We start from the raw sequence: 990,383 nt of genomic DNA on the forward strand, positions 1-990,383 counted from the left end.
GAGGGAGTTCGGGAATTTTATCTCTTCTGCACTGAAGGAACAATAATATATTTCCAAGATTAGGATGGTGAGTGGCTTAGAGGGAACTTACCAATGGTGGTGTTCACATATATATCTGCTGTGTTATGGACTAGGCCAGACCACTCAAAACATTCTTAAGCCGGCAACCCAGATCATAACTTTGCAATTTGTTTCACTAAGTATACAGTGAAAGTTAGCTGGAGTAAGTTAGCTAGGTTGACTATCAGGTTCTAAAACAGACAGAAATTGATTCATAAAATTATACAATGAAACATAAAGAACCTCTACAGAACTCAGTCTATCCAAACTAGACTTAATTGTGCTGATCCGAATATACACCAAAGTCCCAATAAGCAAACCCCGGAAACACAGTAAAAATGAAACAAATACTTACAGGTTGAAGTTAGAAGGGCAGAAGGAGAGAGAGTCTAGCAGACTGTTTCCACACAGCCCACTGCTGCACTCCTTAACTAGTTCTGGAACTGAACTGCTCAGCTTTCAGAACTGACCACTTCCCTTTCATTATCAGGTCACTTCTAAAACATGACCACTTTGGCCTGAAGTCTCATCTGTTTTCATATAAACAAAATGCCTCTCAAAATCTTTTTTCACCTCTGTACCAAACTAGATGTTTTGGAGCCTGGAGGTATTTATGATCTCTCTGAAAAAAAATCAAGGACACAGTATCCTCGAGAAAAGGAATGGCTTTTAGAAATAGGGCCAGCTTTGTGACAGTTGCCCTTGTCCTTCTCAATGCAAGTGCTTGTGGGTTTTGGAAGGGTTAGGATCTGTTGTCTAAGGAGCGTTGGTGAGTTTCTGAAGTGCATCTTGTAGATTGTATGCACTGCCACTGCTGACCGTCAGTGGGTGGAGGGAGTGGATGTTTGTGAAGGTGGTGCCAATCAAGGGGCTGCTTTGTTATGGATGGTGTCAAGCTCCTTAAGTGTTGTTAAAGACACACTCATATGGGCAAGTGGAGAGTGTGCACCATATACCTGTGCCTTGTGGGTGGTTGGCAGGCTTTGGGGCCAGGAGGGGAGTTAGAGGATTGTGAGAGGTCTTGGAAGATTCCTAGCCTCTGACCTTGTAACCCCTGTGTGAAGATGAGAACTCCTCTATTTCCTCATGTTTTCTCCTTATTTCTTATTTGTCTGTCCTCCATTTTCATCCCTGGCAGATCTTCAAATAGTTAGCCCAAGAATGAAAGGCTAGATGGCCTTGTTTTGTGTAAATATCTATATGGAGCCTCAACTATTGTTCTGCAAATTGAATTGATATTTACATAGAATTCTATATGACCCCAAGATGACCCAAAACATTTTAAGGCAATTTAAGCACTTTTTAAAGTGTGGTCACTGTTGTATCATTGGAAATACACCTGCAAAACTTTGTACACAATGAAATCCAGCAAATAGCAATCAGATAATAACCAGGTGATGTCTTTTTCTTTATATTGGTTGAACAATTACATTTTGGCCAGGATACTGAGGAGCCTCTCTTTGCATTCCTATACAGAAAGCTCTGGTGATGTCTAATGATCCATCCTTAAACCAATCATACTTCCTCTCTGTCAAATCAATGGAAAATATAATGTTGGTTCTTCCATTAAAACTGATGATAGCCAACTCCATCTCACCACACCTGTTTTCATCCCTCTCTATTAGTTCTAAATTATTGGTTTGCTGACCTGACATCCAGTGCAGAATGCTCAGAAATCTTCTTTTAATTATATGTTGGAAAAACTGAAGCCATTATGTTTGCTTTCCGACACAACTCCATTCCCCAGCTGTTGAGTCCATCCTGCCATCTGAAGGTTGAACTGAACTATTTGCTATCTTGGACATCATATTTGTTCCTGAGTTTTCAATTGTGTTTCTGCATCATCACTAAGACAACTATTTCCAGCTCTGTAACATGATTTATCTTCAGCCTTTCTGCTGCTGCTGAAGCACTCATCAAAACCGTTGTTATCTCCAGACTTGACTGTTCAAATGCACCCATGGCTAGCCTCCCACATTCTTCCAGCTGCTAGACTTGAGGCCATTCAAAGCTCTGCTGCACATGTCCCGATTTATAATAAATGCTGTCATACCTACTCTTACAAATCTCCAGGATTTTGAAGTTGTCATTCTTGTTTTCTAATCTCTCAATGATTTGACCACTCCATTTCTCTGTAATGTTCTCCAACTTCACAACCCTTTGAGACGTGTGTCTCTAATTCTATCTCTTCAACATCCCTAATATTAATCACTATTCCAATGGTAGTTGGGCCTTGCTGCCTAGGCCCTAAGCTCTAGAATTCCTTTCTGACAGATCTCTGTCTATATATTGTGTACTGCACTGAGAAAAGAATCTTAGTGTGGACTCAATGCGAAGAAATATTGTTGAACTAACTGACATAAAACTGATTCATAACTGACATCTTCAGAAAGAGGGCAGCAGATGGGCAGCCTCCCTTTTAAAAAACGTATACATTAAAAATGATGCATGCACATAACTTGCCAAAATGTGATATGCATATTCCAACATCAGGAATACCTGAAATTTAACAAGGTTGTGTGCATGCAGGACTTTGCAGCAATCACAACCAAAACACACACATTCAATATTAGTAATATAATTTACACATAAAAGATATTTTCCTAAACGCACAAACATGCTTCACAAAAAAATTATCATTTGAGAAGAAACAATGAAAAGAATAACTTTATCTTTCTTAATTCCTACATGTTTTCAATTAGTGTATTTGACTTTTCTTTCTTCCTATCTGCATGTGAGTATCTGCATTCTTTACTATTTTCATGAACTGCTGATTCACAATACTCAATATTGTACTAATTAGCCATCAAAATCAATACCCATCTCTGGAGCCATGCTGCTAATCTGATTCTAGGAATTTGGTCGTTAGTTAATAAAGTGAACTTCCTACCAGAGAGGTATTTGTGGAACTTTGTAACACAGACATGATCATGAATGTGTCTATGTTAACTAGTGAGTAATTTTGATCAAACTTCATTAAAGTACGTGAAGCATATGCTTCAGGTTTGCCACACAACCTTCCACTTATTTGAGATAAAACTGCACCTCCCGGTGCTCCAGTTTCTTCCCACAGTCCAAAGATGTGCAGATTAGGTGAATTAGCCGTGCTAAACTGCCCATAGCGTTAGATGCGTTAGTCAGAGGGAAATGGGTCTGGGTGGGTTACTCTTCGGAGGGTCGGTGTGGACTTGTTGGGCCGAAGGGCCTGATTCCACACTGTAGGGAATCTAATCTAATCTAACTCCTTCGGTGAGGCACCACACATTAAAATCTTTTTTTTGAGATAATTGTGTGTCTGAACAGCATCACTAGTCTGTTACCTTTTTCATAAATTCAAATGCTTTCCAATACACTACAGGTCACTGTCAATCTTTGAGCAATTGTGCACAACGTGAATGTATCTGCTAAGTCAAGGGTGAATTTAGAGTAATAATATGTTACCAGCCCTATGAGTATTTATGATGTTCTTGATCTTTAGTCTCTTTACTTTTAAATTCTCTCAACCTTCTGCATTGAATGGATACCTTTTCAATCTATTTGATGACCCACATATCTTACACATGACACCATGATGCAAAAATTACATTTTTAGCTTTTATTGCCTTAGAATTGAATAGTATCCAGGACCAAGTTCAACCTTACAAAGTTTGCTTTCTCTGTCTTAATAAGTTCATTGAAGTTTTGAGCAAGTAACAAATAGGATTAAGGAGGGCAGTGCCATGGGTTTGACTCCATTGCTTTTGACAAAATCCTAAACAGCTGACTGGTCCAAAAATTTAAAGCCAATGGGTTACAAGCCAAGAGGAATGTCACAGTGTTATAGAGATGTACAGCATGGAAACAGATCCTCCAACTCATCCATGCCAACCAGATGTTCAACGTTAATCTAGTCCCATTGCTAGCATTTGGCCTATACCCCTCTCACTCCTTACTAACATGTAACTATCCAGATGTATTTTAAATGTTGTAAAGAATCATCAAAAACTGGATCCAAAATTATCTCAGTAACAGAACACAAAGGATAATGACTTTTGCAAATGGAAAGCTGTTTCTCGTGATGCTCCGCAGGGCTCCGTGTTATATTCCTGCTGTTTCTGATTTAGCTTTGAGGTGGAAGGCACGATTGGGAAATTTGCAGGTGACACAAAAAAAATTGCCATTTTATTGATAGTGAAGAGGATGGCTATCAACTGCAGGGTGACGTCAGTAGTTTGGGTGAGTTGGCAGACAAGTGGCAAATGAAATTTAGTCTGGAGAAGTGTGAGGTTTTGCATTTGAAGAGGGTAAATAAATCAAAAGAATATTGAAAAATATGGGACACATAGAGGAAGTGAGCAACCTTGGAGTGTATATTCAGTGGTCCCTGAATATGGCAGGGTGGGTAGATAAGGTGGTAAAGAATGCATAGACGTTACTTTCCATCACCGGACAAGATATTGACTAATAGCAGAATAATGCTGGGACTGTGTAAGAGACAGGTTAGCACAGAGGCTGGCGTTCTGTGTACAGTTCTGGTCACCACATTACAGGAAAGACACAATTTCTCTGGACAGAGTACAGAGGAAATTTATGTGAATGTTGCTGGGGCTTGAACATTGCAGCCATGTGGAAAGATTGGATCGATTATAGTTGTTATCCTTCGAAAACTAAGGGAGGCTGAGGGGTGACTGAATTTACATGTACAAAATAAGGCTTGGAGAGAGTTGACAGGGAGACCAGTTTCCCCTGGTGAAAAGATTAGTAGCCAAGCGGCACAGATTTAAGAAGAATTAGAGGGGACATGAGGAAAAACTGAGGATGGCAGGTGCTTGGAATTCACTGCCCAGTTTGCTGGCTGAGGTGAAAACACAACTATTTTTTTAAAAATCTGGATCTGCCTCTGCAGCATAATTTTGTTTTGGAAATGTTATGTCTTAATAAGCTAATAGACATTTTATAGCAAGTAGCAGTAAGGAGTTCCATAAACTCGACCGGATTCATGACTACGATCTTCTGAAATTTGACTGAGACCTGAAACATTTCGCACGCTGTTTGGGTGTGACTGCATTTTCCACCAATAGAATACTTTGTTAAAAACATGGATAATGAGATGTGGCTACCAAGGCAGTGTTAATGTTTAAATTTCTGACATTAAGGCTGTGATAGCCTCAAAATATGGTGAGCCTTTCCTACCAGCTCAGGAAAATAATTCTTTTTAATATTTGCAACGAGGACATTCTGCTATTGCCTTGACCCTGGTCTCACTACTGGCCCTGTCCATATCAGTTTATTGTCTTTCATCAGAAGATAATCCTGAATTTTATTGTTCTTTTGATTGCCTATGAAAGTATCTCTAAGGTTGATTTCTAAGTCTGCACCACATCCACAATTTTGAAGAAGTTTATTTAATTTAAGATAGAGCGGCACGGTGGCTCAGTGGTTAGCACTGCAGCCTCACAGCACCAGGTCCCAGGTTCAATTCCAGCCTTGGGTGACTGTCTGTGTGGAGTTTTCACATTCTCCCTGTGTCTGCGTGGGTTTCCTTCGGGTGCTCCGGTTTCCTCCCACAGTCCAAAGGTGTGTAGGTTAGGTAAATTGGCCATGCTAAATTGCCGGTAGTGTTAGGTGCATTAGTCAGGGGGAAATGAGTCTGGGTGGGTTGCTCTTCAGAGGTCGGTATGGACTGGTTGGGCCGAAGGGCCTGTTTCCACACTGTAGGGAATCTAATCTAATCTAAAATGTAATCTACAACAATCTCACTTAACAATTATTTACTTTGATAGAATGCAATTCTCAGTGAATTTACATTCTTAGACGTGCCCGAACAGGAGTTCAGAATCTCATAACTTTAGCATATAGGTGGTCCCCAATTTATGAAAGTCCAATTTACAAACAAAATCCAATATTAATCATCCTTAAGATCTGACACGCAAATGTTTGCTCTTACTTCTGAATGGCTATTTTATATTCTACTGTATTGTGTTCTGACTTGCACACCAAATGGACTTACAATTATACCCAAGACAGCTCATTTGTATCCTGGGGACTGCCTATATTCCATTGTAATGGATTACACGTGCAACATTGATTAGAATTATTTCAAAAGTATGCTTTTCCAACACGGTGAGGAAAGCATTTACTTTATCTCTAACTTTAGTTGCACTCATTCAAATGTAGAACCTTCTTTTGTAATTACATGAGTCCTCTTTGTTAGGGTTGAATTCCCTCTTTGTCCCTAAATATATTCTTTCCTGCCATTTCTCTTATTCAGTTACTTACCAAGAACTCACTGAGCTGTTTATCGACACACAGAACCGTCTATGAAACCATTTAGATTTCCCTCAATGAACTTGAGGAGTTGCAAAAAAATGCACTGCAATGTTCTTCCATTATTAATTTCTCAAATTAAATATAAAATAAAATCATATCCTAGCCTCACTACCAGATTTCTGCTGTGTACTGACAATGAAAAAGCTACCACATGCCCAACTGTAAGCAGCCCTAATTAAACTAACCTTAATTACGCTTCCCCTCCCTTCCCCCAGTGGAGACACGATGCTCCCTCATATGCTCCAGTCCCAAAGCCCCTTCACCCGCTCAAGAATCCACCCTCCTTCACATGCTCCTGGCAAACTACTTCCTGCCAATGTATCTCCTAGACACTTGGCATCCTATTCATTTGGTTCCTAGCCCCCCCCAGAAAACTTTTCCTGCCCACCTGGTATCCCACCTTCCTGGCAACCTACCCACTTAGCCACATGGCATCCTACCCACCTCATACCCTACAGCCTGCCCACTTGACATCCTACCCGGCTGGCACCCTAATCCCGACTCAGTTGACAATCTATTTAATTGAGACCCTGGTCCCCATGCCAGTTGGCACCTATATAGCTGGCACCCTTACCCCATCCCCGAACCTCATACTTACTTTAAATACTTACCATCCAACAGCAAAATGTCGGTGTGGCTGTCTGTGATTCTGGACTTTACATTTCTGAACACAGCAGCTGACTGCTTTGAAAATGCGGTATGGTTTAGCTTCCCTTGACAATTTTTTACCAGGAGGGAATTTTTAGAATGGAAGTACTGAAGGTGACTTGATTGGAATCTTCTGTCAGAAATATGGAGCTCTATCCTTTCATAACAGAAGAAGGGCAGAGTGGCAACCAGCATGAGATTACTGCTCCTTGAAAATCTGGCCTATTATGGTTTGAGTACAGTCAACGCTCTGGCTGTTGTACACAGATTGAGCCAAGTGCTGTTTCTAGTCATTGGAACATAAAACCCATCTACCTAGCACTTAAACTTGTTTTTATTTATTTCTTCTTTTGTGTCATAAACTTCTACTCTTTTGTTAAAGGAATTCTGAAGCCTCATGTAACTGTTTTGGTGACTAACTGTTACAGTAACTGAATTTTTAAAAAAATCATATGAGCTATCAAGCTACACCTAATTCTAGGATCGGAGTTGTCCTGTAATATGATAAACCAGGACTATAATAAACTCATACACCACATTATTCATTATCCTGGCAGGCAGAATGTCTTTTTCACTTGGCAGCAGCATCCTGTGAGTAGAAATACCATTCATGTTACTACCACACTGTATAAGTATGAAAAGCCCTGCAGATTTGAATACATGGATCACAGGATATCCCAATGATTTATCCAGTTTTCACATGTACTGTGAATGTGTTGTAAAATTGCAAGGCTGAAAGGCCAACCCAGACATATATACTTGCAAGCCTGCAAGAGTTATAGTTAACAGACGAGACTACATTGACAAAATAGATGCCATTTTGAATAATGGGTCCCAATTCATATCCATTGCATCCACCATCAATGTGACTGCTCAAAGCATGTCACAAAAACATTTGTTCGAGATGTGCAAGTGTAACTAGCTGCATTGAGGTGTCTACAATCGAATTAGTGGCGACTCAAGTGCCTCATCCTAACTCCCCCCCAAACTACCTAAGGCGGGTAGAGGTCTAAACCAAATGGTAGCCTGGCAGATTTTATTGGTGGGCTGGTGTCAGACATGAAGAAGAAGAACTTCACTGTGTCGCCTCCCTTCCTCTCTTTAAATCACCTCCTCCATCCCCTTAAGCTACTCCCTCCCCAAACTCAGTTGCTCACCTCTCTCACAGGGACCTTCCAGTCGGACTTTGCTGGTACCCCAGACATCTGCCATCTGTGTACTCTGCATAGTTTAAGCAGATGCTCGCAAGACACAGCTTCCTTCTTAATAAAAATGGTGTCTTAATGATCTGCACCAGAAGTAAATGCACGCCATGTGGGAGACATTTGGGTCTCTAACGTCTCCCACACCCATAGTTTACAGCTCTAAAGTCCATCACACTGAGCCTCTGGGGCAGATACATTTCTGAATGCAAGGGGTGCACAAAATATATTCCCTGCATCTGAATTATGATACCTTAAGAGCCTCTTCAATGTTGAACCTCAGAACTCGTATGAATGAGGCAAGCATGATGCAAACAGGTGAGTGGCAAAAAGTAAGCAAAGGTGAAGTTGCTGTTAGCTTCAGCTATATGTTGAAATTCATGTGGAGATCGTGGGAACATCCATAGACTTTCAATGTAAACAAGTAGATACTTCTGGTCATGTACTGCAAATAAAAGCCAGCAGGGGGAGTTCTGAGTCACTCAAGAGATAAAACAAATAGGTCTGAGATTCCTAAAACAGATCAATGTTCGCAGCAAACTGCCCGGCCTTCAGGACGACACCATACAACCCTGCCATAGTGGACGCTGAAAGACATGTCAGAGTGTCGACATGGATGCCACCATTACACATGGGGACACCTTCCACCAGGTACGTAGCAGGGACTCATGTGACTTGGCCAATGTTGTCTATCTCATACGCTGCAGGCAAGGATGCCCTGAGGCATGGTACATTGGCAGGACGAGCAGAGGCTACGGCAACAGATGATTGGACATCACACGACAATCAACAGACAGGGGTGTTCCCTCCCAGTCCGAGAACACTTCAGTGGTTTCGGACTTTCAACCTCGGACCTGGACTGCCATAGTGTTCAGGGTTTAAATGGAGAGGAGTTTGTTAAGTATGTACAAGACAATTTTCTGATTCAGTATGTGGATGTACCTACTACAGAAGGGGCAAAACTTGACCTACTCTTGGGAAATAAGGCAGGGCAGGTGACTGAGGTGTCAGTGGGGGAGCACTTTCGGGCCAGCGACCATAATTCTAACAGATTTAAAGTAGTGATGGAAAAGGATAGACCAGATCTAAAAGTCTATCTAAAAGTCTAAATTGGAGAAAGGTCAATTTTGACGGTATTAGACAAGAACTTTCAAAAGCTGATTGGGTGCAGATGTTTGCAGGTAAAGGGTCGGCTGGAAAATGGGAAGCCTTCAGAAATGAAATAACGAGAGTCCAGAGATGTTCCTGTTAGGATGAAAGGAAAGGCTGGTAGGTATAGGGAATGCTGGATGAGGGTTTGGTTAAGAAAAAGAAGGAAGCATATGTCAGGTATAGACAGGATAGATCGAGTGAATCCTTAGAAGAGTGTAAAGGCAGTAGGAGGAAACTTAAGAGGGAAATCAGGAGGGCAAAAAGTGGACATGAGATAGCTTTGGCAAATAGAGTTTAGGAGAATCGAAAGGGTTTTTACAAATACTTTAAGGATAAAAGGGTAACTAAGGAGAGAATAGGTCCCTCAAAGATCAGCAAGGCGGCCTTTGTGTGGAGCTGCATGAGATGGGGGAGATACTGAATGAGTATTTTGCATCAGTATTTACTGTGGAAAAGGATATGGAAGACATAGAATGTAGGGAAATAGATGGTGACATCTTGAAAAATGTCCATATTACAGAGGCGGAAGTGCTGGATGTCTTGAAATGCATAAAAGTCGATAAATCCCCAGGAACTGATCAGGTGTACCCGAGAACTCTGTGTGAAGCTAGTGAAGTGATTGCTCGTCTGTCTGTACCTCGAACTAGAGAAACTGCTGTTGTTTTGACTTTTGTTTCCCAAAGTTCTCAAACAATGCAACAGCATATGAAACAGTAATTGCTGCTCCTGGAATTCGAGGAAATCACCTCCAGCACCTAAAATTCCTCAAAAAGGAGCAGCTCCTACAGCTAGAAATTTTTCCCGTCCTCCATCTTGGATTACTGGTACAGACAGACGTTTCTGTGGCCAGCAGCGAAAAAACAGAATGGTATGTTGCTCCCCTGGTGCCAGGATCAAAGATGTCTCAGAGAGGGTGCAGAATGTTCTCACGGGGGAGAGGGGCCAGCAAGAGATCATTGTCCATATTGGAACCAACGATATAGGAAGGGAAATGGTTGAGATTCTGACCGGAAATTACATAGAGTTAGGCAGAAATTTGAAAAGGAGGTCCTCGAGGGTAGTAATATCTGGATTACTCCCAGTGCTACGAGCTAGTGAGGGCAGGAATAGGAGAATAGAGCAGATGAATGCATGGCTGAGGAGCTGGGGGAAGGATTCACATTTTTGGATCATTGGAATCTCTTTTGGGGTAGAATTGACCCGTACAAGAAGGACGGATTGCACCTAAATCGGAAGAGGATTAGTATACTGGCAGGGAGATTTGCTAGAGCTGCTCGGGAGGATTTAAACTAGTAAGGTGGGGGTGTGGGACCCAGGGAGACAGTGAGGAAAGAGATCAATCTGAGACTGGTACAGTTGAGAACAGAAATGAGTCAGACAGGGCAGGCAGGGACAAGGCAGGACTAATAAATTAAACTGCATTTCTTTCAATGCAAGTAGCCTAACAGGGCAGGCAGATGAATTCAGGGCATGGTTAGGAAGATGGGACTGGGATATCATAGCAATTACAGAAACATGGCTCAGGGTTGGGCAGGACTAGCAGCTTAATGTTCCAGGATACAAATGATACAGGAAGGATAGAAAGGGAGGCAAGAGAGGAGGGGGAGTGGCATTTTTGATAAGGGAGAGCATTACAGCTGTGCTGAGGGAGGAAATTCCCAGAAATACATCCAGGGAAGTTATTTGGGTGGAACTGAAAAATAAGAAAGGGATGATAACCTTATTGGGATTGTATTATAGACCCCCCAATAGTCAGAGTGAAATTGAGAAACAAACTTGTAAGGAGATCTCAGCTATCTATAAGAATAATAGGGTGGTTATGGGAGGGGATTTTAACTTTCCAAACATAGACTGGGACTGCCATTGTGTTAAGGGTTTAGGTGGAGAGGAATTTGTTAAGTCAATTTTCTGATTCAGTATGCGAATGTACCTACTAGAGAAGGTGCAAAACTTGACCTACTCTTGGGAAATAAGGCAGGGCAGGTGTCTGAGGTATTAGTGGGCGGCACTTTGGGGCCAGCGACCATAATTCTATTAGTTTTAAAATAGTGATGGAAAAGGATAGACCAGATCTAAAAGTTGAAGTTCTAAATTGGAGAAAGGCCAATTTTGACGGTATTAGGCAAGAACTTTCAAAAGCTGATTGGGGGCAGATGTTCGCAGGTAAAGGGACATCTGGAAAATGGGAAGCCTTCAGAAATGAGATAATGAGAATCCAGAGAAAGTATATTCCTGTCAGGGTGAAAGGAAAGGCTGATAGGTATAGGGAATGCTGGATGACTAAAGAAATTGAGGGTTTGGTTAAGAAAATGAAGGAAGCATATGTACGGTATGGACAGAATAGATCTTATGAGGGAAATCAGGAGGGCAAAAAGGGGACATGAGATAGCCTCGGCAAATATAATTATGAGGATTTGGGCTATAGGGAGAGGCTGAACAGGCTGGGGCTGTTTTCCCTGGAGTGTCAGAGGCTGAGGGGTGACCTTTACAAAATTATAAGGGGCATGGATAGGATAAATAGGCAAAGTCTTTTCCCTGGGGTCGGGGAATCCAGAACTAGAGGGCATAGGTTTAGGGTGAGAGGGGAAAGATATAAAAGAGGCCTAAGGGGCAACATTTTCATGCAGAGGGTGGTGCGTGTATGGAATGAGCTGGCAGAGGAAGTGGTGGAGGCTGGTACAATTGCAACATTTAAGAGGCATTTGGATGGGTATATGAATAGGGAGAATTTGGAGGGATATGGGACGGGTGCTGGCAGGTGGGACTAGATTGGGTTGGCATATCTGGTCGGCATTGACGGGTTGGACCGAAAGGTCTGTTTCAATACTGTACATCTCTATGACTCTATGACAAAAGGGTAGCTAGGGAGAGAATAGGGCCCCTCAAAGATTAGCAAGGCGGCCTTTGTGTGGAGTCGCAGAAAATGGGGAGATACTAAACGAGTATTTTGCATCAATATTTACTGTGGAAAAGGATATGGAAGATATAGACTGTAGGGAAATAGATGGTGACATCTTGCAAAATGTCCAGATTACAGAGGAGGAAGTGCTGGATGTCTTGAAACGGATAAAGATAGATAAATCCCCAGGACCTGACCAGGTGTACCCGAGAACTCTGTGGGAAGCTAGAGAAATGATTTCTGGGCCTCTTGCTGAGATATTGGTATCATCGATAGTCACGGCTGAGGTGCCGGATGACTGGAGGTTGGCAAACGTGGTGCCACTGATTAAGAAGGGCGGTAAGGACAAGCCAGGGAACTATAGACCAGTGAACCTGACCTCGGTGGTGGGCAAGTTGTTGGAGGGAATTCTGAGGGACAGCATGTACATGTATTTGGAAAGGCAAGGACTGATTAGGGATAGTCAACATGGCTTTGTGTGTGGGAAATCATGTCTAACAAACTTGATTGAGATTTTTGAAGAAGTAACAAAGATGATTGATGAAGGCAGAGCAGTAGATGTGATCTATATGGATTTCAGTAAGGCGTTCGACAAGGTTCCCCATGGGAGACTGATTAGCAAGGTTAGATCTCATGGAATACAGGGAGAACTAGCCACTTGGATACAGAACTGGCTCAAAAGTAGAAGACAGAGGGTGGTGGTGGAGGGTTGTTTTTCAGACTGGAGGCCTGTGACCAGTGGAGTGCCACAAGGATCAGTGCTGGGTCCTCTACTTTTAATCATTTATATAAATAATTTGGATGTGAGCACACGAGGTATAGTTATTAAGTTTGCAGATGACACCAAAATTGGAGGTGTAGTGGACAGCGAAGAAGGTTACCTCAGATTACAACAGGATCTTGACCAGATGGGCCAATGGGCTGAGAAGTGGCAGATGGAGTTTAATTCAGATAAATGCGAGGTGCTGCATTTTGGGAAAGCAAATCTTAGCAGGACTTATACACTTAATGGTAAGGTCCTAGGGAGTATTGCTGAACAAAGAGACCTTGGAGTGCAGGTTCATAGCTCCTTGAAAGTGGAGTCGCAGGTAGATAGGATAGTGAAGAAGGCGTTTGGTATGCTTTCCTTTATTGGTCAGAGTATTGAGTACAGGAGTTGGGAGGTCATGTTGCAGCTGTACAGGACATTGGTTAGGCCACTGTTGGAATATTGCGTGCAATTCTGGTCTCCTTCCTATCGGAAAGATGTTGTGAAACTTGAAAGGGTTGAGAAAAGATTTACAAGGATGTTGCCAGGGTTGGAGAATTTGAGCTATAGGGAGAGGCTGAACAAGTAGGAGCTGTTTTCCCTGGAGCGTCGGAGGCTGAAGGGTGACCTTATAGAGGTTTACAAAATTATGAGGGGCATGGATAGGATAAATAGAGGAAGTCTTTTCCTTGAGGTGGGCAGTCCAGAACTAGACGGCATAGGTTTAGGGTGAGATGGAAAAGATATAAAAGAGACGTAAGGGGCAACTTTTTCTCATAGAGGGTGGTGCGTGTATGGAATGAGCTGTCAGAGGATTTGGTGGAGGCTGGTACAATTACAACATTTAAAAGGCATTTGGATGGGTATATGAATAGGAAGGGTTTGGAGGGATATGGGCCGGGTGCTAGCAGGTGGGACTAGATTGGGTTTGGATATCTGGTTGGCATGGATGGGTTGGACTGAAGGGTCTGTTTCCATGCTGTACATCTCTATGACCCTATGACTCTAAGCCAATTTTGTATCCAAATGATTTGTTCTCCCTGTATTCCTTGTGATCTAACTTTGCTGTACAGTCAACCATGCAAAACCTTGGCAAGCACCTTACTGAAGTCCAACCCACTGCTCTGCCTTCATCAGTCTGCTTGGTCACTTCTTCAAAGACTTCAATGAAGTGAGTGAGATACGATTTCCCAAGCACAAACCCAAGTTGACTATCCCTAATCAGCCTTTGCCTTTCTAAATACATGTAAATCCTGTCCCTAAGAATCTCCTCCAACAACTCTCCCTCCACTGACATCAGGCTCACCAGTCTACAGTCCCTTGACTTTTCCCTATCACCTTTCTGAAATAATGGCAACACGTTAGCCAACCTCCAATCTTCGGGCACCTGTGGCTATCGGTTACACAAATATTTTGGCAAGGGGCCTAACAATCGCTTCCCTTGCTTCCCAAAAAGTTCTGTGGTGCACCTTTGTGGAGGTACAGGTAGTGTGGAGGAAGGAGGGAGGCTGCAGAAGGATTGGACAGGTTAGGAAGTGGACAAAGAAGTGGCAGACTTAACACAGTCCAGTGTGGGAAGGTGTGAGGTTATGCACTTTGGCACAATAGAAAGAATAGGAAGAATAGAAACATAGATTATACTCTAAATGGGAAATCCTTCAGAAATCTGAAGCACAAAGGGACTTGGGAGTCCTAGTTCAGGATTCTCTTGAGGTTAACATGTTGGCTCAGTTGGCAGGTTGGAAGGATAATGCAATGTTAGAGTTTCTTTCAAGAGGGTTAGAATACAAGAGTAGGGATTTACTGCTGAAACTGTATAAGGTTCTGGTCAGACTGCATTTTAAATAGTATGAGCAGTTTTGGGCCCTATATACAAGGAGGGATGTGCTGACCTTGGAGAGTTTCCAATGGACATTCACAAGAATGATCCTGAGAATAAAGGGATTTTGAAAACTCTGGATCTATACCAAATGGAGTTTAGAAAAATGAGGATCTCACTGAAACATTCTGGTTAGAATGGATGTGTAGAAGATACTTCCACCAGTGGGACCCACGGGCACAGCCTCAGAATGAAGGGATGGCCCATTAGAAAAGAGATGAGGAGGAATTTCTGCAGCTAGAGGTTGTTGAAACTGTGGAACTCATTGACACAGTCTGTGGAGACCAACTAATTGAGTGTATTTGATTAGTAAGGGGAGCAAAAGTTATGGGGAGAAGGCAAGAGAATGGGATTAAGAAACATATCAGCCATGATCCAGTGGTGGAGTAGACTTGATGGGCTAAATGGCCTAATTCTGCTCCAATATCTTACGATCTAATGGAATGAGAGCCTGGGGAATTAATAATGGAAAATAGCAAAATGACATGAATTGAACAGATATTTTGCATTTGTATTTACATCCCGGAAATAACTGTAAATCAGAATGTGAAAAGGATTGAAGAGTTTAAGACAATTACAAACATCTGAGAGATGTGATTGAGGAAATTATTTGAAATAAATTTGACTAATCCCAAATTCCTGATGCAATTCATTCCAAGATGTTAAAAGTAATGCCTGTTGAGGTAGAGATGCATTGGTTTTAATAATCCAAAATCCCCAATTTTCTGGGAAGGTCCCAACAGATTAGAAAACAGTGAATGTGACTCCTTTATTCTAGAAAGGAAGGAGACAGAAATTCAGGAAACTCAGATCATTTAGCCTAAGATCTATCATTGGAAAATGCTGGAATCTATTATTAAGGAGGTTATAACAGAGCACTTAGAAAATCTCAATGTAATCAGGGAGAGTCACTATAGTTTTGCTCCTGCTTCTTGGATGCTGCCTGACCTGCTGCGCTTTTCCAGCAACACATTTTCAGATAGGAATATTACAGTTGTGTAAAGGGTTGATGAAGCCACTCTGGAGTACTGAGTACAATTTTGGTCCCCTTATTGAAGAAAGAATATTAAAAAAATGTCAGAAGAAGTTCAGAGAATTGTCACTTTAGTGATACCTGGGATGGGGTGGTTACCTTACGAAGAAACTTTGGACAGACTGGGCTTGTGTCTATTGGGGTTTAGCAGAATGAGAGGTAATCTTATTGAAACATAAGATCCTGAAGGGACAAGACAGGGTGGAGGCTGAAAAGAAGTTTTCCTTATGTGAGAGACTAGAACGAGGGACACAGTTTAAAATAAAGGGGTGTCCATTTCTGATGAAGATGCAGAGAGACAATTTCTCTCAAAGTCTCTGGAACTCTCTTCACCTGAGATCAGTGGAGGCACAGTAATTGAAGATTTCTAATGTAAAGGCAGATAGATTCTTGACTAGCAAGAGAATTGATGGTTATCAAGGGTAGATGGGAAAGTTGAGTTGAGACCACAATCAGATCAGCAATGATGTTAGTGACTGATAGAGCAGGCGAATGGCCTCCTTCAGGTTTCCTTTAGTTTTGTATGTTTGGATGTAAAATTAGAGTTCATGCTTTGTGGTGAGGTATTTATTACCATGGATCTGAAAATACAAAAGGCTGTAGAGGTTGAGGGGATCCATGAGGCAATAGATCTCCTCAGCCACTAGAGACTATTGTATTTTCAACCATTAAGCATCCTTTGTAATTAAATCTGAAAATGCTGCAAGTCAAGCAGGTCAAGTTGCATCCATGCAGATAGAATTAGACTGAATGTTCCAGATCAGTTACTTTTTAACAGAACTGAGAACAGTTAGAAATGTATTAGAACTTAAGGGATTATGAATGCAGATGCTGGAAAAGAAACTAAAGGAGAGGGAGGAAAACAGGAGAGATTAAATAACACGACTTCGTGGGGGCCATGTGAAGGGGCGACGGAACAAGTGAAATTGTGAAAAGGTGTGTCTAAAGGAAGTGTCAGAAAATGAAATTAAAAACTGAAACCTGCAAAGACTAAGGAAAAAGGAAACAAAACATTGGACACTCTCCCATGGCCCACCTGAGTTCCTTAATTGGGCAATTAATGCTTACTTAAGAGCCTTATGCCATGACTACTCCAATGACTGTCCACAATTCCTTCTCCTCCAACCCTGCTGCAATACATGCAGTGGCCATTCATCATGGTTGGGCACAGAGCAACTGACCTGTCATTGGTGAGATTTCTATTAATTATGACTTCCCCTAGAGATGTTTAGAAGTCCCAGGTCCTATGACGTAAAGGGCTGTTGCCTGAACAATTGAAGTAAACTGAGCCAGACAAGTTGTGGAGGGCCTACCCCCAGTGTTTTTGTGAGGGTCCAGGGAGCTCACCACTAATGGGATTAATATCAGAAAGATGTGTAATTATGTAATGATAATGTGTCATCAATATGTTGGTTGGGGAGAACTAGAATGGAACATAAGCTCGAACCTAATGCTGAGAGGATAGGTGCTTAGATTACGTTGTAGATAAGGATTTCTTGTACAAAATTCCAGCAACAATACTTTGGGATACTAAATAGAGTGAAACCTCAAACACATAAAACATTCTCCTCTGTGGTTAATCCAGTCTGATACAATGGTGCAGTGCAGTATCGACATGGATAATGGGAAATGGACATTCCTATTCCACTCTGGATGTTTTCCATATATTGTAATAATTCTGCACTAGTATTGACTGCACACTACCAGGAGGCACCAGATCAGTCCAGAAAAGGCAACTCGACCATCGTGGTATGAAAACATTACATAAGATAGGACGATAGTTGGAGACAAAAAAACTGCAGATGCTGGAATTTAAGGTAGACAGGCAGGAGGCTGGGTGAACACAGCAAGCGAGGCAGCATCAGGAGTTGCAGAAGTCAATATTTCAGATAGAACCCTTCTTCATAGCATACAACTATTTTTATGAGCTGAAAATGCGTTGCTGGAAAAGCACAGCAGGTCAGGCAGCATCCAAGGAACAGGAGAATCGACGTTTCGGGCATAAGCCCTTCTTCAGGAGCCCAAAACGTCGATTCTCCTGTTCCTTGGATGCTGCCTGACCTGTTGCGCTTTTCCAGCAACACATTTTCAGCTCTGATCTCCAGCATCTGCAGTCCTCACTTTCTCCTCAACTATTTTTATGACCATACTTGCTCTACACATTGGCCTATTCCCCCCAAAACAGCTACAAAGCTTAAAAAAGAGCTTCCAATCGGTGTAGGTTGTTGGGTTTTGTTATCATCTGATATTTGATGTGCTTGTCACTTATTTCATTGATACCTGAGGGATGTAGCAAAACAGCCAAGACCCATTGCTGAAGTTAGCAGCAAAACTGAAATGAGGAGAAGAGAAGAGAGTACAACTCAATGAGTAATGGTAAACTTTAGAAGAATGGAACAAATTAGGCAGGGTGAAGACAGCAGAGAGCAGGAACATGACATGTTCCAGTGATTGAAGATCTGGGAAAGAATGAGTTGTGGAAGAAAATGGTGCGCTGAGTCATGAAGACAGGTAGAACACACTGAGGGATATCCATTGCACTATCAAATTCAAACGTTAGAGTTTTAGATTTCATTCAGTATTGTAACAGCAGACATTTAGCTGGGTTCCACCTTCATTGAATTGTGATCTCAATGTTGCTACGGTGTTAAATCCTAAATGTGACAGCAACCCCTTCTTCTGCCCACCCAGCAGAAGAAGGGGTTGCTGCCCATTCAAGGGTGGGCTCTTGAATTCCCTTGGAAATCCTGCCAGATATGTAGACAATCTTCCTGAAGCCTGTACACCTACAGAAAGCCACAAGGGTCCCGCAGTCTTACATTTAAACAGCAATCACTTTTCATTGGAATTGGTTGCTCCAAATATTGAAACAACTGTGTCCTTGGGACTTGGGACCGGACCAAGGTGGGTACAACATAATAGACAGAACTTTCATGATGTTGGACTTCAGTTAATACAACAACACTGCAGTTATTTCTTTAGATGAGATGTCAAATGTTGATTGTTGAATTGAAAGGACAAGGGCTAGTCTTACCCTTCAAACATTCTGTATACTCTTAGATTAATAGACATGGGCTATTACTGTCAGAACTGGTACTCCCAATGAAAGTCTTTATTTATTCAGCAGATTTATTGCATTTACAATATTTGTTTAACATCAGCAAACGGACAGGTTGACCTTAAATAATCCACGGGGCCAAAAATAAAAAGACTTTTTATTAGTAAGCTGAGCTCATGCATTTTGCATTTACAGAGTCGTATCACAACCAATTGTGGCCTTGGACACAAAAGTCTGAATCTCATGTTTGTTGACTGCAGGAGCAATATTGGATAGGGACCCAAAATGGGTGCAGGATTACAACACAGGATCCATTGCTTCCTGTGCAGCCAGCTTCCTGCCTGTTAAAGGGAAGGTATAGAGTGGCTGCAGCTAATGCTGGAAGTTTTTCTGCAAGGGAGTTCAATGTGGGGAACATTCCAAGATTATCCAATGCTTTCTTGAGGCCTTGGTGGAGCAAGTGGGGAGGAGGATGTTGTATAAGAGTTAATGTTGAAGCTTCATTAAGCTCCCCTAATTCTCAAGATATGAAACAGTCTTTGAGTGATGAAGAAGCAATCAAGCATGAGGTCCCAATGTAGACAAGTGATCTCTCTGGTTCCTGATTGTCTTTGTTCTGATGTCTGGCCCTAGAGCAAGGGTGCAGCATGGATGGGACGTGTCTGCTGGTAGGCCCTCTAGACTACACTGCAGAATGTCTCATTATCAAATGTGTTTACCAGTCATACCTACCTACCTACCTTCAACAACTGGAAGAGATGGGTAGGGAGTCAAACTCAGGGAGGTCAACCTTTGCCATGTTTACTCCCTCTGTGCCAGGTATTTATTGATCTGGCCAGGGTTCACTGTCATATAGGGGCCCATCTACCCTGTCCTTTTGACTGTGGATGTTGTGTGGTGTCATGCCCACTCCAACCAGCACTAAAACCACCAATCAATGAGATCATATCTAAAAATCTTCAACTTTCCTGCCCTTTCCTCATTACCCTTGATTACCTTTCTGATTAAAAATCTGTCTATCTCAGCCTTGAAGATTCCTAATGACCCAACCTTGACTGCCCTCTGTGGTAAAGAATTCCACAGATTCACTACACTCTGAAGAAAAATTTCCTCCTCCTCTCTGCCTTAAATATGTGACCCCTTAGACTGAGATGATATCCTCTGGTCCTAATTCTCACGGGGAAACAACCTCTCCGCATTAATCAGCCATAAAAATCTTGTATGACTTAATAAGGTTGCCTCTCATTCTTCTAAACTCCAACAAGTACAGAGCCAACCAAATCAACTTCTTCTCATAAGACATTCTTTTCATTGCCAGTATTAGCCGAGTGAAACTTCTCTGGACCTCCTCCAATGCCAGTATATGTTCCCTTAGATAAGGGGACTATAACTGTTCACTGTAATCCAGGTGTGTGCTGATGTGGTCCTGTATAGTTTTAGCAAAATCTCTCTATTTTTATATTCTCTTTGAAATTAAGTCTACATTCCATTTGCCTTTACTATTATCCACTGAACGTGGATGCTAGCTTTAAGTGGTTCATTGATGTGAACTTTCAAATCCCTGACCAAAGCTTTCTACAGTTTTTCTCCATTGAAATAATATTCAGCTCTTCTATTCTTCCTGTCAAAATGCAGAATCTCACATTTTCCCGTATTATATTCCACGTCCCAAGGTTTTACCTGTCTATAACCTTCTACAGAATCTTTGTGTCATTCTCAGTACTGGCCTGCCCCCTATTTTGTGTCACCTGCAAACTTGGTTATAATGCCTTTCTCACAAGTCATTCATATGCATTATAGAGGATTTCAGCCCCAGGAACATTAAGCATATTGAATGAGGGGGAGGGAGGCAAAGGTGTCAGTATTTATATTGTTCCCCTGATTCCAGATATTAGGCTCTAGCGCAGACTTCCACCCATTGAGCCTGGTCTATGGATGGTGTGAAAATGTGTTTAGTGCATACTCTGAGAGACACACAACCACATGCAAGTTAAAATCTCTGTTATGAAGAAACAGAGAATGAAGTATTTTTCACTTTTGCCACCAAAAATGTTTTCCTCTCTTCCTCCCTCTGAGTGCATTCCTTGGCTCTGCAGCTGGAGGGAGCCTGTCGACTGGTTGAGACCATTGGGCCTGCGAGTTTGGTGGGGCAAACCCCATGCGGTTGTGTCTAGATGGGCCAGACATGCTAAGAGTCTTCTTCCCAAAAGCAAGTTGACCCTCCTGGGCTTGACCATCCAAGAGCTAGAGTAGGTCAGACAGGGTGAAGAGTGTTCGGAGTGGAAATGTCAAGGGGCCTCAGTGTGGTTCCTCCTCTGGTTGGGTGCCTCCTGGCATTGCCTAGTCTCTGTGTGAGGATGGGCACATGGACTGGGGTCATAGCTCCCTGTCTATCCATCGACGTCACTTTGGACCAACACTTTGGCTGGGGTGTTGGAGTGCCAGTTTGTGCCTTGGGCATTTCTTCCTCGACCAATTGTGGATCTGTCACAGTGAGGTGAGATTTCTCCCCAGAGTGTCAGTAACTGGGCTGGTGGGATGGAAGATGCAGGAGGCAGCTTTGCGAATGCTTCTCCTGAAGCCTCGGGTAATCTCCTCAGACCCACAACCTAGCAGATACATCTGGGAGGAGTCAGGCACATTTCCACAGAGATCGCAGGGAGGCTAGCAAAACCTGCAAGATACCGAGAGGGCGAGAGAAGGCGTTGATACTGGTGGTTAGATGTGGTGTGCGATGATCGAGACTGAGTGCACAGTTAATGGGATGGCGGCAGTGGGATGAAGAAAGGTACTTACTCAAAGGGCACCAGCACCTGACCTGTCCAGACTCTCTCTGCCCTGTTATGGACTGTCTTCCTCTTTAATGGCAGAAAGTAAGGGTGGGAAATGAGTGAGGTAACTGTGGGTGACATGGCTGTCAGTGCTGGTTCGTGTGGGGAAAAGGTGATGAGGTATTCAAAGGATTGAGGAGACAGCACGCAGGGCATATGGATTAACAGTGTGGTGGCAACGCAAGTGAGTGAATGTTGCAGGCAATAGTGAGATTGACAGAGCATGACCCTCAATGGGAGATGGGTGCAGCAGCAGAGAGACAGTGAGTGTGAAGTGGCAGAGAATTGTGTAGCACTTATCATGATGGAGCTGAAAAGGTAATTGGCCTTCTGATGGCACTGTTGGCTATTCCTCCACACCCTGGGGATGACACTGAATCAGGTGGTGACCTGAGACCTTACTGACAGGGGTTAGTGACATGAACTCATCAGCCAGTCTCCCAGCCACCTCCCTTCTAGACTCCACTGTCCATCTGGAGCTCCAGGCACCAGTTGAAGAACTGCAGTTCCACCTTTCCCTTCTCTGCCATGTTCCAACTCTGTCTGCCAACAAGCAGGACAGACCTGGGTGGCCAGTGTTTATCCAAGTTTAGCATGCTTTTCAACAAGGTAGATATCCGCTAAAGAATGAATTGTTGTGGGAATGGCATGTGGTAAGATGCAATGTAAATCAGACATGAGAGATGCCGTAGGGGTGTGGTAGGCAATTAATGTGGAGGGTTTGGTAAGATGTGGTGAGAGGACTTGTTAGGACTTAGAAGTGAATAACCATCCTAAAATTTAATGCAATAAACCAAGATTCAGCCCATTTCCCTGTCACATGACACTTCAGCTTCTCTCTGCTGCTGGTTTTTATCACCCATTGTTGCATCTCTCTCTCTCTATCCCTCCCTCAATCTCTCATTCTTAATGAAGCTGTTGCTCCAGTGTCTACCACGCTGTTTCAGAAGCACAGCACCCTTCTCTCTCTCTCTCTCTCCCCCCCCCCCTTTCCTTCCCTCACCCCCTCTCTCTCATGCATGTTTTTAACTGCTGGTGAACTACTTCTGGATCCTTCTCTTTTCCATTCATCATTAAATCTTCTGAGATAGTTAGGCACCACCAAAGGGCTGATGTAATATGTTTAAAGATGACTATAAATCAGTTTTTCAACTTTAATGTTGCACCACAGACTGAATTTTTGTATCACGATGAAAAAATTGAGTAGTCTCAATAGTTTCAGCTCTGCTAATATCATTCTGAATTTTACTGTAATGAGGTGGATTCAGAATACTACTTGAACATACAGTAAGTGGGTTATCTGAATTGTTTTGTGTAGAAAAGTAGAAAAACTTCCATAATCATTACTGACGATTCTGATTGAAATATTAATAACCCAAGAGAATAACTGGACTGGACATACTGTGACTGAAATAACAGATCTATGAAATGTTTCACTTCTGGAATAAGTCAGGGAAATCCCATCACCAAACTAATTCTCCCTGTGTTCTTTGGGGCAATACCAAGAATCAATCTTTGACAGTCAAGGCCTTCCGGAGAAGAGGATAGGTTTTCCAAGGGTCAATTAGATCCACTTCTCAGCCCACATGGAAGTCTTGAGCCTACTCCCATCATCAGGGAATCTGCTGTCTGAACCTTCTCAGAAGTTCTGAGACAGGTGCTTAGAGGTAGAAATGCATTCCTATCAGATTCCTATTTCCCAGCTCCTGCCCCCAAGCCAGACTCTATGCAGTTGGGATAATTCAGTCTGTGATCACAATTCCAGTGTGGAATTCAGGCATTATTCTAATCCATACACGTGCTGACGCAGCCTCATCCTCTGTTTGCTGAGCTTCTTTTCATAACCAAACCCAAGTTCTACAAAGTAGTGAGACTGTATACAGTGATAATGTCCTGGCATTGGGATAAGTGAATAAGTTTTACTTACACAACTGCAGGACTGGAAACTTGCATTTGTTCCCTGGAATCTTTGGATGAACTTGAGTCCCGTTCTCCTACATAACTGGATCAATTGGAGATCTGCATACGGAGGTCACTCTTCAAAGCAGGATGCACTTATATCGTAAGTCCTGATTTTGCAAATTAGATACCATGTGTTGTGCAGTTCAGAATAATACCAATGAGTGGCACTGTTTGTTCATGCTTAACTGTGTACAACTTCTTAAACCTCTCAATGTGTGTAGTAAATAGGTGAGACATTGCACTTTTTAATCTGATTTTTTTTGTGGAATGTGCCTGCAGTTAATGATTTGACATGAAGTTCACACATCACAGGCATGTACAGGATATGCCAGATGTTACATTTGTAAAAGTACTGACGTGCACACAGTTAACATCTTTCAGATCAACCATGATGGTCAATCAGAGTGAATTTGGAGCCAGTTTGTTAGATATATTCAAGCGGGAGATGATTGTAGACTTTGCAGCTAAAGGGATCAAGGGGTATGGAGAGAAACCTGGAGTGGGATTCTGAAATTGAATGGTCAGCCATGATCACATTGAATGGTGGAGCAGGCTTGAAGGGCCTACTCCTGCACCTATTTTCTATGTTTCTATGTTTTCTATGACTGCAGCAGGGTCATTGTAGATATCCATGCTCCAGGTAGCACTACCTCTGAGGTTTGTTCAGCAAAGATTAAGCAGCAGGAAGGATATCCCCACCTGTGCTCTTTAAAGGGATCATCAGTTGTTTCTATGTTAGTTATTAGTTCATTTCTTCTGGATGTTGTTATAATTCTTCATACATTGATATTTCCTATCATTGCTTTTTGTTTAAAACATGAATGGTGTGAAGGTGCTGAAGAATATTTTACTGACTTCAAGACTGCTATCCAAACCTGTGCTCCCAGACATAGTTACAATAACAGACTTTTTTTTTCTTTCATGAGATTCGCCACCACTGGGAAGGTCAGGTCCTGTTGCTTTTTCCTGTTTTTGTTGAACTGAGGAGCTCACTCAACTATTTCAGAGTCATTGATGTGGGTCTGGAGTCACATGTAGGTCAGACCATGTTAGGATGGCAAATTTTCTTCTCTCGTGGATACTGGTGGACAATTTGGTTTCTTGTGACAATTCATAATTGTTGGATGGTCTCTATTATTGAGGCTACTTTTCAATTCCAGAGTTATTAATAGAATTTAAAGTAACCATGGTGGGATTTAAATCTACTCCTCCAGAGGAGGAGCTTGGCTCTCAGGATTACTAATCCAGTGACATTCCCAAGCTGCCCCCTTCTCCCCCTAAGGGTAATGTGGAGAATGAACAAAAACATACAGAGCAGCACAAGCTGCTGCAAGGGGGGCGTGAGGGGCTCTGGCTGAGGGGCTTTGTCAGCTCAGAGTTTTCAGAAAGCTATCTGGAACTCAGCTCCAAACAATTTTGGAGCTGTCTACTTTACTAATTACGTCTTCACTGAAATAGATGCAGACAATTCCAGCCTGAGAGCAAAGCAACATTGTCAGTCGTTATGAAGGTGAGTACCAGTGTCAACATTTATGCATCTGGCTTCTTCCAGATATTCACAAGGTCTTGCCGTTTGTCATCCACTATTACTTGGGAGGGATCACTTCATTCCATTCACTCTCCCCAGGACAAGCAGGGAAAGTGAGCATGGCTTTCAGGCTTCCCTATCTATTGGGTATCACTCACTGAACACATTACTTTGCAGGCACTGCTTTGTCAACTCTGCCATGCATCAAAACTGAAAAAGCTGCAATTCATTCAATGTCCCACTTTTTTTATGTTTTTATTTGTGGCTGTGGCATTGCTGGTATTTACATTCCCTTGGCAGTAGTGAGCTGTCTTCCAGAACCACTGCAATCCATGTGACATTATGCCAAATGTCAATGCCTGTTATTTTCTTAGTAGTCAAATGCCTTTACACATATCAATTCACCATTGGATATTTGCTATGCTGCAGGTGTGTAAGCATGTTAAGACCCTGGAGCAACCGGGCAATGATGTCATGGAACTGCTCCCCACTGGGTATAAATAATAGTGTGGGACAAGAGAGTTAGATCGAAGATAAATAGCTGAGATTGGAAGACTGAAGAGAAAAGCACTTGTGGAAAATAGCCTTAAAATGTAACAGTAGGTTTAGTGCCTGGTTTACCTCAGACTATCATGTGTAGTAGTAATTAGTATGAATATGTCTTAAACAGAGTTCAAAAGATATCTAAGCCTGGACACAGTCCTAGATCTTCCCCTCAACCAGTCTGCCTTGAACTCAAGCTCTTAGATGTGGAGATGAAACCACCCAACAAAAATAAGTGATATCCACCCCATTTTACAACTCATGTACCGTGTGCTCAATCGAAGCCACAGAATTTGCAATGGTGCAGACCATTGACAAATTGTTAGTCTTTTATGAAGTCAGAGACTTGGAGGAATATAGGATAGTGATAAACCTCAGCTAAAACCAAAGTACAGAGGATGCTGGAGATTGGAAAAAAACAAGAAGTGCTAGAGAAACCTAATAGGCCTTGCAGCATCTGTAGAGAGAGAGAAATGGAATTAACATTTCCAGTACAATAAAACTCTTCTGTGGAACCTACTTCACAACAATTGTTCATAGAAGTGAATAACCAGGAAAAAAACTTGAGCAGAGAAGTTGTACAAGTGAGTACTTGGAAGGGTTAACTGATTTTGTAGGATAAGGTATGCCCATCATGCTATCAATGATTCTTCTGGGCAGATTTCTTCCAGTCTCCAGTGTGCTTCAATGATTGCTGTTGGAGTGAAAAGCATGTAGTTAAAATAATAAAATGTATATCAGCTCTTGAATTTACCTGGCCTGGATTTTCCCCATTGTGCAGACCCTCCCCAGTGTAGATTGGAGTTGTGTGTGGGGACACTGCGGGATACCCATCTGAAGGAATTGCCTGGAAACTTGAAGATTCTGTAGGTTAATCCCTCTATGTGTGATACCACTGAAAGTCTCTAATTAATATTCCCTATTCAAAGGCCCCTTCTCCACTGTGGACCTGTAATCCCCTTCCCTATCTCCCCCTTCTCCACCGTGGACCTGTAATCCCCTTTCCTATCTCCCCCTTCTCCACTCTGGACCTGTATTGCCCTTCCCTCGCTGATCCCTTATCCACACTCTGGACCTGCAATCCCCCTCTCCCACTCTACCTTTCACACCTTCCATCACTGTGAATCTGCCACAACCTGATTTGATGGCATAATGGCTCAATGGTTAGTACTGCTGCCTCACAGTGCCTAGAAACCGAGTTCAATTCCGCCCTCATGCGATCGTCTGTTTGGAGTTTGCACATTCTCTGTGTCTGCATGGATTTCCTCCAGGTGCTCTGGTTTTCTGCCACAGTCCAAAGATATGCAAGTTAAATTGACTAGCCATGCTAAATTGTTCATAGTCTCCAGGAATGTTCAGGCTAGGGGGATTAGCTTTGGGAAATACATTGTTACCGGTATAGGGTAGGGGGTTGGGTCTGGGTGGGATGCTCTTCAGAGGTATGGCGTGCACCCGATGGGACAAATGGCTTCCTTTTACCCTGTGGAGATTCGGTGACTCTATGAATTCTCCACTCTGGACCTGACCCTCCCAGTTCCTCTACTCTGGATCTGATATTTCTTCACACCCTCCTCTGAGGTCAGGCCCACCCTTACCCTGCTGCATGAGCCGACTGACTCCCACCTCAGGGCTCAATAATCTCTCCTTCCCACCCCCCTTCACTGCATCCATGATCTCCCGTACAGTCTCACCAATCCTACACACTGCTTTATCTAACTTGCACCCAGCACTCTACAAACATGGCACCCTACTTCCTAGGAAGCCTATCCCACTTGGCATCCTACCTACCTAGCACCCTGACTGTTACAATTTTGCATCCTTTCCCACACAACACCCTATGGGCCCCCCATTCATGTGGCACCCTTCCTGGCACCTTTACCTCACATTTATCTAATGTGCTTACCACTTGGGAGCAGCTGTCAAAGTGACTGTCTGTGCTTCTAGACCTTTACATTTCAGCATGCAGCAGCATACAAACTCTGTGAAAAGCGGGTGTGGCTTTCCTTCCCCCGACGTTGGGCACTACAAGACAATTATTAGAATGGAAGTGTGGTTCTATATTTCTGAATGAATTTTGACTGGAAGCTCTTGTCAAAAGTATGAAAGAAGGGAACATTGTGCAATCTGCATGACATTGCCATTCCTCAGAAAACCAGGCCCAACTGATGTATCAGTGGAGGCAATCATGTATTTCAGTTCTAATCTACCTCACTATTACATAACATGTAGTAAACCTTTACTGTTTAATCAACACTAAGCCTGCCTTTTACCTAGCTGTTGAATGTGCCCTATATGGCATTGATAGCCTAGACTAACACCAGCAAAAAGAATTAATGGTGGCAGATCTAACCATGCTGATATCCAACATTAAAAGAAGGTGACAGCAATGAGGACTTTGCCATTATTATACTTAGGGAACTGCATGTATGTGTGTGTGTAAATGTTCACCTTAGGAGTGGGGATATTTGTTTGAAGAACTAGGAATAAGCAATAGCTGTCTATCACTCAGGAAGCTGGAGTGGCAACAGACTCCTTGGTCATATATTCCTGGGCTGTTTTGGTCCCATTATCTCTCACTTCCTCTGCCAATTACAGCTAACTTTGCTTCCTTGAAAAGAATAATCTCAAACAGGCATTCAGGCAGTCAGGTCCTGCTGCCAGCTTTAATGTGCTACTTTTACAGAGAAACCAAACAGTTGTGATTGTAAATGAATGTACGGAGGTATTTTTGTTTGTCATGCCTCAATTGGGAATGATGAGATATATATGATCCTTGAGTAGTATCTGTGAAGCATGCAGAAATGTGGATTCTGTTAATATCTGTGCATGGAGGCAGTATGTTAATGTTGTGAAACTGGTGGTTGTGCAGTTATTGAGCAAAGTGTTTCTGAGATGGGATCTTACTTTGATCACTCGTTAATTTCTTTTTTTTCCTGACACTGAATCTATGTCCTAGGCTCAGGCCTGGGCCCAGACTGAGGCTCCTGGCTACTCTGAATGATCTCCCAAAGGTGACCCATAGCTGCTTTTGCATCTCCTCCACCAGGACTCTCAGTGCTATGTAATAACCTAGCACCCTCTAGCCAGGTCCCTCAGCTGACCCAGCCAGCACATTCCACATTCATTGGGAGCATCCTTGTTATGTTTACCCTTGTTATGTTAGTCCTGTTAGAATTTTACAGGTTTCAATGAGATCCCTCCTCATTCTTCTAATTCCAGTTGATACAGGGCTCACTGATCTAGGTCTCCCTTTATGCATCAGTCAAGCCATCCTAGGAATCAGACTGTTGTACTCCCTTTGTAAACAGAATTTCCTTCCTCAGATGAAAACTATACACAATACTCCATGCATGATCTCACCAAGATCCTGTACAATTGCATCAAGACATCCCTGCTCTTATTCTCAAATCCATTCATTAAGAAGATCAGTAAGTGGATAACTTCACTTTTATCTACATTGTACTCCACTTGCCATACATTTGCCCACTCACACAACTTGCCCAAATCATACTGGAATATCTCTGCATCCATCTCACAGTTCACCTTCTCACTCAGCTTTGTATCATCTGAAAATATGGAGATATTGCATTTAGCTCTGTCATCTGAATCATTAATATATATTTTGAATAGCTGGAGTTCCATCACTGATACCACTCATACCTCACTACTCACTGGCTGCCGCTCAGAAGGAGACCTGTTTATTCCTACTCTTTCTTTTCTGTCTGCTAACTAGTTCTCTAACCATGTCAGTATGCTACCGCAAACCCATGTGTATTAGTTTTACATGCTAATTTCTTGAGTAGTATCTGATTGAAAGCCTTCTGAAAGTCCAAGGAAACCAACATTCATTGGCTCTCCCTTACTAACTCTAACAGTTACATTCTTACAAATTTCCAGTGGATTTGTCAAGCATGATTTCCCTTTGTACATCTGTGCTGACTCTGCGCAATCTTTTCATTGTTTTCCAAATGCTCTGCCATTAGATTTTTAGAGTGGACTCTAGCATTTTCCCCACTCCCGATGTCAGACGAACCGATCTGTGATTCCTTGTTTTCTCTTGAGGCCTGGTACCTTGCCTCACCTGACAAATCATCAATTAAACCGAAAACTCTCTGATAAATCTAGACTTTCAAACAAATATTTATTAATAGTGCAGCAGCCTTTTGTGAATGTTTTCACATGAAGACCTAAGCAACCTTGCTATTGGAGAAAAGACCAATTTTCTGGTTGTTCTGGGAGGTCAGTCTACTGTTACTCTTGCTCCTCATTCCTCCTCTTCATGTAACCCAAATAAACTTCCATGGATGATACCAATTATGATCTTAGTGCTTATTAAGGCTATGTAAGATAAAACGGAGGCTAACTTTTCTGTGGCAATTCAATAGATGCGATAACTAAAGGTTGTCTTCTAAATATCCCTTTCAAACTCCCTGTCAGCCACGTTGTCCATTCCATTTGCCTAGTGAGGGTTCACCTTTGAGTGGGTTTTCAACTATCTATGTGAAAATTGCAGTAGATCCTAATATCAGCACATGATTTGCATGCATTTATGAGATTTCCACATTGTTCTGGTGCATGTTAACTCACAAGATTAATGTCACAAGAAAGCATTTTTTTTTCCTGTGTTGTATATTACAGGGCTTCAATGTCACAATAGGGTTTATTAAATTTCTATAAAAACATTGTAAATGAGTTAACATGTTTATGTGTGGAGAGCAGTTGATGTGGGTATTGATTTTATAATAGCCCTCAGCACAAGACCTTTCAATTGTTACCTTGAAATAATATTCAGGCACAGTATGACATTTAAATTGATTTTATTACAACGAGCTGCTCATTATAGTTCATCTCGTGATTAAGGACATGTTCAGTGTAAATGGAGTTTGAGTGTGAACAACCTTGATGCATAAATTGACAATCCAACATTAAATCTCTAAAGTGACTCCTAATTTCACCTACTAACACAGTAGCAGCTTAAAATAAAATTGGAGACAAAAGGGTGGAGCCTCCTCTGTCCTTACACTGCCTTTGACTGCCCTCCATTGGCACAACCTCCAAAACCTAAAAGTTACTGGACGTAGCAACAAGAGAACAAGCAAACAATTGGTCACTGGCCAAATGAACAGAGTGGTGCTGAATTACAGATCATTACAAAACCGATTCCAAAGCAATAGAACACAAAAATGTCTTCTCTCCTTCCCATTGTAAGTACAGTCCTTTGCAAAGCAGTTGCTGTACTGCAAGGTGTTCAACTTCATCTTAACCAAGTGATTTAGCTGTTCCACATGCACATGACTGCCAATATCAGTCTTCTCTGAGAATGATGACCATGGAGAAGCTGGATTTCATGATTTTAAAACCATTGTCCATCATTCTTAATGTTCTGGGTCCATTCCAACAGGAGGGAACCTCATTTGTAGTTGCTGTGTTTTCAAAGAATTGTGGGCCATGTATCTGTTTGCCTGCTACCACAGATGAGACTCCACACAAAATGTACACAATAATAATATACCATCTATAAGCAAATCACCAGGAGTGAGGCCAAATATTATTCTGCCTTTTGATTAAATACCACAAATACCAAGCCTAGATTGATGCCCTCCATTTTTACTGGTATTAAAAGTCCAAAGAGTAATACAATGAATTGATAGAGCACTCATTATCAAAGAAAATGCACTCAGTTTGCAAAGGTATATTACTAATATTTAGCAAAAAAACGCAAGCACATAATTAAAGCTGGATTTTGAAAGTTAGGTGGAATAGGAGAAAGTGAGGATTGCAGATGCTGGAGACCAGAGTTGAAAAATGTGGTGCTAGAAAAGCGCAGCAGGCCAGGCAGCATCCGAGGAACAGGAGAATCGACGTTTCGGGCGTAAGTCCTTCTTCAAGAATGAGGCTGGTGTGCCAACGGGCTGAGATAAAAGGTGGGGGGGGGGGGGGGGGATTTGGGGGAGGGGCGCTGGGAGTATGATAGGTGGAAGGAGGTGAGGGTGAGGGTGATAGGCCGGAGAGGGGGTGGGGGCGGAGAGGTCAGGAAGAAGATTGCAGGTCAAGAGGGCGGTGCTGAATCCGGGGGTTGGGACTGAGATAAGGTGGGTGAGGGGAAATGAGGATGTTTCAGAGAACGCCTCTGAGACACCCGCACCAACCAACCCAACCGCCCCATGGCTGAACACTTTAACTCCCCCTCCCACTCCGCCAAGGACATGCAGGTCCTTGGCCTCCTCCATCGCCAGACCCTGGCCACACGACTCCTGGAGGAAGAGCGCCTCATCTTCCGCCTAGGAAACCTCCAACCACACGGGATGAATGTAGATTTCTCCAGCTTCCTCATTTCCCCTCCCCCCACCTTATCTCAGTCCCAACTCCCGGATTCAGCACCGCCCTCTTGACCTGCAATCTTCTTCCCAAACTCTCCGCCCCCACCCCCTCTCTGGCCTATCACCCTCACCCTCACCTCCTTCCACCTATCGTATTCCCAGCGCCCCTCCCCCAAATTCCCACCCCCCACCCCCACCTTTTATCTCAGCCTGCTTGGCACACCAGCCTCATTCCTGAAGAAGGGCTTATGCCCGAAACGTCGATTCTCCTGCTCCTCGGATGCTGCCTGGCCTGCTGCACTTTTCCAGCACCACAAAATTAGGTGGAAGGAGAGCTCAGTTAGCACAATTGCTTAAGGCTTTAGTGCACATGGCAGGGGTATCTACCTTATTGCAGAGTTAGGTTTGGCTTATGTGTCATAAATAGTGGACAAAATTTGTAAGAAACAATTATTTCTGAGTCTGAGTGATTATTTCTAAATTCCCTGGCACAGAAAAGGTAAGAAGAGACCTGATGGAGATCTTTAAAATTATGAATACACCTAGCCAGCAGCATTGGCTATAAAGGGCAGGGTCGTGCCTCTGTGAAAGGCTATAGGCTTCTTAGAGATCCACATCCAGCAGACTGCCAATACGTGGCACAGAGGGAAATGCCATTGCCACCTCCAAGTACCCTGTGGAACAAGACTCCGTGAGAGGGGACAAGGTACCTGGAATCATCACTACGGCCTCAACCCCTTCAACTGATTAAAGAGGGAAACATGCACCCGAATCAGGGAGGAGATGTCTGCCTGCAGCATCCAGGGCTCCCCTCACACACTAACAGAGGTCTTTCATGAGGCTGCAGTGATACTGGCAGTTCTTGTACCTGTACAGGAGGTCCTTAATATCCTGGTGCCAAAGCTCTCCAGGCCTCAAGCAACAACAGGATGATCACTGCAACCATCAAAAGCCATAAAGCAGGAATGTCAGCTGCCTGGGACTATCTCAGCTGACAGCACAGGGGTGATATCAGACAAGAGCACCTGGGAGGGTTGTGGAGGCATATTTTGTTAATGGATGTTTTAGATGAACCTGGAGTGGAACAGCAGAAATATAATTCTTTCTTTACACAATATTGGTCAATTCAAACTCAATAAGGTCAAGTCACTCCACATGTTGCTGTCAAAACTATTTGCTGGAGCCTGTGAATTGGTATGACCAGTTAAGGAAAATCCAACAGTGCTGCATTTGTTTGTAGCTTTGTTAGATTGAATGGATCTCTTAGTAAGCTCATGTGAAGCATACCAAATGAATATATTGTGAGCCTCCCTTGTGCATGGCTCGAGGCACCTATTGTGCACTTCCTTCAAATCTTTTTAAAAATATATTTATGTGATAAAGGTGCCTCTGGCTTGGTCAGCATTGATTGCTCTTCCTTAACGTCTCCAGAGAAAGGGAAGGTGAGTTGCCTTCCTGAACTGCTCCAGTCTTTGGTGTATAGGTACATTCACAATGCTGTTAGGAATGGGGTTCCTGCAACAGTGAAGGCACAGTCATATAGTCTCAAGTCAGCATGGTGTATGGCTTGGAGGGAAATCTACAGGTGGTGGTATTCCCATATGTCTGTGGCACTTGTCCTTTTAAGGGATAAAGGTTGCATATTAGGAAGGTGCTGTTGAAGGAGGCTTGGTGAGTTAGTGCAGTGCACCTTATAAATGGTGTACATCACTGTGCATCGAGGGTGAAGGGAGTGAATTTTGAAGGTGAGGATGCCAATCGAGCAGTTGCTTTGTCCTGGATGATGTCAAGCTTCTTGAGTGTTTTAGAGCTGTGAGTCAAGAGTGTGGTGCTGGAAAAGCACAGCAGGTCAGGCAGCACCTTGAGGAGCAGGAGACTCAGACATTTCGGGCATAAGCCCTTCATCAGGAATGAGGCTGTGAGCTGAGGGGGTGGTGACGTAGATGGGAGAGGGAGGGGCTGTGGGAGGAAGATAGCTGAGAGTGCGATAGGTAAGTAGAGGTGGGGGGTAAAAGTGATAGGTCAGAGGGGAGGGTGGAGTGAATAGGTGGGAAGGAAGATGGACAGGTGGGACAGGTCATGAGTGTGGTGCCGAGTTGGAAGGTTAGATCTGGGATAAGGTGGGGGGAGGGGAAATGGGGAAACTGGTGAAATCCATGTTGATGCCATGGGGTTGGAGGGTCCTGAGATGGAAGATGAGATGTTCTTTCTCCAGGCGTCGGGTGGGAAGGGAGTGGTGATGGAGGAGGTCCAGGATCTGCATGTCCTTGGTGGAGTGGAGGAGGAGTTGAAGTGTTCAGCCACAGGGTGATGGTTTGGTTGAAGGAAGAACACCTCATCCTCTGCCTCAGGACCCTCCAACCCCATGGCATCAATGTGGATTTCACCAGTTTCCTCATTTCCCCTCCCCTCACCTTATCCCACATCCAACCTTCCAACTTGGCAGTGCCCTTATGACCTCTCCTACCTGTCCATCTTCCTTCCCACCTATCTGCTCCACCCTCCCATCTGACCTATCACCATCACCCCCACCTGCATCCATCCATCACACTCAGCTACCTTCACCCCCAGCCCCACCCCCCCTCCCACTTATCTCTTCACTCCCTCGGCTCACAGCCTCATTCCTGATGAAGGGCTTTTGCCTGAAATATTGATTCTCCTGCTCCTTGGATGCTGCCTGACCTGCTGTTCTTTTCTAGCACCACACTCTCGATTCTCATCTCCAGCATCTGCAGTCCTCATTTTCACCCTGTTATTAGAGCTATACCCATCCTGATAATTGGTGAATATTTCAGCAGATTCCTGATTTGTACCTTGTAGATGGCGGATAGGCATTGAGAAAAAGAGGTGAGAAACTCGCTGAAGTTTTCATAACCTCTGACCTATTTTTGTAATAGCATATTCTATTTATATGGCTAGTCTAGATGTCCTTACTGGGGCATATTGAAAGGTTCCATCAGATCTATCCAGGTATCTGAAGTATATTCTCAGAAGTCCTCCAGCCTACTTGATTGTCATTGGAGTTGTCTCATGGTAGCTGCTGTATCTCTACTTTTTCTGCACAGAGTAAGTCAGCATGCCTCCAGTAGATAGCCCTTGTCAGGCAGCATCCATAGGGCAGGCTCCTTAGACTGTAGGCATCATTGCAACTTCCTGGGAACTATTGCATGGACCTAAAAGATCTGTTTATGTTTATCATTGACAAGTTACACATTGAGCGAGTGGAAGCCCTTCCTGTTGATGAAGGCTGTTTTCTGGTTGTGGAAGCTTTCATGGCCGTATGTATGTAATCGATGACACCCTCCTCCAGGATGGTCCTGAACTCAACAGTCCTCTCAGCCTGATTGTTGGGCTCAGTGAGAAACTTCACAGCTCTTGAACAGGGTCTTGGTGGCTATCTTGATACAGCAATGAGTGTGCATAGATTATGAAAACCAAGATGTCTCCAGAACATTCTTGGAATGATCCTGAAGATTAAATGTTCAGTTCCATGATGACATTCAGCATTCCATACGTTGGGGAATACCCTATTCCCACTGGATTCAGCTCTTCCTCCATCAGGATGTCTCCTCCCTAAGAGATGTACTTTCTCATGGTAGTGCTGCTCCAACATTTGCAGGAAGCTGAGCTTTTGACAGAGACCCTCTTTGGCTGTAACATCCATGCGCACGAGGCTGTTATATGTCTCTCTGTGCCCTCCTTGTATGCTCCCCCTTCCAACCCTGGTTTGGATGCCCTCTGGACGTGCCCTACTCCTGGTGGATACAGCTCTCTCCCTCTTGTCTTCACCTGAAAATGATGCTGATGGAAATTAGCTAAACTCATTATACAGGTTAGCCCGCTCCCCCTTTTTCCCCCTTACTCTGTCTATACAAATGTCAAGTCAGTCATCATACTCAACCAGAGTGATTTTGCTCTGCCAGCCTATTGCGTCTGGCAGCAACCTGCTCCTGCTGCTGTGCACTCAATCTGACTCACGATATGTAGTCACACTCCAGCTTGCAATGGTTGGGTCTGACCTGCCCTTGAGCTTCTACCTTGTTATAGCAGGTAAGGTCTGAGACTACGTTGTTCCCAATCTGAGACAGCTTATATAGTTGGAGTTTATTGCCTGTTTAACAGGCTTCATTACTCTCTTGAAGAATTCAGATTCCTGAAGAAGGGCTTATGCCCGAAACGTCGATTCTCCTGTTCCCTGGATGCTGCCTGACCTGCTGCGCTTTTCCAGCAACACATTTCCAGCTCTGATCTCCAGCATCTGCAGACCTCACTTTCTCTTCATTACTCTCTTGCCACCTCAATGTACAAATGCCCGCTCCCAGCCTGAGCACCTCTTGAAATATTCACACGTGATGTGAAGATGTCGGGTTTCCCTCCTGACATAATCCGTTTATGATTTTTCCAGTCTTATCACTTCCCAGACCATCTCCAGTAACTCCCATTTCATGTTCCCTTTATGTAATGCGTTAAGGAAAATGTTCAAGCATCAACTCAATGTTTCCTAAATACTTTCCCATCGTTACTCCATTTCAGCTTTGATCATCATCACAACCCCTTGGTCAGAAATGAGAGAGGTGGGTTGGAGGGGAAACAGACCTATGAGGGTAGGAATTGGGGGGAGAGACAGCCTTTAGGAAGGGCTGGTGGGTTGGAGGGGAAACAGACCTATGAGGGTAGGAATTGGGGGGAGAGACAGCCTTTAGGAAGGGCTGGTGGGTTGGAGGGGAAACAGACCTATGAGGGTAGGAATTGGGGGGAGAGACAGCCTTTAGGAAGGGCTGGTGGGTTGGAGGGGAAACAGACCTATGAGGGTAGGAATTGGGGGGAGAGACAGCCTTTAGGAAGGGCTGGTGGGTTGGAGGGGTGGTGGTAGAAGAGGCAGAGTTCCAAGGCAACCTTTGCTACCTCAAAGCTGGGGAATCCAAAAGTTAGGCTTATGAACCTCATTTGGATCCTGACACCCCATTTGATAAGTCATGCTTTAAATGTCCTAATTCCGTGAACTATATCGTAAGGTTAACTAGAACCACTGAATCAGATCCAACTCCAGCCCTTAGTCAATTCATTGATATGGACTTTTCTGGACTCTTTAGTCAATGAAATATTCTGGCATTTATGACTAAAGGTTCATTAATTTCTGATCCATGAATAAAAGGCAAAAAAAAAGTGATGGAACTATTTGAATTGATTCTTTGTAATTTATTTTGAAAGAGGCACTGATGGTAGTCGTAACATTGTAATTTGTAGGGATTATTACTTTTATTGTGCTCCTTAGCTGGGAGTTCGTGGTAGCAATGTCATTAAATGGCCTAGAAATGATTCAATAAATAAAACTGAAAAAGCAGCCGGTTGTAATCCAGCCCCAATGTGAAAATGATTGTACAGTAATTTGGTGACCAGGATTAGTTACAGACTTCAGGGGATTTTGATGGTCCCAAAGATCCCAGTTTATATTTGGATATTTAATTTTTTAGGTTTGAAAACCCAATGATTCCTTGAGGCTTTGTTTCTCTGATTGTAAATCTGCTTTTTGATGGGCACCTTTCATGTTTTTTATTATTTTGAGCAGCTGTTGTTACTGCCTGTGGAGGTTGGGTGAGTTGCTGATTGCCAGACAGAAATGGTTTATGCAGAGCAAGTAAGCAGGCAATAACAGCATGCATTGTGCAGTAACGTCTGTGTCTCTCATTTCAGCTTCCGTCTGACACATAATACATCTTTTAGCAAATCTAGCTCATTACAAATAATGTACCATATATACAAAGGGCAACATGTTGAGTCAGAATTATGGTTGATGTTCTCTTTGGAAAATGTATTTGTGTAAAGACATTTCAATTGGACATTTGATAAATGCCATATTTTTGGTTCTTATGCTTAAACTGAAATATTGAAATGATAGTGTTGTCCTTTATTGTATTTAGAACAAAGAACAAAGGAAAATTTACAAACCAAAAGAGAAAATGCTGGAAAATCTCAGCAGGTCTGGCGCATCTGTAAGGAGAGAAAGAGCTGACGTTTTGAGTCTAACTGACCCTTTGTCAAAGCTTGTCAAAGCAGTAATTTGCTTTTATTTTAAAGAATATTTACAGCCCAGGAACAGGTCCTTCGGCCCTCCAAGCTGGAGCTGATCCAAATCGACTGTCTAAACCTGTCGGTCAATTCTAAGCATCTGTATCCCTCTGCTCCCCACCTACTCATGCATCTGTCCAGACGCATCTTAAATGAATCTACCGTGCCTGCCTCTACCACCTCTGCTGGCAACACGTTCCAAATGCCCACCACCCTCTGTGTGAAGTATTTGCCGCGTGTATCCCCCTTAAACATTCCACCTCTCACCTTGAAAGCGTGACCTCTGGTTATTGAATCCTTCACCCTGGGAAAAAGCTTGTCACTATCCACTTTGTCTATACTCTTCATGATTTTGTAAACCTCAATCAGGTCCCCCCTCAATCTCCTTTTTTCTCGTGAAAATAAACCTAACCTACTCAACCTCTCTTCATAGCTAGCATCTTGCATACCAGGCTCGTAAACCTTCTCTGCACCCTCTCCAAAGTGTCCACATCCTTTTGGTAATGTGGCACAGAATTCTAAATGCGGCCGAACCAATGTCTTGTACAACTTTAACATGACTTGCCAGCTCTTATACTCAATACCCCATCGAGTGAAGGCAAGCATACTATATGCCTTCTTGACCACTCTATCCACCTGTGCAGCAACCCTCAGGGTACAATGGACCTGCACTCCCAGATCTCTCTGCCCATCAACTTTTCCCAAGGCTCTTCCATTCATTGTATAATTTGCTCTAGAATTAGACTTGCCTAAATTCATCACCTCACACTTGGCCAATGAAACTGCTTATAGATCATTTGACTTTTGTAACATTGTTGATAAAAACCCTTGTATTTAGCAGTCTTTACTTGTAGCTTTTTGCTATTTAACTAAACAGTAATGGTTTTGCTTATGTCTGTTAACAATGTTCGGTCGAGCAAGACATATCACTTTACAGTCAATATGGTTTCAGGGGGCAAACTAATCAAGTATTGGAACAATCAAGAACACTTGAATAAGCAATATGAAATATTGTTAAGATACCATAAGACCATAAGACATAGGAGCAGATATTAGGCCATTCGACCCAATGGGTCAGCTTGCCATTCAATCATGACTGATAAGTTTCTCAACCCCATTCTTCTGCTTTCTTTCTGTAACCTTTGATTCCCTCAACAGTCAAGAACCTATCTATCTCAGTCATAAATATACTCAGTGACCTGGCCTCCACAGCCTTCTGTGGCAGTGAATTCCAAAGATTCACCACTCTCTGGCTGAAGATGTTTCTCCTCATTTCTGTTCTAAAGGGTCTTCCCATTTATTCTAAGACTGTGCTCTCAAGTCCTAGTCTCTCCTACCAATGGCCTTCCCAATGACTATCCTATCCAGGCCTTTCAGTATTCTGTAAGGTTCAATTAGATTCCCCTCTCATCCTTCTAAACTCCATTGAGCATAGACCCAGAGACCTCAAACATTCCTCATATGTTAAGCCTTCCATTCCAGGGACCATTATCATGACCCTCCTGTAGACCCTCCCCAGGGGCAGTACATCCTTTCTGAGAGATGGGGCTCACAATTGCCTACAATATTCTGACCAGAGCCTGAGAGAGCCTCAGAAGTACATTCCTGCTTTTCTATTCTAGCCCTTTTGAAATAAATCAACGAGGAGAAAGTGAGGACTGCAGATGCTGGAGATCAGAGCTGAAAAATGTGTTGCTGGAAAAGCGCAGCAGGTCAGGCAGCATCCAAGGAGCAGGAGAATCGACGTTTCGGGCATAAACCCTTCTTCAGGAATGAGGAGGGTGTGCCAAGCAGGTTAAGATAAAAGGTAGGGAGGAGGGACTTGGGGGAGGGGCGTTGGGAATGCGATAGGTGGAAGGAGGTTAATGTGAGGGTGATAGGCCGGAGAGGGGGTGGGGGCGGAGAGGTCAGGAAGCTGATTGCAGGTCAAGAAGGTGGTGCTGAGTCCAAGGGTTCGGACTGAGACAAGGTGGGGGGAGGGGAAATGAGGGAACTGGAGAAATCTGCTTCCATCTCTTGTGGTTGGAGGGTTCCTAGGCGAAAGATGAGGTGCTCTTCCTCCAGGCGTCGTGTTGCCATGGTCTGGCGATGGAGGAGGACAAGGACCTGCATGTCCTTGGTGGAGTGGGAGGGGGAGTTGAAGTGTCGAGCTACGGGGTGGTGGAGTTGAAGTGTCGAGCTACGGGGTGGTTGGGTTGGTTGGTGCGAGTGTCCCAGAGGTGTTCTTTGAAATGTTCCACAAGTAGCCGGCCTGTCTCCCCAATGTAGAGGAGGCCACATTGGGTGCAGCGGATGCAGTAAATGATGTGTGTGGAGGTGCAGGTGAATTTTTGACGGATATGGAAGGATCCCTTGGGGCCTTGGAGGGAAGTAAGGGGGGAGGTGTGGGCGCAAGTTTTGCATTTCTTGCGGTTGCAGGGGAAGGTGCCGGGAGTGGAGGTTGGGTTGGTGGGGGGTGTGGACCTGACAAGGGAGTCGTGGAGGTAGTGTTCTTTCCGGAACACTGATAGGGGAGGGGGGGGAAATATATCCCTGGTGGTGGGGTTTGTTTGGAAAAATTTCCTTCTTGATCTGCAATCTTCTTCCCAACCTCTCCGCCCCCACCCCCTCTCCAGCCTATCACCCTCACCTTAACCTCCTTCCACCTATTGCATTCCCAAAGCCCCTCCCCCAAGTCCCTCCTCCCTGCCTTTTATCTTAGCCTGCTTGGCACATCTTCCTCATTCCTGAAGAAGGGCTTATGCCCGAAACATCAATTCTCCTGTTCCTTGGATGCTGCCTGACCTGCTGCACTTTTCCAGCAACACATTTTTCAGCTTTTGAAAGAAGTGCCAACATTATATTTGCCTTCCCCAGTACTGACTCAACCTGCAAGTTAACTGAGCATTCTGGACTCCTAAGTCCCTTTGCCCTTCTGATTTTGAATTTTCTCCCCATTTAGAAAATAGCCCATGCCTCTATTCTTCCTCCCAAAGTGCATGACCTCACACTTTCCCACATTGTATTTCATCTGCCACTTCTTTGAGGTCTGCAGATACTGGAGATCAGAGTCAAAAAGTGTGGTGTTGGAGAAACACAGCCGGTCAGGCAGCATCGGAGGAGCAGAAGAGTCGATGTTTCGAGCATAAGCTCTTCATCAGGAATTTGGGCACATTCTTGATGAAGAGCTTATGCTTGAAACATTGACTCTCCTGCTCCACTGATGCTGCCTGACTGGCTGGGCTTTTCCAGCATGACACCTTTTGACTCAAATCCTTCTGCAGCGTCCCTGCCACCTCAATACTACCTGCCCCACCACATATCTTTCTATCACCTATAAATGTAGCCAGAATGCCCTCAATTCCTTCATCCAGACCATTAATGTATAAAGTGAAAACTTGAGGTCTCAACACTGACTCTTGTAGAACACCACTGGTCACCAATTGCCATCCTGAGAAGGACCCGTTTATCCCCACTTTCTACTTTCTGCCAGACAGCTAATCTTCTATCCATGCTAACACTTTGCCTCTAACACCATGGGCTCTTGTCTTACTCAGCAGCCTCCTGTGCGGCACCTTGTCAAAGGCCTTTTGGAAGTTCAGATAGATAACGTTCATTGGCTCTCCTTGGTCTAACCTGCTCATTATCTCCTTAAGAATTCTAATAGATTTGTCAGGCATGACCTCCCCTTGATGAAGCCATGCTGACTTTTGCCCTATTTTACATTGCACTTCCAAATATTCAGAAATCTCATCCTTCACAAGGGTTTCCAAAATCTTACCTTCCATCAAGGTTAGGCTAATCGGCCTGGAATTTTCCTGTACGGATCAGAGTTCTACACAGGAACTTCCAGAAGCTGATTTTCTTGTTCATGACGGTGCAATCCTGCTTTCTGATGAAGTCCTTGAGATCCCAGCGTATCATCTAATTGGAGGAGATGTAGGCTGTATTTGCTCCCTTATAATTCCCGTAGGAGGTAAATGTGCACTGATAGAGTAGGATACCAGCTGCTCATTCCAGTTGTTTGCTGGGATGGGCATGCTGGGCTGAATAGCCTCGTTCTGCACTGTAATACTTCTGTGATTCTGGGATGTGGCACTTCTCAAGTCCTAAATGTAACAGCAGTGATCATGGGAACAACTGATTTGATGCAGAACCCTCCAGGAATTTAACAATTGTAACCTCTTGAAAAGGACGTCAACAAACTGAAATTCTCTCTCTCATTTCCTTTGGCTTTCTTTTCCCGTCCAAGGATGAAACAGTTGGATATAGGCAAGTAGAGAGGCATGAGGGAGGAGCTGGCCAGATTTGACTGCGAGAGGAGCCTAGCAGGAAACATTCTGAACACAATACAGGAGGCAAGGAAACAAAAACATTTCTACAACTTTGGGGGAAGGAAGTTCTCTTTCTGTAGGTAGCAGCATCAGTTTAACACTTATGCAGGGATGCTGATGATGATATCTCAGGCCTTCATCAAAACAGAGGATTGTACCATCATCGACAATGAAATAAATCTCTGGATCAGGACCTATAGGAAGTTCCTGTGTCACACTCGGACCTTAAATTTGCTTAGATTTAACTGTAGCATCAGGAATTTTCCAGACAAGAGACTCATTGATGATAGGAAGAATAGCCAGTCTGGTTATCTCGTTTGTAAAGACAATGTCTTTTTATTTTTGTGCTTTTTAAAACTAAGGACTGACATGAGAAAGAATTGTTTTGAGACCCACTGGTTTATAAGGGTGGTTACAAGTTTTGAAAGCAAGGAATTTGATCCCTTTTGTGAACCTGTTTTGTCTAGCTGCAGGTTCTAGCGATGTGCAGACAAATTGGAACTGAGGAGTTGTTTACAAGTGAAGTCGTTTGGTGTGGCCTAATAGTTAATTATTAATAAGAAAGATCCTCTGCCTGACAACAACTATGTGATTGGTTATCAGCTAGTTGAAATACTTGGGCTCAAAGTTTGTGAGAAGATTTGTAGCTCGGGTGCTCGTTGCTGTGGTTCTGTTCACCGAGCTGGAAGTTTTTGTTGCAAACGTTTCGTCCCCTGTCTAGGTGACATCCTCAGTGCTTGGGAGCCTCCTGTGAAGAGCTTCTGTGGTGTTTCCTCCGGCATTTATAGTGACCTGTCCCTGCCGCTTCCGGTTGTCAGTTTCAGCTGTCCGCTGTAGTGGCCGGTATATTGGGTCCAGGTCGATGTGTTTGTTGATGGAGTTTGTGGATGAGTGCCATGCTTCTAGGAATTCCCTGGCTGTTCTTTGTTTGGCTTGTCCTATAATGGTAGTGTTGTCCCAGTCGAATTCATGTTGCTTGTTGTCTGCGTGTGTGGCTACTAGGGATAGCTGGTCGTGTCGTTTCGTGGCTAGTTGATGTTCGTGGATGCGGATCGTTAGCTGTCTTCCTGTTTGTCCTATATAGTGTTTTGTGCAGTCCTTGCATGGGATTTTGTACACTACATTAGTTTTGCTCATGCTGGGTATCGGGTCCTTCGTTCTGGTGAGTTGTTGTCTGAGTGTGGCTGTTGGTTTGTGTGCTGTTATAAGTCCTAGTGGTCGCAGTAGTCTGGCTGTCAGTTCAGAGATGTTCTTGATGTATGGTAGTGTGGCTAGTCCTTTGGGTTGCGGCGTGTCCTCGTTCCGTTGTCTTTCACCAAACGGAGAATTCACCACAAAGGTACACAGGAAAGCCACACACACAGACCAAGTCCTAAACTATGAAAGCAACCACCCCAATACACACAAACGAAGTTGCATCAAGACACTATTCAAAAGGGCCACAACACACTGCAGCACACCAGAACTGCAAAAAGAGGAAGAGGAACACCTATACAAGGTATTCGCCAAAAACAGATATCCTCGCAATTTCATCAACAGATGCCTAAGGGAAAGACAACAGAACGAGGACATGCCGCAACCCAAAGGACTAGCCACACTACCATACATCAGGAGCATCTCTGAACTGACAGCCAGACTACTGCGACCACTAGGACTTATAACAGCACACAAACCAACAGCCACTCTCAGACAACAACTCACCAGGACGAAGAACCCAATACCCAGCATGAGCAAAACTAATGTAGTGTACAAAATCCCATGCAAGGACTGCACAAAACACTACATAGGACAAACAGGAAGACAGCTAACGATCCACATCCACGAACATCAACTAGCCACGAAACGACATGACCAGCTATCCCTAGTAGCCACACACGCAGACAACAAGCAACATGAATTCGACTGGGACAACACTACCATTATAGGGCAAGCCAAACAAAGAACAGCCAGGGAATTCCTAGAAGCATGGCACTCATCCACAAACTCCATCAACAAACACATTGACCTGGACCCAATATACCGGCCACTACAGCGGACAGCTGAAACTGACAACCGGAAGCGGCAGGGACAGGCCACTATAAATGCCGGAGGAAACACCACAGAAGCGCTTCACAGGAGGCTCCCAAGCACTGAGAATGTCACCTAGATAGGGGATGAAACGTTTGCAACAATAACTTCCATACTTGGGCTATTAGACTGAGAGAAATTAGTCAGACCAGAAGAGAAACCAGCCGATCTACAGTAGCTGAAGACTCTTTCTCCTAGTTCTTTACAGCAAACCACTTTAAAACAGAAGAAAAGCAGCTTATCTCTGCTTCAACATCAACTGTAAGTTGCAACTTTGAATTAGGTGCATCTGAGACCTTTTGTAAGTGAACCAGCCACCCTGGGCCTCTTGCAAACCAATGGATTCATTCAGAAAAATAAAACCTGAGGGAAAACCTTCAGATCAGTGAGAACCAACTCAACAAGCTTGGAAACAAAGACTATGGAACTGTTTCCCCTTATTTTCCCTCCACCCATGTGTTACTTATTTCCTGTTTATATTTGATTGTCTGTGAATGTGTAAGGATGAGTTTATAATGGGTTTAGAGTTTTCATTTATATAGTTTACTTAATTTTGTTTAATTGTTTACCTGTAGCTAGAATTTGATGACCTATAATAATAGACCACCTGATGAAGGAGCGGTGCTCTGGAAGCTAGTGCTTCCAGTTAAACCTGTTGGATTTTACCTGGTGTTGTGTGACTTTTAACTTTATAATAAATAAGTACAGAATCCTGCCTGTACACTCTATTAACCTTGGTCTGAAAATCAGATAGATTGGGAATTTTGCATATTTAATTTTAAAACTTTAAGCTTTGTGATGACCCTGGGAATAGCAAGGCCATCCCACTGAGTCATGACATTTCAGACAGTTACACTGTGGCTAACTTATGCTGTGTAATTGTTACTAGCTGAGCTTTTAGGAGAGCAAATTCTTTTAAGTAGTTGCACTTCTCCAAGTTATAATTTGAATACGTGCAAGCTGCATTCATTGCTCTTTTAAGGAATTTCTCAGCTCCAGGAGCTTCATAATGCGGACTTATGCTTGTTTACTGAAATAATCTGAGTGCTTCCGATAGTTTACGATGGCACTCAATTGCAGATTTGATCTGACAATTTTGCAGAATAATAATCTCTGAATGACCAATATTGGCTTGATTCAAGTTGAAGTTAAGGGTTTCCTTTCTCCTGGATAGGTTTATGGTGATTGCTTGTTGTGCGTCCTCAGTAGGCTGAGTGGGAAAGCAGATCCATTCACCTTTTTCCTCTCCTTTTCAGCAAAAAGTGTGTCTCCCCACATGATGCCGCATAAACCTCCCCATCATTAGCACCATATTCAAAAAATGTAGCGTTATCCAGGACCTTGTCGTGTAGTAACTCATCAGTCCCTTTTCCAGCAAAATAGGATCTACAACTTCATTCACAACATTCATGGTGCATCACATTCTGTGCTCTTCTAGCCTTTTTTCAAAGAGAAATGAAATATCTGCAGTATCTTTCTGTGGTCTTACTGATGGTGTTTCTACAGTGAAGACTGGCTCAGAGGACAATGGGTCAATTTTAATTTCTACTGCAGCTGCTGAATAAAGAAAATAAAGATATGCATGTGGCTCTATTTCAGAAAGACTAATGCTGATTGGGAATAACATTCCGTATTTGAATAGTCTGTTTCTCGTTGCAGTGAAACAGAGCCTCCATCTGTCCTCATGCTCTTATCTCAGGCTGGATTTTCTGAGGAGTGTCCAAGATTGCTGCTCCACACCTCCTTTGTTATATTAAGGAGGAGTTCTGCATTTTTGACAGACCATTCCAATCAATTCTCCCTCAGAAATGGAGATTGTAATTTCAATTTGACAGATCTCTTGCAGTGCAGAATAGCCAGGGGAAATCAATCCACAAGCCATTATTCACAACAATAGCTAATGTTTAGATTAGATTACATTACAGTGTGGAAACAGGCCCTTCGGCCCAACAAGTCCACACCGCCCCGCCGAAGCGCAACCCACCCATACCCCTACATCTACCCCTTAACTGACACTACGGGCAATTTAGCATGGCCAATTCACCTGACCTGCACATCTTTAGGACTGTGGGAGGAAACCGGAGCACCCGGAGGAAACCCACGCAGACACGGGGAGAATGTGCAAACTCCACACAGTCAGTCGCCTGAGGCGGGAATTGAACCCGGGTCTCTGGTGCTGTGAGGCAGCAGTGCTAACCACTGTGCCACCATGCCGCCCATGTGTTTTGTGATTTAAATGTCTGGCACCACAGGTAGCCATTTGACAGCTCCTGTGAAATGATAAGGAGGTAATGTTAAGTGTGAGATTAGGGTGCTGGGAGGGTAAGGTGCTGCGAAGGTAGGGTGCCAAGTGGGTAGGTGGTAGGATGACAGTGTGCAAGGGAGATAAGATGCCAGGTTTACAGGATAAAAAGGCGCAAATTGGGAGGAGATGGATTGATAAGTGGTGGAGTGTTTAGGGTAGATGGGGTGGGCAGGAGATACTTTGTTTGGCTGGGGGGGAACTGAATCTTCAATTTCCCGTTGCAATTCTTTCAGGGTCTTCTGAGCTTGGGATTCCTCAGGATCTCGATGTGCAATTCGTACCTACACTGCAGATATTTGACCATCTGACAATCCACACTATTGTGATTCCTCCTGCACTTAAACCTTGATGGAAGGCAGTTAGAGAAATTAAGCTTTAGTCATGACATTAATTCTGAAAGAATGGATACACTTGGCACTGATTCCAAGTTAATATTGGCTCTCTTGTCATTGACCATGATTTCTGCATGCATGCCAGAAATGATCTTGTGGCTCTCCTAACTTACAAAGAAAGAATGTATTTTGGTCATGGGAAGCATCCACTTGGACATTTGCAGATTGGAGTGGTCTGTTCTTAAACATAAAAATGTAATAAATAGGAGCAAGAGTAGGCCATTCGGCCACTCAAACCTGCCCAACATTTAACAAGATTAAGGCTGATCTGCCCCAGGCCTCAGCTCCTTTCCGTGCCAGCTCAGCATGGCCATCAATTTCCCGATATTTTGAAAATCTATCTACCTGCTGTTTAAATACTTTCAGTGATCTAACCTCCATAATTCTCCGGGATAGTGAATTCCAGACAATTCCAAACATACACTCTGGAAGGAGAAATTCTTTTGCATTTCAGTTTTTAATGAGTGTCATACTATACTGTAATTATGTCCCCTAGTTCAAGATTCCCCCACTAGTATAAACACTTCCTCAAGCCTCAACAGAATCTTGTATGTTTCAATAAAATCACTCCTCATTCTTCTCAGTCTTAATGTATAAAGACCTCAGCTGTTTAGCTGTTCATGATAAGTCCACCCTTTCAAACAGAAATCACCTTGGTGAGTCTCTTTTGAACTGCCTGCAATGCTCATATATCCTTCCTTAATTAGGATATCCAAAACTGTACACAATCCTACAGGTATGTTGTCACCAGCGACATGTTGGCTCAGTGGTTAGCACTGCTGCCTCACAGCATCAGGGACCTGGGTTCGATTCCAGCCTCGGGCAGACTGTATGGAGTTTGAACACTCTCCCCGTGTCTGCATGAGTTTCCTCTGGGTGCTCCGGTTTCCTCCCAACAATCCAAAGATGTGCAGGTTAGGTGAGTTGGCCATGGTGAGTTGGCCATAGTGTTAGATGATTAGTCAGGGGTAAATATAGGGTAGGGGAATGGGTCTGGGTGGGTTACTCTTCGGAGTGTCGATGTGGACTTGCTGGGCCAGAGGGCCTGTTATGATAAAATTTCCCTGTTTTTGAGGTTCCCACCACTAGCAATAAAAGCCAAAATTCCATTCCAAAGTTTCACGCAGTATGTAGAAATCTCCTATTGCTGTTTCAGCAAACTGCATAAAAAGTAGCCTTTTTGTCATAGCGCACAGTATTGTTATTGGTCTCTGGGTAAGGTGGACAAGAAGCAATGGTGGGAGCAGCATTCTCATCCTATTGTAGCTGCTGTCTTATTGGCACATGGTCAGTCCTCTGATTAATAAATCAGATTGAATTAGAGTCTGTTGTCTGGCCAAAACAATATCAAGTTCCCGATTAATTAAAAAAAGTCTGTTCTACTTGTTTAAATCAACCTGTCTTACAAGCTGCATTGCTTTTGGTACTGTCTTCTTCTGACTGTAAAAATTTCAGTCAATCTTCGTCCAACACCACCAGCATAATGTGATATTGCCCACAAGGTGCAGTAAATTACCTGCAAAGGAGTCAATGGGTTCTCCTGGCTCCTGACTGTACTAAATAACCTTTACTCAGTACATAATGGAGTTTAACCTGAAAGTATGATAGGAGTTGAAGGCATGTATTACATCTTTGTATTTTACAGTCTCTTCCTCTATGCCTTTGATAAGAATGGTGTTGGCACTGATGCTGATTACTTACAGCAATGCATTGACCTAGTTTTTGTCTGGTTTTTTACCAAGGGCTGAGACAGTGCAGTATCAGCTGAGCTGTGAGCACCAGGTTATTGCATACCCACTCTGCTCAGGGCCTTGATGTGGTTTTAGACTGTCTGCTAAAGGAAAGCTTTTTCCGTCATTGGGTGTATTTGCTAAGTGAACTATGGTGGTGACTGAAACCTTTTGCTTTCCCACCCTTTTTTTAGCATTGTGTGGGTTTCCTCTCTTCTCCTTTATGTAAAAATATCAAATCTACAGGAATTTATTACTCACTGTGATCAACTGATTATTCGCAATTTGTCACGTTCCCTGCTCTGGGCTTTTTCCTAAGTTTGGTCAGATTTGCATGGGGTTTCCCACTCTGATGAATGAATGAGCCATGAATTCCTTAACCTACAGCTCTATGTTGCTGCTGGGCCGCTTTTCAGTCTTCTTCCCCTCTTCTGTGCTTGGACAACTAGGTTGGCATAATCCTTCACTTGTACTGGGCTTCACTCCTTGCTGCCTATCTCTAGTCTCACTGGTCTGGTCATCATTGGTAGCAAAACATAAGATCAGGTCTGCACTTAGTTGAGTGACAAATGACAGGCTTTATACATAACTATATACAAGAGATTGTTAGAGAGCACAGTGTCTGAAACCTGACATATTCAGGTCCCTGTTCAAAGCCTCACCAGGCTGGAGCTCCTTGTGCACATGTTTAATAGGAATTCTCAGAGTAAAGGTATAATTAAGCCTTTACTCCACCAAAAAATGATGGTAGTGCAATATATAGGAAACAGTATTATAATAGAAATTAATAAGTGCTCAGTCTAAGCTAAACATTCTTGATTGGGAAGGAGGCAAACAAAGCAAAAGTATGGGAAAGGGAAAGAGGTATGGTAAAAGGATCCAGAAGATATGTTAGGATGGTGTAGAAATTTTAGCTCTTGAGTCCAAGTAAAGTATGAAGGGTCAAATGAACATCCTGTTCTCCATAAAATTCAATAATTCTGATCCAGTGGTTCAGATTGTATGATGATAAAGTTAGTGAAATTGTCAGCTTTTGCCATCTTCACTTGGAAATTGGTAGCAAATTCAGGAGTCAGCACATGGACAGCTAATTGGGAAAACCAGAAGTACTATCAGACTCAACATTTATATGCAGTACGCTCAGTTGGAAGCTCCATTGACTGCAATCACCAGACTGATGAGAACTTGTCTCTTTATGCTATCAGTGTCCAGTAAAAAGTAAAGTAAAAGTCGCAAGTTTTTAAAGAAGTATGTCACTAGGTTTTTAAAAGTGTACAAACTTCACAATTATTGTTTCAGGATTTGTTGTATCTGTATAATTTTATGTTTGCAAAATGTCAGTGTTTGCTATTACAGCAAAAAAATACTCAACATACTTTCATTTGTCATAAAGTTTTTGATATTTCGGCTTTCATCTTGATCCCATGTATATGGCTCAATCCTCAATTTGGTTGCTGTGAAAAACATAATAAGTGAACATAGAACATAGAACAATATAGCACAGAACAGGCCCTTCGGCCCACGATGTTGTGCCAAACATTTGTCCTCGCTTAAGCACCCATCCATGTACCTATCCAATTGCCACTTAAAGGTCACCAATGATTCTGACTCTGCCAATCCCACAGGCAGCGCATTCCATGCTCCCACCACTCTCTGGGTAAAGAACCTACCCCTGACATCTCCCCAATACCTTCCACCCTTCACCTTAAATTTATGTCCCCTTGTAACACTCTGTTGTACCCGGGGAAAAAGTTTCTGATTGTCTACTCTATCTATTCCCCTGATCATCTTATACACCTCTATCAAGTCACCCCTCATCCTTCTCCGTTCCAATGAGAAAAGGCCTAGCACTCTCAACTCTCAACCTCGTACGACCTATTCTCCATTCCAGGCAACATCCTGGTAAATGTTCTCTGCACCCTCTCCAAAGCTTCCACATCTTTCCTAAAGTGAGGCGACCAGAACTGCACACAGTACTCCAAATATGGCCTAACCAAATTCCTGTACAGCTGTAACATCACTTCACGACTCTTGAATTCAATCCCTCTGCTAATGAACGCTAATACACCATAGGCCTTCTTACAAGCTCTATCCACCTGAGTGGCAACTTTCAAAGATCTATGAACATAGACCCCAAGATCCCTCTGCTCCTCCACCTTACTAAGAACCCTACCGTTAACCCTGTATTCCGCATTCTTATTTGTCCTTCCAAAATGGACAACCTCACACTTGGCAGGGTTGAACTCCATCTGCCACTCCTCAGCCCAGCTCTGCATCATATCTAAGTCCCTTTGCAGCCGACAACAGCCCTCCTCACTATCCACAACTCCACCAATCTTTGTATCATCTGCAAATTTACTGACCCACCCTTCGACTCCCTCTTCCAAGTCATTACTAAAAGTTACAAACAGCAGAGGACCCAGAACTGATCCCTGTGGAACTCCACTTGTAACTGGGCTCCAGGCTGAATATTTACCATCTACCACCAATCTCCGACTTCGACCGGTTAGCCAGTTCTCTATCCAACTGGCCAAATTTCCCTCTATCCCATGCCTCCTGACTTTCCGCATAAGCCTACCATGGGGAACCTTATCAAATGCCTTACTAAAATCCATGTATACTACATCCACTGCTCTACCCTCATCCACATGCTTGGTCACCTCCTCAAAGAATTCAATAAGACAAGGTTAATCAGTCCATTTGACTCCTTACTGTCTGTGAGAATGCTGTACTTTTTCACAGAATATGGGCATCACTGCAGCTTTTGTTGGCCATCCACAACTGACTTTGAATTAAATAGTTTGTCAGGCTATTTCACGTAACACTTAAGAGTCAGCCACGTTACAGTGAACTTGGAGGCACATACAGACCTGTCCAGCAAAGAAGGCAAATCTCCCTTCCTTAAAGGACATTAGATTAATGTAGTTGAATGTGTAAATGATTCTGACGTAACTGAGTTACTCTGACAGCAGCAGAGCAGACCAGACATCACAGTAGTGAGATGAGAAGACGTGTGTACAGAGAGAGGTCTTAGACATTACTTTGGAGAGCTGGAATCAGTAACCTGTAATGCATAGTGTCACATTGAAAAGTGAGTGAGACAGTCTTGCTCTGGAACAACGTGAACCAGAGATGCTGGAGACTACGATTAATAGTAACCTAGGAAAATGAGGCAGGCTCGAAGACAGTATGTATATACACTCACAACCCAGAGATACTAAAAATGCTAACAGTGGGGTTAGTGCAAAGCAATTGGCATATCAGATATTTTTAAACAGTCAATGCTAGCTCTATGTTTACCATTATTGATAGAAGTTTTCAATTCCAGCATTTATTAAATTTAAATTCCACCATTTGCCATTTGGAACTTGAACTCAAGTCTCTATTTATTAGACTGAGCCTCAGTCTCCTGGTCCTTGATTACTAGTCAAGTAATATTATCATAACAATACTGTCACCCCCGTGTTAGGATCAACTGCTTACTCTATTAGGTGTCATTACTATTTCTGGACAATGGAACATCTTGATTTAGTGTCAAATTCAAATTAATATCAGGGAAAGTAAGAGCCACTCCACTGCAACTGCTTGATTTTTATAGACATCTTTCCTTGAGCACCATAATGAGCACTGACTGCAAAATTGGGGCCATTCTATATTGTGGAATACCAGGCCACTTTAGTACACCTACAGGTTTCCAGATGGCATTATGATCTGGTGAGGAGGGGGGAGTCAGCTCCTCTCTTTTTAAAATGCTCTTGATTGGCCACAACAAATATTTTGATTTTTTAGCACAGAGCAGTCACACTTAAATTAAAAACATAATTCACTAGAAAATAAAGGCATCAAGTACCAAGGTTTTCCGGACTGAAATCATTTTTTTTGACCTACAAACCCTGAGAAATAATAGTGGAAATGTGATATCAAACAAACACAGATATAAGTCTAAAAACGAGTTTAAAACAGAGAGGGAGAATAAAGGTTTTGCTGTTCAAGAGCCCCTGAGAAGTTAGATTCCTAATCTGAGACCACAGTTTAATGGTGGAATTGTACCTTCAGCAACAGTGGAATCTGTACATGTTCAAGTTCTTGGTGAATCTGTTTCTACAGTTTTATCTGAGGTGAGAGAAACAGGCCAGGAGGGATGGAATCCCCAGCGCTTGTTTCAAATTAATTTCTCCTTCCCTCTGCCCTGCCTAGAAGTTCACTGAATTTCTGGAGCTAGCTCTCTTATTTTTAACAAGCTGACTAGTTAGTGAATGAGTGTTTAACAAGCTGACTAGTTAGTAAATGAGTGTTTCAGCTCCCAATATGTAAAATCATCAGTGTGAAGTAGAATGGAAATGCAATTTTCTTGCTGCTGACCTCAGTTGTCTGATTTTGGTGTCTTTAGATTGAAATTTCACATAGGTCTCCTGATGCCTGCCTCAATCTATAGTCAAGTGACCACTGCAGCCATTTTAGGTCCATGATTATTTTTAAAAACAATTTTATCTCTGAAAGCTTTCAGTTGCAACAATCAGGTGACAGAAGTTAAAATTTGATTGTCCATACTTACTGTGATTGTAACAATGATTATAAAATCACTCTGCTTTGTATCACCTTGATATTTTACTAGAGACAACAAATGTAAATATTTAATACATTAAATGTTTATATCTATCACTTCTCTTTCAAAAAAGTCTCAACCTGTTAGATTTTCCCACTAGTACTCTTTCAGTTTTCATTTCATTGTTTCTGATCATTTTTGCACTTTCTCCATTGTTTCATGTCCTTTTTGTAGTTTGTGGATTCAATATTTTACTCTGAAATGCATCTCAGTACTTTGATGGCCTTTCTGATTGCCAGCCTGTGATGCTACTTTTAATAGTTGCAATTTAGGTACATTCAAATTAATATCAGAGAAAGTAAAAGCCACTCCACTGCAACTGCTTGATTTTTATAGACATCTTTCCTTGAGCACCATAATGAGCACTGACTGCAAAATAGTTGCAATTTCTCTTCTACTTTGGTCAATTTTTTATTTTCTAAGATGTAAGTGGTACTTTCATTATTTCTACCAAAGCACTTCATCTCAGATTTACTATTTAACTACCAAGTCTGCAAATTTTCTAATGTCTGCAGGTATTGTTGCTGATATTATAAAATAATGCATAGTTTGGCAAGTTTTGCTATTAAATTAATTGTTCTTAAGTTCAAATCGTTATCGTGAATTACAAATAATAGAAGATTCAGCCTGCTTTCTTAATTCTTCCAAACATAACTAATAACATTAAATTTCTAATGTATATTTCAAGTGATCATCCAAATCCATCTTTTAAGGAGAGACAAATGTAAAGCAAAGTCATAAATCACAAGGTCCTGGATGATGTGGCCATCACTACCACATATGCATATTTGAGATGAATAAGGAACAAAAGCACTTAAGCTTGAGTTTGCTGCAGATGCTCTAGGGGGCAGTGCTGCAGTACCAAATACATTCAGATTTTATCTACGCTATATTTGAAGTAAGTAAAAGAGAAATGTTCACTGTCTGTCAGCATTAAACACTGGAGACCTAACCCTCTCAACTTGCTTAGCTAATTGAACCCAGCCTATTTATATAATGTAATGGCTGGCAGTTATGTCATTGTGCATTTGCTGCGAGCTGAACTACAAAGTATTAGTAATGTTGCCATTGCCTTAAGGCTTTGAGGCAAATACTATGTTCTGCATGCTTGAGATGCTAATTGAGGGTGTTGAAGGGACATTATGTCCCCAGATGCATTCAAGATATCAGGGACAGCAAAAGTGGATTGGGCGTAGCAAAATTGTAAGCGTTCTTTTCTAAATAGGCCTATATTGTACAGTGAAAACCTTCTCCTCAGGAGATTGTAAATGTGACTCTTCAAAACATGTTACTGATATATGTTGCACCTACATATTCTTACTGGAACAATAGAAGACACCTTCCCCTCTTGATGGAATTAAACATATTTTATATTTACACTGTACAATCAACTTTCACACTTCATGTCAAGTCCAAAGAGAGCATCACCTTGGCTGATGGTGTAAAATTGGCTATTGCCTTGAATTGTGAAGCCATTTTACGGTCTGATTTTTTAATACAGCTGAACCTTGTGCTTATTGGCGAAGTGCATGTTGCGTCAGGTTTGTGGGAGGATTCTCAGCACGGTGCCCGGTCAGATTTCTCACAGTGTCTTACCAAACGCACTTCACTAACTACCCACCCAGCTCTTATCGCATCCGTCATGTTCAATTCTATCTCCAACTTACAACCTGCTGTTCCTGGAGCAACTTGCCACTCGCTAGATATCCATCGAAAGGCTGGATCCTTTGTGCCATGCCATCTGTAAAAGCCCGTTGTGCACCCAGACAAGCACGGTCAGTCTAGAGTTGCCCTGCATGGTGCCTGACATTTGCCCCGGTCATGGTAGATGGTTGCTCTGCTTTGTGAGCAGGGACCTGGTCAACCTGATTGAGAGGGTGGTGCAGATGAGGAAATATCACTTTCTCCAAGAGCAGGAATGGAGGCCATAACACCAGACCATGCCTGGGTCAGTGCGGTCTCCACTGTTTGGCAGAATGCCCAGCATTATAGGAAGAAGGACAATGCCCTTTCTCACTCCACCAGAGTAAATGCCACCATCTTTCCACCATATTTCCACACTCACTCCACCTCAGCTGCTGTACGGACATCCAACCAAGGCTCACACTCTACCGTCACACTATTACCTTTGACATCTTCTCTCACTCATTTCACCCAGCTTGACCCTGACACTACATATTGCCATCTGCACTGCCTCCTCACGCAGAACACATCCCCAGCTGCCCCACAAATAACAACTATACCAACTACTTTCATCTCCATTAATACTGGCTTCTCTCTCATTCCAGGTGGAAAGCAACCACCAATAGGGCAGAAAGACTCATGACAGATGGTGGATTTCCAGACGTTAGGCTCCTCAAGCCTAATGAGGGGACCATTCTGACTCAATCACCTGACTGGCAGGCTAATAGTCACTCCCTCACCCCCGGCGCCTGGAGGAAGAACGCCTCATCTTCCGCCTCAGAACACTTCAACCCCAGGGTATCAATGTGGACTTCACCAGTTTCACCATTTCCCCTCCCCCACGCTTACCCCAGTTCCAAACTTCCAGCTCAGCATCATCCTCATGACCTGTCAATCTTCCTTCCTACCTATCAGCTCCACCCTAATCTCCGACCCATCACCTTTATCCCTTCCACCATCCACCTATTGCACTTTCAACTACCTTCTCCCCAGCCGCACCCACTTCCATTTATCTCTTCACTCCTGAAGCTTCCAGCCTCATTCCTGATGAAGGGCATTTGCCCGAAACATCGATTTTCCTGCTCCTCGGATGCTGCCTGACCTGCTGTGTTATTCCAGCACCACTCTAATTTTGATTCTAATCTCCAGAATCTATAGTCCTCACTTTCACCTAGAGAAAGGGGTTGGCCCACTCAAGGATAAAGGAGGAAAGTTTTGCATGGGGTCAGAGAAATGGGTACTTAATGGGTTCTTAATGAGTACTTTGCATCGGTATTCACCGAGGAGAGGGACATGATGGATGGAGGTTAGGGATAGATGTTTGATTACTCTAGGTAAAGTCGACATTAGGAGGGAGGAAGTGTTGGGTATTCTAAAAGGCATTAAGGTAGACAGGTCCCCAGGTCCGGATGGAATCAATCCCAGGTTACTGAGGAAAGCGAGAGAGGAAATAGCTGGAGCCTTAGCAGATATCTTTGCAGCAACCTTAAATACAGGTCAGTATCCAGAGGACTGGAAAATTGCTAATGTTGTCCCCTTGTTTAAGAAGTGTAGTGGGGATAATCCAGGTAATTATAAACCAGTGAGCCTGACATCAGTGGTAGGAAGCTGAAAATGTATTGCTGGAAAAACGCAGCAGGTCAGGCAGCATCCAAGGAGCAGGAGAATCGAAGTTTCGGGCATGAGCTCTTCTTAAGGAATCCTGCTCCTTGGATGCTGCCTGACCTGCTGCGCTTTTCCAGCAACACATTTTCAGCTCTGATCTCCAGCATCTGCAGTCCTCACTTTCTCCTATCAGTGGTAGGGAAGCTGCTGGAGAAGATACTAAGGGATAAGATCTATTTATATTTGGAAGAAAATGGGCTGATCAGTGATAGGCAACATGGTTTTGTGCAGGGAAGGTCATGTCTTACCAACTAAATAATTGATTGATGAGGGTAGGGCTGCACGTGAACTTCAGTAAGGCTTTTGATAAAGTAGGCTGATGGAGAAAGTGAGGTTGCATGTGGTCCAGGTTGTACTAGCTAGATGGATAGAGAACTGGCTGGGCAGCAGGAGACAGAGAATAGTAGTGGAAGAGAGTTTCTCAAAATGGAGACCTGTGACCAGTGGTGTTCCACATGGATCCGTGCTGGGACCACTGTTGTTTGTGATATACATAAATGATCTGGAGGAAAGTATAGGTGGTCTGATTAGCAAGTTTGCAGCTGACATGAAGATTGGTGGAATAGCAGATAGTGAAGAGGATTGTCAGAGAATGCAGCAGAATACAGATTGATTGGAGAATTGGGCGGACAAATGGCAGATGGAGTTCAATCTGGGCAAATGCGAGGTGATGCATTTTGGAAGATCCAATTCAAGAGCGAACTATATGGTAAATGAAAAAGCCCTGGGGAAAATTGCTGTCCAGAGAGATTTGGGTGTTGAGGTCCATTGTACCCTGAAGGTGGCAACACAGGTCGATAGAGTGGTCAAGAAGGCATACGGCATGCTTTGCTTCGTCAGACAGGGTATTGAGTACAAGAGTTGGCCGTTCATGTTACAGTTGTATAGGACTTTGGTTCAGCCACATTTGGAATACTGCATACAGTTCTGGTCACTACATTCCAAAAGGATGCGGAAGCTTTGGTAAGGGTGCCGAGAAGGTGCACCAGGATGTTGGAGGATGCCAGCTATGAAGACAGGTTGAGTTGATTAGGGTTATTTTAATTAGAAAGACAGAGGTTGATGGGGGACCTAATTGAGGTCTACAAAATCATGAGAGGTATAGGCAGGATGGATAGCAAGAAACGTTTCCCCAGAGTGGGGAACTCAATTACGAGGGGTCACAAGTTCAAGGTGAGAGGGGAAAGGTTTAAGGGAGATATTCATGGAAAGTTCTTTACGTGGAGGGTGGTGGGTGCTGGGACACGTTGCCAGCGGAGGTGGTAGAGGCGGGCATGATAGCGTCATTTAAGATGTATCCAGACAGATACATGAATGGACAGGGAGCAAAGGGATACAGATCCTTAGGTAAATAGATAACAGGTTTAGATGGAGGACGTGGATTGGCACAGGCGTGGAGGGACAAAGGGCCTGTTCCTGTGCTGTAATTTTCTTTGTTCTTTGTAAAAAGACAAGGCAGAGCAGAGATATCATGAGCATCCAGATAGGTTCAGAATGAGTGCACGCTATGACGGTGAGTGAAGGGCACAGCGATGCAGCCGGGTCCAGGCCATAAGCTGGGTCTATGTCCCTAACAACAGTGTCCTTACTGCATTACAATAATAGTTGCTGGACTGTAGTGTAGAAGCATCTTGTAAGTAGATCGGAGATGTACCATCTGTGTTCTTGGAAGCTGGCACATTTCAGATGTTAGTGTCTGTGGCCAGGGGCTGCATGTGGCTGGTTCCAATGGAGCACACACTGAGGTGCTCTGATTTCAATGTTGAGTTTTCTTGGCATTTAGCATGTCTGTCAAATTTATAAGCAGCTGAATACTGATGTGATGAGTTGTGGTTTTAATAAGGCACTTAACAAGCTATGAATCTCTGTAATTGGCCAGAGAAAGGTACAGCTTAAAAGGAGGCCATTCAGCCCATTGTATCTGTACCAGCTCTTTGAAAGAGGTACCAATTAGTCCCATTCCAGGTAGCTCTGAAAATATTTCCCTTGCAATCAGTGAAAGTTGTCTCTGAATCTGTATCGACAACTTTCCTTTCAGGCAGTTTATTCGAGATTGCAACTACCTGCTAACACCAAAAAAAAATCCTCAACTTGTCTCCAGTGCCTCTGAAAATTATTGTGAATCTATGTCCTTTAATTACCAACCCTTCCACCACTGGAAACAATTGGTCCTTGTTTATTCTGTCATAGCCCTTCATGATTTTGAACCCCTCTATCAAATCTTCTCTTAATTTCCTCTACTCTAAGAAGAATACCCCAGCTTTCAATTCAATTCTTCGTCTCTCTTTGTAATTAAGACATAGGTACTATCTGGTCAACATCCATTTATTAATGCATATTTTGTTATGGTTAGTTTTGTGTCAGATGACTACCTTTAAAAAATTCTGCACTCCCAACATTCAGCTGACTAGCCTGCAGTTGCTGAATTTAACTATCGTCTTTTTCATTGCAGAGTGTTGTACTATTTTCAGTACTCCTCTGGCACTTCTCCCATATTTAAGATTGATTGAATGATTTAGACCAGAGTCCTTGTTGTCTCTCTCCTTAGTTCCCCAGGAAAATAAGTATCAACGTAACTAGATTGAATGACTTCTCTACATTGAGCACTGAAAACCCTTTAAATAGATCCTTCTTAATCAATTTTCATCTCACCTACTTCTCTTGTACATTCTTCTTTAATATGAGATTGGCATCATTTTCTTTTTCATTAAAGGTAGATGCTAAGTGCTTGGTTAGTAGCATAGCCGTGGTATCTGTGTCTTTTGTGTGGCGTCTCCACAAGATGAGTGGAGTCTTCCCAAGTGCTGAACAATGTGGGCATTGGGAGAACTGTGGAGATCAGCAGTGAAAAGCTTCATGCTGTCAAGAACTAAAACTCCCATCTTCCAAGCAAAGCCTAATCAGTGAAACAAGATTCTCGCTAGTGAGCACTGAGGGGTCTTTCTGCATGTATTAACATGCACAATCATCATTATTATGACATCTCACCTCGCTGATATGCAGTTTCCTAATCTCCAACCTGCTGCATAGAAAGAAGACAGTGACAATTTCTCTAAATTTCTCTAAATGGAGGATTACCTGGTGACTCCAGTTCACTTCTTGGGGTCCTCCAGACCTCCATCAGTTACCAACATCTCAGGACATACTTCATGGACACCCAACTACACACAACTCCTGTCCACCAAGACGTCCAGATCCCCAGTGCAAATTACCCACTGTCCAATATGTCCTGGGCAAAGGAACAAACCATGCTGGGCAACTGTGAGACTGCCAAGGCTTGACTGGGTGCATTACTTGGCTTTAAACATGGCACTAGAAATGCCAGGAGATCCCAGCAGTGGCCAGTATTTTAGCTTGTGGTGAGCGGGAAAACAGGAAAAGCAAGGCACCATGGGGGCAGGGGGGATGGGGGGGGGGGGGGGGGGGGGGGGTGGGGAGGGCATGAGACAAGGTTGGGAAGGTAGTGTGAGAAAAGGTACTCAGCCTTTTGGAGGGAAACTCTCCAAGAAACTCACCAAAAATTATTCTTAGCTGATTTCCGATAAAATTTAGCCAATATCATTTTTCGGTCCTTAATGGACCTCACACTTTCTTTGACTGCCCTTTACCATTAATATAGTTTTTAAAGGTTTTTGATTTCCTTTCATGTTACCTGCTAATGTATTCTTGTACATTTACATCTCCCCTTTTTATTCCTTTTTCATCCAAACATTCTGGATTCAACCTTCTGTTTGTTTTTTGTCCATATGCGACATTTATTATAAACCTTCTTTTAATGCCTCACTTTAAACTCAATATCTTTATTCTTCCAGGAAGTCCTAGCTTTGGACAATGCAACTAATCTATATCCAAACCACCTTCTCTATTAAGGCCTCCCGTTTCTCATTCACTTTTTACTTACTTACTTACCTTTGAACCCACCCCAACTGGACCAGTTTCCCTTCAATGTTTTAAGATTGGTATGTTTATTATTAGCATAATTTTATTATGTTTATCTTCAAGTAAATCGAAAAGAAAATCAAATGGAATGAGTGAGTTTCCAATTTGCAGTTTCCCAATTTCCATGTTTTGCCTTTCAGAATTCCTTGCATTAACCTGGGTTAGCTAACTGTTGGCAGTGATCGTCTGCTTTTGTTGGAAAATGAAAGCAGCGTCATCATCAACGCAGAGGGATGTAATCACTAGGCGCTGGATCATGTTCACAAGTCTGCATGTGAAACTTGGTGTCCGAGGAAGGCAGAGTGTCTGCAGATTGCTTTACTCTGCAATAGATGGATCATCTGTTTAACGTCCTAAATCCACCAGTCCCTGGAATTTGAAAGCATGGCGTGATTCTGTAAAGTCACACTGTGCATTGCATTTCTGGGACAGTCTTTACTCCAGCTGTTTCATTGTTCTCTCGAAGCTGAGCCACCTGGAGTTATTGTACAACTGAAGCAGAAGATGATTTAATAGTTTCTACAATAATTTCCTTGTCAAATGACACAATTATGGGTGTAAATTCAGAAATGAAATCCTAATTTAAAAGAGCATTAAAGTGTGTGATGAACGTTCCCTGAGCAAACAATGGAAGATCTGAAGGACAAGATTTTTAAAATGTATTCACGGGAATAGGGTGTTGGGGGCTAGACCAGCATTTATTGCCCATAGGGCAGTTAAGGGTCAACCACTTTGCTGTGGGTCTGGAGTCACATGTAGGCCCGACCAGGTTAGGACAGCAGTTTCCTTCCCTAAAAGACATTTGTGAACCAGATGGGTATTTCCGACAATTGCCAATGGATCCATGGTCATCATTACACTCTTAATTCCAGATTTAATTCAAGATTTTTTTTCTTGAAATAGCTGTGGTTGGCCAATCTTGAACTGCTAATTTATTACATGTTCATTGTCCTTTGGCTGACACTCTTTGTATATCCTTTTGGTGCACCTTAAATAAACACTATTCTGTCATCAATCAATTGGATCTTAATTTCACGCTGCCAGGAATTATTAGGCCTTTAGCCCTTAATGAAATAATTAGATAGAAGGTTAGAACTTAAAATAAAACTGTGCCTATTTCTACTCTTACAATGCCAAGGAAATTTGTTACAGATGTAAATGAGTCAGTGTACAAACCAAATTATTACTCAGTGCCTTTGGTATGGAGAATTCCCTGAAACATAAACAAAACCAACTCAAGTTGTGAGGGCCTCCTACAAATGAAAGCAATGTTGGTCTTTCCAAAATTAGATCCAAAAGTAGTACGAAAGCACTTCTATGAAGAATTCAAAGACAAACCTTGTACAAAACTCTCTTGGGTCTGTAACTAGAGCACGGGTGTTCAGAATGAATTCACTATTCTCCAGTTTGAATTAACGTACTGATAAGCTGCTTCCCTCTTAATCATTGACAGATGGGAAAGAGGGAAAAACTTGCTTGCTGCCTGTTTCCCACTTAAACCAAAGAAACTGGCGTTTGAAAATCTGATGAGGAGATTGTGCAATCCCATTCAAACCTGAATCACTTTCCAACAGGCCTTTAACTGGCCGGCCAACACTGGCAGATAAAATAAGAGGGAAGCAGTGAGCTGGGCTACAATGGAGAAAGCAGCTGTCACATGGGAACAAGTTCTCCTCTCAGCTTCTCCTTTACTGTCACTGGGTCAAAATCCTGCATCTTCCTTCATAATGGCACTGCGGGTGCACATATTCACTGTAGACTGCTGACGGTTCAAAAAAGTCAACTTGCCCCCAGCTCAAAGGGAACTACAGATGGGCAATAATTTCTGTCATAGCTAGTGACGTCCAGATTCTGTGAATGATAATAACTTTCAAAGAAAAATGGTTGAAAATTGTACAATAATATGACGCCTAATTGGTTGTCACTTACCAACAGGCAAAATCGGAGTGAAATGAAATATTCTCCACTTACTTGAAGCACCAACAAGACTTGATGCCATCCAGGAAAAACAAACAGTCTGTGTAAATGATACATGACCGTAAACATCCATTCCCTTCGCTATAACATCCAGTGGCAATAGCATGTGCTTATATACAAGATGCACTGCAGTAACTCATTAAGGTTCCAAATCAAAGTCTTCAACAATCTAGAAGGACGAGGCCAGCAGACACTTAGAAATATCAACACCGAGAAGTTCCCCACCAAACCAAACACCATATAATGCCATTCTTTCACTATCGTTGGATTAAAAAACCTAGAGGCCCTTTCTGAACAGCACCGTAGTGTACTTATATCACTAGGATAGCATTGGACCAAGAGGACAATTAACAATGAGCAACAAATGCTTAGTTGGCAATCAATGATCATATTTCTATGAATTTTTTTAAAATCCAAAGTCCAGAAGCATATATATAGAGGGATCCCTCTACACCTCCATCCGTCATGACCAGGGCCTCCAAGCTCTCCATTTCTTCCTCTCCCGATGTCCCCAACAGTACCCTTCCACCAACACTCTCATTCGTTTGGCTGAACTGGTCCTCACCCTTAACAATTTCTCCTTTGAATCCTCCCACTTCCTCCAGACCAAAGGGATTGTCATGGGCACCCGTATGGGCCCCAGCTATGCCTGTCTCTTTGTTGGCTATGTAGAGCAGTTGATCTTCCATAATTACACCGGTACCACTCCCCACCTCTTCCTCTGCTACATTGATGACTGCATTGGCGTCACCTCGTGCTCCCACGAGGAGGTTAAGCAATTCATCAACTTCACCAACACATTCCACCCTGACCTTAAATTTACCTGGATCATCTCTGACACCTCCCTCTCCTTCCTGGACCTCTCCATCTCCATTAATGACGAGCGACTTGGCACCGACATTTTTTACAAACCCATCAACTCCCACAGCTACCTGGATTACACCTCTTCCCACCCTACCTCCTGCAAAAATGCCATCCTGTATTCCCAATTCCTCTGCCTCCGCCGTATCTGCTCCCAGGAGGAACAGTTCCACCACAGAACACACCAGATGGCCTCCTTCTTTAGAGACCGCAATTTCCCTTCCCACGTGGTTAAAGATGCCCTCCAATGCATCTTGTCCACATCCCGCACCTCCGCCCTCAGACCCCACCCCTCCAACCGTAACAAGGACAGAACGCCCCTGGTGCTCACCTTCCACCCTACCAACCTTCGGATAAACCAAATCATCCGCCGACATTTCCACCACCTCCAAACGGACCCCACCACCAGGTATATGTTTCCCTCCCCATCCCTTTCCGCCTTCCGCAAAGACCATTCCCTCCATGACTACCTGGTCCAGGTATCCGTTGCTCACAATGTGATCTCCTCTACACTGGGGAGACTGGACACCTCCCAGCAGAGCGCTTTACGGAACATCTCTGGGACATCCGCACCAATCAACCACACCGCCCTGTGGCCCAACATTTCAACTCCCCCTCCCACTCAGCAGAGGACTTGGAGGTCCTGGGCCTCCTTCACTGCCGTTCCCTCACCACCTGACACCTGGGAGGAAGAATGCCTCATCTTCTGCCTCGGAACACTTCAACTCCAGGGCATCAATGTGGACTTCACCAGTTTCCTCATTTCCCCTTCCCCCACCTCACCCCAGTTCCAAACTTCCAGCTCAGCACTGTCCCCATGACTTGTCCTACCTGCCTATCTTCCTTTCCACCTGTCCACTCCACCCTCCTCTCTGACCTATCACCTCCATCCCCACCCCCATTCACCTATTGTACTCTATGCTACTTTGTCCCCACCCCCACCCTCCTCTCATTTATCTCTCCACTCTGCCTCTATTCCTGATGAAGGGCTTTTGCCCAAAAGATTGATTTTCCTGCTGCTCGGATACTGCCTGAACTGCTGTGCTTTTCCAGCACCACTCTAATCTATTATCTGAGGTTGCCCACCCATTGGTTCTGCCAGTCGTATTTTTTTTATTTGTGTTGATCCTGAAAGATCTAATCAAAGTTAAATCCATTATCCAAGAAAAACTGTCCTGTGATGTGCGCACTTTAGATTAATGTTCTTGGATAAGAGCAGGTTGGTATACAAGTGAACTGACTCTATGTATATAGAAGATAGGGTCCCTTGGATTCACCTCTGCCAACCAATATAATCATAACTGTTAATCCAACTCAGTAAACTGTTCCTGTTTTCTTTCTGTCCCTTTGACTCCTTTAGTCCTAAGAGTTATGTCTAGATCCTTGAAAACATTCAATGTTTGATCTGAACAGCACTTTGTAGCAGAGAGTTCCACAGGTTCTCCACGCTCCTGGTGAACAAATTTCTGGGTTTTGTTTCAGTCCTAAATGGTCTGTCCTCTATCCTCAGATTGTGACTTCTGGTTTTGGATTGCCCTGTCACCAGGAACATCCTTCCTCAGTTACCCTCTCATCCTGTTAGAATTTTATGGACTTCTATGAGATCCTTCCTCTTTTGTCTAAACCCAATATAGGATGGCTTGTTCTTGAGTTGGTTCCTCAGCATATTGGTCTCGAATACCATCTAACACAAATTCCAGGAATGTCTCCTCAATAGGATTGTTACTGATTTGTTTTGCCCAATTCATGTGCAGGTTAAAGTCACCCATAATTACTGCTGTCCCTTAAACAAAAAACTGGAAGTCTGAAACAAAAACTGAAATTACTGCAGAAACTCAGCAAGTCTGGTCACACCTGTGGAGAGAATGGATCCAGCGACCCTCCTCCTGATTGCTTGTGTCACTTTGGGCAGCACAGTGGCTCAGTAGTTAGCACTGCTGCCTCACAGCGCCAGGGACCCGGGTTTGATTCTAGCCTTGGGCGACTGTGTGGAGTTTTGCATATTCTCCCCGTGTCTGCGTGGGTTTCCTCTGGGTGCTCCGGTTTCCTCCCCCTCACAGTCCAAAGATATGCAGATTAAGTGAATTTGCCATGCTAAATTGCCCGTAGTGTTAGGTGCATTAGTCAGAGGAAAATGGGTCTGGGTGGGTAACTCTTTGGAGGATCGGCGTGCACTTGTTGGGCCAAATGGCCTGTTTCCACACTGTAGGGAATCTAATTTCCTTTTTAAAGTCTTCTACAATGTTACCACTACAGTTTTGGGGGTCTATATACAAGCCCCACATTACCTTTCTGTCCTTTGATGTTTCTAAGTTCTATCCACACCGATTCCACTTCACCAGAGCTCATATATTTCCTCAGTATTGTACTAAAACTCTTTAACTAGCAATGCTACCCCACCTCCTTTTTTTGTGTCTGTCCTTCCTAAAAACTGAATACCCATGTTTCTATCCCTGGTCATCCTGCAGTCATGTCTCCATAATCCTAACTATAACATATCTGTTTGTATCTATTTGTGCAAAAAAATCTTCTATTTTATTGTGAATGCTCTCTGCATTAAGACACAAGGACTTAAAGCTCATTGTTTTCATATTCTTAGTCCCATTTGTATTATTTCAGACTGTAGCCCTGTTCAATTCTTGCACTTGAATTCTTCATTTATCACTTTTCTTATTGCTCATTTTTTCTTCTGTTTTTGCTCCTGTTTCCCTCTCTTCTGAGTCCCTGTAGACGCTCCTGTCCTGCTGCCATTTTAATTTAATTCCTCCCAAATCGTATTCACATATATTCCCCCGAAGGTATCATTTCCAGTCCTGCCCAGGTGCAACCTGTGCAGTTTGTCCTGGTATATCCTATTTCTACTTTGACTAGCACGTAACACTGACAGCAATCCTGAGCTTGTTATCTTTGACAACCCACTTTGTAACTTGGTTCTGAACACCCTACATTCTACTTTTGAGACCTCGTCCTTTTCTTAAACCTACATTGTTGCGACTATTATGTACCACAACCACTGCCTGTTCACCCTCCCCCTCCAGGATGTCCTGTAGCTGTTCTGAGAAATCCTTGACCCTTACCTCAGGGTCATCTGTAGCCACAGAATCGTGTATCCATTCCTGTTGCAATTGAATCCCCTGCTATCATAGTCTTTCTACATGTTTACCTCTTCTCCAATGTGGCAGAGCTCATGCAATGAATTTGGCTGGTGTTACTTCCCTTTGAGAGTTCATTTCCTGCAATAGTATTCATTTTGCAGGTGAATAGACATAGGGGACCCCTGCCCTGCCTGCTTGGTCTGCTTTTTTTATGCTTGGTGCTCATCTTTTCTTCCCATGCCTGTGGAGTCCTAACCTGCAGAGTGATCACCTGTCCATCCCCATGCTATCCATGACTCTCAAACGTGCGGATGCTCCACAGTGTCCAGAGCTGTACTTTGGCACTGAAACCTATGCTTCCAGGACTTGCAGCTGGAAACACTTCCTGCACATGTTGTGGTCCTGAGCATCGGAACTGTACCCTATTTCCCACAAAAAGCAGGAGGAGCATACCATGGCTCTGAGCCCTCCTGCCATGTCTTAAACTTACAAGTTAAACTCTTTGACCCTTAAATGTGTATTGTTATGGAATTCTTTAGTAATCTTTGATTTGTTTACACCAAACAACATTCCATGTGGAATGCTGATTTTTCCGTTTACATTACACAATGGGACAAATGAGCCCCTCCCTGTGCTGAAACAGTTCTATGATTCTATGTCGAGGTGTTTAAATGCTTAAAATTAGTGTTTTCAGCTCCTGCCACTGGTAGGAATGGAAACGGAGTGAAACAAAACTGATCAAAAATGCAAAAAAAAGTGAAAGTCTGAAAAAAAATCTAATTAAATGCAATAAAAACAACCCAAACTTCAATCTCCATGCCCTAGCCCTACCATGCCATACAAATCTTACAGATCTCAATTCCGGAAAACATACCAGCAGGAAATTATTCTCTCTGTCTAGCTTTCTAGAAAGAAAGCATCTTTGCCACTCTTAATGACAGAAATCACTCGATTAGAAATAGCAGCTCTCACACCTTTCTGTAACTTAAACATCTTGCCAAAAATAAGAACAATATTGTTTGGCTTCGATGGGCAATACCTTCAGGGTCATTCCCAGTGGCAGAGAGACAGATCCTTTTTTTTTGCCTTTGGCTTTAATTCACTGCAGGTGATCTTCCAGAACTCTGAACTGCAGCTGGAAAAGAATCATTTCATTTTTATTTCTACATAGACTCATAAATGTTTGCCAAGAAAATGAATATTACACAAAGTTCAGTATGAACTTTTACAAAAGTTGATTATTATAATTAACTATGAGATGTGTTGTTTGCTCTAATAGTGGGAGGATTAATAGCCATTCTGCTAAAAAAAACTGATTAGCTGTATTCTTCAGCTGCAAAATGTTCTGTTTAATTGCAGACTGGAATTATGTTATTTCATGTGACCTGTGAAGTGACTCACTAGTAAATTAGGTACACGAATGACGGTCATAATCTTATTTTAGTTGTGAATAAAATGCAAAGGAGTCAATTAAAGAATCTTTGTAACCCCCCCACCCACCTTTATTATCAATATGTGCTCTAATGAAGACTGCAGCCTTTGCTGAGACCTTTAATCCTGTTTGATGATGGAACAAACCTCACTGTATTTTCAAATCATAATAATAGATAAAACTTCATATGCTAATTAACATATTGAGGAAATTTGCATGCAAACAATGTAACTTCCCAGGACATGCAGGAAATACAGACTTTATAGTTTCAAATCAAATTCTTGTTCTCTCGTCCTTTGTCGTCTGTGTCAAAATGGTGCGTACACAGTTCTGAAATACCTATTTCTATATTGGTCCTATTGGCCTTTAATGATTCCCAGCTGTCCTTGATGGCAACCCATAGACAATAGGCCTCTTGCCAATATTCTAATAGAAGGTGAAATGTCCATTTTAGGCCCCTCAGAATAAGGACTACAGGTAGTAGAACGGGCACATTCAGATATTGCTGCTGTGGTTGTCAGGAAAGCATTACTTTAATGTGAAGTCAGGAACAACAGAAGGGGGTTGTGCATCCCAGCATTCAATTGTTCTCCAGTCGGCCTGCACTTCCTGTCATACTCCCCCTGTCAGGACTTACCCGAGATAGGAAAAAGGCAGAAGTGTCAATCCTTTTCAAAGTGAGCTACTGGTTGAAGCACAAAGGATGCTGACAGCTTGCTTGGAATATATAAATAAGGTCTGAGATATAACTTAAGGCTGGACTCAAGCCACTCAGTTTGAATATGTTTTACCTGATGTTAACTGATTACACTGAAAGTGCTGTAGAAACTTCTGGCAACATCTGAGCAGTGAGGAAATAAGTTAACATTTCAAGTCTAAATGTAACTCTTTTTTTTCGAATTTAGCCAGTTCTCTGGGGTTGAGTTTCATGTTGAGTTTCTACTTTGGCTATACTCAACAGTTCTGGCATGAGATGCTTCCAAACTTATAGAGTCTAGATTAGACTCCAAACTTATAATCAGCTTGAAAATTAAGCCTGATCACATTCATTTGGATATAGTCAAACTGAAAAGCCATCATGAACTAGCTCAATTCAATAGCAATGAAATCATTTGATTTATAATTTTCAGTGATATATGTAAGAGTGGCAACTTAATGTAGACTGATTAAAAGAGCTGAAAATTGATTAATGGAATCACAAAAAGAAAGCAGTGTCAAAAATCAGTGTATTATCACTGCATTATATATTATGGCCATTATGACAGTACATCTTTAAGAGACATACTCATGAAATCATCACTGTAATACAGCATGTGTCCTAAGGGAATAAAGTCACTTATTCCATCTTATCTTGGGATCCCTCGAAGAATGACACTGTTGGAAGTATGTTCCCCGATTGTGATGCAATATTAGCCTGGACACTTGTGCCTGAGAAATGTAATTTGTATATACCATTCTTAGTTGTAATAAATGTATATTGGATTATTTCTATTGATATATCCCTATCCAATGTTTTATGCCTCAGGAGATAACACAAACATCGCCACATCAGGTTACATACCCTGTTGGTGGCAAACTCATAATAAGATAGCAGTGCTGGCTAGCTATAAAAAAATTGAATATCTCAGTGGTAGATATCTGAAAAACTAATTGAAGATCAATTGGACAACAGCTTTGGATGAAAAAGGAATTGAGAGTTTCTAACGCTTAAGCAGCATCTGTTTCTGTGAGTACAGACAGCTGTCAAATTTGTAGATAACGCATTAACATGAAAAAAGTGCAACTAATTATTTTTGATGAGAAGCTAAGTTCTTTCAGGATAAAAGAAATTTCTAAGTTTTCCTAAATTAAAAGAAAAAGGCTGAGTTGGGACAGCACAGTGCAGTAGACAAATCTAGAAAGCTTGAATGGACTGTTCCTGACACTTGACAGATGGGTAACAATCTCTCAAAACAATGCAACCAAGCCTTTGTTCTTAAGAAAGGAACAGTTTTTCATTTACACTGACATGGAGCCAGGATACGTAGCTTTAAGGTGATGCAGTCCAATGCTTCCAAGGCAGAAACTTAGCAGAAACAATATTGTTAACCTTACTCACCATGTCAACAGTGTAAGATGACAGGTAGCTTTTACAACCATGAACATCATGTGTCCTGAAAAGGCAGGAGGACACACACCAAAGGTTACAATTGACAGGAGAGTTAGTGCTAACATCTTACCAGTATTGGTCCTGAAAGGCATATACCTCAGCAAGTGGCACTCCACAGTTATAGACAATCTCACAGCATATTAAAGATCACCAGTTCTATCCATTGACCCGCATTAGATTAAAGTGTCAACACACAAGCTCATTTTGGCTTCCCAAACTTCTTTACCAGATAGTTTTCAATCATCCAGCAGTGGCAGATTACCAGTATGTACTTAGTATAGTCATGAGATGTGGTGCTAGAAAAGCACAGCCAGTCAGGCAGTATCCGAGGAGCAGGAGAGTCGATGTTTCGAGCATACACTTTTCATCAGGGATTCCTGATCGAAATGTCGACTCTCCTGCTCTTTGGATGCTACCTGTGGCTGTGCTTTTCCAGCACCATACTTATCGACTCTGATCTCCAGCATCTGCAGTCCTCTCTTTCTCCACATTTCATGAGATTCAAACTACACCCAGTATGACAGAAGAGACCACATGTGACACAGTCAGATTGGCCAATGTTTTGCAAGGATCTCCTCTGTTCTAACCTAATAGTTTAAAGTGAGTCTAGGTACATGTGTGCTTGGGGAATGCAATATCTATGAATAATAGTAAGTTGTAAATGTCTATTGATTTTCAATATCACTACATTCACACTTTATGTGGTAGAAATAACATAAGCTTTGCCTAACCCTAACCTACAACTAATTATTTTTGATGAAAAGCTAAGTTCTTTCAGGATAAAAGAAATTTCTAAGTTTTCCTAAATTAAAAGAAAAAGGCTAGGTTGGGACAGATTTGAAATCACAGAAAATGACTTTTGGAAAATATATAAGGTTATTTTCTAGTAAATTTGGGTCTAAATAATCAATTCCTTAGTAAATTTAAAAAATGCATTCATCCATAATCATTTCAAATGTACCTTATTGTCTTCCAAAGGATCCAACTTCATTTTTGGAGCCTATTTGAAGGTGTAGAATTGAGCACAATTGGAAGGAACTCCCAGTGATGTTGGTTCATCTTGTGGACATGGCCAGTTTGTGACCTATTGCCAGTTTTAAATGCTACCACCAAAGGTCACAGAAACACAAATATTACTGAATGTAATTTATATTTGAAATTCCGTTATTCCCAGTTCAAACATGACAGGCACATCACTCGAACATACTGCACTAAACTCACTTCACTGGCCCTCTTCACTCCTAAAGAACAGCGTGACTCATAAACTGAGGTCACAGAAGCTAACCATTGGGCACGGGTATAGTTGTACAAGGAGGAGACAGTGCTTGACATTAGTCATTACTGAGGCCACCAACAACACTGGACTCGGTGCCAATGATGAAGTGATCATTATGTCTAGTCCTTCTTCTCAAAACCTACAATCTCTTCTGGTCTACGAGCTGCAAATGATATAGACATGTATCGCTCTTGCCTATTCCCTTACCAATATCCTATCCATGTTCTTTTCTCCTTTTGAGATATTCAAGAACTATTATCTGGCCAGGCCATAATGGAGGAAGTAATAGATGGATGAGCGGGAAGGCAGTGGTGAAGAAGAAACACTATTGCTTTTTGTGCCACTAGCTCAATTTTAAATGTGTGTATAATTTAAAAAACAGCTTAGAGAAAGGATGTGCATATGATGAGCCATTGGCACCAAATAGCCTGTAGCCAGGGCTGGGGACTGTATGTTCCAGTTTGCTGAACGTCAGGGTTGTACACAGATTCAGTTGCAGAGGACTCCAATGAGGATTTCAATGGGGTAGCCTACAAATTATGCTGACGGGTGTAGACATTAAATTCCTTGATTACTGGTCCTGCCAGATAGCCGATGCCAATGCCGAACAGCATGAAGGAATCCAACTTGGCAAATGATCCTGCAGAATATTTGAAGTCCATCCTTTTCAGTGTGGCAGTGGTGACCAACTCACATAGTGAACATGTGGAACAAATGATGATGTAGTGATAGCTGTGTAATGACTCCAGCTGATGGTCATACCGGACAAGTGATATTCCAGAATGAAACTGGCTTGACAGACCAGGTACTTTATTTTTGCTATTTGTTTACAAATGTTGGTGGTCAATTACTTGTATCTTTTTACACACAGCAGTCACATTATAGACACTCCTATATTATTAATATGTCAGCCTGTCTCCACTTTAAAGCTCTCTCTTTAGTTGACATGATTGTAATCAATTTCTTTTCAGGAATGTTTTGCATTCTCTTCATTTCCTTCAGTTAGCATCTCTTTGTGATACCCTTGATGATCAGCTGCTGCAGCCTATTTGTTATTTAATGTGTTCTTTAAATTTTTTTTTAATTTCAAAAATCTACTTTATTCATAGAAAATAAATCTTTGGTACATGGACTGTCAATAAACCCACTCAGATCTTCTTTCTTACAGTTGACAAATTAAGTCTTTAATGTCCACCATACTCTATATTTACAGGCAACCTCTTGGCCTATAGCTGAGGTGACAGTGGGGCACAATGACTGAATGTGCCCTCCTTATTCTTTAGCAGAAGGACCTCAGACAGTGGTCTTAACCCACCGTGCCTTGGCAGCAGCTGCCCCAAGCTTCAGCGCGTCCCTCAGCATGTAGTCCTGAACCTTGGAATCTGCCAGTCTATAACACTCAGTCGGGGTCAACTCCTTCAACTAGAAGACCAACAAGTTTCGGGCAGACCAAAGAGCACCTGTTACTTAGTTGATGGTCCTCCAGGCACAGTTGATGTTCATCTCAGTGTGTGTCCTGGAGAACAGGCTGTAGGCACGCCGTCCCACGTCACAGAGCTGCTGGCAAACACCACTGCACTCGTCTCCAGATTTCCTTTGCATAGGCATCTTCCAGTCTCGTCCCCTGCACAGCCGCTTCAAGGGCAGCATGTGGTGGCACAGGGAGTCCGGGCATTCATAAAGGATCTCACAGGCAGAGCCCCTCTCACCCCTGGCTAAGCTTTAAACTCATCTCTTAAGCAGCAGCACAGTGGCTCAGTGGTCAGCACTGCTGCCTCACAGCGCCAAGGACCCAGGTTTGATTCCAGCCTTAGGTGATTGTCTGTGTGGAGTTTGCACATTCTCCCAGTGTCTGTGTGGGTTTCCTCTGGGTGCTCGTTTTCTCCCACAGTCCAAAAATGTGTAGATTAGGTGAATTGGCTATGCTAAATTGCCCGTAGTGTTTAGGGGTATGTAGGTTAAGTGCATCATTTAAGGAAATGTGTCTGAGTAGGATACTCTTTGGAGGGATGATGTGGACTTGTTGGGCCAAATAGCCTGTTTCCACATGGTGGTAAGGGTTCTATGAAATAAACAGTCCTCAGTTATTGGAACTTTCCTGTTATTAATTTTTATGCCACTCTGGATTTCTTCCAGATTTCATACTGTTTTTGGAGACAGCTGAATTAGCAGCACTTCTGCTGTCCCAGACCTTCTGTGTGTGTCTGACTGAAATCTGCACACTGCTTTTTCATCTGGATGATTCTTTGTCTGTGATACTGGAATCAAGCCAATAGCAGTTTTTTCTTCTAAACCTTCTTTGCTATGCATTGAAATGTTCATCTCAAGGGTTTAATCACCTCATCAAAGTGCTGCAAACAAGCAAATTTCTAGATGGAATCTTATAGCGGCCTGAACAAAGCCAGACAGAAATTCAAGCAAATGAATCAAATTTATCCAAACATGATACTTTATGTAGTGTGCTGTTACCCATGCCACCAAAGTGCCCTCAATAGGTTTTTTACTTACTTTCCCCCCCAATTTGTCTTCATGTTGTCTCAGATTCTACAGTTGGGGTAGAGGAAACATGCTCGGCCGTGTGACCTTTGGCCGGTCAGGGTTGGTTAGGTGACCCTGGAATGGTTGTGTCACATGAGCCTGACATGCTGAGGGTATTCATTGCCGAGGCAAGTGGACCTGGATCTCCATGACATCCACCCCTACTTTCCAAGATGGCAGCGAAGTAGGACGCTTCAGCTGGAGCTTGTCTGTTCTGTCCATTTCTCTTTTTCTTTTAACTCTTTTTGTTTTTTGTGTTTTTTTTGGCTCTGTTCTTTCTTGGAGGCGACGGCTTGAACTCCCAGCCTCAGTACAGATCTGGTGGGGCAGTCTCCCACCCTGGTAGGGCGGTCTCTCGGCCCTGCGAGGTGTCGTCATGTGGCAATCTCCCGGCCTGGTGTGACAGTCTCTTGATGGCCCAGCGTGGTGATCTTTCTGTAGCCCATGGCAGTTTGTCACCCTGGCGTGGCCTCAGTGTGGACCTCCAGCCTCAAGTTGATTCTAGAGCGATCTTCCAGCCTCGCGAACCTCGAGATGAAGCCAGGCACAGTTTAGAGTCAAGGCCCAGTGCAGACTAAAGGTTAAGTGACAGTGTGGACTGGATTTGAAGGACTGTTCTGAACTTTTTATTTCTCTGTTTCTAGCTTATGTTGGATGTTTTATTTCTTTATTCTTCTAACTTTCTTCCTAAGAACTTGTACTGAACAATCTGTACCTAGGTACTTTGTACCTAAGATGGCGCTGTAAGTGAAACCTTTCACTGTACTCATTTGAGTACATGTGGCAATAAAGTTAGTTCAATTCAATGAATCAAGATGATCACATACTGGAGGCAGCTGGGTCTCTGTAGCGTAGCTGCCGTGCTCCAGCCTCTAGGCAGTGAGGGCCATTGCCTCCGACATCCCTGCCTGTTGCTCCTCTTCCTCCCTGTGAACATGGATAAATCCCTGATTACTGACACCTCATGCTTCTCCCCTGCCTTGGTCTCCAATAGTCTGCCAAGTGCCAGCACCTTGGTGTGTTACTTCCTTTGTCAGCTGCCAGCAGTGAGGTCCTCACCAGCCTGTGCTCCCAAACCTTTTGACAACCCAGAGAGTTCTCAGCAGCTTTCCTTGCAGCTTGTGCTTGCAGATACACTCCTCCACCATCCATGAGGATATTTCATACACTTTTGCCACTCCAAGTGGTAAGGACATTTTTTATTTATATGGCTGGGGAAGCAGTTATAGGTCAACATTGAAATTAACAATGAATTCATTGGCTTCAGGTGATGCATCACCAGGTGGCAAGGGCTATGCCCTCATGGTGATGAGGTTGTGTCATGGGAAAGAATGCTTTTCTGAGTACGGCAGGGCTTCTTCACATGGTCCAGACAGTAAAAGCTTTGTGTCAGGGTGTCAGCAGTCTGCTCTATTACACTCCTTGTGGTAGGACAGCTCACTTTGTATATACACTGGTTCTCTGGGCATGGGTTGGGTGCATGCATCGAGTGTAATGCTGTGAAAAGATTGCCTTTGTTACCCAGTGGGGGAATGGGACCGTGGCTGCAGTCAGCTTCATAGCCATTGGAACTGTCTGTCCTCACCTTGTTCCTGTGGTTGTAGCTGTGGCTGATTTCATTCAGAGTGTCCTTGGTGACGATAAGTAGAAAGATTTACATTTAAATGGCACTTTTCTGGACCACATGACGTTTAGCAGAACTTTGCAAGTAATGAAGTAATCTTTTGAAACGTAGTCACTTGTGTATTGGAAATCAAACAGCCAAAGTATTCATATCCAGCTCCCGATGTGATAATGACCAGATACTGTATTTCTGTGATGTTGTTGAAAAATAAATATTGACGTCAACCTGGCCCTTCTTCACAATAGTGCATTGGAATCTTCTATACCTTCCTGAGAGGAAACATTGAGGTTTGACCCTTGGATTTGTCTTGTGATGTATTTGGAATGAGGTAAGGTGGTGAATCTACATGATATCAAATGTTATTGCAAGAACACTCAATGATTGAAGGACATCTTTGTTTGTCTTTGTTTATGTAGATGAAAGCAGCACAGAAGGAACAACTTCAGGAATATCAGCATCAGGTAGGTCTTTCAGCTATGCTAATGCATCATCTGACACACTGCTAACAAAAGTAACACAAAAAATAGAACAACATGTGGAGCCTGAGAGTGGGGAGTCTCTCTGAGAACTCAAATTGTCCAATGTTGAATAATAACATTCTGGATCAAAGGTTTTATGCAAATTTTTATTGATAGAGATATACACTGTACCTCATACTCAACAACCACGCCACATAAACACAGTGGCTACAAGAACAGGCCAATGGCTAGGAATCCTGCACCTTCTGACACCCCAAAGCCCGTCCACTTTCAGGGATGTGATGGAATACTCCCCACTTGCTTGGATGGGTGCAGCACCAACAACACTTAAGAAGCTTGACACCATCCAGGACAATGTAGCCACTTGACTGACATTATATCCACAAACATTCACTCACTTGACCACTGATGCTCAGTAGCAGCAGTGTTTAATATCTATAAAATGCACAGCAGAAATTTGTCTAACACCCTGAGACTGCACCTTCCAAACCTATGATCACTCCCATCCAGAAGGACAAGAGCAGGAGATACATGGGAACACCACCCTCTGCAAGTTACTCTCCAAGGCCCTCACATCCTGACTTGGAAATACATTGCCATTCCTTTGCTGTTGCTGGGTCAAAGTCCTCGGATTCCCTCCATAATGGCATTATGGGTAAAACAGCAGCACATGAACTGCAGTGGTTGAAGAAGGCAGCTCAGTACCATCTTCTCAAGGGCGACAAGGGATAGACAATAAATACTGACCCAGCCAATCACTCCCATGTCTCAAATGAATAAAACTACTTCAATTTGTTCCCCTACCTCTGAGGACACATGAATCCTCAATAATGCTAACCATTTGGATACAGTTAAACACCGATTAATATAAAATAAATAGCTCCATAAAACGTATTCAGAAATTATTAAGGGAGGCTGCCGAGGCTGTCAGCCATCACCCCATAAACTGCCAACTGATGGAGACAGAAGCGAACAGCACAGAAACAGACCCTTCAGTCCAACTCGTCCATGCCAACCAGATATCCTAACCTAATTTAGTCCAATTTGCTAGCACTTGGCCCACATCCCTCTAAATCCTTCTTAGTCATATCGCTATCCAGATGCTTTTTAAATATTGTAATTGTACTACCCTCCACCATTTCTTCTGGCAGCTCATTCCATAAACATACAACCCGCTGCATGAAAACGTTGCCTCTTACATCCCTTTCAAATCTTTCTCCTCTCACCTTAAACCTATGCCATCTAGTTCTGCACCCCCCCAGGGAAAAGACCTTGTCTACTTATGCTCTCCATGCCCCTCATGATTTTATAAACCTCTATAAGGTCTTGCTAAGGAAGTAAAGTGATTATTCTATATATGTTTCATGTGAGAATGAAAATGTTATACATCTCTTACCTTCTTTCCTACCAAAGGTTTGTTGGAATGTACATGGTATTATCTGGTAGAGGATTGGAACTGTTAACTTGTCGGCCATGAGGACATGCTGGGAATTTGACCAAGTGTCAAAGCGTCCGTAGACTGTCTGGATGGTCACAGACACTGCCATCAGAAACTATCATAAATACCATGTGCAATTTGATGTAAGCCCATAGTCATGGAAAAAAGATCATAGAACATTGCTGAGGGGCTCTAATTATTAATAAAAATAGTGCACAAAAGAGTCCATGGGTCTATCAGATACAGGGTTTAGAGTATGGGTGAAACTTAATGTCCTCTTACGAGACAAGTCTAGTGGTTGGTGCATTTAATTAGGTTGGACAGTAGGAAATGTGGATATTTTCATTTTTGGGAAAGAGGTGGAAAACGTCCAGCACCTTCCTACACCAGCACAATCCGAGGCCTTTAAAGTGGGCAATTTCAGGTATTCATTCAGAGTTGACTGGTTAACCAATGTGGCTTGCTTTTAGGCTTCCAGAAAGAGTCCCCATGTTCAAAGGTTCTCCATTCCTGATCTAAAGACCCAACTTTGGGAAGGGAATGGGTGGAAATGGAGACCCATTCCAGGACACCCATTGCTCCATTAAACAGAGCAGAAGGATGTAATGCAGAAAGTCAATAAATTTTTATCTTATTACCATGTAGAATTCTGATTGAGGGTCAACTTTTCAGTATTTATGAAACAGGACAATTGGTCATTCTGCATTCTGAATTGCTTTACTGAGTTAAAAATGGCAAGTACCTTTACCTGGAAACTTGCACTATTTCAATTTTCATAAGACCATTAGTCAGAAGAGATTAGCCAAGTCTTGGTTGATTTCATCAATAATTACTGTGATGATTTAAGAGAACAAAAGCTTTTTGGCTTAATTTTTTTTTAGAAACTCTTAGGCTAAACTACTTTCTCACTGTCATTAACTGGGTGAAGCAAACCTGAACCATTCAAACCTAGGAGCAAGAGCGTAACTTATTAACTCCATTCCATGGTCTGATCTCATTACTGACTGTAAATATTGTGCTGGTATCAAAGATAAGATATTTATCAGAAAGCATTGCTGTCAAGGCAAGAATACAGAATCTAAGCGAAAATAAGTGTAGTTAGCAATCAGATTCCTGCATCGCTGAGTCTTATCATTGTAAAGGAATGAAAGCTTACATGAGCAGTGCCAAGACCATGAGACCAGAAAATTGATGAACAGAATGAGGCCATTTCACCCAATAAGTCTGCTCTGCCATTCGATCATGGCTCGTATGAAGGTTTGATAGAGGGGTTCAAAATCATGAAGGGCTATGACAGAATAAACAAGGACCAATTGTTTCCAGTGGTGGAAGGGTTGGTAATTAAAGGACATAGATTCACAATAATTTTCAGAGGCACTGGAGACAAGTTGAGGATTTTTTATTGGTGTTAGCAGGTAGTTGCAATCTCGAATAAACTGCCTGAAAGGAAAGTTGTCGATACAGATTCAGAGACAACTTTCACTGATTGCAAGGGAAATATTTTCAGAGCTACCTGGAATGGGACTAATTGGTGCCTCTTTCAAAGAGCTGGTACAGATACAATGGGCTGAATGGCCTCCTTTTAAGCTGTACCTTTCTATGGCCAATTACAGAGATTCATAGCTTGTTAAGTGCCTTATTAAAACCACAACTCATCACATCAGTATTCAGCTGCTTATAAATTTGACAGACATGCTAAATGCCAAGAAAACTCAACATTGAAATCAGAGCACCTCAGTGTGTGCTCCATTGGAACCAGCCACATGCAGCCCCTGGCCACAGACACTAACATCTGAAATGTGCCAGCCTCCAAGAACACAGATGGTACATCTCCGATCTACTTACAAGATGCTTCTACACTACAGTGCTGCAACTATTATTGTAATGCAGTAAGGACACTGTTGTTAGGGGCACAGACCCAGCTTATGGCCTGGACCCGGCTGCATCGCTGTGCCCTTCACTCACCGTCATTGCGTGCACTCATTCTGAACCTATCTGGATGCTCATGATATCTCTGCTCTGCCTTGTCTTTTTACAAAGAACAAAGAAAATTACAGCACAGGAACAGGCCCTTTGTCCCTCCACGCCTGTGCCAATCCACGTCCTCCATCTAAACCTGTTATCTATTTACCTAAGGATCTGTATCCCTTTGCTCCCTGTCCATTCATGTATCTGTCTGGATACATCTTAAATGACGCTATCATGCCCGCCTCTACCACCTCCGCTGGCAACGTGTCCCAGCACCCACCACCCTCTGTGTAAAGAACTTTCCATGAATATCTCCCTTAAACCTTTCCCTTCTCACCTTGAACTTGTGACCCCTCGTAATTGAGTTCCCCACTCTGGGGAAACGTTTCTTGCTATCCATCCTGCCTATACCTCTCATGATTTTGTAGACCTCAATTAGGTCCCCCCTCAACCTCTGTCTTTCTAATTAAAGTAACCCTAATCAACTCAACCTGTCTTCATAGCTGGCATCCTCCAACATCCTGGTGCACCTTCTCGGCACCCTTACCAAAGCTTCCGCATCCTTTTGGAATGTGGTGACCAGAACTGTATGCAGTATTCCAAATGAGGATGAAAGTCCTCTACAAACGTAACATGACCTGCTAACTCTTGTATTCAATACCCTGTCTGATGAAGGAAAGCATGCCATATGCCTTCTTGACCACTCTATCGACCTGTGTTGCCACCCTCAGGATACAATGGACCTCAACACCCAGATCTCTCTGGACAGCAATTTTCCCCAGGGCTTTTCCATTTACCGTATAGTTCGCTCTTGAATTGGATCTTCCAAAATGCATCACCTCGCATTTGCCCAGATTGAACTCCATCTGCTATTTGTCTGCCCACCTCTGTAATCAATCTGTATTCTGCTGCATTCTCTAACAGTCCCCTTCACTATCTGCTATTCCACCAATCTTCAAGTCAGCTGCAAACTTGCTAATCAGATGACCTATACTTTCCTCCAGATCATTTATGTATATCACAAACAACAGTGGTCCCAGCACGGATCCATGTGGAACACCACTGGTCACAGGTCTCCATTTTGAGAAACTCTCTTCCACTACTATTCTCTGTCTCCTGCTGCCCAGCCAGTACTCTATCCATCTAGCTAGTACACTCTAGACCCCATGCAACTTCACTTTCTCTATCAGCCTATCATGGGGAACCTTATCAAATGCCTTACTGAAGTCTACGTATAGGACATTTACAGCCCTACCCTCTTCAATCAATGATTAAGTTGGTAAGACTTATTACAGAGGAGGAATTGCTGGATATCTTGAAATGCATAGAAGTGCTTAAATCCCCAGTACCTAATCAGGTGTACCCTAGAACTCTGTGGGAAGCTAGGGAAGTGATTGCTGGGCCTCTTACTGAGTTATTTATATCATCGATAATCACAAGTGAGGTGCCGGAAGTTGGAGGTTGACTAACGTGGTGCCACTGTTAAAGGTGGGAAGGACAGGCCAGGGAACTATAGACCAGTGAACCTGAAGTCAATGATGGGCAATTTGTTGGAGGGAATCCTGAGGGACAGGATGTACATGTATTTGGAAAGGCAAGGACTGATTAGGGATAGTCAACATGGCTTTGTGTGTGGGAAATTGTGTCTAAGAAAGTTGATTGAGTTTTTTGAAGAAGTAACAAAGAAGATTGATGAGGGCAGAGCAGTAGATGTGATCTATATGGACTTCAGTAAGGCGTTCAACAAGGTTCCCCATGAGAGTCTGGTGAGCAAGGTTAGATCTCATGGAATACAGGGAGAACTAGCCATTTGGATACACAACTGGCTCAAAGATAGAAGGCAGAGGGTGGTGGTGGAGGTTTGTTTTTCAGACTGGAGGCCTGTGACCAGTCGAGTGCCACAAATATCAGTGCTGGGTTCACTGCTTTTCTTGATTCATAGAAATGGGATGCACAGTGGCTCAGTGGTTAGCACTGCTGCCTCACAGCACCAGGGACCCAGGTTCAATTCCAACCTTGGGCAACTGGCTGTGTGGAGTTTGTATATTCTCCCTGTGTCTGCGTGGGTTTTCTCCTGGTGCTCCGGTTTCCTCCCAAATTCCAAAGGTGTGCAAGTCAGGTGAATTGGCCATGCTAATTTGTCCAGGTGCATTAGTCAGAGCGGGGTGGGTTATTCTTCGGAGGATTGGTGTGGACTTGTTGGGCTGAAGGCCTGTTTCCACACTGGAGGGAATCTAATCTTTGAAAAAAAAATTTGGATGTGAGCATAAGAGGCATAATTAGTAAGTTTGCTGATGACACCAAAATTGGAGGTGTAGTGGACAGCGAAGAAAGTTACCTCAGATTACAACAGGATCTTTATCAGATGGGTCAATGGGCTGAGAAGAGGCAGATGGAGTTTAATTCAGATAAATGTGAGGTGCTGCATTTTGGGAAAGCAAATCTTATACACTTAATGGTAAGGTCCGAGGGAGTGTTGCTGAACAAAGAGACCTTGGAGTGCAGGTTCATAGCTCTTTGAAAGTAGAGTCGCAGGTAGATAGGATAGTGAGGCAGCATTTGGTATGCTTTCCTTTATTGGTCAGAGTATTGAATACAGGAGTTGGGAGGTCATGTTGCGGCTGTACAGGACATAGGTTAGGCCACTGTTGGAATGTTGTGTGCAATTTTGGTCTCCTTCCTATTGGAAAGATGTTGTGAAACTTGAAAGGGTTCAGAAAAGATTTATTAAGGGCACTGCTTGTCACAAAAAAAAGGGGACTATCCCTGCCCTCCCCTTCACTGTTTGATCACACAGCATTACCCTTTGATGTGAAGGGCACTGCTTGTCACTGGCCACTCAGTGTTTCCTTTCTTCCTGGTGGTGGAAACTGAATAAAGATTTGTGCACTTTGTAAACTAAAATAACCAGGGGACTAGGAATGTCAGACATCTTGTTCTGTCTGAAAGCTGACTCTGAGGGAGCTGAAAACAAAGGAAAAAAAAACAGGAGTACCAGACAACCTGTCCACTCAGAGCTGGCTCTTGAGGAAGCTGGACCAGTGTGTGTGTGAAGGACTCTCCTCTTGATTGTTTCAAGAGAAGGGGGACTGATTCTGGGACTGGCTGGCCCACAGCCAGTGCATAAGAAGTGTGAAGGAAGAAGAGGAGGAGGAAGAAGAAGAGAGGAAGAAGAGAAGAAGAAGAGGCAGCATGAGGTGAGAGTTCTGAGGCCTAGGCCTGCTTCTGGTACTGCAGCCTGGGCCTTGCCTACAGCTGTCCCAACTGCTGCTGCTGCTACCTGAGACCTACCTTCACATCTGCTGCCAGAGCCTCACCCAGGTCAAGGGAGTGTTGCTGCTGCCCGGGGCCCACTCCCACTGCTGGTCTCTGGGACCCCACTTGGACCTGCCTCTGCTGCTACTGCTTGGGGCCTGCCTCACTGCTGCTGCCTGGGACTCTTGGGCCCCTCCCAGGACCTCCACCACTGCTACTGCTAGAGGCCCACCTCCACCGCTGCTGCCCAGGACCGGCTTTGGGGCTGCCTGGGACTCACCTTGGGGAACCCCCCCAAAAGGCCTGCCTCCACTGCTGTGACGAGGGGACTAACTGGGACTCGCTTTGGTGCTGCCTGGGACTTGCCTTGGGACCCTCCCAAGACCTCCACTGCTGCGACCCGAGGCCTGCCTCCACCTACTGCTGCTGCCACTGCCTGAGGCCCCACCTGGACTTAACAACACAACTGGTTCCTGGGGCCTACCAACATTCAGCAGCACAGCATGGAGAGTCCCAAAATTGCAGGCCCCAGCCGCACCTACGCCTGGGTAGCAGCTGCCATAGGCTCAGCTGCTCCAACGCCGACTGCAACCCCGACCCCCTTCAGGCACCTAACTAAATGCCTGGGGGTCAAGGCCTATCCCCACCCCAATATGACCATCGAGGCCTGCAGTAAGGCCATGGCTAGTGTGGTCAGCCCAGTGGCCATCGTCGCTGCGGCCCAGATGTACAGGAAGGCCGTCTTTTTCCTCAAGACCGAGCAGGCGGTCCACCTGGCCGTGGAGAGGGTGCTCACTGTGGGCGGGACACATCTGCCAGTCGACCCTTTGGAGATTACGGCCCAGAGGGTCATGATTTCCAACGTCCCGCTCTTCATTGCCAGTGAGCTGCTTCTTCCCCATCTCAACACCTTGGGGGAGATCTGGTCGGGTGTCCAACCGCTCCTGCTCGGTCTGAAGGACCCTGCCCTCCGGCATATTTACTCCTTCTGACGCCAGCTGTTTATTTGCCTGGCACGGGAGGAGGTCACTGAGGGCTCGTTTACTCTCCTCCACAAGGGTGCGGCCTACTGCGTCTTCTGGATGGCGTGCGAGGGCCACCTGTACCACAAGGTGGGGCACATAAGAAAAAACTGCCCCACCCAGAAGGCTGCCCAGCCCACACCAACGGCTGAGGGTGGCACCGCCGCCGCACCCACTCCCCCTCACCCGAAGTCAACACCACAAGCCCCGGCAGAGGGGGCTAAGCCAGAGGCTTCCAATACCTCAGCCTCCAGCAGGGAGGGGGGTGAGTGTCCGGCTGGACAGAAGGCGGTAAAAAAGACCCAAATGCGCCAGGCCCGCCCACGTGGAGAGCACCCTGTTACCTTCCCCCACGACTTGCCCCACCCCTGCACGACAATGCCCCCGCGGCCGTGCCAGCGTCTCCCTGGCACAGGAACCCTGACCCCCAAAACCTTACCTGATCCCAGCCCTGCTGCACCCACTGACCCCACACCCAACCCCTGTCCCATTTCAGAACCCCTGGGGCTTCAATGCCTGCTCCTGGCCAGGGGGGTCCCCGAGCCAGCCACACCCTGGTACCAACCTGCAAGAAACCATTGCTGCCTTCCCTCCTGCACCAACTGTGGCCTGGGGCCCGGGCCCGGGCCCGGCCCCACCCCACCCCATCCAACCCCACCCACCATCACCTACCCACCCACCCACCATCACCTGATAAACCAGGGTGGCGCAGGGCAGGAAGTGACATGGCTGACCTGCCCACCCTATCCACGCCCCCTGCCTTCCCCCAGCCAATAATATTCTGGGAAAAGCTGGGAGGGGGGTCGGCACCTCGGGCCCCATGACCACCAAGGCGGGCGGGGAGGGGAAGGCCCATAAATTCCCCACCAATTCTCTGGGGTAGAGGTGCTGGCAGTGCTGTCCCTCGCCAGGGGATGAGCCTACGGTGTCTCGTGCCTGACCTGCCCAAACCCCTAGAGGCTACAGCAGGACCTTCTGCTGCCATAATTCCACCAGCCCCTGGGGAGGGCTTTAAAAACCACATGGGCCGTGGTGCGGGTGACAACAGGGAACTCTCTGCTGGGTCATTGAGCGGTGGAGGGGAGGAAGGTGTTATCCTTACTCGTCCCTCCCACACTTTTTTTTCTGGGGGCCTTGGCCCTGGGGGAGGACCTTTTCCCCAAGGAGCTGGGCGTCCCGATGTCAGGAGAAGAGCGGGTCCCCGAGCCTATGCTGCCCAACGACCTGAACTCGGGGCGTTCCGGGAAGGGGTGTGCCGAGGAAGGTACTGCCGGTGACCCTGGGGATGGGGTCGCCGGGGGTTTGTTGGCGGTGCCGGACCAGCCCCCACTCTCTCGGTGGGGGAGGGGTCGGTGATTGAGGGTGACTTCCAGGAGGAGGGTACGGGATCGGTGGTGGACACTGGAGACGACACAGAGTCTGTCTCCAGTGACAGTTTTGAGTCCCAGGTGCCCCCCACCGATCTGCCCCTCATCCCCCTCGAGGAACTCTGGGAGTTTGTCGAGGAAACTCGGGGTCGCCGGGATAGAGCCCAACTGGCGCTCGACCACTGGAGCTCCTTTGAGAGAGTTTACTGGCCGGCCCACGCTGCCCGCCAGGCGCCTGGGCTCGATGTCAATGAGCGAAAGTAAGTCAGGAACTTCCTGGGGGCACTCCTGGTGAGGGTGAGGGACTTCTATGCCCCTCCCTCGTCCTCCCAGTAAATGTATATATTTTTTTAACTGTACTGATGGTGGTTGCACAATGCTTCTGACATGAAGGCAACTATAGCCAGCCTCAACATCAACGGCAGCAGGGAGTCACAGCGCAGATTCCAGACCCCCTCGGTCCTTCGGGACGGGAGGTATGCGGTGTGCTTCCTGCAAGAAACCCACACTACCCCGGGAGACGAAGCCACCTGGCTCCTGGAGTGGCAAGGGGGGGGAGTCACCTCACCCGCAGATCTGGCGGGGTGGCTATCCTGTTGGCCCCGCATTTTCAGCCGGAGATCTTGGGGGTCAGGGAGCCAGTGCCAGGCCGTTTGCTTCACCTGACGGTTCGGCTGGGGGGTGCGGTGCTTCATTTGGTGAACGTCTACGCTCCCCTGGCCGCGCCAGGGCAAGCGAGCTTCTTCGGAGAAGTGTCCACTCATCTCTCCTCCATCGACGAGAACCAGTGCGTCGTCCTCGGGGGAGATTTTAACTGCGTCCTCGAGGGCAGGGACCACGGCGGTGCCCGCACTGGCTGGGCGTTGGGGAGGAGGCTGGGGGACTTGGTCAAGGCCTTTGACCTGGTGGACGTCTGGCGGAATCTCCATCCCGACTCCATCGCCTTCACCTTCGTGAGGCCTGGGGTCGGAGTGTCCAGAATCGACCGCCTGTACGTTTCGCGGGCGTACGCCTCCTGTTTTCCGAAGGCCTCCACGTGGCAGGTGTCACCTGGTGTGGGCGGAACTCCTTCCATTCGGCGCCAGGCTCGGCTCCGCGTACTGGCACTTTAACAACCTGCTGCTGGAGGACGAGCGGTTCCGGGACTCGTTTCGTCGTTTCTGGGCCGGCTGGAGAAGGAAGCGGGGAAGCTACCCCTCCCTGAGGCTATGGTGGGACGTGGGCAAGGCTCACATCTGCTTTTCTGTCAGGAGTACGCGAGGGGGTCGACAAAGAGGTGGAAATCCAGGATCGGGGAGTTGGAGAGGGAGTTGCTCGACCTGGAGTCACGCCTCGGTCAGCCCGATGCGGACCCGGCCCTGCGCAGGGCATACGAAGACCTGCAGATGTTCAGGGCTCAGGGCGCGTACGTGAGGTCGCGGATCCAGCTCCTCCTGGACCACGGCTCCCCCTTCTTCTACTCGCTGGAAAAAAGGCATGGCACCCGTCAGCAGCTCCTTGTGCTGCTGGCCGACGACGGGTCCCTCGTCTCTGATCTGGCGGGTATCAGGGCCCACATCCGAGACTGTTATACGGCTCTGTTCTCTCCAGATCCGTCCAGCGAGGATGCTCGCAGAGTTCTGTGGGAGGACCTGCCGCAGCTTGGCCTGGAGGACGCCGGAAGGCTCGACGCTCCCGTCACTTTAGAGGAGCTGACCGGTGCCCTCGACCGGCTCTCGAGGGGCAAAACTCCGGGGCTGGATGGCTGACTGTGGAGTTCTTCAGGGTGTTCTGGGACGTCCTGGGGAGCGACTACGCACAGGTCCTGGGGGAGTGTCTAAATGCCGGACAGCTGCCCCTTTCTTGGCGCAGGGCGGTCATCGTCCTGCTGCCAAAGAAGAGGGACCTTCGTTCCTTAAAGAACTGGCGTCCGGTCTCCCTCCTCAGCACGGATTACAAAATCTTTGCCAGGGTGTTGTCTTCTTGCCTGGCCTCCGTGCTGGCCCACATGATTCACCCGGACCAGTCCTACACGGTCCCGGGCCGGAGGATACACGATAACGTCCACCTGGTCCGGGACCTGATCCATTCCTGTCGACGGGCTGGTCTGCCGAGCGCCTTCCTGTCTCTCGACCAGGAGAAGGCGTTCGACAGGGTCGATCACGAGTACCTGCTCGGGACTCTGCGGGCATTCGGGTTCGGGACGCGGTTCGTCGCCCGGATCTGACTTTTATACGCCGCCGCAGAGTGTCTGGTTAAAGTTAACGGGTCCCTGACGGCGCCCCTTCGCTTCGGGAGAGGAGTGCGTCAAGGCTGCCCCCTGTCCGGCCAGCTGTATTCCCTGTGCGTGGAGCCTTTCCTGCGCCTCTTGCGGAGGAGGTTGTCGGGGCTGGTTCTGCGCGGCGCGGGCACGGGGGTGGTCCTCTCGGCCTACGCCGACGACATGCTCCTCACTTTCACCGACCCGGCTGACCTGGGGAGGATGCGCGAGTGCCAGGCCGTGTACTCGGCGGCGTCTTCCGCCAGGATCAACTGGGCCAAATGTTCCGGACTACTGGTCGGCCCGTGGTAGGTGGACTCTCTGCCGGAGGAGTTACGGGGGTCCAGCTGGAGTACCACCCATCTCCTCTACCTGGGGGTCTACCTCAGCCCGGCTGAGGAATCCTGGCCGGCCAACTGGCAGGAGCTGGAGGCCAAAGTCTCGGCTCGCCTAGGCCGCTGGACAGGACTGCTCCGAGTGCTATCTTACAGGAGTCGAGTGCTGGTCATAAACCAGCTGGTGGCCGCCATGCTGTGGTACCGGCTGGTCACTTTGGTCCCTCCTCCTGGCTTTGTTGTTGACATCCAGAGAACGTTGGTCGATTTCTTCTGGGACAAAAAGATGCACTGGGTCGCCGCGCAGGTTCTGAGTCTCCCTATTGAGGAGGGCGGTCAGTCGCTGGTGTGCGTCCGCACCCAGGTCGCGACGTTCCGCCTTCAGACCTTGCGGCGATACCTTTACGTCGAGCCTCCTCCTAGGTGGTGCGCCCTGGCGACGTATTTTTTCCGCCAGGTGCGTAACCTCAACTACGACACGCAGCTCCTGTTTGTCGACCGTGACGGTTTGGAGGTCGCCCTCAAGACGCTGCCTGTCTTTTACCAGGACCTGATCACTGTCTGGAACATGGTCGAATCGCGTCGCGCCTACCCTCCGGCTGGAGTAGCGGCTGTCGTCAGGGAGCCGTTGCTCAGTAATCCGCACCTCCGTACTCGCGGGTTCGAGTGGCTGTCGGAGGGGAGGGCCGCGGCGGCGAGGGTGACCAGGGTCGGGGACGTGCTGGGTGCCGGGGGCCTGGGCTGGACGCTGCCGCAGGACATAGCGAGCAGGGCAGCAGTAGACGTCCGGTGCGTGGCCACCGCCATAAAACAGTGGTGCTCGGACCCGACGTAGTGCACCAGTTGGAGGACGCTCAGGTGTGCGGTGGGATCCCGTCCGCGCTCACCCCAGCCCGGACGGAATTTCACATTGGCCCCAAGGTCCCGTACTTCCCGCGGGAGCCTGTGCCCCACAACCTGAGCTGCCTCCGGAATTTTAGTTTTGTCCCTTTTTAAGGATGTAAAAAGGTGGGCCCTGTATCTGCTGCTGCACACCGTCCACCTCTTCTCCCTCATCCACCGTCCAGACACGCCTTGGCGTGCCCATTTGCCACTGGGTGCTGGGAATCCCCAGTGGAGGGCTCTCTACGCAGGAGTCCTTTCTCCCTTCCTCTTGGGGATCTGGGGTGGAGGGTGCTGCATGCAGCGGTCCCCTGTATCCACAGATTGCGGTGGTTCACGAACTCCCAGCCCAACTGTGGAGTTCATGGACCATGTGTATGTTGGGTGTGGGTGTTTGCACTCCCTTTTTGATTTTCTTAAAAGCCAACTCCTCAGCTTTTGGTTGCACTTCAGTCCCACAGTCCTGAACTCCCTCCTCCGTACTGGGTGCCTGAAGGTCAGGTCTGAAGACCTCCTCATGCGTCTGCTCCTGGGCCTGGCCAAACTGGCCATAAACAGGTCCAGGCAGCGGGATGTGGAGGGGGTCGTTAGGGCCGACTGCCAGCCCCTCTTCCGCGGTTACGTTAGAGCCCGGGTGTCCTTGGAGAAGGAGCACGCGTGTCGACCAACACCCTGGAGTTGTTCAGGGAGAGGTGGGCGCCGCAGGGAGTGGAGTGCATCATTTCTCCCTCCAATTCTATTTTGATTTAATCCCTGCCCTCCCCTTCACTGTTTGATCACACAGCATTGCCCTTTGATATGAAGGGTACTGCTTGTCACTAGCCACTCGGCTGTTTCCTTTCTTCCTGGTGGTGGAAATTGAATAAAGACTCGTGCACCTTGTGTCTTCGCTGTATTTTACATCTGCGCGCACACACAACAAAAAAAGAACAAAAAAAAGGGAAAAAAAATAAACAGAACAGTTAGAGAATCTGTTGATTGTGAGCTGGCTCTGAGAGAGCTGGACCAGTGTCAAGGACTCTCCCTTGTTTGTATCAGAGGACGGGACAGATTCTGAAACTGGCTGGCCCACAGCCAGTGCTTTGGGAGAAGGAGGGGACTCACCCGGTATTGAGAGGGGGTGCAGAGGGCAGGTCTGAAGATCCCCTTGTGGGTCTGTTCCTTGGCCTGGCCAAACTGGCCATAAACAGGTCCAGGCAGGAGGCTGTGGAGGGTGTCATTAGGGCTGGTTGCCTGCCCCTTTTCCGCGGTTACGTTAGAGCCCAGGTGTCTCTGGAAAAGGAGCATGTGGTATCCACCAATACCCTGGAGTTGTTCAGGCAGAAGTGGGCGCCACAGGGAGTGGAGTGCATTATTTCCCCCTCCAATTCTATTTTGATTTAATCCCTGCCCTCCCCTTCACTGGTTGATCACACAGCATTGCCCTTTGATATGAAGGGCACTGTTGTCACTGGCCACTTGGGTGTTTCCTTTCTTCCTGGTGGTCGAAATTTGCATAAAGATTTGTGCACCTTGCGTCTTTCATTGTGTTTCACACCTACACACACACAACATGGGTGCTGGGGCAAAAAAAAGCACTACCGCAGTTAAGTGGTAGTGTGGAGGTAAGGAAAAAAAATATATATATATAACCAGGGGACTCAGAATCTCCTCAGTTCAGGGACAGGCTGGCCATAGCCAGTGCACTGTGCACATGGAAATAAAGGGGGACTTGATGACCTTTTGGTATGAAAGGTGTTTATTGCCATGGACCATTGAGTTATAATGCTAATTGTGTTAGACTGCGCAAGCATTCGGAGACTCTGAAAAAGTATATGTTAGATTGGGAAATCTGCATTCATTAGTTTCTACACCAGTAAGAACAAGATAAAGTGTTTCAAATTGAGTTGACTTTCATCTGTTTTTATGAGAGGCAGCCAGCAGAGATTTGTTTTAAACTCAGAGACCTTGATTTTAAAACAATGTCCAAATAGATGGTTTTATTCCCTATTTTCATTGGTGAAAACAAGTGGTAAATCATGATTTGCCAGTTTTAAACAATTAACTTCTGACACTGCTTGGTAAGTAATTTTCCATGAATTGTTGAATATTCAGTTAATTCACAAAGGACATTATATGGGTTCAAACCTGGACTCAAACAATATATGTATTTGGCTTTGGGAACATTCAGAATTTATTTATTCTGAAAAATCAAGTTGATAAAATATTTCTTTCTCCATTTACAGAAATAATTCTGTTTCTTTTTGAAAAGAATTAGTTAATGTTATACTTGGTACATTTGCTTAAGGTTTCTTGGAAAATATATTGACAGAAAAATCAGCAAAAATGCTAAGCAACAGGGATGTGGACTTCCAGAAAACCCAATGTGTCATGATATGACAAATGTAAAGATGTTTCATGCCATTCACTGAAAGTGATCATCTTTTGCTTAACATTGGAACAGTGAGAGTCAAACGAATGCATTATATTCCATCTATTCATACCATTATTTGTTTGTGGATTAAGATGAACAATATTAAATTGTTGATGATGGCTTATAAAAAAAGATTTCAGGAATTGCAGTTCTCTCCTAAATTCATAAGAAAGCAGGTCATAGAAATTATATATTTACTGGACAAAGAATATAGGAGCTGAAATAATAGATTTTTAAAATAATGGTTTCACTGCAGGTTGGATGTAAAAGAGAAGGATTGAAAACTTTCTGCACCCAGCGAGATTAGATCACAATAGAGGATGGCATATTATTATGGGGAGCAAGAGTAAACACTCCCCAAGACCTTGCCATTAAGTGTATAAGTGGTTAGATCTCATGGAATACAGGGAGAACTAGCCAGAACTGGCTCAAAGGTAGAAGACAGAGGGTGGTGGTGGAGGGTTGTTTTTCAGACTGGAGACCTGTGACCTGTGGAGTGCCACAAGAATCGGTGCTGGGTCCACTACTTTATGTTATTTTAATAATGATTTAGATGTGAACATAGGAGGAATAGTTAGTAAGTTTGCTGTGTATGGCATCGTTAGGGGAGAGGGTAAATTCTTAGTGGAGTAATTCTTTAAACATTTATGAGTTTTATTGGAATTTCAAATTTAGACACTTCATTGATTGAACTGTTGCTTGTGTTTCCTTCAAATGCAGTTGTTTGACAACATTGTGTGCAGAGTAGTCCAGGGTATTCTCTTCTGAATTTGTACAGGGGAAAGTGAACATTGCTTTCCTGCTCTTGTTTTCTCTTGTACTTCCTTGTAATTTTTGTATGATTTATTTTATTGACTACAAATCTGTGTTCTCTGGAACTCATGCACATATTTTGTTACCAACCAAATCTTTTCTGTGCAAAACATTTTTCTGTGTCATTTATTACCCAAGCTGAGAGATCCTGTCGACAATCATTGGCCCCCTTTCAAACTGTTTGACTCTTTAATATTGTTCCTATTAATCCATGGAGAAATAGTGGAATGAATAAATGGAACATTCTGCATTTATTTGGCTCTTTATGTTTCAATTATAGGCAAAGGATGAGGATCACTTTCATTAACTGGCACAGTTCATCTTTCCATTTGTCATAACTGATCACATCATGTTCTCTGGCTCTGTGGTGTTTGGTAATCAGCTTCTAGATATTAAGCAAGAGCTCATCAAGTTACTGTGCTCTGATATTATTTTTCTTTATGTGGGAAATATATGGCATGCACTTAACCTCTACTTACGTAAAGTCCAACAGAGAATGAGAGCACAAAGAAGATAAACTATCATGAGCTTATTTCATGTTTGATCAATCCATGGCATGACCACTGTCTTCTTTCCTTTTCCTGGTCACTAATTCTGGCAAATAGTTTACATTGCCATCCCAAAGATTGGCCATGCTAAATTGACCCGTAGTGTCCAGGGTTGTGCAGGCTGGGTGGTTACGCCATAGGAAATACAGAGTTACAGGGATAAGGTAGAGGGGGTGGTCAGGGCGGGATGCTCTTTAGAGAATTGCTACAGACTTGATGGGCCGAAAGACCTGCTTCACATTGTTAGGGACTTTATGATTCTTTGTTTCTGCAGTTAATGTGATGTGGTAATTCTGATGTCACAGAAGACCATGCACACCACTGAGGGAGGTGAATAGTTCTGGTTGTACCAGCAATGTACATAGCAACAAAGTAGGCAGATGGAAGCAAAGATAAAGCCATACTTTATCTCATTTTCTCATTATAATATGCACATGAGTGGATCACACATTTTGACAAATTTGAGATTAGTTCTGAGATGTCAGATGATAAATAGAATATCCATTCCACTTAGAGCAATCTTAGCCTAACCTACTTGACCAGAAAGTGATAGCAATATGTACAACTGTGCAAAGGATTGGATTAAAATAACCTCCTGCATAGCAAAAACAATGACTGCTTTGATCAAAGTATAGCAATATGATTTACTACCTTCAAGAACAGAATAAAGAAACTGTGAGAAATTTTAAATAAAACGATAATGTAGTTACAGAAAAAATGTACTAACTCCTGACTACAATAACTGAATGGTCCATCAATCTTCTTGTCCCTTTCATAGGCACACATAGTTCTTTCTGTGATGCACTGGGCAAAGATTACAATGGAATATTGCACAGTCCAAGTTCCACCCTGAATCCTAGTGTGTTTTCTTTCATTGCCGAGTTACTTGGCTCATCAAATATAAAGCTTTCAACTTGTAGCAAAATAGAAAACCATGGAAATTCCATCAGTCAACAGCCATCTGCATTTTGGAGTTACAAACCCAGTAGAAACTAATTTTCAAAATGGATTCATCATGCAAAACTAAAACATTGCACACAAAGGACTGCTGTCTTCCAGTTAGGAAATGCATCATTCTCAATCATGCACTGCCTTTCCAAAATAGAAAAGTTTTAGTTATATGCAATTCAGTTCAGCATCTTGAACGTACACGATCCTAAAATGACTTACTTTCTTTTGGCAGCAGCCTCAAACCATCTCACAGCAAACTCAGTTTTTCTCTTTATAGCTGATGCTCAGTTAAGGACAGGAGTTATGTGTAGAATTTTAAAGATGTAAACCATTTTGTCTCTGATCGTTAAACCAGTGGCATTATGTTAATAACTGCAGACCACTGAATTTGGATTATGTATGGTGCCAAACTTTATTTCTACTGAGTAGATTTAATATCGCTTGCCACATCTCATCTGCTGCTGAAACCACCGTTCATACCTTAGTCACCTCCAGCCTCAACAGTTTGCTGTCCTCTTGGCCAGTTCAACCATCCAAAGAACTACTGCCCATATCCTCTTCTGCACCTAGTTCTGCTTGTGCATGACTCCCAGTGCTTACTGATCTCCATAAATCCAGGTCCTCAAAAACCACAACTTTATTAATGGAGAGGTGATGGTCGAGTGGTATTATCACTGGACTGTTAATCCAGAGACCCAGGTAATGTTCTGGGACCTGGATTTGATGCCCACCATGGCAAAAGGTGGAATTTGAATTCAATAAATATCTGGAACTAAGAATCTAATGACTACTAAAAATCCATTGCCAATTGTCATAAAAACCCATCTGGTTCACTAATGGTCTTTAAGGAAGGAAGCTGCCACCCTTACCTTGCCTACAAGTAACTCCAGACCCACAGCAAAGTCGTTGACTCTCAACTGCCCTCTGGGCAATTAGGGATGGATAATAAATGCTGCATAGCCAATGACACCCTCATCCTGTTAAAAGAATTTTTAAAAACTCATCCTCAGGCTTAAATCCTTCTGTCACTTTGTGACTATCTCCACCCCACCTTTATAATCTTTACAATTCTCCAAAAATATTTATTTCACCAACTTTTACATCCACGTCTCCCTTTGCCCCCAGAATGGCAGCTATGCCATATAGGCTCCGCACTCTTCAATTCTCAGCCTAAAGCCACCATCATCTATTCAATTCCTACCCATTCGTTAAACTACAACAAAAACCCTGAGCCTTTGACCAAGTGAGTGGCCATTCTTTTTTGGTATCTCCATCTGTGGTTTACTTTGGATTAATGAGTTATGTTTCTCTGCTTGTAATTTCAGAGCAATATGGGCACATCTCTTAATTTTTTAATCTCACTCATTGACAGTGATGCCATTGCAAAACCTGCGATAAAAGGGACTCTCAGCCATTCATTGCGTAGAAGAAAATTTTCAGTTTAAAAGCGGTGTAAAATCAGCAAGCTGAACCTTCAGTGCTGGTAAAAAAAATTAGTTGTGGGATCTGAGGTGACCATTTTGGGTGTTGGCGCCAGATGGGCCAAATGGCCTCTTTCTGCGCTGTAACACCCAGTGGGGTGGTCAGGACAAGAGGAAGACTCCCTCTCCAACCAATCTGACCTGTAACGAGGTAACTAGGACAGTCCAACAAAAGGAGCATGGTCCCTCCCCCTTGGAGAGGGTGGACCAAGTGAATCCTGGGCCTCAGGAGGGTGGGGAAGGTAATGCTACCAGATCCCAAACCCCACACTCAAAATCTCCCAACATTGTCCTGCACAGTACTCCTCAGGTCCTTGCAACTCCACTTCTTCCTCTTTGTGCCGGCACCTCACCTCCAAACAGCCAGGTTCTCATCCTAATCCTGTTCTTGTCCTGCACCCATGCCTCCACAAACACTGTCCTTCCTTGCTATTGGCACAGACATTGCTAACCTTCAAAGCTTTCAGTTTTCTCCCCATGCAAGAGAAGATAGCACTCAACTCTGGAGAGAAGGAGAGAACAGAGGGGTACTGCCATGGTTACAGCATGCTCAGCTGGCTCAGTGGGAAAGTTGGATCTTATTCTAGGACGCTGCAGATGTCAACAGTGACCTACCACCAAACCCTCAGCATCCTTAAGCACTTGCACATGTCGAGAGAACAGATTCTCTGTTTATAGACTCTCTGTTTGGAAACTTTTTTTTCTTCTTCCAGTGTCCAGCTCCTCTATTCTGTGATATTAGAAGAGATGGTGGCACAGTCACTGTCATGTCACTGGACTAATAAACCAGAAGCCCAGGCTTATGTTCTGGTGAAATGGGTTCAAATCCCATCATCAAGGGAAACATGCTGAGAACAGGAGCCTCATATTCAATAGCATAAATAAAATGCCTGTCTAATGATGACTGTGTAGCCATTGCTGATTGCTATAAAAACCTACTCTTAAGAAATCTGCCACTCTCACCTTGTCTGGCCCACATGTGACTCCAGATCTACAGCAATGTAGTTGACTATTAACTGCCTTCTGGGCATTTAGGAATGGGCAATAAATGTGGCACAGCCAGTAATGCCCACAGCCCATAAACAAATAAGCAGAAAAAAATGCTGAGGAGAAAGCAGCAGCAGTGTTGCTTGTTCTCATGTTCCTCATCAAAAGTGCAAAGTTAAGTTCTTTAAGTTGCTCCCACAACAGACTGAAAACAGACAATGATATCTGAAGTTCTGGGCAGGTTTTGTTGGCAATGACCTGTCAAGGCACCCTCTCAAGGGAAACATGCTGAGAACAGGAGCCTCATACTTGTCCATGAGGTGGACCTCTTGCCTTGTCAGATACACAGAAAAGGTTCTTGTTATTGTGCACACACCTTAGAGATCCTGGTGAACCGTTCTCTGGCAAATAGATGCCGTTGCTCTAGGTTTTGTTCCAAAGGTGAAGGTACAGAGGCTGGAGAATACCCAGCTATGCAAATACCCCCTTTAAAAATAGCTGCCATGCTCACCGGTTTGGATATTTGAAGTGGACTGGATTAGAAGTCAGACTGGGTGACCTATGAAGAGCTGATAGAGCTGCTGGATTCTGATGTGGGCTGGGCAAAAAGTCTGCCTCAGGGCTCTAGCAATGGATTCCAAACCTTGAAGGAAAGAATCCAGCCCTCCTCCCTCACCATCCCCTCACCCCTGGCCCTAATCATGCCAACCAAATCATCTAAGACATTCTGACTATCACCCATTGTCCCTCATCACCCCATGCTCCTCTACCCAAAGCCTTTTAACCCCTATGCTAACATAGCGCTGACTTCCACCCACAACCCTTTCCCCTTCGCCTGCCAGGCCAACTCCTTCAGTATCCATACATACCTATGCAAACAGAAGAAAACAATTACTTAATGTTTATATTGAAGCCTACATTGTATTGTGAAACTCACTCATTGACAAAAGAACATTTTGACAGCTGTCATATTTCTTAATAGGTCTTGACATTTCTTGATAGGTTGGAGAGTTTTTGACAGTTACTGACAGATTTGACCGTTCCAACAGGTTCTTGATTATTTTACACAGCCTCCTCTCCATTTAACAATCTCAAGGAGTACCCAAGTACCTGAACCCCTCCCAAAAGGAACAGCCATATTTCCCTATCCAACAAAAGCATTGTCCCAAGGTGTCCAGGGACCATTTCCATATGGGTAACTCTGCTTTCAAAGGCGTCATATGCAAACAAAATTTACTAAGAAAAGAACAAGCCGGCTGTGAGCTGAACTGACCAACACACAGTGGGGTTCCCAGATAGCTGAACATTTAAATGATCAACTGCTCCTGGGAACTGCACGTACAGGAGGGCTGAACTGACACACTGCTGCCCCTGGGGAAATGGGAATGCTTACATTCAGAGGCAGAGCATGGGACCTCTGACGTCCTCTGCCATTTTCAATGCAAGTAGACAGGAAGGAGACTGGAAGAACCCAGTAAGCCAGGCAGCATCAAGAGGTGTAGAAGTCAACATTTCAGGTGTAACCCTTCTTTAGGAGTGGGTGTGGGGGGACCTGCAGATAAAGGGGGAGGCGGGGGCAGAGTGGTGAGGAGGGGATAGGTGAAGACAGGTAGAGGGTACGACCATTCCTCAATGAGAGGAATGAATCTGGTTGGAGCAGTGGAAGGGAGGGCGAGGGGCTGGGAAGGGAGGTTATTTGAAATTGGAGAACTCAATGTTGAGTCCTCAGGCTGTAGGGTGCCCAGGTGGAAGATAAGGTGATGTTCCTCCAATAGGAGATGTGGTTTGTTCTGGCAGTGGAGGAGGCCAAGGATGGTCATGTCGGAAAGGGAGTGGTTGGGGGAATTCAAATGGGTGGTGACTGGGGGGGTCAGGTCGGCCCCTGCGGGCCCGGCTGAGATGCTCAGTGAAATGTACCCTAAGTTTACGTTTGGTCTCCCCGATGTAGCGAAGACCACATCAGGAACACCTGATGCAGTAAACTAGGTTGGAAGAGAGGCAGGTGAGCCTCTGTCTCACCTGGAAGAACTGTGTGGGCCCGGGATGGAGGTGAGGGAGGTGGTGTACCGGCAGTTGCAGGGTAAAGGTACCTGCGGGTTCAGTGCCAGGGGTGGAGTGGACCAAGGACTGTCAGAGGGAATTGTCCTTGTGGAAGGTAGAGAGAGAGGTGGGCGGGTGAAGATGTTCTTGGTAGTGGGGTCTATTTGGAGTTGGCAGATGTGTATGAGGATTATCCGTTGTATGAGGAGACTGTTGGGGTGGTGGGTAAGGACAAGGGGGACTCTGTCCTCATTGTACTGGGGGAATGGGTTTAGAGCAGTGGAATTAGGAATGGAGGTGGTGTGATGGAAGGCTGTCTGGATGACAGAGGGAGGAAAGGTGCGTTGTTCAGATTAGGTGGACAACTGGGATGTTCACAAGTGTAATGTCTCCTCGTCCAAGTAGATACAACAGAGGTGAAGGGATTGAGAGAAAGGGATGGACTTCTTGCAGGACACTGGGCAGGAGGAGGTGTAGTCCAGGAGTTATGTAAGTTTGTAGTAGACATCCATCTAGAGACTGTCACCGGAGATGGAAATGGAGAGGTCAAGAATTGGGAGGGAGGTGTCCGAGTGAATTTGAGGGTGGGGTGGAAGTTGTGGACAAAGTCGATAAACTCCTCCAGTTCATCTTGGGTGCAGGATGCTGCACCGATGCAGCCATCAAAGTAATGGCAGAAGAGTTAGGCACAGTGCCCATTTACGCGCTGAACAGGGACTGTTCAACATAGTTGACAGAGAGGCAGACGTAGCTGGGGCATTTTCAACAACATACTGAGGCATTCTGCCGCAGCAGAAATTTGGACCCATGGCTGATCAAAGAACAAAAAGAACAAAGAACAAAGAAAATTTACAGCCCAGGAACCAGGCCCTTCGGCCCTCCAAACCTGAGCCGATCCAAATCCACTGTCTAAACCTGTCGCCCAATTCCTAAGCATTTTATATCCCTCTGCTCACCACTGACTCATGCATCTGTCCAGATGCACCTTAAATGAACTTAAAAGTGCCTGCCTCTACTACCTCTGTTGGCAACACGGTCCAGGCACCTACCACCTCTGTGTAAAGTACTTTCCGCGTGTATCCCCCGTAAACCTTTCACCTCTCACCTTGAACGTGTGACCTCTCGTTATTGAATTCCTCACCCTTGTGAAAAAACTTATCTCTATCCACCATGTCTATATCCTTCATAATTTTGTAGACCTCAATCAGGCCTCTCCTCAATCTCCTTTTTTCCAATGAAAACAATCCTAAACCATTCAACCTTTCTTCGTAGCTAGCACCTTCCATACTGGGCAACATCCTCGTAAACCTTCTCTGCAGTCTCTCCAAAGTTTCCACATCCTTTTGGTAATGTAACGACCAGAACTGCACACAGTATTCTAAATGCAGCTGAACCAATGTCTTGTACAATTTTAGCATGACCTGCCAGCTCTTACACTCAACACCTTGTCCGATGAAGGCAAGCATACCATATGCCTTCTTGACTATTTCAGGGTACAATGGACCTGAACACCCAGATCTTTTTGCTCATCAACTTTTCCCAAAACTCTTCCATTTACAGTATATTTCCCTCTAGAGTAGACTTCCCAAAATGTATCACCTCATTGATATATCAATCCGCCTGGATTGAACTCCATCTGACACTTCTCCACCCAACTCTCCAGTCTGTCTATATCCTCCTGTATTCTCTGACAGTCCCTTATGCTTTCTGCTACTCCACCAATCTTCGTGTCATCTGCAAACTTACTGATCAGACCAACAATGCCTTCTTCAAGATCATTTATGGATATTATAAACAACAGTGGCCCGAGCACTGACCCCTGTGGAACACCATGGTCACCTTTCTCTCTTTCGAGCAACTCCCTTCATCTACTACTCTCTACAACTCTCCTGTTGTCCCACCAGTTCTTTATCCACCTGCTAGAACACCCTGCACACCATGTAATTTCATTTTCTCCATTAGTTTACCATGGGGAACCTTATCAAACCCCTTAATAAAGTCCATGTATATGACATCTACAGCCCTTCCTTCATCTATCAACTTGGTCACTTCCTCAAAAAAATCTATTAAGTTGGTAAGGCACAATCTCCTTCGCACAGGCCCATTATTTTCCAAATATAAATAGATTTTATCCCTCAGTACCTTTTCCACAACTTTCCCACCACTGACATTAGGCTCACTGGTCTGTAGTTATCTGGAATTCCGTACTACTCTTCTTGTGCAGGGGGACAACATTAGCAACTTTCCCATCCTCAAGTTAATTACTAGTGCCTTAATTTCTTAATGATGTGTTATTTAGATTTCAATCATGAATCAACACCACAAAAAAAGTTTAGGTTCATTATCACGTTGCTTTTTTTTCTGTGAATTTGCTATGTGCATTTCTTTTTTTATAGAACCCCCACAGTGTGGAAACAGGCCTTTCAACTCAATTCAACCAACCCTCCAAAGAGCATCCCACCCAGACCCATCCTCCTAACTCTGCCTTTTCCATGGCTAACACACCTGACCTACACATCCCTGAACACTATGGGTAATTTAGTATGGTCAATCCACCGGACCTGCACATCATTGGACTATGAGAGGACTCAACAGAAGCACACACAGACACAGGGAGAACGTGCAAACTCCACACTGTTGCCCCAGGCTGGAATTGAACCTGCTTTCCTGGCACTGGGAGGCAGCAGTGTTAGCCACTGTGCCTGTATTATCAGCTGCATTTCCTATATTGTAACTGTGGCTATGCTTAAAAAAATGTTTTATTGGCTGTTTTGTGCTTGGAAAACCTGTGGTTGCAATCAGTTCTCCATAGTTGCAAGTCGTTGCTTACATTAATCGCAGGGATTCTGTGATCGCTTTACTCCTACCCAGATGAAACCCAGAAGTGGAATTAAGTTGGGATCTAGATTATGTTTCTTTGTATGGAATTATATGGTCTGAAACCTGCCTCCCCATGCCTATGAAAATTCTTCTGTTAATCCTGTTTCTCACTCTACGTAAAAGCTTGTGATTTGCTGAACATTTCCAGCATTTTATGATTTGGTGTAAACTAACATACTCCACTAGTTATATCTTGTCAAACCTGTAATTCTAAGTGGTCAGCACCCTTCATTACCTTTATATCTCAGTCACCAGCTCAAAAAAGCGGCTCTTTACGTAACTTGCAATCATATTGTAAATGAATACAACACAACCAGCTGTCTCTGTAGTGTACTGGTTTATTTCTATTAGACACCTTTCACATTGAGGCAAAATTATTTGCAAAATTATTCTATCGTTACGGCAGAGCTACCACTCTTGTCAATTAAAAGTGACTCACCAAGGCTCCTTTGACAGCACCCTTCAAACCAACAACTTCTATTATCTGGAAAGACAAAGGAAACAGATTAGATTAGATTCCCTACAATGTAGAAACAGGCCCTTCAGCCCAACCAGTGCACACCGACCCTCCAAAGAGTAATCCACCCAGACCCATTTCCCATACAGCTACGGGCAATTTAGCATGGCCAATTCATGTGACCTGCACATCTTTGGACTGTGGGGGGAAACAGGAGCAAACCCACGCAGACACGGGGAGAATGTGCAAACTCCACACAGTCGCCCGAGGCTGGAACCAAACCTGGATCCCTGGTTCTGTGAGGCAGCAGTGGTAACCACTGAGCCACCGTGCCGCCCTGAAAGTCAGTTTAGAAGTCACAACACTGCAATGGCTGGGAATCAAACCCGGGTCAATTGCTTGGTAGGCAGCTGTGCTCACCACTATACCATTATCACTCTGCTAATGAATACAAACACCTCCACCTACAAGTGCCCCTCCAAACCACACAGCAATCAAATTGTGAACCACATCACTGTTCCTTCACTGATGCTGGGTCAAAATCTTGGAGCTCGCTTCTACGAGCGCTGTGGATTGCTATATGTCAATAGCTCAACAGGACAATGCATCACTACTTTCTTGGGAGCATTTAAGGATGCTCAACAAATGCTGGTAGCAATGTCCAAATCCCATGGAAGACGTTCAAGAAGTAAAACAGTTAGTCATGTGTCACTCGATGTTGAGAATTGGAAGTTCTCACAATGATTTTCAATGCACTCTGCATAGAGGCCTCTTTTACTGTACGTTCATGTCCCTACTCTCATCAGAAAGTAAGAAAAGGCAATGTAGGTCTGTATTCAATTGCTAAAATGCTGATACTTTCTGTTTCTGAGAGAGGAAGTGAGAGAGGAGAGGGTGATGGATGGAACAGACAAGAAGTGATAGAGTGCAATAGGAGCTAAGAAAGTGTAAGGAAAGAGGGGTGGGAGAAAGGGAATAGATATAATAGAATGGGCTGCTGAGTGTCATGATAGAAATTAGATATAATTTCAGATACTTTAGCAGTGTTAAAAAGGAGAATATGTTATATCATTTGGGTTATGAACTAGAAAATGGAAATTGGACACTCATTGTTAAGGATCAAGAGAACTTTGGAACTTGGAAAACAAGTGGGATGCTGTGAACAGAATGCTTAGCTGCACAAAACAATGTCACGTTTGGAGCAGTGAATTTGTTCCCATCAAGAGACATACCCAATCCCTAACCCTTGAGATAAGGTAAAACTGCCTGACAACAATCCTCAGATTGGTCCATTTGCAGTTTGTTATTGATCTATGAATGCTGTGCAGTCAGAGATATCCAGTGCTAGCAAACAGCAAATACTTCTGTCTCCCCTTTTCTGTTTGAGTGAAAAGACAGAAAACCTAAAAAACTCTAACAAAAAAATTTCGAATACAATGGAAGACTCAATCAGTAATTGAACTAAAGATAGACCATCACTCTGCACCCAGTATTGTGTTTTCATTTCTAAAATCAAATGAACTGTGCAAAATAACTTTTCACCTTGTGGTCTGGACTTCTGATCGACAGAGACCGTTTTCCCTGTCATTGAAGAATAAGCTTGTTTACAATAGAGAGTTATTTTCCTGTTAATGACAAAGTCTGATGTGAATTACGTGTTCTAGATAGCAACCAGTCACATAAATAGATTACAGCAGTGGTTCAACGGAGTATTTATACATTTTGTGATGGCTTGTGGAACACACTTGCCAAATGAGTTAAAGCAGTGTCTCAAACAGGAGGTAGACCCTTTATATATGCAATTGAAGGGCTTTTATACAGTTTAAAGCTCCCTTTCAGAAGTTTAATATCTTAGAACAAAGTAGGAGCCAAGTTATAGTTCACCTCTTCATAGGGGTGAGCTGTCTACAGAGAAATAATTGGTGCCAATACCTTGTTCATTCAATATTACTCAGGCCTGAAGTTCAATTTTATGCTGGCCTCAGATACCCCTCACTGGGATCCAACATACAGAGGTACTGAAGATTACTGCGAGCTTTTAGGGACTGTCCTTTCTGCCTGTGCAGTAGAGTAGACAAAGTTTAGAATGGTGAATCCCTGGCAACTTTGCCTCAGCTTAAAGTTCTAACAGAAAGGTTGCATACATATAGGAACTGTGTTGTAATCTGGATGTTTTTGGCCTGGTACTGAGGGTACTGAACCCTGATGTAAAAGTGGTTGCTTTACTGCTGAAATAAACACCATTGATTGGCAAGTGGACTTTGATTGATAGAGCCATTGCCATAGAGAATGTCCCAGTCAATGATCACTGACAGGTAACTGTTTAAATATTAAACCAGGCAGGTTGACTATGCTTAGTCAAGACATTGCCTTGAAAATGAAAACAAATGGCTGCCGCTAGTGTTCCCTCTAATTTTCTTTCAGGGCTGTGCGGGATTCTGAGGTCTGTGCACGGCATTGATTTCCAAAATCAGAAGTCAATTCTACAATCAGCATGGAACTTCTGAGCACACAACCACGCATCTTAGAGGGAATGTTGGCTGTCGCTTATTTAATTGAGTTGAAAAGGGTGCAATGTGTATACTTGTTCTTTCTATCTGCAAAGAAAGGTCTTAATTATCAATACATGTAGTTTCCATTATACATAAGTGCACCACTCTGCAAAGCCCAGTTGAGAATCCTAACGTGGTTTTCAGTGTACTTCCTTTGCACATTCAGGATTATTTAGCAAATGTTGTCCCATCACAGAGTCACTTATAATGTTGGATATTACGTTTTGAGTTTAGAAAAATATGACTGGTTGGATATAGTCAATACCTATCTTGTCACAAACTGCACAAGGGTTTTGCTGTTTGATATGATCTGCCAGTCATAGAGTCATAGAGATGTACAGCATGGAAACAGACCCTTCGGTCCAACCCGTCCAAGCTGACCAGATATCCCCTAATCTAGTCCCACCTGTCAGCACCCGGCCCATATCCCTCCAAACCCTTCCTATTCACATACCCATCCAAATGCCTCTTAAATGTTGCAATTGTACCAACCTCCACCACTTCCTCTGGCAGCTCATTCCATACACGTACCACCCTCTGTGTGAAGAAGTTGCCCCTTAGATCTCTTTTATATCTTTCCACTCTCACCCTAAACCTATGCCCTCTAGTTCTGGACTCCCCCGCCACAAGGAAAAGATTTTGTCTATTTATCCTATCCGTGCCCATCATGATTTTATAAACTTCTAGAAAATCACCCCTCAGCCTCCAATGCTCCAGGGAAAACAGCCCCAGCCTATTCAGCCTCTCCCTAGAGCTCAAATGTTCCAACCCTGGCACAATCCTTGTAAATCTTTTCTGAACCTTTTCAAATTTCACAACATCTTTCCGATAGGAAGGAGACCAGAATTGCATGCAATATTCCAACAGTGGCCTAACCAATGTCCGGTACAGCCGCAACATGACCTCCCAACCCCTGTACTCAATACTCTGACCAATAAAGGAAAGCATACCAAACGCCTTCTTCACTATCCTATCTACCTGCGACTCCACTTTCAAGGAGCTATGAACCTACAATCCAAGGTCTCTTTGTTTAGCAACACTCCCTAGGACCTTACCATTAAGTGTATTAGTCCTGCTAAGATTTGCTTTCCCAAAATGCAGCACCTCACAGTTATCTAAATGAAACTCCATTTGCCACTTCTCAGCCCATTGGCCCATCTGATCAAGATCCTGTTGTAATCTGAGGTAAACTTCTTTGCTGTCCACTACACCTCCAATTTTGGTGTAATCGGCAAACTTACTACCTGTACCTCTTATGCTCACATCCAAATTATTTACGTAAATGATGAAAAGCAGTGGACCCAGCACTGATCCTTGTGGCACTCCTTGAGGTCACAGGCCTCCAGTCTGAAAAATAACCCTCCACCACCACCCTCTGTCTTCTACCTTTGAGCCAGTTCTGTATCAAAATGGCTAGTTCTCCCTGTATTCCATGAGATCTAACCTTGCTAATCAGTCTCCCACGGGGAACCTTGTCGAATGCCTTACTGAAGTCCATATAGATCACATCTACTGCTCGGCCCTCATCAATCTTCTTTGTTACTTCTTCAAAAAACTCAATCAAGTTTGTGAGACATGATTTCCCATGCATAAAGCCATGTTGACTATCCCTAATCAGTCCTTGCCTTTCCAAATACATCTATCTCCTGTACCTCAGGATTTCCTCCAACAACTTGCCCACCACCGATGTCAGGTTCACTGGCCTATAGTGCCCTGGCCTATCCTTACCACCTTTCTTAAACAGTGGCACCACATTAGCCAACCTCCAGTCTTCCGGCACCTCACCTGTGACTATCGATGATGCAAATATCTCAGCAAGAGGCCCAGCAATCACTTCCCTAGCTTCCCACAGAGTTCTTGGGTACACCTGATCAGTCCTGGGGATTTATTCACCTTTATGCATTTCAAGACATCCAGCACTTCCTCCTCTGTAATATGGACATATGGACAGTAAATACTGATGCAAAATACTCGTTTAGTATCTCCCTCATCTCCTGCAGTGGCCTACAAAGACCGTCTTGCTGTTCTTTGAGGGGCCCTATTCTCTCCCTAGTTATCCTTTTGTCCTTAATGTATTTGTGAAAACCCTTTGGATTCTCCTTAATTCTATTTGCCAAAGCTATCTTATGTCCCCTTTTTGCCCTCCTGATTTCCCTCTTAAGTATACTCCTGCTGTTTTTACACTCTTCTAAAGAATCACTTGATCTATCCTGTCTATACCTGACATATGCTTCCTTCTTTTTCTTAACCAAAAGCTCAATTTCTTTTGTCATCCAGCATTCCCTATACCTACCAATGTTTCCTTTCACCCCAACAAGAATATACTTTCTCTGGACTTTCATTAGCTGTCTTTTGGACAAATGGATGACAAACATCACATCAGCATTGAAATTCATATATGTTGAAACCATCTCTACTTTTCTCAGCTTTGGATTTGAACTGTGAATTAAAGTTGAGAATCGAACTTTGTACTTTGAACAGCAGTTTGTTTTAACACAAAAGGAATGAACAAAAGACTTAAACTGTTGGGAACTGGTCTGGAAAGATAATGCAGATTAATCACTACATTAGATGTTTCAGCACCAAGATGTTATTATGCTCAGGGACTGGGAGCTGGTTGGATGTTGAATTGGTCAATCAAGGGAGGATTAGTACTGGCCAGTGAACCACAGAGAATGTTGATTAAAAAGAAAGAAAAAGCAAAGAGTGAATTGGTTCTGACTGGATTTGTGGGCAGGAGGCACTTTTTGCTTTGGAAGCTACCAGACTGAACTGGGTTTTTGGTTTTGCTCTCTCTAGTTATCCTCCAATTATTGATTTGTTGAAAGATCAGAGAAAATAACCCCAGTCTCTGAGAAATAAGTTAGAAGTTTCCAAAGGTCCACAAAAACTGTTTGCATTGACTGATGACTTCAGCGTTCAAGGAAGCTATACAGTGCTACATGCCTATAATGGAATCTACCATCCAAGGATTTCATGAAGGCCTGGTATTTATTGTTTAAATCATTATCAAACCAGCAAATTACAATTATAATAAACTGATCCCTAACTATCTATCTGTCAGTGTGTAAGTGTGGGTTTATATTCAAAGCAGATTGCATTTACATTGTAGATATTAAGTTTCTGGGTTTTGCTAAAGTTACTTTAATAAGAATAAATTGTTTTTTTTTAAGTTATAACTTGGTATTTAGGTTCTGTAATTTTAAAAATCTGCCTTGGAACAATTGTGCAATTTTGAGCAAAATTGAATGTTTTAATTTAACTTTATGAATCCAGTGATAGTGAGTCTGATTTGGTTTGGCTTGTTGTCCCTGTGTGCATCTATATATACACCCCACTTACCATGTTATTCATTTATCTGGTGGACAGTGTCTTTTTGGTTTGAAGGTAGCGTGTTATTCATTGCAAACACCATTTGTGTTGCTAGCAACATGAAATAAATAGCTTTGCCTGGTGCTGAAACCTTTGTGTTAAGTTACCCTTCCCAAGAAATCAGAGGGCACTCTTCAGGAGCAAAGGACAAAAAGGATAACTTTGAAAAGCCTAATTTTGGTATCAAGCTTGTGTGGTGAACAAAGGGCTTAGGCCCTATTTACATGATTGCCAATAAGGCCAGTTTATAGCATATGGAAACGTTGGAATTCCATAAGGTACACTGGTGCATTCACTATGGCAACGCCATTGTCAATCGAAGTCTACTTGCTAACCAGTGAGTACTCTCCTCTCATACAGTATCAATGTGATTTCCCCTTTACATTGGTGGCTACTGAGAATTGTCCAGATGTTAAAACTTCAACAGACTGACATTTTTCAGCAAACCAAGATTTGATGCTATCAAATAACTCCATAAGCATATTCATATGTTGTTCCATTGCACATTGTATAGCATAACATTAGTACATGCTATACAATTCCCTGAAGCTGAATTCATACGGGTTTCATAAACTAACCTGTGTTATCAGAAGTATCGACGTGAGGGTAGGTGCTTCCTTGCAAGGTGGAAGAAAAACTCAAATATAAGCTAGCACATAGTGCCTTTGTGCTTCAGTTGGTCAGTTCCAGGTTGCAGGGAGTAGGCTTTATCACCCAGCACACCAATTCAAGGAATAATGCAAGATGGGATGGGGGAGTCCAGAACTAGTATGCATAGGTTTAGGGTGAGGGGGGGAAGATTTAAAAGAAACCTAAGGCGCAACTTTTTCACGCAGAGGGTGGTGCATGTGTGGAATGAGCTGCCAGAGGGAGTGGTGGAGGCTGGTTCAATTACAACATTTAAAAGGCATTTGGGTGGGTATATGAATAAGAAGGGCTTAGAGGGATATGTAGACTAAGTGCTGGCAAACAGGACTAGATAAGTTTAGGATATCTGGTCAGCATGGACGAGTTGGACCGAGAGGTCTATTTCTGTGCTGTACATCTCTATGACTGTAAGTAACCTTGGTGATTTAAACTCTGCACCCACTTGATTTCTGCTGCCTGGGAAGGGTTAAAATTGCCCCTTGAATCCTGAAGCTAACCAGATATTTATCGAGTTGCTTTTTGCAGGAGTTAATTGTTGTTGCATAACTGCTGCTGCTGGGAGCCTTGTTATATATTGTAATTAGCAGCAATTAAACAGCAGCAGCAGAATTACTAATCTTTTGAGGTGGGAGGATGACCTATGAGAAATCAAATTTGTGAACCTTTCCTTGTCAAGTTTAAGATTATTAACAAAAAGATGTCCACTGGACTTTGGAACAAAGCCTTTATTTTAATGCTAGGTGCTCAGGAGAAAGTGACCAGTGGGTGTTCACATCAGGGAAACAATTATGCCCACCAATCCCACTGTCACTGTATGCAATTTTAATCTACTTTCTTTAACAGCCATTTGAGACTCCCCCCAAAAGTCAGGAGGATCCTGTTTTAAATATGCTCCAGTTATATCACTGGGACCTTATTATAATTTCATTTCCAGCTCTGTGTAAGATTCTTGTAAGTTGCACAGAAATACCAAACAAGAAACAAAATTAGCCACAGATAGATCTACAGCCAGAAAAGATCCATAAAATTGATTCAATTTATTTGTTACCATTTTGTTTGTTGATTGCAGTGAAACCTTGGGTCTCTGTTCCCTTTCCTGAGCAGAATGCCTCCTGTGAGTTTCATAGAGTCCTTGCAGTGTGGGAGAAAGCCATTCATCCCATCAAGTCCACACTCATCCTCCAAACAGCATCTCACCCAGACACATATCCTAACCTATCCCTGTAACCCTGCATTTCTCATGGCTAACTTACCTAATCTACAAATCCCTGGACACTGTGGGCAAGTTAGCATGGCCAATCCACCTAACTTGAACATCTTTGGACTGTGGGAGGAAACTGGAGCAAACCCACTACCCAAACCCAGACAAGGGGAGAATGTGCAAACTCCATACGGACAACCATCCGAGGGTGTAATCAAACCCGCGTCCCTGGCGCTGTGAGGCAGCAGTGTTAACCACTGAGCCACTGTGCCACCCTGTTTGCTGCAGAATTCTCTTTGGATCCTTGCTATGGCTTGCTAACCAAATGCCTTTCCTGTCCACCAAGTCAGTTTGATTTCCTGCTGGGTTCAGGAAGGAAGCCAACAGATAATACCAAAATGTTAAAATTGCCTAGGTTTCAAACTGCGCAATTGGGAGTGTAGCAGGATGGTAAATGGTTTGTCACTATTTTGGCACACCAAATACAGATTTAAAATTGACACTGGAACTTGACGTTATCTCCCATAAAGTTTTATTTTGAGGTAGGGATAGAATTGGAAGAAGATCTGAGAGTGTGTTACTTTGGAATGTTAAAAATGACATTTTAACTTAACATTTTGTGTTTGATTGTACACATTAACACAGTTTGTGAGAGCATTGGCTGAAAAATGTATTTAATCTTTAGTCTAATAATTATAGAACTTGGATATATTATTTAGTTACTATTCTAAGTTTTCAGGAGAATTAAAAATTGATATTGCTGTTGGCATCAAGCTTATAGCTGACAGCAAATGAACAAAAATAACCAACCATGTTAAGGATCTGATAATGCGCATGTTCCACCACTTCTTGACTCTTGACAAAATTGCTACAAGAGTAATTTTTGAGTGCTAATTTTCTCAGTTCCCATGTGGAGAAATAATTAACCCAGCTGATTAAACACCTAATACGAGAGCTGTCCATTTGTAGGAGTAAGACATTGTTAATTTAATTTATTAATCTCTTTTGGATGGAGCAGACAGTATTGGATTGGATGCATCAAGAATGCTTCAGTTGAGTGCCTGAGCTGCGTCTAACTTTCTTTCCACATTTTGTGGAATATTTTGACTTGATATGTTTTCTGCCAAAGAGAAAGGCTGTGGGAGTCAGAGAGCATGAAAACAGATCCTTCAGCCCAATGTGTCCATGCCCACCAGGTTTCCTAGGCTGAACCAGCCCTGTTTGCCTGCATTTGGCCCGTATCTCTCTATGTCCATCATATCCTTGTACCTATCCAAATGTCTTTTAAATGTTAGCCATAACGTGGATGTGCGGTGTTGGACTGGGGTGGACAAAGTTAAAAGTCACTCAACACCAGGTTATAGTCCAACAGTTGTATTTGGAAGCACTAGCTTTTGGAGCACTGCCCCTTTGTCAAGTAGCTAGTGTGTGCTATGATCCTGCCCCACTAGCTACCTGTTGAAGAAGCAGCACACCAAAAGCTTGTACTTCCAAATAAACCTGTTGGACCATAACCAGATGATGTGTGATTTTTAACTTTTAAATGTTGGAATTGTACCAGCCTCTACCACTTCCCCAGCAGCTCATTCCATACATGCGCCACCGTCTGTATGAAAAAGTTGCCCCCCAGGTTCCTTTTAAATCTTTCCACTCTCACCTTAATCCTGTGCCCTTTAGATTCAGACTCCCCTACCTGGGGGAAACAACCTTAGCTATGCACCTTATCTATGCTGTTCATGATTTTATAAACCTTTACAAGATCATCCCTTAGCCTCCTACTCTCCAGCCTATCCAGCCTCTCCTTATAACTCAAATCCTCCAGTCTCTGTAATATCCTAATAAAACCTTTTTGCACCCTTTCCAATTTAATAACATCCTTCTTATCAAAGGCAGCCAGAATTGTTTGCAGTATTCCAATGTGGCTTCATCAATATCTTGTACAGCCGTATCATGGCATCCTAAGGCCTGTACTCAATACTCTGACTGAGGAAGGCAAGTGCTAAGTGTCTTTTTCACTACCCGAGCTTTTTGTGACTTTTTTTTCAAAGACCAGTGTACCTGCACCCCTCGATTTCTCTGTTTGAGAACATTCCCCATGGCCCTAACATTAATTGTGGAAGTCCTGCCCTGGTTTGCCATTCAATATAATCATGGCTGATCCTCTAACCTTTTCCCACTTTTTGTCCATACCCTTTGATGCATTTAAACTGTAAACATTTATCTATCTATTTTTTGAATATATTCAGTGAATGGAGCCTCCACAACCCTCTATGGTAGCAAATTGTACAGGTTGACAATGACCTATGTGTATATTGATCGTGTGACCCCTGGTTCAAGACTGCAAATCCCGTGGAAACATCCTGCTCACATTCCCTGTTAGAATCTTGTGTGTTCTATCAGATGTCCTCACATTTTTCTAAAGTTTAGTGAATAAAGGCCCAGATAAAACAATCTTTTTTCATTTGACTATGCTTCCATCTCCAGTATCTGCCTACTGCACAAAATACTTTACGTGCAGTCTGACCAAGGCCCTATACAACTGTAATAAGACATCCCTATTTTCTATCCCAAATGCTCTTGTAGTGAATGCAAACATATCATTTGCCTTCCCAATTTCTCACTACAAATACCTGTTTTCTTTCATTGTCTGGTATACAAGGTCACCCAGATCCCTGTGTATATCCACCTTTCCCAGCATATATCACCAATTAAATAATACTCTTCCTATCTGTTTTTTACATCAAAGTGTATGGCTTCAGTTTTATCCATGGTATTGCATCTGCTGTTACAGAGCAGATCACATACAGCACCTCATCTATTAGTTAGTCACAATAGACGTGTACCCAAACAGACTGAGATACAAAATGGAAGCCTTAAGAGAATTGATCCATCTACTTCAACAAGAGTTCTGCACAAAATTCAGCTTCCATAGGGCACAGTTAATATCCATTGGTGAACCAGTTCTCACCCACTTGGGGGAGGTGATGGCCCAGTGGTATTGTCGCTGGATTGTTAATCCAGAGACTCAGATAATATTCCGGGCACCTGGGATCAAATCTATCTGCCTTGGTGGAATTTGAATTCAATCAAAAAAGAAATTTGGAATTTAGAGTTTAATGATGATCACGAATCCACTGTTGATTATTTGGAAAAACCCCATCTGGTTCACTAATATCCCTTAGGGAAAGAAAAATCAACCATCGTTACCTGGCTTCTGGCCTATTTGTGACTCCAGATCCACAGCAATGTGGTTGACTCTTAACTGCCCTCTGGGTAATTAGGAACGGACATTAAATGCTGCTTAGCCAATGAAACTCTCATCTAATGAATTTTAAAAAAACTTGCCTTTTTCCAATCTGCTACAACAAAGTACAGACACATCATTCTGTAGGGCTCATGTTCTCTTCAATTTATCACTGAAAAATAGCAAAAACAATGAAGGGCTGCCTATTTTTATGAAACTGCTGGCTTTCCCCAGTCCAGAGGGCTTTCACTGTACTGACAATTTGGGCCTTAGTGCACAATGATGTGTACTCTGAAAGGAATTTGTTTTAAGTTTTGTGTTTAATAAGACATGTTTCCACCAATGCAGAATCATACCTTTATCTTAAAAGCCTTGTGATTCCTCAAACGTAATACAGTCACCTACCTTTCCCTTTTTTAAAGAAGAATACAAAGTGGAAAATAGCTCAAAGGCCTTCTAGTCCCATCTTGGACATGGCTCCTATGGATAGGGAGGATTTAGAGGGATATGGCTCGTGCAGGCAAATATGACTAGATTAATTTTGGATATCTGGTCCGCAGGGTTGAGTTGGACCGATGGGTCTGTTTCCATGCCGTACATCTCTATGACTCTATGAGTCTATGACCAATCATACAAAACCTAACAATGTAGCCCAGTGATAAGTATTTTGAGTGTAATGATTGCATTGTAAATGATGTGACTCCGAAAAGAAGCCTCAACCTGCAGTTTGATTACCAGGAAAGCAAATCTGTGATAGAGCAAGAGGAGGAATTGACATCGACATTGAAATTGATCATAACCTTGTGTTTTTCACCCTCCTCTATGAGACTGTCCTGCAAGACTCGATGAATCCTTGACCCTGGCACCAGGGAGAAAGTGAGGACTGCAGATGCTGGAGATCAGAGCTGAAAATGTGTTGCTGGAAAAGCGCAGCAGGTCAGGCAGCATCCAAGGAGCAGGAGAATCGACGTTTCAGGCATAAGCCCTTCTTCAGGAATGAGGAAAGTGTGCCAAACAGGATAAGATAAAAGGTAGGGAGGAGGGACTTGGGGGAGGGGCGTTGGAAATGCGATAGGTGGAAGGAGGTCAAGGTGAGGGTGATAGGCCGGAGTGGGGTGGGGACTGAGAGGTCAGGAAGAAGATTGCAGGTTAGGAAGGTGGTGCTGAGTTCGAGGGATTTGACTGAGACAAGGTGGGGGGAGGGGAAATGAGGAAACTGGTGAAATCCGAGTTCATCCCTTGTGGTTGGAGGGTTCCTAGGCGGAAGATGAGGCGCTCTTCCTCCATCCGTCGTGTTGCTATGGTCTGGCGATGGAGGAGTCTAAGGACCTGCATGTCCTTGGTGGAGTGGGAGGGGGAGTTGAAGTGTTGAGCCACGGGGTGGTTGGGTTGGTTGGTCCGGGTGTCCCAGAGGTGTTCTCTGAAACGTTCCGCAAGTAGGCGGCCTGTCTCCCCAATATAGAGGAGGCCACATCGGGTGCAGCGGATGCAATAAATGATGTGTGTGGAGGTGCAGGTGAATTTGTGGCGGATTTGGAAGTATCCTTTGGGGCCTTGGAGGGAAGTAAGGGGGGAGGTGTGGGCGCAAGTTTTGCATTTCTTGCGTTTGCAGGGGAAGGTGCCGGGAGTGGAGGTTGGGTTGGTGGGGGGTGTGGACCTGACAAGGGAGTCACGGAGGGAGTGGTCTTTTCGGAACGCTGATAGGGGAGGGGGGGGGAATATATCCCTGGTAGTGGGGTCCATTTGGAGGTGGCGGAAACATCCGCCGACATTTCCGCCATCAAACAGACCCCACCACCAGGGATATATTCCCCCCCCCCTCCCCTATCAGCGTTCCGAAATGACCACTCCCTTGTCAGGTCCACACCCCCCACCAACCCAACCTCCACTCCCGGCACCTTCCCCTGCAAACGAAAGAAATGCAAAACTTGCGCCCACACCTCCCCCCTTACTTCCCTCCAAGGCCCCAAAGGAAACTTCCAAATGCGCCACAAATTCACCTGCACCTCCAAACACATCATTTATTGCATCCGCTGCACCCGATGTGGCCTCCTCTATATTGGGGAGACAGGCCGCCTACTTGCGGAACGTTTCAGAGAACACCTCTGGGACACCCGGACCAACCAACCCAACCACCCCGTGGCTCAACACTTCAACTCCCCCTCCCACTCCACCAAGGACATGCAGGTCCTTGGACTCCTCCATCGCCAGACCATAGCAACACGACGGATGGAGGAAGAGCGCCTCATCTTCCGCCTAGGAACCCTCCAACCACAAGGGATGAACTCAGATTTCTCCAGTTTCCTCATTTCCCCTCACCCCACCTTGTCTCAGTCAAATCCCTCGAACTCAGCACCACCTTCCTAACCTGCAATCTTCTTCCTGACCTCTCAGTCCCCACCCCACTCCGGCCTATCACCCTCACCTTGACCTCCTTCCACCTATCGCATTTCCAACGCCCCTCCCCCAAGTCCCTCCTCCCTACCTTTTATCTTAGCCTGTTTGGCACACTTTCCTCATTCCTGAAGAAGGGCTTATGCCCGAAACGTCGATTCTCCTGCTCCTTGGATGCTGCCTGACCTGCTGCGCTTTTCCAGCAACACATTTTCAGCTGGCACCAGGGAGGCAACATACCATCCTGGATTCATATCTGCTGTCACAGAAGTACCTGTCTGTTCACTGAACTAATCTGTCCGCAGTCACTTCTGCTCTTCCTTTCTTTTTCCTCCCACCCTGTACAGCTGAACCCCCAGTGGGTCACCAACTTGGGTTCTGACAGCATTCCTCTGAGGAATCAACACTATGACCAGTATCCAAATTGAAAACGAATTAACAAGTGGAACATTAGGCAAGTCCTGTATGACCTGAGTGGTTTTCTTGGATTACCTGGGGGTTGGCCATTCCTCTTCTGCTTCTGTGCTCCGAGTGTGAAGTCTGACTGCCTCTCTGCTGTGCTAACCGTGTAGCTTTTAGACTTGCAGATGTGCCATAGTGACTCCAGCTACTACTCAAGCTCCAAAGCTCAGAACCGAAGTTTCTGCAGCTGCTGAAATATTCCTCCTCCATGGTCATCCACATCACCAGTGTAATATCTACAACTTCCTCCAGTCTATAGGACCTGCATTCCACATGACTGAGCAACTTTGTGTGCCTTAATGTGATTTCACTTCCTTTTTATTTATTTTGAGTTGAACTACTTATACTAACTTCAGGTTATTATTTGGCCTTAATTCAATAAACCTTACAATTACTGATAAACATTATTAGTCCTGATAAATCTGTCTAATGCTGAACACTAATTGCAAAAACCTCACTTAAAGCACCTCTTTCACTTGTGCACCAAACTTCCACCTGAATGTATTTTGTTACTTCTTTTATATTTCACTCATTTATACTTTCTCAACCATGTGTTTGCTAATGAGCATAAGGTTTGAAAAACCTGTATGAGTCACTAGCTAGTTCTGCTACAGAAATAAACACCTATTGAACCAAATACTTTGACAGATTGACAGATAACTGATGCCATCAGACACTTTCCTGTTTGACAAGGTGATCTAATTTAGAGTCATAGAGTCATAGAGACGTACATCATGGAAACAGACCCTTCGGTCCAATCCGTCCATGCCAACCAGATATCCCAACCCAATCTAGTCCCACCTGCCAGCACCCGGCCCATATCCCTCCATATTCATATACCCATCCGGATGCCTTTCAGTTGTAGCAATTGTACCAGCCTGCACCACATCCTCTGACAGCTCATTCCATACAAGTACCACCCTCTGTGTGAAAACGTTGCCCCTCAGGTCTCTTTAAATCTTTCCCCTCTCACCCTAAACCTATGCCCTCTCGTTCTTGATTCCCCCACCCCAGGGAAAAGATTTTGTTTACTTATCCTATCCATGCCCCTCATAATTTTGTAAACCTCTATAAGGTCAGCCCTCAGCCTCCGACGCTCCAGGGAAAACAGCCCCAGTCTATTCAACCTCTCCCTATAGTTCAAATCCTCCAACCCTGCCAACATCCTTGTAAATCTTTTCTGAACCCTTTCAAGTTTCATAACATCCTTCCGATAGAAAGGAGACCAGATTTGCACGCAATATTCCAAAAGTGGCCTAACCAATGCCCTGTACAGCCACAAAATGACCTCCCAACTACTATACTCAATATTCTGACCAATAAAGGAAAGCATACCAAATGACGCCTTCACTATCCGATCTACCTGCGACTCCATTTTCAAGAAGTTATGAACCTGCACTCCAAGGTCTCTTTGTTCAGCAACACTCCCTAGGTCCTTACCGTTAAGTGTATAAGTCCTGCTAAGATTTGCTATCCCAAAATGCAGCACCTTGCATTTATCTGAATTAAACTCCATCTGCCACTTCTCAGCCCATTGGCCCATCTGGTCCAGATCCTGTTGTAATCTGAGGTAACCTTCTTCGCTGTCCATTCTTTGTGAAATCTTGACTCTTAAATTGTAGTTAAAACAAAAAAGACTTAGAAGAAACTCTGTCTTGAACCTAATTTGCTATTCAAGGTCTGCATCTTACTCAGGTGTGTCCCTTACTCACCTTGATTCTTATGTCTGTGAATTGACTCTCAGCTTGGCTATCTCAAAAGTCCAACGTATTTTTAAATGAGTTCTTCAATCATCAGGTTTTAGAACTTTTTTAGCTAATACACAGAATTTTAATTGAATTCTTCTTGAAAGAAATGGCTGCTGTAGCCACTTTGTCCTTAAGCTCAACCCAAACAGTTGAACACTGATGACTCATGGAACATATTCACCCATATAAATGAATTCTGGATCATCCCTGCTTCTTCATGTTTATTCCCTAAGAAGCTTAATCATGCAATGAGATACTGGAAGCAAGCTACTTTTTACAATAAACCTTTCAGACAATGTTAACTCTTAGTGGGACCATAACCCAACATAAGGCATGATTCTTCCCCCATTAAAAGCACGTCACAATTTTTTTTGTCTAATTATATTAATCACTTACTGCTACATATTTTCATAGCTGTCGCAAGGCTTGATTTACTTACTGTGTGATCTAGTTTTTTTTAGTTCTGATAATAAAACATTCAAAAAAGCCTAACGTGATAGTGCATTTTTTATATACAATATCTCAATGACACACTGAAATATGTTTTTACAATTTATTTTGATTTGTTAACTAGTTGAGTGTCTCATACTTTATTGAGTTATAGATTAGGATATATTTCTATAGGAAAGAGTAGATAGGCTTCAGTCACCTAAATTGCATTCCTCCTGTCCAGAATGCTTTACATTAGTGTGTGCAGGATGAAAATGAGTTCTCTTGATTCTGTAATACCCAATTGTGTAGCAATTTCACTGAGTACACATCTGGCTTTGCCTTCCCAGAGGGCCAACATGTTAGTAATGCAGTTCATTATACACTGTGTAGTGAAACAGCTTGTGTTATTAGAAGCAATTTTTTATTGAATTCATTTTGAAGAACCACAGTACGGCAGTTATGTTTAAAATTCTAGGTAGAGGAAGAAATGTAGATTTCAATTCTGTGGAGTCATGGGAAGACAGATAATAGTGAAACCTCAAAGCATTCTATATTCCTCTTGTTTTTTAGTAGGCTCCTTGACTGCTGGTCACCTGTGTGAACTGTCGAACAAAGTCAAATTCTTCTCCCGAGAGGAACAGCATTGTTTAAGATTCAGAGACACAAGTATAATTCCCTGATATAGTTTTGAAATGAAGGTGAATTGTCAACAGAAGGTCTATATGTAACAAAGCCCTTCTGCAATCTGCCAACAGTCCCCAAACCACCTCACTTAATAGTGTTTTTATAACCCGTACTGATAAATGTTTTTTGTGAGATAAGTGATTGGTGACTTTTTAATTGTTCTTCTTTATTAACTGATAATGTCAAGGAGGTGGCTTACATCCTTTGAAAACAATAAGAACCCAAGAGCATATGTGAAGGTCACATTTTTCCTGCCCTCATGTACTCCTATCATTAACCAGTGACAGCTTGTTCGCCCTTGAATCATAACATCTGATACTAGAAGGAGGGAATGGAAATTTAGTTTAACTGCTTTAAATTGAATTAAATTTGGTTTAACTGTATCTAGCTGTGAACATTTTCATAGGAAGCTGAATTTTTTTGAAGTGTCAAACCCATTAAAGCTCCCTTGCTTAATTTGAATTCCTAGTTTGTGCTTTCTTTATAAATCCACAGTATCAATATCTTTTAATTGAGTGCACTATAAATTATAATATTATTTTTAGAATTTCACGTATCGATATAATTACAGATCTGTCTACCATTATTACCATAATTTGACTTTGATGTACAGAATTGATGGAAGCGTAGAGTTTACCTCATTATAGCAGTTTATTTTGAAAATGCATGTTCGATTTCTTTTATACAATGCCATTATGTTGAAACTCATTGCGATATTCGGGTTAATTACAAAACCTGTGTTTAAAACTACAAAAAATCCAGTAAATATAATACTTAGAATTCATAACTAGCTATTAAAAAGTGGTTCTTAGCCAGTCTGAGATGGTGTTAACAGGGTAGCAATCCTAGTTGGAACTGTTAGGAATATGAGGTTGAATATTAATATGCAGGTATGTTGAGGCCTAGAAGGGTGATGCTTGATGGGGGAAGGAAGAGGCATGATAGTACCTGGGCAACCTAGAAATGTATTAAGTATCTCTGAGTGTTTTTTTTAATGCAGTGACCTTATTTGCATTTTAACTCAGGGTTTCAAACCAAATTGCAATATTGGCCACAATGGCCATTTGAATGATGCAATTTGATTCCTTTATTTGCAAGGCAGAATCCAAGTGTGCAACTTGAAGTAATCAAGGTCAGGAAGAAAGAGGAGAAAGATCAGAATTGGGCATAATATCGTCAAAGTCAGCACCTCACTTCATGGACGACTTCTTGGATGTGCTTCTGGGCTCTCTGAAAACCCGGAAGCAGATACTGTTATCTGTAAAGGAGCAAGAGACTGAAGAGAAGAACCAAGAAGGCGTGATTAGAGGTGCCGGAAGATGCACATGGATACAATATAGGAAGCAGTTCAAAGACCTAACCAGGGTGCAAAAAGTGGCAACTGGAGCATATTCACCTACATCGTCATAGGCTATAATCCTAACCCCTTTATTCACCTTCTCAAACCTGTTTCAGTAAATCACGCCCCACACCAACTTGCTTTAAAATATTCCCATCCCTTACCATGAATGCCCTTCCTCACGTCCCTGTCCATCTGTCCTTCATTGCTGTGCACCTTGGTCTTTAAGCAATGTCAGTGTCATGCCTCTTCCTTGTAGTCACCCTCAACAAATGCTCTCCTTTCTTTGGGTGAACACAAATGCGTTAATCTTGACTCATCAGCCTCTTTGCTTTCCCCTTGGAAAGAAAACACAAAACACCAGGGGGAGCTACAGAAGCAGAAATGGCCATCCAACCATCTCTCACTGAACAATGTGCAGAGGAGGAGGTCTGGAAGATTCAACATACCTGGCAATTGGAAATGAGGAACTAGGGACATGGCAGCATGATGGTGTTCAAAGCTCTCTTACTTTGTGTGGAATATGGAAACCCGCATAGTGGTCACTTAAAACCTTCTCACCTTGACAGTATGCATTCATGTTTTTTATCCTGGACAGGTACACCCCACATGTGGCGGAAAAAGGCAAGCTGACAGCTATTGATGATTGTCCAAAATACCTCAATCTCTCTGAGGTTCACCTATTCAATAACTCACCCTTCCATGGAACCAATGAAGCCATAGATGAGGTTTGGTATGACAGATCAGAATCCTAGTTATGTTTAGATCTTCTTTCTAATATTAGATTTTTTAGAAAAGAGACAGCTACATAATCAATGACTGCAGTTGATTTAAAAAAAACACTTATGTGTAGGACCAATGGGATGTAACACTGAAAAGTATCAAAGAAACTCAAAACAAATTGGAGTGTGATCTCTAGTGAGTACATAGATAATTCGGGTCGATTGACTCTCTGTTCACCATTAAACCCTCCCTGCTGATTATGTCACAAACCGAAGGTGTATTTTGATTGATTGATCGATTTATTGTTGTTACGTGTACCGAGATACAGCATAAAGCATTGTTTTGCGTGCTATACAGATAGATCGTACCATACAAAGTCAGTCAGGGTAGCAGAACAGAGTCGAGAGTGTGGTGCTGGAAAAATACAGCAGGTCAGGCAGCATCCGAAGAGCAGGAGAATTGATGTTTCAGGCGTAAGCCCTTCATCAGGAATGATCATTCCTGACCTTCTGTGCCTTTCCAGCACCACACACTAAACTCTGATCTCCAGCATCTGCAATCCTCACTTTCTCCTAGCAGAACAGAGTGCAAAAAAGGTGCAGAGAAAGGGAGAGAGAGATCAGAATTAACATTTGAGAGGTCTATTTAAAAGTCTGTTAACAACAGGGAAGAAGCTGTTCTTAAATCTGCTTGTATGTATATTCAAACATTTATATCATCTGCCTAACAGAAGAGGATAGAAGACAGTATAACCGGGGTGGCAGGGGTCTTTGATTATGTTGGTTGCTTTCCCAAGGCAGGGGGAAATATAGATGGAGTCAATGGATGGAAGGCTGGTTTGTGTGATGGACTGGGCTGTGTTCATGACTTTCTTGTAGTCTTGGGAAGATCAGTTGCTATAATACATTGTAATGCATCCAGATAGGAGGCTTTCTACGGTGCATCTATAAAAATTGGTAAGTGTCCTTGTGGACATGCCAAATTTCCTTAGCCTCCCAAAGAATTAGAAATGTTGCTGCGTTTTCTTGACAGTCACATTTTCTGTTTATCTCTTGGAAGAATACATGAGGACAGGAATTAAAAGAACAGTTTCAAGAATGATCACTAGACTTGAAAGATTAGCTCTATTTTCTCCCCACAGTTGTTGCCAGATCTGCTGAGTTTCTCTCATAATTTCTGTTTTTGTCTCAGATTTCCAGCGTCTGAAGGTCTTTGTATTATATAAAAGTTCATTGGATCTATGAGAAAGGTATCATTTCAATTTAATCTTGTTGCAATCAACTGAGAGTTTAGGTGAATAAAGAAGGGAAGTAGTCCCTCTGTCCTCATATGGAAGTCTAACAGTATGGAATATCATGTCTCGAATTGTTATGAATTAGGAACAGGATCTGATCATAACAGTATTGACATGGTCTCTACCACTCAGAAGCGTGGAATGCTACAAGAAGCAAACTTCATCGCAGCTGACTAAGCATCTTGTGCATCTCACCTGTAATAATAATAATTTTTGTTGTTGCACAACTATATATTGATCTAGTAGAAGACTTTGGAGTTGATTAACGTTCTTGGTTTATCTATATGTGTCTTAATTGCCATGTGTGTACAATCATCAAAGCCCTCCAGATGGGAAAGCAATTGGAGCCACACAATTGCAACTTACACTGGCATCATTGCTGGCAAAGTTGACATAATTGGAGAACTTGGTAAACACACTGTCAGTCACTTGTCTCTGTAATTGTGTACTGCCAACTGCAAGATCCTGAAAATATCTCTGGTAGATGCTTGGAATAGACCAGAGGCAAAAGGTTGAGGGTGACTTTGATAGTCAAAGTATAGAATAATAACCAGCTGACATCAGCTCTTGAAGTTTGTAAGTGGTTGCTACAACCTGACATGATTCCCTGAGCTTCCTGAGGTGGTGTTTAGACATGTTGAGAAAGCTGAGTCTTTGACCTTGTATCTCAGGCCCAGCCTCCTGTACATTTCACATATGTGTTGCTTCTCTCTCTCCAACGGAGCTGTATGTCTGTCACCAGTTGGCTACTCTGGCCAACATTGCTATCATCTGAGTAGTGTAAATGGCACCCATCTAATTTGATCATTTAGAACTCTAATAATTATTCAGTTCAAATTTCTGAGGTATATGATTCTGCTATGACGTGTGTTTCTTCATTGTGAATTGGCTTTAACATGATTGAAGAATTTAGACCATTATTTGGCTATAACATGATTCTGGTCCCATTGGCTATAACCCATATTGACGATTATGTGATTCTGGTCCCATTTGTTTAAATGGCGCGGCTATTGCGTGATTTTCTTATAACATGAGATCACATGAGAACAGACTACTGCGTTATATCAGAACTGACTAGACTATGTGTGGATTGAATGCTGCATAGATTTTGTGTGTATTCATGTGTAGATGGTGGTCATTAACTGGGCTTTCTTTTGAGCACACAAACACTCTTATCCCTTTGAGGAGCAGCTCATCCATTAATTAGTTTATTTTTGATTTGAAGATGCCGGTGTTGGACTGGGGTGTACAAAGTTAAAAATCACACAACACCAGGGTTATAGTCCAACAGGTTTAATTGGAAGCACACTAGCTTTCGGAGCAACACTCCTTCATCTTGTGGGGTGAATTTGTACTTGCAGAGCCACATTGTACCCTGCCCAAAAACTGCATGCATTCATGTAGATGCATTCATAAATGCATGCAGTTTTTGGGCAGAGTACAATGTGGCTCTGCAAGTACAAATTCACCCCACAAGATGAAGGAGTGTTGCTCCGAAAGCTAGTGTGCTTCCAATTAAACCTGTTGGACTATAACCCTGGTGTTGTGTGATTTTTAACTTAGTTTATTTTGTTCAGTTGGTATTGTGAAGAGCATAAGGAAACAATTAGTAAATTTTTTTTGTGAAGTGACACACTGATATGTTTCCTTTGACAATTTTGGTTATTTTGTTACATAATCTTAAAGCTCCTCATTAAGGGGTTGATTTGCTTAATTTTTTATTTGGTTAATTTGATTTGTTCAAAAGCAGGTAAAGAGACACTTTTGGACTAAGTCATCAGCCAATAATGGCATTTTAATTTAATTTCCTTTGTTTTTGCGAGAATACCCTGATAGTGCCCTTGAAGAGTTTGATCATTTGTTTCTGTTATCAGCTCTCCAGAAGGTATGTTAACCCTTATAAGTTAAGGACAAAAGGGTAACTAGGAAGAGAATAGGGCCCCTCAAAGATCAGCAAGGCAGCCTTTGTGTGGAGCCACAGAAAATGGGGGAGATACTAAATGAGTATTTTGCTTCAGTATTTACTGTGGAAAAGGATATGGAAGATATAGACTGTAGGGAAATAGATAGTGACATCTTGCAAAATGTCCATATTACAGAGGAGGAAGTGCTGGATGTCTTGAAACTGGTAAGGATGGATAAATCCCCAGGACCTGATCAGGTGTACCCTAGAACTTTGTGGGAAGCTAGAGAAGTGATTACAGGGGCCTCTTGCTGAGATATTTGTATATTTGATAGTCACAGGTGAGGTGCCGGAAGACTGGAGGTTGGCTAACGTGGTGCCACTGCTTAAGAAAGGTGGTAAGGACAAGCCAGGGAACTATAGACCAGTGAGCCTGACGTTGGTGGTGGGCAAGTTGTTGGAGGGAATCCTGAGGGACAGGATGTACATGTGTTTGGAAAGGCAAGGACTGATTAGGGATAAAAACGAGGTAAAAACAATGAGTCAACATGGCTTTGTGCGTGGGAAATCATGTCTCACAAACTTGATTGAGTTTTTTGAGGAAGGAACAAAGAGGATTGATGAGGGCAGAGCAGTAGATGTGATCTATATGGACTTCAGTAAGGCGTTCGACAAGGTTCCCCATGGGAGACTGATTAGCAAGGTTAGGTCTCACAGAATACAGGGAGAACTAGCCATTTGGATACAGAACTGGCTCAAAGGTAGAAGACGGAGGATGGTGGTAGAGGGTTGTTTTTCAAACTGGAGGCCTGTGACCAGTGGAGTGCCACAAGGATCGGTGCTGGGTCATCTACTTTTTTGTCATTTACTTAAATGATTTGCATGCGAGCATAAGAGGTATAGTTAGTAAGTGTGCGGATGACACCAAAATTGGAGGTGTAGTGGACAGCGAAGAGGGTTACCTCAGATTACAACAGGATCTTGACCAGACTAGCCAATGGGCTGAGAAGTGGCAGATGGAGTTTAATTCAGATAAATGCAAGTTGCTGATTTTGGGAAAGCAAATCTTAGCAGGACTTATGCACTTAATGATAAAGTCCTAGGGAGTGTTGCTGAACAAAGAGACCTTTGAGTGCAGGTTCATAGCTCCTTGAAAGTGGAGTCACAGGTAGATAGGATAGTGACGAAGGCGTTTGGTATGCTTTCCTTTATTGGTCAGAGTATTGATACAGGAGCTGGGAGGTCATATTGCGGCTGTACAGGACATTGGTTAGGCCACTGTTGGAATATTGCGTGCAGTTCTAGTCTCCAGCCTATCAGAAAGATGTTGTGAAACTTGAAAGGGTTCAGAAAAGATTTACAAGGATGTTGGCAGGGTTGGAGGATTTGAACTATAGGGAGAGGCTGAACAGGCTGGCACTGTTTTCCCTGGAGCGCCGAAGGCTGAGGGGTGACCTTATAGAGGTTTACAAAATTATGAGGAGCATGGATAGGGTAAAGAGGCAAAGTCTTTTCCCTGGGGTTGGGGAGTCCAGAAGTAGAGGGCATAGGTTTAGGGTGAGAGGGGAAAGATATAAAAGAAACCTACGGGGCAACTTTTTCACACAGAGGTTTTTTACGTGTATGGAATGAGCTGCCAGAGGATGTGGTGGAGGCTGGTACAATTGCAACATTTAAAAGGCATTTGGATGAGTATACGAATAGGAAGGGTTTGGAGGGATATGGGCCGGGTGCTGGCAGGTGGGACTAGATTAGGGGATATCTGGTCGGCATGGACAGGTTGGACCGAAGGGTCTGTTTCCATGCTGTACATCTCTATGACTCTATGACTCTAAGTTCAGCTGGTACATGTTTTGTGGGTGTTATTTCCTGTAGTGCAATTCCCTGGCTGCAGCACATCTGGTGAAAGCTACTAATTTACACTGGGGGAATATGGCTGATGGTCTTACATGACAGCCTCATTCATCCCCGGGCCTGAGAACCCAACTTCAGACTCCACCACCTCACCATGAATGGCATCAATCTCGGCTGGTTCATAGTCTTTGGACTATTGGGGGAGGTTGTGGTTTAGTGGTAATGTCACTGAACTAGTAACTCAAAACCCCAGGGTACTATTCTGGGAATTATAACTATTGTTAACATTTTAGTCCTGGGCCTACTGTAGTTTTCCAATGCAGGCTGGAAGAACAGAGCCTCATTTCCTGCTTAGAAACCTTACAGCCTTCAAGACCCAACACTGAGTTCAAACGGATTCAGACCATGAACTGTCTCCTCCAATTTTGGTTACTCCATCTTCCCCCACTATGCCCCAGTGTCTTGTTTGCATGAGTTTGCTTCAACAGACTTGATTTATTTTCGATTAAAAACATCTACCGTTGACACCAACTCTTCATCTATATCTCTTCTCTACTATGACAAGCATTCCACTTTTGGTCTGGACTACATTTCCACTTGTTTCTCCCCCTTCCTTTTTTACACCATAGAACTCATTACTTTTCCAGATCCGTTCAGTTCTGAAGAAGAGTCAGATTGAACTCAAATCATTAACTCTTTGTTGCTGGTCACAGACTTGCACTTCCTGTTTGTACGGTAACCATTGTCAATTGTCATGACAACCCATCTGGTTCACTCATGCCCTTTATGGAAGGAAGTCTGCCATCCTTGCCTGGTCTACTTAATATGTGACTCCAGGCCCAAAGCAATGTGAAATGCTCTTACCTGCCTTCTGTAAAATTAGGGACAGTACATCAGTGTTGGTCTAGAATAATAAATAAAATGTCATTCACAAGGGATGGCACTTCGGCAATTTTAGTAAGCCATTGAAACACAAATTACTGGACTGTTGTTTGAGCCTGCAACATCAAGCATCTGAGGTTTCCCTTACTGTACTGAGATGTTGGCTGGATTCCACTTTACTGTAACTGAGAGCTGAGATCATCAAACACTGCATCATAATCTGGTCTGCATGGCATTAACCACCACTTCCACCTTGGAAAAGATGGGTTCCACACTCTGTACGATCCCCTGTATTACATTGGAGCTACACTCCACTTGCTTCTTGATATTGACAAGAGGCTGCTCTACCAAAGTATCTGCCAGAATACATTCCGTTATTGCCCTGTGATTGCATGTGGCTCTACTATGGCGATGTGCTTGTCATATTGAATAACTGGAGGTATGTGAAGCTGTTGAGAGGTGTATATTAGTCTGCATTAGATGAATTCCTCAGAGTCTTTTGCCACTTGCTTCCACTTTCCTTTGGAATATCTATTTTCAGGATATAGTCACTGCATGTAGAAACATGTCCTCTCTTCTCCTGTCCACTTCCACTAGAAAGTCACCAGTGCTACAGATATGAATTGTAGAGACCTCATTGTGCCTTAGTGCTCCATTATTCTCGAATAGAATTGCAGTGTCGACAGTCTGCAGTAGTCTCCCATTCTACAGTACAGACTCCCTTCAAGAGGGACACACTACATTTAAAAGATGGGGATTAGCTGTAAGATGTGCTCTTTATGCATTGTTAAATCTCCTGTTGTGTATGCAACCAGCATGAGTGAAACTGGGCTGCATGCAGAGATTGTGGAGGTAAAGAGACAGCCCCAGGGACAGGCTGGATTGATCACACATTGTGAGCCGTGGAGCCAGAAATGGGTGCAGTAAAATATTGTAGTGCCTTCTGTTTATTGTCATTCTCCTCATTGTGGTGCAAGTATCAGTAAGAGGCTTTAGCTGTGAAAATGGAAGAAGGATTTTTAATGGTTAACCACTATTGTGATTCATGTTTCATTCTAATGAGAATAAAGTTTTGCTTCAAATCATGTTTTGATGAGAAAGACATTCTTTGTTTCTTCCATGTCTTCTCTGTATTATTTAATGCATATACACTTCACTCATTATTCAACTTTGCAATTGACTGGAATTAATTGATGGTTTATAACAATTTCTAAAGCAGCTCTTCAAATCACAACGTGGTTGCACCTTTGTTTTTGGAGAATTGCCACCCAAAAAATCATAAGGTTAGAAAGTCTGTGTTTAACTGATGTGATTGCAGACGCATGCTTAACTTAGACAAATTATACCCTCCAAAAGTTGTCATCCATGGATAGTCTGGCACTGATTGAATGTTTTCTGTGTTAACATGTACAAAAACAGGGTCAACAATGCCATATTAAGCCAAAAATATTAAATAGCCTAATTACACAATGTACGGAACTCCAAGGAACTGGGTTGTGCAGGATCCAGATTTGACATATTGATTTTTTTTCTTTGTTTCATCACAAGGTAACAAGATAATATCCCGTCTTCTTTTTTGTTAGCCTGTTGATTTCATTGCAGATCTGTTTTTCAGTTAAAATGATCCCAGACGGGATACATTATCTGGAGTAGAGGGTTGGAACCTTCTGCTGCAATCAAGTACTTTGACTAATATGTCCCAATTGGGAAGCCTATTTAATATGAAGTCAGCTGGCAGATGGAAAGAAGGCAAAAAAAATTGCTGCCACATGTGTTACAAGCTGAATATCCCCCTAAAAGTGTTTCATATAATTCTTCATGTGGGGCAGATGGGTTTATTTTGTGAGTAAAGGTATAGAATTATTGCATTTTCTAAAGCTAGAAAGTAGATGTGCTTCAATATCCAGAATTTAATTATGAAACTATTATTGAGAGGTAATCCTCACTTTAATATTTCTTCAGCATAGTTACCAGAGCACAAATTCTAATAATATCGAAGTTCACAGAAAAATTGACAGAATTGCAGAATATGATCCCCAATTCACTAGTAAAAGTCTTTGAATCACATGCAATAAAAAAATAGAATTTGACTTTGCATCACCATAAATAAATAGTAAGCTTAGTTCCATCTGGAGCTGAATTTTAGCAGTTAAGATTGCCATGGTTAAAAACTACTTGGAATTGATTTGTCTCCTGAGGGTGATGAATAGCTACAGTTCAAACTGCCAGAAATGTAAAACTGAAATTATCCTTGATGAAGGTAATCCAGGCAAAAAAAGAAATAAAATGGAGTGACAGACCACATTTATTTCCCCTCCAGGAAAAGATGTGGGTGAAGATGATCCCATGATGATGGAGTTGGTTAGCTCAGTGGGCTGGATGGTTGGATTGCAACAACCTGGGTTCAATCCCCACACTGGTTGAGATTACTGTGAAGGACCCTTTCTCATCCTCTTCACCTCTCCTGAGGCATTGGGATCCTTGGGTTAAACTGCCACCAGTTCTCTCTCCATAATAAGAGAGGAACTCTAAGGTCTGGTTTATTTTTTACTGTACCTGTCCTGCATAGTGTCAGAGGTCACGGGGGTGCAAGAAACTCTTTGAGACCGTGAAGAGTGGTTTTGCCATGTGGTTTAGCTTTCCTGAGAAAGTGGTGATCAACTTTATACTTGAGCTGTTCTAGTCCTTGTCGTGATGATGCTTTCTTGTTGGTACAGAGTGGTGAATTACAGAATTTTGAGTCAGTGACATTACAGCACAAGAAACAGGAGCAAACATCTGCCATGTGATCCTGTTCAAACCTCTCTGCCATTTATTCAGCTCATGGCTGATCTGATTGTTGCCTTAATCCTATTATTGTCATCTTCCCTCCCTAACCCCCCATAGTCCTGACTCCTTCATAGATCAAACTTCAGTCGAAGTCAGCCGTGCATATACTCAACAAGCCAACCTTCTCTCTGTGGAAGAGAATTCCAAAGATTAATGACCCTCTAAAAGGTGATCCTCATTTCTGGCTTAAATGATGAACCCCCTGTTTTGAAATTGTTCTAGATTCCTCAATGAGGAGGCACCTTCCCTCATGTTTCCCCGTCAAACTGTCCTTCCTTCCCATCACCCTATGTCCCATAAGCTTTTTGTATTGTTGAATAAAATCACTTCTCATTCTACTAAACTGTAAAGAGTAAAGGTTCAATTTGATGAATGTTAACTCACAAACCACCCTGCAGCCTCACCATGTAGCACCTGTCATTTCTGGCAAACTCCAAGAGGTGCAGGGTGAGGTCGAGTGGCAGCAGACTGCACAGTGTCCCCCCTGTGAAAATACCATCAAAATGCTGTTAAATTGTAGACGCAGTTAGCTAACTGGCACAGTGCATCTAGCACACCACCCAGTTTTACAACCAAACTCTTCCCTGTTCCTTGATGTTGGCAAAAAGCAGGTTTACCAATTCACCAAACATCTCATTGTGCATTATCATCATTATATTCCAGCCCATCAAAATCATTACCTGAATCTGCAGCATCAGAACTCACTGCAGTCCAATGATAGGATGCTGGGTTTGCCAATGTGTCACTTTGTGAGAGTAGCAGTAGCATTGTGAAATACCCGTCTGCTGAGCTTGCTCAGGACAATGGCATTTGTGTCCCCACCTTGGCCAGTGCCATTACACTGCCATTCAGGTAGTCTAGCCTGCTGCCGCCCAAGCTGAGAAGCTGCAGTCCGAAGTCACACCCTCACAGACTAGAGCTGTTACAGGATGCCCTACAAGGCCATCAGAAGTCCTACCAGTGAAATCAGCAGTTTCTGCTAGTCTCTCTGCTGCTGGGGCCATCCTGCAGAGGATACAAGGACAGGCAAAGATATGTAAAAGGCAAACTCAAGAGACCTGAGGTCATTTCTGTTTGTTTGCCTTGTTGGATAGAGATATTATAGAAAGTTTTTTTTTGTTTGAGGGTGGCCTTTGGGATTCTGTGAGAGAGCATCTCAGACAGATATAATGGTGGGGAGAGATTGCATCACTGTAAACCAAGTCTAACAATCTATTCCTGATAGCACATGCAGTTTCAACTAGGCCAGGATGCGTCCCTCCTGCCTCCACTTTTTGTTTCTCCTCTCACTTTGTGGAGTTTCCCTCTCTGCATCCTGCCCTCTGTTTCCTGGTCATTTCCTGTTGACACAGCAGCGCTGCCCTCATCTGAGTCAAATATTCCCTTGTTTTCCCCGACTGTAAGCACCAATTCTCAGCAACCAACTGTAAACACATTGGAGGTACATCCAGAGATTTTGCAATAGCTGACATTCTTCAAATTCACTCTATCTGCAACTGAATGCTTGGCCTTTTCAACGTCATTCATGCTGAGCCCTTCTGCACTGAATGTTTGGCTTTTGGTGAGTGATTTACACATTTGTTGAATTCACCTGTCTGGCCCACATCACGAATAGGAATCTGTTAAGTTTCTTCTGGTGCATTTAGGGGATGCCTGAATGTTTGTCACTCTTAAGAGGCTGTGTGTAGAGGTCAAGCTGGAAGCAATTGCTAATGCAGTCCCAGGAGAAAATTTGGCATCACTGCTGTACACACAAATATTACTTCTTCATAGTTACATTGAAAATCAGTAAGTCAAATAAACATTTGTGCTGTTGACGTGGTATTCACCATTTTGTGAGACTGTTCAATCAGCCCTGTGACATCTTCAAAGAGTGTCTTCAACTTCATCTCTGAAGATCAGCCTTCCATCCCTGACAGAGCCAATTTAATTTTGCTACTTTAATAAAAATATTCAAATACATACGTATGCACCTTTTGAAAATAAATATTGAGATCACATGCCCAAAGACAGTGTACATTACTTATTTTTAAAATGTATCAACTAAAACGTGGACATAAGATAAAGAACTGTTGGTGCTGGAGTTCTGAAACAATTTCTGGAAAAATTCAACAGATCAGGCAGCATCTATGAGGGGAAAGCAGAATGAATGTTTTGAGTCCAGTGATTCTACATCAGAACTGATCATGCTACAGGCTCAGCATGCGGTGTTTATTAACAGAGTGTTAAAACAAGCAAGTTATGCTCAGAGGGCCTTCTACGGGATTATTCTGTACAATTCTGGGCAAGTGCATACAGGTCTATGCATCACACTTTCAGAAGGATGAAAGGGTGCAGAATAATTTTTTTTTGGAGTTACCAGGGTAAGTCAATTCAATTATTTCATTAGGCTGGAGAAGCTGGGGTTGTTTGATTCAGAGCAGCGAAGATTTAGATTAGGTTTGATAGAGGTGTTCAAAAACCATAAAGGATTTTGATGGAAGAAATAATGATAAAGTGTTTTCAGTGGCAGAGTGTTGATAATCAGAGGAAACAGATTAACATAATTGGCCAAAGAACCAGACGTGGCATTACAGAGCATTTCTTTTTGATTTGCAACAATCTGAAGTTTTGTTTGACAATTTGAATTTGGTGGAAGCAGTTTCAGCAGTAATTTCAAAACTGAATTGGATAAGTATTTGATGGCAGGACCCTGGAAAAAAGAGGGGAGTGGGACTAATTGAATTGCTTTACAGATGATCTGCATCAGCAGCAAGTTCTAAGTGTCCTGTTTTTGTGGCGTATCGTATGTTAATACTAGCATGATAATAAGAACTGGCCTTATGCGGACTCCACATGAATGTTAGCCACTAGAAATGGCCAACAAATTCATGCATAAGGTATTCAGTGAGGAAACATCCTGACAACTTGGGATGGAATTGAACTAAATCACCAGAAGTATCACCTTGATACTGTCCCCAGAAACATGAAATACTTATGTGAATCAGTTGGGAGAATTGTGAAGGTAAGCCACGGAACAAGCTATTTTCTGATGATGTTACTCTTCAGGAATGCATTATCTGAGGTACAATATCCTGCAATTTACTTTAATATGGGATACCATTGACTCATTCCCTGACAGCACATCACAATCAAAGAAAGCTACCAACCTTCCACCTGAGTGGGATTTCAGTGAGTTCAACTGAACTTAACACAAGTCTTATTTCAAAGCTTTCAAAACAAATTCTATCTACATCATTGTGTTCATTGCATTGTCCTTTCATATAATGCTTGCGTTATTAAGTTGGTTTCCCAAAATACTGCAGGTTAAATGTTACATGCAAAGAATCCTCAAGTACATCCATGAAATAGAGAAGAGGCATTTAAGCACAAGGATGGGTTCCTTTATTGACTTTTCATTTATGCAAGATAAGAAAGGATTCTTTCAATCAATTCCTTAATTTTTTCAAACGTATGCCGACGTAATAGGTCACATTAGCACTAGATTAATGAATAACATTAACAGTTTAATATTGATTCAGCTTTCTCGATTTTCCAAACAGATGCCCTTCATTTTACTCGCTTCATTTTAAAGTACAATGGACTCTTTAATTAAAACTTTCTGTTCCAGTTTCATTTTTGTTATTTGTTTACTAACCAATTTCATTTGGGTAGCAAGGTCTTGCATTAGTTTTAGTACCAAAACCATCTTCAATCTGCAAGTATGAAGTGACCCATGTAAAAATGCATATGGCACAAACCCACAGCAGAAGAAAATCATATTAGATTAGATTACTTACAGCGTGGAAACAGGCCCTTCGGCCCAACAAGTCCACACCGACCTGCCGAAGCGCAACACACCCAGACCCCATTCCCCTACATTTATCCCTACCCCTAACACTACGGGCAATTTAGCATGGCCAATTCACCTGACCTGCACATTTTTGGACTGTGGGAGAAAACCAAAGCACCCAGAGGAAACCCACGCAGACACGGGGAGAATGTGAAAACTCCACACAGTCAATCACCTGAGGCAGGAATTGAACCCCAGTTTCTGGCGCTGTGAAGCAGCAATGCTAACCATTGAGACACCATGCTGCCCACACGGTTGTAATATTTTTAAAAACGCGCAAGGACATGTTTCAGAGTCCAAATTACCGTGTTTTTGAATATTATAGTGAAAGATACAGCTCTGTTGGAACGAGAAACAGTACGTGCTGCAGCCACAGTAGGTTAGTTGTTACATACATATCATATGCATGAAGACGTTGCACATTTTTACTTCATTAAGGGAACACTGAATACGGACAATATACCTTGACCAAAGATGGAGTTCAGGGGCAGGGTCAGGCAACTTGTGTGTTGCGTACTGACATAAAGATAAACATGCATGTGCATGTTGTCCCTGGGAAGTATTTAAAAGTAACAATAGCTGGCAGACTTGCAATCCTGGCAAAGATGGAATTATAAGTACAGACTTCTGGAATAAAACAAAATAAAGAAGTGCTGATTGTTTTTTGTTGTTGTTCATGCCTGGCATGTTGATGGAACAGCAAACGTTCTTCATTATGTGGCAGGAAAAAGTGAGGACTGAAGATGCTGGAGATCAGAGTCGAGAGTTTGGTATTGGAAAAACACAACAGGTCAGGCAGCATCTAAGAAGCTGGAGGATTGATGTTTTGGGCATAAACCTTTCCTGATGAAGGGCTTATGCCAAAATGTCAATTCTCCTGCTCCTCGGATGCTGCCTGATCTGCTGTGCTTTTCCAGCACCACACTCTCGGCCCCATAATGTGGCAAATTGCTTAGCCACTGACTGATTGTGTGGACAATGGGAACACTGGTACTTTATTCATAAAGTGGTTCATTATAGGAAATACCTTATTAAAATAAAAAAACAACCTAATGGGTCTATGAAAAGCAGATGGAAGATATCCCACCCAGCTCTGCATAGAAAATCCTCCACAGGCACTGAAGTGAGACTATTTTACTTGCAAGTTAAATCTTGACTACAGGAACTCATCAACAGTGTCCTCTGGGACAAAGCCCAGAGGCTACTGCTGCGTGTAATATGTCATCCCAAGTTAACTACCTGAAACGTCCAACTTCCTTTGTTTCCAGTGAACCAAAAGAACATTCTCAGACCTGCAATATTTCCAACTACCATCTCAAAGAATCAGCAGAACAGTGACATTTGAATTCTCCCTAATCAATGCATACCTATTTTTAGGAAACATACATTGAGTATAGGAGTTGGGAGGTCGTGTCGCTGCTATACAGGACATTGATTGGCCACTTTTGGAGTGCTGCATTCAGCTCTAGTCTCCCGGCAATTGGAAGGATGTTGTAAAATTTGAAAGTTTTCAGAAAGATTTCCAAGGACGTTGCCAGGATTGGAGGGTTTGAGCTATAGGGAGAGGCTGAATAGGCTGGGGTTATTTTCCCCAGAGCTTTGGAGGCTGAGGGGGGGACCTTCCAGAAGTTTATGAAATCATGAGGGACATGGATAGGATAAATAGACAAAGTCTCTTCCCCAGGTTAGGAGAGTCCAAAACTAGAAGGCATAGGTTTAAGGCGAGAGGAGAAATATTTAAAAACAACCTAAGGGGCAACTTTTTCACATGGAAGGAGCTGCCAGAGGAAGTGGTGGAGGCTGGTACAATTACAACATTTAAAAGGCATCTGGATTGGTATATGAAAAGGAAGGAATCTGAGGGATATGGGCCAAGGGCTGGCAAATGGGACGAGATTTGTTAGGATATCGGGTTGGTGTGGACAAATTGGACTGAAGGGTCTGTTTCTGTGCTGTACATCTCTATGACTCTATGACTCTTTTCCTCTGTATGTGTTGTGTGAATGAGGAATGAAAGCCTGTTCTGATTATATTTTGGGTAAATCAAAGTTTATACTTTCTTTTGATTTACATTTGCAAGAATACTTATTTAGTGCCACTTCTACAAAAATTATGGCATAAAAGAGGTTACAACACTTCTCAAAAATGCATCTTGTGGTCATTTAAGAGGAGAAAGGGAAACTATCAAACATATCTCCTCCATCAGTAATACAGTGGTGATGATGAAGTGCATTGAATTCTAGATACTGTTGAATTTTAAATGTTTTTGGTTGCACCCATGATAAAGAAGCTTTGAGAAGTCAAGAGTTGATCCAAGTTAAAAGGTTAAATATATTAGCAACTTGGATGAGAGTAGACCATATACCCTTATTGTACCTGACCTTACTCTTTAGCCTTGGAGTTGATATGTTGAAATTCAAGCACATGAACTGCATGAAGGTTATAAAGCAGGGACTCTTTGTTCTACTGGTATTGAGCATCCATGACATTACTGGAAAAGCTTAACATTGAGAAACTAGCTATTGACAATGGACGTTAGTGGCCAATACTCTAGATCCGTCTGGGTAACATTGAGAGGTTAATGCCTGATCGTTAATTAGCCACTGAGAGCAGCATTCAGCTGGTGAAGCTTCTATTGCTGACTTCCTTTGACTGTGGGAGCAGATTCTCTCACAGACCTGAAGGGAATCTCCTCATGGCTTCTCAGACTTTGAGATGCTGCCCAGGACACCAGCAGCTGTGTCTGTTCCAATTGTTCTTCCCAGTTCTTCAGCCACAAGTCGAGGCTTGGGGAAGCCCCGTTTCTGGTGTTGGTCTGCATTTTTGTGACATCCGCCCCAATTCTCATAGCACCCCCCCATCCAACTTGCCAAAGACACAGAGGGACCCACAGGGCTGACTCATTGCTCTGCAGTGCACCATGATCACTAGCTGCTGGCAGGGGCACAATATTACAGTGTGTAACTTGGCAATGGCATTGCCATTGAAGATCAGGAAGAGGTGGTTAGCCTTTCTCTAGATGGAGACAGTCAATATCTGGTACTTAGTTGCTACAAGTCACTCAATCATTGGTCTTTTTTGAATTCTTCAGTAGACTAGCATGAGCTGTTTCTTTTCTTTGAGGTGCTGTAAATCGAGTTCCACTCTGCTGAATTACAGTGAAATGGTCCTTCCCGGACCTTACTGCAGAACAGCTGAACATTACTGGGATGAGGATGTCACATTGAGGAGCTCTTGCAGTATTTGAATAATAGTAAGTTTTTGTTTATATTACATAAAATAAACATGATGGAAAGATAGCCCCTGATGTAAGAGTTGTGAACAGAGTTACATTGAGCTAAATGATTCCTTAAGTAACCCAGCTTATCATTGTTCTACATATGAAGGATTTAATTTTGCTACATTAATTGTTTGTTTTTGCTTTTTGTAATCACTGAAGAACATTTTCAACCTTGGCTACTTGTCCTTATTTATTAACCTATCCCCATTGACGAGCTAGCTATACTGCATTGAACCTTCCATTTTAGAGTCAGAGGACAGTACTGGGCATAATAGAAATTATCATTTTTGCAAAGGGCTGGGATGAGTTTCCTCATGTAATCACATGGTGTTCAGCCCATGACTCATGCAGAGTGAGCTGAGCAGCAAATCTTCTGGAGTGGATAAGCAGGAAGCTCTTGCCTCTGCCAGGACATTCTGGGCTAAAAGGTTCCTGCATGGTGTTTCAAGGATACACAGACTACACTTCTCTTAGTGCCATCTTGCAGCCTGCGTTCATCATCTCCACCTGCAAATAAACAACACCAGACAAAAACCAGCCCCGCAGTTCAGTGAGTCCTTATTGCAGGTTCTGGTCCAGGCTATCCATGAAAGAAGAAAGGCCCATATGCGCAATGATGGCAAAGGGACCCCCACCCATTGGAGCCAGGTGGTCTGGACTGAGCTTGCAGTGCAGGTCAGCGTCAGTGGTCCCACCAAAAGAACTCAGTGAAAGATCAGGATGATTGATCTCCTGTACTACATAAAGCTAGTTGGTGACCTCTTTTCACTGACACTCACAGGGGCATCAGTCAGTGCAACTGTCTCACATAAGATGATTGTCTGAAAGCCTCTCTAGCACATGGATCAAATCCAGTCATTGCCTGAAAAGCAACTCAGGCTGTCAATGTTCTCATCATTCTCAAGCAGTTCACCTCCCAGAACAGAGATGCCATGCTGGATATTTGAATCCTCACTCCTTTTGAGGAGCAGGTCATAGAGCTGGCAGAGGAACACTATGATTGAGCAGTGCCAATGGGGAGACAGGAAGACAGGACTGTAACAGGATGCCAGCGAGGAAGCCTGTAGTCTGCTGGTCTCAGATATGCATAAAGCGACAGAGAGTTGTTTATACAAGTGACTGTGAATGTTCAGCAACTAAGTTCTCTTCTCCACTCCAGGGATGAATGGACACTGGAATATAAAGTACAGGATGCCACAATGTCCCCCCCTTAGTATCACCACCTTGGAGGGTGATGTCTGAAACCTCAGAGGGTGTACTGTTCATTTCATAGAACATAGAACAATACAGTGCAGAACAGGCCCTTTGGCCCTCGATGTTGCGCTGACCTGTGAACTATTCTCAGCTCGTCCCCCTGCACTATCCCAAAATCATCCATGTGTTTCTCTAAAGATTGTTTAAATCTCACTAATGTGGCTGAGTTGACTACATTAGCAGGTGGGGCATTCCACGCCCTTACCACTCTCTGCTTAAACGTTAAAACTTTCAACCTCAGTGGGATCCCTATCTAGAGATGGCTCAGGGTCACAATATGGTGAGCACATCAATGAAGCAATATCCAAGATATCTACCAACCTGAGAGCTGCTGGAAGCAGGAAGGTGTCAATAGAAAATCACAGAGAGGAGGATGCCACCCTGTAACCTCTATCTAAGGGCACTGCAGAGGTTTCTAGCACCCTCTGCCAGTGACCCCATTGCTTGTAGCAGGTCAGGCCAAGGATGGTGCACGTGTGCCCATGCAGGAGACTCTCAGCAGGGCAGCGGCCTCTAGGCCATGAACCCTCAGATGTTGCCTGCCAAAGTCACCACAGTAACCAGGATGTAAAAGTCTATCATGTGCCTCCATCTCCACAGGGAATGTTGGAGTAACACCTCGATGTAGACAAACAAAGATGATGAATTTTGAAGATACATAGCTGACATCATTATTCATTAAATCTGCATAGTTTTAATGCCTGTCAATATATATTCATTTGCACATTGATTGAATATTTGCTGTAGTCCCACTACACTGTTAGGGCATGGTACATTGGCGAGACGATGCAGACGCCATGACAACGGATGAATGGACACTGCACAACAATAGTCAGACAGAGCTGCTCCCTCTCAGTCAGAGAATACTTCAGGGATCAGGGATATTTGTCCTCAGATCTTCAGTTGACCATCCTCCAAGATAGACTTCAGGTTATGCAACAATGGAGAGTGGTCGAGCAGAGGCTGATTGCCAAGTTCAATACCCATGAGGATGGCCTCAACCTGAACCTTGGGTTCATGTCGCACTACAGGTGACCCCCACTGCACTATACTCTCTGTCACACACATACACACTCTTACATACTTACACACTCACGCAGACCCTCTCTCATATACACGCTCTCTCTCAAGCACACACACATACACCCCCCCCACCCACACTCAGACCCACATACACACCATCTCACAGGTTTATATGCTGTCATACTCATGCACACACTCTACCAAGCACGCACATACAGACACACACTCACATGCATGCATATACATACACACACACACGCATACACACACTCACAATTGCACTCTCTCCCACACACACTCTTTTTCTCCCTCACATGCACACACACACAAACGTATAAGTCTACGGGGTGAATTTGCATTTGCAGAATTGTATTTGCAGATACATTGTATTTTGCTGAAAAAGCAAACAATCTGCAGGCAGTCAATGCAGACAGTCAATCCATGTGACATTTTATAAATGCCTACTTTGGAAGTAGAATCAGTCTGACTCAAGATTGGGATACAGACAGACTAACTTCACACCTTTAATGCATTGTCTGAGCTGAGATGTCATCTTTTTTTATGAAAACTTAAGTTGTCACATTCTTGAGATTTGAAATAAGTTCTGTGATTTACATATTAGTGAACTGAAACCTGCAACCCATTCTAAAAGATGAAAGACTTAACAGCAATCTAGGTTTGTTCAATATATCGTATCAGTTGAATGACACTACGATCTTGTGCTATAAATTCTGTGTCTTATGATCCTGCCCCTCTCGCTACCTAATGAAGGAACAGCGCTCCTTCTAAATGAACCTGTTGGACTATAACCTGGTGTTGTGTGATTTTTAACTTTGTCCACTGTTAGGTGCAGACCTTGTTGTCTGAAATGCAAGGCGTGTAGCATCTAGCCTTAACACACTGGGATTCTGGTCATCCATCAGCATACCTTTTATATGGAGATAGTAAGGACTGCAGATACTGGAAACCAGAGTTGATAAAGTGTGGAGCTGGAAAGGCACGGTGGGTCAGGCAGCATGGGAGAAACAGGAAAGCCAACGTTATGGGCTGAGACTCATATTCAGGGTTGAAGGGTCCCGACCCGATATGTCAACTTTCCTGCTCCTCCGATGCTGCCTGACCTGCTTTGCCCTGCCAGCTCCACATTTTATCAAGCATACCTTTTATAGTTTAACATCTTCCCACTCCTCTCCCCCATGACTAGTGCCTCTCCTCTGCCACCCAGTAACACCAGACAGAGCCCCAGGCATAAACTTCCCACTGCAATGACTATACATGGATCCTGTGACTGTACCTTGTCATCACCTCAAATGCCCCAGGGCAGGATAGAACTACTACGCAGTTCACCCTTTCACCCTTGGACAGACAGTATCCTGCCGCTGACTGGCCAGTAACCCACCCATGCCCGAAAGCCCGTCTCTTCCCTTATCTATTGTTGCTTCACCCTGCCGCTTAGCGAGCAGCCACCTTCCCTCCTCTTAGCCACTTGGACGATACGTGGGGATCGTACACTGAAACTCAATGCGACCATCATTCAAATCCATATATATCAGAGCAAAGAATTTACAGGAAGCAGTAAAGGTTGACAGCTATTTGTGGTCAGATATCTGCAGGGGTGTATTTCTTGACTTGATCATTGGAACACAGGAATAGGAGAAGGCCATTCGGCCTCTTGAGCTATTCTGTCATTCAGTAAGATCATGGCTGATGTGTGGCCTGACTCCACATGCCTGTTTTGGGACCATATCATTTGATACCATTGCTTAATAAAAAAATGTCGCTCATTATTTATATTTAACAATTGAATTAGCATCTGCCACTTTTTGGGGAAGAGAGTTCCAAACGTCCACTGCTCTTTGCATGTAGAGGTCCTTTCTAAAGTATTCTTCTGAATGGCCTGGCCCTGGTTCTAGAATCTTCAACCAGTGGAAATAGTTTATTTTTAACTACCCTGCCTTTCACTTTTAATACCTTGAAGACTTTGATTAGATCATTCCTTAACCCCTAAATTCTAGAAAATAAACGTGAATTTGTCCAATCTCTCCCCATAACTTAATTTTAAAGTTAATTGGAATACCCAATTGATTCCAATGAATGGTGGTTTTCATGAGATATAAATGTATGCATATGGGAAAATTAACCTACATATAAAGTCAGAGAACTTATCACAAAGATTTATCCCGCTGGTGAGAATCTGATATTTCGATTCTGTCTAATTAAGTTCTTGTGCCTGCCATTCATCTTACCTCCTCTGGGATTAGAAGACTCCCTCAATATTGAAGAACGATCTTGCATTTACATTCCACCTTTCACAACTTCAACATCAAAGCCATCCTTATTTCTATTGTTGATGTGGCATTAAAAGTAGTATTACAAAATACAATGAAGTTTTTAAAGTGCTACAATCCTAGGTAATTTCTTTCTCGAATGTTATTTCAGGAGTGTTGTCACAAACTACCTCAGATGATGGAGAAGGGTCTAGTGATCTCAATCCTGACATTGTGCACATTTTTCAATACAGAAGTCAAGCCCTTCCCTGTAGGAAGTCAGAAAGGAAATAAAGAAAAATAAATTGATTAAGTAATACTATGTTAAAAGGGCACTTATATATAGTGCACGGAAACTGGTAAAACCCACATTTCTTTGTGGAGAGCAAGTAAACAAGCTTTGAATCACAGTCCAGTCAGCACATCACTGCCAGACAGCACGTTCACGATGGTCCAAAGACATAAAGGAGCAAGACTGCAAGACTTCATTCGGACCAAGCTGATATAAACGTCCTGATCTTAAGCCACTCCATCCAATGAGAATGAGATGCCAGCAGCTTTAAAAAAAAGCAGACAAAGACTTCATAAGTATGCAGATGTTAGGATATCTTCACATAATTCCCTGAATCACCCAGTTTCTGCTTTCTCATCCACTTTTTCTTCCTGAGTAAACCGCAAGGGAAGCCTCCTTTATGCTCCCAGATAGTGGACATGAAGCAAGCAGTAATGAACCTTGTCACTCACTCTGGGTTGTACTGAGGGATGATTTGTAGCTGTCCAGACAGAGTCACTGTTTCGTGCTGGCAATGCTTTGCATGATTCTGATTAAATTGGATATGTGATTATATTGGTATTCCACATCTGTGTCCCTCATTGGCTATGATTTTACTCGTATCCAGTAGCTGCCTGGGTGGAACAGCGAGGGGTTTGAAGACAGGTTGGGTATAAAAGCCCAATGACTATTATCACAAAGTTGGTTACATTCCTATATTATTTTCTGTTTGAGGTCACAAGCAAATTGAACAATGAGTGAAAGGCAGCCTATATTCCTAGTTTGTGATTGAGCCCTGTGCTGCAGGAATTCTGCAATGTAATCAAATCCCAACACTCTATGTTCCTGTTTGTCAACTTTCACTGGGAATCTTACGACATTTTAAAAATAGTGCACCTTTGACTTGTTGATTATTTGAGCTCTCACCACATTCACTGATGTCACCAATGTTACCAGAATCAATGATTGGAATGAATGAGGAGGGTTAAATTTTAGAGTCATGGAGAGCCTCACTGACACAGACAGTACAAGTGCAGCCACATCATCTCCTGCTTGTCAGTGAAATTCAGGTGCAATATCAGTTTTGGAATGCCTGCAGACTATGAAGAGAACCTGTCCTCTTCCCTGCGTCATCTTCTACTGGCTGACTGAGCATGTTATTGCTGCTATCAATTTTGCTGCTTTTCCTCTTGTCCTGCGAGTCATGGGAAAGCCTGGCAACACCAAATTCACCAATGGAGAGCAAGTACATTCTCAGAAAAAGAGATCAGGCCTTCAATAGACTGTCTCTTCCAATGTGTTTCAAGAAGAATCTATTGCCAAAGCAGCTAAAACCACAAGTCTAAAATGTCTATCTGGAGTCTTACTTTAATGGTGGTTGCTCTACCACTATGCAAAAGTGAGGGCTGCAGATGCTGGAAATCAGAGTCGAGAGTGTGGTGTTGGAAAAGCACAGCAGGTCAGGCAGCATCTGAGGAGCAGGAGAATCAACATTTCGGGAATAAGCCCATCATCAGGAACACACTCTTGACACTGTTGTACCACTATCCTTGCTATTACTTGCTATTACTTGCTGGGTGGATTTAGCAAGTGATGTATACAAGCATCACTTTAATAAAGGAGTCCAAACTCAGACTCAGGAAACTTGTTAAGACATTTTATGAATGTCTGAAGTTTGCTTCAGGCAGCTGTCAGAGATCTTCAAAAATAGTGTCAAATACACTTCCATTATAGTACCTTTGTACCTTGTAAATGGTGAAAAGGCATTTCTATATATCCTCCTTATAGATATTTGGTGTTTATACCCACTATTGAAGGCCATTCAAGCTTTCTGACACCTGTGTGATTAGGACAACTTAATTTCCATTTTATGGGGTGGCACAGTGGCTCAGTGGTTAGCACTGCTGCCTCACAGTACCAGGGACTTGGGTTTCATTCCAACCTTGGGTAAATGTCTGTGTGGAGTTTGCATGTTCTCCCTGTCTCTGCATAGGTTTCCTCTGGGTACTCTGGTTTCTTCCCACAATCTGAAGATGCACAGGTTAGGCGAATTGATCATGCTATAATTGCCCATAGTGTTCAGGGCTGTATAGGTTAAGTGCATTAGTCAGGGGTAAATGTAGGTCTGGGTGGGTTACTCTTTGGAGGGTCAGTGTGGATTTGTTGGGCTGATGGGCCTTTTTCCACACTGTCGGGATTCCTTGAGTAGTTTTCTTTGAACTGACCTCTAAGCAAAGTTACAGAACAGATCATTTTATAGCTCTTACAGATACACAGCATTCACTCTCCACCTGGGGTGTGGAGTCAGTCCTGTTTCATTGAGCTGAGAGTCTGCAATAACAGGAAATGTTTAAATTCTCATTGAATAACTGTTTCTCTCTCTGTCTAAGGATAAACAACAAGGGTTGTGTTTGCTTTTTGGGATGGGTCTATCCTAAATTACAGGAAAATAGTCAATAATGACACACTTGTGACTTTGTTCTTCATATGCTGGACAGTTAGTTCCATTTATTGCTAAAGTGTAATACAATTTGATGGACTGTTGTGATGTTCTTTGTTTGTTGCTGTAGTAAGGTTTCTAATGAAGAAACTTGAAAGCCAGATATTCTCCCAGCATTTGGGATTTAGTGCCCTGCTCACTATACATTTCAAGCTCTGAAAGAAGTAAATTTCACAAGCTACCGCACAAACACAAGAGCAGTACAAATTCTGCACACAGAAAACCACATAACACTTCCAATGAATAATCTGAAAATCATGAAAAATTTATTTAGTGGGAGAGATTCAAAAGGCAATAAACTACTTTTGCATAGTGGAGACCAAGTACAGTAATGAAAAAAAAACATGCAATGTAAAACATGCCAAACATGTACATCTCTATGACTCTAAGTGCAAAGTAATAGTCCCATGATTTTAGTGATGAGATTAAAAATGATTGACCATGTTTTGAAAAACAATCTTTTGTGTTTTATTGTTTGAAGTGAATGGGACATTTTTTTACCAGCAGGAATGGGATTGGCAAGGTAGGGAAATTCTTTTCAGGGAAGAGTAGCACTCCCTTAGACAGGGTTCTAGGATAGGATGGTGCTTTTCAGGGAAGCTGTGTAGCTTGGTTCTCATTGTTGCAGTTACAGACTGACAAGTGGTGATGAAAAATAGCAATACATTAGTGAGGGTGAGCTTGTGTTTGCAATGAAGTGTCAGTTGTGCCACCTAAAGCCCAGAGCAGCTTGTCATCTTCTTATTGTTCAATGTGGGAGTGTCACATACTGGAAGATTTCAAATTGTTGAGAGGATTCATTTTTATTCAACAACAGGAAAAGCAAAGACATAAAAAAGACAGACAAATGTAGTGTTTGATTCTTGGAACAGAGAAGGGAGTGGTTGTATTCTGATCAACAAATATTCACAGCCAATGAGTGATCACGATTGTCAATTCGATGCTCCTGATGTTGCAGCACTGTCTCCTGTTCAATGCTCTTATCCGCCTCCTCAGAAGACTGCTCCCACATTAAAGGCAAAAATCAACACAGGACTTAGTGCCAATATATTAACACTGTGCATCCTGACAGACATTTACCTCAGCAAATGGCACTCCATGGTACAGCATATGAGAACATTTCTCATCATGTACAGCAGATCTGCAATTCCATTAATTGGCACAATCACACTGTACCACCAATACAAAATCTCACATTGACACTCCAAAATATTCTGCCTGATAGATACCAAAGGCCTGGCTGTGGCAGGGCAACTAGTATGTATAGGCTCCAGTATTATCCTGATTGCTCAGGTTCAAATCACACCCACATGGTGGAGCAGTCTACGTGAGACACAATCAAATCTGTCAAATATCTCAAATGACTGTACCTGGATGAATTTGTGCAATCTAATATTTTAAGGGGCATACAGTAGTGAATCTTAAGTTTGATGGCACCTCATTTTTTGATCCTCCAATGCAGTGCAGCATGCAGATTCAGAGGAAACTTCAAGAGGAACTGAATGAATGAGTTAGAAATGAAATGGTTTGGATATTCATGAACTACACAAATTGATGTAGTTCCATCACATAGGTTTCAAAGAAAGATGGGACCATCGATGTATACCAGATCCTCAGCATCACAACCTTTCACTTAAAAAGGCACACACACCAAGTGCTGATGCTGGAAGAATTAATTCCTAATGTTTCTGGAGCAAGCTACTACTTTGTCCATTAGCAGAATCCCCAGAGCTCTTGATCTTTTAGATGCCATTTGAACTTAACACACTACTGAAAACATGCTATTGCCTTGTAACCTATTAGTATATCAGAAGCCCTTACATTAAGCATCTAACGTTTGTTCCTCATTGTAGTTGTAACAGACATATGTTGGATCTGGCATTACCATGAAACTCATCTTATTTTTCCTAAATTAAGAAACTGGATAAGATAAGCATTACCATATCAGATAAAATATCCCATTGGAGGCAAAATCCACATCAGAGATGAGATAGCATGAGGCATCAATGTTTGCCTCTCGGTTGGGGAATATGTAAATGGTAAGATTTTGAATATTAAGTTGGTTGTAGCATGTTGAATCAGTATATGGTACTTCTTGATACTGTAGATGTTGTTAGTTTCTGGTGTTCTTGGGGATGTGAATTGTTTTCTCTCTGGTAGATTGCAGTCTCTTGTGTAATGTTCCCAGTGAGTGTGACAAGCACAAAAATACAGTCCAGAAAGGTTTGAATTTTCTCTTGTTCTGTTCTGTGCAACACTCAAAGTGAAACTGAAATGTCCCGACAGTTCTGATCACTTAGCATTAGGAGTTTGAAATGAAAACTGGGACAAATTTATCACTTCTATTCATCCCAATGACATTGAATGGGTCCTATGTGAAATCTCTGCACTATAAAACTCCTGGAAATGCCCAGATTCCTTTAGGAAATAATCACTGAGGAGGAGTTATTGTTATTGTCATAAGCAATAGAAAAATAAACCAGTGCCATAGTGGATTTCAGTATCAGTGTAATGCTGACATATGGTCAAGCAAATTAGAGTGGTCTACCATAACAATCTTAATGTTGTAAGGGAAGCCTCGAGATTTTAAATTTTAGATAACTTATTGAAATTTATTCCTTAGGAAGAAGCTGAACTTTCTAGTTAGCTAACAATGTTCTGCACCAGCTTTTTATATTACTTGCATCCACTGATTAAAGTTGAACTGACATGCTTCAAAAATATTGAATAATGTTATTGAACTTTTAACTCTTCTTTTGACATTCAATAGTCCCTTACTTCAGTGAATTAACATCTAGCTCATTAGTTGTTAAGCTTTCATCCCTGTGCAATCAATTATGGATCATGAAATGTTCCAGAAGAATGATGGAACAAGCATTGATTTGTGAAATGACTGGACAAGTCCTGTACATTGAAAAACAAATCAGTAGAAGCTGGCATTCAGTTTACTGACTAAAGAATCTGAAGAAATAAGCGTGTGAATCAATAGCTGTGTGTATTTTGTGTGCTGTGCTTAACACCAATCTCCCGTCATTTTTCATTCTGCCTGCAATCTAACTACTAAGCATTTTAGAAAATCACCAATATTTTGGTTTTCATTATACTAGGAGTTGGGGAGAAAAGAAAACCATATTGTCACTGAAATTTCAACATCACTGATCTTTTTAAATTTACGGAGCTGATCTCTAGTCATCGTCCCTTCACCAATTTCAAACTAGGGGCACTTCCCAGAGGACTGGCAGAATAGATCATGTCACCAGCCCCTGACAGCCTGGTCAGAGGTCACCAGTTGGGTCAGTGCTCCCTCTACAGTCTGGAGGAATGCCCAGCAGTGCCACAAGGAGGTTAATGATCTTCACCACTCTGCCAGATATGTGCCACACTCTTCTCTCTGACCTCATACTCACTCCATCTCTGCTACCTGCCTCTCTCACTATTACCTGTACATCTTCCCTCACACAGACTTGAACCTCCCAAACCTCACCGCACCACTAATCTCTTTGCTGCGTGCTCAATCACCTGGGGCACCTCACCAGCTTTTGACCACCTGTGCCAGCACTAAGAGCTGTGCCAACCACTGTCAGCTCACTCAGTCCCTCCCTCTCTTTCCTTATGGGAGGAAATAGCTGATGACAGGACTGGTGGTTGAGGGGTTGCAACACAAGAACAATCCTGTTCTACACAGGAGAAAACTGGGACCACTCTTGCGGGGATACTGAGATACCGATGTCCCACCAGCTGAGTAAGTACCACTTGTTGTCTGTGCTTTGGACACTTTGACCAACTTATGTATTAAAAACACTTTGCCCAAGCACACTTATTGATGAGATTAACAATGGGACACAGAATTCAGTTTACAGTTCAAGGTGATTTCATTAACAAGGTATTCCTTACTAAAAACACCACGTGAGCGTTTCCCAAATTCCCACAGTATTTACACTCTGTCCAGCTGAGAAAGGATATTACCCACAATGCTCCACATAGTCAAGCTGGGCTGTTGGAATCTCCTTCCTCTCTGATGTAGGGCTGGCTCGCTTCCACAAAGGCAAGTCTTACAGGACAGGGCGATCTTCTCCTGCGTCCTCTTGGGTTGCTGCATGGTCTTCTGCCATTAGCCTTGCTGCGAGTTTTCACTGAGAGGGCGACTTCCAGGTGTGCATTTTTATCCGCCCTTGACTGGACCTTCCAGATTGTTCTCTGGCCTTTTGCCAATGGGGTCATGAGGTGGGATCAAAGCATCCAATAGGGCTGCACTAGCACTATTCACTGTTACCATGGTGAGGAGTGCACGTTCTCAGGCACTGGCTAGAATCCAAGGTGACAGAAAGTTTGATCAATTGGGCTCGTCTGCTCTTTCTGCTTTCCTTTTTGTCTCTCCTTTTTCTCTCTTTTCTCCTTTTCTTTAAACACTTCTTTTCCTTACATCTTGTCGAAGAGCTTGGTCACGCATTGACAAGGTGGTCCTAGCGCCAACCTATGCCTGTTGCGGCGGAGACAAGTGTAGGTGCCTGGCAGCACCTGCGTGCAGTGCCGATTCGTGGCTGAGAAGGTGTGTTTAGGCCCAGTACGAGACTCAGAGTAATCGGTGCCTGCTGCATTGGCGAGCTGGGCCTGAAGCAGACTCAGTGCAGTACCATGGAGGCATCAGTGGCGGCTGCGTTGGCAATGTCCAACGAGGACTCATAGTAGCGAAGGCGTCGGTGGAGGTGAGATGGTGCGAGAGTGGTGACTCTTGTTTCAGCAGTAGCAGTGACGATGAAGGGAGCTTATGGCTTGTCACCAGGCCTATGACAGTGCACTTAACCAGAAGGACAGTAAAGCTGAACACTATTTCTTTATTTTTTTTAATTTTCTACCCTTTTGTTCTAGGATTTAGTTTATTTTTCTGTGTTTTAAGCAGATGCTGGAGAGTAGCAACACTGTACAACATGTTTCACTGTATTTTGTAACAATGATAAAAAATTAAATAAATCAATCAATCCAATGCACAATCCTCGGATTGATTGTCACTGGTTCACCCTGAATGTTTGTGGTCTCGTTGACCTGGTTTCAATGTTGTCTGTAACCAATGCTGCTGTCCAATTTAGTTTGGCTAATTTTTGCTCAGGCCATCATTGCCCAGAAGCTGCAGGAGTGCAGCAATGCTGTGGTGGCCCACTACCAGGGTCTAATGGAGAGGTGCACGCACCTATATTTATTGCTAAAACCACTGATCCTCAGGGCCCATGGCATCGTGACAGGGGACGGGGGACCTGGTGCACACTCCAGGTGCCCCTTCCTCACAAGGAGACAGAGAGAAAGTGAGGACTGCAGATGCTGGAAAAGCACAGCAGGTCAGGCAGCATCCAAGGAGCAGGAAAATCGACGTTTTGGGCATAAGCCCTTCACCCTGATGCCCGAAACGTCGATTCTCCTGCTCCTCGGATGCTGCCTGACCTGCTGTGCTTTTCCAACACCACACTTGACTCATAAGGAGACAGGGCAGTGCCAGGAGACACTGAGCCAGAGGAGGAGCCACACACACACAGGAACTTCAGAAGTCTCCTCAGAGGACATTCCATCTCCACTGTGCCCACAGCTACCCCCTCTTACTTTTAGAAGTTGAAGCTGAGCAGAGTTAAGTTGTTTCTGGGAAGGGGACCCTGAGTATGTCAGGGCAGTCAGGCACAAATCTCCAAGGCCATGGAATTGCATTGACCACCAGGCTAACTTCACTCTAGCTGGGGAACCTGGGATGATAGTGATACATAGTGAGAGGGACAGAGAAAAGATAATCTTTCATGGACACTCTGGTTGAACAGGCAACATGGCATTGTCTGTCAATGCTCATATTTCCAGAAATGGCCATTATCATGTAATACACTATTTGTTTGAGTCTGTGTAGCCCCGACTGTAACTGTCATAGCATGAGGCCTAACTTCATGACCCTACAGAATGTAGCCTGGACAGATGTTTATGTCAAGAGCCTGCTGCAGAATGAACGAGGCCTATCTAGATCAAGGTGTTTTACTGACCCCCACTTAGGGCAGGCATCACTATTCTTTTCCTGGTCTCTGTGTCCAAAAGTGTTGGTGTTAAATGAAGTGGTCAGCAAGATGTGGGCAGGGAGAGGTATAGTACATTGAGGTCCATGCATCAGCGTCACCAGGGGAATTGGGACCCTGCAGGTCTGTGTCCTGCACAATCAATGTGTTATTCTCTAAAGGGTCCCACATCGGTGGATCTCCCAATGTACAAGCCCCCTCCCTTGTATGTTGAGACCTTACACCCCCCCCACCCCCACCCAGGTGCGGTCACTGCCATTTTCTTTCACATTGTGTCGTTTGGATTTCCTGCAAGATGGAAGGTGACTACGCGGTCACTTTGGGTAGTGGTTTCCAGCCTCCACTTCCACGTGTTAGTAAGGCCCCTGGTCATTCCAATCCTCTTTCTGGTAGCCCTTCACATGAAGTCCCCAGACTTCCAACCTCCCCAGGTCTGCATCTAAATAGTCTCCCTGAGCCTGTACTGACACAGCCTCTCTCAAAAGCCTCTGGTGTAGGAGGTGACTGTACTGGGTTTTGCCATATACTGTCCCCCTTCATCTTGAAGATGCAGTGATTCTAAGGTGGATGTTACCTTCTCCCACATGAGCCTATTCTCATCCACAAATGGCCATTACCATGTAAGACACTATTTGTTTGAGTCTGTGTAGCCCTGACTGTAACTGTCATAGCATGAGGCCTAACTTTATGACCCTACAGAATGTAGAGGAAAGTGAGGACTGCAGATGCTGGAGATCAGAGTCGAGAGAGTGGTGCTGGAAAAGCACAGCAGGTCAGGCAGCATTCGAGAAGCAGGAGAATCGACATTTCGGGCATAAGCCCTTCATATCCCTACAGAATCTAGTCTGGGCAGATGTTTATGTTGAGAGCCTGCTGCAGAATGAACGAGACCTACCTAGATCAAGGTGTTGTGCTGACCCCCTCTTAGGACAGACATCCCTATTGTTTTCCTGAAGAAAACCTTCCTTACAACTTTAGTTGGTCCTTATCACAAGTATTATGTTCCCCTTTCCACCAACCACCAGCACCCAATCCTCAGGAATAGGTTCCAAAGATTCCTTCCCACAGCAGCTGACCCCTCTGGCCCCTCAACCCCAATTCCCCTTTGTTTCTCTGACAGGCCTGACTGCCTGACCATTGCATAACCTTCTGAGTGATCGAACCTTACAGGCCTTGGACTAGGGGTGCCCAGCTGCCTGACTGAAACCTGCAAGTCTTCCCCAGCTCCACCAGCCCTTTGCCTGGACTGGTTGCTGTGGAGCCACAGGACTGACCATGACCCAGTCCCTGGTGGTGATAGCACAGATACAGTGCCCTGGACTGAGAAAACTCCTGACTATGGCTAATCCACTGGACTGGTATCAGAGGCTACTCTTGACATAGTGTGTCAGAACCCCCCCGAACTGATGGTACCTCCCTGGAGTTCAGTGAGGACTATTCCCTTCAGATTTTGAGCTCCAGCTGCTTGCTTGCTACATGTGTATTGTGTTTGCTGCTAAGCTGCTGGTACATGGAGCTGGTGGGAGATTGGTGTAGCAGACTGCCATGCAGCAAGGTGTCCACCCACATCACTGAGGACAGCTCAGCAGTGAGGTAAGCTGGCCAATTGTTTGACTGCACTGGTAGGCAAGGGAAGACCAAGTTAGCTGTGGGTGCAAAGTGAGTGCATACTAAGAGAGCAAGTGAGCTGCCCTCAGGTGCAGCCTGCTCCAGTACATCAGCTGTCCCTGTGGGCAAAGCAGCCTTGCAACAACCTGTTAATGTTAGTTGCTGGTGTGCCACTTGTGCACGTCTGCATTTCCTTAACATCCTGCTTGGTTTGTGGCAATTAACAGATGCCAATGTCTGCATTTGAAGGCAGAATGTGGCTGGTGAGCAGTGAATGTGCTCTGAGATGCTTTTGCGTGGGGACCAAGATGGAGGCTGTACCTGGCCAGTGGTTAAGTTGGCAGGTAATCTTGCTGATGTACATGTCGAGAATTCTCAGCAGTTAGTTTGCAGCAGGTAGCAGGATAGGAAGCTGTATATTACTGAGGCAAAATGTGCCATTAATGAGGTTGTTCACAAGCGCTAATCCCCCTTACTAGGCCCTTGTCACTGCTCAGTGAGACTCTCACCTTGACACCTGGACTTGTTAAACAATGCAGTGAATCGTCTGTTAGTCGAGATAGGCCTCACTGGAATTCTTGCCCAGGTCTGTCACATTTCCTGATATAGACCTTGTCATTTGGCCCTCAGTAAGATAATACCTTATATTCGTTCTCATTTTTAGATTAGTAATTTCTTAATTATTTTATTTTGTGTAATTTCTCCTCAGCCAGAATAATAGGGAAAGCCTGGACTTTCTCCTCCTCTCCTCACTCCAGAACAAGTTGTTTTCCCTGCCCAGCCAAAGACCTCACTGGTTTCCCCAGTTATTTCCTAGTTAGCCCCCAGGGCAGTAATTGATCATGTGCTGGGAATTTCACCACAGAAATAACACAGACCCATTATCAAATGAAGGAAACAGAGTTCTGTTGTAGAGCCAGCAGCTTATATAGCTAGTATTTGGATTTAGAATGGCCTCCTGTGCACCATCATGACTGTGTCACCGTTAATGAAAAGGCAGCTTCGAATCCTACTTTGGAGACTTGAGCACATGACCTATGTTGACATCACTGCGGGACTGATGAAGTGCTGCACTCTTGGAGGTACTGGTAAGACACTAAACTGAAGCCTGTTGGCTTTTTCTGGTGAATTTTTTTAAAAGTCCCAGGACAGTAGTGACAAGACAGCAAGGAATTGCCAACATTCATCTTTCAACCAAACTCACGGAAACAAATAAGACTGCATAAGAAAAAAAAATTATTTCCTAATTATTTGAACATTATTGTGACTTTCTGTGTTATCAGTTGATTGATTGATTGATTGATTGATTATTGTCACATGTACCGAGAGACAGTGAAAAGTGTTGTTTTGTGTCCACCCTGAGGAGATGGTACCATATAAAGTGCATCAGGATAGCAGAACAGAGTGTTACAATCGCAGAGGGGGTGCAGAGAGAGAGATCAACCCTAACATCTGAGAGATCTGTTCAAAAGTCGGATAACAGCGGGGAAGAAGCATTTCTTGAATCATCTTAGAAACATAGAAACACAGAAAATAGGAACAGGAGTAGGCCATTAGGCCCTTTGAGTTTGCTTTTCTATTCAATGTGATCATGACTAATCATCCAATCCAATAGCTTGTTCCTGCTCTCTGCCACACCCTTTAATCTCTTTAGCTCGAACAACTATATCTAATTCATTCTTGAAAACATTTAATGCTTTGGTGTTGGCTGCTTTCTGTGGCAGAGGGTTCCACAAGCTCACCACTTTTTAAGTGAAAAACTTTCTCCTTATTTCAATCCTAAATGATCTACCCCATATCCTTCAACTGTGACTCCGGGTTTTGAACTCCCTGGTCATCAGGAACATCCTTATTGTGTTTACCCTGTCTAGTCCTGCTAGGATTTTGTAAGCTGTTATAAGGTTCCCCTGCACCCCCTTCAAAATTCATTCTTCTAAACTTCAGCAAATACAGTCCTAACCAATCCAATCTCTCATCATATTGTCAGTCCAGCCATCCTAGGAATCACCCAGTAAAACTTTGTTACATTCCCTGCATAGATCAGAACATCCATGCTGAGATAAGGAGACAAAAACTGTACACTTTGTTGGCTTAATTTATATCTGATGTTTAATGTTAGTCAAAATGTAAATAATGTTTGCCATTTGGAATGAACAGAAGAATGTGCTCGTTATTCTAAGTAGTATGACAAACCATAGGTGATGGGGGTTTGCTTAGTTCAAAGGTATTTAGTTTCTCAAGGAATGACTGAGAGCCACCCTGGACCTTGCTGCTCAATATCCAACCTGCCATCACACTTTGTGGCCTGGGATCCACCATTGGTCCGAGGCCTTGTTGTTCCAGTTGCAGGCACAGTGCACTCTGCACTTCAGGTCCATAGATTGCCATCTGATTGGCCAACAGTGCTTAGTGAGTGGGATGGCCGTCCATAGGATGGTTGGTCCTGCAGTAAATCCTGCTGCAGGGCTGCCTAATGCCTGACTGACACATGGAGTTTCTGGTCTCTCCATAAAGAAGGGACAAAGGAAACTTACCCACTTTCCAGCCAGCCTTTAAGACTCTTCTCTCCTTTATAAGCATCACACCAGTCTGTTTATCTACTTTAGCTGAGAAAGTAAAATCCGAACATTGACAGAGATCTCAGAGAGTTTGTAATTCTTTAGTTTATTGTGTGCATAAGCTGTCAGTGGAGTACAGAAATAATATCGTCCTTTTATAGTTTTCTCAATCAATGAATTTGGTATTGTTTGGAGTTTAGAAAAAAAACGTCAAAGGATCCACATACCCATTTGTAGAAATCAATGTAAGGAGCAACGTGTATAAGGTTAATGAATTCTATCGTGTATAGTCAATGTGAACAATCTGTACCCTTGTTATGCATTTCAATGAAGCATACAAATAAATTCAATAATTCAATTACTTATCCTTTCATGCAACAGTACCTTAGTCATAACGACACTACATGAAATAATTGTTAAATTGAGCGGTTTCTGATGTTAAAGTAAAGCATTGGTAGTTCTTATACGATAGTCCAGGATCAATTCAGCTTAAAGACAAACACAAGTTAATCTGACTGCTTTGGACAATTCATGAGCTGTCTTAATCGCACTCTGCTTCTGGCATTATAATCTCCTTCATGACAGATCCATGTCAAAAAGATCACTGCACGCTATCAAGTACGCCAAAGAATTTCAAAGCAAAAATAGCTCAGTTGTGACATAAGCGTTTTATTCTGAGGATCATTAATTTTTAAAAAGTATTTTGCAGAGATTTTGAGCTATTGAAATAATGTAGCTCAGGACTAAATGTATGTTATGTTACAAATGCACAGGAAACAATATAAAACAGATAACAGGAAATTGTCCCATGTGTTCTCATCCAGAAAGCCAGTTGATGAAGGATAATACTCAGTCCAACCTTTACTCGGTTTTCCTTTTATTTACAGAGTTCAACAGTGCAAGCACACACTTCCCATCTCAACCACATCAGAATTGCAAATACATGTATCTAAATGAAACCACAAAAAAATGTCTACTACTTGCACACAATTCAACAAATTAAAATATCATTAACACTGTGCTGGTGGCTGCAACTACAAAAATAAGAAATCTGTGATGTGAGTATTATATATCACATGCTGAAATTGCTGTTGGTAGGAAGCTAAAGTGAAAAAATGTTATGGGGGAGTATTGTTTGCTTAAAGTTCTCCCTTTCCTGTGCAAAATAATGTTAGGAAAATAATTTTTTAAAAAGAAATTTTATAGCTATAGAATCAGCGACGTTTCCAGCACAGAAAAAGCTCTTCAGCCCATTGGCTCTGGGCAAAAACAATGGGCAGCACAATGGCTCAGTGGTTAGCACTGCTGCTTTGTACTACAGGGACCTGGGTTCAATTCTAGCCTTGGGTGACTGTCTGTGTGGAGGTTACACATTCTGTCTATGTCTGTGTGGGTTCCACACTCCAAAGATATACAGGTTAGGTAGATAGTGTCTAGGTGGATGAGCCATTGGAAATGCACGGTTACAGGGGGTGAGTCTGGGTGGGATGCTCTTTGGTGTAGACTTGATGGGCTGAATGGCCTGCTTCTACACTATAGGAGTTCTAAACACTTAACCATTCTAACCCCATTTTCCAGCACTTGGCCCATAGCTTTTTATACCTTGGCATTGCAAGTGCACTTCTAAATCCTTCTTAAAGGTTATGAGGGTTTCTGCCCCCTACCACCTTTATAGGCAGTGGGTTCCACATTCTCACCACCCTCTGGGTGAAAATGTTTTCCTCAATTTCCTGTATAGGAATGAATGCTCACTACTTTGTCCTTGTTTATCTGAAGAGTGGTTAGCACTGCTGCCTCACAGCGCCAGAGACCCGGGTTCAATTCCCGCCTCAGGCAACTGACTGTGTGGAGTTTGCACATTCTCCCCGTGTCTGCGTGGGTTTCCTCCGGGTGCTCCGGTTTCCTCCCACAGTCCTAAAATGTGCAGGTCAGGTGAACTGGCCATTTTAAATTGCCCGTAGTGTTAGGTGAAGGGGTAAATGTAGGGGAATGGGTCTGGGTGGGTTGCGCTTCGGCGGGTCGGTGTGGACTTGTTGGGCCGAAGGGCCTGTTTCCACACTGTAAGTAATCTAATGTAAAAAAATTGTTTGATGGGATGACTGACTGCGAAGAGTCACCTGTAGCTCAATTTCTTATAACACGAAACCAACGGAAAATCACTGCTATAGTGTTACATTGCTTGCAAAACCTATCATCTTGTAAAAGAATACCTCAGTGTATCTCCATTAGAATTTCCCTTTCAAGTCAATCGCTTGTCATCCTTACTGATGGTACAGTCTCACAGTGAAACAGAGAAACTCCAGCCACTCTCCAGTGTCTCACTCCATGAGTATTTTTAAATGGTTTTGTACCTTTAGCTGCACCAATCCTACACTCTGGAACTTGCCTTCATCCTGTTTTATCATCTCCCTGTCATCCTTAATAATCCTTAAAACTCATATCTTCCCTTTAGCATTTAGCCACCCTTTCTTTCTTTCTTGGTCTGGCTTCCACTTTTGTCCAATTGTGTCTCTGTGAAGCATTCTTTGATATCAAAGAGGTTTTCTGCTGCTGTTGTGAATGCTGACAGTCTGGATCAGGATCATTGGCAGGCTTCTTGGTTGTGGGGAAACCAGAACAAAATAGGTGCTGACCTCCTCTCATTTCCATGGGTTTACATGGAATAACGATCAGCTCAATCTGCACAGTTTGGATATTGGCCCTGACACTAGTGGCATTTCTTGATTAGTTTTATCAAACAAACCATGAGGAAAGCTAGTTTTGGAATATATCTACCCCAATTTTGCCCAGAAATGTAAGTTTAAATTCCGAAAGGCTTCTTACAGCTGCAGAAGAATATATATGAAAAAGACCAGGAGCCAAAAATTCATCAAGGCCTGCAAATGGGCCCATAAATTGCAATTTATAATCAACCTATGCTCAATTGTAATACTGCAGTCAGCATAAAAAATATCAAGCTACTTGCGCATAGATAGACAGAATCCCTAACATGTGGAAGCAAGCCATTTGGCCCATCCAGTCCACACTGACCTTCCAAACAGCATCCATCCAGACCTATCCCCTACCCTTCCCATAGCTAACTCATCTAGCCTGCACATCATGGGCAATTTAGCAAGGCCAATCCACCTAACCATCACTGGATTACAGGAGGAAACTCACATAGATACAGGAAGAATATGCAAACTCTACGCAGACAGTTGCCTGAGGCTGGAATTGAACCCAGTTCCCTAGCACTGTGAGACAGCAGTGCTAACCACTGAACCACCGCTAACATTTCCAAGATTGTGGCATGCAGTCCATTGCTAAAGGCACTGCTGAGATGCTACCTACTCAGCAGAGGGCCGACATTAATGTGTGGATTACATGCGCTTCTCAAAGCCAGACTGAAGAGGAGTGAAATGGAATGTCCAGCAATGGGGGGAGGAGAAGCTCAATGATTAGTACTCAGCAATGATAAGTGCCACCATCTTCATCGGGGGTTTTATTGGACTAGTATAATAGAAGGGATAGTAAAAGATAGGTGAGAGGAAGGAGTTGTAAATAGTTGTTAGTTAATTATTCTCTGTTATACTTTAAGAAATAAAGTTGTTAATTTTCACTTTAAATAGTTCTAGTGCACTGATTACTGCACGGGATAAATCTTTTCTGTGTTGCTGGTTTAAATTAAGCTGGAGGGTTTACCCTAGGTGGGACCCAGGGAGATAGTGAGGAAAGAGATCAATCTGAACAAGTACAGCTGAAAACAGAAGTGAGTCAAACAGTCAGGGCAGGCAGGGACAAGGTAGGACTAATAAATTAAACTGCATTTATTTCAATGCAAGGGGCCTAACAGGGAAGGCAGATGGACTCAGGGCATGGTTAGGAAGATGGGACTGGGACATCATAGCAATTACAGAAACATGGCTCAGGGATGGGCAGGACTGGCAGCTTAATGTTCTAGGATACAAATGCTACAGGAAGGATAGAAAGGGAGGCAAGAGAGGAGGGGGAGTGGTATTTTTGATAAGGGATAGCATTACAGCTGTGCTGAGGAAGGATATTCTCAGAAATACTTCCAGGGAAGTTATTTGGGTGGAAATGAGAAATAAGAAAGGGATGATCACCTTATTGGGATTGTATTATAGACCCACCAATAGTCAGAGGCGATCCCAGCTATTTGTAAGGATAATAGGGTGGTTATGGTATGGGATTTTAACTTTCCAAACATCAACTGGGACTGTTATACTGTTAAAGGTTTAGATGGAGAGGAATTTGTTAAGTGTGTACAAGACAATTTTCTGATTCAGAATGTGGATGTACCTATTAGAGAAGGTGGAAAACTTGACCTACTCTTGGGAAATAAGACAGGGCAGGTGACTGAGGTGTCAGTGGGGGAGCACTTTGGGGCCAACGACCATAATTCTATTAGTTTTAAAATAGTGATGGAAAAGGATAGACCAGATCTAAAAGTTGAAGTTCTAAATTGGAGAAAGGCCAATTTTTATGGCATTAGGCAAGAACTTTCGAAAGCTGATTGGAGGCAGATGTTTGCAGGTAAAGGGACAGCTGGAAAATGGGAAGCCTTCAGAAATGAGATAACAAGAATCCAGAGAAAGTATATTCCTGTCAGGGTCAAAGGGAAGGCTAGTAGGTATAGGGAATGCTGGATGACTAAAGAAATTGAGGGTTTGGTTAAGAAAAAGAAGGAAGCATATGTCAGGTATAGACAGGATAGATCGAGTGAATCCTTAGAAGAGTATAACGGCAGTAGGAGTATACTTAAGAGGGAAATCAGGAGGGCAAAACAGGGACATCAGATAGCTTTGGCAAATAGAATTAAGAAGAATCCAAATGGTTTTTACAAATGTATTAAGGACAAAAGGGTAACTAGGGAGAGAATAGGGCCCCTCAAAGATCAGCAAAGCGGCCTTTGTGTGGAGCCAATGGGGAAGGTACTAAATGAATATTTTGCATCAGTATTTCCTGTGGAAAAGAATATAGAAGATATAGACTATAGGGAAATAGATGCTGACATCTTGCAAAATGTCCATATTACAAAGGAGGAAGTGCTGGATGTCTTGAAACGGTTAAAAGTGGATAAATCCCCAAGACCTGATCAGGTGTACCCGAGAACTCTGTGGGAAGCTAGAGAAGTGATTGCTGGGCCTCTTACTGAGACATTTGTATCATCGATAGTCACAGGTGAGGTGCCGGAAGACTGGAGGTTGGCAAACGTGGTGCCACTGTTTAAGAAGGGCGGTAAAAATAAGCCAGGGAACTATAGCCCGGTGAGCCTGACCTCTGTGGTGGGCAGGTTGTTGGAGGGAATCCTGAGGGACAGGATGTATATGTATTTGGAAAGGCAAGGACTGATTTGGATAGTCAACATGGCTTTGTGCATGGGAAATCATACCTCACAAACTTGATTGAAGTTTTTGAAGAAGTAACAAAGAAGATTGATGAGGGCAGAACAGTAGATGTGATCTATATGGACTTCAGTAAGGCGTTCGACAAGGTTCCCCATGGGAGACTGATTAGCAAGGTTAGATCTCATGGAATACAGGGAGAACTAGCCATTTGGATACAGAACTGGCTCAAAGGTAGAAGACAGAGGGTGGTGATGGAGGGTTGTTTTTCAGACTGGAGGCCTGTGACCTCAAGGAGTGCCACAAGGATTGGTGCTGGGTCATCTACTTTTTGTCATTTACATCAATGATTTGGATGCAAGCATAAGAGGTACAGTTAGTAAGTTTGCAGATGACACCAAAATTGGAGGAGTAGTGGACAGCGAAGAGGGTTACCTCAGATTACAACAGGATCTTGACCAGATGAGCCAATGGGCTGAGAAGTGGCAGATGGAGTTTAATTCAGATAAATGTAAGGTGCTACATTTTGGGAAAGCAAATCTTAGCAGGACTTATACACTTAATGGTAAGGTCCTAGGGAGTGTTGCTGAACAAAGAGACCTTGGAGTGCAGGTTCATAGCTCCTTGAAAGTGGAGTCTCAGGTAGATAGGATAGTGAAGTGAAACTTGAAAGGGTTCATAAAATATTTACAAGGATGTTGCCAGGGTTGGAGGATCTGAGCTACAGGGAGAGGCTGAACAGGCTGGGTCTGTTTTCCCTGGAGTGTCGGAGGGTGAGGGGTGACCTTATAGAGGTTTACAAAATTATGAGGGGCATGGATAGGATAAATAGACAAAGTCTTTTCCCTGGCTGGGAGTCCAGAACTAGAGGGCATAGGTTTAGGGTGAGAGGGGAAAGATATAAAAGAGACCTAAGGGGCAACATTTTCACGCAGAAGGTGGTACATGGAATGAGCTGCCAGAGGATGTGGTGGAGGCAGGTACAATTGCAACATTCGAGAGGCATCTGGATGGGTATATGAATAGGAAGGGTTTTGGAGGGATATGGGCCGGGTGCTAGCAGGTGGGACTAGATTGGGTTGGGATATCTGGTCGTCATGGACAGGTTGAACTGAAGGGTCTGTTTCCATGCTGTACATCTCTATGACTCTATGATTCTGTATCATAACATAAGCCTTGAGGGGAAAATCACAGAAGGATTTCTTGATGTTGAGATTTTGATGTTTTTCATTCCCTTGGTGTTTTCTCACCTTCCTCATTATTGCTCATGCTACAGCACGGAGGGAAAAATTCCACCCATGGGAAGTGTCTAGGTGATGGCTACAGTCTGCCAGGGTATCTCTATAAATTATCCCTACTGATTAAAATTATTACTGACAAATTGACAGTCACGTAATTCCTTTACTGATAATATAACTAATGTGCACTCGAAGATGGATCATTCTGGTTATTTGGATCTTGTCCTGCTTGATTCATTGTGATGCCTTTGACCTTGCACTGATGCATCTAAGTAATACTTACACCTTCCAAAAGTATATAATAAAACATAAAGCAAAATTTAAAAGCATAAAATTTCTCATACATTCGAATGGGGCTGTCACTGATTTATGTGAAGAATGCAGGTTATGATCGGCATGACCTTTAATCAGATTGCAATGGAGTCACACTGTAATTTTTTAAACAATCACATATTGTAAGGAATATTTTGTTCATCTAGTTTTACAAGTATTACTTTCTTTTCTTGATAGCAATCAATTTAAATGGTGATAGTTTCAGTTTCAGCCACTTACCATGATCACAATCCAGACCAAGAGTACTTCCAGAGTCTGATTTTACATTTATCCCCAAATTAACACCTATCAACACCCAAAACAGACAGAACATTGACTATCAAATTCAGAGCAACATGATTATTTACTCATAATATAATTAAGTTGCACTAAAACAGAGATTGGTTTTTATCTCATTGCTGCTTTTGGGACCTTGTTCTGCACATATTTGCTGGCATGATTGCTGCATTTAAAGAGTGACTACACTTCTATAGTACCTCATTGGTTGTAAAAAGCCTTGAAACTCACTGAGGTCATAAAACCTGCTTCATAAATGCATGTGTTTTCCTTTCATAATTATTTAGTTCAACACTCTCTACGTTTCTTGATGAGATCAATCAGCTTTATTGCAAAATTAGTGAAAACAAATGTTCAACAATTAAACAATAACTGATTGTGTTGTAAAAGGCTATGAAAATTAGTCTAATAAAACATTTCAATATGTTGTTGACTCAATGAATCTAACACATTTGCATCTTCATTGCTTTTGTGTTGCGCTGGATACTTGTTGAGGTGTAATTTTCACACTGGAACCCATATGATTTAAACAACAGAGATCACAACATTTCCTTTAAGTCATAATGACACAGAATGAATGGCCATTACAATTTCCATTGTTGACTTTAAAGCTTATTAGAAAGTGGGCCTCATTAAAGATACAGAAAAATACCTCTCATCATCAATTAAGACTGATGTTGAAATCTTAAAAACATAAACCTTCTTCCATATTTTGAGAGCCTCCTCTTGATGAAGACAGAAGTAGGCGGCAAGATTCATCACAACCTTAGCAAGTTTTGAGAAGATTTGTAGCTCAGGTTGAGGTTTTGGATGTAGGTTTGCTCGCTGAGCTGGAAGGTTCATTTCCAGACGTTTCGTTACCTCACTAGGTAACACCCTCAGTAGGCTTCAGGCAAAACAATGCTGAAAATTCCTGCTTTCTATTTATATGTTTGGGTTTCTTTGGGTTGGTGATGTCATTTCCTGTGGTGATATTATTTCCTGTGGTGAAGTCACTTCCTGTTCCTTTTCTCAGGGGGTGATAGATGGGGTCTAACTCAATGTGTTTATTGATGGAGTTCCGGTTGGAATGCCATGCTTCTAGGAATTCTCGTGCGCTGTTCCTTTGTCAGGTAGCTAGTGAGGGCAGGATCATAGGACATAGAATTAATAGTATATTCTGTATTCAATGATCCTGCCCCATTAGATACCTGATTAAGGAGCAGTGCTCCAAAAGCTTGAACTTTCAATTAAACCTGTTGGATTATAACCTGGTGTTGTGTGATTTTTAACTTTGTCCACCTCAGTCCAACACCGGCACCTCCACGTCATCCTTCAAAGTCTTTGATGACCTTCATTAAGCATTTCACAGCAATAGAGAAATACCACTAGCAGTGCTTGTCATAAGATCTACACTCATCTGAAAGAACATTAACAAGATTCGTTATCATAGCTATCTGTAATGCATGGTTAAAGGGGACATTCCTGTGGATCTCACAAACACAGACTGTAGTTCCAAGTGACCTGACATCACTTTGACAAAGCTCCTTTTGTATGTGCTCAGTAGCTATTCTTAGAGTAAAGATATATTAACCCTTTACTCAACAGTGTCTTCGCAAAATGTTCCAAATCCAGTAGCATAAAATTTCAATAGCAGTTCATTTTCCAAGCTAATTTTTCCATCATTGAGAAGTTAATCACTCAAAATTAGCACGCCTGGTTATAATAGTTCATTCAGCGACTTGTCTCCTGAAATAAATACTCAAGTCAGATTGTGGTAGGAGACTCCCTGGAAGAGAGCAGCAACACTTTGGAGATGTCCTTACAATATCCCTGAAGAGGTCAACATATGGAAGACTCTGGCTTTTGACCAAATAAAATGGAGAAGGCTCATTCAGGAAGGTAATAAACACATCAAGATACCTCAGCAGAAATGAGCAGATGTGAAGTCAAATTGTCAGAAGGAGCATGCACATCTCAAATCAATACATCTACCTGACCCTTCCAAATGTCTTGATCACATTTTCTTCTTGATATGGAAAACAAGTTGTTTTTTTTTAAATCAACCTGTTTCGACCTCTTATGACACAACTCAGGGGTAAATAGAACTTGAATCCAAACTGCCACAGTACTACTGCACCACAAAATCCTTACCCCACGGTATGTCTGATCACAGCCTATTATCCATATTTATCACATTTAATTCTGTGTTTTAGAAAGATTTACACATGTATTGGAGATAAAATTACTGTTCTAATTCTAACATTCATTTTTGTTTAATCAATCAAATTGTTCAATATTTTGGTTTTATTCTCATAGTAAATCCCTTGGATCTCAGATTTTGCCTACTTTAAAATAATAGTTACTGGTCTTCAGCCAGATGTTATCATAATTTAGGGTCTGGTCTGGGAGCGTAAGGCTCTATAAGTTGCGTACTAATGCGAATCCTTTAGAAAAAGGCAAAATTGATTACATCGTTATTATTAATATTTAGTGTTTTTTGAGACCAGTGGAAATTTATTTGAGGTTAATCAAATCGGGGTGTTTGGACAGTAGAGGAAAACAATACCTAAGGTAATTGCAACTTTCCTTATGGTAAGCCATGCACCTCATAACAGTTATCCTTAATGGACAGAATTTAGCACAACTCAGCCAACAGCATTGGCAGAAAATCTAATATTGTAATGACATCCTTTCAAGTACAATCTCATATTGTTGATTATCATGCCGTGTACTTCCCAAGAATGCAACATGCCCCCAAAAAACATTGACTGAAATATTAAATATAGTGTAATCTGTTTCAGCTGAAGTAAAACTTCATTTCTTTACAGTGATTGGTTTCCTTTTCCTAGTGCCCGACTTGGGTCAGTTTCTGGAGTGCTGGGAAGAGTGAGAGAAACTGGAGAACTTGTTCTGTAAGAGCTGATACCCTCTAATGCCTATTCTTGCCTCCTTTTCAGGGATATATCTTCAGTATGCAGATAGTAAGTAATTTTAACATACCATGAATAGAAGATCTTAAAATGTATTTTCTCACTGCTGCTCCATGGAACTATGACCTTCTGGCAAGTCCAAACATCAACAGGAATGTGCACTGCCAGAGATCCACTCAGTGGTTTAAATTCCCTCTCAATGTGTAACAAATGCCGATTTCCAAGGGGCATTCACACTCAGGGACTGGACATGCCATTTAATGATGTGAACCTGGAAATGTTGCCAGGTTCAGGAGAGATAAGTTGGTTGGATTGTCAAACTGTATTGCCCAAATGAGAAGGAAATAAATGCCAGTGATTTAAAAAGTTACTCATTAAGTAGTTTGGTCTAAGATTTAAAATTGCCCATGACCCTTCGCATTACACACAGACATTAGCAGAGCATAGGCACGTCCATTTCAGATCACATGCTTTAGATCATGAAGCAAATTATCAATGGTCTCAAAAAGTGACTTAAGTATCTTATATACTTTGGTTCATATTTTTATAAAATGTTGACCTTGTATAAAAGTTATCCATGAAAGGCACTCACAAATCCTAGAGAAGTGTCATTTCTTAACTCGCTTTACTACAACTGTAGAAACTTGCTAAGAGCGACTACCCAATTTAACTGTTCCAAGGCACTAAACTGGCTCCTATGAAATTAGTAGGTGATCAGTAATAGAAGAACAGGCAAAAAGAATAATATCTTAGAGAGCGATAACCACAATCAGCCATATTGAACTTAAAGGAACAGGCTATTTTCAAACCATTGCATAATTATGGCTCTTTTCCATATGAATCTTAAGCGTTCACATTTGGATTGATTCTACATTTTATTCATATCTCTACCCTGGAAAACACTGCTGAAAATTTATAATTTTCCACATTTCATTATGATTGTGAGCAATATAGCATTCTTAGGTCAATTACAGTATGAAAGTTCAGATGCAATGCAGAGTGCTCCTGTGCTTTCCTGACAATGTGCTTAAACTTAATTCACCTTTGCGGCATCAGATGACCTTTCCATTTCCTTCGGTATTCCTTTGACTTCTCTCATTGAGTTTTTTGAACTAATGCCAAATGAATCTACATTGATATCCTTTGCTGTACAGTCAAACTGCTATGTTAAAATACTTATGTCTCCTATCAGGATATAGCAGGAAAATGTTTTTGCAAAACACAGGTTAACAATGACATTTTTACAGTGATCATTGCACTGTTTCTTTCTTGGTGTCAATTCAAATAACAAAATGTGAGTATGTAGGTAAGCAATGCGATACTTGTATATTCTTACCATTGCTCAGAATCTCCTTCAGCAAGATTAGCACAGCTTCTTTAAGAGTAATATTGAGAGCATCATGGAAAATATAAAGAAGTAATTAAAAGTTAAGCTCTGAACTCAAAATTAAAACAAATAAAAATGGTAATTGCTGGAGAAAGTCAGCAGATCTGGAAATATCTGTGAGGAGAAAACAGAGTCAACATTTTGTGACCAGTCATCCTTCTTCAGTAGGGTTACTGGACTTGAAATATTAACACTGTCTTCTCTTCACAGATGCTGCCAGTCCTGCTGAGTTTCATAGAATCCCTACTGTGTGGAAATAGGCCATTTGGCCCAACAAGTCCAAATCGACCTTCCGAAGAGTATCCCATCCAAACCCATTCCCCTAACATGCTACATTTCCCATGAATAGTGCACCTAGCCTACACATCCCTGAACTCTCTGGGAAGTTTAGCGTGGCCAATTCACCTAACTTGCACATTTTTGCAGGAAATTGGGAGCACCCGGAGGAAACCCACATAGGCACGTATTCAACAAACATTTTCCATGTTAAGGTTTGACCTGATGTCATGAGTAGTTCATGAGATCCAGGGTCAATGTTGAGGCTTTACATGGCAACTCCATCCTGTTAGTGTAATACCATTCTGCGATCTCTGATGGATCTGTCCTTTGGCAGTCATAGCCAGTGAAGGTGATGGTAGTATCTGGGATGTTGCGTGTAGGATGTCATTCTGTTATATCAGAATTGCTTGATTAGTCTGTTTGACAGCTCTCCCAATTTTGACACCAGCCCCCAGATGTTAATAAGGAGGACCTGGCAAAATTGACAGGGCTGAGTTTTCTAATTCTTTTTCTGGTGCTTGCCTCAATGCCATGTGTTATATCCAGTTTCATATATTTATTTTGACTTTGTAGTGGTTTAGTCCAGGCAACTGCATAAGCCACATAAATATTGTGGCTATAAAAGCAGGGCAGACACTAGGGATTCTGTTGTGAATAACCCACTTCCTGTCTCCACAAAGCATGTCCACCATCTATAAGGCACAAGCCAACAAATCGATGGCATACTCTCTAATTTCCTGGATTGGGTACAGGTCTAATGACACTCAAAAAACACTTTTACCTCCATGACAAACAATCTGAGTGTTTGGCCCCCAACCAATCAGGTTGTCATGGTGGCTCAGTGGTTAGCACTGCTGCCTCACAGCTTCAGTGAGCCGGGTTTGATTCCAGCCTCAGGCGACTGTCTGTGTGGAGTTTGCATGTTCTCCCTTGTCTGCATAGGTTACCTCCCACAGTCCAAAGATGTGCGGGTTAGGTGGATGGGCCATGCTAAATTGCCCAGCGTGTTCAGGGATGTGTAGGTTGGGTGCATGAAAAGTGATAGGGTAGGAGAATGGGTCTGAGTGGGATACTCTTCATAGGGTCAGTGTGGACTTGTTGGGCCAAATGGCCTGTTTTCAAACTATAGAAATTCTATGATTCAATTAATTATAGCACTCACTCCATTCGCCATCAATGCACCAGAGCAGCATATCATATGCAAAATGCACTGTAGTAACACACCTAAATTCCTTAGACAACAACTTCCATTCACGTGACTTCTCCCAGCTAAAGGACAAGGCCAGCAGATTTGTGGGAGCAACTCTCCCCCCAAGCCACACCCCATCCTGACTTGGAAATATATCATTGGTCCGTCATTGTCACTGGGTCAACATTATTGTGGGTTTTGCTACACCCTAAGGTCTGTCATGGTTCAAGGAGGCAACCCCCTCCCCAATCACCATGCTCTCAAGGCCAATTAGGGATGGGAAATAAATGCTGGCTCAGCTAACAACACCCATTCTCAAGAACGAATATAAACAAGGTGGAAAAAAAAGTGCATCAAACACTTGAAAGGGACCAATGTTAACTTTAAAAATTGATCTGGATGCATATTTGAAAAAGAGAGGGCAATAGAGATAATGTTGATAAGTGGAACTAGCTGGGTAGCTTTTTCAGGATCCGGTATAGATAGGTCAAATGGTCTCCTTCTTTACTGTAAAATTCTATGATTCTACGAATGAGTTATGAAGGATTCAAAGTATCACTCTTGGCATAAAGTAGGCTGAGTTGAGTGCTCATCAAAAAGAAAAAGTCTGTGATGAGCCATTTAAGGAGACAATTAAGCTGAAGACACTGCCCTGAAAAATTCAGTCTTTTTCTGCAATTTGAAATGTTACAGGAGTTCTCTCAGCCTATTGCCAGAACTTGAACTCTGTGTACTGGACATAGATTATTCAAGGCATGCCCACAGTTCCACAAACACCCAATCCCTTACACACAAACACACATTCCTTGCACAGCTTCCCCTTTCTGATGAATTAAAACAGAGATATGTAGCAACACATGATAAAGAAGTAGACATGTGGAACATTCACATTGCATTACTAATAGAGTGACACCGGTTTCTCTGTGTTGTGGTGAACCTTACTAAGAACTCCATATTCAGCTGAGAGCTATGGGTATGTACCTTCATTAGTCTGAGTGTTAATGTACCCTTGGGCTCTGTACGGTTGGAAACGAGGAGAATCCTGCAGAATCTCTTGCTTTTCCTTTTGTATTTTCTCACTTGGGGACCCACATAAGATGGAAAGAAGGCATTACTTTCTGTTCCCTTTTGAAACTGATAATATATTTTCAGAAGGACAGGCTGAGAGTTTGACCTTGTGTAACAGTGTGAAATAGGTGATAGAGAGTAGAAAACTAGTTTTATATCTCTCTCAAATTGCTATCACTTGTTTTACTCTATCACTGAAGTCACATACTACCTCACAGTGTGGTGTTATTGAAGCAGTGATTTACAGTTTCCAGAGATTTGCGATAAATAATTCTAATGCTCCAATCTTATCGAGTCCTCTGGGAAGCCTATTGCAAGATAAAAATGGAGGTCTATTCTATTTAAGTCCCAGAGAAATTTGCAGCTCAGCTTTGACCACGTGCAAAGGGAAACAACACTTCAACCATCAGTAATCGATGGGCAAAAACCCAAACCTTTCTAAAGCAAGATCAACACCATAGTAACTGTCCGACCTATTCGGGTAATGTGAAGGAAGCACTAAATAGTTGCAGAAATTCTTCAAGCTGACAAGAGCTGATTGCTATCTTTTTAATCACATGAAACCAAAAAGAATAATATCCCAATCAATGTTCCCTCTAAGCAGGTCATGCATAGGTTGTCATTCTGAGTTACCACATGTCTCCCGCCACCCAACAAACCTTAAAGGGGCCATACTTTTAAACAAACTGACCATGCTCTCAAAAAACAGAGTATGTTGGCTCCAATTTATATTATTTCACTTCCCCAATCTAACTTCAATGCCAAGATTTCGTCATTGGATTTTTGTTCGATGAATGACAAACTAAACATGCCTGAGTTATTCAATAACAGAATTTGGGCATTGCTGGAAAGGCCAGCATTTATTGCCCTTTCCTAATTGCCTATATGGCTATGAAAAGAATTCAAGAAACCTTTAGAGTGTAGAATTCTCTGTCACAACTCAGAATTGATAAATGCTTTTAAAAATAATTAAATATATGCATGAATGAGTAGAATGCTAAACGTATGCAAGAAGGAAAGAACTTGTGTTCATATAGTTAAAAATCACACAATACCAGGTTATAGTCCAACAGGTTTAATTGGAAGCACTAGCTTTCGGAGCGACGCTCCTTCATCAGGTGATAGTGACGCTCCGAAAGCTAGTGTGCTTCCAATTAAACCTGTTGGACTATAACCTGGTGTTGTGTGATTTTTAACTTTGTACACCCCAGTCCAACACCGGCATCTCCAAATCATGTGTTCATATAGTTTGTCTCAAACTCTCAGAAGGTCTCAGATTCATTACTTTTGAAATATAGCACTGTGTCTTTCATCAGTGATAGGTCAGCTTTGGATCTGATGATGTGCAAACGATGTCAGAGTAAAATATTCTCGAGAAAACAGTGACAATAATATGATAGAATTTATCTTTCATTTTGAGAGGGAGAAATTTATGTCGGAAACAACTGTGCTAAACATAAAACATACTTAGAAATGAGGGCAGAGATGCCAAGACTGAACTGGGAAATGAGTTTAGCAGCAAATATGGCTGAGGTACAATGCCAGACATTTAAGAAAATAGCTCCTTGCTCACAGCAAGGTATTTCCCAATGAGAAAGAAAGATTCTAAGAAGGAGATAAATCAACTCTGGTTGCTCAGCTAAGTTGAGGATTGCAAAGCAAAAAAGAAAAAAAAAGTACAATATGGCAAAGTTAGGAATTTTTTTAAAAAACAACAACTGAAGATGACTAGAAGCAATATAAAAAGAGAGAAGATAAATTTTGAGGATAAACTTGCAAGTGGTATCAAGATGGAGAGCAAGAGCTTTTTTAAATTTATAAAAAGGAAGTGAGAGGTCAAACTGAACTTAGGCCTTTTAGAGAATGAGGCTGGTGACATAATAATGGGAGACCATGAAATGGCAGAGTTAAATCAATACTTTGCATCAGTCTTCAATAAGATGCTAATATCTTTCCAAAAATACTAAATAATCCAGGGACTGAAAGGGGAGAGGAAATAAATACAATAACTATCATTGGAGAAAAAGTACTCAGAAAATTAATGAGGCTAAAGGCCAGTAAGAACCCTAGACCTGGTGGGTTGCATTCTAGGATATTAAAGGAAGTAGCTACAGGGGCAATGAATGCACTAGTAGTAATCTTCAAAGAATTTTTAGATTCTAGAAAAGTGTCAGAGAATTGTAAAATCTTTATTCAAAAAGGGAAGGGGACCAAAAGTAGGTCACTGTAGGCCAGTCAACTTAACATCTGTTATTAGGAAAATGTTAGTCTGTTATAAAAGATGTAATGGCAGAATGTTTAGAAATACAGAATACAATTAAGTAGAATCAGCTGGCTTCATGAAGGGGAAATCACAACTGACAAATTTATTAGAATTCTTTAAGCAGGTAACAAGTGGAATAGATAAAGAGGAAGCAGTGGATATACAGATATAGGGCTTCCAAACAATATTTGATTAAATATGACACATAAGACTACCTAATAAAATAAGAGCCCATGGTGTGGAAAGAGGGTTGGCTAGCTAATAGAAAACTGAGAATTGGGATAAAGGAAATATTGTGTATACTTCCAATGAACCATCATAGGAGTCTTTGATTGTATATGCATTAGATTAATTGAAGTCAAGGAGAATACTGAGATACAGTCTACTAGATTAAGTGGGGTTGGGGTGCATAAGGAGGGTGTGTTAGCAATTCTGGAAAGTGTAAAAATAGGTAAGTCCCCTGGGCTGGATGGGATTTATCCTAGGATTCTTTGGGAAACCAGGGAGGAGATTGCTGAGCATTTGGCATTGATCTTTATGTATCATTGTCTACAGTAATAGTGCTAGAACACTGGAGGTTAGCAAATATTTTACCCTTGTTCAAGAAGGGGAGCAGAGACAACCCTGGAAATTATAGACCAGTGAGCCTCAATTTGGTTATGGGAAAAGTGTTGGAAAGGGTTGTAAGAGATGGGATTTATAATCATTTAGAAAGGAATAAGTTGATTATGGATAGTCAACATGGTTTTGTGAAGGGTAGATTGTGCCTCACAAACCTTACTGAGTTCTTTGAGAAGGTGAGCAAACAGGTGGATGAGGCTAAAGCACTTGATATGGTGTATATGGATTTCAGTAAACCATTTGATAAAGTTCCCCACTCGACAATTGCACAAAATACGGAGGCATGTGATTGAGTGTGATTTAGTGATTTGGATCAGAAATTAGCTAGCTGAAAGAAGACAGAGGGTGGTGGTTGATGGGAAATATTCATCCTTGAGTTCAGTTACTAGTGGGGTACCGCAAGGATCAGTTTTGGAGCCACTGTTGTTCGTCATTTTAATAGATGACATGGAGGAGGGCATAGAAGGATGGGTTAGTAAATATACGGATGGCACTAAGGTTGATAGAGTTGTAGATAGTGATGAAGGATGTTGTAGATTACAGAGAGACATAGATAAGCTGCAGAGCTGGGCTAAGAGGTGGCAAATGGAGTTTAATGTGGAAAAGTGTGAGGTGATTCACTTTGGAAAGAATAACAGGAGTGCAGAGTACTGGGCAAAGGGTAAGATTCTTGGTGGTGTTGATGAGCAGAGAGATCTCGATGTCCTTGAAATTTGCCACCCAGGTTGATAGAGTTGTTAAAAAGGCATACGGTGTGTTAGCTTTTATTGGTAGAGGGATTGAGTTTTGGAACCATGAGATCATGCTGCAGCTGTACAAAACACGGTGACATGGTGGTTAGCACTGCTGCCTTACAGCGGCAGGGACCCGGGTTCAATTCCCACCTCAGGCAACTGTCTGTGTGGAGTTTGCACATTCTCCCCGTGGGTTTCCTCTGGGTATTCTCCGGTTTCCTCCCACAGTCCAAAGATGTGCAGGCTAGATGAAATGGCCATGCTAAATTGCCCGTAGTGTTAAGTGAAGGGGTAAATGTAGGGGAATGGGTCTGGATGGGTTGCTCTTTGGAGGGTCGGTGTGGACTTGTTGGGCCGAAGGGCCTGTTTCCACACTGTAAGTAATCTAATCTAAAAAACTCTGGTGCAGCCACATTTGGAGTATTGCATACAGTTCTGGTCACTGCATTATAGGAAGGATGTGGAGGCTTGGAAAGGGTTCAGAGAAGATTTAATAGGATGTTGCCTGGTATGGAGGGAAGGACTTACGAGGAAAGGCTGAGGGAGTGATGCTGTTTTCATTAGAGACAAGAAGATTGAGAAGTGACTTAATTGAACCAAATAAGATAATCAGAGGGCTAGATAGGATGGACAGTGAGAGCCTTTTTCTTCGGATGGTGATGGCTAGCATGAGAGGACATAGCTTTAAATTGAATGGTGATAGATATAGGATAGATATTAGAGGTGGTTTCTTTACTCAGGGAGTAGTAGGGGTGTGGAATGCACTGCCTGCAACAGTAGTAAACTCACCAACTTTAAGGGCATTTAAATGGTCGTTGGATAGGCATATGGACAAGAATGGAATAGTGTAGGTTAGATGGGCTTCAGTTTGGTTCCACAGGCTGGCGCAACATCAAGGGACGATGGGCCTGTACTACGCTGTCATGTTCTATGTTCCATGTTCTATGAATCTGCTCTTTATTTTTTCCTTGTTTAAGCCTTTATCCTAATTCAGACGAGAATGGAGCATAAAGGTAAGGAGGCCTTGTATAGTCTTAAAACTGTACCAGTTAGACCTCACGTAGAATGCTCTGAACAGTCTTGGACCCCTTATCTAAGAAAAGATACACTGGCATTGGAAGCAGAGAAAGTTCATTAGTCTGATCTTGGATATGGAGGGATTGTCTTATGAGGACACATTAAGGAGGTTGGGCCTGCATTGATTGGAATTTAGAAGGATGAGTAGAGACCTTATTGAAACATATTAGATTTTTAGGGAACTTGACAAGGTACATGTGGACAGGCTGTTTAACCTTTTGGGAAAATCTTAGACTCAAAGGCATTAGGAGGAAAATCAAGCGGTATGGGGAAAAGGTCGGAAAGTGAAGTTAAGGATTCTTTGGTAAACCATGTTCTCATTGAAGGTGGACCAGACTCACAGACTGAATGGTTTACTCCTGCTCCTATGTCTAATGGTCCTATGTCACCCACGTTCTGACATAGCCATTTGTTTGAATACGTTTGTTGTGTGCTTGATCCATGGAAGCTGATATTTGTTGTGGGCATGAGATGAGCATCTCGATGTGCCATACAGCTAGATGGCACCCCACCCAGGATTGATCTGTTTGTCCGTGTAAAAGAGCACATCAGTATGACAACACTGAAAGCCTTTTGTTCTGGCTGAAATACCAACACTCTAACTGGCATGGCACAGCTTGGCAAGGTAAGGCATGCATGTTGTGGGCATGCAGGTCAGCACTGCATGAGTGAGCAGGGTGACAGCATGTGAGCAGCCTGAGGCACAGCTTAACCTTGCTGGAGTCTTTTAATGCTGGCTGCGGTGCATCCTGCATTGCTAATCTGTGCTTCCGTCATGGTCTGCATGTGGATCAGAGAAATGCCGTGCTGGTTGTGTGGGGCTAGCAAGTGTCAGAAGGTAATGGACAAGGGCTGCATAAGGCTGATGCCCCTAGATCCTGCCCTGAGGCATGTTTAGCTTGAGTAAAATGGAAGCTCCCTGCAGCCAGCTGAAATCACCAGATAATCCCTCTGACTAACATTGAAATTTCTCAATGTCTAGCTTGTTTGCATGTTTAGAAAGACAGGAAGCTGAATATTAATTCAATCATTTATTAAGCCATTAATAAGGTGTTTAATAAACTATCATCCTCCTTAATTGACAACTCACTACTACCTAGCAAGAAACTCACCCTGCCATTCAACAAAAGCTTAAAAAACAGAGCAAGATAGACCCGAGGTTGAAATGCACCTTGCTGGATTTCTTGTCCAATTCTGCCACAAATCTCACCAGCACTCACATCACTAACATCCCTATAAAATTGCAACATTTGAATAAATGTCCCATGGCTTTTTTTATAAACCAGCTTTTTTAAACTGGCACTTTGACTTATGGTCACTATATCACTGATTCCTGCTCAGTAAATGTGACTTGCCATTCTTCTGTATCAGCAACATTTGAAATGCCATCTTCTTAAGATGAAAAATGATCAGTAGCATTAATAGATCTATTCTGAAGGTCAGTTGGATGCTTAGTCCAAAATACCTCCAGTACATCAATTCACTCTTTACTAAATGTTTCATCAAAAACATGGAATATTGGATATTTGTCAGAAGAAAAGTTGAATTATAAAAGTGACTATCAGTGTAAAGGATACATATAACATCTTGTAAAGGTTTTTCTGTTTCCTTAAAGACGACTTTACTTACTGCTTCCATCTTTTAATTGATTCCATTATTTTCTCCATGTACATTTGCCTAAGTGCTAGCTCCTTTAAAATTAGTATGCCAGCTATGTTTTTGGCAAAGACTAATGAGGCACCAGTTATACAGAATCAACTATTCTCTATCAAGGTAGCCAGCAGCAATTGGAATTGATGAATCAATTCCAGAATTGTACAGAGGCTACTCTGACCCTGATGTGTAACATTTGACAGGAACAAATATAAAAATGTGAAAAAACCCATCAGAGACATGAATACTGGGACCTTGCTCCAAAGAAAGGTTCAATGGGAAATGGTGTTTGTGCGTGACTTAACTGCAATATAACCAGTATGAAATCCACAAAAAAATGCAATGCAACTTTTACCTTCCAAAATCATTTGTTTCCATACAAAATTCATGAGAGTTCACAGCAAACTGCACTATCAAAAATCAAGTCAAAACGTAGAGTCTTTTGGATATTATACACAAGGTTGGCATGACATCAATGTGGCAACATGCAATTTTCTTTAAAACGAAAGGTGTTTAAAGGTGACTTTATACATTAAATAAAGCATCATATTGTTCAGATATTTCAATCCAAGTCCACCAGACCACCTTCTTGGAATAAACGCAGGAAGTGCTGGAGAGACTCACAGGTCTGGCAACATCTGTGGAGATAGAAATAGAGTTAATGTTGAGTCCGATATAACCTTTCTTCAGAATGAAGCTTCTTAGAGTTTTGTAAACTGATTGCTTGAAGACAGTCATTGTTAAATAAATACCACTTAAATATACTTGAAGGTAAAAGGTCATCTAAGGTTGGCACGGTGGCTCAGTGGTTAGCACCACTGACTCATAACACCAGAGACTTTGGTTTGATTCCAATCTTGGGCAACTGCCTATATGGAGTTTGCACATTCCTTTGTGTCTCTGTGTGTTTCCCCTGTGGTTCCTTCCCACAGTTCAAAGATATGCAGGTCAGGTGGATTGGCTATACCAATAAAACAGATTTAACCTTCTGAGTCTGGTGAGTCTTCATGAGAACACAGTCCCTGGACTCCCATAGATCCTGCTGAGTTTCTCCAGCAATTTCTGTTTTGTTTCAGATCTCCAGCATCCGCAGTTCTTTGTTTTGGTTTAATGATAAGCCAACCCTGTCAACTTTATAAAATTCTCCGGGGGGGGGAGTGGGGGCTTGTTAAAATTGACAGAGCTGTCACAGAGACTTACAAAACCATAGCCACGGGATCATACGTAACAAAGTTCTTGACACCACCTTCACCATCCCTGGCTATGTTCTGCCCACTGGCAGGATATGCCCATCAGAGATGGTGGCATGCTAGTATACATCCGGGAGGAATTTGCCCAAGAGTACATGGTATCATTTCATGTTAGGCAAAAGTGAGGACTGCAGATGCTGGAAACCAGAGTTTAGATCAGAGTGATGCTGGAAAAGCACAGCAGGTCAGGCAGCATCTGAGGAGCAGGAAAATCGACCTTCATCCGGAATAGAGGCAGGAAGCCTCCAGGGTGGAGAGATAAATGGGGGGTGGGGGTGGGGTGTGGTGGTGGGGAGAAGGTAGCAAAGAGTACAATAGATGAATGGGGTTGGGATGGAGATGATAGGTCAGAGGGGAGGGTAGAGCGGATAGGTGGGAAGGGGGATTGGCAGGTAGGACAGGTCATGAGGACAGTGACCTGGGGGTTGCAATGAGAGAGAGACTCACTGAGATTCTTGTGGAGAGAGGAGGAGAGCTTCTTCAAGGTCGGCATCATTAACCATGATGATGTAACTGATCACATGACTCTCACATCAGTAAGAGAAGACACCAGTCTAGAAAGGACATGTGAAGAGAGAGCTCTTTTGCAATGTAAAGGTGGATTAGAGATAACCTATCATGTATAGATATAAATACAGGAATGTCACGGTACTTAAGGAGTTGAGCAGCCTTACTTTAGAGAGAGAGAGAGAGAGGAAGCAGCCCTGAGGACAGTTTATGTACAGACCCTCACAGTTCCAGAACTCCAAATTGGTATCTCGATGTTTTATTAACAGTACTGATTTGAAGCACCCAATAAAACATAGTGGTTCTCTTTCATCTTTCTCATGTAAGCATTGCTCGCTCTGGGCTTTGCTTGTCACTGGTTCATTGCTGCAGGGGTGTCTGTTCTGGTGGTGGAATGTCAATAAAGTTATTTTCACCTGGTGTTTTTCACTATAAGTAAAACATAGTGGCAGTAAACTTACAGAGCCAACATCCGACTTTAAAACAGAGTCCAGGGATATAGCTGAAAAGGAAAGTTTACCAGGACTGGCTAAGACCTCAGAAGACTTTGGGAATAAAGCTGGAAAAGGAAAAGATTCCAAAGGTAAGGAATGAAATTTGAATGAGATTTAATCAGCAACTTCAGTTTTCTATAGAAACCTCAGGAATATTTTTAATGGATTTATATTGTCCAGTAGGACATTGCAAGTACAGATCTTTGAAGAATAAATTAAATACAGACAATATAGTAATTGTTGTGAGGGATGAAAAAAATACCAGACTTTTTCAGCCAAAGAGAATTTAATGTTGGAACAGACAATCCAATTTGCTATGCAGGCTGAGATCAGGACTCAAAATTGGTCAGTGCTTGGGGATTTTTCTGCCAATGTCTAGTTGGTGGACCCCATGATTACCTTTAAAAAGCCTGCCAAAGCACGATAAGAGCAGGAAGAAATGTTAGCAATGATCTTAGGAGGAGATATGGCTCTAACCAGAGTCACAAGTGCAACAAATGTCCAGCAAGCAGATCTGAGCATTGCAAATGTGACCAGTTGAGGTACTTTAGAAAATGTTATAAGTTTACAGAACCTTTGTCATCACAAAAACAAAGAAAAATTTCTGGAGAAGTAGAAATCGTGCAACAATATGAAAGTTCAAGAACTTTGAGATACAGAACAAAAAGTGAAGGCAACATTCTTGGGTGAGGTCAAAAAGTCAACTGATCATTACCTTAAAGATACAAGGGTTTTTTTTATATCAGACATTATGCTTGACACAGGATCATCTGTTTCAATTCATTTATGATTGAAGTCAGCAAGCGTAAACCTCCAAGGTCCAGAAAGTGCAGATCTTCATATTGGTGGACATATTGGTGGACAATTAGTGGGCGGCACGGTGGCACAGTGGTTAGCACTGCTGTCTCACAGTGCCAGAGACCCGGGTTCAATTCCTGACTCAGGCGACTGACTGTGTGGAGTCTGTACGTTCTCCCCGTGTCTGCGTGGGTTTCCTCCGGGTGCTCCGGTTTCTTCCCACAGTCCAAAGATGTGCAGGTCAGGTGAATTGGCCAGGCTAAATTGCCCGTAGTGTTAGGTAAGGGGTAAATGTAAGGGTATGGGTGGGTTGCGCTTCGGCGGGTCGGTGTGGACTTGTTGGGCCGAAGGGCCTGTTTCCACACTGTAAGTAATCTAATATAATCTAATCTAAAATTACAATGAACCTTAGTGACAGAAGATGAAATGTCTGTGAAGCATTATCTGTATACTGAGGAATCAGTAGGCCTCATTGTTGCACAGAAATGCGTCCAGTCACAGAGTCATAGAGATGTAAAGCAGCGAAACAGTCCATGGAACCTAAATTAATCTAGACCCATTTGCCAGCAGTTGGTGCATATCCCTCTTAACCCTTCCTTTTCATGTACCCATCTGGATGTCTTTTAAATATTGTAATTATACCAGGCTCTACCACTTCTGGTGTCTTCACAATGAAGTGAGGAGACAATTTGATTAAAATATTGCTAAAGAAAGAAAATAAATTTCAAAATTTATCTTCAAAACTTTATGTAATTTGAAGCAGGAATATGAAATTACTTTGCAAGATGCTAAACCCAGATGCATGTACAGTCCCAGGAAAATTCCTTCATCCCTTGAAGGAAAAAGCATAGACTCAGTTCGACAGCATAATTGCAAATAGAATCGTTGCCAGTGTCAGAACCAACAGGATGGTGTTCAGGGCTAGCAACTGTTCTAAGACAAGTGGAGATATGAAATTGTGTATGGATCTCATTCAGTTTAATAAAGAATCAAATATGACAATCCAACCAATTTCACCTATTGTCAATAATTAGGCAAACTTGGCAACAAGTTTTTCCCAAAACTGGCAGATACTCCTAGACCAAGAGTGAAGATTGCAGACCACATTCGTTGCACTATTTGGACAGAATTGCTTCAAACATCGCGCATTTGGAATTTCTACTGCACCAGCATCCTGGGAGAGAAACAGGGAACCTTTTGCCTTTCAAAACAGGCTGCTTCAGAAAATGGTAGCAGCAGGGTTCATTGAATATTTTTAGGGTGGAAGTGGATAGATTCTTATTAGACAAGTGAATCTTGAATGGCGGAGTGTCTCGATGGGCCGAATGGTCTTACTTCCGCTCCTGTCTTATGGTCTTATAGTATGGAAACAGGCCCTTCAGCCCAACCAGTCCACACCAACCCTCCGAAGAGTAACCCACCCAGACCCATTTCCCTCTGACTAATGCCCCTAACACTGTGAGCAATTTAGCATGACCAACTCACCTGACCTGCACATCTTTGGACTGTGGGAGGAAACCGGAAAACCTGGAAGAATCCTATACAGACACGGGGAGAATGCGCAAACTCCACACAGACAGTCACCCGAGGCTGGAATCAAGCCTGGGACCCTGGTTCTGTGAGGCAGCAGTGCTAACCACTGAACCACTGTGTCGCCCGTGAAAGAAGTGAAGAGGCGTTTAATTTCTACTGATGTTTCAACCCATTGCAATCCAGCCTTATTCATTCTAATGGCTGCACATGCACTGTCCAAAGGACTAGGAGCCAAGATTATTCAAGCGTAAACCAATGGAACATGAAAACTGGCCTATTTTATGTCAAGAGCTTTGACAAGGTCTGAACAGAGGTACATAACTCCAGAGAAGGAAGCATTAACAGTTAAATAGGGATGTAAAAGTTTCACAAACTACCTCATCAGATGAAATCCCAAGTTAAGATGGACCACAAGCCTTCGATAATATTATTAGAATCGAAATAAATCTCAAAAATGCCTCTGTGCATACAAAGATTTCAGCTTAAGTTAATGAGTTGTGTCAGTGGAATGGAATGAGGATTTATGCATTCTCAAAGGTAGCTAGTGGCTATAACCTGGCCACTGAGAGGAATCTGATAGCTATAACCTGGCCACTGAGAGGAATCTGATAGCTATAACCTGGCCACTGAGAGGAATCTCAGACAAATTAATGCACCTTAAAAATCTGCTAAGGAGTACACAAAAGTCAGACAACTCCGTCTGTAAGGGTGACTCAAAATACAGTCCGGCAGAAGTGTGACCAGTGGAGTGCCACAAGGATCGGTGCTGGGTCCACTTCTTTCCATCATTTATATAAATGATTTGGATGTGAGCATAAAAGGTACAGTTAGTAAGTTTGCCGATTACACCAAACTTGGAGGTATAGTGGACAGCAAAGAAGTTTACCTCAGATTACAACAGGATCTTGATCAGATGAGCCAATGAGCTGAGAAGTGGCAGATGGAGTTTAATTTTGATAAATGTGAGGTGCTGCATTTTGAGAAAGCAAATCTTAGCAGGACTTATACACTTAATGGTAAGGTCCTAGGGAGTGTTGCTGAACAAAGAGACCTTGGAGTGCAGGTTCATAGCTCCTTGAAAGTGGAGTCACAGGTAGATAGGATAGTGAAGAAGGCATTGGGTATACTTTCCGTTATTGGTCAAAGTATTGAGTACAGGAGTTGGGAGGTCATGTTGTGGCTGTACAGGACATTGGTTAGGCCACTTTTGGAATATTGTGTGCAATTCTGGTCTCCTTCCTATTGGAAGGATGTTGTGAAACTTGGAAGAGTTCAAAAAAGATTTACAAGGATGTTGCCAAGGTTGGAGGATTTGAGCTACAGGGAGAGGCTGAACAGGCTGGGGCTGTTTTCCTTGGAGTGTCGAAGGCTGAGGTGTGACCTTATAGAGGTTTACAAAATCATGAGGGGCATGGATAGGATAAGTAGATAAAGCCTTTTCCCTGGGGTGGGGGAGTCCAGAACTAGAGGGCATAGGTTTAGGGTGAGAGGGGAAAGATAGAAAAGAGATTTAAGGGGCAACTTTTCCACGCAGATGGTGGTATGTGTTTGGAATGAGCTGCCAGAGGCTGGTACAATTGCAACATTTACAAGGCATTTGGATGAGCATATGAATAGGAAGGGTTTGAACGATATGGGCTGGGTGCTGGCAGGTGGGACTAGATTAGGTTGGGATACCTGGTCGACATGGACAAGTTAGATGGAAGGGTCTGTTTCCGTGCTGTACATCTCTATGACTCTATGACTCTAAGTGCGAAAAGGTACCAAAAACAAACCTTGACAATAGTGCAAGATTTATTGGTGTTTCAAATGTAGAATCGTGATGGAAAAGGGGGACATCTAGGTATCAGGAAATGTGGAACAAGAGATCAACAATCGGTTTTGTGCTCAAATATTTTGAAAGACATCCAGGATTACCTTCCAAACATGTGCCAGAAAAAGTCAAGTGTCAACAGAGCCAATGTTTCATCACATTTTCTGAATGGCCATAGGGAAGTTTAGAAATGGATTTGTTCAGTTTTAAAGCAGAGGCATAATTAGTCCTGGTCTACCAAAATTCAAGATCAATTGAAGTGGCAAGATTTCATTGAACCACAGCAACCTCAGAGATCAGGCCACTGGCAAGGAGTTTTGTGATACCTGGCTTCATGGAAGAATAAGTATCAGACAGTGGACCTCAAATCAGGATCAAGGATTTCATGAAGATCTTTGGAAGCAGGCATCCCAAGGTGTCAAGTTCTCTGCTCCATTTGAAGTCAATCAGAGAGGCAGAAAGCGTAATCAAGATTGTGAGGTCACGAGTGTGGGCAGAAGAATCCAAACTAACTTCACGCAGTTACAGACCAGCTAATTGAATAATGACTACTTGCCAGTGGAATTGAGAGCACATCCTTGAGCCAAATATTACCTCTAAAGACCATGAAAAGGCAAAACAGTTAGAGAAAAGCCACAATTAAAACCAGGAGAGGTGGTGCCACCCAGACACCAGGTGAAAACTTTGTCAACCTGAAAGCTGGGTAGAAGGTTTGGTTAAAGGACAGTATGTTAGAAGCCAGAGTCATCTGCCAAACATATCAACTAAATATTATACTGTCAGAATGCCGAAAGGGACATTCCAGAGGAACAGTAAAGCAATGAACTTATTTGAGTCAAGACAGTAGACTTAAATTAGATTGTGATTATAACTTCGGGGAAAGTACAGAGTGATCCTAGTGTGATTACAAATAATATCTGAATAAATGAAAGTATATGACAGGAATAATGTAAACCGAATGGAAAAAGAATTGGTGGGAATGTGACATAATGAGATTCATGTAAATCATGATGATGTAACTGACTGTGACATCAGTAAGAGCAAAGCTAACAGTCTTGAGTAAGCATGTGAAAAGAGAGGTGCCTGACACTACAACCAGAAAGCTTTATTTGACAGCTTCAATGTTCAGGTGTATATCATGGAGTGTCCTTAAGCAGTTGAAAAGCCTTTCTGATAGATAAGGAATAAGCAGCTTCAGGGATAGTGTACGTGCACACACCCACAGCCCGGAGAAAGACCAGTTTGGAATTTCAAGGTGTGGTAGAAGTATTGCATAAAAGCACAAAATAAAGTACTTGACATTGACTCCAGACCTCATAAAGTGCCAAAACATCAAGTTGAATACAGTCAAAAAATTCTCCTGTTGATTAACACCAACCAGACCCCCTCAGCTGGTGAATTTGTACATCTCCTTTTTGAACACCATTCGGAAGAAACGCTAAAGGAATCAAGAGCATAGATATACTCTGGAATAGGACTTAAGTGTCCATTACAAGACCTGACTCAGTATCACCACTATTAATTGAGCTGGCCAAGTCCAAAAGGACACAGCTACTAGAGCAGGTCTGCAGCAGATGGTGAGGGAAACACAAAGAGGGAAAAGCCTACTTGACCTCATTATCATCAATCTACCTGTTATAAACACATCTATCCATGACTATTACTAGCACAATCCTTGGGGAAACAAAGCCCTGTACTCACATACCTTCTACTGTGTTGTAATACCGTGCTAAAGGATTGATTTTAGACAGACCTAGCAACTCAAAACTGGGTATATATATTCAGTGCCATGGATCATTAGTAAGAGCAGGAAATCTTCAATGACAATTGGTAACCTCATGGCCTGGCAAATTACTCACTTAATCATTACCATCAAACCGATGGATCGACCCTAGTTCAATGAAAAGTGCAGAAGGGCATGCCAGCAACAGCACCAGGCATACCTAAAAAAGCCAACCGTGAAACTAGATACAGCTTTACATAGGTATGACTACTGTGACTGGAGCCTTGCTGATTCTCTCTTTGATCTCTCTTTCTCTCTCCTATGATCTCTTGCATTATCACAGTGGGAAATGCTATTCCTACTGTCTCAGTCACGAACCCTTTCAAGCCCTCATACTACAGATGCTGCAAAGACTATGGGTTCTGACAATATTCCAGGAATAGTCTGAATACTTATTCTGCTTGAACTTGCTGCAGGTCAGGCAGCATCCGAGGAGTAGGAGAATTGACGTTTCAGACATAAGCCCTATATCGACTCTCCTGCTCCTCAGATTCTGCCTGACCTGCTGTGCTTTTCCAGCACTACACGTTTTGACTCGGCAGCAAGTTCAAGCAGTATAAGTATTCAGACTATTCCTGGAATATTGTCAGAACCCATAGTCTTTGCAGCATCTGTAGTATGAGGGTTTGAAAGGGTTTGTGTCTGAGACAGTAGGAATAGCATCCAGCATCTGCAGTCCTCACTTTCTCCTGAACTTGTTGCAGTCCTAGCTAAGTTGTTTCAGTACAGCTACAGAACTACAATTTACCTGATAATGTGAAAAATTACCTAGATATGACCTGTCTATTTAAAACTGAACAAACCCAACCCAGCCAATTACTGCCTTATCAGTTTACTGTCAATCATCTGTAAAGTGATGGAAGAGATCATCCATAGTGCTAAAAAATGGCACTTGCTAAACATTAACCTGCTCATGGGCACTCACTTTGGGTCCTGCCAGGGCCAGTCAGCTCCTGATCTGATTGCAACATTGGCTCAAATATGCACTGAGCAGCTGAACCTAGAGGTGAGAGTAACAGCCCCTTGATATTGATCCAACATTTGACTGAGTGCAGTATCAAGGAGCCTTAGTAAAACTACAATTGATAGGAATAGGGGAGAAAGCTCTCAGCTGATTCGAGTCATATGTAGCAAAAAGGAAGATAGTTGTGGTTTGTTTTAACTCAATCATTACCGTCCCAAGACATCACTGCAGGAGTTCCTCAGGGTACTGTCAGAGGCCAGCCATCTTCAAGTACTTCATCCTGCTCTTTAGCATAAGATCATAAATGGGGTTGCACGAAGTTCAGCACTGATCACAGCTCCTCAGATACTGAAGGATTCAATGTCCTTATGCAAAAATACCTGGACAATATCCAGGCTTGAGTTGATAATGACAAATATTTTTCAGACCACTAAAAGGACAGGAAATAACCATGTCCAACAAGTGAGAATTAAACCAGAGCCTCTTGGCCTTCAGTGGCAATAACATCCTAGAATCCCCCCCACCCTCAACATCCTTGAAGTTACCATTGACCAGAAACTTAACTGGTCTCGCCATATTATTACTGTGGCTTCTACATCAGGTCAGAAGCAAGGAATACTGCACCGAGTAACTTGCCTCCTGACTCCCCAAGCCTGTCCATCATCTACAAGGTACAAGTCAGGAGTGTGATGGAATACTCCCCACTTGCCTGAATGAATGCAGCTCCAAGAATACTCAGGAAGGAAGACATTTTTGGCATCCCATCTAATAACTTCAACCTTCACTCTGATTGGTCCAAGTGCACAGAGTTGCAGTGTGTGTCATCCACAGCCTGCATTGCAGGAACTCACCACAGCTCCTCCAAAAGAAGCTTCCACACCTATGATCTCTCCCACCTGGAAGGATAAGGACTGAAGATCATTCGGGGCATTAGCAACTGCAAGCTCCTGAAACTACACTCCATCCTGACTTGGAAATATATCACCGTTCCTTCACTGACACTGGGTCTAAACCCTGGAGCTCCCTTGCTAACAGCTCAATTGGTGTATCTGTTAATGGTGGCGTGCAGCAGACCAAGAAAGCAACTCGCCACCTTATCAAGGATAGTTGGGGATGAGGAAACAAAGGTGGCCTAACCAATGACGTCCACATCCTATGAGTGAATAAATACAAAAGTCCAACCTTCTTCGTTATATCAATTTCCTGATTTGTAGGAAATATTCAAGAAATGTTTACCCTGATATAAATTATGATTAGAATGTAAAGAATACCTAATGATGAAATTTACAACTGCCTTTACAGCATCCACCCTATCAAACCCTCTCAGGATCCTGCATGCTTTAATAGGATTGACGGGAAAATGAAATGGTTAATGGATGCTCTTTGGACTGGAGAAAAGTTTGAAGTGGAGTCTCTGAGGGTACATGTTGGAAACTTTCCTTTACTTGATACATTGAAATCATCTGAACATTGGTGTGCAAGGCACACTTTCAAAATTTGAAGATAATATACAACATGGAAGCATTAGAAACTGAGGGGAGGATAATGTAGAACTACAAAGGGGGGTAGGTATAGGACAGATGTTAGGGGTAGGTTCTTTACTCAGTGAGTCGTGAGTTCATGGAATGCCCTGCCAGTAGCAGTGGTGGACTCTCCCTCATTATGGGCATTTAAGCGGGCATTGGATAGGCATATGGAGGATAGTGGGCTAGTGTAGATTAGATGGGCTTGGATCGGCGCAACATCGAGGGCCAAAGGGCCTGTACTGCGCTGTATTCTTCTATGTTCTATGTACAAAAGGACATAGACAAATTGGCAAATGGGGAGATAGCTCAGAGATAAAATTCAATGCAGAAAAATGTGAAGTGAGTCCTTTTCATAGGAAGAATATGGAGAGACAATATAAAACATACAGTACACTTCCAAAGTGGGTGACAGAGCAGACAGATCTGGGTGTTTAAATGCTTACATCATTAATGTGGCAAGACAAATTAAGAATGCATTTAACAAGGCTTTAGGTATCTGTGGCTTTATTTTAATGGAGCAATAGCAAGGAGGTTATATTGAAACAAACACAACTAATACTGGAGAAAGTTAGCAGGTCTGGCAGCATCTGTGGAGAGAGAGAAAGAGAGTTTTGAGTCTTATATAACTCTTCGTCAGGTTATGTTGAATTTATCTATTTCAGCCTCAGTTAAAATATAGCAGGCAGTCCCAGGCACCACACTTTAGGAAGAATGTAACAGCTTTGGAGAGAGCACAGAAATTACTTAGAAGAACAATTCTCTAGAAACTCTACATTACACTGAAACTTGCAAACCATTGACAGTGAGGAAGGATGTGGCAGGTTACAGCGGGATATAGATAAGCTGCAGAACTGGGCAGAAAGGTGGCAAATGGAGTTCAATGTAGCTAAGTGTGAGGTGATTCACTTTGGTAAGAGTAACAAAAAGATGGGGTACTGGGCTAATGGTCGGATACTTGGTAGTGTGGATGAGTAGAGGGATCTTGGTGTCCATGTACATAGATCTTTGAAAGTTGCCACCCAGGTAAATAGTGCGGTGAAGAAGGCATATGGCGTACTGGCTTTTATTGGTAGAGGAATTGAGTTCCGGAGTCCTGAGATCATGTTGCAGTTGTATAAGACTCTGGTGCGGCCGCACCTGGAGTATTGTGTGCAGTTTTGGTCGCCATACTATAGGAAGGATGTGGAGGCACTGGAACGGGTGCAGAGGCGGTTTACCAGGATGTTGCCTGGTATGGTAGGAAGATCATATAAGGAAAGGCTGAGGCACTTGGGGTTGTTTTCATTGGAGAAAAGAAGGTTTAGGGGTGACTTGATAGAGGTGTGCAAGATGATTAGGGATTTAGATAGGGTTGACCGTGAGAACCTTTTTCCACGTATGGAGTCAGCTATTACGAGGGGGCATAGCTTTAAATTAAGGGGTGGTAGGTATAGGACAGATGTTAGGGGTAGGTTCTTTACTCAGCGAGTCGTGAGTTCATGGAATGCCCTGCCAGTAGCAGTGGTGGACTCTCCCTCTTTATGGGCATTTAAACGGGCATTGGATAGGCATATGGAGGATAGTGGGCTAGTGTAGGTTAGGTGGGCTTGGATCGGCGCAACATCGAGGGCCAAAGGGCCTGTACTGCGCTGTATTCTTCTATGTTCTATGTTCTATTACTGTCCAATTAGTCAGAATGTATAAACAAGAGCCACCCACAACATAAACATTACAACCCAAAGTTTGAAATTACCCCATACAATAAATGTATACAGATATAAATTTATCATGTGTGTATAGTCTCTTAGTACCTATTCTGTGCTTGATTTAATGCTCCTTGCAGTAATACATTGAAGTTTAAGATTTCTATAAGGAGGGCAATAAGATAGGTTAGCTGAGCACTTACTTACTCAGTTGAGGTTCTCAGAGAATTTCTCTACTACCTGTAAATGTTGCTTCTGTGCTGGTAAAGACTTGATAGAGTTTCTCAAAAATTATCCTGATGTGATAAGAGTCCCTTTTCACAGCTCCCACAGTCGGAGAGAGTGTATTTGATTACTTTACAGTGTGGAAACAGGCCCTTCGGCCCAACAAGTCCACACTGACCTTTCCGAAGAGCAACCCACCCAGACCCATTCCCCTACACCTAACACTACAGGCAATTTAGCGTGGCCAATTCACCTAACCTGCACCACGTTGTTTTTTGGACTGTGGGAGGAAACCGGAGCACCCGAAGGAAACCCACGCAGACATAGGGAGAATGTGCAAACTCCACACAGACAGTTGCCTGAGTCGGGAATTGAACCCATGTGTCTGCCGCTGTGAGACAGCAGTGCTAACCACTGTGCCATCGTGCCGTCCATAAGTGGTTATTAAAGAAGCACTTGAAATCTACATGAAAGACATGTTCACTGCCAAACAGCTGATTGCTGTTCAATGAGAGGATGAGTTAAATTGTGAGCCACCAAAATGCTGTGCAAACTCTTTAATTATGTTAGCAGCCATTTTACATGAGAATCTATTGTTTACCAAGTCTTTAGGCCATTAGACTGATTACTAGCTTCGAAGCCTTTACCAGGATGGCATATTACCTAAATGTGGCATAAACTGGCATTTCAGCTGAAGATCCTATCTTGGATATCTTTTTTTCTTTTTAGAGTGCAAAATATTTGAGGAAAATGTCCCTGAATGCTATTCAGTGAAAAGTTAGAGCTCATTTTCTGTTTCTGTTCTGTATATAACCGAATCTCCCATTATGACTGAATGTTTTGTTCTTCATTAACCAACCTGATTAATCATTTTTAAATCCTCACTTTAATAATGAAAAACATTACTAGTGACACAGGTTGTACCTCTGTTGTAGCCCACTGCTCAACCCGATGGTAATTCTCCCCCCCCCCCGCCAGCCTGAGGAGAATAATCTGGTTCCCCTGAGCACTCCCTTCCCACTATGAAAATCTCACCCAAGATGTTTGTTGTCCCTCCTCCTTTTTCATGCTCCTGTTCCATCCTCCCCACTCTTCTCTTGTCTCCTCCTCTTCCCTTCCACTTTCCTCTCTATTACCCTCTCTTTACTTTTCCCTCCCACTACCACCTCCCCCACTGCATTCGCCCCTTTATTGTTCATCTCCTCCCCTCCATCATGACTCTTGGTCATTCTACTATCTGTCCTTAACTTTACCCTTTACATGTCCATTTCCTTTTCTTCACCCTGCTTCCCTCTTCTTTATCCCTGTCTCACCCCTTAAAAGTCTTCTGCTCCTTCTTCCATATTTGGTCCAACTATCTCTCAAATTATAATCCGGCTTGACCCAAAAGGTGCATGTCCTCTTGACAGCCCAAGGGCTATGCTATGGGAAGTTGACTGGTAAGTATTGAAAGAGATGGTGTTTCCCTTTAAATTCATCATTTCCCATGAATTTGGGTTCCTACATGAAAACTTAACTCTCCCACAGAAACATATATGTAGGTAATTGTTGCTCATGTGTTCCTGAAATCATTGCAGGGAGTTCATAGTGAAAAAAAAAGATACAGTCCAGGACATTCTGCATTTGTAAAGCAAAAAGGTCAATTGGCTGGACACTGGGTTTGGGAGGTAGTGGGATGTCACCAGCGTGAGCTCAACTCCTACACTGGCTGAGGTCACCATAAAGGCCTTTCCTTCGCAACCTCTCCCCTCACCTGAGATGTAAATGATGAGCAAGTGCCAGTATTGCACTGGGGTGGACAAAGTTAAAGATCACACAACACCAGGTTATAATCTAACTGGTTTATTTGAAAGCACTAGCTTTTGGAGTGCTGCTACCCAATGAAGGAGCAGTACTTTGAGAGCTTGCACTGCTGTATAAACCTGTTGGACTATAAGCTGGTGTTGGGTGCTTTTTAACTGAGGTGTAGAGACCTTCCGATTCAGCCACCATCATCTCTAACGAGAGAGCAGCTTTATGATTTGGCAGCATCAAAGCAACTTAACCTTTTTACCTTTAATGTTTTGCCTCTTTAGTTAGCACTTTTATTTGTATTTACCACATTAATGCCAAGAATTGCAATTGCCATGTGCAGCAGTAGTAACAACATATTATAATGTAGACAAGGAAAGAAATACAATTTGATGTATTCACTTCCCTCCTTGTCACCCATTCACTAATGAAATTTAAAATGCAAGAAAATTCACCACTCTGATGATTATCAATTTAACATTTCATTTATTCTAATATCAACCATGTATTTAAATTCAATTCCATCTAGTGTATCAAAACAGGAATCAAAATTCACAAAGACAGTTAGGGATAGCCAATAAATGCTGGCTGTACAAAACAATCATGAAATAAGAATGCAGATGTATGGAATGAGCTGCCAGAGGAAGTGGTGGAGGCTGGTATAATTACAACATTTAAAAGGCATTTGAATGGGTATATGAATTAGGAAGGGTTTGGAGGGATATGGGCCGGGTGCTGGCAGGTGGGACTAGATTTGGTTGGGGTGGACAAGTTGGACAGAAGGGTCTGTTTCCGTGCTGTACATCTCTATGACTCTATGTTCTGAATAGTTGGAAATGAAGACAAATGTTTAAAATTTTGCCATTATGGTTTGGTGCTACACCCACCAGGAAATTCAGGTGTGGATTTAATGTAGCTGATCAGCCAAGGCTGATTGCCAGTGACAATTCTATTGTGGGTGTCAAAAGTGCCTTTCAGGTCAAGCAGGATTATAATTTCAGAGTCAGTTAGCCCAAATGTTGGATAGGAAATAAGTCATTTAGTGGGTGAAGGTAATTTTGAATTCGGATAATGTAAAATAGATTCTTTTGATTCAGCTTCCCCTATTATCTCCTATGAAAACCTAGTGTTAATTATGCCCTTCACATGTGCAGCAAGAGTTTCCACTGCATTTCAAATGGTTGCAACAGTAGAACGGCAGCTCCAAGACTATTGCTAGTTATTTCTTTCTAAACTCTTGGCAATGTGTTTCTGTCTGATAGGATACATTGAAGTCATTTTGCCAGACTGTCTACAACACTTCTAATTGTTTTTGTCCTACATTCACCTCTGTAACAATGCCTGACCCAATTCCTGCACCAGCTCATCTCCTGCTGAAGCCCTCAGTCATGGCTTTTTGTTACTTGACTAGTCTACACACAGCTGGCTAGCCTCCCTCAGGTATATTCCACATGCTTGAAGTCACCTGAAACACTACTGCCTGTGTACTTCTTCATGCTTGGTCCCATTGGTTCATCGGCTCTGTGTTCACTGAACTACATTGTCTCCTGGTTAAGCAATGCCTGTAGTTTTAAAGTCCTCCTCCTCATTTTCAAATTTCTCCAGGCCCTGCCCTTTCCTCTTGCCTCCAGCCCCACCATCCTCTGAGACAGTTTCATTCATGTAAGTTTGCTGTCTTAAGTATCCTTGGTTTTCTTGCTGCACCACTGGTGCCTGTGCTTCTAGGTGCCCAGGCCCCAGGCTCTGAAATTCCCTTCCTAAACCTGTCCACCTTTCAATGTTTTCTTCCTCATTTAGGGTGCTCCTTAAAACATACCTCACTGATCAAGCTTTTCATTACCTGCCAATTGTTGCTGAATGTGTAAGGGGTTCAGTTTTGTCTGAAAGTGCTCTTGTGAAATGTGTGGGACATCAAAGGTGCTATATAAAAACAAATTATTGTTATTACTTAGATTCCTACTGACAGTATTCTGTAAAAAAAAACCTCTTAGGTATTTTCTTCAATAAGGTTTGTGGCCTGTTGTATGATTTGAAAATGAGAAAATTAATTCTCCCAGTGACCCCTTAATCAGCATCAATAGAAAATATGGTCAATTATCCTATTTCTGTGTATGTGTCTTTTTGGAACTTCAGTTAGTTTCCTGTGGCCTGACATTAATAAGGGGGTCAGCCCTCAAAATGACATTAAATTGGAAGGCATTGTCAGTATTGTGGAGGATTGCAAGAAATTACAAGAACATGTAAACAAAATTACAAAAGGGACATATAGTTGGCAAACGAAGTGTAAATTACAAGTTGTCCAAAAGAAAAAGGTGCCAAAGGCAAGGGAGTACCTGAAGAATGGCAGGACCCTGGGAAGCACTGAGGGTCAGAATGATGTTTGGTGCATGTGCACTGGTTCCTTAAAGTATCAGGGGAGGTGGGATAACCCGACTGACTTGGAAGGACTGATGTCCTGACTGCTCTCTGTGCAGCTTCTAGGCTGACTTACTGTGAATTCCTGGACCAATTGCATTTGAGCTGCAGGACTGACTGCAGCAACACAGAACCTCTGACCTTGACCCTGACCACCCCAAGCAGCTGGCTGACTGTGTTCAAGCCCCTGAACTAAGATCGGATGCTTCCCTTGACTGACAGTAGCAACACCCACTGATTGACAACAATCCCACTTGGCACAATTGGTGACAACTCATCTTAGACGTTGGGACATGGCCTATTGGCTAAAGCATATGGAGTGTGCTTGACACGTATGTTACTGGCATATGTTGGAAGTATGACTTTGATGTTAGATGGTGCTATAAGGTAACCTGCCCATTCCCTCAACTAACCACTGCTGACAACTGTAATGAGCTTTGTGCCAGTTGAGCAAGACACCAAACCTTTATATTCTGAATCCCAGGGTACTAAAGGAGGTGACTCGAGAAATCGTGGATGCGTTGGTGATTATTTTCCACAGTTTGATAGATTCAGGATCAGTTCCTGCAGATTGGAGGGTGGCTAATGTTGTACCACTTTTTAAGAAAGGAGCAAGAGAGAAAGCAGGAAATTATAAACCAGTTAGTCTGACCTCAGTGTTGGGAAAGGTGCTGGAGTCAATTATAAAGGATGAAATTATGACACATTTGGATAGCAGTAACAGGATAGGTCAGAGTCAGCATGGATTTAGGAAGGGGAAATCATGCTTGACTAATCTTCTGGAATTTTTTGAGGATGTAACTCTGAAGATGGACAAGGGAGATCCAGTGGATGTCGTGTACCTGGACTTTCAGAAAACCTTTGATAAAGTCCCACCTAGGAAGTGAGTGAGCAAAATTAGGGCGCATGGCACTGGGGGCAAAGTACTGACTTGGATTGAAAATTGGTTGGCTGACAGAAAACAAAAAGTAGTGATAAACAGCTCCCTTTCTGAATGGCAGGCAGTGACCAGTGGGGTACAGCAGGAATCAGTGCTGGGACTCCAGCTTTTTACAATATATATTAATGATATAGAAGATGGTATTAATAGTAACATTAGCAAATTTGCTGATGATACAAAGCTGGGTGGCAGGGTGAAATGTGAGGAGGATGTTAGGAGGTTACAGGGTGACCTGGACAGGTTAGGTGAGTGGACAGATGCATGGCAGATGCAGTTTAATGTGGATAAATGTATGGTTATCCACTTTGGTGGCAAGAACAGGAAGGCAGATTACTACCTAAATGCAGTCAAGTTAGGTAAAGGGGCATTACTTGTACACCAATCAATGAAGGCAAGCATGCAGGTACAGCAGGTAGTGAAGAAAGCTAATAGCATGCTGGCCTTCATAACAAGAGGGATTGAGTATAGAAGCAAAGAGGTTTTTCTGCAGCTGTACAGGGCCCTGGTGAGACCACACCTGGAGTACTGTGTGCAGTTCTGGTCTCCAAATTTGAGGAAAGACATTCTGGCTATTGAGGGAGTGCAGCATAGGTTCACAAGGTCAATTCCTGGAATGGCGGGACTATCTTACACTGAAAGACTGGAGCGACTGGGCTTGTATACTCTTGAGTTTAGAAGACTGAGAGGGGATTTGATTGAGACATATAAGATCATTAAAGGATTGGACACTCTGGAGGCAGGAAACATGTTTCTGCTGATGGGTGAGTCCTGAACCAGAGGACACAGCTTAAAAATAAGGGGTAGGCCATTTAGGACAGAGATAAGGAGAAACTTCTTCACCCAGAGAGTGGTGGCTGTGTTGAATGCTCTGCCCCAGAAGGCAGTGGAGGCCCAGTCTCTGGATTCATTTAAGAAAGAGTTGGATAGAGCTCTCAAGGATAGTGGAATCAAGGGTTATGGAGATAAGGCAGGAACAGGATACTGATTAAGGATGATCAGCCATGATCATATTGAATGGTGGTGCAGGCTTGAAGGGCAGAATGGCCTACTCCTGCACCTATTGTCTATTGTCTATTGAATGAGGCGGCAAAGTGCAAAAAGGCAAAAAGGCAGAGATGCTATGAACATCAAGTGGGTGCAAAATGAGTGAATGGTGAGAAGACAAGTTACTGCTTCATCAATCTGTTATTGATCATCAGGAAAGTGATGGAAGGTGTCAGTTGACATCAAGCTACAATTACTCAACAATAAACCACTCACTGAAGTTCAGTTCATGTTCTATGAGGGCCTCATTACAACATTGCTCCAAACATAGCCCAAAGGGCTGAACTCAAACACAGAAATAAGGGTGACTGCCTTTGATAACAAGACTGCGTTTGACTGAATGTGGCACTAAAGAGGCCTAGCAAAACTAGAATGAATGGTAAGTGGGTGAAAACACTCCACTGCCTGAAGTTATACCGAACAGAAAGGAAGATGGTTGTTGGAGGCCAATCATCTCAGTACATGGGTATGACTACAAGACTTGTTCAGGTTAGAGTCCTGGGCTAAACCATCTTCAGCTGCTTCATCAATGATCTCCACGCCATCATAGGCTCAGAACTGGGGATGTATGCTGATGATTGCACAATGTTCAGTACCGTTTGCTTTTCCTCAGATACTGAAACAATCCATGCCCATAAGCAGCAAGAACTGGTCAAAATCCAGGTTTGAGCTGATAAATGGCAAGTAACATTCAGGCCACACAATGACTACCTCCAAGAAAAGAGAATTGAACCATTACTGCTTCATATTCAATAGCATTACCAGAACTGATTCCCCTATAATCAACCTCAGGAGGTTACCATTGAAACTCCGACTACCAACATCCTGGGGTTAGCATTGACCAGAAACTGAACTGAAACTGCCATTTAAATGCTGTGGCTACAGCAGCAAGTCGGAGGATAGAAATTCTGTGACGAGCAACTCACCTCCTTTCTCCTGAATGCCCATCCACCATCTAAAAGGCACAAGTCAGGAGCACTTGTGTGTGACCAGAAATTAATTATAGTATGAAGCAAGGAGCTTGTTGTTGTGTCCCCTCAGGATTGGTGCCATAGGAATGAGTGATTAGGCTCTAGAGCTATTGAGAGCCAAAGAAAACAAACCTTTAAATAACACACTTTATTTGATTTGCAAGATTTAGATCCATCAATGACTGACACTGTTCTAGAAACTGAATAACTTAACAACAAATATACCAGTACTTAAGTGTTTCCTACATCAAAGAAAACCACTAAAGATTTTATTATCAAAGAAGCATTTAGAAATAAAACATTCCTTTGGTTTAGCAACAGCTTTATCCAGCAAGCAATCAGAAATGTATTGTGACAGAAATGAGAAAATTAAAGAAGAGCTCCATTCTTCATTCCTTAGTGAAGAATTTTGCGTTGAAGTTGCAGGTCCTTGAACTCACATTGTGAGGAAGCTGAAGGTAACAGTGGCATTGGCTCCAAGTTTCTTTCCACCAGTAGCGTTTTTTATTCATTGACAGGGTTAGGGCATTGCTGGTCAGGCCAGCATTAATTACCTTTCTCTAATTGCCCAGAAGTAGTTTGAAGTCAACCATATTGCTGTGGGTTTGGAGTCACATGTAGGCCAGACCAGGTGAGGACAGCAGTTTCTTTCCCTAAAGGACATTAGTAAGCCTGATGGGGTTTTCCCCAACGTTCTTTCAGACTCATAATTCCAGATTTTTATTGAATTTGATTTGATCCCAAGTCCCCATAACATTATTTGGGCCTTATACATTAATAGTCTAATGATAACACCATCAGTCCGTCACAACCCCTTAAGACTGGCTTAAGATACAACTAATTATTTAGCATTACCAAAAGAAGTGGTGGTACATATTATTAATGTCCCAGTTTGACTGGCTCATATTCAGTAACCTTGCTTCCCAAAAGAGAAGTCTTTACTCAAGGGATTCAAAATAGATTGGAAATTGGATTTCGTGATCAGTCTTGCTCTTGTTTGACACAAAACTGATTTAATCTTACACAATATAAACAATGTGATGCTTGAAACTATGTACATTGTTCGAGTAGGTACGCCCTAAACTTTATAAACTGAAGCATTTGGTAGCAGAGTATAAATTTTAAAGTAAAAATGTTAAAAACTGTGTTATCAGTAGGATTCTATACTTACCAAGATATTATAACAGAAACTGCCTGCTAAGTTTCTAGTCTTCAATTAATTAATATTGCAATAGGTTTTGCATTGTCTTAATTTAAGTAGGGTGTTACGAAGCTGCATTAATATTAAATTACATTATGTGACACTGCTCTACTATTCAGACCACAAGGGGGCTCCTGATGCAAGAAATATTAAATGGTACACCTATTTCTTACTTTTACTTCTATAACACAAAACATGCCAAAGCAAAACCAAGTTGATGACAAAGTCTACTATGAATCTGAATGTTGCTGGAATATTTCTTTGAGATATGGTGAAGTGGAAGAAGGGATAGAGATCCGTTAAGCATCTGTTTCTACTTTAGATTAGATTAGATTCTCTACAGTGTGGAAACAGATCCTTTGGCCCAACCAATCCTCCGAAGAGTAGCCCATCCAGACCCATTTCCCTCTGACTACCGCACCTAACACTACCGGCAATTTAGCATGGCCAATCCACCTGACCTGCACATCTTTGGACTGTGGTAGGAAACCGGAGCACCCGGAGGAAATCCACAGAGACATGAGGAGAATGTGCAAACTCCACAGAGACAGTCGCCCTAGGCGGGTATCAAACCCAGGTCCCTGGTGCTGTGAGGCTGCAGTGCTAACCACTGAGCCACTGTGCCACCCATATTGTGCTGCCCTGGGACATTCTTAGCTTGTTCAAGTGGCCTGTTCCTATCTTACATTCAGGATTAGTTATGTGGTGGTTATGGCTCTCTCTGCCTAACTTTGTTGTCGGTCCCCAGCGTTGTGCTTCCTGAAGTTTGCTCCTAGATCCCTATAGGAGGCTTCTGGAGATCACAGGAACAAGGCTAAAGACTTGGAAGGCAAGGCAAAAGGTTTTTTGTTGGACAACTCTCTGCTCTGCAGAATATCTTATGGTTACTATTTTGCTGGACGGTGCAGATTTGATAGAAAAAGGGGTGAAATTCGACTTGGATGGCAACACAAAACAGGTGATAAGAAATCAATAGCATGGCTTACCACCTGCTCAATTCTCTTCTCCACAGTAAATGTAAATCATTCCAATGAGGTACAGGTTTACAACAAGGAATGCACTTTGTGATTTTCAATGAGTTTCCAGTGTTGTAAAATGTTATTGGTGGCGGATATAGGCCAGATAGTCTAACCCTGCCCTAAGCAATGCTTTGATTTCTTTTTAAATAAAACTTTTAAAAGAAGAACTGCAGGCTAATGAATTAACACTACGTCTGAAAACTAGACAAGCCAGTTAATTGTAGTTCAAACTGATCTCAAACTGAGATTGTGAGGGTTAATTGTTTCATTAATCCACGCTGGCTCCTATTCAAATTCACAGAGGGTGAATTTTTACACAGAGGGTGGTTCACGTGTGGAATAAACTTCCTGAGGACGTGGTGGATGTGGGTATAATTGTAAAGTTTAAAAGACATTTGGATAGATACATGAATAGGAAAGGTTTGGAGTCATATGAGCCAGGAGCAGGCAGGTGGGACTAGTTTAGTTTGGGATTACATTTGGCATGGACTGGTTGGCCCGAAGGGTTTGTTTCCATGCTGTATGAGTATGACTCTATGACTTCATGTCCCAGGATGGGGGTAGAGGGGGATGTGGATAGAGAGGTAGCTGGCTTTGATGACAGGTCTGTTAATGAATGATTGATGGAGAATAAGTCAGGTGACCAAGCGTCTCCCTTTCTGGGGAGACTGACAAAAGAACAACTGTGGTAGGAGGTTGATCGACTAGCCTCCTCTGTTGGGTGCATGGTGGATGATATGGAGCTGGGAGTGGGGCTTAACAAGAAAAACAAAGAAACATTCTTTCATCTCAAGTCCAGAGCCTGTCAGATTCTGAAGACTGACCTGTCAGTGCCCTTCCAATAGGGAGATTCGACGCACATTTATTATCTTCCTTGTTTTTGAGGAATGGTCTGTAGTAAAGAGGCTGGGTGACCTTGTTGGTTATATTGTTACTCAATACATTCACATGATGACTAAAGTTTAAGAAATCATTCATGGGATGAGTGCATTTGTCGACAATTTTCAGTTGCCCTTGAGCTGTGTAGCTTGCTCAGGCAATTCAGAGGGTATTAAGAGGCACAGACATCACGGTGAGTCTGCAGTAACGTGTTGGCCAGATCACATAAGGCCGGCAGATTTCCTTCCCCTAAGGATATTAGTGAATCAGATGGATTTTTACAACAATTAATGATAGCTCCATAGCTGCCGTGACTAAAACTCACTTTCAGTTCCAGATTTGTTGAGTTGAATTTAAATTCTGTAGTGGGATTAAAACTTGGTCTCTGTATTACCAATGCAGTGATATTGCTGCTGCAAAGGTTAGAAACATACATGTGAATGCAAAAGCCATGGTGGCAAATTTTAACCCGAACAGATGATCGAGTTTGGGGAGGTTGAAGTGTTAAAGATTTGAATCCTGGACCGCTGCACAACCTGGCAATTTCCGGTTTGAATGGAAGTGGTTGAGGGACAGGCAGACACAGTGCCCTCAGGATGGTTTGGAGGGGGAGGGGGGAAGGGGGGGTGGACAATTTAATGATCCTCAATTTCAAGCTTAATTCTGGCCAGCCAGGCTTCATGGACCTTGGGTAAAACAGCAACTGAAGGCAGGGGAGGATTGCAGGTCTCTCCATTGACAGCCTTTCCATCCACTGTACCTGCTGTATTCTGTGTATCTGCTACATCCTGTGTATCTGCTACATCTACTGTATCTGCTACATTTACTGTACCTGCTGTATTCTGTGTATCTGCTACATCTACTGTATCTGCTACATTTGCTGTACCTGCTCCATTTGCTGTCCCTGCTGCATTTGTTGTACCTGCTGCATTCACTGTATCTACTACATTCACTGTACCTGCTGCACCAACTGTACCTGCTGCATTCATTGTATCTACCACATTCGCTGTATCTGATACATTTACTGTACCTGCTGCATTTACAGTACCTGATGCATTTACTGTCCTTGCTGCATTTACTGTACCTACTGCATTCACTGTGTCTACTACATTCACTGTACCTGATACATTTACTGTACCTGCTGCACCCACTGTACCTGCTGCATTTACTATACCTATCTCAACAATTTCTTTTGATCAGAATCTACTGTCTGACCTTTCCAAACTTTCTTAGACCTTCCTATCCCACCTTGAGGCCTCAGATCTCATCAACAATTGCTCCAATTTAAGCCCATGTTCCCCAGCTTCCGATTACTCTAGCTTCTGATCTCTGACACCCAGCCCAGCCACTGACCGCTGAGTTTACACATGCCGCACATCTCTGGTCTCTGGTCTCTGATACTGATTGATTGCTTTTCACACCACCTCTCAACCCTGTCTCTGATTTCCAGTGCTCCTTTCCTCCATCTCCAGTCTCCGACCTCTACATCACTGGCTTCCAATACCTGATCTCACCCTACCCAATCTCCAATCTTTTAATTCCTCCTCTTCATTATGCCTTATGCACATCTAACAGCCTCTGAAACTGTCTGACTACAGCTGGAAAATGGAGAAACTAATGTCAAAAGGGTCCCACTGGGGCCAGAAGGAATTCAACCTCAGTTTCTGGCTTGCTGCAATGAAACCTCTCTGCTCCCTCCCTCCCTTCACTTGATGCCTGTTTCTGTTCACTCAAAGGAGCACATTGGCTCAGTGGTTCACACTGCTGCCTCATAGTGCCAGGAACACAGGTTCGATTCCAACCTCGGGTGACTGTCCGTGGGGAGTTTGCACTTCCTCCCTGCATCTGCATGGGTTTCCTCTGGGTGCTCTGGTTTCCTCCCACAGTCCAAAGAGGTGTGCATTGACCATACTAAATGGCCCATAGTGTCCAAAGGTGTGCAGGCTAGGTGGATTAGCCATGGGAAATGTAAGGTTACAGGAATAGAGTGGATCTTGGTGGGATGCTCTTCATTAGGGTAGTGTGGATTCGATTGACCAAGTGGCCTGCTCCCACACTGTAGGGGGTTCTACGATCCCGTCCTCAATGCAGGGGGAATCTTTCAGAATTTATAGTCAGAGACTACCCGAGGAAGATTTGATACTTGTTTCAAGGATTTCAGAAGCTGATGGCCAGAGATGGATTGTATTTCTTCAGGTACAATTATGTGTTCTTTCTGAAGGAAAGGGTATGGGGTCTGAATCTGCAAATAGTTTGTAAAGCACAAAGATATTAGTCAAGCAGTGGATGGCGTCAGTGGCAAGAGTTTGTGTGTTTTTTTATAGAATCCCTATTGTGTGGAAGCAGGTTATTAGGCCCAACAAGTCCACACTGGCCCTCCAAAGGGTATCCCACACCGACCCTATTACTCTACATTTATCCCTGACTAAGGCATCTAGCGTACACATCCCTCATCACTATAGGAAATTTAGCATGGCCAATTCACCTGACCTGCACATCTTTGGACTGTGGGAGGAAACTGGAGCACCCGGAGGAAACCCACGCAGACACGGGGAGAATGTGCAAACTCTGCACAGTCGTCCGAAGCTGGAATCAAACCAGGATACCTGGTCCTGTGAGGCAGCAGTGCTAACCACTGAGCCACCGTGCCACCCTATGTGTTGGAGGTGACTTCTGATTATCAAGATGATATTACAGACAAGCAGTCTGCTCCAAAGGGGCAGGGAATGGAAGCTTGGAGAACCTTAATTGAGAGAGAGAGAGAAGGGTGGCATCAACACTGATATGTAAGAATGCCCATGTGTGCAGTTCAAGTGGCAATGGTACAGCGCAGAAGTGAGGGCAAGATGATTGTTAAGGAAGGATCCTGAGTGGATGTGTGAGACAGTTGTTTAATTGGGAGTGGGGAAAGAAGTCCCAGCTTGAGATATTTGTTTTTGACTGTGTCGGGTATGAGTGGAAGCAAGCCAGGGATCTCCATGGAGCTGGACAAGGGGGGAGGTGTTAGGGCAGGATGGTTTGTTCAAACTTGTTAGAAACCTAGAAAGGTGTTGACAGGAATAACACACCATGATCACAGTCTGAGTGATTTTATTCAGTTGCTGTAAATGAGTGGCCTGAATGATATTTTTATGTTATGCGATGTAACGTCCAGTATACATTATGGACAACAGACAATACCAGAGGTTACATATCTGTAAAGTTGTTAATTTGATTTTGAGATAGATTTCTTGCACCTGATAGGTTCAATTGCAATTTTCTTTCACCTGATTAGCTTATATGCAAATTCCTTAATTTTCAAATCAAGCAGCCAGCGAGATATCACAACAGAAGCGGCAATCATAGGTATTTCTCAGTATTTCATTATTTCATAATTATTGTTATAACTGTAATCTTTTCTTCACAACTGGATAAGTGAAAGAATGTACTTGTGTTAAATCTTAGGAAATGAGTTCTTGCTTACAGAAGTCTCATCAGAGTCAATAATGGTATCTGACCAGACCTGACTCACAGAATGGAATCTCATTGTAGCATCTAGTATCTTGCTTGCCAGCTGGAGAGACCGACACATGCCTATACTATATCTTCCAGCAGGACCCACTGAACCCCAAGTCCATCAGGCAGTGGTAAGGTCACCCGTAAACCTTCTCCTGGAATTAAGAAACCAGGCGACAGAGGTCCTACTTAGTAAGAACTGCTGACCAATAAGAGGTCAGAACTGTTTGTGTTCAATGACAGCAATGATAAGGCAGGACATCCCTCAGAGTCACAGGAATGTGTGCGAAAGCAAGACAATAGTAATGCCTGTGGTGGGAGAGACCTATCATGGGATGGATTACATGGGCAGAGCTGTGAAAAGTTGGAAGGCAGGGGTGGAAGAAGGTTGAAAGCAAGGAGCAAATGAGTTGGTTGACAGCCCCAATCCCCTACCTGATGTTCATGCCTTAATCAAGCACTGATTGACTGAGGGACATAGGGCCCTCCCCCTTCACCCCAAGGTGACAAGTGGACTGCACAATTTCATCTGTTGTGCACATCACACGGTGGTCAGTTCTCTGAAGCTGTGTTAATCCAGCAGAGGTGACATGAGCTCTTTACGTGATCCTTATTTGGCAACTAAATGGCCTCAAACTGTGGTGGGGAGGATAGGTCAATCAGGGCCATTCATGTCCATAACTGAATTAAGGTGGAGACGGTAAGGAGGCAGGTTTTAGACTGATAGACAATCATCTAGAAATGTCTGTCCAAGTCTGCCATAGCCATGTGACCTCTACCATGAGACGCATCCCCTGTAGACATACACCTTAAACATGACTTCAATAAAATCCTCCTGTCGTACACACTGCACCGTTGTACATTTGAAATATGATGTCAGGTGAGGCACTGAAGTGAATGTCCAGAGCTGAAATCAAAAGCACAGATGCAGAGCTGTGAATCCCCACTGGAAAAGAAAGACCATCATTGAAAACACGGCTTACAATAAATTGGCTGTATCTTTTCCCCTATCAGCTTCTGTTCAAATTGCTGGGGATATAAAACTGGGAGCAATTGCAGAATTATTCAATAGCCACAGATTTTTGAACAATACAACTGCACGTTGTTATCCTTTTATCACTGTTGAGATATTCCACCCAAGATCAGAGCAGAACAGAAGAACAGATAAAACACATGGTAGAAATTTTAAAGCCCTGAAGGCAGTGCACTGCAGTGGACTGCAGTGAACATTATGTATGAATGGTATGTATTGAATACTTGAGACCAAAGTGAATAAAGAATCCATTGATCGATATGTAATGTCATTAACCCAGCTTGCAGAAACCTATGAATTTGTGCAGTTAAAGGATGAGCTAAATTAAAGGCAGGATTGCCCTAGGAAGAAGCGATCCAAAAGTTAAAACCTGCCTCCTGAAAGAAGACAAACATACACTCCAGAGAGCAATTGAACTGTACCAGAAATACCAAAGATGTGAATCAACAGTGAGAGCATATTCATGGCAGGGCAGACCAGGTCTTGCATTAAACTGACAGATCGACCAGGTACAAAGGACCGAACAATCATAGACAGAGGGCAGGATACAAGTACTGCAGAAAACAGAAGAAGGTGTGTCCAGCATGGGGAAAGCAGTGTCTTCACTGTAAAATATTGAAATAGTTTGCATTATACAACAGTTGGTTCAGGTAAGTTGGCGGATAAGAAATGGTTTGTGACTGGTGGTATGCAGACTGCAGATGGAGAACATCAAGTCAACATCAAATGTCAGATAAATATCAATTGGAGGTGTTGGTGTTGGACTGGGATGGACACAGTTAAAAATCACACAACACCAGGTGATAGTCAAATCGGTTTATTTAGAAGCACTAGCTTTTGGAGCCCTGCTCCATCATCAGGCGGTTGTGGAGAATAAGATCACGCTCACAGAATTTATAGCCAAAGGAATCCAGTGTCATGGAGATGTGATACATTAAACAATCTTAGATTAAATCTTTCATCTTTTAAAATGGGATATGCTGGTTTCTGTTCTTTAATATGTAAATCCAAGAACTTCTTTTAAATTACATTCTCAAGATAGCTCAGCTTTTCTAACAACAGATGTGAAGTCTGCCTGTGTCCCAATGTTGAGTCAGACTGACAAGTCCTGCTTTACAGAGTTTTACATGGAGTCATGCAGTTTTTGAGCAAACTAAAGTGTAATTCTGCACAAACAAATTCACCCCATAAACTTATATGTATGCACATGTAGGAGCGGCAGAGTGTGTGTACATGTGAGTGCGCACGTGTAGGTGTGAGTGCCAGGGGTCCCAAGGTCCATAGGTTCTGTCACACTACAAGTGACCCCACTGCACGATTCACTCTCTCTCACACACACACACACACAATCCTACATACTCACACACCCACGCAGACCCTCTTTCATATGCAATCTCTCTCTCATATGCACAGACATACGCACCCCTCTCTCACACCCACCCACTCATAGACACATACCCCATCGCATTTGCACATACAAGCTTACATAGACCTGATGAAGGAGCAGCGCTCCGAAAACCAGTGCTTCCAAATAAACCTGTTGGACTATCACCTGGTGTTGTGTGATTTTTAACTTCGTACACCCCAGTCCAACACTGGCACCTCCAAGTCATACACACACATATCTACACACACACTATCACGTGCACTCACCCAAACGCACACACTCACTGTGCCACTCCTATATGTGCACACATATAAATTTATGGGGTGAATTTGTTTTTGCAGAATTACACTTTAGTTTGCTCAAAAACTACATGACTCCTTGTAAAACTCTGTAAATCAGTGCAGAGGGATTGTCAGTCTGACTAAACATTGGGACACAGGCAGACTTCACATCTGTTGTTAGAAAAGCTGAGTTATCATGAGAATGTAATTTAAAAGAAGTTCTGGGATTTACACATCAAAGAACAGAAGCCAGTATATCCCATTGTAAAAGATGAAAGACAATAGGTGCAGGAGTAGGCCATTCTGCCCTTTAGATTTAATCTAAGATTGTTTAATGCATCACATCTCCACGACACTGGACTCTTTTGGCTATAAGTTCTGTGAGCGTGATCTTATACTCCACAACCACCTGATGAAGGAGCAGTGCTCTGAAAGCTAGTGCTTCCAAATAAACCTGTTGGACTAAAACCTGGTGTTGTATAACAGATGAACATTGGTATGCAATGCAACATTGTAGCCTTTACAGACCTGTTCAGACTGGCTCAATATGATACAAAAGCGAAACCCTCATGCTACGATGACAGAGAACTCTGTGAGCCCATTATAGTAACATGAATATGGATCCTGAGTTCCTGATCATAGATGACAAGAAAGTGTCACTCATCCCAGCCAGACCAGATGTAAAGCTTGGACTGGTGACCCTCAATATGGCTAAAAGAGATTTACAGTGTGCTGTAGCTCACTAAACTATTGAATGGGAACATATTCTAGATGAGTATAAAGATGAGTTCAGAGGGTTAGTATATTTGACACAATATCATTTCAAACTAGATGAGAATGTAAGACCAATACAGCGTCTGCTGAGGAGAATTCCACTTGCCTTTACGGTCAGCCTGAAAGACAAGATAGAAACAGAGTGTAAACATCATGGCAACTCATGGCCAAGGATTGTAGTGGTACTGGGATATGAACAAGAAGCAGCATTCACTGAAATCACGTGACTAGTGATTGCAATGCCAGATCTGAAATACTACATCATAAATAATGAAAGCGCCCTGTAGTTGATGTCAGTGAGAAAGGAATTGGAGCAACTTTAATGCAGCAAGGATAACCAGTTGTACTTGCATCCAGGGTGCTGGCACAGATAGAAAGACATCATGCCCAGATCGGGAAAGAGTCCCTATCTATTGTCTTTGCATGTGTTAATTTTCATCAGCACTCGCTTGGAAGAGACAAACAGGCAGTCAATTCCTACCATGAGCCATTTCAAAGCATTTTCTATTTACCTGCACCAAAAATGGCTACTTCTCTTGGTCCTCAAAAAAATTTTTAAAAAGGGCTTTTTATATGTGGCCACTAGTAGTCTGTTTAAAGTTTCCTGGCTAGCCACTCAATCTTTGTTACAACTTAATGGGAGCATTTGCAACACAGAATATTCCCATTTGTACTTGAATTTTGCATCTAGCTCTACAACCAATGTTGGTCCCAACATATTTAAGGAATTGAATACCATTTTCAGGTGAGCATCTAAAAATTGCTTGAGCCAATACATTGTCTGGTGTGTTTTCAGCACAGTTTCAGTGGGGTCAGTCGCAATTACAGTGGTCCAAAGCTGAGTTAATATTGGGAAAATGGCTGGCTGTATGTTGAATTTGCCCTTCTTGTTCAGCTTTCTATTGAATGGTCTTTCAATAATTCATTTTCAGAGCTATTTCTCCCGTTTTTTTCAATTTCACTAACAGATCTCTAATTAGGATGAAAAACGCCATCTTGTAATTTCGTTCAGAAAGAAATTTTGGGCCAAAGTGTATGATAATTACGAAAAGTTATTTGCAAGACATTCAATGGAAGTAGGCTAATCTTTTATTGTTGTTAAGCATCTGTCTACAGTCTTTGTTCCCTTGGAAAAATGAAACTAAAATTTGCAAAGTGAATTCTCGGATGAATCTGTGACCAATATTAATGTTGTCTGACAATTCATCCATAGTTTGCCAAGATGCAGAAGAGCCAGTTCTTCAGCAGAGACTGGTCTGCGGAATGTGCCTGTAAGTCACAATACTGAGAAGCTTAGTGAAAATAATGAGGTGACCCTTTGCCTTTCATCTGAGTAAAATTGTTGTTTCCAGCAAATCTGCTACCAATGGTGATGAATTGGCAAAAAAGAGTTGAGAATGTAAAATGTTAATCTGATTGTAGAAATTCTTTAACCATTTATCTGGAAACCTTGAGGTGACTCACAATATTAGCAGTAATCCATTCAAATGTGTTGCATTAACTGTAATACCTGAGGTTTCTTCAATATTGAGAGAAAACATAGTCAATCAGGGCAAGCATTATTTTTGCAAAATGATTGAAGAGCTGGAGCTCAATCAATAAATGAAAATAGGAGTTGTGGATGTAAAAATTCCCTGACGTATTGTAACTATGACTGCAGGCATGATGAAAGATCTGAGGTCTACTCATATTCATTAATCAAAACATTGCCCCTTGGTAGTTAATCTACATTGATTAATATCGTAAGTTCATAGAGTTAACCTGCCTAAATTTGTGGACATTGTATTTTCAACCAGGAGCCATTGTATGCTTAGACGCTCAAGGTATTTTCATTTTTGCTTACAACATAATCAAATAAATAATTGAAAAATCTCTTTGCAAACCTACAGTTAGGTTTTGTGTTGGCGAGATATTTTTGAGGTTTTGCAAGTCTTTAAATGCTCATTTCACAATGAGGATGTCAAACTGTTGTGTGATACAATACACAGTGATATAATACACAGTGATGTGCCTTACAGGAAGTGGGTATAACACTTTTGGAGGGTGCTTTGTATCACAAATTAACAAATAGAGCAAACTTTTTTAGTGAGGAATGTGAAAAGATTGTAGACAATGGCAGATTGATATTCCAGTGTTAGACACTCCCGTCATTAGTAAATGTTTCATAAAGTGCAGTTTTAAACATTGTAATATTCAGAGGTTTTTATGTCAGAAATTCCATCACAATTACATTGATCTGTGTAGGTCTGTAGACCACTGACAAGTGGGAAGGATATAGACGAATAACTCAGCAGGGAAATTATAGAAAGTTACTCACATTATAGAGAGGATAAAATTGAAGGCTTTAACAACCAATGCTCAGGCCATTGCGTTCAAGAGTTGGGAGGTCATGTTGAGGTTGTCCAGGATGTGAGTAAAGCCACTTTTGGAGTACTGTGTACAGTGTTTGTTGCCTTGCTATAGGAAGCATAGTATTAAATTGGAGAAAGTGCAGAAAAGATGTTGCCAGGACTGAAGAGTTTGAATTATATGGAGAGGCTGGATACTCTGGGACTTTTGTCACTGGAGCATTAGATGTTGATGGGGAACCTTGTAGAGGTTTATAAAATCATGAGGGGCATTGATAAGGTAAATAGCAAAGGCCTTTTCTCTATGGTAGGGAAATTCAAAATTAGAGGACATATTTTTAAGGTGAGAGGAGAAAGATTTAAAAGAGACCTGAGGGGCAACATTTTCATGCAGAGTGTAGGGTTCGTATGTGGAATAAATTGCCACAGGAAGTGGTAGATGCAGGTGCAGTTACAACATTTAAAAGACATGTGGACAGGCACATGGATCGGAAAGGTAATCTCTCATACACATGAATGTGGTGGTGCCAGTTTTCATGGCATTCAATAATTAACTATTTCATGACAAAAAAAATTATCTGTGATTATCAGTAAGAGGCATTGGAATCTGGTAGGATTTGCCACAGGTTGTATCTAGTCAAGCCAATAACGGGTTTACAGTTTGGTAAAAGTTGGTGGAAGGTGTCTTGTGGGTTACACTCAATGGCATCTTTATCAGACCCAATGGATTGTGGGAGGAAACCAGAGCACTTGGAGGAAGCCCACATAGACACGGGGAGAATGTGCAAACTCCACACAGGCAGTCACTCAAGGCTGGAATCGAACCCGATGAAGGGTCGTATAAGTAGGAGTATGTCTGGCTAGAGGCCAAGAAAAGGATTTACATATGGAGGAAGAGGTATGGAGGGAGGTATAGTTGAGGTGTTAAATTAATATTTTTGAATCTGGCTTTTCAGAGGAGGTTGTTGCTTCCCAAGCTATTGTACAAGGAGAAAACTGTCACTATAAGGAATCAAATCGATAAGGAGGGAATATTGGATAGGGTCTTGATACATAAAGTTGACAAAGCATAAGAACCAGAAGAGTGGAACCTGAGGACTTTGAAATAAGTGAGAATAGAAATTGCAGGGGCATTGACCACAGACTTTCAACCTTCCTGAGACTCAAGGTGCCTGAAGATTGAAGGATTGCAGCCATTGTGACCTCATTCAATAAAAGTTGTAAGGATGAGCCCAGCAATTGCACACACATCAATTTGACTTCAATGGTGGGGAAGCTTCCAGAAACAATTATTCAGGATATAGTTAGTCATCATGGGGAAAAGGTGGAGTGTTTAGGTAGAAGCAGTGTAGAATTCTAAGGTGGAAATTGTGTTTGACTAACTTGCTACAAATTTTGAAGAGGCAACAGAAAGGATGAATGAGGGGAATGTGGTGTACATGGGCATCCAAAAGACATTCAATACAATGCCACACAACAGACTTGTGAGAAAGGTCATAGCTCATAAAATAAAAGGGGCAATAGTCTCATGAATACAAAATTGGCTGACTGATAGGAAGTAGAGAGTAGTGGTCAATGGATATTTTCTGGACTAGAGGAAGGTTTGCAAACCATTTCCCCAGCATTGGTTTCAGAACCCTTGCATTTTCTGATGTATTATAATAACCTTGGTATGAAGAGGACAATTTCAGTGCTGACAGATGATACATAATTTGGAAGAATTGTAAACTATGAGAAGACAGTGTGGAACTTGAAGAGAATTTAGACAAGTTGGTGGAATGGGCGGATTGGTAGCAGATAAAGTTCAATGTGGAGAAGTGTTGCATGATACATTTGGTAGGAAAACCATGGAAGACAATGTAAAATAGGAGATACAATACTGAAGGGAATGCAGGAGCAGAGGGATCTTGGTGTATATGTACATAGATCATTGAAGGTGGCTGGACAGAGAAAGCAGTTAGTAAAGCATATTCTGGGTGTTATTAAAAATCCATTAGAGTACAAGAATAAGGAGGTTATGTTGAACTTATACAAATTACTTGTTAGACCTCACCTGGAATATTGCCTGCAGTTTTGGATGCCACACTACAGTAAGAATGTGACTGCATTGGTGAGAGTGCAAAGAGATTTGCAAAACCTGATTCTAGGAATGAGAAAGTTCAGTTGAGGATAAATTGGAGGAATTGGGACTGTTCTCCTTGGAGAGAAGAAGGCTAAGAGAAGATCTGACACAAGTTTTCAATATCATGAGAGATTTGGACAGAGTGGATAGGAAAAATGAGAGGGCATGGACTGAAAGTGATTTATGACCGTAGCAAATGTGAAGTGAGAAAATAACTTTTCACATGATGAGGGTTTAGGTTTGGAATGCACTGCCTGGAAGCATGCTAGGCAGAGTCAATTCAGACATTCAAAGGGAAATTAGATGATTATTTGAATAGGAACTTTGTGCAAGGGTTAGGATAAAAGGCAGGTGAATGACACCAAGTCATAATGTTTATTGGACAGCTGGTACAGACATGATGAGCAGAACAGCCTCTTTCTGCACCATATCAAATCTGTCGTTTTTAGTATGTTTTCCAATGAATGAAGCTGACTTTAGTAATTGGACTGTGCAAATTCCTGATTGAATGTTTAATGTGTCCATGAATTCCCCTTTCTGTTACTTCAACCCATTTCAAATAACAATGCTGATAACTCTATAAAAATATTGGAGAGTGCAATTTTATTCAAGTCCTTTAAATATTTACTTAATTAAACAACACTGATAATCATTTTGATTCTTAATTTTGCCAAGTTAAATTTGGCAAACATCTTTTCAAATGCCTCATAAAACGAGTTTGCTTTAAATTTGCCCGCCAACCAGCGAACTGAATTCGCTAGCCTCCTGTTATGGTGGAAAGGGGAGTACATGGATTGCTATTGTGTGGCTGACTCAAAGCCTTCTCTTCCGCCATGTCACTGGCTCCCTCTTCCCCCCTCCAATCCCCCTCGCCTTCCCCTTTTCTGTCTGGTAGTAACAGCTAAAACTGAACCCTCTTGTCAGGGAAAGATTTCTACAGGAAGTTTAATTCATCATTCATTTGGCCAAGTCTTTAACTTTATTAGTGCCTTGAAAAGAAAAAAAACTGTGTGAAGCTTTTAGTACATGTTATAGCTCCTTTTGAATGAGAACCAAACCTCAGCAGTGAAGGCACTTGTTTTAGTTTATTACTCACCACCTCTTTTCAGTTAATGACTGTGAATGTTTCTTTGCTGTCCCAGTTTATGCATCTGGTTTCCTGGGTTACTGATCATGTAGACACACTTATGCTCTGCTGTTAAGAATGATGGAGGAATGACCTCACCGTGAATTTTCACTTCCTATACAAAGTTGTATTTATTTCAAAACTTAAAGATAAAGTGTGATGAGGGAGGGAACAGCATGTTTTGGTACGTAGTCAGAGCAGATGTAGGCCATTCGGCCCTCCGAGCCTGTTTCACCATTCAATATGATCATGGCTAACAATCCTACTCGGTATCCTGTTCCTGTTTTCTCCCAAAACCCTTTGATCACTTTCACCTCGAGAATCATATCAAATTCCTTCTTGAAAACATTCAATGCTTCCTGTACCTTCCTGTGGCAGAGAATTCCACAGGCTCACCAATCTCTAGTTGAAGAAATTTCTCCTCATCTCCATTTTAAATGACCTACCCCATATCTTTAAACTGGGACTCCTGTTTCAGGAACCTCCCTCCTGTGTTTACCCAGCACACAGAATCCTAAATGATCTGTCAGTGCTTGCCATCTCAGTAGTCAAGCTGGTAAATCTCTGTTGCACTCTCTTCATAACCAGAACATCTTTCCTCAGATAAGGAGATGAAAACCACACACAATACTTCAAGTGTAGCCTCACCAAGTCCATGTACAATTGCATCAAGATATCCTGGATCCTGTACTTGAATCCTCCCACTGTTAAGGGCAACATACCATTTGCCACCTTCACCAGCTGCTGCACCTACATGGGTACTTTTAACAACTGGTATTCAAGGACACCCAGGTCTCATTGCACCTCCCCCTTTCCCAATCCATTGCCATCCAGACAACATTCTGTCTCTTTGTTTGTTTTTTTTCACTAAAGAGGACAACCTCATATTTACCCACATTGTATGAATTTGCTCACTCACTCAACTTGTCCAGATCACACTGAAGTAGCTTTATATCCTCCTCACAGCTCTTCTTCCCACTCAGAGTTGTGCCATTTGCAAACTTGAAAATATTACATGTAGTTCCCCCATCTAAATCATTAATATATATTGTCAAGAGCTGAGGGTCCAAGTATTGATTCCTGTGCATGCTATTCACAGCCTGCCACTCAGAAAAATACCTGTTTATTTCTATTCTTTGTTTCCTGTCTGCCAACCAGTTCTCTATTGTTGTCAGTACATCATCCCTAATCCCATGCATTTTAATTCCACAGGTTAATCTCATATGTGGTACCTTATGGAAATTCTTCTGAAAATGCAAAATAAATCACATCTATTGGCTTTCCCTTATCAACTCTACTAGTTGCTAGAAATACTGTAATGAGAGAAAAGTTACCATTTCTACCCACTTAGATGAGTCTTCAATGATCTTAACAACCTTTAAATAAATTTCACGTAACAATATAATTCTTCAAGATAGTGTCGTGATTATAAGCTTCACTGCATCTAATGATACAATGAGGAAGAACTAAAACATGAGCCAATTGATGATAGCTGATGACTTTCAGCAAGACATACCCAAAGACAGCACATTGTAATGGGTCAAGTGCAAACCTCAAAGTGGGGGGATCTAAGATGGCTGTGATCTGAGAAGATCACACTACAGAGCTTTGCATCGCAGCAGGAGCCGAATGGTCCTTTAACCCACCCAACCCAGGTCATCAGGATTTCTTGGGGCATTGGAAAGATTGTGGAGCCCCAAGAACCATTTAAAAATTGACTTACCTGTATTTTCAGCTGTCCAGAAATGCCTAAAAAGAGAAGAGGAGCATCTGAGGCCGGGCCTGCAGCTCAGTCTGCAGCAGCCTCTGAGCCGATTACTCTCCAGGACCTAGTGAACCAGCTCTCGAAGTCTCGTGAGATGTTAGGGGAACAGATTGAAGAGAAGCTGGCTCCAGTCTCTCTCATGCTGCAGAAGCATGAGCAGCAGCTGGGAGACCTGGAGAAGAGGACGGATGAGGTGGAGCACAGGGTCACAGTGATGGAAGCTTCTGCCAGTTCATCCAAGGAAGAGATCCAAGCCCTGAAGACGCAGGTTCATAATTTGTGTGATCAAGTGGATGATCTTGAAAACAGGGGCTGGAGAAAAAACATTCGGATCATCTGTCTGCCTGAAGGTGAGCGGCCTGTGCCATTTGTTGAAGATTGGCTTCCGAAATTCCTTGACCTGGAGACTGGCATGAGAGGATTGAAGATAGAGAGGGCTCACCGGGTCACAGCACGGAGGTCGGGTCTGGGTCAACGCCCTCATCCTTTCCTGGTACGGTTCCATCATTACCAGGATAAGGAGAGAGTCATGGAGGTTTCCAGACTCCAGGGGAAGGATCCAAAGGCCCTAATTTACGAGGGGTCTAAGATCATGTTTTTTCAGGACTTTTCAGCGGCGGTGATCCAGAAATGAAAATCGTATGATGGTGTCAAGAAAAGATTGAAGGAGCTTGGGATTCAGTACTCCCTGAGATATCTGGCAGTGCTTCAGATCACCTTAGATGGATCCATGCATCTCTTTGACACATCGGAGAAGGCAAGAGACTTTGTGGACAAACTAACCTAATTTAAACAATTGTAGTATGTATAAATATTGTTGCTTGGGTATGTGTTTATCATTCTGTAAAAGAAATGGAGGAAATCCGGTTGGAGCTTTGTTTTTCCCCTTTTTTTCCCTCTATTGATAATAATTTGGTTCAAACTATGTCTGGCAGTGGTTAAGATGTACATTTTAAAATTCTAAGTTAGGATATATCAAAGGATGAGTGGGATATTTATTCCCCCTTTTTTTAATGAAAGAATTTTTTTTATTCATATTGATATTCTATGGGGTGTTTATTCTTTTTAGCTTGTGCTTGCAATGCGGCTCGAGCTGGGAGAAGTGAAGGTGGTTGAGATGGTTAGATGCCTATTTATGGGCAGTTCGGGACGGGTAGTTGCCCCCTCCGGGCAGGGGGTGAGTTCCCCTAGTCAGCGTTATTGGCGCTTTATCTGTTGGTTTGTTTTCTGGTTTTTGTTGTTTTTTATTTTTAATAATTTCGTATGTTTGTTAAATGTAGTGGTTTTAGTTTATGTAGTTTTTATATTTGGTGGACCATGCGACACGAAGGCTCAGCAATTTGTGGTTCGGGTTCCTCCTCTCTGGAATTTAAATGTAATTGCAGAAGATTATGGCTTATGATTTGATTAAATGGTGTACCTGGTATATCAAGAGAAGTCACTCACCAATTAAGAGGAAGAAGGTACTCTTGAGTCTTAGAAAGGAGAAGGTGGATATTGCTTTGTTACAGGAGACACATTTGGATGACAAGGAGCATCTGAAATTACAGCAGAATGGCTTTGATCGAGTTTATTTTTCATAATTTAATACCAGAAGTAGGGGAGTGGCTATATTAATAAGGAAAAATCTCTCATTTAAATTGTTGGAATGTGTTAAAGACTCATACGGGAGGTTTGTAATTCTTAAAACCTTGATAAATGGGGAAGAATATGGCATTTTAAATGTTTTTGTTCTCCAGCTCATCCTCTTAAATTCTTGGTGGATGCTTTTTCTAAACTGATAAGTCTCAAGTCTCGGCATATTATTATAGGGGGAGATTTTAACTGCCTCATGGACCCCACAGTAGACAGGTTGCCTAAAGATCCCTCGATACCCTCTGCACAAACTAAACAGTTATTCGGCCTGTGTGGGGAGTTAGGGTTGGTGGACATCTGGAGGTGTCTCCACCCTACAGGTAGGGATTTCACGTTTTTCTCCAATCTGCATAGATGTCACACGAGAATTGTTTTTTTTCTGACTCCTGCAGTAACCCTGGATCTGGTGGCATCCTGTACGATTGGTAATATTGCCATCTCTGATCATGCTCCAGTGTACCTCATGGTTAAAATTAAGGATGTTACAGTGGATTCAAGGCACTGGCGAATGGACCCCTTTATTCTCATGGACAGCAAGTTTGTGGAGTATTTCTCTAGGGAATTTCGGGCATTCCTAGACATCAACATAGGCTCGGTTGATAGCTCATCTGTTCTCTGGGAAACTGCCAAAGCTTAAGCCAGAGGGTTAGTTATTTCATATTCCACCAGTAGGAAGCAGCAGAAGGGTGAGCCGCAACGTCTCCTTGAAGCACGGTTGAAGGCAGCCGAGAAGGCCTACTTTGACAGACCCTTGTTGGTCAAACTACAGAGGATTACGGCACTGCGGTCTACACTAAATTCCGTGCTCACGCAGATGGCAAAGAAGGAGCTGGCTTTTGCAAAGCAAAGGTTATACGAGCATGGTGACAAGCCAGGCAAATACTTAGCATACCTTGCCAGAAAGAGAAGTGCCCCACAAACCATTACAGCGATTAGGGAAGGGTCTGGGAACCTAACATATGATTCTAAAAATATTAATGTGGCGTTCCAGAGATTCTACTCTAAGTTATATCAGTCTGAGAATTGTGAGGCGGGGCAGGCCAAAATGGAATCCTTTTTTAGAGATCTGAAGTTCCCAGGTGTGACTCCCGAACAACAGCCCTTTCTCAATGCCCCATTATCGGAGCAAGAAGTGCAGGAAGCTGCGAGGCAGCTTCAGAGTGGAAAGACGTCCGGTCCTGATGGACTTCCCAATGAATTCTATAAAGAATTTATAAGTATACTGTCAGGCTCGATGCTGAATACGTTTAATGATTCATACAGTCATGTTTATCTCCCACCATCTCTGAGAGAGGCCAATATTTCACTTATCCTTAAAAAAGGGAAGGATCCGGAAGACTGTGCTTCATACAGGCCCATGTCGCTCTTAAATGTGGACTTTAAGATCCTCTCTAAGGCTCTTGCGTTAAGGTTGGAGACTGTGTTACCCTCTATTATTAAAGAGGATCAGACGGGCTTCATAAAGGGTCGCAGATCCTCCAATAACGTTAGGAGGCTGCTTAACGTAATTCAAGCATGCCAACAGCAGTCAATACAGGGATTGGTGATTTCTTTAGATGCAGAGAAGGCATTTGACCGAGCTGAGTGCCGTACCCTTTCTATACTCTTGACCGGTTTGGTCTGGGCGAAGCTTTCATAAGATGGGTAAAGGTTCTCTTACAGTGTACCTCTCGCTGCGGTCATTACCAACGGGGTACGATCAAGCAATTTTAATATTTCTAGGGGCAGCCGTTCGTGGGGATCTCAATATATCAGCTCCAGAAGTGGGGTCAAAATTACATAAGATCTCGCTGTATGCAGATGATGTTCTAATTTTCTTGACAAATCCAGCAGTTTCAGTGCCTTGCCTGATACAGTGCATTCACGCGTTTGGCACTTTTTCAGGTATAAGGTTAATTTTGCTAAATCAGAGGCTATGCCTATGGGTGGTCTTACGAAAGAGTTGGCTCTTGAGAGTGACTATAGATTCCCATTTAGGTGGTCACAGGGGAGTTTTGTGTATTTGGGCATATTCATTACTCCAGTTCTGGATTGGCTGTTCAAAGCCAATTTTACTCAATTATTTGAAAACATTAAACAAGATCTCCAAAGATGGGAGGCACTTCCAGTCTCATGGTTGGGTCGGATAGCGCTTATCAAGATGAATATTCTCCCTCGTTTGCTATACCCTATACGGATGCTCCCCCTGATTTTCAATAAACAAACACTCAGGAGACTGAACAGTTGGTTCAGCCCCTTTTTCTGGCACCGTAAACGGCCCCTCATTAAATTAGCCAAACTGCAGTTGCCTCACAGATTGGGGGGAGTAGACCTTCCGGACATTAGAAATTACCAATTAAGCTCGCTTTTGATCTACGTAAGTGATTGGGTTTGTGGGGACCCTCTTTCAATATGGCTAGATATCGAAGTCTCCCAGGCAAGGTGACCCCTTACCAGTTTGCTGTTTTTGGACAAGGTGAGGACAGTTAGGGAATATTGCCATAACCCAATAGTCATCAATACTGTTAAAGCATGGAGGGCAATTTGGAAGGTAATATTGGCAAAACATCTTTGTTTACACCTTTAGTGGGTATGCCGGGTTTTCAACCAGGTATGATAGATTCAGGATTTAAATGTTGGGCAGCTAGGGGTATATCTTGCATGGGTGATTTATTTGAGGGAGATGTAATGATGTCCTTCGATCAATTAGTACGGAAGTACGAGTTACCTAATAGTGACCTCTTTCGTTTTTTTCAAGTTAGGGATTTTATTCAAAAAAAGACCACACTTTTGACTGATCCCTACAAATTTGACATAGAATGAGGGGTGCTAAGGGCTAAGGGTACACTCTGTCAGTACTTTATATCACCAATTGGGGGGTACCACCTCAGATGAGTCTGATCGACTCTGCAAGATGTGGGAAAGAGAGCTGGGTGTTAAGTTTCTTCAGAGGCATGAGAGGATATTTGGGAGAATGCAAGGAAGATATCAATTTGCAATAGGATCCATGCTTTACAGTTGAAGATTCTCCACAGGGTCCACTTAGCCCCAGACCGTTTGTCAAAATTTAAACCAGGGGTATCTTCAGCATGCCCCAAGTGCAAGGTCTGTACGGGTACTCTTACCCATTGTCTTTGGTCTTGTGACAGGCTTCAAACATATTGGAGCGCTGTGGTGGGTGCAATGGAGAGGATTTTAGGTGTAGGGGTGGAGAAGGACCCTATTTTGCTCCTTTTGGGCCTACCCATTGTATTTCCTGCAGACTCGCATAAGGCAAAACTTTTCAATATTCTTACATTCTGTGCAAGGAAGAATACCTTGCTGGGTTGGATATCAGAAAACCCCCCAGGCCTGTCGGGTTGGCGGAAGATTGTTATGGAGCATGTTCCCCTGGATTTTCTCACAAAAATGGTACACCACAAAACTGAGAATTTTTACAAGACATGGCAACCCTTTTTGAAATACCTGGACACAGATTTATCTTCCACACTAACAAGGGCTTATATATAGCTGTAACGATTGTGTTTCCTGAGTCCAATATCCAGGGAGGAGGAACTGTGAATGTATGAGTGTTTTGTTTGGCTGGGCTGAGTTATTACTATTTATTTGTTTGTTGTTAGGTATTTGTTTAGTTAGTTAAATAGCTAGTTTAGGTTTTTTTTAATTTTATACTTCTCTATATATGTTTATACATTCGTATAGGAGGGTGGTTTGGGGAATTTTTTTATTATTTGGGTTTAGTTTTGTACTATTTTTGTACTGTTTTGAATTGCATTGTTTTGTATTTGTTGTAATCTTTAAAAATCTATTTTTTCTTAATAAAACTATATTATTAGAAAAAAACCTCAAAGTGGCAGCTGGGATTGGGCCTGATCACGAATAGAGTAAAGAGATTGTGATTTTAGGTTCTGGGTGAGGAACATGGCTACCTATTCAATTCTAGTTGTCAAGGTATGATACAGAAATGCCGACTGGCAGAGTTAGAGTCAGGCCAATAGGATGCAGCCTAGCTCGAGGCCAAGCTGGAACCTGTAATTCGTTCTGGACAGAGAGAGGGCTCCTTAACCCTAATGAACAGTTCATCATTTTGTAATTTACAATGTCCACAGTTGCCCAGCTGTGTTACCGAAGGACAATATCTCCAAGGGATGGCTAGCAACAATTGTAGCCCAGAAGCCATGATACTTTGGGGGGATGCATGGAAGCCCTTGCATGATCCATTGTCCCCCCAGCGCCACTTCCCACTCTGAGCTCATCACATTGGCCTGGAGCCCAATGCCTGCAAAAGGATCACTTTTCAAAATTCATTGGTAATGAACAGGGCTTTGAGATTCCTCTGCATACGATGCTTCAGTATAGTGCCTCCAGCAACCAACAAATCATTGGGTATAAAAAAATTGCAGAACCTTCTGGGCAGAGCTGAGTGTTCCTATGACTGCACAGAGGTGGTGATTGACTATCCCATAGCCTAGTCCAATTCTCTCTCCTGTCAGTGAAATAGTTTAGATTAGATTAGATTCCCTACAGTGTGAAAACAGGCCCTTTGGCCCAACAAGTCCACACTGACCCTCTGAAGAGTAACCCACCCAGACCCATTCCCCCCTGACTAATGCACCTAACACTACGGGCAATTTAGCATGGCCAATTTACCTGATCTGCACATCTTTGGACTGTGGGAGGAAACTGGAGCACCCGGAGAAAACCCACGCAGACACGGAGAGAATGTGCAAACTCCACACAAACTGTCGTCCGAGGCTGGAATCGAACTTGGGACCCTGGCACTGTGAGGCAGCAGTGCTAACCACTGTGCCACTGTGCTGCCCCCCCTGATATAAATGCCTTTGTTCAGGTGTGTGACCGATATGGACTTTACAGAGCCAGTAGCAAGCAGCAGGTAGATTACTGAAACTGACATTCCATTGAATCCCTGTTTTGGTCACGTGCTGAATTGTAAAAGAATGACTATTTCGGTGAGTTAAATCCCTATGTGACATGTTTCTGGGTAGAAACCTCAGCAGTTTGCCTGAACTCATGCTCTCGCCTGATCACAAACCGTGCTCCCCCTTGATGCTCGCTCTCACCTCACTTTAGCTGATGGGTTTTCGTGAGCACAAGTGACTATCAGGCTTATTATCGTATGAACGTTGAGACCTCCTTTCTCACTTGTACTTGCCCGCTTCCACATTTGAAAGATAAAAATCACACAACACCAGGTTTTAGTCCAACACGTTTATTAGAAAGCTTTGGCTTTCGGAGCACTGCTCCTTCGTCAGGTGGTTGTGGAGTATAAGATTGTAGGATACAGAATTGAGCGCAAAAGTTTGAAAAAGACCTGGATTGTTTGTTAAGTCTTTGATCTTTTCGAATGACCATGTTGGTTTCAGTTCTTTCATATGTAAACCCCAGAACTTTCTTGAAGTTACATTCTCAAGTGAACAATAAGTGCTATGCTGGCCCAGAAAATGCATTGAAGGTTTGAGGTGTCCTGTGTGAGGCTGTTTGTGCTCCAATGTTCAGACTGAATCTATTTCTAAAAGAAGGGATTTACAGAAAATTACATGGATTCATGTAGTTTTTGAGCAAAATGAAATGTAATTCTGCAATTACAAATTCCCCCATAAACTTATATGTGTGTGTGTGTGTGTGTGTGCGCGCATGCGCGTGCGCACTGGGGGTATGAGGTATCTGTGGGGGAGTGTGTGTATGTGTGTGAGTGTAAAGTCTGTGAGAGGGTGCATATGTGAGTGTGGGAGTGTATAGCTGAAAATGTGTTGCTGGAAAAGCGCAGCAGGTCAGGCAGCATCCAGGGAACAGGAGAATCGACGTTTCGGGCATAAGCCCTTCTTCAGGAATGAGGAAAGTTTGTCCAGCAGGCTAAGATAAAAGGTAGGGAGGAGGGACTTGGGGGAGGGGCGTCGGAAATGTGATAGGTGGAAAGAGGTCAAGGTGAGGGTGATAGGTCAGACTGGGGTGGGGGCGGAGAGGTCAGGAAGAAGATTGCAGGTTAGGAAAGTGGTGCTGAATTCGATGGATTTGACTGAGACAAGGTGGGGGGAGGGGAAATGAGGAAACTGGTGAAATCCGAGTTCATCCCTTGTGGTTGGAGGGTTCCTAGGCGGAAGATGAGGCGCTCTTCCTCCAACCGTCGTGTTGTTGTGGTCTGGCGATGGAGGAGTCCAAAGACCTGCATATTCTTGGTGGAGTGGGAGGGGGAGTTGAAGTGTTGAGCCACAGGGTGGTTGGATTGGTTGGTCCGGGTGTCCCAGAGGTGTTCTCTGAAATGCTCCGCAAGTAGCCAGCCTGTCTCCCCAATATAGAGGAGGCTACATCGGGTACAGAGGATGCAATAGATGATGTGTGTGGAGGTGCAGGTGAATCTGTGGCGTATATGGAAGTTTCTTTTAGGGCCTTGGAGGGAGGTGAGGGGGGAGGTGTGGGCGCAAGTCTTGCACCTCCTGCAGTTGCAGGGGAAGGTGCCGGGAGTGGAGGTTGAGTTGGTGGGGGGTGTGGATCTGACGAGGGAGTCACGGAGGGAGTGGTCTTTACGGAATGCTGATAGGGGAGGGGAGGGAAATATATCCTTGGTGGTGGGGTCCGTTTGGAGTGGCGGAAATGACGGCGGATGATGCGCTGTACATGGAGATTGGTGGGGTGGTAGGTGAGGACCAGTGGGGTTCTGTCCTGGTGGCGGTTGGAGGGACGGGGCTCAAGGGCGGAGGAGCGGGAAGTGGAAGAGATGCGGTGGAGGGCATCATCGACCACGTCGGGTAAAAATTGCGGTCCTTGAAGAAGGAGGCCATCTGGGTTGTACGTTTTTGGAACTGGTCCTCCTGGGAGCAGATGCGGCGGAGTTGAAGGAATTGGGAGAATGGGATGGCGTTTTTACAGGGGGCAGGATGGGAGGAGGTGTAGTCCAGGTAGCTGTGGGAGTCGGTCGGTTTGTAGTAGATGTCCGTGTTGATTCGGTCGTCTGAGATAGAAATAGAAAGGTCGAGGAAGGGGAGGGAGGAATCTGAGACTGTCCAGGTGAATTTGAGGTCAGGGTGGAAGGTGTTGGTGAAGTAGATGAACTGTTCAACCTCCTCGTGGGAGCACGAGGCAGCGCCGATACAGTCATCGATGTAGAGGAGGAAAAGGTGGGAAGTGGGGTCAGTGTAGTTGCGGAAGATGGATTGTTCCACATATCCTACGAAGAGGCAGGCATAGCTGGGGCCCATGCGGGTGCCCATGGCTACTCCTTTGGTTTGGAGGAAGTGGGAGGATTGGAAAGAGAAGTTGTTCAGGGTGAGGACGAGTTCAGTCAGTCGAAGGAGGGTGTCAGTGGAAGGGTACTGGTTGGTACGGCGGGAAAGGAAGAAGCGGAGGGCTTTGAGTCCTTCGTGATGGGTCGGTACGGCGGGAAAGGAACGGTACGGTGGGAGTGTATATGTGAGCATATGAGAGGGGGCTGTGTGAGTGTATGGCTCTGTAGGAGGGTGTGTGTGAGTTTGTGTGTGTGTATGCGTGTGTGTGTGTTTGTGTTTGATTGTGTGAGTGTGAGTATGTTTGTGTGTGAGTGTGAGTGTGTGTGTGTGAGTGTGAGAGTGTGTTTGTGTGTGTGTGTAGTGCAATGGGGTCACCTGGTTGAGGCCCTTCCCAAGGTCCTGGTTGAGGCCCTTCCTATGGATATCAAACTTGGCAATCAGCCTCTGCTTGGCCACTTTGCGTTGTTGCTTTTCCCTTAGTCCACCTTGGAGGACGGTCATCCAAAGGTCTGAGGTCAAATGACCCGGACTGCTGAAGTGTTCTCCGACTGGGAGGGAACACTCCTGTCTGTTGATTATTGTGCAGTGCCCATTCATCTGTTGCCGTGGTCTCTGCTCGGTTTCACCGACGTACCATACTTCAGGGCATCCTTGCCTGCAGCATATGAGATAGACAACGTTGGCTGAGTCACATGAGTACCTGACACGTACGTGGTGGGAGGCGTCCCCACGTGTAATGGTGGTATCCGTGTCGAGATTCTGACACGTCTTCCATGATCAACGTGGTATGGTGTTGTCCTGAAGGCCCGGCAGTTTGCTACGAACAATGATCTGTTTGAGGTTTGGTGGTTGTTTAAAGGCAAGAAGTGGAGGCATGGGGAAGGTGGAGGCATGCTCATCCTCATCGATAATGTGTTGCAGGCCGCGAAGAACATGGCGTAGTTTTTCGGCTCCTGGGAAGTACTGGGCAACGAAGGGTACCCTGTCGGTTGTAGCTCATGGCTGTCTCCTGAGGAGGTCATTATGGTTTCTCACTGTGGTGCCAGTTTCTTTCTGAACTGGCAGTCGATGAGTTGAGCATTGTCCCCTGTTCTTAAAGTTACAGAGTCATAGAGGTGTACAGCATGGAAACAGACCTCTCGGTCCCACTCATCCATGCCGACCAGATATCCCAACCCAATCTAGTCCCACCTGCCAGCACCCTGCCCATATCCCTCCAAACCCTTCCTATTCATATACCCATCCAAATGACTCTTAAATGTTGCAATTGTACCAGCCTCCACCACATCCTCTGGCAGCTTATTCCATACACGTACCACCCTCAGAGTGAAGAAGTTGCTACTTAGGTTTCTTTTACATCTTTCCCCTCTTGCCTTAAACTTATGCCCTTTAGTTCTGGATTCCCCCAACCCAAGGAAATGACTTGGTCTATTTTTCCTATCTATGCCCATCATGATTTTATAAACCTCTATAAGGTCACCCCTCAGCCTCCGATGCTCCAGGGAAAACAGCCCTAGTCTATTCAATCACTCCCTATAGCTCAAATTCTCCAACCCTGACAACATCCTTGTAAATCTTTTCTGAACCCTTTTAAGTTTCACAACATCTTTCCAATAGGATGGAGACCAGAATTGCACTTGAGATAGCCCCAGCGATGAAGAGACTGTTACACATATCCTGCTGGAAAGCGACTTTGCTAAGACGGTCTGGAGAGAGATGCAGTGGTGTTTACTGAGGCTCATTCTGAGCTGTTCTGTGATACAGGAATTTGTTCCCTACAGGATGTTCCCAGAGATGTACATTAGGGCAAACATTAACCAAGTGTGGAAGACCATCAACTCAGTGAAAGACATCCTTGGTTTGCTTGAAACCTGATGGTTTTCCAGTGCAGGGTGTTGTCCACTACTGAGTGTTGCACACTGGCATATTCCAAGGTCTGGGATTGTGTGCTGAGGGATACATTAAAAATTGGAACAGCCACTGGAAAGGCACAGAGGGGAATGGTCACTCACTAGGATCTTTCTCCCATAATGGATCAGTTGGTTGACAATTATAGAATCCCACAGGCTGTATGCTTGTGTATCGTAAAAATGACACGTATCACAACTATCTCGAGGGACCTTAAAGTGAAATGTGCTCAGGGAGAAAAGTTGAATATTATGGCAGATTCCATAATATCGAATTGGAAACATTTTTGAATGTACTTCTAAATATTTTATGAATAAAGCCCATTTTGTGAATATTTGGCCTGGCATCTATATTTGCTTCCCAGGATTGCTACTGGGGACAATTCAACAGCCATCTGCAATACACCAGTCTAATTTACATGAGGCATGAAGCTCAATTTTGGTTGTATGTTGGATCTACCAGTTCCAGCATGTGGGTTTAACCATGTTACCTTGGTTCCTTCTCTGAGGTGTTTCAAGCAATATTAAGCATCTTATACAAACTCAGTTTGTAACTTGCCCAATCATTGAATGATAAATTAATCAGAAACATCCTGCTTGTCACATGATTATTTGTGTTTCTACTGTCCAAAACACTGTAATACATAAAGAAAGTGATTTGTTTTGATTATATTTGCAAGTGTGAAACAATAACAAATTAGAAATTACTAAGGTCTGATTCCATTGATCACTGTGTGAGAGTGAGGTTATGGGTTAATCCGGGGAACCAAGTGGTTAGTTGGAAATTAAATCAAACTGCAATATCTTTGTTTCACCTTCTGTCCCACAATTATACATTGGTTTAATGCTTTTGTGATGATGCAAAGTACCTGTGTATATATAAAGATGTTTTTTAAACAATCTCATCACATTAAAGCTGTTCGAACCTTAACTGCATTGGCAAAAGGTGTAGAACACAAGGTCAGAATTCACAATTAAATCATACTGCAAAGGATAGGATCACATAAAATTTTCAGAAGACAGCAGGCTACTTGGTGCAACCAGTCTTTGCTTGTGTTTGTTATCCATCTTTTCTCATTTAAACATATAGAATCCCTACAGTGTAGAAACAGGCCCATCAAGTCCACACTGACCTTCCAAAGAGTAACCCACCCAGACCCATCCCCATCCCCATTACTCTACATTTCCCCGTTCTGGATTAGTGGTGCTGGAAGAGCACAGCAGTTCAGGCAGCATCCAAGGAGCTTCGAAATCGACGTTTCGGGCAAAAGCCCTTCATCAGGAATAAAGGCAGTGAGCCTGAAGCGTGGAGAGATAAGCTAGAGGAGGGTGGGGGTGGGGAGAAAGTAGCATAGAGTACAATGAGTGAGTGGAGGAGGGGATGAAGGTGATAGGTCAGGAAGGAGAGGGTGGAGTAGATAGGTGGAAAAGGAGATAGTCAGGTAGGACAGGTCCGGACAAGTCATGGGGACAGTGCTGAGCTGGAAGTTTGGAACTAGGGTGAGGTGGGGGAAGGGGAAATGAGGAAACTGTTGAAGTCCACATTGATGCCCTGGGGTTGAAGTGTTCCGAGGCAGAAGATGAGGCGTTCTTCCTCCAGGCATCTGGTGGTGAGGGAGCGGCGGTGAAGGAGGCCCAGGACCTCCATGTCCTTGGCAGAGTGGGAGGGGGAGTTGAAATGTTGGGCCACGGGACGGTGTGGTTGATTGGTGCGGGTGTCTCGGAGATGTTCCCTAAAGCGCTCTGCTAGGAGGCGCCCAGTCTCCCCAATGTAGAGGAGACTGCATCGGGAGCAACGGATACAATAAATGATATTAGTGGATGTGCAAGTAAAACTTTGATGGATGTGGAAAGCTCCTTTAGGGCCTTGGATAAAGGTGAGGGAGGAGGTGTGGGCACAGGTTTTACAGTTCCTGCGGTGGCAGGGGAAAGTGCCAGGATGGGAGGGTGGGTTGTCGGGGGCCGTGGACCTGACCAGGTAGTCACGGAGGGAACGGTCTTTGCGGAAGGCGGAGAGGGGTGGGGAGGGAAATATATCCCTGGTGGTGGGGTCTTTTTGGAGGTGGCGGAAATGTCGGCGGATGATTTGGTTTATGCGAAGGTTGGTAGGGTGGAAGGTGAGTACCAGGGGCGTTCTGTCCTTATTACGATTGGAGGGGTGGGGTCTGAGGGCGGAGGTGCGGGATGTGGACGAGATGCGTTGGAGGGCATCTTTAACCACGTGGGAAGGGAAATTGCGGTCTCTAAAGAAGGAGGCCATCTGGTGTGTTCTGTGGTGGAACTGGTCCTCCTGGGAGCAGATACGGCGGAGGCGGAGGAATTGGGAATACGGGATGGCATTTTTGCAGGAGGTAGGGTGGGAAGAGGTGTAATCCAGGTAGCTGTGGGAGTCGGTGAGTTTATAAAAAATGTCAGTGTCAAGTCGGTCGTCATTAATGGAGATGGAGAGGTCCAGGAAGGAGAGGGAGGTGTCAGATATGGTCCAGGTAAATTTAAGGTCAAGATGGAATGTGTTGGTGAAGTTGATGAATTGCTCAACCTCCTCGCGGGAGCACGAGGTGGCGCCAATGCAGTCATCAATGTAGTGGAGGAAGAGGTGGGGAGTGGTGCCAGTGTAATTACGGAAGATCAACTGCTCTACGTAGCCAACAAAGAGACAGGCATAGCTGGGGCCCATACGGGTGCCCATGGCTACCCCTTTGGTCTGGAGGAAGTGGGAGGATTCAAAGGAGAAATTGTTAGGGGTGAGGACCAGTTCGGCCAAACGAATGAGAGTGTCGGTGGAAGGGACGTCTGGAGAGGAAAAAACCGAGGGCTTGGAGGCCCTGGTCATGGCGGATGGAGGTGTAGAGGGATTGGATATCCATGGTGAAGATGCGGTGTTGGGGGCCGGGGAAACGGAAGTCTTGGAGGAGGTGGAGGGCGTGGGTGGTGTCTCAAACGTATGTGAGGAGTTCCTGGACTAGGGGGGATAGGACAGTGTCGAGGTAGGTAGAGATGAGTTCAGTGGGGCAGGAGCATGCTGAGACAATGGGTCGGCCAGGGTGGTCAGGCTTGTGGATCTTGGGAAGGAGGTAGAACCGGGCAGTGCGGGGTTCCCCGACTATGAGATTGGAAGCTGTGTGTGGGAGATCTCCTGAGGTGATGAGGTTCTGTATGGTCTGGGAGATGATGGTTTGGTGATGAGGGGTGGGGTCATGGTCGAGGGGGCAGTAGGAAGAGGTGTCCTTGAGTTGACATTTGGCTTCAGCGGTGTAGAGTTCAGTGCGCCAGACTACCACTGTGCCTCCTTTATCCGCTGGCTTGATGGTGAGGTTGGGATTGGAGCAGATGGATTGCAGGGCTGCGCGTTGTAAGGGTGAGAGGTTGGAGTGGGGGAGGGGGGTAGATAGGTTGAGGCGGTTAATGTCGTGGCGGCAGTTGGAAATGAAGAGGTCGAGGGCAGGTAATAGGCCAGCACGGGGTGTCCAGGTGGATGCAGTGTGTTGGAGGTGGGAGAAGGGATCATCGGAAAGTGGGCGGGAGTGGCTGAAGTAAGCTCGGAGGCGGAGACGACGGAAAAATTGTTCGATGTCACGGCGTGTATTAAATTCATTGATGCGTGGACGGAGGGGGACGAAGGTGAGTCCTTTTCTGAGGACTGATCGTTCGTCCTCAGTGAGTGGGAGGTCCGGGGGGATGGTGAAAACTCGGCAGGGCTGGGAGCTGGGATCTGGTGTGGGTGTAGAGCTCGGAGTGGGGGCGGAACCTGTAACTGGAGTGGGTGTGATGGTAGTGGTGTCATGAGCAGGGGTAGTGTTCCCCTTGGGGTTCTGGGGGGTGGGGATAGTGACAGTGGGGTCTGTGTGGGCGTATAAGCAGAATGTAGGTGAGTGGCGCTGGTGGGGGCAGAAGTGGTGGTGACCACGGCAGTATGGGGTGGCTGAAGTCACTAAGCATGTGGCATCAGCGATGATGTGAGGGGCAGAAGTGATGTCACGTGTGATGCATGAGGAATTGTGAGGGTTGGAAGTGGTTGTGGGACTGGCCATGATGGGGGCGGAAGTGACATCATCAATCAGCGTGGGGGTGGCAGCTGCACCGGCCGCATGGCTAATGGCGTTTAAGTAGTTTCCAAGGCCAGGGGAATCTTCTGGAATGTTTGAGGAGCGCTGGTTATGGAGGTGGGTAGATAAAAGTTTGTTGTACTTACAGTTTTTGATGTTTGAGATGGAATTGAAATACTGTTTGTTGAGAGTATGAATTCTCCTGAGGATGTAGTACAGAGTGGGTCCTTTGCAATTCTGAGAGAGTGTGGCCCTCAGCTGAGGCAGGGCTGACTGTAGAGAGGTTAGGTGCCGGCACATTGCTGCGAGCGTGGAGCGGAGGATCTTGAAGAAGAACTGTTGCTGGTGTTTTTGAATCTGTAGTCTGTACTGTTTGTCCTGTTCGGGTCTGAACGCTGCCGGTTTAAAGGTGGCCCAGATTCCGTGTGGGATGAGTTGGTTACGGAGGCAGGCACTGAGGAACCACCCACCTCCTCCAAGACTTCCGTTTCCCCGGCCCCCAACACCTCATCTTCACCATGGATATCCAATCCCTCTACACCTCCATCTGCCATGACCACGGCCTCCAAGCCCTCCGTTTTTTCCTCTCCAGACGTTCCCAACAGTACCCTTCCATTGACACTCTCATTCGTTTGGCCGAACTGGTCCTCACCCTTAACAATTTCTCCTTTGAATCCTCCCACTTCCTCCAGACCAAAGGGGTAGCCATGGGCACACGTATGGGCCCCAGCTATGCCTGTCTGTTTGTTGGCTACGTAGAGCAGTTGATCTTCCGTAATTACACCGGCACCACTCCCCACCTCTTCCTCCGCTCCATTGATGACTACATTGGCGCTACCTCGTGCTCCCGCGAGGAGGTTGAGCAATTCATCAACTTCACCAACACATTCCATCCTGACCTTAAATTTACCTGGACCATCTCTGACACCTCCCTCCCCTTCCTGGACCTCTCCATCTCCATTAATGACGACCGACTTGACACTGACATTTTTTACAAACCCACCGACTCCCACAGCTACCTGGATTACACCTCTTACCACCCCACCTCCTGCAAAAATGCCATCCCGTATTCCCAATTCCTCCGCCTTTGCCGTATCTGCTCCCAGGAGGACCAGTTCCACCACAGAACACACCAGATGGCCTCCTTCTTTAGAGACCAAAATTTCCCTTCCCACATGGTTAAAGATGCCCTCCAACGCATCTCGTCCACATCCCGCACCCCCGCCCTCAGACCCAACCCCTCCAACCGCAACAAGGACAGAACGCCCCTGGTGCTCACCTTCCACCCTACCAACCTTCGCATAAACCAAATCACCCGCCGACATTTCTGCCACCTCCCAAAAGACCCCACCACCAGGGATATATTTCCCTCCCCACCCCTTTCTGCCTTCTGCAAAAACCGTTCCCTCCGTGACTACCTGGTCAGGTCCACACCCCCCTACAACCCACCCTCCAATCCTGGCACCTTCCCCTGCCACTGCAGGAACTATAAAACCTGCGCCCACACCTCCTCCCTCACCTCCATCCAAGGCCCTAAAGGAGCCTTCCACATCCATCAAAGTTTTACTTGCACATCCACTAATATCATTTATTGTATCCGTTGCTCCCGATGCGGTCTCCTCTACATTGGGGAGACTGGGCGCCTCCTAGCAGAGCGCTTTAGGGAACATCTCCGGGACACCCGCACCAATCAACCACACCGCCCCGTGGCCCAACATTTCAACTCCCCCTCCCACTCTGCCGAGGACATGGTGGTCCTGGGCCTCCTTCACCGCCGCTCCCTCACCACCAGATGCCTGGAGGAAGAACACCTCATCTTCCGCCTCGGAACACTTCAACCCCAGGGCATCAATGTGGACTTCAACAGTTTCCTCATTTCCCCTTCCCCCACCTCACCCGAGTTCCAAACTTCCAGCTCAGCACAGTCCCCATGACTTGTCCGGACTTGTCCTACCTGCCTATCTCCTTTTCCACCTATTTACTCCACCCTGTCCTTCCTGACCTATTACCTTCATCCCCTCCTCCACTCACCCATTGTACTCTATGCTACTTTCTCCCCACCCCCACCCTCCTCTAGCTTATCTCTCCACGCTTCAGGCTCACTGCCTTTATTCCTGATGAAGGGCTTTTGCCCGAAACGTCGATTTTGCTGCTCCTTGGATGCTGCCTGAACTGCTGTGCTCTTCCAGCACCACTAATCCAGAATCTGGTTACCAGCATCTGCAGTCATTGTTTTTACCTCTACATTTCCCCTGACTAATGCACCTAACCTATACATCCCAGAACACTACGGGCAATTTAGCATGGCCAATTCACCTAAACCGTATATCTTTGGACTGTGGGAGGAAACCGGACCACCTGGAGGAAACCCATGCAGACACTGGTAGAATGTGCAAACTACACTCAGACAGTCGCCTGAGGCTGGGATCAAATCCAGGTCCCTGGTGCTGTGAACCAGCAGTGCCAACCACTGAGCCACTGTGCCACCCCACTTGGGGGAAAATAGAAGATTGAACCAATTTACTTTAAAGAGGAAACCAAAGCTGGGTACAGTTTGTGACAGAACAGTTGTTGTGGACTGCCAGGATCCTTCAGGGGGTGGAAACATCTCATGAATTTTCCAAGCTACACTTCTCCTGCCTGAAGTGTTATTACTGTTGCCAGCTGCTCCGAATCTGCCAGTCGGATATTATAGAATCTATTCCCTTCTCCTTCAGATGCTTGTCGAACCTCACGTTAAATGCAACCGCACTATCTGCTTCAAAGTTTCACATTCTCATCACTCTTTGGCTAATGAGGTTTCTTTTGAATTCCCTGTTGGTTTTCTTGCTGACCATCTTAAAGATTATTATTAATAATAATAATACTAGAAATATATTCTCTTTATATTTACTCCATCAAAACCTGTCCTAATTTTATGAATCTTTATTTTGTCACCCCTCAGGTGTCGTCTTTCAGCTAAGCAGTGACCTTGCCTGTCAATCCTTCCCTGAAACCTTAGGGTCTGATTGGCCCACACCTTCAGTACCGTGTCCAGTACTGATCACCCCAAGACATAGGAGAGACCCATCTAGTTTGTAAAGGGTCTAAGAGACTGTTTTCTTAGAGGTTTGAGTTTTGTGGAAAAATGAGGGGGACTTGTCATCCCCACAAGCTCACATCTAGAGATAAATTTTACCGGCATGGATATGACAGTATCCAATATGAAATAAAGTTAATTCAGAAATTAAAGGTTGAGAGAATGGAGCAATTGTCCATAGGCTCAAGCTAGTGAAAAGTAAACTTAAAACTAATATTATGAAGTTCTCAACACAAAAAGTGAACAAAAGATTAAATTAATTTGTGACTCAAAAGCAGATATGAAATTCATGGATCATTCAGCAATCAATTAGGGACTGCAGTAGAGGGGAAAATGAATTGGGAAGGGCCTTAGTCTTTTGAATAGGAGCTCATTCTAAATCTCCAGACTTGGACGTGACCTCTGAAACCTTTTGAGACAGGCTAGTGTTTGACTCGGATAATCGTACTGTATGGTGATAGCTTACATCTTCCATCTCCCAGCTGCTGTTTATGTAGCTCAGTAAAAAGGTGTGTGCTCTTTATAGCATCATGCCCACACCAGTCCAGGCATCGGATTAGTGCCTTCAGTCATCTTTTCAGCCATCAGGAAATCATCACTTTGAGATAACCACATGCTTTTGTCGAAAGCTGCCGTGACTGCTAAGATTTCCACCACTTAACAATAGTGATTAACTTTTTTCAAGAGTTTTATTACTGAACATAAATCTTCAAACTCATAAACCTGCCTTCAGATTCTGAGCAGCTGGCAACAGTAATAACACTTCAGGCAGGAGAAGTGTAGCTTGAAAATTCATGAGATGTTTCCACCCCCTGAAGGATCCTGTCAGTCCACAGCAACTGTTCTGTCACAAACCGTACCCAGCTTTGGTTTCCTCTTTAAAGTAAATTGGTTCAATCTTCTATTTTCCCCCAAGGTTGCCTTTGCTTTCAGGCCTGAGGAGGGGTAGGCCCTTGTTTCAGATGCCTCCAAAATGAGTGTCAATGCTGTTTGATGAATAACCAGCAAGAGGCATAAATTAAATCACTTAACTCAACAATATAATATGCTCCTCTTTCCAACATGGAAGCAAGGAATGAAAATATTTTCTTCTTACCAAAGCAGCACCATGAAGACTTAACAAGACCTGCAAAATTGAACGTGGCTATGAATTTAAATCATTAATAAACCTAAGAAATATATCCTGAAATTGTCGGTCATCATTGCACGCAAACTGGATTATCTGTGTTTGAATGTTAAAGTGAGTTGAGAGTTCTTTGTAAACTAAAGGTGAACACTGGGTGGTGACTTTAACCTGAAGGTCACCATGCCTCAGGCGAGGGTTGAGATTGAGAAGGTGGGGCTTTCGTGGTGACTTCAGCTGGAGTGGGACATAAACTGAGACTGCTGGTGTCATTCGGCAATGCAATCAGTCCTGAGCTGAATGAGACCCCTGTACTTTCTGCCAGTATTAAGTCCATCTTCAATGTTGTAATGTGTGCTACACTACTGGTCACTTCCTGTGCAGTATGAATGATGCATGGAGATGTGTTCTCCATGGATGCTGATGTCTCTGAGCATGAATGATGATGATATTAATGGACAGATTGAAATTGAGATTGAAATTTACCGTTTTGTGCAGACAACACCTTTATTCATCCCCCCTAAGACAGTGAGCTATAGAAAAATGGTAAGCCCTCTGCTAGGATTTGTCTTTGTATGCCAATCACCAAATCAAGTTCGAGAACTTTATTTTGCTTAGTTGTTGGATTATTTCAAAGGATATTTAATAAATTGCAGCTGAGATGCCTTTGACTTGTTAATGCTGAGGGAAAGAAAAATAGATTGAATTGCATAGCTACTGGAAATCTCAAAACACTGTTATGGACCAAGCCATTTCAAGAAAGTAGCCCAGACCCTAACTTTACCAGTTGTTTTAAGCAGGTGTACACTGGATATGCCAGGAGAAATACAGCTGGTCAAACCACTTAGTTTTGAACAAAACAGAGTTTATTTACAAGATTACGGAATGAAACGCAAACAAGAGAGAACAGAATGCTGAATAACGTAACCCTCTCCGAAAACCTAACGGGTCATCCCAACTTAATGATGCTGTTCCAAATACTTGCAATAATACACTGAAGGGTCTATTTTCATGCTGTGCATCTCTATGACTCTATGACTCTAATAGCCATAAATACCCCTTGGCACAAAAAGTACAATTAAACTCAAGGTCTTACAGGAAAGAAGTCAGAGAGAGAGGACGATCAGCTTGGTCCTCCTTCTTTGGGTCCAGCAACTTTTACTACAACACTACTGCTCAAAATCAAACCAAACCAGAGGAAAGCTGAGCTGGGAGAACTGGCCACACCGCTTTCATTGTACAAGTGTTTATTTTAAAACTTAAATGCCTTTCACCTGAGGCAATATCTGTTAGCTATAACCAAACTGGCCCTAAAACCCTTCAACCCCCGATTTTTCACAGTCTGTGTCTTTAATGCCCTCTCTGAAAAAAACAGCCAAGGACAGCACACCCTTGTTAAAGGAGCAGCATCATCACAACACTTACACTTATACTCTTTCATTGGAAGTGTGTGTTACTGGTGAGGCCAGCATTCATTGCTCATCCCTCATTGTCCTTAAGAAGATGGTAATGCAGTACCTTCTTGATTGCTGCAATCCATGTAATGTAGGTACACCAGCAGTGCTGTTAGAAAGTGAATTCTTATTGTTACCCAATGACAATAAAGGAACAGCGATATAGTTCCAAGTCAAGATGATGTGTGATTTGGAGAGGAACTTGCAGTTGAAGTTGTATGGTAAATCCATGTCTAGTTCTTCCAATATACCCAGAAGGATAGGAGTGAAGTATTCCCCCTCTGTCCAACCTCCTCGATTAGCCACCATAGAGGTTCCGGTTCTTTTTTGAATGAAGCAATACCTTTCATCAATTGACACTGTAGTTAACTACATTTGCTGTTAGCAACAAGGAGCCAATCAACAGGATTTTCTTCAGTCAAAGAATGAGCAAATATACTATCTGTTATACCTGAGAAAAAATAAAAATGCAAAATGTGGATTAGCTTCACGCACAGGATTTGGGCGTGGGGTGATTGCCTTAATGTGACAGAACTGGCTGTGTGTCCAAATGGGGGATCAATTATTTTTACAAATGAGCCAGTGGGTTCATTGTCAGAGTTTGTGATTCTTTGATATCAATGGCTGAGGGGAGGTATTTCAATCCTGCGATTTGCAGAATGAGTTTTGGTTTGAAGTATTTGTTCCAGCAATGCCTGTAGTTGAGAATTCTCTCTTTTCACATCCTCTTGAGAGTGAATTGCTTGGATTGTCACTTCAACCTTGGAAGATGACCTTTCATTTTTAAGCAGTATGTCTAGTCAGAATGCCATCCAATAAACTATCCGTGTGTCTGTCAGTTTGGCTACTTTCGGGTTAGATGACTTTAGTATCCAGGGGAGATAATGGCGTTGTCACTGGAGTAGCATTCAGAGATCCAGAGTAAGTTTCTGGCAACAAGAGTGTGATTTCCATCAGTGCAGAACAGCAAAATCTTAATTCAATATGTAAAATACAATTTTAAAATATACATTAAAATATGTATAGTATTAAATTATACATTTTAAAAATGGCTAATCTCATGATGATCGTGTAATCATTGCTAATAATCATAAAGACCCATCTCGTTCATAATATCATTGAGGGAAGGAAATCTGCTGTCCTTAACTAGTCTGGCCTAAAAGAACAAGGGCAGCAGATACATGGGGAAACCACCACCAAGTAAGATGCCCTCCATTACCATCACCACTCACCATCCTGGCTTGGAAGTAAATCACCATTCCTTCAGTGTCACTGGGTCAAAATTCTGAAAACCCGAGAAAGAACTGAGAGTGCATCTGCAGCACACAGACTACTGCAGTTCCAGAAGACAGCTCAACATTACCTTTTCAAATACAGTTAAAGATGGGCGATAAATGCCAGCATCGCCAATGACACCCACATCCTGTGAACAAAGAAAAAGATGTAAAGCACCCTAACTCACACTTAACTCTCAGTCCCAAAGTCCAAGGCTTTTAAATTAGCTGATGAGATTTTAAAGTTTGCAGTTTATATCATCATGAAACTTTTACAAGTTAATTTGCACTAGGACTATAAAATTGAATAAGACTCTAGACAGTTGAATTGAACATATTGTTCAAATGTTAATATTCAGACATAAAATGAGCATTTTATAACATTTGGCTGAAGTTCCCTTTACTTACAATCACACTGCAGGTAATTAGTCTGTGTTTGAATGTAATCAGTTGGTTGATCAAACTATAGCTTTTGTCTTCTCTTTGTTCTTCTTGACTGTGACGGCTATATTTATATGTCCATTGGGGTATGTTGAATATTTCTTCTGAGTGAGATGGATGCTTGTTAGTTAAATACATATTGTCTATTTGCTTTAGAGCACTGCACACTTCCTTCTCTGATCAGTTCCTTTGTAGTTCCAACCCCTCACGGTTCTCAATCCTTATGTGTTCCTTCTTATTGAAATGAGTGCCTGCAAAAGTTGACCATATACAAGGCATAACTACCAGTGCCTTCCTGTGGCTGAACATGTGCTTTTCATTGGATTGACTGACTTGCCTCTCCAGAATGCACATTGTGCTAATCACAGAGTATTGTCACCTTTAACATTAAGTTTCCTGCTGGATCTTATTAGTAAAATCATGGTTAGTTTTGATTGGTCAGGTAGCAGTCACAAATCTTAGCCAGCCAAAATTAAATGTGGCTCATTAAAGCTGTTCCCAGACATCTGATGCCCTTGTCCTTTGAGATAGCAGAGGATGTAGATATGAAAGGTGTTGTTGAAAGAGCCTTGGTAAGTTACTACAGCCTGTGTAAGTAGTTCATCCTGCTTTTACTGTATGTTGGTGGTAGAAGGAGTGGATGTTTGGTCTGGTAGATGGAGTGCTGAACAAAGAGGCTGCTTTGTCCCCAGTGGGGTCAAGCACCTTGACTGTTAGAGCTGCGCACATCCAGGCACGTGGAGAGGTCTATCACAATTCCGACTCATACATTGTAGATGGTGGAGGTCAGGAGGTGAGTGACTCAACCTCCGAATAGACTACTCTTCACTAGTCCATGCGTGTGTGGCTCTGACATCACTCAATACTTGGGGAAGTAAACACAAACACAGAAGTTGCTGGAAAAACTCAGCAGATCTGAAAGCATCTGTGGAAAGAAATCAGAGTTACCATTTTTGGGTGCAGTGACCTTCTACAGAACCCTCCTTCGATGCTTGGATTTGGGTTAATAAACCTGTCGACGGTCTTCCCAATATGTGGAGAAGCAGTGGAAACCCTGTGATGCTGCAGTGGAACAGTTAAACTTTGGAACCAAGTTAAATGTCTATCAGACAATCTTGATCATCGTGAGAGGGGAAGCAAGTGGACTGGCTAGGAGAACCTCTGGGAGAACACGTCCTGTTGGAAAGGTCTTTAGCTCTTTACGATGAAGCTGCTTTAACCTGTCTTCAGCTGTTTATTTTACTGAGGCAGGGTCAAACTTAAAATGGAGCTAAAAGATGAGACACACAATTTCATTAAAATATTTAAATCAATAACTGGTCTTCCAATAGTGCACCTATCTACCTTCCTCCATTTAAATTGAAAGCAGGTAGGTACGAGATGGGTTGAGTGTGATTTTGAGATTATTTTATTTTGACAGTTAGCTTGGGCGGCTGATTTGCAATGCAGAATGATGCCAACTGTGTGGGTTCAATTCCTGCATTGGCTGAGTTTACCAATGAAGGGCTCTCCTTCTCAATCTCTTCCCTCCCCTCAGGTTAAAGCACCATCAGTCATCTCCCTCTAATTTACTTTCGTTTGCATTCAAACCAAAAATAAATCCACCTAATCCTAGTGTTCAATCTCCCTTCTATGTAACTGAGAATAATGACAACACTTTGGTAGATACAACAATTTTGTATTAGGACTGGATTATCTGTACTTATAGAGTCATAGAGATGTACAGCACAGAAACAGACCCTTCAGTTCAACCCGTCCATGCTGACCAGATATCCCAACCCAATCTAGTCCCACCTGCCAGCACCTGGCCCATATCCCTCCAAACCCTTCCTAGTCATATACCCATCCAGGTGTCTTTTAAATGTTGCAATTGTACTAGCCTCCACTACTTCCTCTGGCAGCTCATTCCACACACGTACCATCCTCTGCATGAAAAGTTGCCACTTATGTCTCCTTGACATCTTTTCCCTCTCACCCTAAACCTATGCCCTCTAGTTCTGGACTCCCCCATGCCAGGGAAGAGACTTTGTCTATTTATCCGATCCATGCCCCTCATAATTTTATAAACCTCTATAAGGTCACCCCTCAGCCTCCGACACTCCAGGGAAAACAGTCTCAGCCTATTCAACCTCTCCCTGTAGCTCAAACCCTCCTGGCATCATCCTTGTAAAACTTTTCTGAACCCTTTCAAGTTGTATGTACTTGGCCACAATAGGAAAAGGGAAGATGAAAGTCAAGCAGTGAACAGAATCAGAAGAGACAAACTGTACACAATGTGCAGAATCCACAACAGGATCTGGAGTTGGCCAGGGTTTAAGAACAGGGAGTACAAACTGGGAATCTAAGGACTGGAATAAACAGGAAGAAATTTGCTGTTTCAGCCCTTCCAAATGTCACCATGACAGAAGCATTAGAATTTCTGCTGAGGCAATGAAAGGCTTCTCTGTGTGTGTGTGTATTCCTCGTGTTTTACAAATCTTACTCCTTGCTCTTCAGAAACATTTGAGAAATTTTTCAATGGAATGTAACTACAAGGCACGGTCTGTCATGAATGGGGCCTGTTGAGTTTGCGATCAGGCATAAGCTGGGACTGGATTCCTTGTGGAATTGCATCACCTGCATAATTGTTAAATTAGTTCCAACAATTGCCTGGAATGTAAATTATGGTGACAATCCTTCATTATAATAGTCCCTAAAATGTCTTAATAAATATTATAGGACCTAATAACATCTTAATTGGATATTTGGACAAATCCTGTGGGATTGCAAGTAGCAAACTATCAATTGTTTTGGATTGTTTCACAGTAAGACATATAAGATATGGCAAAATAACTCCAATATCCTGTGTTATAGAGAATCATGAAAATTGCATTAAATCAAAACCAGAAAATGTTAGAATGAGTAAACAGGTCCAGCAAGTTATCATTTCAGATATGGAAGCTTGAACATTACTGCAAGATAGTACAGAGGGACAGCATTTAAAAGGAACAGAATAGTTGAAGCGATAAACATATAAAACATATAAATGCATCAGGGAAGAAATTGAATAACTTTAATGGGCCACAGTTAAAACACAGAATCACCTAATATAGATAGAGGCCATCCAGCCCAGTATGCCTCTGCCAATGTTCTGAAAGTACTGGAGCTGTGCATACATTTCTGGTCACCCTGCTATAGGCAGGGTGTTATTAAACTGGAAAAGGTGCAAAGAAGATTTATAAGGATATTACCAAGACTGAAAGATGTGAATTATAAGTAGGGGCTGGATTGAATTAGAATCCCTACAGTATGGAAACAGCCCTTTGGCCCAACAAATCCACACCAACCCTCTGAAGAGTAACCCACTCAGACCCATTCCCCTACATTTACCTCTGATTAATTCGCCTAACCTACATCCCTGAACACTCTGGGCAACTTAGCATGGCCAATTCACCTAAACTGCCCATCTTTGGATTGTGGGAGGAAACCAGAGCACCTGGAGGAAACCTACACAGACACGGGGAGAATATGCAAACTCCACACAGACAGTCACCCAAGGCTGGGATTGAACCCAGGTCCCTGGTGCTGCGAGGTAGCAGTGCTAACCACTGAGCCACAATGCTGCCCTGTGGCTGGGACTTTTTTCCCTGGATAATAGCAAGCTGGGGACCATTTAGAGGTTTATAAAATCATGAGGTGCATAGATAAGTTGTATAGCCAAGAGCGGCACAGTGGTTAGCACTGCTGCCTCACAGTGCAAGAGACCCGCATTCAAATCCCACCTCAGGCAACTGTCTGTGTGGAGTTTGCACATTCTGCGTGGGTTTCCTCTGGGTGCTCCAGTTTACTCCCACAGTCTAAAGATGTGCAGTTTAGGTGAATTGGCCGTGCTAAATTGCCCATAGTGTTAGGTGTAGGGGAATGGGTCTGGGTGGGTTGCTCTTCGGAGGGTTGGTGTTTACTTGTTGGGCCGAAGGGCCTGTTTCCACACTGTAAGTAATCTAGTCTTTTCCCCCCGGGTAGGAGAGTCAAAAGCTAGAGGCCATAGGTTTAAGGGGAGAGGGGCAAGATTTAAAGCACCTGAGGGGCAAGAGGGTGATGCTATATGGAATGAGCTGCCAGAGGAAGTGTGAGAGGTGGGTACAGTTACAATATTTAAAAGCATTTGAACAGTTACATGAATAGGAAAGTTTCAGAAGGATATGGGCCAAATGCTGGCCAATAGGACTAGATCAGTTTCGGAAACCTGTTAGCATGAACACTTTGGGGAGAAGAGTCTGTTTTCGTGCTGTTAGACTCTGACTCTCGCTAACTATTCAGCTCGTCCGACACTCCCGTTCTTTCCCTTTTGCTGTGCACGTTCCTTTTCTTCTTCAGCATATAACAAATTTTATTTTGAAAGTCAGTCCTGTACTAAATTTGCTTCTACATCTGCAAAGGGGCTATTATTCTACCTACTTAGAAATGTCAATAGGGAATCCTGAACAGAGAGACCATGGTGTTTTCAGAGATTATTTATATGTATTTCCTAAGAGAGAGAAAGAAAACAGTTTCTCTGCTGAGGTGACCTTCTGCCATGCATAGCAATTCTTATTAAGAATTTCAAAACTTATTTTAAAAAGTTTCACTTGATCATAGCCCAATCTCTTACATATTTCTATTAAAAGCATTGGCTCCGATCTGTGTTCTCTGGGCAAGTGGGGATTGAACATATCCTGAAACTTGTGCAATCAGGACTTCTTGGAAGTTGTGATGTGCAGAAATTTCTTCAGATATTGTGATGTGCAGTTGTGATGTGCAGAAATTTCTTCAGATATTTTAACTTCCCATGTGCAAATTCCCAGGGGCTGGAACCCTCTGAAGTACAATCAAAGGGCTTGAACTTACTTACCTTAATAGTTAAGAAGGAAAGATTAGATTAGATTAGATTACAGTGTGGAAACAGGCCCTTCGGCCCAACAAGTCCACACCGACCCGCCGAAGCGAAACCCACCCATACCCCTACATTTACCCCTTACCTAACACTATGGGCAATTTAGTATGGCCAATTCACCTGACCCTGCACATCTTTGGACTGTGGGAGGAAACCGGAGCACCCGGAGGAAACCCACGCAGACACGGGGAGAACGTGCAAACTCCACACAGTCAGTCGCCTGAGGCGGGAATTGAACCCGGGTCTCTGGCGCTGTGAGGCAGCAGTGCTAACCACTGTGCCACCGTGCCGCCCACAAGAAGGGTAAGAAAGTAAGAAGAGTAAAAATCTGCTCTCACTCCTGGATCGCTGTAATGCTGATCTCTATCCCACTAACAACCAAACCCTAAACATTGACACATTCACATCTTCCTGAAGACCTGACCTGACCATTCCCTGCCCTCTCATGCGGCTGGCACATGTAACACTGGCATCCTACCCTGCCATATACCTGCCACACTGTACCCTCACTTACCCAATTAGCTTCTCTCAGTTGCTGCCAAAGTGAACTGGGGACTGTATAACACAGAACACAGCACCCACTGCTTTAAAAAGGGGGTAGATTTAGCACCAATAACTCTGAAGCTGTCCATTTGCTGGATTGCTTCGGTTTTAAAGGATTTGGAAAACCCCTGGAAAGGTAAGTGGTCAACATTTTATCAGATCTGGTTCAGAAACAAGGATCCTGACACCCCAAGATGGGAACATTTGAAACATCACAATGAAGGTTATGTCACTGAGAAAAAGGAACAGCTTCATGATCTGTGTCACAGACAAGAGAGAGAAGTAATTTGGATTATTTTTACAGTACTCCTATATATAACAGAAGTAATTTCTAACTTATTTTCTTAATTTAATTATCTTTTTAAAAGATTATGGTGTATTTCTCCAATGCCTTTTTGTGAAATCTAATTTTAAAATGACCTGCAGCAAATTCTTTGGGGTTGAGAGAAAGTAAAATTTAATCACACATTGAAAAACTAAGGGGGGTCAGTTTGCAGCACTTATTCACACACCAAACTCGCCAAAGAAAGAAAGCAAAAGGAGAGCAGTTACAAATTGCTAGTCAAAGATATTGGCATTGGTTCACATGAATTAGACCAATAAATCAATGCCCAGTGTCAGTCAATTCAGTTGGTTGTGAGCTTAACAAGAGGTTTAAATACATTTGAATTGCAGGTCCAATTGCAGCAATTGTAACCTGGGAATCAGTTCACTTTGCAGCTGAAATAAATAGCATTCTTTCCAGAAGTAAGGCTTTTGAGAGAGGTTGAGATCAGAAGCAGGCATTAGGCAAGTTAGAAGCTGCTTAATATCTCCTTTGATTGTGGATATGAGCAGCCTGAGGAAAGAAGTCAAAAACTGCATCATTCAGGACAATTCAAACAAACCCCGGTTTCAGTCATCTGACTAGGGCTTCTGTTTAGCCACCCAGCTAAGAACATGGTTTCTGCTATACTGATCAAATCCCACTGTGTTTCATAGCAGATAACTGTGGAGTCATTATACCATCTGATGTATAATATTTTCCAAAGGTTTCCTTTGTTTAGAAGCAAAAGCAGAAATTGCTGGAAAAGCTCAAAAGGTCTGATAGCATCCGTGGAGAGAAATCGGGAGTTAAAGTTTCGGATCCAGTGACCCTTCTTCAGAGCTGCCAGACCTGCTGAGCATTTCCAGCACTTTCTCTTCTGTTTCTAATCTCCAGCATCTGCAGTTCTTTTGGTTTTCCGTTGTTTAGAATCGATCAAGATAGACTTTGCATCTGTGGTCCCTTTGTATTGGCCAGGCTGGAAAATCTGTACAATACAAGAAGTGTATCATTTTAGGAAGTGATGAATGCACATTTACCCTGATTTTTGCTGGGAATTTCTTGAAGCAACTTGCCCATTCTGTGTTTTATAGCAACTAGTTTAGATCTAACAAGAGTCCTATATATACACAAGAGGATATGGTTAAAAAAAAGAACAATTTAGGATTTCTGTCATTTCCCCTTTAGATATTATGCACAAAATCTTTTTTTGATGGAACAAGTGGTTAACTATCAGCAGAAACTCTGCAGAAAACCCTGTAGGAAAGTCTTCATTGATTTGCCAAATGTTTAAAATGCTACAACTAAAGTAAAATGCCACAACTAAAGCAGGGCCTTATTTTGTGTCGTAGGACATCTGACAGCATCTAGGAGAAAGTGAGGACTGCAGATGCTGGAGATCAGAGTCGAAAAATGTGACGCTCGAAAAGCACAGCTGGTCAGGCAGCATCTGAGGAGCAGGAAGAATTTCTGATGAAGGGCTTACACTCGAAACGTCGATTCTCCTGCTCCGCACACCTAACAGCATCGGCCATTAAACTTGTTCCTATTCTTCAGGCTCATAGAAAATTGGGCATATGCTTGCGAAAAAGTGAACTGACAATGCTGAAGAAAAGGAAACAGGATAACTGGGACCTCAGTGAGCGTGGCTGTCAGCAACACAATATTTTAACCAATTAGATTTTGTGATTGTGAAAGAACCAGCAGAAGTCCTGAGAAAAAAGCAAAAATAACGGAATGGAATTGAATGGCAAATCATATCCAAATGGCAAACCAGATGGTAAAAATATTGAATTAAGAGAAAGAGAAACCGAAACAGAGAAGAAGCAGAAAGGAAAATGAGGATTTCTTTTATATTACAATTTTGCAGTCATAAAATCTTCTAAAATAGTTCATAACCTGAAGTGATGAGACTTCATGGCCAATGCTTAGTGTCAGAAAATTGTTGTCATGTCATTAAAAAGATACTTACATCTGTAGTCACTATCTTTGACATATCTGCGCTGGGTTTAATTTGCATCTACTACATACATACGAAAACTTCATGATATTCAATGCATCTTATCATCAGCAATTAAGATGCCATTTTTAAAATATTAAAGCCCAATTTTCAATGGCAATATTCATTTAATCAGACCTCTGAAGTTGCTGGACAATGAATAGAAGTGAGCAGTCGGAGATGTGCCCATTTTGACATCAAAACCTGATCCCCTATCTCATCGTTCAATTTAACTGAAAAGTCAAGTCTTGTACGTCTGAAAAAAAAATCAGAAGTCAGATTTCTTGCCCTACAAAATTCAAGAAAGTGATGTCCATCAGCAGCCCAAACCTTCAGCCAAATGTAATGTTTGTTACCTGCTTTGGCTGAATATTTGCTGTTAGATTTTGTTGTGAAAAAAAGTCACAGGAAGAAATTATAATGTTAAAATTAAGGGCGGCACGGTAGCACAGTGGTTAGCACTGCTGCCTCACAGCGCCTGAGACCCGGGTTCAATTCCCGCCTCAGGCGACTGACTGTGTGGAGTTTGCACATTCTCCCCGTGTCTGCGTGGGTTTCCTCCGGGTGCTCCGGTTTCCTCCCACAGTCCAAAGATGTGCAGGTCAGGTGAATTGGCCATGCTAAATTGCCCGTAGTGTTAGGTAAGGGGTAAAATGTAGGGGTATGGGTGGGTTGCGCTTCGGCGGGTCTGTGAGGACTTGTTGGGCCGAAGGGCCTGTTTCCACACTGTAATGTAATCTAAAATTAGTAATTTTAAAGTAAATACCCATTGCATATTTGCAATGAACAATCAATGTCACTCAACCTTACCCGGATTTTCCATTATGTTCATTCATACTGTTTACCTGAGCATTTATAGAATATTTCTATCGAAAAGCAAGCTTTTCTTTTGCCATGCAGGTATTATATCTTGGGAATTGAAAAGTCAATAGGTACTGTAATGGGAGAAAAATATCACGTTTAAATGGTTATGTTCACATTACAGATTTGGCTATGGACAATTTAACAATGTTAACTTTATAATGTTAAGTATAAAGTTATTATCTGGTACAAAATGCAAGATTTTCAATGGATTGTAAAGGATTGTAGAATAAAATTTTACTTTTCAAATCCAACTATATTACCTTCCTTTTAATTCACCTGTAAAAACAATGTATTTTAAAAGGCACCATCATAACTGAACAGGCATTTATTGTTCAATGTATTGAGTACAGGAGTTGGGAGGTCATATTGTGGCTGTACAGGACATTGGTTAGGCCAGTTTTGGAATACTGTGTTCAATTCTGGTCTCCCAGTTATAGTAAAGATGTTGTGAAATTTGAAAGGCTTCAGTAAAGACACACAAGGATGTCGCCATCATTTGGAGGTTTGAGCTAAATAGCTGGGGCTATTTTCCCTGGAGCATCAGAGGCTGAGGGGTGACCTTATAGAGATTTATAAAATCATGAGGGGCATGAATAGAGTTAATAGCCCAGGTCTTTTCCCCAGAGTAGGAGAGTCCAAAACTAGGGAGAATAGGTTGAGGGTGGGAGGGAAAATATTTTAAAGGGACCTAAGGGGCAACTTTTTCACACAAAGGATAGCACAGGTATGGAATGAGCTGTCCAAGAAGGCAGTGGAGGCTGGTACAATTACAATGCTTAAAAGGCATCTGAATGGCTACATGAAAAGGAAGGATTTAGAGGGACATGGGTCAAATGCTGGCAAATGGCATTAGATTAATTTAAATTAACACTTGATTAGCATGGATGAGTGGGACCGAAGGGTTTTTTTCCGTGCTATACATCTCTATAACTCTATGTGTAATTTTGATCTTGGCAATGCCACGTGCTAACAAACAAATAATTTACTCTCTTGATTAACATCATTTTGTTTTTGGCAAGCAGTAAAAAAAAAGTTTGCCAAATACCTTTCTGTAAAGATAGTGGTCAAGAAGTCCAAATGATGGTAACAATCAGTGCAACTTGGCCACTGTATTCAGAACACATGCTTGTGACGTAAGCAACTGACCTGTGTGAGATTGACACACAAAGTTATAAATTGGCTGTCAGCACCACTTGTGTTGTTCATTGAAAGCTCATTGATTAGGGGAGTGACGCACAGAATGAGCAGAATGATGGGTGATAGACAAATGGAAAGCATGTTTTTAAATTTCCTCAGGTTTACAGAAGATAGAATGTGGGGACATGGAGTTTATTTATATCATTAAGTCAAAAGGTATCAAGGGCATAGACCAGGGTTTTTTTAGCAGCAGCTGAGCTGAGGCAAGGGTGAAGTTGGACACTGTTATTGAGGTGGAAATAGGCAATTTGTTTGATGTCAGGCCAAATATGACATCAAGAGGGCAAATAGTTTGGCCTAGCCTCAGACAATTGCGAGGAAAAGAGTTGCAGTTAAACGCTAGGGAACACAGACTTGTGGCTTGGTCTGAGTGTAATGTTTTTGGTCTTCCCAATATTTAAGGAAAGGAAATTTCTGCTCATTCAGTAAAGTTGTGAGATAAACAACCAGATAATTTGGAGACAGTGAAGGCATTGGAAGAAATGGTAGTAAGATTGGGCTTGGAGCTGTCAACATACAAATGAAAGCTGATATTGTGGCTTTTGGATGATGTCATCAAAGGAAGCATGTAGGTGACAAAGAGGAGAAGCAAGAGGAATGCTAGAGGGGCTGGATGGTGAGGAGAGGGAACAGAAGCCAATGCAGGCAATTATCTGATATAGTTAGCAGGATAAGGATGCTAATTCCCTAGTGAGTGAAATGTCATACAACTGGATAACAGCAAAGAAGTATTTGAGGAGCTTGGTGTGATTCCCTGTGTGAAATCCTGCAGATTAATTGAGAAGGACAAAGAGGGATTGTTTTCTGTGGTCCAATACTTATATGTCAATTGTGTCATTGATAACCAACTTGGCACAATTGCCGAGGCAGAAACCTGATTGGAAGGATTCAAGCAAGAAAAAATGAATACGAAATTGGGAGGAAATGTTCTGTGGTTGTATGATTTTGACAATTGGTCTTCCTGCACATAAATGTGAAAACAATGGGCAGATCAAATGTTTTGTAGCAAGGATGAAGTACACAAATCAGAAAGATAAAGACAATAATCTGCAATGACCTCATGCAAAAAGAAAACATTATACTGATTAATCTGTAGAGCTTGGCTAAAACATTTAAAAAATTCAGTTTAGAAAATTAAAATCCATGACAGGCAGTGTATTTGTTGTTTGATTTTTGTTTCATGAGATTCTTCTCAGTCTGACCTCCTGTAATGTTTATGCCATGCAAGCCTCCAAGTCCTCCTGGTCTTTTATGTTCTATTTACTGTATTTGAGATTTGAAGTGCAATGAAGGAAATGTATGTGTATCTGGCATTAATCAGTCTGAACATAAAAACTATGGAGCATTGTTTCAAGGTAAGGTATGGGAATTCAACAGAAAGGCTGTACACTGAATCTGGTAAAGGATACATTTAGGAGTTATCAACATCATGGAATAAAACTGAATAGTAATAGAAATGAACTGTTCAATAGTTTACTCGTTGGATACTGTGAGGTGAATGTGACTTTTTCTTTAATACATAAATTCAGATGGATCAAAGAATGTGCCTTGTCTATATCTATATTTTGATCTTATATTTATTTCTTCCCTACAATGATGCATCAGTGCTCAGTGTGTCATACTTGAGGGATGAACGTGACCAGATTCTTTATCTTTTCTCATGCTTTATCCATGTTTGTTGTTGAGAGAACATACAAAGGTAGTTAAATAAATGTCACTATAATCCATATTTCCCTTACAATGGAGAAGTTGAGCAAGAGATGATCGCTATAGTGTTGCATCAGTTAGAAATCAGACTACTTTATGGAGGAGATTAATGTGTTGAATCTGATTTAAACCTGCTTTAATTTCTCATTGTGTTGGTGGATGAGATCCTTTACTTTTAATGGATCATTATAGATTGCTTCCTCCTCTATTGTTAAAAAACCTCAATAGAAAATCATACAGTGGTACTTTACCATTTAGACACTCTGACTCACCAGGGACAAGGTCTCTGAGCTTATTTTGGGACAAATTGAAAGATACGTTCAATAAATATTGCATTGAACCACTTAAAATTAGGGACAAGAATGCAGCATAGACCTGCCACAGCCATGTGTATGGTGTTTTTAAGTAAACAGTATTGATAATGTATTAATATAACACTAGCAAGAATAAAACATGTGCAGTGTTTATTGCATAACAATCTGGATGAAGGAACTGAGGAGATTATTGCTAAATTTGCAGATGGAATAAAGATAGGTGGAGGGATAGGTAGTGTTGGGGAAGCATGGACGTTGCAGAAGGACTTGGACAGCCTAGCAGAAGTGGCATTTGGAATGCAATGTTGGAAAGTGTGAGGTTATGCACTTTGGTACAATGAATAGAAGCATAGACTATTTTTTAAACAGGCAAGAGCTTCAAATCTCTGAAGCACGGAAAGGCTTGGGAGTCCTAGTTCAGGTTTCTCAAGATTAGCATGGAAGTTCATTTGGCAGTTAGGAAGGCAAATGCAATGTTAGCATTTGTTTCAAGAGGGCTAGAATACAAGAGCCGAGGTATACTGCTGAGGCTGTATGAGGCTTTGGTCATACTGCATTTGGAATATTGTGAGTAGTTTTGGGCCATGTATCTAAGGAAGGATGTGCTGGCCTCGAAGGGGGCACACAGCAGGTTTACAAATATGATCTCAGGGATGAAGGACCTGTCATATGAGGAGCGGTTGAGGTCTCTGGGTCTGTCTTGATGGAGTTTAAAAGAATGGGGGGGGGGAATCTGATTGCAACTTACAGAATACTGAGAGGCCTGGACAGAAGTGGTTAACCTGTGCAACTGATTGCTGCAGAGGGCTGTGGAGGCCAAGTTATTGAGTGTCTTTAAGACAGAGATAGATAGGTTCTTGATTAGGAAGGGGACCAAGGGTTACTGGGACAAGGCAGGAGAATGGGTTGAGCAACACATCAGCTGTGATTGAATGGCTGAGTAGATCGATGGGCCAAATGGCCTAATTCTGCTCCTATATCGATACAAATAGAATTACGTGCTATGCAAGCTTACAATAAGGCCATTAGCCTATAATGCTATGCTCTGTCATGATTGCAATCTTTCCACAAAGACCACATCTCTGAATACTGACATTTATTTGGAATACCATATAGTTGGAGGTGAGAACTTTTGACATTTGACTTTTGAAACAACAGATTTATTTAGAGTCTGGTATGTGCCTACTGTGTGTCCCCAAGTCATTTTGTTCTGTAGATTTTAATGCAATATAGCATAGGATTCTTTGAGTCTGCCTATCAGTACAAATCTGTGTTAATGTAGCAATCTACTAGACAACTAAACACACAAACATTAACTTTGGATAATATAATTTGACTGAGGTAAATTCATTGTGATTGTTATTCCCAGTGCAACAGCAATTAGAATCCTAATGTTATGTTCTTTTGTTGGTTATGTTAACGTCCTGCTAACACTTGGTCTGCTAGGAGCACACACCATCACTCAGAACCTGACAGCCACCAGAAATTGGGATTCAAGTCTCATTAAATTATAAGCTAAAAGCTGCAGACCCCAACTGGCCTCATGAGGCAGCTCAGCTATCCTGTGTGGGTGACGTTGCAGCCACAGCCTCCTCTTCAGGAACAATCAGGTAGATCCTGGGATGGGGGAGATCGTCCTTGCTAAAATGTGATTTTCAGCATTGGACACAATGGCCCAACTGGAGCCTAACCAATGTCTCATAAAGGTTCAGTAATATTTCTTTCCATGTTTTATTTTGTTCATTCGAAGGACATGATATCATTGGCAGGCCCAGCATTTATTTCACACCCATGAGTGGCCTTGAGAAAGGGATGAGATCCTCGACTGATCTGCTGCAGCCCATGTGGTAAATATTTCTACCTATCAACCCAATGATTCTGGAGTTTATTTAGCCCTGGAGTCTCATTTGCACATTGCTTTTATGTAAACCTCAATTGCAAATGTTGTGAAGGAGGAAGATCAGTGAAAATATCCTGTTCAAAGCTTAAAACTGGGGCAACAGTTTTGGAGATGAGAACCCATTCAAGCAGCAAGCTAGAGAGGACACATAGAGGTTGTAAAGAAATATAGACAGTTCAGTGAGGGGTTAACAAGACTGGAAGTGGGGTATAATGTAGGGGCAACAGAAGTTATTCACTTTGGTTGTAAGAATAGAAAAGCAGAATATTTTCTGAAATGTATGAAAATTTGAAATATTGATGTTCAGAAAGTGATCTGTGTGCTCATTTAAGGAATGCAGGAAGTTAGCGTGCAGGTGCAGCAAGCAATTGGAAAGGCAAATGGTGTTTTGGTCTCTATTGTAAAGGAAGAAAGTCAAGCTGTACAGAATTAAAGACTTTTAAATGTACTTTGGTGAGACCACAGTGTGTAGTAATGGTCTCAATAATTATGGAAGACCGTACTTGCATCAGGGGCATTCAATGAAAATTCTCTGAGTTCATTCCTGGAATGAAGGCAGTGTCCTTTGAAGAGATACAAAATAAATGGGGCTTTTTCTCTGGAGTCCTGTAAATAGAAAGAGAGCTTCATCAAAACATGTCACTGTGAAGGGGTCTGATAGATTGTTTCTGCTGGTCAGTGGCACAATCTTAGGATAAGAAGCCAATCATTTAGGAATTAGAAGAGAAGAAATTACTTCACTCAGAAGGATTGTGAATCCCTGGAATTCTCTACACCAAGGTGGTTCTAATTGCTCTATCATTGAATGCAAAAATGCATTTTGCTAATTCGCGAGAGCAGAGGTGGGCATCCAGTGAACAGCCTGCTGTGTATATACATGAACACAATTCCATCTGAATCATAACAGGGTCAAGGCAGCAGGAGAAAGTTCAACAAGAACCCCCTGGGATAATTCAGCCATGCTTATCATCCCAGGTATCTATTAGTTTCTGTACAATATAGGTCAGCTAGAAAATATTTCTGGAGTCCATTGTGAGGCATTTATTGATAAACTTGTTACAGTGGCCCCATTACATTCACCAGTGTACACCAACACCAGTGGAAACTAGCTGTTGATATTGAACCAACAATTGCTGAAGTCAGAGGAACTGAATCCAAAGTAAATAAACCACACTGCAAATTAACAATGTATGTTATTAATATAACAGAGAGCCCAAAGTGATTTCTAGGCAGTAATCCAACAAGGCACAGTGAATGAATGGAAAGTGTTCTAATTTTTCTTATTAACCTATTTTACTAATCAACCTGTTCAGCAATGCTATTACGCACCTCTGGGATTTGAACCCAGGTTTCCTGGTCCTGGGATAGGGACACAATCACTCCAGCATGGAGCTTGTCCATGCAGTTTATGATGTCATTGGGTCCCACTAATTAGATTACTGCCTTCTAATCACTCGTTGTTATTGATCTTTGTTTCTTAATTAATTAGCCACTGTTTAAATCGATTCAGTCTTTAAATAATCAATAATTGGCCCAGCGCATTTCATTACCTCCATTAGGAGGAATCTAATTGGGTGTAGTGGATAAAGCAATGGGCTTTCATATCTGGGATCCTTGTTCAGATTTATTTCCAGCTAAAATATTTCTTTCTCTGCCTACTGTGAACCTTCTATGTGAAATGTGGCTTCTCTACATTTCTAGGGCATAGCCTCAAAGTGCAATTCAAACCAATTTTTGGGTCCAATTTAGTTTGAGTATGGTTCAATTTGGAAAAGGCTATTATCTCAACTCTATAATAGAAATGATTTGGAGATGCCAGTGTTGGACTGGGGTGTACAAAGTGACAAATCACACAACACCAGGTTATAGTCCAACAGGTTTAATTGGAAGCACTAGCTTTCAGAGTGCTGCTCCTTCATCAGGGGGTGAGCCACCTGAAGAAGGAGCATCGCCCGAAAGCTAGTGCTTCCAATTAAACCTGTTGGACTATAACCTGGTGTTGTGTGACTTGTAACTCTACGGTAGGTATGGCAAGTAAAATAGGGTAAAAACAATGACTGCAGATTCTGGAAACCAGATTCTGGATCAGTGGTGCTGGAAGAGCACAGCAGTTCAGGCAGCATCCAACGAGCAGCGAAATCGACGTTTCGGGCAAAAGCCCTTCATCAGGAATAAAGGCAGTGAGCCTGAAGTGTGGAGAGATAAGCTAGGGGAGGGTGGAGGTGGGGAGAGAGTAGCATAGAGTACAATGGGTGAGTGGGGGAGGAGATGAAGGTGATAGGTCAGGGAGGAGAGGGTGGAGTGGATAGGTGGAAAAGGCGCTAGGCATGTAATGGTTGAAGAGCTTCAGGGCAGAGGAAATGACCTGGGAGTTGCAGTGGGAGAGGGACTCCCTGAGATTCTTGTAGAGAGAGGAGGAAAACTTCTTCAAGGCAGGCATCTTGCAAGAGGATTCACAGTAGGGTTAAAATCAACCAGGTAAAAACAATGACTGCAGATGCTGGAAACCAGGCACTTTAGAAGGTTCTGGTATTTGTTTAATTGAGTCAGAATAGGAGAGACAGAGTAATAAACAAAAGGTTGGCATTCAAGGCTGGAGAATTTGCAAATGAGGGATTAGTTAGTTTAAAGGGCAATTTCGAGTCAGACCAAATCAGGCCGAGTATGTGAAACTTGGGAAGGCCTGCTATATAAGATTTTTTCTGGGAGAGGATTTTAGTGGTAATTTTGATCTTGTGTGGTTTGCAGATAACTGAGAGAAGGTAAATGGGCCTGTACTATAAGCAGAGAAAGACTCCAACTTCATCATTGATCTATGGATGATGGATGAGGCTGAATGACCATTTGAATTTTTTTTTGAGGAACAGAAGCAAGAAGATTAGAAGTTAGAAGATTGCCAAGTTTGAAGATCGTGGGAGAATCTATAATGGGCCTCATAATATCTTTATTGCAAATTAAAGTAACCAATAGATTAGCTTAGAAATATTGGAAAAGTAAGAGCAAGGAATTGAGGCTTCCACACTTATTGGGGAGAATTTGAAAGTTTTGCCTCTGTGAATAAATGGAGCTGAGGAGAATTAAGGAGTTCCAGAGGATTGTGGCTTACATATGGGATCTCCCTATGAAAATAAAACACTTTAAAAATCATATCTGTTATCAGTGAATTCTTGGGGAAAGAAGGAAATAAACCTGAACACATAACATAAGTGGTTATAAGTCACATTAAACTCTTGGTGCCGATTTTGTTTAATTATTTTATCTACAATAGAGTTTGTTTTTTTTAGACAAAGTTGAAATCTTGCGATGTGGTTTTATAAATGAGTTATTTGGATTTCATGTCAAATGTTAATGAGCGTAAATTCAGGCTGAAGCAAGTGATTGGACCATTCACTTCCCCTAAATGGAACAAGAAAAGTTCCATTCTCCAATACCAATGTACTGCATCTTGATGGGAAATTTTAACCCTGCAAAAAAATTCAAAATTAAATTAAACCAAATGTTTTAAAACAATAAATGAGTAGAAAGGTGCAGAAGTTGTAAGTTTTGATAAGGTTTCCTCTCTAGAATTCAATTTCTTGTTCTGGACATATGTCCACTGTTTTCTGACACATTTTTGATCCCTTGCTAATGTGAGCATTTTTTTACATGAATTTGAATACATTTTAGGCATTGCTGGTGTACATGATCCCTTGTAATTATAATATATACAGAATTTCCAGATCATATCACTTCTGAATAGGATTTATGATTTAATTTTACTGTATCATTCTGGAGAAACATTATAATGCCTCACTGCTCTCTGTTTTGAGAAGTGCATTTGCACATTGTTCTAGCAATTTTGCTATAGTCATGATCACTTACCTCTGCTGCAACTTGCTTTTACTTTTGAACAGTCGTTGCAAGATATTACTTTGAAAATTGCATCAAAAATATTCAACTGAAATTGTGTGCCTTTTCAGAGTTGTAATTTAGCTAGCTTCCGTACTCTGCAGCTTTAAAGTGCTGGGTGAGTCAGATTGGCTGAGGATTTTCCATACCCTGCCCCAGTGAAAATGAAAGAAGAAATATGAGAGAAATTGAAAGTTTTCCACTTTCAGTGGCAAACTTATGAAATACTTATGGAATTAAATGAAAAGGTTGAGCAAATAAGTGTAGCAACCCTTTTATCAGTGCTGGAGTAAGAGTTATGCTATACCATAAATTGCAATGAGTAGCAAAGAACTCGAACAGGAGAGATTTTGAAGGCATTAAAAACATACATCAAGCCTCATGTACATGTTCAACATTGAAGCTTGGGAGAGAGGGAGGCTACTGATCAGAATGTAATGACACTGACATATCTAACTGAATCCTGTGAGTTTGTACAACTGGGAAATGGTCTAATCAGAGTTATAGTTGTCTTAGACATTCGAGACCCCACTGTGGCTGAGACAGGAGAAACTTGCCCTCGAGAAAGCTATCTCGTGCAGGCGCTCAAAGGTTTTCAATCATTGTTCAGAGTTTATCAATAAGAGAATAGAAGAGGCTTTGGAAGGGAAGAAGAAATATTTGCAGATCGGCTACCAGAAAGATCAAGACCAGTGGGCAGTATGTAAATACCATACAGGACATTGTGGAGAAGGCAGTGCTATAACTGAGGGTGTATGATAGAATCATACTCATCCCAAAAGTTCAAATGAAGGTGAGAGCACAGTGCAATGGGGACATTGAAGATATGAAAGTCCTGATAGGGTAGATGTGTCTGAGAAATCTATTCATCTCAGCTGAAGCACATCCAAAGCTTGGACCAGTAACCATACACATGATGGCAAGGATTTGCATTGTTTTGCAGGCCAGTACACCTTTGACTGCTGATCAGAGCCTATACAAAAGATGTTCTTCCAGGCCTAGACCTACAGGTCCTCCCGGTGAACATTATCTCAAAGTAAATGAGAGTGTAACTCATGTACTGTTCTGAGTGACCTATTGTAAACCTCAAACAAGTATACCCTACAGTTCCCCCAATGCTAGGCAGGTTGAATGAAGACAGAGGAGACTTGATAGACATTTTCAAAATTGCGAGGTGTCTGGACAGGTTGGAGAGGAAGAAACTGTTTGTATTTGTAAATGAGCTTACAACCAAAGGGCACAATTTTAAATTGTTTTGCAAACTAAGCAAATGTGATAGAGTCATAGAGGCACAGAGATGAACAGCATAGAAACAGACCTTTCAGTCCAACTCGTCCATGCCAACCGGATATCCAAACCTAATCTGGGCAGCACGGTGACACAGTGGTTAGTACTGCTGCCTCACGGCGCTAGAGACCCAGGTTCAATTCCGCCTCAGGCAACTGTCTGTGTGGAGTTTGTGCATTCTCCCCGTGTCTGTGTGGGTTTCCTCTGGGTGCTCTGGTTTCCTCCCACAGTCCAAAGATGTGGTTTGGTGAATTGGCCATGCTAAATTGCCCATAGTGTCAGGTGAAGGGGTAAATATAGGGGAATGGGTCCAGGTGGGTTGCTCTTGGGAGGGTTGGTGTGGGCTTATTGGGCTGAATGGCCTGTTTCCACACTGTAAGTAAGTAATCTAATCTAATCTAATCTCGTTCCACTTGCCAGCACTTGGCCCATAATCCCTCTAACCCCTTCCAATTCGTATATATTGATTATCCGGCATTCAATTATCTGATTATCCGGCAAGATCACAATGTCCCAATCCTCGGCTAAACTGTTATCTGGCATTTGATTATCCAGAATTTGATTAACTGAATGAAATACTCCCTGCCTGTGTCCTTCGGATAATTGAGGTTCCTCTGTAAATGTCTTTTCAATAGCTCAGCTTGAGGTTCTGGATGTAGGTTTGCTCGCTGATCTGGAAGGTTCATTTTCAGATGTTTATCGTACTAGGTAACATCATCAGTGAGCCTCCAGATGAAGCACTGGTGGCTTAGTCCGTTTTCTATTTATGTGTTTAGAAAGCAGGCCATACCACCAGTGCTTCATCCGGATGCTCACTGATGATGTTACCTCGTATGGTAACGAAATGTCTGAAAATGAACCTTCCGGCTCAGCGAGCAAACCTACATCCAAAACCTCAAGCTGAGCTATAAACCTTCTCAAAACATGTCTTTTCAATGTTGTAGTTGTACCAGACTCTACCACTTCCTCTGGCAGCTCATTCCATACACACAACACCCTCTGCATGAGAAACTTGCCCCATAGGTTCCTTTTAAATCTTTCTCCACTCACTCTAAACCTATGTCCTCTAGTCCTGGACTCAACCATCCCCCCCCCCACTGTCGAAAGTGAGGACTGCAGATGCTGGAGATTAGAGTCGAGAGTGTGGTGCTGGAGAAGCACAGCAAGTCAGGCAGCATCCAAAGAGCAAGAGAATCAACATTTCAAGCAAAAGCCCTTCATCAGGAATGAGGCTGTGAGCCGAGGGGGTGGAGAGATAAGTGGGAGAGGGGTGGGGCTGGGTAGAAGGTATCTGAGAGTACAATGGGTAGGTGGAGGTGGGAGTAATGGTGATAGGTTGGAGAGGAGGATGGAGCGGATAGGTAGGAAGGAAGATGGATGGGTAGGACAGGTCATGAGAATGGTGCCAAATTGAAAGGTTGGATCTGGGATAAGGTGGGGGGGGAGGGGAAATGAGGAAACTGGTGAAATCCACATATATCCCATGGGGTTGGAGGGTCATGAGGTGCTTTTCCTCCAGGCGTCGGGTGGTTAGGGAGTGGTGATGGAGGAGGCCCAGGACCTGCATGTCCTTGGGAGTGGGAGGGGAAGTTGAAGTGTTATTGTCTATCTATCCTTTCCATGCCTCACATGATTTTATAATGTAGGAAAGGGGTTCTTCACCCATTGAGTACATAGAATATGAAATACACTGCCTGGAGGTATGGTGGTGGTTGGTTCATTTGATGCATTCAGGAGGGCATTAGATGATTATTTAAGTAGAAGCAATGTGCAGGGCTATAAGGAAAAGACAAGAGGTTGGCAGTAAACGGAAATGCTCAGAGAGACAGTGCAAACACAATGAATCAAACAGCTTCCTTCTGCACAGTAACGATTTTGTGATTTTGTGATACCTTAGGCAGAGTTCACTTACAGGTTAATTTGATATCTTAATAAATACATAAAGCAATATCCTTCTTCCATCAAATCACAAACCAAAAATAGAAAACTCCAAATTGGTCATTTGGAATTCAGTCAATTGAAATGGCTCCGTTTGAGGACTCTATGTAATTAAAAATCTTTAAAGATCTTCTTCTCATCTCGATTGGAAGAACTCAGAGAGCAGAATGTTTTCATTTTTTTGAAATGTGTGGTGATGAACACAACACGCCCCATTGGCAAGATAATCCATCTGATCACCACCAGCTCATTAAGAGTTCACAAATCTGGAATATAACGTTAGTCTCTGTGATGGTGACCATGTGAACCATCATTGCCTGTCACAAAAAAAATCCAGCAGGTTAACTAATACCCTTTATGAAAAGAAATCTGCTGAACTTACTGAGTCTGGCCTACATATGACACCAGACCTGCAGCTACATGGCTGACTGTCATTCTCGAAAATACAAGGTTTCATTGCCAGATTTCATTTTATTTTTCAGCTGGTCTAACAATCCAATGGGTCCACCTCCACCACATGGACTGGAGCGGTTTAGAACGTCAATCACTACCAAAGTTTCCAGAATACTTAAGGATGAGCAATAAATGATGGCTTAGTCAGCCACGCACGCATCCCAAGGAAAACAAATCCTTATCCCCAAATATGGAAAATTGTGCTGGAACAGCAACTGAGGTCAAATGTGGCCCAATGTATCATCGAACGAGGTGAATGTTGGCAGCAAAAGGCATATCTGTACTCCACAGGCTGCTGGCAAAGGGCTATTCCAACTGCTCCAAGCGGATAACCCACTTTGTGCCTCTGATCTTTTACTATGTGCATTCTCAGTGTTTCTGTTTTGAGGGATTCTTGCATTCTCATCCCTCTCTCGGCAGCACCCAGCCTCCCTTAGCAGCACCCAGCCATTCTCGGCAGCACCCAGCCTCTCGGCAGCACCTAGCTTCCCTCAACAGCACCCAGCCCCTCTCAGCAGCACCCAGCCATTCTCTGCATCACCCAGCCCCTTTCAGCAGCACCCAGCCTCTTTCAGCAGCACCCAGCCTCTCTCGGCAGCACCCAACCTCTCTCGGCAGCACCCAACATCTTTCGGCAGCACCCAGCCTCTCTCAGCAGCACCCAGCCTCTCTCAGTAGCACCCAGCCTCCCTCAGCAGCACCCAGCTTCTCTCGGTAGCACCCAGCCTCTCTTGGCACCCATCCTCTCTCGGCAGCACCCAGCCTCCCTCAGCAGCACCCAGCCTCTCTCTGCAGTACCCAGCTTCTCTCAGCAGCACCCAGTCTTGGCAGCACCCAGCCTCTCTCGGCAACACCTGGTCTCTCTCGGCAGCATCCAGTCTCTCTCAACAGCACCCAGCCTCCTTCAGCCGCACCCAGTCTCTCTCGGCAGTGCCTAGCCTCTCTCAGCAGCACCCAGCCTCTCTCAGCCGCACCCAGCCTCTCTCAGCCGCACCCAGCCTCTCTCGGCAGCGCCCAGATTCTCTCAGCAGTGCCCAGCCTCTCTCAGCAGCACCCAACCTCTCTCAGCAGCACCCAGTTTCTCTTCGGCAGTGCCCAGCCTCTATTGGCAGTGCCCATCCTTCTCTCCTGGAGAAGTTGGCAGAGTCTGGATCTGCTAACTCAATCTCATGAAGCATAGCTATTGTTTTTAATGGGATGGTGAGAACAGGCTTATTAGGAGACTGCCTCCCTATGAGTAGCTTCTCCAGTCGGGCTCCCAGCAACTGTAGGTTTGGGACCTTAATATGGTCCCAACGTCGGTGTCATGAAGCCGTCAGGAAAATCCGTGTGTAACTCTCTTATACATTCCACAAACCAAACCAGCTCAACAATAAACCAAAACCTGGCAATGAAACATACTGCATAAAATTAAAGTGGAATAATGCATTGTACAAACTTTACAAATCTGAAACCAGATCTAATTAAACCTTATTCCCATGAAGACCTGCAAAAACGATCTTTCTTATTTCATTTAAATAAGATTCCTCATTCTGAGGGCTGAGCTCCTGTCATGAAAAGAATAGGATTTCTACCAGGTGTTGTGTTGCTAATGTACATTTACTAAGTAAACACCAGATTTATTGCAATGAGGTTTGACTACTGGGTAAAAGCATATAAAATATATATTTAAATCATCTGGTGAGGCACGAAAAGGATATAGATTCCATCATATTTAAAAGTTGACCTTGTACGGGCGACGACAACAGGAATAATCTATCTTTAAACAATTGCATTTATAATGAATGGAGCTGGCTGCATATTTAAACATTCTATCAAATGCCGGTCATTCTCACAGTGTTATAAACTTGCAGCCATTCATCTAAACCTTCTGCTTATTTTTTTTCCCCGAAGCTCCACTGCCTTTTTATGGATTACAAAGGAACCAAAGAAATATTGGCCCATTTTAAATGGCTCTTAGAAAGCATCTGGTATAGTTTTATGACTGTGTACATAAATATGTCTCTTCACTAAAATTTGAAATGGTTCACTTGAATGTATATACTTAATAATATAATATATATTATTATATATAATAAAATGTATAAAATATATTTTTTCATGTTTGAATATTATGCTGAATATACTTAGAAAAATTGTTCTGTGATCTATTGTGATGTATTTTCATTATATTGTAATCTGTCTGTTTTCCATAACTCATCATTAAATGGTACACCATCTATTCTTCATTATTTCTGAAAGCCCATTTTTTTTAAGCCTTGAATTATTGCTGCATTAATCATCACTTGGTTTCCCCGCAGCAATGTGTAACATACGGCTCACTTTCTACCACATTAGGTAGCATCCAGACAACAGCACTCAGACTCTTCACCATTATCCTCCCACGTCTGTTGGGCAGGATTTGCCACATGTCTGTTGGATGCAGAATTTGTCAAGACCCTATTTCTAGCAGAAAACACTTCACTTTCTCGTGGTAACATTGAAACTCTAGTGCAGTTGTCCCATATGCTGGAGGGCCCTTTTCCCCACTGTCTTCCAGGGGCCTGGGGCTCCATCATCTCTGGTTGTTTGGTTTCCATAAATCAATATCCTATTTGTGATGACCCCATCCTTTTAGAACTTTTGGCCTTTTCCCCAGATTTGCCATCTCCTCCCACTTTGTGGCAGTCCCCAGTTAGGACACTGCCTTCTGTAAACACTCCTTCTTCAAAACTGCCCTTGCCCCACAACTTCAGATCTATGCTCCATTAGATTATTTACAGTGTGGAAACAGGCCCTTCGGCCCAACAAGTCCACACCGACCCGCCGAAGCGCAACCCACCCAGACCCATTCCCCTACATTTTACCCCGTCACCTAACACTACGGGCAATTTAGCATGGCCAATTCACCTAACCTGCACATCTTTAGGACTGTGGGAGGAAACCGGAGCACCCGGAGGAAACCCACGCAGACACGGGGAGAAGGTGCAAACTCCACACAGTCAGTCGCCTGAGGCGGGAATTGAACACGGGTCTCTGGCGCTGTGAGGCAGCAGTGCTAACCACTGTGCCATCGTGCCGCTCCAGTTATAATTGACTCTGGTACTGTCTTCCATTTTTAATGATAGGATTTATATGGATTTCACTTAAAATGGTTGACTTGAGTGAATTGTGTCTGATATTATATTGATATTGAATTGATTATTATATTCAGCATAACGTTACAAATATATCACCACATCCAAGGTTGTCATGGACTCTGATCTTCTCAAGTTTGTTACTGCTTAGGAGAAAGTTTAGCAAAGGTATTTGTAATCAAGTCAATGGAGGACATAGTTTAATGTAACACCAGCTATTTACCTTATATTCAAGGGTGATGCCAAATTGGGCATCGTGGCCCAGCTCCACAATCATTTGGATAACTGCAAATGGGTCGCAGCTTATTTTATGACAATCACCTCAACAAATGCAACTCCCATTTTAATGCTCAGTGTATTGTGGTTCCTGTGCACAGTCATAGACAGTATTGTTAATGGGGAGTAGTCCCCAGTCAAGTCCAGGTAGCCACCTTTCAGTCAGGGGATCCCAGCACTGTAAATCAAGTACTGCATCATACCTCAGTCTCAGGGGCTTGGGCATGGTCAGAGAGTCTGTACCTGTACAATCTGGTTAGTGTGCCTATGTAAAACCTATGTGTTCAGTATGGGGAATCACAGGAAGACAGTCAGTGAGTTGCACAGGTTTCTGGTCACTCACCACTCAAAGGCATCAAGTTAAGTTGCTCAAAGGGGAGGGCCACAGCCAATCTGAGGAGTCTGTCTATTAAAAGGACGTGGAGGCTAGCAGAGACCATTGCTGCAATAGGAAATTTGGGGAATTTAACTGTAGGGACTGAAGATAGAATGTCAGAATACAGAAGAGATTACAGCTATAGTTGTAATCAATAAACTCTCTTTTTCTCTCTTTATTTTATATGAAAAACAGGGAGACAATTGGACATTGAACAGAAAGGTGTAATGTGGAAGTGGGGGTCGTTGATGCTCGCCAGCATTTTGGCTTTGATGGAGGGCAGTGCATCGTGAGCGCTGGCTTGTTTACTCAATATACCTGGGGCTGTGGTGTGCTGGGGTACGGGTAGGTGTAATGGTTTGGGTGGGAAAGTGGGTGGATGAAAATTTAGATGGAAGGATTAGGTGGGGACTTGGGGAAGTTCAAAGCCGATCGGGAATGACTGCTATGAAGGGAATGTCTACAACTGGGAGTTCATCAATTGTAAGAGACTGAGCCTGCAATTCACTGCTCAGAGAGCAAATGCTGTTCCCTTCCATTGTGGTATAAGAGGCAATTCTTTTATTGTTGAATTTGGGTTACAAGTGGAGAGAAAATAAATTCGTTTTTCTGTTCTGTGAAAGTCTGATTTATTTTTAAAAAGGTCAGAAAGTATTTTTCATGTTGAGTTAAAGACAGCATTTGCATGACTAACATTACATGCTTTAAAAGTCTCAACAAGCCAGCTGGGGTGATATTTACGACAGCGTTTGCTGACTGGAGTTTTATGACCACTGGAATGAGGGAGACAAGAGAGAAGGGTTCAAAAGCAGGTCCACGAAGGAGGAGGAAGTTCAGGATAGTAGAGGTGCTGTTTTTTAGCAATCTCCAAACAGTCAGGACTGGGGAGGAGTCCTGAGTTACTTAGAAGTCAGAGAGGATACAGATCCAAAATTGGAAATCTCTTGGAGAGGAATGGGAGTGTTGGAATGTGACAGGGAGAAAAGTATCCTACAAGTTGTTGAAGAAATGTCTTTAGGAAACCTATGTTAAGCAATAGTGGAAATGAATTATCAGTTTAATTTCAGAATTTCCAGCAGAGGCACTGACCTAAAAAAAACAGTGAATGTGTGGAGATTTGCCAAAAAGACACCAGTTACAGCAGTAACAGCAGAGCAAGAAGCTTTAACATGGAGATAGGCATGACCTTTCACTGAGGTTTGAGAAAAGGGTGAACCTTTTTCACTGGTGTCGTAATGAGATTTCTCCAATTGTCCTTACATAACATAATTTAGTTGGTTTGTTTCTCATTTGCATAGTAGACTTATATGCTCTTTGGAAAGAGTATATACTTTGTATAAAAGCACATTGCTAGGCCCTTGTAAGTACGTTCACTGACTGACCTTCAAGGTAAACAAAAATAAAAAAACAAAAATTATTATCTATCAAACCAGATTTCACCCTGGAATCTGATTTATCTGGTATTACTATCAGCTGGGATCATTGCAAAGTCATGGGTATAAGTAGCACTCAGCTTTTCTGGGTCAATTTATTTAAAATTATTCACAGGTACAGGTTCATAATGGATCAATGGAAGAGGCAAAACAGCAATGTAAGATGCAGTTTGAGAGTAAATGCAATTTAAAAGGATGTGTGCTGCTGAACAGAAATGCCACGAAATTGCATCTAAATCTGTGGGTATCCCAAAGCTGGAAGGACAGGAGACTAACATGTGACAAACGCAATATGAAGGAAAAGGCAGGCACACGCAGATGATGGCTTGGAAGGTCAATTCTGTCATTGGCTAGAGCAGGAGCCAATAATAAATGGCTAATCATTGGATGTTATGTCTACTTATCCAGCTGTTGACAACGAGCTGCAGTATATGTCTGGTGATAACTTGGTGAGTTTGACTGATTTGAGCATTGCTGACTGATATCCCTCTGACATTCCTTTCTTTAATTGTGATTCCTCTGACATTCCTTCAGTCTGTGCTGACCAGATATCCTCAATAAATCTAATCCCATTTGCCAGCGATTGCCCCATATCCCTGTAAACCCTTCCTGTTCACGTACCCATCCAGGTGCAATGTTGATGTGGAGGTGCTGGTGTTGGACTGGGGTGGACAAAGTCAGAAGTCACACGGCACCAGGTTATAGTCGAATGGGGCTATTTGATATCACAAGCTTTCGGATCACAGCCCCTTCAGCAGGTGAAGTGAGAGAGAAGAGCACACAGACACAGAATTTATGGGCAGACAGATCAAGGGCAGAGAGATTAAAAGATCAGACAACTGGTGTGAGGGGAGTGTCGAATAATAAGTCTCTGCAAGTGACCAAGAGTGTTAGACAGTGCGAGTAAAGTGTCAGCAGCCGAATAACAAGTGAAGTGATGACCTATAATCTGATTAAGTGAGGCGAAGAAATAATTACAAAAGACTAAAAAAAAGGTGGTGCTGGAGACAAATCAAATGACTGGAATAACATGATAAGTATCAGAGATGAAGGTCTGACCAAAGTAATAAGTAATCCAAAACTGTACAAACTAATTAAGGTAGAGAGATCATAACACGGTGATGGTGTCAAAACAGGACAGTAAGGAAGATTTTCCAGATATAGAAGTGTGGTTGGGTCACATGTGGCGTGATATGAACCCAAGATCATAGTTAAGGCTGTCTTCATGGGTATGGAATGTGGCTATCAGTTTCTGCTTGGCAATTCTGCATTGCTGTGTATCTCAAAGTCCACCTTGAAGGACGCTTAACTGAAGATCTGAGACTGAATGTCCTTGACCGCTTAAGTGTTTCCTGACTGGGAGGGAACACCCCTGTATGGTGATTGTTGTGTGGTGATTATTCATCAGTTATCTTAATGTCTGCTTGGTCTCACCAATATACCATGGCTCGGGCCATCCTTGCTTGCAGCATATCAGGAAGACAACAATGGCCGAATCACATGAGTACTCGCCACATACATGGTGGGTGGTGTTCCCATGTGTGATGGTAGCATCCAAGTTAATGATCTGACACATCTTGCAGAGGCTGCCCTGACAGGGTTGTGTGGTGTTGTTATTGTCCTCACGTCTGGGTAGGTTCCTGCAAATGATGGTCTGTTTAATGTTTGGTGGGTGTTGAAGATGAAAAGTGGAGGTGTAAGGATAATCTTGGTGAGATGTTTATTGTCATTGATGACATGTTGAAGGCTGTGAAGAAGATGGTGTAGTTCCTCTGCTCCCTGGAAGTACTGCACTATCGGTCTAATCCTGTGTCTTCCTTCTGAGGAGGTTGTTGTGGTTTTTCACTATGGCATGTCGGAACTGGCAATCGATGAGTGGAACTTCAGATCCCGTTCTTATGTGGGCGTCCTTCAAAATCTTTAGGTGTCCGTCAAGATCCTCCTTGTCTGAGCAGATCCTGTGTATATGCAGGGCTTGTCTGTAGGGGATGGTTTCTTTAACATGTTTAGGGTGGAAGCTAGAGAAGTACAGCATCCTGAGGTTATCCATGGGCTTGCGATAGAGTGAGGTACTGAGGTGTCTGAATATTGGGATTCATATGTTCAAGACTGAGACTGATTCTGAAGCTGATTTTAAACTGGCGGTTTTGATGACTGGCTGAACAACCCTGCTCAGAGATGGTGAGATCTTTGTTGAGGTAAGGAGATTGTTTCTCAATCACATCATTGGGTATCAAATATCATTCTAACATTGTAGCAGCTCCCTGGCAGTTAAAGTGAAGGAAGAAGAGGATCGAAAGCAGAAAAGGTCATTTAAGGTAAAATACCTTTTCTTCTCCTGCGAGATCAGGAGGAGAATGAGCTCTTTTGCATGGAAGCCCTCAGCCTTTTGCTGTTTTGATCCAATTACCTTCCTGGCTCACTGGTCTACCAGTGGGGACTGGTCTGTGCTCAGGGTGCTTTGAACCTCAGCTAATGAATGGAATCTGCCAAAGTGAGTGGTTTCTGGTCAGGTCAGGTAGATTGCTCTTTGGTATGTGACTCATTGTGATCCCTTTGTGGGAACTGTAAACTGACCACATTTGCCAAATGACCTCCAAAGAGGAAATTACAGATAAGTTTGCACTACTTACAACTTCTACTTTGACAGAATCAATATAAATTAAACATGAATCAGAATCATACTATAAATAAAAAGGCAAATTGCATTTTAAATGGTCAACAAAGATGCATCTTAAAAGGCCACAAGCCTCATGATGCATGCACAATCTGGCACTATAGCTGCATCATTCCACAACCTGCTGACCTTGTTTCAGGCAGTGTCAGTTAGTATTGCTGACAACATTGTCATCTCCAAGTTTCGTGGATACGATTGTCATCAGCAAGGCACATAGATCTTCTTCTTCTTTGGCCACACCACTCCTGATGGTGTAGCTTTTCAGAGTTCCTTTCAACCAATTAACCAATAACGTCCCAGTTAAATTTGGCCAATTCTAGAGATACACCAGTGTTGCTGAACTATTCACACAGTTTTTCAGGTTTTCGAGCATGATTTGCCAACTCAAATAGTACCTCTCAGAGATCCAGTCTGCTCAGCTGCCAAACAGAAAAACCTGGCCTCTTCCTGAAACTGAGTTGTTTTTTCACTTCACAAAGTGTGTTCCTCTTTCAGTCTCTGTTGGTGTCTCTTTGACACTACATCTGATTGTCTTCATATTTCGCCTGCCAGCTCCTCTGCTTATAACTCTGCTGCCCCATGGCTTCTGTCTTACTCTCTTCCCATCAGTACAACTTCTAGGTCAAAGAGCATCAGGTGACATATTATCAAAGAAATTTACAATTGGTCCTTTTATAATTGCTGCAAACTCTTAAAGGTCCTATTCGAACATCTTTAAAATCAATTTCAAATCCTACATCTTTAAAGTAAATTGCACATTTTACATACTGTACTGTGTCTTGGTCAGTAGTTGTCACACTAGCACATGTGTGGTCATGAGGAACACAGGGAAGAAAATCAATGGTAGTCAACTGCTTTGAAGGTGGTCTACATGGTGTGATAAAGCAGAGTATTATGCAACTCACTGTAAGCAATGACATGGGAGCTAAATGCCTTGCAGGCACCCATCAGATTCGGATGTCAGCATTTGTTAGAGATGCAAAGCAGACTTTAAAAAAGAAAGAAACCTGCCATTGACCTGGAGTCTGAAATATGCAAGCAGTTACATTTGCCCTGTGAATGACCTCAGCCATTTAACCAGCTACAATTATTTGGATGTGCCTATTTAGAACACTCACTTTAAAAGGACAGGCCAAGATAGCAGCTAAACATCACAAACACTCTGTAAGACCTCAGACTCTCTGTAAGCAATGCCATGACGGATTCACAAGGCATTACAGAAAAGATTAATTGTTGGTATGACTCTTCCCCTCCCTCCCAGTAATATCAATGTTGCTCTGAAATGCTTATTGCTTCTCCTGGCTGGAGATGTCACATGATCAGCCTGGAAGGAAGCAGCACCAAAATGACAGGTCTCCAGTGGGGCAGGAAATTCGACGGTTTTTAAAACAGTTGTGAATAATTTTATAATTATGAATATTTTTGCATTGACATTAGGGAATACTTTGAGCACAAAGCATTCCCTACAGCATTTCCTTCCTCTTTAATCAAATTCTAGTTAAAGAGCAGCAGTCTTTGCAACGTGGCGGGACAGAACGAGCAGTATAGCCAAGTGTCATTTGCACTGTCTCTTTGGCCACAGGTGTAGAACAACCTAATGGACACCCAGACATTTATTACTGCAGTGTATCGTGCAGAATGTAATTCTGGGCTGCTTTTGTAGAGTTGCATATAAAACACAAAGTGATGTCTCTTATTTGTTCAGATACCTCTCCATTTGACAGAAATGCACATAACTATTTATATATCTACTTCCTTTTAGAAAACGTAATTAGCATTACATCTGGGTGAGCTGACTACTTGTATAAATAGGTGCTCTGCAATAATGAACAATGAACATGATGTCAGAAGTTTAAAATTGCTTCGAGTAAAAGTGTGGCCCAGTGTCAAATGCACTTAGTCGGTTGTTGCTCAGAAAATGCAGCACCTATTATTTTACACAAAATTAAAATATTTACAGAATGTGCAGCCAACGTAACATTCTGTGAAATCCAAAAGATCATGAACAGATACCATATTCTAAGATCTAACAACACGTGGCACCACGTGGCACCAATGCAGCATGGTAACACACAAATTACCAAAGTCCATGTTGTTTGCCAAAAAATCATGAAACACTGAATGATGATCAGTCACTGCATCATTTGTTCACAGCCCTTACGAAAAGCTAGCTAGCGTCCTTTATGCAGTCTGATACCATATACCTCCTAATGTACGCAGCATGAAGCAGAGCACTTACGGAGATATATATTAACAGAATATATTAGGCAAAATATATTTTGGTTGGGAATAGAAATAACGTAAGTGAACTGTTTGAGCTAAGTCAATGTGATTTCCCATATGCGTGCATAAAAGGCTAAAATCTGTCTTTTCTCTTTGGGGACCATCAGCAGAATTTTATATTTCCTGATCACTTCAATGTCTCCAGAAATAGCAAGCCTTGCAGATTTTGTAGGAAAGAAAAATAAAGGAACGCTGACCGAGAAACACAGGAGAGACTGGGTATATTGTACTTTCAGTTAGTTGTGAAATAAGTCACTTTCAGGTGACACCCTTCACTCAAACATTCTCTCCGCCTCCAAACCGCAGGCCTGGTTCAGAGCAGGGTCAAATATCACCAATACTGCGCTCTGTTGTGCCTCTCCCCTGTACTTCCAAATCTACCCACAGTGGGCAGAAGTCACATTAAATCAACATGTGCAATTTATTTTAAAGCTGTGGAATTGATTTTGAAAATGTTTGAACAGGATCTTTAAGAGTTTGCAGCAATTATAAAAGGGATCAGTATAAATCAGTGTTTACCTCATACTTGTGTCTGAGAATAATATGCTATTATACCCCAGCTTCAGGCAATAGTTTAGAGGACAGAAAGATCGAGTCAAACTTGCCCTTTTTTTTGGCTAAATGTAATGTTCACGAGTTTGTCGTCACAACCCAATGTGACCTTTCTCATGCAATATTCCCCTGGTCACCTGATCAGTTATGTCTCCAGGCTCTGTGGCAACCATCTTGTTCAGTTGTGTGGCAGCAGAGCCAGGATCTTTCAGTCTTCATGCTGCGATCGCCACATTTAAACTGCAGCTATGCACTTCCAATGCTGCAAGCCAATAGCTGATCTTCACATCCTGCTGCTTGATCATTCTTACTGAGGACACAGTCGAGTTGAGGTTAGGTTCACAATTCATTTGTGTTTTCCCGTATCTGGCTTCTTTTCAAGTTAGATAACCTGCAGGTGACTTTCATCGTAATATGTGAAACATGCAGAAAGCTGTAAACCAGAGAGGGGATACAGTTCAGAGTGACTGGTTTCAGTCATTTCAATGACATGTTAATAGGTTATTGATGCTTTCATGAACTGGGGACCTGTGTTTAGGTGATTAAGCTGTAATGAGGTCAGCCAGGATGACTTTATAGAATAGGAGTTCCCAGATTGGGGCTGTTAATCTGGTCCTATCGGGGAGCCTGACTAACAGATATAAACAGGAGTGTCAAACATCCTGGTTACTCTGAGAGCTGACTCTGAGGGAGCTGAATCAGTGTCAATGACTCCCACATGTGAATGAAGGGTGACTTAGCAATGGGATACCGGCCTCTGTGGAGTTATTTCAGTGATGATGAGTGTGAGATTAATGATGTAAACATGTGAAAGGCCACCAACAGACACTGACAGAGGATTCCAAAATGAAGACGTTGCTGAGAAACTATGTCTGGTGGCCAGGATTTGATGCAGACATCGCCACATTGGTGGGACAGTGCCTAAAGTGCCAGCAAGGACAAAAGTTACCACCAGCAGCTCCCCCACATTCATGGGAATGTCCGGTAAACCTAGGACTCAGTTACACATCGACTCTACACGTTCTTTCATGGGTTCAATGTTCTTAGTCATTGTGGATGACCACTCAAAGTGGCTGGACATGCATAAAGTCCGTTTGTCAAACACAGGGACGCCAATAGAAAATCTGCATGCATCTTTTACAATACATGAACTCCCAGACGTATTGGTCATAAATAAAGGGCCATTGTTTACTAGCAGGGAATTTGAGAACTTCCTAAAGTCGAATGGTTTTCATCAGATAAGGACAGCTCCATCATCCAATGGTCTGGCAGAAAGTGTAGTCCTAACTTTGGAGACAGGCTTAAAGAAACAGCCTACACCAGATACCAAAATGTCATAAGAACATAAGCAATAGGAGCAGGAGTAGGCTATTTGGCCTGTTTAACCTGTTCTGCCATTCAATAAGATCATGGCTGATCTTTGCATGGACTCAGATCCACTTACCCAGGTAAAAACAATGACTGCAGATGCTGGAAACCAGATTCTGGATTAGTGGTGCTGAAAGAGCACAGCAGTTCAGGCAGCGTCCGAGGAGCAGTAAAATCGACGTTTCAGGCAAAAGCCCTTCATCAGGAATAAAGCCAGAGAGCCTGAAGGGTGGAGAGATAAGCTAGAGGAGGGTGGGGATGGGGAGAAAGTAGCATAGAGTACAATAGGTGAGTGGGGGAGGGGATGAAGGTGATAGGTCAGGGAGGAGGGTGGAGTGGATAGGTGGAAAAGAAGATAGGCCGGTAGGACAAGTCATGGGGACAGTGCTGAGCTGGAAGTTTGGAACTAGGGTGAGGTGGGGGAAGGGGAAATGAGGAAACTGTTGAAGTCCACATTGATGCCCTGGGGTTGAAGTGTTCCGAGGCGGAAGATGAGGCGTTCTTCCTCCAGGCGTCTGAGCGAGTGGCGGTGAAGGAGGCCCAGGACCTCCATGTCCTCGGCAGAGGGAGGGGGAGTTGAAATGTTGGGCCACGGGGCGGTTTGGTTGATTGGTGCGGGTGTCCCGGAGATGTTCCCTAAAGCGCTCTGCTAGGAGGCGCCCAGTCTCCCCAATGTAGAGGAGACCGCATCAGGAACAACGGATACAATAAATGACAGGTGGATGTGCAGGTAAAACTTTGATGGATGTGGAAGGCTCCTTTGGGGCCTTGGATGGAGGTGAGGGAGGAGGTCTGGGTGTAGGTTTTGCAATTCCTGTGGTGGCAGGGGAAGGTGTCAGGATTGGAGGGTGGGTTGTTGGGGGCGTGGACCTGATCAGGTAGTTACTGAGGGAACATTCATTGTAGAAGGCGGAAAGGGGTAGGGAGGGAAATATATCCCTGGTGGTGGGGTCTGTTTGGAGGTGGCAGAAATGTCGGCGGATGATTTGGTTTATGCAAAGGTTAGTAGGGTGGAAGGTGAGCACCAGGGGTGTTCTGTCCTTGTTACGGTTGGAGGGGTGGGTCTGAGGGCGGAGGTGCGGGATGTGGACAAGATGCATTGGAGGACATCTTTAACCACATGGGAAGGGAAACTCCGGTGTCTAAAGAAGGAGGCCATCTGGTGTGTTCTGTGGTGGAACTGGTCCTCCTGGGAGCAGATACGGTGGAGGCAGAGGAATTGGGAATACGGGATGGCATTTTTGCAGGAGGTGGGGTGGTAAGAGGTGTAATCCAGGTAGCTATGGGAGTCGGTGGGTTTGTAAAAAATGTCAGTGTCAAGTCGGTCATCATTAGTGGGAGATGGAGAGGCCCAGGAAGGAGAGGGAGGTGTCAGACATGGTCCAGGTAAATTTAAGGTCAGGGTGGAATGTGTTGGTGAAGTTGATGAATTGCTCAACCTCCTCATGGGAGCACGAGGTGACGCCAATGCAGTCATCAATGTAGCGGAGGAAGAGGTGGGGAGTGGTGCCGGTGTAATTACGGAAGATCAACTGTTCTACGTAGCCAACAAAGAGACAGGCATAGCTGGGGCCCATATGTGTGCCCATGGCTACCCCTTTGGTCTGGAGGAAGTGGGAGGATTCAAAGGAGAAATTGTTAAGGGTAAGGACCAGTTTGGCCAAATGAATGAGAGTGTCGGTGGAAGGGTACTGTTGGGGACGTCTGGAGAGGAAAACACGGAGGGGTTGGAGGCCCTGGTCATGGTGGATGGAGGTGTAGTGGGATTGGATATCCATGGTGAAGATGAGGCGTTGGGGGCCGGGGAAACGGAAGGCTTGGAGGAGGTGGAGGGAGTGGGTGGTGTCTCGAACATATGTGGGGAGTTCCTGGACTAGGGGGGATAGGACAGTGTCGAGGTAGGTAGAGATGAGTTCAGTGGGGCAGGAGCATGCTGAGACAATGGGTCGGCCACGGTGGTCAGGCTTGTGGATCTTGGGAAGGAGGGAGAACCGGGCAGTGCGGGGTTCCCGGACTATGAGGTTGGAAGCTGTGGGTGGGAGATCTCCTGAGGTGATGAGGTTCTGTATGGTCTGGGAGATAATGGTTTGGTGATGGGGGGTAGGGTCATGGTCGAGGGGGCGGTAGGAAGAGGTGTCCTCGAGTTGACATTTGGCTTCAACGGTGTAGAGGTCAGTGCGCCAGACTACCACTGCGCCCCCTTTATCCGCTGGCTTGATGGTGAGGTTGGGATTGGAGCAGATGGATTGGAGGGCTGCACGTTGTGAGGGTGAGAGGTTGGAGTGGGGGGGAGGGGGGTAGACAGGTTGGGGCAGTTAATGTCCAGGCGACAGTTGGAAATGAAGAGGTCGAGGGCAGGTAATAGGCCAGGGCGGGGTGTCTAGGTGGATGCAGTGTGTTGGAGGTGGACAAAGGGGTCCTCGGAAGGTGGGCGGGAGTCCTGATTGTGAAAGTAAGCTCGGAGGTGGAGGCGGCGGAAGAAGTGTTTGACATCACGGCGTGTATTAAATTCATTGATGCGTGGACGGAGGGGGACGAAGGTGAGTCCACTCACCATAATCCTAACATCCTTTCCTGTTCAAAACTCTACCCACATTTGCTTTAAAAACATTCAACAAAGTGCCCTCAACTGCTTCACTGGGCAGAGAATTCCACAGAATCACAACCCTCTGGGTAAAGAAGTTCCTCCTCAACTTAGTCGTAAACCTGCTTTCTTTTTGTTGAGGCTATGCCCTTAGTTCACCCACCAATGGAAACAACCTCCCTGCTTCTATCTTATTTATTCCCTTCAGAATTTTCTATGTTTCTATAAGATTCCCCATTCATTCTTCTAATTCCATTGGTGATAGTCCCAGTTTACTCAATCTCTTCTCATACACCAAATGAAAACAATTGCGGTCCCAATACTGATCCCTCAGGCATTGATTGCTAGCCAGAAAAACATGTATTTATCTTCACTCTTTACTTCCTGTTAGTTAACCAATCATCTATCCATGTTCCATAACACCATGCAACTTTATCTTATGTAGCAGCCCTTGGCAATGCCTTTTGGACACACCATATCCACTTGTTCCCATTGTCCACTGCACTTGTAATGTCCTCAAAGAATTGGGTAAACATGATCTGCCTTTCATGAATCCATGCTCCGTCTGTCTGGTGGGACAATTTATATCTCGATGTCTCACTATTTCTTCCTTGATTAGAGATTCAAGAATTTTCCCCACTACAGACATTAAGTGAATGGCCTATAGTTACACCTTTCGTCGACAGAGAAACCTCGATTATCCGAAGGACACGGGAGGGGTGTATTTTGTTCAGTTAATCGAATTCCAGATAATCGAATTCTGGATAACATGGTTTGGCCAAGCATCGGGACCTTGCGATCTTGCTGAATAATCTGATATCCGGATAATCGACTGCTGGATAATTGAGCTTCCTCTCTACCTCCTTTTCTAAAACAGCATCACGTTTACTGTTTTCCAAACCTCTAGAACAGTCCAATAGTCCACTGAATTTTGGTAAATTACCACTAATGCATTTGCTATTTCCCCTGCCATTTCTTTTAGTACCCTGGGATGCATTCCATCAGGGCCAGGTGACTTGTCTACCCTGATCCCCATTAGCTTGCCCAACACTGCCTCTTTAGTGACAATGATCATTTCTAGATCCTCACATGCCATAGCTTCCTTGTCATCAATTATTGGCATGTTATTTGTGTCTTCCACTGTGAAAACTGACACAGGATATCTGTTCAATGCCTTGGCCATTTCCTCATTCCCCAGTATTAAATCCTTCTTCTCATTCTCTAAAGGACCAATGTTTACATTAGCCACTCTTCTTCATTTCATACCTTTAGAAATGCTTGCTATCTGTTTTTATATTCTGAGCTAGTTTACTCTCATAATCTATCTTATCTTTCTTTACAGCTTTTTTTATGGCCTTCTGTCCCAATTCCTATTTGATTATCCGACCATCCCTCATGTAACTACAGGGATAGCTCCTGCAGAGTTGCTAATGGCAAGGAGTCTGATCGTCCCAGACCGGGAGGGGTGCAGGGTTGAATAGCATCGGGAGCGTCAATGCCGGACACAAGACTCTGTTTAGCAAGAGAAACAGTTTACCTTAGCGGACAAGGTTTGGGGAAGGAACTATGGGAATTCCCCAGAATGGGTAAGAAGCATGGTTGACGTGAAGCAGGTCCAGTGGCATATAACTTTTGGGTCGGTCTGACACTCCTGAATGTGGACTACCTGAAAACTGCAGGAACAGAGCATCCAGCTGCTCGGCTGCCTTTCCGGCTATTCCAGGACACATGGATTCTCCTTCTCCATCAAGCGGTGAAGATACCTCAGAATCTGAGGTGGACACAGCAGATGTCGCCACCTCATCGCTGTTACCATCTGCAGAGGCGAATGAATGTCTCGCGAGATGGTGCGGGCACAGAAGGCGATCTATTGTGCGTTAGACGCTGCCCATATCAGAGGCAGAGTTGGAGGTGTCTGACCCGGTGCGAAAACACCCCAGAAGGAGCTACAGAATCTGCCTATGTCCTTGGTCTCAGAGGGAGAGGGATGTAGTGAATGCAATGAAGTCAACCAGATGGGTCTCATAGAATGTGAGTTCCCTGGCCATGGCTGTTAATCTGGTCCAATCGGGGAGCTCTGGCTGACAGATAAAAGGAGGAGTGTCAGATATCCAGTTCACTCTGAGAGCTGGCTCTGACAGAGCTGGATCAGTGTCAAGGATTTTCCATGTGTAAATAAAGGGTGACTTGGTGACAGAATATTGGCTTCTGTGGAGATATTTCAAAGGCCATCTTAAGCTAATGTTTCTTTTTCCCTATCTCAAAACAATTGTAGTCTTGAAAAATGACAGATATTAAAAATCAGAAGATAGAAGTAAAAGAAAAATTGATCATCCACTTTTACCATTATCGCACCATGGCGTCTGGCTTTCATTTTTATTGCGGTGGCAATCATTTAACTCTGTCCATCATAATTGGATGGATAGCTATATAAGTTCTTGAGCAACCCACTAGGTGGTGGTTCATACTGCGATAAAGTACTTCACCCTGGGAGACATAAATCTGAAACAATGAGATCAAGCTCATAGCCAGCCAATCCACGATGGAATATTATGAAGGATTAGAACGACTGAAACCTTCCCAGCTGTAATACAAAATAAAGCAGCTTCTGTAGACAAACACAATAGGAAAAGAACGGGGATAAATACAAAGTGAAAATAATGTGGCAAAATCAATGAGAAATTTGGAATTAATAGTGCATATAATTCAAGGTTTCACTGCCCTTCAAGTAAATCAAAACAGTTGATACAAAACCTCACAAGATGGATTTTTCCAGTGAAATAACGTCAGGCACTAAGATATTTCATTTCAGTCTGGCAAGTTCTGTTTTGACATGTTTCTAAAATTGTTCATCACCAGCCCACTCCTATTTAGTCATTCAGTGTGTAAGCTGGTGTTATTTCCAGTACCTCTGAACCCCATTGAAAAGGGTTAGAGTTACAGTGTGGTACGTGCTGCTTTACTGTACTGCAGTTCATTCTATTCCCAGGTGTACGATGTGTGTGTTCATCAGCCAAATGTTTAAGTTTGTCTTGGCACCTGCCCAACCACTAAATTTTCAAAACTAATGGTGAAGCATTTTAACTTCTAATCTTTGGTTCTTCCATCCTTTACAATTGCTGGGCACTAGCTATGCATCAAAAAGTGACTTAAGCATGGATTCTTTAAATGCACTTTTGTTTCATTTCCATAACCTTAACTAATTGTCATCCTGGGAAGAAAATTAGTGTGACATTTTAATGCAGTTGTTGGTTAAAAAAAAGACATTTACTGTTCATTGTAGGAAACTGCCGGACATAGAGTTAGGTTGTTTTGAACAGGCAGCATAAATGATTTTGAATGACTTTTGCATGGTACACATCTGGAAACAATTTCAGGCATTCCTTCTAGATTAAACCATGTTTTTATTTTAAAAGAAGTTCATTTGCTAGGCTCTAGGCATGATGAACATAGTTACACAAAATCTGGAGGGGCTGTTACTGCGGCTGGTAACTTTTGATTCTTAATTTTATGAAGAACACTGGGCAATGTTTGTTAAAGTTAACATTCAACACAGTCACAAACTGAACAACAGACCTTCAGCATGCTCTGTACCAATATGCTACAGTGCTATTAGAAATGGCGTACTGGGACAACAGTGCCACATAATAGGAGGAAATAGCTCCACATCTGCAATTGCACATATGGAGTTGGTGTTGGCTTTGTGGGGGAAGTGGCAGGTTAAGAATACAGGCCAGTTGATTCTCATAAGGAAGAGGAGAAAATCACAGGAAATAATTCCATCGCTGGCTCCAACAAAGCATCACTGGCAGAAGTTCTGAGTCCATCATTTCTGGGCAGGGAATAGTACATTCTATGAAAAAGACATAAGGAATAAAAACAAAGCAAAACAAAACATGTTTTTTTTCTGCAATTTATATTTATCCGGCACCTTTAAGGGAAATTATTCCCCAAAGCATTTGCTAATTGGAACATGGCAACAAGATACTAATTGAAGAAAGGAAATAATAGACAGGCAGCAGTCACTTGATTAAAGAAGAAGTTTTTACAAAGCATTTTTAAAGGAAGAGGGAGAGAGAGAGAGAATGTGACAGAGAGAGAGAAAGTTGGATCCTCTGTGGGGTCTGGCTGCTGGCACCAGTCACTGTCCTGGCCTTGTGGTGATACATTTCACTGCCTTGCAGGCCATTCGAGCTGAATCTTCTGTGAAGAGGCAGGTAACTCAGTGGTTGGCACTGCTGCCTCAGCGCCAGGAACCTGGGTTTGATTCCAGCCTGGGATGACTGTCTGTGTGGAGCTTGCATGTTCTCTCTGTGTCTGCGTGGGTTTCCTCTGGCTGGTCCGGTTTCCTCCCACAGTGCAAAGATGTGTAGGTCAGGTGAATCGGCCATGCTAAATTGCTAATAGTGTTAGGTGCATTTGTCAGGGGTAAATATAGTATACGGGGGTGGGTTACTCTTTGGAAGGTTGATGTGGACTTGTTGGGCCAAATGGCCCGTTTCCATATGGGAGGGAATTCAATCAAAATTCATGATGATACATGCCACATCTTGCCTTCCTGATTGCGTCCCCTTTTTCACATTACACATGCACTGTCATTGTTATCGAAAAGAAATGTGACCACAGATACAAATTCAGAGTTAACAGTTCTTATTTAAATAATACATGGTGAAGATGAAACCTTATGATGTGGACCACTGAGTCCAGGGATTTGTCAGATTTTCATCATTTAACTTTCTCTAAAGGATTTTCTTTGTTAATTTTAATTACATTAAGTCTTTCATTCCTCCCCCTTCCAAGAGGGAAGCAAAAACAGAAAAGCATGTTAATTCTGTCTCTTCTCTCCTTATGAGGAGAAGGTGCTCGATATGGCCAGAACAGAGCATGACTGCTCACAGGGAGATGGGAAGACTTCAATAGGCAACCAATCAAGAATTTAATTGTGCTGTACTGTTCTCCCATGACTACTGGTGTGAACACATTCTCCATGTTCACAAGCTTCAACCTCTTTTATACAACTAATTCCCTCTCCTCTTATCTAGACATTAGGCACAGTGAGTGAGCCTCTTCTCTATAGAGGCCAGCACTGAGAGCCTCAGTTCCACCATCACCTCTGAGGAGGAGCCCCGGAAACTTCAAAACGTTCATCTTCAAGGCTGTTCCCTGTACCCTCTGAGAGCTCAGGGACATTCATTTCAGGGTGGGGAGGGGTGGGTCTCTTTCTTGATTAGCTTTGACAGCTCAATTTGGCAAACACATCACTGACACAACGTCTGATCTTAAAATGTCTGCTCTAGTGCCTTTTCCACTTTCAGCTTGGCAACGTAGCACCCACATGAGAGGTGAGCAGCCTCTTTAGACCTCAAGACTGAAGGAATTTGTTAAGACCAAGTCTCTTGTAAAACCCCCATTCCCTACAGATATCCTCAGGCGACAGGGACTCCCAAACTGTGGCATTGAGGGTTGCGGCCAAAGTTAATATAGATTAATATAATATAGCACCTTAATATAGATTTCGTTAAGGCTGAGCGCTGTGGGCTCCCATCAACACCTAGCCTGTGAATGAGAGTATGGAGTCTCTCTGGGAGATGTATAGTGGGCTGTTCACACACCCACTCTTCCTTAGTCAATGGCATGTCCTGAGAAAAGCTGCACACCGCACTGCCCCTCACAGTTCCCTCTGTTGTCCCACAGGATACTCGAGAGTTTGAGGGCAACGTTTCACGGAAACATTTAAAAATTCAATCGACTGATGATGTAAGGGGTCAAAGGAGATTCCTGAAGATTCTTGTAAACCTGTTGGCTATCATGAGAGATTTTGCTGCCCAGCATTAGGATATAACATCCTGATGGGATCCTTATGTACTACTCGACCTTTGCACCAATCAATATTACTTCACCTGCCCACTGTTGCTTTTTCCCGAACAGTCAGTCAGACATGTATTGCATTGATTGTTTAAAAGTGGGTCCAGACCCCAAAGCTAGAAAACATACAATTAGATAGATAATGGACATTTATTCAGTAACAGAAAAGATTAAGGACTGCAAGAATAAAAATGTCCACATGTCCTTCCCACTAAGCAGAGGCTTCTTGCAGTATTGCCCACATTCTCTTAACCAGTTAGAAGAAGTTCAAATCCAATTCATTCATCATGAAAGCAGGTTTCAATGTGGCTCTGTCTGGTTTCTTGTGTTCGCTGATACATTGTTCTGTTATGCTGTCTCTGTGTGTCCACCTGCTCAATGTCCTGGTCATCATCATCATCATGAATCGAAATAGAGGGAACTATGAGTGTTTCAGGCACAAAGTTGGTCATGATGGATTGGAGAGCCTCACTAAAAGGATAGCAAAGGTTCATATTTTAACAATATGATCATGAATTATAATAATTCTTCTTTCCTCTCCAGCACAAAACTAAAATAAAAAAAAGATGGCTCAACCATGGCTTACAAAATAAATTAGGAATTGTATTAGATCCAAAGAAAATTGCTAGAAAAAGCAACACGTCTGAGGATTGGGACCATTTTAGAATTCAGCAAAAAACGGAAAAAAAACCTCTCTCCGGATCAAGAGTGAGAATAGAGTAAAATAGCAAAAAATCACTGGTGTTTATGAAAATACAATGAGATGTATATAAGTCACCACAATTCAGTGCCATTTTGATTACTGAAATTATAAAAAGAAATTGTAGAGACAAAGTTAGGACAAAGTTCATCTTTTGCTCTCCGCCCCCCCCCCACAACAGTGACCAGGGTTTATAGTGTAGCTATGGGAAGCTGCTGCTGAAACTGGCCCTGGGGCTGCCAAAGCAAGGACTTCCAGACCGGACCCACTGCACTACCACCGCCAAAGCTAACACCGAAGCCACTGCATCACCGCCATAGCAGCAAAGAGGGACAGACCGGACCCACTAAGCTGCCAATACTGAAGCCATCGCCAATTCAGTCGCTGCCCCAAGCCACTGCATTGCCGCAATAGCCATGAAGATCGAACTGAAACCACCGTGCTGCCACCACTATAAGTACTGGCAAAACTGTCACACTGCTAATAAGGAGGAACGGACCACACTCACCTACAATAATGCCTTCGATAAAGCCACTGTGGCCATGAGGAATGTATGTCCGGATCCACCACACTGCTGCCACTGCAGTGATTGGAACTGTCTTTTATTTCTCTTCCAGTCTTGGGGTCCTGTCCTTGGGTGTAGTGGTGCTCAGTTTCAATGCTGCTGGGTTAAAATTAGGGTTTGTCTCGTTTGGTCATTCCTCAGCCACCAGCCTTTACCTGCAGATTATCGCGGTGTTGCCCATTGCCCTAAATGGAGTATGAGAGCAAAATTGTAGGAAATATAGAAACTTTGTGGGGATTTTAGCAAGGTGTTTAACAAGGTTCCCTCTGGTAGGCTCATTGAGAAAGTAAGGAAGCATGGGATACAGGGAAACCTGTCTGTCTGGATACAGAATTGGCTGGCCCATAGAAGACAGAGGGTGGTGATAGATGGAAAGTATTCAGCCTGAAATTTGGTCACCAGTGGTGTTCCACTGAGATTGATTCTGGGAGCTCTGCTCTTTGTGATTTTTATAAATGGGGATGAGGAAGTAGAAGGGTGGTTTAGTAGGTTTGCTGATGATATGAAACGAGTGGAATTGTGGATAATGTGGTGGGTTGTTGTGCTTTGCAACGGGACATTCACAGGATGCAGAGCTGGGCTGAAAAGTAGCAGATGAAATTCAACCTGGAAATGTGTGAAGTGATTCATTTTGGAAGGTCGAATTTGAATAGATTATAGGGTTGAAAGCAGGATTCTTGGCAATGTGGAGGAACAGAGGGGTCCACTTCCATAGATCCCCCAAAGTTGCCACCCATGTTGATGGGGTTGTTAAGAAGGCGTATGGTGTATTGGCTTTCATTAGCAGGGGAATTGAGTTTAAGAGCCATGAGGTTATGCTGCATCTCTATAAAGCCATGGTTAGACCACACTTGGAATATTATGTTCAGTTTTGTTCACCTCATTATCGAAAGAATGTGGAAGCCTCAAAGAAGGTGCAGAGGAGATTTACCAGGATGCTGCCTGAATTGGAGGGCATGCCTTATGAAGAAAGTTTGAAGGAGCTAGGGCTTTTCTTGTTGGAGTGAAGAAGGATGAGAGATGACTTAATAGAAGTGTACAAGATGATGAGAGGCATAAATAGAATGGATAGCCAGAGACTTTTTCCCAGGGTGGAAATGGCTATCATGAGGGGCCATAATTTTAAGGTGATTGGAGGAAGGTCTAGATGAGGTGTCAGAGGTAGGCTCTTTACGCAGACAATAGTGGGTGTGTGGTATGCACTGCCAGCAGTGGTAGTAGAGTCAGATTTATTAGGAACATTTAAGCGACTCTTGGACAGGCACATGGATGACAGTAAATTTAGGATATGTAGGTTAGTTTGGTCTTAAAGTAGTGTAAAAGGTCAGCACAACATCCAGGGCTGAAGGGCCTATACTGTGCTGTACTGGTCTATATTCTCTGTTCTATGACCATAACAGCTTCTTAAATATGTTACGAGAAAATGATGTGTGGAAACAAAATGCAGGTTCTGATAGTCAGAAACTTGAGGGTGTAACTAATAGAATAGATAAGGGAGAACAAGGGGACACGATGGCCTGTATTTGGATTTTCAGAAGGTTTTGGATTAGGTCCCGCATAAGACGTTATTGGACAAAGTTAAATACATGGGATAGAAGGTAAAAATTTGCATGGATCAAGAGTTGGTTGAAAGAAAGGAAGGAAACAGAGAGTAAATGGGTCTTTTTGGGTTGACAAGCATGAACTAATGGGGTGCCAAAAGATCAGCTATTTTATATATGCAAATGACCTCAGTAGGTATTATAGCAGAATCGACTGTACATAAGAGACCTGGATGAGGAAATCAAATGCAACATTTCCAAAATTGTTGATGACCTAAAATAGTGCAGGATCGTGAGTTATAAGGAGCTTGTAAGGAGGCCCAAGCTTCTTGTCTCTCCTTGTCACAGGGTACAGACATGAACAGTGGCGATTTGGAGAAAATACCTTCTTGGGAGGTCATGTTGTGGCTGTACAAGACATTGGTTAGACCACTGTGGGAATATTGCGTGCAATTCGGGTCTCCTTCCTATCGGAAAGATGTTGTGAAACTTAAAAGGGTTCAGAAAAGATTTACAAGGATGTTGCCAGGGTTGGAGGGAGCTAAAGGGAGAGGTTGAACAGGCTGGGGCTGTTTTCCCTGGAGCGTTGGAGGTCTATAGAGAGGTTATAGAGGTTTACAAAATTATGAGGGGCATGGAGAGGATAAATAGACAAAGTCTTTTCTCTGGGGTGGGGGAATCCAGAACAAGAGGGTATAGGTTTAGGGTGAGAGGGGAAAGAAATAAAAGAGACTTAAGGTGCAACTTTTTCACACAGAGGGTGGTGCATGTATGGAATGAGCTGCCAGAGGAAGTGGTGGAGGCTGGTACAATTGCAATATTTAAGAGGCATTTGGATGGGTATATGAATAGGAAGGGTTTGGAGGGATATGGGCCGGGTGCTGGCAGGTGGGACTAGATTGGGTTGGGATATCTGGTCAGCATGGATGGGTTGGACTGAAGGATCTGTTTACATGCTGTACATCTCTATGACTCTATGAAGTTCTGAACGAATTAATGTGAAGAAGTGAGAAATACCACACGAGTGACCAGTTTTTCTTTGAAATAAACCCTTGGTATTAAAAGGCAGGGCAGGGGTAGCCCTGACAGCCACTGAGATGGAATGTCTACCCAATCCTGCTGAGTGCAAGTCCTGGTTCAGCTGATGATGTAGTTTGATGATGATGGCCCAGGACATTCTTAACCAATACCTGCACCATCTAAAGACTCTCAGCTTCTCCCTCTGGAGACTATGTTGCCATGCTGAAGGTTACTGCTTAAACTGGGCTTGTTGACAATGTTTCAATCGCTGTCTTCTTCTAGGCTACCTTTGGATTTGCAGCAAGGCCACTAACACTGGTGAAGTCGTTGTTATCTGCTTGAATTGATAACCTCTGAGGAAAGTCAGAATGTTTACACCATTTTATTGAAGGAGCTGCTTAATCGTCACCTGCATTGCAACGAAGCCTCCTATCATACCAATACACAGTGTGCAAAGAGATCATTGCGATGTTTACATAAGGAGCACCTTATCCAAATAGATGCTGTACAACTATAGTTTTCATGCTACATTAGTTTGGTAAGAATTCTGACAGTAAGCCAACATGATAGCAATGTTTCTCCCCATCAAAGAAATGGCTCTCTTCGACATTACAGATCATGTCCTTGCATACTCACAGTTCAGTGTGTGAATGTGGTCGCCCTGAAACATTTCCCAGTCTTGGCTATGGAATGTATCTCTGAAATGAAAAGTTAAGGTTATACTTTTGCTTTCGTTTAGCTGATATGACAAGGAGGCAATTAGTGCACCCAATGTTAGCATTAGCCCCCTTTGCAGCCACCAAAAACATATTCCCAGGGAAAGGCCAAAGTACAATTCCCGCATGAGCAGTGAATTCCTGCACAGTTCCATCTTCTTAAATTCTCCCTGTGTCTGCGTGGGTTTCCTCTGGGTGCTCCGGTTTCCTCCCACAATCCAAAGGTGTGCAGGTTAGGTAAATTGGCCATGCTGAATTGCCCACAGTATCCAGGGACATGAAGGCTGGATGGATGGATTAGCCATGGGAAATGCAAGGTTATAGTGGTGGGCGGTTCTGGGTGGGATGCTCTTTGGGGTGTTGGTGTGGACTCAATGGGCCAAATGGCCTGCCTTCACACTAGGGATTTTAAAAAAACACATGAGCTTTGCTAATGATTTTGACAATAATATTCGAGCCAGTTGGTGAAGGAAGAAAGTTGACCCTGTTTTTCTGTGAAACAGATTTCACTCACAGAGTGAGAGGTTGCAGGTATGTGTCTGCTGTCTCCATTTTACCCCCACGTGTTATCTGGATGCACTTGTAGGAATTTGTGTAGGGTTCTCAGGCAAAATTTTCCAAACCCTTGACATCCACCCACTTAAAAGGGCAAGGTAGCAGATGTGTGTGTGATCAGTATTGCCTCAAAATATCCTCCAGTGGCACACTGTCCTCACCTGGAGATATATCACTATTTTCTCATTGTTGCAAGTATAGAATGCTGAGACTCTGTACTCAGCAGAGTTATGGGATACCTTTACAACATAGACAGCTGTGGTTCAAGAAAAAGGACTAGAAGCACCTTCTCCAGGGTAGTTAAGAGTTCAACTCTAAACACTGATATTATCTACATCCTGAAAAAGATATCTTGAGATATTTTTCAAATGGTTCTTCACTTGTCTATAATACTTCAGTGTGGTGGCTGTGTTTTTTAAAATTTTATTAAGGAGTACAAATTCCAAACCAACAGTTAACATGAACAGCTGTATCCAAGAAATATCAATTTACAATGGAAAGGGGCGGCAAAGCCAAACCCCAAACCCCAAACCCCACTGTACAACCAGATTTCAGGGAAATGAGGACAAACCTCAAATCCCCTCTCCCCCCAGTCATCACAAAAGTAACAAATACACACAAGACAGTCCAATCAAATAAGGAACAGTGCATAGAATACAGACCCCCCCCAACCCCACAGCAACCTAACAAGCCACCCATCCCTCCCACCTTCCAGCCACTCTAAGGCAGCCTGCCCCTATGCCCTTCCGGCTCTCAGCTTGCCCTGACACACCTTCCAGCCACCCCTAGGACAGCCTGTTCGGTTCCCGCCGAGAGGCAGTGATCAGGATGGCCTAACCGCATTCTGGCTTCTCTATCTGCACCTTCAGGCCGCCTCTAGGACTGCCCGCCCCGGTAGCTTTGGTGGGTATGTCTTAGGGGCTGTTACACAATCACAGGCCTAGGTTTAGACCCAGTCAGGGATAATGAGATGAAAAAGATTTCTATCTCATCTAATTGCAAGGGCCTAACCATGAAGTAAATTCAAGTCCTCTTAACCTATTTATTTGTTGCTGTAATTATATTGAGGAACCAGTTTGAAACTTCCTGTCCTCATCTCACACAGTTAGATTAGGACCAACCATAGCTTAGCATCAATTGTAATTAAATTGGTAATCGCTCCTAAAGATACCACAAGAGTAACTGATGCAGGAAATACGTACATAAGGATTTATTTCTGGTTAAAGTTGAGAGGAGACAGTTCGAATATTGTGACATCAGGCTCCAATTAGCCCAGGACCAGATCCATAGAATCATTGATATCATTGATAATGGTAGCAAGGAGTCCTTTGCAACACTGAGCTGAATCTTCCTTTGCTGTTAGCGTTTTGTTGAGCTTCATGGAGTGTATCTCTCCATGAGGACTAACATATTCTGTTGCTGCGTTTCACCAAAATTGCTTCATTAACAATCTGCCCTGATCCTTTGCCCAATTCTTGCCACTTGCTATTCCTGGAAGAACTCACCACTCACTGAATATCCCCTGGAAGGCCAGCTGCCCTGGCATTTTGCCACTTTTAAAAGGTACCCTGCTTACTGACAGACCGTGCCCTGAAGATTTCACACAACAAAAAGCATGGTGTCATGATTCTCCGAGGGACCGACAGGTCATGGTGGATGGGTGGTCCAGAGGACCTGCAGAGGAGACCACACCACCAGACCCCATCAGTCTCGTCCTATGATGCCACCCAGGTTAGTGCTGTCTCTGCAGTCTGGAGGGCAACAGTGTAGGATGAAAGTTAATGATCTTCTCCGCTCCACGAGGATAAGTGCCACATTCTTCTCTCCCATTCCTCACACTCACTCTATTTCTGCCATTGCACCCTCCTCCCCCTGAGGCTCGTGCTCACTGCTGCCTGTAACAACCTCTGTCACTCGCTCTTGTTCCACCATCCATGTCACAACCTTCCATACCACTCACTCTGCATGCTCTCAGTGCTGCATACTCACTCACCTGGGACACCTCACCAGCTGTGCCAACCACGTCCACTTCACTCCCTCAGAAAAAAGCCAGGACATGTGGAGGGTACCTGATGAAAGCTTCCTCACCCCTGACAAGGAGAGAATCCTGTCTTTCTCAGGAGAAGGCTGGGATGGCTCCTGAGGAGATGCCAACACCCCACTGCCACTCTCACTTTAACCCTCTGTCAGCGTCACTCATTGCACACCACCGCTAACCATGAGCTGCAAAACTCTCTCACCCATGTGTCTTGTAGGTACCAGCCGGATGTCAACGGCCCCTACAAACAAACAGCCAACTCCCCCACCTACCACTTCCTCAACCTCTCAGCAAGACAGTACTGAGGCCTCAGAGGATGCCCCAGCAATACCGTCTTCTGCGCTGCCACCATCTCAGATACTGACAGTTGCTGGGAATAACATGTTTAGGAAGTCACAGAGGACAAGTGCCGAGGAAGGAATACCCCAGGCCGTTGGCACTGGGAGGACTACCCGAGAGCAAGAGCCCGCTCAGGCCCAGGAAAGATAAGACCCAGTGATGTCTTACTGGCAATCAGGGACTCCATCCAAATGTGCAGAGAGGGACAGGAGCAGCAGGCAGAAGTGTGCGACACTATGCTTCTCATTGCTGAGAGCTGCAGGAATGCAGCTACACAGCGGGGACCCAGCTGCCTGAAGCATGCCATCATCTAGCTGCCTCCATGGACTGGTTGGTGATTACCATGGAGAACGATGTCCGGCACCATCAGGGTCTGCTGGTTACGCAACTACACACCATCGCATCAACCATTGATTCTAAGGACAGAAGGCATGACAACTGGGAATGGGGAACGTTGCGCATATTCCAGGGGCCTCTTTCTCACAAGGAGCCAGGGCAGTGCCAGGATGCACAGAGCTGGAAGACCCATATACGATCTCTGTGAAGTCCCCTCACAGGACATGCCCGAGGTGACCAGGCCCGCTACCTCTAACCACGCCTGTCCCTCTCTGATAGTGGAAGGTCAAGCTGAGGAGAAGGCATGCCTGGGCCACCTGGAGAAACTGCTCCCAAGGTAACCTGAGCAAACCTCCCAAGCCAACAGGCTCCACTGCCAGGAATTCTCCATCCATCCCATCTGCAGAACATGGGACAGCACTGAGACATAGCGAGAGGGAAGGAACACAGATAACTTTTAAAGAGCACATCGGTGGTACGGGTGACGTTGCACTGTGTGTTTAAATGTATTTGGTTTGGCAAATTGTAAGAGATTTGCAAGAAATCTGATTGGCTCTCTATGTACTGGTTTTGCATGAAGTGGTCAGCAATTTATGGTGTGGGGAGGTGTCCAGCATACAGCCGGCCAGCACCTTACAGTTGGCAAGGGACTGGGAGCTCACTGGTTTGAGTCCTGTATAGTGTATGGGATTGTATCTCATATTGGTGCCCTGTGTAGGGTCTCAGGTTGGTAGGTTTTACATGCCCCCACCCTCATGATTTAAGACAATTACCCCGCCCAATCCAAATGTGCTTACAGCATTTTACTTCCTATTGCACAGCTTTGAGTTCTAACGTGAGAGGGACCAATTAGTAAGTGCTTTCCAGCCTCAGCCTCTGTATCGGCATGTCTCCAAAGATCCAGGTCCCGTTGTCATGAACGCTCTGGACTTTGCACCATCCCAGGTACCCACCCAAGCTGGTTCCATGTACCTGCACTGCCCACTTGCTAACACAGGCCCTGACATAGGAGTGCCATCTTGCCAGCTCTAGTCATACACCCCCTTGAAGTCAGACCGGAGATGATCACCCCTTTGCATGACCACATTACCATCCATCCTTTACTATTTCCTACCCTGCTCCATACAATTGTAGCTGCCCACTTTCCAAACTGTCATCCTGCCCTTTCCCTGAGACTGCAGCTCCCAATCCCCACATATAGGCTCCCGACTCTCCTTCCAGCAGCAGTTGGCCTTCCTATCTGTCCCATTTCTCATCTGTTTCCATGGAAGCACTCAATGGATTGGCCATGATCCATGCCCATGAGTGATCTAACCTTGGATGGGAAGTGCCCAGAGCCCTGACTGATGCCAATACATCTCTGCGGCTGTGTTGGTCCAAACCTCATACCGACTGCCTTTGACCCATAGAACTGACCCGTGACCCACTCCCGATGCAGCAGAGTCTCGAGCCCCCTGACCAAGAGCACCCTGACCAAATATCTGACCATGGCCAATTCCCTGGACTGGTATCAAGGCTGTCCTTGACTTACTGTGTGCGAACTCCTGATTCTTAGGTACCTGAATTGGTGAGGACCACTCCCACGAGACTTTGAGATATGTTGCCCACTTGCTGCACATGTTGCTTCTAAGCTGCTGCTGTGCGATCGAAGTGGAAATGTGCATACTGAGAGTTGTCTATCCCCTTGACTCAAGACTGCTGTCAGCAGTACAAGCTGTCTGGCTGGGTTACTGCACCAATAGGCACAACAAGACAATGCAATGCTTGGGAGGTATGCTGTGAGCAGGCAGGTCACCACTAACTAAGAGAGCATGAAGAGAGCAGCCTTGAGGTGCAGCCTGGTCGAGTCTGTTAGCTGGATGCCTGTCCAGAAGTGCAAAGTCTCCCTCTTGCAGTCCTCTGCTGCTAGTTACTGGTTCACCAGTAGTGCAGATCTCGACTTCCCAAGTGGTTCAGAGTGTTGTCATGATCATTAAGATCCTGAGGAGTTGATAATGGTCAGATGCCAATGCCAGTGGATGAGGTGGCATGAGGCTGGTGCTTGAAATGCTGTTTCATGGTGTTCAATGTCCCTTGGAGACAGCGGTGAGCTGAAGATGCCAGTAACCCGCTTTGACTTCTATTGTCTAGAACACCTAGCGTTCAGTTTACAGGCGGCAGATGGAAGGATAGAAAGCTGCATACTAATAAGGAGCAATTTGCAGTTCCTAAGGTCACTGACACACAATAATACCTTTCAACAGGCACATTGCTGCTGCCTAGCAAGATTCTCACCTAATATCTGAACTTAGATAAAAGATGCAGCGGGTTTTTCTCAAGGTTGGGATTGGTCTTGCTGGAATTTTTGCCTTATTCTACCGGATTTTGCAACATAAACCATTTGGCTCAATCTGTATAAGATTCCAGCCGTGGTTTTTCTCAGTCGCGATGCAATGTTGTGTGAAGTCACTTTGTAGGATCAATTCTATTCAGTGCTGGGGGAGTGAAGGATGTTTGGAATCTTAATGCAGCCTTTAAATTGATTCAAAAATGTAACATGTGGCTGCCAGCTTTTAAAGGATTTGTTCAATTGCATGTATTATCAAATCAGTCTGCTGGTTCCCCTGACAAAGAGGCTGATATGTTTCAAGCCAACAATTAGTACATCATGTAGGGTTAACAGTTCACAGGAAATGAACCCAATATGGGCACAATCTGGCTTGAAGAAATTTTAAACAACAATCATTGAATAAAAAGCCTTTTGAAATATTAGTTTTCAATGTTTGATTAAAAAGAATATTGTTTTTTAATTGTGAACATATAGGGTGGAATCTTATAGATTGTTTCTGGCTGTCTATTTCTTTGAATTTAACAGAGGGTTTCTCTCTGTGAAGCCTCAGTGAGTTTTCTTAAGCTTTTGTCCCAAGCTCACTGCATTATCTAGCCACCACGTCCTATAGCATTCCTCTCATCCATTGTTAGCTGGATCTACCATTCACTGTAGCCACCGCCCCAATATCTTGGGAAGTCTGGCACCCCTGCCACTTGCACCATCTTGGGACACTGACCAAACACCCAGACAAGTATTGGCAGTCCAAAGTTATCCTTCAGCATTAACATAGCACAGCAGCCACATTTCTCACAGTAAAGAGGTGGCACAGCTGACACTTCCACATACAACTGAACCCTTTTGATACAATCACCAGGCCAGGCAGCTTACCTTCCCTGAGCCACATCCTATCTTACTGCCCTCTCCAAATCACCGTAACTCTCCCCAGAGTCCAGTGTGGCCCAGCCTTTTATTATTGTTCATTGGGGCCCACACTGGAAGCCTTCGTACAGCACAAGTCAGGAATGTGATGGAATACTCCTCGCTTGCCTGAATGGGTCCAGCTCCAACAACAGTCAAGAAGCTTGACACCATGCAAGACAGAGCAGCCCACTTGACTGGCGCCACATCCACAAGCATCCACTCCCTTCACCATTGATGCTTAGTAGCAGCAGTGTGCACTATCCATAAGATGCACGCAGAAGTTCACCAAGATTGCTTAGACAGCACCTTACAAACCCCTGAACTCTTCCATCTAGAAGGAGAAGGGCGGCAGATACAAGAGAAAACACCACGACCTGCAATTTCCCATCCAAGCCACTCAGCATCCGACTTGGAAATATATTGCAGTTTCTTCAGTGCCTTTAGGGCAAGATCCTGGAATTCCCTCCCGAAAAGCATTGTCGGTCTAAAGAACGAAGAACAAAGAACGTTTACAACCCAGAAACAGGCCCTTCGGCCCTCCAACCTGGAGCCGATCCAAATCTACTGTCTAAACCTGTTGCCCAATTCCTAAGCATCTGTACCCCTCTGATGCCCACCTACTCATGCATCTGTCCACTCGCCCCTTAAATGGCTGCCTCTACTACCTCTGTTGGCAACGCATTCCGGGCACCTACCACCCTCTGTGTGAAGTACTTGCCGCGTGTATCCCCCTTAAATGTTTCACCTCTCACCTTGCATGTGTGACCTCTCATTATTGAATCCTTCACCCTGGGAAAAAGCTTGTCTCTATCCACTCTGTCTACACCCTTCATGATTTTGTAGATCTCAATCAGGTCCCCCTCAATCTCCTTTTTTTAAATGAAAACAATCCTAACCTACTCAACCGCTCTTCATAGCTAACACCTTCCATACCAGGTAACATCCTCGTAAACCTTCTCTGCACCCTCTCCAAAGCATCCACATCCTTTTGGTAATGTGGCGACCAGAACTGTACACAGTATTCTAAATGCAGCTGAACAAATGCAGCCTTGTACAAATTTAACATGACCTGCCAGTTTTTACACGCAATACCCCAAACTAGACTGATTACATATAGGATCAGTGGTGCTGGAAGAGCACAGCAATTCAGGCAGCATCCGAGGACAGGCAAAATCGACGTTTCGGGCAAAAGCCCTTCATCAGGAATAAAGGCAGAGAGCCTGAAGCGTGGAGAGATAAGCTAGAGGAGGGTGGGGGTGGGGAGAGAGTGGCATAGAGTACAATAGGTCAGTGGGGAAGGAGATGAAGGTGATAGGTCAGGGAGGAGAGGGTGGAGTGGATAGGTGGAAAAGGAGCTGGGCAGGTCGGACAAGTCCGGACAGGTCAGGGGATCGAGTTGCTGGAGGTTAGAAGCTAGGATGAGGTGGGGGAAGGGGAAATGAGGAAACTGTTGAAATCCACATTGATGCCCTGGGGTTGAAGTGTTCCGAGGCGGAAGATGAGGTGTTCTTCCTCCAGGCGTCTGGTGGTGAGAGAGCGGCGGTGGAGGAGGCCCAGCACCTCCATATCCTCGGCAGAGTGGGAGGGGGAGTTGAAATGTTGAGCCACTGGGCAATGTGGTTGATTGGTGCGGGTGTCTCGGAGATGTTCCCTAAAGCGCTCTGCTAGGAGGCGTCCAGTCTCCCCAATGTAGAGGAGACCGCATCGGGAGCAACGGATACAATAGATGATATTAGTGGATGTGCAGGTAAAACTTTGATGGATGTGGAAAGCTCCTTTGGGGCCTTGGATAGAGGTGAGGGAGGAGGTGTGGGCGCAGGTTTTACAGTTCCTGCGGTGGCAGGGGAAAGTGCCAGGATGGGAGGGTGGGTCGTAGGGGGGCGTGGACCTGACCAGGTAGTCACGGAGGGAACGGTCTTTGCGGAAGGCGGAGAGGGGTGGGGAGGGAAATATATCCCTGGTGGTGGGGTCTGTTTGGAGGTGGCGGAAATGTCGGCGGGTGATTTGGTTTATGCGAAGGTTGGTAGGGTGGAAGGTGAGCACCAGGGGCGTTCTGTCCTTGTTGCGGTTGGAGGGGTTGGGTCTGAGGGCGGAGGTGCGGGATGTGGATGAGATGCGTTGGAGGGCATCTTTAACCACGTGGGAAGGGAAATTGCGGTCTCTAAAGAAGGAGGCCATCTGGTGTGTTCTATGGTGGAACCGCTCCTCCTGGGAGCAGATACAGCGGAGGCGGAGGAATTGGGAATACGGGATGGCATTTTTGCAAGAGGTAGGGTGGGAAGAGGTGTAATCCAGGTAGCTGTGGGAGTCGGTGGGTTTGTAGAAGATGTCAGTGTCAAGTCGGTCGTCACTGATGGAGATGGAGAGGTCCAGGAAGGGGAGGGAGGTGTCAGAGATGGTCCAGGTAAATTTAAGGTCAGGGTGGAATGTGTTGGTGAAGTTGATGAATTGCTCAACCTCCTCGCGGGAGCACGAGGTGGCGCCAATGCAGTCATCAATGTAGCGGAGGAAGAGGTGGGGAGTGGTGCCGGTGTAATTACGGAAGATCAACTGCTCTACGTAGCCAACAAAGAGACAGGCATAGCTGGGGCCCATACGTGTGCCCATGGCTACCCCATTGGTCTGGAGGAAGTGGGAGGATTTAAAGGAGAAATTGTTAAGGGTGAGGACCAGTTCGGCCAAACGAATGAGAGTGTCGGTGGAGGGGTACTGTTGGGAACATCTGGAGAGGAAAAAACGGAGGGCTTGGAGGCCCTGGTCATGGCGGATGGAGGTGTAGAGGGATTGGATATCCATGGTGAAGATGAGGTGTTGGGGGCCGGGGAAACGGAAGTCTTGGAGGAGGTGGAGGGCGTGGGTGGTGTCTCGAACGTATGTGGGGAATTCCTGGACTAGGGGGGATAGGACAGTGTCGAGGTAGGTAGAGATGAGTTCAGTGGGGCAGGAGCATGCTGAGACAATGGGTCGGCCAGGGTGGTCAGGCTTGTGGATCTTGGGAAGGAGGTAGAACCGGGCAGTGCGGGGTTCCCGGACTATGAGGTTGGAAGCTGTGGGTGGGAGATCTCCTGAGGTGATGAGGTTCTGTATGGTCTGGGAGATGATGGTTTGGTGATGGGGGGTGGGGTCATGGTCAAGGGGGCGGTAGGAAGAGGTGTCCTCGAGTTGGCGTTTGGCTTCAGCGGTGTAGAGGTCAGTGCGCCAGACTACCACTGCGCCCCCTTTATCCGCTGGCTTGATGGTGAGGTCAGGATTGGAGCAGAGGGATTGGAGGGCTGCGCGTTGTGAGGGTGAGAGGTTGGAGTGGGGGAGGGGGGTCGACAGGTTGAGGCGGTTAATGTCCCGGCGGCAGTTGGAAATGAAGAGGTCGAGGGCAGGTAATAGGCCAGCGCGGGGTGTCCAGGTGGATGCAGTGTGTTGGAGGTGGGCGAAGGGGTCCTCGGAAGGTGGGCGGGTCCTGATTGTGAAAGCAAGCTCGGAGGCGACGGAAGAATTGTTCGATGTCACGGCGTGTATTAAATTCATTGATGCGGGGACGGAGGGGGACGAAGGTGAGTCCTTTGCTGAGGACTGATCGTTCGTCCTCAGTGAGGGGGAGGTCTGGGGGGATGGTGAAAACCCGGCAGGGCTGGGAGCTGGGAGCTGGTGTGGGCGTAGAGCTGGGAGTGGGGTCGGAGCCAGTACCTGGAGTGGGTGTGATGGTGGGGGGAATGTAGGTCTATCAACTATATATACAGAACGACCTTGGTTATCTGAACATCAACTATCTGAATCTCAGATTATCCGAACAAGATCCCAAGGTCACATAAAAATGTTACATCAAAGAAGCATTACTGACACTGGTGCAATGATTGCGTCTTTTGTTTATAATGATTGAAAGTGAATTTGGATTACCTGTACTGAAGAACATGTGAAAACCCTGGCAAAGACAAGGAAACACAAGCACCTCAAGAAAATGCGACTGGATATTTTTAATGTAAGAGTTAGTTAGTTGCAAAACTAAGTGCTTTATTCCCGTCACTTTACCAGGCCATTCGTGAAAAAAATGGCAGAGAAAGTAAACGCATGAGTGAGGCAGTGCTTCTGAATTTGTATCGCAACACTGAGTTCCCAGGAACTGACAAACCCTCTTGTGATTGTAGAAGCTGTTCAGGGCTTGTTTAATGCTGGGCTCCATATTTATGGTGAGGGTTTAGTCCTTCACAGTTTAACCGGACTTGTACAATTTGCTTTTTGGAGCCTGCAATGTTGCTCTAGTATTATTTCCTGTCGCTAAAATACCAAGATACTACTGAACAAAACATGTGAAAATCTGCAATTTGCAGAATGCAAAGATTAGTTCGTTTAAATAGCAGGCTCATCAAAATGATATATTTAAACAAACTCTCTGGTAAAGCATAGCGTTAGATCCTCAAATTACCGCTGGAAATACATAGAGTGCCTAAGGAATATTTGAGAATTTGGCTTCCACCTCAATTAATTTTATTTACACATAAATGATTTTATTTGTAAAGTATCATGAATTTTTAAGCAATATCCAGTGTTTGTATCGACTGAATGATAAAAGCTCTGTAAGCGTGCTTTTTTACGTTTTATGTTCAAGTATGGCTTCCTTTGTTAATGATCAAATCAGTTATCCAAACAAAATACTCCCTGTCCCTCTCATTCGGATAATCGAGGGTATTCTGTACACTACAATGGTTCCAGAGGAAGATCATCACCACCTTCTCAGGGGCACCTAGGGACACGCAATAAATGCTGGCGCAGCCAGTAATGCCCACATCCCGCGAATGAACAAAAAAACAAAGATGATCTTCTATTTACAAACTCCAAAATCGAACAGAAAGAGAATGAACAGAAGCTGGATTTTTCTTGCTGTTACAATGGCTTGTATGCTGACCAGCAACTATTATATAATGGAAAATAGTTTGTTGCACCCATCTCTCATCAACTGGAACTGGGTGTCAGTCATGTAGTGCCCGATACACCCGAGCTCTGTCAAGCACAAACTGAGATTCTTCTTCCTCCTCAATGATCTTGTTCTCCTCAGCTGGCTTTTCCTGCTCTCTCAGTTCCTCAGTATTGATCACATCCCCTTGTTGCCTGCCAAAGTTGTGCTGAGCTGATGTGGCGCACTCTGTCCAGGCTATATTTCAGGGCCACACCCAACCTGTCCAAGCAGTGAAAACACGTCTTCAGGAAGCCTAACATCTGCTCCACCTTGACCCGAGATGAGGTATGGACAGCATTGTAGCTGTGCTCAGCATCAGTCTGGGATGCTAAGCAATGGAGCCATTAGCCATGATCACAGTAGGTAGCCCCTATCCCCCACCAACCAGCTTTGTAAGAGCATCCAGCCCCTTACCTGCAGTAGGTATGTGGGAGTTCTCCAAGATGTAGGAGTCATGGCAGCTACCAAGGTACTGGGTACCAACACCCATTTTAAAAATTCCTTCTTTGGAAACAAAACCAGACTCGCATCAGTTTGAGATACAAACAGAGTTGAAACATGGCCTCACACCTAAAATGCATTGTCTGACCTGAGATGTCATCTTTATTCTGATAAAACCTGTAAGTTATCTTGGGGCAGTGACTTGGTTAGATTAGATACCCTACAATGTGGAAACAGGCCCTTCAGCCCAAATAGTCCACACCGACCCTCCAAAGAATAACTCACCCAGACCCATCTCCCTCTGACTAATGCACCGAGCACTATGGATAATTTAGCATGGCCAATTCACCTGACTGGCACATCTTTGGACTGTGGGAGGAAACCAATGCGGACTTGGGAAGAATGTACAAACTCCACATACACAGTCACCCGAGGCTAGAATCGAACCTGGGACCCTGGCGCTGTGAGGCAGCAGTGCTAACCACTGTGCCACCGAGTGGAAGAAATTCTGGGATTTACATATTAACCTGCACCTCCATTCTAACTGATCAAAGACTTAATAGCCACCTAGGTTTGTTTAATATATTCACATAAGTTGTATGATTCCTTGATCTTTTACTTATAAATTCTGTATCTGATGTATTCTGTCTCACTAGCTGCCTGAGGAAAGAGTGGGGGCTCCGAAAACTTGCAGTTTCAGATAAACCTGTTGGACTACAGCCCAGTGTTGTATGATTTTTGACTTTGGCCACCCCAGTCCAACACTAGCACCTCCACATCGTAACCTCCAAGAAGCAGACCTAGGAATTATAAATCACTTGTACTTTGATGGATTAGAACTCCTTCCTACTGGTGAACTCCGCTATATTGTGATATGGTCCCCTCAGTGAGGTGTGCAATGAGTTACTGATACCCTGCATTTGGAAGAACTGAACAATGTTTCTGAATCCTCCTGCCTGGACTCTCTGGGGGCAACTAAATCAACTGGTGTGATCAGATGACCTTGGTCACTGTCCTGATGTGCTTGTGGGTGGACGACTAAGAGATCCCACACGAACCACTGTTGGGAGCCAGTTGTATCAAAGTTCAATGCAGCTGTCTCCTTCATAGCCTCGGGGAGAGATTGGTCACCCACTCCTACAGGCCTCAGGACCAAACCCAGCATCTGGCACAGTGCAGTCCCAGGGCCCCAGGATATATGCAGTCTATACCGACACTGTGCCTCGCTCAGCTGAAGAACAGGGCTTTCAGGATGTTACACTGCGGACCTCCCGTGCTCCCAATATATCCTGAGGGACCCTGAGGGATCCTGATCTCTTGTTGTGCTAGAGACTTGTCAGCTCCTACCCCAGGTTAGTGCTGGTGCAACTGCTCATCCTCCATTTCCCTTCATCATCTTAGCAAGGCAACAAATGGGACGGTCACATCATTCACACTGACCAGTCACTGAGCCTATGTTGGGGACATAAGGAGTAGAATGCTTTATTAGCTACGAGAAGAGGCAGTTCTAATATACTTGACAATGATGGCTGAACACATTCCTCCATACAATAAGACATGGATCATACTGTCAAGCATGGATACGTATGGGATTGTCATGATACGTTGAGACAGGCACTTAGTTGAGGAGTTATGATTCATTTGAGGATAGGATGGACATTGTTTGTGGCCAGTGTCTGTGGCCCACACACTTGGACATGGCATTAATTTCGCATTCACAGTATTTTGATTGGGATGACATGAACCTGCACTCTGTAAGTTGGTGCAATTGCTCCTTCAATGAGCTCCAATTCAACAGAAGTGGAGCCCACACGTTTGCCCATCAAACTGGCATGGCCTCCAGCCAGTCCTGGTTACAAGTTACTCCAAGTAATCAAGCATGAGAATGGAGGTGGTGTGGACACTGTCAACACTGGGGAGGGATTGTACCAGATTTTCCACCATAGTCCATGTTATTCAGGGCCTTATAAGATTCTACCCATGATGATACAGGTGCAGACGTGTTGTATGGCAATGTCACTGGTGTCAGTAATCCAGAGACATGAGGCCTTTGAAGACATGGGTTTAACTCTCAGCTGGGCAGCTGGTGAAGTTTATGCTGAATGAATAAATCTGGATTATAAAACTAGTATCAGTGATAGTAATGGTGAAACTGCCATTGATTATCATCAAACCCCACCTAGCTCACTCCAGGGAAAGAAATCTGCAGGACTTACCTGGTCTGGCCTACATGTGACTCCAGACCCACACACAGCAATGTGATTGACTCTTACCTATCTCTGAAATGGCCTAGAAAGGCAGTTAGGGCTGCACAACAAATGCTGGCCTTTCTAATGATGGCTACATCCCATAAAAGAGGAAAACCCATGTTCAATTTTTAGATTGTTTCTGAATGTGGTGTTTTGATCATTCTTGTTGTTTATCTCAAATAGAACAGAGTAATGTCCAGATTGTTTAGTTTAAGCAATAAGTTAAAATATACAATTTAGATGCAGCATTGAAATGCATGGACTGTCTCACGGCATCCTTCATAAATGAGTAACTCCAAGGATTTTGGAGCAAATGCAATGATTTGCAACAACAAACTTCTGACTGCAAACGTGTTTGTGTTTTGAGTCATCTGTTGAAGATTGGAAGGAAGATTGTGATTGATAAATATGAAATACATTGAGAACGCGTGACACATTTTTCTTTTAGTATTATAGTGAACACAGGCTCCCCAGACTGACTGACAGTGTTTGGTAATCCATGTTACTGGTTAAATCTGGTGTAAGGTGGAATCAGAAAACAGCATGAGCAAGTGCTTTGACACCAAATGAAAAGCTACCTCTTACAACACAAAGAATCAGCAAATTTAAAATAAGGGAAATGTTGATTGCTTTGTAACTCCATGGTTTAGTTAAAGAATTTAAAAGTTTCAGTCGAATATAATCCATTGAGTAACAGTATAATTCATTGAATAACAGCTTAGAAATCAGCTGAAAAGATTTTGTTGATCTGTGAGGCTGATTTTGATACAATCATCAAGAATGAATGAATGAACATTAGCAACATTCCCACAATAACCTTATTTTAAGTATTTTCCTGGTTTCTACTGATGATGATATATTACCTACAATGTGGTTGGATGGATTTTCTCTTTTGGTATCCCACAGGGACAGCAAACTGGAGGTGTTCTGCGGTCTCTGTGGAAGTAACTGCAGAGTAGTAAGAGGGATGAAATGGCTACATCTCCATCTCTGTGGTCTGAGGATTGTTCAAAGGAGGGACCTCAGTGGAATGATTTTTTTTGTTGGATTCAGGATCCAAACAAACTATGAGGATCTAGTTACTTATTGGCCTTCCTGGACAAGAATAACAGTTTTCTCTCCTAAAGGACATTAGCAAGCCAGCTGTTTTTAATGACACTTTGACAGCATTTCCCTGTCATATTCAAATTACAGCTTTGACAGAATCTTGTCGGAGATGAGCAAACAAAGTCTTTTTACAGTGTGTTATGGTATCGCTACGTCAATAGATAGTTGATCCTCCACTGCACATTATGAGTGGATGATTCTGTTGGCAGTATTGAGGCAATGTTTGATGTGCTGTAAGATGGATGATACATTAAGCTGAAGCTCCCACATGCTTGCTCCAATGGGACTCACTGTAAGATATGGAGCTTTACATATCAAAGACCAGGGAATTCTGCAATTGTTTTGATATAAACAATCCTAAAACTGAGTTAATGTCACTGTTGCTTGTGAGAGCTTGCTGTCCACAAAATGGCTAATGCACTTCCCCACAGCATAGAGTCATAGAGATGTACAGCAGGGAAACAGACCCTTTGGTCCAACCCGTCCAGGCCGACCAGATATGCCAACCCAATCTAGTCCCACCTGCCAGCACCTGGCCCATATCCCCCCAAACCCTTCCTATTCATATACCCATCAACACACACATAAATGTTGCAATTGTACCAGCCTCCACCACATCCTCTGGCAGCTCATTCCATACATGTACCTCTGGGTGAAAACGTTGCCCCTTAGGTCTCTTTCATACCTTTCCCCTCTTACCCTAAACCTATGCCCTCTAGTTCTAGACTCCCCCATCCCAGGGAAAAGACTTTGTCTATTTACCCTATCCATGCCCCTCATAATTTTGTAAACCTCTATAAGGTCACCCCCCAGCCTCCGATGCTCCAGTGAAAACAGCCCCAGCCTGTTCAGCCTCTCCCTATAGCTCAAATCCTCCAACCCTGGCAACATCCTTGTAAATCTTTTCTGAACCCTTTCAAGATTCATAACATTTTTCCAATAGGAAGGAGATCAGAATTGCACGCAATATTCCATCAGTGGCCAAACCAATGTCCTGTACAGCCGCAACATGATCTCCCAACTCCTGTACAAACAGAACAGTTATGAAAGCTCAAATTTTATTGAATGGAGATGATTCTGACAGGTTTCTGAGAAATGTGATATGGTGACTTGCATACAAATACCTTGTAACTTTCTCCACCTTACATCCCTCAGAAACTGAAAAAAAAAACTAATAATGGGCAGACCAGAAATCTTCTGACATGTAAAATACTATTCACATCTGCATCACCAGATGGTGTATAGATTTTCAGCTAACTCCGTGCTTTATGTTCTTGCTGCCTAGTGAGATTATAGTTATTTGATGTTCAACAGGGGGGCTATCAGCAACTTTTTATGAGTTTCTGATGTTTATTGAACTTCAGAGACCTAATAACAATTTACAGGGACATTTATTTTCAATTTGATGGACCATCTATCTAAAATAAGAATATATGAATATCTTTTTTTACTCTTCAATCTCCAAAATCACATCCCTTGTCTGTGTGCTGTAGATCAGCAGATATTAATTTTGTCTCTCATATTCAGCTCGAAGTAAAATTAATGGAAGTGAGACTGGTGGAGATTGGCAATGTGTAAATAATAGTATCAATCTGCTATATGTCAAGGAACCACAGGGATCAATTATCCTTCACTATGACATGTATCTCATAAGCTGCAGGTAGTTTAAGCAATGTACCATTCATTCCAAATATAATTATATTATTTAATACACTTGATTTAAAGTGTATGAGCAAGGTAAATAGAATTATTTGTAAATTTAAATTAAAAATATTAATTTGCCCAAAGGAAGTTTCCACAGACCCCAACAAGCATCATGTACAGAGGAACATGGAACGCTTTCCTAAGATTCTGGCGAAAAACGCTCTATCCAATATGGAACTGAATTACAAAGGCAGAATACTATAGACACTGGAAATCGGAAATAAAAACAGCAGTGAACTGACATCTGTAGAGAGCGAGAAACAGACTAACATTGCAGTTTTAAGTGGAAGAAGTGAGCACTTCATCAGTTTAAAAGTGCAAGCAGAGCCAAGGGACAAAATTATGCGCTGAGTCTCACTTCACTTGGCTAAGTCCAAGTAGTGTCAGGTTTTTTGGAGGGTTTGTTTTTGCCTCTAGGCCTGGGAGTTCCCTTCCCTACTTTACAAAACTTATTAATTACATATCCCACCCCATGGTATCAGTGATGTTTGACTCCTGACTGAACCTACCTTGTACCATTCTCAGAACAGCATTCAGTGAATATCCCCTAAAAGACCAACATTCCTTGCATCTTGACCACTTTTCAAAGCCCATTGTGTACCCAGATAAGCACTGGAGTCCCAAAGCAGCCTTGTGTCTTGACAGACAAACAGACAAAAACTGGAAGAGGTTTTCTCGATTCTTTGACTAGGACCTTGAACTCTTGGTGTGGTGGAGAGGTTGGGGAGTGTTGGGAAGGGTGGGAGTGGTGGGGGTGGGGGTGGTGGTGGTGGAGGTGGTGATGGTGGGGGTGGTGGTGGTGTCCTCTTCCCGGAGAACAGCTAGAGGAGGTCATGCCACCAGACCCTGGCAGCCTGGTACGAGGTTGCCATCTGGGTTGGTGCTGTCTGTATGATATGGCGGAATGGATAACTGTGCCATAAGAAGGCCAACAGACCTTCCCCATTCGCTAAATGCTAGACATTGGCCTTTGCTTCTTCACACTCACTCTATCTCTGCTTATTTCACCCACCTCCCAACACAGCTCCTTCTCTACCATTCTCACAATTGTCTACCACCCCAAGCTTGTACCCCCTCTCACTCACGCACACACGCAGACACACACACAGACACAGACACACAGACAAACACATACACATACATGCACACTGTCACCTACAGATGTATGTGCACATACATAGACACACGCATATGTACACACACCTAATCCTGCATAGTCTCTGCTGCCTGCACCACCACAAATAGCCATTTCTCTCATTTTCAGTGTCAGTGATGGAGGGAGTGAAATGCTTGAGAATGTGGTACCAAATAATCTGGCTGTTTTGTCCTGGATGGTGTCGAGCTTCTTGAGTGTTGTTGGAACTGCACTCATCCAGGCAAATGGCAGCATTCTGTCACCTTCCTGGCTTGCATTTTGTAGATGATAGAAAGGCTTTGGGGAGTCAGGAATTGAGTTGCTGGCCATTAAATTCCTAGTCTCTGACTTGTTCTTGAAGCCATTGTATTATATGGCTAGTCTAGTTCAGTTTCTGGTCAAAGGTAATCCCACAGGAAGTTGATTTTGATTAATTCAGTGAAGGTAATATCATTGAATGTCAAGAGACAATGTTAGATTCATTCATTGGAGATGGTCATTGCCTGGATTTTGGGTCGTGTGTATGTTACTTGGTACTCTTCGGCCCATGCCTGGATATTGTCCAGGTCTTGTTATGTTCGGGCATGGATTGTTTCCGTATCTGAGGACTCCCAAATGCTGTCAACCATTGTACAATCATCAGCAAATATCCCCACTTCTGACCTTATGATGGGGGAAGGTCATTGATGAAGCAGCTGAAATGGTTGGACCTTGGACACTACCATAAGGAACTCCTACAGAGATGTCCTGGAGCTGAGATGACTGACTGCCAATAACCACAATCATGTTTCTATATGCCTGGTAAGACTCCAACCAGTGGAGAGTTTCCTCTGATTCCCATTCAATCTTGTTTCACTAGGATTTCAGAGGTTATGTTTCTCTCAAAGACAATTAAACAAAACAAGAGAACTACCCTTGTTCATGGTGTATTTAATTATCAGGGCCTGTACTTACCCAGGTATTCCTCAATCCAATTCCTAGCTTTTCACATCTCTCAGAAGCCTGGTTAAATGCACCAATTAAATTAATTCATTTTAAATGGTGAGGGAAGCATTTGGTATGCTTTCCTTTATCGATCAGGATATTGAATACTGGAGTTGGGAGGTCATGTTGCGGCTGTACAGGACGTTGGTTAGGCCACTTTTGGAATATTGCATACAATTCTGGTCTCCTTCCTATCGGAAAGATGTTGTGAAACTTGAAAGGGTTCAGAAAAGATTTACAAGGATGTTGCCAGGATTGGAGAATTTGAGCTATAGAGAGAGACTGAACAGGCTGGGGCTGTTTTCCCCGGAGCTTTGGAGGCTGAGGGGAGACTTTATAGAGATTTACAAAATTATGAGGGGCATGAATAGGGTAAATAGACAAAGTCTTTTCCCAGGGGTGGGGGAGTCTAGAACTAGAGGGAATGCTGCTGGGTTCTCAGCTCAGTGCAAATGCTTCAATCAACATGGGAAAAAAATGAGCCAATCTGACTAATGCAGATGAGGTGTCAGTACCCAGATTTATATGTTGCTCATTTTCAATAGAAAAACAAATCCACAGCTTTCAAATTGCCACTCCCATGCCTGAATAATGTCGTAGTCCAAGTTTTGGCCCTAAAGTTTCCCTGTTGTTTTGTGTGTTGGATTATCTATGGATAAAATAATCTGGCCTTTCATGTGCCCTTAGGAATCTAAGCAACATTAGATAACTTACATCACTGAAATGGAGTTTAAAGCTTTGACTCTGACAGCTTCATTAAATTTGATGTCAGACATATTTGTCTCTGGTCGCAGATGTTGGGGGAAAGATATTTTATGAGGTGCAATACTGACAACATCTGGATTTAAGCTTACCATTTGTGTTAGCTTACAAATGCATTTCCTCCAGTTCTATTCAAATATTCAATAAAAAGATATCAAAAGAAAATGAAATATTTTATTGAATTGAAATGTCAATTTTCTCTCACAGATTTGTCGTGTGTCTGTGATACACATTTTGACTTGTTAAATTGGTGTTCTGTGTTACATTGTAACAAATCAATTAATGATCACATGCTGTTTACCTTGAAGGTTCTGTTGCATGTTGCACCTTGATGCTGATACAATTTCTGAACAATGTGGAATCAGCATCAAGGTGGGCGGCACGGTGGCACAGTGGTTAGCACTGCTGCCTCACAGCGCCTGAGACACGGGTTCAATTCCCGCCTCAGGCGACTGACTGTGTGGGGTTTGCACGTTCTCCCCGTGTCTGCGTGGGTTTCCTCCGGGTGCTCCGGTTTCCTCCCACAGTCCAAAGATGTGCAGGTCAGGTGAATTGGCCATGCTAAATTGCCTGTAGTGTTAGGTAAGGGGTAAATGTAGGGGTATGGGTGGGTTTCGCTTCGGCGGGTCGGTGTGGACTTGTTGGGCCGAAGGGCCTGTTTCCACACTGTAATGTAATCTAATCTAATCTAAAAGCAGGTATTTTGTATCTCAATCCGTGGTCAAGTAAGTAGTGCAGTCACGGCAGCATGCACATGCTAGTTAAATTTTCAATGCTAGCAAAGAGGCAACAGGCCATGCAGCTCTTTTCCTCTACCAAGTTAATCATTTGGATTTCTTCCAGCTGAATCTCCAGCACAGTTGCTTGAAAAGTAGAATATTGTAAGAATCACTCCACAAAGTGCTCTTGCAGTAAAGGCCAAAATGCAATGTGGCATTATTAGCCTTCCCTATTTGTTAGTTACATTGCACTTCATTTTATAGTGATGTGGTGTGAAGTTGGTTTTTGTAGACATAAAATCTTTTGATAGCTCAGCCTCAAGGAACCTTAACCATGTCAAATTTGGCTAATGTTTTGTTTGATCCCAGACTAATCCTGAAATTAAATTTTCATAAACATAATGACTTGTCTTATAAGCAAATCGTCTTCTTGGGCAATTAAGCTTAATCAAACTAATATGTTGCAGAATCTCGGCAGGAATATAAAGACAAGCTTTCTGCTTGGCATTTTTACTCAATATGGCTAAATTATTCTATATAAGCAAGGATGTCATCTAAGTAGGTGTGAAGATGTCATTGTTGTGACTCAATTCAGTGAGAATTATGGGCTATGGCTTTCCCCTCTTCCTAATTTTATGTCAATCCCTTTTTATTTAACAAAACTTTGTTTTATTGCCCAGTGTCTGGGCTTCTTTGTGTTAAAGAAATTTGTGGTGCAGTTCATTTTATTCTATGCCTGAATCGGCTCATTAACTGGCAACTGGAAAGGATAAATGTAAAATCGCCTCCAAAAAACATGAAAACCCCTATAACAGGATGCAACTCACTGTAAATATTTAAATCAATAGTGGGAAACTAATAGATTTTTGGATTGGTTCTTAATTGTCTATATGACTCATCAATCCCGGCCATGTCCTTGTTGGCATAATGTTAAAGAAATGAAAATGACACATTTATTCTTCTTATGTGCCAAATGAATAATTTCTAAGTATTTGGCATATCTTGACTGCATAGATTAAAAAAATAGTAATGTCAATTTGCATTAACTGAATATGAAAATGTGACAAAGGATGCAAAACAGTAAGGGGCATTCAAATTGAACGACTGTAACAGAGGGTGGTACTGCAACAGAGCGAGGTAGGTTAGTTCATGAGACTAAGGAAGACATTGAACTGGGCAAACAGTGACCAGACCTCCCCCAGTATATTCAAAAATGCAGTATGTAAACCAGTCCTGATTCCAATATAAAATTACTGTTTAAAAGAAACAGTAATAAAGAAGGGCAATTAGCACGTTGCTATTTCATTTTGGGAACCTGCTGTACCCTGAAGGAACAGAACATGAGGTTAGATGTCATGAGTGGTCAGCACGGAAGGCTTCCTCATTCACTGTAAGCCTGATTTGGAGATGCTGGTGTTAAACAACCACCAAACCTCAAACAGATCATTGTTTGTAGCAAACTGCCCAGCTTTCAGGACAACACCATACAACCCTGTCACGGTAGGCACTGCAAGACGTCTCAGAGTGTGGACATGGATACCACCATTACACGTGGGGACACCTCCCACCATGTACGTGGCAGGTACTCATACGACTCAGCCAACGTTGTCTATCTCATACGTTGCAGGCAAGGATGCCCTGAGGCATGGTACATTGGGGAAACCGGGCAGCGACTACGGCAACAGATGAATGGGCACCGCACAATAATCAACAGACAGGAGCGTTCCCTCACAGTCGGAGAACACTTCAATGGTCCAGGACATTCGACTTCGGACCTTCGGGTGACCATCCTCCAAGGTGGACTTCGGGACAGGCAGCAGTGAAAAGTAGCCGAGCAGAGGCTGATAGCTAAGTTCAGTACACATAGGGTAACCCCATTGCACTATACAGACACACAGACACTCCTACACACACACACACACACACACAACACACACACATAGACACTCTTATACACAGACACACACACTGACACTCACACACACTCTTACAGACACACACACTCCCACACTCACACATGCAACCTCTCACAGACTTAAATCCCTTTACACTCACACACACACATATACACTCTCTCTCACAGACACTCACAACCCCCCACCCCCTAATGCACACACACACACACACAAACCCACATGCAAACATACACATATACGTTTGTGGGGTGAATTTGTACTTGCAGAGTTACATTGTACTTTGCTCAAAAACTGCAGGAATCCATGTAAGATTTTGTTAATTCATTTTTTTCGATTGGAATCAGTCTAAACATTATGGCACAGACAGCAGCGCACTGGGGCTAACACCTTCAATACATTATCTGGGCTGACACCAATTGTTAAAGTTAACCTGAGAGTGTAACTTTTAAAAGAAGTTTTGTGATTTACGCATGAAAGAAGAGAAACTATCATGGTTATTCTAACAGATGAAAGACTCAACAAACAATCAAGGTATTTTTCAATGTATAATTTCAGATACATCACACTGTCTACTTTTGCTATAAATTCTGTGTCTTACAATTGTGTCCTCCACAATCACCTGATGAAGGAGCGTCGCTCCGAAAGCTAGTGCTTCCAATTAAACCTGGTGTAACCTGGTGTTGTGTGATTTTTAACTTTGTAAGCCTGAGTGAGGAGGGAGGAATCAACTTCTGTTATCTGTTGATTCTAACAAGATTAATTTAAATAGGATTCTTTTCCTTGTGAATACTTTTTCCCAGCCCAAATATATCAGTGCTTTAAAAGGAATCAATTTAACAAGACGTTCTTAAATTAAACAATGAGTGATTTAATTAGCTACTAAAATGTGAGAAAAAAATGTGAGAAAAGCACAATATGCATCTATCCAGATTAGAAATGAGAGGTGAGTCCAAAACGTTAAAGGAAAAGAACTGTATAAATCAGTCCTGCTTTTGTCTGTAAGTAATACATTGTGAAATATTCTGGCTGATTCCAGTAACATGGCTATGCCAGGTGAGCAAAGCTAGGTGTTTGCGGATTACTAGTTCCTCAGTTTTAGATTAGATTAGATTCCCTACAGTATGGAGACAGGTCCTTCGGTCCAACAAGTCCACACCGACCCTCCGAAGAGTAAACCACCCAGACCCATTCCTTACCCTATATTTACCCCTGACTAATGCACCTAACAGTATGGGCAATTTAGAATAGCCAATTCACCTGACCTGCGCATCTTTGGATTGTGGGAGTAAACCGGAGCACCCGGAGGAAACCCACACAGACACGGGGAGAATGTGCAGTTGTAGTTTGTATAATTCCTTCCCAGTGGTTTTACTGCAGATTTGTTTCCAGCAATCAGAAAGACAAACTTTATTTCTTTTTATCCACGCACACAAGGTTAATGCATTATGATAGTGTAACCCAAACATAAGTGAACATTTTTCCATACCAGCAATCTTGCATATCCAGACCAGGGGCTGAATCTGGTTTTTAACACTTTTTCTTGTATATTCTTGAAAGGATAACATACAATGGTTTTTCACCCTGAATTTCTTTCAATCAAATCATGGAGCTCAGAACACAATGCACAGGAGCACACAGTTCAGATCTTTAGAGTAGCATCTCTCCCTTTGAAATGTTGCTGTCTGGTGTTACCTCGACACTCATCAGGTGAGATGTTCCATAATTCCTCTTGGGACTTAGTGCAATCCACAAACTAATTTCCCCAGAAAACTACCAAATTTATGCTGACTGCTATCTTTTGGCTTGCTATCCTTCTTTTATTAAAAATATATTTAAAAGTTCAATATCTTAGGTAATGTGGGGTTACAATCCCTTGTCATGATAGGATATAGCAGTATTCTTCAGGCCAAGATACCACTCAAAGAACATAATGAAAAATAAACAAAGCTCTGTCTCTACTTGCATATCTTCTTAGAAGTTTCTTTGAGGTCCTTAGCGTTACAGTGGCCAGTCCTTAACCAATTGGGTTTACTGTTCACAATATCAAGAAATAGCAGAAAACACAGATACTGCAAAGGCTATGGGCCCTGACAATATTCTGACATATAGTACTGAAGACATGTGCTTCTCCACTTTCTCCACTCTAGCCAAGCTATTCTGGCACAATCACAACACTGACATATACACTCAATGCGGAAACCTGCCCATTTATACCCGCTTTGCAAAAAGTCGGACAAATCTAAACCCAATCAGTCACTGCCAATCCTCAGCAAAGTGATGGAAGAGGTTATATACAATATGATCCAATAACATTTGCAAAAGAATAACCGGCTCTCTGGGCCACTTGACAACATCATAGACTTGGACAGAAGGTCAGAACTCTATAGGTGAGAGTGACTGACCTAGATATCAAGACATTATTTCATTGAACGTGGCATCAAGGACTTTAAGTCAAACTGGAGATAATGGAAATCAGAGGAAAAGTCTCTGCTGCGTAGAGACCTACCCAGCACAAAAGATGATTTTGTGGTTGTTGGAGGTCAGTCATCTCAACTTAAGGACATCTCTGCAGTAGTTCCTCAGGGTAGTGTCCTTGGCCCAACCATTTTCATCAGTCATCTTCCCTCCATCATGAGGTCAGAAGTGGGGATGTTTGCTGTGATTGCACAATGTTCAGCAACATTCCCAATTCCTCAGATACTGAAGCAGTCCACATCTAAATGCTGCAAGACCTGGACAATATCCAGTCTTGCGCTGAGAAGTGGCAAGTAACATTCATGTCACCCAAGTACTAGGCAATGATTATCTTTAGCAAGATAGATTATAACCATTTCCCCCTGATGTTCAACGGCATTACCATCACAGAATACCATCAGCCGGAATAATTAATATTGCAGTCAGAGGCAAATATATTTTATTGGCATGTAACATTTGCATACCATTATGAAACAGCTTGAAGATTCTTAGTTTTATACTAAAGGATCATTAATTTAATTGAATGTTAACAGAGAAAAAAATTAAACATTGTAGGACAATATTTTAACCCAATGTACTAATGCAATGGCTCATTTGACTGAATTGTTTTAGCTATTTCTTCTCGGATGTGGATGTAAATTATAAAGCTGGAAATTTCTACCATTTCCTAACTGTGTTTGAGAGGATGTTGATGGATCTTCTTAGTGAATTACTGCATCCATTTGATGCTTGTGGTCTCTCATGATTAGATTAGATTCCCTACAGTGTGGAAACAGGCCCTTCGGCCCAACTAGTCCACACCGACCCTCCAAAGAGTAACCCACCCAGACCCATTCTCCATATTTACCCCTGACTAATGCACCTAACTCTATGGGCAATTTAACATGGCCAATTCACCTAACCTGCACATCTTTGGACTGTGGGAGGAAACCAGAGCACCTGGAGGAAACCCACGCAGACATGGAGAGAATGTGTAAAATTCCACACAGACAATCGCCCGAGGCTGGAATCAAACCCAGGTCCCTGGTGCTGTGAGGCAGCAATGCTAACCACTGAGCCACCATGCCGCTGTCAGACAGTATTATAGAGATAGGAACTTGCGGAACGTTTCAGAGAACACCTCTGGGACACCCGGACCAACCAACCCAACCACCCCGTGGCTCAACACTTCAACTCCCCCTCCCACTCCACCAAGGACATGCAGGTCCTTGGACTCCTCCATCGCCAGACCATAGCAACACGACGGTTGGAGGAAGAGCGCCTCATCTTCCGCCTGGGAACCCTCCAACCACAAGGGATGAACTCGGATTTCACCAGTTTCCTCATTTCCCCTCCCCCCACCTTGTCTCAGTCAAATCCCTCGAACTCAGCACCGCCTTCCTAACCTGCAATCTTCTTCCTGACCTCTCCGCCCCCACCCCACTCTGGCCTATCACCCTCACCTTGACCTCCTTCCACCTATCGCATTTCCAACGCCCCTCCCCCAAGTCCCTCCTCCCTACCTTTTATCTTAGCCTGCTGGACACACTTTCCTCATTCCTGAAGAAGGGCTTATGACCAAAACGTCAATTCTCCTGTTCCTTGGATGCTGCCTGACCTGCTGCGCTTTTCCAGCAACACATTTTCAGTATTATATAGATAGAACATTACAGCGCAGTACAGGCCCTTCGGCCCTTGATGTTGCGCCAACCTGTCATACCCATCTGAAGCCCAACTATCCTGCACTATTCCATGTATGTCCATATGCTTGTCCAATAATGACTTAAATGTACTTAAAGTTGGCGAATCTACTACCGTTGCAGGCAAAGCATTTCATAGCTGAAAATGTGTTGCTGGAAAAGCGCAGCAGGTCAGGCAGCATCCAAGGAGCAGGAGAATCTACGTTTCGGGCATGAGCCCTTCTTCAGGAATCCTCCAGTCTTCTGGCACTATTCCTGTAGACAATGACGATTTAAAGATCAATGCCAAAGGCTCGGCAATCTCCTCCCTGGCTTCCCAGAGAATCCTAGGATAAATCCCATCCGGCCCAGGGGACTATTGGGAAGTATTGTTAGAGAATAAGTTCCAGGACTTTGCTTCCACAGCTATGAAGCAACAGAAATATATATTGTTGGCGGGATAGTGTACGCTTTAGAAGGGAACTTGAAGTTGACTATATTTCCATGCATTTGCTCTTTTTGTCTTCTAAGCCATGACGGTTGAGGTATGGGGCACTGTCAAAGAAGGCTTTGCAACGAGGTGGTATAGTCTGCACCCATGGAACAATGGTGGTGGACATTTAGATTGGAGAATGAGCAGTCGGTCAGCAAATTGTTTTGCCATGTATAGTGCTGAATGTCTTAGCCGAAAAGTTCATGTGTTTCAATGTTTGGGGAATGGTGATTGTGTAGATATACAGAAACGAGAGTGTGGTGCTGGAAAAGCACAGCAGGTCAGGCAGCATCTGAGGAGCAGGAGAGTCAACATTTCAGGCATGAGCCCTTCATGGTTCCTGATGAAGGGCTTATGTCCGAAACATCGATTCTCCTGCTCCTTGGATGCTGCCTCACAGCTGTGCTTTTTCAGCACCACACACTCTCGACTCTGATCTCCAGCATCTGCAGTCCTCGCTTCCTCCCAGAACTACAGAAAACCTGATTCCCAGAACTTGGCCATTCAGTGGAGCTGTGCCAGTGGTTATGTCCATTCCAGCCTCTTCATACAGCTTCCAATACATTATTCTGTTCATTTTCTCTCATGCAGCTATCTAATTTTCCCTTAAACACAGCTGTGATTTGTTTGTGAGCTTTATATTCTCAACACCTGCTGTTGAAAGGATAGTGAGAGCTGAAGTGCACCCATTTTAGGATCTTGGGCCTCATTATCATCAAGCTGGCAAATATGGACTCTGATAAGTGGATCGGACTTTTACAACACCAGCAGCTCCCCTCAGACGAGTGATCAAAAGGCACGGCCCAGCCGGAGAAGGTGGAATTGAGTCAGGAGTGAGTAGCATTGATTGGGCAGACAGTGTGTTGGTTGGCAGCAGTCAGTAAACACACCCCTCTTTAACTGGTTTCAGATTCCACCGATGCAAACATGTTTATTATCTTCACTGATTTTTGACATTAACATAGAAATTGTGCCAATAACTTGGAGAAACTAATGCTACTTTATTTCTCATCAATAGTTACCATTCTAGATTTTGGTGTTAAATTAATTTCGATTGAATAACTAGAATCAATATAGTTCACAGACAGAACACTGTTATAGAGTCAAAAACGATTCAAGTGTGATTGCAATTCTTTCAGGGATCATTTTTATCATTCGATTAGTTGTTACTATATTAACGTTGAATATTTCTGAGAAAAGATACATTGGGCAGAATTTTCTAGAGGCCTGAATGACATGGACTGTGGTGACAAATGTGGGAGAAGTCAGGCATTGCCTTTCTCAATGTCAGGAGCAACTCGTTATACTTTCAGTCAGGGTCGAGACAAGACTCTAGCCAGGGAACAGCAAAGCAGCGAGATGCTTTAAAAGGGGATCACTACTTGTTAACAGCCTCAATAATAATGAACCTCTCCTCAATAATGTGCTGCTTCCTATTCTACTCTCCACCTCAAGGAAACCGGGCACCAACAATTCCCACTATGAACATCAAAGTGGGTCTTTCAGACAGAGGCAGAAGACTCACAGCATGGCCGTATTGACTTGCTGTTTAGCTCACACACAGAATCAAGCTGTTTGTGTGATGTGATCGGGGCAGGGCAGACATATTGCTGCACAATACAATGAAATGTCAATCTCACACCATGTGCCAGGGCCTGCGCGGCAAACGCACTGGATAACTTTGCAAACAAATGGTCACCTCTCAGAGTCTGCAGTACTCTATCAAAAGGGCTTGCTGTCCCTCAGGGTGTTCCAGTGCTGTCAATCAAGGATAGAGTTCACACACACAATCCTGGGGCTGGGCCACAGTCAATTATATGCTTGGGACGGTCATGGCCAGGGGATATGCTCTATTACAGCCTGAGAGTGGGCTACAGTCAGGTCTGCAGGACTACCGGAAGCAGTCAGGGGAATCACATACCAACAGGTGGGGAACTGCAAGGTCAGGAGTCAGGGCATCTGGCCAGCCCTATCCTGGAGCTGCCACTCATTGTTGGTCTGAAACAAAGTTGGGGCTGGACTGCAATCAATCCTGGGCAGTGGAGAAGGGGATAGGTGGATAGAGCCAAAAGGATGGTGATAGTGGTTCGGGGCATTGAGAGGATGAGCAGACGCAGGTATTGAAGTGAGGGCAAGGACAGTGACGGAGAACATCAGGGAATGGTGTGGGTCAGCATAAGTGGGACAGAGTGGGAGCCAGCAGCTCAATTGGGATGTAAGACAAACAGGAGTGAGGGCCATTCCCGCCCCCAGAGGCTGTGAAGGCAACTGCATCACCAAACCTCTGTGTGACTGGCTCCTTGCAAGAGGTGATGGGTGAGCTGTGTGGGATCTCTCAGTCATGCTCCCACAATGCATCAGGACAGTGACTGATGCCACCTGCGTGCGGTCACACTGTTTCATTTCCTTCCCCCATGATGAGGTCAGTGCTACAGCCTGGGCAATGAGACTCAGGAAGGTAGCTGGTTTCTCCCAGATGCAGGATACCATTGACTGGTTACTCTTCAGAGGGTCGGTGTGGACTTGTTGCGCCTAAGGGCCTGTTTCCACACTGTAGAGAATCTAATCTAATCATGGCACAGAGATAGCACAGTTCACATCTGCTGGCACAAGCAGCTCCACATTCTAGCTCCAGCAGTTGTTTAACCTTCAGGCTACACAGCGTACCTTCCTTAGATACATCCCAGCCTACTGCTCTCTCAATGTCACCTCTACTCTGTCTCCTACTACAGACCGACATCTTATTCACTGTCTAGTGTCTGACCATGAGACAGGAAAACATCTGGACAAATCCAAAGATCAGCTTTTATTTATAGTCATCAGAAGTCTTCACAAACAAAACAAATCAAGACTGCATGCAAACAAAAAGCTGCTAGGGTGACCAATGATTATTTTACACGATAGTCTGCTACATCCAGCTCTCATCATCTGGAACTGGGTGTTAGATAGCTCTTGCCCGATATAGCGGAGCTCTGTCATGGACAGGGGAGGTGTCCTCCCCGACATCTTCATCCCACCCCTTGGAGGATGCTCCCATTCTCCCAGCCTGCTCTCAATGGATGGAGCACAGCAAACCAGCATGATGAGGCACTCTCTGTCCAGACTGATCAAAGCAGCAGAACAATATCTTCAGCACCTCCATTGTCTGCTCTACCATGGCCCTGGACAATGCACGGGCAGCACTATATCTCCACTCAGTATCAATCAGGGGTTACACAATGGTGCCGTGTTTTATTTCATGGTTTCAGTGGGTAGCTCTTGTCCCCAGGAACCAGCCTTGGACTCTCAAATACACTGGGTACATGAAAATAATGGAAAATGAAAATTGAAAACATCAATTTCACTCATTATACATTTAATTCTGATCAAAGCACCAGAAGGGAGAGGCTGAGGCTGGGGCTGTTTTCCTTGGAGCGTCGGAGGCTGGGGGGTGACTTTATAGAGATTTATAGAATCATGAGGGGCATGGATAGGATAAATAGACAAAGTCTTTTCCCTGGGGTCGTGGAGTCCAGAACTAGAGGGCATAGGTTTAGGGTGAGAGGGGAAAGATATAAAAGAGACCTAAGGGGCAACTTTTTCACACAGAGGGTGGTACGAGTATGGAATGAGCTGCCAGAGGCTGGTACAATTGCAACATTGAAGAGGCATTTGGATGGGTATATGAATAGGAAGGGTTTGGAGGGATATGGGCCGGGTGCTGGCAGATGGGACTAGATTGGGTTTGGATATCTGGTCGGCATGGACGGGTTGGTCCGAAGGGTCTATTTCCATGCTGTACATCTCTATGACTCTAAGTACACAGGAACTTTGAGTGAATGCTGAAACCAGCTCAGAAAAGGATAACAAAAACACATGGTACATGTATGAACTGCGGCACAGTTGATAACAGTCTTGTCTTTGAGTTACGTGCCACTGTAGGGTCAGAACCCAGAAATCAGGAGTGACGCACCAGTGTAGAGTTGAGAGGCTGATGCACGATTAGAGATGCCACCTTCCATGTGGAATATGAAAGCAAGGTGTCACCTATCTGCCCTGGTGAGTGTTAAAGCTCCTCTATCATCACATTGAAGAAGAATAGAGGAGTTATCCCCAGTGTCCTGATCAATATTTATCCTTTAGTCAACATGAAATGAACACATCTGTCCACATATTTGCTGCTGTTTTTATTCTACAAAACAACAGAGACTATGGGCTTTCTTCTACCAAATAGTGCCAGTCAGCATGGGTTCATGGAGGATTTCTCTCTGTAAACTCTGGTGAGTTTTCTCATGCAATTTTATACTTTTTATCTCATTAAGAATGCACCTCGCCAAAACAGTGCCACACATGAGCTACGGTACACTCCACAGTTGCTGAAGTACTTGCCATGGCTGGGACCTTCTGTAATGCCCAGTGCTAACAATATTGAGCCGTGTGACAGCTGCCAGCCAAGAATTTATCCGTTTTCATTCATGAGATGTGACTTTCACTGGCTGGGCAGCATTTATTGCCCATTCCTGGTTGCCCTTGAGAAGGTGGCAATGATTTGCCTTCTTGAACTGTTGCCATCTATTCAATGTACCTTATGCAATTAATGAGGGAGTTGCAGAATTTTGGCCCAATGACACTGAAGGAATGGTGATATATTTCGAATTTCAGAATGGTGAGTGGGGGCTTGGCGGGGAGGAGGTGTGCTCTCTATATATCTGCTACCCTGTTCTTCTAGCTGGAAGTGGTTGTGGGCTTGGAAGGTGCTGCCAAAGAAGCTTTGGTGAATTTCTGCAGTGCGTTTTATGGATGGTACACACTGAGCATTGGTGGTGGAGGGAGTGAATGCTTGGGGATGTGGTGCCAATTGAGCAGGCTGCTTTGTGAGAAGTTTCTCGAGTATTGTTGGAGCTGGGTTCATACAGACAAATAGGGAGTATTTCATCACACTCCTGATTTATGCCTTACTTTTGGAGGACAGGCTTTGGGGATCGGGAGGTGAGCTACTCGTCGCAGTATTCCAAGCCTCTGACCTGCTCTTGTAGCCACTGTACTTATATGGCCGATCCAATTTAGTTTCAGGTCAACGGCATCCAGAATGGAAATGATGTGGTGAGGCTAATGAATGTCTAATGCCAATTATTGTAGATGATGTAGGTGGTTGTTTCCCATAGACCATGCTCTCAGCTATAGCTGAGCACTGTCCAAGATGGATACCCAGGGATGCACAAGTACTTGGTCTAACTTTCATGTCAGACAAAGGCGCCATCTAGTTTCTCTCTGGTGCATGGGTCAACAGGAAACTGCAGATCAATGAGGTGAAATTAGGTACTCATCAAATGTTAGTGCAAATAAGTAGATTTCTTTCTATGAGATTCTCACCTCACTATTCAAACTTTGGCAGCAACATTGGACTTCTTTTTCTTGACCACCAGAATCTCACTTTTCCAATCTTACCATATCTTTCCAACTGACTCACTATTACAGAGGCTTGGAAAATTCAGTCCTATATGCCCATGGGTGGCACGGTGGCTCAGGGGTTAGTATTGCTGCTGCACAGCGCCAGGGACCCGGGTTCAATTCTAGTCTCGGGCAACTATCTGTGTGGAGTTTGCACATTCTCCCCATGTCTGCATGGGTTTCCTCTGGGTGCTCCGGTTTCCTCCCACAGTCCAAAGATGTGCAGGTCAGGTGTTCAGGGATGTGTAGGTTAGGTGCCTCAGTAAAGGGAAATGTAGAGGGAATGGGTCTGGTTGGGTTACTCTTCAAAGGGGCTGGGCCAAATGGCCTGTTTCCACACTGTAGGGATTCTATGATGATATCAAAAGTATTCTATGTTTACAAAGCCCTTTAAGATGTACAGCAGTTGCTAAAAGTGCTGTGTAATGCAAGCCTTTCTAAAACAGAGATGCATGTCATTGAGAGGATTGAACTCTGATCTCCCATTTCAAACAATCTGTGTATATGAATTTCACCCTCAGCTCCAGCATGCCCAGATTTTAAGCCACAATGCATATCACCAAAGAAAATAATTAGGAGAAAAGTGTTGTGAAGAAATGCTATTAAAATGTAACTTCTATGTCTGTCTACATAGAATGGCATTTTTTGTTATAAATTCAAGTCTTTCTATTGGAAGTGAAAAGTGATAGAAAATGGGAGCAGTAGATTGAAAAACAGTAAAGTGTCCAAATGAAATGAGTATCGTATATTATAAGTAACTCATTAGGTTCGAGAAAATGGTTAAAACTTCCTGACTGGGGACTTGTATATAAAAGTTTTCATTTTGAGTTGCATCAATTCTGTTATATGCTCATTGATATTTTTATACTATTGTACAAAATATAGCTCCTGTATATATTTTAACTATACGCAAAATAAACAATTTACTTTTTTTCGCAGTGTTAATGAGTTGTCAGAGTTCTGTGGAACTTGATGTGTATGGAATACTGGCTTACTGGCCAGGCTAATAACTCATAGGACTGTTAAAGTGTTCACAGAGTGTTGCAATTTATAATATAACCAACAAAGACAGTCTAAATATTTTCACTTTGCCATGTCCTTAAATCATGCAGCCACTTGTCTCACTCAATAGCAACATTGGAAGAGGATGAGGTATTTCCCTAATGGCAACAACAGTTCAATGTTGTTACAAAGAAGAACTTCTTGAGAACAAAACATCTAATACAGAAAGGAGCTCAAGGGATTAGTGTCATCACATATCTACCTGGTAAAGAAATGTGCTGGTGAGTAACTTATTTCAATTTAGAAGTTATTATTCTATTAAAAGGGTTACACTTTTAAATTTAAAGCAACAAAATCATGACTTATGATAAAGGTGAAAAGTGTCTTTTAAAATCATTATGCATGAATGAGATTTTAAACATATTGGAGGATTTCCTATATTTGTTGTTTCAAAAAAAATTGAACGTATATTTTGACTCACTACAATGAGTAATCAGAGGAAACTTTCACACAATGTTTTATTACGTTGCTATCATATAGTGGCCAAATATAAAAATTTCCACTCTGATTACTAAACAGAATCTCACCTACAATGTTAAAATTAGGCTGTATCACTCTTTAACTTTCCTTCTACATAAAATAATTCAGGTCATTAACAATGCAAATCTTGCTCTAGGCTGTGACAGGCATTTTGAACATATCTCCTCTTTTTAAAGATACTGCTAATAAAAAGTTGAGGTGTAGTTAATTTTTACTTACACTTGATTTTGCAACTAATTAATTAGTTGCTGTTGCAATATATTTAGTGACACTACTATGCACGTTGATACAGACTGAAAAAAAATGTAAGCATTTACAGAAAACGGCTGTGTTTTGGAATCTGTAATTTCCACTTTTATGAAAATTCTCCATGCTGGAAGTTAATTTGCTCCTGACATAAATGATTAGTGAGTAGGTTTGCCTTATCACATGCTGAGTTTCTGCCTCTGCTGTCAAAGGCACTTGATGTCCCCTGCGGTGTAAATGGCAAAGAACTTCATTACTGACATTCATATGCTTCTTTTCTTAATTAAGCAGCAGTAACTTTGAAGTTGTGGTTACTGATTTGCAGCTGGTCATGTGGAGCATGTGCTTTATGTAAGGAGACAGTAAATTTCCATGTTGTCAACTGTGATAGATGTTGATGCTGGTAAAGCTTTGAGTCATTCTTGCATTTTTAATATTGTCAAGTCGATCCAGTGCTAAACCCATCATCTTATGTTTGAAAAGATGGATCTAACAATGAATATTTTGGTATTATTGTAAAAATGAAAACCAAAAATGCACTGATATTATTTTGCGGATACAGTTGATATAAACAGTCACATTCAATTATCAAATTGATGTCCTATTTGGAACATGTTATAGTGGAATGGTATTGAATTAAAATTCAACACTCTTTCCTGATTAATTGAAGGCACTGTTGGCCTTCAATTGTGAAATGATGGCACTGGTAGAACAGAGGTATGAGATGTATTCTGGATTTTTCACTGTGGATTTTTTACTCTGGTTACTGCTCTAAATATCAGCATCCCAAAGCAGATCTCAAAACAGATCTTCACCCAGCCAGGATCTCAACAATTTGGAGTGAACCCAATAATCAAACAGAAAATAGTTTAACATATTGGTAAAGACTTGAGACTTTGGAAGATGGCACAAGAAATACTTTTTAAGGAGTTGCTTATTAATTGTCAAAATAACTTAGAATAGACAAATAAACAAGGAAATTTGAAATGTACTTGAAAAGAGTGAAATTGCAGGGTTTTGGGAATTGGTTGATGACCTGTGGTGAAGGCGAGGAAGTGGAACAAATTAGTTAGACATTAGAAAGAACCAACTCAGGAGTGATGGGCTGAACAGCCTCATTTCATGCTTATGACTCTCTGATCCAACGAACAGGAGCAATAAAGCCCGGCAGATTTACAGTAGATACACACTCAGCAAGCCCTCGTGTAAGAAATAGTATTCAATTCTGATGAGCTGATCTTAAATGTGAGCTGAACAGACGCAAAGCCCTGAATATTAATGCCTGATTGTTCATCAGTTTCCGGACACTCTGGCCATATCTTTCTCCCCATGATGCCTTCAAAGTGAATAGCTAATTTTAACAAGATAAAGGCCTGAGTTAGTGAGGGATGGAGAATGTCTCTGGCTTAACCAAAATGGGGGTAGAGCCATAACTTTGGAAGTACCTGCTCCTGAACCTTGTACCTGCTCTTTTCACAGAATGGGAAGGATTCCAGGGCAGGTTGTAGGTTGCCCGATCCAATAGGAGGCAGCAATACTTGTAAAAGAGCAGCTGCCTGTTAACATATCTAATTTACATTAGCGGATGTCCAAAACATGACTTGTGGGCTTTCTACCTTTCAGGAGAAGGTCTAAATGAGGCAGACTACAAAGTAGCATATTCTTTTGAAAGAAGCATTTTGCAGACAGCTGAGCTTATTTGGAATATAGTAAGAGCCATTTGTGAGAGGTTAAATGCCCTTTGGGATGATTAAAAGCTGACATAATGCATGCAAAGTGTGGGTAAAGTTATTGAAGCTGTCAATATGTTAAGGCATTCTCTGTCAAATGGACAAGGCACTAAATCTTCCGGCCTTTGGATTAAAAGAAAACACTCTGTAATTAAAGCAAAAGTGTTTGGTACTTCACTCTGTCATTTGACAAAGACCTGAGGGCCATAATTATAGTATTCGTATGGAATGACCAATTTTATAGTCTGTCATTATCACAATGGACTGCCTGTCAGTTCATAGTTTGAGTGACAGCACCACGTAGTTACAATATGTGGCTTCAAACCTATTGTTTATTTTTGTAAAGGATGAAATATTTGAAGATATGCAAATAAGTTGATTAATGTTTTTAAATCATAAAGGGAGTTTCTAATTTCAGTGCAATAATCACCTATAGACAGGTGGAAATTATTTTGTTTCATCTCAACATAGATCCTGACCTGGCACTAATTTGGTTATAGAGGACCATAGGGAGTGGATAGAACAGCATGGAAGACATGAGGACCTTGAGGATGGGGAAAGAGTCATAAGGTAGTACAGGCTGACAAAGATGAGGCTTGTACATTGTGTGATGGGTGAGTGGGATGTGGGATGAGGGCTAGCAATCCAGCTTTAATGTTTTGCCTTACAAGTCCCACAGTACCATCGACAACCTTTCACACAGCCTTCTTCCACAACTGACCGTTCCTGCAGTTGCCTCTGTTCCTGGGGTGCAGCAGGCCCAAGTCCTAGCAGCGAACAATGTCCCCAAGCCAAAACAAAACTAGAACACTAAGCTATTTCTCCCAAGTCAGACTTTTGCAGTGGGGGATTTTCCTGACTAGGGAGAGAAAATTCAGATCATGAAAAAGTGACCAGAAGTGAATCGAATTCTCTCCCGCTTGAACTGAATAAATGAGATGTTGAACAAAAATTTAGATAAAGCCAGTTAGAGAGCACAGGGAACGTATTGATGATACATACAATAAACTTCATGCTATTTGTTCATTGCCATGATTGTGGCTTGCAGCCCTAGGTTAATTTGCTGTTGAATAGTTGCATGTTTAGGAGGCTAATAAGAATGAAATTGGAATAATGGAGCAACCAGTGAAGGAGACTGTTCCTGGATTGTTTGATGTAGCGCTGGTGCTGTTATTGAAGGAAGGTTCTCCAGAAATACAACGTGGAGGTGTCACTGGAGCCTGGCTCTGAACATGTGAAGGCAGTCCCTGAAGAAATTTAATGATCTCACATGAACAGAACACGTCAGTGAATCTTAAAATGCTATCTCCCACCAAATGCATCACCATCCTCACATACTGCTGAATGCACCACAGTCTCTTTACTCTCCTACCAGCAATGTCTAGTAATTAGATTCATTCCCTAGTTTGGAGGAATATGGGCCAGGAGCAGGCAAATTTAGTTTGAGATTATGTTCAGCATGGTCTGATTGGACCAGAGGGTCTGTTTCTGTGCTGTATGATTCTATGACTCTTTCACTCTATATGCTCTCTATAACCCAGTGTTTATATGGCAGACCCAGCATTTTAATTTGCTCCTAACCAATGAATTAATTTCTCAAATAGAACCAGAAAATAATGGAGAAACACAATAGGTTTGACACCATCTGTGTAGCAAGAAATAGAGTTAACATTTCAAATCAGGTATGACTCTTCTTTGGTTCTGGAATTTATTTCTTCTTATCTTGACTCTATTTTGTTCTTGGGCATGAGCCCTTCTTCAGGAAGATTCCTGAAGAAGGGCTCATGCCCGAAACGTCGATTCTCCTGCTCCTTAGATGCTGCCTGACCTGCTGCGCTTTTCCAGCAACACATTTTCAGCTCTGATCTCCAGCATCTGCAGTCCTCACTTTCTCCTCTATTTTGTTCTCCTCTTATTCAGTCTTTTCCCACTACATTCATGATTATTCTGATGCTTTACATCAGGCAGCATCTGAGGAGTAGGAGAATCAACATTTCGGGCATAAGCCCTTCATCAGCCATTCCTCTGCAATTTCCAATTTCCCCAGTTGCCACCTGTTCACTGTGGATGTGCGCTCCCTCTGCACATCCAAACCTCATCAGGATGGTTTGAAAGTTCACTGCTTCTTCCCTGAAAAGTCCCCATCTAATCCCCTCTTTACCTGGCTGAGCCTGTTCTTACTTTGAACAACTCTTCCTAACTTGTCTGTGGAGAGAAAACAGATCACCAGACCTGAAACATTAACTCTGCTTTCTCTCCACAGATGCTGCCATACCTGCAGACTTTTCCCAGCAATTTCTGTTTTTGTTTCTCTTTTCCAGCATCTGCAGTTGTTTTGTTTTTTTTTCTTAAGGATTTAACACTGAGTTCAACAATTTCAGCACATGAATACTGTCCCCCATTTTGTTTACACTCCCTTAACCTCCAACCGATGTCCTGTTTGTGTGGGTTTGCTCTCAGAAGAGCTGACTTATTTTCTACTACTCACACCTACCATTAACACTAGTTTTGCATCACTATCGAACCTTGACTACCATTAGCACTCTCAGTATTTTGCTTTGGACAGTGTCGCAATCTGTTTCAGTTCCTTTTCCTTCCCACTTTGTCAACAACATAAACCCCATCACCTTCCAGCCTCCTTCACTTCCAGAGAGTATTCATTGGACTTCAAACATTCACTCTGTTTCTCTCTTCACAGTTGCTGCCAGATTTGCTGGGTTTCCACACTACTTCCTGTTTTTATTTCAGATCCACATTATCCGCATTATTTTGTTTTTCTTATATTAATCATTCTCATGTATTTTCTACTGCTGTAAACTTCACACCCACTTGACAAAGCTTCCACATACTTCAAGGTCTTCAGCAAATACAGTCACAACTCATTCCCTGTCACCATTCCTTCTGTCTTGCAGGACAAAGTGGTAAATCATAGAATCCCTTCAGTGTGGAAGCAGACCATTCAGCCCATCATGTCCCACCCAGGCCCATCCCCCTACCCTATCCCTGTAAACCTGCATTTTCCATGGCTAACTCACCTCACCTGCACATCCCTGGACACTATGGATAATGTAGTATGGCTAATCCACCTCGCTTGCACATCCCTGGACACTATGGATAATATAGCATGGCTAACCTACCTCGCTTGCACATCATGGGACACTGTGGATAATATAGCGTGCCTAATTCACCTAGTCTGCACATCCCCGGACACTGTGGACTATATAGCTTGGCTAATCCACCTCGCCCTGCACATCCCTGGACTATAAATGACTGGAGGAAGTTGCAAAGAATTGGCTTGGCTGGAAGTAACTTCCTTTCCTCACTGGCTTGGAGCAGAGAATACTCAAGCTCTGCATTAACTCACCGAAGTTCTTTCGACAGTACCTTCCAAACCCATGACCACTGCCACCTGGAAGGACAAAGGAAGCCGACATATGAGGACACCACCACAAGATCCCCTCCAAGCCGGACAATGCCCTAACTTGGAAACATATAATTGTTCCTTTACTGTCACTGGGTCAAATCCTTGGAGCTGTCTTCCTAACAGCATTGTGGGTCTACCTGAATCTCAAGAGCGGCACTCGTTCAAGAAGGCAGTTCACCATCACTATCTCCACAGTAATTTTGGATGGGCGATAAATGCCAGTGTTGCCAGTGATGCCCACAGCTCACAAATGTATAACTAAAAAACGACCTAACATTTAGGCTCTACAGTTGAAGCAATAATCTTACCAATGGCAGAGCAGGCCTACTGTCACTCTTACAATTATGATCTATGATATCAGATAGTATAGGCAATAGCCTTGAGTGAATATGTTCATAGAGTTTAGATAACCATTGGTTAAGATGTCCTTGTTTTATCAATTATGGGAATTGTGAAGAAATAGTCTCTCTCTCTCTCTCTCTCTCTAATAATTGAAACAGCCTCTGGTAAAATTCATACTAGGACGCCAAATATAATTTGAATATTGTGAAAAGTGTACAAGACGTGATCCTGATAATTACAGACCAATTAGTTTAACTCCCATAGGAGCTAAATTTATAGAAAGTGAAATGAATGTTATAAACGAATGTCTAAAGAGTACAGGTGTCCCAGAGAACAGTCAGCATAGTTTTAGATATAAAAAAATGAAAGAACTACAGTTCTGCTGGAAACAGAAACAGAGATTGCTGGAAAAACCCAACAGGTCTGGCATCATCTGTAGACAGAAATCAGAGTTAGCATTTCAGGTCCAGTAACCCTCCTTCAGAACTGATGGTAGCTAGGAAAATGTTGCTATTTATGCAGAGGATAGTGCGGGGTGAGGGAGAGGAGCAGACAAGAGGCGGAGATAGAGCCTAATGAGAGAGAAAAACAGTTGGACAGATAAGGGAGTGGGTCAAGGTAAGCCTAGAAGAACGAATATCTGCTAATGAGAACTATTAGTAGGTGACAATGAGTTTTATGTGGTAGCAGCCTATGGTACCAAGGCCTGGTGTGTGAGGGTTGAGGCAAGGACATCGGAGAAGATGTCTTAAGCCTGAAATTGTTGAACTTGATATTGAATCCAGAGGGCTGCAGAGTTCCCATGTGGAAAATGAGGGCTGTTCTTCCTGCTTGTGCTGAGCTTTGCTGGAGCATTGCAGCAAGCCCCAGACAGAGATGTTGGCCAGGGAACAGGGTGGTGTGTGTTGAAGTGGCAGGTAACTAGAAGCTCAGGGTCATTTTTGTGGACTGAACATAGATATCCTATGAAGAGGTTACCTAGTCTATGCTTCATTTCCGCAATATAGAGGAGACCACATTGTGAGCTTTAGATATAATTCGTTTTGCATCACTTAAAATGTCTCTTTGAGAAGAAATGACAAAACTGGTTGGAATGCTTTGCTAGGATCAGGAGAAAAGTATGCTGCAAATTGTCCACAATGCAAAGAATATGAAAGATCAACTGCTAGACTGGCTATAAAGTTAATTGGACTTTCCACTGGACCTCTCCAGCAAGAGATCAGCAGATTGTGGTGTAAACTATTTTTCTGGAACTTCTGCTATGACCAAATCACATCACAACTGAAGAATTGGAGAGCCCTGAGAAAATCCACACTTACTTCTGTCTTTTGGATTTATATTTTGTTCAGCAAATATTAAACCCATTATTGACAGCTACAAAATCTTGAAGTTGCAACTCATGCAATTGAAATGAAGTTGTCCTCTACAGAACTCAACTCCAAAATAGCAAACTAACTGACAATAATTAAGAACACATTTATACCATAGGATCACGTCATATTTATCAGATAGTCACACAAGCGCCATATAATTGAAGAGCTGATCTTCATTCATTTGTGAAGTTGGGCAGCAGTTTGACATGTTTCAATAAGGAGGCAGGTCCATGTTCGCAATGTAGTCATAAGGCTTGCAATGATTTGCACTGGGCTTTATTCTCCCCTTTCCCTTGGCCTCTTAAATTGTCCCTTATCCTGCACATGACATTTGCAACTTCTGAGATATTTTCAAAGACATTCAGCCCTTAATTAATTAAAAGGCTGCCAATTATCAGCAGCTCTTCTCCATCATTATGGTTCAGTATATTAACAGCTCATAGGGAAGTCACCAAAATCTAATCCTAGTAGATCTGAGGTGAAAAACATCATTGTCCAAAATTTGGCTTGAGTTGGCAAATTGTAAGACTGAAGGAGATTGTGCAGATATTTTTGCGTGCAAAATGGAAAACTCAATTTTCAAAATAGCATAATTACAACATTGCAATGTGTGTTGTGGAGCAATGTACTCACTTCACAAGGTTACCATCCAATTATACCTTGAAAGTTTTTTAAAAAACACATCGATCTCTTGAAAAAAGCACAGGAAGCAATATGAAAGATCACTTTGTCATTAAATTACACTGGAAGTTTAGACATTGATGCTTGACTTGTCGAATGTATTAATTGCTCGTTAGTAATAGTACTTGGGAATTCTATTCTGATGTATCAGACATAATGAGCTGAATCTTATATTTTATTAACTACCTCCATGGTTTTTGGAAGGTTTGTTGGCACAAGGCTGAATGAATTATTTTGCCATATCTCACAAACTTAGTTACCTTCTGCGCCCCTATGGCATCTCACAGGTCTCATTTCCAAGTCATCTTGCTCCACGCCATTCTCAAAACAACTTACCATTCAGTGTAAATCTCAGAATTCACTAGCATACCATCTTTACAAGCTCTGTTGGTCTGCCGGTACCCTATTGCTTTTCCTGACATTTGGCCAAAATGGCTGATGGGGGAAATGGGTACCTCACTTTACAAGCATTGCCCTGGAGATCCTTCTAGAAGGAGTGGTGCTACCACAGGACATCATCACCATCCCCACCCCCACCCCCACCACTTTCCCACACCTCCGACCAGTAATGGGGGCCATGATATCAGCCCATGCCAGCCTGGTTTGAGGTTTCCACCAGGAATAAAGCAGTCTCCGTTGTCTGGATGAATACCCAGCTCTGAAGGAAGAGCATCATTTCCCTTCTCTACCCTGCCAGCAAGAGTGCCACAATCTTTTCTCCAATACCTCATGCGAACTATGCTGTTACCACACCCACCCCAGCCAAGGCTCATGTTCTACTGCTCTCACTATCGCTTATAACATCTTCCTCCACTTGCTGTCAGCCACCTGATCCTTGTACCATTAACATTGCATGTCTTCTTTTCTGCCCACTCACTTTCTGAGGACACCAACCCACCTGCACTAATAGTAACTGATGTGCCACAAACTTTCATCGCCTGTCATAGCTGCCACTCTCTCTCATTCCATGAGGTAAACAGCCCACACCAGAGCAGAAAGAGTCAAGACAGGTGGGCACTGCCTGTAATTCAGCTCCTCCCCTCTCATGAGGAGAGGTTCTTGGCTCCATCCACCTTGAGGAGAACCTGGACTGGTGCCAGAGCTGATGAGCTGAATCTATCAAGTATTTGCTCCAGTTTTCCTGCTGCATTTTCCTGCTATTTTGTTTTTTTGGAGAGTTTTGAGAATATTAATGAGGTGGTTGGGCTGTGAACAAGGCGTTTAATAAGCAATAAACATCATCAATGGGCAACTTGCTGCTGAGAATCTTGCCACAATGATTAAAAACATAAAACATGGCACAAGTTGTTCCTCGTGTCGAGGTGGGCCTCGCTGGACTCACTGCCCGATTCTGCCACACATCTCGCCAGAGCCCACGTTGCTCAGGCCACTATAAGATTCTGCCCTCTATTAGATTGAATTAAGAACAACTGGAGCATCCCTTTCAACATCTCATCAGATAGCAGCCAGTTAGGTACAGAGCTAAAATTCAAATGTGGATGATTTCTGTTCTGTGTGCTCGATTCTCCATTAAACCAGTTGAACCACAACAGTTGTGTCACTGATATTGTGTGGGTCAGTTGGTAACATTCTTGCCTCTAAGTTATAAGGTATTTATACCACAAGAAGCATCAGGCAGACTGGCCAGTGCAGTTTTGATGGAATGCAGTGCTGTCAAAGGCATCTTTTGGGTGTGATGTTAAATTGAAACTCCATCTGCCTGTTTGGATGAATGTAAAAGAAACTAATGTACTATTTTGCAGAGGAACAGATGGGTTATTCCTGATGTTCTTGCCAATATTTTCCTTCAACTGACAATATAAAAGCAAGTTATCATGGTTTTACTTTAGTAGGCAACAACCAGTCTAATGGTCATGAGTTACCTGACAGTTATTTCCAAGCAAAGGATTAGATTAGATTACATACAGTGTGGAAACAGGCCCTTCGGCCCAACAAGTCCACACCGCCCCGCCGAAGCGCAACCCACCCATACCCCTACCCCTACATCTACCCCTTACCTAACACAACGGGCAATTTAGCCTGGCCAATTCACCTGACCTGCACATCTTTGGACTGTGGGAGGAAACCGGAGCACCCGGAGGAAACCCACGCAGACACGGGGAGAACGTGCAAACTCCACACAGTCAGTCGCCTGAGTCGGGAATTGAACCCGGGTCTCTGGCGCTGTGAGGCAGCAGTGCTAACCACTGGGCCACCGTGCTGCCCACAAAATTGTTATTTAGTTAGAATACCAATTTTGAGCATATGATGTTAGTTCGCTGTTTAGCTTATCTTAAAATTGCACTTATTAACTTTTTTTTGTAGGGCAGTATTTATATAGTCATAGAGATCTATAGTGCAGAAAAAGGCTTTGGTCCATCAAGTCTACACTAGTCAAAAACAATCAACTAACTATTCTAATCCCATTTTCCAGCACTTAGCTATAACCTTGTATGCCTTGGCATTGCGAATGTACATCTACATACTCCTTAAATGTTATGAAGGTTTCTGCTTGTACCACCCTGACAGGCAGTGAGTTCCAGATTCCAAAAGGTTTTTCTCGCATCCTCTCTAAACCTACTGGCCCTTACCTTAACTCTATGCCTCCAGTCATTGATCCCACCAACAAAGGGAGACGTTTTTCCTGTTTATCTCTTATCCTCTTATCTATACCCCTGATAATTTTATACATCTCAATCGCCATTGAGATTGTTGCTTACGTGTCCCTGCTCAATTGCCTTTGCTCTAAGGAAGACAATCACAGTCTATCTTCCTTGCTGAAACTCTCTAGTCTAGGTAACATCCTCGTAAGTCTCTTTTGCACCATTTCTAACGCTATCATATCTCTCTTATAATGTGGATTCCAGAACTGCATATGGGATTAGTTTATAATGCTAATCAATTAATCCCTTTAAGTTGTTGTGTTACGTTATGACAGCTTGGTTGATATACCCAAAATGTCTTGTCATGATGCTAATTCACATAAATCATCAGGTTCTAAATGTTCAGTTGTGAAAATACCATTTATGTTCATTGTAATATTTTTCATTTTTGAAAATCATTGATGTATTGGATCGTTGACATGAGAAAAGGGAAAGACCTTGCATAGCTTGAAATGTAACCAACATACACTCAATCTATTTAATTCTCAATGATACTGGAATTTGATTAAATCTCATAAAAATACAAGTATATTAACCTGAGTAAAATTCAAAGTACACAACTTCATTTTCCTCTATCTAGGATTAAAATAATGCTATGTAACTCAAGTCTGAGATCAGGCTCAAATTCATTATTTAGTTCACCAACAGTTTGTTTGAAATATATAATTATTTGATGTCTTTTTCCAAGCTGCAGCCTTTCCAAGCAGGATCTTTTTGTTATTGTCAATGATGATAATAGCCCTACTTTGCTAAAAGTACCATTTATCAGGGTCAAATATTCAGAGGCTTCTGTTGAACACTATCTTACTCGCCTGCAAAAAAAATGTCACTTACAATAAACAGAGTCCACAGAAAACAGCTGCAAACACGTTTGTTGAATTTATGGGATGGTTTGGAAACCCTGTATGGGCTCTATGCTCAAACTAATTGCTGCTTACTGGCCTTTACCTCTTCATCAAACTAAGGATGTATTGTGTAATACTGTAACATATTTTTGTTGCTTTTGCTGAGAAAATACCTGATGTTCTTTTATTTTGCAACGGCAAAGACCTTTCTGTCATTGTAAAAAAAAGATGGAAGAGGTCAAAGTCCGGAGGCTCGGTCCTCAAACATGGCCGCCACCATTTCCACAGTGAGGGAATGGGATGGGTATCACATTTCATCCATGTTCCATTGAGGCAGCTATCCTTGTGAAATAGCAGCTACTTCCAGTCAAGTTTGATTTTCATTAGCTGGGAGTCAGAAGCATGTTACATGCTGGTTAGACCTTGTAGGAAAGGGTCTGACTTTGTGAGTTGCCTTGGAAAGGTAGGGAATACTGTTGGATATAATCCTAGGACACCTTCGCGTGAATGCCCATAAAAGGTATGTTAACTCATTTGAACGGTCAGGTTCATTAAATTTATCAAAAGAGTCTTTTTTTGTTCATTCATGGGATGAGGGCAGCACTGACCAGGCCAGCATTTATTGACCATCCCTAATTGCCCAGAGGGCAGTTAAGAGTCAACCACTTTTTTGTGAGTCTGGAGTCACATGTAGGCCAGACCAGGTAAGGATGGCAGTTTCCTCCCCTAAAGGACGTGAGTGAACCAGATGGGTTTTTCAAACAATCAACACACAGTCATCATTAGACTTTTAATTCCAGATTTTACTGAATTCAAGTTACACCATTTGCCATGGTGGAATTTGAACCTAGTCCCTGGAACATTATTTGGGTTGCTAGATTTACAGACTAGCCTTAATACAACTAGGGCATTGCTTTCCCTTCAAAGCAAATATCATAAGAATGAAAAGAAATGGTCCGTAGGAGTTGTCAAAGATAACTGCGAAGAGGAGCAATCAAAAGGAGTTTTCAAAATTTCAAGCCATTTAAAATCTCAACCTGTTGAACATTTGAAAAAAAACAGTCCAGAATGGTATTTCATTCTATTGACGTAAAACTGAAGGTTATCATTCTTGGATTAGTGCTGCATGACTGACTTCACAACCTTACATTATCAAAGTGTAGTGCCTATCAGTTCATAGTTGAAATTGGACCATGAATTCCAGTGTTTGTTTTTATAAGGAATGAAAGGTGGTCAAATGTTTTTAAAATCTTTCATTATTGAGAGCCTGTTTTTATAAATGGTGAATTCTTCAGTTGACACTCTCGCTTCAGCATATATCATGAGGTCTGCACATGGTGGATATGGTATTTGGCATGGAAGTGATAAGGGCAAAGGATCATGGGTAGGGGCATAAGTTGGCATTTATTGACACAAAACATAAGGACTTATGGGCAGCTGGAGTCAAATGTTGTCATGGAGGCGATGCTGCCAGGCTTTGGTTGGCATGGCTGCCATGAGTGAGGCCCCCCAAAATATAAGTTATGAATTAGCTACTTAAGGGTCTTGGTTTCATTTCCAGAACTTAATTCAACAGAGACTGGGAGGTGGCTGAATTCCAACAGACCACCACCACCAATCCGCTTAATTAAGTACTTCCTACCTCTTATTTCACAATCAGAGAGAACAAAGTCAAACATTTAAATTCCAATAATACTACAAATAATAATTTTTAATTAACATCATGTTGTACTTGATGGAAGGGAATGGAGGTGTAGAAAGTATACAGATCAGACTAATGCTTTTTAGTGAGCATACAGTTTACAATGCAAGATTACAGCAAGCCCAGGAGAGAAGTGATGCAGGCACATGAGCCTTGTACTGCCTGTTGATGTCCATGACTGGCACATGAAGCTCACTGCACTCTCAGTATGGGGCCCAGGTTCGAATGAAGCTCATGTACATGCAAACTAAGCTACACTTCTTAAAGCCAGCCTGTACCTGTTTAAGCAGAAGTGCATTGTGCCTACAGCAAGTCCAACAGCTGGATGGGAAAGTGATTCTGAGCAGGAAGTAACATGGGCAATGGAGCATGCAGGTGAGAGCAGGATGTGGCTAGGTTCTCAGGCACAGCACTAGAGGCCTGAATGTACAAGGACTGAAGTCAAGAAACCAAGCAACTGTACAAACAAGCACAGTTTGAAATTGGAAGCAGACATGCATGGACCTGAATGCCAAGTCTCTTGACTCAGGAAATGGGATATAATATCATAAAGCTCTTCCTGAGTGATTAATCAGATCACTCTTCCCCAATTTTGTACAAGGCAGAACAACTGAAAAGATGTCTTACAACAGTGATCTGAAACTCTTTAAGTATATGGTCCAGAAAAATCCAATTACTTCTTTGGAAAAATATTGCAATTCATTTTAGAATAAAATAGCATGTCAGTTCATTAATGACAGGGAATAATAAAAGAATAATTTAATAATAGAATGTCTTTGACAATGCTAAAATAATCAAAATGGCTGAGCAAAAATAAGCCATTCAACACATCAGGTCAACTCCACAATTCACTGAGATCATGGCTGATCTAATCATCCTCAATTCCACTTTCTGACCTTGTCTCCATAAACCTTGATTCACTTACTGATTAAAAATCTATCTCAGGCTTGAATATGCTTAATGACCCAGCCTCGATAGCCTCCTGTGGTAAAGAATTCCAGATTCACTACCCTCTGAAGAGGAATTTCCTCCTTATTTCTATCTTAAACATGTGACTCTGAAGTTACGCCCTTGGGTCCTAAAGTCTCCCACACCGGAAACAACCTTTCCATATCTACTCTGCCAATTCCCCTAAGAACCCTGTATGTTTCAACTACTTCTCCTCTCATTTTTCAATGTCCCAACAGGTACAAGTATTACATTTGTCAGTGAGGTGGTCTGCAGAAATTTGAATTGGCAGCGGGGATTAGACATATCAGTCAATCACATCATCCATCCATTCTGAGTTTGATGGGCAGCCTTAGCATAGTAAATAAACCTTTAGAAGCATGTGTCTTATATTGTTCATCTACCACAGCCTCCAGTATTTCTCTCATCTCTTTCCTTCTGTACTTTCAGGGCTGATTTGCTGTGTTATTCACAGTATTGTGTGAGTTTGCCTGAGATAAGAAAGCATATAATTTGTCTTTTATTAGAAAGTTCTCTAAATATCATAAAATGAGGGAAATAATAGGAACATGAAATAAAAGCAAAATACTGCAGATGTTGGAAACCCTAAATAAAGACAACAGTGCTGCAAATATCAGTAGGTCTGGCAACATCTGTGCAGACAGGAACTGAGTTAATACTTTCAGTCAAATATTACTGTTTTTCTGAATTGAGGGAAATAAATGAAATGGGATGTCCAGAGAATAATGGATGCTTGGAAGGATTGGAGCCTGTTAAAACTATCAAGTGATTCAAATTATATTATTGACTGCACAAAGATGTCAGAGTTTGTGTGATTTTTCGCACACAACCTGACCCCCTTCAATTAAGTTGCTTACCAGGAAATCTGTTCTTTAATCAGAACATATACAGGCATTGCATGTTACGTGGTGTTTATTTGTTTAGATCTGACGCTGCAGACTGACTCCCACTACACAGGTTTACTAGATAGGTTATCGAAGCTGCAAATATTGCTAATGTAACTTCTGAAGTCCTTCACAAAGGTTTGTCAATATTTAATTTAAAACTGAAACAATTCTATGTCTAGAGTTGATATCTATAACAGGTTTGCCAAAATGTTCTCATCATTAAAGCTGCATATCAACTTAGAGTTAATTCAGTTTGTACCCCTGTCAGATGGTGTGCTGATAAGGCTAAATAATGCTGTTTTACAGTGAGTAGATAGTACTTCCACGTACTGTAAACATTTGCACTGTAGTAGGCATTTAAGTTTTTAAAAAAATTATTGGATGTCATTCAATTGAGTGTAAAATGAATCTGCATTTACGCGAAGGTTTAGTTCTATTCACAGAATTGTGATGATACTGTACCACTTTCCAAATTCCTGCTCGCACAGTCTGAAGATTCACCAGTCAGTTCACAGCAATTCAGTAATGAGAGAATTGATTTTTTTTCTTCTGGCTTCATGGAGAACTGATTTGATAGTAGAAACGAGGGCACCTCTCTCTTGCTACATGTAAGGTTTGAGCTCTCTGTCTTAGTGACAGTTGGTGAAAGAACATTGCTGATTACGGACCTAAAGGAATTATTGGCAAGCACCAGCATGAAGACCCTTGGTGTTTCAAAACCTTTTTGTTCACACTCAAGATGCCTTCAGTCTGGTGAGATGTATTTTTAATTTCAGTGATTTCAATTAACCTTTAATTGATGATTTTATTTCTCACATCTGTATTCGTGAAACCAATATCGGCTCTGTTATACATTGCATTACATGTAAAATTCACTGCATCTGATAGGGGTAAGGTGCTAAAGGTATCCTGCTTTGATCTATGTAATTCTGGACAGCATGTACCTTATTTATAGCAATCAAATCATAAATATAGAATTGTCACTCAGCATGATCTGTTATATGCTTTTCCATGTAAACTATGTTTTATTTTTCCAGATGCTTTAGTTATTATATTGGTAACCATTTTGAAGAATTACAATAAAATATCAAGATATTATTCCATTTGTTCCCATGCTGTGATTGGTGAAACACAATGTTTAAATGCTAGCATCTGGTTGTTGTCCTAAATTCTACAATGTTTTGCCATATCAATACTTCCCACCTAGGGAGTACTGCAAGAACTGCAGAACACACTTACTGTAGTTGTTTTTAAATTGCTTTTTAAATATTGCAGACATGCAATGGAATGGAATTTTGTCATACTGAGATCAGGCTTCTCTGAGTATACAATTGGTCTTTCAGATCCTCAGATATGACACAACCATTGATATGTCATGCAGTCCTATATGAATTTGTATTACCAGCTCAGATACTGAAAGATATCTACTGTGTTGTTTTCTTTTTATTGCTTGTTAAAAGTGCAAAACTGCTGCCTCAGTCTCAATAGAGTTAAATGAGGAATTGTGTCAAGTACGTTTTGTAGTGCACTCTCTGGGCCATATTCTGATTTGTATATGTCTCCCTCACCCATTGACATTGAAAGTGTAGTCAGGGGAAACTATAATCTCTCAGCTACTGATGTGTAACTGAAAGGCTCTTTCACTAAGAGTCTATTACATTAGTTAAATAATGTGTAAACTTTATGAAAGCTGAATCTCCATTATAGATTGAAGTATGATTTTGCTGTCCATCCACGTTCGTCTCTAGGACATGGAGTTCCGTAAAAATAATAATGTGTGTGAAACTAAAGTGAAGAGGAATATCCTACATTTAATTTGCTTTGTAACTCTTGGTCACTTTTTAATCACATATTGGAGCTGCCATGTTTCTGGTGATTCTTTTATCTTTTTATGCAGAATTCCTTTCTGTCTGTTTTAAGGTGGTATGTGGAAAGTTTATTCACTTCAGTGAACTTCTTTACTGTTAAAAAGTCAATGTTAAGTTAGGCATTTTATATATAAATAACAGAAACTGTAGCATTTTAAAGCTTTAGACTCAATTAAAAACATGTTATAACACAACACAATTATAAATTAATTTTAGTAATTAACCACTACTGTAATTTTTTCATATCCTCAGATGTGTAGACTGCAAGTTGTATTTTCCATCTTAGCATCAATTTATTTTCTTTAAAGTTTTTAAAAATAAAATTGTCTATTAGTTTACAGCATAAATACATAACTGGATGTAATTATATTTCTATGGTAGAGGCTGCTGAAAATCATGCATGATTCAAAAGTGCTGCAGGCAAACCATCTATATCTAGCTCTGTGCTTATTGATCAGTAGCGAAAACTAATTAATAGCTGCATAAATATTTCCAGATGGCAGTTTAGAATGGGACAAAACAAGCAGTTAATTCTTCAATCAACATAGTGACAAGAGAACTTACTCTCAGTCAACTTCCTTCTGAATTACTACATTTATACACATATGTCTGCTATAGAAGCATTAGAGCTAATTTTATTGACATCCTACTATGGACATATGTTACTATGGACATCCTACTATGGACATATGGACATATGTTAGGTAAAGCATCCTTGAAGTTTGTATCTCCTGACCTACCTTTCTCTCAGTTGACCTGCCACAGGTTCAGGCCATTCATGAAAATAAAACTGACAATCCAATGTGCAACACAAGTAAATAACAGGCAGAAGACTTCCTATCCCATTGGTACTCTGAAAAGGAAATTTGAAGGGTGTGAAAGTGGTCTAGTGAATTGACATCCTGTACTATATTCTACCGGAATTGTTTTTCCCATCAAGTTGGAAAATATTGCCAAGACTTTTTTGTCTCAACCAAGTAGAAGGTGAGCAAGACTCGGAAATGAATGTCCGAAACAGAGTTGTTGTTTTGTGAACATCTATAAAAATAAAATTGGCTGGAATGAAAATTGGCTGCTGATTCGCTGTGAGTCCATTTCCCCCGACTGAAGTAGACCAGTCTCATCCCCACAGTTTCTGGCTGTTCTCAAGTTTAGACTTGAGGTTTGATCAGGTGCTGCGAACTGTGTGAGGTCCAGGTACAAAGCCATGATTCATTTCGGCCAATGCACCCAAAATGGGATTTCATCCAGCTGAACTAAAAGACAGTTGGGTGGAAGGTAGCATGATGTCTCTTTGTCTCTTTTAGAGGGATATGGGCCAAATGCAGGCCATTAGGACTAGTTAAGTTTGGGAAACCTGGTCAGCATGGACGAGTTGGACCGAAGGGTCTGTTTCCGTGCTGTATGACTCTATGATTCAATTTCAAAGTTTGCAGCTTCTGTAGGTATAAATATCCCAGCCCCCTTAGGAAAAGCAAGTATCCTCCAGCATTGCAAAGGAGTTGGAAAAATGAAACGTTTGAGACTTTGTTTATTTTGTCTTATGTCTGAGGAAGAAACATTAATGGAGTGCAAAACAAAAAAAGAAAATCTGGCATCAAACATTCATCTGTAGACCATGTTATTGGCCATTTCAGTTTATTCTGAAGCTGTCTGGATTCCCAGTTCCACTTACAGTGACGTTCACCTGTTCTCATTACATAAAAGCAGCAGCAAAGCCAAGCAGCTCCTCCAACCTGTTGTGCCATTCATTACAATCACTGGCGATCATCAGTCTTAGCTCCACTTTCCTGCCTGCTCCACCATTTCAATTCCCCAAGAGGACCAAACCTCTACCTCAAACTAAAATGTTATGATTAGATTCCCTTCAGTGTGAAAACAGGCCCTTCGGCCCAACCGACCCTCCGAAGAGTAACCCACCCAGACCCATTTCCCTCTGACTAATGCACCTAACACTCTGGGCAATTTAGCATGGCCAATTTACCTGATCTGCACATCTTTGGACTGTGGGAGGAAACCAGAGCACCCAGAGGAAACCCACACAGACACGGGGAGAATGTGCAAACTCCACACAGACAGTCACCCGAGGCTGGAATCAAACCTGGGACCCTGGCACTGTGAGGCAGCAGTGCTAACCACTGTGCCACTGTGCTGCCCCCCTGATATGAATGCCTTTGTTCAGGTGTGTGACCGATATGGACTTTACAGAGCCAGTCGCAAGCAGCAGGTAGATTAATCAAACCTGACATTCCATTGAATCCCTGTTTTGGTCACGTGCTGCCCATGTGTTCAACAATAGACCATCCACAAACCTCTGAGGTCAAGAATTCCAGAAAATTAACATTTTGAGTGAAATAATTTTTCTTCATTGCAGTCATAAATAACCAACTCCTAATCCACTGAATTGAGCTACCGGAAGGAACTTCTCAATGTTTATCCAGCGAAACCACTTCAGAACCTTATGCAATTTAATGAGATTGCTTCTTGTTCTTCTAAACTCCAGGCCGATTTACTCAGCCCCAGTTCATAGGACAATCTTTTCATTCTAGGAACCAGTTTAGCGAACCAGATGCATTACTTGCAGTGTAAACTATACCTATGCTTAAAAAAACCCAAACAACTACGAAATCAGAAACAAGAACAGAAATCGCTGGAAAACCTCAGCAGGTCTGGCAGCATCTGTGGAGAGAAATCAGAGTTAATATTTCACATCCAGTGACCCTTCTGCAGAAGAGGGGCCTAAAGAGGTTCTGATGAAGGGTCACCGGACCTAAAATGTTAACTCTGCTTTCTCTTCATTTTTCCAACGACTTCTGTTTTTGTATCTATACTTAAATATTGCAACTAAAACTGCACACATTAGACCAGGCGTAGGCTCAGGGCAGTCTTGTGTAACTCTAGCAAGACTTCCTTCATCTCGTACATTAAAACCTCGCAATAACGACCAACATGACACTTGCCTTCCTAATTGTTTGCTGTGCCCAATGTTAACTATCTGTTTCTTGCACAAATATGCACAAATTTCTCTGAACATCAGCAGAGACAAATTACAGACATTCTTTTGAAACACTCTTCTTTTTTTCTCCTGATCACCAAAGTGAATAAGTCCACAGTCACCCACATTATGCTTCACTTGCTTTTAGCCTAGCAACTTCATTAACTGATGCTTATAGATTAAGAATCAACTCTCAATGTGCACAGGAGTGAGTATGCCCCGAACTTCACCAAAATGTCCAAGATAATTCAGTCATGGGAACAGCCATTCAGAGAAACATCACCCCTATAAATAGAATGGACAGGATCTCTGGTCCTTCAACCACAGGCTAACTCTCACTCCCATTCATGGACAACGAACCTAACGGCAGCGAAATGGGTGAGAAGGTGGCAGTAAACGAGTCTGTTGAGCTGGAAGGTTTAGAGCTGGGCAGTTGCTGAGGCTGGAGGCATTGGGAAAGAAGCTGACACGGGGAGTGGCTTAGTGGAAATGGTGTTAGGGTGGTGAGCCCTAGAGTCTGGGGCTGTTGAGCTAGTGAGGCTAGGATGTAGAGGCTGAGAAAGAAAGTTGGGTTGGAGAGAGGAGATGGAAGTTGCATGGGTGTGGGAGGGGTAGTGGAGTGAATTGAGAGGCTGCATAGGAAAGGAAGAGGGGTGTAATGGGAGAAGGAGGAGTGCACAGGGGCATGGTGACTAAATAAGGGAGAAAGTAGTTTTAAATGAATATTTGTAATGAACACTGGATAATTCAATGCTAACTATTTTTGTTTATATATAGATTTACATTTATGTGTTGTTACATTTCAAATCATCTCACACACTTTGAATTACTTGAGGTGCAGTGGCTATGTGGATGACAAGAACACAATCATCTAGCTAGGACCTCACTTGTCCATGGAAGGCATACTTATATACAGTACTTATGATGACAGTTTTTTTTGTGTCAGTTGTCTTTCGCTATGTGATGTGATTTTCAATTTAATGGAGAAGTGATGATTATAATAATATTGTTGAATTCTTTTAATTGTGCCTCTTTGTTGTTCCAAATACCTCACATAGCAACACGAATACACAGGGTAACATTGCTATGACACTGCAACACCCAACAAAGGAGTCAGTGAGAATAATAAAAGTAGTCCATGGAAACCAAAAAGCAGCCTCCACCAATCAAAAGGTACCCATCAAGCAAACCCCAAAAGGAGCTCTCAAACAAAAAAATTGACCCCAGTTAAAAAAGGGCAGTGACTTGCAAATGTCTATGGTCTAGCAACAATTCAGCTCGTCTTTCTGGACGGGGAAAATGGGATGGATCAATATATAGAAGTAGGATGCAGATGTGAATTGTTTAAATTGTCTCCACTCCAACATACTAACTATCAGACTGTCCTGCATCATCCTTTTGAATCATTCAGTGCAACTTTTCAGTTATGGCTTGTAGCATGATATCGAGTGGGGATAAATTCCATAACTTGCTCAGAACCCCATGAACTGGTGTGAACCAAATTGCAGTCTATTGTCTGTAGCAATGGTCTCCACCAAAACAATTTTGCCAACAATTTATCTACAATGTCAATGACTGAAATGGTAGTTATGGAATTTGTTTGGCTATTTACAATGTAAATCATGAGCAGCAGGCAGAATTCATTGATTCCTTTGGGCTGCTTGCACTTTGCTTGAAATATCTACTTGAAGTTGTTCCCATAGTTTAGTTGGCCATGGAGTCAATAGTAGGAGTGCATGACATGGGTTTAATTGGTTTCTCATTGAGTGAACAAGTTACATAGTTCCTAATGAACTCTTCTATGCAGTGGTCAATTGCCGGCCACCAACCTGCTTCACGGGAGCATTGTTTGAGTTCAACAAAAGCATGTTGTTCTTGGGAAAGATGCAATATTTGTTGCTGTAGCAGTTTTGGTGTAACCAGTCCAGGTCTATACAGATTATAGTCATCAACAAACAATGTGAGTTTATTGTATACTGCGTCTTACAAGACCAGTTCTTCTCCAGTTTACAAAGCTAGTTACTTTTGAGGTACTTGATTACTTTCTGTGGTGCATGGTCAGTTGCTGATCCTGCCTCCAACTCCTTTCAGTCATATGCAAACTCACTGCAAACTCTTCAGTGTCACAGCATGATGCTGTCTGTGATCGCTGTCCACTTTGGCATGTAAGCTACTGAGTTGTATGCAGAATACTCAGCCTCAAAGTTATACCAATGAAGACAATCTGACCATCTATAGATTGGTAGAGGTTGAAGACCTAATCCTGGTGTAGTCAACAAGTAGTCAGTGCTTGGTGAAACAGTGTTGAGGGTAAACTTGTGTTGGAGAGATACCTATGGCAATGTTCACATGTGTGGATGCAGGCTAGGGCTGCGTGTTCTCCAACATAGCGTTTGTGTTCAGCTTCTGACAACAAGCTCACCCACTAACTGATGCTTTCTTCAATGGGCAGTCAGAGTGCAGCTCCAACTGGAGTTTCTCACCCAGCTGTTGAGACATTTTTCTGCACATGGTTTGAAATGCACGAGACTGCTGCCATCACTTGCAACATTTCAAACAAGGTATTTGCTGTCATAAAGACCATATCCTTTTATTTTGCTGTATTATTGATTGTGGACTGAAATAGGGACAGAACCATTTAAAAAGTCAATTCAGGGACTATTGCAATATCCTTAAAAGCAAGTTACTTGGCAGTCATTGTAAGTGCTGTTTACTTAGCTGTTGGTTCAAACAGTGGGATAGGTTAGTTATAGACAAGCTGAAGCCAGGAGGCTATGTACAAATGGAGATTCAGCTGGCCACATGTAACTGATTGGTTTTTACTGGCAGGTGGTTAGATAGCTGGGGAATGTGAATGTTCTGGTCAGAAACCATCAGACGTCTGCAAAGGAAGGAATTGTTTATTTTAGATTAGGTTACTTACAGTGTGGAAACAGGCCCTTCAGCCCAACAAGTCCACACCAACCCTCCGAAAAGCGACCCACTCAGATCTATTCCCCTACATTTACCCCTTCACCTAACACTACAGGCAATTTAGCATGGCTAATTCATCTAACCTGCACATCTTTGGTCTGTAGGAGGAAACCGGAGCACCCAAAGGAAACCCATGCAGACATGGGGAGAATGTGCAAACTCCACACAGACAGTTGCCTGAGGCAGGAATTGAACCCGGGTCTCTGGCGCTGTGAGGCAGCAGTGCTGACCACTGTGCCACCGTGCCACCCATAATTGTTTCTGCTTTGCAATAAGCAGCATCTCAAACCTGAAGATAGCCAGTTTATTTCTCTTCATTGATAGATATAGGATTTAATTTTAATTGAATTAGACCAGTTCACATCTTTGTAAGTGTGAACCAGCCACCCTGTGAACGAGGATCACTTACTTCTTAATTTTCCTTTTGGTCTTTACTTCTTCTTGGTCTGGCCTCCAGATAAATTAACTGGATTGTTATCCTGTCTTACCAATAACTTTCCTCTTGTCACCTTTAGGAAGTATGTTATTGACCACAGACTAAAATAATCAAGCAATGTGTAAGGATCTGTGATCAGACATGTTGAATCAAACACTACAACTTCCCTGGTTACAATGTACCAACTTGAAAATGTTCTGTAATGAACTGTTCTCTGCTTCATGTCAAATTGCCAATCCTTGACTCATGTTAATATACTCCATGAGCCCTTTGGATATACAAGTAAAATACATCTGCAAGTTCTCTTTTTTCAATTCTGCTGGTTATACTCTAAAAAACGAATAATGTTTTGAAACCCAATTTTCTTTTCATAAAACCATGTTTATTTTTCTGAACAAACTGTTTTTGTCAGCAATTACTAAGACTTCCATAATAATGGATTCCAGCATTTTCCCAAAGACTGATACTAAGTGAATTGATCTGGAGTCCATTTCTCACTCTCTCTCTCTCTCTCTCTCTTCTTCCTTGAATAGCAGAGGTACATTTGATCACTTGCAATTCACTGGAAACATCCTAAAATCTAGAGAACTCCAGGAAATTTTAACCACTATCTTTGTAGCTGCCCCTTATCGATCTCAAGGATGCAGACCAGCAGGTCCTGGGGATTTGATTGACTTTAGTCCTTTCATATTCTCCAACATGTTTTCCCTTCCTATGTTAATTACATTATGCTCCTGACTCATTTTAGCCAAAGCTTCAACTAGATTTCTAGAACGTAACTTAGGTCATCCATTGTGAAGGCAGATACAAAGCGTGGAATTTAATGAATGTGTTACTTAAGTGTCTTATTTAACACCTGGATTACATATTCCCTGCCCAGACCTTGGTCCGGGAGAATCCGCACACTTCCAAATTCATCTCGATGGGAGGGTACTAACTTCTCATCAAAAATATCTGTTCAATGTGTCAGCCATCTCCTGTATCCACAGGACAATAACTCGGACTGCAAGGAACCAATCTTTATTTTAGATAATCTCATTGGCTGTATTTAAATATGTTTTAAATATTTTATTATATTCAAACATCTAAATATAAGTTAATATCTGCATTTAAATCCTTCCTAGTTTCCTCTTATTCCATCTTTTAATCAATTTTTTGAAGGGTCTTTGTGATCTTCTAAAACATTCCTAATCTTCAATGTTTGCTGCTATTTTCTCACACATTAAAAGCCTCATCTCTTAATCTAATATTATCTTTAAGTTCCTTAGTGACCCATGGAAGGATTTTACTTGCTGTGCTTGTGTTTTTAAATGGAATACACTTCTGTTGAACATTTTGAAACTTTTGAAACGTTTCCCACTGTTTAATTATTGCATCTTTGAATCTATTTACCCAATCTGCCTTAGCCAACTCTCCCCTCATGTGTATGCAATTGCCTTTGTTTAGGATTCTTGTTTGAGGCTGGGGTATGTTACTTTCAAGTGTAATATGGAACTCAATTGTGATCACTTGTCCTCGGTGGGTTTTTAACTCTAGACCTATTCACTTCACAATGCCAGATCTAAAATAGCTTTATTCTGCAATATATTGCTTAAAATAAATTCACTATGCTAATTCCTGAGGAGAAGGAGCTGATTTATCAGAACGGCTAAAAATAATTAGGTCTTTATTCATTAGAGTTTGGAAGAATGGGGGATGATCTTATTGAAACACCCAAGATTCTGAGGGGGCTTAACAGGTCCAAATAGAGGAGATACTTCCATTACTGAGGGAGCCTCAAATGAGGAGCTGTAGCAACAGATGAAGGGGACACTCATTTGAAACTGAAATGGAAATAAAGTTATTCTTCCAAAGAGTAATGAATGTTTGGGAATCTTTATCCTGGAGAGATGTGGAGGCTAGATCACTGAAAGTATTTGAAGAGAACATGACTGGGTAAGGATGACTATTCTGAGCTGGTGTGAAAGAAAAGCAAGGGCTTGTGTCAGGGTAGCCATGATCGTATTGAATGGGGAGGCAGGGGTGAGGGACTGAACTGTCTTTTCCTGCCTCCATTTCTTATCTTCTGATACAGTTCCTCATAATTATTACATTGCCTCGTTTACAAGCTCCAATCATTTGTTGCTTAAGACTCTGCTGTGACATATCTATTGTTCCAATCAATATTTTCTGATCCATGCCAATCCTGATCTCTTCCATATTGGTTATGCTTCCTGACCTGATGATCCAAGATCCTTTCCCAGTACAATCTTTACTGTGAGGGTTATTCTTCCTCCTTCTCCATTCTGTCTATCTGTTTGAAATGTTGCGTACTTTTCATTTCCAAGCTATAAGTAGGAGTCTTTAATAGTGGAAACAGGGGATGGTTCCTACTGTGTTACTAAAAATATTTATGGGGAACATAATTCAACGCTCAAAGGAATTCTACTCCCTGATATGTTTGCTTCATCACGTCTTTACTTAATATTTGAAGATGGAAGAGGTATATCAGAGAAAGCATTGTTGTTAATGGCAGCCTCAGTAGGAGTGGAATAAAGAATATCCCAGAAAGAGACATAGCCCAGAAAGAGACAGGCACAACTGAGAGCCATGGTGACACCTTTCACTTGGAGAGAATTAAAGGAGACGTTGTTCAAATTGTGAATGGGCTCCACCAAATGGAGGAGGGTGATGGATGGGAAAGAAGTGGGAAGCAATCAGACCATCCTGATGGGGATGGATGGGTAAAGGGATTGCACACATATGATGAAAAGGGTAAATCCAGAAATATGGGAATTGTGGAACCAACATAAAGCATCAGAAGTGTGCATGAATGTAAGTGGGGAAAGGCTGAACAAAGTGGGGACAAACAATCGGGATGAGATAGGAAAAGATAAGTTCAGTGGGGCAGGAAAAGACTGAAACAATGGATCTGGCAGAGCAATCCTGATAGTGGAGGTAGAAGTTGGTTATGCAGGACTGGTGGACTATTAGGTGAGAAGCTGTGGGGAGGCATTGCCTGTGATGAAATCAATGACAGTCCTGGAAACTACAGCCTGATGTTCAATGATGGGTCATGACCCAGGGAGAGAAGGAGGAGGTGTCTTTGAGTTGGCACTCTTTTCTTCAAGGTAGAGGTCAGCATGCTAACAGCCAAATGAGAACAGCACCTTCTTATCAGCAGCTTGGATAACCATGTTAGATCTGAAAGAAGGAAGTGTAGCAAGCTCAGAGAATGACAGATTAGAGAGGGTGAAGGGAGCAGATAAATTATGGCAGCCCATTTCCCATTGGCAGTTTTCGATGAAGAAATCAACTGCAGGCAAAAGGCCTGAGGGAGAGGCCTGGGTGGAGGGGGTGTTTTGGAGTCAGGTGAAAGCGTATGGATGGCAGGAAGAGGATTCCTATCCAAAGAAAATGGGTACAGAGGTGAAGACAAACAAAAAAGAGTGGAACATCTTTATGTTCACAAAATTCATTCAACTCTTCTACTTGGTCCTCCTCTCCCTGTGTCTACACCATGACAAACACAAATGTCCAGCCCTTTTCAGTTCTGAAGAAGAGCCATACACAACTTGAAACATCAACTCTGTGTCTCTCTTCACAATCACTCATATGGAATGAGCTGCCAGCGGAAGAGTTTGAGGCAGATTGTTACAACGCGGAATAAACCTCACTGAAAGATTAAATTTCCTACAGTGTGGAAACTGGCCCTTTGGCCCAAGCCAACCCCCCAGAAAGTAACCCACACAAACCAATTTTCCTCTGACAAATATACCTAACACTATGGGCAATTTAGCTTGGCCAATTCACTTGATCTGCACATCTTTGGACTGTGGGAGGAAACCCACGCAGACACAGGGAGAATGTGCAAACTCCACACAGACAGTCACCCGTGGCTGGAATTGAACCTGGGACCTAGTGGTGTGAGGCAGCAGTGCTAACCACTGAGCCACCATGCCACCAAACCTCAGGCTGTAATCTGTTAAAATTTGGGAGGCAAAAAACTATTTAAAGTAAAAATTAACAACTTTATTATTTAAGTCCAACAGAGAATATTGAAACCAATAACTATTTACAACTCCTTTCTCTTAAACCTATCTTTTACCTTCCACTCTACAATATTAGTCCGATAAAAAATCCCGATTAAGCTTTACAAAAAAAAATCATGTTTCAAAACCTGTCAGCTTTGCCGATTCTCCTTTGTAGATTTTCCTTTGAAGATTTTCTCCTAGTTGGCCTTGATATTCTGCTGTGCAAATTCCTTCCCCAGCCAGGTACCTTTCAGACAGCTCTTTAGCTGGCGGTCTACACTTGTTGGTCTTTGGGAGTTCTTCCCTTAACTGTTCAAAATGTACAGTTTTATATCCCAAAACATCTGATCATTTCATTGGTTTTGATATTATCAAAATACTAAATTCAAATTTGATTGGATTTTGGTATCTTGGGGCAGAGTTGAAACTAATTGGCCAAATTTAAATTTGTTTTTGTTTCATGGCAACCCCCACTTCTGCTATTTGTTTTAACCAAGTATTACATTATTACCTTGTTCAGGGCTCTCTGTGCTTTATCAGTCCTTGCTAGCTTTTCAACTCTCAAAGGTACAGTACACCTCTACACCTTAAAAGGCACTTGGACAAATACATGGATAGGAAATGTTTAGAAGGATATGGGCCATGTGCATGGAAATGGGGATGGACATTTTGGTGGGCATGAGCCAGTTTGGGCTGAAGGGCCTATCTCTGTGCTGTAGGATTCTATGACTCTATGCTGCTGGACCTGCTGAGTTCCTCCAGCCATTCTCACTCACATTGAAGATGATTACCAAACGAGATGGGGCAGTGAATTTGGGAACTCAGCACTTCATAAATGAACAAATTTAAATGGAAAAATGGACAGAATAAAAGCAGATAAAACCTGCGCCCACACCTCCTCCCTCACCTCCATCCAAGGCCCTAAAGGAGCCTTCCACATCCATCAAAGTTTTACCTGCACATCCATTAATATCATTTATTGTATCCGTTGCTCCCGATGCGGTCTCCTCTACATTGGGGAGACTGGACGCCTCCTAGCAGAGCGCTTTAGGGAACATCTCCGGGACACTCACACCAATCAACCACACCACCCTGTGGCCCAACAGTTCAACTCCCCTTCCCACTCTGCCAAGGACATGGAGGTCCTGGGCCTACTTCACCGCCACTCCCTCACCACCAGATGCCTGGAGGAAGAACGCCTCATCTTCTGCCTCGGAACACTTCAACCCCAGGGCATCAATGTGGACTTCAACAGTTTCCTCATTTCCCCTTCTCCCACCTCACCCCAGTTCCAAACTTCCAGCTCAGCACTGTCCCCATGACTTGTCCTACCTGCCTATCTTCTTTTCCACCTATCCACTCCACCCTCCCCCCGCCCCCGACCTATCACCTTCATCCCCTCCCCCACTCACCTATTGTACTCTATGCTACTTTCTCCCCACCCCCACCCTCCTCGAGCTTATCTCTCCACGCTTCAGGCTCTCTGCCTTTATTCCTGATGAAGGGCTTTTGCCCGAAACGTCGATTTTACTTTTCCTCGGATGCTGCCTGAACTGCTGTGCTCTTCCAGCACCACTAATCCAGAATCTGGTTTCCAGCATCTGCAGTCATTGTTTTTACCAACTCTAATTTATAACACATTGGAAGATGATATTAGCAACAAATGTTCCTGGATAGTATTGAAATAGCTGTGGATGAAGTTGAGAAAGATCATGGTGTTTTAGAATTCTCAATGTCCAACATGGGAAGTTTAGAAAAAAAAACATTGTTTACAACATTTTATGTCCCTCAAGAACATTCTGTCAAAGATCCAGTGTACAGTTAGCACAACTTTGTAGAAATCTACTTGAATTAAGGACAGGTAGCTTTAACATATTTCTTGGTCCTTACAGCTACCTCAATTAACAAGACTTCTCAGATTTTCTTTGATTATCATTTTACTATGATCCATGATCTCAGAGTAAACAATGTCTTCAAATGATCATTATTAAAGTCAATCTATGTAAGCTTGTCTATATAAAAGAGCCTACCATCTCTCAACACAGAATCCAACTGTTCTTAAATGATTCCATATTTCTTGCATTCATTACCATAATCATTACTGAAATGTACTTTTTAATTTCTGCTTGAAAGAAGAATGTCCTGTCAATCAATGCCCAATTTGCTTTTCACCAGTTCAAATTTGTGTTTCTTTGCTCTAATTTCATGTCAACGCTCCACATTTATATTTTCTGTACCATTTAATACTTTATATACATCCCCAAGATAATTCCCTTTTCAGTCATTTCTCAAGCATACACCCATTTGTCAGTTGGGTTATCACGAACTGACAAAGGTCCTACTCGGGAGGTAAGTGGGAAGGGTCTCAAGATGGCTCCAAAATAACAGGCCTGATGACAGAAGGTTGGACAGGAGCCAATCTTCTGTGGCAGACAGACCAGCAATCCAATAACTGAAGCCAAGCTGGTTCAAGCACAAGGTTACTGTGAGGGCTGGTATTGATCAGCCAGCCTGACTGGCACTGCACAATATGATAGATAGATAGCACTGAAATTCGAAGACCTAGCAAGTAGAGTCTTTCTGACTAGATGTGTAGCTGGAAGGTTATGATGTGACACACTCTGTTTAGATTGTACTGCAAGGCTTCCCAAACCAGACTGATGCATGCATGAGAACGCCAGTTTCAGCAAAGCCCAGGCCATTGATGTTTTGACACAGCACTAGTAGGGCATGTTCCGTTTACAGTACTCCTTTGAATTGTTTTAATGTGATGATAAAATAATGATGGCCAAGCAGTACATAAATTCAGCTGTGCGCTAAACATTTAATTGACCACTGCACTGGTTACAGAGCATCATGATGATCCTCTCTTTACTGAAAAAGGAAGAAAGAACCTCATGTTTCAATGAACCTGCCCAGAATACAATCTGGCCATTTGTAGAAAGATATTTGTCTCCTTTTTTCCAAAGAACCTGAATATAGATGCCATTGAGATTCCCATAATCCATGACTCTGAACCCCACATAGGAGATATCAGGGCAGCTGACCAGAGAATGTTTCCCGAATAATGTGGAGACATATATAGGAAAAATGCTTTTTCCATCAGTGGCAAATCAACTTATTGACAAATCAAGCTATGTAATTTCAAAAAATGACCCAATTAATGACTATCAAAAGTTCAATTTCAATAATTGCTTTGATGTTTCACAAACAAATTAACACTCCTTCGAGTGGTGGCAATAATACATGCCTCAGAGTGACCCACTCTTAGTATTCACAGTAACTTGTCCACAATGACTCAAGCATAATAACAGCCAGAATTCAGTCATTTTAACATGTTTGATGCTGCAAATTCCCCCTCATTAACATCCAGTACCTCCATTGGGAAATATCCCTAAGATTAGCCAAGTCATATTCATTAACACAATACTATCAGTTAACTTCCAGGCTTTTCCAAAATTCATCTCTGGGTATATCTTGTACCACTGATGGAATGGATCTACACTGAAATATGATAATTTGACAGCGAGTGACTCTAAAGTCTGACAGGCCATGTCAATGGTTAAAAAGCCCTTCTGCTGATCCCTGCTTACTTCTCCTTCATTTTACAACTCCTGTCTCCCCCACCCCTGCCTTTATACCTAATGCCCCAATCTCTGCCTTATGGAACATCAGTTGACAATAGCTGTGGGGGGAAGAAAAGGCAGAAAATGACAACTTGGGCAGTGACAACTTCAGTCTCTACTTACTAGATACAGTTCAGTAGTCTACTACTCAGTTAATATTGACTGAGATTAATGAAGATTGAATAGCATAGCTATCATTCTAGATTTGCACCTACTGTTGCTAAGGGACATTTAGAAGAACACATACATATACACCCCTGCTCCAATCTACTGCACTGTGATCAAACATTAATGCAACATCTCTGTGTTTACAAGTTCACACGCAAGTTGTTTGTTGCATTTCATGCTCTTCAGTGAATGAGAAACATTTTGTTTAAACTGACCTGATTGATTGTATAAGGATTTGAAGTTCACTCAACCATGTCTATTCAGTAGCTTGTGAATGCCTCCAAATGCCATTGATACCAATGAGGTGTGCACTGCAAGGAAACCTGCACGGTGGCCAATTCTCATTCGACAAAATGCAAATTCAGGCAACATATTTAGCAGAAGAGAAGCAAGCAATCAGTATTCACAGAATCTTCCTTGATTTTGAAAAAGAATATTTAGAAGGAAGCACAAATAGAAAATGTAATTCAACCCTGATGAAGTTAAAAATCATGCAACACCAGGTTATAGTCCAACAGGTTTAATTGGAAGCACTAGCTTTCGGAGCGACGCTCCTTCAACCACCTGATGAAGCAGCGACGCTCCGAAAGCTAGTGCTTCCAATTAAACCTGTTGGACTATAACCTGGTGTTGTGTGATTTTTAACTTTGTACACCCCAGTCCAACACCGGCACCTCCAAATCATAACCCTGATGAACACATCACTTCTCAGGCAGGAATCTACACATTGAATGAAGACGGTACTATTGAATGTGAGTCAAGATTAGATTGGTGCTGGAAAAGCACAGCCAGTCAGGCAGTATCCGAGGAGCAGGAAAATCCTCGGATGCTGCCTGACCTGCTGTGCTTTTCCAGCACCACTCTAATCTTGACTCTGATCTCCAGCATCTGCAGTCTCACTGTCGCCTTTGCATTTGACTTGAGTGGACTGGATAGAGAAGACATGTTTTTATCAATTAAAATTTTAAAACCATATTATATTCCATTTTGAAGAATTTTAAACCTAAAGGCACCTGCATCAAATGGTGAATTCTTTTTATTTTAAAACTGAAGAGTACTGTGGTACATTCAGGACTTCAAGCTTAAGAAGGTAAGAACTAGGAGCAGGAGTAGGCCATCTGGCCCTTCAGGCTTGCTCCGCCAGTCAATATGATCATGGCTAATCTTTTCATGGCCTCAGCTCCACTTACCTGCCCTCTGACCGTAACCTTTAATTTCTTTACTGTTCAAAAATGTATCTATCTTAGCTTTAAAAACATTTGCTGAGGAAACCTCAACTATTTCACTGGGCAGGGAATTCTATAGATTCACAACCATATAAGCCATAACTATTAAATTAACCCGCGGCAGTGTTTGTAGAGGAATAAGATGGTGTCATTTTCTGGATCTGTAGATTGTGAAGGAGCAAAAATGGCCTTTAATAGAGTGATACGTACTTCTTGTCAGATGTGGGAGTTTAAAGAGAGTTTAAGGGTCACTGTGGATTATATCTGCCGTAAAAGCTGTTGGCTGCGAATCTTAGCAGATCGAATGGATTGGTTGGAGAGGCAGTTAGAAGCAATGAGGAATTTGCAACAGCAACAGTATGTGATGGATGGCAGTTATAGGAAGGGGGAGGGAAAGAATCAGATACAGTCAAACAGTCACATAGATAGGTTAACTCCAGGAAGGGTAAGAGAGGTAGGCAGCTAGTGCAGGAGTCTTCTGTGGATATACCCATTTCAAACAGGTATGCTGTTTTGGAAAAAAAGGGGGTGCTGGATTCTCAGGGGAACGTAGCATGAACAGCAAAGTTTCTGGTATTGAGACTGGCTCTAATGCATTGAGGGGTCCGTCGGGTTCCAGGAGATCAATTGTGTTAGGGGATTCTGTAGTCAGAGGCACAGGCAGATGTTTCTGTGGCCAGTAGCGAAAAATCAGAATGGTGTGTTGCTTCCCTGGTGCCAGGATCAAGGATGTCTCAGGGAGGGTGCAGAATGTTCTCAAGGGGGAGAGGGGCCAGCAAAAGGTCATTGTCCACATTGGAGCCAACGACATAGGAAGGGAAAAGGTTGAGACTCTGAAGGGGGATTACAGAGAGTTAGGCAGAAATTTAAAAAAGAGGTCCTCAAGGGTAGTAATATCTGGATTACTCCCAGTGCTACGAGCTAGTGAGGGCAGGAATAGGAGGACAGAGCAGATGAATGTATGGCTGAGGAGCTGGTGTATGGGATAAAGATTCACATTTTTGGATCATTGGAATCTCTTTTGGGGTAGAGGTGACCTGTACATAAAGGACAGATTGCACCTAAGTTGGAAGGGGACTAATATACTGGGAGGGAAATTTGCTAGAGCTGCTTGGGAGGATTTAAACTAGTAAAGTGGGAGTGGGGGGGGGGGGGGGGGGGGGTGCGGTGGGGTTGGGACCCAGGGCGATATTGAGGAAAGGGGACAATCTGAGACTGGTACAGGTGAGAACAGAAGCGAGTCAAACATTCAGGGCAGGCAGGGACAAGGTAGGACTAATAAATTAAATTGCACTTATTTCAATGCAAGGGGCCTAACAGGGAAGGCAGATGAACTCAGGGCATGATTAGGAACATGGGACAGGGATATCATAGGAATTACAGAAACATGGCTCAGGGATGGACAGGACTGGCAGCTTAATGTTCCAGGATACAACTGCTATAGAAAGGATAGAAAGGGAGGCAAGAGAGGAGGGGCAGTGGCGTTTTTAATAAGGGATAGCATTACAGCTGTGTGGAGGGAGGGTATTCCCGGAAATACATCCAGGGAAGTTATTTGGGTGGAACTGAGAAATAAGAAAGGGATGATCACCTTATTGGGATTGTATTATAGACCCCCTAATAGTCAGAGGGAAATTGAGAAACAAACTTGTAAGGAGATCTCAGCTATCTGTAAGAATAATTGGGTGGTTATGGGAGGGGATTTTAACTTTCCAAATATAGACTGGGACTGCCAAAGTGTTAAAGGTTTAGATGGAGAGGAATTTGTTAAATGCGTACCAGACAATTTTCTGATTTAGTCTGTGGATGTACCGACTAGAGAAGGTGCAAAACTTGACCTACTCTTGGGAAATAAGGCAGGGCAGGTGTCTGAGGTGTCAGTGGGAGAGTACTTTGGGGCCAGCAATCATAATTCTATTAGTTTTAAAATAGTGATGGAAAAGGATAGACCAGATGTAAAAGTTGAAGGTCTAAATTGGAGAAAGGTCAATTTTGACGGTATTAGGCAAGACCTTTCGAAAGATGATTGGGGACAGATGTTCGCAGGTAAAGGGACGGCTGGAAAATGGGAAGCCTTCAGAAATGAGATAACGAGAATCCAAAGAAAGTATATTCCTGTCAGGGTGAAAGGACAAGCTGGTAGGTATAGGGAATGCTAGATGACTAAAGAAATTGAGGTTTTGGTTAAGAAAAAGAAGGAAGCATATGTCAGGTATAGATAGGATAGATCGAGTGAATCCTTCAAAGAGTATAAAGGAATTAGGAATATAGTTAAGACGGAAATCAGGAGGGCAAAAAGTGGTCATGAGATAGCTTTGGCAAATAGAATTAAGGAGAATCCAAAGAGTTTTTACAAATACATTAAGGACAAAGGGTAATTCGGGAGAGAATAGGGCCCTCAAAGATCAGCAAGGCGGCCTTTTTGTGGAGCTGCAGAAAATGGGGGAGATACGAAATGAGTATTTTGCATCAGTATTTACTGTGGAAAAGGATATGGAAGATATAGACTGTAGGGAAATAGATGGTGACATCTTGCAAAATGTCCAGATTACAGAGGAGGAAGTGCTGGATGTCTAGAAATGGGTAAAGGTGGATAAATACACAGGACCTGACTATGTGGGAAGCTAGAGAAGTGATTGTTGGGCCTCTTGCTGAGATATCTGTATAATTGATAGTCACAGGTGAGGTGCCGGAAGACTGGAGGTTGGCTAACGTAATGCCACTGTTGAAGGAAGGTGGTAAGGACAAGCCAGGGAACTATAGACCAGTGAGCATGACATCGGTGGTGGGCAAGTTGTGGGAGGGAATCCTGAGGGACAGAATGTACATGTATTTGGAAAGGCAAGGACTGAATAGGGATAGTCAACATGGCTTTGTGCGTGGGAAATCATGTCTCACAAACTCGATTGAGTTTTTTGAAGAAGTAACAAAGAAGATTGATGAGGGCAGAGCAGTAGATGTGCTCTATATGGACTTCAGTAAGGCATTCGACAAGGTTCCCCATGGGAGACTGATTAGCAAGGTTAGATCTCACGGAATACAGGGAGAACTAGCCATTTGGATACAGAACTGGCTCAAAGGTAGAAGACAGAGGGTGGTGGTGGAGGGTTGTTTTTCAGACTGGAGGCCTGTGACCAGTGGAGTGCCACAAGGATCGGTGCTGGGTCCACTACTTTTTGTCATTTACATAAAGGATTTGGATGCAAGCTTAAGAGGTACAGTTAGTAAGTTTGCAGATGACACCAAAATTGGAGGAGTAGTGGACAGCGAAGAGGGTTACCTCAAATTACAACAGTTTCTTGATCAGATGGGCCAATGGGCTGAGAAGTGGCAGATGGAGTTTAATTCAGATAAATGCGAGGTGCTGCATTTTGGGAAAGCAAATCTTAGCAGGACTTATACACTTAATGGTAAGGTCCTAGGGAATGTTGCTGAACAAAGAGACCTTGGAGTGCAGATTCATACCTCCTTGAAAGTGAAGTCGCAGGCAGATAGGATAGTGAAGAAGGCGTTTGGTATGCTTTCCTTTATTGGTCAGAGTATTGAGTACAGGAGTTGGGAAGTCATGTTGCGGCTGTACAGAACAATGGTTAGGCCACTGTTGGAATATTGCGAGCAATTCTGGTCTCCTTCCTATCGGAAAGATGTTGTGAAACTTGAAAGGGTTCAGAAAAGATTTACAAGGATGTTGCCAGTGTTGGAGAATTTGAGCTATAGGGAGAGGCGTAACAGGCTGGGGCTGTTTTCCCTGGAGTGTCGGAGACTGAGGGGTGACCTTATAGAGGTTTACAAAATTATGAGGGACATGGATAGGATAAATAGACAAAGTCTTTTCCCTGGGGTCGGGGAGTCCAGAACTAGACGGCATAGGTTTAGGGTGAGAGGGGCAACTTTTTCACACAGAGAGTGGTACATGTATGGAATGAGCTGCCAGAGGATGTGGTGAGGGCTGGTACAATTGCAACATTTAAAAGGCATCTGGATGGGTATATGAATAAGAAGGATTTGGAGGGATATGGGCCAGGTGCTGGCAGGTGGGACTAGATTGCGTTGGATATCTGGTCGGCATGGACGGGTTGGGCTGAAGGGTCTGTTTCCATGCTGTACATCTCTATGACTCTATGACTCTATCTGGATGAAGGATTTCCTTCTCAATTCAGTCCTAAATCTGCTACCCCTAATTTTGAGGCTGTGCCCTCTTACCGTAGTTTCACCCACTGATGAAAACATCCTCTCTATTTCTGTATTATGTGTTCCTTTCATAATGTTCCATGTTTCTATAAGAACCCCCTCATTCTTCTAAATTCCAATGAATGTAATCCCAGTCTACTCAGTCTCTCCTCATAAGCCAACCCCTTCAACTCTGTAATCAACCTAGTGAACCTCCTCTGCTCCCCCTCCAGTGCCAGGGCATCCTTTCTCAAATAAGGAGACCTAAACTGTACACAGTACTCCAGGTGTGGTCTCACCAGCAACCTGTACATTTGCAACATAACCTCCCTGCGTTTAAACTCAATCCCATTAGCAATGAAGGACAAAATTCCATTTGCCTTCCTAATTACCTGTTGTACCTGCAGACCAACCTTCTGTGATTCATGCACAAGAACACCCAGGTACCTCTGCAAATCAGCATGCTGCAATTTCCTACCATTCAAGTAATATTCCTTCTTACTGTTGTTCCTACCAAAATGGATGACTTCACATTTATTAACATTGTATAGCATCTGCGCACTTAAAGTATCTATGTCCCTTTGCAAAGTTTCACAGTCCTCTGCACACTTTGCTCTGCCACCCATCTTAGTGTCATCTGCAAACTTTGACACACTACAGGTGGTCCCCAACTCCAAATCATCTATATAAATTATGAATAATTGTTGTCACAACACTGATCTCTGAGGCACACCACCAGTCACTGATTGCCAACCAGAATAGTTCTCATTTATTCCCACTCTTTTCTTCCTGTTCATCAACCAATCCTCTATCCATGCTCATACTTTACCCGTAATGTCCTGCATCTTCATCTCATGCAGCAGCCTTTGTGCAGCGTCTGGTCAAAGGCCTTTTGGAAATCTAGGTACACCACATCTACTGGGTCCCCGTTGTCCACCGTGCTTGTAATGTCTTGATAGAATTCCAGTAGATTAGTTAAGCACGACCTTCCCTTCATGAGCCCATGCTGCACCTGCCCAATAGGACAATCTCTATCTAGATGCCTTGCTATTTCTTCCTTGATAATAGACTCAAGCATTTTCCCCACTACAGAAGTTAAGTTAACTGGTCTATAATTCCCCGTCTTTTGACTACCGTCCTTTTTAAACAGTGGCATCACATTAGCAGGGAGGCCTTCTAATATACACAATGTTTTCAACACTGATGGAAAAGTAAATAGTACACATGTATTTTAACCAGTTTATCGTACAAATACCTTTAAATTGTGCATTACTTCTACCTCCCCTTAACATGGGTAAGGATAACTTAATAGAGGTTGCAGTTATGTGCAGATTCAGCTAAACTGGGTATGAATCAGTGGCTAAATACCAGCAATACAGTTTAAAAGCAATTATGCAGTGGCTGGTGGGAGTCATATGCTCACCACCCATTGTACGAGTCGGGAATTGGGCAAATAATGGTGCTTGACAGTAAACGGGGCACCTTGTCCACCCAAAGCAGGATATATCCTTTATTTAAATATAAAACTCTGCCAATTTCCTAATCCTTCCTTCTCTTGAAGGTATTGATTCCCAGCTAAAATATTGTTATTTTCCATCCAGTACTGCAGTTGGGAATTTTGCTAATCAAATATAATCTGCATTTACAAAATGTATCCCTTAAATAGTCTTGATTTAACAATGCCAAAAAAGTCACATTTATGACAGTCTTACGATTGTTATTTTTCTGCATCTTGACCGTGAACCTTCAGAAACTCTTTTATTATGGCAGGTATCAGAGCCACATCAGATATTGTCCTTTTTTTCAATAATGAGGTTTCATTAGTGAATTGCACCTTTAGTATCACCGCAGCTGAGAACACCCAATAGAGTACAAATTGGGATTCAAACCTGTCAATCTTTTGTTATTAAAAAAACAGGTTGTCTCAAAATTAAAGTGCTCATAAAGGACCAAATCAGATGATCTAAAGCAACTGAAATTGAATGACAAATTTGTTTATCTAATTAGGATCAATGCTCATCCTGAACTCTCTTCAGTTCATTAGAATATTTAAGTTGCCACGCAGTGAGAGAATGATCATCTTGTTAAATTAACCAAGAATATGACAAAACATGAACTAAAAACCTGTACTTTGTAAGACACTGAAGTAAAAATATCTTATTTGATTGAACAATAGACTTCTGACATCAAATTAAGATTTTGACATTTTCTGAGCAGTTTTGCTTACCATGTACAGTGTTGATTTGTATGGGTCATTGGAAAATGAATGCTCTGTACTTTAAGTAGCCTTTGTTCTTTGCTTTATCGCATTTGTGTTCAATTCAGCACATTAATGTTCATACTGGATGGAAAAGTTGTTTATCTTAATACATGCACAATGCGAGCACCATCAATGTTTACAGAGGTAAAAGTTATAGCTTCTTTATTTAAGTTAGAAGAAATGGTATTCTCAGTTGCTTTGAAAGTTAAGTACAACTGACATCTACCACACATCTAACAGAGCATTAATTATACGCATTAATATGATTATTCTATTTTTGCTTTGTTGGACTAATCTATTTTAAGTGACATATTTATAAATGTACACAATGCTCAATTCACAAAATCTGTAATAAGTATAAATTAATTAACAGTCATTTGGGAGCACAGAGCTGGAGCATTGCTAACAAAAAGGTACATATCTTGCCAAAGCTTCTCGTTTAGTAGTCATCAAGACAAATCACAGAAATGGGAACAATATTTTCATCCTGTAAAAGAAGAATGTCTTGATTGGTTGTCAAGTGGACTCTGATTGAGGTGTTGTCATGGAAAATGCACTGGTTTGATGATGCCAGCTCACTATTGATTGTATAGTTGGGCCTTCTCAGCATGCCATTTGCTCACTGGATAAGTTTAATACTAGATTAAGGCACAACAAAGTATCCTGTGAGATAATGGCTACACTAATGAAAATATTTATCATTGTTTATCACACAAACCCATTAATAGGCCTAAGGCATTCTTTTGATGCTGAGAAGTGCCCAGTTCATCTCAGAAGGAAGGGTAAGCTATTCAAAGTACCTTGGAAGGAAAGGAATGCCAAAATTTTAAACATCAGGAGAAGCTTATTGTTTCATGTTGCTGCTATGCAATGTAAACATGAGAGGCATTCACTACTAACAGGATACCGTCATCAAGCCAAAGAGACATTGTGCCTATCACATAAATAAGGAGTAAGGTTTATGAATTTCAGTGCCAGTGTGATGCTAGTTATGTAGGTTGTACATCTCAAAAACTGACAAATCATATCAAACAGTATGTCCCCTTGGCTGTTCACAACAAGCAAGGTACTGATTGCACTGAACTAAGGTGTGCTTACAAAACTCGAACAATGTCCAACATTCAATGTGATTCTGCAACTGGACAGTATTTGTTGAATAATCCTAATCACGATAAGAATTACTCTGGCAAGCAATCAAAGATTGTCAGTAAAGCTCCCAGGCCAGTGAAAGCTCACAGCCCCAGACACCTGGGTTCAATTCCCGCCTCAGGTGACTGTCTGTGTGGAGTTTGCACCTTCTCCCTGTGTCTGCGTGGGTTTCCCCCGGGTGCTCCGGTTTCCTCCCACAGTCCAAAAACATGCAGGTCAGGTGAATTGGCTATGGTAAATTGCCCGTAGCATTAGGTGCAGGGGTAAATGTAGGGGAATGGGTCTGGGTGGGCGCGCTTCGGCGGGTCAGTGTGGACTTGTTGGGCCGAAGGGCCTGTTTCCACACTGTAAGTAATCTAATCTAATCTAAACTTGTCTGTACAGGAATCTCCATCTTATTTTACATGTATTGCACTTGTTTCAACTGAACAAAATAGGTGACAGCATTCTGTTGTTTATTCTTCCAAGTGACACCTTGACCAATCAGGCTGACCGAGTTAACCTGTCTGGATAAATTTAAACAGTTGACAGCTAACTGTCAGTCATCATCTACCTGTTACATTCTTCATGATAATCCTCTACCAATCAAAATTCACTTTTCCACTAATGCTTTCTCAAACAGTATACAAATGTCGTTTCCCTTTGCTTTGGCATTCCTGATAATGCAAGATGAAAAACTTTGACAAAATAAGTGATTTTTCGGCACTCAGATTCATTAATATTTTGCAAAGTCAAATTTTACAGTGAACTATTAATGACATGTTGAAAGCTGCATTGATGCTATCATAATGTCTTGTCCTCCCTTCTTGCATAACAAATGTTACTATCAAAGCATAAAAATATTCCTACACTAAGACTTTAAAGCTGTGATAATAAAGGTTATTTGCTCAGATGCTGCTTTTAGGGTTGTCTAAAACAGTAGCACTATGTTAGTTCATGTAATCTATCTTCAAGAAAACCAGTTCAGACTTGCTGTTAGCATGTCAAAATATTTATTTTAACTCAAAACTATATGAATGTACCCCTTATCAAACATAGGTATTACTAGGTTGCAGAAGATGCTTTTCGATTGATAACTGCAACTCTTGAACATTTCTAATTATTGAACCCTAAGTTGGCAGCAGGTAATTGCCAATAATAGCCAAATAATTTGAACACAGCACCAAGAAATTGTATATTCCTTTTGAAAATGCTGGCTATGCTTATTTGTTTTTAAAACATCGAGTAAATAATTCACCTGTACAGACTGTGAGATAGTTAAACCACAACCAGTAGTCAGTGTAAGTTTTGCGAACATGGAAATAGTTTGGTCTGGATCAGTAGGTCACACCACAGACAAAAGCTTTCAATTCAGTGAACACACATGCAGGGATTGTAATGAGGTCAGCAGGAGGACCTCATAGAATATGAGTTCCCTGATTGGGGCTGGTAATCTAGTCCAATCAGGGGTGCCAGGCTGACAGATGTAAGCAGGAGTGTCAGAGGTTCTGTTCACTCTGAGAGCTGGCTCTGAGGGAGTTGGACCAATGTCAGGAACTCTCCATGTGTAAGTAAAGGGTGACAGGGTGCCGGTCTCTGTGGAGTTATCCTATAACAGGTAGTTGACAAGGACTGCATGCAGTAGAATCATATAGTCATTCCCTAGTCACTTCAGCCGGGAAATGTAATTTCTCCATTAGCATTACTAGATTGAATGAAGTAGATAAATTTCAGTAGCTTGTATGAGTGATGAAGCCTGTCTAATTTGGCCAGTTGACAATTTCTTGATGAGACTCGAGTGATTTTTGCATTCATTGTATTTGTTCAAAAGTAAACACCTGATTTTAAAAAAGGAAGGATCTTTAGCTGGAATTGAAGAGGGGCCTGAACATTGTGGGTTATGGTGAGTTCTGGTAGAATCAGGCTAGGAATTCAGTGAGGTCCACCTTGACATCAGGAACAATTTGTTGGATTTTTAAAGTAATTTCTGGGTGTTGAGGTGAATTTTCACTTGGCAAAAAAAGTTGCTCATTAAGGTGGATTATTCCTTATCAATGGCACATCCCATCTCATTAAAATGCAGTTTCCTATCCTACCACCTGTAGCAGGCAAACTAGACATTGTGAATTCTCAACATGAAATTCAGAACATGTACCTGCTAACTTCTGCTCACTGAGAGCAAATGAGGAAGTCCAAACTAAATTCAAGTTGAAACAACAAGCTGGCCCTACTTCAGCATAGAACTGCAAGTAGACTGAGCATGAAAACCACCGACACAAATTAAAGATGTAGAGCAGACATCCCAATGGAACATAACACTACGAGACAAGTAATACCTAAAGATTCAATGATATTGCAAAGAATATGGTGCCTGGTGTAGCAGGACCACACACTTCACAAAACTAATCCAAGAGATTAAAGGTCCTCCAGTTCAGAAGAGAATGTCAGACCCCAAACCATCAGGAAGATAAGTCAAGATAACAGTCTTCTATCCAACAAACTACCATTCTGTCAAATCTAAAGACATCACACTTGGAGAGAATAGTAAAATCTCCAGGCCATCTATAGTTGTAAAGTCAATTACCTGTGAGGAGATGTGGTGATCATAAATGTAATAACAGAAACAATTGTATAAAAATTATAAGTTATCAGACATAAAACATCAGAAAGGATATGTGTATCTTGGTCAAAAAGGGTGACTATTTGATTGTGTGCAATAAGTACCCTATTCTGATGGCCCTGGTCTTAACTCAGCAACAGGCTGTGAGCATGGGTGCCCCTTTGCGGGTTGCTTTCAGACTTTGAGGAGTATTAGGGTTGGAGTGGGAGGGGAACTGGGGAGTAGAATTCTCCATTCTCATCCACTCATTGCCTGATTGAAGGATGAGGTATTGGGAAGTAGCATGGAACCACTGAGAGCCAATTCTCTGTCCTTGCTGCTGATCTTCCTCTGCCCGGTCCCCACAAATCCCACCCAGTGACACCACATCTGCCATTTCTTACAGTGACTAGCTCCTTCCAATCTTAGACACCTCAGCTGGGTATAGTTCTGGTGTCAGCCACTGCCTCTGTGGTGGCACTACCAGGCAATGAAGAAATATTTATCTCTGATGAGCTGACTTGATGCACCCTGGGGGGGATGTGCCTTGGCTTAATTTGGTGCCTGATGGTGATGGGGTAGGTTGGTGGTCTTTCTGGCTTTCCCACAGGAAGACCAGATCCCCACTGTCACCATTATATACCACCCTCGATCTTGACTGAGCCACTGAAGAAGTAATGCCACTGCAGGCTGGTTGTGCTTACTTTTCTACAATCAGACCAATGCTCTGGCCCTTACAGAGCAGGTTATACTGTCCTCACAATGACAGGTACTCAGCACTCTGGCATTTTCTCACACTCCTGTGGCTCTCAGTGGGGATTCTGACTTCATTATATCCAATAGTTCCTCAGTGGTGTTTTTCACAGATTATATATACACATCTTGATATGTGCACAAACTGAATATATGATAGGTTGGAATCAGTTTCAGAGGCCACCTGATTTTGTATCACCTTTGAAAAATACTCGCAAGTATTGGGAAGTGGTGCGTTTCAGCCGACGTTCGACAGGGTGTTACCAGCATCTGACGAGATGTTAATTGAGCTTCCTGTGGTATTGGGAATGAAGCTGCTCTTTTCCCAGAACCCGACACAACTTACAGTTTGTAGCAACCCCTGGCTGAATACGTCAATAAACTGATATATACAAATACTGGTGTTCTCAGGTTGTATTCATTGTAGGTAGTGTCAGACTTAGATTGTAGCAATATCACGAAGGCAAATTTTGTGCATTTTACAATGAAACATACATTGTGAATTTTTTTGTAAGAATGATTTAACTGCAAATAGGGAAAAAGAGAAATCCTCAGTTGGTTGTAAATTACTCATTGAAAAGCAGACGGTGGGAATTAACTGGGGGTGTCACTTGGGCCAATAGGAATGAGGACAGGGGATCTTTGGCCAAGTGGGTAATCTCCACACCTTTGAGCCAGAAGGTCCAGGATTGAGTTTCAGTGCCATCATGACATGAGTGAGTGAGTCAATTGGAGCTAATATAAAAGACCATAGAGGGCTCTCCTGGTGGTGTGCCAACATCTGGTTAGGCAAATCCAGGTTCAGGTCCGGTCTGCCTTTGAGCTGTGTCAGAGCAGGCTGGAATTTTCAAGGAGTTCCTTCTTTATTACAAAGTGAAAGAACTCTACATTTCTGACAGGAAATTCCAGCTGGGGCTGTTTCAGCAATGTAGAGCTGTACTGCTATTCTGATAGGTCGATCATAGTGCAAGATAATCAGGAGAAGGCAAACTTATAATCCCTTTCTCACAGCAGTCCACCACCGTATATTGCGATTCCCATGTCCAGCATCACAGACACCCTCTTGTGAATAAGTAAAGTAGATAAGGTCAGTATGAGGTCAATGTGGCAGCTGAGCAGGATGCCAGGTAAGAAAAGTGCAAGGTTGGTAGAGGTAGGGTGTTGGGGAAGTATTGTACCTAGTGCATAGGGTGGCAGTTAAGCAGGGAGCTAGGTGGATAGGGTGCCACCAAATAGAAGGTAGCGTGCCAGGGAGTAGGGAGCTAGGGCACAAAGTGGCAAAGGGGAAGGCAAATGTTGGAATGTTTCAGCAAGATCAAAGTGGGTAAAAAAAGCGAATCCTATGATGGACAATGGGGAGGTGTCCAATGGTGGGGGGAGGGGGCAGGGTATTGGAATGGAGTTATGAGAGGGTGCTGGGGCTGGTGGCAGGGGTTGAGTCAGGTCCCAGGGAAAGAGGAGGGTCAGATCAGAGTCAAGGCAATGGATGATGTTTGAGTAAGGTGTGGTCGGGGATGTGTGAGGGAGGTTGAGTGTTGGTTGAAAGGTTACTCTGGAGCTAGCCTAGTTATTAAATAGTCTAACCTTTTCTGAGTAACCGTTTTCCTAAGTGTAGTCAAACCTTCCAAATTCTCCAATATAATGGATATTTTTAGAAGGTCCCAGGCTTAAGGGAATTCACCAGTCTACTACGATGAGGATTCCTCAGGGTCCCCGTGCACAGCTCCTAAACCTGCTGGACAATCATTTATCTGGTCACCAGAAAATCTGGACTCTTATCTCTGAACAAATTGATTTTAAAAATTTCCGGAAGGTCTTGTGGCACTGTGATTCTAACTCTGAGTCGCAGGGTCCCAAAACACATATCCCCTACCTCAGAATTATATCACAACATGTCTGAATAACTTGTTTATCAATAATTTTATAAATAGACACAGATCAAAGCCAATTGTCAGAGTGAAGGGGTGTTGGCTAATAAAATGCAATACTATGAAATACATCCAATATGTATTGGATGATTGAATCAGTTCTACCCATCACGAACTGGCTTGCTGGAATAGATCATCCTCCAACATTAAGTGAAAAATGTCAATCGGACTAAAATCTGAATTAAATCACTTTCATGCTTCTCCTAACATCACAGAATATTACAGTGCAGAGGAAGGCCATTTGACACTTTATATCTGGGCCATTATCTGAAAGAGCTATATCGTCCAATTCCTGTAATACAACAGTGAATGACTACACTTCAAAAAATATTTAATCAAGTGTGAAGCACTTTCCTTTGTGAAAGCCAACTGCAGAAATGTTCGGGTTTGGTACGTTTTGGCACAGCCGTTTGGGTGCTGGCGTTTTGGCACGGCCGTTTGGGCACCAAACCTATTTGGCGCCAGCCTATTTGGCGACGCACGTTTTGGCGCTAAGAACATTTCTTTATTTGTAAATCTGTCTGTATGGACAGCTTTAGTATAATAAAATTACAATATATCTGTTACATAATCATCTGTGATTAACAGATTTAATGTTTTTACTTTTCAATAAAGTTACAGTTTTAAAACTTTTTAAAGTTCTACCTTTGAATGATAATGAATCAGTGTTGAAACTTTATTGCTGGAACAGCACAGCAGGTCAGGCAGCATCCAGGGAACAGGAGATTCGACGTTTCGGGCACAGGCCCTTCTTCAGGAATGAGCAGAGAGTGTTCAGCAGGAGAAGATAAAAGGTAGGGAGGAGGGACTTGGAGGAGGGGCGTTGGAAATTTGATAGGTGGAAAGAGGTCAAGGTGAGGGTGATAGGTCGGAGTAGGATGGAGGCGGAGAGGTCAAGAAGAAGACTGCAGGTCAGGAAGGCGGTGCCGGGCTGGAGGGATCCGGCTGAGACAAGGTGGGGGGAGGGGGGATGAAGAAACTGGTGAAGTCCAAGTTCATCCCCTGCGGTTGGAGGGTTCCCAGTCGGAAGATAAGACGCTCCTCCTCCGACCGTCGGGTTGTTGTGGTTTGGCGGTGGATGAGTCCAATGACCTGCATATCCTCGGTGGAGTGGGAGGGGGAGTTGAAATGCTGTGCTACAGGTTGGTTGGGTTGGTTCGTCCGGGTGGCCCAGAGGCGCTCTCTGAATCGCTCCGCAAGTAGGCGGCCTGTCTCCCCAATATAGAGGAGGCCACACCGGCTGCAGCGGATGCAGTAGATGATGTGGATGGAGGTGCAGGTGAATCTGTGGCGGATATGGAAGTTTCCTTTGGGGCCTTGGAGAGAAGTGAGGGGGAGGTGTGGGCGCAAGTGTTGCACCTCCTGCGGTTGCAAGGGAAGGTGCCGGGAGTGGAGGTTGGGTCGGTGGGGGGTGTGGATCTGACAAGGGAGTCGCGGAGGGAGTGGTCTCTACGGAAAGCTGATAGGGGAGGGGAGGGAAATATATCCTTGGTGCTGGGGTCTGTTTGGAGGTGGCGGAAGTGACGGCGGATGATGCGCTGTACATGGAGATTGGTGGGGTGGTAGGTGAGGACCAGTGGGGTTCTGTCCTGGTGGCGGTTGGAGGGGCGGGGCTCAAGGGCGGAGGAGCGGGAAGTGGAGGAGATGCGGTGGAGGGCACTGTCGACCACGTCGGGGGGGAAATTGTGGTCCTTGAAGAAGGAGGCCATCTGTGTTGTACGTATTTTGAACTGGTCCTCCTGGGAGCAGATGCGGCGGAGACGAAGGAATTGGGAGAATGGGATGGCGTTTTTACAGGGGGCAGGATGGGAGGAGGTGTAGTCCAGGTAGCTGTGGGAGTCGGTTGGTTTGTAGTAGATGTCCGTGTTGATTCGGTCGCCTGTGCCCAAAACGTCGAATCTCCTGTTCCCTGGATGCTGCCTGACCTGCTGTGCTGTTCCAGCAATAAAGTTTCAACTTTGATCTCCAGCATCTGCAGTCCTCACTTTCTCCTTGATAATGAATCAATCAACATTTTTTTCCTAGCGGCAAAACGTCCATTGCCAAATCAGCTGGTGCCCAAACGGCCGTGCCAAAACGTCGGCACCCAGACGACTGCGCCCAATCGTCCCATTCTAGAAATGTTCATAGTATTCTACTTACTTTGTGCGCTTAGTTAATCATTCCTCATCTGTCGTTACTTTGTTTCACTTTTGTAATGATGCCCCACTAGTTATCTCCAAAGACATGTGACATTAAACTGACTGTAGAAGAAATAAGGCTAGCATTTTCATCCTGGGGTGTGAGCAAGTTGGGAGGTTGGTGTGCTGGCCTTGCAGGCCTGTTCCCTTTCTGGCTTATTTTCAGAGAGGTAGTTTCTGGGGATGAGAATAGCCACTTGTGCCAAATCCAGTGGAAGTGAATGGCACTCTTCACATGGCTGAAAATGTGTTGCTGGAAAAGCGCAGCAGGTCAGGCAGCATCCAAGGAGCAGGAGAATCGACGTTTCGGGCATAAGCCCTTCTTCAAGATATTACTCTTCACATGGCATCTGGTTTTGAGACTGAAATCTGTAGTGGCTTCCTAATAGTAGGCCAAGGCAGTGCAAGAGGTGTATCCTTAAAACCATCCAGGAAGGTTCTTCTGGGCTTCAAGGACCACAGTGACAGCTGTGGAAAGACTCACTCACCGCAGTGATGGCCCCATGGCCGTGGCCCCAGTATCCTTTTTATAAGTCTTCAGAGGTACCCACTTTTACAGCCAGCCAGTCTAAGCCCTGGGTACTCCTGTTGGCCTTTCCAACCAAAGAGCCCATCTACTGCCCTGAATTGATGGGGCTCCCAGCGGTATCCCCTTAATTGGTTGACTCCTCAAAAATCTCCTTCAGCGTCCCCACCATCTTTATTTTTGCTCTACGAACCCTTAAATAACAACAAAGTTAGGATTGGGGCCTTTCACAAATTCCGTCGAAAATGTCAGCCGGAGAATAATGGAGAAATTATATCAGTGTTTCTAACTGGCTAAAAAAACATGGAGTTAGTGCAGTGCAACTGCATTTGATGATGGCAAATTTATTGAGATAAATTTTGAAAGCTTGGAAAGACTATATTAGAAAGAGATCTAAGGATGTCTTCACTATCCTTTTATTGATGCTACTTCACTAATAAGTCACTGATCATTTGTTAGCACTGCTGGCAATCTGCCAAACAGCGATGACGAGAATCTTCCCAGACAGTACATTTTATGATCTCCTTCTAGTTCTGATTTTAAATTCTACTTAGATCAAGATCAGTCATCTTTAAAAAAATCAACACTCTGGGGAACAGAATTGAAAATTAAGGGCAAAGAAAAAGCGAAAAAGATTCCATTTTTCTTCGCCAGTTATCCTGTGGAAAAATCATCTCTTATCTAAAGGAAACTGTAAACACCGATGAGGATCAAAGTGTTGGCAGACTTGTAATTACATGTCTTGGCTCAGCAGGAGATGTTTGCATGCTCTAGTCCTGAGAATACTTTGGCTTGCCTTTTGATAAGCAGCATCCCTGCTTTGGAGAAAAGAGATTCTTAAATCTCCTAGGATTTTAGAGCAACGTGTTCCACAGATCTCTGTCTCCCACGGTGGTAGTCATATGGTAATTAATTTATTTATTCAACTGTCTTGTTTAACTTGATTCAAAATTCAATTATTGCAATATCAGCGATGCATGTCAGCGTTGCAGCAAACAAATATAAAATTATAGACACCAGTTAAAAATACTTTGTCGTTACTGCATACTTTTCATAACTGCTACATTACAGTGCTAGCATTATGCATGCTATGTATGACAAAGAATGGAAAATTGCTGGGGATGATATGTCCTGGAGGAAGCAGACTTTATTGGAAAATTTGTGTTTGGAACTCTGGAGGTGTTTTATTCAGATTCCCATTAACTGCTTGTAAGACAGTGCAGATGCATAGGGCTGTTTCCTTTTTCCTTGTATTGTGTATTTATTGCTGTATATCAACCAATCGGATGGGGTGGACAATTAGTGGATGTCCTTTGCTTACTTATAAATACTCGAAAGGATGTTTGCTGCATGATTAGTTCTTTCACACATTAAGTACTTCGAGCAGCCAAGATTGTGCTTTAAAAACAGTGTGGCTGGTCCTCTGGGGTTACAACAAACACTGCACAAGCTCTGAGTCCACTTTAAGAAGCTTGCCCAAGAATCCACGTGCTCCTATTGTTCTCCTACAATCCTTTTCTGAGAACTGCCCCTGCAAATTTCACATACTTTCCAAATGGCTGGAACTCAATGCAACTCTGAAAGCATTTGCCAATTTGGTTGTAGAACTATTTAAATAGTAGTAGCTAAAAAAATCTTACACTATTGTAAGTTCTTAAGTGCAAGTAAGAAAACTTTTTTTAAGAATTGTCCAATTCACATAATAGATGTGCTGAATAGGGCACCTCTCAGTCCCTTCTTTCCACAGAAAAATCACCTTGTCGAACCTTTCCCCATAACGTGAATTCTCAGGACTTGATATCAGGTTCAACAGTTTTAAAGCTTGAGCACCTTTTTCTATCTCCTTTCCCCACCCCCGCACCCAAGCCTTGTCATCACAACCACAACCGACATATTATCAGCTGCCAATAGTCCCCATTAGCAGCTATTAATTCTCCCAGACTGACCATTACCTATTTCTTTGTCAGCCCAATTGCTGTTGTTTCTCTCTCTCTCTCTCTGGGCTCCATTCTCCACCTATTTTAGCACATAGAACATTACAGCGCAGTATGGGCCCTTCGACCCTCGATGTTGCACCGACCTATGGAACCAATCTGAAACCCATCTATCCTACACTATTCCATTTTCATCCATATGACTATTTAAATAACCTTAAAGTTGGCGAGTCTCCTACTGTTGCAAGCAGGGCATTCCACACTCCTGCTACTCTCTGTGTAAAGAAACAGCTGACATCACCCCTCAATTTAAAGCTATGTCTCCTCGTGCTAGCCATCACTATCTGAGGAAAAAGGTTCTCACTGCCCACCCTATCTAACCTTCTGATTATCTGATATGTCTCAATTAAGTCACCTCTCAACTTTCTTCGTCAAATGAAAATTGCCTCAAGTCCCTCAGCCTTTCCTCATAAGACCTTCACTCCTTACCAGGCAACATCCTAGCAACTCACCTTTGAACCCTTTCCAAAGCTTCCACATCCTTCCTGTAATGTGGTGACCATAACTGTACACAATACCGCAAGTGCAGCCAGACCAGAGTTTTGTACAGCTGCAGCATGGCCTCGTGGCTCCGAAACTCAATCCCTCTACCAATAAAAGCTAACACACTGTATGCCTTCTTAGCAACCCTATCAATCTGGGTGACAACTTTCAGGGATCTATGTACATGGACACCAAGATCTCTACATTGCCAAGAATCTTACCATTAGCTCACTATTCCTTATTCCTTTTGCTCCTTCCAAAGTGAATCACCTTTCCACACTAAACTCCATTTGCCACCTCTCAGCCCAGCTCTGCAGCTTATCTATACCCCTTTGCAACCTGCAATACCCTTTGGCACTGTCCACAACTCCATCAACCTTAGTGTCATCCTCAAATTTACTAACCCATCCTTCTATGGCCTCATCCAGGTCATTTATAAAAATGACAAACAGCAGTGGACCCAAAACAGATCCTTGCAGTACACCACTAGTAACTGAACTCCAGGATGAACATTTCTCATCTACCACCATCCTCAGTCTTCTTTCTGCTAGCCAATTTCTGATCCAAACTGCTAGCTCACCCGCAATCCCATGCCTCATATTTTGTGCAATAGCTTACTGTGGGGAACCTTATCAAACACCTCACTGAAATCCATATACACCACATCAAATGCTTTACCCTCATCCACCTGTTTGGTCACCTTCCCAAAGATCCACCTGTTTGGTCACATTCCCAAAGATCCACCTGTTTGGTCACATTCCCAAAGATCCACCTGTTTTGTCACATTCCCAAAGAAGGTTCACTCCTCAACCCCTCCCCACCCTATCTTTGGTATATTTGCTAATCTTTAACCGGTTGCAAATAGTTCTGATGAAGGGTTTCTGGACTCAAACTGTTAACTCTACTTTATCTCCACAAATGCTGCCAGACCTGCTGAGTTTCCCCAGCAATTTCCGTGTCTGTTTCAGATTTTCAGCATCCATGGTTTTTTTTTCTGAGTTCCTGATAACTAGGTTCGTCATAATGTGCACACTCCTCTCCTTTGTGTGAATTGTTCCTGTTTCCACTCAGCCTGTCAGGCTGCCAATGTGGGAGCTCTTCCCAGAGACAATCAATTGAGATGCTGCCCCCAAGACCTCTATTCAATAAAGGACAGTGGGTGGCTCCCTGAGGCTGCACCTCCAGTTCACGGGAACTTGAGGTTGCTTCTGAAGAGGATTCTTTTAGAGTCAAGTTGCCCCTTGGGTCCCTTTTATATTGTTCCCCTCGTACCCTAAACCTATGCCTTCAAGTTCAGGACTCCCCACCCCAGGAAAGAGACCTTATCCATTTATCTTATCCATGTCCCTCATGCTTTTATCAACCTCTATAAGGTCACTCCTCAGCCTCCGACGCTCCAGGGAAAATAGCCCCAGCCTGTTCAGCCTCTCCCTATAGCTCAAATCCTCCTACCCTGGCAACATCCTTGTAAATCTTTTCTGAATCCTTTCAAGTTTCACAACATCCTTCCGAAAGGAAGGAAACCAGAATTGCACACAATATTCCAAAAGTGGTCTAACCAATATTCTGTACTGCCGCAAGAACCTCCCAACTCCTGTACTCAATACTCTGACCAATAAAGGAAAGCATACCAAACGCCTTCTTCACTATCCTATTTACCTGTAACTCTACTTTCAAGGGGCTATGAACCTGCACTCCAAGGTCTCTGTTCTAGGACCTCACCATTAAGTGTATAAGCCCTACTCTGATTTGCCTTTCCAAAATGCAGCACCTCATATTTATCTAAATTAATCTCCATCTGCCACTCCTCAGCCCATTAGCCCATCTGATTAATATCCCATTGTACTCTGTGGTACCCATTTCCGCTATCCACTACACCTCCACACTTCCCTGGGTAACAGCCTCAATTATTGCACTGTTGCTAGAGTATGTGGCACCATGATTTTACCGCATGGGTAGGGTAAGGAGGTTCGCATCTTTGCTGGAATGGGGATTAATCCCCATTCCATTGGCATTATTTGGAACCACATGGTAGCCTTTTCGCCAACTGAGCTAACTCAAACTCCACCCATCCCCCCCCCCCCCCCGCCATTGCCCCCCCCCCCCCCCCCACAAGAAGAGGTGAGAGGTAAAATAATAAGAACCCTTCCACAGACTGGTCAGTGGCACAGATTGGCATGAGAGGGCTCTCAGGTTTCCACCTCATGCCAGCCACCATTTTAGATTCATTACTCCCCACTGCCAGACCGGCTGGTGTTGGATTCCCAAAAGATCGTAACATATGAGACCACTGATCCAGTGCCTCTATTCCAACCCTCATTCCCAGTCCTGTCTGGATGCCTCTATTCCCACACCCCCACCAACTCTCCAAAACCAGGAAGATTCCACTTAATGGTCCAGTTATGTGAGGGCATGTTAAAAGACATTGAAATTGTATCATTATCTATGGTCTTGTCATAACATGAAAGATTCTGTGTACAATGAGGTTGCCAACTCATGGCAAATAAAAATCTATGTTCGTGATAATGCTGACCTGCGTTTTTCAGACATGGTAACACAACTGCAGTTTCGTACCAATGTATAGAACAAAATATGTTACTGTTTTTGGTTTTAGTGCATAGAATCCTTGGAAGAAGCTGTGATGGAAATTCAGCACCAGTTCAGGACTATGTGAATGTCAAGTATTTTACAGTTTTGCACCTGTCATAAGGCATGGTCCCTGTAGTGCAAGTAAAGACCATTTAATGCTGAAGGATTTACTGCATCTCTGCATCTTTTCATTAAAAGAAAAAGTCTTAGCACAATATTAGGAATCATGCAGGCTAGATAAAAGTGCAAAAGTCTCTTTCATAATGGATTGTTATCCTGTTAACACTATTAATAACAGTTTTCAGCAAAAATTGAGTTAAGTATATTATTAAAAATAAACACATTATCAAGGTTGTGCAGATACAGTGATGGTAAATTTATAAAATATTAATTTGGGTTAGATGCAAACAGTTAGCTTCCATAAGATTTTACTGTTGAAAGTAATTCCATATGGATAATTAAGTGCATATGCTCTCAGGAAAGCAGAATAATTTATTTGGATTAAATACATTGCTTCATTTTTTTTTCTCTTTTTTTGTTTTACCCCCACACTCTCGCCTAACTGCGGTAGTGCTTATTTTTTCCCCAGCATCCATGTTGTGTGCGTGCAGGTGTGAGACACAGTAAAAGACACAAGGTGCATGAATCTTTATTCAAATTTCCACCACCAGGAAGACAGGAAACACCTGAGTGGCCAGTGACAAGCAGTGCCCTTCATATCAAAGGGCAATGTTGCGTGATGAAACAGTGAAGGGGAGGGCAGGGATTAAATCAAAATAGAGTTGGAGGGGGAAATAATGCCCTCCACTCCCTGCGGCGCCCACCTCTCACTGAACAACTCCAGGGTGTTGGTGGACATCACGTGCTCCTTTTCCAGAGACACCGGGGCTCTAACGTAACTGCGGAAGAGGGGCAGGCAGTCGGCCCTAACGACTCCTTCCATGGCCCGCTGCCTGGACTACATTGTTTCACGTATTTGATACACTCACCATTAAATGACATAATTACAACATTTCTGCTGAAATCTTGGATTTTGCTTTAAATTTGGTTTTCTGAATTGGTACAGAACTATTATCAACATATTCACATTATTTCAATTAACCACTAGGTTCCAAACTTAGAACATGATTACACTAAAGGACATGTGGGCTCAGTGTGAACATACCAGTCTCCAGAAAGTGGAAAGTACAATGTTACTCTACCTGAAATGTAGTGCATCCAGGTTCAAGACAATCTCATTGAGATCAACCACATCTGACTCTTCTTAGTGTTTATTTTACCCTTTTCTACCAGAGGAAAGAGATGGCCATGTGTCAACTCATTTCACTAGAACTGAAAATCACATGGGGTGTAAAATGGACAGCTGTTTCCACTGAAACAAGAACTATAAAAAAACAATTTCTGTTTATCCCGCCTCTCCAAGACAGAAAATTTGGCAACTTTACCAATTGATCATTCATTTTTGATCTTAATTTTCAGTTCATTCTGCCTACCTCTTCCAGGTGCATTTACTCCTTATTGGAATATATTCCAATGTCGAGGTGTTGAAAAGTGCTGAGTATTCATGTGTTCCACAGTGAAGAGTTTTATCAATCTATTCAATAACCATCATCATTAAAACTGAGCTTGCATCTTCCATTAGCTTCTCTCTTGTCCATCCTTAAGCTTGACCATGAGACACACCTTTGATCCCATCTCTATTAAAGTCTGTAATCTCTACCAGTCCTATAAATCCTCCCAGATGCCTCTGCTCTCTGTTTTGGACATTTTGTGAATTGTAGTTCTTCCAGCATGCCCTCACACTATAAATGCCCTCCCTTTATCTCTCCACCTCTCTGCCTCTCTTCATTCTTGTCAGCCTAATGAAGCTCCCTCTTCAGAAGATATCTCTTTCTCCAGATCTTCTGTCATGATTTCTCTACTCACAAAACTGACCCTACACTCATCTAACCTTATTAACCATTGTCCCATCTGCAACTGTCCTTTGCTCACCATAATCCTTAAATGTGATTTCCCAAATGTATTCCCATCTTTCCAGGAATTCCAAGTTTGGATTCTTCCAACTGGATTTCTTCCCCTGTCACTGTTTGAAACAGCGCTTTCCAAAGTCACAACCAACATCATAGGTGACCATGTCAAAGATCATTTTTCTGTCCTTGTCTTTCTCATCCTGTCTGCATCCTTTAATCACTCCATCCTCCTTCACCACCTCTCCACTGTTTTCCTGCTGGGGTGGTCTGCTCTTACCTAGTTTCATTTTGTTGTGTGTGCTGCTGTTCATACTTTCTAAGGGCTTCTATGGTCCAGTGTGTGTGTGTCTAATGAGAAGAGTCTTGTAGAATAAATCAGATACAGTTTGTTGCATTTCTGAATGCACTTACACGATATAAGAAAAGGCTTTATATGATCACAATAACTATTGAGAGAATCTAGCTTTGTCCGTCTGCCATGAGCTTCTACTTTTCTATCTTACCATTTCAGACTCTCACAACACATTCTGATCTATCCAATTTTAGCCAGAGAAATATTTGCACTGTGCTTTCTCCCTGCTCTGGAACACTGTTACCTGTGGTGGCTCCCAAGGATCTATTTTTGGTCCTTTTCTGTTTCTTATCTACATGCTGCCACTTGGTAAAAACATTCGAAGGCAAGGCATTTGTTTTCCCATATATAAGCTATCTCACCATCAGCTCTCTCAACTGTTTTACATGTTGCTAGATTATCAGCTTGCTTATCTGGCATCCAGTGTTGAATGAGCAAAAACTTTCTTTTGTTAAATATTGGAAAGAGTGAAGACATTATTTTTGATCCCTGCTCCAAACTCCACTTAATCGCTATCAATCTTCTCACCGACATCAATCTGAGATTAACCATTCTGTTCATAACCTTGGTGTTATTGTTGATCATGCGATGAATTTCCAACCTCATATTTGGACTGTAACTACAACCACCTATTTCCATCCCAGAACATCATCAGGCTTCTCCACTCACTTGATTCTTCTGCTCTTGTAGCCCTCATTCATTCCCATGTTACCTTAATATGTGATTATTCCAAGGCACCCCTGCTGGTGATCTACATTCTACCATTTGTATGCCTTAGGTCATCTGAAGGACTACTTCTCTTGCCTGAACTTGCATCAAGTCTTGCTCCCCCTATCATCCTTGTCCTTACTGACCAACAGTGGTTCTAATCAAACAGCATACTGACTTTAAAATTTTTGCCTATGCTTTCAAACCACTCACTAGGCTTGCTCCTCTCTAACTCTGTAACGTCCACCAGTCATTGAGTCATCATAGAGTCATTGAGATGTACAGCACCGAAATAGACCCTTCGGTCCAAAATGTCCTAACCAAATTAGTCCCATTTGCCAGCACTTGGCCCATATCCCTCTAAACCTTTCCTATTCATAAAACCATCCTCTTGCCTTTTAAATGCTGTAATTCCATAAATCCTCCCAGATATCTCTGCTCTCTAATTTGGGCTTTTTGCTAATTATGGTTCCTCCAGCATGCCCTCAAACTTTATAAATTCCTTCCCTTTACCTCTCCACTCTCAGATTCTCTTCACTTTTAAATCACATCTTAATTTTTCCTCCATGTATTTGGTCATCTGACCTAATAATCCCTTATGTGACTCAGTGTCATACTTTGTTTCAGAAAGTTTATGGTTCATTACTTTAAAGTTGCTATATAAATATAAGTTGTTGTGGTGTACTCAATCTATATCTGTACATGCATTCTTGCAGCAAGAATTACTGAACCATATTTAAGACAGTATCCATGCCAGGTTGTCCTCTCAAGGATCGTAATCTAGGATTGCTGTGGTCCTATTTTCCTGACTTTGAACAAACTCAGTGTTGGCTAAAGATTGAACCTAGACTTCCTTTGTCTGCATGTCTCATCTTTACAATGGACAGATTTAGACCATCTTAAATCTTCGAGTGTCATAATTGTCAAAATGTTTGTGATTTGTGAATCTGCTAAGCAAAGCCCTTTGCTCAGATTAAATTTAGCCACCATTTTGTAGAAAAAGTCTGTTGGCAATAACTATATAATCAATTTTTAAAAATTATACATGAATGTTTAGGGACTTTTATGATTTCCAGGTGTCACAACAGTGTAAATTATGGTATTATATATTATGTAAAGAAGGCTCATCAGTATCTAAAAATGAACATGGAATCTTGCAAAGTGGCTCCCCAAGGTCACACCACTACACTTGTTAATGTCACTTCAACCAAAGGAGGCAGATAGGCTAATGTATTATCTCAGCATTAACCACAAAGGGAGAGGCTTAGAATTTGATTAACCTTGGACAATATAATATGTCCTTCTAAAGGTGTGAAAATATGAAGCTTGGGAAGGAAATAAGGACTACAAAAATACCACAGGAAATTCCAACTTCACTGAGTTTGCTTTGTGGAACAATGATTTGTCAAAAATTATCAGCCATCTTTAATTTTTGATCTAAATAAGACAAGCTACCAAATGACACTCGAGGTCAAATCTTACAAAGGGCTTTGAGAGATACCTTGAGAGAGAAATGTTCTCAACGGTGAGATAGAGAAAGGGGACTGCTGTAATGAACTAGTCCACCTGGGGCCATGACACTCAATGACCAAAAAGTGAAAATAAATGGGTCTTCACTCCCTTCCAGAAACTGTTTTGCTTAATCTACTTCTGGGAGAAACCTACAACAATTCAACTGTACAAGATACTGCATGTGCTGAATTCTGACTTCCCTTTAGAAAAAGAAACTTAAAGCAAATTATGTATTGCAACAGTCTCATCTTTATCTTTGTAAATATATTTTTTCCATATCTAATTTTAATCTTTATATCTGTACATTAGGTAATAACTACCACACTTTTAACTTAGTAAATTCCAGTGTAATAAATTAACTTTTATTGTGCTTATGACTAAAGCTTTGCTGCAAATTGGAACACTAAAAAAGCCTGTAAGGGTTAAATAAACTGTATAAATTTGTAGCATGACCACACTGCAGACATACCTCATGTAGTCATGACATGATAATTTCCATTACAGCACTTTTCAGAATTTTGAACATGCATGGGAGGCAATGGCCTACCAATCTTACTGCTAGACTATCAATCTAGAGGCCTAGACCTCTGGGGTCCGAGGTTTGAATCCTGCCATAGCAGATGGTGGAATTTGGATTCAATCAAAACAAAAATTTACAACTAAGGGTCTAATGATGACCATGAATGATGGCTGAGGTAGCTAAGTGCCTTTTAAATGTTGCAATTGTACCATCCTCCAACACTTATAAACCTCTATAAGGTCACCCCTCAGCCTCCAATGCTCCAGGGAAAACAGTCCCAGCCTATTCAACCTCTCCCTAGAGCTCAAATCCTCCAACCGTGGCAACATCCTTATAAATCTTTTCTGAACCCTTCCAAGTTTCACATCTTTCTGATAGGAAGGAGACCAGAATTGCACACAATATTCTAACAGTGGCCTAACCAATGTCCTGTTCAGCCGCAACATGACCTCCCAACTCCTGTACTTAATACTCTGACCAATAAAGGAAAGCATACCAAACGCCTTCTTCACTATCCTATCTACCTGCGACTCCACTTTCAAGGAGCTATGAACCTGCACTCCAAGATCTCTTTGTTCAGCAACACTCCCTAGGACCTTACCATTAAGTGTATAAGTCCTGCTAAGATTTGCTTTCCCAAAATGCAACACCTCGCATTTATCTAAATTAAATGTCATCTGCCACTCCTCAGCCCATTGGCCCATCTGATCAAAATCCCATTGTATTCTGAGGTAACCTTCTTCACTGTCCACTACAACTCCAATTTTGGTGTCATCTGCAAGCTTACTAAATGAGCCTCCTACGTTCTCATCCAAATCATTTATATGAATGATGAAAAGCAGTGAATCCAGCACCGAACCTTGTGGCACTCCACAGGTCACGGCCTCCAGACTGAAAAACAACCCTCCACCACCACCCTCTGTCTTCTACCTTTGAGCAAGTTCTGTAACCAAATGGCTAGTTCTCCCTGTATTCCATGAGATCTAATCTTGCTAACCAGTCTCCCATGGGGAACCTTGTCGACTATCCCTAATCAGTCCTTGCCTTTCCAAATACATATACGTCCTGTCCCTCAGGATTCCCTCCACCACCGATGTCAGGCTCACTGGTCTATAGTTCCCTGGCTTGTCCTTACTACATTTCTTAAATAGTGGCACCATGTTAGACAACCTCCAGTCTTCCAGCACCTCGCCTGTGAAGATCAATTATCCAAATATCTCAGCAAGGGGCCCAGCAATCACTTCCCTAGCTTCCCACAGAGTTCTAGAGTATACCTGATCAGGTCCTGGGTATTTATCCACCTTTGTGCATTTCAAGACTTCCAGCACTTCCTCCTCTGTAATATGGACATTTTTCAAGATGTTACCATCTATTTCCTTACATACTATACCTTTCATGTCCTTCTCCCCAGTAAACACTGATGCAAAATACTCGCTTAGTATCTCCCCCAACTTCTGCAGCTCCACACAAAGGTGTTATCTTACAGACAGTGCAATACAATGTTTCAGAGCAGAAGCCTTATGTTAGAAAACACATCAATAACAACAAGATTATTGGCAAATGTCTCTGACAACTGAATATTTATCAAAATGGGAGTAGAGCTAACAGTAGTGCACGAGACACATATTTCAAAACATAACCTGATATTTCCATTCCAAGGATGCTCACAAACTCTATTTCCTAAGACAAAATGCCTTAGCAAACATCATTAATAGACATTATCTAGTCATTATCTTATTGCTATTTTGTTCAAATTGGCTGTCATGTTTCCTATGTTATGACAGTGACTATTTATAAAACATTTTTCAGTGAATGCAAAAACTTTGCAATGTTCTGAGGTTGTGAGGTACAACAGTAATAATTTGTATTCATAATATGCTTTATCTAATAAAACATGCCAGGGTTCTGCGTGGGAATGTTTGAAAGCAACACTTGAGAGTGAGTCAGACAAGGTGATAATACAGAAGACGAACAAAACTTTGACAAGGAAGTAGGTTTTAATCAGTGACTTAACAAAAGAAAGAGATGCAGAGAGACTTAGTGTGAGAATTCCAGTGCTTAGGACCGAAACAACTTAAAGCATGGTCATCAACAGAGGAATAAATAAACTCAAATGATTAGAATTAGATGAGCACAGACACCTGGAACGGTTTTGGAACTGGAAGAGATTTCAGAGATGAGGAGGAGCAAGGTAATGGAGGAATTTGAAATCAAGAATAAACCTTTTATAATTGAGGCATTGCTTATCTGGGAGCCAATACAGATCATCAAGTTGGTAAGGACAAGATTATAGAGAATAAAACGTCAGTAGTCAGGCAGGAGTGCATTCTGGTGGTTAAATCAACATGTTTAAGCAGCAGATGAGCTGAAGCAGGGGAGGAGGTGGGTGATGTTATGGAGATGGAACTGTGTGGGCCTCATGATGGTGCAAAATGCGATCAAAGCTCACCATTGGGTTAAATATTATGCAAGGTTGTGAAAACTCTTGTTCAGCTTCATACAGTAGACTTCACAATGATTGATGCTAGCTAAATGACCTATAATTCCCTGCTGTCTGTTTCCTTTTTTCTTGCACAATAGTGATACATTTGTGCTCTTTTTTAACATATTCAATTTTCCAATCAACCTGTTCAGAGATCTTATTACACAGATCTGGAGCAGGTGAGACTTGAACCCATGCCCCCTGGGCTGGGGTAGGGACACTGCCACAGTACCACTTGTGGTTTTGCAATCTGCTGGGATCGTTCCAGGATCTAGCAAGTTTCTGAAGAATAGAACCAATGTATATCACTGCTTGGGTACAGAACAGTCTCCTTCATTCCTGACAGCATGAAGCAAATCCAGGGTATGTTTAACAACTCCTTTACGCTGATGCAACGACATGTTTTAACATCAGTCTCAAGAGTGAATCTGATTATTACACGAGAATTAATTTTACTAATTCCAAAAAGCACAGCCTACTAATTTTTCCAGATTACTAACTGATTGTTCAATAGTACACAATTCTACACTGACAATCTGCACCCACATGGAGCTAACTGAGACAGGAAACTGGATAAATCTTAGTAAATAGGGATTTTCTCAGAGCAGTCCAACCTGACTAAATCCAGAGGTGAGAGAATAGTGAGTGAATAAAACGTACCTGCCTTCCACCATTATTTAACTTAAAACAGCCTCTATCATAGTTTTGAAAGAGTAGAATGGACAAGGGAATATTTCCTTTCCCTGAGACACACATGACCATGTTGAAGAAGAAGATGTCATGGAAAATTCAACATGATGGTCACAGCATGTGCATTTTGGTACATTTTCTTGCATGGTCCTCTCTGTAAAATGATACAGCTATGCACTGTCAAACCAAGTCTGCACCTCACCATGAACTCTGCATGGCGGATTTCAATGTCCACCATCAAGAGTGGCTCAGCAGTAATACTACTGAGCTGGTTGAGTTCTAACATACATAGCTGATAGACTGGGCATGTAGGAGGTGGGAGGGAACCAACAAGAGGGAAAAACATACTAGACCCCATGCTTAACAATCTGCCTGCTGCAGATACTATCAGTAAGAGTATTGCCCAGTCCTTGTGGAGACTAAGCCCACCTTCACACTGAGAATACCCTCCATCATGGTATGTGGCACTATCATCGTGCCAAAAGGGACCTCAAGATTTTATAAACCTCTATAAGGGGTCACCCCTCAGCCTCCGACACTCCAGGGAAAACAGCCCCAGCCTATTCAGTCTCTCCCTATAGCTCAAACCCTCCAACCCTGGCAACATCTTAGTAAATCTTTTCTGAACTCTTTCAAGTTTCACAACATCCTTCCAAAAGCAGGGAGACCAGAATTGCACACAGTATCCCAATCGTGACCTGACAAATTTATGAGGAGAGGTTGAGTAGTCTGGGATTATACGCATTGGAATTTAGAAGAATAAGGGGGAATCTTATGGAAACATATAAAATTATAAAGGAAATAAACAAAAAAGAAGCAGGAAGGTTGTTTCCAATGGCGGGTGAAACTAGGTCTAGGGGGTAGAGCCTCAAAATAAGGAGGAGCAGATTTATGACTGAGTTGAAGGAACTTCTTCACCTGTGAATCATTTGTGAATGTGTGGAATTCCATAGCCAGTGAAGCAGATAAGGCTACATCATTGATTGATTTTAAGGCAAAAATAGATAGATTTTTGAACAGTAAAGGAATTGAGTGTTATGGTGAGCGGGTGGGTAAGTGGACCTGAGTCCATGAAAAGATCAGCCACGATCTTAGGAAAAGGGAGAGCAGTGTTGAGAGGTCAGTTTGCCTACTCCTCTCTTTTTTTATGTTCTTATGTATATTTATAAGCTTCATTTAGTCTCTGTTCATTATTGTAAAGAGTGTGATCCTCATGGTTTAAGTTTCATTTTATATTTTAAAAGATACATTGAGTAGGCTTGCCTGAAATTGTGTTGTAGCAATTCCTAATCTTTTGTCTTAACATCTGCATTTCTTTGTTTTGTTTTTGCAGTTTAAAGGGAAAAACCATCATTTCCCGGGCAGACTGTTAAGTCTACCAAAGGTATGTTTTGTGGTTTATTGGCCTCCAGTTAACCTGAAGCAGAACAATAAAACCTGTTTTTAATTTGTTCCATATCTCCCTTTGGAACGCATATATAGGTCTTGGAAATTTCAGTTGACAGTGTTGAGTACCAGTTTTGAGAACTCAGACTGTATGTATCCAGGTTTCAAGAAACAATTGTTATGACAACCAGCAGCCATTCATGTCGGACACCTATTGCTAACAGCCATATGAGTCGTTATCCAGTGGCTCCATTCCCTTTTATCTTCCCTCATTTACTCGGTGGATTCTCATCTCCTTCAATAAATGGACTTCAAAATCATCCACATGCAAGTGGATGCAGTACCCCCTCTCCTGCAAGTGAGTACCACATTATGCAAAATAGTTGCAAACGACTTAATTGCTTGATTTGTAGTGAATTTATTTTATTCCATAATCCTGGCTGTATGTTTAATGGGTTTTCATGTGAGCAATACCTTCTGTATCTTTACTTGATTCCACTGTGACATTGCAAGCAGAAAGATCATCGGCTGAAATTAGTCAGCTTTTTAGGTTTTATGTTTCAGTAGCAATTAGCATTTGAAAACAAATACCTTTTGCAACTCTACAGGTTTTGAATCATGTTTCTTCGATTACCTGATATGTAAATAATGATGCAGTTTCAAGTTAACTTTTGTCACTTCAAAACTGTTTTTGATTGCATTTGTGATATCTTAGTGCTAACAATTTGTGTTTGTGTTCATTTATTGATTTCTTTAAAATTAAAACACAAAAAGGGGCACATTCCACATGTCAGGACTTAATCCAAACCAATGGAAGCTGTTTTCTTTCTTCTCAAGTTGAAAAGATTTACATCCCTAAAGACTGCTCCCTACTTCTCATTCACAGAATAGGCTACTGGTAAAGTACAAGCAATCGACTGATCTTAGTGGGTAAGTTACAGGCAGGGGTCATTACAAACATTCGAGACTGGGTAGGAACACGAAAACCTATTTTATTTTGAGGGAAACATTTCAGCATTTAACGTAGTTTCTTGTTTCTATCTCTTATCTCAGTACCTGCACATCTTCATTATACAGAATATTATGTTTAAAAGGAAAAATATCTGTCTTAGAACCAACAATTTTCCGGAACCTTTTATAATCATGCTCCAATGGACATAAAGTGGTCAGATTTCAGTGTAAGCAAAAGAACGGTGTAATCATTTGGAAATTGGATAAGAACAGAAGTCTACTACAATAAAGGGCCCAATCTACATAATAAATAATGAATATTCCTTGAATCTTTCAAAATGCATTTTGCAAGCCATTCAAAATTACCAATATTTGTGCCAAATTTAGCACATGTTCAATAAGCAATTGATTTAGTTATATCCAAACAGTATTCCTTAATGCAATATATTTAAAATGAGACATCTATGTAATAAAAAGACAACTAAAATTGAAAATTAGACCAAAATCAACTAAAAATGAAATTAATCTTTAAGAATAGATGTTAACTTGCAATGTTCTTTAAACTGAAATTCCTGATGTAAAATTATCACTTTGGTATTGCAATTAACCAGATACATACTTTAAGTTACAAGGGAAAACATATCCTCAATTTACTGTTTAATGAAATGTTTCTAACGTTTTTTTTTCTGTAGAAAGGGTTTAGAAGTGTTAGAAGTGGCTTGACTGAAACATATAAGACCCTGACCAGTCTTGACAGGGCGGATGTGGAGAGAATGTTTCCTTTTGTGAGAGAATCCAGATTGAGATATTTCTTTCGGCCAGAGGAGTCATTGGAACTCACCTCTTTAAAAAGGCGATTGGCAATTGCTTGCCTGGCTGTAATCTTCCCTTGCTGGTCCTTGGTGGACATTGGAGCCAGGGAACAGATGACATAAAAAGGGTGTTTATTTGAGATGCAGCTATGGACAGATATATTGCGCAGTGTGGTGGTTAAACAGTGATGAGGATGAGAGAATGGGGCTTTGCCTGTAAGGACACATCAGCGATGCCAGCTTTGTACCCTCGGGAAGCATGACTTTGTGGATGCTGTGCCAGTGAGGGCCTTTCAAAGATGATGCAGGCGCAAGGGATGCTGGTCATTTGGTGGATATTAGCTGACTGGTGAATTGTTCGGGGGAAACAGTTGAGGAAGAAATCAGAAATGAAGGATGCCATGGAGGTGGGACAGATTATTAATGAAAATCCAAAAGAATCGCGAATGGCGGAAATCAGAAACACAAGTAGAAATTACTGGAAAAACTCAGCCGGTCTATGGAGAGAAATCAGAGTTATACTGGGTCCAGTGACCCTTCTTCATAAGGTGAGTTTGGTAAGGTACAGAGAGAAAATTCACTAGGCCTCGTGGTGACAAACCCTCCAAAACTCATTCTAACTTAGACTTAGCCAAAAATCATAAGAATCAGCCCCTTGTATTTAATCACATTTGGCCAACTCTAATGCACATTTCTCCCCCACAATCGTGGCAGAAATGGCACAAAATAGAGCATTGAATCAGTCCACAGACATGTTGGCTATAAGAGCAGGTCAAAGGCTAGGAACCCCGAAATGAGTACCACACCTCCTAACTCCCCAAAGCCTGTCCATCATCTCCGAGGCACAAGTTAGCAGTCTGATTGAGTACTCCCCACTTGTCTGGATGGGTGCAGCTTCAACAACATTTAAAAAGCTTGACACCACCTCGGACAAAGCAGCCTGCTTGATTGATTGATCCACAAGCATCCACCCTCCAATACCGACATTCAGTAGCACCAGTGTATACCATCTACAAGATGTACTGCAGAAAGTGACTAATGCTGTCTGAACTGCACCTTCCAAACCTGTCAACCAGTACTATCAACAAGGACAAGCAAGGACAACAGATAGATGGGAATACCACATCCTGCAAGCTCTCCTCCATGCCGCTCACCATCCTGACTTGGGTGCTACATCACAGTTCCTTCACTGTCACTGAGTCAAAATCCCAGAATTTCCTACATAGCAGCACTATTGGTGTATACAACATGAACTGCAGCATTTCAAGAAGGTTCCTCAGCACCACTTTCTCAAGTATAATTAGAAATGGGCAACGAATGCTGGTCTAGCTAGAGAAGGCCCCATCCTGTTGAGTAATAAATAACAAAAACTGCAGCTTATACATAGTCTATCCACAGTCACTGGAAGAAATTCAGTCGAGGTAAGTGATGGCGAAGCCAAGTTATTTAATGCATTTGGAAGAGAAAAGAATTTCAGCTGCATTTAGCTTTTCAAAAACATTACTGTTTGTAATAATACAGAAGGTGAAAGGAAGGCTCACGTTCTTGCCATCCCGTATTTGGTGAGTTAAAATGTGACAAAATCATTCCTGTCACAATAGCAAATCTGTGCAGAATTCATGGATTGTGTGCATGGCTTCTTTATTTTACTAAACTGAGAGGGATATCAACTTATATTCCTGACACTATAAACTACAGCCATTATAAACTAAACAAAGATGTTTATTCATATTCAATTGGGGCACATTCATGAAAAGAAAGTTTATAAATTGTACAATGCAGGACAGTGATATTAAACCCAGATGTTAAATTGGAGCATTCAAATGTTTTGAAAAAATGTTTGCAATTTTCGAGCAAGGAATTATAATAGGTTCAACTACGTGCCCTGGTTGAAGTCCACTTCTGATCTGTGTTTGAGAAACAGCCAGAGATGATAAATATAACTGAACAGTATTGTAACAGACTTTAATGACACTGAACAGAAGGTATCAATCATAGATCCAATGGAGACAATGTTTAAATAAAAGGTGGGCTTAACCTTGTCACACGCGATAACAGCACACGAGTTATATCCAGTCAGGTTAATAAATCTTTCCAATGTTTTGTTGCATTATGCAAACATGAACATAGAAACTTTAGTAACAGGAGCAATTGGTCATTCCACAGATAGGCACTTCAACTCCATTTTCAAATCTTTGCTTCCTTAATACTCTAATCCAAACAAAAAAAGATACATGTTATGAAGCATCTTCTCAAAAAGGGGAAATTGCAAAGAAATAGAACATCCTTTACAGCATTCATAATATCCAGTGCCTATAGCTCAATGGGCTTTGTTCTCATTATCACTGGCTTTCCACAGATTATACAGCACTGTTTTCTGAGATTGTTTCCTGTCAAGTTTCCTGAGATGTATTACGTATTTTATTTATCCAGTAGACAAAAGATGATCTAACAAAATATGAACAATGATGTTGTAGCTGTGTTAAAATATTGGCTTTACCATTCCACTGACATTTAATCTAATGAATTCTTGATATATGTTCTCACCTGAACATTACCTGGAGCAGCAATGAAATGTAAATAATTTACCTTACAGTAAGTTTGAAAGTAAGAATAGGGCTGAATAGATCTAGAATAAGAATAGCCCAAAATCTACTCTCCTCATCTTAAAACTGAGACCACCTAGTTATTAACGCCTCTAATAAGGAGCAAAGTTTTCCCTGATTTTTCCTCTTTATGCCCCTCAAAACAACTCAATCAGATGACCTCTACTCTGCTCTAAGGAAAACAACTCCATCCTATGTCTTCATGGCTGAGTTGATTCATCCCAGGCAACATTCTGCTGAATGTTCTCTGCACCTGCTCTCATGCAATCACATAATGTGGTGACCAGAACTGCACACATTACTCCAGCTATGGTCTAACTAACATTGCATACAGCTCCATCATAACCTCCTTGCTCTTTTAATCATGGAAAAGACATCTTCCCAGAGTAGCAAAACGAAATTGTGATTGGTTTTGTCATAGTTGTGGTTATAACTGAGGGGGGGTAAATTGATTAGTTTGGGTCTGTTACTCATTTTAAAATTATGGTCATTGAGGGATTGATTCTTGCTTAATGGATGGTTTTCTCTTATATATGGGGAAAGAATAGACATCTATTCGAACATACAACATGATTTCCTGAAATTCTGACATAGACGACTGCCAAATGAAATTCACCACTCTATGCCCCAGAAAAGTGCACTTATTTGGAGGTATCAAGATGATCAGAGTGCATAAATTTGCCAGCTCCTCGACTATACTTCCCTCATTCACTCACTTTTCTAATTGTTAAAGAATATTAAGACAATGATTTGTAATTTTGTTATATTTATTCAAATTAGAACATTACTTTCCATAATTTCTAAAATTCATGCACTCTCAATTTCAACTTATTTTCTTATGCAGTGTCATCAATTCTTTGTCAGAAATGAGATCTGAATTCTTCCTGTTGTTTTGCTGAGGGCGGCTGAACAAGTTTTCGCAGAAGCAGACTTGGAAAAAATTGTGATTTGAGCCACAATACAAACCGTTTTGAAACTAGCTGAAGACTTTGATGTAACCATAAGTAAATTATCTTAAATCAAAACACATTTTTAAAGTAAAATCTTGCCCTCTTCTAAGACAACGTACCCTTGTGACTTGTCATCCCTTACGCATTTATCTTTTACATAATTTGGATTTTGCATTATTTAAAATTATTTTTGATGTTTTACTGCATAAAATGAATTAGGGATTTTAGCAAACACTCAATTTGGTCTGAAGGTATTGCTTTGTCTTCTTTAACGTTTACAGTAGATTAAAAATTACACTTAACCTCAATGATTTAGGCTTATCATATGAATGCATTAAGTATTTATCTGCTGAAATGCCAAAATATGTTCCAGAGATATATATAACTTCTTTTCAAGCAGTATGTATCTCTCTCTGGATAAAGTATCCCTTTATTGAAACAACATTGTTTTTGACAGTTATTTTTCATTACCTTTGCACACAATGGAAAACCTATTTGATATAAATTATTTTATAATTGCTCGAATCATCCTTCAGATCTTTTATTGCCATTTACCAGATCTGAAGGAAGGCGTACGATCTCGTGCAAATTCTTTGTTCCTCTGTTATTAGGGATATTAAGTTTGTAAATAACCTTGGTGGTGTTCCTGTAGATCTTCCCTTGCAATAAGGAAAGACTTGACGTGCCCTCAAGGGCACTGATGGAACATGGGCACCAGATATAAGTTGTAGAAGGCATCAGGAGCAAATCCAAGATTGGAAGTGAAGGAAAAGGGGTCTAGCATAAAAGATTAAAAAGAATTCAAAGTGCATGTCCCCTTTAACAGTTGTGACAATTGGTAAGAGCACTGGTTCAGATCAGTCTCAATATTTCATTCACATCTTGTGATTTGGTTTCCAGCATGCACTCTGAATTATTTTAAAATGTATTTAATTAACTAGAACATGTCACTGCTGGGACATTGGGGTCTAGGCACCATATTTAAGACACTCAGGCAGTATTTCACATCTTCAGGAGCCTTCCCTTCTTCCTCACCTGAGGAAACAAATGGCTGGTCCATCTCCCCCTCTTCTAAGTCTTCACCTTCTTGTTGAGCTACAGTCTGTAGGGTGCAGCAATCAAGCTCTATCTGGACACTCGGTCTGGTGAATATTGGAGTGCTTACCCTGAGTGGTCCATACAGTAGAAGTCCATCTACAATAGACCAATTGCCTGTTCACTGATGACCTCAGTGAATGCATGGAATGCATTGTAGCACTGTTCAGCATCATAGAACCATAGAGAATCATAGAATCATATAGTATTGAAGAGACCATTCGACCCATCAAGTCTGCACTGACAAAACTACTCAAAATCTACACTACTCCCACCTTTCTGCCGTTGCCTCACCGTCTTGAATGTTATGATGTTTCAAGTGTCCTTGCAAGTACTTTTCAACTGTTCTGAGGTTCTCTCCTCAACTACCCTCCCAGGCAGTACATTTGAAATGCCCACCAGCTGCTGGCGGAAAAAGGCTTTCTTCAGATCGCCTCTTAATCTCCTGCCTTTTACCTTCAAATTACATCCCCTTGTTATTGACCCTGTAATGAGGAGGAGCAGCCACCTCCTGTCCATCCTGTTCATGCCCATTTCAATCTTATACATCTCAATCAGGCCTCCCCTCAGCTTTCTCTATTGAAAGAAAATAAACTGAGCTTACTTGACCTCACCTTATAGCTAAACTGGTCCATCCCAGGCAACATCCTGATGAATCTCTTCTGCAGCCCGTCCAGTGCAATCATATCCTTCCTATAGTATGGTGACCAGAACTGTACACAGTACTCCAGCTGTGGCCTAACCAGAGTTTGTGCAGCTGCAACATAGCTTCCCCGTTGTTGTAGTGCAATGTTACAACCGATAAAGGCAAGTGTTCCATATGCCTTCTCAACTACCCTATTAATCTGTCCTGCCACCTTCAGGGATCTGTGGACAAGATCCCTCTGTTCCTCTGAGAATCCTAGTTCCTGCCATGGAGGGTTTCAGCTATTGCATTTATTTACTGTGTTTTCTGGGCCAGCAGTAAAGACATTGTAGAGGGTGAACACGTTGCGAGTTGTGCAGTATGTATGCATTGTGATTCCTAACAAGCGTAACCACACTTACAGGAATTGCTGCCTGTGATCACAAACAAACTGGACACCAAGGGAGTAAATTCTCCTCCTGTTCAGGAAAGTGGCTGGGGAATGCCAGGGAGCTCTGGATGCCACATGCATGCAACTAGTGACCCCTTGTATCTGAAGGAACTCATTGATGGCTGTAAATGTGACTGCCCCGGGTCCATGGTAAACTGAATCACTTTCAAGTAGAAGGCACCAATGAATTCATGCAATGCACTTGCAGCTGTTGATTGGGAGACAACATACAAGTCGCCAGGTGAGGTTTGAAAGAAGCCGTTGACTTGGAGGTTCAGTACAGCAGTACCACATGCACAAGTGCTTCTTCCCATCCACTAGGTCTGCCTGCAAGAGGAGGAGGCAAATCTAGGTGGTGGCATCCCTAATCTTGGGGAAGTGCCTCTGGCTCTGGTTCCACTTATCAACAGGTAGCTGCAGTGATCTCAGTTGACCTTTTCTCAGTGCATTGCTCAACAATGCAGAAGAGCCTGTCTCCCTTCTTCACATGCTTCCTGCTCATCCACAGCTGGAAGCCCCTGAACCTCATGTCTCTGTTTCTGTTGGTGATGTCCATTCCTTCTTCTCCACCTTTCGTAAACTTCAGACAGCAGTTGGGTTCATACGGCCAAGTTCTGCCATGGAAATACTGATCTGTGAAGAAATATCAGGAGGAGGTGCATATTTTCCAACTGAGATTATCACACCATTAACGTAGCCTTTGGGCCCTCATCAGGTTATTCATATGTCGGGTGAAAGCTCGCAATTAGGTGAGGTGTATCCTTTGTGACATTTGCTGCTGCTGCCATATTCACAAAGATCACATCTTTTTGTTTATCATTATTTAAGATGCTGGACCAAACTGGGAAGTGGACTGCTTTCTACCAAGAGTATAGAAGCATTTGCTGCATTTTTAAAAACAAGTTACTGGGTTGCATGGCTTTGTACAAGCAGTGGAAGAAGATTCTGAGACCCAGTGGGACAGTGGGTAGGTGTGTAATCAGAGTGTGTGGACAATCCTGGTACAGAAAATCTCCAGACTTTATGAGACAGCAGATCTCTCTTTCTCTCTCTGCAGTGAAGCAACCAAGAACTAAAACATTTCTCATCTCTCCCAGCATTTGCTATCAGCTGGTACCTTTAACTAGTGATTGAGAAGCTGAACAATTGATATGTAAACCAACTCCTATCCCATGTCTTCAATGATGAACTTGGACACAAGTTTGGAAGGATTTGAGAGAAACGAAAGGGGACACCTCATTTAAATCCTGCAGACTGGAGCTATTTCCCCAGTTCCTCCACCCACAACATCCATATTTGCAGGTGGCTGTCTGCATGTGTGTGTAAGGGTTTAAGGTGGGATTAGAGGTTCAGCAAGTAGAGTTACCTGGTTGAGGAAAAAGGAAGACATGCTGGAAACACTGTTGTGGGAGGTCGCATTTTCAGAACAGATATAACAGAGATTTAATGGAGTCCTTAAAGGAGTCAGGATGTGAGGATAAAATATATTTTGTTAGTAGTGCTCAATTTTGGTCATTTGTCAGCTGTGCTGACAAATGTTTCCACATGAGACACATGAAGATAGTATGGAACTGACAAAGATTGAACAGCAGTTCAATGCAATACTTTCTATACTCTCAGCAGAAAAGGAGCTTTGAGGTGTTGGGCAAGGCAGATTGTCTGTCAGCTTTATGTATGTTGAAGGTGAAAGGGCCATCAGAGAAGCGCCTGTCACAGTGATTGACAAGATACTTGCTTCCAATCTATTGTTAATTAAAGCATTAATGTTTAACCTTTGGAGAGCTCTCATTTAAACTTGAAAAGTATCACCCTGGCTTTTCAAAAGGGTATTCGCCTGGTTGCTCAAACAGATTTTTAAACTGTCTCTGAACTTCCATCTAAGTAATTTAATTTGCACTGTTTAAACAGTTCTGTATTAATTCAGTGCAGCTGGATATTTGAAAGCAGTCCAAATGTTCAATGATAATATGAACAAGCTCAAGATTATTAATAAGGGTCAATATCTGATTTTTAAGTGGCCATTGAGAGAAATACAGTACCCTATTAATGACATAAACACAGCAGGAATTTGTAAGAAGCACTCAATGTTTTCTGATCTTGTCCCTTTAACCTTGCTGTGTGTTCAGCTTTCTTCAACAGCAGCACAGCTTGGAGATTGGCCAGAAGCTTCTGCTGGACTAGGATGACCTCCCCAGCAGCTTGCTGAGCTCCTCATTGCAGCTAGCAATCTTCGGGTTGTCATGTTCATGATAATGATCTAATAATCAATCACTCATCAAGGATTGATTAACTCCATGGGTTAGTTCATTTAATACAGTGGGACGCATTACATGCTCAGAAGTAGCCATTGCAGCAAACCAACCTGCTTCTATGAGAGCACACTTACTACCAGGGAGACACTGTGTGCACAGAGGAGGGGGTATTGTCACTGGAATTGTGATCTAGAGAGCCAGGATTATCCAGAATTAAAAGCTAGTTTAATGTAAATTGTGCCATTGTCAATTGTCATTTGGTACACTAATGGTGTTTCGGGATGGAAATGTGCTGTCCTGACCTGGTCTGGCTTCCACATGACTCCAGACCCACAGGAATATGGCTGATTCTTAACTGCCATCTGGGCAATAAATGCTGATCCATGCATCCCAGGAATGAATTTAAAATAAAACACAGCTCATGGAGTGCTTTAAGGGAACTCTATTACAAATATAGCATCATATTTTCAAAAGGGAATTTTAATAAATGAGCATATGTGCCTCTATGAACATATTGGAAATATGCCGATATGTCCAGATCTTGTAACAGTTGCATTGTCTGGAAATGTTGATTGTCTGCAGTCAATCGGTTTGTGTTTGGGATCACATGCCTGGCACAGAAGGACAGGGAGGTGGTTGGGAAACTAAAACAGACCTGATTGGTCCTCAGTTCTATCTGACCCATTGTGATTTCATGTGAACACACCTCATAGGATCTCAGTTCTGAGCATATTCTTATCAGCTCAGTTGGATGCTATGTACTTTCTGTGGGATCCTGAAAGTGAATTTGTTGTCCCATCCAATTTCGGCAACAAGCAAAGATATCAAGACTTCAGGACCTTAGCACAATGTAAAACTGTTGTCCACATGTTCTACCTATAGTCTGACTTAGTGATACAGTCATAGAGATGTACATCAAGGAAACACAGCCTTCGGTCCAACCCGTCCATGCTGATCAGATATCCCAAGCCAATCCATTCCCATTTTCCAGCACTTGGCCCATATCCCGCCAAACCCTTCCTATTCATATACCCATCCAGATGCCTTTTAAATGTTGTAATTGTACCAGCTTCCACCACTTCCCCTGGCTGCTCATTCCATATACACACACCGTCTGTGTGAAAAAGTTGCCTCTTAGGTCCTTTTTAAATCTTTCCCCTCTCACCCTAAACCTATGCCCTCTAGTTCTAGACTCCCCCGCCCCATGGAAAAGACCTTGTCTATTTACCCTATCCATGCCCCTCATGATTTTATAAACCTATTGAAGGTCACCCCTCAGCCTCCGACGCTCCAGGAAAAACAGCCCCAGCCTGTTCAGCTTCTCTCTATAGCTCAAATCCTCCAACCCTGGCAACATCCTTGTAAATCTTTTCTGAACCCTTTCAAGTTTCACAACGACATTCCTATAGGAAGGAGACCAGATTTGCACATAATATTCCAAAAGTGGTCAAACCAATGTCCTGTACAGCTGCAACATGACATCCCAACTCCGATATTCAATGTCCTGACCAATAAAGGAAAGCATACCAATCGCCTTCTGGGACTGCCATAGTGTTAAGGGTTTAGATGGAGAGGAATTTGTTAAGTGTGCACAAGACAATTTTCTGATTCAGTATGTGGATGTACCTACTAGAGAAGGGGCAAAACTTGACCTACTCTTGGGAAATAAGGCAGAGCAAGTGACTGAGGTGTCAGTGGGAGAGCACTTTGGGGCCAGTGACCATAATTCTATTCGTTTTAAAATTCGTTTAGTGATGGAAAAGGATAGACGAGATCTAAAAGTTGAAGTTCTAAATTAGAGAAAGGCCAATTTTGACGATATTAGGCAAGAACTTTCGAAAGCTGATTGGAGGCAGATGTTCGCAGGTAAAGGGACGGCTGGAAAATGGGAAGTCTTCAGAAATGAGATAACGAGATTCCAAATAAAGTATATTCCTGTCGGGGTGAAAGGGAAGGCTGGTAGGTATAGGGAATGCTGGATGATTAAAGAAATTGAGGGTTTGGTTAAGAAAAAGAAGGAAACATATGTCAGGGAGAGACAGCAGAGAACGAGTGAATCCATAGAAGAGTATAAAGGCAGTAGAAGTATACTCAAAAGAGAAATCAGGAGGGCAAAAAGGGGACATGAGATAGCTTTGTCAAATAGAATTAAGGAGAATCTAAAGAGTTTTTACAAATATATTAAGGACAAAATGGTAACTATGGAGAGAATAGGGCCCCTCAAAGATCAGCAAGGCGGCCTTTGTGTGGAGCCACAGAAAATGGGGGAGATACTAAATGAGTATTTTGCATCAGTATTTACTGTGGAAAAGGATATGGAAGATATAGACTGTAGGGAAATAGATGGTGACATCTTGCAAAATGTCCAGATTACAGAGGAGGAAGTGGTGGATGTCTAGAAATGGGTAAAGGTGGAATAATCCCCAGGACCTGATCAGGTGTACCCGAGATCTCTGTGGGAAGCTAGAGAAGTGATTGCTGGGCCTCTTGCTGAGATATTTGTATCATCGATAGTCACAGGTGAGGTGCTGGAAAACTGGAGGTTGGCTAACGTGGTGCCACTGTTTAAGAAGTGTGGTAAGGACCAGCCAGGGAACTATAGACCAGTGAGCCTGACCTCAGTGGTGGGCAAGTTGTTGGAGGGAATCCTGAGGGACAGGATGTACATGTATTTGGAAAGGCAAGGACCGATTAGGGATAGTTAACATGGCTTTGTGTGTGGGAAATCATGTCTCACAAACTTGATTGATTTATCGAAGAAGTAACAAAGAGGATTGATGAGGGCAGAGCAGTAGATGTGATTTATATGGACTTCAGTAAGGCATTCGACAAGGTTCCCCATGGGAGACTGATTAGCAAGGTTAGATCTCATGGAATACAGGGAGAACTAGCCATTTAGATACAGAACTGGCTCAAAGGTAGAAGACAGAGAGTGGTGGTGGAGGGTTGTTTTTCAGACTGGAGGCCTGTGACCAGTGGAGTGCCACAAGGATCGGTGCTGGGTCTTCTACGTTTTGTCATTTACATAAAGGATTTGGATTCGAGCATAAGAGATACAGTTAGTAAGTTTGCAGATGACACCAAAATTGGAGGTGTCGTGGACAGCGAAGAGGGTTACCTCAGATTACAACAGGACCTTGACCAGGTGGGCCAATGGGCTGAGAAGTGGCAGATGGAGTTTAATTCAGATAAATGCGAGGTGCTGCATTTTGGGAAAGCAAATCTTAGCAGGATTTATACACTTAATGGCAAGGTCCTAGGGAGTGCTGCTGAACAAAGAGACCTTGGAGTGCAGGTTCATAGCTCCTTGAAAGTGGAGTCGCAGGTCGATAGGTTAGTGAAGGCATTTGGTATGCTTTCCTTTATTGGTCAGAGTATTGAGTGCAGGAGTTGGGAGATCATGTTGCAGTTTACAAAATTATGAGGGGCACGGATAGGGTAAATAGGCAAAGTCTTTTCCCTGGGGTCGGGGATTCCAAAAGTAGAGGGCATAAATTTAGGGTGAGAGGGGAAAGATATAAAAGAGACCTAAGGGGCAAATTTTTCACACAGAGGTTGGTATGGAATGAGCTGCCAGAGAAAGTGGTGGAGGTTGGTACAATTGCAACATTTAAGAGGCATTTGAATGGGTATATGAACAAGAAGGATTTGGAAGGATATGGGCCGGGTGCTGGCAGGTGGGACTAGATTGGGTTGGGATATCTGGTTGGCATGGACGGTATGGACCAAGGGGTCTGTTTCCATGCTGTACATCTCTATAACTCTATCCTATCTACCTGCGACTCCACTTTCAAGGAGATATGAACCTGTACTCCAAGGTCTCTTTGTTCAGCAACACTCCCAGGACCTTAGCATTAAGTGTTTAAGACCTGGTAAGATTTGCTTTTTCAATAAGCAGCACCTCGCATTTATCTAAGTTAAACTCCATCTGTGACTTCTCAGCCCATTGGCCAATCTGATCAAGATCCCATTGTAATCTGAGGTAATCTTCTTCACTGTCCATGACACCTCCAATTTTGGTGTCATCTGCAAATTTATTAACTATACCTCTTATGTTTACATCCAAATAATTTACAGAGGAACCTCGATTATCCAGCATTCGATTATCCAAATATCGGATTATCCGTCAAGATTGCAAGGTCCTAATGTTTGGCTAAACTATGTTATCTGGAACTCGATTAACCGAATAAAATACTCCCCGCCCGTGTCCTTCGGATAATTGTGGTTCCTTTGTATATTGTTTCCTGATACTTCAAACATCAGGTCTCATCAGCGTGATAGTGTCCATATTGCACACCGTATCATGTTCATGATAATGATCTAATAACTGCTCATCAGGAATCAATAAAGTTTATTAGTTTATTTAAAACTGTAAAACACATTACAGGTTATGGAACAGACAACTGATCTGTGTGCGTGCAGTTTGTAAATCTACAGAAAATTAACCTCCAAAGTTGCAACATTGTGTATGTACAGCGTATGGAGTTCTTAACGATGAATCCTTTTAGGCACAGAACGCATACAACATAGGTGGGGATGGACAGTTTGTGTTTTCTTGTTCTGTGCTGTCTCAGCCACCAGTTTAAGACCTCAGATATTTAAGGACACCATCTTGCTGTAGCAATTACCAAGACTGACACGCGCAGACATTTTTCAAGGGAAGTGACTTATTTAAACAAGCCATCCTTCATCCCATGCCTTATAGTGACCAGTACAATACTTACAGTTATAATCCAAAAGCAATGAATGCTAAGTTCATTCTCTGCTGGCCTGGTTGATAATTTCTGTATTTGTTGCATCATCACTTGCCCTGTATTGGAACAAAACAAAAGTTGTAAGAAAACCTATGAATTCATAATATTTATTCATCAATTGATGATTGGCTAAAATTCATTTCAAGGTGATTATGAAGTCTGATGCAGTTTCATTTATATATCATGTCTCAGGGAGCACTTCCTACATGTTGTATTAAATATCACAGCCCAATTTAAAAGCAGTAATAATCTAACTCAAATCTCTTCCCTTTTCCTTCCATGAAGTACTTGCCAATGTATACATTCACTTTGAGCTTTTTACCAGCTGGTACACATCTTTGTTTTCATGGCAAAGCCTCAGTGCAAATGCAGGCTATGGCACTGAGCAAAGGGTAGACTCAGGAAAACTCATTTCGAATTTGATCGGAATATAGTGAGTGGTAGTGAGGGGATGAAGGAGAATATCTGTAAATTTCTACTTAAATTGAAATTTGAACAGATTGTGTAGCACTAAATACTGAAACAAATCTTGCCAGGTTTTGGCAATCTCTGGAGGTCCTGGCTGAAGTCTGGAAATCTAGTTCTGAAGGACCCAGAGCTCTTGGTATTTTGCCCAAGCATCTATTAATGATAAAAAGACTTTGACAATGAATAACAGCTGGATATTCCAGGAGCACCAAGGAGTGAGCTCGATTCTGTCTACAACCAAATTCCATACGTATGTAATTCTACCATGGATGGAGAAAAGATCGCTTAATCTGAACTATCAACATTTTTTTCTTCAGAAATGCCCCACACTCACAACCTCCACCCCCAGCCCTCCCAAACGATAACATAAATGCTGTCCCCTCCACACTTCACTTCAGCTCTGAAGAAGTCATCTCGACTTGAAATGTTAGCTTGCTCTCTTTCCATGAATGCTGCCTGACCCGCAGTGATTTCCAGCATTTGCTGTTCCGCCTCAGCACATATCGTGGACTGAGCACAAGCACTTTGCTGTAGTTGATGTAAATTTAGGCTGTAATGAGATGCAATCTTTCCTTATCTTTGTAAAAAGGCTGAGTATTCTAATAATTAAAAATCAGAGTAAATGTGATATGCCAGTGCAGGAGAAAAAAAACTCAAAAAGTGAAGGAAGGGGACCTCCCATTTGGGCAACAACTGCCCAACCCCACACCTCACGCACAGCTCACCATCCTCCTGTCCTGTCCACACTAATACATTCGCCAGAGAGTTCAATGTGCACTTCCTGTCAATAAATGGCCTGACAGCCATACAGTCATAGAGATGTATGGCACAGAAACAGATCCTTCGGTCCAACTCATCTATGCTGACCAGATATCCTAACCTAATCCAGTCCCATTTGCCAGCACTTAGCCCATATCCCTCTAAACTCTTCCTATTCATGGATCCATCCAGATACCTTTTAAATGTTGTAATTGTACCAGCCTCCACCACTTCCTCTGGTGTTCATTCCATACACACACCACCCTCTGTGTGAAAATGTTACCTCTTAGGTCCCTTTTAATTTTTTCCTCTCTCACCCTAAACCTTTGCCCTCTAGTTCTGGATTCCCCCAGTATAGGCAAAAGACCTTGTCTATCACCCAATCCATGCCCCTCATAATGTTGTAAACCTCTATAAGGTCACCCCTCAGCCTCTGACGCTCCACAGAAAACAGCCCCAGCCTGTTCAGCCTCTCCCTATAGCTCAAATTCTCCAACCCTGGCAACATCCTTGTAAATCTTTTCTGAACCCTTTCAAGTTTCACAACATCCTTCCTACAGTAGGGAGACCTGAATTGCACACAATATTCCAAAAATGGCCTAACTGATGTCCTGTACAGCTGCAACATGACCTCCCAACTCCTGTACTCAATGCCCTGACCAATAAAGGAAATCATATCAATTGCCTTCGTCACTATCCTATCTACCTGTAACTTCACTTTCAAAGAACTATGAACTTGCACTCCAAGGTCTCTTTGTTTAGCAACACTCCCCACGACCTTGCCATTTAATGTATAAGCCCTGCTCTGATTTGCTCTTCCAAAACACAGCACCTCACATTTATCTAAATTAAACTCCATCTGCCACTCCTCAACCCACTGGCCCATCTGATCAAGATCCCGTTGTACTCTGAGGTAACCTACTTCACTGTCCACGACACCTCCAATTTTGATGTCATCTGAAAACTTACTAAATAGGCCTCCTATGTTCACATCCATATCATTTATATAAATGACCAAAAGTAGTGGACCCAGCACACCACTGGTCATAGGCCTCCAGTCTGAAAAGCAACCCTCTACTAAAACCCTCTGTCTCCTTTGAGCCAGTTCTGTATTCAAATGGCTAGTTCTCCCTGTTCCATGAGATCTAACCTTGCTAACCAGTCTACCATGAGGAACTTTATTGAATGCCTTACTGAAGTCCTTATAGATCATGACCACTCTGCCCTCATCAATCCTCTTTTTTATTTCTTCAAAAAAACTCAATTAAATTTGTGAGAAATGATTTCCCACGCACAAAGCCATGTTGACTATCCCGAATCAGTCCTTGCCTTTCTAAATGCATGTAAGTCCTGTACCTTAGAATTTCCTCCAACAACTTGCCCACCACTGACATCAGGCTCACCAGTCTATAGTTCCCTGGCTTTTCCTTACCATCTTTCTTAAATAGTGGCACCACGTTAGCCAACCTCCAGTCTTCTGGCACCTCACCTGTGACTATCGATGATACACAAATCTCAGCAAGAAGCCCAGCAATCACTTCCCTAAGGTTCTCATGTACAGCTGATCAGGTCCTGGGGATTTATCCATTTTTGTGCATTTTAAGATATCCAGCATCTCCTCCTTTGTAATATGGACATTTTTCAAGATGTTACCCTCTATTTCCCCGTTGTAATCTTCCATGTCCTTTTCTACAGTAAACACTGATACAAAATACTTGTTAAGTATCTCCCCCATCTCCTGTGGCTCCACACATAGGCTACCTTGCTGATCTTTGAGGGGCCCTATTCTCTCCCTAGTTACACATTTGTCTTTAATGTATTTGTAGAATCCCTTTGGATTCTTCTTAACCCTATTTGCCAAAGCTATCTCATGTCCCTTTTTTGCCCTCCTGATTTCCCTCTTGAGTATACTCCTACTGCCTCTATATACTTTTCAGGATTCACTCGATCTCTGCTGTCTCTCCCTGACATATGCTTCCTTCTTTTTCTTAACCAAAACCTCAATTTCTCTAGTCATCCAGCATTCCCTACATCTACCAGCCTTTCCTTTCACCTTAACAGGAATATACTGACTGGGCTCCTGTTATCTCATATTTGAACGCTTCCCTTTACCCGTAAACATCTACCCCCAGTCAGCTTTTGAAAGTTCTTGCCTAATACCGTCAAAATTAGCCTTCCTCCAATTTAGAATTTCAACTTTTATATCTGATCTATCCTTTTCTATCACTATTTTAAAACTAATAGAATTATGGTCACTGACCCCAATGTTCTCCCCCACTCAGTCACCCGCCCTGCCGTTGGATGGTAGTGGGGCAAGCTGTCTGGGTGTAAGAGGTCTCACCACTGACTTTCACATTCAGCCCTTAATCTCTAAGTAGTTAATATCTATATCCCTTCATGTCTATTTGCTTGTAAAGGACACCACAATTAAGCCCATTTCAGTTCTCTCTTTTTGAAGAACCCAAAGGCTTTGCAGCTGTCAGCAAATGAGATGGGCCAGCCGAATAAGTCTCATCCTATACCATGTGTAATAACCATGCAGCTGATTTAATTCTTAATGTACCGTTGCAGGGAAAGATTTCTGGCCAAATGATACTCCAATAAAAATGGATACCTGGGCTGCATGAAACATTGACACTGAGCATACTTGCTGTTGTCATTGGGACTTCCATCATAAGGCAATAGGCAGTAGTCAGTAAACAGCCCTTACTACAGCGCTATTGGTTCTGTCAAATAGTGGCACTCAGATCCAGAGGATAAATATTCTCCCTGCACGTATTTGCTGCAATTTGTCTCTTTTGAAAGAAGGGCTGGCCAACTCAAAGGTTGGATTTCAATTACCCAGAGAGATGAAAGGAGGTAAGGAGTTGTGATATGGAGAGCAGGTTCAAATCCCAAAAATATTTTGATTTGATTTATTATTGTCACATGTATCTAGGTACAGTGAAAAGTTGTGTTTTGTGTGTAGCACAGGCAAATTATACCATACAAAGTGCATAGGGATAATAGAACAGAGCAAAGAATACAGTGTTACAGCTGAAGTGAAGGTGCACAAAGAACGAGATGAACATTAAATTTAAAATTTGACAGGTCCATTCAGACGTCTAATAGTAGGAAGAAACTGTTCCTAAATTTGTCGGTACATGTGCTTAGCTTTTGTATCTTTTGCCTAATGGAAGAGATTATAACCAGGGTGGGAGCAGTCTTTAATGATGCTGGCTGCCTTCCTGAGGCAGTGAGAAATATGGATGGAGTCAATGGATGGATTGTGTGATGGACTGGGCTGCATTCACAACTCTCTGTAGTTTCTTACGGTCCTGGGCACAGCAGTTGCAACACTAAGCCGTGATGCATCCAGGTGGAACAGTTTCTATGGTGCATCTATAAAACTTGGTAAAGTTGGTAAATACGATGCCGTGCCAGAAAACAGACCCACTCCACTCAGCCTCACAATGTTTGCAGATATTCAATTCAATTTAATTTCACCTTATTGTCCACACAGAAATTTGTCTCAGATACATTGCTTGTTCACTGTCAGAACATTACACATAAATGAATAATAAAATTAAAGCAAAGACAATGATCCCATCACAGAGATATAATTTAATCACAGTTTATATTAAAAAAATTTTTAATGCATTCAAGTAATCAAGCAGTGAGTCCCACCCTCAGACTATACCCTTGTCCATACATCAAACCCCTGGTAAAAGGTCTTATGGAGAAGGGAACAAGCCAGCTAAGGAACATACACAATAATACTATCTCAGCACATTAAAATCATTTTGAGTAGACCCTGAAGTCATGAAAGTCCACTAGTAGGACTGGTTGTAGTTGAGCATGCTACCCTTTCTGGTATCCTGTTTGGTAGTGTCAGAATCACAGAATCCCTACAGTGTGTTAGCAGACCATTCAGCCCATTGAGTCCAAACTAACCCTCCAAAGAGCATAACACTCAGACCGTAACCCTATCTCTGTAACCCTACATTTCCCATAGCTAATCCATGTAAGCTCGCAGGTCCTTGCAGGTAATAGGAAAACCTCAGGCAGTGATAGCACCTGCACCCTTAACACATATTCCCACATTTGAGGAACCTTTTACAAGGGTCTTAATTGATTACCTAAAACAAAAAGTGGGAATTATTATTTGTTGACCATATGGGATGTGTCTACTAGATTTACGGAGGCTATTCCATTACAGTGTATCATGGCTAAAGGTCCATAGAAGAGCTACACAAATATTTTACTAGATATGGACAACCCACTGAAAAACAATCAGATCAAGGGTCACATTTTACATCAAAATTATCCAAAGGAGTTTTTGAATAGCTTAGGGATAAAACAATTCAAATCCACTGCATACTATCCAGAATTGCAAGGAGCATTAAAACTATGGCATCAAACTTTAAAGACCATGTTGAGGGCTTATAATCAAGACTATCCAGAGGATTGGGATAAACAAATTCCATCTTTAGTTTTTGTAATTAGGGATGCATCTAATAAATCAATTAAATTCAATCCATTTGAATTAGGTTTTGTGCATGAGATGAAATTAATTAAGGAGAAATTGGTGAGTTAGAGTTCAGGGAAAACATATTTGGAATACGTGTCAAATTTTAGGGAGAGATTAAATAGAGCGGGTGAGTTGGCTGGACAGTATTTAAAAGTAGCACATCAGGAAGCTGACAAAAAATCAAAAGATTTCAATTTTGCTACTGGAAATAAAGTGTTGGGGTTATTCCCACAGGTAAATGAATTTAAAGGCAAAGTTTAATGGGTCTTATAAAATCTAGAGGAGATTGAGTTGATGTGAATTATTTCCTTAGAATACCAGATAGAAAGAAATCTCACAGTGTGTCACATAAATGTGTTCAAAAGGTATTTTGATAGAGAAGGAAGACAAAAGGAGAGTGTATTACTGGTTACAACACACAATGAAGAACCAAGATTCTTAATTGGACATTCCTCAAATTAAATTGGACAATGAAGAAGTTCTCAAAAATTTGGATAAATTATTGACTTCCCTTCCAGAGGAAATCAAAGTGTTCGGGAAGAATTATTATAATTGCATGTTGGGAATAAGCTGGACAGAACTAAACTAATTATGCATGATGTAGATGTAGGAAATGCTGTTCCAATTAAACAACATCCTTATAAACTTAACCCTCTAAAGCTCAAGAAGAGATTGAAAACATGCTTAGATATGACATAATTGAAGTGAGTTGCAGTGAATGGAGCTCACCCATAGTAATGATGCCAAAAGCCATGTGGTACTCAACAATTATGTAGGGACTATCACAAAGTCAACATAGTTACAAAATCTGACTCATATCCTCTTCCACATATTGAGAAGGTGGTACCAACAACTTTCATTTCTAAATTTGACTTATTCAGAGGATACTGGCAGGTACTTTATCTGAACGAGCAAAGGAAATTTCAGCTTTCACGACTCTGAATGGACAGTAATGGTTGGAAGTCATGCTGTTTGGTATGAAGAATGCACCAACCAAATTTCAAAGACTAACCAATAAAGTAATTTTGGAATTACTCAATTATATGGATCTGGGGATTTTTAGTCACACGTGGAAGGAACATTTGGAGCATCTATCAGAATTGTTCGATCAACTTCAGGAGGTGATTTGGTGATAAACCTAATTAAGAGTGAGTTCATAAAAGCAGAAATCACATTCCTGGGCCGTGTCACTGGGCACGGACAAATGGACTTTTTCCAATTCACTTTGGGTGGGTCATCCACAGTTTATCATGCATAAACATGAGATCATCCAAATGTCTGTCACTTGTGTCTTAACTCACACCCCAAGTCTTGTTCTTCTGTTGCTCCCATATTCACTGACTTTAGTTCCTGGTCAAGCAACACTTTAAAATGACACATGGCTTTAAAATGCTTTTCCTTGTTTTCAAATATTTCCCGAGCCTGAACCTTCCTATCTCTGTAATCTCCCACAGCCACATAATCCCATGACATTTCTGTGCACCCCTAATTCTAACCTCTTACTCCAATGTAGCTAGCCGTACACACAGCTGTGCTATACTTCAGAATTTTCTCCCTCTGCTTCCCCAACTCTCTTTAAGATGCTCCTTAAACCATATCTCACTGACCACACAAACAAGCTTTTTGTAATGAAGTCTTGTTCTGGAAACTCCATGATTTGCCTTGGGATGCTTTATTACATTAAAGGTGATATATATAAACGCAAGTTGTTCTTAAAATTCTACCCACTAGAACACAAACCGGCTATGGTCACTTGGAATTGTTGCTCTATTCTCCTTCAGATTATAATGCTTTTCTTCAATATCCACCTCCATAATATTGTAGCAGTTATGCTACAATAATGGATCAGCAGAAGCTCACAGTGGAACTGCTACTGTTATAATTCTGTTTGAGACATACTGCAATGTTCTTTTAGTAACTTCATGTAATGTGTCTAAATTCTGAGGCCTACTTTCAAAATCATTTTGCAGATGTTCTTCTCTATCTTTGTGACAAATCGTAGTGTCAAAGATGGCTAAGTATTTGCATCACTTTACCTTCCACTTCTTAATGATATTGAAATGGAGGCAAGCTGCCTGTAAAGCCTCACCAGAAACAGTTGGCTTGAGGCTCCTCGGATGCTGCCTGACCTGCTGTGCTTTTCCAGCACCACACTGTCGACTCTGGTGTCCAGCACCTGTAGTCCTCACTTTCTCATAGGAGTATGAATGGGGCCAGGACCTACCCATTGGCCATGCATCTGGGTAAATGCAGAGCATACTCAATCGGGGAGTCAAAGAGACAAACCATTAGGACAATGGATTCTGGTTATGAAAGGAATTGGTCCAGCTATCATCTAATCAGGTCAGTCATGTATCTGAAATATTCCACACCATAACCACACAGGGTGAACTGGAATTGCAGAGAAAGAGGAAAACCCTTTGTGTGTATAAGCACCTGTTTCTTTTTATTTAGAAAAGGCCAAGTAACAGAAATGCTGAAGAAACAGGGTCCCTGCCTGTCTGCCCCTTTCTACCCATACATATTGAACCATGTTATAGTCAAATCAGGAGAGAGAATAGAAGACAGCCATCTCAGCACTCCTCACGTAGCTGTGATGTACACCCTGACAAACATATACAACATTTCTACCTCTTGGACCTTGTGCAAAATAAAAGCCAATTCTTTCTTTGCAAAGGTCCCTGTCACATTATTAGGGTCCTTCAGTACAACTGGCCCCTACAATTGTAAGGTGCAGCAGTCCTTCAGCTGACCTTTCGAGAAATTTTACAACTCGAAAGCAGCAATTTGCAAAACAAATTTACAGCTCCAAATTGAGAGATTGACTTTATCTGGGAGAAGTCACGGGCCTTTCAGAAAGCTTCCCAATACTGTCTCATGTAAGTGGAATTGCCAGGATAATACAGGAACTCCAAAGATGCAAACCATTCATGTGGTAACTGGGGCCAATGGATGTTTGTGATGGGGAGGAATGGCGATGGTCACCAATCATAAAAATATCAGATTGAAGTAATTTCCCTCTACTTGCTCCTCGATTGTGAAAATATGGTGACAGGTAATATTCGCGATAAAGCAACACTGAGTTTTATAGACTGGAAAACATACAGGCAGTAACATTATCTAATATATTATATAAACAACTACATCAGCACAAGCTGTGTATGTTGAGTTTGTTATCTTTGCTGGACCAGCTAAAACAATTTGCCACATGGAGACAGGGGAGCAGAGGACAAGACCTTTCCAGTGCAGCTCCCATCCCCAAGAGGATGTTTTACATGACAGGTTTACTTCCACATACAATATACAGAGGCAATTGTTTACTGTTGTTGGAGTGTTGGATAAGAATCAGATGCAACTTGGAACATCTTTCTGAGAGCAATCAAACTAGTAAGAGAACTAACGAATTTTCCACATACAGTTGGTCCTGCTACAACCTGTGCTTCCTAAATACAAATTGGCTTTAACGTTATTGAAGAATTTATACCATTATTTGTAGAATGAGAACTGCCCTTACCCGTATTGGGTACAATGCGATTCCAGCCCCATCAGTTTAAATGGTGTGGGCTATTGTGCAATTTTCTTATCAGGCAAGGTCGCGTGAGAACGGGACTATCGTGTTATATCAGAACCGACTGTATTGTATCAGATTTTCCTTTTAATGACCTGACAAGACCAAAGGACAACTCAGGATGGGCAATACTGCTAGCCCTCAACATTCTCCACATCCCATGGGTGAATAAAAACAAAAATGTTTGTGCTACACTTTACCAAAGGTCACCTTGATGCCTATTCTAGACTTCTAATCATAAAATGGCCTATTCTCAACATCAGCTTCCATGTCATATGATTGATTTGTGTCATCACAGTCCCTTCAGGCTGAAGGAGAAAGTAACTACCAGGCTTCTTAAATCCATTGGAGTTAGTAATCACCCCAGTCGCTGCTAAAGGTTTTCACTGTGTATTCATTCACTAAGAAAAGATTTTGTTATTTTACATGAATCAAACTGTGGTAGAAATTGTAAAGCTGAACTTGGCACTTCAATGACCTTTTATTACATCATTTATTCCTGTTTAAAGGAATGTGATATTCAGTGTGTGTGTGTATATAAAAGGAATAAAATTAAGAGAGGGTGAGATCAGTACATGGAGATAGGGAATGGTTCTTGGAGACCTGGGACAGCACATGGAGGTAGGGAACAGTACAGGGTGAGAGGAGACAGTGCAGAGGGAGGGGTGACAGTGCAGGGAGAGAGGGAACAGTACAGGGAGAGAGGAGACAGTGCAGAGGGAGGGGTGACAGTGCAGGGAGAGAGGGAACAGTACAGGGAGAGAGGAGACAGTGCAGAGGGAGGGGTGACAGTGCAGGGAGAGAGGGAACAGTACAGGGAGAGAGGAGACAGTGCAGAGGGAGGGGTGACAGTGCAGGGAGAGAGGGAACAGTACAGGGTGATGGAGATAGTACAGGAGTGGAAATGGCACTGCAGGTAGAGGGGGCAGTACATGGAGTAAGGGGACAGGTAATGGAGAAGGAAACAGTACAGGAATAGAGATGATGTTACAGATAGAGAGGACAGTACATGGAGATAGGGACAGTGCAGGGAGAGAGGGGATAGCATAGAGACAGGGTAAGATCGACATAGGGACACTGTAAAACGGTGCAGGGAGAGACGATCAGGCCAAGGAAAGAGGAGACATTACAGGGAGAGAGGAGACAGTGCAGAGGGAGGGGTGACAGTGCAGGGAGAGAGGGGATAGCATAGAGACAGGGTAAGATCGACATAGGGACACTGTAAAACGGTGCAGGGAGAGACGATCAGGCCAAGGAAAGAGGAGACATTACAGGGAGAGAGGAGACAGTGCAGAGGGAGGGGTGACAGTGCAGGGAGAGAGGGAACAGTACAGGGAGAGAGGAGACAGCACAGGGAGAGAGGAGTCAACACTGGGAAGAGGGGACATGGCAAGGAGAGAAGAGACAGGACAGGGAGTGAGTAGACTGTGTAGGGAAAGAGGGGCAATAGCAGAGGGAGAGGAAACTGCACACAGAGAGAAGGGAAACAAGAAGGAAAGAGGGGACATCTCAGGGGGAAAGAGGGAGAGAAGGGATAATGCAGGGAGAGAGAGGCAGCACTGGCAAAGAGAGGGCACAATTGTGAGGGAGGGGACCCAGCAGCAAGAGTGAACATCACAGGAAGGATGAACAGCATCTGAAAAATAGTTACAGTGGGAGGCTAGGAGAGGGGATGCAATGTGGGAAGAAAGGGGACAACATAGAGAGAGGAAATAGCCAATTCATTGACAAAACTTTCTTTTAAGTTCAAAATTGTGGAAAAGAAACACAAATTCCAGCTGGAGTCCAGTATTTTACCCATTTCATTTGCTTATATTAAAAGATCATAGGCTATAGATGGAAAACAGACTTGGATTCTGATGTCACACTAGCCCCATGACATTATGTCTTTTCATTTTTTCTTAATAATAATTGTGCTAATAAATTGTTAAACATGATCAGTTCTATCCATGAAACATAGAGAGCTTCCCAGTCAGGGACATACTAATATTTAATTGAGGTTCAGTCACACAGCAGCAGCAGTCTCTTGGAGAAACTGTGAAGATGTTCTACCATTAATCCACCACAGACAATCTATTTTCTGTCAGTTAACAAAGGATACATTTAGATCAATAAATCTTCAAAACGATTATAGGCATCAAATACATCAAGTTTTATGGCCTTGTATCATTTTAGTGTTCAGGCTCAAAATACAAGTGGTTTTAGCAGAATCACAGCTTACAACATCACCAGAGAAATGTAAGACGGCAAAAGAAATATAGTCAGATCTGAGATGAGATTTGAAGATATTGTCCAATTGTGTTTCTGTTTTGATTGATTAAATATTGAAAATAAATGATTAAATAAGTACTTAAAAACTTATTTACAAACTACTAGTGATATGCTGGTGATACAGTTTATGAAAGAATAGACTTGTGTGAGTTCTTGCATTATTAACATTTGTGATCTTGCTATTTCATAGTGCCCCTTTTTTATAACTGTAGTGGAAGATATTATGGTTCAGTCTGTCAAGACATAATAGCAAGATCTTCATTTCACAATTTGGTGATGAAATGTTGCAGTGTTGGATTGAGGAGCAGGTTGACAACATGCAGTCACATGTGTGATGAGTTGAACACCATTCCCAGCTGGCAATGCCATTGGTATTAAACTGTGAACACTAACTTAATAGTACAGGGGCAAGAAGTCCTGTCATTTGTGCTTACAGTTATCATCGTCTATGATGCTCTCAATGGTCTGAACTTGACAGCTCGATGCGAAAGCACTGTGGGGATACCAAGACACTGCTAACTTCAGCTGTTTACAGGAGACACCTGTGTATGTGATATGATTATAACAAACCTATTCTAAGGAAACAGAAGATACAGACAAAGCAAGAAAGAATAAAGTAAATGTTAGTGATCTAACATTCATGTTCGGTGCTATGCTGAGTATTCCCATGTTTCCATAATTCAAAATATGAAAAAAATGCCAACTTAGCTTATCCAGCTCTTGCTAAGAACCACACTCTGTAAATGACTTAATCAAAGTTGGACACTGTAAAATATTTCAATAGATTAATAATTGACCATGAGTTAGAGTTGGGATCATTTTCAAATTCTAGGCCAATGTAAACTAACATGGGTCAGCATAGACAGGGAAACTTTTCACTTATTTTTGGTTCTTCATCATTTCCTATTCTTTAAAACAGTATGGTCGATCAAACCAATACAACACAAGGATCCAGATTGTCCAACATTCTCAGAACTAGAATCGTAATAAAGAAGGGGCTCGAGTGAGAGATCAATATGTTTTTTAAAAATTCATCTTTCTTGACAGGATTATGGAACTCATAAATCTACATTGGATTATTGAATTTGTTCTGGTGATCTCCAGCTGAATTTATAACAGGTATTTTGGAGACCCCCTGTGAAAATTCGGGGACAATGTACTAAAAGAAAATAAATGTGTCTATCAGGTAATAAAAAGAGAATGACTGAGAAAATTAGGATGATATTTTTGGTAGGGACTATCAAGAGAACTATAAATTTCGGGGGTTAGAAATTAAGTTGCTAATAACTAATGGTGAGGCAGCTCTATTTTCTTTCATCAAGTAGTAAACTTCATTGTATATTTTGAATAAATCTTAAGATTTAAAACTGTCATTTCTTTAGGATTACCCACGCATAAAATTCAGCTGTTTTCATTCAACATCTTGTCCACTTAAATCTGCAATGTGATAGGATGATGATTTTCATTGATATAAAGGGCTAAAATGATAGTTTAAGTAACATTGTTACATTTATACAAATAGAACAAAAATCCAAGATTCCAATTATAACATACCTCGAGTGTTGAATCAAATATAAACTTGCCAATCTCACCTGTTTTGTCGTACCGCTGGAAATTTGTCAAGTTTTGGCGATAGGTACATATTGCCATGAATCAGTATTGCAATATGTGTTTTTCTATAATAAGTGGCAGGAGCAAGAGTAATTTTATATCATCTTCATTGGCTTATAGATAACACAATACTTTGGTGAAAAGGCAAATTAATTTATGATTGAAATGATTCTATGCAGAAGAGGGAATAAAATGCTAAATATAGATGTAAGAGAAAGTGAGGACTGCAGATATTGGAGATCAGAGTTGAGAGTGTGGTGCTGGAAAAGCGCAGCAGGTCAGGCAGCATCTGAGGAGCAGGAGAATCGACTAAGTATAGATGTAGACTAATTTGTTTACACTGATGCAATATTTTCCTCACTTATTCCAAGTTCCCCATGGGATCAGATTGCTTTTGCTGCAGGACACAAATTAACCAGTATCAATATTTCTTCGGCTGTAAAAAGCAAATGCCAGAAATTTATTGTTGATTTGCAATCCATAGCCCATTAATGATGCTAACCCAAAAGCAGCATTAAGAACTGAAGGAAATTTACAAAGGTCTTACGAAATTGACCCCAGGTTTCCCATACTGTGAGTTGTGGTAACCCTGTGCTAGTTAATCATGAGCTGTCCTCTACAGATTTGGAGCACAAATGTTTCATGGATCAGAGAATAATTTGTATATCCATTGGAGCACATAATGCCAATTTTGAGCATAATGGCAGTAGTGTGAAGGGAGCAGTTGTTAATTAAAGCAAAGCCTTCAGTAAGCCAATTCCGGCAAAAGGGAAGAGCAGGTCAACAGGAGAGTATTTGCAGTACTCTGTTTCCTATCAACGGGATGGCTCGTGTATTTTGTTCCACATTTCAAGATTACCCAACATTTGTCAGGTCTGATATTAACAACTAAAAGAAGGATTAGGTCAAAACTCTTATCATTTTGTCACATCCAGCCATGAACGCTGGTGAACTGTTAAACAATAAGTGAGAGGAGGCAGCTCTGTGAATATCTGTAACCTGGCTGACAGTGAAGTTCAGCTTGTTGGTCCAAAAGCCCAGGCTCAATGATTTTCTCCCACAGATACCAGTCTGTAACCCAATTCGATCTGCTTCATGTAATGTCAAACTGAACCTCCTGGATATAGCAGCGTCTGTGTTCCACATCCCTCCTGGCTTGTAGCACAAAGATTTGCCTCCAGAACCAGCCAAGCGCCTGGCCAAACTGTTCCAAGTACAAATGTGGTATTGGCATCTACTCAACAATGTGGAAAAAATATCCCTCCTATGTTCCATCCTCTAAAAACAGGATCAGCCTAATTATCACCCTATTTGTCTATTTGCAAATATTTGGTGGATGGTATTGGTGACAGTACTAACAAGAAGCACTGACCATGATCAGCTCATTGATGCCCAAATTGGTTGTGGCTTGTGTAAAAGCATTTAGTCACCTGACAAGTGGCTGATTTGATTAGATTCCCTACAGTGTGGAAACAGTTCCTTTGGTGCAACTCGTTCATACACTGATCCTTCAAAGAGTAACTCATTTTCCCTCCATTTACCCTGACCAATGCACCTAACACTATGGGCAATTTAGCATGGCCAATTCATCTGACCTGCACATCTTTTGGAATGTGGGAGGGAACAGGAGGACCCGGAGGAAACCCACACAGACAGAGGGAGAACGTGCAAATTTCACACAGACAGTTGCCCCAGGCAGGATACAAACCAGAGTCCTTGGTGCTGTGAGGCAGCAGTGTTAACCACTGAGCCACTGTGCCACTCAAAATGATGTTACAACTGACCCAGCCTTTTTACCAAGTTTCTCTTCTTATTAGTGTAGTATGTATACATTCAACAGCCCCGTTGGTTTGAGCATTACACTGCTTGTTGTGACTGAATGGATCATGGGAGAGGGTGTGGAGATTAATATCAGAAAGTGGTGGGGGTGAGATAGTTATAAAGGGGTCTGAAGCATTCCTGATTCCCTGAGTTACCAAACTCTTTGGTCTAGCTCTACACAAACATTTATTTAGTTGGAAATCACAGCTTTATTTAAAATGCAGTTGATTAAGTATTTGATGAAATGTATGTAAACAGATTGGACAAAGGCATTATATGGTATTCAGTTCCACTTGCAAAGCTACTGGCAGGTACTGACATCGAGTCATAGAGATGTACAGCATGGAAACAGACCCTTCAATCCAACCCGTCCATGCCGACCAGATATCCCAACCCAATCTAGTCACACCTGCCAGCACCCGGCCCATATCCCTCCAAACCTTCCTATTCATATAGCCATCCAAATGCCTCTTAAATGTTGCAATTGTACCAGCCTGCACCACATCCTCTGGCAGCTCATTCCATACACGTACCACCCTCTGCGTGAAAATGTTGCCCCTTAGGTCTCTTTTATATCTTTCCCCTCTCGCCCTAAATCTAAGGCCTCTCGCTCTGGACTACCCAACCCCAGGGAAAAGACTTTGTCTATGTACCCAATCCTTCCCCCTCATAATTTTGTAAATCTCTATAAGATCACCCCTCAGCCTCCAACGCTCCAGGGAAAACAGCCCCAGCCTGTTCAGCCTCTCCCTATAGCTCAAATCCTCCAACCCTGGCAACATCCTTGTAAATCTTTTCTGAACCCTTTCAAGTTTCACAACATCTTTCCGATAGGAAGGAGACCAGAATTGCATGCAATATTCCAACAGTGGCCTAACCAATGTCCTGTACAGCCACAACATGACCTCCCAACTCCTGTACTCAATACTCTGACAATAAAGGAAAGCATACCAAACACCTTCGTCACTATCCTATCTACCTGCAACTCCACTTTCAAGGAGCTATGAACCTGCACTTCAAGGTCTCTTTGTTCAGCAACACTCCCTAGGACTTTACCATTAAATGTATCAGTTCTGCTAAGATTTGCTTTCCCAAAATGCAGCACCTCGCATTTATCTGCATTAAACTCCTTCTGCCATTTCTCAGCCCATTGGCCCATCTGGTCCTGTTGTAATCTGAGGTAACCCTCTTTGCTGTCCACTACACCTCCAATTTTGGTGTCATCTGCAAACTTACCAACTGTATCTCTTATGCTCGCATCTAAATCATTTATGTAAATGACAAAACGTAGAGGACCCAGCACCGATCCTTGTGGCACTCCACTGGTCACAGGCCTCCAGTCTGAAAAACAACCCTCCAACACCACCCTCTGTCTTCTACCTTTGAGCGAGTTCGGTATCCAAATGGCTAGTTCTCCCTGCATTCCATGAGATCTAACCTTGCTAAACAGTCTCCTATGGGGAACCTTGTCGAATGCCTTACTGAAGTCCATATAGATCACATCTACTGCTCTGCCCTCATCAATCTTCTCTGTTACTTCTTCGATAAATCAATCAAGTTTGTGAGACATGATTTTCCACGCACAAAGCCATGTTGACTATCCCGAATCAGTCCTTGCCTTTCCAAATACATGTACGTCCTGTCCCTCAGGATTCCCTCCAACAACTTGCCCATCACCAAGGTCAGGCTCACCAGTCTATAGTTCCCTGGCTTGTTTTTACCACCCTTCTTAAACAGTGGCACCACGTTTGCCAACCTCCAGTTTTCCAGTACCACATCTGTGACTATCGATGATACAAATATCTCAGCAAGACGCCCGGCAATCACTTCTCTAGCTTCCCACAGAGTTCTCGGGTACACCTGATCAGGTCCTGGGGATTTATCCACCTTTAACCGTTTCAAGACATCCACCACTTTTTCCTCTATAATCTGGATATTTTGCAAGATGTCACCATCTATTTCCCTACAATCTATATCTTCCATATCCTTTTCCACAGTAATTACTGATGCAAAATACTCATTTAGTATCTCCCCCATTTTCTGTGGCTCCACACAAAGGTCACCTTGCTGATTTTTGAGGGGCCCTATTCTCTCCCTAGTTACCCTTTTGTCCTTAATGTATTTGTAAAAATCCTTTGGATTCTCCTTAATTATATTTACCAAAGCTATCTCATGTCCCCGTTTTGCCCTCCTGATTTCCCTCTTAAGTATACTCCTACGCCTTTATACTCTTCTAAGGATTCACTCGATCTATCCTGTCTATACCTGACATATGCTTCCTTCCTTTTCTTAACCAAACCCTCAATTTTTTTAGTCATCCAGCATTCCCTATACCTTCCAGCCTTCCCTTTCACCCTGATAGGAATATACTTTCTCTGGATTCTTGTAATCTCATTTCTGAAGGCTTCCCATTTTCCAGCCGTCCCTTTACCTGCGAACATCTGCCTCCAATCAGCTTTTGAAAGTTCTTGCCTAATACCGTCAAAATTGGCCTTTCTCCAATTTAGAACTTCAACTTTTAGATCTGGTCTATCCTTTTCCATCACTATTTTAAAACAAGTAGAATTATGGTCGCTGGCCCCAAACTGCTCCCCCACTGACACCTCACTCACCTGCCCTGCCTTATTTCCCAAGAGTAGGTCAAGTTTTGCACCTTTTCTAATAGATACATCCACATACTGAATCAGTAAATTGTCTTGTATGCACTTAAGAAATTCCTCTCCATCTCAACCTTTGACACTATGGCAGTCCCAGTCGATGTTTGAAAATCCCCTACCATAACTACCCTATGGTACAGATAGCTGAGATCTCCTTACAAGTTTGTTTCTCAATTTCCCTCTAACTATTAGGGAATCTATAATACAATCCCAATAAGGTGATCATCCTTTTCTTAGTTCCACCCAAATAACTTCCCTGGATGTATTTCCGGGAATATCCTCCCTCCACACAGCTGTAATGCTATCCCTTATCAAAAATGCCACTCCCCCTCCTCTCTTGCCTCCCTTTATATCCTTTCTGTAGCATTTGTATCCTGGAACATTAAGCTGCCAGTCCTGCCCATCCCTGAGCCATGTTTCTGTAATTGCTATGATATCCCAGTCCCATGTTCCTAACCATGCCCTGAGTCCATCTGCCTTCCCTGTTACGCCCCTTGCATTGAAATAAATGCAGTTTAATTTATTAGTCCTACCTTGTCCCTGCCTGTCCTGACTGTTTCACTCACTTCTGTTCTCAGCTGTACCAGTCTCAGATTGATCTCTTTCCTCACTATCTCCCTGGGTCCCACACCCCCCATCTTACTAGTTTAAATCCTCCCAAAAAGTTCTAGCAAATTTCCCTGCCAGTATAATAGTCCCCCTCCAATTGAGGTGCAATCCGTCCTTCTTGTACAGGTCACTTCTACCCCAAAAGAAATTCCAATGATCCAAAAATGTGAATCTTTCTCCCTTACACCAGCTTCTCAGCCATGCATTCATCTGCTCTATCCTCCTATTCCTGCCCTCACTAGCTCGTAGCACTGGGAATAATCCAGATATTACTACTCTTGAGGACCTTTTTAAATTTCTGCCTAACTCTCTGTAATCTCCCTTCAGAATCTCAACCTTTTCCTTTTCTATGTCATTGGTTCCAATATGGACAATGATCTCTTGCTGGCCCCTCTCCCCCTTGAGAACATTCTGCACCCTCTCTGAGACATCCTTGATCCTGGCACCAGGGAAGCAACACCATTTTGCTTTTTCTATGCTGGCCACAGAAACATCTGTCTGTACCTCTGACTACAGAATCCCCAACACAATTGATGTCTTGGAAGCCGATGTACCCCTTGTTGCTTTAGAGCCAGTCTCAATACCAGAAACCTGGCTGCTTGTGCTAAGTTCCCCTGAGAATCCATCACCCCCTACATTTTCCAAAACAGCATACCTGTTTGAAATGGGTATATCCACAAAAGACTCCTGCCCTAGGTGCCTACCTCTCTTACCCTTCCTGGAGTTAACCCATCTTTGCGACTGTATTTGAGACTTTCCCCCTTCCTATAACTGCCATCCAGCACATACTGTTGCTGTTGCAAATTCCTCATCGCTTCTATCCGTCTCTCCAACTGATCCATTCAATCTGATAAGATTCACATCCAACACTGCCACATTTATGGCAGATATAATCCGCAGTAACGTTTAAACTCTCTTTAAACTCCCACATCTGACAAGAAGTACATATCACTGCAAAGGCCACTTTTGCTCCTTCACAATCTCCAGACCCAGAAAATAACACCGTCTTATTCCTCTACAAACACTGCCCCAGGTTAAATTAATAGCTGTGGCTTATATTTTAACTTTAATCAAGAGACTTATTTCCAAAAACATATAATCAAGAAAGAACCCACTGTTCTCACTAATACAGCCTTTCTCTAGGACAGACTTAGAACAACAATTAACTTATCAGATTCTGTGCTGTGAACTTCACCCAACATTTCCTCCAAGATTAGTTGTGAATTTCTCTTTGTTAATTTTCCCAGATGCACTCCGATGTCCAGCGATACACGAATTCAAACAGCAAAGTCAGTAACTGTGCTAGTTCTCTCTCTCTCTCTCTCTCTCCTGCACTGACCTCACCATGTGCTTCCTTTGTCTGCTCTTCTTCCTTTTAAAACTGCTGTTGTGTTGATTTTTTTTTCCAAAGTTCCAAAACAATGCAACAGCACATAAAACAGTAATTGCCACTCCTGGAATTTGAGGAAATCACCTCCAACACCTAAAATAACTCAAAAAAAGGAGCAGCCCTTAACAGCCAGAATTTTTTCCCGTCCTCCATCTTGGATTACCCAATTAAATGATTGGATAAATAGCCTCAAGCTCTCCTCCAGCTTCCATGATTCAAGTATATTGCTGGAAGGTGTTGTTGTGAAGGCTTTGGATATGCTTTGGATCCATTTTGCAAGTACAATCTTGCCAGTTTGCTGAGAAAGAATGTTTCAGTTATAGCCACAAGGGCTTCTCTCCTTCCAGACTCTTCCTCTGTCAATTATGCAGAAGAAACTGCAGATAAAAGACAAGTCATACCCTGATAGTTATCTGCTGTTCCTACATTTCAGCCACATAGCTTCTGCAGAAGACCAGAAGTGGTGCATCCCAGGATATGAAAGAAAGGAGCGATCGAGCTTACGGGTGCACTGGGAGTGCTCTTCAAAGATTATGATTCATGGATTTTGGAAAAGACCCAAAGGACTGGAAAACTGCCAATGTAACACCGTTACTTAAAAACAGAGGGACAAAAACAAATAAACATAGGAGAAAATTTTGGGAAAATATTGTAATCTATTAAAAAGAATGTAACAACACAGCTTTTAGAAATACTTAATATAATCACTTAGAGTTAGCAATGACTTCATGAAGGGGAAATCATGCCAGACAAATTTACTAGAATTCTTTGAGGAGTTAACAAGCAGGACAGGTAAAGGGCAAGAGGCAGCAACATATTTGGAATTTCGAAGGCATTTGATGAGGTACTTCACATTTGGCTACTTTATTTATTGGAGATAGCATATTACTATTGTTAGAGAATTGGCTAAATAATAGAAGATGGAAAGTCAGGATAAGAAGGACATTTTCATGATGGCCATCTGTGCCTATTGGAGTCCTACAGGTATCAGTGCTGGACCATATTTATTTACAATATGTATCAATGACTTGGATGAGGAAAGTTAATGTGACTATAGATAAGTTTGCAGATGACTCAAAAATAGATGGAAAAGTGAGTGGTTATGATGATACAAGGAGACTACAGATGGATTAAGACAGAAGAAAGGGGCATCAGCTTAAGTTTGAGGTGAGAACGAATTTCTTCTGTGGAGGGTTGTAAGTGTTTGGAACCCCTTGCCACAGAGTGCTGTGGGGGTAGAGTCTTGTGTCTATTTAAGGCTGAGATAGACACTTGATCAACACGGAAATCTACGGGTTACAGAGAAATGCAGGAAAGTGGACGTGAGGAATGTTAGGTCAGCTATGATCCTCTTGAAGGGCAGATCAGGCTCAAAGAGTCAAACAGCCCACATCTGTTCCTATTTCTTATGGTCTTATGGCCAAGTGAGTGGGCAAGAACTTGGCAGGTTGGATGTAATGTGAGAAAATGTGAGGTTGGCAGGAAGAATAGTGGAGCTGAATCTCTGTAGAAACTATGGAGTGGAAGGATTTGGGAATTCTTATCCACAATTCACAAAAAGCTGACATCCAAGTTTAGTGGGTAAAAGGAAGGCAAATGGAATCTATGCTTTTAATTTAAAGGGAATGGCATATAAAAGTAAAGAGGTTTTGCTAAAATCATGCAAGGCAATAGTCATACTACAGCTGGAATACTGTGAACAGGTTTGGGTCCCTTATCTAAGAAAGATATAGTGACATTGGAGACAGTCCAGAGGAGGTTCACTAAGCTGATACCAGTTTGGGAAGGATTCTGTCAGGGTAGACATTGAGTAGATCGGGTCTTCTCTTGTTGGAATATAGAAGGAAACTTTATTGAAACATATAAGATGCTTGATTTGGAGGTGCTGGTGTTAGACTAAGTTAAAAAGTGTACAAAGGTAAAAATCACACAATACCACGTTATAGTCCAACAGGTTTACTTGGAAGCACTAACTTTCGAAATGCTGCTCCTCAACCACCTGATGAAGGAGCAGCGCTCCAAAAGCTAGTGCTTCCAAATAAACCTGTTGGACTATAACCAGGTATTGTGTGTTTTTTTTTAACTTTATACGATTCTTAGGGAGATTGACAGAGTAGATGCAGAAAAGTTGTTTCCCCTTGTATGAGAGTCTTGGACCAGAGTGCATCATCTCAAAATGAAGGGTCGCACATTTAAGACAAAGATAAGGAGGAATTTCTTCTTCAGAGTGTAGTGTATTTATGGAAATCTTTACAACAGAGGGCTGGTGAGGCTCAGTCATTACGTATATTCAAGGCTGAGATAGATTATTAGCTCAGTAAAGGAATCAAGGGTTATGTGGAAAAAACAGGAAAGTGGTGCTGAGGATTATCCAATCAGCTACAATATAATTGAATAGCAAAACCAACTTGATGGGTTTAATGCTTTACTTTTGTTGCTATGTCTTATGGTCTGAATATTCATATCAGTTCCTATTCTGTTCAAATTGCACCATTATGAGATCACACAGAGGGTGGTATGTGTATGGAATGAGCTGCCAGAGGAAGTGGTGGAGGCTAGTACAATTACAACATTTAAAAGGCATCTGGATGGGTATATGAATAGGAAGGGTTTGGAGGAATATGGACTGGGTGCTGGCAAGTGGGACTAGATTGGGTTGGGATATCTGTTTGGCATGGACGATTTGGACCGAAGGGTCTGTTTCCTTGCTGTACATCTCTATGACTCTATTCTTGAGTTTTATTCCATTCATATTGAACTCATCCACTATAACATTATACAGCATGGACCTCAATGCTTCAAGATCACTGTTGAGATGTTTTAACTTTGGGTTCACTGCATATGTGCCTAAGGTCTTCTTTGTCAAGGGTTCATGACTGTGTGTATGGCTCAGTGTGTATCATAGAGCAGTCCCTGCTTCATGACAGTATACAACTGGCTCGCAGAATCTACAAGTGCAACAGATCTGCAGAAAGATGCTTACTTGTGCTTATAAAGCCTGGCTGTCTTCAAGAGGATAGAATCATTGGATATTAAGGAAACAAATTTGAAAATGACAAGTTGGGATATGGAATTAATTAAATCTGGTAATTTATGACTGACAACAGATAATGTAACTGTGACAAATTGTAGGATCGTCACCAAAAAAAAATCCAATAAGACATATTTCCCAGGTCTGGCCCTGTATATAACTCCAATTCTATGCAGTACAGTTGACTCCTAATGCCTGAAGGCAGGAAAGAATGCACAGTCAAGTGTAATCCTACAAGCGTATTCCTCCAGAAAAAAAAATCCAGTGGAGCAAAATTCAGCCGAATGTCTTCCAGCATGCTTTACCTCAGGTCATTCTAACAGCTATTTGACATTTGTCTGTCACTGCTGTTAGAAATAAAAGCCTCAGGACAGTTCGGGTAAAACACACATCAAAGAGGAGATGAACCTGACATGCCCATGACACCTATTTTAATTAGTTTTATTATATAAAGTTGATGTTAATTTTTTTGTATTTCATTATTTTTAGCTGTAATTCATTTCCAAGGTTTCTGAAGATTCCTTTGAATATTTATGTTGATTTCAGTATTTATTAAAGCTGCCATCAGTTGCAGAGACTTGCAGCCAGTCAGTATACTGTTAAGACACATGGAATGTCAGTATGCCTTTAAGAGACATGCCCATGACACCATCATTATATCACAGCATGTGAACTTCGGGTATAAAGGTCTCAGCTCCATCTTAACTCAGATCACTAGAGTATATAACACTGATGCAAGAATATTGCTCTTTGTAATCAAATTGTTCACTGTGAGCCCAAACACAAATGCGCCCGTAAATATTATATTTATATGTATATATAAGCTGTAATAAACATCTGTTAGATAACTCAAGTCGTAGATTCTTACATAATGAGGGAAAACATAAACATTTCCATATGAGTGTAAGCATTACCAACAGGTAAAGATTGGAAACAAAACACGCATCATCAAACAGAAAGACTGCTTAGTTGTAGTTGTATGAAATTATTGAGTTGTTAGACCTGCAATGATCCATGAAATTGAAGAGGATTCCACACTAATCCTGACAGGTGCCTTGGAGATAGCAGAAAGACCTTGAGAAGTCAGAAGGTGAAGTCATTTGTCACAGAATACCCTGCCTCTGCCCTTATAACCCCTAAATGTGGCTTGTCCAGTTCAGTTTCTGGTCAATGATGATAACCCCATGCCCAGTGATGGTCATGCAGTTGCACATCAAGAAACAGTGGCTTGACTTTCTCTTGTTGGAGATAATCGTTTCCTGGCACTTGTGTTGCACAAGTGTTAATTACCACCTGTAAGTCTAAGCCTAGATGTTGTTCAGGTCTTGCTTCATGTGGACATGTTCTGATTTGTATGAAATAGAACCAAACACTGTGTAACCATGAGCAGATAATTCACTCTGGCCTTATGATGAGGTAAGGGCACTAATGAAACAATTGTCATACTTGAGTTTAGGATTACCATCTAACCATCACTACATAAAAAAACTGACTGACAGCAAACCTGATAACTTCCATGCTGTGAAAGCTTGACTAGTGCTCTGCAGCTGACACTTGGGGAAAAGGGACTGGAACTGGAACGTCCTTGTCTTTGTGGACTGTGACTGGAGGAACTTTCTATGTTATGAGCTTCAGATGACTGTCCTTATTCCATTGCTGCCACAGTCATTTCCTTCATAGGCCTGCATCAGGATTGTCATCAATCTCTTTCAGCCGGGGCCAAAAGAGTTGTGTTCTCTGTTGTATACAGGAAAAGTGTGCAGCAAGCATATTCTAATTTGACTTATTTACGTTATTGGATTGTTCGTTGCTTCTATTCTGGTCATACAGTTGTGCCAGCACAGGGAAATGCAATGTCTACACTCAATCATACTGGGGGAAGTAAGTTTAAATCTGTAAAGACTGCCAAACTTTGAAGCAAATAGTCTTATTTACATCTATTTAGGGGCAGGTTGCAAGAGCCAAGTATAACACAACACTGGAAACAAAACAACATGTGTTTTGAACAACAAATGGCAGCTCTTCCTCCAGGGAGAATTTAAGTAGTTCAGCTTTTATCTGAGTGTAGCAGTGGTGAAGACTTGAATTGTCAGACCTGCCTTTAAAGCTTTTGCTCTTCATTTTCTCAATGGTTGTTGATTCTTGAATCAGAAAAATAAAAATCTAAAGGATTGAACCCTGCATGTGAGCACCTTCCTTCAACCCTGACCCGACCAGTGACAGGAATGCACCATCGTTATGAGTACTCTGGGTCCTGGGACAACCAGTGCTGCATAGCTTCCTCTTCTGCTCCTACTATGGAGTGTGGTTGTGAAGTAGGAACTCTACATTCTACTTTTAGCTTCCTCATTCTCATGGGCAGCTGTTTTGCTGACATGAGAGGGAGGCACAATATAATACTCAGGATTGCTATAATTTTAAACTGCTTTCTAGGACAGTGAATGAACTGCAGGTGAATTGCAAATTGAAACCAAATGGATGGCATGACTGAATCAGTGAAAGTATGATCACTGCCATTGTCCCGAGCAAAGCCTCAACATCCCCAATTTTACCCTGCCCTCCCCCCACCGAAGAGAAATAATCAGTATCTCATCCCATCCACTTTGCAAATGATGACAACCATTTTCATAGAATCATAAGAACCCTACAGTACAGAGGGAGACCATTGGGCTCATCAAGTCCACTGCAACCCTCCGAAGAGCATTTCACCCCATCCCTGTAAGCCTGCATTTCCTATGGTTAATCCACCTAGCCAGTACATCCCTGAACACTATGGGCAATTTAGTGTGGCCAATCCATCCTAACTTGCACATCTTTGGAGTGTCGATGGAAACCAGAGCACCCGGGGGAAACCCATAGGAAGCATATGCAAACTCCATGTACAGAGGAACCTGGATTATCCAGCATTCGATTATTTGATTATCGGATTATTCAGCACGATTGCAATGTCCCACTGCTCGGCTAAACTATGTTATCCAGCATTCGAAAATCTGGAATTTGATTAACCAAACGAAATGCTCCCTGCCCATGTCCTTCGGATAATCAAGGTTCCTCTGTAACTGGTTGCCCAAGGGTGGAATCCAGCCCAGGTCTCTGGCGCTATGAGGCAGCAGTGCTAACCACTGAGCCACCATGCCACCCCAATGTGTGAAGTTAGTGTGCAGCTGAATTTTGATCAGACATGACAAGGTTCCAACAGAGTTGCAGGTGCCATCTGTGACCCATGACATTTTACCAGTCTTCCTATAAGCTATGTTCTATGATTTATGTTCATGTTCCCTTTTCAGAATGGAGATCCCTTTTGTCTGTCTGTTCATTCACCCTCTTTAAAGTTGCACCCTTTTGTTTATATTGCCTTTTCTCACGTTTCCTTCATTGCTTCACCTTACTCCAAGTGATGGAGTTGTTGTACCTTGGCTGGAGAGCCAGTGAGAGCTCTGCTTCACCTCCATTTGATCACTGATAAACAGAACCCTCACACATTGTTTAACACAACCACAAATTCTGTATCGAATAACTGTAGAAATCTAATTTAAATTCTCAATTCAGAAAGTGGGCCTCGTGTGGAAGTGGCTGCGCTTAGTTACAATGAAGGCAGATGCTGTGAGAAAATTCAAAGCAACTTCTGGATAGATTTTTAACAAAAGGATGGGTACATTAAAAGAAAACAAGATATTGAAATCTGTCTTTGATCACTCTGCCAAATGGGCAATTATGAATAGGCAGCTCAAAAGTAAATTGAGCTGGGTGTATATATGCTGCCTATTTACATTCTCCATTTTGCACTCCACTCAATGTCTAATTTCACTTCCAATGTGCAGTTCAATATTCTTTTCCAAATATTTTCCTGGCGTCTGCTGATACACCCTAACCTTCTTTGCCTGCTAGTCACTTGTCCCACCATTTTACAGTTAGCATTTTGCGCTTTTTTTCCTGCTTTTCACAATTATCTTCTTTTTTTAATCATCCCTACAGTGTGGAAGCAGGCCAGTCAGCCCATCAAGCACACACCGACCCTCCGAAGACCATCCCACTCAAACCCGATCCCTGCTCCCCTACATTTCCCATGGCTAAATCACTTAGCCTGCACATCCCTGGACACTATGGGACAATTTAGCATGGTCAATCCACCCAACCTGCAAACTGGAGCACCCGGAAGAAATCATGCAGACATGGGGAGAATGTGGAGACTCCACATAGACGGTCACTGAAGGTAGAATTGAACCTGGGTCTCTGGAGCTGTGAGGCATCAGTGATAACCACTGAGCCATCATGCCCTGAGCTCAATTTAAAAATATTGATCGACAAACCTTCCCATTTTCCACAAACACTGTGTATTCCATAGCTGAATTGACCAGAATCTGTTCTGTTAATTCACAAAGTTGCTGTTTAGTTAAGTAGCAATAATGTAAGTGCTTTTTGATTAGCCACTATGTTTGGTGTTGCCAAGAACATAAATTTAACCTGAGTTCCCACTTGTTCCTTCCGGCAAGTGCATAAAAAGGGCAAAAATTGTAACCACCATTTAATATGTTGCTGGTGTCTCACAGGAAAGATGATCTGATCAGAGTGTGAAATCTTGAATAGCAATTGATATGCTTCAAGATGTTTCATTTCAGATCACAGAAAGTGAATCTGTTCAATGCATCATTAAATTTAAATTTCTAAAGATGTTTCATTTCTGAAAATGTTACACTTAAATTTGCTAGAAAATAATGATTTGTATGAATCCACCATCACTAACAGAACAGGTCTATTGAAAGTTTTAATAAGGCCAAAGCAGGTGGTTAAATTCACCGTGTCCCTCAACAAAAAGTATTAAACTCAGGAGCAATTTTCCAGAGTGGAGTCCACTTATGCAGTGATTGCAGGAAAGTGAAGATTATTTAAAATAAATTGTCTATCCAGTACACCAAATATTGAAGCATTTCAAATATGTGCAGGAGTAAGAACACAAGACCGATATTGGGGTGCCAATGCCTGCGTGTTCCCCGCCACACCCCCGCTAGCTAGGGCAGAACTTTAGGGTCTCGGGAGCTCCTGCTCTGCACGGAACATAATGTGGCTTTAAAGTGCGCCCAGTTGTTGAGGTTCTTGCAGTCAGTTCTCTTGGTTCGGAACAGCCATGTGTCTTGTTCAGATAGCACTTGGCTGGCTTCACCCTTCTCAGATGTCCTTTGTTCTGATGATGCTCTTGGTTTGGCTTCCTGTTTCAGCTCTTGTTCGGCCTCGCGGTTCTTGGTCAGAAACTGCCTATAGGGGCTGGAAGTCTCTGGGGAAGCTGTTTGTGCAGAAGCTTGTTGTTATAATAAGGTGAGATAGGGCTTGCAGTTATAATGACTGTGTGCCCTGTTTTCCCTCCTCAAATCGTGTTGTCCATTGTGTTTCTGGTGTTTCTTCTGAAGCCGATTGGTTTCCCAATTGTCAAGAGCATGTGTGAATGGATTTCGATTGAAGCTGAATATCTGGTATCTCTATAGGCACCATACTGTCTGTGTCTAAAGTGTGGTGCTGGAAAAGCACAGCCAGTCAGCCAGCAACCGAGGAGCAGGAGAATCGACATTTTGAGCATAAGCTCTTCATCAGGGTTGTGATGAATACTGTCTGTGTTGGGTAGCCCAAGGTGTAAAGGAAGTGTAAATTGGAATTCCAGGCAGAACAATAGTCCCTGACAGAAAGCCCCCATTCCACTGCTCTGTTGTGTAGTTGCTGCAGCCCGAGTCCAGGATTGTGCCCAATATTTTAGATACTGGAAAGGCCCAGGGCCTTGTCTAGCCAGTATTTTAGATGATGGGAAGTTTTGCTTGATCCTACAGTAGAAACATGTGTGGGCCATGACGTGAATTTTATGAAACAGGCTGAGAAATCCCATTGTGGTCCCAGAGACAACCCCTAAATGAAACTCACCAAGATTGACATGTAGCCAATTTCTATTAAAATTCAACATTCTCAGTCTCACTCTCACTCTTCCTTATTGGCTCATATGTACACACACAAAAACACAAAATATGGTCTGATATCTATACTAATTGGCAGAGCCCAGTAATCTTTTGGACATTGTGCTGGGTGTTTCAGAGGATTTAAGAAGGATATCCTGTGGAATCATAATCAGGGTTGGTACTTTCTCCTCTCTGCTGTGGTGGGAGAACTGGCCAGTATGGAGACAATATTGTGTTAGATTGAAAAAAAAAACAGGTCCTACATGTTGAGAACAGTTTAATTTTGTTTTTCCCTCTCAAACATTAAGCAGCAACTTCAGAATCGTCGGAACAAATTACTGCAGATGCTGGAATCCGTTGGGAAAACAACAAATGCTGGAGATCACAGTGGGTCAGGCAGTATCCATGGAGAGACAGCAAGCTAACATTTCGAGTTGAGATGACTCTTCATCATCTTGACTCAAAACATTAGCTTGCTCTCTCTCCATGGATACTGTCTGACCCACTGTGCTCTCCAGCATTTGTTGTTTTCAGAACTTCGGAATTTTTCGTTGAGCAGTGACAGCCTTATTTGCGAGCGTTTGCATCTCATTACAGCCCCAGCTCACCCTGTTGCTGTCCTAATTCCAATGCTCCTCTGATTTTTGATTGATTTGATTTATTATTGTCACATGTACTGAGATACAGTGAAAACTATTGCTTTGTGTGCTAATCAGATAAATCCTACCTTACATAAATCCATGGGGGCGGCACGGTGGCTCAGTGGTTAGCACTGCTGCCTCACAACGCCAGGGTTCCAGCTTCGATTCCAGCCTCGGGTAACTGTCTGTGTGGAGTTTGCACATTCTCCCTGTGTCTGCGCGAGTTTCCTCTGGGTGCTCCGGTTTCCTCCCACAATCCAAAAATGTGCAGGTCAGGTGAATTGGCCATGCTAAATTGCCCGTAGTATTAGGTGCATTAGTCAGAGGGAAATGGGTCGAGGTGGGTTACGCTTCGGAGGGTCGGTGTGGACTGGTTGGGCCAAAGGACCTGGTTCCACACTGTAGGGAATCTAATCTAATCTCTGCCACTGGGAAAGCAGGTGGTGCAAATCCCCACCTGGTAAAACTCTAGCAGGTACCGAGTGGCTTCATCGCACTGAATGTCTATCCCAGTCAACGTGTCTCAGTTTCTTCAGTGCACCATCCCTGCCACCCTTCTCCTCCTCACGGTGGCTCAGTGGTTAGCACTGCTGCCTCACAGCTCCAGGGACCCAGGTTCGTATTCTGCCCTCGGGTGGCTATCTGTGTGGAGCTTGCGTGTTCTCCCAGTGTCTGTGTGGGTTTCCTCTGGGTGCCCTAGCTTCGTCCCACAATCCAAAGATGTGACAGTTAGGTGGACTGGCCATGCGAAATTACCCTGTAGTGTCCAGGGATGTGCAGGTTAGGTGGATTAGCCATAGGAAATGCAGAGTTACACAGCTGGGGTGGGCTTGGGTGGGATGATCTTCGGATGACCTACTTCCATATTGTAGGGATTCTATGATCCAACACTGCAACCCCCTCACACAACTTCAAAGCGGTGATCCAGCAGCCTCACCATATCATCATGCCTCCTCTCTGACCAACTCAGACACCAATTTGGGCCTTTACGGTGAAGCTGACGGGTACCTATGACTTGCATGCTTTAGCCAAGTTGCTTTGTGAGCAGGGACATCGACACACGATACTTTTGCATGAAATGTGGCTCTTAACATGCTTTTGTAATGCCCATTCACTTGCCTATTCGCTCGGAGGCTGCCAGTATCTATTACGTGCATTGTTTTCTTCGTGCACACTAATGTTAGTACAGAGTTACGAGCTGCCAGTCTCTGTCTGGGTCACAGAGCTTTCTTAGTGCTCAACATCTTCAGCACTCAGTAATAGCCTGCCAGCCTCAATGGTTTGCATTGTTTCTAAGCAAAGAGGTGCATTATGGTAGGAAGCAGCTTGGAGGTTGCCTGACCACGTTGGGAGCCCTGACCAATCAAGGGGTTGGATCTGTTGCTGTTGAACACTGAGCTGCGTCAATGTCACAACTGCAGCATCCGCCACCAGCTTACACAGTCAGTATGGGCTTCCAACTCATGGCCATGTCTGAGAGGCAAGCAGACCTTAGTGGGGTGTATGGGTGCTACAGTCAGCGTATACCATCACAGTCGGTTCAAGGATCATCCTACTGGAGTCCAGGGAGTTGGATACAGGCAGTCAGGCACTTTGAGAGTCTAGTAATTCATGTCCTCTCAGTCTGCGGCATTGGGCCTTGATCAGTCCTGCAGTTCAAGTGTAATTAATTTGAGATTATAGCAAGGTTGACCAGGGCACTGTGGAATTATCAGTCTGGGGTAACGTACTGAGGTAGCTGATGGAATCAGGCAATTGCAGATACTACAGTGAGAGCTTATGGTGAATGGAAGGAGACTGGGGGCTCTGGGAGGTCATGATTACTCTGACCTATACTGGGGAACAATGATGGGGCAATGCTCAGAGAGCTTGTGATTTCAAATAAACCTGTTGGACTATAACCTGGTGTCATGTGACTTCTGACTTTGTCCACCCCAGTCCAACATTGCCACCTCCACATCATGGTTCCAATAAGGGCATGGGATTTTCCAATGTCTTGAGCTTTGGGGATAAAGTGAGGTCAGTTATGGTTATATAAAAGGGCTCACCAAAAATGGGGGCAGGCTGAGAAATCACTAGGACTAGAGTGATTGTGACAAGGTCAGCCAGGCAGACCTCAGAGTATGGGTTCCATAATTGGGAACTCTGGTCCAATTAGGAAGCACTGGCTGACAGAATTGGACAAGCGTGTCAGACATCCTGTCACCCTGACAGCTGGCTCTGAGGCAGCTGGACCAATGTCATGGTATTTTCACGTGTAAATAAAGGGTGACTTGGTGACCAGACATCAGCCTCTTTGGAGTTACTTCAGTGGCAACAAGAATAAAGTATGTTCCTGAATTCAAGAACCAAGGGAATCCATATCAGGATTTTTGACTAGGTTAAGGTAGAGGCAATTGACTTTGGTTTAAACCTTAATGAGATGCTGAGTGACTGGTTGGTATATGGGATTGGTGACGTAACCATGCAGAAGAACCTAAAAGCTGAAGGATAACTAGACCCGAAACAAGCACTAAAGCAGGTTTATCATTGGAAAATGTGGCAAGTGGAACATATGAGTTGCAGGGTATTCCAATGGATGTAAATATGCTCGCCAGTCCAACTGAGTTTGGGGAACACTACTAGCTACACTCAGGATGTATCCTGAACACAGGGACTCTGGGCCAGCCCCCAGCAAAACCTTAAAACAAAGTCAAGCCTCAGCCAAACGGTTAACATTTTCTTCAGGATATGAGTCAGTAAGCCAATGTAAATTCAAGAAAGCAAAGGTGTCATACTAGACTTAAACCAAGTAAAATAACTCATAGGATGGTAGCCAGGAGAGTACACACCTATGGAAACTAAATCTGGTTTTGTTAAACTGCTTTTCCAAATCAGAACCAATCAAATTAAAAGCCTCCCGTTTCTAATGGAGGTCGATACTGCTGAAGCTTTTCAGTCATCACAGAACCAATCCTGATGAAGAGCTTTTGCCTGAAACATCGATTTTCCTGCTTCTCGGATGCTGCCTGACCTGCTGTGCTTTTCCGGCACCACTCTAATCTAAACAGAACCAGTCCTTACCAACCTTCACTCTGGACTCCAAGCCTTAAGTTTGCACAAGACTTAGTAAGGGTACAGCTGAAACTTTATTGCTGGAACAGCACAGCAGGTCAGGCAGCATCCAGGGAACAGAAGATTCGACGTTTCGGGCACATGCCCTTCTTCAGGAATGAGGCACCTCATTCCTGAAGAAGGGCATGTGCCCGAAACGTCGAATCTTCTGTTCCCTAGATGCTGCCTGACCTGCTGTGCTGTTCCAGCAATAAAGTTTCAGCTTTGATCTCCAGCGTCTGCAGACCTCACTTTCTCCTCCTTAGTAAGGGTACAACTTTGGTTCTGGTCTCTTATGAGAAGCAGCTGATTCACTAATCACTGATTATCGTAAAAGGCTCAGGCCCAAGCCCGATGGAGCAAAATTGGTTGAGAGAGAATCACCTAGATTGGCTCAACAATTTTCAATTAGAAAGTGGTTGCCTGAGTGAATTTCTAATTGAATACCAGAAGGTCTTTCAAAGGAGCCAAGGCCAACTAGCAAGTTGACGAGGAGGCAATTCCACGATTCAGCAAGGCCTGTCCAAGGGCCATCTGCCTTTGGGCAAAAGTAGAGGCAGAAATCAGGAGGCAGGAAAGTGAAGGAATCATCAAACCAGCCCAGTTGCAGAATGGACATCACCAGACGTACAGAATTTGAAGCCTGATGGGTAGGTTCACCTTTGTGGGAATTTTAAACAATGTTAAGCTTTTTGCAATTGGATAACTACCCAATCCCTCACAGAGAGGATTTATGCTCAAAGCTGGTAGAGGGCGGCACTTCACGAAACTGCACATGGGCCATGCGAACTTGTAGTTGCAGTTAGATGAGAATTCCCAGAAGGGCTTGTACTAATGCATTTGGTACTGGCATTTTGGGTATCATCATCCTGTGCAATTTTTAGTGGATGATGGAAAACATTTTACAAGGTCTACTCCAGGATACCATTTATCTAGATGACATTGCTAATACCAATAAAGAGCACTTAGAAAACTTGGACATAGTCCTTAGACATTTCTATCAGATGGGTGCAGGCCAAAGAAGGGAAAAATGTGTGGCATACTTGGGCTACAGTGTCGACAAAGACGGGTTATATCGATTGGAAGAGAAAGTGAGGGTGATCAGAGTTGCCCCAGCTCCCATATCTGTACCAGAGTTTAGGCCTTCTCTTGGGTTGCTGAATTATTATGGAACATTCACATACAATCTAGCGTCCATCCTGGCACCTTTGCATCAACTGAAAAAGGGTCAGCCTTGGAGATGGTCATGTAGGCAAACCATAGCTTTCAGGGAAAAGCAGAAACCACTTTTGTTCTCTAAGGTGTTGACACATTATGATCCCAAATGATATCTGGTATTGACATCAGGGCAGCGTTGGCTCATTGGTGGCCCAATGGAGAGGAATGCCCAATAGCGTATGCATCCTGGACTTTGGCTAACACAGAGCATAAATACGCCCAGATAGAGAAGGAAGATTTGGCACATTTGGAGTAAGTAAGTTCCACCAATACCTTTACGGATGTAAATGTGTAATAATAATGGACCACAAACCCCTGCTAGGTCTGCTTAAAGAGGACAAGGCAGTGCCACCCATAGCTTCAGGCCGAATTCAGTGATGGGCTCTGATACTAAGTGTGTATAATTACAAGTTGGAACACTGTCTACGTTGCGAATGTGCCTGTATTGGGCTGCCTCCCACTGGCAGATGTATCACTGATGGTACCACCACTGGAAGGGTCTGTAACAGTTTTACATTTCTGGACACATTTCCAGTCACAGCTGATATATTTCGGTGCAGAAAGATCCAGTCCTGGCAAAACCAAAAGAGCTGGTGGTGATGGGGGAAACCAAAGCACTATCACAACCAGAAATGAAACCTGCTTTGACCCAGAGAGGCCAGATCACAGAAGAGGATGCCATATTATTATGGGGAGCAAGAGTGATGGTCCTGAGCAAAGGCCACCACCAGATACTGACTGAATTTCATCAGGATCATCCAGAGGTTTCCAAAATGAAGATGTTGGTGAGAAGTTATATCTGGTGGCCAGGATTTGATGCAGATATAACCACATTGTTGGGGCAGTGCCCAAAATATCACAAAATGCTCACCAGCAGTCGCAATAATGGCTGGGTAAACCCAAGACTGTTAAACATTGACTGTGCAGGTCCTTTCATGGGTTCAATATTCTTAGTTGTGTGGACGCACACTCAAAATGGCTGGATGAGCAATGGATTCATTCGTCAAACATGCGGATGATGATGATAGAAAACCTGTGTGCAGCTTTTCAAATACATGGACTCCCGGAAGTGTCGGTCACAGATAACTGGCCATCATTTAGCAGCAGGGAATTGAGTATTTCCTAAAGTCAAATGGCATTCAATATATAAGGACAGCTCCATACCATCCTTCATCCAATGGCCTAGCAGAAAAAGCAGTCCAAACTTCGAAGGCAGGCTGGAAAAACAGCCTACAGCTTCACCAGATACCAAACTGTCCCAGTTCCTATTTGATTACAGGACCACCCCTCATACAGAAACAGGGATAGCTCCAGCAGAGTTGCTAATGGGGAGAAGACTCTGCACCAGGGTAAATCTGATCTCCCCAGACCTGGAATGGAATCAGGAATGCCAGTGTTGGATACAAGATTCTGCCAAGCGAGAGGAACAGTTTACTACAGGGGACAAGGTTTGGTGCAGGACCAGTGGAAAGGGTCCTGCATGGGTAAGATGCATGATTGGCATGTAGTCAGAGCCATAGAGTCATAGAGATGTAGAGCATGGAAACAAACCCTTCAGTCCAATTCATACAGGCCGACCAGTTATCCTAACCTAATCCAACCCCATTTGCCAGTACTTGACCCATATCGCTCTAAATCCTTCCTTTTCATTTACCCTTTTAAATGTTGCAATTGTACCAGCCTCGACCACTTCCTCTGGCAGCTCATTCCATACATGCACCACCCTCTGTGTGAAAATGTTGCCCCTTCGGTCCCTTTTATATCTTTCCTCTCTCACCCTATGCCCTCTAATTCTGGACTCCCCCACGCCAGGGAAAAGTCTATTTACCCTATCCATGCCCCTCATGATTTTGTAAACCTCTATAAAGTCACCCCGCAGCCTCCGATGCTCCGGAGAAAACAGCCCCAGCCTGTTCAGCCTCTCCCTATAGCTCAAACCCTCCAACCCTGGCAACATCCTTGTAAACCTTTACTGAATCCTTTCAAGTTTCACAACATTCTCCCGATAGGAAGGAGACCAGAATTGCACTCAACATTCCAGAAGTGGCCTAACCAATGTCCTGTATATCTGACTGAGGTATAAAAGTTCAAGTCGAAGTGCTGGTCCTGAACAAGCACATGGAAGACATGAGAACTGCAAACCCACAGGCGGTGTGGGAGAAAAATCAGCCTTGCTCCTTGGAGAAGTCGGACAGACTGTTGGAACCTGTGGGTTGTCCCTCTCTGTCAAAAGTTGAAGGGACCTCAGAATCTGAGATGGTCATGAAGGATCGCAGCGTCTCAGTGCTTTTGCCGCCAGAGAAAGAGAGTGAAGTTCTCTCAAGTCGCTCTGGGCACAAGAGGCAAGCTAATGTGCATCACATGCCACAGAGTTGGAGGAAGCGGACCTGGTGTTACAACAAAACAAAGGACTGGCTTATGTCCTCAGACTCAGATGGGAAGGGATGTGGTGATTATAATGATAAAAAGAGGAGTGTCAGACATTCTGACACTGACAGCTGGCTCTGAGGGAGTTGGACCAGTGTCAAGCACTTTGCACTGGTGACAGGATACCGGCCTCTTATTTCATGATCCACGGCAACAGCAACAGAAAAGGAAATATGAAGACTCGGGGAAATTCATGGTTATAGGCACCAGACAAGGCTCCACTCCCAGCAAAATAAGATTGGATCATTGTTGTATCAGATTGATAGACAACTGTGCAATCATTTCACAAATCAATTGTGACCATGTGCAAAGGGGGCAGGCTAAGCTCCTGTTTCTTTCTTCAGTCTGGAGTAAAATGATGTGATTTTAAGACACTTCCCGGGGCAAATGCAATCATCATGCCTCCATTGATTCAATAATGACACCCGTCTGGAATTATCACTGATTGTCATTGTCCAAGAACATAGCTGAAATATTGTAGTTTCAAGCAATTATGGGCATAATATTGTGCATTCTAATTGCCTCATTGTCCTGTGGCTAAATAACTGTCCATGAGAATAAGAAATTTCAAAGCAAATTTCGTGTTCCCCTTTGACAACCACATTCTATAGTGAACTGGAGGTAGGCTGCTGTCATGTTGGTGGACTGGCAAAATTCAGTGTAGCATGAAAGCTTTAGTTGCCCACTGTACAAGTTGATACATTGTCATATAGCACAGGGCTCCAGATCAGGGTATGACAATAAATTCCTTTGGAAGTCTCCATGCCACACTATGGGAGGCTTTGTATTAATGGATATGAGGGCCCAGGAGTTTTTTGAATAACATTACGTTTCTGATGGTCCCCAGAGATTATCCGCACATGGACAATGCCATCACTGGATGCACCATGGCCTTGGTGCCAATACCGAAGAGGACAACAATTTGTTAGCAAGAGCAGTAACCTCCAGCAGCAACTGCACACCCTCTAGAGGAAGAGGCAGCAGGACATGATCCACCAGAGAGGTGGATGATGAAAATGAGTCCCCAGATCTACAGGCCTCACTGTCATTTTCATCTACTCTCAGAAAGACAGTGTAGGCACTGGTTAAGGATATCCCACTCCATTATCTCCAAATTGCATTGTCTGCCACTGCACGTTTTGAGCTCAGAAAGATTGGGTGGTCATCCCATCCCTGTGGCTGTCAAGGTTACAGATGTCATTAACTTTTATGCAAGTCACTTATTCCAAGAAGCAATTGGGGCCATTGTGAAATCTTCCAATCTTTGACCCTTACATTTATCCAGGACATTATTGATGGCATTTTCTCTAGAACACACATATCTTCACATCTATCCCATTGACTATTGGAATCAATCAGTCAGACACTGGGATTCTTCACCTTCAGTGGATTTCTCCAATTGTGGGGAATAATCAATTTTCTGAAAGTGCCCCCTAACCAACCTGCACAGTTCATTGGATAGAAGAGGCTTCCACTCCATCAATGTTCAGATTCTGTGTGTTTGTTGATGCCAAATTCTGGCGATCAGCACCAGATATCCTGGGAAATGTCATGACTCTCATGTGAGAGAACTCACAGGATCCTGCCTCTTCCAAGGCTCCTGCATCAATTCACGGATGGCTGATGGAAGGCAATGGCTACCGTCTTCCAAATATGGCTCATAGTATTTTTAGAGCTGAAAATGTGTTGCTGGAAGAGCGCAGCAGGTCAGGCAGCATCCAAGGAATAGGAGAATCGACGTTCAGGCATAAGACCTTCTTCAGAAGGGCTTCCTGAAGAAGGGCTTATGCCCGAAACGTCGATTCTCCTGTTCCTTGGATGCTGCCTGACCTGCTGCGCTTTTCCAGCAACACATTTTCAGGTCTGATCTCCAGCATCTGCAGTCCTCACTTTTTCCTCACAGTATTTTTATCAAGCCCTCAGACTGACACAGAATGCAGATACAGCACCGCTCACATTTCCACCAAAGCCAGATTGGAACCGACCATAAATCTCCTAAAGCAGAGATTTCGATGTCCGGAGTATGAAAGAGGTGCCTTGTAGTACCTTCCAGAGCGAGGGTACTGCATCACTATGGCATGCTGTGCACACCCGCCCTCTCCCCCCCACCCCCCACACCCATCGCACCACAACCTAAGCCAACAAAGTGGAGGATTCTGCTGAGTGCAGATAAATTGGGGAATTGACAGCAATCTTCTGAAAAAGAAGATCACACAAAGACCAGGAGAGTCATCCAAGCAGGATTGTACAATGCACCACAGAGTCTGACAGGCCAGAGAGATCTAGTTTCTAGCATCAATGAGCTGGGTTTGGACGTTGTTTAATTGTTCACAATGTAGGTCCTGTCAAGATAATGTGGACCTTCTTATTTTCCTGGACCCTTGTCACTTCTTCAGCCCTTAACCTTTTGTGTTACTGAATCTTGTGTTGTCTTGTCATCCATGTGATTATACATATATCTTCAGGTCATCCCTCTTTAAAGTATCTATGCACAATATGTCTTATGTGATTGTTAGACAAAAAGCAGTAGTCAGTGAGACCGTGCACTAACATCACATAGCTCTAACACTCGTTTGCTCTTAAGGCATCTGTCAGGATATGATAACCAAGTGTTTTGTGGTGAAGTCATTCATATTAGTCACCAGGTTGACAGAAATCCTGAGGAATTATCTTTTGACACGTCTATCATCAGCTACATTTCAATGTTTCAGAGTGCTGTAGTTGACCGAGTGAAACAAAACTCACTGTGTGCTACACTTTAACCGCAAATGGGAAAAAAAGTCACCCATTTTATATAACCCTGTCACGATCTGGCCTCGAGAACTGAGTGTAAACACTGTTGTTCACTAGGTATTCCCACTGTTGTTCATGAAGCACTTTGACACCTAGAAAGGTTGTTTTGAAACCAATTACAGATATGACACTGTTCTCAAAATATGGTAGAGCAAAAGAAAGCAGAAGAAATGTGAAAGTGACAAATTGGATAGTTGCCAGCCTCTATCTCAATGTGGTAATGTGAAAGATTTTCATGATCAAATGTATTTTGTCCACCAATGTTGAAAGCTGCATTCTTTATTTTAAATAAAAGATAAAATTCTTAAAAGCAAAGTCATAAAAAGCGAAACAAAAATTGTTGCCTAAGTATATGTCTTTAATTGTGCAGCTTATGACAAAAAATCCTTTGAGTATTTGTTGTATTGTGAACGTTTCAAGTGTTTTGATACTATGAACATGTACTGTTTTGGTACCATGACTTAAACTCTAGTGTAATGACCTGTCAAATTGCCTTGGACTGCAAGCCATATTTTGACACAAAATTCATTATACCTCATTATTAGATGTGATTATATTCTGTATTTATGAAAACAAGCTGCAGGTTGCCATGTATGGGAATGAAGCTTTCTGGCACATCCCACCCATAAGCTCACAACAAATTGGTTGTGAAAGTCTGATTTTACAGTACGCTGTGTTCTCTGACTACCTCATTATCAGTCAAAAGCTCTGTCTGCTTGTTGGATATATCCATCTCAGTTTAGACATACTCACCTTCATAATAGTATAAACCTGCTTTAAGAATTAAATTTAATTTACAAATTCTGTATTCCCTGCCTGAAATTTAGATTCACACTGTAAAAAATAGGAACAGGGTAAGCTATTCGGTCTCTGGAGCCTGATCCAACTTTCAACAGGATTATCGCTGATCCAACACTTCCTACATCCATTTTCTGGTATTCATTCAGTAACCCTTGATTCCCCTATTCATCAAGAATTGATCTATCTTAGCCTTAAACACACATAAGAACTCAGCCCCTCAGTTCACTGTGGCAAGCAATTCCAGAGACTCACAATCATCCGGGGGAAGAAATTCCTCATCTCAGTCTTGAACTGGCACCCCTTTATTGTGAGATTGTGCCCTCTGGTCCTAGCTTCTTTCATAATGGGAAACATTCTCTCAGCAATTACCCTGTCAAGCCCTTTAAGAATCGAAAATGTTTCAATAAGATCACCTCTCTTCTAAACTCCATACTAACTTTGTTCTACCCAAAGCAGTGAACAGAAGCTTGTCACTCCTTTGCAGCTTGTTCTTTCAGATCCTACATGGAGCAAGCAGGGACATCAGTTATTTAACATCAGAACGATATTTCGCTGCTTCAATTTCTGTGACAACAGAGAGAGAGAAAACCAGGCATTCTTCAGTTCCCTAGAGTCATGGTCTGCATTCATTGTACTCATCCAAAGACTGCTTGTGATATATATAAGTAGGAAATGCTTTGTTCCTGATGAGATGGTTTGGTGTCAAGGATACCTGTAAGGATACAGGTGCCAGTTACATAATTACCACATCCCCTATTTATTCACTTATGGGATGTGGACATTCCTGGTAAGACAATATTTAGTGCTATTTTGTAGATTACACATTTGGTGATCTACAGGTTGGAACCACAGCAGTCCATGTGGTGGAAGTACCCCTGAAGGGAACAGTAACAGAGTAGTAGTGGTGCTGGAACAGTATTTCAGGGACCTGGCATACGAGTTTAAATCCCACCATGCTAGCTGGATATTTAAATGCAATTAGTTTCATAAATTTGAAACAAAAAGCTAGCATCAGTGGTAGTGCCAGTGAAACAACACAACTACATTGTCATAAAAAGCCCATCTCATTCACCGGCACCCTGTAAGGAAAATGAAATCTACAGTTCATACCCAGTCAGGCTTATATACAACACTAGAAAATGGATGCAGGGAATGTTGGATCAGCCATAATCCTATTGAATGGTGGAACAGGCACGAGGGACCAAATGGCTTACTCCTGTTCTAATTTCTTATGGTATGAATCTGAATTTCAGGCAGGGAATACAAAATTTGTAAATTCAATTTAATTCTTCAAATAGGTTTATACTTTTATTAAATTGCATATGGCTAAACTGAGTTGGATGCCTATTATAAGTAATGTGGTTAACTCTTAACCACCTTTTGAAATAGCCGAATAAGCCTTTAGTTGCATCAAATAACACAATAAAATCCAATTAAAATAACACTGGACTATTCAGTGTTGACCTAAGAACTGGTCATTACAAATTGCAGCACTGTCAGTCAACACGAACAAAGAGGCACCACAAACATCTCCAGCCCCAGTGGTGGGAGGCCCCTGCACCAATACAATAGATGAGCTCAAAGCATTTGCAATGTCAGCTAGAAGTGCCAAGTGAATGATCCTTCTTGAACTCTTCCTGATGTCCTCAATATATCAGAGACTAAGCTTCAGGCACTTTGATTCACTCCACATGATACCCTGTAAAGGCATTGGGTACAGTGAAGGCAATGACTCCTGACAAGCTGTAATGTTGGAACTTGTATACCAGAATTAACCACGGAGATACGGAGATATGGCATTGAGGGTGAGTTGGAGGTTTGGATTAGGAATTGGCTGGATGGAAGAAGACAGAGGGTAGTAGTTGATGGTAAAGGTTCATCTTGGAGTGCAGTTACTAGCGGTGTTCCGCAAGGATCTGTTTTGGGACCATTGCTGTTTGTCATTTTTATAAATGACCTGGAAGAGGGGTTAGAAGGTTGGGTGGGCAAGTTTGCGGATGATACGAAAGTCGGAGGAGTTGTTGACAGTGAGGAAGGATGTGGCAGGTTACAGCAGGATATAGAGAAGCTGCAGAGCTGGGCAGAAAGGTGGCAAATGGAATTCAATGTAGCTAAGTGTGAGGTGATTCACTTTGGGAAGAATAACAAAAAGATGGGGTACTGGGCTAATGGTCGGATACTTGGTAGTGTGGATGAGCAGAGGGATCTTGGTGTCCATGTACACAGATCTCTGAAAGTTGCCACCCAGGTAAATAGTGCGGTGAGGAAGGCATATGGCGTACTGGCTTTTATTGGTAGAGGAATTGAGTTCCGGAGTCCTGAGGTCATGATGCAGTTGTATAAGACTCTGGTGCGGCCGCATCTGGAATATTGTGTGCAGTTTTGGTCGCCATACTATAGGAAGGATGTGGAGGCACTGGAACGGGTGCAGAGGAGGTTTACCAGGATGTTGCCTGGTATGGAAGGAAGATCGTATGAGGAAAGACTGAGACACTTGGGGCTGTTTTCATTAGAGAAAAGAAGGTTTAGGGGTGACTTGATTGAGGTGTACAAGATGATTAGGGGGTTAGATAGGGTTGACAGTGTGAACCTTTTCCCGCGTATGGAGTCGGGTATTACAAGGGGGCATAGCTTTAAATTAAGGGGGGGTAGATATAGGACTGAAGTTAGGGGTAGGTTCTTCACTCAGCGAGTCGTAAGTTCATGGAATGCCCTGCCAGTAGCAGTGGTGGACTCTCCCTCTTTATGGGCATTTAAGCGGGCATTGGATAGGTATATGGAGGATAGTGGGTTAGTATAGGTTAGGTGGGCTTGGATCGGCGCAACATCGAGGGCCAAAGGGCCTGTACTGCGCTGTATTCTTCTATGTTCTATGTTCTATGTTAACCACGACACTAACCCGTTCACAAAACACAAGAAAAATAACATCTGATCAATAGCTGCCCCATCAATGGTGACATCAAGCATAACTTAATGGCAACACAGTTTAGATTCCACAAAAATCATTCATCTCTCTTTACACCCTTAACATAAATGTGCACCAAGTGGGAAATTTCAAATGAGAGCCAAAGGTGGCAGTTTTTTCCTTTCAGGGTTTGCGGCAAGTTGGTGGTGAATGGCCTTCTTGAACTGCTTCAGTTCATTTGGTGTCATACACCCACAGTGCTACTGTGGAGGCAGTTCCAGGGTCTTGACTCAGTGACACTGAAGGAACGGTGACATATTCCCAAGTCAGGACAGTGAATGGCTTCGAGAGGAACTTGAAGCCGTTCAAAAGTGATTCACAAAGCTGATTCGTGGGATGAAGGCGTTGACTTATCAAGAAAGGTTAAACATGTTAGGCCTTTATACATGTCAGTTTAAAAGAATGACATGTTTTCTTATTGAAACATACAAGATTCTGAGGAGGCTAGGCAGGGTAGATGTTGAGAAAATGTTTCCACTCATGGCAAAATCTCAAACTTGGGGACATAGCTACAGAATAAGGGGACATTCATGTAAAACTGAGATGCTAAGGAATTGCTTTTCGCAGAGAATAATGAAAATTGGGAATTCCCTAACCCAGAGAGTTGAATTAATAATTTATTGTCACATATATCTAGGAAGATATAGTGCAAAGTGTTCTGTCACCATAATCCAGCGCCATTTTGAGATACAAAAGAATAAAAAGAAAGGACTTAAATAGAGTTCACCTTCATCGTCCAGGGTTCCAGACAAGGCCTCAGGGCTTCCACAAGGTCTCACTCTGGGCCTACCACAGCCAGGCACATCCACTCCAGGAACCCATACTGCCGCAAGAGTCCATGATCCCGGCCTACCACAGCCAGGAGCCTTCACTCTGGGAACCAACACTGCTGCAAGAGTCCACCATCCAGGCCATACACAGCCCGGAGCACCGACTCTGGGAACCAACACTACTGCAAGATTCCATGATCCGGGCCTACGATAACCCGGAGCCTCACTCCGGGAACCAACACTACCATAAGAATCCGCAATCCGGGCCTACCACAGACAGAAGTCCCCACTCCAAGGAGAAAGTGAGGACTGCAGATGTTGGAGATCAGAGCTTAAAAATGTGTTGCTGGAAAAGTGCAGCAGGTCAGGCAGCATCCAAGGAGAAGGAGAATCGACGTTTTGGGCATAAGCCCTTCTTTAGACTCCCCACTCCAAGCACTGACACCGCCACAAGAGGCCACGATTTGGGCCTACCATAGTCAGGAGCCTCCAATCTGAACACCAATGCCACCACAAGAGTCCACGATCCGGGTTACCACAGCCAGGAGTCTCCGCTCTACCATCGCTATAGCCGACACCCCTTCATCATTCCAGGAGTCAAGGCCTATACCACTCTGACCTCACCGCCACATCAAGAAGATGAAGTAAGAAAATGAAAAAAAAATGCAAAAAGGAGAGAGAGAGAGAGAAAATGGAGGTCAGATGAGTGAAATATTTGAAGAACAGGGAGATAGATTTTTGAAATATCAGCAAGTTAAGCCTAAATAAGCTGGCACAAAGAGGAGGTGAAACTGGAGCAGATCAACCATGAATCTTGTTGAATAGCAAGGTAGGCTTGAGGGGCTGAATGGTCTACTCCTTCTTTTATTTCTTATACCCAATTGACCGTGGACCAATCTCAGACTGCAAAGACACTGATCTTGGGATTCTGGTTGGATAGAACACCAGACTTATTGTGGCCAGCCCCCTGGACTGCAGTGTGATAAGCTACTCGACTGAGTGTGGCAGCATCCCCTGACTGACCAAAGTCTCCTTTCATTCCCCTAAGGATTGGTCCCTTTTGACTTTCAGACATGGCCATTTGGTTGAAACACAAGCAATATGTTTGCTGCATCAGATATTGGCACACACTGTAGATGTGACCTTGATGTGACATTTCTGTCCCCTTGACTGTTCAGTGCTCTGAACCAAGACAATCTGTATGCCTTGCCCTCTGCGCCAAACAGCATTACAAGCCAGAGAAGCTGACAGCTGCAGCTTAGGACTGAAGAGACTATGCACTAAAAAGCATTGCAAGCCAATGATGCTAGCATCTTCCAGGAGATTCGAAAGTGAGTGGGCTTTAAGAAAGCAATCTAAGAAGTTATTGTTGCATGAGTGTGTGTCCCTGCAGCCAAAGTGATCTTTGCAGACCCATGCAAATCATAAGGGTCCAGGAGCTCCCAAGCAAAGTCCTAAATGGGGGAAGTGTTGTATATGTGTTGGTCCAAAAGCAGTCATGATGATGTGGTAAGGCTGGTGATTTGGCAATGCCAATGTATGTGGAGGAAGGCTGGATAAGGTTGGTGTCCATGGAGTATTTATTCAACTCCCCAGCCATCTCCTGGTCCCCATTATTATTTCACCAGCCCTGTTCTCTAAGGGGCCTATGTTCACTTTGACCCTTATCTTCCTTTTTATATATTTAAACAAGCTCTTGCAGTCCATTTTATATAACTTCTTAAGTTGCCTTAATAGTTTATTTTGTCCCTTTTTTTTTTGTCATTAATTCTGTTGGTTTTTAAAACATTCCCAAGCTCTGGTTAGCCACAAATCTCAGCCACATATATTTTGTTCTGTTTCACATGAATCAAGAAAGTTGAGGATAGTATCAATAATGATTTGTTTATACCTTCCTTGAAACCTTTATCATCATCAGTATATATATGCTGCCATATCCTTTTGCATTATAACTACATATCCTCCCATCTGAACTCTCTGCTCTCTAATCAGTTTAAAGTCCTCTGTACAGCCCTAGTTATGGAGACACATGCAGGCTGCATTTTCCAGGGCCTTAGAGGATGAGCTTAGAATCTGAAGGGGACAGAATATCAGAACAGAAAAGATCAGGACACAGACCCGATACCTTCATGTCACACCAGATATTTCCAACAACGTCTGGCGCACAGAGAGGAAATCACACAAAACTGAAATAATTGACCATGAGGGCAAACACTTCACTGGTTGGAATGATACTGAGCACAAAGGAAGATGGCTGTGGTTGTTGGATGTCAGCTCCAGGACATCTCTGCAGGAGTTCCTCAGGATAGTGTCCTGGGTCCACCCATCTTCGGCTGCTTCATCAGTGACTTTACCCCCCCCCACCCCCCATCATAAAGTCAGAGGTGAGGTCTATTCAGAAAGGTACACTTGTGAATGTTCTGCTGTCCGCAGATGAACAGGAGAATCCAGAGGCCTGAGGCCTTGCCACTGCTGCACAGAGACTGTAGTACAGACCAGCCAATGAAGATCTGCAAGCATCTCCGACAGCTACTGACTGCTCTAGGACATGGCTGTCCATTGGAATCTCCAATGTATTGATGAAGGAAGTCAAGTGGATGATGGATGTGGGAGCTCTCCTGGCCCTTGTGGACTCTTTCACTGTCCATGCCGGGATGTGTGTTACCTCCGACACCTCTCCCAGCTGTGCCCCTCACCTCTCACTGAGGGTCCTTCGGGCACTGTATCGGCCAAGAGGGCAACTCAGCCTGGGACACAGCATTGGCCTGGTCTCTCACAGCCCTCTGACTGTCAATAGCAACCTACCCCTGCCTGTCACAGGCCATGTCAGCTGTTCACACATGGCTGTGCTGTGTCCACTAGCTCATTACCCAAGCATATGTCCTTTAACTGCGAACTTCTGATTGATGGGCAGCACGGGGGATTGATGTAATACTGCAATCTTGAAGGAATCCCTCTTCCTCCTCAGGGCTGGGCAGCTGACCTACATGAGATGTAAGGGTTAATCCTGTTTCATTCTCTCATTGAGCTTCACATACACAGTCAGACATGCAATAGCGCTATGCCTGTTGTGGGTCAGAGGCCCTGTCGACATCTGAACTCAGCCACTCAATTTTAACTTGCCTTCTTGTCGTGCCAACAGCAATGGAGTGGCCCCCGAGTTTCCACCACCTTTTCCCCGCCAGCAGCATTGGAATGGCCAAGTATTAAACACTGAAGCCAATTTCGGACCTTTCTGGCTGTCTTTTTCTGCAACCAGGAAGATGAACACCCTGTGGCATCAATCACAGCACCTACACTAGTCCCAGCCCTGCTACCCACTCGATGAGGATGCCTCCAGCATGCGATCCCTCTCGAGGGTGTCAGTAATGTAAAACGGGGTCGACCACCCCAGTGCAGCTAGGCCTCTGACAGGATATATTACCTCCTGACCCTATGACTACCAACTGGGCGTTCGCTCCCTCGGAACAAAGTCACCCTCTATTGTTGCCACTAGTCCCAAGGAAGAAGGGGTATCAAGAGGAATGGCAGGGAATAAGGTCACTGATACATTTATGTAATAGGACCCTGTTTCTGGGAGAAGAGTGGGAGGGTGTGTTGTTACCTCACTGCTGCTGACCACATCTGCAATCCCTATTCAACTCAGCCGAGCTGGTCTTCTCTATCTGCCCTGGGGAGATGGCCTTTCTGTTTGCCCTTACAACTTGCAGCATACTCTTCAGAGATGCACTATTTAACCATGGCATGGCCACTGATGTCTCCTGCTACTAATTCCCTGGCAGTGCCAATGGCATTGAGTGCAGACAGTCATTTAAATACGGGCACTAGTCTCTAGCATTGCAGGGCAGCATCCATGGAGAGAGAAAACAAGTTAATATTTTAAATCCAATACAATTCTTTTTCGGAACCAATTTTATTTATTTAAGGCCATTCACAATCCTGTTCTCTGCTCATACTTTGAGGTCAATTTCAAGACGTGAGCTTCATAGAACTACAGAATTGTTAAAGTGCAGAAGGACGCCATCATGTCTACGTTTTTTACATTATCAACTACTTCCAATAACTTAGCGTCACATGAACTCCTGCTGAAAGACCCATCTATATCTTTGTGTGGTCTCTTCACCTGCCTTCACTCTGTTAGTGGTCAAGCCCTGTATTATCGATTCTTCTGATAATCCCAATCAGAGATGTTACGATATACCTTGAACATGGACCTCCCGGCTCAGAGACAGGGACACTATCGGTGCAGCATAACAGCCTCGATCGTGAGGGTGGGACCTAGGTGGGAATTCGACATTTGGAGATCCAGATGGGAACTAAACCGTAATGCAGGCAATTTTCCTTCTCACCTCTTCACGTGTCTAATTTCATTTTGTGTCATTTTAGCCTTGGAATATTACCATTGAAGGTAATTGTGAGGAAATTCATTTTAAATTGTCCTTCCAATGAGCCAGGAACCTTGCAACAATTAATTAAACGGGTAGTTACTCCCTGAATGGGGGGAACGGCTGTATTGCAACAGTCTGCTCCTTGCTGTTCTGCTGCACCCTGTTAATATTTCAATGAAATGATTCAATTATCTCGATAATTTGTCTATTTTTGTTTCTTGTAATCGTTCCAAACATTTCAAAAGAACAAAAACAAAAAGAAATAAGGCAGAAGAAAAATATCTTTTGACTCATCAAATGACCTTGCTCTGTTTAAAGCCTCTGTGCATTCACCTACTTCAGGTGGACAGGCTATGTGCAAAGTACGATTCCCTTGTATACATTAGAAATCATATGTACTTCAATTTGCAACAATTACCCACTTACTTGACAACTGCAATGAAGCTCAGTCATTAAACAACTGGAAATCCACAAAGCAAGGGATTCCTGCAAGGACTGAACAAGATAATGTAGCAGCCAAATTCCAACTCTCAGCATGACTGCACCACTGAACCCTCGAACTGGAAGACTTCTCCACAGGCCTCAGTATAAACAAAATCATTTGAGTTACTCTGGGAAGTTATTCTAAGTACTTTCCATGCACCTCAGGCAAAAATAGTGGAGAGGAAATTTATAGAGCAGGGAGCCTTGGGAGCTGCCAGATGAAGAAAGATCACGTTTATGGCTGAACAAGACCACTCACAAAAATCAAAGCAAAGTACCACAGATTCGGGAGGTCTGAAATAAAAACAGAAGGTGCTGCTAGAGAAGCTTAGCAGGTCTGACAGCACCCAGGGAGAGATTAACCAAGTTAATATTCTGAGTCTGATCTGACTCTTATTCAGAACCAATTGTTTTCATTTAAGACCATTCCATAATCCTGTTCTCTTCTCAGACTTTGAGGACAGTTTCAAGACATATGTCTTCACAGAATGACAGAATTGTTAAGGTGTAGAAGGATGCTAATGTGCCCATCATGTCTTCATCTTCCACACTATCAACTACTTGCAATATCCTAGCCTCACCTTAGTTCCTGCTGAACGACTCATCTCGATCTTTGTTACCTCTAGACTTCACTATTCTAATGCACTCCACTACCCTCCGTAGACTTGACCACATTTAAAGTTCAGCTACCATAATCTAATTCACATCCAGTCAATGTGAATGTCCAGAGAGGCACACTGGATTCACAGGGAAGATGGAAAGGCACTTAACTCCTGGAACTGAGAGTTTCATGAGGTGTGAGAAAGCTATCACTTTGCTGTAAATGTAAACAGTGTTATGATGATGTTAAAAATGCTATCCTGACTCTTGGGAATGGGTTGGTCATTCATCATACCTTTCCCATATTGTAAACTTCCAAATCAGTGGACAGATGTGGTTTGGGTTAATATTGACTGGGGGGATGCTATCTTCACTACAGTGGAAGCTGAGATAGCAGAAACTCTGTCATGGGTAAGGCTGGCATTGTCCACCACTGACAGTATGGCAAGAATGGACTGAAGTGCTGCACAGTGTCCTGTACCACAAAGGGTCTGTCCATGCTCAGATGAGGGGGGTTGAGGCTCTCTGACAGGCCAGGCAAAACATGAAGCTTTCTCAATGTACATACTAGTTTCTATTTTCCTGAATTCTGCTTCCGTGAGGCCCTGCAGCAGAACCTGCCACCTTGCCATAGGTGGGTTGCCTTATAAGGGTTGCCTCTGAGTGCATGGAGAACTGTAAGTACAGAGGGAGGGAGGTTCAGGTGGGTGAGGGGAGCTGAGAAATTAAGGCCACTGATATCATATTGACAGTTCTCAACGAATACAGGGAGAGAGGAGTCCAAGTAGAGGGAGAGTGTTGGAGGCAGGTGAGGAGGAGAGCATTCTTGTCCAAAGACATGGGCATGGAGCTGAAGGCGACAGGAAAAGAATTCAATGTCATGTCATGTCAGAAATTCATTGAGGGATAAAATTAAGTCCTTTGATGAGTACAGAATGTTCGACATCAGAGAGCGGAAGGTCAGAGGGGATTGTAAATATCCAACAAAAGGTGGGGTGAGGAGAAGAGATGTAGACAGTGAAAAGAGGAAGGGACAAAGGTTCCAGAGGGGTGTGGGTACCTCAAAGTTGGTGAAGCTTGCATTCCTTAATGCCTGAAAGGAAGAGAAGAAAAGTTTCTTATTAGAATATCAAACAAGACAGGGTCGGGGGGGGGGGGGGGGGGGGGTAGGAGGTGGAAGGACAATGGGGAGGCAGGGCAGCTCTGAGATAGTCTGCCTATACTAGGAGAGAGAGAGGATAAGAGTGTACATGTGGCAGTGCTTGGCACTGAGTGTATGGATTTAAGGATGTGGGGACAGCAGAGGAGCATTGTATGTACTGAGGCACCTGTAATCCTTGGTAGATTTGCAACGCAAAGGATGAAACTTCAGTTGGAATCCACATGGAGTCAGTCTGAACCAGAGGTCACCAAGGAATGTGATGTAGCTATGGAATTTTGAGAAATACCTTGTCAAACACTGGGAGGGAAAAACAGTGAAATGATGGTGAACCAGAAGAAAGATTCAAATGGAAATCCCAGCAGACAAAGTAGCAAGTCTTTGTCAAGATGGACCTGGAGGAGATGTGGCAGTGAATTATTCTGTCAAATGAAACAAAGAACAGCAGATTTTAGAGATCTGAAACCAAAACAGTAAGTGCTGGAGAAATTTAGCATCAGTGGGAGAAAAGCAGTGTAATATTTCAAGGCCAGTAATCTTTCATCAGAACTGAAAGTAGCTGGGAAATGGTGGTGTTTGTGCTGATGACAGGGTGTAGGGGGAATGGATGGAGACGGTGTCCAGAGACGGACAGAACGAAAAGGAGGAGCAGGCCAAGGGATTCCTGATGATAAGCCAAGAGAGAGAAAGATGCTGAATGGTGCTAACAGGAAGTGTAAATAGTTGAAAGTGGGTTTAGTGCTGCTCAGAGCGACAGAACAGGAGCTGAGGATGTGAGGGTGAGTAACCTCCTTCCACCTATTGCATTTCCAACGCCCCTCCCCCAAGTCCCTCCTCCCTACCTTTTATCTTAGCCTGCTGGGCACACTGTCCTCATTCCTGAAGAAGGGCTCATGCCCGAAACGTCGATTCTCCTGCTCCTTGGATGCTGCCTGACCTGCTGCACTTTTCCAGCAACACATTTTCAGCTCTGATCTCCAGCATCTGCATTCCTCACTTTCTCCTGTGAGGGTGAGTAACAAACATTTCCTGAGCTCTGAAGGTTGTGAAGGATCTAAGAGGAAGATTAAATGGTGTTTGTCCAGATTGCATTGAACCTCACTGGGGCACAGCAGCAGGTCTAGGACAGAAATGTTGGTCAGGGAAAACGGTGGTGCGTTAAACTGGCCGGCAGCTGAAAGCTTGGGGTCAGTTTTAAGGACAGAGTCAAGGTTCAGACAAGCAGTCACCCAGCCCACCCCCAATGTAGAGGAGACCACAATGTGAGCAGCAAATGCTTTTGGCTAAATTGAGTGAAGTGCGGCAAATCGTTGCTTCATCTGGAAGATGTGCGTTGGATGGCGAGGAGGGAGGAGGTAAACGGGCAAGTGTTGCACCTTCTGCGATTACATAGGAAGCTGCCGTGGGGCTGTGAGGAGGTGTTGAGAATGAAGGAGGCGTTGACCAGGGTGTCCTGGAGAGAACAGCCCCTGTGGAATGCTGACAAGAGTGGGCAGGAGAATGGTGAGGCTGAGTTTTTCTCCTTAGGGAAGAGAAGGTTTGAAGGAGATTTGATAGAGATCCTCAAAATCATGAAAGGGCTTGAAAGAATAGCCAGGAAGGGTCAAAAATCAGAGAATAGCAATTAGTAAGCCAACAAAAGAACCAGAAACATCAAGAGGAAAGCTTTTTGGTTGAACAGTGAGTGGTAAGGCTCTGGAATGCACCGAGAGAATGGAGGATGTGGATTCAATTGCCTTCTGCAAAAGGGTACAGAGTAACTAATTGAAGAGAAAATGTTTACAAGGCTGTGGGTAAGGGTTGGGGAGTGGGACTAGCTCAATTGTCCTTGCCAAGAACTGACATGGAACCCAATGGACTGAATCTTGCTTGTGTGCTGTAACCTTTCTATGATTCTCTGTCTAGACTGCAACTGACAGATAGAAACAACACAAGAGACCTAAATACAGCACTGTTACATTTATTTACAAGAATGAACCAGTTGCTATTGTGCCAAATAATGCAATGGAAAAGCCTGTGAACCTAGATCACTGCTGAATGGGACAGTCATAGGGTGATCACAACAGATCTTGAGATTAGGCTCTGGCACCAACACTCTGGACCCACTCTTAAAATTCCATTAAATTAACGGCAGCTAATTTGGCATTCGCTAAAGAGCCTAAACAGTTGTGCTGATGAAGCAGGGTTTTTTTCAGATTTTTACCTTAATTTGGAAACAGAAGAGGCAGGACTGTGGTCATTCTTGGTGTATGTTCATATTCCCATTGTCATTCCTTCCAGTACTCCCAATTCTGTCCCACAACCACCCCGCCACCTCAGTCCTGGACTCATTGAGTCATACGGCACAGAAACAGACCCTTCAATCCGACCAGTCCATGCTGACTATAATCCCAAACTAAACTCGTCCCACCTGCCTGTGCTGGGCCCATATCCTTCCAAACATTTCTTATTCATGTGTTTATTTAAATTTATTTTAAACATTGTAACTGTCCCTGCATCCACCACTTCCTCCGGAAGTTCATTCCACACACGAGCTACTGTGTGGTAAAAGATGTGTGGTAAAAGATGAGCTACTGTGTGGTTAAAATCTTTCTCCTCTCACCTCAAAAATATGTCCCCTGGTCTTGAAATCCCCCACCCTCAGGAAAAGGTCCTTGCCATGTACCCCTCATGATTTTATAAACATCAATAAGGTCACCTCTCAACATTCTATGCTCCAGTGTAGAAAAATGTCCCAAGCTATCTGGCCTCTCCTTATAATCAAGCCCTCCATTCCTGGCAACATCCTGGTAAATCTCTTCTGAACTCTCTCCAATATAATAATATCCTTCCTAGAACAGGGTGTTGTGGCTTTGACCCACATCCTGGTCACCTGAACTTGGTCATGGCAAGTTATGGCGTGTGCCCACCTGAAACCTTAGATTTATGGCTGGAGAACAAACCAAGAATGTTTCTCGGGCCTCTCTGCATTGGCTGTGAACCACATGGACTGTGCTTGGTTTCAGCCACAAATTCAGTTATCACGATTTATAGACGTTTAATAAATTACTTGCTTAACTGTCCAACCACAAATACCTTCATGGTACGCAGTAATATTTATTAGAAAATGTTATGACTTGTCAAGGCCTGGTTATACATCTGGTCAAATCCGACCATCAGATCATGATGGCAAAGCATGTAATTGATTAAATACACAATACTGGTAGGAATCCATTTTATCAATCTATTTACCGCTGACCATTGCTCGTGACTGCGGGTATTATCAAAGTGTTGGTAAATGCTTTGAACTTGCATTCAACCTTGAGCTGCTGGCAGCCATTGTGTGGAACAATGCACCAGGGAGAAGTGCTTGGGAAATGTAAAGACTTTCAGGGATATCAGAATATAATGTATTGTGGTGCGAAAATAACAACAGGGCTGTTTCTATTGAACTTCTGAGCACATCATGATACTCAGCTGTAGTATAAAGGAAGGGGTATATTCTCTAAAGGCTAATAAAAAGGCATGTTTACACAGAGGGCAAAACATGTTTTATGTTTGAGGTATTCCTGATGCCATACTAAAGAGCCAGAATATGTTCATTATCACAGCCGGTAAGTTATATCTAACACCATTCATCTCACCTTTTCATTGAGCAGCACCTGCTCACTATGGGGAGCACACACTTTTCATCTTGTCAACAGCTGGAAATGCGAAAGTAGCTTATAGCTGCTGTTTGTTTTCTCTCAAACAAATTTTAAACATAACGTCGAGTAGAAATAAAAGCTAAAAAATTGAAAAAACAAAAGGACCTGGTAATAGTCAGCAGTTAGTGGCAGCCTTCCATCTGATGCGGTCTTGGTTTGCGTTGTGATGATTAACTCTGTGTTAAGCACTGTCTGGTTTGGCTCAGGATCCCCTTTTCAGGCATGGCAGGCTCTGCTAGATTTGCTGCAGAGGAAGGCAGTGGGCTGAAGAGGTGTACTGCCTTTCCACGGGCAGGGAATCTTTTTATTCCCAATTACCTAATGCTGCTGCTCTTCCAAACACTTTGCCTCCGGAGGTCACAGCTGTCAGCATTTGCCTCCCAGTTGTGTCACCATCGTCATATCTCACATGCAGGACTTTTTGTCACACTGTTGTAGGTTATGACTCAGTGACAGTTGTAAAGATAGCATTTGTGTGTGTATACAGCCAATTTCTATCTGGTGAAAATGACAGAACCAGCATCGATATTACGAGTTTAATTATGAGTGTATGCTGATAGGAGACTATGGTCATTCCCAGTGAGTCTTCCTGTTTCCAACCTGAATTTCATCCCCCAAACTCCCATCTACCTCACTCCAGAACTCATCTGTGTCTTTGACCCACACCTTGGCCAGCTGAAATTGGTCACAGCCTAATTCGGCAAACTATGTCTGGTACTAAACTGGTGACCCTGGCATTCTGAATCGGCTTGCTTCCAAACCTCAGAGTTTGGTGATTTTGTTCCTGCCAAAGAAAAACTGTAAATATGTCTGAGATATCAAGGTTCAAACGGTTCGGTCTTTTCTCCGATCTGCTATAAGTTGCCTAGCTCTCTCCACTATAGAGGAAGACGTTGAGGACACAGGTTTAGCAGACTCACCGTTTGATGTTCTCAGTCAAGGTTTCTGTTCTTTCACATTCTCATGAGGGATATGGATAGCGTGAACAGCAGGTGTCTTTTCACTAGGGTGGGGGAGTTCAAGATGAGGGGGCATACTTCTAAGACGAGAGGAGAAAGATTTAAAAAAGACATGATGGGTAAACTTTTTCCACAGAGTGGTTCATATGTGGAATGAACTTCCAGAGAAAGTGGTGGATATGGGTGCAGTTGCAACATTTAAGAGACATTTAGATAGGTGTGTGCATAAGAAATGTTTGGGGGGATATGGGCCAAGCACAGGCAAGTGGGACTAATTTAGTTTGGGATTATGGTCTGCTTGAACTGTTTGGACTGAAAGGTCTGTTTCCGTGCCACATGACTCTGTGGTGTAACAAATAAACAGGCTTTTGATCAGCAAGGCAATCAAGGGTTATGGGGGAAAAGGCAGGAAAGTGGAGCTGAGGATTATCAGATCAGACGTGATCTCATTGGATGGTGAAGCAAACTTGATGGGTTGAATGGCCTAATTCTGCTCCTATGTCTTACATTCTCATATGTTATCTCTGATCAAATCTGTTAGCAGATTGTCAGTAGCTGGAGAATAAAAACATTTTGAGATTTTAGTGATATTCTTCATCATATTTACCATTCATAGAAATAGACAAACTGAAGGATTGCAGGATATGGCTTGGGACGGCCAGTAAAGATCAAGGGTTCAAGCATTAAGGATCCCACTCAAAATAACACTACATTGTGAGCATTTGTTTCTCATAAATATTCTTTTGAACTTAGAATTGTAACGGGAATGTAAAATTCCAGTTTAGTTCTTGTGCGTATCACAACGTAAAGCACATTAGCAACATCTTTACTGCAACTGAACAGAGCCTGGATTGTAAAGGCAGGATAACTGGATTTCTCCATTATTTATTTACAAAGTAAAATGGATTGCCTGCAGTGATGTATTATCTTCTGTCCTCCGGAGAATAAACCACTTAACCTACAGTTAATTTTAAAGAGGTGCAATGGGTGCAATAACTAAATACAATCTGATTTTGCAGGCTTTAAAATCTGTGGGCAAAACAAATGATTAACACAGCGCTGTTGATGATAGAAGCTTAACACTACTCGCAGTCAATTAACAGGCAGTGTTAGAATTGGCTGTCTGCCATGCCTTGTAAAAGCCTCAATAATCGAATCACCATAATTTGTAAGAATTCGCATTGGAATTAACATATTGTACCTTATCACAGGTAACAAATGAAAGGCTATTTTTCTTCCATTTCAAAAGAAAAAGAGGAAGTGTACATTTTGTTTTCTCAAATTACAGTCCACTAACAAATCCATTTAGAATTCTTCATTTTCTGAAAATGTATTTCAAAAATGGCAAATGCAGCAAGTAGGTCCTGATCATGCAGCAACTTTTAATAACATCCTTTTAATAACATCCTTTTAATAATATCCTTTGAAGCATATTATGCAGCTGACAAACACTTCACTGAGCTATGATGCACCTAACTCTGTAGGAATAAAGATTTTTGTTTTAAAAAAGCCTTGTACTGAGCAGATACCAATCATTTTAGTAAGGTCTGCTCTGGAGAACCATGAACACAATTTCTTTGGGGGTACTCATGTTTAGTGCCATATTCCTTTCTTTTAATCTGTGGCCCTTTCTTTTCTCATCCTCAAGTACCTGTTAGCGAGGGACAGCTGAGGATATGGGAGCAGGGTTGTGGGTGCTGCTGAGAGTGGGCCACCAGGAGAATTTATACACTGTGTGTTTGCCAAAAAACAAATAGCAAAAGTACAGGACAATGGCTATCCCAATAACAAATGTTCCAAAAATAAGACCACAGCATCAAAATAACGGACAGTCCCATTAAATCTGCAGCAGTGGTCACCTGTTTCAAAATGGAGTATTCCAGATCTCAGCAACTCTTGAGAGTGAAAACATCTCATTGTTTGGATCTTTTGCCAATGATTTTGAAATTATGATTTCTAGAATCACTACAACTGCAAATGAAAATATTTTTCTCTTATCTAGCTAGACTTCTCATTATCTTGAAAAATGTTTTTAAACTTGTCTTTTTTTCCACGGAGAACAGTCCTACCTTTTCCAACCACTCCTCATAACTAAAGTAAGCTCATACCTTGGAATGTTCTAGTAAATGTCTTTGCTCTTTTTAAAATCTTCATGACGTTTCTGATCTGAAGCAGCAGAGTTGGCTGAAGTCTTTCAGCTAAGGCCTAACCAATAATTTACATAGCTCCAGTAAAATCTCTTCATTTTCCAATGCCAATCTGCATTTTATAAACCCAAGTAGTACCTTCTTGGAAGCACCCTACCAACTTCCACTACCACTGTAAAATGTTAAAAATCACACAACACCAGGTTATAGTCCAACAGGTTTATTTGGAAGTACTAGCTTTCGGAGCACTGCTCCTTCATCAGGTAACTGATGTGTGTGCACAGACACCAGGGTCTTTCTACTTGGTCTACGTGCTTCACAAGTGTTTCAGTCACAACACAGAAACAGTTGTTCCGACAAGGGGTAAACCCTGCTGCTTAATTTAAAACCAGCAACACCGAAAAGATTTATCCCATGCAGTAATCTATAAAAATCCGAGTGGCCAAGGACTATATAAAGTAAAACTTAACAACTTTATTTCTTAACATATACAGAGAATAATTAACAAACCACTATTTACAATTTTTTTCTCTAACCTATCTTTTACCTTCCCTTCTATAATACTAGCCCAATAAAACTCCCAATTAAGACTTACAAAACAACACTTCGTATCTCAAAACCAGGCAGCTGTTTTGTGTCTTCTTTTCTCCATGTTAGGAATTTATGCATCACAGGTTACGGATTGAAAAGGTACTTTTAAGGGAGAGCTATTTTGAAGCAGTCTGTTTACATGCTGGGCCATGGCAGTTCTCCCCTTAACTGTTCAAGTTTCTCCGGTCTTATACTCCAGATCATCGGAATGTGTCATTGGCTTTTAAGATGGTCAATATACTCAATTCAAACTTATTGGAGTTTGATATGTTTCAGGTATAATTTAAACTGATTGGCTGAATTCAAATTTGTTTTTGTCTCCAAGCAACGAACTAATCGAGTCGTTTGACCCAGTGTTACATTACTTTTTTGAGAACATTTAGTGCTTTGCCCAGTAGTTTTGCTGCTTTTAACTCTCTTAAAGGTATACCCATATCTTCATAACATAGTGAACAAGTTGGGGAACCACCGAGGTCCAGAAGGTCTTCCACAAGTGTGCATTACGATAATTTTTGTAAAGTCGTACAAAGGACGTTTATGAACATGAAGGAAAATACTTGCTAAGAAATGTGTAAGAAGTTCTGTTCCATTCCATAAGACCATAGAAACAGAGGGAGCGACAGGTCAGCGCCTCAAGCCTGTTCCACCATGCAATTAGATCGAAGGTAATCTGTATCTGAACTCCATTCATACACCTTGGGTCTACCTTTAATATCATTATCAAACAAAAAGTATAAATCTCAGTCTCAAAATTCAACAGTGGAAAGAAGTTCCAGATTACAAAGCTTCTTGATGTTTCCTGACTTGTGGCCAACTATTAATTTTAAACTTAATGTCTTGTTCTGAACTGCTCCCCCATAAGCAATACTTTCCCTCCATCTAACCTGTTGAACTGAGTAATTCCCTTACATATTTCATCAATATCACACTTCTGTCTTCCAAACACAAAGAATGCACACTTAGACTGTGCATCCCATCTCATAAGTTAACCCCCTTAGTCCTGGTATCATTATGGTAAATTCAGATTTCACTCCCTCTAAAGCTAGGTACCAGAATGATTTTAACTCTGTGTAAGTGAATGGGTTTTAAATTGTGTAAACTCAGCCGACCCTTTCTGAGACTCAGTGCCCAGAACTAGAAGCAATACTCTTCATGTACTCGGCTTAGGGTGAGAAGAGAAAAATTTAAAAGGGACCTTAGGGGTAACTTTTCATGCAAAAAGTGGTACGTGTATGGAATGTTTTGCCAGAGGAAGTGGTGGAGGTTGGATTAACTGCACCATTTAAAAGGCATCTGGATGGGTGTCTGAATAGAAAAGGTTTAGAGGGATATGGGCCAAGTGCTGGCAAATGGCACTAGATTAGGTTGGGATATCTGGTGGGCATGGACAGGTTGGACCAAAGGGTCTGTTTCTGTCCTGTACATCTCTATGACTCTATTAGAGCTTTACAGAACTACTTACAATCTTTTGTATGCTTGGAAAGAAAGTTAAAATTCTCCAAGCCTTTTAAATTATGTTTTACATCTGTCAATTAGTTTTCAGAGATTTCTGTATATAAACCTGAAATCTCTCTGATCCTGTACAGATTCAAGCTTCTGATTACTTTAAAAATACTTCAAACATAGGCCAAAAGCAAATGACAGTACACTTCTGTTCTGGCCTTACTCAATCATTTGATGACTCAATGTTCTTTTGTGATCTTCTCTTCCCATCTAGATTATTGACTGTGTCACCCAACTCAGCAAGCTTGAAGATATGGATATCTATGCTTTTAGTGATGTATTTCATAAACACACTAAAAAAGTAAAACTGCAGTAACAATTCCAAGGGACACCATTACTCCATCGTGTCAAATTCCCATTTTTCTATCTCCCAAACAATTCCCCACCTGAGTTAGCAGGAGATGTCTCTAACTCCACGTGATCCTAAGTTTTAACAGTATTTGAGTGGTATTTTTAAAATGCTGGGTGTTATCAGCTTATATGTGAAAATGAACACCAGAGTTTTGGGTGATGTCACTGATGGACAATGTGTTCATGAAAAATAGAAGGAGCCAAAAAATAATGCACAACAAGTTTGAAGAGAAACCATTTTAAGTGATACACTGGATATGGTTAGAAGGTTAAGAAAATAACCAGGTAAAAGCAGTCCAAGCCATTTGGAAGACAGAAGAGAGTGTTCCGAGAAGGATGGTGTGATATATTGTATCAAAAGCAGCAGAAAGGTTGACAAGGAAGAGGAGGGATCATTTACCTTTATCACAGTCACATTGGATGCCACATGTCATAGAGTCATAGAGATGCACAGCATGAAAACAGACCCTGCGGTTCAACCCGTCCATACCGACCAGATATCCCAACCCAATCTAGTCCCGCTTGCCAGCTCCCAGCCCATATCCCTCCAAACCCTTCCTATTCATATACCCATCCAAATGCCTTTTAAATGCTGCAATTGTATCAGCCTTCTCCACTTCCTTTGGCAGCTCATTCCATACACGTACCACCCTCTGCTTGAAAAAGTTGCCCAGTAGGTCTCTTTTATATCTTTCCCCTCTCACCCTAAACCTATGCCCTCTAGTTCTGGACTCCCCCATCCCAGGGAAAAGACTTTGCCTATTTACCCTATCCATGCCCCTCATAATTTTGTAAACCTCTGTAAGGTCACCTCTCAGCCTCCGAAGCTCCAGGGAAAACAGCCCCAGCCTGTTCAGCCTCTCCCTATAGTTCAAATCCTCCAACCCTGGCAACATCCTTGTAAATCTTCTCTGAACCCTTTCAAGTTCCACAACATCTTTCCGATAGGAAGGAGACCAGAATTGCACACAATATTCCAACAGTGGCCTAACCAATGTCCTGTACAGCCGCAACATGACCTCCCAACCCCTGTACTCAATGCTCTGACCAATAAAGGAAAGCATACCAAACACATTCTTCACTATCCTATCTACCTGCAACTCCACTTTCAAGGAGCTATGAACCTGTGTCTTTGGATAGAGACCCTGATGAAGGGCTTTTGCCCGAAACGTCAAATTTCCTGCTCCTCGGATGCTGCCTGACCTGCTGTGCTTTTCCAGCACCACTCTAATCTTGACTCTAATCTCCAGCATCTGCAGTACCCACTTCTGCATCTTTGGATAGAGCTGTTTCCGCACTGCAGCCGCACTAGAAACTGCTTTGAAGGGACATATTGGTATTGGAGGTAGTCCAGAAAGGTTCGCTGGGTTAATTCCTAGTATGGAGGGATTTTCCTATGAGGAGACATTGAGTAGGTTGGTCTTGTTCTTATTAGAATTTAGAAGAATGAGAGGAGACTTTATTGAAACATTTAAAAGGGCTCTGGTGGAGAGTCTAGGAGCAGAGGGTACAACCTCAGAGTAAGGAGTCACTCATTTTAAGACAGGATTGAGGAGGACTTTTCCTCTCCATGGGTAGGGAATCTGTGGATTTTGTTTTACCACAAAAGCTGGTCAGACCTGGGTTGATAATTATGTTCAGGGCTGAGATAGAGTTTTAATAAGTAAGGGAATCAAGAGTTAGAGGGCCAAGACAGGAAGTGGTATTGAGAATGATCAGACCTCACTGAATGGAACAGCAGACTTAAATAACCTCCAGCTGCTCCTACAACTTAAGATCTTATCGTTTTAAACGTAGAGTCGCATGATAAAGGACCACAAACACAAGGATTTTTGGAAAGGAAAGGGAGGTAGAGAACATGCAAGGAGGTGGCATAATCAAAATGCTACAAGAGCAGGAAATTTGAAATGAAAATAAAAAAATGTTCAAATTACTCAGCAAGCATGGCACCATCTGTGCAGGGATAAATAGAGCTACTGTTTTAGGTTGATGACATTTCTCCAGAATTGAGAAAAATTACAAACAAAGACGTTTTAATGAAAAAAATGAAATAGCTGACAGTGTAAGGGAAAAGAACAAAAATAAAGGAAGATCTGTGATTAGATTAGATTAGATTAGATTACTTACAGTATGAAAACAGGCCCTTCAGCCCAACAAGTCCACACCGACCCTCCAAAGAGCAACCCACCCAGACTCATTCCCCTACATTTAACCCCTTTACCTAACACCACAGGCAATTTAGCATGGCCAATTCACCTAACCTGCACATCTTTGGACGATGGGAGGAATCCGGAGCACCCGGAGGAAACCCACGCAGACACGGGGTGAATGTGCAAACTCCACACAGACAGTTGCCTGATCATTTGGAGTTCAGGAGACAATAAATGACAAATGTTTTAATAGTGCAAGGTCAAGGAGAGTGAACATAGGGAAAGTAAAGAAACCAACAAGATGTGAATGGCAGAATGATAAACAGATACTCATCTTACAACAAAAACTGAAGGAAAACAAAAGTAAAACCAAACTCTGCATCGATAAAGGAAACAACATAGAGGCGGTGGTCACAGTCTGAAATTGTTGAATTCAATGTTGAGACTGGAAGGCTGAAAAGTATTTATTTGAAAGATGAGGTATTGTTCCTTGAGCTGCCATTGAGCTTCATTGGAACGCTGCAGGAAGACAGTAACAGAGGGATCAGCATGAGAGCAAGGTGGAGAATCCAAATAACTAGTGACTCAGGTTATGGATTGAACAAAGATGTTTCACAAAGTTAGCAACTAATTTGAATTTGATCTTTCTAGTGCAGTCTGTACTGTGAAGAGCAAATACAATATATTAAATCAGTTCAGTTCATAAAACATTTCCACTGCCTTTAGTGTGATGTCACCACCACGTGCATCTTCTCCTCCTCTCCCCTTTCAGCATTCTGGAAGACCGTTCCCTCCATGACACCCTGGTCCACTCCATAATCAGTCCCATTGCTGCTCACAATTTAATATTCTCAACACTGGGGAGATCAAACCAGGATTGGCTGACACTTCAGTCACAGATTTTCCACTTTACTCTTACACTGACGTTTCCTGAATAAAAGCTATTTATAAAATGTATAGAAGTCTACTTCTAGACATTCTAACCTGTATGTTATGGAAGGTGTAAAAAAATTCAAAGTTCCTGCATGCAGCACATGTTCACTTCAGGGGTTTCCTCATTCCAATTGCAATAACCTTGATACATTGTGCACCAAGTCCTTGAGTGTACAGTCTCCTCACAAATCCATGCATTTCTATCCCAGAACTCTATGTTTAAAATCTCCAATCAGCTTCCCAGAGTGGTCACAGCTCACATGGAAGTCAATCTTGGTATTGTCAAGCATACAGCCCAAAGGAAAATCGATTGGAATGGAATATTACAGATAACACAATAGGGTTGAACTTTTCTCCACTCAGTATATCCCACTCTGAACTGTCTCAATACAACTTTCCCAATATTTGCCAAATTGGAGAGTTGTTGCTACACAGAAGACCGTTCAGCCCATCATGTCTGCATTGGCTCTCTGAGTTAGCAGTTTATCTAACGCTGTTCTCCTTCCTTTTCCCTGTAAACCTGCCCTTTCTTCCTTTTCAGTTAACAGCGTGTTTCTCTTTTGAATGCATCCATTGAATAAGGACACTGACAGGATCATACTTCAAAAACAGATATAAACTCCCAAAGAGAATCTGTAAATAGTTTCATTAAAGATTTGTGTGCACTATCAGAGCCATGCAGTTATGGAAACCTACAACCAGAGCTCAATTGTGACAGAATCGTTGTTGGGTCTCAAATAAATCAATTCCTGAACTCCTTCAATTAAAATAGGATGTTACTGTAAAATGAACAGTCCGAGTAGCAATGGATACAGAGTTGAGGAAATTCTTTAAGAAATACTTTACAGCAAAAGTTCTACTTTAATGCAGAAAATTCTACAGGGAATGTCAACAACTGAAAGCACAGTAGAGCATTTGACCAACGACCCCACATCTGAAAAATATACAGTATGTGAAAACATCAACATGATAATCTCACGATACAATATCTTGTCACTGGTGTGATTCCAAAACCCCACTTCAGTGAAGAGAAAATTGTCCAGTCTTACTCTGACAATATAATGAGCAAAAATGTGCAACAGTCTGAACAGCATACTCAACATCAAACCTGTCGATTCATACTTTGGAATAGAACCTCAAAGAACAGATTAAATTGCAATGGAGCATGCTTCTTTATATGGGGCGAGTACTTATGGATGAACAGCATAATCCTTTTCTTAAAATTAGCAGCATGATCCAAATGCTAATGATGGAGAAGAAGAAACAGCCCAGCCTCCACATAGATTCCTGCAGTTGCATGCATGTAAGATCCCTCAGCGAGCGTTGCTGGTCTAACAGAGGCCAACAAGGACAAAGGAAGCTCAGTAACCTAACCTCAACTGTTTCTATACCTGATTCCATACATAGAGTCACAGAGATGTACAGCATGGAAACAGACCCTTCGGTCCAACCTGTACATGCCGTCTAAATATCCTAAATTAATCTAGGCCCATTTGCCAGCACTTGGCCCATATCTGTCAAAACCCTTCCTATTCATATAGCCATCCAGATGCCTTTCGAATGTTGTAATTGTACCAGCCTCCACCACTTCTCTGGCAGCTCTTTCCATACACGTACTACCCTCTGCGTGAAAAGGTTGCCCCTTAGATCCCTTTTCAATCTTCCCCTCTCGCCCTAAACCTAATCCCTCTAGTTCTGGACTCACCAACCCCAGGGAAAGGACCTTGTCTATTTGCCCTATCCATGCCCCTCATGACTTTATAAACCTCTATAAGGTCACCCCTCAGCTCCATATATTGAATCAAAAATGTACAAAGTGGTAGAAATTATAAAGAAAACATGTACCATAAATGTTGTAATCTGGTGAATCATTTGAGAATGCATATAAATGTCAACCAATTTTTATGATGGGAATAAATAGCTTGGAAAAGGAGGTGAATAACTGTGTGTAATGGTTTTTAATGACAGGAGGAATCTTGTGATGATGTCTTGAAGCTGCTCTTCACTGGGTATAAGTAGCACAGTATGGGCTTTGTGAAGAAGAAGAGGTAACCACTCATAGAGCTGGGTAGAAACCTGGTTTAGCCGTGTGAATATTAGAAACACGAGCAGAGATTCATGTGGAGTAGACTGGCTGGTATAGGCTGCCAAATATATGGAATAAAATTTCAATTATGTAACGGTAAGATTAGAGAATCTGATCACTATTTTTGTAGCATTTAATCTTAATACATAATAAATTGTGTTACAAAGAATCTGAAGCCTGGAGAAACATCTTGGTTTTGCCTCTTCTATTTGTCCTGAACCCTAGTAAAGCACCACAAAAGTGTAATAAATGTTTCACTCTAATGGAACAGAAATCTCTCCTCTGGGGCAGTGTTTTGTAGAGGAATAAAACAGTGTTATTTTCTGGATCTGTAGATTGTGAAGGAGCAAAAATGACCTTTAGCAAAATAATACGCGCTTCTTGTCAGATGTGGAAGTTTAAAGAGAGTTTAAAGGTTACTGCGGATTATGATTTGAAGATGCCGGTGTTGGACTGGGGTGTACAAAGTTAAAAATCACACAACACCAGGTTATAGTCCAACAGGTTTAATTGGAAGCACACTAGCTTTCGGAGCGACGCTCCTTCATCAGGTGATAGTGGAGGGCTCAATCGTAACACAGAATTTATAGCAAAAATTTGCAGTGTGATATAACTGAAATTATACATTGAAAAATTGATTGTCTGTTAAGCCTTTCATCTGTTAGAATACAGTGATAGTTTCACTTCTTTCATGTGTAAATCACAAAACCTTTTTTTAAAAGTTGCATTCTCGGGTTAGCTGTTAACAATGGTGATAGCTAGACAATGTGTTGAAGGTGTTAGCCCCTGTGTTCTCTGTCTATGACCTGATGTTTAGATTGATTCTAATCTAAAAAGTGAGATAACAGAGTTTTACATAAATTCATGCAGTTTTTGAGCTCAGAGTTCTACATGAATGTATGCAGTTTTTGAGCAAAGTGCAATGTAACTCTGCAAGTACAAATTCACCCCACAAAATATATGTGTGCATGTGGGTCTTTGTCTATGTGTGTGTGTATGTCTGGGGTGGGGGTTGTGAGTGTGAGAAAGTGTGTGTGTGTGTGTGTGTGTGTGTAGTGAGTGCAGAGTGTCTTAAATCTGTGAGGGGGTGCATGTGTGAGTGTGGGAGTGTGTGTGTCTATGAGGGTGTGTGTGGGTGTCTGTGTGCACGTCTGTGTGTACCTGTGTCCTTGTGTATGTGAGAGTGTGTGTGTGTGTAGGAATATCTGTGTGTGTGTAGGGCAATGGTGATCACCATTGTCTAGCTATCACCATTGTTAACAGCTAACCCGAGAATGCAACTTTAAAAAAAGGTTTTGCTATTTACACATGAAAGAAGTGAAACTATCACTGTATTCTAACAGATGAAAGGCTTAATAGACAATCAATTTTTCAATGTATAATTTCAGTTACATCACACTGCAAATTTTTGCTATAAATTCTGTGTTACGATCGAGCCCTCCACTATCACCTGATGAAGGAGCGATGCTCCGAAAGCTAGTGTGCTTCCAATTAAACCTGTTGGACTATAACCTGGTGTTGTGTGATTTTTAACTGCGGATTATATCTGCTATAAATGCTGTTGGTTGTGAATATTATCAGATCGAATGGATTGGTTGGAGAGACAGTTGGAAGCGATGAGGAATTTGCAACAGCAACAGTATGTGCTGGATGGCAGTTATAGGAAGGGGGAAAGTCTCAAATACAGTCACAAAGATGGGTTAACTCCAGGAAGGGTAAGAGAGGTAGGCACCTAGGGCAGGAGTCTTTTGTGGATATACCCATTTCAAACAGTTATGCTGTTTTGGAAAATGTAGGGGGTGATGGATTGTCAGGGGAACATAGCACAAGCAGCCAGGTTTCTGGTATTGAGACTGGCTCTAAAGCAACAAGGGGTACATTGGCTTCCAAGACACCAATGTGTTAGGGGATTCTGTAGTCCAGGGTACAGACAGATGTTTCTGTGGGATAATCATCTTAATGGGATTGTATAATAGACCCCCTAATAATCTGAGGGAAATTGAGAAACAAACTTGTAAGGTGATCTCAGCTGTCTGTAAGAATAATAGGGTGGTTATGGTAGGGGATTTTAACTTTCCAAACATAGACTAGGACTGCATAGTGTTAAAGGTTTAGATAAAGAGGAGTTTGTTAAGTGTGCACAACAAAATTTTCTGATTCAGTATGCGGATGTATGTACGAGAGAAGGTATAAAACTTGACCTACTCTTGGGAAATAAGGCAGGGCAGGTGACTGAGGTGTCAGTGGGGGAGCACTTTGGGGCCAGCGACCATAATTCTATTAGACTTTAAACAGTGATGGAAAAGGATAGACCTAAAAGGATAAAAGTTGAAGTTCTAAATTAGAGAAAGGCCAATTTTGACGGTATTAGGCAAGAACTTTTGAAAGCTGATTGGGGGCAGATGTTCGCAGGTAAAGGGACGGCTGGAAAATAGGAAGCCTTCAGAAATGAGATAACAAGAATCCAGAGACAGTATATTCCTGTTAGGGTGAAAGGAAGGCTGCTAGGTACAGGAAATGCTGGATGACGAAAGAAATTGAGGGTTTGGTTAAGAAAAAGGAGGAAGCATATGTAAGGTATAGACAGGACAGATCGAGTGAATCCTTAGAAGAGTATAAAGGCAGCAAGAGTATACTTAAGAGGGAAATCAGGAGGGCAAAAAGGGGACATGAGATAGCTTTGGCAAATAGGATTAAGGAGAATCCAAAGAGTTTTTACAAATACATTAAGGACAAAGGGTAACTAGGGAGAGAATAGGGCCACTCAAAGATCAGCAAGGCGGCCTTTGTGTGGAGCCACAGAAAATGGGGGAGATACTAAATGAGTATTTTGCATCAGTATTTACTGTGGAAAACGACATGGAAGATATAAAACGCAGGAAGATATAGATGGTGACATCTTGCAAAATGTCAACATTACAGAGGAGGAAGTGCTGGATGTCTTGAAACGGTTAAAGGTGGATAAATCCACAGGACCTGATCAGCTGTACCCTAGAACTCTGTGGGAAGCTAGAGAACTGATTGCTGGGCCTCTTACTGAGATATTTGTATCATCGATAGTCACAGGTGAGGTGCCGGAAGACTGGAGGTTGGCTAATGTGGTGCCACTGTTTAAGAAGGGCGGTAAAGACAAGCCAGGGAACTATAGATCGGTGAGCCTGACCTCGGTGGTGGGCAAGTTGTTGGAGGGAATCCTGAGGGACAGGATGTACATGTATTTGGAAAGGCAAGGACTGATTCGGGATAGTCAACATGGCTTTGTGCGAGGGAAATCATGTCTCACAAACTTGGTTGAGTTTTTTGAAGAAGTAAAGAGGATTGATGAGGGCAAAGTGGTAGATTTGTGATCTATATGGACTTCAGTAAGGCGTTCGACAAGGTTCCCCATGGGACACTGATTAGTGAGGTTAGACCTCATGGAACACAGAGAGAACTAGCCATTTGGATACAAAACTAGCTCAAAGGTAGAAGACAGAAGGTGGTGGTGGAGGGTTGTTTTTCAGACTGGAGGCCTGTGACCAATGGAGTGCCACAAGGATAGGTGCTGGGTTCTCTACTTTTGGTCATTTATATAAATGATTTAGATGCGAGCATAAGAGGTATAGTTAGTAAGTTTGCAGATGACTAGGAAAAAGTGAGGACTGCAGATGCTGGAGACCAGAGTTGAAAAGTGTGGTGCTGGAAAGGCACAGCAGGCCAGGCAGCATCCGAGGAGCAGGAGAATCGACGTTTTGGGCATAAGCCCTTCTTCAGGAATCAGTTTGCAGATTACACCAAAATTGGAGGTGTAGTGGACAGCGAAGAGTTACCTCAGATTACAACTGGATCTTGACCAGATGGGCCAATGGGCTAAGAAGTGGCAGATGGAGTTAAATTCAGATAAATGCGAGTTGCTGCATTTTGGGAAAGCAAATCTTAGCAGGACTTATACATTTAATGGTAATGTCCTACGGAGTGTTGCTGAACAAAGAGACCTTGGAGTGCAGGTTCATAGTTCCTTGAAAAGGGAGTCACAGGTAGATAGGATAGTGAAGAAGACGTTTGGTACGCTTTCCTTGATTGGTCAGAGTATTGAGTACAGGAGTTGGGAGGTCATGTTGCAGCTGTACAGGACGTTGGTTAGGCCACTGTTGGAATGTTGTGTGCAATTCTGGTCTCCTTCCTATCTGAAAGATGCTGTGAAACTTGAAAGGGTTGAGAAAAGATTTACAAGGATGTTGTCAGGGTTGGAGGATTTGAACTATAGGGATAGGCTGAACAGGCTGGAGCTGTTTTCCCCTGAGCGTCGGAGGCTGAGGGGAGACCTTATAGAGGTTTACAAAATTATGAGGGGCATGGATAGGATAAATAGACAAAGTCTTTTCCCTTGGGTGGGGGAGTCCAGAACTAGAGGGCATAGATTTAGGGTGAGAGGGGAAAGATATAAAAGAGACCTAAGGGGCACCGTTTTCACACAGAGGGTGGTATGTGTATGGAATGAGCTGCCAGAGGAAGTGGTGTAGGCTGGTACAATTGCAACATTTAAGAGGCATTTGGATGGGTATATGAATAGGAAGGGTTTGGAGGGATATGGGCCGGGTGCTGGCAGGTGGAACTAGATTGGGTTGGGATATCTGTTTGGCATGGACAGGTTGGACCAAAGGGTCTGTTTCCATGCTGTACATCTCCACGACTCTATGACTCTACTTGTGATAAGAAGGCAAATCAAGAAAATATCCATTACCATTCTTCTTCACTTGCTCTGTATGTTCCTCTGCCTACTGCTCAGCACCACAGTGCTACCCATTGGCAATCTGCCTCCAGCAGAGCCTGCAGGAGAACACTGTTAACTGTCAGACTGTGCTACAGCAGCATAAAGATATTCACAGTTGGAAGGCACTTTAAAATATCTGGGAGCAGAAGCAATCATCAATTTTTTATTTGTGGCTGTCATCATGGATTACTTTACTTTCAATTATTTAGAATGAGTTGACAGATTTTTTTTACATTGGTCCTCACATGCCATGCAAACCAGTGATAACAATATAATTCTAGTAAGAGGCTTTCTCTGTGTCTGCCCCCAAAATGGTGCTGCTGCTTTTATATGTCATGAATGCAGAATTTCTCATCTTCACTAGCCTCGACAATGTAGCTATCCAGACCTGAAGGTCATTAACCTGGGCAGTGTTGGAAAAGGAAGTTAGGACCTGAAAGAATTAACTGACATTATGACATAAGCTCAACTTAACAAGATATTTTTAAAGAATGGTTCCTGGGAGGAGTGAGCAAGTTATTCAGCTATCTCACTATGCTTCAGTGGCATAATGTGTACTTCTTCTTAAATATATTCCAAGGTGTTACCCTGGTCTCTCATGTTATGTGTTTGTAATGTAATAGCTACTCAGTACTATGCAATACACTGATGCTGTTGGCAAAGATTGTGGTTATCTTCTACCTAAGACATTGTGTAGACATCCTTTCCTCTTTGGTGTCAGGAGCTTTGATGAATGGCAAAAATGGTGGTGATGAATCTCCTGAGGCATCCCAGATAGTTCGAGTGGACATGACCATAACATGACACATATGGACTGCAGTGAGGAGTTCAGCACATTGGGCATACTGCTACAGAGAATGCAGAATAACGGTGTGAACTGAGACTGGACAGTGCTGGCCTGAAGAAATCTTCAGCTCTACAAAAGCCACAACTAGAAAGAGGTAAACAATCCCAGACAGATGACTACGAGTGGATTCTTACCAGGCTGTGAAGGGTGTGTCGCAAAATATATGGCAGAAACAAATAAGATGTTTAGTGAGGCCTATCTCAATGTCGAGATCATCTCAATGGATCATGATCGCTTTTCTCAAGCAGCGTGGTGAGATTCTCACTAGGCAGTGGCGAGTTCCCAACTAATGCTCATTATTTATTGCTTGTTAACCAGATCGAATTATCAGCTTTGAGATTAGATGTTACTGAATGATTAATATCATCTTGTGAGAATGTCTTAAATTCAGAAGCAGCCAAAAAAAGGCATATTGGTTGAAGCATTTGAGTAGAATAAAATTGACTTAAATAGGAATGGCAGTAGAATATTCAGCTCTCTTCTACATGTTTCCTTATCATCATAGATATTTAACAAGGAGAATGTGCATGCATGTGTGTATGTGTGCATCTGTATGTGCTCTTCTATTGGCATTTATGAAGTCTAATTTCTGATCCACCATTTTACAAGTGGACTATTAGCAGATTATAAATCTCTGGTTGAGACAGATAACTGATTCTGAGTTATGAAAATAGAATTGTGCAACAGTCAGTGAGAATGGAGTTGGTGACAAATCATATAGAATAATGATTAGAATAATATATAGAAATATATATCATATAGAATAATGGCGATAGTGAAATTACAAAAAGACTTTTGCAAGTAATTGATTATAAGCACTGTTGCAACGGATATGAGGTGATTTAGTCAAGATACAGTAAGCGTTTGGTCAATAACTAAAAACTCATGTACAAATTGCATACCAAATTAACTGCCTTAAGATCCTCAAATATAGCAACAATAATTGCCATTTAAAATAAAACAATTTGAACTTACACATGAATAAGAAACAGGATGGAAAGTAAAAAATCCAGTTTTGACTACAAGAGGATGCTCATTGATACCTTCTCGATGATAGGTTTCTGGTAAGGAAAAAAATTGGCTGGGTTAAAAAGTACTGCCTGAAACTCCAGAAGAGATCCCACTGTGAGGAATTTCTGGATAACCGGAATTATTTAGTGGATACCATATGTAACACTGTAAAAGAGCCAGGGAGGTTCAGCCCAAGTGCAGCTGCTTGTGTGACTGTCTAAGAAATTGGATTAAGATGTTTTTGGACTGCATGTTGAAAATTTTTCTTGAACTATTTTTAGTGCATAGTTAATCCTTCTACATCAAAATGTTGTGTGTGCTATTTGCATAAAGTTATTAGCATCAAACAATTGTCATTAAAGTTACTGGAAGGGATGGAATTTAAAGATCCGTAGAAAACCTTATTTTAGGGATGTAGACAAATTAAATATGCCTTATTTCTAAACAAAATTTAAAGACAAAACACATCTCCATCTGCCCCTGGGCATAATGGAAAACAAGAGCATCTTCCAACAGTATAGTGAAAACAATAATAGAAAGTTAACAATTGTGGCCACATTGCTTTATATTTGCCTTTCTCAACTTCTGTTCTTTTTGTGTTTTCTTAGCTGGGAGATGTGCATTGTCTGACAGGGAGTAGACTACTGAGGGTTGCTGGCTCTCATTTTATGACTTTATGAGGCATCAGTCAAGGCTACATTGAGAACAGCAATTGTATTTTGCAGTGGTGATGGTCTGTGGAGGTCAATAGGTAACTTCTGGTTCACGGGTGCCAACGAATGGACGTGGGAATGATCCAGTTCATTACTCAGGACAGCTTTGGGGTTTCTAAATGGGGCAAGACATTCAAACTGGAATCAGGGATTGAAGGGATTATGCCTGTACAGAAAGCACCATGAAGCAAATGTGATAAAAAAACAATATGTCTTGGAGAAATTCAACAGGATGTCCTTTCTCTACAGAATAGCAGAAGCAAAAAAAAAAGGTTCATCTCGAACAGTACACCTCAAAATAGAGAACAATTATGGCCAGTGCAATCATTTTTAGGTATTACTATTTCTAACTGTTTTTCCCTCTGGGTTAAAGCTCATCACATTTCATCCTCATTTCAGTTCAATGTTACTGGCTCCAAGTCTAGTGTTCACTATCATTTTTGCCATTTTTTGTGAGAAACCTGTTTGGGGGAATGAGACCCAACTTGCGTATATTTCATTAATATGCGTCAATCCAGAGTCAAATTTACTTTCAAGGAGGACCAGTTTAATACTTTCCCGTTCCTCAGTGTGCTGACTTGGAAAATTCTTAAGGAAATTCTCCACCAACGTCTACCATGAGCCTAACTTCACCAGTTGATATACACATTGGAATTTATTTAGCTCCACACTTATAAACAGACCTCCCATATATTAGAGTTGGTAGTTCTCTGCATCCTCTCTGAAGCTGTAACACTATATTCTGCATTCTGTTCTATTACTCTGATATACTGATGTATGTTATGATTTGTCTGATTACCACGCAACAAAATACTTTTCACTGTATCTTGGTACGTGACGATAATCAATTAAATCAAATCACCCTCCCTAATATTGGCTTAACGAGCAATAATGGGCAGATTTTCTGAGCAGTAGCATCTCACACAGATTGCCACTCCTCATTTTTTTACACCATGAAACAGCTTTACATTTCTGACAGGAGTTTCTGATCTCAGCTCCTTCAGAAAGTAAGGCCATACTTCCATTCTGAGAGGCCAAAAGCAGTCAGGAGAAGGTCAACCAAGTCCCCTTTACACAGCAGCAATCCACTGTCATATTCTGAAATTTATGAGTCCAGCATCACAGACAGACATCACTAAAGATAGGTGTGAGGTTAAAGTGTTGGGATAGCCTGTCAGATGGGTAACCTCAGGTTAAATACGCTGTTCCACACTGCTACTAGACAGTGGCTTTGTGGGTAACACTTTTCTTTGAAAGATGCTGTTGTCAGTCCAAATAAACATTCTGCCAAACACACAACTGACCAATGTTGTGTATGAGTTCCAATGACAATGTGACTCTAGGCACTTTTGTTGCATGTTCCAATGCTTGTCTGATAGAATCAAATACAGTAGCGCCTCGACTTACGAACTTAATCCGTTCAGGGACCCAGTTTGTGAACCGAAAAGTTCGCGAACTGAATCAATTTTTCCCATTGTTCAGATAGCGTAAGAATGCTTGGACGTAGCAACGAACGATGTTCACAGCGCCTGCGCCAAAGACGAACCGAATGAGATCACGCGGGGCCTGAGAGCTTTTGCATTCAAAGCGCGTGTAGCAAAGCAGAACAATGAAACCACGTGGTCGCACACGGGCTTTTTGCATTCGTACCTTCGTTCGTACCTTGAATTTCGTACGTACGTTGAAGCAAAATTTTATGCACAATCCTGTTCGTAAACTGATTTGTTCGTGAATGGGGTCGTTCATATGTCGAGGCGCTACTGTATCCTGTTCCATTGGTGGCTATCTAATTGAGCATCACTTGCTGAACAATTCAGAGTGTGCTCATGACTCATTCGTGCATGCAATAAGTGGAAAGAGAAGAAATATGATCAAGCCTGGTACCTTTTTGGAATTGCTTAGGAACCCCATAATTCACAGCTACCATTTCCATGGCAATGTTTTGGCCAATTACAGTTAGAAGAACTGTGTATTTTTAGTTTTTGTGTTTTTAAAAAGTAGGGACTGAAATGTGAAAGAACTGTTTTACAAAGCAATATTTGAAAGTGAATGACTACTGTTTTGAAAACAAGCAACCCCAAAACCCCACGACAGACGTTGTGATGAACTGTTTGAACAAGCAGCAATAGAGGTTCAGATTGCAGATGATCTGGAGTCGAGGATGTCTACTAATCAACAAGACTACCACCCACCTACAGACCAATGACAGACAACATTTACTAACCAGCAAATGTGCGATTGGTTGCCAGGTGGCTGAGCAGCTTGGAACTGGAGACAAGTTACAGAGATGCACAGAGAGAGAGAGAGAGAGAGAGAATTATGTAGGTATTGAAGGTGCCTGCATTCTGCAGTGGGAGAGTCATTTTTAACTTGAAGGAAACTCCCCAAGATCTTTCCTGCAGCTGTTACCTTGAGCTGCGATTTTTGAATTGATAAATCAGGGACATTTTCTAAGTGAATAAGTCACTGTATACTTCTTACAAACCAATAGAAGCTTTCAGAAAAAGATAACTGAACAGCAAGGGTCTTTCTCACCAAAGGAGGGTCATGTCATCATTCAGAATTGTGAAGCAAAGGTCACTGACTTGACTTTCAGTTTTTACAACTTTGCTTTTAACCTATTTTCCCTATTTCTTTGTATGGCTATGTGTAAGTGCAAGGTTATAAGGGGACTCGAGTTTAGTTTGTAGTGTTATACGCCAATGGTTTATATCTGTTTACTTGTAGCTGTAGTCTAAATACTTATAATGAATAATAATTCTTGAACAGTACAGAAACCTGATCCATATTTTCAATCAACTTTAGTCTGAAAGTCAGTAATTTAGAATACTGAGTGTACTCTACAATTGGCATGACTCCTGGACTAGTGGGGTTTGATTTATGCAACACCACCCCAGTGGGTTCGACCATAGTTGACTTGTCAATCACACTACCATTTTTCCTATGTTATAATCTGTTGTGAATCATGTAGAATTTGGATTCTGGCACTTGTCCTGATGTTGCATGACAAAAAGCCTCAGCAACATGTCTCAACAATATCACTAAGCAATATAAAGTTTGTGAGAAGATTTGTAGCTCAGGTGCTCGTTGTTGTGGTTCTGTTCGCCGAGCTGGGAATTTGTGTTGCAGACATTTCGTCCCCTGTCTAGGTGACACCCTCAGTGCTTGGGAGCCTCCTGTGAAGCTCTTCTGTGATGTTTCCTCCGGCATTTATAGTGGTTTGTCTCTGCCGCTTCCGGTTGTCAGTTCCAGCTGTCCACTGCAGTGGCCGGTATATTGGGTGCACATCGATGTGCTTATTGATTGAATCTGTGGATGAGTGCCATGCCTCTAGGAATTCCCTGGCTGTTCTCTGTTTGGCTTGTCCTATAATAGTAGTGTTGTCCCAGTCGAACTCATGTTGCTTGTCATCTGTATGTGTGGCTACTAGGGATAGCTGGTCGTGTCGTTTCGTGGCTAGTTGGTGTTCATGGATGCGGATCGTTAGCTGTCTTCCTGTTTGTCCTATGTAGTGTTTTGTGCAGTCCTTGCATGGGATTTTGTACACTACATTGGTTTTGCTCATGCTGGGTATCGGGTCCTTCGTTCTGGTGAGTTGTTGTCTGAGTGTGGCTGTTGGTTTGTGTGCTGTTATAAGTCCTAGTGGTCGCAGTAGTCTGGCTGTCAGTTCGGAAATGCTCTTGTTGTATGGTAGTGTGGTTAGTCCTTTGGGTTGCGGCATGTCCTCATTGCGTTGTCTTTCCCTTAGTCATCTATTGATGAAATTGCGCGAGTATCTGTTTTTGGCAAATACATTGTATAGGTGTTCTTCTTCCTCTTTTTGCAGTTCTGGTGTACTGCAGTGTGTTGTGGCCCTTTTGAACAGTGTCTTGATGCAACTTCTTTTGTGTGTGTTGGGGTGGTTGCTTTCATAGTTCAGGACTTGGTCTGTGTGTGTGGCTTTCCTGTATACCTTAGTGGTGAATTCTCCATTCGGTGTTCTCTGTACCATCACGTCTAGGATGGATAAGCAAACTGCCAATATGCATTAGACATATTGTTATTTGTTAAATTAACATTCAAACACAATGTTATTTTCTCTTGCTGTTATTGAAATCAATGAATCTTTGAGGGTAAATCTTGAATTAGATAAAAAGGGGATGTAATGGTCTGAATATCATTTTTGAGATTTTTGTAGTTTTTATAAATGACTTGGATGAGGAGGTTGAGGAGTTGGTTAGTAAATTTGCCAATGACACAAAGGTTGGAGGTGCTGTTCATAGTATCGAGGGCTATTGCAGGCTGCAGTGTGACATAGACAGGATGCAGAGCTTGGCTGAGAAATGGCAGATGGAGTTCAACCTGGATAAATGCGAAGTGTTGCATTTTGGAAGGTCAAACTTGAATGCTGAATATAGGATTAAATACAGGATTCTTGGCATTGTGGAGGAACAGAGGGATCTTGGTGTTCAAGTGCATAGATCCCTCCAAGTGGCCACCCAAGTGGATAGGGTTGTTAAGAAAGCATATGGTGTTTTGGCTTTCATTAACAGGGGGATCAAATTTAAGAGCCGCGAGGTTTTGCTGCAGCTCTACAAGACCCTGGTGAGACCACACTTGGAATATTGTGTCCATTTCTGATTGCCCTATTATAGGAAAGATACAAAGGCTTTGGAGAGGGTACAAAGAAGATTTACCAGGATGCTGCCTGGACTGGAGGGCTTGTCTTATGAAGAGAGGTTGACTAAGCTTGTTCAAGCTCCTAACAAGCTCCTTGTATTCCATGAGATCTAACCTTGCTAATCAGTCTCCCATGGGGAACCTTGTCGAACGCCTTACTGAAGTCCATATAGATCACATCTACCATTCTGCCCTCATCAATCCTCTTTGTTACTTCTTCAAAAAACTCAATCAAGTTTGTGAGACATGATTTCCCATGCACAAAGCCATGTTGACTATCGCTAATCAGTCCTTGCCTTTCCAAATACATGTACATCCTGTCCCTCAGGATTCCCTCCAAAAACTTGCCCACCACTGAGGTCATGCTCACTGATCTATAGTTCCCTGGCTTGTCCTTACCACCTTTCTTAAACAGTGGCACTATGTTAGCCAACCTCCAGCCTTCCGGCACCTCACCTCTGACTATCGATGATACAAATATCTCAGCAAGATGCACAGAAATCACTTCCCTGGCTTCCCACAGAGTTCTAGGATACATCTGATCAGGTCCTGGGGATTTATCCACCTTTATGCATTTCAAGACATCCAGCACTTCCTCCTCTGTAATCTGGACATTTTTCAAGATGTCACCATCTCTTTCCCTACATTCTATATCTTCCATATCCTTTTCCACAGTAAATACTGATGCAAAATACTCGTTTAGTATCTCCCCCATTTTCTGCAGCTCCACACAAAGGCCGCCTTGCTGATCTTTGAGGGGATCTATTCTCTCCCTAGTTACCCTTTAGTCCTTAATGTATTTATAAAAACCCTTTTGATTCTCTTTAATTCTATTTGCCAAAGTTATCTCATGTCCCCTTTTTGCCGGCCTGATTTCTCTCTTAAGTATACTCCTACTGCCTTTATACTCTTCTAAGGATTCACTCGATCTATCCTGTCTGTACCTGACATATGCTTCCTTCTTTTTCTTAACCAAACCCTCAATTTCTTTAGTCATTGAGGGTTTGATTGAGAAAAGGAAGGAAGCATATGTCAGGTATAGACAGGATAGATCGAGTGAATCCTTAGAAGAGTATAAAGGCAGTAGAAGTATACTTAAGAGGGAAATCAGGAGGGCAATATTCAGGCAGACAATCCTAGAATTGTACAAGCCTCTACAGGACATCAATATCACATTAATAACAGCCTTCCCAGCTTCTAAGAGAGTTACCCAACACCTTTCCAATGAATAGAGAGTTATACAACCTGAATCTCAGCACCCAAGGATCTTCCTCTAACCTTTCTTTGGCCAATGGTTTAGATTTGTTGCGTTATGGCATTGACTCCAGACCAAACTGCGCAACACCTTTAAGAGAATTAGATGATATCAGGACAGGTAAATGATATCAGGATTGATAATGTTCCTGTATAAATTTACATGCCTCATATTCAGTCATTCTCTCTATGTAATGAACTCTCCATAATCAGTCAGTTATGTCATTGCGGAATGTGCAGTAACATTAGTAAGCCCAGAGTTCAGGCTATGCAAGTACTCTATGCATGTCAGATCACATTTGGAGTACAGTGTGCAGTTTTGGGCCCCATATCTCAGGAAGGATGTACTGGCCCTGGAGCAAGTTCATAAGAGGTTCATGAGAATGGTCCCAGGAATGAAAAGCTTAGCACATGAGGACGTTGCATTTATACTGGATGGAGTTTAGAAGAATGAGGAGGGAGATGTTGGAAAGATGTTTCCATTGGTAGGAGACACTAGGACCCGAGGCCATAGCCAGAGAGCGATGAATCTGTGGAATCCATTGCCACAAAAGGCTGTGGAGGCCAGGTCATTGAGTATATTTAAAACTGAGATAGATAGGTTCTTGAGTATCAGGGTTATGGAGAGAAAGCGAGAGAATTGGGCATGAGAAACTTATCAACCATGAATGAATGGCAGAACAGACTGGATGGGCTGAATAGCCTAATTTCTGCTCCTATGTCCTATGGTTTTATTTGTGATAATGTTGCTTTGTAAATAGCAAGTGTTGTAAATGGACCTCAGAAAAGTTGACTCAAAAAGAACACGTATCTTTATGGTATTTGTAACATGGGCCAACATATAGAAAACCATGAAGTGTACCATAGCAGCAACAATGGTGACATTATGTGGACCACTAAAAACTAGTCGTGACAGTGCGGATGTTAGGAAAATTCTTTCTCCCCAGCAGTTATCCATCACCTGTATAAGTTCAGAGCGAAGGTCACAGCTACAATCAAACCTAAAGTGCTTCAACCAAAACCAAAGTCTACAAATCTGTACTTACGCCCAATAAATCCTCTAATCCTCACTCTCTCTTTCAAAGAAAATGTCTATTTGCAAGAGGCTCAGGACAGTTCAGATTTATTTTAAAAAATCAACTTAGAAGTGCTGAAAGAAGGTCTGATTTATGCAAGAAATCCTGAACAAAGGATGACGACAAACAGAAACAAAGTTTGCTGCAGTAAGTGGGCCTTACCTGTGTGTCATCATCAACCGATTCCAGCATTTTCTTTGTCCAAAACAGCACAAAAATAAACAAAAGTCTTTTTTTTTGCCTGAATGCCACCTACAGGCACAATTTTGCAACTTTTAAAGGAACAGCAACTCTTAAGGCAATACTAACAGATAATAACAGAGAACAAAGGGGGAAAGCAAACTAAATAACTGAAAAAGTATTACACTACAATATACATTTTGCTTAGTTTTTTCTTAAAGTGTGCAAAGTTACAAAAGAAAGATGGAAAGCAAATACCTAACCATGGACTGGCAAACCACTGATGTTCTGACAGATATTCAATTGTTTAAAAAGAATCAATCTTTATGGATCAGCAGATAGCTGACAAAGAATAAGATAATAACAACTTACTCAGGCTTTGGGCATAGACAGGTTAAAAATAACAAAATCCTCTGATACTTCTTATAATGACCATAAAGATGCTGAGAAAAAAACTCAGTTTTCAGAATATCAACTTAAAGCTCAAGAAAATTTCAGAATGCACAAGCTGGAGTTCATGTCATAATTGACAAAGGTCAGGTGAAATTCAGAAGAAATATCGCTGAAGCATATTTAGCTGAAAAGCTTATGGAACTGATCATTGACTTTACATCCATCAAATTCTTTAGAAAGGCATTTCTGGACAAACCCAAAAAATGTACCATTGACTATTAGAAGAAGGATTCTGGATCAGTGGTGCTGGAAAAGCACAGCAGTTCAGGCAGCATCCGAGGAGCAGTAAAATCGACGTTTCGGGCAAAAGCCCTTCATCAGGAATAAAGCCAGAGAGCCTGAAGCGTGGAGAGATAAGCTAGAGGAGGGTGGGGTTGGGGAGAAAGTAGCATAGAGTACAATAGGTGAGTGGGGGAGGGGATGAAGGTGATAGGTCAGGGAGGAGGGTGGAGTGGGTAGGTGGAAAAGAAGATAGGCAGGTAGGACAAGTCATGGGGACAGTGCTGAGCTGGAAGTTTGGAACTAGGGTGAGGTGGGGGAAGGGGAAATGGGGAGACTGTTGAAGTCCACATTGATGCCCTTGGGTTGAAGTGTTCTGAGGCGAAAGATGAGGCGTTTTTTTCTCCAGGCGTCTGGTGGTGAGGGAGCGGCGGTGAAGGAGGCTCAGGACCTCCCTGTCCTCGGCAGAGTGGGAGGGGGAGTTGAAATGTTGGGCCACGGGGCAGTGTGGTTGATTGATGCGGGTGTCCCAGAGATGTTCCCTAAAGCGCCCTGCTAGGAGGCGTCCAGTGTCCCCAATGTAGAGGAGACCGCATCGGGAGCAACGGATACAATAAATGATATTAGTGGATGTGCAGGTAAAACGTTGATGGATGTGGAAGGCTCCTTTAGGGCCTTGGATGGAGGTGAGGGAGGAGGTGTGGGCGCAGGTTTTGCAGTTCCTGCGGTGGCAGGGGAAGGTGCCAGGATGGGAGGGTGGGTTGTAGGGGGGCGTGGACCTGACCAGGTAGTCACGGAGGGAATGGTCTTTGCGGAAGGCGGAAAGGGGTGGGGAGGGAAATATATCCCTGGTGGTGGGGTCCGTTTGGAGGTGGCGGAAATGTCGGCGGATGATTTGGTTTATGCGAAGGTTGGTAGGGTGGAAGGTGAGCACCAGGAGCGTTCTGTCCTTGTTACGGTTGGAGCGGTGGGGTCTGAGGGCAGAGGTGTGGGATGTGGCTGAGATGCGTTGGAGGGCATCTTTAACCACGTGGGAAGGGAAATTGCAGGCTCTAAAGAAGGAGGCCACCTGGTGTGTTCTTTGGTGGAACTGGTCCTCCTGGGAGCAGATACGGTGGAGGCGGAGGAATTGGGAATACGGGATGGCATTTTTGCAAGAGGTAGGGTGGGAAGAGGTGTAATCCAGGTAGCTGTGGGAGTCGGTGGGTTTGTAAAAAATGTCAGTGTCAAGTCAGTCGTCACTAATGGAGATGGAGAGGTCCAGGAAGGGGGGGGAGGTGTCAGAGATGGTCCAGGTAAATTTCAGGTCAGGATGGAATGTGTTGGTGAAGTTGATGAATTGCTCAACCTCCTCGCGGGAGCACGAGGTGGCGCCAATGCAGTCATCAATGGAGTGGAGGAAGAGGTGGGGAGTGGTGCCGGTGTAATTACAGAAGATCGACTGTTCTACGTAGCCAACAAAGAGACAGGCATAGCTGGGGCCCATACGTGTGCCCATGGCTACCCCTTTGGTCTGGAGGAAGTGGGAGGATTCGAAGGAGAAATTGTTAAGGGTGAGGACCAGTTCGGCCAAACGAATGAGAGTGTTGGTGGAAGGGTACTGTTGGGGATGTCTGGAGAGGAAGAAATGGAGAGCTTGGAGGCCCTGGTCATGGCGGATGGAGGTGTAAAGGGATTGGATATCCATGGTGAAGATGAGGCGTTGGGGGCCATGGAAACGGAAATCTTGGAGAAGGTGGAGGGCGTGGGTGGTGTCTCAAACGTTCCAGGAAGGGGAGGGAGGTGTCAGAGAAGGCAAGTTCAAAGCAATTATAGCAAGCCAGCAGCATCTGTAAGCTCCTATCTCTGGAATAACTAGTGGAGCTATCAGGAGGTTCAATAGAAGAGGTAACCCAACATTACAACCTGCAGACCCCATTCAGACAATAGACATGATAAACCTGACACACCATCAGGGCATTGTCAGAAAAGCTAAAGCCCTTACTTCCATCCAAATGACATACCCAAAAGAAATAGATAACATGCATTGTATGTGAAGATTGCTAGTAGTGCAAGAGCAAATATCATCCATTTACAGATTTTACACAAGATGTACTTGGGAAACTAAGACAACATGGTGTGGTCCACACAAGTTAAGCTAATGGCTCACAACAGATTGAAATCTCATGCACAGGATGGACATCTGAAACCTTTTCCACTGTTTAATTGGATGGACACTTTAGTATTGGTCCACTGGTTTGCATAGACCTGGATATCCTTCAGATGATTTAAGTAACAAGCCCATCAGTTAAGACACCAAAGTTACCAAAGTACAACTTAAGCATATACATTTTAGACACAGTCCAGCAGAGCAGATTCAACGAGCTCCATCAGTCAATGATCAGCTGCCATGAGCGAGAACTCTCCAAGACAGTCATCTTCAAAGCTAGACAAGTCATACTATACCAGACATGCTAAACCGTGTACATAGATCACATGGGCACAGAAAAAAATCAAGAGATTGACACATGAATCTACAGATATATTAACGAGGACATTGATCAACTAAGCAATATGTGAAAAATGTCAATTCTATCAACCTCAATAATCAAGGCAACCTTTCCTTCCACACAAGACTTCTCCTGAGCCATGGTGCAGGACTGTGTGATGATCCCAACTGATGTTACTACCCAGACAAGTCAAATTTCAGACAGGAACCTGGCTTGATAGATCATTCTTTCATTCATTTTCGTTTCAACTAAAAGGCGTGCAATGCTACAGATTCTGCTTTATCAACAAAACAGAAATTTATTGGCAAGACAAATGAAGGTAAAAGTAGAATAATTCAAACTATCCACTTATACACAAACTCATAGATTTTTTAAACACAGCACAAATATAATGCCATTAAACCCAAAACCCCCCTTTATAAGTTTAAAATAAACAAAACAGCATTCATTTGGAACCCATCACTGGGACAGTGCACAGAATACCACTCATACACTACTCACAGCAGAATCCCTATATCTACACCTCCGTAGGCTTAAGGCACTGTGACTTCAGGTAGCTTCTTCCTGGAGTTATCATACATCTGCTTAAATATCTTCAGCCTTTTTAGGGGTTTGTCCCAACACTTCTAATCTGGGATTAACACTAACACTTCACGCTAAGGTAAACTGGTTTATTGCATTTCCTTCCTTTCTCACTTTTTAAGGAGTACTTTTCTGCACAGCCATCCTATTCCAAGGACTTCACAAGATTACCTGATTCTAAGTCAGGCATGAAACAGAAAATCTTCCTTTCCCAGCCAAAGCTGTTTACCTTAAGCTTAAGTAAAAAGTTCCAGAACTCTCTAACAACAATGAAGCTCCATTACTAACCATTCTGTGATGAAAAATAATCTAAATAAACCGAAATCAATTAGTAGTACAGAGGAACTCGATTACCTGGCATTCAATTATCTGAATTTCAGATTATCCAAACAAAATTGAATGGTCCCGATACTTAGCTAAACTCTGTTATCCAGCATTTGATTATCCAAACATTTGAGGATCCGAACAAAATACATTCCGCCTGAGGCTTTTGGATAATTGAGGTTCCTCTGCATATGAAACACGCTCTCTTTCAAGCAAAGCCTGATAAACTGTTATTAAAATAAATCACTATGGCCACAGAAATATGTAAAAAATTATTATTAACTCAGGCACACAGGAAACCCACTGGTTACGAACTCAAAACTAGAGACACAAATTCATAACAAATAACATTAAAAACAAACAGAGCAGTTACACAACTCCTCCCAAAAAAAGAATGAAAATATATCTGAAAGAAGCATTTTCATTACTTACCAAAAAAAAATTTGCCACAAGTCTTTTTATGCATCACAGACTCTGCTGTCTTTATCAAGTGATGATATTTTTCTTTTTTCAATGATTTTCAAACTGTACAGCTAGAAAGTCAAGCTCCTTTGAAATAATTGTAGGTGCTTGTCCTGATATGTTCCTTTGAAAATCTAACAGTTGTGGTGCATATAAATAACAGTTTTGACATTATTGTTGATGACTGTGTTAAATGTTGTCCAGCCAGCACAAGACTCAATGTCTCTTTTTCAACAATTGAATATTTTTAATGATATGCAGCCTATTTCTTTCTAAAATAGCATGCAATCTGTTTAAGTCCTGTCTTGTCATCTTACAGTGAAACAGCTCGCCCAACAATGTCACTGGCATTAGCAGCCATATTGAGTGGTTTTGCATAATTAGATGCAGCTAAAACTGGTATTGTTGCTAGTACAGGCAATTTGTCACTCTTGCCTCCCTTCAAATTTTCTCTTTTTTGCCATGTTTGCTAAGGGTGAAACAACTGAAGTTCAGTACAATAGGGCAAAAGCAACCATTCATGCCAACATTAAATGTTACGTTTCATCTCTGGCATGGACAAGTCTAAAACAGCCTGTATTTTTGCTTCTCTGGATATGGCTTGACTTAATGCCACAATATGACCCAAATAATTCACATTGGCCTTGACAAATACCTTTTGAGCAAATGCTTTACCAAATTGAATTTTTGGAGCCAAATGCTTCAATCCAACGGTGTAAACATTTTTCCCAAATTTAATAAAAAATATCCAAATCATCAATGTAAATTTTGTAATTACCAAACTTTATTGGATGATCATTGAAATGCTGCTGTCCATTTTTCATTCCAAATGACGTGACTTTATATTGATAAAATCCATCTAATTGTCTCCTGCAAAACAAATTCGAGTTTTAGCTTTTGGTCAGTTTTTGTTTTCATCATTTCTTGAGCTTCTTTCAAATTTATTTTTAACAGAACTTGCATGTGTTAGTCAGTTTTTGTCAGATATTTGGCACATAGATTAGAACCATTGCTTCCGAGCTTTAGATTAGTAATTATTCTTTGATTAATTTAAGTGGCCCTCTTACCTCATGTCCGAATAACCATTCAAAAGGATTAAATCCTGTGGGCTCATTAGTCATGTCCATTTGAAGGCAAATAGTAACAAAGGAATTCTTATCCCAGTCATTAGGACATTTTTGGCAAGAAGCTCTCAAATCATAGTCTTCAAAGTTAAACCATAAGACATGGGAGCAGAGGTAGGGCATCCAGCCCGTTGAATCAGTGCTGCCACTTGCTGAGATCATGGCTGATCTAAAAATCCTTAACTCCACTTTCCTGCATTTTCCCTATAGTCCTCAACTCCCTAACTGGTTAAAAATCTAGATCAGAGTGGTGCTGGAAAAGCACAGCAGGTCAGGCAGCATCCGAGGAACAGGAAAATTGCTGTTTTAGGCAAAAGCCGTTCATCAGGAAGCCCTTCCTGATTTTCCTGCTCTCGGATGCTGCCTGACCTGCTGTGCTTTTCCAGCACCACTCTGACCTAAACTCTGGTATCCAGCATCTGCAGTCCTCACTTTTGGCTGGTTAAAAATCTATCTCAGCCTTGAATATACTCAATTACTCAACCTCAATAGCCCTCTGTAGTACTGAATCCTACAGATTCGCAACTCTTTGAGAGAAGAGATTCCTCCTCGGCTCTGTCTTCAATGTACATCTGCTTATTCTGAGATGATGCCCTGTGGTCCTTGACTCTCCCGCAAGGAGAAACAACCTTTTCATATCTCCCTTATCCACTAAGAATCTTATGTGTTTCAAAAAGATTGCCTCTCATTCTTTTACACTCCAATGAGTACAGGCCCAATCTATTCAAACTTTTCTCATTAGCCAGTCCATCTACACCTTGTATCAGTCGAGTGTGCTTCTCTGAACTGCCTTCAATGCCATTATATCTTTCCTTATTTAAGAGACCCAAAACTGATCAGAATATTCCAGCTCTAGTTTGACACATGCCTTGTGTAGTTTTAGCAAAACCTCACTACATTTATACTCCATTCCCTTTGAAATAGGGAATTCCCTGTTTCATTCGTAGAGGGATTGGGTTCCGGAGCTGCAATATCATGCTACAATTATACAAAATGCTGGTGCGGCCACACTTGGAATATTGTGTACAGTTCTGGTCCCCATATTTCGTGAAGAATGTGGAAGAGAAGTTCATCTGAGGAAAGGCTGAGAGACTTGAACCTGCTCTCATTGGCAAGAAGGTTAAGAGGAGATTTGATAGAGACATACAAGATGATCAGAGGATTAGATGGGGTAGACTGTGAAAGTCTTTTTCCTAGGATGATGATGTCAGCTTGTATGAGGGGGCATAACTACAAATTGAGGGGTGATAGATTTAAGACCGATGTCAGAGGCAGGTTCTTTACGCAGAGTGTGGTAAGGGCGTGGAATGCCCTACCTCCTAATGTAGTCAACTCAGCCACATTAGGGAGATTTAAACAATCCTTAGATGAGCACATGGATGATTTTGGGATAGTGTAGGGGGATGAGCTGAGAATAGTTCACAGGTCAGCGCAACATCGAGAGCCGAAGGGCTTGGTCTGCGCTGTATTGTTCAATGTTCTATGTTCTAAATAGAGGCCGGCATTCCATTTGTCTTCTCTATCTCCAACTGCTGGGCTCATTCTCTCGTCCATCTTTGATGGGACAAAAAAAGTTAAAGGGTAGAGTTCAAGTCTTTGCATAAATGGAAAAGGTCCTTTCCTCCTTGTCAAGCTCTTACCAGCTGTAATAATTGAAAAATTGAAACAACTTGGTGGGAGAAGGGTTGCTGTTTATAAAGTCTGTTTTCTGGTGCATTTGCCACAGTAGTATGCCAGAGATGCCATTAAATGGCTGGTCATGACCAACTTCCCATTCATAGCCTGCCCCTTCTGCTGTCCCCACCCCATACCCCTATTTCATTGTTGATTGGGAGTACAGACCAGTTCCTTAAGGAAGTTGATCACCTTCCCACAGGCAACCATTAATCTAATAAAAAGACACCTTTCAAAATGTGGGAGTGACCCCTGGGTCAGATTACCGCCCACAGGTAAACTGTATAAGATTCAGCCAAAAGGAACCGTTTATCATACCATGTTGTGTATTGTTATCATAGAATCCCAACAGTGGAAGCAAGTCATTTGGCCCATCGAGTACACACCAACCTTCCAAAGAGCATCCCACATAGAACCACCTCCACCACCAGCCTCAACCCCCACCCCCTCCCCACCCTCCCACCTCCCCCCAACACAATCATTGTAACCCTGCATTTCCCATGGCTAATCCATCTTGCCTACACATCCCTGGACACCATGGTCAATTTAGCATCTTTGGACGGTGGGAGGAAACTGGAGCACCCGGAGGAAACCCACGCAGACACAGGGAGAATGTGCAAACTGCACAGAGACAGTGGCCCAAGGCTGGAATCGAACCTGGGTGATGCTGTGAGGCAGCAGTGCTAACCACTGAGCCACTGTGCAGCCCAGGATCTCAGCATGTCATTGCCTGTGGGTTTATGTTTGTAATAATCTGTCAGGGAAAACATTTTTATTCTATTTGATAATCTTGGAGAATAGAATCTAACTTCCATCGCTGCAATTAACCAAGAACTGGCCAAGTCTTAGGACGTAAGGACTTCTGTAAACCAAAGATCACCACATTATAACACACGTGCATCCAAAGTAAATATTGCACTTTGACTTATATACTTATACATTGCCTTTCTTTTCACTGGAAATTTCCAATTTCATAGATCATAGAATCCCTACAGTGTGGAAACAGGCCCTTTGACCCAACAAGTCCACAATGACCCTCTGAAGAGTAATCCCCCTATATTTACCCCTGACTAATGCACCCAACCTAAACATCCCTGAACACTGTGGGCAATTTAGCATGGCCAATTCACCGAACCTGCAGTTCTTTGGAATGTGGAGGGAAACCGGAGCACCTGGAGGAAATCCAGGCAGACAAGGTGAGAATGTGCAAACTCCACACAAACAGACCCCCGAGGCGGGAATTGAACCTGGGTCCCCGGTGCTGTCAGGCAGCAGTGCTAACCACTGAGCCACCGTTTCTGGCCTGTTTCCCTCTTTCGTCACTCACTAAACTTGAAATCATCCAAAACGCTGCTGTCCATGTGCTTACTAGCACCAAATCATGTTGATGCAGCTCACTGATCTCGATGGGCTCCTGTCCATTCTACATTTCTCATCCTTGTCTTCAGAACCTTCTTTGGCCTTGCTCCTCTCCACCTCTGTAATTTCCTCGGACCCTAAGATAATAAAGAGTTCTTCCGGTTCTGGCCTCTTCAGCATCCCCTGATTTTAATTGCTCCCCCAGTGGTGGTTATGCCTTCAATCACCTAGGCTCCACACTCTGGAATCTTTTCCCAACGGTTTTCCATTTTGCATCTCTCTATTTTCACTTCCTATTATTCTTTTCAACAGAATTGAAGCCACTGAAATAAAGGGGCAATGCTAGCAAGGATACAATGTTGGCTGTGTGACAAGAAGCAGAAGGTAGTTGGGAACTACTGTTTTCCGAATGATAGAAGGAATACAATGGGGTTACACTGGTTTCTTCTTGATACGGCTTAATAACTGAGACTTAGGTGTACATGACATGATTGAGAGTGTGTTGCTGAGAAAGTACAGCAGGTCAGGCAGCATCCAAGGAGCAGGAGAATCGACGTTTCGGACATAAGCCCTTCATCAGGAATGAGGCTTGTGGGCCGGGACTCAGAGATAAATGAGAGGGGGTTGAGGGTGTGGGTAAGGTAGCTGAGAAAGCGATAGGTGGATGAAGGTGATAGGTCAGAAGGGGGAGTGATGGACAGATCAGGAGGGTGGTGTCGACTTGGAGGCTTGGACTGGCATAATGTGGGGGGAGGGAAAATGAGGATGCTTTTGAAATCTACATTTATCCTGTGTGGTTGCAGGGCTCCAAGGCGGAATATGAGGCATTCCTCCTCCAGGCTTCGGGTGGCAATGGTTTTGCAGTGGAGGAGGCCCAGGACCTGCATGCCCTTGATGGAGTGGGAGGGGGAGTTGAAGTGTTCAGCCATGGGGCGGTGGGGTTGGTGGGTGCGGGTGTCCCAGAGATGTTCTCTGAAACAATTCACATAAAGGCATCCTGTCTCCCCGATGTAGAGGAGACCACACCGGGTGCATCAGATGCAGTAGATGACATTGGTAGAGGTACAGATAAATTCCTGATGGATACGGAAGGATCCTTTGGGGCCTTGGACAGAGGTGAGGGGAGTGCTGTGGGTGCAGGTTTTACACTTCCTGCGGTGGCAGGAAAAGGTGCCAGGAATGAGGTGTGGACTAGTGGGGAACGTGGCACAGAGGGAACGGTCTCTCCGGAACGCTGATAGGGGTAGGGAGGAAAGTACATCTTTGGCGGTGGGGTCTGTTTGGAATTGGTGGAAGTGGTGCAGGATGATGCGATGTATGCAGAGGTTGAAGGGGTGAAAGGTGAGGGGTGGGTCTGTCCTTGTTGCGTTGGGAAGCGTGGGGTTCAAGGGCAGTGATGCCTGAGGTGGAGGAGATGCGCTGGAGGGCATTGTCAACCATACTCCTTCTTCCATGATCACAGCCATCCTTCCCACACCCTTGAAGACCACACCTTCCAATGCCACAAGGACAGAATCCCCCCCACTCCCAGTCCTCACCTTCCACCCCATCAACCTCTGCATACATCGCATCATCCTCCACCACTTCCGCCACCTCCAAACAGATCCCACCACCAAAGATATATTTCTCCTCCCCACCCCTATCAGCGTTCTGGAGAGACTATTCCCTCCGCGACTCCCTAGTCAGGTCCATGCCCCCCACCAGCCCACACCTCACTCCTGGCACCTTTCCCTACCACTGCAGGAAGTGTAACACCTGCACCCACACCACTCCCCTCACCTCCGTCCAAGGCCCCAAGGGATCCTTCCACGTCCGTCAGAAATTTACCTGTACCTCTACCAATGTCATCTACTTCATCTGATGCACCCGGTGTGGTCTCTTCTACATCGGGAAGACAGGACGCCGTCTTGCGGATCATTTCAGAGAATATCTCTAGGACACCCACACCCACCAACCCCACCGCCCAGTGGCTAAACACTTCAACTCCCTCTCCCACTCCGTCAAGGACATGCAGGTCTTGGGCTGCCTCTACCGCCAAACCTTTACCACCCGACGCCTGGAGGAGGAACGCCTAATATTCCGCCTTGGGACCCTGCAACCACACTGGATCAATGTGGATTTCAACAGCTTCCTCATTTCCCCTCCCCCCACATTATCCCAGTCCCAAGCCTCCAACTCGGCACTACCCTCCACACTCGTCCATCACTTCCCCCTCTGACCTATCACCTTCTCCCTCACCTTCATCCACCTATCGCTTTCTCAGCTACCTTACCCACCCCCCAACCCCACCCCCCCACCCCCCTCCCATTTATCTCTCAGCCCCGGCCCACAAACCTCATTCCTGATGAAGGGCTTATCCCTGAAAGGTCAATTCTCCTGCTCCTCGGATGCTGCCTGACCAGCTGTGCTTTTCCAGCAACACACTCTCAACTCTGATCTCCAGCATCTGCAGTCCTCAGTTTCTCCTACATGACAAGGTTCCATATTTTTCAGATAGCATAATAATTGAAACTACTGTGAATAGGTAGAGGGACAAATGATGGCCGAATCACTCCCAAACCGTGGGGGGTCTCAAAGGCCAGCTTTACAATCTGTTCATCTCTCGAGCTGCCTTACTGCTGTTGCCCTGTCTCTGCACAGCACCTGCTGGAGGATTGGGTCGAGGAGTAGAGACTTTGGGAGGTCATTTTGTGGCGGTACAGGAAATTGGTTAGGCCACTTTTGCAATACTGCATTCAATCCTGGTCTCCCTGCTACAGGAAAGGTGTTGGTAAATTTGAAGGGCCCAGAAAAGATTTACAAGGAAGTTGCCAGGGTTGGAGGATTTGAGCTATAGGGAGAGACTGAATAGGCTGGGGCTGTTTTCCCTGGAATGTTGGAAGTTGAGGGGGACCTTACAGAAGTTTATAAAATCATGAGGGGCATGGATAGGGTAAATAGCCAAGGTATTTTCTCTGGGGTAAGGGATTCCAAAACTAGGTCGAAGGTAAGAGGAGAAAGATTTAAAAGTGAGTTCAGGGCAACGTTTTCACGCAGAGGGTGGTATGTGTATGGAATGAGCTGCCAGAGGGAGTGTGGAGGCTGGTACAATTACAGCATTTAAAAGGCATCGGGATGGGAATTTGAAAAGGAAGGGTTTAGAGGGATATTGGTTCAAATGCAGGTAAATGGGATTAGATTAATTTAGGATATCTGGTTGGGAATGGATGAGGTGGACTGAAGGGACTTTATGAATCTATGACAGTGATAGGCTTCAAGGTGACAGACTGGCAGAAATTTCATGCAAAGAACTGTGAGATTATACATTTTAGTATGAATATTGAGGAGAGGTGATACAATGCAGGGACAGAGAAAGCTTGAGGTGCATATGTGCACAAATCATTAACAGTGTCACGGCAAGTTGAGAAAATAATTAAAAACGGTTACAGGATCTTAGGTTTTTTAAATAGAGACATTGAATACAAAAGCAGTCGAAGCATTCTATCGGGTCCTGGGCACCGTATGATGTGAATGCACTAGAAGACACGTAATAAAGAGTAATGAAAATAGCCCCAGAGATGAAGAACTTCAATTATGTCAATAGATTGGAGAAGCTGAGGTTGTTCTTCAGAGAAAAGAAGTTTAAGAGGAGATTTGGTAGCAGTGTGCAAACTCATGGGTTGTCTAGACAGACTAAATTGTGAGAAATTACTCCTATTGGCAGAAGGGTCAAGGAGCTGAAGATTATCAGTATAAGATAAATGTCGAAAGAACCAAGAATAACATAAAGAAATATCTTTTTTTTGTGCAGCACGTTTATGGGATCTAGAATGCACTGCCTAAGAATATGGTGACCTCAAATGCAATCATAGCTGCTGAAAGGGAATTGAGAGTGAAGATAAAAAAATTTGCAAAGCTACAGGGAAAGGGTAGAAAAGTGGGTCAAGCTGGGTTGCACTTTCCAGAACAGACTTGAGGGGTCAAATCACCTCAGTCTGTACTGTAACCATTTAAATGTTTCCATGAGAAACCTGTCCCTTTGGCCACCTGCCCTAATATCACAATCCATGCCTGACAAATTCCTTTTACAGTACTCCTGTGTCACACTTTGGAATCTTCTATCAAATTAAAGGCACCATATAAATACAAGTTGTTGCTGTTACATTACAAAGAAAACTAAAATGGCATTTGTAACAGAATAGTTAAGACTTGCATCCATTTATCTTGTGAGAACCACTGATATTTTAAAAAACAGATTTGAAAAGAACACTCTCCTTATGAAGTTGAGGGGAATAATTGATTTATATGACGCAGTTTCCATCTTTACCCTCAATAGCCACATGGCTTACTTTAGATTAAAATATACCGACTGAGATATGGTTCAGTCCTTCTACACAACAAAAGAAAACTTCTCAACTTCAAGCTCAGAAAAGCACTCCTCGTGCCAGCGAAACATCTGCATTCCCACAACATCTCTTTCTGACCTTTGAACGGATGCTCACTGGGAACTGATTTGATACCAACCAAAGCCATTTTGCTCGGGATATTTAACAATCAGAGGAAGGAGGAACATGTCTTCACTCTGGCTCAACTCATTCATTAGTAAAAGAGTGTGGCTTTTACACATCATGCCCAGGACGTATATGATAACTTCTTAAAAATATCTGTTTACATTTCTTCATTTCTGCATTGTATTTTATCCCTGACACAACAATTCGTTCCTGTGAAAAAGTGGACTGTATGTATTTCTACACTGAATGATTCACCTGCTACTCAACACTGGAAGATTTCTATAGCAACTTCCATAAATCAAGAAAATTGTCTTTCTTTAAACTTGTTAACAGGCACAACATGCTTCTTTAGAAAATTCTACTATTCTCTCAACAGACTTTGATTGAAAATCTGCCTTTTTAACTAGCACATTTTCATTCACATCTAGTAGCAGTTTGTATAGCTGTCTAGGAGTTAATTTATTAGCCTTTAAAGATTATCCTACACTTGAATGCTTTGTAAGTATTTAAATTTGCATTCACTAGCATAGTGTCAGAGAATGTGTCTTCCTGATTATACTTGAACAATACCAAAGTCCACATATTGAATTTCAGTTAAATCTGTTTGTTTTGTCACTTTACCTTCACTTTTATGAAAGCTACCTATTATACAAACAACTGAGAGCAAACATTTGCTATCATGTCAACCTGGATTTAACCACAAAATATATGCTCAACGCGGTGGGTATTATTAAAAATTAATGCACTTAATTATTTTTATTTAAATAACTTTAAAAAGCCAATGTTTCTGCTAAATGATGTTGAAAACTCCAAACCACATTCTGCTGACAAATTGTGCACACTCTGAAAAATGGGGTAAAAATTCTGGCTGCAAAAGTTAGCTATTTAGTTACTGTTGGTTTTGGAGCAATGGGAGCCCAGAATTCAAACAAGTAGTGAGAGATTTTGAACTTTTGCGAGGCTGATGGTGAAGCTTTAGGAAAAGCATCCTGTGTATGCTCCAGAGGCGTGCAGAATGGGCAGACCACAGAATCCATATGGATGCTGACTTTGATCGAGAGTATGGTGTTAGAAAAGCACAGCAGGTCAGGCCATCTCCAGCATCTGCAGTCCTCACTTTCTCCCGGATGCTGACTTTGAGCACAAAGGTATGTAGGCAACAGTCCGAGTCTGTGTGACAGCAAGCTAGGCTTGCTTGGCCAGAAGCCAAGGTCTCATAGCTTCAGCTGTTGGATTGTCTTTGCCTGTAAGTGAAGCTGAGACATTGTCCACCAAAGCTGCTGTCATGGAGTTTGCCACCATTCCTATGTAAGAAAAGAGAGCTAGCCATTTGGATACAAAGTTGACTTGAATTAAGGAGACAGAGGGTGGTGGTGGAAGGTTGCTTTTTGGACTGGAAGCCTGTGACCAGCAGTGTGCTGCAAGGATCGACGCTAGGTCCACTGCTTGTTGTCATTTAGATAAATGATTCAGAAGTGAATATATGAGGTAAGGTTAGTAAGTTTGCAGATTACACCAAAGTTGATGGTGTAGTGGACAGCGAAGAAAGTTATGAAGGTTGTGTGAGGTTTGCATTTTGGTAAGCAGATCAGGGCAGGATGTATACACTTAATGGTAAGATCCTGGGGAGTGCTGCACCTTGGAGTGCAAGTTCAGAGTTCCTTGAAAATGGAGTCGCAGGTTGACAGGGTGGTGGAGATGGCATTGATCAGTGCATCGAGTATAGGAGTTGGAAGGTCATGTTGTGGTTGTACAGGATATTTGTAATACTGCATTCAATCCTGGTATCCCTGCGATAGGAAAATGTTGTAAAACTTGAAAGAGTTCAGCGTTACAAGGATGTTGCCAGGGTTGGAGGGTTTGCGCTTTAGGGAGACGCTGAATGGGTTGGAGCTATGTTCCCTGGAGTGTCAGAGGCTGACGGGTGACCTTAAAGAAGTTTATAAAATCATGAGGGGCATGGTGGATAGCCAAGGTCTTTTCTTCAGGGTAGAGGAATAGTCCAAAACTAGAGGGCATAGGTTTAAGATGCGAGGAGAAAGATTTAAAAGAGATCTAAGGGACAGATTTTCACATAGCGTGTGTATGGAATGAGCTGACAAGAAGGTGGTAGAGACTGATACAATTACAACATTTAAAAGTCATCTGGATGGGTATATGAATAGGAAGGGTTTAGAGGGATATGGGCCAAGTGCAGGCAAATGGGACTAGATTAATTTAGGGTGTCTGGTAAGTGTGAAAGAGTTGTACCTAAGGGTCTGTCTCCATGCTGTACATCTCTATGACTCTATGGCTGTGAGCTTTAAGCTCTCTAAGAAGCCTTGTTCCAAGTTAAAGACAGAAATTTCTATGCTGCTGATTAACAATAGGTTCTGGGTCAGGCCAGCCAACACACCAGGCCTTAGGGTGTTTTCCTGCTTGTTACAACATCAGTATCTTTATCTGACTCCTATGCAACAGGACTCACCCTTACCATTGCCTTCCCATGAGTTAGCACACGCGCTATTGTTTTCTCCATTACCTTCAATCGAAAATGCTGGCTGCATTTAATGTTAATAAATCACCAGGAGCAGATGGCCTGCACCTGAGAGTGCTGAGAGATATAAAGGAGGAAATTGTTGACCATAGTCTTCCAGAAAGCCTTAAACATGGGCAGGATGCTCAATGGAGTACCTGTGTTCAATAAAATAGTGTACAAATAAATTCACAATCATATACCAATCAGTTTACTTTAGTGGTGAGAAGGCTTTTAGAAACAGTTGGAAGGATATGATGGTCTTCAGGGAATAATGATGGTCTGGCAGGGCAGACACATGGAAGACACTGAAGAGCATTGTGAAGTAATATATTTCAATCAGCCACCACAGTCGAGGAAGGAAGTGAAAAGAATTATGGGAAGACTTCCAGAAGAGACAGGTATGTAGATAGATTTTAACCATGATTGAACTGTATTAATAGGCCGAATAGCCTATTTTTGCTCTTATGTCTTACAGTCTAATGTGGGCAATTCTCCTTTGAGATGAGATGGTTAAGAGGAGGGTTGAAGTTAAAATTATGTCTCTTTCGAGCAGATTGAGAGAAACTTTTCTCAGTGGCTGAAGGCTCAGGAATCAAAAGCCCCAATTTAAGGTGATTGTCTGTCAGAACCAAAGATAACATAAGGAAAACCATAACATAAAGATAACCAATCCAAAGATGTGCAGGTCAGGTGAATTGACCGTGCTAAATTGCCCATAGTGTTAGCTGCATTAGTCAGGATAAATATTGGGGAATGGGTCTGGGTGGGTTACCCTTTGGAGGGTCGGTGTGGACTTGTTGGGCTGAATGGCCTGTTTCCACACTGTAGGGAACCTAATCTAATCTAAAACTATTTTTTCACAACAATTGGTTTTGAGCTGAAATGCACCGATGCGGGAGAGGGAGATTCAATTATGATTTTCCCAAAGGGATTCGATAAGTTCGATAAGTACATGAAAGGAAAGGTTTGGTGGGATATGGGCTAGGAGCAGGCAAGTGGGACTAGTTTAGTTTGGGATTATGTTTGGCATGGACTGGTTGGACTGAAGGGTCTGTTTCTGTGCTGTATGACTCTGTAAGTACCTGGAGAGGATAAAAAATTATAAGGCTGTATTGAAAAGGGTGAGACTTTGCTAAAGTGCTCCTGTAAGGCATAACCTTATAGGTCACACACAGACACCATTTTGGAGTTGGGTGAGCAGAGAATTTCAGGACATTGTATCACTGAGCAATCTTGCCAGAGGCAGGTTAATACCAACACAGGCTTCCTGCCTGACTTGGTCATCTGTGGGCAAGGAAACCCTGGTGGCAGCTTCACCTGGCTATGCATAGGCTCATAGGTTTGTGCATTGGCTTCCTAAACCCGCTGTGCTGAGAGTTCTCCCAGTGACAACCTGCCCGTGAGAAGACAACTGTATCAGTCCACTAACCCCACACTCACATTTCAGACCTTCTGTCCAGTTCTATCTTTAATCTTTCCCCTGGAGGACCTGAAAGATTCTGCCTTACCTAATTAAAATGAGATTGATTTCAGGGCATTTAATGTTCATGTAAATTTTATCCAGAATATAGTTACATTGGGAAACATAGTCCTTTAACTCATTACATTTTAGATTTCCAGTCATGATCATCAATGTCAAGGTGCTTTGGGGCATTTCAGAAGAAAAAAACATTTATAACAAAAATAGATTGGGAGGTTCTGCTGCGAAATTTGTCTCCTCACATTGCCACCCACTAATTTCAATCTGCTGCTCCCTCACTGTCATTAGCTCTGTAATGTCTTTATTAGCAGCTGTTTTCCAGTGGATAAAAAAAGTGTTTAAACAAATTTTAATTTGTCCCTCACAGCAATTCAAGTGACACTAGCAAGCAATACATGTCATTGACTTCAGAGAGGCACAAGTGATACTTAATTCAAGCATACAATTCCAACGTACAAGATTCACTTCCCATTCTCTCTAATTATAGTAGATGTAATTGCTATTCTGGCATAACACACACATGCCTTCAAACACATTAATCTTAAACATTTCCCCAAACCTTTCTTTACTTAGCACACATATTATTATCTGGTGATGATCAGCTGCAATTTCTACATTTAAAAGATCATCGGTCCAAAGTTCAGAGTGAAGAAAGGGCAAGAATGGAGTACAAGCCTATCCGATAGATCGCGATTGGGAACTGAACTGGCTGCAGATTTCCTAGGCCTGCCTACATTTCATTGCTGGAGTAATGTGGGGACTTTTCTAGGGGGTGGTACAGAATTATCTCTGAACAAACTCAGGTCCAGTGGAACTGATGCCTGCTGAAGAGTTTGTTCTTTTCTCTTGATGGCAGCACCATTACATAAATAAAGAGTGATTGATCCTGATGGCTTCCCTAATCAGTCTCTGCAGAGAACCTCATGTTTAGCTGATGCAATCATTGGTCCGTTGGGACTTTCAGATTTCTCCTCATTTCTCTCAACTCTTGAAGCATTAAGTACTTTTTTGAATCCTTTGCAAGTAAAAAGCCTGGCACAGGATAGAGACAATGAGCTGAGGACAGAGCAAGCATGATGGCAATAATCATAATGATGATGATCCAATAGTTATGTTCCTAGTATTGGACTTCCCCAAAAGAGGCCTCAAATTCTCTACATCTACCCTATCAGAGCACTTCATAATTTTAAAGACCTCTGTCATTCACCCACCAGCCTATTCTCAGGGAAAAAATCTAATCCTGGTGCAAAGTTTACTGATAGACAGAAACTTTTCAGCTCCGCTATCATCCTTGTGAATCATTTTTGCACCTTCTTTAGTGTTTCACAATCCTTACTTCATTAAATGGTTTTACATGACCATTTATATCCCTTTAATCAGATAGTAATGGAGCATTACACTGTAGATGCTGGAAATCTGAAACAAAAGCAGAAGATCTGACAGCTCTCATTTTGTGTTGATTTAAATCTGAATAAGCAAGCCAAAGGACAGTATTTCTAACAGTACAATACTCTCTCAGTGCAGTACTGATATGCCAAACTAAGTTCCCATACCCTGTGCAATAATTCAGAAACAGTAAGCACTTACCTTAGATTCACTTGCATGCAGCTCTCACTGAGGGTTGGATCCAACTAAGCAAACAAGAAATCAACGGAAAACTCTGGAAACATTTGGCAGAGAAAGCTAATGTCAACTTGGGGAATTTTGTGTGGATTTAATACCTGCTAGAAGAGCAGGACCATTTTCAGGGTGGGAACCCATTTACGATTGAATAGATTTAGATTTTTCACAGAGCCCAATGACCCCAGTGAGTCGATGCTCCTCCAATAATAAAGACCCCTGGCTGATGGTGCCTTCATTGTTACATGAGTGCAATCAATCCGGGACCTGTGGAAATCCTGAGAGTGAAGAGAAACCAAGAGCTGTCTGGGTTTGGCTCTCCTCATCCACCCTGATGTGGATGTAGTTGGTGGCCTACTGATTTATATTGTTGCTATCCAGCCACTTCTGTCCCTAGTGACTCACATCCTCCACGTGACAAGATGTAAAAGAGTGTGAAAATTCACACCTGGACTGTTAAAGTCAGAATTCGGATTTAAAGAGCGTTTCACTTGCATATAATTGCTTCAATTATTTTTCTGGCAGATCCAAGTGGAGCCCCCTGCATGCCTCAGAACTTACTCTGGGGAGAGCAGGAAGAGGCTAGGTTGACATTACATCCCAATCTAACCATTTTTAGAGACTTTACCTTCAAAACCCAACTTCCTTTGCTTGGAAAACTTTTTCCTAATCTTTCAGGTTGACCTTTCATCAGAATTGCTGAGAAAAAGTGAGAGTCTTATCTGTCAAGGTAGATTTGCGTCATTGTTGCTTCCACTGAGCAAGTCTTGCATTGTCATGGATGCTGTTTTATGAATGAGTTGTTAAACTAAGGGTGTGAATGCCTTCTCAAATGGATATAAACATTCCTATTACTTAGAGGAGAGTGGGACGATTCTGCAAAGTCCTGGCCAGCATTTACCCCTCAAGAAGCATCAGTAAAATAGTTAGTTGGTCATCTATCTAATTAATGTTTCTGGTTCGATACCATGTGTAGATTGGATGTCCCATTTTCCTATGTTATAACATTGACTGCATTTCAAAAATAAGGCATGGGCTTTGCCAAGTCAGCACAACTGGGAGCTATTTATACCTGCAGGCAAGTCCCAATTTGAGGATTCTTAATCCTGTTGCTAAATCTTTTGGAGTAACTTGAATAGTGATGCCTGGTTTGAGCCTAAAGTGTGTATCCTGAACTCCCGATCTGACCATTTCCATTATGGAAGTAGACATAGTTAAAAATCATACAACACCAGGTTATAGTCCAAAAGGCTTATTTAGCTTTCGGAGCGCTGCCCCTTTATCGGGTGGTTGTGATGATGAAGGAGCAGTGCTCCGAAAGCTAGTGCTTCCAATTAAACCTGTTGGACTATAACCTGGTGTTGTGTGATTTTTTAACTTTGTACACTCCAGTCCAACACCGGCTCCTCCACATCCGAAGTAGACATGTCTTTCGTTCCACTATTTTCACTGAGTTGGGCTGTAATTTACAGTGCCCGTGAGGTGTGCTGTATCATAGTCTGTATGGAATGTCCAGTCGTTTGAAAGGTTCAATATAAATACAGATTTTTCTTTCTTAAAAATCAGTTATTAAACATAGCAAGAGATGCCACACTAACAGAGTCTCACCATGGGAGCCAAGGCATTGATTCACTTTGTGCTGCCAAGTGACTCTTGAGTTATGCCATAACATTTGCATTGTTGCAGCCTCCAACTGTTTCACATCAACATCTCTAGAATGAGCCCTCTTGGCAAAATTCACAGTATTCCCTAATCAGAATCATTAAAATTACATAAACTGTTCTTCACCCTGTAACATTCAAAACTGTACTCCCGCTGCAATGTTCTGCATTTAAATTTGTTATAAATAAAAGGAAAGACATTGATTGGAACGTTGTTTCGCAGCTAAGTCTACTGTCAGCCATAAATATTTAAAACATTTGTCTCCACAAGGCTCAGAGCTGTATGCAATGAATGGCAACAAACAAACCAGGAAGTTTCTCGGCTCAGTCTCGATGTTAAGCTCAGTTTGCTGAATCCAGCAACAACCGGGCACTTCAAGAGAGATCATTGCCAATGGACCAGGATAGGAGCAGTTAGACATGGTCAACGCACTTGATCCCTGTTAAATGATTACTCTGAAAACTGTGTGCATGAGGACTGCTGGATTCCTCCTTCCTGCATCCCCTCCAAAACACACAAGTACAACAAAGTGAATAAGCCAATGACAAACCACAATATAGCTTTAAATACAAATTAGTGTAAAACAAGATACTAGAGAGCCTTTGACAAAAACACAATCAGCAGGATCCTGTTACTTCACTTAAGCAACGAAAATTGGTGTAGCTCACATTTGCTGTAGATACTGAATAACTAAAATTGATAAATTATTGTCAATATATAAACTAAAAACAAAGTCCATAAGATTATTGTCAAATTCTCTTCTCCTTAATTTAATTTAAAATAGATCTTAATTCTCTATTCTTTATGCAGCCCATCTGAATATGAATTAGTGTTAATTGTAATCATTTACAGATGTTTTCAGTGTTCTTGTTGTATTATCCAGCTGTTGCTATGATAGAGCTACTGCTGCTGCATGATAAAACTAGGAAGTGGAGAATGTAGCACCTCCATTGGTGGCTCAATCAGCTGAAGCACTTAAAATAATGGGGTCACGCCACAGTTCCAGTTCAGACTTTCCAATAGCTAGTCTGGGTAAACCAGCAAATATTTTATTGATTTCAAAACAAAGACATAACTCCACGTTAAGTGTGAGGTTGACAGTGTTGTCAGTGGGAATGAAGATCTGTGTTGTTTAGGTCTCATTGCTCCTGGCAATGAATAAATGTGCTACAAGGTAAAACAGGGGATCATTTTGGAAACAATGAATGGTGTGTTATTTTTATTGACATCTCTCAAACTCCTTGCCTTGCGTTTTATTCTCATATACTAAATGACCAAAATATATTTCCTATTTTTCTAGAATTACTTCTGAAAAATTATGTTTAAATAAAATACCAGGAAATCAATATTGATAGCATAATAATCTTTATCATATCAACATGCCCTGCTTTCCTTATAATCTCTATCTATGGAACAATATCTGCTTTGAAATATAGTGCAATTACAGCATCATCTCTGTGACATTTAAAATCTGTCAGCTACAAAAAAAATGTTTTTAAATGAGAAAAGATGTCTCTCCTTTTAGCTATGCCTTTGTTTGCTGTGCCATGCTAGCATTATCGGCAAAAGTGAACCTGGAGAGATCACTAAACTTGACAACGTGACGAATCTAAATTAACATAACTAGAACAATTATAGGATCAAGCCAGAACCAAATCAAACGTGATTTTAGAAACACAGTCACATTCTGTAGCAGACAGAGAGAAAGTAGGGCTGGTATCCTGAAAAAACAAGACCAGCTGAGCAAGAGGGACATCTTTACCCAGTATTGTTCTGCAAGTAAATCTCCAAACTGAACCAGTTATGAATGGCTGAAAATGTGTTGCTGGAAAAGCCCAGCAGGTCAGGTAGCATCCAAAGAGCAGGAGAATCGACGTTTCGGGCATGAGCCCTTCTTCAGGAAATGGGCTCATGCCCGAAACGTCGATTCTCCTGCTCCTCGGATGCTGCCTGACCTGCTGCACTTTTCCAGCAATACATTTTCAGCTCTGATCTCCAGCATCTGCAGTCCTCACTTTCTCCAATTATGAATGGGTAGATATGACAAGAATTTGTCACCCAGCAATTCTGCTCAATATTTTGGCTGGTCAAATGATGTGCAGAACAGAGAGATTTCATTCTTCATTAATCTCTCAGAAATATATAGTCACAAGTACACAGGTAAAGCTCCTCCAGTTTCAAGAAGGTTTAACATTTAAATTCATTCACAATATTTACGATCCCAGAAAAAATCTTCTGGATTTTTAAGCATTTTGTTTTTCATTTTCCATTGACTAGTCACCTTGGTTATACAACATTTAATAGTTTACTTATTCAAATGACAGCATTCAATATCAGTTTCAGGGAAGACAGTGGTGTTGTGATAATGCCACTGGACTAGCAATGCGGAATATGGGTTCAAATCCCACCATGGCAGATAGTAAAAATCTGGAATTAATTACTGGCCTACTGTTCACCAGGTAACCAAAGGTGATTCAAGGAGAAAGTGAGGACTGCAGATACTGGAGATCAGAGCTGAAAATGTGTTGCTGGAAAAGTGCAGCAGGTCAGGCAGCATCCAGGGAACAGGAGAATCGACGTTTCGGGCATTCCTGAAGAAGGGCTTATGCCCGAAATGTCGATTCTCCTGCTCCTTGGATGCTGCCTGACCTGCTGCGCTTTTCCAGCAACACATTTTCAGCAACCAAAGGTGATTGTCATAAAAACCCAGCTGGTACATTAATGTCCTTCATGGAAGGAAATCTCCTTTCCTTACCTGGACTAGCTTACATGTCAATCCATGACTCATAATGCAGTACACTTTTAGCCATTAGGGATGGGCAATAAATGTTGTCTGAGACAGCAACACAACATTCTCTGGATGAATAAAGAAATAGAAAGTGTAGATGAGCAGAGAGATCTCAGTGCCCATGTACATAGATCCCTGAAAGTTGCCACCCAGGTTGATAGGATTTTTAACAAGGCATTGGGTGTGTTAGCTTTTATAGGTTGAGTTGCAGAGCCATGAGGTCATGCTACAGCTATACAAAACTCTGGTGTGGCCGCACTTGGAGTATTGCGTACAGTTCTGGTCACCGCATTATAGAAAGGATATGGAAGCTGTGGAAAGGGTTCAGAGGAAATTTACTATGATGTTGCCTGGTATGGAACGAAAGTCTTATGAGGAAAGTCTGAGGGACTTGAGGCTGTTTTCGTTAGACAGAAGAAGGTTGAGAGGTGACTTAATTGAGGCATATAAGATAACCAGAGAGTTAGATAGGGTGGACAGTGAGAACCTTTTTCCTTGGATGGTGATAGCTAGAACGAGGGGATATAGTTTTAAATTGAGGGGTGATAGATATAGGACAGATGTCAGAGGTAGTTTCTTTATTCAGAGAGTAGTAAGGGCATGAAATGCGCTGCCTGCAACAGTAGTTGATTCACCAACTTTAAGGGGATTTATATGGTCATTGGATAAACGTACGGATAAAAACGGAATAGTGTAGGATAGATGGGCTTCAAATTGGTTCCACAGGTTGGTGCAACATCGAGGGCTGAAGGGTCTGTACTACGTTGTAATGTGGTAAAAACAATGACTGCATATGCTGGAAACCAGATTCTGGATAAGATGCTGCCTGAACTGCTGTGCTCTTCCAGCTCCACTAATTCAGAATCCTATGCTGTAATGTTCCATATTCCATGTTCCATGTTCTATGTTCTATGTTCCATGTTCTATGATCTAAAGCCCATTTTGTCCTCGTGCTTTAACAAAACTGTAGGTCAATTCTAGCCATCATTTACATGCACACAGTAAGCAGACAAGGATATGGTGGATTATGACATCAACACTAAAAACAAGCATTCAATGAACATTTTTGATGCTGTAAAGTATTCCCCAGCACAGCTTTTTCAAATGGAATTTAAATCACAGAATAATATAAAGGCAGAGTACCAGAAGCTGGCCAAAAAGGTAGTTTCAAAGAGCGTTTCAAAGGAGCAGAGAAGGTCATAGAAAAGTGGTAATGCTGTAGGAAGCGGGTTCCACTGCTTAGGACCATGCGCTGAAGGCATGGCTATCAATATTGGTTTAAAATTGGGAACGTCCAAAAGACCAAAAGTGGAGGAACAGATATTTTAGAAGGCTATGGGGCTGGAAGAGAAAGCAGAGATTGGAAGGGGGTGAGGCCATGGAGGGGTTTGGAGGCAAGGAAGAGAATATTAAAATTGGGGTATGACTTAACCAAGAGCCAAGATGCGACTGCAGGCATAAGAGGTACACAGGAGCTGGAGGGGAATTTGCAGGTGGCCATCAGATGGTGTGGTGTAAATTGGGAAAGTTAGAAACAGTTAAAAAAGATGGAAATGTGACAGGAAGCCATATCCAATCCAATGACTTCCAGGTAACACTATGAAGTGCATGCTCATTTTAGAAATGCTAATGTGGCTGAAAGCCTTGGGCTTTGCTTACCTTGCTGGTCGAATGTGGTTAGTCCTGGGAAACCCGATAGCTGCAACAAGACAAGGAACAGGGCTGCCAATAAGTTAACAGCCCATACAGCACTTTGTGTGGACCAGGAGGAGAAGGAATAGATCCATCAGCCTATTCAGAAACCCCTCTGATACAAATCCACTTCCCTCTATCTACACCAGGCATCAGCACTACCCTCACCCTTCCCCCAAAACACTGTCAGGATCAGGTCCTAAAGATCTTAGATACCCAATTCCCACACCCAGGGTAATCATTCAAATCCAGTTTTATATCGCCATCCATGTGTACTGATGCAAAGATTTGTATATGGTCTTTTGCAAGAAATCTATGTGCAGTAGAATTGTCCACACTCTGAAGAAGGGTCACTAGACTCAAAACACCAACTCTGTTTTTCTCTCCACAAATACTGCCAGACCTACTGAGTTTCTTTGGCAATTTTGGTTCTCCTTTCAGATTTCCAGCATCCACAGTTCTCTGTTTGAAAGCTTAGATCTTCCCTTAGCTGTTTGAAACATTGGTCTCAGTACCTGATTCAAGCTGGCAATAAGAAGTAGCAGGAAGCCAGTACTATGGGGCTGAGCCACAATGGCATCAGATTTCAACAATAAAGGAAGCTACTTCCTTCTCATCTTGCATATCCATTTGCCCAAAGGCAGTTCAGATTTAACTTTGTTAAGTAGTTGCTTTGATGCTTTTTCTCTGCACTGGTAGTTGTCCAGCCTGATGGAAAAGGCCTGGCCTACTTTGTTGTGCAGAGTTGGCAGCATGCACTAGGGGAGAGGGTTAACAGTTGTTCAATTATGTTCATGAAGGGTAGTGTTATTGTTCATCTTGTATTCACTGTTGTCTGTGATCGGTTGTGGCATTTAGCATCACTGACTTCTCTGTAGAATATGCCTTGGAATGATTTAAATTGCCAAATCACATAACCTGCACTCTACACTTGACATGTTACCCTGTTTGCCTGGGACTCTGAACTTATCAACTTTTCTTGGAAAATAGGCAGCTTTGAGAGAGAGTTTTGCATTTTGCAGTCTCCATTTTTGGAATCTGCAAACTACCCGGAATTATTGATGGTATTTGACCATGGGAATCCCCATTCCTGATTGCCAACCCTTTCATTAGTAAAATGTGCTTCTATTCCTTCAATGTGAAGCTGGCCTATGACCTGCCACTCTTTCAAATTCCATCGTTCACTTTACAGCCATCTGCAGATTTGGCACTGAGAGCCAGGTGACTTCTGCATCCAGTGTGGACATGGCTTCTGGCCTCATTGAAGAATTCAAGGATAAAGTCTAAAGTTTGATACATTAGGACACTCACTGCTGTCTCAACTGAGTTCATCATCAGCATTTTGAAGCAAAAAGACAGTTGTTTGAACAGGGAAAATGTTGCGGTGCAGCACAGCAACATTTATCGAATCTGTTGTGTTTGTCATAATTACTTTCAGAAAAGAATTTTAGGCGAGAACAGGTCGTGAAAGACAAATTGCATCAATCATTCATTGATTCCCTTCCTAAATTAGTGCCCAATAAGGCAGATTATTAAAACAGGCTCTCATAGAATGCATTTTTCCTTAATTTCATGAATAGCCAAAGTATAACAGTGATTTCTGTATAAATATAGCACTTGATCAAAGACTGAACCTAAGATCAGGGCCTTTGAACACAACCAACTTTTTCACTTTCTTAATTATCTTCAAGCATTGTTGACCATGAGTAATGTTTAAAATGATTTACTCTAATTAGGACTGGTGTATTTCCTTTATGGCAGTGTATGGTATATTTAGTTTGATTCTTAAGGTTCTAAAGGCCTACACAGAAGCAGGAGGAAGTGACATGCATGGTTGCTATATAGTACTGACCAGCTCAAGGAAAGGAACTAGTCCAGTGTCTCTTTGTATTCAGGTGGAAGAAGGCCTTGCAATGACAGAAGCAAAGGCAGAAATTGGTGGAAACATTCAGCAACTCTGGCAGCAACTGTGGAGAGAAATCAGAGTTAACGTTTCAGGTCCAATTACCCTTTTTCAGAATGCATTAACTCTGATTTCTCACCACAGATGCAGCCAGACTTGTTGAGTTTTTCCACCAATTGCAGTTTTTGTTTCTGATTTCCAACAATTGAAGTTCTTTCAGTTTCTTACAATGACAGGCACTTCATGCTTTGTATGCCTGCGAACACAACTTTACTTATTAGAACAAAGAAATTGAGGTTTAATGGACATGACGTCACAACAGGAGATATTCTCTTCAAGCACGTTAAGTCCTGGGGATTGCTATACTTCTGGAAAATCCTTTAATGTGTCTAAAGATTTTCTAGTTAGCAAACCATTGGCAGCAATGAGATTGTTTAAATCCTGCATTCTAACTATTTGATATTGATTCCCTAGTATAGTCAATCCAGACAAATAGGACTTTTGTAGATTGGAGCCTAAGATTAAAAGCACCGCAGACAACCTGAACCATAGAATGGAAGGTGAGGTGGGGAGTGTAGTCTGAAGTGTCCAGATGGCTGAAGTCCTTCATGATGGTTTACAGCATCAGTCAGGCAGTTATACACCACTGCACTAGTTATATTGCATACCCCTCTCCGAATATTCCAATCTATACAGGCTTTTTGGTATGGAGAAAGTGAGGATTGCAGATGCTGGAGATCAGAGCTGAAAAATGTGTTGCTGGAAAAGCGCAGCAGGTCAGGCAGCATCAAAGGAGCAGGAGAATCGATGTTTCGGGCATAAGCCCTTCTTCAGGCTTTTTGGTATGTTCTCCAATAACTACAAATGTGGAGATCCTAATCGGTATGAAAATCATAAGGTCCAAATCTCTGAGTTCAGCAGCTGATGACACTGATACAAATTTAAGACCTTAGCACAGCAAGTCTTACATTTAAAGATGAGTTTGTATCACCAAGCATCCAACAAGGACAATGTAATCTAGGGTGGAAACTTTGTGGTCTGAGCTGGAAGTGTCGAATGTTTGCATTTGTCTCTCTGCCTTGTGAAATGAAAAATACCTGGAAAGATGAGGCCATGTGGAAATGATTAAACTGCCATAATTGGCAGCCAGAAAATCTGCAGAGCAACAGTTATTTAATTTAATAATATTAAAAATCACACAACACCAGGTTATAGTCCAACAGACTTATTTGGAAGCACTAGCTTTCAGACCACTGTCTCTTCACCACCTGATGAAGGAGCAGCTCTTTGAAAGCTAGTACTTCCAATTAAACCTGTTGGACTATAACCTGGTGTTGTGTGATTTTTAACTTTGTCCTCCCCAGTCCAACACCAGCACCTTCAAATCATTAATTTAATAAATACTATTTATCCTTATGTAAGGATATAATAATGAATACACTTCATGCTCCACGTTAATAAGGCTTCTAGCTAGACTTAATTAAAATAACTCTCAATTAGTCCTTGAATTCTAATCATTGCCTCTGCTGGAGGCCAGTTCTCATATAGTTTGTTCTTTAAAATTTCTGGCCTGAATGTTTGTGTAGGAGACACTCTAAAGTGCCGCTGCTTCAGTCAGATCTGATTTTCACTAATGGAGTGTGTCCAAAACCATGATGTTTCAACTTAACAACTGCTGCTCAAGAGCTCTGTGGAAAGGTTGGGAATCCCGTTGGAGAGCTAATGTATCCTTTCGGATATGGTCCTAGGACAGTTTTGGGAGAGTGCAATGCCATGTGGGAAATTAAGATACCGTTCAGGATTGTTAAAAGTAGAGTTAAATGTGTAAATAATAAAGTGTGCATAAACCGATTGGAACTGTCCAACTCATTGGAGGGTTAAACATGCATGGCTCTCGTTTTTAGCACCCCGCCCAACAGTACGCAGGAGCCAGGGTGAAAGTATAAAGATCTAACGCGTTTCTCTCCTAGGATTAACTTCCAGCACCAAGAATTGTCCCTACTCGACACTCCCAGTTGAGGAGAAGAATTCTGGCCTCTGCCTCCTATGTCTACCTATATTATAACTTAAGTGGAGGACTGAGCTGATACCAAGAATCCAGCATGATGGATCACTCAATACCATGCGTGTGTGGTGATCATCGATTACTTCGACAGACTAATTCCTCTCCTCAGATGCAGCCAGTTCTGCAGAATTATTCCAGCACTTCCTGTTTTTGTTGTTAATGACTTGATTATTGCTTACAATGTTTGGAAATTAATTTCCAAGTCAATCTCATTCATATTTTGACCTTCTTCCATCTCAATGCTTTTTCTCTTTAAACTGTGCAAATGCATTTGATTTGAAAACGTCATTATTTTAAAATATTCAATCATTCCTAATATGGAAAATCAGGATCAGAGTGAACAGAGCATCAGTGTAAAAACAGTGATAAAAGCCCTGGTATGACGATGCCCTCGAGCTGATATTATAGCAATGGGATGCAGTTCCTCCAGTTCCTGCTATTGCTCCTTATCATTCATGCATCAGCAAATGCACCTCTCTGTAACTCATTACAGTGGACTCCTAGTAACTGGGATAACAACAAAGATGTGTACTGCAGCAGGAATGAGATGGGAGAATTGCTTGGCTGAGACATATAAAAGAGGAACATCTGTGAGAATGGTGGCAGAAGTACTTCCATTGAAATAAAGGTTTTTTAAAAATTCATTCATGGGGCATAGGCGTCACTGGCGTTATTGCCCTTGAGAAAGTGGTAATTAGCTGTAAACTTGAACTGCTGCAATCTAGTTGGTGTGGGTAGACTCACAGGGAGGGAGTTCTTATGTGGTTCTCTCCATTGCCTAATGTTTTCCTCAGCTTCACACACTTACCTAAATTTCACTTCCATAATGCACTGATCTCTGTATTAACCTGTGATGAAGTATTCCAGGTTCTCACAATCCTCAATATCCTACTGCTGACCTCAAACCTCACTCTCTTAGTTGCGCTTTTAAATTGATGACCCCTCATCACTGTCTTCCTAACTGGAGGCAATGTTTTATGCTCAGTAACCTTACCAAAACGTTGCATAATTAAAGAAATGGGCAGCTGTCTGCCAGAAGGGAATAGAAAGGGACAGATATTGGTTTAAGAATAATTGAGAAGATGTACTTAATTAATGTGTGTAGCTGAGAGGCCATTTAAAGTGAGCCAGCTGCTCTTCAGCCCGAGGATATCACATCTGGATAGGCATGATTGATGCTTGCTGTACGTCTCATTTTATGGGCCACAATATAAATGCATTGTGAATGTCCGGGTAATACATTAGCATGCCTTTGCATTTGGAAAGCAGATGAATAGTTGCCAGAAGATGTAGCACCATTTCTTTGTCATATTCCAATGCTCTTATTTTGAAGCTCAATTTAGACAGCACAGTTACATCGTATTAAATATGATTACATTTCCATTGTCAGTCTTGTGACACCCAACAATTTTCTTTACAGATTCCTCCATATTTTGAGGCAAACATATATAAATATGCCAAAGAATTGGAACAGGAACAGGTCATTTTGCCCCAGTACATGTTTTGTAACTTGCTAAGGCCATGGCTAATCTGATGATGATTTCAACTCTATTTTTCTCTCAACCCTTTGACTCTCTCAACAGTCAAGAATCTATCCAACACTTCCTTAAAAAATATTTAATGACCCTGTCTTTACTGCTGTCTTAGAAAAAGACATCCACACACCACAGCTTCCTGGGAGAAAAATAATTTTGCCTCATCGCTGTCTTAAATGAAAAACCACTTATTTTAAACCATGCACACTAATTCTAGTGTCTCCCACAAGGGGAAAATTCCTCTCAGCATCTGCAAATTCCCCTCAAGATCAAGGAGTTCATCTCTCATTCTTTTAAACTCCAATGGATATCAGTCCAAGCTGCCCAACCTTTCCTTATAACATAACCCTTCCATCCCAGGAATAAAATTAGATTTTCTACAGTGTGGAAACAGCCTCTTCGGCCCAACAAGTCCACACCGACCCTCTGAAAAGTAACCCAGCCAGACCCATTCCCCATATTTACCCCTGAATAATGCATCTAACACTATGGGCAATTTAGCATGGCCAGTTCACCTAACCTGCACATCTTTGGATTGTGGGAGGAAACCAGAGCACCCGGAGGAAACCCACATAGACACGGGGAGAATGTGCAAACTCCACACAGGCAATCGCCCAAGGCTGGAATCGAGCCCGGGTCCCTGGCACTGTGAGGCACCAGAGAAACCATGCCGTAAGAAAATCAAAATGATATACAGACACATATTATATATCTCTCTACATCTGAAGCAAGCCTTTCCTACTTCATGTAGAAAACATTTTTCTATACCATTCAGTTCTTAAGACCTCAGGCCAAATATGATGCATTAAAACTGTTTCTCCCTCCACAGAAGCTGCCAGACCTGCTGGGTTTTCCCAGCATTCTCTGTGTTTGTTTCAGATTTCCAGCATTTGCAGTGGTTGCCTTTTATTCCCTATTTTCATTTTTCAATCCCCTCGTAATAAACAACATCCAGTTGCCTTCCTTATCACTTATTGTGCTTACAAACTAGCTTTTTATGATTCATGTACTAGGACAGACAGATCCTTCTGTACCATAGAGTTTTGCAATCTCTCTCCATTTAATTAAAATGCCACTTTTCTGTTCTTCTTGCCGAAGTGGAGAAGTTCCCGTTTTCCCGCATTATAGACTCCTTCTGTTAAACTTTGGCATATTCACATAACCTATCAAATTCCCTTTGTAGACGCTTTCTGTCCTGACGAGTTACTTTCTTACTGATCTGCTGGTCTCTTTATCCAAGTCATTTATGACAGTTATAAAATAACAATAATATTGTGATAAGTCTTTTTGTCACCTCCCTTTAGTATTGCTATTGACTGGTGGGTGTCACCAAAGTTGAAAAGTAAACCCTTACAAAAGTACCTCTGAAGCATCATTGTGCTGTGGTATTCCCTGGCCTCTGTGCAGCCATGTTTCAAATTGTGACCAGTTTTTTTTTGTAGGGTAATCTATGTCATCACTTAACCACTGGATGATTCTAGCTTTGGAGGATATCCAGAACCTGATTTGCAGCATACAAAGCATCATTGTACCAAATCCCATTATCAGCTCTAAGTAGCTGGCATTCACTTAAATATGACTCATATTTTAACCTATTTTTCTAATAACTTATATTTTATTTGAGTAAAGTCAACCATTGTCTTCTGTTGTTGCCAGAGCAAAGAGGTTAGAATCACTGATGAGGTCAAAAGGCTTTTTGCAATGGATTAATGCTTAATTGCATAATTGTTTGCAAAGCTCCACTGAATAGTTTTAAGTCTCCACTGACAATAAATTGGGAGTGAAAAGTGTAAATCACACATTATAACCCTGCATTTAGCCTCAAATAGCTTTAAATCTACCTTATATCTTTACCAGTGTCAATTGAGCAAATTATAGTAAGATAGAAAGGGACCTCAGGCAGATTAAATGAAAGGAAAATTGATAAATTGAACCATTGATAAGCAATGGGACATAACATAATATGATTTGGAAAAGATACAAATCAATTACTTTCCAAGAATGAAGGCTGGTGTTTCGGAAATGAATAGGAAGATTAGATCAACTTTTAAATCTTAAAAAGGAGGTGGTTAGAATCTAAAAGGCATGTAATAAAAACGAAAGGAGAAGCAAATGTAAAAACCAATGTGGAAAAACAGATCACTCTGTCTAAAAGGGAGCATAAAAGAAAATGATTGAAAAATCATAAGGGGCAATAAAAACAGCTCTCAGTAGATCCATTTGTTATAAGAGGGTGGAAAGATGGGAATACGCTTTTAGCAAATGAAGAAAAACAAGAGAGATTGTGGGAATGGCAGAGATAGTCAATAAACACTCTGCCTGCATTTTCATAGATATTGAGGCTGAAGACCTACTACTGAAACAGCTAATAAAAATTATTATTTCAGAAGAAATGTAATAAAGAAATTACTCAAGTTTAAGAACAGGCATTTTAATAGAAACTATTGTTATCAGAAAAAGAAGGATGTGTGCAATTATACCTGAACGTATGAATTAGGAATATGGGTAGACCATTTGGCCCCTCAAGTCTGCTCTGCCATTCAATAGGATGATGCTTGATTTGAATTTGGCCTCAGCCCTACATCCTGACTACCCCTATTAACTGTTGACTCCATCGTTAGTCAAGAATTTATCTCCCTTGTCCTTAAAATATTCAATGATTCTGATTCCACTGCTCTACGGAAGAGTGTTCCCAGAACTCACGACCATCATTGCGACAAAAGCTGTGTCCCTTAGTTTTAGTCTCTCTCGCAAGGGGAAACACCCTTTCAGCATCCTGTCAAATCCCCTCAGGATTTTAGAAGTCTAAATGAGTTAGGGGGTGGCACAGTGGCTCAGTGGTTAGTACTGCTGCCTCACAATACCAGGGACGGGGTTTGATTCTCACCTCGGGCACCTCACCTGTGTGGAGTTTGCACATTCTCCCCATGTCTGTGTGGGTTTCCTCCAGGTGCTCCAGTTTCCTCCCACAATCCAAAGATGTGCAGGTTAAGTTAATTGGCAATGCTAAATTGCCCATAGGGTTCAGGACTGCCATTACGAAAGAGATAGTGCTAGAAAAGTTAAAAAGTCTTAAAATTGATAAATCTCCTGGCCCCGATGGGATACACCCTAGAGTTCTGAGAGAGGTGGCTGAGGAAATGACAGAGGCATTGGTTGAGATCTTTCAAGAGTCACTGCAGTCAGGAAAGGTCCCGGATGATTGGAAGATGGCTGTTGTAACCCCCTTGTTCATGAAAGGATCAAGGCAAAAGATGGAAAATTATAGGCCAATCAGCTTAACCTCGGTTGTTGGTAAAATTCTAGAATCCATCATTAAGGATGAGGTTTCTAAATTCTTGGAAGAGCAGAGTCTGATTAGAACAAGTCAACATGGATTTAGTAAAGGGAGGTCATGCCTGACAAACCTGTTGGAATTTTTTGAAGAGGTAACAAGTAGGTTAGACCAGGGAAACCCAGTGGATGTGGTCTATCTAGACTTTCAAAAGGCCTTTGATAAGGTGCCACACGGGAGGCTGCTGAGCAAGGTGAGGGCCCATGGTGTTCGAGGTGAGCTGCTGGGATGGATTGAGGATTGGCTGTCTAACAGAAGGCAGTGAGTTGGGATAAAAGGTTCTTTTTCAGAATGGCAGCCGGTGACGAGCGGTGTCCCGCAGGGTTCGGTGCTGGGGCCACAGCTGTTCGCATTATATATTAATGATTTGGATGAGGGAACGGGGAGCACTCTAGCGAAGTTTGCCGATGATACGAAGTTAGGTGGACAGGCAGGTAGTACTGAGGAAGTGGGGAGGCTACAAAAGGATCTCGACAGGTTGGGAGAGTGGTCCAGGAAATGGCTGATGGAATTTAACGTGAACAAGTGCGAGGTCTTGCACTTTGGCAAAAAGAATAAAAGTATAGACTACTTTCTAAATGGTGAGAAAATTAATAAAGCCAAAGCACAAAGGGATCTGGGAGTGCTAGTCGAGGATTCTCTAAAGGTAAACATGCAGGTTGAGTCCGTGATTAAGAAAGCGAATGCAATGTTGTCTCTTATCTCAAGAGGGTTGGAATATAAAAGCAGAGATGTACTACTAAGACTTTATAAAGCTCTGGTTAGGCCCCATTTGGAGTACTGTGTCCAGTTTTGGTCCCCACACCTCAGGAAGGACATACTGGCACTGGAACGTGTCCAGCGGAGATTCACACGGATGATCCCTGGAATGACAGGTCTAACATATGAGGAACGGCTGAGGATACTGGGATTATATTCGTTGGAGTTTAGAAGATTAAGGGGAGACTTAATAGAGACGTACAAAATAATACATGGCTTGGAAAAGGTAGATGCTAGGAAATTGTTTCAGTTAAACGAGGAGACTAGGACCCGTGGACACAGCCTTAGAATTAGAGGGGGTCATTTCAGAACAGAAATGCGGAGACATTTCTTCAGCCAGAGAGTGGTGGGCCTGTGGAATTCATTGCCACGGAGTGCAGTGGAAGCCAGGACGCTAAATGTCTTCAAGGCCGAAATTGATAGATTTTTGTTGTCTCGAGGAATTAAGGGCTACGGGGAGAACGCTGGTAAGTGGAGCTGAAATGCGCATCAGCCATGATTGAATGGCGGAGTGGACTCGATGGGCCGAATGGCCTTACTTCCACTCCTATGTCTTATGGTCTTATGGTCTTATGACTGTGCAGGTTAGGTGCATTAGTCAGTGGTAAATGTGCCTGGGTGGGTTACTCTTTGGATGGTTGGTGGGCCAAAGGGCCTGTTTCCATACTGTAGGAAATCTAATCACAAAAAAAGATGAGTTAATATTCTTCTGAATTCCATTGGATAATAGTCCATCCTTTCCTGATGATAGAATTGTCCCGACTGAGTCAAGTGAGATTTCTCTGAACTGCATCTTTCTTAAATAAGGAGGACAAAACTGTACATAGTACTCCAAATGCAATCTCACCAATTTCCTAGATAATTAAAGAAAAATATCCCCACTTGTACATTTGTGAAATGTTGCCCATTTAACAAGGTTATATTGTCCTTCGTTTTGTTCAAGAGGGACCGTAAAGGCAGAGGTGCCGATTTGACTGGAATAGGTTACTTTGAACAATGACAGGTGAATGGCCAGTTTTCCCAGTGCAGGTTTTTTTTTTCTAGTTCAGTTTAGTTTTAGCAAGCAGTCAAAAAAAATTACTGGGGACCTAGAGAAGTAACTACAGGGAAAAGAAGTTCCATGTTTCAACAGAGGTCTTGCCTGAACTTTCTCTCTGGAAACTCCTGTCTGTGAGAACCTGTGTTTGAATTTACTTTTGCTAAGGGGTGTGGTTATGGGATGTTGTAGGGATTGGAACAGTTGAGTCAGTTAGCTTATCAAATAAGTTGTTCTAAATGCTTTTTTCTTTTGTTTGTGTCTCATCCATTATGTTTAAATAAACTCTGTTTTGTTTAAAGCTGAGTGGTTTGACCAGCTGCATAACTCCTGGAATATCCACTTTACATCTGCTTAAAAGAAAATAAAAACTTAGAGTCTGGGTTACCTTCTTAAAATGTTTTGAGGGAGTCTGGCCTGGTCCATAACATATTCCATTTGTCACCTTTCATCAAGCATTGCCATTCTATTTGCTTTCCTAATCACTTGCTGCACCTTAGTAACCAGATCCCTTGGCTTTCAGAATTCTGCAATCTCTGTCTATTTGAATAATATGCTATTTTCCTATTCTTCCTGCTAAAGTGCACAAGTTCGCATTTTCCTACATTATACTCCAAATGCCAATTTCTTACTTAACTTATTAATATACCTTTGCAGGTTCCTTACAATCTCTCTACAACTTACACCCATTCTGAGCTTTGAGTAATCAATGAATTTAGCAACCATACCTTTATCTCTTCATCGATGCCATTAATACAGATAGGAAATAATTGAGGCTTCAGTACTGATCCCTGTGGCACATCATCTCACATCTTGCCAACATAAAATGACCCAATTATTCCAAACTTCTGTTTCCTGTTAACATGCCAATACCCTACTATATTAATATGTTACTCCCTGCACCGTAAGCTATGAATTTCATGATCTTTGATGTGGGACTTTGTCATACGTCTTCTAAAAATCTAGGTCCAACACATCGTCTGTATTTCTTTATCAATGTTGCTTCACATTTCCTCAAATAATTCTAATACATTAGTCAACCATGATTTCCCCTTCACAAAACCACGTTTATTTTAAATAGCCAGCATATCCTCCTTAATAGTAGATTCCAGTATTTTCCCTGTGAAAGATGTTAAGCCAACTCGAGTGTCCATGGCAGATGGTGGAATTTGAATTCAATAAAGATCTTAGAAATAAAGGAGAATGATGACCATGAAACCATCTTCTTTTGTCAGGAAAACCCATCTGGTTCATGAATGTCCGTTTCTATGTTGTACATCTCTATGACTCTATGACTAAGATCTGCCAACCTCAGCTGGTCTGGCCTACATGTGACTATAGAAATGTGATGGATGCTTAACTGCCCCCTGAAGTGGTTGAAGAGGCCACTCAGTTGCATCACTAGAAAGCCTCAAAAACAGAACGAAGGGCCACCTGACTTTGGCCTATGCGGGGATACCACGGCAAACGCAGTTGTGTTGACCCTGCAAACGCAATATAAATCTATCACCCTTCCTTCACTGTCACTGGGTCAAAATCCTGGAATGCCCTCCTTAACAACATTGTGGATCTATCTACATGACGTGAACTGTAGCAGTTCAGGAAGGCAGTTCACCATCACCTTCTCAAGGGCAAAGAGAAGGGACAGGTCATAAAGGCCGAACCAGCTAGCGACACTGACATCCCATGAATTTTTTAAAAATTGTGTATTCCATTACAAACAGATTATAATTTTAAAAAGGGTTAATGACATTATTTGGAATCTTGAATTCTAAAGTGGATTGAATTATGAAGATTTATTTGTATTTCTATATTGTTTTTGTAAAGAAGTGAGGAAACATAGGGCAGAATCTGGTATGGGCCTGAACAATGGCAAAGGTGAAAAATATGGGGGAGGAATACAGTTGGAGATGTAAAGTCTGTATTTTAATTATGGACTGAAATGAGAAAAGAATTGTTTCAAAGCCAAGGATTTCTGATGGATTGCTGTATGTTTTGAAAGCAAGTAACCTGGCACTCATTGGAGGCACTGTTTACACAGGAACAGCTGTTTGAGCAGTGGTTCAAATGTGGTTGGAGACTAACTGGAGCTGTGGTTTGTTTACTAATGGAGCCTTGGTTGCTACAAGTAACTGATTGGGTTGTGAACCAGTGACCAGTTATCAATGACAATGGCTTTCTCCTTGCAAACAATAATATGATTGGTTCTCAGCTGAACAGCCTGGGGCGATGAAGAAGACATGGAGGCAATGTCAGACCACAGGCTCAGGTATCCATGATCTTTTATCAGTGAACCAGCCTCCAAACCAATGAGAGCATCCAGAGAAGGTCAACCAAGAAGCAATATTCTGACCAGCCAAGAATCGTCAGAATCATCTCAGCAATCTTTGTGAGAAGGAATGTTTGAACTGTCTTCCCAGTTTCTCCTTCCATTCGTAACAACCATTCGTGTGTGTGTGTGTCTGTCTGTCTGTGTTTGTGTGTGTGGGTGTGGGGGTGCGTGTGTGTCTGTGTCTGTGCTGTCTGTGTGTGTCTGTATCTGTGTGCATGTCTGTGTTTGTTTACCTGTACCTAAAATCTAATCACCTGTAGTAAGTAGTGATTTTTGTTCAGTGCAGAAACCGAGTTGAGCTTTCTGTCAAACTAAATCTAAAAGGTGGGTAAAGTGGAGAATTCTGTGTAATGTTTAAAAATCTTTAACTTTTGATTTCCAGCGTGCTCCCAGTGGGATGTAATAGGAGCAAGGTTCAATCTGGCAGGTGTCCACAATGGGGTGGGGGAGGGGGGTATGGATGGAAATGGGCGAATGGGCTCATGCGAAATGAAAGGGGATATGGAAAGTCGAGGGGCAGACCTGGTGACCAGGTGGAACCCAGTGCTGATGGTATCTACTGCGAGCTTCCTGGCCTCTCATCACTTGCTGTTCATTCGACGCTAACTGCAACTGGAAAAATGCAGAGTCAAATCCCAGGGCTGCAGGCCGTGTCCGTTTGGTGGGTAAAAGTATGGGATTCGTGTCTGCTTGATACTAGGACATTAAAGGAACATTTACATGAAACATGCACTTGCAAACTCTAACTACATTTAATGTGCAGTCTTGCCATTGTCCATGTGCAATGTATGCAAAGTCAGTGTGCTTAGGGTTCAAATTCTGGTCAAAAGCAATTTGCATCATGCCGTTGGTCCTTGCAAACTGAACATTGGCATCTCAATGATGCAGAGTTACTATCGATGAATTTAAAAAAGGGGAGTGCTGGCCAAAGGCAAGAGTTTTGCAGGAGGCAGGGACGATTGCTTCATCACCTGTCCTGGTGTAAGCATTAAAATGGACAATCCTGAATCCAATGATAGGTTTCATAACCAATGGGGATCTGGGATGGGAATAGTACGGGAGGACAGAAGGCACTTCCGTTTTAATGGAATGTTTGGGTTACTGATATGGCGCCTTCACCAAGTCAGTGCCCGTGCTCAGACTGACGCTGGATGAATGATGGACAGTGTGGAGAGTGTACATACTTTATCCTTGGGTATGCCAACAAGGACTGCCCTTATATCCCTAACGTCTCATTTGGAGCAGGATCTTGTGCCCAGCTTCTGTGGGATGTTGGTCACTATGGCTGCCATTGTCAGAAAGCAAAGGCAGATAGATGCAAGAGGACCAGGACCACCAGCGAACCCAGGAGCAGCAAAGAGGGCGAGGAGCCCACCCAGCTCAGAGAGAGATCCAGCTGCATGGCCTCTCAGAATGCATCAAGTCCACAGGGGAATGAGAGGTTTATTTGCCCCCAACTCCATTTTGTGGGGATGGGCAGGACACAGTGTTGGTGCAGACTGTGTACATTCAGGAACACTGTGGTGGAATTCTGTCAGCTGCTGGATTGGGATGTAAAACATGTACAAGTGGGGGCCATCCCCTCCTGGAGGCTGTGAAAGGAACTGCACCACCAAACCTCTGTGTTCCAGGCTCCTTGCAGGAGGTGATGGGTGACCTGTGTGGGATCTCTTAGCCGAGCTCCCAGAACACATCAGGACAGTGGCCAATACCATCTGTGTAAGGTCACACCGTAATAGGCAGAACAAGTAAGAGGACGGAAAGTATGGAAGGGGTCAGGAATCTAGCACAGCAGATAAGGGGACAGCTAGGAGAAGGGGGCAGTCAATGCAATACTGAGGGCGTTGTACTTCAATGGACGCGGCATTCGAAACAAAGAAATGGAGCTTGTAGTAGAGATCAAAATGGGCAAGTATAATGGTGTGGGTATCATAGAGAGGTGGCTGCAAGGGGACCAGAGCTGGGAATTAAACACACAAGCATATAATTCATATCGAAATGACAGGCAGATGGACAGAAGGGGGGGTGTTTCCTTGCCAGTAAGAAACTAAATTAAATCAATAGCAAGAAGTGTTACACAGTCAGAAGGGGTTGAGTCTGAGTGGGTAGATTTTGAGGAACCGCAAAAGGAAAAAGACCCTGATGGGAGTTGTGTACAGGCCTCAGGAAGTGGAGAAGAAAATAGATCAGGAGATAGAAAAGGCACGATTACAATAAACATGGGGGACTTCAATATGCAAATGAAATGGGAACATCAGGTTGGTAGTGGATCGCAGGAAAAGGAATTCATGGAACGTTGACAAGATTTTGTTTGGAGCAGCTTGTGCCAGAGCCCACTAAGGAACAGGCATTTGTGGATTTGGTGATGTGTAATGAGGCAGACTTGATTAGGGAGCCTAAGGTGAAGGAACCCCTAGGGGACAGTGAACATAATATGATGCAGTTTGAGAGGGAGAAGCTGGAATCATATTGAATGGTATTACAGTTGAGCAAAGGGAGCTGCAGAGACATGAGGGAGAAGCTGGCCAGAGTTGATTGGAGAGTGTGCCTTGGAAGGAAGACAATAGCTCTGGGGACACAGTAATTCAGGAGACACAGTCATAATTCATCCCAAGGAAGAAGAAACATACTAAGGAGTGGACCGAGGCAACCATAACTGACAAGGAAAGTCAGGGTCAGCTGAAAGCAAAAGGAAAAGCATTCAATGTCGTGAATATTAATAGAGATCCAGGAAACTGGGAATTCTTTAAAATCCAACAGAGGACTAATAAAAATTCGATAAGGATGAAGAAGATGAAAATTGAGAGTAAGCTAGCCAGTAATATAAAAGAAGATTGAAAGAGTTTAAACTGAGGGCACGTTACTAAGTTTGCAGATGATACAAAGATAGGTCGAGGGACAGCAAGTGGGATCTAAGAAGCAGGGAGACTGCAAAAGGACTTGATCAGGCTTGGAGAAGTGGCAGATGGAATACCATGTGGGAAAGTATGAGATTATGCACTTTGGTAGGAAGAATAAGGCTGTATAAGGCTCTGGTCAGATTGCATATGAAATATTGTTAGCAGTTTTGGGCCCCATATCTAAGGAATGTTGTGCCGGCCTTGGAAGGGGTCCAGAGGAGGCTCACAAGAATGATCCTGGGGTAGAGGGCTTGTCGTATGAGGAGTAGTTGAGGATTCTGGGTCTGTACTTGGTGGAGTTTAGAAGGATGAGGGGGGGAATCTCATAGAAACTGACAGAATACATAGAGGTCAGGACAGAGTGGACATGGAAAAGATGCTTCCTCTAGTAGGAGACATTAGAACCTGAGGGCACAATCTCAGAATGAAGGGATGACCCTTTAAAACAGAGATGAAGAGGAATCTCTTCAGCCAGAGGGTGGTGAATCTGTGCACCTCATCACCACAGAGCACTGTGGAGGCCAAGTCATTGAGCATCTTTAAGACAGAGATAGAGTGGTTGTTGATTAGCAAGGGGTTCAAGGGTTATTGGGAGAAAGGCAGGAGAATGGGGTTGAGAAACGTATCACCAAACGTATCACCTGTGCTGAATGGTCTAACTTGGCTCTTGTTCTATGTTCTATATGTTATGGTTTTATGTTCCCTCAGGTGCAGGGTGTCAGTGGTTGTGCACACATGGCACTGAGAGAGCTATATCACAACACTGCAGAATTCACCAACACAAAGAGGCTCCACTTGATTAGTGTTCAGGTGATCCATGATCACTGTTACCACTTCCTGGAGGTGCAACCATGACTTGTGACACCATTGTGTAACTCCTGTGTGATATGGAGTTACATTGTCACCTGTGCCTTGTCCAGGGCCATGGTGGAGCAGACAATGGGGCTGCTGAAGATAAAGTTCTGCTGCTTTGACCAGTCTGGGAGGGCATCCATTACAGTCTGGACAGAGTGTGCCTCATCAAGCTACTGTGCTGTGCTCCATACAATTGGAGCAGGCAAAGAGGCGATATGTAGGATATTGAGAAATTGGGAGAATGGGAGCATCTTCCAAGGAGGGGGATGAAGGTGTTACGGTTGGGGGAGGGGGGTAAGCCCTCCTTGTCCAAGACATATAGAAGGTATGTCAATAGGATGTAACTTAGGCCAGATATGTGGTATGGCCTAGCTAAACAGCAACTGGGGAGAGGGAATGGTGTTTTACATCCAAGGGAGTGTCAGCCATACCGGCTATGTGCTATGGGAGTGTGACATTGTGGCTACTGGGCCATGACTTTGCTGGTGAGAGGTAATGCCAAATTGCCTGGGTGCACAGCAGCCTTTGGAAGATGGCGCCAGCACAAGGGATTATCCAGTTGTTTTCTGAACAGCAAGCTAGAATCAAACAAGAGGGATGCCATAGGGTTGGAACCAAGAGTTAATGAGGCACGTTTGGTCAGGTACAGAGAGTGATCTAAGCCTCAAGGAGAGAAACCCTTTGAGGAACTCAGTGAAAGTGACACTGTGCTACTTATTGAACAGCTGGATAAGTAATTGAAACAAAGGATAAGACAGACAATGGGATTAGTCTTGGAATGCTGTAATAAAATGCTGGCATTGACATAATGATGTTAATGGCTTCTTCTAAGCTGTAAATGATTGCATGATTCACTTGTTAAAGAGGCAACAGATAATTTGGTTTGGCTGATATTTCTTGTAAAATTCAGTCAAGGAGAGAGGTAGATAGAAGGAGTTATTTTAAAATAATTTATTCCCATTTTGTATAATGCAAATAGATACTGTTCTAATTGAATCTTGTTATTAAAATGATTGGTCTGTGTTCCTTTGCTTCTGCCATTTACACTAATCCTAAACTTTACAGTAGTTAGATAATGTAGCATTCTATAATTGTTCAAATGTAAAGAGTAAATTTGGCATGGAATAAAAATAAACACATTTACTTGATCCTTTCCTTTATCCTTTTGGTTCTGAAAAGCTAAACATTATGCAGTATCAGCAAATCATTTTAAATTCCAATGGTTTATTATTTTAGGTTCCAGTGTAACACATTTCAAATGTTCACAGTAATCCAGAAAACCAACTGTTTGGCCTCAGGGTAGATACTCAGCAGATTTCCTGCAATGGTCAACCTGGAACAGATCCACTTTCAGTCTTCTGCTTCTTCACTTAACTTGATGTTGCGGGGCACATTATCATGTCCCTTCGACAAAATGTGGTTGATTGGCCTAAGGGCAGGTTCTCGGCTCATTTGTCTGTTTTACAATCTTGGGCTTTTTCTCTTCAGTTGGTTATGGGATTGTTCCATTTTGAATTTCAGTGATCAATACGAATGGAGAAGAGAACACATGAGGTGGTGTCCTAGTTGCCTTCCTCAGGCGTACTTCATGAAAATGTAAGTTCTCTTCCCAAAGGAGCCTGTAAGCAGCCTTTATCCCTCATGACTTGGGCTCTTCTGCTATCACCGTCGAAATTTTGCTGGTTCTGCCATTGACCATGACTCATAGTCTTGCATAAAGGCCCCTTAGCTGAGCCAGGGCAGGTTTGTAAAAGGACAAAGATGACCACCCTTTGATATCTCAAAATACCCTGTTAGTCTACATCAAAATAATATGTTTTCATGCTGGTATTTAGTTCGTTGGGATTGGGGCAGGTTGATGTACATGGATCAGCTTTTAATCATTTTTCAGATGAAGTAATACTATGTTGCTATGCAATTAAGTGTGGTCGTCAACACTTTACATTGTCAACAGTAACTCACAAGCTATCTAGCAGAGTTCCAGTGCCTGGGGTAGCAATGAAGTAATAAACAGAGTTGTGTTTCTCATCTGCTAGATTACCTTGAGGTGGTTTTTTCACCACTTGCTGGATATCCTTGCACCTGTAAAGTTAAAATAGCTTCCATTCATTGAGCACAATAGCAACTTGGGCTGAATAGGGCAGGTTTCTTGGCTGAGTTGTAATTATGATTGAAAGTTTAACACGGCACTTCCGGGCACAGAAGGCGAGGGGGAGGATAAAGGTTAAGATTTCAAGTCTATAGCTCTATCAGAATCATCCTGTGGAAACAAAAGTCAGCCTGCAATTTGATAGTCGGAGAGAAAGCTTGTCCACTTTTTCAGACAGAGCAAAGTGCAAGAGACATTGGGAATAATCATCTTGGGGAATTATGTTCTCTTATGGTTACATTGTAGCCAGAGACCCTCAGAGAAACAGCACAGGAATCTTTTATGCTATTTCATCAGACATCTATGACATGTCCAATGTTATCGCAGACAATCCAGACAGTTTACCAGAGAACAGCATCCTCTGTAGGTTACAACATTAAGATTAGTTTGGAAAGCTATGTGTTGATGTATTAGTTTGTATCAGAATTGTCAATGGCAACTATTTTAAGGATTGTTCCTCTATGGGTGGGTTTAATCCATTAACAGAATAAAAACAGCAATGAGCAATAATTTTCCTTTGTAACAAAATTTAAAGAAGAAAGCTTACACCAGATCTCCTACTTTTGTTTTTGATGTTCTTGAGCCCTGCAAGGCCACACATACCGCATTTCCCTCCACTCAATAAGACTGGATTGGGTTGGATTTGAGGTTGCTCATATCCTAAGCAGACTCAAGCAGGAAAGTGGACAGTCGAAGACAATGCAGTAAGTGAGAAGGCTGCTCCCATTCACTGGAACATTGGCCCAGGTCAGTTCATGATGGTTCACCTCCCTCTCAGTTCTAGCACCCATTGTGCCCAGAAACATCGACCTGAACATATGAATTCAGAGCAGCAGTAAGCCCAACTTCAATAAAATTATTGCTGATCTTACTGTGATCTCAAATTCACTTTTCCCTGAGTGAATTAGATTCTTGATTTCCAAGAATCTCTGTGGAAGAAATTCACACTGAGTGAGAAAACAGTAGCAGTTTGCTTGCCTCCTCTCTTCTTGAGGAGAAAATGAGGTCTGCAGATGCTGGAGATCAGAGATGGAAATGTGTTGCTGGAAAAGCGCAGCAGGTCAGGCAGCATCTAGGGAACAGGAGAATTTACGTTTCGGGCATTAGCCCTTCTTCAGGAATGAGGAAAGTTGGTCCAGCAGGCTAAGATAAAAGATAGGGAGGAGGGACTTGGGGGAGGGGCGTCGGAAATGTGATAGGTGGAAAGAGGTCAAGGTGAGGGTGATAGGTCAGACTGGGGTGGGGGCGGAGAGGTCGGGAAGAAGATTGCAGGTTAGGAAGGCGGTGCTGAATTTGATGGATTTGACTGAGACAGGCTGGGGGGAGGGGAAATGAGGAAACTGGTGAAATCCGAGTTCATCCCTTGTGGTTGGAGGGTTCCTAGCCGGAAGATGAGGCGTTCTTCCTCCAACCGTCGTTTCGCTGTGGTCTGACGATGGAGGAGTCCAAAGACCTGCATATCCTTGGTGGAGTGGGAGGGGGAATTGAAATGTTGAGCTACAGGGTGGTTGGGTTGGTTGGTCCGGGTGTCCCAGAGGTGTTCTCTGAAACGCTCCGCAAGTAGGCGGCCTGTCTCCCCAATATAGAGGAGGCCACATCGGGTGCAAAGGATGCAATAGATGATATGTGTGGAGGTACAGGTGAATCTGTGGCGGATATGGAAGTTTCCTTTGGGGCTTTGGAGGGAGGTGAGGGGGGAGGTGTGGGCGCAAGTCTTGCACCTCCTGCGGTTGCAGGGGAAGGTGCCGGGAGTGGAGGTTGGGTTGGTGGGGGGTGTGGATCTGACGAGGGAGTCACGGAGGGAGTGGTCTTTACGGAATGCTGATAGGGGAGGGGAGGGAAATATATCCTTGGTGGTGGGGTCCGTTTGGAGGTGGCGGAAATGACGGCGGATGATGCGCTGTACATGGAGGTTAGTGGGGTGGTAGGTGAGGACCAGTGGGGTTCTGTCCTGGTGGCGGTTGGAGGGGCGGGGCTCAAGGGCGGAGGAGCGGGAAGTGGAGGAGATGCGGTGGAGGGCACCGTCGACCACGTCGGGGGGGAAATTGCGGTCCTTGAAGAAGGAGGCCATCTGGGATGTGCGTTTTTGGAACTGGTCCTCCTGGGACCCATACCCATGTCCTTTCCCTGTGCCCTCTCATATCTCCCATGCATCTCCCTACATCCTCCAGACACATCTGTCCAGAATTCACTCACTCAATATCTTCTATGGACAGAACTCATGAGTCCAAATAATAACAAAACAAAATCATTGAAATGTTCATGAAAGAAATAAATAAAAATAATCTGAATGTGGTTTGAAGCTCAGATAAATATTCCTAATGATGTAATTGCACAACCGTATGAGCAGATTCCCTGCAGTTTTATAAAATTGGACCTTCGAAATTCCTTGGACATACTCTACAATATGTTTAGCAATAAGGATCTTTTGACAACACTTTGCAAACCCATGATCTCCAGAAAGAGAAGAACAACAGATGACTAGAAATACCGCCACCTCACAATTTCTCTCCAAGCCACACACCATCCTTATCAGGAACTATATCACTTTTTCTTCAGTGTTGATGGCTCAGAATCAAGGCACTCCCTTTTTAACAACATGGTGCGTGTACCTATCTCACACGGTCAAGAGCAGTTCAAGGAGGCAGCTCACCATTATGTTCTCAAGAAAAATTAAGAAGAGGCAATAAATCTTGTCAGATAACCAGTGATTACCGCATCCTGGGTCATTGTATCATCAAGTTATACAGTATGGAATAGACCCTTCAGTTCAACTCATCTGTGCTGTCCAAGTTTCGCAAACTAAACTAGTCCCACATATCTGCATTTGGTTCATATCCCTCTAAACCTTTCCTATCCATATACCTGTCAAAATGTCTTTTAAATGCTATAACTACTTGCATCTACCACTTTCTCTGGCAATTCATTCCATGTACAAACCACCTTTTGTGTGAAAATTTTGCCTCTTAATTTTCTTTTAAGTCTTTCTCCTTTACCTTAAAAATATGCCCCTGGTTTTGAACTCACCCCCCTAGGGAAAAGACCTTTGCTAATCACCTTATCTGTACACCTCACAATTTTATAAACCTGTAAAAGGTCACCTCTTAAAATTAATATCCAATTATCAATACAGTTGAATGCAGGAGAGTACTGTATAAAACATATTCTATTGCATCTAAACATTTACACAAGGCTGGATACCTGTAGTTAATTGTCACTTTTTGTTTAAGACCAGAGCCCTTTAATAATTCACTGCATTATCTTGAGATAATGGGATCTTGGAATTCAAGTTGATAGCTCTCTGAAAATGGCCATACAAGTAGGTAGGGTGGCAAAGAAGGCATATGGCATGCTTACCTTTATTGCTTGGGGAATTGAGTACAAGAGTCAGGATGTCATCTCGCAATTTTATAAGACTTTGGTTCAGCCACACTTAGAGTATTGTGTTCAATTCTGGTCGCTACACTACTGGAAGGATGTGGAGGTTATGGAGGGGTGCAGAAGAGGTTTACCAGGATGCTGCCTGAATTAGAGTGTATGAACTATAAGGAGGCACTATTAAATCCAGGGTTGCTTTCTCTGGAGCGGCAAAGGCTGAGGGGAGACTTGATAGAAGTCTATAAAATTATGAGATTCAAAGATAGAGTTGACAGATTTTTTTACCCAGCATTGAAATGTCTAATACTAGGGGGGCATGCATTTAAGGTGAGGGGAGGAAGTTCAGAGGAGATATGAGGGGCAAGTTTTTTACACAGAGTGGAAGGAGTCTGGAACGCGCTACCAGGGGTGGTGGGGGTTGGAGGCTGATACGATAGGGGCATTTATGGGACTTTTAGATAAGTACATGAATATGTAAGAAATGGATGGATATGGACCAAGGGCAGGCAGAAGGGATTGGTTTAATTTGGCGTCATGTTCAGCACAACATGGTGGGCCGAAGGGCTTGCTCCTGTGCTGTATGTGCTATGTTCTATGTATAAACATACTTACCTTATCATAGAGTATTTAACTGAGGCACATGAAGTAAGCTCAAAACAAATAAACACTAAGAACACAAGTGAGCAGCCCTGAGATGCAGCCTGTTCCATTGTGTCAGCCAAACGCTGTGCCCAAAATGCCCTTGCAGGATCATTGCATTGAAAGGTGTCTGTGTGCTCCAAGGTGTAGCATTAATGAGCAGAAACATAATGCTGTGGGTGCAGAGAGGCTGGTGCATGTCAGATGCCAATGCCCGTAGATGTGGGGTGTGCCTTCAGACACTGATGCTGGATGTCTAAGATGGAGGCCCAGAGGAAGAAGTGGTAAGCTGAAGTTACCAGATAACCACTCTGATTTTCATGTTGGGAACTCTTGGTCTCTAGTTTCTATCCGGCAGGTGAAAGAATAAGAATCGGTGTTTTAATGAGGTGAAATGAAGCAACAATGAGAGGAATAATACCCATGAATTGGTGCCTTTCTGCTCAGTCATGAAAATCTCATCTCGACGACCAAATGTAGCTGGAAAATGCAACTTGTTGCTTTCATCGAGAAAGGCCTCATTCAATTTCTCACATGATACTCCCAAATGTCTTGCCATAGCCCACATTGTTCAGGACCCAAAAAGACTGTGCCCCAAGTGTGGATGTTGAGTTACCACATGCCATATTTCCAATGGCAGTAAAAATGGTAGCTAGTGGGAATTGGTTGGGAAATTTGAAGTTATAATACATCTGCCTCCATTTGCAGTCTCCCAGCGTGGATTTTCCCAGGGTCAGGATGGCAAAATCTGGTCCCTTGTGCCTCATCAGAGGATTATGATCTATTCATTTCTGTATTCATTGTTCAGGAAGTCAGTTTGATGAGTTATAATTAGAATTTTTATGAGTCCATCTTCAGGAAGGTAGGAGATGAAGTGAAAATGTAAGATTGCAGAATCTGATATACACCCTGGGCTTTGTAATAATTTTACCAGATGTAAAACTAAATAATTGTACTCAGTGGATAATGGATTTCCTTACAGGGAGTGATTGGAGATGCTGAGCTTTGGTAACACACAGTGCCTTCCTGATCAGGTTGCTGTATCTCAGTCTCAGAATCACAGATTCACTCTTCTGTCCCACAGAATCTTATTACTAGCTAAAGAAGCCTTTTGCCAATGTAAGCATGTCGAGCTGACAGAGTATGTAACAGCCTCCCATTATCAGAACTAAACACATGCTATTATAATAGGCTTCAAACTCTTTCGAGACACAGTATTTGTTGTTATACAATGCAATGTTTTCATCTCTCTGGGGCCCACCTTGGGTCGAAATAGTTTCCACGTCCACAGGCTGATACCTGCGACCCAAGGCTGGTTGTAATGTGGGAATAGGTGGATTGTACCTGTGCTGGGAATGTGCTTTAGTGGTTTGCAGCATCAGCTCCAGTCCACAGTGTGAAGCTAATTGGATGGGAGCCATCTTGATTTGAAGCTCAAAAGTGCAGCTAATGTTTTCCCTTAACCTTGCACAGATGCAAGTGCTATCAGCAAAAGAAAAGACCCTCACCCAACCATAGCCGCTCTTCCAATGTTATTTAGCATGGTTCTCTCAACAATAGGTGCTGTTTGATTTCTGGTCATTGTTCCCTAGGTCGGTATAAGCAATTGGTGAGTTTATCAAAGTTGACAGTTAGGGCACTCCCTGTCCACAGTGTTTAAGACATAGCAGGTCCTTGGCCTCCTCCATCGCCAAACCATGGCAACACGACACCTGGAGGAAGAGCGCCTCATCTTGCACCTAGGAACCCTCCAACCACGAGGGATGAATGCAGATTTCTCCAGCTTCCTCATTTCCCCTGCCCCCACCTTATCTCAGTCCCAACCCTCGGTCTCAGCACCGCCTTCTTGACCTGCAATCTTCTTCCCAACCTATCACCTTCAGATTAGATTAGATTAGATTAGATTAGATTACATTACAGTGTGGAAACAGGCCCTTCGGCCCAACAAGTCCACACCGACCCGCCGAAGCGCAATCCACCCATACCCCTACATTTACCCCTTACCTAACACTACGGGCAATTTAGCATGGCCAATTCACCTGACCTGCACATCTTTGGACTGTGGGAGGAAACCGGAGCACCCGGAGGAAACCCACGCAGACACGGGGAGAACGTGCAAACTCCACACAGTCAGTCGCCTGAGGCGGGAATTGAACCCGGGTCTCTGGCGCTGCGAGGCAACAGTGCTAACCACTGTGCCACCGTGCTGCCCTTCACCTTAATCTCCGTCCACCTATCGCATTCCCAACGCCCCTCCCCCAAGCCTGCTTGGCACACCTTCCTCATTCCTGAAGAAGGGCTTATGCCCGAAACGTCGATTCTCCAGCTCCTTGGATGCTGCCTGACCTGCTGCGCTTTTCCAGCAACACATTTTTCAGCTCTGATCTCCAGCATCTGCAGTCCTCACTTTCTCATAGCTATTCATGTAGACTTCCAAATGTTTTGTACATGTCTAACCTTACTTACCTGTTCTTAAACTTTATGCCTTAGCTAATAAAGGAAAGGATGGTGTTTGCCTTTTTCAATGCTTTATCTAACCATCCTTCAGAGTCTGCTGGTCTCCAGTGGTTAGTGACATTTCTTCTCCTGTGCACCTCCAGGATCAAGGTCTCCAGTGCCTTTCATCATTTTGTACCATTCTTCTGTCTTTCCTAAATCAAATTGGCTTTTCTAATGGTTTCCAGCTATTCTTCCTGCATCCCCCCACCACCACCCTCACAACCCCAGCCACCCTTTAACGTGTCTCTCCTTTAAGTGTAAGCCCTACGATAATGTTGTGTCCCTGCATAGGCATGCAGCAAATTAGCAGCACGTTTTGAGTTGGCTGCTAATGGCCACTATGTAAATGAGCAATACTGTCTGTATCAGAAGCAAACAGTGTGACTTAATCACACATCACAATTCCTGTGTCGGTGTTCACTGTCGAGCAATCTCATGTAAAAGTTGACTTTTGATCTTTGGCTGAAAATCTTTAAATTTTTATTTATCTTGTGTATAAATCAACTCCTGACATGTGCCCCCACAATTCCAAACACTTCCTGTTTATCAGCCCATCAGAGCTAACCGTCCAATGGTGACTGTTCAGCTCCTTATGTCCACACGTGTCAACACATGCTGTCAAGGCCATCATCTCACCTGTGCAAGCTCATTCCTGCCAACCCTACCCTGGAATCCCGCAACATGGTACCAAGGAGAAACAGCAGATACATGTCCCAGGTTAAACATAAAGTCACTGAGTTTGCAGAGTGGGAGAAATAATCATGTAACAACTGGAGAACAAAAGGTATCAGAGAAAAATCTTAGATATTGGGGGAAATCAAAATGAGGGAATGGACTCCCAGTTTCTTGTGGATCTGACTGAATCTTTGCTCTCAAACAACCAAGAAAATCAAGTAGTACAGATTTCAAAACCTGGATGTGCCAACCTTTTGCGAAGCACCTTTTGCTTTGAACAAGCCTTGGATGTCTCTCTGAACAAGTTCTTTAAGAGAAAAAGTAGAATGCCTGAGCGGTTGGAGGAGAGAAGACATTTGGCTAAGGGAGGAATCATGCAGGTTCTGCCGCCTGCAATCTTGTGCAAGTGTGTTGTACCAGTCTGATATGAAATCAAAATGGAGATTGTTGTCAAATCATTCAAACAATGTGGGACATCCTGCACTGGATGGTACACAGAATGTTTCTATGTGAAATGATATGGCTAAAGGTGAAATGATTGCTGATAAATATGATATTTGATCTGCTGAGGTGTACACTTTAATGTCCAATGAAAAATGGAATGAAATTGTATAAATTTAAATATATGGCTTTTGTTTTGTTGGATTTAATTAGTTTGCTAAATATATGTCTGTCCATATAGATGATATTATTTTAAGATTAAAATATTCAAGAATAAAAGTACCTTTTGACTCCCTTAGCCCTATGTTTGGCTCAGAGTTGATGAGAACAGTCTCTGGCCTGAAAACTCTATGATAGCAAAACAATGGGAGAAGGCAGATTTCAACCTCTCCAAAATATTACTTGTCTAAAATTCGACACCCTGCCTTCTGGCTAAAACTTTCATTTCAGAAACATGATTTTTGTATATGTAGTGTCCAATTTTCTGTGTGTGAACCTGGCACAAGTAATTGTGTTCAATTGCCGAGGGGTTTGAGTTGTTTAAGTGTTTACTACACGGGGACTGACACAATTATCTGTTTGTACAATAGCAAAGTGATGACAGTCCCATCATAACAAATTGTTTTATAAAGAAAAGTCTGAGTTAAGATGATATACCAATGCTACTGCTTGTTTTAGGAGGTTAAGAACAGAGAATTTGGGATTCACATACACAAATGGGATAGTGTCAGAATAAAGTGATCATATTTAAAACAAAGAGAGACATAAGACCTGCAAGTTGGATACGTTTTTAAAAAGCTTTCAAGGGAAAGTCATACAGTGAGAGACTTCACTATGTTTAAAACATCCTTCTGACTACAAACAAAGGTGTCAATCACCCAGATCAAGTAAGGTTTCAACAGTTGAAACTGCAAAGTACCTTTGACCCCTTAGCTTTATATTAATAAATATTGTGAAGCTGAAAGCAGAAATCAGACACACAAAGATTAAATATGGGCTCAGGTGTTTCAAGAATTCATGGATGTCTGCGATCTCAGTCATGTATATAAGTGTTTTCTTACATATATTGTTTAATCTCTTCTCCTACTAAGTGAGGATAAAGAATTCAACTACAGTTTACCTTCCCTTTTTACCCATTATAACCCAATCCGCACTGATGATTCTATCGTTGCCTTTGTGCAGGACTTTCATTAGCAGCCTCCCAAACCTACTTAGCTTTAATTCCTTCCTTTGGATAAGGATTGACAATGGGCACGCAACTCCTCACTGCCTCCCCATTGAGACTCCAACTCAGAGATGTATGTTGTCGAACTGAGAGAGGTAATTTTTTAGCCATACTGAGAACTAGCTCCTTGGACTCTGGCGCAGTCTCCTGTTGGAGACAACTTTGTCTTTTCCGCCTCTTGGCAGTAATAGTTAATATGCCTAACAACTAACCTGGGTATAGTTCCTGTGATGTAAAGACCACATCTCGTTATCTAAGAACAGAAGTCTTTTCTGCTGAGACTTATTTATGGTCCATCCTCCAGCACAGATTGAACAGAGTTTGATAAGTACAAGAAGGAGGATTGGTGGCATATACTATTCCAGTCACAAGGCAGTAGTGGTTGGTACCCAGGAACCTCATCATATTATAACATGGCATCAACAGGAGGCATTGTATTACCTATTCTGACAGTGGTCTGCAGCATGGCTTGCTTCATACTCACCTAGCCAGGAACCACAACGTAATGCAGTGCTGGAACTACCCTGCAGCCCTTGATCTCCCTGGCAACATTCAGCCGTTTCTTCTGGCTCAAACATTCCCTCTCGGGAGACGTGGCTGAAATCCGCAGGACACTGTTATCATTCTCTGAAAGCCCATTTCCTCTGAGCTTTTCTTTCTGCCTGTATGCATTTGGAATCCAAGACGGTGTCTTTTAAATCATGCCTGTCACTTCTGCTGCTCATGCCCATCATCTGTAATTGGGCAGAAATCACAGGCATAAACCCACTCAGTCGCTCACTCCCACAAGTTGGTGATGTGAGTTGCAGTCTGATATTCAGTCAGATTGTGGTCTTTGAATAGACACCGTATCAGACCATATCCAGGCCTAAGCATCTTTTAAAAACACAAGTTTTTATAATGCCTTTCTCAATTCGGCCTGCCATCTTCAACAATTTCTAGTCATAAAGGTGGAGACAAAGCCTGGAGACAGGTATGAAAGGAGATGGCAGACAGGAGGATTGTTGTAGTAAGCCAGGCCAGAACAGAAGTGACAATGAGAGCTACATGTAGGAGAGAATGAGAGAATGGGGTAGGCCGTACTGAAGCAACACATGGCAGACCAGGAAGTGGTGCCGGCAAAATCCTGGAAGGATGGAATCAGCTCTGAAGTTATTGAACTCGATGTTGAGTCCAAGAGGCCGCAGGGTCATAGAGTCATAGAGTCATAGAGATGGACAGCATGGAAACAGACCGTTTGATCTAATTTATCCATGCCAACTAAATATCTTAACCTAATCTAGTCCCATTTGCCAGCTTCTGACCCATATCCCTCTAAACTCTTCCTATTCATATACCCATCCAGGTGCCTTTTAAATGTTGCAATTGTACCAGCCTCCACCACTTCCTCTGGCAGCTCATTCCATACATGCACCACCCTCTGTGTTAAAAGGTTGCCCCTTAGGTCCCTTTTATATCTTGCCCCTCTCACCCTAAACCTATGCCCTCTAGCTCTGGACTCCCCCATCCATGGGAAAAGACCTTGTCTATTTACCCTATCAATGCCCCTCATGATTTTATAAACTTTGATAAGGTTCTGGGTAATCCAAGATGGAGGACGGGAAAAATTGTGGCTGTTAGAGCTGCTCCTTTTTGAGGTACTTCAGGTGTTGAGGTCCCCAAGCGGAAAGTGAGATATTGTTGTTTGAGCTTGTGCTGAGGCAGACTGGAACACTGCAGAGAGCCTGAGGCAGAAACGTTGCCGTGGGAGCACAGTGGCAGGTGGGCAACTGGAAGCCCAGGGTCATTGAAGCAGCCAGATGTAGGTGTTCTGTAAAGCAGTCAGCCAGGCTGCGTTTTATCACCACAGTGTAGAGTAGACCACATTGTTCGAAAGGAATACAGGAGACTCGATTTTGTGAAGTGAGGTAAATTGCTGCTTCACCTGGAAGGTGTGTCTGGGGCTTTTGGATAGTGAGGTGGGAGGAAATTAACGGGAAAGTGTTCCACCTTCTGCGATTGCACAGGAAGGTGCTGTAGAAGTGTGAGGAGATGTTGGGGATGGGGGAGGAGTGGACCGTGGTGTCCCAGAGGGAAAGGTCCCTGTGAAATGCTGACAAGGAAGGGGAGCAGAATATGTGTCCAGCCGTTTCATCCCATTGGAGGTGATGGAAATGGTGGTTTATGATCCTTTGGACGCACAGGCTAGGGACATGGGGAGTGAAGACAAAAGGGATGCAATCGTTGTTATGGGAAGGAAGGGAGGGGTGAGGGTGGGAGTGCAGGAGATGGGTTGGACCCAGCTGAGAGCCCTGTCAACTCTGTGATGGGGAATCCTTGGGCTGAGGGAAAAGGTGTACATTTCTGAGGAAGGTGGCATTGTCTAGAATAGTTATGACAGACACAGAGAAACTGGGAGAATGGGATGGAGTCCTTACAGGAAGCAGGGTGTGAAGATGAATAAATGTCTTCTGGAATTGTTGGCTATGAAGTTAATATGTCAAATTAGTTCAGACAATTTGAACTGAATTGCCACTGAGCGTGAACCCACAGCAGAAAATGGAGCAATAATTTGGCAGTAATTTGGCATGCTTACTCACAATGAGCATCAAAACGGCTGTGGGGTGATGCCAATCTGCCAATTGTGTAACAAAGTTGCATCTAAACATTGTTTTTGAAGGACCCAAGTGGAGCCAGGAAGAAGATGTTGGCTCTGCACTAAGCTCTGATATTAAAAATCATTTGATGCTGCCTGACCTGCTGCGCTTTTCCAGCAACACATTTTTAAGCTCTGATCTCCAGCATCTGCAGTCCTCACTTTCTCCCACTAAGCTCTGATATGCCTGACATGAGAATATTGGATGGTAAAGTTGGGGACTTTATTCTAGTTCCCCATACAGGCATATGATAGGAACAGAAGTGAATTGGGCTGAATATTCACAAGTTTTTGACAAAGTATTTGTTCAGTGAAATGCATGCCTGGGATCTGCCAGAGCCAATGACAACTTTTCTAATTTTTCTCATGCATCCTTCCATGCATTAATTATGCAAAAATGTTGCCATGTTCACATCAGTGGCATCTTAGTTAAACCCCACGTCTGTAGCACTTTAGATGCTGCAATTCAGTAACTGGCCTTCACAAGCTGGAACTATGTCATTATCCATAAAGTACAGCAAATTGGCGCTTCACCAACAGAGAATTAGAGGTGCTGGTAGATGGGTGAAGAGGAGGACACTTCTGTACCCTGCAGATTGGCAAAGGAGGTTATGCCATGCATCTCAGACAACCTGGATCAACATGGTGGCCTAGTTAAGTGGCATTGGCCCGGTGAAATGTCATGCGCAGTAGTACAGAGAGGTGAAAGATCTTCTACACTCCACAAGGGCATTGGAAATGAGCTGAGATTGTCTAATAATGAAGTGCAAGTACACAGAAATAAAGTGGTTGCTGCCAATATATGGAATTCAGAACTCATTGTTTACATCACAAGGGGAGAATTGGAAATATTTTTTCCCAGCATCACAAATCAGATATTCTCTTCAATATTTTCTCAACCTTCCCAGCATTTCCCATGACACGAAAAGGAATGGAAAATTGTGCCCACTGCATTTGCATCCTTTGATGAAAAGGGGAAAGCAGTAGCACTGGCAAAGTGTAAATTACATAGGAACTCATAGATCAGATCAAAATCAACTGCTCTCAAGTTTTTAATGTGTTAAAAAAGCAAATGAAAAAGATACAAAGGTATTTTGTTTTCAAGTGCTTATAAAAACAAAAGTGGCAGTTTGTTATTCAGCGCAGCCTGAATAGTTTATTCATTTTTAAAGCTCAGTTTTGGTGTTTTAAATAAATCTTTGAATTATTGAATTATATAATCTATTATGACTTGTAATTTTTGAACAGACATCATTTCCTGTTGACACTCACAAACATGTCAGGGGATGATTTATAAGAAAAAGATAAAAAGGGGCTGTAGCAGAAATTGCTCGAAAAGCTCAGCAGGCCTGGCAGTATCTGTGGAGAGAAATCAGAGTTAACATTTTAGGTTGAGTGACCCATCTTCAGAATGTTTCGGGTCATTGAGGCCTGCTGAGCTTTTCAGCAATTTCCACTTTGGTTTCTGATTTCCAGCATCCATAGTTCCTTCATTTTTTTACAAAAAGAGGCTGGTTGTGCTAATACAAACATTTCTGTTTTTCACTGCTTCTTTCATTAATTGATACGTGCAACTCTAATGGGAGCAAGAGAGTGCATTGTTCCTTTTCCTTCAGAAGTTATCATTAGGGAATGTATCTCACTACCCAGTGTCACATCCACATTAGGGATTCCAAATAGAAACTGCTGGAAACATACAAATGTAATTAATTTGTTTTGCATTCACCATTCCTATGGTTCAGGGTCACAATTATAACCCTATAAACCAAATCAGGTGAGATCCCAAACTTAAAGGAATGACACTTCCTTCACCTTACCAAGACTGGTTGTACCTGTCATGCAGGTAAAAGAAATGGGAATCTATTCTGATAACAATCGTATATTATGCAAACAATTATAACCAGTTTTAACATTGTTCAAGTATTCAGTTTGGGTCTTCAGACAAGTTAACTTAAAACTACAATGGGCTTGATTTAAACTCTCCCTGATTGGATCAAAAATCAGGCTGGATGAGTTTAAATTTGACTGTAAGAAATCCCGGCACTTTGGGCAGCATGGGGGCTCAGTGGTTAGCACAGCTCCCTCACAGCGCCAGGGACCCAGGTTCGATTCCGCCCTCAGGCGACTGTCTGTGTGGACTTTGCACATTCTTTCTGTGTCTGTGTGGGTTTCCTCTGGGTGCTCCCTCCCACAGTCCAAAAATGTGAAGGTTAGCTGGGTCGGCTGTGCTAAATTGCCCATTGTGTCTGGGGATGTGCAGGCTAAGTGCATTAGCCATGGGAAATGCAGGATATGGTAGGGGTCTGGGTCTGGGTGGGATGCTCTTCGGAGGGTCTGTGTAGACTTGATGGGCTGAATGGCCTGCATCCACACAGTAGGGATTCTATGATTTTCTGACTAAGAATAGATCACATTTAACTTCTTTGAGAATCAAACCACATTAAAACAGGTGGCCCAAAATGGAGCCCTGTGACTCTGGCTTTGCTTAACAGCTGAAGTCTGATTATTAGCCCAAAAGCAATTCAATTTTACTGTCAAAGTCTTAATGGGCCTTGAAGAGAAAGAGTAGCAGATGTTAAAGTCCACACCCTGGAATTCAAACAGGCCACCCAAAGGTTTGCAAAGTCTTTTGATTCACCAGTCAGCTTTCACAGAGTTGACAACTTCATGCTATGATGAAACAAAATTCCTATTGTACACCAACTATAATCTGTGCATGAGTGATAGTTTGAAGCCTTATGTTATTAAGGTTATGCATAAAGTCACATTAAGATCCCTGAGGAACTGTTTGTTGATTAAGGAGTGGTAACTGTGACTATGTGGTTGCCATTTTCAGATAACATGTAGGCTCTTGTAATAGCATCTGGAACATTATAGCAAATAGTTATTGTAGTTAATTCCTAGGTCCCTTACCCCTCATCACATGTCCATTTCCCTTATACACAAGCAACAAATCTCATAAGACTGATCACTTTAAGTTTAGCAGGCTTATTCTGGGTAGTACTCTCAGTATAAGGGCTAGCTATTTGTGCCGGTAAAGTATTTCTGCTTTTCGTTGCTTACTTCATTGACTAATACACACAGCCCTAATGTAAGGTTTGGTAGCCAAATGCTGTAGTTCATAATTTGCTAGGGTCCATTGGATACACAGGCTTTCTTTAATTTACAGTGTTTAACTTGGAAGACTGCCAGTGAGAGATTCAAATATTCCACAAAACTTTTTTTGTGACACAGGACAAAAGGTTGTTAAACAAACACATCTTTTTTTTCAAAGAAAGCAAATGTCATTTATTTATTCAGATGCAAAGAATTTTTCGCTATATAAACATTTAATAATTTGACGGTTCATTTGGAGGTTCCTCTCCCATTCTTCAGTTATTAGATTTTCTAGAAAAACATTTGCAGTTGGCTGAGAGATTCAGTTTACACCTATGTAATAATAACATCTTTTGTGGTATACCAGTGCCCTTAGATTGCACCCAGTGAAGGTTTACTTACAGACAGGTTTGGCATCTTTGGTTCAGTATGCAACCAGACAGGGAGCAGATTAAGGGTGGAGGTGTGAGAAGATAGTTTGTGTTGTGATGTTTGTTTCTCTTTGAGTGAATATTATTTGAAATCATGTGTAAGCTCCAGAATGCTGTCAGATCACAAAGCATCATATACGTTGAAAACAAATTTCAGTGTTCAAAATCAGACTTTTGGTAACCAATTTACATTTTAGAAATTACAAGGCTCATAAACCTGGATTCTTCAATTGAATCCTAGGCACTGAATGAGTGTAAAGTGTAAATTGTAATATGTAATTATGGAATTATTTATTTTAGGAAATTATTATTTATTTAATGACCCCTTCTCTTTAGCTAATTGGTTACATTCTAGAGACAAGTTAAATGACAAAAGCAGCTTAGCTTTTGTTACACCAAGCTTACAAAATAGCTCACGTATCTGCATTACTCTCTTGTCTGGACGGATGGATGATTATCTGAATAGAGATATCATCAATGCTGTTCTTTGTCAGTCTTCCAAGAAGTATTCTTGCTCAATGTGGGTGGAAGGCCCTGTAGCTAACTGTAGTCTGCACCAAGCCAGGAATTCTAGATCATTACAGAAATCCATGTCTGGCTGTTTGTTGAAACCAGACTTCATTTGAGAACGATTTACTGCCAAAATATAAAGTCAGCATTTAACATGCATACCTTCTGAAGACATATCAGTTCAGGCAGAAGGTGTCATCCAACTCATTTGGATCATTCAGGATATCTGATATGTCCATGTGTTATGGACCAGACTCCCTCAAAACAAAGGTAGCCTCGAGCCTAACTTTTCTTATTTTAAAGACAAATGTAATGTGCTGCGTTCTAAATGCAATATGGTGAGGCAAACTACACTGCATTAAGCAAAACACAATTTACTCAAATATCGTAGATAAATACAACAAAAGAAAGAAGAACTTAGAACAAATTAACTCTATTGGGCAACTTAACAGAATAATAGAAACTAATACTAATTAATTGTCCAATATAGGAACATCCCATAAACACATCCTTTAGCAAAATCCAGAACATAGGTTTGTCTCATGGGTAAACCAGCAGCAGAGAGAAACCTCAGCTTCTGCTCTAACCAAGAAAGGGAAAAGATAACTTTTACTTTTTCATAACTCCAGCAGCTTCTGCCCTGTTGAGCAACTGTTTAAAGCTAACCCTAACATTTAAATAAAAACCAGAAATCCTGATCTGTGAGAGCTGACCACTTCCATTCAGACTGCTTCTATTGATCCAATTTTTTTTAAAACCCAAGGCCCCAAAAGCTGTTTATGTTACCACACTGGTCACCTCTCATTCAATCTCTCTCTTAAAAGAAGCCTGGGCAAAATACACCTCTTAAAGGCATAAAATCATCACACATGCCATTATCTTCCCTAGTGAGAAAACAGACACTCCATCACAATATAGTGGAAACAGTAAATGCAGGATTATTTCGCTCTACCAATCTATCGAAGTACTTCATTTACTACATGCGTACAACTCCATTCAAGGACAGTATCCCAGAATTTTAAGGAACATGGTTATTGTTTATCAATTTGATCAAACTCCACACCTGAAACATGGGGTGGTATTTAATGGAGGTGGCCATCTGGAAAACCTAATGGAATCCCGTATTGCCCCTTTTGGGGAAGGCCCATTTCATCAAAAGTCTAGATTAGAGTGGTGCTGGAAAATCACAGCAGGTCAGGCAGCATCCGAGGAGCAGGAAAATCGACGTTTTGGGCAAAAACTCTTCATCAGGAATGGAGGCAGGGAATCTCCAGGGTGGAGAAATAAATGGGGGGGGGCGTAGGGCTGGGGAGAAGGTAACAAAGAGTCGAGTCTGTTTCAGTACATGGTTGAAGAGCTTCAGGGCAGAGGAGATGACCTGGGGGGTTGCAATGAGAGAGAGACTCAATGAGATTCTTGTAGAGAGAGGAGGAGAATTTCTTCAAGGTAGGCATCCTTGCAAGAGGATTCACAGTAAGGTTAAAATCAACCAGGCAAAAGTGAGGACTGCAGATGCTGGAAACCAGAGTCATTTTGTCAGTTCATCAAATGCCTAAAGGAGGTATGTCCCTGGATCATGTCTGTCATCATCATTTCCTCCTTGCATGAGTCAAATAAAGTTGTGGAGACCCAGGAGGGGACATTGTAGAGAAGGTCCTTGACCATACGCCTATGACCTATCCAATGAATATGATCAGGCCAGCACAAACATCATTGACTTTGCAAAGAGTGTATGTTGATAGAATTAACATGCTCCAGGTCTTCTCAACTGGTGACTTCTGCCAAGATGCTGAGGATAGATGGATATAGCAAAAGTAGTCAACCTTTTATCAAATCTTTCCCCTGGTTTGGATATGTTGTCACTACTATAGTGGAGATTGCTGAGAGTACAGGCTTGCTAAAATATTGTTTCCAGTCTTCGTGTTTTTTTCACACTCTTACTTAGCTTGTGTATAAAAGTTGCAGAGTTTGTATTGTGTAAGTTGGATTTCAGAAGCAAGTTACAAATTGTTGATCATGACCAAGTCTGGATTTGGGAAACTACTAACAACCTCCACACTTCTGAATGCTAATAGGCAGTGGAATGGCAATATCCTGGACTATGACGTTATAACCTTGATGCTGATGATTAAACCAAAATACTTGGCAGGTATGAGAGATTCTGTCCATTTGCTGCTGACTGTATTGCATTCTATAGCCTGCTCATGCACAACCATCAGAGTTGAGCTACTCTATGTTCAGATCTTGGCACATTTTCATCTTGGATTTGAGGTGGGCAAAGCTGAGCAGCTTTGTTAGATCCGCCATGTCAGGAGACACCTTCTGTAGATGCTTTTGATCCCAGTAAGGATTTGAAAGAGTTCTAATGTTGCCCTGTCATTGCTGACCTTGTCCATCGTGTTGTCATGGAGAGAAGAGATCATGCTGAGCAACTTCAGTGGGCAGGAGAAAGTGAGGTCTGCAGATGCTGGAGATCAGAGCTGAAAATGTGTTGCTGGAAAAGCGCAGCAGGTCAGGCAGAACCAGGGAACAGGAGAATCGACGTTTCGGGCTTAAGCCCTTCATTCCTGAAGAAGGGCTTATGCCCGAAACGTCGATTCTCCTGTTCACTGGATGCTGCCTGACCTGCTGTGCTTTTCCAGCAACACATTTTCAGCTCCAACTTCAGTGGGCAGACAACTTTCTCTAGCAGCTTAATGTTAGCAACTCTCCTCACATGGTCAAATGCTTCAGTGAGAGATTGACTTAAAATATAGTGGTCTGCTTTCTTCCCAATGTTTCTTATGAGAAAATCATATCAATTTTGGATCTTCGAGTTATAAAACATGCTGGGATGCAGGAAAATATTTCCAGTAAAGGTTTGCAGTCTGACAAAAATAACAAAGGCAAGTATAATTCCCATGATGCCTCAACAGGGAGATGCCTCAATAGTTGTTACAATGCTGTGGTTGCCCTAGTTCTTGTAGCAGATCACAATGTCCTCGGGCACAGCCCCTTCAGCATAGACAAACATGTTCATGAAGATATTGCAGGAATCTTGGTTTCCTGAGCTTGATGAGGTCAGTTATGTAGCACTAGCAGCTGGAGGTTTACCCATGGCAAGTGAGTCAATAGCTTTGCTACTCCCCCCCATGACATGTTCATTAGCCAGTCAGTCCATGACAGGCAGACCCTCTATGATGCCTTGAGCTTCCTTGGTGATTGTTTTCTCCCGAGAGTGCAACTCAAGATAGTGGTTAACCCGTTTCTCTGATTATTTATTGCAATCTTTGATGAGCTTTCTTGCTATTTTCTTTACTGGTGACCCTGTTGCCTTGTTACCATCATACACATTATTATATTTCTTGTGTCAAAGGACATTAAATATTCTGGAAAAATTGGAAGGAGTAGTTGTTGGTGCACTATTTAGCAGTCTGTTGGACTTTACTTCAATCTCTTGAAATGTTTATAGTATTTTCTCCAGGTCTGTCTTGTAATTCGAGAGAATAAACTATTTGGCCGATTAACGATAGGTTCCACCAAAGTGATGTTAGGTTCAAACAAATCAGCATTTTCTCTCTGTTCTATCCCACAGTTTAGAATGTGATACTGTAAATGATGTCAGAAGCATGTTGAATCTTGTTTCAACTTCTGTGTATGTTTCATAGCTCCTGCTTAAACTGAAAGTAGCTATATCAGAGGTTGCATGATTATGGCAAGGGAGAGTATGCAATGTACAAATGCATTTCTTTCTTGCATAAGAAAAGCAAAACAATTAATTGCATGCATGACCACTTGCAATTACCATCTAAACCACTCGTGTGTAGAAAATGATTATTCATGAGCAAAGCTGTGTTAATTCTTGTTTGCCACATTTTTGTTACTTGTGCATTTCATACTATCAAAACTATCTGCAGTAAATGTGTAGTTCTGGTCACCTTGTTCTAGGAAAGATATTATTAAATTGGAAAGGGTTCAGAAAAGATTTACCGGGATGTTTCCAGGAATGGAGGGTTTGTGTTTTAAAAATAGACTGAGACTTTTTTTCACTGGAGCCTAGGAGGTTGAGGGGTGACCTTATAGAGGTTCATAAAATCATGAAGAGTAAAGATGAGGTGAATAGCAGGGATCTTGTCCCTAGACTGTCCCTAATAACTAGGAAGTGTATTTTTAAGGTGAGAGGAGCAAGTTTCAAAAGAGCAACCTTTTTACACAAAGATTGGTTCATGTGTGGAATGAACTGTCAGAGGAAGTGGTGGATGCTGGTACCGTTACAACATTTAAAGGACATTTGAATAAACACATAAATAGGGAAGGTTTGAAGGGATATTATCAAAATGCAGGCAAATGGGACTTGTTTAATTTAGGAATGTGGACTAGTTGGATTGAAGGGTCTGTTTCCATTCTGTATGACTCTACATAATAGAGCACAGCATTGGAGCATAGATATTCATAAGGAGAGGGTGGATGGAGAAAACATATTCTCAACAATTTGTGTTGTTTGAGAGTGGAGAGGGGTACATATAATGCTTTTCTTTCAGTGATCCAAACTTGGTAAGCCTGGTCTCTTGCAGGGAAGTTATGTCAATATAGAGCCTATCAACCATTGATCTCAGTCATCTTTCTGCACAGTTATCAACCAGCTGTGAGTAGTTTATCAATCACATGCACATGGTCCTGAGGTCCCAGCTTGCCGATTGTAGAGTTGGCATTTTTCTTTTCAGAGACGCTTTATAAATGAACAAGTAGCACCTTAAAAGTACATAGAAATAAAGAGGACAAAATAAAGCTCATACTTCCCTGCTTATTTCTTCTGACCTTAACCTGGTCTCTCCCAAAATAAATTATTCTCAAAAAGCTGTCAAATTCCAGACAAATTTTCCTGTAAAATAATAATGAGCCTTTAATGGTGTTCAGGATTGGCCATTGGCAGTGATGGATGTTGTGAATGTGAAGGAACAGGGTAGGTTATTGCAGTTTCACCCTAACAGTGGAATACAAGGTTGCAGTCTTGATCAGGAGGGAAATCAAACGTTACGGGGAAAATGCAGGAAAGTGGACATGAGGAAAGTCTAATCAGCCAGGATCCTACTGAATGGCGGAGCAGGTCTGAGGGGCTGAATGGCCTACCCTGGCCATTTTTTTTTTATGGTCTTCTATATCACTCCCTTAATCGATGAGTAGCAGTCCCTTTTCAAAAATTGCCGTTCTATGAATGCGTCTTAAAGCAATTGATACTGCTACATTTTGTTAAATCTTATTTTTCTTCAGATAATTTGGATGATACATTTACAAAGAGTTGTTATTTTAGAATAATGATTGCGTTCTATGTTCATGCTTTACTATGGATGTGTATTGAATTATGACACTGTTTGTACAGATGATACAATGAATGCAAGCATCATGAAAACGTTGATGTCTCATTATTTTCCACTAACAACTCTGCAGGTAAGTTCAAGGTTTTATGTTTGACTGTTTTCTGAGCGCAAAACTCTAACTGTTTCAAGCAGTGAAAATGACCAAATGCTGACAAAAATGCACCAGTTTTGCTATGAAAATGACTTTGTTGGGGATTATTGTTAATCTGCTGTTGTCATATCCACCCAATAAATGGATTAGGAAGGAATGTAGGATATAGAAAGACAACACCTGTGAGGACAACAACAGAGATAGAATTCCAAGTTTGTCAAGACTGGCATAAAATGTAACAGAGTTTAAACAGTTACAGAGGCTGGGAAGTGGAAAAGAAAGAAAGAGAAGGAAAATCTGGGTTACTGTGGGAAGGTCAGAGCTTCCTACTTGAGCAGCTAAACCTCAGCTTTTGCTTTGGGAATCAGAATGGAGTGAATGCGAAGTTGTTGGTGCAATGGTATCTTGAGGAGGCTCTGACTCACACACAATTCTGTCATTGCCTGGGAAATTTACGCTTTGGACTGTCAGTTTTTACCTATCCTTTATATTGAGCTCAATGTTGGACACTTGACTCAATACATTCTACTTACCCAGATCTTTACCACAGAATTGCTTCACAGTTTGATCCCTGACTACTCCTGATCCAATTAGTGACACCGTACCCCCCCACCCCATGTCTTCCCCCCCCACCAAAGGGCTGACTATCCATTACCCCATGACCTTGCCCCCATTCTGACCCCCTGACCAGGCAACTCACTGTTTCAGACTGACCTGGCTACCAGTTAGGTGGAGATGGAGTCCAGAGAGAGCGATAGGAAATGAGTAGGTAAACAGGAGATTATGGATAGGAGGCCAGGATAGAAGAAAAGCTGAATGAGTGATAATAAGAGCAAAGAATGAGAAAAATGGGTGAGCTGTGCTGAATGGAGCCCACATAATGAGGAACTAGGCCTAGGATTACATGAGAATGCGTAACTATGCTAAAAGCAACCCATGTCATAACAGGCCTGGGTGTGGGGGTGGGTAAAAATATGGAAGGATGGAATCAGGATCTAAAGATATTGAACTTGATGTTGCGTCCTGGAGGCTGCTGGGCCCCCAAGTGGAAGTTAGATGTTGTTCTTCCACATTGTGCTGAGGCTCACAAACACTGCAGGAAGCTGTAACAGAAATGTTGGTGTGGGAACACGGTGCTATGTTGAAGTGGCAGGCAACTAGAAGCTGGAGGTATTTGCACTGACAGTCTGCGTTTTGTCTCCCCATTATTAATAAAGTAGACTGGATTGAGTGAAGTGCAGGTAAATTGCTGCTTCACCTGGAAAGTGTGTTAGAGGCCTAGGATAGTGAGGAGGGTGGAAGGAAATGGGCAAGTGTTACACCTTCTGTGATTGCATGGGTGTGTGTGTGTGCGTGCGCGCGTGTGTGTGCTGCAAGGGATGTTGCTGGGAGTGGGGGTGGGGTGGTCCAAGGTTTCCCATGCAGCAACATGCCCACTTCCTTGACTGGTGACTGCTGAAAGCCAAGACAAGCTGCTTGCCTTTATGTCCATGCCAGAGGTCAAGGCAAGTCAGAAACTACCGAGAACATCCGAATAAATGCGAAGATGAGTGAGTGTGAAGAGCGTGAGCTGGCCGTGTTATTCCCATAGGTCACATTGAAAGTTGGTCCCTTTGTGCAAAGTGCCCTTATAATTGTATTGTTATGGGAAATACTGGGATACTCCAGAGTGCAGTATTATAGTGCAGAAGGTTAGAGTCAGTGGATCAAAGATGTGCCATTAGTGTGTGGAGAAGCTGGCATGAGTTGGATGCTAAGGTCTATGTGGATGAGGTGCATGCCACCACTGCCCAGGGGTGTGCTCTGTGATGTTGTTCCAGATCCAGAGGAGCAAGCCCAAGCTGGAGTCACCAGGTACTAGCTCAGATACTGTCAGCTACTGGAAGTGTTCAGTTCCTATCTGTCCTCTGCTACAATAGGAACCTGCACGTTAATGAGGAGAGATTTGGTGTTAGTGAGAGTGATAACAAGCACTAATTGGTATCTCAACCTTCTCTACTAAAAATGATGTCCCATTGCCCGGGACTTCATTGGAAAATGTGACATGTTGCTCCTGATGAAGAGAAAGGCCTTACTGAACTTCACACTCAGTTCTCCCAGATTTCTCAGCATAGTCCACATTGTTCAAAGCCCGATAACAATGAAGGGGCAAAAGGCGGGGAGGATATTAAAATGATGTCTAGAGAAAAATTACTTGGGAAACGAAGGGGACTAAAGGCCAATAAGTGCCCAGGACCTGAAGAGTTACATCTCAGAATATTGGAGGAAGTAGCACCAGAGATCGTGCCTGCACTGGTAATAGCCTTCCAAAAATCCTTAGATTCTGGAAGAGTGTAGGAGAATTGGAAAACAACCAATGTAAGACTTTTATTCAAAAGAGAGTGACACACAAAAAAAGTGACCATCGGTCAGTTAGCTCATATGATTAAGCAGAATCAGCACAGCTTCATGAAAGGAAGATCGTGCCTAACAAATTTACTAAAATACTTTTGAGGAGGTAACAAGCTGGATGGATAAAGGAGCAGCAGTGAATGTAATATATTTGGATTTTCCAAAGGTTTTTGATAAGCTTCCAAATATTAGGCTACCTCAATGTGGATTTCAAAAGTTTCCTCATTTCCCCTTCCCCCACCTCATCCTAGCTTCTAACCTCCAGCAACTCGATCCCCTGACCTGTCCGGACTTGTCCGACCTGCCTAGCTCCTTTTCCACCTATCCACTCCACCCTCTCCTCCCTGACCTATCACCTTCATCTCCTTCCCCACTGACCTATTGTACTCTATGCCACACTCTCCCCACCCCCACCCTCCTCTAGCTTATCTCTCCACGCTTCAGGCTCTCTGCCTTTATTCCTGATGAAGGGCTTTTGCCCGAAACGTCGATTTTGCCTGTCTTCGGATGCTGCCTGAATTGCTGTGCTCTTCCAGCACCACTGATCCAGTACCCAATATGATAACTAACAGAACACAGACAGATAAGGGTGGGGGGGGCTTTTCATGATGGCAATCTGTAACTAGTGGAATGCCAACAGAGTTCAGTGCTGTGGCCACAATTATTTAATATATATACTAATGACTTGGATGGTGGAAGTGAATGCACTATTGCCAGGTTTGTGAATGATACAAAAATAGATGGGAGGGCAAGTAATAAGAATGACACAGGGCTGAATCTTTCTTTTCTAAATAGGGAACAGCTTTGGAAATATGATGCACAGGGGGATGTAGGAATCCTAGTTCAGGTTTCTATTTACGTGCAGTTTCAGTTGGCAATCAAAAACATAAATGCAATGTTAGCATTCATTTCAAGAGGACTAGAATATAAGAGCAGAGATGTACTCTGAGGCTTCATGAGACTCTGGTCAGGCCACGTTTAGAATATTGTGAGTAGTTTTGGGTCTCATATCTAAGGAAGGATGTGTTGATGAGGACGTTCACAAGAATGATGAAGGGCTTGTCGCATGAGAAGCATTTCAGACTCTGAGTCTGTATTCAATGGATTTTGGAAGGGTGAGGGGGGGATTTGAAACTTACAGAATACTGAGAGGCCTGGACAGAGTGGACATGGAGAAGATGTTTCCATTAATAGGAGAGACTAAGACCTGAAGGCACAGCCTCAGAGTGACGAGACAACCCCCTTTAGAACAGAGATGAGGAGGAGTGAATCTGTGGAACCCATTTCCACAGAAGGCTGTGGAGGCCAAGTCACTGAGTGTATTGAAGAGAGAGACAGATAAGTTCTAGATCAAGGGGATCAAAGTTTAGGAAGAGAAGGCAGGAGAATGGAGTTGAGGAACACATCAGACTTGATTGAATGGTGGAGCAGTCTTGATGAGCTGAATGACCTAATTCTGCTCCTATTATCTTATGGTCTTTTGTTATTTTGGCTAAATCTGTGTTGCATCGAGTATTTTGGAGGAATTGTTGCTAACAGCCCTGTGCAGGGCCTGGACTGGTTTCAAAGGCTATCCTTGACTTACTGCAATAGGATCTCCCAAGCGAAGGCTATCCCTCTTGACTTGCCTGAGGCCTACTTACAAACATGACAAGCTTCCTTCCATTGTGTCTGTCTAATCAGCACAACGAGACAATGATAATCTGAGCCTCAGAGCGAATGAGCACTGAGAGAGCAAGCAAAGAACTTGGAGGCTGATCCAGTCTATGAGCTGTCAGCGTGTCCCTGAGTGCAGTGTCTTTGCTGCAACATTACAATGATCGCTGTGTATACAAGGTGCAGCGTTGAGGTGTAAAAGTGTCCTGTCAGTACATTGGTGATGTGCCACAAAGATTCTTCAAGGCTGGGACATGTTGGGTGTGAGGTGCATGTCGTTAGTGCCCATGGAGTGTTGTCTCGGATACTGCTACCCAGTGTCCAATATGGATGTCATTTGGAGCAAGCAATGAGTTGAATCTTCCAGATGCTCGCTTGTCTCCCTGCTGAGTTTTCCTGACATAGAGCTGATTGGATAAGAGAAGTAAGGTTGGAGGCTGAATATTAATGAGATGAGTTGTAGCATTAACAAAGGTTAATCTCCATTGATTGGCATCTCGCTGTTGCCTGGTGAGAATCTCACCAAGCTGCCTATGAACAGATGAAGTGAGATGATCCTGACATTGAAACGGGCCTTCATTGTCCAATTTTGCCACACATCTTGCTATGGCCCATGTTGCTTGGACCCTTGTAAGATGCTGCCCAATGAGTCTAAGAGTGATATGAAAAGGTTAAATGGCTGGGTAACAACTTAGCAGATGGAATATAATGTGGGAAAATGTAAGGTGAGACACTTTGGCAGGAAGAATCAAGGAATAATAGTCATTCAATGGAGAAAGACTGCAGAAAACTACAGAACAGAAAGATCTGGGGTCCATGTGCACGAATCACAAATAGCTAACGTCCACACTCAATGAGAAACAGGGAAGGCAATGGGAATTAAGTATAAAAATAGGGAATTCTTGCTAAAACCATACAAAGCACATCAGATGACACCTAGAATACTGCAAACAGTTCTGGTCCCTTTTCCAAAGAAAAGATATGTTCGCATTGGAGGCAATCTCACAGTTAAGAGGGGGGAGTCATGCATCAAAGACAGAGATGAGGAGAAACTTCCTCTCTCAGAACATTCTTCACTGCCAAGGCTTGTGGAGTCTGTGTCATTAGAAATCAATCTACCTCAACCTTGTAATCAATGAGGGAATCGAGGGGTATGGGGAAAAGGCAGGATAGTGGAGTTGAGGATTATCAGATCAGCCATGATCTCATTGAATGGGGAGCTGACAGCATAGTTCTGCTTCTATATCTTATGGTTTTTATGTTATTTAAGGAACACCCTCTCATCATTCAATTAGGCACTTTACAACTTTCCAGATTCAACTCTAAGTTCAATAATTTTGTATCATCACCATGGCTCCTATTTTTCAGTCAGCAGTGCTAAGCATGAATCATATTGTAAGGGTCCTTTTTTTCTAAGTTGATTGAATGTCCCATTACCACCTATCTTTGCCTTGTAACAACAACACTTTTGAATAATTCTTGCTTTTCACCCTAACTTTCCATCTTGCCTTTTGATCTGTTCCCATTCTCCTCTGATCTTTCACTAATTGCTATGGACAAAGTCTCCTGATGGCCCAGAAGATTCGTGGTGTTCATGTGGGAAGTTCTACCAGTGCACACTTTTGCAAACACTCTGCCAGTAAAAAACATGGCGGTACCCAAACAATCTCAATGAACAGGACAGAATGATGTCACTGGCAGTACTGGCAGGGGTACTGAGAGATTTTCATGTGCGAAATGAGTGCATTTCAGAGGTAACAACAAATATTCTGTGAACCATATAATAGCCTTAACTTCTCCCAATTCTGAAGCGAGGCCATCGCCCCAAAACATTAACTCTATTTCTCTCTCCACAGCTGCTGCCAGACGTGCTGAGAATTTCCAACACCTACTGATGTTTATTATTTTAGATTTCCAGAATCTAGTGGTTTATTTTGAAAGGGATTTTGAGCAGATTGTTAAATAAAACAGAGATTTCCAACACCCATTTGTATTTTATCTTTGTATTAAAGATTTGTTCCTTTTTTGTTAACTTCTTCCCATTGACCCTGCTGGAAACTGAGCAGTGGGACAGGCCGGGTATCTGAATGCTTTAGCTGCCAGTCAATGAGCAACATTGTGCAGGACTGCCCATTGTTTCCCACACTGCCACTACAGCTGCACAGGCTGGTGTTTCTCCAGCTTGCATTGGATGGATTGATCCAAACTGGGTAGGTGGAGGGGTTTGCTAACGTGGGCATTATTTCTTTAACAGCTTCTCTAGGAAATGAGAGCAAAGACTATCTTTTGGGTAGACAAAGCTGATGAATGGAATGCTGCATATGAAAACACAGAGCACTAGATCAGCTCATCTAATTTTTGGCAGTTTACAGAACTGTAGAGAATTTTGCCCAATCTTCATTATGGATTCCTTCACGAGTACGGTCACCACACAGAATGACTCAGCAGCCTTAAGGCCACCTTGAGAGAAAGAAAATAACTTGTCGCTACAAAGTACCAAAAGTTAACACACTTTCGAAGAAACACACCTTCTGGGGTGAAAAAGCTTAATTTCTTGCACTTTGCCTTTATAAAATATTCTTTCACTTTGGGTACTCAATGTAATCATCATGTGCTCCTATGTCTTAACCTGACCCAATGTAAGGTTTCTGCCCTCTGTTCCAGGTGTACTCTGAATGGTCTGCTGTCTTTGCATCCTTCATGCACTATCTAAATAACAGAATCAAGGGTCAGCACTCAGATAAATCTGTATTAGCACATAAAACAAAACATACGTTGTGCATGACTTTGTTGAGCAGTGACTCATTTTTAATGTTGCTGTGTCTTTTTTGAATGAGCAGGATTTTTGAAATACTGGACGGAATAAATCCTCCCAAGATTTGACGTCATGCTATTCTCCCTTTCACCTGAACAAATATTTGTGATCATATTTGTCCCTAATTCTCCCAGATGATTATTTCATATCACAGAGGAAGAAAGCCATTCATCCCATTTTTGTTCCGCCATTCAGAATGATCCTCCCATATTAACACAAAAAAGTCACAACACAAGAAGGATGCTATAAAAAGTGACCCTGTAGAACCAGATGCACTGTGAACATTCCTTCGGTCATTTTCAATTAGTAGAGCAATTGCTAAAAATCACACAGCTCCAAGTTATAGTCCAACAGGTTTAATTGGAAGCACACTAGCTTTCGGAGCGACTCTCCTTCATCAGACTACCACCTGATGAAGGAGCGTCGCTCCGAAAGCTAGTGTGTTTCTAATAAAATCTTTTGGACTATAACTTGGTGCTGTGTGATTTTTAACCTGGTTGGACGATAACCTGGTGTTGTGTGATTTTTAACTTTGTACACCCCAGTCCAACACCGGCATCTCCAAATCTAGAGCAATTGCTGCACAGTGCTCCTTAAGGTGAATTTCACTGTCCTACCATTGTATTGCTGTTGCAATATAAATTACCTCAAGATTAAAACACATTCCACTGTAAGGTTTATGCACAAGTGAGAATTAAATGTTTAAGGTGAAGGAATAATTCATCTGTAAATGGTTTACAGATCAAGTATGGTTAAATAGGTAAAGAAAGAACTTATTTATATAGTGGTTTTCATGTCCTCAGTACATCCCAAAGCACTTTATAAGCAATAAATTACTTTCAAAGTGCAATCATTCATAGCACATAGCAAAATACAACTGCTAATTTGCACATGGCAAGGTCCTACAGACAGCAATGAGTTTCATGACCTCTTGGTTGGTGTTGTTGGCGCTGGTTGAGTGTTGAATATTTGCCAGGACACTAAGAGGATCTTCAGCTCTTCTTCAAAAAAAAGTGTCTGTTTTTTTCCACATTCACCAATAAAGGCAATTCTATTTAGTATTTAATTGAAAAGGTCAGACTTCAGAAAATAAAAGTCAAGTGGGGATTATTGGCTGAAATCTAGTCAGTGATGTTTGAAGCCACAAGCTTCCATCTCAGATAACAATAGTTCTACCACTGACTGAGCTAAGTTGACTATTTGATTAGATTCCCTACAGTGTGGGAAACTGGCCCTTCAGCCCAACACCGACCCTCCAAAGAGTAACCCACCCAGTCTCATTTCCCTCTGACGAATGCACCTAATACTATGGGCAATTTACCTGGCCTGCACATCTTTGGACTGTGGAGGGAAACCGGAGCACTCAGAGGAAACCTACACAGACACAGGGAAAATGTGTAAACTCCACACAGTCACCGAAGATAGAATCGAACCTGGGAACCTGGTGCTGTGAGACAGCAGTGCTAAACACTGAGCCACCGTGCCACTCTGGAAACTTGCACACAAAATATTCATCTTTGAAACTTGTTGATACAAAAACTACTTAAAGCATGCAGAAATCTTGAAATTTTAATCATCCCAATCAGATCACCCCTCTGTGCTCAAATGGATAAATGCCAAGATAATGCAAACTGTCCTTATAATGTAACCTTTTAAAGTGCAGTTTTCTGTGGTCATTGACGGGTTGAGTGCCTCCAGATCCAATATATCCTGCCTGAAATGTGTTATCCAAAGCTGAGTGCTTGATCCAGATGGGATCTGACAAAGGCTCCATACAACTTTTTCTACATTGCATTGCAGTAGGAATGCTCCACATTCTGATGAGAAATATTTGCTAAATGGCAGTGCTGGAAAAATCCTTTGGTCATAAAGCAGTTACATTAAGGCCCAGCCTTAAAATTAAATGTTGCAACTTTAAGGAATAGAAGGTGGAATGTACACTATTAGGTCTGGAAAAGGGAAATAAATGTAGCAATGTTAATAAAATCTGATCCAAGTGGACTCAGTGTTTTGTTTTATTTTTAGTTTTTGTCCGTAATGCTCAAATTAAGCTAAACCATATGAGGAGAACATACAAGTTCTTTCTATTAATTCCCCCATTGCAAATTGACAGGACACACACAAAACAAGCTTCATACATTCATTTAGATGTAGCAGGGAATGAACATAATCAGAAACTGGCGGAAACTGATAGGGCAGTTCTATGTGTCTGTCAACAATGTGCTGAGAAGGGACTGGACAGTTTCTTTATGAGTAAAACTGCACAGCTGACTGTTTCGGAATCTTTTGATTTTGGCTCCAAATTCACAGTTATTTTCCACTGTTTTTCTAGGGTTTGCATTCAATAAGAAGCTGATTTGTTGATTCTACGGCATGGGAAAGGGCTGACAACAGATTTACTAGATAGATGGTTCAGCCATCCCCTTAAAGTGTTATGAAAACTGTTTAAAATGTTTAGATTGGCCTCTCTGATGTACAATAAATTGTTGTTATCTGGAACGGTTGATAATCAAGGAGGAAAAGGCATAATTAAATTTCAGGAAATGCAGGGCCGGTTTGAGCGAGGGGAGACTGACTTGTTTCTTTGACAGAAAGCTGTGGAAGGCAGTCTGCCCCACAGGAAGGCCTTGCATTCCTGTCCTTTTGGTGAACCTGCCTGAAAAAGGAATACAGGAGTTATTGGGTAATCAAGAGTTGTCAGCACCTTGGTTATGCAGCATGGGTTCAATCCGATAATGTGAATGGAACCTGTAATAGGGCTGATGAAAAGAGGAGCATTTGAAAAGCCTTGAATGATTTTTTTGTTCCTTTTCTGTTTACATGTAATGTGTTATTGATGACTTCATGCATCTGGTTGGGAGGCAGCCTGGAAATTCATTACTTAAAAAAAAAGATCCTGTTACATATAGAAAATTGCACTGGAAGAGCATAACTGAAAGATATTGATTTTCTGGCATCTGACTTCTTCAGATTAGAAACGCAAGTGTATGAGGCTGAAGCCCTCACTGCTGTGTGGTTCAGATGTAGTTCAGTGTCACATTCTACTGTGATGGAACTGATTTTTTTCAACGAGGCAGTCACAGTGGTGCACTATTTGGGAACAAACATGATGCATACTATTTGCTTTAAAGGTTACTTTTAGAACTCAAAAGCCATCAGGGACAGGGTCCAAAGAAGGTTGAGTATTTCAGTAACAAGATCAAAAGCTAAAATTCTTTTTTTTGGTTCAGTTTACTCCAAGAAAGCTATAATTTAGGAAGCATTTCAATGTCTTTGTGTTTTATCTCCAGGCCCTGGGGATTGATTTCATGAAAGATTCGATTATTGCTCTTTATTTTAACTTTTGTAGAAAAGAAAGTCAATAAAATTTGAGTCAGAGGCAACATCTCCCGTCCATGAATCATTTTCTACTTTCATTCGGTAATGTACATCCTGAGAGAAAAACATTATTTTTGCAGGTAGAATACTACTTTACATAAAAAGGCATTCACAACAATGTTTAAAAAGTAAATTGAGATTTTTAGATAATTAAATTTTCCTTCTGAAAGGGCAGAGGTATGTAATTTAGACAGGTCTAAAATTAGAAAAGTATGCTCTCCCACAGAGCGGTGACTCCACCCAGGGCAAGGATGCTTTGTTTTTCTTTCATTGTGGTATTGTTAGCAGAAAATGACTCTGAAGACAAGTTTATAAGTTCACAGTGACAATATCTTTTGTGAGTGTTGCTTGCTGTTATTTAACTCTGAGACGCACGAGGTATATTATTTTCCAGTATCATTCAATCAAATAGAAGTTCATATTACCGTAGTTTAAATCATACAATATACTCCTGTTAGCTTGGCAGCTGTCTTTTATCATCTATTTTCTCACATTCAAGAGCTTACCACTCAACTCTGTTCTTCAAATTATAAACATTTTCGCTTTTTTTTATATCTTTACTATGAGTAATGGATGTATAAAAATATGTTGCAAGCAATGTTACATGTCAGTGTTTAGTCAAGAATGAAAAATATCAAATACCATTAATATGGTAGAACCTTTTAAAATATTCCTGACTGTATCTAACCCTATATATCAATTACTCTTCAATAGTCATAAAAGGGAAAATATTCAAACATAATACCCTTCTAAGAATTCTAATATAATATGACTCAGAAGTGAAATTATAACTCGTGCAAAGTCCATTTGCTTATACAGCATTGCAATTGGGCCTCTCAGAGTACCTGGAGTTCCCGGTGACTTGCAGACTCAATGTGTAACCCTCATTTAAAAACATACTTTCTCTGGGCTACTCAGTCTTCCTTCTCAAGCAATGCTATACTTACTTCGTCTTTACATATTAAAAGCAAATGTTATTCGTTTTTTGTTGGCATCAGACACCAAAATTACAGACTAATAACTAAATGGAAATTTCTAAGCAATATTTTTGTACACAGAATTACACAAAAAATTCTTATTCATGCTTAATTTTTGACACTTTTTGATGTCTAGTTGAGCTACAGTTACTAAAAAGCATTTTTGTTGATTACTAAATGTAAAACGCTGCAGATTTGTGTGCATTGGTATGGATGCATTGATTTTTTTTTGCCATGTAATTTTGATTTATACAGAAAGACAAATGACTGTTTCAACTGTTGTATAATTGGTAGCAAAAGGACATATCTAAAACACAACTGCTTTTGTATGTGAACATTGCTAAAGTTCCTTGGGGTTGTTTTTCCTTATGCTCCTATTATAAATGGTCTAATATTCTGCTAAATGTGTGTTATTTACCATGGTGGTTAGAATGATTGATTGCAGGGTACCATAACCTTATTGAATGCAATTATTGGTATATTAAAATGCTGCTTTAAAATGTAATAGTCAATATCATATTCTCCGAGAAAATAAGGGAACTGGCTTGCACAGGACATAGAGAAATACAACCTGAGGCACTTATGGTTTATCAGCTGCTGGATTCATGAGAAATTTAAGGATAGATAGAAAAGATGATAGATTTGATAACACTGCTGTGTTTCTTAATATAGCCAGGAACAGCTGGTATGTGTTCTCTTAGGATTGTAATTTTAGTAAACGCCTGTTTTTTAAACTAAAAAGTATGTTTGTGACCGTTTAATTTTTTTCTCTCTCTGAATTTTGCTTCTTCCTATTTTCAATTATATATCACCTCCAACAGCTAAGTTGAATGGTTTGTTCCCAGTCTCCATCTAAAGCATTGTTTATGGAGCTCGTAAAGGACACGCAAAAGTAGTGAAACAAACACAGTGAGCAGAATTTTCTGCACCCCTGGAGACAAGGTAGGATGCAGAAAGGACCTTAATATAGAGAAGGAAACTAGAGACGCCTCTCCCCTTGGTCATAATGGAAGAGGAAGAGTCAAGGATGGCCTTCCCACCTGGAGGTCAATTGAGGCCTTAAGAGGCCACTTAACGGCTTTACCCCGCCACTATTAGTGGTAAACAAATGAAGACAGGACACGTCATGTGATGAACCCTGAGGGCATGTTTCTGGCCTCTTTCTACTTGAGGAGAAAGTGAGGTCTGCAGATGCTGGAGATCAGAGCTGAAAATATGTTGCTGGAAAAGCGCAGCAGGTCAGGCAGCATCCAAGGAACAGGAGAATCGACGTTTCGGGCATAAGCCCTTCTTCATTCCTGAAGAATGGCTTATGCCCGAAACGTCGATTCTCCTGTTCCTTGGATGCTGCCTGACCTGCTGCGCTTTTCCAGCAACACATTTTCACCTCCTTCTACTTGAGCCAATGAAGTCTGATGGAGAGATCAACAGGCAGCAAAAGCCACCTATGTGGGAAGACCCCAACTGTGCTATAAATTGAACCCCATTCCACTCCGATTAGCCCCTGGGAGTTTGCTTCATCTACATTTCTTCCTGGACACTGGTGACAACCCTCAGCCTGAGCACACAGCAGTACCAGCAGAGGTACCACCTCTCCCAGTGGCGCTGGCAGTACTCAAGAGCTGACAGCCTCTGAATAGCCAGCAGCATTCTGAGGCATGGTATCCACTCTGCAGACTACAAGGACACCTTCACCAACCAGTTAAGTGTCTGATTGATGTTAGATTGAGACAGGGGTCTAGAATAACTGCAGTAAGGGTATCACTGCCTCTCTATCTGATAGATAGGCATACCACCATGAACATTAAATCACATCAAACACACCCAAACCTCCCTCATTTCCTGCCCATTGGAAATGCAAATGAGACCAGAAGAAGAACTTGCTTCTAAATTGTTCCCCAAAACACCTCAAGTATCTCAATCACGAGCTAAATATTTTAAAGTGCAGTCACTGTGAAGAAAAGTGGCAGCTAATTTGTTCACAGCAAAGTCTAATAAACTGCAGTGAGGTAGGTACAGAATTAATCTGTTTTGGTGGCTTTAGTCAAAGCACAGGTTTTGGCCAGGACATAATTTGTATCCAAGTGTTCTGTAAAACTCAATACCAGCTGCAGGATAGATCGCCAACTAAACCTTGGAGATTTTTTTCTAGGTTTAGAATGAATTTCTTTCATCTTTCCTTCAAATTCAGTGCTTCTGTAACTCCAGTTGATGAAAGCAAATTTCAGCTTTTCAAATTCACAATAATTTACTTTTTAAGAAACAATTTAGTCTTTCAAGTTTTAGTGATGGTAAATATCTGAAATGTCAAAATAATATCTACTGTAAGCATTGGAAGAGTCTCAAACTGTCGATTGCCATCTTTAGCCGTACATAACAGCCAATTCATCAGGAGCACCAGCAGATTGAAATTGTGCATCAAAATTCACTTTTGGAAATAGAACACCAGATTACACAAGGCCCTTAAAAACATAACAGATAATGCATTCTTTGGCCGAATATAAAAACTCTGCAGCTCAACAAAGACTAGTCTGCTGCTGTTGCTTCAATCTCTCAGCTCGGACCATATGGCCAGCTGACATTTTGAGCTGCGATTCAGAAGTTATTTTAAACACTTGCGACTTTTAATTCAATTTGACTGCAAGTTGTCTGTCTAGAAGAAAGTGAGGACTGCAGATGCTGGAGATCAGAGCTGAAGACTCTGATGCTGGAAAAGCACAGCCGGTCAGGCAGCATCCGAGGAGCAGGAGAGTCACTGTTTCGGGCACAAGCTCTTCTTCATCGGGAAGTTGTCGTTGCTTTCCAGCACTTGGTACGGTTTGAAAACCTGGTGCAGATGCCCCGATAGGAAAATAGTCGATGCCTAAGTATAGATTGGAGTTACGGATCGGACCATATGGAAGTCCTGGCCCACCTGAGTCCATGAGAATTCCCAAGACATTGGAACTTGTCTGCAACCCTCCAACAAAGTCTCCAATGCTGTCGTAGAGTCAGAGACTTTGGAGGGCTCTGACTGACTTACATTCAGGGCCAGGAAAAGTTTGAAGGATCAAAAACAGACGCAGAAAATGCTGGAGAAACTCAGCAGGTCAGACAGTATCTCCAGAGATAATGTTTCGAAAAGAATCTTTCAAACGTCAGGAATAGAAAATGAAACTCTGTTCTCATGAACAGTTTAAACTGAAACTCACATTCTGTGTTGGCTTCAGATTTTCAGCACCCGCAGTATTTTTCTTTTCTGAGAAGAATCAAAGCCTGCCCTAGCTGCTGCCAAACTATAAAAGTGAGCCCCCCAACTCACTGCAGACAACCCCCAAAACTACTCAATGATCCCTCAAAGACACTCAACCCTGGATTGAACCTAACCACCTCTTCCCAATCCCAGCTACAGTCCCACTCCCCCATGAGAACTAATACTCAACACTCCCACGGGCAATGAAAAGCCTCCTCCTCCCGGACTGACACGCACACCCTGACCACCTCCCCAACCTGATAACCACAACTCCATCCCAGAATGGACCCACCCAGTAAGCTTCCAATTGCCCCCAGCCACTGCACCCCCAAACCCGCCCAAACTCGTCCAACCAAGCTGAAACCTTCACCAACCTAACCTGGCATTTGTACTCTGCCCACCACAACCTAACACTCTACCGTTCACTCCCTTAGACATTTACCTTCTCCCAGTTGCCGTTTATAGGACCTTTGAACCATAGAGTACTGCAGCCACTGTGACAAAGTATGGATGATGTGGTTCCAGTGTTGGTCATTTCACTACTGCTTGTGTGGATTCTGACCGTGATCAGAAGATTTGGGCCCCACGTTCATCACCAAGTGATTTAGTTTGAACACAACTATTAAAGTATAATAAAGGTTATTTTGAACTGATTATAGGAATTCTGTATTTCGTATGAATTCACTGAGTCAATTCCAATTTGAGTAGCATTTCAGTATTAGAGATTCAGCACAATAAGGAGCTGTGAAGCCGAGATTAACATTAAACCGAAGATTCCCCCAATGACTTAGCTCAATTATTGCCTATTCATCTCAGAGTCAGAAACTTGCCAGTTTGAACATCATTCCTGTATGTGAGCTTATAAGCCAGGCTGACACTGTCGAGTAGCTGTAAAAATTTGCTGCATTGTTGAAGATGTGATCCATCAGATAAGATGTTAAACCAAGGCCTTATCTATCTGTTGCTGTGATCCATGTGGACAATAAAGATCCCACATTGCTATTTGTTGAAATATTGGGCAGCAGGGAGCTCTAGCCAACATTTTTCACTCATTCAATGCTCCTTAAATTAGATTAGCTGGTCACTTGTCTTATGCTGCTTGTGGGACAATTCTGGTTTAGAATGACGGCTTTGTCTATAACAGCAGTCACTGACTTTAAAAAAAATAACTAATTGCGTGAAGTGCTGTGAGGTGTTTTGGTAGGCTATAACTGTGTTTTATTCCTTTAAAAGATGTGGGACTAAATTATAGAGACCAGAGCCTCACTGGTGTAATTTTTGTTCTGCACAAAATTGACTGGTCTCAGGAACAGCTTGGAGACTACACCCAGTTTCAGTTTCCTTGGTTTAAGTCGGGGCTAACAAATTTATTAGAATGACTCTCCAATGAATCTTTTTAAATCACACGGATACATGGAAAATTAATTTTCGAGACATTGGTCTGGATTTTCCAAGGAATGGCAATCTCTCACAGAATCCTTCTTTTTGTTTTGGTCATGAAAGCGCTCCACATTTCTGACAGGAAATTTCAATCAAGGCTCCTCCAGAAATCCGGAGCCACACTTCCATTCCGAAGGTGGAGGTTGGGATGGGGGAAGGGGTCAGGTTATGGTCTGGGGGTATAAGGGGTCGGTGGGGGGAGGAGTGTAGGTATGGGTGGTGGGGTTGGCAGACATTGCGGTTCAGTTGAACAGTCATTCAGGAGTCAGATTTTACATTGTATTCTCCTTAACCATATTTGCCAAAGAGATTTTTTTTATAAGCACAATAAGGGACAAAAGGGTAGCAAGGGAGAGATTAGGACCCCTCAAAGATCAGCAAGACAGCCCTAGTGTGGAACCGCAGGCGATGGGGGAAGATATGGGTACTTTGCATCAGTGTTAACTGTGGAAAAGGACATGGAAGAGACAGAATTTAGGGAAATCGATGGTGACATCTTGAAAAATGTCCGTATTACAGAGGAGAAAGTGCTAGATGTCTTAAAATGCAGGTGGATAAATCCCCAGGACCTGATCAGGTGTACCCTAGAACTCTGTGGGAAGCTAGGGAAGTGATTGCTGAGATATTTGTATCATCGATAGTCACAGGTGAGGTGCCAGAAGACTGGAGGTTGGCTAATGTGGTGCCAGTATTTAAGAAAGGTGGAAAGGAAAAGCCAGGGAACTATAGACCGATAAGCCTGACATCGGTGGTGGGCAAGTAGATGGAGGGAATCCCGAGGATTTACATGTGTTTAGATAGGCAAGGACTGATTAGGGATAGTCAACATGACTTTGTGCATGGGAAATCAAGAAGTACTGAAGAGGACAAATGAGGACAGAGTGGTGGACATGATCTATGTGGACTCCAGTAAGGACTTTGACAAGGTTCCTCATTGTAGACTAGCTAACAAGGTTAGATCTCATGGAATACAGGGAGAAGTAGCCATTTGGATACAGAACTGGCTCAAAGGTAGAAGACAGAGAGTGGTGGTGGAGGGTTGTTTTTCAGACTGGAGGCCTGTGACCAGTGGTGTGTCACAAGGATCAGTGCTGGGTCCACTGCTTTTCATCATTTATATAAATGATTTGGATGTGAATGTAAGAGGTTTAGTTAGTACATTTGCAGATGACATCAAAATTGGAGGTGTAGTGGACAGCGAAGTACAACAGGCTCCTGATCAGATGGGCCAATGGGCCAATGGACCAAGGACTGGCAGATGGAGTTTAATTCAGATAAATGTGAGGTGCTGCATTTTGGAAAGGCAAATCAGAGCAGGACGTATACACTTAACGGTAAGGTCCTGGGTGGTATTGCTGAACAGAGACCATGGAGTTTTCCCTGGAGCGTCGGAGGCTGAGGAGTGACTGTGTAGAGGTTTACAAAATTATGAGGGGCATGGATAGGGTAAATAGGCGAAGTCTTTTCCCTGGTGTCATGGAGTCCAGAACTAGAGGGCATAGGTTTAAGGTGAGAGGGGCAAGATATAAAAGAGACCTAAGGAGCAACTTTTTCACACAGAGGGAGGTACGTGTACGGATTGAGCTGCCAAAGGAAGTGGTGGAGGCTGGTACAATTGCAACATTTAAGAGGCATTTGGATGGGTATATGAATAGGAAGAGTTTGGAGGGATATGGGCCGGGTGCTGGCAGGTGGGACTAGATTGGGTTGGGATATCTGGTCAGCATGGACGGGTTGGACTGAAGGGTCTGTTTCCATGCTGTACATCTCCGTGACTCTATTGGTCAGAGTTGCAGCTGTACAGGACATTGGTTAAGCCACTTTTGGAATGATGTGTGTAGTTCTGGACTCCTTCCTATCAGAAAGATGTTGTGAAACTCGAAAGGGTTCAGAAAAGATTTACAAGGATATTGCCAGGGTTGGAGGATTTGAGCTATAGGGAGAGGCTGAATAGGCTGGGGCTGTTTTCCCTGGAGCATTGGAAGCTGAGGGGTGACCTTATAGAGGTTATAAAATCATGAAGGGCATGGATAGGATAAATATATAAGGTCTTTTCCCTGGGTTGGGAGAGCTCAGAACCACAGGCATAGGTTTAGGGTAAGAGCAGAAAAGTTTGAAAGGGACCTAAGGGGCAACTTTTTCACAGAGAGTGCCAACAAAGTGGTAGAGACTGCTACAATTACAACATTTAAAAGGCATCTGGAAGGATACATGAATGGGAAGGCTTTAGAGGGCCAAGTGCTGGCAAATGGGACTAGATTAGGTTAGGATATCTGGTTGGCATGGTTTAGTTGGATCTGTTTCTGTGCTGTACTTATCTATGCCTCTATGACTCTGTGACCCTCTGCATGAAAAAGTTGCCCCTTAGATCCCTTTTAAATCCCCTCTCACTGTAAACCTATGGCCTCTGGATCTGGACGGCCCTATCCTGGGGAAAAGGACCTTGGCTAATCACCTTCACCACGCCCCTCATGATTTTATAAATTTCTATAAGTTCACCCCTCAGTCTCTGACACTCCAGGCAAGGTAGCCCCAGCCTATTCAGACTCTCCTTATAGCTCAAACCCTCCAATTTCGGCAACATCCTTGTAAACCTTTTCTGAACCCTTTCAATTTTAACAATATCATTCCTATAACAGAGAGAGTGGAATTGAATGCAGTATTCCAAAAGTGGCCTAACCAATGTCACGTTCAGCTGCAACATGACATCCCAACTCCTATACTCAATGCACTGACCAATGAAGGCAGGTGTATCAAACACCTTCTTCACCCCCCATCTATCTGAGGCTTCACCTTCAAGCATCTGTGCACCTACAACCCCACGTCCTTTGGTTTGGCATCAGTCCTCAGAAATGTATCATTAAGTGTATAAGACCTGACCTAGTTTGATTTACCAAAATGCAACACCTCACATCTATCGAAGTTAAACTCCCTCTGCTACTTCTCGGCCCATTGACCAATTGGATCAAGGTTCCATTCTAATCTAATATAACCTTCTTTGCTGTCAATATACCACCAATTTTGGTGTCATCTGCAAACTTACTAACTATTAGTGGGCGGCACGGTGGCATAGTGGTTAGCACTGCTGCCTCACAGCGCCAGAGACCCGGGTTCAATTCCCGCCTCAGGCGACTGACTGTGTGGAGTTTGCACGTTCTCCCCGTGTCTGCGTGGGTTTCCTCCGGGTGCTCCGGTTTCCTCCCACAGTCACAAAGATGTGCAGGGTCAGGTGAATTGGCCATGCTAAATTGCCCGTAGTGTTAGGTAAGGGGTAAATGTAGGGGTATGGGTGGGTTGCGCTTCGGCGGGTCGGTGTGGACTTGTTGGGCCGAAGGGCCTGTTTCCACGCTGTAATGTAATGTAATCTAATCTAATCTAATCTAATCTAATCTAATAACCTCTTATATTCACATCCAAATCATTTACGTAAATGACAAAAAGCAGCGGACCTAGCACCGTTCCATGTGGCACTCCACTGGTCACAGGCCTCCAGTCGGAAAAATAACCCTCCACCACCACCCTCTGTCTTCTACCTTCAAGCCAATGTTTTTATCGAATTGGCTAACTCCCCTGGATTCCAAGTGATCTAACCTTTAGTCATTTTTCCTGATGAACCATTAACTTCAGTGGAATCCTCCAAATTGTGCATTTTCAATGGAGGCTTTTAGGGGGATCCAGGTGCAGGGGAGTTGCTCAGCTCTGCCTTCAATATCTCATGTAACACCTGAGGAGTGTACTACGATGAAGATTCCTCAGCATCCCCACGTACAAGTCCCATCTGCATTGGAAATAATGGCTGTCTAGCCATCGTAAAATCCAGGCGCTTGAAGAAGAATGGGCTGTGTTTGGCACTTTGCAGTTGCACAGTTTTTACACACTCCCTGTCTTGGTTCAGTGACGAATCACCATTTGGATGAGTTACCAGATAGAGCCCACGGATCTTTTCCCAGCATCCATTTCAGAAGAAGAGGGAGGAAATCAAACAATGAAAAATCAATTCAACTTGAATGCAGACCTAAATCACACTGCTGTCATTCTTTCACAGGTAGCATATTGAACAAGTTGGGAAGATAACAATTTCCAATGTGATCAGACTCTGAAAATGTCTGAATTACTTGCTAATATTTTTCTGTGTTATGTTTTAACCACTCTTCAAAACACCTTAATTGAGTCTGATCTGAAGATCTCTAATCAGAACCGTAAAAGTTACTGTTGATAAACATTGTTGATTCAGAATTTAATTTATGGTTGTTGACCTCTGACCTGGAAGCAGCAAAGTAAGGAAATATGTTTTGTAGAATCATAATTAGTTTTAAGAATAAAAGCAAACTGTAGTCAGTCCTGCTACACCTTCAGTGCGAATTGGCTCTAACACAGTTGAAGAATTTAAACCATTACTTGTAGAATGCGAACTTGTATTGGCTATAACGCGAATCCGGCCCCATTATTTTAAATGGAGCGGCTATCCCATTGTCTTAGAGCGTGGGAACAGAGTAATCATGTTGTATAAGAACCAACTGTACTGTGAATATGAAAATCTGAAATATAACGAGAAAATATTGGAAAACAAACTCATCGTGTCTGATGGCATCTGTGGAGGGAGAAACAGTTTCTCAGTTTTTTTAGATTAGACTACATTAGACTACATTACAGTGTGGAAACAGGCCCTTCGGCCCAACAAGTTCACACCGACCCGCCAAAGCGCAACCCACCCATACCCCTACGTTTACCCCTTACCTAACACTACGAGCAATTTAGCATGGCCAGTTCACCTGACCTGCACATCTTTGGACTGTGGGAGGAAACCGGAGCACCCGGAGGAAACCCACGCAGACACGGGGAGAACGTGCAAACTCCACACAGTCAGTCGCCTGAGGCGGGAATTGAACCCAGGTCTCTGGCACTGTGAGGCAGCAGTGCTAACCACTGTGCCATCGTGCCGCCCGCCTCAGGCGACTGACTGTGTGGAGTTTGCACGTTCTCCCCGTGTCTGCGTGGGTTTCCTCCGGGTGCTCCGGTCATTCAGTTTCAAAAATGTTAGTTTTATTTCTCTCTTCACTGATACTGCCAAACCTGTTCAGTTTTCCGAGTATTTTCTATTTTTATTAGTTTTAAGAATGTTTGAAAAGAACTAAGAAAAGTTGCCATTAATTATGAATGGATCAACAGTAACTTTCTTGAAATATAAGAAATATTAATTGACATGACCAAGCAACACTTAACCTGGAAGCAACATCAAAAGGAAAGGGGTTAGCATATGAAAGCCATATAGCCAAACACAGAGAAGGAGAATTCCAGACAAAGAACTGTGGTAAAGCACAGATCAGAGAAGGGACATTTACAAGGAGGTGTGTGCGTGTTACACAGTTGAACAGGATAGAGAGCGAAAGACAGGGTTTAATGAGGTCCTGATAACCTTTCAGTTTTGTCAGAGTCGACTAGTCCAGTCCACCCAATTTATTCGGGGTACGATAAAGGAATTTCTGAGAAATCCATGTCATCAAGACTGTGATGGTCTCGATGATAAGGCTTATTGGGCAAATGCCACTCCGGTAATGAATGTTTCCAGAGACCTGGGATAGATCCCAGCTGTTGGTGAATATGATTTGAATGCTGAATTGAGAAACTTGGAAATGGAGAGATCCTACTTCCAGAGATCTGGTTAGAGATCTTTGGAATTGTAGCTGACTCCACAGGAATGATTTAAGTGCTTTTGGTTGTGTATGCCATATGGTGTATCAATTACTTGAAATGAAATTTACTTCTTTATTTGTAAAATTTATTTTTCTTATTTCATTCATGAGATAAGAGTACCGCTGGCTAGGGCAACATTTATTGCCTATCCCTAATTGCCCAGAGGGCAGTTAAAACTGAACCTCATTGCTGTGGGTGAGAACATTTAACTGCAGGTATCACATGAAAGCTTGGATAATGCTCTGGCTTGCAGGGAATGAACGCCTGAGCAGGGTGCCATAAATTCTGATCTCATTCAGTAACATTGCAGACATTGACCTCCTGCCTGCCCACAAGATTCACTGCGCTCCTCAAACATGCTGATGTAAGGAGCTGGTAATTGTGTAATCACACAAGTAAAGCTGACACATCCCTGAGCAGAAATAACACGATGTCCACACACAGCTTCTAAACCTGCAGAATGGGGCAAACATGTCAGCCCTATGTTTGTGTCATATTGACTATTGTTGTAAAGACTGCCGTGTTACCAAAGCTTTTCAACTTAATAGTCATCAGGCCAAATGCCAAATTTCAGATGATCACACTGATTTATATAACAGGGGAGAAAGGCTTGCTGACTGATTGGCAAATTAACTCCAATTGCATTGCATGGAGACAACAATTGAAAATTACAGGCACCCAATGCTTAGAAATCATTTGAAAAATGGAGCCAGGCTTGACCGTATTGTTCTGGTTCGCAGAGAACAGTTCCTTGTGAATGAATACATGTTGCTTCTAATATTTATAAAAGTGAGCCTTCTTACAAGGTCAATTGATTAACTTAAACTGTTTGTTAGTGCACACAGGTTTCTTCAGCAAACCACAGAATCAGATCAAACCAGAGATACTTTGTCTTGGGTTCTCACTGTGTTTCATGGCAAAGTCAAATTACAGTCAAATTGTTAATCACTAAGAAAATAAGAACGAAGAGCAGGAGTAGCTAGCTCAGCCCCTCAAGCATGGGTCTGCTGTTTGATAGGACTGTGGCGGATCTCATCTCAGCCTCAACTTCACTTTCCTGCTCATTTTCCACAACCTGTCTGTCCATCTCTTCCTTAAATGTACTCATTGTCCCAGCATCCACTGCACTCTGGGATAATGAATGCCACAGATTCACGGATCTTTGAGAGAAGTAATTTCCCTTCATCCTTGTTTTAAATCTGTCACCCTTTATCTGAAAACTATAACCTCTCATTCTAGATTGTCCCACATGAGGAAACATCCTTTCTACATCTACTTTGTCAATCTCCTTTATATACCTCAATCAGATCTCCTCTCAATCTTCTAAACTCAAGAGTGTCAGCTTCAACTGCTCAATCTCTCTTCATAAGATAAAACTCTAACCTCTGGAATCAATCTGGTAAACTTCTTCTGAACTGTCTTTGATGCAACTAGATCACTGCTCAAAACTGTAAACAATACCCAAGGTGTGATCTCACTAATACTGTGTACGTTAGTAGATTCTAACAATTTCCCAATGACAGATGTTAAACTAACTGGTCATACTTTCATGCTTTCTGCCTCCCTCCCTTTTTGAATAAGAACCTTTCCAGCACCCAAGGAGTGTTGGAACATGATAACCAGTGGATTCACTATCTCTATATCCACTTCCTTTAAAATCCTACGGTGCAGACCATTGGGTCCTGGGGACTTGTCTGCCTTCAAACCTATTAGTTGCTCAGTTTGCTGAAATGTGGAGCTTCAAACACTTCCATTTTGTTTAAACATTATCCAATTTACTGAATCCCACTTTGTAGTAAAATCAATTCATAAGGGAATGACCCAAGTGTTACATGTGAACCAGACAATTCATCGATTCAGAACAAGTTACAGCAACTTTCTGATATGACATGGGTAAAAGTAGCTTTTAAAGATATTTTTGAAAGTCAGGGTGGGGTCTAAAGAGATGGGCAGAGTGGTTTAAGAAACCCTTGGCAGGGTGTGGATGCAAATGAAAGATTTACCATGAATGAGGCAGTGGCTAGGAAGAGAATGGAATCATTTCTAGTGAGATGGTAGATTTGATTTCTTCTGTGTTAAAACATGCAGTTGATCATAGCTGGGCCAGAAATGTACAAAATTAATGCTCGGAACTTTTGAGCTAGGAAGGATTCAAATAATGAAGTTCCTAGAGCCGTAAAATCTGATGCAAAAAGAGAAAGTGTTGGGAATACATCACCAATCCATAACCTCTGAGAAAGGAAAAGGCTGGGGTATATATCAGGTGTGTGCCCTTTATCAGATCTCACAAAGCATTCTGAAACATTACACTGTCTTTTCATTTTTCAATTATTAGAGTACCTGCCCTGTATTTGAAACATTTACTATTTTTATTACCATGTTTGTTTGCTACGTGCAGTACAACAGTGACAACAATTCAATAATAACACATTGGCTGTAAAGTAATTTTATTTTTGCAACAACCATGATATAAATGCAAGATTTTTCCTTTCTTTCCCAGTTAATGGCATGTCAGACATTCCCATGTCAAGTGATGAAGTCTAGAGTTCCACTGTGCTGGTCCTTATGTTCTATAAGCCCAATTCAACATCGTTTGATTTAATATTGACTTTGTTTTATTCTGGGATCAGAAAACCAACATCCACAAGCACTCACAAAGCCTTACGTTTTTAAAACAGCATGTGCCACATCTCTGGCAGGTCTACTGGGGGGAGGACCACCAACTGGGACAGAACTCAGTGCCAGCAGTGTGTCACTGCCTGATGAAGAGTTTGGGAAATTCTGACAATGGGTATGTGGGTCAACAATAACCTTTAGGCTCTCACTGGCCTGTTAATGGGACATTTCAGAAGGAGATTCTGGGCTAACACAGGAATTCCACTCAGTGATCCTTATGGACCTCATCAGACCACATCAGCATAGATTTTGTCCCACTGAAGTCTCAGAAAAGGAGGGAATCAACAATATCTAACAGAAGTCAAATCGCTTTTTCATTGTTCCCTTCTCAGGATTCCATTTTGCTTTTGGATTGGCATGTGGTCACTGTGGCTTAGCTGCTGCTGCCACATTCAGATATAAGTTGCTAGGTCACCTGCAGTCTGCTCCATCGCACTTCCATCTGCAGAAAGGACCTGATCAAAATTTCAGGACAAGCTGGAATAAGGAAGGCAGCTTTGGTGATGTTAACACAGGGGCCTAGACACTACTGACACTATTCCCCGGAATTTGTATTAAACAATAGGGGACCCTGTAGAGGTTAATAAAACCATGAATGTTAACATGAATGACAGGTGTCTTGTCCTTTGGGTGGGGGATTTCAAGACTAGAGGGCATAATTTTAAGGTGAGAGGAGAAAGATTTTTAAAAGAAATAGGGGTAATTTTTTTTACACAGAGAATGGTTCATGTGTGGATTGAACTTCCTGTAGTAGTGGTGGATGTGGGTACAATTACAATGTTTAAAAGACATTTGGAAAAGTGCATGAATAAGAAATGTTTGGAGGGATATGGGCCAAGCACAGGTAGGTGGGACTGGTTTAGTTTGGGATTATGGTCAGCATGGACTGGTTGGACCGAAGGGTCCCTTTCCGTGCTGTATGACTCTCTGACTAAGTGCTAGTAAAAGCCTTTTTTGGCTACCTAAGAGGATGACCACTCAAATGATAATAGATGCAACCAAACAATTACACAGCTACACGAAAACGATGAAAAAGATGCAGAATTTGAAAGAATAAAAGCAACATTTTCAATGGAATTTTCCAGAGGCACCAGGTTATTAAGGGCATTGATTGGCTTGTGGGTTTACTGTTTTCAATATTCTAGATATGCTTTTGTGTGCTTAAAGTCTAATAAACAGCTGTGACTTATCGAGGGTAACTATTACCATTCCTGGTATTTACCCTGACACTAAAGTGCACCCATTAATGACAAATTATAACTGCAGCTGCATCTGTGACTCCAGCACCTCAATTAGCTTTTCTCACTGAATGGAATTGTTCGAGGTTGCCTTTTGTAAAAGTCATACTTTGTGAAACTGTGTGATTAGTTCCTCTCAATATTAACGCAAGGAGATCAGCTTAATTTGTACTGTTCCTCAACAGTCTACATGGCTGGCACAGTAACATGTTAACTTTGCTAAATATTGGTCTGAACTGATTTGATCCCTCAGGGAGTGGAATACACCTAAATTGAATTGATTTGAAGTTGGTTTAAATCCATTGTGTGCACAGAGCTGAACAAACACATTCCTTATCTTGAAGGATGGAATCATTACCTCCTAATTACCAACTCATTTGCAGATGTATACAATTACCTTTCAAATTAAACACTGGCTTAAAGCAGAAAAAAGCAGACCCTGAGGGGGAACCCACCAAGTGATTTATTTCTGCCTCTTTTATCAATTGACCTTATGATTTGACATAAATTCCACAATAACTACTTTTAGTCAGTTCCTCATAGTGACACACATATTGTTGAACATGAACAGCCACCTGTTCTCAATTTCAGTTTATTTTTGAAAGTAAGAAAACCATTTATTTTGTCCCCAGTGATTCAGTCCACATTGCAACTCAGGACGAGTAGTTACGAGTCATTCTGAATTGGACCTTGGGAATCTCAGAGAAATATGGATATTCTTTATTCTTCCTGGTAGAGATTCGATAGTTGAAATTGCACCTCATAGGTTTTTAATCCCTCACAGTAGAGCTCATGTTATGATCTTAATCATTAAAAATCTATACACAATGGCACAATACTATGAAACCATCATTTTAACCTGTTAATAAATGTCTATGGCAGAAAAGCATGCAGCAGTTTCTTTGTGGTTACAGTATATATAAGTTACATTTAGAATGCATTGAAATGAGTTCTTCTACAGTAGATTAAAGAGTCTGAAGAAAGCCCTCTCTGGAATCCCAGTGAGAGATGAGAATGTGAAATATGTTGCCACAAAGAGTTATTGTGTTTCATAGTAATGATATATTTAAGAGGAGACAAGACCAACACCATCTACAGCAACAGTTTTATCTCTTCTCACTGCGTCCTTTAAGGCTTACAGTTTGAAATGAGCACTGTTATAACTGACGGTATCTTTTCTGTAAATGCTGTAATACAGTGGAATTCTCATGAAAAATCACAAAATTGAAACATTGACTTGAATCACCTGACCCACATGTTGGATCCCTTATTTATCATGCAAACATCAGAGCCAGGGGTCTTCCCAGCTAAACTCCAATCAAGTCCAGGAGTCCATACTGGCATGGTGGAGTAGGTCAGTGCTTAACCATGCTTCCTTTTTATTGCAGCAGCTGCTATATTCTAATGAGCCCAGAGCCCCTTTGATAGCTGCTGAGAGAAGGTAAATGAGGGAGTAAGGTGGGTGGGGGTGTTCAATTCTCTTCTTAGACAGTCCCTCAGGATCGAGTATGACTTTATCCACATCTATCCACCACCCAGCTCAGAAGTACAGGAGGGGTAGTGTTGTGCTGTGAAAGCTGGTTGCAACAAAGCCGTAGTTTTCCTGCCGCTAATTGGACAATGACCTGGAACTCAGTTTCTGCACAAATTCCATTTGCATACTGGAGCTAAGTGACTGAAGTTGAACTGGTTTTGCTTTGAAGGTGGTATAGGTGATACAGTTTGCCTGCCATCTATTCTCTAAATTATCTCCCCATCGCTGGGTAATTTGCTGGACTTGAGCTGCAGTATTGCAATGAAGAAGGTGAGGGACGTTTGTTGGAGTATCTGTTTGATCCAAATCATAGAGTCATAGAGATGTACAGCACGGAAACAGACCGTTCGGTCCAACTCCTCTTTACCAACCAAAAATCCCAACCCAATCTAGTCCCACCTGCCAGCACCCGGCCCATAGCCCTCCAAACCTTTCCTATTCATATACCCATCCAAATGGGTATTTAAAAGTTGCCTTTTAAATATTGCAATTGTACAAGATTCCTCTGGTAGCCCTTTCTACACAAACACTACCCTCTGCATGAAAAGGTTTCTCCTTGAGTCTTTTTTATATCTTTCCCCTCGCATCCTAAACCTATGCCCTCTAGTACTGGACTCGGCCACCCCAGGGAATAGACCTTGTCTATTTACCCTATCCATGCCCCTCATGATTTTATAAACCTCTATAAAAACACCCCTCAGCCTCCAATCCTCCAGGGAAAATAGCCCCACCCTATTCAACCTCTCGCTCTAGATCAAATCCTCCAACCCTAGCAACATCCTTGTAAATCTTTTCTGAACCCTTTCAAGTTTCATAACATCTTTCCGATAGGAAGGAGACCAGAATTGCACGCAATATTCCAAAAGTGGCATAAGCAACGTCCTGTACAGTCACAACATGACCTCCCAACTCCTATACTCCATACTCTGACCAATAAAGGCATGCCAAACGCCTTCTTCACTATCCTATCGACCTGCGACTCTACTTTCAAGGAGCTATGAACCTGCACTCCAAGGTCTCTTTGTTCAGCAACACTCCCTAGGACCTTACCATGAAGTGTATAAGTCCTGCTAAGATTTGCTTTCCCAAAATGCAGCACCCACATTTATCTAAATTAAACTCCATCTGCCACTCCTCAGCCCATTGGCCCATCTGGTCAGGCAGCATCAAAGGAGCAGGAGAATCGACGTTTTGGAAGAAGGGCTTATGCCTGAAACGTCGATTCTCCTGCTCCTTTGATGCTGCCTGACCTGCTGCGCCTTTCCAGCAACACATTTTTAAGCTCTGATCTCCAGCATCTGCAGTCCTCACTTTCTCTCATTGGCCCATCTGGTCAAAGTCCTGTTGTACTCTGAGGGAAGCTTCTTCACTGTCCACTACACCTCCAATTTTGGTGTCATCTGCAAACGTACTAACTATACCTCTTAGTCTTCACTGAATCGGAGTCCATGTTGGTTCTGTTGGTAAGGATGACGACTTGGACACTATAAAGTTAAAAATTACACTACACCAGGTTATAGTCCAACAGGTTTATTTGGAAGCACTAGCTTTCGGAGCGCTGCTCCTTCCTCAGGTGATTGTAGAAACTAAGGGCATGGATAGGAACATGGGACTGGGATATCATAGGAATTACAGAAACATGGCTCAGGGATGGGCAGGACTGGCAGCTTAATGTTCCAGGATACAAACGCTACAGGAAGGATAGAAAGGGAGGCAAGAGAGGAGGGGGTGTGGCATTTTTGATAAGGGATAGCATTACAGCTGTGCGGAGGGAGGATATTCCCAGAAATACATCCAGGGAAGTTACTTGGGTGGAACTGAGAAATAAGAAAGGGATGATCACCTTATTGGGATTGTATTATAGACCCTTAATAGTCAGAGAGAAATTGAGAAACAAACTTGTAAGGAGATCTCAGCTATCTGTAAGAATAATAGGGTGGTTATGGTAGGGGGTTATAACTTTCCAAACATCGACTGGGACTGCCATAGTGTTAAAGGTTTAGATGGAGAGGAATTTCTGAAGTGTGTACAAGACAATTTTCTGATTCAGTATGTGGATGTACCGACTAGAGAAGGTGCAAAACTTGACCGACTCTTGGGAAACAAGGCAGGCCAGGTGAGTGAGGTGTCAGTGGGGGAGCACTTTGGGGCCAGCGACCATAATTATATTCGTCTTAAAATAGTGATGGAAAAGGATAGACCAGATCTAAAAGTTGAAGTTCTAAATTAGAGAAAGGCCAATTTTGACGATATTAGGCAAGAACTTTCGAAAGCTGATTGGAGGCAGATGTTTGCAGGTAAAGGGATGGCTGGAAAATGGGAAGCCTTCAGAAATAAGATAACAAGAATCCAGAGAAAGTATATTCCTGTCAGGGTGAAAGGAAAGGCTGGTAGGTATAGGGAATGCTGGATGACTAAAGAAATTGAGGGTTTGGTTAAGAAAAAGAAGGAAGCATATGTCAGGAATAGACATCCTTAGAAGAGTATAAAGGCAGTAGGAGTATACTTAAGAGGGAAATCAGGAGGGCAAAACGGGGACATGAGATAGCTTTGGCAAATAGAATTAAGGAGAATCCAAAGGGTTTTTACAAATATATTAAGGACAAAAGGGTAACTAGAGAGAGAATAGGGCCTCTCAAAGATCAGCAAGGCGGCCTTTGTGTGGAGCCACAGAAAATGAGGGAGATACTAAATGAATAGTTTGCTTCAGTATTTACTGTGGAAAAGGATATAGAAGATATAGACTGAAGGGAAATAGATGGTGACATTTTGCAAACTGTCCAGATTACAGAGGAGGAAGTGCCTGGATGTCTTGAAACAGTTAAAGGTGGATAAATCCCCAGGAGCTGATCAGGTGTACCCGAGAACTCTGTGGGAAGCTAGAGAAGTGTTTGCTGGGCCTCTTGCTGAGATATTTGTATCATCGATAGTCAAAGTTGAGGTGCCGGAAGACTGGAGGTTGGCAAACGCGTGCCACTGTTTAAGAAGGACGGTAAAAACAAGCCAGGGAACTATAGACCGGTGAGCCTGACCTCAGTGGTGGGCAAGTTGTTGGAGGGAATCCTGAGGGACAGGATGTACATGTATTTGGAAAGGCAAGGACTGATTAGGGATAGTCAACATGGCTTTGTGCGTGGGAAATCATGTCTCACAAACTTGATTGAATTTATTGAAGAAGTAACAAAGAAGATTGATGAGGGTCAAACAGTAGGATGTGATCTGTATGGACTTCAGTAAGGCGTTCGACAAGGTTCCCCATGGGAGACTGATTAGCAAGGTTAGATCTCATGGAATACAGGGAAAACTAGCCATTTGGATACAGAACTGGCTCAAAGGTAGAAGACAGAAGGTGATGGTAGAGGGTTGTTTTTCAGACTGGAGGCCTGTGACCAGTGGAGTGCCACAAGGATCGGTGCTGGGTCCTCTACTTTTTGTCATTTACATAAATGATTTGGATACGAGCATAAGAGGTACAGTTGTAAGTTTGCAGATGACACCAAAATTGGAGGTGTAGTAGACAGCGAAGAGGGTTACCTCAGATTACAACAGGATCTGGACCAGATGGGCCAATGGGCTGAGAAGTGGCAGATGGAGTTTAATTTAGATAAATGCGAGGTGCTGCATTTTGGGAAAGCAAATCTTAGCAGGACTTATACACTTAATGGTAAAGTCCTAGGGAGTGTTGCTGAACAAAAAAACCTTGGAGTGCGGGTTCATAGCTCCTTGAAAGTGGAGTCTCAGGTAGATAGGATAGTGAAGAAGGCGTTTGGTATGCTTTCCTTTATTGGTCAGAGTATTGAGTACAGGAGTTGGGAGGTCATGTTGCAGCTGTACAGGACATTGGTTAGGCCACTGTTGGAATATTGCGTGCAATTCTGGTGTCCTTCCAATTGGAAAGATGTTGTGAAACTTGAAAGGGTTCAGAAAGGATTTACAAGGTTGTTGCCAGGGTTGGAGGATCTGAGCTACAGGGAGAGGCTGAGCAGGCTGGGGCTATTTTCCCTGGAGCATCGGAGGCTGAGGGGTGACCTTATAGAGGTTTACAAAATTATGAGGGGCATGGATAGGATAAATAGACAAAGTCTTTTCCCTTGGGTTGGGGAGTCCAGAACTAGAGGGCATAGGTTTAGGGTGAGAGGGGAAAGATATAAAAGAGACCTAAGGGGCAACTTTTTCATGCAGAGGGTAGTACTTGTATGGACTGACCTGCCAGAGATGTGGTGGAGGCTGGTACAATTGCAACATTTAAGTGGCATTTGGATGGGTATATGAATAGGAAGGGTTTGGAGGGATGTGGGCCGGGTGCTGGCAGGTGGGACTAGATTGGGTTGGGATATCTGGTCGGCATGGACGGGATAGACCGAAGGGTCTGTTTCCATGCTGTACATCTCAATGACTCTATGACTCTAAGATTGTAAGACACAGAAGGAGCTAGTGTGCTTCCAATTAAACCTGGTGGACTGTAACCTGGTGTTGTGTGATTTTTAACTTTGTCTACCCCAGTCCAACATTGACATGGTGGCAGCACAGTGGCAAAGTGGTTAGCACTGCTGCCTCACATTGCTAGAGACCTGGGTTCAATTCCTGCCTTAGGCAACTGTCTGTGTGGAATTTGCACATTGTCTGCGTGGGTTTCTTCTGGGTGCTCCGGTTTTCTCCCACAGTCCAAAAATGTGCAGGTTAGGTGAATTGGCCATGTTCAATTGCCTGTAGTGTTAGGTAAAGGGGTAAATGTAGGGGAATGGGTTTGGGTGGGTTGCTCCTCGGAGGGTTGGTGTGGACTTGTTGGGCTGAAGGGCCTGTTTCCAAACTGTAAGTAATCTAATCTAATCTCCAAATTGGACGTTATAGAATAGGTTAAGCATGATGGGCAAATTCTGATGATGGTAGAACTTGAGGATACTGTTAGCGTTCACGGGTTGACAGTCAAATGCTTTTGTCAAGTCAGAAAGGGCAATGTACATCATTTGGTGTTGTTTTGCATTTCTTTTAAGTTTGACACATCATGATGGTCATATCTGTGGTTCCTCTCATTGGATGAAAACCATACCCTGAGGTTTGTGTGACTTTGAAACTTTTGTCCCAGAAGGCGACCGGGTAATTGAATATTTAAACATCAAGGTGGATCAATTCTTGTTCGGCAGAAAATCAAGGGTTACTATCAGCTGAGTTATATGCTGAAGTTATATGCTGAGATTAAGCTGTGATCCTTGCCACCTTAAATTATCCTCATTGTATTCAAAGCTAATACTCTGAGAAATGTAAGGCACCGAATGCAAATTGCCGAAGAGAAGAATCAGAAATAAGAAAACAATCATGCCAAGGTGGGCATGTGAAGAATATGGTCAGCAGCCTAGGTCCAGCCAGTCTTCACCCTTTCATTAGTAGAAGTGACAAAAACGAAAACCCTCTTACAAAAACTGCATTCAAAGAAATTGACAGTTGGAATTTGGAACTTATTTGTTTTTACATTGAAATTGGCATAAAGCCTAGCTTTTAATATTCATCCACTGATAAGCACTAAGAAATATTTGCAGGTGTATAAATTTGTGTGAAGGAGTGAATTAAAATCAGGTCAAACAATGCACACAAGAAGGACATGCAATGTATGCCTAGCCACTTTCGTTCATGTTCGATATATTACTCATGATTCACCTGAATATCAGAGAAAAACAATCCAACTCTGTTTAAGTAATGATGAGAAGATTTTCTCTTTGCATGTGAAAATATCAGGAGGTGGATAAAATCATCATCATAGGATCCCTAGAGCATGGAACCAGGCCCTTCAAGCCAACAAGTCCACACTGACCCTCCAAAGAGTAATCTATCAAGACCCATACCTCTACTCTATTCTTATCCCAACTAATGCACCTAACCTCCGCATTCCAGAATACTATGGACAATTTAGCATGGAAAATTCACCTGACCTGCAGATCCTTGGACTGTGGGCGGAAACCAGAGCACCTGGCAGAAACCCACACAGACACGGGAAGAATGTACAAACTCCACACAGACAGTCACCCAAGACTGGAATTGAACCTGGGTCCCTAGCGCTGTGAGGCAGCAGTGCTAACCACTGAGCCACCATGCTGTCTATTTGCACAATGATTGGCAAAAAGAGGTTCTTTTCATTGTTATGGAATCACTGATGGCTGGGTTGGAGGGCTGCCAGCAATCATTCTGTCCATGCTAGGGGAAGGGCCCATCTATTTTGCATCCAAAGACTATACAAAATGTTCCAGACTATGTGGAGCTTGAAGTGCACTTCGACATTAACTATTGCATAAGATAATGGTTTGGCAATAGGTTCCTCTGCCTTCAATCCAATTTTGTTTTTTAAACATCATGGTTAAAATTGTTATACACCAGCATGTTTTCATGCAGATAAGTGCTCTGCATTTCAGATTGTAACTCCACCAGAAACTGAATTGATCAATGAAGGGGAATAGGAATGGGGGAAATAAAATCCATTTTTGCCAGGAATTAGACTTGTTTATGCTCTGTGGATTCCTTCCATGGGAGAACCACAGGAAAGTATTCTGCTTGCAGGACTCTTGTGACAGGGATGTATTGTTGGAAAATGTTCCTTTAAATTCCATTCTGTTTGTTATTTAAAGGCCTCAAGTGAAACCTTGTCAGCTTCCAATGAGTCCAGCTAAAGCTCTAGGAAAAGCCTAAAGACTTTCACACAGCAAGTGATTATCTCATTTCACTTCAGACCTGCAGTTTAAGTTAGTGTAAATGCTTCCTTTTGTCCATCAGAGATGCAGGGCAATATGTCAGCAGTTTGGTTGGAAATGGTTGACGTGCTCTGAACAGCATAAATTGTTCATTTAGGTAGGAAAAATGAAAAGGCCCAATAATACTTAAATGGAAAATGACTGCAGAATTCCCAGAGGGATTCCAGCACAAGTCACAATAAGTTAGGATTTGTATGTGGACTCTAATTTATTGAGATGGAAATTGAACATTGAAGTAAAGATGCTATGCTAAAATTTTGGAAGCCATTGTTGAGACCACAACTTTAATACTATGCACTACTTTTGTCTCCATATTTCAGAACAGGTGTAAGTGCATTGGAGTAAGTTCAGAGGATCTTTCCTTGATTGATACCTGGAATAAGAAGGCGAAAGTGAGGATTGCAGATACTGGAAATCAGAGTCTAGATTAGAGTGGTGCTGGAAAAGCACAGCAGGTCAGGCAGCATCCGAGGAGCAGGAAAATCGACATTTTGGGCAAAAGCCCTTCATCAGGAATGAAGGCAGGGAGCCTCCGGGGTGGAGAGATAAATGGGAGGGGGGTGGGGCTGGGGAGAAGATAGCCAAGAGTACAATAGGTGGATGGAGGTGGGGATGACGGTGATAGGTCAGAGAGGAGGGTGGGAGGAGGTAGCAAAGAGTACAGTTGGTGGATGTAGGATGGGGTAAAGGTGATAGATTGGAGAGGAGGGTGGAGTGGATAGGTGGGAAGGAAGATTGACCGATGGGACAGGTCATGAGGACGGTACTGAGCTGGAAGGTTGGAATTGGGGTAAGGTGGGGGGAAGGGAAATGAGGAAACTGGTGAAGTCCACATTGATGCCCTGGGGTTGAAGTGCCAGTTGTGCTTTGTGTACTCACCTGGAATAAGTACGCTGCCTCTTGAGGGAAGATAGTACAGACTGGCCCTGTTTTCACCTGGTTTCTATATATGAGGGGTGACTTGAATGAAGTGTGCAAGATTCTGAACAGTCTTGACAAGGAAGACATGGAAAGGATGTTTCCTCTTATGGGTGAGTCCAGGATTTTGGGGGGAGGGCACTAGTTTAAATTAAGGATAAAAACCAAAAGTATTAAGGATACTGGAGATTAGAAACAAACACAGAAGTTGTGGAAAAGCACAACAGGTCTGTGGAGAGAGATCAGAGTTAACATTTCGGGTCCAGTGACCCTTCCTCAGGATAGTCTTGTTGTTCCTAAAATTAAGGGTCACTCTTTTCGAGCAGAGATGAGGGTTGTTTCACTGAAGGTTATGTGATTTCTGAACTCCCTGCTTTAGAAAGTGGAGGAGAAGGGTTCTTTGAATCTTTTTAAGACAACGTTAGATTTTTGTTAGGCAAGGGAATCAAAGGTTACCAGGAATAGGTGGGAGTGTGAAGCAGAAACAGATCAGCCACGATCTTCCTGAAATGTGAAGCTGGCTCGAGGGATCATCAAAATGGCCTGTTTCTGCTCCTGATTCATATGCTTAAAATCTGTATGTGACTGACTTAGTTCTGGATGTGGCGCCGACCTCCCCACTTAGACACAAGTATGCCATCTCTGCCACATTTCATTTGATGGATCGGACTAATCGGAATTTGAGTGTCTACTGTCACAACATAAGGGACACAAGTTTTCAATGAGTTTTGATTGTAAAGTCAATATTTATTAAACCTTGGAATGTTTGTCACTGCCATAGCCATGTAAGCTGCACATCCCTAGTTTCTCTTGAGAAGGTGATGATGGGCCATGTCTTCTAATGTTTCAGCTTATGAATGAAGTTATTCTTTGGAAGAGTTTATTACAACTGAGTGGTATTACTATATCACTTAAGAAGAGAGCTAAGTCAGAATATTGATACTCCACTGCTTAAAGACAGTGGGTTTCCTTCTTGAAAAGATGTTAGTAAAATAGCTAGACTTTATAACAATTTCATAGCTCCATGATTCCTTTTGAGAATATGAGCTCAATGAAAGTCACTTCCTCTAATGATATTTAAGTTCACCTTTTGTGGCATATTAAAGCATATCTCAATCTTACTTGTTGAGTTTTGTAATGATTATGCTTCCTGAGCATCAGTTGAAAGATAGTGAACAAGAACTGACCATGTAACCCGTCCAACATGGATGCTTTGGAAGATGCTGCTTGCTTATGATTGGAAGAATCAATTCAGTTAAAACTGCTTTCACCAAAACATGGTAAAATGTCTCACATGAGTTAAAATTGTGTCAAACTGCCTAGACAATTTGGATTTTAGATTAGATTCCCTACAGTGTGGAAACAGGCCCTTCGGCCCAACAAATCCACACTGACCCTCTGAAGAGTAACTCACCAAGACCCATTCCCCTACCCAATATTTACCCCTGACTAATGCTATGGGCAATTTAGCCAATTCACCTAACCCGCACATTTTTGGACTGTGGGAGGAAACTGGAGCACCCAGAGGAAACCCACACAGACACGGAGAGAATGTGCAAACTCCACACAGACAGTCACCCAAGGCTAGAATCAAACCCAGGTCGCTGGTGCTGTGAGGCAGCAATGATAACCACTGAACCACTGTGCCACTCTTTGAGAAACTTACCAACAGATACAGGTAGTCATCTTCATCCTGTCACGTCAATTGGTTGCTAATGTTCTTAGTGATTCATCTGATCATCACTACCAAATGGATCAGCTTTTAAAGAAAATCCCTGTTATGAAGTCATAGAGTCATACAGCACAGAAAAAGACCTTTGAATCTAACCAGTTCATGCCGATCATAATCCAAAACAAAACTAGCCCCACCTGCCTGCTCCTGGCCCATATCCCTCCAAACCTTTCCTATTCGTGTACTTATCCAAATGTATTAAAAACATAATTTTACCCTTAACCACCACTTTTTTTGGAAGTTCATTCCAAATACGAACCACCCTCTGTGTAAAGAATTTGCCCCTCATGTCTTTTATAAATCTCTTTCCTCTCACATTAAAATGTGCCCCTAGTTTTGAAATCGCCCATCCTACATAAACAACAATTACTAATAACTTTATACCCTTCATTATTATTTTATAAACTTTTATAGGTTGCCTCTCCACCTCCTACGCTCCAGTGAAAAAACTCCCAGCCTATCCAGCCTTTCTTCCCAACTCAAACCTTCCATATCCAGCAACATCCTGGTAAATCTCTTTTGAACCCTCTCCAGCTTTAATAATATCCTTGCTAGAACTGGGCAACCAGAACTGGACACAGTATTCCAGAAGAGCCTTCTCCAATGTCCTGCACAACCTCAAAATGACTTCCTCGGTGGAAGAAATTCTGAATGTAAAGGTAACCACTTCATACTTCGGCAATAGAGTATGGAAATAACTTCTGGAACATGTGCTTCAAAAAGTGTTTATTTAATTGAGAAAAGCAGATTTCTTACTTCATCGGAAATTGTGTCAGTCAAAACTGTAAACAGCATGGCGGGCTTGTTTGCAAACTCTTTATGAAGTCTTTCATCTGTACACCTTGTTCTTATCAATAATTCTCTTTTGGATCCATTTTCTTGCTCAAACCTGTGACTAACTTGTTTATGAGGCTGAATAAAGTTTGTTATTTGCTGTGTAGGCCTCAGATTATGAAAGGGCTGGGGATATTTTCATGGAAGCACATTTAGGAATTCCATTCTTGGAGAATGAGGGGAGGAAGGAACTACAGCTGTGTTTGGAATCATAGAAAGTAGAAAGATGCATATTCAGAATGATGCTTATCTTCCCAAGAAGGTTTATAGATCCATGAACAAAGTGCTTATGAGACCATTTGGCCCATCAAGGCTGCTCTGCCATTCGATCATGGCTGTTTTATTTCTTAACCCCACTCTCCTGCTTTCTCCCCATAACCCTTGATCCCCTTACTCATCAACAACCCATCTATCTCTGAGTAAATAGACCCAATGACTTGGCCTCCACAGCCTTCTGTGGCAATTGGTTTCAAAAATTAACCACCCTCGTTATCTCAGTTCGAAAGAGATATACCTTCACTCTGAGGCTCAGTCCTTGGGTCTTAGTCTCCCTTATTGATGGAAACATCTTCTCCACGTCCACTCTATCCAGGCCTCTCAGTATTCAAGTTTCAATGAGATTCCCTCTCATCCTTCTAAACTCTATCGAGTTCTCAGCCACTCTTCACATGACAAGCCCTTCATCCTCAGGATCATTCTTGTAAAACTCCTCTGGACCTCTCCACAGCATATCGTTCCTTAGATATGGGCCCAAACAGCTCACAATATTCCAAACACAGGTCTGACTAAAGCCTTATGCAACCTCAACAGTACCTCCCTACTCTTGTGTTCTAGCCCTCTCAAAATGGCGAACATTACATTTGCCTTGCTAACCGCCAACTGCATGTTAACATTAAGAGGATCTGAACTAGGACACCTGAGTCCTTCTTGCTTTAGATTCCCCAGCTTTTCCCCATATAGAAGTGCATGACCTCACATTTTCCAATGTTGTATTCCATCTGCCACTTCTTTGCCCACTCTCCCAGCTTGTCCAAATCCTTCTGCAGCCTGCCTGTTTCCTCAACACTACCTGTCCCTCCATCTGTCTTTGTGTCATCTGCAAAGTTTGCAATAACGCCCTCAGTTCCTTCATCCGTATCAGTAATGTATAACCTAATTAGTTGTGGTCCCAATATGGACCCCATACAACACCACTCATCCTGAAAAAAAACCTCTTCATCCCCGCTTTCTGCCTTCTGCCAGTCAGCCAATCTCGTATCATGCCAGTGCCTTACTCCTAACACCATGGGCTCTTATTTTATTTAGCAATCTCCTTGAGATAGCTTGTCCAAGGCCTTCTGGAAATCCAACCAGACCAAATCCACTGGCTGTCCTTTGTCTAGTTTGCTCATTACTGCTTCAAAGAATTCTAACAGATTTTCCAACCTGACCTCCCCTTGATGAGGCTGTGCTGGCTCCGTCCTGTTTGGCCACACATACCAAATCTTGCAAGAAAACTTGTAACCAACTTCCAAAACAAGCAAGACATTACATGTTACAACTAACAGCCACTGAAGCCCTTAATACATTGTCTCCAGCTCCTGTTATGTTGACAGCTGTGATTACAACAACACTGGCCAATCTGCTGTCTATATTTAAGTTAAACAGGTGTCGAATGTCTGATTTGCTGGACCAGATCTGTCAGTTTCTCCAGAAAACTGTTCGATAGAGCTCAGAGATTTCCTAAAGATTACAGGATCCTCTCCCATCCCCCAAGGCATCATTGCTTATACCCCGTCCTCCTGCAAACTTCTTCTGAAAATGTCATCACGTTTATACTTCACTGATGTTTTACCAATGCACGATGACCAGCAGCATATTGAGCAGGTTAATTGTGTTTTACAAGGTCAGTGAGTGAGGGCAAGGTCAATTAAAACAAGATGAAAATGCTCACTTTCCTGATATTTAGCATCATGCCTTTTGCAGACTGTGGTAATTGATTAATCCTCCACTATTTGACTTTGTCCAATGTGGTTTTCAATTGGCTGATTGTAAAGCCAGAATTATCATTTGCATTCCTGCCTCTGAGGAACCCATTCTGGGCAGTGCAACAACTGGATTCATCATTTGACTTGAATACTCATTAAACAGACCATTAGAGTCTTCAAGCAATGGACTAAGTTTTATCAGGCAACCTTGCTTAATCCACTGTCCAACTGGAAAGTCAGTCATCATACTGAGGGAGAAGAGGTGATGGAGTCTGAACTTCAAGATAAGTCAGGGATTTTGGATCAGCCTGACTGGGGAATGAATAGGGTGGGGACTGGGTTAAGAGAGAAGTTTATGAAGAAAAACACCTTTGACCACAAGTCCAACAGGAAGTGGTCAGCATGGAGTGTCCGTGAGACCCTTCGGGAAAAGGAGAGGACGGATCCTATCGAGCGGTTCCCTGAACAGACAGTCAAAGCCATTTGGCAGAATGTCTCATCGCCAAGACATGGCTTGGCTGGTGGTGAGAAGGGCTCTGCCTGTGAGATCCTTTATGCACGCCCGGACTCTCAGCCGCACCGCACACTGCCCTTGAAGCAGCTGCGGGGGGGACGAGACTGTCACACACCTGCTTCTGGAATGTGCCTATGCAGAGGAAGTCTGGAGAGGAATGCAGTGGTGTTTGTCGATGTTCGTCCCGAGCAGTGCCATGACACGGGACTCCGTGCTCTACGGTCTGTTCCCCGGGACGCACACCGAGACGAACATCAACTGTGCCTGGAGGATCATCAGCTCGGTGAAGGACGCTCTCTGGGTGGTCCGAAACCTGCTGATCTTCCAGCTGAAGGAGTTGACCCCGACTGAGTGTTGCAGACTGGCACATTCCAAGGTCCAGGACTACGTGTTGAGGGACGCGCTGAAGCTTGGGGCAGCTGCCACTACGGCGCGGTGGGGAAAGACCACCGTGTAACATCTGCCTGCCTAAAGAAGAACAGGGGGCCCACGCAGTCATTTGGGCTCCGCTGACGCCTCAGCAGGAGAGCTGGATAGTAAATGTACAGACTTGTATATAGGAAAAATAAATTTTGGTGTCTCTATGTAAAGCAATGTAATGTGTGCACAAGAATGGCATGACCAATTGTATAGAGATCCAAATAATTTTTATGAATAAAGTATATATTTGAAATTAAAAAAAAGAGGCTCTCTCGGGAGGGTTGAGGTGGGGGAATACAATCTTAGGGAGCCTTCCTCTGATGAGCACAGTTGTCCACAAAAGAGGCCCCCCCCACTTTTTGCCCAAGAGCAGTCAGGCTGTGTCCGTGGACTGGAGTTGGTAAACAATGTGGTGGAGCTGGAATGTGGCCATTAAGTGGCCATTCATTGGGAAAGCAGTGGGAAAGTCACGTGCTGAATTCTACAAACTGTATTCACCTCCTCACCATCAAATGCATTGGAAAAAACTGTTAAATTCAGCTCATGATTCGGACAGCTGATCTCCAACCTGGTGTTGAACTCTATCTCAGCTCACTGAGAGGCTCCTTTATCAATGCATTGGGATCCAATGTCCCCCTGCATTGGAAGGAGACTAGTAATTAACCATTGCCCAGAGTTCTTCAGGTGCTTACTGAAGACAGCTTCGGTTGAATCATCCCGGCTTTCTTCCTGTTGTCAAGTCTATATATCCTTTCAACCTATAGTTAACAACATATACTGAATGACGGAAACTGCTCTTTATGTTACCTCAATTACAATATTACCAATTGCTGTTCACCATTGATCATGAAGGGTTTGTCGATATTCATCATTGAGGGCATGGTGACAGCACACTGGAATTCTCACTGAACACATAATCCGGAGATTTCAGCTAGCGTTCCAGGAACTTGACATGAAACTCTCACCACGTCACATGATGAAATTTGAATTTGCTCGTAAATTTGGAACTATAAAAGAGTAGTCGAACAAGGATCATGCAATTTTTGTGATTTGTGATTAAAAACCCATCTGGTTTGCTGATGCTCTTTAGGGACAGAAATCTACAGTCCTTGCCTGGTCTGGCTGACATAGGACTCCTGACCCACAATAAGATGGAAGAGTTTTAACTGCTCTCTGAAGTAAAAAGTGAAACCAGACAAACCACCTGGCAAAGACCTAGGTATCAGAAAAAAAAGGACAAATAAGGAACTGCTGAGTTCTCCTTACTAAAGTCTGGTAAAACTGGGAGAGTTGTCCCATAGGCTATTCAGACCACAACTTGGTATAGTCATTCATTTTGAATCATACATTAGCATTAATGTCCTGGACAGTACCTTTACCATCCCTAGGTATGTCCTGTCCCAACAACAGATCAGACCACAGTCAGGAAAATGTTCCCTTGGGAGTCTTCGACATTGAATTTGGACCCCATGTAGTCTCATAGCATTGGATCAAATATGCACAAAACAACTTTCTGCTGGTTATTGCCAAGTGCCCCCTCCCCAAGCCACTCTGCTGATGAATCAGTTCTCCTCCATGTTGAATATATGTCCAAACATCAGGAGTAGGCCATTCAGCCCATTGGGTTGGCTCCACCGATCAATATGATCATGGATGAACTGATGGGAACCTTGAATCGATATTCCTGCCTACTCCTGTTAACCTTTCACCCTTGATTAACAAGAATCTATGTAGCTCTGTCTTTAAAATATTCAAGGATTCTGCTTTCGCCACCTTTTCAAGAAAAGAGTTCCAAAGAGTGACCCTCTGAGATAACTTTCACCCTGTCTCTGTTTAAAATGGGCACCATCTAATTTTTAAACAGTACCTCTGGATTCCATTCTCCCATTGAGAGGAAACATCCTCTGCACAGCTCTCTTATCAAGATCCCTCAGGAACTTGTATGTTGAATCAAGTCATCCCTTACAATTCTAAGCTTCAGTGAAGCAAGTCTGGTCAGTCCAACCTTTCCACATCAGACAGTCTGCCTATTCCGGGGGTAAGTCTGGTAATCCATCTCTGCAATGCTTCCAGTGTCTTTACATCCTTCCTCAAATAATGTGGGGCAGCCCACAACCAATTTTGCCTTGTTCTGCATGATTGTGGGCCACTTTATTGTGATTGTTATAGGAAAGAAAGTGGGTGACAAAACTGTTACTGTTGGTGCAGATGGGGTGTAGCCAGCACAGAGGGCATGCAGGGTTAGTAGTGCCAGGGGTTGGGGTGGGCGAAAGTGATTGTGGGAAAGTGTTGCAGGCAACTTTGAGAGTGGAGGGGCATGAACCTTAGTGGGAGATGGGTACAGTGGCAGAGATAGAGTGAGTGTGAGGTATCAGAGAGATGGTGGCATTGATGCTGGCAGAGTGGAGAAGCTTATTGACCTTCTTCCTACAGCGTTAGGTATTCTTCTTGACAACTGAGGCTGCACTGACCCAGTGGCACACTCAGACTCAGGTGGTATGGTCTTGTGACATGAGCTCCTCTGCTTATCCTGTGGGAAGAGAAAGTCTTGCATCCAACAGAACCCCCGGGACTCTGCCACAAAGTGGGCACCAATTTTCACCTGATCTGCCATGTCAGGGATAAATATCAGGAACCACACAGGACAGCTCCAGACTGGTGTGGGTACACATTGGGCATTTAAACTTGGCATGGGCACGCGATGGCTTGGCAGGTGTCTGCTGAGTGGTGCATTGTTCCGAAAACGGTGAGTTGGAGATAGAATTGGATGTGAGAGACCCTGTCGGCGTAGGTTAGGTAATTAACGAGGCTGAGTTTGGTAAGGTATGGCAGGAAATCTTGCCAGGCTTTGCAGCAAGAATCCCTGGGAATAAATTAGATGCAACTCACACTTCTCCAAAAAGAATGTACAAGCGTTGTGTAAAGGGTTGTAGCTCGGGAGCCAGTTGTAGTTGTTGTGGGTATATTCGCCGAGCTGTGAACTTGGTTTGCAGATGTTTCATCCCCTCTCCAGGTGACACCCTCATGCTGTACTGTGTCAGTTGGAATTTATTTGGTTTCATTCCCACTGCTTCCGATTGCCATGTTCTGGTTGCACATTGCAGTGGCCGGTATATTGGGTCTAGGTCAATATGTTTATTCATGGAGTCCGTGGATGAGTGTCATGCTTCTAGGAATTCTCTGTTTGGCTTGTTTTATTATAGTTATTTTGTCCCAGTCGAATTTGTGGTCCTTGTCATTAGTGTGTATAGATACTAGGGATAGATGGCATGATGTTCATGAATTCAGATCGCTAGTTGTCTGCCTGTTTGTGCGATGTGGTGTTTCGTGCAGTCTCTGCATGGAATCTTGTACGCTGTGTTTGTCATGCACATGATGGGTATTAGGTTGTTTGCACTGGTGAGTTGTTGTCTGACCGTAGCTGTTGGCTTATGTGCTGTCATAAATCCGAGTGTAAATGTAAGAAGAATGTAAGATTCAAACCATGATTGTGAACATAATATAAAGGTGTTGACGTTCTGCTTCTGCATGCAGGGCACTGGTGAGACCACATCTGGAGTACTGTACACAGTACTGGTCCTGACCTTATTAAAGGAAGGATCTAAATTTGTTGGAAACTGTTCACAGAAGGTTCCCAGACTAATACCTTGAATGAAGTGGTTGTTTTATGAGGAAAGGTTAGACTTGCCAGTTTTGTTTTGCTGGCGTTTAGAACCGTAAGATTGAAACATATACGATCCTGAGGGATAGTGCTAGGAGAGGAACATAGGAATAGGAGTAGGCCATCCAGCTCATTCAGTCAAGATTAGAATGGTGCTGGAAATGTACAGCAGGTCAGGCAGCATCCGAGGAGCAGGAAAATTTACGTTTCGGGCAAAAGCCCTTGCTGATGAAGGGCTTTTGCCTGAGATGTCGATTTTCCTGCTCCTCAGATGCTGCTCGACCTGCTGTACTTTTCCAGCACCACTCTAATCTTGACTGTAATCTCCAGCATCTGCAGTCCTCACTTTGATCCTTCAGCTCATTGAGCCTACCCTGCCATTTCGTCTAGATATGGCTGAGAGAACACTTTAATTCCTTTTATACATCCCATTCCCAAAACCATGTATGCTGCTGGTAATGAGAAATCTGTCAGTCTCTACCTTAAAAATACTCAAAGTCTGAGCCTCTATGACCTTCTGTGGTAGAGAATTCCAAATGTTAACAATCTGCTGTGGTTCTGTTCGCCGAGCTGAAAGTTTTTGTTGCAAACGTTTTGTCCCCTGTCTAGGTGACATCCTCAGTGCTTGGGACCCTCCTGTGAAGCGCTTCTGTGGTGTTTCCTCCGGCATTTATAGTGGTCTGTCCCTGCCGCTTCCGGTTGTCAGTTTCAGCTGTCCGCTGTAGTGGCCGGTATATTGGGTCCAGGTCGATGAGTGCCATGCTTCTAGGAATTCCCTGGCTGTTCTTTGTTTCGCTTGATCTATAATGGTAGTGTTGTCCCAGTCAAATTCATGTTGCTTGTCGTCTGCGTGTGTGGCTACTAAGGATAGCTGGTCGTGTCGTTTCGTGGCTAGTTGATGTTCATGGATGCGGATCATTAGCTGTCTTCCTGTTTGTCCTATATAGTGTTTTGTGCAGTCCTTGCATGGGATTTTGTACACTACATTAGTTTTGCTCATGCTGGGTATTGGGTCCTTCGTTCTGGTGAGTTGTTGTCTGAGTGTGGCTGTTGGTTTGTGTGCTGTTATAAGTCCTAGTGGTCGCAGTAGTCTGGCTGTCATTTCAGAGATTTTCTTGATGTATGGTAGTGTGGCTAGTCCTTTGGGTTGTGGCATGTCCTCGTTCCGTTGTCTTTCTCTTAGGCATCTGTTGATGAAGTTGCGCGGGTATCCGTTTTTGGCGAATACCTTGTATAGGTGTTCCTCTTCCTCTTTTTGCAGTTCTGGTGTACTGCAGTGTGTTGTGGCCCTTTTGAATAGTGTCTTGATGCAACTTCGTTTGTGTGTGTTGGGGTGGTTGCTTTCATAGTTCAGGACTTGGTCTGTGTGTGTGGCTTTCCTGTGTACCTTAGTGGTGAATTCTCCATTCGGTGTTCTCTGTACCATCACGTCTAGGAATGGGAGTTGGTTGTCCTTTTCTTCCTCTCTCGTGAATCGGATTCCTGTGAGTGTGGAGTTGATGATCCGGTGTGTTTTCTCTATTTCCGTGCTTTTAATGATTACAAAGGTGTCATCAACGTATCTGACCCAGAGTTTGGGTTGAATTTGTGGTAAGACTGTTTGTTCTAACCTTTGCATTACTGCTTCTGCTATGAGTCCCGAGATCGGTGAGCCCATGGGTGTTCCGTTGATTTGTTCGTATATCTGGTTGTTGAATGTGAAGTGTGTTGTGAGGCACAAGTCCAGTAGTTTAAGTATGCCGTCTTTGTTGATGGGTTCAACGTCCTGTAGTCTGTTATGTCTGTTCAGCAGGTTGGCTATTGTTTCTCTGGCTAGGGCTTTGTGAATAGAGGTGAACAGTGCCGTTATGTCGAATGAGACCATGGTTTCTTCCTTGAACTATGAAAGCAACCACCCCAATACACACAAACGAAGTTTCATCAAGACACTATTCAAAAGGGCCACAACACACTGCAGCACACCAGAACTGCAAAAAGAGGAAGAGGAACACCTATACAAGGTATTCGCCAAAAACGGATATCCTCGCAATTTCATCAACAGATGCCTAAGGGAAAGACAACAGAACGAGGACATGCCACAACCCAAAGGACTAGTCACACTACCATATATCAAGAACATCTCTGAAATGACAGCCAGACTACTGCGACCACTAGGACTCATAACAGCACACAAACCAACAGCCACTCTCAGACAACAACTCACCAGAACGAAGGACCCAATACCCAGCATGAGCAAAACTAATGTAGTGTACAAAATACCATGCAAGGACTGCACAAAACACTATATAGGACAAACAGGAAGACAGCTAACGATCCGCATCCATGAACATCAACTAGCCACGAAACGACACGACCAGCTATCCCTAGTAGCCACACACGCAGACGACAAGCAACATGAATTCGACTGGGACAACACTACCATTATAGGGCAAGCGAAACAAAGAACAGCCAGGGAATTCCTAGAAGCATGGCACTCATCCACAAACTCCATCAACAAACACATCGACCTGGACCCAATATACCGGCCACTACAGCGGACAGCTGAAACTGACAACTGGAAGCGGCAGGGACAGGCCACTATAAATGCTGGAGGAAACACCACAGAAGCGATTCACAGGAGGCTCCCAAGCACTGAGGATGTCACCTAGACAGGGGACGAAACGTTTGCAACAAAAACTTCCAGCTCGGCGAACAGAACCACAGCAACGAGCACCCGAGCTACAAATGTTAACAATCTTCTGAGTAAAAAAAGTTCTCCTTATCACTGACCTAAGTGACATCCTCCTTATTGTTAAATATAGCCACATACTGGTTTTGGACTCCCAACCAGGGAAAAATCTTACCTGACCCTATCTACCTCTTTAAGTATTTTGTAGGTTTCAATGAGATCAACTTGCATCCTTTAAAATTGCAGAGAATACAGGTCCAGGTGCCCACTCTCTCTTCAAAGGACAGTCCTCCCATCCTGGGGACAATTGGGTATAAGTGCAGAGGGTGCCTCCTGTTATAGGACAACCTTGACCTCGGAGTCGCTGTTTAAAAATCAGGTATCCCCCCTTTTAAAACAGACTTGAGGCAAATTTCTCTCAAAGGGTCATGAGTCTTTGGAGTTCTCTTCCTGAAATAGTGGTGGAAGCAGTGTCCTTGCATATTTTTAAGGCAGACGTAGACAGATCGATTCTTACTGGGCTAGGGCTAAACGATCAGCAGGACTAGGCAGGAGTACAGGTTATAATCAAATTAACCACAGTCTTACTGAATAAAGGAGCATGCCCAATGGCTTACTCATATTCTTAGTCCGTATGTTCATGTTGCTGCATAAATACTAACAACAGTTTCTTGGGATGGTTGCTGTGTGAAGTAGAGAAAATGACACTCCTTTACAGGAAGGTGTGGTAAAGTCACTTTACTCCCATAGGACCACTCAATAGAGAGAGATGACTGGTGGTGCTTTTAACCTGAGGGTCACCACACCTCAGGTGAGGTTGAGAATTTGGGTCCTTCATGGCAGGAATATAGAGCCCATGCTGTTGGTGTTACCCTGCATTGCCTGTCCAAGAAACTGAGCTAACCAACCCACCCCAGCACCCCCCCCCCTCCCCACTTTGCAGTCAGAGGTTTGACACATTGAAGAGCATGGAGTTGAATGAATATAATCAGCTACCTTCCCTCCAGCCTCCCTCCCGTTTATCTCACCATCACCTCGGCTCACAGCCTCATTCCTGAAGAAGGGCTTTTACCCGAAACACTGACTGTCCTGCTCCTCGGATGCTGCCTGACCGGCTGTGCTTTTCCAGCACCACACTCTCGATTCTGATGTCCAGCATCTGCAGTCCTCACTTTCCCCTGAATATAATCAGCATCTAACCACACTGTTCCTGCCATAGAAGCACTTGATGTTAAACGAGGGTGTTGAAATGGGAGGCATTTTGTGTCACAGTTCTTTCCCCTTCATGACAAAGCTTTTGAAACAAAAATTTGCATGACTGTGATATTTCTTCAGAGCTCCTTCCATTCCTTTGCATAACTTTAGTGGAAATGTGATGGAAGTTCTGTTGAGGTGTTCTGAGGAAAATATTTTTAAACGCATTTCAATCAGTTTCTTTTGTTTCAGCTGGAGTTATTGGACTGCCTGACAACACCTGGGCTTGTTGAAGAAATTACAGGGTGTATAATCTTTCTTTCCCTCCAGCAATGTTTGATTTTTTCTCTCTCTCTCTCGTGAAGGTGACTAACAACCTATTTCAACATACCCCCTGAGAGTCTGTGAGTTGGCTGTTGGACAAATATGATACTGTGATGAGCATTGACATTGTTGAGACATGTTGATTAAGGAGCAACTTGTCAACCACTGTAGAGTCAGTATTTCCGGACTCTGTCCTGTCTTGTTCAATTGTAAAACTTTCAAATGAAGTCTTGATCTGGGAATCCTCATAAATCTGTTGAAAATTGTATTGGAAAATTAAATTAATTTCAACATCCAAAAGGAATAAAGAGCACATTTGTTTGAGTGGTAAGAAATCAATCCTTGTAAAATAAATAGCCAGTTAGCACAATGGTAAAATTAACTTATTTTTAATTTAAAAAGACTGAAACATTCATACATATCCCAGAAAAGATATTTGTCCCTTGAATTTAAAACTGGAACCAGATTGTTTGACCTGCATTCATAACAAGCCAAAGTGTTACTTTAATTTGGAATTTTCTTAAAGGCAATCAGGCAATATTCTTAGGGATGCTGGATGCGAATTATCTAATTATTCGACCTATCTTTTTCAATGCAACCAAAATAATGATTCACTTAGAGGCTTTTTTTTTAAAAGGCTTGAGATCCTGGCGACATTTGGCCAGCCAGGATTAGTTGCCCTGAGGGATGTGAGAGTTTCCAGGACTGATATGCCCACTGTTTACCAGATTTAAATTCTACTTTGTAATTTGCTGAGGTGGATTTGAACTTATGACCCCTTGAGTTGCTGGTCCAAAACCACACTAAACCCTATGTATTGCTAAGTTTAGTAGGCTTTATTGCTGGGAATTTCCTCTTAGGTTCTCCTTGCTATAAATGTGGTGGGAAACTAGAAGCAGTCCTGGATACAGCATGCAAACAAGCTGTCTGCCAAAGTCACAGTGGCTCATCAAAAGACATCATGAAGCGATTTTCCACCAAAACACCATCCAGAAAATCTGCTTCAACACTCATCATTTTGTCAAACTTATTGATCACTGCTCCTACACTTCCTACATTGCTGATAGGTTGAAATTGAAAGTGACTCAGTGCTTTTCACAAGATGACAAAAATGTCATGGAGAAACTGGCAGTGGGCTGGATTTTCTGGTCAAAGTCACAATGAGGCTGTTAGTTCTCACCTTTCTTAAGGAGTGAAGTCAACAGTAGCTCCCAGCAACCACAGGTGAATAATTAAAGCCTAAAACAGGAAGTTAATGTTCAAGTTTCCCTCCTATTCTAGAAGATGCACTTTAACAGCATTTTACTGAGAGATTTGCAAGTAAAATCTTATGCAACAGCCTAAAGTTGTGGTACCTCGGTGTTAGGTGTTCAATAAACTCACCCAAATGTGACTTGTCCATTCAAGTAAGGGAATTTTTAATAACTTTATAATCTTAATTGCTGCCTAGTATCCTCACTGGCACTGAAAACCAGCTTTCACAAAGATGTCATCTCAATCCATCGGATTTTAATTTTTGTGAAAGATTCTTTTTTAAAAAATGAACTTTCTTTCCTTCTTTCTTTACCCTATTTTGCTTTCTGTACATCAAGTTTAATGTTAGTACCCACATATTTTGGTTCAGACTGCTTGCCTCAGTCAGAGTACTGTAGCCTGATTGTTTCAGAGACATGCTGTTGCTATTCCTTTTCACACAGGGCCAGGTCACCTTAGAGAATGACCGCTGCTTTGGATCCATAATCACTGCAAATCCTGGCCCAGAAATGCATTCAAAGTCTGCAAGTAAGTGTTAGTACTATGAAAGGCGTTGACACTAATAGAAAATCTAGACCATGATGATATGGTGCTGAAAATGTGTTGCTGGAAAAGCGCAGCAGGTCAGGCAGCATCAGATTCCTGAAGAAGGGCTTATGCCCGAAACGTCGATTCTCCTGTTCCTTTGATGCTGCCTGACCTGCTGCGCTTTTCCAGCAACACATTTTCAGCTCTGATCTCCAGCATCTGCAGTCCTCACTTTCCCCATGATGATATGGTGTCAAAGAGTGACTTATTCAATAAGTTCTGCTATATCATGTCCCAGAGCACTAATCCTAGTGATGCCTTTGGAGCACAGCACACAGTAGAGAGCAGTACACGGCCAAAGGGAAGTAGGGCAAGTTGAAGAAATAATAACAAGGCCATGTAGCTACATTTACCAGTTACCAGAATGGCTAAAGAAACAAATAAAGTTTGACTCCTGGTCAGTCCAGATTGACAACATCTTCCTGAAAGATTTATGATACTGCTAAGTTCTTACGGTGATTTTAGAAAAACCAGCAAAGTGGATTAATTATGCCCAAACAGCAGAAGATACGGTCGGCATGGAAATGTGATTGATTTTGTCACCAGGATTTATGTGGCTACCAACCATTCATGTGGAATATTTTAATCAAATTAATTAAACTTATAGGGAATTTATTCAAACTCTTAGGCAGGCACAGAGCAAAGCAAGTAGATTTCCAGACTGTGACATTTTGATTTTAAAGTATTTCCCTTGCCTGCTTGAAATTTCAACTTTACTCACAAAACCTCAAATGTCTGTTTGCTCACCAGCCAAACCTCAACTTAGGACCATTCCTACAGATGGTCAATGTCTGATGTAGTCCCTGTCTCCCCTGGACTGACTAATACCCTGCACACCAGCTCCTGGGAGTTTGAAGCTCACTCCCACTGTAGCTCACCTCTCACCAAGTCCCTGACGATTGTCGATTTTGCCCTGTGGAATCTTGCCACATATTGCTCTTTTGCAGGGAATTTGAAAGCTTATTTCTGTCAGCACAAGAAGTCTTCTTAAAGCTGTGTCTGAAAATCCTTCAGACCCCTTGCTGTTCGCTAGCTAGCTGTAAGACACAGTGCTGCCCTTGGCCACATTGGAGATGGATTCTCATCAAAGCTCACTGTGGTGTAAGATTCAGGTGGTACATTTGGTACCACCATCCTCTTTCCTGGGGGTTGGGGTTACCAGAGTGTAAGTCTTGCTGAGGGAGTGTGACGGGGTGAGAATTGGCAGGAGGAGATGAGGGGCTTGAGTTACATCCTGGGTGGTGGGGGAAACCATTGTCTGGGGGAGAACAGTGCTGGTTTGGGGGTATGCTAATTTTTGGGCCTTTCCAATATGGTTCTCACAGTGTTAGTCCTGAAATTAACAGTTGGAGAAGGATGGAATAAGTATCTGAGTGAGTACAGGACATCAAACCCAGTTTTCCAACACTAGCATCAGATATTCTTGCACTGGTCCATGCAGCAAATTCTGCAATGGTCCTCCTGCTACAGCAGCAGCAAACAAAGTCAGATTTCACCACCATTACCATTGAAATATTTTGGCCAGTATCTAATTTGACTTTTAACATATGTCATACTGAACACTTCAACCGATATTCTCATGGTTCGATCATAGCCTTTATATACTTCGTGTGACTTTGGATTCATTCCACTTACGTCTAGTCTTCTTCTTAAAGGTTCTGCTACCAACCCAAAATGATTGGTTATGTGCTTGATGTTCTGATCTCCTTATTGATAGGGCACACTGTCTTCTTCTGTAGCAAATGTGGCAGAGACTATCAGGCCAGAATGGGTTCCTGAGCAACACTAGGCAATGTTTAACACAAGGTTGAGCACCATGGCATGAATCATCCTGCACGTTCCTTTGTTTTTGCCTGAGTGTGGAGCATATTGAGTTTGGTGAAATGAAACTCATCTGCGAGGCAGAGCCAGTCTTCTTGCTGTACCTGAGCAAACTCGCTGCTTTAATTGTCATTGCTGACCCAGTATCAGGTCGTATCTCCATCCAATTTTACCACCTCCCATTCCCAGGAAAGCTCACCATTCGCCGTAAGACCAGCATCCTTTGCAGAAGCGCCATCTTCCAGAGCCCACAATGCTCCTGGAGGAGTGTCGGCACTTGCCGGGCTCCTGATGGTGACAGGAAGGGGATGAGTGACAGCTGCAGCAGGTACAGTAGCTGCACAGGGACAGGGTCTCAGTCCACCAGTCTCACTTAGGGCACATTCTCCTGGTGCCAACTGGTATGTCCGCAGCACTCAGCCTTTGCCCTGGCATACTTTGCACTGGCCATTGGTGCAGTGACACAGCCAAGCAGGTGGGGGTGCTGCACAGCAGTGCTCAGCGAGGAAGCCTGTCCCTCTGTGGCTACTGCAACTGAAGCAGCCATGTTGTGGTGGTTACCAGTGTATCAGTGAGACTGCAGGGTGTAATACCAGGACATTGGATAGATGCCAGGATGATGGTGATGACTCCCTGAAAGTCTGGTGCCAGTGTCCATGGTGACAGGGTGCCTGTGGCTGGCACTTGAGGGTCATGTCCTACTCTGCAATTTGACCATGAGCCACACGGAGGTTGTTCAGAACAAATGGTGAGCTGAACCCCCCAGGAACCCGATTTGATTTTCACATTGAGTTTGAATTTCCTTCCCAGCTAGTTTATACGGTGCATTCAGTAAGACTGTAACCCATGGTGGTTTGCAATATCAGCAAGGTGCTGAGCAAATAATAAAGAAGGTTATTTGAGAGGTCCGCTACCAAACATGATTCTTGCCACATTGCTTAAGCAAAGGGGGAGACGATTTGGATGTTGAGATAATCATCTCTCCCAATTTTACTACTCCTCTCAACATAACCCGTGGCACTCAGTTGCTCATTAGATTCAGTCCATCATCTTACAAGACGGAAGGCTGGCTTATGTAACAAGTCATCACAAGACAAACATGTTCTCTATTTTCTTTTCTATATTTAATCAAAAACATTGCCAACATAAAGACTCATCAATAATTAAAGGAGTATCATTTTGTTGTTCCCTGCAGAAAACTCAGTTATGATATCACAACCTTACCACCAGTAGCATTTTTGTGAGTGCACCTGAAGTGATGTTGTTGAACGATTCCATTCAGTATAACCAGCTCATCAACACAGGACTGGGGCTGGTGATTTTCCATCTTGAGTATAACATAATACTATACAAGTGTACTAGAAACATGCTTCCAAATGGCTGTCTCAGTGTAGTAAACTGGAATCTAAATTAAGTTGGAACATATAGCTGTAACTGAGTATGATACAAAGAAATCTCCCACATGCAGAATTTTGGATGATGAAATTAAAAAAGTCTCATTTTTTTTTAAGATTAGATTACTTACAGTGCGGAAACAGGCCCTTCAGCCCAACAAGCACAACCCACCCAGACCCATTCCCCTAACACTACAGGCAATTTCACCTCACCTGCACATTTCTGGATTGGGGGAGGAAACCAGAGCACACCCACGCAGACACAGGGAGAATGTGCAAACTCCACACAGAGAGTTGCTTGAGGCAGGAATTGAACCGAGGTCTCTGGCCCTGTGAGGCAGCAGTGCTAACCACTGTGCCACCGTGCCATTTCTCCTACTAAGAAGCAAGATTGCCAAAAATGAGAACAAAATCAGACTAGGAATGCAATATATATTGCAGACCTGCATTCCAAACAGAAATCCTTTTAATCTCTTCAACCACATCATTGCGACACTCTTCAATTTGGTTCCTTTAATCCCTTTAATTACAGTTTTGTGAATGAAAGAGGAAATGTATTTTATGCTTTGGAGTGTTGGTCTATGTTTGTTGTAGACTTTCACAATGCAAATCACATTATGAAATAACAACAGCTTGCCTTTGTTTAGCATTTAGATTAGAGTGGTGCTGGAAAAGCACAGCAGGTCAGGCAGCATCTGAGAAGCAGGAAAATCGACGTTTCGGGCAAAAGCCCTTCATCAGGACTCTAGCACCTTTCATGAAGTGAAACTTCCCAAAGTGCTTCACAAACAGCATGAGAAGAAAAATGAAGCGATTATTTTGCCTGCCAACAAGGCTTTTGAAGCAGGAAGCATAATAACAGGATGCACAGTGGAGGGGCAGGACAGAATTGTAAAGTTAGGGAGGAGTAACCTATGGTCGATTTTAAAATGAGACCCGTCATTCTGAACTCAGTGTGTAGGAAATGGGAAATCAACGGACATTAATGAGGATAAAGGTGTTTAAGAAATAGGACTTCATGAAAAGTAGAATCTGGCTGGTGGAATTTTGGACATGTTGTAACTTGTATAAAATGTATTTATGAAAGCTAGTAAGGAAAGCAAAGTTAAGGTCAAATTTGGAGGTGAAAAGGTAGGGGGGTGGTCAAGAGTGTGTTGCTGGAAAAGCACAGCAGGTCAGGCAGCATCCGAGGAGCAGGAGAATCGATACTTTGGGCATAAGCCCTTCATCAGGAATGAGGCTTGTGGGCCGGGACTGAGAGATAAATGGGAGGGGGGGTGGGGTTGGGGGGAGGTGGATGGGAAAGCGATAGGTGGATGAAAGTGAGGGAGAAGGTGATAGGTCAGAGGGGGAAGTGATGGACAAGTCCAGAGGGCAGTGCCGAGTTGGAGGCTTGGGACTGGGATAATGTGGGGGGAGGGGAAATGAGGAAGCTGTTGAAATCCACATTGATCCAGTGTGGTTGCAGGGTCCCAAGGCGGAATATTAGGCGTTCCTCCTCCAGGCGTCGGGTGGTAAAGGTTTGGCGGTAGAGGCAGCCCAGGACTTGCATGCTCTTGACGGAGTGAGAGAGGGAGTTGAAGTGTTTAGCCACTGGGCAGTGGGGTTGGTGGGTGTGAGTGTCCCAGAGATATTCTCTGAAACGATCCGCAAGACGGCGTCCTATCTTCCCGATGTAGAGGAGACCACACCGGGTGCATCAGATGAAGTAGATGACATTGGTAGAGGTACAGGTAAATTTCTGACGGATGTGGAAGGATCCCTTGGGACCTTAAACGGACGTGAGGGGAGTGGTGTGGGTGCAGGTTTTACACTTCCTGCAGTGGCACGGAAAGTTGCCAGGAGTGGGGTGTGGGTTGGTGGGGAGGCATGGACCTGACTAGGGAGTCACGGAGGGAATGGTCTCTCCAGAACGCTGATAGGAGTGGGGAGAAGAAATATATCTTTGGTGGTGGGGTCTGTTTAGAGGTGGCGGAAGTGGTGAAGGATGATGCTTTGTCTATCAATTTCAGGCTGCTGATAACTTCTATATATCATCTGTAATGTAGTAAGATACTCAAGGACAGGATAACGCAACAAAAGAAACAGGCATCAAGACAAAGCAACATTAAAGCAAGAGACCAAACAGTTGAAAGAAAGTGAGAGATTTTAAGGGGACCTTAAGTCAGAGAGAAAAATTGAGATGCAAAAAGGTTTATTTCCTCTTTATTTAAAGCATAAGCAACAGTCACCAAGCTTGGCTGAAGGAAGACCAGAATTCACAAAAGGCCAGAGTTGGAGAAAAGCAGAGTTGGGTTATCGGTTGAAAATACTTAAGAACTATGGAGGAATGAGACCGCAGAAAAGCTTAGACATTTCTTGGGAAGTTCAATCTGAACATGCAGTAAGGATGAAGGTACAATCAAAGATAATGCTGACATCTGGTGAGATCAGTTAAAGAAAAGGGATTAACTTTACCTACACTGCTATGAATAGAATTCACATACTTTCTAAATGGCATCAAAAACCTAAATATATGTAAACTTAAAGATAGGATTAAATAAAATAAATGGGACTCTTCCATATTGTAATTCTGCTTTGTAAAGTGACTCAATTTTAGAATGTAAAGATCCATATCTCCATGGTATCCAGATTTACCAACCATTTTTCTTATCATTTCGTAAGGACATTCCCACCACCCTCCTCTCTGACCTGTCAGCTCCATCCCCACCCCCATTCACCTATTGTACTCTTTGCTACATTCTCCCAAGCCCCCCAAACCCCCATTTATCTCTCCACCCTGGAGGCTCCTTGCCTCCATTCCTGATGAAGGGCTTTTGCCCGAAACATTGATTTTCCTGCTCCTCAGATGCTGCCTGAACTGTTGTGCTTTTCCAGCACCACTCTAATCTAGACTCTGGTTTCCAGCATCTGCAGTCCTCACTTTTGCCTCATTTCACCTAAGTGACCATTTGCATGTGTGAAGATAAACTCCAAATGCCACATAACTATTCCATCATGGAATGAATCACAGCAAAGTCAGATCCCATTGCCACCAAACCTGCACATTCCCAATTTATCTGGGGAACTTGTTAAAAACTAATTCGGTATAAGTAACTGTAACCGTTCTGAGCAAGTGTCACTGGACCCGGAACATTAACCCTGATTTCTCCACAGATGCCACAAGACCTGCTGAGTTTCTGCAGCTACTTCTGTTTCTGATTTCCAGCATCCACAGTTCTTTTGGCTTTTATTAGGTGTAAGTAACTATTTGGTTTACGTTTTCCTTTTTAAGTCACACATTTGTACCAAATGGAACCAGCAGAAGCATTACATAACAAATTTCAAACATAATAGCATCCTAGTCCCTTGGCTAAAATACCACCTCACTCCCATACCTGAAGGAAGGGAAGAGCCCAGTATTAGGCATATCAAGCTGACAAACAAGTGAAGATATGAATCTTCAGTAATGCTTCAGTATAGAGGGACAGTAGTGTAATGATAATACTTTATGAGTCCACTAAACTAAAAGCCTGCATAATGTTCTGGAGACATGAGTTCAAATCCCGGCAGAGCAACTGGCAGAATTTAAATTTAATGAGTACATCTGGAACAAAATGATCAGGAAACCACCAGATTGTCATAAACCTCATCTGGTTCATGAATGTTCTTCAGGGGATATAATGTACTATCCTCACTGTGACACATAACTCTGCAGCAGCATGGTTAACACTTAACTTGCACTCTCAGATGGCTGAGGAAGCCACTTAAAGGGCAACTAGGGATGGGTAATAAATATTGCCCCTGCAGTGACTCTCACGTCTCAAGATCAAATTAAAATGACCACATTGTTGACTGTTTTTTCAAATGCAAGCAACAATGTGCTGTTTTATTATTACTTTGTTAGAGCCATAGTCCACAAACGTCCTCTTTGGTTGTGGACTATGCTGCTGCGAGTCACAGCAAAGCAATGCATGTATGGATGTTTCTGTGAGGGAAATAAAGCGTGTTTACAAGTCCTCAACTCCCAGCTGACAGCTGAAGGGTGCATAGGTGACAACAGTGGAACTACAGTCCCGTACTTTCCTCATGTGTTGCCTTAAGGCCTGTTTCCTTGTGGCATTGGCAAATTTACCCATAAATCAGAGAGAAGAAAAAAAATCAGATTCAATAGAGATATGCATTTGTAGAGGGAATATGATATTTATTTTCTACATTTATCAGCTCACAAGCATCTTTAATTACATTTTTTTCTGATGAATACCGCAAGATACCATCTAAGTCTGACTCAATGCCTTTTAATTTAGAAGGGGAAAGGGTCAAGGTTATGGTGCCTCAATGGGAAGGATGCTGCTGTGATTTGCAGATGGTGAAGGGTGCGGAACCGTGAGTGCTGAGTGTTGAAACAATCTCTTTCAGAGACAGGCTTGGTGCATGGGATCAGATCCTTCAAAGTTTCCTTTTTTACTTTGAGTAATGGGATCATGTTCATCTGTAAAATCAGATTGGATCGAATGTCTGACCTTTAAGAATTCACAATATACCATTACTCCGCAACCCAAGCCAAACATCCAGTCTTCAAAAATATGTGGATATTTCAGTTTAACCTGTTGGCATGATTTTAAATCAAACATTACTTTTGTTTTTGGGTTGGTTATATTTCCCTGTCTTTTTGGCTTTAACATTAGCTTTTTTTCCTGCCTTCTCACCTAAATGCAACACAGTCAAGAGGATCTGAGCATGCCATGCTCCCACAGCAACCCTCTGTTGCCAGCTGCCAGAGGGTACCTGGCATCACCCAGATGTGCCAGCTCTCTGTCATTTGCTGCCCTTTGTAGGGCAATGCTGCAAAACCCACTCATGGATACCTGTCGTTGCCTGGCGAGACTCACCGTAAGAATACACAAGTCACGAGATCATCTTGATGCTGTCATTTTAAGAACAATGTTATTATTCAGAAAATATTGGGAAACAGTTTCTGAGGTCATATCAACAGAATTTAGGACAATGGTTAACTACTGGTAGAGACTCATAACTAACCTACTCATCTCATCTTTTGTAAAATAAAGCAGCTTTAATGAGAAGCTCAATTCATTGGGAAGAAAGTAATGGGCGGAATTCTATCAGCAGCATGCTATTCCCTCCAGTGGAATTAGAAATGTGCGCCACTTCCAATTCCTTGCTTTCTCCTGGTTCCCATACAAGTGCACTTAAAATGTAATGTGCCACCAGCATGTACAGGAGACACATGACTGTGCAGAAGGTAATGTTTTTCGGATGAAGGCCACTATCAGCTGACAATCCTAAACCTACAGGTGGACAATGAGGAAACTTACTGATGAAACAGAGAGGGTCATGGGCAAAAGTTCATGCTAACTTGACTGCCATTAATATATGACTTGAGAGCATAAAAGTGACATTGGTGTTTTTCAAAACTAAGTTTCACTTATAAATATTTCATTACTTTGGTTTAATTTTGCTCAGAAATGAATCATTATTATTTGTTGAGACTAGCTTAGTTAGAAGATCAACGTACTGGTTGGTCTTATGGTTGATAGAAATGATGGCTATGGAGGTGTTAGAGATCTTTCCTTTATCACATTTTAATTTCACTCTTTGAATGTTCATGTTAATGTCCTGTGTTGTACTCATCAGTCTATGGGATCTGATCGCACTATATGTCCTCTCTTTACAAAAGCCTCACCCTACCTTTCTCCTGCTCTCCTCTTTTATACAGCTAAATAAAGAAGACTTGATCATCGTCATAGTCATCATTGACTAATAGAGATCTAGCAGCACAGAAAAAAGGCCCATTCTCCCATCAAGTCTCTACTGGTCAAAAGCAACCACCTAAATATTCTAATTCCATGGCACTTGGGCCTTTTATGACTTGGCATTGCAATGCATATGGGAATACTATTTAATTGTAATGAGGGTTTCGGCCTCTCCACCCATTCAGGCAGTGAGCTCTGGATTCTCAACATCCTCTGAGTGAAAAACATTTTTCCTCACATCCCCTCTGAGACCTCTGCCCCTTACCTTAAATCTATGCCCCTCATTGATCCCTCCACCAAGGCGAAATGATTTTTTCCTCGCTATAATTTTAAACATCTCAATCAGATCCCCACTCAGTCTCCTTTTCTCCAAAACAAACCCCAGTTTGTCCAATTTCTTCATATCTAAAACTGTTCAGCCCAGGCAACATTCTGGTAAATCTCTGCAGCCTCTCCAGTGCTGGCACATCCCTCCTATAAGATGGATTCCAGAACTGCTCAATACCCCAGCTGTGGCCTAATAAATAGTTTATATAGCTCCAGCTTATCCTCCCTGCTCTTAAATAGTCCCAACTGCACAAAGCTGAAAGATGAATGCCACCTTTAAATACACATGATTTGGGTGCCATAAGATTTTTGTGTTGCATTGACTTTATCTTGATGGGAGAATACAATTAATAACAACTTTACCCTCATGAGCGTTCATGTGAATGTATTGCAAGTATGAACCCATCACTGATCGGGGAACACATGATGCTCTGCATCTGTCTTAATCTCTTCATTTCAACCTGCTATTGGGGAGTTGAGATTTCACAGCCCACCTAACTGACTAATTCATTCTGCATGGCATGTTTCCTGCTTTTGCAGGTTCTAGACAATCCATCCCAAAAAATGTTTAAGGACCATAAGGAATATTGGTGTCAATAAAATTATATTACTTAACTCACCTGCACAAATATGTTGCCATTAGCCATTATCAGGAAAAGCCATGAAGTAAGTCCTGAAGAGGTCATATTAGACTTGAAACATCACCTCTGTTCTCATTCCATAGATGCTGCCAGATCTGCTACGTTTCTCCAGGACCGTTCCTCTTTATTTCATATTTAGAGCATCTGCACTATTTTTCTCTTATGAAAGTAAGTGATTCATTATGGTTCACTCGTAGAGAGATATGCTTCAGTATTTCCCTCATGTCCACAATTAACATAATTGAAGGTAATTTGGTGTAGCATAGGAAAATAATGGATTCAGCAGTGAAGAAACTCATGTGCAATAGCTGCAAGAAAACCATCAAATGTTTCCTGCTCACAATTTTGCTGTAGCTAACACATGGAGGGAATCTTCCTTTTGAGTATCACAATGCTGAACTTTCCTCAGGGGGCTTAATCACCTTTGAGATATCACCAATAAAATTAGTCTGCATGAAAATGTGCCTGATAACCTATTAATTATATTGTGCGTCAGCTACCCAGGAGAAAACTATTCCAACAACATGGCACAAAATTTGCTAAATTGGAAATGAAACAGAAGGCCTAATCATATTAAGGAAAGGAATGTATTAGCCCTGGAAAATATACTTCTCACAGTTAGTCGACATTTTATTATCTTTAAGACAACAGGACCTTGATCAGATGGGCCAATGGGCTGAGGAGTGGCAGATGAAGTTTAGTTTAGATAAATGTGAGGTGCTGCATTTTGGGAAAGCAAATCTTAGCAGGACTTATACACTTAATGGTAAGGCCCTACAGAGTGTTGCTGAACAAAGAGACCTTGGAGTGCAGATTCATAGCTCCTTGAAAGTAGAGTAGATAGGATAGTGAAGAAGGTGTTTAAATATGCTTTCCTTTATTGGTCAGAACATTGAGTACAGGAGTTGGGAGGTCATCTTGCGGCTGTACAGGTCATTGGTTAGGCCACTTTTGGAATATTGTGTGCAAATCTGGTCTCCTTCCTATCGGAAGAATGTTGTGAAATTTGAGAGGGTTCAGAAATGATTTACAAGGATGTTGCCAGGGTTGGAGGATTTGAGCTATAGGGAGAGGCTGAGCAGGCCGGGGCTGTTTTCCCTGGAGCGTTAGAGGCTGAGGGGTGATGTTATAGAGGTTTATAAAATCATGAGGGGCATGGATAGGATAAATAGACAAAGTCTTTTCCCTGGGGTGGGGGAGTCCAGAACTAAAGGGCATAGATTTAGGGTGAGAGGGGAAAGATATAAAAGAGACCTAAGGGGTAATTTTTTTCATGCAGAGAGTGGAACTTGTTTAGAATGAGCTGCCAGAGGAAGTGGTGAAGGCTGGTACAATTGCAACATTTAAAAGGCATCTGGATGGGTATATGAATAGGAAAGGTTTGGAGGGATGTGGGCCGGGTGCTGGCAGGTGGAACTAGATTGGGTTGGGATATCTGGTCGGCATGAACAAGTTGGACCGAAGGGTCTGTTTCCACGCTGTACACCTCTATGACTCTACAGCTGTAAGATAAAGAGATTTTGCCAATGTTATTGTATAGCTTTTTGGAACTGCTGATGATAAACAGTTTGCATTGAATAGATGTTCATGCTACGCTGTGAACATTGCATAGCATTCTGGAAGAGTGCTGGTAATGTCTGCAACCACTTCCTGTTTACGTGTGGAAAAATTACAGTGTCTTTTTAATATGTATTAATTCATTTAGGTTAGATTACAATTTAATGGTATATACTGGATGTGCTGAAATTACGAATGGCTCCCAGATCAACATAGGAGCTGTTTTCCAAATATATCTAGATTTCATACTTCATAAACTTTTATTGGGATTGAAGTTAATCAAAACTGAAGCGCAAAACAAACAGATGTGCAAGTTTATTTCCAGCGGGTCAATGCTAACATTTTCCACAATGTGGCAATTGTTGCTGTTGTGGACAGTTGCAAAATTTGCAAAACTATAGGTGAGCAGAGTATGTAGATCAAGATTAATGTTTGTTTTGGAAACAATATTATTTCATTGCATTTTTGAACTAAATTACCCAAAAGGAATACGCCTTTTGACAGATAAAGTAATTGTGTTTGTTCCTTAACATAAGGCAGATTATTTCATTACTTTCGCAGGCTAATGTGAATCAGATGACAAGCTGCTTTGAATTTGGATTGCTTGTTCAAATTTGGCCAGGCATCATTTATTTGGATGGAAAATCATTCATTTTGGTTTAAAATATAATGTATTTGTGTTATACTCATAAAAATAAACAGAGCGTCATGGGGCTTGCAGGTGTTTTGGCCGTTCAATGTATTTTCTGGTGATCATGCATACAATGTTTCCAAGTGGTTAACGTTGCAGATCCCAGTGTACAGCAATGAGTTAAAATGACCAATTGTTCTACAGCTGTAATAATTATACTGAAGTATTTAAGCAAACAGGAAATCAGGCACTTGACCCCCATAAGCCGCCACATGGTAATAATGTTGGCAGAAATGTTTGGAATATGGCATATGTGTCTCAAAAAAGCAGTGACTCGTCTTTTGGAGCATTTGAGGATCTGATTATGAGCATGATTATACCGAAGAAGCCCTTAATATTGATAGATTCTATCAATCTCCAGAACTCACGCACCATATGAAAAGACTCTGAATAGTTTGTGAGGAGATAGGATTCATTTTGTCTAAATTAAACATTTGATTAAGAAGTCAAAAACTTGGCTTCAATGATGTGAAGAAAGCTAACACAGTGGAGTCTTTGATGAACTTCTTCCATTTGGTAAACTATCACTTTCTGAGGTCAAGATTTGTTCTGGCAAGTATGCTACATTATACATTACGGTGTAGCTACAAACCTTTGTGCTTATGGTCTTATGTAGTCCTTACCATTTGAGTGACAATAGTTAGTGGCTATTTCAACAAATGGGCTTCAGAGATCCAAAATTAGTTATGGTCTCTTCAGGGATTTTTGAAGAGCAGAAAGGTACTGAGGCCTTCCTAGGTTCTGATTGATCATGTTGCATATTGTAGCTGGGAGGCAAGGTCTAGGAATATCTAGTGCAGACTGTCAAGTATTCGGAGTATGTATGTATGTATGTAGAAAACCCCGCTGAGGTGCTCCTATTTCTTGTCATGACTTGCACAGCACTGTTTCAATTGAGCAAGGAAACAGAACTACTTATTTTACATTTTCTGCAGCATGCTCTGCTCTGATCTGCAGTTTCACGTTCTTTCTGTTAGGGAAACAGATTCAGAAATTTGTGGGCAGTTCAGATATTGTGTTCCATTGGCAGCAAATCATGTAGGCTTAGGATTCCATTTGGGAAATAGTATCTGACTATGGTGAATTACTCTGTTATCTAGTGTCTCACCATGTGATAGACAATATGGCTCAAATTTGGCAGTCAGCAGGGGTGGTGGTGCTCTATGCTGATCTCAAGGACTGGTGCCCATGAAGATCCACCAACTTTTATGGCATGGATTTCACCTTTCTCGATATTAATTTAATTCCAATGTTGGCTCAGTAGACTCTCCATGATCCATCAACAGTGATTTGACATAAAATTAGTTCTTCAGGGCCAGAAAAGTTATTCATTTGTAATTATGAACTTAGTATTCCTTTTAAAACTCACTAACACTTCATTAAACATGGCAAAACGTTGTCCAAGTTTTTTTTTGTGAAATTGAATGGAATTTCCCATCAATTCACATGATGCATAAAATTTCCATTTGCAGTGACTTCAACAGTTCACCCCTATGGAGGTGGAGGGGTTGTGGTGGTGGGGGGGAGGGAGGTGGGGGGGGTTGTGGGAAATCAGTGATAGCACATTCTGGATTTCCCTTTTAACTCTGCAAGTGTGGCTGTCAGTCTCACACTTATAATGAGGAGAACTGACAAATACCGATGCAGAATCTGGCCTCGTGTGTCCAGTAGGTTTGGAGACAGCCCCGGGATCGGAACATGTGCAGGAAGTTCTCCTTTGGATGATAGTTCTGCCAGCAATCGTCTATGAGTTCAGCTGGAAATTCCAGAGAGTCTGCGAGTTGGGGTAAGCGTGATGGAAAGATGGTTGCCTCTGAGTCTGCTGCAGGTGGAGGTTATAAAGGTTAGCTTCAATGTTCCTTCCAGTCTCTCCTGTAAGTGGGTGGCCCAAATCTCATTCCCATTTGCTGTGCTGGGTTTCTGTGCTTTGCATTGTGAAAATCAATGTTGAAGTAAGAGGTGTGTCTGCTGGGTAGTCCTGTGTCTGGAGGAAGAGCTCTAAACCCTGACAGTGCTCATTGACCAAGACGTTGTGAAGTGTAATATAGCATGCTAGTAAATATATTCCAGTTAGGAATCTATGAATAGATTTCTGGTTAAAACAAAATATTTGTTGCAGATTTATTTAAGTTACAGAGTGTTGTAGTTAATTATAGCTGTGAGTTCAAACAGTCCAGATCAACAATAAAGGACTTCCTGAGTATCTTCTCTGTTGACAGTTGGTAAGCAGCAAAGAACTTCATGAGCACCATAATTATTTGTATAGTACTTGGGTATTTATATATGCGACTTAATTTGGGAAAGTCACTGCCCCAAACTGTATAAACACTAGTGTAGTCGACATGCTGAGAGTGGGCAAGTCGGAACATTTATTCAAAGTCTTGTGACTGGGAAATTTTTGTTGCATTGATAGTTGTACAGTGGAGTTATTCCTGAGTTTGCTAAGTCCTGCAGTATAATCCTGATCCATTCTGTTTCCTGACCACCTGAATAGAGCTTTCATTATACAATACCTCCCCCCCCACCCCACCCCCTCATCCCCCAACTCCAGCTCAGAGTGGTATGGACAATGGCAAGAAAGCTGGGAAAATACTGCGATAATGAAAATATTGGGATCTTGATGCTGAGAATAAAAGCCTTAATTTTCCCTTTTTGTTTTAAACAGCAACTTCAGAATCTCACTATTAAGCAGTGGCTACCTTATTTACATTTCATTCTGAGCCCAACTGGTGTCATCTGTATGATTTACCTCTCCTTCCCCAGGAAACTGGACAGTGCCTCCTCCTGACTGTAAATCAGGGCTGGTACCTGGAAGCTGCAGCTTGTTAATTGCTAACCCCAGCCATCATCCCATTGTGTCTTCAGCACAAGGTGTCTGCATGCTCCATGGAAACCATGCTCTTCCGCCCTTTGTTCATGCACATATTGACAGTGCCAAACCACCGGCCTCACCACGTCATCAGGCCTGCTCTTGGCTCAATTCACACGCCACTTCAGCCCTTCAACACTCTATAGTGGAACTCAGGGACATCTATGACTTGTATGCTTCTGCCAAGTTGTTCTGCATGCAGGGCCACACACAACACACACAAACATGGAGACACACACATACAGACCCATATGCATACACACACAGATATACACAAACACAGAAACGCACATGCACATGGAGACACACATGCACACAGAGACACACTCATACAGATACACGCACACAGAAACACTTAAGACACAGAGACAAACACACAGACACACAGACATACACATGGATAGACACACACACACAGACACATGCACAGACATACACATGGACATACGTCACGCACACACATACACACACAGACACATACGGACAGCCACACACACATACAGGTTCACACACATAGATACACATGCAGGCTCACACACATGGACACAAACACACACACATGCATGCACCTCATTCACCTAAATGGATGCATCATTTGGTTATTAACGTTATTTCTTAGAATTCACTCACCTTGTGCTTACTTGGTCACTGGTAGTCTCAGTGGCTGGCATTGCTCTTTAGTGCAGAGTGATAGACAAGCAGCTTTTCAGGGAGCACTCAGTTAAGGGAGTGGACATGTTACTGTACAATACTAGATTAAATTAGATTACTTACAATGTGGAAACATTGTTCAGCCCAACAAGTCCACACCGACCCTCCGAAAAGCACCCACCCAGACCCATTCCCCTACATTTACCCCTTCACCTAACACTATGGGCTATGACATCAACATCACCCCTGCACCATGTGCCAACGGTTTACTCTAAACATGCTTCAACAGAATGACCACGTCTGAAAGTCAAAGAGGAGCAGTCCTTCAGAGCAGCAAGGAGCCTATAATCAGTCAAAGAGCTTTTTCAATTCCACCCCAGGGAATTGGGCATGCTCAACCAGACATTTGGTCCCACCAGAGTCTGGGGATCCATAGCATGCAGTCCATGGATGGGGACTTGGTCAGTCCTGTAGATCAAATGTGACCAGTCCAGGAATTACAAGTGCATCAATCAGAGTGCTGTGGAGACATCAGCTCAGGAGTGGGCTGTGCTCAGTCAGGGCTGTCCTGCCAAGTCTGTTTGCGGATGTAGACTATGGTCAGTCCTGGGATTTTCTCAACACAGTCGGGAGCTTACCATGGACTCCTTTAGAGAGCAGGGCAACTTGTGTCTGGGGACCGGGTTTACTGGACTGGGTCATAGAGGGAATTAAGGGTGGGGTCTCATAGGCAAAGGAGGGGATAGGGAGCTCCAGAAGGGCTGTTGTCACAAGTCATGACAATTTGCAAAGCCATGGAATATGAAGATAAATTGAGGACATTAATGATTGTATAAAGGGGCCAAATGGAAATATGGAGCGTCTGAAAGGGGACTCAGGATCAGCATCACAAAGGGAACACAAAGGATGTGGGGGAACCATCCAGCATCTCTGGTGGAGTCTACATCTCACTTACAAAAAGACAAGATTGAAACCTTGCCAACGTTGATCCAAAGTCAAGTGTGCAATCCAAATGTTAGTGCATGCAGAGCAGGCAGAGTAAGGTTCTATTCATTTCTTCAGGGGCAGTGTCAAATAATTTGAAATGGAGGCCGTTCTAGGCCAATTGCATTAATCATGCATCTACTGAATCAGTAATACCACCTATGTGATATCAGATTTCACTTCATTGGCAGATCAGTCATTGTCTAAGAATGGACATTACAAATCATGGCCTCAAGCAATAAAGACCACTGCATTGTGCACATTAATTGCCTCCTTGTCATGTCAGCAAATCAAATATAATTAGATTTGAACCTATAAGTGTCAGCAGGACATGGCTTTTCAGAAACACATTCCATAGCTATCACATTGAAAGAAAAGACAATGCTTTTCAGCTGCCACACTCTTATAATGAACTGTAATAGGAAAGGACATGTTCTATGATGAGCAAGGGTGTCTTTCTTTGCGGGGGCAAGTTATCACTTTCATAAATCTATTGCCCCAATTCAACATGAATATTTTGGATCTGCAATATGCATTTGGATAAGGTTACATAAGATTGACCTTCTCAGGAAGCCTCCAGGCCACACTGTGTGAGGGTATGACATTGATGGACATGGGGGCTCAGGAGTATTGTTAATAAAATGGTGTTTTCTTTCTGACATTCCTCACAGATTATCTGCTCACATTTTTGACACTGACATCGCTGTGACTGTGGTATTGCTTAAAATGTTAATACAATGTAGAAGTAGATAAAAATTACAGCATCTTCTGCCTAGCAACCCCCAGAGGGGTAATCAGGCAGATGAAGAGATTCCAGTCAGACAGGGGCGAATGATGAGACCCCATATCCACTGGTCTTGCTCTTAATTTCTACTAGGTTCACAAAGATTGTGCCAATTAAGGCATCTTTACCAAACTGCATTAACTGCTGGGGCAGTTCACAAGAACTGGATACCATCCCAACCCAATGGCTGCCAAGGTCACAAGTGCCCAAATGTTTATGCCAGCAGCTCGTTTCAACGATCAACTGGGGACCTGTGTGGCATTGCCCAATCCTCAAATGCATCCAGGATGCCACTGATAGCATTTTCTCCAGAAAATTCACTTGTATCCCTCCCCTGTGCTAAGCAGAATCAGCAGCTCAGACATGGGATCCTCCACCATCGCTGACTTCCCCAGTGTACAGGGTATAATAGACTGAACTCATACTAATAACTTGCTTTAAAAAAAACCACTTTGTTGGAAAAATGTCTCACAGAATCATGAAGAACTAAGCAGAGGCCAAATCAAAGAAACAATATATTAGCTGCCATGTTTCCTAAATTATAATTGTGACTCCCTTTTAACAACCCTTCATTGATTATAAAATATTTTCAGATATTGGCTGTGAAAAAGGGGAAATATACAAGTCTTTCTTTCTTTTTATTAACAAATTGCTCACACAATATATTAACACTTGAACTAGAACTACTGCCAAATGTTGTGGCATTGGTAATTTTATAGAATAGAAGTAATAAAAGTGTTAAAAATAGCAATTGTGACAACACCTTCTTATTTGCATCTTTACATGCTGTCATATAACCTTTTCGCATTATCCACGTTAGAGCCATACAAAACAGAGACAGATCTTTCAATTTAATGCCTACCCCGACTGAGGAAATATTTCAAGCTGTTTTCATTGCGAAACTGTTCATTTTGGGTACAGCTTTGAATTGTGCTACGTCATTACATTAACATGACCATCAATTCTGAGTGGTGCCTTAATGTACCATAGCAGAGTTCTCAAAAGCAAATGTTATAATGTACTAGATCAAATATCATATTGTAAAATACAAAATGTAATGTAAAAAAGTTGGAAACTGAAGTCATTTACTCCTTTTACAAGAATTTGTTCAAATTCAACCAAAAGTCCTGGGCTGTGGTGTAATGTGGTTATAGAAATAACATGAAGATAAGATTATTTTGTGATCAGCAATAATAAATGTTAAATAGCTCTATGAGTGAATCTGCTCAGATAGCTCATGAGCAAGAAAGTCATGTGGGGACTATAGTCAGTCCTGTAGTTGAGATCATTATCACATCACCACATATGACGTGTTCGATTTGTAAAACACATTTCAAATAGGATATTTTAAAATGTTTTTACAATCCAAGGGCAAAGATATGAAAAAAAGTATCCCCTGATTTTTCAGACCACACAAGTAGTAGGAGATGAGTAAATGCTTGCGCATCTGCAAAACGATCTGTTGTGCATTAATTCTTTCGTCACTGTATTGTTAGCTTGTCAAGTACCTATGAGAAAAGAAGTCACCAGAGCGATGAGATGAAGTGGTTTAAAAGTGCTAAATGTTGGATATGAAATTTATTTTCATCACCTTTTACAGTTCTACTTTACCAAGCTACTCCTCTTGTGCCACTGTCACTCTCAAACATTTTTTTTTCTAACAGACCCCAGATGCTGCCATAAAATTGACTGGCTTGGCTATGGACACTGAAAGAGTGTGGCACCCACATTTTTTAGATTGTGAAAAAATCGATTGCTGTAAGCAAAATGGTCCTTAATTTTTAAATTCCTTCTCTATTACCTGGGTAAAATAGAGTGCTGAGCATGCAAAGGGAGAAATGATGGAAAAATGTTGAATGACATATTCAACTCAATAGCTTATCACTTGAAAATGCCTGCACAACTACTGTTGGGTGCATGCAAAATCCTATATCATTTCTCCTGAAACTGGCACCAAGAAATAGGGAGGCAGATAAAACCTTTGTGCCACATCCCCTGCTGCTGTCCATTTACTGCTTTTTGAAGCTATCAAGTGAAAATTTCTTGGGGACAGAATAAATCACTGGAAGGAATTGACTCACTTTGATGGAGGTGTTCATTCACTAACTTTTGATGATGGCACACAACGTGATTCTGCTGTGATTCCCTGACCGGCTGACATTCATGTTTTCGCCTCACACATGAATAATGGCATCTTGGTTGAGGTATTTGAGACTTGCTGGTGACTGTTGAGTTGCACCCCAGCACCACAATGTTTTCAGAGAAGAATAGAATATGTGCATAGGTAGGTGGAAGTCAGTAAAATTACTGGTAAGTCAATATTTGGCTATGAAAATTAAGTTTGTTCTGACAAACATTTTGATTCATTGAATGGATATATTGAAGGCAGATACATATCTGCCTATGTAAGCTCAAAATATGAACTTCTCATCTTTCTCTTTGGTTATTTATTCAGAATAAAGCTTTCTTCAGTTAACTAGACAACTATGATTTAAAGGGTTCTTTTTAAAATTTAGTTTTTTTTAAACAGGAATTTCACAATTCAGTACAATTATTTATCTTGCATATTATTTGGTCAGAAAAAGCACTTTTGTGTTCAGTGAACTGCTAAGTTTTCTTTCTGCTAGCATTGACTTTTTTAGGTTTCTTTATGATTTCATACCGAACAAAATATCTGATTTAAAAACATAGATTTCATATTGCAGTATTGTTCTTTCAACAATTGCATTATTTTCCAATAAAATCGCAGCAACATAACAGCAAGAGTGGAAGATGCTGCTAAATTCCTCAATAATGCCAGGATTTCAAGAGCTCTGTATGTAGAAGCCTCTGTCTGAATAGCTTGGAAAATTTCATATGATTACTTTCATCTGCTGATCATACCTGTAAGATATGCTGCATTTCAGTCTCTGTGACATTCGGGTACTAAAAGATGACTGGTGTACCTGCTTCAGATGCTGGATTCAGTGATGTTTTGGCTCAGTGTTGAAGCAGTGAGGGTTACTTGTAACCATAGGAGGAACTCTGAAGTTATCACAAAATAATGCACTGAAATGAAAGCCTTTGCGTAACAGGCTTTTGCTGCTGTTGTTGCTGTTCCTTTCTTCTGTTTAATTCTCCCAGTAGTTAGCATAAAGACATTTCTGTCTTTGCAGCAGGTAAAGTGTGTCTAAGAGGTCTAAGAGACCCACTTAGCCTTGATGTAAAATGCTGGCCTGGCATTGATCCCACTTTAGCAATAAATGCCCATCACTCATCAGTTACCGTTTGGCCCTGCCTTAATGGTTGCTGAAGGGAAATGGGTGGGGTAAAACAGGATTGAATTTACCCATTCACTGTATGTATGTGTGCTCTTGGGGGGGCTTTAAACTAACTCTGCAGGGGCATGGGAACCCAGACTGTAGCTTTAGGGTGCAGGACCTGGAGTGTAGGGAGGTTAGGAACATGGCATCAATTTCAAAGGAGGGTGCCTGTAAACAGGAAAGTGGTTTGAAGTGTGTATACTTCAATGCAAGAAGTATACGAAATATGGTAGGTGAACTTGCAGCGTGGGTTGGTACCTGGGACTTCGATGTTGTGGCTATTACGGAGACATGGGTAGAACAGGGACAGGATTGGCTGTTGCAGGTTCCAGGGTTTAAATGTTTTAGTAGGGTCAGAGGTGGGGGTAAAAGAGGGGGAGGTGTGGCATTGCTTGTCAAAGATAGTATTACAGCTGTGGAAAGGACGATGGATGAAGACTCGCCATCTGAGGTAGTTTGGGCTGAGGTTAGGAATAGGAAAGGTGAGGTCACCCTGTTAGGAGTTTTTTACTGGCCTCCTAATAGTCCTAGAAACATAGAAGAAAGGATTGCGAGGATGATTCAAGAGAAGAGTGAAAGTAATAGGGTGGTTGTTATGGGGGACTTTAACTTTCCTGAAATTAATTGGGAAAGCTATAGCTCAAGTTTGTTAGATGGGTCAGTGTTTGTCCAATGTGTGCAGGAGGGTTTCCTGACACAATATGTAGATAGGCCAACAAGAGGTGAGGCCATACTGGATTTGGTTCTGGGTAATGAACCAGGCCAGGTGTTAGAATTAGAGGTAGGTGAGCACTTTGGGGACAGTGACCACAATTCGGTGACCTTTACTCTAGTGATGGAGAGGGATAAGTGTGCACTACAGGGCAAGAGTTATAGATGGGGGCAGGGAAATTATGATGCTGTGAGGCATGACTTAGGATGTGTGGCCTGGAAAAGTAAGCTTCAAGGCAAGGGTGTAATTGATATGTGGAGCTTGTTCAAGGAGCAACTATTGAGTGTCCTTGATAAGTATGTGCCCGTCAGGCAGGGAGGAAAGGGTCGTGTGAGGGAGCCGTGGTTTAATAAGGAATTGGAATCCCTTGTTAAATGGAAGAGGGCGGCCTATGTAAAGATGAGACGTGAAGGTTCAATTGGGGCGATTGAGAGTTATAAGGTAGACAGGAAGGACCTGAAGAGAGAGCTAAGAGCAGCAAGGAGGGGACATGAAAGGTCCTTAGTTGGTAGGATTAGGGAAAACCCTAAGGCTTTCTATAGGTATGTCAGGAATAAAAGAATGACTAGGGTAGGAATAGGTCCAGTCAAGGATAGTAGTGGGAAGTTGCGTGTGGAGGCTGAAGAGATTGGGGAGACACTGAATGAATACTTTTCGTCAGTATTCAATCAGGAACAGGACATTGTTGTCAATGTGAGTACTGAGTCACAATTAAGTAGAATGGATGGCTTGGAGGTATGTAGAGAAGAGGTGTTGGAAATTCTGGAAAGGGTGAAAATAGATAAGTCCCCTGGGCCTGATGGCATTTATCCTAGGATTCTCTGGGCAGCAAGGGAGGAGATTGCAGAGCCATTGGCCTTGATTTTTATGTCCTCGTTGTCTACAGGAGTAGTGCCAGAAGATTGGAGGCTAGCAAATGTGGTTCCCTTGTTCAAGAAGGGGAGTAGGGATAACCCTAGTAACTATAGGCCGGTGAGTCTCACTTCTGTTGTGGGCAAAATCTTAGAGAGAATTGTAAGGGATAGGATTTATGAACATCTGGATAGGAATAATGTGATCAAGGATAGTCAGCATGGTTTTGTGAAGGGCAGGTCGTGCCTCACAAACCTTATTGAATTCTTTGAGAAGGTGACTAAGGAGGTGGACGAGGGTAAAGCAGTAGATGTGGTGTATATGGATTTTAGTAAGGCGTTTGATAAGGTTCCCCATGGTAGACTACTGCAAAAAATACGGAGGTCTGGCATTGAGGGTGAGTTGGAGGTTTGGATTAGGAGTTGGCTGGCTGGAAGAAGACAGAGGGTCGTAGTTGATGGCAAAGGTTCATCTTGGAGTGCCGTCACTAGCGGTGTTCCGCAAGGATCTGTTTTGGGACCATTGCTGTTTGTCATTTTTATAAATGACCTGGAGGAGGGGTTAGAAAGTTGGGTGAGCAAGTTTGCGGATGATACGAAAGTCGGAGGAGTTGTAGACAGTGAGGAAGGATGTGGCAGGTTACAGCGGGATATAGATAAGCTGCAGAACTGGGCAGAAAGGTGGCATGTGGAGTTCAATGTAGCTAAGTGTGAGGTGATTCACTTTGGTAAGAGTAATAAAAAGATGGGGTACTGGGCTAACGGTCGGATACTTGGTAGTGAGGATGAGCAGAGGGATCTTGGTGTCCATGTACACAAATCTTTGAAAGTTGCCACCCAGGTAAATAGTGCGGTGAAGAAGGCATATGGCGTACTGGCTTTTATTGGTAGAGGAATTGAGTTCTGGAGTACTGAGGTCATGTTGCAGTTGTATAAGACTCTGGTGCGGCCGCATCTGGAGTATTGTGTGCAGCTTTGGTCGCCATACTATAGGAAGGATGTGGAGGCACTGGAACGGGTGCAGAGGAGGTTTACCAGGATGTTGCCTGGTATGGTAGGAAGATCGTATGAGGAAAGGCTGAGGCACTTGGGGTTGTTTTCATTGGAGAAAAGAAGGTTTAGGGGTGACTTGATAGAGGTGTATAAGATGATTAGGGGTTTAGATAGGGTCGACAGTGAGAATCTTTTTCCTTGTATGGAGTCAGCTATTACAAGGGGGCATAGCTTTAAATTAAGGGGGGGTAGGTATAGGACAGATGTTAGGGGTAGGTTCTTTACTCAGCGAGTCGTGAGTTCATGGAATGCCCTGCCAGTAGCAGTGGTGGACTCTTCCTCATTATGGGCATTTAAGCGGGCATTGGATAGGCATATGGAGGATAGTGGGCTAGTGTAGGTTAGGTGGGCTTGGATCGGCGCAACATCGAGGGCCGAAGGGCCTGTACTGCGCTGTATTCTTCTATGTTCTATGTTCTATGTGTTGTGCTTACTTGCAGGTGAGAATAACCTATTAAAAATCATTTAATTTCTCAAAAGTAAAGTAACTTCTACATCACTTTACAAATAATCAAAATATCTGAGCATTTGTCAAAAGAGGTTTGCCTGGTTGATCTGGTTCTTGTGAACAGTGATAGTTAGTGCCAGCAGTTGTGCAATGTTACCACGCAGTACACATCCGCTTACCACCCAATCTGTTGATTATCTTTGGCATCTTTCGTTTCTGTTTCAGATTTCCCACATCTGCAGTATCTCGCTTTCGTGTTATAAAGCTTTTATTCATTTTCTGCTAACATCTAGCAGAAACTTGTGCTCTCCATAGAAGTTCAACAGCATCATCAACCACTGACCACAAACATCGAAGTGTAAAATTCAAACCGATCTGCCAGAAATCCTTAAATTAGAGTGCACTCCAAGCTGTCATGTTTATATAGAATCACATCAATCAGAGGATGGAAGCAGGCCATTCGGTCCATCGAGCCCACACTAACCCTTTGAAAAGCATCCAACCCAGATCCACCCCCACACCTATCCCAGCATATCCCATGACTTAACCTACATATCCCTGGACACTACAAGTGTAATTTAGCATGGCCAATCCACCTAACCTGCACACCTCTGGACTGTGGGAGGAAACCCACGCAGACACGGGGAGGATGGGCAAACTCCACACAGTCAGTCGCCCGAGGCTGGTGTCGAACCTTGCGCTGCGGGGCAGCAGTGCTGACCACGGAGGCACCCCTGACATGTCAGATTTGGATTAAAGGCAAAGACTGCAGCTCCAGAAATCGGGTATCCGGACTGCTGCGACTTTATCGGGATGGTTGTGCAGGATACCCCCAATTAGTGCGTGACCCATTATCTAACCCGCTGGAACAGAAGGCAGGCAGGCAGGGCGTGCAAGTGTTTTCAGGGTGGGGGTGAGGGGGGGGGGGGGGTCAGACGAATACCAATGCACCCCTTTCTTTCCAAAATCCAAAATTCGGTTTTGATTCCGTGAATCGCTGGTGCAGAGAGAGAAAAAAAATGAAAACTAATCAATGTTGCAAGTTTTGGTGTGCGCCTGGTTTTTGGAAGGGGCCCGGCTTGTGAAACTTCTCGCCCTCTCCAAGCCTCATGCATCGGATCGCAGCCCGCCCGCTGCTCTCCCCCCGGGAGTGTCAGATGCAGCTTTTTGTATCTCTGCCTTCTGCAAATATATATATGAAGTTGCTGTGGGAATCCTGGGAGCTGGTGATGTCAGGCTGGGTTGGGTCATTTGAAGGTTAGCAGCCTGGGTAGGGTTCAGAGAAAGTTCACTCGCATACATTAGGCAATTCAATCTTTTTTGTTTCCCCCCCCCCCCCCCCCTTCCCTTTTAAACTGTGTGTGTGACATAAGGAGTAGGAAGTAAGCTGGTCAAAAAGGCGAGGGTGAGCCATTTTGGAAGGCAGGAGGAGGAGGAGGAGGGTGGGGGGTGGGTGGGGGGTGAGCTGAGCTGTGCTGAGCTGAGCTGGGCTGGGCTGAGCTGGGCTGTCGGCTGCGGGTTTGCTCCCTGTGCAGAGTGTGCCAGGGGCCGGGAGATCTCCGCGGGTCCCGCTGAGCCCACAGCGACAGAGAGACCCCGCTGCAGGGCAGGCACCTCCTGCATTCCCCCTCCCCTCCCCTTGCAAACCCTTCCTCATCTTGAATTGAACGCCGTCTCTCTCTTGACTTCACACCCCCCCCCCCCCTCTCTTGTGTTTGTGTGTGTGTGGGGTGGGTGGGTGTTGTTGTGTGGAACTTGGTGGTTGTGGTGGGGTGGGGTGGGGAGGGGAGGGGGGTTGAAAATGCTAAATGATCATTTGGATCAATGACAGGCTCTGGGCTGCGCTGTCTGTCACAATCCATGAGTCCGCTCTGGGAAAAAGACCAGCAGTTCTCACGTGCCAAGAGAAAGAGGGGAGGACAGAGGAAATAAAGCAAAAACAAACCACCACCAACCCCCCCAAAAAAAAACCCCACAGCAAAACAGAAAGGGGGCAACAGTTTGGATGGGAGTTGGAGCAACTTTTGTTTTCTGTCTGTGCGAATTTGCCCACACCTAGAGAGAGGAGAGAGAGAGAGACACACACACATCTTCGCCAGGTTTGGGGACAGCCTGTCGTCATGTTTGACTGTATGGATGTGCTCGCAGTCAGCCCTGGGCAAATGCTGGATTTCTACACTCCGAGCCCGTCCTCTTGCATGCTGCAGGAGAAAGCTCTGACTGCATGCTTCAATGGACTGACACACAGGGACTGGCAACAGAGGCACAGCACTCAATGTAGGTCTTTTTATCATTATTATTCATAATGTTTATGATAGAAAATCTTGCGGCTTTTATCTCTTTCCTTTTTATTCTCTAAATGCATCTCCCTCCTGCCACATGCAAATTAAAAAAAAAACACTGTACAGTAGAGTTTGCTGTGCTTCGTGGTGACCGGTATTAATCTCCAAGAGTGCTGCTCCGTGGATGGCAGGCTGACAAGAGTTGAAAAGTAACTGGATACTTTTTGTCACTTTAAACTGTGCGGCTCATCCCTTCACCCCAGCCCAGCCCACGACCACCTCGATGTGCCGAGGAGTGCAGCTGGTAAGCAGTGCCACAAGCGCTGCAAAGAGGGACGAGAGTGTCAAAGCTGACCCTGGTCCTGTGTTGCTGTCTGAGCAGGGCAGGAGCTGAGTCTGAGGCTCACTCTGTGGCTGGCCAGCGATTCCAATAAATCTCCAGCGGTCCCTCCTCAAGCTGTCTGTCTGCAGTTACCCTGCACATTTTCCAGGGAAGTGTCACCTCTGTTCACTCATTTCCACCGGTTATTATTTCGATGTTTTATTTTAATTATTGGAGTGCTATTTAAACAGATTAGGAGCTAGTTCCTTTTTGCACTCCACTCAGTTCGGGTTAGCTGAAGGTTTAATCTTTATTATTTTCAGTGAAGCACCTTATCGCGATCGTGTTGCCTCTTGTACCATTAAGCATTCATGTTAAAAAAGCACACACACATAAATAAAGCAGCAACCGCTCTTAACGAGGAAAACAAGTAAGGACTTTATCAGAAGACAAATTGTGTGTGTTCTGGCCAGGTAACAGGGAATTGAGGTTAAAAGATTAATATCAGACCATCAAAAGCTTTTCATTGCACTCCCAATTATAACCAGACAAACCTCGATTTTGTTTTTATGATTGCTGCTTCTTTACTCGAACGCGTGGTTTTTATGTTAGTTAGATTTGGCAGGGCACTTCTTACATTTGTCGAGTGACATTTTCAGTGCGGAGGTTCTTTCGTTTATTCGTATCAAAATATTGAATTATTTGATTTCTCGACATCCCACTGCAATAAGGTCCAAATGTGCTGTTGTGATTTCGCCTGTACTCGCTTTAAAAAAATCGCATTCTATCTTCAACCTCTTCGTTTTTTCATCGTTCGAGGTTCCCTTTTCAGGAAATTTGGTGCTTTTACATGCAAATCAACAAACAAAATTTGACGCGCTTATGTTGAAATTTGCAGATAGCATTTCGGGATATGCAAAGCAAGACAAAGCTGGCCTATGTATAATGATTTTATTGTGACTTAACACACAAGGAGCAGCTTTAGTACAAGAGCAGACTATGTAGGGTAAATCTGGAGGTAATATTGCCTCATGAGTACCAGTGACCACAGACCCTAGTATTTCCTGGTCTGCTGTTCCTCATTAAGCACTTTGTGACTCTGTGTTTATTAATGGCTAGCAGAGACTGCAGATTGATTGCGCTGACCTGCCACATATCTGAAAAACCTTTTTTTGATTGTGCCAGTGTAATGAAAAGGAGATTGAGGGAGCTGACAATACTAAGGTTTTAGTAATGTAATAATGTTGTAAGAGACACTTAAATTACCTGTTTGATGTACATTCAGTAATTTCAGCTGTTAAAGGAAAAAAATCAATCCATGGTACAGTAACTTGTCCCCTGTGTGCTGATACCAGCTGTACACTGCTTTTCTTAAACACTTTTCACTTCAAAGTTTCATGGGCATAGCTCAATGTTTTTAAGGTTTAATTAATTTATTAACACGAAAATCAATGCCTGCAGAAACAACCCCCGCTTACGTTTTGATGCTTCTCTATGTCAAATTATTAATTTTGTTGGTGTTGTAACTATTTATGCATTGTCATTCAAACTGGAATAAGTATTGCATATAACTAAAATGACGTGGCCATCTGAGCAAATGAGACAGTGGCATAAATATAATTTGGGCAAGGGCACAAAGTGGATAGTTTTAAATCAGTTGCTTGTAATAATTGAATTTAATACCGATGGAACTACAATTTCAAATTTATGGATAAAATCTAGATAAATCCAAACAACTGTTCTGCAAAATAATAGTTTTATTGTGACTTAATGCATAAGGAGCACCTTCTGTATCAGAACAGATTATTTAGAGTGAATCTGGAGGTAATATTGCTTCTTGCATACCAGTGACCACAGACCCTAGTATTTCCTGGTCTGCTGTTCTTCATTAGCTCAGCCTTGTCTTGGTTTGTAAAACTGCTTTGTGCCACCACAACATTCTAATCCTGTTGTGTTCAGACTTAAAGAAAATATAAATATATAAGAACAGTCAGTGGACATTAAAGCCTTAGGTAAAATCTGTTTCATCTCCAACTGAAAGTTCTTCCCTACCTATATTGGATTTTAATCATGAATTGGTAGCATGGAGTTAAAAAAATCTCAACTCTCAATGTTACTCAAAAACCATCCACAAGGAGGTGTGTGATCTAGGCCAGGTGACTGTCCCACAGATCTATCCTCCTTATCTGTGGCTAAGTGTTTGGTTGCTGCCATAGCCTCTCATGGTTGGAAAGATAAGGTAAACTAGTCAGCATTTGGTTATCACGGATGATTAGAAGATTATTTCTGGTGACTACATTTTTGGGGCTTCAAAACAATGAGTTGCTGCAATATTAAGTGTTTCTAAATAAGAATACGGCACAAAAATTATTGTGTGGCAGAATGTTTAATCTTTTTTCCATGATTCCATACTTACTGATGTGGAAGAATGTGGTGGTTTGTATGTTCACTCTGCCTGCGGCTGAAACCAGGTAACTGTTGTGTCAGTGGTCATCAATAGATAGATTAAATTAAATGAACAATTGGATTGACTGAGTGAGCCAGCATGAATACATTACAAACTTGTGCTCCCTGAGTGGTTGGTAATCTATCAGTGATATTAAGGGATATCCTTTATGTTGAAATGACATGCATCATGTGGAATTTAATTACTGAAATGATTAATGAATAGCAATATATTTCTATTAATAATTATTAACATTACCAAATTTTGAGATTTGTACAGCTGCCTTCCAAAGATTTAATAACTATTAATCAAAAAAATTTACCAGTATTTATGAGAAATTAAAGTGAATTTTATTTAATATTGTAACAACGCTGCTTATCTCTGCATCAGACCCTTCATTGTGGAATTGAGTAAGCACAAGGTGCTGCATTTGTAAATTCTTAATCCCTCTTCCATTCCCAAATCCTGATTATTCAGATTCATAACTTTAAATGCTTTGACAGCATATTGTACAAAGGAGAAAGTGAGGTCTGCAGATGCTGGAGATCAAAGTTGAAACTTTATTGCTGGAACAGCGCAGCAGGTCAGGCAGCATCCAGGGAACAGGAGATTCGACGTTTCGGGCACAGGCCCTTCCTGAAGAAGGGCCTGTGCCCGAAACGTCGAATCTCCTGTTCCCTGGATGCTGCCTGACCTGCTGCGCTGTTCCAGCAATAAAGTTTCAATATTGTCCAAACACAACCATCTCAATTCCTCAGTTGACCTCGTAGGTGACCTAAATAAATTTCGGGTTGCAACTTTAAGTAAATGAAATCCAATGAAACTTAATGATTTGGGAGTGCACTGCAGAAAAGATTTCAGAAGGTCATCATGAAATGTGTGAGCTTTTTGTTCTAGTCTTTCTGATCATTTTTTTAGCAATTTATGAAGCAACATTTTCAAATGCTGCTTTTCACAGACCTCAGTTCATCTTTGGTAACCAGTGACTTCAATGGTTGTTAGTTTTATGACTGTATTAGTTTCAAAGTGGAAGGAGAATGCAATTTCCAGTGTTTTGTAATCATAAAAACAACAAGGTGTTGGCAGTGGCACACCCCATTGCATTTAGTTCAGACTGCGTAATATCTTAAATGAGGTCTTGAGGCATTGGCTAATCTCCTTGCTGTGAGGCAGAAGCTCAGCATTTGAGTTCCACTCCCTAGTTTGATGACTAGAAATTATGTATTCACAACATGGCCAAATCTGTCAGTCCTTCCAATATGCCTGTGACAAGTAGTAAGAGTGGTCAGCTATGCTTCAGCAAAGTGGCACTCTTCAAGCAATAGTCTCTGCTGATAGGCTGGCAAACTAACCCTACAAAAACTAGCAGAACGGGCATAAACACATGCTTTGTCAGCCAAGTATGAAAAGTTTTTAAGTATATTACCTTTGCAACTCAGGAGAAAACCTTCCAGCAAAATAAAGGACTGCAGTGCTAACTTTGTTGCATTTTTTTGTGTTTCAGTAGCCCCTATGGATTAAGAATTGGTCTGTTTCATTGTTTAATTTGATAGCTTCCAGTATGTGCTTGTTGTACGACAGAATGCATGTGTGCGAGATGATTAATATTCAAAGGGTTATTGTTTCTCTAAAGCAAACATGTTTCACATTATAAAAGTGCAGGAAGACTGTTGTGGAAGCTTGCGCATTGGGCATCTCAGACCAGAATATGTTTTAGATGAGTAAACTGCTGGGCTTGGATGAGAGTAACGTCAATGGAAATTGTCATGATTTCATTAGCTTAGGTGCCTTCTATTCTGGGATGCATACACAGTAATCATTAGTAAATATGTCAAATGGCCATGATGCGGAGTTATTTAAAAAAAAACAACATACTGGTTGGACATTGATATTTAATTATGAAAATGCAGGAAACTACTGGCAATGAGCCAGTTTCAGCTCTCTTTTAGAACTAACCACATGCACCTTACCCAGATAATAAAGTAGAACGTGATAGTATTTATGTTCAGACAAGCAATATCAGTGACGGATGGATGTGCTGCAATGGATTGATTGTCAGTCACACCAGTTAACACAAAAAAATGCAAGAGTTAAAATAAAAGAAAGGAAGGAAAGTATTGGATTTTGCAGTTTCTGGTCTGTTCATTGATTTTTTGGAATAAGTATTAACAGGATTTCACTGTCACTGATAGAGTTGGCATTTTACTTGCATCCTGCGTTGCATTTGAGAAAGTGGTGAGTTGTCTTCTTCAACTATTGCAGTCTGTGTGATGAAGGTGCTTCCACAAAACTGTTGGGTAGGAATCCTGGATATTTACCCAATGACAATGTAAGAATGGTGATATATCTCCAAACAAATATGGTAGGTGACTTAAGGGGATTTTGCAGGTGGTGGTTTTCTCCTTATCCAAATAGAAGCTGTGGCTTTAGGAAGTGCTGTTGGAGAGTTGCTGAGCACAGCTTGGGAATGAAACTATTTCAGCCACATGCCCAAGAAAGGGCCACAAATGCGTAGGATGTCAGTTAAATGCGCTGCTTTGTCATGTGGATGTTGTCAAGCTTCTTCAGTGATTTTCAAACTGTGCTTATCCAGACAAGCAGATAGGACTCCAACAGATTGGGAGGTGAGTTATAAGTTACAGAAAATCCCAGCCTCTGAACTCCTGTTGTAGCCACAGCATTTATGTGACTGGTTCGCTCACATTCCTGATCAATGGTGACCCCAAGATGTCAATGGAGATGAAATTTGACAATGGTAAATTAAACGGGAGGTGGTTGCACTTTTCGTTGTTGGAGTAGTTCATTGAATGGCACTTGTGTGGCACCAATATTAATAGCTACTTATGTTCTCAAGCGCAGAAGTGTGTGGTAGCATTATCACCTTCAGGTTTCAAAGGTAAAGCCGAGATGTTTGCTCGGTAAAAGTGGTCCAGATCGTTCAATTACAATAGCAACAATCAAACAAAGTTCCTTGGTGTTAATTTCCATCACCGATTGAATGCTTTGTCACTCCGGTCAACCTAACGCTAGTGTATGGAACGTGTTTACATAGCCCCAGCTCATGATTAATTATAAGTGCTTGTGGGTCAATGGAAATAAGTGTATACTAGTTAAGTGTTAACTTTTAATATTTAAATTTTCCCTTGAATTAATTTCTTGCTTACTTAAATATGGCATCAAGAAGAAAGACAACCAAAGAACAGGCTTGTCTAAGGATATTTTTCAGTATATTTACTGCAGTATTGTCACTAGATTTATTCATCAAATTGGTGTGGAAATACTTTAAGATGCATTTATTCTCCACAAGTTGAGGCTTAGTGTGAAGCCAAATCCTTTATGTGCCATAAGTTCAAGTGGAACTTGGTTATGAAGGTCTTGTTTATTCCAAACTAAAGCAGGTGATTTCCTCGATTGACACCAGAATTAGACACATTTGCGCTGTAACATTGGCATGTGGTGAAAGTGCCTTGCTCCAGTGCGACAATTATGGTCTAACAGCATCAATTGTCAAATTCATTGCCTCTAATTGCTCCAAACACTGGATGATAATCTCTAGTATTTTACCCTCATGTAAAATAATGCAAAGACACAACCCAATGGAGGAGAAAGTCTATTATTACATTGTTGGACAGTTTTCACAGCTGAAGTGGACATAGGATGAAAAATTGACATGCCCACTATTACGCTTTACTGAAATTGTAAAGACAATACTGGTATTGTGTTATAATTATGGAACTGCACTGGGAAACATCTACTTCTAACATGAGTGTATCTTTTATGAGAATCTTGCTTAATTTTAAAGAGTTAGCCATGTCAGAAGACATCACGTGGAAGCACTTTCAAGACAGATAGAGGCTGCTCCTGTAATATTGTTTAGAATTGGCTCGGAGCAAAAAGAGAGGGGCCGTGGGAGCCAGATGCACTCCGAGAGCTCACACTGTAAGCACCTTTTTCAGTCATTAAAAGTATCTTTTGATACATGAATCAGGTTATTAATGGCTGTTACAACATGTATGAACAGTATTTCTGAATGAACCAGAAGGCAAACACATTTTACAATCGTCTTTTGCTATATTTTAAAATGAAATATTTCTGTGTATTAAAAGCCATTTATAGTTGTGGTGTTTGCTACAGTTAAAATTGTAAGGTGTTAATTTGCTTTGGGTCAAGGTGGTTGAAAAACTACCAGACAAATGAAATATTCAAATATGACATTTATATTAGTCGTGGATTTAGTATTGACAATTCCAATAGTAATTCAAAATTCTGTCTGTGAAGTGCTTATAATCCTTAATTTCACTTTCTGGTTGTTTCTTATATCATTTAATAATGGAGATCTGGTGACTTGGATAGAAATAATGTTGAAATTAATCTCTTGAACAAAATGGCTGATATTTAACTTTGCTAAGCTAATTTAGAGTTTGCACTTTAAACCTCAGAAAAAAATAAGGAGTGTATTTTTCTAGAAAAGATACACTGCAATATTTTTGGTTTGTATCTTTAAACTAAATAGATTGCACATAGTTTAGATGTGATCACCTGTCTGAATCACCAATCATACATACAGTACATGTGTACATCCAAATGTTAACAATCTACTTTTCAACAAAAAACCCAAATCCTAGTTAAAATCTCTTCAAGATGGAAAACAATCTACAGATGGATATTATTTTTCAGCGGAATAAATGCTGATCTTGATTTCAGAACCCCAAAATGCATTTCTGTTTGGACAAACTGAGTGCAGTTATATGGTGAACAGATGGATTGACATTTTAACTTTTCCATGCTTGCGTACAGATGGACTAAATGAATAAGCATGCAAGAAAGAGCAATGAGTGCTTCACATTATGAATATTTAATTTTCTTTTTTTTTGTAATACTGGGCTTTTGATGTTTATCAATTCAAGCTGCAGCCTGTGCCTGTTTGGAATTAGCCATACTAGCAGGGTAACAAGTGTGATCAAACAGAGCTTGTTACAGGGCTGACAACTGACATTGCCAATTGACTCAGTATGAAGCGAGCAATGCCAGCATCAGCATTATCCTGACCTATGAACATCTGAATTATTGAATGATCCCTACTGACTAAAGCATAGAGCCTCCCCATCTTAACACTTTGGAGTCCTTTGCTAGGATAGACAGACAATTTCATCTTTTCTTTTCTTATTTTCCAGAAATGTTTCTTTCATTAATAACTGCTTTTCTATTTGATGTGTGATCTTTTACTTTGCTGTGTTTCCTCAAGTCAGCCTCGTTTCTTCTGAGATGGACTGGTCCAGACTATCAACACTTTCACAACATTACAGAGTGCTGCACCAAGAAGGTGGTTTTTAACGATGTGGTAAAGGATCCCTTTTATAGCCAATTTTCTCCTATAACCCCCCCCCACCCCACCTCCCCGGCAGCTTTCCGGCCAGATGTCTCATCACAGCTTCATTACTCTATAAATCCTTTCGGAAGTCTGATTGCAAATATTATTCAGGACTCCCATGTCAAGCTCTCTCTCCTGAAGTTCAGCACTCAGTTCTTGTAACCAGCTGAGAAGCACTCTGAGCTAGTATTCCTGTTGATGCGATCCTATATCACTTCCTTATTGGATAATTTCATCATTTTCTCCATCCCCACTTCCTAAAATGTGGTTCATTCTGTACAAATGTACGGAATCTTACTTGTATTGTTGCTGTATTCATTTACTTGCTTAAATTTATATATTGAATGAGGGAAACAGTTGCCTTCGGGAGCAGATGTGTCAAGGCGGTGACGATTTGGCTAAACGAACTTTATTTCATTCACATTCCCAGTTTTATGACAGTGCAAACATTTAACTGGTTGATATGCTGAGGGAGAACAGTAGAGATTCCTGTCTTTTACTCCTAGTCATGTTCAGTCAGTTTCCTCAGAGTTCCAATTTGATCAAAACAAATAAGCTAAATTCAGAGTCATGTTGTGTGCACCTGTTTCACAAACAATTCAGAACCACGTATTGTAGAGAGTCAGATCCCAGCAGCACTGCCTAGTCAGACCTGTGTGCATGCCTGGGTCAAACATACCGAATAAGGGTCATTGGCAGTTCACTGAGTCAGGTCTGGCAAGCAGTGAATACCTACCGCTTTAAACAGTTTAAGCTCCTTCACTGCCTGCTCAGAAAATTTGACATTCTCCCAACAAAAATGAAACCTGAACAGTTCTTGAAACTATAAACTTGGTTTGCAGTGTCAGAACTAAGTATGGTTCTCTTTCAAGCAACACACACACATGGAATTTATAGTGAATGAACTAATAGGATTTAGGCAGGGATAAGGGCTAATGAATGAAAGAGTGTTGTGAGAGCTGACTGCCTTAATTAGTCTGAGATTCCATCAATATTTTCTGTTCAACATTTTTGTTCAAATGGTTTTATTGTCCTTTTTAATGTGACTTTGCCTTAATTGATGGCATTGCCACCTCTGAGTTGGAAGGTTAGAGGTTCAAGTACCTTTTCTTGACTTGAACACTAATGGTGCAGAACTGAAGAACACTTGCTGTGTTGTCAGCTACTGTCTTTTGAATTGGACATGAATTGCATGTTCAAGTGAATATTTGGAATAGAGTAGGAGTTCTTTTGATGTCCTCCCTTAAATTAATGACTTGGATCTTATCGTACCAATGAAGGTGTAACTGTTAGCATTTGTCATCATTATTCTGCTGTAATTGGCAGCAACGTCAGGAATCTGCAAATGTATGGGTCAAACCCAGTAATCCAAAAGGAGCTGTCAGTGGTTTCTCACTCTTCCTTAATGTGCACTGTCAATGTCCCTCCAGACGTATTCCCTAAGTAATCCGTGAATTCTCAAAAAGCGCTACTTTTACGCAGTTGATCTAGATGCAAAAACTCTAACAAAAGTCACACCTTGATGGATGAACTTTAAACATTGTTTAGCAGCAAATGATAATTGCTGCTAAACAAATTTACTAACTCTGAAAAGTTATTTTTTATGTCAAGTTTCTCCATTATGATATCAAGGTTTACAAATTTTCATTTTCTTTGTTTGTTTGTATTTATATTTGAACTTTTATCTAAATCCTATTATAACAATATATTTTGTTTTCTGAATTTTTGAATTTAGAGGAAATTCAGTGATTTTAGCTTCCTATTTTGTGATCTATGAGTTTGCTTCAATGTGATTGGCTGCTTACCTTGCTTGCTGACATTACTGTTACTGCATGCTTGGAGATCCATTTTGATTTAGTACCAGACTTAAGCTATCTAAGAAAGGGAAATCTGTGCCTCAGCGATTGCTAAAGTTTTGTGCACAGTTATCATAAATGGTATGCACCATTGCTTTGGAGCTGGCTGCGAGATTTAACCAGAGTTATGAAAAGAAAAGCTATCACATTGCCCGTTGTGTTGCCTTTTGTAGGATTTTCCTATGTGCAGCACGACCACTATGTTTCTCCATGTAGCTATGACTGCAAAAATAATGCATTCCACATGAAAGTCTTTGGAAAATTTATGAGATGTGAGGAGAATAATAGCTTGCATTTAGATAAACATAAAACAAAGAACTACAGATGCTCGTGCTCTGAAACAAACAAAGACCGAAATTGCTGGAGAAACTCAGCATGTCTGGCAGCATCTGTGGAGAGAAGACACAGTTAATGTCTTGGGACCAGTGACTCTTCATAGTTGTCCTTGAAAAAGTGGGTGGTAAGCTGTCTTCATGAACTGCAGTCCATTTAGTGTAGGTATGCCCACAATGCCCTTAGGTAGGCAGTTCCAGGATTTTGACCTAGAGATACTGAAGTAAAGACAACATGTCTTCAAGTCTGAGTGATGAGTGGCTTGGAGGGTAAATTGCAGGTGGTGGTATTTCCATGTATCTGCTGTCTTTGTCTTTCTAAATGATAGAGTTTGTGGGTTTGGAGGGTGACTTCTAAAGAGCCTTAGTGAATGTCTGCAGCACTTTCTGTTGATAGTACACACTGCTGCTACTGAATGTTGGAGATGGAGGGAGTGATTTTTGTTTGAGGAAATGATACCAAGCAAGTGGCTGCTTTGTCCTGGATGTTTGTCAAGCTTCTTTGTTGGAGCTGCACCCATCCAGGTAGGTGGGGAGTATTCCATCACATTTCTGACATGGGTCTTACAGATAGTGGGGAGTCAGGGGCTAAGTTACTCACTGCACAATTCTTAACCACTGACCAGTTCTTGTTGCCACAATACTCATATGACCAGTGCAGTTCAATTTCTGGTCAATGGTAGCCCCAGGATGTTGCTAGTGTGGACGTCAGTGAAAGTGATACAATTGAATGTCATGGGGCAATGGTTAGAGCTCTCTTGTTGAAAATAGTCTTGCTGTTAATAACCTTCTGCTGAAGCAACTATAGACGGTACAAAGCAACTAAACATTCATCCAGTTAGAGTGTTAGCACTTGGGAAGATGGCAAAGAACAGCTCTTGCAACTGCTACAGCAATGAACAATGTTCTTAAGTTTTCATTGGTACTGGCAGTCTGTTTTTTAAATTACCTTTTAAAGCTCAGGAGATAGCTTCCTATCATGTCAGTTATACAGACCTTATCGGTCCCCCAAGAGCATTTATATCTACCCTAAAAATTTGTAACTCTGACAAAAGGGGTTAAGGCCCTTACTGCAGTAAAACTGGCATTTGTTTGTATTCAGCACTGAGTTTAGACAGCCCTGTTGAGTTAGAGTCTCTCTCTTGAGTGAGTCATAGCCTGTTCTCTTTCCCCACTAGTGGAGGTTGTATCTTATCAGAAATGGGGGAAGGATTACCACATCCAGGTTGCACCTCCATTTTTAAATGTCCACAGTGTTTAAAAATCCAGGCTACAGAGACCAGGAGGATCCCAGAATTTTTCACTGGATTGGATTGGATTGGCTTAATTTGGGATTAACTGTAGAGAGGTCTACAAGTGGCTTAAGTTTATTGACAGATTTCATCTCTTGTGGTCAGACCACTGACTAACATTTATTGCTAAAACAACAATATTATAGAATCTTATCTGATTGTTTATCTATGATAGCAGAGTGTGCAAATCACCTTGCCACATTTCCCTATGTTGCAGGAGTAACAACATTTCAAAAGCACCTTGGGTATGAAACACTTTGGGACTTCCTAAGATGTTTAGATGGTGTATAAATACAACTCCATTCTTCCATCTTAGGTGGAAAAAAAACCAGCCAGATGTCTACTGGAAAGTGAGTAGTGTTGATAGCTAAAGACAGAGCTAAGCTCACATCTGATATGTCCAGTCTGTTAACGCTCTGATAATCACCATCCAAGCTTAGAGATGAAGAAGGTCACTTGGGTTGATCATCTACCTGTGCAACTACACAGGATAGTGAGTAACTCAGGTAGCTTTTCAACTTCCTACCTAGTTGTGAATTCCGGATTAGGTTCTTGTTGAAACTGCAAGAAGTTTATTGCCATTGATTTCAATGAGAGACAGCCAGTGTAAGCTGACAGTTCTATGGAAACGCCATCACACTGTCGCCAAGGAAAGAAGGCCAATGGAAGAATGAGAAAGAAATGATCATAGAAATGTACTTTCAGCCCAAGTGTCAGAAATCAAGTTCAACCACTTTTGGCAGCCTTGATGAGTAGCTTTTATTTGTGAGGTTCATATAAGTGATTACTTTATTTCACTCTGAAGTAAAAGAGAACTTCTGGGTGTGGTCTTCTCTACCAGTGGTGATTGCAAGCAGAGTTTCTGCTGTTGGAAGCTGAAACTGGCAGCTGTTGTAAGTAAGCTTCACTGTGAGGATCTGATTTTTGCCCAGTCTCTCAGTGCTGTCAAAGGAGAAACTCACTGGTATAGGGAAGAGGCAAGGAATAGGCATTGCCAACGTGCTGTCCAACTTTCCGTGACTTAGTGCCACTTATGACAAAGTTTGGGTGCATGAAGAATTGGTTTAATTTACCCTGAAACTAAAAGTGTTAGTTTTGTAAACCCTGGAATCCATAGGTAACTGTCATCTAAATCAAATATTTCGGTACTTCCAATGTGCTGTCTAATTACTGGCTTGTAATATTGTCTATCACATTGCTCTTAAGTATCGATCTGAATTATGGAGGCTTTTTTATTAGTTATTTTTGTATTAGTTATTACTGTACTTAAAACCCGGGAATGCAATTAGAAACTACAACAGCTGTGATTTTCTATAGTATAGACTGAAGGCTTCTATTATAGTTTTGAAACCCATAACTTATCACATTGTCACTGTTCCATTGTTTCCTCTTACTTATGACCAAAATAGAATGAAATCAGTGCCTGATATTGGTTTCCAAAGTTGTCTGTGGGTATTTATTAAAGGATTTTATTTTTGTTGTTACACTGGTATCATTAAAAATAGCATGCACTTAAGCAAGTCAAATGGTTCTTCCACATTAAATCCATTGTTCCTTACCTGAAGAGAATTAATTCCTCTTGTTTGGTTTCCACACTTTCCTCCAGAGAGGTCAGAGTGAAATTACTGCAGTGTTCTGGGACTGAAATTGTCACCTTTGTTTTGAAATGCATTTGCAGGACTGGGCAAGTTTGTATATTTCTTGGCAGCTCAGTAACGCAAAGGTTAAAAACAAAACACACACCTCACAGCCCAAATGGAAGGCACATGAAAAAATGTTGCTTAGCAGGCAAAAGAGACTGAGGTAGCTGTGGAATCTGTGACTTCTAAGAGAATAAGCGCCAAAGATATAAACAAAGATTCACATATCATGATCTTGAGATCATTCTCGGAGGCGTGAAGCCACAGTAACTTGCTTTTTACAGGCAGAGAACCAAACCAACAACAGCTACACAGTGAAGGAAACGTGAGAGACTGTCGTACAAAAGACAATTGCACCAGGGAAATGGAAGGATATTTGGAAGAAAGTGACAGATTTGAAGGAAAGTGCTGATGGGAGGACTGAGAAAATCTATAGATAAATCTAAATAAAATGCATCACATTTTTTGGTGTATGTTAATCTTGAAATGCTATGCTGTTATACAAATTTGTTTAATCATAATCTGAATTGAACAGGTTTAGAAACAGGCCATTTTAAATAACACTAAGTAAGATAATAAATAAGATTGCAAAGTAATGCAGCAGAATCAAAAGGTGAAGTGATGAGTAATTGCAACTGAATAAATTGAGGAATGGACTACATTTATACACAGAAACAGCACAATACGTTTGGCTGGCCTCTCTCAATTATTCTCGCAAACTTTCTGTAACCAACATACCTAACATTTATGTATTCTTGCATAAACCATAGAGCATAAAATGTCCAGTCATTCACAGGTTATTTAGCTCTCATATACAGCAAAGAGAGCTTTAAACTGATTTTGGTCCCAAGAGGAGTTTTAGCAATGTGCACATAAATATAATCATTATAGAACATTTGTTTACATTTATCACATGCTCACTCACATTTGTAGACTACCTTGTCTGACTGGTAACCTTGCTACAAAGAACTACCATGCAAGAAAATAGGGATCATATCCTTCAAAAACAGTTGCCTGAATATCTGTGAATAGACTTGAATATTCGCTGAGGTCCCACCTCTGCACATTGAGGTCATGTAAAAGCCTGCTCCTGTATCATAACTTTAACCAAATCTTGTTCCCCTGATAACTCCCAGTCAGGCACCATCTTGACTTTAAAAGTTTTATTTTTGTTTTCAAATCCTTCCATGGTCTTACCCTTCCCATCTCAGTCATCACCCCCAGTCCCAGAGCTTTTGGTGGTAAAAATGCTTCTCTGAAATCTGCAACCTTGCTCTGTCATTGGAGTTTGGGCCTTCAGTTTCCTCGGCCGCAAACTCTGGAATACGCTCCATATAACTCTGCAACTCTTGACCTTGTTTTCTTCCTTTACATTTTTTCCTCTTTCTTTCCTCCTTCCAACGGTATGTTTTTACAGTTGCTGTTGAGATAATCCATTGTTCCAGTGGATTCTTTGGCCTGAGGCTGCTAGTCTGGGCCAACACTGCTGTATGTATACTTGCTGCCCACAAAGATTCTCACAACTCGACCTCCATCTGCATTTCTTCTGGGTTCTTCCAATCCAGGTTGAAGAGGAAATGTGTAATGCGCCATCTCCTGGGAGACCCATCAGATTGTGGTAGAGACAAGAGCAGAGAACATGCCCATCTCTAATGGCACTGCCCACCCTAGTCTGGTCAGTGTTTAAATCTCCAGCCCAGTAAATAGGTGGGTGGGTGGATGGGTGGGTGAGTGAGTGAACGGGCATGTGAGTAAATGATTGAGTGATGAGTTGAGTGAGTGGAAGAGTGAGTAAATGATTGAACGGAAGAATGACTAGTTGAGTGAGTTGGTGAGTGAGTTGATGAATGGTTGTTGATGGGTATGGTTTGGATGAGTGCATCAGGGGAATAGTCAGGAGGTTGAGGTGGGGATGGTCAGCCTGCAGTGGATTATCCAACTGGGCTGAGAGGGTAGTCTAGTGTGCCGGGCTTATACAGGTCTGGGGATGTCGTTTGGTCTGGCCAAGGCAGTCAGGTCTTCGAGGCTGGCTGGATGGGTTTGGGCCAGAGGTTGTTGGGTCATTGTTGGGAGGTTTCAGGTAATTAGGAGGTCATCAGGTGGTGAAGAGTGGTTTGATTGGTGGAGTGGTTGGCTCTGGATGGGAGGGTATTTGGACTGTCAGGGGGCACCTGGGTCAAGGCGAGTTGAATGTTTGAGGTAGTAGTGTCAAGGGGATGGGTTTTTGAATGTCCTTGGAATACATGGGTCTAGTTGGAAGGACAGGCTGGGTGGGTGATTTTGACGTGCAGTCAGTTGCGGAGTTAGCCCAGTGGTAAGTTTTAAACCGCCTTTGGATTTGTTTTAAGTCACCAGCTCTAGTTTGGAGTTGGAGACATTCACACTGGGTGCCAGGCAACAGGAACTTTCCCATCAGATGTTTAAGCCTTCCAGGCAATTCCATTTTGGAGACCAGTGACTCGAAGGATTAGTTTGGCACAAAGGACCAGGTTTCCCCTTCAGTAGGTAGAAGAGATTTGAGTACTATGATGCGGGAAAAAAAATCCTCGAGAGTATGATCAGAGAGGAATTATTGCGGACATTAATGAATTAGGAGGGTTCCAGGAGTTTATTGTCCATGGTCTTTGGAAGAGGAAAGTCTACTGGCATCCTTAGTACACCATTGTCTGTCACCATCCTCAGTTCACCCAAAACATTCTATCCTTCATCCAACTCATCTCCATTGCTTATCACTGACTCCTCACCCTCAGTGAATGGAAGCTGCAGTCATTGTCCCTCTCTGTGGAATGCCTTGGGATGTTGGTCTACATTAAAGACATGGTATAAGGATCTGTTTTTCTTCCCTGAATGCCTCAGTTATTTTCTCATACTTATTTTGGAAGATAAGAATGGCAATTAAATATTAAACAGCATTTATGTTCCCGGTTCAGATCAGCAGGTTTTAATTTTTCATCCATTTTCACCACCCTCATCTAATAATACCTGGATCAGTGCTGCCCTTGTTTGCAATAGCAGGACAGTGCAGTGCAGTGGGAAGACCGGCCTGTCATCTTGTTGGGAACCCTGCTGAACCAAATATGTGCTGATGTTCATTTTGGTGGTGTCCCTGTTTGTCTGACTCGGCGAATGGGAATACAGACTTCAAAATCTAGTCCTCACCAAGATTTGATTATAGCCCTCTTTTTGGAGAGTTGAACATTGCACCACAGCACTTGATCTGACATTTAGTTTAAAGGAACAAAGGAAAACGTTCAGAGATCAGTTATAAGGTAAAAATCATCCGAGAAAGTCCCTCGTCCAATTCATTTTCTCTGATTTTCTAACAGCTTTTTCTTATTTAAAGAACATCTGTCCCCAAAATACTAAACAGACTTATTTCTACAGAAGACTGTTCTGATCTGTATTTGCTTAGAACATCTTTAAGGTGGTTATTCAGAATAAGGAGGAGTAAATTTGGAGGTTTCTGAAAAGCGACTATCAATCACTAGTTGGCGAGTCTTAGAGTGAAAAATAAGGCAGGGCATCAGGATGAGTTAAATTCACATTAAAACTGAAAACTGCTGAAGTTTGTTTTGATAAAAAGCAGACCTGTCCTGATTCTGTGGTTGAGAATTAAAAGAAGGGCTGCTTTTGTTTCCTAACTTTAGGTGTCTTATAAATAAATGCAGTATTGAATGTACTCTGAGGTATGTAGCAAATCTGTTCCTAATTACTTGTACTTTAGTTGAACTTTAGCGTTTCCTTTGACATACTGCCTAATGTATGCGAACTGCATGTCTCTTGCTCCAACAGCGAATTCATAAAAAAGTCCTGTCTGACTCCTTTCTGTGCCAACAAAAATGAGGGATAACAGAATGTTTTGACCAAATGCAACACTTTGCTATATACCCTAATTAAACAAAATTGTTCCGTTCCATATGCGGCTTACAGCTTAGTACTCAAAACTCCCCCTGGGGCTATACAGGAAATGCCTTTTGCTTTACAACTTCTTTCTTTTCTGGAGATTACAATTTTCTCTTTTTTTTGTCAGTCGTCTTTCCTTTTCACTCTTTCTGTTCTGACAGTTCCCGACATCTTTTAACCATCAGTCCACTTTGTCTCCATACCCCTGGCATTGTAAGTACCATCCCCTGAACACAAGTCAGTCACCATTGTTGAGACCGTGTATATGGCCATTGACAGCCAGCTGCCTCGAATGAGACTGTGATTTGCACCTCCTGTTGGCAGTTTTAGCCATTTAAAGGATTACCTTTCGCCTGCATTAACAGATAATTGGTAACTTGTGCGATTATATTCCAAAACCTACTTGGATCAAACGGATCAAGGAGAGACGTGAAGGAAGAGATAACGTAAATGTTATTTACCGTAAGGTTGTCAGCAACAATTTGCTGTCATTTGACATGACATTTTCTTGTTGCAAACCCTCATCAGCCAGGAAGATACCTGTCTATATGACCTATCGAGGACACCTTGTGCAGCTACTGGGTTGTGTATTGAGATTATGAATGGAATCTTCCCGAGTCCTAGACTGGTGGCCTACAGTGAGGCCTTAGGAGAATCCCATGAGAAATTGAGTTAGCCCTTGGTAACAATAAGTCACACTTACCAACTAAGGTTCAGATGTCAAGTTGAGTTTATTTCGAGTGAGTGGTATGTTATTGGGAATTATTGCTCATTATGTCCATTCTTACTGCCTAATCTAATTTCATTAAAATCCTTGTTCCCATTCCTACATATAGAAACTGGACACTGGGAATTCTGAATATGGAAGCCATAGTGGAAGCTGGTGATTCCAGCTCCCTGATTGCTCCTGCAAACTTCTATCTTGGGCACCTAGCACCGATGGCCCAAGGCACAGTCCAGGGCAAGTGCTGCATGGATCCCATGTCCACATGGGTTTGCATCCGACGCGTGTTTCTGCATTTCAGTGCTGCATTTTGGAGTGCACTGGCACCTCTCTTTGGAATGTTACCTAAAGGACTCTTTGCCCATTGGGACAGACACCCAGCTCATAGATTTGGCCAGGTTGCAACTCAAGCCTGGTCACTTGCTTTCTTAGTTCTCACATGCTACCTGCATGCTCACAGCATCCCAGCCTGGCCTTGTCTTTTAGCACTTTGTCCCCTCAGCCAGTGTAAATGGATATACAATACTCCTGTCTTGACTTGCCTTCTAATACCAGACAGAAAGCCAGGAAGCTTGGCATGGTTGTCTGCAATGATCAGCCAGGAGTGTGGGCATCTTGCTGTATGGCACAGTCTCACAACTACACCCTGTGCCAGCAATATACGAGGTAAGCCACCGAGTATAAGGGGAATAATGCTCAGTCAAGTCAAGGGAAACTCTCTTCAGTCAGGGATTCTGGGCACAACCTGTCAACGATAGTTTCTGATATCAGTCCAGGAGCTGGGGCACAGTCAGTTGGCCACTTTGGTGGTCAGAGTTAGGATCCTCTTCTTGTGGAAGGTGAGACACAGAATGTTGGAGCACCCCATCACCTGTCGGGGTTCTTTATGTCTTACTGTGGACTTTGAATGAGAGCAAAAGAGGATTGAGTTAGACAGAAGAGGGTGGCACAGGTGTCAGTGCCAGTGCAGACAGACGAAAGGTGGTGAAGTGTCCCGGGTGAGTGAGCAGTCAGCACAGAAGACATGCAGGATTAGTAGTTTGGAAGAATTGAGTGGCTGAGAGTTAACAAGAGAAGATATTACGTGCGATGTGAGAGCAGGAGAACATGAGCCTTGATTGGAGGTGAGTGCAGGAGCAGAGATAGAGTAAGATGGCAGCGAGAGGATGGTGTCTTCTAATCTTCTGGAGTGGAGAAGGTCATTGACTTTCCTCTTACATTGTTAATATTCCTTTGGACAACTGAAGTCGCAGTGACTTGGATGGCAACCTTGAACCAGGCTGGTATGGTCTCGTGTCATGGCCTCCTCTGCTGGCTGTGAATGAAGAGGCTGTCCCATCCCTGTGCCATCCCATCTGGTAGAAATTCCATTTGGCAGAATAGGGCACCAGTATCCCCTCACCTGTCATGTCCAGGGCTAATGTCATAAACTGTGCAGGGCAGTTCTGGACTGACCAGGTACGGGTACTTAATGTTTAACTACAACACTGGCGCCAGCAATGTCAGTGGAAGCCAGGCAGTGCTGAGTACTTCTAGCAATGATGTGTGGGCAAACTGGGCTAGATTTGAACAAGAGGGATGCCATAGGGATCTGGTCGGTAGTTAACATGGGTTGGTGGGTGGGGGTGCACGGGGGGAGGTTTGGAATGGTAGTGCAAGAAAATCTGCAAGTCCTCCATGAGAGAAACCCTCAGTGAAACTTGATGGAAATGACACTTTGCCAAAATATGGAAAAATGTAGCCCATTTCTACATTGCCTCCGATTGCGAAATGCATTCAGGCTGATTAATTTAACAGTGCCTGTCGATACTGCACATTGTCAGAATTACATAGTGCCAAAAGAGCACTGCTTTTATAACAGGAATGCATTCAATGTTTTTATTTGTTTATGTAATTGAAGTGCAAAATGAGCTTTGCAAGCAAATAGTCGGATAAACTGGCCTCTCCCTTTTTTTCAGAAACTAAAGGACATCTTTTGTACTAGTTCCGAATTAAGAAACCTGTTTCGTTTAAGAAATTGCATGCAAGCATATAAACCTTTTGGCCATGTTTCCTGGAACTGTACCAAGTGGCTCTGTGCAAAGCTTTAACAGGCAAATACTTCAGTGGCAGTTAAAACAAGGGCCATTCAGCCCAAGCACCTGCATCAGTTTTCACCCTTCGTGCCAGCAAATTTGCACAATCGTGTTCAACCACGCCAACTGTTTATCTTCTTTCTCTCCGTGCATCTATCCAAAGTAATCTTGGATGTTGACATAGTTTCTGCCTTGACCACTAATCCGAGAAACTAATTCCACAGTCACACAACTCTCCTTGGCCCCTGCTGTAAATTGCTTACGTATAATCTCGTACAGTGCAAATAAGGGACAAGCAACCAGAGAGATTGCCTCGAGTCATGCACCATGGCAAAGGCCCCCACTAGGTGAAGTAATCATATTAGTACTGGTTACAGTCATTCAAATTGTGGGTGGGAGGAAGACCGGGAAAGAGCTATGTTTTAGATCCCGGCGACAACATCCACAAGTTCAATGCAAGTTCTGATCTTGTGTCTTTGATAATTTGCTCTTGACCTTTAAAACTGCAGGAAATAGTCTGTGCTATTCCATCCTTAATACTTTGACACTTTTCTATCATATTACCCTACAATCTGCTCTGTTTTAACCAACTAAATTACACTTATTTGTTTAGACCAGTTTCCTAGTGAATCTTCTATTAAAACGTCCATATCCTTTAAACGCCTCAATTCTTTTGATAGCGTTGGGCCCAATACTGTATTGCATGGTGGCTCACTGGTTTGCACTATTGCCTTGTAGTGCCAGGGACCTGGGTTCAGTTCTAGCCCTGGGTAACTGTCTGTGTTGCATTTCCATGTTCTCCCTGTTTCTTTATGGACTTCCTCTGGGTGCTCTGGTTTCCTCCCATAGTCCAAAGATGTACAGGTTAGGTGGATTAGCCATGGGAAATGCTGGGTTAGAGTAGCGGTTGGGTTTGAGTGGGATGCTTTTCAGAGGGTCAATGTGAACTCAATGGGCTGAATGGCCTGCTTCCACACCATATGAATTCTATGAAGAGGATAACTGTGGACTTAGCAGTTTGGATTTTGTTGTCAGTGGCACAGTGATGGTTGTCATTGTGAATTTTAAGAAGGCTGTCCATAAAGACCTAGTGATCTCTTTCATTTGCCCTTTCACCCGGCGCCAGGTTGACCTCCGGGGAGGAGGCACGGGTGCCAGTCGGCAGGTGGACAGTCTTTTGGGTTCGGGCAGCAGAGTGGCGCAGCGGGAGCATGCTGGGCCCATAATTCAGAGGTCGATGGATCGAAACCATCCTCTGCTATTTCCTTTCCTAATGCCAGTTTGCATGTGGCACCATATCAAGGAGATTTTCAAAGGTCCAGGAATAGTGATGTCAACAAGGAGCATAACGAGCCAATCACATTGAAGGATTTTCACAGACAGCAAATCAGGAAACAAAATACTTGCCTACCCCTCACTTTTCAGGAAATTTACAGAGAGCGACATATTGATTGGGGCATGCACATTAAAAGATAAATATCTTACATTTAAAAACATTTTACTGTAATGAATTTGCATCTTATCATTTTGAAAAAAAAACTGACATTACACAAATATAAAACCAATTTTCCAGAGCCAGAACCATTTTCCAGTATAGTTATGGCTCAGTAAAATGTCAGAAAAAACTTACATTTCATAAAAGCGATATTACAATGTAAAAGGGAAGATTCTCATCAGTTCATTGTCTTGTTGGAAGATTTCTGACTGCATGACATGAACAGCGCACCCTGTCAAGCAGTGAGGAAATTATTGGCAACCATTGCTGGATTTCCATTCCTAACTGTGCATTTGCAAATGCTAGAATTTGTTGCCAGCCTTACGGTTGTAATGGTGGTGAATATTAACTGTTTCATCTTCCATACAATCATAAATTCCAGGCCATTAAGAATTAAATAGGCCTGTAATTAGCTTATGGTTTTACATATTGTATTTCTCGCAATACTGTCAACGTTGCCTTCTTGACAACTCTATTAACTTGCGGTGCCACTGTTAATATCCTGTGACTTCAAAGTTCAAAATTACCCCTATTGTCTTAATTTTTATTGCCTTTCCTTTCAGTATTGCTCTGTTAAAAAGAAGAGCTTATTTTAGGAATGAATCAGTCTTTTCATAATGGTTCAAATGCTGAAGTTGCTGGCATTGAGTTTTGCATCAAGACTGTACTATGGGCTGTAAATTTTGTTTTAATACTTCCAAGTTGTGTTTGAGAGGAATTCCAGTTGGATCACACTTTTTCTTCTTGTAAGGAACATTTTAAGGACACTTCCCTTAACTTTATGCTTGTAGGTTCAAAACTGTAGAAATGTGCTCTGGGCCTTGTTGCAAAATGAGCATCATTGGATCAGCTGCATAATATTCAAATCCATTACAGTTGATGGAATGAAATTTTGGCACTGTATAAAAAATGACTGATCTGATGCCATTTGTTTTTCACAATTCTGCAATGAATTTCTCCCCCTCTGTATCTATGCTGTTTTCTTTTAGGATTTCAGTAAACTGCTAATCAATGGAAATAATTTCTAGCTTTGGAAAATATATTTTCCTGATACGTTAAAAAAATGCTTCTGAATATTTCAAATGCATGAAAGTAAATGATGTCATTGTTACAAAAACTGAGACTGGTCCTTTATTCATAATAGTGTAACATAATGGGATTAATCAAACTGTCTAGGGCAGAAGGAGGCCATTCAGCCCATTGCACCTGTGGTGGCTGTTCAAGACGCTGATTCAATTCGCCACACTCCGTAGCTCGTTATGCACAGTCTTACAGTTATTTCCTTTTCAAATACACAAAACAAAATATATTGCATTTGTGCAAATTGGCTTGTGATCTGTATTTTACAGGAACGTCAGATATTAAGTTCAGTATTTAGTGGTGTTGAATCGAAATGAGTAATTTCAGTGCTGAAGTAATGCCCTTTTCATAGTTAGCAATAAAATGGCCTCTAGTCAGGAGAAGCATGACCAGATCCCGACTGACTACATTGTCCCTGTAATATCCCAATTTTCATGCAAACATTAGGTCCTGTGCATGTTTTCTATTAAAGTTTTTGTGCCAAATTAAGATCCAAAATTGGCATGAAAATTACCATCAAGTGCGACTAAATTAGAGTGCCCAGAAAGCTGGCTTATTGCCTGGCTGGTGCTCTCTTGGCTGTAGTGTAAAAGCTAAACTCAATAAGCATACTACCAAATACAGAGTCTGTCATATCAGCATGACTTAATTAAATTTCCCATATGTGCACTTCCCAGTACAAATTCAAACTGACATATATTGGTATAACGCACCAGTGTACAGATACAGACATACAGAAGGATATATCTGTTCTGCCATGGGAAGTCCAGCAAGGCTGAGATTTTCAATATTGAAAACAGTTCTCTCCCTTTTCCATGTTTTACACACATGGCAAGGCAAATTTCTCACTGGGTCGCAGTAAGTTGCCAGTGAAGGGATTTATTGCTTGCTAAAGGACTTGTTGGTGGCTCTTTGCTCCTCATTATTACTCAACTTCCTATCTCACCAGAGGTTGTGAACAACTGTAAAAACTCAGCATGAAATCACAGCAGCTACCTGCGAATTCAACTTGCCGCTTGCTCACCATGTTGGACACCGGGGGCGAACATCTCAGCACTGCACTGTGACCTTCCCCACACACCACCATAACCATTGGCACTCGATATGTGGTAGCCTCTAATGACCCTTACGAAAGCATCACAAATCCACTTACAAGATGACCTCTGCATTTCAGTGCCACACCTCAGGTTGCACCAACAATCTCCCAATTTAATGTTGCAGCAAGAACATTGTGTGTTCTCAGAAACACACCCCAGCTCACCGACTGGACCAGGCTGTAGCTTGGGCTCTTCACTCAATGTCTCAGCACTCACTGACTCTGAGCCTACCAAATACTCACAATGTTGCACAGCCTTTAACCCCTCAGCCAGAGACACCAGGCTGATTTTACTTGTTTTGCCTTGCCATTTAGCACAAATACAAAAGCAGGAAGCTTGCCATAGTTGTCAGCAGATCTCAGTCAAATCGAAGAGTCCCAGAACCATCAAGAGCAGCCTGGGGACTTGGACATAGTCAGTCGGTCACTCGAGGTGGTCAGTCTCATGATGCTTTGAGCAGTGAAGAGCTGAATGTCAGGCAACACACCACACGCTTTAATCTTTCCTATTGTGTGCTGCTTTCCCCCTGGAATAAGAGAGAGGCAGATATTTAAAGAGATGACAGTGAGTGGCACAGTTATTACTTCTGGCGTGGCTGGGAAGTGTGAGTGTGCAGTGCGGAGGGCATGCAGGGTTAGTGGTGTCAGGGGGTCGAGGTGGGTCAGAGTGAATGGGAAGAATGATGCAGGCAGCAGTGAGAGTGTAGAGCCTGAGCCTGGCTATAATAGCAGGATGTGAGGTGTCGAAGAGAAGGCGGAGCAGAGAAGGGCATTGACCTTCCTCCTACCCTCGCTGTGCCTCCCTCCAGACAGTTGGGACTGCACTGACCTGGGCAGCAAACTTGGAGCAGGCTTGGCATGACTGGGGTATCGTGGCCTCCTCTGCCCGACCTGGGGGAAGAGCAAGTCCCACATCACTCTGTTCATCCTCCCGTCCAGCAGGACCTCCAGGACTCTGCCCAAATAGAAGGGCAACAGTTTGCCCATCTGCCATGTCTGGGTTTTCAAGATGGCGTGGGCACAGGGGTGCCAGTGAATTCTGGGATAACCCGTGAGTGGCGAGTTGATCTGAGAACAGCATGTGACACAAGATGTAGTCTTTATCAGACATGAGAGATTCCATAGGGTCAGAGGAGGTAATTCATGTAATGTGTTTAGTAAAATACAGTGAGAGAACAAGCTCTCTGCCTTATGGCAAAAACATCATCCAAAAAGTCCAACGTAATTCGGGCCTTACCAAAACAATAAAATGTAAGATTCATCCTGAGGTATTTAACACATCAGCTGGGTTAGGTTTCAGCTGACATTTCAGTGGCGAAAATACCACCAAGGTCCTCTATATGCCTGTGCACGGAAATGGAGGAGACAACCTGCCAAAATACTATTTATTCAGATTGAATGATAGTTATGTTGAAATTCACTCTTACCCTGTTTTGGATCTGTATTGATCGTTTTCACCTCTTACACTATTAATGCAGTTATCCCCCAGAATTATTCGATCTCCACATTTCTACTATTTCCCATGTTTCTTCTTTATACATTGTTGGAAATATCTAAATGCACCTAAAGCCATTGTGTTATTTATTTTTAAATTAGCAGTACGCTCTTCACAATGTGTTACAGAATAATATCCAACCTAATTCTTTATAGCTGGCCGTTTTGTTTTGCCAAGTTTTAATTTCCTCTGTTTGTATCTTCCATCTCTTGTTATCAAACCAAATGCAGATTGAGTAATCCCATTGCCTTATCCCTCTGTTTTGTTAATGAGTATGTTCTGACGTTCCCATGGCTCCATCTTTTCAACATACCTCTCTTTCTTACAATTGAATTCTTTTTGTCTTTACTACACTATATAGGGCTGTAATCAAAGTTAACGAGAAACATCCCCTTCCCATCATTTTCTAACTGTTCGGGCATAGTTGGATAAATCCAGATTGAGAACTGAACGACTGACTGTTGAGTTTCGCAAAGGGATTAGGTATTAGACCACATTTCATGGTTTGTGTCTTTTCTTTGATGTACAATCTGATAGACAGTTGAAATGTGGTCTAAATTACCAGTGGGCTCCTATAAGTTCTTTTTGTTTGGTGCCAGCAAAACTATATTACCACCAAATTCCAAATCTGTCAAATCCTTTGTATACCCAAGATTTCCCTTGTAATCTATTCCTCAGCACTCATTCGTTTGTAATTATTTTTCTGAGATGATTTTTTTTAGATGAAAGTCGATATGTTTATGCTCAGGAAATGCAGTTTCAAGGGGCTATTTGCATGTCTGTGTACTCCATAGGTGATTTTGAAAATGTGTAAGCATTTTGTAAGTTGTTGCATATGAAAGTAATTTGACGGAGCATTTTGAACAAGAACACCAGGAATTAAATGAGTAAGAGCTATTCTGATTGGTTCTTGGTAATTTGAAATGGCATAAATATTATCCTTCCGTTTTTATTCTATTTTCTTTAATTCAAGTGAAAAAGAAATGTGACTTGATGTGGGCACCTTCAATTCTGTAGAGTTTTTGTTTGTACAGTATTAGCAATGCATCTGTGAAGACTCAGGGCTGAATTTTCTGAAAAGGTGCAGTGATGAGTGAGCTTCATGATGTCAAAGACTCGGGTGATTTTGGGTGATCTTCTGTCTTCACCTCATTAACAAGAGAAGTGCGATGTTGGGTGTGTTGCTTGGTGAATTTTGTTGTGAACGAGGCAGAAATGTATACCACTGCTGGGACCCACTGGCTTCCAAGCCCCAGGTGCCATCTCTAAAGCCCAGCTGAAAGCTCATTCGATGCTGCGAGCCAGGAACATATGGGCTATTTGCCCCCACACTGTGGACACATGGTGCGGCAAGAAGCCACACTCACCCCCGACTTACTAGAGAAGGATATGGAGGCGCTGGTGGACAAGGTGATGGAGAGAGGTCAGTCCTCTTCCCATCTGAGCATAGAAAGAGGCCACACTGTCCGCCTGGACAGAAATAGCAGCACAGTGCTATGACCCACATCAGAATGGACAGTCCAGAAGTGCAGGAATAAGGTCAAAGGTCTTCTGTGCTCCACGGGGTTGAGTGGGTTTTCTCTGCTAGCTCACACTCACTTTAACTCTGCCATTGAGCAAGCATCTCACCAAGACTGATGGACCACAATGCTCAGCATTATGTACATCATGTCCACTCAAGAGGTCACACCCAGCTCATCCTCTCTGCCTACTCCCCCTTCTTGCCATTTGCACTCACGGGGTACTCCTCACCACTCTCCTGTGCCTGCATCACCACTAACTGAAATGAAGAATGGCAGAGTCTTCAATGTTCACACAACTGCTGATGCTACGGCCTGGGAACGTTCTTCATGGGAAGGGCATTGGTTACATTGGAGACCCCAGCAAAGCACTCAGACCTGTAGGTCTATCGCTTCAACAATGGGTGCTCAGTGTCAATGGCAAGGTGAGAGCGGAGGCAGGGATCTTGACCCCACCCCAGATGCCAGCTCCTTTCAGGGACATGGAGCCACTGAGCCCACCACCACAACAAACTTGAGCCAGTTCAGAGGCATATTCCAGAAGGTGAGGTCTGGCATAAAGACATGCCTGACATTTCCTTTGCACTAGACAGAGCACTGTCTGGCAGATGAACAACAAATTCACAACCAATCAAATTAACTTGGAATCGACCTCAATAATTCTGGAAGTGGGTCGCAATGGGGCTGTCTCAGGTCCCTCAGACTCCCTGCATTGCTGTGTCACCTTCTCTCGGGCGTCTCTCTTGCTCAGTGTCCTGATCTCCAGCTACATCTTTACCCTCAGATGAATACTGTCGATTTTCCCCCAAAGTGTCTGCCTCCCAGACATTTCCATTTTTATCAGCACCAATTGTGAGGGATGCAGCACACCATAATGATGGGGCACACTGTTTCCGGCCTGTAATGCAAGACCCCGCCAAAATGAACCCATCATCAAAACCTAGTCTCCAGGATGACCCTGGTGTTGGAGCCTGATTCTGCATCTATCCTTGGGTTTCTTACGGTGTCATATTTGGAGGCACAGCCCTGAGCAGCCTGTGTGCCTTGAGTACCTTATAAAGAGGCATAGACCCGTGAGTCCTCCAGTACATACACATCATTGGCAGCTCCCAGAATACCTGTATAGATCTTTGAAATATGGCTTTGATGGTTACAAGTGGAGTGGAAACTTCTCCAGTTCACAAATGCTGCAGGTTATTATCGAGTACGCTCAGAGCAATCACCCAGCACCAAGGGGTTCCAGCAGTGCTGGTGAATCCCAATATCCCGGCTGCTCAATCATAATTGAAAATGTGTTGCTGAAAAAGCGCAGCAGGTCAGGCAGCATTCAGGGAGCAGGAGAATCGACGTTTCGGGCATAAGCCCTTCTTCAGGAATGAGGGAAGTGTGTCCAGCAGGCTAAGATAAAAGGTAGGGAGGAGGGACTTGGAGGAGGGGCGTTGGTAGTAGTTTGGCGCACCAACCTTTACACCGCTGAGGCTAAACGCCAGCTCGCGGACACCACCTCCTACTGCCCCCTTGACCATGACCCCACCCCCCACCACCAAACCATCATCTCCCAGACCATCCATAACCTCATCACCTCGGGAGATCTCCCATCCACCGCCTCCAACCTCAGTCCCACAACCCCGCACCGCCCGTTTCTACCTCCTGCCCAAAATCCACAAACCTGACTGCCCCGGCCGACCCATTGTCTCAGCCTGTTCCTGCCCCACCGAACTCATCACTGCATACCTCGACACGGTCCTGTCCCCCTTAGTCCAAGAACTCCCCACCTACGTTCGGGACACCACCCACACCCTCCACCTCCTCCATGATTTTCGCTTCCCCGGTCCCCAACGCCTTATCTTCACCATGGACATCCAGTCCCTGGACACCTCCATCCCCCATCACGAAGGACTCAAAGCCCTCCGCTTCTTCCTTTCCCGCTGTACCAACCAGTACCCTTCCACTGACACCCTCCTTCGACTGACTGAACTGGTCCTCACCCTGAACAACTTCTCTTTCCAATCTTCCCACTTCCTCCAAACCAAAGGAGTAGCCATGGGCACCCGCCTACTTGCAGAACATTTCAGAGAACACCTCTAGGACACCCGGACCAACCAACCCAACCACCCCGTAGCCCAACACTTTAACTCCCCCTCCCACTCCACCAAGGACATGCAGGTCCTTGGACTCCTTCATCGCCAGATCATGGCAACACGACGGTTGGAGGAAGAGCACCTCATCTTCTGCCTGGGAACCCTCCAACCACAAGGGATGAACTCGGATTTCTCCAGTTTCCTCATTTCCCCTCCCCCCACCTTGTCTCAGTCAAATCCCTCGAACTCAGCACCGCCTTCCTAACCTGCAATCTTCTTCCTGACCTCTCCTTCCCCACCCCAATCCAGCCTATCACCCTCACCTTGACCTCCCTCCACCTATCGCATTTCCAACGCCCCTCCCCCAAGTCCCTCCTCCCTACCTTTTATCTTAGCCTGCTGGACACACTTTCCTCATTCCTGAAGAAGGGCTTATGCCCGAAACGTCGATTCTCCTGCTCCTTGGATGCTGCCTGACCTGCTGCGCTTTTCCAGCAACACATTTTCAGCTCTGATCTCCAGCATCTGCAGTCCTCATTTTCTCCTGCTCAATCATAATTGCCAAGGGGGAAGGAAATGAAGAGGTGACCTTTGGCAAAAATGCACATCTGACTGGAGGATTGGGAGGTGTCCCGGAGATGACCAGTTGCCCCAGCTGCCAGCAGGAAGGTTAAGGGCAGTTGTGACATGGCCACTGAGATGGGAATGCCACCTTGTCCCTGCTCCTAGAGATGGCAGCACTCTAAGGGATGAGACAGTGGGCTATCTGTAATTGTCACTGGCAATGTCGTTTGGGCTTCTGACAGGAATTGCAGTGAAGCCAATAATTCTCCGCATCTCACCATTTGTCTGTGCCTGCTCTGTGGATCTTGCTGTGTTGTTTCTCTTCTGGAAGTTGTTGCTGCTAGGCTTGCTGATGCTCCTCCCTCCATCTCTGGTTTCTTCTGAACAGGAACAAGGTCATCATGAAGCCAGACGCAGGCTGTTAGCTCAGTGGGGAAAGTCAGAGAGATCACATAATGTTTTCGAAGGGACCCCTGAGCCCTCACATCCTGAGCAATCACTGTTATACCCTTGTACAGTCTACCCAAGGAGCTCACTGTCATGGCTTGAGCTCTGAACTATGTGACCTTACCCAGTTTCACTGTGGACATCCAAAGTGTCCATGCCCCTTTGGGATTAGACTTCTGCCAGTAGCCCACCATTAAATGCACCCCTCTCCACTGTAAAGTGGCTCCCATCACAGCCCACCTTTATGGAACTACTTTCTGTGTGAGGATATGCAGCTGTAATGCGTTGTCTCCAATTGGACTGTGGAATGTTGCTGTCAAAGAGGAGCGTCAGGTTCTGCGTTCAAGTTCCTTGTTGTAGATATTTTCCTCTAATTGGTCTGTTCAGAGATATCCCCATACCTCTCTGGAGCAGATAGGACCTGAACTCCAGCCTCCTGGCTCAGAGGTAGGGGCGCTACCATTACGCCATAAGCATCATTAATAACTTGTTTGTTAGAATAAAACTTGTTGAGCTTACACGATGAGGAAGCAATCAGGACAAGCTCAGTGTAATGCATCCAATCCCCTGTGACTATCACTTGTTCTCTGCAGTCTTTGAAAAGCACTGCCCTCCAAGTGAGATGAGGATAAATGTAGATGGACAGCATTGTTTCATCAATGAAGATGCTGCAACTGCCCTTAGCAGAGCCACAAAAACACAGTCTGCCCCTGAAATGAAAGAAGTAACTGACTCCACCCACTATCCGTGTTCTTGCAGCCATTTTGTGAAGTAATTACACAGCTGAGATTCAGTCTGACACGGTGAGATTCGAACTTGCAGACTTCCTCCTGCGATGTACCAAGCTTCCCCCCTTTCTTCATGTTACCTTTCCTGTTGCTGTCCCCGAGCCCCCGAATAACCATGAAGCCTCCCTCCATTTCAGTTAAGCTGCTTTGCGTCATCACTAATGGTCCTGCTTTACCCCCAATGCCCATAGCTCGGGTGGTTCCATGGCCTTGCTAACCCCACCACCTTATCGTACAGAAGCAAGAGTAACCGTGACCTGCTTGAACCCTCACTCCAAGTGCCAGTTATGACTGATCATGTCCCATCATCTCCGTGGAGTGATTTGGCAGCCCAGCTCCGACTAACCCTGGACTGATCTCTGAACAGCATCCTGACTGACCTGTGTCGAATCTATAGGCTGCTTGAACTTGACCTTAAGGAGTGGCTATGACACTGCAGTGTAATAGCTCTGCCTCCATGGATCCGCATAGCGCTTAGCATTTTGGAATACTGCATGCAGTTTTGGTCTGCCTCCCGTAGGAAGGATGTTGTGAATCTTGAAAGGGCTCAGAAATTATCTGCAAGGATGTTGTCAGGGTTGGAGGATTTGAGCTATCGGGAGAGGCTGAATAGGTCGGGGCTGTTTTCCCTGGAGTGCCAGAGGCTGAGGTTTACAAAATCATGAGGGGCATGGACAGGGTAAATAAACAAGGTTTTTTCCCTGGGGTTGGGGTGTCCAGAACTAGAGGGCATAGATTTAGGGTGAGAGGGGAAAGATTTAAACGGGACCTAAGGAGCAACTTTTTCCACACAGAGGACGGTGCGTGTATGGAATGAGTTGCCAGAGGAAATGGTGGAGACTGGTACAATTACAGCATTTAAAAGGCATCTGGGTGTGTATATCATTAGAAGGGTTTAGAGGGTTATGGGCCAAGTGCTGACAACTGAGACGGGATTAATTTAAGATATCTGGTCAGCATGGATAAGTCAGACTGAAGGGTCTGTTTCCGTGCTGCATATCTCTGTGACTGTATGATCGTCTGATTGTGGCCAAGCCCCTGGACTGTAATGGGCCCAGGTCCTTCACAGACTGTTGCGGTGCTCTGTGACTAACTGGAGTCTACACTTACCCCAAAAACCACTGTGCCATGTGTTTGCCGTGTAAGCTGATAAGCCAGATGTTTCCACAGCTTTGGGCAGGACAGTGACATGTCCATCCCCTGTCTGACTGGAACATTTACTCTACAGTGCACCCCTCTGCTACAAGCTGCCTGCATCTTCCTCTGCTAAACAGCAAGCTCAACCATAGAGGCTTCCTACTAATAACTCAGTCCTAAAGGCCTAGTACACTGAAGATCAATGTAACTCACAGTCCCTGCAGGCCTGTAAGTAAAAATTAAAGGTTTTTTTATGCTACAAGGCGAGCTAAGATCCAAAAAATGCCTGGCTCCACGTCAGAGCAAACAATCCTGTGTTGCTACAGGTGATGCCTTGCTGTTCCTGAGCGCGAAGCAACCCAGCGGAAGTGTCATGATTTGGAGAAGCCGGTGTTGCACTGGGGTGTACAAAGTTAAAAATCACACAACACCAGGTTATAGTCCAACAGGTTTAATTGGAAGCACACTAGCTTTCAGAGCGACGCTCCTTCATCAGGTGATTGTGGAGGGCTCAATCGTAACACAGAATTTATAGCAAAAATTTGCGGTGTGATGTAACTGAAATTATACATTGAAAAATTGATTGTCTGTTAAGCCTTTCATCTGTTAGAATACAGTGATAGTTTCACTTCTTTCATGTGTAAATCACAAAACCTTTTTTAAAAAGTTGCATTCTCGGGTTAGCTGTTAACAGTGGTGATAGCTAGACAATATGTTGAAGGTGTTAGCCCCCTGTGTTCTCTGTCTGTGCCCTGATGTTTAGATTGATTCTAATCTAAAAAGTGAGATAACAGAGTTTTACACAAATTCATGCAGTTTTTGAGCTCAGAGTTCTACATGAATGTATGCAGTTTTTGTGCAAAGTGCAATGTAACTCTGCAAGTACAAATTCACCCCACATGCACACATATATTTTGTGGGGTGAATTTGTACTGCAGAGTTACATTGCACTTTGCTCAAAAACTGCATACATTCATGTAGAACTCTGAGCTCAAAAACTGCATGAATTTGTGTAAAACTTTGTTATCTCACTTTTTAGATTAGAATCAATCTAAACATCAAGTCATAGACAGAGAACACAGGGGGCTAACACCTTCAACATATTGTCTTGCTATCACCACTGTTAACAGCTAACCCGAGAATGCAACTTTTAAAAAAAGAGTTTTGTGATTTACACATGAAAGAAGTGAAACTATCACTGTATTCTAACAGATGAGAGGCTTAACAGACAATCAATTTTTCAATGTATAATTTCAGTTACATCACACTGCAAATTTTTGCTGTAAATTCTGTGTTACGATCGAGCTCTCCACTATCACCTGATGAAGGAACGTCGCTCCGAAAGCTAGTGTGCGTCCAATTAAACCTGTTGGACTATAACCTGGTGTTGTGTGATTTTTAACTCAGCAGAAGTGTGCAATTCGTAGTTTTCACTGAGCTCCAGGGTAGATGGTTGAAGCTGTGTTGGCCGAGTTGGCCTCCATGCAGGCTTGGCGATGTTGTGAGGCTGGATTTGTCTGTGCCAAGTTGCGGGCATGAAGGGTCAAGGACGATGGTGGCCTCAGACCATGCAGGGACCTGGTGCAGTCAAAGCGGAGCCATGTGAAGGGAGGCTAGACGTCTGGGGAAGCCAGTCCGTGGCCTGCAATAGACAGTGTCAATGCAGACAAATCAGCAGCTCCCTGTCGAGCTGTTGCGTCATCTCGCTTCTGTGTGGAGGAGAGGCAGAATAAAAGGACAGTGTTCATAAAATGGGCGCAGCTATTAGTGAGGTCCAAATGCATCAAAATAAACTTGCTGCCACTTGACTGCAAGATTTGGAACTCACCATCTAATGGGTACCTGAGGGGGAGTTTTTTGACATTGTGAATCTTTCACCCTGGCTTGCCATTAATCTTGCCACACCAGCGACAGGAACGTTCCACCCTAAGCATTAATTTAATTAAATTGATAAAATATTGTTATTTAAACTGAAAGCTAGTAGTACTGGACACGAGAGCATTTCTTTACTTCGGCAGCCAGCATAGAAAAATTCAAGCGCTCCCAGGTCTGGCACACTAGAGATGAATAAAGCTTCCCCACACTTTGCCCCAATAATGTGCTTTCAGGCCAAAATCGACTGCATCTGTGTGAACTGTTGAATATTCCACATCAGCCATTGTTCTGATTGATCCTGCCAATTTCTGTGGAATTGTGAACAGTTGTCTGCTGGCGACATCTGCTAACTGGAAAATATATTGGCTCACTCACAGAGGAATCCTATGAATTTAGATTATCAACCCATAGATTCCTGGAGTCTAAGGCCCAGAAGGAATCCAGTTGACTGATTGTATCTGCAAACGTCAGCTCTTAAACAAAAAATAAAATAATGATTAAATAGCATTTATAGCAATGGTAATTGTTTGCTCAACTGTCATTATTATTCTTGTCCAAGTGTTTCCTCACCAAATATTTTCATTGCTTTATGAAAGAAAACATTCCTGAGAAAGGAGTGGGAAACAACTAATCTCCTCTGCTCATATTTTCATGCCAAACTTTCAATCTGCATTGTGTTCACAATTCTTACAGGACCAAAGATTGGCATTAACGTTGTATGTGTGTGGATGTCATATTAAAGTTGTATTTTATTGGCTGTGGTCTGAGGGATATTGGCACTTGAGGTTAGGTCACCATCCATTGTAATCATAGGGTCACACTCATAGTTATCATCTTTAAGATGAAGTAGTATTCTGTCTATTTATTCCTTTTATTTTGGTCACCCAACTTTTTCACTCTCACTGTGAGGTTGTTGATGGGAGAAGGGATTCTGAAAAAGGTCAATTATGTGATTTTTTTACTGCAGTATTTTTTCTATCAATATTAATGTTACTTTTAAAAAAATACATGAATATATGATTTGTTTTATTTTACAGCAATTGAAACACAGAGTACCAGCTCTGAAGAGATTGTACCAAGTCCACCATCTCCGATTCCACCTCCACGGGTATACAAACCTTGTTTTGTGTGTCAGGACAAGTCATCAGGCTATCACTATGGAGTCAGTGCCTGTGAAGGCTGCAAGGTAAGGCTGTCTAATGCTGTGAAGAGAAATTGCTTTGTTCTTCAGAGTTTTCATTTGTTCACAGGATGTGGGTGTTGCTGGCTGGGTCAGCATTCATTACCCATTCCTAATTACCCAGAGGGCAGCCTAGAGTCAACTAGAGTCACATGTAAGCCAGACTGGGCAGGAATGGCAGATTTTCTGTGTCAAAGAGCAATAAACAGTGGTTAAATAGCCAGCATTGGGCTAACTTTTTTATTCAGTTCAGATTTCACCAGCTACCATGATGGGATTCAGGCCCATGAGCTGGAATATTAACGTGGACTAGAATTACTAGTCCAGTGGCATTACCACTACACCATGGCCTCCCCTCATTTGATCATTATTGTTTGTCTGTGGAACTGAAGCTAACAATGTGCTAACATGTAGGCATTCCAGGCACACCCATTACAAGCTGCTGCTGCTGCTGCTGCAGACGTGTGACAGGAACCCAGCACGTGACCACTAGCACTTGTTTGAAGATATTTAGCTGGTCCAGAACTGACTGACTGATATTAATTATTACAACTGTCTGAACATAATCACTACTTTTCCCATTCCGCAAGGTAGCTTCAGGAGTGCAGCAACAGTCCTTTCCCCCTTATCTACAAGCTCAGTGATATCATCCATTGACGTACAGTAACATCCCACCCTCCATAACTGCTTCTTGATGGACATTCCGGGTACATCAGTACTTTTCAAACAATAGGAAATGAAAATCATCTGATTCTGCTCCTGCTAAAGCCTCCGGACTGTAGCCCCCAATTACATTCCCTCCTTCCTGCTTTTGCAATTTAAACTCAATATCTGGAACCTTGGTGGGTTTTTTTCGACAATGTGTTGTATTTTAAACCATGCCCTTACTGCCTCCATACATAGTGCCCTGATAGCCACTCAAATGCTCATTACCGTGTTACTTTTAGACTAAACTTCAACAAATCCCTATGTACTATCCTTTCAAACTGCACACTCTGCGATCATTACAGAAAACGTTACTTCCTGTAACCTGTCTTCATTAGCTCCCATTGCTCGAACACATCAGTTCATGTCAATCACTGATGGCCACCATTTAATCCATTGCCCAAAGCACAGCCTTTAATAAATCTGAAATGTGTAATAGGAGGTATGTAGCGAAGATTTTGTGCTCCTTTTTAACTGTGTCATTACAACCCATCAAGTGTTAACTAGTGGGAGCTGTGCATTTGGTTTCAATTAATGTCTGTCTTTTGGGTTCTTTTAGGATGCCGATGATGCTTTTTCTTTAAAAAAGCAAGAAATGAGGCTGACCAGTTTTGGACAACTGCTTCATTACCCCTTAGATTTGTAAAGTCAGGGCAGCCGTTTTAAAATATCTTATAACAATTCCATTCAATAGTGAGACTTACTTGCAGAGTGGCAGTGATTATTTGTTTCACGGTAACCAGTCAGGGTAATGTTTTCAAGATTTCAAACTTTCATGGGAGTCAGCATTACACTATTCCAATCTCCTGAAAAATGTGAAAGCGTGATAGATTGCACTTGGACTCAGAATCTAAACAGTGAGTCTGATTCTTTGTTCAAACATCACTGTATTCAGGTTTCATTTGTAGATAATAAAAATAACAGAATCTTCAAGAAAACTGCCAGGTTTCCTGTTCATGGAGATTGGATTTCCTTTTATTAAGTCATAAAGTTTACAAAGAGAAGCACAAATGAGTGATGACTTTTGGACCTTCAAGGTTTGTTCCTTTAAAATATACTACACCCACCTCAGGTCCTTGAATGAGTGTGACACCTTTCCTCTGTTCCCTTTGCCAGAATTACAATTCAACTTATTGATTACTCCTCCCATATTGTTACAATTTGTCTAATTGGACGCAATCATGCTTTCAACTTGGAAACAATCATCAGCATTTTCACCTACGCTGAGTACGTGCCTTTACAAGTTCCTCTTTCCACCTTCTCTCTTAAAGGTTGAGAAGTTTGATTTTTCCCAATTGTTCTTCATTTCTTCAGTATAGTGCTGATCAATCGTAGCTTTCCTCAGCACCAATTCCAGGGTCAGATGTCTCCTTGTGTCTTGTTGACTGGTATTGAATCAATAATCGAGGTGCAGTTCAATCAAAGTACCTGACTTCTGCTGAATGGTTTGAGATTTCTGTGATGAGATTGATGCTGTCCTTGAACCGGGGCACAAAGACGATGACAGGAGTGAGACAGCAGCATTCTCAAGGCCGTCCGACCGCATGAACAAATGGTGAGTAAGGAGATGGCCAGTTCAGGAACAGGCCTTCCACTTCGCTCGCCCAATCAGAAGGCTGCTTGGTCTGTCGTCTTGGCAGTGCCACACTGAGAGAGGGAGGATCTGCTGAGACACCGAGAAGAACACCTCCAACATGTCCGTCCTTGATCTCCTCCATTGTCACAGTCAATCAGACTGCAAGTTGGAGGAACACCACCTCATCTTCTGCCGAGGCAGCCTGCAGCCCGGAGAACTAAACATTGAGTTTTCCAATTTCAAATAACCTTACCACCCATTCCCTTGACTCCCTTTCCAGACTTGCCCCTTCCATTCCACCTTCCGACCCTTCCTTCCAGTTACCAACCAGATTCTTCCCTCCCATCGACTAACCACAACCTGTCACTACCTCACCATTCTGCTACTCTCCCTAGCCCCCCCACCTTCCACTTACCTGTAGCTCCCCCTACCTCAACATCAAGTCCTAAAGAAGCGTTATTTTTATTGCCCACCCTTATTGATTCTGAGAAGGTGAAGGTGAACTACTTTCTTGAAATACTGCAATGCTATTAGGGAAGATGTTTCAGAAGGTTGACCCAGCATAATAAAAGAGCGGCAATATATTTCCATGTCAGGATGGTAAGTGGCTTGGAGGGAAAGTTGCAAACAGTCGTGTTCCCATCTGTGTGCTGTTCTTGTTCTTCTAGATGGAAGTGCACATGCATTTGGAGGGCGACTTTGGTGAATTTCTGCAATGCATCTTGTAGATAGTATACACTGCTGCGACTGAGCATCGGTGGTGGGGGCAGTGAATGTTTGTGGATGTGGCACCAAACGAGCAGGCTGCTTTGTTCTGGATGGTGTCAAGTTTCTTGGGTGTTGTTGGAGCTGCACCCATCCAGGCAAGTGGGGAGTATTCCATCACACTCCTGACTTGTGCCGTGTAGATGGTGATGGGCATCAGGGATTCAGGAAGGGAGTTGCTCGCTGTAGTATTCCTAGCCTCTGACCTGCTGTTGTATTCACTGTATTTATATGGCTAATCCAGTTCAATTTGTAGTTCTAGAAATATCAACAATAGGAGCAGGAGTGGGCCATTTAGCCTTTCCAGCCGACACCACTGTTCAATAGGATCATGGCTGATCATCCAATTCAGTACTCTGTTCCCATCTTCTCCCATACCCTTTGATGCTGTTAGCCCTAAGAACTAGACTTAAATCCTCCTTGAAAACATTCAATGTTTAGGCGTCAACTACCTTACAGACTTCTACAGGCTCACTCTCTGGATGAAGAAATTCCTCCCAATTGCAGTTCCAAATGGCCTACCCCGTATCTGTAAACTGTGACCCATGGTACTGGAATCCCCTGTCATCTCGAACATCCTTCCTGTGTTTATACTGTCTAGTCCTGTTCGAATTTTATAGGACTGTATGAGATCCCCACTCTTTCTTTTAAAGTCCAGTGAATATAGGCCGAGCCAATGCAGTCTCTCTCTTCATACGTCAATCTTGCTGTCTGAGGGATCAGTCTGGTAAGCCTTTGTTGAAATCACTCCATTAGCCAGAACATCCTCCTCAGTTAAGGAGACCAAAACTACACACAATACTCCAGGCGTGGTCTTACCAAGGCCCCGTACAATTTCAACAAGATATCCCTGCTCCTGTGTGCGAACCCTGTCATTATGATGGCCAATATATTATCTGCCATATCCAATACCTGCTGCACCTACATCGGTACTTTTAGCAACTGATGTCCAAGGACACTCAGGTCTCATTGTACCACCCCCTTTCCCAATCCATTGCCCTTCCGATGCCTTCCTGCCTTCCTGTTTTTTCACCCAGGGTGGATAACTTGACATTTACCCACATTTTTCTCGGTCAGTGGTAACTTCCAGGATACTGATTGGAGCTTGGGTGTAGAGCTCTGGCGGTGATTTTTTTATTTTGGGAGTATACTTTATTCATAAAAATCATCTATAAGAACCTACAAAGATTAAAAATCAGTTCTGTGCTGGCTTTGCAGAGTAAAAAAAAACAAAAAAAAATGGAATTTTGACATTTTCCAGAGTTTCTCTGCAGTTGCAAATACAAAGGCATTTTCTACTTATGCAGGAAACTATGTTGATTTTAAGGCACTGGGAGGGTCTGACAACAGAACGGATCCCCATTTAACTTCAGTAGAAGGACCTCAGCTGGTGGTCTTTCCCCACTTGGCAGCAGCTGGCCCAGGCTTTAGTGTAACCCTCAGCACATGGTCCTGGACCTTGAAATTCCTGATGTAGGGCTTATGCCCGAAAGGTCAGTTCTCCTGCTCCTCGGATGCTGACTGACTTGCTGTGCTTTCCCAGCAACACACTCTTGACTTGGACTTTGAAATGTGCACGTCTGCAACACTCAGTCGAGGGCAGCTTCTCGCACTAGAAGACCAAACAAGTTTCGGCCAGGCGAAGGAGCACCTTTTACCAAGTCAGTGGTCCTCCCCAGGCGCAATCGATGTTTGTCTTTGTGTGTGTCCAGGGGAACAGATTGTCGAGCACAGAGTCCCATGTCATGGAGCTGCTCAGGATGAACCTCGACAAACACCACTGCATCTTTCTCCAGACCTCCTTTGCATCGGCACTTTCCAGCAGCAGAATTCTGTCTACCTTCATTCTTACTGTTTACAATTGCTTAATAGGTTTTTTCTAGATCCTCAATTCAGGATCTATTGCACTCCCTTCCCAGTTTAATATTACTCACAGAATAAATTTGACTAATTTACTTTATCGTCTTTAGTTCAAGTTTATAGAGACCAGGACCTAAAGGGGCCCACACACTGAATGATGAAATATGCCACTGAATATGTTTCCCCAGTTCGATATTATTCCCCTAATTAATATTTTCTGCTGAACCTCTTTCAGTCAATCGTTATCCATCTTTAGGTTTTTCTTAGTGGCTAGATCAAAGCAGCAACTTAGACCAGTTGCTGTTTGAGCAAGTTTGAAGGGTCTGTTTCCATGCTGTACATCTCTATGACTCTGACTCTCTAAGTTTAATGCTTTAACAAGGGAACCTCACCCATACTGGTTAATTTTGAAATTGACCCAATGTTTTTTTAAGAATTGTTTATCTGGGATATTCTTTTATTCTTTACTGCCTGGATCTCTCAACTTGTCTTTTGTTTTCACAATGAATGATGATGACATCACTTTAAATTTGGCATGGAACACTTCCCCAGCTTTGTTGTCCATCGCACTGCAGGACATGGAGTCATTGAGGATTCTGTTTCCACTGGGCAGACCTGTTCTTCTGTCACTGTGAAGAAGGTGAAAGTCTTCAAAATGCAAAAGGTTGACTATGAGTAGAAACCAACATTGCCAAACTGCACTGCATTCTGGATGACGGAAACAACATCAGCCCTTTTGACTCTTGTAGTTACTTGAGAAAGATATGAACATAATTTATTATTGTGCCTCTGTTTGATATAAATGCTTTAAGTGTTGGTTCACCTTTTTTTGGGCACAACTTAATGTAAAAATCCTGATTGTTCATAGAGAGTCTAAAGTCACTTTCAAAAAAATATTTCGCGTCTTCACAGATGGTTCCTCTACATGTGTAACTTTGAAACCACTTCAGCCCCCTCGTTTGGTCCTGAAGGAGGGGAAGAATGAGCCATCGGTGAGGGCAGTGTTTCACAGGCCCAAATGCAAAGGATATGGAATTCAACCTGCACACTGTTATTGCTGCCTGGGAGGGTGTAACACCTCTCTTCCTCTGAAGGTCAATCAAAAGCTGGAGGATATTCTTCTATGGCAAGTAGGATCACACCAGCCACAATGGATTAGTTTGGCCTTTCATGATCCTCACCAAACACTCATTATAAACATAACAATCGAGTTGAAATTTCAGACTAACGAATGTGTGATTGTCCAATCTAATATAACACAAATATACAGTAACATTTCATCACAGTACGTTGACTTGGTGCAGCGAATTTCTTGACCAATTAGTCAGAAGCCAGTCAGTCTGCTCCATGTAGCTCTGGAGTGTTGAGTATTTAGAGCTCTCTGGTGTTTTACTGAGTATCGGCGCAGTCTGTATTCACAAGGTGGGCATGGTGCCAGTTTGTTCAGGATGGTGACTCTGTATCAGGCTCTTTCAGAACTCAACATCAGTTTGTCGTAAAAGAGTATTAATAGTGGATGTTTATGTAAATTAGCTAGAAAGACCACCAAAAATGAATGTTAAGAGTTGAAAATGAATTTCCATGCTTCATAATTACATTAATGTTTTTTTGTTCCCATCAGTGAGTGTAGAGTTATATATATTATGTAGGGATATAAATTTCATAAGGATATATAATAACATTACCATGTTTACTTTCATTTAATTCTTGAATAACAGTCAATTTTCTTAATGGTTTCCTGCTTTTTAATAGATAACTGGTGCATTTCACCAGTTTCTGGAAATATAAGTTTGATATTTTTATTTCATTACAATAAGGGGTACAATGATGCTCACTTGGCTGCAAAAAAAAATGCAGAACTGACATTTAAAATAAGCCAAACTGGAAACGGATATATCGAGGGATGTGCCTGGGATTCTGTCAATTCCTCCAAAGGCCAGTGAGTGACAACAAAAGGCATTACGAATAGAGATCTTATTTGTGTATTTTTGAGATGACTAATTTGTCTGAAAATTTGTGCATATTTCCCTATTTCTATCTACAATTTGCCTGCTCCTATTTTATAAAGACACAATGTAAGCCTTTGTTGATTGTTAGAATTTGTATTACATGCTGTGCTGATTTATCTTCTGGCACTGTATTCTATACACAAAGCTTCATCAACACTTGTGATTTTGTGAAAAATCCATAACATTTCTCTGCTCACAATGTTCCCTGAACCTGTAATGTCTGAATGATTTATTGTTTTTGCATTACTTTAATCTCCATGATTCATGATAATAGTGAGAGAGAGAAACTCTCCTTCCCAGTCAGCCAATTGAATTGGCCATATTAAAATAGTGCAGAATCAATAAATCATTAAGGTATTGCAAGCATTATCATCTTCCTGAGCAAAGGAAATCAATGTATGTGTAACAAATTTCCAAGCCTGACCAATGCTGTACACATCTGGAGGGTGCTTGTGCACCTTGGAACAATTAAATTTCTCCAGAAAAATGTTACAATTGTAAACTTTCACTAAGTATGCACTGAAAGCACTTGGTTACCATGGTGTCAGACTAATAGCTTTCAGTGCCAGTAATTACCAAAGTCAGAAAAATATTATTGATATTGCATCCTGATAAATCATATACCTACTTTACATTGCAAATTTTCTCAGGCTTAAATAAAGCTGCAATTAACTGCATTAACTTAAGTCTGTTGGTAAATAGCAAAAGACTGGTTTGAACTTCAGTTGTATTGAGGTGGTATTTGAGATTCACAGTATTGGAATTGACAGACTTAAAATTATTTGACTATTCCTTGTATTTGGCTTAATTGCTGGGCTTTTTGTAAATCAATCATTTTTAAATAGTTTGTTAATGTATTATGATAAATTGGGGTATGAGGATAGCTGCTGGAATCTTTGAAACTTAGAGACTTCATAAGCGTTCGGGGAGGTTGGTATAATTGCAACATTTAAGAGGCATTTGGATGGGTATATGAATAGGAAGGGTTTGGAGGGATATGGGCAGGTGGGACTAGATTGGGTTGGGATATCTGGTCGCCATGGATGGGTTAGACTGAAGGGTCTGTTTCCATGCTGTACATTCCTATGACTCTATGTCCAAGTACATGACCTCAAGGGAGGCAGCCAATTAACAGACTGCTCCTCCATCCACTTCCAGTTAGGGACAGCACACAGGTGGGACTGGGTGCTTGGGAGAGGGGAAAGTAAGGAATGGCCAGCAGTTTCACTGGGAAAGGTGATGCAGCTCGGGCAGACAGACAGATGGACACCCTCATCAAAACATCCTAATGCATTCTGTAAATTGTTGCCAGGACCTCCCATGAATCAGCATGCGAGAGAAACAGCTCCAGCTGTCTGCAAATGTGCTTTCTGCTTCTTTACATGTGAGCCTGCAAGATCGTCAGGTGATACTTTGACCTCCAATCCTGACCCTGTCTCTGGCATGTTGCCAGGCTCTTGGCAAAGCAGGGGCATGTGTGGTACCCTCGAGCTGACTATTGGAACCTCATGAGTAAGTGAGGCCTGAGACCTGTCACTGGGAGCCCCGTGGGCACACCTCCTGATCCTGATGTTTATCACTGTTGATTCTAAATTAGCACACAACACTCCCACCTCTGCCTTTTAAGGGTACTTCTCAGGATTGTGAACAGTCAGGCTGATATCTGAAAGATGATCTTGCTGCCGAAACTTACCAGGTTGGATATTATGGTTCTTTGCTGAAACCAGAAGCCTGCCCACCAATTTGAATTGAAAATTTAATGAGCATTTGAACTTGTTATCCAACCATTTGCTTCATATTTCACGCTGCCCGTGACACACTACAGGTGGGCATGTACTGGCAGGGCAGAGTGGGCAGGCCACTTCTGGAAAAATAAATAAATAGTTCAGGAAAGTGGGAAATCTAGGGTTAGTATTAGAACTGGATTCAGAGGGTAACCTACTTGCCTGACTGTGGGATCCATCTTGTCTTCCTAGGCCTGCCCAAAGCTGTAGCTATGCCCATCATGGAGGTCTAGTGGGGACAGCGGATTGCTGTCCAATAGCTCTTAAGAGTATGCCTGCCTATCACCCCTGGCCTGTTTAACCTGCAGGCATCATATTATTGCTGTGGAGAGGGCCTCTGCTAGGCCTGTTGGCTACCAGTGAATTCTTGCAATCCCAATGAAACTCAGATAATTGTATTTGTTGATTCTAAGGCATCTTGTTTTTGAATACATAGCATATACAATACCTTGTGAATTTTCTTTTGTAGTACATGAATTTGCATCTTTAAGACTCCATGGGCTTTGCTAAATATGTATTGGCAATCCAGTATATGTTCTCCCTCGCACTTTGGCAGTTATTTGTGTTTATTGGTTTTCTATTCAGGATCCTGATGTGAGCAGGTGAGGAGAGGTAACAGACTTCTCTTTTTTAATATCCTTGGTTGATCATGAAAAATATTTTTATTTCTTTTTTTAGCGTGCAGCCATCACACTTCAATTAAAATGTAATTAGCTCGATTAAAACGAGGGAGTCAAATGATAAGATTTTCTTGCATTGAGGGGATGGAGTTGTATTATCTACTAAACACAAGAAAAATAAAAAAATTCAACAACAAACACTGATAATAAAGTATTGAGAAAGAAAAGAAGCAAGGGAGGTTCCAATATAGACAGGAATGTAAACACAGTTGCAGTTTAAAGTTTTTAGACGTCTTGAGTTCCAAGAGTGAAATCTGTGTCCCAAATGTTTAGCTGTTGACCTGTTTTCTCAGAAGAGTCGAAGATAGCCCTAGACAACTATTCTATACAGTGCAACACTGCTTATAACCCTAACGTTTTGATGAAGTTTTTTTTATTCCACGTTGCTTTTTCACATGGTGATTTCTGATATTGAGAGAGAAGGAGGGAGAGAAGAGCATCTGGTATATTTGCTGTTATCTTTAGATATTGCTTTATCTTTTGTTGCTCAAAGGCAAACTTCTGAAAGGTGGTTCATTAGTTTATTGCAAGTCTAGCTGCATTGGCTTTTTCAGACTAGTTACTCCACAGATGACGTTTCATCTCTCAATATTTAAATTTACTATACGTGGGCGATTAAACAAGAGATGCAAGTTTCTTGATGCCTTGTTGAGTTTCAGTGCCTCTTGATTAAGATGGTAATTCTGATGTAGCCGGTTTTATATATTCCATGTGCATTGCTTTGGTTTGTCGGTAGTATATTTTTTGAAACCACTTTTAGTGCATGAAAGTCCCAGATTTTAAAATGGAATGATGAATTTGAGTATTGATAATCCATTTTCACTATGATCATATGTCAGCTGTTTACCTTCCCATAATTTCCAGTCTATTGACACTGTCCTGCTTTTCCCTCATTAAACAAACTTAATTTGGCACTATTTGGTTTAATTTGTAACACTCATGTCAATGTGCTGGTTTATTTCCTGTTAATTGATCTCTGCATCTTATTGATGTGAATCTCCTGCTCTCTATTACCTTCCCTCCATCCTCTGACATGATACAGGAGGGGTACAGTATTTTACATTTTCTCATACTATGACTAAGAACTGTTTGCAGAGCAAGCAGCTCTTGGTCATGTGGGAACAGTTTGTAAAAAGACCTTTATTTTTTGAAAGCAGCAAAGAGAGGTGACTTCATGGTCTTTGTAACAAACGTCTGAAAACCTAATATGGCCTGTGCGATGACTCTTGAACAATGCCAGTATTGTGCGTGGTGGAGAGAAAGTGGTGCCTTGGCAGATTCTGCTGTGTGTTAACGTCTTGTTGTACTTTCACTGAAAAGAAGACATTCTGTGGCCAGAGGTGGGCAGGGAGCCTTTTTTTGGCCAGAGCTGCACTGGGTAGAACAGTTGCCTAGGGCTTTTTATTGGCATAAGCAGCAAGATGCAGAATGTGAAACACTTTGGTGGCATTTTAACAGCACTTAAGACAAACCCATTTATGTGGATCATTAAAACTGAAATGGTGCCACTGTGTCTGCTGATAACAAGGATTAAAAACAGAAAGGAAACTCCAAAAAATTTAAAAACAAGCAGAAGTGCTGAAAATTCACAGTATTGTTAAGACTGACTGAGAATTATGATCCAGCTTTAAACTGTTGCAATGCTAATTGTGAGATTCCCCCTCCCCTGTCGTGTGTAAATGTTACTATTCCTGGATAACCCTTCAAATATCAATTGTTGAATATGGCAAAATAGATACTGAACACTAGAAACCAACTTGCTTTTGGACACATAGAGTCTTATAAGTCTCACACAGAAGGGTTTGTGTTTGTTCTGGCCTTTGGACACACTTAAAAAAATTCTGTTGCTCTTCCCATTCGCCAGAGTCCTGTCTCATCCTTTGTTTGGAACCTTCATATACTTTCCCTTTGAAAGATGCAATGTTGTCTGCCTCAAACATTCCCTGTTACAGTCCTTTGATATCTTGCTGCATGAAGAAAGTTGCCATAGAGTCATATAGCACAGAAACAGACCCTTCGGTCCAACTAGTCCATGCTGACCATGTTCCCAAACTAAAGTAGTCCCACTTGCCTGCACTTGGCCCATATTCCTCTAAACCTTTCCTATTCATGAAATTTTCCAAATGTATATTTTAAACATTGTACCTGTACCTACATTCACCACATTCTCTGGCAGTTCATTCCGCACACAAACCACTCTCCGTGTAAAAAGATTTCCCCTCATGTCCTTTTTAAAATCTTTCTCCTCTTGCCTTAAAAAAAATGCTTCCTAGTTTTGAACTCTCCCACCATAGGGAAAAGACCGTTGTCATTCACCTAATCTATGCCCATCATGATTTTATAAACTTCAAAAAGGTTACCCCTCAAACTTCTTTGTTCCAGCTTATCCACCCTGTCTAATTCCCTCCATTCTCGACAACATCTTAGTAAATCTTTATTGAACCCTCTCCAGTTAAATAATATCCTTCAAGTAACAGCATGGCCAGAACTGCATACAATTCTCCAGAAGAGGCCTCACTAAAATCCTGTACAACTTGAACACGACTCCTATACTCAAACTCACCATGACTGCTTTAAGATGATGAACACTTTTCCCTGTATTTTCCTAGATGTATGTGACAATAAATCATTCATTCGTTCATTCGTTCATGATCGCACTTTATTGACAGTGACGCCAAAGAAAATAGCAAGTCTTTTTGCCCTATCAAAATACTTTACAACTGTAGAATCTTGTATATATTATGCTCTTGGCATTCTCTGTTCCGTTGGAGTTAGTCACTGTGTCTCAAGTATTTCCTCATAGGTGTAGCTTTCATTTTTGATATCAACATAGTGAATCAACACACTCTCAATGGCTTCAGTGTTATTTTTTTACAATGGAATAAGTCAAATTTCGCACAAAACTTTCACTGTGGCCAAATCATTGAAATTGTTGGCCTGGATTTTGCGGTAGCAGTAGTATTTGACATCATTTCACCTTTGAAATCAGGATCTGCATGCTTACAGGTAAAAGTGAAGTTCCAAACATTTCTGCCATTTCTGTGTTTCTTCACACTTCCAATGTCTGAAATGAATCAGTTATTAATCATTTAACTAGTGAGAGCTTCCACCTTTATGCTTTTGGTCCCGTAATAAAAATCATTGAAAACGTTGCACCTTATTAAATGAGGTCCAGTTGGGTTTTTAATGGTGTTTTAATCGTAATTTATTAATGAACAGCCTCTCAGACCCTGATAAACTAATTTAATATGTGTAGACTATCAAATTTCTCAATTACAATAAAAAAATTAGTGTTTTTCTAGCTACTTCTTCAAGTACTTCTCACTCTATTTCTTTCTGTAAAATTATACTAAAAGCTGAAGGATAATTGTTTTTATTGACACAATTTGCTGTCAGTGGGACTTTGTCAATGTGCTTGGTGTTCAGTAAATTAGAAGATTTTCCTGTTGCTGAACAGTTGGAGATCTTTACCAGACTCAAGTTGATGAACTGAATCCGCACCACAGCGATTGGCAACACAGTGATGAGCATCTTCCTTTGCTTCTGATTGTAAAATCTGGTCTTTTCGTCTATCCCTCAATTATAGAACCAAACAGTTCTATAATTTTATTTACCTGCAATGATTGTGTGCTGGAGTTTTATGCCCTGTCTGAGTCAGAGTGAATCGACATGGGCAATGTCAAGTAGAACCCAATTTTGGAACACCTGTGCCCAGTCCATCACTGGCTATTTGATTTGATTTCATTTATTTATTGTCATGTGTATATATTATAAATACGGTGAAGCGTATTGCTTAGTATTGCCACCATAAAATACAAAAATGAACCAAAACACAGAATATAAGGCCAAAACATAAAACAATAAATTTCATCTTATAGTCTGATCTCAATAGAGCTAGTGTACTTTCAAATAAACTTGTTGGACTATTATCTGGTGTTGTGATTTTTAACTTTGTCCACCTCAGCCCGACACTAGCACTTCCACATCATCAATAGTGTTAGATGGTCTTTGGGACAGTTCCTATTTCTAGCTCAGGCAGGGGCCTGGATCCGGGCTCCTCCACCCTAACACTAAACCGATGACACTGCATTTCACTGTGTTGCCACTCTCCGGCACCATTTCACCTCCACCTGCCACAGCTATGAGTTCACGCTAGGCCGACCTCACCAATGCAGCTGGTGCCATAGAGTCCTGTGCTGGGAGCAAACTTGACGCTGGGAGGGAGCCAGGCCTAGCCATAGACCGGGAGCCTCAGCTCAGCCTGTGGGTCTGGACTTTGAAATTGAGTCTGGAGCCTGCTCCGAACTCCTGAACCAGGGAGACATCTACCCTGTTAGGCAAATGGTGAGACTAATTATCTGAGACTCTGCTATTGGCCTTATACAAGAAAGGTTTGAGCAAACAAAGGCCCAGTTATGAAGAAGTCTTGTTCGTGCAAAGATTTGTACAACAGAGTTTGGAGGAAAAAGTCTACCTTGCCAGTTACATGCTTCATACGGAGCCAGGTTTGGGAGTGTATTTGTTTCCTACCGATCCCAACAAGATTGAACCTGTGAATGTAATTCCAGTAGACAGGGGTGTTCATGAATATTCAATGAATGCAAAAATGCCTCCTGATCATCACAGTCAGGAAGGCCGACCTGTCTGAAACATTCTGAGCACTTAATACCAAACATTGACACGCTGTCAGAAAACACAATATTTGCCTCCTGCTCAATTAAGTTCCCTTTGCCCACCACTTCCACGAGCCTGGACGGTTCTATTCCTTTTCTCTGGGTCAGACCCTGTGGTTTGATGCTGCACTCCTGTTTCTGTGTTGTGAATTAAATGGTTTCCAGTAATTAGCTAGATAACCACGAAAGGCCAAGTACAGCAAAACCTTACTTGACCTAATTGAATCTCTTCCACTTTAATTTATTAAATACACCCCAAGTCGTAGTGGCACTCAGTTGTAAAAAGAAACACAATTAATTGCATGAATCAAGTCCAAGGGAAGTGTGCTGTATCCCTGTGTAAGGTTACCGAGTAAACCTGCCATTGTTGAGAGATTCTCTTGAATATCTTGTATCCAGCTTCCGAGACCGCGGAACAGGTTGATAGGAGGGCACCAGCAGCTCAGAAAAGGAGAAGCCGCTCAGGAAAAGGCCAGTCAACAAAAGTGGTTTTATCTCAAAAAAGGTCACTTGTCCTAACCAGCTTGCCTCAAGCAAGCATCCAGATCTGAACAAAAGCAAAAGCAGGCTTATGTAACTAATACAATAAACAGGCCATGTATTTTGCAGCAGCACTGGATTTCGCTGTCCCCTTCTATTGATTCTGTTTTGCAACAAACAGTGATAGATACAGTGACTTAGGCAGAGGTCACATATCAATATCAATGCCCTTCACACTCTACTAGAATCTTTACTGTAAATATCTTGCCCCTCTTTGGAAATTTAGAAGTCCTGCCAAAAGACAAATAGTTTAAGTTTATTGTTTTGACATTTTTCATGTGCATGTACGCACCTTAACCTACAATAGCGCTAAACTATTCAAAGTTCACTCCTTCTGTCCTCCAGTCACTGGATGCAACCCACTGTTTCTGACAGACAGAACGGGGAAGCCTTGCTGTAAAGTTGTGAGGTGAATAGTTTGACCCACCAAGCAGTCAGTCACGTCAGTCTCTGGTGATTTGTGACCTTGATGCCCCCAAACGTTTACCTTCAGCCGTGTCCCACCAATGCACTTCGAATGAAACGATGCCTGATCTTACAGCCATCACATACAATGTGACATTTGTAACGACCTGAAACATTCTCTATATTTTAAAATAAACAGCTTTTGTTTACTAATTAATATATTAAATCATGAGTGAACTTTCACCAGCCCTCTGCAGATGGTTAGTGCAATGGGAGAGCTGTAAAATAATGCAGGTGCTCACTGTCCTTTCATTGCTAGGCCACCTTGCCCACACTGGGGATGGTGGCCGATGACCTCCTGTCCAGATGCCTATTAGGTGGCTTTTTTGTGCCAGTGTTAGGATTTTGCCAGTGGCTGAGACCAGCAGCTAAATTCTGGCTTCTAGCAGGCTTTGGTGGTCAGGAGACAGCAGACGCTCTTTTCTGACCACTATAGAGAAGCAATGATCTTACCCAGAGAGAAGCATGGGCTCCAGCCTCTGTGCAAAGCCCTGAGCCAAATTGGAGCTGGGCTCCTCTCTACTCCTTGACAGTGACATTAAGCTCTGTGACAGGCTAGCCACTGCATCAAGCCTCTCTGTGTTCATATATACCAGCTTTCTCCTTACAACCTGCCAGCCTGCAGTCTCCCCAGGTTTAATAACTCAGCGCAGGCAGACCACAGATCTGTCATTCCCTCTGCAGTATGTGCAATGCCAGTGCGTGAGCTGGAGTTTGCAGGGACCATCCCGGACAAAGTCATATTGCTCGCTTAGTAAACATTGCTGTCGTCCATCACGGTGACGTGGCACAGGCTGACCAGGTAATACCTCTTAGGTTTCTGAAAGCAAAAGTGCAAAAGGGTAGGGAAGGCAAGACAGCTGATAAACAAGGGGTCCATAGTCACACCATCTGCATCCTGCATTAATTGCATGAGCGAAAGCAGGATGTCGGTGACGTGGGCTTTGAGAAGACAGGAGCATTCTGTAATCCTCAATAGTTTCGGAAATGGAAGTTGCAACACTGTATCCCAATCATTGTGGATGTAGGAGAAACAGTGTCTCTACCAACAGGCTAAGGAGATGCAGTTGTCCCTGTTCCCTATTAGTTTTTGATTGTTATTTCCTATTATGCTCAGCATGAATCCTAATGGCAAGCAATGGCTTATAATTGAGTGAGGTGTTTGTGGCTGCTTTGTACAGTGGGAGAGGAGTACAGATGTAATGGGAAGGGAGATGTTATTTGCAGATGCATTCACTAAGCGGAGACACTCGTTTGAGATTATTGAACCTTTGGAGCCACTGCAATGAGGCCAGACTCCTGGGATGGATCTCAATAGCTCTCTGTTCCCATTCCCTGCGAGGCATATGCTTGAATGTCCTCCTGACCTCCACAGAAACAGACCTCTGTCCTTTTCCATCTCCTGCACAAAGATCTGCAAAGCACTTCAGAGAATCTCTCAGTCCTCTCTTTGATCTTTTGAACCATTGATAGGCTTTGAGGGAAGGATTTACACAATTGCATATAATTCCACCAGCCATTGAACTTAGCATCTGACTCCCACTTTCTTTAAGAAGAAAAAGCAAAATCCTGCAGATGCTGGAAGTCTTGTCGGATTTACTCGCAGCAGAACAAACCCATTTTCTTCTTACATTTATATTAATTTTGCACCTGTATTTGTCTTTTATGACCATTAGCACCACCTTTAGCTTTTCCTCTACCACCCTCACGTCAATAGCTTAAAACCCATCATTTTTCAGCTCCATTCAGTTCTGAAGAAGAGAGAAGAGCAGATAGAGGGACATTGGCACACTGTCTGCCTCATCTCAACCAGGCACATCACAATGTCATAGCTTCAAACAGACTGCCTCCAGTTTGTAGTCCAATTTATTTTAGGTGGTGATTTGAGGGATAGTTGTGAAAATCTGTTGTTCTTCAAAAAGTGCCATAAGATCTTTTACTTCTGCCTGCAAGAGCAATAGGAACCTCAGTTTAACATCTCATTTGAAAGGTGGCACCTAAAACTGTGCGGTGCTAAACTTTGCTTTGTACTCAGATGTCAGCCTAGAATATATGCTCATGTCATAGAGTCATACAGCATGGAAACAGACCCTACAGTCCAGCCGGTCCACGCTGAACATAATCCCAAACTAAACTAGTCCCACCTGCAAACCTTTCCTATTCATGTATCAATCCAAATGTCTTTTAAGCATTGTAACTGTATCCGCATCCACCACTTCCTCAGGAAGTTTATCCCACACGCGAACAACCCTCTGTGTTAAATATTTGCCCCTTGTGTCTTTTGGCCCTCTGGTTAAGAGGCAAGACAAATAACCTTTTCTAAAAAAAAGCTGATTAACTAATGACGGTGGTAATTATTTCCTGCATCTTTTCAATGCAGAATGCCATACTTTACAATGCTGTTCTGCATTTAAATAATGCAACAAGTAAATTACTTTTCCTATACCTTTTGTGTTCATGCTGCTGTGTATCACTTTTCACTTTCTTTACCAAGATAGCATTTCAACTAATTAAGAATTAAAACATAAACTGCTAATCTTCTCAAGGGTAGAAGTAGAAGTAACTGGGAATACATACAAATAAATGAAGCTTTCTTCCATTGCTTTTCATGCTCACTGATGCTGTATTGCTGATGTGTAGTTACAGTTTTAATGTAGAAGTGCACTGTCTTGTGCATTGGCTACTAATTTAAGTAGCAATTAAGTAGCAGTCTAAGAATGGACTTGCTGGTCAGAGCTGGCTATCAAATGTATAAAACGCTGAAGGAACCAGACCTCCATGGGTTTCAGTGATTGGATATGAATCCATGTCAGTTGTCCCATGTAGTATGTTGAGTGGTAGGACAGGGTCCATATCCACAACACCACTTCTCTTACAAAGCAAGCTCATAACTGTCATAGTTTAAACAGTTGCAGGTGTGGACTATGTAAACCAATATGTTTCACAAGGGTGGAAATATAATAGAGAGAGTCTTATAAGGATGCTGCTATGAGCTACAGTTTCCTGCTGATATTGGGAAAAGGCTGTTTTCATTCTGTCTCAGGCGTTTCCATTCTCCAAAGGTACAGCTTGTTATGAGCAGCAGCTTGTGACGATGGTATCTTTAACTCAGTAAAATACCTCAAACAGGAGTGGTTATCAGATCAAATTTGATGAAGTCACATCAGGAGACAATAGGACAGGTGACTAAAGTTGAATTCAGAGTGGTTGTAAAGTAGAAATTGCTGGAAAAGCTCAGTAGCTCTGGCAGCATCTGCGCAGCAAAATCAGAGTTCACGTTTCGGGTCAAAAGACCCTTCCTCAGCACTCGGAGTGGTAGGTTTTGAGGAGTATTCTAAAGAGGCAGCGAGGATTAGGGAAAGATTCCCACCTCGGAGCTTCAACAACTGAAAGCCCAATAATGGGGTGGAGGAAATCAGCAATACTCAGAGAAGCAGAGTGCAGAGATCACAGAATGAAAGTGGTTACACACATGGGGATGGGAGAGGCAATGGAAGGATTTTAACACGAAGTGAGAATTGAAAATTTGAACTTTTGCTGGAGAAGGAGCTAGTACAGGTCATTGAGTCCGGAGGTGATGGTGAACAAAACAAGATGCAAGTCAGTAAATGGGCAGCAAAACATATGGACATTTGCCACAGTACCTTCTATCTGCTGCTTACTTTTTATTGAATTCAGTCTAACAGTTTCTGGTTGATGGTAACATATTCAATGTTTTGGTCAGGTTTGACATGTAAAATGGTTTATTTGTAAAATGCTTAATTTATTTTTGTTTTGGACATTCTTTTGTTCTTCACTTGTCTCATGGTCACCTTCTTTTACCTCAGGAACATAGCAAATAGACTAGGAAGTAGGAGTAGGCCATTTGGCCCTTTGAACCTGCTGTACAATTCAGCTGCATCGTGATTGATCCACTTTCATGCCAGTACCAACGCCCCCCCCTCCCAGAGAAACCAAGGAGTCTTGGTGAGTTGCTGCAGTGAACCTTGTAGATGGTAGAAACTGCTGCCATGATGAGGGGAGTGAATGTTGAAGATGATTTACAGAGTGTCAGTCAAGTGAATTGTTTTGTCCTGGATGGTGTCAAGCTTCTTGAGTGCTTTTAAAGCTGCACTCATCCAGGCAGGTGGGGAGTATTCCATTACACTCCTGGATTGTGCTTTATAAATGGTGGACATGCTTTGGAGAGTTAGAAGGTGAGTCACTCACTGCAGTGTAGAAGCTTCTGACTGGTTCTTATAGTCACAGTAATTAAATGGCTGGTTCAGTTCAGTTTCTGATGAATGGCGAATCCCACTATGTTGTTATGGGATATTGAGAATTTGGAGGTGCCAGTGTTGGCCTGGGATGGACAAAGTTAAAAATGACACAACATCAGGTTATAGTCCAACAGGTTTAATTGGAGGCACTAGCTTTCCGAGCACTGCTCCTTCATCAGGTGGTTGTAGAGAATAAGCTTGTAAGACACAGAACTTATAGCAAAAGTTTACAGTGTGATGTAACTGAAATTATACATTGAAAAATACCTGGATTGTTTGTTAAGTCTCTCATCTTTTAGAATGAACATGTTGGTTTCAATTATTTCATATGTAAATTGCAGAACATTTAAAAGTTACATTCTCAAGTTCACATTCTAAAAGATGAGATTTAATAAACATCCCAGCTCTTTTTCAATATATAGTTTAGTTACATCACATTGTAAAAGTTTGCTGTACATTCTGTGCCTTACGATCTTATACTCCACAACCTCCTGATGAAGGAGCAGTGCTCCGAAAGCTAGTGCTTACAAATAAACCTATTTGGACTATAACCTGGTATTGTGTGATTTTTAATCTGGTATATTCAACAATGATTCGGCCATTGAATGTAAAGCAGAGACAGTTAGCTTCTGTTTTGTTGGTGATGGTCATTTTTCTGGCACTTGTGTGGTGTGAATGTTATTTCTTTCTTCTCAGCCTTAGCCTGAATGTGCTGGACATTTGAGGAATAGTGAAAGGTATTGAACATGTGCAGTGTCAGTGAACATCCCCCTTTCTGACTTTACAGAGTCATAGAGTCATAGAACATGGAAACAGATCCTTAGTCCAATCAGTCCATGCCGAACATAATCTCAAACTAACTGATCCCACCTGCCTGCTCTTGGCCCATATCCTCCAAACCTTTCCTAATCATGTATCTATCCAAATGACTTTTAAACATTGTAATTGTACCCACATCCACCACTTCCTCAGGAAGGTCATTCCACACACGAACAACCCTCTATGTAAAAAAAAATCGCTCATGTGTCTTTTAAATCTTTCTCCTCTCACCTTAAAAATATGCCCTCTAGTTTTGATGAAGCAACTGAAGATGGTTGGATCTGGGGTACTATTAATAGTTTCTGTTCTCATTTTAAAAAAATAGTCAAGTACCTTCCTGTCTCATCTACCCTTAAAAGGGTTTGCCTCTATCTAACTGCATTGCCTCTGTGATTTCTGTCATAGTTCTCTCAACTACATGGGATTCTGGGTGAGCTTGCTAATTGGATACAAAATTGTCTTGACAGTGGGAGACAGAGGTTAGTGATGGAGGGTTGTTTTTCAGACTGCAGGCCTGTAACCAGCGGTGTTCCACAGGGTCCCCTTTTTTTTGTCATTTATATTAATGGTTTAAATGAGAATATCTGGTCTAGTGGATAGTGAAGAAGATTATCTAAGAGTACAAAGAGACCTTGATCAATTAGGTCAGTGACTGAGGAATGACAGATGGAGTTTAATTTGGATAAATGTGAGATATTGCATTTTGATAAAACAAACAAGGGCAGGACTTATACAATTAATGGTAGGGTCCTGGGTAGTATTGTTCAACAGAGAGACCTAGAAGTCCAGGTACATAATTCTTTGAAATTTGCAACATAGGTAATCAGGGCCATTTAGAAGGCATTTAGCACACTTGCCTTTATTGCTCAGACGTTTGAGTATAGGAATTGGGATGTCATGTTGAGGTCTTACAGGACGTTGGTGAGGTATCTTGTGGAGTACTATGTTCAGTTCTGGTCACTGTGCTATAGGAAGGATTTTATTAAGCTGGAAAGGGTTCAGATAAGATTTACCAGGATGTTGCTAGGCATGGAGGCTTTGAGTTACAAGGAGAGGCTGAATAGGCTGGGACTTTTTTCACTGCAGTGTAGGAGATTGATGGGTGACCTTATTGAGGGTTATAAAATCATGAGGGGCATAGATGAGGTAAATGACAAGGGTCTTTTTCCTAGGATAGGGGAGCTCAAAACTAGGGAGCATATTTTTAGGGTGAGAGAAGAAAGTTTTAAAAAGGACGTGAGGGACAACTTTTTTTTGCACAGAGAGTGGTTCATGTGTGGAATGAACTGCCAGGGGAAGAGGTGGATGCAGGTACAGTTACAACATTTAAAGGACATTTGGATATGTTCATGAGTGGGAAAGATTTGGAGGGATAGGGACCAAATGCAGGCAGGTGGGACTAGTTTAGTCTGGGAACAAAGTCAGATTGGACTAGTTGGATCAAAGGGTCTGTTTCCACGCTGTATGACTATAAAGCTATGTTGCGAACTATCTTCAGTTAAAGCTTTCCTACTGTGTACCACTGCAAATAGACATACCTGGATGTCTCCCATATGAAGTGAAATACATTCAATTAACTTCCGTAACTTTATTTCAACATTAAACAAAAAAAAAACACCACTCCTCTTGGAATTCTTCTGTTCTGCAGGTATGCTAAGTAAGATACATGACGTATAAATAAAATCAATTAAGACCAAACTACCATCAGTTTCACACTACTCTCTCTATGGATTAGACTTGGATAATAAGTCTCATTTTACACATAGTTGGCCCTCAGTCCCAACTGTGGTTCCCCCAGTTACATCCAATTCAGAATCAGAATCCTCTCTTTGACATCAAAACTGCGAACTGCATTTGCCCCCCATGTCTGGCCTAATAAAAAGGAAATTGATTTTTGATTGGAAGAGTACTGCATTCTAATGTGCCGGCTGACTTGTATTGGGTTTGAGATAAATAATATTTGCTGCTTTTCTGCAGTAAAGAAAAATCGGTGTAACCCACGGCAATCTATTCACATGCCATTGCAAATGTGTTCTTGTTATTTATTGTTGTCTTACTGCACAGTTCACAAAGATAAAGACCCAATTTCAGTACACACAAGGTGGGTTTCAAAATGTTTCAAGTGGGATTTGATACCATTGATTGAATAAGCCATTGTCATTACAGTCACTTCTATAGCTCCACTTAAACTTGTCCTTGATGAGCATTGATATTGGGTCTTACTCTGGAATCTCACAAAAGCTGATATTTATAACCCCTTTCTCATTCACATGAATACGAGAGTGATTTATCACCACCTATCATTTACAGGCACTTAGCGTCACAGAGTCATACAGTATGGAAACAGCTTTGGTTCAACCAGTCCACATTGACCAGAATCCCAAACTAAACCAGTCCCACCTGCCTGCGCTTGGGCCCATATCCTTCCAAACATTTCCTATTCATGTACTTATCCAAATGTTCTTCTGGAAGTTCATTCCACATGTGAGCCACTTTCTGTGTAATAACAAATTGCCCCATCTCTTTTTTAAATCTTTCTCCTCTCACCATAAAAATATGTCCCCTACTTGAAATCCCCCACACTAAGGAATATACACCTGCCATTCACCTTGTCATAGAGATGTATAGCACGGAAACAGACCCTTCGGTCCAACGTGTCCATGCTGACCCGATACCCCAACCCAATCTAGTCATTATACCACTTATGATTTTATAAACCTCTATAAGCTTTACAAGTGACAGACAATATCCTTCAGCTCCCTGTGATGTCCATCCGTGCCCCAGATTGGACAGATTGAGGCCTCTCCCATTCCATGCTACTAGTTGGGAAGGCAGTTACTTTTCTCACCTGCTGAGACCACAGTTAATTGGGCTCATGACAGGATGAGTTCATTAGATCATCATTAATTGACCACGTTCGGAGTGTCAATGACAGTATTGGTAAGATGATTACGGCACAGTCCTTGTGAAAACAAAGTCCCGCCTTCACATTGAGAATAATGTCCAACTTGTTGCGTGACACTATCATCGTGCTAAATGGGACAGACTTCAAACACATCAAGCAATTCATGGCTTGGCATCCATAAGGCACTGTGGGCCAACAACAGCAGCAGAATTGTACTCCAGCGCAATCTATATCCTCATGGCCTGGCATTCCCCCCACTCAGCCATTACCATCAAACCAGGAGATCAACCATGGTTCAATGAAAAGTGCAGGAGGGCATGCTAGGGGCAGCACCAGGCACACCTGAAGATGAGGTGTCAACCTAGTGAAGCCACAAAACAGGACTACTTAAGCAGCAAGTGATAGACAGAGCTAAGCAATCCCACAACCAACGGATCAGATCGAAGCTCTGCAGTCCTGCCATATCCAGTCGTGAAAGGTGGTGGATAATTAAGTAACTCACTGGGGGAGGAGGCTCCACAAATATCCCCATCCTCAATGATGGAAGAGCCTAGCACATCAGTGCAAAAGATTAGGCTGAAGCATTTGCAGAAATCTTCAAATTTGGTCCAAACATGGACAAACGAGCTGAATTCCAGACGTGAGGTGAGAATGCCAGCCCTTGCATTTGGCCAAGCATGGCATCAAGGTGCCCTAGCGCCTTCCCTTAACCAATGGGTATCAGGGAACGAACTCGCTGGTGGAGCGAGTCATACCTGACACGTAGGACGATGATTGTGGTTGTGAGAAGTGAGTTATCTCAGCTCCAGAACATCTCCTCTGCAGGAGTTCCTCAGGGTAATCTGCTCTCCCAACTATCTTCAGCTGCTTCATCAATGACCTGCCATCCATCATAAGGTCAGAAATGTGGATGTATGCCAATAATTGCACAAAGTTCAGCACCATTTGTGACTCCTCAGGTACTAAATGCAAGAAGATCTGGACAATATCCAGGCTTGGGCTGACAAGTGGCAAGTTACATTTGTGTCACACAACTGCCAGGCTATGACCATCATGAATAAGAAATGATCTAACCACAGTCTCTTGGCATTAAACAGTGTTGCCATCACTGAATTCCCCACTGTCAGCACCCTGGGGGTTATCACTGACCAGAAACTCAACTGGACTCACCACATAAACACAGTGGCTACAAGAGGAGGTCAGAAGTTTGGAATACTGCATGAGTAACTCACCTCCTGACTCCTCAAAGCCTGTCCACCATCTCCAAGGCACAAGTCAGAAGTGTGATGGAATACTCCCCACTTGCCTGGATGGGTGCAGCCCCAACAACACTCAAGAAGCTTGACACCATCCAGGACAAAGCAACCTGTTTGATAGGCACCACATCCACAAACATCCACTTCCTCCACCACCGACGCTCAGTAGCAGCAGTATGGACTACCTTTAAGGTGCAGTGCAAATATTCACCAGATCCTCAGACGGCATCTTCCAAACCCATGACCACTTCCATCTAGAAGGACAAGGGCAGCAGATAAATGGGAACACCACCATCTTCAAGTTCCCTTCCAAACCACTCACCATCCTGACCTGGAAATGTATCGCCTTCCCTTAACTATTGCTGGGTCAAAATCCTGCAATTCCCTTCCTAATAGCATTGCAGGTCAACCCACAGCAGACGGATTGCATCGGTTTACTATGCTTGAAGGATAGTTTCCTGTGAGAGAGTTTTGGCTGTGACGCTATCTTTGTCATGCTGCTCAGCCTTTTATATGTTCTGGTGTTATCCTCACTTACTCCACTTGTCTAAGTGTCTCCTTTAACTTCTGACTGCTCTGAATCCTTGTCTTATTACATGGGCATAAAACACCCCTGTGTTGACTTTTAGTTGAGTGAAAATTTGTTTGTACATGTGTGAATCTATTCTGACTGCATGGATCTCCCAGTTATGATGCAGTATCAGCTAGTAACCTTTTGAGGCACCAGGTATTAGTTACTGGATAACTATATATAAAGATTCCAATAAGTGAGCTAGGAGACCCGGGTTGAAGTCCCACCGACCCCAGAGATAGATGTGTCATAACATCTCTGAACAGGTTGTTTAGAAAATATCTAACACTTTATTTTGTCGTTTAAAGAAATGCATGGAGCAAATTGCACACCATCCAGGTTTCAAAATACCTGCTCCTATTGCCAACTACTTAGGGGTAACTATCTGATTGATGACAAGATATAGCCCATGAGTAAAGCTCTGTGATTGGTGACTGCGTGCGATGACATACCAGAATTTATTTTAAAATAGTTTACATCATGTGAGGTTTTTTCATTTGCTGCTGTCAAAGATGTGGTGAAGTTCAAGCTTATAAGACAGCAGAAATATGAACTTGCGTGCTTGAATTAATTGGGGTGTTGTACTATATTCAGCTATAAATGTGTTGTACCCTTGGTACCATAATAACATTCCTGAAGAAGGGCCTGTGCCCGAAACGTCGAATCTCCTGTTCCCTGGATGCTGCCTGACCTGCTGTGCTGTTCCAGCAATAAAGTTTCAACTTTGATCTCCAGCATCTGCAGACCTCACTTTCTCCACCATAATAACATCAGTGAGTTACAATTCATACAGTGACCCAGCCAGAGACTGGAGAAAGACAGATCTGTTTGGGACTTCTTTAAAATAATGTTTACAAATAACCAAAGCTTAGAGTAAAAAGTACTATGCCTAAAGTTGCAGAATATTCAGCACAATGAAGGTGGTAGAGTCTGAAGCTGAGTAAGTAAGCTGCTGTTGGATTTGAATGTGTTACAGAATTAGGCAGGCAGTTAGCAAATAAAAATTTCATTTAGAGAAATGCTCCACATTAGCAAAAAATAATCCAGCAAATGACAGTTCCATGGGAAGAAAGTAGTGCATGGGATTCTGGGGTCCTGACTAAGAATATGTTCAAGCTGCCATAACAATGCTCAATAATAGTGAGGAAACCAATTATAATAAATTAAAAGATCAATGTTGAGCTCAGATAATCCTGCCACTTCATAACTCATTGATTTAACGGCCCTGACAATGTCAAGCAGAGTTCTAATTGCTGTAGCATATAGAGGAGATTGTGGCTATTGTGAAAAGTTACCTAAAAGATTCCATGATGAACAATGAATGACAATTTAGAATACAATCCCTACAGTGTGGAAACAGGTCATTCAGCCCATCAAGTCCTCACTGACCCTCTGAAGAGTATCCCACTCAGACCCATCCCTATCACTTACCATGGCGAATGCACCTAGCCTACACATCCCTGAACACAATGGGTAATTTATCATGGCCGATCCACCTAACTTGCCCATCTTTGGATTGTGGGAGGAACCTGGAGCACCCGGAGGAAACCCACATAGACACAGGGAGAACGTGCAAACTCCACACAGACAGTCGCCCAAGGCTGGAATCGAAACTGCGTTTCTGGTGCTATGAGGCAGCAGTGCTAACCACTGAGTCACCATGCTGCTCGTTTGTACTCTACAATGTACCCTACAGTGAAAACCTTCAACTGTCGTCATAATCCAGTGCGATTTGAATAATTTAAGAATAAAAAGATAAAGCTGAAAGAAAGTGCATCTTAGTTCTGCTGCCTCTGCTATGGGCCTTGAGTTGGCTGACTGATGAGAGCTGCAGTGCCAGCCTCTGCCACCTGCCCCACCAATGTAATTGCACTGCATTTGCCATCTCTTTGTCGCTGGGTCCATCTCACTGAAGGGCCGGCAAGCGGGCACTTAAATTGTGTGATGGGGGTGGGAGGGGGGGAGGAGGGGTGGGCACTGGTCATCAGAGAAACCCAGCCTCTACCATTTCTGGGATCCCCTCTCCCCCCCCACACCAACAGTTTATGACGGTCAGGCAAGTAAATCTTTCCGAGCAGCGTTCCGGACTTTTTGAAGGATGGGTGGCCATCTCCAGGGAGAGTGGATCCGCTGGGAGCAGTATTCCCGGCTGAGGCTGTTCTGGAAGCAGCTCACCTTCCCAGCCAGGGAAGCAATGTCCGGGGTCTCTGCTCTGTGACAGTGTGTGAGGAGGGCTATGGGGGTGGGCTGGTCTTTACGGGGATCATAGAGTGTCTGAATAGGGGGACGTTTAGGCAGCAGAGCACCTTACACTAAAATGTAGGGAGAGGAGACTCTTAATTGGCCTCTTAAGTGGCTCAGTCAATCTCAGGGCAGGAGGGTCTGCTGCTCACATGGTATGGTGGCATGGACACAGTGGGCACTCCTCATCTTTCTTTGCCAGTTATCGGACCTCCCCTCTCCTCCCAGCCTATCCCCAGAATACTGATAAAACCCAGCCCACAAACTCAGCATGTTCCCGCAAGAAAAGAGGAAGATGCAAGGTGGTTTTGTTGCATTTTAGGAATCTAAAAGGACCTTAAGAATGTCTAGCAAATGGTATCACCTTCTCCAGCAGGGCAGAGTTGGAGAACGGGACCTACAGTGAAAAGGGGCTAACTTCCAAACAAATCGATAAAAATGGAAAAATATTGACTCCCATGAGAGGTGGAAGAGGGTTTGTGGTGGGAGGAAGGGTTAATATTGAGGTGAGCATTTTTGAAGATTAGATTAAGAGATAAACAACATGGAGCATAATCCATTTGTCTGTATATACCCCATCATTGTGGAATGGCAAATCAATGAAAAATAGATTTAATCAGCCTCCAGTTGTGCAATTTTAAATATGGTTTGCATTCATGTGTAAATGTTTCCCAGGGTTCAGTGAAAGAGCAGGGAGCTGTAAATTACACCTTCAGCAGCAGTCCCTGATGGAGCAGGATGAACAGGACTGGTCTGTCTCATCCCTCAAGAAAGCCTTTGGCCTCCCCCTCTGCCTCCCACCTACTGCTGTCTATCCCATTTGCCAGTCAACCCCAATCCTCCTAATTGCATCTGTTTGCGACCCTGTTGAGGTTATACTGAATGTTCGTGAGGCCTCTTTTGGAGTACACTGTGCAGTTTTGGTCATCTGGTAATAGGAAGGATGTTATTAAACTGGAGAGGGTTCAGAAAAGATTTACCAGGATGTAGGCAGGAATGGAGGGTTTAAGATATAAAAATACACAGGTAAGGCTCGGACTTTTTCCACTGGATTGTAGGTAGTTGAGGGGTGATGTTTTGGAAGTTTATAAAATAATGAGGGGCAGAGAGAAGGTGAATGGCAAGTGTCTTTTCCCTAGGCTGGGGGAGTTCAAAACTCAGGGGCATATTTTCAAGGTGAGAGGAGAAAGTTTTAAAAAGGACATGAGGGACAACTTTTTTACACAGAGAGTGGCACGTTTGTGGAATGGACTGCCAGAGGAAGTGATTGATGCAGATACAGTTACAGTGTTTCAAGGATATTTGGATATGTTCATGCGTAGGAAAGATTTGGAGGGATATTGGCCAAGCACAGGCAGGTGGGACTAGTTTCATTTGGGAACATGGTCCGCGTGGACTGGTGGACCAAAGGGTCTGTTTCTGTACTATATGATTCTATGACACTATGATCTCCACTCCAGGTCTTATCCTTAACAACTCAGCTCAAATTACAGGTCTCTTATCCTCCAGCCCTCATTCATTGTTGACTTTTCCATCATTTCAGCAAAGCCTTAAACATGGATCCTAACCCTCTTCTCCCCCCCCCCCCCCCCCCCCCCCCTCCCCCCAGAACATATCTCATGCCTTTTCTCCAACCTTATTGCCAACCTTCTCCGTGGCCATCCTGGTGACTTACACAACCCTAAGCCTACCATCCTCACGGTCCGTTTGTTCACTTCCTCAGCGTGGCTGGCTACAGTGCAGGCCTTCACCTTGCCTGCCCCAGTTATCTGCCTTCTGCCCTCCTGCTTGTTGATGACCATCCCCAAAGATCCAGCTTTCAGCATCTTGGCTATCGGGCAGGAATCAGAGCTAGCAGACATTAAGGAGATCCTGGCATTAAAATTTGCCGACCTTTTAAAATCTCAGTGACATCCTGCCCTTTTATATTACTGGGATCATTATTTCAGTGGGAGTACAGCAGACCCAAGGTCCAGACTTTGTGGGGAGAGTTTGGAAACAGATTTAGATCGATTTCTTTGAGAAAATTCAACTTTCAGACACAATGTATGGGCAATCTGAGATTGAAAACAGTGAAAGTGTCGTGTTCTTTGAAGGATCAAGTACTTAGAAACTGCAGGTACAAATTCTTTGTATCCATCTTTGACAAGGTTTCAGGGCCTGGTGTCTGGTCATGAGGCAGATGAATTGCTACAGATTGGTTGTGAAAATAAGTCAACACTTCACTACAATTGTATCGTACATCTGCCAGGATGGTCAAGCATTGGGACGCTTTCTAACATTGGTGACATGAAAGGTGCTACAAGTTGTTGTAGTGGAAAGTGAACCAGCCAGACCTGGGCATTCTATCATCATCAAGCATTTCCAGTTCCTGTCAAAGGCTGTTGGTCCAGTTGACTGGTCAGAGATATGACGCACCCAGCTTCTCCTACCAGAGTTGCCTGAACCAGAATGGAACCAGAACCATCCTTGGAATTTTTTTGATTCCCTGAGCAACCTGTAGGCATTTTCAAGGGAATGAATCCCCAATTGAGAGCTTCCGGGAAGTTTTAAGGAATTTCCTGAGATTCCTGGGGATTCCCCCTAACGGGTCGCTATGACTTAAAAGGACAGGCCCACTGAAATGTCCTTTGCAGTTTAAAAGGTCATTGGGAGCAGGGTGAAATCCTGACATAACTGGAACCCAATGCAAACTGCCGCTTCCCAGGATTTTGGAGCTTAGCTTTTCAACTATCTTATAAGAAACAAAATTGTTGAACAAATATGTTAATAGTTGCATATCAAACATTCCATTTGAATCATGCTGGCTTTTTTCTACACTGAAGCTTCATTAAAGTCATTAAGAAGTTTTGTGAAACTGCCAGTGTGTGTTCCAATAGCAATCAGCTGTTCTCACACCTATCACACTGTTCTTACGTTTGCAATGACTTTCCTCTGATGTTTCAATACATTTCCCACGATAGATCACTCACCCTGTTTCACTAATGCTTCTCAGCATCAACTTTTATTTTTGGTTTAATTACAGAATACGGACGGAACAGTCAAAACGTTACAAATGATACAAGGTCTGAGAAATCTGGAACAGATTTAAGAATTTGAATACTTTCACTTGTTCTTACTTTACATGTGACCGTTGAATGGATTTAGTGAGGACTGCAGGTGCTGGAAATCAGAGTCCGAAAAGTGTGGTGCTGGAAAAGCACAGCAGGTTAGGCAGCATCCAAGGAGCAGGAGAGTCGTCATTTCGAGCATAAGTCCTTTGTGATGAAGAGCTTATGCCCGAAACGTCGATCCTTCTGCTTCTTGGATGCTGCCTGACCTGCTGTGCTTTCCCAGTGGCACACTCTTCAGCTGTTGAGTGGATTTGTTGACTCTACAAATTAACAAATTAAGGAAATGATCAGTGCTATCATTCAGATGATGGGAATATAGGTGTCCCCAGTAGTCAACAGGAAAAGTTCAGAATGTTAGTTTTCAGATACTAGTATGAAAGTGTCATGACACCAGGTTAAAGTCCAACAGGTGTATTTGAAATCACAAGCTTTCAGAGTGATGCTTCTTCACCATCACGTCGCCTGACGATGGAACACTGCTCCGAAAGCTTATGATTTCTAATAAACCTGTAGGACTGTGACCCAGTGTCATGTGACTTCTGACTTGTCCAGCTCAGTCCAACACCGGCATCTCCACAACACGAAAATGGCTGGTGGAGTGAATTACATTCATTCTCACTCACTGACCTAGGTTTCAGAGCAGAGGGCACAAACTACATCCTGAAATGGATCAATCTCACAGATTCGAATCTCTTTCCAAAGAGACAAATTTGAAACCCCCGGAAGAAGGTGAGGGGATCATGATGTGCAATGAATTCACACTCGATCAGGATCCCTTGGGAAGACATCATATTGCACACTGTTTGGAATGGCTTCAGCACCCAACCTGCACTAACTGGAGGCTTTCAGCATGTGACCAGTATCTTGAATGGCCTGCAGCCTTATACTCACCTTCTAAAGTGTGCAGGAGCTGGAGCAGGTGCTGGGGGTTGTACTATAAGTAACTCTGATCTGTGAAATATTGCATACTGGTACAAGAGGGTCAACTGCTGCCCCACTGTGTCTCTGACTCAGGGCTTGAGTGGAAGAAGTAGGGAAAGATATTCACAGCCTTCCTGATATGTGCTGTGTAGTTAATGGGAGTGAGAAGCATGCAGGTTAATACCAGGAGTCCAGCCCCAAGGATATGGGTGCGGTGATGTAAATTCACTGATCTCACGTCAATTGGCAAGGCCAGGACCACACCTTGAAATGCTATCTCTCACCAACTGTAGCACAGGCTCTGCACTTCCACAACCCCAACACTTAGTTACCAACAATGTCTCTCAACCATGATTCATAATTAGCATTCATGTGCTGCATTACACCAAGCACAGCCTTAAGTTTCATGGCCAGACCTCTCAGCTTGATACACTCTTCAACTGTGATGGCAACCTCAAGCAGATTGTTCAGCACTCACTGACACATTCCCCTCCCTTCTCTTGACAAGGTGCTGCACACTAGGAGGCAGATAGAGTGAGAGAATGACACGTGTGTGACCTGAGCCCTATGTCCAGCAGATTGCCAGTATTGCAGAAGTGGTTAGAGACAAAAAAAACCTGCAGATGCTGGAATCCAAAATAGACAAGCAGGAGGCTGGAAGAACACAGCAAGCCAGGCAGCATCAGGAGGGGGAGAAGTCAACATCTCGAGTGTAACCCTTCTTCAGGACTGGGTGTGGTTGTATGGGGAGCTGCAGATAAAGGGGGTAGCACGGGCAGGGTGGTGAAGTGGGATAGGTGAAGACAGGTCGAGGGTATAACCGGGTTGGTCAATGGGGGGAATGAATCTGGTTGTTGGCAGGGAGCAGTGGAAAGGAGGGGGAGGGGCTGGGAAGGGAGTTGGGGGATGGGGAGGGAGGTTATTTGTCTGGTTTGGCTACAATGGCCTCTCCTCATGCTGAGTTTTGGCAGCATGCAGCAGACTGGGAAGCATTGTAGAGCTTTCCCAGAGAGGTCCAGGCAGTGCAATTCTTGAATCAGAACATGAGTAGTTGGCTGCATCATATATTGTGTGGTAGCATTTCTTTCATGATGTGCATGATATGTGTGTGCATTGAATACTAGAGTTATCAATCACGTAGTCAGCAAATAGCCCTTGTTGCCCAGTAACTAGTGCCTTGGTGGCTGAATTCTACTTAGCACAGCAGACTGCCCCAGAGTGAAATCATCATGAGAGCTGCTGGAGACCAAGCATTGACCTGTGCGATTCACACTGTCTTTGGTTAGGCTAGGAACTGGAATCCCTTTTGGTCACAGTACAGAGCCAAGGTAACGAGCAGTGCTTAGAAAGCGTTGGAAGAATGAAGCATAGTTAGCTGTCCTTGAACAGAGAGAGCTTCAGTCACCTCCCCTACTCAACAGTGGATGATAAACTGGCAGACATTGCAAATATCTCCTGCTCCAGCCTAAAAGGAGCCAAGCATATAAACATTTCTAATCATGGTAACCTTCCCAGCCACTGGTAATGCAGTGCCTGCCCTGCTGGGAAGTTACAGTTATGGCTGCAGCAGCTGGTGGGTTTCAGTGAAGGGATTCTGATGGACATGCACACAGTATTCCCCTCTGAGCTTCAGTTGGAGAGTTGTTCCCTGAACACCCTGGCTGGATATGGTCTTCAGTTGAGAACTCATCTCCTCCTCCTCCTCTTTCTCCTCCTCCTTTTTCAAATGACTTGTGGGTGAACACAAGTTGAATCTAAGCACCATATTCACTGTTCCTCCCAGATATCTGGAGCTAAGGCTGCAATATGTGGCGGCTGATTATATTTCAATCTGGATTTAAGCATTACTTTCATTCCAGCGTGACACATGTGGTGATGGGGATTCATGCCTGACCACCAGGCCCAAGGCACATGATTGAGCACTTGACAAGAATGACTGTAAAGTTGAACACTTTTTCTTTATTTCTTCATTTTTCTGCCTTTATTTTCTACATTTTGGTTCATTTCTTTGTGTTTTAAGGTGGCACTGAAGAGTGGCAACACTATACAACATTTTTGACTGTATTTCATGACAAAATACACATGATGATAAATAAATCAAATCAGATCAATATCACTGACAAGCAGCGTTAAATTAAGGATAGTTACTTACGATATATATATATAGTTATTATTACGATGTTTAAGAACAACAATAAACAGAACAAAAACTTGCATTCATGTATTTTCTTTAATGTACCAAGGAGTTTCATATAGTGAGGTACAGGCTTCAAGTCAAAAAGGGAGAGGTTAGGAGGAGTGATTGAAATTTTGTTCAAAGATATAGCTTTTGATGGTTTGAAAATTGGAACAGCAGAAAACCTTAGGGAAAAATTTCCAGGGAATTAACTGGAGTTGGCTGAAGACATTACCACAAGCAGTGGGACAAAGGACAAAGAGAAGATCCATTACAGTCTGAAAACTCAAGAATATAGGATCGGATATAATGCTGGAAGAAATTGGAAAGACAACATGGAGGAAGTTCAAGATGCAGGTGAGAGGTTTAAATTTGTCCTTTCTGAGTCACAAGCAGTCAATGTATCTCGGTAAAAGGAGAGAGGGTACAGAAGAAAGAAACGTGACACAGATGTAGGCATCAGGCTCTTCAACGGATTGGATTTCCAGAAGAATGAAAGATGGGAATCCACTGAGCAAGACATTGGAAAACTTTATTCTGGAGTTGGCAAAACATTGTGAAGTGTTTAAGCAGTAGAGGGAGAGTGCAATAAGCGTTCCTAATTTCAACTCAGTTCATAAACCTCGTCTTTTTAAACTCAATTTCTCTATTAGTAGGCAGTGACCGAAACAGTCCTTCCTGTTACATGGGGCATGATCTCACACTGAGTCATCAAAGAATCTCATCACATGACTCTTTAAATAAAATATCCTTTTCTGTCGATGGATTGTCAGCTGCTATCTTAAAATTACAATCTAATGCTGCATAATGCACCTTATGTAGGATAACGAGCTCTTAATTTAAAAGGAACTGTGTAATTTTAACAGTCATATCTCAGAATGGGGAGAAGAATAAACCTATAATTTTAGTCTTCTGATCTCACTCATCTATTCTGTTTAATTATAAGTGCTGCCAGCCTGCTCAACTGCTGCAGTCTGCTTATTAGTACAATCAATTCAAATGTTGCTGCTCAGTAAAAGTCATTGCATTGTATCAAAATAATAAGCGTGCTGTGTACATCTCAGCAATTGACATCATTCCAATTTCATCTTAAAAAGGAAGGGAAACTTCTGCAAAATTCAGTGGGGGCAAAATTCAGTAACCTCCAAAAAAAAAGTGTGGGGATTGAGATGCAAGACTAGCCAGTAACCATTGCATCTGACACAATCAGCACTGGGTTTTTAAGCAGCCTTTTAATTAAGATGATTACGGCATGCTGCTGGCATGACCTACACTGTCGAGGGGCTGCAAATCTCAGGAGGAAGCCCAAATTGTTAGGGGTGAGCGAGATTCTTACAGCCAATCATCTCTTAAAGTGGGATTGAGGGGGGATCATGGTTGGAGCAGATGCTGGAATTTATTCTGCAATTTATTGATAACTTAAAGAAAGACAAATCACTGGAAGGACAGGCTGCAAGTTCTTTTAACACCGAAGTGGAGCCTTACTCGAGGTGGTGCAGAAGAAGTGAAATGTGTTCTGTCCAGGAAGATGAGGCAGGGAGACCCTCCAGATAATGATGGCCAATGAAGGACCTGGGGGTAAAGCTTTAATGACCTTGCCTGAGCAGTCAACGTCAGTGAATGCATCTTCAAATCGTATATCGCACCAACTGGAGGCCATGCCTAACAAATTTGTTAGAACCTTTTTTGAAAATGTGATCAAGTGTGTGGTTGAAGGAAGTTCAGTTTGTGTAGTTTGTATGGATTTTAGCAAAGCTTTTGACAAGGTCCCATATGGAAGACTGATTGATCAGGTTAAAGCACATGGAATTGAGGGAAATGTGGCACAATGGATCAGAAACTGGCTTAGTAATAGGACACAGAGGGTAATGGTAGAAGGCTGTTTGAGTGACTGGAGGTCGGTGTCCAGCAGCATACCACAAGGTTTTGTATGGGGATCCTTATTGTCTGTTATATACATAAATGATGGGGATGAAAATGGGGGGGGGCGACTGTTAAGCATATTTGTAGACAACATCAAGATTGGTAGAATGGTCAACAGCAAAGAAAATGGTTGTAGATTACAGGAAGATTTAAATGGGATGGTCAGATGGTGTTTAACCCTGACAAGTGTGAGATGATGCACTTTGGAAGAAGAAACAAGATGAGGGAGTATTTAATGAATGGCAGGACAATGGGGTAGCTTAGAGGAACAGCGGGATCTTGGGAAAATTGTTCACAGATCCTTGAAGTTGGCAGAGCACATGAATAGGGTAGTTCAGAAGGCGTATGGAACACTTGCTTTAATCAGTCATGTCATAGAGTATAAGAGCGAGAAGGTAATGTTGGAGTTGTACAGAGTTTTGGGTAGGCCACAGCTGGAGGACTGTGTAGTTCTGGTCACCTCACTACAGGAAGGGTGTGATAACACGAGGTGGGGTATAGAGGAACTTCACCAGGATATTGCCTGTGATGGAGAAATTGAGCTCTAAGGGGAGACTAGAACATAGAACAGTACTGCACAGAACAGGCCCTTCAGCCCACGATGTTGTGCCGACCACTGATCCTCATGTATGCACCCTCAAATTTCTGTGACCATATGCATGTCCAGCAGTCTCTTAAATGTCCCCAATGACTTTGCTTCCACAACTGCTGCTGGCAACGCATTCCATGCTCTCACAACTCTCTGTGTAAAGAAGCCACCTCTGACATCCCCTCTATACTTACCACCAACCAGCTTAAAACTATGACCCCTCATGTTAGTCATTTCTGCCCTGGGAAATAGTCTCTGGCTATCGACTCTATCTATGCCTCTCATTATCTTGTATACCTCAATTAGGTCCCCTCTCCTCCTTTTCTCCAATGAAAAAAGTCTGAGCTCAGTCAACCTTTCCTCATAAGATAAGCCCTCCAGTCCAGGCAGCATCCTGGTAAACCTCCTCTGAACCCTCTCCAAAGCATCCACATCTTTCTTATAATAGGGCGACCAGAACTGGACACAGTATTCCAAGTGCGGTCTAACCAAAGTTTTATAGAGCTGCAACAAGATCTTATGACTCTTAAACTCAATCCCCCTGTTAATGAAAGCCAAAACACCATATGCTTTCTGAACAACCCTGTCCACTTGGGTGGCCATTTTAAGGGATCTATGTACCTGCACCCCAAGATCCCGCTGTTCCTCCACATTGCCAAGAATCCTATCCTTAATCCTGTACTCAGCTTTCAAATTCGACCTTCCAAAATGCATCACCTCACATTTATCCAGGTTGAACTCCATCTGCCACCTCTCAGCCCACCTCTGCATCCTGTCAATGTCTAGCTGCAGCCTACAACAGCCCTCTATACTGTCAACGACACCTCCAACCTTTGTGTCGTCTGCAAACTTGCTGACCCATCCTTCAATCCCATCATCCAAGTCATTAATAAAAATTACAAATAGTAGAGGCCCAAGGACAGAGCCCTGTGGAACACCACTCACCACAGACTTCCAGGCAGAATATTTTCCTTCTACTACCACTCGCTGTCTTCTGTTGACCAGCCAATTCTGTATCCAGACAGCTAAGTTCCCCTGTATCCCATTCCTCCTGACCTTCTGAATGAGCCTACCATGGGGAATCTTATTAAATGCCTTGCTGAAGTCCATATACACCACATCCACAGCTCAACCCTCATCAACGTTTCTAGTCACATCCTCAAAGAACTCGATAAGGTTAGTGAGGCATGACCTGCCCCTCACAAAGCCGTGTTGACTGCATTTAATCAAGCCATGCTCTTCCAGATGGTCATAAATCCTATCCCTCAGAATCCTTTCTAACACCTTGCAGACGACAGACGTGAGACTTACTGGTCTGTAATTGCTGGGGATTTTCCCTATTTCCTTTCTTGAAGAGAGGAATTACATTTGCCTCTCTCCAGTCCTCAGGTACGACTCCAGTGGAGAGCGAGGATGCAAAGATCTTCGTAAGTGGTGAAGCAATTGCATTTCTCGTTTCCCAAAGCAGCCGAGGACAAACCTGGTCTGGGCCTGGGCGACTTGTCAATCTTAATGTTTGACAAAATTTTCAGCACATCAGCTTCCTCTATCTCTATCCATTCCAGCATGCACACCTGCTCTTCAAAGGTTTCATTCACTACAAAGTTTGTTTCTTTCGTAAAGACAGAAGCAAAAAACTCATTTCGGGCTTCCCCTACCACCTCAGACTCCACACACAGATTCCCTATGCTATCCCTGATCGGCCCTACTCTTTCTTTGACCATTCTCTTATTCCTCACATAAGTGTAAAATGCCAAGCCTTTCTCGTGCCCCCTCCTGGCTCTCCTCAGACCATTTTTGAGCTCCTTCCTCACCTGCCTGTAATCCTCTAGAGCTGACCTTGACCCTAGCTTCCTCCACCTTAGGTAAGCTACCTTCTTCCTTTTGATGAGAAGCTCCACCGCTCTCGTCATCCAAGGTTCCTTTATCTTACCCCTTCTTGCCTGTCTCAGAGGGACATACTTATTCATCACTTGCAACAACTGTTCCTTAAACAGTCTCCACATGTCTATAGTGCCTTTACCATGGAACAATTGCTCCCAATCCATGCTTCCTAACTCATGTCTAATCACATCATAGTTTCCTCTTCCCCAATTAAATATCCTCCCCCTTTGCCTAATCCTCTCCTTCTCCATAGCTATGGAGAATGTGAGGCAGTTGTGGTCACTATCTCCAAAATGCTCTCCCACCACAAGATCTGATACCTGCCCCGCCTCGTTTCCGAGCACTAAGTCTAGAATGGCCTCTCCCCTCGTCGGCCTGTCAACATACTGAGTTAGGAAACCCTCCTGAACACACCTTACAAAAACAGCTCCATTCAAATCTTCTGCTCGAAGGAGGTTCCAATCAATATTGGGAAAGTTAAAGTCACCCATTACAACAACCCTACTACGTCCACACTTTTCCAAAATCTGCTGACCTATGCTTTCTTCCATCTCCCTGCTGCTATTGGGGGGCCTGTAGTAAACCCCTAATGAGGTGACTGCTCCCTTGCTATTCCTAATTTCCACCCATACTGACTCGGTAGGCAGATCTTCCTCGACAATGGAAGCTTCTGTAGCTGTGATACCCTCTCTGATTAGTAGTGCTACACCCCCTCCTCTTTTTTCCCCCTCCCTATATCTTTTTAAATGCTCTAAACCCTGGAATATCCAGCAACCATTCCTGCCCCTGAGAAACCCATGTCTCTATTATGGCCACAACATCATAGACCAGGTACTGATCCATGCTCTAAGTTCATCACTTCTATTCCTGATACTCCTTGCGTTAAAGCAAACACACTTTAACTGATCCCTTGGTTCCTTCCCAGGAAAATCCTTCCCACTAGCTGGTCTACCTCTTGCTATTGCCTCATCTGCATCAACTCTCACCTCCGGTATACAGCTCAGGTTCCCACCCCCCTGCCATACTAGTTTAAACCCTCTCGAACTACTCGAGCAAACCTTCCACCCAGGACATTGGTCCCCTTTCAGTTCAGATGCAACCCGTCCTTCTTGTACAGGTCCCACCTTCCCCAGAAGGCATCCCAATTATCTACATATCTGAAGCCCTCCCTCCTACACCAGCTGCGCAGCCACATGTTAAGCTGTGCCCGCTCCCTGTTCCTCGCCTCGCTATCTCGTGGCACCGGTAGTAAACCCGAGAACACTACTCTGTTCGTCCTGCTTTGCAGCTTCCATCCTAACTTCCTGAAATCACTTTTTATATCCTCGATCCTTTTCCTGGCTATATCATTGGTGCCAATATGTAACACGATTTCTGGCTGTTCTCCCTCCCCTTTTAGAACCTCATACACCCGATCGGAGACATCCCAGACCCTGGCACCAGGGAGGCAACATACCTTCCGGGAATCCCGATCCTGACCACAAAATCTCCTGTCAATTCCCCTTACTATCGAGTCCCTACCACGAGTACTTTTCTATTCTGCCCCCTTCCCTTCTTTGCCACAGTGTCAGGTTCAGTGCCAGAGAACTGACTGCTATGGCTTTCCTCTGGTAGGTCATCCCCCCCAGCAGTATCCAAAACGGTATACTTATTGCTGAGGGGAATGTCCACAGGGGATCTCTGCACTGTCTGTCTGTCCCCTTTCCTCCCCCTGACTGTAACCCATCTATCCTTGTCCTGAGCCTTAGGAGTGACCAACTCCCGGTAACTCCTCTCAATTACCCCCTCAGCCTCCCGAATGATCCGTAGTTCATCCAGCTCCAGCTCCAATTCTCTGACACAGTTTTCAAAGAGCTGGAGTTGGGTGCACTTCCCACAGATGTAGCCAGCGGATAGGCTTGCATTGTTTTCTTTAAAGCAGAGAATACTGAGGGGTGACATGATTGCGGTGTATAAGATTATGAGGGTAATAGACACAGTGGATAGAGAGCAGCTGTTCCCCTTGGTTGAGGGGTCAATCACGAGAGGGCATTGTTTTAGGGAAATGGTCCAGGAGATTCAGAGGGGATAGAGGAAAAGACTTTTTCACTCAGCAGGTTGGGAGAATCTGGAATGCACTACTTGGGAAGATGGTGGAGGTCGGAAACCTTCCAAACTTCAAAAAGTTTTGGATGACACTTCAAATATTGTAACATTCAAGGATGTGGGACAAGGAAATACAGGAAATTGGGATCAGTGCGTTTTTAGTGGTAGTTATGTTGGTGCAGACTTGTTGGGCTGAAGGGCCTTTTCTGTGCTGTATGAGTCTATGAACTGCACCATTAGCTTCACATGCAGTCAATGTACCAAACTTCCTCACTTTGCTGCAAACAATCTTTATTCATGACTTATACCTAATCTTCAGAACTTCGTCACACATACACACACATATATATATATATATTTATATACACACACAGACACACATGCACATACACAGACACATGCTCACAAGTACACAGACACCTACAGGCATACATACATACAGATGTACAGACACAGACACACACGTATGCACAGATACAAACACAAATACACGTACACAGGCACACACGTGTAAAGGTGCACAGACACACACACGTTCACACATGTACAAACGCAAAGGACATTGTGGTGCAGTGGTTGTTTCAAAACCCACTTGCTCCTGAGTTGTGTCATGAACAGGTTACTTAAAAATATCCACCCTCACATGGAACACCTGCACGCCTCACACTCACATTTCCCAGCTTTCACACACTGTCAGCTATGTAACCACGACAGTCACGTCACCCAAACAGATCACAGCACATTCATCAACACACATTCCTCTCTTACTAGATAATATAAAGTTAAAAATCACACAACACCAGGTTATAGTCCAACAGGTTTAATTGGAAGCACACTAGCTTTCGGAGCGACGCTCCTTCATCAGGTGATTGTGGAGGGCTCGATCGTAACACAGAATTTATAGCAAACATTTGCAGTGTGATGTAACTGAAATTATACATTGAAAAATTGATACACAGAGGAGTTCATCAGACGAATGAGACTCCGGGAATTCTTTCAAGGTGCCGGTGATCCCACTGATGAACTGGAACAGTCATCACAGGGATCTGTAGAGGAGCGACCAAACAAGCTGTCAACATGGACCCCACCAGAGGGCCGCTGCCCTGGGCTTGACATGTATGCTCAAACTGTCAGGAAATATATAAATGCCAGACTCATCAGCCGTACCCATAAGGTAGAGCAAAACATCACCCATTCCCAACACAATGCCATCCAGGCTCTCAAAACCAATCACAACATTGTCATCAAACCAGCAGATAAAGGAGGAGCCGTCGTCATTCAGAATAGAACAGATTACTGCAAGGAAGTGTACCGACAACTGAACAACCAGGAACACTACAGGCAACTACCAGCTGATCCAACCAAAGAACACACCCGAGAATTAAACACACTGATCAGAACTTTGGATCCAGTCCTTCAGAGCTCCCTACGCGCCCTCATCCCACGTACTTCTCGTGTAGGCGACTTCTACTGCCTTCCAAAGGTACACAAAGCCAACACACCAGGACGTCCCATCGTATCGGGCAATGGAACCCTATGTGAGAATCTCTCTGGCTATGTGGAAGGCATCTTGAAACCTATTGTACAGGGGATCTCCAGCTTCTGTCGCGACACTACGGATTTCTTACAGAAACTCAGCACCCATGGACCAGTCGAACCGGGAACATTCCTCGTCACAATGGATGTTTCCGCACTCTACACCAGCATTCTCCACAATGGTGGCATCACGGCAACAGCCTCAGTACTCAACACCAACAACTGCCAGTCTCCAAACACCACCCTACAACTCATCCGCTTTATCCTCGATCATAACGTCTTCACCTTTGACAACCAATTCTTCATCCAGACACACGGAACAGCCATGGGGACCAAATTTGCACCCCAATATGCCAGCATTTTTATGCACAGGTTCGAACAAGATTTCTTCTCTACGCAGGATCTCCAACCGACATTGTACACCAGGTACATTGATGACATTTTCTTCCTCTGGACCCATGGCGAGGAGTCACTGATAAAACTACACAGTGACATCAACAAGTTTCATCCCACCATCAAACTCACCATGGACCACTCTCGACTGTCTGTCTCATTCTTGGACACGTGCGTCTCCATCAAGGACAGACACCTCAGCACCACACTCTACCGCAAACCCACAGACAACCTCACAATGCTATACTTCTCCAGCTTCCACCCAAAACACATTAAAACAGCCATTCCCTATGGACAAGCCCTACGCATACACCAGATCTGCTCAGATGAGGAGGAACGTGACGGACACCTGGAAGTACTCAAGGATGCCCTCACAAGAACGCCAACTTATCGACCGCCAGTTCCAGCATGCCACAGCAAGGAACGGTAATGACCTCCTCAGGAGACAGACACGGGCTGCAATTGACAGGGTACTTTTCATTGTTCAGTATTTCCCAGGGGCTGAAAAATTACGCCATGTTCTTCGTAACCTGCAACACATTATCAATGGAGATGAGCACCTCACCAAGACCTTCCCCACACCTCCACTACTTGCCTTTAAACAACTGCCAAACCTCAGACAGATCATTGTTCGTAGCAAACTGCCCGGCTCTCAGGACAACTCCATACAATCCTGTCACGGTGGACGCTGCAAAACGTGTCAGATTGTGGACATAGATACCACTATTACGCGTGGGAACACCTCCCACCGTGTACATGGCAGGTACTCAGGTGACTCAGCCAACATTGTCCAGCTTATACTTTGCAGGCAGGGATGCCCAGAGGCATGGTACATTGGGGAAACTGAGCAAAGGCTACGACAACGGATGAATGGGCACCGCACAACAATCAACAGACAGGAGGGTTCCCTCCCAGTTGGGGAACACTTCAGTGGTCCAGGACATTCAGCCTCGGACCTTCGGGTGACCATCCTCCAAGGTGGACTTCGGGACAGGCAGCAGAGGAAAGTGGCTGAGCAGAGGCTGATAGCTAAGTTCGGTACCCATAGGGAGGGCCTCAACCGGGACCTTGGGTTCATGTCACATTACAGGTGACCACCATTGCACTACACACACAGATATTCCTACACACACACACACTCTCACATGTACACGGACACAGATACACACAGACGCGCACACAGACACCCACACACACCCTTATAGACACACAGACTCCCACACATGCACCCCCTCACAGACTTAAGACACTCTGCCCTCACTACACACACACACACACACACACTTTCTCACACTCACAACCCCCACCCCAGACAGACACACACACAGACAGACAAAGACCCACATGCACACATATATATTGTGTGTGGTGAATTTTTTTGGTACAAAGTTACATTGCACTTTGCTCAAAAACCACATAGATTCATGTCGAACTCTGAGCTCAAAAACTGCATGAATTTATGTAAAACTCTGTTATTTCACTTTTTAGATTAGAATCAATCTAAACGTCAAGTCATAGACAGAGAACACAGGGGGCTAACACCTTCAACACATTGTCTAGCTATCACCATTGTTAACAGCTAACCCGAGAATGCAACTTTAAAAAAAAGAGTTTTGTGATTTACACATGAAAGAAGTGAAACTATCACTGTATTCTAACAGATGAAAGGCTTAACAGACAATCAATTTTTCAATGTATAATTTCAGTTACATCACATCGCAAATTTTTGCTATAAATTCTGTGTTACGATCGAGCCCTCCACTATCACCTGATGAAGGAGCGTCGCTCCGAAAGCTAGTGCTTCCAATTAAACCTGTTGGACTATAACCTGGTGTTGTGTGATTTTTTAACTTTGTACACCCCAGTCCAACACCGGCATCTCCGAATCATAGATAATATAACACACAGTTAAATACAGCTGTACTTTATTGTTTGAGAGCAGGGATATTCCGTATTGTTAGCTCCAGGGAGGAGAAGATGCTTATCATCATTGGAGTAGCCATTTCTCAGAGTATGACCATGAGAATGGGAGAGCAGTGATGATGATTAGAGACCATCCCATGTTCTCATACCACCAGCCACTAGTATTGACATTGAATCAGTGTGTGTGAGTTAGAGGGAATCTCTACTGACAGTGAGCCAGGAAGATGAGGGACCTGCAGGCAGAAGTCCTGATGCAGGAATAGTGTGGGGGCCAGCTCCCTAAAGGGTAAGGGTGTGTGCAGGTTTTGCTGGAGGGTAGCAAGTGAATGAGCACTACACTTGGTGCATTGAAGGCCTGCCAGAATTGCTGTACGATCAGAAGCCCCACAGTAGGTATGGAAAGTTCAGACTTCTTTCTTGGAAAGTCAGCTCACTGCCATAGTAAACACTGACTGCCCCCATCATTGCTGTGGATGCCAGTACTCAAAGGAGACTCTGAAAGTCTGGCTGTCCTCTCTCATTTGTCAAGTTAGGACGAAGACCTTCATCATCTGTCAAAGCATTTCCTGTAGACTTTACAACTTTCAATACCTATAAAAAGCATACTCTAGTACAGCCGGTAGGAATCACTCAGCAACTAACAAGAAAGTAGTTAATGAGTTTTGGTGGAGTGGGAGTCCTTTCTGCTGCTCAACACATGTTCAGCTTTGTGTGATTAAAAAAGACATTAGCTAGAACATAGGAGTGCAAACTCATAGTGTTGATGTCAGATTAGAGTATTGATTGATGACCCACATATTTTCAGCAGACATTCATACTAATGCCATCATCAATATGGCGTCTGGTGTGACCCTTACCAGTTATGTACCATTTATGAGCTCTATGGTTAGTCATTATATCCAAACTGCAGGCTTCACAAGCCCAAAATTTGAGCTGGCTGCCTTTCCAGCTCTGAATATTAGCTCTATTTACAGTTTCTTTGCCCAATGTGCATGCCTTTGGTGGAATACGTTAAACATAAGTTACTATATTTTCATCCTGAATGATTAGGAAAGATACTTGATGCAGTTTGAGTGAATGTTTCTAAGTCTGCTTGAAATGATTACAGTTTGAAGTGACATGGTTTGTATTTGCCTAACCATTTCATTTTCATAAATTAAACGATGGAGGCAAATGCACTAAAGTTTATAGGAGCTTGTCTTGACTCCTTATGCACTGAGGTTAGTTGAGTTCTCTTCAAGGTTTTTTTTTGTTATTTTCTCCCCCTTTTAATTCTCTTCTTAGCCCATACCATTATTGAATTAATGGACTGAAAGGTTGTCTCGAGCCTTGCAGTGCTACGTTATACAGATGCTAGTTATTTCACACTCTAGGAGAAAGTGAGGACTGCAGATGCTGGAGATCAGAGCTTAAAATGTGTTGCTGGAAAAGCGCAGCAGGTCAGGCAGCATCAAAGGAGAAGGGAATCGACGTTTCGGGCATAAGCCCTTCTTCAGGAATAAAGCTTCTGGTAGAATCCTTCTTGAGCAGTTTTTTGGATTTTAAATTGTAGTTGTTAACTGTTGCATTTTCTCTACTGTTTTAATTTGTTTTAATGCAGTGTTGCTTCAGACAACATATATCAATTGACTGATAATACAAACTACATTTAGGAGGTATTTCCATGAAGATAATGCACATTGACCAATGTGGCACTAACTAATTTGTCTACATTTGTGTGTTCAAATAGTATAATTTTTTTCTTATAAACAGTAATTGGCCAATTTATTCAGAATTTCAGAAAACTGGACCTGAGAAATTACTGTTGGCAATATCAGCAGGCAAATCCTTAATGCATTGATATGATAGCCCTCTGTCCATAATGTTAAGGAATGAGATAAGCCATTTAAAATAAACAAGTTAATGTCTCAATTAAAGTAGCAGCAAGGGGATGATCATCCAAGTATACTGTATGTGTGTCCGCTTGTATTGCCAGCAGTAATTTATGAGAAGATATCTAACTTGTCAGAAATGGGTGGTTCAGTTTACGTAATTGATAAGGATCAAGTCTTAATTTGAGTCTCAAGCCCATCTGAGACATGATGTTTCTTGTGTTTTTTGATGTTTTTCCCCTGGTGCTTGTTGGATCCATCATAATCTTCTCCTAATAAACACGTCTCAATTATAAATGGGCTGTACAGACACTGAAGAGTATTCCAATTGAAAATTTGACGTTCGTTGGCTCCTGACTTCACTCTTCAGTGAAGTTAAAATCTTTCTGCAGATCTTACAGTTTGAGGATTCAATAGCCAAGAATTCGATGTTGGGCTTGTTTGTCACAAATTATTCATGAGTAACCATTTTCTTCATAGAACAGCTTGAATGTAGACTATTTCATGGAGTCATAGAATCCCAACTCTGCAGATAGAGGCCACTTGGCCCATCGAGTCTGCACTGACCCTCCAAAGAGCACCCCACCAAAACCTACTGACCCACCCCACGTTATTCCCATGACTCTGCATTTATCATGGCTAATTCATGTAGCCTACACATCCCTAGACACTGCAGGACAGTTTAGCATGGCCAATTCACCTGACTTGCACATTACTGGACTTTGGCTGAACCTCCTTTTGACTTTCCCATGGTGGTTTCCCCAGACAGCTTCAGCAAGGACCAGGAACTTAGACTTTCTCAGCTCTCATCCCAAGCCTACAGCTTCAAGGAACATTGTTCCATAAACTAGGAAGTGCATCAGGAAAACTGGCTGAGACCCTTCTTGCCTTTGTACAAATAAACTGTGATTTGAGAATAACTTTGCAAATAATGCATCATATTTTTAATCAAATAGTCACCAGCTTTGAAAGACTTCAACCTTCAGGGAAAACTTTGGAACCATGGCCTAGGCATGTGAAGCCATTGTAATACTGCTGCTGATTGGTTCAAAACCAATTAGATTCCAGTTAAAGTTGGTAACAACTCTCGACACTTAAGCAATCACATTGAAGATATAGTACTGTAATTTAAACACTTCTGTTACAATAAAATAAGTTGGTGCAAAAATACATTAAAGAGTAATTTTGGTGTATATTGGAAATTTAGTCATAAACTCTTGCATGATTTTTCATTTGACTGAATGCAGTGTAATGAGAGGATTGCATGTAATGCTCACATGAATGTTTAATGCGTGTGACTAGTGGGCATGGCTCCCTGCTAGAAGCACAGAAGTACTCCTTATATGTCCCCAAACTTCAAAGAAAAATGGAAGCTGAAATAAGGAATGTGTTTCAGTGCTGCATTGTAGCAAAGGTTGACAACCCTTTTAATAAAAGCAACTGTCTCTTTAGATCAAGCCTGTTTTAAATTTGAAATCCTCTGACTTTATAATGATTGGCAGATTAAAGAGTGAGCCTCATTATGAGTTCCTTTTAATGGTAATCATTTACAATGAATTATTTTATAATTAGCCATCCCTGTGTTTTTTTACTTGAAATATTTATTACTGTGTCCATTTGATGATAACCTTACTGAGAGACCAGTGTTTAAGAATCTACTGGTCTGAGGAAGCTGAGTTAACATTAATAACTATATGCTTCAACCTAGGATACTGCAGTGATTTTATAATTGCAATTTGTGTGCTGATTCATCTTCCGTATCATGTCTGACTCATGGTTACAACATAGAAGCGGCTGTTTAGCCTCATGTCTGTGGCAAGAACATAGACACTCCCACTTGCCCACCCTTCCACCGCAATTTTGTTTTTCTGTTTGAAAGTGACAATCAAATTTGCCTCCACTGCCTCCTCAGTCAGTACATTCTGAATCCTAACCATATTCTGTATAAAAAACACTTTCCCCTATGGTGTCATTGTACCTTAAATGGATAGCCTCTGGTTCCTGTCCCATCTTTCAACAGAAATACTTACTGTCTATCTGCTCTGTCTAAACTCATTGACCTAAATTTCACTGTAATCATTACTGAGGTGAACTGGAAATTAAATTTGGGTAGAGTTTATAATTGAAGAGAAAATGAGGTCTGCAGATGCTGGAGATCAGAGATGGAAATGTGTTGCTGGAGAAGCGCAGCAGGTCAGGCAGCATCTAGGGAGCAGGAGAATCGACGTTTCAGGCATAAGCCCTTCTTCAGGAATGAGGAAAGTGTGTCCAGCAGGCTAAGATAAAAGGTAGGGAGGAGGGACTTGGGGGAGGGGCGTCGGAAATGTGATAGGTGGAAAAAGGACAAGGTGAGGGTGATAGGACAGATTGGGGTGGGGGCGGAGAGGTCGGGAAGAAGATTGCAGGTTAGGGAGGCGGTGCTGAATTTGATGGATTTGACTGAGACAGGCTGGGGGGAGGGGAAATGAGGAAACTGGTGAAATCCGAGTTCATCCCTTGTGGTTGGAGGGTTCCTAGCCGGCAGATGAGGCGTTCTTCCTCCAACCGTCGTTTCGCTGGGGTCTGACGATGGAGGAGTCCAAAGACCTGCATATCCTTGGTGGAGTGGGAGGGGGAATTGAAATGTTGAGCTACAGGGTGATTGGGTTGGTTGGTCTGGGTGTCCCAGAGGTGTTCTCTGAAACGCTCCGCAAGTAGGCGGCCTGTCTCCCCAATATAGAGGAGGCCACATCGGGTACAGAGGATGCAATAGATGATATGTGTGGAGGTGCAGGTGAATCTGTGGCGGATATGGAAGTTTCCTTTGGGGCCTTGGAGGGAGGTGAGGGGGGAGGTGTGGGCGCAAGTCTTGCACCTCCTGCGGTTGCAGGGGAAGGTGCCGGGAGTGGAGGTTGGGTTGGTGGGGGGTGTGGATCTGACGAGGGAGTCACGGAGGGAGTGGTCTTTACGGAATGCTGATAGGGGAGGGGAGGGAAATATATCCTTGGTGGTGGGGTCCGTTTGGAGTGGCGGAAATGACGGCGGATGATGCGCTGTACATGGAGGTTAGTGGGGTGGTAGATGAGGACCAGTGGGGTTCTGTCCTGGTGGCGGTTGGAGGGGCGGGGTTCAAGGGCGGAGGATCGGGAAGTGGAAGAGATGCGGTGGAGGGCATCGTCGATCACGTCGGGGGGGGAAATTGCGGTCCTTGAAGAAGGAGGCCATCTGGGATGTGCGTTTTTGGAACTGGTCCTCCTGGGAGCAGATGCGGCGGAGTCGAAGGAATTGGGAGAATGGGATGGCGTTTTTGCAGGGGGCAGGATGGGAGGAGGTGTAGTCCAGGTAGCTGTGGGAGTCGGTCGGTTTGTAGTAGATGTCCGTATTGATTCGGTCGCCTGAGATGGAAATAGAAAGGTCGAGGAAGGGGAGGGAGGAATCTGAGACTGTCCAGGTGAATTTGAGGTCGGGGTGGAAGGTGGTGGTGAAGTGGATGAACTGTTCCACCTCCTCGTGGGAGCACGAGGCGGCGCCGATACAGTCATCGATGTAGCGGAGGAAAAGGTGGGGGGTGGGGCCAGTGGAGTTGCGGAAGATGGATTGTTCCACATATCCTACGAAGAGGCAGGCATAGCTGGGGCCCATGCGGGTGCCCATGGCTACTCCTTTCGTTTGGAGGAAGTTGGAGGATTGGAAAGAGAAGTTGTTCAGGGTGAGGACCAGTTCAGTCAGTCGAAGGAGGGTGTCAGTGGAAGGGTACTGGTCGGTACGGCGGGAAAGGAAGAAGCGGAGTGCTTTGAGTCCTTCATGATGGGGGATGGAGGTGTACAGGGGCTGGATGTCCATGGTGAAAATAAGGCGTTGGGGACCGGGGAAGCGAAAATCATGGAGCAGGTGGAGGACGTGGGTGGTGTCCCGAACGTAGGTGGGGAGTTCTTGGACTAAACGCCATCCCATTCTCCCAATTCCTTCGACTCCGCCGCATCTGCTCTCAGGAGGACCAGTTCCAAAAACGCACATCCCAGATGGCCTCCTTCTTCAAGGACCGCAATTTCCCCCCCGACGTGATCGACGATGCCCTCCACCGCATCTCTTCCACTTCCCGATCCTCCGCCCTTGAACCCCGCCCCTCCAACCGCCACCAGGACAGAACCCCACTGGTCCTCATCTACCACCCCACTAACCTCCATGTATAGCGCATCTTCCGCCGTCATTTCCGCCACCTCCGAACGGACCCCACCACCAAGGATATATTTCCCTCCCCTCCCCTATCAGCATTCCGTAAAGACCACTCCCTCCGTGACTCCCTCGTCAGATCCACACCCCCCACCAACCCAACCTCCACTCCCGGCACCTTCCCCTGCAACCGCAGGAGGTGCAAGACTTGCGCCCACACCTCCCCTCTCACCTCCCTCCAAGGCCCCAAAGGAAACTTCCATATCCGCCACAGATTCACCTGTACCTCCACACATATCATCTATTGCATCCTCTGCACCCGATGTGGCCTCCTCTATATTGGGGAGACAGGCCGGCTACTTGCGGAGCGTTTCAGAAAACACCTCTGGGACACCCGGACCAACCAACCCAATCACCCTGTAGCTCAACATTTCAATTCCCCCTCCCTCTCCACCAAGGATATGCAGGTCTTTGGACTCCTCCATCGTCAGACCACAGCGAAACGACGGTTGGAGGAAGAACGCCTCATCTTCCGGCTAGGAACCCTCCAACCACAAGGGATGAACTCGGATTTCACCAGTTTCCTCATTTCCCCTCCCCCCAGCCTGTCTCAGTCAAATCCATCAAATTCAGCACCGCCTCCCTAACCTGCAATCTTCTTCCCGACCTCTCCGCCCCCACCCCAATCTGTCCTATCACCCTCACCTTGTCCTTTTTCCACCTATCACATTTCCGACGCCCCTCCCCCAAGTCCCTCCTCCCTATCTTTTATCTTAGCCTGCTGGACCAACTTTCCTCATTCCTGAAGAAGGGCTAATGCCCGAAACGTCGATTCTCCTGTTCCCTAGATGCTGCCTGACCTGCTGCGCTTCTCCAGCAACACATTTCCATCTCTAGAGTTTATAATTGGTCAGCAATCATTTAGTTGGCATATTGTTCATGCAGGGAAGGTATAAAGTCTGTCTTGGAACTCTTCAATACAGCACCATGGGCGGCAAAATGGTTCGCACTGCTGCCTCACAGTGCCAGAGACCTGGGTTCAATTCCCACCTCAGGGAACTATCTGTATGGACTTTGCCTGCAGCGTTAGATGAAGGGGTAAATGTAGGGGAGTGGGTTGCTCTTCGGAGGGTCAGTGTGGACTTGTTGGACTGAGGTGCCTGTTGCTACACTAAGTAATCTAATCGAAACAAGAAAACCAATGGTATTTCAAATTCTGTGCAACTATTCTATATAATCATCTTCAAATGATTTTATATATGTTTTTTTAACTCTGGGACAGAATGGAATTCTGTTGGTGGGTATAGTGTTCCTCAAACAGAGGTGACTTTAGGGTAGTGTGTTTTTCAGCAGAGGAGGGGAACATCTGGAAAAATCACATTGCTTTTATCATGACATTATGCACAAATGACTCAAGTGATATTTATGTGACGCAACGATAAGTTTCAACATAAACAACTTCACCAATTACAACCCAAGGCAAACAGAGCTTGCCAAAAAATTGTCTTTAAAGTTATGTTCTCACATTTTAAAGAATAATTTGTACATTTACAGTGTGGGCTTCTGACTAGCTGTAGAGTTGGTCACTCCTTAGCACTGAATGACCCTAACGTAACAGTAACTAGCATTCTTTTGAAGAGTTAATATTACATAAGGTATACTGTAAGCTATTCTGTGTTTAAATAATGCAACCGATAAATTGCCTACTTAATACCTTTTGTACTCAAGATTCCACATATCACATTCCACTTTCTTCACTGAAGATAAGATTTCATGACAATTAAGAATTAAAAATGAGCTGCCTACTTTTGTCAGCACTGAAAGTACTTTGAGCGCACACAAACACATTCTCACACTCTCTCTCAAACATACACACTCTCATGCACTCTCGCACACACACACACTCTCACACACATTCACACTCACACACATTCTCACACACACACTCACACTCATACTTTCTCTCACACTCATACTCACACACTTTCTCTCAAACACACATACTCACACACACACATAAACACACATACACACACATTCATTAACACACACACTCACTCACACACAAATACACACAGACGCACGCGCACACACACACACACATATATGCACATACACTCATTAACACACACACACACTCTCACTCACACAAATACACACATACACTCACTCACACACACACAGACATAACACACAGACACACACACACACACACACATAGCCTCTGGCACTGATGGTCCCCTGAGTTGGCTGACAGGAAACTGGCAGAATTGAAGCTGGAGGGATTGCCACATGTTGACAGACAGTTCTACCACCTGCAAGCTCCTTGCAGCCCTGAGGAATTGGCCCCAGTTGGGATCTTAATTTTGAAAAATTGGCTGCCTTTCTGTGCTTAGCCGACAGTGTTCCAATATCCCATCCCAGCACTGGGGAACCTCCCACAGGACTGGGACTGCATGGGTCAATGCAACTTCCCATAACTTTCCCAGATCCACTGTTTCCTTCAAAATGTAAAGGCTCATATTGGCGTTGTAAAGGCTAACTGAGAGAACCCTCCTGAACCTAGTTCGGGTTCAGTGTGGCAAATTCATGTAGGGGGAAGGCCAGCAAATAAAAAGCAAGTCACAACCTCATTTCATACAAAGGCATTGCCCTTGAATAAAGTTTATCGTTGGAGATAAATTCACATTGATCAAGAGAGTTCATATTTGTGCAATGGTCTCATTTCTGCTATTGCGAAAGATTCAACAGGGTTGGACCTTTTAGGTTTTCTACGTAAGAGAGGATTTATAAGGGGCCTAATAGAGGTTATTAAAATATTAACGGTTTGGAGAGGTTGGTGTTTTTATTTATGGACAAATCAATACAAAATGGATATGAATAAATCCAGTAAGGAGTAATTAATCAGAATGGAGAGAGTGTGGAACTCAAAATCACATGGAGGTGGCTGAGGCAAATTGCTTTAGTACTTTCGTAAGGGAACTAGGCAAAATGATGAGAGAAAAGGTAGGAGAAGGTTATGCTGCAGGGTTGAGATGAGGTTGATGGAATGGGAGGATACCCCTGAGGAATATAATCACCAACACAGATTAGCTATGCCAAGTAAGCTGTTTCTGCACTAAAGGTACAATGAAATTAATAAGTTATTCACAATACAGGCACACTAACCAGCAGGAATGTAAAATTATGGATTGATATTACATGTTTTGGAAAGCACTGGAACATGAGAGTTAATTCAGCGAAAGTAGGAAGTTGGCCTGAGAGGAGAGCAGACTAGTGGTTATGCATTAGCTGCTCATTATTTTCCCAGCCCAGCATTTGGTGCCATTATTTTCAATTGAACTGAATCTGAGGCAGTACAGGAAACAGATTAATGTGATTCCACTCATTATGCATACCTATCCAAGAATATTTCCTACTGCAAGTATTGATGGATGAAACATTCTTGTTCAAGATGCCTCGCAATGAACTGGCCAAATAATAGTGCCCATGTGCATTCGAAGTCGATCCTTGCACCACATAAAATCGGCCAAGTCATTTGTCATAGCAACTGCTGCCATTTTCTTTCCTTCAGAAGTAGAACATTAACGAGGTTGCAGTTTTATTGGTTGATGTTTCTGCTCTTATGGAAGTAAGTGGTCAGGGAGATGACTGTAGTGGTAATGTTACTGGATGTGTAATCCTAAGGGCCAGACTAATCCTCGGGTGATTTGAGTTCAAATCTGACCCTTGGAGCTGGTGGAGTTTAAATTCAGTTAATTAACATGTGGAAATGAAAGCTAATCTCGGTAATGGTAACCACGAAACTATCACTCACTGTTGTTAGAAACCCATTTGGCTAACTAACGTCCTTCAGGAAAGAAAATCTGCCATCCTTACTTGGTGTGGCCAGCATGTGATTCCAGACAGTGGGGCTGACTCTGAGCTCTCAGCTCAGGTACATCAGCGATCGGCAATAAATGCCCACGTCCAATGAAAAGAATAAATCGGTGAAATTGGGTGTTTCCATTTGCAGCCACTGATAATGTTTAGCTCAGCTCAGTGTGTGATAAGCTGTTGCTTGATTTTCTAAGTTGGCTGTAATTTCTTGTTCAGATGGAATCTGAACTTGGTTTAACAATGTTGAAACATTTGCACATTGCTTGGGGGCACTGTGTACTGCAAAGGCTGGGCGTTCTGACAGTATTCCTGCAAGAGTGCTGGAGATCTGTGCTCCAGACCTTGCTGCTTCCTTACCCAAGCTGTTCCAGTACAGTTACAATATTTGCATCTACCCGACAATGTGGAAAATTGCTCAGGTATGTCCTGCACATAAAAAACCAGAACAAATCCAACCCGACCAATTATCGCCCTGTCAGTCTACAATCAGTAAAGTGATGGAAGGTGTCATCAGCTGTGATATCATGCAGCACTTGCTCATGAAACCATAAGATATAGGAGCAGAATTGAGTCATCTGACCTTTGGTCATGGCTGAAGTGTTTTCAATGCATTCTCCTGCCTGTTCCTTGTAACCTTTGATCTCCTTAGTAATCGAGAACTTATCCATTTCTGTCTTGAAGATACTCAATGGCTTGACCTCCACAGCCTTCTGTGACAAGGTGTTCCACAGATTCACCACTCTCTGGCTGCAAATTCCTCCTCATCTCAGTTATAAAGGGTTTTCCCGGCTGTATTCCTGATGAAGGGCTTTTGCCCGAAATGTCGATTTTACTGCTCCTCGGATGCTGCCTGAACTGCTGTGCTTTTCCAGCACCACTCTAATCCAGAATCTGGTATCCAGCATCTGCAGTCATTGTTTTTACCCTTCACTCTGACGCTGTGCCCTTGGGCACTAATCTCACCTACTAGTGGAAACATCTTCCTCACATTCATTTATCCAGGCCTCTCAATATTCTGTAAGTTTCAATCAGATCTCCCCTCATCCTTCTTAACTTCATTAAGGACAGACCAAGATTTCTCAACTGCACCTCATACGACAAGCCCTTCATCCCCAGGATCATTCTTGTAAACCTCCTCTGGACCCCCTCCAAGGCCAGCACATCCTTGCTTAGGATACAGAGTCCTAAACTGCTCACGATATTGCAAATGTGGTCTGAACAAAGCCTAATGCACCCTGAGCAGCACACCTCTGCTCTCATATTCTTGCCCTCTCAAAATGAATGAATCCCAAGTTTCTTTGTGCTTCAGATTCCAGAAGCCTTTCTCCGTGTCAAAAATAGTCCACGCCTCTATTCTTCCTACCCAAGTGCATAGCCTCACACTTTCCCACATTGTATTCCATCTGCCACTTCTTTGTCCACTTTCTGAGCCTGTCCAAGTTCTTCTGCATCTTCCCACTTCATCCACACTACCTGTTCCTCTTCCTCCCTTTGGGTTATCTGTAAACTTAGCAAAAATGCCCTCAGTTACTTTGTCCAGATCGTTAATATACAATGTGAATAGTTGCGGCCCCAACACAGACCCTGGTGGAATTCCGTTAGTCACAGGCTGTTATCCTGAAAAAGACCCATTTATTCATACTCTCTGCCTTCTGCCAGTCAGCCAATCCTCTACCAATGCCAATACGTTTGCCCTAACACCATGGACTGTTACCTTATTTAGCAGCCTCTTGTGTCACGCCCTGTCAAAAACCTTCTGGAAATCCAAATGGATCACATCCATTATCTCACCTTTGTCTAACTTGCTCATTACCTCCTCAAAGAATTCTAACAGATTTGTCAGGCATGACCTCTCCTTGGTGAGGCCATGCTGAGTCAGCCATATTTTACCATGCACTTCCAAGTACTCTGCAATCTCATCTTTAATAATGGACTCTAACATCTTACCAACGACTGAGATCAGACTTACTAGCCTATAGTTTCTTAACTTCTACCTCCCTTGCTTCTTAACATCACTGAATGTCAAGTGCTGGTGGTTAGATTATCTCTTAATGGAGGTGGTCATTGCTTATCATTTGTACATTAGCCATTTTCCAGTCCTCTGGGACCCTCTCTGACTCCAGTGATTCCTGAAAGATCATCACCAATGCCTCAATAATGTCCTCAGCTATCTCCTCAGAGCTCTAAAATGTAGTCCATCTGGTCTATGTAATTTATCCACCTTCAGACCAGTTCAGCAACAACCTGCTCACTGATGCCCAGTTTGGGTTCCATCTAGCAAAACTGGCATCTATAGGTGTGAGGTATCAACTGTTTGGACATAGCTGGTTATTGGAGGTCAGTCATCTCAGCTCCAGAACATCTCTGCAGGAGTTCCTCGGTGTAGTGTCCTCGGGCCAACCATCTCAAGCTGCTTCATCGTTGGCTTTCCCTCCATCATAGTGTTAGAAGTGAGGATGCTCGCCGATGATTACATCATTCACGTTTCCTTAGATACTGAAGTAGTCTATATCCAAATGCAGCAAGACCTGGACAATACTCAGGCTTGGACTAAAAAGTGGCAAATTCTGGGCAAAGACTACCTCCAATAAGAGATAATCTAACCACCAGAATTTGACATTCAGTGGTGTTACCATCATTTGATTGGCACATCCATAAATATTCATTCCCTCCACTCAGTAGCAGTAGTGTGTGCTATCTACAAGATGCAATGCAGAAGGTTTCCAAAGATCCTTGGAAAGCACCTTCCAAACCCACGACCACTTCCACCTAAAAGGACAAGGACAGCAGATACATGGGAGCACTACCACCATCAAGTTCCTCTCCAAGCGACTCGCCATCTTGACTTAGAAATATATCATCGTTCCTTACCAACCATTGATGGTTCAGTATCCTGGGATTCCCTCCATAAGGGCATTGTGGGTCTACCTACACCATATGGACTGCAGTGGTTCAAAAAGCAGCTCACCATCAGCTCCTCAAGGGCAACTAGAGACAGGCAATAAATGCTGGCCAGCCAGTGACACCCACCCAGGTCCCACGGGTGAATTAAGACAAGGATAAAGGTTTTTTTTTTTAACTAACTTCCTTGACACCAAACAAGGGAGAAAAATCTTTAATTCATGACACTATGACCAGAAGATTGAAATCCATCCAATGCCATATTGCACTGTGTGAACCTCAACTAGTTTTCTCGATTCTTGAACATCCCAGCCACTGGTTCTTAAAGGGACTGTTAAAAAGTATGAAATATCAACGAAGTGAATATTTTTTCATGTAGCCTGGAGAAGCCAGGTATACTTTGGCATCCTCACTGAGGCAAGGATTTGCTGGCTTTTGGGTGCATTACAACAGAGGTACACTTGGCTGTTTTGTGAAATGAGGGGAATGTCCTTCCAGAGAAAAAAATTAGCAGCCTCCCCCTCTAACCCCACAAAATACTCATAAAATCTGGGAGCATCCATGGAGGAACACTAAGTTGAATTAAACTTACAGTTTTGTCATCTTTTAACAGAACATCAATGCCAGTTCCAGAAAGGCAGATTCTGAAGCTTGGCAAAAGTGAGGACTGCAGATGCTGGAAACCAGAGTTTAGATCAGAGTGATGCTGGAAAAGCACAGCAGGTCAGGCAGCATCTGAGGAGCAGGAAAATCGGCATTTCTGGCAAAAGCCCTTCATCAGGAATAGAGGCAGGAAGCCTCCAGGGTAGAGAGATCACTTTCAGAGACATGATACCACCTGCTCCAACTACAATCCACCCCATTCTGAGGTGCAGGTTAGTTTTTAGTCCGGGTCCGTTTGAACTCATCCTGTCCTCTCATGAGGCAGAAGTGGCTACTGCAGATGCTGGAGACTCTGAAGCTTACCCAGTTTTCCCTCTGCCCTACTGTTGCAGACTGTGCAATTTTAGGATACTTCCATTTGAATTAATGAGATGAAAGAGAATTAATTTTCAGTTGGGCGATGCATGTCTGAAAATGTGACTCCTATTCATGCAGATATTGTATTTTGGTTTAAGAAGGCATGTGCTGCAGCATTCTGGAGAAAACTCTTTCATTTCTATTTTGTTGTCTTCCAGGGTTTCTTTCGGAGAAGCATCCAGAAAAATATGGTGTATACATGTCACCGAGAAAAAAGCTGTGTCATCAACAAGGTTACCAGGAATCGTTGCCAGTACTGCCGTTTGCAGAAGTGCTTCGAAGTGGGCATGTCTAAAGAGTGTAAGTACACTTTCTGGTCTTTATCTTTTTCCATTTTGTGCAAAGTTCAGTTTAGCTTTCATTAAATCCAATGGTAACGGAGAATGCTGGAGAAAATGAAAATTGTGAGGCCACAATATGGATTCCCTGACTCATTCTGACTCATTTTCAGAATATCTTCATCACTGCAGTGCTTCAAAGTGCCGCAATTACTTTAGCTGCGGAATTTGGCCTCTTGCTGTCTGATATTTTGGCACTTAAAGTGCTGTTTTACCTTTAAACTGTTGTCCAGTGCACTCACACACAGATCTGTTGGACCAGCACTGAACACCATGAGGCTGTAAAAGTGCAGACACGGAATGTCCATCAGGGAACTAACAGTCTATGTTAAAACTTCACTAACCAAGACCTATGTTTAACAGTTGAAAATATCTTTGAGCCCATAATCTGCCATGTGGGTCCATTCTTGTGTATTCCCGAGGACGGAATCACTTTCAGAGACATGATACCACCTGCTCCAACTACAATCCACCTCATTCAGAGGTGCAGGTTAGTTTTTAGTCCGGGTCCGTTTGAACTCATCCTGTCCTCTCATGAGGCAGAAGTGGCTACTGCAGATGCTGGAGATTAGAGTCAAGATTAGAGTGGTGCTGGAAAAGCACAGCAGGTCAGACAGCATCTGAGGAGCAGGGAAATTGATGTTTCAAGCCTTCTTGATGAAGGGCTTTTGCCCGAAACATTGATTTTTCTGCTCCTCGGATGCTGCCTGACCTGCTGTGCTTTTCCAGCACCACTCTAATCTTAACACTATCCTCTCCTGACTTGAGCCCCCTGTATGGTCGTGCAGCCGGTGAACAATGGTTAGTGCTGGCTGCCTGCTTTCAAAATTTAAATTAGTGGGCAGAATGATGTTTGTGTTTTGCTTGTATTGGAAGCAATGGGCTCAGGATAATCTTCAATTGCAATCCCTACACCGAATATTGAGCCATATCTCATTTGCAGTCATCATCTCCCTGAGTAATTCTCTTTCATCTTAGAGTCGTTCTGTGAAGTCTGTGCCCTGAATTTCTTCATGTTATTTGCATGCAGTTTTTGAAGCATATTCAGTTTCACTGGGGCGAGTGGTTTTGAAATAAGCCTTGTCGCTCAACTGAATCTGGTCAGCATTTCAGCATTTTAGAACTTTCAGAATTATCGTGTGAGTAGAAGAATACTGGGCATTGAAAATAAGTCAACCGGCCGATCTTTCTGCAAATGTCCTACTCAGTAAAGTAAGAGATGAAATCAATGCCATGCCTGGGTTGTATAATGTGAGGTAACAATCATAATTGCAATCTACTTTGTTCCTCTAGCTTTGAAACATTTCAAGAGTCATTTCTCAAAGGTTTGGGAAAAACAATCATTGCGCACAAGTGGCTGGTTTTACAAGAGTTGACCAAGCCCTCAATAAAAGACGTGGGCTTTAAGAGGACCTTTGTGAATCAGAGAGGCACAGTGTTTCGAAATGGGGCTGTTAGACACTCGGTCCTAACTTCTTGAAGAAATAATTGCTCCCAGTGAGACAAAAGGTAGAGCTAATGTATGAAATACACAGATGAGAGGAATTCAGATTTCTAGGATGTAAGATGTTGGGAGACTTGTGTGAAAGCCTAGGAAAGTTTACACACAACGGTGAGAATTTTAAATTTGAGGTGTTAAGAGATGAGAACAGTGTGTGAGCCAGGCTTCAGGCAGGTTAAGGCATGATCGCAGAATTTCAGATGAACTGACTTGCTTCTGAGGGCAGAGGATTGCCTTGAATTCCAGGATTGCATGGATAATTAAGTCCGGAGTTGAAGACGTGGATGAAAGCAGGTTAACGGAGGTAGAAGTGAAGGTTGGTGGTAGTAGAGGCTAAGTTTGTGAAGCGAAAGAATATTCATTGAAAACTCAGTTCTGGATTGGACCGAATCCCTCGATTGTGAATAGTCTGGTTCAGTTTGAGATTGGAAAGGGGGAGGAAGTTGGTGGTGAGTGAATGCAGTTTATGGCAGTAACTAAAGATATTTCGGACTCTCAGGCTCCCATGACATCAATATTACAATTCAGTTCAGTGCTGTTTTGCGTTTTCTTCACTCATTTCTATCTATTGTTGTCAGAAGTGAAAGTGCCTTATTGTGGGTACTGATAGGAAAGGATCACTGACACTGACAGAGTAAGGGAATTGAATTAACATTAAATCAATTCCAAGTGGTGCTTCACCATCATCCAAGGTTGTCAGTTCAAGTTCTATAGAATGTCCAGCTCAACAAATCTTTCAAACCAGTACTCCCATCAATGTCGTCAGTTTTCAGCAATAGTCTGTTGAAATGGACAGAACAAAAGCCAGCCGAAATTCACCAAGGCTCTTTAGACAGTCTCCTCCAAACCATCTAGCAAGGCAAGGGCAGCAGACACTTGGGAACACTGTCCGTCTGAACACTCACCGTCCTGACTTGGAAATATACCACCTTGCCTTCAGTGTTACTGAGTCTAAATCCTGGCATTCCCTCCCTAAAGGGATTATGGTTTACCGCCAACAAATGGACTGGAGCAGTTCTAAGAAGAGAGCTCTCCACTATCTTCTCAAGGTCACTCGATGAGGCAATAACGGCTGGTTCAGCCAGCCATGCTCACGTGCCCTCTATAAATAAAAGAAAAGGTCTCAGGTAACCTTTTCTCTTAATTTTAAAATTTATTACCATTAGTACATACATCTAAAAATTGCAGCAGTTTTCCTAATCCACCACTGTAATGTCAATGAAAGATTTGTAACGCTTCGAAGAACTATGTAAATGAATGATCATTGGGAACTTCAACCAACCTTGGCTGAAAAATAGGAAATAATCAGGAGAATACCCAAGTAAAATTCAATGCTGATTCTTTTTAAGCTAATAAAATGAGATGCACCTCACCTTCATGTTACACTGAAATGGTGCAGTGTTATAAAAATGGTTTAGAATTTATTAATTAATTAGTTTCTTTGCAGCCCCTCTATGATACAGTATGCATTAATATGCAAAATAGATATATTTAAGTTTATAGTACGCATTACAAGATTTACACCTCAGTTTTCAGAAATTAAAATAGAAACAATCCACTCACATGGAATTTACTAAACTGTAATCAACATAATTATTATTCCCAAATTAGTGTTTTACCATCGTTACTGGAATACATGACAGTTTGAGCATATTGCTTAATGTTTCTGTCAAATTGCATGAAAATATAAAGAAAAGGCAGACAGAGGAAGAGAATGAAAGAAAAAGACCAGATAAGAAACATTTGGTTGAGAAATTCATTAAAGGGGACATAAGAGTAAGGAAACAAAAATGTCGAAACCACAACAGCAAAGCAAAAATGTTCACACTTTGAAACTATTAATCTTTTAAACATTATACACAGTGCCACAGTTAGTCATACATTATGCATCATAGATGTTTGATAAGTTACAAAGTTGGTGCGCAGACTTAAAGTTTATTGATTTTGTTTTAAAAATATTTTCGTAAGTTTGTTTTTCAACATTTTATTTATTTTGTCATCCAGTTTCTTCAAAAGCTGGCCATTAACTATGTTGTAAATATTTTATGTGTGTACTCTTAATATTTTATTTCAAATGTAATGAAAAGTCCATTAAACATTTATAAAGCTGTTCTACTGAAACCTAGTACAAGAAGTTACATAATCCCTGGAGTATGCCTTTCAAAGCACATACATGCTTCTGCTCATGTAACACCAAGCAACTGATTTTCTGGAAGGTTTCTAAATACTGAGCATTGTGAAACTTAGAGAAAGGCGTGTAATTGTACAGCATTTCCTAATTAATTTTCTCAAAAGTGAATACTGTGCAGGGATCTTTCAATGCTTGAGGTAAAATATAGGCTCAGAGTTCAGTCTGAGGGTGGAGAATAATTCTTAAATCTATTGTATCAAGATAAGGTTGAAATGGTAACCTTACTTTTTTCACTCATCAGTACTCAGGCTGAACTCAACCTTTGGTGCCCTAGGGAATATAATCCATAGACATGAAAACCATGGTTTCCACTGTTACAAAATTGTTTCTGTGCATCCAACTACATCACGTTAAATAAAAATGCGGGATGAAAATAGAAGGCCGAGCAGCAGTTTGGTGAAAATTTATAATGAATAGTATAATTTTTTTAAACTATTAAATCTGTTTTAAACTATTAAATCAGTCAGTAATGTAATAGAGAACATGTTTGCACTTAAGCTGGTTTGGTCTGTTATGTGACAGCTTTAATGGGGTTATTTAGATATACCATCAATGCAAGGAAAATATAACCGACTTTCTCCCACTGCAAATAAACTGTTGCTAATCTGGATGAGAAGAAACTTTGTTCTCCTATCCATTTCAGACCATCCAGCTTGCAGTTAAATGTTAAATGGCCTACAACCTGCAACTGTAATGTGCTTTAATCATCTTTACGACCTGCAATTTTAACTTTGACACTTCAATATGATTTTTTTTTCCCATTGCCTACTTCAGTTTAAATATACTGTATTTGAATAGACTTTGTAGCATTGAGTAAAGTCTTCTTCGAAAGATGCATTTGATGTGAAGCACTTAGCAGCATCTTATTACCATAAAAGTACCATATAAATGCAAGATGCTGTTGTTGATAGTAGCTCATTTATAAAGTTGCAGATCCCATATTTTTGCTTTCATACAAGCTGAGCAGTTACAAAATGATGAGCATTTTGAGAACCTCCTTGCCTTTCATGGCTGAAAATCAGCATTGGTTAGACCCATTTTTGCAAAGGACAGATATTTTTTCAGATGAAAAGGTTTGCTTGATCCATTAGGAGAGACCTTCAGATCTTCACAGTGTATTCAGTTTTAACATCATTGCAGGCTCCATGCCACAACCAAAAGGGGTTTTATTTCCCGCAAGGAGCAGCCTGTGTGTGGCAATGCACTGTGCCAATCGATGCCCAGTATCCTTGCAGTAGTTGTGAGGCCTTCAAGTCTGTGGCACTGCACTGTGCCAATTGTACTTGAACCTCCACGGCCAGTGGCTAATGTGCAATAAGAGACATCAGCTCAATGCCTGGCACCATGTGACACCCAGTGTAATCCATGCATGCACATACCAAAAGCTATTCTTCCACCCCAAATGTGATGGTGCAGTAATTTGAGATGTTGAAACCAGGTTCTCGCTGCCTTGGTCCCTGCAGCACTTGGCACATTTGCTGTAAAATGTCACTGAGGTCTACTGCATGCTATACATCCTCCCATCAAGAGGGCACAGCTCTCGCCAGCAGAGGGACCAGCTCAGCAGCAGGAACGTGAGAGGGAGATGGAGCAGGAAGCTCAGGAGAAGGCTGAAGAGGTGAGGCAACACCATTTTCTGCCTGAGCTGTGGGTGAAGAACACACCGGGAAGTGCTTCACCACTAACCGCAGCCCAATTCTTCCGTCACCACCAGCCCTGCACCTTGACCTCCCTCGATTCTTGACCTTGGCAGAATTCACTTGGCCACCATGCCTTACCAAGTGCCAGCTCTGAATTATGTGCAGCACCAGTATCCGAGCTGGTGGCTGGGAACGTGACCTTCAGTAAGATTGTCAAGTCTTCATCCTCCCCCTCTTCCTGTCGCTCCCACTGTCCAGCTGGTGTTTAGCAATTTGGAATGAGGAAGGAACCAGGACAAGGCTGTGGAGAGGGGAGGAAAGTAAAGGTGTTATTGCTTGTGCTTTCCGCTGCTTGTTAATCAGTACAGGCCGGGGTGTGGGTAAGGGGGGGGGGGTTATGAGAGGCAGGGTTTAACTGAGGATGCTGTCATCTTCCATGGTCTTTGCTGTTCCTTCACTCCTTTAGCAATGAGCATCTTCCTCATCGTAGGGACCATCCCCTTTATGGGTGTGAGGTCATACAGATATTCCTGCCCTTTCTGGTCAGTCTCCACTGCCTGTGGTTATACGTCACTTTGTCCTGCAAGAGGGAGGGATGTTTCAGAAGCAGGGATGTTTCACCCTGGATGGGTAAGTAGCTGCCAGAGTGTGCAAGGCTCTGAGATGGAGCTGTGAGGATTGCTGCAGTGTTCTGATGCAGCTTTGAAATGCTGAGCTATGGTTAATGATGATTGTTGATCGGTGAGTGATGGGATGATTCTAGTGACTGAGGATAGTAGGATGGATAGGAAATGACATTCCAGCCTGCATTCACTGACAGCAACTTACATTTATAAAGTGCCTTGATAATAAAATGTGCTTCACAGGATCATCATACATGCAAAATTTGTCACTGAGCCACAGAGTGACCTTAGGACAGACGTTCAAAGGTTAAATGAAGAGATTGGTTTAGGGACCACTTTATAGGAGGGAAGATATGGAAAGAGGGGTTTAAGGTAGAAATCCCAATGTTCAGGACCTTGACAGCTGATGGGATGGTTGTCAATAGCGAAGCAATTGAAGGTTTTCATGAAGCGAGAATTCAAGGAGAACAGCTATCTCAACTGGGAGTGAAGATGAAGGAGATTGCAGAGATAGAGACAGGTGAGGCCTTGGATGGATTGGAGAGCCAGGCTGAGAATGATATGGGAGGTCACGGCCTGGCTGTCCAAGGGAGGGAGCTCAGGGCCTGGCTCTCCCAGGGAGGGAGCTCAGGGCCTGGCTCTCCCAGGGAGGGAGCTCCGGGCCTGGCTCTCCCAGGGAGGGAGCTCAGGGTCTGGCTCTCCCAGGGAGGGAGCTCAGGGCCTGGCTCTCCCAGGGAGGGAGCTCAGGGCCTGGCTCTTTCAGGGAGGGAGCTCAGGGCCTGGCTCTCCCAGGGAGGGAGCTCCGGGCCTGGCTCTCCCAGGAAGGGAGCTCAGGGCCTGGCTCTCCCAGGGAGGGAGCTCCGGGCCTGGCTCTCCCAGGGAGGGAGCTCAGGGCCTGGCTCTCCCAGGGAGGGAGCTCAGGGCCTGGCTCTCTCAGGGAGGGAGCTCAGGGCTGGCTGTCCCAGGGAGGGAGCTCAGGGCCTGGCTCTCTCAGGGAGGGAGCTCAGGGCTGGCTGTCCCAGGGAGGGAGCTCAGGGCCTGGCTGTCCCAGGGAGGGAGCTCAGGGCTGGCTGTCCCAGGGAGGGAGCTCAGAGCCTGGCTCTCCCAGGGATGGAGCTCAGGGCCTGGCTCTCCCAGGGAGGGAGCTCAGGGCCTGGCTCTCCCAGGGAGGGAGCTCAGGGCTGGCTGTCCCAGGGAAGGAGCTCAGGGCCTGGATGTCTCTGGGAGGTCTGGCAGCCTGAAGGAGGCTCACGGGATCAGTGGGTGGGAACATTATGGTAGAGGGAAGGACGACCTCTGCTTAAGGCTTCTCCCACGCAAGGACAGGAGATAATAGTTGATTGAGAGAAGGTCAGTGATGGGAGAGTGAAGGCTACCGGAGGGGAGATTAAGGGTGAGGGAAGGTGGCTCAGAGATGACAGTTCACAGGTGAAGGTGTGATGTCGGGGAGCTCCACATTGGCAGACACTTATTCAAGGGTCACAGAAGGCAAGGCCACATTGTTGGAGGGAGAGTCAAAAGTGATATGGGGGCAAGGTCAAAGGTGACTGGGAAACGGGTACCATGATGCTTTGCTGCACAAGGAAAGCAAGTGTGGGGGTCGGTGGGGTGTGGATGGTTGAAGTATAAATTCAGTAATAGTCTCTCAGACAGCAGGATGATGCTACTGATATGCAGGTAATGGAAACCTGGCTGGGTGCTGTTTAAATATGGTGCTGGAACAGCTCTTTCATTCATTCAGGAATATGGGGTTCAATATTTAAGCCAGCATTTATTGCCCATGCCTAATTGATATTGAGAAGTTGATAGTGCACTGTTTTCTTGAATAGCTGCCGTATTAAGAGTGTGGGTACATCCACGACACTGGTAGGAAGGTTGTTCTGTCATTTTGACCCAGTGTCAGTGAAGGAACAGCGATATATTTCCACATCAGGGTGGTGAGTGGCATGGAGGGAACATGTGGTGTTCCCATATAGCTGCTGCCCTTACATTGCTAGCTGGTAGTGGTTGTCGGTTTGTAGGTGTTTTCTAAGGAGCTTTGGTGAATTTGTGCCATGTATCCTGTAGATAGTACAGACTGCTACTACTGAGTGGAGGGAGTAAATGTTTGTGAGTCTGGTGCGGCTCAAAGGTAGAAGACAGAGGGTAGTGGTGGAAGGTTGTTTTTCAGACTGGAGGCCTGTGACCAGTGGAGTGCCACAAGGATTGGTGCTGGGTCCTCTACTTTTTGTCATTTACATCAATGATTTGGATGCGAGCATAAGAGGTACAGTTAGTAAGTTTGCAGGTGACACCAAAATTGGAGGTGTAGTGGACAGCGAAGAGGGTTACCTCAGATTACAACAGGATCTTGACTAGGTGGGCCAATTGGCTGAGAAGTGGCAGATGGAGTTTAATTCAGATAAATGGGAGTTGCTGCATTTTGGGAAAGCAAATCTTAGCAGGACTTATACACTTAATGGTAAGGTCCTAGGGAATGTTGCTGAACAAAGAGACCTTGGAGTGCAGGTTCATAGTTCCTTGAAAGTGGAGTCACAGGTAGATAGGATAGTGAAGAAAGCGTTTGGTATGCTTTCCTTTATTGGTCAGAGTATTGAGTACAGGAGTTAGGAGGTCATGTTGCGGCTGTACAGGACATTGGTTAGGCCACTGTTGGAATATTGCGTGCAGTTCTAGTCTCCTTCCTATCAGAAAGATGTTGTGAAACTTGAAAGGGTTCAGAAAAGATTTACAAGGATGTTGCCAGGGTTGGAGGATTTGAGCTACAGGAAGAGGCTGAACAGGCTGGGGCTGTTTTCCCTGGAGCGTCGGAGGCTGAGGGGTGACCATATAGAGGTTTACAAAATTATGAGGGGCATGGATAGGATAAATAGACAAAGTCTTTTCCCTCGGGTCAGGGAGTCCAGAACTAGAGGGCATAGATTTAGGGTGAGAGGGGAAAGATATAAAAGAGACCTAAGGGGCAACGTTTTTGCGCAGAGGGTGGTATGTGTATGGAATGAGCTGCCAGAGGATGTGGTGGAGGCTGGTACAATTGCAACATTTAAGAGACATTTGGATGGGTATGTGAATAGGAAGGGTTTGGAGGGATATGGGCCGGGTGCTGGCAGGTGGGACTAGATTGGGTTGGGATATCTGGTCAGCATGGACGGGTTGGACTGAAGGGTCTGTTTCCATGCTGTACACCTCTATGACTCTATGAGTCTATGGTGCCAGTCAAACAGGCTGCTTTGTCCTGGGTGGTGTCAAGCTTCTTTGGTGTTGTTGGAACTGCACCCATCCAGGCAAGTGGGGAGTATTCTATCACACTCCTGATTTCTGCTTTGTAGATGGCTTTGGGGACTCAGGAGGTGAATTATTCACCTCAGTGTGCCTAGCTTTTGACAGGCGCTTTATGTGGCAAGTCCACTTCAATTTGTGGTAAATTGTAACTCCCAGGAGGGTGATTGTGGGGGGGTTCAGTGATTGTAATGCCATTGTATGTCAGCTGGCGATGCTTAGATTCTCTCTTGTTGGAGATGGTCATTATCTGGCACTTGTGTGGCACAAATACTTGTCACCATGAGATTTGTGAGTAAATTGATCTTTGAAGCCTCAGAAATCATGGTTGATCTCTACAGAGTAGAAAATACAAACATAGGAATTTATAGCAGCTTTAGGCCATTTGACCCATCAAGTCCACTATACATTCAACATAAATATGGCTGACTCTCGAGATCAATGCCATTACTCCCAAACAGTTGAAACCTTTGACTTTTATTAAACATTTATCAATGTTTTTCTTAAGACATATTCAGTGACCTCATCTCCGCAGTAGAGAATTCCACAAGAAATTTGTCCTCATTTCAATGCGAGCTGACCTGCTTCATATCCTGAGAGCACGAGGCCTTGTTCTAAATCCCTGGCCAGCAGAAACATCATCCTGAATCCAATCCATCCAGCCCTGCCAGAAATATATACATTTCAAAGAGATTCCCCTCAGCGCTCTATCCTCCAGTGAATACTGGCTCAGGCAACCCAGTCTCTCCTCATGGAACAAACCTGCCATCCTCAATACAACTCCAGTAGGTTTGTCAAACGCGATTTCCCCTGAATAAATCCATCTTAACCTCGTGTAATTCTCTTTGTATTTTTTAAGGCCCCTGTTAATGTATTCTTTATAATAGAATTTTCCTCATTCTGATGTTAGACTAACCGGGCTGCAATTCCTGGTTTTCTCGTTCCCTCCTTTTTAAACAGTCATGTCACATTTGCCACCCTCCAGTTTGTAGAATTGTTCCAGAATCTACAAGATTTCAGAAGATGAAAACCAACAAATCCACCATTGATCCTGGGAATATGCCAGGTGGATTTATCAGCTATAAGTCTCATTAGTTTCTCCAACTTTTTTTTAATAACACTAATTTCTTCAAATTTCTACTTCCCAAAGGACCTTTGCTTCACTTGCACTTCTGGGAGGTTGTTTCAGTCATATATGAAGAAAGAAGTAGTTGTCTAATTGCTCTACCATTTCCTGATTCTCTATTTTCAAACCTTCCTTTACAAACTGTAAGGAGGGGCCATTTGGTCGCATTAACCTATTTGTTTTTATATACAGTCGATTCTGCTATAACACGTGTTTCTTCAATACGAGTTGGCTTTAACGTGGTTGAAGAATTTCGGTTGTTATTTGTAGAACATGAACGTTCCCTCCCTGTATTGGCTATAACACAATTCCGGTCCCATTAGTTAGTTGGTGGACTATTGGATGATTTTCTTATAATGTGAGATCGAACAAGAATGGGACTATCGCGTTATCATCAGAACCGACTGTATTTGTGGAATCTCTTCTTGTCTCTACTTATGTTTGTTGCTGTATTACGCCCACTCCCTCATTTTGACCTTATCAATCAACCTCTTGGTTCCTTGTTGAAATGACCCCAATCCTCAGGGTTGCTTTTTCCCTCGAGCAGATTGTAGGGCCCTGTACCTTGCTCATCCCTCCCCGTGATGCTCTCTGCCTGTCTCAGTGTGTACACCCCTCCCCTGATGCTCTCTACCTGTCTCAGTGTGTATACCCCTCCCATGATGCTCTCTGCCTGTCTCAGTGTGCTCACTCCTCCCAGTGATGCTCTCTGCCTGTCTCAGTGTGTACACCCCTCCCCATGATGCTCTCTACCTGTCTCAGTGTGTACACCCCTCCCATGATGCTCTCTGCCTGTGTCAGTGTGTACACCCCTCCCCGTGATGCTCTCTGCCTGTCTCAGTGTGTACACCCCTCCCCGTGATGCTCTCTGCCTGTGTCAGTGTGTACACCCCTCCCATGATGCTCTCTGCCTGTCTCAGTGTGTACACCCCTCCACGTGATGCTCTCTGCCTGTCTCAGTGTGTACACCCCTCCCCGTGATGCTCTCTGCCTGTCTCAGTGTGTACACCCCTCCCATGATGCTCTCTGCCTGTCTCAGTGTGTACACCCCTCCCATGATGCTCTCTACCTGTCTCAGTGTGTACACCCCTCCACGTGATGCTCTCTGCCTGTCTCAGTGTGCTCACCCCTCCCCGTGATGCTCTCTGCCTGTCTCAGTGTGTACACCCCTCCCCGTGATGCTCTCTGCCTATCTCAGTGTGTACACCCCTCCCACTGATGCTCTCTGCCTGTCTCAGTGTCCTCACCCCTCCCATGATGCTCTCTGCCTGTCACAGTGTGCTCACCCCTCCCATGATGCTCTCTGCCTATCTCAGTGTGTACACCCCTCCCACTGATGCTCTCTGCCTGTCTCAGTGTGCTCACCATTCCCCGTGATGCTCTCTGCCTGTCTCAGTGTGCTCACCCCTCCCATGATGCTCTCTGCCTGTCTCAGTGTGCTCACCCCTCCCATGATGCTCTCTGCCTGTCTCAGTATGCTCACCCCACCCACTGATATTCTCTGCCTGGCTCAGTGTGCTCACCCCACCCACTGTTGCTCTCTGCCTGTCTCAGTGTGCTCACCATTCATCGTGATGCTCTCTGCCTGTGTCAGTGTGCTCACCATTCCCCATGATGCTCTCTGCCTGTCTCAGTGTGCCCCACTTCCCATGATGCTCTCTGCCTGTCTCAGTGTGCTCACCCCACCCACTGTTGCTCTCTGCCTGTCTCAGTGTGCTCCCTCTTCCCATGACGCTGACTGACTGTCTGAGGCCAGTACCTTACTTGCTCTTCTCAATGTGTATTGTCCCTATGGGATGCTGCCATTTTGAAATAAAAACAGAACTCAAGTAATTTATATTAAACTGCGTGCCAAACTTTATTGAGAATACTGAATGGCCTGGACAGAATAGTTGTTGAGAACATGTTTCCGTTGGTGGGAGAGATTAGGACCATAGGGCAGACCTTAAGACTAGAGTTACAGAGACATAGAAATGTAAAGCACGGAAACAGACCAATCGGTTCAACTGGTCCATGCCAAACAGATATCTCGACCTGTTCTCGTCTCATTTATCAGCGCTTGGCCCATATCCCTGTAACCCCTTACTATTCAGATACCCATCCAGTGCCTTTCAAATGCTGTAATTGTTCCAGCCTCCACCACTTCCTCTGGCAGCTCATTCCATACATGTACCACCCTCTGTGTGAAAAAGTTACCCCTTAGGTCCCTTTTATGTCTTTCCCCTCTCACTCTGAACCTATGCCCTCGAGTTCTGGATTCCCCCGCCCTAGGGAAAAGGCTTTGCCTATATATCGTATCTATGCCCCTCATGATTTTATGAACCTCTATAAGGTCACCACTCAGCCTCTGACGCTCCAGGGAAAACAGCCCCAGCCTGTTCAGCCTCTCCCTATAGCTCAAATCTTCCAATCCTGCCAATTTCCTTGTAAATCTTTTCTGAACCCTTTCAAGTTTCACAACATCTTTCCGATAGGAAGGAGACCAAATTGCATGCAATGTTCCAAAAGTGGCCTAACCAATGTCCTGTACGGCCGCAACATGACCTCCCAACTCCTGTACTCAATACTCTGACCAATAAAGGAAAGCAGACCAAACGCCTTCTTCACTATCCTATCTACCTGTGACTCCACTTTCAAGGAGCTATGAACCTGCACTCCAAGGTCTCTTTGTTCAGCAACACTCCCTAGGACCTTACCATTTCGTGTATAAGTCCTGCTAAGATTTGCTTTCCCAAAATGCAGCACCTCGCATTTATCTGAATTAAACTGTCACTCCTCAGCCCATTGGCCCATCTGGCCAAGATCCTGTTATGCTCTGAGGTAACCCGTCCACTACACCTCCAATTTTGGTGTCATCTGCAAACTTACTAACTATACCTCCTATGTTCACATCCAAATCATCTATTTAAATGATAAAAAGTAGAAGACCCAGCACCGATCCTTGTGGCACTCCACTGGTCACAGGCCTCCAGTCTGAAAAACAGCCCACCACCACCCTCTACCTTTAAGCCAGTTCTGTAACAAATGGCTAGCTCTCCCTGTATTCCGTGCGATCTAACCTTGCTAATCAGTCTCCCATAGGGAACCTTGTCGAACGCCTTACTGAAGTCCATATAGATCACATCTACTGCTCTGCCCTCATCAATCTTCTTTGTTACTTCTTCAAAAAACTCAATCAAGTTTGTGAGACATGATTTCCCACGCACAAAGTCATGTTGATTATCCCTAATCAGTCCTTTCCAAATACATGTACATCCTGTCCCTCAGGATTCCCTCCAACAATTTGCCCACCATCGAGGTCAGGCTCACCGGTCTATAGTTCCCTGGCTTGTCCTTACCACCTTTCTTAAATAGTGGTACCACATTAGCCAACCTCCAGTCTTCCGGCAACTCACCTGTGACTATTGATGATACAAATATCTCAGCAAGAGGCCCAGCAATCACTTCTCTAGCTTCCCACAGAGTTCTCAGGTACACCTGATCACGTCCTGGGGACTTACCCACCTTTATTCATTTTACGACATCCAACATCTCCTCCTCTGTAATGTGGACATTTTTTAAGTTGGCGCCATCTATGTACCCACATTCTGTACCTTCCATGTTCTTCTCCACAGTAAACACTCGTGCAAAATACTTGTTTAGCATTGCCTCCATCTCCTGCGGCTCCACACATAGGCTGCCTTGCTGATCTTTGAGGGGTCCTATTCTCTCCCTCGTTACCCTTTTGTTCTTAATGTATTTATAGAATCCCTTTGGATTCTCCTTAACTGTATTTGCCAAAGCTATCTGATATCTTCTTTTTGCCCTCCTGATTTCCCTCTTAAGTATACTCCTACTGCCTTTATACTCTTCTAAGGATTTACTCGATCTCTCTTGTCTGTACCTGACATATGCTTCCTTCTTTTTCTTAACCAAACCCTCAATTTTGCTTGTCATCCAGCATCCCCTATACCTACCAAACTTTCCTTTCACCCTAACAGGAATATATTGTCTCTGGACTCTTGTTATTGAAGGCTTCCCATTTTCCAGCCGTCACTTTACCTGCGAACATCCGCGCCCAATCAGCTTTTGAAAGTTCTTACCTAAATAACGTCAAAATTAGTCTTCCTCCAATTTAGAACTTCAGCTGATAGATGTGGTCTATCCTTTTCCATCATTACTTTAAAACGAATAGAATTATGGTCGCTGGCCCCAAAGTGCTCCCCCACTGACACCTCAGTCACCTGCCCTGCCTTATTTCCCAAGAGTAGGTTACGGGAAGACCTTTTGGAATGGGTACAAGGAAAAATGTCTTCATCCAGAGAGTGATGAACTTATGGAATTCATTACCTGGCTTTGGAGGCTAGGTCATTGAGCATATTGAAGGCTGAGATAGATAGGTTCTTGAGTATCAAGGGGTTCAAGGGTTACAGGGAGAAAGCAGGAGAATGGGGTTGAGAAACTTATCAGCCATGATTGAATGGGAGAGCAGACTCGATGGGCTGAATGGCCTAATTTCTGCTGCTATGTCTTATGGTCTTATGAGACAGAAGGTGGTGGTAGAGGGTTTTCAGACTGGAGGTCTGTGACCAGTGGTGTGCCACAAGGACCAGTGCTCCGTCCACTGCTTTTCATCATTTATATAAAGTCTTTGGATGTGAATATAGGAGGCATGGCTAGTAAGTTTGCATTTGACATCAAAATAGGTGGTGTAGAGAACAGTGAAAAAATTATCCCAGAATACAGCAGCACCTTGATCAGAAGGGCCAATGGGCCGAGGAGTGACAAATGGTGTTTAATTTAGATAAAATTAAGGTGTTGTATTTTGGTAAGGCAAACCAGGGGAGGACTTCCATAATGGTAGGGCCCTGGGGGGTGTAAAAAAGACCGAGGGATGTAGGTGCGTAGTTCGCTGAAAGTCGATTCGCAGGTTGTCAAGGTGATGAAGAAGGCGTTTAGCACGCTTGTCGTCATTAGTCTGAACATTGAGTATAGGAGTTGGGATGTAATTTTTGCAGCAGTACTGGACATTGCAGCAGTACTGGACATTGGTAAGGCCACTTTTAGAATACTGTGTACAATTCTGTTCACCCTTCCATAGGAAGGATACTGTTGAACTGGAGTGGGTGCAGAAAACGTTAACGAGGACGTTGCCAGGACAGGGCTTTGTTCCCAGGAGCATCAGAGGCTGAGGGGTGACCTTACTGAGGTTTATAAAATCATGAGGGGCATGGATAGGGTAAATAGTCAAGGTCTTTTCCCTGGGGTAGGGGAGTCCAAAACTAGAGGGCATAGGTTTAAGGTGAGATGGGAAAGATGTAAAAACGATGTGACGGGTAACTTTTTCACACAGAGGGTGGTGCGTGTATGGAATGCGCTGCGAGAGGGAATGGTGGAGGGCTGGTACAATTACAGCATTTAAAAGACATCTGGATGAGTATGTGAATAGGAAAGGTTTAGAGGGACATGGACCGAACCGGGCAGTTGGGACTAGGTCAGATTGGGGTGTCTGGTCAGCGCGGACAAGTTGGACTGATGGGTCTGTTTCCATGTTGTATGACTCTGTGAGGCACTTTGTAATGGCATCATCAAAAACATGATATTGTAAAGCAAATGTGACACTTTTTCCACAACAAACCACTGATGGTTTGTGTACCAGTAGTTTCCCATAATTGGTCATGGCCCACATCAAATCTGATCCCCTACAATTTGCCTACCGACATAACAGGTCCACAGTGGATTCCCTAGCCCTGCACTCATCCCTGGAACTTGTGAACCACAAGGATACCTATGTCACACTTCTGCTCATCGACCACAGCTCCGCCTTCTACATCATTATCCCCTCCAGACTGATTTCAAAACTCAGAGACCTAAGAGTCAGCTCCATCGCTGCAGTTGGATCCTCAGCTTTCTGACCCACAGAACACAATCAATGAATTTAGACAACTTCACCTCCTCTTCCATAACAATACTCAACACTGAAGCCCCCAAGGATGCGACCTCAACCCCTTACTGTATACCCACTATTGTGTTGCCAAATTCTGAATGAATGCCATCTATAATTTTGCTGATGATGCCACAGATATCTAACAACAATGAGTCAGAGTACAGAAAGGCGATAAAGGGCTTGGGGACGTAGTGCAATGAGAACAACAACCTCTCTCTCAATGTCGGCAAAACTAAAGAACTGATCATTGACTTCAAAAAGAAAGGAGGAGAACACATCCCCATCTACATCAACGGAGCTGAGGTTGAGAGGGTGGAGATAGTCAAGTTGCTCAGAGTGACGATAACTGACAACCTGTCCTGGCCTTCCCACGTAGATGTGATGGTCAAGAAGGCACAACAACACCTCTTCTTCATCAGGCAGCTCAGGAAATTCAGCATGTCCATAAGGACCCTCACCAACTTCTACAGATGCACCATTGAAAGCATACTGTCCAGGTGCACAACGGCCTGGTAAGGCAACTGCTCTGCCCAGGACCGTAAGAAACTACAGATGGTGGTGTGCACAGCCCAGACCATCACAGACACCAACCTTTCATCCATGGACTCCATTTATACTTCTCCTGACCACGGAAATGCTGCCAACATTATCAAAGACCCATCGCACCCAAGCAATACTCTCCTACAACCATTTCCATTCAGGCAGAAGATGCAGAAGCTTGAGCACACACACCAGCTGGTTCAGGAACAGCTTCTTTCCAGCTGTTATTAGACTGATGAATGGACTCTAACTTCAAATAATGTTGATCTTGCCTCACGCATGCCCTGTGCGATATAACTTGTAGGCCTCTGTCTAGTTTTATTTTAAATCTATGATCTGTGTGTCCTTGCTTACAATGATTTGCCTGTACCGCTCACAAACACAGATTTTCACTGTGCTTGGGTACGTGACAATAAATCAAATCAACAAATTTGATTATGAAACTGCACAAATGATCAAATGGTGCAGCATAGTTGTTTCTTCTGTTTGTGAAGCTTTATTCACTGTCAACCATACATTTGTTTAATTCAGTTCATTACAATCCTTGAATAGCTAATTGAGACACATTCGGAACATTGAACGACAGGTGTTAAACTTCTGGTATCACTGGGGTATGGGTGTTATTTCACCAAAATCTGATTCTGTCCCAAAGTAATAAACTGCATTCTTTATATGAACCACCGGCATATATTTCTTACACATTATCAGTCAAAAACACATCTATCCAATCGTTGTCATGGACAGACACAAAAATTCCTGCAGGAAATGTATTCCTCAGTGTGGTTTTATATTTGAAAATTGCCATAGGTTTAATTTTGTTCTGCTGAACATGAAGGCTGAGACCATATCCTCACATAATTTTCCCTGGAATCGTGTATCATTCCACAGTTTGGTTGCTGGATATATGGAAATTCATGTTGAAAGGAACAGAAACACACACACACACACGTCTCAAAGGCAGACTGTCATTAGTTCTTTCCTAGACGTTTACTAACAACGCAGGCAGGAAGAGAGCTGAGGTCCTGTAAAGGGAGTTCAGAGAGTTAGGCTGTAATTTGAAAAGTAGGAGCTCTAGGGTTGTAATCTCAGGATTACTTCTTTTGTCACATGCCAGTGAGGCTAGGAATAGGAAGATAGTGCAGCTAAATACGTGGCTAACGAGCTGCTGTAGGGGGGAGGGTTTCAGGTATATGGATCATTGGGATGCCTTCTGGCACAGATGGAATTAGATTTTTTTAATTAGATTAGATTACATTACATTACAGTGTGGAATCAGGCCCTTCAGCCCAACAAGTCCACACCGACCTGCCGAAACGCAACTCACCCATACCCCTACTGTACCCCTTTTTTACCTAACACTACGGGCAATTTAGTATGGCCAATTCACCTAACCTGCACATCTTTGGACTGTGGGAGGAAACCGGAGCACCCGGAGGAAACCCACGCAGACACGGGGAGAATGTGCAAACTCCACACAGAGAGTCGCCTGAGGCGGGAATTGAACCCGGGTCTCTGGCGCTGTGAGGCAGCAGTGCTAACCACTGTGCCACCGTGCCACCCCCACTGTGCCACCGTGCCGCCCCCACTGTGCCACCGTGCCGCCCCCACCGTGCCGCCCCCACCGTGCCGCCCCCACCGTGCCGCCCCCACTGTGCCACCATGCCGCCCACATCTGTAAGAGAATCTGTAAGAGAAGGACGGGATGCACCTCAACTGAAGAGGCATCAACCTCCTGGCTGGGAGGTTGCTAGTGCCACTCGGAAGGGTTTAAACTAGTGTGATGGTGAGCTGTAAACCAGAGCAGTAGGTCAGTAAGTAACATGACTGAGGAGAAGTCAGAGACTAAGGCCAGTACGATAGTGAGATGTTACTGAACATGCCACAATGGCGGTCTGAGGTGTATTTGTTTTAATGTGATGAGTATGCCCAGTAAGGCAGATGAACGTAGAGATTGGATTAATACATATAACTATGATGCTGTAGCTATTATAGAGGCTTGGTTGAGGGATGGACAAGACTGGCGGCCTAATGTTCCAGGATTTAGATACTTCAGGTGAGATAGAGAGGGATGTAAAAGAGTTGAGGGAGTTGCATTAAGGAAGAGTATCACAGCTGTACTGAGGGAGGACATCTTGGAGGCTCATCCAGCAAGGCCTTTTGGGTAGAGCTCGGGAATAGGAGGGGTGCAATCACTTTGATGGGATCGTACTATAGGCCTCCCACCAGCCAGTGGTTGATAGAGGAACAGATGTGTGAACAGATTACAAAGGAATGTAGAAAAACATTTTTAATTTCCCCGACATTGACTGGGGGAAGTGACCTGTTCAGTGCCAGGGGTTGGGATTGGGGTGGAATTTGTTAGCTGTGTCCAGGAATACTGTGTAAATAGTCCAACCAGGAAAAGGGCCAAAAACAGAAATTCTGAGGAGGGGTCACCGGACCCGAAACGTTAACTCTGATTTCTTTTCACAGATGCTGTCAGACCCGCTGAGCTTTTCCAGCAATTTCTGTCTTTGTTTCTGATGTACAGCATCCACAGCTCTTCCAGGTTTTATTTAGGAAAGGGGCCATATTAGGAATGAGCCTGGCCATGTGATCGAAGTTTCGGTGGGGGAGCATTTCGGAAACAGTGACCATAATTCTGTAAGTTTTAAGATATTCATGAATAAAGATAAGAGTGTTCCTTGGGTGAAAGTACTAAACTGGGGAAAGGCCAACTATGACAAGATTAGGCAAGTACTGTGGGACTGTCGATTGGGGGAGGTTGTTTGAGGCTGCAATTGGGAATCTTTTAGATTAGGGTTCAGGACCGGCATATTCCTGTGAAAATGAAGGATAAGGATGGCAAGACCTGGGAACCTTGGATGACGAGAAATTGAGAGCTTAGTCAAAAAGAGACAGGAGGCATATATAAGGTTTAGGAAACTGAAGACAGACTTGGTGGGGCTGAAGAGCCTGTCCCTGTGCTGTGCTGTTCTTTATTCTTTGGCAAGCACAGTTTCAGTTCTTGATGGATGTGTAATAGTTACCAAAACCTTCCCAATGCAGCACCGTTCACCATGGCATCTGTTAGTGCACTTCTACCATCATCCTGACTACAACCTAGATATGTAAAATACTTATTGAATGACCCATGCTTGCCACGCTATGCCCCAATGCTGGTGAGTACTAAGCCCTTCATATAAGAGCCCATATTCTCATTGCTGGGCCCTCCAACATACAGTCACACAGTAATTTTCTTCAACATTTGTCAAAATTGAACTTTATAGAAAGTTGAGAGTTGCTGAACTGAGAACGTATCCTTGGTTTAAAACATTTACAGCAGTGGAAGGAAAGTAGAAACTTTAATTAAGTTCAGAACCGACATTAATACTTAATATTTTTTGACGTATAAACGCTGAACTGTCATAGTAAGGTGGGCTGATTGTTATTTTGCTTTGGAAGCAGTACAGTGAAGTTGTATTTTGATGTATAAAAATGAACAAGATTTGCATTATCCTACTGAAGATCACAGAAAAGATTAAGATTTAAATGCTAATTTGAATAAACAGTATAAACTATGAGGCTTGTGACACATTATCTAAGGGGAAACTGAAATATCAGAAAGGACTTAAAAAGTAAGGTTACATGGGAAAGTAAGCTCTGAAAAGAAAGTGAGGTGAGAATGAGTTATAGTCTTATGTGTGGATAAATTTGGATATGAAGTGGATGGGATTATTATGAAGACCAGTGTAGAGAGAAAGAACTTAAAAGTGATGGGAAACCATTAATTTGATGGAAATAGTGATCAGATCATGTACTTTCAACTGGATAGCTGTTACATTGGTTTGGAGGTGAGGTTTAAAATCACATTGCATTAGACTCTTGACAGTGTTTTTACATGTCTCCAGGACAATATTATATGATGCATCAAAATATTCAAAAGCAGAGCTCTAGAAAAATAAACCTGTCAAAAACTATTCAAATCATGCATTATGTCAAGAGCTTCAAAATGATGTTTAGTTTGTTAGTTAATAGCTTCCTTAACTTACAAAAATAGCAGTGAAAGGAGCAGTTTGAGTAAATGGTGATTGAATGACATTTAATGAATGGGAGAGACTTGCCACAGGTGAATTATTTAACAGTATTTGTAAAATATGGTCCTAAGATGCTAAATTGCCCAGTGTTAGGTAAGGGGTACATGTAGGGGTATGGGTGGGTTGCGCTTCGGCAGGGCGGTGTGGACTTGTTGGGCCGAAGGGCCTGTTTCCACACTGTAAGTAATCTAATCTAATCTAAGATAGGTCTGATTTTGTTCAACTCTGTCTGGTTTTAGATGTTTGTTATGTGTGGCTACTCTTTACTTCTTGTGCTTTTTAATGTGACACATGCATGTCTTCTCTGTATTGCCCATAAGTGTTCATCTAATATGTGTGTGCGTTCCTTCTGTGCTACTGCCTTATGGAAACTCGATATTTACTGGGCAAGTTTAAATATAAACTCCAGTAAGGAAAACAGTAACTGCCAGCAAACAAATGCCTCCGTTTAATATGCATAACTTCAAGCTGATGCAACTGCCGAATCTGTTGTAGCCAATAAAATACATTGTAAACACAAAAAGATTGTGGAGAGGATAGAGCCCTTCCCTTCTGTTGCTTGGGACCAGACTTCTTGTGTGGTAAAAGCTAATGGGGAGAGGGGTGGGTTGAAGGTTAGGTGTTAACCCTTTGATACATTGAATTTGCTCTCTGCTCATCATCATTACATTCTAAAATCTATAGAATCTTTGCAAAGCATTATTAAATAATAGTAGGATAATTTGTCAGTGGGGGTGTCTCTGTATTGGTGTAATAAACATTTTTTTAAAAAGGGGATTTAATTCTTACTGATTTCTTCAAAGCTTTAACAGCAAGCATACATACTCCTGCTTGGCGAGAGGTTCAAACATCCCATTTTAATAAGAACAATCATTTCCTGGAAACCAGCACCCATACTAATCTATTCTGGTACTAAATCTATTTTGTATTAAATCAGCATGGTGACACATGGTCTTCTTTGATGGATAGCCAACTGCTGTTAAAGTCCTTATTGTTCAAGGATGGGTGCCAGCTCAGTAGCAGGCAGTAAATGGACAGCAGTGTGAGATTAGCACAATGCGTAACTATCAACCATTCAAGGCAGAGCTATAATAGCAGATGCTCTTCAGTAGATTTTTGGAATTTGATTAAATACCAAGCAATCTGTTATTAATGAAGATTATTCCAAAGGATTTTTAATGCCACACTATTGAGTTTTGATTTTTAAGCAGTACAAGTTAAGCAGTATGGTAAGATTCCTTAGCTAATTCCATTGAAGGAGCTGAAATTACTTTTCTTACTTACGACACAATTGCACATTTCTTTTGCTTATTACACGTTGCAGGCAAAGCTGATTTTCGAGTGTTAGTAGCAGACTCTTATGGAGGTGGTGAGAGTCCCAGCCACCACCTGGAGAGCTGGGGGTTTAGGCACTGCCTCTTTTTGAGAAGGTTTGCCGCACCTTTTGATACGCAGGCATGTAACAGGACGGCATTGGGCTTTCCCTCAGCAACAAGGACCCAGGGAGGGAGCGGGGGATGGGGATGTGGATGTTGGGACAGGTGTGACTCTTTGGAAGTGCTGCTCATTGAAATTTTCTGATCAATTGGGATTGGCTGCTCTTCTGTAATTGGTCGAGGGAAATGGGCATCGATGGGGAATGGATGGGCTTGGGTCTCAGCGCCCTCTACCCCCATGCTGGGTCCTTCAATCAGGCACTCAGTACCTTTAAATGAGGTTCCCCATCTCCAGGGCCCTGCAAGCAAGCACACATGGATCAGTACCAACAGCAGCAGCAGAGTGTGGCTCTTGTCTGGATGTGAATTGCCCATTTAGATACTTCAATTAACAGGCATTATTTGGAGGTGCCGGTGTTGGACTGGGGTGTACAAAGTTAAAAATCACACAACACCAGGTTATAGTCCAACAGGTTTAATTGGAAGCACTAGCTTTCGGAGCGTCGCTGCTTCATCAGGTGATAGTGGAGGGCTCAATCGTAACACAGAATTTATAGCAAAAATTTGCAGTGTGATGTAACTGAAATTATACATTGAAAAATTGATGTCAAGCCTTTCATCTGTTAGAATACAGTGATAGTTTCACTTCTTTCATGTGTAAATCACAAAACCCTTTTTTTTAAAGTTGCATTCTCGGGTTAGCTGTTAACAATGGTGATAGCAAGACAATATGTTGAAGGTGTTAGCCCCCTGTGTTCTCTGTCTATGACCTGATGTTTAGATTGATTCTAATCTAAAAAGTGAGATAACAGAGTTTTACATAAATTCATGCAGTTTTTGAGCTCAGAGTTCTACATGAATGTATGCAGTTTTTGTGCAAAGTGCAATGTAACTCTGCAAGTACAAATCAATTAACAGCAGAACAGAAAGGCCCTGATGCACCATCTCACCATGGGCCTGATCAGGATGGAGGCAGGAAAATGGCAGCTGATTAAATGTCCATCTGGCTACATTCGACCCAATGTTACAATTATGAACTGGTACTTTACTCAGTTACTTTAGTGAGATTGGTGAGAGAACCACGTAAATTTGTTAACAATGTTTTACCGTATTTGCTGGCATTGCAATTGCCATTAATTTGATTTGAATTGATTTATTATTGTCACATGTATCTAAGTACAGTGATAAGTCTGGTTTTGAGTGCAGTACAGACAGACCGTAGGGTGAGGAATACAAAGTTACAGCTGCACAGAAGGTGCACAAAACGCAAGATCAACATTATATCTGAAATTTGAGAGGTCCATTCAGAAGTGTAATAACAGCAGGGAGGAAGCTTTTCTTTAACCTGTTGGTACATGTGTTTAAGAAGGGATTATAAGTGGGGTGGGAGGGATCTTTGATGATGTTGGCCGCCTTTTGGAAGTGGCGAGAAGTTTGGATGGAGTCAATGGAAAGAAGGTTCGCTTGTGTGATGGACTGGGCTGTGTTCACAACTTTCTGTCATTTCTGATGGGCAGAGCAGTTGCCATACCAAGCCGTGATGCACCCAGATAGCATGTTTTCTATGGTGCAACTATAAAAATTGATGAGAATCATATGGATGTGCCAAATTTCCTTATCCTCCTGAGGATGAAGCATTGTTGTGCCTTCTTGACCGACACATCATCGTGGGTGGCCGAGGACAGGTTGTTAGTGATCATCACTCTTAGGAACCTGACACTTTCAACCATTTTCACCTCAGCTCCATTGATGTTGATGGGGCATGCCCTCTTCCTTGCTTCCTGAAGTCATTGATCAGCTCTTTAGTTTTGCTGAGGGACAGATTGTTACCTTAACACCATGCCACCAAGCACCGTCTCTCTATCCTATATTCTGTCTTGTCATTGTTTGATATCCGCTCTACAATAATGGTGTCATCAGCAAACGTGTAGATGGAGATCGGATGAAATTTGGCTACACACTTATGACTGCACAAGGAGTGGAGTAGGGGCCTGAGAACGCATTCATGTGGGGGAGGTGTTGAGGATTATGGTGGAGAAGGTGCTGCTGTCTGTCTTCACCGATGCAGTCTTTGGGTCAGAAAGCTGAGGATCCAGTTGCAGAGGTTTCGGAGTTTGGAGATTAGCTTGTTTGGGAGTATAGTGTTGAAGGCAGAGCTCTAGTCAATAAGTTGAAGCCTGATGTAAGTGTCCTTGTTATTAAGATGTGCAGAGGGAGGCAACAGAATGATCCATACATGGTAATTGTATCAGTGTAAGAAACATTTTCTTGTTCAAGCTGTTAGCATATAATTTATTGAAAACCCTCTTGTCATCGAAATTTCCAGTCCATATATTTTTTGTGTGTGTGGCTGAACACAGCGTTGTACATATATGCAAATCAGTTTTGATGATGTTGCTGTTCAGGTATCATTAGCTGAAATTTACCTGTCAGCTCCTCCTTCATTATAGTGTAATGTGATGATCCATTATGTGATTACATTGAAGAAGATTAAAAGATCCCTGCTTTGACTGGTGCCATCAACTACAGGCCAGTACTTCACGTCATGATGATGCTATGTAGTGGTTCTATCAAGTTAAATTATGGTTTGTTCTGTAGCTTCTAGTGCTGCTCGTTACAAAGTCCAGACTAAGTATATATTGTAAAATACCAACAATATACATAAGGGACAAAACAAAAGTCTTATTTGATGATCCCTAGCTATATTTTACTAGATTAATTTATGTTCTATGATCCATATCATAGTTTGTCATTCATTTCCACACCAAACGTTGCTATACAACTGTCCTGTTCTTTCTCTCTACCTCTAGTGAGATCATAAAGCAGCTTTATGATCTTTTCCTTTTATTATTACTTCACTATTAAAAGGAAAAGTCCCCCAAAATAACTCTTTAATATTGAGTTGGCTATTGTATTTCATTATTGTTATTAATTTAAGTTTTACGTTCTCAACCAGCCATCACAAAGTATTTTCAGTCCACGAGGAATCAGAATGCTACAGCTATAATTCCTTTCAGGATCTACTTGACAAAAATACAAGCATATACAGAATTTTCAAAGTCAAATTTTGCAAAAGTTCCCAATGATCCTAAACTATAGGCTAGACTTGAAGAATTTTGCAAAAGCTGCAGTTTGAATGGTAGGAAGTGGAGCAACAAGTGTTGCAGTCGGATGAGTAAATGTCTTGAGTATTTGATTGTCTCTGGTTATATTTTAGATCTCTTGAAAATGTGACACTCAGCCACTCTGTGATTATACAAGCAGCCTAAATCTTACGAAGAAGCGATATCAAAGAATTAAAAGCAAATTTAAAAGCTGGATTAAGAACGTCCTGATAAGATACCTGTGAAGTTGAGATGACTGGACAAACTTCATAACTTATTTAGCAAGCTTCAGATCTGCATTCACTGAATTATTTTCCCAATTTCTTTGGCATATTAGTTAATTAGTATGAAAAGAATAAAAAGGGCTAATAAATAATTAGTATTTATGGATCACTTTGTTATAGCATCAAGCTGACCTAAAAAATGTTACATACTAAAGATGTTAACATCTTGAATGGGTGTGAAGGGGATTTACTAAAATGTAGCTGGGATGAAGAACTTCAGTGATATGGAGAGACCAGAGAAGTTGCAAATACAGTAGAAAATCCTGGAAATGCCGTGAAAGCAGGGAGCACTTCTGTTAAAAAAAAATAGAGTCGACTATGAGGTTGATGACGTTTTACCTTGGGAAGCTGGTGTTTATCTCAGAACAGGGAAAGTTAAGGGGAGAATCAAGACAGGCGTTTGAGACTATGTGATGTTTTAATAGAGTGGATAGAGAGAGGAGGGACCAGAAAATGTGGGTTTAGGATAATTGGCAAAAGACGCGGGGGGAGATGGACAGTTGATTTTTACATGCAGCTTGTTAACATGATCTGGAATTCACTGCCAGAAAAAGTATAGAAGCAGTTTCAATTATGACTTTCAAAAGGGAATTGAGAAAAGAAAGGTTTCCAGGTCAAGGGGTGAGAGCAAGAAAGTGAGACTAATTAGATAGGTCTTTGGAAGAATCCCAGCACCAACTTTCTTCAGAGCTGTAAGAGTTTCTGATTCACACTCAATTATTTGCGGTACGGTCCCAGTTTTACAGAGGAACTATCAGCCAGCAGCCAGAGGAGATTAATGATTGGTGAATGTATTTTTACTGATGTTGGTTTAGATATGTACGTCTGGTGACATCTGTGGAAAAGGAGACAAGTTAAATGTTTTGGGTCAATGAGCTTTCATCAGCTGGTAAAGGTTTGTGATGTGGCAGGTTTTAAATAAATGCAGAGCAAGGGAAAGGATCCTGAAAGATTAAGAGGAAGGGTTGATCATAAGATGGGAGTTTTTAAATAATAGAAAGATAATAGTGTGAGGCAATAACAAAGGGTAATAGAACAAGTAAAGAAGCAAAAAAAATGTCTTGAGGAATGTAAATGGGAAATCACATTCACACCATCAGCTGCTGCCTGAACACAAACAAAACAAAGAAAGAAATGGGAGGGAAGGTTACGATCCTAAGTTGTTGAACTTGGTGTTGAGTCCAGGTGGTTGAGCTGACATTGGAACAGTGTAGGAGGCCAACGACAGAGAGGTCAGACTGGGAATTGAGCAGGGAATTCTGTCAAGATGCACTGTACTTGCTCAAACTCTGTTAAACTAACGTGCCAAGTGTTTTACCTCAGATGTCCACCAGCCAGAGAATTTTGTTTTTGCACCAGCAGAACTCCTTGCTCTTCCCTAAATAATACCGTGGATTCTTTTACATCTTTCTGAACAACCAGAAGAGGCCTGACTTAGCAAGTGATCTGAAAGATGGCAGTGTCATTAATGAAGTGGCAACTTGGTATTCCAGATTGGATATCGGGTATTAGGGGTGTAGAACTGAATAATCAAATGGGATTTGCAACCAAGTGGATCTAGTATTAAAGGGAAGCACTCCCTGATCTAGCTAGAAGCACCAGGAGAGTGAACACTGCACATAAGAATGCTTTCTTTATTCCTGTCACGGCAGCATGGAATCATGGTCACATGTTGGAAAGCTCATTGTGAGCAGCTCCTGCTTTGCCATTAAACAACTGCACAAAGCAGAAGGTTTACCCTAATAGGACCATACTGCATCATGAAGAAGCTAACAATATACACATTTTTATAAATATACAGAAGAATATGTCACATGATAAATTAACTTTGCGGATGATGTGGCGCTTTACAATGTTCCAGAAATGCCACACAGAGTCTCATTATCCTGACATTGCTTATTTTTATTTCCTCTTGAATCATCTCATGCTACTTTCTTTCTTTTGTCTATGAACATTGTGTTCCACAAATTCACCATTCTGTTTGAATTTCCAAAATCTAAACTGTATGTGATTTTCCTCCTTGTCGCTTTCCTTTTAAAAAACAATTTGGACATTCTGTCTCAACCCCACATCATGAATAATTCATGCACGTGCTGATTTGCAAGATTCTTCCTCGATTCCCAAATGCAGACCAAAAGAAATACAGTGATGAATATATGATCATCCTGAGCCTGTAGATGGGTCAATGTGATACCATTAACTAGTCTGGTACTACATACCACCTACCATCCCGGCAAATCGTTGCATTCAGAATATTAGGCCCATTGATGGAAATATTGTTTATAACTGCACAAGTGCACCAGTTACTGCAGAATCAATGCTGGGTGTCTGGCAATCGGGTCAGTGGAGGAGTGGACATTAAAGCAAATCCATAAAAACCGTGTAAGCCTTTGATTGTTCTTTACGTCGTCACATGGATACTCTAGGTGTGTTTTTTGTAAGTAAAATCAGTGCTGTGTTTCACAAAGTTCTGTACTTGAAGTATTGATTCCCGCTATTTCAGCAAGCAGACAGCAGGGACCTGGCGATGTGACGTCACAATGCCGCAAAGGAGATTCTGAAAGGAGTTTGGGCAGAGGCCTGCTGATTCCAAGTGAGTTGAAACTTCCATTTTGACTCACTTATACACATACAGAGAGTGAAGCTTTTTTAATAACGGTGACTAAATCTGATCAGAGCAGTCTTTAAATTGCCATTTTATCATTGTGGCTCCCTTTTCCTGTAATTATACTGTATAACATTTAAGTGTTTTGTTTAGTTTCGAGTGATTCTTTTGCAGAGATAATAGGGAACTAATTTTCAACCCACCGCTTTGGGCAATGAAATTTTCTGTTACCAATTTTACCACCCAGTATCCATACCAGATGTTTCCATCTTAGATAAGAGTGTAGTGAGCTGCAACACAAGCCTACCTCTTTCCTCCAAATTTTACCACGAGGATGAGGTGTTCCGGCATCAAAATCGTTATATCCGTCTGAGGGAGTTAGCCACTTCTGTGCCGACTAATGTAGTTGGTTGTTATGCAATTGCCTTAAAATCTATTAAGCTTCTTTATTTGAAGAGATTTTCAACAAGTCAACCTCAGGTGAATTTGTATCTGAAAGGCAAAGGTTCACTGTTGAACTCAGCCTGCCATCCGGATTAATAAACACTATAAGTGTGTCAGTATAAGTGTGATAATATGCAGCCAGTTTGTGGCTTTCTGCAGAAAAGTAAGTAAGTAACGTTGTCCTAGTCCCAGAGAATCAGAGGCTGCTCTCTCATTAGAAAGAGGTGGCAGGGTGGGGGGTGGGGTAGGTAACGGGGGACTGGCAGTGAGGGTCACCATGCCTCGGGTAAGGATGAATTGAGAAGGTGGCACCTTTACAGTGACCTCACCTGGTCCAGCAATTGAATTCACACTGTTGTCGTCAGTCTGCATCATATACCAAATGTCCAGCCAACTGAGCTCTCCTGACCGCCTATCGAAAGGCTGGTCAGTTCACTATGTAATCTTTTGTATCTGTTTTGGATATATAGCTGTTTCACTTTATGTTTCAATCAATTCAGTGCTATATTTTTGATTAGTTTTCTTTATAATTAAGTTGAGAAAACTGGCACATTCCAAACTGAGGACACTGAGTGAAAAGGTGGCCTTGGCAGAAGGCACTCCTCAAGGATGTGGCATTGTATCCAAACTTCAAAAAGGAAGAATAAAACATCCTCAGGCCCTCATCACCCCCTACACACACACATATGCACACACACACACTCACGCACGCTGACACACACTCTCACACTGTCACACACACATACGCAAATGCACACAAATACACTCACAAACACAAGAGGCGCACATGCACACACTCACAAATACACACACAGACACGCACACATACAGACATACACACACATGCACAACCACACAAACACAGATGCACAGATACATACACATACACAGACACACAGAGATATACACACATGCACAGACACACATACAAAGACACACAGAGACATACACACAGATACACACACATGCACAGACACACAGAGACATACACACAGAGACATACACAGATACACACACATACACAGACACACAGAGACATACACACACATACACAGACACAGACACACAGAGACATACACACAGATACAAACACATGCACAGACACACAGAGACACACACAGGTACACACACAGATACAGACACACAGAGACACACACAGGTACACACACAGATACAGACACACAGAGACATACACACAGATACACACATGCACATGGTCCATGCATTGCCGATATATGCCATCTCATGCCCTGTGCCTAGACCTCAGAACCTCTCAACATTCTATATTACATAATGATCTTCCACCCATCCCTGTGGTTCTCTATAGCTCCTATGCCAACATATGCCCATACCCATTAACCTTTGCCCTTACCCCTGACACCTGTATTTTCAAGAAGAGCCGCCTTGTTAAATATTTTCCTTGGGCCTCCTTGAAGTTGCGAAGTGAAGCCAAAATTTCTTCAGGGTGAGTTGCTTTGCCAGTGAACTTTCCCCCACTAACTTGTGATGAACCTATTGAAATTGTTCATTTTTCAATAATTATTTTGCAAGTTGTAAAGAGGTTTTGGGGGTAATTTGTATTTTTTTTGTGAGAGTGCAGACTGGGTCAGAGCAAATCTGATGGCTGGCTTTACATCTTGTAGACAATGGAAGTGAAAACGGGGAGAGTTGGTACTCGGTTTGGTTAAAGTCACTGGTCCTGTGCTCTCGTTAAAGGCCAAAATGAGTTCCTTTGGGTTTTCAATTTCTATTCTGAACAAAGAAAAATCAGTTAAAAAGGCCAGGAAAAAGAACAGGAAATGCCCACCCATATGGAGAATGCAGAAATTGTGCATTCCTGTGCAATCTAAAGTTGCGACTTCATGCAAGTGGACAATTGTGCAAATGGTGGCTTGTGCAGTAACAAGGCATGAATGAAACTTCTGACGTTAACATTCTGTCACTGTCATTTGCTTAAGTTGTAAAGGTTCTGAGGAAAGTATGCTAAAGAGTTAACACTATTACTAATCACAAGAAACTCATAGAATTTTGGAGCAAGACTTTCCACTTGCATGACTTTTAAACCCTGCAAGTCAAAATTACTCACTGCTGCAGTTGATGACATTTGAAAAAAATGTGTTGAGCTAAAAAGCCATCATTAAAGTGAGATTGAATGCACACTGGTTTCCATTGATTAATATTAGGCACAAATTGTGCTTTTCACCAACAAAAAAAAATTCAATTTCTGTATATTTCTATTATCGCTGTAATCTTCATTTCCATTCATGTGTAGTCCAAGGGACATTGCAATATAATGGACGGGAGTTTGTATAAAATTAATTGTTTATATAATGAATAATCCAGCAATCACATACAGAGTTAGGAAGGGTTCACCTGACAACAATTTTGCACTGCTTTTAAAAACGTGATGTTCGTCAATTTATATGTAGGTGCATAGAAAAGCAGTTTGTATTCACTTTAATGTACTAGCTGCATAATTTATGTGGAATAGAATAACAGATTAAGGATCTCCCTTCTACTCAGGAAATTTGCCAAACACAACCTGAGCTTTTAACAAACTCCACCAAATTTGATGGTTCATAATGCAAAAAAAACCTTTGTTTAATGATGTGCTCTAACAGGTGACAATCAGTGCTTTCAGCTGTGAAGGGTGTTAAATTGTAGGTGGTAAATATTTGAAAGCAGTTAAATCTGCTCAGTATTTTTACAGTAAGTGATAAAATTGTTCCTCCTCAACACTGAATCTTCTGTTATAAGAAATAAAGGAAGGCCTGATCTTTAGAAGTGGATTGGAAAAGTTTCATGAGAAAAAAAGGATAGTTCAAGTGTCTCCTACTCTTAGCATCAGACTGTAAATTTAAGTATGAAAACAACATCGTGTAGCTCTCACAATGAATATGCGAATGCAGAAAATGAAATTAGCATTCCAAAATAGACAAACTGGAGCCTTGGAGACATTTTTAACTTGAAGAAGAATTTATTTTGGCTGTTGAAATACTGGATTGCTGGTCTGACTCCAAGTCTATAAAATACAACACCTGAAGCCAAGTTTTATTTTTCGTTTTTAAATCAAAGCATACAGTGGGCCTGTTCTGGTATCTCTGGCACCTTCGGGTTTGCCAAGTATCAGAATGTTAGGTTGGAAAATATAACCTTTTTCAATACACCCCATTCTTTGAAAAAGGACACACTGCTATATATTTTGTTAGGCTTGTAATCTGTCTCACTCATTCTGCACCTAAAATCCCATTCCCTAATAATGTGCCAAGGTTGGCAGCTAAGCCCCATTCTCTTCCTTTGGGAATTAAGTAAGAGTATTGGGATTGATAGGAGCATAAAGCATTTTAGTTACAAGACCTTTAGTGACTCTTATCCAGCATTCTACCAATTGGGCGCACAAAACCATTTCTATAAACCCATCCATTTACGTCTTGTTTTTGTGTCCTCTCTTGTTATTTTATGTGTTCTGATTGGTTTTATTTAGTTCCTCCTTTCCTCACAGCTGAAGCAATGAAAGAACCAGCGACAAACATAAGAAGCAGAAAGTATCTTTGGTTACATTGAGAAAGGACTCAGCTATGTACAGAATTTGAATTTGAATTAGAATTAGGCTTTACTGTCATCTGCACTGCACTACAGAGAGATAGGAGTACAGCGAAGAGCTTACAAATGTCATCATTCACGGCGCTATCTAAAGTACAAGGTACCCAGGTACAAAAACTTAGGTTAAAAAGTAGAAAAATAAGGAAAAAGTTAACACTTCAACATTAAAATTCTTCTCAGTATAAGTTAGTAAATAAGAAATAAAAATTACAGTCCTTCTTTAGCAGCTAACTAAAATGAACTAGCACTGTTTAAAGCAAAATCTGACAGTAAGCAATCATGAGGGGAAGAGAGATTTAAAAATGAGCAAACCCCACAGGGAGGATATCAGCAGTGAAGAGTAGAGAGTGTAGAAAGCTGAAAAGGAGAAGTGGGACTGGAAGTGTGTATGTTTGAAGGCCACTCCTTATATCCAAATCCGAGCAAACAAGGCCCACCGCTGAAAACCTTGCTGCTTTGTTTATTACCTTTCTTCAACCACAGGAGCTTTCCCTGTTTAAACCCTGACCTGTCATTAGCTCACAATCTGCATTCTCTTATGTTCTGCTCACTCATCAGCCACGCTGTTGCAGATCTCCCCAGTGGCTCCCTATCTGCTAGTGCAACAAATTCCAATTCTCTACTCTTTATTTACAGCTCTCTCATGGCATTCCTTTTTCTTTTCCCTCCTACTGCCTCCTACAGCCCAACATCTCAAACTATAACCTACACTTCTCCGGTCTTGGAATGCTGTGGATGCAAAGCCTTTTCCTGGCTCTCCTTATTTTGTGATCGAGGTTTTAGTTCTCTTTGTGCCACGCACTGGGATCCCACCCTGAACATTCTTTACCTTCCAGTTTAAGAACTTTGCATGAGCTACCATCTTGATTGTGTCTTCCTGATTGTCTACCATTTGTCTCAATTGTCTAGATCTTTCTGGAATTTGTTCTGACACTATGGATGCTGCACAAATGCAGATTGTATCCAGGATGACTCCTTTCTTTGTCCTTGTTCAACGATTGACTTTTTGACCTTTTCCCACAAATGAAACTCCCATTTTCTTCATGACCAGCATTGCATTTGGAAAGTTTTTTGGCCTCGGGAGTTCATTCTAGATTTGAAAGCTGGGGAGGTGCCTTCAATGCCTTTTGTACACGTGAAAAAAAGACGCAAACGCAACACACTCCCTCTGGGATGATTCTGCTGCCAGAGGTGGGCTACAGCAGGCCATTTCGCTGCTGCTGACCCCTCTGTGAGCCTAAATGGCCATGGGTTGGGCTTACGCAAAGGCGTAGGGCAAACCCCTAGCCCACGGTTAGAGCATAGCAACAGCCCATGAGTGTTAGGCAATAAAACTGAGCTTATGCACTGCAACACCAGGAGAGATATGAACCACCGTTAAAGGAGATGGAAGTAGTTTCTGATTTGTAGAAAGGCTCAAAGTGAGTTAGCGTTTTGATTGCAGGAGAAGGGCTGGTCATTCTCAGGCCCTTTCCGTTCATCAGACTCATCAGTAATTTTCCCACCACTGCCCCATTCAAATAACTCCCTTTGCTGGAGCACTCACAGCTGGATCAAAGCTCCTGTTGTAGATAGGCAGGGCCATTTTTCAGTTTTCCTTGCTTCACCCGACCAACGTGTAAAGGTGGCTAGATAGGGTGTGGCTATCAGGGATCCTCCCGTCAAGATTCATGCTGAGTAATAGTGGAAGGTTTGATAGATGGCTTTCTGAGGCCATGATCTGGTGGTAGGTCTCCTGTCCTCCTCCTTTTCTCTCCAACCTAATTTTTGTGAAGCTCTTTCTCGTTCCTTCTGAACAACCATCTCAAAGGTAAGATGATATTCTTCTCACTTCCCCGCCGCTGCTAAAGTGATGTCAATGAAAATTCAGACAACACATGAACGGGGTGTTTGCTGTTCTTCTGCCACAGATATGGTGGCAGAATAGGCATTAGACTGCAATAATTCAGTTTCATTGGGCTAAATGTTACATTTTATTGGATAAGTCTGAGTTGTGTCACGTTTGTTTAGAGGATAGTTACCAAGGGGCCGAGTGAGATTTTCCCACCATCGCTTACCCAACTTGCCTCATTAATTACCAATGGGGTCTCTTACATCTCATTTCCACCCCATCGTATGATGCACTGCTCCCTGGACAGCTCGCTACTCAGCGGATATCCCAGAGTTCACCAGTATCCCCTGCGCAGATGCCATCTTTATAACCCCCTTGTGCACCTGGACAAGCGCTGCCAGTCCACAGCTGCCCTGCACCATTGCTGATGTTAGCCAGAGGCGTGGCAGACTGGGAGATACTGATGGTCTGCCTTGTGGACTGGATCCAGGAATGGGTGGTGCAGACCCACTCCCCCAGGCCTAGGGGTGGAGACCATATCACCAGACCTGGTCCAAGTTGTCACCTGGATTAAAGCGGCCTCATCCATCTGGAGGGCTACCCAGGTCTGTAGAAAGACAGCCATTGACCTTCCCCAGTCCACCAATGTTAAAAACCATCATGTTCTCGCCAATACCTCACCCCCACTCTATTGCTGACACTGTACCCACCTCCCATCAAGTCTCATGCTCTCCCACTCTCATTATTACTTGCAACATGTTTCCTCAGTCACTGTCATCCATCCCAACCCTTGGCAGCATTTACCCAGCATGCCCTCTGCATTGCCTACCGAGACATCACCTGCACCAGCCGTATTACCCATTTTCATCTCCCTGAATGCCAGTGCCTTTCTCTTTCCAGGAAATAACCAGACCACCGCCGAGCAGCAAGTGTCAAGTGGTGTGCTGCCCAAGATTGATGTCCTCCGTTTGCCCTGAGCAGGGCCAGACATGGTATTGGAGGCCACACTGACTTACTGGGCCAAGATCCTCTGAGTGAAAGCTATCCTCCTTGACTCGGATGAGGCCTGTTAACAACAATGCCAAGCTTCCTGGTTTTGTGTCTGTCCTGAACAGAAAGGCAAGGCAGAAGTATTGTGAACATAGTACCTCTGGGTGAGGGGGCAAAGTGCAAACAGCCAAGGCAAGGCAGGGATGCTTTGAGTATCCAGGTAGACTGAGCACTATGACAGCAAGCTCAGAACTCAGAGATACAGCTTGCTCCAGTCCCGAGCTGGGGTGTATGTGTCTGTGAGCACACAGTGTCCTAGCTGCTGCACTACATTGATAGTAGCCAGTGCAGCCTGGGGAGCAGCATTAAAGTGAGGAACAATCCTGTTAGTGGATCATAGATGTACCAATAAGGTTCTTAGAGGCTGTCACATGTCAAACGCCAATGTCTATGTACCTCGGGTACATGTGGCCATTGCCCGTGGAACATGCCCAGTTTCCAACATGGAGGTTGTTTGAGGCAAGAGGTGAGCGGAATCCATTACCCACACATTCCAGTTTCCTTATCGGGTTTTCCCAATGTCGAGCAAGTTTGGTAAAATAAGAAGCTGAATATTAATGAGGTGAGTTGGGCTGTTAGCAAGATAGTTAACAATCAGACCCATCATGGCCTAGCAAGAATTCCCCCCCCTACCACTTGTAAAAAATGTAAAAGATGGCATGACTTGCCCCTAATGTTGAGAAAAGCCTCATTGTCCGTGTCACATGATAGTGTCACAAATTTCACCAGAGGCCATGTCACTCAGGTGTCAACCAGATTCTGCTGATTGATTTTGCTTAGAACATAGAACATAGAACAATACAGCACAGAACAGCCCACGATGTTGTGCCGAACATTTGTCCTAGCTTAAGCACCCATCCATGTACCTATCCAATTGCCACTTAAAGTTCGCCAATGATTCTGACTCTGCCACTCCCACAGACAGCGCATTCCATGCCCCCACCACTCTCTGGGTAAAGAACCTACCCCTGACATCTCCCCTATACCTTCCACCCTTCACCTTAAATTCCAAATGTATTAGCATCAAACCTCATCATTTCTGTTCCCCCTTTTTTGTGACATCTGATAAATGGAGCTCCTTATCTCCAGCAGTCTGTTCTGCTGCTGTGATTTTCAAAGTTTTAAAAGCCAAGTTTGATGTGACCTGATGACGGTTTCCTCGATTGATGTCACCCTCTTCTTTCCACACTTTGAATGTTGCACCATAATCCATGGCTCTGGCTGCTCAACTGTACAAGCAACGGCAGAGCAGAGATAAGATCATGGTGTCTGGCAAGTTATTCACAAAGGACATCTTCGGGTTTCTCAGAACCAGTTTGCAAATCTTAAACTTTATTTTACATCTCACTCCCGAACACAACATACGCTATTTTATGCAAATACAAAATCTGCAAGGCAAAGAGAGCCAGGACTGGAGAAGGAGCAAGCTGATTCCCGTGTGAATTATCTCTTGTATCTTGGAGTTCTTGGCGACGGTTCATAAGACTACAGTAAATAACAATGTGTTTGTGTTGCTCAGACAGTTTAAAGCTGTTGAGCAAAAGAGCCAATGTGTTTTAACATTAAACAAATCTGTCATCCAACCTTAAAATGTAGGTAAATGTGTCTTTCTTCTGGAAAGGGTTTTTTTTCCTTCTTTGCTGATGTGTGAAGGCTTAATGATGGCTACAGTAAATTTTCCATGCAGCAGATAATTGAAGACTGCGATGAAGATTGGAAGTCCGATTCAACCGTGATAAATAAACACCAAACCTCAAGAATGCTTGCAGTTCCAATTCACTAGCAATGATAAATTAATCTAAAAATTACACTTCATTACCTTCCCAAGAAGCTTGTGACAAAATAAAAATCAGCATAAGGCAGATATTTACAATTCTTGCTTCACATGCTAGATACTTGCCTTATTTTCAATTAAGTTTTACATGCTTCCTGTTTCACATTGGAATTTTGCATTGTTCAAGGCAACAACATTTAAAAGGCATCTAGATGGCCACGTGCAATGGAAGGGTTTAAAGGGATACGGGCCAAATGTTGACAAATGGGGCTAGATTAATTTGGGATGTCTGGTCAGCATGGGTGAGTTTGGGTCTGTTTCTGCTGTACATCTCTATGACAAGGCTTGGACACTTTGGTGCGGATTTGTTTCAAGGGTACGTTTGTGCAGGGGTGAATTTGGAGTGGGACCTGTATCCACTGACTCCATCCATCCAACCCATCCTCCCAGGTGGAGGGTCACATAAAAAGGGCAGTAACGTGTTTAAAAGGAGCCTTCATTTGAGCATTCAGGTCCATTATGGAGGGAGAGATGGTCCCCGTCTAACAACTGAAATGGTGAACCCTCCCTCCCCCCAACCCTTCACTGCTATGACCCATTTCCTGTGCCTTCAGTAACTGGGTGTCAAGATTGTCAGGCTGCAGCTGCCATTTCAAGGCAGCAAGTTGTCAAGGGGCATCAGGCCTCCTTTCCTCCTCAGGGCGAGAAGCAACACATAAGTATTCTGCTGCAGGATTTCAGGGTGATACTAGTAACACAAGTACATTTCCTTTCGTTTTTGTGACGTGTACATTCTTAAAGAATAGTTGGAGCCGAAATTCTGATTGAACAAGCCCTGGGATTGGATATTGTCCAAAACTTGCTTTTGGGGTGAAATGCGTCAGGCGCCATTTTGTTATTATGAGTGGAATTATTTGGGAATAGCAGATCAAGAGGACTCTGCATCCTTGTAAATTACCATTTCATCCTCCCTTTCCTTCATCTCCCAAGTCCATTTACATCTTTCCTAAACTCTTTTTTCCGATCTTTCCAATCATGTTTTTGCTCCTGCCACAATCTGAAACAACTTTTATCAAAGTCACAATTCCCATCCTGTGTGACTGTTACAAAGGGCCTGCTTCCACACTGTCGGGATTCGATTCTATGATTCATCCTTCTCAACTTTCTTGCAGTCTGTGGCATGGTTACCCACACCATCCTCCTCCACTGACCAAGAATCGCGAGTCTAGGTATTCAATGATGCTAATCATTGCTGATTTTCCCAACATGAAAATCCTGGCGTTACCATTGACCTGAAACCTAATTGAATAAATAGAAAACCAAAAAACCATGGATGCTGGAAATCAGAAATAAAAACAGAATTGATGGGGATACTCAGCAGGTCTGGCAGCATCTGTGGAGAAAAATCAGAATTAACGTTTTGGGTTCAGTAACCCTCCTTAAGATTTGATTGTAGGTAAGAAAAGGTTAGTATGTATGGGGCGCGGGAGGTGGGAGGTGTTGGGAGTAAATGATAGATGGAAATGGAGCCCAGAGAGAGAGAGAGAGAGGTGTGATAGATAAAGGTCAGCCTGAGGGAATCAGTAGCTGCAAAGGGGATTATTAGTGGCTGACAGTGGTTTCATTGTGGTAGCAGCTCATGTGATGAGAAGGCCTGGTGTGTCGGGTTTGGGTTAAGCACATGGGAAGAAAGTGAGGTCTGCAGATGCTGGAGATCAGAGATGGAAATGTGTTGCTGGAAAAGCGCAGCAGGTCAGGCAGCATCTAGGGAACAGGAGAATCGACGTTTCGGGCATTAGCCCTTCTTCAGGAAGGGCTTAAGCACATGGGAGAAGGGGCTCAGGCTCTAAAATTATTGAACACAACATTGAACTTCCAGTTGCTGTTTTCTCTCTCTTTCTGGGCTTCATTTCCACCTATCATTCACTCCCCCAGCCTGCCCTCACCCCAGCTTCAGGATATACACCAACTATTTCCTCGCTACAGTCAGTTTTGAAGATGGCGCACTGGACCCGAAATGTTAGCTCTGCTTTCTCTTCATGGATACTGCCAGATCTGCTGAGCTTCTCCTGCAATTTCTGTTTTTGTACCTAACCAGATTAGCCATATAAATACTATGGGCAGAGGAATAGGCTAGGAATACTGCACCAGGTATCTCCCCCTCCTGACTCCCAAAGGGAAGCCCACCATCTACAAGGCCCAAGTCAGGAGTGTGATGGAATATCCCCACTTGCCTGAACGGGTGCAGCTCTAACAATGTGCAAAAACCTCCAAACCATCCTGGACCAAGCAGCCCAGTAAATTGGTACCACATTCACCACTTGCAGCTTCACCTGGAAGTGACAGCAATGTGCACTCTTTAAACAATTCACAACAGCAACTTGCCAAGGTTCTTTCTAAATCCACACCCTCCACCATCACGAAGAATAGACAGCAGACCCATGGAAACACCCCCACTTCCATCACCAACCCTAACCCAATCACTGCATACCACCCTGACTTGGAAATATATCGCTGTGACAAAATCCTGGAGCTGCCTTCAATTAGCACCTTTTCAAATGCAAGTAGAACATTGTTTGGAATGCCCATGTCACATCAGTGAATGCAGACACCAAATTGTAGAACTGGTTTATTAAAAGTCTGCCCCAAGATTTTAAATTCTCTTTCAAATGCTGTATTACCCACTGAACTTTTCTAGCAGTTGCTGTTTCGGTTTCCAGTATTTCTGGTGTTTATAATGTTGTGGATAACAGCCCTTAGCTGAATAAACGTTTCTGTTTCTATTGTCTGACACCATGTTGAATGCCACCACAGTATTATGCGCCAATGTACCCAGTGTGAGGTTATAATCTAATCTAATGGCAGAATAATGACAGAATCTTTGGTCTGCTTTGGAATAATCATATAAGCGTTGGTAATAGTGAACGTTAAGAAGTCTGGCGTCGGCTATGTTGTAAGATGCCAAATGTCTGTGTTTTCTTTCGAAAAACTATGTGAAAGGAGTAATGTGCAGGTTCAAAATGTGCTGGGAACAAAAGCCCATTATTTTAAAAAAAATCATTCTCCAGTTTTTGCATTCAGACTAACTTTCAACTGATCTTAATATAAATCAGCTTTTGATTTTGTTAAGCATATAATCAGGATTGCCAGCATTAAGAAAACAATCTTAATCTTGTCCCATCTGTCCAGATGGTTTTTATTACCTCTGCTTATGAAGGTTAGTGGAGGTAATTCTTTTGCAAATGTACTTTGTTCTATAAATATTATATCTCAAAACTAATAGATGGATTTCCATGAAACCTGATGTACAAATTCGATATTGATCCAAAGAAAAACTGCTGACTTTTTGGTGAAAATCCAGATACTGCAATTGTTTAGATGATCTGCTAACATTGGGTGATAGGGGAAACAGATCTTCTTTTAGACTGACAGAGAATGTTGATGATTGTTTTAGAATGTTGTGGATTGACTCAGAGGCTGGGAGGTGTTTGTTACAGCTGTCAAAATGTGAGCAGAGTTTTCAGAGCAGGTTGTTCAGTGTGGATTGGCTTGAAACTTCTTCTTAATAAGTTTGTTTTTTTAGCTTTGTAGTTACAGAGTATCAACCAGGCAGAGGAAAACTTCAGGGAAATCAGTGTAATCATATTGGGTTAACACGGCTTGGCAGAGGTATATAACAGAGTGCCCTCTTCACTTTGTGTTACACAGGCAGCAGCTTTCTAGCATTGCTAAGAAGGAGCTATGGGCCTGTGCTGTATGAATTAATCATTTTCTTACAGCAACATTGTGAGTATGTTTGCACTAAGACAGACAAACTTCCATGTTTGAATCATGGAAGAATATCCCATTTATTCCCTTATGGGATTCTGATTGCACTAGTTTGACTGAATTGTTTCCTGTGCTAACTATATTTGTAGCTTCTTGGAGCAAGAATAGCAATCCTGTTACATTTTGAGATTATTCTGTGTATTTATGCCTACCCAATTTACTATAGAAATGAGGTGGTTCCAGATTATACAATACCCACCGTCAGAAAGACAGTATGTGGGCGATATAGTAATCAGTTCTGCCATTGCTACTTCAAAACCTGCTGCTAGAATATGCACAAAACCTTCTGGGAGACTCTTCTGTTGAATTTCCTTTCTCGTGAGGGTGTAAAATGCATCCATTCTGCCCTGCTGTATTTAAGAACTAATTTGTACACTGACTGTGACAGGAAATGAGTCAGAACTTACTTTAGACAAACTGTTTGAGAAAGCAGGTGACATAGTAACCTTGATTTTCGACATGCCAGAGATCCCATATGGAAGATGATGGAAATGGGTCAAAGTCACAAATCCAGGCCCTGAACCTAGAGCCTTTCTCATTTCCACATGGATGGGAATGGAGGTGGCTGAGGCTTCAGTGTGCAGGGTTCCTGTGGATGACTGGAAATTTAAATGCTCAGTTGTCAATAAAAATCCCATGTTTGCTGCATGGAACACGGAGGGTGTAGAACAGACCAGGTAGGAGCCAGTGTTTTTGCTGCTTTTCTCTTGGCTAACTTGGCTATCCTTTTGGAGAGCTGGGATACCCCTGCGGATGCAAACTAGAACAGCTTAACAATGGGTTCAGTTATCCAATGCAGTGAGTGGGAGTGGGCAGAAGTGGTGAAGTTAGATCAGTTATTCTTTACAAGTGGGAGAGAAACCTTCAGGGGAAGGACAGGGGTCCTCTGGGGGAGAAGTCAGGTAGTCTCTTGGAGTTATCAGGTCTCCTTTGGGGTTGTGAACTGGGCAAAATATTGTACATAAAAGATGCAAAACCTTTTGGATTCAAGAACTGTCAAGAAGTGTTGAATTCTCTAGAACTGTCAAAATGTGCGAGAGAGCATTCCCCAATCAAGTATATTCAGGAATATAGAATTTTAAGTGATAGAACTTTTATTTTCCCCTGTGTGCATGGATGATCCTGGATATTAAGTCAGTTAGTCTAGTAGGTGAAGGGGAAAGGATGGTGGGTGAAAGTAGGTGCCAAGTTGTCATGAGGGTATGAGGGGCCATGGAGAATGGACAGATGGGGCATAGGGTGATATGGGGTATGAAGGACCATGGTGGAGAGTAGAGGTCATTAGGTGGCATGGCTGTGCATAGGTGGGGCATGAGGAGTGTGTTGGTGGAGTATGGGGGGAATGTTTTACGTTTTATTCTTTTATTTTAATTTTTGGACAAAGTGCTGGAGCCCTGAGACAGGCCTTCTGCCCATCAGGCATCAGAACCCAGCAGCTTTCCTACGTCATCGGGCCAGACTTCCAATCCCCCCCTCATACCCCCTCAACCTCCCGGCAAATGCAGGGCAGCCATTTTTAAAGCTTGGCTGCACAGAGCTACAAACTCTCCCACCTGTGTGCACACGACACAGCAATGAAAATCAGAGCCAGCGGGTTCATTACTGCTCGATCACTTCTTACACCCGGGTTTAAATCCCAGCCAAATGCAGTGAAGTTCCTATCCTACATAAAATGACTTTGTACCTCCTCAACCCAATTCCTGGAGTCTAGAGCACTGAATGGTTCTACCTAACATAGCAGCACACTTGCAGTGGCACTGAGAGAGACCACTTGGGCTTTTTTTTAAATTTTGGAAACATAATGAGGAATTTTTACTGTGTTCAGCTGCGCTATATCGAACTGAGGTGCTTGATGCTAAAATACGTCGAGTTGTGTTTTCCAGAACATTCCTCATTTTGATGAGCACAAAAATGTCAGGAAAGAAAAAAAAATCAGCCTTTGAAATGAAGAATTGGCTCATGTAATTTTGGAATAATTGGATTTGATTAAGTGTGTGAAACATGTGTTTATTGTGTCAATTTGAAAGAAAATGTAAGATGCAATTACATCACTAACAAGGAAATGCACTATTGAAAATGATGAATTTTAAGCTCCATTTAGTGTTCATTCCCTAGTGGCACATTAATACTTTAAGGCCCTTCACTTTTCTGAAGTCCATTAACCATTATTTATTGATAATGAACCTTTTTTCTATTATTTCTTAAGGGCACATTTTAATTTAAATCAAGAAGGTTTGAAAAGCCATAAACATGTAACACACACTAAGAGCTTAAGTGTGATAATAAATTCACATTCATTATAGACTTACAATTCTCCCCATTGAATTGGTGACTTTCTTTCTCTTTTGACGATTAACCTCAGAAGTGAAGCAGGATTCAGCCATGAATTGCTCCATAGTCTTAGTTAATGCTGCTCCTTTGTTGGCTTGTGAAACAGGATAAAAAGTCATTGATATGATTGATATAGAATGTTGTACAACCACCTGATATTGTGTCTTCCTTAGGCTGAACAGCTCTGGATCGAAATCAAAGCCAGACCCTCATTTCAATCAGGGAAACAGTCTGAAATGCTTACTTATCTGAAGTACTATCAGATTAGGGAGGCTAGGAAACCTGCTCTTTTGGGAAGTTTGGTTTGAGGAGAATGATAGCTGTCACAAAATTCTTACTTTCCTTTGGCACTGGGATAAAAACACCCTAGGTTTCCTCCAGGACAAAGTTGTATTCAATTTGAATGCCATAGAGACTTGCCAAGCAGCCAGCGTTTGTATCTTTCTCGCTGACAGTTATCTGGTTCTGGTGATTGCAAGATAAATTTGGAGCAGAACTCAACTGGACAGGCCGCAGGCTCAGAGGTGCTAGTTGACCAGGGAAAAGTTCTCCTGCTTCTGTTACACCCAGAAAAATAAAAACTCAGAATTTCCTCCTTGTATTGTTGAACAACCAACAATGGTCTGTGTAAGGATCATGTGTGACACACTTAAATAGCTTTATAATTGGTCCAGGAAGATGGGCAGTTCATCATTTACAAGTCTAACCTGAATATGGCATCGAGCAGGCAATGGACTAAGGTTACACTCCGATTTTAAGGTGCAAAATGGCAGGCATTGAGTTGAATCACTTTTCCTTTCTTGTCCCTTGTTGCTTAGTTGTCTTGAATCAATAGGTTCATTTTCAAAACATGCTTCCTGTGAAATATTGGTGATGGTATTATCTAGAAATGCAGGAGTCCCTTAAGGAATTAAGTGCAATTACTGCCTGCCGCCTGCTGACCCCATTCAAAATCTTTGTGTATTTTTACCAAATGGTGTACTGAATCTTATCCAATGTACATTTATTTGGAAGACAAATAGAAGAAAGAATATTTGTCAAAGACATTCCCCTTTGTTATTATGGTTCTTCGTCCTCGTTGTCATTTATCATCAATTTTAACTCCTTCCTGCTATCTTTCTGTTTGCAATTTCCTTTTCACCATTGCATTTGAACTGTTTTGTGAAACTGGTTCACCAAGCCCTCTGTCAGCAGCCTTCGCAGGAGTTACAGAATAGCTCATCATGTGAATGTTGCAATGAAATGCCAGGAATAAATATGTTGAGAGCAAGTACAAACAGAGCTCGACCATTTGGTTTTGTCTTGCATAAGCACTGCATGCCCACACAAAATATTATAGAGCCTTCCTTTGTTTTACTCTAAAGTTTGCCATTTATATATGGAGAGCTTATGCAGTGTTGTTGCCACTTTGTTGCTTCACAAAGTGACTTGTGTTGTGTACCACAGAAAACGATTGACTGGCAGGAGCAATTGTCGCAATTCACAATGTTCAGTATTTGAAAGGCGCTGTATAAATTGTATTACAGGTGCTTAATTGTGGTGCATTCTTCTCCTAGCCGTAAGAAATGACAGAAACAAAAAGAAAAAGGAGACACCGAAGCAAGAATGTTCGGAAAGCTACACAATGACAGCAGAGTTGGAGGATCTTATTGAAAAGATTCGCAAAGCTCACCAGGAGACCTTCCCTTCTCTTTGTCAGCTGGGGAAATATACTACAGTAAGTATTGGACCACAGATGTTTGGTGTTTTGAACCGTGCATTGAATGGTTGATACATCATCCTAATTGAGAAGCCACATACACATCTCCAGGGAAAAGTACTGGAAACTTGAAATTATAAAAAAAAACTGGAAATACTCAGCAAGTCAAACAGCCATTTTGGAGAGAGAAACAAAAATTTAGCATTTCAAGTAGATGGCTTCTCATCAGAACTTAATAAGGATTTAGCTCAACAATGATCATGTTAATACAAGTAAAGTTTCAGATTATGGGAAAATGTAAATAATACATAAACTATAACCTGTGATACCTGTCAGAAATTAAAAGGTCAATTATCTATTTGCTTCTGGGTGCTTCTAAGTGCATGACCTTCGGGAGTGGATACGTGTCGACATGTTCACCATTTATGCCGTTTAAGGGCAGCAGCACCATTAAAGGGGAAAGCACATTGAAAAACCTCGTGCTGGAATTATATTGATATCACTGGTTTGTGCTGCACATTGAAGCCTAATTTTTTGGAAAAAGATTTTGTCAGCTAATTCTGAATAACTGAAGGTAGTGAAATCTGTTATGGCAGCCAAAAGTAAAAAAAAAATGACAATCACTGCTATTCCCAGCTATCTTGAAGTGATTGTCTGTAATTGTTTTTATGTTGCTGTGTCACACTGTGATAGTAAGTGTCTTGGCAGCCTGACGGTGTCAGGCAGGCTCTTGGTTCTCCTACACACTGTCCTGGAGAAAGATATCAACTGGGCACCACTATGGTGCTAAGTAATAGCAGAAAACCATGTCATGTAAGTGCAGTGTTAAGAATGATAATCAAGAATAATTGTCTGATTGTGAGAGTCTTCTTATTCCAGGTATTATGAAATGGATGCTTGCTGATTGAGAGGGGAGAATCTGGTATAAACGGTTGTTAGTGGCTTTGAATGTGATGAGGAAATATTTCTCCAGTAGATGTGGGAGTATTTGCACTTGCTGCTTCTTGACTGCCTTCAGCAATGACCTATTTGCAAACAAAAGATAGAGTTTATAGCGCTCAACACAGCCTCTGCCAGCAGATGAAAAAGAGTAATTACATTCTTCAAGAAGAGTTGAAACATGAGTATGAGGTGTTACTGGACAGTCTGCTCTGAAACTGCACCTGGTACTACAAGTGATTAGAAAGTGTAAGATAACATTGTTAATTGCAAGAGGTATTGAATACAGAGAAGGGTCGCTATATGTCAGTTATACGGGGAAAACTGCATCTGGAGTACTGTGTACGCCTTTGGTCTCCTTATTTGAGGACAGATGTAAATGCATTGGTAGCAGATGGGAGAAAGTTTCCTGGACTGACACTTGGAATTGGCAAGTTGACTGATGAGGGAAGATTGGACAGGCTCAGTTTCCATCTGCTGAAGTTCAGAAGAGTAGGAGTCAGTTTGATTGAAACACATAAGATCTTTTGCAGTCTTGATGGGGTGCATGTGAAAAGCTTGCTTCTTCCTGTGGGAGAATCTAGGGCTCGCTGTTTAACAACAAGGGTTTATCTATTAAAACAGAGTTTTATCCTACAGCGCATCATTTGGAATCTCTTCATGAAAGGCAGTGAAAACAGAGTCTTTGAATTTTGTTTAGGGCACGAGAAAATGGGATTGTGATAAGAGGGTAAAAGGTTATCATGGGAGTGTGGAAATATGGAATAACCAGATCAGCTACGATCTTAATGAACGCTGGTACAGGCTCACATGACTGAATGGTCTACTCCTGTTCCTAATTGATATGTCCATATCTCTGTGCAGAGGCATGCTCACTAGCATGTAGTTTAAAATGTCGAGATCCCAGTTTAGCTTTATTGAATGCATTTTATGTTCCTAAAATAGGTATCAGTTAGCTGGGCAGAGTCCTTGTATCCAGTCAACACAAATATTCAATTTTGGGCAATTTTGGATGCAAGATGGTCGACTCCTTGTGAGCTCCTGTGTGTATATCTAAGTTTCCTATTTCCTACAATCGTTCTACATTCTTTACCTGTGTTTTTGTTTTTGCTGCTGTTTACCTATTATTTACTTATCTATGCTACTTAACTCTGTGACCTGCCTGTATTGCTCGCAAGGCAAAGCTTTTCACTTGTTTTGGTCAGGGTTTGGGTTAGTCTTTTTATTCTGAGATGACCAAAGTGAGAACAGGGCTCAATTCAAACTCGAAATAAGGTTCCTGCACTCAGTTCAGATCCAGACTCTGGAACTTGTTTACATTCAAGGAGCTTGCAAATCACAGGATCTAAGCAACTTGACCATTGGGTCCTTAAAGGAGCCTCCAGAGGAAGTGTTCCAAAAATGCAGAAACACTTCCACGTTTTGTGCAGTCAGAAGGGAAAAGACCAGGCTTCCTGAGTGCTGAAAACATCTGCAAGGTGCTACAGATCTTTTGCTGGATCCTTTCCTGATTTATATTTCATTGCCGGAATCTCGTAGGGATAAAGGGAGTCCCAGCTGTTGGCTTAAGAACAAACAAGAACTCCACATCGTCATTTCTTTGGGAAGTCCTACCATATCTCGTTGCGCTAAAGCACGTGACAGGCCAGCAGGTCCTGTGTCTGCCAGCTCGATTGAATGGAAGCACCCCCAGTGAGGTGCACGTTGCAACAAGGATCATCACTGGATCCCAGGCTGGAAGCAAGTGATGGTGGGAGGGTGGGTCTCTGATTGGGGGTCCTGGCAGAAGGGACTGGTAGCAAGGACAAGGAGACGGTTCAGTGGACCCTTCCTTCCAGTTACTGCGTCACCCAATGAGGCACTTTGAAAGAGGGACTCCTGTTGGAGCCCACATGTTAACATACACAGGCAGCCCCTGCTAAGATTGGATAGAGCTCTTAAGGATAGTGGAATCAAGGGTTATGGGGATAAGGCAGGAACAGGATACTGATTGAGGATGATCAGCCATGATCATAATGAATGGTGGTGCTGCCTCGAAGGGCAGAATGGCCTACTCCTGCACCTATTGTCTATTGTCTAAGATGGTACCAGCAACAGTAGGATAAAGGCCCTAACAGGATTATTTGCTCCGTTAAGAGCCTCAAATGGTAACAGAGTGGACCCTCCATTACTTCACCTGATGAAATGCCCTCTCTGTCACTGAACTGGCCACAGGAATGGCTTAAGATTCTGCCCCATATTTCAATAATGTTTGTGATGGCAAAATAAGGTTGTGAGGTGTCAATGAATTGTGAGATTCCAAAATTTGGGAGATCCTCCATCAGTGAGTGGCATTATAAAGAATATGAGAAGTAGCAGTAAGAACTATAATTCAACAGTTCTGTTTTCATATTAAACTTTGTGACCATTTCAAAAGAAGGATCTTTTATGAGATATAAACTGGCTGTTCACTTATGAATAGTATCATAGTGCTAAGAGTATTGTGCACTATTGTTAGGATTTGAAGGGTCTTGCAACTCAGTTGGAGGCCATTCAGCTCATTGAAGTGGAATCGACTCTTTTGAAAGAGCTATCTGTTCAGTTCCTTTCCGCTGCCCTTTCCTCAAACTCTTTCAAATTGTTCTTCTTGAAATGTTAATCTACTTAGCTTTCAAAAGATATGACAGATTGTGCTTTCACTACTGTTTCTGGTGGAGCATTCTCTATCTGAACAGCCCTCTGGACAAAGAAATGTCCCCTTACCTCTTCCTATCCTGATCTCGGTAACAATCGCAAACTTATGTCCCTTAATCACATATTCAGTAAACAATGAAATAATTTACCCAGTTCTCTAAATCAAAATCTTTTATGATGTTGAAAATATTTCAGTTTTCTTCTTAACCACTATTCATTCAGTAAGGGGAGTTCAAATGTTCTAGCATAATTAAAGCTGCTCATTATTGGTATCATCTTAATTGGTATTTTCTTGACAGTCTCCAAGTTCTATTGCAGAGTATCTAAAAATGGACACAATATTCTAACAACAGCCCTGACCATGATTTATAAGATTTATAGATACTTACTTGCTTTTGATGCCTCTATGCATAACACTCTAAATACCTTATTTTCGTAATTTAACAGCTGTATAATTTCATAGATTTATGTATCAGGCCCATTGACTGTCACTGTACTTTTCTGCTTTGAAAACTTTTACATTAGTATATTTCCACTCATTATTTCTCCAAAACAGTTTATCTACATGAAATTTCATCTGCTCAATTGATTAATTGTTACTAAGTTTGCACTTAACTATATTCTTGTTTTTGTTGAGTCTGCAGATTTTGGTGTTATGTCCCTTATTTTAAAGTCCAAATCAAATTTGAACCCCAATGAGCAATAAGCCTCACTCTCTGACCTATAGCTAACTTTCTAACCATGCTGCTGTATTTCCTTAACTTATTCAACAAACCGCACAGGCAGCGCTTTCTGAAAATACATATAGGTCACATCCATCACATTTCCTTTATTTCAGTACATGCCATTACTTTTTCAAAGGAGTACATGAGAATTTCCAAGTAAAACTTGCCTTTTTCAAATCATTTTTGGCAGTCTGGGTTTGACTCATGTGTCCCTAAGTGGCTATTCATTTTATCACACACTGTTATCTGTAGATTTAGCTTTTTACGTTTAGATTTTTATTGTCGTGTGGACTCAAGTACAGAAGTACGGGATTACAGTGAAAAGTGTATAATGTCGCCACACAAGGTGCCATCTTAAGTACAAGCACCTAGGTGATAAGAACAAGGTAGAAAGAAAGAAAGAACAGCGTTAAAAGCTCAACATTACAGTAATTCTAAGAATTAAGTAGAAAAGTAAAGAAATAAAGCTAAAAGTAAGACATTAGTCTTTCAAAAGTGCTTAGCCACGCTGGGACTGCACTTGGTCCAGGGGCTCGATCGCCTCCTCTTTGCCTTGTGGAAGTTAATACTATGCTGACTAATGTATAATATAAACATTAACTTGAATCTATTTCGCACCTTTATCATAGAAGATGTGTTCTAAAGGCCTTCATAGTAGCATTTTACTGTAGAGTCATAGAACCATAGAGGTGTACAGCATAGAAAAAGGCCTTTTGGTCCATCAAGTCTGTGCAGGTTAAAAGCGCGCACCAAACTACTCTAGTCCCATTTTCCAGCACTTGGTCCATAACCTTGTGATACCAAGCCACAGGAAAAAAATTACATTGAGATAAGTGTCAAAATTTTGATCAAAAAGGTAAAGTTAGGCAGCTGAAAGCAAGTCCAGCAATGCCAGGATGATTACCATGGGATTGCTCAAGAGGTCAGAATTAAGATGAGTGCAGAGAGCTCAGGGGTTTGCGGCCAGAAGGAGAACGACAGGGACAGAGAGGAGTGGGCCATTGAATCATTTAAGACAAGAGTAAGAACTATAAAATTGGACAAAAGCTTAATTTTCATCATTAATTCACTCCAAATTATAACCTGAATACAGCAACAATTCTAAATTCCTTGCTTACCAAATCAATCTGCTTTCTTTGACGAGCTGCTGCAATCTTCAAATAGCTGCAGTCGTGCCAAACACCCCATTCTGGTAATCTCCAATGAACTGAGCTCATAATGAGAAAGGAACAATGGCTAATTCTGGACAAATTATTGTATTTGGACTGTGTGCCACTTTTACAATTCTGTCCACACCCTTCCCAGAAAATCTACTTCAATATTAAACAAAATGGACAAACATAATTTAAAGCATACCCATTAGAGTTATTTTTTGAAGTCATTGATTCGACAAGTTAGACAATACTCTTCCCTTTCTAATTCTACCATCATAAAATACTTGTCACATGTTATTGTTGTATAATGTGCACTAGATGTACATTACTTTTTAGGGATGCGTGAAGGTTTATTGTAATGTAATCCTCTGTTGTTGACCAACTATAGTAAAGTGTCTTTGCATTGTAAAGTATCTCTCCTTCATATTGCAAGATGAGAAGCAGCACAGGTAAATGGGCACCAATGATGGTTGCAGTTACCATTGGGATTATGTCCAAAGTAGCTCTAAACCTTGATGTCCAAATGGCTGTGCAGATTCCTGAGTTCCACTTTTGCAGTTTGATGCCTCCAAGTCCTTTCTACTGTGTGTAGTTACATAATTCACTTGTAGCCATCCTAAATTCTTTATTTATTTTAAATAGATCTGGTTAACTAAACAGTTTTTAAAAATGATTTAAGCTGCTTGGATGTCCTAATACACAGTTATGGGAAAATTACCAAAGTCAAAAGATACAGATTGAAAACAGTATGTTTATAAGAGCTGAGAATCAGTCAATATCTATTGGATTTTGTTTGTATTATAAATACTTGCATCAGCGCTAATGTTTTATACCATCACTGTTTTTTGTTTCTAACATAATCATATTTGTGTAATTTTAACAAATTGTTAATATGTTAAATAATTTAGATTTTACATACTTGCTATTTAGCTTCTTGTTTGTTCTTTGAATTTCAAGAAGCAATCCTGCACATCTCTGTTAGTTCGTACTGGAAACTACTAATGTAATCATTATCCCATTAATAAATAAAAATAAATCATTTATGCTCTCTGTTCTTCAATTATCAGTTTATTTAGATGCACACTGTCAGTTTTACAAATCAGCTGTTAATTGTACTATAACATGTGTTCAGTGTTATATGGAGTTGTGTTTGGTCTAGAGAGTGTTACAAATTGAACTCTCAATCCAATCCAAACAGTTGGTGGAACCCACTAAGCAGAAAGTGCTTCCTCATATAGCTCAGGGGGAAACTGTGAGATAGTCCGCCCAGTCCATTCTGACACACCACACAGTTTCTGTTAGGAGAGCTGCTTAAGCATTGGCTTCGGAGCAGGCCATTTAACTGCAGGACCAATCACTTTCTGATTTGTTGACAAGCACATAGCACAGCAGACTAGCTGGTGGTGTTGGATGTGTAAAATAGTGGTGGAGAAATGTAACTTCAGTCTGAAGTTTCAAAAATGCCTCAAAGGATTTTAAACCTAAGGTACTTTTAAAAGTCATAATAATCTCAAAATGCATTTGGTAAGGATGTCAAGTTGGTAAATAATAGAGCATTAAAGGGAAGTTATTTAAGTAGGTCTAGTTAATTGCATGTAAAAGAAGTGAGAAATTCTAAATCGTTTTATAGTTGAATTCCGAGTTTATTGGATAGGATTTTCCAACTACTTGTGGAACCTAACATGTAGTTGGGAACCTTAGATCATATACAGGGAGCGTATTATACAGCTACATGCATTGGAAGATACTAATGTAATCCATACATTGATAGTGATAGGTGCAGGCCGCTCACTCAATGGGGGTTAATTTTGACTTGAGTGATATTGTACAAAAAGCTTTCGAATGACCCGTCTTTTATATAACTCTCCCGACTTTCAATTTTATCTCTTAATGATTAGGTATCAGCCAAATTCAAAATTATGCAAAACATGTTTATTTCTGATTCTTAAATCATTTTCACTATGTACACTCATTAAATGAATGCTTCACATCCCTTAAAGTTACATCACAAATTACCTTCAAATCATGTGTAATTTCCAATACTTAAGTGAACGGTTGCTAATAAATACTAACTTGTGTGAATACGAGTACATGTTGGAATATTGTACTATACTGTTGAAAATATCCAAAACGGCTGAATATAACTTTTCAAAACGATAGTTTTAAGTTTAGGAAAAAATAGTCCAATTCCAGTTCTCTACATGTTTGCAGTTCTTACTGTTTATGAGGTTATAGTCAATTTATAAATGTTAAGGTAAGGTATTGGAGAGTACCAACTAATTAAAATAGAAAATGCCGGAAATACTCAGCCGTGGAATGTGAGGCACAGTTAATGTTGCAGGTCAAATCTTCTTTTACTCTTGATTAATTAAATTGTAAATGACATATTATTCTTAAATGATTCTCTTACATCTCTTATCCTTTTTATTCTTAAACTATTCAAAATGGTGCCCGATTGTGGCGCCTGTTGCAACTTTTCACTGTATTCTAATGTATTATTAACTGAAAAATGCGGGTAACAATAAATAAATTGCTCGTCATTCACTAGTTGGCACTTCTCTCATCGCTGAGTCAGAAAAGAAGCACTCAGAAACTTTAATGGAACTGATCATCAGATTTTTCTATATGAAACGCAGAACATGACAGCTGGATGACTATTGAAGGAAATGTCGCGAAAAGGGTCATGCATGTCACATGGAGGGATGTGGTACTGAATACTATTCTTAGTTTGCAAGTTAAGTGTCAAAATAGGTTTAGCGACCTAATGAAGTCAGGCAAGATAACACGCTAGGCAAGCTTCCTTCCCTTCCTTTGCCATGGATGCCAAAGAAACTATCCACCCTCTGAAATGATTGGCTCCCTGTGTAACCCTTCACACTGTAAAATGGTGAACTGGTTTGCTGACTCAACCCTCTTAGCAGGAATTACTTACATATATAACTTCCTCCACTGTAACAGAATGTCACCAGCAAAACTATTACGCTACTGGTTGGATGTCCCTCTGAGGCTAACCTTATCCTAATTCACACAGCCTTTATAGAGAACAACTTATAAATAAGGGCAATATAAGACACGGGGAAAGTGAGGTCTGCAGCTGCTGCAGGTCAGAGTCGAAAAGTGTGGTGCTGGAAAAACACAGCCGGTCAGGCAGCATCCGAGAAGCAGGAGAAATGATGTTTCGACCATAAACTCTTCATCAGGAATGATGACACGCTCATGCTCGAAACGTCGACTCTTCTGCTTCTCGGATGCTGCCTGACCGGCTGTGCTTTTCCAGCACCACACTTTTCGACAATGTCAGACACTGGCCCAGTCAGGGTGTACCAGGCCACTTACATTTTACAAAGTGCAGGACATAAGTTGATGGAGAGGTCTGTGTTCAAGTTATAAGGGATAGCAATTTAGTGATGTGAGAGATAACTCAGAGGCCAGGACTAACACTAAAGATGTGAGTTCAAATCCCAGCATAGGAGCTAGGAAATTTAAAATCAATTAACTTAATAAATCTGGAGTTTAAACTAATCATTGATCAATAAAAATGACTGTGTAGCTATTGGATTATTGTGAAAAGAAAACCTTATCTGGTTCACTACTGTTGTTTAAAGAAGAAAATATGCCGTTCTTCCCCTCACTGGGATACTACATCTCCAGACCCCTAGCAATGTGATTGGTTCTTAACTGAGCTCTAATGGAAAGCAGGCCTCTCAGTTGTATCAAGCTGCTCCAGGAAAGTTGTGACAATATATTGACCTTCTTCGTGCAAATGAGGCAACTTCCGACAAACCTTGCAAATTATGTAAGGATAGTGTCAGATACAATCATAGTCTGACGATTGGCAAGTATGCTGTGAGTAATTTTAGGCCCATTTATATCTTTCTGAACTTTGTTACTTTAGGCTTACTTCAAGGTCCTCGGCCACAATCTACACAATTGCTAATATCAGCTGTGTTGTTGAGAAAAGCAAAGACTGGGCACAGCTTAAAGGAACTTTTGTTTTACTCTTCCTAAAGGAAGGTTAATGGAAAGCAACATTGATCAAGCAATTGAGGTTGGCATAGTGGTTAGCACTGCTGCCTCACAGTGCCACGAGCCCAGGTTCAGTTCCAGCATCAAGCGACTATGTGTGTGAAATTTGTATATTCTCCCCATGCCTGCGTGGGTTTCTTCCCACAATCCAAAGATGTGCAGGTGAGGTGATTGGCTGAAATAAATTGCCCAGAGTGTTCAGGGATGTTAAGGCTGGTTGGATTAGCCATGAGAAATGCAGGGTTTCCGGAATGGGTAGGTCTGGGTGGGATGCTCTTTGAGAGTTGGTGTGAACTCAGTGGGCGAAATGACCTACTTCCACGCTGTGGGGATTCTATGATTCTAGTGACCAAATCAATAGCAGAGATTCAAAGAGGCCATCAGTCCGCTTTCCACAAGCGCTTATCCAACCTGTGAGAGCTGAAGGAAAATGTTTGTTACGGTTGGCGTAAGCATTTCTGTCTTGGGCTTAATGTGTCTTCTGCAAAAGCCTCAGTGATTTGATTCTCTAAATGCTGAATGTTTTCAGTGTTTACAAGGAGAGTAAAGTGCTCGAACTTCTATTTAAAAAAAAATCAAGTTTCACATCTGATAAATATTTAGCTTACATTTGGTAAGTGGGAGAATGGAATATAAACTGGATAGCAGGACTGAGGACGACGCAGGAACATTGATACTGCAGGTTGTTGATATAACACATGAAGTACAGTTTATGAATTTCCAGCTGAAACTGCTTACAGGTATTTCCTTATAAAAGGGAAACATAATCCTGAGGGACTTAAATATAGTTTAAACATTTCTACATATAGTCACGTTTCAAACAGGTTATCGGTTTGTGGAGCATTCCACATCCCTGGGAAGATTTTCGCTTTGCTTTTCTGACAGTGAGAGCTCGAAAGTTCCTGCGCTCGCCAGGTCAGCCTGCTGCTAGTAACAGGTTCATCAGCATGCCATGGATTTAAACACGTTTAAGCACAGAATCAGGCTCTCTGTGCTATAACTAACTCCAGTTGTAAGGAGCTGTTTGAACCACTTTTTACCTCCATCTTCTAATGTTCATTATTTTTCAGTGTCAACATGGCTCATTTGTTCTTCACTCAGAAAATTACAGGTTTATAAGTTTCATGACAAAACGCGAACATAGAATGGTGTCAATCTCTGTGACACTGAGACACTGATGTAATAACGTTGGCCAGCCGTTGAGGGGGTTATCAAAGACTGTACGGCCATTTTCAAAGCAGAGGTTTCTTCTAGTCTTCTGGTTGAAAAGTATCAATGAAACAGCGTCACGCAAAACAGTCCATGATATACCTTGTTGTCTGTAGAATCTAGTGGCTTTGTCACATTTTCCTACCTCAAATAATCAATTGGCTTAGAAGCAATGATAGCCTGAGAATATGATAGTGCAATGTTTAAATGCATTCTTCCATTGCGCTTTGTTGAAATCTAGACTGTCATAAGAACTATGTTCTCATCCCAATGAACTTAGTTTCCATTTTCCCCATATTCTAATATCCTTTCTGCAATAGGATACCCTATGCTATACACAGCAGTCATAAATGTGATTCAATCATTCACATGTTGATGGATCAGAATGATTACAGTGCACAGATTAGAAAGTCATAAATTAAACATAAGAAAGCTTCTTTTTAAAAGTTAAAAATCACACAACACCAGGTTAAAGTCCAACAGGTTTAATTGGAAGCACTAGCTTTCTGAGCGACGCTCCTTCATCAGGTGGTTGTCAGTCTGAAAGCTAGTGCTTCCAATTAAACCTGTTGGACTATAACCTGGTGTTGTGAGATTTTTAACTTTGTACACCCCAGTCCAACACCGGCATTTCCAAATCTTTTTAAAAGATTAGTGTGTACTGCTCAGAGCCATCTTTCCACTTCTGGCAGTCCTTCCAATTAAAAGATGCACTGCAATAACTAGTCAAGACACATTTGACAGCACCCTTCAAATCCTGACTTGATATCTCCTCAATGTCACCGTGTCAAAATTCCAGAACTCCCTATCTCCTTGCGGGTGAGCTTCCACACCACATGAACTACAATGGGTCAAGAAGGCAGCTGTCAAGCACGTTTAGGGATGGGCAGTAAATACTGACCTAGCCTACTTCCCATGACTGAGTTATATCAATGTTTTATTTCACACATTAGAATAATGTTTTCATTCCAATACTGACAAACGTTCTGCTTTAGTTGTCAAATAGCCTTCCCGTTGTAATCTTTAATGAATGTTAATAGAGTTTAAATCCATAAAGTAAACAAAGGCTTTCAACTCATGCTGAATAATGGCCTGACTTCAGCCAGCACCAAGTAAAAGATGATCAAACTAGTGTGAGAGAAGCTTCAAACAATCTGCAAGCCCAGGATTCTATACAGTCGGAAAAGGAAGTCATGGACCTGAAAATGCAATGGCAGCCTCAAAGCTTTGATATCAATGTAAACACTGACCTTAAAAACAACATATATTTTAGTTCATTGATGTATCTGTCCCACCGCTGAAGTCATCGCTATCACAGTCTGTTCTTTGTTAGGTGTTAGCTATTGCCTGTAGAAAGGAATCAACACAACAGAAAGATAATAAGGCAAATTGCTATTTTTTACCACATGAGATAATCTGAAAGATGAACTTGCCCTTCTTGTTAGAAATCCTTTACCATGGTCATTTGATACAGACAATGTAATGAAAAATAGGTAAAGTATTTCATAGAACCCTTACAGTGTGGAAGCAGGCCATTTTGTCCATTGAGTCCATACACAATCCACCGAAGAGTATACCCCCCAGACCCATCCCCATAACCCTGCGTATCCCATGGTTACCTCATCTCGTCTTCACACTATGGGCAATTCAGCATTGCCAACCCATCTAATGAGCACATCTTTAGACTGTGAGAGGAAACTGGCGCATCCAGAGGAAACCCACGCAGACACAAGGAGAATGTGCAAACTCCGCAGAGCCCAAGAGTGGAATTGGCCACAGGTCCTGGTAGTGTGAGGCAGCAGTGCGAACCACTGAGCCACCATGCCGCGCATTATACAGTGAGTGATCTTCTCCAGAGTAGTGACCATGTGCAGCAAGTGGAAGTTCATTTAATTAGAAATGCATTCTAACAGATCCATAGAAAACAATTTTGTGGAAAAGCTGTGCTTATCTCACAGACAGCTTTTCATCTTCAAATCCATAGTTCTTTAACTTTTCCCTCCAATCGAAATAAACTTTTTTAGTTTGCATTTTGTCTTTTAGTTAAAAAAAAGTCATTCTTGACCAAAACGTTCAGTTCCATTTGCAACACCTGATAATGAAGCAGTCTATGCTCATATAAATCAAGAGCGGGACAACTCTTAATCATTTGGCTTTATTTCTGTTCAGTTGTTTATTGGGTTTTTTTTGGTATGATTTATATGGCAGGGTCATTGAATATTTTTAAGGCAGTTGTAGACAGATTCCTGACTAAGAAGTTAGTCAGGGGGTCTCAGAGAAAGACAGGAGAGTGGAGAATCAGTTCGGACAAGATTTTATTCGTAAAAATAGTAGCAGTAATTTATTGTTGCGTGTATTTATGAAAGTAAACCATGTATAAGTTGCCATAAGCTGGTACCATTTTAATTACATAAATTTTATGGAGACATAAATCATACAAAGTTAGGACGGGTTTCAGTTTTTGTCCCATACTTGGCTTCTTGATTTCCCAAGTTGCTACAAGACACTGCCATACTCTGCAGCTGCCAAAGCTGTCCCTGAGGTCACATCACCGAGGAGGAAGCAAGCTAAAGCAGGCCTCTGCTGCCACTGAGCAGACCCAGAACATCACCTCTGCCAAAGCTGCCTCATCACCGCTGATACTACAGCCACTGCCATAGCCAGGAGGCTGCCCCAACTCTCCAGGACCGGGACCCATCTCAACTTCTGAGGACCAAGGGACCGTCCAAGTTAACTCCTGAGGACCTGGGGATCATCCATTCCACTGTTGTTGCAGACACCTCTGAAACATTAGTGGAAAAGAACGCACCCTGATTCATCAAAACCGGAACAGGTGCTCAAGTCGTGACTTCCACATGGCCATGAGGAATGGATGGGATCCATTGCTCAACAGATCTCTGCAATCACTCTCCACTTCTACAGTCACTGAAAGAAAAAAATAGATGAATTTGATTCAAAAGTTAAATGATGAAACATATAATTAAAAAAAAGAAAGATGGATGCGGTCAGTCATGTGAGAGGGAGGGGATGGGCCAAGACCCTGAGTCCACCTATCCTGCCACTTCCACCATCTTGAAAAGAAATGGTAGAGTATTCAATGGCGGTGTAGTATCAAAGAGGCTGATGGCCTACTCATGCCCCTAATCACTTGCTCATATGTTTTCTTCGTGCCATACCTTGTCTATGGTTCAGGCTCTCTAAAGTTTGATCTTCCTGTGACTTCTGTGCCCTCATTGTTTCATTTTTCTGGCAGAACCTGGCAGCAAGTGTACAGAACATCTTTTCCTACAGTGGGCTGGGCCATTTGAAAAGTATCTTTTCTTTCTTTGTGAAAAAACCCTTTGTGTTAAATTCCCACTGCCCCGTGAATGTGACTAAGATTCCCAACAAACAGGCCATCTATAATTGCTTTTAATGCAATAATGTCACCGCCATTTGCTCTGAATATGTCACTTATTGCATTAGCCAAAGGGGAACCAGTGGATGTGGTGCATTTGGATTTTCAGACGATTTCTGGTCAGGTCCCTCACTGGATGCTAGGGCACTATACCAGTGTTGGAAATGTGTTGCTGGAAAAGCGCAGCAGGTCAGGCAGCATCTAGGGAACAGGAGAATCGACGTTTCGGGCATTAGCCCTTCTTTAGGAATGATTCCTGAAGAAGGGCTAATGCCCGAAACGTCGATTCTCCTGTTCCCTAGATGCTGCCTGACCTGCTGCGCTTTTCTAGCAACACATTTCCAGCTCTGATCTCCAGCATCTGCAGACCTCACTTTCTCCACTATACCAGTGTGGATTGAGAACTGATTAATATACAGAAAGCAGAGAGTAGGAATAAATGGATAATTCTCAAAATGACAGGATTGCTATGGTATATTAAGCTATTCAACCCCTCACCTCTCTACATGAACTTTTTGACTTAGTGCATACTCCTACCTTTTCTCCATAACCCAAACACGTTTCTATTTTAATTATAATCTAGCCCCCTCTTGAATGCCTGAGTTGAGCCTCCCTCTGCCAAATTTACCAGCGCTGTGTTTGACACCATAACTAGATGTTATGGGAAAATGTTTTTTTCTTGCATCACTTTTGTTTCTTTTGCAAATTATATGTGCCCTCTTGCTGTTGGTCTTTTTATGAGTTGGGCAGTTTCTCATGTCCAGTTTCCTAATGAATTTGAAAACGTCTATCAAACTTTTTCTTAGCCTCTCCTGTCCAGAGATGGCAGGGGGTACTGCAAGGGTCAGTGCTCGGGTCACAACAGTTCACGATCAAAATAAATAACTTGGAGTGGGGATTAATTGTAATATTTCCAAATTTGCTGATGAAACCAAACTGGGTGGAAATGTAAGTTGTGAGGAGGATGCAACGATGCTTCAAGAGAACTTGGACAGGTAAAGTGAATGGGTTGAACAAAGGCTAGTGGAATATAACATGAATAAATATAAAATGATCCACTTCAGTAGACAAAAAAAAAGCCAAAGTATTTCTTAAGTGGTGAGAGGTTGGGAACTGTGGGGTGTTATTTGAAAGTATCCTGAAAGTCATCAGATACCCACACAAAGTCATACTGCTCATTCAGAAAACTGATAAAACATAACAGGCCAAACTGCCTCAGTCACATCGTAATAAGTCCATGAGGCACTAAAAATAGCATGTAACTTTAGCAAGTAATTAGAAATGCAAATGGCATATTGGCATTCATTTCCGGGGATTTCAAAACAGACTAGATATCTTGCTGCAGTTGGACAGAGCATTATTACGACCTCACCCGGAGTACTGTGTGTGGTTTTGGTTTCCTTATCAAAGGAAGGATGCTTTCGGGGGATTATCCAGATTAATCCCTGAGATCCCAGGATTATTTTAATTGGGGGTGGGGAGGAGAGATTCAGAAAACTGAGTTTGAATTCCGTGGAAGTTCAATGAGAGGTGATCGTATTTAGAAAATATTTACAGGTCAAGACTATGGATGTAGAAGCTATTTCCCCTGGCTGCCTGATGCTAAAACTAGGATGCTAAAACTAGGATGCTAAAACTAGACTGAGATGAGGAGAGATTTCCTCACTTAGAGGCTGGTGATCCCTTGGAATTCTCCACACCAAAAGGCTGTGGAAGCTCAATCATTCAGGGAGTTCAAGATAGAAGTTGATACATTTCTGAAAGTTAATAACATCAAGGGATGTGGAGATAGTGAGTGAAAGTGGCAATGGGGTAGACAGTGAGCCATGGTCTAATTGAATGACAGAATCAGGTTGATGGGCTGAAGGACCTACTCATTTTTTAATGTTCCCATGGTCGGGGCTGCCTTAAGTTTTCTTGGGGCGGGGGAAGATGTTTGGAGCAGTTTCAGGTTTTCAAAGGATTTGAAGCTAAATTCTCAAATCATTGTCAAGGTCACCACTATATCTTTGAAAAGTACTTTCTGTAAGGATTTTCATGAGTCAAAAGAATGTTGGACAATTCAGAAAAATAAAGAGCAATAAACAAATTGTACCAACAGCAAATCTCGTGGTGAGGATTACTGTGATTACAAAACACATCGGCCTGAGAAACTCTGGATATAAGGCATATTCTAAAAGAAACAAGATCTATACTTCACATTGCTACCAGTAAAAAAGTCTGAAACATCAACAAAATGCTGGAAACATGTCATCTCCTCATACTGACTGAACTACTCAGTTAACATTTGGGTATGGGACTTCTGCACGACTCAGATACAGAAGCTAGGAAGATGTCTTAACCTGGCTAACACTAAGGAGGGGGATCTTTGGAGGGACTGTCAAATCCAAAGACGAGGCAAGAATAGGGTGATGTAGCAGATCTTCAGATGTCAACTAATGGATGGAAACATAAAGGCATGAAAGAAACAGAATTTGTGAACAGTTGGGGAAACAGGACAGATAGATCAGGTCTGAATTTAAAACAGATTTTATAATGAGAAGAATTTGCAAAGTCTGAAATCATTGAAATTGTATCAATGCATTATCTATTTTTTGTAACTTACAACATTGTGTTACGGCCACAGACAAGAGGGCAAGGTAGGAAAAGGTGATCCTGTTCAAGTAATAGATTTATAAATCTGTGTTCCGAGCAATGAAAAGACAGGTACCCCTATTCGCTCTGCTTTTCCAGCAATTTCTGTTTTTGTTTGTGACCTCGATTCACTGGTTAGGCCAAGATATCTAATTTTTAATGAGACTAGAAATGCAAAATGTAATTGTTTCAGGTCAAGACCCAGGAACATGAGTCGTCACCAGTCATCCATGTCATATTGTATCCCAGTGATGCAGAAGACAGGCAATAATTTCAGGATTAATAAAATAAATAATGACATCATATATACTGTAGTGACAAAAGCCGAAAGTGCTGGAGAACGAGACTAGAATGTCGAGAAGGAAAATATGAGGAAGAATCGAAATGTTTAACTCTGTTTTTCTGTCTACGGAAGCTGCCAGACCTACTGAGTTTCTCCAACACTTCACGGTTTTGTTTCAGATCTCCCACAACGTCATAGAGTCACAGAGATGTACAGCATGGAAACAGACCCTTTGGTCCAACCTGTCCATGCCGACCAGATATCCCAACCCAATCTAGTTCCACGTGCCAGCATCCAGCCCATATCCCTCCAAACCCTTCCTATTCATATACCCATCCAAATGCCTCTTAAATATTGCAGTGTACCAGCCTCCACCACTTCCTCTGACAGTTCATTCCATACACGTACCACCCTCTGTGTGAAAAGGTTGCCCCTCAGGTCTCTTTTATATCTTTCCCCTCTCACCCTAAACCTATGCCCTCTAGTTCTGGACTCCCCGACCCCAGGGAAAATACTTTGTCTATTTACCCTATCCATGCCCCTCATAATTTTGTAAACCTCTATAAGGTCACCCCTCAGCCTCCGACGCTCCAGGGAAAACAGCCCCAGCCTGTCTAGCCTCTCCCTGTAGCTCAAATCCTCCAACCCTGGCAACATCCTTGTAAATCTTTTCTGAACCCTCTCAAGTTTCACAACATCTTTCCGATAGGAAGGAGACCAGAATTGCACGCAATATTCCAACAGTGGCCTAACCAATGTCCTGTACAGCGGCAACATGACCTCCCAACTCCTGGACTCAGTACTCTGTTAATTTTGTTTTGTTTTTATGTTCTGATTTCCAACATCTGCAGTGCTTTCACTTTTTTGTAATAGAAAGAAACCAGCAAGTTTGCAATGAAGGAAGAGAATTGGGGGGCTGGTGGTGATTTTCAAGTTGGTAAGCATTTTTCTTTGTAGGAATAAGAAATGGATATAATAGACACAAAACTCCAACTCATCCAACAGAAGACACAACTTCATTATTCCAAAGCTTTTTCAGCCAAAGAATACCATGATTCGTTTTGAATTTACGCTAAATTTATGCAATTTTATGTTGGCTAACCCAATTTACTTTATAATATTCTGTGTTCATATTTTTTACACCAATTAATGCTTTACAAACCCAGTTATTGTTGTGCTGCCCTAGGGTTTAAAAAAAAAGAATGTTTGAAGTCAAACATAATTGATAATAGATCAGTGAGTCAAATTGGAGTGAGAGCAAAAATAAATGGGAAATTTATAGAAGGAAAAAGTATTGGAAAGAAATGAAAGCAGCCAAAATGCAAAAAGAAATATGTTTTGGCAACAAAAGGGAATGTGTTTATATGGAATGTGCCCAAGGTCAACTTGATAGCAAATATATGATTGTGACTTAAACTAAAGCAAAGACAAGGAATAAAAGGCCTCGGGATAAAACTCTGGCAGAGACAAAAAGATTAATCGCAGATTTCTAAGACACATGGAGCTGAAATTTACCAAAAATCAGTAAAGTGTCAATTTCTGGGAGTTTCATGAAGAACCTATCTTCAAAACATTCTCAGGAATGTAGACAGCCTCCTAAAGGGATATATATGTGGAAGCTCTCAGCATAGCAGTTGCAGCCTTCTAAGATGTAGTACCAATGATCACAGAGACTGTGCACTGATGAAGTGCAACTCTTTCCTGTTGATGCCTGCTGTGTTATTCAAGTGGTGCTCTCGTTGTGATGTGTGTACAGTCTGTGGGCACCTGGAATCCAGCTAGCTTGGCAAAGTCTATCGCTGAGCTGCAATACTGACCGTGTCATGGGGAAGCAAGACAAAGAGATGTGATCTAGCCTTGATACATTTGTGGGTTGTGAGATCCCCAGTGGCAACTGCGAGTCTGCCCGTTGCATAAAAGCTAGTGCTGCTGTCACCCTGACAACCGCCAGGTAATGATGGTCACCCACCCGACAGGTTGTAGGCCCTGCTGCAGCAGATGGCACACAGTGTGGTGACAATGTCCTGGGTCATCCTCAGGTTGCAGTGACACAGTGCCTCACTCCTTGGTGAGGGAGATGGAGTCTGGGACTTCTCTACCTCCTCCTCCTGAGGCAATCGCTGCTGCACCTGGGCTGCTTGGCACCTCTGCTCCTCCTCCATTTCTCTGCACCTTCACAAGCAGCCATGGAGTAGCAGCCATGACGCCTGCCAGGGCTGGAACCATTGATTACGATTTGAGTGAATCTCTGTGAGGAATTTCGGAAACAGAGCAGGTTCTTGGTAACTGGGCAGTCAGCATTTGCATCACACACAAATTATTCTTTAGTGTCATCATAGAGAGCTCCGACAAGGAGGGTGCAGAATACCTCTACATGGACATATTCCAATATAGGCAGCACAAGCCAAGCTGCCGAAATACAGAAGGAGACTCTAAGTGCAGTAGGATTACTGAAACCTTGCTCCCCCCCACACCACGCATTGCACATCACAGCAAGTTGGCACATACTCCCAGTTCAAGGTGACAGGAAGTCAGCTTCATGTACCATGTGCAGTCTGAGATCTTCAGCTGTCTCTGTAAATTGTGGCCAGAAGGTGACACTTGTAAGGTCACCTGTGATTATCCCTGCTTCACAGAGATGGACAGTTCTCCATCTGAATGACATGGTCAGGAGTGTGAGCAGGATCTGTATCCTGCACAGTTGGATACTGTATACACTTCATGTACAGGGTACTGTGAGTACAGATGTCTTCACCCCCAGTAAAAAAAAGCGCCTGATTAATGCAATTGCTCTTGAAGGGTCTCACAAGTAGAGCCAGCGTGCACAGTCAGAAAGAACACACTTGCTCCAGCCTTTCTCGATGTGGTCACATTTTACATTGAGATAACGCTCTCTTGGTTCACGTTAGGTTGGAAGGCAATGCTCAGTGAATCTCAGGCTACATCTGGTGAGCAAGGAGCCTCGTTGAATCTCCATGTTCTTTTCTTCCTTGCCCTCCATGCTGACCTCCTTAGTGATGACCCTCCACACGTATCCACCCAACTCTTTCATTTAAATCTTCTCAACTAACATTACTCACCAAGGCCCGGTTCCATAATGTAGCCATACCAACCATCAAGCTGTACCCTCCCCATTCCCCCAACCCAGCCCCCGCACCTGTCGAAGCCACGGTGATTGTGAGGTTGATGCAGCACGGTGCCATATGGAACATGTCCACCCCCTTACCTGATGACAACCATGACAAGCTGCCTGGCTTTGTATCTGCTCTAAATGGTAAGGCAAGACAGAAATGCCATGAACTTTGGAGTTCTGAATGAGGCAGGAAAGTCCAAAGGGACAAGGCAAGGCAGAGTTGCTGTGAGCATCCAAGTAGGCACAAGAGAGAGTGAGCATTAAGAAAGCAAGTGAAGAGCCCTGAAATCCACCCTGGTTGCTCCCCTTAGATAGGTTCGCGTCTCTGCACAAAGCAGCATTACAATGCCAGGTACCAGTGCACCATGAAGTGCAGCATTGAAGTGGAGCACTGTATTGAAGTGGGTTGGTATTTACAATGATGATGTGGTGAGGCTAGAGTCAAGCTCCATGGATGCAGTGTGAAGATGGTCACTGCCCATGCAGCATGTTCAAGATGGACGCTCAGAGAAAAGGTGGCAAGGTGGAGGTACCTACTCTCACTTTCCTGTTGGGCATTGTCACCATTTAGTTCATTGCATGGGAGAATTGGAACCTGCATAGCAATGAAGAGAGATCAAGCATGAATGACATGCGAATAGATACCTCACCATTCACTCGTGCGATTCTCATCTCACCGTTCAAACTCTGGTTGCTGAGTTACACTTTATTTTCTCAATGTTGAAAACTTCATTTTTCTTCTGTCACTATAGTTTCCCAAATGTCTTCTATAGATTCCTGATGAAGGGCTCCTGCCTGAAACGTCGATTTTCCTGCTCCTCAGATGCTGCCTGACTTGCTGTGCTTTTCCAGCACCACTCTAATCTTCCCAACTGCCTTGCCAATGTTGAAGTCAGCTGGGAAAATTCAGCCCATGGTTTCTGGGAATAACTCATAGTGTAGAAGTGTGGTGAGGGCAATTTGTTAACAATAATCTTTTTTCCCTATATTTATGACTTTAGATATATTAAGGCAAATTTTGTGATTCTAGTGCGGAATATCTGCTGGAACGGAATGCAGTCCCCAGCTAGGACTGTTACATAATCAGTCCGGTTCTGGGATTGGGATTTCCCATGGGATTATACAATTACAGAATTAGTCATATTGCTGATCACATATCCAACTGGGCCGGAAAATATTGTCAGTTAGCATTACATTTCACAAATAAGAATCATAAGGTGATTGATTGCAATAACAGCCTTTTAATTGTTTTTGTGGGACTTAGTTTAAATATTCCCTAGGTGCTTAGTTGAATGAATGTGGTCATTTTTATCCTGCAGACAGCTTGAATGTGTCACAATATTGATTGAATTGGTAACTGATGGACACTGTCAGTATATCCAGTTTATTAACAATTGGTTAGGAAATTAATCAGCGCTGAAAATGTGTTGCTGGTAAAGCACAGCAGGTCAGGCAGCATCCAAGGAACAGGAGAATCAACGTTTCGGGCACAAGCCCTTCATCAGGAATGAGGAAAGTGTGTTCAGCAGGCTAAGATAAAAGGTAGGGAGGAGGGACTTGGGGGAGGGGCGTTGGAAATGTGATAGGTGGAAAGAGGTCAAGGTGAGGGTGATAGGCCGGAGTGGGGTGGGGGCGGAGAGGTCGGGAAGAAGATTGCAGGTTAGGAAGGCGGTGCTGAGTTCGAGGGATTTGACTGAGACAAGGTGCGGGGAGGGGAAATGAGGAAACTGGTGAAATCCGAGTTCATCCCTTGTGGTTGGAGGTTTCCCAGGCGGAAGATGAGGCGCTCTTCCTCCAACCGTCGTGTTGTTGTGATCTGGCGATGGAGGAGGCCAAGGACCTGCATATCCTTGGTGGAGTGGGAGGGGGAGTTGAAGTGTTGGGCCACAGGGTGGTTGGGTTGGTTGGTCCGGGTGTCCCAGAGGTGTTCTCTGAAGCGCTCTGCAAGTAGGCGGCCTGTCTCCCCAATATAGAGGAGGCCACATCGGGTGCAGCGGATGCAATAGATGATGTGTGTGGCGGTGCAGGTGAATTTCTGGCGGATATGGAAGTTTCCTTTGGGGCCTTGGAGGGAAGTGAGGGGGGAGGTGTGGGCGCAAGTCTTACACCTACTGCGGTTGGAGGGGAAGGTGCCGGGAGTGGAGGTTGGGTTGGTGGGGGGTGTGGATCTGACGAGGGAGTCACGGAGGGAACGGTCTTTACGGAACGCTGATAGGGGAGGGGAGGGAAATATATCCCTGGTGGTGGGGTCCGTTTGGAGGTGGCAGAAATGACGGCGGATGATACGCTGTACATGGAGATTGGTGGGGTGGTAGGTGAGGACCAGTGGGGTTCTGTCCTGGTGGCGGTTGGAGGGGCGGGGCTCAAGGGCGGAGGAGCGGGAAGTGGAAGAGATGCGGTGGAGGGCATCGTCGACCACATCGGGGGGGGAAATTGCGGTTCTTGAAGAAGGAGGCCATCTGGGTTGTACGGTTTTGGAACTGGTCCTCCTGGGAGCAGATGCGGCGGAGACGAAGGAATTGGGAGAATGGGATGGCGTTTTTACAGGGGGCAGGGTGGGAGGAGGTGTAGTCAAGGTAGCTGTGGGAGTCGGTCGGTTTATAGTAGATGTCGGTGTTGATTTGGTCGCCCGAGATAGAAATAGAGAGGTCTAGGAAGGGGAGGGAGGAATCGGAGACTGTCCAGGTGAATTTGAGGTCGGGGTGTAAGGTATACAGTTCATCCACTTCACCAATACCTTCCACCCCGACCTCAAATTCACCTGGACAGTCTCAGATTCCTCCCTCCCCTTCCTAGACCTCTCTATTTCTATCTCGGGTGACCAAATCAACACGGACATCTACTACAAACCGACCGACTCCCACAGCTACCTTGACTACACCTCCTCCCACCCTACCCCCTGTAAAAACGCCATCCCATTCTCCCAATTCCTTCGTCTCCGCCGCATCTGCTCCCAGGAGGACCAGTTCCAAAACCGTACAACCCAGATGGCCTCCTTCTTCAAGGAACGCAATTTCCCCCCCGACGTGGTTGACGATGCCCTCCACAGTATCTCTTCCACTTCCCGCTCCTCCGCCCTTGAGCCCTGCCCCTCCAACCGCCACCAGGACAGAACCCCACTGGTCCTCACCTACCACCCCACCAATCTCCATGTACAGCGCATCATCCGCCGTCATTTCCGCCACCTCCAAACGGACCCCACCACCAGGGATATATTTCCCTCCCCTCCCCTATCAGCGTTCCGTAAAGACCATTCCCTCCGTGACTCCCTCGTCAGACCCACACCCCCCACCAACCCAACCTCCACTCCCGGCACCTTCCCCTGCAACCGCAGGAGGTGTAAGACTTGCGCACACCTCCCCCCTCACTTCCCTCCAAGGCCCCAAAGGAAACTTCCATATCCGCCAGAAATTCACCTGCACCTCCACACACATTATCTATTGCATCCGCTGCACCCGATGTGGCCTCCTCTATATTGGGGAGACAGGCCGCCTACTTGCAGAGCGCTTCAGAGAACACCTCTGGGACACCCGGACCAACCAACCCAACCACCCTGTGGCTCAACACTTCAACTCCCCCTCCCACTCCACCAAGGACATGCAGGTCTTTGGACTCCTCCATCGCCAGACCACAACAACACGACGGTTGGAGGAAGAGCGCCTCATCTTCCGCCTGGGAAACCTCCAACCACAAGGGATGAACTCGGATTTCACCAGTTTCCTCATTTCCCCTCCCCGCACCTTGTCTCAGTCAAATCCCTCGAACTCAGCACCGCCCTCCTAACCTACAATCTTCTTCCTGACCTCTCCGCCCCCACCCCACTCTAACCTATCACCCTCACCTTGACCTCTTTCCACCTATCACATTTCCAACGCCCCTCCCCCAAGTCCCTCCTCCCTACCTTTTATCTTAGCCTGCTGAACACACTTTCCTCATTCCTGAAGAAGGGCTTATGCCCAAAACGTCGATTCTCCTGTTCCTTGGATGCTGCCTGACCTGCTGCGCTTTTCCAGCAACACTTTTTCAGCTCTGATCTCCAGCATCTGCAGCCCTCACTTTCTCCTCCAGTACAGGCATATCTCTTTTGGAGTCTGCTGAAACCATATAAAGATTCAGTTCAACTTCTTTTGATCTTTACTTTTTCTTTGGCTCCACATCCCAACGTTTGATTTGCTCTTGTGATTACTTTTCCACAATGTCTCAATATTGAAAACCATCACTGCTGAATGCCCTGTTTGGTAAACCTCATTCTGCAAACTCTTGTCGCATTCTACTCATGTCTTGCAATATACTTGCAAAACTGTACAAGAGTGTGAGGAGGGAGTTGGATGATCATCTCAAATGTGGGAGCATTATTGAAATCTTGGACTGAGTTGCGTTAAATAGTTTTATGGAGAGTTGGAAATTGTTATTTAATTTGGCACATAAAAGGAATTAGAATATCTTGGAGGCAGTTTTAGCAATGGAGGAGATGTGGGAGTTTAGAAGAGATAGTAGGGTGAAGAATACCAGAATTATTTCAGTCTGGTTTGGTGAAATTAGAACCCTATTATTAAGTTAACCAGGCCTGACAGTCTTTTCTGAAGTTATAGTTCTTTAAAGCTAACTATTTAAAATAGTGTCACTTTGAACTTGCATTAGATATAAGATACTACTAAGAATACTTACCCTAACAATGGCCTTAAGCTCTAGGGAATTAATATGTCCGCAAGCCACCATTTGTTGAACACACTGTAATGCTGAACATATCATAATATTACAGTAGCCTTTACTATTTGTAGAACTGCAATGAATGTTACGATTATGAATAAAAACACAAATTTCAGGAATCTTCTCACTATTTTATGCCTTTCCTAACTTTTACTATTATATATAGTCTGACTTTATATAAAACTAATATATTGAATTATGCACATTGCAATTACATTTCATGCTCACTAAAAATGTTAAAAAAAGACATTTGATTGGCTTATAAACTGTAATTTGGTGCCAATTGTATAGCCAATTGAGACCAATGAGTCTGAATCTTTAATAATATTTTCAGCATCAGATCGAACAGATGAGAAGTTAACTGTTTCATGCATCTATCACCTTGTCTTAGATGAGTATGTCCCAGTTGTATGTTCTATATATTAAATACTTAAAGGGTGAGCATAAGTAAGGCGCAGTTCTGGATACAATACCTTATTGTATTGATGAAGACAATACATTGCTAACATTTTAATGCTGGCGTTTTATCACTTGAATAGTTCCTTCAGGTATCAGCTTATGAACTTTGCTTCAAGTTCCATCTTATTTCACGATAGAACAAATAGCAACCAACATAATGAGTTGGCACACAAAGGGTTAATTGCCTTGGCATTTGTGTTATTTGAAAATGAGCAAGGAAATGTGGATCACATGACATTTACTAAATATAGTGCCCTTTTGAAAAGTCCTTCTTCTAGTTCAAATTAATGAATTTTCCAAGAAAGAAACATTACTAGGAGGCTTTAAAAAACCTTCATTCTGTCGGAATACAGACACATGCTTTGTGTTTATGTTTAGATTTTAAACAATGTAATAGCTTCCCACAGATGGACAATTTAAAAAAGCTGTTTTCAATTTTTGAAAGCAATGTGAAAATTGTTGGTATTGGAAGAAAACACATGGCTACGTGCTCATCTGGTGGTAGCTTCTTGTCCCTGCCCTTGTTTGCCATAGTCAAAACAATCAATGCAGGCATTCGGCTAAATAACAGGAATTGTTGCAGTGGCCAAGCACGTTCATCTCCCCCAGGGCCCCTGTTGCATTCTGGATTCTGTTCCTGATAAGAGTCAGCTGGTGAAGAGCGTCAGAAACTCGCTTTGAATCTCATGCTTTTCAACATAATTCAAAGCAATTTTTTTCAAATCACACCCTTAGCTCGACGTCAACCATCAGGACTGCACTAACATTACTTGCGCTCACAGGCGACACTGAACAATGTCCATCAGTCTTAGAAACAGCACAAGAGCTATGCAGAATCTTCTCACCTCATAACCCAGTCATGCACATGTCCTGCTGAACTGTCATTGAGGCAGTCCACTGACGGCACTCCGTAAAAAAGGCTGACAAGTATGTGAACTTTTTTTTTGATATTTTTCCAGTATCAATTGCCTTATAATCTCCTGTGCTTCTGTGACTCATTCTCCAGCAAACAACACATTAAAACGTTTGAACACATGTCAGTGAATTCTGGTTAACAAGTTTTAAAGTAGCCACATCCCAATCAGTATTCAACATTCAAATGAAGTGATGGTACATTTGTATAGAATACTTAATATTTAAAAAATGATTCAAGTCACTTTACAAAAGGATAAGTCGAACCAAAGAAAGAATGTTTAGGAGTCACCAACTGCTTAGTTAAAGAACTGAGTTTAAAACCTAAAATGAGATGGAGATGGGGAAGAAGTGACATATTCCATGGACAAAGTGGTTGGAAATGCAGTAAATAAGATTATGTGAAGGTGGAAAAGGGAATGCACAAGAGGATGGAGTCAGAGGAAGGGGTCTTTCACGGAAGGTGGGTGCTGTTAGACAGATGGAATTTAAACAGGCAGAGGTTTGGTTACAATATAATTGAAACACCATGATGTGAATTTGAATATCTGGGCAGCAGGCAACCTAGAGACCATGGTTCACTAAAGTTTGGGACCCACCATATCCATCATAACCCATCTGGGAACGAGATGCAGCATGAAGAGGGCACGGTGCTGACCTGGAATGATGGTTTGGAAGTCATAGAGATGTACAACACGGAAACAGACCCTTCGGTCCAACCCGTCCATGCTGACCAGATATCCCAACCCAACCTAGTCCCACCTGCCAGCACCCGGCCCATATCCCTCCAACCCCTTCCTATTCATATACCCATCCAAATGCCTCTTAAATGTTGCAATTGTACCAGGCTCCACCACTTCCTCTGGCAGCTCATTCCATACACATACCACCCTCTGTGTGGAAAAAGTTGCCCCTTAGGTCTCTTTTATATCTTTCCCCTCTCACCCTAAACCTATGCCCTCTAGTTCTGGACTCCCAGCCCCAGGGAAAAGACTTTGTCTATTTATCCTATCCATGCCCCTCATAATTTTGTAAACCTCTATAAGGTCACCCCTCAGCCTCCGACGCTCCAGGGAAAACAGCCCCAGCTTGTTCAGCCTCTCCCTGTAGCTCAGATCCTCCAACCCTGGCAACATCCTTGTAAATCTTTTCTGAACCCTTTCAAGTTTCACAACATCTTTCCGATAGGAAGGAGACCAGAATTGCACGCAATATTCCAACAGTGGCCTAACCAATGTGCTGTACAGCTGCAGCATGACCTCCCAACCCCTGTACTCAATACTCTGACCAATAAAGGAAAGCATACCAAACGCCTTCTTCACTATCATATCTGCCTGCGACTCCACTTTCAAGGAGCTATGAACCTGCACTCCAAGGTCTCTTTGTTCAGCAACACTCCCAAGGACCTTACCATTAAGTGTATAAGTCCTGCTAAGATTTGCTTTTCCAAAATGCAGCACCTCGCATTTATCTGAATTAAACTCCATCTGCCACTTCTCAGCCCATTGGCCCATCTGGTCCAGATCCTGTTGTAACCTGAGGTAACCCTCTTCGCTGTCCACTACAGCTCCAATTTTTTCATGCAGATGGTGGTGTGCGTATGGAATGAGCTGCCAGAGGAAGTGGTAGAGGCTGGTGCAATTATACCCATCCAAATGCCTTTTAAATGTTAAAAATCACATAACACCAGGTTGTAATGCAATAGGTTTATTTCGAAGTGCTTCCAGATAAACCTATTGGACTATAACCTGTTGTTGTGTGATTTTTAACTTTGTCCACCCTAGTCCATCACTGACACCTCCACATCATGGCTTTTAAATGTTGGAATTGCAGCAGCTTCTACCACATCCTCTGGCAGCTCATTCCATACGCACACCAACATATGCGTGAAAAAATTACCCCTCAGGTCCTGTTTATATCTTTCCCCTCTCACCCTAAACCTATGCCCTCTAGTTCTGGACTCCCCCACCCCAGGGAAAAGACTTTGTCTATTTATCCTATCCATGTCCCCCTCATGATTTTGTAAACCTCTATAAGGTCACCCCTCAGCCTCCGACGTTTCAGGGAAAACAGCCCCAGCCTGTTCAGCCTCTCCCTACAGCTCAAACCCTCCAACCCTGACACTACAGGGAAAACAGCCCCAGCCTGTTCAGCCTCTCCCTACAGCTCAAACCCTCCAACCCTGACACTACAGGGAAAACAGCCCCAGCCTGTTTAGCCTCTCCCTACAGCTCAAACCCTCCAACTCTGGCAACATCCTTGTAAATCTTTTCTGAACCCTTTCAAGTTTCACAACATCCTTCCTAAGTCTATTGTCTTTTGTTGGATGTTCAATACAAAATGAGCTTGGACAGAGAATGTGCACCATATTTGATGCTAATTGATATCAAACAGGAACTAAAAATGTTGTCCTGATGCAGGAGAAGGTGTTGTCTTGAGCTTTCCACTATAACACTATAACAATTGAAAAAGAGTGCCTGATTAGATTAGATTACTTTACAGTGTGGAAACAGGCCCTTCGGCCCAACAAGTCCACACCGACCCGCCGAAGCGTAACCCACCCATACCCCTACATTTACCCCTTACCTAACACTACGGGCAATTTAGCATGGCCAATTCACCTGACCTGCACATCTTTGGACTGTGGGAGGAAACCGGAGCACCCGGAGGAAACCCACGCAGACACGGGGAGAACGTGCAAACTCCACACAGTCAGTCGCCTGAGGCGGGAATTGAACCCGGATCTCTGGCGCTGCGAGGCAGCAGTGCTAACCACTGTGCCACCGTGCCACCCATGGAGTGCATGGAGTGATTCCAGAAAAGAGGAAGTGCTGTAATTTCCAGCCGTAACATTATGCGTGTTACTAGCATAAACGAAATCCAGTTACTTTTTCTGAGGAAAAATTAGATTAGATTACCTAGAGTGTGGAAACAAGCCCTTCGGCCCAACTAGTCCACACCGACCCTCCGAAGAGCAACCCACCCAGACCCATTCCCCTATATTTACCCCTTCACCTGACACTACGGGCAATTTAGCATGGTCCATTCACCTAACCTGCTCTGTTTTTGGACTGTGGGAGGAAACTGGAGCACCCGGAGGAAACCCACGCAGATACGGGGAGAATGTGCAAACTCCACACAGACAGTTGCCTGAGGCGGGAATTGAACCCGGCTCTCTGACATTATGAGGCAGCAGTGTCAGAAATTGTGTGTTTTGCAATTCTTATTCACTTTATGCCGTGTACAATTGTGTAGTTTGTGCTGTCCATGTAGCACCCTTGGTCCTGGAGGAACGCTGTCTCGTTTTTACTGTATCAGTTGTATATGGTAGAAACGGCAAATTAAAAAGCTACTCTACGTAAAATTTGCTCCTGTCAAGTAAAGGTGTGGCAAGGTCAATTTGTAGCATATTTGCAGATTGCAAACTTGCATGACAAACTGCATAATATGTCATAAGGAATCCCCGTGGTTCTCCAAACCAGCTTTCAAAAAGGACACTATTGACAGTGAAGCATTTCACAACTGTTGTGAGTGCTCCTCTGAACTTTGCCTTTCTTGTTCCATCCAGGCCACATATACACTGATCTTTTTACTTCTCCTCTAGCCTCTGTCTTCACTGGGTTGAAATTGAAACTCACTGCACAGCGTCATACTCCTACTCATTGTTTCTCAGGACCTCTGAACAGTGGGAAATTTTAGCACCTTCTTTCTTTCCTCCTATAATTTACAGGTTTTTAATCCCATGCTGTTTGCTGTCTAACTACCGCTTTGGGATTTATTCCACTCGTTTCTAGGTTTCTCTTGTTTTAAAGAAAAAGTGTTGTATAGCTGTTCCCTTATTCAGACGGTTTAAGTACTGTTGTTGCTTTTCGCTTGAGGATAAAATTGACAGGTTAGTTTAAGAGCTGCTTTAAATTCAGTAACAATGAATAAAGGGAGTCTAGTCATGACTGACTCTCCCATGCCTGTCCTGGGATCCTTAGACATTGCCAAGATTTCAAAGTTTCTGTTGATAGCCTCTGAATGCATCCTTTTGTTCGATTTTAGTCATCAGTCTCCAGCTACTTGTACTGTAATCTTAAAACATGCTTTTATTTTTCATCAACACATGTAACATTTAACCCTTTAAGTGTTGAATTTCTTTCCTTCTCGCACTTGAAGGTGTGTTTTACATTGGTTTGACAGAATGTGGCAGACAATCTGTTAAGTGTGAATCTACTGCGATTAAAATGAAAGCCTTGGGTGGACTCTTTCTTTTTTGAGATTAAGGGAGGCAAGTCTAAATGTGGGAGGGACATCCTTCCGGGGCAAAGTGTCAGGGTTTATTTCAAGATTACTTTCTTCTTGCTCATTCCTGTGTGGGGAGAAGGCCATGTTTTATAGGCAGGTAGGCCAGAGGTTTTTGCCCTTCCCAGGGACCTACCTGCCTCTGTATTTAAAGGCCACTCACAAAGCGGTTTACACTCTCCCACCCAAGAGCATCAGACAACCTCCACCCACTGACTTCTCCATCTCCTGATGGTGCCTGGCTTGCTGTGTTCTTCCAGCCTCCTGGCTGTCCAAGAGACAACGCAAGTTTCTTTTCCTTATGAATAGCAACAAGAAGCCATTCCAACTGATGAAGACAGAGATAGCTGCGGGGGTGTACTACCTGACAACATGAAGTTAATACACCGGCTGGGTTCAGTTGTTTTAAATATTTTGTCATGGAAGTGCTGATCTGTGGAGAGCTGTCTGGAATGAGGTGTTTAGTTCCCATGGAGATTTTGATGGAGTCATGTTCCTTTTTGGAACCTCAGCAGGTCTCTTGTGCACTGGGTGAACGCCAGTCACACTGTCACCTCGACGTAAGATGAGGTGAGGTGTATCCTTCATGACCCTGGACTGGGTTTCCCCTTCCTCACTCTGCCAGTCTACAAGATCTTTGTGGCCTTGAGGTTTGCTTTCCCCGTATGCAGCAATTAGCTCAGTCTGACTCTTGGTGGTGGTCATTCTCCCCTGTGATAGAGCCCTGCAAGCTCCGCATCTCCAGCCTGTGCAATATTTCATTCCGTTGTCCTGACCCTTCCGAGCCTGTCAATGTTCCTACATCTGGAATAACACAATCCTCCACCCTCCAAGCCCCTAGTGCTTGTAAGATCCTCTTCACCTTGATTCTGCAGTGAGCACCTCCCTCAGTGTGAAACTGAGTGATAGACAGTGGAAAGCTTCAGTCTCCTTCCATTCCCTCAGTTGGGTGTGTTTCATTGTACAGGAACATGTGCAAACATTTTCCAGCTCCTCCTGTTTGCATTGTGCGTGCTCTGAGGGGTCTTTTTCTGAAAACTAATTTAGAGAAAGATGTTGACGTAAATGTTTCCTTCAAGTTACTCACCCTCTACCCTCCATCTCTCCATCAGACCTTCGTCACTGTAAATGGCCTTCTCCTTTCCTCTGCTATCTTCTTTGTCCTTCTTCAGTCTCTCCTGTGACTAATCACCCTGTCACTACCTCTCTCAATATTCCTGCGGTACTCTCTGATCTCACTCTTATCCAGATACCCATGCCCAGTCTTAGCCCTAATGCTGCCCTTTATTCAGTTCACTTACTTGTTTCTCCTCATCGGCACTTCTCATTGTATTCCCCGTCCAAAACGTGCAGCCTGCATTCTTCCTTGTTCCCTTCACTCCTATCACTGTGACTGTCCCTTCCGTATCCCAGTTTGCAACCTCCTTTTTTCAGGATACATCCGGTTGCTGTGACAACCATGTCCTTTAAGTGATATTCCCTTTCATTCCTTTCTATCTTGCCCACTTATTCTGTGAAGGTTTTCTGTTGACACCCTTTCCCTTTTGCGACCCTTTTTCATTTTGGGGTCCTTTTCTTGAGTAGGAGGCATCACTTGTCTCCCCTCACTTGGTCAAGTTCAAGAATCTGATTGCTCTTTTGTCCTTACACTGTCAAAGAAAGAGCTGGATTCTGAAGAATCTGACTTGGTTAAGAATTTTGTACTCACTGGAGCTTTGAGGAAAAAAAATCTGCCCTGACAAGTACACGCCCCATATTTGTATTCAGCTTTGTGAACACATATGTTCTGTATTTTTAGTGAACACAATTGTGCCCATCTCTGTGTATCCTTTAGGCTGGAGTGTTCATGAGTACATATCAATGACATTTTACTCAGTACAATAGGGGTTCCTGACCATGAAGTACAGAAAGACTGACCCACCTGAAAAGTTCTGAAATCTTAACAAAACTTCAGTACCCACCATGCAAAACTGATTTTTTTTGCCTCCTACTCAAGTAAGTTACCCCCTCCTAACCTTCTAAAAACTTCAGACAGACTCTGAAGTTGCGCCCAATATTATTCTTAACGAGAAGAACAGAATTGTCACTTAGAAGCTAAGCATTGAAGGGGAGGTGGAAGTAACAATGTGCCATGGGTCACAAAGACAAATTTGTCAAAACTTAATCTAAATACTACCTCAATCGTCATTTGGAAATTGTTGCTACAATGTTATTTTTTCTACACGATATATATACCAGAAAGAAAGCTTGGTACAATTAGGACAACCCAGTTCCGAATTGTTTTCTAAAGGGAGACTTAATGCAATCTCCTCTGGTCAGTACTGCTCCAAAGATCATCAATAAAGAATGTTTTCAAATAATACCAACCAAGACAAATCTTTATGATAAAGAAAAAGACTTGTGTTTATGCACTTAAAATATTGTTGCACAAAGTAACCAGAGCAATGTTTCCCAGTGGAGCCTGGATAGCTTCTAAGTGAGTCACAAACCAGACTCAGGGAAGTTTGTTTCAATAAACTATTGTTTCCATTTTGTGTCATGTTTATATCATACAGTGACAGAAACAGGAAATCTCTGTACTGTGCTTAGCTCTTTTTAAACAAGCTGCAGATTTGCTGTCGCCCATTTTACACTGTCTCAGAAATCTACCCCTACCCACATTTAAATTTGGTAAAATTCTTCTGTTTGATTGTACAATGTCGTATAAACCTGAAATAAATGTAACAAACCTTAAATGTGAACCAATATGGCTTTGCATTGAGGGAACGTGTGAATAATCTATTATATGCATGTAATTAATCAATAAGATTTTGCAAAGATGAGTGGTTGGAGCTATGATTTCTTCCCGGAAGTTTTACAGAGTCATAGAGATGTACAGCACAGAAACAGACCCTTCGGTCCAACTCGTCCATGCTGACCAATTAATCTAGTCCCATTTGCCAGCACTTGGCCAATATTCCTCTAAACCCTTCTAATCCATATACCCACCCAGATGCCTTTTAAATGTTGCAATTGTACCAGCCTCCACCACTTCCTCTGGCAGCTCATTCCATACACAAACCACCCTCTGCATGAAAAGTTTGCCCTTTAAGTTCCTTTTAAATCTTTCCCCTCTCACCTTAAACCTATGCCCTCTAGTTCCAGACTTCCCCACTCCAGGGAAAAGACTTTTTCTATTTATCCTATCCATGCCCTTCATGATTTCGTAAACCTCTACAAGGTCACCCCTCAGCCTCTGATGCTCGAAGGAAAACAGCCCCAGCCTATTCAGCCTCTCCCTATAGCTCAAACCCTCCAACCTTGGCAACTTCCTTGTAAATCTTTTCTGAACCCTTTCAAATTTCACAACCTCCTTCTGATAGAAGGGAGACAAGAATTGCACACAGTATTCCAAAAGTGGCCTAACCAATGTCCTGTACAGCTGCAACATGACCTCCCACCTCCTGCACTCAATACTCTGACCAATAATGAAAGCATACCAAATGCCTTCTTCACTATCCTATTTACCTGCAACCCGCCTCAGGCGACTGACTGTGTGGAGTTTGCACATTCTCCCCGTGTCTGCGTGGGTTTCCTCCGGGTGCTCCGGTTTCCTCCCACAGTCCAAAGATGTGCAGGTCAGGTGAATTGGCCATGTTAAATTGCCCGTAGTGTTAGGTAAGGGGTAAATGTAGGGGTATGGGTGGGTTGCGCTTCGGCGGGGCGGTGTGGACTTGTTGGGCCAAAGGGCCTGTTTCCACACTGTAAGTAATCTAATCTAATCCACTTTCAAGGAACTATGAACCTGGACTTCGAGGTCTCTTTATTCAGCAACACTCCCTAGGACCTTACCATTAATTGTATAAGTCCTGCCCTGATTTGCCTTTCCAAAATGCAACACCTCACATTTATCTAAATGAAACTCCATCTGCCACTCCTTGGCACATTGGCCCATCTGATCAAGATGCCGTTATACTCTGAGGTAACCTTCTTCACTGAATGTAGTAATTTTTTTTAACTTGAAATATTTATTTAATCTTCATGAGTTACTGGTTATTTTTTTGTGAGAGAGGTTGTCAAAGAATATTAGAAAGCTGAGCATGCAAGGGAAGAGTTATGCATGTTCAGGAAAATTAGCACATTGATAGTGTCCATTTAGTTTTGGATGTAGAGCAAGGGAGCATTAATGGATATGGGGCTTTTGGCTTCATGATAGTGGAAGGTCTGATCATTTACCAATTTCTAATAGTGCGTCAATGCATTGCTGAACAAGTACTTGTGCTTCAGAGTTGAAAAATCCAGTTGTTTGTCTCTGGAACCAAACTGGCAATAGATAACCTGAAGACACACATGAAATTATTGAGGTGGTTACGTACGGTCCGGTATTAGGTAGTTTGATTTTGTGACATGAATAGTCATACTGAAATTTGTTAAATGAAATTAACTGGGCCACTTTCAGACTAAACCTCAAAGGCATATATGCCACCTGTTGGAACATGAAAATTTCGCTCAGGATCCTTTGTAAATTACAGGATTCTGATCTCTGTAAGATTAATGAGACTTCTGTCAGTTTTAGATGGGAGCACCAGATGCTCATTGCCTGGTCTGCTTCATAATCACAGGAGGCTGGGACCAAACGGAAGTGGGACAGTGAGTACGGCACAGGACTTTTCAGTTCACTATTATCCTGTTTGTGCCAAAAAAGGATGACAGAAGCAAGATTAATTCCTCTCTGTCATTATGTTTGAAGTTGATGCCTGTGTATAAAATCCTTATGTACTTTTCTTCAGGCATTTCTTTTAATTAAAATAATTACAGTTTAAACTCAAACTACCATGCAGGGCCGCAAAACAGGAAGTCACCATATCTAAACCATTGTAGTGAGTTAGCTGATTTTCCTGAACAAGTGCAGTTCTAACAATACGAGTTGTCATTTTCTTGCAAAAGAGAGGTATGTGTTTAGTACGCTTCAGGAAAGACATACAGGATAAACTTCCCAATTGGAAGAAATTTTTTTTTCACTCACTTCCCCCATTATCTTTTTTATTCAGATTTCCAATGTTCTTTATTACAACAGAATTAAATTTTCATAAACCTCTTAATACAATCACTGCAGTAAAAGGATAATATTAATGAATGTTTTGTCACATAGAGTGTCACAGTGCTGGTTTTGCAATCACTGTAAATTGTGATGATAAAAGTTTTATATTTTATTTTTGATATTGCCATCGTTCAGAATATTATTATTTTGGATGCAAAGGGAATGGAACATAAAAGTAGTGCAATTGTTATAGTTGTGGGTATGTTCATCAGGCTGGGGAGTTGATTAGGAGATGTTTCATCCCCTGTCTAGGTGACATCTTCAGTGTTTTGGAGCCTCCTATGAAGCACGGCTATACTCTGTCTTCTGGACTTTATTTGGTATATTGGGTCTAAGTCTATGTGCTTATTGATGGAGTCCATGAATGAGTGCTATGCTTCTCTGGCTTAGAAGAACAAAAGCATAGTACCAGTGGACAGGGACAGAACGATGGTTATCATGGACAAGACCGAATATATTCAGAAAGCAGAGAAACTACTTGCAGATACTGACACCTACCTACAGAGGGAGTGTGACCCCACGCCACAGCTAACCAATAGAATAAACAGCACACTACGGAACCTGCTAGTGGCCCTCCCACAAACTCCATCGTGTAAACTAACAAAAAAACTTCAACAAAAACTAAAACATCTAATCAGTGGATCCAAACACTCCACATAATCATCACAGGAATCCCTGGACAACATCAAGAACATAAACATAGACAAGGGCAAAGCAATGGTCTCAATTGATGTAACAGCACTCTTCACTTCAGGTGACAAAACCCTAGCCAGAGAGACAATAGGCAACCTCCTGCACAGGCAGAGCGGCCACACGACGAGCAACATATCAACAAGGACTGTATACTCAAACTACTAGACCTGTGCTTGGCGACACACTTCACATTCAACAACCAAATATTTGAACAGATCGATGGAACACCTATGGGCTCACCCACCTCTGGGCTCATTGCAGAAGCAGTGATGCAGAGGTTGGAACATACAGCCCTACACAAATCCAACCCAAACTCTGGATCAGATATGTGGATGACACTTTTGTTATCATTAAGAGAACAGAAATCGAGAATACACACAGATTACCAACACCATGCTCACAGGGATCAGATTTACAAGAGAGGAGGAATCCAACAATCAACTCCCATTCCTGGATGCGATGGTAGAAAGAACACAGAAAGGTGAATGCACCACAAGTGTACAGAAAGGCCACACACACTGACCAGGTCCTGCACTACAACAAGAACCGCCCAAGCACACCCAAGGGAAGCTGCAATACCACCCTGTTCAAAAGGGCTACAACACACTGCAGCACTCCTGACCCACAAAGCGAAGAAGAACCTCTTCTTGCCAAGGGCGGATATCCCCACAACTTCATCTGCGGATGCCTAATAGACACATAACATGATGAGGACATGCCACAACCTGACTCATTAGCCATGCTGCCTTACGTCAAAAATGTCTCGGAACTGACAGCCAGACTTCTCTGACGACTGTGATTCATGACAGCCCATAAACCGACAGGCATGCTCAGACAACAACTCACCAGCACAAAAGACCCAATACCCATCATGTGCAAGACTAACATAATTTACAAGATTCCATGCAAAGGCTGCACAAAACACTCTCTAAGGCAAACTGGCAGACAAGTAGCAATTCGCATCCATGAACACCATTTAGATTAGATTCCCTACAATATGGAAACAGGCCCTTCAGCCAACACGTTCACACTGACTCTCCGAAGAGTAAACCACCCAGACCCATTCCCCTACCCTATATTTACCCCGACTAATACACCTATCACTATAGGCAATTTAGCATGGTCAACTCACCAGACCTGCACATCTTGGGATTGTGGGAGGAAACCGGAGCACTCGCAGGAAATCCACACAGACACAGGGAGAATGTGCAACCTCCACACAGACAGTCACCCGAGGCGGATTTGAACCCAGGTCCCTGGCGCTGTGAGCCAGCGTGCCACCCCACTAAATGCCATGGCCAGCTGTTCCTTGTAGCCATACACACAGATGACAAGGACCACAAATTCGACTGGGACAACACAAGGATCGTAGGACAAGCCAAATAGAGGACAGCCAGAGAATTCCTCGAAGCATGGCAGTCATCCACAGACTCCATCAACATAGACCTCCACCCAGTATACCGGCCACTACAACGAACTACCGGAACTGTCAACTGGAAGCAGCAGGAACGGAACCAAATAAAGCCCAGAAGACACAGTACACCTGCGCTTCACAGGAGGCTCCAAAACACTGAAGATGTCACCTAGACAACGGACAAAATGTCTGCAAATCAACTCTCCAGCTCGGTGAACGTACCCATAACTACGACAGCTGCACCTGAACTACAAATCCTTCCACAAACCTTGCAGTGTAACTGTGCTACCCTTGTAATCTGGAATTCTGTGTACAGATTTAGGTCTCCTTATTTGAATAAGTTATTACTGCTTTCGTAGCAGTTCAAAGAAGGTTCACGCAGCTCATTTTTGGGGTATGTTATGAAGAAACATTGACCAGGTTTGCTTGTATCTGATGGACTTTAGGAGAATGAGAGGTGGTGTTGTTGAAATATATAAATCCTGAACGGACCAGATAGGGTGCAGAACCAGACGATGATTCCAAGTGTGAGGGAGAATAAATTGACGGGATATAGTTTACAAATAGGTGACCTCCCTTTTAAGAGAAAGACGAGGAGAATTCCTCTCTCTCAGAACGTCATTGGGTTGTGGCATTCTGTTACCCAGATGGTAATAAAGCTGAGTTTTTGGATTTATTCTAGGCTGAGTTAGATTGATTTTTGAGAAACAAGAGAGTTAGAGTCTATGGGGTGCCAACATTCTGGATTAGTGGTGCTGGAAGAGCACAGCAGTTCAGGCAGCATCCAAGGAGCTTCAAAATCGACGTTTCGGGCAAAAGAGTGGACTGGACCCACTAACCAAATCAGCCATCATCTTATTGAATGTTGGAATGGCCTCAAAAGGCCAAATGGCTACCCCTGCTCTTAAATTCTTTTCCATTCCTAGAAATTTCATGCAGCAAAACACATCTTTACGCCAAAGTGGTCATCTTTGATTGAAATGAGGAAGGGAAATGAACCATTGTCATTGTCAATGACAACAAAATCCAATGCCATTCTCACCCAAGCTTCGCACTCATGCATTTTACAAGAAGCGCCGATGGATTCGGCATGCTGGCTAATTTCTTCCTTTGGTAAGGTCAATTGTAGACTAACTCACCGTGCTATAGCATCCCAGCATGGTGCAGCATTGAAGAGGCATATTCTGCATGGGCTTGCCTTTTGGAAAAACTACTCAATTAGTCTTCCTTCCCTGCTCTTTTCCTGAGGTCCTGCATACTTATTTATCCAATTCCCTTTTGAAAGTTACCAGCAAATCAGTGTCAGTCTTGGGGAACCAAGAAATACCAGAGGAATTGAATTAATACTTTGCATTAGTCTTCATTGTAGAAGACAGTAACAGAACTCCAAAATTACCATATACTAATGGGGCAAAAGGAGATAAATACAATAACTATAACGAGAGGAAAAAGTGCAAGGGAGAGTAATGGTGCTAAAGACCGATTAGTCCCTGGACATGATAGGATGCATCCGAAGATGTTAAGTGAAGTAGCTATAGAGTTAGTGGATGTACTGATGGTAATCTTCAAAAACTCGTTACATCATGGAAAAATCCCTGAGGATTGGAAAACTATCAACATAGCGGCTCCACTTAAAAAGGTATGGAGGAAAACCACAAGTAAGTGTAGGCCATTTTATTTTATACTTAGCTGTTGGTTGGGTCGTTTAACATCTGTTATTGGGAAAATATTAGAGTCTGTTATAAGGGTTGTGATAGCAGAACATTTCAAAATACGTAATATGATTGAGCAGGTTTACGGATAACACAAAAATAGGTGGGAAGGCAAGAGGTGAGGATGATGCAAAGTATCCACAAAGAAATATAGACAGGTGAAGCAAGTGGTAAAAAGCTTGATGGTTGGAATTTAATGGAGGGAAATGTGACATTATGCACTTTGGCCGGGAAAATAGAGGAGCCGAATGGAGGAAGACTGCAGAAAGCATCAGAAGAGAAGGGTTTCAGAGTCCTGGTCCATGAATCCAAAAATCTAGCATCTCAATTCAGCAGGTAATAGGGAATGAAAATGGAATGTTAGCTTTTGTTTCAAAGGGAGGTTTTGCTGAAACTATGTGAAGCACTGGTGAGACCTCAGCTAGAATGCTGAACAGTTTTGAGCCCTTATCTCGCATTGGAGGCTGTCCAGAGAAGGTTCACTCGGCTCATCCCTGTATAGAGGGAGCATCTTGTTTCGAAAAGTTGAGTAGATTGGGCCTGTACTTTTTGGAATAAAGAAGAACGAGAGGCAACCTTATTGAAACATGCAAGCTTATTACGGGACTTGACAAGGTAGATGTGGATGTTTCCCCTTGTGGGAAGGTCCATGACCAGAGGGCTTCATCAGAGGGATCATGCATTTAAGGCAAAGATGAGGAAGAATTCCTTCTCTCAGTAACACTTGGTTGCTGGGCTGTGACCCTTCCAAACACCTGAATGTTACAGGGTTAGAAATCAAGGGATAACTGATTCAAGAGAGAATCCTTGGTGGATGAACAGTCGAACCTTTTTCAAAATGATCTGCTTTGCGCTCTGATTCAGGGATGAATCTGGATGATGAAAAGCAGAACAAAAGATCATCCAGGGACGGTTTGTTCGACAAGAAAATGAGAACTTCCCAACTACTTCTAGGGTAAGTATTTGTTTTTCTGTTGGCAGTGGTATCAGTCCACATTGACTTCAGTATGAAGCTGCTGTGATATAGATAATGATGACGAGGAATCTCATCAGAAAGGCTCACCTTGATGCTTGACTTCATTTCTCGAAGCCCTGTACTTTGCTTTGTTAGTGAAAGAAAACTTGAGTTCTTCTATGGCTTGCTGCTGCCACCCGGATGGAAATTTCAGCTGACTTTTATGCAGAGTAATAATGTCTGAACATTCATTACTGATTTGACCCAATTTGGATTTTGACAGTGGATTCCTCCTTGAATAGCTCTTCACCAGTTTTTCTGTTGTGGTTGTTGGGGGTCATTGGTGGGTTCACTGAAGTAAGCAGGCAAATTCATCTCTTCCTCACCATGTACAACAGAAGGGTGAGCCTCGTCAAATGGACGGCCATCATCATTGGCATCATAGTCAAAGATTGTAGCAAGATCCAGGACCTCTTTAACAAATAGATTACACCTTTCACTCATTCCTGAAAGATTACAATGCTGGAACATCACCTTACTGCTGGTCAGCATTAGTCTGTTTCAGCTTCTAGCCTTTCTTCGAAGATAAGTGAGGGATCTGCAATATCCTGCTGTGATCCCATTGACAGTGTTTCTTCAAATGAAGACTAGCTCACAGGGCAATAAGTCAACTTCAGTTTCTGATGTAGCTGGGGACTAAAGAAAATATGAAGCTGCACAGCATTTTGGTGTAATACAGAACAATGTTGGTTGGAAATAACATACAGAGTATCAATGAACCATCTGCTTGCAGTGAAGGGTAGCTTGAATCCACCCTCATGCCCTTATTGTGCTTCCTCCTGCACCACCATGTTTGATGGAAGACAGTGGAAAAACTGGGGCTTCACCCGTAGTGTTGAATGTGAACCAGTGGATATGTTGGCCCCATATCTAAATTACAGTTCGTTTTCTAGCCATTGACCATGATGTTTGTTTCCCTGAGATGGTCCTTATGGAGCTCCTATTTTCCTCAAGAAGACAGCATCCAGTCCCTCAGTCTCATCTACTCATTAGACCATTATGGATTGGAGTGGTCTCTTTTAAACTTCTGTGCTGTTGATGGAAATCTCTTATTGCTGCTCAGGGAAACCTCCTGAAAATGGCCTTTCTTATGGCATGCATTAATGGTTGGCTGGGTTGGCACTAATATAGAGAGGCCCCTCACACTGTGGACAAGAAGCAATGGTGGGAGCTATACTCTCTTCCCATTGTGGCTGCTGTTTTACTGGCATTGGGCACCACTCTGATTAACAAACTGCAGTGAGTCGGAGTGAATGGTCAAATCCCAGGAAAATTCTCTGTGTCCAGAATTAATTGTGAATTTCAGCCTGCATTGAATTTGCTAATGTAAGATCTTCTTAAGACTGTGAGTAGTCCGATAGAGCTTCATCCAGCATCCCATTCTGATGTGCTCCCATGTGAGCTCAAACCTCAAACTTCCATTGGCAATTATGTGCAATTATTTATAAATGGTTTTCCAGGCTCGTGGTTGCAGAAATTAGTCTTTGCCCCGCCTAGAATGAGTGTTATGTCTGAAATTAAAATAGGAGTCAAAGGCTTGCATTGGTGTATTTTGCAGTCTCTTTGTCTTTGACTTGTATAATGAGAATGGCTCACAATGATACACTGACCTAGTTTTTGTCTGGTATTTTATTCAAGGCCTGAGGCACTGAGGTCTGTGCTAACATTCTGGAGCTAGTTTATCAATACTGGTCTCATCAGGGCCCTCCACATGGTCTCGGGGCTCTTGTTAAAGACAAGACTTTTTCACTGCTGGGTGTTCTTGCTAAGTAACCTACCAAAAGCCTTTGCTTTTCTGCCCTTTTTCAGTGTTGTGTGGGTTTCCTCTCTTTTGTTCTTCCCTCTTTGAGCGGGCGGTACCGTGGCACAGCGGTTAGCACTGCTGCCTCACAGCGCCAGAGACCCGGGTTCAATTCCCACCTCAGGCAACTGTCTGTGTGGAGTTTGCACATTCTTCCCGTGTCTGCGTGGGTTTCCTTTGGGTGCTCCGGTTTCCTCCAAAAATGTGCAGGTTAGGTGAATTGGCCATGCTAAATTGCCTGTAGTGTTAGGTGAAGGGGTAAATGTAGAGGAATGGGTCTGGGTGGGTTGCTCTTCAGAGGGTCGGTGTGGACTTGTTGGGCCGAAGGGCCTGTTTCCACACTGTAAGTAATCTAATCTAATCTCCAATCTACACACGTGTATTGTTCACTGTGTTTGACTGATATTTATTGCACCATGCTGTATTTGAGGCCTTGAGCTGCCACCATACTTTGTCAGTGTGTTGTGGGGTTCACCTCTCCCTAGTCCAGTGCCTGTGCACCCTTGAAATCTGTTAGCAACTGCTCCCTGTTGCTGCTCGGCTTCTCTTCACTTCCGTAGGCAGATGCTCGGGCTGGTCTCATCCTTTACCTACAGCACTGTACAGCCACGGAACTTCAGTTCAGCTGGCCATCATCATTTACAGCCAGGTCTGGGGGTCAGATTATCATTTGCTCTCATGTAGTAAGATAAGGACTACACATAGTTGAGTGAACACTAAAAAAAACATTTTTGAACATAACTCTATACAAGATACATGTGATAGCACTGGAGAGAGGGCAGAGGAGATTTACCAGGATGTTGTCTGGGCCAGACAGTTTTAGTTATAAGGAGAGTCTGAAAAGAGAAGGGTAGTTTTTCTTGGAGTGGAGGAGATTGAGGGGAGGGGGCATGTATAAAATTATGGGGGTGAATAAGAAGAATAGAGAGGAAGAAACATTTATCCTTGGTGGAGGAATTTGTGACTGGGGCATCGATTTAAGGAAAGGAGCAGAAGGGTTAGAGAGGATGTGGGAATCAGGAACTCCTTGTCTGAAAGAATGGGAGATGCAGAAACCCTCATAATAGTGCAGTTCTGGTCTCCTTCCTATCGGAAAGATGTTGTGAAACTTGAAAGGGTTCAGAAAAGATGGACAAAGATGTTGCCAGGCTTGGAGGATTTGAGCTCTAGGGAGAGGCTGAACAGGCTGGGTCTGTTTTCCCTGGAACGTCGGAGACTGAGGGGTGACGTTATAGAGGTTTACAAAATTATAAGGAGCATAGATAGGATAAATAGGCAAAATCTTTTCCCTGTGGTGGAGGAGTCCAGAACTAGAGGGCATAGGTTTAGAGTGAGAGGGGAAAGATTTAAAAGGGACTTGAGGGGCAACTCTTTCATGCAGAGGGTGGTGTGTGAATGGAATGAGCTGCCAGAGGAAGTGATGGAGGCTGGTTCTATTACAGCACTTAAAAGGCATTTGGATGGGTATATGAATAGGAAGAGTTTTGTGGGAAATGGGCCAAGTGTTGGCAAATGGGACTAGATTTATTTAGCATATCTGATCGGCATGGACAAGTTGGACTGAAGGGTCTGTTTCCGTGCTGTACATCTCTCTGACTCTATCATAATGAAGGCCTTTTTAGATGTGCATTTGTGTTGCCTAGGCATATATGCAATGGGCCAAGTGCTGGCAAATGTGGATTTGAATAGTTAGATGGTTGTGTATGACCAGCATGGACTGCATGGTCTAAATGGCCTTTTTTCCGTGCTGTTGATCTCTATGACTCAGTGACTGTAAGAGATGGTCAAGAGGGCTACTCTGGAAGCTTATGGAGACGTGGGTCCCAGTTCCATCTGATCAAAGGCCACTCTGACATAGCTATTGAGCATGTGTGTAAGGAGCTATTATAGGCATAGTCAACCTTTTACTCCTGGGCCCCACCATCTCCAGCTGCTTCATCAATGACCTTGCTTCCATCATAAGATCAGAAGTGGGAATGTTTGCTGATAATTGCACAATGTTCAGAACCACTGAAAACCCCTCAGATAGTGAAGCAGTAAGTGTCCAAATGCAACAATATCCAGACTTGGATTGAAATGTAGCAAGTAAAGTCTGCACCATACATCACCAAGCAATGGCCATCTCAAATAAGAGACAATTTAACCATTGCTCCAAAACATTCAATGGCATTACCATCACTGTATCCCCCTCTGTCAACATTTTGGGGGCTACCATTGATCATAGACTGAACTGGACTCACCACATACCTACACTGGTTATAAATGTACATCAGAGGCTAGGAACACTGCAGTGTGTAACTCACCTCCTGACTCCCCGAAGCCTGTCCACTATCTACAAGATACAAGTCAGGAGTGTGATGCAATTCTCCCCACTTGGCTGGATGGGTGCAGCTCCAACAACACTCAAGAAGCTTGACACCACCCAGGTCAAAGCAACCCACTTGACTGGCACAGATGTTCACTCCCTCTGTCACCAATGCTCAGTTGCAGCAGTGTCTACTATCAATAAGATGCACTGCAGAGATTCACCAGAAATCCTTAGACAGCAATGACCACTTCCATCTCAGAGGACAAGAGAAGCAGATACATGGGAGTACCACCATCTGGAATTTCACCTCCAAACCATTCACCATCCAGGCCTGGAAAGGTATCGGTGTTCCTTTGCTGTATCTGGGTCACAATCCTGGAATTCCCTTCCTCAGCACATTGTGTGTCAACCCATGGCATGTGGACTGTAGTGGTTCAAAAAGACAGCTCATCAACACTTTTTAAAGGTCAACTAGCGACGGGCAATAAATATTGGTGCAGCCAACGACAGCCATGTCTCACAAGAGAGCGAGAAAATAATCCCACAGCAATCACATAATGTGAATGAACATAACCTGCAAATGCTGACAGGAAACCAGGAACGTACATCAATGAAGAAATACAGACTTACATAAAGGGCAGAAGAATGTGCAACAATGGTATGGAAAGACACAGAGGTGAATTTTCACTTGCTATAATCGGGATTAGTGGAGACATGGTCTCTAGGTCTGGAGGAGTGATCACCTCATTAATATTGACAATTGACCCATGGGTGTTTTAACAGTGAGATTCTCACGAAAATGCTTTTTGTCATGGGCTCCTTTCAATATGCAAGCAGCCGTTGTCATTATCCGAGACAACAGATCAACATTTGGGTAATGTATTGCCGATCAATTTCGCAGTCAATGGGATCATAAAGTCTCAGAGTGTTCCTCCAAGTCCCACAGAAGAAATGGGCCTATGCCAGGCTGGAACCAGCTCCTGCCATTACCATGCTTCAAACCTCTGTGTCCTGATAGCTGCTGGCCAAACTGCACAGCTACCTTCAAACCATCATCCTCATGTTCAAATCCTTTCATGGCCTCGCTCCTGACTCTAGTTATAATATCCCCCAGCTCTTTAATCTTCTAAGAATTCTAATTGAGTCAAATTTGCTTTATTGTCACATGTATTTACTTGCATGAGTGCAGTAAGAAGTTTACAAGCTGCCACTTATGGCACTATCTTAGGGACAAATGTACCCAGGCACAGAATCTTGGTACAAAGCAGAAATATTAAGAAAGCAAGTTAAGAAATTAAACATTACCACCCTTCTTACTAAAACGTAGAAAAACCAGTTAATAGTTCACCATCACACTCCTAAGCGCCTGGCTATGCTGGGTTTGCATTTCTCTCAAGGGCTCGACCAGGGCATCTCGGGAGGCTGCCTGCTCACTGCCTCACCCACCCACCCCCAGCTCCCTCTCTCAACCCCACCTCCCAGGGGGTGCCTGCTCCCTCTTCCCACTCCTCCCACCCAAGGGATGCCTACTGTCGATGTTGGGGTCCTCTCTTGCTGCCATATTCAGCTCGCCCACCCCCCACCAGCTCGATCTCCTCAATGTTGCACAATTTCACACTCACATAAGGTGAGGAGATTAGACTGAGAAGAACAGAATTTGGCAATCCCCCGACTTTAGTCTATGACTCCTGTGTCAGCCCATCATTGGTTTATTTTCTTTCAGCCAGCTAGTCCCTCAGCTCCGCAACTCCTTCCCTGAACCTTTCGGCATCTCTATTTCTGTTTTCTCTTGTAAAATGCTCTGTAAAGCCTCTCACTTTGACCATTTACTCCCACGTATCCTCCTTTGGCTTAGTCTCATTGTGATCTGTCACTTTGAGGCATCCTGAATGTTTTGCTGCTCTGTTGGTGCTACATAAATGCAGCTTATTGTTGCATCCACTGTGCTGGATTGGCCACCTGTGATATACCCCACCTGCTTTTGCCTTCCCTTGGACCTTGCCTCCCCTCCACACTTCCCAGCGTTTTTGGTCACCCCAAGTAAAATAAGCACACTCTCACCATGAATGCAAAACGAGTTTGATATGAGCGGCCCAGCGCTCAGGAAGGCAAGAATATTTTTGATGTGGAAAATAAGACAAATGTTATATAGTCCAAGGTCCAGGGCTACGTACTGAGGGGTAACTGCTGTCAGAGCACAGTGGGGAAACACCACTGTCTGAGGTCTTCCTGCCAAAAAAGAACGAGGGTCCATTCAGTTGTCAGACCCTCCTGCAGCCTCAAAATGCACATAAATAGTTTCCAAATAAGTCGGAAATGCCTTTTTTTTGCAACTGTCGAGAAGCTCTGAGAAATGTCAAAAATCCAGTGATTTCTTTTGTCTGTAAAGGCTGTACAGAACAGATTTTAGAACCTTTGTATATACTTATAAATGATTTTTATGAATAAACTATATTTTTGAAATTCAAAAAAAGATACATTTGGAAATGTTGCTCTTTAAATGTGTATTTCTGTTCATGCATATATACTTTTCCTATCCAATTTTAACAACAACAAATTTAGTCTTCCCACAATATTTACTTAAATGCTGGAAGAGCCTTAATGATCTAAATTGGTCGAGCTGATAATACTATGTGAACCTTTTGGGAGCTGTGAGTGAATTTCCTGACCTCAGCATTGTTGGGTTTTGGGTTCCCCACTGGCTTTATTCACTGACAGATCCACTTCCATATAGAACATGTTTTACACATCAAACGTAGCAAGTTCTTTTGAAAAGCTGACCTTGACTCCAAAATTGACAGTGAGACTTAAGGCAAAGAACAAACAAGGCGAGGGAAAGATTCTAAAGTTTGGTTTTCAAAGTCGAAAGAGAAAAGGAGTCAGTGCAACAGCGACAAAGCTAACCTAAAGTGAAACAAACACTCAAGGGGAAGGAAAAATAATAATGGGGAAATCTAAAAAAAGTTAGACTGTGGGTGAAATTAACTTGTTCATTTTATGGCTCACTAAATCAGTGCTTTAGTGGTTTGATATTACCATAGTGGAGCCATTTTTAAAATGAGGGAATGGTAGCTTATTGATCACCCATGGCTGAACACTGGGGGACGTGGGAGTGAGGCAGGCGATGAACCTGGAAACAGGGAGTGGTGCCATCGAAACAGTGTCCGCTGCCTGCCCACCCACCCACCCCTCTGCAATCTTATAAACCAGGAGGTAAGCATGAGGGGAACCATCAGACTGCCACTTGCGGCCTTTAATTAGGATACTAACACTCACACATCCCTCCACTGCTCAGATTAACGGGATAGGCCTGCACACATTTGAGGATTGGCCCCTGTGGGCTCCAGGCTCTGTAAAGAGAAGGTGCAAATCCCCGAGCTCACTCTGTACCGCTTCCCTCTCTGTATATATTCTCCCCCAACTCTGTCCTATCCAGCGCTGTCCACCCCACCAGATCCCAAGTTCAGCTTGGGCTGGTCCCTCGACATTGCTCTCCCTCCTGGGTCTCCTCCAGTCCCAAAAGTAGATTAGATTAGATTAGATTCCCTACAGTGTGGAAACAGGCCCTTCGGCCCAACACGTCCTCACCAACCCTCCGAAAAGCAAGCCACCTCCCACCCCCCCCAACTAATTCACCTAACACAATTCATCTGACCTGCACATCTTTGGACTGTGGGAGGAAACCAGAGCACCTGGAGGAAACCCACGCAGACACAGGGAGAATGCGCAAACTCCACACAGATAGTTACCCGAGGCTGGAATTGAACCTGGGACCCTGGTGCTGTGAGGCAGCAGTGCTAACCACTGAGCCACCGTGCCACCTTCGTAGGCTCTGTACCTGGCAGCTCTAATAGCCAGACTTGCCCCATGGACGGCAGCAGGAGCCTCACTTCCCAAGAACAAAAAGGCCCTTGATTGTCAAGGTAAAGCAGGCCAAGCCACCCAAAGGAAGGCTGACCCATCCCAACGTTGATGTGATAGAGAGGCCCACCCTCAGCTATAATCCAGCCCAGTGTTACACCATGGGCAATCAGTCACTCAGAGGCATAAGCTGAGGTTTCACCATTGCTGGTAGAAACTGAAATTGAATTAATAAATGGCTCTGCTATTAAAAATAACCCCGATATTCACTGTTTGCCGTAAAAACCTGCATCTGGTTCAATAATGCAGGGAATGATTCCAGGGATGGGAGACAGTAATTCTGAAGATAGATTGGAGATGTTGGGACTGTTTGCCTTGCAAAGGAACAGGCTGACAGGTCACAGAGTTACACAGGCTCTCCGGCCCAACTCGTCATACCGACTAGCTTTCCTGGACTGAACCAGCCCCGTTTGCCTTCATTTGGTCCATATCCCTCTCAATGTTTCCTGTTCATGCACCTGTCCAAATGTCTTTGAAATGTTCTACCTCTACAGATAAAAGTTCAAAATCATGAGTTGTCTGCACAGAGTAGAGGGGGAGAACCAGAGGGCACTGTTTTAAAATGTTTTGCAGAGGAAGCAAACATGAGAGAAAAAAAATCTATGTCACAGAAGCAGTCTGGATATGAAATGCTCTGCATGGAAGTCTGAGGGAGACAGGTTCATCTGAGGTATTCAAGAGGGCATCGGATTCTCATTTGAGGAGAAACAATGTATGTAGAGTCATGGGGAAAAGGCAGGAATTTGGACCGAATTAAAAATGCTCAGAGAGTCAGTGCAGACATGATGGGCCAAATGGCCTTCCTCTTCGCCATAACAATTCTGCAAATAGTTTACAGGGAATGAAAGCTGTAATCCTTGCCTATCCTCATCTACATGTGCCTCCACCAAACCTCTTAAAAATCCTAGCAAACTGTATTAGAAAGAGATGATAGAAATCCAACTGGGTCGTCCAACTGCAACTGTCATGTCTTAGCAGCATGATAGACCCAGCATGGTGGTAGACAATTGGGGGTTAACCTGGGAGTCTTCAACATTGACTCTGCAGCCTATCAATTTTTATGATGTAAAATCAAACACAGGAAAAGAATCATGTTCATTCGCAACTGCCCTTCCTCGACTGATGAATCAATGCTGCTCCGTTTTCAACACCATTTGGAGGAAGCATGTAGGTCGCAAGGGGACAGAATATATTCTGTTTGGCGGCTTAACTGTCTGTGAGTGTTTCGGTAATGCCACTCCTGACTGACCATATCTGTCAGTCTTAGCCTGCAGTGGGTGATGAGAGAACTGGGAGAAAGTGCACATTGCAGATGCTAGAGATCAGAGTTGAGAGTGTGTTGCTGGAAATATACAGCAGGTCAGGTAGCATCTGAGGAGCAGGAGATTTGACGTTTTGGGAATAAGCCCTTCATCAGGAATGTAAGGGATGGAAGGGGGATGAGAGATACATAAGAGGGTAGGGATGGTGCTGGAAGGGAAGGTAGCTTGGAAGGTGATAGGTAGATCGGAATGGGGGATGATAGTGATAGGTTGGAGTGGAAGGTGGAACAGATAGGTGGGAAGGAAGATGGACAGGTAGAACAGGTCAAGAGGGTGGTGCCAGGTTGGAGAGTTGGATCTGGGATGAGTGGAGGGAGGGGAGATGAGGAAACTGGTGAAATCCACATTGATCCCGTGTGGTTGGAGGGTCCCAAGGTGGAAGATGAGGCATTCTTCCTCCAGGCATTGGGTGGCTTGGCTTTGACAGTGGAGGATGCCCAGGACTTGCAAGTTCTTGGTGGTCTGGGAGGGGGAGTTAGAATGGTTGGCCACAGGGTGTTGGAGTTGTTGGGTATGTGTATCCCAGAGATGTTCTCTGAAACGTGCTGCAAGTTGGCGTCCTGTCTCCTCAATGTAGAGGAGACCACATCGAGAGCAACGGACATGGTAGATGACGTGTTTGGATGTGCAAGAAAATCTGTGCCAGATGTGGAAGGATCCTTTGGGACCTTGGATCAGGGTAAGGGGGTAGTTGTGGGCACAGGTTTTACACCTTTGCAGTAGCAAGGCAAGGTGCTGGCAGTGGAGGGTGGGTTGGTGGAGGATGTGGGCCTAATGAGGGAGTCGCAGAGAACATGGTCTCTGTGGAATGCTGGTCGGGGTCGGGAGGGAAATATATCTCTGGTGATGGGGTCTGATTATTGTTGGCGGAAATGGCAGAAGATAATGTGTTGTATCTGGAGATTGGTGGGTGGAAGCTGAGGACTGGGCGATTCTATCCTTGTTGTGGTTGGAGGGGTGGGATTCAAGGTCAGAGGTGCGGGAGGTGGAGGAGATGCGCTGTAGGACATTGTTGACCATGTGGGAAGGGAAATTGCGGTCCGGAGACCATCTCAGATGTTCTGGAGTGGAATTGCTGCTCCTGGCAGCAGATGTGGCGGACGCGGAGGAATTGGGAATAATACATAGCATTTTTACAGGAGGGGAAGTGAGAGGAAGTGTCGTCCAGGTAGCTGTGGAAGTCAATGGGTTTGAATAGACATCTGTGTTGAGTCAATTACTGGAGATAGAGATGGAGAGGTCCAAGAACGGGAGGGAGATGTCTGGGGTGAACTTGGACGGTGTGAGTGAATTTGATTAACTGTTCAACCTCCTCATGGGAGCATGAGGTGATCAATGTAGCAGAGGAAAAGGTGGGGAATGATGCAACTGTAGCTGTGGAAGATGGACTGTTCCACATACTCAGCAAAGAGACAGCATAGCTGAGGTCCATGTGGATGCCCATGGCTACCCTTTTGGTCTGAAGGAAGTGGAGGATTTGAAGAAGTTGTTGAGGATGTGGACCAGTCCCGCCAATCGAATGAGTGTGTCGGTGGAGGGGTACTGGTTGGGTCAGAGGGAGAGGAAGAAATGGAGGGCTTGGAGGGCTTTATTTTGGCGGATGGACATGTACAGGGACTAGCTGTCCATGGTGAAGATGAGGCGTTGGGGTCCGGGGAAACAAAAGTCATGGAGGAGGTGGAGGGCGTGGGTGGTGTCCTGAACATATGTGGGGAGATCCTGGACCAAGAGGGACAGGTCAGTGTCGAGATATGAGGAGAAAAGTTCGGTGGGGCAGGAGCAGGCTGAGACATTGGGTTACCCAGGGCAGTCAGGTTTCTGAATTCTGAGTAAGAAAACCACTAAAATGGAAAAGTGCAATATTGGCTACAGGAACCTATCCAAGCTGTGTTGCTAGAGATAGAAATGGCTGAAGTGTCTGTGTATACTTACATAGGAGTTGGAGTGATTCACTCAGGCCTTGGAAATCACCATTTGGTAAGGTTATGTACCGGCTGGCCTGTACCTTAACCCCATTTATCAACTTGACTTCCCTATCCCTTTATAGCCTGACTTCATAGATTAATCCTTTAAGCCTTGGTGTTGTTGATAAATCTACAGTGTACTCCTTGTCGGCCTGTTTTGTCACCTCTTACCTTTAAAGACGTGTTTTGCTATTGGAGAGGGTGCTAGACCCACTTAGCAAACTAGCTTATCTAAAACAATATCAGGGATGCAGCTCTTGGAGAAACACCCACATTGTATCAATGTGCTGCTTTATGTAATCAAAAGACTGGGATATTGAAGAATGATGTTTAGCAGCATGAGTGTCCTTTGCCCTTCCCCGTTAGGAATCCTCACACCATTACTAACTTCAGCAGTTCTTCCGAGAGGTATTCAACACAACATTACAGATTCACCTGTAATTCCCCAAAAACCTATGGGTTTACTTTCTCTAGTCCTCAATCTGCCACAGAAGTGAAGCTTCCAAGGATGGAGCTTTAAAAAAGCAGAGAGTTGTTTTAACTTGTGGTGTTCTTTTTGTAAGTATTATGTTTCAGTTTGAAAAAGAACACCGTAGCATTTCTGTGACTGACAGATCAATATTGACTGTGTCGGTATAGTTAGTGAGTGAGTGACTGTCAGTCGCATTGCGGGATGTCAATCATGGCATCGCAGGGTCTCTGCTTTTGTTTCTAAACATAAAGAGCAGTCTGTTTGCCCCCAGGTGGCCTTTGAAACGTTCCTCTGAACTTTTGCCAGCAGCATTTTTGAAAACTGATAGCACAATGTGGGATCTTTTGTGGTTTGCTACTAAAATAGTGTGGTTGCTGTTAACAGGAGCAACTAGAAATCTACAATGTTTGAGAACAAGGAGGAGGCAGAAGCTCAGCCAGTCAAGAATTGACCTCCTGTTCATCCCTCCGCAGTTTTGCAATAAAGATCTTGATATTGCATACATTGTCCTTTATGAATAAAGGAAATGTCAAGTGTGAAACAACTTTAACCACTTTGTCATTTTCAGCAGCAGTGCAGATATCATAAGAGATAATACCAAACTAAGACAGTGTCAAAAAATCCCATATTTGCTTCCCAAATTGTGCTAAGTTAGCTGGTCTCAGTGAACCTGGCAGCAGAAGAGCTACAGTCGCTCCTGGTGTTCCTGGGGTAAACAAAGAGAATCCATCAGCCACAATTCCCTGTCCTAATTCCTGTTCAGTGCTGTATTGACACAGCTGAATCACAGAATCATAATCCTACAGTGTGGAAGCAAGCCATTTGGCCCTTTGAGTCCACCCTGACCCACCAAATCATCCGCCGACATTTCCGCCACCTCCAAACAGACCCCACCACCAGGGATATATTTCCCTCCCCACCCATTTCCGCCTTCCGCAAAGACCGTTCCCTCCGTGACTACCTGGTCAGGTCCACGCCCCTCAACAACCCATCCTCCCATCCTGCCACCTTCCCCTGTCACTGCAGGAATTGCAAAACCTGCGCCCACACCTCCTCCCTCACCTCTATCCAAGGCCCCAAAGGAGCCTTCCACATCCACCAAAGTTTTACCTGCACATCCACTAATATCATTTATTGTATCCATTGCTCCTGATGCGGTCTCCTCTACATTGGGGAGACTGGATGCCTCCTAGCAGAGCGTTTTAGGGAACATCTCTGGGACACTCACACCAATCAACCACACCGCCTAGTGGCCCAACATTTCAACTCCCCCTCCCACTCAGCCGAGGACATGGAGGTCCTGTGCCTCCTTCACCGCCGCTCCGTCACCACCTGACGCCTGGAGGAAGAACACCTCATCTTCCACCTCGGAACACTTCAACCCCAGGGCATCAATGTGGACTTCAACAGTTTCCTCATTTCCCCTTCCCCGCCTCACCCTAGTTCCAAACTTCCAGCTCAACACTGTCCCCATGACTTGTCCTACCTGCCTATCTTTCTTTCCACCTGTCCACTCCACCCTCCTCCCTGATCCATCACCTTCATCCCCTCCCCCACTCACCTATTGTACTCTATGCTACTTTCTCCCCACCCCCACCCTCCTCTCATTTATCTCTCCACTCTTCAGGCACTCTGCTTCTATCTCTATTCCTGATGAAGGGCTTTTGCCCGAAACGTCGATTTTCCTGCTCCTCGGATGCTGCCTGAACTGCTGTGCTCTTCCAGCACCACTGATCCAGAATCTGGTTTCCAGCATCTGCAGTCATTGTTTTTAACCTCCAAAAAGCAGCCCACCCAGACCCACCTCCCCACCTTATAACCCTGCAGTTCCCATGGCTAAACCACCTAGCCTGCACATTAGCAGAGCCAATCCACCCAACCTGCACAACCTTGGACTGTGGGAAGAAACCCACACTGACACAGGAAGAATGTGCAAACTTTGCGTGGGGGTCCTCCGGGTGCTCCAGTTTCCTCCCACAATCCAAAGATGTGCAGATTAGGTGAATTGACCATGTTAAATTGCCCATAGTGTTCAGGGATGTGTAAGTTGGGGCATTAGTCAGGGGAAATGGAGTCTAATAGGGTAGGGGAATGGTTCGGTGTGGACTTGTTGGGCCAAATGGCCTGTTTCCACACTGTAGGGATTCTATGATTCTGTACACATAGTCACCTGAGGGTGAAAACGAACCTGGGGACCTAGCCCTGTGAGGCAGCAGTGCTAATCACTGAGCCAATCAAAATTATCTAGATTGTGATTCTTTCCACAGTCAAATATCCTGTTAGCATCATACTGTTGGAATCACAGGTGAAGAACTGCCATAAGCTGCCAGTGTCTCAGGAACTGACCTCTCACACTGTCAGCTAATTCTGAGAGACGAGGGAGAGACAAATCTGTAACATACAAGTTATTGTAGGTTGTACTGAACAAATATGAAACAGAGTCCTTGTCTTATGGGAAGGGCAGTTGTAAAAGTGCGCTGGTGTTATAGTCATGCTCAGTGTCCGCTGTTAACTGTGCTTCTCTGTGCTTTTCAAAGACGGCTAGCGATATACTGATGGTCTACTTTCTGCTGTAGAACTGCCACCATTTTAGGAACTGTAGCAAAATAGTTCTACATTCTCTTGTGGCTCATAGTCACAATGCTATCTCAACATGTGGAGCCATTGTAGATCATGAAGTTTTAGTTAGATTTCCTTAAACGTAAGATAGAGCTGTGAGTACTCTCTGGTTTGTAGTACTCTCTGTCCATGGGGTGAAAATTGCAAATGAACATCGGAATTGTAGAGCTAGTTTGGCCTCCACTTTTCTGGTAACCGCCTGATAAAGAGATAAGCACAAAATTCAATCTTTATGAATTAGTCTACAACAGACTCAGAAGTCACAAAAATCTCAGTGGTGAGAAGACTTTGAAATGGTAAATCCAATCTCACCTCTTCTTCCCCAGGCCCTGCTGCATGTGTCTCAGATTAGTCATCCACTGCATCCTAAAATGTCAGTTTCTCCAAAAAAACCCATCTGTTTTCCATTTAAACCAGTTTCGGTGGCCTACGTTGTAGAATTGATGATGTGGAAGTGCCAGTACTGGACTGGGGTGGAACAAGCTCAGAAGTCAGACAACACCAGGCTATCGTCCCAACAGGTTTATTTGAAATCGCAAGCTTTTGGAGCATTGCCTCTTTGTCAGGTGAAATGGTGAAGGGGCAATGCTCCAAAAGCTTATGACTTCAGGTAAGCCTGTTGGACTATAACCTGGTGTCGCCTGACTTCTGAGCTTGTAAAATTCAGGTTGTCAGATGCTAGCTGGAAACAGTAATCTTTCCAATGTTCTTTAAAATACTAATACCTGGAAGTTCTGTCGGATTGAACATTAAAACCTCAGGGAAAGGTCATACGCATGCAAGTGGAAAAACATTGTAGTTACCTGAAGCATTTTAATACTTCTCCGCCTCTGGCTTATATGAATCTGATATAATAACAGTTTCCAAGAAATTGATTTCTCGCATCTTTATTGAAGCTTATACATTGAGTGAATCAAATAAAAAATAAACATCATTTCAGGAAAAACAGGATTAGACATTTGTGAAATTAAAAGCCAAGCATAAGGAAATGCATTGGTTTTAATGCCTGTTTGATCGTTTAATCACTTCAGAGATCAAGTTAAGAACATGTGCTTTAGAGTAATGTCTGCTGCTTGATGCTTCATTACAAGCTGAAGTTCTGAGTTATTGACTGCACTCCATTCTGAGACCTTTAAAGGTTGTAAACATGTCAGATCCTGAATATAAATGGAGTGAAACAACGATTGTATGAAGAATAAGCTTTGTTTTTTCTGTAATGCATTATATTTCTGAAAATGTGAAGTGTATTATAGAAACTAGGAACTTGAGTCAGTACTGCCTTGTGTTGTGACTGGATCAATTTCTAATAATTTTGCAGTCAGTTTGACAAATGTAAATGCCAAAAATTATCTAAAGACTGAGTTGAAATGGGAAATCATAACTCAACTCTTTGTATCATACTGTTAAAATATGCTCCTGGGGAGATGTTACTCACATGTGTATTGAATTGAAAGCAATCTGCATTCCAGATGAGCTTGCTATTTCTTACAGTACTGCAGCGTTCTGTTTTATGCAACCATTCTTGAAATTCTTCAAGTCGGTTATTTAAGCCCTTTCACCTGTCAGTACATGCTGCACACAGACTTCCAGACAGTGAAAAAAACACAGGAGTTTACATTTCCTTTCTCAGTCAAGTCAATTTTAAAAGATAAAGAAGCATTCATTGCAATCCCGATTGTGGTTACCTTGGTTTGCATTATTTCTTTTCTGATTTACTACAAATTACCATAAACAATCCTATTCCAGATGGAGCTTTATCTTGCTGTGAAAAAAAACAGATAAAAGGTAGAAGAGCAGTTTATTTTCGAGAGATTGTGCAGAGAAAAGGTGTTGGACTTGCACCTCAGTGAGCAGATTTGATCAGGGTTGTGGGGAACTAGCAATGGCTCAGAATGCCTGGGCCAGTCCTTGCTTGACCGTGTATGGGACCACCCATTTCCCATCCCCGCACCACCAGCCACATTTTAGGCCCATCCAGCAGCTAACCATCTTGCCACTAAACCTAGAAAGTAGGATACAAAATAGACCGTTCAACCCCTTGAGGTCCCCCTCCAATATTCAACGTGATAATGATTGATTGTCTATCTCAACACCATACCCCTGCTCTCCCCCCATGACCACTGACTCCTTTAGTTTCTAGGACTTGACCTATTTCTTACTGAAGGGAGGACAGCCCACTCACATGAGCTGCTGTACAATCAGGCATTAACACCGGGAATTAGCAGTCATCCTGGATCGAGAGGAAACATCAATGTGGGCAGTTAGTATTCACATGGTGTTTAATTGACAGTTTAGCATACCCCTCCATGTCGTGGAACATGGGCCATTTGACAGGGAGGGCCATGGAATGACTCTCCATGAAGTTTAACATCGGACCTTATTCTGATGAGTGGACCTCCAATCATATGGCAATGTAGTCATGGAGAGTCTACACACTGAATGAGCACTGATCCCTTCTCCTTCTAGATCCACATCACCCTTAGTAGGCATCATTGTACATATAAATCTTGCAGGCAGCATCCGTTTTGAACATAAGTTCTTCATCAGGAATGTCCTGATGAAGAGCTAATGCCCGAAACGGCGACTCTCCTGCTCCTCAGATGCTGCCTGACCTGCTGTGCTTTTTCAGCATCACACTCTCAACTCTGATCTCCAGCATCTGCAGTCCTCATTTGCCTCCATAAGAGTCTTGCATTATGCTTACAGTTCAGCTTGAGTGGGATTCAATCCTAAGCCTCTGTGAAGTCTGTAAGATCCTGAATGAACTGTGATTTGTTAACATCAGCTGCTTACCTTAAGGTTGTCAGGGATTACTTCTGCTTCACAGAGAGGTCTATCAGCAATCTGCAAGGACCAGTCACATGATCAACATTGTCTGTGACCAACATTTGCATCACACCCTTGGTAACTGCATGCATTTCACATCCACAGTGTTGTGATTGTAAATGTTATCAGCCTGAACTCTGTTGGTGCATGATTGATGCAGTTGCCACTTGAAAGACCTCTCGTCCCTCAAACATGCAGCCCACACCTTTGGAGAGCAAACTGACTGCAGGCATGGGAGCAACCATTTCCCATTTCGCACTCGAGAAATCAAAGAAGGCAAATAAGGTTGTCCTCTACACCATGAGTATCAGTTGGTCATCAGCCCGACCATCCCCTCATTCCTCTAAATAAAGGCTCCATGACCCTTTCAGCTCAGCCAGCTAAGCTTTCCATTTCTGCTCATCCCTTTCAGTGCACTTTCAAGTAGTCATAAGACTGTAACACATAAGAACAGATTTTCTATCCATCGAGTCTGCTGCACCATTCATTCATGGCTGATATGTTTCTTAAGGAGACAGTGAGGACTGCAGATGCTGGAGATCAGAGAGTGTAGTGCTGGAAAAGCGCAGCAGGTCAGGCAGCATCTGAGGAGCAGGAGAGTCGATGTTTCAGGCATGTGCCCTTCATCAGGAATGTTCCTCAACTCCGTTCTCCTGCCTTCTCCTCATAATTTTTCATTCTCTTACTAATCAAGAACCTGTCTCTCTCTGTCTTGAATACATTCAATGACTTGGCCTCCACACCCTTCTGTGGCAATGAGATCCACAAATTAACCAAGCTCTGGCTGAAGAAATTCCTCCTCATCTCGATTCCAAAGGGTCCTAACTTCTTCTGCTAGTGGAAACATCTTCTCCAAATTCACTCATGTCTCAATATTCTGTAAGGTTCAATGAGAGCTCTCCCCACAACTTTCTACATTCAATCAAGACAGACCCAGAGTCCTCAACCACTCCTCATAAGACAAGACCTTCATCCACGGGGGCATTTTTGTGAATCTCCCATGGACCCCTCCAAGGTCAGCACATCCTTCCTTTGATATTGGGCCCAAAACTGCTCACAGTATTCCAAATGCAGTCAGACCACAGCCTTATACAGTCTCAGCAGTACATAACCCAGAGGTCAATGGATTGAAGCCATCCTCTGCTATTTGCTTAATGGCTCCTTGGGCAGCACGGTGGCTCAGTGCTTAGCACTGCTGCCTCACAGCACCACGGTCCCAGGTTCAATTCCAGCATCGGGCAGCTGGCTGTGTGGAGTTTACACATTCTCCCTATGTCTGCGTGGGTTTGCTCCGGTTTCCTCCCACAGTCCAAAGATGTGCAGGTCAGGTGAATTGGCCAGGCTAAATTGCCCACCGTGTTAGGTGCATTAGTCAGAGGGAAATGGGTCTGGGTGGGTTACTCTTCAGAGGGTCGGAGTGGACATCTTGGGCCGAAGGGCCTGTTTCTGCACTGTAGGGAATCTAATCTAATCTCTGACCTTGTATTCGAGCCCTCTTGAAATGAATGTTAGCACTGCATTTGCCTTCCTAATTGCCAACTGAACCTGCATGTAACCTTCAGAGAATCCTGAACTAGGATTTCCAGGTCCCTAAGATTTTTGAAACCTTTCCTCTCTAAAACCCAAATGCCAAGAAAAAATAAAAGTAAACAAAAGTAAAAAAAACGAATATAGGGTTCAGAGTTTGCAAGGTGGGGGCAAGAGAGTTGGTTGGGTTGTCACATGTTGCTGTCTTTCCAATTGTACCTTGACCCAAATATGGTCATGGCTGGTGGATTCGAGCTGCCTGGTTTACACTGTTGAATTCCACTTGGCCCTATTCCTTTCATGGCTGGGGTCTCATCACTCCAGTGGTTATATCTAACGGTTTAACACCATCTAGGTGAACATCTAAATGATAGTCAACATGTTTGCTCATGGGTGCGAGATGAGCCCCATTCACATTCCTTTAAGATAATTGTCCCTAGTGAGGCTTTAGCAGTCAGGTTGTCTTCACTTCAAAGGCTTTGGAATGTCGGAAGTAGTGTTGCAAAAACTCAGCCATGTTTGCCTTGCCGAAATGATTTCAAATCATTGGAATGTGGCCTCAGTTTTTTTTTAAAATAAGAATTCAATTAGGGGTTTCCAACCAGCAAATTCTTAAAAAATAATTTTTGATGTAAAGCATGATTCCATAACAAGGCTGACTTTCCCAACACAGGCTTGGCGTTTTGCCCATTTGGAACACATTGGAAAGTTGACTGAAAATTGTGAGAAGCAAACTCACCATTTCCTGACTGGCAGTGAAAATGAAGTGTCCACTGTTGCTCTAAGAGGCTCTTTACGTCTCTAGGTGCTAATTCAGTTCCATTGACCGTAACCATGCATCTCACATTTTTGCATCCAGTGTGTAATAGCTTACATTTATTAACGTTAACGTTATGCACAGGGATAATTTTCCAAGTCCAGGCTGAAAGCAGGAAGTTGTGAATAATGACAACCTGAGGCAGCGTGCCCAGAGATATTCCAGTCTGCACAGCCTGCGTTCGAAATTGCTTGCCATCAATATGAACTCGCAAAATTACCTCCCTGGGAGTAAACTCAAGAGAAACTTTACTAATTGTTTACCAGTAGTGTTTTATTAAAAACTCTGATATACCAGCCTGGAGAATTTACTTTTCGAAAAGCATTTTATTAATGGTAATAGAGTGCAGACCTTTTAAAATCAGTTCAAATAAACAGTTACATCTTAATTCTATTATATGACAAATGATTGGATTTATAAAATAACTGGTTTGATGTAGCTTAAATACTGATGTTCATGGGGTTGCATCACTCAGTGAGCCCCACTGGACTACACTTTATAACTGCATTTGATTGACAGTGATTATACATTCATCGATTTTGTTGATTACAGAATTCCAGTGCTGACCACCGGGTACGACTTGACCTGGGTTTGTGGGACAAATTCAGTGAACTTGCCACAAAGTGCATTATCAAAATAGTGGAGTTTGCTAAACGACTGCCCGGCTTCACAAGCTTGACCATTGCAGATCAGATCACTCTGCTGAAAGCTGCCTGCCTGGACATCTTGGTAGGTACACATTCATTAACAAGATTTATTCTCCGTCACACAGTATTGCCTGTAATTGACCTTAGGATTTTGCACCTCCTGGTCTTGTCAAAACCAGCTGAGGACACCGCGAGAGTATAGACTTTGATATATGGAGTGAGTCCAGTTGCCCTGCCACTGACTCAATCATTGAGACAGCTAAGTTCATCCAGGAAATCCCAGAATTCAGCTATAACTAACTGTGCCTTGCTCAAGGGATTTCAGAGCTTCTTTATGCATGGAATTCTCAGCTGGAAAAGAACTGCCTCCTATTAGAAGTCACACGCATATTGTTTTACTGTGGTTAACAGCAGAAAATGATAAGGAATAATGATGGTACAGAGTCTTCCTAAACACTTTCGCCCCAGGATAAGGAACAATGTTCATTCCAAGTGCCAACACTTTAAGTATTGGATAGCATGTTAAAATAAATAATTGTTTAGGTACGCATTAACTATATTTAAAGGATCATTTTGCAATTTCGCACAGTCAGTTTTTTTTTGGAAAACAGTCTGAAAATGAGTTTAATAGTACATTGCATCAGTAAACTGAGCTAAACACAGCACCATGACTTGGAAAATGGGCTTGTCTGAACAGATTCGGTGGGTTCGGAATGCTTGTGATATTTCCCTTCATACATTCTGTGGTTGAGGTGGGGACCACAATCTGCATTTTTAACCTGTCCGTCAGATGTAAAATTAATGCTGAGGATCAACTGTGGCTTAATGAAACCATCAAATTTTCACTTCTCATTGACTTCATCCGCAGCCCTTTTCTTTTGTTTTACCAACCAGTACAGTTTGTTGACATGTTATAGTTTTCATATAATTCTATGGAGCTGTCACTTCCTCTGATAACACTCAGCTATCTAGGTTTGCACCCAATTAAATCACATCTTTCATGGAGCTGCTAATGGGTGAATTGACAGAACATGCAACTGTTCAATGCCTTCCCAAAGTTTCAGTGCTTCATGAGCGTTAATTCTTTGTATTATTTCCTTATTGCCATTTTAAAGTGTCCGTAGATTTTCAGAGTATGTATTGCCAGGAATTGGGCCACTACATTCACTGAACTTCATAAAAATGTCCACAGGTTTCTATTTCTCAGCATAGATTCTAAAATATCATTTTAATCGTGGAGAGAACATTTTCTTCTTAGTGTGCACTTCAGTAAAACATTAGAAACTACTGCATGAAAAGCTTGAGTTTGACAAAGATTCTAGAACTAACTTAATCCTATTGTTGACTGAGAAGACTGATTCAGATTGCTGTGCTGATGTGCTCATCAAATGGACTGTACCATAGGGAGTTGCCCAGGGTTCAGGCAAAGTGTGTGGCACTCTCACATACTGTTGCTGCTGAGTTTCAGAACCAGTGATCCAGGTCAGTAAGATGCAGAATTATAGAGAGTCGGTTCATGTAGAAAATGTAAGTAGCGTTATTGAATGTGCTAGAGAGTAAAACAAGAGAAGACCGAATCTTTCACTTGCTGACAAGTTATCTAATATCACTGTGGGGAGCAGCTTTCATTGGAAGCTGCAATACTTTAAATGCCCCACCCATTCTCCTTTGGGCTCCTCCCAGGATTTGTTTGAGGGTTGCTGTTAGTGTGGGAGTTGGCCTATCTTGCAGTAAGCCTGATTGCAGCTCACTTCTTACTGGTTTTGTGACATTGGACTAATTTTTGACTACCCTCACATTGACCTCTTCAATTAATGTTAATAGAATCATCAAATTATACATCAGAAAAGGGAGAGGTTTGTGCCTGTACTAACTCATTGAAAGAGTTTTCGAATGAGTCTCATACCTTGCTCTTTCCAATAGCTCTGGAAATCTATCCGTTCAAGTATTTATCACGTTCCTGTATGAAAATTGCTTCCATCACCATTTCATTGTTGAAGTCATATTGAACATTTCAAATGCTAGTCCAAGACCTTCCTTCCTGAATAACATAGTGGTTTTATCTTTCCGTGATTCCTACGAAAAGAAAATAGACTTTCACTTTTATCCAGTTAGATACGTCCAGAGATACTTTGGCATTATCATGGTATGTTATGGAATGGAATGGAGTTCTGTTCAATGTCTGCATCCTGTGTCAGAAATAAAAACTTCCAGAATTATGATAATATTGTTTCAATTTCCTCTACTCTCACTCAATCCCAGTCTGCACTGCACCAGTTCTCACAAGCTCATCTTCCTGGTGACCAATATCATACATCCGCACTGCATTGTAGTTTATATTTTGCTACAGTTGTCCACTCTCTGGAATGAGCTTAAAATTATCTTGACTTATTTTAGATAGAAAACTTAAAGTTTAGAGGCAGGTTTTATGATTCTATTCATCAAAGAAGTTCAAGTTACATCCACAAATGGCGAGACAATGTGAAGATGCACAGTACTGTCAATTCTGCTTTTGCCAGATATTTCGGTAAATTGAAAAGCTTTATCTGAATTGTGCCACCTTTTAGTTAGGGGAATCACTACTTTGTTTCTTCCAACACGACAAGCAAATTCCTACAATTCCGTCAAGAACCCTCAGCCAGCCGTGCCTTCCAGTACTGCTTGAAGGAAATTCACTGAAATTAGTGAGAAGATTCTGTCAGAGAATTCCTTTCAGATGAGCTTTGTAGACCCACCCTTCACACCATCAAATACCTACCATTCCGGAACATTACTTAAAGCAGTGCTTTTAATGCCTTGATTGTTATCGTGGAAAGTTTTCTGACTTCGGTTTTCAGAATGTCTCTTTTTTTAATCTTGATCAAGCCCCTATACAGTGGAAGTTCTAATTTAATTTGTTTGTTTTGATGAAATTTGTGTTTACCCAGATGCGAGTGAAGAAGAGAAGGTCTTGCTTATTATGTTTTCTCAGCATGTGGGTTGCAGTAACAGGGTCACAGTTTTAGGTTGCAATCTTTGTGACATTGGTGCTCCCTCAATGGTATTAGGTCCTGAACTTCAAAATGCTGAATCAGCGACAATGAAGGATGATATACAACAGGGTGAGGATCTTGGAGCCAGGTAACACTGTTCCCCTTCAATTGATGCTCTTAATCTTCTCCTGGTTGAGGTTGCCGTGGAATTTGGGATTGTTGAAGTCAGTTTGGTGAGCTACACAGTGGCTCAGTGGTTAGCACTGCTGCCTAACAGCACCAGGGTCCCAGGTTCAATTCTATCTTCAGGCGACTATCTGTGTGGAGTTGGCACATTCTTCCCCCTGTCTGCGTGGGTTTGCTCCGGTTTCCTCTCACAGTCCAAAGATGTGCAAGTCGGGTAAATTGGCCATGCTAAATTGCCCATAGTGTTAGGTGCATTAGTCAAGGGGAAATGGGTCTGGGTGGGGTTACTCTTCGGAGGGTTGGTGTGAACTGGTTGGGCTGAATGGCCTTTCTCCATACTGTAGGTAATCTAATCCTGTAAACCATGCAAACTATAGCCACATGGATAAACGTTGACTGCTATGGTGGCAATTTGTTCTTTCCAGGCTAATGTTGAGGTTTTTGAGTGTTGCTTTACCACACCAATTCAGGTGAATGGGTATTCAGTTCAGGTCAGCGGTGGCTTCCAGAATGATTTTGATGGTGGATTCAGTATTAAGGGTGCTGTCAAAGGTCAGAGGGAAATGGCTGGAATTGCTCATGTTCAGCATTTATTTAGCATGGATGTTTCCAGCATTTGTCTACTCAAACCTGAATATTGTCCACACAATATTATAGGATAGCACATTACCAGAGGAGTTGTGAATAGAGTGGAACATCACTGAATTATCAACAGTCCCATTCCTAACCTTACGATAGATGGATAGTCATCGCCAAAGCACTTGAAGGTGGTTGGACAGAGGACTTCCTGAGGATGTGAGGGCTGGCATTTGACAACATCGTCAGATCTGACTCCAGTCAAACTGACCCCATCACCGAGCAGTGAGTTAGTTCTTGTCATTTGATAGTATTGTTTGTGACTCCATCCACAAGATTGACAGAACAATAATCCCTATGACATTGACCCGGTTTTTTTCTTGATAGGGCATACCTGGGAAATGTCCTCACTTTGCCGAGTAGATGCCAGTATCATAGCTGTACTGCAATAGTTAGGGTAGGACAGCAGCTTGTTCTGGTGCATGGGCCTTCAGTACAAAAACCAGGATGGAGAAATGGCTCATTAGCTTTTGTCTAATGTCACCTGGGTGGGTGTAATTGTCCAGAATCCAGTATCTGTGGGGACCTCAGCAAAAGTGAAGAAGTTCACGCAATACTTTCAGTCATAGAGTCATAGAGATGTACAGCGTGGAAACAAACCATTCAATCCAACACATCTATGCTGACCAGATAACCCAACCTAATCTAGTCCCATTTGTCAGCACTTGGCCCATATCCCTCCAAACCCTTCCTATTCATTCAAAGTTTGTGCGAAGATTTGTAGCTCGGGTGCTCGTTGTTGTGGTTCTGTTCGCCGAGCTGGAAGTTTTTGTTGCAAACGTTTCGTCCCCTGGCTAGGTGACATCATCAGTGCTTGGGAACCTCCTGCGAAGCGCTTCTTTGATGTTTCCTCCGGTGTTTATAGTGGTCTGTCCCTGACGCTTCCGGTTGTCAGTTTCAGCTGTCCGCTGTAGTGGTTGGTATATTGGGTCCAGGTCGATGTGTTTGTTGATGGAGTTTGTGGATGAATGCCATGCCTCTAGGAATTCCCTGGCTGTTCTCTGTCTGGCTTGCCCTATGATAGCCAGACTACTGCGACCCCTAGGACTCATAACGGCACACAAACCAACAGCCACGCTCAGACAACAACTCACCAGAATGAAGGACCCGATACCCAACAAGAGCAAAACTAATGTAGTGTACAAAATCCCATGCAAGGACTGCACTAAACACTATATAGGACAAACAGGAAGACAGCTAACAATCCGCATACATGAACATCAACTAGCCACGAAACGACACGACCAGCTATCCTTAGTAACCACACACGCAGACAACAAGCAACATGAATTCGACTGGGACAACACTACTATCATAGGGCAAGCCAGACAGAGAACAGCCAGGGAATTCCTAGAGGCATGGCATTCATCCACAAACTCCATCAACAAACACATCGACCTGGACCCAATATACCAACCACTACAGCGGACAGCTGAAACTGACAACCGGAAGCGGCAGGGACAGACCACTATAAACACCGGAGGAAACATCAAAGAAGCGCTTCGCAGGAGGCTCCCAAGCACTGATGATGTCACCTAGCCAGGGGACGAAACATTTGCAACAAAAACTTCCAGCTCGGCGAACAGAACCACAACACCTTCCTATTCATATACCCATCCAGATGCCTTTTAAATGTTGCAATTGGACCAGCCTCCACCACTTCCTCTGGCAGCTCATTCCATACATGTAGCACCCTCTGTGTGAAAAGGTTGCCCCTTAGGTCCCTTTTTAATGTTTCCCCTCTCATCCTAAACCTATGCCCTCTAGTTCTAGACTTCCCCCACCCCAGGGAAAAGACTTTGTCTATTCCCTGCCCCTCATAATTTTGTAAACCTCTATAAGGTCACCCCTCAGCCTCCATCGCTCCAGGGAAAACAGCCCTAGCCTATTCAACCTCTCCCTATATCTCAGATCCTCCAACCCTGACAATATCCTTATAAATCTTTTCGGAACCCTTTCAAGTTTCACAATATCCTTCCAATAGGAAGACCAGAATTGCACGCAATATTCTAACAGTGGTCTAACCATTGTCCTGTACAGCCGCAACATGATATCCCAACTCCTGTACTTAGTACTCTGACCAATAAAGGAAAGCATACCAAACGCTTTCTTCACTATCTTATCCAACTGTGACTCTACTTTCAAGGAGCTATGAACCTGCACTCCAAGGTCTCTTTGTTCAGCAACACTCCCGAGGACCTTACCAATATGTGTATAAGTCCTGCTAAGATTTGCTTTCCCAAAATGCAGCACCTCACATTTAGCTAAGTTAAATCCATCTGCCACTTCTCAGCCCATTGGCCCATCTGGTCAAGATCCTGTTGTAATCTGAGATAACCTTCTTCGCTGTCCAGTACACCTCCAATTTTGGCGTCATCTGCAAATTTACTAACTCTTACGCTCACGAGAGTAAGATTAGAGCCAATCAAGGATAGTAGTGGGAAGTTGTTTGTGGAGACAGAGGAGATGGGAAAGCACTAAATGAATATTTTTCTGACAGTATTCACTCTAGAAAATGACAATGTTGTCGAGGAGATTAGCGAGATACAGGCTACTAGACTAGGGGTGGGTTTGAGGTTCACAAGGAGGAGGTATTCGAAATCCTGCAGAGTGTGAAAATAGATAAGTCCCCTGGGCTGGATGGGATTTATCCTAGGATCCTCTGGGAAGCCAGGAAGGAGATTGCCGAGCCTTTGGCATTGATCTTTAAATCGTCATTGTCTACAGGAATAGTGCCAGAAGACTGGAGGATAGAAAATGTGGTTCCCCTATTCAAGAAGGGGAGTAGAGACAATCCTGGTAATTATAGACCAGTGAGCCTTACTTCAGTTGTTGGTAAAGTGTTGGAAAAGGTTATAAGAGATAGGATTTATAATCATCTAGAAAATAATAATTTGATTAGGGATAGTCAGCACGGTTTTGTGAAGGATAGGTCATGCCTCACAAATCTTATTGAGTTCTTTGAGAAGGTGACCTAACAGGTAGATGAGAGTAAACCTGTTGATGTGGTGTACATGGATTTCAGCAAGGCATTCGATAAGGTTCCCCACAGTAGGCTGTTGTACAAAATGCGGAGGAATGGGATTGTGGGAGATATAGCAGTTTGGATCAGTAATTGGCTTGCTGAAAGAAGACAGAGGGTGGTGGTTGATGGGAAATGGTCATCCTGGAGTCTAGTTACTAGTGGTGTACCGCAAGGGTCGGTGTTGGGTCCACTGCTGTTCGTCATTTTTATAAACGACCTGGATAAGGGCGTAGAAGGGTGGGTTAGTAAATTTGCAGACGACACTAAGGTCGGTGGAGTTGTGGATAGTGATGAAGGATGTTGTAGGTTACAGAGAGACATAGATAAGTTGCAGAGCTGGGCTGAGAGGTGGCAAATGGAGTTTAATGTGGACAAGTGTGAGGTGATTCACTTTGGTCAGAGTAACCGGAATGCAAAGTACTGGGCTAATGGTAAGATTCTTGGTAGTGTAGATGAGCAGAGAGATCTCAGTGTCCAGGTGCACAGATCCTTGAAAGTTGCCACCCAGATTGACAGGGTTGTTAAGAAGGCATACAGTGTTTTAGCTTTTATTAATAGAGGGATCGAGTTCCGGAACCATGAGGTTATGCTACAGCTGTACAAAACTCTGCAGGGCCACACTTGGAGTACAGTTCTGGTCACCGCATTATAAGAAGGATGTGGAAACTTTGGAAAGGGTACAGAGGAGATTTACTAGGATGTTGCCTGGTATGGAGGGAAGGTCTTACGAGGAAAGGCTGAGGGACTTGAGGCTGCATTGGTTAGAAGAAGTTTGAGAGGTGACTTAATAGAGACAAATAAGATAATCAGAGGGTTAGATAGGGTGGACAGGGGAGAGCCTTTTTCTAAGTATGGTGACGGCGAGCACGAAGGGGCATAGCTTTAAATTGAGGGGTGATAGATATAGGACAGATGTCAGAGGTAGTTTCTTTACTCAGACAGTAGTAAGGATATGGAATACTTTGCCTGCTTTGCCAACTTTAAGTACATTTAAGCCATCATTGGACAAGCATATGGATGTACATGGAATAGTGTAGGTTAGATGGGCTTCAGGTTGGTATGACAGGTCAGTGCAACATCGAGGGCTGAAGGGCCTGTACTGCGCTGTAATGTTCTGTGGTCTATGTTCGTGGAACATCCTTCCTGTCTTAGATGTTTGGCTGTCCACATTGAATAGGGTGAGGCTACAGAGCTTCCCTACATTAGATTGGCAATCACAGAGTGAGAGTTATGCCAGACCATGTAGTTACAAGTTGTGTTACAAATTCCTATTGAGGAAGCTTTGCAACTCAAAGTTGTCTGGTTTGGGGCTGTTAGATTTTCCTTTACCTGTCCTACATGCTACAGTCCTCCACACTGGAGGATGCACCTCATTTGCAAAGACTATACAATGGTCATTTCCACTAGCATTCTCGTTGGCTGTTAGATGGGTGAGGAAGAGTTTGGACTCCAAGCAGCTTACCTAATGGCCAATATGTGAGACAGAAAATTAATAAGATCAAACAAACAGAGCACCTTTTTAAATTTATTGTGGTTGCAAAGAGAAGAAAATCAATATAAGTCAGCTGAAAAATGCTGCTGTAGACTTTATTCAATTTTCCAAGATGCCCAATGCATCACCAAACATAAAAGAAAGAATTGCAGAAAAGTTTGTCAAGTGTAATTAATGTAATAATTCCCTCCTGTTTCTACACACTTGTTTTATAACAGCTTCTATCCTACCAAAGCTTTGGTCTAGTAAATGTCTGTCATGTGGCATTTTGGCCTCTGAATCTGGCAGTACTTTTGCATTTCAGCAACAATCTCACAAGCCACTTGACTAAAACAAACTGGGGCCAAAAACTATCAAAGCACAACTCCCTGCAGGTTAATAGCTGTGACTCCATTGAACAAACAAGCCATTAACTATCCAATTCACCAAAAGTAAATAACTCCAGCCATCTCCACACGAGGAGGAATAGTAACTGGAGTGTGGCAGGAAACACAGCAAAGCAAATAACATGGCAATGCCATGCTGAGGGTTGCTGTCTCTCATGCAAAATGCATTAATTTGGGACCACTAATTATTGAGCAATTAACTCGTCAAATTAAGAACGGGACAATTAGGCTGGACACATTGGAGTGTGGATTGACAACATCAACCATGATAAAAATAAATCATGAAATAAGGAGCAAGTATTAGCAATAACCTTTCATAACAAGTGTTACTTGTTACTTATCTTTGAGAAGTTGACAGTTTCAAATTTTCGGTGGAGCCCAGGGTTTTCTTCTGCTGGTGTTTGTAAGTGGTGTCGATGCCCCTGTCAGCAATATGTGAACCAGCCTTCTTACCTTTAAGATTTGAATGAACTGAACATTCTGCTGAAATATCTTTGCATTTAAGTATAACAGCGTAAAAGCATAAGCCAGGGGCCAGCCAAGCAACTGCTGAAGCCAATTTTGCCATGTTATGGCTGATTTGTATCTCAACTGCATAATGATAACTCTGAATATCTTTAGCTGACACAATTAATTAATCTTAATTATGAAACTTGCGATTGATCTAACTTCACCGATATTTCCAGAGGAGAGAGCTCTACATTCCACTGCACTGTGTATGACAACTTCCTGAATGGTCCAGCTCAGGTTGTGCCCCACTCTTCTTGGCTCTATCATCAGAAGAGAGCGTTTCTCTCTAGCCATCCTTTTAAATCATTGAATCATCTTGAATGCTCTTCTATTCTCCATGGGCATATAAAACTCATTTATGTAACCTGTCCTCGGAATATATCCTTTTTCGCTCTGGTACTGTTCTGGGAATCCTATCAGGAAGACCTCTCTCGAGGTACTGTCTCCGGAACTGAATGTGCAAAGTGTGGCCTAGCCAGATTTTTGTATGAACAAAACGTATTGTCCACCGTTTGTATTTCTGCTCCTTTGAGATAAAGATGTAACAAAGACATGTTCTATTTAATATCGCTTATAGGACTTATGACAAATGATAATGATAAATGACAACTGTCATTTTTTTCAAAACAATCATAAACTTTTAAAGGAATGAAGTGAAAGAGTCTGATGTTCTGACATGAAATCATTTTAGATGCTGTGGCACCAGAATGAAGTCTATGGGATGTCAAATTGTGCTATTAAGGCTTATTCGTGCTTCAATGTTGAGAATGACAGTGCTAGAATTGTAAAATAGCACCGTTTGCTTGTGTATTTAAAGTTTACCAAACATAAGTTGAGTTAAAATCAGAAACAGAGGACATTACAATGGAGAACAAAAGAGATGGCAGACCAATTAAATATACATAATAGTTCTGTCTTCACAAAGACGGAAACAAAACCTGTTGGGCATTACAGTGTCCACCGAGAGGGAGGAATTGAAGGAAACGATTGTTAGTAGGGAAATGATGTTGGTGAAATTGATGCGATTAAAGGCCAATCAATCCCTTGGATCCAATCATCTATATCCCAGGGTACTTAAGGAAGTACATCCTGAGAACTTGAGGGTGTAATGGTGGCCATCTTTTAAAATTCTACAGAGTTTTGAATAATTCCTATGGATAACCTAACCCTGCCACTGAAAAAAGAAAGCAGAAAGTAAACAGTGAATTACAGAGGGACTGCCTGACATTAGTGTTGGGAATTCAAAGATTCGTTCGCAGAGCATGTGGAAAACAGTGACAGGATCAAAGAGATTCATCATAGATTTATGCAAGGGAAAACACGCTTGACAAATCTGCTGGAATGTTTCAAGGATGTAACGAGTAGAGCTGGACTTTTCAGCAGGCTTTTGATCAGATCCCACATAGGTGGTTGGCATATACAATTAAAGCACATGGGATTGAGATACGTGTACGTGGTAGAGAACTAGTTGGGAAACAGGAAACAAAGAGTAGCAATAAACTGATCATTATCTGAGCAGCAGGCACTGGTGGTTATCACAGGGATAATAGGTTGGACCATAGCTATTCACAATCTACATTAATGAACTAAATGTAACATCTCCAGGTTTGCGGAAGGCACGAAGCTGGGAAGGGAATGTAGAGACGCTTCATTGGGATTTGGACAAGTTGAGTGAGTGGGCGAATAAATGGCAGATGAAGTATAATGTGGATAAATGTGAGGTTATCCACTTCGGTAGCAAAAACAGGAAGGCAGATTATTATCTGGCGACAAATTGGGAATGGGGAGCCATTGAAAGGAAGCATGCAGGAGTAGCAGGCAGTGAAGAAGGCAAATGGGAGCATGTAGACCTTCATAGTGAGAGGATTTGAGGAGAGGAGCAGGGATGTCTTGCTGCAGTTAAATAGGGACTTGGTGAGGCAAGACCTGAAGTATTGTGTGCAGTTTTGATCTCCTTATCTGAGGAAGATTGTTCTGGCTATGGAAGGAGTGCAACAATAGTTTACCAGACTGATTCCTAAGATGGCATCACTGACATGTGAAGAAAGACTGAATAATTAGAATTATATTCCCTGGAGTTCAGCTAAATAATGAAACCTATAAAATTCTAACAGGATTAGACAGGGAACATGCAGGAAGAATGTTCCCACTGACCAGGGAATCCAGAACCAGGGGTCAGAGTTAAGAATATGGGGTAAGTCATTCCGGACTGGGATGAGGAGAAGTTTGTTCACCCGGGGAGTGATGAGTCTCTGACACTGAAAAAGGTTGAGGACAAAACATCTAAGAAAGAGTTAGATATAGTTCTTAGGGCTAAAGAGATCAAAGGGAGAAACCATGTGCAGGGTTTTGAATTGGATGACCAATTATGATCATATTGACTGAATGGCTTACTCCTGGTCCTGTTCTCAATTTTTCTACAGACTAGAAACTGAACTGGACCAGTCATACACTTATCATGTTTACATGCGCAGCTTAGGGGCTGGGCATGATAATGGATACTCTCTACTTGTCTAACTGTGCAACTTTACTATCATCAGAGAAGCTCAATACCAGCCTGTTTCATTGGCACCCTGTCCATCGCCTCAAACTTTCACTCCCTCCACCACTGACGCACAGTTGCAGTGATGTACACCATCTACAAGATGCACTGCAGCAACTCTCCAAGGCTCCTTTATAAGCACCTACAAAACCTGTAACCCGTGTCATCTAGAAATTCAAAAGCATCAGACAGTTAGGAACACCACCTCCTGCACGTTCCTCTCCAAGAGACTCACTATCCTGGCATGGTATAATATTGCTACTCTTTCACTGTCACTGAGTCAAAACCTGGAACTCCCTCCCCCGAGTCTGTCCCCCTCCTCCCTCCCCCCCTCCTCCGAGGGTGGCACGGTGGCACAGTGGTTAGCATTGCTGCCTCACAGCACCAGAGACCCGGGTTCAATTCCCGCCTCAGGCGACTGACTGTGTAGAGTTTGCACATTCTCCCCGTGTCTGCGTGGGTTTCCTCCGGGTGCTCCGGTTTCCTCCCACAGTCCAAAGATGTGCAGGTCAGGTGAATTGGCCATGCTAAATTGCCCGTAGTGTTAGGTAAGGGGTAAATGTAGGGGTATGGGTGGGTTACGCTTTGGCGGGTCGGTGTGGACTTGTTGGGCCGAAGGGCCTGTTTCCACACTGTAATGTAATGTAATCTAATCTAATCTAATCTAATCTAACAGTGTTATGGATGTATCTACCTCTCATGGACTGCAGTAATTCAAGATGGCAGCTCATCACCACTTTCTCAAGGGCGACTAGGGATGGACTATAAAAGCTGACTAATAGAGCAATGTCCACATCCCACTAAATAATAAAAGAAGAAGCAGGTGATTAAATATAGGAACATGTAAACTGATCTTAGGCTTCAGCATATAACAGAGATTGGTTTGTAAAATAAGATCAAATATGAGATTTCATTTCAAAGCTTCATAGCTGTGATGTTAGAGCAGATTTTGGATATTGGTGAATCTTTTGATGACAAATGCAGAGATTTTCAAATATGGATATGGAGAAAAGCAGGGACAAGCTACTGAGTTGGATGTCAGCCATGGTCATAAGAAATGGCACAGCAGGCTCTAAGGGCCAAATGGCCTACTCCCGCTCCTATTTTCTATGTTTCTATTGTTCCAGGGCCTCAGAACTACAGAAACTCAGGTTCTTCAGCCATGCCTTCCTCAATTATCTCGATGCTGTCTAGGATTGCCTGACTATCTGAAAGCCGTGATGTCTCATTTTGTAGCTGGTCTCCATATCTTGATTGGTGATAGTTACTATCTCACAGTCATTAAATGTTCTCATTAGCCCTTCCATTGTGAGTGCCAGTTTAACAGGAATCAAGTACCTTCATTTCCACTGTTTTTGGTTCCTAAAGTACAATTAATTGTGGCCGTGCCCTGTTTGCATGGAGTTTGCATTTACTTCTTACAATTTGTTTCACTCTTGCTATAATAATCACGAGGTAGGGAAAATAATCTACACTGTTCTTGATTGCTGAAGGCTATCCCATTTACAATCCATGCTACAGACTGACTGCAAATAAAACATTTCAGTGAAACATTTCAGTTCTTCAAATCACATGTTTAAAGTCATTCAAAGTCAGCAGATAAGGAAATAGACTCCCAATTGTATTAAAATGAATAATGTTTTGTGGTGACTTTTGTATTTTGACAATAACTCGGGCTGTGCTCTCAGCAAGAGTCCACTTAAAATGCTATTTTTTGCAAAATAAGACAATTCATGATTATTTTGAGTGTTTGCTAATTACACTGGTTAAAAGAACGATTAACATAAAAAAATGTGAGCAGTGTCTCGAGAACTAAATTAGTTCTTTAAATGCACATCATTCTCATGTTACATAATGGAGTTTTATGAATGAAAATATTTTTTAAAGAACACCCCCTTTGTTCTGTACAAGATTGCAGAGTCGATAGTTCGTTGACAGAAGCAGCTGCTCCACTTGGCCATACAACAGGAAATTCTGCACTTACCTCAAAAGAGGGAGAACTGTCCTATGGTTCTGACCAGGTTTTACTGAATGCTCTTGGACACATTGCCTAGTGGGCGTCATTTTGCTTCATCAGCCCACAGACTATGTCGGTGGTTTGAGAGCAGAGATCAGGGTCACACCTTGAGCTGAACTTTACAGGTGACTGAAGTTGCCGCCCCGGCCCAGCTGCAAAGGCTGCTAGCAGCATTCATTACTGTAAGGGGAGCCTGCTACTACAGGAAGAGGTTTTGCCAGGAGGTAGTCCCTGCATTGCCAGAGGGAGAGAGATGGCTAATATTGGTCTACATGCTCTCTCACCACACTAAGGAGCCTAGCTCATTCAAGAGGTCTGGGGCTAGGGCTAAAAGAGATGGGGGTGGGGTGCAGCAATGATCTTTGTCTGGAAGCAGCCCAAAGGTGGCACTACCCACCCTAGCCTGACATCAGCTTTCACAGTTAGAGATGCATAATGTGGACCCCGCTCACAGTGGCTAAATTATTGGACGGGGCATTTAAATGGTCATTAATTAAGGTGCTCAATAAGATTGTATGATGGCTCCGGGCCCCCTGTGAAATTTCAGGCAGGCCGGGAGCACATGGGGAGACATTGGGAAAGTCACCCACTGGATTTTAAATACACCACTGCCTTTGAGCACTACCCTGGGACAGCAGTGTAAAATCCAGCCCCTCATTTCCATCCAGCATGCACAATTTAGAATCATAGATTCCCTACAGTGCAGAAATAAGCCTTTCAGCCCATTGAGTCTGCGCCGACCCTCCAAAGAGCATCCCACTCAAACCCAGCTACCTACTGTTTCCTCACAACCCCAAAGTTACCATGGCCAATCCACCTAACCTGCATATCGTTGGACTGTGGGAGGAAACCAGGGTACCCAGAGGACGCTTACGCAGACACGGGGAGAATGTGAAAACTCCACACAGACAGTTTCCCGAGGCTGGAATCGAACCTGGGTACCTCACACTGTTAAAAGGAATCCAAATGGTTTGAATAGGTTAATTCATTTGAGTGCAATGAAATGGAGTGTCTTCAGATCCTTCACTCAGCAAGGTGATAGCAGACTTGAAAAATCTAACCCTTGATACTGAGTTCTGGGGGACAGTCAGAAATCCCAGATTTGACTTTCTACTTTGTGTGGACAAGGGGAGTTGGTCCTGACTGTGGAAGAGGAACTTACTGGAGACAGTGACCCCATTCATCCTTAGGTTAGATCCAACAGGTCTCAGGGATGGATATGTACAAACTGAACATAAACAGATCTACTTTGTTATTTTCTGTATCTCAGAAACAGTGGGGAAAAGTGTTGTTTTATTCATTATTATAAAATATGTAGATTAAACATCATGCAATTTACAGTTGACCTGATCTCACTCATATTGTTTGTCCACCTGCCATCTGGAAGGATATGTGAATATTCAGTACATGCAATAAAGGATTATAATGTTGTGACTCTCAGGTCACACCACCGTATGACTGTTTTGGGCAGTAAGACAGACTCCTGACTCTCATTCCAGTAGAATTTCTAGTGTAGAGATGAAACTTACAGGAAGAGGATCAGTGAGATTACTTTGTCGTTCAGTGGCTCTTTAACACCAAATGTGAGTACTCATAGCACTGCTCTTGGGTACTCAGGAAATCTGTCTACAAGTGGTAGGAATTATTTGCATGTTGCATAAGTTTCATAATTATTGGAGAAATTTGAGCCAGGCTTTATTGAAGGAGTTTGTTTCACCCTCCCTTAATCTTTGCTGTGCAATTAAATTACTATCACTATTAAAGCACTGCTAGCTGGGTGTAAAGGTTCTAAGGTGACCTCAGTCACTGGTAAGTGTTTGGACATTTATACAACATTGATAAATTTTTGATATTAATAAGCTTAACATTAGTCTGTGTTTAAAAGGGGCAAAGTGAATGAATAATCTTCATGGATTAAGTGTTATAAAACAATGATTTTAGTTTTGATCTGTCTCTGTGTGGTCTGACACGAATTTCCATAAGAGGACTTGGTATTCTACAATTCAGAACCTGTGCCGTTTCTGCACCCTCCTTCACAGAAACCCGTTAGTCTTGAGTTATCAATTACCAACTAGTGGAGGGAGAAATTTGTTTGTGTAGTGCAGAGATATGTCAATTCCACCAGGGGGAGTAGACCACACTGTCAGCCACTATCTACAAGGGCTTCCTTATTGATCTCATTGAAGAATACCAGGTGGGCCTTACAGGAGAAGGACCACAATGGACTTGTCCTCTGTAATGCCACCAGACATACTGCTACTCAACCAAATCCCCCTCCTACCCCTCTCAATTTTATCACTGGGCTAAGTGCAGGCTTGTGTCCTGTGATCAAATTGTGTTTCAAATAATTGTTGTGCTCCTCAACACTCAAATGTATACAGATTAATTTTAATTCTGAAATCGTGAACATAAACATGAGATACAATAATCAGCCTATGTCAAAAAGTGCAACTTATACAAACAAGCCTAGGAGTTGAATTTCCATTGTGGCTTTCCCAAACTGCCATAAGATTGTTGGAAGATCAGCAGAGACCCTGATAAAATAGCAGGGACACCATTTCTTAACCAAAGTTATGTGAAGAATAACCTATGGAAATGCATTAGAATGAGGTAGTCCACACCGTCTTGTTCACACTTAGTGCGAAGATCCACAAACTCAATGTCTCCGTCCTCTGTTTCTCTCCAGGCTGTGCTGGTTTCTGTTCACACACACAGCCATCCTCATCATCGGTACTGTAGTGATCCATGCTTCCTCCACCAGAGGGCATACTTTCTCTCTATCTACCAATTAAACCCCTTTATCAATTTAACCCACTCACTTACAAGGTATGCACAGCGCCAAACAATCTATTAGGCTAAACTCCTCCATGCCGCTGTATCTACTTTCTCCCACTCCTCCTTATTTAAGCTGATAACAAGTCCTTTTTTATTGCTTTCTCCATCCTGCATTTATCCAGCTTTAACTTGAACATATCTACATTATGCACCCCTATAAATTCCAGTGGTAACCAGTTCCACATTCTAACCACTCTCTGAATAAAGAAGTTTCAAGCTAGAAGAGGTGTGTAAGTGATTATTTTGCACTTGTGGCCCCTTATTCTGGTTTCACCTGCAAATGGAGGTACTGTTTGCTGAGATCACCCTGACCTCAGGTCCCCACAAATATATTAAATTCAAGGGAATACACAAGTCCGGGGTTTTTGCACAGTTGTGCTGAAGTCTGTTCACTACAATTCTCTTGATGATGGTACAGTTCAGTGCAACTCAGTTTTCTACAATCTTTTGCAGTAGATTTATAAATATTGTGCTAGAAATGTCCCCATTCTATAAAGTTCACCAGGCCCCATGATGAATGAACCATCGTTAGCAGTTTCCATTAATTGTGTTTTTCTTTGCGGAGACACTAAAAATTCAGCCGGAGCCTTTGGGTTTAAGACACTAACACATACATCTTGAAAGTTTTGATTCTTTTTCAATTAACCAAAGAACTGACCACCTTACCTCAATCAAATCAGAAAGTAATTCTGCATATTTTAGAAGTCCAGAATTTTAATTCTGTCCATTAAAACACTTTCAGAGATTTAAAATTGGGTTAACTCCGGGTGGAAGATTAGCACTGATATAAAATAATTATTTTTGTAATAATTTGATGTTCAGTTGTAATCATCAAAACATACCATCTTACTATTGTTAAGTTTCACAGAGAATACTTTGAAAGCGACTTTTAAAAGAATATTCTAACACCTGTAGAATTGCACTAACTTTTAGCAAATGATGCATTCAACACTATGTGAAGGGGTTTTAATGGAGTGTTGGGAGGGGAAAAGATCACTTTTTAAGGTTGGGGTACTTCGCATTTGAATAACTTAATCCAGAAATTTTACTTCATCTTTTTCATGCAACACAGCCTCCCAACTAAACCTTTAGTTCAGTATCATTTCAGTGAATCTGCTGTTTAGATTTTTCAAGACCAGTATAGTCTTCCTGAGGGGCAGTGCCCCAAATGAGGTTGACCACAGGTTCTCTGCAACGAAAACATCACTTCCTCTTTCTTATCTCCAGCCCACTTGAGATAAAGGATATTATTCTATTCTCCATTTCAGTTACACTTTGTGCTCTATCATCTAGTGGCTCGCAGAAACCTAAATTCCTTTTCTCCTCTCTGGTTCTCAATAGCACCATTTTTTAAAAATCTGATTTATCTTTCAGGATCCAAAGTGGATATCCACACCTGTCCACTCTTAATTCCATTTATCACAATCTTTACTAACACATTTCAGATCCCAATCAGCAAGTATTCCCGTATTGACAATAACCATAATCTCTTACTTGTCAACCAATTAACACTCTTATCATAAAACGTTTCACAGCAGTAAATTACCTTTGGTCAGTGTGGTTGTTCAGAATAACTGTCATTCTCACCCTGTATGCTGTGCTAAACGTACCATTGTATTTACTGATTCTGTTGGAGGTGGTGTATTTTTAGTTTGGATGTTCATACCACTTGCCTGGATTTACCTGAGCATTGGCAGGCCAAGGCATTCTTCATGTGATTTCAGGAAGATCAGCCTGAGGTGCTGATTCACAGAGTCAGTGCCCAAATCGTTTGGCCTTTGGATCTTCAGCTTTGGACGTGGGCCGCGCTCCCAGTAGTTTTCAAGGTGACCAGTGCTCTAAATCTTTACTCAACTGATTCTTTCCAGCCTACAAAAGGGGATGTCTGCCAAGTCTCATAACCAACAGTGGACCAATACATCAAGTCAAAAGTAAATGCCCTGTGGAACAAGTCAATTTTTCTCAATTACCCTCAGAAATCATGGCAACATGAAAAAGTATTGCCCTAGTAAAATGTGACACCTTTTCCTGCAGTTATGGTAAAGATTAATAATCCATTAACAATCCATAAGCCTTGACATCAGTGTAGTTGACCTTTTATTGAGAGAAATGGGTCTATTTTGTAGTTGGCCTGTGACCATCTTTACAGAAACATACTGATGAATAAAGTGTTTTATTTTCCAGCAATCAATGCTCCCAGTATAATTTGAAACCCAGGAAAACTGGTGAAACACTGGTCAGAGTTACAGGTTACCTTGTTCTGATCTCAGAGCAGTTGGGAGCAGGAGTGGCAGTGTGTTAGACTGAGAGCCATGTCCCAGCACATCAGCATCACAGGAAGTTGGCATCTTATGGACGGAGACATGCAATTGGTTCATTCATTGTGTAGATACCTGTCAGCACAAAAAGGGGCAGATCTGCTGGGCCACAATTCCTACTGTTCTTGAGCGTTACAGTCCAACTGTATGGTCAAGACCCTGGCATCATACTTTCCGTTTCTTCAACAGTCATTCATTGGGTATCGAGATCTGCTCTAACAAGCTTCTACTGAGACAACTTCTTAACCAGATGAAATATCCCAGTCTCCTTCATGCAATGAACTATATTTCAAGTGTTGTTCCAATTGTTTCAGCCCAAACATAGATAGTGTATTGTCTGCTTTTTTGCCTTGTTCGCTCCAGCATTATTTTCACCTGTCAATTTAAGTGAAGTTAATTGTTTTTAAAATTTGAGTACCAAATTTCTCATTTGGTTCTTCTTTTCTGTGACAATGTATTCCTTTGAGAGGTGTGACAAATGCTGTTTAAAGCAGGATACTCCATTTTTTATTTCAGATTCTCCGAATCTGTACCCGATATACACCTGAGCAAGACACAATGACCTTCTCTGACGGCCTTACCTTGAACAGGATTCAGATGCACAATGCGGGGTTTGGCCCCCTCACTGACCTCGTCTTTACCTTTGCCAACCAGCTCCTGCCACTTGAAATGGACGACACCGAGACTGGCCTTCTCAGTGCCATCTGTCTGATCTGTGGGGGTAGGTCGGTCATCTTTATGAGTAAATATTGCACCTCCTTACATTGGCTTCAGAACTCAATAAGTCACCAACCTGCAAATCAATTACTGACAGGCAAAAGGGGCAAGATCTTCAGCCATTTCAATTTCCCAGCAAAGCAAATAGCAATGTGGATAGCAGGAAAAGGAGATGCTAATTGGTCTTTGGGGCTTAATAAATGAAGCTGCAGATCTGTTCCCACCAATGAGCTTGAGTTGTCTCAATGTGGCATGAGGCTCCAATGTGACAGGAACACTAAGGGAGGTCGAGGGACATTTTCAGCTTTGAATTTGCTTCTGGATGGGTAAAGTCAAAATTACTAGTAAAATATGTTTAAGAGGTCATAAGACAAAGATCAAGTGTATTGCTTTCACCTGAAAAATTTATAGTATCCAGCTCCATTCACTATTCCAAATGAAACGTCCTGTGCCAGCTTACAGAAAGATGTGGTCACTCCCCATACAAGTGGCGGGTCACATTTCAGCCACATCAGTGCCAGGCTCTGATGGTCAGAAATATTAGTGCTCAGCTCAGCTGCCGCTTCCCAAGGCGCGATCAATGCTGAGAGGCCCATCACCAGCACCATGAGTGAAAGCAGAGATGGAGCATTCTGTTGACACAGGGACTGGACTGAATCAGGACTTCCTGTCATGAGTGGCTCACTTTCTGACACCTCAAAACCTCCCCACTCTGTCCGGGGAGTAAATTAGCGGTGTAATCGAACACCTGAAAGTACCAACATTGGAGGGAGTCGGTGACCCTTTTCATTGTCCCTTCCCAGTTATGATAGTAGTTCACTGAATTATGAAGCAGGCTTTTGGCTTCCAAAAGCAAGGTACTGATACTTTTGTTTTATATTAAAACTGAAATTAAACAATTTGCGAAATACACAGGAGACCTCCTGACATTTGAAAAGAGAAAAGATAGCTTATTGTCAAAGTTGCAGACCTTTGCTCAGAACTGCGGTGGAAATTCTCTCGCTGTCGTAAGTAACCTTGGGTTAGAGTTGAAATAGCCCTCTTTTTTTTTTGTTTGGACACAGCGGCTGTGACCCATGACTTCCCCTTCCCCATAAAATATTATGTAGCCATGCCCCCGACTGAGTGACCCCTCGACTGGCCTCATCTCCCGACCGGACATCCGGCATCACATCCTGGCGTCGTTGTTTGGAAAGTATGGAGTGCAGTTCACCTGTTGTTTGGAAAAGGGAGTCTGTCTCCTTTTTATGGGGGGAAACCTCCCTGAAGGAAATTGGTGGTGTGTAAAACAGTGGCCAAGTGAATACCAGATCAGAGACAGAGAGGGAGAGAGAGAGGACCAGATGTGAACCTGGGGCATTGCTGCTGCAGTTTGATGGAAAAGAAGTGTCTGGGGTGTTAGAGACCCTCAAGAACGACTTCCAAAAGGCATGGGAGCTGGTAGCCAGGAATCTAGGACCTGGCAGTGATGTCACGAGGGGTCTTCTAAGCTTATCCAGCTGTTTGTAGTCAGTGGATACACCTTCACACGACATCTCTCTGACCTATTACTTGACCAGTTTCTGACGCTGCGTAATGCTTCACATCCCGGTCTCCCATCCAGCAGCAGCTCCTGACTGTCAGGTGCCGACACTCCACCTCACCCTCACACACATACCCAGACTGTCAACCTCACACCCATTTCTCCCTGCCTCTGTACATCTCCACTTACGACAGGCAGATTGCTGAGACAGTGCTACACGCTCTCACGTACATTAAACCCCTTCTTCCTGCAGGACAGTGTGTCCTGCAACACGAAGGAGCAGAGTAGGGGAGGACATGGCCATGTCCTAATGGCACGCTCCTACTGTTTCAATCTCCCTGCTCAGCCTTGTCCCACTCACTGAGATGGTGAACAAGCTGCCGCTGGTCAGGCGCTAGACTTCCATCTCCCCCTGCTCCCCACCTCCGTCTTCATGACCTTCCCATCGGACTTCCTACTTTCAGATACCCAGAAGATCCACTTGTTCAGGCACAGCCTCCTCAGAGCACGGAGGGACAGCAGCAGCACAGCATTGGTGAAGAAGCCTCATCATTGGGCCTGAGCTGCAGCTCAGATCCTGCCCCAGCGCCAAGCCTGGCAGGACTACACCTCCTCCCACCCAGTATCCTGCAAGAACTCCATCCCATTCTCCCAGTTCCTCCGCCTCCGCTGCATCTGCTCAGACAAGGAGACATTCCACTCCCAAGCATCCCAGATATCCACCTATTTTGAACAACGTGCTTTTCCTCCTCCCTCTGTCATCCAGACCGTCCTCCACCACACCTCCTCTATCCCCCATTCCACTGCTCTAACAGCCCCGCACAATCCAATAAAGATAGGGTCCCATTGTCATCACCTACCCACCCACCAGTCTCCTTATCCAACGTATCATCCTCAAACACTTCCGTGAACTCTAACTAGACCCCACCACCAAGAACATCTCCCCCTCCCCACCTCTCTCTGCCTTCCACAAGGACAGTTCCCTTCGACAGTGCTTGGTTTCCACCACTCTCCCCACTGATCCCCCCAAACCCCCAGGTACATTCCCCTGCAACCGGAAAAGATGTAAAACCTGCCCATACACCAGCAGCCCCCACCTCCATCCAGGGCCCCAAACAGCCCTTCCAGGTGAGACAGAAATTCACCTGCCTCTCTTCCAACCTAGTTTACTGTATCCGATGCTCCCAACTGGGGAGACCAAACGTAAACTTAGGGAACGGTTCACTGAGCATCGCAGCCGGGCCCACAGGGACCGACCGGACCTCCCAGTCACCACCCATTTCAATTCTCCCAACCACTCCCTTTCCAATACGACCATCCTTGGCTTCCTCCATTCCCAAAACAAACCACAGCTCCTATTGGAGGAACATCACCTCATCTTCTCCCTAGGACTCAACATTAAGCACTCCAATTTCAAAAAACCTCCCTTCCCATCTCCGACTCCCTCCCCTTCCCTTCCACTCCTCCCAGCCACCTACAGGAGTCATCCCTCCCACTGACCCACCAGGTCGTACCATCTACCTGTCTTCACCTACCCCCGCTTCACCGCTCTGCCCCTGCCTCCCCCTTTATCTGCAGCTCCCCCTACACCCATCCCTAGTCCTGAAACGATGACTTCTCCACCTCCTGATGCTGCCTGGCTTGCTGGGTTCTTCCAGCCTCCAGCCTGTCTATGCAAGCACTGGCCTGCAGCCAGGCTACAGTAAAGGACAGTACATTTACCGAAGGGTCAGGTCGCAAACAGCCTCTTCTGCAGAGGATCTCCTCACCCGGAGAGCAGTGAGGAATACACGTACACTGAGACGCTGAGTGGACCCTGCCAAACAGAGCGGTGACACTCCCGGCCAAACCCTCAAAGGAAAGGTCTTCCAGGGTCACTCGAGAAGATCTCCAGACACTTTGTAACACATGAGGTCGACCCAGACGGAGTCACTACTGATTTGGGAGCCAGGCCTTTGAGGAAGACTGGTACAAAGCTCCAGAGTGATCAAGGAATATGTGAACAGGAACTGTGGTGTGAATCTGACTCTTAGTGGCCCAGCTTTTCCAGTACCTGACCAACCCTCGAGTGTGAAACACAACTGTGTTTGTGCTGTGATGCTGCCACCTCCTGGCAGCTTTGCTTATTTTGATATATAGCCTGTGTAACTGAGAGCTGGGTTTTCATCTCTGCAAGCTGTCCTGCAGCTCTTCACCACTTATTAAACATGGTCAAACTCAACTCACTGTGGCAGCGTAGGAAAATGCAGCTGCCAGTCTGTGCACCCCAGCTCCCACAAACAGCGGAGCGATCATAGACAATCGCAAATATTACCCACAGGCTGGAGATCCTTTGTAGAAGAGTTCCACCTAATGCTCAAAATCAAAACCCAAAATCAAAACCCTTCCAGCTTCACTTGTCGGGCCGCAGTGTACACATGGCGCTAGAGTGCACTCACTCACAAACTGAGCATCAGGGTCATTGCCAACTCCTTCCCAGAAACATCAGAGGGAACTGGGCCTTCTGATAAACACCTGAAAGCTCTAGCCAGCTCCCACAATACAACACAACCTCCCGTCACATTGATTAAGGTCAGTCGAAGTGAGAGGGAAATGAGAAGAATGCTTTTGTCTTAGCGAGTTTTGAGAAGATTTGTAGCTCAGGTTGAGGTTCTGGATGTAGGTTTGCTCGCTGAGCTGGAAGGTTCATTTCCAGACGTTTCGTCATCCTATTAAGTAACATCTTCAGTGGGCCTCCGGGCAAAGCATTGCTGATAATTCCTGCTTTCTATTTATATGTTTGGGTTTCTTTGTGTTGGTGATGTCATTTCCTGTTATTTTTTTCAGGGGGTGGTAGATGGGGTCTAACTCGATGTGTTTGTTGATAGAGTTCTGGTTGGAATGTCATGCTTCTAGGAATTCTCATGTGTGTCTCTGGTTGGCTTGCCCTAGGATGAATGTGTTATCCCAGTCGAAGTGGTGTCTTTCCTTATCTGTATGTCAGGATACTAGTGAGAGAGGGTCATGTCTTTTCGTGGCTAGCTGATGTTTATGTATCCTGGTGGCTAGTTTTCTGCCTGTTTGTCCAATGTAGTGTTTGTTACAGTCCTTGCATGGTATTTTGTAAGTAACATTAGTTTTGCTTGTTGTCTGTTTAGGGTCTTTCAAGTTCATTAGTTGCTGTTTTAGGGTGTTGGTGGGTTTGTGGGCTACCATGATGCCAGACTACTCAGACCCCTTGACATCATGGTAGCCCACAAACCCACCAACACGGTAAAACAGCAACTAATGAACTTGAAGGAACCTATACAGACAACAAGCAAAACTAATGTCATTTACAAAATATCATGCAAGAAGTGTAACAAACACTACATTGGACAAACAGGCAGAAAACTAGCCACCAGGATACATAAACATCAGCTAGCCACGAAAAGACATGACCCTCTCTCACTAGTATCCTGACATACAGATAAGGAAGGATACCACTTCGACTGGGACAACACATTCATCCTAGGGCAAGCCAACCAGAGACACACAGGTATTGTCATCACCAACCCAAAGAAATCCAAACATATGAACAGAAAGCAGGAATTATCAGCAGTGCTTCGCCCAGAGGCCCACTAAGATGGTACCTAGTAGGGTGACGAAACATCTGGAAATGATCCTTCCAGCTCAGCGAGCAAACCGACATCCAGAATGTTTTGCCTGACAAGAAGCCTTGCCTGCTCTTTACTCACAGCTCTTGGCACAACCTTGGAAAATGTAGGCCATTTCCTATATCTTAGATGTCTTTTCTCTCGATGGAGGGGAGCCATCATCTCAAGCCTGTCAGCCCTGCCTTCAGTTGACTGAGGAGCAGAATATCAGCCACCAGGCTTAGGTTATGGTTCATAGGGCAGCAAAGAACCGCACACTACTGTCTGCTTCACTGACTTGGACAGATCAATGATACTTAAAGCACTCAGGAGACACCTCTGAAAGATCTTCCAAAACCAGTGGCAAGGAGGGTAGTCCCAACCTAACTTGCCAAGCATCGAAGAGATCATCACTGAGGTTCAGCTCTTGCTCATATGCCTGATGCTCAAACCAGAACTCAGTCACAGCAGGAGACTCCCAGGAGGAACATGGAGGTGTTTTAGGAATGTCCTCCAAACATTCCTGAAGAGAACAGTCTTCCCTGCCAGCTCACGGGTGCTCCTGGTTTGGGACAATGTAAACTGGAGAATATTCATTTGAGAAGCCAACAAACACATTGAGAGACTTTATTGGGAACATGTGGAGGTGGAGCCAAGATGTCAGAGGGAGCAGAGAAAACTCCAAATAACCTCAATGAACTGATTAATCCAATTCTGTCATGTGACATTCTGCTGATCACACTTTGGAATTATCATCCATCTGGGAACCCATGGGGAACTGGAGTGAAGGTTAGACATCCTCGCTGCTGCTTACAAGGAAGAAATATTTGCCAGACCACCAGGGAATGAGTATAGAAAACGAACTCCATTTCTGTTTTGCAGATTACAGTGTACACAGATTGAGGCCATGATCACAACCTTCACTCACTGACTGTGCTGGTCAACAATGGCAGCTCTCTATCTGAGGCAGGGGGTATGTGAGTGCCATCCCTGTAACACCTGCCTGCCCCACGCCTCTGTAGTCATTCCCCCGTGTTCACTATCTGGAGAATGGGGCTACAGCAGGGGGAAGGATAGTTGCCCAGCATTCACCATGATGGCACTAACTACCTCAGCCTCTGATGAACCAAGTGGCAATGTGTTTCTGTCACGTTATCCTCCTTTTTTAGGAACCTGGGTACTTCACTGAATTGGCTCTGACCACTGGGCTGCGGACCTCAAAGCTTTGGAATACATCATCCGAAGTCAGGCTGCTAATTGTGCAGTAAAAATTCCCAGTTTCGGGAACCCTGTCACAAGGCATCATTGAGCAGTGAGAAGTTTCACCCCTTCCTGGCCGATAAAAGGTTTAACAGCAATTCCAAGTGATGTTAGAGCAGGAGCCCAGGAGAACCTTTGAGAAATGTTACCTCCAAATCTCTGCAAATCAAGAGAGAAAAGTAGACTAACAAATATATTCACATCTAGATTTCAATCCACAGAGAATATGTGATCAGTCTGATGGAATGCTGGCTGAGAAGATCTAATCTTACTACTCATCCAGTCGGTTGAGAACCAGAGGACCTTGGCCTGAGGTTTCCCATTGCATTTACAGTGTGCTGCTGAATGAAATTCATGGCAATCTTTTGCTCTTCACCTCAACTGAATTACTGGGCATCATTGTCCCTGAAAGGAGAGGACGAACCAGTGAAGACGGGGGGGGGGACCAGTGATGACGGGGGGGGGGGGGGGGGGACCAGTGATGACGGGGGGGGGGGGAACCAGTGATGACGGGGGGGGGGGGCGGGGACCAGTGATGACGGGGGGGGGGACCAGTGATGGCGGGGGGGGGGGCCGGGGACCAGTGATGGCGGGGGGGGGAGGAACCAGTGATGACGGGGGGGGGGGACCAGTGATGGCGGGGGGGGGGGGAGGAACCAGTGATGGCGGGGGGGGGGGCGGGGACCAGTGATGGCGGGCGGGGGGGAACCAGTGATGACGGGGGGGGGGGACCAGTGATGACGGGGGGGGGGGCGGGGACCAGTGATGACGGGGTGGGGGGGGGGGGACGGACCAGTGATGACGGGGGGGGGGGGGACCAGTGATGACGGAGAGCCCCAGCCCGAACTGCTTCTGTCCAGTTATCATGGGGCAAGAAGGTGAACAGCGTTATTCTGGGGAATATGACATCAGTGACATGGGATACACGAAGGCTGTGGACCAAGTGCAGGTCAATGGGATGAGTGTAGTTTGGTGTTTGTTAGTCAGCAGAGATATGGTGGGCCAAAGGGCTTGTTTCTGTGCTGTATGATCCTATGACTCGAATGAGGGTATTCTCTTTGGAAGAATTTGAGCCGATAATATGTGGAAAGTATCAGAAAGACAACACAGTTGAATTGAAGGAACTCCTAAACCCTTGTCCATCTCATTGAATGAATGAATCATACCCTCACATAGTGTGGCCTGGAGGTTTCCCAAGGACGCCACTGAAATGCCTCTGAAAGGAGCTCAGAAGTATCTTGTCTAGTTGAATGTTGCATAACCAACATTTTCATGCTGCTCTGGGAGTAGAATTCCACTAAAAAGCCACCACCTCGCCTACCGCCCCTCCACACCATGGTGGGCTGCCCAGGAAAAGGGTCCCTTTGACATCCAAGCCCCTGTGCTCCTACACTGTCACTCACTGGGTGGATCTGACAGATGTGTCATGTTTACATCACTGCTTGCTCTCCAATGTGGTTATGAAAGAGGAACTTCAGTTTCCACTTCTGGGTTCCTTGTTCTCATGCCAAGGAGGAATTAATGCGCACAATGTAACACTCATGTTTATTTGATATGGTAATTTGTACTACATCCTTGAACAATGGAAAACCCATCGATGAAGTGCAAATTGAAACCAGTTGGGTGACTTTACTTAATCAGTCGAGACTTGATGTCTGTCCCTTGCAAGACCTCAAAATCTAAGCTCTTTATTCCAAAGGAAAACATCTCTAACATACCCCTCACCCCACCCATTTTGTATGCGCTGGTAGCCATTTTGTGTGGTTCCTGTGCAGCTGACTTTCAGTCAGACATGGCAGATTCCACCTCATGTTCATGTCAATGACTTGCACGCTCTGCCTGTGACCCACAACTTACCCCCCATCCTGTTGTGTTGTCCCTGTGAGTCCAGTGACCTTGCAGCCTCCCCCATTTCAGACTCAATTAAGTGTTCCCTTTAATCCTAGACCCCATGAGTTTGAGAATTCCAATGATCCTGTTGACTGTATACACTCCCCATGTAGTAGGTGTGTCCTGTTTGAAACCCACCTTCAATTGCCCCCTATCTTTTGCCTGAAGTGAGTTGTATTCAAAGGGTGGGTACTTTGAGGAGTAGGAATATAAAATCAATCACAGGAGAAGTTGGGCTTTGGGCTTTGACACTGCACAAATCTGTTTAAATTCATTTCTTTCAGACCGCCAAGATCTAGAAGATGCAGGAAAAGTGGACAAGTTACAGGAACCACTTTTGGAAGCTTTAAAGATTTACATCAGAAAAAGAAGACCCAATAAACCCCATATGTTCCCAAAGATATTAATGAAAATCACAGACTTGCGCAGCATCAGTGCAAAAGGTACCAGAACAAGAACACTTTTATTGTTATATCTTTTTCCATTCTGGTTCATTTCTGTCAAGTTGATGGTATGACTTTTATGAAACTTAATTTTGCATCTTTGGGAGCAGTTACTTGAGGTACAGAGGTGGATTTGCCATCAGTTTTTTGATCTCCACATCTCAGGAATAACGTACTGCCCTTGCAGAGCATTTAGTGGTGATTCACGCACCAAGGTGATGTTTACGGTCAGCTCTGAGCTACAGTGAGGCAGTTGGGGTGATTAGGCGGATCTGACTGTGTCTTTATAATGACAAAGGGAACTAACAGAGGAATCTGGAGCTAAGCCAGTTCAAACAAGTTCAGAGAAAAAAAAATTGACTTAGACACAAACCTGCAGAAGCAGATGAAATGCACACAAATAATATTTTGCAAATTAGGGCATTAAGGATTTCAAGGAAAAAAAAGTGAAACTAAAAAGGTAGCCATGCAGGATCCTCAGGTTGAAGAAGCCATTCTGGTTCCTGTTTCTCTAATGGCAAGAGGTGACAACAGTACCTGACCACAGCAATGAAACCCTTTCAATGTCAGTTACGAGATAATGTGATAAAAATTGCTGTTAGTGATAGTCTATGAACATTTACTGTATTCTAAACAAACTTTTCTCTACTATCTTAACACGTTTCTCCAATCTGTACCTAACCTCCAAAGCAGCCTCACACAGAATAATAATCTGAACTCCTCAGCCAACATTGTCATCACTAGGTCAAACTGCAAAATGTGCTATTAGAAAGCTTTAATTTCTAGTTATTCTATTTTATTTTAAATGTTACTTCTGGAGTTGAGGTTTATTGATATTAATTTTGCTATGTCTTTCTGGAACTTAATCTGGTCCGTTTGAAGTCAGTGCAGTCATTAGCTTTTCAAAATCTGTGTCAAGTGTCCCAAACCTTTCCCAGTGTCTGACTTGTACATCTACTTGTTCTATGTACAGTGTTTGAAGTGTTGCCTTCTGTACAAATAGCACAAGATCTCTTCCTTGTTGGTTTACTAATTACAGTCTGAATGTACTCTTGTTAGATACAAATTCACTCACATAGTAAATTGAGTGTCAATTGGGAATATTCTCAGACAGCATCTCATAAAGGTAAACTAACCAAGAGTAACTAAGAGGAGATTTCTATCCCTGTTCAGGTGCAGAACGTGTCATCACGCTCAAGCTGGAGATCCCTGGATCGATGCCACCCCTTATTCAAGAAATGCTGGAAAACTCGGAAGGCCATGATCCCCTTGCACCTACAGCAGACACAAGCACAGAAACTAATGGGAGCAGTGGTCTAGCACTTGAAGCAACTTCCAGCCCCAGTGTGTCTCCCAGCTGTGCAGCCCATGGACCAAACAGCCAGGTATCCAACACACAGTAAATGGCGAGTGACCACAACCATTCCCAAATGTGATAGCTTCTTCTCTCCTTTGCTCTGAGACATCAAGCTCTGAAGGACCAGGTTGATAAGTGTATTTCCAACACTGACACCACGGAGGCTCAGGACTCCAATGGACTTCTGGACATGGGAATGCTGAATCCGAAACTGTGTAGGCCAGAGGCAGGCCTCCCAGGTTGCGTGCGGTATGTTCAAAGCCTGCGGTCTGGTAAAACTAATCTGTGTCCACTATTGCATGCTGGGAAGAAGCTGTGGAAAATTATGTCGAACTCTGATTATTACTTTATTTTGCAGAATTACTCCTCAATGTATTCTAAATTTCTATGCTGGAGTTTCTGGTGCTTTCTCATTGCCTTGCATATCATGTCTAAACACATACACCAAGTTATGGAACAAAGCCTAAGTACATAAATCAGGTGAGTTATGCTTACAGAATTCTTTGGTTTAGACAACATGGGACAACCATTATTATTCTCAATGTTACTGTTGCATTCTCTTGTATTTCTTAGTGAAAAAATACCTGAAGATTAGGATTTTATCCTCAGTACACCAGCATTCAATTTTGTCAAATAAACAAGGACATATTTCCATCTCTTTTTGCAATGAAAAACAAAGTTTAAGATTTAACTTTTTTTAAAAAAAATGCTAGCACTTTGGGTGCTGGTAATAATTGTTTCCCACTGGCACGGTTAGCCTACCCACTACCATGTTGTTTGTATGAATGTTTACAGTTCACAAGCACTTAAGTAACAGAATTTTTTTTAAAAGAAAAGCAACTCTTTGCGTACATTTAGCCTGAACATATTATTTTTTGTGGTAGGGTTCACTCATTGCCTACTGGTTTTGTGCTAGCCGAAAGAGCTAGTAAAAAAGTTTTGTTTAGTTATTTTAGCTGAGCAGATTCGTTTCATGTTCGGCAACATATCAAGAGATAAAATAAAGCACTGCATGTTGTTTGCAGTAAAGATAGCCTCCAAGGCACAACACTTTTCAGTGTTATTTTGTTATTTTATTCGCTTGTACATGAGCCAGTAAGTAAATTTCATCTGGTGGCTGACACACATTATATCTCTCTGCAGAAGCGTGGTCTATCGTAGATTTGTTCTTGAGTACAGTAATTTGAGTTTATTGAACCATTCTTGTAGTGTCTGAAGCACTAGTGGGGTGTTGCTTTCTAGCATTAGGACTGCTCTGTACTTCAACTGGCTCAGTTTGTACATTGAGATTGTTTAACAATGCTATCTATGTTCATATACTGTTACCTTTTCCATCAAGTTTCCTGGCAAAAGAATAAAGTATATTTATTTTAAAGTGTGCTGTAGAGTTACTTTTTCCTGAAATATTCAGTGTATTTCACCATCAAACTGGTCCAAATTGGAGTAGTTGATGGTTTACAAAAAGACAATCAACATTGTTTCCATTATCTACATATGTTAAGTAATGTACTTCAATGGTATTACCGACCTAGAGTAAAATTGAACATGAATATGGAGTTTAGATGTATAACTTTTGTTTGTTTTCATATATGGAAGAATTGTTCCTTGTTTGGAACAAGTTAATTTTCCAGAAGTTATCCTTTTCCTTTTATTCTTTCTTCTTCTGAAGAATTAAAATAAAACCTTACATTTGTATAGCACCTTTCACAATGTTCCAAAACATTTCACAACCAATGAAACAGATTTGACGTATTGTGATGAAGCAAAGTATTAACTGATTTAGATTAGGTTACCTACAGTATGGAAACAGGCCCACACCAAGTTGCCCACCCAGACCCATTCCCCTACCCTACACTTACCCCTGACTAATGCACCTCACACTATGCAACAATTTAGAATGGCCAATCCAGCTGTGGGAGGAAACCCACACAGACACAGGGAAAATGTGCAAACTCCACACAGACAGTTGCCCAAGACAGGGATTGAACCCTGGTCGGAGAAAGTGTGGACTGCAGATACTGGAGATCAGAGCTGAAAAATATGTTGCTGGAAAAGCGCAGCAGGTCAGGCAGCATGCAAGGAGCAGGAGAATCGACGTTTCGGGCACAAGCCCTTCTTCAGGAATGAATTCTTCAGAATTGAACCCTGGTCTCCAGCACTGTGAGGCAACAGTGCGGGCCACTGTGCTGCCCAATGTCCAGCTCTATGGTTCTGATGAGCTTTATAGACTAGAGCAGTCTTTGCCATTGAGACATGGGTCAAGGCCAGGTCAGGTAACCACAGATGGAGATGGGTCAAACCTACTCGTGCTGCAATTCTCATCAGGGATCAATCTGAGCATTGTGGGTCATAGCTCACCATACACCCACGCTGACATCAGACCTTTCACATTAATGCCCACCTCAAACTTGAATTTAACAGGGTTTGAGATGTTCAGTGAGGTGAGTGGGCTTCTTGTGTGATGCCATGGGGGAAGCAGGTGTGGAGTCAGGCCTCAGCAGGTCTGGCAACATCTGGTGAGAGAAGTCAGAGTTAACGTTTCTCTGCCTAATTGTGGCTGTGAGGTGAAGCAGCGGGGGAATGAAGCAGTGTCACAGACTGACTTCCATTTCCCATGTCAACGGGCGAATTCTAATCCATTCACTCATCTGGTCTCCACAGCATTTACTGTTTTTATTTCATATTGACAGCATCTCCAATTTTAACTCTTTTTATTTTTCCGCTGTCTGGAATTTGGTCATTTTCAGGTGCAGTTATTTACTGTGTCTGATGATAAACATTGAATAGGTATCGATATCCTGATTATTAATCAGAGGCAGCACCTGGACGATTTCTCTACTTCTCAATCTCCACTAACTATAGGCCCCTTAGCTCACTTTGTACATGCCAGGACTTACAATGCTTTGATTTGTTTGCACAATAACTTTATCAACAACATCTGCAAAATGCCTGAGTCTTATCCAGTCACAGCCAGAGTAGTACCTGTATTGGTTTCCCTTCCTAGCACTACTGCATTATTTCTGCTCGCCCCAACGTACTCCCCCAGCCACCTCCCCAACCCCCACACCTCCACCCCTCTCCTACATCTCACCCACATGTTCCCTTGGCAACGTCATCCAAAAACACAATGTCCACTTCCACATGTAATCCGAAGGCTCACCATCACAGAATCCCAAACTTTCCATTGTATCTATCTAGTACTGAAGAAGCAGGAATGTCCTCCAACAGAGTACTGATAGAACTGAAACTATTGTCTTTGGTAATCACCGTAAACTCCACTGATCCCATCTGTCTATCTGTCACTGAATGAGGCAGAATCAAACTATTAGAATGTGGCAGATTCTTCAATCCAGGGAAGAGTTTGCAGCACCTGACCACACCTGTGACAGCTCATCTGCTTGGGAAACCCTCCTTTATTACTCGTATACTTGACAATTTCCCTCTGGGAGACCAGATTTCAGAAACTGCAACTCATCCAAGAGTATGCTGTCCTTGGTCCTAGGTTGCACTGAGTCCCATTCATCATCATCACTGATCTACATTGGCTCTTAGTTCAGCAATATCGCTATTTCAAAATGTTCAACTTTGTTTAAAAAGCTATTTTGTCTCACTCCAATCTGTGTAATTTTAATCTTCTCCTGCCTTAGATGTCTGCACTCCATCAATTCTGATAGTTTGTCACTCCCTGATCTTAATCATTGTATTATTGGTACACCTGTCTCCAGCTTCCTGCACCCTAAATCGGATATTCTTTGCCTAAATTTCTCTCTTGTTTTCTCCCTCACTCCTGCCTCTTTGACCCAGCCTTTGGTCATCAGTCCTACTATCTCCTTGTGTGATTGAATGTCAAAATGTGTTTGAACCGAAGCTTTGAAGGTGAGATGTAAAAACAAGTCATTGTCATTGTTGAGCTGAGAGAATGCAACATATACATTGAAAAACCCAGAACCTTACAAAATACTTCACTAAGTACTGGAGAAACCACCTGATGAAGGAGCAGCGCTGCGAAAGCTAGTGCTTCCAATTAAACCTGTTTGACTGTAACCTGGTGCTGTGTGATTTTTAGCTTTGTACACCCCAGTCCAACACCGGCATCTCCGAATCACAAGTAGTGGTGTGTGTGTGTGTGTGTGTGTGTGTGTGTGTGTGTGTGTGTGTGTGTGTGTGTGTGTGTGTGTGTGTGTGTGTGTGTGGTGTGACGGGAGAGGGGCACATTCTTTCCTTCTTCATGATCTGAGTTGCTCAACAGAACAATGCGTTAAGGGTACATGCTATTAAGGAGAAGGAGGGAGGTAATGAGTGCTTAAACATGAGCTGTGCCAATAGTTTTGGGCTCCTGCTGGTCAATATACAGCTGCAATGACAAAGTACATCCCACTGTATGGCATGAAGTTCAAAAGGATCAATAAAAAGGAGATAAAACAGAGTCAAGGCTGTGTATGTCACTCTGTTTAATTGGCCATCCCGATGTTTGAGACTGCAGACTGAGCGCTTTGGTTTGAAGATCCTTACAGCTCAGAATGCAGTGCAGCCTGCAGCTTTGATGTTCTGACATGAAACCTGTTTGAACAATTTCTGGTCAGGATGGTCTTCCAGAAAATTATCATTTCCACTCAGCAGTGTGAGTGCAGCAAATGGAAAATTCATGCGACTGAAGCAAAGATGCAGACTATTAGAGTATATAAGGGAGCTACAGGCTAACTTTTATAATCTGATGCTTTTGGTCTATAATCTTGACCCACGCTTTTTTGGACAGTCCTGATTTGTGGCACTGGATTGTGAGCCTTTATTCCACAAACACATGGAGACAGCCCATAAGGTGTGCTGACAATAAAACCTCCGCACTTTCTCTGCACTTTTGGTGAGAAGACTGGCTAAAAAATATAGAAGCTGCTTCACTCTGTTATCATCCTGACGATATTTTGTAATGAATTTAAAATTACCTGTAAATGTGCATTATCCTTAAGGAAACCGAAAAAACTCACCTGCATTTATATGGCACCAACATTATTAACCTATATTAGACATTCCGTAAATTATTTTGAACCATTGGACAGTGTTAATAGAACAAACCATTCTTACACACTTCATTGGGCGCTTTGTTAAACTAAATTTGACACTGAGTCAAGTAAGGAGGTATTAAGGTACAAAGGCTCACTCAATGGGGTAAATTTTAAAGATCATTTTAAAGGTGAAAAATACAGAGAGGCCAGAAAAGCTAAGATTTGCGATTATTTTTCATCAAAGTATGCATTTTTTATAAAAAAAAATTTCTAGAATTAAATATTTCTACAGTATAACTCAATTCTGTACTGTTCTGGAGTTTTTTAAACCTTACCAAGTAGGCCATTAAACTCCATATACATCAAGTTGGGTTCAACGTTGTGTTTTTCCATACAATGACCCAGTACTCCCTCTGCAGGTGTTTATTTACATTACACTGAACCCTGTCAAGATTTGAACATTTTGCTCACTGTCTCTTATTTCTTATCTCCATGTTGCTCGACTGTGACATCATCTAAACACACAGCATTAACTTGGAGAAACTTGCTGACAGCAGCCAGCTCTGCCTTACCTTCACCTGTCTTGACTCTTCCGCTGTTGCTAAATTCTCAGAATGTTCCTCTGGCATCCAATAGAGGAGTAGCAGAAATTTCCTTTAATTAAACATTGAGAAGAATTCATTGTTTTCACTCCCTGCTCCAAAATCTGGTCTCTAGCTACCTGCACTGTCCTTTTCCTTGGCAGCTGTCTGACACTAAACTAATCTGTTTACAACTTCAGTGTCCGAGTTAACCTCAAGATGATGCACCAACTGTGTATTATTATGTATCATTATTAAAATGACCTGTTACCCCCCACCTCCATAACATTGGCCAACTTTGGCTCTATCTCAGTGCATCTGCTGCTGAACACCTTATTCATACCTTGGTTATTTTATCCTACTCCAACACATTCCTAGTTGGTCTCTGAGACTCTATGCTCAGAAACACTACATCATCCAAAACCCCAGTGCCCTCGTCTTAACTCCTCAGCATCCTCATTACCAAATCTCCTCTGTGTTTACTGACATACTTTAGCACACAATCAAACAACATCCAGATTTTACAATTCTCATCCTTTGTTTCAAACCCCTCCATAGTGTCATCCCTCCCTCGCTTTCTAACCTCCTCTGACCCCACAGCTCTTTGAGAGATCTGTATTCATTTGTTTTATTCATTAATGGGAAGAGGACATGGCAGGTCAGCATTTATTGACCGTGCCTAATCGCCTAGAGGGCACTTAAGAGTCATAGAGTCATAGAGATGTACAGCACGGAAACAGACCCTTCGGTCCAACTCGTCCATGCTGAGTCCCACCTGCCAGCACCCGGCCCATATCCCTCCAAACCCTTCCTATTCATATACCCATCCAGATGCCTTTTAAATATTGCAATTGTACCAGTCTCCACCACTTCCCTGGCAGCTCATTCCACACACGCACCACCCTCTGTGTGAAAAAGTTCCCTTTAGGTCTCTTTTATATCCTTCCCCTCTCACCCTAAACCTATGCCCTCTAGTTCTGGACTCCCTGCCCCAGGGAAAAGACTTTGTCCATTTATCCTATCTATGCCCCTCATAATTGTGTAAACCTCTATAAGGTCACCCCTCAGCCTCCGACGCTCCAGGGAGCCCCACCTATTCAGTCTCTCCCTATAGCTCAAATCCTCTAACCCTGGCACGACCACATTGCTGTGGGTCTGGAGTCACATATAGACCAGACCAGGTAAGGGTGGCAGTTTCCTTCACTAAAGGACATTAATGAGCCATTTGAGTTTTTCTGACAATCAACAACGGATCCACGGTCATCAGATTCTTAATTCCAGATTTTGTTTTAAATTAAATTCGACTATCTGCTGTGGTGAGATTCGAACCCAGGTCCCCAAAACATTACCTGGGTTAAGAGTCTATCAATAATACCACTGGGCCATCACCATTTCCCCTCATTCTGTGTATCACGATCGCACTTTCTCCATCACTGGTGACCATGCCTTCAGTTGGAATTCCCTCCCATAACTCACATTGGTCAGCTGATCTAAAGTCTTCTCAGGTAACTCAGTGATGTATTTTATCGTGAAACATTGCCTTTTGGGATGAGGTTACCATTGAAGGCCTCTCCTTCTCAACCTCCTCTTCTCCCCAAGGAGTGCTGACCCTCAGGTTAAACTACCACTCGTCATCTCTGTCTAATGAGAGAGCAGTCTATGGTCTGGCTATGGTGACTTTAACGAATTGACCTTCTCCTGTGAAATAACGTGGCTGAATTCATTGCATTAAATGGACCATAAAAATGACACTTTTTGTTAATGATGGTGTTTGGAAGCAAGGAATTCATTGAAACTGTCCAGTTTGCAATTTCTCTCGACACTGAGTTATATGCAAAAGCAAGCCCTATTACTAAATCTGGAATCAGCTGTTAGTGTGGGAGGCATTAATGTGAATCATTCCCACAGAAGCTGTTAACTGGAAACACAGATTCAGATTTCCAGTAATTCAAAAAAAGTTCACTTGGACACAGATGGCCAGTATTTATTGCCTGTCCCTAGCTACCTTTGAGAAGGTGGTGGTGAGCTGCCTTCTTGAACCGCTGAAGTCCACCTGTTGTGGGTTGATGCGTAATACCCTTCCGGAGGGAATTCCTGGATTTTGACCCAGCCACAGTGAAGGAACGGTGATATACTTGCAAGTCAGGATGGTGAGTGGCTTGGATGCAAACTTGCAGATGGCGGTATTCCCAGGTATTTGCTGCCCTTATCCTTCCAGATGGATTTGGTTGTGGGTTTGGAAGGTGATGCCCGAGGATCTTGGTGAAGTTTTGCAGTGCATCGTGTAAGTAGTACATACTGCTGCTACTGAGCATCAGTGGTGGAGGGAGTGAATGTCTCTGGATGTGGCGCCAATCAAGTGGGCTGCTTTGTCCTGATGGTGTCAAGTTTCCTTAGTGTTGTTGGAGCTGCATTTATCAAGACGAGTGCCAAGTATTCCATCACTTGTGCCTTGTAAAGGCTTTGGGAAGCCAGCAAGTGAGTTACTCACTATAGTATTCCTAGCCTCTGACCTGCTTTTGTAGCCATTATGTTTATGTGGTGAGTCTAGTTGAGTTTCTGGTCAATAGTAACTCACAGGAAGTTGTTAGTGGTGGATTCAGTGATGGTAATACCATTAAATGTCGAGGGGCAATGGTTGGATTGTCTCTTATTGGAGATTGTCATGGCCAAGCATTTGTGTGCTATGAATATTATTTGCAACTTGTCAGTCCAAGCTGGTTATTGTCCAGCTCTTGCTGTATTCGGTCATGCATTGCTTCAATATCTGAGGATTTCCAAATGGTGCTGAACATTGTGCAAACATCGCCACTTTTGACCTTATGATGGAGGGAAGGTCATTAATGAAGCAGCTGAAGATGGTTGGGTTTAGGACACTACCCTGAGGAACTCCTGCAGGGATATCCTTGAGCTAAGATAACTGACCTCCAACAATGCCAACTTCATTCTGAGGGTCACAGGACCACTCTGATGTCACTCCTCACATACTGACAAACGCACTGAGCTTTTCCAGCAATTTCTGTTTTGCTTCTGTTTCCCAGCATCCACAGTTCTTTCAGTTTTTATTTAGAATAATATACAGTTTAGAGGATATTGTTTGGGAAGCCTTGAGACATAAGGTTTTAACCTGAGGCCTAAGTTGGGTATTTATACATTCAGGAATAGCAAATATAGCTGTTATCTTTGCTTACTGATATTTTCTCCCAGTCAGTTCTGTAACTGTATATTTTTCTTCTTGAGGGGCTAAGAGCGCCCTCTCCAGCCTATGTTCTGTTCTGCAGCCTAAAATTCCACATTTACTTTGCCAAAGAGGTCCCTTGAAATGCATTCCCTGTCTGCTCAGGGATTGATCCATGATGATTTTTTTTTATATTTATTTCAAAAATATACTTTGTTCATAGAAATCTTTTGATATCTGTACAGTTAGTGATGCCATTCATATATACATTACATGTCTTTACATGCAGAGGACAGACTGAGTCATTTAAATATACAAGTCTGTATGTTGACCATCCAGATGTTTAGCTGAGACATCAGTGGAGCCCAAATACTGAGTGGGTCCCCCATTGTCCTTAGGCAGGCAGACCTTACACAGTGGTCTTTCCCCACCGCGCCTTGGCGGCAGCTGTCCCAAGCTTCAGTTCGTCCCTCAGCACGTAGTCCTGGACCTTGGAATGTGCCAGTCTGTAACACTCAGTCAGGGTCAACTCCTTCAGCTGGAAGATCAGCAGGTTTCAGACCGCCCAGAGAGCGTCCTTCACCGAGCTGATGATCCTCTAGGCACAGTTGATGTTCGTCTCGGTGTGCGTCCCGGGGAACAGACCGTAGAGCACGGAGTCCCGCGTCACGGCGCTGCTCGGGACGAACCTCGACAAACACCACTGCATTGCTCTCCAAACTTCTTCTGCGTAGGCACATTCCAGAAGGAGGTGTGTGACAGTCTCGTCCCCCCGCAGCCACTTTGAGGGCAGGGTGCAGTGCGGCTGAGAGTCCGGGTGTGCATAAAGGATCTCACAGGCAGAGCCCTTCTCACCACCAGCCAAGCCATGTCTTGGTGCTTGTTGGAAAGTTCTGGCAATGAGGCATTCTGCCAAATGGCTTTGACAGTCTGCTCAGAGAACCACTCAATAGGATCCGCCCTCTCCTTTTCCCGAAGGGTCTCAAGGACACTACGTGCTGACCACTTCCTGATGGACTTGTGGTCAAAGGTGTTTTCCTTCATAAATTTCTCCACGAAGGACAGGTGATACGGAACGGTCCAACTACTTGTAGGCAAGGGTCCAACTCCAACCTGTGCAGGTTCTCAGAATGGTGTAATGAATAACTGAAGCTGAGGACATTTTCATGCCACTCAGTGAAGGTGAGGGTAGTGATGGGGGAAGAATTGATGTTTTACTGGTTTCATGGTCTTTTGGGTGAAATGTTCATCTCAGTTCAAAACATAGACTCATAGAATCTCTAAAGTGCAGGTAGAGTTTATTCGGCCCATCAAGCCTGTGCCTATCCTCCGAAGAGCCATAATCCTGCATTTACCATGGCTAACCCACCTGTCCTGCACATTCATCTAGATATAAGATCAGAGCAAATCACTGCAGATGTTGGAATCTGTACTGAAAACAAAAAATGCTGGAGATCAGAGTGAGTCAGGCAGCATCCGTGGAGAGAGAGCAAGCTAACATTTTGACTCTTCATTAGAGCTGAAGTGCAACGGGGGGAGTGGGGTGGAGGGTGGAGTGTTGAGGGAGGAAAGGTGTTGATAGTTCAGATTAAGTGATCAGAATGGCAGAACAATACTATGTCTAATTGCCAGATGGGAGAGAACAGATGCTCACACTGGGTCAGGGAAGGGGAGAGAGCACACAATGACAGAGAATGTAAGAAGTAGAGCTAAAAGAAAGGGAAGGAATGGGTTCACAATTTGACAGTGTTGAACTCAATATTGAGTCCAGAAGGTTGTAAAGTGCCTCATTTGAAAATAAGACGTTGTTCCTCCAGTTTGCGCTGTGGTTCACTGGAGCACTGCAGCATGCCGAGGACAAACAAGTGGGCATGCGAGCAGGAGGCTGTGTTAAAATTACCAGCTACAGGATGGTCGGGGTCATGCTTGCGCACAGACTGGAGGTGTTCTTTGGGGCAATTTAGCAGGCTGTCTTGTGTTTATCCCATGTTGGTTACATGAAACATGGCCAACCCGTGAGAATCTTGTGATGCCCATGGCCATTTTGAGTCAATATGTTTTCGGGCACATTAAAGAATTTGAAGCTTCAGGTAAATAAGTCATTGAGATGTGATGAGCAAGTTCTGAGATTAATCCAAACCATCAATAGACTCATTGGTCAGAATACAGTGACTGGAACTCATGCTGTAGTCATCCTGTGGTCCTGTTAGACCAAACCTGGTCTTGTGTTTGATGACACACTGGCAGCAGATTTGCAGATAATGAGGCCTGTAAAAGATCATGGGTGCCATCGCCAGTGTCTTCACCAGCAATAGAGACAGTTGAGAAAAGATGCTAGTCAGTCATGACAGGCAGGGACAAAGCAGAGAACAAGGTGGGACTGATAAATTAAACTGATGTATTTCAAAGCAAGGGGCCTAACAGGGAAGGCAGATAAATTCAGGGCATGGTTAGGAACATGGGACTGGGATATCATAGCAATTACAGAAACATGGCTCAGAGACGGGCAGGACTGGGAGCTTAATGTTCCAGGATACAAATGCTACAGGAAGGATAGAAAGGGAGGCAAGAGAGGAGGGGGTGGGGGTTGTGTTTTTGATAAAGGGTAGTATTACAGCTATACTGAGGGAGGATATTCCCAGAAATGCATCCAGGACGTTATTTGGGTGGAACTGAGAAATAAGAAAGGGATGATCACCTTATTGGGATTGTATTATGGACCCCCCACAACAGTCAGAGGGAAATTGAGAAACAGATTTGTAAGGAGATCTCAGCTATCTGTATGAATAATAGGGTGGTTATGGTAGGGAATTTTATCTTTCCAAACATAGGCTGGAACTGCCATAGTGTTAAGGGTTTAAATGGAGAGGAATTTGTTAAGTGTGTACAAGAACATTTTCTGATTCAATATGTGGATGTACCTACTAGAGAAGGTGCAAAACTTGACCTAAAACTTTATTGCTGGAACAGCACAGCAGGTCAGGCAGCATCTAGGGAACAGAAGATTCGACGTTTCGGGCACATGCCCTTCTTCAGGAAATGTTTCCTGAAGAAGGGCATGTGCCCGAAACGTCGAATCTTCTGTTCCCTAGATGCTGCCTGACCTGCTGTGCTGTTCCAGCAATAAAGTTTCAGCTTTGATCTCCAGCGTCTGCAGACCTCACTTTCTCCTCAAAACTTGACCTACTCTTGGGAAATAAGGCAGGGCAGGTGACTGAGATGTCAGTGGGGGAGCACTTTGAGGCCAGCGACCATAATTCTATTAGTTTTAAAATAGTGATGGAAAAGGATAGACCAGATCTAAAAGTTGAAGTTCTAAATTGGAGAAAGGCCAATTTTTATGGCATTAGGCAAGAACTTTCGAAAGCTGATTGGAGGCAGATGTTCGCAGGTAAAGGGACGGCTGGAAAATGGGAAGCCTTCAGAAATGAGATAACGAGAATCCAGGGAAAGTATATTCCTGTCAGGGTGAAAGGAAAGGCTGGTAGGTGTGGGAATGCTGAACGACTAAAGAAATTGAGGGTTTGGTTAAGAAAAAGAAGGAAGTATATGTCAGGCATAGACCAGATAGATTGAATGAATCCTTAGAAGGATATAGAGGCAGTAGGAGTATATTCAAGAGGGATATCAGCAGGGCAAAAAGAGGACATGAGATAGCTTTGGCAAATAGAGTTAAGGAAAATCCAAAGGGTTTTTACAAATACATTAAGGAGAAAGGGGTAACTTGGGAGAGAATAGGGCCCCTCAAAGATCAGCAAAGCGGCCTTTGTGTGGAGCCGCAGGAGATGGGGAAGATACTAAATGAGTATTTTGCATCAGTATTTACTGTGGAAAAGGACATGGAAGATGTAGAATATAGGGAAATAAATGATGACTTCTTGAAAAATGTCCACATTACAAAGGAGGAAGTGCTGGATGTCTTGAAACGGGTAAAGGTGGATAAATCCCCAGGGCATGATCAGGTGTACCCTAGAACTCTGTGGGAAGCTAGGGAAGTGATTGCTGGACCCCTTGCTGAGATATTTGTATCATCAATATTAGAGAAGAGGTGCCAGAAGACTGGAGGTTGGCAAACGTGGTGCCACTGTTTAAGAAGGCTGGTAAGGACAAGCCAAGGAACTATAGACCAGTGAGCCTGATGTCGGTGGTGGGCAAGTTGTTGGAGGGAATCCTGAGGGACAGGATGTACATGTATTTGGAAAGGCAAGGACTGATTCAGGATAGTCAACATGGCTTTGTGCGTGGAAAATCATGTCTCACAAACTTGATTGAGTTTTTTGAAGAAGTAACAAAGAGGATTGATGAGGGCAGAGCAGTAGATTGTGATCTATATGGACTTCAGTAAGGCTTTCGACAAGGTTCCTCCTGGGGGACTGGTTAGCAAGGTTAGATCTCATGGAATACAAAGAGAACTAGCCATTTGGATACAGAACTGGCTCAAAGGTAGAAGACAGAGGGTGGTGGTGGAGGGTTGTTTTTCAGACTGGAGGCCTGTGACCAGTGGACTGCCACAAGGATCGGTCCTGGGTCTACTACTTTCGTCATTTATATTAATGATTTGGATGTGAACATAAGAGGTTTTTTTTTAGATTAGATTCTCCACAATGTGGAAACAGGCCCTTCGTCCCAACAAGTCCACACCGACCCGCCGAAGAATAACCCACCCAGACCTATTTCCCTCCGGCTAATGCACCTAGCACTACGGGCAATTTAGCATGGCCAATTCACCTAAACTGTACATCGTTGGACTGTGGGCGGAAACCGGAGCACTTGGAGGAAACCCACACAGACACGGGGAGAATGTGCAAACTCCACACAGGCAGTCACCCAAGGCTGAAATTGAACCCAGGTCCCTGGTGCTGTGAGGCTACAGTGCTAACCACTGAGTTAGTAAGTTTGCAGATGACACCAAAATTGAAGATGTAGTGGACAGTGAAGAAGGTTACTTCAGAGTAAAACAGGATCTTGATCAGATGAGCCAAATGGCAGATGGAGTTTAATTTAGATAAATGCGAGGTGCTGCATTTTGAGAAAGCAAATCTTAGCAGGACTTATACACTTAATGGTAAGGTCCTAGGGAATGTTGCTGAACAAAGAGACCTTGGAGTGCAGGTTCATAGCTCCTTGAAAGTGGAGTCGCAGGTAGATAGGATAATGAAGAAGGCGTTTGGTATGCTTTCCTTTATTGGTCAGAGTATTGAGTACAGGAGTTGGGAGGTCATGTTGCGGCTGTTCAGGACATTGGTTAGGCCACTGTTGGAATATTGTGTGCAATTCTGGTCTCCTTCCTATCAGAAGGATGTTGTGAAACTTGAAAGGGTTCAGAGAAGATTTACAAGGATGTTGCCAGGGTTGGAGGTTTTGAGCTGTAGGGAGAGGCTGAACAGGCTGGGGTTGATTTCCCTGGAGCGTCGGAGACTGAGATGTGACCTGATAGTGGTTTACAAAATTATGAGGGGCATGGATAGGATAAATAGGCAAAGTATTTTCCCTGGAGTGGAGGAAAACTAGACGGCATATGTTTAGGGTGAGAGGGGAAAGATAAAAAATTGACCTAAGGGGCAACCTTTTCACACAGAGGGTGGTACGTGTATGGAATGAGCTGCCAGAGGATGTGGTGGAGGCTGGTAAAACTACAACATTTAAGAGGCATTTGGATGGGTATATGAATAGGAAGGGTTTGGAGGGATATGGGCCGGGTGCTGGCAGGTGGGATTCAATTGGGTTGGGATATCTGGTCGGCATGGACGGGTTGGACCGAAGGGTCTGTTTCCGTCCTGTACGTCTCTATGACGCCAAGACTCTATAACTGTTAGGCAGCCTGCCCACAAGTAAACAAATCAAGCCCCTCAAAGAGGATAATTAAAGGCTACTTAAGGGCGTCATCTCACTCCTGCTCAAATTTAATCAGCACAAATCTACAACAAGAATCCAGGTTGGCAGCTCACACTGTGAGGTCTGGTGACACACAGGCTAGTTACCTCCTTGGAGGATCCATTCACCCAGGTCTCCCCCTCAACTCCAGTTCTTGCCCTCCTGGCCTGTCTACCCAAGTACCCCCCGCCCATCACCACCCCCGTTACCCCCACCCCTTACCAGGGTCTTCTGCCCTCTCCTGCCAATATCCATCTCCACTTAATGGTTTGCTGTGTCAACATAACACCTAGCAATTTGGACTGGGGTGTAGTCCCAGCAGTGGCCACTGGAGGCTCTGATGAGACTGGGACCTACTGGCTATGTCCTTGGTCAGCTGCTGTCCAAAGTGGGACTTCTTGCTCAGATGAGAATGGAAGTCTCACCTTAAAGAAATAATGCTTTATAAAATATTAAATGCTTGGGAGGATGGGGAAGCTGGGGTAGGTGGTGAGCTATCGGACCGAGAGTAAGTGTATCTTGATTTTTTTCATGTGGTGGACCCCTATGCTTCTTAAAATCCAGCCCCTGGAATACTCTAAACAGGTCTTAGCAGCATGCTTTAAGATGAACATATTGGGTTTGGAGGTACCACAGTGTAATTTTACTAGAATGACATCTAGATTCCACAGGGACAGAGCGGAAGGTTGTATTGTACTTAACACAGAAAATTTAGGAGATATTTGATCGAAGCATTCAAGATATTCAGGGGAACTGATCATTTTTGGTGATCTACCCTATTTCCATTAGTCATGGAGCTTTTGACTAAGTCTGCTTTATTTTGAGCTTTAGGCAAATACTGTTCCGTGCACATTCAGCCCAGAGTATCTCAGGCTGTGTGTGTCTGTACATATACTGTCCCTGAGGCTGCTTGTTCCTTATCAGTAAGTAGGGCGCTTCAGTCCCTTATATTTTTATTGTAACATTTCTTTATTCACGTCTGTAATCAGGTTCTCAAATGCAGCTTCCTGGTGTGGTGTCCAAGAGCTCTCTCTTCACACAGTCATTCTAGGCTGACATCTGCTCTTTCACGGAGTTATATCTTCAGGATTTTGTGGTATAATAAGATTCAACTGTAAATCTGGTAACAGTACATTGATTCTTCTAGCAGCAGGAAGTGCGGCAGCGTCGAGCAGGAGGCTGTCAGGAAGGTTAGCAAAGAAATATAAAACCTCACCTGTAGCGTGGGGCCCTTCATTTTACAGGAGCAGAGGCAGAGGTGAACACGAGGGGCTGCCAGTAATATACTTGGGCAGCGGCTGAACCCGAGACCCTACACATGTAGTGTCTCCCACCACCCTCCTCCACTAACCAAAAAAAAAGGACTCTGGTGCGTTGATAAGGTAAGTTGATTGGTTAAAAATTTACTTCTTTTATCTTCTATTAATTGATTAATTGAATAAGACCATAGCAGAGAAGTACTAGAAATTATTTAACTCAAATTTGTACATATTGATTAACTAGGTAGAGATGGCTGGACAGGTGATGTGCTGTAGCTGTATGATGTGGGAGCTGGCTGATTCCATTGTGAACAGCAGTGAGCACATCTGCAGCAAGTGTTGGTTACTGGAGGAACTCCGGCTCAGAGTTGATGATCTGGAATCTGAGCTTCATACACTGTGGCACATCCGGGAGGGGGAGAGTTACCTGGATGCTCTGTTTCAGGAGGCAGTCACACCTGGGAGATTAAGTAATTAATATTCAGTTAATGATCAGGGACAATAGGGTGGGACCTGGAAACAATTATTATTATGGAAGAGCTAGTGTTGGATAAGCTGATGAAGCTAAGGATAGATAAGTCTCCTGGCACTGATGGAAGGCATCCAAGTGTACTAAAAGAGATGGCGGGAGAAATAGCAGGTAGACTGGTGGTAATTTTCCAAAATTCTCTGGACTCTGGGGCAGTCCCAGCAGATTGGAAAACAGCAAATATGATGCCACTGTTTAAAAGGGAGGTATACAAAAGATGGGGAATTATAGTCCAGTGAGCTTAACCTCTGTAGGTGGGGAAGATGCTTGAGTCTATTATCATGGAAGAAATAGCAAGGCATCTCAAAAGAAGTTGCCAGGACATGCTTCACAAATCTTTTGGAATTCCATGAAGACATTTCAAGCAAAGTCGACAATGGGGACCCGGGGGATGTGGTGTACCTAGATTTCCAAAGGCCTTTGGCAAGGTGCCGCACATGAGGTTACTGCATAAGATAAGTATGCATGGTGTTAGGGGTAGAGTATTAGCGTGGATAGAGGATTGGTTAACTGACAGGAAGCAAAGAGTGGGGATAAATGAATACTATCCTGGCTGGCAATCACTGAGTAGAAGTGTGCCTCAGGGATCGGGGTTGGGACCACAATTATTTACAATTTATATAGATGGGCTGGAGTTGGGAGAACCACATGTACAGTGTCAAAACTTGCAGATGACACTAAGATGAGTGGCAGAGCAAAGTGTGCAGAGGACTGTGAAACTCTGCAGAGGAATATAGATACATTGAGTGAGTGGGCAAAGGTCTGGCAGATGGAATACAATGTTAGTAAATGTGAAGTTATATATTTTGGTAAGAGTAACAGCAAAATAGATTATTACTTGAAAGGTAAAAGGTTACAGCATGCTGCTATGCAGAGTGACCTAGGTGTCCTTGTACATGAATCACAGAAGGTTGGTCTACAGGTACAACAGGTAATTAGGAAGGCAAATGGAATTTTGTTCTTCATTGCTAAAGGGGTTGAGTTTAAAAGCAGAGAGGTGTTGTTACAGCTGTACAAGATGCTGGTGAGGCCATGCCTGGAGTACTGTGTGCAGATTTGGTCTCTGTACTTCAGAAAGGATGTACTGACACAGGAGGGGGAGCAAAGGAGGTTCACTAGGTTGATTCCGGAGTTCAGGGAGTTGGCTTCTGAGGAAAGGTGGAGTAGATTGGCGTTATATTCATTGGAATTCAGAAGAATGAGGGGGATCTTATGGAAACATATAAAATTATGAAGGGAATCGATAAAATAGAAATAGAGAGGATGTTTCCACTGGTAGATGAAACTAGGACAAGAGGGCATGGCCTCAAGATTAGAGGAAGCAGGTTTAGAACTGAACTGAGAAGGAACTTCTTCACCCAGAGGGTTGTTAATTTATGGAATTCCTTGCCCAGGGAAGTAGCTGACGCTACCTTCAGTAATCACTTTTAAAGCTAAGGTCGATACCTTATTGAAAAGTAAAAGAATTAAGGGACATGGTGAAAACAGGGGTTAGTGGAGCTGAGACTGCAATTGGCAATGATAGAGCAAAGAACATAGAACAATACAGCGCAGAACATGCCCTTCAGCCCTTGATGTTGCGTTGACCTGTGAACTATTCTCAGCTCGTCCCCCTACACTATCCCATCATCATCCATGAGCTTATCCAAAGATTGTTTAAATCTCCTTAATGTGGCTGAGTTAACTACATTAGAAGGCATGTAGTTAGGCAGGGCATTCCACGCCCTTACCACTGTGTGTAAAGAACCTGCCTCTGACATCTGTCTTAAATCTATCACCCCTTAATTTGTAGTTATGCCCCCTCATACAAGCTGATGTCATCATCCTAGGAAAAAGACTTTCACTGTCTACCCTATCTACTCCTCTGATCATCTTGTAAGTCTCTATCATATCCCTTGTTAGCCTCCTTCTTTCCAATGAGAACAGACCCAAGTCTCTCAACCTTTCCTCATAAGACCTTCCCTCCAGACCAGGCAACATCCTGGTAAATCTCCTCTGCATCTTTTCCAATGCTTCCACATCCTTCCCAAAATATGGAGACCAGAACTGTACACAATATTCCAAGTGCGGCCGCACTAGCGTTTTGTATAGTTGCGGCTCCGGAACTCAATCCCTCTACAAATGAAACCTAACACACCGTATGCCTTCTTGACAGCACTATCAACCTGGGTGGTCTTATTGAATTGTAGAGCAGGTTTAAAGGGCTGGACAGCCTACTCCTGCTCCTAATTCTTATGTTCCCTCTTCCAAATCATTAATACATTTGTAAACAGTTGCACTCCCAAGCACTGATCCCTGTGGAGCCCCATTGCTCACAGGTCACCAGCCTGAAAAAGAACCTCCTATCCCCACTCATTGCTTTCTGCCCTCATTGTACCATAAAAAATTAAAGCTAGACCTTCCAGGAATGAAATTAGGAAACACTTCCTAATGAAAATAGGTAGCTACAGAGATTGTGAATGCATTGCTTATAATTTTACAATGTTGGACTTTGGAGCAGTACCGGAGGATTGGAAAACTGTGAATGTGGCACAAGGCCAAAGTAAGGACTGCAGATGCTGGAGGTCAGAGTCAAGAATGTGATGCTAGAAAAGCACAGCATGTCAGGCAGTATCCGAGGAGCAGGAGGCTCGACGTTTAAGGCAAAAGCCCTTCATCAGGAGGCTTTTGCCCGAAACATCGATTTTCCTGCTAATGTGGCACCCCTATTCAAAAAGGCAGGGAGGCAAGGAGCAAGCATTTTATAGGTCAATTAGCCTAATATCTATTGTTGGGAAAGTATTGGAATCGATTATTAAGGAAGTAATAGCAGGACATGTAGAAAATCATAATCAAGTCTCACAGAGTCATCATGGCTTTGTGAAAGGGAAATCATGTATGACTAATGTATTATTAGAGCTTATTGAGGAAGTTTGAACCAGACAGGATAGAGGGGAACCAGTAGATGTGTTGTATTTGGACTTCCAAAAGGAGTTTGAGAAGTTACTTCACTAAAGGTTAAGATATAAGATAGGAGCTCCTGGTGTTAGAAGTAGTATGTCAGTATGGAAAGAAAATTAGCGAATGAGCAGGAAACAGTAAGTGGGGACAAGCAGCTCTTTTTCAGCTTGATGACCCATAACCAATGGGGTTCCACAGGGATCAGTACTGGTACTGCAAGTGTTTCCAATATATATTAATGACTTGGAGGAAGGAACTGAGTGTACTCTAGTCTAATATGCAGCTGATATAAAAATAGATGGAAAGGCAAGTTGTAAGAGGGCAACAGTTTATAGAGAAATACAATGGGTTAGGTAGTTGGTCATAAAATCAGCAAATTAAGTTTAATGTGGGAAAATGTGAAGCTGTTCATTTTGGAAGGGGGAGGAAAGAACAACGCATTAATTAAACAGGGAAAACTGCAAAAGCCTGCAACAGAAAGGGACTTGGGGATACTTGCGCATGAAATACAGCAAGCTCGCACACAGGTGTCACAGGTAGTCAGGAAGGCCAATAGAATGTTGGCCCTTATTTTAGGGAGGTTAGAGTGTAAGAGTAAAGAGGTTTTACTGCAACTGTATAAGGTGCTGGTGAGGCCACATCTGGAGTACTAAGATCAGTTTTGGTCCCCTTATTTAACGAAAGCTGTTACTTAACTGGAGGCAGTTCAGAGAAAGGTTCATTAGATGACCCCCTATTGTGGAGGGATTGTCTTGTGACCAAAAGCTAAACAAGTTGGACCTTTACTCACTGGAGGTTAGTTGAATGAGAGGTAATCTCATTGAAAAATACAGGATTAAGGGACTTGACAGAGTGAATACTGAAAGGATGTTCTCACTCATGGGAAAGTCTAGGACCAGAAAGCATCGTCCTCAGAATAAACTGGTGCAAAGTTAAGACTGAGACGAGGTGGCATTTCTTCTCTGAGAGGGTTGTGATTCTTTGGAACTCCATGTCACAGAGATCTTTGGGGGCAGAGTCCTTGGAGATAGATTCTTGACCAATAGAACAAAGGGTAGAAAAGTGAATGGGAGGAGTGTCAGATCCGCCATGATCCTATTGAATTGTGGGACTGAATGGCCTTCCTATTTCTTAAATCTTAAAAAGGGAGATGTAAGTTTGGAAGCAATTTCCACAATTAATTGTTAATTTTAAAATTGGCTTGTTAAAACTGACTCACTGCAGTAAAGTATGGAATTTGGCCACACATCCTAGAACATCCCATTCATGGCCCTGTGTTCTTTTGATAAATTATTTTAAATCGTCAAGTGAGCTGGCAAAGAGCAGATCAATCTATATGAAATGCTATCCTGTAGAGAAAACAGATTTACTGCACAGATAACCAATCACTTTCTTCATGCCAGATAAACTGTAATTTAGCTCAAATCTTTTCCATTATTATTAACCTTATATTCTGCTGTTCAATTAAACTCAAATAATCTGTGACCCCAGAGTAATATTGTAAAGATTATAAATAAACTGCTTCAAAATCTGAGGCAATGTTTTATCGGTCAATACCAACAGCAAGTTCCATTTGGGTGACCAATGAACAAATAAAGTACATTTCACTATGTTATTTTCACATCTTTGCGTAACACCCATCACCTCTCTGACCACACAGAAATCAAAATCTAAGACACACAATAGGAGTTCATATTGCACGCTTCTTTAATAAGTTATTGGACAAACCACAAGAAGTTTGTATATACTTCCATCTAATGGCAAAAATTAGTAATACTATTCTAGCTATTGAAATCTCAGTGTGAAATTATACTGATGAAAAGCATTTTTTAAACAAAATGAAAGTCATGCTCTTGGCTTGATCAGATGATATTGTTATTGACTTCTGGTTCATGATTCAGGACCAGAGGGTCAAGACAAATAGGTAGGACCAAGGCCGTATTTGGACAGAATGGAGGTGTTCAGTGAAACAGTGAATTGCAGTGAAAGCACTGTCTTTGGATAAATGTGATATTGGGGTGGGCAGATATTCTGGGCTAGTGTTGCACCTTCTGCAGTTTCATCGAAGATATCAGAAAGGCAGCTGAAAGTAAGAACCAAGTAAAATTTGCTTGACTTTGAAAAGGAGATGAGTGAGAAAGGACAGGAAGTGAATGAATCGGTATAAGTAACAGGATGGACTGTAAAGTTGGACATTTGTTTTATTTCTTAATTTTCCTGTCTTTATATTCGATGCTTTGGTTTAGATGGTGCCAGAGAGTGGTGACATTATGCAACACTTTTCACTGTATTTCGTAACAAGCTGCATGAGAAATAAACACATTAAATCAAATCATATTAATTGCACTGTAGAAAATCACTTTTAGTTTTGTAAATTAAAGTTTTAAGTACAGAAAAAGAACATCTGTTTGAGAAGCCGGATCAAGCTTCTCTGAAATAAACGCAATTTAAACAACCATAGAGTGCATTTGTCTTAAAAGGTCGACAGCATGTAGACTTAAAAGGCGAACATCTCGAAAGTTAAGATCACAAAAGAGCAGGTAGTCTTGCTTAGCCAAAGAACAAGAGACAGATGCTTGCAATCCTTGCAGTGAGGGCAACCTTAGACAGAAGTCTTTTTCTGTTTTGGGAGATATAGCTAACTGAATTTAAAAACATTCAGTAAAGATTAGATTCCTTCTACTGCAGAAACAGGCCCTTCGGCCCAACCAGTCCACACTGACCCCCTGAAGAGTAACCCACTCAGACCCATTTCCCTCTGACTAATGCACCTAGCACTATGGGCAATTTAGCATGGCCAATTCACCTAACCTGCATATCTTTGGATTGTGGGAGGAAACCCACACAGACAGTCGCCTGAGACTTGAATCAAACCTAGTACCCTGGTGCTATGAGGCAGTAGTGCTAACCACTGAGCCATCATGGCACCACACTGGAAATTCTGAAAGGTTGAAATAGTGTTATAATTTATCATGTGGAAAGTGGATAGGGATTAATTTTAGTTTGGCTTTCTTGAGGGAAAGAAATTGGAAAATTGCCTAGGTTGAAGCTTATACAAAAATCATAGTCTTGTGGTAAAAGGAAGCACGCAGCAGATTTGTGTGAAAGCACTGAGGAGAGGCAGGATAAGGCATCCACAGCTAAGAGACAGTAAATTAAAGCCTTACTGCTGAGAATAGTTGGAACTGAGGAGAATTAGTTTCCAGTAGACTGTGGCAATTTTTGGGTGACCTCAACTCAAGTAAATAACTTTAAGGATATCATTAAGTGTAAGAGAATTTTTGCAGGAAGTAAGATGTGAAACTGAGTGCATAACATATGTAATTAAAGCCATATTGCTAAGTTAATTGTGCTTGTTTTGCTTGGCATAGTTCTATTGGTATAAACAGGGTCTTCAGATTTCTTTTTAAATGTTATGATCTTAATATTAATGGCCCTGAGCCAGATTGTAACAAAATGGTATTTTATAAACTATAATACTCTTTCATTATTGTAAACAAAAATATCTTTTTTCTGAAATTGTGTAAATGTAACAATTCATTGCCATTGAACTATCAATGTCCAACCCATTTATTCCAGTCCCAGTCTATCTGTTAGCTCTTCACTAATCTTTTTCAAGTATCCAATGTGCACTTTTCAATAGAGTTTTATTACTAATGTAATCAATAACCACCATTTACCTTTCTAAGGCTCATAATAGAGGTTTGGATGTGACATGCACTGAACTATGTGTGGGAACAGCTTTCAGGGCCTCACTGCCATCCAGCTGAATTTGGGAACTAATAACTGAAATGGAGCTCAGAGGAAGCAAGGGTTTGAGTTTGAGTGGGGGAGAGGAGGGGTGGAATATCAGAGTGTCCAGTTGGTTGTCAATTATCAATTGAACTTATGAGGTTACCATGAAAAGGTGAGCTAATGCCTGGAAAAACTTTGGAGCTAAATTAGGTATTCATCTCCAGAAACAAAATCTGGGTTGAAGAGTGTGGTAGCTAAATATTTCACTGCATGCTCTGTGTGAGAAAGAGGTATTGGTGCATTGGTAATGTCAATGGCCCTGCCACCGAGAGTCACAGACTGTTGATGTGGGCTCAAATCCCACCACAGTGAATTATGGAATTTAATAAAGATCTGGAATTAAAAGATAGACCATTGTTGATTGCCATAAAAGTCAATCTGATTCTCTTATGCCTTTAAGGGAATGAAGTCCTTTTCTAGTCTGTCCACTTGTGACTCCAGATCCACAGAAATGTAGTTGACTCTTAACTGACATCTGAAATGGCTAGGGAAGCCATTCTGTCCAAGTCAGTTAGGAATGGCAATAAATCCTGGCCAAATCAGTGATATGTACTTCCCCGAATGGATTTTAAAAATGCAATTTTTTTGTGAATATACATGTTTTCATGCAAGATACGTATCTTCGAATGGTGCCTAGATTGGGACATGATTGTCTTGTCCCCAGTTGGAACTCTCCCCTGCCTGAGATTGAAGACCTAAGAATTTCCATTGTAACAAATTGGGATACCTTCATTCAGGATGCTGAAATTTAAAAAGGGAGACAAAAAGCAGGAAACAAGAGATTAGCGAAAGAAAAGATGTTAGAAGCTATTACGGAAACCTTGTAGCAGGACAGTGAGAGGATCAGGAAAGTCATCAGAAAGAGCCAAAATGTTTTTTTTTTGCAAAGGGAATCATCTCTAACCAACTTAAGCAAGTTCTTTAAAGTGATGTGGATAAAGGGAACCTGGTAGATATACGCACTTAGATTTCCTGAAGGCAGTTAATAAGGTTTAACATTGAAGGTTACTGAGGAAAATAAATGCTTAGTGTAGCAAGTAGCACATTGGATTGACAGAAGATTGATTAACAAACAAACAACAAAAGGTAAAATTGGCTATTTTTCGGTTGGCAAGATGTAATGAGTAGTGTGCCACAGGAATCAGCATTGGGACCTCAATATTTTGTAACTTATACAAAAGACTTTGAAAAAGGGACCAGATGTTTGATTGCTATATTTGCTGATAACACAAACCTAAGTGGAAGAGTAAGTTATGAAGAGCATATAAGAAAACTGCATAGGATATAGATTGGTTAAGTGAGTGAACAAAGTTCTGGCAAATGGAGTATAATGTGGAAAAATGCAATATTATCCATATAGGTAAGAGGATTAAACAAAGCATATTATTCAAATGATGAAGAAGTGCAGTATTCTGACATGCAAAGGGATCTGCATATCCTAATTCACAAAAGTTAGTATGCAGATATAGTAAAAAATTAGGAAAACTGATAAATGTGTAAAGACCATTCCTTTTTATTTTTTCTGTAATGTTTGATTTGTTGATTGGAATGGTAAAAGAACTTCTCTAAAAACTAAGGATCATAGAAGGGATGCTGCATTTTAAAAAGCAAACCAACCACACTTACTTGCGCTGTTGCTTGTTCATGCAGTAGGGGTTGTGGGGGTGGGTGGGAGTGAGATTACTACGGATGAGCTGAAGCCAGGAGAGAGTACAAAAGGAGATTTGACCAGCAACAGGAAGCTGATTGATAACTGATCGTTACTCCACAGACTAATGACAAAGGCGTTCTGCCTACTAACAACTTTGTGATTGGGTCCAAGGTAGCTGAACAGTTTATGGGTGGGAACAAGATTGTTGGAAGCCTTTGTATCTCTGAAAAGGGAGGCAGTAGTTAAAAGTAAAACCATAAAGCCTGAAGAAAGCCATTGTATTTTTTTTTCCTCATCAGCTGCTGTAAGTTGTTGCATTAAACCACTAAGTCAGAGAGTGGATACATTGTGATCCAGTCACTTTTTGCTAACTGCAAACAAGTGAAAGTGCCAGGAGAAATGAGATTGAAGATCAGCAACACCTGGCAATCTAAAAGGAACATTTCAGCTAACCCTTTGGACTGGGGCTATCGAACTACCATCTCAGTCTTTCCCTCCATCAATAACATCACTTTTTTTCCAAATGTCTGTACATATGTTGTTTGGGGCTGCCCCATGACAATACGCAAAAATGGCCGATAACAGCTCCAACAAGTTTTGCAGTATGTTTAACGGAAATTATAAAGTGTGAGAAACATTTATTTGCTATAATGTAAACTCAGCACTTGGGGAAAATAGCAGTCTGTCTACTACAGTAGGATTGAATATGCAACATTTTTTGCTATCCTAAAGATAAGAATATTTCATACCATTTAGTAATTTAAGTCTTTTTCTAATCAATTAGTTATAATACTACAAGTAGGGTTTATTTAAGATTCTTCAAGGTAATTAAAGATGTAAGATTCCAAGGTGTTATAGAAAGATATATATTAATCACTAAAATATTAGAAAGAAAGGTTTAAACTAACAGAGGGAGGCCTCCCTTTCTCCTATCAAGGACAGCAGCTATGAGAGTTGGCATGGTGAGAAATCTCAGAAGACTCAGTTACAGTCCTTTACAAAATAGCAGATAAAGACATTATGGTTGAGAGATAAGAGGTGACAAGTAACTATGGAAAGTTCAGTTTCCCACACACCAAAAGGCGCCCATTCAGATCATAGTAATAAGATTATCAGTTGAATGATGCACTGGGAACCCAATCACAGTTGAACAACCCAGCACTAATTAACAAATAGTATCCATGGGGAGGGAGTATGTGCTACCACATTAATGTTACAAGGAAAATGCATGAAAGACATTTTTACTTGAAGTTGAAATCAGTGTTACTGACTTTTCTTCTGATCTGAGCTGCAGATTAAGAGGGAAATTGAACCCTCATGTCAAGGCCAGATTCGGGGAGAGCAAGTGTTTGGCCTCTCCTTGTATTGTATCAATGCAATACATGAATAAAATTACCACGTGTCTCAAGATCTGCTGTCTCCTGATCTCATCTATGGAAAAATTTCCAACAGTGTTTGGAGTTGCAAGCAGGGTTTGTTCTGCCTGACACTGGAATACCATAGACTGCAGACTAGGTGACTATTTTCATTACCACCCTTCAGATATTGTGGCACTCAGTATGCATGTGTGTCTCTGAGCCAGTACAGACATAAAGGATTTTGTAATTGGAGCAAATACAAAGGACACAGAGTTAAAGGGTGTTGTAATTTAAGGCGCATATAAAAATACCGGGGACAGAGACACACATGCATACTGGTACCACCGTGTGGTACGATGGATAGAAATCGAGGCATCGAGAGACAGGCAGTGTCCAGTTATTGAGAAAAACTAACAGAGAGGAAGAGACAGAGACTGGTTTGAGTACAACATCAATTCTTTGTGATCTGGTTAGAATGTATCTTTGCTCATTAGTTGTCATATGTTGCCTAGTATTAATTGTGTGTTTTTGTTCACTGGAGCTCAAGATCTGGGGATACTTTGAGCTTAGTTTGTAGTTTGGGAATGTATGATGATTTGAAATTAGTGTGTCTGTCTATATTAAATTTGGAATATGCATGGTTAAAGTAACCTCACTTTAAGAAAATGAGTCATGCTCGTGTCTTAAAACATGGTAAAAATTTCTTAGAATTGGTCAAAGCTGATTAAAGTTAATTGGAAGTCAAAAGGGACACAACTTATCTCTCCCTCCTTTAAATTGTCTCAAAACACAGGCCTGAGCTAATAAATATGCACAGGGAAGCAATGGAACTGTCTCAAACATAAACAAATGTAAACAGGAGAGAATCTGAGTCAATGGTTGATAAGAGTTGAGATGATAAGAATAGCTGGGGTCCTGATAGGTCAGTCTTGCAGACAGTTTTTGAAAAGTACAAAGCATTAATTAAAGAGATGACCCTAAATGGTTGGAATAATGAGGGGAGTGAATCAGAACACAAAGCTTGGTGGTTGGATCAGAAAAAGGACAAGGCACAGAAGGGGTTAATTATCATACCAGCTCTGTTTATACATAACGCTGCACAGACACCAAAAAAAATAAGATAGTTGCAGTGGTAGCCAAAAGAGAACAAGTATACTCCGAAAGGAGTCATGTTTCCATCTCAGCCAGCTGCACCATCAAGATCAGAAATGCCTGAAAACTCTCGGTAGGATACAAGAGGTGAGGGTGACAGTGACGGTAGTTCCAATGATTGTGACCTCGACACTGAACGCTCAATGCATGAGCACCATGATGATAACCTGGGTATGGATATGGGGATTGGCCACCCACCATTTTCCATGGTCCCGATTCACACTAAATACACCATGAATCTCTGAGGGAGAATGACAGAGTTAAGGGTAGAAGCTCCCCTGATCCCAGGGGAGAGACAGGTGGTACTAGATGTCTCCCAGAGACCACGAGGAACACAGCCAAGGTAGAATTCTGGGAAAAATTGGAAGAGGTCACTGAGGAGCATAGACTGACCCTTGACAACCTACAAGTACCAACAAAAGCCAAATCCCAGGGCAGTGTGGGAAAGTGTAGCAGCAGCTTTTAAAGACTGTATTTGGTTCACAGAACATACAGGACAAGTAACAGACCAGATTTGGAAACAGTTCAGGCAAGCTTGTGCCCAAGCCCTTGGCCATCCTGCTCCCAAATGGACAAAAGTGACCTTAGTCACCCAGCAAAAAGGGGAGTCAGTACAAGATTATGTCGAACACATGTTTGAGGCATATAAAGAAAGTGGGGGATGCAGAACCCACAAAGGAATGGTAAGGTATTTCACCAACAATTTAAAGATGGTTTTGGGCCACACTTGAAAACCAGGATTATCCTAGGGCTGCCAGTCGGAAATAGCTTTTTAAGGATGTGCTGAATTGGGCTATGAAGGCAGAAAATAACCAAGGGAATATTAAGAAACTAGCAGCAGTTGTTACAGGCAGCCTGACCGAAACAGCTAAAGGAGGGAGTGTTTAATTGATTTATTTATTGTTATTTGTACCGAAGTACAGTGAAAATCTTTGTTTACGTGCAGTACAGGCAGATCATAGTAAGCAAGGATGTACACAACAAAAGATTTTGACAGAGGCATACAGGTAACAGTGCACAGGGATTATAAGAGAGATCAATGGTAGCAAGTTCATCATTATTTGAAGTTAGAGAGTCCATTCGTCAGTCTAATTACAGCTGGGAAAAAACTGTTCCTGAACCTGCTGGTGTGTGTGTTCAGGCTTCACGCACAATCAATCTGCAGTAGTATTACAGAGTCACAGAGATAAGTTCCGACCTGTGGGATACTATTCAGGCAAAATGGACCCAGTCATGATTGGATTGTGTGCTCGAGCCATCCAGTGTGTTACCAGGGCACTAACAACATCCTGCCTTTGACACAACTGGGGAAGGTGATATCACACTCCCCACATAGTATAGTCCAGCTATTGGAAACTGGCAAACTGAGAGGTGTTACGGAGAGTTGGCCAGCCAGGTGGGAAGCCACACTGTTGCCAGGAGATGAGCACATGGAAGTGGTTATAGACAATAGAGAGAAGCTATGTGAATCAGGAAAGAGGGATACACGACTGGAGCAGGAAGAAGAGAGTCAGGATCAAGTTCAGGAAGAGCCATTAGAGGGGCTAGATGTAAAATGCATATTTGTAGATGGAGCACAGAAGTATTAGATTGGTGAGACCCAGACAAGGTGGGCCAAGGTTAATTTAAAAGGGGAACTTTTGGCAGGAGAAAGGGTAGATGGATGTCAGTCTTCACAGGTAGCTGAACTAAAAGCACTTACTGCTGCCCTCCAGCTCGGTAAAGAACAAAGGGTTAATATCTACACAGACAGTAGATAGGCCTTTGGTGTGGTCCACAACTACATGATGGCATGGCAAGACGAGGTTATGTTAGCTCGACTGGTAGTACAATTCAACATGAGACCCTCGTCAAGAACCTAGTGGAAGCAGTTATTGAACCAAAAGAGACAGGAGTAATCAAAATTAAAGCACATAGAAAGATCCAAATGCCAGAACAGACAGGAAATGAATATGCAGACAGTGCAGCAAAAGCAATGCTATACAACAGGAAGTGATAACAGTAGCAACTGTGAAAAAGCAAGAAAGCAAAGATGATGAGTAGAACATTTTAAGTTTACAAGCAGCAGCTAGTTTAGAAAAAACCCCAGAATGGATTAATCATGGGGCAGCGTTAGGAGCAGAGAATGTTTGGAGGAAGGTAAGGTGGTAGCTCCCATATTCTGCCAACAGACCCTGTGCAATATTTACCATGGACTAGCACACATAGGGAGGAATAGAAAGATACAACTGATATCCAACTGCTGATGGTGGAAAGGTATGGGAAGAAACAAAGCTACATTTTGCCAGGGATGCACTGCACGTGTACAGATAGAACCAGGACAAGGAATTTATAATTAAAATAAAGCATCAGCCCTGCCCATGGGGATCACAGGAACACATCCAAATGGATTTTATAGGACAACTTCCACAAAGTCAGAATAAAGAATTCTGCCTGCTCATGGTTGACCAGTTCACTAGATGGATTGAAGCCTTCCCCACAAGAGATTGTTAAGCAACCAAAATAGCAAGAATACTTGTCAAGAAATAACACCAAATGGGGAGTTGCCCTACAAATGGATTCAGACCAAGGGACCCACTTTACAGGCAAATGCCTGAAAGAAGCGTGCAAACTCTTGGGAATAACACAAAAGTGACTAGGACTCTAAAAAACATCCTGACTAAGGCAATGGTACGAGAAAGGGTAAAATCTTTCCACCCCTTTGGCTCACAACCTCATTCCTGATGAAGGGCTTTTGCCTGAAATGTCAATTCTCCTGCTCATCGGATGCTGCCTGATCTGTTGTGCTTTTCTAGCACCACATTCTCAACTTTAATCTCTAGCATCTGCAGTCCTCACTTTCGCCTGCTTAAATGGACCTTATTCCTACCAGCCATTTTAATGGCCTAGAGGGCAATGCCCTCAAGGGCCACTGGGCTAACCTTTACCCTTTGAACTCATGACAGGACGGGCAATGACACGATCCCAGGACCTGATCACTAGAGGAGCAGAACTTACTAGCAGTAGGGCACAAGTCTGGGATTACATGAAATACTTTTCCATAAAGTATGTGTAAGCATTTACACATACTTTATGGAAAAACACAAAACCAGCAACTTGTCAAAGGCTGGGAGTCTGAGGGACACCCAAGACAAACAGGAATGCCAGACCCAGGATCAAAGGTCCTGGTAAAAATAATCTCAAGCAAGGGAGCCTTATTCACCCTGATGGTATGGACCTCATGATATTAACAGGTGGTAGGAGGGTGCTTATTAATGAAAACGGAATTGGTAAATGGAGACATCCTGTTCAGTTAAAAATATATAGAAACTAACAGCTGCCAGCAAGTCTGGTATTTTCTTTTTCCTTCTTCTCTCTCAGATCACAGGATGGTCTTTAGCAACATCATCTCAGAACTTCAACAATCAACATAATTCTGAGGACCTTAGAAAACAGATTGTGATGTGGTTGCTTGGTGGTAATTGTAATTGAGAATAACACGGTTACTAGCGTAAGCGTGAAAACACTACTCTGTGGGCTTCTCTTGATTTTGATCAATGGTCACCTGAATAAGAAAAACCTGAATGTTAATACTTTTAGATACGTGTGATATGCATATGCAGCACATAATAAAATCTCCAGTTCCTGGCCTTGTTCATACATTCGCATACATTTAAAAGGTGGTATTCCTCTGAGACCAATTCCTTTCCTCGCAACTGTAGTGCCAAAGTGGGTCACTGCACAAAATGAATTCCTCATGGTTGAGGTTTGTATGGCTAACAAATCTTCTGCAGAGACTAGGTTATATTGAGTGGACTTTAATGGTACTCAGGATAAGTGGGAATCACAAGGACACAGCTTTTCTGCTTTTGCAGGCTTGTACCAATCCCAATTTAATTACCTCTCATCCACTGCCATTTGTTACTATACTAACACATCAAGGGTAGAAAAACTGACTGCTTCTATCTGCCCTATCAGATCCGAGCCAGGGGGTTGGCTTGCAGGTTAGAGTAGTTGCACTCAGTTATATTAATGTCACTCAGCCTACATCTAAACTTAATTTTAGCAACCCCATGTCAGCAAGAATGTTTAATCATGTTTGGTTTTCTGATTATATAACTCATTTTATCCTGTACAATGACACTTACTGTGTGTGGACACAAAGCATACGCATGGTTACCACCATCTTGGACAGGGTCATGTTACCTAAGTTATGTACGTCAATCTTCATCCCTCTTAGAAGGATCACTGAGATAGCAAAAAATGCCATTGTAGAAACAGAACGGTTCATTTCCATCTTGTTACCCTGGTATGGTGTAGCCAAGCTAACCAGAGAATGTATCAATATGGCAGCCATCCTAGAACAGGTAGCAAATGACACCTCTCAGGCCCTTGATAAGTATAATGCTGAAATGGTCACCATCCGAGCCACAGTATTACAGTAAAGGATGGCCATTGATTGGCTACCAGCATAAAAAGGAGGCACATACATTCCAGATAACTCTGAGGAAATTACTGACTTGGCTGATCACATTCATAATGAAGTAATCAAGCTTAAACAACCCTCTAGTCTCAAACCTATGGAGGTGGGCCAGTGGGTGGCTGGAATCCTTGGGAACACCCTTGGTCCAGGGAATAGTGATCTTAGTTATCATTGTTCTTATTTTTTACTTTGCTTGTCACCATGTTTCGATATTGTTTACAGTCGTTATTGAAGGGAAGAGCAAACCCAACAACAACTTCCACAACCCTATATTTAAGGAAGGATGTGTAACAAGGATACGGCGAACACACCATTGTTGCAGAAGAAGCATGCATCAAGCCTACCAAAGATATGAAAGAAATCATCAAGCAACAGAATATTGATTTTATGGACATTTGAATAAATTATTAATGCTGATGTTCCTATAGCCTGAAAGGATTGATTGGAGAAATGAAAGAAGACAACATGACAAACATAGACCATTTCTGAATCAACACTCCCATCAGGGAGGTGGGAAAGATACAAATAAACCTATGAATATCTTCATAATTTAAGTAGTGTCCCTATGGCCATTATCTGGCCATGGGCTAATGGGAGGGCGGTGGTGGGGAAATGTTAGAGCTGCCCCATGACAGTATACCAAAAATGGCCGATGACAGCACCAACAAGCTTTGCAGTACATGTTTAGCAGAAATTATAAAGTGTGAGAAACATTTATTTACTGTAATGTGTTCTTAGCACAGAGGACAATAGCAGTCTGTCTACTACAATGGAATCAGCTGCCAGAGGAAGGGGCGCAGGCTAGTACAATTAAAACATTTAAAAAGCATCTGGATGGGTATATGAATATGAAGGGTTTCAAGAGATACGGGCCAAATGCTGGCAAATGCGACTAGATTTGTATAGGATATCTGGTGGGCATGGACGAGTTGGATCGAAGGGTCTGTTTCAGTGCTGTACCTCTCCATGACTCTCTGCAACATTCTTTGCTATCCTAAAGATAAATTACTAAATGGCATGAAATATTCTTAAGTCTTTTCCTAATCAATTAGTTATAATACTACAAGTAGGTTTTATTTAAGATTCTTCAAGGTAATTAAAGATGTAAGATTCCAAGGTGTTATAGAAAGATATATATTAATCACTAAAATATTAGAAAGAAAGGTTTAAACTAACAGAGGGAGGCCTCCCTTTCTCCTATCAAGGACAGCAGCTATGAGAGTTGGCATGGTGAGAAATCTCAGAAGACTCAGTTACAGTCCTTTACAAAATAGCAGACAAAGACATCATGGTTAAGAGATAAGAGGTGACAAGTAACTATGGAAAGTTCAGCTTCCCACACACCAAAAGGGGCCCATTCAGATCATAGCAACAAGATTACTAATTGAATGATGCATTGGGAACCCAATCACAGTTGAATAATCCAGCACTAATTAACAAATAGTATCCATGGGGAGGGAGTATGTGCTACCACATTAATGTTACAAGGAAAATGTATGAAAGACATTTTTACTTGAAGTTGAAATCAGAGTATCATTGACTTTGCTTCCATTCTGAGCTGCAGATTAAGAGGGAAATTGAACACTCACATCACAGATTTGGGGAGGGAAAGTGTTTGGTCTCTCCTTGTATTGTACCAATGCAATACATGAATAAAATTACCACGTGCCTCAAGCTCTGCTGTCTCCTGATCTCATCTATGGAAACATTTGTTCCAATATATGTGTAGGGAGAGTTTTATAAGTGGGTTAGAATTTGAACGAGTTACACGTTGACAGTTCATAATTGTTTACCTGTGACTAAGTTTAATTAGAGTCAGAGTCATACAGCATGGAACCATTCTTTGGTCCAACGTGTCCGTGCTGACCAGGTTTCCCAAACTAAACTAGTCTCACATCCTTCGAAATCTTTCCTATTCATGTACCTGTCCAACGTCTTTTAAATGTTGCAACTGTACATGTATCTATCATTTCCCTCTAGCAGCTCATTCCAAATTGAACCACCATGTGAAAAAGTTGCCCCCCAGGTACTTTTTAAATCTTTCTCCTCTCACCTTAAAATTATGTCCTCTAGTTTTGACTAAGGGAGAAGACACTTGCTATTTACTTTATTTGTTCCCCTCATAATGTCACCCGTCAACCTCATATGCTCTATTGAAAAAGGTCTCAACTTATCCAACCTCTCCCTGTAACTCAAAGCCTGCAGTCTCGATAATGTCCTTGTAAATCTTTTCTGCACCCTCTCCAATTTAATATCCTTCCTATAGCAGCTATAATAAAGTGATTAGTGTTGAGTAAAAAAACCTGTTCCATGCTTTGTTAACCTGGATCTGAAAAGGCAGGTAATTGGGGAATTTTGAGTACTTTGGTAAAATCTGTAACCTAGGTACATATGACAATAAGACTTCAAAAGCAGTGACTTCATTTCCAGCATGCTACCCAGTGAGGCATGGCAAATGTCATTGTTTATTAAGGAGGGGATTGGAATACAAAAACTGTGCAGACATGGCCAAATCACAGCCTTCTGCACTATAAAGATTCTCTAATTATTTGAGGGATTATACTTTATTTACGCAGAACATTGGTGAGTCCACAAATGGAGAACTGCGTATTAGTTCTGGTCTCCTTACATAAAGGAAGATGCAAATATGTAGGAAGCTGTTCAGAGATTCACCAGGCCAGTACCTGGAATGGACAAGTCATCTTAGAGAGAGCGGCGGGAGCTGGGCAGAAGTTCAGACGGAGCGCAAAGCCGGTCGGGAAGGTAAGTGATTACTATATAAAGAACTTACCTCGACGCCAATGGTCTTTTCGCAGCAGAGAGCGGCGGTAGCTGGGCGGAAGTTCAGACGGAGCGCAAAGCCGGTTGGGAAGGTAAGTGATTACTATTAGAGTGGGTGTGTTCTAAACCCCAGGTCCTACAAAGTAGGGTCTCCCTCCCTCTCTCCTCCTCTAACCTTAATTAAGAGTCCACAGACGTGCCACAAAAAGAGGGTCTAAGGAAGTTTAGATCGAAGAGTGAGGCTTCAGCTCAGGACTCTTTGACAAGGAGGTTGAGTGAAGTGATTACACCACAGTTGAAGAGGGTGAAGACATGACTGCCCAGCTGGTTCAGTGCGCTACGTGCTTGATGTGGGAGGTCAACGACTCTGGTGTGTCTGGCTCGTATATGTGTGGAAAATGTGTGCACATTCAGCAATTGACCGAGCATATTGCAGCGCTGACGAAAGAACTCGAAGACCTTAGGCTCATCCGAGAAAACGAGATCTTTCTGGACAAGACCTTCAGCGATGTTATTACACCAATCATGCCAGAAGAGAGCAGACGATGAGGAAGGCGGAGAGGAGACAGGTGCAAGAGACCCCGGGAGAAATACCTGTCAGGAACAAGTTGAAGCTTTTGGAAGCAGAGACTGATGACACTGCCAGTTCGCAAAGCCGCCAAGTTTGTCAATCAAAAGTTGCCGCAGAGGCAGAGCGGAAGAGTCGGACATCGCACAGAGCCGTGGTAATAGGGGACTCCATCGTGAGAGGAACTGACCGGAGTTTTTGTGGCAGCAGACGGGATTTAAGGATGGTGTGTTGCTTTCCTGGTGCTAGAGTGAAAGACATCGCGGACAGAGTGCAGGAAATCCTCAAGGATGAGGGTGAAGAGCCAGAGGTGGTGGTACATGTCGGCACAAATTTACATTACATTTACATTACATTACATTAGTGTGGAAACAGGCCCTTCGGCCCAACAAGTCCACACCGACCCGCCGAAGCGCAACCCACCCATACCCCTACATTTACCCCTTACCTAGCACTACGAGCAATTTAGCATGGCCAATTCACCTGACCTGCACATCTTTGGACTGTGGGAGGAAACCGGAGCGCCCGGAGGAAACCCACGCAGACACGGGGAGAACGTGCAAACTCCACACAGTTAGTCGCTGAGGCGGGAATTGAACCCGGGTCTCTGGTGCTGTGAGGCAGCAGTGCTAACCACTGTGCCACCGTGCCGCCCACAAATGATGTCGGGAAGAAGAGGAGGAACATACTACAGCGAGACTTCGGAGAACTAGGAAGAAGGCTGAAAAGCAGGACGTCCAAGGTGGTTATCTCCGGTTTGCTTCCAGTTCCTCGGGCTAGTGTGGCCAGAAACAGGGAGATAATGGACTTGAACGTGTGGTTGGGGAACTGGTGCAGGAAGCAAGGATTTAAGTTCTTGGATCACTGGGGTATATTTTGTGGTAAACATAAATTCTACAAGAGAGACAGCTTGCACCTTAATAGGTTAGGGACCAGTATTCTGGCAGGCAGGTTTTCTACTGCAACACCGCTACATTTAAACAGGGGACAAGCTGGATGTTTAAAAAGGAATTTGAAGGGAAAGTTAGAACAAGAGAAGTCAAGAAAGACAACTGTATTAATGAGGCAGAAAACTCGGAAAGGCATCATGCTGTAAGGTTGAGTGAAATAAGGGTTGATGGGAAGGGTGAGAGCAGTAACAAATTAAAAATACTATACATGAATGCACGAAGCATTAGACATAAGATGGATGAGCTTGAGGCTCTTTTGGAAATTGGCAGATACAATATTGTGGGGATAACTGAGACGTGGCTTCAAGTGGACAGGGCCTGGGAAATGAATATTCAAGGATACACGTGTTATCGTAAGGACAGACTGACGGGCAGAGGGGGTGGGGTGGCCTTGTTGGTAAGGGACGATATTCAGTCCCTTGCGCAGGGGGACCTAGAGTCAGGAGATGTAGAGTCAGTGTGGATAGAGCTTCGAAATACTAAGGGGAAAAAGACCCTCTTGGGAGTCATCTACAGGCCCCCAAACAGTAGTCTGGATGTCGGATGTAAGTTAAATCAGGAGTTGAAATTGGCCTGTCGCAAAGATGTCACTACAGTTGTTATGGGGCATTTTAACATGCAGGTAGACTGGGAGAATCAGGATGGTATTGGGCCACAAGAAAGAGACTTTGTGGAGTGCCTCAGAGATGGATTCTTAGAACAGCTGGTGCTGGAGCCGACCAGGGAGAAGGCAATTCTGGATCTGGTATTGTGTAACGAACCAGAATTGGTCAGAGACCTCGAAGTGAAGGAGCCATTGGGAAGTAGTGACCATAATACAATAAGCTTCAATCTGCAATTTGAGAGGGAGAGGGTACAGTCAGAAGTGACAGTACTTCTGTTGAATAAAGGGAATTATGGAGCTATGAGGGAGGAGCTGGCCAAAGTTCAATGTTGCAATACCTTAGCAGGGATGACCGTGGAGGAACAATGGCGGATATTTCTGTGTATAATGCAGAAGTTGCAGGATCAGTTCATTCCTAAAAGGAAGAAAGATCTCAGGAGGAGGCATGGGCGGCCGTGGCTGACGAGGGAAGTAAAGAAACATATAAAGTTAAAAGAGAAAAAGTATAACATAGCTAAGATAAGTGGGAAAACTGAGGACTGGGAAGCTTTTAAAGAGCAACAGAGGATTACTAAGAAGGAAATACGCAGAGGAAAAATGAGGTACGAAGGTAAACTGGCCAAGAATATTAAGGAGGATAGTAAAAGCTTTTTTAGGTATGTGCAAGGCAAAAAAATGGTTAGGACAAAAATTGGGCCCTTGAAGACAGAAACAGGGGAATATATTACTCGGAACAAAGAAATGGCAGAGGAATTAAATGGGTACTTCAGATCTGTGTTCACTTGGGAAGACACAAGCAATCTCCCTGAGGTAACAGTAGCTGAAGGACCTGAACTTACGGGAATTTATATTTGCCAGGATTTGGTGTTGGAGAGACTGTTAGGTCTGAAGGTTGATAAGTCTCTGGGGCCTGATGGTCTGCATCCCAGGGTACTGAAGGAGGTGGCTCGGGAAATCGTGGATGCGTTGGTGATTATTTTCCAGAGTTCAATAGATTCGGGGTCGGTTCCTGAGGATTGGAGAGTGGCTAATGTTATACCACTTTTTAAGAAAGGTGGGCGAGAGAAAGCAGGTAATTATAGACCAGTTAGTCTGACCTCAGTGGTGGGAAAGATGCTGGAGTCTATTATAAAGGATGAAATTACTGCACATCTGGATAGTAGTAACAGGATAGGACAGAGTCAGCATGGATTTATGAAGGAGAAATCATGCTTGACTAATCTTCTTGAATTTTTTGAGGATGTAACTATGAAGTTGGACGAGGGAAATCCAATAGATGTAGTGTACCTGGACTTTCAGAAAGCTTTTGATAAAGTCCCACACAGGAGGTTAGTGAGTAAAATTAGGGTGCATGGTATTGGGGGCAAAGTACTAGATTGGATTGAAAATTGGTTGGCTAATAGGAAACAAAGGGTAGTGATAAACGGCTCCATTTCGGAATGGCAGGCAGTGACCAGTGGGGTACCGCAGGGATCCGTGCTGGGACCACAGCTTTTTACAATATATGTTAATGATATAGAAGATGGTATCAGCAATAACATTAGCAAATTTGCTGATGATACAAAGCTGGGTGGCAGGGTGAAAAGTGATGAGGATGTTAGGAGATTACAGGGTGACCTGGACAAGTTAGGTGAGTGGGCAGATGCAGTTTAATGTGGATAAATATATGGTTATCCACTTTGGTGGCAAGAACAGGAGGGCAGACTACTACCTCCATGGAATCAATTTATGTAAAGGGGCAGTACAGAGAGATCTGGGTGTTCTTGTACACCAGTCAATGAAGGCAAGCATGAAGGTACAGCAGGTAGTGAAGAAGGCTAATAGCATGCTGGCCTTCATAACAAGAGGAATTGAGTATAGAAGCAAAGAGGTGCTTCGGCAGCTGTACAGGGCCCTGGTGAGACCACACCTGGAGTACTGTGTGCAGTTCTGGTCTCCAAATTTGAGAAAAGACATTCTGGCTATTGAGGGAGTGCAGCGTAGGTTCACGAGGTCAATTCCTGGAATGGCAGAATTACCTTACACTGAAAGACTGAAGCGACTGGGCTTGTATACCCTTGAGTTTCGAAGATTGAGAGGGGATCTGATTGAGACGTATAAGATTATGAAAGGATTGGACACTCTGGCAGTAGGAAACATATTTCCACTGATGGGTGAGTGCCGAACCAGAGGACACAGCTTAAAAATACGGGGTAGACCATTTAGGACAGAGCTCAGGAGAAACTTCTTCACCCAGAGAGTGGTGGCTGTGTGGAATGCTCTGCCCCAGAGGGCAGTGGAGGCCCACTCTCTGGATTCATTTAAGAAGGAGTTGGATAGAGCTCTCAAAGATCGTGGAATCAAGGGTTATGGAGATAAGGCAGGAACAGGATACTGATTAGGAATGATCAGCCATGATTATATTGAATGGCGGTGCAGGCTCGAAGGGCTGAATGGCCTACTCCTGCACCTATTGTCTATTGTCTATTGAAAGATCAGCTTATATCTGTTGAAATTCAGAACAGAATAAGGCAATTTGACTGAAACATAAAATACAATGGATTCTTAACAGAATGGATAAGGAAAGGATGTTTCCTCTTGCAGGTGAATCTAGAACAAGTAGTCATTGTTTAAAAAAGTTACCCACTTAAAACTAAAGAGTTAATCATCGACTTCAGGAAGCAAAGAGGAGAAAATGCCCATCTCGATCAATGGAGCTGTGTTGGAGATGATTGAGACCGTTAGGTTCCCAGAAGTAACAATCACCAATAATCTGTCCTGGACCACCCACATTAACGCGATGATCAAGAAGGCACAACACTACTTCTTTCTCAGGAGGCTAAGGAAATTCAGCACTTTCCTAAGGACCCTCACTTTTACAGATACACGAAAGAAAGCATTCTATCTGGATGCATCATGGCTTGATGTGGCAACTGCTCTGCCCAGGACTGTAGAAAACTGCAGAAAGTTGTGTGCACAGCCAGACCATCACACAAGCCAAGCTTCCATCCATTGACTCCACCTTGTTGGCTCAGAAAGGCAGCCGATGTCATCATCATAGTCATCGTCATCATCAATTCATTCCACTCCGCTTATAATCTCTTCCAACCTTTTTATTCAGGCAGAGGATACAAACAGTTAAAGTACCACCAGGTTAAAGAGCAGCTTCTTCCCTTCTGTTATTAGACTTCTGAACAGACCCCTCAAATTTCAAAACGAATGTTGATCTTGCTTTTTAGGTACCTTCTTTTTAACTTATACATTGTATTCTTCATTCTGTTCAATCCATCCTATGATCTTTGCATGTTATGATCTGCCTGTACAGCACGTAAAACAAAACTTATTGCTGTACAGAGGTACATTTGACAATAATAAATCAAATCAAAATAGACAATGAACTTTTTTTTCATACAAGGGTCCCAATTCTTTGAATGCTTTTCCTCAAAAGACCAAGTTTCTGAATATCATCATTCTGATAAATCTGCGTAGCACTCTGTTTTGCAGCTATGTCATGATTATGCATTCCATTTCTTACCCTTTTGACTTGAAATTGCAACTGCAATTCAATCAGATTTGTTCCTTATAGTCTATGCATTTGTACAAAGAATGGTTCAAACACCTTAGCTTCTCCTGTTTTGTTTTCTCAGGTTTATTTCTTTCTCCTGATTTAATAGCTTTACATAATTTATTTTTTCCTTTAATGTATATTGCTAAAAGCAAAATTTCTGACTTGTACTCATTCTTTTTATGGTTTAGAACCATTTCAACTTCTTTTGCCACTTAAATTTCCAATCCTCATTTAATAATCAATGTTTATTCCCACGTTATTTGGAAAAATAAGGTTAAAAATGTAAAATTAGTGAATTTGATATAGGAAGGAGGAAGCATAGGTGTTCAACTTACCTGTGTAAATCTCTTGCTCTCTCTCAAATAAACACTAACCTGATTCAATATAAAATTGTGCAACAAAGCAATGATAAATTTTAAAAGCAAAGAAAGCCATCACAGGAATTATTCTTCATACATTGCCATTTTCTCTAAGGGAAATATGACCATTTCACTTCAATTAAAAATAAAATCAATAGAACATTGTTTCAGGCTTTCAGCACAAAAATAATCTATCCATAATATTTTTGTAACTTTGATTTTAAAAAAATTACGATCAAACTTGTAAATTATTTTTGAAATTCAAAGAGATTTTGAATGTTTTCCTCGAAGCCTCAAGATTCTTTTGTTATTTTGCCTTAAAATTGGAAATCTTTGGCCATTTCTCCTAGCATTGTTCCCTCAAACACCACGGCTCAGATGTTCTGATGGTCAGTTAGTCTCTGGAGCAGTGTAGACTGGGATTGTGTCTGGACCATATACAATCTCAGACGCAGCAGACTCCCTGACTTCTAAATTGGTCAGGAACTTGAAAATTCTCATAGGCAATCTGTATTCCTCCAACTGAATCCATTAAAGTCAAGGCATATAAGAGGGCTCTCCTTCAGTTAAGCTAGTAATTATCCAGGAAAATGTTGAAAACCTATTCTAACTCCTGGGTAATTATTGCATTGACCATGCTACCAATTCACCACTCAGAGACTTAAATAATAGTCATACAGCACAGAAACAAACCTGTCAATTCAACCATCCACGCTGACCATAATCCCAAACTAAACCAGTCCACTTGCTTGCTTTTAGTCCATACCCCTCCAGATATCTTATTCATATATTTATCTAAACGTCTTTTAAACATTGTAACTGTAACCACATCTACAACTTCCTCTGGAAATATATTCTACACAAGAATCACTTGCCATGCAAAAAAATTACCCCTCAAGTCTTTTTAAAATCTTTGTCTTCTCACCTTAAAAATGTGTCCCCTAGTCTTGAAATACCCCATCCTAGGAAAAAAAACCACACCTGCCATTCATCTTATCTATATCCCACAAGACTTTATAAGTATCGACAAAAGTCACCCCTCAACCTCCTACACTCCAGTGAAAAATATCCCAGCCTACCCAACCTCCCCCATAACTCAGACTCACCATTCCTGACATCATCCTGGTAAATCTCTTCTGCATCCTCTCTGATTTACTAATATCCTTCCTATAACAGAGTGACCAGAACTGGACACAGTACTCCAGAAGAGGTGTCACCAACATCCTGTACAACCTCAACATAATGTCCCAACTCCTATACTCAAAAGATCTGAGCAATGAAGACAAGCATGCTAAACAGCTTGTGAACCACCCAATCTACATGTGATGCAAACTTCAAACAGTTACATACCTAGATGCCTCGGTCTCTCTGCTCTACAACACTACCCAAGGCCCAACTTTTAATTGCATGAGCCCTGCCCTGGTTTGTTTTCTCAAAATGCAATACCTCGCATTTTTCCAAACTAAACTCCATCTGCCACTCTTCAGCCAATTGACCCAATGATCAAGATCTTTGTAATCTTAGGTAACCTTCACTATCCACTATGACACCAATCATGGTTAGTAAGTTTGTGAATGACACAGAGTCTTCAATATTCTCATTTAAATCATTTTCACAAATGACAAACAGAAGTGGACCCAGGACCAATTCCTGTGGAACATTGCTGGTTACAGGCCTCCAGTCTGAAACAAGTCTTCCCCATCACTGTATTCTGCTATTAAGCCAATTTCACATCCAACTGGTAAGCTCACCCTAAATCCTGTGATCTAACTTTACTAATTAGTCTACCATTCAGATCCTTGACAAAGGCTTTAATAAAGTCCAAGTAGACGATGTCTACTGCTAGCGATTTTTGAGAAGATTTGTAGCTCAGGTTGATGATAAGTATGGAAGTGAGCTCACTGAGCTGCAAGGTTTGTTTTCAGACAATTCATCACCATGACTAGGTAACAGCAGCAGTGACAGCCTCCATTGAAGCGCTGGTGGTATTTCCCACCTCTGTTTATAGGTCTTGGTTTCTTAAGGTGGGTGATGTCATTTCTGGTTTCCTGGTGGCAAGTTTCCGGCTTGTTTGTCCAATGTAATTTTTTGTTTACAGTTCTTGCATGGTTTTTTATAAATTACGTTAGTTTTGCTGGTAGTATCTATTGTCTACCACTCTGCCGCAATCTTCTTCCTCAATATCCTTCCTATAACAGAGTGACCAGAACTGGACACAGTACTCCAGAAGAGGTGTCACCAACATCCTGTACAACCTCAACATAATGTCCCAACTCCTATATTCAAAAGATCTGAGCAATGAAGACAAGCATGCTAAACAGCTTGTGAACCACCCAATCTACATGTGATGCAAACTTCAAACAGTTACATACCTAGATGCCTCGGTCTCTCTGCTCTACAACACTACCCAAGGCCCAACTTTTAATTGCATGAGCCCTGCCCTGGTTTGTTTTCTCAAAATGCTTCCTCAAAAACTCAATCAAGTTTGTGAGAAACAAATTTCCTGCACAAAACCATGCTGACTATCCCTATTCATTCCTTGCCTCTCCAAATGCGTATAAATCCTATCTTTCAGAGTTACTACCGATAACTTATCCACCACCAGACTCCCAAGCCTATAGTTCCCAGATTTCTTGCATCCTTTCTTAAACAAAGGCACAACATTAGCCATTCTCCAGTCACCTGGCACCCAAACCGTAGTTATAGATGATACAAATATTTCTGCAAGGGGCCATATAATTTCCTCCCTAACTCACACCTCCCTACCTCATCAACTTCACCATCCCCAAACCCTTTTTACTCTTTGGACCCAATAACCATTCCCAATGACACATGATTTTGCCCATCCTTTCCCCATCCCCAGTATCTGATCTCGACCCAAATCTATCCAAACCAGCTGGCCTGACTTCTCTGCCACTACCATCTGAACACCCCTCTCTCTGCTAGACCAACAACCCACAGGTCTCCAAACTTGCCTGCTAATCCCCCACCAACACACTCCATCACTTACCTGGCACTGTATCTAACTGGCATGCCAACCCCTTAACCAACTGCAATCCTAAGCCAACACTTACCTATATCCCTTTCACTGGAGCTGTTCTGGCAGCTGGTTCTGCTGCTGGATATTTAAAAATCACAGAATATAACAATTACTGCTATGAAAGGTAGGGTATGGTTTGACTTCCTAATTATCCTGCCTAATGAGAGAAATGTGCGATTTCAGGTGTACTCTGTACTTTTAAAGGAGTCAGATTGGAATTGCTGGCTAATCATGTGGATTTCAGTTCTACTGCAAACATATAGGTGTGAAATTGCAATTTGACTGAGACAGCCAATCCTCAGAATAGGCTGGCTACTTTATTGTTAGTACCAGGTCATGTTCATCTATCAGTGTTGCTTATTGACCTGCAACACTGTTGATATTAACATGTTAAATTCTTATCCTTGTTTTCACATTCCTCCAATGCCTGGCTCCACCCAGGGTTTGAGAGAGCGAGAGTGCAAGAATATGCCATTGAGATTGAGGGTCAGCAAGTACATACTGAATGCTGGAGCACTTTCGATGGGTCTATTGTTGCTCCTATTTCCTACATTTATCCTCATTGCAGTAACCCTTTAGGCCTCAAAAGTCCTCCAAGATACCTGCACTCATCTAATTCGGGCTGGCTGAGCATCGCCAACTTCAATTGTTCTTTCACTAATGGTACTGCCTTTCACTGTGAAGGCCTAAAGCCATAGTACACCCTTCCTAAATCATTAAGTCCTTTGCACTTACTTCACACAGGATATGTTATGTAAAATTGGGTTTTATGCTTAAGCTTTTGGCCATCTATTCCCAAGATCATACTATGTGGTTTGGTGTCTTTTTAAATAATGTTTTTGTGAATTATGGTAGAATGATAGCAAACTTATATAAATAAGTATTGATCACGTCTATCTGTTTATTTAATAGTAATGCGATCACTGCACAAAAGTCCATTTCTAAAAGTTTATTTCAAGATCATTTTTAAAAAAAAAGCGCATTCAGATTTGCAATTCTTTTTCACTTAAACAGTTAAAATGTGCTTTCAGCATTCTATTACATTTCTACAAGACTACTCAAAACAGACATGAATTTTGTACGAAGTAAAAAAGTGAATAAAATTGCATGTATGCATGATAAAATGTTAAGAACATCTACACACAATAAAAACAGGTACAATTTCACAAAAACCGAGCCAAATGTACAAAAGAACCAGATAGAAGAGACAAAAATAAAGAGACACAAGATACATTATTTTGCTTCAATTTTTTAAAACAGTTAATCATACATATCATCGTCATAGTCATCTTCATCTGATTCTATAAAATATTTCACCTCTTTCTTGGCTCGGCCCAGCCTAGACTGAGATGCATCAGGATGTGCGCTTCGAACACTATCAGCTGGTTCAAAATCATTTTCACCATCTTCATCATCATATATTGATTTTTTAGATTTCTAGGGTTAAAATAGATAGCAATACTTAAAATCAATTCAGAACTATTTTTAAGTTTAGTAAAGTTTTGACAGATAAGAAGAAAGGAAAGTTGTTGCATGCATGAATCTAGATTGGAATAATGTTTGTTTTACTATACCAATCACAGCAAATATAAAAAAGTACATCTTTTTAAAAAATCTATTGGACTGCTCCTGTAAGGTCAATTACATTTCCTTTCCCTTTAATGTAACATTATCTGCAGATTCTCCTGCTCTCATTTACAAGTCTGCTCTGCCCATACCTGCAGTTCTTTGACAGGAACAGCAAGTATTAAAATTTTGGAAGTTAACATGAGACAAGTACATAACAGAATGACAAGAAATTCCAATTAGGATTGAAGAAAGTTTTAAGAAGCTTATGTATATATTAATCATGAACTTCATAAAATCTAATGACTCATCCGCAGCTTAAATCACTACCATTAATATGATCTCTTTTACAGTATGCGTTCAAAATAAAATAGGATTCTTCAGCATTCTGAACCTGGTTTGCATTAGTGAAACTGCTGTCTTGAATAATGCAAAGTAATAATGGTTGGTTAAAATGTACAAATTTCTGATAAGCTACTTTTGCAGGCTGGCGAAGAGTTCCATTGCTACACGCAGAGAATGAACAGGACTCATGTTTTCTAATCATTCTGTTTAGAGAGGTTATTACACACCTATGGAACAGGTGGGATTTGATCTAAGCCTCCTGGCTTAAAGGTAGGGGCACTACCATTGCAACCAATGACCCTTATGAAAAACAGACTGATATAAACTTTGTTTCAATCCAGTGTGTACAAAAACAAGGCTTGGATTGGAATGTGCAAATTGGTGAGGAAACTGAAGGGGAATCCCATACACGGCACATCAGAAAACAAAAGCAAACCAGCATTGGCATGATATGAAATAGGACCATTTAGCCTATTAAGGTCCAATATTTCTTTTCAGTGCAAATAATGAGATGGTAGAAAATGGATATTGGCTTGGTGGTTTTCTATAATGTGATATGCATTCAATTTTTAGAAAAAAAAGATTAGGATTCAATTACTATGTTATCTGGATATCAAACAATATGATGAATTCAATGACAAATCAACATCTCATCAATACCTTGTGCCAAGGAGATCTAGCACACAGCTTTAAAAATAAGAAACTGAAGAAACAAGAAAATACAAGCATTTAAACTGCACTTTGCAAGTGCACAATTTTTTTTCTACAACAGCAGGATATACACACAATTTGAACACCTAACATGAATGATGCTAATCCAGCTATATATGGATCATCAAATTTTAAAATAAAACAAGTTCCATATGATAAATGAAAACAACTTCAATACTGCTTAGACATTTCTAACCATCTTAAGTGAGGTTTTTACAGCTTCAAATCGCCAAACGTTACACCTTTTGATTAAAAGGAAACTTGCAATCTCAACTTGAAATGGACAGTAACACATCACAAATCTACCTAGAACAATGTAGTGAAACACAGCAACTGATGGTGAATGGAGTACTGACTACCCAGACTCTCAACTGCCCTCTGAAAAGGCCTAGCAAGTCACTCAGTTGTTTCAATCAATACAAAATCTCAACAAAGAAATGAAACTGGATGGACTACCTGGCATTGACCCAGGCACAGATTAGTCAAGTAACGGCCTCACATTGTCTGTGGGTACAATTCTATCAGTACGACTATTCCTACCACCAACACAATCCCCATCCCTGGATATGGCCTCTCTCAATGGCAGGACAGACCCAGCAGAGATGGTGTCACTGATATAGAGAGGGGAGTGAGTTGCCCAAGGAGTCCTGAATGTTTACTCTGGATCCCATGAAATCTCATGGGATAAGGTTAAATATGGGCAAGAAAACCTCCTATTGATTACTATGTACTCTCCTCCCTCAAATGATTAATCAGTATTGCGCCATGTTGAACAACACTTGGAGGAAGCACAAAGGGGGCAAGAGCACAAATGTACTCTGGATGGGGGGGATTTTTAACATCCATCACCAAGAGCGGCTTAACAGCATTACTGATCAAGTTGGTCGGGTCCTAAAGGACGTAGATGCTGACGAGGGCCACGAGAGGTGATGAGGGAACCTTAGAGTCATACAGCATGGAAACTGACCCTTCAGTACAACTTATTTGCATAAAGAGGGCAAATATACTTGACCTCATCCTTAACAACCTGTTTGCTGCCGATCCATCTGTCCACGACAGTACTTGTTGGAGTGCCCACCACACAGTTCTTGTGTAGATGAGCTCCCACTTTCATACTGAAAGTGCCACATAATACAATGGAGGGTATTATCATTGTACTAAATGGGACAGACTTTGAACAGATCCAGCAACTCAGTATTGGGCATTCATGAGGCACTGTAGGCCATCAATGGGAGCAGAATTCTAGCAGTCTGTAACCTCATGACCTGGCGCATCCTCCACCAGGGGATCAACCTTTGTACAATGGATACTGCAGGAGGGTATGCCAGGAGTGCACGAGACACACCTAAAAATGAGAGCTACCAAACAGGACTACTTGCATGCTAACCAGTATAAGCAACAAATGATACATCTGATCTGTTGGTAGTGGGATCACTTAGCTTTTTCTGAGCTCTGCAGTCATGTCACATCCAGTAATAAACAATGGTGGACAATTAAACAACTCACTGGAAGAGGAGGCTCCACAGATATCGCCATCCTCAATGCCAGTACAGCCCAACACAGCAGTATAAAAGATATGGCTGAACCATTCACAGCAACCTTCAGCCAGAAACGCTGAGTGGGTGATACATCTCAACCTCCTGCAGTGCTCCACAGCATCCTAGATCCAAGTCTTCAGCCAATTTGATTCATTCCAGGTGATATCTGGACATCATTGGAGACACTGGATACTGATAAGATTATGAATCCTGACAACATTCTGCAGTAGTACCGAAGATTTGTGCTCCAGAACTTGTTGCTTCCCTAACCAAGCTGGCCTGGTAAAGTTCCAACACTGGCATCTACCTGGTGAAGTGGAAAATTGCCCAGGTATGTCCTGTAAACAAAAAAGCAGAACTATTCTAATTCAGCTAATTACCGCTTCAATCTATTCTCAATCATCAGTAAAATGATGGAAGGTGTCATTAAAAATGCGATCAAGCAGCACCTACTCAGTAATACCCTGCTCACTAGTGTCCAATTTGAGTTTCAGAGGGGCCAATCACTTCCTGACCTCATTACAGACTGGTTCCACAGGCAAAGTGAGAATTACAGCTCTTGACATCAAAGCCACATGTGACTAAGTGCAGCATCAAGGAGCCCTAGCAAAACTGGAATCAGTGGAATTGAGGGCAAACTCTCTGTTAGTTGGAATCATACTTGGCACACAGGAAGATGGCTGAAGTTGTCTGAAATCAGTCACTTCAGCTCCAGGACGTCTCTGCAGGAGTTTCTCAGGGTAGTATCCTCGGCCCAACCATCTCAGTTGCTTCATCAATGGCCTTCCTTCCATCATGAGATCAGAAGGAGGGACATTCATCAAGGTCTGCACAATGTTCAGGACCATTCATAACTCCTCAGATACTGAAGGGGTCCATAGCTAAATGCAGCAATACCTGGACAATATTCAGCACACAAATACCAGACAATGACCATTTGCAATAATAGACAATCTAACAATTGTCCTTTGATATTCAATATCGTTACCATCACTGAATTCACAATTTTCAACAAACTCAACTGGACTCACCATATAAGTAGCTACAACAACAGGTCAGAGGCTAGGTATACTGTAGCAGGTAACTCTCCTCTGACTCCCCAAAGTTTGTCTACTGTCCAGAAGGTATAAGTCAAGAGTGTGACGGAATACAACACTCCAACAACACTCAAGCAGTTTGACAGCATCCAGGACAAAGCAACCAATGTTATTGGCACCACATCAAAAGCATTCACTCTCTCCACCACTGACACTCAGTAGCAGTATTTACAAGATGCATTGTAGAAATTCACCAAAGATCCTTAGACAGCATCTGCCAAATCCACAATAACTTGCATCTGGAAGGACAAAGGCAGCTGGTACATGGGAACACCATAACCCACATGTTCCGCTCCAAGCCACTCACCATCCGGATGTGGAAATATATTACTATTCCTTCAGTGTCATTGGATCAAAATCCTGGAAAGCCATCCCTAAGAGAATTGAGGGTCTACCTATAGCACATGGATGACAGCGGTTCAAGAAGGCAGCTCTTCACCACTTTCTCAAGGGCAACTAGGAGCAGGCAATAAATGCTGGCCAGACAGCAAGGCCCATGTCCCACGAGTGAATTTAAGTGTGCAAACTGTTGATGTAGATTCCCCACAATCAACATTCATAGCTAATTCAAATAACACTACAGAAGCATAGGAACTAACATAAGCTGCAACATTTAGCCACTGTATTTTCATCTAGTGTAACAAAACATTTACTAATTAGTCTTATAAACTTAATGGAAGCACATGTCCACCCTAATTCATTTAGTGAGTTATAGTCAACCTGCAAATTATCAATGCAAGTTTGAGACAATGAGATTAATGCTTAGAATATTGTGAAAGCTATAATCACTTTAGTGTCTAGGGAACACCTGTTCTTAATTTGGTAAGCAATGCCTTTAGCAGGCAAATTCTAATATCCTGTTCATGAAGGAAAACAGATCAAGACGTTTGTGATAGCAACCAAAAATGATGTCCAACAGAGTCATCCCAAAGAGACATTATTAATTTTGCACCAAGAACATAAAACTGACAAAGTGACCATTAGAGGACTTTTCAAAATTATTCTGGGTCTCTAAGCATTTCTAATTTCTCTAAAAGGGAAAGAAGATACCTTTTTGCTGTTTTAATGGACAACTTGGATCAATGTTCAAACATAATGAAAAATGTCATCACAAAGTATGTTAGATTAATATTGTTATCAGTGGGAACATGTATAAATTGCATTTTTGGGCTTCTCATAATATTTCACCCACTTAACCCAATGTCTCTTTAATCTTACTGCACTTCTCTCCCCAAGTTCCTCCACCTTCAAATATTCATAAATCTGTTACAGACTGAACCATAAATGGCATCAAAAACCAGTATGAATATGTTCACCCCTTGTGCAGTGAGTTTACCTTAGCCAGTCAGTCACTGCAGGAAAGTATCACATGCTCTAAAAATAATGTAGAAAGAAATTCTCTCTCAATTTTAAACTGATGACTGTTGCTACTGATGCCTCAACCATGTCACCAGCATTATTGGAACAAGATTAAAGACACCTATTAAAGAGTGTTTCAGGGACTTTGCAATAATTATTGTTTAGAAGACTGCATTACAAACAGTTGTTTCGCAGTCAACAGGGATAATGCATCAACATGGTGCCTGCTCTATCAGAGCCATCTATGGCTGCACAAAATAAAGTAGATCAGGTACTTCAAATTAAAATGTATATTTTGGTAGCATACCACAGCAAAGCAAAAAATGATAAGCAGGTCCTTTCCTGCATTAATTAGAGTATGGAAGGGATTAGAGTACGGAAGGAAGACATTCAATTCATCATGACTGAATCAGCTCTCTGAGCTAGCTGTCCAACTGGGAACATTTTTGGATATTGGGCTTTGTTTAGGTTACAATGCAAGTAGATTTAGAGTTAAACCCTTATGATAGCAATGTCATAGCTATTGTAGACAGCCAAAGAAAACAATAAACAACTTCATTTAAATTAATTGCTTGGAAAAATTTGGACTAATAAATGGCAGCCATCCTGATTTGTGAAAGGGGGTTGTGTCTGACAAACCTTATTGAAATCTTTGAAGTAACAAAAGGTTTATGACAGTAGTGCTGAGGGCTTTCATAAAGCTTTTGATATGCTGCCCCATAATAGACATGATTGCAAAACAGATCCAAAACTGATTTTCAAGAAGTAGAGCATAGCAGCAAATACTTTTTTCCAAATTAGTCAAATATAGTGCAGAGATTAACGATATTTTTAATAAAGGTGTTCAAAGTTGTGAAGTATTGAGAGAAAATTAGGAGATACTGTTTCAAATAGTAGATGTATTGAAAGCGGCTGGCTAAAGGACCAGAGTGAAGTTGAAATGTTTAAAATCTGTTTTACATTGATCTGGAGTGCACAATATAAAAAGTTGGTGGAAGCAGATTCCACAGTAACTTCTACAGGAAATGTATGAACTCTCAAAAAGTAATTTGCAAGGTTATGGGGAAAGAACAGAGAGGGCCTCAAATTGTACGCACAAAGAGTAGCCACATGTTTGACAGATCAAATGATCTACGACTGCACAAACCAAGGCACAGTAAAGATATATATTTTTCATTATTAAGCTGATTGTTCATCTGTACTGATCCTATGAAGAATGCAAGAGTAGAAGGTAGAGTTAAGAACACAACCAGAAAAAAAATCTTTCAAAACAGAATAGCTAACACACTAGAATGGAGAATTAAATCATTGACAGGCTCCAGGAGCCAGGTGCTAGGTTTCCTACCAAGAATTCTATCAGTGATTAGACTTAGTTTGATGCGGAACCAGTCACATTTGCTGCCATCACTCCCAATAAAAGGCAGTAAAAATGATGTCTGCCACTGTAGTACCCACTGTTCTGTTTAAAAAAAAGAGCAACCAGCTAAATCAGAAGCCGCCATTTAGCGGTGGGGAGTAACATCTAGATAATCTTTCTAATCCATCTGCATCTGTAAATAATCAAATCAATATTGAAGTTTGTCAAAAACAACAAAATGCATCTAAGTCACTTAAACAAGTATTCTTAATCTCTAACAAAGATCAGCTTTCATCAAGAAACTTCAAGAATGAAGCAATGGCTAGAGAAATTATTTGGAAAAGCTTGTCACTATCACACTTTGCAAACTCTTACCAGATCTCAACCAGGGAAGGCCCACAATGAAAAACGAAGTATTCAAGGCTCCGTAGATCTGACAACTATCTCTGTGGTGGTATTCTGAACTGTTATAATGCACCAATATGCAAGGCACACTCAGTATCAATATGGAAACATGATAGACAAGTAAATGATTTAGGTGGTGTAGGTCACTTGACTCTGAGCCTACTCTGCCATTCATATCATGAAGCTATTGAGCAAAATCCATTGAGCCTCAATTTGCTGAGTGAAATACTCTGGTCTTCTGAACACTAATTAGGAGCTGGAGTTGGATCTCAAGCATGTTCTGCTATTTAGTAAGATATGGCTGATGCGATTACTCGATAACCCTGCCTGTACCGATTACCTTTCATTCCTTATATTTCAAGGATGAACCCACCTGCGTCTTAAAAATATTCAGAGGAAGTTTTCCAAGGACTGATAACACATGGAAAAAAAATTCACCTCTGTCATGTTTTATCTTAAATTCCCTGTTTTTTTTTTAAAAAAAAGGAGTAATTCCTAGCTCTGCTAGAAGGAGAAACATTCAGCATTTTAAAAATGCGCCTTTTTATTGTTCTTTTGATTTTGGTCTGAAATAGAGAAAGGACTGTTTTAAAAAAACCTAAGATTGTAAAGGGAATGCTACACCTTTTTAAAAAAGTGAGCTATGAGTATTTTTTTACATAGTTGCTATTTCAAGAGGCAGGGCAAGGATACAACAAATGAGCTCGGGCCAGGGGTGAGTAAAAAGGAACATTCAGCTCGCAACAAATAGCTGATTACTGTGGAATGAGGAGTTGTGGATGACAAAAGGCCTTCTGCCAGCCAACAACCAAGAGATGTGAAATGTCAGATACAGGGAAAGTTCTAGTTGGCACAAAGAGATGGCAGACCAATTAATACACGTTTTGGTACTGTCTTCACAAAGGAGGGCACAAATAATGTCCCAAAAATGTTGGCCAATTCAGGGACTAATGAAGAGGAGGAACTGAAGGAAATCAGTATTATTGGGAGATGGTGTTATGGAAAGCGTTGGGATTAAAGAATATATGTCCAGGGTCCAATAATCTCCATGTGAGAGTACTTAAGCTTCTGTTCCAAGAAATAGTGAATGCTTTGGTGGGCATCTTACAGTTGTACTTAACAATGGTGCTCATTCATGCACATCTTTATAACGTTCAAAATAAGAGAGTTCCAGGATGATTTTTGTAAGTGAATGATATTATGTCAATTAACAATGTCAGCTTTCACCAGATCCTGGAGTTCCTTGTAACAGCACAATATTGAAAATGAATGGCTTGGTTTTAATAATATTGCATGCAACACCATCCCAAAATGATCTTCGATTTAAAGAATAACTGAGTAGAAGATCTTTTACATTCTTTAGACATAATTTGTAGTACGTAGACAACCCGTTATCTGAAACCCAAAAAGCTCCAAGGTCCGAAGGTTTTTTTTGTCAAGTTTTTTCTTATTAACAAGGTTGTTTGCGGAGCAAACAGTTAACCCCAGTTGACACCCCCTCACTGCATGTCACTCAAATGTGACGTGTGGGGGCGTGCCCAGCATGCAGGCCTTGATTCTGTTTCCAGGCACGTTTTATTCACTGAGTGTGCTCCTCCAGTAAGATTTTTAAAAAATTTCACCAAACTGTCACTTGTTCTGAAATTCGAAAAATTCTGAATTCCGAAAACTAGCTGGTCCCGAGCATTTTGGATAAAGAATTGTGCACGCATAGTACTGCTTAGGTTGCAAGATGTATTGCTCTCTGCAGAGAAGTTAATTTGCAGAAAAGCAAGCTGAAATGTATGACCAAAAATTGATACAATTGCATTAGAGACTGAGAAAACTCCAAAACAAACAGACGCATTGGCATCAATTAAAATACAGAGAATGAAAGGCATTCACATTTATTGTTGTGTATATCACACGTCAGGACTTGAGCATCAGTGACAAGGCTACCCATTCTTTAGTTCCCCTTGAGAAAAATGGAAAGAAGTTTTGCCACAAGAACCAATTTGTATCATCGATAGTCACAGGTGAAGTGTTGGAAGACTGGAGGTTAGCTAACGTGGTGCCACTGTTTAAGAAGGGTGGTAAGGACAAGCCAGGGAACTATAGACCAGTGAGCCTGACCTTGGTGGTGGGCAAGTTGTTGGAGGGAATCCTGAGGGACAGGATATACATGTATTTGGAAAGGCAAGGATTGACTAGGGATAGTCATCATGGCTTTATGCATGGGAAATCATGTCTCACAAACTTGATTGAGTTTTTTGAAGTAGTAACAAAGTGGATTGATGAGGGAAGAGCAGTAGATGTGATCTATATTTACTTCAGTAAGGCGTTCGACAAGGTTCCCCATGGGAGACTGGTTAGCAAGGTTAGATCTCATGGAATACAAAGTGAACTCACCATTTGGATACAGAACTGGCTTAAAGGTAGAAGACAGAGGGTGGTGGTGGAGAGTTGTTTTTCAGACTGGAGGCCTGTGACCAGTGGAGTGCCACAAGGGTCGGTGCTGGGTCCACTACTTTTCCTCATTTATATAAATGATTTGGATGTGAGCAAAAGAGGTATAGTTAGTAAGTTTGCAGATGACACCAAAATTTGAGGTGTAGTGGACAGCAAAGAAGGTTATCTCCGATTACAACAGGATCTTGATCAGATGAGCCAATGGGCTGAGAAGTGGCAGATGGAGTTTAATTTAGATAAATGTGAGGTGCTGCATTTTGAGAAAGCAAATCTTAGCAGGACTTATGCACTTAGCGGTAAGGTCCTAGCGAGTGTTGCTGAACAAAGAGACCTTGGAGTGCAGGTTCATAGCTCCTTGAAAGTGGAGTCGCAGATAGATAGGATAGCGAAGAAGGCGTTTGGTATGCTTTCCTTTATTGGTCAGAGTATTGAGTACAGGAGTTGGGAGGTTATGTTGTGGCTGTACAGGACATTGGTTCGGCCACTGTTGGAATATTGCATGCAATTCTGGTCTCCTTCCTATCGGAAAGATGTTGTGAAATTTGAAAGGGTTCAGAAAAGATTTACAAGGATGTTGCCAGGGTTGGAGGATCTGAGCTACAGGGAGAGGCTGAACAGGCTGGGGCTGTTTTCCCTGGAGCTTCGGAGGCTAAGGGGTGACCTTATAGAGGTTTATAAAATCATGAGGGGCATGGATAGGATAAATAGACAAAGTCTTTTCCTTGGGGTTGGGGGGGGGAGGAGTCCAGAACTAGACGGCATAGGTTTAGGGTGAGAGGGGCAAGATATAAAAGAGACCTAAGGGGCAACGTTTTCACTCAGAGGGTGGTACATGTATGGATTGAGCTGTGAGAGGAAGTGGTTGAGGCTAGTACAATTGCAACATTTAAAAGTCATCTGAATGGGTATATGAATAGGAAGGGCTTGGAGGGATATGGGCCGGGTGCTGGCAGGTAGGACTAGGTTGAGTTGGAATATCTGGTCAGCATGGACAAGTTGAACCGAAGGATCTGTTTCCGTGTTGTACATCTCTAGAACCCTTTCGGGTGAGTGAAAAAATACTTTTAGGCAAGATGTTGATTTGGAAACAATTAAGGAACGTTGGTGTTCCCATGTACCTCCTACCCATACTCTGAGCAGATCACAGTTGCCCTATTGGCTTTGAACATGATGCCAAAGCAGCTTTTATAATTTATTGCAGCACATCCTGAAATTAAGAAGAAATCTGGCATGTTGAACGGATGCTGAGCTTAAGAGTATGCACACTGATAAAGTAGATTGCTTTTCCAGGGCAAAATAAAACATAATTATTGCTGAAACTGAGTATTCTACTTACTGACTCATTCACTTCTGAAAATCCAGCTATATAATTTGTGAGACTAATGTGGTTCAGTTTCTCGCTGACTTCCATAACATTGGCAGTTATTTGGCAATGACAAGCCACTAAATGTCAAACTGAGATGGTGACGATCTCTCTTGTAGGGAGATGCTTATTACACAACACTTGTAAATTTTATTTCAGCCATTTTTATAACAAATGTACTTTTTTTATTCCATATTTTTATGGACAGACATGTTCTAGGTCATTTTGGTGATGAGGTCCACATCACAGTTTGAAAATTTACTATAATTTTTGTGTTTGTTTATAGACGTTTTGGCTGATTTAGGTATCAGTTAACCCAGAGAAGGAGTAAGAAAAAACTATTTTTGTCGTAGAACTCATTCTGCTATAACGTGCATTTTGTCAAATTGGGGACACCATTTCTCAAGCGTTAACTTTTAAAACGTGCATTGGTTATAAAGCAATTCTGACCCTATTAGTTTAAATGGTGCTGCTATTATGCAATTTTCTTATAACACGCGATTGCAGGAGAACGGAACTACCATGTTATAGCAGAAACTAACGTATAACAATTAATACAGACCTTGCTTGCTGATGATTTATTAGGTTTCTTCACAGGAGAATATTCATCATCTTCAGAGCCAGATTGTTTTCTCTTCTTTCCTCGACTTTTACCTGTTATACAAGTCCTCAGTATTATTTTTCAGAAAGAGACATTTTAAAGTAAACTGAAGAATATTGAACTGTTTCTGTTGATACAAACATCATACACACCTTTTGGTGGTCCTGATTTCTTTAACACGCCAGAACCCAAGTCTGATTCTGAATCAGAGTCTACAAATTCAGATTTTTTCGGTTTAGCTGCCTGCTTCCGTTTTGCTGGTGTTGCCTTTTTTGTTAGTCCACAACCAAAGTCAGAGTCAGAATCGATATGCTCTGATTTTTTTGGTTTAGGTGGTCGTTTGGGTTTGGATGGACTATCAGTGGTGGGTGTTTTCTTTGTCACTAGAGGTGAAAGAGAAGATTGAATTATAAATATTTATATGAGAAAGCAAAATTAGAATAAATATTAAGGTGGGGTAAAAAAGATAAATGATAGCCAATAGGGCAACATTGTTAATCCAAGACTCAAATGGCTATCTAAATACAGTTGAGGCATTAAACTGGGGCTCTAATTCTGTCAGGAGCCAGATTGCTAAATATTCTAAAGCAAGAATGGAGAAAGAGAAATATGAACAAATTAGAAAAACGTTAAGACATAGTGGGTCTACAATCATGGGTGACTGCGGTGATCATAAATAAATTGTGCAACTGTCATGTGGCATTGAAAGAGAGAGATTTCTACAATGTATCCAGGACTGCTTTCTGAGTCTTTGCATTTTTAATCCAACAAAAGACAGGGCTGCTGTGCTGTGTGTTGTAGAAAATTAATCACAGCAAACAAAGGAATGTGGCAGCATTTAGGTGCATCAAGCAGGTTTGATTTTAAAGTGTAGCTAAAACAGTTGGAATCAAAAATAAGGCACTTCGAAAAATATTAGGTAGAAAAACAGTTTTCTGGATGAGCTGAGAATTAAAAACATAAATCAAGACTTAAAGAACATAAGAACTGAATATAGAAAATAGAAAAGCAAAAAGGAAGCCAAAACAAATATCATGTAAAAAAGGGAAAATTAAAAATGAATTTTGTAAACATACGAAGTAGAAGAATAATACAAGAAAGGATAGGGTAATTAGAGCCAAAAAGGAAATCTTCAATCCCTAAACTATTCTCGAGACAAATAAATTCCAAATTCTCTAGCCTCTCTATATAACTGAAGTTGCTCATCCCTGTGGACCTTCCACAATACACTAACACCTCTTCTAAATTGTGGCTAAATAAGAAATTTACAAGAGTTAGCACAGCTTTTATGCTTTTCATTCTAATTTAAAAAAAAACACAAATCACTTATGCTTTTTAGCAGTCTTATCAACATGTCTTGCACCTTCAAAAGGCATCTTGTACGTGCAGTTGACAGAGTAGATGCAGCGTCAGCTAAAATCACAAAAGGTTAGCTACAAGTTAGTCTTAAAAAGTAGCAACCAAGCATTCTGCTTTACGTCTAGAGGAACAGAACTAAAAATGCTATACAAATACCAGGCAAGACCACCTCCAATAAAAGAGAATCAACATTCAATAAGATTACGAAATTTTCCACAATCAACACTCTGAAGGAAACCATAGGCCAGAAACAGAACTAGACTGGCCATATCAATACAATAACTACAAGAGCAAATCAGAGGCTAGAAATACTGAAGCAAGTAACTCACCTTCTGATCAAACCCTGTCCACTCTCTACAAGCTACAAGTCAGGAATGTGATGGAATATTCCCCAGTTGCCTGGATGAGTGCAGCTCCAGCAACACTCAAGATGCTTGACACCACCCAAGACAAAATAATCTGCTTGATTGGCACCACATCCACACCCTCTGCCACTGACGGTCAGCAGCAGCAGCAGCAGGACATACCATTTATACAGTGCACTCATGAATTCACCAAAAATCGTTTTGACAGCACATTCCAAACTCTCAACCACAACCACCTGGGTCAAGTGCAGCAAATCCATGGGAACATCAGCATGCAAGTTCCTGTCAACCCACTCATCACCTTGGCTTGGAAATATATAACCACTGTCAGTGTTGCTAAGTTAAAATGCCTACCTCCTGTGAATGCATAACAAAATATTAATTCCACACTCTAGGTTCTTCAGGAAGGTGTAACAGCATCTTTATCTGTGACCTGACAGGCAGTCTATAAATTTTATGCATTTCAATGAAATCACTTCTCATTTTTCTAGGTTTTAAATTTTGATGATGGCCATTATGTTAGTCCACCTTTTTAGCTGATGGACTCTATTACCATAGGTTAAGGCTTTTACTGCAAGTGTTTTGATTTTTCTGAGACTCGGTCAGAACAAAATTGTTTCCTAAGGCGACAAAAAGAACATAGTTCTAGCAATGCCATTACCATTTTTGGCCCAATCCCCTCACCCTTTTTTCTAATATTGGGACCCCAGCACCATATGGCCCAACCTTTAGTTTTATAATAAATGAAAGGATTTTTAAAAAACTTTTTACCCTTCTTAGAAGGTGGAAGTGTCTGTATTTTGGCAGGAGCCTTGTGTGAGCTCTTAATACTGCTGAGAGATGAATACACTGGCGATGAATCTTCATCACTGTCTGATTTTAAGAGATCTGAAGGGAAAATAAAACATTACCTCGAATTAGTAATGGTAAAGTTTACATGTTCATTAATGAGAACTTGTCATCAAAAGTTGCTTATAACATTGAAATATCATGAGGGGACTTTACAAAGGCAGAGGAAGATGGGCACTGATTCAGAAACACTTCATAAGAGAAATTATCCAAATAGATGGAAGTCAAGCCAAAGGAGGAAATATTAACTATCTGAAAAGGGGCATGAAACCAACTGACTTAAAGGTGAACAGGCTACCAACTAAGCTACAACTGAAGTGTGATCAAAGAATTAGGTTTAAAGGGGTGAGAAAGCTATGCTAAATGAGGAAATGAAGGTACAGAAGAGGTACTGGGAGATGGAATTCCAGAAGCTGAAGCATGGCAATTTGCAGTATGAGCAAAGATTGGTTGAATAAAAAGGTGCATAAGAATCCAGCAGGAGAGGAATGAAGAGTTTGAGGTGAGATGTAAGCTGTGGAACTTAAGAGATAAGCACTAAACCAAAAGTGGGCGGCACAGTGGCACAGTGGTTAGCACTGCTGCTTCACAGCGCCAGAGACCCGGGTTCCAACCCTGCCTCAGGCGACTGACTGTGTGCAGTTTGCACATTCTCCCAGTGTCTGCGTGGGTTTCCTCCGGGTATTCCAGTTTCCTCCCACAGTCCAAAAGTGTGCAGGTTAGGTGAATTGGCCGTGCTAAATTGCCCGTAGTGTTAGGTGAAGGGGTATATGTAGAGGAATGGGTCTGGGTGGGTTGCGCTTCGGCGGGTCGGTGTGGACTTGGGCCGAAGCGCTGTTTCAACACTAAGTAATCTAATCTAATCTAAAACTCAGGATGCTGGGAGATCTGAAACAAAACCAGGAATTGCTGGCCAAACTCAGGTCTGGCAGCATCTATAGGAAGAAAGCAGAATTAAAGTTTTGACTTCGGTGACTCTTCATAGCGATAGAAATGAGCTTTCTGCATTCATCTTCTCGGTGCAATACTTTGAAATCCATCTAGTGGCAGAGGTTGGCAATGCAAGCAGCAGCTGGACTTCCAGAACTACTGGTACTGACTGTTGTCTGCCACTAGGTGGCGTCCAAAACCTTTCGAGTGAATCCAAGAATGGAACCAGTAGCAAAGAGAAGAATAGACCTGGATCTGAAGGTAAGAACAGAGGCTGAGGTACAGCATTCTGGGAAACAAGCTGGGAAGGTGATGGGGGGATCCCAGTCAAGCAGGAGGGGGGCAGAGAGAAAGGAGGACTGTGGAGACGGCAGAAGCATATTTGATTGCTTGAGTAAGCCATTTGAGCAGGCAACCATGGAGTTTGACAAAGGATAACAAAATGTTTAACAGTTAAAAACAGAAACTGCTGAAGAAATTTATGAAGAAAAAAAGTTGACGAAAGTCTCTACTCGAAACATTAACTGATTTTTGTCTCTGCTGATGCTGCCAAATCTATTGAATTTTTCCAGCAGTTTTTTTTATGTTTCACATCTCCAGCATCCATAGTTCTTTGTTTTATTTTAAGTTATACTGACACTTGGGGGTGGGGGTTCCTCACTTAAAATCAAATTGCTTAATCTTACTTTCATGTTTCAACAGTGATTCCTGTGGGAAACCAGGCTTCACTTAAAGTGATGAATTGCAAGTAAAATTATGCATGAAATGTTTTCTGAGGTACCTTAAAATGAACCCATTATAAAGTAGCAAAGGTTGTGCTAACTGAGACACTGGAAAATCCTTGCCACCCAGTTGCTGAACACTCAAAAGAAAACTACAGTTAATTATTCTCAATAGCCTGGGCATGCTGAATCCAATTATCATGCTCTAAGTTCCATCTAGCTGAGATCAACTAATCTTGAAATTTCAAGATTTGGGACAGAAATTCAATGTTATCTATTTGCTATTGAGTATCAAATTAGGTTACCCGCTTATATGATTAATTGCGGAAAACAATGCAATTTCTTAATTCTTTTTCGCCAATGAAAAGCAAAACACAAATAGGATAAAACGGCCATAATATTGGATTCCTCAAAACGTCTACTCAATAATCAGTTTGCCAGCCTAGTCCAATGTTTGACGTAATCTACCAAGTGTTTAGCAAACTAAAATATTAGTGTATGAACTAAATATGTTTCACTAGGAGTTTGCACATTCTCCCCGTGTCTGCGTGGGTTTCCTCCGGGTGCTCCGGTTTCCTCCCACAGTCCAAAAATGTGCAGGTTAAGTGAATTGGCCATGCTAAATTGCCTATAGTGTTAGGTGAAGGGGTAAATGTAGGGGAATGGGTCTGGGTGGGTTGCGCTTCAGCGGGTCGGTGTGGACTTGTTGGGCCGAAGGGCCTGTGTCCACACTAAGTAATCTAATCTAGTAATGTTGAGGCCTGACAAGATATTATATCAGCCCAAAGATTGCACAACCCCAGAAAGCAGCACATAAATGCTAATCATATGCTAGACTATAATATGCATTACCTATTTCCAACATAATGCAGCTGTGTTAATTGTTTGAACACCCCCCCACCAAAAACAAAAGCTTCACAGTTTTATCACAGATAATCATTTGACCTACCTGCTTCTTCTATTCTCTCATGATACGATGGTGAGAATATGCTTTCTGGTTCATGGTTTTTTGTAGGCTGTGGACTAACCTTTCCGGCACTAGACAGTGAAAACAAAACACAAATTTGTAGGAAACCAAAATGTGTTTTGAACAATGAAAGTTCAAATACTCCGTATACATAACAAGTTTTAAAGTTTGGGAGAAGATTTGTAGCTCGGGTGCTCGTTGTTGTGGTTCTGTTCGCCGAGCTGGGAATTTGTGTTGCAGACATTTCGCCCCCCCGTCTAGGTGACATCCTCAGTGCTTGGGAGCCTCCTGTGAAGCGCTTCTGTAATGTTTCCTCCGGCATTTATAGTGATTTGTATCTGCCGCTTCCAGTTGTCAGTTCCAGCTGTCCGTTGCAGTGGTCGGTATATTGGGTCCAGGTCGATGTGCTAATTGATTGACTCTGTGGATGAGTGCCATGCCTCTAGGAATTCCCAGGCTGTTCTCTGTTTGGCTTGTCCTATAATAGTAGTGTTGTCCCAGTCGAACTCATGTTGCTTGTCATCCATGTGTGTGGCTACTAAGAATAGCTGGTCATGTCGTTTCCTGAACACCAACTAACCACGAAACAACATGACCAGCTATTCTTAGTAGCCACACACATGGATAACAAGCAACATGAGTTCGACTGGGACAACACTACTATTATAGGACAAGCCAAACAGAGAACAGCCAGGGAATTCCTAGAGGCATGGCACTCATCCACAGATTCAATCAATAAGCACATCGACCTGGACCCAAATATACAGCCACTGCAGTGGACAGCTGGAACTGACAACCGGATGCGGCAGAGACAAACCACTATAAATGCCGGAGGAAACATCACAGAAGTGCTTCACAGGAGGCTCCCAAGCACTGAGGATGTCACCTAGACAGGGGACGAAATGTCTGCAACACAAATTCCCAGCTTGGCGAACAGAACCACAACAAGTTTTAAAGTGTAATATATTTAATACAAATGTAGTCACAATTATGGAATCAATTTCTTGGATGAGATAAGAATTTTGAACCATGGAAATAAAATGTTCAGCTCAAAAAAAGAGACAAAATAAGAAATTATTTTTGCTTCTTTACAGAAATCATAGATGATACTGGATTATTAAATATTAATTTTCTGTAGCAAATGATGCTAAGTAAATATTCTTTAGAAGCCATCCAATCAGTCAACAAAATCTTTAGACTAACTCAATAAAATACTCCCTTTCACTGATAATGTCAAACCATCATACATACAAGTAACCAAGTAGAAAATACTCCAAGTAAAAATGAATCTATCACTGTACTTTGTAAGAAGTCATGTTTTGCACAGTAAAGTCTGGTTAAAGGCTTTGTTATGCAAAAAATGGAAGCACATCCAGATACACTAAAATCAGATTCTGTATTGCAAGGTGCTATGCGAGGGACTTGAACAGCATAGAAGCTACAAGCACCAGAGTACATGTGCATTACGATCACTCCATGATGTGCTTTCAGTAATCCTGTAGCATCAGGGTAAGTAGAGGCCCTCTTTGTTTACAAAGCTTTATGCTGGTCTGATAAGCATGTATGTATAATCCATTGCATCCTGCATCAGTGGAAAGCCTGTAATGGCCTCAAACCTAACAGAACTCAGCCAGATGATCAGGATTAGTGCAGTTTCACATGAAATCTCCAGCATTTTTGAAAAGGGCATTTGTCATCTCCTTAATATAGTACAACTAGGACATTCTGCACATATCTCTGGAGGTTTCTTGGATGAAAGGAGGCATTGCAGTGATTTTCAGTGCCACTGTCATTACAGGCTCACCCAATTTTGTCATTCACAGGCTACCTTGCAGCTTTGTGATGGATGGATTCCTGAGGGAGCACCAGTCTTTCTTGACACACTGATATCTGCACATAATCTGTTCAACTTCTGAACACTCTGGGACAGGAATAACCAGTTAGCCTTTTTCGTTCTGCCAAGTTTATTACATTCTTCTGAGGCCTTTTCCTCTTACTGCTCCTGTACAGCCAGCAGTAACAACTTCAAAGGCTGCTGCATCCTTCCTCTGTACTTTTCTTTGGACAAGACATACAGGTCAAATTGGCTCATCTTGGATTTATAGTGGTTTGTCTCTGCCGCATCCGGTTGTCAGTTCCAGCTGTCCACTGCAGTGGCTGGTATATTTGGGTCCAGGTCGATGTGCTTATTGATTGAATCTGTGGATGAGTGCCATGCCTCTCATCATGGGGGACTTCAACTTTCCAAATATTGACTGGGAACACTATAGTACGAGTACTATAGATGGATCAGTTTTTGTCCAGTGTGTGCAGGAGGGCTTCCTGACACAGTATGTAGACAGGCCAACAAGGGGCGAAGTCACATTAGATTTGGTACTGGGTAATGAGCCCGTCCAGGTGTTAGACTTGGAAGTAGGTGAGCACTTTGGGGATAGCGATCACAATTCTGTTATGTTTACGTTAGTGATAGAAAGGTAGAAGTGTATACCACTGGGCAAGAGTTACAGCTGGGGGAAAGGCAGTTACGACGTGATTTAGGAAGCATAGGATGTGGAAGGAAACTGCAGGGGATAGGCACATTAGAAATGTTGAGCTTATTCAAGGAAAAGCTACTGTGTGTCCTAGAAAAGTATGTACCTGTCAGGCAGGGAGGAAATTGTAGAGCGCGGGAGCAGTGGTTTATGAAGGAAGTGGAATCTCTGGTCAGGAGGAAGAAGGCGGCTTATGTTAGGATGAGATGTGAAGGCACAGTTAGGGCGCTTGAGGGTTACAAGGTAGCCAGGAAAGACCTAAAGACAGAGCTCAGAAGAGCCAGGAGGAGACATGAGAAGTTGTTGGCGGATAGGATCAGGGTAAACCCTAAGGCTTTCTATAGGTATTTAAGGAATAAAAGAATGACAAGAGTAAGATTAGGGCCAATCAAGGATAGTAGTGGGAAGTTGTGTGTTGAGTCAGAGGAGATAGGGGAAGCACTAAATGAATATATTTTGACAGTATTCACTCTAGAAAACGACAATGTTGTCGAGGAGATTAGCGAGATACAGGCTACTAGACTAGGAGTGATTGAGGTTCACAGGGAAGAAGTATTAGAAATTCTGCAGAGTGTGAAAATAGATAAGTGCCCTGGGCTGGATGGGATTTATCCTAGGATCCTCTGGGAAGCCAGGAAGGAGATTGCCGAGCCTTTGGCATTGATCTTTAAATCGTCATTGTCTACAGGAATAGTGCAAGAAGACTGGAGGATAGAAAATGTGGTTCCCCTTTTCAAGAAGGGGAGTAGAGACAATCCTGGTAATTATAGACCAGTAAGCCTTACTTCAGTTGTTGGAAAAGTGTTGGAAAAGGTTATAAGAGATAGGATTTATAATCATCTAGAAAATAGTCAGCACGGTTTTGTGAAGGGTAGATTGTGCCTCACAAACCTTATTGAGTTCTTTGAGAAGGTGACCAAACAGGTAGTTTGGCCAAACATGAGAGTAGATGCGGTGTATATGGATTTCAGCAAGGCGTTCGATAAGGTTCCCCACAGTAGGCTATTGTACAAAATGCGGAAGAATGGGATTGTGGGAGGTATAGCGGTTTGGATCAGTAATTGGCTTGCTGAAAGAAGACAGAGGATGGTGGTTGATGGGAAATGTTCATCCTGGAGTCCAGTTACCAGTGGTGTACCGCAAGGGTTGGTGTTGGTTCCACTGCTGTTCGTTGTTTTTATAAACGACCTGGATGAGTGTGTAGAAGGATGGGTTAGTAAATTTGTAGACGACACTAAGGTTGGTGGAGTTGTGGATAGTGACGAAGGATTTTGTAGGTTAGAGAGAGACATAGATAAGCTGCAGAGTTGGGCTGAGGGATGGCAAATGGAGTTTAATGCGGACAAGAGTGAGGTGATTCACTTTGGTCGGAGTAACCGGAATGCTAAGTACTCGGCTAATGGTAAGATTCTTGGTAGTGTAGATGAGCAGAGAGATCTCGGTGTCCAGGTACACAGATCCTTGAAAGTTGCCACGCAGGTTGACAGGGTTGTTAAGAAGGCATACAGTGTTTTAGCTTTTATTAATAGAGGGATCGAGTTCCGGAACCATGAGGTTATGCTACAGCTGTACAAAACTCTGCTGCGGCCACACTTGGAGTACTGTGTACAGTTCTGGTCACCGCATTATAAGAAGGATGTGGAAACTTTGGAAAGGGTACAGAGGAGATTTACTAGGATGTTGCCTGGTATGGAGGGAAGGTCTTATGAGGAAAGGCTGAGGGACTTGAGGCTGCTTTGGTTAGAGTGAAGAAGATTGAGAGGTGACTTAATAGAGACGTATAAGATAATCAGAGGGTTAGATAGGGTGAACAGGGAAAGCCTTTTTCCAAGTATGGTGATGGCGAGCATGAGGGGGCATAGCTTTAAATTGAGGGGTGATAGATATAGGACAGATTAGATTAGATTACTTAGTGTGGAAACAGGCCCTTCGGCCCAACAAATCCACACTGAACCGCCGAAGCGCACCCAATCAGACGCATTCCCCTACACTTACCCCTGCACCTAACACTACGGGCAATTTAGCATGGCCAATTCACCTAACCTGCACGTTTTTCGACTGTGGGAGGAAACCGGAGCACCCGGAGGGGTGCTATACAGACATGGGGAGAATGTGCAAACTCCACACAGCCAGTTGCCTTAGGCGGGAATTGAACCCGGATCTCTGGTGCTGTGAGGCGGCAGTGCCACCGTGTGTTTCTTTACTCAGAGAGTAGTAAGGGTATGGAATGCTTTGCCTGCAACGGTAGTAGATTCGCCAACTTTAAGTACATTTAAGTCGTCATTGGACAAGCATATGGACATATGTGGAATAGTGTAGATTAGATGGGCTTCAGATTGGTATGACAGGTCGGCGCAACATCGACGGCTGAAGGGCCTGTACTGCGCTGTAATGTTCTATGTTCTATAATTCTTATTCCTTGCTAAATATATGTGAAATTCTATGAACAGGAATCTTGTACAGTACAGAGCAAAAGTGGTCAGGTTATTTTCAGGATAGCAAGTATAATAGTGCAGAGTCCCAAGGAACAGTGTTGGTGCCTCAGCAACTTAAGACCTGTACAGGTTAACTTGTTGACAATTCAAAGCTAGGAGGGAAAATAAGCTTTGAGGAGGCCAGAAAGAGATATAGTGAAGAATGTAATGGAATACTCCCCATTTGTGTGAATGTTGGAGTACAGTGCCAACAACACTTAAGAAGCTTGGCACCATCCAGTACAAAGCAGCCAGCTTGATTTGGTGCCACACCAAGAAACATTCATTCCCTCCATCAATGTTCAGTAGCAGCAGTGTGTACTAACTACAAGATGCATTGCAAAAATTCACTAAGGCTCCTGAGACAGCACCTTCCAACCCACAACTAACTCCATCTAAAACAAAGGCAGCATATACATGGGAACACCACCACTTTCTAATTTCCTTCCCAGCCACTACCATACTGACTTGGGAATATATCACTGTACCTTCACTGTTGGGTCAACATCCTGGAATTCCCTCCTACCAATGTTATTGTTCTGCCTGCACACATGGAATGCAGTAGTAGTTCAAGAAGACAGCTAACTTCCACCTTCTCAGGGGCAACTAGAGATGAGCAATAAATGTTGGCCCAAACAGCAATGCCCACATTCCATGAGTAAATAAGAAAAGTTATTTGGGCAAAAAGGAAACAACTTTAATATGTGGGAAACTATGAAGTTATCCACTCAAATGGAAAAGAAGACTTTTTTTAAGCAGGTAAGAAATTAGTAATGTAGATAGAGGGATTTGGGAGTCATGCTCCACTGAGGGGCATTAAAACTAAACCTAGGCACCAAACATATCAATTGTCACAGCTACATGATAAGCCAAACAATAGGAAACAGACTGAGTACCTTCTGAATAATTCTTCGTATAAAATTATCTCCATCATAATATATCCCAGTGAGCTGAACATTTGGAAGTATTATTAATTTGCTGGTACATTACCTGCTTTAGAATGATGTTTTCAATAGTCAATTCCCCAAATGAAAACTCAGATGCTTCTCAGGAAAAACTAAGTACGAATTCTACAGCAATATAGGCTCTAATTAATATCAGTAATAAGTCAGAAGGTTACGAACCAGATCATGGTAAATCAGCGAAAGCATATTAGAACTCTTCCAACATATGAAATAATGTTAAAATCCATCGTCTTTAGTTTATAAGATGGGGCTGCAGTGCTATGGTAAAAGGCAATGAACGCACGTTTTGCATTTTTCAGCTGGGAAGGACTTTTGCAAGTTTGGGGTTAGAATGACTAACAGACTGTGATTCAAAATGACATTGTTCAAATGGCACATGGAAGTTCCAAAGAACTTACAGACTAACAACTAGCAAAAATAAATCAACAAGCAATTCACTAGTGTGGAAGCTACAATATGTTCGCAACCTGTGACGGAAGTTGGAAAGGCTTAACTTTTCAGGGCAAATTTTCTTCAAAAGAATTTTAGATGACAATTCTATGTATTAAATAATGGTCTTGTATTATGACAGAATTAAACATTAATAAAATCTTCTAGCTTGAAATCTCAATCAAAGAATCACAAAATATTAATTCATGACGACTGTGGAGAATTCTACCTAACCTTGTTCCTTCTTCCCTGTGGCACAATTGCCTGAAACACCACAGTGATGGGTGTGGAGTAAAATAGAAATCTTAAAAAAAATTACTTGGCATACTCACTGTAATGATGGCTTGGATTTAATGGAGAAGAAATCATCATCTTCATCCTTCCCTCCACTGTCTGAAGGAACAAATTCAGCATCCCTTTCTTCCACGCTTGGAGATTCAGATTTCATTTTCAAATCATCATCATCATCTGCTTCCTCTTCTGAGAAATCAAATGTATACTTCGGCTTTTCAGCTAGGGAAACAAAGTTATACATGTTACATTTATAATTTACATTCTTTGTACACTAGAAATTAGCTATTTTATGGACTGACACAAGACTAAGAACAGAAAGGTTACCTAGTAATTTCAATACTAAACATCTTTCCATCTGGATGATTTAAAAAGAACTTGGAAATGCTTCTAATTTAGTAGTCCTCCGATGGAGTTCCATTACTTAAGTCCTCAATAACACAGAAGCTTCTCTAACAACATAAGCAGCAAAATATTGCATAGGCTGTAAATCTAAAATATAAATTAATTTTTGGAAATACTGATGAAGTCATACAACATTTAGGAAAGAAAAATACTATTTTAGACGGTTGACTTTTTGTCTAAACTAGCAAAAGATAGAGATGAAACAAATGCATGTATTGAGGGGGAAATAGAGAAGGGAAAAGAAAGAAAATAACTGTAGATCTGCAATTGTTTGGAAACATGATAAAAGTACAGACTGGATTATGGGCGTGCCAGTGCTACATCTCCACCAGTTACTACTAATCTTCCTGATTCAGGTACATTTGGATTCACCTCAAGGCCAGTTTCCACTGTACTGAAAGACACTGTTACAGGATACTAAATATCAAAATCAATCTGGATTGAAGTATGAAGGGGAGCACAAAATCAGCTCTTGGTGTCCATAATAGGGAAGGTAGGAGATCCTTTTGCATAAACTAGAGCCAATCTATCACAAAATATAAAGTTTGCAACAGTAATTGTCTTCACCAAACTAGATTAGATTAGATTAGATTACTTACAGTGTGGAAACAGGCCCTTCGGCCCAACAAGTCCACACCACCCCGCCGAAGCGCAACCCACCCATACCCCTACATTTACCCCTTACCTAACACTACGGGCAATTTAGCATGGCCAATTCACCTGACCTGCACATCTTTGGACTGTGGGAGGAAACCGGAGCACCCGGAGGAAACCCACGCAGACACGGGGAGAACATGCAAACTCCACACAGTGAATTGAACCCGGGTCTCAGGCGCTGTGAGGCAGCAGTGCTAACCACTGTGCCACCGTGCCGCCCATTACAGAGTCATTAAAACCCGTTTGATTCATTCATTTTCTAAGTGTAAGGAAATCTGTCATTTCTACAAAGTGCAATTTAGATGTGATTCAACACCCACAGCAATGTGCAAAAATGACCTAGCAAGCCACTGAACTGTGCTGAATCCTTGTCAAACTACCCTAACAGAAATCAAAACAGAGAGCACTGACATTAACTGAGGCATCAGAGATGACAAGTAGAGCTCTGGAAGTTCTCAATATTGACTTTGTTAAATTTCAAGGACTCAAGTTAAATATTGGCAAGGAAATCACCTGATTATAAGTTGCTGCCCTTACTCTGAGTGAATCAGAACCTACAATGTTGAACACCACTTGAAAGCAGCATGGAGAATAGCAAGGGCTCAGGATGTTATAAGGTAAGGGGGGCTTCAAAAGGCATCACCAAGAGTGTCTTGGTAGGACCACTACTAAGTTAGATGAATTCAGAAAGATAGATACCAAACTGGGCTTTTGGAATGTATAAGACAACAGTAAGTTTTGTGCATTAGCATTTGGGAGAGAGCATTACCCTGATTGAAGCACAGGGAATATCTGGGAATTTGGCGCACAGTGGAAATTCGGTATAGTGGGCAAGAATGCATATTGTTTTTATTCTTGGTTTATAGTTTGTGAGGACTATTCCAGAGTAACAAGGACCAGGGAATAAGGGCCTTCGAGGAATCGATATTTCCAAAAGGTTTAATTTAAAGGGGTGAGCCATGCCAGGAAAACTCAAAGCTGTTTTAAACTCTCTTTCTGCTCCATATGGGAGGCTAGGGCCTGCATGTGTGCAGGGAGCATCTACAAGATTTACAAGCATGATAACGCATGTGTTTCCATACCTGTAAAATGTTAACTGGATGTTGCTTTTCTTTTGGGAAAGGAATGCTGAGGAGTTGACCTAGTAGAGGTGTTTCTCTCAAAACCTATTATTTTTAGTGAATATAAATTTTTGTGAGGAAAGCGTAACTAGTGGTAAGAACTGCTTGAGGCCAATCAGACTAATTTTTCTATACTTTGAGCATTCATGGGTTTCATGATCTCTTGACGTCAAGAGTTCTGAAATTAGTTAATTATCTAGCCAAGTTCGCTTCCTTCATATCAGGACAGTGATTTCTTTCATTGCTTTGACTACTTATGTTCCTCCAGTCTTCAGACTTTGATCAACCTGCTCGCACATGCTCTGACATGTCTCTGGTGCAGCTGGGATTGAACCCAAACTTTCTGGGCCAGAAGTAGGCACACTATCACGACACCAGAAGAGGCCTTACACAGCCCCTCTATCATTTCTAAAATTCAACAACCAGAAATGAACAAAGTACACCAAATGCAGTATAACCAAAGTTTTGATACAGATTTAATATAACTTCCCTCCTATTCAATTCTAATCCCCCAGAAGTAAAGCCTAGTGCTTGGTTTGTCAATTTTTTAAAATGGCATTGCTAACATGCTGCGGGACTCTGAGTGACTGATGTATACATATATTCTAAGGTTCTTTTATTCCTCCATCCCACCCAGCATCTTCCGAGAAATGTGTCTTCTCTATTTTAATCAAGATTGCACCACCTGCCATGATGGAATTTGAAGTCAAATCCCCAGAAGATTAGTTCAAGGCTCTGATCTTGTGATGTTATCACGATGCAGCTGGCTCCCCATTGTTGCAGTTCTGTTTGGTATTGATGATCATCCACAAACTTGGAAATAGTATTTTTGCTTCCAAAGTCCAAATTGTGAATACAGATTGTGAACAGAACTGCTGATCCTTGGGAACAACATTCCCCACTGTTTGCTGTTTTGAATAACTCCCTCTGTCTCTGACTTGAAGACATGAGCAATCATTCTGCCTCTTGTCCAATATTCATTTTCTTCATATTCGTTAAACTTATTTATTCAGCTACTTCAAGGCACCTTACCAAAAGTCTTTTGAGAAACCAGGTATTTTAAGCTTAATTCTTGAAGTTACCTCCACAGAATTTCAATAAGCATGATCTTCTGTTTTGAAATCGAAGCTATTAAGATATTTCTCATTTCGAGAAAAAAACCCACAAATGCTGGAGATCTATCATAGAACTATTCATTTTAAAATAGTTATGGAGAGGGAGAAAACTGTCCACAGGTTCAAGTTCTAAATTGGAGCAAGGCAAACTTTGATAGAATTAGACAGGAGGTTGCAGCGGTTGATTGGTATAGTTTGTTTGTAGGCAAATGGACCTCTGGCAAGTGGGAGGCCTTTAAAAGTGAGATAGCTAGATTTCAAGGTCTATATGTTCCTGTGAGCATGAAGGGCAATGTTGGCAGAAATAGGGAACCCTGAATGACAAGAGATATTGAGGCTTTGACCAGAAAAAAGGTGTGGCTCAGGTAAAGGCAGAGGGATCAAGGAAATCCCTGGAGGTATACAGGAAATACAGGGATTTACTCAAGGAGGAAATCAGGAGGGTGAAAAGGGGGAAATGAGGTAGCCTTGGCTGAGAAGATCAGGGTGAATCCAAACAGGTAATTTAAGTATAGAAAGGAAAAAGAACAAGAGAGAGAGAGAGAATAGGGCCCATCAAGGACCAAAGTGGATATGTATGTGTAAAACCACAGGAGATGGGCAAGGTTCTCAATGAATATTTCTCATGTGTTTACCATGGAGAAAGACATGAAGACTTGGGAACTTGGGAAAGTTAGTGGTGATATCTTGGGGACAGTATACATCACCATAGTGTGGTGTTGGATGTATTAGAATGTACGAAGTTGGATAAATTTCCTGGTCCTGACCAGATACATCCAAGAACGTTGCAAAAGGCAGGGACCCTGGCTGATATTTTTGCATCATCGTTAGCCACGGGTGAGGTCCCAGAAGTTTGCAGGGCAGTGAATGTGCCCTTATTCAAGAAGGGCTGCAAAGAAAAGCCTGGGAACAATAGACCAGTAAGCTTAACATCTGTGGTGACTAAGTTACTTGAGAAGACTCTGAGGGATAAGATATACATGAATTTGTAAAGACAGCTTGATTAGGAATAATCAGCAGGACTGTGAATGGAAGATGTTGCCTCACAAATTTGTTAAGAGATCTTTGATGAAGTGACCAGGAAGTGACGAGGGCAGGGGGCAGACATAGTCCATATGGATTTCAGTAAGGCCTCTAATAAGGTTCCACATGGTAGGCTGCTCTGGAAGGTTAGATTGCATGGAATCCAGAGCGAGCTGACAAATTGGATGCAAAATTGGCTTGACGGTAGGAAGTAGAGGATAATAGTGGAAGGATGCTGTCAGACTGGAGGCCTGTGATTAGAGTCTGACAGCATGGAGACAGGCCCTGTGGCCCAAACTGGTCCATGCCGACCACAAGTGTCCATCCACGCTAACCCCATTTCCCTGCACTTGGCCCATATCCCTCTAAACCTTTCCTATCCATTTATTTGTCGAAATGCCTTTTAAATGTTGTTATTGTGCCTGCCCCAACCACTTATGCTGGCAGCTCATAACCATTACTGTTTGTTATCAAAATCAATGATTTGGGTGAGAGTGTACAAGGCTAGATTAGTAAGTTTGCTGATGACACTAAAATAGGTGGCATCATGGACAGTGAGGAAGATTTTCAGAAATTGCAGCAGGACCTTGATCAGCTGGGTAAGTGGGCTTAGAAATGGCAATGGAGTTAAATATAGATAAGTGTGAGGTCTTGCATTCTGGAAAGTCAAATCAAGTTAGGAGTTTCATGGTGAATAGTAGGGCCTTAAGGAGTGTAGTGGAACAGAGGGATCTTGGAGTTCAGGTTCACAGCTCTCTAAAAGTGGAGTCACAGGTAGACAGGGTAGTGAAGGAGGCTTTTGGCACACTGGCCTTCATCGGTCAGGGTACTGAGTATAGAAGTTGGGAAGTTATATTGCAGTTGCACAGACGTTGGTGAGGCCGCACTTGGAGTATTGTGTTCAGTTTTGGTCACTTTGTTATAGGAAGAATGTTATTAAACTGGAAAGAGTGCAGAAGAAACTTACAAGGGTGCCTGGACTCAATGATCCGAGTTGTAGGGAGAGGTTGAATAAGCTAGGACATTTTTCTTTAGAGCATAGGAGACTGAGGGGTGACCTGTACAAGATCACGAGAGACATAGGTAGGATGAATGCACTTACTTTTTTCCCAGGGTTGGGGTATTGAGGACGGTATGCATATGGAATGAGCTACCAGCATAAGTGGTTGGGGTGGGCACATTAACAACATTTAAAAGGCATTTGGACATATAAATGGATAGGAAAGGTTTAGAAGGGTGTGAGCCAAGTGCAGAGAAATGGGGTTAGCGTGGATGGGCATTTTGGTCGGCATGGACTAGTTTGGGCAAAAAGGCACGTCTCAATGTTGTAGGACTCTGACCATCACAGCAGGTCGGATAGCATGCCTGGAGAGAGAACAAGCTAATGTTGAACCAAGATGACTCCTCTTATTTCTAAGTATTCTTTCAATGTCTCCTTTAGAAAAAAAATCATTTTTCTCTCTTACCATCAATATTAAACTAACTGAAAATGTTCTAAAAATTAGAATTATATTATTTCCTAGTCTTCTGAATGTACTCCCCACGATCTGCAGTTAAGAAGTTTGGAACCTGTAATAATGCCAAGAAAAAAAACAAGAGACTTTTGATACCTATTTTGTGACTGATTTCAGGTATACTATGAAGAAACTTTATACCCACCAGTGAAAGAAGAAAACCCTCAGAAAGAGCATCCAAGAGAACACTCATGGCCTATCCATCAAGTCATTAATTTGATTTTGCTGGTTGTAGAAGGGGACGATGACCTGACTTGAATGGGCCAGACTATGATCAACAAGATGCTGAAACAATGCAAGAACACAGACTATGGACAAGAGAGAACATAATGCTTTGCAGAGCACAATTTCAAAAATTTGCAGATGACACAGAACCTGAAAGTATTGTGATCGATGTATCTAGAAAACAAAGATAGGCTAATTGTTGAGACCATTACTATTTTTCTCATTTTTGGTTTGGAGCAGAGTTGCAGTTGAGAATTGAATTTTGAACAGCAGTTTCTTTTCAAAATGTTGGCAACTGGCTTGGGAAAATAATGGAGGTTAAATTACTACTCTGATATACAGTGGACTATTTAGCACAGATGTTGTTAGGCTCAAGGAATGGCAACTGGTTGCACATTGAATTGGTCAATCAAGGGAGTACCGGTGCTGGTCAAATAACCATGAGAATGTTTAAAAAAAGAGTAAACAAAGAATGAACTGGGGTTTTGACTGGGTTTTAGGCAGGCAATATTTCAAGTTGCCAAACTTGAAAGTTGTATTTGTTTGGTTGTGTTCTCTCTTGTTCTTCTTCAGTTAGTAATTTGTTGAACGTTCTGAGAAAAGGACCAGTGTCTGTAAGAAATAGGTTAAAAAGTCTTCAAAGATTTGTGGAAGCTGTCTTCAGAATTCAAAGAAGGTACAGATTCCTAGTATCTGTAATACAACTCAGTATCAAAGAATTTCATGAAGGCTTGATATTGATCACGGAAACAGTTATTGAACAGAAATTTAGATGCTTTTATTTACTTTCTTGCAATTTATCCCTAACCTGTATGACAATGAAAAAGTGAGGGCTTTATATTCTATGATGATTAGGCTTAGATCATAGGTATGAAATAGATGGTCTTATTATTTATCCGTGTTCTGCTAAAGTTACATTATTAATAATAAAATTCTAATTTTTGTTTTCAGTTGTAAACTTGGTGTCCAAGATCTGTTAGTTATCAAGTTTGGTTAGGAGTAATAGAGCAATTTTGAGGGATTACTAAATTTCACGGCATTGTGAATCCGGTGATAATGAAGCTGATTTCATTTGGCTTGCTATCCCTGTTTCATAACATGACGACAGATGAAACTTAATGCAGAGAAAAGTAATACAATGCATTCTGATGAGAAGAATAAGGGGAAGCAATATAAAATTCTAAAACAGGCTCCGAAGCAGAGGAAAAATCAAATGCAAACAGCATGACCATGCAAGCATGACCCTGACCATCCCGTAGCTGGTCATTTTAACACAGCCTCCTGCTCGCATGCCCACTTGTTTGTCCTCAGCATGCTGCAATGCTCCAGAAAATCCCAGTGCAAACTGGAGGAACAACATCTTATCTTCAAACTAGGCACTTTACAACCGTCTGGACTCAATGTTGAGTTCAACACCTTCAAACTATGAACCTATTACTTCCGTTTCTTTTAGCTTTGGTTGTTACATTGTCTGTCACCCTCTCTCCCCACCCCCCAACCTCAGCAGGGCTGTCTGTTCTTTCCAGTCTGGTAGTCAGACACACCATTGTTTTGGTATTATTACATTCTGATCACTTAAGCTGAACTATCATGGGGAGAATGTGCAAATACAAAGTTGCCAAAGGGTGGAATAGAACCCAGATTCCTGGCAGTGTGGAAGCATGAGGCAGCACTGAGCCACCATTTTGCCTGCATGTTTCATGTAACAGTTCAGCATTTTGGTTCCTACCCAATAAATTAGCATAATTTCACTATCCATGTTTTGCAATTCTATTTTACTTTTCTTTTCCAAGACAGGTCCATATAAAGATTGCGAATATATTTTGCACACATCATCAAACCTGCCATCCACAGTGTGGGTTAGTTACTGAGTAAAGCTACTGCAATAGTTCTGAACACTACATATAAACGTTTGCTCCTGAAGAGCATTGCTACGTCTGAAGGATCTTTTGGACATTACGTTTGTTCCAGTTAGGAATCCAGGTTCAGCCTGCCATGATTAATTTTACATATAAATCCAGCAGACAGACGAAATCCTGTACATTTGGTAGTAAAGGAGAAAGTGAGGACTGCAGATGCTGGAGATCAGAACTGAAAATGTGTTGCTGGAAAAGCGCAGCAGGTCAGACAGCATCCAAGGAGCAGGAGAATCGACGTTTCGGGCATGAACCCTCCTTCAGGAATCCTGAAGAAGGGCTCATGCCCGAAACGTCGATTCTCCTGCTCCTTGGATGCTGCCTGACCTGCAGCGCTTTTCCAGCAACACATTTTCAGCATTTGATAGTAAAGACATTAATAACCTGCAGCTCTTCGAGGTGTGATTTCTCTTGGAATAAACGTTAAATCAGGTTCTTCTAGGTCATCATCTGATTTAGACTCTGAATCAGACCAGGGATTTTTCTTCTTTCCTTTCTTGACATTGGATTTGGAACTCTGTGGCATTTTCCTTGCTCTCACACCTGTGAATTAATCAAATTTGTCATAAGGAAATGTACTTTATAATCACAACCAAATGATCTCACGGCCTATAATTTTTGACATTTTGCAAACCAGGTTTCTATAGATACAACAAAGATATTTGGCACAAGCTTTTCAGATGCCCTGTATACATTCAGCACAAGTGTAACTGCAATAAATTTCTCTTAAATCACCTGCTAAACTAACTTTTTTTTTTTAGTAACAAACACTCTATAAATTTATTTTTTCACTCTTGGGATGCAGGAGTTGCTGGCTAGGCCAGCATTTGTTTGTCCATAGGTGCCCTTGAGAAGGTAGTGGTAAGCTGCTTTTTGAACTGTTTGACCCCATGTGATGTAGTAGACCCACAATGCCATCAGGTGAGAGAATTCCAGGATTTTGACCCAGCAACAGTGAAGGAATGGCAATATTTCTAAGTCAGGATGGTGAGTGGCTTGCAAATGGTGGTGTTCCCATGTATCTACAGGTTTGGATTTCTGTCTAACGATCTTTGGAAAATTTCTGCAGTGCATCTTAAAGCTTGCTACTACTGAGCGTCAATGTTGGAGGGATTGAATGCTTGTGGATGTGGTGCTCATCAATTAGACTGCTTTGTCCTGGATAGTATGAAGCTTCTTGAATGTTGTTGGAGCTGCACTTATCAGGCAAGCAGGGAGTATTCCATCATACTGTTGACTTATACCTTGTCAATAATGGAAAAGCTTTGGAGAGTTAGGTAGTGAGTTACTCACTGCCATATTCCTAAGCCTTTGATCTGCTCTTATAGCCACTATATTTATATGGCAAGTCCAGTTCAGTTTCTGGTCAATGGTAACCCTCAGGATATTGATAGTGAGGGAATTCAGTGATGGTAGTGCCAGTGAATGTCAAAGGACAGGTGTTTGTCCCTTGCTGGTGATGGTCATTGACTAGTATTTGTGTGGCACAAATGTTACTTGCCACTTTTCAGCCCAAGCGTGGATATTGTACAGTCTTGCTGCATTTGAACATGGACTGCGAAAGCATCTGACGAGTTAGGACAGATGTCTGGGGAGCTGAGATGACAGACCTTCAACAATCACAACTAGGTCTATATGCCAGATATGATTCCAACCTTCAGAGAGTTTCTCTCTAATTCTCATTGACTCCAGTTTTAGTAGTTTTCACATTGTAGATTTTTGGGTGTAGTTACTTTTCAATCCAAACTTTGTCCAAATACATATCAGACCTTGCAAACTGAATTGCTTAAGACCACAATATATAATTTAGACATATGAAAGAGATGGCCATGAAACCCAAGCTAAATCTGACTATTATACAGGATGACAACTTGAAGTGCAACGTTTTTATTAAGATAGTAACTCGAGACTACAAGGGATAGTACCGAGTAAATTCAACCTTGTAACGAGTGCAGGATACTTTTCATATAATCCTTCGCTATAAAGTTACCTTTGACAAAGCATTGTTTGTTTCCATTACTGATTTGCCATATCATCTCCCTTCAAGCATTACAGCTACAATTTGTCCTACTGGGTTCATCCCCAGGAAATAAGACTGGGGCCACCAACTGGTTAGTTAGACCCCCATCCTGCAGCACTGTGGGAACGCTAAGTGAGTTCCTAGAGGAGTTTCTACTAGGAAAGAAAGCGAGGGCTATCATATTGGAGAGTATGGTGCTCACGTGTGTGCATGTGTTTTTTGAGGGGGGGAAGAGAATGCTGCCTCTAGTGGGCAAGGGACACCCTCCAATTTCCCCTTTTATATAAAAATTGTGAATCCCACTCTCTCCAGATTAACCAGACCGTGTATTATTGTGTTGCCCGTGCCATATCACTGTGAAATTGAGAGTTTGATTATTGAAACAAACTCAATTGACCCTTCAACTATTTGTTTACATTTTGACATCTGCCTTCCTTCTGAATTGTGTGTGAACTGAAGGGTGGATGGAAAGGTGGTGAGTTAGCCATCCTTCCTATATAATATACACCTGTCAAAACACATCTTACGGGTGCATGAAATATCCAGTCCAAAGTTAGCATTTATGATAATGTTAGGTCAATGATCTATTGACAGAGGCGAAAAAATTTACAAACGCAACAGGTTTTCAGCAAATACAGAGCAGGGATAGTGGGGTAGAAGGAAAAGACCGGAATGGAAGGTTTGTGACAGAGTGGAATGTAAAACAGCTAGGACAAAAGGTATGATGCCACAAAAGGACAGGGTATGAAAAATGTCCTTAGATAAGGAGCGTCAGAGGAAAGGTAGTAAGGTACCTTTATATTGGGGGGGAGAGAAGTTGTTCAGTTGGTTTATTACCAATATTAATCACTAATCTATCCTCAGAAATCAAGAGACTAACATTAAATATTTAAGGAAATGGAAAGAAAAGTGGAAGAAAAGGGAAGGAAAGGGTGGAATTTGGAAGCTAAATTGATGAATTTCCAGTGTGAGAACAGAAAGCACCAGTAATACAGTTATCAGTGTACTGAGTAAGGAAAAATGTTTAGCAAAGTGAACTCACTAGTGTCATGAAAAAGAAAGTTTTATGTATCCCATAAAAAGATGGATATTAAGACTTACTCAGATTCTAATAGCTACACTTTTTATTCAGAGGAAGTTAGTGGAGTCAAATAAATTGTTCCAAATGAAAAAGCATATTCAGCTAAGTGGAGAATATTCGTTGTGACTGTTGGGCCTGCACTCAAAGAAAGAGATAGAGGGCCCTCAAGATGGAGGTACAGGTCTAAACATAAAGAATCTAAGAAATAGAAGCAGAAGCAGAAGTAGGCATATCAGCCCCTCAGGCTTGCTCACCATTAAGCACAATCATGGCTGATCTTATCTTGGCTTCAACTTCACTTTCTTGCCTGCTCTCTATAATCCTTCAACTTGATTAAAAAAATCTGTCTCTCTCTTTAAATTTACTGAATGTCCCAGCATCCATCACTAACTGGGATGCAGAATTCCATAGATGCACAACACTTTGAGAGAAGTAATTTCTTATCTGTTTTAAATATGTTACCCCTCTTCCTAAAACTCTGACCTCTTAGAACTCTGCCCCACAAGAGGAAACATCCTCTCTACATCTGCTCTGCTAATCTCCTTTAGCATCTTATATACCTCAGTTTGATCTCTCTCATTCTTCTAAACTCTAGACAGCAAAGGCCTAAACCATTTAATATCTCTTCATAAGACAGACCCCTCACTGCAACTGCATCCATTCTTAAGGAGACCAAAACTATAAACAATACTCCAAGCATGCTCTCACAAATGCCTTGTACACTGCAACACTTTTAAACTCTGCTGTACTAGAAATAAAGCCCAACATTCCACCTGCCTTCCACATTATCTGCTCTACCTGCATAATAGTTTTCTGTGATTCATGTACAAAGATACCCAGATCCCAGTGCACCGATGTACTCTGAACTTTCTCTCCATTTAGATGAGTTCCCTTTCTAATCCTATAATCATAACAGATAACCTTAGATTTATCCATGTTAAACTGCATCTGCCTAATTTGATCCATTCACCGAACCTATCTGCATCCAAATTTCTAACTACTTTACTGCAACTTGCTGTCTCACCTATTTTAATGCCATCTTCAAATTTGGAAGTTGTACCTTCTGCTTCTGCATCCAGGCATTAATATCAATTGTAAATAGTTGGGGCCTGAGGACTGAATCCTGTGGCACTCCACTAGTTACATCTTGCCAACTAGAAAAAGACCCATTTGTCCCAACTCTCTGCTGATCCTCCACCCAAGGTAATAAATGATGCTTAACCCCATGTGATCTTAGCTTGTAAATTGACCGTTTGCACTGAACCTTATTAAATGCCTTCTGGAAGTCCAGACATACTACATTTCCACCATTCCCAATATCCACTTTGCTTGTTATATCTTTGATGAACTCTAGCAAATTAGTCACACACATTTTACCTTTCTTAAAACCATGGTGACTTTGATGGTTTGTATTTGCTCTTCCAAATGCCCTGTTATTACTTTTTCAATAATGGTTTCTAAATTTCCCAATGACAGATGTTATACTGACTGATCCATAGCTTCTCACTTTCTGCCTCCCTCCCTTTTTGAATAGGGACATATAGTTCAGCATTTTTCCAATCCACTGGAACCTTTCCCACACTCGGAATTTTGATCCACTATCTCTGCTGCCACTTCCTTTAAAATCTTAGGATGTAGGCCATTCGGCATGGGGGACTTGTGTCCCTTCAATTCTAATAGCTTGATCAGTAGCTTTCCTTGGTGATGATTATTATTCTAAGTTCCATCCTTCCTATAAACCCTTGGGATGGTACTAGTGCCCTCCAATGTGAAAACAGTTGCAAAATATTTACATTTTTGTATTTGAAAGAATTTAAAATGTGCATGTGTAAAAGAAAAGATTAGAGCCAGAAAAATGGATCAGTTCAAGTCACAATGGAGCAGAAGACATGGGTAGGAAGAGACTGGTCAGGTGACTTTTCACAGAGTATTTGCTTCCACTATCATGTCCATCTAATGTTCTACACTTATGATCTCGCCGCATCTCAAAATGTTAAGAGGGTTTTCCTTTCCCTTAACTTAACCCTACTAGCCTCTATACTGAACATTGAACACTGATCATTCTTTGTCATTTCTATTACCATTAGCATAATGTAACGCCAAACCAAGCCTTTTTCCCCTCCTCTTTGAAAGTTCTGAAGGAACCTTTCCTCCATTATAACCCGGTCCACTCTTGAATCACCTCCTTTATCCTCTCTATTTCCATAGGCATTGCCCATACAAATGCAAATTGTGGTAAAAAACTTTCCTTTTACTTCCTCCTTTCCACTGCCCAGAAACTCCAAGCACTTCTTTTAGTCACAACAGTGGCTTACTTTCCTCTTTTTTAAAAATCAATGTATTCACTGTTCCCAATGTGATCTCCTCTACATTGAGGATGTATGTAGATTGGATGACTGATTTGCAGGACAGCTTCATTCAGTCCACCAACTGCCCCACTCTTTTTTTTCAAAACAGCATCCTACAATGTCCCAGTGAAGCTCAAGAAACAGCATCCAATATACCATTTTCAATTAGACAATTTCCCAGAACTTCTGGCTCAATATTGAGTTCAATTACAGATGAGCTTTGAGCTCATTTTCTCCCCCAGACATCAGCTGTTGATATGGATAGTTATTCCCATTTACACTTTCTTTCCACACATCTTTTGTTTGTCCACCTGCAACATTTAAGCGTGTGCCTTTTTACCAATTGTTACTTTTCTCTTCCATAGGCCACTTCTTTTGTTCTACCTCTCCTTCCCTGTTTTATGTGCCACTGTACTTGCACAAAACTTGTTACATTTCTAACTTTTGACAGTTCTATCGAATGGCTATTATTTGAAAGCTTAACTTTCTCTCTCCACACATTCACACTCATTTAAAGCTATGGGGGGGTGAATCATCTCATTTCAGATGTTTGTTTGTTCGTAAATGCGTTCTATTTTGTTCAAATAAAATCACACAATTTATCGCCACAGTCAAACAAACATGGTGTCTTATATGTTCTCCTGCTAAGTAAATCGGATTTAAAGCATTTGCACTATTTTGTTTTTGCTGGATTTTTAAAATTAATTACTATAGACTCTGGTTAATATTATTTTGTGTAGAAGATAAAGTGGTCAACATTTCATTAGTGTTTACAAACCAGGTTCCTTCTTTTCTTTCTTCAGTCGCGGAGCTTTGACTTTGGGTTCACTTGCATTCAATACTTCTTCTCCATTTCCTTCACCTATGCCTGCTCCAACTTCTTCATCAAATTCCAGTTTTATTGCATCTGGATCACCCTGAAAATAATAATTAATGTTTATTAAGAATCAGCAAAGTCACTGCCCACTAATGCAAAGATTTTTAAAAAAAGAAATACATTCTATAACAATCAAAATTATTCATACAATAGATATGGAAAATGCTATAGAGTCATAGAGATGTACAGCAAGGAAACAGACTCTTCGGTCCAATCCGTCCATGACGACCAGATATCCCAAGCCAATCTAGTCCCACCTGCCAGCACCTGGTTGACTTATTTAAGACACCTTATACAATACTCACACCACATACATTACATCCTTCATATAATGTGATATATAATTTTGCCCTTCATCCTTTTGTAGATCTTCTATCAATCATCCTTTCAAACAATCCTATTATAACTCTCAAATAACCTTCATAAACCCCACTCTAACATCCTATCTAACCTTCAAGGTATCAAGCTCGGAAGAACATAAAGAATAGGAGGAATACTTGGCCATATGAGCCTGCTTTGCAATTCAGAACAAATTGATCTGCTAACTTAACTTCACATTACCACCCATCCCCTTGTCTTTCAATTATCTGAAAGTTCAAAGGCTCTACACGTTTCAGCTTTGAATGTATTACATGACTTGACTAATGCTAGTCCTCTGGGTAGAGAATTCCAAATATTCACAGGGTTCCAAGTCAAAAACGTTTTCCTTATCTCTGGCCAAAAGGTCAAGTTGCTGACTATGGCCAGTGCGCCAGACTCCGCAGCTAGAGGACGCAATCTCCCAACTTCTAGGCAGTCAAGCCCCTTAAGGCTGATACACATTTTAATCAGATCATCATCACTATTAAATTACACAGTGTGAACAAATCCTATCCATAAACCTTGTGCTATCCACTCCCTTTAAGAACTATCACAATTCCTGAAGAAGGGCTTATGCCCAAAACGTCGATTCTCCTTCTCCTTTGATGCTGCCTGACCTACTGCGTTTTTCCAGCAACACATTTTTAAGCTCTGATCCCCAGCATCTGCAGTCCTCACTTTCTCCTAGAACTATCACAATACCATTATAGGTGACTTTTATATGGGTTATCAGAAAAGATTTGAAAAGATGTTTTAAAACTTCAGGCATATAAAAGGAATTGCAGCAGCAGTTTTTTTTACAATGCTAATTGACAGCAACAAAGAATGGATATTGCTCAGTCTGGAAAAGGATTGGAAAGTGAGCCAAAGACCCGAGCTGAATCCATTTTTGTTCTTATTCATACATACATGCAAATGACTAGGACTCAAGAATAGACAATAAATTTAAATTTGCTTTTGACACCAGAAGGGGTTTGGAAAACAGCAAGGATGGCATCAAACACAAGCACTTTTATTTAGCACCTTTAACATAGGGAAATATTCTGATTCATTTCACAGGAACATTACAAAACAAAATGTAACAGAGCTACAAGGAGATATAGGACAGTTGACCAAGATCTTAGTTGAGAGTTAGGCCTCAAGGAGCACTTCAGAGAAACAAAGAGGCAGAAGCATAGGGAAGAATTTCAACTGAAGGCAACTGAAGATCAATGTGCAGCGATTAAAATTGGAGATTTTAGCAAGACCACAAGGGGTGGAGGGAAGACAAGTATTTATTTGAGGAGGGCACTGGACTAGAAAACATCAGAGGAACAAGTAGAAAAGACAGGGAGGGATTTGAAATCAAGCATGCAAATTTTAATTTTTTTTTTAAAAAAGGAGCGCTTGACTAGAAACAAATATAACTCAGGAAACACATGGGTAATAAGTGAATGGGGAGAGTTGGGACATAGATTACACAGTGTTGGGTAGAATATGGGAGGCCAGTCAAGTGTGCATTGGAACAACCAGGTTTAACAGTGATTAAGGAGAAAGTGAGGTCTGCAGATGCTGGAGATCAGAGCCGGAGATGTGTTGCTGGAAAAGCGCAGCAGGTCAGGCAGCATCCAGGGAACAGGAGAATCGACGTTTCGGGCATAAGCCATTCCTGAAGAAGGGCTTATGCCCGAAACGTCGATTTAACAGTGATTAAGCATAGTGAAGGTTTTAGCAACTGATGGGCTAAGGTAGTGCTAGGATAGACTAAGTGGCCAGGGAACAGAGTTTTTGGTGGGAATCAAAGATGATGGTTTCTCCTTTTCTAACATTTAGTTGGGAGAAAAATTCTCCTCGTCCAACATGGGAGATCAAACAAGCAGCCTGACAATTTAGAAACAATGGAAGGATCAACTCAGGTGGTGCTGAGGTACAGTTTGATCTAAAAGTACACATAGAAACTGATGTGGTGGTTTCAGATGACGTTGCTGAGGAGTAGCATGTAGGCAAGAAATAGAAAGAGTCCAGGAATAGAGCCTCAATGACAAGAGGAAATGGTGCAGGAGATGAAGGCCACTGCCGATGATTATCTGGCTATAATTAGATAGATTAAAATGGACCCAAATGAATACAATGCCATCCAGAAGAACAACAATAAAGACGGCAGTTAGCTCAATTGGCTGGATGGCTGGTATGTGATGCAGAATGATGCCAACAATTCTCTATCAATTCCTGTGCCAGCTCAGGTCACTGTGGAGATCTCAAATTCTCAACCTTGGCCTTGTCTGAGGTGTGGCGATCTGCAGATTAGACCACCACCAGGTGTTTCCCTCTAGTGAGAGAGCAGACTATGGTCCTCTGGGACTATGGCGACTTTACCTTTAGTGAAGAGGGATGGGCAATAATTCGGTCAACAGTGACAAAGACCACATAAGACATCGGAAAAGAAGTAGGCCATTCCGCCCATTGAATCTTCTCCTGCATTCAATGAGATCATGACTGATCTCTGAATCCTCAACTCCACTTTCTGCCTTTTCCTCATAACTCTCAATTCCCTTGCAGGTTAAAAATCTATGTCAGTTTTGAATATCATGAACGATCCAGCCTTGACAGGGCTCTGCAATAAAGAATTCAACAGAGACACTATCCTCGGAAGAAATTCCTCAGCTCTCTCTCAAATGTCGACCCTTTATTCTGAGATTATGCCCTCTTGTCCTAGACCAACCACAATGGGAAACAAGCTTCCACATACACCATGTCCAGTCTAAGAACCTTGTATATATGTTTCAATAAAGTCATCTCTCATTCTTCTAAATTTCAATGAGCATAGATCCAATCTACTCATTCTCTCCTCTTAAGACAATCCCTTCATATCTGCTACCAGCCCAGTGGATCTTCTCTGTACTGCCACCAATGTCAGTATACCTTTCCTTAGATAAGTGGTCAAAAACTCTTCACAGTATTCCAGCTGTGGTCTGAAAATCTCCTTATGGGTCAGCAGTTGAGGAGAAAGAGCTGTCAACAACATATGACAGCAAGCGAGGCTGCGTGGTTGCCTCCATAGTTACAATAGGTTTAAGGGAGAAACAGGTGAATCTCATGAACACTCAAAAGCATAAGAGAAGAATGCAAAACAAGACTACAGAAACTTGCAATTGCAAGGCATGGAGGGCTTTGGGCTAGGGAAACTGAGGCAAGCAGCAATCCCAATCGTAAGGACAAAAATATCCATGAGCTGTTCACAGTTGTTGGAAATGCAGCTGGATAAGGATAGAGAAAGGTTTAAGGAGACAGATTGTAGTAAGAAAAGCGACAGTTACCATTGCAATGCAGGTTCATCTTGGAATGCAGAACAATTTTGGCAAAAGAAAGCATTACCCAATAACTCAATGTACTGTCCAACAAGATCTGGCAGTGAATTATAAAACCAGCTTGGTTGCCATGTCACTTTAAACCAGCGTCCCTTGAACTTAAAGGTCAGTAGCTGTGGAAACGTCATGAATGGAGGGTTAAAGTTGCAATTTAAAAGCGAAATGAGAAAATATTGGAAAAGGGAACAAACCGAGATATGATACCAAGTTAAGAAAGAGCAGGCACCGTACTACAATGGTCGCCGTGGGGCAAATAATAGAGCACATAGCCATGCAGGAGATTTAATTTAGACTGAAGGTGGAACATAGCCTGGCAAAGGAACCAAGATTCTGAAACCAAAAATCCTAAAATCCAATCAAAGAAAGTAGTAAAATTAGCCTGTGTCATATAGGAAGTCTTGCATACCTCCAATGGCATTGATTTCTAACATATAGCTGATATCTCATGTCCTTCTTCAGTGTGGGAATCTTTGGATCAAGCCATAATCAACACCCAATCATTAGAAAACAGTATGTATATCACAAAGATATTTAGTATTTCCACTAAAGCAGAAAGGTTGACCAAACTTCATGAGGATTTTTACAAACATAAAAATAAGTAGAGTTAAAAGGGTAAGATCTTTTGTTCCAAGAGCAGAATCAGTGGATTATCATAAATTAAAAGCAGGAATGGGTGCGGAAATGAAAATTTCTTTGCTCGAGAATTGTTCAACAATGAAATGCTTAAAATGGACCATTGCATATTAAGTGGGAATTTGATAAATATGTGGAGTGGAGGAAAATCAAAACTAATTTGATAAAGCAGTCTTAAATAATTCAGTTAAAGAAGAGGTAAACAGTCATCTTCCATATTGCTACTTGCAAAGTATATATTCATGGGAAATAAGTGAATTTAAGCAGATGGATGGCTGAATCATCCAACTTATGTTGCTTTTATGTCATTAAACTCAAACTCAATACAATTTTAAATCAATGCTGTTTTAACCACAGTTTTAACAATTCAAAACACTTACCAAAATGCAGAGATAAATCAAGAACAAAAATTTCCAACATACTCCGAACAAAATAGAATACATTTAGAGTTACACTTCAACTTGCCTTTCCTTTTCTCTTGATCATCTTTTTTGTGGCATCTGCTCTCATTGCAAGGCTGATGACTGGTTCAACTCTTCTGCCATGGACTGAGGGTAGAGTTTCTTCAAGTTGTAGCTTTTTAATTTTTGGTTTACCAACCTTGCCCTTAACTGCCTTACCAAACGATCCTGCCAGAAGATCCTCTCTCTCTTGGGCTTCCACACGCTGCATTAAAATTGAGAAACAGATCTTAAGGAAAATGTCTCTATGTTTGAAGTTAAAATTCCATTCAGAAAACAGCTGACATTAACTGCAAATTAACAATATTCCAATCCCATTTGATTTAAATTCTCCTGTTAAGCTATTTTTTTTCCCTCTGGTCTGAGCTTAAGTTTCATTAACATATCTCTATGGGTACATCACTTTGGTTACAGATTAATTCTTATTCAAAGCAAAACCTACAACATTTCCTTTAGTAAAAATTTGCATCTTAATTTTGTGTGGCGATATATCTATACAATGAAAGAAAATGACACTTATTTTCCAGGAACCATCTGGGCAGACTGTTGATAAATTTCTTTTGTTGCAGTTTTGCACTTCTCCCAAATGTGCATTTCCTTGGAAAACTTCCCTCCTCTCCATACAACAGCATGATATTGCATGGAATTGGAAGCAGTATCATGAGAAATGCACTTTATTTTAAAACTCTAAATTATTTGAAAAACCTGAACTGTGATCAGTTTTATAACTTGATGTCAAGAGTTTGTATCTCACTTAATAAACATTGCCACCATATAATTGTACAGTTTGAAAATTCACAGCAATTATCAATTCCAGATTTACGCTTTAAGTTTGGTCACTACCTATTTTCTATTGAAATGCTCTTTGACCTCATTCTTCAATAGATTCGATAATTTTGAATGTAAGGGAATGGCAAGGCAGAATGTTAAACATCACTTATATCTGAACAGTGCCATTGGCACTTCTGGTGGTTTTACCACATTTTCAATTGTTACAGTTGGTTCTTTAAAATATTCATCCCTTGTTTAATCGTTTTATCACAAATAATTGGAGGTATTCTTTTTTGTAAGAAGAATACATTTTAGTTGAAGCTTTTTCAAAATAAGGAATGCATATTAGAAGGCTTGGTTTTCTTATACTTACATCAAGCTCTTCAATAAATGCAGCAAGATCATCTTTCCAAAGGTCAGGAGGAGTTTTTCTCTTCAGATCATCAAGCTCCTTTCCCTACAACACATAACAGATTATCTTGGAATATTGTGCCAACAAAGGCCTGCAAATATAAAAACAAAAGGAGTCAGTGCATTACTTTTGCATCCCTCTGTTTTAATAGTTCTTCTACTTTCTCCTTTGTAAGGCACCAAAGAGGCATATTCAAGATGTAGTTGAAGTCTGGTCCAGACCCAGCACCTGAAATACTTGAAGTGCCATCATCTAGTTCCAACAAATCCTCTTCTGCAGCTGTCTGCAAAGGAACAATCAGAAGTTATTTGTAAAGAAGAGTGCTCAGATTTATTTTCAAGTAGAATTCAGCACAAGATCATGCAACCAAACACTAATTAAAGTATTAACCAGGCCAGGAATGCAAAATCCCTCCAACGGCACGACGGCTCAGTGGTTAGCATTGCTGCCTCACAGCGCCAGGGATCCGGGTTCGATTACAGCCTCGGGTGACTGTCTGTGTGGAGTTTGCATATTCTCCCCGTGTCTGTGTGGGTTTCCTCCAGGTGTTCCAGTTTCCTCCCACAATCCAAAGATGTGCAAGGCAGGTGAAATGACCATGCTAAATTGCCCATAGTGTTAGGTGCATTAGTCAGGGATAAATATAGGGAAAGGAAATGGGTCTGGGTGGGTTGCTGTTCGGAGGGTTTGTGTGGACGTATTGGGCCGAAGGGCCTGTTTCCATACTGTAGAGTATCTAATTACACTGTTTTCAATGCAACACTATGGGCCAGAATTCTGCTCTAGTACAGCATTAACAGCATGAGCTGTAAGATAGGTGTACCCCTTCATCTTTGAGTCAAAATGTTTTATACTACACGTTGCTGAAAGTGACAGCTGATAAAGGAAACAGGTCATCCAAAACCTGAGAGAATAGAATAACCAATAGGACATGTCCCCAGCCAATGACATTTAAGAATTGGAAATGAATAATGGTAAGACTGAACAGGGTGAATTCAGGTACAGAAAGTAAAAGGAAATCTGGATAAAGAATGGATAGGAAAAGACAAAAAAGAATAATATGGTTTGACATTTTTAGAATCTTAAGAAAAGGATAAATACTTGGAAGTATTAAGAGTTAAGATGGCTTTCAGTCCCAGAAGTTTACTGGCAGTAATGAATAATTATCACATTGTTTAAAAAAATAAAGGACTTATTCTTCTAATTACTGGGCTTAAATGTCTGCAGTGGGTTCAATTCATATCTATGTCATAAATACAACAACTTGAAAACATTTAATGTATAATTAAGAGGCAAACAACAAGATGCCACTTCCACGAAGGTAGCAGCACATCAGTGTATCTTCGGAGCAATTGTACTTATAACTGCTTCTCTCACCTGAAGCTAATATATAATTTATACAGAGAGAAATAAAGGTGTGTGCCATTAAAAGAGAGCTGTTGCAGTCCCAGCAACACCAAAATTCAGTAACAGACAGTACAGCAGTTCCATGAAATAATGTCACAGATGCTAGATGTAGGCAAGTCTCAGGTTTCCAGAGCAAGGAGGAATTAGGCATCTGAGAGGGAAAGTGGCCAAGGGAGGGTGAGAATATCACCAAAGTGCAAATAACACCACTAGAGGAGGCAAACCATTTTACTGCCACCTTTCCACTAACTTGGGTGGAAAAAGAACAGCCATCTCATGTACAGCATATTAAGACAGTGAAAACAGATTTGAGGGTCTGAAGCGGAAAATAACTGGGTAGTCAGAACATTAATTGGCTAGCCACCTGATTTATTTTGCAGACATACACACTTGCCCTCTCTCTCACACACAGACACACACGCACGCATCCTCTCACAGGCTTATACACACACACACACTTTACCAAGCATGCGCACACACACTCACGTGCACTCTCATTCATTCATGCGCGCGTGCACGCACACACACACACATTTATGGGGTGAACTTATATTTCCAGATAATTAAAGGAGGTAAAAAACACAGCAATTTTTTGCTGCTCTAGCCACTGCAAAATCCATACCAGAATATAGGCAAAATAATTTAGTTATAGCACCTCTAAGTGTAGTGGCATTAAAGATCAACTTTCTGAAGTCTCTCTCTGACACAAGTGTCAACCTGTGATTATACTGAGGACAGCTTTGTATCATATACTTGTGACTAGGGAGGAATCAAAGTGAAATTGCTCCAAGTTCTTTCTCATATAGTACTCTTCATAGAATCCCTAGTGGGAAAACAGGTCATTTGGCCCAACATGTCCATACCAACCCTCCGAAGAGTAATCCACCCTACCCTATTACTTTATATATACTCTGAACTTACACATCCCTGAACACTAAGGGCAATTTAACATGGCCAATTCACCTAACCTGCACATCTTTGGATTGTAGGAGGAAACCAGAGCACCCAGAGAAATCCCATACAGACACTGGGTGAATGTGCAAACTCTACGTAGACAATCGCCTGAGGCTAGAATCAAACCCGGGTCCCTGGCGCTGTGCTAACCACTGAGCTACTGTGCAACCCCAACAAATGTATGAGGGTTAATTGGAACACAATGCAAACCAAACAAAAATTTCAGACTGCTGGTGACTGCCTTTTATTTCTTTCCTAAAGCAGAAAGCAATGGTTGCCAAAAGTATGGACAAATGACAGCATCTCACACTTCTGATATAGCTGCCAAGGTGTTAACTACAGCAGTTTTGAATTAGAGTATCTACCTATTCCCTTGACTCTTACCTCAAAGAGAGCTTTGGGTTCATGTCACACTACAGGTGACCTCACTGCACTATACACACTCTCTCTCTCTCTCACACAGACACACACACTCTCCCTCTCTCTCTCACACAGACACACATGCACGCATGCTCTCACAGGCTTATACCCCTTCACACTCGCACACATTTTATCAAGCATGCACACGCACAAACACAGACATACTCACGTGCACTCACATTCTCACACGTTTATGGGGTGAACTTATATTTGCAGATATATTCTATCTTGTTCAAAAAATGCAGAAGCTGCGGACAGTCAATGCAGGCAGTCAATCCATGTAATATTTTGTAAATTCTGCAATGGAAATAGAATCAATCTGACTCAAGACTGAGGTACAGACAGACTCTAACCTCACACCATTAATGCGTTGTCTGAGCTGAGATCTCACCTTTTGTTATAAAACCTGTTATAAAAAGTTATCTTGAGAATGTGACTTAAAACTAGTTTTGAGATTTACATATTAAAGAACTGATACCAGCAAAACTATTCTAAAAAATGAAAGACTTAATAATCTAGGTCTGTTCATTATGTCATTTCAGCTGCATATAATCTTTTGCTATAAATTCTGTCTCTTAGGGTCTTGCTTCTCAACCACCTCATGAAGAAGCAGTGCTTCAAAAACTAGTGCCTCCAAATAAAGCTGTTGGACAAAAACCTGGTGGTGTGTGATTTTTAACTTTGTCCACCCCAGTCCGACATCTGCTCCTCCAAATTCCCGAAAAGTAGATTTTGATCAGTACTTACTCAACAGCATAGTCAAGATCAGTCTCCGTGGAACATCAAGAAAATAATTACTAATAATAATGCCTTTTTTTTGAAAATTAAAATTATTTGATGTTACAAAATCATGTTGACTTTCACCAATTAAAATTGGATATTTCTGCAAATGTTAGTTAAAATGAAATTCACTCAAAACTATTTAAGTTTTCAGCTAATCCTTATTAATGTCAGAATCATTTGACAGATACATTTTGTTTATCAACCAGTTTGATTGTCAAACTATAAAATTTAACAATGTTTACAATTTGGTGGTTAGCATATTTTCAAGGAACCAATATTTTACCTTCTCTTGAGCTTCTTTCCAGGCTTTGATTGGATCAGATTCATAGCCCCGTTGGATGAGCATTTGGTAAAGATCCCTCTTTGATTTATTCTCTAAGAAAATATTTATAAAAAGGTCATATCAAAAAAGTATACAAACATCAAATAAATGTGTCCAATATCCATCAGCTGGTGGTAACTTTTGAATGTAAGATGATAAGACAGATTTTTTTGACAAAATGGTAACACTTCAACAATGAAAATCCTTAACCTCGAATGTCTACAGACCAATCCAGGGTTATTTTACATACATTAACCAAACCTTGAAATATTTGCATCAAAAGGTCCTGGAATTTGCTTTCCAGTTCACATTCACCATCAAAAAAAGTTGCCAACAAAGGATGTAGCTGCTTTGTGGATTTTGCTATTCCAGACACCATTTTAAATCTGCTGTAAAGTCTCCAGCCACTTCAGGAATCCAGCAATAATTATATCAACCACCAAAGAAAGTGACTACTCACACTAAGGTATTCTCAGGACAGCAAACCAGGAAGTAAAAACAGCACAATTTTTCATCCAAATTATAATTCGTGAGCAAAATAATTAGTAAAATTGAAATAAAAAACCTAAAATATGAATTTTATGAGTGAAAATACATTTTAAATGATTTATCAATGAGAAATTTGACATTTCAGAAATATAAAATTAAAGGTACAATTTTCAAACACTGAAGATTTCAACAATGATCATGAAGTTATTAAAACTATTTAAAAAGTTGTGAACATTTCAAAGGTTTTTTTATACCAACTTCTACTTATATAGCACCTTTAACATTACAACATTTCTGTAAATGCTTTGCAGGATTAGCCAAATAAAGGGATATCTTAAGTCAGATGACCATAAGCTTAACTAAACAAGTTTCAAAAATTGCTATAAGGAGGAAAATGAGATAAACAGAAGAGGAGATACAAAGAGAATTCCAGAGCTTGGGGCTTAGCAAAACGATATAGATATCAAAGGTGAAGAAATAATCAAGAATGCATAAGAGGCTATAATAGAGGTGCGCAAGTATCTTCTAGATTTTGCTGGAGGAAATTAGTCATGAAAAGAGGCAAAGCCATGGAGGGATTTGTAAACAGAAATGAGAAATTCAAATTCAAGACTCTGCTTAATCAGTAATCAATGCAAGTCAGTGCGTTCAGGGTTGATATGGGAAGCAAACATGCTACAAGTGCAATGAAACTGACATTTATAACATATACATGCATAAAACCATTTACTGCAAGTTTAGGTTCTTGAAATGCTAAGAAAAACCATATAGCTTTGCATGTGCTTTTGGTGTTAAGAATTGACTTTTAAAAACAATATCCATAATTCCAAATGATTATATTACCCACAATTCATCAGGAACTACCCAATTAGCTGGAGAACTTTGCAGACTAATTTTTAGTCTGTGCTGGGAAGTGATTCAGGAGAAAAGCACACATCAAGCTTGAAAGTACTGAGAACTTATTAAATGTCTTACACAGTATTCCTAAGAAAAAGAATTCAAAGTAATGAAATGATTTGAAAATAAAAAATTATTATAAATCCCATACTGCAGTGTTGTCAGTCAGTGCAAAAGTAGTATAGTGCTAGATGATTTTTTTTTCAGAAAAAGGAGGAATGGCATTAGATTAGATTAAATTACAGTGTGGAAACAGGCCCTTCGGCCCAACAAGTCACACCGACCCGCCGAAGCGTAACCCTCCCATACCCCTAACCTAACACTACGGGCAATTTAGCATGGCCAATTCACCTGACCTGCACATCTTTGGACTGTGGGAGGAAACCGGAGCACTCGGAGGAAACCCACGCAGACACGGGGAGAACGTGCAAACTCCACACAGTCAGTCACCTGAGGCGGGAATTGAACCCGGGTCTCTGGCACTGTGAGGCAGCAGTGCTAACCACTGTGCCACCGTGCCGCCCTGAAGTTGCTTCAGGGATGACATAGCACTGGAAGGAGACTTAAGTATTACTAATTATGTTCCAGAATTAAGATTTCTACAGTTCCAGCAGATAAATTCAAATTTTAATTACTTCAAATTAAATTTTTTTCCCTCATATGGAAATGAGGAGATCTTGCTATAAGTACAGCAATGGATGTTCTTAGAATTGCAACAATTTTCTAGCATGTATCACTGCGTGCTGTTTCCTACACAAAGCTGTTCTTTCTGTTCAAACTATAAAGTTTGCTTGGGTTATTTCTAATCTGTTTAAAAATCTTTGAATCGATTAAAACAAAATAGTGTTTTTCTTCTCTCGTTCATCTTCATTTCTGTTGTTTATAAACATTTGTTTTGCTTTGTTAAAACACATTGCAACATTGTGTGTTTATATTTCAATAAATGATCACTTTGATCACAAAACTTTAAGGATTAGGATCTTTTCAGCCAGGTTCCTGGCTGGAATCTGGCTCATCAAATACGAATATCAACTGGGCACTAAATGATAACCAGTGGGCCCACCTGATCACAAATTAGGACACAGGCAACAGAAATGTGTTGTGTCAATTTTACAGAGGTAGAAAGTAGGCATCCACCCACGAGTGTATTAGAATAGTTGATTGTGGAGGTAACAAAGGATTAGAATTTAGTTGACAGCTGAGCTGAGACAGGGACAAATCAAGCAATGTTACGGAGGTACAAATAGGTGGCCATACAGGATTGTGGTAATATGGGGTCAGCAGCTCAATGCCACATCAAATACAGCAAGATCAACATTATAAAAACTGGTACATGCTCATCACTTAATTGATTTCTACTTGATTTTAAAATGATTTATGAGATGTGACTGTCACAAGCAAGGCCAGCATTTACCTAACTTGTATTGAGAAGCTACTGGTGAGCTATCTTGAATTGGTCATGATGTTAGAGAAGGAGTTCTCAGACTTTAGGTAAAATAGCAACACTACCATTCAAGTCAAGATGGTGAGAGACTTTGAGGGAAACCTGTAGTTTAGGGAGATGATAACAGTGCATCTTGTGGGGAAAGAGAGAATCACTGGCTGCAACCTCTGGATTTCCATGTCCAATGGCTCACGTGCAGACTTCAGAGGTTGCTGTTAATTTTAGAGACATTATGACAATGAACGCCAATGCATTTTTCAATACTAAAGCAAAATCCACACATTAATCTTACATCATTACAACTACATTTTGTGACAATTAACTCTATTTTGGTTTTACATATTTTTGAGTATTATTCTCAATATTAGAGGTCACACGGGACTATTTCAGCATTGAGGCAAACAAGTCTATCTTAAATAATGAAGCAACATTATATAGTTTAGTTTCAAATTAGCTGAATAAGAAAACTATAGTTCAGGTTAGAACATACAAAATATAAGCAAAATTTAAACACTCAAGTTTTTCATATGTGACTATTAAAACAGGATCTTTAAAAATTATATCAGAGGAGATATCCAAGAGGTTCTCAAACATTTTTGCTGTAACTTATTTGGAGATTCACAACTCACACATGGGTCTTCTTTATAAGAAACAGTACTTTTTTCAAACTAATGTTACTTCATAACTAATGTATAAATGGGAACTTAAAATACTTCAACAGTTTTATCACATCATCTGTTTTACATGTTTGGGTTTTAATAGCAAAACCTGATCAAATCTAACTAAAAAGCCAGAAAGTTCTTCAATGTGCTCCTGTCTTATCACATTTACTTAGAAATACAAACAAACAGTGAGGCAGGAGTAGATCTAAGGTAGTACTGAGCAATTTCACAAAGTAAAACTGGACCTCTACTCTCTAAGCTGGAACCTAACTTGATTGCATGGTCAACACTTTTCTGTAGATGAAAATATAGTGGATCTTGCATCAGGTTCTTTGCAGGTAGAAAAAGGAATAATGAATAGGTGAATTGCTTTGAAATGTGTCGTGCAAATATCGAAGGTTCCCTGTGTGTAGATACGGCATCATTTAGAATTGAGAAGTAAATTAGTAACTAAGAAAACAATCCAAATAAGGTAAAATAAACCAACTTTTCCAAATGTGAGAAGCACGGTGAGCAAATTAACTTTGGAGAACAATGGCAATATTTTACAAGAATGGCTATTTAACAATTCCCATTTAATATTCTCACCAAAGGTTCTTTACGAATGCAATGCAGAGTGAAAATAACAAGTATATTATGCAAAGAATTGAAGAACATGGGGCACACAAATTTTTAACTTTTTTTTAAAGCAAAGTCAAAAGATTTGCTTAGGGAGCACAAACAGTAGGTGAGAGTCAGGTGACAATGCCAATGCCTTGTTAGAGTTTAGTCATTTTTGGTGCAAGTGAGGAATTCCAAAAAAAGGTATTGTACTACACTGTATAATGAGGTAATAACTTTTCTTACAACTGTGAAACACATGCTCTCCTGAGGTGTATTGAAAATATCTGCAAGATCAAACTGATTGTGGAGGAAGAGAGAATTAAGAAGAATGCAAAGTTGGAAAATCTTCTTGTAGGAAATTCTAAAGCCTCATTGAGAGAATTCTTGGAGCAGATATTACCTGTTAGTGCACTACAGTGAACATTCACCCCATGTCCCCATCACAATCCATCGCTTCCAAAACCCAAATATCCTTGTCTTGCTAATGCCTCTTACCAAGTTTGGGGACTTGTCCCAGATAATTCAGTTTACATTTTTCTACAAGCTATATAAACATTTTAACACCTTCAGAAACTGGAAATATTGTCCAGCAATCTACCTAGTTATAACTGACAATCATAAATGATCATATATAATGACCCAGATATGCCAACAGCCAGATAGTCACTGTACCGGTGTAAACTTGCGTTGTGGATTGGAACAATAAGGAAATCCTGACACAGCTTACTGAGGGAACTAATTGGCAATTGTTCCAGTGACTGGAACCCTCTGCAAAAGTCCCTTAATGTTAGAGCTCTGACTTATTTAAGTTTAATTAATTAACCAATTCAAGCATTAAGTCAAGTCCCTCAGTAAACATTAAGCTGAAACCATACTTAGCCCTTCATAATAACTTCCAGGTGTCTGGACATAAAGACTTCAGAATACAGCACTCAGACCAGTAAAAGGGTTTGGCTTTGACGAAGATCCTTTATGTTGCTGGATGCACGAATAATTGAACAGATTGCAAATAAGACAGTAATCCCAAGTGCAGAAGTCATCTGAATGGACTGTAGGCTAATTGGTTATTTGATAAGTGGAAGTAGGGAGTTTGATTAATGGGAGGAGGAGACAGTGATACGGTAGCAATGCTTCAGAATTTCAGAAGTAGTGAATGGGCTTCAGAGTCAACGTTGTGGGCTCTCAGGCAACTGCTCAGGATTGTATACCACTGTGCCTCAATTCTTTTGGCCTTTCCTGCAAATTAGATTGGACATACCCAGGAATGATAATTGTGTTGGTCCGGGGCATCATCAGTGGGTGAGTACAACTATATGAGGCTGTAACCTCACTAGTCTGTAGAACAGTTTTCCCAATATGGTACATTCCCTGGGTGTTAACAAGGAGGGCTTTAAATAATAGTGACCATAAAACTGTCAATTCTTACCAAAAAAAAGTATCTGGTTCATTAGTGTTGTTGGGGAGGAAATCTGGTATCCTTGCATAGTTTTACATTTGTTTCTACACCTGTAACAATATGGTTGATTCTTAAATGCACTCTGAAATGGACTAGCAAGCCACTTAATTCAAGAACCGATAGGAATGAGTGACAAATGCAGGCATTGGTCACATCACACAGAAGAATACGTTTTTAAAAAGACAGATTGGAAGCACCCCCTTCTTTCATGACCTTGATTGACAGATTAAGAGTTTCATGTAAAACTCTAATGAACATATAGCTAAGGTGGTGTAAATTAAAAATGTGCTCAAATAAGCGAGCATGATTTTACTTGCCAATAAAGTGTTTCTACAATGCAGGAAATGGATATCCCATTAATTGTGAACACTGATCCACCAGCAGTTTCTCAGCTACACCCCTGATGTCATGCCATCAATGCAAAGGCTGCCTTTCCACATACACACTGTTTGTTTAATATGAAGTGTAAAGAGAGAGACGTAGTGACTGCAAAAGTCACTACCTAAAATCTGCTGCTTACAAATGGTTTGGTGCTGCCTGTGTGAACATTAAATAGAATTACCACTTTTGGGGAGGAGGTTTATAGCAACATTAAAAAAAAGTTAAGCTTACTCCAAATGTCCTAGAACCCCTTCTCCAACATGCTCCTCTGGCTGTGATGACCTTACATACATTCAACTATAGTTTGCTTTGCATGCAAGGTTAAATGCAATATTCTAATGATCTACATATGAATGCATTGCTCCAAATAGTATACCACTGGCCAGAAATGCAACAGTCAACCAAGACACAACCACCTACTACTGCACAAAATTCAGTCCATTGACAATCTATTGACATTTTGTTCTTTTTTAAAAAATCCTTACCAATTGTAATCTTTCCTTGTATTTTCTCTAGAATGAAGCGAGCTTGGTTGTTCAGCTTTGCAGACTCTGCTCCAAACATTCCTGACAACCACTCTTTCCTGAGACCATAATAATGCAACCTCAGATCAAAGAACTCCTTCAAGATGTCATGTACAGTTTCGTACTTCTTCAAGCAACCCATATGATCAAATAGTACCTGCAATTATCATAATGTTATTGCCATTTGAACATTTTAAAAAATGCATCTAGCATTTAAAAATATGTAACATCTATGTAAAGTTTAAGAAAGAATACTACCATTGAGTTGCAAGTGAGTGTCGTTTGTAGTTTGAACACCTTATGTAAGCCAGCAGCTTCTGCTTGTGCAAGTTTCTCTTCTGACATTTTTACAACAAACTTTACTGAAGCATCAGTATGATATTCTTTGTAGTCATTTATCAAAGCTGGTGTCTTTTCTGTCCCATTAAGCATTGGCTCAAGGACTTGTTCTTTGTATGCCTATATAGAAATAAAGGCTAAGTATTCATCAAAATATAAAAAGGAACATAAAAAGGAAAAAGGTAGTTGCACTAAGTAGGCACAAGACATCCTAAAATATTTTTAGCTAGTAGGGACACATTTTCAGTCAGAAATGTAAGCTAATTTTAATCAACTGCTTTTTACCAGGAGTTAAGAATTACACAGCTGAATAAATATGTCATAATATGGAAGCACTGATATCCTTATCCACAACTGCAAATACATTTTAATGAAAAAAATGTATTTCCTAAAATTCTCCTTTAGTATTATACTCTGAAACATTTCTGAATTATTGCTCATAGATTAAAGTACAGACTTGGAGTTCTGTCATGAAGGCATGTTCAAGGACCCTGGCCAGTTAATTTACCAGGCACATATAAAGGAAATAATTTTTTTTTAAAAATTAATTAATTAATTAATCTCATATATTGTGAAGCTAACAGTTCAACCCACTAAGGTGATCACCCACAGCTTTATGGTACGTTCAACTGAACCATTACTTCAGAGATGAGTAGCTATCTATATTCTCTAAAAGAAATAAGAGTAGCATCAATACATCCATATTGTCATGTGAAGCTACTGACTTCATGAATATCTGAATGGTTTCCAAATTAATACTCAATTCAAAGTTGTGCTCTACCTGTGTCCAGGTCCTAACTGGCAGTTCTGTAATTTCTATTGTATTTCGATCCAAAACCAAGATTTCACCACTGACAACATATTGATTTTGCCCCACTTCATGAATTGTTCCTTTAAAATTCTTGTAGCTTGGAAGCTAGAGATTCAAAAAAACATAAAAATGAAATTTAACTCTGTAGCTCACATCTGGCCTTTGCAAGATTAGTGAAGACAGTGCAATTTTGTTTTCTAAGTCAACAAGATTTAGCACATCATAAGCATTAATAAATGAATGTTAAAAGTATACAAGAACAATATGCTGATGTCATGAATAAAAAAGCTATTTTTCTCTCAAATTAATAGTGTCACTCAAATAAGATCTCAATACATTTAAATACTTCAGGAGCTTAACATTTGATTTACGAGAGACAATTTCGCTATAATAAAAGATTAATAAACGAACAAATTGGGAAATAATTTGTGCCTAACACAATTTTAAGACACCCCAAAATACTTCACAGCCAGTGTTGACACTATTTGGAGATGCCGGTGTTGGACTGGGGTGTACAGAGTTAAAAATCACACAACACCTGTTGGACTATAACCTGGTGTTGTGAGAGTGTTGATACTGTTAGAAAGCAAAAAATATAAACAAGCTGATTTCCACATGAAATTCAACATGCAATAATGAGATAAACGACCAAATAATCAGTTTTATTAACAGTCATTAAGGGAGATTTCCAGGACACAAGGTGAACTGCCTGTTCCTCCAGGATAAGTACTTAGGATGTATTAGGTTAACTTGAGTTGGCAGATAAGGCCTCGGTTTAATATCTCATCCCAACAATGGCATCACATGCAGTAAAGTATTCCAAATAAAAAAAGAAAGCAATAGAGAAACTCTGCAGCTGTGGTAGCACATGTGGTAAGAGAAAGAGAAGGTTTCAAGTCCAAATGACTTCTTCCAAAATCTTCCATAGACATTGTCAGGCTTGACATGTTTCCCTTTCACATACTGTCTTTATTTCAAATCACTGTCGTCTGCAGTATTTTGTGAACAATTTTATAACACTGAAATATTTGTTTAGATCGCTTGCTTAAGTCTCTGGAACAGGACATAACCATAACATAACTTCAGTGTGATGCCACAGCTCCACAAGTGGCACTTGATTTTAATTAGACACTTGATTTTCAATTACAGAAAACAATGCATTAAAACTTCAGTCTTAAAGGTAAAGTAGATCTTGGTTAAGTTCATCACTTTATGAAAAGAATTAGCTAGGTTGTCAGAAATAAGAAGCTATAACATCAGCTGCCACAGAATCACAAAAGTTACAGTGCAGAAAGAGGCCATTCAACCCATCATGCCTGCTTGGCATCTCTTAGCATTTCAATTTGGTGCCAATCTCTTGTCTTTTCCCCACAATCCCATACATTGCTTCTATTTAAGTAATTATCCAATACCCTCTTGAACGCATCAACTGAACCAGTCTTCAGCACACTTCCAGACAAGGCGTTCAAGAGCCGAAACACTCACTGTGTGAAAAGGCCTTTTCTTACCTAACAGTTGCTTTTGGACAAAAAAAAAATAAGACACTAAGACTTCCATATTTCTGTGGAAGTCAGTCGAGATGAAGAGAGATGTGGTGTAAAATATAATGCCTGCTCAGCGCACAATGATACTAGTGTAGACCAATTTTACCCATTACATGCAATTTGTCCTTTGGTTACCTGAAACACTTCCTTGAACAAAATGTTGCACTCGTTGAATGTTATGTAAAACACACATTTTACACATGTAAGAAACACATTAATTTCTTAAAATACAAGAAAATAATTGTTAAAAATATTCACAAATATCCAGTATAATTTACCATAGGTAGGGGATCCAGGCCATCAAGCATCCGCCTAACATTGTTGACCAGCTCCCTGGCGTCATAATTAGGAATTCTACAAGCCCATCCTGTACCAATACCTTCAGCTCCATTAACAAGAACCATAGGAATTATGGGGCAGTACCACTCTGGTTCGACACGCTGATTGTCATCATAAAGGAACTTCAACAAATTGTCATCCATTTGAGGGGAAAGCAAACGTGCCAATGGACTAAAAACAAGTGCAATAAATGTAACAAAATTAAAAGAATTCAATGATTAGTCAGAAAAATTAACCACTATATCGTAAAGTAACTGCATATTCACACTGATTGAAGTTTTGAAAAAATATTTTTACAGAGTTAGAAACATTTTAAAAGGACAATTGTTTTAAAAATATGTAAAAGACAATATTAAAGAAATGCAAAAGCAACAAGTTAGTAAATTGCAACATAAAAATAAAACAGAATACTTTGAATTCTAGAACAACACAGATCGGCCAGTATTATAGCGAAAAGACTGGTCGGTGCTATAAGCTATTAAGGAGAAATGTCATGGTGCAACACTAATCTGTCTCTTACATGTCAATATTTATATTTCTAAATTATCGCTAAATAGTTTTCTCCACTCACCTTAACATAGTGAAAATATATCGAGGACTAGCAGCATCTTTGCCACCATGTAGTCTGGTACCAAACTGGCCAATTGGCTGCAACAGACTTATATTGTTACTTCCTACAAAGTTTTGAGCCAAGTTTACAATGGTCATCATAAGTGCTTGCTGAAAAAGAATGCGATAGTTCGGTTTGTAAAAATGCCAATACATGGTGTATGCAACTAAAACTTCATTGACAACATTCCCAAGTATTTAATTTCACATATCCAACGCATGTTCTCATTCTTCTAAAAGATGCCATCACTGTGTTATGCTCCTGATTTCACTAAGTTGCATTCACTCATCATCCATTTGGATGCAGAATGACAACGCATCAATTTATATCCTTGTTTTCAAGATTCCTCAATGGTCTTGTTCCTCTACATAAGCTTAAGATCTACAATCCTCTGAAATCTCTTTCAATTCTAAATTTCCCTCAATTTACGAATTTTAATCCACCATTAACAACAGTTTTTAACCCATTCTTTGGCCAAAAAAAATCATTTATTTGAGACATGCTTTAATTCATTATCAAATAAGACAGTACTTATGAACACAAACTCCATGAAATGCAGTCAGAATCAATGGTGCAGCCGTTCCTTTCCTTCCTGTGACCACTCAAGCAGCAGTGAAACTACAGGTCTAACCAATGCCATGGCTTCCTCTCCCCAGCTGTGGGGCTCAGAGGAAACTTCTTTAAGCAGAAGCATAACCTGATGAAGAATTCAATGCCCCTCCAGCACTTTGATGAGAGCACCATGGGTCATTACTGTCATTAACACTCGATCAGCACAGAAAACGTGGATCAGTTTTATTTAATGGAGTGCTTACTCTATCCGAAAGACTTGGAGTTCCACATGCAGTTCAAAGTTCAAGTTCAAAAAAAAACACTGATGTATTAGCTATCTGCTTCATGAAAAAAGGATTAAGCCCTGGAACTACGATTAGAAGCAATGAATATTTCAAAGGTTTCTAGCCACTCAATTTAGGAGTGTGCAGGTTAGATGTTCCTGTTGCTTGACCAATGGCTTTCCCAATTTACTATGCAAAAGTTAACCCACTAATTTCTTTGCCTAAAACACGGTCTCAAAATTTCAACTTCTACACGAGTTTATAAATTACATGAGGGGGAAATGAGCAGTGAAGGAAGTCAAGAAAGGTAAAATTTGAAAAACATAATTGCCTTGCCATCAGAGGTACACCTTGTAATTCTCTTTGCATTCTGTATAAAGCAATCCTACTTTACAGATTTTAGTTGATTTTTCTACCCCACATTTGAGTCAAACACAAAGAAGTCGACATAGTCTTGCCAGATCATACAGCTGCTCCCTAATTAGAGAGGCACATCTGTTAGTGGTTTAACCAGAGGGTCACCGTACATCAAGCAAGGGGAGAGGTTGAGAAGGGCAGTCTTTCATGGTAACTTCAGGGTGCAGGGGTGGAACCTACGATGCTGGCATCACACAGTGTTGATAACCAGCCATCCAGCCAACTACTTTATTCTGAAACATTCAATCTAATTATGATTCACATGAGCTGGCATAACTTTTTAAATTGTTACATTTTCAGTTTTAAAAAAGGCATTAAGCACGGCACACTCAGAAGAAATGTATGAACACACTCTAACAGAAGTACGCCATTCAGACTTTCAGGCCTGCTCTTGTCATTCAATATGACCATGGCTGATCTGAACGTAGTCTGAAATCCACATTCTCACCTACATCTAATAATCTTTCACCCCTTGCCTAACAAGAATCTACCTATCTATTACTAAACCAGAAGTATTCTAGGACACAACATCTAATTTTCAAGACGACAGTGCCAGGAACTCATGTTGCTTTAAGATAAAATTTCATCATATCTTCATTTTAAATGGGTGACTACTAATTTTTAAAGTGAATTGTAGTTCTAAATTCTCCCGCAAGTAGAAGAATCCTTTCCACATCTTCGCTCTCAATAACTATCAGGATCATATATGCTTAGATCAAGTCATTTTTTACTTTAGCGGATACAAGTCTAACCTGTCAAATCTTTCCGCAGAAGACAACCCTACATTTTCAGATAATAATCCACTAAACCTTTACCAACTCATTTACACGCTTGCTTAAATGAAGTGATCAATACAGTGCAAGAATTGCAAAACCTGCGCCCACACCTCTCCCCTCACCTCCATCAAAGACCCCAAAGGAGCTTTCTACATCCGTCAGAGATTTACTTGCACCCCCACACACGTCATTTACTTTATCTGTTGCTGTCTCTTCTACATTGGGCAGACAGGATACCTACTTGCAGAACGCTTCAGAGAACACGCACGAAGCAACCCCATCATCTCGTGGTCAAACACTAACTTCCCCTCCCACACCCCCAAGGCCATGCAGGTCTTGGGCCTCCTCCATCACCAAACCCTTATCACGCCTGGAGGACAAATGTCTCATCTTCCACCTTGAGACCCTCCAACCACACAGGATTAAGGTGGATTTCACCAGTTTCCTCATTTCCCCTCCCCCAACTTATCCCGGATCCAACCTTCCACCTCGGCACTGCCCTCTTGACCAGTCCATCTTCCTTATCACCGATCTGCTCCATCCTCCTCTCTGCCCTATCAGCTTCACCCACCTGTTGCACTCTCAGCTACCTTCCCCCCAGCCCCACTTCCTACCCTTTTATCTCCCAGCCCCCCTGGCCACAAGCCTCATTCCTGATGAAGGGCTTATGCTTGAAACGTCAGCTCCTCGGATGCTGCCTGACCAGCTGTGCTTTTCTGACTACTTTTGTATTCCATTCCCTTCACAATAAAGGATAAAATTCTATTTGTATTCCTCATACTTCATGTACCCACATACTAACCTTTTGAGAGTCATGCACTAGGACACTGAGTTGTTTGCAACTCAGTGCTCTGCAATTTCTCATTGATATAAAACACTTCTCTTTTACCTTTCCTGACAAAATAGGCAATTTCACATTTTCCCATATTATATTTCATTTAATTAGATTAGCTTAGATTGATTAGATTTGATTAATTAGATTAGATTACTTACAGTGTGGAAACAGGCCCTTCAGCCCAACAAGTCCACACCGACCCTCCGAACAGCAACCCACCCAGACCCATTCCCCGACTTTTACCCCTTCACCTAACACTACGGGCAACTTAGCATGGCCAATTCACCTAACCTGCACATTTTTTGGACTGTGGGAGGAAACTGGAGCATCCAGAAGAAACCCACGCAGACACGGAGAGAATCTGCAAACTCCACACAGACAGTTGCCTGATGCGGGAATTGAACCCGTGTCTGGCACTGAGGCAGCAATGCTAACCACTGCCACCGTGCCGCCCTACTGCATCTTTGCCCTGTAACTTAACATATTGTACAGCCTTTTGTCACCTCCTTTTGCCCGCTTCACAGCTTACTTTCCTGCTTATTTTTGCACTATCAGCAATAGATCAACCATTTCTTCTATCGTTTCAACTATCATTTATAGAAATTGTACACCAGTTGATATCCCAGCACCAATCCTTGTGACATAACAATTCTTACCTCAAGCCAACCTGTAAAAGATCCATTTATACCTACACTACTTCCTCTTAGCCAGCTAATCTTTTAGATTAAAATTAGATTCCCTACAGTGTGAAGCAGGCCATCTGGCCCAACAAGTCCACATCGACCCTCCGAAGAGTAACCCACCCAGACCCATTCCCCTACTCCCTACTAATGCACCTACCACTATGGGCAATTTAGCGTGGCCAATTAACCTGACCTGCACATCTTTAGACTATGGGAGGAAACCGGAGCACCCGGAGGAATCCCACTCCGATACGGGAAGAATGTGCAACTCCACACAGACAGTCGCCTAAGGCTGAAATTGAACCTAGGTCCCTGACGCTGCGAGTAGCAGTGCTAACCACTGAGCCATTGTGCTGCTCATGTTTTTAACCATTCCAATATGCTAGCTTTTACATATAAGCTTTTGTTTTCCATAATGCAATACATTATCAAATACCTTTTGGAAACAAGTACAGTATATCCAACAGTTTCCATTTACCCACAGCAAGAGCCATCTTTTCAAAGGACTGCAATAGACTGATCAAACATGATTGCATTTTCTTAAAACCACGTTGATTACCCAATTACCAAGTGCTCTAAACTAATCTCTTCAATAACAGTTTTATTACATATTCCCTATAACAGATGTTAAGCAAACCGGCATGTATCAACAACAATATATCTGGCACTGGTTGAAAGAACTGTTAGACTATAAGTTTTTTTGAGATTTTAGCCTTAATGAAGGAGTGGCTTCTATTTGACAATCCAATTAAGAAAATGAGACTAATTTTCTCACACCAAACCTATAACATCACCCTTCAACAGACTTAAAACTTTGAAGCTGTTCTACCAATACTTTTACAAAGATACTTGGCAATCTATTCCTAAGAACTACATATTATTCAAAGTTGCACTGCTGTCACAATGACATGATCACATGGTTTCTCTAACAAAGATCATAAGCAATAGATCTTGGACATGATTGCTGCCAGGTTAGCCATCACCAGCCATAAACAGGTTAACTCCAAAAATCTATTAATGAGCGCTCAGGTCCTTGCTCAACATTTCTGAAAATAGTATATCCACAATAAACAGAATGCATCAAATTAATTGTTCCACTTTAGCCTGACTCTATATACCACCAAAGTTAATTGCACATGGATGCTTTCATACGGGGTGAAGTTCGTCACTGATTACTACAAAATCAGTAACTTAACATGAAAAGCCCACTTATGTAGAAAATGTTGCAAAAGCCCAAAGACTGCTGATAAAAAAACATAATGAATATACTTGAAAAACCCTTGAATAAAAATGTAACTTCAGGAATTATAGGCATAATTTTATGCACTGCAGGTTTAGAAATATTGGGACCTATAAAATTCTCCTGCATGGTCCTATCCCACCTCAAAGTCCACCCTCATGGGTGTTCTCTCTCTTCTTAGCCTCTAAGAACCTCTTCCTCTGAAAAAATCCTTCTCATCGAGAAGTTCATGGCTGTCTGCATGAAGCAGCTTACTTATTGCAGTCTGGATTTACCTCTGCATTTGGGGCTAAGCCACATACAAAAAAAAACTTCAAAACACAGGTCAAATTGTTATTTGATATGAACTATAACTGCAGAATAGACGAGTTTGTACTTACCTCACCATGGTGATAAGCCGACATTTCAGCCACTGATCCTGCCAACTGAGCAACCTTAACTTCTCGTTTATCATTTCTCTTGAAGCATGTGTATAAGACTTTGCGTTGCCCAGGTTTTAAGCCTGAAACAAATTTATACAACTGTTACTATACAGGAAACTTTGTTTTAACCAGCATGTTATGAACTGGCAATCTCAATAAACCAGCAAAAATCATATACCTCAATACCAGGCGGTTACTGTACTATTGAGATCTTTGTGACATCTGAGTAGTCAGTTGAAGGTGCGAGAGAGAAGGCTTTCTGCCAGTAAGTTTTCTTTGGGCAAAGCTGCATTATTATTTAGGTGATTTATTCTGTAAATAATGTAGAACAGTGACGCGTATGCTCCCTGCATTACATTTCAATTAATTACAGTATATGTTTTTATATTAACTATATCATCCTATTGATAATTGGAATATTTGATCAAGGGGGTGGCACGGTGGCTCAGTGGTTAGCACTTCTGCTTCACAGCACCAGGAAACCAGGTTCAATTCCAGCCTCGGGCACCTGTCTGTGTGGAGTTTGCACATTCTTCCCCTGTCTACGTGGGTTTCCTCCGGGTGCTCCGGTTTCCTCCCACAGTCCAAAGATGTGCAGGTTAGGTGAATTGGCCGTGCTAAAATCGCCTATAAGGTTAGGTGCATTAGTCAGAGGAATGGGTCTGGATGGGTTGCTCTGCAGAGGGTCAGTGTGCACTTGTTGGGCTGAAGGGCCTGTTTTCACACCGTAGGGCCTGTACAGTCCTGGTCCAATAGGTGCCAGTTAATAAATAGCTTGCTACACAATTTAATAAATTAGTAAAAACTAGAAAATTTCAAGAGAAGGGTGGGCCTTCTTCAGACATAGGAAGGATTGAAAAATATCTCTTAAGTGTACAAATTCTGCTGTATCGTGTTATAAACTCATGGAACACGGTCAGTGCTGAAGATCAGCATTTATTGCCCATCCAAGATTCTGAGAAGTGATGGTGATAAGGTGCTGCTGCAGTCCATGTGGTATAGGTACATTACCAGTGCTGTTAAGGAAGGGGTTCTAGGATTTTGATCGCGATAGTGAAGGAAACAATTTAGTTCCAAGTCAGAATGATTTGTGACATGGAGGAGAACTTGTCAGCAGTGGTTTTTTTTAAATGCAGCCCTTATCCTTCTAGGAGGCAAATGCCACAAGTTTGGAAGGTACTACTGAAACTGGTGAGCTGCTGCATGCACCGTGTAAACAGTAAACATTGTTGCCACTGGGTATCGGAAATAAAGACAGCGAACATTTAAGGTGAGGGTGGGGTACCAATCAAGTAGACTGTTTTGTCTTGAATTATGGTGACCACCTCGAGGGTTAGATTAGATTAGATTAGATTAGATGACTTACAGTGTGGAAACAGGCCCTTCGGCCCAACAAGTCCACACCGACCCGCCGAAGCGAAACCCATCCATACCCCTACATTTACCCCTTTACCTAACACTACGGGCAATTTAGCATGGCCAATTCACCTGACTTGCACATCTTTGGACTGTGGGAGGAAACCGGAGCCCCCGGAGGAAACCCACGCAGACACGGGGAGAACGTGCAAACTCCAAAGGCGGGAATTGAACCCGGGTCTCTGGCGCTGCGAGGCAGCAGTGCTAACCACTGTGCCACCGTGCCGCCCACGGCTCCACCGTGCTGGAGCTCTACTCATCCTTGGCAAATAATGAACAGCTCACACTCCTGATTTGTGTTTAGTAAATAATGGACAAGCTTTAAAACGGTAAGTGAGCTACTTGCCAAAGAATTCCCAGTCTATATTCTCCTGTTGTTGCCATGTTTATAAGGCTAGTCCTGTCAAGTTTCTGGTCAAGAGTAATCCCCAGGATGGTGATGTTGTGGATTTAGTAACAGCAAGTGCATTCAATGTCAAAAGATTATTACAAAGGATTATACAAAAGACAGCACAGTGGCTAACACTACTGCCTTACAGTGCCAGGGACCCAGGTTCGATTCCCGCCTCGGGCGACTACCTGTGTGGAGTTTGCACATTCTTCAAGTGTCCTCCGGGTGCTCCGGTTTCCTCCCACAATCCAAAAACATGCAGGTTAGGTGAATTGGCCATGCTAAATTGCCCGTGGTGGGGGTTATTAGTTAGGGGTAAATATAGGGTAGGGTACTCTTCGGAGGGTCGGTGTGGACCTGTTGGGCCGAAAGGCCTGTTTCTACACTATAGGAATTCTAATTCTATCTGCCTGTTAGGGAGGGTCACAAAAACAAAGATGATATGAGCAGGACACTGCAATTCAACTCTTTGAGCCTGCGCTGCCATTCAATATGATTATGACTGATCATCTGACTCAGTACACTGTACCCCAAACCCTTTAGCCCGAAAAACTATATACAAATCATTCCTGAAGGAAACATTCAATATTTTGGCCTCAATAACTCTCTTTGGCAGATAATTACACAGGAGAAAATGAGGTCTGCAGATGCTGGAGATCAGAGCTGAAAATGTGTTGCTGGAAAAGCGCAGCAGGTCAGGCAGCATCCAGGGAACAGGAGAATCGACGTTTCAGGCATAAGCCCTCCTTCAGGAATGAGGAAAGTTTGTCCAGCAGGCTAAGATAAAAGGTAGGGAGGAGGGACTAGGGGGAGGGGCGTCGGAAATGTGATAGGTGGAAAGAGGTCAAGGTGAGGGTGATAGGTCAGACTGGGGTGGGGGCGGAGAGGTCAGGAAGAAGATTGCAGGTTAGGAAGGCGGTGCTGAATTCAATGGATTTGACTGAGACAAGGTGGGGGGAGGGGAAATGAGGAAACTGGTGAAATCCGAGTTCATCCCTTGTGGTTGGAGGGTAGGCGGAAGATGAGGCGCTCTTCCTCCAACCGTCGTGTTGTTGTGGTCTGGCGATGGAGGAGTCCAAAGACCTGCATATCCTTGGTGGAGTGGGAGGGGGAGTTGAAGTGTTGAGCCACAGGGTGGTTGGGTTGGTTGGTCCGAGTGTCCCAGAGGTGTTCTCTGAAACGCTCCGCAAGTAGCCGGCCTGTCTCCCCAATATAGAGGAGGCCACATCGGGTGCAGAGGATGCAATAGATGATGTGTGTAGAGGTGCAGGTGAATCTGTGGCTGATATGGAAGTTTCCTTTGGGGCCTTGGAGGGAGGTGAGGGGTGAGGTGTGGGCGCAAGTCTTGCACCTCCTGCGGTTGCAGGGGAAGGTGCCGGGAGTGGAGGTTGGGTTGGTGGGGGGTGTGGATCTGACAAGGGAGTCACGGAGGGAGTGGTCTTTACAGAATGATGATAGGGGAGGGGAGGGAAATATATCCTTGGTGGTGGGGTCCGTTTGGAGGTGGCGGAAATGACGGCGGATGATGCGCTGTACATGGAGATTGGTGGGGTGGTAGGTGAGGACCAGTGGGGTTCTGTCCTGGTGGCGGTTGGAGGGTCGGGGCTCAAGGGCGGAGGAGCGGGAAGTGGAAGAGATGCCGTGGAAGGCATCGTCGACCACGTCGGGGGGGATATTGCAGAAGGAGGCCATCTGGGTTGTACGTTTTTGGAACTGGTCCTCCTGGGAGCAGATGCGGCAGAGCCGAAGGAATTGGGAGAATGGGATGGCGTTTTTACAGGGGGCAGGGTGGGAGGAGGTGTAGTCCAGGTAGCTGTGGGAGTCGGTCGGTTTGTAGTAGATGTCCGTGTTGATTTGGTCGCCCGAGATAGAAATAGAGAGGTCGAGGGAGGAATCTGAGACTGTCCAGGTGAATTTGAGGTTGGGGTGGAAGGTGTTGGTGAAGTGGATGAACTTTTCAACCTCCTCGTGGGAGCACGAGGCGGCGCCGATACAGTCATCGATGTAGCGGAGGAAAAGGTGGGGGATGGGGCCAGTGTAGTTGCGGAAGATGGACTGTTCCACATATCCTACAAAGAGGCAGGCATAGCTGGGGCCCATGCGGGTGCCCATGGCTACTCCTTTGGTTTGGAGGAAGTGGGAGGATTGGAAAGAGAAGTTGTTCAGAGTGAGGACCAGTTCAGTCAGTCGAAGGAGGGTGTCAGTGGAAGGGTACTGATCGGTACGGCGGGAAAGGAAGAAGCGGAGGGCTTTGAGTCCTTCGTGATGGGGCTGGAGGTGTACAGGGACTGAATGTCCATGGTGAAAATAAGGCGTTGGGGACCGGGGAAGCGAAAATCATGGAGCAAGTGGAGGGCATGGGTGGTGTCCCTAACGTAAGTGGGGAGTTCTTGGACTAAGGGGGACAGGACGGTGTCAAGGTATGCGGAGATGAGTTCGGTGGGGCAGGAGCAGGCGGAGACAATGGGTCGGCCGGGGCAGTCAGGTTTGTGGATTTTGGGCAGGAGGTAGAAGCGGGCGGTGCGGGGTTGTGGGACTATGAGGTTGGAGGCGGTGAATGGGAGATCTCCCGAGGTGATGAGGTTATGGATGGTCTGGGAGATGATGGTTTGGTGGTGGGGGGTGGGGTCATGGTCAAGGGGGCAGTAGGAGGAGGTATCTGCGAGCTGGCGTTTGGCCTCAGCGGTGTAAAGGTCGGTGCGCCAAACTACTACCGTGCCTCCCTTGTCTGCTGGTTTGATAGTGAGGTTGGGGTTGCAACAGAGGGAGTGGAGGGCTGCGCGTTCCGAGGGTGAGAGGTTGGAGTGGGTGAGAGGGGTGGGGGAGTTCAGGTGGCGGTTAATATCGCGGCGGCAGTTTGCTATGAAGAGGTCGAGGGCAGGTAGGAGGCCAGCACGGGGTGTCCAGGTGGATGGGGTGTGTTGGAGGCATGAGAAGGGGTCGTCAGAGGGTGGGCGAGAGTCTTGGTTAAAGAAGTGGGCACGGAGGCGAAGGCGGCGGAAGAATTAGATTAGATTAGATTAGATTACTTTAGATTAGATTAGATTACTTTACAGTGTGGAAACAGGCCCTTCGGCCCAACAAGTCCACACCGACCCGCCGAAGCGTAACCCACCCATTCCCCTACATTTACCCCTTACCTAACACTACGGGCAATTTAGCATGGCCAATTCACCTGACCTGCACATCTTTGGACTGTGGGAGGAAACCGGAGCACCCGGAGGAAACCCACGCAGACACGGGGAGAACGTGCAAACTCCACACAGTCAGTCGCCTGAGGCGGGAATTGAACCCGGGTCTCTGGCGTTGCGAGGCAGCAGTGCTAACCACTGTGCCACCGTGCCACCCATGATTGTTCGATGTCACGCCGTGTGTTGAACTCATTAATCCGAGAGCGTAGGGGAATGAAAGTGAGGCCTCTGCTGAGGACTGATAATTACACAGGCTCACCACTCTGGATGAAGAAATCTCTCCTGGCACAAATCACCTGCCACTTGACTGGGGTAAATGTTAATTTCTCTTATCAGCCTAAATATTTCTGTATCTAAGTTTAAACTGCTTCAGTTTCGACAGTTGTGAACAATACTGACTGTTGTGCAACCATCTCTTTTTCTGACTTTATGATTGAAGGTCGGTCATTGGCACTGCAACTGAAGATAGTTGGGTCTGCGACACTGCTGAGGAGCCTCTGTGATAATGTTCTACAGCTGATATTAGTGACACTTAATAACAGGACCATTTATGCTAGGCGTGACACTAATTGTTAGAGAACATTCTTTCCAATTCCCATCAACATGATTTTGCTGCAATTCTTTCATGTGTACTTAGTCAAAAGCTGCATTGATCAAAGGGCAATCACCCTAAGTTCATCTTTGGAATTTAGCGCTTGTGTGTTTGGACCTAGTCTGTAATGCAGGATAGAGTGAATTAGCCTTGGCAGAACCCAAACTGAGCATTAGTCAGTAGATTATGGCCAAGTAGGTGCTAACTAATAACAACAACAGGATCTTCTTTCACTGTGCTGATGACTCCAAAGAAATTGACAAAGCAGGCACGAATGCAATTGCCCTGTTTTTTGAACAGAACACAGCTAAGCAATTTTGCATATTTTTGGGTACATGCCAGTGTTGCTGGTACACTAGAACACCTAGGCTAAAGACCCAGGTGGTTCTGGAGCACTGGGGACATTGTTCAGGGTCCACAGTCGTTGCTGCATCCAGTAAATATTGTTGCTTCTTGATAAAAAGTATTCTGAATTGGACTGGTTGAAGATTGGAATCTATGAAGCTGGAGACCTCAGTAGGAGATGGAGATGGATCTTCCATTTGGCACTTCTGGTTTACCATACTTGCAAATAATTCAGTCTTGTCTTCACAACAATGTGCTGGATCTGCCATCAGTGAATGCAGATCTTTTCTTTGTAAAGAAAAGGGAGAGTCTCTGCAGAGTTGCTGCTTCTGGCTAGGTGCTTAACTGTCCACCACCATTCACAACAAGGCAGGAGTGCAAAGCTTACTTTGATATCTTGGCTTTGGGATTGTTTAGCTCTGTATATTACACATTGCTTCTGCTATTCAGAATACATGCTATCCAATCTACCAGGGTACAATCCCGTATTTAGTTATGCCTAGTGATGTTCTTGTATACTTCTCATTGAGGGAGAGTTAATCCCAGGCTTGATGGAAAGATATGGCAGGCAAGGTTTACAGATTGCAGTTTGAATAAAATTCTGCTTCTGCTGATGCTTTGTAGAACTTCACGAATGCCCTGTTTGAGCTGCTAGATCTGTGCTAAATCTATTGCATTTTGAGAGTGGTCTTGCCGTTCAATACAGCTGTGGGTATCCTTTGTGTGAATATAGACTTTCATCTCCACAAGAACTGCGGTGGTTAGTCTTAAACATTCAGTCATGGGCATGCTTCTGCAACAGATGCCTGACAATGAAGTGAAGCATATGTTTTTCTCCTCTCATTGATTGTGCCATAGGTCAGGTATCTTCTTCAAAACCTGACCAGCTCAGTCAATATTGGTGCTACCAAGCCACACTCAGTGGTGGACCTTGAAGTTCCCCACAGAGCTCCTTCTTGTCCTTTCTACCCTTACTACTTCTTTGCAATGATGTAAGAGAACTAATTCATCAATGGTTATCAGCAAAAGGTTTCTTGCTAATGTTTCACCTGATGCTATGAGACTTTGTGAGACCCAGAGTCAATGTTGAGGACTCCCAGAATCCTTCTACTTGACTGCATACCACTGTCTCACTGTTTTAGTTCTCACTGAGACAGGACATGGCGAAGGATGGCAACAGAGAAGTCTTGAATGTTTGCTGCAACATATAACTGTTGAGCCGTTGCTGGACTAGGCTGACATGCAGCTCTTCGAACTTTGACATAAGTTCATGAAAAGGACATTACAGTGCTTAGATCAATGCTAATTCTTTTGTTCTTATTCAAGATTTCTGGAGTCATTTGATACAACTGAGTGACTTACTAGGTCATTTCAAGTCAAACACTTAGCATTGGATCTGGAGTCACAAGGAAACCAGAATGGCTAAGGACAGTAAGCTGCTTCCCAAAAGGATATTAGTGATCCAGATTTTATTTTTAAAACAACGACCCAGTAGTATGATCATTTCTGAGAATGGTTTTCATCATATTATTTATTTTACAATAATCTGGGTGCCACAATGAGATTTGAACTCTTCTCTCCTGAATGTTAGTAGGGGCACCTGAATTACTACTGCAGTAACATCACTACACAAGGATGATTCCAGTTATATATTTAACCATTAGCACCAGGTGGAAAATAAATTTATCAAAATTAAAACCACTCTAATTCATAAAATTAGAATGATTTTAAATTATATACAAAACAATAAAATGTTTACATCACCCTAATTTTTATCATTTTATCGACAGCTTCTCAAATCTAAATTCATATGTTTCCTGCATTAATATTCCTAATATTTGGGGTCAATAAGCTGGATACAATAGGAAACAAGGAAAGTGATTTTAGATTGTATGACTAAAACTAAACATGATTGATTGCATTTTTTTAAGAAAATGCATAAGACGACACGGGCTTCACCTTTGGGCACTATTTGGATAAGTGGGAAACAAAGATAAAAAAAAGTCAATTCTTAATTATATATAGGATAGCTTCACATTAGAAATACTTACCATCAACAAGAGAAGGAATAGATCTTTCGTTATCAGAATTTGAGAAAAGGATTAATTCTTTGTTGATGAAGTCATTGTACGTCAAGTACTTTGTTGCTGTTCCATATAAATATTGCTGTAAAATTAGATTTTGAAAAGTCACAACCATAAATACAACAGAACAAAATATCAGCCATTAAGAGTACAATTTAACATCACAGACCTCTGGCAGGCCATGTAGCCTTCTCTGTCTTCGGTCTTCCATGAAATTGGTCAGCCATTCTTTTCGATCATCTATCTTCTTTTTGCTGAAAGCCTGAGACATTGTAACATTAAAGACATCTGATAAACTGTGGAAGGATCACCATGCTGCAGTGTCTACTGACTGATTACTGATGAAATCACAATATTGTTAAAAAGTACATTACCAAATATACTCTTTAAATTATAAAACTCAATCACAGTATGGCCTAAATTAAAAGAAATTAACAAGTAAACTCAATTAAAATACAAATGTGTTTTTGTGCCTTTATTCACTGGAATTAACCTGGTACCTGTACTACACTTGTAGCATTCATCCAAGAATTCTTAGGTTCTGGAAAAGTCCCAGAAAACTGCCAAGGTATTACCCTTACTCAAACAGCACGTGAAACCAAAAAACATGTAAATATTGGCCAGTTAATTTAACATCTGTCATTGGGATAATGTTAAAGAGGATGAGATAGTACAGCATTTAGGAACAGCAATTTACAAATCAAGCAGTCAGCATTATGGAGAAGAAATCATGCTTGTCAAATTTATTAATGTTCTTTCAAGAGGACAGCAAGATTGAGGAACCTGCTGAAGCAACATACTTAGGTTTTCAAAAGGCACTCCACAAGGTACCCCATGTAAGGCTACTTAATGAGAACCATAGTTTTGGGGGCAGCATCTTAGTATGGAATAAGGATTAGCTAACCAACAGAAGGCAGAAAATTGGGATAAAGGGGATGTTTCAGGTAGGCAATCCTAAACTATTGGAGTGCCAAAAGGGATCAGTGTTGGGGCCGCAATTATTCACAATGATATGAATAGCTTGGATGAGGGAAGTGAATGCACTATCACCAGGTTTGCAGATGACACAAAAAATAGGTGGGAAGGCAGGTAGTGAGGATGACACACAGACTCTACAGAGGAATATGGACCGGTTAGGTGAGTGGACAAAAACGTGGCAGATGGAAAATACCATGGGAAAATGTGAAGTTATATACTTTGGTACAAAGAATAGAGGAGCCAAATACTATTAAAATGGAAAACATGCAGAAAGCTGCAGCACAGAGGGATTTGGCAGTTCTTGAGTGAATCACATAAAAGTTAGCGTTAAAATTAATGGCTAATAAAGGAAAGTAAATGATTATACATTATTTGAAAATCTTGCAAAGAGACACCTTGCTAAACCTATACCAGTACAGGGCAGAAGTGGGTACTGCAGATGCTGGAGATTAGAGTCAAGATTAGAGTGGTGCTGGAAAAGCACAGCAGGTCAGGCAGCATCTGAGAAGCAGGAAAATAGACATTTTGGGCAAAAGCCTGATGAAGGGCTTTTACCTGAAACGTTGATTTTCCTGCTCAAATGGTGCCTGACCTGCTGTGCTTTTCTAGCACCACTCTAATCTATACCAGCATAGGTTAGACTACAGCTGGAATACTAAGGATGATGTTTAGTCCCCTTATCTAAGAAAAGATAAACTGGCACTGGAGTTCACAGAAGTTTTACTGGATTGTTTTCAGGTATGGAGGGGTTCTCTTGAGGATTTTGCATAGGTTTGGAAGTTAAAAGAATGAGAGGAGACCTTATTGAAACATAATGTTCTTAGTGAGCTTAACAGGGTACATGTTGAATCATCAAGACTGCAAATGACCCTCTGAAGAGCAAGGACCAAGCCTGCCAGTCTACCCCCTTAATTAGGAGCAAGGAAGGTCTGCAGATGCTGGAGATCAGAATCGAAAAGTGTGGTGCTGGAAGAGCACAGCAGGTTACGCAGCATCCGAGGAGCAGGAGAATTGACATTTTGGGCATAAGCTCGCCATCATTTTATCCCTTTAATTTCCACGGCTAATTCAGCTAACCTGTACATCCTTGGACAATATGGACAATTCAGCATGGCCAATCCACCTAACTTGGACATCTGAACTGTGGGAGGAAACAGAGTACCCGGAGGAAACCTATGCAGATCCGGGACAAACATGCAAACTCCACAGAGTCAGTCACCCAAGGCTGGAATTGAACACACTGTGAGGCAGCAGTGCTAACCACTGAGCCACTGTGCCGCCCATACAGAGAGATTTTTCTGAAGTGGGAGAGACTATGGCAGGAGCACACAAACTCATAGGGAAAGGGTCACCAATTTAAAATAAAGATGAGAAGGAATTGTTTTTCTCAGAGTGTCATGGATGTGGAATTCTTTGCCATAGAGAGATATTGAGGCAGTGTCAGTGTATATTCAAGGCTGAGTCAGACAGATTTTAATCTGTAAGGGAATCAAGGGTTATAGGCATAAGGTGGGAACTAGGACATAAGGATTATTAGATCAGCCACGATCACTTTGAATGGCAGAGCAGATTTGATGAGCTGAATTGCCTATCTCTGCCCCTACAGCTATGGTTTTATGGCAACACAATACTTAAATACAGGATTTGTGCTGAATTTAGAGTCAGAGATATACAGCACAGAAACAGACCCTGCGGTCCAACTCGTCCATGCCGACCAGATATCCTAACCTAATCTAGCCCCATTTGCCAGCACATGGCCCATATCCTTCAAAACCATTCCTATTCATATAACCATCCGGATGTCCTTTAATAGTTAGTATTGAAACAGCCTCCACCACTTCCTCTGGCAGCTCATTCCATACACGTACCACCCTGTGTGTGAAGAAGTTGCCCCCTAGGTCCACTTTATATCTTGCCCCTATCACCCTAAATCTATGCCCTCCAGTTCTGGACTCCCCCACCCCAGGGAAAAGACTTTCTCTATATATTCTATCCATGCCCCTCATGATTTTATAAACCTCTATATGGCCACCCCTCAGCCTCTGACGCTCCATGCAAAACAGTCCCAGACTATTCAGCCTCTCCCTATACCTCAAATGCTCCAAGCCTGGCAACAATCCTTGTAAACCTTTTCTGAACCCTTTCAAGTTTCACAACGTCCTTCCAATAGGAAGGACAGAGTTGCACACAATTGTCCAAAGGTGGCCTAACCAATATCCTGTACAGCCGCAACCCATATACTGCATACTCTGACCAGTAAAGAACAGCATACCAAACCCAACCTTCCATCTATCTGCAACTCCACTTTCAATGAACAATGAATCTGCACTCCAAGGTCTCTTTGTTCAGCAACACTCCACAGGACATTACCATTAAGATGTATAAGACCTGCACTGATTTGCTTTTCCAAAACGCAACACCTCGCATTAATCTATATTAAACTCCATCTACAACTTCTCAGCCCACTGGCCCATCTGATCAAGATCCTGTTGTAATCTGAGGTAACCTTCTTCACTGTCCAGTACACCTGCAATTTTGGTGTCATCTGCAAACTTACTAACTATACCTCTTACGCTCATATCCAAATCATTTATGTAAATGACAAAAAGGAGTGGTCCCAGTACTGATCCTTGTAGCACACCATTGGTCACGGGCCTCCAGTCTGAAAAGGAACCCTCCATCACCACCCTCTGTCTTCTACCTTCAAGCCAGTTCTGTATCCAAATGGCTAGTTCTCCCTGAATTCCATGAGAATTATATTTACAGACTGACCTGTAAGTTTTGGATTTGCCCTGAAACCTTTTTAGTTCAATTTCTTTAAAAGGTTGACAAGTTTTATTTTCTATAATAGTTATCCGTAATACCAGAGTAATTGCAGCGTCATCCTCCGGGCCAGTGTATCTAAACATTACGCGGTGCCTGTCCATATCAGCAAAGTATTCTTTTGCTTCTTTTGATGTACTTGTACCGAGACCTGTGAGAGACATCATATATTCCAGTCATTTTATATATGCATTTACTATGATTATTACTTGACATTAGCTCTATTGGGTACCTGCAATTGGCAGAATGAAATTCAACTCCAGTTCGATAGTATATCAGCATTAAGAGAACTTGTTGGCAGCTGTGCAAAAATACAAAATTACTAAATTAAGTCACATTTGCCCCCACCTCCTATAGCTTTTACTTTTGACTGCTTGCGTCAGAACTTTTACGTAACAAACCTTTGTAGTATTTTACTTTCCAAGATTTGTTGTTGTCTGCTTGTTTTTTCCATTCATCAAATTCAGGAATGCTGTAGAATGCTAATTCTTGTTTATTTTTGGTAGCCTTTATGGAGAAAAAAATTAAAGTCATATTTTTAAACAATAATTATAATACAGAATACTGTGAAATTTGCAGTAATCTGAAGGTCGAACTAGCCTTTACAATAGGTGTAATGAACTCCTCCAAGAATTGGTGCCGCAGCAGAGATGGCCAGTTATGATGGAAGAAGTTAATCAGCAAGCCTTTGATATGAGAGCCATCCTGATCCTGTAACATTTAAAGACATGTCAATGTGATAAACTGTCAAAATTCATGAACTACAAAACAGAAAGTTAACTAAATCTCCCACAGCAATTAGACAAGGGGCAGAATGTTGTGTAGGAAATGAGGGCCTTGGGTGCCAGTTAGAGAGAAGGTGACAACCCCTCCTAAAAAAGAAAGAGGTGGGAAGACCGTCCATAGGTTTTCCAACCACGACTGAATTGGGTGAACATGAGAAGGTGATTGGATTTCCACACTGCATTCTTCAATCCACTTAAACACCCCCATTGCCCACAAAAACCCAGAGAGAAGGCACAAGATTACATTACAATCTTTATTACACATGTGCCATATAAACTCTTTTTCTTCTTTCTGAATTGCAACTTGATCTATTTGCCTTTGCCTTGAAACCTGAGTTTCTCTTACTAATATGACTCTAACTATGTGCAAGTAAGGACTGCAGATGCTGGAGATCAGAGTCGGAAGTGTGGCGCTGGAAAAGCACAGCAGGTCAGGCAGCATCTGAGGAGCAGGAGAATCAATATTTCAGGCATAAGCCCTTCAGCCTGAAGGGTTTTACAAGTGGCGATACTCCCACATCTGCTGCTTGGAAGGTTCAATTGAAGGAGTCTTCGTGAGTTACTGCACCGTATCTTGTACATCAATGGTGATGGAAGGAATTCAAGTAAATAGGGAGTGGTTGAGGAGGCAATCAAGTGAGCTGCTTTCTGGTTGATGCTTCAAGCTTCTTGAGGGTTAATGGAGCTGCAGTCATTCAGGAAAGCGGAGAGTTTTCCATCACACTCCTGATTGTGCTTTGTAGTTTGCAAATAGACATTGAGACGACAGGTGATGAGTTAATTGCTATGGAATCCTAGCCTCTGATATGCTCTTGTCTTATAAATACTGTGACTATCAGAAGCTGAATTGAACAAATATCACCCTCTGTCCCCGGATGTCGATCATGGGGAATTTAGTGACGCCAATGCCATTGAACTTTCAGGTGCAATGGTTAGATTTTCTCGATGTAGATGGTTATTGCCTAGCAGCCTGTTCAGCAGTGGGCAGACATTGTCCAGCATGGACTGCTTCACTTCCTGAGGGGTTGTAATTGGTACTGAAAATTGTATAAACATCAGCAACAAATCCCATATCTGGCTTTATGTTGGAGGGAAAGTCACTGATAAAGCACCTGAAGATGAATGTGCTTAGGATACTACCTTAAGGAACTCCGAGGCTGAAAAGACTAACCTCCAACAAGTACAAACATCTACCTCTGGGCTAGGTATAACTTCAATCGACAGAGTTTTCCCACTTTTCCATGATGCCATACTTCGAAGAATGACACCTTTATGTCAATGCCACTACTGCCGCCTCACCTCTGGAGATCAGTTATTCCGTTCATGTTTGAACTAAGGCTGTAAATGAGATCAGAAGCCATGTATCCAACCTGAGTCACTTAGAATCACTGAATCCCTACAATGCAGAAAGAGGCCATTCAACACTTCAACAAGCATCCCACCTAGATTACACGATCCCCCATCCCTGTAAGTTCACATTCACATGTACAGGCTAATTCACCTAGCCTGTATGTCCCTGGACACTACAGGCCAAATTAGCATGACCAATCCACCTAACCAAGCAGTCTTTGGGCTGTGCGAGGAAACCGAAATACCTGGCTAAAACCCATGCAGAGATGGGAAAAATGCACAAACTCCACACAGACAGTCACCCAAGGCTAGAATTGAACCAGGTCCCTGATGCTGTGAGACAGCAGTGCCAGTCACTGTGCCACCATGCTGCCCAATTATTCCTTTGCAAGTGTCACCTATGGCAGTGTTGATAACTTTTTCTATCTCTTCACTGACAATCGAGGTTAGACTGATGAGTAGTAATTAATGGTTTGGGTTTGTCCTACTTTTTGTGCACAGAACATAATGAAGCAATTTTCCACATTTTAGGGTAGTGTTGAGAAACTGAACAAGAACAGCTTAACTGGAGGTATGGCTATTCCTAGAGGGCATGTTTTTAGTACCATTGCTGGAACATTGTTGGGGCCATTAGCCTTTGAAGTATCCAGGGCCATATCACACAGTGGGAATCAAATTGGCTGAAGATTGAGATCAATAATTAATGCCACCGCTTGCTGAGTGCATACTGGCTGCCTGGTTTCCTATTGAACAACAGTGACTACACTTCAAAAAGTACCTCAAAATAAAATACGACAGGAGATTTATTAGTACACTGAATATCTGCATGCAGCTCTATTCTACTACTCTCAAGTCAGGTTTTCTATCATTTTAAACAGTATTATTGTTTCAATTAAGACTCTTTCAGACCTGATCAGTCATGATCATAATCTTGCCATAGCGAAGAGATTTCAGAGACTCTGCATCATCATAACTCTTCTTGTACTGAAGGCCAACTATCTTGATAATGTTGTTGATTTCTGCATTTTCCATTATCTGCATTACAAAATAATCATATTCATGTTTTTAGTAGAATGGCACAACTTTCATGCTATTAATAGATTGAAACAAAAATTTTTATGGTAGACATACACACACCCATTTCCCCCTCTCCCCTCATCAGTTACATTAGTAGTCGAGGTAATAATTAGCTTCTTTACGCAAATTCCAACTGGAACCTGAAGTGATGTCCTAAAATTAATCGAAAAATTGAAAACATCAACAGTGCACAACTTTCTAAGTAACTTCTGGTATGTATTTAATATTTAATAAAAAGACAGCTTGCACATTTGATGTTAAGTTTATTTATAGCATTAATGACACAAACTGTAAATACCATAACTTCCTACTTTTCTGTATTTTTAAATGTGGACTGAATTGGGAAAATTGGCACTTTAGAACCAAGGATTGTGAAAGGAATTACTGCACTTTTTAAAAGTTAAATTTAAACTCAATATAAGTCATATTTACACTGTTGCTTTCTTCAAATAGTGAAGGAGACTGTTTGCTGACAGGCCAACACCAAGAAATATATACAAAGTGAGATTAGCATAACAGAAGTAGCCAATTGTGGATAATAAAGGCCACCAGCCTGACAACTATATTGGCACGTATGTAGCTGAACAGTCTGTGGGTTTGCATGATACTGGCAGAAATCTTCAGATCACCATAAGGGGAAAATAATGCAACTTTCTCTCTGGTAAAATATCTAAAGCCTGAAGCAAGCCATTTTTTTTCCCCTTACCAATTGTTATAGTTACTGATTTAAGGTCACAGCTTATAAGACTTAGCAGTTAATGTACCAATCGCTTGTACCTCCTGTGAAGAGCTGAAAAGCATGAAGAGAGACAGAACAGCAGCATGGATAATAGTACGCAAAAGCATCACCTCGGTAAAACCTGTGAATTGGAGCCACTCACCCATATCTGCCCATCAATGTTTTCTTTGTCTATGTATGGAGTTTAGAAGAGTGCTTGAATTTTAACTGATCAAATTAAATGCTGAAAGGTCATATTTGTTTATCTGTGGCTTGAATCTATTACCTTATCAGAATACAGATTGGGAATCCTTCATCCTAAAACCTTGTGATCAACCTATGTTTGGATAAATGATACATTGAATTTTCGAGCTCCATTTGCGTCCTTCAGAAAAAGGACTTTTCTTATTTGAAACAAACCCAATTTAGTGCTGCGCAGATGTAGCCTGGCAGCTCAAATTAGCAAAAGTACTACCATTTAGCAGCGTCAAAAACATACTGCAAAAAACTGAAATGAAATGCTGGAAATATCTGATCAATCAGGCAACACTTACTAAAAATGTAACAGAATTAACGTTTTACATTCTGATGAAATATCAACCTGAAATGTTAATTCTACTTCTCGCAACAAATACTGGTCAACCCCCAGAGCATTTTCAGGTTTGTATCACTAACTGTTGATTGGGAGAAGACATGGCAGCTTACACAAAATCATGTTAAAAGTTATCTTGCTCGTATAGATAACTCTTCACAGGAATAAGTAAATGCAACAACTAGGTTTAGGAACGTCACGGAGACCTGCACCTTAACTAGGAAAGCTGCAATGTAACGGGTCACTTCCCCATTGCACAGTGAACTAACAGGAATAATTGTTCACTATTTTAAAGAAGGGAAAAGGATAAACCTAGTCATTTCCACTCATTCAACTTATGCTGATGCTTAGGTAACTTCTAGAGACAATACTGGCAATTGGTAAGTATGAACTAATAAATTAAGTGAGAAATTTCATTGGTTGACATTATTTGAAGTAATGGAGAGGACTGTAGTCAAAAGTGGTTGATGCATGTATCAATTTTAAAGAAGTTGTTTGAGTGATTAAAAAAAAATAGAATTAAAGAGATGCATGGATATAAGATAGGCTAAGGAGCAGAAAGCAGAGAGTAGTAGTAAAGCATTGCTTTGCAGACTAATGGTGTCCCAGGGGTCAGTGTTGGGACCACTCTTCTTTTGACATACATTAGTGAGGAATTAAAGTATGGTTTCCTTAGTTGAGATTAATTGAAAATACATTCTCCAAGCAAACACATGGTCAAAAATAACGTTTTAGGTTTATGTTTATTTTTGTTGCTAAAGTTAGTGTAAACCTAGGCTAACTTTTGAAAATGCTTTGAGGCAAAAATACATTGCTATGCTTTAAATTTGTTTTGCTTTGTAGCTTAATGTAAAAGGTCTATATTATATGAATTTTACATGTTTATTTTGAGTTTAAACTTGTTTTAGGTACGAGTTATTGTAGTGTCACATGTAGTTCTTTTGAGTTAAACAATATTGATAGATTTTTCAGAATACTTAGATGTACAAATGGGACATTTGGAATGAGAGTTATTCACCTGAGGCGACATGACATTCTTCCAACAGACATAAATGGCTTTATTGGTGGCACATTGACATCAAAGATGTAAAACATTTGCACAGTTATATGGACAAGTTGTTACAAAAGAGTTATTTTACAAAGTGAGAATGAAGCACTAAGAATGAATCAGGAGACAATAGGAAGTGAAATCACTAAGATGACCATTACTTTTACAGAAACCAATTAGGAATTGGGCATAACACTTTTCAGCAATCGGAGACTGATCATGTGCTATCTCATACATTGAGAAGTCAATTAAGTTCAGGACATCTCTGATCATGCACAGGAGATAGTGGATAGTAAGAACAAATAAACGATGATACTTAGTAGTTAATTGCACAGAAAGGAAGACCAAAGACAGAAGCATAATTTCGCTCATCAGAAGAGATTAGATTAGATTCCCTACAGTATGGAAACAGGCCCTTCGGCCCAACAAGTCCACATCGACCCTCCGAAGAGTGACCCACCCCATACTTACCCCGACTAATGCACCTCACTCTATGGGCAATTCAGCATGGCAAATTCACCTAACTTGCATATTTCTTTTGGATTGTGGGAGGAAACCGGAGCATCTGGAGGAAATCCACGCACACACAGGGAGAATGTGCAAACTCCACACAGACACTTGCCTGAGGCTGGAATCGAACCCAGGTCCCTGGTGCTGTGAGGCAGCAGTGCATTCCACTGAACCACGGAGACAAGAGCCAAGTCAACCAGAAACACATGCCAGTGACCCAGAGTAGATCAGGTGAAAATCTATTTTTATTAATTACCATTTCTTTGGTATTTATTCAAAAAATTGAATCAATTCTATGAAATTCAAATGTATTTGACCCTGGGAAAGGTATTTAATTAATCACAACTAATAAATTTTTAGATTAGCTCTCTCAACTCAGTTTACAATTGTAATCGACGGAAGTCTTACAATTAAAGTTAAAGTGAACCCCAGAATCTGACACCACAGAACCCAAACTTTTCACTTTGCACTGATCAGGATAAATGTAAATTGTTTAATTTTAAAATAATAATGATAATTTATACGACAGGAGAAAAGAATGCTAACTGGTTGGCAGGTTGACTGTGATTGACTGAGGCATTCCACGCGCAAGTCAACAGGGAACTGTAGGCCACTCAAGCTCCCTGGTAATTCAAACAAAACGTGCAAGGCTTTTAGCATAGCTATTTGTTTCTCTGGACACACTATCTGTGTCATGCCCAACAACAATTGGACCTGTGTGCAGAAAACAGATCACTACCTACAAACAGGTCACTTCTACAGCATGTTTGACTAATTATATGAGCTGCAAGTATAGCCATGTGCACAAATTAGGAACTTACATAATTCAGAGACAGGAAAACATCATTTTAGATAGACAGCAACACCCTGTTACTGGAAAATATCATTTGAGAACCACTCCACATTATAAGCTGCCATTTTTAGACTATATATATATATATATATATATATATAAAAATTATCCTGGAAATAGAACTTACCTTGAAAATCTGCTACAATCTGGTTATATGACGAAGAAGTTTATCTTGAAGATGAACACTACTTATAAAAAGCAATATGGAAAACGGACAATGTACATTCAGTGGATTTTAGAAAGTCAGGTGACTTTTTGAGCTTCTGCGCAGACAGTTAGACATCTGAACATATTTCTGGGAAATTACTCAAAAAGCAAATGGCCCTCACATGCACTAATGATTCACACATGATTTACCCTCAACACTTTCATGAAACATTCTTAAAATGACAATGGTTACTAAACCTCCCAGTCTAACAGAGATCAATTTCATTTGAAATCCTTTTTCAGTGGGGATGATCCTTGCCGGAATGTTGATGGTATATCAAGCATTATCCTATTGTGTGCCAACTACATCGTCTACACAATAAGTTGAATCCAATAAAATACATTGATACTGTCACCTCTGACTGAAATTAGCTGAAGGGGGAACAGATTCCTTATTAATTCACAAAGATAGCCCACTCAGCCAGTCAGTCAGTCAGTCAGTCTGCAATCAACCCCATCAGATGAAGAGACCTCATTTAAGAAAACAATGTCTGTTTCAATAAGATAGTCATTTTAGACAGTGAAGAATAGATAACTCCTTTTGCCTGCAAAATCATATTATTTCAGTACAACTTCAGGTGAGAAGCCAGAAACTTGCAAATTCCTTTTTACTTCAGGAAACCAGGAGAAAATCCCTAAGGCCTATAAAATTCACAACTAAAAAGGACTGTGCAAACACTTTTTCTTTACAGTCTTAACAACTTAGATGCAGGTTGTATTTTTGTAAGCCATATTTTCTTATAACTATCAGTGTTTGGGGAAGGGGTTTTGCTTGGTCTTTTACAGTTTAGATATTGTCGAAGATAAGCATTTAGCCTTTTTAAGAAAGCCTACCTTATGTCAGTTCTTTACAGACAGTATTCTGCCGTGTTAAGACACTCAAAAACTACAGCTTGTTGCAGTTAGCCAAATGGTGCAAAAGGGGAAATTATAGTGTATGCTTCACCGTTTGCAACATAGATTATGCAAGCTTTTTCAAGCTGTTATTACACAGCGTCTTCATTAATGTATTTTGCATCAATCGGATGCTTCCATCAATCCAAAGACTTCACACATTTGAAAAACATTTCCCACGAATTTCAATGCAAAGAAGTATGACACATATTCTGAAGAAAAATATGCACAATAAAGACTAACCCATGAGAGATCAATGATACATGCATCATAATATCAAAGCAGGAAGCATCCAAAAATATATACTCTTTCATTTGCACCAACTCTGTATGGCCGTACCTGTTTATGTGAAGCTTCTCGAACATTGAGAATTTTACCCCTCAACGGGAACACACCATATCTGTCGCGTCCAATGACAGCTAGGCCTGATACAGCCAAGGATTTAGCTGAATCACCTTCAGTCAGAATCAATGTACAGTCTGAAGAATGTCTGCCACCTGATTCAAATATACACATAGACAGACATCTTTAACTTGCAATTTAAATTATTAAAAACTAATGTTGCACTAACTTATGAAAAAAAACTTTTGCACGTCAGAGAAATTTTGACAGCTAATTACAAATATGAAAAAGACTTGCACCGGTGATCACAATAAAAATAAACAATTCTATTTTTAAGCACTTATAAAAGGCAGCTTATGTCATCACCATTATAATAAATATGTAGGCAAACACGGTATACCTGCATCATTAGCATCATCCAATTTTGGAATGCCTTTGATTTTGCTGTGTTTTACTGACGAACACTTCTTGTTCAGTTGTGTTTGAGCTTTAAATTTGACCCAATTCAGTATACTTTCAACAATACCACAGTTGTTTGCCTGAAAGGGTCACAGAAAGTTTTCATTCTCTTTAAAATGGTGTGGAAAAAGACAATCTTGATCTATCAACTTATTTTTAAGCTTACAAATTAAAATACAACCAGGTAAAACTGAACACCACCATCACCCCCTCCATGCCTATTCGCCGCCCCCCCCCCCCCCCAAAACACACACACAGAAATAGCTTGGAGAGAGAGAAAGGAACTTAACTACAGTGGTGGATTTAATTAAGGAAATCAAAAATTGGCTGTATATGTGTTTCTAAGTAGGTCCTTTAAAACTCAATAAAGGTGAGTTGGTGAGGATTACAGAGAGTTTGAGGGATTAAAGCTGCTTTCAGTACTAGGTATAAAAGGCTGTGGGGTAGATGGAGGAGGAGATGTGAAAGAGGCATGAAAGGATAGTAGAGAATAAGACAGCTGTTCCTTAATTCAAGGGTGGCATCTCTCAAGGTTTTTGCCATTGGCCTTCATGTGAGTGAACAGATTGATTTGCAATCTGAAAATCTTTGGGCACATAAGACAGAATGCCCATGAGTCACTGGGATCTGAAGTGCCTCTGTAGCTGCTCTACTTCATTATTACAGATTTTAGATGCAAAGCATGATACAGCTTGGTGGAAAAATTGTTGCAATTTGAAACAATTGATAGACAGTGAATTACTCAAATGTCAATGCTCTTAGACATCAATAAAGAGCTTCAGTGTCTGAAGCATTTTTTGTGGTTGAAGTAGTACACGAGCATAGGAAAGCTAAAGATTTCAAAATGAAATTTTGAGGCTGTAGCTCTTGTAAAGGAGGTGCTCACGAGTCAACACAGGGCAATAAAGAGAGGTATGACAGATGAGTGAAAGATAGTTTTGAGCATGATGAATAGTTTAACTTCAGGCAAATTTTACTTTATTAGTAGTGAAGGACAAGTTTGACATGGCAGATGTTGGAAAAAATTAAGTTTCAGAAAGAACTTTGCTGAAAAAAGATTCAAAGCATTTTGTCTTGAAATTGGACAATTTCCAAAAATACTGATTTCAAGGGAAAACCAAAATTTTTGCTGTAAGAGAAATGAGATGACTGGACAGCAAATAGACTCTGATTGGTAAAGGTGGTTCCATAAAGAACACAACAGTTAAGGAAGATAAAGAGTTAACTGCCAGATTTCGTTTAAAATTTTAAACCAAGCAGGTTTATTCTGAATGGTTAAAACATTGCTGTGAGAAATGAACCAGTCACATATTGTGCTGTGTTGAAATAAGAGCAATGTGTGTATGCATGCAAGTGTGCCACATCATAAATGCGATTAAAAATCCTGAATAAGCTGTCAGCACAACTCTTCGCACACTCAGGATTATCCAATAAATGCTGTCCAATTGTGGAATCAGATCTAATGTTTATCACTGGGTTCAGAGATTCGCAAACTTGAGCTAGTCTTCTACTGTCAGTACCTTGATTGTGAGCAGCAGGGATAAAATATGGATAGTATTTTATGATAAAATACTTATTTCTGATGAAGGGATAATGCCCGAAATGTCAATTCTCCTGCTCCTCAGATGCTGCCTGACCTGCTGTGCTTTTCCAGCGCCACACTCTCGGCTCTGATCTCCAGCATCTGCAGTCCTCACATTCTCCCATAAAATACTGATAGTATGAAGTATATCATGCACAATGGATGAATGGATGAAAACCATACATTTTGTGGAAAGGGTGCTCATGACTAGTATGAAGCTAGTTAAAAATCACATAACACCAGGTTATAGTCCAACAGGTTTAATTGGAAGCGCACTAGCTTTCGGAGCGTCCCTCCTTCATCTGACTATCACCTGATGAAGGAGCGACACTCCGAAAGCTAGTGCACTTCCAATTAAACCTGTTGGACTATAACCTGGTGTTGAGTGATTTTTAACTTTGTACACCCCAGTCCAACACCGGCATCTCCAAAGTATGAAGCTAGTATGACATAGCAAGGAAGATCAGGGCTCAATGATTGGGAGAGCATAGATGATGGGATGAGAGGTGAGGTTGTGACAGTGCTTAAAAAGAGTATCTGATTATTGGCTCTGGAGGAAACACTCCTGCTTCTTCTACAATTGGGACTAAAGGCACTTGTATCCCAATGGATCCAGTTCTTCTATCTTACTTTTATCTGCTGAGTTTCCAATGCCTACAGAATCCAGAAGTGGGAAGCTTCCTACTTTAGTCTGATATCTTAATTTCTCTTTCAAAACCAAAACCACCAATTATTACAGGTTAAAATTAACAAATAGAAAATTGCAAATGTTTATGCGTTAACATTAAAATACTAACCGCTTTAAAGAATCTCTCAGAAAGTACACACTTGGAGCCAAAACTCTTAGGTTGGAGAGTCATATTTTCTTTTGTTTGAGAATCAAACGTTGGATTTTCAATGAGGCAGTTAACAAAGACCCATATATGATTTTTTACCTAAGTATAAAAAAAGTACATATGTTGCTCTTTTCTTTCTCAAATTAAATGACATGCTTTCTGATGGAAACTTTTACATACAATTCTGCTAAAAACTGACCTGAAAAGGTTTCACTGATACTCCAGCTTTGTTCTTCTTTTTCACCACTTCAATCAGTTTACTAACAATTTGGTCAACTACATAATCAGCATGTCGACCACCCTATGAAAGCAGAATCTTTGTTAAATTCTGAAATTCAATGCTAATACACAAAGAAAAATTAAATAATGAACAAAGTCTGTTCTATTTTCAAAAACAAATGGTTGAATAAATGGTAACTCAAAAGGTAACACTTGTTCTCAAATACCAACCTTTGTGGTAGCAATGCTATTTACAAAGCTGATTTGCTGGAAGCCTTTCTCACTCATGGTTAGACATACTTCCCAACGATCATTCACAGTTTCATGAACCACCTTCAGTGCAACACCAGTTTCATCCAATTTATCTTTCACATAAAGATCAACATAGCTGCGGAAGCCATTTATCTATATGGCAAAGAATAAAATGTGAAATTAAAATCAAACTATAGAGCATACTTTTATATTATTGGTCTGCTTTTCTTTACTTCAAAATCTCTGATCCTATTTCTTAAAAGATTAGCAAATCTTTAGCCGGAGTGAAAACTATTCCCACCCGAAAATTTTATCATTTTTCACAATTTGTGTTCAAATTTTGAATGATTATGCTGGCTCAAAAAATATGAGGGCCATCTTGCAGTGCAGTCATTGTGTCCCTATCCCTGGACCACAAAGCTTGGGTTCAAATCCCACCTGCTCCAGAGGTGTGTAATAACATTGCTGAACAGGTGTATTGGGAAAATGGGTTAGAATTTAAAAAACATAGGATGCTGGGGCAGGGGAGGTACAGAGTGGAATACCCGAGAACTGTATGAGAGAAACAAAAATTTTATTCTGAATACTCACAAGGCAAACAATGAGAGTCATTTAGTCAATTTCAGCTTCCATTTCTAGATCATACCAGAGGCCTTTCACCTATTAAGAGCATTCTTAAATACAAACCAATCTAAAATTTGCCTTTTACTCACTTCAAGCCTACTCCTCTCTTTATTTTCAGTCAAAATTGAATTCTAGGTTTACTTTCTTTTGAAGAATTTATACATCTCAAATTCGCCTGTTACTTTGTTTCAAGATTGAAAGCATGGATTTCTCTAGAATTTACAGTGAAATATATCATTCTCCTGGTTTCTAAAATGTAATCCTTTGTGGTACAGAAATAAATAAATGAAACTCTACTGCAGACATTAAGCAAAGAATTGAACTGAACAATTTAAATACAACTTATGATTTAAATTCAATATTATTAAATTCAAAATTTCATTTTTTGTTTTTTACTTCAATTAGACATAATTAGCACATCATCAATACTATCTCAACATAATTCACAACATCTCTAAAAGAACAGCTAGGTTGTCCTTTTATTTCTATTGGCCCTTACAGTTTACACTCTTCAACAGTCACTATTCTGTTCACATATGTTTTAGAAAACACAATGCATTTTTCAAGACGCCTCTTCAGGTTCAATCGAAACAGTATCCCCAGGTTGGGATCATCTACAAATCTCATGAATTTGGCATTAACAACCTGTGTTCAGATGCTCAATGCAATCAGACACAGCAGGAATTCATCTACCAACTCCTAATACAACAGGAAAATATGAAAAAATAAATTAGGTGAGAATCACCATTCGGCCTGTTAAGTAGGTTCTACCATTCAATAAGATTAAGGCTGATGCAACTGTAGCTTTAACTTCTCATTCCACCTAGCCCAGACACAACCGTTAATTCCTACATTTGTCACGAATGTTTAAGTCTACCTCAATCCACTGGGGAGCACGCCCATCTGAACTTCACTTCCCAAACAAGCACACATTTGCTGCTGGACAAGAAACAATTTCTTATTCATTCTCAATTTTAGCTTTCTAATGTTTCACATCTATGAATTGGCCCAAATATTAAACAGTTCCCTGTCTTGAATTCTACCAAAGTTTGGATTAGATGGTAAATCTTTTCTGCTCTTCAGGAGGGTGTTAAAATCCCATAACTTTGTTTTGAAGGCCAGTTATTCCAGAGACAAAAACAGAAGAGTTGCTGGAAGAGCTCTGCGGATCTGCCAGCACCTGTGAAGAGGAATCAAAGTTGACGCTTTAGGTCTGGTGACCCTTCCTCAGAAGGAGGACTTGATGTGTCAATTCTGATTTCTCTTCACAGATGCTGCCAGACCGGCAGAGCTTTTACAGCAACTTCTGTTTCAGTTTCTGATTTACAGCATCCGCAGTTCTTTCAGTTTTTATTCAGTTATTCCAGAGTCCCAGTAGTGGCATCAGAAAAATACATTGATCCAGATTTTTCAGTATGGATAGTTAGAGGTTGGACTAACCCTGACATGCTCATTGGGAGTCCCAACGCAATGACTGCAAGTAATAATCTGGCAAGTTTAAACTTTCAATGAGCAATTATCCAGCAGCTGGAACACCCCAAAAGTGTCTGGTTATGAAGTCAGAATTCAGATTTATTTAGCTGTATAATTGCCTAGGTCATGTTAGACAGTTTAAAACTGTCTCTAACTTCTGGGGACCTCGACAATTGACACCCCAATCCAGATCTAACCTCATAAGCAGATTCCTCGGGTGACTGACTGTGTGGTGTTTGCACATTCTCCCTGTGCCTGCGCGGGCTCCCTCCAAATACTCTGGCTTCCTCCCACAGTCCAAAGTTGTGGGGGTTAGGTGAATTGGCATGCTAAATTACTGCTAGCGTCCAGGCAGGCTAGGTGGATTAGCCATAGAAATGCAGGGTTACAAGGATGTGTTGGGTCCGGGTGGGATGCTCTTCAGAGGGCCAATGTAGATTCGATGAACCGAATAGCTTGCTTTCACATTGCAGGAATCCTATAATTCTCATGAGCATAACTGCAAGTGTTTCTTTTAAACACAAGTATGCCATATGTAGGGCTCTTAAACAATCTTCTCAAGGATGTCACCTTCTCAAAACAGAGTCAAGGAAATTGTGAAAATAAAGGCTCCTCTTCTGGATGTGAGAGTTACAATCATGGAACCAAATACAAATACCACTGGTAATAGATGCTACCTATGAATGTAAAACTGAACTGAACTGTAATCATGCATTCCACATTTTATGAAATAGATATCAGGTTCATTGATTTATAACCAAAGAAATTTCCAGCAATGATGTCTTCATTAACACTTCATTATCTTGGTCTTAGTGAACATCATATATTTGATTCAGATAGTTGTTGTTAATTTGGCTGTATGACAAAAAGTGAGCATGAACGTATTTACAGAAATTTTAATCTAGTATAGTGAAAAGACAGGTGACTGCAATATTTTAAACAATCTTGTAAAAATGATTATGGATTTGTTTTGCTAATTACTGTAATGGCAACATTGAGAAACAAAATTTAAGAAACAGATTTGTTATACTATGCAGTGGGCAGAATATTTTCTTTTAAAATGTCAGTTTACTTACTACATGTAAAGTGACAGGGAGACTAAAAAATGACAGGAATCAACCTATGGTGGTAAGGAGGTAGTAAAGCAACGATGGGGAATAAGTATGCAATGAAGAGACATTGAGTAGATTGCACACAATACAGAGAAAGTATATTCCTATCAGGGTGAAAGGGAAGGCTGGTAGGTATAGGGAATGCTGGATGACTAAAGAAATTGAGGGTTTGGTTAAGAAAAAGGAGGAAGCATATGTCAGGTATAGACAGGACAGATCGAGTGAATCCTTAGAAGAGTATAAAGAAAGTAGGAGTATACTTAAGAGAGAAATCAGGGGGAAAAAAACGGGGACATGAGATAGCTTTTGCAAATAGAATTAAGGAGAATCTAAAGGGTTTTTACAAATATATTCAGAACAAAAGGGTAACTAGGGAGAGAATAGGGCCCCTCAAAGATCAGCAAGGTGGCCTTTGTGTGGAGCGACAGAAAATGGAGGAGATACTAAATGAATATTTTGCATCAGTATTTACTGTGGAAAAGGATATGGAAGATATAGACTGTAGGGAAATAGATGGTGACATTTTGCAAAATGTCCAGATTACAGAGGAGGAAGTGCTGGATGCCTTGAAATGGTTAAAAGTGGATAAATCCCCAGGACCTGATCAGGTGTACCCGAGAATTCTGTGGGAAGCTAGACAAGTGATTGCTGGGCCTCTTGCTGAGATATTTGTATCATCGATAGTCACAGGTGAGGTGCTGGAAGACTGGAGGTTGGCAAACGTGGTGCCACTGTTTAAGAAGGGCGGTAAAGACAAGCCAGGGAAATATAGACCAGTGAGAGAGAAAAGCAGCAATAATAGGCAAAAGAAACAGTACAATAGACACAAAAAATGATTTTGGGATAATGTAGGGGGACGAGCTGAGAATAGTTCACAGATCGGTGCAACATTGAGGGCCAAAGGGCATAGGAGACCCACCAATAATTTAAATAATTACTCTGTTCACCAAGAGGAAAAGATTCCATTTAAGTACAATTCTACGAAATCTAGCATTCAAAAATATTTAGTACAGGAAAGTTAAATTTTAAACATATTTTAGATGTTCTTCATCTCATTGTCACCTGAGGACAGGATAGTTGAGATACATCCTCTTCTAGGATGTTCAATGCAACTCCCATAGCTGGTCAACACTCATGCAACTTATAAATGGTAGAGATCAACAATGCCAGTTTTCCCAGCTTGTAAGAAACAAATACAGACCAACAAAGCATTCTGAAGGAAACACCTCCTGATGAAACACAGGTCTAGAAATGTAATTATATTGATCAACCTGCTTGGATATGCTATGATACACTTCCGGACTGGATAGAACTTGAACCCAGATCTTCTGGCTGGAGATCGATCACTTCCACTACGCCACATGAGCCCCTTGGTCCAGAAAAGTAATCCTCTTCTGCTCAATTCGTATAACAGCCAAACAATTGCAGTAAGATATCTAGAACAGGTACTTTCTCAGCTGGAAACAATAAAGGTCAACCTAGCTCTTTTTTTTAAAACACCTTTAATGGTACAAGCAGATGCCTTAGCCTCGGATTTCTTCAGGTACAAGAAAACTTTAAAAATAAGCTCATGTAAACTGAAGACATTTTGAGCGGCTGGTAAAAACAATTTTTAAAATTTAGATGTTTTCAAAAAATAGTTTAGTTGAAAGCAGAATGCTAGAAGATGTAATCTACGGTCCATTAAAACAGCCTACATGTATTTAAGCAATTCATCCAGTATACTTAAAAAAAGCACTTACCGGTAATTTTTTTCCATTTAACATGACTTTAACTCCTCTACATGACCCAGCGACATCATAAGCTCTGCGTGTCATGAGTGCCACTATATCTTTATCCAGTTTTTCCATCTTGAATTTTGAGAGATCAGGTTGGAATGTAATACATGTATAATCATCACCATCAAAGTATTTAATCTTTGCGTCAGATGATTTGTTCATATTATTTGTCCATGTCTGTTTAAAGGAAACAAAAATGTTTAAATACATTAAACTCCATTTTTTCATGACTTAGGATATAAATTTAACAAATATTGTTGTTTCTATATCACAGACGTTATCCTTTTCTAAAATGTTTATAAAGTCAGTTGCATGGTTTTGTTTATAGGTAGGAATGGTCGATGACCTCTCATCTATATATAAAGGCATAATCGTAAAAGGAACACAGCTTTAATGCAAATAAAGAAGTCAATCTTAAATTAATACAAGGTGACAGCCTTCTATAGTATTGGTCCTGAGTGATACTGAAACATTAGTAAAGGATAAGTGGGAAAAAAAAAGCAACAAAATTCTAAAATCAAAAAGGTGCTGTTAAAAAAAAACATTTTTAATGAATATTGTACTAATTGTTAATTAATATTTATTTATTGATTTTTAACTTGTATTTTTATAACTCTCTTTAAATCCTTCCTAGCTAATCTGTAACTCTCCATTGCCTCATCTGAACTATCTCATCTCAACTTCACATAAGCCTCCCTCTCCCGCTTAACAAGAGATACAATTTCTTTAGTAAACCATGGTTTCCTTACATTATCACTTCCTCCCTGCCTGACAGGGACATCCTATCGAGGACACGCAATATCTGTTCCTTAAACCAGCTCCATGAATCTTTAGTCTTTGGAAGTGCTAATTCCAAGTATCACTTCATTACAGCAAACCTGATCACACAATAAGCTACAATCTTCCCCATCAAAACACCTCATATGTTAACAGCCACATGAGCACAGAACAGGAGTTTCTTGCAAAGTGTAAGAGATATAAAGCTGCAGGGATCTGCGGTATAATCTTGCCACAGATGTGATTTTTGCAGATTTTGAAAAAAAGAAACATGTATTTTGTAGCAATACTGAACAGAATGGAGATTCTCAGAAATTAAGTTTAATAAGAGAATAGAATGAATAAACTAAACCCCAAAAAGTAGTGTCAACACTTCTGCAGCAGTAGAAGTGCACCTCAGAAACCTCTAATTTAACTTAAGGGGAGCAGGGTACTGGTTGTTTTTAGTAGTTTATTGTAGCATCAATAAATTTATAAAGAATTGTGAGCTTTGATCATTTTTGCTATTTGGACAAGTTTAAATCAAACATTAGAGTTAGAATTGAAGTAAGATACAAGTTCGCCAACCTACATTTCAAAGCCTTTATAACATTTTCAAAGCATAGATCAGGTGTGAAATGGAATACTCCCCACCTTCAATAACATTAAAAAGTTCAACACATTCTGGATGAAGCAGCCCTCATTGACTCATACCACATCAAATATTCATTACCTTCTCCATCAGTGCATTATAGCTACAGCATGGAGTCACTTGCCAAGGTTTAACAGCCAAAGGGCAGCAGAAATCTGGAACTTTCTGTTTGTAAGGTTGGTAGAAGCAGAAAACATCAGAACACTTAAGCATTTTGATCAGATTCTGGACATCACCCTAAATAATTCCATGGGAGTATCTTCAAAACACCAACCACAGCAGTTCAAGGTGGCAGTTGAACACCATTCTCTCAAGATCAACATGGAACAGGGAATAAATGCGGACCCTGCCAGCAACTGTCTCTCTCCATATCATAAATGGATAAAATGTTTGCATTCTATGGAGGTATGGCATAATTGAGATGACACCTAGACCTAAAAGTTGTCATTCTTGAATTGAAGGACAGCTAATGATACTTACTCAGGGTTATCAATTTCTACCCTAGACTGTCATGTGATCAAACAAGCTAGATTCTGACCTGCTCAGCTTCGGGCATTTGGGGACCAAAATCCCATGAGATAGCATTATCTAGAGTACTGGATTTGCCTTCTTTGCCATGAATCTACCTCATCATTAAGGAGTTCAGATTCAATGCATGGACAAGATGAAGCCATTTTGAATGATTGGTAGCAAATTCCTCACAGAGGGAGAGGTGTACAAGTACAGAAACAGACACTTTGGTTCAACTAGTCCATGCTAACCAGATATCCTGTATTACTTTGGTCCCATTTGCCAGATTTTTGGCCCTTACCCATCTAAACCCTTTCCCTTCATGTACCCATTCGGATGCCTTTTAAATGCTGTAATCGTACCAGCCTCCTCCATTTCCTCTGGCAGCTCATTCCATAGACACACCACCCTCTGCGCGAAAACGTTGCCCTTTAGGTCCCTTTTAAATCTTTCCCCTCTTACCTCAGACCTATGCTCTCTAGCTTTGGACTCCCCTATCCGTTGGCTATTCACCCTATCCATGCCCCTCATGATCTTAGAAACTTCTAAGGTCACCTCATAGCCTCTGACACTACAGGGGAAGTAGCCCCTATTCAGCATCTCCTTACAGCTCAAACCCTCCAACCCTGGCAACATCCTTATCAATCTTTTCTGAACCCTTTCAAGTTTCACAACATCCTTCCTGTAGAAGGGAGACCAGAATTGCATGCATCATTTCAATAGTGCCTAATCAATATCCTGTACAGCCACAACATGACCTCCCAACTCCTATACTCAATGCACTGAACAATAAAGGCAAGTATGCCAAATTTCTTCACTATCCTGTTTACCTGGGACTCCAGGTTCAAGAAACTATGAACCTGCACTATCATGAATGTAAATGCCACTGTGCTACAAGGAGACCTGCTAAGTTTTTTTTAAAATGGTAGCATTTTCTTTGCTCCACTATCTTGCAATGCCAGCAATTTGAAAGTTAAGGTGACAAATCCTGGCACATTTAGTACTTAAAAAGGAAATACATACAGAAATAAATGTCAGCTATGAAAAAAAAATCAGATTCAAAAGTATAGAAAGCCAAAATAGTTAAAATAAATAGACATTTTACAAGAACATTATGGTAAGAGAAGAGTTGGGATTGAGTTAGCAACTGCTAACAAGGGCAAGATAGCAGTGGAGACTGGAAAGCATTATACGTTGGATCAATTTTGGCAGGGGAATGGATTTGCAGATTAGAGAGGCTTATGATGTCCAAAAATAGATCAAAAACAGGAGAAATTAACATTGCTCGACTCTTCTTGGGGTTCGTATATCCTGAAGGACACTGGAGTTCAAATATTTAACAGGGCTGTTTTCCCTGGAGCGTCAGAGGCTGAGGGGTGACCTTATAGAGGTTTATAAAATCATGGGGGGGGCATGAATAGGACGAATACACAAAGTCTCTTCCCTTAGGTGGGGGAGTCCAGAACAAGAGGGCAGACGTTTAGGGTGAGAGGGGAAAGATATAAAAAAAAACCCAAGGGGCAACTTTTTCACAGAGAGGGTGGTACACGTATGGAATGAGCTGCCAGAGGAAGTGGTGGAGGCTAGTCCAATTGCAACATTTAAGAGGCATCTGGATGGGTATATGAATAGGAAGGGGTTGGAGGGATACGGGCCAGGCGCTGGCAGGTAGGACTAGGTTGGGATATCTGGTCAGCATGGACAAGTTGGACCAAAGAGTCTGTTTCTGTGCTGTATATCTCTATCTCTAGGATTCCATTGTTTCGGACTGCTACACTTTTCTACATCATGAACTGAGAAATGTATTTAATGAGAAATTTTCTAATATCAATCCTGAATTTACCTATTATTAACTCAACTCCATGTTGTCTTGTCCCATCTCATAGTACTCATTTTAAACTGATGGTGGACACCACTAATTGACTACATTCCCTGAAATTAAACAGATTTTGTCGAATGAGGTTGCCTGTATTTTGCAGAAATGTTTAGCTCAGGATAAAGGATAAAGGGCTTAACCAGGACTGATTTTAGAATTGTTCCTTGCCTATAATTAATTCATTTAGTTAATCTGATGAAGATGTAATATTTCACAAACTGCAACTTAGAAGATATCTAGTCTATCAAATTCATTTATGTATATCTTTCCCTGGTCTATTTCTAATAACTGAATCTAGGGCAAGTGTCCAATAAAAAATGTGGGCAAGCAAGAGAAAAAAGCCTCAACACAATGGGCTGTTCAAGAATGCTCCCATTTGTACTTCAATTGCTAAATTAGGAATAACTCTTAATTCCTAATTAAGAGGGCAGCATGGTGGCTCAGTGGTCAGTACTGGTGCCTCACAGCGCCCGGAATCTGGGTTCAATTCTGGCCTCAGACGATTGTGTGAGCTTGCACATTCTCCCTGTGTCTGCATGGGTTTCCTCCAGGCGCTCCGGTTTCATTCCACAATCCAAAAATGTGCAGGTTAGGTAAGCTGGCCATGCTAAATTGCCCATAGTGTTCAGGGATGTGTAGGTTAAGTGCATTAGTCAGGGGTAATAATGTAAAGTGACGGGGTAGGGGAATGGGTCTGGGTTGATTACTCTTCAGTAGGTTGGTGTGTACTTGTTGGATCGAAGGGCCTGTTCCACACTGTGGCAATTCTATGACTCCATTCCACCTCGACATATCGAATATGACCAATACACATTTGACATACCTGCTTAAAACTGTTTTTGTATTCCTTGCAGGCTGTTTCAACAGTAAACTTGGTGCTAAATATGTTGCAGAGTTTAGCACCATAGCCGTTTCTGCCACCTGTAAAATACAAATTATAACAGTTTTCCATCAGCAGAACTATGGGCACCAACTTCTCAATAACTGAAAAATATTTGTTATAGAACACAATGGCACACACAGTTCTTACCCGTGACTTTCTTTTCATCATCGTCGTAATTACTGGATGTTAACAACTGGCCAAAAATCAAAGCAGGTACAAACACTTTTTCTACTTTGTGCTCCACTACTGGAATGCCTTTCCCATTATTCCAAATACTAATAATGTTGGAATCCCTTAAAAAAAACAGATGTATAAAAGTGTTGTCCTCTTTCCAGGGCAAGAACTAGTAATTCCAAGGTGAAAACAATTAATTAACTTATTTACAAACATGAACAAAGAATATTGCATTTTTTCTTATTTTAGGCAGTAAGTCTTGCCTTCAAGATCTTTTACACAGAAACAATACAGGATCCAAATTTTGAAACAGGGATTTAATCTTATGGCTACACATGAAACCATATTTAACTTTGTTAAATGTTACAGAACTTTACTATCAGGTACATTATTCTCTCCTAATATTCAAAAGAAATTGAAACACTCAAACATAAACAAATCAATACCCATAAAATCTTGCAATATATATGGAATTCACTGAGCCCACTAGACCCGTGCCAGACCTTGGGAAGTCTCTTTCCCTTGAGATTTTGTTTTTACCCAAAATGAAACAGGAAATTTAGGAAATACTCAGCAAAACGGACATCATCTATTGAGAAGAGAAACAGCTACGTTTCAAGCTGATTACCTTACCCGAGAACTGGGAAAATATGCATTAGTAATAGGCTTGAAATAAGTACAATTAAGTTTTGGCCGGTTTCTTTCATACAAGGTATTGTGGAGCATTTAAGCAGAAGGAAGACAATTCAGTTGAATGGGTGGGTGGGACTCTCTTTACCAATTTTGGACAGTGAACTACAACAAGGAAAAAGGATGAAGATCAGAAGTCCAAAGCTTAACTAGGTAGTTCAAAGATTGTGTGAAAAGGTGAACACCCTGATGAAGGCGTAATACTTAGTTTTAAAGAAAAACAAAAGGAATTACTGAGTTCAGACAGTAATAAGCAGGGAAAGAATTTCTTTTGAGCCGACAATGCTCACCTATTGGTGAGAAAAAGCACATAATTATCATAAATCAGAAATGTTCTTCTTGAAAAATGGTTACTGCTGCTGTCTCTCAGCGCCAGGAACGCGGGTTCAATTCCATCCTCAGGCGACTGTCTGCAGAGTTTGCACATTCTCCCAGTGTCTGTGTGGGTTTCTGCCGGGTGCTCTGGTTTCTTCCCACAATCTAAATTTGTGCAGGTTAGGTGAATCGACCATGTTAAATTATCCATAGTGTTCAGGGAGTATAGGTTAGGTGCATTAGTCATGGGTATATGTAGAGTAATAGGGTAGGGGAATGGATCCTGGTGTGTTACTCTTCAGATGGTCAGGGTGGACTTGTTGGGCCTAATGGCCTGTTTCCACACTGCAGGAATTTCAAGAAAAAAAATTCTACAAGAAACAAGTGTGTCTGGCCAAATCAAGTGTACGATTTTCTAACCAAGGCATGGAAAAGCTATATAACCAACTCCAACTGATAAAAGGAGATTTACCACAGTGAATGACAGCAAGTGAGGCCGCAGCAGTAAAATTAACTCATTTGGTGAAAAACTAGTAGAGAAAAGGAGAAACTTCTTCAGCCAGAGTGTGGTGAATCTATGGAACTCATTGCCACAGAAGGCTGTGGAGGCTAGGTCATTGAGCATATTTAAGACTGAGATAGATAGGTTCTTGAGCATCAAGGGGATCAAGGGTTATGGGAAGAAAGCAGGAGAATGGGGTTGAGAAACTTATCAGCCATGATTGAATGGCAGAGCAGACTCGATGAGCTGAATGGCCTAATTTCTGCTCCTACGTCTTATGGTCTTATCTCTGATTTTCCCTATTATTCTTTTTTCACCCTTCTCTTTGCTGAAAAGCTATTCATTTCTAAGTTCCCCAGTTCTGCTGCAAAGCATCACCCTGAATGATGATCTTGGTTCTATCGCCACTGGCGTGCTGTCTGAACTGTTCAGAATTTCCAACATTTTCCAAGTTTATTTTTCCAGCATCGCAAATATTTTCCCCAACTTTTGTTTTTCTCTCTTTTCAAATCTATTAAATTCCTTTTTAAAGTTACTACTTCTAAAAAAAAACTAGCTTTTTAAGAATATATATTCCAAATCAGAGAACACATTGCAATATATTAAAGAATTCTCATCAGGTTTCCATGCCAATTACAGTAAATCTGTGCTCTTGGGTATTGACAAATCCCAGTGGAAACAGCTTCTTCCATTTACTCGATCAAAAACTTCCTAAATATTTTGATTAAAACTCCCCTTAAAAACTTTCTACCTAAAGAAAATAATTTTCATTCACTACACCTTCTACACAGAGCACACATTTTTTTTGATTTTAATTCTTAAATGTCAAGAAGTTGTAAAAATCAAAATCTTCAAACTTTCCTATAAATATATGCCATGTGATCTTTACTTATCATTTTGAGTGGTTGACTCCCCACTCTAATCTGGGTGCCCTAGAGCTCAGCTTCTGAGTGAGCGCACCTCACAGGCACATCACCTGCATACTCCATAATGAAGGATGATTACAGGTGTTGTAGGCTGAAGTGTTTTCTGTCCATTTTGTGAATAACCTGCACAATAAGGTGCGGTGCAAGTATTCCAATAACGGAAATAAAGAACAGAGTCAGTGCAAATGACACAGCCTTGTATGGTCCTTGGGGAGGATTGCAACAAGCATATCAGAGGAAAGTAGTTTGAGGATGGTGACAAATTTCTGAGGGCAGCCGAAGTTGAGGAAGATACTCCAGAAGACTTTGAAACTGACAGAGTCAAAGGCTTTAGTGTGGTTCAAAAAGGCCAAATACAGCACTGGTGCAGTGCTTTGCACTCTTCTCTGATGGACATAAGGAAATGGGTTTTTCATTCAAAGTATAGAAATACATGTGCACAAACACGTGAACACACACTCAAACAAAACTAGGCCTTTCTCAGTAAGATAAAGTATCCATGACTCAAACTATGCTTATTCAAATCAATCAAGGTCAATTATTAAATCTCTGGCTAGTGCATCTTCCATTGTATTCACTATTTTCAAGAATATATCTTGAACTCATTAGACTGTTGTTAAAACATACAAGAATACCTAACACATCTCTTAATTCCAATACAAACATAATTGAAACTGTACAAAATAATCAACAAATTTATGGTATGTGCAATAGTCAAATACTTACGCATCAATCGAAATTTTGATGCATGTCATATTCTTGTCTCTCTGCTTGTTATCAGCTGCATTAACTAAAGACAAAATAAGTCCATGTATACAGATTCGAAAAGGTAGTGTATAAAACAATAACTAGCACTTAAAAGAGCAAAATGTTTATGGTTAGACTTTTAACTCATTAAAAATCTAGAATGGTTTGTTATTTCCATCTAATGACAATGAAGGCAATCAGACCATTACACTACATTTTCCTGCAACTATCTAACAAATTTGATGAACTCCAGCAAAATGAAAATCCTCAGGTGGAAATTCACTATATCAATGATAATATGTGAGCTCCAAACCAATTAAAGGCTGCAATAATTTAGCTAGACTACTGGAGCAAAAACTCCAGAAATCAGGTTATAAGAGGAGGAAAGATCAGGATCCAGTGTTTGACTTTGCTCGTTGCAATTATCAGGTGAAGGGAGAACAGGGGGAGATGATGAGAGAACAGAGGGAGAAGAACGAACAGAAACAAATAAAACATACACACACACACACACAAAAGGTCGATACTTACCAAGAATCTCATCAAATATTTTGTACAAGCCAGGAACATAGGTGATATCCCTCAAGTTCATGCCCACATCTTCATCATATACCCACATTGGCTGAAAAGAAATGCAACTACATTAATTCAGCCAATCATTCACTATTTTTTTAAAAAAAGCTTTAAATTTAGATACTTGCATAAAGCTTCTGAGTCTGTTCCTGTCCCCCAAATTTAAACATTTGAAGTAAATGGAATTTTCGCCAAGTTGGGTTGGCTAAGGGACATTTACAGTGAGCAGTAGATGATTTGAGGATTCCCAACTCTGTTCAGTTTCCATCAATTTTTGCTGGCACGGGTTAGGGTGCAGGCAGCAAGCATTCATGACTCTTGCCAGCTCCACTGGAAGGATGGGAAGTTCAAACTCCAAGCAATTATTGTGGAGTCAGGCCTGTTCTGTAATAGGACATTCAAGTCTCTTAAGGGAGTCTTAAACCATGAGGGAACCATAGTCCTAAGTCAACAATCAGAACCAATATCAGCTATTTTATATTCTAACAGAATGGCCATCTCACCTCAGCAATCTGTTAATCAATTAAAGTCTTTCATGATATCAATTTTAGAAACTTTCATCGACTTCAGACTTCAACATTGTGTAAATAAAAATACAAAAAACATCAAACAGATGTCAAAGTTTCTTCTTTGCAGCTGTATAAACACAGTTTGACTCTGTCTTTGGTGCAGGTGCCAAGTAACTTACGAATGTTTGGCTGAGTCCCACAAACAAAAAAAAGCAAACGTTAAGTTTCAGAAAGCAAAGAGTAGTTAAAATTTGAGGACCTGACATTCATCAATTTACCAGGGCCAATATCCCAGAAAATGGAGGTGGCATTTTTATCATGCCATCTGCATGCCTCTGTTGCCACCTTGCACCCACTCCCATAGGCAAGTGGCTGGACTCTATCTTGCTCCTGTCAGTCCAGATAAAATTATGGCAGGTGGCAGCCTTTTAAAAGGGGGAAAGATCTACCAACTTATGAAGTCTACCAAGTTAACAGCCTTCGCTCCGTCACAAAAATCCATACCAAGACATTTCAAACTGCAGATCTTTCATTAGTTCTGATGGAAGGTCACTGACCTGAAACATTTTGGGCAGAGATGCTGCCTGACTGGAATTTTTCAGTTTATTTCAGCTTGGCTTTTGTTATGGACAAAACAGATGTAACTCTCTTAACTTATGTTTTGAGATAAATTCAATTGCTTTAATTTTTCAACTGTGAGCTTTTACAATGTCCGAGACACCAAACATATTTTCCACCAGATAAAATATACTCTCATCAATACTAATGTGGAAAATCTTTCACTTTTATTACGATTACTTTCTGTAAATTGAATCTGAATAAGCAGAAAATTCTGTTTGTGGAATGCGGAATTATATTTAATTTTCCTTGAAGGACGGAAAATAGAAAATTAAACCTACAAAGAAATAAAGCTTTCAATAATATTTGTACCATATGGACTTAGAAACCGTTATCCAATACCTTTACTACAGCTATGGCACTTAGAAGGCTGTGGTGAAACGGTTAAAAATTATGTCCCAATACATGTGTGAATCTAACCGGAATGGAGGTGTTGCTTAGTCCCGTGTGAATCTTATTACACACCTCCCCGTGTGAATCTTCTTATCTGTATGTAACCATAATGGAATGTGTTTTTTAGCCTTGCTCTGCTGTTCACATGAATGTTTATATCTGGAAAAGAGTATATCAGCTGGAAAAGTCTCCAGTTCGGTGAGTCTGCTCCGGGGTTACGTTTAACCGCCGAGCGTGGGTTGTTGGCAACCGCTCTACGAGAACTGACGGCTCCCAGTTCCGGTAACATGTAGAGTGAGTATAAGCCAGACCCGGGAGTCTGCTCCGGGGTTACGTTTAACCGCCGAGCGTGGGTTGTTGGCAACCGCTCTACGAGAACTGACGGCTCCCAGTTCCGGTAACATGTAGAGTGAGTATAAGCCAGACCCGTTGTTTGGACCTGGTTGTGGCGACGCTGCGGGGAATAAAATGCCCATATTCTAGCAGACTCGCCTCTTGGTCGTTTGTTCTGTGTCAGACTACTCTCCTACGAACCTGACCTTGAGAATTTTTTAAAACAAAGGCACATTTAATAAAATTTAGCTTGGCACTGCCTGCAGTAACTTTACACTCTGAAAGATTTCAGAGTCAGATAATTACAGTTATAATAGTGTACACCTTTTGTTTAAAATTATTCACTCATGGAATATGAATGCACCCATCGAGGCCGATATTTATTACATTAATTGTGCTGAACAAAAGTCACGTTTCTGAACCATGAAGTTCCTATGACGGAATTTTCTTGCCATAAGGACTGTGTGGTGGTCACTCCTACACTTCCTATCATGGACAGAAGCATCAGTGAAAGATGGATGGAGGAAAAAGTTCAAGCATATTTTTGCTTCATGCAGATTCTGTCACCTGCTGTAGGCCCAGGCTGCCACCTGTATTTCTCAGTATTCAGGTGTTATGGAAACTCCTAGGTGATAGATACTGAAGTACATTCTGCGTCCTTGCTATCTTCAGTGTCTCTATAGTGGGCATTTAATATGAATGAATATAAATTTGCAAGCTGACAGCCATTTATTGCATTCTATCAGAAGGCCTCCTTTCTGATGAGCACAATGTGGCCAGGAAAAGGTGTTGCAGGACAGACCTGATACGTTAGCTGAAAAACATAATACTGAGAGTGAAACCATCTTAGACTATTGTTAACAATCTGTCGGTCAACTCTCCCAACTTGGGCAAAACTCCTCAGAAATTACTGTGTTGGACTTGGTCAGTTGGGCCTAGGATGCCTTTATAATACATGGTGCATAGCGGTTTGAAAAAAAATGAGTGGCTTGCTAAGGCATTTCAAAGGCAGCCAAGAATCAACTACATTGTTGTGGGTATGAAGTCACTTACAGGTCAGACTGAGAAAGGACAGCAGATTTTCTAATTTAAAGCTGTTCACAAACTGGTTAGTAAAGGGATACTATCATATTCCAGTAGTTTTGCAATCACAATTATTGAAGCAATTTTTTTTATTCCAGATTAGCTTGTTGCGACATTTTAAATAACCTTGAACAATAAGGAATGAGTCATCCAATTCAATTTGGCAGTTTTCTTGTCAATTTTGACAGTAGAATTTCAAATAAGTGAGAGAAACTTTTATGCCACTATACGGAGGCAAATGTTTGGCAAAGCGCAATAACGGCATGCGAGGTTTTCATACTACACATCCAAGAATACAAGTATGGTTTTGTCATTTCTGACTTTGATTAGGCACAGATAGGAGAAAGTGAGGACTACACATGCTGGAGATCAGAGTCGAGAGTGTGTTGCTAGGAAAGCACAGCAGGTCAGGCAGCATCCAAGGAGCAGGAGTAATCAATATTTCAGGCATAAGCCCTTCATCAGGAAAGAGGCTTGTGGGCCGGGGGCTGAGAGATAAAAGGGAGGAGGAAGGTAGCTGAGAAAGTGATAGGTGGAAGGTGGTGAGGGAGAAGGTGATAGGTCAGAGAGGGGAAGTGATGGACAGATCAGGAAGGTGGTGCTGAGTTGGAGGCTTGGGACTGGGATAATGTGGGGGGAGTGGAATTGAGGAAGCTGTTGAAATCCACATTTATCCTGTGTGGTTGCAGAGTCCCAAGGCAGAATATGACACTTTCTTCCTCCAGACGTCAGGTGGTAACGGTTTGGCGGTAGAGGCAGCCCAGGACCTGCGGTTGGTGGGTGCAAGTGTCCCAGAGATATTCTCTGAGACGATCAACAAGGTAGAGATGTAGAGGAGACCACACTGGGTGCAATGGATGCAGTAGATGACATTGGTAGAGGTACAGGTAAATTTCTGACGGATGTGGAAGGATCCCTTGAGGTTCTTGGAGGGGAGGGGAGTGGTGTGGGCGGAGGTTTTGCACTTCCTGCAGTGGAAGGGAAAGGTGCCAGGAGTGGGGTGTGGGCTGGTGGGGAGCATGGCACAGAGGGAACAGTCTCTCCGGAACACTGATAGAGGTAGGGAGGGAACTACATCTTTGGTGGTGGGGTCTGTTTGGAGGTGGCGGAAGTGGCGGAGGATGATGTGATGTATGTGGAGGTTGGTGGGGTGGAAGGGAGGACTGGGGGTGGTTTCTGCCCTTGTTGCATTGGGAGGGGTGGGGTTCAAGGGTGGTGGTGCATGAAGTAGAGGAGATGCGCTGGAGGGCAATGGGAATACGGGATGGCATTTTAACAGGAGGTAGGTTGGGAGGAGGTGTAGTCTACCTTCTGTAAAAAGCAATCCCTTTTTTCTAATTCCTCCGTCGCATCTGTTCCCACGGTGATCAATTTCACCTCAAGTCCCAGATGGCCTCCTCCTTCTCAGATCTTCCCTTTCCATGTCCTCATCTTCTGCCCCACCACCTTCCGCATATATCGTATCTTCCTCCACCACTTCCGCCACAACCAAACAGACCCCACCACCAAAGATATATTTCTCCTCCCCACCCCTATCAGCATTCTGGAGGACGATTCCCTCCGCAACTCTCTAGTCAGAAAGGAGAAAGTGAGGACTGCAGATGCTGGAGATCAGAGCTGAAAAATGTGTTGCTGGAAAAGTGCAGCAGGTCAGGCAGCATCCAAGGAGCAGGAGAATCGATGTTTCGGGCATAAGCCCTTCTTCATTCCTGAAGAAGGGCTTATGCCCGAAACGTCGATTCTCCTGCTCCTTGGATGGTGCCTGACCTGCTGCGCTTTTCCAGCAATACATTTTTCAACTCCCTAGTCAGGTCCACGCCTCCCCCCACCCCCACCAGCCCACACCCCACTCCTGGCACCTTTCCCTACCACTGCAGGAAGTGTAACACCTGCACCCACACCACTCCCCTCACCTCCGTCCAAGGCCCCAAGGGATCCTTCCACATCCGTCAGAAATTTACCTGTATCTCCACCAATGTCGTCTACTGCATCCGTTGCATGCCTCTACATCGGGGAGACAGGACGCCTTTATTTGGATCGTTTCAGAGAACATCACTGGGACACCCACACCCACCAACCCGTGGCTGAAAACTTCAACTCCCCCTCCCAATCCATCAAGGACTTGCAGGTCCTGGGCCTCCGCCACCGCCAAACCGTTACCACCCAACGCCTGGAGGAAGAAAGCATCATATTCTGCCTTAAAACCCTGGAACCACACGGGATAGATGTGGATTAACAGCTTCCTTATTTCCCCTCCCTCCACATTATCCCAGTCCCAAGCCTCCAACTCAGCACCGCCCTCTGGACCCATCCATCACTTCTCCCTCTAACCTATCACCTTCTCCCTAAACTTCATCCACCTATCGCTTTCTCAGCTACCTTCCCCCCACCACACCCCCTCCCTTTTATCTCTCAGCGCCCGGCCCACAAACCTTATTCCTGATGAAGGGCTTATGCCCGAAATGTTGATTCTCCTGCTCCTCGGATGCTGCCTGGCCTGCTGTGTTTTCCCAGCATCACACTCTTGACTTATGTACAGATAGGTTATCTTTATACGACTCGATAAAAGTGATTTATAAACTGACATGAGTGATGTAACACATAAAACATACTATTTTTGTCCTTTTTTGCAGATATCAATATTCTAAATCAGGAAAACGCTTGATACACGAATGCCATGTTCTAACTATCTGGTAGTGCCATGTCATGCTGTTTAATCTAAGCACCACAAAGTTGTGAAATGAACACAGGATGATCAGTAATCACCAAGATCCCAGGAGATAAACATTTCAAAAGTAAATATAACATTAAAACCTAAACTATTATTATAAACTGACATTTGAGCCTTCACTGAAATAATTAAAACATTCCAATTCAATTAAAGCCAATAATAAATGCATCATGAAAATATGTAAAACTAAAATCTCTCACCTGGGTTACTGGTTCCACAGAACCAATGTACGAGTCAGGACGGAGAAGGATATGTTCCAGCTGTGTTTTCTTCTGATAAACCCTCTCCACGGACATCTTTTTGGAAGCTTCTGACATCTTTTTTGAAGTGTCGCTCTTCGCATTTATTTCTTCTTTATTTGCAAGATTTTTCTGATTGCTGAATAACGTCTGTAAGGGAAAAAGATTGCTGAAATTTGCTATAGAACATCAAGTGCACCATTTGATTGCCATAAGGCACTATCAAACAGATGAAAAGGATATGAATGCTTTGAAATGAATACATATGTGCGAGTCAAACAATTTACCAAAACTACCCAAATCAGACCACCTGATTTCATTTATATAGAAATAATCGTAAATGGAAACAACTTGTGCAACTTCCAAGATACTGTGACATATTAACAATGAATCAAAACAAAAGTCATACAAGTCGAAATCACGTTTGATTGGAAGTTTATCTAAAATGAGGTTTGGGAGAATACACTGCTGAGCTGTCTCTATTGCATCATGGATTGTGATACATCGCTCATAGCTGTGATATTTTAGCTTTCCTTGTAAACTTATTAAAATATAATAAAACATTGAAATTTTACTGAACTGCAGAAGTAAAAGTTTTCATTTCAGAATTTACCTGTGTCTCTGCTCTGTAACTATAATGACCTAATCATTAAAGGAAGATGAATGCTGACCGTCACACTCCAGAACAGAACAAATATAGCTGTGCTAAAGCACCACTATTTCTAAAGACGTCAAAGTTAAAAGTCCATAAAGATTCCACAATTTACCTCATTTTCAGGCCTTGTTTGACAAAGGTCAGACCGAATCTCCGAACTTAACAAGAATTACTATTTATTACAAATAAACAGTCTAGCTCCAAATGAACAGTAATAAATCACCTACACATATCGCTACAAATTAAAATTCCAATCCCTTACAGACTACACCATTTTCTCTATCTCACACACACACATACACAGAAAATATATATGAACAGATGGAAAACAGTTCAGTAGTCTTTAGTCACAAGATTTGTTGAACGGACCTTGCTGATCAGAAGATTTTCTTTTCTGAATGCTTCCATTCGTTTGCAAGCGACAAAGATTGACTGGTTCACTTACAAAAGGCATCTGATTAGAATCAAAAGTCACAGCTTATGACTGAAGGGAAGTTAAACTAGTTTTCGTCTAGTTTATAAACTAGCTTTGATTATAGACAACTGAGACACAGCTCTTGAGTTGGTGAGACCTGATCACTGTTCTGTATATCTTGTTGCCAGCCCCAAGTTGTTCATTTAGCAAGAAACATTCAGTTATTGGAAGGCAAAAGGCATTCATCATCAATAGCTAGTCACTAGTCCAACGACCAATCAACTTTTTGCCAACCAGGGCACCATCTAAAAATGGAAGCATTCTACTTCAGTTCGTCAACACTTAC

General features: G+C 42.4%; 2 protein-coding genes and 1 long non-coding RNA gene across 6 annotated transcripts in view; 1 reads left to right on the forward strand and 2 right to left on the reverse strand.

Annotated features, from left to right (window-relative positions):
* Positions 1-69,708: 69,708 nt before the first annotated feature.
* LOC148149858 (uncharacterized) lies at positions 69,709-115,430 on the reverse strand. Its single transcript, XR_015757147.1, has 3 exons — positions 115,352-115,430; positions 101,431-101,475; positions 69,709-69,734 (listed from the first exon to the last, which is right to left on the reverse strand). It is a non-coding gene; the product is annotated as an uncharacterized LOC148149858 (long non-coding RNA).
* Positions 115,431-329,339: 213,909 nt separating this feature from the next.
* Positions 329,340-839,512, forward strand: LOC122549656 (retinoic acid receptor beta). 4 transcript variants are annotated; one of them, XM_087986905.1, is made up of 10 exons: positions 329,340-329,425; positions 376,155-376,565; positions 644,897-645,045; positions 702,672-702,813; positions 731,081-731,170; positions 747,600-747,760; positions 808,327-808,503; positions 827,857-828,061; positions 836,628-836,786; positions 837,960-839,512. In XM_087986905.1, the coding sequence occupies exons 2-10, from the start codon at positions 376,388-376,390 to the stop codon at positions 838,187-838,189; spliced, it is 1,491 nt and encodes a 496-aa protein (XP_087843031.1). In that variant the 5' UTR covers positions 329,340-329,425; positions 376,155-376,387; the 3' UTR covers positions 838,190-839,512. The 4 variants fall into 4 exon arrangements, with proteins under 4 accessions (XP_087843031.1, XP_087843032.1, XP_043545390.2 ...); XM_087986906.1 differs by lacking the exon at positions 731,081-731,170 and having other exon boundaries at positions 329,345-329,425; XM_043689455.2 differs by lacking the exons at positions 329,340-329,425; positions 376,155-376,565 and adding an exon at positions 609,502-610,315.
* Positions 839,513-882,708: 43,196 nt separating this feature from the next.
* LOC122549657 (DNA topoisomerase 2-beta-like) overlaps positions 882,709-990,383 on the reverse strand; it is a 148,289-nt gene continuing 40,614 nt past the window's right edge. The window contains exons 2-36 of the mRNA XM_043689461.2: positions 988,929-989,117; positions 983,020-983,110; positions 982,468-982,531; positions 979,282-979,427; positions 979,075-979,172; positions 974,422-974,634; positions 969,450-969,623; positions 969,199-969,300; positions 968,961-969,098; positions 966,523-966,661; positions 966,120-966,277; positions 960,791-960,916; positions 958,347-958,457; positions 958,148-958,253; positions 957,788-957,897; positions 954,115-954,207; positions 953,913-954,027; positions 945,885-946,006; positions 940,679-940,827; positions 940,047-940,278; positions 938,195-938,329; positions 937,333-937,533; positions 937,036-937,231; positions 930,580-930,671; positions 926,860-927,015; positions 926,694-926,777; positions 925,554-925,754; positions 920,650-920,788; positions 914,807-914,965; positions 906,488-906,668; positions 899,739-899,827; positions 897,060-897,176; positions 894,717-894,947; positions 894,526-894,617; positions 882,709-883,211 (exon numbers count right to left, since the gene is read on the reverse strand). Coding sequence (XP_043545396.1) covers positions 883,035-883,211; positions 894,526-894,617; positions 894,717-894,947; positions 897,060-897,176; positions 899,739-899,827; positions 906,488-906,668; positions 914,807-914,965; positions 920,650-920,788; positions 925,554-925,754; positions 926,694-926,777; positions 926,860-927,015; positions 930,580-930,671; positions 937,036-937,231; positions 937,333-937,533; positions 938,195-938,329; positions 940,047-940,278; positions 940,679-940,827; positions 945,885-946,006; positions 953,913-954,027; positions 954,115-954,207; positions 957,788-957,897; positions 958,148-958,253; positions 958,347-958,457; positions 960,791-960,916; positions 966,120-966,277; positions 966,523-966,661; positions 968,961-969,098; positions 969,199-969,300; positions 969,450-969,623; positions 974,422-974,634; positions 979,075-979,172; positions 979,282-979,427; positions 982,468-982,531; positions 983,020-983,110; positions 988,929-989,117 — 4,926 coding nt within the window. The 3' untranslated portion in view covers positions 882,709-883,034. The remainder of the gene's footprint in view (positions 883,212-894,525; positions 894,618-894,716; positions 894,948-897,059; positions 897,177-899,738; positions 899,828-906,487; positions 906,669-914,806; positions 914,966-920,649; positions 920,789-925,553; positions 925,755-926,693; positions 926,778-926,859; positions 927,016-930,579; positions 930,672-937,035; positions 937,232-937,332; positions 937,534-938,194; positions 938,330-940,046; positions 940,279-940,678; positions 940,828-945,884; positions 946,007-953,912; positions 954,028-954,114; positions 954,208-957,787; positions 957,898-958,147; positions 958,254-958,346; positions 958,458-960,790; positions 960,917-966,119; positions 966,278-966,522; positions 966,662-968,960; positions 969,099-969,198; positions 969,301-969,449; positions 969,624-974,421; positions 974,635-979,074; positions 979,173-979,281; positions 979,428-982,467; positions 982,532-983,019; positions 983,111-988,928; positions 989,118-990,383) is intronic.

This window comes from Chiloscyllium plagiosum, unplaced genomic scaffold (genome assembly GCF_037043375.1).
Source record: "Chiloscyllium plagiosum isolate Xiang-an unplaced genomic scaffold, Cpla_swu_hap1 HiC_scaffold_5, whole genome shotgun sequence".
Taxonomy (NCBI): domain Eukaryota; kingdom Metazoa; phylum Chordata; class Chondrichthyes; order Orectolobiformes; family Hemiscylliidae; genus Chiloscyllium; species Chiloscyllium plagiosum.

Bases quoted from the DNA above. Each gene is read 5' to 3' on its own strand.
- LOC122549656 (XM_043689455.2), top strand. From the start codon at position 609,847: ATGATCATTTGGATCAATGACAGGCTCTGGGCTGCGCTGTCTGTCACA. The intron at 747,761-808,326 runs GTAAGTATTGGA...TGTTGATTACAG, and splicing joins AGCTGGGGAAATATACTACA to AATTCCAGTGCTGACCACCG. The intron at 828,062-836,627 runs GTAGGTCGGTCA...CATTTCTTTCAG, and splicing joins CATCTGTCTGATCTGTGGGG to ACCGCCAAGATCTAGAAGAT.